The sequence below is a fragment of the Pezoporus occidentalis genome, unplaced genomic scaffold (genome assembly GCF_034315485.1).
Source record: "Pezoporus occidentalis ecotype Australia unplaced genomic scaffold, CSIRO_AGI_Poc_V1 ctg74, whole genome shotgun sequence".
Lineage (NCBI taxonomy): Eukaryota > Metazoa > Chordata > Aves > Psittaciformes > Psittacidae > Pezoporus > Pezoporus occidentalis.
Window position 1 is genome coordinate 20449 of NW_026916093.1, and position 1153433 is coordinate 1173881.

The 1153433-nt window shown below is 39.6% G+C and overlaps 6 protein-coding genes and 1 long non-coding RNA gene across 42 annotated transcripts in view; 5 read left to right on the plus strand and 2 right to left on the minus strand.

Moving 5' to 3' along the window:
* Positions 1–7794: 7794 nt before the first annotated feature.
* On the plus strand, positions 7795–489001 carry ZBTB20 (zinc finger and BTB domain containing 20). 16 transcript variants are annotated; one of them, XM_062602023.1, is made up of 12 exons: positions 7795–8290; positions 67711–67769; positions 102541–102662; positions 145723–145798; positions 227778–227841; positions 274373–274489; positions 296095–296195; positions 345759–345813; positions 426442–426538; positions 433714–433900; positions 452602–454209; positions 461443–489001. In XM_062602023.1, exons 11-12 carry the CDS (start codon positions 452622–452624, stop codon positions 461859–461861), a joined length of 2007 nt encoding a protein of 668 aa, XP_062458007.1. In that variant the 5' UTR covers positions 7795–8290; positions 67711–67769; positions 102541–102662; positions 145723–145798; positions 227778–227841; positions 274373–274489; positions 296095–296195; positions 345759–345813; positions 426442–426538; positions 433714–433900; positions 452602–452621; the 3' UTR covers positions 461862–489001. The 16 variants fall into 16 exon arrangements, 15 of the variants coding, with proteins under 15 accessions (XP_062458007.1, XP_062458011.1, XP_062458006.1 ...); XM_062602027.1 differs by lacking the exons at positions 227778–227841; positions 274373–274489 and adding an exon at positions 13850–13960; XM_062602022.1 differs by lacking the exon at positions 274373–274489.
* Positions 365414–367610, minus strand: LOC134155148 (uncharacterized). Its single transcript, XR_009961442.1, has 3 exons — positions 367481–367610; positions 366094–366166; positions 365414–365600 (listed from the first exon to the last, which is right to left on the minus strand). It is a non-coding gene; the product is annotated as an uncharacterized LOC134155148 (long non-coding RNA).
* Positions 489002–508805: 19804 nt separating the features above from the next.
* DRD3 (dopamine receptor D3) lies at positions 508806–521830 on the plus strand. Of its 2 annotated transcripts, none has more exons than XM_062601993.1 (7): positions 508806–508904; positions 510906–511197; positions 516177–516289; positions 517416–517558; positions 518592–518788; positions 519670–520015; positions 520851–521830. In XM_062601993.1, exons 2-7 carry the CDS (start codon positions 510916–510918, stop codon positions 521045–521047), a joined length of 1278 nt encoding a protein of 425 aa, XP_062457977.1. In that variant the 5' UTR covers positions 508806–508904; positions 510906–510915; the 3' UTR covers positions 521048–521830. The 2 variants fall into 2 exon arrangements, with proteins under 2 accessions (XP_062457977.1, XP_062457978.1); XM_062601994.1 differs by lacking the exon at positions 508806–508904 and adding an exon at positions 509026–509251.
* A 10432-nt stretch (positions 521831–532262) lies between these two features.
* QTRT2 (queuine tRNA-ribosyltransferase accessory subunit 2) lies at positions 532263–552888 on the minus strand. 2 transcript variants are annotated; one of them, XM_062602038.1, is made up of 8 exons: positions 552796–552888; positions 545142–545197; positions 542620–542696; positions 539439–539648; positions 538189–538388; positions 535451–535602; positions 533843–533960; positions 532263–532885 (listed from the first exon to the last, which is right to left on the minus strand). In XM_062602038.1, exons 1-8 carry the CDS (start codon positions 552801–552803, stop codon positions 532624–532626), a joined length of 1083 nt encoding a protein of 360 aa, XP_062458022.1. In that variant the 5' UTR covers positions 552804–552888; the 3' UTR covers positions 532263–532623. The 2 variants fall into 2 exon arrangements, with proteins under 2 accessions (XP_062458022.1, XP_062458021.1); XM_062602037.1 differs by lacking the exon at positions 552796–552888 and adding an exon at positions 545764–546041.
* On the plus strand, positions 552735–570578 carry CCDC191 (coiled-coil domain containing 191). Its single transcript, XM_062602020.1, has 16 exons — positions 552735–553011; positions 553831–553972; positions 555547–555672; positions 556184–556362; positions 556689–556909; positions 557613–557769; positions 559583–559773; positions 560028–560277; positions 561411–561886; positions 562377–562471; positions 564041–564123; positions 565472–565573; positions 566724–566867; positions 568061–568213; positions 568583–568737; positions 570178–570578. The coding sequence occupies exons 1-16, from the start codon at positions 552859–552861 to the stop codon at positions 570308–570310; spliced, it is 2760 nt and encodes a 919-aa protein (XP_062458004.1). The 5' UTR covers positions 552735–552858; the 3' UTR covers positions 570311–570578.
* Positions 570579–571421: 843 nt separating this feature from the next.
* On the plus strand, positions 571422–595463 carry LOC134155149 (lipase member H-like). Its single transcript, XM_062602039.1, has 10 exons — positions 571422–576031; positions 579647–580023; positions 581576–581684; positions 584451–584552; positions 585933–586022; positions 587100–587267; positions 588785–588877; positions 590038–590149; positions 590517–590690; positions 594658–595463. Exons 1-10 carry the CDS (start codon positions 575914–575916, stop codon positions 594743–594745), a joined length of 1431 nt encoding a protein of 476 aa, XP_062458023.1. The 5' UTR covers positions 571422–575913; the 3' UTR covers positions 594746–595463.
* A 38240-nt stretch (positions 595464–633703) lies between these two features.
* The window catches only part of ROBO2 (roundabout guidance receptor 2), a 1081280-nt gene continuing 561550 nt past the window's right edge, over positions 633704–1153433 (plus strand). For 7 of the 19 annotated variants that reach the window (XM_062602015.1, XM_062602011.1, XM_062602017.1 and 4 more), the window contains exon 1: positions 814119–815164. In XM_062602015.1, the coding sequence (XP_062457999.1) occupies positions 815041–815164 (124 nt within the window). In that variant the 5' untranslated portion in view covers positions 814119–815040. Of the gene's footprint in view, positions 633987–644068; positions 644222–647351; positions 647469–814114; positions 815165–1153433 lie in introns of those variants that run through there. The other 12 variants (XM_062601999.1, XM_062602010.1, XM_062601997.1 and 9 more) reach the window with 7 other exon arrangements.

The following is a 1153433-nucleotide window of genomic DNA, read 5'->3' on the forward strand; positions in this document are numbered from 1 at the left end:
CCCTGAGATGGTCTACAGATGATCAAGGTTTGCAAAAGAGAACTATTTCACTTAATTTTGGTTGTACTGGTGTTAGTAATGGTCACATCCTTACTAGTGTTTCCTGTGTGTTTGATACAGAGGTCAGCAGTTAATTTTCTCTCTTGGAGTGGGCTTCACAGACTAACACAGATAAACCTTTATTCGATGTTTTACTCATTTCTTTACTCCCTGGTCTCTGTAACAATTTAGATAGTCCCAAAACAGAATCAAGCACTTTTATATACTCACAGGTCAGATTCAATTGACCTAAATGGAGTCCTGCTGCCTGCTATGTTCCCTTAGCTGGCTGTGGGATTTTAAGCATAGGGACTTAGCAGGAACTTTGGCCATGTGAATCTGGGTCCTAGGGTGAAATTTTGTGCTGAGCTGCTTTGAAGTGTGATACAATTCACCCAGCTCTTGAGAAGAAGCCCAGCCTTTCCAGTAACTTGCAACTGCAGCCTGCCTGGTAAATGCATTGTTTCCCCCCTTGCATGAACACATGGAGAAAAATCTTATATAGGAACTTGAACACAGTGCCTATATTTGAGGAAAATAATAAATAAATAATTTAAGAAAATAAATAAATTTCTAGTTCTTATAATTACATAAAAAATGTAAAATTACTTGGGAGCATAATAGGGATTTTTAAAAGAATTCCTTGGCTTTTAAGACAATCGTGTGACTTTTAGAGCCTACTCAAGATTTTCTGGATGTTTGAAGTTTCAGTGCTGTTTGCCTCTTTTCTGCAGAGGTGTTTTTTGTCCGCTTCATGTATAGTCAATCAAATAAAAGTTACAGTATGGATTTTCTGTCTTTGTACATCTGAAACACTTCAATTGCATTTTTGTTTTTATTTGCCTGAAGTGGTTATTCATTTGGGGGGCAATAGTCTCAGATGTGATATTATAAACTAGAAGATAATTACCTCTTGAAAGAGTAACATCTTTGAAACTGCTGACGTAAATATTTTCCAGGTACAGTGGATTCATGCTCATAAGCTTGTGAAAATACTCAGTTGCACCCAGAGGGTGAAATAACAGCTTCCAAAATATTGCTAAGGAAGCCTCTTTTTTTTCATCTCTTCATTCATGATAAGCTTAGTGTATCTCAACTGATACGACAATCACTAAAGTTACGCAAGTTTGGTTTGGTGGTTTTTGTTTCTTGTTCTTCCCCTTTCTCCCCCCATTAAAAAAGGGTAAAAGTGAAGCGAGGGCCACCTTGAGCTTCAGCATTTTCACTGTGGTTCATGTCATAAATGTCTGCAGTTCTTCTGACAGCAGTCAAATCCTCCTGCACGCTCCCTAGCTTTTGGGGATGAAAATAGAAATCTTTGATAGTCACCCTAGTTATCTGGTAGAAGAGAGTGATGGATGTGCACCGACTCATTTGTTACCATAGCTCCTTTCAGATGGTAAAACTACGTTTTACAATTTGTTGTTCAGTTTGGGATGGCTTCAGTATGGGTTTCCATACATAAATCATCAGATTTCCAGTCCTTAAATATTGACTGAACTGCAACATGACTCTTTCTAATCAAATTATAGGTCACCTTTGGGAAGTGTATAGTTATAAAATAGAGGGCGCACCATACGATGCAGTAGGCTGTGTAACAAGATCCGACTTCATTGTAGCTCCACAGCTTGGATGAGGGCCTTGCACGTTAGCTCAACAGCTAAATTGGTCACAAATTGCCTGCTGATGCAAATAAAGGTAATATCCCAGCACTCGGTAAATGGAGAAGATGAACACATACGTAGCCGAGGCCACCTAACGCTGTAGGTTGTTAAGGGTTAAATAATTGCCACATAGTCTACACGTTCAAAACAGAAAAGAAAGATCACACATGAACATCCCGAGTGTGTGTGCATATTATGTGTAATGGGGGTAAAGCATGTGGGAGTCTGAGGACTTTTTGTGTGGTTTGGGGGTTTGAATTGGAAAACGGTATGTTGGGGTGATACTGGTCTTGTGGAGTTTGTTTTACAAGGACTTGCAGTCCCTGGAGGTGGTGACTGGTAGACACCAGTGTTGATGGGTATAAAAGCAAGGGATTGGCTTCGTTAGGGCAAAACTTCTCATATTGCCTAGATCTCACTGCTACAGTTTACTGATTTATCAGCCATATCTGCCCAACACAAGACTTTGGTAATGCACTACTGTTGTATCTAACATGGGATTATTATGCAGTAGGAACACCCTTTTGCAGCCTTTGTGCAAAGTGGCCTAAGGGCTATATGGAACAGTCATTGTGCAGTGTTCCTTTACCAAAGTGTCATCATAAAAGAAAGTGGGCATTTATGGTACTAGGTATGTATTACTTGCAGACAGATCTTCACAAATCCATTGAAACTGTTGGAGACTCAGCAGCTTTGCATCTGATCTATTATTCAGGACATTCTGGGATTAAAAACAATGCCAACCAAACAACAAAACAACTAGCAACATTAGAAAAGCCAGTTCTGGTTCAGCAAGTGCACCCCAGTCTCTCTAATCAGTTGGGCTGAGAGCCTGATCCATAGAGCCAGCATAGCCTGAACTTCTGATCAGGAGAGCCTGACATTCTAATCTTGCTTCTGTTCTCAACACAGTGATTAACTCTTTCCATTTAGTTTTCACTAACTGTAAAATGGGAATGACAGTGGTGTTTTCCTAAAGGCAGTTGTGAGATTTAATTTGTTAATGTGTATATGCAACTGAACTATGAATGATGGATCAAAGTTGCCAAATTAAGGGAAAGTATTACTTATTTGGAGGTCTGGCAGTAAGTAATGACTGCTGAGATGGGAGAACAATTGAGATTCTTTGCCTATTGAAAACCACCCGATCTCCACTCTGTTTCTCTCGTTCTGTCCTCAGCATCTTTGCCAGTAAATCTGCAGGGATAAAGAGCTTTTGTGTGGTGGTTCTACTTTTTTTGTGGGCCCCTGCTGATGTCAATCAAACATACTGTCCTCCTGTTATCTTCAGGTTTAGAAAACCTATTTTTAATCACTTCATACAGGTATCTAATTTGAATCCGCCTGCCACGCTGCAGGACTCTTGTGCTTTTTTAATTGGCATCTTCCTCATTACATTTGCACGACGTTGCAGAGACACTGCAGGACACTAGTAGAGACATCTGAATCACCAATCCTGTTGGGCTAGCAGCACGATGGTGTGATACACCAGGGGAGTCTAGGAGATCTGCGGATGTGGTGAAGGGGACTAAGTGGAAGCAATCAAGTTCAGACGTGTTGCTGTGAGTGTTTCGATATCCTGCCTATACCATCTGACAGAGAACTGCGACAGAAATTTGCCTGGGATTTGGTTTTTAACACCAATATGCTGTTAAACCAGCCTTGTTTCTAAGAACAATTCCCGGGTTTCTAGTAAAGTGGAGCTCCCTGAATGCATTGGCGGAGCTGTTGTAGGGCAGGTATGTGGAGTACGTCAAAACCAGTGGGTTAACACACCCACCACAAGGATGGGCAGGATACCCAACCAGTTCATGGAGTCAGTTCTGCTCAGATTTCTTTAGGATTTGAAAATCAGCCCTTAAAGAGCTGCTAGAAGGAAGTAGCTCTTTGTCTCAGACATGGTTATGTGATGCTGAGACTCCTTTTCCAGTTGTGGTCGCCAACCAGATATGTCTAAACTCAGCATGTTGGTGCACCTGGCCTCATAAAAAGAAGAGGACAGACCAGAGCAGTATAAAGTATGTTATATGGCACTGAAGCATCTTCCTTCCCTCTCAGTCCATCATCCAGAATCTTGTTGTTTGTAACAAAGACTTTTGTCTGATGTTTCCTATTTCCTCCTTACTACTGAAGATCAGTGTGTTCTTAGTGCAGCTCCCTGGGACAATTGTAGATGGATACCCCTGCTGTTCCAACCACCAGAATTTTCCACCTGCCTTATGGTGCTAGTCATCTTTTCATACTTTTGAAGGCTTTGCTCGAGGGGTTGGGGCTCCTTTGCCTCCCTAATGACATTTGTTAGGGAATAACTCTGAACTGAGGAGACAAGTTTGCAGAAAATCAGAGGAGTATCATCTACTGGGCAGACCAGCATTGCCTGTTCTTGCATTCAGGATGGATAATGCAGCCTTTTACTAAGATAGCTGGAAGTCCTCTGTTTCAGCCTCTTTCTTGTGGAGTGACATAACCCAAATTCAGTATCTCTGCCATGGGAGAGGTATTCAACAGTTTGCCTGTTCTGTTATATGGCAGCGCAGGCCACTGGAGAGAGACTCTTCATCAGAGACTGTAGCGATTAGGACAAGGGGTGATGGATTCAAACTGAAACAGCGTAAGTTCAGGTTGGATATAAGGTAGAAGTTCTTTACTGTGAGGGTCGTGAGGCACTGGAACAGTTTGCCCAGAGAAGTGGTAAATGCTCCATCCCTGGCATTGTTCAAGGCCAGGTTGGACAGAGCCTTGGGTGACATGGTTTAGTGTGACGCATTCCTGCCCGTGGCAGGGGTTTGGAACTGGATGATCTTGAGGTCCTTTCCAACCCAAACCATTCTATAGTTCTATGTGGCTGCTGTGCAGCCCTTCACCACCCTTCACACAGCAGCCCTGTGTCACCTCACATGTCCAGCCATGTGACAGAGCTGAAAGCCATCAGCAGTTACAGGTCCTCTTTCCTCTTCCTTCAAGTGAACCAAGTGCACAGCCATAGACCCACTCATGTCATGGAGAGGAGGAGGTGATGCCCCACAGGAATGTGGCATGAAAGAGAGCAGCCTCTCATTGAGCATTTTGAATCAAGCAGACAGGCATTTTTATGTTGGCAAATATGTTGGGATTCTCCATTAAGTTGTACCACTCAGGATTTTCTTTGTCCCCCTTTATAAAAAAAAAAATTTCCTATATGCTTTAGAAGACTGAATGAGTTGTAAGACAGAGAATTGGGCCACTGGCAGTTTGGATCCATTTAGAATGACTTGCAGGCAAGGGACCAGTTGGGCAGCTCACATCTTGCAGTGTTTTCCATTTGGGTCAGACAGATATTTGGATTTTATAAATATTATGGCTAATTGGATTAATTTCTGATTGAGGGCCAAAAGTAGCTCAAGCTGGAATCTACTTCATATTTTCTTTTAAACAGTCTTGACGTTTGAAACTGTTTGGTTTTAGTTCTACAGTTCTGTGTGTACACAAACCCTCACAACTTCTGAAGGGGTGGCTTTAGGTTCCAGTTTGGGTCTGTCTCTAGGAGTTGGAGGGAATGGGGCTCAGGTCTAGAGTTCTTACTGAGGTTCAGGCTTCCTCAAAATAGGAGGAAATTTGGCCTGTGATCCTGGTTCAGATACGTGTATGACATTTCTGGAAAGTTACAGGAAATAAGGATCTAGATGCCTTTCAACTTCGAGTTCTTGGATCTGGATCAATTGCAAATCTGAGTGTTTTCTAACTTAGAGGTGTTTCTGATTTAGTAGTCAGGTTTCAACATGAATATCTGTTAACCTTCAAAGGTTCAAGTCTGTATTTTATCCAAACTTGGTATGTTTTGAATCAATCTTCCTCTTTGTAGGTATAAGGTAGGTAGGACTGAAAGGAATGAAAGTTTGGAGTCAGATGTTCCAGAGTACTAAGAAGTTCTTATGTCCTCATTTTGGTGTAGATCTGAGTTTTAAATTTTAAATTCAAGGATTATTCCTATTATTTTAACTGAATAGAAGTATATAAAAACTTGTGATTTTCATCAGCTGGCTTTGATAGAAGTCCCCTTGATAAAGTATTTCTATTTTTTCCCATAATATGCTCCATCATAAAACTCAGAGATGCCCAAGATAGGAAGGTGAAGCACTTCACATACTTATGGTACCATCTGCTCATGGCACTACAGTTGAGTCTCTTTTACAGATGGAAAAACTGAAGCATTGTGTGGTCAGTTGGTACATACAGAGTCAGATCCAGTTAACCACAGCTAGAGGCTAAGTCTCCAAATGCTCCTTCTGCTTTCCTGACCTTACGTATACTCCAATAAGGTGAATATGGTCACAAAGTCCAAAGACACAAATACGTGATAGGGCTAAATTTTTGCAACATATATTTGGGTAACTTATAAATTGCCTCCTCATATGCCAGGGGTGTGTGTAGGTAAATATTACAGATGGAGTTGACTAGGTGAACTGTTAGAACTTTTATTCTCTTTATATTTTATCCTAGGGTAAAAAAATGTGTTTTGATGAAAAACACTAATGAAAATTAACCTTTTGAGAAAAAAAAAACAAAACCAAACCCAACTTAATCCTCCTGTATTCACTGTACCTCTGGATGAAAGCGTAATGTTTACAAATGAAATACAAAAACTTGTAGCATAATGTTTATGAGTGAAATACAAAAATGTGTAGCAGCTACCAGTGAACAAAACTAATGAAATCCACCAGTCACCAGGCTGGTTAATGTTATAAAGACTGTGAATCATGAATATCCAGCCAGCCTGAGGGCACAAACCCATGAATCCAGGGAGTTTACCTGTCTCCTTTAGTCAGCAGGCTGTCCCTTTTCCATCGCTATGACTTAAGTATATACTGCGTAATAATAAATGCGGTAATAAAAATGCATTTTGGGAAGTAGGATGTTCTAATAGAGCTTCAGATCAAAAGGGAGATTTATTTTACTTAATTGTAGCCACATACAAGCTGGTTACTTAGCCTAGCCAGTTGTGTGGTCTCCCTCCTCGGTGGAGAAAGCTGGGATGAATGGGGTTTGGGAGGTGCCTGTCTCTCCACTGACAATAGAGGGAGCCTACACAACTGGCTTAGATAGGACACTGAACTTTTAGGTGGGTTTGAGTTGCTCCAGGCAATTCTGTGTCAAGCATCAGATGTGGGTCCTCATCTGTTTTCCCACTAGTTTACAGCATAACCTCGGGAATATCACTGAACCTTCCACCTGCCCACCTCGGACCCAGTTTCTCCATCGAGAGAAAACCCCGTGGATAAAGTTCTCGGGAGAACCCTTGTCCACAGTTGAAAAACAGGTGCAAAACCTTGTTTTCCTGCTCCTGCTACTTTCCCATGCCTGTAGTTGCCATTAAAATCAACAGGGTTTTTGTGACAGCATAAGTTTACCTGTGACGAGTGGCAGAGCTGACTGAAAATGATTTTAGAAGCAGCATACATCCTCAGAGATGACAGAATATTGTAGAACTAAAAACCCAGCAACTGGTTATGTGCACTGATTTTCCCATCTTCCCCTCCCCTTACACCTTCCCTCTACCCCTTCCCCCCCCCCGCAAAGAAAATACTGGCAGTGGGGATAACGTTCCTCAAATCAGACCTGTATTTTAAATAACCTTGGCCTGTTTGCAACTGGGAGAATGTTTGGGTTTTTTTACTTGAGAGATTTATTTCTGTCCTTGTAACACCATGTACTATATGCATTGCACCTGTTCAGACATAAGCACAGCACATTATTATAGCTGTAGGGGTAGAAGCTTCCCAATATATGTTTTTTTGAAAGGAGGGAATGCTGGGGGAGCACAGCCCTCTCTTCCCAATTGTTTACCGAGCAGTCTCTTACCAAAGACTTCTTCCTCATCAAGATCAATTTTCCCTGCTCCCCTATTGTCTGGGGAAACCTATCTTCAGGAGCGTCTTTCTTGAAAGATCTCATGACTTTAAAATCATCAGTGGGCTTTGTGTAGCCTGCCTGTCAAAAGAGATATGTTTACACCTTCCCCGCATGTGTTAAAGCTATAAGGTTACGGAGCAGAATGGCTGATACGTTTCAGCGCTTCACGCTAATATCCACGGGGTGGTGGTGGGGGGGGAAATGTATTTATGATAATGATAGGCACCGTCTGAAACAATGCATTCCAACAGCCTGTAACATAAATAAGAAAGGTGGAGCCAGGCGGCACCGAAGTGTTTATTTGCCAGCAATCCTGCTTCAGCCCCGTATTACCTTTTCTGCGCTGCCTCAGCCTGGCAGCGTTGAACCTGTTGCTGCATTAGCCGAGTTGTATTTTGCTAGCGAGGGGAAGGAGGGTTGTCTGCTGTCTGGTAGGAGGGCTTTGTCTGTGTGCGCCTTTCTCTCTGCCTCTCTCCCTCCCTGTCTCTCGCACTCTCGCTCGCTCTCGCTCGCTCTCTCTCGCTCGCTCTCCCTTTCCCGTCTCTCTGGTTTGTAAGGTAGGTTGCAGTGTGTGTATATACACAACATCAAGAGCAGGAAAATGGACTCATTAGGGAGGCAGGCAGTCATTACCACTCACACTGTACTTCCAGGGAGACAGCGACTATGAGGAGACAAACTGAGGACTGGGGAACAAGGTAGGCCAGTCAACTTTTATAAAAAATGAAAGAATAAAGCCTCTACTCTCCCTAAACCCCCAGCACTTCTTTATTCCTCCCCCCCTCACCCTCCGTTTTTAATGTAGAGATGTAAGTTTGCCAGACCTATTTGCTAGCTTAAAATTCGGAACATCTCTAGAAGGCCTTACCCTCTACAAATGTTTCCACCCCCCCCTTCTACTTATTTCAGGGTGTGCCCCCCTATGATTCACTTTAATTACTTTTTGTTTTTGATCACGAAGGAAACAAATACGTTTGTTTTCCAACACTAGTTCCAAGTAAATCAATATCTTTCACTCTTTGAAAACAGCCCTCTCCGTGTGTTTGTGGGTCTCCCTGCTTTTTCTTCTCTGTTTATGCAGTTCCATCTGTCCGTCCATATATCATGTTCTCCTTATTTACTGCTAAATGGGGGTTTATTAGTATTTGCCAATGACTTTTCACTGTAATGCCGGTGACCAGGGTTAACGGTGACTCTCATCCTTTGTTTTCTATATATATACATATATATATGTACACTGTAAGTTTAAAGTCCATGCTTGGCATACAGTAAATAAAAGCAAAAAAAAGAAAAGAGAGAGAAAGCAGGTTCCACTGCTCCTGACAGGCTTTTTATTCGGAGCTTTTGCTGTTTGTCTGTTTTGCCGTGGGGGCGGAGGGGGTTAATTTTGGTTATTGCACATTGGACTTTTTCCTCCTGGATATTTTTAACGTCTATTTTTCATTATTAGTATTTTTCCAGTTTCCTTTTACTAGGAAGAAAGGGGACGAATATTCCAACTTTTACGGTGCTGATCTCATGTACCATTATGGAGGGATCACTGGGTTAATAAGAATTCAAACTTTCTAAGAGGGAGTTTGTATCCTTGGCTGCCCCCCACCCTCCCACTTTATGCATGGTTATGCTGTGTTTCCGTGTGTGCTGCTGGGGAAGGGAGGGGGGAAGGGAATAGATATTTTTTACAGTGGTGGCAAATTATGAAATCTTATCGAGCCATTTTGTCCAGAAATAGTAACTATTTATTTACCATTGTTTTTTCCACAAATATGCTGCTTATTTGTAATGTCAAACATTGAAGCTTTTCCCTGAATTAATCTTCCCCCCCCCCTTTTCTTTCTTTCTTTCTTTCTTTCTTTTTTTTTTCTGGGGAGGGATTTGTGATGCATTTCATAGCCCATTTAGCATTGTCGAGTTTTTGGAGCCCAGATTTATCATGGGTTCTAAAGGCTGCTTAAATTGATCCATTTGAAATGGTCTTTTTATCTGAGCTCCTGTCATTTCTGTTGGAGAGTAAAACTGTTACTCTGCTGGTAACAAAAAAGGGGGGGGGGGAAGAAGAGAGAGAGTGGAAGTGAGTTACATAAAATGTACTGGAGAATCGTAAGTAATTATATAAAATGGACGCTGATCAGTGGAGATCTCTCAACAATAACAATCACCTTTTTTAATAGAAAATTATTTATTTAATAGCGAGAGGCAGACTTCTTAAAAACATGCATTAGGCCTTCCTCTTAGCACAAAGAAGTCCATAATGCAATATTCCCTACCCACCTGGGACTGCCTAGGAGATTCTCCAAAACCGTCAAATCCTTTGAAATGATTCTTAAAAATCCATTATTTTCCAGCCAGAGAGAACTTTTGCTGCCAACAGGTTTATTTTTTTGTGAGCTGTTGTTTGGGGCTTTATTTAACTGTCCTTTAACTTACGACTCCCTAGTTCCGACAGAAGTGCCTCCTCACTGAACAAACTAAGTTAATTGAAATCCAAAGCAGCAGATCTATTCACTGGCATGACAACTGCAGAAACTACTTGCTCCATTTTATTAGCAGCTTTATTTCCAGAACCTGAGCGAAACTTTTCAAGGTTTTCTGTATCAGCGTGCCAAGAATTGGTGGCTCAGCTCGTAGCTGGGGAATGACATTCATTGCTTCCTTTCTTTTTTACTCCCCCCCCCCCCTTTTTATTCAGGCTTCTAATTAATATTTTGTGGATAGACTTTAAACGTGTTTATTGCTTCAAATGATGTGCTAACTTGTAGCAAGGTATTTCTTCCCCTCCTAAAGTTTGAATCTCGAGCTCTGAAACTGAGATTTGGATATAGGGGGAATGCTGAAGTTATGTCCAAAACGTAGGGGTCCTTGAGGTGGACTCACTGATGCCTCTGGGTGGTGGTCAGCCTGGAGTGATGGAGCTGGAGCATTAGCAGCATCCCCGTCATGGGAAGGGTGGGTTTTCAGGCACCTGTCAGTTTCTCCTGAACCAGTGCAGATGTGTGTTCTTCAACAGCCCAGGGTTTTTATAGGGAAGCGCATGGACCTGTCCTCAGGATTCTCATGCAGAGGAGCCTCGTCTTAAGCTTTTTGAAAAAACTTTAAAAACAACTACAAGGTACATCTTGATTTTATGAAAACCCCAGGCAGGGAGAATTTGAGCAGAGAAAAAAGTCAGAGGAGGAGAAACGCTTTTCATGAGCCAGTAGGATCTTTATTTTTAATCTTAAAAAAAACTTTTTCACTTGGAAAATTTTAATTTTCTTCCAACCCCAAGTATATTCTAAAGAAAAGAAATTAAATCTTAGCCCTTTCAATAGCGCAAAGTCCGTTTGCAATCGGGACACAGCAGCAAAGGGTAAAGTATGCCTAAGTAAACTTAAACCCAGCATCTGATGCTGTAGCTGGAACTCGGGGAGTGCCAAACCTGTTGGCCTGGGGTAGGAGCGGCGTGTGCGGGGCAGTGCGGGGTGCTCCGGGTTCCCTGCTCCCAGCCCCGGCAGCGGAACGGAGCGGAGCGGAGCGGAGCGGAGCAGAGCAGAGCTCACGGTGGTGATTGGGTCACAGTGTGCTTTATTTTAGCGTTGGAGCAGACAGTTATCTAACACACCCACATGAGGAAGTGCTCTGGAGCAGTTATTTCATGCTTTGCCATGCCCTGTAGCTAGAGTAATTTTGGGCTGAATGGCGTGTGTATATGTCTTTTTCACTCCTGTGAGACGAAAAGCAACGCTGTTGGGGTTTATTTTGTGTATGTTTTTGTGTTGTGTGTTGGGTGGTTGTTTTTTTTTTTTTTCAACGGGACAAAAAATGGGATATAAGACAGTGAAATCCAAATACCAAACAAATACCAAGGCGAATTAATTTTAATAGTAGAGGATTTTGCTTTTCTCTTAAAGAAGGGGAAAAAATATCAATCTTGTTTATTTTGATAAAGACAGTTGTAGCAATTTCCTGAGTTGGCTATATCATTATTGCAAATATTACTCACAGTTTTCCTATTTTCACATTTTCTTCATAGGCCCAGCTTATTCATAAGGGAAAACAGCTGCAGAATATTAAAAAAGAATGTAATATTATTTATATAAAACTTTGATGTAAATAGGGAGCAGTGTCCCCTGCGAGAGAATTCTGCAGGATGGCATACAAATCCTATACAAGAGAGATTACAGTCTTAGATAAATTGTTATTTAAATCATTTCAAGAAAACCCTGCTCGTTTTTGGGGACCAGATGAGGTTTTAAGCAGAAGGATTTGAATAGGAGTTCTGTTTGGAAATTGGTGGCATGCTGTGGCCTCAGAGATTTCAGTTGGTTTCACTCCTGTTCTCTTTTCATAGGACTTTTTTACACTGTGATCGGTACGATGAAGAGTTTTACTGGGGGAGATTCTTAAATGTTAATGGAAAATTAAACACTGAAATTTAACTTCAAGTTACTTAGACTTTTTTTTTTTTTTTTAAGCAAAACTTTTAGAAAATCCTAATCTTTATAAATGCTTTTATTTTTATTTTTTTTTAATGAAACAACGCACCCGAGAGGGTCACTTTTAAAGAATAATTTGTTCTCTCTGTAGGGTCTGTAGCTGAAACCGTGCTGCAGAGGTAAAACTATGGCAAATTAGAGTGAAACCGACTTCACTGATCCTGTTGGTTTGGCTTAAGAAAATGCAGAAAGTGACCAAACAACATCAACTATGAAAAATACCTCGGATTTTTAATAATCTCTATGTGCCAGTAATCCAGGTTTCTCTTGGTAAAGAGTAACGTTTGACTGTGCACCAGATTTTGAGATACTTCTGTGCTATCTGTACAGCTTTAACTTGAGGAGATTTTCGCAGATGCATCAAACTTTCAGTAAGGAGGGACTAAAGGCAAAAGCTTTTGTCCAGGATGTCTTTTTGCTTTGATGGTGTTGCCTTTATCCCTGCTTATTTTTTATCTTAATATTTAGCTCTAACAGCACCAATCCAGTTCTACTCTAACAGGAAACTGGTGTTTCAGAATGGTTGCTGCCTATGTTTCACGTTTTCATACACTTTTATACTTAATGCTTCTTTGCCATCGTGTACTGTGATGGCATTTTGACCGCCCGGTGCTGGAGTGAGTCCTGTTTGCAGATGGGTCCTGTTAAATGGTCACTGGAAGCACAGGGAGCTGTGCCACCTCCTTCTTCCAGGTTTGCAAGAAGAAGTTCGGCTTTTATCACGTGCGGTGAAGACAGTGTATCTTGAAGTAGTTAAAATACGGTAGTGGGAAATGGGGGTAATGGGAAAAAGCTGTCTTTAAAGGGGAAAAATACTGTTCCTCTTAGAGTTGGGGTTTGGCTTTGGTTAGATGAGTTCGGAGGGTCCCAGCCTCAGTTTCTGATGGGGTGGATGTTCACCTCGCGGAGAAGTGAGTTGCTGACCGAGTTGGCACTAGGTGGCACTATGGGAAGAAAGGCCATGGACTATGTGAACACAAAGGCTGAAATCCTTTCATGCCAAGAAGTGGGCTCTTCCCACCACCCACAGGCTGCCCCGTGGAGGGCACATTTGCAGCCTGTGCTTTTTGTTACCAGGGACTGTTCTTCAACTGCTTTTCTGAATGATAGGTATCCCAACAAACCAATCCTACCCAATGCAAACATTGGCAGCGTCTTTAGGACTGCATTCTTCAGTGCCTCATGTTTTAATCCTTTCCTTGTGCTTTCCTAAAGTGGGGGGGGGGACACAGACCCCTAGCTGACATTTTATGTCCAGTTTGTGCAAGATAGTCCAAAGGCTGAACCAAAACCCATATGGTCTTCCTGAATATTTGAGCTACTATCGAACTGGTGGTTATACAAGTCTGTATTAAAAACAGTTGCCAATGAAGAGGAAAACAAACCTGAACGGGCGATGCCTCTGACCCTCTGCAGAGCACCTGTGGGAAGGCTCCTGCAGGACAGAAGTGGTGCCATGCTGTGAGTTACACCTATAGATGACCTCTTAATGTTACACTTCCGTAGTAAATTGATCTTGGGATTTTGGTAGAGCTAAAAATGCAGGCAAGCAGAGTGTGCCATTTGATTCTAAGGTGAATACAGCATGCAAATTATTGTATGGATTCCCCCCCAACTATAAGACAATCTTTCTAATATCTTGGTTCTAAAATCATCAATAGTTGGAAGTGTGATCAGTCCCTTGAGGATACAAAAGTAGGACTGGGAAAGTTGCCTTATGGACTTCAGAATTGTCCTGTCAACTGACTGAAAGTTAATTATTGATTTCTCTTTCCTCCCTAGAGATCCATATGCCTTTCTTTCTGGCTAGAAAGTTAGTGGTCACAGTGCAGGAATTTGAGAGCAGTCAACGTGTGGCAACGCAAGAGTTCATGGGCAGGATGTCAGGAATGGGTAAGATGAAGGTTGATATGGGGAGAGAGTGGAGAAAGCTAACTAGGTAAAAGGCTGAATGTCCACTATCGTTTTATGTGGGCTGGACGTGGAGCCTGTTATTCTCCATGGCTTTGGCTCCTAAACTCCTCGCAGTCTGATAGCTCAGTGAGTCACGGACGTTAGTGACAGAGAGGAATGCTGAGAATAAAACCAAAACAACAACAAAAAAACCCACCCCCAAAAGCTCATTGTTTAGGCACAACCACCAGAAAACCATGTTTAATTGCTAATGTGCTCCCTCTGCTGGTTCCCGAAAACTGGCAAATGCTATTCCCGGGAGACCGGGCCACACCCTCTGGGACACGGCCTTGCGAGAACTGTGGCTAAATGAGTGGCTTCGAGCTCCCTCGCAGCCGGCGGTATTAACAAACAGCAAAAGAACTCTCCCGATGAGGTGTGTTAAAGCCTTATATACCGGGCATGGCTGCTGAGAAAGGTCATGAAACGTCCGGTCCTGCTTTGTTTCCAGGCTTATATTTGATAGGTGCTGCTTTTTCCATCTTTTCCCAAAGTTTGTGTTTCCCGTTCTGCTGCTGCTTCTAGGATTTTAAACTGAAAGAGTTTTACAAATGTTCTCATTGGTGCTTTTAGTTTCAATTCTAGTGCATCTGAAGAAGTCACAGTAGTAGCCTAGGCTTTGGCAGCTTCCAATTCTTTCTGTCACTGTCAGTTAAATCTGCTTGTCAGCTTTATACTGTTGTGCCCACTTCATCCTGTCCTTTGGCTTGAATACCGGCTGTTTTTTTCAGGATACTCTTGAACATCCTTCCTCGCTGGGATGAATCTGTATTTCTTTTCCAAACATAGACCGAATTGTTCAATATGTTCCCCACACAGCACATTTCTTCAGTAGAGAAGTTTTTAAAATCCAGCATTTTTTACTTTCGTGCTGTGAAAAATGTCTAAGTCCTGGGTAAGACTAAGTATTGCATTAAAAAAAAACCCTGAAGAAATCTTTATTAATTCCTGTAGAATATGTGGAATGTGTGGAAGATTTCTGACATAGTAATTATATAATGAAAGATTGTCCTGTATTTCCCATATTTTCCACCTACGTGGACTGTCATGATAAAGAGTCTCATCTTGCAGCCGTTGACACATCAGTGGGAATCAGCTGTGCAGAAGCTGTTGCAGGACTGGGCTCAAGTTTTCCGAGTAGTGAAAAGTTTCCTTCCTGCAAGTCTCATGCTTCCCATCGAGGTGGCTGCTTATTAAATCTTTATCCAGGAGGGACAATAAACCAAACAGCCTGGTGGGTAGCTAATTGGCTGGAGTGACTCAAGCCACATATAAATCTCATTTGTACTCAGTACATTGACTCTCTCTGGCCTCATCGCTCTCTCTCACGCCTGTTCATTTTGAGATGGAAGGCAAAGAAAATAATCCCTGGTTCTTCTCTCTCAAAGTCTCAGAGGATGCTTGTAGGATGATTCTCCATTATTTCACTTTCACAGACCCTGCAGTTTAGGAACCCTGAAAAATAGCACAGGGAACTGGCCCTTGTGTGGGCAGTCACAGCAGAGACATCAGGAAACCAGTGCAGCACGGAGACCACATCACCCTCCTGTCACCAGGTCCCTGGATGTGAGGAGTTGTAGCAGGGTTTGGTGTCTCTATGATAGGTTGCCCTCCTGCTGTACCTGCTTTGGGCATAAACAGCGAATTCAGCACCTGGGGCTACCAATCTGGCATCTTTTGCCAGTGCTAAACTAATACAAGTGATGAGAAGCGACACGAGTTCCCTGTCCTGGCTCATGTGCGGACTGTTGGAAGTCCAAGCCATGTTTTGTAATTTCCAGCATTTCATAAAAATGCTGCTTTTATTTTCCTCCCCAAGCCACGGCCAAGTTTTAAAAGCTCCAAAGCTTGCTCCCATTAGATAGAAAAAGTGTGGTTTTAAGATAGTGATGTTTCCTAAACGAGCTGGTTCCTCCTGAGCTGTACCAAGTTCAAATCATTTATTCACTCAGTCAGTCAGGCTCAGCCTGAAACATTTCACTGCTATGAAAGCAGCTGCTCCTGAATGAGGTTAAAAGCCAGTTGTGCTTTTGCAGTTCATTCGACTATGCTGTACTTCGTGCTGGACAAGGGAAAGCTCAGTATTTTTCCCTGGTGCTGGGCATTTCTGGATTCTGGAATGAACTGTCTGCTAATCTCTGAGTCCGTTTTTACAGGGGACCAGATCCAATTCAAAGCCTTTCTTAATTATTTTTTTTTTAAACAAATTTAGCTTTTTTTGAATTTATTTCTTTTTTTTTTAAGCTGTGTAAAGAGATCTTAAATACTTCCTGTCAGCACAAAGCTGTGGTGCTGTATCAGAAGCTGTAATCAGATTGCAGTGCAGTCACTACTGTGATATATGCAAATACATAGGTATCAGTAAAGGTTACCCACTTATCAGGGAAGCAGGATTCATAGTTTTTTCTTAGTTTTCTATGTAACTTTCAACAAGTCACTTCGTTTCTCAGTGTCTCAGTTATTAGTCTTCAGGATAGGGATAATGATGTTTATCGTTTTCTGAGCAGCTGGGAGAGCATCAGTTATAGCTATGTTAGCAAATTTTATCTTCTCCTCTCAAATCTGTGCCTTGTTATCACCCTAAAAGTGCATTGGAACCTCCTCCTTTACTCTGAAGGGTTTGCTTTAGCCTTCAGTGAAGTTTTTGAATACATGTGCTCTTTCTCTGGCATATTATGGTAGAGCTGACACCTGAGTCTTGGGTTTGGTTGTGGTTTTTGTTTTGCTTTTTTTTTTAAAGGAAGTTTTCCCCTCATGGAGATTAAGAGCTATCATTTACTTAGGTAGTTCAGATGGCAGTAACCGTTCTGCTGTTTCCATGCAGGCTGTATTATGCTGGTGTATTTTGCATATGTTTTGAGCTACGTGTTTTCACTGCATTCAGCCTTTAGGCTGTCTTGACCAAACTGCTTTTAATAACTGAGTTAGCTCCCTTAAAGCTTTCTCTGTGGTGGGGTGAGAGCCCTCTTGTCTAGATCACATCCGTGTGCAGTCCCGTGATAATTTAATCTGCTACCAAAATGAATTTACTTTTCATTCCACATCTTTTCTAGGTGAAAAAGAAGGGGAAAGCAGAAAGGAAATGAGCTGAAATGAACTTTTCTGGAGTTTCCTGGTTAAGACTGGGTTGCAGGAGCACAGTTTAGTTGACTGTAAGCTGTTTCAAAAAGTTAATAAAATCCGGAGTAATGTTACTATGGAACATTGGCTTCAATGTGGTAGAAGTGGTACAAATGGAGCATTTAGGAGGGAGGTTTGGGAAGAATGCGAGCAGCTAAACAAAATAAAAGCTGAGACGCAGGCAGGGGGCAGAGCTGTTCAAAGAAAATGAGGACAAAAAGTCTTAACTTCATGCAAAAAGAGGGGCTAACTTGGTCCCACTACCAGGAGAGGGAGAACATTTTAGCAGCGGGATCCTGTATGTGTAGGACCCGAGTGGGGTGGGAGGAGGCCACAGCCCTTTCCTTTTCCCTCAGGAGCAGTGAGCTGGAATAATCATCATACAATCATCGTCCTCAGAGGACTGTGCTCTTGGGATAAGAAGTTCCACGTGAAGTTTCTGAATGTCTGTGTCTTGGCTAAGATGTTCATGGGCCATTCTTTTGCCCTAAGTTACGTCTGTAAAAAAAGTTGACCAATTCCATGAAATTGGGATGAATCAACATTGAATCTAGAGCTGAATTTAGCTTTGTATTTCCAGCCTAATGGCTGCAGCTGGCATATCTCTGAAGCAGTAAAAGATGATGCATGGTGCTCCACAAGTGATGTGTGAGAAGGAGACCATTTTCTTTAGGACAGTGCTGCTTAATTTGACCTCATTTTTGCTGTGTTAGATACTATCTCCCTTGTGGCAGCATGCATAGGTACATGAATATGATTCTTAGCAGATCTCTCCTTGAAATCGGTGATTATGGAGCTGATGGAAAAAGTTGCTTTTAGGTAGGAAGTAGTGGTGATTATTCTCGTAATGCCCAGGCAAAGCCTGCAAAGAATTTAACATCCAAAAAGATGCCTTTTTTGTTGTTGTTTTTGCTGCTCATCTGCAAATGTTTAATCCTGAGACCTTGTGAGATTCTTCTTTATTCTTGCTGGTTTTGTTCCGTGTTGTTTTGCTTTCTTCTCATTAGCCAAAAAAGAAAGGTGCCAGTTCTAAATCTTTGCTAGGCTTTCTTAGATAAAGGAGTGACACATGTACTTCAAAACAGGGAGCAGTTATCAACTGAGTTCAGCTGGAGGAGGGAATGCTCACAAAAGGTTCCAGGACAGTTTAGCCAGAGATAGCTGCTGATAGGAATAAATAGCACTTTGCATTTCTGAAGAAACTTGTTCAAATATCTTTTAGCGTTTAACCAAAGCAGCTAATTTAGTTTTGCTTAACTCCAGTAGCTGAATCAACATTATTATTGCTATTTTTTAATCAGGAACAGTCGAGGCACAGAGAGAAAGAGGAAGTAGTGCCTTTCTTTCTTCCTTCCTCAGTGTATTGTACATGCAGATGGGACTTGGGAAAGTAAAGACCATGTTCATGGACAAAGGAAGCTCAGATGATTCTTGGCAACATTAAAGACAGTTAGGCTTTTTTTTTAATTTATACCCATGTGGTATCCTAACACATATGCAACTTCTTTGCCATTAAAGTCTTATTTCTGCCTTGAGAACGAGATACAAAGACCGTGCAGTAACTGAAAGTTGAGGCCAAATTTAGCATACCAACATGTCAACAAAGCCTTATTTTTAATAGCAAAACTAAAAAAAAAGGTATTATTTTGGCGAGGTTTTTTGGTTATTATTTATAATTCCTCTTTTAATTCACTTAATATAACTTCAAAGACCTGTAGGCAACAGTTGCCTTCCCCCCCACAACTGGATTTCTGACAGTTGAATCTGAGTTCCACTGTTAGCTTTGTCCAAGAAGTAGATGTTTGAAAACAGGACCAGTCTGTCACCTCTTTTTGTGCAGTAATAATCATAGGGGAAGATTACCTGGCTGAAATGCATAGTGGTGTTGCTTGCTTCACAAAATAAGTCATCAAAAGAAGACTGAAGCTCCCTATCACATGTAAGGATAAATAGTTACCTTGTTCTGGACTTGTATGTATAACTGCTTGTATGTGCAACTGCTATTAACCTTTATGAGAGCTGCAATATGTAAAGAAGAAAATAGCCCCTGAGGGGTTCTTTGGACACAAGCATTTAAAGACTATACTTGTGTGTTTAAACTCAGTGGAGACAAAGCGCATGCAAGTAATAATGAGAGCTTGCAAGTACTGGATTTGGGCAGAGCACAGATGTATTGCTGCTGAGGCATCTGTCGGAGAATGAGCAATAGGAGGAACTGAGTTGTTTGTACATTCAACCTCAAAGCTGTCCAATAAATAGGTGCATTTAGCTTTTTGTTACATGAGAATGAGATTCAGGTCTCAATTCTTGAAAACTTGCAAACAAGTTTTGGGCTTGTACTGCTTTCTAATATCTTTTCACTTCCCAGGAGCCAGTTTTAATGTCTGTTGATTCTTAGAAGACCAGATTGGAAGGACAGCAACAGAAAGTTTTATTAGCCAGTACAATTAATACTTTCTTCTTTGAGAGCCAAATTCATCTAGTGTAGTATGTTTACGAAAGAAAAGACTGGAATGTGCAATAAAGTTTCCCCTTTATCAGAGACATATGGACTCACCATTGTTGGATATATTTGTGAGACGCTATAACAGAGAGCACTCCTCAGGCATGTCTCACATTTCAAGGATCGAAGGGCAAACTGGATGAATGTCCCTTCTAGGAAATGGATGAACCAGCTTTTTCATGTGCAATCTCCAATTTCGATAATCCCCGAGAAGCTTATAAAAGCCAGGATGGAGCCAGTAAAACCTCATTTTATTAACCTCCAAAAGGACACAATGGGGTTTGGATTGCAAGGCTGGTCTAGATGCCAAGTGCACCTCTGAAGTACTCTTGTACTGACTCAGCCTGCTGTAACTTTCCTTAGACACAATATAGTAAGGTTCCTGGAGTAGATGAATACAGTGGTTGAAGGGAACAGGTTTGCTGGGAGAATTCCCACCTGAGAAAGGCAAGTCAAGCTGCTTTGTACAGGGAAGATGATAAATGTCTTTTCCCCCTCCACACCCCCTAAGTAGAGATTTTTTTCCTGTTCCTCTTTCACATATGTAATGATCTGTTCTGTAGCTTGAACGGTCTCTAAGATTAGTCTCTACTGATAAGCACTGGTCTTATGAAAGATCCTTAAGTCAATTGTATTTGACTCCTCTCACTTTTTAGTATCCACTTTGCATGCTAAACTCAGACATAAGGGAAGTTCTACCGAGGTTCCCTATTACACAGTTGCCTCCATATGCTATAGTGCTAATAAAACTGGGGGCTTTTTTTTTTTTTTCCTATTAAGTATCTCCAGTGTTATGCATTTACTTAAAGAAATGAGCTTCTGGTTTTGTTTTTTAATTTACTGAGGTACAACTTTTGCTATATAAAATTAGGATGCATGGAGTCTTCAGAACCCCAAAAGAGTGTATCCTTTATACGACACAGCATTTTTCCTTCTGCCATGAAACATCATGTATATATATATATATAGGGCTTTTGGGGAAAGATGGATTAGAGACTCAGCAGCTGCATAGGCATTAAGTCAGTAAATCTAATGGATGATTATTTCTTACCAGTTGCATTGAACTCATGTCTTTGTGGACCTTCCTTTGGTCTTGATGAGAATTGCTGATGGGTTTAGGGGGAAATTCTCCATGGTCCTCATATTTGACTAAGTTTTAGGTGTGCCTAGAGATCAGTGAGGTGGGAAGACAGCAGGGAGCTTGGAATCTGAAGAATAACACGTGGGATTTCTCCAGGCTTCCCGAGAAGCCTGGGTAGATGAGCTAAACTTCTGTCTGAGCCCACCAGCACTGGTGAGGCTCCTTTCCTTGTCAGCAAGCATCTGGATTCCTCTCAGAACACTTCTTTGGGGAAACTCTAGAAGGATGTAATTCTGCATGATTCAAGAGGGACTTTAATGGTCTGTGCTCTATATTTTAGGAAATATGCAGGCAAGAGTCTACTTTGACATTGTCAAGCTTCAAATCTTTATTGGTCTTTGCTTATTTTATAAGGCTTTTATTTTTCTCTGTCTTCACTCTCAAAGCCTGTATATTTGACCTTAACAAGAGAAGCATGGTAAGGTGGTGGTCAGTTTGCTTACTTATTTTCTGCCTGAGCAGGTCATGTACTTTGCTTCTGCTCCTTGTGGCAGAAGAGGCCACAGCTCCTTCTCTTCAGTGTGACCAGACCTGTTGTGTGTGCACAGTAAAACTGAGCCAGGCAGAATTTGTTCAGGGTGCACCAAACTTAATGCTCGTGTGCAATGTAATTGTACTAATGCCCATGCCCAGGAGCTCCAAAGCTTCCTGGAACCACGGGTTTTACTGTGAATGTGCCATAACTAATTTGGATGTTTGAAGTCCACCAGGTACAAGATAAATCTTGTATCCTTGTCGGTGGAAGTTTTAATTCCAGTCGAGGGTTTCAGCTTGTTCTCAGAGCTGCAGACATATCCTGAAGTTGCTTTGACAGCATTCATAGTAGTTCTCTCAGCAGCTGTGCTGGGCTTGTGTGGGAGTAGGTCCTCCTGAATGAGCATCATCAGGAGAAGGTTGTGAGTGAGATAAACAGAAGTCAAGTATCCAGACTACAGTTCTAAAACACTGAATTTTTTCATGTTCTTTTAAATTCAGGCACCTTAATGACCTTAGATATGGCATATGTAAGAAGAGAAGATGTGAGAAATGTAAATAGGAGGACCTAAGAAGGTCTGCTGCAGACCTTCTTACTTATCTGGGTACTTCAACTTCACCTCTCTGCTCTTCTGTTCCCTAGCAGTAAAATGGAGTGATGAGAGTAATTTCTGCATGCCTTGAAGCTTAATGAACGTTCTGTGAAACACTCAGAAAACTTGAGGTGAAAAAGGCAGGGGATGAAACAGCAATTATTGCCACATTTACCTTCTCTTGATCTGCGAGGAGTGAGCAGAAAACACTTGTGTTACCATGAGACGTGAAGATGTGTTAATTTCAGTAATTTCCCCAATAAGGTATCCTTTCATGCCATCTGGAAATTTCTCCAGAAAACTGTCATCTGAAGTTTTAATCCTTTCCCTCCTTACAGTGTTTTGCCTGATCATGTCATCAGTGGAAGAATACAGAAGCAAAACAAAAGGTAGTAGTGCTGAACGGCACATTTTGACGCTTCTAAACCTTATATCCTGCTGCTGTCTGTGAAAGTTTTCATTCCAGTAAAGGGTTGCAGTTCGTTCTCAGAGTTTCAGAGGATGAGTAGAGGTTGGTATTTGGATGGAGAGGAAAACGACCAGCAAGTGTCCACCTGTGTTCTGCAAAGGACTGCAAGGTTTGCCCTTGGGAGGCTAATCCCCTGATGATGGAGAAACATGGCTTTGGCATGATGAGGGATGCTTATGTGTTGTTTATATCTTAAACCCTGGCAAAGAGAATGTTCAGGAGGATGGGATTCAGAAGCAGAATCTAAATTAGATGGAAACAAAGGGTGAAAAGGAAGAGGAAGGTGCAGTTCAGCAGCAATGTCTGGGTGCCTGTGCTTGTTCTGGAGTTTGTGGTGGAGCTGAGTCTAACCCAGCAGCGGTGCTGCGTGTGGTGTGCCCAGCGTAAATATAATCCATAAACAGTTCTGTGGAAAGTCAGGATTTTGCTTGTGAAGCTGGACCTATTGTGACTCTTGGCTCTGCCATTTCTTCCCTTACCTTACTGGTGGGCTAAAGTTGATATTGCGTAGCCCAAATTCACATAGATGAATATGCTTTCATCTCTTTCTCTGTTGCTTTGTTTATCTGTCTCTGTCTATCTCTCTGTGCGCCTGCTGCTTGTCTGCCTGCCAGTTTTTTCTTTGTCTCTATCACTTCATCATTGAACCCATCTGTGTAGAAAATGGGATATTTGGCTGTCTTTTATTTTATTTTATTTTATTTTATTTTTTATTTTTTTGTGTCATTTTGTTCCCTCAGACTTCCGAGGATAAAAGTCGCACTCCTGGGGGTGCCAGGCATTTCAGATCTTGCATTTAGGAGGAGCCGTGATGCTTTCTGCGTCTGTTTGTCTGTCCATCTGTCTGCTGGTCTATAATAAGCTGTGCAGCGAGACAGCAGCTTACTATCTGTGTGTGTGAAATTAGCTAATTGGTGTTAGCAGCAATATTTTCACATGTTTTATAAGCAAAGTGCAGCAAGGTATATAAATGTAGATATGATCCAGAGACACACACATACACACACACGCGCGCGCGCGCACGCAAGCCTGTCGCTGCTCATGCATAGACGCTCAGAAGTAATTAATGTTAATAAGATTTTAATGTGCTTGTGAGATCATAATGAGGAGAAATGAATGCTCTGATTAGAAAAAGGTAACTGCGTGTGTGTGTTTTGGCTTCGAACAAGATTTCCCTTCTTTTTTTATAAATCACAATTTCAGAACTTGTTTGTGATTGCATCAATCGGGTTTTATTTTCAAATTAGAGGTATGTTTAGCCATTTGAATGATTAGCCAAATAAATGGGTGAAATCCTGATCATAAGGAGCAGCGCAGATCTATTTTTTTCTCCCTCTTAGAAAGCAATGCTACTCTGTGACAGGGCTGGGCAGCCTCATCCTTCTAGCATTACATATTTTTGATGCTGCTTTTAAAGCCTCATCAGAAACTGCTCTCGGAGACAGGGCTCATTTTTTACAAATAGAGATGTTTATCTATAGGTGTCTGCTGTGCATAATCAACCGCTGAAACTATTGTGCCAAGGCAAATTCCTGTTCATCAGTAATGATGAATCCTCAGAGTCCAGATGATCACACGATACCTTGATAATGTTTTGAAATAATTAGTTTAAGAAAGCAGAGCTGTACACGTGTATTTTTTTCCTTTGAATCAGTCGGTTTCCAAGACAGAGTGATTGGAAAGCATTGCCATGGAATATTTTACAAGCTATGTTGTTTTATCATCCTGGATGCTATGTAGTCACCAGACCCCAGGCTGGCTGAAATCCAGCTGGACAGTAGGGGTCCTTGTCTCCAGCAAATCAGTGACAGTGTTGTCCAGTGGGCTTTACTTTCATTTGCATACTTATTATTGTTATTTTGAGTAATAAAATGTATCAAAAGATTAAAAAGTTCTTATTTGGTCGTGCTACACAAGTCACTTTGGGATTGGGGCATTTTATTTCTTTTTGACACTGAGAGGTTAAATATTTTGGTTTAAAACCATCTAGAATTAAAAATGGAGGCTTTGAAAGTCCCTGCTCCAGTGCATCCCATGTTGCATCCTACCTCCTTCTTTATTTTAGTGGCACCTGGTTTGAATGGTGTTCTGGAGTGTTAGATCTCTGTTTGAATTCATGGAATATGGTTCATTTCCACAAAGTGCTGATGTACCACGACAGTGGTTGCGATGAGAAATGTTAGAGCATGGTGATAAGATCATAATTTCCAAGTTGTGCTGAACGAAAACCGGTGTCCGTAAATACAGCTTTGACACAATTTGAAGTCTCTAAAGATGATGATGTGACAGTTTGTTTATAATGAATGAATTTATTCTGGGGAAAGGAAACATCAAGCATTGCATATATTTGTTTATTCCTCTAAATATTCCTTTCGGATAGCTGCTGTAGAGTAGGACCTCTAACTCTAGTTTGTCATCCAGATAGCTCAGTCAATGAACTTAACACATGCACTTTAATTTTCTGCCATACCTTGGGATATCTTCTGCACATGTATGTGCTGAAGTGTGGCTGTGCAAGTGCACTCAAAGCATCACTGAAAGATGAACAAATAAAGCATTGCCCAACTGCTGCCAGCGTCCAGGTAAATTCTAATGACCCTGCATGGAACAGTAACAGCTTTACTTCTCTTAAGTGCTTATAGTTTGAGAAGTGCTTTAAATTTTGACCTTAATACAATGGTAGTTCTGAGCTCTCGCTGTCAGGAAGCAACTCATTTGCTTTAAAAATAATTGATCCTTTTTGTAGTTAATTTTATTAGAATCTTTTGAGAAATGCCAGTCCCAATTTAGGATTGGTATTGATTTGAATTGGGGTGGAATTCATGGAATGTGATTCATTTCCAGAAAGTGCTGAGGTACCACAACAGTGGTTACAATGAGAAATGGTAGAGCGTGGCAATCTGATTGCCATTTCCAAATCATGATGGACAAAACCATTGTCAGTAGATACAGCTTTGACATGATTTGGAGTCTCTAAAGAAAATGATGTGGTAGTTCAAATCCCACTCTGGGATTAGTATCCTCTTGGTTTTTATTTGTTGCCTGTTTCTCCTTGTTTCCTGTATGTTAATAAGCTGGTTCTTGAGACTGGCTTCTGGTAAGTCAAAGAGTGAGAGTAGGAGCAAGGTAATGATAACCTCCAAACCCACTGAATTTTCACCTCGGAGCAGGAAGCAGCTAAGGAGTGTGAGAACTTTCTCCTCAGTTTTTCTGTGTTCTAGATGGAAAATGTTGAAGAAAACACTGACGTTCTCAACATCAGAGATGAAGTAGCCAAGCTCTCTTCAGCTGTAGGCTGAAAACTCCTTAAGGCTTGGGGAACTCAGGAAGAGCTGAGGCAAATTGGCTAAATGCATAAAGTCAATACACAAAAATAAGTTGTGCTGAGTCCTTGGGGAACTGCTTTAATTCAGGAGTAATTTAGTCTTAGACCAATGTAGCTTAACTGAATAAGAAGCTACAGGGAGCTTTGCTGTTGAATTAGAGCATCTACTCACAGCCTCAAGACAATTGAGTGTGTGTGTATTAGTGTCAGACTTTTAGCCGATTTGCCTGAACTTTCTCATTGTCCCCATGCAGGCTTGGCTTAAGACAGAAACTGTCCCAGGCAATTCATTCTGTGCTGGGGTTCCAGAAAAAAACAAATTTCGATAGTTTCTTTGCTCTGAGGAAAATACCATAATGTCAACTATTGCACTGTTCTTGGCAGCCAGAACTGGTCAGGTCTTGCACAGTGCTTGACTAATACTGGCTGCCCTGCCTCTTCTTGGACACCACTGTTTTCCTGTGCAGTTGTTGGAGGGTCCCCAGATGCTGAAGATGGCTTCCTGTTACAGTGTTTGTACAGACATAAGCACCAGTATTTGGGAATAAAACATACCAAAGGTAGAGGTGCCGTGAATTTACAATGACTCCTGGAATTACTATGGGAAAAGCAAGTGTATTCACAAGCTCTGTTTCTGCTTGGCAACTAGCTGCTTTACTTACTGCTGTAAGTACTCTGGTGTAGGGTTGGTTCAAAGATGAGAAGGAGGGGTTTGGGATGTGTTTTTCTGGTAGTCATGGCAGAACAGAATATGGTGGGAGCATAGGAATGACAAGCTACCTTGGGAGAAACTCAGGTTCTCTTAAAGAGGCCTATACGCATTGTGAAAATAGGAGCTCCTAGTTGTATGTTGAGATTGTGCTCTGAAGAATGGATTAGAATACATTTGCCAGCCTTACTTGTATTGCACCTGTTTGATTTGTCTTTGTTCCTAAGTACACATGTAAGGTTAAAATGATGTTAACTCACAAAGTTCATAATTGACAAACTGATTATGAGTTAGTTGATAAAGTCTCCACGCTAAACAGCATCAGATTTGCACAGTGAAGCCCCTCTGTGTAAAGATGGATTTTACATCCATCCTTATCTGTAGGTTTTAGCTTGATCAGGCCAGCAGAGAAAGTAAGGGGTCAATTGGAAGCCTCAGTGAAGATAATCAGCCTCAAAGAGGGGGTGTTTGCTCAAGTATGCTAACTGATCTCATTTGTTTTTTCATATGATCTGGAGGCAGAAGACATACATCTTAAAACTGTTGAGAAACTTTGAAAAGACTGATTATCTCATCTGCCCAATTCCATATTCATGTTTCTAAATAAATACTTTCCCAAGGCACTTAATGCGCACAAGGTCCTGCTGAAGCTTCTGGATGCAGAAAACTTCTAGTAGCATGTGGATTTAGAAGAGCATTTTTATATATTAGTTTTGAAAATGTTGGCCAGAAGTAACTCGGGTTACTCTTAAGTGTATCATGAGTAACTCAAGTAACTTTTAAGCGTAGATGAGCTTGGAAATTCCAGATACATGGTGTGACATTTCTTGTTTTAAAAAGTTGTATGATTGCAGTGTATGGTATTTACATGAAAATAAAAATACAGGTATCTGTAGGAAGACAAGGAATCATAGAATCATAGAATGGTTTGGGTTGGAAAGGACCTTAAGATCATTTAGGTTCGTCCCCCTGCCATGGCTCTGTCCACCCTGGCCTTGGACACTGCCAGGGATGGAGCACCTGAAAGACAGAAACTGTTGAAGAAATCATGTAAGTTGTTGACATAATTCAGTCATGTCTGCTTCTGAGTGTCGGAAAGCACTGAGGTGGGTACTATGCTGTGGGAAAATTGTCCAAGTCCTTGAACAATGTAGGTGTAGGTTTTCTATTTGATCCGAGTTCTCTTTGGCTTAGTAATGGATATTCATAATAGCCATAGGAGATTTCTCTTTGGTTTTAATAATTTCTTGGTCTCAGTGTTATTTCATGGCAGATAATCATGTGATTTATGGGTTGGTTCACACATGAAGGGAGATGGCTTCATTTTCCTAGAGCTTTGTTTGTGGATATTGGGAAAGCTGTTTGGGTATTTGATGTTTCAAGTAAGGTAGAAGCAGACAGCGCTGAGCAACTTGATGGAGTCAGCAACATGAGTTATGATGGCATGAATTTGCTTCCTGGTATCTCAGTTTTGTTATCTGGCAGACATGTGTGCCCTGTTACTCGCAGAATTCCAGTGGCTTCAGGGTTAGCTGCAGTCATCGCAGAAGTATACAAAATAGTTTATGTATATATATGCTAACTCCTACACTCTACGCCTGTGTTTACAAGTAGTGCACTTGGAAAGACTCTGAATGTATAAGAAGTGTTTGAATAACGAGTTTGGTTCAATTTCGTTGGATAATGTTAAAGTTCATCTTGTTCTCATTCCTCAAGCAGTTCTGCAACAGACATTAGTAGGTGTAGGCCATTTTACCTATGTCTGCATTAGTTATTCAGGAAAACCTGCAAACTTCTTGTGTTTCCTGAAGCAAGGAATTATGTATCTATTGCCTCAATTTACCTATCTTTAAGATAGAGCTGACACTTTGTAACTCTCTGTCAAGCAGGTGGAATTTAGTTGATGGGAAGTTTTTTTTATGAAGGCTTTTCAGGTCTGGTAGGCGTTGTAAATTTGGGACTCAGTCATTCGTTCGATCTCTGCATTTCATTTTTTGGCCATGCTGTTTGCAGTTCACATGTTGGCAAATGCAGCACAGCAGCATCTATTCTGCTGTGGGACTCCATATTCGCAATATATTGGACCACCTTGCTGGCCAGCTGTGTCTTCTGCTGTAGATAGCACTAAGCACCACGATGTCTACCTGATTCCATATGCAGATGCCTCCGAGTGATGCCTCAAGGAGATCTGCCAGCAGGCAGGAGTGACAGCCCAGGTAACACAAGCTGCTGTGTGAAGTCTTATGCATTGGGCCAGCTGAGGTGCCTGTCTTCTAGATTGGCAAAATGCTATTGAAATCTTGCTTGGGAAATAATTTCTCTGCAGTCTTCTTTTGTGATACTGACTACAGACTGGAGTAATCCATTGAGGTCCACTTGGACAGCCAGAAGCTCCCAGCCCTGCCTATATGGAGGTTCTTACCTAACCACATGGTAAAAATGGTCCTTCAGATAATTGCCCCAGTCATCTGAACAGAGCTTAAGGCATGTGGCCGGTGGTATGTTTCTGGTGGTGGTGGTAACCCCGCCTGCTCCACTGCTGCTGAAACAGTGGTTTATGTGGGTACGTGGTTTAAGTAGAATGTGCATTAGAAGGTGAGGGGATGGAAAGGTCTGTTTTGAAAGGAAAGAAGACACAGTAAGGACATGCCTCCACCTGTGTGCGCTTGGGGTTCATCACAGAACTGGGAGGTGGGTTTGCCAGTGTGTTGGTACCATAAGAAACTTCATTGCTTCTGGACAAGTTTGTAAATGTTGAAAATAAATATAGTTGATTCCCACTCATTAGATTTTCTGTTCTCTTAGTACAGTAATCCAGTCTTGAGGAATGTTTTTGTAACAAAATCATGCTTAAATGCTGTGCCCAGTTGCAATTGGTTTCCAGCATTCTACTTTTGCTGCTGCTTTCAAGGTGTTTCCTACATTTTATTCCCTTTTTTTTCCCTGATAGTGACCACATGATGAAAAACTGTTAGATTTCCTGCTGTCATTTTGCTGTGACTTGTTCCTGGCATGAGACTAGTTGAGAGGCATAGCAGGTACTGGTTTCTATTCTAAAGACTCTCTGTTAGCCTCTGGATGCGATGGATTTATTTGTAAGCATCTAATGCATACTGAAACCTTAAGGGTTGACAGTCCTGGTGGAATGAGGGTAACTGAAAGGACTGGAAGAGACACTTTTACTTACTTGTATCCTGGATTACTTGTATAAACACATCTTGCTGAAATCCCAGTACAAAGAAGGTCCCTTTCTGGGCTGAGATTTTTCTCTTCCAAAGAGAAAATGATTTTTCAGTGCTGCATAACTGTAGTTTTTCTTTTGTGGGATTTTCCTTTAGTGCTTGTCAGTGATTTTAACTGTCTTAGAACCTTCAATATAGAAAAAGGCCTAAGGAACTCAGGTAGTTTTCTTCCCTGTCCAAAAGAGGGTGGGCTGTATTTTTTGTTACTCTTGAAAAATAATCATCCAGGGTGTTAATTTTTGACTCCCACTTCAAGCGATCTGTTACAGTACCTCATAATTCTTGCCTGAACCTTCCTGCAGTTTACTTCCACTGCTTCTTTGGCAATTAATCCCATTCCCTTTGCAACAGCTTCTTACGTACTAGAAATCTGGGTAGCATAATCACTCAGGGCAGTTTTCCCCACATTGTTTTTGGTATCTGCATTTATGATCATTCGTGCTTTTTTCTGGATATTGTTCAGCTGCTTCACACGGTGTTGAAAAGCACCCTCCATAATGCAACAGGTTACGTCTTGAAACTTCTCCTGTCCTTGGGGATATGTGTCTGTTTTTACAACCCCCAAAATGCTGATTGACTCCTTGCTTCACCAGGATATTGATAACTTCTGTCAAACTTATCATTCATGGTAACTCTAGGTCCTCCCCTGAAAAACTGCTACTTGCTCAGTTATCACGGTCTTGTATTTGTGTCATTAATAATTTCTGCCCACTTGAATTACCCATATTCCTGCTGAATCTCATCCGGTGCCTCTAGACGATTTCTTTTATTTGCCAAGATAATTTTGAATTTCATTCAGTCGCTCAGTGCCCTCCCAGGTTCATGTTGCTGCAAGTTTAATAAATATGTTTTCTATTCCATCAGCTAGGTTGTTAATAAAAGGGTCAAACAGAACCAAACTCAGGGCAGAAACCCAGTCGATGTATTCTTGTGTTTTGATAATTACTGTGTAAGATTCCCTTATCCAGATACTGTTGCATTTGGGTGATATCATGGCTATGCTTGTTTTGTTTCTAGCTTGCATATAAGAATATTGTAAAAGGCCAAAATAAAGTCAAGGTGCATGACATTTGCTTTCTACAAGATTTCTTATGCTGTGGTAGAAGGTAATTAAGTTGGTTTGGCATGATTTGCTCTTAAATCAATGTTGATTGCTACTCATCTTTTACACTTAGGAGCTTACAAGCTGGTTTGATTCATTGTTCAGTAGTTTGTTGTTTTTCCTGGAAATTAAACTTAAATTGAATGATTTAGAATTCCCATCCTTTTTTCTTTCTCTTTTCATGATAAGCAGTAGATATATTTTCTGAGGCTTTTCTTGTCTTCTGCAGAGTCTATTTCAGATGGTTCTTTAAGGATATGAGGATGGAAATTCATACACAAATTACTTGAAAAATATCTAACTTAACAAAGTACTCCGTAATCTGTTTGCTGTTTCTTCTGGAGAAACACCATACCCCTCTTCTTGAGCTTTAAGGGAATTACCCATCTCTCTCCACTTGAAATTTTGAATGAAAGGTAGTACAAAAATGGTGTTAAGCACTTCAGCCTACTCACATCATCTGTCAGTTGATCTTCCTCTCCATTGATTAGCAGAGCCACGTTTTCCCTCGTCTGACTATATGTACTAATACAATACTCTCTTGTTACTCTTGATATCCCTTGTTAATTTTGTGTTTTGACCATTTTGATTTTGTCTCTACATGTTTGTGTGATTTTTATAGTTATTCTCATGTATCCTGATATCCTTCTGCTTTCTTCAGGCTATTTTTCCTGTCTTGGTAGCAGTAAAGAACTCATAATTTAGTGATGTTAAAACTCTACTATTCACTTTCTTTCCTCTTTCTTGGGATATCTTGTGCTTATGGTGTTATTATAATTTCTAGGAAGAATGGTTGTGCCTCTTTAACTTCTTTTTTATTGTAGACTCTCCCAGGAATTTTCACCTACTTGTTTTCAAGATCATTGAGATCTGCATTCTAGAAGTCCATTGTCTTTACTTTGCTTTTCTCCCTATTTCTTTTCTGAAGAAGTGTGAACTTCGTGACTGTGTCTTGTACTCTAACCCCCTCAGTCTGTTCATCCGCACAGGCCAGAGCCCAGTCTAGAAGAAATATCTCTTTGGTCTTTACCAAATGTACCAAGTGCATTTCATAAAGGTGCTGGAAATGTTAAGGTGCTGTATTCTTTTCTCCACAGAATATGTGTAATGAATCCCCATCTTCACTAATGTTTTCATGCAAGTGTTCTGGCTTACTTCACTAATTATTTTCAAAAGCCACGCTTTTGACCACAGACTTGGCAGTTTGTGGTATTTCCCCATCACTGTGGAGCTGATTTGTTTTGCCTTTAATCACTACCTGTTGTTTTTGAGTGGGTTGGATACTGTACATTCTAGGTCTCAAAGCATGCCTATGCAATCTGTTTTGCAAGGCAGCCCTCCTTTCCTTTTTTCCTCTTCCATATCCTTCTCACAAAGGTTATATACTCACGTGAGTTAGCCTGTCAGATTTCTGTCATGTTAATGAAGTTACAATCTTGGTGATGTGTTCAGGTTTCTAGTTTATTTTTCTATTCACCAAAGTTCTTGTGTTATTATGTGGACACAGGAGATGCTTATCTGATAGGAAAAAAGGAGGATAAAACGCCTTTCCCTCTCTAGCAACCTATTTTCTGTCCTGGAACCTTGGAGGTCCCAACTAGAGTTACTGTTGTTTATATTTAACAGTAAGGGCTTTTTCACCTGCCCATTTTAGCCCTTGTTGAAAGACCTTCCAGTAGATTAGCAAGTTGGTGCTCAGACATCCTCCTCCTTTTGTATAAGGTGAATGTCCTCTTGTCCTTAATAGCATGATGGTCAGAGAAGTTGAATTTCTTCATAGTGATACTATCTGTATCCATGTGTGATGCAGTTACCTCTAGCATTTGTCTAGCATCCCTGCTTCTGCTGTGAGGACTGGGAGGAAGACTGATTCCTTCAGCATTGCTTCTAGAAAATAGTAGTCACTTTTGAGCCTTGACATCCTTCAAGTATTTTTGTAAGTTTATTTATTTAGTTATTTTTATTCTTTATGCCCTGATTGTGTCTTCTTCCTGTGTTTCCTCCCTGTATGGGAATGCCCAGGACAGTATCCTGACCTCACTTGGAAGTCAGTTAATTCCATCATAATCTGAATTTAATGACTTAAAAATCAGGTTTTACTACCAGTGTATTTTGTTCATTATACTCCTGGTTTCCATTTCTTTTTTTCTCTCTCACGCCACCTCTCCCTTTTTTTCCTTTCCTTCCTGTAAAATATCATTTGTTCCTCTTAGCTTTCACATTCCTTGTGGCAAGAGTTTGTGTTTTCTCATGTCAGCTATGTCTTAGTAGCTTTGCTGTTCTTCTCTCACATTTTCTTGTACATGGTATTTTATCTTGGTAACATTTTTGGAAGTTTTGCACATCAGTGCCATTGCAACCATACGGTCCCCTAGAATTGTCCTCTAAACCTAAACTTTTTGTCCCAACTTTGTGTGAGTCCTGTCTATTGACTAATTGTGTTCATGCTCTTGTGCTGTTTCAGTCTGTTGTGAACCAAATGAAGGTTAAATGCTCTTTCCTAAGCTTTAGTTAGTTAATAGCCATTTGAGCTATTGAACCCTACATCTTAATGCAGTGACAGATTTCTGTTACCCTGACATTGTCATGTTGCCACCAACGTTCACAGGCTTGTTTAGAAGGAGATCTTCCATGCAAGAAGATACTCAGTAGTCCTTTGTTTCATACTTGAAAAGATGGGAGGACATCTCAATATGAATCTGTAAGGTTTGGTTTTAATACCAAATAATAGGAAAATTCCAGAGCAGATAATATTTAAAGTGCTTGCCTTATCTTAATTGCTTACATCAATTCTTAGAGACAAGCATTTAGAAATTATGTTTGAGTACAGGTGACTTAACTTTGGTCATCTTAAAGGAAAATGTGTGGAAGACAGCAATTTAGTCTCCCTCTGTTACCAGTGGAGAGGAGGAGAAATACCTCTAGAGAGCTATTCATCCCGAATATATTACAGTTTTAGGATGGGATTAGTGGCTCTCTGGAGATGATTATGGTGGCTTCAGAAAGATATCTAACTTTTAGAGAGATAATAGTTAGATTATATGCATCTTAGTCCCATGCCTGATGAGATTTATTTGAAGAATATTTCTACTGGCCAAATATACAACACAGAAAGCTACCATGCTTTGTCTTATTTTGTAAAGTTTTGTATGTTGGAATTTTCCAGAGTTCGGAAGAGTTGTATTTATTTTACAATATTTCCTTTTTTAAAAAAACCTTGCTTTGTCTCTTTACCTTTTTGATTATTACTTGCTCCTTAATTTGGTTTGTGGTGAAGAAGCTGTTTGGATTCTGTGATTTGGTGTAGCCTCTTTTCTATGGGTCATGTCTTTTGAGACTTCCCTTCAGCCATTTGCTCTCCAGTAGTGCAGGTAAATACTGCTTCATGTTACCTTCCTCACAGGTGACGTGAAGATTAATTAAACACAGTTTTGAATATATTAAACTCTTATCTTTAAGTCATTAGTTTTAGGTGAATATTTATACTTGTATTTCAGAGTATTTCATGATGCAGCCACTAAAAATAAGTGATCCTGGACAACAGCTTAGACATATTTGTTGTTTTTTTGGGAAGTGCTAGTGTCATTTTGGTGTTGCACAACTTTCCCTCTTTATCTCTGTACAGCCGTAAGGTGTCCCTGACACTATTATTCTGGCCACTCTGTTGCCAAAAAGTTGTCAAGAAATTAGAGGAGAATTCAGAGAAGAGCAACAGAAGTTAAGAGGCTGAAGAGATTGAAATATGAGCAAAGATTACAAGATTTTAATATGTACAGTTTGGACTAAATGATGACTAAGACATATGATAACAATCTACAAGTATTTGAAGGGTGTAAAATATTAAGACAAAAAAGAAATTATTTTAAGATGTTCAAAGGGGTAAAACTCAGCAAGGAAAAAAATTGAGTGTGAATCACAAAATCTTCCTGAGAATTGCATGTGCTGGATTCATGGAGTGGATCCTGCAAGAAGGTGGTAGAAAGTCTACAGGTTCCCATGGCCCAGAGATCACACACGCGTGCACATAGAAGCACACCGAGTTGGTGCCATCTATTACTGAGTGCCTAGACCAAGTGATACTCCAGCAGTGGCCATTGTGTGGCCTGGAGGGACAGCCGAGTTGGCCTGTGTCCCACATCAGGCTTTCCCAAGGGCTGCTGCAGAATGAGCTGCAGCATGGAGGGTTCATTCTGGTGACAGCAAACTGCCTTCAGATGCTGTTGTGATGGAGAAGCCCTTTTCCATCATATGGCTGTACATGCACCCATCCGTTTGATAAGTGTAGGCAGAATCAAGCTGTCACCACCAAAATATAGGCAGAAGACTCAAGGAAATGTAATGAAGAATAGCATTTTGTAATATCCTGCCAAAGGATCAATATCACATGTTAGGTGTTTTCTTTCTCCCTTTACCCTCTTCTCTAAGTCAGTGCAATGACAGGAAAAACTGGTTTTCAGTAGACTTTTTCCCCACATCTTTAGAGTTTTTAACACCTATTTATTCATTCTGATAAAAGCTGTGAATTTACCCTGTTTGGGTACAGGTTACTTAACTTTAGGAGTCTTAGAACTTATGTTATCTTTGTCATCTTATGTTTATTTTAGTTAGGAGGTCCTTTATCATCTTAATGAGTTGTACTGGACTAAGTCTAAAAGAATTTAACCATTGTGACCACTTTTTAATCAGAATGGAATTTTTGCTTTATTGGGGCATCTTTACTGTTTACAGCTGGTTTTGTACTCATAGTATCTACAGACAGGAGTGGGGACTACAGTTCTTGCTCCCTCCTCTGCCCTGTGTTCCTAATTTTTATATGTCTTGTATGCAAAACCATCATGCATGCCAGCTTGGGAAGCTGGCATCCCTCCTGTTAAGACCAAACTCCCTCTGTATTGCAGTATAAATAGTGTTTGCTTCCAATTTCAGAACAGTACCCAGTGTTGCATGCCTACTGTAGCTCACTGGGAAGCAATAGCTGCATTAAAGGGTTTACCATGTATAGAAGGATCTTGTGTTTGGGACTTTGAATTCGGTGAACAACTGAGCACACATCTGGGTATAGGCCTTTAAGCTTGTGTGATATTAGGTTGCTGGGATATTTCATTTCTGGAGTGGCTCAGTGTAAGAAGGTCCTGCTTCACTGGTATGTACAGGAGAAAGCAAACCAAATGCCATTCTTTACAGTACTCCAGATACAAAGCTGGGAGCATGCCCAACTTTGGTAATCCTACATTGTCTGTAAGCCGCTGGAAGCAGAGGGGGGAAATTGCACCAGGTGGGCCAGATACGTTTTGAAATGTCATTTAGCTTGCTTTGGATTTCATAAAAGCACCTTATTCTGCTTTGTAAACGTACCTGGCTGGGCAAAACAAGAGACCATTTGGTCAGAGGCCACACAGGGAAGCTGTTGGGGAAGGCTGAAGAGAATGGACCATTTTTCATTACAGAAGAGGTGACTTCAAAAAAGCCAGTACAGTCTTTGCTGACAGCGCGTGAAGTTTTGCCATGACTCAGTCATTCTGGTCTTGAAAAATGTCCTCTTAAAGTTCCCTATGGAAAGCAGTTGCTGTTTTCCTCAGGCTCACCATGGAACTGTTATATTCCCAATTCAATATGCTGGGCTGTCTGCTCCAGTTATGCTCTCGGGAAAAGCCTTTGCTGTCCTTTGCTCTCTGGCACACGTGTCCACCTACAAGGAAACCCCTTTCATTTTCTGAGTGTGGATGATCTGCTTCTGCCCCATAAGCAACTGTTTGGCTTCAGAGCTTAACACCAGAGCAAGTGTTGCAGTGAGGGATGCTGGGTTTCGGGGATTACGCTGTGTTGCTACAGATCATGTCACCTCAAGTGGGTAAACAGTCCAAAAATAAAGCCAGTAAATGATACAGAAAGGAATCCAGTTATATTTTTGTATCTCATGAAGTTTCACTCCTTCTGGTTTTATTGTATGGGGGGACTGTACATCTCCATCTGAGAAGAGGTGAATTGGTGGCCACCTGGGTGGACACATTTTTTGCTATGAGGATTAGGTGGGAAGGGGTTTAGGATCTCATTAGGGGAAATCCTGATTCTATCATGTATAGAAAACAGCTGCTGATTGAAGATTTGTTACTGGTATCCTGCCCAGGGATTCTTTATTTAGGTACTCAGCCCAAAGAGCTGCTGTCCCAAGGTCTTGTTTAACAGAGAGGATTGCTTAATATTGCTGTGAGGCAAAGGTATAGGTGGGTGGACTCTCTTTTGAACCCTGAACTTTCCTTATGTGGTAGTGACAGACGAGTAAGAGTGGGAGAAAGGTGAGGTTCTGCCAACACACTCTTTGGGGTCAACACTGCTCTGTCCCCAGAGCTCTTCATGACCTTCATTTGACTGCAGAATACTGGCTACAAGAGCCTGTCCTCTTCAGGCTTAATGTGAGATTAATAACTAATCAATACTGTTATCTCCTGTTATTTTTGGGGGGATTCTTGACTGCCTACTGCTCCTTTCCATGGGATAGCTAAGATGTGGCTGGATGATTGCGTTGAAACTTGACCTTCATTCTCCTTCCAAACACCTAGTGCAGCTCAAGTCAGGAACAGACAGTGGGAAAGAATGCTGCATGCCTTTGGGTTTATTACACTTATATTCACTGGGCATTTTCTTACCGTGGGCATTTTTGGGGGGGATTGGGAGGGGTTATTTCTTTCTCCCTAACTGTGGTGGTGTCCTCTATCCATCATGTTCAGCACCTATATGGTTGTTAATTTATCTGGAAGTGATTTATGGCTGCCAGGATTGCTAAAGCCCTGTCCTGGACATGTTTCCACATCATGTTTAAGTTTATGCTCAGATTATGGGCCAGTCAGCTTTCCTGTATTTTAAGTTGGAATGGAGAACCTTTCTGTTAGGTTCATCTGTAGTAAATGTTTTACCTCTGCCAGATTTTGGTCTTGAAAAAAAGGTGTTTTTTTTCAGACAGTAGAACCATAGAATCATAGAATAGTTAGGGTTGGAAAGGACCTTAAGGTCATCTAGTTCCAACCCCCCTGCTGTGGGCAGGGACACCTCACACTAAACCATGCCACCCAAGGCTCTGTCCAACCTGGCCTTGAACACCGCCAGAGATGGAGCATTTATAACTTACCTGGGCAACCCATTCCAGTGCCTCACACCCTAACAGGAAAGAATTTCTTCCTTATATCCAATCTAAATAGTAGCCATGGGCTTGATAGAATGTGAGTTATTGTGACTCTCTTTATAGCCATAACCTTGTGCTGTAAGAAATCTGCTTGTTTCATGTCCCCTGTAGGTATGATTGTGATGTAGCTAGTTACTTACTGGATCTGGGATGCATGTGCTAAGGGGCATGACTCCCCAGTGTGGATGTGCAAACATGATGATGCATGGAAAATTTCAGTTAGTATTTAATGAACTTCTTCATATATTCAATATGAGGACATTGCTGAGAATGTGAGCCTGGGCAAGTAGAGTTGTAACTTTGGGGTTTTTTGTAATACTTACAGCACTGAACTTAGGCACACTTGAGCTCAGTAGCTAGAGAAAAACATGTGACTTCCCTGAAGTCATTTGTGCAAGCTGGTATTGTAAGATGGCCTTGCAAAGGGCAAAGAATGAGATACTCCCAGTGAAAGAGTTAAAATTAATTACAGAAATACTTTAGTATGTACAAGTTGTGACTATTCTTTCTCTGAAAACACCGGTGTTTCTGCCACTTCACTAAAGGTCTCTTTTGTACATTAGATAAAGATGCATAAGAAAAACAAAGCACACTGCATCTGGGAATTAAAAGAAGAGGATTTTCTTTGTTACAAGTAACCTACACTGTTAATTCTAAAAGCGAAATGGAATATTTTCCTAAAAACTTAGCATGCAGCTCATGCATCTCTCTGGAATGTCCTTAACTATTCACTGACTCACTCCCTATTCATTTAGAGCTAATATATGGCACTTTTATTGTGGTTTCTGAAGTACGGAGGTTATGTGAGTCAGATGCAATTTATAATGGAGATTATGTTTAAATAATCAAAAAACATACTTTGCCAAAAATACTGAAAAGAAAAGGAAAGAAAGCATTCAGTGTTCTCAAAATATGAAGTACTTTCCAAAAAGACTTTCCTTTTTCCTTTTTTTTTTTCAATAAATGAGGGGGAAGAAATGTTATGTAAACCTCAGTGTTCAGCAGGCATCTGTTTACTTCCTTCAAGGAGACAAGGGGGGGTTTCAGAGTTTTCAGAGCTCATGAGAAAGGCACATCCTTGAGTGCTTGCACCAAGGCCGTGATGGAAGCGTTTTCCCTTGAAAATTCTCAGCAAGAAGACATGAGGTTAGAGGTGTCATTGATGAGAACTTTTGTGCAGATTTTAATCAAGGACGTTTTGGAGCATGTGGGTGTTTGCATCTCCCCCTCAAAAAGGGGGAAAGAAAAATGAAATCAACAACCAAATGCCCCTGTGCCTACCGTTTCTGTAGTTTTTAATTCTTCCCTCTTAAGCTGATTCTGGCTCTTATCAAGTGTTTCACTAAGGATCCAGTGTTAGGGAAGGCAATTGTTAGGTTTTTTTTTACCATGACTTTGAAGTTCCTTTGTTGTGACAGCTGCTAGGCTGGCATTTCCTGGACATCAGTGGGATATGATGATAGCCTGCCTGCTTCCCTTCTTTCTGATGAATTTTCTCATCCAGGATAGCGATAGGATAGCAAACTGGCAGACTCACATTCCTGTGTTAGAAAAGGCAGAAGTTGGATCGTAGCAGACGAGATTTGAGAGAAATCCAGAGATTCGAAGAATTACCAGCTTTTTTGTTACATAGCAACATGATCTACAGACAGAATCAATAAGATCTCAAAGTTAGGAGCAAGTATTCATCCCTCTTCTCTCTCTTCCCCCCTCCCTTACTTTCTTTTTTAACAGTTTGGTGCAGCAACAAATGGTGCTGGCCTCTGTCAGCCTGATCCCAGACTAAGTAGAGGCCACATTATAATAAATGTCTATTTTTGCTATTGAAAGATAACATACTATTGGCTTAAAATCCTGAACAACCTTGTACAGCAACAGTTTCAACAATATATTAAGCCTCATATTTTTCAATTACAACAGGGCTTTTTTTTCTTTCCTCTGCTGATCTTTTTCTAATAACCAAAGGAGCAAATATTTCTTGGTTTTGAGCTTTAATCTGGTGCTTTGTGTACTCTGATGACCTCCTAATCGCACTCTCCATGACATGTCAATCTATTGCTATGGAAAGCGGGTGATTTGGGCTGTTGTGAAAGCATTGATGCAGTCATATATCCTGTGCACTTAGGACAGAGGAGTTCAAAGAAATGCATTAGCCAAAGGAATGAAATGTTGTGGGGACCCCTAATTCAGCTTTTGAGTGTCCTTTTCCCAGTTCATGAGTGGTTCTTCAGCTCTGTTGTGACTTTAAATGTGAGCACCAGGTGTGAAGATTTCTGCTTATTTTTATTTAAGCAAAAACAAACACAAAAGATTTCAGAGCTGATGCAGCTGATGAAATGTAAAGATGCGAGATGTGTTTAGTAAATAGTCAGGGTGCATATGTCTAAACAAGGAAGGGGATTGTAGAATTCGGTTTTAGTTTGTAATGCTCTCCTTTCATTACTGTATAACCATCTGCCTCTCTGGCATGTTCCTTAAAATCTGGTGATCTTACACCTCAGCCTGTAACCTTCAGTGTTACACTGGTGTTTCCTCTGCTGAGCTAGAGGAATCGTCGAGATCACAAGGTAAATGCTGTCAACATCTGCAGTTTTATTCTTCATAAAACCAAAATGACAGTACTGACCTTTATTGTCAAATGAAGACCAGTCTAGTATGCAATTTGAGAGGCATGATGTGAATGTAAATTTGGGGGCAAGGATCTACTCCTGTTGACAATGATGGGACTTCCTCCACGGTCTTAGATGCATTACCCAATTACTCTGCCTGGAATTTCCCATCTGTAATGTGTAGATAATGATACTTGCTTCCCTGGTAAAGATCATGACAGGTAGTTAATGTTTGTAAAGATCTGTGAAAATGCAAAGTTTTGTAAAAAAGAAGATAATTTAAAACCAAAGAGAATAAATACATTAAAAACTCCGTGTCACCTTTAAACTGAAGACTAAGTGAACGCTTTCACCTTCATAATCTGGCACCTTTTAAGCTATTGTTCAGTGAATGAGGCCTAGATTTATGATATTGTGGAACTGTCCTTGTTTGAGGAAGGCATGGTCCAACATTTTAAACACTTCTCTAGTTTTCCCTGAGGAACAGCATCATCATTTAACATTTATTATGGAACTTTTCTTCTGAAAACTTTTTCTGAGGCTTTTCTTTGGCCATTCCATTTCACCAAATGAGCAAGAGATTTAGATTTTGGGGTCTGCATCTCCATCCACCCTTGACTTGAATCAAATCTTGACAGGTCCCCTTGGATCTGCCCAATGCTCTACAGAACACTGTGGTGAAGAAAGCAGAAATCTTGTCCATCAGTACAGGCTTGAGGCCTTAAAATTGCTGTTCCACTCTTCTCATCTGTAAATTGCTTACAAGATGAAAGATGAAGCAGATTCCTAACCTGATATGTACTTGTAAAAGATGCAAATGTACAGTGTTTTAATCACTGGCATGCCTCAGTGAATATATGATGGTGGTTTAAGAGTGTGAATGTTTCTTTTTGATGCATGGTCTTGAACAAAGGGTTGTGAAAGATCAGGAAGGCCAAACTCAGGTTAGCGATTCTCTTGGTTTGGTGGGTGGTGGTGGCTTATTTTGTATCTAAAAACTTGAGGCTTCTTGCATAGGCTGTTCTTGAGTTGTGTTGTAGATGCTTTGAGGGTATAAACCACAGAGGAAGTTGGGATAAAATAGCTACTTAAAAAGAGATTAAGGGATTTACTTCAGTTCCTCTGTGGGCTGTGATTTAAAGGGAGAAGAATCTAATTTTTCATATTGCAGCTACCTTTATTAGTTACAGGTTTTAACTTCTTGGAGAGATTGTCACATCTTTCTGTCAGCCAATTTGGGGGGTTAATCCAGACCAGTCAACAGAACTGTGTGTTGCACTTGATTTCTTGGTAATTGTAAAAGCCTTTCAGTGTCTAATCTCTCTGCTGCAATTCCTTAGACTTTTGCCACAGATGGTATTGATCAGCAAGACTAATAGATAACTACACTTAAACTCCATTTTTCAGAGGTAAAAACCCCCATAAATTTACAGTTGGAGTGTAGAGGGAAGAAGGTATTCCATAAACCAGAATTGAATGCAGAATGATGACTCCAGGTAAAAAGACTCATGATACTTTGTGGTTAGTTAATATTTTTTTCCCTGTAGAGTTATATCTGGGACAGAAGGTGAACTTTGTCTTCCAGCTTTCTTTGCCAGCGATGATCTGTGGGGACACAGCTTTGTCAGTCTTTGAATGTGCTGGTTTACAACCACAGTATTTAATAGAGTATTTTTGTAGTTCTTGCTGATCTTTACTGGAAACTGATTTCTATGTGACAGATAAATTGAGGATGGCATGACACTGGGAAGTTAAGATGGGAAGCTGAGTACTGTTAGTGCTTTCAGTAAGTGGAGGTTTTTTACACTAGTCCCAGAAGAGCAAAATTACATGCCAGGTTGTAGGTGTTTGTGCTTGAAAGGGTTTTCTCAGTTGGTTCTTACTTATATCTGCCTATCCTGTATGAAAAATACCTTGAACCTCCTTCAGTTTTCTCTCACAAAAACTCGACTCTGGAATTGTTCTCCATTTGTACACATTTATTTTGATTTTTTCAAATGTCAGCTCAGCATTTCAATAATAGAGTCAGTCATGCCTGAAGTTCTTACAATCCATTTTCAGTAGTGGATCATCCAGTCAGGAGAGAATGCCTCCTGCATTTTTTTGGAGGCTTGATTTGTCTTAAAATCAGGAATACCGAAGGTCACTTTTGAAAATGATTTGTAGATGCCAAAGTGACTTTAGTCAAAGCTTGGGAATCGTCTGCTGTGACTGATTTGTTCTTCTAAGTGGAAGAGGGCCATGAGGTGAGTTTGACCATTTCACTGCTGATCGTCTATGCAGTTCATGTGACAAGCTCTCTCTGTGGCTCCATTTTGCCTTTTCTCCAGTAATTCTGTTCAAGATAAGTCTGCTGCAGAGATATTGAGCTCTGAGCGGTGCAGATATGAGCTAGTCTCTGCCACACAGGCTTAGGAGTTTTGATTGCTCTCAGGTTTAAAACTACTTGATGTCAATGTAGAGATGGTGTGTGACTAGGAACCAGTCGCCTGAAGCAAAAGAGGGAGGCAGTCCAATGTTTTCAGTAGTTTCAGTTAAGAATGGGGCAGAGTGGGTTGATGAACCTGCTGAAGTTAAACAGTAGTTCTTTTCTGTGCCACAGGTGAATTGAGAATTGGCTCTGTCACACACTGTTTGTAGGTGTGTTCTTTCATCAAGGCAGAACAGCAGCGGATCTCATTGACTTGAAAGATGCCTCTTGAAAGATGCCTCTAACCACATTCACTTTGATGTTAGTGAGGCATTCTGCTACCATTTGGGGATTCTCAACTGAAGTTAAATAAAGACTTGAGGACTTCTCTGCTATAAAGGGCATACTGTGCTAGTGAGTTTGTGGGCAAATGGAATCTGTGCTTTCCTCTGTGGGCTCTCTGCTTCCAACATTAGTCAGGACACAGTAGATGGCCAAATAATCAGATGTTTGCTGTCAGCCTGCCTCCATTGTCTGTGATGATTTATGCTTGCTGAGAATGTGCCTTGTAATGCTGAATCGAAACGTGAGGTTTCTATGCTGGCCCATGCCCATCTCTTCTGTTTATAGGTGTTTGGGTAACTCCTTGTCTTGCCTGTGAAAGGGGAAAGAGAATTTGACTGATTCTGTGAGCATAGGTGCTTTCTTTCCTCCTTTCTTAGACTAGGTTGAATTTTCTTCAGTGGGTTCCTGTGGAAGGCATTCAGTGGTAAAAATGTTTGTTTTTTTTTTTTCTTGGGAAATGTTTAATAAACATGGACAAAAATCCAACCCTATCCAGCCCCTTGTGGTTTCTGTCTTGTAACTTTTTCTTATTTCTTAAATTTCATTGTAGTTGCTTTTAACCAAAACCAGCCAGTTTTAAGTCTACATTAACCCCACATTAAGGTCTAACTACGTTATTTTTGGTCTAGAGTTTGGAAATAGGAATGTCTGATGCCCAGAGAAATGTATGTTTGATTTTTTTTTTTTTTTTGCCTGTGTAAATTAAACCAAACTTGATGGATTAGGATGGATTTCTTTAAGGTATTATTTATGGGATATTAGTGGAGTTGGAAAACAAGTGAAAAGGACAAAAGCTTTGAATGCAGGCTGGTAGACTGTATTCCAGAGGGCTTGAAATACTATTTGAAACTTCTGGAAGGTTTAGGTTGAATATTAGGGCTCAGAAATACAAATAAGAACATAAATGTAGAAGTATTTCAGGTTAAATCTTTTCAGTCTCATTCTCTCCATTTTGCCTTCCAGCATCCTGTGTTTTCTCTTTGCATTCTGTTCCCTGAAAGCCTTTTCTATTTTCAGAAACCATTTAAATGCTTATTTTATGAGTAGCATAATATTCAAGGTTCTCATAACTTTTGGGGCACTGAAACTATTGGTATGCCCTTCCCTGGAAGTCTGGAAGAGAGGCACAGATGAGAAAAATACCTGTGTATGTATCCTGCAGCTTCTGTCCAATATGCCACGTATTTTATCCAAACCCACCCTTGGCTTTCAGCACAGAAAGCTCTACCAGCTAGCCTTAGAAAATAGTAGCTTGGTCTTCAGTAACAGGGAATGATACCTCTCTTACCCTCATAGCTACTAATAGAACTTTAGCATGGTTGCTTGTGCAGCAGTGATGGAGAGGCAGAGCTGTTTCTTTCAGTTCTTAGATGAGGAATTGGAGCATGGCGAGGTTGCCACTTGACGATAGGAACAGCATATGTGCAGAGCCTCTGAGTGAACCTGATGCTTCACAGCTTATGGCTAGTACCCTGAAGTATTGATCATTGTTCTTTTTTAACAAACTATTAGTGCATACAACGTGTGGCAAACTGTTGTGAAGAAATCTGTCGCAGCCACTTAGGAAATGGTTTCTACTGTTCTCTCACTTCTAGGGAAGAAAGAACCATCCTAAGTCTTGTCTGAATTGAGGTGAAGTTTCGTATTTAAGACATAAAACACAACCTGTTGGTATAGTGGAACTTCAGAAAAGTTCTAATCTCTACTGTGGAGTTTTGAACTTCACAGGCCTGCTTGGTACCATTATAGAATCCCTTTCAACCATACACCATGAGCTTACTGTAAAAGGGAACAGACCAAGGTTGGGAACAGTCATTTTGTTCCCAGGCGACAGCCAGAGGGTGATGTCGGGGTACAGTCAGGCAGCGTTCTTGGAAGCACCTTTTGGCTGTGAAGAAGAAGGGGGAAATGAGAAGCTGAAAATTATCCTCTTCTTATCTTTCATGAAACAAAAATATTGGAAATCAGAAAGACATCTCCAGCTGTGAGTGCAAAAGTCATGGCAGGATGCAGATTCCATGTCTCATAGTCATTACCCAGACACCCTCCAAGGAGTGAGACAAAGTGGGAATATAAAGTGTAAGCTCTTGATTTTCTTTACCTTCCCTTTGTATCCCCAGGCTTTTATTTTCAAGAAGCCAAAAAGGAATTGGCTTTTCAACTCTAGTGTTTGAAGGCTGAATCAGAGGACTTGCTCTCCAATTTGCTTCACTCTATCCCTCTGAAATGAATGCATGTGGAAAACATTTGATCTGCTGGAAACCCACCTGGCAGCCATTGTAAGTTGATGAAGGGTTCTGTCAGTGCAGAATGGAGAATTTCTGAGTTACATTTAATAGCATTGGGCCCAATATAAACCTTCATGATACTTCTGAGATGCCTAAAATTTCTTGTGGTGTTTTGTTATGGCAGCTCTCGTGTCCTCTCTGCTTAAACATCCCTGTGTTTACAGAGGTGCTAGAGAAAGCTGGGCCAAGCCTGGGGGTTCCTGGTGGTCTGTTTGGACTTCTGTTGCGTTTAGAGTCCCTTTCCTGCTTTTAAGATAATTATACTTCCCTTAAAACTTCCTCCATGTTCAGTGAAACTTGGTAGCAAGAAAAAAGACTTGCCAGCAAGTGTTGAAGAGAAAGTGATCACCTCAGAGGGGCTGATACTTATCCATTATATATGTTAATACTGACATTAGTGGAGTTAGCCTTTAGTTTCAGTGGTTTTAAGGGGTCTTACCAGATCTGTATGTTTTCTCCATATGGTAGACCTTCAGTAGAGGCAGTTTGCCTCCCTGTTGTATCTGTTTTACTTTGTACGCCGATGTCTCACACAGCAATAGGAGAAAGAAAAAGTAGTAAGAAAAGTGGTAAAATATAGACTGTGAAGGGAAGCAATAAAGACATGCTTGTAAAACTCTGCACATTCAGAGGGCATCTCAGGAGAAACAGTAAACCCCAGATCTCTTGCCTAGCTAATTTTATAAAGAAGGAGTGGGTTTCACATGGGTGGTACATCAAGTGGATATTGGGAGGGATGCACATTATCTTGTAATGCTGGAGGAGCGTGTATTATATATATATAGCACATGTTTTGCATGTGCTAGTGTTTTTGTCATAGTTATTGAGTTTAAATTGCCTGACCCACACTGTTTAAAAAATGGTATCTCTCTGAGTTTTCTCCCTTAGAAACAAAGTGGCATTTTTTAATGGCATGTAGGGACTGGACAATGGCATTAACCTGTCAGAGGGGAGATTGAGATTAGATATTGGTAAAAAATTCTATAGTATGAGAGTGCTGAGGCGCTGGCACAGGGTGCCCAGAGAAGCTTTGGCTGTCCCATCCCTGGCAATGTTCAAGGCCAAGTTGGATGGGGCTTGGAGCAACCTGGTCTAGTGGAAGGTGTCCCTGCCCATGGCAGGGGGTTCGAACTGGATGAGCTTTAAGGTCCCTTCCAACACACTTTGGTTTGGAATTGAGGTGCTGTGCTGTTTTCTTATGAATTGGGACCTGTGGTGCTCATTCTAGCTCATTCACTCAGGTCTGGGAAAATCTGGCCTTCACTTTCTAACACTAGCTTTTGGGAGTGAGCAAGTGGGAAGAAGAGCATTCACCAAAGAACTCCTGAAGCAGTGTCCAGCCTCTGAGGATGAGGTATTGACCGCCTGTGTGATACATCTGGTACACCAGCTAAAATAAAGAGAAGAAGGCCAGTCACTGGTCCTGTTCTGTCACAGTCAGTAACAGAATACCCATTGTCTGCACTAGGACCCAGAGCCCAGCCCAGCCTGTGGTGTCAGAGGGTCCCTTCCTATCTGTTAGTACTGCCAAGGCAAGATCCTGTCCGTACCTTGGCTCTGCAGTGCAGTCCTCCTGACAAGCCTCCCTCACCTATCTTCACCTCTCTCTGCTCACCTCACCACCACCCCAAAAGCAAGAACTTCTCTTTGTTAGTATCGAGTGGGTAGGTTATTATTATGTAGATCTTTCTTGTCTGAAGGCCTGTTATTCATTCTGTGTGGAGGTGTTTGGCTTCAGTCACATTTATCTGTCTGTGTCCGTGTTTCAAGGATTTCCATGGTATTGACATTTCCATTACAGGAATTTGAAGAATGTTCAATTATATACAGCCCATGAAACATATTTACTTCTTTCTTTTTTCTTGTTCTTATGTCTGCCAACTGTTCCCTGCCAAACTTTAAAATGGGCTGCTGTAAGATATACATTTGGTTTTTTTTTAAGCATGTCTACTATATTGTAACATACACACATAGTGCATATGTGGAAGCTCATGCTGGAGCATTAGAAGGCAGCAGCAGATTTGATGTGAAGGATTACTGTGGGCCTGTTTCTAATTTCTATAATGTTTTTTTGTTAATAGCAGTACCTTTTTAAAATGCCTAATAAAATAGTGTAGCATTAATTTAAATAGAAATTTCAGTCGGTTTAGATATCCCCCCCATTATAACAGGTCAGGCTTTTAACAGATGTCTCAATAACTTTGCTATTAGGAATATTTCATGAATTAAAATCAGGCCTCTTTGTCTCTGTCACTCATTGAAATGACCTACATATTTGGCAGATGGAGAGGACTTGCTTGTGCATTGGTACTGATGGGTAGGGTTTTTTTCGGTTGTGTATTTTTGGAGAAGAGAGAAAGATTTAACATAAGTTAACATCGTTTATTTTTTATTAATACCATACTTCAGTTGCCCTTTACAGAAAAATCGTATTAGGCACATCTTGCCTTTTAAGCATAGAAAACATCTAGGACATTTCTCCTGGGCACAAGAGTTCTGTCTTAATGTAAAGCTTTCAGTGAAGCAGCAGACAACTTCTTTGCAAGTGCATGGACTAATGGAGCTGGAGCAGAAGGTGCAGTAACTCAGTTGCTGCAGAGGTTCTGGATGAAATCTCCTTTGGAGACCTGAACACTTGCAAGGTTTTTTGGGGTGTTGTTTTTTGTGCTTAAGTATCTTCATTCCTGACATAGTCTTGCTCAAAACAGCTTGCTGGCACGTTGTTATGCCCCTACGTGTCTTTGTATTCTTTGAAGAATCAAAAAGAACCTCTTGAGGTGAAGATTTCATTGACTCTTATGATGACAGCAGAGCCTGAATCCTGCTGTAAAGAGGAAACCATAGGGAGAGATTTAGTTGTAGATGCGGTCTTTTTATCTACTGCAAAATCACTCTCTGGTGTCCTGTTCACGAGTGCAGGTAGAGATGATTTCTTATTATTTTTGTGAGGAGTTTGATTGGAATGTAACTAATTACACAAACAAGTAGAAAAGCTCCACACGTAAATGTGCTGCCTGAGCAAGCAATATATCCCACAGTCATTAATCAAGAGATAAAAAACACAGTGGGATCCAGTGAAGTTACTTAAGGGATACATTTGACCCGCTATCATTGTTTTTCCTCTGTCTGTACTAAAGACCTAAGTCAAGGGAAGATTCTAACTTTCTGCAATTTCCATTGACATGACAGAAAGCTGCAAACTCGTGGCATTTCTTCAACTCAGACTATTTGGATTCAAGTATATCAATACTGTCTGATCAGATTTAATGACATTAGTTCAACACATTCACAAAATAGCAAAGTTGGTAGTTACAGCCACTATGATGGTATTTTATTCCTGAAGATTCTCCCTGTTTGCAAGGAAGTTTAACTTTTTCCTTCCCAGTGAGAAGACCCTATAGGTCAGTTGGCAGCCAGGAGTGCTTTCCCAGTCATCTCTCAAACTGGAAGGGTATTCCAGGGATTGCAGAGCCAAATGTTATGTTATCATAAACTTGTTGTAAGGTAATACTGTTCCCCTGGCCTGCACTCTCGAGGACTCTGAGTGGGGATGTAAGTGGAGTGGTTATCTGGTGGTGGGGGTGATGATACTGGTAGTAATAATGACCACAATTTTCAGCTCTTGACTGAACTAGTTGCTTAGAATGATATGAATAAATTTATACTTTTGGGACTTGGCTTCCCTTCTTGGAATTTCAGGTCTTTTTCATACTTAATTCAGGTAGAACCTGAAGTCTTTCTGGATTGATGGCCTGGTTAATTTCATCTCCACACTTTCCATTTTAAGGAGCTTCCAGGGATACAGGAACTGCCATCATTCCACTTAGCCTGCTCTGTTACATGTTTTGCGCCTGTGTGCTATCAGAGGAAAAGAAAGCAGACACCTTTTCAAAGGAAAACCACAGTTCTTGAGGTAAAACCAGGAAATCATTGGGCTAACCATCCTCCTGCTGGGTATCAGTGTTGTCTCTTAAATGGAAAATACCACTGGATGTTTATCATATAAGTATCTACGTAAAAAAAATAAATCAAAAGTTGTGATGCCCTTTTAGCGTTATCTTTTAACTCTTTTTCTTCTTGCACAAAGAGTGACTGTAAGGAGTGAGAAACACACTTAGGCAGAGACAACAGGGGAAAGGATGTGGTACATCCTGCACCCATTAACACTGTCAATTAGCACCATTTATCTTGAATTTTGGCCAGCTTGGAACACAAAGTATGGATGTCAGGGTTTGGACCAGACAGAAACATAGAAAATGATGGTATTTTTGGACACATCAGCCAACATGGGGGAGAAAGCAAAGGCTCACCGTGGTTCTAAAAAGAGCTGCCTTTTGTGTGTGTGTGAGAATTTGATTATAAGATGATTCTTTCAACATAAACACAGTTCTCTAAGGACTTATTAATGCTTTAGTAGCATAGTGGAAAGACTTTAGTGCAGTCCGCTTTAATAGCTTTCTGGCTTGAACCCCAATACATAATGTTCTAGTAATAGTTTATGGGTGACTGCAATAAATTGGTAGCAAGTGTTTTCCATTTTTTGGCTCTTCTTATCGGATCTGCTGGTGGAACATTTTGTTCTGAGAATATTGCAAAGGCAATTGATCTGCTTTGGATGTGTGCTCAAGAGTTTTGTGTCTTTTAAGATAGATGTATGTAGGAGCCCTTTCACCACGTTCTGAGATGTGCAGTGTAAAGCTGGGGGCCAGTGAAATGTTCTGGAGGATCTGAGCAGTTGGTTAGACCCAGCAGGACTCCACCTCCCCTAGTTGATGTTCTGTGGATACTGCCAGAAGGGCTTTCCTTCCCCCTGCCACTTCCCTTCCCAATACTTTCATTGTTACAGTCTTTTCATGCAGCAGTGGGAAATCTGTTCCTGTCTGTGTAGGTATAAAGATCTCTCACACAGGTTCATTTTAAGCCCTGATGGCTTTTAGAAACAGAAAGAAACATGGAATATTTTGCATTTGGTGGTGGGGAAAAGAGCCAGTTTTGATTAGAGATGGGCCTGACATGGTCACCTTTGATTTTTATTGGATTTGGAGCTGAACTTAACTGTAATTACAGAGTGAAATTCCATGGCCTCTATTATGCAGGAGCTGTCCCTCTTGGTCTTCAAATCAATTAATTCACAGCTCCAGATCGTCTCTATAGCCAGCCTAATTGAAACAGTCTGCTTTCATCTCCACTCCCACAACTACAAGAAGACTTTGGTAGCTGAACCCAGATTGGAAATGTCTATCTGCTTTCTAAGTAAGAGGCCAAACAAAAACCATCAACCTGATTGCCTCTGAGTTTTAATCCTCTGGATGTGATAGATATTAAGTCAGAGGTACTGAGTATCGGAGAGTAAGCCAGCATTGTCCGTTATCCAGTGGATTGTGCCATTGAACATCCCATGCTTGTTCCTGGCTCCATTTTGTTTCTTTAAACATTCTGGCTTTTTGCACAATCATCCATCATAGCTTGTAGATTAGACACAAAATGAAAATGGGTGCATTTCTGCAAGATAACATTAAACACATGTAGAAATTAAAGGACAGCTGAGTACCTCCTTCATTCCTTTAATCTTCTGCATGTACTGGAACATTTGTTTTATATAAAGGTTATATTGCAAAAATACTGGACTTGGGGCAAAAATCAAATCTTAAAGAATGTAAACTAAAGTCTGGAGATCTCTAAAGCACAGAGTGAATCGATATTGGAGAAATATTTGAAGTAACAGAATGTGGACTTTGCCCAGTTAATGTTAGAAGTATCCCAAATGACAGCAGGGGAGTCAGTTTGGTTGTCATACAAAGCTGCAGCGAGAGCTGGAGATGAACAGAAAGTACTGAAAATCTGGCCCTGAGACAATAAAATGAAGTGCTAAGTGGATAAGAGTGAGCATTGATGAAGGAAGTTAGAAACAGAGAAGTGCAGAATAAGGGTTGTCATACCAGAACCACTTCTAATGGTGTTTACACTGTCAGATGCAAAATAAATGTGGATATTTCTTCTCTGGTGTATACTAGCCATATTATAAAAGCATGTTATGGACTCATAGGAGGAGAGCATCAGAATAAAAGGGTATGCAGGTTGTATTCTGACTGTGGAGATTCAGTGCTTCATTTATGCAGTTCCCATCCAGCGGCTCTGCTCTGCTTTCACTGCCTGTTGTGAACAGGGATCTTTTTTCTTGCTGTTTATTTCTTTAACAAAGTTAGCTAGGATAATACCATCCACTGCTTGGGAGTGCCACCCTAAACAGTTTGATTTTCTTTACTCTCCAAGGGGAAAAAACCCCAACCCATGTTCAGACACAGTTCTGGGAATCTTCTGCATATTGCATTCATGTAGAAGCTGCAGTTTCATCCTGTGTAACCAAGGACAGTTTTCAAGCACTGCTGTTAGCGATGCACTAGGCTGGCTGTTTCTCTCCACAGACAGAAATCTGTCCCATTTCCTGCTGAGGATTCTGGGCAGGGTTGTCCAGTAGGTAATTTCCTGCAGTAAACACCACAGTAATTAGAGTCATCGTTCCAGAGCACTGAACTTTCAGTGTCTTTTATTACTGAAATCTCAGGAATCATATGAGAAGCCACTGCAGTCAGATGTGCCTATTGTTATTAATTTCAGCTGTGCTAAGGCAAATATATAATGTGAAAAATGAGAAACTAGACGGTCCTGTATTTGTAGCCATCTATATTACTAACATGCCCTTAAAATGTATGTGCAAGAGCAAGCATGCAACTCAAGACCAAAGAGGGTAATCCAAGAAGAACAGTTAAAACCCCGTTTCCAAAAAACCCTTCAACATTGATTTTTTTGTGCTTCTTGTGTTTATGAAGTAGTTTGTTTATTTTTATTAAGGAGCAGGTTTGTAAGTCTGTGTTTAGAAAACTCCTCACATTACAATCAGTAAGGTCTAGTGTAATAGATAACATTGAAATGAACATAATATTTAAATTAGCAAAATTCAGACGTGTGGTGATGTTGAGAATGCACAATGAGGAGCCCCGCAAGAAGGCTCAGGGAGATTCCATTCATATTATCTGCCCTGGCTTATAGAGGGCAATATTTTTCTATACTTCTATTTTCTGATGGGTCAGGGGCAGAGAATTTGAGGGAGAATGTTCTACTTAAAATTAGTGCAAGTGGGAAGAGACATTTTTGAGGTGTGTTTCTTTTACATTTACTGTATCTCTGCAGTGTATAAAGTGGTCTACTTACAGAGCCGGGATGTGTTTGGAATAAACAGTGGAGTGCTATATTTCACTGTAAAGTCTGTCTATAGAAAGTGCTGGCTCTCAGATCAGCTGTTTACATTTTTCTGAAGAAGCTCCCATCTGTTACATCAAACTTGTTAATATAGGTCTACAGCATACAATAACATTAATGCTGTAAGTATCCAAATGGAATGTCAGAGTCCAGTCGCAGATACCAGATTCAAATGTGGCAGTGTCCTGAATCCACCTCTTTTACTAGCAGGCCATTTAATAATCCATGTAAGTATCTATAGATGTCTAAGTCTTCGAAGGTCTGTGAGGGGCCAGATGTACAAATGCAGTTACAACATCAAATCCTCACAAAAGCTTTTCCACCACACTAGCATGACCACATAAAATTTGGCCTCTTTTTTTTTTTTGGCTTCACAGCTACAGTACTGTCAAGACCTATTTAGATTGAAAATAGGCTTGGTAAGGGAAGTCTCTGAGCTTCATGCTCTTCCGGTGAAGTTAAAGGCAAAGCAATCACATAAATAGAGATACACCTACCTCACTTCCATGCATACTTTGCCCCTTGTTTAAAAAAAAACACCAAAGCAAAAGAACCCCAACCCATAAACTTTATGATTTGTTTCTTTTTTTGTTCTGGTTTGCATTGTTTAAGTTTGAAACATAACTGAGTTCTTGATATTTTTGTTTATTCCTATGAGCTACTATAATTTATTATTGTAGTGGCCATCTGACTAGAATGAAGATGTATGCCCCTGTTTTGATCCTTGTAATGACGGAGGGTGAAATGTAAGTTTGTTATATTACCTTTCTTGTTTCTAGTCTTTTGTATCCATGGTTTTTTAATTTACATTGCATTGTGAATGAAAACCCTTATCTTCTGTTATGTTTTTTTCCTGCCACTCAAATTTTGCATCAACACAAAAGGTTTGTTCTTCAGTTCGTGTTCAGTATTTGGTCACGTTCATTATGAGGTGTATCTAGAATACACAGATCACATACATAAAATATCATTTCTCACTGTGTTTTCCTTGAGATCTTATTATTAAAGGCTATTTTTTAGTGGACAGAAACCCAGTCTGTGCGTAAAACTGCATTCAAATGAGCTTTGCACATCTAATCATATCTATTTTTATTCCCAAATGCTCAGTGGTCACCAGTAATTTCAAGTGCAATGGTTATAAATCGTAATACTCGTAAACACAGTGAAACGGGCTAAATAGGTCCATGCAGAGGGTTAATAGTCCAATAATAATTAAAATAATCCTCTCCAATTCAGTAATAACTTTGGCCACCTGCCTTCATCCAGCCCCCAACACCACCCTCAGTGCTCCTTAAAAAAATATTCGTATTAAAGACAATCTTGTGTAACAGATTAACATATCTGGAACATTACTCAGATTTTTGGGCAGTGGCAGTCTGAACATGTTCTGAAGTTAAGCTTTTTTTTCTCAACAGCATCCTGCTGTTAACTCTGGACTTTGTTTAACTCGTAACTGGAAAGCGCTGCCTGTGGTATCACGGGGAGGGTTATGTCTGCATTGGAGGGGCTCTACTGAACAGAAATACCCAGTGTTTTAAAGGGCTTACACAGATAAACTTGGTATTGTGAGCGCTGAAATTTCACACTCGCTTTCAGATTTGAATGGCCACGGTACCTATTTGCTAGATTTGTTTAGTCACGATAGGGGATTACGCAGATAGGGATGCACGGGTGGATGTGCAAGAGAGATGTTAGAAATGCAGGATTTTTTCTCTTCAAAAAATGAGGTGATGTAATGTGTCTGGTACAGAAACAGTAACATAATCACCTAAGCACAAGACTGGAAGGTAGGAAGTCTTCTATTTTCTTCTCTTCTCTATCTCATCCCGACTCCTTTTTCTGATAGGTTTTCCTCACTTGTAAAGTGGGAATCGTGCCAGTGGGATTTGTGATGGAAAGTGTTCAGGGCACCAGTTGTTATTGTCTAAGAAGTATGATCCAACCTTCAATTTATTGTCCCTGTTTTTTTAGGTGACCAGACCTAGAAACAAATTAACTCTCTGCTCGAAATGGAATTTAACATATGAGTCCCATTTTTTTGGGTAACAGATTTCATCTTGTCTGTTGGTAAAATAATTGGCCTCTGTAAAGAACCAGTAAGTAAACAGCCAAGCAATTTTTGCTAGTACATACCGTAATTCCCATTTTAAAAATTACCTAATAAAGACTGCCTTTTAAATAGAGCTATTTGGGTATATCAGGGGCATGTTGTACTAAATAAAAGGAAGGGGAAAAAAAATCCCTGTGTCATTTGAAAGAGACCATTTAGCCTCTGAACATATTTGCTCCACACTAAATAATAGATGTAATTCTCGAATAAATAGAACATGGTCTATAGCCTTCTGTTGGAAACTGTTTTGTTCTGAATACTTCACCCATTCCATCCACCTGCCCCAAAACAATAAACAAATTCGGCTAGTATGGGTTGTAAGTAAATTTTAGGAGTGTCATATAAATTATTAATTTAATAAAGTTAATATTTAAATAACTTTTTAATCATTAGCAGAAGTGGAAAGTTCAGAGTTAAGATATTCTTCTTCCTCCCCATAAAAATAAACATTAACAAATCAGTCTAATTCCTATGCAGAATGTTGGTTACTCTGGTTTGGAAAGTTAACGGTCGTAGATGGATGTGAAGATATTAATCGTGGCAAAGTATTCAGGTTGCTTTCATGCCCTTGCAAACATTGTCCAAAAGTGTTATTAGCCGGTTAGTATCGGCAACAGGAATTATTAGCATTATCATTAGTGTTATCATTATTAGCGTATGGATATACTCAGCACTGAGTTAACTGAGAGCTTTTCCATGTGTTTTCTCATGTTCTTACCTGGGGAAAGAGTCAAGGCCGCTGTGTTTTTTTGACAGGTCTTGTTGAACATGGTTCTTTTTGGAACAGGCGGGTCAAATCAATAAATAGTGCATGTATGGAAGAAGGTGGTAAGATCGGTGACACAAATCTATTCCAAGGAGAGGCCATTCCACTACTAGCGCCCTGGAAGATCCCTCTGCTCTTTGATAAATATGCTGATCAACTGTTCGCTGCTGTTTAGCTTCCTTGTGGCAGCATCTGTGGTTGGAGTAGTGCTCCTTGGCATCCCTCTTGCTTCTCTCCCCTCTGTCCTGGAACAGTGAGAGCTGGGCTTCAGCTACTTTCTTGAGTATCGGCTCTTCTCTGCTGGTAACAGCCAACCAGTTATAATAGTGATACATATAGTTGTTGGGGAACTGTTAGCATGTTACTTTTGTTCCAAACAGGGTGATTTGCCCGAAGTGGGAAGCATGAGCGTGGTAGCGGTGTTTCTAGCTGTTGGCTCAGTGTTAACTGCTGGGCTTGTGATAAGCATGTGCGGTTCAGGTTAGTTCGCTACACAGTAGTGCTTTGTTTTAAAGCAAGACTCTTTTACACTTACCTAATGGGTAATTTTTTGCCAGTAACTGAAGGAAGAGGAGAAGCTTAAAACTGCAAAATCTGATTCTTGAGGTACGGCAGCTTCCTTGTTCCCTTGGTCTTGGAAGGTGATTGAGTGGAAGTGCTGGTATTCTTTCATGTAACGCCACTGGTATCCTGTGATTTCTTTAGTGAACTTCCAAGGTTTTATTTGGCAAACACACTAAGATGCATTACTTAACTTTCTATGCATAGAATGGAAGGTGTTAGTCTAAGCTATTCTTTTGTGGGAGAGACAAGCCAATGTATCTTTCGTTCCTGTTGTCTGTTTTAACTGTGCAAGAAGCATCACTTTAATTTTGTGTTAACCAGTTTTCAGTTTGGAAGAGCTATTTGAAATACCACTTCACAGCTACTTCAGCACTTCAAGATCCTATCATGTAGTATAGTGCCAGATTTGTCTGATATGTGCAAATATGCATAGAAAAATCAAGCATTTTTGGATACCTAAATCTGATCTCTGGGTTGAGACAGAAAATGATACAAACCCTCCTGTTTTTAAAAGGTATTTCAGCCACAGTCAGATTCATTTTCACTGGGATTCAGAGGTATCTCCTTTTCTGAATAGTAGGAGTTGTGATCAAAGTCTGATAGTAGACTTCTATCACCTTACTTGGAAAAAATCTCATTGTGATGTGAGCTTTATTTATAACTATATATATATATATATATAGTGACAACACCTTTATCTCTGTTGGGCTCCCAGTCCGGGCTAAAAGCAGCACAAATCTCAGCCAGACCTAGCAACTTACGGCCATTTGTTTAGCCTTCCAGTAGCTCAGGTCAACTGTTAGACTACCTGGATGCTTGCAGTGCAGCTCCCAGCATGGTTTCAACCCAAATACTATATATTGATGTATCTCAACTAAGAAGCAGCAATGAGTTATGTTTGTTTCATTTATCAGTGCACTAATACATCTAGCAGCGTGCTTCTACCTTTCCTGGCATGTGTGCTGACTACTCAGCACGTACAGACCCTGGCCAGTCACTGTTTTGCCTGTTAGAATAGATGGCAAAGAAACAGAGATTTACTTTGTGATACAATACATATATAGAGCTCACTCCTCTAAACATTAGGCATGTAGTCTGGGTATTCTGTCTAGATGGAATGGCAGAAGAAAGCAAGAACCTTCTCTGGCAATTGACTTAGCCACGTATCCAAGAAGAGAAGGAATCACCTTCTCAAGATGCCAACTTTGTTCCAGTGGTAAAAGGAGCTGTCTAGGCAACAGGGTCTTTTAGATGGCCAAGTTTAGGTGAGGTGCCTTCATTGTTAATGCCTTTATGTTTTTATTTTGTTGCTTGCAAAGTGTGGATGATCTAGTTCTGTTTGGTTTTACTTTAAAGCGCTTTGAGATCCTTGATGCTAGAGTTATGCAACTAAAAAGTAGCATGACTGGAATTGCGAAGTTAAGGGGGCAGATGTGATACTGGCATTTTTGGAGTGGGCTTTATATTAGTTAAGAAAGAGGAAGGAAGGCTTTGTTGTTAAAGCAGTGGAGTGTAACCCCAGATAAAAGTTCATTACTCAGTCACAGATTTCCTGAGTAACCCCAATCTATATGTCCCAGCTCATCTGAAAAAGTAGCTCCTGCTCTTTCATCTTTGGCTGGCTTGTCTGAGAAGCTTTTTCTATTGATGACTGTCTCCCAGTCTGTGTTGCTGCAGTGCCCAATACACTGATCTCACTGAGATCTCTAAACCCTGCTGCAGTGTCATGTATTACCTGAAAACTTAGTTTTGTATTGCACAGTATGCCTCATAATCTTTGTTCAGTCTCATTTAACATAGGAGGGCAAAAACCTGGATAATGCCTCGATGTGTGTTAAGTTTAAGAAAAGTGGAGGTAATTTTGTGCAAGTTTGAGGAAAATGTATATGTAGGGCATATTAAAAGTATGTCAAGTGGCTCACATGTTTTGAGGGGTATCACCTCAAGAAACAGATTTTTACTATGTAAAGTATTTGTCCTGAAGCATTCTTATTGTAAAAACTCTACCGTGTAATAAGCAGCAAGTTAAATTCATTCTTGAACCTCATTGATTGCACCAAAGGTTAGTTTGATCCACAGCTATCCCTTCACTTTTGCTGGTTAATTTTCAGCTAAAAACATAGAGTCCCTTTTGGATTGTTTCCTTCAGATCTTAATCTGTGCAAAGTTTGTATTTGTTCTATAAAATATGAGGCATTCTTGTAATGGGGAGATCTGCCTGCTTGCAGTGTAGCTCCTGACATGGTTCTAATCCAAATACTATATATTGCTGTATCTCAACAGAGGTTTTTACTAAATCAACTGTCCTCAAAGCAGGATGAATGTTAGAACTAAAAATATGCTACCGATCTGTGTATCTCGGTCTTCTTCATTAATAGTTATTTTGGTAATAATCTTAATTTTTAATTAGACCCATTCTTGTTATTTGTTTTCTATGTACCGATTTTCACATATTAATCATTACAGAAAATAATACTGTATCTGTAATGAATGATAGAAATGATAGGATAAAATAAGGGAAAAAGTGATGTGAGGTTTGCAGATGTATTTTGGGTGTCATATTTAACACTATTTCAGGTGTGTACTTTTCTTCTAATTCTCCTTATATTTAGACTAGAGGAACCTAATGCAGCGTGAAGGAACTGTTTTGTGTCCAGAAGTCATTGCAAAGTGGCAGCTATTGAATATTTAATGTTACCCACTGAATGTAACTGGGGAAAGAGGCATTTTCTAAGAGATTCTGTCGATTGTTTTGTTTTGTGGGTTTTTTCCTAGAGGAAACGTGAACTGCGTTTCTCTATTGTGAGGCAGTTTAGGGTACGCCATGTAAGCGTTGTACATGTATCAGAATAATTTTGAGAAACTCAGTGAAGTACAAGAAGAAAAAGAATGTGAAATAGGCTCAATTTTGTTTTGTTTTTTGTTTTCTTTCACAATGAAAATGTTCTTGAATGTTACTTGACAAATAGCAACTGAAGATGCTGAGAAAAGCTTTGGAACTGGTATTTTGTCAGGGATTGTGATAAACAGTGAGGGTCCTTTGTAATAATACTGAAAATACTTCACCAGCAGAAAAAAAAAAATAAATGCTTGTGCTGTGATATATTTTTTCAGAAAAGAGGTTTGGTATTAAAAGAAGTCTTAGCATCTGTCTAAACTATGTCATTATTAACGGATTTATAGATATATTGACAAATTACTCAGCAGAAGAAATATATATGTGTATATATATATATATATAAGAAAACATATGGTTTACAAACAAGATTTCTTGCCTTTTGATGGACTTTTCCTTCTTAACTGGGGTATCGTGAGCTTCAGAGGCAACTGGAAGCAACTTGTCCTGGGATGCCATCATCCCTCCTTCATGCTGATACATTCACCTGGCAGATGACCTCAGAAGAACATATTTCTGTTGGATGTCAATGTTTCACTTGATCAAGAGCTAGAGTTGGGGTTAAAGAAGAAACCTCCTCCAAATTCCACCCCCACCGCCCCCCCCCCCCCCCAAAAAAAAAGTTACTATACTGCTTGTTTCAGGGGTATGTGATAAAAAGAGCCACCTGTATCTAAAGTGGCTGAAATAATGTGTAAGTTAGGAAGGATGCAAATAGACAAAATCCCTTCCTTTGCCCCTTCCAAAGGAGTAAGAATTGCACCATGACTACTTACAGGCCATTTCATATAGGCCTTATTCAGGTGAGGCTGAAGGTTTTTCTTTTACTTGGCCCTTACAGATGGCTGCTGGTGCAGGTTTGGGTCACCTTGTAACTAGGAGTAGGATGAAAAATAATACAATTTTCTTCATGACTAAGGACTAAAGTCAAAAATCTCCATTCCAGTGGTAATTTCTGAACATCAGTGCACCAAAATGGCTATAGCTATAGCTAGGTATGCAGGATCCCTGCCCAGAACTGCTTTCCAGCTCTTCCAGCAATACTTGGATCTGATTTGACTGAGTTATTCTCCTTTGGTACCACCTGCTGCGCATATGCACTGGGCATCCTTCCCTGGGGCTTCCAGCTAGCACTGTGTTTGTACATGCTGGGAAGGCTGCACAATGCATGGGTACATGGCCAACTTACCTGCCTTGTGAAAAGTGTCCTGAAAACATCCGTAAACTCAAAGAAACATCTTACTTTGTCTTTTGGGTCTGGTAAAATACAAAAGGGTTGGGGAAGATTGGCTGTGTGCTTTATTGCAGTTGTCTCCACTGTGAGACTTCAGCAATTAAGAAAGCCACCCTTTCCTTCAGCTGGATGTGTGCTGAGGCTTCCAGAGGAAGATGTGAAATCAAAAGTGAAAAGAGGGATAGGCATTATCCCTAATTCCGCATCTTTGCTTAACCAGTGTATTTATAAGCCAGCCTTTAACTGCATCAACAGATACATTTTAGGGTTTTCTCTACATGTCTTCAATTCCTCTTTATTTTCCATAGCATTAGGTATACTTAGAAATACATCTATTACTTATACACTGTTCTGTTATGTGTCAAACAGAATTTGTAAGTCATTTGTGTGAGCAGTACACAGTAAACCATTTTCACACAGTGTACTAAATATTAAATATACAGCATAATGTGCTAATAAAATGTTGCTAATGTAAGTAGGCCACCTATATTAGAGGCTAAGCCAGCTCTATGATTAACTGTCTCATTTCTCCAGTTGCAACTTCGGAAGGCTTCTGTAGGCAAAAAAAGGGTATAGTACATAAATATTGGCAAAATTGCTAAGATCTAAACCCAAGAAAAAAACCCAAATTATGTTGGACCATTATAGTATTTAAAAGTAGATTAATAATTATATTATCAGATGCCAGATTTGTGTGCCTTTGTAGCAATGATGAGGGAATAGCAGTATATGAATACCTTGTTAAATATTACCGTAATGCTCTTCTGGAGACTTCTGCTTGTGTGCAGAACTTTAGAATAGGTTTTTAGTGGCATGTCTCATGTGCACAACTTCAGCATATGTGTCCTTATTAATCCAGTGCTTCAAAAGCAATATGATAGAATCATTTCCAAAGAAAAGGTAGTTAAGAAAAATCGCCTGAGATTCACAGTGACATTTCTGCTGTGCTGCTGCTGCTGATGTAACTTTTTCCTGCACGGTAATGACTGTATGCTGGCCTGAGGTTACTGAGGACGAGATGGCATTGTTTTACACTACTGAATGCTGGATACTTGTGTTAAAAGGTTACGTGCTTTTATGTTAGAAAGGTGATGTGCTAACTTCAGCACTATAAAAATGCCACTGTTTTTTATCCAGCAAGGACCTTCCCTTGATTTCAGCACATCAGTGGGGAAAGCTGCGTCACATCAGCACTGGGTTAGGCAGAATCATGTGTCAGAAGGAGGGAGAATGTAAAGATGGACTCAGCTGGAGGTCAGGCCTAGACGAGCATCTCGATGGATCATCAGGGACTGGTGCAATGACTGTTCTATTTGCAGCACAGGCAAGGTTTACTTCAGCAGGGTAGCTCTATTCAATAAAGAAAATGGGATTGTACCTGGGATTGTTTTATCCTTCGCTGTAGAATTTCTATCTGGAGCCTTCCCCAGGTTCTCCCTCTGAATCTAGCATCTTCCTAGCAGATGTGCAGAAACAGGAGAAGGTGCCTGTGCCTCACAGGAATCTCATTTTCTCTCAGTCGCAAGTCAGAAACAGCCGGCTCATTCAGTAGTGAATATGTGAATACAGGATCTTTATACTAACCCTTTTATTTCTGTATTTAAAATTCTACCAGGGCTCAGGGAGAGGAAGGTATTTTGGGGTTAATAAGAAATGTACATTCTTCAAAACAGCCCCATCTCCAAAAAACCAAAAAAAAGTCCACAGCCTTATAAAATATCTGGTTTGTGTCCTAAAATAAAGCATGTATTTCATGCTCTAAAAGTCTGAGGTTTGTAGCTGAAAATGATTAAGTAAATAATTCAGAATTTGTTGTGTTTACTTGTTAATAATTAAGCAGGTTAGTCTGTGTGTTTTTTATAGACAGGGAGCTTTACTTATTTATTTTTATTTACTTGGCTCATGTTCTGATTTTTAAATTCGGAGAAGTTTCTGCCAGGGAAAAGATCATGAGAGGAAAGGCATTAAGGAGTTAAGTGTTGTACAGGAAGCAAAACCTGTAGGGACATAGTCTCTAGTGAGAATGGAGAACTGTCAACTCTCGCTTGCCTTCTGCATTCCCCCAGACGAGTCTCTGGTGCTTTGAGGGAATTAAATCTTGAAGGTGATAATGATTTTTTGGACAAAAGCACCACCTTTGATTCATACTTTGTGATGCCACTGACCAGGGATAGAGGAGTCTGTCTTTGTTCCGAGGTGACATTTGCTTCATCTCAGTCAAAGGGAAGTTTCAGCCTTGTTCTGTTTCAGAAATAGAACAGCCATTTGAAAGAAAAAGAACTCGGGTAAACAGAGAGGCCGTGTATCTGTTTTCTTGTTGTGTGAGTTGCAGTCTGATGAAAGGTTGTAAGCTCACGGCTGTAAAGTCTGAAATCTTTTTTGTCATTTGAGGAGGTACAGAGAGGCCAGCCGCAGTGTGAGCTACTCTCCTAGGCACATTCAGATCCATCCATTGTGAGACTGCATCCTGCGGCTGTTGATAGTTTACTCCCAAGTAGATCAGCCAGGGCATCCTTGCTTTCAGTGGCAATGAACAGGCCAATAGTTTCCCCTTGCATCTTAGAAGCTGTCTCTTGAGTAAAGAACATGGACGAGCAGCAAAATAATTCTGTGTTTTCTATCCAGTAATTTTTGGTTGTTGTTTACGTAGTCTAGACTTGAAACAGAGAAGAGATTTGGGTTTGGGTTTTGTTTTTTCCCTCCCCTGGCAGGCAATGATCCACCCCGCTGCCAATCACATTTCCTCCCTGGCTTAAGCAAAGTCATTGCCTAATTTTTTTCAGCATTTGAACTGCTCCTTTGGTCTTGGCAGAGTAAGATATCACTTGATATTTTCACTCACCTTTTCCAAAGGGGAATGAAAGCACAGGGTAGTGAGAAAAGTCAGTTGAAATGATTGGCATTAAAAGACAAAAGCTGCTGAAATGTGAGAGTGATCTTTGGACTGTATATTAAAAATTAAAGATTTAAAAAGACTGTTTATGTGAGAATTAATAGCCTGATTTTGTTGACAGTTGAAGTCTTCATCTGTTACCATGGCATGTTTTAATTCTCTGTCTTCATTGGTATTTCCTTCTGAAGAAATACTCAGGCTAGTTACTACTACTTCTAATATTAAAAATACCATTTGCTTAGAATCATGGAATGGTTTGGGTTGGAAAGGACCTTAAAGCTCATCCAGTTCCAACCGCTGCCACAGGCAGGGTCACCTTCCACTAGACCAGGTTGCTCCAAGCCCCGGTGTCCAACCTGGCCTTGAACACTACCAGGGATGGGGCAGCCACAACTTCTCTGGGCACCCTGTACCAGTGCCTCAGCACCCTCACAGGGAAGAACTTCTGCCTAAGAGCTCATCTCAATCTCCCCTCGGGCAGGTTAAAGCCATTCCCCCTTGTCCTGTCCCTCCAGGCCCTTGTCCAAAGCCCCTTTTCAGGTTCCTTGTATCCCTTTTAGGCACTGGAGCTGCTCTTCCATGTGAGATAAATATGGGCAGGTAGTACTTTTCAAATGGAATTTAGAAGTGCATGTGTACAAAGCTTCCTTTTCTGCAAAAGAGCCAGTTCACATCCAGTTCATTATCTTATATTTGCAGGACAGGTTGAGGTCTGCGCTAGGCAGTTGCCTTCAGAAATTCTCCAGAATCTGTCTTTATTGTGAAGTAGAATGCTAGTCATTTTATTTATTCCCCTTTTCCCACCAGACAAAGTTTGTCTCTTGAAACAACAAACTCTGGTTCTTAGTGGACCAAGATCCGTATCACAAAAATATTGCTACAGTCAATAGGAATTAATCTGTGGTTGTAAGTCCAAGGAAAGATGTTGAGCCGGCCACAAAACCTGACCACTCAACATGGTCCCTCTGTTTGAGGCTGAGGGGTGGGTGATGAGCCTGCGTGAGTCGATCCGTTCTGATGCTAGATGTACTGTCCTGGAAATGAGAGGACTTCAGGCTCTAACCCTGCCAGATTAGACTTCTCCATAAGCATTGAATTCACACACAAGTTTGGGTTGTTTGTTTTTACGAAGAGAGTTGCTGTGATGCATTGTCCATTTTGCTAAGGACCTTCTTTACCCAATGTTCATGCCAGGTTGACTGAGTCTCAAAAGAGACCAAGAGATTAGATGGTAGTCCCACAGCGAATCATTGTCTGAAATCCTTTCAGCTCCTATAGTCTTAGTAATAATCAACAGCGATTCCTTTCATCCACCTGCTACCAGAGTTTAGTTTGTGTGTATCATGGCTGCTTTTGGAAGGAATCGAACCGGAGTGACGCTGATAGAATTTATCATACTCTTTGAATTTTGTTCTTTAAACACAGAGTCTTAAAAAGAGAAGATCCTCACAGCTACCATCCTATAATATTTTTTACGCTCACCATGAAAGCTTGATAACCCTGAGAAAAAACGTAAATAAAATTTACATGTTCTTTACATATTCTTGAAGGGAATGTATTTTTCTCGGTTTCACTTCATCTGATGATAGTTCGCTGAATAGCATTTTTTTCATTAGTAGCAAATGTCAAAAGGCCGTGGAGCTTATAAGGCATTAACATAAGGAAATGAACAAGTATGTATAGTTCTTTCTTGTTTGCATTTGAACGGCGGTACAGTATGCTGTCATTACTGTATAAGCAATTGGCATAGCAGAAGAGGCGTCTGATTTAGGACTTTTTTAAGCTATAGATTTCTATTTTTGTGGTAGATCTTGTTCTGCTTAGATATTTAAAAAAAGCAGAATTAATAAGTGTACCTAATTTACTTCATCCTTAAAAGCACATTTTTCTAGGAAATTACCATGATGTACCTCAAGCCTCTCTGAGGACTGTGATATATTTGTGACTTTGAGATCAGAACGCCTTTTGTGAGCCTATGCTGTGTTCACCTTTGCTTAGTATGTGAGGGTTTACTTGCAGGTGGACGAAAAGTGGATTCCTGAGTTGTGTGCATAGTTTTTCACTTCATTCATGTCATATGGATGCATACAACAGAGTATAATACTTGATAAGCTATGATTTGAATCATCAAGAAAGTGTTGATCCAGGTGAAACCTTTAAATGTAAACGTGGAAGATGGAATTGAAAACAAAATGAATGGCCTGTAATTTTGGATATAGTATGCTCCAGTAGCTGTCTTGGTCCAGCAAACGACCATCTCAAGTGTAAAGTGTGATTAATTTAAATCAGACATAAAAACAGTTCTAAAAACTATGTGGCAGAAATGTTGCCACTGATTAAACTCAGGCATTCAAATGTTTAGAAAAGATCAAATAATGATTGTGCAAATAAAGAACAGTGAAAGTTACCGAGGCTCTTGCACTTTCTGGCAAGAATCACAACTGAAAAGGACGGCTGTGTCCAAAATTTCACATGCCGGTAGGCCACAGGATTGGAACTGAAACGTTTGACTTGGATTTCATCCTTTGCAGAGCTTGAGGATGTAATGGCTGTGCACTGTCACGGGTCTGACTGATCAGTGGGTACGGAAATATTCTCTTTCACCTTGTGATCAGTTTTTCCCATGCTTTTTCCGCACCTTTCATCTCTTCCAGGTTCCACAGTGCCACTCTCGCTTGGTGGGCTCACTTAGCAGAGCCATCTCTTACTGCAGCACGTAGTTTACCAGCAAGTACAGAGTGGTTAGGTTGTTAGATGAGTTCGATGTTAGGCAAACAGCACAGTTTTGTACCTAATAGTATCACTTAAATCAAACATATCCTTGTGCAGTACATCTAACAGCATTTAAAGGTCAAAAAACTATCCTCATTACTCAATATTTTAGGTCTTCTGTTTTGCTTTTATTCATTGTCTGCGCAGAACTGACAGACTATTCCAGACCATGGTTGTATAATGTTGGAAAGTGCTAACGGTTGCTGTGCAGCATCTCTATTCAGGCAGCTGCAGACCTTATGAAAGCTGGAGCCACACAGCCTTAGTTCAAATAAAACAAAACTTCCCTGAAAGCAGTGGAAGCCACCATCAAACAGAGTGTGCTGCATGTGCCCAGGACTGACCCATGTAGGCTGGGGGATTGCCATAGGGAAATTTCCACAAATGCTGAAGCTGGGGTATCCTTTGGTTGTGATCATCAGAGGTTGAAAGCACCCAGAAAACAAGAGGAGGGCTGCAGATCTGGAAAGGAATTGTGAGCATGTCTCTGAGGAAGCAAGAGAAGCATCACTGTAGTAGCCAGGAACTGGAGGGAAGTCAGGCTTGGAAACACCGAGCCTGAAAGCCTGCTGGTGTCACATCTTCTTTATCTGAGAAAGGAACACTTTGCGTCCTTTCTTTCTAAATAAATAAGGGTGCTCCAGAGATCAGTTCCTCCCTGTTACGTACTCTGTTCTTACCTGTAACCTCAGTGATTAAAGTGCCTTTGTGTTTGCCTTGGGAAACCCCTCACCAGTGAAGCATTAAAGGCTACCGGTAGGTTTAGTTAACCTATTCCTGCCATACTTGAGCTGGTATTACCTTTGGACACAGGTTCTACCTGTAAGGTCAGCACTTGAGAGAGATGAAGGCATCTCGCTGCTCCTGTGAAGAAGCACGAAGCCTGGGCTGGGTGTGGACACTGTAATCTAAATGAACCTCCTGTAATGGGAATTGGAAATGGTGCTAGTCAGGTCCCTAAACCATATTCTGCACTGGTGGAAGGGAGTGCCCAAATTTTGCTTTCAGACTTCAAAAGACTCTTTCCTCAGCTGTTTGGCAGCCGGTTTTGAACATTTTGGTAGCAAGAGGTATATGGTACTAAGTCCGCGTTCCCTTTTTCTTTCAAAATGCAGCCTATAGAGAGGTTTTCTGAACATTTAGTCATTCTTTAGTCATTTAGAGTTGAAAGATGTGGAGACTTTATACACAGTTTTTCATTAAAAAAAGAAAAAGAACCTCTTCAAAGTTTTGACCTGTTACAGTACTTTTTCCACAAATGCATTTGAATGGCACATGTAAATTGACAGATTTTGGTTGTGACACCCATTTGTTTTTAATTTCTAACAGGAATGAAACTACACTTACTGGAAAAAAAAAAAAGTTTGGGGTTGTTTTTTTTGAATCATGGAGTCTTAGAAATTGCTCCCTATTAATTTGGTGCTCAGCTGTGTAACTTTTCCCTCTAAAGGATGCATGTAACATGACATTTCAGATACTAGTACATTTAACTTATTTGTTTGTCACTTGTGTACTAAATGTGAATGTGTAGGACTTTGTTTTGCCTCCTTCAGATAGCTATATATTTATATATATACAGCATTCCACCCACTTCCCCCACTGAACGTCTAGCTACTTGACTGTTACGAAAACTCACGGTGTTCTGTGTGCAAATCGCTAAACATAAGCATTTCTTTTCTCTACAGCAGCATAAGAAAGAAGTGTTGAGAGCTGCTCTTACCCTTTTGGAGTCCGAAGTCAAAAGGTAAAACCAAATGCCAGTTTTTGGGTTTCTGAAGGTGTTGATTGTAAGCGTTTGGAAATGCTATTTCCTTATCACAGTTGAACTGAGATTTCCCACAGGAGAGAAGCAGGGATATGGTAACATGACACAAAACATTATTAGACCTCTTTAAGAGCATCAGCGTATCTGGGCATAAATTATCCAGGTAAGTTACAAGTGGCAAACTGTGATGATCTATTTTAGTTAATATGAAAACATTGGCATTAAGAGTCGGTGGGGCTTTCACTGGAGTTTAATATTGCTAAGGATTTAATGATTTTTGTCTCACTATAACTTGACAGTTTTTATGATATATAAAGTTTTTTCAAATTACAGTAGGACAAATCCTGTAGCTCTTTTCTCAGGCAAGAGTCCCTCAATGGGAGTTTTGCCTGAGTGAGAACTGAATGAGGTCTAAATAATTAGCAATTAAAATATTCAGTTATTGTGCTACTGTATATAACAAAGCACTGGAGATATTAAAAATTGCTAATCTCTTCCTTATTAAAATGATAACTGCTAAACATAATACAGTTTTGCATTTTCTATCATTCATTTTTTGCAGTTCATTAGTAGAGGTGAAATGCTTGTGACAAATAGTCATTTGAACTTTTGAGGGATTGACTTTGTTTTCCTGACATTTTAGTTAATATTTCTGACTGTGTTGATTTGCAAGCAGAAGTGTTGGTGGAAGCCATGGATTTTAGTCAGACACTAGATAACGTACAGAGAGTGACTTCTGATAAACCATTTGTGAGTACTTGCAGAAGAAACCAGATGGTAAGCTACTCACCAGGAGACAGAGCTAAGCAATTTAGATATCCAGTTTGTATGTGCTTTGATAAGCAGCTTCTTGTAACCAGCTCCAGTAATAAGTTAAGGATTGTACGTGGAGCTCACTGGGCGGATAACTTCCAGTGAGGCACAAGTGTTCAAACACTTCAGCAACAGGTTCAGAAGCAAGGCTGGTGAAATCCTTTAGTTGTGCACTCAGCTCTGTAAAGTAGCACATGAACCATTTATTACTATGCTGTTTAAGATGGGGGCCAAACTGTGCTCTCATCCTACTTCACTGCAGAAAAGAATAAGAAGGAATAAGATGAGTCTTCTGCTTCCTTTGTCACACAGCAGCAACAGGATGTTTAGAGAGGGAGAATGGTATTTGGTGAGTGGGAAAGCAGTGGTAAATGAAGGTGATAACTGGTAGAGGAAGAAGGTGAATTACTGAAAGGATCTGGAGACAGATGAATTTCCCAAGGGAAGACAACTCCCTCAATTCTGTTTCACCCATAGCCACTCCCTGACATAGATTTTATTACTGATTATGCCTAAAGGTTTTGTTTCTAATCTTTCTGCAGAGCCATTCTAGGCCTAGGCATTTAATTGTGCCATATAACGTTGTTGACAGTTCAGGCTGTGATTCTGCAAGGGTTTACCCATATATTTCACATACAGCATTATGAGTAATCCTGTTGAAGTAGATGAGATTAATTGCAGGACATAAAGTTAAGCGTGTATATTAGTCTTTGTAGTAAAAGAGGTGTAGTCTCATTTCTTTATTTATTTTCAGTATGGGTGATTCTTTTTAAAAGTACATAAACACATGGGATTTTCCACCATTTTTGTGGCAATTAAAGAGGAGGTAGACGGTAACAAAAGAAGCTTTTCTGCTTGTAACCAAAATCCACAGTTTTGTCAGGTTCTCAGCTGTAAAGTGTGAGAAAGAATAGGCTGCCATCATTTTCCTTTTTACATGCACAGTTAAACCTCCAGCCAGAATGAGATGATCGTATAATTTATTATAGAGGAGGGAACAGGACAGAAATCAAACAGGAAGGCATGTGTGCTTGTGTGGACACTTGTTTATAATTTCATCAGATTGGTGCACACCTCATACATTTAGTGATAAGATATGCAAATTGTTCTGGAGCCAGCAGCAGTACTTCCACCTGAATGTCAGAACTGACAGAGATTTTTAAATCAAATCTCAACAACAACTTGTATTTTAAAGCATCTATTCCTAAAGTACAGCCACCAGCTACAGACAAATAAGCACAGAATTGTTTTCCTACTTTCCTTCATGCAGTCTTCCCTCCTGTATTGTTTACCTCCATGGAGAAACAGGGTTGCAAGATTAGGTGCAGATTCTGGGTGTAACTATGGGTAACGGTGCAGGGAAGCACTGTGCACAGAGCACAGAAATGCACGTTGAAGGTGGGGAGATTTGCAGAATGAGATTTACCAGAGAAGGTATTTTTGCATCATACCTTCCGTATCTGTGAAGTAATGGGTAGTGCAGACTCTTCTTTTCAACTACTTTCTCTCCCTTTGTTTTTAGTTTTATTGCATTTGTGTCCATAGATCAGAACGGGGTGGTAGAAGCCTGTGGATACAGTGGAGAGTTTGCATGATAGCTTTTTCTTGAGATTGAGAACCAAAATTCCTCAAGGCTGTGGATGTTTAGCTGCTGGGGTTTTGGTTTTGAGTGTACATACAGTCACGGGAGAAAGGGTGTCACTGAAAATACAGCTTGGGATTTAAATATTAAGTGTGTTTATTTTTGGAATCCTTGTTCAGTGCCCATTACCTATAAAGTGATAATCCTGTGTATTTTCTTCAGATTTGGTTCTTCCTTCTCTTTCTGTGAATGTGTGCAAATAACTATGTCCCAACTCTTCATCTGAAGTTTTCCTAGGGCTTTTTGTGTTCTTCTTCTTGTTTTTAGTGTGTCTACTCATTAACCAGAAAGACATCAAGGCTTAAAACATTTAACAAAGCCTAACAATTTAAGTATTCCTCTATCTGTGCATGAGTCTATGTGTGTGTATGAGAGAGAGCTGCAATTAGAGATTATGAAAGATTGTTACTTGGTTTTGATTACAAGCCTCCTTGTGTAAATTGGCTTTCTGCATTTCTTAATATCACTTGGTCACTGTGTTCTAATAAATCCTCCTGTGTGACATTCTGATTTCTCATCAGCTGCTTTAGTTGGTACCAGTCTCTTCCAGGTGGGATTTTACTTCCTGCATTTAAATAAGAGCAATGTGTTTTTATTTTCCTACAAAATGAGAAAATGGATTTATATGTATTTGTGATTAGAAAGATATGACCTGTCCACACAAGGTAGTAAGTCCCACAATACATGCTCGTGGACCTGCTTCCCATAGCTTTCAGGATCCCCAGAAGTACTCTGTGGAAAAGGACTTCCAAAAACTCCAGGCTTACTACTTGTGTGGATTTAGGCCACTGCAGAGCATTTTGTTTACAAAAACTAATTCTAGGGCTTACTTTGGTGTTGTGGATACTTAATTCCTACCCACTCAAACAGAGGCACTTCAAAATAATTAAAGTAAATGAATAATCCACACACCGAGCAAAGCCTTTCAGAGGGAAAGTGAGTTTGTTGATAGAAGGAATTTGCCTTTTTTTGGCTAAATAGTTCCTTTCAAGGTCTTCTTAAATAAGCAGCATATGCTTTTGTTGGAAAATAAAAAAATAAAACTGAGTCTTTGTCATTTCTGCCATGGCTGATGGAGTTTAATCATTGAGAGCTAGAAAAAAATCAGATAGAATTTGTTGATGATGGCCCCGCAATATTGTATTGCCTCTCTGCAAAATGCTGACTGATGTAGCGCTGAGAGAAATACAGTGGGTCTTGTGGCATGTTCACCTTTAATGCACTGCTTTAAAAGAATCTGAAAGAGTTTTGGAAGAATTTCTGGAGCTTTCTGGGGCCTGCAGGGTAAAAGCACAAATGGATGGGGAACAGCCGTGATGACTTTGATTTTTCCCTGGTTGGCTATAGGGATGCTCATGGTTTAGTCTTTCACCTGCATGGATGCACTTTAACCATATGCTCCAGTATGAACTCCATGGCTGCATCTATCAACATTAATACTTGCCAATTGGCATTAGAGTTGTTTGCTTGCTGCTGTGTGGGGAATAATTGCCTATAGTTGATACCAGTAACCAATTAATCTTACCACAACCTATATGTATATATATACTTATATATATGTATAATGGTGATGTTTGAATCTGTCATATTCTGTCAACATTAAGCTTAACAGAAAATCTCCGCTTCTGCACAAGCCTCGCTTAAGTGCAAACTCCAATAGAGGAAATTCAGCTTCTTTCTTATGTTGACATTATGTTGGGTGGTTTTTCTGCGCTGAGTTTGATTCCAGGCATGCAGCAGCATACCAGAGGGAGAGGCAACCAGCAACGCAGCCTGCACTGCTGCTGCTCTACTTGTTATGAATAATAGCCCACTGGGCTAGTTAATCATTACTCTAACTTTTCCCTGTTCCTTTGTAGCTGATTGTTGCCCAGGGGACATGGGTTACCGGAGTCTGGCTGCCAACACAAAGTTCAGTATTGTGCATGAGTGTGTGTTTAGTTTACCTGCATACATATGCATTGTGTTGTTCAGGAGATATTCTAGTAAAACTAACCATGCAAAGCCAGCATGCCTATTGTATAAAATTGGGAGAGGTAATGTTTTACCCTCTCTCCTTTGCCAGTTTTGAAAATGAATGTGAAAGTGTCGGTCTCTAATCCACACACTGGCACAACAGCATTTCCTCATTCAGGACTTGAAGAGTGGAATTTCAGGATGCTAAAATTCTGTTTCTTAGAGCACATGTCTGAATCACGTGGCCAGTGATTCACGTTAATTTGCCAGGAGCCATGATCTGACACTTCTTCTGTGACAAAAACAACATTCCTGTCCACTGGGAGTGAAAAAATACTGGCAAGGAATAGATGTCAGTGAAGGCTTTGAGATTCAGAAGGTGGTATTTAACCACTACGGTTTTTGCTCAGATTTATGTAGCTATATTGATTGCTAGGGTGGAAGCAAAGAAGAGACCTGCCTTTTGGTCATTCTGGAATTCTCCTTCATCTTAAGTGCAGAACATTTGGTAATACCTGGAGGATGTGATGCAGATGACATTTTTGCCACATGGGACAAAATCTGGTATTAAATTCTTTCCTCTGTGCCAGCGAGTCGCTTTACCTTCATTTGAAAGAATAAATAGCAATTTTGCTGTCCAGATGTCAATATTCAGGTGGCCAGACTGATTAAAGGGCTGATCTTTAATATCTCTGGTGTTTGTTTTGGGAAAGTTAATTTTCTTCAATGGATAGCTCAGGACAGCGAAATTTTTTGCTCCTTCTCCTGGTCAGATTTCTATCCTGTTGTCTTTTTTAAACCCAGTAGGCACTTGCTTCTACATTTTCCCATATAAGTAGAACTGGAGTTGACAAGAGGATGACTGTAAAAGGGAGGATTAAAACCTCCCTCTGGTGGTACAACTCTTTGACACCAAAACATCGTTGTGTCCTGCATAGTTCAATAGATACATTATTCACTGAGCAGTACTCCGAAATCCTTTTCCCCTTCTCTCCTTCCCTCTTTCCCTCCCTTCATTACTCTCTGTTTATTCCTTTCTCTCTTTCTCTCTCCCGCACTATATCCCTATCTCCCTCTCTCTCTCCCTGTCCCCTCTTTCTATAGGTGGATGTCTGTTTTCCAGTTAGAGCTGAATCCAGCATTGGATTGGTGAGATTGTGGTGATGCTGCTGAGCACCTTGCATGGACCTTTTTCATTTTGTAAACCATCCAGTCAAAACCAGAGTATCAGAGTAACCTTACTGCATAACTTACATTGCCAGCAATACAGGTCATTAAAAGACCAAACCCCTCTTCCTCCAGCAGCATCAAATGAAACAGCAGACAATAAAATGAGGGACAGCAAGAAGTCAGCAGCAGTGTGAGCTGGACCATTTACATGGCAGCACCACATTTTAGTGCCAAGTAGATGAGGTAGACCATTCTGACTCCAAAAAAACAGCTTTGAGGCCATATTAGCTATTCCCTTTGGTTGTTTAGAATCAAACTTGTATCATTTTTACTTATATTAATAGGACTCTGGGGATTATACAGGTCTCTGCCTTCAGAAGGCATATCTTAAGGATGGCAGAGAGAATTTGCAGAAGTAGGCTGAGGCTCTTCGGAGAGACAAGCAGCTGAAAACTTATATTTTTTTTCTGGCAAGAAATCAATATTGAAGAAAACAGTAAGGAAGCAAAAAATGTTACTGCTCAGTCACTCATGGAGCATTTTATTTTCCTAAGGATTTTTCCTTTAATTTTGTAATAATCCGAATTAAGGTCATTTGCAGGACTTTGATGGGAAACTTCTTCCTTCCTCTGAATTATAGCATCTCTACAATAATGTTTATAGGCACATTTGAATGTTCTTTATGAGATGGGATTGCCCCAAGACTCAGTATCTGTGTCTAAGAGCTCTCGTTGTAAGTTATGTTAGAACAATTTGATTGATATGTGGCTAAAACACAGTGTTCCAGGCCCACCTGCTTGGCTGGGCTATAAAAGTGAAGTGAGCCAGTTCAATATAAGCTTTAAGCCTCCTTGGGATTCCAGAAGCCACCAAACTCTATGTCTCTTCAGGTAATCTCCTCCACCAAGACCGGAGACTCCCATTATTACTTCAGAGGTCATCAGTGGAGAATGTCTTTCTCTCTGCTGGGACGTTATACTGTAGCAGAGATTCAACTCATTTAGAGGTGACTGAACCTCCCTAGGTCTTGGGAAAACCCTGAATTTTACTGGAGCAAATTCTGGATATTTGAGAAATAGCTTTTCTTTGATTGTTTTGCAGTTTTAAATACACTTACCTTCCCAAGGTTCTCTGTTACAGTTGTTGAATCTGAGCAGTGATTTACGTGGAAGCAATGCTGTAATGGGAAAACCCTAGTTGTTATCCAAACTGATGCAAGTAACAGAGCCCGTCTTCCTCCCAGTCTCTTCAGAAAAGTGTCTGTGTGTGTGGGTTGTTTCCAGCCAGTTGGCTGAGGTGGGGGGGGAACTGCACAGATTTTCACAGTAATGCCCACATCCATCTTTCTCTCAGGGAGATCTGCTTCCTGTAGTTCGGAGATCTGCCTGTGGGTTTTTGAGCAGAGTTACACGTGTATGTACACTGAACATCAGTGGCCTGTAGGTAATCCCATTGTCTCTAGCACTGTGCTTCAGTAATGCAGGCTAATGTTCAGTTACCTAAGCTTTATGGCACTAACTCAAAGGCAGCAGGAGGTGAGAAATAACTTGAATATGCCCTCTCCTGGTGGTGGCCAGTTGTATTAAGTGCTCTTTTTCATTCTCCAGTTAGATTTTCCAGAAGGTGTCCTTCAAATCATGAGTTGTTTAAATTATCCTGCTCCTCAGAGTCATTCTGTAGTATTTGAAGTCATTAAATTAAGCTAGCTGCTGGATTTTGTATTAAAGAAGTGACACCCCCCCGCCTTAGTTCTGCTCCCTTCTTGAATACAAAACCTTGCCAATTTTCTGAGGAATATATGTGCATGTAAGTAATTTTCATCTCATAATGGACTCCGTGTTTATCTGAATATTGATGAAAATAGCAAAAGGAAGACTATACTCTCACTCTGAAAGCACGTATCCTTTCTTGTTACATAGCTATAAGAAGTTTTACATAGTGCTTAAACTTGTATTTACATGTTCAGATCAACTTTTTGAGGGGGGAAGACATCGATTAAAAATCTCAACTTCTCTTTTAGAAGCCTTTTCCCTAACATCCAGTAATATGGGCGTTAGGGTTAGTATGGTGTATTGTAAGCATAATACATATAAGCCTTAAGAAGGAGACTTGAACTTATATTTTGAAAGTTGTATGGCCTGAACACATTGCTCTGGGTATAGCTTCCAGGATTACAAGAGTTTTATCTTTGAATAAAATCTTACTTTAGTAACTGCTACTTTGACAATCAAATAATTGGATGTTTTTTACAACCAAAAAGCATGATATAGCAGCAGGTTTTCCCCCTTTCCTGAGCAGTTTTCTAACCAGAATTTCTTTTCCTGAAGTCTTGCCAATGGCATAAATAAGGAGGGAGCACGTGGACTTGTGCAGGGCGCTCACTACAGCAAAAAGGAAACTGAAAGCAATAAAAGCTCTAAGCTGTGTCTGAGCAAGCGTCACGATACGTACGAAATGCAGACCTCACTTCTTACTACTTTGGATAAATGAGCTAAGCTCTCCATTTACAGAACAGTTTCTCTATGTGTTGCACTTCCATTTCTTACTGGAAATCAAACATCTTTGTTTTTCAGCACTTCTCCCACCTGCATATTTAGTGGCTCATGCACACCCCTCTCTCCCATCCCCAAATCCATGCATCCTAGAGAATGAAAGGTTTAGGAAGGTACAGTTTTCATAGGTAGTAGTAAATAGGTATAAAAAGTTTTCCCATTGCATGAATTTCCTAAGGGGATAATACATGAAATCACAAAGGAAAATGCCATAGCAGAATAAGTAATGAAGTATCTTCATTTTAGGAAGATGCAGCTGAAGTAACAGCATTGCAGAGGCTAAAACCAGAGCAGCTGGAGTAGAACTGGTTTTGAATCTGAGGTTTTGCTTCTAACTTCGTCTTCAGTTTCCTCTAGAATCTTTCTAGTTGTGGAAGATACCTACTTGTGAAATCGGAGTAAGACAAGAAATCCTCTTTCTTTTGTATTAATTGTATTAATTGTTAACACAGCTTTTGGTGAACTTAACATAGGAACTTCACAGGAAGCATTCTTGGGAGTGATCCCTGCAAACAGGGAACAAATGCTTTATTTCATTTAAATCATTTCTGTAAGAGGAAGGGCTTGGGCAGCATCTGTGTGGTGGGGTTTTTCAGTTTTCCTGTTTTCTCTAACTCACTGCATACCCTGACATAACCAGGCATTAAAAGTTTCTCTCCACACAAAGCTGTCATTGTTTTAAGGCCCTTCTCCTCCCTTTGATCCTGTGTTGAAACAGGTGCCTCAGTTGCTTGGCTCTCCTGGAGCAGTTTTACGGATTAAAGCATCAAAGGTACCCTGCACAGTGGCACTATTAACAGTGTGGAATGAGGCTGGGAGAAAAACTCATATAGGAGCTGCACACCTAGGTACAGTTAGTAGACAGATACAGTTACCCTCATTAAGCATAATTAAACCTAATATTGACTGTAAACTGTTACTTACCTTAAACTTCTCTGCAGACATTGTGGGAAAGGGATTAACTTTGCAGATGGGTACACTAATTACTACCTTCTTCGCATTAAAGTTACCATCAGGAAGGCCTGTATTCATAAATAAAACATAGTAGGGGATGGGAGACTGAGAAATATGTAAATTCATTTGCAGAAGAAAAGACCAAATTAAAAAAAGAAAGTTGAGTGATGCTACTGGAAGCAAAATGGCACTCTAGCTAATTACCATGAAAAGTATGATAAATCATGGTCGTGTATCCTTGACTTCTGACTGATAGAGCCTGCAGAGCGCAATCTCTCATGTGTAGCTGCCTCTGACTGATTTAAACCCATACCACTGTCGGGTTTGATGGGAAAGCACAAAAGTGTGCTATTTTATTTCCTTGGGTATTGTTGCTACCTCTTTCTCCCAGAAATGACTTGCAATTATTGTAAAAATACAGTCTGATTTCTTGTCTGCAGAAGAATTGTTGTTTGATGCAATTGACAAACAAAGGCTCCAAAGCTGGTCTAGTTATGGTTTAATAGCTGCATTTTCAAATGCAATTGATCTGCTATATTGAGACAATTATAGAAATACAATAAAATGTCAAGGGAGGGGTTGCTTTTGCTTTGGTATATTTATTCCCATGGGAGATATTTTGTGTCCCACAGACAAGATCAAAAGTCAGAAACGGTTTTATTTGTGAAGTTCTGTTTGTTTCCTGGGGATTTTTAAGTGAGTCACATCGCTCCTGTGTGCTTCAGCTTTTGGCTGTGTTTCCTCCCAAATTTCATCGTTTTCTGCACTTTACAGTTCCTGCAAGGGACTGCACACACACTTAATTGGAATTATTCAGATGAGAGAGGCTTGGGGATGAGGCCGTACTATGTGTTACTGTGTCGGTGCTGTTACTAGCTTAATCCTGTAAACACTTTACATTTGAATACATAAGAATGATATGATGGCTCTTTGTGGGGTATATTCTGTTTTCCTTGTATATCTGGCCGGAGTACTTTTTGGTTGAGTCATATCAGCATAAAAGTCTCTTCTGCTGAGCTAGCTCATGCCAGAATAATGGGAGGACAGAGTTATCCTGAGCTTCCTGAGCAGAGCATTGCCTAAGCCACAGGATTAGGAGACGCTTGAGTACACCAGTATTTGACACCCAAGGTGGAAACTTCCCATCACAGTGGTATTCTTATTACATGGATATTTTAACAAAAAAGTATTACTGGCTTCTATTTCTATTATTCCCTTTAACTTTTTTGAACTTCCATCACTGGGCACACCAGAGAAGAAATCTAATATTTGAAATGCTCATAGTATAGCATTTTGCTAAAAGAAGGAGTGGGAAAAGCAGAGTTGCTGCTTGAGCATGCACAGATACTACCTAGTGAGTACCTTTTTGTTTGTTTCCTTTCTCTTTGGGGTTTCTCATCTAGATTTATGCCTGTAATATTGATGTGATATAGAGGTAGGAATGTGTAGTTTCCAGGTATAGGTATTACGTTTCAAGAAACAGTGCTAAGTAATTAACAGTATTTTCTCGCTCTGGTAACCCCTATTCTTTGCAGCTTTTTGTGTACCCAGCTGCAGTGTTTATTGATGTTATCCTCATATCCTTTTCACAGTTTCACTGAGTTTTGACAGCATAGGATTTGAAGAAATACATCAGAATTGTTTCAGAGCTGCAAATTACTGTCAAGATTTGCGTGGCCAAATTCTTGCAGTGACATCCACATTGTAACAGAGTGTTAGCAAAACAAAGAGATGTCCAAAATTATTACTAGCTAGCAAACCCACAGGTTAAAGGGAAAACAATTTATTGGAGTAAATACAAATTTAGGGGTTTGGTTGTTCCAGCATAAAGGACATCTGTATCCCTTCTCTTGTTTAAGACTACAGAAGTGCAGTAAGAAGCTTTCACCTGGGATTCACTTTTGAGGAGCCATTTCTTCTGCTCCTTCAGGGAGCAGAACAACCTGGTTATTGGCTTGTTGCTTTTTTCCTGGTTCCCTTCTAAATCTTTTCAAAAGGAGGAGAGAAGGGTCAATGGAGAGAAAATGGATAAGCAGGCTTGAGACATGGAAGTTCTGAGGTTGCATAGCCTCTGTATTGCTGCTTATTATCAAGGTGCCTGGCCAGATTTCCCCAGGCCTATCTGCTAGATGTCATGGGGAGTTACAGTCACATTGCATCTCTAACAGTGGACAGTCTAAATCCTGAGCAAGCATTTTTGCATTTGGCCTCTTTGTAGCAACTGCATCCTTTTTCTGATCAGAAATTGAAATTGGGTATATCAGCTTCCCAGGGAAACACTGAAAAGAAGTTTTTTTGATAAATAATAAATATTAGGAAAGCTGCATTACATAAGAAATGGGAATATAAATGCCAACCGTGTTTCTGGGGAGGAAAGAAATTGTATGTTAGCAACCTAAAACTAAACTGGATGAATTGCCATCTTCTGCCCATCCAGCCGGTGTCCACTGGACACTCTATGTCCGCTGGGCACAGTAGTAATTGATCTCTTTTATCTCTTGTCAAGCTCATTCCCTCCAGTTGCTCTAAGATTGCACTGGAGATTCTAGCAAAACAATTATCTAAGTAATAATATGCTTGAATCCCAGGTATCTCTGCAGAGCATAGGCCAAATCCTGTGAATCCACACTGAGGCAGAATTTCCACTGAAGTCAAAATTAGAGGCTTTGTCACTTGCAGGGTTTTCTGTCAGGCAAAAATTCCTACTTACTTTCTTCCCCTGTGGTATGGATGAATAAACACATTTATGGATTGGTATAAAATTTGGACACAGAAAATTTGTTACAAAAAAGTAAGGTAGATATTTCTATTCTTACGAGCATTTTTTGGTGGAGGGAATATCTCATTTCAGCAATAATATTTCTTAAATAATAGCTAAATGAAGTATTTGAAGATTAAAATTCTCATTTTCATCAATATCAGAACAGCTGGATCCTTAGACTGACTTAAGACAAAATGAATGAATGTGGACATATTTCTGCCAAGTTTAATATATAAAAATGGGAAGCCAGGCTTTTAAAGATGGATGATACTCTTCATATGAATTTAAGACATATTCTTAATCAACTGGTTTAATTTTATTTGAGTTAGGCAGAATGTGTCTGCCTAAAACTCTTACATTTTCTACTGGGTGTGCAATAGGTTTCAAAGCTTTTTGCAGTGTGGAGCTTATCTGCCACATTGAGATACACTCAGCTGTCCATGATTTCTTTTCTTCATCCAGAGTTGTTCCTAGTGGAACACTCTCCAGAATGACAGTAGTAGAGCTTTCATCCTTTCCCTCCGTTTGTAGTATCAGAACCTAATAGCAAATGTGTGAGGCTGTGAAGACATTTCATCACAGCAGGAGTGTTTCAGAAAGAATGTGAGGACACTTCAGCAGCATCCTGGCATCTTCCTGGTATGTAAACAGACAGTGTCAAGGAAATTTGGTTCTAACGTGACTCCTTATGTCTTGGTTGCAAATTCTGCTCATCGTTGGGTCAGTTCAGCACTCTTCTGATATAAATTCTTGCTGAGCTGGGGCTTGAGAGAGCGAGAGAATCTGTTTCTGCTTTTTTTCCATTAAGGAAAAAAAAAGTGGTTTCTTCTCATCAGCAAACTGTTTTGATGAGAGCTAGAGGGGGGATTGAGCTATGAATTCAGCTGGAGGGGAAGAGTGAGGGAGAAAGTTGGAGACTGCCATTTTGGCATGGATGAAGAGAAGCACTTACAGAAACTCGCCCCCAAAAAGGACAGCTTTTCCTGCTTAAGCAGGTTTGGTTACATGTCTCTTTGCGTATAAATACTACAATGTATTGAGCAGAGGAACATGCAGTCAATCCTGTAAAAGCTTTAACAAATCAATGTGTCCGTTGCTTCTCCTGTTTCCTTTTAATCTCTTCACACTTTCCTGTTTACTCTTATCCTTGCCCAGTATGCTGTCTTCTCTAATGTTTCCTTGTATCTCTGTTTTCATTCTTTCCTGTTTCTCAGTAGCTGTGTTGTTTTGTGGCTGAAGCCCTGAATTTCAGTCTGTCCTTACACAAGCAAAATGCCTGTTGAAGTCAGGCAGGGTTTATCTTCTCATGTTTTGGCCTTTGCTTGTTATCAGGTAGTTATGTTACATCCCTAGCAAACTGTTTTCATTCTGTGACATACACTTAAGTCACGTAAGGTCATTTATTTTACATTTACTTCTAGAGTGAGTCTGCTTACTTCCAGTCCCTCATTTGGAAGCCTGTTAGGAGTGTGCATGCTGCTATAACATGCAAATTCTAATGAGTAGGTGGAGAATAAGTATTCTTTTGTCTGATAGGTTAGTACTTTTATTTTACCCATTTAAACACAAAGATGGGCATCTGCTTGTCTAATGTTCAGTACGATCTCAGTGTTCGGTGTCCAGGGGGGATGAAGTACTTAAACCAAAATAACTTAGGAGCTGAGGAGGTAATTATGTATGAGAGGAAATACTGGGAAGGGCAGGAATGCAAATGAAAGCAGGCCAAGATAGATTCAGATGCTGCAGAATAACTCCCCATTTACCCCTCCCTCTAACACACAGACAGTAACCCTCAATAACCTGCTTGAGTTAATGAACATTTTGCTGCATCTAAAATGTTGATGCAAGCGATCATTACTTCTACTGGATGTCTGAGTGTCTGAGCCCACCCTTGTTCTTCGGAGTCCCAACCTACACTTTTTTTGTGTTGGGAAGAAAATAGGAAGTGTTATGTCATTGGAGAAGGAAGGTTTTATTTGTGTGTTAAGATTTTCTGGTTAAGGTTATTTCCCTCTGCAGTGAAATGGAACATAGGGACTTTTTACACAGAGAATAAACTATGAGTGTCAGGCTGTTGTAAGAGATAGTCCAAACCAATGTACGGTTGTCCATAAATGAGTTCTGTGCTCCATTTCTCTCTTTGCTGAACCAAAATGTGATCATCTTCTCTATTAGAAAATCATGAAGTGGAGAATGTCTGTGTCTGAGGCAACGTTCTCAGTGTGGTATAAGAAATCCAAAGACTCGACTCTAAATGGCTGTTGAAATATAGCTGGTTATATCTATAGGGCAAGGTGGTCTATCAGTAAGAATAAAACCAAAACAACCCCCAGAACAACAAAACCCAAGCAGAAAGCAAAAACATTAATACAGGAAGACGAAGATGATGTTCAGAGTTCCAGGACCACAGTTCCTCTGGACCTTGGAAAGATGACTGACTTTTTTTTTCCTGATTCCTCTGCAGAATGGTGCTACGTAGCTGTCAGTGTAAAGCTCTTCCAAACAGTTAAGAATAAAAGTACTGGTATATTTTGACTTGCAGCTATAACCTGCAGGATTTTTCAGTTTCCATCTCTGATGTGCTGTAAGTCTGTAGCAGAATGCTTACAGATGAAAGTGTACTTACCCTGTTTCGCTTAGTATCCACTGTGGGCAGGGGAGCTTGGGCTTCTCCGTTAAACCAGTTTGTGTCTGCCCCACTTTGCCTGTTCTTCTCCATGTCGGATCCACGGCATTTTTCAAGCAATAGCTTTTGGTGCTTTAGGAACATAGAATAGCTATTACATGCCTTTGAGTTAACAAATTGTGAGTATTTAAATCACATAGTAAAATGAGAAATTGCTTCTCCTGTGTTTATCATGACTAGTAGCTTTACAGCCATCAAACTGTGCTTGGAATGACCAATTGACTCTTACACTTTGCATGTTGACTGGTGACTACAAATAAGAAGTCCTTCCACCCCTGCCATGAGGTTATGAGACATGGTTATGTAGTAATTAATGCGACTGTATCATTTTTTAACTGCTACAGAAATACAGTATCAGATGCTCAGATGGCATCAATTGGCTTAGCTCCACTGAAGGCAACAAAGCGCGATGCCAACTTACACCAGCTGAGGATCTGGCCCACAGTTGAAAGGAAAAAAGGGACAGGCTGCCAATATGGCAGGGAACATATTGAGATTTATGGTACTGACTTAATCAGTAAAAAGTTCTGCTTGAAGTGGTTGTCTCTGTGCACATTCACATTAGTCACTTCAGCTGAAGACATTTGAAGCTCTAACACAACCCATGCGGGCATATTCCTGCTCTTGCACTACTCTCTTCTACATTCTGTGCTCTTAAATATCCAAGAGGATCCCACCTCACTCCCCTTCTTCTAGTTGGTGATCCTCCTCACAGATCTACCACAGGTTCAGGGCCACACATATGTATGTATTTTAATGTAAGTTTACTTTGATGCCCTTGTTTTTTCCCTTTTACTTACATTCTGGTGTAATCATTATCTGGTGTAATCATACCTAAAAATGGGGAGGAATTTCACACGTTGCTGTTGTAACTTTTATCTAGATGCCCTATTTGCACTGAAGTACCATATTCATCTTTATGACAATAAGAAAATCCAAGTTGCTGTCTTTGTATTCAAATGTCTACTTATTTCTTTATTTGGAGATAAGGTGACTGTAGCTAACTTAATGCTTGTAAATTTTTATCTGCTTGAAATGTGATTGAATAACTTGATGGATAGAAATTCTTTTCTCTGTTATGAAGTTAGTGAATGAAATACTTATGAAATATGAAACAGCTGCAGATTCTTCACAATTGTTTTCTTCTACATTAATATAACTATTGTAGCATTTGGTTTGTAATAATTGCTGTCTCTAACTTGCAAGCCATTTCCAGTTCTGATATCTTGTTCTTCGTTGTTAATAGTGTCTGAAGGAAATAATCTTCTGGGCCTGGAAGTTTCCATGCTTGGTCCCATCTGTAACATTGAGTATTTTAGAAACTACGTGATCCATTCTTGTAATACAAAGTTGAGGAGACAGCTCTATTCTGCACTAAAATACTTGCCTTTAAGGATGTAACTTACTGATTAATGGTTTGGAATTTGACGTACAATATGTATGTCCAGCCACTTTTTGATTACACTCTATGAGTACATATTTAAGCAGGATAAACTTTCAGAAATAGAAGTATTTGAATATCTAAAGCGTGCGAAGAATGTTGAGTTTTAAACATGTAATGAATTTGCTCTTCTGTGCTCTAAAAGTATAAAAAAATAAACTAATCATGAAACCATCTCCAGGTACAAAGGTCAGCTGCAGTTTTACAGAAGTTTCAAAGGATGCTTTGAATGACACTCAGTCTCTTACCATGATATGTTTTCCTGCACTTCAAAGTAAGCGTGAGTCTTCTGTGGCATCTGTGTTATGTAAGTGCTGAACAGAACGTCAGAGAGGCAGGACACAATGTTAGTCTCTTTTTCTTTCACTTACCTAATTATTGAAAATAACACAGTGCTACCTCACTCTTTTAGGACAAATATATCTTACTGAATCTACCTGATTCCGTATCTTGCTGAAGTCCATGAAAAGCTTTGTGTTTCAACCAACAGTTGCAAGTTTAAACTGAAAGCATGTTGTACCTTCAAATCCGGTTGCTAGAGGTATGCTAATTGTTGTTGATTCACTTAAACAGTACAAAAAGACACTTGAGAATATTGTAAAGTACTTATGAGAAAGGTATGACTTGTATTAAAGTGTTGCAACAAATGTTTAAAGTAATACTTATTCCTGTATTCTTGGTGGGGTTTTTAGATATTCCAGTGCACTTTACAAGTTTCCAAATGATAATATATTTTTTAAAGAACCTTAGAGTGGTTTTACAAAGCATCATTATCCCCATTTGACAGATGGGGAAACTGAAACAGAGCAGTTAAGTAACTTTCTCTGGGTTGTAGGATAATTCACTGCTAAGCTAGGGATTGATTATTTCATGGCATTGAGTGTTCCACTACTTCTCTGCTTTAAAGAATGCTACAGTACCTTCATGATGCAGTTTAAAGAAGAACCTCAACTAGTGGTGTCATCTTTACATGTCTCTTGAAAAAGCCCTTCTTTAGCTGAACATCTTCATTTGCTATCCTGACCTTCCATGAAGTTTGAAGTTTTTACACACGCATACCACGCAATAGAGAGGAGGACTGAATAACATCTTTGACTTGCCTGAGATCACAGTCAAAAGCAGAGGGCAGAATCTGGCTAAGAAATACTGAGTTGAAATTCTTACAAATGTACTTCAGCGCTCCAAATACTGTTTCCTGTGTATTGGACCAGAACAGAAGGTTAGTAGGAGATGGATGTCCCTAGTTATAAATAATTGTGACAACAACTAGCAGTACAGTGCACTTGAAAGAACAGTTAAGTCTTGCTGCAAAATGCATCCTAACTACAAAAATGACAGCCTGCATGGTGCTGTGCATGGAGGGCAGCTTGTAGTGCTATTCAGGATAATAATATTAGCTTGTATCTGCTTAGAATATCCCAGAGTTTTTAAATATCTCAGAGAAAGTAATCTACTGTTTCTTATTCTGGTATTATTTAGGAGTGCAAGAAGACAGTTTAAAGAAATCTGAAGTCAGGTTGTAGCCCTTCTAGGACAGGATGTATAATTGATATTCTTTTAAAATTATAAGCTTTTACCTTACAGCAGAGTGTTGCTGGTACACTTTGTGGTCTAGCTGGCACCAATGGAGAGTGTGGTTAAATCAGTTTCTTATCTTACAGGAGCCACTGCAGAAAAGGGTACGTTCTTTGAGACTCCTGTAAGCTTTGCTGGGGGACACACACTTGAAGTAGTTTGAAGGAAAGATTCAATTGACAGAGGAGGTAACTTCAACCTAAGACTGTCACCAAATCAGTGTGTCTTGGCCTGTTCCACAATGTCTAGGATCCTTACCCAGAGTTTAAAAAGAGTTTTTTTTTTAATCCCTGTTGTCTTTAAACTCCATTGCACAGTGTGTATTTCTGTTATTGGACAGCCTAAGAAATGTTTTTGCCTGCTACTTAGTCACTGGCAACTGTGGAGACAAATCTGAGCTGCATTTACCTTAGGGTTCTTCCTAAGCGTTCTCCCCATTCTCATGCCAGCGTTAGCCTTAAGGGTGACATTCTCCAGCAGAAGGAAAGTCACAGTCTCTCCTACCAGTGGATGTTGTATTACTACTTCTGGTGACAAGTAGCATTATGTGTATATATTGCTAGGGTTACTTGTCACCTTTGGTCCTCCCTGATGAATAGATCTACTTATTGAACAATGGAATGAATAGGCAGTGTCTTTTGAGATTGTAATTCTCTTTTAGATCGGATAAGTTTCTGTTGCCACCATCTCTTTACCAGAGGGTCATGTTTATTTGCCGAGTAATGGGATGCATTGGGTATTGTCAGTGTGATTCCTGTACTGTGTTGTCAATAGGCACTTCATATTTTCTCATCTGTAGACCTGCAGGTGCATTAAGGGGAATGAAAAGCTTGCCCGTATCTGTCAGCTGCAGATCCTGTATCATCTCAGGTACAGAGAGGGAAGGATGTACCCTGCACTTAACATAGAGAAACATGAAGTAACGTATGTTAACTGTGTCAAGATCTTGGAACCAGCCACATGAATAAAGCTGAAGTGGTAGCCAGTAAAATGGCTTCTTGGAGCTTCATTACCGTGTATGCTTTTTGAAGTCTGTGCAGAAAAATAGGTAAGAAGCTTTATTGCTGTTGACATTTTTTGCTGGTCTATCAACTCAAGAAGAAAGTAGCTTAAAAAAAAAGCTGAGAAATGAGCCTGTGTTAAACATTTCTGTAGAATTTATGGCCTTTTACTCTCCAGCCTCTTGCCTTTAACAGAATTGTCCATTGCTTTTCTGATGAGAAGTAAATTTTAAGTCCTAGTTCATGAACATTAGTCTTCTGGTTGAGCGCCTCATACTCTTTCTGAGTGTTGAGGCAGAGCTATGACAGCAGATAACCAAAACTCAGCCATGTTGGCCTTTTTCTGCTGGGGGCTTTTTAGCAGTGCAGCATGATGATTTGGGTTACTTAATGCCCTTTTCACTGCAGCCCCGACAACATGCAGGACACTGTTCTTCTCTGGAGAAGCTCCAGTGGTTTGGGATGCTGCATCCTTCACCACTAGGAGATTCTGGGTCAATAGATCTAACTGATCAAATTGCAAGGTAAGGGAGCACATGAAAGCTTGTTAGAAAGAGATGACATTTCTGCCTTGTATTTGTACAGGTGTCATTGGACCATCAAATGACAAAAGCATTATAATGACTAATTCCAATTCAGGTTTAGATGAGAACATCAAACCACTTAATGCTAGATGAGGCAGCTCTAGACTTCAGAATATTCAGCTAATGCCTAACCTGTGGCAATACTATCCTAAATAATTACATGCTACCACCAGCTCTCTCAAGGATCATTTTAGGAAGAGAGCAGTTGCTTTGCCCAGGGAAATTTAGATTAGATGCAAAATTGGATTTTTCATAAGGCCTTGTTTTTACCTAGCTACGAATGTTTCCTTAGCACAAGTGAAAACTTTACACATTTTAGCTCAAACTGTACTCTACTAAGCCTCCCACATTTATACCCATCTTCTTGGCAGTCATCCCAAAATATGTTTGGGTTGAGGCATTACACATTACATTTGGTGAAGCTTTAGCATTCCCTGTTGCTCACATCAATCCTTATTTCTGTTTGCTCTTGTAATTTACAGTTAATGAAAATTCTAAGTTTACCTTTGTTTTTGTTGGCGTCTATACAAGAGAACCCTTTACCCTTTTCAGCCTCTCATCCAAATGGAAAGCTGAATCCAGAAAGGAAGGTAAAACCTATCTGAGCAGTTTCATTTCTGACGGAAGCCCTTAGCACGTGTGTCAGCATTGTAGTATTTCTGACCAAACAGCCTAAGTGCCTTGCTGAGGCTTGAGCTGTGCCTGCTCTTGTGAGCAGGCTTTTAAGTAGCAGGTAGACGCCAGTCTGGTAGTTGTTCATAACATCAGAGTGCCAGATCTTCATGCCATCTGGTTAACGGCCTTAACCAGTTCCTGCTCCCTTCCAAATCAGGCAAGATTCTGCCTGAAATTAACAGGAATTTGCCTGATTACCAACATGGGAACATGGCTAATAACAAGCTTGCACTGATGACCTTAACACAGTGTAGGCAATATTGACAAAACAAAGAACTCTGTAGTTAGTGCAATCTTTTCTAATGAGCCTGTTAAAAATTGTCTTACAGTTCTTCAGTTCAGGGTATACTTTTTCTGTCTACCTTGAGTACCACCTATGCACTGAGCTGTGTATATAGAAGATTATAACGTTAAGCAATGGGCTGTAAACAGATGGTACACACATAATTTTTGTTCATACATGAAATCAGATAATTGTATGATTTATATTTGCTTGTTAAGACACTTATTAGACACTTTTGAGCATTAAAAATGCCCATAAAGCTATCATGTAAGCTTTAAAATGCACCCCTTTGATTTATTTTTGGTGCTCATTACGTGTTCTGAGTCATCGTGTGTTCAGAAACAGCATCCCTTACCTCAACGAAATATTTTGCAGGTGAGAAATACTGACAGTTTTAGACAAAATGTGTAACACAGAATTATAGTACAGTTGCATCTTTCTGCAAAGAAGTGCTTCCACAAAAGCAAGCCTGACCAAGCCTCCCTGCATCTGCTTATAGTGCTACGTGCAAGCTGTTTTTCTCATGTCATCACAGTGTCGCCTTATCGGTCGGAACTCTGATTGCGTTTGGGAAGTTCATTTCCTGCTCTCTGTTTCTTCTGGCGTTGCCGTTGCAGAAGCTGTGCAGCCTGACGTGCTGGTGGACAAGGCATGGGAGAAAAGCACTGTTTGCACCTCTTTAAAATCTCCAGTGCTTTGTGTGGTTCCTGGGCAACAGGCAGGAATCCTGAAAGCTAGGCTGCACTTGCTCAATTGTTGCTGGCAGCTGTGACTTGGAGAGAGCACATAGCAGCTCCTTAGCAGGTTGCTTGTTTTACATGACATGTACTGAGCATGGTAAGCGCTGAGCTGAGCTCTCTGCTGCCTGCAGTCGAGGCTGGGTTGCCTGGGGTTGGAGACTTGGCTATGGAAAGCATTATAGAGATGTAAGGTGAGTTCCTTGTTGGTACAGGGGCAGGGAGGTGAGGCAAATAGATGTGAATCAGTGTTTTCTGGTTAGGAAAGGGGAATAGTAGCGTAGGTTCTCTGTACCAAAGAGTGCTGTTTTCCTCTAGCAACGATATGTTCTTTCAGAGTGTATTTGCAATGATGCAACATACAAATGCAGAGGATAACATGGATTTGCGTGTGAATGTGTGTGTACGTGTACATGCACACACGATACGTGCACTGCAGTGTGCAAATATAAGATGACTTCATGGGATAATTTTAAATTTTACTATGAGCTTTGATTTCTGGGTCTTGTTTACTTTGAGGGATCAGAATGAAATCAGTCTTTGCAACCTTGATCTTGGCCTATTTAGTTAGCATCCAAGCAGCAGATGCAGTCACACTGCAAGTCTGCCAGACAAATCAGACCGTTTCACCTTCATATCTACTCAGTTTGTGCCTCTTGGCGCAGATTAAACATCTCTTTGCTTTTGTAAAAGGGAGTTAGTATGTTATACGTCTGTTTAAACAAACTGCAAAGCTGCAGCATTGTTATGATCTGTTGAAATCTTCATCATGAGACAACAACAGATCTGCCATTGTCTTGAGATCTGTTTACACTCTGCTTTACACTGGTTTAGTCCAGGAGGAGTGATCTCTGCACCCGTCTTTTCCTTATATTTGTGTCAGAGATTCTGCAGCACCAGAAAATCTCTTTAGACATATGACACAAATATTGACAGTAGAAGTCATTAACCCAAGATGAAGAAAAAGCCGAAGGAAATTTGCCTGCTATACTCATGAAAGAAAATTTCATCAAGGGCTGTTTAACACAAAGATGTTAATATAACCACTTGCTCAGAAAACCCCTAGCCAGTGGTTGCCAGCAACTGGAAAGATTTAATGGAGGGCAACAAGACTACTCTTTTGCCCTGCTCACAGATTCAGTAACTCCCTGTCCTGGCTAGTGTCATGCTGTTGGGCCTGTCTGAATGGTCTGCAATGGGACGTGATGTGGATCAGGTAGATTTTTAGTTGAACCTTGCTCCAGATACATGCTCCCATGTTTATCTATTGTTGTTGACTTTTTTAAGCTGAGTAAAAGACAGCACAAGTTGTCAGGTACTGAGGTTAAATGTGATAAAATGAATAGAAACCAGAGTATGACATAACTCTGTATATTCAGCATGGGGCCCTTCATTCACTTTGTGGTCTAGACCAGAGCTTTTGTTTCCTTATGTAGAAAATGGGAATAACTGGTGTTTGTATCTCATATTACTATATAAAGGCAGTATATTGTAAACTTTCTTTTCATGGACCTATGTTTATCCATTGTCACTTCATTTTCAGTCTTAAACTGGGATTATACTCTATCTCACCATGGAGGGCCTTTTGAATTCATCATCTGACATTAGTTTGGCTATCAAACAAGAGAAAGGAATAAACTGACCTATGTATGTAAGTCTGTGTGCTTTTTTGCTCTGTTTTGTCATGCAGGCTGGAAACTGCATGACAGAACTTGCAAGTTGAGGTCACTTTAAAATATCTCAGTTTTTATTTAAGAAAACTATACCTAGGGTATTATTCTTCAGGAAAGTACTCGTGATCTTTTTGGTTGGCCTTGTTTAGCTTTGTTCTTAACACCATCTCCTCACTGGAGTGAGAGAATTACCAGTCTCTTCCTCCTCTGCAGGTACAGGGAACACAGAAATTTGTCAAAGTCCTCTTAATCCTGCCCTACTGTTTTTAAAATTCACAGAAATGAGATCGGTAGGACATACTCTGATAGTTTAGAACATGTTGTTAGCTCGTAATAACAGCTGTGCTGCACAGCACACACGTAAGCCATGGGCTGGATGTTTATGAAACACATGATAATAGGTGTTGCATTTTCTTATGTACTGATTCATTTAATGTAGACTGTATAGCACCAAAAAAACAGCCACAGCTACAAATAAAGTCCAATAGAAAAATGGCATTCAGATGTTAAGGGTGTGACTTCAACTCTCACAACCACAGACAATAAAATGGAGAGATTCATTCTGGTTATATATCATACTGTTGTCTCAACTATTTCAGCTCATGTGGTAGCAAGGACAGACCCCACTAAGAGGATTATGTGAGTATCTACATGCAGGTACAGTAAGATGAATACAGTATCATGAATTTTTAGTAGAGATGTGTTTGACAAGCATCTCTCTTTAATTTCTGACATGGGTCCACTGTGGTTTAATTCATTCTGTAAATTACTCCTACGTTTTTAACATCCCCAGGTGCTGACAGTCTTCAAAATAAAACATCCCCTGTCTCAGAATGGCATACTTGCTTTGTTGCTATAGAGTGTAACTGCGTTCATATTCCATGCCCGACCTTGCACCATTTCACCATGAATAGAGTTGCAGAAGGAATATATGCTTCTGTGGGAGCCTTGTTACGCAAGAACAGCATAGATCATTCAGCAATACCAGCTTGTCCCCATTCCAATAGGCTTGCTGGTCAGAATTCAAGCCTACCCGATGCACCTTTGAACAAGTTAGTGTGACAACATTCAACTCTGAGATGGTGCTTTATCAGCTGAAGAACCTGAAGAGTTTTAGTGATGTCACATTCAAACACCATTTTAGAGGGAGGAGGGGAAAGAAAAAGAAGTGCATCTGTGGGGATGTGAGCATGGGCAGAGCCTCTTTTTTTTTTGGGGGGGGGGAACTGGGCTTGTTTTCCACACTGCAGCTTCCACTTGTCTGGACAGTGGAATGTAAAGACACTTCAGAGGCTAGGTTCCTTTTACTTTATAGTTCCACCATTGCAGAAAGTAGTAAGTGACATCTGTTGTCATACTTGTAGTTCTTAAGATTACTTAAAGCCTAGGAAAAGTCCACCTTAGCAGTGGATACAGTGCTAGCCATCTTTAACCTTTACCTTTTGTAATGGTTTGTTAGAACACATGTCAAATGGAGGAAGAGAAAAAGCAGAGGCCAAAGAAAGATGTATGTAAAATTATTTAATGCTGAACTGATAGATGATATAAAACTAAAATATCAACTAAAAGCTGAACTTTTCCTTCCGAATTGCAGTCTTCACTTCTGGACTTCCCAAGTAGCCGTCCCGTTTCACTATTGAATTTCCTTGTCAGTATTCCAAAGCATGTGCAGCACTAGATAGGATTGCTGCTCCACACTTCATTGGTGTAAGTTAGAAGTTGTCTATTCTGGCTAGTGACTGCTGGTTTTGTCTTCAGATAGGGCATCAAAGCACCAACAATGCTTTGAGGGAGAGTATAACCCAAAGACACTTCTGGGTGCTGAAATTTCTGTTAGGAGAATGATACAATGATAAAATCTGGGCTGAATTTACCAGCAGTTGCTGTGTGCTTGTTCTCCTGCACATTTGTGTTCTGTTAACTGACCTGCAAAGAAACTTCATCCTGAAAAGTTCTGCTAAGAAACCAGACCCTTAGAAAATGGGTTCACATGGGGTAGTTTTCTGCTTCAGTAATCACCCACCCTACTTGTGGCTTCAGCTTGCTTCTTTTTAATCCAAATTCCTTCTGGTATCAGCTCAGCTAAATTCACAGGTGTCCCAGAGGGGGGTGCTGATTGTCTTGGTTAATACAAGTGGGTCCAGGTGGGAACAGTTAGAGTGTGGGACCACTCAGGTGCTGTGGACAAAAAGGCCTCCCACATTTAAGAACCAAAATGGAGACGTTGGTGGTATCTAGGATTGTGGTGCTGTTGTGGTAAGTTTTCTTTCTTTGATGTTGGCTTGGATTGTTGTATTACATATACTTCATTTATGGATTTTCATATGTTAGAGGTGGTGTGTGAGGGAGGGGATTTACGTTAATGCAAAAGCTTCCATTCAGAGAAAGAGAGTTGTCTGGTTATTCAGCCTTGCAGGTTTTTGTTGATCCTGAAATAGCAGTGTATTTCATGATGTATCAGGATGTACCAGGTTCACCTACCAGCTACAGATGTGTGGATTAGCCACCAACTGAAGAAGCACTTACAAGGCAGAGTGCAGGATTGTGTCGTGTTTCTGCTATGCTGTAGCTCTAAAATGAAAGCTATGGTAATACTAACAAGGTGCATGAAGGGGGAATCTATTTTAATGGGAATTTTTCATGGAAGTGTTTAAAGCAAACTTGGAAATCTTTGAAGGTATAGGTTTTGCGTAGGGGGTGGCAGAATATTATGCTTTTCTAACAAGCATCTATCGTTTCATCACTGTTAACTCTGCTCCTTGATCATCCTTCTCCATTTCTGAGCTACCTTTATGTCTGTAACTGTCAGTGAAGACTTGCTCCCTTGCATCTGACAAAGATTCTAAACAGGGCAGATTCTGGTTGTTGACTTTGAGAGTAGATTTTAGCCCAATTTACATAGATAAGATTTGGCGTGCTATCCTATCCCAGGAGTCTGTTCAGTGAAAAACATGCCGTTCTCTGTGCCTCCTATCAGTTGGTTTGCCAGCAACCTGGCAAGCAAAACTCTTTTCAAGTCCTGACCTGGCTGATGGCTATTTGATGGCATAGAAGAAGAGGAAATAAATAGCAGTTACAGTAGTCCAAGAAGTGTTAATTGGGTAAGGGTTTAGTCTAACATCCTGCAGTTCACTATCACCTTCAAGAATCCTATTGAACTGCGCTTCCAACCACCGCACCTTTTCTGTACCTATGAGGTAAAGGCTGCAATCTTCATTTTTGTTTGTAGGGAAAAGGGTTTTTCCCTAACCTGGAAGTAACCTTGTGAAAAGGTACGGGAATAGGTCAGCTAATGCGTGCTGTGTTCCTGTTGTCACAAGATGATCTACCTTTCCCTTCAGAGCAATGTGGCTGCAGCATTGTTGTGTGTAACCACGCTGATGCTCAAAGAAGTATGAATTGTGTACATCTCGCACATCAGTTTCGCTGCCTTGAAAAATGATGAGGGTTTTCTTTTTTTCTTTTTCCCCCTTCCTTTGAAGTTTTAAATCAGAACTTGCTGCTGACCCACTTTTGCTAACAGTTCTCTTAACTAACCCCTGTACTCACTTAGACTTTTTTTTTCCCTTCCCTTCCACCCACTGTCTGTCTAGCCTGGTTTAAAAATTTTATATATATACTTTTAAAAAATTGATTAGTTGGAGAGCTGCCCGTTCTTCTGCGCTGTATAATAAGGATTTAAAAACTGCACACTGAATTCTGTATAGTGTAATTAAAACTGACCCAGATTTGGACCTGAGAACACCAGGACTTAGCCAAACTTGCCATGAGCTGAGTTCTGATGGCAGATGGGAGCTAATGAGGACACGCTACTCTCCAGAATTTCCCAGCTGCTTGGCCCCTTTTTGTACAAACAAGGTTTGGAGTGAAGTCCCAATCCCAAGAGCATGTTCAAGCAAATGTACTGCACCCAGTGTTTTGGGAAACAAGGCAGTGCTGTCAGGCTGCTTCAGGAAATTTTTGAGGCATTATTTCCAAAGGGCTTTTACTGTGCATACCAGTGTCATGCATATCCTGTCTCCTATCTTCCATCTTGTCCTAGGCTGAGTGTGCTCACGTGCTTCAGACCCTGTCTGAATATTCTCCCCTGGTTTCAGCTGGGGGATTTCCACCTTAATTTAATGGAGCGTTACAATCCCAAAGTCCTGGGTCTCCGTTGGACCTGTGGTTCCCTTCGGTGGAGTTGATGTCCTGGGACTATTCAGGCAGATGTAATTGAATCGGTTTGAAGCAGCTGTAGCTGGCATGTGGTCTCTCAGATTGCAAGCACCTGCTTGGTTGGTTGTGGGTTTTTTTGTTTGTAACTCACTAGAGTGAAAACAGTGCCAAAACCAGCACTTGGTCTTGGAGCTGATGAAGCACTCCAGATCCTATATCCCTTTCCCCTTCTGGCCTAGCCACCTCATTACTGGTGACTGCAATAAAGTTGGTAGTGAGCAGAAACAGGTTTATGCTTCTCCTCCAACTGCCTCCCTCCCTTTCAAACCAGTGCACTGCCAACACTGACTCTCTTCTTCATAAGCAGTAAGACTTAATCGTGCTCAGGTGTGCAGAGTGTCTGTGCTCTCCTTAGAAAATTGGGCAGCCAATGGTTTTTTGTATCTGATGCATGCACCGAATTTCTCTATTGCTCTGCCATGCCAGCAGTTAGACTGAGTTACTGTTTATGTCTAACAAATGATCAAACAGTGCTGGGATGTTCCATTCGATACCTTTCCTCTGTGTAGTGCACTTACGTTTTGGTTGCTGTTCCTATTACAGTCTTAAGGTTTAATGGGGTGAAAGTTCAGAAGGGACTGAGTCACTTGGTTGCCTCCCTGTCTCGTGTGATTTATTGAAATTTAAGTTCAAATTAAACACGGTGGTGCACTTGGCCAAGTACAGTAACAGCACGCAGTGGTGTGGATTTCAATGGGATATTACAAGATGGCATATCGAAACAATAATATCCCTCCACTGACTTCCCCTTACTTTGTGTCTTCCTTTTTTTTTCCCATCCCAGCCTCAGAGACAAGGATTCTTAATTCTAGCCATTCTTATCTTCAACTTTAGCCCCACACTTCACTTCTTGCTCTTTTTTCTTGAGACTTTAATTCTGCTTCATGGACCGCATTTTTTGGCATCATTCAAGACAAAGATGCTCCGCTGTGGGATCCTGGTAGTGAGGAAGAGTGCGTTTCTTGACACAAGAGTAATTATGATGTATTTTATTTTTATTCTTTTGACTTTAAATATTTAGGTAGGCTTCTGTATTTCAGGAATTCCTGGATCAGCCTATTCTGGTGCCTTCTTTCTTTCCCTTTTGTTTAAGCTCCTCTCTCTTTCCCCTCATTTGTCAGGTGTTACCACATATTCCTAGGGCCAAGAGGGCCTTGTCCTCAGCTTCTGTTACAGGCACTTAGTTGCTTCCTGCAAAAGCTTTAAAAATTGCTGTAGGCAATTAAAAGACAGCTCCACAAAGCGTTCCAGGTGATTCTGAAGGTGTTTGTTTCTCTCCTATTAACCTATATCTCTATATTGGATATAAAAAGGTTATGTGATTTGACTGTAGATATTTGTGATGTAGGCAAAGTCTCTTCTCCTGTGGAATATTGCATCGTTTCAGCCAACGTGCCAGTCCTCAGCTCTCTGCGTTTTGTTGAGCTCAGGCGTTTGAAGGGTGGTGTTGAAGGCAGCTTCTCCAGGGTCCAAAATACCCTTTTGATTCAGTGGGAGCGAAATGCCAGCTGAAATACATAGAATGAATTGTTTGTGCTTTTTCAAGGAGAGCAGTGTGGAGATGCTTCCCTTTATTTGTTTTTACAGTGCAGAACACCACTATTTTTACATTTTAAGTTGCACTAGGTGTACTTAGGTGCAAGTAATAGAAGGCAGTTTATCTGGGTGTCTGTGAAAGCAATACAGCTAAACCTTTTTATAGTTGTCTAATGGAAATGTAAAGTTAAAAAAAAAAACAAACCCTGGAATTCCAATCAAGCCAGAATTGTTTTTACTAATCCAGTAAGGGTGATGTCACCACTTGATTTTTCTCTTGTCCTGTTGTGATTTGTAGTGTTTTGTTTGTTTGTAGGCTTGTTTTGTTTTTCTTTCCACCCGTGCTCCTGCTTTCTTACTCCATTCTGGTAGTCTCACAAAACATCTACAGATGAAAACACCCATTTGTAATGAGAGCATTTGCAGCTCTTTGTAGTCTGGGAGTGCTGCACGTACAGATATCATCTGCTGAATAAAATGTCAGCCACCAATTCTAAGAGGGAAGTTACTAAGGCTTAAATTAAGAAGTAGCTAAGGACTGTGGCTTTCAATTTTTAGGGATATTGTTGTAGAGTGATCTCGCTATAGAGCAGCAACAGTTGCTGTGAATTAAATAATGGCGAATAAATATGGAATATTTTTCACATGTTTTGGGTACCCAGGATTCATGTTGAGATCAGTAGGAATATGGAAGGCAAACTGTTCTTGAGACCACAGTGGCTATGGCACCCGTCGATATTTAAATAAGCAGCAGTAGCAAATCGGAAAGTGTTGTTTGTATGCAAAAATACTTGTTATTGGTGGTGGTGGGGAACAAGCAAAGAGTAAGTATGCAAGTGTCTATCTTAGGATTTCTTGGTGCCATTTGTAGCCAGCCAGAACAAGAAAGCATCTGCCACTCTTATGGTTGTCTTGAAAATAAATATAGTTTTAGGTCAGCAGTGACTGCTAGCTGACATCTTTTATTCCTAGAATGCTTTTTTTTTCCTTGTACTAAAGCCTGCTTTAGAAATGTAGGCGCTAAATGATTGTGAGTTCTACACTAAGTATAAGAGATCGTAGAAAGCCAACAGGATTTGTGTTCTCAAGAAGTCAGTGTAGCATAGGTGAAAAATATATAGGTGTTTTTGTCAGCCTGCCTACATCCTAACTATAGGAGTTGTGAATCAAGTAGTGTTTATACTGCTGAACCCTTCTTTTTATATATTTAATTTTAGGCTATCAGTTTAAAGACTCTTTAAATCTTTTACTTGGATACAGTCAACTGATCAGTTTTATGTGAAGTACGCTAGCTTTTTGCACACATTGAGTACAGCACTTTCCAAACTAAGATATATTAGTGACTGGCACAGGAGGGTGACAGAAAGGACAACAAAGGAAGTTAATAAATTGATAATGAAGTGGGATTATAGAGGATTGAGCATGGATATTAGAGCCATTTCAGACATACTTTTAAATCGCTACCCCTCTGCTCTGATCCTGTCTAGTGGCTTTCTAGTGCCACCACCCTGAAATATATTGTTGGGTGTTTGGAAAAAGACCACTTGACTTGTTGCTTATTGGCAAGCATGAGGGCATCCTTGATGGAGGCCAAGAGGTTAAATGAAAGATAGAGACAAGATTCTTCTGTTTGCCATGCAGCTGGTCTCTCTAGATGAGCCTTTAAATAAGTTGACAAAAATATTTGGAAAACTTGCAGTACTGTGTCTGATCTGTGAAAAAAAAGCTTCTATTTTCTGGGCTTTTCATTCCATCCGGAATCATAAACAAAATCAAGTAATCGGTGATCAAGTTAAAACTAAAGTTAATATAGAAGATACCATATTGGGCTTATAACTAACAAATAAAACTGTGTAAGGGAATCAAACCAATACAAAGCACAGAGGAAGAGATGCTAAACTAAAGCAGATCAGCTCTTAATCTCAGGGCATTTTCAAGAAGAAATCCCAGCCCAGTTCTTGCCATTATGTCAGCCACTTCCCAGAGCTTCAGTTTTCGCTTTTTCCAAAATTCCATGCTTGACAACTGGACAGAGGGCTACACTGAATTAAATTTCATTGTTCTGGTGTTCTCCATCCATTTGCAATGCACATAATCAGGAATTCAGCTATGTCCCAAGAAACCCGTTTAACCTAATGAGAGCAAATGGCAATGGGTGTTCCTTACTCAGGACCGCAGTGCCAACGTTTCTGCTTAATTGGGACATATTTGGCTGGTTCCAGTGCTTCAAGTGGTTTTTAAACAGGTGTTTAATGGGTGTGGAATTCTGAACTCTGCCCTTTTGATACAGAAGTTGCCAAATAAAGATTAAGAGAAATAAAAAGACCTAATGCACAATAATAATTTTTATCTTTGTGTATTTATTCAGCATAATTTTTACCTTAACTTTTAAGTCGTGGGCTGGTGGGGGGGTGTTTCTTCTCATAATTGAGAAAGTCCATTAAGGAGAACAACAGGATGTCTAACAGGGTGTCCTAATTAAAATTACCCTGTAATTTGAACAAAACATTCATTTGTATGTAGCTAAGGTTGACCTAAAACCCATCTAAATCAGGAAAAAATATTAGACAATCTTTTTTTTTCTGCTGAAATGAAACGTAGCATTCTGCCAACAAACAGCATGATTCTGTTATTATACAGGATTCAAGAGTAAGGATCTGTTGCTCCTCAGTGTTAAAAAATAATGCTTTGAGAAAATTTAAAATGGATTTCTCTCCTACCTCCACCCTTTGATAGTGTTCGTTCATGGTCGCATTTCTGTGGTATTTTGAAAGCAGAGACAGTTTTGTTCTGGGCATACTATAAGCCCATCTGAAGCCTTTGGTCGTGGCTAGTGTACTGGTGAACTAATAATCAACTGAGATAGCAGCTGCTTAGCAGGACGGATTGGCTTGGGCTTGACTTTACTATCTGCAACTACACGGTTTCTGACTGGCTTGGAGTGCAAGCCGGGTAATTTTGTTATCTCGGGGAGTGTGGGCCTGCATACATAATCCAGGCTGTATACACAACTGGAGAGATTTTACTTCTGTACGTAAAAATGACCTACTCGTGCTTTAGCTGTCATGGTTTAAAATGCTGCTGAGGCAAATTGTAGTTAATATAATTTATCAAATCAAAGTGAACGTTAGAGTTTACTGGCTTCAGAAATATTGTTTGTATTTAAAAGGGGATTCTCAGCATCTTTAATTTGGTGGAACTGTGCAAGCTGCAGCTTGTTGCATCCTGGACACAGGGTGGTGGGATTTTGTTTCTGCCCGCTTTCTGGGCGGGATGGGAAGGGGGAGGATTTTCCAACGCACTCAAAACTGGCCTGAATATGCTGCTGGTGAATTCAGCTTGAACTACTTCACCATGATTTGAATGGAAAGAGGATCACACCCTTGTGCCTTTGGATAATCCCACCCATAATATCTAATACAAAATGCAATGAGACAGCTATGTACAAAAAGTGGAACTTCATAAATGCCAAAACTTAATTATGTGCAAAAAAGAGCTACTTTCTACTGAATGATTCTTCTGCTTATACCAACTCTTACATTTTCGTGTCTCGGCTTCAATGGGGTATGGAACAACAAAAGAAAAGAAAGGGAACAATCTGATGAACAATTTGCGTAACCTACTTTTTAGCTCCAGGAAGAATTGTTAAATTGAAGATCAAATTTGAGGCTGGTGTTGTGGTAAAACGCTTTTAAACCATTCGAGCCCTTGACTAGAAAGTATTCAAATATTTACATAATTTAAATTTCTTAGATTCTCCTTACTGTTTTGAATACCCCCAAAACTGATGTAGGCATCTGTTGTAACCTGGAAAGAATAAAATCAATCAAACGGTTGTTATGACAGCCAATGATAGAGTCATAATTAGATATTAATAACAGGAATTTACTGGAGTGTTTTATATGTGTGTATATATGTGCCCGTGGGTAGTTACATATGTATGCATGTTTTCTAATGAAGAGTTATTTGTATAGAGAAAAGTATTCAGTGACACCACAGCAAGAATATGTGCACAAGAGCATTTCACCGATGAAAGCTGTATCCTGAGGTGATGAAAATGGATGAAGGTCAGGTGTTCAAACTGGTTCTTCTAGTTCTCCAAGTTCTTGTATCTTCCAAAGATGATGAATAACTGTGGATGCTAACTGCCTAGTGGAGCTGTTCCTTAGTGACTCCTTCTTCTGAAGAAATCGTTGATAATGGTGTTGTGTGATTCCTTACTGCTAAAGGATCTCTTTTATAGGGTTTGAAATGTTCCAGTTTTTGTTACCCCTAAAGCATGCAAGCTAAAAGAAGAGATTTGGACTGCAGTGTCCAAGATACTCGGCTGAAATCCAGATACACATCCCACAACCTCCTGCACAACTGTTTGGGCAGTGACTAGAAATGCTGATGGTTAGAAAGCTAGGTTTCTAGTCAGGCTGGAATTGATGTTTGTGCTCCAGGAAAGTAGCAAAAGAGATGCTTAGTAGTGTAACTGTAGAGGTGTAAAGGAAAATTCTTGCTCTTTATTTCCAGATGTATTTTCTGAAGTCCTTTAAATAATTTTTTTGGGAGCTTCTGAATGTTCAGTTCTGGTAACAGTGGTTCTTAATCATGCGCTTTATCATTCGCCTTTGGCGAGAAAACTCGATTCTTTTCTTTTGAATGTGGGACCTTGCCTTATTGCCTTAGGGAAGCGTCACTGAAATGAATGTCACTTGAGGCTAATTCAACCTGCCACTTGGAAATTGCCCCTGGTGCAGACTGTAGTAGTGCACCATAATCTTAAGCTATTTTTCCTCAGAAGCAGACTGCATCTGTTCTGTATGATCTGCATAGCCTGCCAGGTTTTTCTAGGTTAGCATGTGAAGTGGGGGCTTTTCTACCTGGAAGCCAAACCAAGCATGGCTTTACAGCTATGTGGTAAGAGCTTTTCTTCCATGTCATACCAAAGCAGCCCCAGACATCTCAAGATGTAGGCCCGCAGCAGCTTAAGTTGGTAGATGTTGACACCACTCTGGTGTTCTTCCTCTTGTACGGTTCTGCTGCCTCCTTAGCTCTAACCCCCAAGTGCCATGCCTGAATGTTGAGCTGCAGATGGGGGTTGATGTGGCTGAAAACACATGGAAAAGAAAACTGCATTCAACTAAAAGCTCCTTGAACCAGACATTTTATCCAGTCCTGGGTCAAGGATGGACTTGGGACATGAGGAGAGAAAAGAGGCGAGGGAAGGATGGGATTGTGGCAGCTCCAGTTAAAATAAGTGTACCTTATAGTTGGGTTCTGGGAATAATAACCCAGTGGTTTCAGCAAGATATAGCTGTAAGCATAGGATATGATAGTTAAAGGACCAGTGGCTTTGGAATCTACTTTCTCCACTGTTTTTAAACCTTGCATTTTGGTATGCATCAGAAACTCTGAAGATCACACACCTCAACCTTTCCACCCTTGAAAAGGGAAAGCGATATGAAGGCTTGATTAATTTCTTTTATGAGGTTTCATTGCTATATGTCATTAGAAGCAGATCAGGCGGGGGAGAAAAAGAGAAAAAACATATCTGTAAGCAGTAGGGAATTTTCCCCTTTGAAAAAGAGCTAAAACTTCATTAACATTTCAGCCAGCTTTAAATTAAAATTTGTGTCTGAAAATAACCTATAATGTATTTTGAGTGTCAGTGAGGCATGTCAGGGCAGTATCAGCACAAGTTTCTTCTATGCACAGCTTGTGATGTGGATCCTGTATCTTCAGTCACAGTGTTACTGTGCCACACATGCCAGTGTGAGAATGCCCATCAAATTAACACTTGGCCTTCTGCTGATCATATAAAGCCAGTGTACCACATACCATGTGCCTGGCTGGGGCAGACTGAACAGAGCAGATGACTGCTGGATCCTAAATACTACACCTGCTTTGTATGCAAGCTAACTTGGCCTAGTGCTTTTTACCGTGTGTAGTCCCATTCCATTAGGTTGCAATAGGTCTGCTTACACCAGAAAAGGTTTCAACTATGCTGTTTCTGCAGGGCAGGCCCTTATAAGATGCCACCAGAGTGAATGAGTGTTCTTTCCCTCATCCCTGTGCCACAGAATGTTGGTACTTAACTTTTTCTGCCCCACTGAGCACAGGTCATTGAGTATGATGCTGGGAAGTGGAGAGTTAGGAAGGGAAGCTAACAGCTCTGCTGTGCAGGCAGGAACAAATGGCAGGCCATTCTGTTTTGCCGGGTTTCACACATTTTGAGGGGACATGGAGATATGCAGCATGCAGCCTGAAATAATGTTTTTGGTTTGGTTTTGTCTCTTTTCCTGGCAGATTTTTATGTCAAGTCCACACGGGTTAGATTTGTAGCCACCCTCTGTAATTGGTACTCCCTCTGCAAAGCCTTTGGAGAGAAACCCTTTGCTGATGTGTAATGTTTTTGGTAGGGCCGGTGCTGGAGTTCTTGCCAACAGTTTCTAAATGTTTTTGCTTCATGTGAGATGTTTAAGATCCTTTTCTCCTCTTCTTTTAGGGGACTAGAGGGCTTGACGCATCCTTTACATCCTGCATTTACTCTGACCACAGTCCCTCCCTGTTCTCACAAGTGAAGCTCAGCCCTGCTTCCCTTCCTGTTGAATCCCGGTCAGCTACATGGTAAGTTTTCATTATCTCTAGACTTGTTGCCACAAGGTAAAATGCTGGCAGGCTCTCTCTCACATCCATTAGCACTGGGCATTGAGGGCAGAGTACTTCATGCCCATCAAAGATCGTTCAGTTGTATTCCAGGCTGACTGCAAGGAAAGGAAGATAGTATTGAATTAGCATTGGAGCTGAACTTCAGCATAGATTGTTATAGGAATAAAATATGAAGTAAAATATGTGACAGAATTAAATCCATCAGTTCTAATAAAGGAAACAGAAGAAAGCAAAGAAATATTGGACTCTTAAATCCCATTAACCAGGCCAGAGAGAGAATGTGTTAAAAGGGAGCTGCGCTGTATCTTTTTTCATTGTTTGATGAAATAATCTTTTTCACCCTTTAAGTGGTGTGTTTAAAAATCCTGGTATTTCTGAAACAAAGAGAATACACAGCCACCGAGCTAGCTGGTTTTTATACCTTCCTTTTCTGAGTATTGTCCTTCAGTACAATACAGAGCCATTTCTTTGTTCTCACAAGCTAGCAGTTAAATTGTATGTAAATGTATGCAAATTAGATGCTGTCTAATAAAGAGAGTCATTAGATGGAAGAAATATTTAGTTTAGGGGGAAAAAAGAAAAGAAAGCAGGTGTATTTTGCAATAGAAAAATGTAAGATTGCAAAAGCCTCTCAAACTTTGGGTGAGAGCTTTTTATAAAGCCATTAAAATATTTTCTAAAAGACTTGCCCTACTCTTGGTCCCTTTTTTAACATGATTTTTAGGTACATATATGTGCACTTCTGTGATCTTTTCATAAAGCTCACACTGGCTGTGCTGTATATACGTACTTGAGCAAACATGTAAATACTGTATTTGTAAATGTATTACTTTAAATCATATAGCTTGGAATTTACACACATGCACCTTGTATTAAGGTGTGGTTTTTTGCTTACTGAGTCTATACAGGTGGAATTCAGGTGTTAAATCTTATTTTCATGGATTGATTTATTCAAAATATGCTCTGACTGGATACCTTCTCACTAAATCATCTTCCATTTTAGCAACCCCCTGCTCAACAATTTTAAAGCTTCCCCCCCCCCCTTTATTTATTCACTAAATCTCAGTGCCAGTTGTGTTTCCATTCTTTCACTTGCATTTTCTACCATGTAATCTCTTTTGGGGTATGGACCTGACTTAAACCTGAAGCACTGTTGACCTTTCTAAATACAATGAAATCAGAGCTTTTCTGTCAGATGTCAAGGTGCTAAGATGCTAGGAATGTGAAGCCTTGTGTCATCCAAAGCTGGAGATTCCATACCTGTGGACTGAGTGCTCAGCATCCATATAGGCTCAAAGATTTAAACTTGATGAACCTTATGTTCTTGCCACTTCAAGACTTTAGTCTCTCTGCATTAGAATCTGTAGTCCCACTTTTTCAGCTCTTCTGTTTGGGTGGATCAGTAAACATAGATGACATGGCTCAATTATTCTGAAGTCATTGTTGTGTTTTGTTTCTGATGGTCAGTTATCATCGTTCAGGCAGGAAGGCCTATAGCTGTATGTTGGCTGGCATGGTTTTTTCCGTTGCAGTTTTGCAAGTCTGGAAGTCTGAAGACATATATGTATATGTGTAGAAAAGATATGTATATAAAAATAATGTTGTTTAAATATTTACATATAAAGCCAAGGGATTGGCTTCCTTCCCAGAATTACTGGAACTACCTTCCCCAGGAACATTTGGACTTGAAAAATCTGTACAGCAACACTTTTCTTCCGAAACTAAGCAACTTGTGAAATGAGGGACTCGGTCTGCACCCTTTGCTGCTCGTGTGGATTTCTTTAGCTTGGGGTGATGGAAAGGCCTCTGTGCATGGGTAATAAATTTCCAGCTGATTATGCCAAGTTTCTCTTTCATTTCTCTTTCGCTGCACAGTTTCTCATCAGCTAGTTCTATGAGAAACTCTGGCACAATGGGAATGTTTTTGTCACTGTTCTAGGAGAGGTCCATGCAGTGTCTGGCAGCAGCAGCAATTCCTGTCTGGACAGCTGCAGGGCAGGGAGACTGATCGCTCAGAACAAACTGACTGCCTAGTTGCTCAGTGTCCCAACTGTACTGGCTGAGCAGCCAGCAGAGGAGCCTTAACATGTGTCTGCTACCCACTGGGAAATGTTGGCAGGGTCATTGTAAGGAGAGGTCAGGGTTTGGCAGGGAATATTTTGTGTGCTCTTGAAGGTATAATAGAAAATGTAAGATGAAGATTGCTCTGTGGGCAATGCAGGGAAAATCAGAGCTGTAATATCAGGATGCTAGAGAGAGATGAAGTTAATAAAGTGAGGAGAAAACACAGGCTATCTTGGTGACTAGGAGGGATGAGGTTGCATTGGCTTACCCACTCACCTGGGGCGCTGCTCTTCTAGGCTGTCTGGCATTGAATGTCCAGGAGAACTGAGTCACTAGTGATGCAGACATTTAGCCTTGAAGTTTTCACCCAGTTTGTAGCCTAGCTAGGTGCAGCTACACAGGTTCTTCAGACCTTGGGAGGTGGTTGTTAATCCTGAAACCCTAAATGGCAGCTTCACACTGGAGACAGGACAGGGTAGCAGTCAAAGGAAGTACATTCTGTCTCTCACATCCTGGAACAGGTTGCAAAATATACATACATACACACACACAAGAGTAAAGATCCAATGGGGGAAGATTGCTGCAGGCTTAGGGGCAGGAATCTGATTAATTCCATGTTCCTTTCCAGACTTCCTGTGGTCTGGAGTAATCGTTTAGGGCAGGAGAGAATTCTGTACCAACGTACTTTTGAGGATACGTGTCTTACTACCTTGCCCATCTTGACAATAACAATAATACATCTTTCCTTGTGAGCATATATGCATTTAAAAATGTGAGATTCTGTGTCCTATGATAATGAATCCAAAAGCAGTGCTGTAGACAGACATTGGAATTGGCAGTCTATCTTCTTGGACATCATCCTCATAAGGTCTTTGGCTGCAGCGAAGAAAGGCACAAGGAAGCCTAAGTTGTAGTAGTGGAACAACCAATATTTTCACCAGTGATTTTGAAAGTAAATGAGACTTTTTTAACTTGTGTTTCTCAGGAGCTTGTGCATCTTTAAAAAAAAAGTTTGAAGAAATAAAATATGCTGCACTAAACTAATCCTAGAGCTAACGAACAGGCATAGGGACTAGCAGCTTTTGCTATTACCTACTGCTTATTATTGTTATTATTATTTCTTTTTAATTATGCAAAGTGCTAATCAGTTTGATTATGCACAGTGCTAATCAGGTTAATTATGCAAAGTGCTAATCAGTTATTCTCTAAGCACATGAGGAGAGCAGAGGTGCTGGCAGTGAATGGTGGTTCTAGATGGGGGTAGTCACGGCAGTCATTCCTTATTAAAAGAGGAGTAGGTGAGATGACAGGGGGGTTTGCTTCCATTAAAAAGTAAATAATGAAAAAAAGAAAGCCATGAGGGTTATAGTTCTGGTGGGGTAATGTCTTCTTTCACAGCAAGGCAGACTTTTTCCAAGCCAGCTCATGCTGTTGGTTAATTTCCGTAGGAGTCTGAGTGCGTTGATTTGAGCAAATACATTGCAGAGGAGTGTTATAATGGGTGCGGTATAAGATGCCCCCACTTGATAAGTTGGGCTGCATAAGTAGAAAATCACAAATTAAGGAAGTTTGTTCAATCTAGAGTCACCTTTTAAGCACTGGTAAGTAGGATACTGATAATGTAACAGGAATGGAAGTTGATCATATGTTTGTGTGGTTGAAGGTACTGCATGAGCATACAAAATGTGTTTCTTTCAGTGTAATGCCCTCACAAGCTGTAAGAATGTAGGATGCCATCAGTGAGCGTACATTGGGCTGTGTTTCTTCTTCCTCTTTAGCGCTAAATTCTAAACTAGAATCTTGTGTTCCTGTGAAACAGGATCTGTTTTCAGTAAACTATGTTCTTCTGACAATTACTGAAGATGCGCTATGTCTCTCACTGTACTCAGTGTTTAATACTTAACCAGTGTTCCTTATTTGATTATGTTTCAGGGTTGGTGTGGGATACATAAGCATTACTTTTTTCAGTTAGTAATGGAGCAGACATTCACAGAGCAGAGAGCTAGTTGCTCATAAAAGCTTTGGGTAAAGCATCTTAAGAGATTTAAGTTGTTAAATCAAAAGGCTGCTTCTGTATAAGGCCATCTCTTCTAGAAGGTTGCTCCACCAACAATGCAAGAGATGCTTTCCTTGAAAAATTAATCGTTGAAGGTGCTTATTTATAGGAAGCTGTGACAAATTTTCAAGTATATTTAAGGTAGGAAGTAAAGCAAAGCATTGGTAATTTATAGCTTAACCCAGAGCCTGAAAATTAATAGGATTGCCACCTTAGCTTCGTGACTACTCCACAAGACACTGACCCTCAAAAGAAGTTTACTACCAGATGTGTGGTACGTGTCTATTCTTACAGATTTATTCTGGTGTTAGAAACCTAGACATACTAATGCTATACTGTCAGGTCTAGTGCCTTAGATCTGAAGGAGGGGAGTATGATGCAAATATTCTAAGCAAGCGTGATCTACACCAGATATTAGTGTCCTGAGACTTCATATGCTTTCCTATAGGTTGGAATCCTCTGATGTGAATCAGATCACTGCTGTCTCTAGGTGCTGCTCCAGAAGAACTTGGTCTGTTTACCTCAGGCCTGAATTTGACTTGGAGTAGTCCATTCCACAACCAGACTGCTTCCATAGACTTCCTGTGTTGCTTTCATTTATGGTCCATAGCCTGTTTGCTCTCCCGAGTGTGCTCTGCTCTTCCAAGTGTGCTCCACTCTTCGCTCATCTGCTCTTTGCTGAGACGCTATAGGAGAGTGTGTATGATCTACCAAAACAGGGGGAAAACTGACTTCTTCATGTGATTCCCTGGCATCACACAGCCTGGCTTACTTAGGTTGCTGTACCGATAGCAAATCAGCAAGTCAGACATGCTCTGGATTATTTCTCCATCTTTTGGAGGCTGGGCATATTATATCAGAAGGGAATTAGTTTTAAAATTACTGTGATGCTTTAGGTATGTTTTTTACCATCATCCACATCTTTTCAAATGTGAGTTTAATCTTGTGGAAGGAGCCCCCTCATAGTTTTCCTGTCCTATGAGTATTTCCCCATAGTATTTAAAAGCTGTTGTAGAGTGCGAGGACCCTTGAGAGACCAGTAGCATAAATCACACACCATAGTGTTTGCATGTTAGAAGTGTAAATCTACCTACGGCATAATCGTAACCTCTGTTGAATTTCATCATCTCAGGTGGCTGGCCTTCTGATGAGATGAGGAGCTAGAAAGGAAGAAAACCTGTATTCTGCTCCCATTTCTACTGCTTTCTTTGTAACCCTGCTAAACTGCACTGCCTTGCTCTGCTTGAGTTTTTCTTGATGGTAAAGTGTGGATAATGATAGGGACCTAAAGCAGTGTCCTATGGGAAGTTATCTGTGTTATTAAGGAGCATCAGCAAATCTTGTGATACCATGCAAATTAGTCATAGCACCAAAATAGTTTTTGTACTCCTGAAAAGTTAAGTGGAGGGGGAAAACTCAGTTTCCTTGACATTAGGCTAATGGGTCCGTGACAAATGAAGAAGCCCCAGTAAAGAAATCTGTGCCTCCTGTGCTTTAAGAAGTGGGTCTCAAGTGAACAGAGATTCGATTTGCTTGTATGGCAGAAAGTTACTGCTTCAGAACTCCTTTTGCATCTTCTTGAGGACCTGGTCTTCAGAGCTAACAGGCTAACTGCTACTCATTGTATCTCATTGTGGAGCTCTGTGTGTCTGTTCATTGGCATTCACACAACCAGGAGCTGGTGGGAAATTAATAACAAAAAGATTTTAAATGTTCAGCTTGACCTTTCAAAGTTACTGACCTGCATTCAGGTTACAAACACACAGCAATTTTCTCTTGAGATGCAAAGGCTCTAAATGTTAAATCGGTAACTCGATCAGACTAGCAGCTCTTCTCCTCTCTGTTCACTCATGCCCAGCTGCCATGACTGGAGTAAAGGAACAAGAAAACTATCTAAACACATCCATATCTTACTGTGACACAAGTACTTGGAAGAAGCCCCACTGACATAAACTAACGCAAAGTGACACTTTGTTTAAAAGGTTGTTTTGAATGTCTTCTCCCATTGATCTTCTGCAAGGGAGATAAATAAACACTGTGTGTGGTGCAGCCAGGCTGAGTATTTTTGCTCCTACGAGTGTTTATACATTCTCTGGTGGTTGTTTGTATTGCTGTTTGTTGACTGTAAATTCCAGACCTGTATGTTTGTAATGTATACATCCGCAGGAGCGGTGCAGTTTGGGGAGCATGGTCAGGGTGGTGATTTTTATGAACACAACCAGATGAATAGTGGGTGGGGTTTTTTTTCCCTCTTTCCAGAGTACTGAATTAGTCTTTGTGCTCCCAGTGAAAGAAAGAGCTGCAGAGGCAGAAGCTTTAGTTAAGCAGGACCTTCTGTGCTCAGTTTACTGCAGGTAGGTACGCAAGGAAAGCCACGTAAGGACTTGTTTGGTAGGAATCAAGTTAGTTTAGCTTTTCATCTAATTAAGCAGCAGATCTGTTGGGCTCTCAGTTTGTTTGGTGATGATAAGAATGATGCATGTTTTCTCTCAGGAGCAAGTAACTGAAGTTGTAACAGATGACAGAATCCCTGGTGGCAGAGATCCCTCCTGCTGCCCCTCTGTTCCTCTTTCACAGTTCTTTCCCTTGGCTTTGAACAAAATCTTCCTGTTTTTCACTGTTGTTGTCAGCATCTCAATCCCTAGAATGGTAGGAGTGTGTAGAAGATAATGGCAAACGATGCAAACAGTTCTTCATCCACCAAACTGAATGGCTGTAGCTTCCTGAGCATAATGTTACTTATAAGAACAGTTCAGCTTAATCAGAGACTATTTCTCCTAAGAGGAATTTTCCTTAAACCTGTGCTTCTGTCGTGTTTGTGCAAGTTAAAATTGAATGTTTCTGATGTTCCAAATTGTTTAAAGACTGCCTGGTGCTTTTCTTTTTGCTCTCTCATGCACGTTATCTACATTTATGAGCTGCAGATTCCACTGTCTTGCAGTTACCGTTACAACCACCTCTCTCATTTGCTTATAAGTTTTAACTATTTGTAGTTAGGTGAATTAGTTTTAAACATAATTTTCAGAGAGAGCTGCATCTGCTGCAGGTGTGCTGTTTGCAGATCTGAGCCTAGGGTAAAATACCTGGTTTTGCCCATGCTAAAACACTGTAATAACATCTTCTAATTGTTCTTGTGCCGTCATGGTTTGGAATGATGCTTTGAAATACATCAACTCGATGACCTTTTTGACAGGGAGGTATTTTTTCCTTCTTGACACTTGTGCACCTCACCACTCTGACAGTAGCTGTTCCATGAAAATAAGGAAGACCTACTACCATTTTCAGCTGCTTCGTTAACTCAAGGGACAGAATCTGCCTTGTGGGCCTGAAGGTTGCTGCATTGTTGATTGCCGCGAAGCATGAGTGTGTTGGTGTGTAGCAGATTCTCACTTTTCATCTGGAGATTTGAAAAATCTAGGGAATAAAATACACCAAAAAAGGGGAAAGACTATTTCACTTATCTAAAGTCAAATCTGTGAATTCTTAGAATTAAAGTTGACAGAGCAGCCTGAATTCAACTTCCCTGTTCTTTTCCAGATTTTAGTTATGTGATCGCATGCTGTTTTCTGTTCTCATAGTGCCTCTAAAGGACCTGGTCTGAGGTTGAATAGAGGTTCTTCAGTAAGACACTGTTTTCCTTAAGATCAATTGCGTCATTTACTGCAAACATGGAAAAATGTTTAATATATGAGGCAAGAGATAGCGGAAAAAAGAAAGGGAGCTCTTATTCTCAAGATTGCAGTGAGAGCATGCATGTGCTTAAAGCAAAAAAATGTGGTTGAATTGAGTTGCTTGTGAAATCCAACATCTTTAGGTGGTTTTAGACAGCATTTCTTTCTCTCACCAGTTCACTTACTCTTTTTAACCTAACCCTTCGCTATTTCTGCCTTTAAAAACCTTGTGTTTGTTTTCCTCTAAAGAAAAAATAGTACCGGTAGCAGCAGCCTACCCTGGGCTTGCCTTCTTTCCCATCACATTGCTGGTATACGAAAGACTTAATTTTGTTCCCCCCTGCTCCATTCCTTACCAAAAAGTAAAAACTTCCTGGATTTTGGTTTCCAGTTGGTAGGAAGCGCACCCAGGTTCCACATTATTCACTAACAAAAGTGCACACAACTCTTCCTGATGCTTTGACAGTTTCGTTGGAGATGCCGCTCTAAGTACAATGTGTCTGTCTGTAGCCAGGTCTTTTTGCTAAGCAGTGGGAATTCAGCTGTTTTCTTGTGAATTCTTCTTTTTATATTTTATTACTATGAAGAGAACACAAAGAGTGTTTGTTTCTTTCTTTCTCTCCCCCCCCCCCTTTTTTTTTCCTTCCAGTTGACACAATCAGTATTATTTGAAGGAAAAAATTACACACAGAATGGGAAATAGGGTGGGAAAATGTAATAGGATCTGCAAATCTTTTCTGTCTTGTCTGAGTAAATGAGAGCTGATGAGAGTTGCAGCACAATGAGGGCTAGGGAATGCTAGCTGAACTGGTATATAAAGATTGTTTCATTTTGCTTCATTTCATTTTACTGTATTGCATTTGAAAGGGGAAATTGCAGCAGACATGAAAGTTCGCTGTGGAAACACCTTGGGTTGCTGTACCCTTGACGTGAACCTGGGCAAACATGAAAAGGAACCTTAAATAAAGTGGTGTATGAATTGTGGAGGTGTGCTTCTGAAGTTGTTTCTTGAAGAGTGCCCTTTCATGAAGTGTGGCCCTGCCTCTAGGGTTATTCTGCTTCTGGTTTTGATCTCTCTTATTGTCCACTTAAGTTGCCAATGTGGGAAAGGTGTCACTGTGGGGGCTTTTGGTTTTTGTGGTTTTATGGGTTTTTTTTTGAGCCAAAACCATTCTGATTTTCAGGTGTATGTTTTGCAGGATTATGTGGCAATGTAATTTTTGCATGCAGGCTTTCACTATTGCTAGGAGAACATTTCTTCCCCCATTTGTGTCCACGCTAAAGGTTCATCTCACCTTTTCAAATGATTATAGAATCATAGAACCATCAAGTCCAACCATTCCACAGAACTACCAAGGCCACCACTAACCCATGTCACCCATCTGCAAGGTTTGTGAACACCTCCAGGAACGATGACTCCACCACTTGCAGCCTGTTCCAATGCCTGATTACCCTCTCTGTGAAGAGGCTGGAGGAAGGGTGGTGGGTACAGGATGAGAAACGAAGGGAAAGGGTTTTACTTTTCTCCAAGCCAAAGGATGGTTTAATGGCATGGTGTAATACAGCTCTTCTGCTGCTGTGAGCACAAAGGGAAGAACACCTCTCCCTCTTAATGGAGACCTGGCAAGTGTAAGAGTGTCCATAGGAAGTGTGTGTCTCCGGATGTATGTCATTCCAAGGAGCATCTGTTGAAGTTAGTGACTGAAATCTGGGTGTCACTAAGTGCCATGCATTCATGTCACTGTGGTTTTGGAGGTAGAAAGGTTCCTTGCTTTATTGTTTTTTCCATGTAAACTCCATAGGCTCAGACAGGTGAATCTCGGGTAACAGAAGTGAAGTGAACAAAAGTTCTTCCCCCTTCAGGGTAGTGCACAGAAGAGGGAGGCAGTGTTCCTATGGGGATGCTGGAGAGGGACTCTTCATCAGGGGCTGTAGCGATAGGACAAGGGGAGATCGGTTCAAACTGAAACGGGAAGTTCAGGTTAGATACAAGGAAGAAGTTCTTTACTGTTAGGGTGGTGAGGCACTGGAACAGGGTGCCCAAAGAAGTGGTGAATGCTCCATCCCTGGCAGTGTTCAAGGCCAGGTTGGAGAGAGCCTTGGGTGACATGTTTTAGTGTGAGGTGTCCTTGCCCATGGCAGGTGGTTGGAACTGAATGATCTTAAGGTCCTTTCCAACCCAAACTATTCTATGTTGAGTAGATGTGATGGCTACCCAGTATTTAGCACAGATCTGAGAATCTAAAAGCTGGTTGAAATCTGGAAGGGATTTTGGCTTTTGTTGGGAATGCTGTATGGCAACCAGTCTTTTCTGCCAGTTATTTTAGTCTTTATGCTGTGCAGTCTAAATAACTATCCTATCTCACATACAATAGTAATTCAAGAAATATCCTTTTTAGTAGAATAAACAAATTTTTGCTGCTTGACATGTGAAATGCTTGCATAGTAAATTCCACAGACAGCCTCTTCCCCCCAATATTGTTTTGTCTGATTATAAAACCTTGAAAGTTTAAAATTGACTGGTTTACTGTAAGAAGCATTAAGTAAATGCAGTCTCTCTATTTTTAATAACAGTAGCTCACATTTCATGTGAGATCACACTAGTCCTCCAGTGTAATTAAGATTATGGTTTTCTTATGCACTTCAAATGCTTGTGATGTACAGTTAATAGTATTTTAAGTATTAGGACACCTCGACAACGATGCCAATGTGGGCTGGTGTCTATCAGCAGTGCAGACACCACAAAGTACAGGCAGTTGCAAGACACTGCTATAATTTGTCTAAAAATATGCATGACAGCAAAGCTTTTTTTACCTGAGTTTAGAAAGTGATAAGGCTCTGAATTAGAGTGAAGCTTCATAAATGAATTGGGCATGAAACAAGATTTTCAACTTTGGCTCTAAGTCCAGTGTGTATTCAGAGCAAAGTATGGATGAATATTGAGCATCTTCTGCATCTTGGGTTTTGCATAATGTGTGTACCTCAAGTCTGGTTTCCACTACATAAGTTTGACTGTAAACTGATATAAGACTGCAGAGGGAGGTTTGGAGAAAAGCTTTGGATGAGTTTTTCTTGTGCGTACATATATGCACACCTTTTTTGTTTGTCGATACAAGTACGTTCTCTTTTATTTCTAAGGGAAGAAAATTATATTGAAGATGCCTAAGAATTCCAACAAAATGGCCTGAAATTACCAGAAGCAAAAAACTTCATTTAATTTAAACTGGTGGAAGTTTTCTTGTTTACTTCAAAGAAGTTTTGATTTTGAAATGTTTTGAAGATCAGGGCCAAAGCCTTGGATTCACGAGGAGGAAGAATGTTTCTGACTTGCTTGTTGAACACTGCAACTTATCGTTATATTTAGGTAGGTTTGGATGTAGAGCTGGATCTGTGTTTGCAGTGAGTGTCACCACTCTGTAAATCAGATTAACATCTGAGTATTCTGGTATCTTGGAATGCCTGGGCCTGAGTCTCTGGCATCAAGATTTCGGGAGTCTTGAGATTCAGCTTGGTCGTGTATGGAAGTGTTGGAAGTGAGCCTCTAATCCCTTTCTGAAACAATCCCCTCTAATATGGTGGGACTATCAGAAGTATCAACAGTAATGGTAAAGTTCTTATTTTAAATAACCTCTCCTCCTCTAGAAGGCTGAAGTGCAGCTCGCTTTAGATAAGTATTTAGGGACACAGTAAAGTCCAAGAGGAATATATGGAGCAGATTCTCAATAACCTTCCTTTTCAGCTCATGAGCTAACTCCTGTGCAATGCTTAGCAGTGCTGTGGGGACAGCAGATCTGCAAAATCTCTAGCAGGTAACCCTAAACTAGCCTTTCCCTTCCTTTCTTAAAACAGCATATGCAAATGCTAACCAACTGTTTATTTTGTTCATGCATATTTTTGCCCATGCAAATTTAGGCTGCAGGTTTCCTTCATTACGCATAAAGAGGTGGAATGCCCTTTTGAGTGGGAAATAACAAGAATAGTTTAGTAGCACCATCTTTTCTTCTGTTTTCTCCTAAAACAAGCATCACATAGACTTCAGTGAGACCCTGCATCAGTGAGGGCTGCTGGATTTGCCCCACAGGTATTAACTCGTGTCAGTCGGAGAGCTTTCTTTGCCCGCTCTCTGTCTTTCATGTGGACTGATGGGCCAGGAAGTGGAGCGGTTGGGACAGGCAGTGGGAGAACCTGCGTGGCTTCAACTGCCCATTGGTGGCTGGAAAAAGCGAGCTGGTATTTGAGGGAATAAGCTTTATATCAGAAAGTGATGAGTGAATGGAAATTAAAACAAAAGGGTTGAATATAGAGCTTAATCAGTCTAGCCTGGTATCTCAATAAACCAGGGACAGTTTTTCATGGTGAGTTTGGGGCAGATATCGCAGCAAGTGCCATGATAGCAGGGTCTTCTCCCCACTCCCTCCTCCCCCTCCCATTAAATCTACATTTGGAAGGTGGATGGTGCTGACTCATAAATTAATTTGGGGTAATACATACAGTGTATATATATTTCTGTCACTTTGTCTCAAATTAAACACGAACCTTCTCCCCTGACAAGATGATAGAAAAGTTAATTGCTCGCCCTGGCTTTAAATTGGAATTTGAATTTGCAAAATGCTAAAGGTTTATGAGATCTAAATCATGAGGAGCTTAAATTACATTCCTGTGATAAAATATTAATAAATCAATTAAAACATAAGCCGAGTATAATATTACTTTTTTTGTAGGAACCTTGAACACAATAATTCATTAGAGTGTGCAGTAACAATTATTGTATCTTTTTTAATTTTCTTTTTTATTAGTTTTTTTTTTTTGAACTGGGGAAAAGGCAACATCAGATGGGAACACACCACACAATGGTGGAATAATATCCTGGTACCAAATCTAGTCATCTCCTAGTAACGATGCACATACATACAAAAGCATGTGAGGACCCTGCACTCCACTCATCCCATTGTGGTTCCACCATGTAACAAGATTTCCCTGAAAGCTAGGGGCTGTTTTTCCCTTTTCCATCATGGGAAAGAAGGGTAGTAGCACAGGAGGAAGGGAAGAAATCTTATTGCTGCTGTTTCTTTTCGGTTTTCATTTCCAGCTTCTTCCCATGCCATTCTGTTCTTTACTTGTACCCAAGAGAGAGAAAGGAGAAGAAGATTGGTATGATTTAAGTGTCAAAACTGTCAAAAACTCACAGACCCTTCTGTGAAGCTGACCTGAGTTTTGTGTTGGGGAAACCTAGGCTAAAACTGGGTTTTGTTACTAAATTTTCAGTTATGTTGTGAAGAACTCTCGCAGCTCTAATCTTTACATAACCAATTTCTGTGTACTATATAAAGAGCACTTCAGGCACAGTATGAAACTTAGTTATTATTTGAGGAAGGAGGTGTTATGATAGCTCAGCATGAATTTCTTATATGCAAACATTAATACACAAGGAATGCAATTATTACCTATACCTGCATGCCTCTAGTGCCTGTGAAGGTGCGGATTCCTTATTCAAGTGCTTTTTCCCTTCTGTGAAATGACTGGACTGTGTGTCTGATACAGCTGGGCTTGGTAAAGGGTCTAATTGCTATTATTACATTATTTGTGTTGAATTCTTGAAAGGTTATTTAGCACAAATTATGTGTTGGTGCCAAATTGGCAGCTCTGGGGACTGAAATGTGTATCGATGGAGTAGGCACCGTGGCTGAGTGTGCTCTGCCCACACTCCCCTCCACCCTGGAGTCGTGCATAGCCATCACTGCTGTTAGCATTGAAGGACCCGTGCTTATTTTTGATGGATGCAGGCAAGATGCTTGTTGTGCTCTCTCCTGCGGGTTGTCTGTGCTGTGGCCAAGGGATTTTGGACTGAATTTAGCTAGAAGCCCAAATGTGGTCCCCTCTTAGGGGCTGAGAGGATGATGTGCGGTAGGAAAGGGGTGCGTGGCTGACGCTTCCTGCTCCGCCTGCTTGCAGCCTGCAGCCGTCTTGCTCTCAGCAGCACGGGGCAGCTGCCTTTGGCCAGCTGAAAGCAGTGAGGGCCAGAGTCAGCTGGGGAAAGCACTGAGCAGAGATCCAGGAGCAGGTGGTGGTTGTGCTTCTAACCACCTGCCTGAGTAATGCTTCCCTGTGCTGCCCGGGAGCTGTGGCAGGATGCAGTCTTCCCTGGGTATGGGATTCCTGGTGATGCTCAGGGCCCTCTGCATGGCGAGTCCATAACTAATGGATCCTGCTTTACCGTGCTTCTCGTTGTCCTAACTTGGAGTGACTTCAACTTACAATTAAACCTTGGTTTCCACAAGCTTTTCCATTTGCTGATGTGTCTGTTGTAGTGATGCAGAATGTAATAAAACTTTGTGTTTCTAAGCACACGTGCCATGTCAGCACTGCTAAGCTCTTCATCAGTATTAAAGAATTGGTTGTTTGGTTTTACATGTGTTGCTTTTCACGACCCCCTTTTTAAGGAGGAGGATGTGGGAGAAGTCACTTTCCACGAGCTCTGAGTCATGGAGCAAGCCAGTGGTGGAGATTCAAGTAGACAACGTGTCTTCCAACAGCCCACCCTTGAACTGAACCTCACCAGAACTGGAGAAATGCCTGTTCATTGGGAAGTAGGTGGTGATCATTGAATATGTTTTAGGCAGAATGAGAAGCAGCTATTGGATGTGATTAGCTCCCTGTGGCTGCCAAAATGATCTAGTATTTAAACCAGTAAGCTAAAACTGAAGCCTTCAAATCACCAAGAAGGTCTGGTCATCTTCTATTATGATTTTTATAGCAATAGATGGTTAAATGTTGACCCAGTGTCATTTATTCATGGCACTTGATAACTGCATTTACTCGATACATTCTGTACTTACCAAATTCTTTTTTAGAGTGTGACCAAATCATTGCGAGCATCCCTGTAAATAAGTTAAGCCTGGACTACCTGAAGTTTGTGTGTGTGGTTAGGGAGGTGTTCCAGATTTTTCTTGTGTACAGGGATGACTTCCAGCAGAAGCTAAGAAAACTTTTAATGCCAAGTTCTTTGTCAGTGATAGCTTTCTGCAAATCATAGGGGTTATGCTCGGGAAGTGCTTTCTCTTTGGCATGCTGTCCTTGCTGCCAGGGGTGGGGAAGAAGACTTTGTGCAAAAGAGCATTATCCTGCCCCTGCACTCCCCAGAGCTGGAAATGTATTTTAGCTGTGGGTGACAGCAGGTGCTTGAGGTGGTGAGTTAGGAGGTGGTGAATTGAGGCTGGCATGTTGGGCTGTAAAAATGGAGAGGAGGGCATGTGCCAGTACAGGTGGTACCCTACAGCTTTGATCATCGTCCTGTCTAAAACCTTCCTTCCCTGTCCCATGCTGGGGTTGCCATCCCTTTTTTTACCCATGCCCCAGGGAGGCAGGCTGCAGACGGATAGGCAGACAGATGCTGCTGTATGGTTTTCCATGCCTGTTGGGGGCACTGAGGTTCTCGCCGACGATGGTAAACATGATTTGGCTCCCGTGCTCTTGTAATCAGGCTTGCTTGGGCTGCAGCAGAGATTGCTCTATTGCAGTGCCAGGCCTCTAGCAATACCAACTGTTAAATAATAAACAGGCCCTGGTTGTTGGCAGAGGCTCCCTGGCCCCCCTGCCCCTGCCAACATGGAGTACCCATTCTCTGGGTTTACCTGCCCGCCTGTGCTCCAAAGCACAGACCAGTGCCCATGTTCAGTGGAGGTGGAAGCCGCACAAAGACATCAGTCTCTGTCTAATCTGCTTGGTTTATTATTCTCCAGGGACCTGGGGTGATATAGCAAACATGCAGTGCTCTGGCAGCATTAACAATGGCTGTGCTGTCATTCTAGATAATATTACAGACTCTTGCCTAATGCATGGGATATTTTTTTTCTGTTCATCTCCCCATGCTCCAAGGTCTTCTTTTTGTTTTATTCTTTTTTTTTTTTTTTATTTCCCATTTTTTGGAGGGTTGGGATAACTGGGAAGGGTTAGTTCCTCCTTAGCTATCTCTGTTTTTTCCTGTGAATCAAAAAGATAATGTGTTTAACTGGCTTGTTCTTCTGGTGGCAGCATGGTATTTATCATTTTATTGCATTAAGAAGTATTACCAGGCCTTTTCGATCTAGTTTATGGTTAGAACAGGCATTGGAATGAAGAGCAATCCATTTTAGTGAATGGAGGGACTCCATTATGGAAGTCACTTCACCAGTGGGGAAAAAATACTGCAGGAAACAAGCTCCTATTCTTACCTCAATTTTGGCTACTTCTGTGTTTTCATTTGATTTCTGTATTACTGTGTACACTGTACACATGTGGAAAACAGTGTGTCCTGTTTTATGTGAAAATGAAGTTCACGTTGGAGATAAATCAGGAAAAATATTGTGATACTGTGAAGAAGAAGAGATTATTATACTGCAGAGTTAAAATGTAACCGCATGAATAGAGCGGAGTGTACATATTAATTTCCCTTTCGTTCTCTAAAAACTTGAGTGGAACACAAGCCAGGATTTTCACTTGGTGGGATAATGATTTCATATTTTTTTCAAACCCATATATGAAATTAATTTTAAACAAAGTGGATTTTTTTCCTCATTCCATGCAATTAAGAAGTCCTATATTTGGAGGCAACTAAATTTCGCATAGTATAGACTGCTTTTGTTCATCTGTGAGGGAGTTTCCTGACCTGTGGGTTAAATATGGTATGGATGCTAAGAAATATCTTTGTGTTTTCAACAAATATTGCACAGTAAAAAGTGTGGTGTTTTCCAGTGTTCTAGGGGGAATTCTGTCTTAAAATTTCCTATCAACTCTACTTGAAACTCCACCCTATATCGTAATTATGGCAGGTGCAAATATAAGGAAGCAAATGTAATTAGTAATCAGACCTGGGAGCCCTGCCCTGTCACTAGCTTTTCATTTCCTCTGTACAGCTTTGCCATTATAGGTCTGAGAACCCTTTAAAGCCCTCACATAATTAGTGTTTAGTATTTAAACTAAGAAACACAAGACTGTGAGGTCTGAGGCACACTGGTGCTGTTTTGTCTTGAAATAGATTGCATAATATATGTATATCTCTCTATTTTCAATATATGAGTCATATTAAATGCTGCAGAATAAGATGGGAAAACTTGAGTTTGTCTAAATCCTTGGGCCAAATGCCATCATATGGGATTTTCAAAGCATCTAGATGACGTTAGGAGACCGGCTCCCCTTGCTTCCCATGGCATTTGTTTTCCTAGCATACTTGAGCACTACTGAAAATTTTTGTGTGTTTTTTTAATCATCCCTGAAGGCTTTGGCCTGAACAAGCATCTGGCATTTGACGCAGTCTGTGTTGAGGCAGCAGTAATGACTTCTTCCCCTGTTTGTCGTTTGCTCCAGTAGGTCTCTATGGATGGTCTTTCGATTTGTTCTCAATGGGAACAAGTTGGGAGTTCAGTGCTTCCAAAGGTCTTCCAAATATGTGAGAAGTATCAGACAAGGAGATTTTTGGTTAACGTTTTACTTCTGAAAGTTGTGGAATTTACATAGTTCAATATGTCTTTTTTCCTAATTTCCTAAGAATGTTGAAGTGATGCCAACAGATAATTTTCAGGAGGCTAGAACAGGGCAGCTACAGGTATGCAGGGAGAGGCAGTGCACTCAGGAGATTAATTGAAGTACCTTTGCAGCTGCTATTGTAGAAGCTGGAAACCTTGTTTCATTAAGCAGAAAAATAAACTACAGAAACAGAAGACTCCCTCTCCTTCTTTCTAAAAGTGTTTCCTTTCTTAAAATGCACATTTTTAATCCAGTGGGAAGAGTCTTTTCTTACTGCTGACATACTCCTTAAATCATATTGTTTTCAGGCAGTAGGTAGAGAGTGTGTAGATGAGTGACATTTGCTTGTAACTGTAACTAAAACATAGTTTTAGTGACATCAAAAAAAAATTATTCCATTTATAAGCTGAACCGTTTGCAGCAGGTAGAAGGAAAATTCAAAGCTAGAGTCAGCAATGGAAAAAATCTCTTAGCTCTTTCATGCCTGCAGCTGTGCCATCTTAGGCTGTGATTTATTTAGCCAAAAGTTGTCTGGTCAGTGCTTGGTCAAGAGAATCACCAGGAAGAACTGGAAGGAGCTGTGGGAGCGATTCAGTAGGTGGTGCTGTTCCCTTGAAGCCAGCTCTGATGCTATGCCCAGCAGGATGTGCAGGGGGTATGTATTTCTACAGCTGTAGTTTTCAGGTAGGACTTGAAAATCTAGCTATTGCCATAAAAATCCTGTTAATGCTTTTCATCAGCTGTAGCAGTATTCTTAGATACATATTTTGATACTTTTGGGAGTATGGGGTGGAAAATACAGTAGAGGATAAAACATAATGGTTTCAAAGTCATGTCATGTGTACTTGAACCCGAAGCTTGAAGCAGATTTCAGGATCTGTGAATTCCAGGAGTCATAACTTGGAAAAAAACCCAAAACAAAAACCCAACCCTATGGCAACAAACAGGGAGATTTTTTTCCTTGCTGCGTGGATAGCATTCCTCCAGGTAGTACCAGACTTGGCTTCCAGCACAAGGTGAAGTTGGATCCAGAATCAGACCCAGAGAGCACTGCAAACATTCCAGTGCTGGGAGTTGCTTGGCTGCAAGTTCTCAGTGATGGCTTTCCACTGAGCTACGCTCTGGTGAAATACAGTCGCTTAACTAACAAACAAAGCAACATGTTTCTTCCGAAGACGTAATCAGTGTCTTTCCAAGCTGTTCCCAGACTTCAGAATTATTCTTCTCTGAAATCTTCAGAAGCAGTGAAACTTGCTGCTCTGAGCTGGGCATACGTGCATCTTCTCTGAGAGAGCTGCTTTTTATGGTCACTCAGAACATAGAACTTTAATTCTGTGGGTCACATAAAATATAACATCTGAGATTTCCTTTCATATGGTTTGAGGTCAGAAAGGACTGTTAAATCATCTAGTTTGACTTTCTGTATGTCAGCAGCGATTAGATTTGTCCAGTCACCCCTGTTTTGAACCTAGAGATGCACTGACAGCATCTCTGTCTTGAAAGCATCAGAAGGTTAAAGCTCCTTTCCACTGATAGTTTTGTTCCAATGGTGAATTCCCCTGCTGTTTAAAAAATGTGGGATTCATTTCTGGTTCGATTTGACTTTTCTTTCTTTCTTTCTTTGCTTCATGTTCAAGACTTTGGTTCTTGTTATGCCTTTCTTCACCCAATTGAAGATTCCTTTAGAAAACAATGCAATAAAGAAAAGTAAAAACGCCTTCCCCAGCCTACCCGCTACCTCCTGTTTATGCCTCCAGGGATTGCGTTAGCGATCTTTGCCACATTGCACTGGGTGTTCGTGTTCAGTTGTTTATTTGCTGTGACCTCTAAATCCTTTCCAGAATTGCTGTTTTCCAGGGTGTAGCACACCCCACACGCACCCGTGCCCAGTCCTGCGGGTACGCTGTATGTTCAGTTTTCCTAAGTCTGTGCCATTACTAAAAAGTTTAATTTGAAAGAACAGAAGCTAGTGCCTGATTCTCCCTGTCTGTCATTGCTCTGTTTGCCTGATGTTTTGTCTGTCTTTGAGTCACCTGGAAGTTTTTATCAGGGGTGATATTGTAACTTAGGAGTCGCTGGTCAAAATGCTGAATGGTGTTGGGGTTATTGCTAATTTTACCTGCGTCTTACTAAAAATCATCTGTGTTTGAAGACCCCATAGGTAATATTTTGCTGAGGGTCTTCCATCAGGTAGCTGTTCAACAGATGCTTTCATCGACAGAAGTGGAATATTCTGTAGTAGTGCTAAGTCAATGCTTATAAAACTGTAAATGTTTTTCTAAGCTCTTAGGCTTAGAAAACTTACATACTTAACAAAGAATGAAATCAGGTTTGTTTGCTGAGACTTATTTTCCATAAAACCATGCTGACTAGCATTAATTATTTCCCTACCTGTTAATTCTTTATCAATAAATTCAGCCTTGGGTTGCAACTTTACTGGCATCGGTAGATTTGTACATTTTACTCACTTCCAGTGTTTTTAATGAGCATGTATTACCAAAAAAACATATATAGGAATAAGGCAAAAATCAAGGCTTAAGGGTACAGCAGTGTAAGCAAGAGTACTTTAATATTTGGATAAGCAGTCTGGAACTTCTCTGTGTAACTGTGGATGGAATTTACTGGTAAGTCTCAGTAACCATAGGCAGAGCAGACAGTGAGGAAGGTCACTAACTGGAATCCTAATCCATCAAAATGCTTGTGGGATTTCTTACAAAAGTTAACCTTGGATCCAAGTTCTTTTATCTTGCATCAAGCATATGTATATGCTCTGTGGGCATTGACACACTACCCCCAGAGTCTTCTCTTTTTTGTACTAAAGCTCAACGAAAACCTTGGTTTTCCTTGACTGGTCTCTTCTTTCATTGTCTAAAGTTCAGAAAGGGAGTCTAGCTGGGAAATCCTCAAAGCACTGCAGAGTTAGAGGTGCTGATGAGATGGCTACAAAGCATCTGTGCTGGAGTGGAGGCCAGAGGTTGATGAGTCCTATAAACATCTTGGTGATCCTTTCAGATAGCTTGAGAGGTGATTTTCTTTCCTATCAGGTCTTGAGATGTTTTGCACTTTAAACACCCTCTTTTGTTTAGTAAGCCTAAAATATTTACCATTAGCAGCAGTCTCCAAATGAAAAATGTTGAAGGGTTCTGCAAGCAAGATTTCATGGGATACTACATCTGGCTGTCCATTGTGTGGAAATCTGCAAGATGTGGATGAGAGCTCTGTGTATAGAAATATCTTATTCATGTATAAAGTAAATGTGTGGATTCTGTTTTGTCTCTAGGGCATGGAGACTTGGCCAAAATTGGGCTGGCATAGATGGCAAAAAAAAAAAAGGAGAAAAAGAAGAATTAGAGTATACCAGAATGACCTACTTAAAAAAAATTAAACTGGAAAAAGAGTAATGGCTTGTAGCTATGGGATAATGGAATTTGGGACACTGGTGACTACACTTCATCCTAATCTTGCTTTTAATTGACAACAGACGTGTTTGTGTTTTATTGCGGAGCGTCTTTGTGATCAACATACATTTGTTGCATGAAGAGCTTATCATTTTTCTCATGCGGGTCTGAGGAAATGGCCCAGGATTCCAATGTCCAGGTCCAGGATTTCCATTTGTATCCATTTACCCTGTATTCTGAGGGAAATTCCCAGTAACTGAAGAAAAAAAACAAACCCAACCCTGTGTCCTTCTCCCTCCAAAAAAATCCCTACTTTTGTTCTAAACACTCAAACTTCCTTTTGTCCAAAGGATGGCATGGGGAAAACCCGTGTTTCTGATGAACATCATTGTGTGGCAGATTAGTGTGAGCCCTCTTTCTGCATAGTGCAAATGATCATTGTTTCTGGTCCAGCTGTCTGGGTTTTATTGTGATACAAATATTTTAGTTACCATGATGAATGGATTGGAGAAGTTGAAAGAGAATTCAAATGATTTCCGTATTGTAAAGAGAGAAAAAATTCAGGAGTCTCAAACCTACTCTTCAAGCACTAGACTTATTGGTAGCCATATTCCGAAACTTCATGAAAGCATTCTGTCTTCAAGAGAAGATTCCTTTACAAGGAAGTTTCTATTTGAAAGAGCATCTCTTTTTTAACTTACTGTAGTTTTTTCATCCACAAATTTATTAACGTTTCCTCACTCTTTTTGATGACAGTGGCATTTTATGTCTTGGCCGTTTACCTATACACTCAGTCCATAAGCGCCTCCACCTTAAAAGTTGATAGTACATTTGGTGAGATACTATGTGCCTTGGGGAGCCTGAATGATTTATTAAAATCCCCACCCTTCATCCCCTTCCAAATACGACAGTCAGAATTCAAAGTGAGAATAATTACACCTGTGCAGTTACGGCAGTTCTGAAAGACAGGGTAATATGAAGACTCCAGAGGAAATGTTAACAATTCTAATAGTTTTTCATAAAAGACAGAGAAAGGCTGTCAAACCAGAGGTTTAAACAAAGAATAGGTTAAAATCAAGTAAGAAAGAAAGACTTAAAGGCCATCAAGGGCCAGCTGAGCCCTGGCACTAAGGATAAGGAGCCAGAAACTTGTCTGAACTAGTGTTATCTCTCTAGCAAAAACCCACACATCTATTATCTGCCCCACTAGATGAGTCACAGGGGGACACGAAGGAAAGAAATAAATCTCTTTCACTACCTCTCTCTGAAATAACAAATTAAGCTTGGTGGCTACATTTGACAGTGTTTCATCTGCACTGCACATAGTGAACTATTAGTGCAACTACTGCATTTATACAAATTGAATGGCATGCTATTGTCCATCATCTTTTTCCTTTCCTTTTTTTATCCTTGTTTTGAATAATTCATGGAAAAAATGATCACTTCATAATGCCACAAACTCGCAGCAGGCAAAACTAATTTTACATGATATGAAAACAGATTTTATTTATTTAAGAGTAATATTTAAAGAAAACAACAACTTTTTTGACACCAGCTGCTGGGAAATAAATAGAATATTTTATGACAGAAAAAAAAATCCAAATGCGTTAAAAGCTGTTCCTGAGAGATGGATTAAAAAATAAAATATAGACCTTGGGCAGATAAATTTAAACTTGGTGGTCACTGATGAGATTCTGCTCCTCAGGGGAGTGAAAGGATAGTTTTGAGGAGGAAAGAAAACTTTAGAGGAGTGGTAAGTTGTGTATAAGAAGTTCTCTGAATAGCTGATCTCTGTGTGCTGGTGTCTGGGGGCAACTTGGGTGACAACTCCACAAGACCTTTTACATCCTCTAGACCAGATGGGTTTTTTCCCTGAAGTGTCTGTTGCGTGGGAAGCGAGCCTTGTTTTTGTCTATTTTTTTCCATATCTGACCTTGGCTCTTTAGCAGGAGGAAACGCTGAAGAGTTAGGATGCAGTGTTAAAACTCCAGCTTTCTTCTTTTCCCTTGGGCTGTGCTGCCAGAGGTATTCTGGAGAAGGGGGAACTATAATAAAATAACAAGAATCTGTTAGTGGTGCTGCGTGATGCTTTTCCTTTGCTTTCTGGGGAAAGAGGATGGAGAGCTGCCCCGCAGTGCGGGGGGAATGGAAGCAGGCAGTGCTCAGTGTCAAGCCTCTCCCCTCGGTGCAATCTGTCATCTAGTGTGGGGCTCGGCCGGGTGCCACAGGCTCTCCTGGTCTTCATCCTGCCTTCCCAAGAGTCCGAGGAGTGAGCGGGTCGGTGCCTGGTTCCAGCAGCATGGGGCAGGAAGGAGGATGTGGAGAGCAGGAGGAAAGCTGTGCGATGTTTTAGCGCAGGAGCGGTCGGAATATGCCGTTGGTAATATAAATGGTGTTTATTGCGTTTTCATGTAAAATTGTTTAACTTAAAAACTCTTAGTGACAGAGGGAATGTAAATCTGGGGCTGAGAGCCTGAGTCACCAGCAGAAGTTTATTATTATCCCTGATAACAGCTGAATTCCAGCCTTCCTGTGTGCTATAAAATGGGGCAGTTTTGTCTATTATTGGCGCCGTGTGCACTGCTATAGTTAGGGGTTTGTCAGCGGTTCAACTGTAAGCCCCTGTTTTCACGGGTTTATAAGTCAACTGTTAAAAATTCACTCCAGGCTGAAACTTGGCACACAAGATGAAGTCTCTGCAAGTTATGCTGAAACTTAGGCTGTCCTCAGGCTGCTTCCTGACAGTGTTAAAAGACACGAGGTGTGCGTACAGCTCGTCTCTAAAGACAAGAGAGAGCAAGGACAAGGGCCTGACGTTTTCATTAGAAATGACACTGTGGTTGGATTCTGGCTTGCTTAGAAGCAGCACCCTTAGGCTCCTCTGTATTCTTGTGCGTGTCCTAAATTTGGAAAGACTTGTATTTAAATTTTATGTAACTTATCTGTTCTCCTCTTTGTTAGTTTTACATGGAGGGAAAATTCATCAATCCCTTTGCGTCCCTTTATTTATATGGGAATTAAATGCACTGTTATTTTGCTATGTTTTAAGGTTTAATCATCGTTTAATATTTCCATTTAACTAGCTGCCATTAATACTTGTGTAGAGTTTGAGTGATATAACATGATCTAAGTATACAAAGTATTTTTTTTATTTAATACTTCCAGTAATATAATACAAGAGATGGATTTCAAAGCCGTGATACAGTTGTAACTGCTGGGTAGTTATAATGATGCAACCTTTGCTCTGACCCTATGTCATCTGGTACAAGGCATGCTGTAATCATGTGAAGAGAGCATGGTTTGATGTATTTGTGTGCTCTTGTTCATCAAAGTGTGAGGATCAACTCTTTTTTTGAAGGAAAGTTCATTTTTTTCAAACCAGTTGGACGCTTTTGTGGAGTTGTCATCTTGAAAGTAATGCTGTCACGTTACTTTTGATTTTGCAGTTGGTCATGGTGTTCAGGGAGTACCTTCAGCACTGCAGACTGGCAAGAATCCTTTAAAGGAAGGAAGGGAATTGCGATAACTCTTCATGTGATTATACAGATTTATAAGTAGATAGGTTCATTTTGCCCAGGTCAACTTCAGATTTCACAGCTGGACCTTTCTGTTACATCACAATCAAAAGCTTGGGCAAAATATTATGGAAGAGAAGGTTTATTTGAAGTTGACTGAGAGGCAAAGGGTAAAAAAAAAATGGGTAGGTTAAAAACCAGCCTCTGAAAAATACCCAAAGCTGGTGCTTTTCTTGCTATCATTAGTAAATACAGGTATTAAAAAAAAAGATGTTCATACTTTGCACATACAATGTTATTTAGAATATTTTTCAACACTTGACCCATTAAGGGTTTAATTCTTGGCTTATATCTGTTGACTAAAGAACAGCACTAGAAATGAAATCGGCTCAGTGAAACAAATTCTCTTAGATTGTGACAAATCAGAAATAACCCTGGATGTTGATACAGGTGTCAATGTTCTGGATTTACCCAGGCATGTATCTAAACTCAAAATCTGGCTGGCTATCTAAAATTTAGGAGTTTCAGTTTGTGTTGTGAGGTGGCAGTTGACATCAATGTCCTTTTGCAGGTCATCTCTTCTGTCCGCTAACATCCATGCCTGCAAAAACATTTCATTACCTTCATATCCACCATTCTTGATGGATGACTTTTGTACCTAACCTTGATAATCTCTAGAGAAAACAGTTAAATACAGTCTTCTGGGATTTGTTACCAAGTATTTAAATAGCTTATTGCATTGGAAATAGTAAATCCATGTAATGAATTGTAACTAGCAACAAGTTTGAGGTGCATCTTCTGGAACTAACTTCTTGCTAAACTTTATCTGAATTCAGGCACTGTTGGCGGAACTGTGAAAGGGTTTGAGGTCAAGGGGGTGCATAACTGATAGAGTTCTGTGTGATCAGCCTTGGAGGTCTTAGTTTAAAAAGCGTCGTTAACTCAGTGTTACCTTTCAGTGCCTTTCTAAAATCTTTCATTTTAGACGAGAGGCCTGCTTGCAGAATTTAAGAGGCTTATTCTCTTACACAGAAATAATGCTGCTAAGCTGCTAGAAATCTCAGCAGCTTAATATAAATGTTCAAATAAAAAAGTTAGTATTTTAACTGTATAACCTTCAAATATAATTAATAATGAAATCTTAAGCAGGAGCCTAGGGGAAAGCATTTGGATTCTTTCTATTTGTGGAATAGGTGCAGGTCTCTGGTGTGCAGTTGAAAATAGGGACTAAATATGAGCTGATGATTTGGAAATCACTAATGTGTGCTGCTGAATACAGTCATAGTTGGGATATAAAGTAGAGCACAGGAGAAAATGAAAACAGGGGGACCTGGGCCACCAACTTCACACTCTGATAAAGTAGGATGCTTGTGTACCAGGTAGAGGTATTCAGATGCAGAGATTTTTTGTTTGGCCTGAGGATTAAATTATATGAGCCTGCCGTTGCAGAAAGTGGTATTTTGGGTTTCTTTTCTTCATTCCACCCAAATGATTATTCTGGAGCATAATTACGGGAAATGAAAGTCTCAGTAAGAAGGTGTATCATGGCCACCTGTATGATGAGCCTGTTAAGATTTCTCACACAGCAAGATGTTTAGAAACACTTCTGCCTTCCAAAGAAAGATGTTGTCAAGAGTTAATCCGAAGGTGATTGGTCATATTCTAACTCAGAAAAGGCAGAAAAAACCTGTCCAAGTAATCAAGGGCCTTCTCAAGAGCTGAGTATGACTGGAATGCGTGTCTCTTCCTGCACTTACTCTTTTCGGAACCTGTGTGCCATCCTTCCACTCTTGAAGGATGCATGGGAGAGCTGCCAGTTTGCTCCTTGACCTAGTGCTTAAGCTCAGCTGCAGTATGAGCTGTGAACAGGAGCTATGTTATAATGTACCAGAATTTTGGTGGCAATAATGAAATAAGTAGAGAGGAAACCTATCCGCAGGTAAGCGTAAGGGATGTCTACACAGAGCTCTTCCCAGAGTGTAAGTGGAAAAGGCAGAAGCCCTGAAAATGGCTGGTTGTTTCTGCTTATTTTCCAGCTCTTTAAGCAGCTTGCAGCACATGCTGTAGGTCTGATTAAGGTATAAATGAGGATCAAGTTGGAGGTTGCTGCGCTAAAGTCCTTGGAGTCATATAATTGGGACAGAGGAAAACAAAACTAATGGGAGTGGAAAATGGAGTTTGGTGTACACAGTAGTCGGTATTCACACATCGCTGTCACACTGTGTGACCTGAGGTATTGCAGTTATTTCCTATGTAGGTATCAGTTGCTGTTTTACTGACAGCTTCTGGAAAACTGATGGTATTGGGTAATGGAGCAATCGTGCTGCTTGTCAGAAAAGTAAAAAATATTTTTAGGCTTGTCTTTTATAACAACAGCCTGAAGTGGTTGATGATGCTGAAAAGGGACAACGTAAAAGTCAAACTGCTACTTCAAAGAGCCTGCTTTTTAAATGGGAAGAAGCAAAAGTCTCACAAACTGTGGAAAGGACACTGCAGATTCGCCACCAGTCTGCTCTTCTAGACCCCCACCCCTGGTAGCGTGGCAGCTACCAGGGCTGCATTTCAATCCTGGGGCCACCTCCTGTGTCGCAAGGCATGCGGTGTTGTACCTTATCCATTCTCTGCATCATCCTTCTCCACCTCTTAATGGCAGTAACTCTTCTCTGCAGGAGTTGCAGCTTAGGATTTTGTTGACTGTGGCGATTGTAGGAGAATCTCTGTTCTGTGCTGCTTGGGGAAAATGATGAGCTGATGGAAATAATCACTTGCCCCTATCTAGGCTATTGCTAACCATTTCATGAATGCTCTCATTTTATACCATATCTTTCTCCCCGATCAGGGAATTTAGGGATATACTAATGAGTGTCTGTTTAGCAACTTCAGATTATTTATGTAGTCTTGAAGTCATTTATATAACCTTTCACATGTGATGGTCATGTCTAAATGTGTCTTATGCCATTTAACACGGTTACTTGTTTCCTGAAGGCAAAAGCTGACTTGTTTGAAGTTGCAGAAACTGAAATAAAGTAGAAATTGACTTTTCCCTTGCTCCAGATTTAGAAGAGTGTTTGGGACATCTGAAGGCATTAGCAGATAAAGATACCAGATACAGAAATATTAGTAGATTCCTCTAATAATGTTCTTGAGTTTTGAGAGCCTCATTTTCTTTAGCAATGCTTGTTAAAACTCCTGTCTCCATAAGGCATACAGACTGTTCATCTCGGGCAAAATTAAGTGCTTGATAGATCTGGAATTCAGGTTTAGTCTTTGGATGCCTTTAACGATCAGTTAAAAGCAGAAGACTTGGTTTTTTTCCTGTTCAAAATGGTGCATGTTGGTGATGGGTCTTTCTCCCACCCCAAGCAGTTAATAAGAAGACTTCCTGCCGTAGGGTTAATATTTATCAGGACTGCTGAAGGTATTAGAGGAGAAGAATCCACTTCCAGTAATTTTCAAGGAAAAAAAATCAGTTCAGTGAACACTGGGATTCATGAATTTAGATTTTCTATGGATTAGCATTATGGTTGATTGACTGCCTGCCTAAGAAGGTGTGATCTCTCACTGAAGTATTTTCTGAGATGCTTATAAATCCAGTTCTGCAGTGCTTAACTTGTGTTGTTGGTTCTGTCTGGCAGGAATTACTAGTGTGTTTCTATCCCTGTCTCTTACGATGGTTATAGGATTCAGCTTTTACACTCAGAGTCATACCCATCTAGCAAATTTGGTTGAAATTGGTAAATTAAAAGAGTATTTAGGGAGTTGATGTGTTACAGCACAATTGTAGCCTTAAGGAAACAAAGAGAAAAAGCTGGTATCCAGAGATAGGAAATCCTTAGTTATTCCAGGTTTAACCAATTATTTTCTCTATAACCTTTGCAAACCACTTATCTCTTTATGCAGTAAGAAACTACCAACTGGTTAAATCCATCCCCATGTGGGATGAGGGCCATTTTCAGATTCCTGGTGGAGGATCTCACTGGTCTTTATAATCAAATACTGAGAAGATGGAAGGTAATGGTAAACAGGCTGTCAGTATTTTCTTAAGATACGCTGACATATGTCTTGATGATGATTCGTACTGAAAGGTTTGAGCAGGTTCTCCTGAATGAATAATGCAGGTGAAAATGTTCCTCTGAATTGAGGACAGTTTGGATATGGACTGTGCAGCCTGATGATAGGAGACCTAAAAGCATATATGGGTTTGAGAGGTTTACGTGAATATTAGCTTATCATTAATAAAAAATCACCCAGAAATTGGGAGAGATTTGTTTAACACTTTATGATTTAAGTGTTATGATTTAAATCTATTTAAGTTTATGATTTAAATCTATGATTTATTGTCAACTGAAACTTATCATAGGAGAAACAGACTACATACATTGGTCATGCATTGGCAAACCTCTGAAAAGTAAAACATCAAGGCTGCTTTTTCACTTCTTTCATCTTTAACATAGGCTAAAGCCAATCCCCCCCTGCTTTTCTTAACTGATCATATGGTATGTCATGTGAGCCGTGCAGTGGGAAGCTGGGTATCAGCATCCAGTACCATGGAGTTAATGCCTTGTGGTTGTCCTATGGTCCCAGGTTGGTCTTAGTTTCCAAGGTTAAGCTCATCACTCAGGAGCCTTTTCATGAGGGAAGGGCTGCCTTTATTCCTCATTTTTTGGTTTACACTTTGAGGTTTTTATGCTTTGCATTCCTCTTTCCCCCCTGCCCTCGCCAAAAAAAAAGAAAAGTGGATAATCTCCTCTGTTCCCAACATTATCTTAGTTTTAAGACAAGCACTCGGTCTACCAGACGTTCTTCCATCTTAATCTTCAGGATTATTCTGGTTTCAGCAGAATCTGACTATTCTGTGTCCTTTTTCATAAGTACACTACTTCTCACATGTTTTCCTGTACCCCTTTTCTGCACCAGTAAGTATCCATTTGCCCCTTTATTATAATTTATTTACATAGTGATGCTTAGCTGTATTACAAAATGTGTATGTATTTTGTCCAGTTATGCTGTCAGTATTATGGTTTTGCAAATTATTATATACTCATGCCAGTGACTGATTGCAGTGTACTTGTGTTTGGGTTCAAGGCAAGCAAATATCCAACCTAGCATACTGAGGTGTGCAGCAACCTCTGCTTTAGCTACACCATGGCTTTTCCAAAAGAAGTTACTTTCTGCTTGGGTCAGTCTTTCACAGAATTCATTGGATTTCTCTCTGGTGGTGCGGGAATCTTCTGCGATGTTCCTTAGGTTGGAAGGACAGTGAGAATAACAGGTACAGCTCTGCACAGAAGATGCCTTACTGTTCTTGGCTTTTCGTTGTTTATTCTGTGACCTCCAGGAACCCAAAATGGTTTTGGTTAACTGAGCTTGCTGTCCCTGGGATCCTTGAACTTTGATTGCTTCATGTGCACAGAGTTTGAGCTGTCTGTCGGGTATGAGGGCTGACCATTTGATATGTCGTAAATGTCATGTTTCTTGATTGTGTAATGAAACGGTGTTTTCAGAATCTGTTGCAGCACTTCATAAAAGGGAGAGGGTGTTCTGTGCTGGGTTTCTCTCTTTTGTTGTTTGGGGCTTGTTTGTTCTGCGGTATGGAAAGTTGAGATGAAGCTGGTTCCTCTACAGGGGTCTGTGACACTACCAGATTTTCTACAGCTACTACTGCCACATCTGGCTTTCTACACTCTCCGATCTCAGCCTTCTATTCTGTGGGGGGTCTTCAGTGAATATCAGCCAGCAGGCATAATGAAAGAAATCTCAGGGATCATCAGTCAGAAGTTACATTAGACTGTGCCAAATTATAGTAATATTTGTTTTTTTAAACTTGGGTCCTTGCTTTATTTTTACCAACAGTTACTAACAGAGGGCCAACTTCCCCTACTTGTCAAAGATGATGGGAAACTATGACAAAGGCCACATCAGGTTGCCTCTACAAATGAGGTGTGAAGTCTTGAGCTACATAGCCCTTATATCTATAGTGGAGAAAAATAGAAGGCTGCTTCTGGGCATCTCTGTAAACAGGGCCAGGGGTGGTGGTGGTGTTACAGATGAGTTCATCACTATGTGGTTCCTGTGTCGCTGCTTTTACACGGTGTCAGTGTATTCATTAAATATGGAATGAAGTCCTGACTATAAGGAGGTGGTTAAAAACTATGGGTGTTGTAGTTTGGAAGGGAGGATCCTGTTTCTGATGATCCTGCACTTTGTTTAGGCCAAGCAGAAAGGACTGTTGTTTTGGCTCTCAGTGTCTAACCCGACATGGCATGTCATTATGAAGAGCCATGCTAGTTGTTTGCAAGAAGGGATCTGCAGTGTTGATACACTGCATGGCTACAGCCAAGGGTGAAGGAAAGCAATAAAATTAAGTGAATCATTTTGGCTTTTAATCTTCCACTAATATCATTGATATTTTAGGATGAGTGATACTAACAGAGTTATCTGTAGGACTTTCACTGAAAATAGCATTCATTTAATTCTTGGATAGATACAAGCTTCGGATCTTTGCATTTTAATCTCCTTTTGAGAGAGGTCAGTGGGATCAGAAAAGAAGGAACAGATTATCATTCTCTTCAAAATTCTTGTCCAGGCAGGCTTATCTGCCTGTGTTTCTTTCCTTCAAGTGATGAAAATGACAGAAATTCTTTTTCTTTAGTAGAGGACTTCTTGAAATCCTTACACGAGATTGCACACAGTATCAGTTATATCTTGAAAATTCTGTTGGTTCTTTTAGCAAGATACATATTGTTTTCCAAGTATTGCTTAAGAACTTGCATTAGGCAATATAACAAACAGTATTTTGAATATCTGGAACAATAAAAATGATTTTCCTGCTTAATAGCTCCAACTTTAAATATGATCATCCAGTGTTCGGCACTTACCAACCCAGAAGCTGTCCACCGTACCTTTCAGGAAAATAGCATGGTACCATTCAAAGCGCAAAGGGAAAGTACAACAGAAAAGAAAGATAAGAAATCCTGAGAAAAAAACACAAACCAGCGTTCAGTAAAAGAAACTATGACTTTATTGTATGTACAATCTGAACTGTGTGAATTTTAGGTTGTTTCATAGGCTGAACCTCATAGAATGAAAACATGAAAGTGTCATAAAACAGACAAAATTTGGGATTGGTATAAGTCCCTCAGAAAAACATAGAAGGTTATGAAAAGAAAAGAGCACGTGCATTTGTTTTATATCATAGAACCATATATATTTGTATGTATGTGTGCATAAACAAAAACTATCAAAGCAAAACTGTGGAAGTTTTTCACTCTCCTTTCTCCTCCATCCCTCCTGTACTTAGTCCTTTCAGTCTCTTTTTTTTCAGAAACATAAAAAAGACACAGGTTTGAATTTTTAGGGTTGCAAGGTCTCTTTACAGATCCCTTCCTCTTTAATATTTCTGGCTTCTGGCTTTCAAACAATTGCCATTTTACCTAAAAGGGCAACGTGTTTACAGATTGTATGTGAAATCACTGTCGAGTGTAATGTGTTTCCTGAACATCTCTATTTTTAGCACGGTGATAGCTCAAAGCTAAGAACTCTTCCTAATTGGAACTGTACTTGTGGGAATTTAAAGATAGGGTTCTTAATTTTTTCCTGGTATGGACACGTCTTAATGTGGGACATATCTTAGGAAATCTGAAACAATCCTCCTCTTGTTCATAGCTGAGAGGCTTCTCTCCCCTCCAGATTGGAATTGTGTAGTTTTCTATTAGAGAACTAACTGTAGTTGCTTCCAGTACAAAGTTAAATGTTGAGTGTATTTCTAGCTTTTGGGATTTGTTTTTTTTGGGGGGGTTGTTCTGTCTTTTTTGTTTGGTTGGTTTTGGTTTTTGTTTGTTTGTTGGGTTGTATGTTTTTTTTAATTATTTTTTAATTTTGTTTCTTTAAAATGCTGTTTAACAATGTAAGAGCCTCATCAGTGGTACGTGGACAGTCATGCTGCTTTAAGAGAAATGGTGGGAGGACATGATTATTCAGACGTCCTACAAATACGCAATGGCCTGGAACATTTTGTTAGTATTTTAAGAATAATGAAGGAATGTAGATTTAACAGGCTAATATGCTGAAGTGACCTTGGTACCATCTTAACGCAGTGGGATTTTCTGTATCCTGCAGAAGTAGGAAATAGTTCTGTACACATTTACTGTGTAGGACTTTCTTCTTTTGGACTTTATGTGGCTTTGAATTAAATAAACCCCCAACTTTTCTCTGCAATGCCGCAGTGCAATTACATTTTTAAATACAGTAGAGAGATGTTCTTTGTGAACACCAGGGCCCTGGTGTACTGGTTATTCTTTATTAATGCAGACTTCCAGTCAGTGAGGACAGAAAGGAGAACCCTGACTACATTAAAGTTCTGGTCTGGTTTGAGTTATAGAGGAGATGGGAAGTTCCTCTTTTGCTCAAATATGAGGTTCAGTCACAGTTAGGAAATGAAAAGCCATTAACATCATAGCTATTGTTAAAGAGCTAAAACTTAAGCTAAAAGAGATAAACGCATTAGGGAGAGTCTTGGGTCACATGCTTGCAGCAGAGGGTCTGGTGGCTGGACTTCTCAGTTCTGCTCCAGCATCTCTGGATCTGCTGGGGGTGTAACGTAGCTGTTGTTGGCATCACTGTATCTCCTAATGGAAAAGAAAGCATATTTCTAAATAATTCTGAGATTCAAGGAGGAAAGTATTTATATATATGGACTTTCTGCCCCATTATTGTATCAACTGATTATAGGGACATTTGACTGCATGTAATTAAAAAACATATCTCCATTCAGTCGACACTGAATAATACAGTATCTTATGTAATAGGCTCTATCAGTACGTGCAGATGCATAATGAGAACTTATAGGTAAGTCCTAGACTCTTGGTCTTGTAAACTATGGCCCCGAAGTTTGGCTTCTTACCATAGTTCTCTTTTCTGCTTACACACATTTGAGTAAACAGACAGCAATCTTGGAAAAGGTAGCAGCAGAGTAGAATAGCAGTTGGTGTTTTGTTTCCTGGTAATGTATTTTGTAAGTACCTTTTGTAAGATACAGGTTCAAATGTTATTCCTTATGCTTACCTTAATATTGGGAGGGAAGTGAATGAGATGGTGCTGGTCTGCATTATTTCAAAGAGCTCCTCAGCGTATGAAAAGAAACCAAGCAGCTCCTACATGATAGACCCGCTTGCTTGTATAGTTATGTGTAGAGAGCATATGAAAAGAGTGCTGAGCTCTTTCTGGGGGAGTTGCAGAGGAGAAAAGGGTTTTAGGTCTTCCATGCAAATTGCAGGCAGGTTCATCTTTGGTAAATGCAGATGCATCTCACTTATGATGACACAAAGTCTTGAATGATCTCTGCTTTTAATTCCATTGCGGTATATTGAAGAAATAAAAAGTTGTATAATATGTAAATGATCCTCTTTTTATTTGTGAATATTATTTTCACTGTCTTAGCAATTGGGCCCGAAATATTTTTCTGGGCTCAGCGGCAACACAAAGGCATTAGCTCAAGAATGTTCCAAGTTTCAGATTGGCTGGTATTTGCTTATATCACCATGGCTGAATGTTACCAGTTTTTAAATGCTTTTTTGTTGTTCAGGAAATTTTAAAACAGCTTTGGTTTCAAACATGAAACTTGGCAAGTGACTGGTCCATAATGTGTTCTAATCACTTCTGGTATTTTGGAAAAGACGTGAAAAAGATTGAAGTTGTTATTTCATTAGAAATCTAGTTACCAATTGCATATCTGAACTTATCTTCTTCTTTACCTGGATCCTAATTAGCACGTGATCTTGTAGCCCCTTTGCCCAGTATTAGTGTCAATGTGATGGAACTTAATTTTGTATTTTGCTGTACAGTTTTTTGTTAGAATATTTTTTTCTAATTACTAAAAAACCATATACCGATTTCAACTCTGTAGTTTAGATGACCACCAGAGGGGTGCCTTTGATCTCATCCGTTTGATTTAAACATAGACTATGGAACAGGTTGAATCCCCAACCGTACTTTTCTAACAATAATATTTTATTGTATATTTAGGGGTGTTTTGGTTTTTGTAGTGCAAATGGAGCCAGAGTGAAATAGAGTCTTGGCAGTTTGAACAATTCAGTTGTTGCAGAAGCCCTACTAGCCTGAGCTCGTATCTTCATGTACGCCTCACCTTGGATATTTGAAATGGAGATAAATACTCCATAGATTTAAGTGTGTCCACTCTATAGGTCAAGGTCCCTGGAATAACTACAAACGTAATTTGTATTGGACCAGGCTGGCAGGATGCTGAGGTCTCTGAATCCAGTCCTGCAACATATTTAGATGCACTTTGCCTCCAGCAACAGTAGCCATTCTTTCTAAAAATCCATTTTAAACTTATCTAGCAATTATGCTCTTTCTTTATTAGCTGGATTTTGCAGGATGTGGCTGGCAGTCTAGAAACCTTCTTCTTGTTTTTACTAATACTGAAAGTAAATGGAAGATTGTTTTCTCATTTTTTTATCCCCCCCCCCCCCCCCCCCCCCCCCCAAAATAGTATTTCCTGTTCTGACAACATAATCAGTTCAAATCACTGCTGATATATTCTCTTTTTCTGTATTGTTTCCAGGGGGTGTAGGGAATTACAGTAGAGCTTTCCCAAATCTTAATGCAATAACTGAACTTCTCTGAGCTTTTGTATAGTTCCAGCTTGGTCTGAATTTTAGTTATTGTATGATGATGTCTAATTAAACAAGAATTATATATTGACTTTACTGGGAAATATTTGAGAACTCACATTGGTGTTACATTAAATATTTAAGCAGCAGATTTACAATACAGTCCAAAGGTCTTAAAGTCATCTGGTATTCAACTTCCAGAGATTTGAGATGAATGGATTTTGGGGTATTTGGTAGCATTTTCCTGTAATACTGAATCTGAAGAGCCTTTACAATAAGCTATTGTTCAGTATCCTTCTTGGTCTTTGAGCTTAATATGGCAGTTACATAAACTGAAATAATGTGGAACTTCTGGGCATGGTTTGTGTATAACATTGTGCAAGATGAAGCTGGTTCTTGACTTTAGGTTAATGGCAAAAGAATAAATAATGTGCCTGAGTAAAAGAGTGCATTGATTTGTCCTTCTGCACATGGTGGGATAAACTCAGTCTGTGCATAAGCTGGAAGAATCCTGATTCCTGCTTACATGAAGTCCAAACTTAGCCTGTAGGCCTAACTTTACTTTCTATTACTGTACTTCATATTAAAGGGTAGCATGTCCCACCTTAACACGTCAAAATCCCAAGTTCCTTGGTAGCCCTGCAGAGATAACTTCCAAAGGAAGTAGGCAAAAGGCCCTTTTGGAAACTACCTTATGTGGACAGAGTAGGTGGCTGCTCAAGGCAGCAGAACAGTGATGGACGTCCTGTCTGTCTAATGTATTCTAGGGCCTCAGAAGCCCCAATACCACTTCCCTCCTTGTTGTTTTCTCCTGTGAGACGAGTGTCACACCTTCATCTTAATCCCTTCTCTCTCTGCAGCAGAGGAGGGGGAATGGAAGCTTCTCATGTGGACAAGGATTTTCACAGTGCAGGCAGAGGGAAGGAGGAAACCTGAGGACTTTACAGACTCAGTTTTCTTTTGGTGTCTCAAGAAAGAGGACAATAGGATTTATTTTGTTTTCATTCTTAGGGCAGCAGAAGTAAGCTGAGGCTGTGGTGCTTGGGGGGGGGGGCGGGGGTGTACTTCGTACAACGAAGAGGAAAGTTCCTGCATTAGTTAAGAGAGAAAGAGGCAGGATATTGTGAACTTCATCTCTTGCTGATACTGCTGATTTTATCCCAGATCTGTGTAACTGCCATGTTTAATTGCTCAACACTCAGGGATCTTTAGAAATCAAAATAAAGATTTATTACTTCGATCTTCTCTGCCATATGTCCCATAAAATGTATGCTCATTGCCATGTAGTTTTTCATTTCACCTCACTCTGTTGCCTTTCAATCAGGATCTTGCACTTTCATAGATGAGGAGCAAACTGAACTTCTTTGGGACAGATCTGGGAACGGAGTGGAGAGGGAATACCCATTAGCCTGCAAATATTACATGTATACACTGTCTCTGTGAGTATAACTCATTGTCATATCCTGTACCAGAAATCAGCAATGAAAAATCTTTAATATTCACTGTGCAGGGCAGTGGATATTCAGGACTACAGTGAAAGGAGGACCCCATTTCCAAAGAAGCTGTGGGTGGGTTGTATTTAAGGACATTATGCGCCATTACTTTTTAGTCATACATATATCGTGTATATTTTAACCCTTGGAACTAATATCCTTACTCTAAGAGAAGCCGGGTTATCTTGAGTTGTTTTTTTCCAGTCTGGAGAAGGCTCAGGGAAGACTTTATTGCAGTCTTCCAACACCTAAAGGGGACCTACAAGAAATCTGGAGAGGGACTCTTTACAAGGGCCTGTAGTGACAGGACAAATGGGTGTGAGTTTAAGCTGCCAGTGGGGAGATTTAGCTTATACTTTAGGAAAAAATTCTTCCCTGTGAGGGTGCTGAGGTGCTGGCACAGGGTGCCCAGAGAAGCTGTGGCTGCCCCATCCCTGGCAGTGTTCAAGGCCAGGTTGGAAGGGGCTTGGAGCAACCTGGTCTAGTGGAACGTGTCCCTGCCCATGGCAGGGGGTTGGAACCGGGTGAACTTTAAGGTCCCTTCCAACCATAACCATTCTATGATTCTATGATCTTCACTGACAACAGTGGCTGGAACTTTTTGTTTGCTTTGCAAGGCAGCCTGTTTTACAACTAGACCATACTGGTGAAGAATAATGTGATGGAGTTGTACAGTGAAAACCACCTGAGCTCAGAACCAAAACCTGTACCGCTTTTCAATAATGTTTTACACAGTTTAAGATATGTTAAATGCCACATTATTCTGGCTTATGCACATCTTCATTATTTGGCTCTTATAATTTTGATTCCTTTCACATTTGGTACATTTCTTATTTCTGATTCATCAGTTTTCGATGCTGTCAATATTTACCTTCTTTTTCTCATCCTTAATGAACCTTTTTTATAATAATAATCCTAGCACCTATTACTCTGTATCAGAGTAGATTCTTCTTTCTGTTTCTAATACCTTTGATTAATAACACATTGCTTCCTATTTGTCAGACAGTTTTTATCCACCTTATTGTAGTATTACCCAGACCATAATTCTCTAGTCTCTCTATGAGCTTCCTGTGTGGTACTGTGTCAAAGGCCTTGCTATAATCCAAACAAATTATATCCGCCACGTTTCCTTTATCCGCCCAGTTTGTCACTACACTGAAATACCCATCACAATGAAACATTTATTGTTGCACGTTTCTGTGTTAAACCAGAATAAATGTGAAGGTTCTGCTGTTATTATATGATAGAGCCTGCTTCTTAACAGTTATTATCATTTTTTGCGCTAAAGATAATTTGAGCCATGGGAGATGATACCATTCAACAGGAGCAGTGAGGCTGTGAAGATCAAAGCATTATGAACCTTGAAAAGAAGCGGGAGAAGCTTATATGCTACAATAACTTGTAAAGGGCACATAAGCAAAGTCCTCAAGCTGTATTCCAAGAGATGCTCAGAGAATATCGGCTTCAGAGCTGCTTCACAAAAACCCTGGATCTTTAGAGAAAGAATTGTTTGGGCAAGGCCTCGTGAAAGCTGCATGCTGTCACTGTTCCTGTTCCTTGGGAACATAAACAGGATCTAGGGACAGCTTGTACAAGAAAACAGTTGGAATAGGGAATATCATGGTTTTCAGCAGCCAACTTGATTACCATCATTGCCCCCGCGTAGGAGGAAAGCTTCAAGAGGTATTTAGAAGGATGCTGGGTCCCACCTGGCTATAGCAGAACTACCGGTTAGACTGCACTTTAGGAGTCCAGGTCAGGTCTTAATTGTGGTTGTAAAGGGACTAACTCTTCAGCAGGCTGAGAAGTTCAGCTTCTAATGTGCTTTCACAGCTGGGCTCCTCAAGTGCTTGTTGCTTACTCTGTTAGCAGTAGGAATAAATGAGAGGGGTGGACTGTGCTATTAAGAGACCCAACACATTTAGCAGGTATGAGGGCCCTTGTGGTGAAATTGTATCCAGTGCCGGTTGCAAAGTGACCATTAGTGTGGATTATGCATCATGGCTTCATTGAGTGTCTCTAACTTTCTGAAAACCAAATTTCAAGGAGTGTTAGTCTTTGCCCAAAGGCAGTATTTTTCATACTTGAACGAAAATAGTTCAAACACTATTGGGGGGTGTAGGAGGTGTGTGAAAAGTAGCCAAAAATACACCTTTTTCTTGATTAAAATGCTTTTCTAGCTGAAACAGCCACAGTTTGAAAATTAAAATTTGTAATGGATACAGTCTTCACTGAGAAAGTGACTCAAAAGATGAATGTCATACGGAAGATGAAATCTCTGTGGGCACCCAGCTTTGCAGTGAACTAGTAACAGATGGAGATTTACCATTTTCACAAAGAAACCTTTGGTCTCCTGTTGTCTGTTCCTGCAGTGTCAGGAACCCTCGATCCCAGCACAGTGCTGTAGGTTATCCTCTGCTCCTGTTCTATTAAATCATGAAAAAACAGCTTTCGCCCATCCGCTGCCCTGTGACCCAGGTTTGAGCTACTGTCTTAAGGTTAGGAGAAGGCCAAGTTCAACACTGTTACACCACACAAATGGCCATGAGTTCAAAGATAGAATTGGAAATGATCAAAACTCCTGTGGACTTTTGAAAGCGTACAAAGGGCTCCAATTCAGGAAAACATTCCTTTTGGGAGGATTCTTTAAGCACAGGCATAAGTCCCTTCTCCCCCTCCCTTTGCTTTTTGATTCTGCCCCCTCAAGACTAGAGAATAGTGACAAAACAAACCTGTTTATAGTGAAATAATACCAGCTGAAGTGCATTGACCGTGAAAAAGCAATAGTAGTGTAATGCTGTATCTATGTTACTAAGATTTATCTTTTGCATTACCGATAAGCCTAGATGGAGCATTGTGCTGGTGTGTCTATACCGGTTCCAGTTTCAAAGTTTGCTTATTTGTTGTTAGATGAAGAGCCTGTACAGCATCAACCTCCCTCTCTGATTTCTGTGACGCAATTAATCTGTGGCCCTGCTTATGTTTTCAAACCTAAGATGCCAGAAAGTAATCTGGCCCATATCCTAAGTCATTATTTGGATTCTGGAATGAGGTCTCTTAACTGAGCTTATTTGAAAATTCTCTTGAAAGTAATGGGCTTCCTTAATATTATCAATGGCTATTTTTTTTCCGAGTAGGAACATCAGTTTTCTGCTTTCTGTGAATGGTTATCTCTGGCAGTTGCTTCATCATTGATTTGCTCTTCCAGAAGTGAGAGCAGTAATATGAGCAAGTACTTTGAAAAGGATCAATTGACCAATGATGTAAATTCTATGTAGAAAATTCAGGAGGTATCAGTAAGTGTTGTGCTGTATTATCTCCCAGCCTTCCCTGTCCTTGTAACTAATCAACTGTATGTGATTCTCATTAACCTGCTCCAGCTGACTTCAGGTATTCAAGGAAAATCAAACCGTCATAGATACCAAACTTCCGTATTGCCAGGACGTTGCAGAAGGCTGACATCTTCTGAAAGTTTTCTGATAACAAATGATACTTTTTTTCTTCTCTTTAATTTTTTTGATGGAATGATTGTGATTCTGATCAAAGTGGGGACTAGACCATAAGCATGAGTCAGGCACAGTAGAGTGAGGTGCCATACGAGTCATGGAATATTGCTAATGAACTTTGGTTCTTGTGCAGTTGGTAGCTTTGGTCTCACAGGTTTCAGGCTTTGCATAAACTTTATGGCGCATAAGAATAATGAGAAAACGAAGTGAAACATGTTTACCATCAGCCACTTGTTTTTAAAGCCTTTGCTGAGAGCTAACACTTGCTCTCCTGTCAACACTCTACTTAGGTACCTCATTCCTGACCTGCCATACTCCTCATTCCTGCAATTCCAGCCCTTGGGCCTCTCAAGCAGAAGTTCATTGTCTGTTCTCAAGCCATGTCTCTTGCCTTCCACAAGGGGATTAAGGCACTTTTCTGACAACGGTCTCATGCCTTACAGTGCTAAGTGCTCACCTGTGCACAGGAATGCGGGCCTCCTGCCCTATTTCTACCTCTCCCTTGTACATTCCTGTCTAAATAATTTCATCTTCATGGGTTTCTCAGTTTGTGAAAGGAAGAAGGTACTGCCAAAGTGATAACAATTGGTATTATGAGTTTAATGAGGTTTTCTATAGGTTTTTCTCTGGGTTTAACTCCAGCTTGTACCTAAAATAGGTCTTTAAGATGCTCTGGCTGTGTATGTTTTATGTCATGTGTTCTGTTAACTAGAAATCTTTAATTGAAGCTTTTCAACATGGCAGTGAATACGCTCTCACAGTGAGCTCTTTCTCAGAGTTCATTTCTTTTAATGGCTGGGTAGTAGCATGTGCCAGTTCACTTCCTTGAGGAGAGGGACAGCTTTATCTGCAGGCACTATGCCCTGGTGTTTAACTTGCAGAGTAACCTAGATGTTGCATTTCTTCCTTTTCCTTTCCAATCAAAAGAATGCACACAAAGCAGGAAGGACTACAGGCTAAAACTACCAGGAAAATACACTCAAGAGCAGTTGTCAGGATGGTGCCCTGCATGGGAAAGGGGTGCTGTGCCTTTGTGCTTTGAGGGTACAAGTGCTAGGAAATGGAGGACACAAAATTAGCTCTAGGAGAGGGCTAAATGCTTCTTCATTCTCTACAGAAAAATGGGGCTTTTGGTCAAAACTCACTGTGATGAAGTCCATGCACCAATTTATTCCTATTTAGGTCATTGGAATAGGGCTTCAGTGGTGCAGTCTGTATGCTGGCTCTCTATACAGGGATACATTTCACCCTCAGTGAATGCTCTTTGTTTTCTCAGTTGAGGTCAGTTTTTCATTGCATTCATTAAAAGAAATAGCTTTGGATTGCAAATACCGCTGCCCCTCTCCTTCCCTGCCAGCAAGCCAGCATTACAGTCCTGAAGATGTTAGACCAGGGATAAATTTGGGAAGGGAAAGAAATGGAAGTTCAGAGGCTGAAGCTGTTGTCGCTTATCTGGCAGTTGTGCTGTTGCCTATTTCTGATGGACTTTCCATGTTTTTTGCCTGGATTTCTGCACTTTTCTTCTGTCTATCTTACTAGATGCTAATCAGGAGAAAGTTACTTGGTTGGAAGATTGCCTAAAGGACAAGAAACAAGTTTCTCAAATGGTTCTTTCAAGAAAAAATTCTTCCAAGCCTGTAAAGGTTATCATGTGGTGGCATCATCCCAGTGCCTGTGCTCTTGTTCCTTCATTCAGATATCCAAGAAGTGGTTCTGTGTGAGATTTGCTAATTCTTGCTGTGCTGTTCACTTCTGTTCTCTCTGCTTTGCCTTCGCTTGACAGAGTGGGAAAAGTTAGACCTAAAAACAAGTTCCTGAGCTTGTTCCTGTTTGTGGTATACATGTGTGCTTGAAACATGTTTGTGTGACAGTATAGCTATTGCCTGATACAGTGCATTTTGTTTTCAGTATCTGTAGGGACTGATTGGGAAGGCTTCTGTAACACTGGAGTCTGAAGAACTGGATTTTTACTTGTGGGAGATCAGATAACAAATTTCACTTAGGAATTGCCCCCAGCCTGTGAGACATTCAAAAATCAGTTCACATCCAGGATTTATTTGCAGATCTGATAGTTTGCTGCTGGTGAAGAGAATAGCTTTGGCTTTGAATGGGGTAAATTAGGCAAGTTCTGCCGTCACCTTTTAAAGTAAAATTTAAGCAAGTTTTGATTTGTTCCTTTAATGAATCATTGGTACATTGTATGTGTCTGTGTGTACTGCTGTATGGCTCGTTATTATGAGGCCAAATCCTGACAACTTATTGCAATATTGTTTTAATTTATTATTAATATTTTTTTGTTTTTCTCTTTTCTCCTGGTTTTGGAGCCTTTATAATTAGCTATAATTAAAATCACAGGTTTTTAACTCCAGTTTAACATTTGAAGTCATATTTATGTTGCAACCCCTGGAGTTTTATTGTCATTCCAACTGCATTTTAGAAAAAATAAAATAGTGTAAGATACTTTCTTTTGCATCTATTCAAATGCTTTGTCTACAGCCACCACTTCTTAATCATCTGTTTTGTACAGTAGAAAGATGTTTATTTTACAAGATAAGAAACCTTTCAGTTTTACAGAGTAGCTGTTTCGTATCCCTTAACAAAGGGTGCAGGGAGCCTTTTGCCTTGTACACTCTAAACCCCGCTTCCCTCTTTTTGAACTTGTTTTTCTGTGTTCCTCCATGCAACACTCTGAACGTGCTACAACGACTATTAAAAATATGTTGTTGGCTGGCATTATGTAAAACCATATTTTCCCTTTTGGTGCGTATGTTCTGGTCCTAGCAATGTCCTTGTTTTGCTGAAATGAACGTTTTTCCCCCCTCACAATCGGTGGTGTGCGATGGTGTTTTTCTGTCTTCTTTAACTGTGATGCTGCTTCTTTTTTTTTAATTAGTATAAGGTTGATTGTTAAAATTAAGTGGCAGAAGGCTTCTTTCCAAGTTATTCAGATATCTTCTGCTGAAGAAATATATTTTGCTACTCTGAATTGCCTTTTTCCCCTTCTTCTTTCATTGCAAACTACTCTGGGAAGAGCTTCTTTTAACAAGAAGGGAAAAAAAAAAGAGGCTACGCTTGACTGATAATGCATTGCTTTGGATGGTGAAACATTATGAAAGTTTAATTTTTAATTAAATCTGAAATAGCAATTATAACTGAAAGAGATTTTAACCTGTTTCTTTTCAGACTGCCTGAAGTTACATTGTAGATGCTGAAATCACTGCACCTTAAAAACAAAAAGATTAAGCCGCACTGCATTCCTGTAAGTAAAAGCTTTTCCGGTACCTTTTGTCCTTATTTTTCCTCTATATGCATCCAAAGTGTTAGCACAGTAGCTGCTCTTGGATAAAGGTCAGAGTCCCCTTGAATGGGATTTAGAAGTTCAAAGGATGTTTTAGTTAAAAATTAAAACTCAGCTTACATCTTGCAGATTTTTAGTTTCAGGCCCATGAATAGATCATTCTTTTCTGCTTTGTTTTGAATATTACTAGGAATAGTGTGCATCTCTGCATTTGTTGACTTACAGTACCCATCGCTTTGTCAGTTAGGATTTCTGCACTTTGGTGCAGAAATAACAGGAAGCAGAAGATTCTTCATAGCGTAAAATACAGTTTATTCTCTTTTCATGTTTTCATAACAAATTCTTCTCCTTTATACACGAAAAAGCCTAACAACTTTCTGATGACATCACAGGGGATTTCAGCTGCTCTAAGGTGTAGATGAAAGCAGCAATGCCTAATTCATCTGCGCTGTGACACAACAAAACCGTCAATGTCATGCGTCTTTCAGCAAGAAAAGAGTCTCTTTCTGAAAGCGTAGTTATTCCATAAATGCTGATTGTACATCAGTCTGGTCTACCCTTATTTAGAATCTGTTTATTGAATATATTTGAGACAATAATTAAGATTTGGAACTTCAGTGGCTGACCAACACGCATGCAAAAGAATTGGAAAATAAAGTATATTCAGATCCTCTAAAGGTAATGAAATAATATATGAATAAAAATACAGGAGCTTGTAAGTGGTGGGAAGAAATTGATGTTTAGTTGGACAGTACAAAGCTATGGAATATTACAGAGTTTGTTTTCTTGTTTAAGTTCAAAATGTGCAGTCTGTAATGAAATCCAGAGCCTTCTTCTAAAGTGGTACTTCTGTACTTCAGTGTTAAAATATTTTAACTATTCCATGGGATTATTCCTCCCACCCTGTTATTCTCCCCCTTTACCCCCCTCCATTAACCTCCTTTCTTAAACTGTATTTTTATGATTTTATTTTAAACTAGCTGAAGGGTACAGTACACTGTGGGCAGCTAATGCATGCCCCTTCCAGCGTGGAGTGCCAAGCATGACTCAGGCAGGCAGATTGTGCCATTCTGGCTCTACTCCATTGTGTTTTTACATTACTGGCAAGGGCCATGCCATTGTGTTGTTTAAATATTGTGTATTAACTGCAGGCTGTGGCCAGTGAATGGTATTTAGCATTTTCTGCTCATCGTTCCTGAATATGAGCAGCCGCCCTGGCCACCAGAGGTTAACCTTGCAATTGCAGTGGCGAGCAGAGTTGAAAACACTCATGGATTTGCTTGGTCCAGCAGCAATTTAAAAGGAGGTGTTGTGGGAAAAATGAGGGAACACTTCTGACTCTGTGAGTACAGACTATCAAAGTTGTCTTCCAATTTTGTGTGAACAACCAGGAGAATTTTTGTTGGAAAGTGCAAGGAATTCTCTTTCCAAAGTGCAGCAGCAGAGTAAAAAGTGAATTAAGGCAAGCTCTTTAAATTCTTAGGATCCAGATGGTCAGCAAGTTATGCATGGACAGCCCTAAGGCAAAATACCAGGTAGCAGTATATGTGCCTGATGATGGTTCTGGCTGGAATGGGCTTTTCTTAGTTCAAAGACTCTAGGCTTTGGAGGAGAAATAGATACACAAGTGTAAAACTCGTGTATAGGAAATATTATTTATTTTCTTTGTCAAGGGTGGCAAGCACATCAAGGCAGAGATGTTGAGCGGCTTGCTCAAGGTCCAAGTAAATCAGTGGTCAAACTGGATATGAAGTGTGGGATCACGGCTCCCATCTGTTCTGTTCTGCCTAGTTCTTTTTTCCATTCCATGAAGTAAAGGTTCCCAGTCTCTAATCTTTGAGTTTCTTGTGTCATTTGCTTTGTAGCCTCAGCATACAGCTTGTTACTGGAGCACAGAAGTAAAAGGCGGGAGAGCTCTTACGTATGCACATGTATGCTGTAACGTAAGGATGTGATTCTAGCTATACATTGTCTGTGTAACTAGCAACTTGGCACAATAAAAATAAGGTACCTTTTTTGCAGAGGAAAGTATACTTTAAGAATTTCCTTCGTTTCCTATATAAGTTTGCTGTAGTCAGATCTTTCTAATAGTAAGATCTTTATTGAAGTGAACTTCCCAGCATGGCTTTCCTGTATTAACCCCAAAAGAGCAAGAAGTAAAGGCAACCCGTGCTTTTGTAGTTTTCTGGGGGATGTTTTCTGAATTGCATTTTTTTTAATGCAAGGTGAAAAACTTGCTTTAGGGTAGGGATGTACCTAAAGCAACTGATTAATATAAGATGGGCCAGATTTTTGGCTAATATAAAAATATGCTTGACTTGATACATGGCATTAGAAGAAGGTATAGATTCATAATGTGAATATCTGACAGGCAGTTGTATAAAAGCACAGCCTTTTAAATGCAGCGCAGGCATGCTCTTGCTGGGAAATATCTGTGGGCTGAATTCCTGTTATGCTGGGTGCCCTGGCCATATTTTCACTATACTGAAGTTTCATAGCTTAATAGGCAAGTAGAGGTCCACGGGACTACTCAAATACTTAACTTTAAGGATGTGGTTAAGTACTTTGCTGTTTGTGACAAACCCCAAACAGGATTAAGTCAAGCATGAGGCGTTACCTTTTCTCGCTTTCAACATTGGCTTGATTTTGGAATGAGACTATGACAGTGTGTTGTGTGTGAAAGAAAAAGATTCTGTGCATGCAACGTGATGAAAACCTGTAGAAGAGATGTACTGGATGTGCTTTCAAAGCAGTGGTTTTAGTTACATTGCTGTGGGCTAGTTTTGTTCAAAAAAGGGTTTGTCAAGGTTTCAGCCTTATGCAGCCTTACGATCTGATTATTGAGCAAGAGATCCGGTGCTCTGATCTTAATAGGTGCTGGCTCATTAGAGTGGCATTGGACAAGCTGTTTCACTTCCTTGTGCCTTGTTCAGCAGATCGCTTTCTCAATCCGGTTCAAACTGATACAGCTCTGTGAACATTACTGAGTTTGTGTTTGCAAAGCTCTTAGAGGAGAAATAGTAACCATTGTTGTTATTATTAATAAGTATATTGTGTAGACAAATCATGTGGGGTGGAGATACAGCCACTCATGGGGGTGATCTTTCACAACTCGCTTGTGCCATTGTTTAATTCCGTCACTCAAAGATCTCAAGGCCAACTCCAATTTACAGAAGTATTTCTCATGTCAGTCTCCCCGCTGTTGAGTATTTTATTGTTCGTGTTCTCTCTGTCTGTTCTACTTTCCTCATGCTGAATTAACCTTGCGTACCAAACTTTCCCCTTTTTCTGTATTATTCAGCAGAACCATTTGTGTAGCCTCCAAATTGCAGACAGCAAATTCATTTTGTCTAGTGATTGTTTGCTGATGATGTATGAAACAGACAGAAGACAGTTTGAATTTTCATAAGTTCAATTGAGCTTGCAGGCATAAGGAAAGGAACGGGCAGAGCCCAAGTCAATGTGACATGGTAAGCTGGCATCCCAGAGTGCACGCTGCATGTGTAGCGTCAGGACGTCAGGGTTGAGAAGGGCTTCGTCCATCACAGTGGTGCTTTTACATGAAGGAAGAGTTTTGCAGCAACAAACAAGCTACCCTACCCCATGTTTTTTACAGTGCAAGAATCCTTGCGATTCCTGATGGATACAGAATCTGCCCTTCCCTCCTGTAACTTTCTGTTTTAACTAGAATTTGCGTCTAAGATGGGCTTTGAGCCTTGCAAATTCCCAGTTCCTATTCCTCTGACAAGATGTAAACCCTCAATAGTTTGTTAAGCTGTTCTGGGGTTTGGGTATTTTTTTCATGTAGAGGATAGTGGCTTGTAGAAGCTATGCTGGAGAAGAGTGCAAATGTGAAATGAGTATGGAAGTGTGTTTCCTTTGAACAAAGATCAATGTCTTGGGGCTGACTGTCACTGAGGAATTGTGATACCACTTACAAAGAGAATTAATTTTGCCTTTTCCCCTTCCTATACTGAGGCAGTAATCCAGAAACTCAGGGGGATAAATTCTGCCCTGATTTCTACCTGTGAAACCCCAGTGGAAATGTGGAGAGGTCAGAACTGTTTGTCAAGGCAGAAACTGTCCTGGTGGTAAAACTGTTGAGAAAGCAGAAACTGGTTGATTGTTCCCTGGCCCTGGGGCAAGAGGATAGGTAGGAGCCCTGTGCGGCATTATATGGTTCTGAAAGTGTTGCTTTTGTTGTATGTTAAGGAGAATATGAAAAAAATATTCCAATGAGTGAAAAGTTATAATCAGGAGCACAGTGATTAATTGTTCTTCATATCCACTGGGAGAAAGACCTAAAGAAATCAGTTCAATGAGCAGTAAAAATTACCAAGTTACATATTAAGAACCATGTTCTGACTGTATCTGTTGTATAGCACTGGGACGCACAACCTGTAGGTACTGTGGACGCAGGGGAGGTTTCTTTTCTAAGGAATGGCTTGAAAAACCATCTCTCGGGGTGTGCTAGAACTTGCTGTAAGGCAGACGACCAGCCCGGATGGGTTCTGTTGCTCCCTGGCGTTTCTCTGATTCAGCGTACTGTTTGGGAATGTTGGTATGTGGCTAATACATTCCTGATTAATAAAGCTTAATGTTCCCGAAAGTTCCCCAGGGTTCTCATTTTTCCATCCTCTCATAACTGAAACCATACTGTCTCTTCAAAGATTTCATTGGGCTGCCAGCGTTTTGCTTTGACCCTTCTTTTTTTAGAGGAGGACAGGGGAGGGAGTCATATAGACACCGAAGGACAGATTTTCAGCCGCGGTGAGTCTGCATGGTTTCTCTCCAGTCAGGGTACAAATGCTGATCTGTTTCAGCCTGGTTTTTAAAATCTGGATGAATGGAGACACTCCAGGTATTGCCTTGATGCAAAGGTCTCTGACACAGATCATGGAGACAGCTGAAAGTTGCAAATAGGATTGATGATCAGAGGAAATAGGTAATGAAGCTGGAGTAAAGCTTGCTACAAAAAGGTAAATGTCTCAGGACATTGGGAGCTTTGTAATTATCTCTGTTTTCTGATGGTTGTCTCTGCTTTCTGTATTTTCCTGCAAACATCCTTGAGAGATGTTTTCACTTAATGAAACTGCAAATCTCAAAGTGCACTTGGCCAGCTTGAAAATTTTGATAGTTCTCAGGTTGGTTTTAATCAGTCCCATTCACAACTTAGCACAAAAAAAGAGTTGGTTGTTATTAAGTCCCTCGTGCTTTTTTTGTTTTCTTGCAAATGTTTAAGGTTTGGGGTTTTTTTTTTTTTAGGAGGTGTATGGGGCTTTATTTGTTGTTGTAGGTTTGTATGTTAAGGGCATCAGTTCTGGTGTACAAATGGGTAGAGTCCTGATCTTTTTCGTAGGCGGCAGCTCTTGTTTTTGCAGAATAGTAGCCACAACAGATGAAGATAGGAAAATGGCTCTCCAGTGTGTGGTTGCTTTAGTACATAAAGAAGTACGGGCTGTGATTCACTCGTATTAAAAAGGCATGGGAGTATTAGCATTGATTCCCTGAGCAGCACTACTTTAGTAAGTTATAAAACACTTGAGCATTTCAGCACCTGAAGATATTATGGTGAAAGTAGAAAATCTTTCAATCTGTTTATCAAAGCATTTGCTGCTCTATTTGAAAATAAAACAAAGCCTTAGTATTATTGAGCAAGGAAAGTTACCTTAAACCAGAGATGTCATCAGATGAGCTACAAAAGGAAAAAAGGCAACACAGACCTGACCTTTTCCAAGCTTTGGTACTCTTTATTTTATCCTATCTGAAATGAAATTCTTCAGCTAAACCAGTGTATAATGGGAGGGACTCCACAGCAAGGCATTGTGGTTATTCTATATTTACATCAGTGTCCCTGAGGACACTCTCACTGAATCATTTCAAATTCCAGAGTCTGGTGCAGGGCTGTCTGATGAATGTAAGTTACCCAAACTTTCTGGTGTGTTTTCTTCATTAGCGTAAGTGGTCTAGCTCTGAATTTTACTATAGGGGATCTGATTCTTATTGCCCTCTTTCCCGTCATTGCCCCTGCATCTAGATAATAGATTAGAAGAGATTTTAATCTCAGCTGTGTCAAAATCGGTCTGTTGTTTTCAACAGTTTCCACTGGCACGAGAGGGATCAGAATATTTGCTTTATTTTATTTTCTTTTTTTAATAAATCAACTACAGAGCTGCACTGCTGACATGTCTGTGACTGGTGCCAGTGCACGATCTGCAGGGCCTTCTGAAGTCTGACAAGAATGCTGTCCTTCAGATATGTTTTTTAACAGCCCTGTATTTCCTCATGACAAAGGAACTCCTCCATCATCTTTTGTTCTGTATATGCATCCTCATTCTATAGTGTTTTGGTTTAAAAGGACCTAGTTCTTGCTCCTTGATTCCTTCTCTTATACCTCTCTCCTTTAGGAGCTGGCAGCAAGATAGCTGAATTGGAGATAGTGAACACTTGGCAGATTGGTCTGTGCCATTAAAGGCCACTGGAAAAGCGTTTGGCTTTGCAAGATGTTTTGGTGTTAGTAATAACTGAAGGCACCTCTGACTCAGAACCTGTGTTAAGAAATATTTTGAGCCCGTTGCTTTCCCTGCCAGATTCTTTCTATTTTCTTTCTTTCCTTTTCTTTTTTTTAAAGTTGTCTTCACAGTGTTTCAATAGAAGTTTCATTCTAGTTCATTTGAAGTTTTGAATAATGAAAATCTTTTGTGAAATGGAAGAGTGTCATCTCATCTCTTTCAAGATTGGCAATAAGTAATTGAGAATCCCGTGACTCTTAGCAGCGGAACCATTTCAAGGAATTAGGTATATATTTCCCAGCAGTAATGGTGGCAGTTGTGTGCCAGATCACTGCATGTCCTCTCTGAAGATGAACAGGTTTAGGTCATGACCCTGCAGTCCCAGTTCATTTAGGTAGGGTATAGTGGCATAGTTCCTGTGTATATATTTTATAATTGGACCATCAATAGGGAAATCTGCTGAGCATTAGAGTTTGAGCCAGACTCAGCTGAATTCTCTTCCCAGTTTCTTTTTCCATTCAGTAGGGTTTCAGTTGAGGAGGGTAATCTGTTCTGATCTGTCTCTTGCCTTGTTTTGATACACAACTAACCTTCTTATTTCTGAGTCTCTGTCGCTTCTTCAGAACAAGTGATACTGGATTCCTGAAGCAAACAACTAGAAAACGATCACCCTCAGGGGCAAACTTAGTGTGTCAATGACAGCTTTTGGCTGGATGCAGTTAACAACTAGAGGGAAATTCCATCAGTCGAGGCATCGCACAAGCTTTGAGGAATGCAGAGAGCGGATGCTGAGGGACCCAGAAATCAGGTGACCAAGAGGGTATACGAACGTGTTAGTGTATAAACTGATGAGGGCTACATCTGCCCTCATTCTGATCAGGCTTGACATTCAAGAAGACATTTGTTTGCTATCACCAACTCCAGTTTGCTTTACCTGTCTTCGTTATGCTGTGGTGGTCTCTGTGTGAGCTGTGTATGTGCTGAGACACATGGCTCTAGAACTGCACTGAAGAAAACGTTCAGGTATTAGTAGAATGTTAGATATCTAGCAATTATTTAGTGTCCTTATGATATCAGTCATGGTCTCCTGCCCTGTCCAGGGAGCTGTCCTTTAGCAAGAGTACAGGAGATGGTAATCAGAAGTAGAGGCAGCCAGAGGGGCAGCTCTAGAGGCTAAAGCCTCTGTGATACTTCCATGGACAGGATTTCTTACTAGTAGGAAACCCAGAAAGGAGCTTTTCCTTAATGTAATCATTACTGTCCCAGAGCATTCCAAATGTGCCAGGTAAATTTTCCTTTTTATGAAATTATCAGCTGTTAAAATACATTTCCTATCCCCCTATAGAATTTGACTTGCAGCAGTACAAGATAGACATAGATTTCCCGTGCCTGATGATGGTAGAAAACATGTCGGATGTCCCTGCATTGTCACACTGTCAGGGGCACAGTTTGTATGTGATTATCTTTATTATGTTTTAATTACATTTAAAAGCATTTAATTTCTGAAAATCTCTTACACTGTCTCTGTCATAATGTTTAGAGTGTATCTATACCATATTGTAGTTATTCTTTAAGCTGCCTTACACCCTTTAAAAAAAAAATACACTGTATAGCAAAATAGATGTTCCTTATTTAATGCTCAACTAATTTTTAAAGCTGCATTGTGATTAATCGTGGTTGCGCTGGTTGAACTTCAGAAAGGGTAGTAGACTTCTCCTCCTGCTTTTTCTGAGTTAAGATGGTAGGAAACCTGAATATCCGTGTTGTGAAGCACTGAGTCTCACTTTTGCTGGTGCCAGTACTCCATCACACTGTCTGAATGGGCATAGGACTTTGCCTGTAACTCCCCTCTGCTGCTTCCTAGAGCTGGCAACTTAGGGCTGTTGAACTCAGTGAAATTCAGGGCTGCAGGTAAATGGTGTGACAAAGCAAGTTTTCTTTGTAGGTTATGCAGGCATGATATCATGTGCAGTCCCTTCCAGAACTCAATGCACCATTTCTATATTAAGTGATGCAATTTTTTGGTCACTTCTTTTAGAAGAGTAGAGACATACATAGAGTGTGAAATCCTGGCCCCAGTAAAGTCAGTGAGATTCTTCCACGTTCCTTTCAGTGAAGCCAGGTTGTATTGCAAATATAAGTGCTTGAGCTGCCCCTTTACGTAGGGTGGGTTATGGTATGCCTGGTGCATTTACACGTATATTTCTGTTCCCACCTCTGCAGCAGTGTTGTTGTGTCAGCCTCGAGGTACAGGAGGAACCGCAGGACTTCCTTTAGTTGATACAGGGGGAAAGGGTTTACAATGGGAAAATAAATACATTGTGCTTTCTTTAGGGAGTTGTTTCTTTGAAACAACTAAATTTACTCTGTTTTAATATTAAAGTGACATAAAAGTTGTCGTATGCACAGTTTTCCCAGCAGTGGTCAAATGAAATATTTGTTTTTAATCTCCTAATTTTATGTGGGTTTGAGTTCTTTTGTGAAAGTTTATATGACTGTTGGTTAAAAATCACCCCCCTCTCCATTTTATCTAGCCCAGTTTTAATACTGGCTTACAAAACAGTTTGTTCTGTGGAGCTGCTGAGGAGCTGTCAAATTTAGTAGGTGGTTCAGACAAATCGGTCCTCTGTTGGACTGGGGTTAGGCTCTTGTTTGTACTGAAACCAGTCTCTGTGTTTCATTTTGGCTTTTCTACTCCTCTGCAGCACTGATGCATAAATGAAAGGTCCTATGTTGAGAGCTTTCAGAGCTGAGTCTGTGTTTGGCCTGTATTTGTTTGCCCTGTGTTCAGCATTGTTTAAATGCAGAGAAATAAAAAGATGATGGAACTTATTCTGCGTACTGGAAATCTCAGTCTTCTCACTCAAAGATAAGTCAAATATTTTGTGTATTTGCAAGTCTCGCACTAATTCATTTGCCTAAATGGGCAATAAGGGATGAATATTAAAGATGGGTGGTACTGATGCCCTTTAAAGCAGGGCCTCCATTTACTTTAGCGGGATTTGCACCAGTATCAGTGCTTGGAATGTCAGTCTTTCAACTGACAACTTTCAATTCGGCTTTTGGAATGTTGTGTCTTTCAACATTTTGCTGATATAACAGTATAGTTAAAATTCCTCCCTAGTCCATTCCTAATGACTGCATCATTAGGATGTTTAGGTTTTAGTAAGACATTGATGGTGTGATAAGAAAAGGTAAGAGGCTAAACAAAATATCCTAATGCAAATCTTGCCTAACACAAATAATAGGCAAATGTGTCACAAATACTGGCATCCTCCATACTGCTTTGTTTCCTGCGGTTGCTCAGTTTACTAGTCCAAACTAAAATGTACTCTTTTGCCCAGTAGATCTAGACCAGTAGAGAGGAAAACAAATTGTTTCCCCTCACCTCCCTGCACTCCTCACTGCATAGCTACAATCCCAGTTGTCTTGTCTAAGGGAAGATTTTATGGGAAAAAGCTAACATATCAGCACAATAACTTCAGAACAAAGCTCATGCCTCAGGACTTGGTGTAGCACAGAAGGTCTTATTTTACCTCTAGGCCCTGTACACACAGAAATGCCTTGAACAGTGAGCCAGCAAAATGTGAAATTAAACAGGGGCAAATGTACATTTATTTTATGTATAGTCACATAAATCAGACACATTATTTTTCTTTGGAAATGACTGTTTCAATAAAAGCAAAATTATAGCAATTAAAAAAAGTAAGGAGGAAAAATAATGGTATTGATTTTGTTTTGTGTGGTTTGTTATTTTTTTGCTTAATTTTGCAGTATGTAAGTAGCAATTCGTGTCTTGCTGCACGTCAGTCTGTTTGTTAAATTCCAGAAGGGACTTAGGTTTAGGAAAGGTGGAGGTGAAGCGCTAAGCTAATGCTTAGTGGCTTTTTTCATTGCACAAAACACTGCTAGTTTTTCTACAGTGAAATAATGCAAATGTAGAAATAGGAAAGAATGGAAGAGCTTACTTGAAAATTCTAATACACTGAACTTTCAAAACAAATTTATTTTTGGCTTTTTAATTATGTGGGAAGGTTCAGTATCACTTCTTTATGAATTCTGACTTTGAAAGCAAATGAGAAGTCAAATTTCTGCCTTTACTTGTAGCTCAGAAATGCCACAAAAGGCCTGGTAGCTCACTAGCAAAAGTAATGGATTGCCTTAACTTTGAACTCTGAGGCACAAGAAAAAAGATCTGGGATCTGTTGCTTCTTGAAATTCTACAGGGATGAATTGTGTGCTCTTTGCAGTGCTGCAAGCTGCTTTTCTCTCTCTAATTTTCTCTCTATTCTTCCACCATCATTCTTGTGTCTAGGTACATCTAATTCTTTGTTTTCTCTTTGGTCTTGAATAGACGAATTAAGGTGACATCGTCCCTTTTTGCTGACAAAGGCCACTATAATAGATGAGTATATGCTCTGGGTGCCAGGAGGAATGACTGTTTTGTGGACAGATATTGTTGTAGACAGAAGTATTGATTGGGTTTCATTGTAATAAGCATTGCCAGATGTTATCTCAGTGTGTACTGTTTGCATTAGTAAATAAATCAATCCTCCAGAGCACAATTATTCCCTATAAAGCTTTTTTCATAAGTTTACTATTGTCTCCTTTTATATGCCTAAAGTGAACTTCCTCTGCTTTCTGTACAGCTTGAGTAACTAACTGGGACATGTGAAACTAATTGTAAAATTCAAATCCTGCTCTAGGTTCAGATACCGTGTCAAGACCAAATCTGGTATGTGTATGTGATGGCATCTTCCCTTTGGGTATTCTTTCTTCGTATGAGACTTTCTCTTGTAGGAAGCATCTGAACAGGGTTTTGGTTTTTTTTTTTTCACTATCCGTACTGGTGAACATGGCATCATCACAGTAAATGTGTCCTCTGACTCTTGGTAAAGGCTTGTGTGTCACTTGGTGCACAAAATGATCAGATTCCAGCATGTGTGTAGTCGCTAAAGATGATGGTTAAATGCCTGCGTTTGCAAGCCCAACGTGTCAGTTCTCAAGTAAATTAAACTAGTTCTGCATAAGGATCTGAGCTCCCATGGAGACCGAGGATGAAAGTCCAGATTAACTGATCAAACCCCATAAATCACATCACATCGATGTGAAAAGCACACCAGTGCACAGCACATCAACACAGTGCTCAGCGTGTCGGTGTGGGCCTGTGTGTAGCTCCTGCATCTCAGTTTGGCTAGTGCTTCGTCTTTGCAATAGGCAAGGCAGATTGAAGCATGCTTAAGTTGAGTTCTCTTCAATCCCTGGTGGTACCAGCCCTCCCAGAAACACTAAGTAAGTTCACAAGTGTCTTTTTGAAGTGTAGTCAGTGTCCATAAAAATTCTTGTTAAATGAGAGCTGAAATGGTCTACTGGGCATTCTGAAAATGATTTATTTCTGTTCTCAGTGAAGCCATACCTATTTCGATGAAGCAGTGGTTCCATGCTCTGCTGGACTAAACCAGCAGAGACATGATTTTTGAGTCATGTGTGCTCAACACTGGCTTCCACAAGATTGGTTCCTTTGGCAAGTTGGCTTATTCCAGCCTCTTCCTAAAACGTACTTAAAACAATTTCCAAGGTTTAGAAAGATGCAATGTTTATTGGAGGTCTCTGCTGGTGGTATCAGCATTTTTAACCTTACAACTCCTAAATTAAATCATCGTTCTCTGTGTCAGATCCTAAGCTTAAATTCATATTAAAGATGCATTTTTTCCCCCAAATTCGTAGTAGTTTTACTAGCTATTGTTTGTCTGTTACTTCCAGTTTATCAGCTGAATTTAACTGTACTTATTCTATCTACTTAGCTACATTTAGAATTTTTTATACATTTTACTGGAACTTGCTGTGATAGAAGCATTTACATGTATGTATTTACTTGAAAGGCTGCCCTTTCTGAAGAACTTTCATTTTGGACAAAGACCATCAAACCCATAAGTGTTCATTTTTCATTCGTTTGTGTCTTCCCTTTTCTTCTTGACAAATAGGGAAAAGAAGAAGAAATTAATGATGAACAAAGGAAGGGGTAAATGTCTGACCTTCTCGCCAGCTTTTTCTTGTACACATGAATTCTTCCAGTGGCATGTCTGGAAACTTTGAAGAGAACTACTTGCTTCCTGATTTTGATCCTTGTGTAAAAGTAGGAATGCTTGGCCATTTAAAATGCAGCTCTATTCCTCATCTGTTTGAATAGTCAAGTGCACGTCCAAGCAACAGACACTGAAGGAACAATTTCAGGTTGCATGCAAACGTGGCTCTTCAGCTGTGCATTTTTTTCCTGTTTCTAAGGAATAAAGATCACAAGTGTGAAATGAAACATAACAGAGAGGCACCGGAGTGTAGATCCGAAGGTGGAATTTGCATTGGCTGCACTTCAGCACAGATGGTGGAAAAACTTATATCTACTCTTGGGTCCTGAGACCTTTACCTCCCTCAGGTTAGCAAATGTGTCTAAGGGAGGAAGGTGGAATAGGTAATTCCCAAGTGATTTTAATGATTTATGCTTCCTAAAAGAAGCAGCCATGGGAAATACGCCTCAGTATCTCTGTTTTGTTGTATGCCATAGGATGTTTGTTTAGTGAAATAGCTTTGTTAATCAGTCGTGTCTCAAATAAAAAGTGCAACTCAGTCCTCCTCAGGTTTGGTCTTCTGCAAAGTTAAATGAGTCATTTGTTCCTCTTACCTAGGCAGCAAAAATGGACCAAAGAGTGACCAAAGCCTGCAGTTGCTCCATGTCCCTTTTGATTTTAAGGGGTAAGGAGCACATGGTCTTGCCGCTTTATCCTCGGGAGTGATGATGGAAAACCTTTGCTTTATTCTCCTCTCCTTCTGCCCTCCCTGTCTCTCATCTCTCAAGTGAAACAGGGGCACACCATAAGACACCTTCTGGTTTTGGGGATGGTTAGGACTGCTGAAGTCTTTGAGAACTAGTTCATGTACAGTCTTAGGTGATGTGGTCAGAGGTGTTAGGTCAGAGGTGTCCCTGCCCATGGCAGGGGGGTTGGAACTAGATGATCTTAAGGTCCATTCCAACTCTAACTATTCTGTGATCTATGTTTTGGGTAAATACTGCAGTCTCTAGCTAATGTGACTACAGGTAGGTTGCTTTGTTTTGTGTTTGGTTGATAGATGTATACATATTTTCCTGTGCTCCACATTTGTATGAACCAACCCTGGTTTTAATGATCGGTTCCCAGGATAAGGTGGGAAGTCTGTCTGCAGGACCAGTTTGGTTTTTGGCATTTCCTCTGTTACTGTGTGCAGTGATGCCAATTAATGCTCATTGAGGCAGTGGATTTGTGATTCTGGTTCTTGGCCTGAAGTGGATTGAGATTCATAAAAAATAATCTCAAATCACAAAGCCACCATGGGAGGCTTATAGCTTCTGTGACTATCTCGCTTGGGCTAGATTTGAATCAGCAATCAGGAGGTGAATGGTTTTGTTCTTATCCCACTGCCAATTTCCTGAGCTAACATAAACCGAGTGTGTGTTGCAAAACTTTATTTTCCAATTGAATGCATCCATCCTTTAAAAGCAGGTTAAAAAATAAGAGACAAAATGTAAAGGAAATGTAACATCCAAAAAAATAAGGAACAGTGCTCAGGACTTTAAAATATATGTAAACATCAGCTCCTGCCAAGTTAGTCATTACTAAGAGTTGTTAACACGGGGGATTGATTGAGAGAATGATTGTTGCTGTAGAATGATGATTTAATAAGAGAAAATCTGATAGATTTGACATGCTACATAAAATGTGCAGAACGGTTTTTCTTTGGTAAATTGCAGCTTTCGTTTGAACCCCTTGCAGCCACGTTTGTTCTGTGCCTTGCCACGTTCCCCTTTCTCCCTGTTATTCTTCATTGCTAGACATCTTTAGTATTCACCATTGTTACGCATGGCGCCCACAAAAACATCCTCATACCCCTTTTCCTTCTCCTTTTGCCTTCTCTCACCCCTTTGCCTGATCTGTTCTGCACTCACCTAGCAGCTATGGTGTTAGTAGAGCATTCCAAAATGCCCTGCTCCCCATCTTGGAAAGATGGCTACCAAGAGCTTGGTTTTATTTGCTCTTTGCTAGCACTTTCTCCATATGCAACCACTCCTCACTGTTCTTTCTGATGATTATTTATCCATTGCTTAGTTCTAACAACATGCTCGGTGCTTTTGAAGCCAGAAAATGAAGGCTGTCTCAGCGCAAGGAAGTTTTTGTATAGGACAAATAGATGAAACAGCCCTTCTATTGTTCCCATCTTCACTGATGAGCTGTACATTGTCCTTGCATTTTTCAGTGATAATTTATGAGTTTGGTTTGGGGTGGTTTTTTGCCTAAATCTGAAATGCCCAGTGCCTCTGTGAAGATTCTATTGCAAGTGTTGTCAGTGCGCTTGGTCTTTTGTAAAGCCCAGCAGTTCGTGCAGGGATCATGCCCAGGTAATAGTAATCACCATGACCTGAGCTGTGGCTGGGCCCTTTTATTGCACATAGGGTATGCTGGTGTCAGGGTGTGCTACAAACAGACTGCTTGCTTTGGAAAAATGTGGGGCTAGCCTTGGTACTTGTGCTCTGTGAATAATAATAATAAAAAACAATCCTAGAGTCTGATTACAACAAATAAATTCCGTAACACCCTCTGCACTATATCTGTTTTTGTGCCAAAGAGCATAACATTAAATGGCTGAGAACAACAGCAATTCAAAACAACAGCACACAATAGTGTAATTGGACCCTAAGCACATAAAAATAATGGTTTAAAAGAAAGAAAAATAAGGCAAAAATGGGACCATGGACTGGCATCAGGGATGGTGTCATGAAACTGTGGTAAGATGCATGAGCCTAGTAGAAAGAAAAAGAGAAGGGGGTGGGGGGGGTGAGTTACTTATGAATCAGTACAACTGTGCTTTGTTCTGCATGAGTGTTTTAATAGAGCAAGTGTAATATAAGGATCAGGTGGGCTCGTGGGAATGGAACAAAAGGTTTTGTAAAATTAAAGCAAAATAATTATAGCTCTAGGTGTAGAGTGAGCACACTCCAGCAGTTGATAGCAGGAACCTGCTCAGAATGGAGAAGGGAGGAGGGAGAAAGATACAGTTAAAAAGGGTTTTTGGTTTGGTGTTTTTCATACATAACATGCATGCACATGCACATACGTACACGTGCATATATAATAGATGGATTTGTATGTGTACGTTAACAAAGACTTTGATTCAGTGACAGTTGTACACAACTTTAGAAGTGACTAATATACCCACACACGAAAATGCATTAAAATGAAGATTTAAGGAATAGCCTCAAATGAATTGATTAACAACCACAACAACAAAATTCATGGCAGAGCATTATCTTTCTAATAGAATAAAGGACTAAAGTCTAAAACAGAGACCAGTGGGATTCAAACATGTTATTGCTGTAAATGCCCAATGAGGAATATTTATAGAGTGCCCAGTACACTAATAAACCAAAGTTCCAAAAGTAAATGCGATCTCCTGGGGGGGGGGGTGTCACAAGAAAGCTGTCAGCAGTGTGCTGTGTTACAAAATCTCCTGCATTTGGGCAAAGCATTCTGCTGTGCTCCCTTGCAGAAAAAAAGCTGTTTGCTACCTGAGTTTAAGTGTAGTTTTACCAGCAAGATGAGAGCTTGGTTGATCACAAGGTGGCCTCCCTGTATCTAGTTGTGTGCTTTTTCTTTCCTGTACCATATGTGTATATAGGTACCAAAATGCATGAGGATGCTTTGTAAAAGTAAAAAAAAAAAACAAGAAAAAAACCCAAAACAGACTCACATTTTCTATTCCACACGTTTTTTCTCTAAGCTGCTGATCTCAAAGATGTAATGAAAGAGGATATACCTGTGATCCAAAAATGGAGAAAGACTGTATTCAGGTGTGCATTCTTCCTAGGTATGTTGTGTTAAGTTCAAAAGGTTCAGAATCTGCTCCTGTTTTGGGCAGTGACTTCCAAACAAATAAGTTATTTTTATTTGTGGATATATTGAAAAAGATAGGGAATTTTAATGCTGGCCCCATTAACTCCCTGTGGCACATGTGAGTTAGGATGGGTTTCCTTCTGCCTAGGCGTTGCTGGGTGGCATGTTGTAAGAAATATTAGCAACTACCTGTGCTAAAATGGACCTAAAGTGGGGAAACTGGTTTTGTTGCAGTACTCAAATGACTTCCCTCCCGTGGTGGATGGTCCTGATGGGCAGGATGATGGCCACCTCATCGCAGTGTATGGTGCAGGCAGCCTGTGGAAAGCAGGTTCAGCAGCGCCCACAAAGCATAGTCGCAGGCACAGCTACTACAGATGGCTGGCATGTGAGATAAGGCCTTGGCAAGGGAGGGGGGCGATTAGCCTCCCTCCCACCGCATTTCCCCTTATTCTGTAGTCAGATTTCCCTTATTCAGAGTTTGTTCGGGATAATTGTTCACAGACAATATATTTTTGTGCTCACGGTGCAGTCGGGCTGTTCTCACTTGAAGCAGAGCACATCTCTTAGGTAGTGCTTACTGCCAGAATGTGGAGGCTGAGATCAGAGTGAAGCTTTATGAGCTCCATTTGGTGCTTTTTACTTCCGTCTTGTTTCTCTCTCTGCAGGGGATGTGAAACTAGATTTGTCCTGTTTCCACAGCAGGGTTTTAGTTTATTTTGTTTTTCCAAAGCATTTCATTCGGTGGCGCAAATCCAGAGGAGAGTGTGTTGCAGAGATGGATTTGAATGTCAGACAGAGTTGTGTTTAATAAACTCTTTGTTGTAAATTTTAGAAACCAGAGAACAGGAGGCCCCTGTTTAATACAAACATTCTGTGGTTAAATTATCACAATAAGTATTTACCCCGCAACATAAAGAGCGATGAGACAAGGTAACTTTGCTTTAGCTGTTTATGGAATCTGAAGCTAAAGACTGAAATTCTTTAGTTCGGGGTACTCCTCTCAAATGCCACCTTCCATCTGCCTTTGTCTTTTGCCGTCGAGAGAGCTGCCTGATAGAACTGAGTGAAAGTATAGGACTACTTAAAAAAAGAAAGCCCAAACAAAAACAAATAACCCTACCAAAACCCCACAAAACCCAAGATAACAACAAAAAAAGTTTTGCAGGCTTTTAGGACAAAGAAAAGATGGTTAATAATACGGTGTAGTATTTGAAGATTATAGCCCAACATGCAAACAATTGAACAACTAGCTCCTCTTACATATGCTACTACTGGTTATCCCTGTGCTCCTTTTGAAAACACCTTTCTGTGTGTATTATAGCATGAGTTAGGTATCTGTGTTGATCACTTTTAGAAGTGATTTGTCAACATAAAATTAAAGTCAGTAATATGTCAGGCATTCACTGAGGTAAGCACTGAGCAGTGCAGAGGGAGAGGTCAAGAAGAGCTACGCGCATCCCAAGTCTTCAGATGTGCCTTGTGAGCACTGCATTTTGCTGTTTAGGAACAGAGACGTTGTAAAGCTTCAGAGTCGAGCTCTCATTCACAGCAAGACACAATATGCCAGTATCTGTCACATTCCAAGTCCTTGCAACACTATTGAAGTCGGAGAATTCAAGTCCCAGATTCTTGGCTTCTTTTGAGATCGACTCATTTTCTTCCTTGCCACTCTAGTAAATCCGACATACATACATGCACATGCATACTCATAGAGACATGCTGACAGTTTTCCAAAGCATGAAATTCAAAAAAATAAATTAAAAACAAACAGGGAACAAAAGCATGGGTTTTCTTCCCCTTACCTTTTCATTTTTTGACAAAAAGGAATTTCTCAACTAGTTTATATTCTACTTTTATTTTCATCTATTCACTGGAGCAAAGTCTAAAGGATTAACACAAGAACAGCACCGTATTATTTCTATATATAATTATGCATATGTATTATATATGTTAGATATTAAAAAACCAAACCCTGTTGTAAATTGTACTGAAAAAAAAAAGAGGGTAATATATCTTTTGCTTATAAAGAACTGATGCAACACCGCTTTCATTTCCCTGCATCTATTTTAGAACTCAATGAGCAGTAACATACAGGCATCAGTAAAGACTGCTGGCCCTCCCTTTGCTCTTTTGTCTGCTTCTCCTTTCCATGAATCTTGTCTGGCTAGAGAATTTGCACCCTGATTTTCTCCTAAGGCGGATGAAGTTTTTTTAGATAACAGTAGGGACAATTTCTGGTCTTATTGAAGTTGTTGGCAGTTCTCCAGATGATTTGTTATGAGATTTGGCCTTGAGAAAAAGGATCAGTCACACTCATCTCCTTTTATTCTGAACTAGAATGACCCATATCACTACCCAGTGATGGCTGCCTAGGATACTAGCAGTGAATTTTTGGAAAATGATCAAAAGTTCAAATATATGCAAGAATGCATGAAACCCACTGTGTAAGACACCAGAGAGAATACTGTTGGACACAGGAAAATAAGTGATTAAATAGAACCAAATAAAACTGGGACCTTGTTATCATCTATATCCATCTTACTATTTTTCTGTATACTATCATGTTAGGATGAGGCCTGGAACAGTTCTCTCAGGATTACGTATTATGTCTTTCTGCATTCTCTAAAATCTTTTTTATTGCAGACCACTATAAATGGTGCAAAACAAAGTCTCTTTTCCAAGTTCCCTACAGTGAGCAATTTAGGAGCACTTAGTTTTAGCTTGTATTAGGACTTAGTGTCCTCAGAGAACAAATTCTGCCCCTTTGATCTCTAGATATAAAAATGACTGTTTCCCATGTTTTCCCCAGATCACTGGGGCCCCAGAAAAGAGCCAGGGAGATGCAGAATGGAGACCTTACAACTGCAGTCCATTCCCAGCATTGCTGCTGACTTCTCATATAACTGGAAAAACTCTATATAGTGATCTCCAGTAATCCTTGCTTCGGAAATGAATTTGAGAGTACTTAGCTGATTTAACAACATGCATTAAGGAAGGCAGAAAATGATGCTGAAGAAATAGTTATACTCTCTAACCTTAACATAACTTCTTTCATGTTTTTATGAGTGCAGATAATAAATCACAGGCATGTGATCTTATATGTCTCTGTCCCATGCTGTGCCCCTTCCTATGGAAAAGGAGTTGATCAAAACCAGTGCTCAAATCCAACAGTTTTCCCTGTCTTTTGAAGGGAAGGAGAGGTAGTGGGTCAAAGAGAATAGAAGATTTCATCATAACACAGTTGTATCTTCAGCTGATTTCACTCACATGTTGCTATCTGCAATTTTCCTTTCCTTTTTTTTTTATACTTGCCTCTGGTTAAACGTTAAGAGTAAATAAGCTGTTTTAAGTCTTTAAGAGTTTTAAATCTTTTTCTTTTCTTCTTAAATTCCTAACCTGTTAAACAAACTGCTTATATCTGTCTTTACAAAGGTAATTTGAAACCACTGTGCTGAAAGTATAGCGCAGAAACACAAGTTCTTGCTTCAGGGACAAAACCACTTTGACCTTCAAACCCTGTGTGTTAAACTTGCAAGTAAAAATCCCATTTTTCATTATTTTTGTTACTTCAGGGCTAAGGTTTCCTGTGAAGATCAAACACGAGGTTTTTTTCTTCTGTCTTGCACATCCTCACTTATGCCCAGATTATACCCTCTGTGAAAATACTAGACCATAGACATTGTGGCCTTGAAGCTGAAGGGAGGATTGCTTGGTGTTTTTCAGACTCTGATCAGCAGACCAAGAGAGATCTGGCTTATCCTCTCAGGCTTGGTAGCCGTGGAAAAGTCACTAATATGTTTGTGCCTACATTCCCCGGCTGTTAAAGGGAGGGAAAGCTCTTTCCCTGCTGCAGAGGTCCTTTGAAGATAAACTGATAGTGAGCCCCAGAAAAAACATGTGTGGGTTGAGTTCCCAGCCTGCACCATGATCACATCATCCTATGTTTTCCTCCTGGAGATCCACCAGGAATTCATCCACACTTCAAGGGAATCTCAGAGGGTCTCTCTGTTCCACCTGAAGCACACAGCAGCTGCTTCGGGATACCTCCATGGCATCCTCGCTGCTGAGCAAGGCTGTTGTTGTAGGAGAGAGCTTCTGTGTGCTCCTCTCGCCCTTGCTGGATGCAGTGAGTGAACTTCCCCAACCTGGCTCATTATTATTGGAGTTCTCAATCCCTTTTACGGGGTGAAAGTGGTTGGTTTAGAGCTGCAGTGTAGTGATTCTGCTGTGATTTATTATTTGCAAATGCTGGTGTTCCTGATACTTATCTTTTTTAACATTTTGCCTTATTCACATGGGCTGATTATGTGCAAACAGGAACACAAAAGTATCCAGTTCAATCTGCTGCAGTCCAGAACGATTTTATCCAGCATTCACTGGGGAAAGCAATTCTGAATTAAATGGCACTAAGCTGTGCATTATTAGTCTGATAGGATAAAGTGGGTTTTTAAATCTCAGCTGGAAATAAGTGCTCTGCATGAACTCTAAGATGTATAAAACAAAAGAAATAAAGAAACCAAACCAAACCAACAACATTAAAACCTTGAGAAACATCTGAGGCTGGAACTGTACACCAGTGATGTCTGCTTGGCACCTGGACTGTTGCTAAATCTCTTCTGCATGATTCTCCCACCAAAATATGTGGCCAGCTCTTCTCCAGCAACTTTCAGCAGAGGTAGGCAGGAAACCCCATCAAAAGCCAGCCAAGCAAACACAACCCCCTTGTATCCACCACTGTTTGGAAATGAACAATTAACGATTGCCACCTCTTCACGGATGCCCTAAATTCCTTTGTCACTTAGTAACAGCCTGTGCAAACTACGCCTCCGCACCTGACTTAAGTTATATCATATTGTCATGTTGTGGAATAATCTCTTGTTGAATGTGTACAGAAAATAAAGATTTATTTAGTGAAAAAAAAAATCACTTTAATATAGCGAAATAAAAATAAGTTCACGTGCCATACTCTGACTGAGAGATATGTCATAGAATCATAGAACAGTTAGGGTTGGCAAGGACCTTAAGATCATCTAGTTCCAACCCTCCTGCCATGGGCAGGGACACCTCACACTAAACCGTGTCACCCAAGGCTCTGTCCAACCTGGCCTTGAACACAGGCAGGGATGGAGCATTCACAACTTCCCTGGGCAACCCATTCCTGTGCCTCAACACCCTAACAGGAAAGAATTTCCTCCTTATATCCAATCTAAACTTCCCCTGTTTAAGTTTTAACCCGTTACCCCTTGTCCTGTCACTACATACCTCTGAGGCTTCCTAAAACTTCTAATTGGAAACAGCAATAATGTTTATCTCCTGCAAGAGCCCTACCCAGAAAAGTGCTTGGCTGCAGTGGACCTTGGTGAGAGCTTTCCATCGCAGGCTGTTTTCTTACTAATCACCTAGCCAGTCTTTCTTAAGACATCGCTGCCTTAGGAAAGGTTTAGGTTATGGTCATGCCTTGTATAAACTTGTGTTAGCAGTATTGATTTTAGTAGAAGTAGCTCAGGTTTGTATCAGTGTCACTGACGAGAAGCTGCCTGTTGATTTCAGTAGGAATAAAGACTGACGTTAAGCAGCTGAATTTTAAGTGCTGGACCAGTTACATCCTTTCTGTTACTTAGTTAATGTACTTAAGCATGGGCTTAATTTGCTGGACTTCTCTATCTTTTCCTCAAAATTAACATTTTCTTTAAGTTTAATGTTTGGAGTTCTACTATCCTCATTTGTAAGTAGCTGGAGAGATGCTCAGCTGTAGTTAGTGTGTAGTGGTGGTACGCGTTACATAGGTAATGCTGAGAGTCAGTTCAGTGGGGAGATGGGATGGAGATGTTAGTACCGGGAGCCCTTGTGACATGTTAAAAGGAAGCACCGAATTGTTTTGAGAGAGAGTTTTGTTGCTGTAAAAATCATTGCAGACTGCCTGTCCAGCTTCAGGAAATACAAATACCTTTGGAAGCGAAAGCAAACTGGTGCTGCAAGCAGGGAGAAAACGGTCGAGGTTAAAAAATCAGAGTGACCACAAACCCCTTTTCCCGTCGATTGGGTTTGGGAGGGTTTCTATCAAGCCATGCATGTTAAGACCCAGGGTCGCGTTCATCCCTGCTGCTAAAACACCGTGCCACGTGAGCTCTCACTCCTCGGGCCGCACAGGAGGAAGGACTGCTGCACTCGGCTGGCGTCCCTCAGGGGATGAACGTGAAGGAAGGAAGCGGATCACAGCGTATGAAGTCTGAGAAGCGACAGCGTTTTGCACTGGAGGCAGCTGCACGGGGTTACCTGAGGACAGTGTCTGGCTCTACTAGCTGATTGCTTAGAGCACTTAAAAAAACCCAGTTAATGGGGGCACCTCCTAAGCAAACCAGATATCCCTTTTACCATGCAGTCCCTGTTGAAAAGAGTATAATTTTACAGTAACTACAGTGGATAAGTAAGAATTTGTTATGTTCTGACTTTATCCAGTAAATTCCCATTTAACCCAGTTGTCCCTATTAAGTGTGTCAGCTTTTCTTTCAAAAGCTCTGCTGTGCAAAGACAAATTAGTGTATTAATGTACAAGTACATAATTTAAGATAACAAAAACTAGGAAGCCCTTATCAATTTTTTCAGAAAGAATTATTTATTGCCGAATATTACAACAAACTCTGCTTGCTTATGGTTGTTTATAAAAATTAAGGGTTTTTTTTTTGTTCCTCCTGTTTATTTTTTACTCCTAAGCCTTAACCACAGAATTATACTTGTCACTTTCATTTTCTTTAATGTACTTTAATTTTGTTTAAAGTTGACTTAAAGTTTCATTTTGAGATTCTCATCTAAATATTGAAAATGTGACCTGAAAATACCCCCAAAGACTGATCTACTGTCCTCTGCCCTCTTAAATTGCATGTAACATAAACTAGTCAGGTCTAATTCCTGCCTAAGGGAAAACAGTTTATCTTATGTACAGTTAATACATAACTGTTTAACCATAGTTCAGTATATTTCTGAAGACCTTCCCTCAAAAATGGCCATTGGAGAGCAGATCCATCACTGTCTTCTTGCAACCTGTGGTAATTCTGTTATTTACATCAAAGGATAGAGGACATGCTCTACCCGGGCACCTGTTTAGAAGGCACTTGTGTAGCTAGGTGCACTAGCCATCAGGTGTATGGTTTGTGCCCTGGTTTTAGAGCCTTCTAATAGTAATTTCTAAGGTGAACTAACAATCAATTTGAGCATATGGTACTATAAGATAGATGTGTACAAAAATCTCAAAGATACTGCTTTTTAGCAGCTGATATATATATATATAATACATTTTATTAAGGATATCTGGTGCTCTGATGTATTTTAAAATGTGTATTTGTAGGTGAGGACTTGTTATTATATTTTAGCACCCTGTGGTTTAAATGCTTGGAGATTCCATGGTTTTCTACAATATCACTGCCTCACCTGAAATGCACACAGTCCTTCTAAATGCAGTGTAGGTGTCCATGATATGATGCTCATTTTCAGTTTTGGGCCCACAAGTTGTTTTCACTCCTCTAAAAAGTAGCCAGACCCAAACTGATTTTGACAGATGATGCATTTTTACCCTAAAATAGATTGAAATGGATTCTTTATCATACCACTGCATCCCAGGTGGGTCATATTTTTATATATATATACTACTCCCTATAATGGTGTTCCTGTTTTGTATTTCAGAACCTAGATTTTCATTTAGCAATTAATGTGGGTGATTCAAGTCACTCCTTCTGTATTTTATTAATTTTTGCCAAATATAGTATTTCTCTGCCTACTGTTGATTGAGCAGAATGGAACTTGCCTACACAAAATTTCTTAGGAAATACAATTTGCACATCCAGATTTCCAACTACACCCACTCTCCCCATTATTGCAAGGTGTTAATCTAGTTGTATGATGCTGCCTGCGCAGATGCATACATGCATATATACCCTCTTTAAAAATAGGTTGTGTGCCTAAATCCTTACAAGAGAGCTCGTATACTAAGTTTTTCTAGGTCTGTGTGCTCACTGCATATTTAGCCCTCGTGGTTACTGCAAGAGAGTTTTTGTGAAGGCTTTTCCGTGTTTTTAGAAGGTGCTTTTAGTAAGTAGTTTAATCCTAAGTAACAACTGAGTTCTTTTGCAGCAAAAGCAGCTACTAATTTTAAAAGCAGTTTTAAATGTATGCATATCCATTTTAACAGTACTTTTGATTTGAGCAAAATCTACCCTGGAGAAAATGTTTTTAATCAGGTTAAAATGGAGGCAAGATAGGGAAAAGAAAAAATGTTTGCTGTGGCGTGACTGCAGCAGTGCTAATGAGCTCTGCTCTAATACATGGAGGAACATATGGCCCCCATCTGAATACAAACTGGACACAAAGCAGTAATTCAGCTGAGATGTCCTGAATATTGTAAACTGGGTGAATGTGGTTGAAGGTGTTTATAAACGGTGGCTGAATCCCACACACTGACTCACTGCCTTCTAACGTCCGGGGCTCAAGGTGCTGTTTGTAAGAGTACAGAAAATGACCAGTAGAGGGAATTCTTAATTAATGCTAACAAAATAGCAAACTGAAGTGTTATGTTATGAAGAAAAGACTTCTTGTGCTCATGACGCAGCAAGAGACGGATTATGGAGAGGGCAAGTTAGGAGAAGAAAAATCACAGGGCAAGCAAATTGAGTATTTACTGGCAAATAATTGCTCTCTTAAGCTGTGGCTCTCTTCCTAAATTCTTGGCGTTCCTGAGCAGTAGAACCATTTTCAAAAAATGCGTCGTTACAGAGTAGATGTTAAATAGAACTCTCAAAGGCTGATGGTACAGCTTGAGCAGGTAAGAACGTGTGTATTACTGCATATATTTCTTCTGAAGCTTAGATTATCCATCGTTTACAGGACTGCTACTTTTATCCTGTTTCTGAGAGAACTGATGTTTTGGTTTCACAGCCGTATTTCGTCTAAAATGTGCTTCTAGTTGGGCAAGTCAAGATAGTCTTCTAGGCTGTAGTATATGCTTTTCTATCAGCACTGATTTATCGCTGTACAAGAGAACAAAACAAGGTTGTGGGAGAAAGTATACGGCCCAGTTTTATTTAGTTTAAATGGGTTCTGGTTTTTATAGTAGAGCTCTGATTAAAAAGCTACACATCAGCTTAATGTAGCGCAGGAACATATTACCCTTATGTGCTTGCATTGCTAGGCAGTCTGATTTCACTGGAGGAGTACTTGTGAGATGTTGCAGGAAGGGAACTTGTCCTAAGCAACTCTTAGGGACTGCCTGCATCCCTAGGGCTCCCCTAGGTATGGCATTTGCCCCAGGGAAATGACGTATCTGGGAACCCACTCTGTTTGCTCCTATGTGCTGTTTGCCCACCTATCTTCTATTCCTTTCCTTTTTGGAATTTGACCACTTTCAGGCAAATTTGATGAGTGAAAGTCTCCAGCATATCTAAGCTTCCACATAGTTTTTGGAATCGGGCAGATGTTTAAAGAGGAAAAGCTCTTTTAATGACCCTGCTGAGGGAGAGCCTGCCTCACGTTTATATCCAAAATCACGCATCAGGGACCAGACGTGGACAGAAAGCCGTAAGAAAGGAGACTGCTTTGGATTCCTGTGAGCTGCCTCGAATTCACAGAGAATTTTATTTTCATTTGTTCCATGTGTAAACTTCTTTTTCTAATAGTACAGAAGGGTGTTAGGGTGTGGAGATGTATAGGTGGAAAAGTCTGTTAGGATGTGGAGATGTATAGGTGGTTAAGAATACTCTGCCATAAAAGATGACTCCTATTCATATCTTAACCATCAAATAACAAACCAGTTAACATTAACATTTTTTTTTTTTAACAAACCTACAGAATGTTCTTCATTTGTACCCCCTATTTCATCACGTGCATTGAAAGAAATGGCTGAAGCAACCTCACTTTTCACAGGTCAATTCAAATAACACATACCCCTGAAGAGCAGAAACATTCATTTGATTTTAAAGGGATTTTATTTTGGTTGTACAGACCCTGGTCTGGTGTGGTATCCAAGCTGAATGCTTGGTTGATGGGCATGTGTACGTGGCAGACACCCCTCTAGAAAGCCACAGAGTAAGCATCACAGAACTCAGTATGAAGTCGTACAGGTTAGTAATGATGATTTAACCTTTGCCATAGGGGTAGTTTCTCCTTAATAGGTAACAAATAGTAGTTGCTTTATGTCTTTAAACTTGGCCAGTTTTCAGTCATCATACTTCATTGTACCATAATTGTGGATATTCTGTTTATTCAGCACTATGCTAATTAAGTCTATTAGAATATATTTATCATTATTATAATGGGTTTTATTATTGTTATTATTATTGTGGCAATAATCAGTCTTTTTTTTTAAATACATAAAATCTTGGCCTATCTGATGTCCTGGGTACAGAGTACTGCAAGTTAATTACATAGTATGTGGATGAAAAATAATGATTTTTTTTTTTGTTGTTGTTGGTTTTAATGTTCTGCCTTTTAGTTTTAATGATTGTCCCCTCTTTTCTGGGGAGGTCAGTCCTACTTTCTCTGTGCAGTTACATTTATATCACTTGCACGCTGTTCAGTCTTTTTCATTTTCTCTGTCAGTTTGAAGCTTTCTAAACTTTTCACATATGGAAATCTCTTGAGGGCTTTGATGAGTCTTTTTACTGTCTGAACCCTTTTTGTTTCTTCTCAGTCCTGTTTGAGACAGGGTGATCAGGGTTGGCTGCAAAATCCAAACTGGTGGCATAACAGCAACTTATGTAACTGCATTATAGTATTATCAAAGGAATTTCTTTTGCGCCCCCCCCCCCCCCCTTCATCTGTGTGAGGCACTGAGCAACCCCACCAGATCCCTTGGTTTCCTTTTCCTGAGTTTGGTTCTATGAACTTACCATCCTTTGAGAGATAGAACCAGTGCGAATTATCTCTTTATTTCTGGTAATGGGAAAGGCTAACTCAAGAATCCTATGGAAAGGGCTTTTTTTTAAAGTCAAAAGAGAGATCTGTGATGAAGGATCCTTGCACCCTGTGTGCAGCAAACTGGAAGGATTCCATAAGATGGGGATGGCTGACATGGAAGGGAAGTACAGCTTGTTCTGTGTCTTCTAGACCATCTGCAAGTGACTTGCAAGAGATGAGAGGATGCCAAACAAAAGTACAATTGTGATATAATGGAAGTATGAATTAGTCATTGGTCTACTCTTAACTGAAAAAAACAGGCAAGGCTCGGGACTGTTCCTCGAGTGTCAGTATGATACTTCATTCTTTTGGAAGATGCATGTTGCAGGCACTCATTCAAGACCAGAAGTCACATTAAAATGTCTAGGAAAAGATTTTTTCAGTTTAGATTGTAAAATTTTATCTTTTTATTTCTGCAGATATATAGAGTCATGTTATGGAAACATGTAATACAAAGTCCCCAGGTCTAAGTAGAGCATATTGAGCTAACTTTTGCTGGAAGCATGTGAGTTTTATCCCCATTCCTTTCATCTTGCTTCGCTTCCCTTCTCCATTCTTTTGCCTCCTCTTCTTTCCCCTCCCTGCTTTCCACCAGGAATTTTCTTTTTTTCGCCCTTAGTAAAAATTCTGCCCGGCCAGGTGTATTTTCCTAGTGTAAATGACCACTTTCAGCATTAAGGTGGTAAAACATAACTTTATGCCTTCTTGGTTGCCCAAGAGATAACAAATTGATTTTGAAAAGCAGATGGTTGACTAGAGAGCCCTGAGGTATCACGGAGCTAGCAGGTGCAGCTCCCTATTCAGATTCTGCAGTGCAAAGAAATCCTGTTTCCTGGGCAAACCAGAAAAAAAAAGAAAGGAGAAACAGTGAAAAGGTGGACTTTAGGAGTCAAATACATGTATTTTGAAATTGTATTTTCGGTAGGTGATGCAGAGACAGCATCTATATGCTGAAATTATAGCTGTCTATCATTAAGAGCAAAGCAAGCTTCATGGCTAAAGCAGGGTGCTGGAAGGTAAAGACCTGCACTGAATTCTGTTAAGGGCCATTGACTGGCTGAGCCATTTGCAAAACTCTTTTTATATCTGTTTCCCACACAAAAGCAGGACAGTAGCAAAGGAGTAACTAATGTAGCCTTCTACAGATCATTGTGCATTGTCAACCCTGTATAGAAAAAAGCTAAGGAAGGAATTACTGCTGAAATGCTAGAAACATGTTTCTGAAAAGAGTAAATTGTTGAATGCCTCAAGCAAAACAACACATGTGGATCATTAGCAAAGAAAGAAAAATCATACCATTACCATTACCTCTTTCTAGTCACATCTGTCCTGTCTTACAGGTGTAATACGGGGTAGTGAAAATCTAGCCAGCCATCCAGTGGTTAAGGAGCTATGTCTGCGCTTCTTCAGTTCTTCATGTTTTGATAGAGCTTGGCTTCTGTGAGCTATTGATAACTTCAAATGCAATTTATTCAGGGTTTTGTTCACACTATCATAAATCCCAATTCAGAATGAAAATGGTTGGAGAATATAAATGCTTCATTATTAATAGAGTCATTATGCCCTAATTTTGTGATCTTAAGCTTGAGCCATCCAACTGAAATCCCTTGCATGTGCTTACTGAATCAGAGCTGAGAGCTTCATTGTCATAGGTGCTCTTAAGTATATTTGGTCTTGGGGTATCAGAGGACCATGAAGTGGTGCACCTTTTCTCTAGAGATTGGAAGAGTTATCCTTATGGAAGCAAATAATCTATACATGGCAACAAACCAACTTGCATTGCTGGAGGTAGGAAAAGCAGAGACCCTAACTTCTAACCTTCCAATGTGAGTACTGGAGAATAGGGTCTTCTGGTTTAGGGCAAAATAATCGTAAAGGAAACCAAAAGGGTAACAAATGAGAGTTATAGCTAGTAGTGAGAAATTAGGAAAGGACAAATAACTTACTGCCCAGGGATTAAATATTAGAGTCTTGACATTCTAGATTGCAAGGGAAGTGTTTCAGTGTGTTTAGTCCTTTAGAAAATAAAGTCATAATAATCCCGTTTTAAAATCAATGAGTACAGGAATAAGAAGGTATTATAAATCAATAATCTTTTGTAAGTTTTTCTGGGAGTCATGGAATTTGGTACATCATACTCTCCATTTTTCCTTAAAAACGTTTTTCCATTAGTCATCAGGTTGCAACAAAGTTTATAAAAGTTGAAAAACAAGTCATAAGAGCTACAAAACATTTTTAAAAGTTAAAATGAAAAAAATGGAAAATGGATGGAAAATTGAGCAGTTGGGAGAAAGGAAAGTAGCAGGGAGATTTTTGTCTGTTGTTGTTCAAATGATGGGGTCTTGATGGAGAGTTAAACAGGGACAGTAGCCAACTGTTGAATGTATGATACTCTTAGAGAAAAGACTGCTGTCCTATTTCTGTTTTCAGACAAACCACTTTAGTGGTCCTGGTCCTTTGGTTACATACAACTATCAACTGAGTAGTAATGAGGCTTTGGTGTTTCTTTGCACATTACTGCTAAAATGTGACGTCTCTCACTAGAAGGCTCACCTTCTAATTATAAAGGTGTTACTTCTTTTCTACATAGCCAAAGAATCACTCAGGTTACTATGCAATCCCTTTACTGTGAAGTGGTAGAAAATTCAAACCAGCAGTAGTTTGAGAGCTTCTTCAGCCTTGGAAGTGAAAGGTGGGTAGTGATGGAGGTTTCAGTGTGCGAGGGCAGGAGTTTTGAAGGGCAGCAAAATAATTTTATACGCTTCAGATTGTACTCAGAATATTGTATAAATGAGGCAGGAAATGCAGAGCAATGCCACAAACACATTCACACAGGGAGATGTCAGAGACAGAATGAGAGCTGCTACCCAAAACTGTGATGATATCTGAAATGTAAATAGATGTAAGGCAGTGATGGTGTCCTTTTATAAAGACATGTATTCTTTCCATGGTGATTTTTCACCTCACACGAGGTCACATACTCACCTGTGGCACAGAATTGGTGTGACCTAAGGCAATTCCAGGAAGAGTGGAAATCGGACAAAATAGATGTTTCTGCATCTATTTTCTATTTGTTTCTATTATTTCTATCAAGTTTCTACATCTATTTTCCTCTTGTTTCTAAAGGGCAAATTACCCAGTCCTCTTAGAAGTGAAGGATGTGATGGTGTGAGTCAGTCCTCAGAAAATGATGCTCAAAGTGAGGTGAATAAAAAGTACTTGAGCACAGAAGCTCTAAGTGCTGTGAGGAGGTGATACTGCTTAGCAGGTTTACCTGGGATTTATGTGCTAGCAGGAGGACAGGTTGCGGGGGTAGGAAGGCTCTTTATGATCAAGCAGTGTAGCTCAAAGCACTGTTGGTTTTATGTGTGTGAATGATAGACAGTGGTGAAATGGAGTACAGCAGAATCCTAAACCAAGCGATTGTGATTGGGCAAATTATAGGGGAATTTATGCTCGCTGCAGCTATAGCTCAGGTGATTTTGCTATGCTTTTTCTCACCCTTTTTCCAGTTTATTTTGTATTATGTATCAAGCCTATAATTGTGTTCTCTGTTGTTTCTCTCCTGACATGTTTAATCCCACAACACAGTCTAGTCTTGATGTTTTCCTTCTCCTTCAAAGAGTCCCGAGAGAGAAGCAAGGAAGGTAGATGTATTTGACTTTGGAAAATGAGTTGATGCCAGTTGCAAAGGAAATAAAATGTATCACAGGGGTCTGCTGGGGGTGGGGAGTGAAATTATTGCTTGTTTGTGACAAAAGATTGCCTTGAAAACTGCTTCGGCTTGATCAAGTCTGAAACCCATGTCTCACCTTTTCCATTACAAAGGCTTTTATGTTCCTGTGTCTTTTGGAAAAGGACTTCTTCTGTTTTGAAATAAATCCAAGGCTTCCCAAATGTACTGTTTGCTTTCAGGCCCAGCACATGAGAGCTATGCCTCAGGGTCACATTGCAGTGGGGTTCAGAGAACATACATTATTTCAGTGGGAGCCAAGAAGTCCTGAATGGAACTAGCTCCATGGCAGCAGATGAGCCACAGTCTTATGCTTGAAATAGCGTGCGTTATTTGTGCAAGGGCTTTGAATATGGGGACGTTTGGGCAGTGTGGTTGTATTGTAATACATGGCCATGTAATACTCCTCCTTAGCTCTGGCAATGGGTGCAGTGGGCTTAGTGCACCAGAAGACAACTTGTCAAGCTATGCCTGGCACAAGGGATCACAGGATAGGGGCCATAAGCTAAAGCATTCCCATGTGCATGTGGTGCTGTGCTGCAGTGGGTGACCACAAGGCTGGAGTCATGAGATAATGTCAGCCTGAACCAGTGAAACACAGCAGATCTTTATTTCACATGGGGCTTCTCTGCTTTGCATGTGGGAGGCAAGTCTTTAGGGCCTCTATGGTGCATAAAGACAGGGTAGTAATTCATGTGATGCCTCCTTCCTTTCAGGTCTCTAACTCGGTGCTAATCAATCCTTCAGATGATCTCAGTCTGGATATGTTCACTGGAGTTGATCATTACAGAGCCTTAGTACATTAATTCAAGTTCTTAGCAAACAGTGGCTCAATATCCTCCCTGTGACTTCCTATCCAGAAGATATAGCTTTCTGTCATGCTTTTTTCTTTCCTTACTCCTGAGATATCCTTAATATCTTCTGAGCACCAATCCCCATTTTTCAGTTTGCAGCAGATAACTTTTTCAGTGCATACCTGTGGAGCTCATTCCTAACCTATCAGTTTGATATTAATAGCTTAACCTAGTGTTAAAATGCTGCTAACAGTCCTGATAGGTAGAAAGAAAGAAGGAAAACAAATGCACCCTCTGGAAAGGGAGAATACAGCCTTTAAATCAGTGACAGCCATCCCTGGTGGAATCCCTTGTGATATGTTTTGAAGTTCAAGGTCTTTTTTGTTTTTCTTTCTTTAGCATGTTTCTCTATTTGCATCAGCTGCTGATGCTTTCACCTTACATTTTTTTTTTCTTTTGCTTAGAAATCTTCAGGTTTTTGTTTTTTTTTTTTTTAAAAAATTCTGTTCCTCAAATTCAGCTTTTAAAAGAAATTCTAAAAAAAATGTATACAATAAAAAGAGCAACTCTTGTAAGATTAGCTCAGGTGAGCTGCTGCTGGCTGGTGATTTCTTTGTACTCTAAGTGAGCTTTGTCTTTCCCACAGGCTAGCCATTGTGGCCTGCAGCAGTTCTGCGTAACAGTCCCTGAATCCAGAAAAATACATGGAGTTATAGAATGGTTTGTCTTGGAAGGGAATTTAAAGATCATCCAGTTCCAACCCCCTGCCACGGGGCAGGGACAATGTAATACGGATAAATATGAGTAACGGTGACAGGGGGTTTCACACTGTTAAGTTGCTGATATGAGAAGATGGCTTATTTCTACAAGACCACTCTCCTTGTCTCTGGTTAGCCTGAAGCTGTCTGGTTTAGAACAAGCTTGGCACAAGAGTGGAGGCTACAAAGAGACCGAGTTCCTACAGGTCTTATGGAAAACAGACATGAGGCAGAGGCAGAAATTACTCCTGCCCTTCAAGGAGCCTGCAGTGCGTGCTCCAGAGACCGTGTCAGGGTTGTCCTGCCAGCAGTGCCAGTCGTCTCTCCCGAGGCTGGTGTGGTGGTTAATATCTGTGCTTCCTGCTCCTGAGCATTCACTGGTGCCTGGGCACTTGATGGAGGAAGCTGGAGGTTCTGTGGGTGCAGAAAGCAAAAGGATGTGGAGGAAGTGATAAAGTGGGAGAGGGCAGTCATAGCCAGGAGGGCTGGGGATGCCATAGGCAGGAGGTCCTAGAGGAAGAGAACCCAAGTCCAAAGGAAGCCAAGCCTCTCTGAATCTGTTACTTGTGAGATGACTTGCTTAATTCAGGGGCCCTCTTGTCTGTCACCATATCCAGAGGTGTTTTAACAAGGAAGCATAGCTCTGGTATTGAAGACTGGAACCAGAGGGAGCTTGACAAACTGGTTGTAATGTCTGCATCATGAATTCTTTATCTCTGAGAGAAGAATAAAAATACGTGTGTGTTTCAGAGGGGAGCTGAGATACTTCATCCATTTGGAAATGATTTTTCTCCTTTAGGAGACAGATGCTTTACCTTTTCCATGAAAAGTTGTAAATGTTTCAGAAACAATTAATGAAGCTTCCTGACATCCTCTTGGGTGAGGAAATGTGATTGCTGTGGGAAAACTGAGGCAAAAATCTGTCATGTGAATATTTTATTTTAATAGTTAATGAACAGGGAAAAAAGAAATTATTACTGTAAAACACATGAGCAAGATTGTGGAAAACTTTGGCAGAGAAAGGTACTGAGATAAATTCTGTCTTGATTGACATCTCTTGAAGGTCAGAGTGTCTACCCAGTGTACAAGGCAGCATTAAATTTGGTTCATGGTGTAAATATAATCAGAAGCCTTAACCTCTCAGTATTTCAAAATGCACATACTGCATAAGGCGGGCTTGTAGATTAGAAGTAAAAACTTTGGAAAGTGTCCACATGAAGTGATAAACTTCCTTTGGTTTCATGTGAGCAGCAGTACCATTGCTTTTTACATGAACACCTCAATTTTTTTGGTGAACAGCACCTAATCCCCAGACAGATCGCCTCTTCAGTTGATAGCAGAACTTGGTCAAAATGCAGCACACCATCTTGGGGCATCGCTGTTGTGTACAATTAGTATTTTCTGTCTAAGTATTTTTGACAGCAAGACACAGAGGAATGAAACAGGCCATGCAGCAAGTGGCCATTGAGGAAGAAGAAAACAGATGCTCTGACCTTTTCCTCGCTGTTTAGATCAGAAGATGCATAGTCCTTGGAAACACACACATGTCCTTACAGTTGAAGGTGACTTTCGTACTTGCAGACTGCGTTACTTCACATGATCCAGTAATTTTGACTCTCTCATCCTGAGACCCAAGTAGTCAAATCAGTAATCCTAGGTAGTCTCACTTTTCCGCTAGGGCAGGCCTCCCCTTTTATCTCTAGTAGATTCCAGACTGAGCACATACCAAGCAACGTTTTGAACTGCGTTCACATCATGTTATTGGCAGATTATAATTATGCAGGTATGTATGTACCAGTATGCACTGACTAGGTAACTGTAATATCTGTGGCAATCACTCTTCCCCTTTAGACTTCCGTACCTTTACAGCAGTTTGGTATGTAAAGACTTCATCTGCTAGTCAGGCATATTATAAGAGAAAAAGAGAAACTTCATCTGGCAGAAAATGAAAAACTTATGGTGAGAAAAGACAGCCCCCCATAAGCATCAGATACATACTAAGTGATTATTTTAGATTTCTAGGATTTTTTTTAGGGTAAGCTTCTGGAAAGTCAACTGTGACTTCATTTTATGTCCACTGAAGTCCTTGTGGGGTTTACCAGACACTTTAGACGAAGTAAACCAGTACTTTCTATTATCAAAATCTCACTCCTAAATAAAACCAGGTTTGTATGGAAAAAAAAACAAACAACAAACCAAGCAAACAAACAAAAAACCCAAAGCCACCTGTGCTTTTTCGTCCCTGAATCATATCAGCAAAGGCAATGAACGTAAATGGGCATTATTTCATATCCAGGGAGAGCTGGTGCTTTCCAGCACCACAGTAGCCTTATTTCAGGACTGCGTAGTTTTTTTTTATTGCCTTGCCACCAGTTCATCTGTTCATCCAGAGGGTTTTCCTCTGGCCACCTTAAATCCATAAAGTTACTGAGTATTCTAGACAAGAATACTCGTCTCTTTCTGCTTGTTTATGCCGTACTTAACTGGTAACACAAGTAGAAATAAAAAGCTAATTCTGTGAGGTGGTTCTGGAAGAGGTAAGTATGTGAGGAATGCAGTCTCGAACCTTCTCAGGTCAGAAATGACAGACTAATTCCCCACTAGTATCACAAGTTTTGGACTGCTTAGGTCCTCTCCCTGGAGAAGGGCAGCGCTCTTCAGCTCTTGTGTTGTCTAGATGCTGTATGTGCCTGGTCCGTGAGTATGCAATGAGGTTAGTTATGATACCTAAGAATTATCCTAGTTTTACTGTGTTTCTGTTGTTCGAAGTATGCTGAATGGGCGTAGTTTCCTCTGGCATTCAAAATCTCAATGGTCCTTTATTTTGTAGACAAGGGGAAGTTCACTTACTGGTGGTGTTCATGACAAAAACATGTGAACTGTCCGTTTCCATTATGGCCATACTGTAGTCTGGATTCTTTAATGACTATATTAGAAGCAGGCTTAAAATGGTGCAGATCTGGCTACCAACTGGTCTTTACTCATAAGAAATACACATTTGCATTCTTTGTATCCCTGAATTGTAAATTGGGAGGGACAGTCCTCATTCTGAATGCCATGCTTATTCTCAGCATGATGTGTGTGGTGAAGAAGGCATTGAAACAAAGCATTAAGGCTAGGATAACATCAAAGAAAATGCTGCAATTTATATTCTCCCTTCCATGGTGGATTAATTACAAGACAATGAAACACCAGCTAACTTGAAAATAAAAGCAAATGTGTATGTGTAGACCATGAAGTTTATTCTGAAAATCAAAGAAAATTCTTTCTTCTTCCAAACCATAGCTTTAACAACATAATGCTCTAATAATGTAATCCTCTACCTTGCTTTCTTTGATTACCTTCTCAGATTTCACTGGCCAGCCCATATGGCTCCATTGACATGTTTGATGTCCTATATCATTTGGTTGGCTTACAGAGCTATAACAGGTAACCTAGTATCTGCTAGTATAACAGGACCTAGTATCTGCTGATACCACATTGTGCTTGGCACAGGATGTCGAAGGATGTTACTTTATTACACCAGTCCTCTCATCAGGCTTTGAAATAAGAAGTTCGGACATGTCCCCACTGACTGCTCAGCACATGGTGGTGACTATAGGAAAATAAGATGTAGGAGCTTTTCAGGCAGAAGGACTCTTAGTAGACGAGCTCAGACTGTGCCTTCCTTTGAATAAGTTGCATGGCACAGTATCCTTGTTAGCCAAAACCAAGTGTCTAATCCTTTTTTATTCCATAGCTTTGTGCTTTATTTTATTTTACAATGACTACGCCCTTTACAACATCCTGTCCAGCAGGCAAACATAGTTGTGGAATACAATCCTAAGCTCCACCAAACCATTCCCACAGTCCAGACAGGCTGCGTTCTGCCTCGGGACACACCAAGGCTGTCACAACACCGACTTCTATTCAGTTGGAACTATGAGATGCTTTGACTATTTGACAAAAATAAGTCCAGAGAGTAACTAAATGAGTTCTCAAGTAGCGGTCAAGGTAAAATACATCTGCATGAAAGGGGTGTAAGAGTCAAATCCAGGGTGTAAGAGTCAAATTCCAAGTATGTAATGTGGAAGCCAATTGTAATCAACAGCTTACTTTTCATATGTTCAGTGAGGAAACATTTAATTGTTTTCCCAGGCATGGCGCCTCATAATGCGTTTTCCTATGCCTTACGAGGCAAGATGGGCTGCTGGTTGAAGCTACTGCATTGCTCTCTAGTCTTGGGCAAGTTAGTAATTCTGTTTGGGTTTTGTTAGCCAAAGAAAGTGGTACCGATTTCTGCTATAAGCAGCTTGTGAGAGTGGTTGATGTATTACGGGACCAACCACGTTGATCTGGGTAATACATTTGTCTGAATAAACCTATGTTTTCAACTTTGATTTCAGTGCATGAACATGTGAACAGAGGGGAGACATCCAGCTATACAAATCTACTAAATATATCTTCTGTTATTTGTGACAAAGTTAGGGTTTTTTTTTGAATCCTACTGGCTAGAATGAGACACATAGTTATTGCTGAGGATATCAGCTCTAGGAAAGAAACACTGTCTCAGCTTTATACCACATATCCCATTCTTTTGTCAGCTTACATTATAAATAAATAACAAAGCAATTTGACACATGCCCATTGATTAAAAATAAAAGTTGTCAGAGTGAGAGGGGAAAGACAAAAATATGAATTATTAATAACAATATTAAGCAATGCAAAAAAGATGCTTAACATGCAGGAAAGTCCCTGAAAAGTCACTTCTTGAAGGGGAAAGAAAGGACAACCATGAAGGCCTTTCCTCCACTACCACTTTGTGGCCTTTTCTTTGCTACTTGGGCTTTGGAGGTCAGGATGACCATGTGAAAGAGAAGGATGATTCTGCAGATTTATGTAATCTTTTTTACCTAGTCTCTGGGTTTTCTGAAATGCACTACCTACAAACATGAGGACACCATATAGGAGTCAATTTAAAGGAATCACATTGCATTGGGGTTGGGTCACGATTGGCCTTTCTATGTTTTCAAGCAATCTTTTGGGCAGCTTGGTTTGAACAACTGATTGACAATGCCAACACATCAGTTGGAGAAGCTAAGCTAATTTATATGCTTTCTAAATTTTGTATACTACACATACCTGTGATTCAGCATGCAGATATTAACACATGAAAAAATGCTAGTAGTAGTTTGTGTTCTGTATACTTTGTGATGCTCCAAGTTGATAAAATATAAATGGTACCCTAGTAGCTGGCACATTTATGCATTTCTTTTCTCACCTTCTGTCACTTATTTTGGTTGCAACTATTTAAATGCTTTCATTTATCAGACCAGTTTGAATGCCTGTTGAGTATATTGACCATCCTGGCAATACTTAATTTTCCATCTGTGAAGATCTGATTTCATTTTTCACTGAAGAGGAAAGGAGAAATGTGAATACTTGCAAAGAGCAAGGGATACAACGCGTAACTTCCACAAAAGCTGTAGGAACCCCCTTGGTCACAATCTTGTTTGATGAAGAATGCTCTTCCTCTAAAGCCAGTACAGTGTGTGCTATCTCAACAGAAGAGCTAATTGGAAAGTTTCCCTTGTAGGGTAGCACCAGAGGTCTGATTAAAGTGATGGTGTCTCTAGTGGAGCAGCTCATATTCAGCTTCTTCATGGCCAGTCTGAGCACTGTATTACTTGTAGCTGGAGAGATGACATCATCTAAAAAAAGACTGCACGAGCAGTAAGGGTCCTACCCTGTGCTTATGATGTTAATGTTGTGAATTAACAAACTGTTAACGAATTCACAACATGATCTCCCAATTACTGTGCTTTAGTTCTGGAAAGCTCTTTCTTTTATGCATCTTTGGTTCAAGTAAGGGCTAAGCACTCGTAGCTTTTATGGATTTCATTAGGTGCCAGAAAAGCTCAGAGCTTCTGAAAGGCAAAGGATCTTTGTGCTGGCATTTAGTTGCATGTGGTGCAGGTAACTCCATCCTCATTTGGACTCCCTTTGCAGTTAGTTGGAGAATATTAGACACTTAAAGGTGTGATTCAGCCTGTCACAAGGAAAGGTATCTGAAATAGACCCTCATATAAGGGCTTATGTCTGTTCATAGACTATAAAGGAAGTCTGGATGAAGACTCTAAGCAGTTTAAATTTACCTGAGATAGTTCTATGCACAGGGTATCAAGCTGAATAACTGAAATTAGGGAGTTGTCTTTAAAATGTTAGTCTTTTCTTTTTCTGTTTGTAAAATGGCAGCAGTATGAAGCTTTGCAGGTTATGAGAAGATAGACTCTTATTTGGTATATAATTATAATGATGAGACTTATTAGCTGCTAAATGGTTTGCATTTACATTTTATGAGCTCTTTTTAGTTTCATATACGCATATGAGTAAGGATTAGCAAGGAGTGGCTATGCCTGTTAGTCTCATCATAGGCACCTTACACTGTTGTTAAATTTGGCTGTATATGAAATTATTGGTCTCTCTTAAATATTAATTGATGTAGCCTGACTCCCCTTAGTACTTCTAATCTGCTGCATCTGATCCTCAGGGTGTTGGTGAACATTAATTTGTGCATGAAAAGACTGAATTTGAAGTCGTTTCCTTGGTTTGAAATAGTTATACAAGCCAGTAGTTGCTTGACACAGAGCCCAAGCACAGACCAAACTGAACAAAATGGAATGGCTTCTGGGGCAGAACTGAGATGACAGAAAAGCAGCTGCCCCTCTCTCACATGTACCCAGAACTATAAGCTAAAGTCAGATAAAGACATGTAAAGAGATCTTAGCATATTATGCCACTTTCTGTTGGGATTTGAAAGCAATTATTCCTGAAATTGTTTTTGTCTATTGGCACCCCATGTAGCTTTATTCTAAAGTCTTGTACAGAGGTCTGCAAGGAAATCTTTAGACACTGAAATAAACTTGTCCTTTCAAAGGAGACTCTTAAGAAAGTGAGTAGGCTTTAAAAGTCAGCAAAGAGGGTTAAAAAAATCTTTGATAAGGATTTTTTAAAATCTGGGAGAAAGCACTTTAATAATATCGTTGTAGTACTTTTCATCAGTCTTACTGCACCCATGTGCAGTATTTCAGCTCTGTAAACTGAAGCTTATTTATGTTAAATGATTTGCCCAATATCTTATCACGGGTAAGTGGCAGGCCAGAAATGGAACCCAGGAGTCCTAATTTGATTTCTTGTTGAATTCAGAGACAGTATACTGCCTCTGGAAGCAAAACACTCAAGAATTCAACAGTAGCACTCTGCACGAGGAGTCTCCCATTTCAATAAACGTGTGGTTATAATATGTCTGTGCTCCGCTGACCGAGGTCCCTTAGGTTGCTTTCAATCCAAGCCCATGTCTCCTTTGTGGGTGCACATTGCACTACCAAATCTTTCAGTACTCTAAGCCAGAAGTCTTGTTCTTAATGGACATGTTGGGGAAAATAGAACCATCGAAAAATACCACCAGTGCCAGTGAAAAAAGTAAGGATGGGTGAAATAAAAAGAAATTATAGAGTCATAAGAATATAGGCTGCAGTTTGAATGCTTCTACCAGTGTTGGGCTTTCTTTTTTAGAATAGTGAAGATAAGTCAGAAGATGATACTATTTATCTTAAACCCCCTAATAGTATGTACCATCTCTGTGAAATCTTGAAAAAGTATGGATAAATCTCTGTGTTTTTCAAATTCGTATTTTGAAATCTGACAGCACACTGGGTGAGCTTTATGGGGAAGTATTGCTGGCTTTCGAGAGAAGCCTCTTCACATCAGCTTGTCTTCTCAGTAGCTTTCACAGTGTGTGAAGAAAGAAGACGAGAACAAGAGCTAATAACACTGTCCTGCGGCATCTGGGCAAACAGTTGGACGCAGTGGGTTTCTTGGCTGGTATAAGGGACTAGAGAGACTAGCATAGGTTCTGGAGAACCCAATCTTATAACCTTGAAAGGAAAATTCAAGGGTTGGGAGAAATGCAGTCCAGCACAATTTGTTCAGTCAGAACTTTGTGAATTCCTGTCAGGATTGAGCTTGGTGTCTTTATAAAATGTGAAAGTGATGTTCTTTCCCAGAATTCCAGATTTTTCCCTCTGTCCAAGGAAATTTTGTATATGTTACAGCCAGTTTAATTTATAGCGATAGAGTATGAATTTCCTCAGCTAAGACACGGAGAGCATACAATGCAGTTTTGTGTGCAGAGTTTTTCATTAATATGTTATTTTGTGTTTGTCCAAAACCAGAAGGAATTTGATTTTTTTACATACATGATGAGGATAAGAAGGTCTGAAAGCAATGAGTAAATGGAAAGGTACACATGCACTGTCTGCTCAGTGGGGCTCAAACACTGTGAGATTCTGTAGGATACACCTCCTGACTTTCATCTGATTTTCCCAAAAGATGGGTATCTCAGAAGTGGTAAGTTGTATCTGCTAGCCACGGCTTAAACCCTAGGGCTTCTCTGATGTCGCTTGAAAGCTATGTTTAAACAAATGCCTTGACCCCTAAAACACAAACTTTACATACTTGTAACCACCTCTAGCATATGATTCATTGATAATAATCTTACCATATAGTACTTTAGGAGAAATCCTTTTACAGCAGTTATTGGAGGAAATTTCTGACTGTTAACATGGTGTATCATATAAAGAAGAGAGGCCAGAGCTAGATAAGTTGATTTCATTAATTCTGATTTGATTACATCAGTGATCCTCTGGCAATTTAGGTGACCCCATAACCCACGATATTTACCTATAAGTGCTCATTCTGATTGTACCGCATAGTGGGGGTGTGATGGGAAGTTAAGAGTAATTAATATGCAGTTTAACTGTTCATATACCTGGCACAGCATGAAAACCCCTCAGCACATTTGCTGTGAATATGACTAGAGTTCCCAGATTGCCATGTATTCATGCCTACTTATCGCAGACATATTTACTATTAATTACAATACATGTCAGACAAAAGTGAAAAAACAAAAGTTATGTCCATGTCACTGAAATCTGTGCAGGATAAGAGAAGGAGGTATTAAATACCTGCAGTTTGTTAAATTGGGGAGCACAAAGGAAGAATGTGTATTATCTGAAGTTACTCAAGGTGCATACAGGATGTTTTGAACAGCTGTATTATGATTCTAGATGCTGTATAGCATGTGTTGGTCTTGCCCTGTTCTGCAGATATCATTAACTTATTTTAAGTAAGGCATTACCTCTTTTAAGCTGGTAACATAAGGTTATATATCATGTCAGGTATCAACTAATTGGACATGATCAGTCTTGTCTGCCGAGTTCTTTTTTGAAGACGTAATCCTTATTAGAAGCAACAGTGTGAAGACTGAACCTTTTTCTTCCATTTCATGCACTGATGTTCTGCAGTTATTTTGTCGCATTAAAATAAGAAAAATGTATTTTACAAAGTCTCAGCCCTTCTTCCAGCAAAGCTGCTATTGACTTCAGTAAGTATTTCACCCAAGTAGAAACCAAATCAAAAGTTAGCAAAGTATTTCAGGATTTTGTGCTCCATTTAGAGGAACTTGAAAGGATGGATTTATTTGGTGGTGAAATCTGAGGAGCTTTTGAATATTGCCAGTCGTGTTTAAAACCTTTTCCAGAAAGTAATCTATAGATACTTTGAGCAGAAACCTATATTTTGTTGATGATCATAAAACTTCACCTAGAACTAAAGTTAGAGAATAGAAATTAGCAACATCAATTTATTTGGTTTATTCTCTAATTTGTTAATTTTCTGCATTGGACAGCCTCTTTTGTTGCCTGCAAGCATAGCACAGTAGACAGGGACAGTAAACCTGCCTAATGATCATGCAGTGGAATAATATACTGTTACCCTGGAAAACTTGGTGTTCATTTAGGAAATTGTAAGTTGTGCTTTTTCATTTTTGTATTTTTGATATTTCTGGTTTTCATTTGCTCTGTCTTAGTAAAGGCAAAGTTTATGATCTCTGCATACTCTGACAAATTAATTTTGATTGTTCTCAGTGCTTGATGAATTTGGAGAAGCCGCTGTCACTCAGTGTTATTATTTGATGATTTGTCTTCCGTTAAGGCTTGGAATAGGAGATAAGAAGAGTGAGGATCATGTCTACACCTATCGCCCAGGGTCATTAGGTGGACTCCAGCCAACTGTTTCCACTGTAGAGGTGGTGGTAGCATTGATTAATTCATGATCACAAAGTGCTTTGGGCTTCTGGGATAAAAAAGCAGAATAGAAGTGTGAAGTATTATTAATGGAACGAATGCTTGACATACTAAGTATATGATGTTAAATATCATTTGAGGATGGGTGCATTACGAGTGCGAATGACTCAACTGAAAGTAATTATGGTTATGTCTTTAATTGAGAAAAACAGATTCTTAATCAGTGCATCACAGTTTCAGCCCTCGTGATAACTTCCTGATTAGGTTTATGGATCAATTTAGTTCATCTGACTAGGAACTGGATGCTGACGGTATCTTCTGTGTTTGGGGAACATATGCCTTCACTTTTGATATTGATGGCTGGGAATTTCTTGTCCACTCTTACCTAGACGCCAAGCTCTTAGCTGTGATTTCATTTCAAAAAGCAGCATCATGCTGTAAGGCATATATTTTCCTCTTTTCCAGGTGGTTGGTGGAAGAAATTCGTAGTTCTTTAGGAACTCTGTAAAACGTAACATTAATTCTGGTTGTATTTACACTGGGAGAAATCTTGCCTCGGTTTATATAAATATGAAATTTGCCACTGTGTCACCAAAGCCAGGTTTTGGCATTGTAAGGTCCATTCCGATGTAGTAGGAAGCACTTGTTGATTGACCTCTTTGTGAAATCGTGGGTGTGTTACGATATCCAGCTTTTCTCCGAAGCAGCTCACAACTACAAGGCTCTTTTTGTGGAATTTCAGCATTTATGCATGATGTGAAAATCAGAGGGATGTGCTCACCTAGATTAATGTTTTACTTTGCTGGCAGTGGTTGCAGTTTTACTGAAAGTGTCATAATATCTGATGTTTTTCTTAAAGATTCTACTCTTGAAGTAAACAGATAATGTCAAGATCTTTAATTTTTTGTTTGTAAAATAAGTTTCTGGTCCTTGTGATTGGAGGGAAGACACTGAATTTATGATCAAAGCATAACACAAAGACTCAGAAATGAGAAAAATATAAATATAAAGGCTGGTACTTATTAAATTGGTTAATAATATTTTAAAAACATGTTAGAATTTTCAGAGGGAAAATCACAGGACGGGGAAAAATGGTGAAAGACAGGAGGGAAACAGCATGAGATCAGGATCAGCAGTAGTTCATTTGCATTTTGTTTTCAGTTTGGTCTGGGGAATAGTTTCGTCGTCTGAATACTAGCTTTGAAATCCCTGTGCAAGTTGAATCTGTATCTACAGTATCAGCAGCGGGACTAGAAATAAAATTCTCACCTTCACACCTCTACAAAGAACAAGTATAGCAGTGAGATTTTATTACATATTTTGCTAGCAGTTTAAGCAAAGATTACTGAAAAGGTTCTGTCTGGTGTTACTTATCTGTGTCTTTATTAGTTGATGAAGGAATGCTCTATTCATCATTCATCTGTATGACGATTCTGTGCCTCTGCCTGTTTGCTTGGCTAGATTTCCTCTTCCTTCCCCACTTAAAAGTGTTTGGGCAGTGAAAGTACTTACTAAAACAAATTTGTAAGGTATTTTGTGACATTCTGCTGGTTTAACTCCTTAAATTAAGATTGTATGTGTTAGCAAAAGGTATGCGTCCATTCAGACACTACTCATTAGAACTGCTATGGGAATTACTGGGTGAAATTGTAAGTTCTTTATGTGAACCAGACTGCCTGATACTGAGGGTCTTCAAGAGCTTCAAAATAGCTTTCAAGACTTAAAATGAATGGTAATGAATAATTTGTTTTCTTTTTTCTCTGAAAATTCCAGTACGAAAAGAGTAGTCACAGTATAATTAGAAATAAAATAGTTTGTTTGCCTTGGGAATTGTTTAGTTTGTTATTTGGCTTGTACTGCTACCCAGTCCCCAAACAGAATTAGGGTTTGTTTCTAGTAAATGTTTGAGTAGAAGTTAAGGGTTTGCCACTGCTTTTTATATATTCATAATCCATATTAGAGATTCATACCAATGAGAGGGGACATTGCTATAGGCAAGACGTCAAAGGACAAGATGGGCCAAGCTATTCTGAGTCGCTTCTGAAGCTGCGAAATGTGCTAGGTGCAGGACGGTTTTGTGGATGAAACAAAATGGTGTAAACTGTAACTTTTGGGGTTGCTTTTTTTTTCTTGTGGAAAATGAAACATTTTAAAGAAACTGTTGAAAATTGACTTTTTGTTTTCAGCTGAGAGTTTTCCACAAAAATTCTTAACGTTTTCAGTAAAAGCATGTGTCTTGCAAATCCCTTGTTCAGCTGCAAATAAAATGTTTAACAAAGTTTTCATGAAAACTTCTTTTTATTGGCCTTTGTTAGGGAGAAGTTAGAACCTACTAATAGTGGCCTGTGGCTCACTGGTTTTGTGACTGTCATGGCTTGAAAGCTTGTTGAAAGGAAGCTAAATACATATATGGCTTCCTAAGGGCAAATGCCAGGCCACTGTCCATACACTTTTGGAAGCTGTTGGGATTCTTACTGGGGTCTTCCTTCTAGAGTCTAACCAGAAACGGCATTGTCTGCAACAGATTTTAGGTAAAGAGTATCTCCAGAACTTGAAGCCAGATCCTAACTCTGTTATGCTGATGAGGGGGAGAAGTCACACTTTTCTTTCTCTTTCCTTCATTTCTTTATTTCCTAAACATAATGACTATCTGCAGAAGGAAGTAAAAAGAGATACCCATTGTTTTGTCCCTGCCTCACTTCCACTTGTAGGTAATCTCCTCTAGTAAGTAAATCAGGGCAAGTGCCAGGAGTGCTGCTTCCCCAGCCGGCAGCATAAGGAAACTGTCTGGCTGTACAGAGCAAGTTTTCCCAGCTCTGTGTTTATTAAAGTTGTGAAGAGAAGCAGAAGCATTGAAAGCTTTTTGGAAACTTTTTTTTTTTAAAAAAAAAAAGCATCAGCTGGCATTTGGTGTTCAGGAATTTATACAATGCTGACACAAAGCCAAAATCTTAAAGACCATGTTTTCATCCAGTCAAATCTTAGAAGCTCCTTGAAAGCTTGAAACTTGATTTTTTTTTTAAGCCACTTTAGAGCAGCTGTGAAGCTGTTGTGTTTTAAATTTGTATTGTCCTGCTTCCCACAATCAGGTGGACTTTTTTGGACCCTGAAGAACAAAGATGAAGCTACACAGAAAATTGTGTTTGTCCTATAGATGCAGTGCAGTTTAGGATGGGGGCAGTTACATGTTAACAGGTCTTGAACAGAAATCTTTGTACTGCCACAGAAGGACAAAGGACACTGTAATATTGAAATCAATCTGAATTTCCTCCAGCTAAAAATAAAATACAGGAAATGGTGCGACTTGGCAAATACATCTTGACCTCATGCTATTTTTACAAGTCAGACAGATGTGTAGCCACCGATAATCTGGTACCCAGGACGAGCTATCAAATCAGAAATCTGTGGACTCACTCTTCAAATCCCAGCACTAATCGCAATGATAAAGAGCTACCTTTCGATTAATCCTGCCCTGGACTTTAGACGAAAGATACTGCAGTTTAATTACTGAGTGAAATCCACTTTGTCTGATCTGCCAGTCTGCACTGTAATGTCATAATATAATCAGCTTCACCCCTGTCTGAAGCTCTAGGGCTGTGAAGTCCAAGGACTTGTTTGATTGGAAGAAATAAAACGATGTTCAAACAACCACCAGCTACAGTGCTGTAATTACCAAAATCCTGTTTGCATCTGTCTGTCATTTTCACCATTGTTGTTTTTTATGACACGAAGAGGCAAGGGGAGCTCATGGTGGTGAAGAACAGCAGCGACCTGACAGGTGACAAATAAGACGTGGGAAGGTTTGCTTGCAGAAAATAATAATTGTAAAATATTCAGGCTAATTAAACTGGGTCTCTTCCTTACATATTTCCCATCGGCTTCAGTGACACACTCTGGTTCAAGCAAAACCAGCCATCGGTACTGTCATCTCATAATTAAAACCTGTAACTGATCTGGGAGTGTCTCCACCATGGGTTCCAGTGCAGGGATAGTGTCTTGTGAGTGTCAGAAATCGTATTTCTACCCATGTGAGAGAGGCAGCGAGGCTGCCACCGCATGAGATGTTCCCTCCCACCCCCCATAGGAGATATTAGCCATGATTTGGAGGGAGTATTTCATCAGACAAAGAAAGAGGCCATGGCTTAGTGAAATGCATTACTTAAAGTGTCTTGCACAGGTATATGGCTCCGTTCCTGCAGCCATGTGGGAGCTCATTGCAGTGATTTCCACTGAAAGCAAGGGGAAGATTTAGGATGCTCCTGATCTCTCAGTGTCAGGCCTTCGTTCTCCCTGACCTCCTTTATTAAGGGTACAACTAGGGAGAGTCGGCAGCAATTTCTTTTCAGTGTACCATAGAGAGTTTTATTCTGGAAAAGTTCATTAGCTTTTCCAAGCTCATTTTACAAAGCTCACTGCATACCAGTGACTTCCTCCCACCTCTGACCTCAGCAGAACCAGTTCAGTAACAAGGGGTGAGAAGATCCAACATTTGTTATGCATGTTTTGGTTGGATACGTTTCTGGCCATGCAAGGGAGGTTGTGATAGTGGTATGTAAAGAGAGTAGCTGACAAAGCCCTCAAAAAATGGATTGCTCTCAAGTTACTACTAGACATAGACGCTAATGATCAGAAAAGGAAGCATAGTTTTTATCTAGCTGCAGCTTTTAGGGAGGGCACTCCACCTGTGCTCACAAAGTGAACTCTGGTTGAATTGGCTGACATCTTTTCAATGATTAGACTTTATTCCCCCAACCATTACCAGAAATCCTGATTTATCTCATCTTTCTTTCTCATCATTCAATGTCTCTGCTTTTTCGTTTGCATCTTTTAAGTCTTTTGACCCTTTCCAGATAGGCCTTTCTTTTTCTCACATGATGTATTCTGTACAACCTATACCATCTGAGCTGCACTTCAGACTCTATTCTACCCTTCTACCATGTGCTGTCACTCTTCTTCCAGCTCTTCCCCCCTAAAAGCGCTTGCAATTCCCATCTCTATCCATCTGTTTTTATAAAATGAGCTGGTAGACTCTCATAGTGAATCACAACCATAGTTTGATGATGTCCCTGTGCTGCTGCTTCCTCAAAGGACAGGCTTGTCCAGCACCTATGACTAAGGAGGCCAAGCACAGGGTAAGATGAATATTCTTTGGATATCCTGGAGTTATAGCTTGTGGGTATATTTCCCCCTTATTGCAAAATCAAAGCAATGTCTTGGGGCAGAAACTGGGGATAAGGAAGAATATCAGACAGCAGTTGTTAGCAGTATGTGTCTGTGTCTTAAACTTGTGATACGTTTACTTTCTTCCTCTTCCTTTTGTACCCTGTAGCTGACAGCGGTACCTAGCATTTCCTGTCAGCAGGGATGGCACGAAGGGTGTTTTGCAATGGAAATCTGGCTTTAAATGTAACTGGGTTTCTCACTACTGTTTTAACTTCTGAATGGTATTTAAACATTACAGTCTGCAGAGTTGGTTCCAGCAGGATCTATCTGGAGGAGGCTGCTTTGACCAGCAGCAATGGCTCTAACATTTTATTTATACAGTACTTTGCCCAGTCTAACCCTTGGCTTTAGAAACAGAAATGTCAGAAGGAAAATGTTCATGGCTTCTTTTAGATTCCCAAGAGTATTTTTCAGCATGAAGGAGTCCATCTAGTTGCATGGCCTTGCTAATACTATTCTGCTGCACTGATGATCTTGCTTCCCAGGGGAAAAATATAAGGGGAACCTGAACAATAGTTGTATGGCCAGTTTCTACAGAAATGATTTCTTTTCCAAATGCGAGGATAATGGGGGGCATAGGGTAGTGTATAATAGCACTTAAAAAAGAAAGGAAGAAATTAGTGTATATTGATCAGAATAAATTGTGTTCCTTTACAATAGGAAAAGGATACATGAAGGTGAAGTACAGGCTTAGCGTGGGAAAGTCTTGTTACAATGTCCAGTGACGTGAAGTTCCCATCTTTCTGAAGACCTCAGCTCATACTCAGGTGTTCAGTATGCTTACAAACACAAAGACAGGGCATTCTTAACGTAGTAGCTGTCACATACTTTGGTGTGTGAAGTTTTGTTTTCATGATGCTATACTGCAGCCCAGTTACAACTTTGGGGGCTTCTGCAGAGATATGGCACAGGTAGCTAAGACTACCATCATATTATTTAGACTGACATAGGAACATGTCAGAAAGCCCAGCTCAAAGTGGTCATGGCTGTATAGATTATTTTAGCTTCTTACCTGCTCTAGAGAAATGAGTTTCTTTTCTCTCAGTGGTATTTGTTGGTCCCAGTTGTCTTAGAATAGATGCCATTACATACTCTAAGAAACTTAGCTGCTGCTAGCCTTATACTGTGTGAACTAAAGATTTTTGCTGTGCAGAGTTGTTCTGGGTTCAGCTGTAACAGTCATTTTTCTCTTTCCTAGTAGCTGGTGGAGTCCTGCATTCTGTCTTTAGCCTGAGGACAATACTGATAACACCAGTGTTTTCAGTTGTTGCTAAGTAATGCTTACCCCAATGAAGGACTTTTCTGTCTCGTGCTCTGCAGTGAGGAGGGACACAAGAAGCCATGAGGAGGCAGACAGGACACCTGACCCAAACTAGCCAAAGGGGCATTCCATACCACAGCACATCATGCCCAGTATAGAAACCTGGAAGGCCCAGATCGCTGCTTGGGTCGGGCTGGGTATTGGTCAACAGGTGGTGAGCAGCTGTATTGTGCATCACTTGTGTTTATTGCTTTTTTTCCTTCCCCCTTTTTAATTTTATATTCTCTCCCCTTGTTATTTCCATCATTATTATTATTATGAGTAGTAGTTGTGTTATATTATAGTTATTGGGATGTTCTTATCTCAACCCATAGGGTTTACATTCTTTGGATTCTCCTCCGCATCCTGCCTGGAGCTGGTCTTTCAGCATTTATTCCTTAGCTCCCATTCTGCTTGTTCACTCATAGTCTTGTAACCATGCTCATGTTAGTCCCACAGTTTAGACTGAACTCCACATGCACATGGCTCACCATGACAGGTTTACAAATACCTTGATTCCAACTTCCCCAATTAATATCCAGTCACTAAGACAGCTTCTACTAATTTGGAGGCAGGTTATTGTTGGATTACTGAAAGCCCAACTTAATTTAGGAAAGTGACAAACTTGGAAGACAAAAGTAGTTAGGTGATACTAAATATAATCAATGTATTCCTAGGCCCCACATGGCATAAGAAAGATCTTTCAGAAGTAGAATGATACTTGTAGAACATCTTGAACAGTTCCGTTCAGATGCTGAATTCAAATCCAACTCCTTGAGAGGAGCAAGAGCTGAATCTCAAGTCTGCTCCTCACATGTGCAAGTCATAGGGAAGTAACTCTCTTTCTAACTGAAAATTGCATTGTGGTGCTGTGGTATCGATTTTAGAGCAGGTCAGAACTCTATTGACAAGGTGTCACTTCATAATATTTCCTTTTCTCTGCAGCACAAAGACTTTGATGAAAAGAACTTTCTGGTCACTTCTGGTGTTAGAGAGATTGAAAACTTCATGGGTTTAGGTCTGAAGGTGTTTGGCCAACTTATTTTTTTTAAAATATTTGAAACCTGTTATTTTTGTCCCAGTGAAGAAAGCAAAATTCTCATCCGCTGGCCAGCTTTAATTAAAATTACCCCCTCCCTAGCAACCAGCCTGATGGCAGTTCACTCTCCTTTTTGTCTAAGCATGTCACTTCATTCACTGCGAAGAGGTGCTATGCTGAGAATCCCAGAGAAGCAGGGGAGCGAAGTCATCTGCTCAACATGGAGAAGGTATAGCATGCTCCACAGCTGTGCAGCCTGGCTCCTCATCTATTCACTAATGGGCACCTTTCTGATATGCCGTGGCCATCAGCCAGGTCCCCTTGGCATTCATCGGAAGGCAGGGCTATGTTTATATTGCTTGTGGTCACTCTTACCCCGCTTTTTAAATGGAGGTTGAATTGAAGCCCCCACCATTCAGCAAGAGCCAGAGGAGAGTTAATATTTTTGGTCTCTGGTCCTGCTGATGCTGCTAACAACATTTTAAGGGCAGAAGGCAACTACTAATTGTGATGTAACTTGAATGATTTCATCGCCTTACTCCTCTCACCCCGCTGGGACATTCATCAACTCTTTCTGGTCACTGTTGACCTGGGATGCTGCAATCTGGCAATCTCAAAAAGCAATTCAGCCAATTTGGAGTAGATTTATCCACTCTGGTCCGTTTCTGTAGATGTTTTTCACACCCCGTTATATGCAGAATATTCTTGTGCTTAGAGTTTTGTGGAGACTTCTGATTTTGTTATGTTTCATAATAGTTTTATTCACACGGTTAAACTGTATCATGTCAAGTGTGAGGAGAAACCTCATTTTAACATCTTGTTACCAATCCCCTAAGCTATGTGTTTTTCCCTAAGACCGCTGCTCTTGTAAATCATAAAATACCCTTTTTGGAAAAGTTATCAATTGTCAGTCTTTCTGCCCTTTCACTTGAAGTGTAGCTGAGAAACCGGGGGGCATCTTACTTGACTGTCAGAGCCTCTATTGAATTCATCCACAGGTCTAAAGAGATCAAAATTGTTTGAATTGACCCTTTCTGATGCCAGAGTGAAGAGAAATCCTTTAAGCTTTTTGTTTTCTTGTCATGTGTGGTCTCCCTTTGTCAGTTCAGGTCCAAGGTCCCTGTTTTCATTTTTGTTAGGAATAGCTGCAGCTTTGGCAATATCTGCCTTTATAAAGCCTGTAGTGAGAGAGCGAGACTGAGCAGGATAGCATGAAGGGTAAAATATACTAGGTGAGTATCTGATCCTTAAGTACCTTGCACTGTCTCATAGACCTGCAGCCTTCTCAGGAATCACAGTTGTGGCTTCTGTGGCAAAGAATGACAACAAAAGCAGCTTTGCCCACCACAATTATTATTCAGATTTGAGGCCTGGGTTTTAAAACAAATGCATTTGGAGCAGAGATGTGAAAAGGAGGGGAAACGCAAGTGTGGCTTATTGGGGGCCCTGCAGATAGAAAATTATTGTGTTTCTAACGCTATTGATTTTTTGCAGCAGCTGATATTTCAATCTGGGTGCAGCATGTCTGAGAGTCTACGCACACTGTCAAGAAGAAATATGATAGTGTCTTAAAAGATTAATAATATCGCTGGTCCTCAGGAGGCCTGTCTTAATTCACTGGCCTGTTCCTTGGCATGTACTGTAATTTATCTAGTCTGATTTGAATAGCAAATGGCAATCGGCTGCCATTAGGGAAATAGGCATCAGTCTTATTGATCCAGGATGGGCTGGATTTTATTTAAGGAGAGCTGCAAAATGTTATTAACTTCCGGATGAGAGGCTGGAGGTGGAGAATTTTTTGCAGTGTTCCACGGGGGGTGAATTACACAGAATCTTCAAAGTCCTGAAATAGATAGTAATAGGAGAGACCTGGGAAACGGGGGATCAACTGCTACCAGTTTGTTTCGGAAGACACTGGTTATTTCCAGCACAGCTTTTCTCTTTCCTGGGCTCACTGTGTGAATGATGTACTCGGTTGTCTTTGGGTGAAGGCAAGGGTGCTTTGCATTTAGAGAAGAACGTGTGGTGGTTGATCCTTCCAGGTAAAGCTGGAGTTGATTCTTCACTGCGATGCATGAGCTGTTAGTTTTCCAATCCCCCTCACTATGCTTAACAGGAGCTATACAATTTAACCTCCAGGCACCAAGGGGAGTATGAGTTCCTGATGCACTGCTTGATGTGTGTTTGGAACTGCTGCCAGTGCTTCCTAAGGGGAGAGCTGATGCAAGTAGAAGGGAGGTAATACTGTTTTCGTTGTAAAGGTCCTGTCCTGGTTCCCTCTTCATACCAGTTCTCATCAGAAGTCACTGTGGGGAATAAAAACAGGTTTTAGGTTATCTTTATGTACTGAAAATTTAGCTTTTTTCAGTGGATATTGTTGGTAAATATCACACTGAGCTGCAGATGTGAAGAAGACTGGTGCAGTTCCAGTCTCTACTAACAGAGAAAAGAATTCTTATGGGAACACTGGGAGTCTGAAAACTAATGCCTGCTTAATAAAACTAAACATAAAGAAGTGAAATTGCACCAAGTACCTTGGGAAATTTCCTGTCTCGTGGCATACCGCTGTGGAATAATCTCCCCAGGAAAGAGGTGGGAGCCCGGTTATTTGGCACTCTTTAAAATTAGACTAGATAGAACATCAGGAAAAAAAATAGTGTTAAGGAATACCCCAGCTCAGGTGGGAGGATGGAGTAAATGATTAAACACCATAGGTCTCTCCAGCTTTAATCGCTGTAATTCTTTGATACATCAGACTCTCCCAGCAGGAATCACTAGAAAGAAAGATCCAGGAGTGCTGTCTATTAAAAAGCTTATAGGTACTTCCGTTCCAGCAGGAGACACTAAGGAACAGTGGAGGAGTGTTGTACGTAGGGGAGTTCAAAGCTGCTCTCCAGTCCCACTCATGCTGGGAAGCCTGCTCTTCAGGGAGCCGTGCAGGAATGGAGGCTCTGGGGAGCAAACAGGCTCCCTGCGGAAGGCACTGGGAGACTGGGTAGGGATTGCTCTTTCAGGAGGTGGGAAGCATGTAGTCAAGAAAGGGATGGGAGAGTGCTCACAGCTGGTCAGTGTTAGCTTTTTACCTTTGAGAAGCTTCTTGAGGCTCACAAGAGGATCTTACCTGCTTCTTTTTCCAGCAAGCATTCGCAATAAGGAGAAAAAGGTGTGGGAACATTTCAGAGAAGTAGCTTTTTGTTTCTTGCATTCCTTTTGCACCTAAGCAGGAGGATAGAGAATAAAGCACTACAGGAAATGGCCACGCACAAAAGCAATGAAATAAATTGAAACTGACTTTGGGTTTTTTTGAGCAGTGGTAATTGCTATATGTTGTGATGTTTGCATAAGAAATTAGTTAATGTGTAGGAGAGCGACATGTGATACATTTTATTTGCCTGATGACTGTAGTCTCTGAATGAATGACTTATTAAGGTTAATAAAAAAAAATTTGCTTGTGACTTGAAATAATCCAATTGCTAGAATTTAACGTCCCCTTATGCAGAGTTGCCTAAAGGGGGGAAAACTAAATTATACATACGTTCTAATGACCGACTGGCTATGCTTTTATTTATTCCTTAATAGCAGTTTGAGAACAAACAATGTGTTCTAAATTGTTGGTCTGTCTGTCTTTCTGCCTGCCTGGGCAGGAACGTTATGGCTTTCTTAATTCTCCTGTGTGATTTATCATCCCCAATTCATTGTTTTGCATAACTCTGCTCAAAATGAAGAAATGTCATTATTTTGCAGTGAAAAAGTTGTCATTTGCATAATGCCCGCCATTAATTATTGTGAGACTAATGCAGTTGTTGATATTTTTAGGGCACAGTGGTACATCCTGCACCTTGTATAATGTCATTCTGAAAACATGGGTAGTTAATGGTGCCACAACACAGCACAAATTCAAGAAAGGAGGAGAAGAGGAGGAAGGGCACATAATGGAACAGGCTGTGATCTTTATTTAGTTTTTTCTTTTCCTGAAATACATGGTGAGAGACAACTATAAACAGAAGCAAAAGATAGGAAGCTGTGACAAGGGAATGAAGGAATGAAGAAACAGGAATGTTCCCCTCTGCATATGTTAGTCAAGATGGACCTAGCTAAAACTCCTTCATGTTGATGATCCCTGGAATTCAAGAAAACTCATGGCAGTAGTGAGTGACTGTTATCCCATAGCTGTAACTTTCTCTCCTCGGGGAAGTCATTTGTTATTTTCTTTAGTGGCTTATTTATTTTTATAATGGAGTTAATTCATAATTCTTTTTCAGACATATAAAGGGAAAATCTGTGCATATATATAAGAAATATTATTTCATAATGTCCTGTGCATCTCTGAGGGGAGAATATAACAAACAGGTCTGATTGTCATTAAGAATTCAAAAACTGTTGGTTACTGAAGTATAGTTCTTGATCTCATCTTTGCATCCAAAGCTCACTGCTGTTTGAAATATATAAGAAATACTATTTCATAATGTCCTGTGTATCTCTGAGGGGAGAATATAACAAACGGGTCTGATTGTCATTAAGAATTCAAAAACTGTTAGTTACTGAAGTGTAGTTCTTGATCTCATCTTCGCATCCAAAGCTCACTGCTGTTTGAAAGGGGCACTTGATTCAAACCACCAGTAGTTGCGGAAAAATATCCTTGCCTAGATAGGCTTGCACATTGCCAGAGAAAACATCTTTTTGATTACTTTTTCATCCTAAAGGTAGTGCGTTTGGCCCACATATGTTGGAAGTGGGGAGAGAGAAGGGTGGTTTACCATAAGTCTGTAAAATCTAGAAATGAAGAACATGGGACAGGACTGTTTCAGCTGCCTTTTCCAAGGACTTCCATTGCTCCCTGAGTAATTAAGAGCTGCTGTTATCTGAATAACATGTGCACAACCATAAACCATAACGATTGAGTGAAAGAAGTATTTGGGTCTCAGGCTGGCAGATGCTTTCTTTCCTACATGTTTTGTGAAACTAATATTGCTGCTGCAGCATTGCCTTCATGCGCTAGCCTTTCTTTACCCTGTTTCTTTCTCAGGCCTTAGTAGGAGAATGGTAGTGAGCAGTTTCTGAGTCTGTAGTCATGATTGAATGCTAATGGAAGAAATTAGTTCAGAAGGCCATAAAACATCAACAGATCTCAAAGTTTTTGGTATCTTTACCAGGAAACTAGAAGATTTACATCCCTTTGCCATTCTACAGAGCTATTAGGTTGTTTTTCTGTTTGGTAGTGTATCTTAAAATGCCAGAAGGGGAAAACATGGCCGTTTACTCTTCAGATCCTGAGATTCACTGCCTCCAGAGGGATGTTGTTTTTTCTCCTGTTTTCTGCCATTAGAATTAAAACAACAAGAAAGAAAATTAAACCACAAAAGTTCAAATAATGCTAAGAGTCTAACTGAAACCCACAAAGGGCAGGAAATTCATCTCCAAAGATTGCCAGTCTGTCCTCAGCTCACCCTATTGTCACAGACAACTGAAAGTTGTTCCTGCAGTGGGTGATCTTACAGACCACAAATGCTGCAATATGTAGACACAATAGGAAAAACAATGGAACAGAGACTAAGCTTTATTCTCAGTTTCTTGGATTTGGTAGGTGTGAGACAGATTCTTAAGGTAGCAGTACATCAGGCTAATTTTTTGTGTGTTTTTATGCACTTGGAGCACAAGCACAGTGCACAAAGTGTGTTTCATAAAGTTGTAATGCATAGTTATGACCTTCAGCGTTACAGAAGCAGTCCATGTGTAAGTTGTTCATTTGTTACACCCATACCACTGCCCCTGCTTGAGACATTTTAGAAAGATACGATGTAAAATACCTCATTTTGGCAATAGTTCTAGGGAATGCAAATAGGAAATTTCTGCAAAAGATTGTAGCAACAAAATGTCATAGCTTTGCTATTCATCATGCCGATGATCTGAGTGATCTTCAAGGGCTTTGCAAATCTTGCAGTGAGGAATCCTTAGAGCTGCTTTTCCCAAGTCACAGGATTACATATACGGTGCAGTGGGAATGAGGTCCCTGTCCGTGGTATCCCACCCCTGTTGGAGAAGTTTATGCTCCAGATGAGCTATAGTTTTGCTGAAAGAGCATGAATACTTGGGAGTGTTGCTTCTGTAGGATGAGTTCAGGAGATCCTTGGCACCCCTTAGAATGAAAAAATCTAAATTGTCTTCCTGTCTTTGATACAGATTCTCTGTGTGACCACAAAAAAGTCATATCATTTCTCTCATAATTCTCTACAATGAGGAATTTAAATCATTCCAGACATCTGAGGGTACATTGTGAGGATTAATTCACCAAAATTGTGAGATATTCAGGCACTATATTGATGAGTACCACAGAAAAGCCAGAAACAAAAAAACATCTTATTTCATGCAAGACTTGGATGGCACTCAGTAAACAAGGCTTGGGGCCACACACTGAACAGAGAGGATAAAAAAAGAGTATTTGAATTAGTCTCATTCCCTGGATGCTATCCATTATACAGAACACAAAATATACAATCATAACATGGAAGATTGTATTGTAACACTACAGCTGTTGTGACAGACTTCATTTTGATATTTTCATACTTCAGCGTGCTTTGCTTTGTGACCCTAATGTTTTTACTTAGTTTTTAAAAGGCATTTTTAAGTATAACATGCACAATAGACTAACTGCAGCTCCCACGGAAAGCACTCCATAGTGTGAATGTTGAACACCCATTAGAACCAAAGGGGGTATCGTCACTGATAACTACATAATGTAGATAGTTTTCATCTCAGGGATGAATATCACCTATTGGAATCTCAGACAGTTATGAAAACATGCTGTATCACATATCTCCTGAGAGGATACCTTGTTATTCAAGCATCTCTGTCTCACTCTTAACCGTGTCCTTAACATACACTTTGACTATGGTTGTACCTGGGGAAAGATATTAATCAACAACCACTAGGTTGACAGTGCAATAGTAAATCATCAGTTGCAGCCATAATCCATGTGCTCCATAAATTCATTTTAAAGCCAGAATCTCTGTGATCTATTTGTTAGATATGTTGAAGCTTAGCTGCTGTCTGATATACACGTCAGACTGGTTCATTCTGCTCCTCAGAAATGTGCAGATGAGCCTTCCCGTTTCTTAGTGTGGGGTAATGTTTTCTGGTTTTGCATCACTGTGTTTAATAGCCCTGGTAGAAAGGGCTATTAAAGCCCAAGCTTTGTTTTCTGATTTTGTACGATTGTTTTTTGAAACCATTTTTGCTTTTGGCATTGAAAACATCCTGTGCCAGTGAATTCCACAATTTAATTACATACTGTGTAAAAAACATACTTCCTTTTGTTTGCTTTAAACCTGGTGCTTGATAACTTCTTTGGATGCTTCCTAAAAATATGTAATGAAAAATGGGGAGCAGTTATTAACAGTTTGCCTTGTCCTTGTTTGTTATGATTTTATAAATCTCCTTTATATTTTTCTCAATCATTTATTTTCCAGGGCAAAGAATCCAACTCATCTTAATCTGTCCTTGTACAGAAGTTATTCCGTGCTTTGAACACCTTGGTGTCCTTTTTTGCATCTTCTGAGGCTGCTTATATCTTCTTTTGCATTGGGAGTTGAAACCTACGTACAGCATTCAGTATGTGAGACTACTGGGGATTTATTAGAAGAATATAATTATTGGTTTAGTTTTATTTTCTAGTTCTTTCGTAATAATTCCCAACTTTTTTCTTTTTTTTTACCATTGCCATACGCAGCATTCCATGCTATTTTTCCTGTGTGGTAATAGCTAAATTAAATCCTATTGTGTTGTATGAATATTTAGTCTTTTTTATAACATAACTTTATTTTAGGGTCTTTGGTGAGGGTTTGTGTGTGTGTGTGTGCTTGTTTGTTCAGAACTACTTTGTTTGATTCAGAACTACTTGAATCTCTTGCACATATGCCCATTTGTGAATCGGAATTTCCCTCTGTAAAAAAGTCATTGAATCTTCTCTAGTTGATCTCCCCAAATGTTTGTTATTATTTACTATATTTTCTATCAGTTTCTATCCACAGAATGTAGACCAATTGACCTGTGCAGGTCTTCTAAAGCCCTTTTTTACTATTGCCATTAAATCACTTTCTGTTCTTTTTTTTGCCCACCCTAATGATGTGCAAGAGTTATTTAGTTAAGCTCTTTCATGTTGGAGTTTCTTTCTAACTGGTAGGTAGGAGCCATTTATTCTTTCCATTATATATGTTCTCAGACTTGACCTTCCAGAGAGGGGATTTCACTCGCAAGCCTTTTTAAACTTCTTCATAGTGAACACAAGTACAAAGAATTAATTTAGGGGTTTTGTTCTTTGAAGACAATTTTTTACACCTCATCTGGTGGCAGAAACAGATTTTGTGTAAGGTGTTTAGAAAGGTTATTTATGGCTTTAAAAAGTTGTTATTCAACATTTTTATGGGACTGCTTTATTCTACATTTACTTTCTTAAAAAAAAAAAAAATTCAAAATACACCCCTTTTCCTGCTTTGAGCATTTAGGTAGGATTTCCTTTATTTAGATGGTGTCATTTTACTTCTATTAAATCTCTTTACTTGGCTTAGTTTTTAAAAATCCTATTTTTTTTTTCCATGTGTGGTTATACATTTGCTTTGTGAATTGTGAGTAATGAATAGAAATGAATTACTGTAGGACAACTTTAAAGGTTCCTGCATCTAAAGGAACCATATCATGCTTTTCTCCTGGAGATTTTTTGCCCTTTTGCAAAAGATTTTCATCTGAAGTGGCAACCGAATTATGACAGTATAGAACCCAGCACATCCAGGTAAATCAGAACTGTTCAGGGATTTCTTTAGTACCTCAGGCTGTAATTTGCTGTGTGTGCGTGAGACAGACTGCTGTGATGTTCCTCAAAATGATTGAGGCAGACAACTGGGGGTCAGGATTATTACAGCTATTCTGAGGTAAGGCTTTCCTGTTACTTGTAAGAGATGTGAAACTCTGATAACATACCTTCTAACAGTAGCATCTTAGAGCATTTTACCCGTAGCTGCTTCTTTTTAATTTTGTTTTCCTCTATTTCTTATTTTAAATAGGGTCTTGTTCCCCCCCCCCCCCCCCCTTAATTACATATTGCTGTAGTGGATTTTGTTGTTATTATTTCAGTCCTATAAAGAACTGAATTTATGTGCTTTTTGTTCATTATTAAAAGGTGGTTCTTTAATACACGCATACTGAAGTAGGTTTAGTGATCTTAACTAAAGCAAAGTTGCTTCCTCTTTCATAAGTTTTTTTACTAGCTCTTCCTCTCAAGTCTTCCATATTGCGTTTCATAGTCACTGTCAGGATTTTGGTAGGATGTTGCATAGTTTGATTCTAACACCATTCTCTTCCTTTTTATATCTGGAATTAAAACTAATAAAGATTTAATGGTACTTCTTAACTTTCTTTTATTCACTTTATTTATATATGTTTTAATTCACAGCAGCATTCCCTCACTTGTGAATTCTATTCTGATTATTATGAAACACACCCTAGTATTGAAAGATACAACATTTCTCCAGCTACTGAAGTTGTCTTGCATGTCTTTGGAAAATAGGCTTTGCATTTATCTTGATATCGTATTGAAGAGCTTACACATTTTACCTGGCTACCTGTATAGATGCTCTGCTAGAAGTGGAAACAGACTTCATCTGTTGAGGTAGTTCTTTGCCGAATTCATGACCTGAATTTTATCAATTTATATCCTTTTTTTTTTTTGCAGAGATACAGGGGTTTCACGGTTTCATCCATGGATGGGGCATCATTCTGGCCTCTGTCCTTAGAATTTCTCAGGTGATATCTTTAAGTCTGGTCCATTTTACTGTGTTTGGAACCATTTCTCCTTTGTAGGATACCTTGCTTCTAAAGGGGTTTTCGGATAAATGTTTCTTCCCTTTAGTAGAGACCAGCCTCAAAAAAAGAGCACGTTTAATGTCTGACTTGCTAGAATCCTATTCAGACAACCAGTCAGTCATTCAAACTAATATACTGCTGGGATTGGAAACAGTCAGATCGAGCTCAAGAAATAGTTTTGATTTGGTACTACGTATTGGCTGACACAATTTCCTGTCTTTTGGCTTGTCAAGAGTTCTGTCTCCCACAGTCTTGGGGATGCCAGAGGACCTACAAGACCTGGAAACTCTTCCAGTAACACATTGAAAAAAGTACTTTAAATGGTTTTCAAAGTACATCAGCATCTCAATTATCTGAAGAACATGGGAAGAACACTAAATAGAGCTCGATAATCGCGTTTACCAGTAACCAAAATGCCCGCATGCCCATAGATCTGTGGAAATAATTAGTAATAGAAGCAATTTACCATTTAATTAACAAATGACAAGGGGCAAAACCTTGTCTGGGTTCACTGAATTTGAATAATTGAGGCTCCACTGTATTTTAAAATCTGAAATATTAACCATTATTCTGTGTACCTCAGATAATAATCGTTTAAAAAATGTGCATGTAGCAGGATCTAAGCCTAGTTGTATTATTTCTATAAAACCAAGAAGAATTTCATAATGTTCTACATGCAAAGATGTGCTCTGCAAGAAAAGATCACTTTTTTTTTTTTTTTTAGTGTCTGGAATCTGTGTTCTTAAATATATAGATCTGTGTCAGTTTTGAATCTATAACTATATTCAGGAGCCAGTGGGGAATTTCAGAGGGTGGTGAATAACCTTTCACCAAGAGGAATAAGAGCCAGTGCAGCAGAACATCTTCAGACTGGTTCTTATCTCAGCTGCCCACAAAGGAATTTGAGATTGATGAGATAACCTAAATTTCATAATGAAATAAGAAAGAGATTAGAATTGGTCCCGCCATAGATAGCCATTCAAAATGTGCTGTAGCACATGGAACGTGGAAGGCTGGGGATTGAAGACAGATGTTCTTGGTTTATAGTATATTCCAAAGGGTTTAACTGCCATGAAGCACTGGTTTGCTGCTTCTTCAATTCTGAGTCACTGGAAAAAGAGTTCCAGACTTATGCCTTCCTCTGCTTTGCATGTGCGTCATGCCATCTTACACATTTAATAACCCCAACCTCTGAGGCATTGAAGCAGTATGAGTGAAGAACTGAGCCCCTAAAAGGCAATATCCGTAGCATTCCTCTTAAACCCTCAAAAACCAAGGTGATTGCTGGCTTTTTATTTTTTTCTCCTCGTGTTGCTTATTGCATTCTGTCTTACTGTCCCTCAGATTTCATCCATTCTGGTATGGTTCTAAGGGATACTGCAGAAGAAGATAGGTGTGGCCATAACTGAGACTCTGCATTTAAATCTGAAATTGGGGAGAATGGGATGAGTCTAATATTCAATTTTCTTTTCCTATATTCCTTCTTCTGATTATATTCCCGCTGTAACTGACAGAAACCTGTTGCTGGGAACATTCTATTCCTGTACCCAAGAGACTTACTTAAAATCAGTTTAGTTTGTACTATCATTTCAAATATATAGTAGTCATCAGAGGATAGGCAGTCCTTGCAGAAGTTGAATTCGAGCCTCACCCAGATCTTTCATTCATGAGGAACTGGAGGAATGAACAGTGAAACCATGCTATGAAGTTCTGGGTGTCACAGGGTTCCATCTGTTGCTTCTGAAGAGGGAATTAGCAATAAAATTGGACATTTCAATCAAGTTATTACTGTGCTCCTATCTAAAGTGTCGCTGAGTTTGGTCCATGCGGTTGTTTCTGCTGAAGGGGTCCGTTAGCGGAAAAGCAGGGAAGGTTGCATCAGAAATGATGAGTTGGCTCCATTCGTGGTGGTAGGGGAAGCTTGGTTATGCAGTGAGCCACATCCTGCTCTCCTAACTCTGTGAGTACCTCTGTTGAAGTCAATAGTAATTACATCTATTTAAATCAGTGGAACTACTTGCATCAATAAGATAAGTAGGATTTGGCCAAAAGGTTGGTTAATATCAATGTTTTTAATCTCTCGTTTTCATAAATGCTGTGTTCATTCAAGCAATATAAAGTGAGGTGAATAAAGAACATTTTGTGCTTTGAATAGTTTGGCATCACACACGGACGGGGCATGTGATTAATACCATGTTGTTGGCTTTGTTCTTTGCTTTTCAGTTGTGGCTGGCAATGTCCTTTTCATAATTGCTGGTATCCCCCTGAGCCTATATAATCACTCTCTCCAGCTTTTCTACGATGCCCTTAGATTTTCCTGTACTCAATGTAATATGTTTCTGTATTCACCTACCCTCCCATCAGAACCATAATGTGTTTCTTATTGGGCTACTCTGACGTGGTCAGAGCTGACGTGGGGCAATGTATTCACCTGACAATGTTTCCCAAACCAGATATGTTATCTGTATTTTCTTGAACGTAACCATCACACTGCAGAGCTGCGCTTTGTAGTTGTGCTTCTGGGAAAACCTGTGGAACTGCGGCACACTGGTTCAGTTAGTGGTGTTAGACAGGAAGCGCTTGAATTTCAGATAGCATAGTTCACTTGGCTGCCTAAAATAACAGAATTAGGGGCTAAGTAATAAAAAAATGACAATCCTGTTCTCATCGTAGATCTACAAACATAGACTTCTTGTTGGAGCGTGATCATCTTGATACTTTCTCCTGAAACAATCAGTATGTGATGCTGATATTAAAGCAGAACTATGATTTCTGCAGAAATGTGAATGACGAATGAAGTCACTGAAGTTACACTTTAGTGTCAATGTTGGCAAAATTGCATAGCGAGAGGTACAAGCCTCATTCTTTATAACTTTTCAATAAGTAATATCTAGTGAGTTTCTTTCCCTCCAGTGAACTTCCTGACGGTATGTAACTTCTTGGCTGGGCATTTGTTCTCAGCAGGAAACTCCTTTTGTAAAAAAGACAGTAAGGACTGGTAGTTGTCTGCGCTGCTTAGCGTGTGTCAATGAAGTGAAAGCCTTACCGCAGTCAGAAAAGATTCATTAATGTGCCATGAAATCCTGCAATGCCTTCTCACAAGAGGTTTCTGTTTTGTTATGTTCTCACTGACATGCCATTCAGGACCAGATTCTGCTTTCAATGAAATGTGAGGTCATTTGACTGACATTAAAGGATTTGTACTGATTTAACAGCAGAATGCATGATTTATGTCTACACAAGTGTAAAGTGAGAAATGCTGTCAATACTATAATTGTTGCATAGGTAAAGCTTGCATGCCTTCATAGTAAATAATCCATTCATTGGTTAAGTTCCTTAAGGAGATTCACTAATTCCCTCTATGTATTTACTCCCTGGTGTTCCTTAGGGTTGAATTTCCTACAAGGTTCTGAATATTGGAAGCCATATGGCTCCCTACTGATGCTGTAGGAGTTCATGGTCGATATGTCACTGTGGGTGCAATTTCCTCAGTTTTCCTGGATGTTTGAGAGATCTGCAAGTACTATGCAGATGAGTGAGATAAGATTTGGATCACCAGCTGGGGGGTGAGAAGGATTAATCCTTGTGAAAACAGAAAGCTATTATTCAAGTCTTTGCACAATGAAGTATTCTGTGTGTTTACAGGTGCTTTAAATAGCCCCCCTTGCAAGTTCTTTCTTTCATCGTTTATCCAGCTACGCTTATATTGATGACACACTTTATAAATAATTTGTAAAAGTTTTTATATGATTAATCAATATTCTCAGAACAGTGTTGCACATTTTGTAAGCACATCACAGATCTATCTATAGGTTTTTATAAACATCAATTGGCTTGTTCCACTCAGTCCTTTATAGCAGTTAATAGCATTTATTGAACTCTATACTCATCATCTTCTAAATCTTCAAAAGTAGCCCCTGTAAAAGTGTGACCTCCTGGCCATGTGAGGAATTTAAATGTTCTTAGCTGAGAGTAAAAGATGGACGTTCCAAATGCAAATTCTTCTTAAAATAGAATTGGACAGTAATGATTAAATCTGTTTTTAAATTACACGGGTGTCCTAGCATTTCTTCTAATCGTTATACAGCGTATCACATCTTTTAGCAATCACATCTGAAAAGACTCGCTCTTGTAGGTACTTACCCAAGAAGGTAAACGAATTTTAGTTCTAAACAACTGAAAATTCAGTAGCACCATGCTCTAGGTGTACCTCGCAAAGATTGATATGCCTGAGAACACTGTCCCTTAAAATTGGCATCTTTTAGGTTGCAGAAAAGCCAGAGGATTCCAACTGTGTTATTGTATTTACCATTTAGTGCTTTCCCCCATATTTCTGAGGAGATGAGAGGACCGGAGGTCATGAGAGATGAAGAGGACAGGCTTTTGCGTGTGTTTTGTCTTCATTGATTTGGCATGTTTGACTGGTTTTAATCCTTCAGAATATAGGTAGCTCTATATGCATCCAGTTGGGCTTCTCCAGACTCAGGTTTTCTAATCTGGGTGGTTAGTATCTGCTTGTGTTTTTCTGACTGTGAAACCTCAATGGAATTATTACTGCTTCCGTCTCTTTCTGTGCTGCAATTGCTGTGACTCTTTCCAGTTCTTATTTGTACCAAGTAAAGATAAATAATGAAAAAACTCGTAAGACTTTTAGGAATTATATCACTATTTTATCTTGGCTTGTAAATAATCATACTTTTTGGAAATTTAATTTAGGGTAGGTGAGACCTTGCAGATTAGTATTAATTATGTAAATCAGTTGGGTTGGATCTGTTCACACAACTGTTGACGTTTCAAAGTGTCTGTTAGCCTAGAAAAATGTATCTGGCTGAATGTGTACAGAAGATCATTACTTCTGTCTTAAACAGTTTTGCATCAGGTGGATGAAAGAGTCTTTAGGCTTTGTTAAGATGCAGGATGAAGATTTGATTTCTAAAGCAAGGTGTCATGCAGAGATAGGGAGATCTGACAGTATATAGATTATGGTGAGCTGAGTCCCTATCAGTCTCCAGCAGCCATCATAAACAAAGTACATGACAAAGGATGTGCCTTTTGCTCCTTCTGAAGGCATTTTTAAAGCATACTGAGACTTTTACCATCTTTTCTGTTAATCTTATACAGCCTGGACTCAAGCTTTGTATTTCTGAGCAGGACAAAGTTCAATAAAGCCAGGCACAGGAAGATATTTTAATAAATTTTGGTGTAGCTCCTATATTTATATCCGAAAAGAAAATTTTAAGGAACTGTTGAGATTGGAAGGGATCAGTGAAGAGTTGTCTAGCCTAATCCTCCAGCTTGAAGTGGTGTCTGAGCAGGTAACTTGGTGCTGTGTTGAGTATCTCCAAGGATGGAGACTCCACAATCTCTCTGAGCAACCGTTCAGGTGTATGAATATACTGTCAACATTTTTTTCGCCATGTTTAAATGGAATTTCCTGTATTTCCATTTGTGTCCATTACCGGTTGTCCATTAATGGAAAAGATGGAGAGCAGCCTGCCTTGGTCTTTACTGCCCCACATCAGGTATTTATACACTTTGCATAGGCTACCCCTGAGCCTTCAAGATAACTTCCCAAGATAATTATCTACAAAAACCTTACTCATTAGCTTCTCAGTGCTTACTGCAAGGAGGATACTTTTCTTTCATTGTGTAAGGAAACAACTTATTTGCAACAGTTCTTCAAGAAAGCTGGGGTGATTGTTAGTGATAGGATGAAAATTCCTTAGGCTTTTGCCAGGATTTTATTTGTGGAGGTAATTCATTGTTTTGGTCAAGATGATCTACAGTTATCCACTGTTTTATTCTTTCTTTTCTTTTTCTCAAGAATGTGTTTCTGCTGGTGGCTTCCAAGGAGGAATAAGGCTGTTTTCTGTGTTCAGAAAATCACAGAATATTTGGGGGTTATAAAGAACTAGGAGCTTCTGGAAATATATATGAAATTCAGTGCTAAAGCCCTGAAGCATTGCCATTTGAAAAGGGCCTTTATAATGTTTTAAATTTCATCTGTTGGTATCTCAGTTTCAAGAGTGTGTTTTGTTCTTAAGCTATCCATACTACGTGGGCATGCTTTAAAAAAAAGGAAAAAGAAAGAAAACCCATGCATTGTGCTAAACTAGGCATTCCTTCAGCATTCAAGAGTTAGTACAGCTCTGTTTCCGTTACTGACTTTTCTAAGTCGCACTTTCAGTCTTCTGTTATGCTTATGGGTAAAATAGTTGAGATGGTGGAATGGCAGGTTTCAGGAAGCAACTGCCTACTCTGTTTTCAAATGTTAAGTGTTGTTGGCCATATGAGAGCTTCTAGCGCATAAAGAGATGATGATGGTGCCAAGTTGTGCTTGTATTTCTGCAGTCTAAGTTTTTGTTTGTTAGGAAGCAGCATCAATCAGTTGTTGCTGCTTTGATGAGATTTCAGCCTGTTCTAAGAATTGCTGCTAAACAGACTTGGTTAGTTTACAGTGTCCACGTCAATCTTTGAATTTGTCCCACTAAACCCAACAAAATAATTCCCTTTTCTAATTTCTCATTATTGTCTGTAAATATATTGGATAAATATTTTCTTCTTATATTTAAATGCTCATTGTTGGGGGTTGGAACTAGATGAACTTAAGGTTCTTTCCAACCCTAACCATTCTTTTATTCTATGATTGTCAGTCTCTGAAATTCTGATTCTACATGTTAGTGCAGAGCCCATGTGGTTTATTTGCTTTAAGTCTGAGGGGCAGTTTCAGCTTTGTTGAACTTGATCAGGAATTGTGACCATCAGAACGGACATCTGGTCCTTACCATTTTGTTTTAGGAGGTCTCAGAGGTGTACTAAGGCCTAGTACATGCATAGATTTTATACTAATATAATTGTTCTGTTTGAAAGAATTAATGTTTTTACTGAAGTAATTATACTAGATCAACTTCATGCATGGATATAATTATATAAGATTGAGTTATAAACCCATGCAGTTGCATCAGCATAAAATGACAGGACTCTTTAGTTGAGGCTTAAGTTTTATATTTTAATTTATTTGGAAGTAGAGGGCTACTTTATGTAATTTAAATCTTAACATACCATTAAATCTTCCCCAAGAAATAATATAGTATGTTTAACATCATAGATATCAGCAAATTTAATAGAAGAATTCCTAAAGAGAGATAGATGTATGTCAGATATGAAGATCCTTCAAGCGATATCAGATGTATTAGACATTTGTCCCGGCTGTATTTTGAAGTGCATTGTATACAGAGAAAAGGATGTGTTTCTTGAACTCTGATAATATTCACTCTCTTTGTCATAAGAAAGAAGAGAGTTTGCATTAAACAGATTCCTTTTATGTTCTACCTACAGAATTTCAAAGAATGCCGAAGAAATGAGGTAGGAGTTTGTACATTTGTGCATCAAAGCAATGTTTAAAGTTTCTTATATGTATAAAGGTACATTGTAGGGCACTCTCAAAGAGAAACTATATTCTATAATCAGTCTGTTGCCACCTGAATAATTGAATGTTTTTCAATTTAGAAATGCCCTTAAAAACACTAAAACTATAAAATACCCTGTTGAGAAAAAGACAAATGGACTGGTTGCTAAATGGTCACTGCTGAAGATAACATAAATGTAGTCATTTTTAGCATATGATAGTATTTTTGTAATAGACCTTACCAGATTGATGGTGCTCAGATAATGCAAAAGTTAACTGAAGATCCTTTCTTTTCTGTCTTTCACGTTGGTATTTTATTTCTAGATGGCAGAACAGAACTTTTCATGTAGAGTAGATCCCCTATTGCTATGTAAGTTGTGCTGAGCAGTTAAAAAATAATAAGAGGATAGAATTATATTTGAATTTTTAAATAGTTGTGTCAGCTATCATGAATAAGGGGTAACTTTAATAGTGAGGAAAGCATGAATGGAATTTTGTTCAGTAGCTGCAGTTCAGTAGAATGATTGAGAAATGGGAATATTAAGACCAAAAAGAAATGAAATTAAGATATACAGACAATCTGTCTACGTGGAAAGTATATGCATATTATATTTAAAAACCTTCTTGTCTGTAGATTTTCAGAAAACCCTTTCAAATGCACCATATAATACGGGATAAGCATAAAATTACTACAGGAACTGTTCCTTAGTGTGATCAAGTGAATGAAAGAATTATCCAGAAGTCTTTGATATAGGAAGTAGCATTTCTGTTTTAGTTATCCAACATGATCTTGACATTCAAAGCCTTCTTAATTTTCCACACACACACACACTTCTTGAGATACAGGAGTTCTTTGGGGGTTTTAAATATAGACTAATCATTTGTTTGTCCATTATGTTAATAGTTAAGATACTTATTCCCTGGATTTCAGAGGAGACATTTTTTAGACATGATCATAGGGTTTTTTTACTTCTGTGAAGTGCCAAGATACGGTGTTTGGCCATATTTGAAATTTTGCAGGATTTCAAAAAGATCATGGATAAAGCCTTCTTTTTCAGCGGCCCTTGATACCCAGTGGGCTCTTTGTACCTTATTTCTTTAGCCTATATATCCAGTAGTTTTTGGCATAAGGATTCCTACTTCTTTCAGAATTGTCCAGATATTATGTTTTGAATCAGCGGTTCATTTTCAGTGCCTTATAAGCAACTGGGAATCAAAAATACAGCTTCTGCAATGAGGAACATAAAAAGGAATCCCCAGTGATTTTGTTGCTTCGCTTTTCTCTTACCTTGTGGAATCTCCTCCTGCATCACAGAATGGTTGGGGTTGGAAGGGACCTTAAAGCTCATCCAGTTCCACCCCCCTGCCATGGCCAGGGACACCTTCCAGCAGAGCAGGTTGCTCCAAGCCCTGTTCAAACTGGCCTTGAACTCTGCCAGGGGTGGAGGACCCACAACATCTCTGAATGAAGAGATGGATCTCTTTGAGGTGATCGGATGTGAATGCATTGAGTACTGAATTAAGATCATCCAGTGGAGAACATGCTATAATCTGTTTACATAACTGGCCTAATGCAGGCTTTATCACATTATGGCACCACAGAGACCTTAGTGTCGCAGACTTCAGTTCCTTCATCTCCTTTGGCAGTTCTGATAGACTTATCAGAAGCCTAGCCAGCAAAAGACAAGCCTGAGGCAAGGCATACCTCCAGTCTAAATAACAGGACAGAATACCTGCAACTCTGATGATATGGGCAAGTGTGGCATGCTAGTTTCTACTCACGTGAAGGTGAATACCCCTGTTTATCCTTTGGTAATTTGGGAAAATGTTGTTTATTTTTAAGGCCTAGGGAATGTTTGGTCTTAAAATTGCTAGATTGACCTGAATCTGGGGTTGCACCGTTTTCCTCCCCTCTAGGAGACTAGTGTCCTGAACTGGGACAGGGTGGCTTAACTCTGGCCTTTTTAATGACTAGCCTGAGGGAAACTGCTAGTGGTACCAACAGGGAATCAGTCTACAGACAGGATGGCAGTGATTTCACAACTGTGCCAAGTAAGCTTATGCAGAAAAAGCTCCAAGCAAAGTAATGGCAAAAATTGCTACTGCTTGCAAAGCTACAGCAGGAGTGTAACGTAAAGGAAACTAATTGTACACAATCCTCTTGACTAGGCAGCCTGCTGAGTAATAAACCTTCCTAAAGCCAGCAAGGCATATTTATGTAATTGTTTATGGTTTTCTTTGTGCATGTGCCTTCATTTGTATTGTGTATACTGCATATGTTTATATTTATACAAATCTTACTGTTGAACAGAAGCCTACTGTAAGTATGCATATTCTTGGGTATGCCCGTATGTGTGTTTATATATGTCTGTATATTTGTGTGCATGCACGCATGTGTATGTATATATGTCTATGTGTATGAGAAACAGATGCAGTGTAGGCAGATAAAGCAGATAAATATAGATCTAAATAGAAGCATAAGCCTATAAATGCAGACACTATATAGAGTGAAAGCAGGCAGATCTGCAGAGTTTCATTATTGCTTGCATTCTGTATAATAAAAGAGTTGCTGACACTGAGATGACTGAGGGGATGACACTGTTGGCTCTCTGCAAACGTAGTAAAAAGGTAAGAAAACTTATTTCCAATATAAGCAGCTATTACAGTGGAAGATTTACTATCTAATAATTTGCCTAATAGAAGTCATTGTGTAGTTTCTTCTGGGGATGGAAACAAAGCATTTATAATTTTACCTTAAAATAAGTAAATAAAATAAAAATCCTGACCCACAGACTAAGAAAGTGCAGCTTCCAGTTTCTGTTTTGCAATAAGCCTCATGCATTGTGTTTGTCAACTTTCTGCTTCTGCTGTACAGCAGATCTTTGCTTCAGGTCTTGTAGTCTCTCCAAATGAATTTGGGTGGCAGATACTGGGAAAAAACATTGAAGTTCGTGACAAAATTAACTTTCAATAGAAATAATGTTCTGAGAGTGTGTGTATATGTGTATTTTAGCCTTCTGTTCACAAATCTCTGTTGACTGCTTTAACAGTCAGCCTTCTCCCTGTTGCAGCAATATAGCTTTGTCTAATCCATATCTGTAATATAGGTAGTTCAAGTAAAAAGGGTTGTAATCTTACTAGGTATAGAGGAAACATTAGAGCTATTCAAGGAGGCCTGAAAAGTAGATTTTTTATCTTATTCTGTACCATTTTGATTAGGGTGTTCGGATAAATCAAGATTGCTGGAAAATGCCAGAAAACTGTCAATACTGTGTTTTATTTTTTCTTTGTATAATGCAGGTATTATTGAGGTGTTTACAGCAAGCGGCTAGCAGCCAAGAGTTTGGCATTCTCTTCTCAACTTGATCACTCAGAGTGAGATCTTGTACATTTTCTTCTTTAAATCTATGCACTTATTTCCCCGTTTGTGAGTAGAGTTGATAATAATTATGTCACAGAATTGGGTAATTGAGTAATACCTTGTTTTGTTAAAAGGTCACATGATTTCATTGGTGCTCCTCATGGAGCAAGGCACTCAGGAAGAGTAGATCTCTTTTTACAAAGCGCTCTGACGGTCTTGAGGAAAATGAAGAAATAACAGTAGAAAACACTACTGCTGATGTCCTGTATTGTGTTACAGACAATTCACTTATTTTCAATTTAATTGTTTTCAAAGCGTGCTGTTAGCTGATGAATTTTGTCAGGTTTCTGTTGAGGAACTCAACAGCAAAGCAGAAGAAAGGTAAACACCGGCATGCGTATATTCATACTCAGACCAACAGTACTCGATGTGACAAAACGTAACCAAAGACAGAAAAGTTAAAATGTCAAGTGGTGGAAGCCTTGCTGTGGTATTCAACTCATGCAGTGCTAGTTTTCTTAAAATATCTAGTCTAAGCTAATTTTCGTCTCTAGATAAAAAGACAGCTCAGAATATGTGGGTTCTGCTCCTGAGCTCATTATATTGTTTGGTGCAAGCTGGTTTTCCAGTCAGATTTCTTATTTTGATACCTGAAAATATGCTCTACTGGGCATATTTTAACATGTTATTCAGGTTAGACCCCAATTTCCAGTCACCTGGGTGCAGTCTAAAAATTTGATCTCTTGAGTCATGTGGAAGATCATGAGAAGAAGCTGCTTATTTTTACTATATTTATTGAGATACCTGAATTAAACACAAAAAGGAGTCTGAAGTCATGTGTATATGAACAATAAGAAGCTATGGGGAAGTCTCTAACTGATGCAGGAGGAGATGGCATTTTCTCTTGTCCTTCAGCCTACTGGAAAGGCCTTATGGAACAGGGACCTGCAGATGTTGTTCGGGTGCTGCTGCTACTCGTGGTGACTGTGGCAGCAGCAGTAGCTCTCACCTCCGGGCTGGAGGATGCACTGAGCACTAAGTGCAGCTATTGTGTGCCTCACAGGAGCACCTTGCCTTCTGCAGTTTGGGGACTCCTCAGGTGTGCCATGTCTGAATATCCCTGAGTTACTCGGGCTCCTGCAGGATGAAACCTGTGCAGTGTATGACTGATATCTGAGAGATAAAAGGTGAATGAATATAAACATTACAGTATTTCAACAGTTAACTGACCTATCCAGTAAATTCTTCTGAGTCTCTCCTAGTCTCTTCTGAGTCTGTTGCATATTATAACAGCCACACTTGCTTCAAAATAAGGTTTTGCTTTTATGGACCAAAACAAATATTGAGGTTTGTTGGATAGGGATTATACCGAGCCCCCAATTACTATAGAAATATGGTCATTTCAAAATCTCACAGGGATTATCTGGAAGGGAAGTTATGCTATCCCAGAAAGCATTCACTGTGAATTCTGAATTTTGTTTTCTGCTTCCCTGCTCCTTTCTCTTCCTAATCCTAATTAATTAATGATTCCTTACAGGATTAAATTATACCATTAGATTGCTTTTGCAGAAGGAGAAATATATATTTGTTAAAAAATTGCTTTTGACCTAAAACCTTGCATATGTTGATTTCAGTCTGGATCAGATCATTGCAGCTGACATACAGTCTTGAAAACTGAAGTTTATTATGGAAACAGTGACATAACTTCTATTCTTTGGTTCTGGCAGACAGGGCAAAAATATCCAGAGACCTCTTTTTCTGACTCTCTGTTCTTTTCTAGTCTCATTGGACTTTGCTTTCTGAGCCTTTGCCAACTTTACTTCCATTCATTTTGACTAAAACTGTGTTGGAAGTAACATCAGTCTGTAGGAACCATTAGGAAATAACACCATTACACATGTTTAATAGGTTGGTTGAGGGGTGGGGAAAGTTTGGTAACTTGTGCTGTGTCATGGTCATTCCAAAATAGTGGAGTCCAAATGATTCATCCAAATGAAAGAGAAGTCAGTAGGAGAAAAATAAAGGTAGGTTGCCAAGAAAAGCATAGTTGTTTTGAGTTACTTTCATTGCAGGGAAAGTCATGTTGCAGAAGGTCTGCAGAAGGTTTATTGATTCTTTAGCTAGCAAGAAGAGTTGGCAAGCATCTCTAATGTATTTATTTTTTGTCTCTATCATTTTAATATTTTTTTATTATTCATTTTGCCATTAAAAACCCATGGCAGCCTAGCACTGTGCTTGTCTCCTCCTGCGGTCATTAAAAAGACAGAAACTGTATTGAGGAACATTAAGCTTACATGCAAAATCATGAAATCCTAGAGTAATAACTTGTTTATAACCTTAGTCTCTCCCTTATGGTACAGTATTTACTGAAAAGTCATATTGTTTTTCTGCAAATACAGAGCTATAGAATCTTTGATAACAGGCAAATGGCATCTACTATTAATGTGTTTCACTAATCAAACAAACCAACTGTCTAGCATAGTGAAAAATAATGCCGGTTTTGTAGGTATGTTGTCTTGTAGGGAGAACTTGTACAGTTAAAAACTGTAACAAGCAGTTACATACAAAAAGGTTAGGGTAGACATTAAGAATAGAAGATTTTTCAGTGCTTGAAGCCAAGTTGATTATAATGGAAACTTTTGTCAGCTTCACTCAATAGCCCTCAAGTACAAAATAGATCAGAACTGAGCTCCCTAATTTGTCTCCCTATATTTTTAGGAGATTCAGATCTCTGGTTGAACCTCATACGTACAATCCATATCCTGTTGCTTACAACCTCACATGCAAGCAACTTCTTAAATATATGTCTACTCTGGACAATGATAAAGTAAGCATACCAGCATTGGAGCTGCTCTTATTCATATCCAAGCTTGGTTTCCCTTAGCTGGTATTTCTTTAGTTTCTTTCTATATCTCCTTTATGTAACATCCTGTAAGACTAATGCATCCCATGAGATGAGGACATGGTAAACATCCAGTCTAATTTATAGTGTATAAAGGGTGCTGAAGAATATGTTCTTCTTCATATGTAGTCTGTACAGAAGCGTGGAGGTTTTCCTTGTTTGGTACACTGGTTCTATCATTCAGTCTCCCTGAAATACCTTGCATAGTGTCACTCAGAGCTTGATTATGAGGCATCATCTCTGGTGACCACGTCGCAATTGAGTTTGTCTTCTGTGCCTCATTTCTTTCTTCTAGCATTCTCCTGGTAAGCAAAGAAAACATGCCTAAACATGTTTTGAATTGGCCCCATCTGTACTGACTGCTTAGTCCAGATTGCGTGCCTGGGTCCTTCTTTATCTTTTCCTTTAAGAATCAGTTTTGTTTTAGGACAAATCAGACTAGTTAGGCTGGGTATGACTTTTTGTGTCAAATTTTTCTGTGTAATTTCAATACCATTCTGGTTTGGTGCAAACAAAACAAGCATGTGTAAGACTGTGAATTACTGTTTTCTTTTTCTAACATCCTGACAGAGATCCTGATTTCAGGCTGGCTGGTAGCATTGTAGTTAATGTTAATAGATGTGGATCTGAAAAGAAGAAAAAAGTCGACTGAATAGTCAGAAGCATTGCATATCTGTGGAATTTTCTTTAAATAAGGTTTACCTTTCTTATAATATGGGGGTTTTTTTGTTTGCTTCCTTTGCTAATTTATGACCTGTAAAAATGCTTGATGCCAGACCTGTAAAGAAAAAAATCATGTTGCCCATTGCACAGAATTTGAAGAAAACAGCGTGGGGAATGCATGTCTTGCAGTGAAGATAATGCAAAAGAAGCTGTAAGAACGCTGATAGGTAAGGATTTTTGTTTTGTTGGTTGGGAGGCTTTTTGTTATCGTACTGAGCTTCATTTCTGATACTAGGCTAGGTGTCTACTGTGGCTTCTAATAAATCCACTTTTAGTCTTCAATCTCTCAGCATGCCTTAGAAACTGTGTTAACACAGTTTAGGATCACATTGACATTATTAGCAAAATCCCCAACCCAATATGCATAAATAATGGATGCCCAGCAGTCCAGTGTCTGGTGGGGTTTCCTGGCCTTTTAGGACCTAGTGTCACGTGGAGGCAGGCAGAATTTGGAAACCCATGTGTTCCCTTGGAGGTACAAGATTGAGCAGTGTGTTTGGTGGGCATTCACCTGTGTGAATGAGAGGATTTCACCTTACTGACTCAAAATTATCCTTATTACAGTGGTGGAGACCTGTGTCTAAATTGAGGACACCATGTATGTGCTTGTGTGCAAGAGAGAACAAGGGGAATATTTTGGCAGGCCTAATGAGTGAGCAAAATAAGTCAAGCCTTCCTTGTTTGTAGTCCCTAAATCCCATATTCGCATGTCACCCTATCACCTCAAAAAAATGCAAGGCTTTATATCATGTACTGTACAGAGTGCTTACGTTTTCAGTGCTCCTACAAGCCTGTAGGTTCTGAAGGAGTAAGTCAAAAGTTGGTGTATAGTATTACTAAAGAAAGATTTTAGTAATGACCCTGATGGCTGAACGTAAGCTTGCTATGCATCTTTATACCTAGTACAAGAAGTGCCTCAGGGGAATTAATATGTATTTTCTGTAGATTCTAATAGGATTTAGGCATGGGTTTGGGACAGAAACCTTGCATTCACACAGAGGGGTTCGTGGGTTTTGTTAAGCATCCGCTCTTCTAGCAAAGGGCACAGAAATGAAAAGGTTGGGAAAAGAATGTTTGGTTCAGCAAGGCATAATTCTGTTTCTAAACACTTTGCTTCCCTCTTTCCACGGTGCCCCTCCTCACGCATACCTTAAATCCACATCTTACCCCTCTGCATTTCTTCATCTGTGTGTCTCTCTCAGAGCTCTGAATTCATTATACGGAGTAGTGTAAATCAATAGTAAATGCTAACCGCCCACTCCCGTACTCAGTTACGCAATATCACATACCGTGTACACAGAGACAAAAAGGGAAAAAGCACACACAGGCTTTACATTCAAAAGCTCTTGCATAATTTTGCTTTTCTACAGCCAAAAAGGAAAAAAAAAAAAAGGGAAAAAAAAAGGAAATAACAGATGGGGAGACTTGCAGTTTTTTTCCCTTTTCTCAGACTGTGCAGAGGGGAGTTAGTTTAACATCCATGGTCATTTCTAATTGCCCTGTGCTGCAGATAAGCAAGGCAGACTTGCCTGTGCTTTTAAAATAAGACTTTTTTTTTACCAGCTTCCATGATGTGGTGCACTTTTCAGGTAATCCGAGAAAAACTGTTCTGAAGTGTTGAAGGCTGAATTGGGTGTTTGTTTAGTCTTAATGGAGAAAAGAAAAAGGAAAAGAAACCCCTCACTTGATACAAAGCGAAAGCGGGACGAGGAGCGAGGGAGGTTGGGTTGAATTCTCTGGCATGGTTTCGTGCTGCTTTTTTTTTTTCCTTTTAAATATCATTGGGTTTTTTGGGTCTTTTTTTTTTTTCCTTTCTGAAAAGCAAAATATCTCTCAATGCAATATTTATGTAAAAAGCTGGTTATGTAACTCTCGCCTGCCTTTTGCTTTTGTTACCTCTCTGGGCTGTACAGCTCTACTGTTTTTCCTCACGACAGATTGTATTAAAACCTGCAAATCCTGATGAAAGGAAAGAACAACCGGGTGCTCAGAGCACGGACTTTAATTTCGAGCCTTTTTAAGGGCTTCAGGCTGGAAGACAATGGATCTATTTAAGATCTGGTTTTGGCTGGAGGAATTCTTACTGAGTATTTTCTTGTCACAGTGTGCGCTGGAACATCCCTCGCTTCTGCACAGTGTTTCTGTCTCTCTCCTCCTCTCTCTTCTCCACCACCACCACCCCCCCCACCACCACCCCAAACTTTGGATGTATACAATGAAAGCTTTCTCCCTTTCCTCTCCTGACCTTAATGCGAGTGTCAGGTCAGTCACTCTGTAACAGCAGCAACTGCAGAAGCATAGGGAAATTTCAAGTTGCACTGAACTTTATTCATTTTTGTTTCATTTAAGTGATTGATGTCCAGAGATTCTTTTGATTAGGATTGGTTGGGATATTTTAATTGATTTCTGTCAAATGCAAGTGAAAAATGTATAACCCTGCTAAAAGAATTAAAAAATGAGGGATTTAGGAGGGTTCAAGAAAAAGGAAGAAAAGGGTGAATGCTAAGAAAAAAGTTCATACTTTTTGATCATAGGACGAAATAATTCCTGTAGTTATCACAACCAATTTATTCCTAGTTGGATCCTCTGAGGATCTGACCTGTTTGTGGTTGCGAGCATTGTGTCGGGGTTTGTTTTCTTTACAAATCGTTCTTGTCTGCGTGCACATTCTTGGACAGATTCTTCCCTAGTGTAATGCTGCTAATTCTGTTGATATTATGTCAGGAGTCTATTAGGTCAATTATAAAGTTACAGGGCTCGATTCTCAGTTATTTTAAAGTGTTTTTCTAGCATTGAAAAGGAGTCATAAAATGAGCCTCAGCGTGAATTATGCCCACTTCGGGCATAGTAGAAAAAATAGTTAAAGCTGACATCTTTCAACAGTGATCCCTGAGACAAGCTTTAAATGAAACAGGCTTTGTGAAAACAGGAAATGGAGTATTTTAAGCTCTGTAAGTATATTATAAGCTGTATATTTCACCAAATTGCCAGGGAATGTGTATATATTCAGAAGTATATTGGAACTCCTGGATTCCATGCCTAATTCTGAAACCAGCGCTTGCTTTGATTCTGGGCAGTGAAAACTTCTGACTCCACTTCTGTCGCAGCACAGAATCTCTTAGGGATTACAGTAGTAGGTACTTTATTGTGCCCTACAAAAACACTCTGAAGTTATTTTATTAATGTTTATAAAGTGGATTTTAATGCATGGGGAGAAGGTGTTGAAATAATTTGGGCAGGTTAAAAAAATCATTTAAACTTCAGTCAGGTGTTGCCACAAAGATCAAATTGCGGGCACCAACCATATATAAATGTTAGCTGGAAATCAGAAGATTACCGAAGCCATCAGAGGATTAAATTCTGGAATACCATGCAATGGGAATTACAGGGCCTGGAAGCCTATGTGGTTGTAAGATGGGGTTGGATGAATATATCAGTAGCAGTTTATGATGTGGTTGCATGCAGTAGAGGAGACTAACCTTAAAATCCCTTATGCTGGTGTCCCTAATAGCTGTCAGCCCCTTGTAAAATGCTTGGAAGCTGTAGACTGTGTAGCATTACAGAGAACGTGATAAATAATGATTCCAGTGTTTAACTTAATCAAAAGCGTGGTCGTATGTCTTTGAAAGAAAATTACTTTCTGCACTAATTATAATGGAAGACTTGGAATAGGTATACAAAACCTGATAACTTTAAGCAGTAGAGGAGCAAATTTTCCTTTTAAAGGCAGTTTACTTGTAAGTTTCCTTGCATGTCACTAGGTTACTTCTAATTTTCCCAGTCTTCAGTCCCCAGCTTTGCTTTATATTCTTAGGTGGACTTGTAATAAGGCAGTAACCTCTCTTAATGGTTAAACACACATTTAATTATTTTCTGGGTATTTACTAATTAAACAAGAAAAACAACCTTGGAAATGCCTGCTGCTAAAAGGCTGGTTATATATACACGCTGTTGGAACAGCAACCAGAATGATGGAATTTTATGTTTTCTGCAGAATGGAAATCTGATTTTAATTTATGGAGAAGAGGGTGATTTGACTTGACCAGATGCTAGACATGCAACCTGTGAAACTTCTGTCTTCCTAAATTCATAGGCAAAATAGGCAAAAGGGATGGTTTGAACAGTTTCTGAAATGAGATGTTAATATTCAGTTTTAATGAATAAGTCTTCATTTCACAACTTTAAAAGACGCTGGTATTTTATTTTTAAACATAAGCTGTTTGAGTACTGTCACTATGAAGATCTGTGCCTTACTTTTCTTAAATTCAAGTACGTTATTTAGAGAAAAGGTTAAATAGGAGCCCTGAAATTTTAAAAACAACAAAAAATGAGAAGAGCTCTACGTTAATTTTTATTTTTAAATGTCATTATTTTTCTTCCCTGACACATGCTTAGAGTTGGGTATGTTCAAAAAATAGCTAGCTACTATGGTTTTGCTGCATCCAGCAATGTGCTGAATTAGCTGCTGTAGTCTTTTTTATCTAGTACTTATTCTGCAAGGTTTCCTCCCTCCCTTCCTCACAACAGCGTTTTTTGCAACTCTGACACTTTGGTTGAAGTTCATGACAATTTTGTGTCCTTCACTATCAGTAATTCATTGCTAGAGCCTTCAGTAGTTTCACAGGTTGGTTTCACTTGCAGAAGTCCCTAAGAAATGAAGCAAGAAGCAGTATGTTTAGAGTAGTTGTAGCAAAACTATCAGGCCTGGCCACACTGAACGCTCCTGCGCTCTTCCTTTCCAAAGTTAGTCTTACACATTCACAGCAAATGAAGCAGAGGGTTAATTTCTCACATCCGAGAATCTCTATATTCTTGCCTTTGCTGTTAAACCCCATGTGTGCAGGCAGGCCATGATACCTGCAGGGAAGCATCACTGCTATCCAGTAGCATAGAGGAGTTGTCTGGATGGGTGCAGTGGTTAGAACAGAGTCAACACCTGGATGTTCCTTCCTCTTTCATCTGTAGAGTGGTTCATACTTTCCTGTTGTCAGTAAATGAAGAGGGCTCTGTTTGGACCGAGTACCTACATCAGTGTGAGCCCTGCAAGAAGATGTACCTTGCAGTTTGTCGTACCCACTTTGGGGAAGAATCACATCCTCATTTGCTTGTGGGTTTACTTCCTGGATGTCTGGTTTCATCACTGCCAGCTGCTTGATTGCTGGTGGGAGGGAGGGAAGGATGGATAAATTCCCTTCACCTTATTGATGCAGAGGCTTAAAATCAACTCTTCAGGATGTGACCTTTATAGCTGTAGTAAAAGAGAGCAGGGAACTAGGTGTGATAAGCCAGAAAGCATGCTTGAGGGTAAAATCCTGTAAGGTAACTAACTGTAAAGAGTTCAGTTTATGTGAGGACTCGATTTGGGGTATTATTTCATAATTTCCAACTGAAGAAACCTCTGACTTACTTGGCTTCTAACAATCATGATGAAACTCGCCCCTTTAGGGAAGTTCTTTCAGAGGCAAGATACAAGGAGTGTTTGCCTGTGTAAGCAGCAGCGAGGATTGTTGGCTCCCGAGTTTTTGCTGATTTACTTGTGACTGATTGCGGCAGAATAGGTGGACTCACTGTTTTGACTGTGCTGTGAACAAGAGAAAAACACACTCAGCCGAGAGTGTTTCAAATCAAAACAAATAATAATGCTCTTTATGGACAGACTGTGGAAAGATTAGCAGAGAACAGTGCAGAAAGTATCTGAAACCATCTTTGCCCATAGTTTTCACTACGTGTAATTTCTTCAACTATTTTTCTACTAGCCATTTTTATTAAATATCCTGGTTGCCTTAGGCCCCTTACACGACTAAAAGAGAAATGACAGAGTTTCAGTCTCGTCTTCAGGGATCCATCTAAATATACATTTCTGATTAAAAAGTGTCAGTTGCCACTGAGGTTGGAAATGGTCTGTTCTGCTTTGAGGAAGGGAGAGGCAGATCCATAATGGTTGCTTGGGCTGTCATGTTCCTGAGAATCAGCTGTTTTTTCTTTATACTCCAAAGATTAAACAAAGAATGTTAAACATTTCCCAATTTAGCATTTATAATGGAAAGCGGCTGTAGGGCCAGAGCTCGCTGCTGCAAGGGCAAGCGTTCATATTAGGAGGCACTTAAAAGGGCTTTTATTTTCTTTGAAGGCCTATCCCTTCCTCTCCCAGCCCGGCTGCTGTGCTTTGCAGGCAGGTGGAGGCAGCTTTACATCTTTTACTTTCATTTAAGTAGGAGCTAATTTACTTTTGGAAATGAAAGTTAAAGCAGCTCAGCCATCTGCAGAGTGGAGGAGGAGGCAGTGGGTTTCTTTAACTTCTCAAATCTCTACAATTCTATGTCACACCAACAGGCAAGCAGAGATTACCTTCCGGAGCTCCTATTAGTAATAATTCGTAGTACTAATGATCTAATGTCTTAGCTGCAGTTCTTCAGCTCTGTTTCTAAAAGATACCTGTTGGCTGGGTTCAGTCTTCTTTGCGCTTGCATCCAGCGCAGGAGCTTTGAAGTAAAAAGTTGTAGTCTTAAGTTCAGCAGAACCACGTTTTTTGACCTACTGTCAGCACAGCTTTTTCTGTAGCATTTCATGAGTGATGGTGTGGGGCACTGTGACTTCCTGTTCCTCATAGTAAAGGCAAAGAATACTTAAGGATGACTGGTGAAGGGGGGAAGGGCATTTTGATTTCCTGATGTTATATATGCTTTTATTGTGTTTATCCGCCCTTCTGATTTTTTAGTTTTATTTGAAGTGTTCATAGTGGAAACAAATACATTGTTGAAGCTTTCTGAGTTGAAGCTGAGGTGAAATTCAGCTTCATGCAAATGTGTATTTTATGCCCTATCAGAGTGAAATAAGTGTTAATACAGCTGGGTTTTTTAACAGAGCAGCTAAAAATGTCCTTTGCCTGCCTCTCCATTGGCTAGTTTTCAGAAATTCAGTAGTTCTCTGTCATCATATGAGGACAAGATCTGAACATCTTATATAATTCAAACATTTTCAGAAGAAAAAATAAAAGAATATTTCTGGTTTCTTGTATAAATTGTAAACATTATAAAGAAATCAGATATCCATTTGCTGTCTTCTCCAGTCTGCCAGAAAGTAGGTTTTATCTAAACAAAGTAGCCTTGCACTCAGAGCTCACAAACATTAGTGTATAGCCGTCGTAGCCAAACAAGGACAATTACTTAGGTACCTACGTGAGAAATTTTGTTGGCCTTGTACAGAAGCTTAAATACGCTTGTAAATGTTTGCCCATCTTTTGTTTCTTAGGGGAAGATTTTTACAGTTGATCAGTTTGGAGTAAGTCAGAAGTTTGAGTTTAAAAGTATTTCAGTCCTCTTGTGATTGAGTTTCTTACAGAATGGTGGCATTTTTGGACTGTGCATCTGTTTAGGCACGTGGAGAAAGACAAGGCTGAGATCATGTAAGTCATGAAACTGAGGGTGAATAATCCATACATTGTTCTCTCACCATTTTTACAATTTATACCCAGATGCAAGTAAGAAACCAAAGAAGACAAAAAGAAGAAAATCTAGTTAACTTTTGTTTTTAAAGTGATTAATGTAAAGCAAAGTTCAAATGAGGCCACAAATCCTGGTGATGCACAATGGGTTGATTTATTTTGTAAATAGACCATGGATAATTAACCATAAAACAAAACTTTTTGTTGTTGTTGTTGTTTGAAACTTGCATAATGACACTGGTTTCTTTTAGTTGCTGTGAGTTGCACAGAGGGATAACGACTTATTCACAACTGGTTGCAACTGGTTACAGCCAAGAAAGGAAAAATCCCAGAGCAGCTAGAGGAAAAAAGGCTGTTAAAACCCTGCTGCACTTGCAGTTTTATGGCAAGATGTTTACTAATGGGTACAGAACGGGCAAAGCTACCCTCCTACAAGCAAAAGAGTAGATACGTACAAACTGTGATGCTTGCCATGGGATCCCGTGCTTTGGCTTAAGTCCCATAAGCAAAAGGCAGCCCCTGCGCCTGTCCTTGTAGTCCATGATTTCGTATTGACTTCTAAACAGCATTAGTTTATACTTTGTTAGATGCTTCCACGATGCCTGCATCTTACCACTCTGGCACTGGGGGAAGAGTCCTCTGGATAGTCATAGTCTGACTTGCTGCCAAGTCCTTTTGTGAGCCAGAGTGTGATGGTGGTTTTTCAGATATGTGATATGAGAAAACTGCCTGCTCAATGTCCCTCAAATTTGTCTCTTCATATTCCACAGTCATCTGTAGAAGGGATCTGTGATGCTCAAGAAGGATAAGGTCCAATTTGTTGTGAAAGTACATTCACTACTAATTAAAACTACCAGCTGGGATTACAGCCCTGGAGACTGTAAATAAACTAGAGCATGAGATGTTCAGATAACAATATGGCCACTTTTGTGGTGGTTTGCATTAGTTGCCCATACTCAGATTTGCTCATCTCATGCCATTTTATTAGAGTGAAGAGAAGATTTATGTAGGTAACAGTCAAGAGGTTGGATTTGCTGCACAATAACTGTCTACATAGACCATTTAGCTTGCTGTCACGTGCTGCAGTGTGCCTGAAAGTACTTTAGTCCATATATATATATAAGGTCTGTAGTTTACATGGAGCTAAACTCTGACTGTGCTGCGTGTTCACGTGAGAGTTGGCTGTCGGTGCAGCTCTGCTGTGTTATAGAGATGGTGACCCTAAGGTACTTGCAAAAAGCTGCTCTCATCCTAAATGACAGCCTGGATAGGCAGAGATAGGTAAAAGTGATGAAAAGCACTATGGTTTTACATGTGTGTTGAATCAGAGACTGACAGGGCGAGAAGCAGGTCATTAATGTTAGACCATCACCTGCTGTCTGTATGAGCTTAATGTAGATAAGTGTGTATAAGGGTTGTGTGGTTTTTGTCTAGATCCCAGTTGCAAGGCAGGGTCTTAGATCAACGCTTTAAACCCATAAACTGCTGAGCTCCCGCTGTGTCACTGACACTAGTAACTGCAACACATAGGCTGCCACTTCTACGCTTTTTTTAGGCCGAAAGCTCTAGTTAAAATAGCACTTAGTTTGAGCAAGAGGCTTCTGTTGTGGGTGGGAGTCATGCTGGGGGCAGTATTCGCATCGTACTGTCAAAGACATTGCAGTGAAGACAAGACCCCAGAAGTAAGTTAACTCTCCAAGACTCAGTGCAGTCTTTGGCTTCTCTTACAGTCCTGCTGGGGGGAATTCAGTCAGGCCACTACCACTACTGTGGTAGTTCTAACTCGATGTGTCTGTCCTATGGGGTATCCCTTGAAGCTGCTCTTTGTCAGGCTTTTGCTTCTGGGAAGTATGGCAATGTATGGAATCTGCTGCTTACTGTTTATAAGTTAGAACTTGATTTTATTGGCTGAGTCCTTGTATCTTGTGACAATCTTTTTCTGTGCTCTGCATCATGCCAAAGAGACAGGGGAGTGGTGTTGGCATATCTTTGTATGAATAGGTCTGTCATTAAATATTTGAAATAGAAACATCTGAAATAGATCTTCCCTAAGAAGAACAATGGGACAACTAGAGAAAGCCAGTTTTCTCCAAATCTGCTTTTGAGGGCTGGAGTTTTGAGCAAACAGAAGAAAAGAACAGAGACCAGGTATTAGTGCAAGGCTTAAAACCAACATCCCTGGGAGGTACAAAGAAAGTTGAGAGAGGAGAGGGGAGGGATACTTAGCAAAGGCAGGGGTTTTGTTTTCTTCATTTGTTTGTTTTAATAACTAAGACCAGCTAAGGGAGAAGGAAGCTGGTAGTAGAGGATTCAGAGTCCCTCCTTTGGAAGAGGCACTGTGTTTAGCAAAGGAAAACTTTATGTGGATCTTAAGTCCGAGCTAGTGCTGAGGATGCTAAGGCATGGAAGTGTGTTTGGGTATTTTCTCTTTCCTCTGATCTCTAAATCTGCATTTTTATTTCGTGAAGAGTGAGGGAGTTGGTCATCCTCCTTGGGCCGTTAGCCTGTGGAATCTTACTGTTAGGAGGGGGTTACAGACAGCCTTAGCTTAAAGGCACATGCAAGACGAAGGAGAGCGTTCAACTCCTTTCAGATTCTGGAAGGTGTCAGCACACGTGCCCAGTGTGCAGAACACAGATTCAACAGCCTGCTTGGTGTGCAGCAGGAAGCGCTCTGTTAGAGGTAATTGTAGTTCAAGGCTTTTGAACAAGACTTTGTATTTCTCTCGTATAGTAATAACCTTTTTGTAAAGATGCACAATCCAGACTCCTTTTGTTTTAGCCACGCTATCTCTTCCCAAATAGCTCTCCCCAAATCTAATACTTTAAAAAAACTACAGGTGAAGTAATCCCAACAGTTCTCCCCAAGGCTTTTCCCATCTCTGCTTTGTGAAGTGTGGCATCTGATGTTGTAGTAGGTAGTTCCAAGTTCCAGTTACAAAGTGCTTTCATGTGGGACTAAGCAGTACGGTTGTTTGAATCCTTGGACTTCTGCTTCAAGCACTGTGTTCAGTAATTCACTTTATAAGAAACAAAAATTATTTGGTCCTTACTGAGATTCTGTCCATGTTACAGAAAATCCTTCACCAAATGATATGGGAGACAGTCACTTCTCGTAACATTGAAATAGCTAGTCACTGCGAATGATGTGCTGTCACTGTTAAAGGCTTAGCTGTACTTCAGCTCTCCTCCTGGTCTTCCTAAGTGAATATTTTCATATGTTGGCATGCTTACTGCTACCCGATCTAGGTGGAATCGTGAATTCTTCCCATTCCAGGCTAGGATTTGTCTCACAGCTTTGGTCAAGCTTCACCCGACTTCATGGTATTTTGCATTTGATTCATTTAGAAATATATGGGCAATGAGCAAGAGACTTCTGAGTCGTTGGAGCAAATGGTTAAAGAAAAAGGAATTCTTAGATGTTTAATCTTATTAATATCAACTGCTCTTACATTTCTCTGCCAGTTAAGTTGAAGCTTACAGGGACAGCTTCCCGCACTTCTTACTCCAGATTCTTCTGTAGGACTCTCTGTGACTTTCAGTTTGCTGCTTTATTCTGCTCAGAACTAGTTTTGACACTTCCCCAGATCACAATAGTAATTATAAGGGTACTTCACCTGACAAAATGTGTGTTAGTTATTAACAAAATGACTGTTTGAAAAAGTCTCTTACCTTCATACATCTCTAAGTTCCACCAGTTCTTGGACAAGAACAACATATCAACTGGATTATTAATAATATCAGGCTGTCACTAATATATTGATAGCGTTACAGAGGTAGTATAAGCTTCTGAGACTCACTGAAGAGTACTGAAGGTCAGGACTAGAATTACCAAAAACACACCTAGTGGTGTTCTCTTCTAAAAAAATGAAAGGAAAAAAAACCCACCCCAAACCTCAAAAAAACTTCCAGGACTTTTATTTATTTTCATCATTCATATTTCCAGATAAAGCTTTTTGGCATTTGTGGAACAGAAATGCTTTTGTTTCAAACTTTTCTCTCAAAAATGTATTCTATGTTCTAATATAAAATTTAAATCAAAACTGAAAGTAACAATCAAAACAAAATTATTTTGTCAAAACAAAACAGTCAATTGATTGAAATGCTTTTTTATTTTTGTTTCATGGGCAACTTTGCAATGCAGTGTTTAATTCAACTGTGAAGCAAAAGCAAATTTCAGAGTCTGTAGCTACCGTGTAAAGCGGAAATGTTTGGTGGTGTCTGGGGTTTTCTAGGTGGCGCTTAGAAGAATACTTCATCAGAATTCTACTGAATCTGTTTTGTTTTTTTTTTAAACTATTAAATCTGTCTTAAAAAAAAATCTACTAAATCTGTCCTATTAAAAAATATTTTTAAATAAATTTGTATTTAAAACAAATTTCAAAATGTGTGAGGACCCTTAGACCGTGCTGAGGTCCTCTCGCATTGTTATAATGTGCCTTTCTGTAATAATCAGAATCTGCCTCTGCAGCTATTTGTAGTTCTACCCTGGAAATATGTTCTGTCTTTTGGCTCAGCAGATTGGGAAGCCTCTGATACCATTTTGGCTCTCCTGGCTCTCTCTCTGTAGCCTGGTGATGGACCAAACCTTTCAAATTCTGGGTGCCTATCTCAGTGCAATTGCTTGCAAAGTTAGCAAACAGTTGAATGTAATGATAGTGTGAGTATAAAGCATATACAGTTAATACTGGTGTACTCACTTCCATTTGATGCTTCTTAAATTTGATTTAAAAGGGACCTTCCCTTAGTAGAGTGCTTTCTGGTTATTGTTTTGAGTCTTTCCTTGTCCTACATAACACCCAAAACATTCTTTTTTTCTCCTAATGCCTTGGAAGTTTTTCCTCTCCATTTTCACATAGTATCTGTAAACTTCAGTAGTAGAGTTCTGGCAGCAGCCTTGTCCAGGGCTACAGTATGGTGTATGCCTTGAAGGCGTATTACTGCAGATTATGTTTGAATTCTTCAGCATTGGCCTAAATCAGTGGGAGCACCTTACAAAAGAAAACCATGAATTTAACAGGAGTATTTTGGGCAAACAGGGCAAGGGTGAAGGTTAAAAGCAAAGAACAACTTTACTGCTTGAGAAGGTAAAGCATCTGACTTTGTTTTGCCAGTGTAATGATCTTTATTTTTTGAACAAGGACTGAGGTACAAACCCGCTCTACTGATGTGCAACTTTGGCTATTCAGATCTCGTTTCCTTACATATTACATCTGTAATTACATATTACATATTTCTTACATACAAAGTCATATTCCTTAAGAACAAGAGCACTGCAGCTTTTGTAAGTTAGGTATAGAGCCGTTAATGTCCCATCACTGATTCCAGGGAAATTGTGGCTCTACAAACTTAGGAGTTCTCACTCTGGTTGGAGATAAACACAAGATGACGAAGTAGTACAAACTTAAAAGCTTTTCCATTCGTTTGACCACCTAACCTTTTGTTTCTGTTCTTCAAACCTGGAAAAGGGGTATTTTGTGATATAGAAAAGCTGCTTTAAAATAAACATATACTTGGACAGTAGTGTAGCTGGCTGAGTTACAGGCCTAGACAAGACAGGCAGGAAAACACTTTGTCAGACAGCTGTGTCCTGAAATCATTAGATTTTTCTTTATGTGACTAAGCACGTAACCTGCTGTATCAGTATAGATTGAATTTAGTCTTAAGAAGGCTGATTTAATCCATAAATACAGTTTTCACTGACCTTGGACATGAAAAGCTGGACTATTCATTTAAAAATATAAAAATAAAAGCTCCCCCACCTCAGAGCTCTACAAATAAATAAATAAAACAGTTTATGTTGTGGACACGCTCACAGTATTTCCTGCACACTAGTGGAGCAGTGCACATCAAAAAGATAATAATATAAGCAGTAAAATATCCCAAGCAAACAGAAAGCATCTGTAGATCTTGCGTAGCTGGCTAATACTGTCAGGATGGTTGTTTTTAGCTTACCATGCCATTAATGCTTTGCAAATGCATATGGGCATGCTGAGGGTTGGCCAGGAGTTGAACTGTCTTTATTGTGGTTATATTCAGTTGCTGCATTGTGCCTGAATGCCTACAGACATGTAAGAGAACAGGAAAGGTACTCAAGAAACTATTAGCCCATGCAGGATCTAGTCTACCAGCTCTAGTCACAGGAGAATGTAAAATGCTATAAACAGGATGTAAAGAAACATTTATTTATAAGGGTGTTTGAAGAAATCCTAGGATATATCTGAGGTGTTAGCCGTTACCCCAGGATTGATAGCCTGTATCCCTTTTGTTGTGCTACTGCCTTTAATAAATAACACATCAAGCTTAGAGATGTGGTTTAACTGGAAAGATTTGCATTGCTAAAAACGTGTTGCAAATCTAAAGAGAAAGCTATTCTGCTTTCCCTTTTCATTCAGTATCTCTTTTCTTCCTCTCTGTTTGTAAGAGTCAGATACTGACACATCACTCTAGACTTTCACTTCTACCTGACACTCACTTGCCAGTCTGTCTTCAGAAAGCCAAGGCCATTTCTGGAGCATACAGGACTGAAGATTTGAGGAGTACAGACAGGAGGAATGACTGGTTTTCAAGTGAACAGTGCTGCACTGTATATAACATTTATTGTAGAAGAAAAGATGAAGTTGCCTTGGAACATGTATCGAGCCTGATCTAAAATCTCTCGTTGGCTTCAGCAGACTGCAGATCAACTCCATATTGGAAATTCTCCATTAAAACTGCTGGATGCAGTCAGAACCCGTGACTGTTGTTCAAGTTACTGCAGCCTGAGCTTCCCTGAGCACAGACTTAACGTTGGCAGTACTGCTGCTGTGAGTGCAGAGATTGGGAAACTTCTGATGTTAACTTCTTATTAAGTGTTACTTGAAGGAATGCTCTCTTGGAGTATGAGTTTTGGGAACCCTCAGATTTCCTGATCCGCTTTTGTATTTTTCCTTACTGTCTGTTGTGATAAATGGGATGCTTTGCTGGGAAATTGAGATTGAAAGCAAGTTATTCGAAGGGGTTCCTTATAGGATGATGTTGGGAACACAGGTACTAGAGTCCTATTATGAAGGCAGGCACCCTTTCAAGAGTCAGAGACTTTCTCTAAAGTTAATTTGGTATCAGTATGTTATGGATTGTAGTGCTTCCCGAAGTATTCTTATTCACAGGTCCTGACAGTCCAATGTCACTAGAGATCCTACTGCACATAGCATTGCTTCCAGTGGTAACTCCTAGATAACAGTGATGAGTTTTTCCCACTATGGCTCCAACAAAACCAACAGCAGCACACCAGACATAGAATTGGCTCATGCTGTCTCTGCTGTGCGTTTGGGTTAATTTTGGATTCCCTTCTGAGGTTCAATTGTGTAATAGCACTGCAGTGTGGGCTTCAGAAATTGCTGTTTTCTGACTTGGGGATGACAAATTTCATAGTATATTCTTTAATTCCTGTTTCTACGGCAGTTCATTAAGCATCTTCACTTAGGGTTTTCTAATATTCAGTGAGAAATACATTTGCAATAGGGTCCTTCATTAAGAAGCCTGTTGCAGAAGTCCTCTGGTCATTACATTATACAAGAAGTTAGGATTTTTATGATTGAAAGTTCTGATCTAAGTATGAGATTGCTGTATTTATGGTAAAATCTTGATACGATCTTCCTGTTATATGGGGCGTTTAAGAGATCCTGAAATATCTTTTAAAGGTGAAACAATGGGAAGCTGCTTACCTCATGATGTAATAAGGTAAAATAAGGTCATTAAAAAAGTCATGGTTGCAACTCCAGCAACAGAGCTGAAGAGGTTATTTTCAACAAATAATTCAGTTGCCAAATACAGCTTTTCTTGTCCTGTCAAATATGCACAAGTTGATCAGTCTCTGATTCAGGAATCATTGGAATTTATTTGATGACTACCCTCAAAACTTACATTCTGTGTACTTTCTGTAAATGGAGGTGAAAGAGGGATGGCTGTGGTTTTAAGACTATTTGGAAAAGCCTATTCTGTAGTTTTCCTCTCTGGCATCCATCTTGTAAATTTGCGTTGCATGATGCCAGGCATTTAGGAATCTATAGTTTTGATAAAAGAGGGTAGCAAGTTCAGTCTTCATAGAAGAGTTAATATTCATACAACAGGAGTTAATGTTTAGCAGGTAGGAGGCTTTGCACATGTTCCTGAATCCTCACACATCCTTCACATTACATTTATGTTATTAACCCTGTGACTGAAATGGTACATGAGGTACAAAACAGGATAAAGGAGATCCTGATGCTGCATGGGCGACGTGGGGAACGGGGTGTGATTATTTCATGAATGCACTGATTCAGAAGATCAGCGTGAAGCTGGATGCTTCTGTTCACTGCACGCAATGGCAGAAACATGTCAGAAGTTGTTGCTGGTAGTGCTGCATTCATAAAAGGAGCATGGCATTCGCTTTCCAACCACCAGGGAGTAAAGGGAAGACAGAGAGCTGCAGACATCTGTTGTTGTGTTTGCTTACCTACCCCTGTTCCTGGAGGTTTTGAAGTCGGATTTGGAAAGCACATATGACAGGCATTGTTTTTGACCATGCTTTACAATGTCGTACCGACTCCAAAGAGCCAAAACTTGGACCTCTGTAATATAACCAGTGATATACACAGGGCACCCTCAGTGAAAGGGCTAGGAACAAAACTTACTTCCTGGTTTCCTGCCTATTATTTGGTACATATCTGATTTGAAATCTGTTTTGTTCGTACCCGTGCGTGCATATTCCTTGGCACATGTGTTTCTTGCCATTATGGGGCAGATCCCATAGATTTTCTGCGTCATTAGTAGAAAGAGCCAGTCATTAAAAAAAAAAAGCAAGCTTATTTGCTTGAGCTGCTAAGATTTTTTTCTCACAGTTCTGCCTGTGGCGCCTGTCACTAGCAGTCAAATAAGGACAATTTTACCATTCTCTCCTGCTGCTCTAATTTTTTTTTTCAGTGCCAGTACATGTATTTGTTATTCTTTATAACTCCCTTTGAAGTTGGGAATCCAAGGGGAATCTAAAACCGACCAGATGTTTCTGCTGCTGGAGACGCAGAAGACAGCAAGGATTACGTTTAACCGAAACTTAGCTTTCTCCTAAACTCATTATAGTGAGAATTCTTCCTCGGATAGTTTTATTTATTATTTATATTTGCACTTGCCATCCTGAGTAGGTGATACCTCAAGTCATCTTGCCCAGGAGGAAAAATGGATGATTTATCCAAGTAAATAGTGTATCAGCAGCTGCCTGCGTTGATTTCCCTTATGGGGTTTCAGTCCTATTACACTGCATATTTCCCACCCACACTCTTTATACAGCATTTCATGTTGAGGAAAATCATTCCCATCTCTGTAACTTCAGAGGACAGATATGTGGAACCATCCAGAGGGAGGGCAGTGTAACTTGTGTGTGCGTAGGGAGCGGTGACATACTTAAGAAGGTACTGGCCAGACAGCAGTATGAGATTTTAACTCCTTCTCTTGTTAGGGATGGAAGATCAGAGAAGGAAGTCGGAATGGGAGGAGACTGGCTATGGGAAGGAAGGGATGTGCTAACCTCCTAGAAGTGGGGGCAGAAGTCATCTCTCAGGAGGGAAAGGATGGGAAGAAATGCTATTGCTGACTTCGGAGTTCAAGCTAGATGCTTTTGAAGATGTAAGACCAGAAAAAAATGAAGTTTTAAAATAGTTCATAGTGATATGAAATGCGTTTGATAGTCCTGTGGGGTGTCCTTGTCCAGTTTCTGCAATGGGAGCTCCTTCTGGGCTGCTTCTATGGTAATGGCCACAGGAGAAAATAGCGCATAGTCAGACCTCATGGAGGTACAAAGAGGAAGGCAACAAATAGAACAAGGCCTCAGTCTCTCTATACCTTAGGCATGGCTTAAGCTAAAGTTTGGATCTGCTTCCAGATTTTAAATACCTCAGATTTCTTGAGTTATCAATTTATATCAGCTAAGTTATGGGGCTGCCTGTCCCTTGCCTGTCCATCACACCCATACAATCGCTTTTAGCCAAGTCAGAAAGAACTGAAAAGATAATCCATTTCCTACAGAACAGGGATCTAAGGAGGGGAGAAAAATTCCAATCAGTGCCCCTGTTGAGGGAAAGACAAGCAGAACTTGCTAGCTAAGCATGTTCTGCAGAGGACAGCTGGCTGGCCAGCACAGGCTCTGCTCCAGAAGAGTCACAGCACATGCTGTCTTTTTCTCATCAAGAAATTCATCTTTGTTGTAGGAGAGGAGACCGGCAATAATTGTGTTCGTATTGTGTAGAGCTCATAGGCTCTGTTTGCAGGTCTGTAGTAAGGCAGGCGTTGTCAGTACTTGTTCCATGTCTGAGCGTTTTGTCTTCTTTAAAGTCCAGCCCTCTTTTTTGTTGGGAAGTCAAGGTGTGTCTCTGGGTGATAAGAGTTTTCCCTTTCCTCTCTGCTGTGGGGTTACGGGAGCTTTACTTTGATTTCTCTCTGTATGGCCTCACTTTATGTTTCACACCAGATCTCACTGCTTCTCAACTCTCGATGTCACAGCCACCGTAATTGAGAAATAGTACCAGGCTCTGCCCAAGTTACTCTTTAATTGGCCAGATGGATCGCTAACGCGTTCACTGAGGCACTGGCCTCTATCATTAGCTGTTGGAGTTGGCTCCTAATATTGCAAGGCCCTGCACCCCACCCTGATTTGTTTTTAAACAGGAAAATCAAAACCTTGGTAATTATATAGAGCCTCCTAATAAACATCAGGTAAAAACACATGCACTGTAACAAGCTCTTTTGAGAACAGCAGAAGGGACTGGAGAAAATGATTTGCTAGTGCCTATACTTATTTAAAGCTGCTTTTCTGTTTTTAAAATATAAAAAGAGTTCAGGTCCTGGGAACGCTGAGGGATTTTGGATGATCTGTGAGGAAAAGAAAGCAATCATGTTTATAATTTTGTATTTTTAGGACCTCAATTTCCCAGCTTTATATTAAAGGTAAACAGGTTAAAATCAGAGAGTTTTGGACCTACATATATTCTCCTCTTATTTTTTGTCAAAACATGAAGGCAGATGGTATGAAAAGCATTTATATTGGTCTCTCTGCTGACAGAGCTTAACCTAATAATCCAGGACTTGGAACTGGGTGCTTCGATAAAAACACTTTCCGAGAGATTTTTCCATTCAAAACACCAGGAGAAGTTGTTTAATTGACAACATCAGAAATTAGTATCCTGCCAGGACTACATTTCTTTGCACCTTATTACTCAGAACAAAAGACTAATACATACTCATTCCAACCATGACAGTTTTTGATGTTTTTTTTTCCTAAATTAAACCAAAGATGAAGTGAAATGGTTTACCACAGGACTGGGACAGTGAAAACGGGGGGAGTCCCAGTTCCATGTGTGCTGGGTTGACCCTTGGCTGGACCGCCAGGTGCCCACCAAATCTGCTCTATCACTCCTCTCTTTGACTGGACAGGGGAGAGAAAATACAACAAAAGGCTCATGGGTTGAGATAAGGACAGGGAGAGCTCATTCACCAGTTACCCTCATGGGCAAAGCAGACTGGACTTGGGAAGTTGCTGTAATTTATTGCCAGTCACACCAGACTAAGATAATGAGAAATAAAACCAGATCTTAAAAACAGCTTCCCCCCCACCCCTCCCTTCTACCCGGGCTCAACTTCATTTCCAATTCCCTCTTCCTCCTCACCCCTCCGAGCAACACAGGAGGTTGGAGAATGAAGGTTGTGGCTGGTCCATCACACATTGTGTCTGCTGCTCCTCCCTCCTCAGGGAGGACTCCTCACACTCTTCCGCTGCTCCAGCATGGGGTCTCTCCCACAGCAGACAGTCCTCCATGGACCTCTCCAGTGTGAGCCCTTCCCACACGACGCAGTCCTGGGTCCCTTCCACGGGATGCAGTCCTTCAGGGTCACTGCACCGTTTCTCCTCCTTCTGCGCTGACCTTGGTGACTGCAGGGCTGTTGTGCTCCTATATTCTCACTGCTCTTTTCTTCAGCTGCAGTTGCTGTTGCGCTGTTTTCCCTCACTTCTTAAACACGTTAGCATCAGAGGTGCTACCACCGTCACCGGTGATGGCCTCAGCCTTGGCCAGCCGTGGGTCTGTCTTGGAGGTGGCCGGCATTGACTCTGTTTAACAAGGGGGAAGCTTCTGGCAGCTTCACACGGAAGCCACCTCTGTAGCTGCCGTCCTACCAGAACCTTGCCATGCAAACTCAGTATACCATGTCAGTTATCACTTTGTCCTAGTTTAAGCACTTGACTTCTTGTCTGGTGATTGCTCCATTTTCTTGTTTTTTATAGTGTGCTAGGTACTTTGAAATTTGCAGACATAGCTCAGTCTTTGAAATGAAGAAATCTCAGCTCTGGAAATGCCAAATTAAACTGTGATTCTGAGTTCCCCTTAATTGTGAGTAGCTTCAAGTACAGAAAAAGCAGCACTCCAGCGTGGTTCCCCTTCATTCAGCTTCGGTCTGAACTTCACCTCATAACCCAGCTGTAATGGAACAAACTGAAAGACCAATGTATACGAAGATAAGATGGTTCACATCTGATGTTTGGAGCTCAGGTCTGTGTGGACCCCACCTGTGTTCGTAGATTTTTGTATGTGTGTGTTCTTGAGACATTGCATTCAAAATATATACAGGAAGCCAAGCCTAGCTGAGAAGATTATAACTTGTAAACATTCTCCTCTGTATGTTTTGATAGAATGGTATGGGGGCGGTGGGCAGGGCTGTGTATTTAAAAGATAGTTTTGTGCTTTCGTAACACGATCCATAGTCCATGTGAGACTTAGTTCTGATTAAAGATATTCAGGTGTGCAATGGAAGTTAGCAAATAACGAAATGGGTTTCTTAGCATTGTGACACTAATGCTCCAGAGCAGCCTGACCGAGAGGGACAGGATACATGCTGCTTTCTTGGGTCAGTTTGTAGTTTGTTTTTTCTCCTAGCTGCTGTATAGTGGCTTTATGAGTTACTCCTTGTGTCATTTACAGTTGCTTTCTTCCATATAGGAGCACTGCAGGGAAGAGTGTGCAGTAGAAAGGGCCAGTTCTGCAAACAGCAAGTGCAAGGACATGGCTTACCTACTGTCAGCAACATACTGTCTTACAAAGGCAAACCACAATTTCTCTTTTATCTCTTGTAGTCTTGGGTATTAGAGTATATATAGGCAGTGAGTCCAAACCAACAGGGAGTCAGAGGGTAGATTGCACATCTGACTGTGAGAGTCATCAGCAGGCCAAGTACTCCATCAGGCCAGTTGGAAAAGCATCTTGTTGCTCAGAGGTAGGGCTGGATTTATGTTCTGCCCAGCATGTTCATTTAGAGAGGGAGGGTTAGATAGCCCACAATATAGCTGTTGATACCCTTGAGCATCAAAGGTAGTCCTTTCTGCTGTGCTCAGGGTAGTGAGTGTGTGTATCCACACAGGGTAAGGACTTGAATGCATCCCAGTGCCCCCAAACCAGCTGAGTTATTCCCATGAAGTAGCGTAGACCTCTGTGAAGCACATTCTCCTCTGATTCACATGCATTTGTGATCTGTTGGTCTTGGAAAACATTGTGCCTTCTGTGATCACTTTCTCAAACGACGCTCCTACTTCCCTCATGATTTAACAGCTGCCTTGCAGTTGTGTTTCTTAGATCTACCTTTCTTAGATCTCCAGTTTGCCCCATGGCCTCTTTCATCTTCCTTTCGCAGGGCCCAGGGCAGATTCTGAGCTTCCTGCTAGCTTGCTGTTGCCTTGTATCTGCCCTCAGATTGGGAGTGCTGGTATTCTGACAGTCTACCCAAATCCTTCGTTGCTCAGAGGAAATAATAACTCTCATTCAGCTGCTTTCTTAGCATTTATTGTGACATCCAAAGACAAATGCAAACTCATCTCTAGAATCATTATTCTCTTTGAAGAACAACGGATTGTCAGGGGAGACATTTTTTTGTGTGGATTCACTTAGAAGTTCTGTCCCCCAGTGTGGTTCTCCAGCTGCCCCTGTCATATCTTCTGTTGTTGTTTATCCAACTTTTAATAATTTCCTTTTCATGCTAGAAAGGGCCACATAATTTTCTCTCTGCGTGTGCATGTATTTGTATCTACTTCATGTTTTTTCATTTCTTTCAATTCATAACATACAAAATATATAGGAAAAGGCATCCGTTGCACTAAGTGCATGTATTATTTATGCATGTCTGATATATAATTTGGCCTAAATTTCATTAAATGCCTAGGGATTTTGAGCGCCTCCACTCTAAGTGCTCTCTTACAGTCTTTAAGCTATCTCTTAATCACCTCACATCAGAATTAATTTTTGGAAGAGACATACTGATACGTGAATAGCCAGGCTACACCTACTCCTATGAAACAAATGGAGGGGAAACTTGTTGGGACTGTTGAAAGAGATAGAGACTATGGATATTGTTCTACTTAATCAAAAGGAAGAATATCACTTAATCATATATTACCAACAGCATTGCTTCCCACACTTGAACATCAGCTTTTTATGTTTTCTGGATCACAAAAGTTACTTTGAAACACTGATATAATAGAATCATAGAGTCATAGAATAGTTAAGGGTTGGAAAGGACCTTAAGATCATCAATTTCCAGCCCCCGTACCATGGGCAGGGACGCCTCATTAAACCATGTCGCCCAAGGCTCTGTCCAGCCTGGCCTTGAACACTGCCAGGGATGGAGCATTCACAACTTCCCTGGGCAACCCATTCCAGTGCCTCTCCACCCTTAAAGAACTTCTTCCTTATATCCAATCTAAACTTCCGCTGTTTAAGTTTGAACCCGTTGCCCCTTGTCTTGTCACTACAGTCCCTAATGAAGAGTCCATCCCCAGCATCCTTATATCCCCCCTTCAGATACTGGAAGGCTGCTATGAGGTCTCCATGCAGCCTTTTCTTCTCCAGGCTGAACAGCCTCAACTTTCTATGTGGTTTTGGTTAAATTAGTTTGATTTTTGTCTCATGTCCATTTCAGATGGGAGATCAGGCCTGGCCTGAAACCAGCCCAAGGTGGTGTGAAAAACTGCGTACCTTAATTTGCTTTATTAGCATAACACCTAAAAGTGTTAAGATGAGATCAGCACAAGGCTTGCCATTACAGCAGAGTGCACAAACACGAGGGTGGAAAATTGCTCAGAGAAACTGTCATTCAAGTTCTCTAGGTAAAGTGGGAACGTTGTTTATTCTTCTCTGAATAACAATGGCACCTTTACTTGTAACAAAAGAAACAGAAGGAAGCAGCAGAGAGAATGCCCTTCGGATTTGACAGTCTCCAGTGAAATAAATGTTTAAGCAATGGCTAGCATTCTAAAAATGGGATGACTTGCAAGAAATGGGATACAACATCACTGATTGGGGGTGGGGATGAGAGGGAGAGGAAAATCGGTGGAGAACTTTAGAAAGTACAGCGCATCTCCCACTGGATTGAGCAGGATTTTTGTTGCCATCCTTAAAGTTTTGTGTCCCAAAAAAAACCCCATGCAGCATGCATTGGAGAGAAAAACAGGGCAGTGACATTGTCAGGGTACTAACCTGAAACACGTAAGCCCTGGGCTGTTCCCCATGCTCTGTCACCGCTCTCCCAGAGGACCCATGGGAAGCAGCTTGCTCTGCCTCCTGCGGGCAGGGAGATGGAGGTGCTGGAGCTGAAGAGTTGCTCAGGCACAATGGTAAGAGTAGCCTTCCAAGGATGTTAGATACCAAGGTTGGATCTGGTGAATAATGTTGATTGAACTGAAAGCATGGATCTGTGATGAAAATAGTTCCTCATACAGGGATCTGGGGTGTGTGCACCCCTGGCTTTTGTTTTGATGTTTTGTTTAAAATTTGCACAAAAGTGCTTGTAGTATAATAGTGATTTTTGTTCCTGCACCAACAGAAGTGTAATCTATGTATTGTATTTATAAAACAAGGATTTTGCACGCATGAAGGACATTGATCTGTGTTACATAACCATAGATACGTTTTGGTTTCCTTTTCCTTCTCTTCCTGTGTGTATGCTTCCCAAAGAACTTCCTAAAGCAGGTATGGTTATGAAGATTTTAGCTTTAATCTACACGAGATTTTAAAACTTTTCTCACCTCATACCATATTTAACTGCTGCTTTAAAACCAAAGAGGAATTCTGTGGCTGGGAGCAGAGGAATATGAAAGGTATAGTAGCATTCCTGTGAGAGGAATACGATAATATTCACTGACAGAGGAACTATGAGGAACAATTATCCCAAGCTGTGTCTTTCAGACAATGCTGTCAGATTTTCCACTTCCATGAGCCCAGCTGGGCATGTGGTGCCAGGGTGAGAAATTCCACAGTGGCTAGAGGCTGAGTGCGTTGGGTGCCGGCCTGGCCAGCAGCGCTGGAAATCAGGAGCTGAAACTGGAAACAAAAGAAAGATGACTTTCAACAGTTTGGGACTGTAAGAAAAACAGGTTTGGAATGTAAGGAGTCTTTGAAAGATACCCCTTCCTGGACTGCTGCTTCTCAGAGACTGAGTTTGATCGTCAGGTTCAGGTTCTTAACATACATGTACCGGCTTTAGAAGACGTTTATTTGCATCTCTGCCTTTAGCTAAGGATTTGGTCTTCTGCAAATTTGCAGCTTACTTATATCTCTCTCTAAAGCTTGGGGGTTTATTTGCTCAGTTATTGACTTTTCTCTACGACTGGTACTTTGCCTGGGATTTTTTCATGGTTGAGGTTTGTTGTTGTGGTGTCTTTATTTAGGTAAATGTTTGGTTTTTTTGGGGGGAGGGAGGTGTGGGAGTTGATGGGGTTTTTGGTAATCAAAGTACATGCCCAACATTAACTCTGAGGGATAAGGGAATGATGCAGGTCATCCTCTGATGGGCACCGGAGTCTGAGTTCTGGTTGGATACGGAGTTTCAGTCTCATCTGCTTCCTCTGGGCCAGCCAAGGATGTAAACCCTCTGACTTAAATGTATAATAGTGTTTGTATTAGGTATACTTCCAAGTGATAAAGTTAGTTGCATCCAGAGAGGCAAAAATACGGAGAGGTTCTGAACAAGAAAGAGGGGAGACGGAGAATTCTCATTTGCTAGTGCTCCAGGTGCTAGGGCCTGTTTCCCTTGTATACATCAGGTTTTGTATATTGTTTGGAATATATAATGGTATAGCAGCCATATGTTACACCTTCTGTTTTGAGCAATATGTGCTGTTCTCCCTAACTTTTGGGGTTTCTAGTTGTTTAAGAATGGTTTCCTGTATACTTGAGTTTGCTGATATTTGGGACTCTATATAAAAGATTACCTTCTTCAGTGATTATACAGATTGCTTGTTATATCAGCTTACTTTGACTTTTACCTACTGCTTTGTCTTAGTGCTTGGAAGGAATGGTCTCTTTTCTCATTCTTTGTATGAGTTGTTTCACAGAGCTGTTCCCTGGCCTACCTTTTAATGTTTTCTAATTTCTCCTTTGAAAAGTTGGGAATTCTGGATAATTCCCTTGTCAGTCAGACAGCTCAAATAACAGACCCCAAAATGTAGGCTGTTAATTATTTTTCAGTGCAATGGCAATGTAATGTGTGACAACGGAGCTTTTTGGAAACAAGCAAAATAATTTTGGACATACTGAAGATGAGAGTGATCAGCACTTAAATAACACCATGCTTCTGAGGATATCAAAACACTTCAGAGCATTTAATGAAGAAGGCCTTCCTTACATACCCGAAGGATGTACATCACTGCTACTAGCTCTCTTCATAAAAATGAGAGAGGAAACTGGTTCAGGGAGAGGTGAGGGATGAGGCAAAGTTATAATTAGTGGCTATATTGTCTGGTGACAATCTCAGTCAAACACAGACCAAAAGACTCTGCATTTTAGTCCTTTGCGTGAACCCTGGAGGGGCCCATTGCCAACAGGGAATTCCTGCAGCAACTACTGCCTTACTGGGGCTCTCCATGACCTGACAGGAGGGTAGCTTCAGGGGTAGAAAGCCCTGCTATGCTCCCTTCCCTCTTTATGCAATGCCTAAAAGAGGGAAGGGAGAACATGAATGCCTTGTAAAACCATGAGTAGATATCTGATTATGGACAGAGAGGTTGGAGAAATGCGAGAGAGAAAGTAAATGAGACTGCGCATGGTGACCTTATTAGTGTCTATAAATATATAAAGCGGGAGTGTCACGAGGATGGAGCCAGGCTCTACTCAGTGGCAAACAATGACAGGACAAGGGGTAATGGGTACAAACTGGAACACAAGAGGTTCCCCTTAAACTTGAGAAGAAACTTCTTCTCGGTGAGGGTGACGGAACACTGGAACAGGCTGCCCAGGGAGGTTGTGGAGTCTCCTTCCCCGGAGACATTCAAAACCCGCCTGGACACATTCCTGTGTAACATTATCTAGGTGTTCCTGCTCCGGCAGGGGGATTGGACTAGATGATCTTTTGAGGTCCCTTCTAATCTCTAGCATGCTGTGATACTGTGATACTGTGTTTGATGGAGAGAACTAGTGCATGTGTGAGTCCAAAAATTAATAGGCAAAGGAGAGAAAGATGTGGAGTATGATCATATTTGCTTCCAGCTACTAGAACATGGACATTTGTCTAGTTCCCTGTGTAATCAGCACTGCAAACTGAGCATTTTGTTGTTAATTCTTGGTTCTGAACAACAATGTTCTCTACCTGTGTTTTGCAACACCTTTGAACTTCATTGGTTCATTGTTGCTCTGACTAATCTCTTTAGCAGTGGAAGAGTACTATAGTGAGCATCTTCCCTGTGTGCTCAGTCTATCCATGAGACAGGGAGATCAGACCCCAGAGTCTGTGTTAAATTCCTTTGTAAATAGGTACAGCTGGTTTGGGATGTGTTTTGTTTGATGTGTTTTGTTTTTTTTCCTCAGTAATTACAGTAAAAATATACTCTAAGTTGCATCAAGTCTGAATGTGTTGTTTTGTTGGGGTTTTGTTTGATTGTTTTTACTTTGCCTTCAGCGGTATTTTTAAATCCATGAACTAGGGACTTGGTTTTTTAAGAGAAACACCCACCCCACCCCAGGCATAGAAATACAGGACTATATTTGCTTTCTAGGCATTAACACGGCCTTAAAGTGGGCATGGTGACCAATAGCAAAATGACTCTCAAGGACTGATTTTGCTGTGTTAGGTAAGTTGCCTTTTAAGTTGAGTATCCTGGTCTTAGGAATGGCCTGTGAGAACAGACATCTTCAGACATACATGTGTGTGACATTTAAAAATTAGATTACTTGAAAAATACCATCACTGTTACAATTTATTCACTGCTGAAGCATACATACACTTAAGAAAGGTCTGTGCTGATTAATGAGACAATTATGCACATTAGTGCCAGAGTAATCGGACCTTATACTTTTAAGGCACCAGCAGAAAGACACAGAGCATTATCCTATCTGTAGTTGTCACTGGCTAGTTTGGCTGAGATGTACACCGTGATAGCTGGACTTCATAGGACTAAAGCACTGTCTCTAAAGACATTTCTTGCGTGTGACATATGAAGAAAGTAAAACACCAACATGAAAGGTTTAACCAAGCCCATGAAGTAACTTTCTGTCTGGTCAGCAGCTGACACAGGAACGCTGCCATTCAGACCCACACCATGGGTTCTCAGCTGTTATGTCCTGAATTCTGAACAGGTGTGACATGAGAAGTCTGTAACCAAAAAGTGTTGTTTAGGCATAGGGATCCATGTTTTGTAGCATCCTGGATGTGCTTTCCCGATCTTTATGAAAACTGTGGCTCTCGTGCAGGTGTACTTAATACTGACAGAAAGTGATGTTTAAATGAAATAATGAAAGTTTTAGCAGGGAATTAGAAGTTGCTGGAGCTCTTCAGACATTTGACTATGAACAAATACACATTCAAGTCCCACTACTGCAGTCAGGCAGAAAAAGGGTACCTCTGAAAGCTTACACATTTATTAGGTAAAATAGTAAAGCTCATCCATTTACTAGGGAGAACATGTTTTAAGGCAGAATAAAGATGTGTTTCTTTAATTCTTCCTGTGGCAGAAGGTGGGCCTTGGCCTAATTTATGTTGTCTCTGTACTACAAAACTGATTGACCTTGAGCACGTAGCATTTGCAGCAGAATTTGAAGGCAATCTCTTTTAATGCTGAACAACGCTAGTGTTTCTCATCTAAGGGATTCTTCTGCACAACAGTATTGTATTTGGTAACATATGGTTGACACCACCGTTCTTCAGAGTTTGCTTTAGCACACATCCATGGCTCCTCAGTGGCTGCTGAGAGGTCTTTGGGCTGTATGTTTTCTTATTTGTGTTTATTATTTTCAGTCTCATTGCAGTTTTCTTTTTAAACAGTAGACAGAGCTGATTCACTGCTTTTGAGTCCTTGACCTGCTTCCCATTGCAGCCCCCACCTCCTTAGAAAGTTTACTAGTTGTCAGTATGTCTCGTGGGACTGATGTCTGAGCAATGGACCATTCAGAAGCAAAATGAAGGTAAAACTCCTTTTGGCTTGTGTGGTGGGAGCTCTGGATCAGTGAGCAAACTGCTTTGCTGATCACTGAACCTAGGGAATGGAGGACAGGAAAGAATTTCTTCCTAAGCAAAATGATCCCCGTCTTCCTTGCTGTATTAGCCAGTAAGAGTACAAGTCAAAAATAGCTTCTTTTTCTGCTCTTCGTATAAAATGCATCTAAACATCAGGAAGAAATTAAGAAGTTTAGTGAGCAGTGTGTGGTGCAGGCTATGGATTTTAGTTTGGATTTACCATCAACTCACTGTGTGACTTTGAGCATGCATCTTAGTTTTCCTCTGTGTTAAGTGCATGCTGGAAACACGCATACTGTAGTTTTTGATGTTGTGCTTTATTTCTATAGATTCCAAGAGACCCTGCAGTGTTTTAGCTATTGTCCGCCTATTATGGAAGTGCTGCTTAGATTTCAGCAGCATACAGTTAAAGTAAATTTTGATGGGCAGAAGCTTCATTATGCTGACTTTCTCCATATCTAACTTCTCCAGTCAAAAACATACCTCTGCTTTAAGCTTCAGTGAAGCAGCAGCACATTTCTGGATATCTGAAAAGGCTCAAATACAGCTGAAGGAATTTATTAATGATGTATTCCCGCACAGGAAAGAGATCTGTGCTCTCCTATAATTAAGCAATACAGAAGTAGTACTTGTCACCTTCCCTTTAGAGAAAGTGAAAATAACCACCATACAGTGTTAGACAGCTTTCCCCAAAATTAAAGTTTTATTGTTGCGGAATCCTCGCAAGTCTTACATTAACAAAAACATATGTTTGATTTTCTTACATGTTAATACAATTTTTTGTTTGCATTTAAATGTTCTTGTGGAGTGTTTATACCACTCTGAAGGAAGAGCATTGTTCATGCATGAAAATCTGTAAACGACACCAAGTTGAAACAAAAGTAAAGCTAGCACATCTGTTTTAGTATCTGAGAAAGTAAACCAGCTGTGTGTGTATATATATATAATATATACATGATAGTAGTAGATGTTAAATTAGATTTGAAGATTTTTTCAGCTTAATAGCCTAAAATGTTATTAGTAACATAGATAAGGAAATTACTTAATAAAAAATATATGATTTTTAACTTGACAGTGTCCCTCTTAATTAAGTTATGAGATCCATAGATGACTGATGTTATAAAAGTGCAGCGTGTAGCTTCTATTATTTATAACAGAATGCCAAAGAGCTAGTTCAAACCGATTAAAGCAAGGAAAATCTCACTGAAACTTGCTGTTCTGAGTGAGTGAATGGTGAATATTTCTAGAGAATTCATACAGCCTCAGCATCTCAAACATAGTACCCAGCTAGCTCTCTTTGATACAGGAATTGCATATGTTGGGAAAATAATAATAACTCATTCATTAAAAGGATGGTTTTGGCAGGTTCTGGAATGCAAAAAAAATCTAAGTATTTCAGTTGTGTTGACTGATGAAATTTAATTTGGAAGTCTGGGTGCCTTTACCTACCTTACAAAGTCAGCCTTGCACTGATTTTTTTTTTTGTTTGCTTTCCATAAAATCTTCAAATATCCCTGTTAGGCAGCTAATGGAGCTCCCCTGTTAGAGACCCCTATGAGGCTTATTTCTGCTTGCCCTGAGCTGGCCCAGGTGTATCTACCCTTCAGCACAGCAAGCAGTAGAGACCCCCAGACCTTTAATCTACCGGTCTCCTAATAGTCATAGCAAAGATTTTAGTTTGTAGCTGTACTCAGGCATGTGAGAACTTTGAGTTAAACCACTTGTGGGGCTGAGAAGGGATGATGTATGGTGCACAGCAGGGCTGTGTTGGCACAGGGCACTGCTGAATCATTTCCGTCCCTCGCTGGGGGGACCAGGGAGGCCAATATTAGCAAATCACCCAGCATCCCAGCTGCAAACTCAGCTCAGCCCAGTTGTGCAGTAAAACAGCAGGACCATTGAGAGAGTCTGTGCTCTCCAACCTGTGAACTGCTTTTGGCGGTCCCATACCACGTATCTTTATTTGTCCGTAGAATGGGTCTTGTGGCTTTCAGCTGTATAGAGATTAAGTATGGTGTGTGGCTTTAAAGACAGGAAGGGTAGTTGCTTTTGATGTAAGAGAATTAAAAGGGTAAATATTGGGTTTTTTGTTGGTTAACTTATCATTAGTGAGTGTTTACCTCTGTTCGCTTACTATATCAGTTAGGTACTTTAGTAATTATCTACAATTTCAGCAAAGAAGAAAGCTTAGATACCAGATAAACTGAAACTAATGGTAAATGTTTTCTTTGTGGGTCCATGATTTTATCCTAAATATCCAAATCATTGAGGTGGGACTGATTAATTAATCTCTCACTTTCTCTTTCCACTGCTTACCACTCTCTTGAGGGTTATAAAAATAATAAATTATGTGGAATTTCAATCAAAATGTATGCAGCACAGGCAGGTTATACGAGAAGAACTTACACCATATTTGAAAATTTTTCTTCTGCCTTCAGAAAACTCTTGAGCAACATAGATAATGAGATACTTTATTTTAAAGGTTTGATTCTGGGAATATTGTTGAAGCACTCAAAAGGTGGAATTGCTAAACGCATTTTAAGAAAATACATGTAATATCTTAACATGATTATAATTTTCAGGTAGTTTTCTATAGTTGCTCAAGCTATAACCCCTAGAACTGATAGAATATAATCACATCTTATACCGATTATGCTTGGCATAGAAAATGAATGTACACAAGGCTTCAGCTTAGATTAACCATGCACCACAGATGTGTTCAGTGAGCCTGTTTCCTGTTTTGCTTTGTAAGCCCCCCCAGTCCAATCCGTGGAGATATGTTTATCTGCTAATAAACATAATTACAGTCATTCCTGCTGTCATTTATAAAATTATAAGACATTTATATAGTCAGTTGTGGTGTTTAAGGCTGCTAAGTTTCCCTGACCAGAGTCAAAGCTCTACTGGCAACTATTTCCTTAGGACTTTAGGGGCAAACCTGGTCTTCTGGTTGTCTCTCCAATAGATCATTAGTCTGTGATGAGCCATTAACCACACAGAGGTTTGCACCAGATACACAGAAAGTTCTGGTTCTCACTTGTATCCACTTCATACCATTTATGATTGCATAGAGAGGATCTGATTTTCCTCCCAGTCTGGCAGATGTGAATCTAGATCCTGAAGCCTGGAGGGTTTCAGCGCTGTACATGTCTGCAAGAGGGAAGGTCCAAGGGGTTTAAAGCAGAGAAATAGAATGTTCGTGGCTTGCAAATTGCCCAAGACCCTTGTAAAGGAGTGGAAGTGTGCTGAGGAAACTGCCATGAACAGCATGTCTTCAAAGACCTCAAGGGAAAAGAGGCCATCGAGTAGGTCTTCTGCTGCTCAAGATAGCTAATTGGGCTATATCTAACTTTAGCCATCATTTCTCCTGTAAACTATTTGAAAACTCCTGTTTTTTTAGTCTCTTACCATGTTTTAAGCTGCAAATAATTGACACAATTTGATAAATACATCTGGAGACTGGGATTTCATTATATAGTCTGATGTTACACTCAAAGTGTCTAACGCTAAGGCCCAGTTTCCTATTTCAAAAGTTGAGCATATCTGTCTAAATCAGTAGGAATTTTGCCATTGACTTGAATTCAAACTGTTGAAAAGACTCTTGTTTTGAGGGAAGATATCTGAAAGTTCCAGAACAAGCACATCTGTTAGCCAGACATCACTTCAGAATCCTGAGTTTAGTAGAAAGTTTTAAAGTCTTTGTGGGAAATAATGGATTGCTCTGGGGAACTGCAGAGTGGTCAGATTAATCATCTAGACAAAGCTTTGTGAGTCTAGGGACTCTTCACTATAGAAATGCTGGAATCGCAAGCAAAATGTTATGGTAGGTCACTCAGTTCTACTGAAAAGTCTGCCATCCTTCTAACTTGTGAATTCCTACTGTCCAAAGGTGCATCAGAGTAAGGGGCAGCATCACTAAAAACTGACTGTTACTAATTTCATCCTCACTGGTATTTGTTCCATGCGACTGCTGTTTCCTCTTCCTAATTCATATTATAGTTGAGGGGCTTTTTTTTTTGTTGTTTATCCACATGAATAGACAAGCTCATGAAATGGTCTCAAGCAGCAAATGGCTTTGGAAGGCAGACAAAGTGAACTAATCTCCAGTTTATAAACGTATGGCAATGCTGAAAGAACAAATGCTTCAGCAAGCAACTTTAAAGAGGAATCGGGGTGTGGAGTTTCTGAAGGAAAGGAGTTGGAGGTGACAGAGCACAAAACGGCCTGAGCACAATGACACACTGAGTAGAGAAATTTAATTATATAAAGAGGGATAATAGATGAATCAACTAGAAAAACAGAGAACAGAGAGAGCAGGGAGAAAAGAACCATTTGACCGTAGGAAAATAAAATGAAGAGAGCTTTGCAGTGTCCTACTAGCCAGCCTTTGAAACTGAAGAGAGCAGAGGAAATTTTGTCAAACTTTGTTGTTTCTTAGACTGCTGGGGAAAGTAGACTGCAAGGCAAGAAGTGCCTCTGCTATCATATGGCTCAAACTGCTTCAAAGGTCTGCCTGGTGCGATAAACAGTGCAAAGCCCTTTGTGATCTCTGGATGAAAGTCACGATACTAAGTCCAAAAAATCATTCAAAGGCCAAGTTCAGCAGTCCTCAGTCCTGATTCAGGCAAAACTGCCATTGTTTCACACATGAGTGTCTGGAAAACAGAGGATACAGGGGCACTGAGCCAACTGTTCTTTTTTCTTTTTCTTTTTTTTTTTTTTTTCTCCTTTTTACCCCCTTTTTTTCATTTATTCTAAAAAAAAAAAAAAGAAAAAAATGAACAGCTTTGCAGGGTAGAGGAAATAATGGGAAAGGGAGGGGGCCACCCACCCACTTTTGATTCAGGGCTGAGCAGATCCTGCACTAGACTATTTCCACCTGCCCCCAGTTTGCCTTATACTTTGCATCCTTCATTTGAGTCCAGTCTTTCAGCAAGAAAGGAGAACTCTGCAGAAAGTTTATGGGCAAACAGTCTGAATGGAAACTCTTCTGCAAACTTAATTACAGCATTCGCAGTTAAATGCAAGCTAGTAGCAAAGCAGGGGGAATAGCTGGGCATTCAGCAGAGGGAGGCCAGGTACAGACGCTTTGATAGGTGGATCCGAATTTGAATTAAACGCCTTTTTAGCATGTTAAAAGAAACAGTCTCACCTCTGAGTCACCATGTATCCCTTTTTTGTTGTTGTTTCCCCCCCTTGGCTGTATGTACAATGAAATCATAGTCAAAGTAAGTAGCTATGGTTCTCCTTAGGGCTTAGGAAATCAATGAAGCATCTTCGTGATCTATTGTTCTTAAAAACGTACACACTGAGTCACTCCCTCAGCATCTTCTTCTTGCAGTTCAGGGTACAATTTCACCTCGGGTTTCAGTGATTGTTTGGGAGGCAGGGGGAGGATTGTGGCTGCTTTCTTTTTCCTTGGGAGTAAGCTTTCCAAGTGCTGGTAAACTTTGCAATGACTAAGTAATAAGAAAGGCAGTTATTTGGGTGCCATCCTTTTCAAGTGTTGAAGCCACTGTGAGTTTGGAAGAGCTCAGCAGAACACCTAAAACATTGCAGAGACAGGCTTCATGCTGTGCTTCGCAGGCAGTCTTAACTCAAGCAAACTTGCACTGAAGTCAGCTGAGAAAGTGAGAAATGAGTTAAAAACTGAGGCAAGATCCTGATCTTTTACCCAGGCACAACTCCAGCTGCTTCAGAAGAGTTGCTTTTGACTTACAGCATTGTAACAGAGATCAGAATCTCGGCTTCAGTAAGGGCTTCGGCATTTGGCCCCACTCCTGTGTAGGCCTTTATTCAATTTATTAACTTTTAAAAATGGACAATCGCATTGACTCTAAATAACCCTTACCTCAAAGTTCCCTTGAAAGAAAGCTAATAAGACTTTTTATTTAAAGGGGGGAGGAAAAAAGAAAAAAAAAAGAAAAAAGAAAAAACTAAAAATAAAAGTTTAGCTATGGTCAGCCAGGGTGGGAAATTCCATTGTGGCTGCAAGCCCATGGCAGGTAGAGTGGAATTTAATGAAGGAAACTGCTGTGTTTTTGTGTCTTTCTGTATGTTTTTCCTTTAAAACCAAGAGCTGGGCAGGCTTCCCATTTGACCTGATGTGACCCAAGCAAATTGCTTCTTATATAAAAACAACTGCAGACTTGGAGAATGTGAAAATGCACTGTATCCTTTTTCCAACTCAGGGAAAATGAAAGCCTGAGAAACAGGACGGCCCTGTCAATACTCCTTGAGCAAAACTATCACTCAAGCCCAATAAAGAGAGATTAGAACAGGCTTCCTTATGCCAGAGGGATTTGTTATAAGTTAGATCTCTTTATGTATTTATTTTTTTAAAAACAGGCACGCTTACCATTAGTAAAAGAAAAATCTGATTTTTCAGATACTGTTTTTTTTTTGTGAAGGGAGAGGGAAAGAAGCACTCGGAGGAGAGAGAAAGAGGGAGAGAGGAAGAGAGGTTTTAACGAACGCACCCGAACGAGAAGAAATAAATAGATAATTGTTAAAATGTAGGCAAAAAGCCCAGCTTTTAGCTTTTGCTGTAACTTGGGAGAGCACAGGCGTGGGGATTCAGGGTGTGTCTGCTGATATTGTATTCAGATGTGTTGCTTTGGCATGTGTACTGACGGATTTATTTAAAAAACAAAGCAAAAAAAAAAAGCATTGTGTGCTCATGAAATGACTTCATAAAATCCTTCCCTTTATGAATTATTTTGATCACAGGGCTTGTTTAAATTTCTAAAGTACTGTGCTTTTTTTTTTTTTAATTGCCTTCTTTTCAGAACTGTCTGTTCTCAAGTTGGCACCTTCCACATAGCAGCATGCAGAGATTAAAGGAGAGGGGAGGGAGGGGAGGTGCAGAGGCTTTCATCAGACCAAGGGGGTGACGCGGTGCATAAGCAAACTCGTATCTTCTGCGGGTCACCCCCGAAACGAGTCTGAAGCTCTCAGCCACTCTTCTCCCCTTGGCACGTCTAATCTGCGGCACCTACTCAGAGGAGAGACAAGCAAACACTTGAACCATCTCATGCTGCCGTGTCACTGGAGACAGAATAGACCTTTGTTTGCTGTATCTATGCTTAAAATGGAGGTGAAGGGCTTCCTACCGAGGAGAGCAAGATGCTGTAATACTTTCCAGGTTTGGCGAGGCCTTTATTTCCAAGACACAGGTTTTGTTCTGTGCTCTGTGGGCTTCCGGCTGTTGTTTGAGTTTTTCTCCTGCAGCTGATAGACACCATGAGCACTCCTGGCATCGGGCACTAATGGGGCAATGTACAGAAGGAAACTCCTGACTGTTTTGCTCCAGACATTAAGGATCTGCAAAATCAGTATTAGTCACTTCCCCAAGATCAACATCCACCAGCATCATCATACAGATCCTGTATTTATCCAGAAGTTGCTGTGTTATTTCCAGACTAGGCATGAAACCTCAAATGTTTTACTGGATGAAAACACAGTACCGGGGATCAGGGGAGCTGGGGTTCAGTTGCTGCTGCTTTTTATGTGCTCAGGAACATTCACAAGGTCCTTATTATATTTTTTGCTACTTGATAAAGTCTGAAGTAAGGCAGTACTTGTGACAGCTCTCCAAGACTATTTCTGCTTGTGTAAAGGAGGAGGCTGGAAAGCTGCCGGCGGAAAAAGACCTGGGGGTGTTGGTCAACAGCTGACTGAGCATGAGCCAGCTTGCGCCCAGGTACCCAAGAAGGCCAACAACATCCTAGCCTGTATCAGCAATAGTGTGGCCAGCAGGGCCAGGGCAGTGATTGTCCCACTGTACTCAGCGCTGGTGAGGCTGCTGTGTTCAGTTCTGGGCTCCTCACTACAAGAGAGACATTTTGGTGCTGGAGCACATCCAAGGAGAACAATGAAGCTAATGAAGGGTCTAGAGCCCAAGTCTCATGAGGAACGGCTGAAAGAACTGGGGTTGTTTAGCCCGGAGAAAAGGAGGCTCAGGAGGGACGTTATCACTCTTACAACTACCTGAATGGTGGTTGTAGGGAGGTGGATGTTGGTCTCTTTTCCATAGTAACAAGTGGTTGGATGAGAGGAAATGGCCTCAACTTGTACCAGGGGAGGTTTACATTAGGTAATAGGAAAAATGTCTTTGCTGAATGGGTTGTGAAACATTGGACCAGGCTCCCCAGGGAAGTGGTGGAGTCACCATGCCTGGAGGTATTTAAGGGATGTGTAGATGTGGCATTTAGGGACATGGTTTAGTGGTGGACTTGGTAGTGTTACGTTAGAGGTTGGACTTCCTGATCTTAAGGGGCTCTTCCAACCTAAATGATGGTATGATTTATGTGGTGTATGGGGTTTTTCGGCAGGTAGTATAACTTCTGCGTCCTGGTAGACTTGCTTTTAACTGTGTACAGGAAAGCACCAATAGACAAATAATGAAAACTCAGTTATCTTATTCTAGAGAATTTGCTTCACAGTTTAGAGACACTTTGTTTCCAGAAACTCTTTTCTGTAACCTGATAGATTTTCACTCTCCTATACAGAGAAATAAGACTGTATGTAGAAATTTTCTGTTTACTTCAGGCCCTTTCCGTTTGCAGATTACACATCACTATAATCTTCAGAACTGCACTTTGGGTGACATGAGATACGTGCCATTCAACAAGCTTTCCTTGGTGCCAGGTCTTCTTGTCACTTAGCGAAGAGGGTGTTTGACATTATGAAGTTTATGAAAACCTATACCAATCTAAATGTGTTTTTTTTATTTCCTGTGCGTAAACACTAGTACCACTTTGTGCGTGCTCCATCATGGGCTGGACACTAAGCCATCTGTATATATTGTGTATATATATTAATCCATTCATCCTGTAACAGCTGACTGTATACCTAGCATAAATTATTTGTTGTAAGCATGGTTGGCTGTTGCTCAGGCGGTTGGTTTTGTTGGTCTGTTAATAGGTATAAACTAGCCACACAAATGTTTTTCAGCCTGTGCTGATTCTGTCTAATGAAAAGTGCAATGTACACATCAACAAAATGTTGTGGCATTCTTATTGTGTAATCTTTGAGGAGAATTCCTACTTTAAGAGCTTGTTGGGACATACAGATATTTCTGGGTAATACACCTTTTCTTCAATTAAGTAATAGACCCCTGGTTGAGGTTAAGCTTGCTGGGTTTTATGGATTTTTAGAAATACATACTTTCAGCAGTAAAATGCAGTGCCAAAGCTGACAAATGAGTCCTTTATATCATTTTAGAGGACAAAGCATTTGGCAGAGTGAGGAGAACAGTTCAGGTACACAGGTGTGTTTCTGAGATTTAAAAGTGAAGCACTGTGAGGTGTCTATTTTTGACAACGGACCTCAAAACTGTTCTGAATTCCAGCAAAAGGCCTAAGGAAATCCCTAAAAAGAGGTCAAAGGACATTTGGCACGTCATGGAAAAAGTCCTGGTTTGTGTCAGTTGTCCTACTTTGGGCACAATGTCACAGGACTGTGTCATCATGGTCAAGCAGACCATGACCATGTCAATCCATTATTTGAGTTAGGTAAATTCTGAATTTCTTTTTTAGCAGATAGTCTTCTGTTGATGTTGTCCAAGAAAAAAGTCAATAGTGCTTTAGGATTCAGTGCTGGATTTTTATGTTCCTGTTCCTGACCATGTATGTGACCATATTTCTGAGTTTAAGGCAGGACAAAATGAAGATGATATTATATGAAAAGCAGAGGAAGGAATTTCTGGTTTAAAAATCTGAATTAAGGTGTCAGCAGGAGACTTTCAGTCTGTTTAGAATATTTCTAATTTGCACAAGCCCATGTGGGCCTATTCCTTTCTCATTTCATGGCACACCCAGAACTTCCATTGGCTTCAGTGCAATTTTTACAGCTCTGGGATCTTTCCCAATAAGCCCGCAGCAAAGGCCATGTAGCTAAGTGGGAATGCTTTCAGTAACATCTGTATGCCCTAGTCTGGGCTGTATATGAGGGTGTTTCTGAGCTGAGTATTACTGAAAGTAGGCTATGCTGTTGTTTAAAAGACATAAAACAAACTTAATTTTTCTGATCAGTAGTGCTTTTTTGATGTCAAAAGTAGTAACAACAGGGAAAGCTACTGATAAGACTTACAGAAATTATGTGATGGATACTACAATTTGCAATATATAATGGCTTAGAAAGGAGGTATGTTTCTTCTGGAATCCAGGAGTGTCACTGACTTTGGGATGTCCTGGTTCCACTGGGAACTGCGTTTTAAAATACTGCAATGTTTACATTACATGTGCCTTTTATATGTTAGATGTTTATACATTCTGTGTTAAATATCTGTTACGTTTTCAGAGCAGTGTCAGTAATATAAACACTATTAATGTTATTTTGAATTTTGGTAGGTTTCTATACCTGAAAAATGTCTAACAGAACTAATAAACTTAGGTCTTGCTCTTGTGAATGCTTATCACCACTTACTATTTGTGTGACTAGTCCTGTAGGACAGAGGAATAGCTAAGCAGATGTAAGCTGAGTCTATGAGTGCATATTTTCATAATCAGGGTCTTAAATTTTTAAAGAAACTGCAGAGATATCCCATCATCTACTTTAAAAAAAAACAAAACCCAGGACCACTTTTGGAGTGAGAAACAAGAACATCATTCACTAACCTAAAGGAGAGAGGGGGAAAACTTGCACTGTTGAAACTGCGGAATGGACTGCAATGAGAAAATTGTATTTACCCAGTTTGGATTTGGCAAGAGCACTCTAAATACTTTTTTCTCCCCTTTCTTATTCATGAAGAGTTGCAGGATTTGAGTTAGGTCTGAAGTCAAAATAAATACGATACCTCACTCGAGAAGAACTTACCGCCTTTATTTAAGAATTCATAAAAAAGCATTTGACAGGGTTGAGTGGTATTTTATTTGGTTAAATTAGGGTTTGAGGTTTGTGAAGTTTAAACTTTGTCCCCTTTTGAGAATGATTTAAGACAGGAATGCTATAATCATCTAGTTATATGAGGCTGGAGCAGGTGCAGGGTATGGAAAAATGGTCTTTTCTCCTCCCATCTGTTCTCTGAAGAACTGTTTACTTCTTGCAGGAATCTCTTAAATGCTCTTTCTGAAGTTTCCCCATAGGCAGACAGTTCGCTGCAGCACCTCACAGGCAGGGCCTTTAGAGGCAGTGGGAGTAACTTGTGCCTAGACTCCTTCCGCTTCTCCAGGTAGAATGAGAAAGAGGAAAGTATGCTTAGGGGTGCTCTCTGTACCCTTCTTCCAAGTGCAGCGGACATTGGACTGACTGAAGGGTAGCATCCCAATCCATTTCTGCTAGTGGGAACAGCATCACTTTCTGTTGTATTTAAAAAAATGAATGGAATTGGATTGCTTTCCCTTCTATGAGTATGTGTCAGTTATTCCAGCTTTGGTTTTTGAATATCCAAACAAATGATAAGCGAAAGCAAAACCACCTAGAAAATGTGGTTGTAATGAGTCAAATGAAAATGTCATTTGTAATGAGCTTATCAGGTTAGATGTTCTGTTGTTGGGGAAATGAGCTGTGCTACATTCCATTTCTCTGTTTGTCTCTGTGAGAGGGGTCCCAGATGTCTGAGCTTTGATTTCTTTTTTAAAGTTAGGGTCATATTCTCAGTGCAGGTTTCTTCACAGTACCTCTGCTAATATTAAGTGGGATCAATACATAAATCCCATTTGTGGGTATAGAGGATGGGATCCCAAATGTGTTATTAGTCCCATCTGCAAATCGGGAGTGCCATCAGATGGAAAGGAAGAAAAGAATACCAGTTTACAGCAGAAAAGTATTAGAGGAATTCCCCCAATGCACACATCCCCTGCAGCGAAACAAAAGCATGTGCGTGCAGGAAAAGTCTGTCAAGTTTAGTGTGAGCTGGGATTTAAACTACCTCCAAACTTTGAAATGTTGGAATCCAGCATTTGGGTCTGACCCATTGCTACTTTGTGAGCTGACAGGGTCAAAGTCACAGCTAAGGATAAAAATCCTTCCTGTTTAACCTTGGAAATCTGAAGGTGTGACAAGGATAAGAGGCTGGCTTTGGTTGTATATGTTTCCTTCTAGATGCATACTCTTGGTCTCCATTGGAGAAGAAGGACTGGGCTAAATGGAACATCTGCCTCATATATCCTCATGTTATTCAGGAAACTTTATGTGTGTACAGATACCCACATACACATCTCTTCATTGTACATCATAGGGCCAACTTTAACTGTCTAGCCAGGAGATGGAAAAGGATAGTTCAGTCCAACCCTGTATGGGTTTCTGGGGCTGGACTGCTATATGGGACTGTTAAGACGCAATTGCTAGTCTTCCTACCCAGATGGCAGGAGGACTACTTTCATGCTTTCCAGTTGTTCTTTGTAACAGGGAAAGAGTTGAGCCTGCTCATGGAACAAGTCTCAAGTATGCAGTGCTGCTACCATGCCAAGTAGTTTTATGTTAGTCACTTTATAATGTGTGTGCATGCTCAAATATACGTAGATGTAAAGTTTATGAATAAATGCATGAAAGTATACAGGTATCCCTACATGCACCAAAGGGAAACACTGCATTTAGCAGCTTCACTTCAAATGAGCTGGGAGTTAAAGTTTGAAGGCAGTTTGAACATCCATCATAGTCCTTCTTTCCTCTCTGTAAAAGGACTGTGCATGTTACGTACCTGCCTTGCAAAATTTGTTCTTTCCGGAGACTTTTGAATAATAGGATTAGGACTGTATTTGTCTGAAAGAAATGTGGATGATCTGAGCAGTCACTTCCATGATAATGAAAACATGTTTCAGATGCAAGAAAGAGTTCTGCTAATCCTGGTTTCTAATAGTGCTGTCTCTGACAATGTTTTCCTTTTGTGGCCTTGAGTAGAGCACATCACTTTTTTTGCCACTGTTTTCCCATCTCGAAGAGCCATTGTGAGCCTTGACTAAGGAACACTTGGAAGGATTTTGGAAAAGCTAGTTGTGGAAATGCATGGATAGGAAAGCAAACAGTATGATCCTGGACTGGTGTTTTCCATAGGCATCCTGGTGAACTTTACCTGAAACTTAGCTCTGTCTCTGTGAGTTTTAAAAAGCAGAGTCATATTGCATTTAGTTTTACTAATTAAAGAGATGTTTGAAATACATTATTCTGTTTAGTCCAGCAAGCAGCTCCAAGTTTAGTGATGTGTTACAAGCTCCAGTTTTTGCGTTGTGACCTGGCATTTATGTATATTGCATAAAGCAAATTCTGAGCATTGCAGCTTCACTGACTTGGGATCGACAATGATTTTTTGTCCTTTTTACTTGCTTTTTATCATTTTCAAAGAAGTTAACATGCTGTACTGTGCAGCTCTTCCCAGATAGCACAGAAAGGCTTGGTCATAGACTTTAGATGAGGCTGCACTATAACTGTTTGTTCATGTCCAGCTTTTCAATACAAAAATGCTTACCTGAGTTCAGCCAAAATGGTTGTGCCTGCCTGATTATATCATCTATTGAAGCCAAATAATCTAAAGTATGCATGGTCTGATAGACAAAGCATCCAACAAAAGCTTCCTTAAAATGAGTCATATCTTCGATTTAAGGATCACATTAGTTGAAATGAATCAGTCTTCCTCTTGCTGGCACTGGGAAATACAAGAAGAAAAGCAAGAGAATTGCTGCAGCATAACAATGCCACCCATTGTAAGGCAGTGCCAGCCAGGGATACCAGGCAGCAACCAGCCAGGCCAAATCAGCACTTATTTGTTAATTCCAGGAATGTGTCAAATATTTGAGGGCAGTTTCCGGACAGAGGAGCAATGGCGAAGGGTTCTGGCATTACAGTTTGTCAAGGCGTGATGGATCTCGTGTTTGAAAGTGTTCACATTAGGGCACTCATTTCATTACACTTGAAGTAATTGTCCTTCATATGGTTCCAGCAGGAGTGACAAATATCTGCATGGACAAATAAAGAAAGCAGTACTTCTTTCAGCATCCCATCTGGAGGCCAAGTTAATTTTTGCTTTCTCTCTTTTTGAAACTTAATTTTACGTCAAACAGGAGGTCAGAATTCAAGCATGATAGTTCAGGTGTGCTCACCTAACAAGTATGTATTACAGTTACTACATCCCTGGTCAATTTTGGGTATGAAAGGAAATTGTCTTTATCTTTTTTTATCCTTTTGCTGTCTTAGTGCTGTCTTCTCTGTATTTACATTACAGATTTATCAGGTCTCTTGCAAGTACCACCACTCCGTGTACAGCCCCTTACTCTCTTAAGTGTTTCTCTGCCTTCATTGCATCTTCTTAACTGTAAGTCATTCTCCCATGCCAGGTCAAGCTCTCATTTCCTTGCTCTCTCTTCTTACCTATAGTTTTCCTTCTGTTCTCACAATTCAAAGAAGTCTCTCACCTTATGGATTGAATGCAGACATAACCAAGTGAAATTCTATGGCTTACATTACTTTGGAGGTAAAACCATGCTACTTGGGCAGACTGTTTGACCCGTATATTGATTCATTTTGATTTGGTGGACCACTATTTCCTTCTGACCTCTGTAGTTGCATCCAGACTGGCATGAGCAATATTTTAGATTCCTTTGTGCAAACAAGATGCCTAAGCACCGGTTAGGTCCAGTCTTGGTGACATAAATTGACACTGAAAGAAAGAATTTCAACCTGAAGAAGAGTAAACTGCAAGGAAACCCACCATGCCTCAAAATGAAAATACTCAATTCTATTTTATAGATTATCATTCTGCAGTCATAGTATTTGAGCATGTTGTAATAGTTCATTAAGCAATGCAGCTAATATCTGACATGAATTTACGGTCCTGTTTGGCTTTTGCTTTTCCTCATCCAGCAATGCACTATGGAACCCAACTTATAGCCTGGGTTTTTGTCACTATGTTTTCCAATTCTGTTTCTGGTTTCTCCTGTCACTTCTCTCAACTGTTTTCATAATTTAACTTTAATTTAATTTAAATATAATTTAATTTCCTTGGTCTAGCGTATGGATATGGTTCTTGATTTCTTTAAAGCAACCTTTCTTCCTGGTATAAGCAATGCTCTCCTTCTCTACTTCTCATGTATTCAGGCCTGGTGTTAGGCCAGGCCTGTTGTTCTTCAGAACTGAGCAAGTGATGCTTATTGTAGCTCACTCACCTGGTGAAAATTTCCTCATGCTTAATTTTTCTCCAAAGGATGATGGAATTTGTGTAGTTCCTGGTTTTGTGCCCTGCTCCAAACATTGGTCAGGGATGACTGTTTCCCAGTTAACACTAGCCTAGTCTTGCCTGCTATACATCTCCCTTCCAACCATCAAGTGCAAAATGAGGTTAAGATTAACTGCTTACCCAAGAGCAGTCTGCATTGCCAAGCAAGATATCCGAGATAAACACAGCTTCCTTCAAGCAAGATACCCAAGATAAACACAGTTTCCTTCAAGTGGCTGTAGAGCTAGCCAAAAAAAGGAGATTATAGCCTGACACAGAGAACAGTTCCAGGAAAAAATGGTTAAAACAGAGCAGCTATAGCTTAGTATATTAGGGCTAGTGGGGAAACAGTGGATATTCTTCATTAGTAGGCTGCTGGCTCAATGAAATGCAGGGATTCTTTCTGAACGTATACGTAGGTCTCAGACTGGGCAGGCTGTCTTGTTCCATGCTTTTTAATGTATTAACCAAATGCATAAGAAATTAAGACTGCAGATGAGCAAACTGAGCAGACTCACAGTGCACCAGCTGTGAGAGGGCGTGTGTTCCTGAGAACATGCAGTTTTTATGCTTTTCTGACTAGCACCATATAGTTACATTTTCAGTCACTAAACATATGTGTTTTTAATATAGATATACACTTATGCATATATATATATATATCATTTAAGTAAATAGCTGTGGAAAGGAGGAGAAATAGTTATAAAAATAAGCATTCTGAATAGCAAACAAGCTTACTGTATAACTAAAGGAAACTTTGAAGAAACAGGCCTTCATGAAGAAATAACGTTGAAACCATATGTTTTCCATGTACTAGGAGACTGTTTTTAATAGTTTACAAATGTATTTAACCACAGCAAGTCTAAAATTAGTCAGCGTTTTAAAGGGCTAAAGATTGACACAAGTCATTCCAGTTAGTAAAGGACTTCTTTTCATCCAGACCTAGTGAATAAACTTAGGTGACTGAGCAGGAGGAGGTGTCTGGGGTGTCTGTGGCTGCTGATCAGAGTTGTACAAAACTTCGCTGCTAATTTGCAGCATCCATTTTCTTCAAACTTTGTGTCTAGTGGGAAGTATGGTGGCCTAGACCACAAGTAATCTGAGTTCTGTCCCTGCTCTGCTGCTGGTATGCTAAATGATCTTGAACAAGCCATACCCTCATTGTACTAGTTTTGCTCTCATAAAATAGGAAATCCCTTTGTAAACTGCTTTGACAACTGCTGATGAAAGCTGATGGCTATGAGCTTTGCTAGTCTTTTCTCCCAAAGTTTGCTTGAGTTTAGCCACCCAAAGCAAAACTCAAATGAGACTTTAAGGCCTCCCGGGTTTGTGCTGAAGTTGTACAAAACCTTGAATATGGCGTGTTTTCATTTTAACAGCTCCAGGGTTAGTCTGTGCTGCGTCCCACGTCATTAACAGGGTTTGTGAACCTCAGGATACCCTTCATCGTCTGATCTGAATTAATGAATTGGCAGTGAAATCAACATCTTCTGTTGAGCAGCAAAGGTTTTGAGTCTGTGCAACACTCCACAAAAGCCTACTTCTCTTTCAGCAGTGCTCAAATGCCATCTCTGCTCTCCTGCATGCCCTGTTCTTTCTCCTATTCATCCTTAGGTGACCGTAGAATCATAGAGTAGTTAAGGTTGGAGAGGACCTTAAGATCATCCAGTTCCAACCCCCCTGCCATGAGCAGGGCCACCTCACACTAAACCATGTCACTCAAGGCTCTGTCCAACCTGGCCTTGAACACTGCCAGGGATGGAGCATTCACAACTTCCTTGGGCAACCTGTTCCAGTGCCTCACCACCCTCACAGTAAAGAACTTCTTCCTTATATCCAATCTAAACTTCCCCTGTTTAAGTTTTGAACATCATCCTTACTTGATCATGGACTGTGCATGACCAAAGCTGAGGCATGCATAATGGTGTCACCCTGTTCTGTGACATCTCTGCTGAATGTGATCTGGGTTCCTACATATGTTCTCAAATGCAAAATAAATTTGCCCTTTTAATCCAGCTGGACATCTTCCTCATTATGACAGCTATTTTCATTGTGGTTTGAGCTACATAGAGAGAACTAAGAGCTAAGCTACAGAGAACTAAGTCACAGAACTACCTGATAATGTCAGTCATTGAATAGTGTTTGAGCATGCTTTCCTGCTAGCTGTGTAGTGGCTCTATGCTTGCTTGACAGGTTTTCTTTCAACGGCTCTTCTACTGGGTTTGTAGTCTGGAAGGAATTAATGCTTTATTTTATAGAGCCCTCAGCAGGAGGAAAGTTAAGAAAAGAAGACACGGAGGACATAGAAGAACAGAGGTGTGGTGCTTTACCAGAAATCTGGACAGGATCTCTTTTTCCCATAGTGAAAATGCACTAACGCAAGCAGAAGAATCTTCGTAGGCTGTCTGCAGTACTAGAAAACTTATCCAGGTCTTTTATTTCAAACATGGTCAAAATAAACCTGGGAAAAGGAGCTGTATTAGGACCTTTAATAAAGCATTCCTTTCAGCATCTGTCAGAAATGGTCACATGGTAAACACTGAACAAAAATTTGAAATGTTAAAGGAATAAAACTCTTCAGGGAATAAATTATTTTTACAATTGGCCAATATAAAATAATACAGTACAAGTCTCTTAAAGTAGTAATTGATAAAGGAATAAACCTGCTAAAAGAGTGTATTTTTCATTCGCTGGAGCTAACTGTATAATAGCACTCAGCTGTATTTAATCTCTAGGGGCCTACAGAACAGGCACAAAAATGAACCTAACTTAAAATCAACATGAGTGATCTTTCATGAGGTCTGTGCTGCCTGCTGCCTACTGGCAACAGCCATGTTACTGCAGCAAGCCTACTCTCAGCCCCACAGTACTTTGCCATTCTGAGCCTTTTTTTTATCTGGATGTTAAGTAGATAATTCCCAAGGCATCCCTATTCAGTGCAAAAGAATGACTCTTCAGGCCTGACACCTGGGGAAACTGAGAGAGAGGATAAAGCCTTTGCCCCTGGGTAAGACTGGCTTTGTTCTGCCATGTAGTGTGGTTGTAATGGGCCTTGATCCTTCCATAGAGTGCTGGATGGAAACACGTTAAAACAAAAATTTTAACTTGTGGTTCCACTGGATGCTGCAGAACAGGATTACAACTGCAGGAACCAGGAACCTGGAACCAGGTCCTTCAGCTTCCTACTGTGTGCACCTGATCATCTCCATATGGACACCAAGTGTCAATTTTGTGTAGTAATATTGGTTAATTGAAGAGCTCTTAAATTCTTTTACAGGGCTGTGAGTGAGAGCTGACCTCACATGGGCAAAAAAGAGAGCATCTCACCAAGACAAAGTTATCCTGCTGTGTGGCTGTAGTGTGATTCTGGTTTACCTTAGAAACAGGTCTGTCACAGAAACTTTTTAAACTTTCATTGAGGAAAAGAAAGGACATTTTTCATTAGGCAGATACATTCAGGCTGATTCTTTGATAAGAGTGGAAAGAAAGCAGAGACATGGAAGAATGCATACAAATGGCATTTCATTTATCCTTTTTATGTCTTGGGGTCTCTGAGAGACCAAGTGATTTCTAGCTTGTGAAGGCTTCACCCAGTGATGTTCCATCAGTGAGGTCTCTTCCTGTGTTTCCATGTTCAGACTGTCCGTCCCTGCAGAACTAGTTTGTTCTTGAGATCACTCACACTGAAGCAGTTGTATAGAATTGGGCTTTTTAACTGTGTCTGTCTAGTTTTGGGTATGCTGGTGTTTCTCGCCCACCACCTGCAAGCTCATTATCAATTAATTTAATCAAAAGTAAACCCAACAGCTCTTTATCTGAATAGTCTTAAATTTGGGGTATAGTATAAAATGGAATCCTTCTTTCAATTAAAGTTGCAAAGCTACCTTATTTTCATAGCACTTCTCTATAAAGCTGTTGACCCAATTTTATTGAATTTTAAAGACATTTGAAATTTAGAATTTACATTTTACAGCATTTCTGGGTTTGAGAGTCCCTAAAAAAAAGGAAATAAGGGGCTAACTGACTTGGTTGTTTTCTTGCACTGTTTACTTCGTTTAGTTCTAGAGGAGTATATGCAAGCAACTTTGAGTGGGTAAATACAGTGGAAGATAAAGGTGCCTTTGTGAAGTTCTAGCCCATGCATACCCTGTGCCTTTGCATCATGGACTACGCTCTCCTAGCCTGTTCATTGTAAACAGACTGCATTAGTTAAGGAATAGTAGCATTCTCTTACTAGTAATACAGAGATAGTTTCACAGTATCAGTTAAAATTTTCTCTCACTAATTATTTTAGGGTAGAAATTGTTATACTTTGAGACCTGGGGGAGGATGAAATTTAAAACAAATAAGCAAACAAACATAAAAACATAAGACAAACTAGAAAAAGGCCTCAGTCCTTTTTTTTTTTTTTAATGGTGATTTTAAGCATATAGACAGAAGTGAGGAAAGAGAGAATAAGAATAAATAACAGTATTCCTAAGACACCCAGTAATACATTTTGTTTCTGCCTCACTACAAAATGACCCAAATGAATGTTGTTTAAACTTAGCTTATTTCGTAGATACCCTTGAGAATCTGGTAATAAATCAAATGCCAAACAAGTTGGTTCAGTAGTTTCAGAGTGGTGTATATACATAACATATGTAGACTGAATATCACTTGTGCCTGAACCTCACTGTTTTTCTCAGTTGAGATCTGTCTCCATTCTCATGGAAACCAACCACTGATTGACAGTAATGCTGTGAACTTCCACGTATTAGCTAATGATGACTTTTCATGAAAATAGGAGCTGAGCAGAGTATTATGGAATATTCATGGAACAAAATTCCAGAGAGAGAGGTCTCAGGGTCAGGAGGAGGGAGGGAATGGGAGATAGATGCCAGATTGCCTGTAGAGAGTCCAAGCATGTGTTTTTGTTTGTAGCAATGATGCACATGCCTTTTGCGGGTGCAATTATTGCTTCTGCCTTTGAAAGTTTCACCATAAATCTGTTTCTCAATCTCCCTTCATTTTTGACCCAAATTAACCTCTTCTCCATACAGTTCTGTTACTTAACCTCAGCTTCTCTTGAGAATATCTATGCACCACCATGCTGTAGGTGTTCTCTCCTCAATTTGAGAGATCACTCTGAATTCAAATCTGCTTCTGGACAGATTTAACTCATTAAGTATTTCTGTCTTTTCATGATCTTCATGCACTGGATTTTATATTCACTGAGTCATTGCAGTGAACAACACCACATGAGTGAAAAAAAATCATTCGCCCTTTATTTTTGGTCTCTGCCTACCATCCAGCTTTCAGCAAAGGCATACGATCTGTAAGTAGCTGAAAACTGAGACCTAAAGTATTTGAATATCCATTTAACATATCGTGACACTTTCCTTTTAATCTATCAAACGCTTAAAAATCTGATTTCTCTTGTTCTAGCAATAGCTTGTCTTATTTGAGTGACACCTCGGGTCTAATGAAGCTGACTGCAGGTGACTCACAGCTAACTGTGCAACAGATGTGGGGTGAAAGCTTTTAGCAGCCATGCACTTCCAAGTGGGAATTCCCAGCCTGTAGTATCTATGACATTGATACTGTGCTATTTTCCCATGTCAGGCTTTATTGTGGACCTGACAGGTTCAAAGTCACATAAGTTATGTCTTGTCATAGAGTGTTTCAGAGAAGAGGGATTTAAGTGTATTAGCTTTTATTAGCTTTATTTAGGGAATGGACAAAAAATTGCATCTCCAGTATTCTTGTACTCTTAGGAAGCTTTGAACCTTCTGTGAATTTGGACCGAATCCCTAGGTTGGGATGCTAACAAATGTGCTTCAGCTCATTAGGTAAAGAGACTGCAGTTAAGTTCAGCTGCTAGTCGAATAGAAGATGCCCCCCAGTTTTTCATGTATCTAAGTTACCGTGAAGAGCTAAGCATCAGAATACAGAGTTGTATCATACCATGTACAAAGGCACTTTTCTATGCCCTCTCCTTCTGGAAAGAGAAGTTCTTTGATAGCCTAGGAGCTTGTTCAGGGATAAGTAGCATGTTGCCTGTGGGTTTCCCCAAATGCTTGAGGTGCATCATGGTATGCCCTGCAATGTGCAGGACTGATGATGAGAGAGTAAGAGCTGTGGAATAGCTCACAAGTGTGAGCCTTGTGGTGCTGGGTAAGTCAAGGAGGGTCAGATGGGTTGGCAGAGTTTCATGGTTTCTGGTGTGCTGCCCGCAGTGGTTTGAAGTAACTGCAGCCTTGCATCAGTTCTGTCAAAGCTTGAGTGGTAGAATGCATCCCACTTGGGATGCAACCAACTAAGTAGGGTCGGTCACTTGGAATAGCTGCTGTGCATGGATGCCTGTTGTCCTAAAGGCACCGTGAGCTTAGCAGGTTCCAACCAAGAGCTTTCTGCAATGCTGTTTATCAAGAAGACCATTCTTTCGAGCTAGAGGTGCGTATCTGAGCCCTCAAAATAGAAGTAATTTAAATGCATATATATGTATTTTTATTTATTTTATTTTATATGGGGCAAAGTTGCCTGAAGCCTGTTTATTAGTTAATAACCCCCTCCAGGTTAGCGTCTCTAATCTCGTAATGAAATTGAGTTAATAAATCCAAGATATTATTAAATAAAGTAAGTATTTAATATTACTTGTCCTCTTTGAATCCAAGTTGCAATACAACAGAATTTCATTTTATAAATAACACCTTTCGTGCTAGCACCACAGGGCATGATTCAAAAGAATCTAAATAGAACATGAATGCTGTAATCAAATGCAGACCCCAGGAAGGCAGATTAAAAAGGCATGTTGCTGGTTAGCACAGCAGACAGGGTAAGTATAGCGGGTCACAGCAGAAAAGCTAGTTACAAAAACAAGGGCACAATCAGCTGAAAATTGTTTGCTTGCCCACTCCAAACCATGACTGACTGCTTCTGTGTCTGTGACCTATTTTTTTTAATAAAGGGAGATTTTGAGAGGTTGTTACATTTTAATTGCTTTGTACGAAACAACAAAATCTCGACTCTGTGCTTGCATCTGGAGGATACTGGGAGAATACCTATTTATAGACAGAGACACTACATCTGGAAAAGACTTTTCCACTAGGTTTATCTCATCTCTCTCTGTTTATCTCATCTGTTTGCACCCACTGCCAAAGGCTGTGTATCTGTTCCTATATAGAGGCACATAGAGCAGAGGGGAAAGCTGCAGAGAACTGCCATGAAGCTTCCCTTGCAGGTGTTCAGTGCTGATGAGGGCAGGAGTGAAGGAAACGTGGTCTTCAAATGCTGTGAAGCCCAGGATGCAGAGGCAGCCCCTATCACGGTGTGACTCCCCCTTGTAGTGCAGCTACCCGGCCTGCTGCACGTGCCTGGCTCTCTTGCCTGCACCATCTCACTGTCTTTCCTCTACTAGGGTGTCATGAAGGTGGAGCAGAGGTTAATGGAGCAAAAAGCTGAATTAACCTCCTTGTGCTTACCTGCAGCTGCTCCCGAGGTCTGGCTGCAGCGTGGCTTGTCTCTAAGCGTAGAGCCTGGGCTGTGTGGAGGGGAAGGGGGAAAAGTCAAGGTCTCCAAGCACTATCCTGCCTCTACTGGGTTTCCTCCCCCTTACTTTGCTGAGAGAGGGGAGAGCATCAGCCTTTTTGAGGCTCATCCTCTCTAGACTGGGGCAAGGCAAGCAGAGAAACCTTTAGGTCCTACTGCCATTTTTAAAAGGATTCTGTTTAACCGTGTGTTTTCTGTGTGTGCGTATGTGGATTTGCAGCCAGACACATTCAGTCTTCGAGTTCAAGTGCTAGCAGCCAAGTCAGGGGGTACACATAATTAAATAATCTTATTTATGTATATGCCCATGCGTACAGATGTATACATTTGGATTTGTGTGTGTAACGCTGTTGTGAATATTGCAGGATACAGAACAGATACATATTACAGAAATAGCATGTGTTTTAATGAGGTATAACCTCCCAAGACTCCTGATTATTTGAATATTGGTCCCAAGAAGAAGGAACATCAGTAGGGTTGCCTCACCAAGCTACATAAACAATGAAAGTATTTCTGTAGGCAGTCCACTGCTTTTACTTGAGCAGGTAGGATCAAACTAGCCTAATGCAAATAATGAATTGCAGAAACTAGTCTGTAAACAGTATTGCAGAGAGGAAAAAAAGCCCCAGCCTTCCAGAGTGGCCTGCTGTACTCAAGGTAAATGAAATATTTAGTGGTGGCAGCAGCAAAAAAATGAAATATGAGATCTTGCATCCCGAGTTATTAGTGACCTGTTCAAAGACAGGCTGAAAAGTGCCTTCACCAAATTAAAACTTTGAAAAAGGGCACAAATGGGAAATGTCAAAATAAAAAATCGGAGGAAAATGATTGTCCTCCTGGCTCTGACTATTTTGTAGTTCGGAGGCCGTGGCCACTGTTCACGGTAGTGAAGCAGGAATGGCACAATTCAGTCTCCTGAAAGCCGGAATGGAAATAGCCTGTGCTGACAGGCAGGCAGTTGGAATTTGCCGTGATTTTGATCACAGTTGCATGATCTGTTTGCTTCATGTGTTTGGGGTTTTTTGTTTGGTCTAATTTTCAGAAACTTCATAGGGTTTTTTTGAGAGAGAATTTATTTGGTTCTCTGCTCCTTGTTTTTATCGTACAGCCATCCCTAATGCTTAATGATACTAAATAATAAGACTGCTTAATTTAATGCCTGCTATTGATCTCTGGACTGTTTAGCAAATGATTTATTAAACACAGGGGGCCCTCACTTCCACCTGTGTGAATCCCCTAAAGGCAGCTGAGGTATTGGAACCTAAGGTCCCTGCTAATTGTGTTGCCTGCTTAGCAATGTTGAAGGTTTCTCTCAGTGTGGACAGGAGTAAGTTTTTCAAATTCCATTCCACTCTTGCTCTCTGGACACCTCTCAGTAATAAGGTTTCATTTGAAAGAGCTCAAATTTGCCTCAATTTCCTTAAGTATTCCTGGCAATGCTAGTAAGCATACAGGTAGCAAAGGGTGAACGATGAGCTGATCCGTAAGTGAGCAAAGCAGTTCTTGGTGGGGTCAGATCAGCTGACAGCTTCTCTCCGTTGCCCAGAGTCCTTTCAGGCTTGGGACCTCTGGTATCAGCACAGATGAGTAGATGGGCAGATTTACAAGCTGCCGATTAGTCTGGTAAAATCAGATTCTCCCCCCCTCTTCACAGTGCTGTATCAGTAATGTCACTTCTACTGTCTTAAGAATTCTCTTGAAAACGCTTCCTTCTTTTACTTTATTAAGATCACCTTGGTAATGTAGATTTAGAAATGCTTTATCAATAGCTTCCCCAAAAGATCTGAGCCTGAAGGAGCTGTGATTTACTATAAATTTTGCATTAAAGGCTCTCTGCTTTTATTTTCAACCATACTTCAATCTTCAGCTTGTCTCTGCCTTATCCACCTGCATGGTAGACTGATTGTTGCTAACAGGAGTCTGTGACAGCATTGCTTCGCCAGCAAAGAACACACAGATGTAAAACTGATTAGTTTAAAAAACATGTTTTCGTTTGTGCCTCACAAATACAGTAGTGCTCAGGAATTTGACAGATTAGGCAATTTTTCTTAGGTTTGGGAAGCTGGGTTTTGGGGTGGGTGCTATGCACATTCGGTGTTGCAGCTCTGTCTCAAATGGAAGCGTGCCCTAGAAATAAAGTGCAGGTTGAAACGAGCAGGGCATTTTCAGTTATTTCATGAACTTTTGGGTCTTTTGCCCAGCTTCTCTGAAGTAGGTCCTCACCTGCTGTACTCTGCTTCACTGGTCATGAACCAAAATGCAGCACTGCAGGCACCTTGGTTCTCATCTGCAATCTGTGAGCTTCCAATCCTCTACATGCGAGGAAGGTTTAATAAGCTCCCTAATAATGACTTGTAGCATCCTGGTTTCTTGTAGACTCAGGCCATCCCCCATTCTAGGTCTCCAAATGTGCTTGATAAATTATTTGAATTACTCTTTCAATTGCCATCTGTAGTTCCTCATAAAGAGACTGCTATTTGCCTTGCCTTGTGCCAAATCAGGCGATAGTTTTTTTTGCAAAGCTTAGGGACTGCACTGAAATCACTGAACTCATGTCACTTGTGAGCTGCAGTATGATAATGTTAGCTTTAAGTAGACTACAGTTGCAGTCTTGTGAGATGAGAAGGCAGGACCTGGAACTCCAGGCCATAAAGCTCAAAAATTACGGGGAGGTACAAGAGAAGAGAATTGCATGTACCTCGGGTTTTAAAATATATCAGTAAAAATATTCCTATAAATAGTCATCATAAAATGTTCATGTTGTGCATAAATAAATATACACATACATACATACAGATGCGTATGCACGCATCTAAATGCTGTGACCTTCTCCTCCTTCCCCTTGCCTTGAACTTCCTCTCTGAATGCGTCCTAATGGCCGAGCGATGATCAGATCTGAGGAAATTTAGCACTGCGTGAAACCTTGGACTAGTGACGTCTGTTGAATCTGGCCAGTTTTGTTTGCCTACTGGGAAATGGCATGAACTTCCCAATATTATGGGGTTTTTTAAGTTTGTGTTGCCCTCCTCTTTTTCCTCCCCTCCCTGCCTCTCCCCCCCCCCCAAGAGTGGGTAGCTTCAGGAGACATGGCTGCTTTCTTGCTTTTCTGGTGTGGTGTAAAGTTTTCCGTCGAGAGACAATAATGTACATTCCTCTGGCAGGACGGGATGGATTTTTTTGTTTCTCTTGCTGTTGTTTATTTATAAGACATTTCCTCTTGCTTAGTGGAAGTTTGATCGTAAGAGGCTCCAGTGATTTTCCTTCCCACCTCTCCCCTCCCTAATTCTCTGCCTCGGCACTCACCCTGGAACAGAGAGAACTCAAAAAGCCCATCGGCACAGGGCGCGCTTCGCAGCCAAGCCCTGCCACTCTCCAGAGACTGTGAGGTGATTCTCCTTCGTCACCGCTTGGACCAGGAACCACAGCCCTGGTGAGTGGTGAGCTCCCAGAATTTGATGTGTCAAGGCTTCTATTCTCGGGGCCGCTGCGGCGAAGCAGGAAATAAAGAGGTTTTGTTTTGTTGGTTTTTTTTTTTTCTTTTTGTTGTTGTGTTTTGCCCTTTTTTTTTTTTTTTCCTTAATATATAAAACGAAAACCAGCAACAAGCACAGAGGAGGATGGAGCTTGGAGCAGAGGCTGCCGAGCCAAGGGCAGCGGAGCTCCGCACCCCCCGGGCATTGGGGCTGAGCCCGGCGCGGCCTCCCTGCAGCCGCCGGTGGGGGTCAGGCTCGGCACCCGCGGCCGGGATGGAGATGCGGAGGGGGAGGATGGGGAAAGAGGGCTGGGTGAGACGGGAATGGAAGGGGGAAGCATGGGAGAGCGGGATTGGGGGGGGGGCAGGGGGAGAAATGTTAATCCTTCGCTTGGAGTTTCTGTCTGGCAAGTTTTCATGCCTCTGTGTTCTGAGCATTTACATTATGCTCTGAATACCTGATTGCCCAGCCAAGCAGAAAAGAAACTCTACAGTGGATGCATAGTAAAAGGAAATGCTTCTGTGGAAGCCACCTCTGGGAATAGGAAGAACTAGTTGGTTTGCAGGCTGCTGGTCCATTTGAGGAAAGGGTTGGATTTTTAAACTTTTATTTTTATTATTATCGGTTTTAACTCTCTTTCTTCCCTTCTGTTCTCTTTGTGTCTGTATGGGGAACTGGGGATCACAAAAAAAAAAATACTTTGGAGAACTTTATGTACAAAATCTTGGATGTTTAAAGAATAGGGTGTCTCAGCCAACATCAAGGTACTTTTGCAGAGTTATTTCCAGCTGTTGCATAGGGAAGCTGGGGCATAGAAAACTGCAGTGATTTGCTCACGGTCGCCTGAGAAAGCCAGTGAAAGAAAAAGGAGTAGGATGTGCATCTCTAGTTCCAGGCCCAGATTGTCTCCTTTTGCCCTATCCTGCTCTGCTGAATATATCACTTCTGTTAATCTTTTACTGCTGTGTTGCTAAAGGAGGTCAGGGCTGTGTGTGGGCTGTTCCATTCATCCTTCATCATCTCCCATATTATCTGGCTCGAAGAAACAAGTCATTTCTTGACTAATGTCTTCCACTCATAACAAAGTAGGCATGTAAGAAACATGGTGGCAATCAAAATATTTGGTTTTTGAGGTACTATCCTGTGCTTTGAAACACATCTCTGGCAAAAAGAATGAGATGTTCAATGGTACCCGCGTATCTGCCATGAGGTGTTAGCTAGGAAGCATTCTCCTCACCCTTTTCTTGCTTCTGAGTTGGGTTCCTTCAGCAAGGGCAACATTCTGGCCCCCCGGGGAGACTGCTCCTCTCAAGATGCTGCTGGTCACCTGTGACATACGGACAAGTCTGTTCACCTTTTCCCTGGTTTCATGTCCAGTATAAGTCCTGAGGACAGCACATAAAGGCTGGCACTGAATGGTCTTTCACTGGAATTACTGGTGGCTTTGACGTTGACTTCAGAACTGAGCTCTCAGTATCAAATCGCCTCCAACCCAAATTAAAGTACTTGCTATTTCTTATAACCAGTAAGTAAAGTCATGCCAGATTTGGTGGTTTTACTGCTTGGCAATTTTTGCAAATGTTTCTGTTGGTTACAATCCACGTGGGGTTCTCAGTCCCTCCCCCGGCTTCAGTTTCAGCCTGAAGTTTGACAAAGCCTGAAAGCTTTAAGTGGGAGATAGACAAGACCTCTGAGTTTCATCTGGTTTTGCGTTAGAACCATGCAGAACCATGAACGCCTCTTTTTTTCCATATACAAAACCATAAGTTGACTGCAGACCTTTTTCAGCACTGAGCAGTGAGGGTTAGCTCTTTCTCTTCATTCCCCGGTGCTGTGGAACCTCTCTCTGAACCTAAACTAAATCACCAGCTTTTAACAAAACCTGCAATTAAGTTGGCTTATCCTCTCAGTGAAGAGTCTTACATACACATAGAAATAACCTTTACGTACATCAAAGCCCCAATCCGAATGGTCCCAGCTTTTGACTAAATTGATGTTAAGATCCCGACTCCTCTGTTGCATCACCTTTCTGCAGTGTACTCAAAGCAGCTGACAGATCAGAACATCCCAAACTTTCAGGCAGTTCACATCACAGATAGAAACATAATGGATTTTTTTCTTTTCTCTAAATGGGCTATGCTGAACGCCCACACACACTTTTGGGTCTGATCTTTGAAGCTTATCTCTGATTTACTTTCTCCCTCCAGGCAGTGTAAGTCTGAAAGACATAAGTACTTCTGAAATGGAAAGTTCTCAAAGCACAGTGCTAAATGTCTGAAACTTCAAACTTCTGCCTGTATAACACTTGTTCTCTGGATATACTGAAGGCAAGGGCTGTCACTCCAGCAACTTTCACTAAGAAGGCAAAACAATGTTCAGTCTCTTTCTTTAAGAGTCTCCGTGTTGCTCCAAACCTCTCGATGCTTAAATTATTTAATTAATGTATTTATTCCCTAAGTCTCTGTGGTAGCAAGGGAACTTGTCTTCACTGGTACTTATGTACAGCAATGTGGAGAAAATAGGCAGTCTTTCTTTATACCATAATGGTATAAGCTGCTTATGGAATGTAGTCCAAGGTTATAATGGCTTGTCTATGGTCTAAAATCATTAGAGTGACTATTTGCAATTTCAAATCATATTTTGATCGTCTGTTTAAGAACCCTGGGATGGTAAGGTGATAAATTGCCTCATTAGTAGTAGCTTCTTTGTCTATTATGTAATAGTTTACCATAGTTGCTTTAAAAAATTGGAATTAATGCATACGGTTGTTCTTGTGTAGATGCACTGTTTGCCCCCAGCAGTAGCCATTTTAGTTACAGCATCCCTTCCAACTACTGATCTCAAAGTGCTTTACATGCACTGACAAATTAAACCTCCCTTATTTACCCCTAGATAAAGTGTGAAAAGTGTCATTTCTTGCCTGACATCAGAGAAGAGAAAATGGTAGTCTTTCACTTGTGTTCAAACCACCAGTTTATACTTTGGGGGAAGAAAATATATATTTATGTAGCAGAATGAAAACCACTGTTTTCTGCACAACAGTTTTGTTTGATGTGATACGCTTGTTCTTCTGTGACTGTTAACTGCATCAGCAAGAACAAAGCATAGACAAGGCTGTAATGATAAAGGTACATAGATTCATAGATACTGGGACACTTCAGAAGTAGAAGAACTGAAGCTATATCCAGAGATGATTTTTGCATGAAAAGTACATAAAAGAAGCTGCCTCATTTTAAGGTTTGAGGGTTTTTTCTTACTGTATATTTAGGCTTGTCTTTCCTGAAAGTTGACCAACAGCTTGTTTTCCAGGGTCACAACAGTGAAACAGCACTAATTCCCCTTCCTGTAAATCAGAAAAAGTGAAACTTGATTTTGAACCACAGGGAAAGTTGTGAAAGTAAAAGGGATCTGCCAGCTCCTGAGGTAAAGCAGCCACTAATCACAGATCACTAATGATCAGTTGCAGAGTTGTGTTTTGACATGGAACATTTGAACAAGTAAGTTATGGTTTAGTGCAAGGTCTCCCTGCCCATGGCAAGAGGTTGGAACTGGATGATTTTAAGGTCCTTTCCAACCCAAACTGTTCTATGGTTCTGTTTCCTTAGTTGAAGAAATAAGACAGGTGCATGAATGGTGATATGAAGGTTTTTTAGGTTTTTCTTCCTGTCCCGGGTTGGGAAGGGGGGATGGATGAATAACATAATGAGAATGAAAGGAAAAGGAATAGGCTTTAGGAGACGTGAATCTGTACCCCAGGCTCATTGTTATGTGATCGTTACCTCTATGTGTGTCTCCCTTACCCACCTGTAGAATGGAATACTCTTTTCCTGCCCTCACGGGGCTGCTGGAGAGGAAAACTTGATCAGATTTAGCCCAGCTCAGGCATACTGAAAAAAAAAAGCCTGTAAATACAGCACGTAGATCCCCCCGTTGCTGCCTTGTTTGTTTTTTCCTCCGTGCAAGCTTCCAGTTCCTGGAACCGAGGCGAGTTCCAGAGCTAGCATGGGTCTGTGCTGCTGGCAAAACAAAGCAGGTGCAAATTACGGTGGAAATGAAATAGCTGGTGCTTTGAGGCAGTGGAGTGCCCAGTTCACCTCAGGGTATATATCTGCGTTCACAAAACATGGCTATCACACATACCCTGATTCATTAGATGTGTTATCCAGCAAACAAGAAGCCTAATCATGTTTTAGAGGGAACATTCTTATGATAAACTCTGCTTTAGTGAAACTCTGCGTATAGTGCAATTTCTCCTGCCCGTGTATATTACACGGTGAAGAAAAGCTACCCCGCTGCGTATCAGAAGGCTGTAATTTCATTTAGGGGTTCTATTGACATCATAAACTGCAAGAGCAGAGCTCAAGTGGCTATTTAAGTCATAGAACTTCAGACTGAAATTACTGCCTGGCAGTAACCGGCCTTCCCCCCACGGGCCCCCACGTACATACTTCATGTTTTCGTCCCTATGCCTATAAATAATAAGTCTCTTCAGTGGTTATGGAAGAGAGTCGTTCCAAAATACCAGCATTATCCCCCACCCTCACCATTGGTGCACCTTCCTGACATGCAGGGGAAGGAGCTGGAGACCCAAGCCCATGGGGGACCATGCATGGAGATAGCACTTTAAGGGCTCTAGCTGAGAGCAGCAAAAGGTGAATATGCCCATGCTCGCTAGTGAGGCTGTTTGTTGCCATCATAGCCGACATACCTGACCTTTCCCACTCATAAGCTGTAGATATCCACCCTGGCAAATGTGAAGATGAATGCACTGTGCCACCTGTGAGCCATAAGGCTGCAGCACGTCTCCTATTTATACCGAGGCTCACTAAATCGCTCCCTGCAGCCCCACGACTGCCCCATAGCGCTGTTGGCAGTGCGGGACAAGGGACAGGAGCAGGGAAAGGGCTCGGCACTGCCCCACATCCATGCATGGGAGAACAGCGTTGAACATCCCTGTGGTAAGACCCGATGCACCTGAGCAGGGAAAGAAAATCCCCTTTTTTTGTATTAACATTTAATAATGCGCAGAGCAGCAGCCGCATTGACAGAAGTTCACACATTTCATCCATATGGGCTTGTTTCAAGAAAAGAGTGAAGTCAGGGAGCATTTGCTTTTTATCAGGAAAGCGAGGTTAACCATTCATTAGAGCTTGTCAAGAAACCTCAAATTTAAGGCACAGGAAGAGACTTTCAGTCGGACAATGGACAAGAATCATTAGTTTTGTGCTCCATAGATACCCAGTGCAGGCATTTTAATTTGGCTATCTGAAAATCAAAGCACCTCAAGTTCCTGTAAATGCTAATCTTTGTTTCCCGTATCCTTATTTTGTTCTAGGTAATAGGAAAGAAGTGTTTTTTATTCTCACTGATTCCGAGACCTTGGGGTGGGAGATAGGTGTTAAATTACTAGTGGGAATGGAATTAATTTTTATTTATTTTCTCTAAACCATTTTGTCCCTTCTTACATTTCATTTAACAGAATGACGGCTCACCGTGTAAGTTAGAAAAAGCACTCTGTTATGTTATTAGTATTTCCATTCTTTTTAAAGGAAACTTTATTTTGCTCTTGGACCTAGGTTTTTCCTGGAAAATCAGTTAAATCATTGCCTCTCCTTCTTAAATGCCACTGTCCTGTGATTCCTGAGACCATGGTACAACTTAAATGAAACAGCAGCTTTGCATTTAAATAAACAAGGTTTATATAGCTATTAGACATGGCAGTCTGCAGTAGCAGGGCAGACTTTTCTGCTCTGAAGGTAAGCTGTTCACACTTGCGTTTCGTCTGCTTTGAGCAACAAACTACACTGAGTCTGGATCGGCAGTTATCCTAGAGAATGTGCTTTCAGTATTCTCCATGAATCTGTGAGAGCAGCTTAGACACAGACACACACACACACACACACAAAGTATAAATGGGAGAAGTGATTTTTGAACTCTGTTGCTGGCTGTGAGGGCTAGGGATGCAGGAATCAGTAGCATCTCTTCTCCTTCTGCTTCTGTCCTAAAAAACTCTAGCCAGGTCTTTTTGTGCCATTCCTTACCCACTTCCATCTGCTTTATGGACTTCTGAACCTTGTTATGACTAAAGTTACTGTGCTGGCTGTGTGCATACTGCAAGTGAGAAAAAAAATGAAGTCCACAAACTGTGGATAACAGCAGATCCCACAACACAGTGAAATCAAAATAGGATGTTGTATGCCAAGACACAGAGTTCTCATGGTCCTTATCTCTGTATGGAATAACTGGAAGTGGTTACAGTTTCCTTCATTTAGCATAACTGAATGTATCGAGGGCTGAGTATCTTCAGTGAGATATTGACTGCCGGATGGCATGCATCCTAATTTCAGGACGTGATGTCCTGGCATGAAGATAGGGTAGCCTTTTGTCCCACCGAGTCTTGAGTGCTTGAAATCTAAAGCTATGATACTGTATTGGTGTCTGTCCAACAAAGATGTGTGTTCTACTTGTACCATGTGGAAAAATGAATAAAATATCTAAAGTTAAAAAACAATTCATAAACACCATATGCACATACATACTGCCTGCACAACTTCTCTTTGAAAATATTACAATGGGACACCCTTCCAGATTCTGGTTATAAAAGTCTGTAACGATTTCTTCTAGAGGTTTTTAGTCAAAAAATACTGCAACAGAGTCTGTTTTCTTTCAAATCAGCAAAACTATAGTAGAATAAGGAGTGTTCTTTAAAATGAAATATTGATCTGTCTGTCTACCAGACAGTGCTTCTAAAGCTACCGACCTCTTAACTCGTAGGTGCCAAAAACTAATTCACACTCGGGGATACTGAGGCAGAAACTGGTGAGATGACTAATATAACACAATGTCCTGATGGAGTCTGTCTGACTCCGAGTCCCCTGCCAAAGCTGCTTTGATTAACTTGCCAGAAGAGCTAGAGAAGCCTGCATGTGAATGTGGGAGTGGAGGGCTCTGCAGGTCCCCAAGTCACATTGTGGGGATGAAGCTTACTGCTTGGGAGCCAGAGCCTCTTAGAGCAATGATAGCTGGGCCTTGGTGAGAAAAGGGGCTGTTCTCACTATGAGGCACCAAACTTCTTGTGGCACCTGTCTTCTAGGGGAGATAACTTCATTTCTGCTGAATGTCTGGTTCACCAAAAAGAAACAAAACACAAAGAGGGGCTTGAGCACTCTTTTGGTCCTGTTTGCTGTTTGCTACAGCAGTACCATCATTTGTTTTGCTGGCATAGTGCTGTCTTTGTAAAACTGGAGAGAAGCTATGGCATTGGGTTAGAAATGAGATGGATGACATTGCTGCAGCAGGGAAAGGAGAATATCTGAAGCGCTCTTTCTTCCCAACCCTGAGATCTGCATCTGGGTTTAATATTAGATATGATCACTGAGGATAATTGTGGTTGGCAATTTTTACTTTTTAATGACTTAAAATGACCTGTGATGTATTAGGCTCAGCAGTGTCGCTCCGTAGTGTGACTTCATTGTGAGACTTCCTGCCTCCACTAGAATGAGGGGTGCCAATGGTACCACTTCATTCATATTGCTGCTTTCAGTGTGTGGTACCCTGCTGTGTAGGGAATGCTACAGCTGTTTTTACTTCACAAATATTAGTAATCTGTCTGATATTATATCAGTGGGACTTGCTGCTCCATAAAATTGACTGCTCTGTGGAGCAAAGACACAAGTACAAGGGCAAGCTGAGTCATTGGCTGCATTTGGATGTGTTTTCACGTACTTTTGTGGGGAAAAGACATATACTTGACAGGAGGAAGGCTAATTCTTCTCTGTCAGTCAGGGAAGGCAGAAGGTTTAGTGAGAAGAGATCAGATGGGCTTGAATGGATTTTGTAATTCTGAACGTATCTAGGAAATAGAGCTGAATGATGTATAGAGAACTCCTCTGTCAGTGTGGAAAATTAGAGATTTGAACAAGATGAGTTTAATACTGAAATGAAATGAGAAGAAGTTTATGATTAATAGGGTCTGGCAGAGGCAGCATACTTATATATAATTTTGGAGGCTTAGGAAATGATCCCTTGGTAGATGTGGGTCTGAGGGCTTAAGGTTCCCCTATAGGGAACCCCAGCCAGGCTTCTCTCTTTGCGGTGGAAGACCCAGAAGTTTTACATAGCAGGTGTAAAATGGAAGAGGTAAACCTTCAATTTCAGGAATTCAGAGCATCTTTTAAGATATTTTACAAGGTCAAAAAGATAAAATAGGAACAAAGAATTTGTTGGGCTGAAGCAGGCTTTTTGTTCATCTCATCTTTAGTCTTGCTTCTGAAGCAACAACCATCAGTTGTTTCAGGACAAGACATTCTTTCTCTGGATACGGCATCCACCCAACTGAGCAATACCAAATGCTGGACATGGGGGCCAGGTTTTCTGACCCCTGCGATGAGCAGTCTGCATCCTGAAACATCGACTTCTTACATTTAACTCATAAATGGCAAAATATGCAGATAGAGGAAATTTGCCTCGTCTTACATGGCTACAGATGCAGCTCATAATCATTAAAATTACTCATTGGCCTGTGAGGAAAACAAAGTAAATTATTTTTGTAGAAATAACTGAAAAGGGTAAGATTCACAGCTCACTTGTTATCTTTATTCTAGGCAAACAATTAGCTGTTTATTACATTCTAAGGAACTTTGGAAATTTGGGTTGTATTCCTCCCCCAGGAGATGGGGAGGTTCCATATATTTTGTCTTGAGCACTCCTATTTTGAAATTTTGCTTCAGAGCAAGAATTATTTCTCCTTTGAACACCTTTATATTTTTTCCCTGTGTAAGAGAAAAGCCGTGTTCCCATATCAATGTTTTCTGACTTACAATTATCCATGTAAAGTCAGCAAACACAGAGTAATTACTTCTAATGCGGAATTCGCAATAAGCAAGTTTTATTAGAAATGGGAAAAGTGCAACTCTGGTCTTTGCCTGCCTCTCTCCAGAGTCCCATGCTAGTGCACTTTCCTTTAGGGGGCACTCCCACATTAACTTGTGTATGACCCGAACAGCTGTTTGTGATCTGTCATCTGTGTCTTGAAATATGGAAAGACTTAGAAATGATATTAATTGTGGTGTCCACATCCTGCCTTCATTAAAAGTTGAAAATTGCTGTTCAAATATTTCATAATCAAAAATTAATCCCAGTCTACCTGTTCCAAATCATATATTACGCCCTCTGGGAATGAATCCCAAATCCCTGTTACAATTTGGATGCTCTTTCCTCTGGGTATTGATTACAAATTCTGGTTATTGTTCACATACTTTGTCATAGGGGGAATTAATCTCAAGTTCCCGTCTACTGTTCTGGGACTGAAAGCTATCTATAATTAAGATTTTTCTATTAAATGGATATTGATGATGAGCTTTTCTACCTACATTTTTGGGGTTATCTTCTGGAAGGGAAACTCTGTCTCAGCTCATGGAAAGACTCCTCATGATGAGTATTCTGACCACCAGTTTTCAGGCCACTGTGAGTGTAGGCATTTTGCAGGAGCCAGTGGAATAGCTGGGGTATTCTTTGATGTTGGGTAAGAAGACATGCACATTTTCACAAGGACTCAGCAAAGCGGAGCAAATGGGATGGCTGAATAAAACCAGAAGCATTGCATCAGAAATGTAGTGGAAGATGTGAATGTGCAGTTTAGCAGTCGTGAAGCGCCCTACAGTTGCAGACCAGTTGCCACGTGAAATCATAATGCAGAAGGGAGGAATAATTTGTCCTTTTTGTCATTGGGTAGAATAAGAATGAAAATACTTATTCTTGTGAGAGGTAACAGTATAAAACCACCAGAGAGATTGCGTATTTTTGATGTATGAATCTGTGTTCTGTCTGATTGGTTTCAGCAACTTTGACTACAAAAACAACTGCTATTATTTCTGCGTAGATACAGTCACTTTCCATATAAAGATGCAAAGAATAAAAGTCTTCAGTTCCGTATCTATGTCTGTCCCTGTTTCTTCATGGGTGGAAAATTCAATCAGAACAGCCCTGCATTTTGGAGAAGCTGGAATCCAAACCTAGGTTTTCGTGCTTCAGACCCACCACTGCTGCTAATAGACATGGTGTTTCCAGTGGCAACAGTTGGCTCGCACATTCTTTAACACTTCAGAAGAAATCCCTGTTTCCTTTTTTTCCCCCTCTTCTTTAGCAGTGGGCAGCCCTGCAACCTTTTGATCATACCGACTTTGTACGTTACACGACTGAACTCAGCTATGCCAAACATCCTTTTAGAAAGTTTGACATTTGTGCCATTTGAAAAAAAAGAGAGAGGAGAGAAGGAGAGAGGGGGAAGAATGAATCCTGGCAGCTTCCTCCTGCCCTTTTGATTAAGAGTGCAGTAAGTCAGCAGAAGAGGTGGGACTTTTAACAAGCAGGGGGTTGTGCAACCTAGTTGTGATCTCTGATATATGCACACCCATGCACGTTGAGGAAAGGAAAGAAAAGTATGGGAGGTAGGCAACAATAATCAGACATAAGTACAAAAAATGAATTAACTGATGGAAGGTATATGGTAACAGTCAGAGAGACTAGATGAGATGAAGGAGATGGCCTTTGATACTGCCCTAACCCGCATGAGGGAGAGCTAACAAGATCCATTTCAGACCTAACTTTAATTCTATAACACCTTTATTCCTATTCATTCCCTTGCAATTGCTATTCTGTGTGTCCCATTCTGTTCTATTCTGTGCTAAATTTCATGTAACCATCAGTACTTCCAGTTCTTCCAAATTTTTGCCCACCTCTGTTATCCCAGTCTTGGAGATGGTGCAGAGTTTATGGAACTGGGATGGCTGTTGTAACATTGGCATGCAAAGAGAACAGGGACAAGACTTAGTTATTCTAGTACTTACAAAAGGAGACAGAGAGAAGGCTATTGTGTAACTTCAGACGAGTCATAAGACTTTGTTGTGTCTTCTAACTCAGTCCCTTCATTTAGTCAAAATGCCAAAGGCTCATTGGAAAAGAAGTGTCCTAGCCTTGCAGTGTTAGAAAATTGCCCAGCTTGCTCCTTTTCCTAACATGCTCACATGAAGTGTTGATGTGCTTTGCAAGTTTTAGCTTCCTTTTTCTATTCCTAAAGAAAAGAGACAAATCTCCCAAGAAAGTTTTGTTAGTGTTGGCTGCCATGTGAGGTGGTCGTGGAGGAGACAGTGTTTGCATTGCCCAGGTTACATACCACACTTCTGGGGAGACATGTGTCAGGTAGGCTCTGAGACAAGCCTGCCATGTCCTAGCAGGTACTCAGGACATGATGGGACCCAAAGGCACATCATCATGTTGGTATTGCAGAGAGTCAGGGTAATCAATGCTCGTGAGGAGCCTTCGTAGCTTGGGCACATGGGCTTCTTTGTGTGTATCAGGGATCATCCCACCCAGTGCTCTGCCTCAGGCTTTAGATTGAAGCCAGTCTCTACTGAGGTATAGGAGAAGGTTTTTGTAGAAGGGGAATACTGAGGGGTTTTACATCTTTTTTTCAGTACAGCCTTTGCTGAAGATGTGCTACTGGACTGAATGATGCTCTAGGTTAGTGTTTTGTGATAGCTCCTCATTTACTGGTTTTTAAAAAGAGAGAGAGGGGAAGAAAGGAGAAAGGAAAAGGGGGGTGTGAGGAGAAATAGCAAGCCAGAAGGGCCAGTAACGTTAGGGTCTTTAAAAGTCCTAAGGCAAAAGTAGAGTGTTTTAAAGTAAGTTTGCAATGATGTGTAAAATAGTTCCCTGTGTGAAAATCTATATTGATTTTTTTTCCCCTCTGTTTGTATAGAGATTGTTCTCAGAATAGAAAGGCTTTGACATTTTGCCTTCTCATGTACTTAATCAGTCATTTCTGTCATCCACTTTTGCACGCATGTGTGCTCTCTCTTTTGTCTGGCAGTCAGCAGAGGATGGCTACTTGCTACTTCATTCAGATCATTTGTAGAGCTACGGGTAATTGCACAACCTGCTGCAGTTCTGGTGGTCAAGGGATGTCTGGTGGTAAGGAAGACATGCTTTGGGTCGTGGCAAGGATAGCTAGCCATTCCCTCCTGTCTTGTCACTACATGCCCATGTAAAAAGTCCTTCTCTTGACTTTTTGTAGGGCCCTTTTAGGCACCAGAAGCTGCTTTCAGGTCTCCCTGGAGCCTTCTCTTTTCCAGGCTGAACAAGCTGAAGTCTCTCAGCCAGTCTTCATAGGAGAGGTGTTCCAGCCCTCTGATCATCTTCATGGCCCTTCTCCATGCACATTCATGCTTGCCCTGCTCAGTGTCATTGTGTTGAAGAGAAATCTGGCAGGACAGCCTGCAGGAGGTGAAGGCAGTTGAGCCTTGTGAGAATCGGCGCCTGTGCCTCTGGGAACGAGGGAGCAAATGGCTGATGGAGCCCCTCTTCCAAGGGGCTGTGTGCAGGAGGGCTCACCGGAGCTGTATTTTTAACACAGTTGGGTATAATGTCCCATTTTTACCTCTGCATACATCATCTACATCATCCCTTCACTTCCTTCCTCTTTAAATGATGTCTTATGCATAGATTTGTCATTTGCACTCCAAATGCATTTTGCATTATTACATTTTAATGATATTTGAAGTTCTTGCATACATATTTGAGTTCACTGATATAAATGAAAAAAAGAGAAATAATCAGCATACTTGGTTTATCTGATGGCATAAAAATGTTGTAACTTTGGCAATTCTTGGATAAGATCAAGCACAACATCAAATACTAAGAGAGGGTCCAAGTACAGCTGTCTATCTGAATAGCTCTAAAGTTAGGGTCATTCAGAGTCAACAGCTGAACTTTGTAGTTTGGCCCCATTTGTACCTTAAATTAAAAACCATTTAACCAAGTCCACCCCTTAAGCTTTTTAACTCCTGGGTTTGGGTAAATGAAACTGGATCTGAGTGGTCCTTGACGCTCATTGTTTTTTGTATAAATGAATCTCTCATGTACTGGCTTTGTTTGAGGATGCTCTGCATGATCTAGAGGGTCTAACCTCCTCCATACTGTATCTCCTGCTGATTTAAGATTGGTTATAATCTATTTGGAATCTTGAGGCTCAAGGGCAGAATTCTGTGTAGGGATAAAAGCTGCTTTCATGTTGGTGCCGTGGGATATATTTTTTTTTATTTTTTTTTTTTTTAATTCTTTCTCTCATTCTCCATTTCATGAAAATTCATTAATCTGTGACATTTAAAGACTCTGTCTGAGAGGTGTCTGGAGCAGCGGCCGGCTGCATACATCAATAGTTTCTCAGAGTCTGGCACTCTGTCAATATTTGGGGGCCTCAGTAACAGCACTTAAATGCACTGCCTGCCAGCCGTCACGCTCTTAGCATGTCTGTAAGAGTCTGAATGAGCGGATATTAGCACGTCAAGTCCTTTCACAACTGGCAACACTTTAGAGACAAACCGCTTGGTAGGTATCTCTCCTCTTCCCTCCCCTCCTGTTTTCTGGCATGTCTTCTTTGTTTATCTGATGTGATTTATGTATTTACACACAAATATGCATCCTGCGAGGCGGCATCATAAATCCTGAGGCTAGAGGTGGTATTATGGCATAATCTATACAACAATGGAAATGGGCTGAAGCTGGATTTGGACCCAGAACCAGATTAAGCTTGGGTTGACTTCCGGGCCAGTTGAGTCAGGAGCAGAGTTTTGTTTGGATTTCACAGTGCCAAAATCTTTAGAGTTTGGTTCCAAATAATGAGAATCTTGGACAAAAAATTTACAGGAAGTGCTACTGTGGCAGTATTTCAACCAGCTCCAAACCAGAAGTGGAAAACAAGCCATTTCAGGACTTGGGCTGTATTCAAATCAAAACTGTTAGAGCAGGTTCAGAATCCAGACCTTCTGTTCCTTTTTTAATCCTATCCCACTGCATAAATTGGATTCCCATATGAATATTACTCTAGATTACCCGTGAAACCTCCTTTTTAAGTGGAAAAAAAAAATAAGAGAAGCAAAAGACAACTTTTTCTTCTTTACCCTGGTGGAAGTACAGTAAAAGACATCTGAATTCACAGACATTTATTGCTCTGTGTGTGTCCCTTTTATTTGGCTGAAAGGTTATGGCCAGGGAGCAATCAGTGTCTTTTATCATGCAGTCATGTTTATTTACTTCTACTCGTGTTGCTTCACCTTTTGCTTATTATGTTGCTGGATCTACAGCTCTGAAACCAGGTTGTCTAGAGAAGTGAATGGCCACAGTGTCTGGAAGTTTAGATTGGCTTTTTGGAGCTGAACTGTGGGCAGAAAGGAGGCCATAGAACTCCATCTCAATGTTTTCATTTCTAAGTCTCTTTAGAATATTCTTTTTTCATCCTATTTCATGCTGTGTGTACCAAAAGGAGATGAAGGGATGGATGCAGAGTGAGCCCTTCATTAGGAACATTTTCCTGACTGAATTTTGGGAACAAATTCTTTGCAAGAATAAATCTGAACTCGGAAGTTCTCTGAAACCACTTCCTTATCATTCCTACTTCACAAGTCCAGTAGTGCCAGCCAGTGCCCCTCAGCTGTGACCTCCAGCACATCCTTCAGTGCTAGCTTGAGTCAACAACTTCTCATTTTCCAGCAATGCCCAGAAACGTTTTTTTGTTTTCCCCAATAAATTTCCAACCTTCCCCTGGTCACACCTGCAAAAATTTGGCGTGATAACAAAATAGACAAAATCATTCTGCGTGAGCTACCTTGCAAGAGCAAGTCAGCAACAAAAATAGCGAACAACCCCTGCTCAGTCATTGCTTTTTTGCTCTTCTTAGCCCTCTCTTACCCACGACGTTTATCTTGATTTTCCCTTACTCCAACTACAGCTGCGTCTGATCTCCATTTTCCTGTTTGTATCCCCAGAGCACCTGCAGTTATGCAGTATTTTGTCACCTGTTGGGGAAAAAAAAAAAGAAAAACCCTGTGAAAGTTTACAAATGTCTCCACAGAGGCAGTGAGTAACAAGGGGTGCATTTATCCCTGCTTCAGGCCAAGTGGCAAAGGGAAAACAAACAAGCTCAAGGCTTCTGTGAATATTGGAGGTGCATCTGGCTAGATGGCAGCAATGGCCAATAAGTACAATCAACAGGGAGGAGGATTTACTTTTAATTATAATAAATGCTCCTCGAGCATGGCGTGGGGGCACTCGTGTGGAGGGGAATGGCCAACTGCAAATGCTGCCCTTGGACAGAGCAGGATTGGCAGCATCCAGCATGGTCTGTGCACATCTGGCAGTGCCCTTGATGGAGGCGGGGGTGAGGGCCTGGAAATGGTGTTGGTGTCTCCTGGAGCTGAGGAGCAGCCCCAAGAGATGGAGGAAAATAGCATAGGATAGGATTCGAGGTTACCTGAGGCACCCAGGATCAGGCGCATACAGTAGGAATAATCGCCCCACGTACTCGACGGTTGCTCTTTCTCAGTCTGTACTTTGTGCTGCCTTTTACGGTCTCAGCAAAATAACACATGTAACCCACGCACCTTTTTTACCCAGGGAGTACATCTCAAGACATAATGGGGCACATTTGCAACTCTGTCCCCAGTGTTTTAAAAACGTGACTGACTTTATTGTCAGTGACAGCCATGTGTGCTCTGAGAAACCTTCCCACCCCCGAGCGCTGTGCGTTGAAGTTGAAGACTTTGCAGTGTTGCACTAATTTCTATTTCTGTGTTGTTTGTTTTCTAACGAGCTCTAAAGTTGTCTTTTGACTAAGCAAGGTGCGAGATGCAAGGGGTCCCCGAAACAGAGGCAGGCAGACCTCTTCCCTTCAGCCTCACAGGCTGGTTCCACCCCTGTGCAGACACTGAACTTGCATTTCCCATTCGTACTAGTGACAACTGTGTGCCTAAAGCCCGGCACAGAGGAACTGCAGGTTGCCTGTGAGGCTTTCCATTAAACAGCTCTTTCAGTCCAGCTACCTTGCCTTCCCTGGAGGAATGAGAGGATTTGTCCCCAAATAATGGGGCTACAACAGTGCCGAGGCAATCCTGGGTTTCAGTTTTCATTCAGTGCATGTCCCCCTTGGTCCCTGGTAGCTGTAAACGAGATGCTTTCTTTGAGCGTTGAAATTGATGAAGCAGGAAGAATCTAGACTTGTCGTCTGTTCATATTTTACCTCTATTAATAAGTAATTAATTAAAAAAGAAGCTGACGTTCCCATGATGGGCCGCTAAATATATGCAAGTGAAAGTATTGGCATTAAAAAGAGATTTGACTGCAGTTGAGCAGTTATTTATATTATAGTAAATCATATAGGCCCCAGTTGAGATGAGCAATCTATTGCATTAGGCACAGTACAGACACACTAGGAGCTGCATCTAACACTGACAAGCTCAGAGATGGCAGAGACAAAGCATGGACAGAGAGACAACCATAAGGAAACGAAATAACTCACCTTGGACACAAAGACAGAGGCTGAACCAAGGAAAGAATGTGGATCCCCTGCCTCCCTGGATCTGTTGACTCACAGTTCAGCCCTTAGCTTTAGATCTGAGTACAACTGTTAAATGTTTTATTTGCTGAAAACTGCTTGCCTCAGATACGAGTTAGCCAAGACTATGCAAAAAAATAAACTGAGAACAAATTGAAAGAAGTGTTTTGGAAATCCGAAAGGTTTTGTTTTGATATTTCTAAAACAAGGTTTCTGTTTTTGTTTTGAAACTAAGTCAATTTTAATTGAAATGTATTGAACACAAACAAAAAGCTAGCCCATTTTGGTAAACACCTAGGTAGTTCTTGTTTTGGGCTTGGTTCTTTTCCTTTCTGTGTTCTCAGTTTGGTCAGCTAGCCAAGTAAATCAGTAAATTGCACAATTGTAATTCTAATTAGAATGTTGGGCCCTGGCAACTTAGGCTATGTATTTCAATACAGTACATATTTATAATAGCGAGTGCCCTGCCTGGTACTCCATATGTAATAATAGCAAGCAGTCCAGTTCACTGGGGACCTGAGGGCACTGGGGAAGACCCAGTGCCTTCTAGCTCTCAACATTTTTATTTTCACTTGTGGTAGTATTTTGGAGGGTATTGCTTACAAGATAAAATTTGCATTTATTTGAGAACTCACAAATGGGATTCACTGCAAAGCTATCATTAAAGGGAAATAAAGCAGGAGAAGGAACAAAGACATTCTGAGCAAAGTCTTGACATGTAGAGATCCTTATCACCACAGGAAAATGCCGTCTTCTCACTCAGACGTCTTCTCACCATCCCAACCCCTCCCCAGAATCCTGAAAACCAGCATATATGTACATAGGCTTTTCGTAAAGTGATGCAACTCAAATGCTGTTGGGCTGTTTCATTGTCTGTTTCCAGTGTTTTACCTCACAGAGAGTTTAACGGTTTCTATGTGATCATTCCTGTCTTGAAGCAGTTTCTTCTTATTCCAGTTGAAAACCACAATGCCCATTTACTGGCACTGTGAACAACTTTTAAGGGGAGCTACTCTGGCATCAGGTGTTCCTGGTGTGCTTCTTACTTGTGTTGTAGGTGTTGCTGCTCTTTATAGGCAGCTGATAGGAACTGAAGGAGTCACTTGACGTTTGAGTGTATGTTACTCTTCCTCTTCTTGTTTTAACCTATATTAAGTGTTTTCTCCATTTACATAGCATCCCTGAGAAATAAACCCATGCTGTTATTCAACCTTATATAACCTCGTTAGAGAAGCACTTACAGGACAGGGTAAGAAGTGTTCTTCCCAGCAGGGTCAGTGTGATACTCATTCTGCTCATTTCTTGCAGAAGAGCCCCATAGCCTGACACCCAGAGCTCTATGAACCCAACTGGCTTGGTGAGTTAGTGGTGATGAAAGATGCCTTTGATCCTTTGCCTTAGGATCGCTAAGCCTTGCCTGCTAAGTCCTTGAGGATTAGGGATAGGCTTTCTAGTGAAGAGCTTTTCAGTGTTCACTTCCTTGGCTGTAGAACAGTTACTGTAGAAAGCGCTTTTGCCAGTCTTGATCTAATAGTCTAGCTGCAGAATGACAACCAAATAGGGAACCATGGCTAAAATATAGAAACGAGACTTTACCAAGCTGTCTTGACTCCCCACAGGTACTCTTTGATGAGGTTTAGAAATGTCTTTTGGCATCTGTGAAAGGCCTGATGTCACTTTGTCTTTACCTGCAGAGGTCTGGGGCATTGCTGGACAAAGTGAGAGCCTGCTTCAAGCTGTCAGATTTCTTTCACTCTTCCATTACCTCACAGCTACCCTGTTTTATACTACCTGATGATGGCAGGTGCCATGGGATTCAAGATAGGTGGAAATACGGCAGGAAAAAGGTAGATAAGATCGGTGGGACTGGATTCTTGACTAGGGCAGCTGAGAGTATGCTGTAGCACGTAGGAAAATGGAGAAACATCTTTACTGAGTGCATATGCTGCCTTCATTAGTCTGCACTTCTTCAGGATTTCTGCTGTTAACATTTTGGCAGTCCTAGAACTCAACCCTAATGCTCAGAATATTCCCATCAGATGATGTGGAGCCCGTGAGATTTGCAGCCCCAGCAAGAGCACAGGAGCACAGGTCCTCCTGCTGTTGCTGCCAATGCCCTGGCATAAAAAAGTCCCGCAGAAGTGAAATTTTTACCTCCTATGGTTGCTGTTTCCTTTGTGGGCAGACTGCTCCTGTAGCAAGTAAAGGTTTGTCTAGACCAGAGCTCAGGGTTACTGATTATCCTCATAATCCATTTCCTTTTGCCAACACCAGTGGCTTATGTGGGTAAGTCAGAAGGGAGTGCTCACATCATGGGTAGCCTCTTTTCTATGATCTTCATTAAGCTTTGAACCATTAGTTCAAGATGCGTGATTATTTTGTTTGTTCGAACAGCAAGACAAGCAGAGTCTCCTCTGAGTGTTTCTTTCAAGCAAACCAGCATGACTGAAAACTGGGAGCTTGCCAGAAAATGTTACGTGTAATAGTAGTGGCAGGTTCATCTTAAGTGTGGGTGGAGAGAGAGCTGTACCCTCTATTTTACTACTTCAAACACGCAGTGTCCATATGCCATAGTTGAGCTGGTTTATGGATGGAGTATGAAGGCTACTACTTGATCTACTTTGTGCAAACACTGCGAGTGCCGTAGATATATAGCCTTATGGATATGAGTATCAGCTGTTGTTGCAGTCCAAACACAGCATCAATATTCAGTATGCTATAGACAGGCCTATTTTTCTCCCTTATATTTAGTGTTAGTATATGCAGCCAAATTCTAAAAGGGGGGTGTTGGGTGGGTCACATGATTAAATTAATACCATTAATTATTTAGAAACAATCAAAGGAAATACAAGACATCTGGCTTTAAGCCCAAACAACTCACGGCACTGCTGTTGCCTTGTAACCTCTTCAGCTCTCAGTCCAGTCACCTCTCTTCTTTCATTACGAACACAGGAGATGCCCCCTCCCGCCCTTCTTTCCTGCCTTATTTCTGGCAGCTTGGAACACAGATCACAAGACTGGACTGTAGAGTTGTCTGATTTCGTGTGTATAAACTCTGACTAGTTCTGAGATGAAAAAGCATCTTTCAGCACATCCCCATGGTATGCAGTAGTGTTTGATTAGCAAGTGCGTTGCAGCTATAGGTTGTGCTTTTCTCTTCATCTCTGTATTGGGAACTAGCTGCTGTAGGAGGGAAAAACACTGTTGTTACTGCAGTGCTGAAAGTTATTTAACGTGTTAAGGTAGGCTGCATGCAACGTACCGTGAGAGACGGTTCCTGCCCTGAAGAATGGACAGTCTGTGGAAGCAGAAAGGCTGGAGGAGAAATAGCATCATGGAAAACAGGAGCATTTTGCCCATGATTGTGCAAGAGGACTGTGGCAGACCCAGTCCACTGACCTTGGCATTCACCTTCCCCTCGCTGAAGCCAGTGGTCCTATCCTTTGTAGCCGTGGCCAGGTATTTCCAGTGGAAACTCTTTTTCTTAAAAAAAAAAAAAAGTTCCTTGAGAATAACTGTTTTACCCAAGAAAAGTAAAACCACATATTTCCCAACTGCAGGTTCTGGAAGGGTCTTTTTTTTTTTTCTTCTTTTTCTCCTTTTTCTAGCTTGTTGATGGAAAAATTCTGAGTTATCTGAGAATTGAACTTTTTATCTGAGGGATGGACTTTTGTGGAAACACCTTCTCATGAGGAAAAAAGATCCGTTTGCCTGGTCTTTTTTGTTCCAACTCAGAATTAGAACGTTTTGGGACCACTTTCCCCCCAAGTGATTATATCTTCATGGTGAAGTAGTTCCATTTTCTCTTCAGATCAGTCTTTATTAGTATAGATGATTTAATGCAACCTAATCTTGTCTTCTGTAGGTAAATTAGTACATACAACTTCCTGAAATAGTTTTACAGTTATTGGGGCAAAACAAAGTTTCTCAGTGATCATTAGAACTCCACTTTCTGTGCACTAGTGAATGTGGACCCATTTCGACTACTAGCAGATGTATTGAGATCATTCTTAGTAAGGGAAGTTCACGTTAGACATAAGGAAGTTCTTTACTGTGAGGGTGGTGAGGCCCTGGCATAGGTTGCCCAAAGAAATGGTAAATGCTCCATCCCTGGCAGTGTTCAAGGCCAGGTTGGACAGAGCCTTGACGACATGTTCTAGCGTGAGGCATCCCTGCCCATGGCAGGGGGGTTGGAACTGGATGATCTTAAGGTCCTTTCCAATCCTAACTATTTGATGATTCTGTGATTCTCATTATGTCTACATCTGCAGACAGGCACTGACTTTCATCTTCTTACTTTAATCCAAAAAGAGTAGTTTCAGTGGCTGTTGGCTTAAGGGTTGTTGAGAGTTGCTTTGAAAAACACTGATTTTATGAAAAGACATTGAGATTTCCGTAAGTAAGGATCTCTAGATGGCCTTTACCTACCCTTGACTACTATTTTGAAGGTGCCCATTCCCAGTTATCTTTGAAAAAGTAGCAAAATATGTTTCCTTGATCCTGAAAGGCTTACTTTAGACTACTGCTCTGTATTACTTGTAGTATTCCATAGCCTACACTTGTCCTCAGAGAATGATGGCATCAGTTGAACATATTGGGTGTGATTTTTCAAAGTATGCAGTTATCCACATTTGGTTCCCACTGCATTCAGTGTGTGTTAACACTACCTTCAACAAAGGCAGAGTTAGGCCCATGCACAAGGCTTTAAAAACAAAAAAACAAAACCCACCTCTTGCACCCTGGGCTATTTGCAGGCAAGAACATATGTTCTAAGTGCTTCTGCTGCTTCGCAGGGTGTTGAAGGGGCTTAGTCTGCTCTCTGAGTAATGGTGTAGTTCATTTTAATGCTATGATAGGTTTGATTCTTTAGTGTTGTCCTTTTAAGTTTATCATATGTTTCGAAAGTATTGTATCTCTTGGAACTAAATTTAAACAAAAATCCTCTGTATCCAGTGAACTAAAAAAAAAAAAAAATACCTCTTAGAGCAAGCTGTTCCAAGGTTTTGTTTGTTTCCTTATGCTAAAGCCAGTACTTTTTATTTTGTTGCCCTCAGATGTAGTCATTATGTACACATTGTTGTTTATGTAAAACTTACATTTTTCCTTTTCTTTTTCTTCTCTCCCTTTACTTTGCTTTTTCCTAACATCTACATCGCATGTTGATGGCAAAAGCAGCAGTGGTTGGCAGTTTTCCTCAACTTTGCAAGAGAGAGAGAGATTCGGTTGGAATGAAACCTTGCTCTCCGTACAGCCTGCTTGAGATGCAGCATTGAAAGGTATCGTCTCATTTTCTGTCTTGAAACCAAAGATGAAAACCACAAACAGGTACAAATCTCGGTGCCAAACCACCTGTTGGTTTGCAGCCGAGAAGCCCTTGGCAATACGTTTCTCTCTGTATCCAGCTGGAGTAGTTGCATGAGTGATACCCACAGTATCTGTCTGTACCTGCGAGTTTGGTAAAGATGTTGATTCATTTGAGAAGATTTGGATTGAAACTTGGGTAAATCAGCAGGGCAAAGAATTTTCTGATCTTAGTCTTGCTTTTTGCCTGGAGTAGCATACGTCACTCATATAACTTGGTTCAGCAATGAAAATACCAATCCTGAAGTCACACCCTGTGCTTTATAGGGCAAAATGTGATTTGTTGAAGCAGCTGTGTGTAGAGAATCCGGATCTTCAATAGTGTAAAATCCTGGAGGTCAGAATTGAGGCGGGTGGATGAAACTGTGAAGACAAAAGTTGTGAAATGCCCTGCTAGTAGCATCAGTACTTCATCTGTTGAGAGTATTAGAATTCAGAAAATCACCTGAAATCAAGTTAAAATGCAGTCCTTGGACTGCTGCACATATGTTCCCTGTGACATGTGCATTACAGAAACAGCCACTGTGTGCTAATATGACATTAAGATTTTGGACTCCACCCACAAAAAATTAATAACATTCTTGAAATAAGAGTGATGTAGGATGCTGACACATTTAAGTCCATATGTTCTTGGACATGTGTCCTCCAGTGCATGAGAGAACTAGAAATCCCAGATACTCTTATTTTTCTTGCTTCTTGCAAAGCCATGCTGCGAAAGTACACGATGGCAGCCTGGCAGGCTTAGGCCCGTGGATAGCTGTACAGTAGAGACATATTTTACATTTTTACATGCTCTTTTCTGTTCTGTTAGTGGTGCAAGTTGACTACCGTGGATTTGCATAATTTAGAACAGATTTGGGCCGCACTATTTATATTTGTGCAGACTGCTTCATGTTTGTGGAACAATTATTTCCTGTGGTTCTGTAGCATTGTCCAATGTTGTGCAATGCCTTCAGATGTATATATTACGGGATGAAACATGAAATATATTTTGAAACAACACAACAGGGAACAGTAAAAGCTGCACCATAACTGAGCTATGCTTGTCTGTCTATATAGTGTCCAATTAATGTGGTTACTGCACTCCCAGGCTTTCCAAGGCTAAGACATGCTGTGGCCTGGTAAAAGACTTTTTTTTTTCCCCAAATTTTCTGAAGATTTCTGTTACAGATGCTACAATGACATGAGGACACTGTAATCTGTATCTTTAGTAGCAGTAACAATGAAGGGTGTGAAGTATATCCCCAAAATCTGAAGGTGTGAATTCTAACCCATCAGCGAGCTGTGTGTGAGAATTCTATACAGTAAAACCTAATTCTGTGCTGAAGAGGAACACTGAACTCCCAGCATAAAATAAAAGATGTTCTGTTCTCTACTGCTCTATCTTGAGCCAAACTTGGTATCTAAAAGCCAAGCGAGGTTCTTTCATCACCAGTCATAAAGATGCTGTAAGTCAGATTGTCCCCTCAGGCTATATTTTGACAATGTAGTAAATTGAGCTTTGGGAACTTTCTACCAGATCGAGAACTCTGTCACCTCAAAATGCAAAGCACGGATCCATTATAAATTCATTCTTCTCATGCAGTTTTTAAAATATATTTTTATGTGTTGACTTTTACCAGCAAGCTCCATGCCTTATCTGATATCTTTTGTTCCCCACTGCTAACATTAACTCATTCAAGGGCTGGCAGAAATGTGACCTCATGCCCTCACATGATCCAGATGAAATTTGTACTGCGGAGTTATACATTAGTTCAGTCTGTTAATGTCGTTAATGATCAAGCACCATCAGCTCAGTTACTCCCCTGCATTTCGTCGTCTTCCTATTCTGCCCTTAGTACTCAAGTGTACACTGGAAGGTGGCACAGGCATCAGGAAAAGCAAAATTTGATCTGTGCTCTGAATAGGATCAGAAAATGTGTTGGATTTTGTACATGTGTATCAACACTTCCAATTCGGTGAGCTGTGTTGAGAAGAGTGAAAAAAAACAAGTCTTGTTTCTTGTGCGAAATGAAGCCAGAGTGGTACAGGAAAAGTATATGGGCAAATTCCTTTTTGCCTAAACTCTAGAAAAGCTGGTGAACAGGCAAAGCTTCAGAGTTTTGATTTGAGGATGAGTTTGGCCAGTATTGAAATTTGTCTAAAATCCTTATTATTTTCTTCTGCCCTCCTCCCCTTTGCTTTTCTGTGTTGTGCGATGAATTATATCATGCCCAGATTTTGCAATTGTAGCTTTGTGCTTAAAAGCCACGTTGACACAATGAAAGCCTTGCTAAATTGTATTTCAGAATTTTTCCAGGGAGTTTGTAGTTACGAAAGACAGAGCTGCTTGCAAAATTGTCAATTTCAGGAGTGTTGTGTACTTGAACCTGTATGATTTCCTTGATCGTGGAGGGGCCAAGATAGTTCTCGATCTGATGACTGAGGAAGAAGGACCTTGCCATGAGATTATTGATACTGCTGTGTTTAAAACCTATTGTTTGCTGAAGTTTTGAGAAGTTTTAAAATTGTTTTCCTTCTCTCTGTGACCTAATTAATTTTATGGGATATCCCCCGGGATATAATTTATATGACAAATGAATTAGATTAAAAGTTGCTGTCATGGTATGAAATCCCTTGCTTATGGTAAATTTAATGTGTTTCTGTATTCTTTCCCTCTATAAATAGAGAACTACGAGTGATCATTTATTTTCTTTATTTTTCTGAAAATTTGGGGTGCATAATGTCTTACTGTCAGTATTAAAAATACTAAAAAATATAAAACCCCTGCATTATTATAATTCAGCTGTGGTTAATAAAGAGCTTCTGCAGTGGCACTAGCTGAGAGTTAGGGTTCTTTCCTTTGAATTTTTCTTCTTTAAAACCAGATTTATGTAGAAAAGAGTCAGATAATAACTGCTATACAAGTCTACTCATCAGTTCTCAGCTTACTATAAAATACAAACATTCGCTCCCAAGAAGGGAGTTTTAGAGGGGAGAAGCAGATGCAGTTTTCATTGCTGTGTTAAGGACGCTCCCATCTGCACTGTTTGCGTTAGTGAAGCTGTTTAACCTTTTGAAGCCCACGGATCTTTGTTCTTTTCATGAAGCCTTTTTTTTTATATCCACACAACCTACTGACTTCGGGAAGATAATGCACACATTAAAGCGTTTACCGTGGGCTTCCAAGGCTGCATGTGCTTTTCTGAAAGATTAGAGACACAAGGGGTAATTTCTGCTCCTGGTAAAAGCAGCAGGCATTTTGCTACAAGAAGTTTGCTGTAATTTGGGACCAAAATACAAGTTTGGAATTTATTTGGATGCAGCTAGGTGGCTTATTCCTGAGGTTGGATAGTGACACTAAGTTTCCCTTTCCATAGAGAATGAAACGCAGAAAATAGCTTACGTGCGGATAAACTGGTGCAACTTTTAACAACTTTTGTTTTGATTAGATGGAATAATCCAGGGAAAGGGAACTTCTTTCGTAAAATCATACGTAGCAAAAACATCCCAGCATTATAGTTCAGCTGGTGCTTAAAGTTAAGCTTGTGCTCCAGCACTGACGTGGAGCGCCTGTGCGCTGGCACGGTCCTTTTGACCCACCAGCCGTGGCCAGGTCCCAGGGGCTCACCCACACCCTGAGCAGGATTTGGGGAGGATCTTTTGTTAACTGGGAGGAACTGCCAAGCTGGTGAATTTGCCTGGGGGATGATAGGAGGGGAAGGGTGTTGTGCAGGGAACTTACTTGGAAACACTGGATGCACTTTTTTTTAGTTTTCTATTTCCATCCTGTGTTCCCGGCTTTTCTAAAGGACTCCTAAGTAATTTCAAAATCAAATGGCTCCACTAGCAGTTTGCTGGCCCCATAAATATGATGAAGCCTGACTCGCCGTGTCTCACTTTTTCTTGAGGTGCTTAACAGTCTTATGGCATTTAAAAAATCTCCTTCTATATCAAGACAGCATATTTCTTTAGCTAAAAGATAAGAGTCGGAACAAAAGTAAAATAGTTATTTATGTTAGGTCTGCACTAACTCTTTTTTCCTCTTTTGAAATGGTAAGTTATTTTCCTTCCTTTACATGGATTCTAGAGAACACGGTGCTGTCCCAGTTTCAGTTTTAAAATGGATCAAGTTTAGGTTCTGGCATACTTGGCAGAGTACCATCATTTTTCTACCCCTCCCTCAATCTGGGCCATAATTGTGGATATCCTGTGGACTGCAGCCCAGAGACTGCCAGTACTAGGAGCATACGGAAAGGAAGAGATGATGGCAATAGCTTTGTAGCTTGACCTGACATTTGCATTGTTTCTCAGTCACTAAGTGTGATGAGGGGAGCAGAGGGCTTGGCATGAACTGTAAGGAAGCTGGTCATGATTTGGAGGAGCAATCTCTCGTACCTGACTTAGATGTTATAACTCAGTGCTGTTTGCACTTTAGAAAAATTATAGTACAAATAAAGGGTATTTTAAATACAGAAAAAGAAAGCAAATACATAAAGTCATACTCTAGGTAATTCCACTGCTTATAATGAAGTTGCACTGGGGATAGATATTAACCCCATAAAATCCCAGGGTCACAGACACCCTTATGACAGACCCTGATAGCTTTGTGGAGACAGATTATGTCAAGCCCTCAAATTTGGAAACATAGCAATTCCTCTGTAGTAAGATTGCAAATGAACACCCATTCTGAGATTGCCAACATTATCACAGTTTGTCAGGGTGATCTCACAGCCCGCAAAGCACCGTAAGAGATAGCTTTACAAGTTCTGAAAGATTAGAGCGCTGAAGTATGTGACACTGGAATGATGCTTTGATGCTTGGCTTTGTCAGTCAGCCAGACAAATAATATCCAGTGTTTTTATTAGTGTAAAGCACAACAGGTAATGGAAATGTACAGAGAAATGCTTTCCTGTTGCAGCTACATGGAGCACAGAAATGTAGGCTAAACAGAAATGGGATGTGTTAATGTCAAATCCTTCAAACAGGCAGTTGTATACCTGCGTAGGTCAGTAACTGCAGTGCAGCCATTATTGTTATTTCAGCAGGTAGTAGTTTAAAGCATTACTATTATTGCATGGCTAAATGAAACAGCAAAAATAATTTGTAGGTCTTGGGTTTTGGTCATCTAGTGAAGCATGAAAACATATATTCGAGTGAGTATGGATGGAGTTCTGCTTGGTAAGGAGCAAAGGACCTGGAGTACAGAAGCCAAGGGTTTCTCTCTTGGTTTGGGAGAGAAAGTGGGATGGAAGTAAACAGTGGGATGGAAGTAAACAGTCAAAGGGTATAAAATCCAGCATTTCTTCCTTGGAAGGAATTGTGGAAAAGCTTTTGGGTAATATGGCATGCTCAAGAGTTTTGTTATGGGTCTCAGGTACTTAAGAGATCAATGTGAGAGTAATCTACAAGCATGAAATTGGTGTTTGATGTTTTCTGTAACAACTGAATTTCATAGGGTACCTTTTTTCCAGATTCCTTTGACATTCAGCCTAGATTTCCACAAAGGGTGTGGTCTGGAAATCATTTGTGGAGCCTCAGATGAGAGCCGTTCACACTGGTTAGGAGTTCCAAACAAGGCAAATTTGTCAGTCTTTGTGTTTTGCTGCAAAATACGGGTATATTTCTGTAAAGACCAGAGTTGCACCATGGTTAGCACCAAGATTAACCATGGAACTGATTTATGGCAATTTTTAGCCTTTAAGCTTTGTGGAACAGAAGATGTATAAGGTGCACGTTTGTTGCACTCCTTCTTCTTACAGAGGCATGAAGTTGTAGAAATATAGGCTCAGTTACAAACTTCTGCATCTCTGTTCCACCTGTTCCATCATCTGCAGTTCTCTCCTACCTTGAACAACAAATCATAATTTGTCCTTGACCTTGGAGAGCTTTTGCCCCTATTTCTCCATCCTTATGAGCAGCAGAATACTCACAGGTGCCCAAGAATTAGTTAGTGATTGCTTACTCAAACTGGAGAAGCTTGGATGAAAGACGCTGTGTAAGGGAATAGAATTATTATGAGTATTATTAACTGAATGCCTAAACCTAGACAATGTATTTGCACATGTAAGTAATTATGATGCACTTCAAGGCATTCTGTTTGTAATGCTTTGTAATGCTTTGCTCTCCATTTCCTACAAATCAAATTACTGAGGGATAGATTTGATTTCCACATCATTTTCAAAATATTTTCTTTTTCTTTTTTTTAATTTCCTTTGTATTAATTTTTTTTCAAAGTTCAGAACACAACCAACTGTGACTAAATGCATAAAACCAAACAAAACCCCCCTAAAGTATAACAAAATTAAAGACAGCCTAGGATGATATGCAGCAAACAATGTAAATCATACCTAACAAACATGGTTGTAATAATATACCTTATCCATGTCTGATCCACTAATAACAAATACTTATTCAGAGAACAAATAACTCATTCTTCTTCTTAGTGAGTGAGAGAGGCAAGCCCCAAATTCAGATTATATCTTACCGTCTAAAAAAAGATGAAAAACCTGCCAAATCTTCTTATAGAAATCCCAACAATCTTTATTTTCTTTGTATCTTTTGGGAATAATGAGACTGGGAGGAGGGGGGAAAAGGCCAGTTTTTACTGGGAACATGTGGCCTGATCCTGTAGCTTTTCCCTGAGAAGTCCTTGCTGCCTTCTGTTGAAAGTTCTCTGTTGCGGGTACTGGCTTCAGACCAAAACCTGAAGGCAAAGCCTGGGGTTGTTTTTAACAATAGGGATTTTTCCCCTCACTCATGAGAAGTATAGGGTTGACAAGCAAATTACAAGTGATACCTCTGGTCAGTTTGTAAAGATTACTACAAGAACAAAGACTGTTAGTAGAGATTAGAGAATGCTTTTCTCTCTGTCATGTCAAAATAGGTTTTTGCCATCTTCCATTTCCTTTCTGGTTACAGAAATTATTATTGTTTCCTTAATGGAATAGTATTATCCTCCCCATCCTACACTGAAGGTGTATCACCATCTTCCCCAAGCCCCTGCACCCTTTCCTGAGGTCAGTCTGGTTCAGTTTAGTTCTGAGCCATGAGTTGCCGTCGATGTAGTTGGCACAAATACTTCCCAGAAGGGAAAAATCACAGGTGTTTGGGTATCTTGCAAGCCATGGTACACCTTTGTCATGGTTTAAGCCCAGTCGGTGACTCAGCCACACAGTCCATTCGCTGACTTCCCCCCCCGCCCGCCCCCGCCTTCCTCCCTTAGCTCCTGGAGGGATGGGGAGGAGAATCAAAAGAATGTAACTCCCATAGGTTGGGATAAGGACAGTTTAGTAACTAAGGTATAACACAAATCACTACTGCTACCACCAATAATAATAATGATAAAGGGAATAACAAGGGGAGAGAATACAACACCTCAGCACCCGCCGACCAATACCCAGCCCGACCCCAGCAGTGATCTCACCCTTCCAGGTAACTGCCCCCAGTTCTACATCCTGGGCATGACGTGCTGTGGTATGGAATACCTCCTTGGCTAGTTTGTGTCAGGTATCCTGTCTCTGCTTCCTCCTGGCTTCCCCTCCTCCCTGGCAGAGCATGAGACTCACAAAGTCCTTGGTCAGAGTAAACATTTGAGCAGTAACTAAAAACATCAGTGTTATCAGAGCTGTTCCCAGGCCAAAAGTCAAAACACAGCACTGCACCAGCTACTAAAAAGGAGAAAAAATGACTGCTATTGCTGAACCCAGGACAACCTTACATGCTATGCAGTGCTTATTTGTTGTTCATGCCCAGGTCCCAGTTTAGCTGGCTGCGATGCGAGCTTTGCCGCTTGCACCCATCAGTGGGAGAGCAGTTCTGGTCTCATTGCCTGCTGGTGAGAACTCACGAAGTTTGAAGAAATTGTACGAAATAGTTGCCTTCTCTTATGTTAGAGACTTTAGGGTAGAAAATGTCTGTCTTGTTTCTCTTTTGTCACCCTTACTGCTCCTCCTGCTCATCACTCCCCTGTGGGCTGTGGTTGTTGGGGAGAGAAGGATCTCACTCCGCTGCCTGTCAGTGCTGGTGAAACTCCTGCTGTTGCAGGGGCTCTGTGCCAGGAGGCATAGCAGGGGGCCTCTCTTTTCAGGTGTCTTTTGACACCTGAAAATCAGGGTGTCTTTTGATTTTGCCTTGAGGCAGGCTTCTTGTCATTCAGCAGCCCCCTCACCAACCTGCCTGGCCCACATGTCTCCTTAGCAGTTATCCTACCCAAAGTGTACCCATGCCACCCCTTGCCCAAGGTGGTCCTGATGTGCCAGTGCAGGCAGTAGCAGGGACAGGGGAGTGTGTTGCCCAGACAAAGACCACTGCTTTTGAAGAAGACCAGTGGTGTGCTCATGCTGAGTCATACTGATGTACTGGCCATCAGCTCTGTGCCCCTTCCCCAGCCTTACACCCTGTCCTTCAAAGCAGCTTATGATACATGCATCAGAGGGAAGAGCAAGCATCCCAGCAGTGATCAGTGTGAGAATGACCCAAATGGCTGATTTGAGTTGGAAACTTGAGCTCGGGTTCTTGTATATTCTCAATATTCTTGCATATTCTCAATATTTGTATAATACCAAAATCATTTTGGAATCTGCTGTTCTCCTTGCTTGCTCTGGGAGGTTATGGTCGTGAATTTTGCAATTTCCAGGTGAGACTTCTTGTTACTATTATTACTTAAGTTTAAAAGAACCATTAGAGGAGTCCAGGCTGCCTCTTGCAAAGTCCCACAGTCTAGCACATACAGATAACATGTGCACATAATGATAACAAATGAGAGATAAATAGGATGAGTAGGATCATTAGAATGATGTAGGGTAAGGAAGCACTTTTAGAGCTTCTCATATTGTATTTTGCATCATGAACTTTAGTTTAGATTCTGTCAACATTTAAAGCCAAAGCCATAGAAATTTCTCAATATCATAGCTGAGAAACTTGCCTGTAAAATGTGAGCGGAGCTGGTATGATATCATGTCCCAGGGTGTTAAGATCCCAGATTACTGCTGCTAAAGTTGTTGGTTGTTTTTTTTTAATTGAGGAATATCTGATTCCACCAACAAGATTTCTAAAAAAGATGGCTCCTTGCTGGGGTAGAAAATGATCCTTTTAGGCTGGAATGTAAAATGTAAGAGAGAAATGGCTGTGCCAGCTGCAGAAACAGAGATCCCAGCTTCAGACATAGACCAGTCTCCTAGCAGTGACAAACAACCTTCACTCCCTTCTGAGTACCAGGGAGAAAAATCTTAATGCACTTTGTGTGTATTCTCTTTGAGATTCTTATTAAAAGTCACGTATCAGGCCTTTTTCCCTGTGCATCCGTATGAAATCCTGACAGGGGAAAGAAGGATTTGGGAAAAGGTAAGGATGTTCATAGCACATGTTTGCGGGGCTGTGGAGGGCAAATTAATTTCTGTGATAGATGCACTTAGGAGGAGAAAACATGAGAAATTCATGTATAGGCACAGCCTCTAAGGCCAGTAATAAGTTAAAATTTATATATTCTTTCTTTTTATAGCAAAATTTTCTGCTGTATGAAGCAATGGCCTAGGTTTTTAACCTGTACATAAGAATGCATTTCCGTTTCCAAAGAGACAAAGTGCCCAGAACACCATTTAGGAAATGGAGAGAACATATATCAGTTACATCTGAGTTCTATTTTCTTTGTATTGAAATGAAAATTAAGTTTATAATACTGGTGTTATTCTTTGATTAAGAGACCCGAAGCTATAGAATTAAGCTTAGAATGCCTGTCGTGTAGTTGGGCTCTGCTTTAGTTAAATTGGCCAAACCATCAGAGAAAACTAGGCTTCTGAATTTAACTTTTTAACCTCTTACAGAAGTAAGAGGTTACTTACAGAAGTAAGAGCATTGCAACACATCACTGCTCTGCCCTGTAGCACAAGAACAGAGTCCTGTGCTCAGGGTATGGTTCGGAACTTGAACTGGTGGAGTGCTGGTCCAGAGCTGCACTCTGATACTTTCAGTTGATCTTTCTAGTTGAGGATAATAACTTGCGTATCTCTGCTGAGATCTAGTGTCTGGTCTTACGTTTGCACATCTCTCAGCTTCTCCATGGTTACAGTTGTTTTAATGCCCTTGGATTTTACCCTTGTTGGATCTTAGAATCATAGGATCATAGAATAGTTAGGAAAGGACCCTAAGATCATCTAGTCCCACCCCCCCCCGCCATGGGCAGGGGCACCTCACACTAAACTGTGTCACCCAAGGCTCTGTCCAACCTGGCCTTGAACACTGCTGGATATAGAGCATTCACAGCCTTTCATCAGGTCCCATGGACTTGTGTGCATTCAGGTTCTTAAGATGGTCTCGAACCAGATGCTCTCCTACAGTGGGTGCAAGGTCTTCATTCTCATAGTCCCTGTGTCTGCCTTCCAAGACTTGGGTGGTGCAGTCAGAGCCTTTGGCAGTGAAGACTGAGGCAAAGCAGTCATTCAGAACCTCAGCCTTCTCCAAATCCTGTGTAGCCAGTTCTCCTGATAGCTTCCGGAGGGGGCCTACCCTGTCCCTAGTCTGTTTTTTATTCGCTATGTACTGTTACTTTTTTAAGTTCCATTCATTCTGCCAAGGTGAAGACATGTCCCTCTAGAGCCCCACATGTTTTTGAATTCATGTCTGCTCTTTGAATTCTCAGGGGGAAAAGATTGTATGCGTGAGGATTGTTTAAGGAGGCTGCATTCTTTCTCAGTAGGCATGTCTCCTGTTGCACTGCGATAACATGCACCAGTTAAGGTTGCATTTGTTTTGCAACAGCTTAATTCTGTAACTCCTAGTGGCAGGATGTCAATGGTATCGTCCATGTAAGTAGGATTTGCTTATGTGTTGGAGGACTGAGGTGAGGCCTTAAGATACAGCGCAGCCCAAATAGCGTGTTGTCCCCAGAGGGTGGCAATAGCATATGTTTGTGAATGGCAAAACCAAGCCTGTGATATGATCAGGAAAGTAATTGTAAGTGGAAATTTCACTTCATTGTGCTGAAGAGAAGTGAAGCACCATTTATTGATACGACTGAAGAGTTTTACGCTTGTGTTTTGGGTAGAGAAGAATAGTAAAACAGCTTCCACTTAGCATGTTATCAGTGCAGCCAGAATTTATAGGGAATTCACTCATGCACAATGCCTTCACACCAGGCAAAGTAAACTTCAGCAATACCTAGTATAGTCATCAAACTCTGCATGCACATCTAATCTGTGCAGCCTTTTCCTGGTTTACGTCTAGTATGAATACAGGTATACATCACTACTTCCCATAATCTTGTCAGTGGACAGCAATAATAGACATACAAAATTTTGGGAAGGCATGATAACATATTCTCCATTTCTCTCTCTGTGCAGTCACCATGTATCAAGAAACACAGATATGATGATACATTATATGTCGGGGGAGAAAACCAGACTATACCTCCTGCAGCTATCACATCTTGAAAATAGATAAAAAATGTTAAGTCAGTATGAATACACAGCTCCTAACAGCCTAATAGAATAGATCACACCACAGCCAGGTACATCTGTTCTCAGCACTAACCATTATCATTAGCTTGAAACACTTAAAAATCGCTGAGATTCCTCAGGTCTGGGGACAGATTATACCAAGAAGAATCTGCTAAATAGATTTAGCAATGTAGCAAGCAGGGACCTTGACTACATTAAAACGATGCATTTTGCATCTCAAAGGCTGTAGGCTGTTTTCAGAGAAATAGTCTGAATGAAGAATGACACTAACACTGGATAGCAATTTCTTTATCACTGTTTAAATACGGAGCTTGAAACCCTTGGACAAGCAATTGTGCCAAACTGGAAAACAATTTGCTTGTGAAAAATCAGGCTTGTCTTGTATGGCAAGCCATCCGCCAGCCTATAGTATGATGTTCTCGTCAGACTTCTGCATAGGATGCAAAGACGTGGCTGTGACTGGACTTCAGACTGCGCCTAACAAAAGGAATCAAATCTCTCTTATGTGGGGAAAGAAACAGGGAAACAGAAAAAGCAGGATATTTCTCCTTGTCTATGTCTTTGCAGTGTGGTATCTGACTGCTATGAAATGTGATACGGATTCTTGCGGAGACCTTCAAGTCAGTCAAGTCACAAAAGCTTCAGAGAAGGTTTCAAAAGAAACAAGCAAAAAAGCAGTTTGATATTCACACGGCAGTGACTGCTGAGGTGGTGCACTGCTGCTTGTTTAAGACTTGCTCTGAAGGAGCTGATGAGGAAGGTATGTGACTGATTCAGTGGGAATAGAACTGCCGGGCTCTTCAAAAGGAGTGGAAGTGGAGATAGGGGCAGATGACCATGATGGAAATAAGTGTGTGAAGTACTGGTTTTGATGATGAAAAATGTCTGAAAGAAGCAGAAAAAATGCGTGTATGTTTTATGTGTTAGTTGAGAATGGGTCTAAGGAAATAGATAAAGGTTTAGCTTTTATTCTCACACTTTTTGTCAGGATAATAAAGCAAATTGAATTCCATGGATGAATATGAAGGACAGATGCATCTGGCAGAACTTCAGTTCCATGTATCTTCACCCAGACTCTGAGTTCTTCCAGAACACTCCAGCTCATAAGAGAAAAAGCATAGCGAATATGCTTGGAAAGCCATCCTGTTTTTTAATCATGCCCACTCTGTTTTGTATCTTTGTATATGAGATCCCATGCTTTTGTAAGTGTCATCTTTTCCATATCTTCCCCGCTCCTCCCTTCCATTTCGTGCCCCAGATTTAAGGCTGACAGGAGTTCTGTGTTTCCCCACAGCTGAGCAGTCTTGTGCTAAGAGCCTGGTGCCAGCATGGGAAACTGCTTCACCATTCCAATAGGGTGAAGTCTCTTTGCTGTTCACTATCTTGACCTGCAGTTTGGTGAACTGCTTTTCATGTGTCTGAAAGGCTACATCACCACCTTCTCTTGCAAAGTCCTGGGGGTGATTCTTGGCGAGTGTCCTGGGTTCAGCAGTAGCAGTCATTTTTCTCCTTCTTGGAGTGAGTGAACAAGTTACCTGACTGGGTTTAAGCCATGACAGCAAGGGAAATTCTGCAGTGGAGACTTCGAAGGATGTTTTATCAAGGCATTATCTTATAACAGAAGGAATTTGAAGAGTCTTGAATTTTCAAAGCAATGTGAGCACTTCTGTGGAAAGGTCACTCTTGCAAATAAGGAAGGTGTAACCAAACTCCAATCCATTCCCAGTGCGTTCAGCATTGTCTTGTGCGGGACCCACCTCTAATGCTATACAGTGGCAGCAAAGCAGAGATTCTGTATTCCTAGTTTTACCTTCTGACTGTCAGTTCTCTGAAACTTTTGAATAGTATTTCCTCCACTTACTCCTCCCCAAATCCTGGAGGTCCACAGTGAAAATAAAAGGTTGTGTCCAAGGCATTTGATTGGTAGTTTGGACATCTTTGCAGAGCAAAAGATAAGGTCTTACAAAGCTTCTTGGAGTACTGTTTTCTAACTTCTGTATTATCCTGTATTTAAGCTCAACGTGACCCAGCACTGTGCACTTGCAGCCACTAAGCCAACCATACGCTGGGCTGCATCAAAAGGACTGTGGCCAGCAGGTTGAGGAAGGTGATTCTCCCCCTGTGCTCTACTCTCATGAGACCCCACCTGCAGTCCTGTGTTCAGCTGTGGAGCCCCAGCACCAGAGGGATGTGGAGCTGCTTGAGTGAGTCCAGAGAAGGGTCACAAAGCAGATCAGAGAGCTGGGGCATCTCTGCTATGAGAAAGCTGGGCTTGTTCAGCTTGGAGAAGACAAGGCTCCAGTGAGACCTTAGAGGAGCCTTCTAATGCCTAAAGGGTAGGGGCCCACAAGAAATCCAAAGAGGGACTTTTTACTAGGGCATATAGTGACAGGACAAGGAGGAATGGCTTTAAATTGAAAGAGAGGAGATTTAATTAGATATTAGGAAAAGGTTCCTTACTATGAGGGTGAAGGGATATTGGAACAGGCTGCTCAGAGAGGTTGTGAATGACCCATCCCTGGAACTGTTCAAGGCCCGGTTGGATGAGGCTTGAAGCAACCTGGTCTGGGTGTCAGGAGTTGGAACTAAATGATCTTTAAGGTCTCGTCCCACCCAAACTGTCCTATGATTCTGTGATTCCATCTATCTCATCTTAATGGACAGTGCTTTCACCTTGAGTGTAGCTAGGCATGAGAACGTTGGGACTTAGAAAGCTGCCTAGAAAAGAACACTGGATTGTGCATTCTTGGGAACATGGCTTACTGTCGAAATACTGTCAATACCACTTTCCCATGTATTTTAAATCAAATCCTTACCTTCAGAGTACCCGCATAACCAGCACACAATGTATGGAGGTCCCCAGGAAACTGTTGTCCTGCTTCTCTGTGTGCCATGCTTCTCTGGCGCAGGCAGTCTTTCTGTGCTAAAGGATAATTTGTAATTTTCTGAGGAGGCAGTCTGAAGCCTGTGCAGTTAATTCCCTGAGGAGCTAGTGGTTAGCGTATACCTCACCACTCTCGACTTCCCATGAGAAGTGTGTTTCTTTCATCATGTCGTCTTAAATACAAATACAGGGCATCGAGCACATAAAAAAGCCCTTACCAAAACAGGGAACCATATTGCATCTGCTTCTCTATCTGGAGAAGGGAAAGAATTATTCATGCTAGGTATGTTTGATAGCATACTCAAAGCAATCATAGAATTGTAGAATGGTTTGGGTTGGAAAGGACCTTAAGATCATCTAGTTCCAACCCCCCTGCTATGAGTAGGGACGCCTCACCTTAGACCATATCCTGATGGTGTTCTGGTATACAGCAGTGGTTAGGGAATCAGAACCTGAGCAGCGTAGGTTAATACCATGGCCTCTGGCAGGAAGAAAGAGTAACTTGTGACAAGAAATAACCCATGGCGTACGCCTGTTCATTCAGCCCTGGGATGGGGATAGGTGGGATGTAATCTTCGTAAGAAAAAACAACTCATAAAGTTGCCAAGAACAGATATTTTATAATCTGTGCTAAATCTCTGCTGGAAAACATGAACAGCAATGAAACTGAGAAGACACTAAAAGAAATTCGGGGCAAAGTGCCAGACGCCCAGACGGAAGCAGAATGTGGACCAAAAAGCTTGCGACAATTGGGTAATTATGGTTTATGAATTTCAGCTTTAATCTGTAGTTCAGTGAGTCCTGATTAAATATCTGTTAAACACAATTAAAGTTTGTTTTTGTATTTCACCGTCTTGATCAGAATAATTAGAGACTGCGTGTTTCATGTCAAAAGTAGCAAGAGGAATTTTAGTGAATGAACATCGTTTTTAAAAGCCATTTGTAGCACCAGCTGTTGGCATTATTTTATATTTTAGTGTTATCAGCATAAAGACGGGTCCTCTCAATGCTGAATGCTTTCCAGCGGGGCTAAGATTCTAGGAAAGGCGTGATACAGTAGGAGCTGTGCCGGGCCATGGGGCTACGCAGAGAGCCCCGGGTGGAACTCTCAAGCTACAACGTTAGACTGTGCACTTAAGCGGTGGAGGGTGAGAAGTGCTGTGAACAGGTCATGTAGCGCCCAGCCTGTGCTTCTCTGGCAAAGATGTTTTAGATAGCAAGTGCGACGAGTGATACGAAGGATCGTTGGAAAGGGCACAGAGCTGATGAGCTGCATTTGGATTCTCTCATTGTGGTGTTTTATCAGAAGCTCTGGGTGTCCCAAGGGTTAGGTGTTAGAGTGTTAGCCCAGAATGATAATTGTGGTATCATTGCGAGTGCTCTTGGGAAGGAACCCTTAAACTGTGCTGGCAGTGCCTTAGCAAAGGCAACAGGCTGCAGTGATGGCCCTATGGAGATACTGAAAAGGATGGGTATGCACTTGCCAGTTGCTGCAAGGACTAAGTGTGTTAGTCTCCATTAGTAGCAGTTTCATTTAAGCGAGGAGAGGGGATAAGGTCTTCTAAGTTGTTCCTCTAAGAATAGGAAATAAATAGTGTCATGGGGGAAAAGCAGGATAGTTATAAATAAGGGAAGGGCACACTAAGATACAGCTTCCATAGATGGAGGGTATTTTTTGTTTCCCTAAAAACCTGAAGTGTGTCTGAATGCATCTGAACTTAGTCAGGATGTATAGATGAATCCTGTGGGATGTGTGTACACATGTGGCTGACCTGGTTTTAGCTTTCATCTGTCTCTTTATACCAGCAAAGAGGAATCTTTAGTCATAGTTAGTGATGCCTGAAGAAGGGGAATAAATCTCAAATATCTTAAGCTAAAAATTGAAAATAGCTGCTAAAGAGACTTGAAAGAGCCAGTTTCTCCTTTTGAGTGTTTTACTGCTCTAAGTATTAGTTTACTTCAAGGAATATAGTTCCTTTGGCCTTTCTAGCTTTACCCTCTTTGTGGAGTGTCACAAGCAGGGGGAATGCCAGTGTTGTTCACTGGGGGAGACTTAGTCCTCAAACTCAGGACTCAGACCACAGTACTGCTGGGGAATCATCCATTAGTAACAGTTCTCAGTCACCAATGGCCTTGTGGAAAGTCTGTGTGGCTCATTATCATCCTGCAGAACCACTTAATTTGCTAGCAGCTTAATGATTCAGTAAGTAAAACTCAAGAAAGGTATTAGCTTATCTATAGTTTCATGTTTTTGCAAACACTGGTCAATCTTTTTTTACTGTTTCACCTACCTTTCTGGCTAAGAGGGGAAAAAACCTGCCAGAGAAGGCAGAATTTCTGAATTAGCCGTACAATAAAACTATAGATCTATTAATTCCTAAGTGAAATCAAGGTTAATGGCAAAAAAGTTGAATAGAACTTAGAAATCAAAGATACTTTGGAAGACAACATCAAAGGCATATCAAAATATGGTGGTCTTTTTATAAGCTGCAAGCCCTGAAGAGAAGGTGCCCCTAATAGAGCAGAGGGAGAAAGGATCAAAGTGATGATCACATGAGTCTTTAAAGCAGAAAGAATATCTGGAGCGAATCTATGAAGAGACAGGTTTTGGATGAAACTTTCATAGCACTGGGATCATTTATCAAGTCTTGAAGCCTGGGTACAGTACAAATGGTCAGATTTCACTAGGGAAGGAGGGAGAGGATAGTTGATTCAGAATAGGAAAACTAAGACCAAGTGCTGTCTATCTGTGGAATAACAATATCCACGTTTAAATTTGTGTATATTTACATATATATGTATATATGAATAAATGATTTTTTAAATGCATATTTTATGAATTTTGGACATACCCCTTACTTTAAGAGGAATGTGTTCAGGTGAAATAGAAGGCATCGGTGGTATTTGGTTGCATATTTTTTTTTATTTTTGCTTCATAAAGTTATGAGGAGAAATGCAGTTAAGGTTTTTCTGTTATCTGCTGTTGCATCTTTGAATTACTCTGATTTTCCCTCGGAATCAGCTGCTTAAGTATATCTCATCAAATGGCTGAGCTTGTTCAAATCCACTACCCTTATGTCTGAGATAAAAAAAAATCAGGACAGTCTGTAGGTCTCCTAATATGAGTTCCTTTATATGGGGGTGGGGATGGAAATGGAAATACTGACTTACAATTCAGTGTGTGTAGGCCTTTCATAGCGCTTATACAAGCCCACTTGTAAAAAGGAGCTATTTCTTCTTTTGGCAAAGGCGTACATAGTTCTTTCACAGAGTTTTATACTATGCCTGAGGGTCATTCCTCTTTTAAAGAAGCACTGACAGCTGTGATGAATGGCATTACCTGGGAAGAGGGAATATCTAGATGTTCAAACAGATCAAGTTTCTTCTTTTAGAAGAGTAAACATTAGGTCACAAATCAGACTGTTCTGCTTTCATGGACAATCAGGATCAATTCTACGCTACTTAAATGTGAACTGGAAAGGCTTACGTATAGCTGCATGCTGACATTAACAGAGGAGGGTAGTTTATAACCTGTGTACGTTGTCACAGCTATCCTTTTGCATGAACTCATGGATGAATGCCATGTGCCCATGTTGAGTTGCCTCCTTGTCAGCAGGCAAGATTGCCCGTCCATCACTATTATCTACAACGAGGCTCATTACCTGCCAGCCAGTAAACATCTCACTCTCACCATCTGCAGTGAATTACAAAGTGACTGGAAGAATCAGGATCAGTTTGCCTTGCAGAATGATTGTCAAGTTCATTTTCATCTTTGGAGGCCCTTTGGAAATGGAAAAGGTGGTGACTGGGATGGGAAAAAGGATGATGTCCATTACCCTCAGGCATACAAGCTGACTGATGCTATTCTTACATGCCTCCCATTTTACCAAGTGCAGGTGCCTTGAAATTTTCACAGAATGCAAAGTGAAATAATTTCTTTTATTCTCAACTGGCTGTATCATTTGTGATACACATTGGTGCCATTTTCACATGAGTGGACAAGAGTTGTCTCATTCAGGAAAGATTTTTTAAATGAAGTTATTAATTTTACTCAGTACAAAGGTATCTCCCTTTGACAAAGTTGATGTCCAGCCCATCAGTGATCCATTTAGAAAAGAGGGCAGTGTATTATAACAATTTTTTGCTGTTAACATAGAGCCGGTCAGTGGGTTTTTTTTAAAGCTACCAGCTATCTCAACAGTGATTGTAAACCTTGACATTACTGCCCAGGCATACAGTGAATTCTGAGTGCCTGCTTTTAGCGAAGACAAAATCTATTTAGTATGTATTTTAAAGGAAAACATAAATTAAGGGGAAAATTAAGAATGTGTCAATATATTCTTGGTAAAAGGCCTGTTGGTGATGTACAGATAGATCAGATGTCCTGCTGTTGGTAGCAGAAAGGGAGGCAGAGGAGTGGGAGCATTAGCAAACAAAAGTCATTCTTTGGGCTCTTTCCTTTGGCTTCCAGTACACACCAGCATAGTGCAGAACAAGGCCCTACTCTTGAGTGCCTGTCCTTTTTCGTTGGCCTCTCTCCCAGTAAAATGCAGAGTTAAAAGTAAATAAATAAATAAGAATGGAATGATATGTGTTTGGTGTGTCAGCCAATGGCCACATGTGCAGTGAGGAAATTTTCTCTGAGAGCTCCCAAAGCTCATAATCATTGTGCAAGACATAATTATACTCTTTAGAAACCCAGATCGGTCCACAGTAAGGGGAGGATGGGAGGGAACGTTACAGACGGATTTTAACAAGTGTATGTGTCTCCTTTCTGCAATGATTTTGGTCTTAAGTGCACTTGGCTAAATTCTCATTCTCCCCCAGGAGGGTTACTGAAGGGATTTGCAGGCTTTCCAGTCTGCCTGCAGCAGGCTCATGGGGAGCGAACACGCTGACTACCATTCTTTGCACCTGCTTCAGAGAGGGGCAGCATACACTCCCAGATGCTTGCCTCAGGGTGCCAGCAGGAACGGGGGAATAGGAGGAGGCTGGCATTGCTCTTCAGCAGACAGTCATCCCCCTTGGGAATCATGCAATGCCAGTGGGCATGCTGTACCCGGGACTTTTGAGCTGAGCAAGTGCTAATGACAGCGTTTTACCTGATCCGGGTCAGATAAATAAAGAGGTTGAGAGGAAAAAGCTTTCCCAAACCCTTGTTTCACTCTCATAATGCTTCAGGAATAGCTGGTATTTAGCTCCCTGTAAATGAAGAGCTTTGTGCTGGTACTTTTAGAGAGCAAAATCAAATTAAAGTGGAGAGAAGCCCTGATTCCTAACTTGTTTTAACCATTTGCTTGTCTGGTCTGATCGGGTTTTTTAGGCTTTGTCTTTCATTTTTCGGGATCCTATTTAGATCATTAGAGCTGTAAACATTATTTGCTTAGGGGAAGTTATTTTCTGAACAGTGATTTTTCCCATAAAGCAGGGGCTTCAGAATGACCTGCATCCTGACTGTTGGTGATACCCAGCCATCTGACTGACTAGCCATGTTTCATAATTTGCTATATTTTGAAAGTGGAACAAATGCTTTAATACAGTAAATGAACAATACCCTCTGAACCCTTGAAGTGAATGCAAATTTTGCCTGGGGCAAATAATGTCTGGAGCTTCACAGACACCCTCGCTTCATACAGATTACAGGACAGATTGCAGTTATTTCCGTACCTTGCAGGGATGATCACATACCTAGAACCAGATAGTGGACTGCTGCATGATAGTGTAGACTCTCTGGATCATACCTCAATATTCAGGACAAGAGGTCAGTGTCAGCTTCACGGCAGGGTTTCATATGTTGTATTTGGCTGCATGTGCATGCTGTTGTCACTTTTACAGACTCGGCAATGGGGGGATGTGATTTTTGAATGCCAGATTATCAGAAGCATTTAGATGATTTAAAGATGTCACTGAATGACTGAAAGTATTTTCAAGAGCACATGAGCAGGTTAGGGTCAGTCCTTTGGCACTGGATGTCATTTAAAAATCTGGCCACTCCCTGCTGTTTGATTGCAGGAAATTTCTCTAAAGATCTTTGTTGCCACCTGCAAGGCTTGCCAGGTGAGTTGTGAGTGTCTTCTAGGCTTCAGGCTTCTTTTGTATGGAGCATGTGAGGGGGTGATATAGCCCCATTCTGCTTCTTTCGAAGTTTTGAGAAGTACACAAGTAGTGAGAAGAGAGCATAAGTAACAGGGGACTAGAAAGAGATTTCAACTGACATTGTAAAGGATAGAAGAAGCTTCTGCAGTTGAGCATTGCACCGAAAGCCACAACACCACAAATGTTGTCATTGAGCTATGTTTGCTGAGCAGGGATGAGATGAATTTGAAGGGTGGCAGGTTTGTGGACTTCACACTGAAATACTGAAGAGAGAAATCAGCTGCAACATGAACTTCAACCGTTCAGCAGTAAGCATAGCTTGGCTTGAAAAACAGCCTCTCAAGAGAAATACCTACATCACTAGTCCAGGCATAGATTAAAGCTCTCCTTTATGTTATGTTTTGACTATATGTGCTTCCAAATGGTACATTTAGTGACACTGATAGAGAAAAGATGGCTCTAAGTATCAAGCAAGAAGGAAATTATAAAATACCAAGCTGTCGAAATACCATATCTACTAGCCAAAAAATGTCTGGCCACATTTCTAGATGTTGTAAAATTGGTATGATTATTTAGATCTTAGTTGAAACATGCTAAGTTATACTTACAAAATATCCAGCCCTTTATTTGCGATTACTCATTTTAGTAAGAGCTGTATCCCTGCGTGTAGTTAAGTATTTCTATAGGGGTGTTGATATTCTTAAATTTCAAACACAGATTTTTAAACCAAATTAAATGGAAATGTCACTCCTACTTACAGGTCTCATTCTTTGGGGTTTTTGAATCGTAAAACATCTAAAGAAAAACCTGAAACAAGCCTGAATCTGCAAATTGCAAAGCCATAGATACCCTTACTCTAGTGAATCAAGCAAAAAATACAGAGATTTTCTAGCAAAGCAGCTGTGCCAAATATCAGTAGAACAACTTGTATTTACACCAGGACAAATGCAACACATTGACATCCTGTAAGAATTTGGGAATTTCTGTAACATGGGAAGTGTTTTGGGAGTGTTTTAGGTAGCTACCTATAATATATATAATATACCTTACGATATTTTACCTTATGATATAATACAGCTGTAGAGTTCTAGAATCCTGGAATGGTTTGGGTTGAAAAGGACCTTAAGATCCAGTTCCAACCCCCTGGCACGGGCAGGGACACCTCACACTAGATGGTGTTGCTCTGGGCCCTGTCTAACCTGGCCTTGGAGACTGCCAGGGGTGGAACATTTACCACTTCTGTGGCCTGTGGTAAACCTGATTCAGTGCCTCACCACCCTCACAGTAAAGAACTTCTTTCTTCTAACCTGAACTTCCCCTGTTTAAGTTTAAACCCATTACCCCTTGTCCTAGTGCCACAGTCTGTGATGAAGAGTCCCTCTCCAGCATCCTTGTGTTAGATATCTATATATAATACTCTATCTATAAGAAATAGATAAAAGTTGAGAAATATTATGATTTAATAAATATCTTGTTTATTTAATTATACTTTCTAGAAGAATCGCATAAAAACCCATTGGAGTTGATTAAGAAATTCCCACCGGGTTCAGCATGCCTTAAGTCAGACTAATGGCAATTCAGCATCCCTAAAAATAGAAAAAGAAGAACTAGAAAAAGGTTTGGGGAACCTTTTAATTGAAAAAGTACAATGGCAATGGAAGCATTGGATTGCATTTTTTCTTAGACTTTGTTAGACAAAGTTAGCTAGTCCAGATCTCTGGCTACTCCCAATTCAAGTTTTTCAGGGAGAGGTGAAGTTGTCATTCTATACAAAGCATATGGTATAGTGAATTACAAGAGGAGAAATATGTGGGATTTTAGCTAGTAAAACATCTGTAAAAGGCTGCTTAGATGTATGATTTGAGGAGGACCTTGACTGAACTGAAGCTTTGTTGATTTAATGTTTAAAAACTGTTGCGCTGTTTGCAATTGCAACACTTGTTAAGGCAATTGTGTGTTATTTTGTTGTTTGCTTTCCTTCCTTTTTGCCATGTACAAAGTTCAGCAGAACTTATATAAAGAAATTGTGGTCCAGCGCCCTTAAAAGCATCTTTGTTGTTAAGACTGAGATGATTACAAAGACTCCAGTGATGGGATCTTCCCATCACTTCCTCATTCAAATCCTGACTTCGCTACCTGGAGAACATAAGTTTCAGCTGTGAAACAGAGTTCTGATCCCTTTTCACTTACAGTTTCACAAATGAAGTAACTTGTCACAGTTTGTCACAATTGGACATTTGTTTGATTATATTTGTTTATTTTGGTAGAGAAGTTTATAACATCCACGAAGTTAAGGAACAAGCAACATGCCTGTCAGTTGCCAAATACCCCTCAAGCAATGCCTTAGGATGTGCAGAGTGACCTTTTAATGGAAGTATCACATTCCACAGCTGAACCAAAAAGGTCATGCTGAAGTATGGATGTGGCTGGACTTCAAGGCAGAATTGATGTTTGTTTTGAAGCTTTTCTTGTCGTTTTCTGTCTACATATCTTAAACCAAAATGATGTAAGATTAGCTTTTCTCCCACGATTTCTGCACAATACTTTATTTCCAAGAAGGATTGGTAGAGGGGAATTTTAGTGGTATCTAAATTGCACTAGAGAACACACACCTTCTGGTTATTTACAGTGGGAATTTGAATCCATTTTATAAAGGGTTTTTGTAAAGGGTTTTTGAGGCTACATCTTCATGCGTATAAACTGGGACTTGCAGCTGTGTCATAAGATGATAATGTAATTTGAAAGCAGTGCTTGTGTTAGTCTAGTTGAGATGGCAGGGCAGTCTTCGTTATCCAGAAGTTTTTTTCTGGGCATCTTACAGCAATAGTATACCTTCCAAAAACTGATCTTTTGTACCCAAGACAAGCAATTATAACCTTCCTTGTCTTTTTATTTGCTGTGTTATCAAATGTACATTTTGTTGTCTGTACAGTTCTAGAGCACGAAGATGTGATGTGTACAGATAATTATACTGCAGATACATAACTATATCCCAGGATGACTAAGATAGAAGTTATGGGCTTGCCACACAAAGAGTTGCCACTAGAAAAACAGTGTTTGAGTGTTTGAATTGGTACTGTTTGAGCACAGAAAGTTATGGAAGAGAAATAATGTATTGTCGGGATTTCAATGAGAGATTGCCAGTTCAGGGAACTGTAGTAATATGTGATCTTTGATGCATCGTTAGTGCTTGCAGGTTTTGGATATGAATGCTGTTACTAAAGAAGGAGAGATTTTCCTTTGCTTCACAATGTAGCTATCCTGCTTTTGGGTCCTTCACTGAATCTTGCACTGAGATGAATTCTTTAGAAGACAGGATAATCCTTCATTTGACATTTACTCACTCAATTACCTTCCTGCATTTTGTGCAGGTCACATCAGACTTTTCAAATTTTATTTGTTCTTACCAGACTGCATTTATTCATTAGCTGTGTTTATTGTAGCTATGGTTGAGACAGCACTTTTATTACAAGCCCCCTATCTTTGGTGGTTTATAACTTTCTGAAACAATTACCTTTTTGGCTGAAATTTCTCAAGCTTGTTCTAAGCTCAGAGGTGAATGCGTTTCAGTAAGTTTGAAAAAAATCCATTAAGCCATTTATGAGGACTAGACGTTCCAATAAACACAGGCGCATTTATTTTTTGATGACCTACTTATTCCAATAAAGTGCATTATTATTCTGTTTTTCTCTGATTTTAAATTATGTTGTCCTTTAGAAGAGAATGAGGACATTTTATACTGGATTTTTAGGTGGTCTTCAAGGCAGCTTTGTTCACATGCAATTTGGGACCGGCAAGCACTCTTGTTTGCTACACTTAGCTCATAAACAGGACTGTTTATGGGTGCAGGAGCTTTTTGGATTCAGTACATTGTTCTCTGCAGGAAAACAAGAGCTAAATCCCTTATGGTTGTGGTGGTTAGTTGACAGAGTGCATATGCAAGTCTGACTGTGCAGTGCAAGGTTAGATAGACAAAATGAGGCCATCTTTCAAATATAGGTCTCCAGTTGTGCAGTGATGCTAACTCAGTTGGAAGATTCAGATATTACTTGTGTAACAGTACAATGAATATACTTCTGCTGTCTTGAAGGCATGGGATACAATTTTTCATCATGCTGTCCTAGACAATACGAAATAATATGGAAAATTATAAAGACTCTTCTTTTGGTTTGGTTTTTTGTTTAGTTTTTTTCTTGTTTGGGGTTTTATTGCATTGAACTTTTGCACAGACTATGTAATTAAATTCAACTGTGCTTTGTCTCATGTCTACAGTGTGCTTCTTAGTACACATGTAGTGGTTTGTATTGTATAGCTTGCGTGTTGCATACAAGTTGTATAGTTTTTATGCACACCAGTATAGCATGATGCTAAAAGAATTCAACTTAATAAAATAAAGATGCTCTAAGTTTATGCCAGTGTAACTGAGGGCAGAATTTGGTCCAGTATGATTAAATGTACTGATAAACTTTGATGCTAAACTCCGTGACATTTGCACAATTAAAATCTCAACTTTAACATTCCATTAGCCTAGCTTTTCATTTAATTATACATATTTGGTTGAAAGCTCAAAAAATGTTAATATTTTAAGTCTCTTCTCCTGTTTGTAATTGAACTTTTTGTGTGATTGTTTTCTGCAGTAATCAAGAGGACATTAGCATGGACAGGAAATGAATCTGGAACTCTAGAGATTAATATTAATCTGCTAATGTCCTGTCCTGATGTTCTCAGGAATCCTTTCTTCTCTAGCACATTATGGTACTTTAGTAATCGGCAATTAGGGTAAGGTTTTCTCATGCCTGAACTATGTCCTCGTATGTCTTTCATTTTTTGATTGCTATGGGAATCATAGTTCTTCCCCCCATGGAGTCAGAGCAAAAGGTAATGTTTCTTCTTCAGGAGCCATACTGCTCAAACAAATGCAGGGTTGGAGACTTAGCATATTACTAGGAAAGAGGTTTGAGGGTTAGTTAGGGGAGTTGAACCTCAGGTTATGTTCTGTATGGTATCTACTATGCCTCCACGTTTTGAAACACCTTGATCCTTGTGCTAACTCTGCATAAATAGTCATGTGCTCAATAGTTTTGCTCTGTGAAACACAGACCTGTCAGGCCCTCATCCACAGCAGCACTTAAGAGCCTGGGCCATGCTGAAATGAATGTCAGGAGGGACATTCTTGTCCTGTGTATTTTCCAGACATAACTTTTTTGCAAATCCAGTCTTGAAGTGTCAGGCAAAAAGTCAAAGGGACTGTGTGACCTCAGCCCATTTGTTCCCTTCTGCAGGGGACCTTGTGGTTCCAGCCCACGGACATACTGATGCTGCTGCAGTATGTAGCCCTCGGACTCCAGTAGGCTCCACTGATACTTCTTAAGTCTGTATGTGTAGGATTCCAGTAGGAGATCCTGCATGCACAGCTCACTAAGCCATGCTAGCTCTTCTCTGTTATTTCCTCTCCAATCCCCAGATGGTCCTGAAACACTGCATCTCCGTGGCATTTAGGAAACGCAGACCTATCTCCATGTGTACCACTCTTATTTGCATAACAAAGCTGAACTGATTTTTATTTCTTTTAGGATGTGCGCAGAAGTAGATGTGAACAGGGAGAATTAGTTTTCGGGTTTTCAGAGAGCTGTAAGATTCTGTGGGTTGTCTGGGGGGAGGGGAGTTGGGGGGTGTGTGTGTGCTTTTTTTTTCCTTTTCTGGCATAAGTGCCTCTGGGTTTGCTCCAAAAAATTAATTGATAGTCCATTAAAAACTTACTACATTTGTTCTGACTTCTACTTTTATTTGTAATTTCAGTTGCGCAATTCCATCTGAATAAAAAAACCCTCTAGAAGGTGCAATATTGAGACGCAATATTGACTTGATTGTAGCAGATCATTCAATTTTTTTTCCTAAACACAATTTCATTGAAATTGTTGTATTTTCAGTGTTTCACTTGATAAATCGGCATCTTCCAATGGCCATATGTTCTATTGGAAAAATCTCAAGTCGTCCTCGTTGCATGCACCCAGATGATACTCAGTTTCATGATATGTTCCATCGTATGGTATGTAGTACAAAAAGAAGAAAACAAGAAAGTGATAGTGGAAATGACGCTGAGGCCTGTGCTTGCGCTTCAGAATAACTAGATTTGAGTCCAAGCATCACTTAAAGCTTTAAGTTTTTTATTTTGGCTTAGGATACAGAATAATTTCCATTTTTCTCAGGTTAGAGTTGTGTCCTTTATAGCTTGTTTCTTCCAATGAAAAATGACTGCATAATCTGAACCTCTGACTGGCCAAATACTTACTAGTGTTTTTACATGATATTCAGGTAATTGAGGTTCCACTGTTCTTAGCATCTTAGCAGATGATAAAGTTGGTTTGATTTACTAGGAAATGGGAATCAAAATACCAAGTCAGACTTCAACCTTAGTTTTTCTGTGCCACCATTTCCCACCTGTAAGTACATCCCTCTAATTTATAAATGGTACCTTAAAGGTAATTGTGGCAAAAATGGAGAAGTGCTTGGTGAGAGCTGTACAAGTACTTAAAAGGTAAAGGGAATGAGTCCAGAATCTGGTTGGGTGGTGCTGGAGAAGGGAAGCAGAGGTTTCTTTGGCTGTGCAATTTCTGCTATGGCACTGGGGCTCAAAGGGGAGAGATTCACTTCAGGTGAGCAGAAAACCCAAGAAATTTGAGTCGTGAGCATGGACAGCTTGCACTGGTGTGGTGAGCAAAGTTACCTGCCAAGCTAGCTGCTCTATCCCAACTCTGTAAACATCTGAGCTTCTTCTGACGCATCCTCTGAACCACAACGCTTCATTAACAAACATTTTCAAGAAAACCATCACCACGTATGAATTGACTTACAAGCTTGGACTGTGAGCCATATCATTTCAAAATCTGCTTTGTGAGCATTTCAGGCAGCATTGTAGCAGTGGTGGATAGAGAGCTGGGATGGCAGCAACATTTAACATCCCAATGCCTAGGTCTGGCTGATTCTAAGTCATACCAGTTCCTTGTGTTCTAGTATTGAGGTCAGGTGTGTCCTCCATCTGTGCTCCATCTGCTCAGCAGGAATGCCGATGTGGTGTTCCGTGCCTAATGCGGTGTATCTATCTTCCTGTTAGATCTAAAAAAGACGAAAGACTCTGAGGAGATCCACAATGTAGAAGTGTTTTTAAAGGCTTGGCTGGAAACATATTAAACTTTGGGCTTCAATAGTCAACAAGGGAGTTGCATCAAGCAAGATTTCTTTAAACTCCCTTCAGAGCCCTTCTTTTCTACATCGATCTGGTTTTGCTTTTCTGAAGGATTCCTGGTTCTCAGAAATATGAGCTGAAGTTTTGTGAAAGCTCACTAGAGGCACAGCTTTTTATGCTAAGGCTCTCAATATCTTGCTGAGATATTGACTGTCTTAGGGCTGATGGAATTTCAGAGTCTTCTACTGCCTTTGAACTGTGTCATAAGGATCCAGGAGTTTTTCTTGTTTAAGTGAGATAGCATCAGTTAAAAACAACTGTTTATTTTGCAACTGAATTTGTTCATTGGTGGCAAGGGGAAACTGAGTGTCGTGGTTTAAACCCAGTCAGGTAATTCGTTCGCTCACTTCCCCCCCTTTCTTGCCCTCCCCCTGCTCTCGGAGGGACGGAGAGGAGAATCGAAAAGAATGCAACTCCCACGGGTTGAGATAAGAACAGTTTAGTAACTAAGGTATAACACAAATCACTACTGCTACCACCAATGATAATAATGATAAAGGAAATAACAAGAGAAGAGAATACATCATCTCACCACCAGCCAACCGATAACTCGCCCCCCCCAGCCCGACCAAGCTCTGACCGATACCTCTTCCAACCCTGCAGACTCCCAGCCCTTCCGGCTAACTCCCAGTTACATCCTGGGCATGACGTGCTGTGGTATGGAATACCTCTTTGGCTAACTTGGGTCAGGTGTCCTGTCTCTGCTTCCTCCTGGCTCCCCCTCCTCCCTGGCAGAGCATGAGGCTCACAAAGTCCTTGGCCAAACCAAAACATCGCTTGTTATCAGCTCTGTTCCCGAGCTGAAAGTCAAAACACTGCACTGCACCAGCTACCAAGAAGGGGAAAAATGACTGCTACTGCTGAACCCAGGACACTGAGGCATAAAATGACTAGGTCATACAGCTGTGTGAATATCAAGGCAGAGAAGTGAAATCCCACATTTAATGTTGACTTCTTGAAATCAGAGGCAAAGCTGACTTCGATGGGACCAGCTTTTATGAAGATAGCTCGAGACTCTTCATGTGTTTTCTGTCCATTTAACTCTTGACTGAGTATTAAAGCTCTAGAGACTAGGAAGATCAGTTTAGCTAATTATCCACAATGGTAGGAATTCCTTTGAATGTTTACATTTTTAAAACTGGACTACAAGTTATTTAAGGAGCATGTTGAACACAATATTTTGTCACTTTGTGTCATAGACCTAGCAAAATGCATTGCATGTCTAAACAAAGTTGTTTTCAAAAGTTCATTGTATGTATTTAGTAATAAGGAGCTCAGTAATTCCATCAGCAATTTTTAAAGCTCGAAGAAGATTCAGGGTCCAAATATGCAATACTTCCCAGAACAAAATGCCTGTTGCCTTTGTTGTTCATTCCTAAACTGGCATGGTTAAAGGATTAGTTACTCAGCAGTGTTCTGGGTAAAAGATCAGGCTGGTTTGCATTTGTTTTGTAAGGCAGTTCACCCTTCCCAGTGGCAGAAAAGGACAGTTGTATTTATACTGACAAGAACCGTAAATCAGAATTGGAATAAATTTTGGCACTAGCTCTTAATTATTTCTGGGAGTTGGGATCAGGTACAGCTTCCATTTATACTGCAGCTCTAAAAGGCCACAGAGTACTTTCCAAAACCTGAACAATGCACGTGTCCATTTTCTGTGGGGCTCAGCTATAGTAGGCTGCAGCCCACTGCTCAAACATCTGTTGAAGGAATGGGCCCATTAAAAGAACACAGCGTCTCTGTGGTGTGGTGATGCATTTTAATAGTCTCCTACTGTACTTTTTCATGCCTTTTTAGCCCTGTGGAAAACCAAGTTCTCCTCCAACTGGTTAGAAGTGTTCACACATACTTGCCCTGGGGTTCACTGTGGGTGGCCATGGAAGAATGGGGACACTGCTCAGGTGTTCTTGTTTCTTAGCAGTTTGGGTCTAACCAAGTCTTGCAAACTCTCAGTTTTCTCTAGGGATGTGGGGAGTTCGGTGTCTGGCGGTCTGTTGATGGAGGGTTTAAAAGATCTTCACTCTTTCCACTGTCATTCATCACTGAACTATCAGGCCAGTGGTGCCGGCTATCCGTGGTGGGCTCATTGCTCTGGAGTGGCTGTTCCTCCTGGGGCTGGTGGAATTTAGTGATAACTTTGCAAAGCCTCACTAGCCCCTATGCCATGCTTCCTTCTCTGCTTCTGTTTAAAGAGATGGTTGTAAGTAAAGTGCTTGCACATTCTATTGCAAACCATCATGTTTTCAGAAGCATTTACAGATTTGAGTCACAGCTTTCCCATATCTGGCAGCAAATACTGATTTGAGAATGGAAGAGATATCACTCTCTTGATCAAATTACAATTTTTTTTTTTGTACATTGCTCCAGATGGAAATTACTAATTTTCCCAGCACAGCTCTGCTCTGCTACACAGAAAGACACTTCCACACATACGTAAGGGGTGAACTGAAGCTGGTGAGAGTTGTACTTTCGATATGTAATTATTTTTCCCTTTATTGAACAAAAGGGATGATTTCACTCCATTTTTTATCAAAATTTAAAATCTGGTAGCTCAGAATGTGTGCGACTTCCCTATCATTATGATAAGGTGATTCCTTGGAAGTTGGTAGAAACCAAGAACTTCAGGACTTTCAAGGATCAGTCGCCTAAGACATTTTGAATGAAATTCTGCCTCCAGTCAAAGTATAAGATTTTATGCAATTGGAAATGTAAATGAAGGCATATTTCAGTCTCTTGTCTTGCTGATATTGCTGATGTATAGTGTAGCTTAAAAGTCCGAGTCCTCTTTTGGTATTGAACAAATCCTATGGGTTCTTGATCTGATCTACAGTGTTTATAGGTTATGGATATCTTAAGTAAATAATGACTTACAGTAGCATGTGTTTCCTGCTGTGGGAAGACCATGGGAAGAGGTTGATTTAGCATGGGGATTTTGTTTTGTTGCCGCTTTCCCTAGGGATTCTCAGTCTGTTTTAAAGATTTGGTCAGGATCAGTGGCCAGGCTCAGGCACAAGTGCTGGTTTCTTGTAGACCTGGTACAACTCCTCCCTTTGGGGATGGTGATGGCATATCGCTTGGTAATCATTAGATTAAGCTATGGGTAGAAAGTGATACTTAAGCTCAAACTGGGCTTTCCTCAGTCTGAGTTAATGGCCACTTACAGTTGGGGCCTTCGAACACACTATTGATCCAACCTTTGCTTTTGGGGAAATTAGCCTGAAAACATTGTGCCCTTTAAACATACCTGTCAATGCAAGGCAGTGGTTTGGTGCCATTGGGAAAGGCAGTTCCTTGGAACCCGGAGCTTCAGTGCTTCACATGCGGGGACCTTAATCTAAACAAGGAGTCTAAAGAATAGCACTGCATGTGCCTGTGTAAACAGTCTGCAAATCCGATAGTAATGAGACATTCCTGAAGTGATTTCTGAACTCCCTCATCCCATACAGTCAAATTCTCCCTAGGTTACACCCACGTCGCTTCACCGAAGGTGGTAGGGTAGAGCATGGAGCACTGGCTGTGTGTTTCTTAGGCATTGTGGTTGCAGCAGTGTGAGTGCATCTGCAGATCTCTGGGTTGTACAGGAGTTAACAGAGGGAGCAATTCAGGCCACCAAACATGGATAGTTTATTATGGCCCTATTGTAACTTTTCTCATATCACAAGGGATTTTATATCTTCTACTGACTCCACAGTCCTGGGACCTGCTTTCTGGCTGTGATTTATTTTTCCTGTTAGGTCATTGTTCATCGCTATGAACTGAGATTATTTTTCTGTGTAAATTTAACTGAGAAGCATTCTTGAACTTGCACACATTTTTAATTTTTAAAAAGCAGCAGAACCCTCTTTGCCCTCCTATAATTATGATACTCAGCAGTTATAACTCTTTACCCTTTGGTCTTCACAGCATTCTTGTCAGATTAGTACAGGGAGAGGTTTAATTCAGGATGCTGCCCCTGAACCACCTCAGCTATCAGCTTTGAAGGACTGTTTAAGCCTGGATCCAGACACAATCTGGTCTGAACACCGGGAAGTGAATGTGGAAACGTGCCAGGGAAGCAAGGCCATGAAGTCACCAGATGCACAAGTAATTCTGTTGTTACTGCTAACTCTGAAATCCTAAAGGAACAAACCTTGAGTGGGAAACCTGTTGAAGGGGAAAGAAAGAGGCCTGGTGGTTGACCTTGACAGATGTCAGATGAAGGAACGGGATTGACTGTTAGGAAGGCTTTGGAAGATCACTTGGTCAATCTGAGAGAGGGTGAGCAGGTCTTCCAGGCCACCCAAAATTTGGCATGAAGAGAGCAGCAGGTGCTACCCTCTGAGTAGGTCAGAGGGTGTTCCACTTGGACTTTGGAGAATCTCAAAAGGACAGATATGAGGCAGGTCACATATCCCCATTCTTTGTGGCGGGAAGGCGATAGGAAGTTATAGGGGTTATCTCTGTGTGGGGTTAGAGTGCCTGGATGCTTTTCAGCAGGGAAGAAGACATGTAGTGGTTTGAGAGGAGCAGGGAGTCCTTTCCTGGACAGGCTGAGACCTCTAGTTTTGTCTTTTCAGTTGCGACACAGCTGTCTGACTAATCCTTCCTCCTAGAATATGTATTTTCTTATACTTGCTTCGAATGTAATGATAGCCTCTTAACTGAAGCAAAACCTGATATTTCTTAGGTGGAAAAGAGCTGTCCAGGAGCTGGGTTAGGTACACAAGTATTTAATGGTCTTTCACATTTTTCTATTCATGCTATCTAGTGGTGTCTTGCTGACCACTCGATTCATCTCTTTGTCTTGATCTATAGTGGGTATTTTTTCTGCCAACCCCAAAAGTGTCCTAACTTTAGTTGCTTCTTGGTCTTGAGGGTCTTTTTTGGATATATTTTAATCTCTCTTCCCACTCACCCACTTCCGTCCCTTTCATTTCCCTTTGTTATCCACACATAAGTTCATAATTTTTACTATGGGTAAGGAAGCCCAGTTGCATTTGTCTCAAATGTTGAGGTCTACTGAATGGGAACAGGGGGAGAAACAAGTTTGGAGTGAGTCATGTTCTTGGCTCCTTGAAAGTTGGAACCAGCTTCAAAGGGAATCTCAACTTGGGGGCAGTTGCACAGATGAATCCCAAACCTTTGTACGTCCTTCCCCTTCCTCCTCCTCTCTCCTCATGTAGTCCGAACAGATTTGGCAATTACAGTTAAACACGTCTGTGCAGTTTTTTAAAATCCATTACATAAGTTTGTTAGTTTAGGACTCTCTTTTTTGACATATGAGCCTAAAATGGCTTTGATTTAAAAATGGAACTTGGCAGGGAATTTGTTCATATGGTAAGATTTTTTACTTTTTTTTTTTTTTTAGTTTAGTTTCATTTATGTTTTAATCATTTTTGGTGTTTTCAAAACAAATGGTGAAATATGTTTTTTTCCTTCTATTTTTGGCTACCCTCCTCTGAAAGGCCTTACTTCTCCCTTGTGTGTTTAATTTGGTGCTTTAAGGAGCCTTTTTAGACAGAGGGTCCGTATGCTGCAAAATTTAGACTTAAACATCCCTGTGAAGAGAGAAAATACAGACACAGATCCTGCTGGCCAGGACTTTGCAGCTTGGGGCTCTTGTCTGATACAAGCAGAAGGGTCACTAACTGGGGCTCAGAGTTTGTACAAATATAGCAAATAAATGGAATACAAGGATGAGAAAGGAAGGAAAACAAGGGGAGACAACACTGTTTCTATAGTCATGATCAGTGCATCCCAATTATCTGAGCAGTTATTGTTTTAAGGAAATATTTTCACAGTCTGAGATGCAGCAAAGCAGATTGCTGCCAAACAAAACTCTTCCTCCTAGTCCCTAAACAGGGGGACTCTGCATTCCCTGACTAGTCCTAATTCCCCTGAATTTTCTTCTGGAGGTTTTCCTTTGTGATCTCCTTAGCACATAGAATAACTTACAGAAGAGATTTTTGCCCTTTAGCAGCTGGCTCAGATTGTGCATCACGTTGAAATCTGTACAGTGGAATTGGGTCCTAATTTTTCAAGTGGTTGTCTGTTTGTATACAAAGGTCCCAACTTTGTGGGGAGAAGGGAAGCAGGATACGAGTTAAAACTTGAGGCAGCTGTGTTCAGTGTGGGACCTCAGAATAAAACTGCTTTTGGAAGAAATTCAAGGCTGGTCACCTGGGCTGCCAGTTGCACCAAGCTATGTAGGAAGTTTATACCCAGACTGGATGAAACAAAATTCATGTTGGGTTTGCAAAGGGTAACAGCAGAAGAGCATCATCGCCCGAAGAGCAGCCCCTGTTTTGAAAAGGGAACAGCCCTGAAAACTGAAGATCTCTTCTACTTGTTCTTTGGGGGAAACCCATTCAGGATGAGAAGGAGGTAGACCTTGCATGGCTAAAGCAAAGGAAGAAATGATCCGTCAGAGGAAAGTATGGTAGAGGGGGGGGAAAAAAACTTGGAACTGCACTTCATCCTGGTTAAGGCTGACATATGAGGTAGAGGCAAGAGTCTTTTAGGCTCAGAGATGGGCTTTAGAAGATCAGCCAGAAACAAGCACACACAAAAAAAAGAAAGCAGAAGGTGTGGGTGGTTATGTGGATTAGTACTGACATATGGAACCTATCAGCTTGAAGTTACACGTTTAAATCTGACCTAGGTCACCCATGCCCCAAAGTCATTACTGTGGAGCAGCTGTTGGGTGGCCTCTGTGAAATGACTTAGGGGTCTGAGCCCAGTTTCTAGTGGCAGGTGTCCGCATTACGCAAAATCAATCTGTATTAATTAGCCCCCTATATCTGGCAATCGCAGCAGAAAGACCAAGTACCAACAGTTCACCACAGAGATTGAGCTATCCTGTTTTATCGTGGGTGGCCCTTCAAGGAAGGGGCTGAAGAGCTTTGGCAAAAGTGTCGTGGGAGAAGACGGTTCAAGCCCCTGCTCTGTAGTTAGACTCAGGCCACCAGTTTCCAGATTCCTCAGACCAGCAGATTTCACTAAGACTGCATTTACTCTGGAAGTCAGCAGAAAGTATTTCATAACTGACTGCTTGTGCGATGTTGAATATACATCATTTGGTTTCTACTTTCGGATCGTAATAATATAAACAGGAAAACTACATTTTGAATTCATTAAGTTCTTCCTCCGCTGTTTATAAAAGATAAAAACTTCTCTCTCTCTTTTTTTTTTTTTAATAAGGATTGATTGGTGTCATGTACATATTCGTTCACTTCTGTTTATGCAAGATAATAAGAGTATTAACATGGAGGTGGAATAATGGTGTTTATAATTCCATCACCACTGTTTATAAAAGATAAAAACAGTTAAAAAATCCAAGAAAAATAGCGAGAGAACATTTGCTGTTATGTACATATATTATTTTTTCCACTTCTGTTGGTAAAGAATGTGAAAGGAAAAAAAAGTGTTGCAGGTTGAAGCAGAGTTGATTCTGTTTACAAGATTTCTGAGCTGTTTACCTAAGATAAATTAACTTAGAGTTGAGGTAATGAGTAGCTTGGGAGAAGAGAATTGGGGTGAAAGAGGGACTGGTGAGGTTGTGCCCGATATTCTTAGTACCTTGTAATCCTTTCCTTTATTAAGAAACATGAATGAGGTATTCTGAATCTTTCTAATGGGAACGCGGTACCACGGTTGAGGCAGGGGACACATGGCACTGTCATGCCAGCTAATACAGTGGCCACTACCAGAGGAGTCAAAGGCTTTCTCCATGAAGAAGGCTCTCAGAACACAGAGGAAGCTACAATAGCCTGAAAAGATCTCATAAACGTTAAACCCCTTGGTATCATTGTCCGTGGACTTAGTCCAATAATTGTGTGCCTGTATGACTCTGTTTTGTTCTGCAGCTTTGAAGTCTAATCCTAATTCCTTCAGGGAGAAAGGCTTGTAAAACGTCTGCATTTCAGAGAGGCAGAGGAATACTACTTTTGATGCAAGCTCTATTGTCAGTCCTACGCAGTCCTTCTGATTCACCCCTGCTCCTACCCTGTGCGCGGGCATATTGACAGATGAGGAAGGCTGGCAGATGTGAACATTTCTTGGGATGAGCACTGATGCACTGTTTCTCAGTGTCAAACAGAAAGGCCATTTATACCTAATAAAAGGACAACTGTGTGGACATTAGCACGCACACACACAGAAAGTCCATGAGTATTCGCTTACTTTTACAAATGAGTTTACTCTCACTGCAGTCACGCCCTTCATGTGTTTGCTTTGTGCAAACATTCAAGCAGTCAGGCTTTACTCTAGTGAAAGCAAACGGCCCACTTTAAAAATCACATGCTCATATGCTTTCAGGTAGTGAACTGTCAGCTCACATGCGTGTTTACACTGTAAGAGGTAAGTGCTGCGAGAGATGGCTTTGCACATGTTTCCCACCTCCCTTGTGCAGTCAAAGCAATCAGCCCAGGAGCTGGCCTGACCTTCTACAGGTGGCGATGGACATACAGCTAGCTTAAGGAAAAACAGTGGGAGAAATGAAACTGCATCCTTAACCAGAAAGCTGTAGAGTATCTGTAAATCTAGTATGGCATCAGAAGTGCTTTTTGTCTTCCAAGATAAGTCACTGTCTTCTATAATTCCATAGTAACGTTTCTCTCCCCTCTAATCCTGAATGAATCCAAATCCCAGTGATGTCTTCATCTCTTCTCCCCAGTTCTTACTTCAGCTCAGTAAATTGTCTCTACAAAGGAAGCCGTTTAAGCACATGCATAAGTCCATTTCTGTTAAATGGAACCTGAAGTGAAGGTTAAATTTTAATTACATGCTTGAGTCCCGTTGCATTCACATGTTTGAAGTTAAGCACAGGCTTGAGTACATGGTTTGAGGGCTCAAGGGTTTAACATTAATCCAGTCAGAAAGCAAAAACAATGCTGTACGTCTGTTTTGACATGGTCTGTTGCGTTGCTTGATCCCACCTATGCACCTCTGCTCCAAATGTCAAGTACATGAAGCAGACCGTATATGCATAGTGAACAGCACTGCCCAAGGAAGGTGGAAAAAATAGGCTGCACTGAAAAGCAAAATGGCAGTGTGATGGTGGACCTTCCAAAAGTGGACAAGGACATGAATTAGCCAAGTAAACGATTCCTTGAATATTTCTCTCTACTAATTGCAGGCCCCTACTTTCCGTAGTGCTGACGTGGAGGTGGATGCATAGAGCAGGGACAGATCTGTCAGCAAGCCGGGAGGGAGTTTGAAAGAGCTTCAATCAGAAACTTTTGTTTTTCAGATGAATATGAATTGTCATGGGTACAAAATGTCATTTCCTGAAGCGAAGGCCACTCTCATCCCTGTCTCAGAGCGTTCCAACATACAATAATATGTCTTAATTATGGAGTTTCTGTGCCTAAAAAAGGCACAGAAATCTCACTTTTCAGAGTTGTCTAATCAAGTTGCTCCACCTTGCTATTAGGCATGAATGGCAGTCAGTGCTCCAGGGAAGCCTGAAATTGAAAGAGCAGCGGGTGGGGAGCAGTGGGTCAGGATGGGTATGCATTTAGGAGAGCTGTGTGGGGCGTCCAGAACTAGAATAGCGGGAAGTGCTGTAAATTGGATTGAACACGTTGCTAGTGGACAGGGTGAAAGATTATACAGCATTTGTCTGTGTGACCGTAATGAGCTTTTTTCCCATAAAAGATTTGGGAAGAAAGTACTGCGTATGAATAGGGTCCCTTTAAGAAGCACTTTTAAAAGAGCTCATTTTCAATTCCAATCATGTATATGCCTCAGCAAGACTGTAGCCAGATGCTTGTAGATCTGAAGAAAACAGCCCAACCCTTTTCTTATCATCTACCAGAGATGACAGACTTTAAAAACTCAATGGCACTTTCGATAACTTCTAACAAGAACTGGGACTTTCCTGGTTCCATTTGTCTGGTCAAGGCTGTATTTCTGCAGTTTATCCCATGGAGATTTTCAGCAGAACCTTACACTTAGTGTCTAAATTAATGATATTCCTTCCTTTTTGCCATGACAAAAACCACTCTGCACTATATACGTTATGCTAAAGTTTTTGTCATGGACATGTTCTGTAAAAGCTTTTTTAGCCTCATCATTTTGACAAGCTGATTCCATTAAATCCTTCCCAGTGATCACTTTTGTATGGTGTGGAGGGGGGAGGTTCGTTGCTTGTGTGTTTTTCCCTTCTTTGAATCTAGAAGACAGCGATATCTGCCAGGCTACCTGGAATATCTCACCCCTGACCTGTCCCCAGGAAAATGTATTTTGAGGAAATGCTTGTTTTCTGTTTCTCTCTCTTATTAAATGGAGCCAGTTCATTAGTCTAGTTCATAACTTGTCTTCAAGACTCTTTTAGAATGTAGGTGTGAACTTGGCTCTTAAAGCTAAGTACCTTGGTCTGTTAATACCTGTGTGCATAAAAATCTCTGGATACAGAAGAAATTTCTCTCAGTATTTTTCACCATTTCACCTGCACTGAAATGGAAATAGTAGAGTGCTTTGAGTAAGGAAACCTTCTACTTGTTCTCATATACATGGTTAACTCAAAATCCTCCAGGGGAAGGTTCACCACAGTATGATGATAGCTCTGCAAGATACCTTGCCCTGTCAGAGGTACCTGTGGTGTCTGGGCAAACACTGTTGTCTCTGATCCTGCTATACTGGCAAGTGCTAGATGCTGGTGATAAAAGCTAGAGCTGATAAATGGTAGAGTTGATAATGAAAGAAGAGGACTCTTAATTTTAAACTACATCCCCTCACAACATATCTTCTGAGGAAGTGAGTTATTTTAACCTCAGTGTTACGGCATGAGGAAACTAAGGTTTTGTGACTAAAGCAGAGAGGAGTCTGGGGAGGGGAAGCCTTTGTCTTCAAGGAATGCTTTTTATCTGCCATTGCTGCAAATTGACATGGTGTAGAGCTACCTCTCTGATTCATTCCTAATGAAGCCAGTAGAGTTTTTCATGCCAATCTTAGTGATGGGCACAGCCACTGGTCTTTTGGGGGGTTACTGTCAAAGCAGAATAACATTGCATACAGCCAGCTTTTGTCTGGAAGAAAAAAACCCAAATCTATCTCAGTAGGCTACCAAGGGTGCCAAAGCATCTCAGTTTCCTTAACTTATTTATCTGTGCCACAAACCAAAAGCAAATTTTAAAGCTCTATTTTTTATTTTTTTTTCTTGCCACCTGCTAGTAACTTCACCATCCTTCCTTTTCCAGAGCATTTCCACAGATACTCATGTTTCTCAAGCTGACAGCTTTCTGATCCCCAAGACTGAATAGCTGGTTATCTCAGCTTCCCATCTTATCGCAGCTTCACATCTTATGTGGAGTTTATCTCCCTCATTTAAAATAGCAGTAGCACTGCCTGCATGCACAGACCATTATCCTGGTTGGGTTGTTAAAGTTACTGTAATGCTGACTTTATTTTCTTTAACAGTTCTGAACAAAATGTTTCCTTTGGAAGGTCTCAGACCTCCATCCTCCCAACTCCTAATCACACTAATAACCAACCTCATGGATTCATTAGTGAGGACTCAAACAATATCCTGTAACAAGTCAGCTACGAAGAAATTGGCATAGTTTATCTCTTTGATTTGTGTTCTCATGTCTTACCATGTTCAAATAAGGGGTTGCAAAATAAAGCTAGCATTGCTCTTATGCTCTACAGTATTCCTTGGATCTGAGTCTTTCTTTCCCCACCCACTTGTCTCCCAAACTAGCATTGAATATAACTCTGCAATAGCTTATAAGACGGAGTCCATCTATAGAAGTGACATGTTCTTAGAGTACAATGCCAGATAATTGTGTGGCTTCTTAAATTGACTCACCTATAAATGTCTTTTTGATTGCTGTAACTTGTTGCATTTTTAGATGAGCTGGGAAAATGGTATAATGATTGTATTCGAATCCAACCCATAAAGAAGGGTTTACTTTTCTACAGCGAATGGGTGCAGTGAACTGTGTAAACTGGGTTTGGATAAGTTTTTGGGATTGTTTGCTTTTGGTTTTGTCTTTGTGAAATGGACACTTACACTTCGCAGGAAAGCTGACAAATAGCGTAAACTATGGCTCACCACTAAGAGACTTTGTAAAATCTCTGTGTCTGCCATTTGGTTTGGCTGCAGCTATCAAAGGGATCAGCTTTTCTTCACTGAAAGGAGTATGCAGGTGGCTTTTCAGGTTTCTGTAAGGATTTTTCTTCTCATTTAGAACCTTATGTGGCTCAGGCTCTAAACTGAGCATCAAAAGATGTGAGTTCGTTTTGCAGTTCTGCTTTAGTATTGATCAGCTTCAAGATCAGTTCAGCTTTCTCTTCTTTCCTTTATTCATTCCGTAAAATGAGAATAAGGGCAATTTTCCCTATAAAGTAAAAGGTAATGTTCAGCTCATTGGTGGCTTGTTTCATTTTTCTTTTGTGGATAAACCTCTTGAGACTATGTGTATTGAACTCCACAGATTCAAGGCATGATAGTTTCTCTCCGGATGAGCTGTGTGAATATGGATAAACTATAGTGTTTTGGGGAAAAACTGGAACTTTGGAAAATACAAGAAATAATTCAGACAGCCATGAAGCCCGTCCCATGATCTCTACTTGTTGACTGGGTCAGGAAATGAAATTACCAGGCTGAGATAGCCCAAGATGGTTTGGTTATTATTCAGGAGAGAAAGATCAGTACTGGAACAGAGTGTGGGCTTCAGAGGGTGAGTCCTACTAGAAAAGGTGCTAGGGACTTAGTGTGGTTTCTTTTCTATTCTGTCTCTATGACTGGGGCATATACCTTTTCCATTACATTTTGCAGTAATTTGATTTTGTCAACTACCCTGTGTTGTCCTTTATCTATATTATCACATGAATACTCCAGTTAAGATTGAAGAGTTGATGAAAAATAGCCACCTAAGGTACCCTTCTGCTGCATGACTTAAACTCCCTTCCTGCAGCATCACATTGGTGGTGAGGGTCATAGTGGGTGGCGTGTCAAAGTTAAGCTGATAAAACAAGAATAAAGGTGGGGAGGTGGTTTAGCTATATTAGCAGTAAAACTTTGAATTAGAGATAGGATCCTATAAAACAGCATCAGATTTGGTGGTAAGAGGGATCAGGTTCAGTGGTAAGAGACTGCATTCTTGACTCTTCTGTCACCTACCCCAATCTACAAAAACAATGAAAACTAGTTTGCCTAAAACTCAGTTTTCAGAGCATGTGTCACAAGTCTAAGAACATGCTATAGAGTACACTGATGTCATACAGAACATAAAATGGAGAGTTCCCATTGTGCCCAGAAGCTTAGTGAATCTCTATAAGGTAGTTTAGATTTATTTTAATAGGCATAGAGTGAAAAGAAGCCAGTGAAAAATAAATTCCAAAGTATTAATTATGGCCTTATAGGAAAGAAAATGGGAGGGGAAGGAGAGAAAGAAAGTTGAGTTTCCTTCCTGAAAACTCAGAAAAAGCACATATTTAACCTGTCTTTCTGGATGCTGAGGGCTTAACACTGCATACAGTGGTGCAGCTGCATAACCCTTTTGACTTCAGTGGGTCTGCAGGGGTTCAAAGGCAAATGAAATACTTCTGTAATGCTTTTAGTCTCGTTCCAAGTGTTGAACACCATCACAAGAACACAGTTCATGTTTGAAGCAGTGCATACTGTAAAAATGGAGCACAACCCACATGGTGCCTTCTCTTTCAAGGATTTGCTGCTCTTGTGTACCGTATCCGTTGAGTTAGCATTTTCCTATAGGTCTTCACATTTATGATTTCTTTACTGGAGGGGGAGTCAGGAAAACATTCTGACATTTTCTTCAAATGGTTGTGACTATGGGTTTGACATACTTACACTTTTCCAAAATGACCTTGTTGCCACTTTGCTCCTGATGTAACAGACACTGTCATCATCAAGTCCTCAACCTTGCAGCTCTGACCAAAGAGAGCAAGCTGGATTTTTAAAGTCCAGTGTAATCCCAGCCTGGGGCTTGCCAGAGCTCTGCTCATACCCTTTGCCCCCCAACACCCATGGATGGTACAGACCCCCACATCTATGCACAGCCCTCCAGTGCCTTTGCAGCTCAGGCTCACCAGTGCCCCCCACTCCAGCCCACCCTGTTCTCTGAGCCTCATGGTACTCTCAAACTCAGCCAGTGCCCTTTGGTTCTGATCTGCAGTGTCTTCAGGGAAAAATGATATATCAGAGTACTTATGTCCCAAATTGAATGTTAGATGTTAAAATGAAAGAAATATTATGGAGAGTCAGCACGTCTCACTTTGGAAATAAATTACGTAAAGTACACTGGAGTGCCGTGGCTCTTGGGACCACATATGATCCAAAGATACCATTTAGAGAAGTGATCACAGCACCACTAGATTTATCAGATCATCCTGGAGGAACATTAATACCCAGAAAGAAAATAACAATTAGCAATAGAAAGCTCCCAAGCAATAACTTAAACTAATGTTCCAGGGTTACTTCCTCACATCAGTAACCTATTTGTATGTATCACTAGATTTTATAGCAATTACCTTCTTATTAATAGTAGACAAACTTCACTAATTGCTATTATTAATACAAATGCATTTAATTCCTAGTACCATACTTTCTTTGCTTGAAATTTTGGTTACTCAAGTTTAGTCTGCTAAAATAGTTCAGTATTATTTGATTATATTTTGTCATGCTGTGTAGTCCAGTTTTGGCACTGCTGAATTCAGGAGAGGTACTTGAGAGGGTGCAGAGAACATGGACCATGTGCTGGAGTTGCACACCTCCAATCAGGGAAGCAGAAGATACACTTCTGTGCTTATCCAGCATGCAGTAACGAGAGGATAACGTAGTGCAGCTGTGGTATAAGTCAGCAGATCTGGCTTGTGAGCTGCCAGTTCAACTACACTGCCTCAGAAAAGAAAATTCACCTACAGGCATGAGCAGAGCTAAAACCTAGTTTCTAGGGTATGATCCTGAAAGACAGCCAGAACTTTCAGGTATATATATATGTTTGTATATTTAGGTAGATATGTTTTCTGTTTTCTTTCATTCAAGGATTCAAAGCTGAGTTCCAAGTGACAAAAGTAGCCAACACAAAAGATTTTCTAAAATTTAAATTCCCAAACTATTTATGGACCACGAAGACAACTCATCTGGTCAACAGTTGACTTCTTTTTTTCCTCCTCTTTTCCAGGAGAGAACAGGGAACAGGCTGTTATCTGGATGGGAACAGCCCAGTCACATCCAAACCACCATCTTTGCCATCTTTGGGCAAAGGGCTGTCTTTGTTCCTTCACTGCCTGTTGATGGGAGTATGCAAGGTCACATGGTGAAGAAAGGGTATCAAGGATGTTGGAAGGATGATAGGCAGGAACCATCAGCTCCTTGTCCATGTACCCCTCTGGGGTGGTGAAGGAAGGCAGGAAAGGGGTAGTCCTGTGCCACTGGAAGGGTGGTGGTGTACAGCTTCCTTATGCCAGTAGGCTGAGCTGCATGAGGCTGCAGTGGCCAAGTGCCTTCCAACCAAACATCCAGGTTAGAGTTTACGGGAAGTTGAGAGTAATATCATTCCAGGCCATCTTTAGTTCAAGATACATGCTCAGAATGCCACATTTCGATTCCAAAAAAGAATATATTTAAACATTTCTCCTACCACCACTTCTTACTGGTTTTGCTGTCAACCAGAGCCCTTTAAAGCAACATCTACAGAAGCTGTAATGTGGTGTTGCTTCCAGAGACTTCTCCTGCTCTTCTTTTAAAGATGTTTTCCTCAGAGGTGCTTTGTGTAGAGACTTTTCTTGACTGAAGTTCTTCTTAGGGAGCTGGAGACCTCTGATGGATATTAATTAGAGTTCAGTTTGCAGATGTGAGAGATTCCTTTTCTTATTTTATCCTTCTCATTGTTTTCATTGAGAACAGCTGGTAAGACTTATTTTGGGCTGCTTTACCTGTGGAATGAATCAGCTCCTTGACTTGAAGTCTTTTTGAATTGACTCACACATGAAAGTCCAAATTCTGATTGGATTAGCTTCTTCTGTTTTATCAAAATATAATATCATCCAGCCTTCCTGGCAAGCAGAGTGTGCTGAAAAATCTATTCCATCAGACTTTTCTGTTGTATTTTCTAGTTAAGGGTCCGTGAAGTTTCTCATTTATAAGATCATTTGCATATGTGCACACATATAACACACAGTTAAAGTCACACACATTTAAAGCCTCCTTTTCCCAGTACATGTTTCTTAATTTGAAAAAGACATGGCAAACAATTCTTAATTACAAAAAATAAAGTCTGCTTTTACTATTCTTTATGGTCCAAATTTAAAAATGTTACTAACTAATGTACTAATTAAACAAAATATAAGCTATAGATGTATCATAAATCTGTTAGAATATGTGATAATGTAAACTGCAAGGTTTTCTGTCTTCAGGTTTGAGGGAAGAAAAAGTCAGTTACTTTTTCTGTTATGTTCTGTGGACTCTGGCTTCCAAACAGACTTTGTCTTTGGAAAATGAGTGATGGAAATATCAATGAATTTTGATAGAAAAGTGTTCTCAAGTCATTGTTGCATTCTCTGCAGAACCACAGTTGGGCTGTTTATTTCACTAAGAAGAGCGTGCACACCTGTGGTTGATGTTTTCAGATTATTTAATGATACATAACCACAGTACATGTGTGAGTGTGTTCCAGTGTATACAGATACACCTTAATTCTAACATATGTACAAAACTCCTTGTCGTTTTTCAAAGATCATTTTAGTTTGATTCTCCAGTATCATAGACTAAGATGTGATACATGGCCGTATAACTGACTGTCAAGCTGAATTTGTAGTACCCTCTCCCATTTTTCCTTCCTCCCTCACTGCAACATGGTGTCGGTTCTGAAACCATCTCCTCAGTTGATCAGTTTCCTACCACTTAACTGAGTGATGTTCCACACTGAGTGGAGCATCCAGTCCTTCTCTTCAGTCTTTTTTTGAATGAAGGAATCCACAAGGACAAGGACCAGGGTGTGGAACTTTTCTCCTAAGCACGTAGAGGTAAAGCTGCAGAGAAAGAAAAGGAACCTGCCCCATTAACCCTTTGAGAAAACTCGGTTGATTTCAAAGGGAGCGGGATTAGGCTTCTGCAGAGGTCAGGATGTGCAGAAATGCAATTGTCTGATCGGCTTTTTGGACTGATCCCATGTTGCCCACACACTGAGTAGGTGTCATTATCAGTCCCCAAGCAGACAGCATTGTGCAAAGAAGCCTGTTAATACAGGTGGCAGTGAAATTCTAGATATTTTGGCTGCTAAAGGAGGTGATCACCTCAAGTAGCCTGAGCACAGTAGGAAAAAAGAAAAGGAAAAGGAGAACTTGAAGATCATTTTCCTCTTTACGTTGCCATGTCATTTTTCCTGATATGACTCTACCTTGCATGTGACATCTGTGGTTAAGGCGTTGTCACATTTCTGGTATGCTAACATAACATTTGACTGCCTTCCTCTGCATTCTTGTAATTAACTCCTAATATTAAAGCAGTTTCCATCTCTGGATTCCTCAGCAAGCTTGATTGAAAGGTGGTTTAATTGCACAGCATTGCCAAGGAGCATGTTAGGTGATTGCTGGCTGTAGTAGGAGTTCATGCGAAGGTAATAGGAGATATCACAGGGACTAAGATTTTGGTGGCCATTAGCAGAGGTGACTTCAAAAAGCATATGATAATTAGTATAGGTTTCACTGAACCAAGTTTCCATCTGCTGCTAGTCACTGGATTCTGAGCTGCTCTCCTAATAATGATTTGCATGTATTTTCCTGGATTCTCGATGGAAAGGACACTTAGGGGAAAAGGGTATAAATCAACAAATAACAATGTAACCTGCAGAAATATAAAACTATGTAGATTAATCCGTGCTTCCTAAATTGCATACTAGATTGTAATTCAATCAGAGGGTAGGGGTCTTGTGACGTTTATGAACATTTATGGATAGTGTGAGCACTCAGATTAAATGTCAAACCTGGTATTCAGTTTAGAATCACGTATTATTGTTGTTCATTAATATATAAAAACAACAATTATATCCACTAAAAGCCTCAATTTAATTTTGCTGTAATCTGTCTCTGCTGTGTCAGAGATGTAGTGCAGCCTTTCTGCCTCCTCATGTCATTTACAGGGCTTCACTGAATTTCAGCTGAGTCTCCTTTTTCACTCCTCTTTTCCCCAGCATGGCACTGGCTCTGTTTGGCCCCCTTTGAACTGGGGGATTCTCTAGTAAATGATTTTCTTTATCTTCACTGGGTTTAGATTCTAGTTTAGATACTGAGCAGGTGTAGTGCATCCAGGAGGAGAAGGGTGAAAAGGTTCTGCATCTTGGATCCAGCTCACTGAGTTGATTATATAGGATAAAGCTGTTCCCTTCACTTGTTCTGTATCGGTAAAGGGTGGAGATGTTTTGAGGCAAGAGCAGTCGGTATTGGATTATCTGAATCCATTGCTAGTCTTCCATGTTCAGTTCATAATTTGCCTGCTTCTTGCCAGTCTAGGGGCTGAAGGAATAAAATTTCTCACCTTGCTAGTGCATTACGTCAGAGAGATGCTAAATCACTTTGCAAAAATAGAGCAGAATCGCTGTCCTAATTTACTGCTAAAAGACACTTGAAACAGATGAACTCAAGCCATTTAGCAAATAAATCGTAAGAAGCAACTGAATGCCAACTGCAAAAATGACTTTGGCACCTAAGATGTTAATTTTGTTGAAAGTAAGCAGTGCTGAAGTTAAAATATTTTCAAGTCCCAGGGGTTTATAGCCAAAATTTCACAGGCTTCCAATGGACTTTGGCATGAATGCTTAAGTCACTTCTGAAAATTGTAGTTAGCCTCATAAAGTGATTACCTGTGTATATAATGTAATTCATATGATTGGATTTCACCATCTTAATTCTCCATAAATAGAAATTCTTCAGTGTTTACGAACCTTATTCTCATTAAACTCAAGGGGGGATAGATTCCTAAATATCCTTGATGTTTAGGACTTTATTGTCTCTTGATCTTTGTGATCTAAGTGGAATTTATTCACATAGCAAAGAGAAAGTGGGCAGAATCTAGCCACAGTGAAGTAAGGGCAGGTTTAAGATTAGCCCCTGGCTGTTCTGTCCAATGGCCAAAACAGCGTCCAAGTAATAATGATTAATTAACGCTAGGAATTCAATATGAAAAAGATCAGTGGATTCCTTTTGTCCACCCCACCGAATAGAGCCGTAGTGGGTTGAAAACGGCATAAAGATGGGAAATTATTCTGCTTATAACACAGAGACCTGGAGAAATCAGTCAGCTTTATCAGACTTTGGGTTTTAATGTTATTATATATTATATAATAATTATATCTTGAAGAAATCTACTGTGCTAATTAGGTTAAGTATGTCTCTAGTGACAAACAGCGCCATAAGATAAGAAGTTTCACCCCAGCATTTTAATGGTTCAGGTTCTGCTCATGGTTTCAATTAAGTCAGCATGATTGCACAGAGCAGTGAGAACAGGATTTGGCCCACTTCTCTCCCTCATACGTATTTTGCAGTTATCTAACCTGGAATAAATCAGAGTTTCCTCAGACACATCTTGCTTTTCCAGTGCTTTACGTGGCAAGTTTTGTTTTCATGTGCTTTCCTTTGAACACAACTGGTAATCAAGTGTCCAGAGCAGTTGTGATCATTTAAAAAATGATGGTGTTTAAGTTCTGGTGATTTGCCAGGTTCTGGTTTGCAGCTTCCAGTATATTGTGCCTGTCTGAAATTACCGTACAGTTTTAATTAGGTACGACAATCTCATTCACTTCTTACAGCAAATTTGATGGTAATGTTGGTGTAAGTCATTACTCAGCACCTCCAGAGTCTCAGGCCATAATTTGTGCAGTTCTTTGGTGTCCGTGTCATCAAAGTTGCTTGACACTTTCCCTTAAGAGAACTTGGTTTATGTTGCTTATAATAGAGCCAAATTTTAACCACTCGGCCTAGAATTTTCCGTTCTTTGGGGGTTTTTCCCATGCTGGATGCCTCCCCTTTTTTTTTCCTTTACTTTTTTTCTTTTTTCTCCTTTTTTTTTTTTTTTAATTCCAGGTCTTTCAGATACTTTCTTTGACTCAGACTTCTTGTCTCAGGGTCTGTGGTGTGCAGCTCGTTGTCCCATCTGCCCAAAACCCTGAAAGAAATGCTTCCCACCTACCAGCCAGTGACAGCCCTTCACCTATAGCCTATTGCATGTGAATCCATGGGCTTTCAAGGTTAAATCTTCAGGAGCAATGTACAAGGAAAATAAAGGATGCATGCCTACCAAGCAAGGTTTTTTTCCACCAGGAGAACTTGTTAAAGTTTATCAGGGTAATGGTTTCTTGAAAGTAAGATAGTGATCTGCTCTCCATGAGCCTGATCATGCCCTTCTTTTCACCTTACGGCACTTCAGCTTTTCAGTCTGTCTTCTGTCCCATGCAAATCTTCCTTACATGTGGGAGATGTTACCTTCTTTAAAGAGAAATTTGCTGTTAAATAGAGCCTGTCTGGGTGGCCTATCCGAAGCATGCTATAAGCATTTTGTTTGCTGCCCTGAAGTTTTTATGATTCTCTCTGCTCTTTGCTCCATTTCTTCCACCTCCCTTGTGGATGACCAGCCACTAGATACGCACACATGCTTTCTTTCACACTCTCCTCTACCAGGGCCATAATCCCCACAGATAATAGCTACATCTCTTAACAATTTTTCTGGCTGCCTTCCCTCTTCCTCTCCTGTGTCTGCTCCTCACTTTTCCTTTTTCCACTATCTCAACTTAGGGTCATATTTCTCTGAATATTTTTAATTGCTTTGAGGAAAGATAGACCCAATCTCTCCCTGTAACTGAACAGAAAACAGTAGGTGAGGGCCATGTCTTGACTTAAGTACTGGAGTACACCACATGGATCCCATGGTCTTTCTCCCCATACTCCTGGTCCCCTGATATTGATCTTTCAGCAAGCACTGTCTGGTCTGACTACCTGAATTTCTTTCAGCTTGGTTGAAGGGAAGGGTGAACAGGACTGGTTTGTGGCTTTGAACATTTTGGGGCACCTGCTTTTGTTTTCTGTGTCCAACAGGAGTATATCATATTTTTACAATTCAGAGCATCAGGCTTTGATTTATTTTGCCTATTACTTCATCCCAGGCTTATATGTTATGGAAAATGTGTTGGCGCTAAAGTTTAGCTACTCCATAGTAGGTTTTGGTAGCTAGATCCATAGTCTACCAAGAATTTGAAATCCTTTAGCCATTCCACTTTCATGCAGCCATTTTTTTCCTTAGAGGTCTCAGGGTAGCAAATCCATCAGGTCCAAAAGATACTGTGTTGACAGAGCTAAGACAACACAATCTTTCTGTGAGTTATCAGCCATAATGTAAGCATCCTCAGCCCTAATAATATGCCTGACCTCTCTTCTGTGAAAGTCAGGATCAAGAAGGAGAGTTCTGTTTCAGAGGCCTGTATCATTTGGCATGACTGCTAAGAAGGATGCCATTCAAATCTGGCAGTGTTTTATGATAAGAGCATTGGTCCATAGGAGCCACAAGCCTATTTCATGGAGGCTGTTGAACAGCCACCAGAGGATATTTAGTCTCTGCTGGTTTGGAATTATCCCAGGGCTGAAAGGCTTCTGAGCCATTACCAGTTTTCTCAGCTACATAGTTTTGGGGTCAAGTAATTTCAAAACTTAGAAGATTTATGCAGTTCGTGAATTTTGAACACGGAGGGGAAGCGGGGTTCCCTTTCTGTGCTGTGGGAACTGCTACCATCTGTGAGTCTCCTTGATCCCTGTTTTATATTGGTATCACTTAGTGTGTTTATTGTCACTTAATTTCCTTTGTTTCTTTCTCCCTTTTCAGATCACTCACTATCAGTTTGTGGCCTTCCTCTGAAGGAACCTTTCCTGTCTCTTGTGTAAGTATATGTACAAAGCATTTTATAATTTTCATTAGTATGAGTTGTGCATCTTGTTCAAGTTCTATGCAAGTCATCCTGGAGCCCTTGTGAACTTCTCTGTTGCTCCCCATGTCTATGGGACTCAGTACTGAGTTTTTATCCTAATGCAACTGTCCTGGATTTTAATGCAGTGTCAGTATGGGACTTGGACTTAGTTCAGTGACATTGTGTGATGGATCTGGAATTTATACATGCATTTCTGGATCACAGTATGAAAGTTTTCAGTTATACTTGGAGATATACATGTTGTGATGGTCATTATAATGTTGTGCTCTGATTCAGAATAAAATGTGGTGTCCTGTGCTGTGCAACCGTGAAGTATAGGAAACAGTCAACTAGCATTTCAACTTGTCCTTACTGAAATCTGACCTTGTGGCATGGACCTCTTCCTTACTCAGACCCATGTGGTCTCCTGCCTAATACTGACTTTATTATCTTCTTATCTGGGTAGATGAAATATGCTCTATTTTCTTTGACATCTGACAGTATCAGGATTAAAAATGTTAGTGGTTTCTTTGGATGATGTTATGTAGCATTCTGTTCTCACCTGCTCTCATTCACTTGAGTTTGGTTGCTGCTAGGTTGTCAGTTTGTTGAGATTTTTAATTGAGGAAAAGACTATATTAATCCAGATAATTGTGGTTTTAAGGTCTAGAACAGGAAGAATATAAATTTTCATGGTTTCGGTTCTGCTTTTTCATTTTATTTGGGTAAGAGCGGATCGAATCCTTGGGAGAGTTTGTTATCACCTGGGTTTTAATTTTGCGAGGTACTGACACATGATGGTTTTGTGCATTTGGAACAAAAGTGTGTGTTTCGTTGGGATTCCTTCGTGCATATTGGCAGTGAAATCTAGTGTTCCTAAAACAATGATGCTTCTTGTTGCAATGTACAGGGAAATAGAGCACTACCACTTCATAATATTTACTATAGTTAAGTAAAGACCAAAGTTTTCCAAACATCCACCAGCATTTTAAGCCACGTTTTGGGGGTGTCCCGGCTGGAGGTATTTAGTGAATGCCAAAACTAGTGAGGGCTTTTAAATTTAGGTTTCAAACTCGGTGTCCAAATATGCTTAGACTTTGTGTTACTTCAGATCTCCATTTTGCAATTTAAATTCATGTCTCCTTCCCGTTCAGAGAGGAAAGTAGATGGCTGTTAAAGTGCTGCCTGGAATTTAAAATAATAATAATAATAATTAAAAAAAAAAGCATAGCAGAATAAGAAAAACAGCTCTTTCATATTTGGAAGAGGAATTAAACCTTCAAATTTATGTTCAGTTTTTTATTTATTTGTGGTTTGATTTATTTGATTTATTTGTGTTCTGATTGTTGGAATTTCTTCAAAGGCATGCTGAAGTGCAAGTGGACATTCATACTTTTTTCAGGTCCATGCTGAAACAATCAAAGAGCTTTATTTTCCTGGTACTAGACCCAAAATACGTGACTTTAACATTTAAAGTCGGCTTGCTACTTTTGTGGTGCAGAAAGAAACGGCACACCTCCTTCTCCCCTGCCCTGTGGGCAGAAGCATGAGATATGCTGCAATGACTGCGAAAGGTGGTGTGACAATGCCAGCTACCAAGGAAATGGATTCAAGCTGACCTATCATGCCTGTGGTGTCCCCATATTTCTTTCCTTTCCCCTTTGCCTTTCATTATAAGGTGTCCCAAATCTGTAATTTACAACATGCTGTTCCAGTTTTGCTCTGATATATTTGCCACAAATAAGTAGGAGTCTATGCGCGTGCATAGCTCCCTGTGGCGGTGTCAGGCCCGTGAGACAAAGGGAGCAGAGGCCCCCACAGAATGCAACATGGCTTACGTCTAATGTGACATTTATTTGACTCGGAAAGGCAATTGATTAAAGTCCCATCAGACCTTTGCCATCATGTATTATGTATTTATCCAGTAGGGGTGGTTCATAACAGCCCCTGACAAATCCTATTATTTTTGTTGCAGAACTTCATAATATTGATAAAAAGTGTTAATGATACCCAGGGATGTGAAGCACACACTGCGTGTGTTAATGCTTCCTGCACCAGCAGCAAAATCATTTATGTCTGTGGCAGGGACCTTGTGCCTTCAACATTTGCACGGAGGTACTGGTTTATCATTGTTCTACCTCTGCAGCACAAGGCAGTTTGAGTGGAAGCAGCAAGCTGGCTTCATGGTAGGTAGGCATGTGGAAATCCAGGGCTGAAATCCCTTTCCAACAGCGCTTTGCTGTGTGACCATCATATGTCATTTCCTATCTGTCTGCTTTGGTTTCTTGACCTGTAAAACTAGAGTCACACGCTGTCTTGCTTCTTTTAAGTCAAACTTACTCCACAGCCAAGGGCTTCTTTGTGCTCCTCCATTCCCAACTTAGCAAGCTCAGTAGGAGCCTCACTTTATTTCAGGCATGTACATAAAGTATGTATTGTTTTTACTGGGTCTCTCTTTTCCCTTTGGATGATATGGCCTTCAGGCCACTGATACCCTGAATTCTTTTGGTTGACAGAAGTAGAACTGGGACATTTTTACAGTAGAAGCTGTTAATGGTACCTCTCAGGTGTGTTTCTGATCTAGAGAGACTTGTTCTGCCCCCTGCCTCAGTGACCAGCACTGCGCTCGCTTCTCATATCCCTACCCACAACTTGCCGATGATTCAGAGTCTTCTTCCTCCTCCTCCTCCTCCCTGAGGTTACACGCGTGTCTGTCTGATTATATGGCATCAAGGTTTTGGAGGTGGAAGGATTTCATGGATCTCTCCCCCAAATGACATTCCCACTTAAAAGGAATACAGTTAATCTCTGTTCCACTTGAATGTTCTCAGGAGTCTGAGAGAAGCAGATGGATTCTTCCTCAAAAATCAACCTTTTCATAGAAGAGGAGTCTTACAACCATTCTTGAGACTTTCTATCATGTTGTCAAGAGTGTGTAAGAGTATCAGCAATACTAAGGGGCTTTACGGTAAGATAGGTAGCCACAGTAGGAGAAGTAGTCACAGGAGGGCACTTCTTTAATTTCCAGAGCGCTGCCTGTTCAGATGGAACCCATACAATATTGAAGAGTTATCTGCTGTTAGCTTTGGTAAGGGCAAATCAGAAATGTACCGAAGTGTTCTAGATACAAAGAAGTTGCAGGAAATGTTAACCTAATTTCACAAACATCTGTCCATTTCCTTGAAACAGGTTTTTGACGTAACCAAGTTGTTCTGAACTCCAGCATCATTCCTATTCCTATTCAGCACTGATTCTAGGCCTTGTTATTTGACATCCTGTTTTAAAGAAAAAAGAAATTTAAAATGTGCCATTTATTCCTCAGCTTCATGAAGACATATTCGGTCAAGTAATGATGACCTAAGGGAAGCTGTGCAGCATCTTACTGATCTCATCATAGTTATGAGAACCATCCATCATATGGTCAGTGATTTGTATGTCGAAAGACACCCAGCAGTATTCCAGCCTGCCAGTTTCTGAGAATACGTGTTCACTTTATCAGACACAATGATGCTCAAATAGTCTTTGATATCTCTGTATGCGTCCCTGCTGTTGGTACTTGTTCACCACCAGGCTGTCATCTGTTAGCGCTCTGAACAATCATTGTGAAATAGCGACTAACTAGCACTGTCTGAATCCCTTTTATTTGGTTAGTGTGTTTAGTATTGTTTTGCAGATGAGGATCAACAGCAGTGATTGTTGCATCAGGAACAGGGAGGAGGCGTCTTTTCCCAGGTTCCTTAAGAAGCATTCCATTACTTCACAGGAGGATAATAACCTCCAGGTCAAGCTTATTCATGAATCAAAAATGAATATTTGCAAAATGCCAAAAAAGCCTGGATCTAATAAGCCTTATGTTCTTAGGTTTCAGAAGTTAGCATTTTTTCAAGAATTATCATAAATAATGTAATAAATAGGCATGCAAATTATCCAGAAGAATCAGTTGATCTGCTTCTGAAAATAAGGAGCTGTTGGAAGGCAATGGTCACCTATACGGCAATCTGATACAGGAAAGGGATGTTGTTTCCCCAGCTTTTATGAGTGTCCTGAAGGAAGGGAATGTTCCATACAAGCAAACAACATGGGCATGCCTTTATTTGGCATTTGCAAATGAGAGAAATGGTGAAACAGGCTTGAAATAGCAGTGGAGCAGAAATTCTGCTCTCCTGTGTTTATAGAAATCAAACTGTATAACTGGGAGCGCACCTCGGGATGGATGTTCTTGAGCAGGTGCTACAGCTCTAAGCTTTATTCTTTATCTGGAGACATAACCATCAAATGGACTTAAACAGTAGATTTAGCTGGGGTGGGGGAGAAGCTTCTTTAAAAGAAATCTGACAAAGTTCATGGTTTTGTTCTAAAACATCTTTAATAAAAATGGACTCAATATCCAGAAAACCAGAGAAGTAGCCAGGTTAAAAAAAAAAAGGCAGAATTTTATAGCAGTTTTTCATTTAAGCATTAGTTTAAGTGTTAACATTCAAATTGTTTAACAAATAACAATGGCTGCCCATAACTGTGAAGTTGCTGTGTGGATTACACGAGAGGCATGTATGCAGCCTGCTTTTTAATTACAATACCTACAAGATGTCCCCTGAAGTTGGATGAGATTGAATTTAAGAATGGCCAGCATGACAGCTGAAAATGTCACAATTTCTGCCGTTGTGCTCACTGGAGGTGTTTTTGTTCTGGGTTATTTTTTCATCTAGTTAGCATAATATAATATATATTGAGTGTTAGCCTTTTTTGAAATATAACAGATTACAGTAGGAAAAATGTGGATTTCAAGCTAGACAGTTCTGGGAGCATAATATTTTAGATTTAGCTAGGAAAAAAAGGGACAAAAAGAAAATGCAGTTGGTCAGTTTGCCTTTACCCCACACTTGCATAATTTAATATATTTGGATGGAAAAGACCACCTTTCTGAATCAGTGGCTGCATTTCTTACAGTGGTTTGAACACCAACCATCAAAATATTAAGACAGTCCAGTTTGTTATGTCTGAAATCACAGCACAAAATGGCACAACTACAGAGTGTGGCAAGGATTTTCAGAATATTCCCTTTGCAGTTATGGTGAATTGTCTTCCAGCTTTGGCAAGCACATGATACTGTACAGTTATATCACCAAATGTCTCTCCCTCTTTTCTGATCTGTATTTTCAGTCTTTCTTCTTAAGCAGAAATCCTCTCTGATGCACCTTGCTTTAGCATTATGTTGTATACCTGTCTCCCTAAGATGTGCACACAATATATAAGGTCAGAATGGTACCACGAGCAAGTAGTAATGCAGAATTGGTTGCTATAAAACTGGATATCCAGAACTATCTCATTTCCCAAAAGTCACATCTTCATCAGAAGATCATGGATTTGACTACTGAAACTGGCACTGAAATACGAATACTCACGGAGGTCTGAATGACAGACCATATCTCCATATGCATGCTGAATGTCCTGTGTGTAGAACATTGTGGTTCAAAATGAGTTTATAGGAGTATCTCCTCTGTCTCCTTTTTCTCTCTGCTTCTCCCATTTAAAAACAAAAAGCAATGGAAGCCATTTGCTGTGTAGTTTAGCTGTGTACCATTACACGGGTGTATATGTCAGAATATATGTGATTAGTCTTCGGGCCATGCTTTGTGAAGGCTCTTTTGCCTCTTTGTGGGAATTCTTAGACATAAAAGGTTCACAGTGTATTAAGAACTCATGTTTTCCTCCTCTGAAGTTCTTGTTCACTGCTGCTTCTTTCCATCATTTTGGATAATATCATGCTGAAGATGGTGTGCCAATTCAGCCCCCCAGGTAATATTTTCATTGCATATGTTTGAATGACCAAAATAGTAGATTTTTGCCCACCACTAAAAACAAATGCTTTTTGGATTTGAACAGAACTTGCTCTCTGTCATTCCATCATACTGAGCATTTTTGAACTTCCCAAAGGGCAGACCATAGAAATAGCACTGAGCCATTACAGGTGAATGAGGCCTGAATATTGTTAATGAGCAATTTATTGAAGTTGATTGATCCTTTTATGGCTGTTCAGCATGCTCCCACCTTTTCCTGCTCTACACCCCCTCACTTTGAGGGGCCCCATGAGGAAATGTTATCCACTTCCCCCCAAATCTTCTTAGTTAGAAAATGTTATTTTGTTTAACTAAAAAATTGTGGAAATACAGCCTTCACCTTGCCCAACAATTCTTCTTCTACCACTGCCCCATCTCGCCTTCAGGTAAGCATTTGCTCACCTCACAGTCCTTTTGCAAATCTTCATTTCAACTCACAATTTCCCTTGTGATGCTTTAGCAAATGCTGTTCTGATAGATTAAATTTACTGCATTTCCTTTGTCTGGATAATCAGTTATCAAAGAAAGTTATCAGGTTAGTCTACTGCAAACTACCTTTGGCAAACTCATGTTGTGTTTTATCCCATTTTCCATTTACCTCCAAGCCTCTCTATTTTTTCCTTCAACACTTGCTGCACTCATACTAGTGAAGCTCCTGATGTTATGTCAACATCAAAGAGGTGTGAGATCAGAATCAGTTTCAATACGCTGTAGCACAGGCTTGCAAAAGCCCATTCATTCTCACGCCTGCAAAGTGCTAAGTTCTCATCCAGCAGGCAAATAAAGTACTGGGTTTTATTTTTCATTGTCATTATAGCAAAGGGCAGGTGAGCTGATTTTGAGCCTCGGCTGGTGAATGTTCATGATGATTTGCAAAACGGTTTCTAGAGATAGAATCACAGACATCTACCTGTACATGAGAGTGCTTGGGCACTTGCATTAGCAAAACCTTAATGTATGTATCAGTAATGAAAATCTTAATTAAGAACGCTGCATCATTGTCCATGAACACTCTTTCTTTCTCGGTGTGTGAAGTCCTTTGTGTGTTGCAGCATCTACCCGGTCCAGACAGACAGAGCCCTTGAAGAGTGTGTCTGGCAGATCTTCTCTTGATTATTAACAACTAGCAAATGGCAAACTCTTATTCATTTTTTGTCTTGAAACTGACTCTCAGAATTGCATACAGCATAACTTACAGCTTGTTTGCATTTTTTTCTATTGCCTTTTCCTCTTCATTATTATATTGGTAGGTTTCAAAATCTGGTAGCATTGATTAGAGCTGAATTATGTAGGTTAAGAGTTGCCAAAATGTGCCCAGACAGCTCTTTACCCAATTGTATACCTTTTTCTTTAGACCCAATACACTTGCATAAGCCATGTTCTGTATGGACAAAAAGTATGGTATTGTGCAGTGAAGATTGAGATTTTACTCTTTCTAAACTCAGGAAATTTAGAGTTAAGGCTCTTACAGCAGCCTTACATCTGTTCCTCGCTTGCAATAGCGTCTCCTGCTGTATGATCCCTAGCGGTGGGCTTACCAAGGCAGATAGTACAGAGAGAAGACAGTGTGATGGGTAGGAGCTACTGAATTTTACCCCTGTAATTGTATTCCAGTGATGTGTTGGTCATTGAGCGCTGCCTATATGTTTGATGTGGTTTGAAATGCATTTAGAAAGCCTCTCAAAGTAACGGACATACAACTGTGTTATAGGTGTACTGATAAAAGCATGGACAGTTTAAGGTAAGGAAGAGTGTATGCATGCACACAGACTTTTCTCTGCGTGAAAGCCCATCAGAATTGTATCCTTTCATTTCAGATGAGGCAGGCTGTCTTCTCAGATTCACTGTCAGGTTACTGACATTGATAGTTCCTGTGGACTCTGACCTGCACAGCTGGAGAATATGTCCCAGGAAAGGCAAGAGCAGGAACTACTGCTATTTACTTTTAAAGAGAAACAGCTGTGGAGTCTCATCTGTACAAATCAGCACAGTTGAGCCCCATATAAAAACCTACACATGCAGTGACTCCTTTTGCAGGATTGTTGCATCTTTAGAAAGAGTTCCTCCACCCTGATAGAAGAATGTCAGTGGCCTGTGGTTCATGCAAGGCATAAAAGCCACGTACACCTTTACATCACCATACAAAAACATAGTTCTAAGAAGGAAACCCATGCAATCCAGTAATCAGTCAGACTCCTGTTTCAGCCACCATTAATATTCTCAGAACAAACCCTTACTCCACTAAGACATCGGTACCTGAAATACTCCAGATTAAATGAAGTGTTTAAATTAAGTAAATGGCTGATTCTTATCTGCTTGATATGATGTCAGTGCATTTCTACCTAAGCAGAATGTGAGGAATCATCTCCAGTCTGATTTGATGCCATTCTGTACCAATATGCAATAATTAATTGTGGAAGTATGCAGTGCCAAATGGAATTCAGAATCTACAGAAAGCTACAGCCATCACAGTGAAGCACCATGTGTTGTGGCAAGGGGGAAGGACCCGGCTGTCATTGTCCCACCTTAAGTGCTAGTTCTGAGGTTTTTCTTGAGTACATAATCCTAGGCCTGTAGTTGAAACATAATCTTGAAAGCAGACCATGCCACCTACATGTTTTCTGACCTTATTGCCAAGTAGTAGCCCACTAGCTGTTAAAACTCAGGGTAGTTTGCATGGGCTTGGAAACAGCAGCCTTGAGCCGCCAGCCAGCAGACAGGGCTGAAGTGTGTGTGGGTCCAGTCTCTCCAGAGTGCATGAAGCTGATTTGGGTTTGATGAAGACACCAGGTAGTGCTTTAGCCATGATCCTCAGGAGTGCGTGTGCGTATGCAGAGTGCACGGGAGGCAGGTCTGATTCTGCTCCCAGTGTAAGCAGTGTCCGCCAGTCCACCCTGTCACAGGTCAGTCACAGATTGCAAGAATAGTGTCCTTTTCTCTATTTTTAATGGTTGTTTACACAGTTGAGTGTCTACAGTTAGAAAACTGTAGCTTAGTGTCTGGGAGAATCTTTAAGGAAGATATTTTAATGTGGTAATAACCCTGTTATTTCAAAACCAAATGGTTTCAAACATGGCAGTGCTGCTACTTCTCTTTCAGGACCATGTACGTGTCAAGTTTGATGTTTTAAAACAAAGCTGTGTTATAATTACACAAGCGTGTTTAAGAAAAAAAAAGGCTTATGGAAAACTTAACAGCTGGAAACTGTTTTTTGCTTACTTGGATGACTCAAAAACAGCTGAATGGGTTTTTGCAAAGCTTTACCAAAAACGTCATTTCTGGATTGAGACAAGGCATAAGAAATAGCTGCCCAGAAGGTAACAGTTTCAGAAAGGTATAAGCAAATATAGGCAGAGATTATTTAATTCTTCAGCTTCCACTGTACAGTTGTTAATGTAATGCTACAAAAATAAAAGAATTTGTATTTATATAGTTTCTCAAAGATTTCAGAGATCTGTACTAGACTTTAAGGAACTAAGCTTTGTAGCTTTGAGTAAATCAAATATTAATATTTATATTTCTTTGGAATATCACATATTCAAACAGGAAAACAAAGAGAAAGGTACAGGGCTTGCCAGAGTTTACATAGAAAGAAGGTGACCACATTTAGCATCCATGCCTTTGGATCACCCTGCTTGTGCAGTATGGCTGAGCTCTCAGGCATGCCTGGCACTGGGGAGCTCCTGGCTCTTCTCTCTCTCTCTGACTCCCATTTCAAGCACACCCAGCTTGCAGGAGAAAAACCTCACTCACACACATGCACTGGGCTCAGGTACCCTTCCTTCTGTCTCCCACTTCATTCCCAAAGACAAAGTCTGCCAAATTCTGCCTACCGTGATCGTGAAGCTTGACTACAGTCAAGTATCGCCCCCAGTTAACAGGCATGCGTATACTTCTTCTCCCCCCCCAGCTCTCCCAAGGGGTGTCAAGGTGAGAAGGCTGTCACCAGAGACCTGTTCTAGGGTCTGATTTAGGGCATGGTCTAATCTGTAACTCCGTAACAATCGTTTTGCTGTTTGAAACCTCAGTCAGTGAATAAATATGATTTTACTGCTGCTTAGTTTGGATGTTGAGCTGTATTGGAGGAAACTGCTCTTCTTTCGTACTGAATTTTGTTTCAGGGTGGTGTGTGTGAAAAATAACACAAATAGAAGTATTTTTGGATGATCATACTGAACAGTCAGCAAGAAGAGAAGTACAGTATGGTGAAGGGAAATCTGTTTGTAGTAAAAGCAATGTGAGCTTGTGGTTTGCTAACAGGACCGAGACATGAATTTTCACTTTAACCCTAGCTGTAAAACTCCCTCCAAAGCTGAGGAAATCACTTGATCTCTTGTCGTTTGACCTCAGTTTCTTCCTCTCTCTATTAGTGGCAGTCATGACCCAGCTCGCCAGAATACCGTTCCTCTTGAAGTTCAGTTACTATCAGAGGTTTTCTACCTTAACAAGCCCACTCTTTGCCAACATTCAGAGTGCCCTTGTCTTACTTTCCCAATTAAATGGGCTTTTATGGCTTTCACTCTTTCTAGCTCAGCAGAACCACTGATTCTGGGAGGGGGAGCAAGACTCAGTGCTGCCTTGTGCATTATGCAGCAGATTTTCAGTGGCATTCCCAGGTTAGGAATTCACTGCTGGTGTTTCATTGGGACATAAATATAATTTCATTTTTCTAAGCACAGCTGGTCTGAGCTCCTTGAGAAAGGGTAATCATGAGACAGGCTTCAGCTTGCTGTTTTTGCAGGCACATTTGCAGTAGCCCCAGATTTAATTAGATTTAATCTGTGCACCTAAACTCATATGAAGAAGAAACTTAAATTTAGCCAGCTAGGAAGGCCTAACTCCACAAATCCCATTGGCACACCAGGGTGCCATCCAGCTTTTCTCAGCTTTCTGAAAGCTTTGGCTGTGTGCCCTATATGTTGACCATCTTGCTCATGAAGGGCCTCAGTTTTGTTTTCCCTTTATTATTTCCCCTTTGAGGTAACTAGTGTTGCCAGTGGTTCTCACAAGAAGCTGTCCTTGTACTCCTGCCAAAACCAGAATCAAAGCCTAAGACAGCCTTTAACTGGGCATAAGAAAGAAATGATGCTCTTCTTCTTTTGCTAGCAGCATCACTTCTTCAGCCTCACAAATAATTTCTGGTCCAAGACTTCTCCACTGTTGAATTTAAGTGTTTTGCAATTCTCATACCAAATGCTGAGCAGTGTTGTTATGCGTCTCTCTCCTTCTTGTGTGTGTATGTCCAGTGCACCAGGAAGTGCTAGGTTCATGGATCTTTTTAGCAGAGCTCATCAGTTCTTGCTTTTCTGAGTCGTCTTTTAGATTGTATGACTTTTACATATTTGCTGACTAGAGGATGCTGTGTTGAGATGACTGGGTATAGGAAAGAGAAGAAGAAAAGCAGAAGTCAGCAGGTTGGGTGGGCAGCAGTCTGTTGGAGATAGACCCTTCCCTGGAGGAGTTACATCCTGTAAGGCTCAGGGCATTTTGAGTGTTACAGGCTTGCAGGCTGACAAATTCTGAGTTTTCCTGCTAATTATTACGAACAGAAGTTACAACCCCTCTACAACAGACCTTTAAATACAATTGCACTTCAACTCTGACTGAAGTAGAGGAAACAAACTAAAATCTAGTAAGCCGTCTTAGAAAGAAAGTATTTCCCATTATAGTCCATACAAAACTTGGCATCATTCAAATAGCACAGGTGCATTTGGGAGGCATTTGGGAAGCAAGAGAAACTTTACAGCATTCTCTTTGCTCCCACTTCACTCCAGCAGGCTTTTGTTCTTCAGCATAGCTGCCTTTGCAAGGCTGCATCTTGAGCTGTGCCATTTTTGGCTGAAAGTTACCAGGCTTTGTCACTGAAAAAGAGTATGGAGAGAAAACAGTGAAAATTGTAGTTTGCCTGCCTAAGTGAAGTAGCAAAATTGGTTTGGCTACTTTGGAGTGAAAGATGAGGCAGAAAGTACCACCTCTCCATTTTAGACAGCATAACTCTTCTACAACCCGCTTTGCACAAGTGGATCCATAGAAATAGGCAGGACAGGTTGTGAGAGAAACAGGCTGCAAGGAGAAGCAAGGCAATCTCTTGCATGCCTTTCACAACAGTGTGACCCTTTGGTTCTATAAATGCACAGGGTTTTGCTACCTAGCAAAGCTTGGTCTACCTGTGTATGTGTGGCCCACCTGCATGTACCTGCTCTCTGTGAACCTTTCCCTCGGCCCATTTTCAGTTTGCCATGGGATGTAGCAGAGTTCTCTCAGGGAAGTCTGGCTTGTCAGACGTAGTGTTCAATGGAACTGGTTTCTATTGCAGCAGGACTGACGGGAGGATCAAAGTCTTGGTATAAAATAAAAGGAGTTATTTGCCTTTTGTGTGCTGAAATGTTTCTATTTCCCTCCTTTTTTTTTTTCATTAGTATATTAAGCTATTGAGTTCTCCAGTAGTAAGCAAAATATAGTACAAAAACACTTATTAAAGAGAAGATTGCCTCCTCAGTTACTGTGAGTAGTGTCTCAGAAACTGCGGGGGGGGGAGGTTTAAGGCTGATCAACATTTTGTTCTAAAATCACGGCGGTGCACGCTTAGGCAACACAATGCATTGGATGATTCTCGCTTACCCTGAAAAGCCTGTGGTCAGCCAGAAATTTGGCAGATTGTCTCTCAGGTCAGGAAGTAGTTCTGGTTTATAAATTTAAAAGCCAAAATCTGGTTTAGTGTTTCTTAAATGTCAAAACAACCCTCTGACCTTGAAAATTACTTTCTCTGTCTGCTTTCTGTGCTTTTAAGTAAAAAACAGTCCTTTTTCTTAGTGAAATAGTGTAGCCTGTTAGTCATCAAATCTGAGAATTTAGAGAAGGGAGAGTGACATTAACTCATCTTTTCTCTCCTTTGGCAGTGCAAGAATGGGCATCATTCATATCAATGTCAGCTGGAGGGAAAAAGACTTGCTAACCTTTAGCTATGCTTCCAGTTTATTTCCATAGTGTACACTGTATCTTCTCAACTGCTCAGTCCTGTCTGCAGCATTTAAGACCTCATAGTAATGCTACATGGAAGTTTTGCCGCTGTGTATCAGAAGTGACCTCCAGTGCCTCAGTTTTGGTCTGTCCCAGACTAAGTCCTGCAGGACGGTAAAGGCCGTATTTAGTGCAGCTGGCCAACTGCACACTTCTGTAACCCAGACTGATCGTACTTGACCCTTCATGTGATCAGTTGAACTTAAATATAACATTGAGCATCCCGTTTCGTTTACATATCTCCACTGTTTACCTTTTCCAAAGCCATTTTGGCGCTTCCGAATATTTGGTGGTTCTTCCTTCTCTGAAAATATGCCCTTCCTTCATCCCTTCTTCATGTGCCTCTTCTTCTCAGTCTTGGTTGACTTTCAGAGAGAAGGCATCTGCATGGTGCCCCTGTTTCCAGCAGAGCAGAAGCAGCCTCAGGTTCTCACTATGAATGAGAACTAGCATGGGAGGGAGCAAACTTAAGCCCTTCTCTTTCCCCTGGCAGCAGAGCACAAACACATCCTCCCTCTTCCCAGCTGCTGCTGTTCTGTACAAAAGCGACTTCAGCTCCTTTTGGTTCTGATACGATGAGCCTTCAGAGTTCCCACAGTGTGAGCTCTCGGCCTCTTCTGCCTCAGTTATCTCTAGTTTCTAATGTTACTGCATTCTCCAAGACTTTCTGCCCGAGGAGTTGGAATTGCTGTGTAATTGTTACTGACTTAAATTTCCTTGGGTTTCTGTGAAGTAAGGGGGTCATATTTTCAGCACCTATCTGTAGAGGAAACTGAGACATCCTTGATTTGACAGAACACCTGAGCACAAATTTCTTTTAATTTAAGGGTTGTTTTAAGAGAAATTATTTGAAATGTCTGACTCAAGTTGTGTGCTGAAGAGCATCTTAAAAAGAACTGGGTGGTCGTTATAGCAATTGAATAATTAGGTACCGTTGTTATATCAAGATAGAGAAACTGAGGCACAGCATTTGCTTAAGGTCATACAACCTGAGAGCTGATGCTTGCAGAGTTAAGCAGCTTTCTTTTCATAGTCTTTTGTGCTTAAATTCCTTCCTTTCTTTCAGTAGTTGATCATTCAAAAGATTGAACAAGGCTCTTTGGAGGTTGAATTTGGAGGTGTTTGCTCTAGTGTTCCATTGTGATGGTTATTCGGCCAGTTTACAATGTAGCGTTATAAATTAAGTATATTAAAATGTTAAGAAGAAATACCTGCACAGTGATATGCCAGGTTAATATAAAGCAAACACCTACTAGTGATCTGTAGTTAAATTATTTAATCTAGAACTAATCTACTGTTGAAACCAGTTTCAAAAATGGAATAGTTCTATTGCTGAAAATAATTAATTGTTCAAACCCATAGGGCTAAATCCAGCAGTGACCTAAATGGTAGGAGAGGATTACATGTCGGACACGAGTGTGTGGGAGAATAAGCAACAAATAATATACCTTGCCCCGTTTCTCTCTTACCCCAGCAGCCAGTATCACGCACGTTTTGTTGGTAGGGTTTTTTGCTGTGCTGGCTTTGCTTCCCGCTTCCTCCCTCAACCTTCTTGAAGGAAAAGAATTCCCCCCACAAATCAAAACAAGATGGAGCCCTAGAGCCCCACCTGCTGACTTGAGGAAACAGAGAGAAGAAAGAGAAGATGCCTGGTCCTGTGCCAAGCATTCAGTGCTGAGCTTGTAGCATTGTGATGTGGCACTTAAAGCTCTAGGGGACCTGGAGCCAGCGTTGCAAATGCAACAAAAACTCTCATGAAAACGAGCTTCTTAACAGCGTGTTGAGCTGGTCTGCGATGGCCTCGGGAAACCCCCCTGGCTAGATAGGGCCTTTTTATCCACTACATTGCTCCGACTCAAAGAGAAATCTCACATAACTTCCTTGACCAGAAGCTGAGCGTGCATGTAGTCTGCAGCGTAGGGCTTTGCATTTTCCTTATTTTCAGTTAATTATTTCCCACCTCCCGCTCTGAAGGAGTCTGTCCTATCTTTCTTTGCTGTCTCATCGCATGTAGAGCCCAACGCTGCAAGCACATGGCGTGTCCTCGGGCTTCCTGCCGCCCTTCCTTTGTGGTCAGATCCGTAGCTGATGTAAACTGGCCTGAGGCCATTGGGGATTTTCACTGGTTGAACACTTGGCTCTTTGATTCCCAGAGAACTACTCGATTTTAATAGCACCAAGGCTGACACTACTCGTTTTCAGGCTCAGGACCATCTACAAGTGAGCGCTTGCGTATTAATTACAACAAAGAGCAAATCTACTTGACATTTTGATTTTGTTTTTCTTGTTTCCTTGCAAGCTTGAAAATGAGCTGCTTTTGCCAAAAAAAAAAAAAAAAATCAAAATGCATTTCACACTTTTTTTTTTTTTTTTAAACTTGAAATAGGCCCCTTGAAAAAACTGACATGTTAAACACCAGCAAGAAAATGATTATTTGGACATATGGCTCCTCTTCCTGAACTTTGAGGAAAGGTTAGATAACGCTCTTTCACATCTTAAAAGACTAGACTGCTGCTACATTACTAACATATTCTTATGTAATAACCCAGCACTGATGATACTTTATTCAGTCCTAGTAATGTAAGACTCGTTTATGGTTTGGTCAGTTATGAGGGATTTTTTTTTTTCACAGATTATCTTCAAATTTGTTGTTTTTCATTACTCTGTCCTAAAGTAGAATATAAAATAGAGTAGAATCATAGGCAAAAATGTCTTATAGCTCCGTCTTTCAGCCGGTTTTTGCCTTGTATGGATTGTTTCTATTCAATATTATATGATTAATACAAAAGTAAAAAGAAATTTAAAAACCCCACTCTTAAGTGAAGAAAAACACTTCCAAATGCATCCTTTTACTTTTCAGATAAGGCTGTTCCATAAAGTGAAAAATCTGTAAGAATGAAAATAAAGGTGCCAAACCATCTCAGATAATGAAATTTGACAGGAAGACTTGCCATTACCTTTGTCACAACTGATGTCAGCAGTCATGTAAGGTTTGCAGGTGCTTGCAGAATGCATAGTCGCATAGGTGAGCTGGCCAGGAAACAGCAGTGTCCTGTGGTGAAAATATTTGGAGTATGAAAATGAAACTCTATGTGACTTTTTCATACAGAAATGAATTTTCCAAAGACCCACCTCAGTAGAGCTAATGCCTCAAGGGCCAGCACTCTTCCAGTGGGTAAGGGAATGTGGGAGTCTGCTCCCTTCCAGGTCTCCCTCATCACACCCTTATTCATCAGGCTCTAGGGTCAGCCTCTTTCTCTGGCTTTGAACTAGGATTTCTGTCCTGGATCCCAAAACCTACCCTAATAATATTTTCATTTAAAATCACGTTTACTGCAAGTTGCTTCCTGTTCAGTGACAGAACTCTGCAGTGAAAAGTTGTGGAATCACAGAATTGTAAAATGATAAAAATCAGGAAGGATCTCCTTAAGTCATCTGGGTCCAGCTCTCACCCTGCTCAAAACCAGAGCCTATGAGGATGAGGTTGCTTTTTTAAGCAGCTCGTTTGTGTGAGCTTCTGCGTACCCATTTTATAAGTTCTTACATCCAACTGCACATTTTTTCAATAACTGTACTTCTGAGACTTGAGATTTTTAGAATAATTTTAGGTCCTTTCATTAATAAGCAGAAACTCTCGATCTGGAGCTATCCTGCAGAGGAATGAATGTACAGCTGTATAGCCACTGTACCAGACTCTTGCTGTGCCTGGTTCTTTCCTCTATTTGCAAGACCACTTCATTCAGTGGCAGTGTGATATGGGGCTTAAATATGTCCCCTAAGTCATAAAATAATGTTATAACCAAAGACTGGCACTGGCAATGCTTAAACTGAACCCCATTCATTCACAGGAGGGGACCCCAGTTCTGCTGCCCTGCATTTATCACTACTCAGAGGATGTTCAACTGGATGGAGCAGTGGTCTAATCTGATGTGGCAGCTCCTACATTTTTATCTTGTCAGTGCTTTACTTACATGAATTAATTTTGGAAACACTCTTGTGACGTTAGTCATTGTTACGATTCCCATTTTAGAGACCCTGTGTCTAATTCTTAATTATACTAATTCTTCCATATGCTGGTGAGGTTCCGAATCTGTGAAAAGGTCTCTCAACTCAGGGAGATGGATTGCACAAATGTCAATGGCAAAATAAGAGTTCATTGCCCTATAGCAATTCTCTGTTCCTCTAAGGCTGGAGAGAAATATTAGAAGACAAGTATAAAAGAGGCTCTGTTGATTTGTACTAGGGGCTACATGGGAGCTGCATAGCTTAAGCCTGTAAGAGGTGTCGTATTGGCCAAAATGAAATTAGTGAGATTGTTGACACTTCTTTCATTGTGGCCACAATCTCATCCAAAGAAAACGAAAGCCACCTCTTCTGCCACTTCTTTTCCTTTTGTCTGAATACATAATGATGGAATTGACACCCTACCCACCAGAAAAAAAACAACAACAAACCCAGAATGAGAGGCAGTGGGCTTTGAGGGAGGGAGCAAGAGACTGAGGCTTGCCCAAGAATGAATAGCAAGCCATTTAAAAAGTAGTCATTATGTGCAGAAACCAGAAGGATCTTCTGTCTTTCTGTATGATAAAACTACCAGTGAAATGTATTGCAGGACAATTACGAGCAAACAGGCAGGAAAAATGAGTGATGCACTACTCTTCATTTCCTGAGCCAGTCTCGTTCCAGCCACCTTGCAAGCTGAGGCTGTTTCTGTGGGGATAGTGGAGGTGGAGATCAACCCTGTCTGTGTCTTTCCTTATGGCTTCATGCAGCCCAAGGGCATGATGGACAATCATATCTGCTGCAGAAAAGAGGCAGAACTCTACACCCTCTTCTGGCTCTTTGGCTTCCCATTCTATTTATATCCAAGTCTAAGAGAGAAAGAGGTATGTGCAGAGCAGGGACCTTGCAGCTGTCTCCGAAACAAAACTAAGGGCTGGACAGAGAAGCCAGAAGGCCTCAGTGGAGTGATTTTAGGGGAATCTCACAGTTTTAGCATGCTGAGGCTGTACAACTCCCCAGACAGATAGCAGTACTTTTGTTCTTACAGAGGTTTTGTCCTGACTGAGCAATATGACAATAATTACAATTTTTACTCAGCATTAAGCCTATGGAGAAGCCTACAGAAACAAGACATCTTTAGATGAGAAAGACTGGAGGCAGAGGCACAATACCTGTCACCTCCAAATGCAGGAGGTAAGATTTGTGAATGTGTGACAGGACCAAAGTTAGCAAGCAGGATAGGTAGCATGTTTCACGTCAGCATTTAGAACAGAAGTGGGGCAGATGTCCGCTTCAAAGTTCTTCACATCAAAAGTGTAATTGTCTTCCCATGAAAGTATGAGAGAAAATTAAGCCTCCTGACACCCTGAGATACATACGCTTCTTTCAAAAATCATAGAATAAAATAGAACAGAGTAGAATAGAACAGAGTAGAATAGTCTGAATATAACACACGGTGCTGTTTAATTCATTTTAATTTTGGAGCAGAGATGCAATCTGGTAACAACAGTATGGATCGTGATAGAGGGTAGAGGGTGAGTTAATGTTTTCAGTGTTTTTGAGTCTTCTGAGGCCTTTACAATAAGCATCCATATAAACATACAGAAAATATCACTTGCAAAAAGTCACTAATCCGCTTCTTAACCAGTGTTCAGATTTCCTCAATTCATTGTGAAAACACACTTTTGGAATGTTACTTTCCCACCCAGTGCAGCTGAAGAGGAAGAAAGGCAGGAGCCTTCCTTCTTGTGTCTTCTCAACCAGATGTTTTATAGAGTTCACTTAGGTTGCAGTGTTGCTTTTCCAGTGAAGGCCAGGGGATTGCACTGGTGCTCATGAGGGCATGGCTCACTTTTCAACATCTTATTGATGAAACATTTTGTACTATTTTGTTGTTTTTTTTTTTTTAAAAAAAAAAGAGAGGCTCTTCCACAAAATAGGCCGTTATATTTGGATTGTCTAAGAGAAAATAAAATACGGAGTCTCTGATGTTTCCTTTTATGTTTCCCTATTGACAGCAAATGTCTGAAAGGAATTGCCTTGGGAGCTGCACAGTGTCAGGAGAAGGTGCTTTAGGAACCAGTCCTGGCCATTTGCTATAGTTGGTTTTGTTTGAGGTGGTTTGTTGGTTGTTTGGGGAATTATGGTAATCAGTGCAATAGGAAATAAGCTTATTTGTCTTGCCCTAGAAAATCAAATTGCATCAATGACAGAAATGAACTGGGTAAGATGCAATGCATGGTACTTACCTTAGCACACAAAGGTATCTACCAAGCATAGTGGTGCAAGTTAGGAGTTATTGCATTCCCAAAAGATAAGCAAGGAGTAGATTTCCGTAGCAGGCAGACTTTCCAGTCTTTTCCTTCGATTTCTTATGTACTGAATAATAACCATATATTCACCCTCTACAACATGCTGTGCCAGTTTACATCTCTGAACAGAAAGCACAGACTCACAGCTGTTTATGAAGACAAGCCAATAAATCTAGAGGAATATATTTATATAACTTATCCTGAGATTACATAGTTAAATGCCTTTTTTTTTTTCAGGTAGACAGAGCTCCTTCATTGCAAAGGAACCAAATTTCTCTCTGTGCTACCCAGTTCTGTTGATTTTCCATTAATGTCAGCTCATGTCAGCCCTCCTGAGTGTTACAAGTTGCACTGCAGAGTACTTTATATACATTAAAGGAGCAAGTACTCTTGCTGTTTCCAGGTCCTTTACAGTCTTCTGTTGTTTTGTGTCTTGCTTTTGTCTGGCGTTAAGTGATGCATGTAGAAGGCAGAAAGTGAGCAGCAGTTCTGGTGGTTTTTCCTTTACTCAGTCCTGCCATTTGCCACTGAGAAATCCAGATACAGTTCTCATAAAGATCTGTTGCCATGCTGTAGCCACACTTTCTTCCTACGGAGCAGGTATCATACACGTGAGCTTGAAAGCTTGCTGCAGCACTAATTGCCTTTGCCATAACAAACAGCAAACTTCATTCAACTGATCAGACTGAGCATGCAATTCTTGCTTCTTTGGCTAAGCCTTCCTGATACATGCAATGATTTACGTGAAGGAAACGCAAGCAAGAGGGCGTGATGCAAAAGAAGGAGATCACCACCATGTATCTAAATTAAAATCCATGATAAAATCTCAGGAGGGGAAGATTATGTATGTTTTTTGGGGGGAGCTCTTGGCCTTTTCTGTTTAGACTCCTGGTCTGCTCTTGGTTCATATTCAGGTAGAAATCAGAAGGTCTTTTGACTTGTGAAGCTTGTAGTAGAAGGGGGCCTACTGAGAGCAGAACTTAACAGTAGCGCTTTCTACATGGAGCACTATAGGAGATTTGGGGATCTACCATATCAGGAACACATGCTAATAAAATACGTGCCACAGAGTAAAAACTCACCTGGGTGAAATGCTGCTCCTTCTGATATCAATGGAAATTTCCTTTTGACCAGGGGTTGCTATGGCAGCAAGCACTGGAAATGAGAACAAGGACATTTTGATATGTCTACACTGTGGATTGCAAATTATGATACCCGAGTTAGTTTTAAACAGTCTTGCAAGAAGTGGTCTAGTTAAGGCAGTCTGGAACACCGCATGGCCTAATTCACCATGCTGAGCAGCTTGCTTTCCTCTGTGCTCAGGGTCTGTCCGTGCCTGGGGTAGAGAAGAGGTGAAGAGGTTTGAGGAGATGCTCATTTTAGAGCAATGGGATGGGGAAAAGACTCTGACAAGGAGTAGTGCAGGGAGGGAGGAACAGCATGAGAGAGAGCAAGCTAGAAACAGGAGGAACAGCAGTCCATGGAGTCAACTGAACACGGAGGGGATGGAAGCAAAAGCAACAGCAACAGAAGAGATGCAGGTTTTGGGTTCTGGAGGACCAAAGTGTCTTTTCCCATAGAGCATAGACTCTCAGCACTTCCATTGCCAGATAAACACCGTCAAACCCCTGAATCAAGTATCCTCACACTCTTCCAGTGGCTGATCACCTTGTAAGCACCATTTTTCTTGTGCTGCCAGTGACGCTGCCGGCTGAAGTGGTGATGTTCTGTACTACATACAGCTCCATAGGTGCTAACCCGCCTGAGCATCAGCAGCAGCATGGAACCGCATTCCATTCTTAAGTTGGCTTTAAAACCTTGAGAAATTATATTGAAAATGCATTACTGTAATGTTAATGTTACCGAGTCAGGCACTTAAGTTAGGAAATGCCACAGTTAATGTTGTCTGTGCAACCTTACTGAGCATCTCTTGTACCATTACCATAGCCTGTAATTACATGACTGCACACTGTTTCTTCCACTGTGAACCTCTGCATCAAGTGGTCAGGTCCTCTGTGTATTTCATTAGAAACATAGCCCAGAGCTGTTTTGCACCCTGCTGGATTGTTAAGTTTGGTACTGACCCAGGGAAGAGAAAACTACTTTGTGTCACTGTGCTGTACAAAAGCTCCTTATCTAGAAAGCAGTTGACGCCTTGATGGCACTGTATTTCTCTGAAATCTTTTCTGTTCTCTGCGAGTGTCTTGCCTCCAACAGTCCCATAATATTTCAAATGGGAGCAATTCGTATTTTGGGAAGGCTGGGGAGACGACTCATAAATAGCATTTAATAGACCTCATTAAGTCCAATGTCCCATTTGCTTCTGCAGTGCATCCACCTCCTATTGACCCTGGTTAGTTCTTCCTGTAATCTGTGCTGAGCCAACAAGCCCCAGTGGATTGGTGGGCAGATAGGACACAGCCATCCAGCATGTGGCATTGTAAGAGGTGAAAAAGGGTAGGAACTCACCTTTTCCCAGAGCAGAGGGTGATAGAAGGAAAGAATAATACTGATACCTCCCATCAGCTTCCCATTAACAGCCAAACATATTTAATAACTGGTCCTACCTTTGCCTGGAGATGTATGTAGAAAAGGTGATATAATTAATGTGGAGAAGTTGGTAGAGCTTCTGTCTTTTGTTTCTTCTTTCCTTAAGTATTTGTACCCAAAATGAGAAGCAAAGGGGGAATCCCAGTGCTTCCTCTCAAAGGCCAGCAGTCAGCCACATTGTGAATTCCTTCTCCACTTTCTTCCCATGCTTTAGAGTGATGCTTGCAGGTTAGCCATGCCCATTGGAAAGTTTATGTACAACAGATGTTCATGGAGCAGATCAGGAATTATAGATTTGCTGCTGTAGCTGCAGCCCTATATGAAATACAGAAAATGTATTTAAAGCACAGAGAATATACCTGTCTCACGCAAGAAAATCACACACACACCCCCCTTGCTGCTGCTCGCCTGGGAGGGGGCATCGGAGCCCCTGTGCCCTGAAACCCAAAGTAGGTTCCCAGCATCTGACAAGGGAAAGTTCGTGCAGGGCAGCAGAGGGTGGTGTCAGGGGGCTCTACATGCTGGCAGCTCCCCCTAACAGAAGTGTGTTACCTGCTTCCTTCCCTCTTGAGAGGAGAGGCCACCTGCCCCACACCTTTTCAGAAGCAGACTTTGCAGAAGTGTCACACATCACTGCTTTGCCTGCCACACAGTGCTGGGTATCACCAGGACTCATCCACTTGAACTGTACTTTGTTTTGCAGCCCAGGCTAGGAGGAATAAATTGCTTTGCCACCTATTTTGGGGTATAACTTCTCCCCTCCCCATGGGACTTGGGGACTAGTCTATCCCAATATCCAGCATTGCCTTTTTACAGCATCCCTGTCTGTACCCGGCAGGTACTCGGTTTGTCTGTGTCTGTGCAGACACGCACGGCAAGGATGTGCTCTTGGAGTTTGTGTAGCTCCAGAATCACAAGGTTCCAGTGGTCCATCAGGAAAGTTCAACTGAAGGGCCACATGGTCTCGCTTTAACCAAACCAAAGTAGCAGCCAAACCTGCAGTCACTTCCCCACCCCACAGGACAGGTAGAGTTTGAAGGCAGTGGGCGTTTATTTCGGTGGTGTGTACAAGATAAAAAGAGAGGGAAGGGATCTCCCAGCTTTTTGGAGAGGGCCCCAGTATAATGCCATTTGAATCTGTACTTTTTTTTGTTTGGTGGTAAGTTTTAATAGTTATCCTTTGAGGATTTTCCCGGCGAGCTTATCTGAATACACCAACAGTCTTTTTTGTAATATTCGCATTTCCCCTTTGGTTCAGCCGAGCCCACTGACAGATCATTCAAATTCAATTGTTTTATGTCTAAGCCGAACAGCTAATTAAAGTAGGGATGATTAACCTGACTGGCAGTGTCGCTCTCTCTCCCTCGCTCCCTCCCTCCCTCCCTCCCTCCTGTTCCAATCAGTCTTTTTCTCACACTCTCCCTCTCTCTCTCTCTGTCTTTTGCTCTACTGTGTGTGTGTGCGTGTGTGTGTGTGGTGGGTTTTTTTTTCCTCTCTCCTAAACGTGGTCTGCTTGCTGATGGCAGAATGGCACTCGGAGATTTGTGCATTGTGTCTGGTTTCCTACGGGCAGGCTGACCCAGTGCCTCTAGGGACTTATCAATAGACCACTCAGAAGAGACAGAGACAGGAGAAAGGAGGAGGGGTGGGGGGGTGGGGGGGGGTAGAGAGAAAGAGAGAGGGAGAAAGAGAGAGAGAGAGAATCAATATCAAGAATAGAAGGAGCTCCGAAGCCATTTTTTTCTTTTTTTTTCTTTTTTTTTTTTTTTTTTTTTTTAAAGAAGTATCAGGACTTGGGAAGAGGGTGACAAAGAAGGTTTTTCAAAGAGGCAGTGGAGGAGGTTCTAATAAATTTGGAAGGAAACAGTTCCCCGTCTTGGGGGAAAAAAGGAGAACTCCTGGCTGATTAGCATTCACACCAGGTATGAGATGTTCCCTACCCCTTATCACTGTCGCAAGCGAGATGGATGGAGAGAAAAACAAAAAAAAAAAAAAAGAAAAAAAAAACCAAAAAAAGCTTTTTTATTATTTTTTCTTCTTCTTCTTCTTCCCCCCTTTTTGTTTTCTCTTCCCCCCTCCCTGCTCTTTAAGGAGACGGAGCGAGCGTTTATTTTGGTACGTGGGTTGGTGGTGGCAAGGGGGAGCGCGAGCCGTGGGCATTTGTGTGCTTGGGAGCAGGGAGAATGGAAGCAGGGCAGCGGGGAGGGGGCGGCTGGGAGAAGAGCCGGGAGTGTGTTACTGTGTCTCCTCTTTGTGCACCCCTGGGGGGGGTTAGCCGAGTTCATTTCCAGCAGGTGGATTTAGGCAGGGAGTTACTTAACGCTTGACCGCCAGTTTTGGGGGGGGGGGAACAAACAACAAAAAAAACAGGGAAAAAGGGAAAAAAAAAAAAAAAAGGGGGACCTGCTTCCTATGTCTATTAAAGGAAGCTCCAATTTTTTCCCTCTCTCTCTCTGCTCTCTCTGCTCTCTCTTTCCTCTCTTCCTAACCAGACAGCGGGAGGGTTTCTGGCTCCTCGCCAGCCCAAAAGCCTCTAAGTGTTTTGCACTTGTTTCAGGGAGCCCGGGGATTTTTTTCAGCATTTTCACTAGAGAACAAAGAGTTCTTTACAAAGGAAGGGGGAGAGCGAGCTTAACGCCTCGGATATGTTTTGCTATTTTTATTAGGGAATTTTTTTTCAACACCCCCCCCCCCACCCCCCCGCTAAAAAAGAGAAAGAAGCAAAGCACAGAATGTGTGGCAGCAACAAAATAGATTGAAAGGAAAATGCAGTTTCCTTACCTCCAAATTGTAATTTGGAATTAATATGGACAGGAATGGAAGGGGGACGAGACCAAGTGAGTTTGATGTGTTGTTCTTTTCTCCCTTTTTAAAAACTCTTCCTTTAAATCCGATTGCTGTTTTGCCAACTTACCTAGCTTCCTTTTCCTTTTTTCTTTTTTTTCGGCATAAAAGTTGTAGTGCAAACAGTTTCTGTTTACTTATATCAAACAGCAAATTCTCATTTGGAGGGGGGGGGGGGAAAGGGGGAAGTGGGGTGGATTCGGTAGAAAAAGAAAAGTGGGAACAGAGATCTTTCACTTTCTGTCACTTAGAAAAAAAGTTGGTAATGGCTTGTTGAAGCTGGGATCCTAAAATACAGATGGGGCACTAACGTCTGTGTCCACGGACCCAGCTTTTCCCTGACCATCTGTCTAAAAGTCACCTTTCATTGGCAGCTCGAATGATTAGTCGGAGCTCAGGGATTTTTTTGTTTGTTTGTTTGTTTGCTTGTTCCTCCTGTTCGGTGGGACCCTCTCTCAAATGGCTCCATTTCACCTCCTGAGTTTAGTTCTTTAATCGAGCCCTGAATCGAGGATTTCAGGATAGAGCTCCTCGGACTCTAGATTTTTTGTTCTTCTGAATGTATTTCTTACGGATATCCTCTTTGTCTATTTGTACATGGAAAAGGCACATGTAGTATAGAACGGAATAATGCATCACATTGAAGGAGATGTTTAGATTGGAATTTTATTGCATGTCGCGTATAACAAACGTGCAGCCTATCTTCTCTACAGTGTATCCGGTACAATATTTAGGGTGTTTGAGAATATATACTGTTGCAAATTCAGTAGCTTAAGGAAGTGCTTTCTTTAGCCAAATTCTGCCCTCCTTCCTTTATTGATTTGTATTTTCCTGGCTTTGACAAATTACAAGTCTAAAAACTGCATCTTCTAGCAATGGTACAGGAGACAAGAGAGGAAGATGTATATTGTAATCCCCCCCCCCCCCCCCCCCCAAAAAAAAAATCATAAGCGCACAATATACAGAACTAGATCAAATTATTACAGAGTTACAACGATTGTTTCTGGATGCAGGGCATTATTGCTACAATACCTTGATTTTTATATTCATGCTGCAGGCTTCCCTCAGAAGCGGTTGTCTGATACAGCTACATAGGTAACGCATACGTATCTGTGGCACTGTTTTTAAGCAATATCTATGCATTGTCTAAATGTACACAGAGAATTAGTCCATTTACATCTCCTCGTATGATGGAGGGGGGGAAAGATCCATCCTTGGGCTCCACCTGCACCACTTCAGGAGTGCCAGTACCTTACAGTGGCAAAAAGTCGTTCAGGATACAGCCTATCCCTTGCAAAAGTAAAGGGAAACTGTCCACGACAAGTGAAACTACCAGTTAGAACAGTTTTGTTTTCGTACCAGTATCTAGGCTGGGAGCTTGTACCCTTCCAGCTCTGTTAGCTGGGGCTCTTCCCTCTCCAAAGCTGTAGTAGGCACCGCTTCCCTAGCAGAAGTTGGGGATGGCCATGGCCTCTGCTCTTAGTCCATGTACCTTCACTGCAGGTAATGCTCTGCATTTCCATGGGTAACAGCTATACCCGCGTCGAGTCAGAAGTACTTTGCAGGCTCCTCAGTTTAATGTGGAATGCTTGACAGAGAGGGATGGACAACCAAAAGGAGCTGGTCTTTCTGCTGGCAAACGTAACGAACAGAGGAACTTTTGGCAGATTACTAATGCCTGCCTTTTATTTAAAATCCTCCCTTTCCTCGTTCCTCCAGAGAGTTTTCCCAACTCCTGATGTTTTTCATGGCGTGACTTTTTTCTGTGACTTTTCTTTCTTGCTCTCTCACTTTCCAAAAAGGGCATTAAAAAAAAAAAAAAAAATCACAGGAAAAGTAAACAAAAGAGCACAGAAATGGGACTTGGCCTTTGAAGTTTTCCATAGGATAAGCAGTCTCTTTTTTTTTCTTCCTGATTCTTTTCTCTCTTCTCTCCCCCCCATTATTATTATTATCATTATTATTATTATTATTATTCTATCTAACATTGTGAGCATTCTGTATCTGCAACCGTGAAGGCAGTGACAGAAGAGGGAAGACATAACAGAGCTGATACCTAGATTTAACCCCCCTCAATCTTAACTAGAAGGCATCTTCCAGTAGTTGTCACTTCTTCCAGAAGTAGGGAGAAAGACGATAGATGTCTTTTGGGGACTCCATGGACCTGACCTGAGAGTAGCACATTCCCAGTACAGGAGAAAAGAGAGAGAGGGCCAAAGAAAAAAAATACTAAAAAGGGGAAAGAAAAGCTCTTTGAGCAGTAACACACTGGCTCTTTCTTCCTGCAGGCAATCCGCTCCAGCTCCTGGCGACGTGTCCTGCACTATCAGATATCATATGACTCTTTATTTGGACTCCCGTTAGCAGTATGGGCCTGTTAGGAGGCTGTTTGTTTTCTTTTCATTTCCTTCTCCCCAGTTCCCCCCCTATTTTATGTGTGCCCGTGCAAGCATATCCCTTTTATAATCTCTCTTTTTTGTGCTGAAGCTTTATAGAAAGGGGGAAAAGAAAAAAACGACCCCAAAACTTAATTATTTCCCAGGGCTGTTTTTAATCCTCTGCCAAAATTGAAGTTCATTGTCAAGTTGTAAAAATAAATAACACCTTTCGGTTTTATTTCTCTCTTTTACCTCTTCCTCCACCCTTTCTGGCACTTCTCGGTGTGTCCGTATGCACTCGTGTATGTCTGTCTGTCTCTCCTGCCTGAGTGGGTGAAGTTGGGATACACCTATGTCAGTGTAAGGAGGAGTACAGAGCTGCCTGCTGCTGCTGCTCCTGCCGCTCCGCGCCGTTTGTTTCACTTTCATAAACTTTCCTTGGGTTATTTATTTATTTATTTAATTTGGGCACCTTCTCCACGCCGAGTTTGAAAAGCTGTCAGGTAGCCATCCCTATGCCAGCTCTGCTGCGTTTAGGTGAGCAAACACGGGGAGTTAGGGCTGTAAGGAAATGAAACGTGCTGAGAGAACAGGAGGGTGAAGTGCAGAGCGAGGTAGAAATTAGACGTGCTTTGTGTACGCCACCCATAAAAGTTTCCTGTACCAGAACGCTGCTGCCTAATAATAGGATGTAGGGAGCCATACAGTAGCTACCAGTCGGAGGTGTATAGCCAAGTAGCCTTATGGCAGCAATATTTCTGATACCGAGTCACGGTTTAGGTATAGGAGATGACTGTTTTCTCTCTTTCTGCTGCCTTCTGCAATATATTATTTAGAGAAACATGGCTGCAAAACTTTTTGCCTGAAAATGCAAAGTCACGTCAACAGAAACAATGAATTGCTATCAAATGTATTAAATCGTTGCAAGAAAAAAGGTCTGTCTTGCCAAAAGAAAGGTAACGTTTTGTTTTGATACTTTCCTACGCAATGTTTTCATTTCTGTTTTGGAGCTAAGGATTTGACAATTTTTAAGAACTGATTTTTAAAGGAAAACGGGGGAAATCCCTGAAAACATTCCAAAGTGTGAAGGTTTGAAGGGGGGAGGTTTAGATTTTCTGGGAGGAATTTAAAGTGTTTGAGGTTTTGTTTGCTTCACTTTTGTAAAACCTGAATTGTGATATACTTTGGCAAGCAAACCAGAAAATGAGCTTTTTACACAACTTTGCTCCCTTTGTAATTACTGCTGTATTTCTGTGGAACTGAGTGGGGTTTTCGATCTGAATTTGGTAAGGTCATCAAAGCCGAAATCCTGTTAGCACTGTAGAAACAAAAAGGAGTTACTGGGGCTTTCCGTCAGGGGTAGATGCTTTGGCCGGTCAGTCCTTCCACCAGCTCGCACTGTTCAGCAGCTGGCTGCATGCGGGCCGATCACCACGCTCCGGCAGAGAGTACGGGAATATTTTGTATGTACAAAATACATATAAATCATATACATTTTGTGCTAATAGTCCTGTTAGCGTAGCTGAAGGTCTGTGAGTTTTAGCATTTCCTCTCCAGTGTATGCTTAGGCCAGTATACAGAAACAGTCTTGTAAGTGAAGCAAATAGAGACTAGAGGGTTTTTTGTTACAAATCCAGAAACAGCTGTATTTCAGCCATACTGAAGGTGTGCTGAACCACGTCGAGCTCTCCCTGCTAGGTGGTGGTGTTTCTTCTCATCTAACTGAGACACCTTCCCACTGAAGTCAGTAGAGGTTTTCCTGAGAAAGGGTTAATGGAAAAACAGAGTTAAAACATCAGGATTTAGGGTGATCCCCTTGAATCAGCATTGGAAACCAAACACCCCAGAACATGCCCTTGCACAGCACAGCATCCCACTGGAGCACGCAGGATGCACTTGTTTTAGTGGAGATGCTAGAGCTGAATCTGAAACTTTATTTGTATATGCCTCCAGTTCCTTCAGAAGATTAACAATATCTATTCTTCATTCTCAGCAACAGACCATTTCTTTTCATTTGGTTTTTACCCGTCATCTCAATGAGGAGTAAGAGGCTCTTTGACCAGAGGCAGTGTTTTGAGGCTTCTTTCCTCTTCTGTCTTCCTCTAGCAACTCGAAACCAACATTGCTCTAATATTCTGCGTTTAGGCACATTCATGGTCCTGAGGAGGGAATTAAAGAGTTAGTTGGAAGAAATTTGGTTTTGAAATAAGTGTTACAAATGTTTAAAAATCGCATACTGTTCGTGCACAGTACATGATGTTCCTCGTTACCCTACGCACGCTCCAGCGCTCTGGGCAGTCCTAGCTGTGAGTATTTATTTGTGAACTCATTCTGGTAGCCGCCCGTGGGTCTAGTTGACTTGGCAATCAGTAAACAGCTCAACAGTGAGGTTGAAGTTCAAGAGCTATGTAAGCGCAAGGTAGAAGGCTTCTTTGAAATTTGTGGCCATTGCAGTGGGTTGTTGCTCAGCATCTTGATTTAAAGTAAAAAACGTTCTCCTCAAACTTCTGTGACTTTCTGTGGAGTAGATTATTCGATTTCAAAGTTACTATAAGCTCAAATAATGATAAAACACATGTTTAGCTACCTCATTAAATAAATACAGCGAAGAGCTGCAGAAAGCTGAAAGCTGTGTGCTGCAGGTCATGGCTGAAAGCATAGCTCTGGGCTGGGCAGAGAAGACCAGGCTTGGTGCTGCCGAAGTTTTGTTAGCATAACTTGGACTTCGTGTAATTGCACCAAAGTTGTGTTTTGACTTGGCTTAACTTCACTGCTTTCATCTGACTTCTTTTCTAAACCAGCCCAATCCGGATCTATTCAGTGCTGTGGAGGGTGATAGCCAAGGGACAAAACAGCTTGTCTAACACGTCTCTTTAGCGCGCCAGTGTGTGGCTTCTGAGGCCTCAGATTGGATCACCACTGTTAAGAGAAATGCGTTTTCCTACAGAGTAATAACTTGTCCTGCTGCTTTCAGATGTCAGAGATCCCGAGTTCAGCACTTGGTGAAAAGGTCTACTCTCAGAAGAGGTTTCCCTTCCATTTAACATTTCATTAGTGCGTGTAACTCATGTAAATGTGATGATGTGGCCTGTAGGAGGAACAAATTCTGGTTTATTTTTGCCAGGATGCATGTATCTATACTGTCTCTGTATTAATGTTATGGTGAGATGTTATTTCAACCTAGACACTTATTTCAGTGGCTTACCACTAAAAAATGAGCTGAATTGAAATGTCAAGTGGTTGTTCCAAGCACAGAGGTGAAGCTTATATTATTTTGGAAAGTATGAGGAAAACGATGGTTACTTTTTTTCTTCTCTTTTTTAGTGTGTGTGTTGGGCAGTCACACTAAGACAGGAGCATTTTCTGATTAACTAATTACTGAAACCCATTAATTTTTCCATTTTCATTCTATTTTTAATTTTTTGTGTTTCTTCAATACAAAATGAAAATTATAAAGAGCTAATTTCCTTAAACTAATTAGACTCACAATTTTAATCTCAAAAAACCCAGGAAATTCCAAGCGATGTTTTTCTGTAACTCTGCCATGCTGCACATGCCTCTCTTCTCTTTGAAACCCTTGTATTGGCCTTCAAAAAATCCTGGGAAAACACTCAACACATGCCTGAGCCAGCCTTCTCGGTCCAGACTCTCCTGAACTTCTGGCACCATTCGGCATCCAGATCCAGATTTTGTGATTTGAGCTCATCACTTTTGAAAATAACAACATGGAATTTCCAGATATTTCTTTGTAGGAATTTAAGGTTTAAAAAAAAAAAAAGTTTATAAATCAGAATAATTCTGTTTCCACTGAAGCCAGCACAAGCAGAATCCACATCCTCTGGGTAGAATTTCTCATGGCACTTTCCAAAACTTGATTTTTGCTCAGATGGCCTTTTCAGTTTTGACCATCTGGAGAGCACAGTTAAGTTAGTTGCACAGAATATTCTTTAGGCATAGTCCGCTGAGTAGGACTCCTAAAACTCTTTGACCTGTTAATCTCAACTACATATCCCATAAAGCTTAAAGAGCTAGCGTGAGAAATAATTTCTGTTCCCTCCTCCCAGGAAAAAAGGGTTTAGTGATGGTTTCTTTGGCAGGAGAATCAGGAAATACCAGTGAAAACTCTGTGCAGGAAGATGCCAGAGTCTTCTTCAGTGAGATCAGCTGTTCTTTATATATTTTATTTTTTCTAATTTGTGACTTTTTTTGGCTTGTTGAAATATATCCCCACAGTCTTCCCAAGCCACGAAAAATTATCAATGCCACAATAACCCTATACAGCTGGAGAGAGTAAAACATCTCATTTGAGGCAGCCTTCCCGACTCATGAGACAAGCCAGCAAGCTGGTTTTGAGCTTTAGTTTGAGCCATTGCCTGTGCATTGCTGAAGCACCAGGGTGTACCCTATAAGGAATCTTCCTCTCTGTAACCATTTTCTCCCTCCTGCTCCAATACTCTAATTTCTATTTTCATTAAATTTTTTTGCCAGGGTCAGGGGGAAATCTCTGCCTGTCAAGCATGGCAAAAATGGACCCTCTCTGAGTAGAGTCTCTACTACTCATACAGTTAAAAATGCATCACTCGTAAAAAATAATAAAAAAAAAATAAGTCTATAGTTTTCATAGTGGAAAGCAAAGGGGAACATTTATTTGCAGCCTATTCATTTTGTATTATGCTCATGTCAGACAGCGTAAAACTGTTCTGGTGCTTGCTTTGGAGGACCTTTGTGGAACTCTGTAGAGCTGCACAAAGCAAAGTCAGCGAGTGAGAAGCAATCTTGTTCCTGATCAAAACGCGGTAATGTGCCAACTAATGATGACAGAAACCTGGAGAGCTGTAGGTGCTCCCTTTTGTCGGAGATATAAAATAGAGATTCAGACTGCTGTTAAAGATTGCATAATGTCCTGGCTAAATTTCAATGAAGGTAATTGTATCTGCCCTCATTGAATTCTCTCTGAAGTGCCAGTTGCATAGGGCAATATTCACTTCTTGGCCTGAAGCATACCATAAGGGTATGGAGCACAGTTAAGCAGCTGCCACCTCTCACTCTGGGGTTGGCTGTATTAGCTCAGTGTTGAGCATAGTAACCAGTTTGCAATTCAATCAATGTCCAAATAATGGCACCAGCAAACACTGTTCTTCCGTACCTTCATTTGTCTCAAAATGCTTATTACAAAAACCAATAGCTTGGGCCTTTTACCCTCCATGGTCTAGTGATATTTTTAAGATCTCCATATTGCAGAAGAGGAAACTGAGGCCCAGAGATTTTTGAGTGACTTCTTGAAGTTCATACAGTAAGTTAGTGGCAGAGCCAGGAGGATAACCTGGGAATCCTGGATTCTAGTCTCATGCTCTAACCTCTGGGAAACGCTACCCCTCTGAATGTAAGTTATTGTTATAAAGATGTGGTTTATCTTTCATGTGAGTTGCCATCTGTTATATTGCCTACTTGCTATTAGTTACGAAAGCTATTCACATTTTAAACTGTTTTGCATTCTCACAGCTACTTAAGCCCACAGTAGACTTTTTGACAACAGTAACAGCACTTCTCATGTGAAAGAACTGGACAAATATTAACTCATGTTTTTTCAGTAAATTTTTGCAATGCCATAAACCCACAGTTTAGACTGAATTTAAACAGACCTTGAAAAGTCCACGTATTCAATGCTGGTTGGTTCTGTATCTGTCAGTTGTACCATAGTTAAGACATGACTGTATATTCTCATAGATACAATTAAAAAGATACATTTCAAAATGGTAATTTAATGTAAATTGAGTCATTGATAACTTCATGTGTCTTGGGCCTCACAGCTCTGTGGCTGCTAAGATCCTTTTAACATGTAGTAGGGAAAAAAAATGTATTAATCTTGAGCTCTTAGTGATGCTTCTGGGGACCTCAGTGAGCCACGGAGAACTAGGTCAGTTTTATTGGAGGCAGTCTGGAAGAGCCCTGAGCAGAAGCTGGGGCAGGGACTGGAGCTGTAAAATGAGGAAAGGCTCTTGCAAAGTAAATGTTGCTCAGTTTTTTTCTCAACGTACAAATGGGCGTTAGGAGAATACCTTCGTTTAGATCCTCACAATTTCCATTTTCAAGGCAGCCGTGAAGTCTTGGCTTGGGAAAGGGTAACCCTTGCAGACAGGGAAAATATCATTGTGGCTGAAAAGGGAAGGAGTTGCCCCAAACTGTCCAACATTTACTAGCAGGTGGAACAAGAAGGGAGACTACCAAGCAAAGTCAGACAAGCAAACTGAACACTGGTGCCTTTTCATCTCTGAAGATGGTCAAGCAGGAAGGGCCTTTCTGAGAGTCCTGTCTGGTTTCCTTCATGTGATAAAGCCTACTGGATTTCTTAAAGCTCTTATCTTCTGGTGAGCTAGAACTTATCTTTCAGAAAGAGAGGTAATCTTAGAGTCTTTAAGGGAATGACCACATGTTTAAAACAATTATTCTGAGGGTTTTAGAATAATCCATTTCACTTCTTTTGGATCTGAATTTGACTAACTTCAGCTATGCCTTTGTCTGATGTATTAAGGAGCCCTCTACTGTCAGAAAACTTTTCCCCGTGCTTGGTATTAATAAACTTTGCTGGTCTTGCTGAGTTTTTGGCACGCAGAGTACAGTTTGAAGGTATGGGAAGGTGAGTAGTGGAATTTGAAGTGAGATGTGGGGAGTTATTGATGGCAGAAGGAATGGGCTAATAGAGAAGCGATATGCAGAGGCAGTGGGTTTCTTTTTCTTCTCAAGTAGGTGAGGCAAAAATTAAAGAAATACATGGGTAAAGATCCAGTTCTAAAGAGGGAAAGAGGTGGGAATATAAGAGGAAAAAATCTTGGGAATAGACACAGAACGTAGCGTGAAAAGATAAGCATGGTAAAGCTACTAAAGGACAGAAAAGAGAAACAAATGTAGTCTGCGGTGGTCAGTAAGGTCAGGACCAATGGGGAAATACCAGATTTTGTTAAGGATGTAACAAAAAGTAGCAGTAATTCACCTTGGGTACTATGGACTCTGTCTTCTCAGGCAGTGAGTAGTTTCCTGTCTCACAGGAGGCCAGTGGGCTTAGCTCATTATGGCTTTGAAAATGCATTGCTTAGTCTGAAGGTTAGAGAGGAGCTGGTACAGTGTTGAAAGGTCTGAACGCATTCAGACTTTGTGGAAAAGGCTGGCCAGATTTTCTACCCAAGGCCCCTGTGCGCTCAGGATTAAAACTCCAATGTTCAGGGCATAACCAAAGGGAGGCTTAATTAGGAGAGAGAAAGCTCTTCTGACACACATAGCTTTTTTTCCCCTGCCGACAAAAGCACAAAGAAGAGGGTAAAACTTTCTTACGGTAAGCGTACTGTTCGTTTTCCCAAGTTGTTTCTCTTCCAGCACGCTCTAGAGCAGTACTTCTCTTTGCTCTGGTGGCTGGGACATGGCGATTTGGACGTGTTCCTCAGCCACTGCCTGCTCACAGTGCAGCCTGGGGCTGATCACTTAGCCCCCTGGCTTCAGATTACTCCAATCAACTCTAAAACTGGCCAGTGGTTTCCTGTCTTGGGGCAGCTGGAAAGATGGGACCAATGTGGCCTGTAAAATGCTTTGAAATCATTAGGTGCAAGTGACAAGGTTGAGGTTGCCTTCATCTTTGGGTTTCATGCAGTGCCAGTATGAAGAATTCTTGCATCTTCACCTCAAATTTCTCTCCTGTCTTCCTTTACCTGTGAAATAACTCTGATAATGCTTGTCAGTGGCACTACAAAAGCACTGAGTGTGAGTGTAATGAGTTCTTTGTGCTTGGAAGGTATTAGCGTTCTTCTTTTGAATCTCGATAAAACCCTTTGGCCAAGGTAAAATTCTGGTTGGTTTCTATTACAAAAGAAAAAATATTTTTTTAAATGATTTTGATTTTCTTTTCAAAACACATGCCTAGTCCTAACCAATCTGGGAGTGAGGTAAAGATAATTTCTAAGTTGCCACTGTAGGCCAAGCACTGAAATGGTGCCAGTCTGGACCAGTCAGACTAGCTTTTAAGAAGATACATGCTTTTAAGCCAGCCCTTCAAACTGGCTTTGTGTGGCTGATTTGTCTCCGATGGGAATGAAGTGCATGGAAGTAAACTCCACAACACTCGCTGCTCACTATAAACACATATCTGGGTATTCTTGTTGATTGATGGTGGATCACCAAGTGTCGTATTCCAAAAATCTTTTAAACAAAGCTATCCCCTTGCATTTGTGCAAGCAGAGAAAAATAAGAACTCAGAAGGAGAAAAAGGCAAAAAACAGTTGGAAACATGAAAGTAATTTCTAAAGCCATTTCTCCCTGTCACTGGTATGAGAAGAATTTTCATTCTCTTTAAGGATATTTAAAATATACTTTGGGGCTAAAATAACAGAGAAGACAATCCAATCCATTCTCAGCCCTGAAACCACAATGGGTAACAGATCCTTGTTGCCACATCATATCCAATGAGATAGCTTACTGGAAGAATTGGTCAAAAAACTCTCATTATTCATTGCAAAAAAAAAAAAGTAAAAGAAATGTTCTCTTTCCCTGTCCTCAAGTTCTTTTTTTACAAGGCAGGAAAAACGGAAAGCACTGGTTTTATTGTTTAATTAAAAATAACTCCCTGGTTTTCAGTGATTTTAATTTCTGGGAATTTTAATTCTCCTTTTTTACTTGAGATGAAATACTAGAAAACTGTTATAGCAGTTAATTTTTTTCCTTTTTTTTTATTTTTTTTAATTTTTAATTCAGTATAAAAGATTATACTCTCACTTTCTGCTGCCCTCCTGCCTCGCTTTTCCATATTCATGCAGACTCCTGGCTGACTCTGAATGGCACTTAACTGTTTCACTCATTAGAGTGAGCAAGTGGCAGCTCTGTAACTTTGTTGATTTAAGGTGAGATCATGGTAGGGTCCACCCTGGATTGTGGAAATTACACAGTTTCTTGAAAATATTCTTTGAGAAGCAAGTAAGGAGTGTGATAGCATCACTTCTAATCAGAATGAATATCATTGCAGTCAGCAGTAGGCGTCACAAGCTATATGGGTACATCAGGGATCTGACATGAGAACACTTGTGTTTGTGATGTGTCTGTCACTTATTCAGTGCACAATCTCTGATTTCTCTATTTTGGCTTGTTTTCCACATGAGAACAACTTGTCATGGGTAATAAATCTGTATTTCTGTCATTTGTTTGAGAGATTATTTGAGGAGTTACCTATATGTATGGCACCGGTACTAGGGGTTGTTCATGTTGAAAGGCCAATGCTGCTGATTTGGTCTGAGTTAACACTGAATAATGGTGAAGTTAGGATGCTCTGTGATGATGGAATTAAACCACATAATTTTAGAATAGATGTTGATATTGCTTTGCTGTCCACCTCTAGGGCGTTTCGTATTGAGCCCAATGAAACAGCAGGAATATTAAGGAGGAAGACTTAAGTTGGACATTATGGACCAGAAGGGTGCAGCTGCTTTGTTGCAGTTCCACCATTTTGCATTTGAGCTATTTTCACTCTCTGGCTGTCAGTCATCACATCGATTAGAACTGAAAGATTTTTTTCCCTACTATAGGATCTATAGTCACAGGTCCCCCAGTCTCTATGATTGACTATGCTGTTTAGTTCTGCTTTGTGTAGTTTCATTCCTCTCCATGTAGGCCTGTGCAGATTGGCATCAGTCTAGCCTACTTCCAAGAAATGCAAGACAAAAGAAAAGCAGAAATTTGTCCCAGTAGGATTAGAGGAAACCTTGAGTGATTTGACCCGGTCAACAGTTGTCAGGAAGCATTGCCACTTGAGGGAAAGTAAATGCTTCATTATTGCAGCTAGACAGATGCACCTCCATAAAGCACCTGGAAATGGTCCACAGACCACAGACAGAACGTCAGTGGTGTTGGGTTTTAAAAAAAATGGGGAGGGAAAGCAAATCTCATGTTTTCAGACGTAAATTGATCATCACCTAGGGTGAGGAAGTAATCTATTGCATTTCAGTCTCATGTAGAAACCAAGTGTGTTCTAAGGTGATGTCCCTTGCATCAGATGTTGACCACTGTGGGGGAAGGACATCAGACTGCCTGAACCATCACCTTGAAGAGACAAGCTCACAGGAGAGATATGTTACTTGTGGCAAGGCTGAAGGTGAATGAGGTAACCACAGAATAAGCTTCTGACAACACAGTTTGTGGGAAGCACTGGTAGGAGGCAGGCAGTTGGATTGATTGGGGCAGCAACAGGGACTAGCTGCTTTCTTTCACCATCCCGGAGTGAAGTTAAACCCGCTACTGGTAGTAACGAAGAATAGCTAATACACATCAGACTCTGCCAAAGTAACAGCATTGGCATCGGGAGCAGAAAGTTTTGCAGATTTCTCTGTGTGTGTGTGTGTGTGCACTTGCTACTGGTGTTCCTGGTGGGTGGCTGAATCATCCTGATGGCATTCAACAGGAACCAGCTGCTGAGAATATTAAAATGCAAGCATTTATTCCTCTAGAGAGACAGTAGCATCTGCAAAGTTTTCCTGTCTTGATAGTACAGATAATCCCGGGGAGTATTCTCTAGTAGTTTTTAACTCTCAATTCATTTATGCCTTTTTTTTTTTTTTAAAGCTGTATGTGCTTTGTGTCTAACAGAAGCAAACCTAGCCTTAGGTCTGAAGCCTTAGCTGTCCTAGGCAGGTAGTTTACAAGCTCTTTGCTCAGGCTGAGGGAAAGGAACATGGGGAAAAGGAAGTTGGGCTTTGCCTCCTTCTCACCCCACCGCCTTTCTTTCTTCACCCTCCTCATCTCAGGAAGAACTGCCTTGGAGGCTGGTATGCCACAGAGCAGGATGCTGTGCCAAGCCACAGTTCTGTAACTTCCATATCAGCATGAGCTTTGTCTTAAAAATCGCGGTGGCAGCAACTGGAAGAAACAGTAACAACTCAAGAAGGAGGTTTAATGGTTGCTAGAATAGGATGATGACCACATACCCTTATTGGTTATATTTGTTAATCCCAAAAAAGGAACATGTCACTTCACAGGCCCATATGCAGCACTCCGCAGCCCTAAACTGCTTATAGTGTATAGACATCTCCACAAAGGAGCTGAGCCCTGGCACCTTTGATTAACCTGATCAAGAGCTAGGAGCACTCAGCACCCACCAGAAGCAGGCTGTTAGTCCGACATGCTGTAGCACGAAACAGAATAAACAACACAGCTGAGGGAAGGGAAAAAGCGGATAGTAGCCACAGTAGGGAAAAAGAGACTGCGATTTCTTCTTTTAAGTCTTTTGCTCAGCTCTGCATATCTCTTCTGCTTTCCTTAGAATATGTTCTTGTGCTAATAGCTTGTGAATTCACATCCTAAAGATATTTACAGGAAGGAAAAGGCAGAGATTCTGCCCATGACATATGATGTGAGAAGAGGTGCAGGATTGTTTTAAGAATAAAGAGAAACAGAGTTCTTTTGCAGTGCGGCTGCAGTGTTGGCATGGAGAGAAGAAACGGGCTGTGGGGAGCCAGAGCTGTGTGGCAAAAGAAAGGGCGAGGATTGTGATTTTATTTAAAAGGGAGCACAATTCAGTGTGCTCATCACGCTAGCATTTTATTGAGGTATTTTAGCCTTACCTAAATAGCCTTATATAAAATGCCTGCCTAATACCTACAAGGCTGTGGATAGTTTGGCTCCGTTTTTCTAAGTTGGAATATTAACACATGGTGTTAATAAAAAACAAACCCTCCCATGGCAGTAAATCTCCATTCCTATTTGTACCTTTTGTCATCTCCACTCATCCTCAGAGCCTGGCAGGGTGCATCAGCAAGTCAAGGTTTTGACAGGATCTTACAGGCACAAGAGGAACCACAAACACCACTCTACAGAGTTTATTGATAGCCTCTCTCGTGATGTGACAGGCCAAGGAAAGCTGTTGCAGGGAAGGTGACAGCAACGGCAGCACTTTATAGTCCTTCATGATTTCAGCTTCTCCTTGGAAAGAGCTGCTGGAACCTCTTAGCGGTGTTAGACATATAGTTTAATCTCAGTGAGGCATCACAGTGATGATGCATACATCAAAGGCTCTGTTGTGCTTTCCCCTTTTTGTGTGAGTTATGTTTGCTCATTTGTTTTAAAAAAAAATAGTATAATGATTTCAATTTTAAGAGGCTTAAGCCCAAAGCTTTGGAAAGTCTTAACAAAGGATGATTTAATGAACTGGCTATTGTGTTTATTGTTGTGCTCAGCTACTTAAGTATGTCATAGGCTCTGTAATACAAACAATTAATGGTCAAGCTTCTGAGCTCAAGTGCTACGGTCTTCTGCTTTCAGAAAGGGAGAAGTAACATTTGAGGTCTGTTCCCACTTAAGGAGTGGTGCAATAAAACTCCAGTGGATTTAGACTAAGTGCTGTGGGGTTGGATTTGTTGTTTGTTTCTTGGTACAACAAAATAAAGTAGAACTTAATCCTGAGTAAGAGCAGCACTGGAAAATTTCAGGAAAATACTGAATAATACTCAGGCATTTTTACCCCAGAATTTCCTCTAAGGACACATCTGTCTCTTAAAACAGTCATAGAGAAGAAAAGATTCTTGAGCTTTGTCTCACTAATGCTGAGGATGTGAGTGAGCTTTGCACTGGGAAGGTTATGCCCACCAAATTTGGGAATGGGTTGACCCATACTGCATACCCTGGGAAGTGCTGTTGGACCCCAAGGCATCGGATGGTTCTTAATGCTGCTCAGTTGACAGTATGAGATTGGTATCCAATCTCAAATCACTTTTTTTTTTCTGGAAGTACTTTTGCTTTTCAGTTCAGTTTTATGATTTCTAACATGTCAGCTAACTTCAGCTCCAAGTAAAGAAGGCAGGAAGCATCACTTCAGTGCTTCTGTATTTTGTCATGGGTACTTCACGTCTTCCCTATTTACTGCTTATCTGCACTTTGTATGTACCATTGCAAAATGATAGCGAGGAGGTGAGGGTTAAAGAAGAGTAATGAATTTTTAGAGCTTTTTATTGTCCTCAAACAGCATGATCCTCTAGGGCAATACCCCCCACCTAGTCTAAGCAGCCAGCAAAGAGACATTTGGACACAAAATCAGCCACTAAGAATGAAGTCAGAGCTTAGAGCTATGTTAATAAATTCCATCCTGAGAAGAAAGGAAAGACTGAGGCTGCCAGTGGAGCAACTGAGTATCTGTGGAGCTGTGACTTGGTTCTCTCTTTGCCATCCCATGACTGAAATCAAACTATGTGAGTTATTTACCTCTCTGGCCGCAGGAAAATGGCAAGCCTGAAAATCTCATCTCTGCTGTTCACATAGCAAGTGCTGACCCTTTTTCACCTCTGAATACTGTGTCACACCTGAACAGTAAACTACACTAACTCAACATTTACTGCTGGGAATGCTGTGCGCAACGATTTTGGTCAAGCCCTCCACCTTTGTCCAGCACAGTGCAGTCAATGATGCTTTCCCCTGCTGTTAACTCAGCCCTGTAGTGTGGTAAATAAATGTGCCATTAGCATAACATGCACTACCAGCTCCCTCTTCATCTCTAGTCTATTTAAGTTCAGTGTAATTCTTTGACTGGCACCAGCTCACTTGCAATACTCTGTCCTCAGCCTTTTGTTCTTCAGCTTTCACTCTGTGGGTGAAAGGAATAAACAGCAGCTGCTGGAACCCAGTGGCTGAAATAGTGGAGAGTTCACATTTCTGTAAGAACAGAATCTGTAAGTATTTTAGCTCCCATCTATCAGGATGCCATGTGTGCATGCTCTTCACCAACTGAAACAGTAGTTGTTCATACTGCCATTTCTTAGAGAAAATTTGAATTCAGCAAATATACCAGAGGCACCAAAGAAAGGCTGTTGTAGCCCACAGACTTTCTTGCAGTCTGGTAACTCACTTGGCATTACCAGGATTTTCTTGAACTTCCTTTGTGCCATTACCTTTTTACAGTGAGGTTTCCTTCCATTCCAAAACATCAGAAGTTCCCTGTTTCAGGTGATTATTATAGTGTCTCTCTAGCTGGGAAAGAAAATGTAAACCCATGGGGAAACACTGTTGCATGAAGTCTGTAGTTTTTTGAGCATCGTTTGTCTTTGTGCCTTAGAAAAGCAGAATATTTTCTTGCATTTTAAGAGAGGGGGAAAAAAGGTTGTGAAGATAAGCACTTTATTACCTTAAGCTCATATTTCAAAAGTGACTTCTGAAATTCTGAGTAGTATCTTCAGAAATGCGGGATTTTGGAATAAGTGAAATTGTATTCCAGGCCCATGGGCAGTTTTAGTTCAAATCCATCTCTTTATTGAAACCTGGTTGTGAGCAGATGTCTGAAATTTAGCGTATAAGATTGAGTCTCCAGTGAAAGTCTGGCAAGGCCCTACACAAGGCAAATGGGGGTGGATACCAGGGACCAGGACACAATATTGTGTTCTTCATTAAGCATTTTGGGGAAATCTGTGTGGTCATTTGCCGAGGTTTAGAATAGACTCATAGAATCATAGAATGGTTTGAGTTGGAAAGGACCTGAAGATCATCTAGTTCCAACCCCCTTGGCATGGGCAGGGACACCCCACACTAAACCATCTCACCCAAGGCTCTGTCCAACCTGGCCTTGAACACTGCCAGGGATGGAGCATTCACAACCTCCCTGGGCAACCCATTCCAGTGCCTCACCACCCTTGCAGTGAAGAATTTCTTCTTTATATCAAATCTAAACTTCCCCTGTTTAAGTTTTAACCCGTCACCCCTTGTCCTATCACTACAGTCCCTAATGAAGAGTCCCTCTCCAGCATCCCTATAGCTCCCCTTCAGATACTGGAAGGCTGCTATGAGGTCTCCCCACAGCCTTCTCTTCTCCAGGCTGAACAGCCCCAACTTTCTCAGCCTGTCTTCATACGGGAGGTGCTCCAGTCCCCTGATCATCCTCGTGGCCCTCCTCTGGACTTGTTCCAACAGCTCCATGTCCTATTTATGTTGAGGACACCAGAACTGCACACAATACTCCAGGTGAGGTCTCATGAGAGCAGAGAGGCAGGATCACCTCCTTCGACCTGCTGGTCACGCTCCTTTTGATGCAGCCCAGGATACGGTTGGCTTTCTGGGCTGTGAGCGCACACTGAAGCCAGCTCATGTTCACTTTCTCATTGACCAACACCCCCAAGTCCTTCTCTGCAGGGCTGCTCTGAATCTCTTCTCTGCCCAACCTGTAGCTGTGCCTGGGATTGCTCCAACCCAGGTGTAGGACCTTGCACCTGGCATGGTTAAACTTCATAAGGTTGGCATCAGCCCACCTCACAAGCGTGTCAAGGTCTCTCTGGATGGCATTCCTTCCCTCCAGTGTATCAACTGAATCACACAGCTTGGTGTCATCGGCAAACTTGCTGAGGGCGCACTCAATCCCACTGTCCATGTCAGCGACAAAGATGTTGAACAAGACCGGTCCCAACACCAATCCCTGAGGGACACCACTCGTTACTGGTCTCCAGCTGGACATTGAGCCATTGACCACAACTCTTTGTGTGCGGCCATCCAGCCAGTTCTTTATCCACCGAGTGGTCCATCCATCAAATTGATGTCTCTCCAATTTAGAGACAAGGATGTCGTGTGGGACAGTGTCGAACGCTTTACGCAAGTCCAGGTAGATGACGTCAACTGCTCTACCCCTGTCCATCAGTTCCATAGCCCCATCACAGGAGGACACCAAATTGGTCAGGCAGGATTTCCCCTTAGTGAAGCCATGCTGGCTGTCACCAAGCACCTCGTTGTTTTTCATGTGCCTTAGCACGACTTCCAGGAGAATCTGCTGCAAGATTTTGCCAGGCACAGAGGTGAGACTGACTGGTCTGTAGTTCCCTGGGTCATCCATTTTCCCTTTATAACCCCCATTTTCAGGGGGTTATATTTCACTTTTTCCAGTCATTGGGAACTTCACCTGACTGCCATGATTTTTCAAATATGATGGACAAATCATCATATTTTATCATATGATGGACAAATCATCATATGTTTAGCAGAGGGTCCAGGAGACATAGAACAGTTTTTGGCTTCTTGCACTCTGTGATGTCCAAATACACAGAACACTGAAGAATAAAGAACAAGTCAAAAAAGACATTTCTTCTTCCATAAAAAATTCTCCATTAGCAGCTTTCTGTTCCAGCTACAAGCTGCAGGGATAGACATTCATTCAAAGATGATGAAGCCTTCATTATTTTTAGAAAGTTCATCACAGCACATTTACTTATACACTCTAAAGTATTTTCACAAATTAAACCTAAGCAGTTGTCAAAATAAATGAACAGAGTATGCTCTGTGATGCTTTATCCTTTATTTATTTATATTTTGTATTGTCTGTTCAAGTGTTTGTTAATTCGAAAAATTCAGTTATTTGTGATAGGTCAGCATCCTAGCTGTTAGCTTGAATTAGCAAGATCATATTATTTTTCTGACTAGATATGCTCCTAATAGCAAAAGCATTAGCTGAGACACAGTTATGTTTAGGCTGGAAGAGCTGTGGTTGCTACAGATAATCCAGAGGATTATTCTGTGATGGATTATTCTTAATGAAGGTTTTCCCAAGATGCCTGCTCTCTGAAAGGTCACATCGTTTCTGTGCTAGACTCGGTGTCAAGCCACGTTTTGGTGTTTGCAGGAGGAGGGATTACAAAAGGAAGGGATGGAGGTGAGAGAACTGGGTGCCATGTGGTAGGCATGTCAGCAAAGGGAACGGAATGCAGCACACCTGCTTTGGGGCTCTGCCGTGCCACAAGTTAACATTTTGATGAGCAATTTCCATTCTGTTGTTTTCTCTCAACACATGGGGTTCAAAAAACAGTTAAAAGAAAACTGTACCCATTTGCTCATCCCAGAAGCCTGTGATTTCAGAAGAGCCTGCCAGATTAATTTTCACATATACGGTATTCCAGAGTTGAAACACACAGCTGCGGTTTACCTTCTGAAATTGTAGTGTGATGGCCAAAGTAAAATAGGTGTGCATTGCTCTAAGGTCATAGAATGCCACTGAACGATGGTTTGTAGTTGTCAAAAAAGAAAGAAATCTTTTCCCTGTAATCAAAACCTTCAGAGGTTTCTCAATTCTGTATAATAATCAGGAATACTAACCTCGACAGAAAGGAGTTCTTTTCAGCAACTATATCCAGAAAATTACAGAAATGCAACAATCTTTCTGCTGGCTGCACATCTGTAAAGAACCTGCTTTCTGTAATCAGTGTACTTGAACTAGACTTCCTTTAAACCTGCACTCGGATGATACACAATAATGTAATCTGCTATGTTACAACATTTTATTTTTGTCCATAGTAGCTCCATAACACCCTCTTTGGAGGAGGGAGGAGAAATGGCTGCAGAATTCCATTGGCACCACTACAGAAGGGATGCGGGTTTCACAGAAACACTGTTGCCCCAACTATGTATTTTAGTCAGGAATGGGCTAGTCCTTTGCTGATTTACCCTCAGAAGGCAACTATCATGTGGTTGAGGAAAGAATTAGACTTGCATTTCCTGTTTAAACCTCTAATCTGATATTTGTATAGCTGATTTGGTCATAAATTTTGGCTACTGAAAATTTTCTGGCTTGCAGTAGGCCTGTATCTGTGTAATTGGAAAACAGAAGAGATTCTCTCACTTTAATCTGACGCTTATCTCCATCCTCCTTAAGGCAGGAGAAAAGCCAAGGGATTTAGAATCCTCCTTTTCTTACAACCTACTGAGACTAACTATAGTTAGAATCTCTTCTGGATGCATTTTTGTAGCAGGATGTCCATGCTGCTAGAAACCTTTTGTTGCTAAAGTCTGAAGCATTAAATCATTCAATAACCCCTTATTTTTGTCTTCCAGGAGAGCATCAGCTTGTAAAAAGTGACATGATCAACACAAAAGTCAGCCTCTGACATGCCCTTGCTCCCACAGATCATGTTCATGCACTCGCTAGTAGAGCAGTTTAAAGGTTTTCAGTAACGTTTTAATAGAGGTAATTTTACTGGTCCTTTCAAGTGGTCCACTTGATTATATATACCACTATAGAGAGATGGTATTTGAGAATGGTTGATACGCTCACAGTTTTTGTAAGTAAAGACCTTGATGAGTTCCTCCACAGTCAGTCTCCTTGGGCTAAAATTTCAACCTATTACATAGGGATTTAGCCACTCATTTCCCATAAACATCAATGGGAGGCATGTGGCTAAATCCCTGTGCAACACATTGAAAATGTATTCCCTTATGTTTAAACTCATTTTGATGCAGATGTTTTCTTCTGCAGGAAACAAGTGAAATGAAGAAGCCATTTATTTCTTTCATTTATTTGCCCCAGATCACCAAACCCTCAAATTATCTTCTCTTCTAGGTACCAGAGTATCCCGCAGGATTTGCTGAATCTGTGTGTGACACTAGGTTAGAGGCCAAGCTTCAAGACATTAGGACAATGGATGCTAATTTGTATTTATTACCTACTCATGTATAGGGAAAATTGGACAGATGACAGGCTGTCCCTTCACACATGAGAACAAGATTTCTCATTTCTTTCAGTTCTCCATCATCTGCTGTATTACATGTTAAAGGAGGCACCCATGCTGGTTTTAGTGGATTTAAGTAGTGATCTTTGGTTACAGGTTGCAGTGTAGGATCATTGCTTGGCTCTTGGTTGTGTGTGCTTTGTGATACTCTCCTACAAGGTTAATGGATCTGCTGTGATCATGATATGGAGATTCTACTTTACTAACCTCCTTAGTCAGGAAGAGGGTCTTTTAGACTGATTATTGGAGGGAGGGGAAATCTATCAGGATGTTGGCACAAATGTGAGTATGCTATTTCAATAGTACATTCAATACAATATTTCAAAATCATCGGGCATGTTTTTCACTAATGGCATATGTGTGTTAAGATGCAATTTTGGGCCTGGAAAGAATTGTGTTCATTATAAATGGCAGGTGCTTTTAAAGCATTTAAATATTGCATTTTCCATTTCCACCTGCACACCAGGTAACTGGGTATTAATATGCTACTAGTTGAGCCCATGATTCATTGCAGGTGCAGTGCTTGGGAAATCAAGGATTACATTGAGGTCCTGATGAAAATCATGCCCTCAGGCACATCTGAGCTCCATTTTGATCAACAAGCCAAAAATAAGACTTTTATTTCAATTACAGTTCTTCTGATTTTGAACTTAATGATGCCACTCGAAGTCTATTGGCTTAGCTTCTGAGACCCAGGAAGGAGGATGTCTGGGACCTTTTCTATTCAGTGGAATAGAAGTTCCCATTAAATTCACTCTGATCTCATTACATGTCTTTTATTTGGTCAGAAGCTCTATTTTTGCTCTTCCTGGCCTTATTGAATCTGTTGTTGATTCATTGTGCAGACTTGGTATTAATGAAAAAGACTGCCTCACTCAGGTCTCCCCGGAGGGTGAGATTTTCCATGGCCCTGTGTCTGTACCATGCATTGGAAGCACAGACTCCGATGGGTTGCCTTGTGAAACTAGATTCGAGCAGAGCTTTATTAATAGGCTGATGAGATATATCAGCTTGGCGAGGCTGCCTGCCTCCATAATGAGCGAGGGCTGTATTTTACTTCCCTTAACGAACAGAAAAATCCTCAGCGATGCCTTTCCTGTCCCCCTGCTATTGCCGCTCCACATTCCACTTTCAAAGACCTCTTTAAAGATCTCTATTATCCCAGCTGCCTTTAGGTGTCACTCGAAGCTTTAGGTTCTTCTTGTTCATCCAGCCCTTTGTGTGCTGAGCCCTGCCCTGCCATTCAATTGCCCCAGCAACCTGGGGGTCACTGGTCACCCCCCAGCTACTGCCTCCCTCGCTTCTTGGCTGCAGTCATTGTCTGCACTAGTTGAACATCGTTATGGTTCAGCATTTAAATACTGTTGAAGAGTAAGTAATTAATTTTGGTAGCTTGTCTCATTGTAAGCAAAGCTGGATATCAAAGGCTGCACCTGCATTACTGAATTGGAAACTGCTGTAGGAGAGCACGGGTGTCCTAAAATATGTCCTGGGCAGAAGATGCTGTTTTGTCTTGCCTAAGACTGGAAGAGCTGACTTCTGTCCTGCTTTTGTCAGGCATTGTCAAGCTGTCCTAGCTGCTCTCGCTACTAGACTTCAGGACCTATTAATCTGGTCTTTTCTGTATCGAGATGGATCTGAAAATTTTTGAGTGGGCCAAGTACTTTCTTGGCCTTCCGATGAAGCTTGGGTCGCTCATATGGTAAATCGTTAATTTGGATACTATATTCTGCCTTTGCTGGGAGTTAAGAGTGGTGTTCTAATAGCTTCCTTCCATCTGGAACAGTCATAAACCAGATGGATAAAGGATTGGCACCGCTTATTTTGAGTCTTTACCCAATTCACCGTGTAAAGGGACCTTGCAATATTTCCCAGACAATTGTTGCATGTTGTCCAGAATCACAAGTGAAAAATACCAGTATCAGATGTGTGGGCTGCTGCTTGGGGAAAGTTTTGGAGAGGTGAGCGATAAAATTTCTACCTTCCTTTATCAATATTATATTGGAGTCCATGAGTAGGAACCATGTGTAAGATTGGTTTGTATCTAAGAATTATTTGAAAGTCTAATCATTTTAGTTTCAATTTGAAGGTTTATAGCACCTTGAATTAAGCCATTTCAAAGCAGAATTTATTTCTCAAATAGAATGGGAAGAGATAGGTTTTCAAGGATGTTGTATATAAAGATCTTGGCATCTTGTCTTGCTGCATCCATTGTCTTGTCTGTTTTTATGAAAATAAATTCATCACGCTGCATTTCAGTACATTAATATGATTTAGTAAGAATGAGAATATTGCTAGAAACTAGATGTTGCACCTATTCTTATTTATTTTGGTAAATTAGAAATATTAATATTTTCATTAGCGAGTGGCTAGAAGGAAGAAGTCAAATGTTTCTACTGTGTTGTGAATAGCATTTATTATGGAGAGCATTTTCATGTCTTTAAAGATCTGCTCTTTGGCCTAGGCAATACTGCAGTGTTTAGGAATTGCTTTGGAAACACTTCTGATGCTGCTGAATACCAGAACAGATACACGATTGTAGCCTATTTTATCTTGGCTTAACGAGAAGAAGGCGTTAGTGGGGGAGGAGGTAATTTAAGGAAGACTGTAAAATTCAGGTGTCAGAAGGTTCACAGAGGCTTCTTAGACTTACCTGAGGAGTCATGGAGACTTGGCATCATGGTATTGCAAAGCACAAGAAGGGAAGCAGGAAGGTGAATGAAGAAAGGAAGGATTTAAGGATAGGAATACTGTGACATTATAAAGAATTTATTTTTGTTTATCATCATTGCATATATTGGAGGAGACTTTTATGATTTCCAGGTAGATAAGATCCTTTTTAGACCAATTTCACAGAGGAAAAAAAAAAAAAAGAAAAATAAATATAAATATAATTATAAATATAAATTAGGACATGTCATCTGGGATCACATTGCATATGAATCCTAGAGCATTCAAGGAACTGAGGTGGTGTTGGTGCTCTTATCAAAGGATGTAGTCTGTTCTTAAAATTAGCTGCAGAAACAAGGAGATGCAAAGGTTGCTCCATTACTTTGAAAGGCCAAGTGGTCATTTTATGAATGAACTTAGCAGACTTTGTTTCATTAGTTGTTAAATTGTTTACGACTATAGTTAAAGCAATAAACCATTTTTATAGTCTGATTAGTCTTCACTTGCTCTTTCCACTTGCTTGGAAGAATGTGTTCACCTCTGAGTGATTCAGTACCTAAAGCCTCATCTCCTGACCAGGCCATCCCTCTGGTCCCAGGTGTCATCTCTGCAGAAGGGTACCTTTTGAAGCTCCAAATGCCAGGAGGTTCTGCCTGCTGCCTGCTACTACCCAGGTAGTGGTCTGTGAAGCAGTAATTGGCAGCTAGCATTGCATATTGCATCCAGGTTCCATTTCCTAGGGTATCCATGAGGATAGACACTATGGGGCAAATGTTATCACTACAGAAGGAAAAATTCAGTCCAGTCTGTGGTTTCATGATAAAGGCTGTAATAGAAGAGCCAGTTTGTTTTAGCAGTTTCTCCCTGAAATGTGCTGGAATGTGAAGTGCTCAGATGAAATCCTTTGTGCTAGCACCTCTCTCTCTTCATCTTCTGCCATTCCCAAATTGCAAGTTTGTCTCAAGAAAGATGCTAAATTGAGGTATTGGGTCAAGAAATGCGTCCCTTAGAGTAACTCAGAAAACACTTAAAACACAGCTGTGCCTCTTGTTATAAAATCAAGTTAAACTGAACTATATAAAAAAAAAAAAAAAAAGAGAACAAAAGCACCAAAGTAATAAGTAGAAACATATTGGCATTCAACATTGGTTCACCTGACCCTTATAATATAGAAATACACCATTTAATCAGTTATTTACAAACTGCAGAAGAGAATACAGCTTGTTAATGGCAGTAGTCCAATTTCCCTATTGCTATATTTGTAGCACTGGTACAAAGCAGAGTAAAATTTAGACTTGCACCTAGTATTTGCTACTAACTCCTTAAATAGGTACTGGATGCATGCCAGAAACTCTGCTCGAGCAGGGGACCAGCAGGAAATTAGCAGCATTTCTCTCTTAAAATACCATAGCTATGGAAGCTGCACACCCAATACCATGTTTCTCAACTATTCTAAGGCTGGTTTTCATTATTTGTCCCAGTCAGTCACAGTATTAAAGTTACATTAGTCTGGTGGCCATCTTGCCTTTTGCCATTTTGGTTCAGTAGATCTTTAGTTATCTCTTGTGAAAAATTGGAAACAAAAGGCCTGATCCTGCTCAGAGGGATGGTGTCACTGATATCAGTAAGACTGCCAAAACAAGAAAGACCTGTGAGGATTAGGCTCTTGGTGTTCATACCAACTGAAATTGGGTTGGGATCCCATTCAAATTGTCAGATGGTGGTGGCAGCTAGAGCTGCTTGATTTTAAAACACGACATCTTCTGCCCTGCCTGTGTTAGAGGCACTTCTGTGGCCTAGTAGCAAAGCTTTCAAGGTCAATATCTTGTTTCATCACCAGTCCCAGATTATGATACAACCAAGAAAAGACAATTCTTTCTGTCCTCAACACAAGAAAACAGTGTGGAAACAAAGTCTTCTGGAATGACATCTGCTTTTCAGAGGAGCAAAAGGCTGAACTGGGAAAGTTGTTGTTTTAGCTTTTCTTGATTATGCTTGCCTGATCTGTAACCTTAGCATTAATATAAAAAATAGTTCCTTTGCTTATCTTTTTTCTGTGACTGTTGGTTTTATCTGTAAAGAATTGTTAACACTTTACAAAAGCGTTTTCATAGCTCACCATGATGATCAGTATGTTGGAAATACGAATCTTAAAATATGGATTACTGGTGTGATCATTTGCCCCAGTTACAACCTTTCTAGATAATCTCTAATGCAACAGGCATTAAAAAATACAGCATATGATAACAGGAGCTGCTTAGTTACTCCCTAGCAGAGCTACAAAGAACTCTGTATTTTCACTTTGCAAACCTTGGCAAAGATACAATGCTGTATATGCCAAATTTTCAAAAATGATGGAATTTTGCTTTCATGCCCAGGAATAAAACAGCCTAAGGTACCAACCAATAGAAAATTTGATGGTGGGGGGAATACCCCAAGAGCCTTGGATGCTATTTTTTTTTATAGACTTCAGACATTAGCAATTACTGTCTAATGGCTACAGCAGGACAAGGAGTTCTCTGGACTTTTTTCTCCGAGAACTACAAAAATAGGCATCTGAAATTAAATAGAGCAATAAAAATACCTTCTGAAACTGTATCCTGATTTGACAAATCTTGGCTAAAAGGAAATGAAATAGCTAAAAAATGCCAGCCCTGACAAAAATGAAGGAGAGATGTTTGAATGAAAAAAAATGTACCATCAAGGTTAATAATTGCTCTCTGTGTTATTAAAATTGAAAGGAGAGGTTATTTTACCCCTGTATTGTACAGCTGCTAGCATACTTAATAGATCAATGCAGAAGTTTTCAAAATTCCTTTTAGTTTTACAAAACACCAGTTCATTGCTGCAACCTGGAGTGAAGCTGTTTACAGCTCTGTGCTAAGTAGAAAGTTCAAATCAATTCTTGTCCATTAGAGTTAGGTATAACTGATGAAATATCCCCAGAGGAGTATTGTAAATGTATCAAGATGTCCTCCCCCATTACAGAAATGGGGAGACATGGTGAATTACTTACCTTCTCTCTTACGCTTAATGTCTCTGAAATGCTGCCAGGCAGAAAAGGCTTATCTTGTCTCACTGGGTTTAGGAGAGGTCTATAGTCTGGGATACAGGGGAGGGAAAAAAAAAAGGTAGTAGTACTTTGCAGACCCTTACTAAGCTTTATTCCCATGCAAGATCAAGTACAACAATGACAAAAAATAAATGAAGAAAAGCTACTCAATAACCAACAGTGGATTCAAAATTCATGCAGGAAATATCTGATCCAAAAATCAGTACTAGGGAGTTTTTAATTATGTAACTGAAATTTTGTGCAGTGAGCTATATAATAAATTCACTCATTAAAATGTACACTGAAATGGCATTGGGGCAGAACATACGAACAATGGAAACCGAGAAATCCATGCTTCAGGATGTCTCCAAATGCCAAAGCACAGCGAGCAGGGTATTGAAAGTAGCTAGCATTCACTATTTGTCTCCATCAGGAAAAGTGCCTTCAGCCGACTTCTCACTTGCCATCAATTTGGCTCTAGGACTGAACTTGAAGTTGTAAAGAAATACAGAAAGACAGGGTTCTTGCACCAAGGGAGCATCATTTTGTATAAGGTCTTTGCTAGGATTATAATGAATTTTATGGCTGCCAGATGCATTTTACTTTTTATAACACTTGACTGAGATGTTCTCAATCTACTGCTGCTGCTGGTGTACAAGATTGCTCAGTTATAGGGTTTGAGTGATCTCAGCTGCATGTGACAGCCTTTGTCACTGAGCACAAGGCAGTAGAGCTGAGGGGAAAACACACCATTTTGAGACCTCTTGAAGACTGAATGGTGCAGTGGAACATACTGGCAGAGAAAAGAGGAAAGATGATACAGGACTGAGGAACAACCGTGCTTCTAAGTGGTCTGTGAATCTTGGTGTAGGCAAGGAGTTCAGGTTTACGAAAGACTAGCGCTCTCTGAGCATCCAGAATGAAAATCAGAAATACATAATGCAATAGAAAGAAATGTGCATCCCCAGTAAATATTGCCATAATAAATTATAGACCATGCTTCATGCAGAGAAACTAGACTCAAGCTTTGCATGCTGCATGGAATTTTAAGCAATTCAGTGAAGCAAAGAGAGAAGGTAGGGTTGAAAGTTTAAAACTCCTACGTGAGGGGTTTGCCTGACACTTGGGACTTCTAGTAAGTTGCCTCTGCTGATCTCAGTTGAAACAAGTGGACACAGAAGGTAAAGCAGTTTCAAAACTGAGTTTCAAAGCCATGTGCTATATATATATATCATGAAATTCACTCCCAAAATATATTTTACAGGATACAAAGGGAAGTTTACCTGAAACTTATAATTTCTTCTCCCACCCCCCTTTTGACATCCAGGAGTCAAGAGGTTACTGTTCTTGGGGTTTTCTTTTAGAAGAACATATGAGCATCAAAAATTACTTCTCTGAATATTATCAGGCCTTCTGAGAATGGTAGCAGAGGATGTTAGAGGAGAACAAGGGAAAATGAAAGCAAAGATTAAAAGGGCCTAAAAGGATGGAGAAGGTTGAATTTGAGAACAAGGTGGTAACTAGGATATGGAGAAAAAAAGGGAATAGGGTAAGAGAATAGGTAGCAAAAGGGGGGGGGGGGAGACAGGAGAGGCAGAAATGGCTGGAAGAGATGAAATTTTTCAAGCAAAAATATTTTGTGAGTAAAAGAACAGGACAAAACATAATGAAAAGTGATAAAGAGTCAAGATCCGATTTAATTATGTGGGAGGGCAGGAGGAAAAGGGTCTTGTTCGTCTTAATCCTGTAGTGCACAGCATGACTATTCCAAGAGTTAAATTACTGACTTGGAATTCTCAAGTCTGACTTTCAGATTTCTGCTTATTATTTTCTTCTGTGACTCTGGCAAGTAACTTAACATCTCTAAGCCTTTGTTTCTAGTCCTGTAAGATAGGAATACTAGCACTTCAGTAAATTACAAGGTTTTAATGAGACAAAATATTTTTAAGGTCTTGCCATGACCTAATGCTACAGCTCTATGATTTGCATAAATATCTAGAAAAGAAATGTTGGGAATGCAGTCTATGGAGTGAGACCTAATTTGAGAGCAGTGGAGTGTAGATTTGTTTGTACAAAATCCTCTTCCATCATAAAAGGATGATGATATGATGCATGGTGAGGCCCAGCTCTCCTCCCCATCTAAAGTATGATTTTCAAAGGATTGTGCAAACTAAGTTAGTTTTGTGACTCATTAATGCATTAATCACACAACCAAGTGTGGAATCTGATGGATATTGGGGTACACACAAACTTCCATTGATGTCAGTGGTATATGATCTCAGCACCTCTCACAAACAGAAGAAATCATTGTTGGCAGCTTGGAGTTTATCTACATTTTTATCCCATTATTTTCTTTGCAAGCCACAGTGGCTAAGATGGTAGCTGTCAAGAATGTCAGTCGACACGTTAGTGGGTGCAGGAAAAGAGTCTGATGGCTCTATGTGGCTAAGAAGAAACAAGTTCACATTTATGAGGGAAGTGGTGGTGGTCCTCACAGCAGACCCTGGAGGCTCTGTCCATGGTACTGGGCTCCAGCTGGTACTCTCCACCCCTACTGTGTTGCTCCCTGTGACAGGCACCCCTTACTAAGCCATTATCTGGGAATGTTTAGGGGACTGTAGCACAGCTGAGCCCAAAGGCTTCTTCTTCCAAGGCTAAGAACAAGCATCCAAACTCCCGGCATCCCTAGATGTGCTATCCTGCTGCCACTACCATCACGTGCCGCTGTAGAAATCTTTTCTCTGGGAAGAGAGAGCTGTATTTTGCTCTCAGCTAATAGTTGTATTTGTTACCTCCACTTCTCTCCCAGTCTTTCTGGATGGAGAAGGCTCAGGGACCTGAAGAGGGATTGCCAGGAAATAACAAAATGCAGCCACAGGCGAAATGGAGTAATTAGTAGGAAGGTTTCTGTTCTCATTGCTGTGATGTGGCTAGAGAATGTTTGACAACTGGTATAACATCTTTAAAGTTTGGGAGGATCATTTTCCTCGAAAGTAAAAGAGTTTGTGATAAGTCAGTAATGTAAATCTTCCCACATAAATGTTGGAAAGCCTTAATCTCACTTTATATCACTCTCTAATTCATGACAAGCAATTCTTTGTAGAGTAAAACTATTTGCAAAAATACTAAGGTTCCTCATTTCACCTATTTGTATTTTGATTACTCAATCTTACACCTGGCAAAACATCACAAAATGGTGTCTGTGCATATTTGCCGTGATTCTGTTTTGCCATATTTCTTTCCTAATGAACACTTCAGAAATGTTCAGGTGAAGACTATCATGGTTATAAGTACTTATGCATCATTTGGAATCTATCCTCCTGCTTGAAAAGTTTGTCATTTGGTTAAAAACAGGAAGCATATGACTTAGATGACCAGACACACGGTATAAATAACAAATGGTAAAAAAAAATGAATCTTTTGTATATTGCCAAAGGGGTGTATACCATTCATCCAGGCTGTCCAGCACATGCCATTAAACAATGATATCACTTGAAAACATTAAGACTTGGGTACCAAATGTAAAAGGGTAAATTTTTGCATTCTGAATCAGTCATTCAGTCAACTCTACCAATCCAGCTTCAGTGATAGGGAATAGCTGTAAGCATATTTCAGAATAATTTGAAAATTACATATATGGCTTTTCTGTACATAGTGATGCTTTACATAGTATTGCTGATATCTCAGGACCTTAAAAGCTGCTTCTAACCCTGTTCTGTGTATTATATTTGAAACTGGAAGGAATTGTATTGCCTAGATACAGAATTCCCTTACTTCTTGTCATGAATTCCAAAATTCACACCTGGAGTTTTTCAGTGATTCATGAATCAAAATTGCCATTGAAGAACTTTGGACCACATTAGTTTATGGTCAGATATTCCATATTTAGGGGAAGAGATAGTTCTCTTTTTAAGTGTTAAGAAGCTTGGAATACTAGAAGTTGCACTGTGGAAAAGCTTGTAAGCAAAGACAGAAGGATCAGTATCTGCTGTAGCTCTTCTTATCGAGAGTGCTGTGGTAGAAATTGCAGGCTTATTGGTGATTTGATATCAATAGTTTTATTGACATGAACTTGGGATGTTCTTAATCTTCCTTTCCAAGTGGTGCTGCTCAGCCGAAATAAAAGGATGTGGGGAGAAGGTTTTGTGTTCTTTAACAATATATATGTTACAGAAAAACATTTCAGGTAAGCTTTAGGCATAGTGGGTGTCTTTTCTGTAAATGCAGGGGTAATTGAGCCCTTCATCTTCAGCCAGATACTTCAGATATCACAGAAGAGAGCACAAAGCTCAGGAAGCATTTAATGAATGTAAAATGCTTGCAAGCTACTTATGTGAGTATATGTATATATGTATAAGTATATACAAACATGCCTGTAAATACATATATATGTAAAAATTAAATAGTTGTTTAAATACATGCATGCATCAGTGAATGTGTATAACTTTGTTGAAGATTGGTGTGCATGTATCTCTGAAGATATATATTTATGTACGAAATATATGAAAGGTATTCATACAGTCACCAATTTCAGTCTGGTAACAGGGTCAAAAATAAGCATGACATTTCTGATTAAGAAACCTGGTCTCTTTTCCAGAGCACTGATTCTGCCCTTCTTCTAATGCAAAATAGAAATTGCACGTGAATGTAAAGGCAGTATTTTCGACAGGCTGGACCTCAGGCTTCTGCAGTTCTGAGGAGAAGCATTGTATCTGAAATAAATCTGTTTCCTTGTCCGGGAAGAAGCAGTTGTTGGAAGGTGCACAGGTTGAAGAACTGTGAATCTAATTCTTGTGAGGAAACATTAGCCAGGAGGAGATGCTAATGTAGGACACTTAAAATTACTCCTGTGAAAAATTAATTTACAATACACATGTATGATTCATTGCATGCCTACCGCTTCTACATACATGACATACGGTGCTTTCTGAAACATGTATTATTAAGAGATGAAATTGACTGTCTGAGAAAGGTTGTGGCTTTATAGATTTCATTTTAGCAGTTTTGATCATTGAAAAACCCTGAAAGATGCAGATCATCTGTCTGCATCCCTCAGGGTACTATCCTTTGCAAACAATGTGTTTCTGGAGGAAATAGTAACACACGGATACCGTAATTCTAAGGTATTCAGGGACACTTGTCCTCCATCTTTTGGGCATCGTATCATCTTGGGGCAGGTAGATTCTTGCTGTGATTATGACATAACAAATGTTCTTGCAGGTGTATTTTATCAAAGCCTGCTCTAACCCACTCTGCTCCCTGTTGCCCTTGGAGATCATCTTCACAGGAAGGAGCAGTTCAGGGAGCTACAGTATTTGTGGCTTTGTGATGAGTGTGAAAAGCCCCTTTCTGGGTGTTTGGAGGATAGATTTGGTGTATCGCTGGGTCATCTCTGTACTGTTATAAATAGGCTGCTGTAAACAAGAGGACAAATTACTCTGACTTGTTCCAGACAGACATACAGTACGTGCAGCTTAGCAGGAAGCTTTCTGAGTCACTGTATGTAAAATAAGCTTCCCGTGAGACTTTGCAATAAAAAGAAGAAAGCAACTTGTTGTTATTTCAGTAATCATGAGCCACTGAGCTAAGTAAACTAAGGCTGCCCATAGAGCCACCCATACCCTGGGAGAAGGACTGTAAATGGCTCCTGTTTTCTCTCAGATCATAAAAAGGCACTGGAATTCCCAAGAGTTGCCAGGCCATCTTGGTATAGTCACCTTTTGTGTTTGGTTTGACTGTTAAAAGATGAGTCTATCCTGTGCAGTCAAAGGCAAACTTAACCTTTGAGTTTCGGACTCAGAGTCCAGACCAGCTGATGCTGTGTGTTCTCTCTGGATTGCCTAGCTGCCAAAGCCAACTTGATGCTTAAATAGCCATTGAAAACAATGCATGATGCCTTGCCTCTGAGCAAGGAGCAGTCAGAAGAGTCTGAACAGACCAGTCAGCACCAGTAAAGGACTTCAGACTGACTGTATAGATAGAGATTTTCCATAAATCCAAGATACAGCCATCCAAGATACATGTGCCCATGGAGGGGATTTGGTACATGAAATTGCAGGAATCATTTGAGAAAATGTTTGCACAGATAAATGTAATGAATTTCCTTTTCTCTCCTTTTTCTTTGTTGTCTTCCCATCCATACAAAGCCAGAGTTTATCTTTCTGTCCTCAGGAGCAAGAAAGCTGCCAGGCACAAATCAAAGAGCCCACACTAGCACAGAATGGAGCAAAACATTCTCCATCATCCATACAGATCTGACCAGCCTCTATTTAAGTTTTGTCTCTGTGCAGGCACAAATGCAATTAGGAAACCTGTGATTTCTCCTGAGCCTTGCCAGTCTGACAGCTTGGGAGAAATAAGTGAGGAGAATGCAGGGAGACACCAGGCTAACTGTGAGCAGCATCCACACTCAAAATGTGTGCTCAGTCAAGGAGGGCGCACCAGGCACCAAGGTCTCACTTCACTCCACAAACCGCGCAGCATCTCAGCACTTGCAGGCACCGTGCTCATTGTCAATCAGTCTGTGACAGCCAGCACTGCCTCCGCATGCACTTCATTCCCCCTCCTGCCTTTCCTGGAGCGGTAGAAACTGAAAATGATAGGAAATCAGAGTTAACGGGAGGTGGGGGTGTGAGATGGGGAGAGTTTATCATAATAAATGCAAGGTAAAGGTAAACACACAAATTACAGCCCAGGTACTGTGGTGTCATGGGACATTGACAGTGCCAAGTGAAGTAAATAGGAACAACAAGAAAAATGTGTATATTAGAGGGTATTACAAAACTCATATGTGAAAGTGGAAAACAAGTGGCAGGCTAAGGGAATGACTAGAAGTGAGTAAAGAGGCCAAAAAAGGCAGATATAGGGACAGGCAGAAAGAAAAGTGTGGAACAGGGAGAAATGCAGTGGAATGAGTAGGTATCCTTTCATGAGACTTTACCCAGAAGAGGTGGATAGGATATTTGAAACCTTCAAAAGAGATTAAACACACAATTTACATTGAAATAAAAATGAGAGTTGTAACACACTGAGCTGGTCTTAAAAATTCTTCTCTGTATTCATAGCAGCATACAGTAGTGTTAGCATGAGCTGCATGACTTAGAGCCCTACAAATCAAAGTTAGCATGGGCCCCCAAACACTTCATTAAACACTAATGCATGTACTACACGATGTCAGCATGTACCAAGAGGTTGGCATTTTTTCTCAAAAGCATATATGTCTCTATGTATGTGTTCCCTACATGCTATAGATAACTTTACATAGATAAAGTTGCCTGAACTTGCCCATTCCAAGATTTTGCATCAGGTGCTGATTACTTCACAGTGTTCACATTGTGGAAACTCTGTTCTGAACACATACCTGCTGCATTCCTGTCTTGAATTTCACCACAGATTTGCTTTCAGAGTTTTATCTATGCCATTCATGGAGACATGAAACAAAAGTATGAATGCATTCCCTGGAGAAAAGGTGATATAAAAGTCTTTTTGAGGGCTAAGTGAGGGGCTGGATGTAAGTGGCCAGGCCCATAACTTCCACAGGTGAAATTCTCATAAAAGAAGTGGCAAATGGAGCCAACTCAGCTCCCACTGCACAGAAAGCTTCATTAGAGCTGAGAAATAGAGTCTGATCAGACACTCTCTAGAGCCTCCTAACCTGTCAACAGGAATAGGAAAATTTTAAGGTGACAGCATTTTTGTTTAGTATATTGCGTATAGCAAGTACCATGACCATGTAACAATACTGAATTTCTACTGCTTTGCCTCTTGTATATGAATGCCATGCCAAGTGGACCATTTGAGGCTTTAGGTAGTGAGATATTTCCCTTTCATTTTACACAGATGTCAAATACTGCATATGATAGTAAGCACTGAAGGATGTGGAGATTTTAATGTTCGAAGGACTGCAGTGGAGCCCCATGCTGAAGCCTCTTCCTCCAAGTTTCAAAGGACAATGAGATGCAATGACAATTACACTCTGAAATAGAAAGTTTATTGTGTACAGCCAGGGCAGATGCTCACTTAGCTGTAACTGAGCTGCTAAAACAAAAGCTGTGTTTACCTGCTGCTGCCCAGCAGATTTGAAGTCTTAACAGATCTTTTAGCTGCAATGTGAGAGGAGCCATGTGCATGCTTTAGGTTTAATGGCACATCTTATGATGGGTCCCGAAATACTGCTCTGGGAGGTGAAGAGGAGGTGAAAATACACTCCACTCAGTCAAAACCTGTCTCTGGACCATGAAATACACTTTGGATGGGAAAAGGTGCATCAGAAGAGTGTCAAAAGGAGAATTACAACAAGGTTCAGTAAAGAACCATGGACAAAATCTGCCAGATTTAACAGAACATTAATTCAACATACTAGGCTTTTCAACCAAGCTTTTCTTTAACTGATTTTATGGTAATGTTAGTAAAGAATGTAAATGGGAGTCCAGCTGATGAGTCCGGGCATCTGTGACATGCTTAATTTTTGCAACTGTAAATAGTAAAACAACTATTCAGTAAAAGATAACCTGTTACGTTCTGCTTTAAAATAGCCCTTTTCAGAACCGACTGCTTTTCTAATATATAGCTCATGGTTTTCCATTAGCATCACCAGGATGACTTCATGCATATCCTGGGGCAAGTTTTGGCCCCAGATGTTCTATAGCTAAGTTCTAGTGGCTCACACAGCAAGCTTGTGTTTAGGATAACTTGCTTAAAGCTGTTAGCATTTAATGGTCGCGACTGGGGCCTTAATGTTAATGCCCCATTAATCCCTCTGCTCTGGGAGTCAGGTTTTCCTGCTTTAACATCTGTTGCACCAGCAGTAGGTGCACCTATGCCGACAGTATACAGAAGGTCAGATACACAGGGGAGGGTGTGCAGATCTCTACTAAAAGCACCACAGTTTGCATTGTTTGGAGCCATGCTCATTGCTTCTGACTGAAAAAGCATCTTATGTATCATAGCTAGGCAGGCGTGATAATGGCTGGAGAGTTTCTTGAAAAGTCCTAGCCTCCTGTTTGGATCCACCGGCATCTCTTATTTTAGCAGGAGCTGAATCAGATATAAATTAGAGATTAAGTATTCTAGTACCTAATACTTTATGAGCCAGAAAAAAATTCTAGTGCACCCTTGGATGCTGAGATACCTGTATTTGGAAATTAAGACTTACTTGCATCTGACTAGCTTTTGTTGCTGTGGTCTCAGAAATCTTACAAGACTTGTCAGAGATGTAGATGCTTTCTGAATATAGAAGCATGATGTTGTTTACATTAGTATTTGATGGGGAACTGTAACAAGATCTCATTGTGGATCCTACTATGATTATCTCTGTGGGGGATGGTTAAAAACTTCAGCTCATATACATAGTGGGTTTTTCTGCCATGGAATTTAATATATTAGCATTCTCTAGATGACACCAACTTCCAAGTCATTCTCAGGCACAATCTATGAGATGCTTTTTGACCTTTGAGAGGCTTTATAGGGTTTGTTTGGATTTTTAAACAGCTGAATTAGCCTGATACACTTAGCCATTGATTCTCTTGCATGCCTTGTCTCACTGGTTACCACATTCGTGTACCCTTCCTCAGGGGAAGTCAAAGTTTGTTATACTGGGGGGGAGAGCCCTGTTACTCCAGGCTTTGGGGAAAAGGAAGAATGGGAGAATGAGCTGAGTATGAGGCTATGTAAACTGAGGAAAGGAGGGCCAAGCTTGTTCCTGTGAGATGAGAGACATTTTTAATGTTGGAATGAGGCAAAGTCAGACTGTTCTTTTAATGTGATTTTAAAGACCAGTTTACATCCGCCCATCAAACTTTCGATAAGCTTCTTTTATAATATTAGCAACTGTTAAAAATCCCTTTATGCTTAAAGAGAGTTGTAATAAGTATTGTCAAAGTGATAAAAATCACACCATTTTAGGCAGTTTGAGTCACTAGTGACTGCAGTGTTGTGCTTTTTGTTTAGAAGAGCTATCAGCTGTCACTCCTGTCAGCAGTACCCATAGGGCTAGGAGTGCTGGTCTGGATAGGCTGAAGGTAATTAAAGAATCCTATCTATAAGGACTTACAGTATAACTTTAAAATTGGCTCGCACTTGGGGGAGTGAGCAGCATTGTATTTCCTCCTCATGTTTAAGTGTTATCCTAGCCAGAATGGCTGTCAGAAGTGTTTTGTCCGTCAGCTGCTTGGAAGGTCCTCTGTGACGTACATGAGGTTGTAGGGATACGGGGCCTGAATAAGCTGAGGTAAGCAATGAAATATTACTTGATCTAGTTAAGTGTAGAGGTCAAGTTATCAGTGTGCATCAGCTGGAAAATAAATACACAGCCTCAAGCCACCTTTATCACAGGACTCCACAGCACCAGGCAGACATACAGTGGACTTGTCTTCTGTCAGGCTCAGCAGAGATTCGTTTCTGTGCTTTTAAAAGAAGCTATATTTGGCTCTGCAGGTGGACAGGTACATACCATTAGTTAACAGGGAGCTGAAGAAAACTAATAAGGGTCACAGGCTGTGGTTTGTCAATACATGGGCTTCAGGGACCAAACCAATTGAGCAAATTTCCCTCTTTGGCTACTCAGATTTGCCAACACATTGCACAACTCCTCTACTCGTGCCAGCACAGCTGTTTGTAGAGTTGGGCTATGAGAGGAGACAACCAATGTTTCTTTAAATCACAGATTTTTACAAGGATTGGGGAGTGGTTTTTTTGCCATGGCCTGGTGAGTAATGAGAATACCTTGTCTGATAGTGCTTCTGAAATCACTGTTTCATTGGACCTTCATCCTCAGGACATGATTTGCACAGTAAGCAGGACTGCATTTATATTTACTATTTTGTGCATGAAGCACCATTGCTGGTACAAACAGCTCTGTTTCTCCAAACATGTATTTTAATGCTGAATTTGAAGTTGTGCTTCTGCAGGTGGAGCAAAGGGAGAGTATTTTGGATGTCATACTTAACCAGTGAGGAAGGTTAGCAGAAGTGTGAGGCGTCCCTGCCCATGGCAGGGGGGTTAGATGATCTTAAGATCCTTTCTAAAGCTAACCATTCTATGATTCTATGAAGAATAACTCAGAAGCAAAGATGAACTTTGCATAATATCACCTGAAACTTCCTGAGATGTTTTCCTTTCACATCATAGGAAGATCCTACAGGCCACAGACTCATAAGATCTCAGGCCAACTTAGCAGTGTGAGGAAGGTGCTGCATTGTCAGGGCTACATGGCAGCACCAAATCTGAGTTATCTCTTCCTATGTAAGACCACAGGGGAATTAAGTGTTTCCGGTCCAAAGAAAGTTGAGGTTTTATTCCCCTTGGTTCCAAAAAACTACAAAGAACAGATGCCACTCGAATATACCACTAACCTAATTTTTCTCTTTGATAACATCTTGTAAAGACAGAGTTTGTGCTTTTTGCTGAAGACTATCCAGTGCGGGTTGAAATCAGTCAGGATCTGGTTTGCTTTATGTAATAACTTTTACGTCTCAGGTTTAGCTGGAGGTTTTCCTGTCTGTACTCCTCGTTCCTGGGGGAGCATGGATAGAAAGTGACAGTAGTGTTTTATCTCATTATGTCCAGACCCTGGGTTCCCTCCACTGCCACCCACTGTGTGTGTCTCTGACACTTTTTGCCTGTGTGTGCAGCTTTTTGCAGTGTTTTAATAGTCAAGTGAGGGAAGTGTTGTTTTTTCTTTTGCAGACTTATTTCCATGGTTCAGTAGTATGGAACAGTGCAAGGCTCACTCTCTCTGTCTGCCACTGACTTTCTTAGAATGCTTTATAGAGACAGACTAGTTCCTTTTTCACACAGTTGGGTCGCGGGATTTGTGATGCAAGCATTTAAACTTGCCCTAGACTAGCTGGAAACTCATGGTTCAAGAGTACATATCCGTACAGTCATTTCCTTGACTCCATTGTCACATCTTGTTGCCTGATCCATAGTTGCTGCTCTTTTTATTCAGTGGGTTATCGCCTCTGCTGTGTGGCTGTTCCTTATAGTACCATCTGATGCTAAAAGAGCCATTTCCTCAACTTGCTCCTTATTCTTTTACTCATTTCTTCATATACAACTCTATCTAATTTACAGGATTATCCAATGAATATGAATTTAGTCGTCTTCTGGTTAATCATCATCTAACCTGCCAAAGAGTGTTTCATGGGTTTCCATTTTTTTGCGGATGCTTTTTAGGCCAGAAAAACACAGTGTACCTTGGAGTCATCAAACTGGAAAAACAATCAAGACCTGCTCAGCCCATGTCCCCAGGGCCAGTGAAGGATGGTGTGTGCATCACATGTCTAGTGTTTTGTCTAGGGCAGTTTTATATACACAGTTTATTCCTTAAGGAGACTACTCTTCAGACTTGCCCTATTTGCTCCCTGGAATTTCAGCTTTGTTACTGTTCTTGATTTTATCCATGCACCTTTTTTATTAGCTATCCTCTCTTCTTCCCCCCCCCCCCTTTTTTTTTGGCATTTGTACCTTTCAATTAAAAGCAGCTTGTTTTCATGCCTTTCCCTTCGTCTGCTAGTCACTGGCATGTCACTGAGCTATGCAGATGTAGCTCTTCATTTCTTTTCCTAATAGCTCAGTCTTTCCACCACCCTGATCATTTATCTGGCTCTTCTCTGAATTCTCTCCAATCATTCTGATGAGGAGATGCCCAGAAACAAATGTCACATTCCAGGTGACTTCACCTCAGAGCAGAAACAGAGAGACTATTGCTGTATCTCACTGTTATGTGATGTGATTACTTAGCTTTTAATGGTGCTGATTCATCTTGACTTTTCTGTGCGTGTGTGTGTTTGGTCTAGACTGTGGCCATCATCTGTAGCTCTTAAAAGAACTCTTTAGCAACCTTCAGGCCTGTTCCATTGATCTGAATTTATTCATTTTCCTTTCAGGCTTCTTCAGCCCCTTTGCTTCCTCTTTTACTTTAAGTGTAATTGTCATAGAACTCAGGAGAATCCTGTCATGGTACGTGTGTTTTGGATACTGTAGTTAATAGTTCAGCTCCATCTGCTTTCTGAGCCAAACCTGTGGGCTGAGATTTTTGGGCTACTTGTTCCAATGTGTAGCAAATATTGGCATTAATATTTAGCTATCTAAGTCCATCCAAGGCTTCTTTGAAAATGTAAGTGTAAGTGCATTATCCTGTCCCATGATGAATCTTCATGAGAATAGGTGTTAAAGTAACAGGTACCTGCAGCAAAATGTTCAGTCAGGGCACTTCTCCCCAGTCTTTGACTCGACCCCATATGTTTCTCCTTTTGAGGTATATCCATACAACAGTATAAAAAGAAACAAAAAGAAATGCTGTGTTGAGATACCTTGGAATTTTTTAAGGTGTTTGTGTTGCAGTACAAGTTTTGCTCTAGCACTTACTGTCAACAGAACTGATGCCAGGTTAAATGAAAAAAATAATTTGGGCAGCTTCTTAAAATACATGAAACATAAAAGGGAAGACTTCATTTCTCTCCACAGTGCTCATCACCAGGTAAACAGATTTTGTTTATTGGGCAATTAGATATTTTGATCACTGGTACACTTATTATCGTTATTTTTCTCATTCTCATGTTATCATGTTGTTTGTTCCTTAAATATTTACTCCTGGCATGCATATATGCAGACATAAAAAAAAAGCCTATATATTTCTATATGCTCAGTGTGCTTTGGGTTCATGCTTAGTTCTTAGTGTGGAACCCCCTGGGTAGCTGCACTACTGTGACTTTTGTGCTAACTGCAATGTCATGACCTCTGGGCTAATTGCAGCTTGGTATTGAAAAGACAGAATTTTTGTCTTTGTGAAGCCTGAAGGATAAGATAAGGTAGATACCTTTCCATTGTCTGTTAACTTTGATAGTGTAAGATAAGAAAAATATGCAGAATACAGTGGAAGGCACCATATGCTGTAAACAAGTAGCTATAAATATATTTGTGTTGAAATGCATGTTGAGTTCTGTCTGTCCTATAGATGAATATGTTTGTGGTAGTCCTTTTGAATTGGTAACGTATCACTGCTTGGGGTTTTCAACAGATTATATTCTTAATCAGTAAAATAACCTAAGTTTGGGCACTTTCATCTCTTGTGTTCTTTCTTTAGGACTAAGTCTTACTGACAAGAGTTATGAGTATGATGGAGGCTACCAAAATAACATCAGTGAGCAGATTTGATTCTGCCTGTCTGACTCGTGGCACCTTGATATGTTTGTCACTCATGTCTAAATAAAATGGTTTGGGAAAGTTATATCAGATCAGAATAATTTTGTTTTGTTTTTATAATTCTCCTAATTTCAGTGTTCTTACTTCGTACCTCTTTTTCTTTCTTTCTAACCTAGTTTATGGATTTAATCTATCAAGGGTATTCCACACAATCTCCTATTACAATACTCAAAAGTTTTAGAAAGCCAGGCCCATTTTAAACACAACCAAAGCAGGTAGTTGTCACAGACTGATAGAATAGAGAGACCGAATAGTTGGTCCCCAAAGTCTTATAGCAACAGTTATGTTTTCTTACCTGAACTGCTGCTGGCAAGAGTCTGGGCAAATTGACAGCTATCCAAGGAGTCATAATTTCTCCTCAGCTCTCTTCCCATGCATCCAGCAGCAGGGTGCTATCTCCCTGGGAATAAGTGCATGCATACAGTGGCAAGGTCGCAGCCCAGCAGTGAGGCTGTGCAAGCACACAGCAAAGCCAGGGCTCCCCGGTACCACCTACTCACTGATTCTTACACTATTTGCAGGGGCAACTTCTTTGCCCATGTGGCTGGGAAGCTTTAAGCTTCCTTTGGAAATAAAATCCTAAAAAGGAAGTTACTTGTTCTTTTCCTATGATTTCCAGGACAGTTGTGGAATCTTTTTTTCAAGTTTTCCCCAAATCTGTAAATTCCTTCTTGTCTTTCCTTCCATCTAACAGTTTCTACATAAAAACTTTAAAGTGTTTCCTTGGCACCCGTAAATTAAGCTTTTTAAAATGCCTGTAAAGTCTGTCTGTTATTATCTTGACTGGCCTTACAGAGAAGCTGTAGCACAGAGCACTGAAGTATCTTTCTCAAAGCCAAGCATGGGTTCCCCAGAACAGGTGTAAGTAGGACCCAGATTTCCTGATTGCAAGTGCTGTTCTTTAAAATAAATAAAATTCCCTTTTGACTTCTGAGGATCCTCTTTGATGGTGGCGATGGCAGTGTAGCAAGCCTTGTTTCGTATTTGTAGAACTTTTCTTTTTTGATCTCACATCCTTTAAACCTTATTATTTTTATTGATGGCATCTCTAATTTATTTCTATTTTTATTTTGGCAGCCACAAGTCTTCCATCAGCTTGGTGGAACTGTCGCTTACTGAACTTCTTCATAGTATTAAAATTGATGAGATTGAGTTGAGGCTCATTTTACTCTTTTTTGAAAAACTTTTTTTTTCCTTCTCTTTTAATAAAGGCAAATCAATCTGAGATGTTCCACATTTACACCTGTACCTTCTTTCACGTGATTAATTCTGATTGATGGCTCTGTTTCTTACTGCTTCTTTCCTATTATCACGCGTATCCATTTGTAGTAAAATACCCATCTATCTTCACTGTTGTATTTTCATACTTCAGTCAAAAAGCTTATTGCCTCTCAGGCAGCAATTGCAAACCCTTTTCTTTCCTATCCTTTCCAGGAGGTTTGTGTGTCAGCTTAGTCCAGCTGCAGAGGAAAACCTTTGCCTTTCTTCCCCTTACTCATGCCATGAAGTCATAGCTGTGATATCACAGTGGGCTGCTATGGGAAATCTTGCAATATGTGAAGAAGAGGATTATAACTAGGTTAACAAAACTGTGGCAGGGCTGAAATGATAAAGGTGTTTATCATCCCATAAAGCATCTCAGTAATTAGAAATTTAAGCACAGACGTTTCCTGTTTTTTTTGAGGGAGAGCTGGAATTTTATCTGCTTTTCTCTCTTATGCTTCATCAAGGAAGTTTACATTTATAAAGCAAGAAGAATTGAAGCTGCACTTTGTTTTTCACACAGTGAGAGGGAAGGGGAAAAATGTGCAGGCAGGCTAGGTCTATAACATTGATTTGTAACCAACAAAGGAAACGTCTACTTATGAGGCACAAATCAATGTAACCAGACTGTGAAAGTGCAAACAGAGATGTGAGAAAATTATTTGATCGTTAGTCTTCCTTTGGAAAAGACTGAGGGCCAAATTCTGCTCTCATTTATGAGGATGTAACTTCCACGAAAACCAGAGGAGTCTTGCCACCGTAATTATAAACAACATTTCATATGGAGTCCTTCTGATGGCTGGAGGTGTAAAGCATTAGAGTCAGGAAGGGGGCCAGGCAGCAGAGGGAGGCAGAGGAAGGATGCTGTAGCAAAGAGGATATGAACCAGGTTTTGCTATTAATGAATTGTAGATACACAAAACATATTGATGTTCCTTCCCATGCAGAGGTGACCTGTATGAACTGTGCACTGGCTTAATTCAGCTGAAATCTTAAAACAAGTTTCATTTACCTGAGACTTTGTTGCCACAGGCTGAGATGGACTAGTCTCTTGAGACTAATCTAGTCCTGCAGATTCTAGACTACTGGGTCCATTATCTAGGAAAACCCCATATTAACAACAAAACCGCTGTGTTTTGAAGGTAGGAAGAAAATCTGGTTGTGTTAAGTGGGAAGTAATAGGTGCAGATTTGGAAGTTAACTTGTTTATTCTTACACCTTTTTTTGTGTTTGTCTTCCCTAGAGCTGTTTGCAACCCCAGATTTACCCTGTAGATCGGTAGAACTAGTTGCGTCCATGCTTCCGTGGGGCAGTTTCTGAAGGTGTAGTTTGATGGCACAGTGAATCTGGGTCATAATACACTATCAAACCCACTGTAGCAGTATAACACAAAGTATTGATCTAGGATGATTCACATACTGGTTTGACTGTTTTCAGAACAAATGGACAACTTTACATGGAGGGCTATATGCCAGGTCAGATATCACCTGTCTGCACCACTCTGACTGCAGGCTAGATTATATATCATCTGCAGCGACAGAAACTCTTGCTAATTTGATAGTAATGTGATCATGTGCCCATGCCCAAACCAGATCTATACTGCAGAGTGATCCCATGGTAAGAGTTGTGAACTGGTAGCCTGAGTCTGCTCATTAGTGGGGAAACTCATTTCAACTTCAGTGTGAAATCCACCAAAGTAGAGGCAAACTACCTTCCTTTAGCTATACACCCTGTTTCAGTTCCCTTTCATCTTCAGCAGTTCCCTGCATTTGCATGTGTACTGGGCTTTCCCATATGTCTTCATTCAAGTCCATTAGTGCAGTCACTGGAAAGAAAAGGAGGCCAATGCATACATATGTACAGTTTTAAAGGCTTGGGACCCGTTTGGAGAGGTAGATATTTTTATTCTGGTGAAAGTGTTCTAATTCCTGTGGATATTGTTTTATTTATGCCACAATATGAGATTAAATCAGGCCATGGCTTCCCAACAGGCAAACAAAGCGAGTCTAAACAAATGATATTTTTAAAAGCTTTTGGGACAAGAATAATTTTGAATCTAAAATGCATTAAAGTGACATTAAATAACAACAAAAATTTTACATTCATTACAAGTTAAACTCCCCTTGATGGAAGGAGATGCAACAAGTTCTGTCATTTTACTTTGTAAACCAACAAAAATCCTCTTTCTGATTTTTCAGTCTTCTGAACTGCACTTAGCCTGTCGAGATGGAGGCAAAACTCTCCCTGACACTTGCCCCCAACTCTCACATGTAGTGAATATTTCCCCTTGGGTGCTCTTTGTGTCATGATACCTTAAAATAAGTGTCTCCATGTCAGGCATTGCTCTTATATAATACATGTTGTCATCTGGAGTGAGGCACAGTTGTGCATATTTAGGTGGTTTGCTTTGTAATGCGTCATTACAAGTGACCGAAAACATGGTACAGGAAGTTGTTTGTGTGCTTTTTTTCATTGCTTATGCAACTCCCAAGCAGAAAATGTTCTTGAGAGCAGATGGTACAGAAAAGTCAATTGGAAGCTCCATTTTCCAGATGCATAGATGTTTCGTGTCTACTTGAAGCCAGTTTGCATGGCTTTGTAAACTTGAGTCCAACTTCTGTTTAACTCTTTACTGGGACCCCAGTGAAAATGTTTCCTCCAGGAGTTTCGATCCTAATGAAAATAACCTGAATGCACAGGATCTGTTGTGTTCTCAGATGCTTAGCTGGAATCTGGGACATAGCACTATGATCAGCAGCTAAAATATTAATACTGTTTTTCTAGCAGGAATGTTGAAGGTTCAGCAAGTAGTGCATGGTCTGTGGTTTCCATTCATTCTTCACATTCAACTTTCTGAGTAGTATGTTGTAACACAGAGCGGCCGATATCTGAATTTCTTACTGCTTGACAAGGGGATTACTAGATAGCAAAGGCAAATTAATTTGATTTCCTACAGAAAAGGTAAGAACTTCTTACCCTAGGGCAGTAACAGTCTCAGCTCATGACTGCATGATACTGATAAACTACAGTTTGTTGTTTGATTTGTTTTTTTTCACTTGCTTGGGTCTTTGGACTTTTCACAGTAGGCTTATTGCTACTGAGCCATAGGCCCTTATTTGATAACAAATAAAAGCAGCAGTCCATTTTTTTCCCTATAGCACCCACAGGAATCTGTCTGAGTATTATAGGCTAACTTAGTGGGAGGGCATCATGAAAGCTGGTCTGCAATTGCTGGCTAGACCAGTCACTTTGTGAGTTCAAAAACAATTTAGGTTTAGTTTGATTCTGACTTTACCATAAGGTGATTTGTGGATCCGGGGACTCATAATAAGTAAGACTCTCGATCCCATAATAACAATATCAAATTGTCAGTTACTGCCTGTAGATCCTGAGAAACAGGCAAATAAGGATTCCTCCAAAGATCCTTCCTGGTTATAATGTATGAGTAGACATAGAACCGGAGTCTGACATCTGATCCACTAAGCTTTACTGTTTACAAGTACTTCCAACAAACTTTCAAGAAAGATTATGTGAGTTGAGGAAGATAATAGATACAGAAATAAAAACTGAAGAGGAACATTTTTTATCATGTCATCAGCTAAGTTTTTAACTGTTTATTACATTCCCGCAATGTGAAGAGATGAACCTAAACTGAACTCTCAAAGCTGAACAAATCCAGAAGTCAGATTGACTTTCCAAATCACTGGTTTTAATCCATCTCTTTAACCAAGAGAATATAGAAGTTTGGAATGGCTGTAGTCTGGCTCTTATGTTGGTAATAGCGTATAATTCAAGTTTAGATGCCTAGGTACGCCGACTGATGTTAAGAGAGGTTGGAAGGAACTATTTCTTTGGTAAACCTTGTGAAACAGTCTAGAACTACTCTGCAAACAGGTTCCCCAGGGAAGTGCTCACAGCACCAAGCCTGTCAGAATTCAGGAAGCATCTGGACAATGCTCTTAGTCATATGATTTTGGTTTAGGTAGTCATACAAGAAGCAGGGAGTTGGATTCAATGATCCTTATGTGTCCCTTCCAAGTTGGAATATTCTGTGATTCTCTGATTCTCTCCCTTTGAAGAGCCTTGTGTCTGTTATTAACCAAATCTGGATACTAAAGCTGATGGACCTGATAGCATGTTTCTCTGCAGCACAATTTCGTCTCATTTGGCAAAAGGACAGGCAGTTTGATGTCGCTCAGAATGGCAGCAACATTACCAGCAAGAATTTCTTCCTTGACCTCCTACTGAATGACAGTTGAATTTCCAACACCATAGTCATCTTCAGAAACTCCTTTCTGTTGACCACTCATGGCTTACAATTTGACTAGTATTTTCAGTTTATAAAGAAGGTTCAGGTTCACTTGAAGACCTCATTATTGATTTGCAGCTTTATCTGTTAGCCTTACAGTAATGAGGGAGTTGAATGTTGTCCTTTACTTTTCCAAGGGGAAAACTGGGGGGTGGGAAAAATAAGGGTTTGTCAGAACTATGAGAAGTTTATCAAAATGTGGGCCTTCTTTAAGAGGTCGAAGGAGAGTTCATATCTAGAAAGAGACAAGCTTTCATGTCAGGGTCCAACCATGGCCCTTGGAGTTCAATTCTCTGTCAAAACCAAATGGTGCTGTTGGGTTTTCTTTTTGCTTCCTCTTGCTGCTTAGTCTGTGAAGCAAATTGCGTGTTCCAGCCTGGCTTCTCAAGGCAACAAGTGAAAAATGGCATTTTAAAATAATAGCTGCCAGGTCCTGCAACTCAGAACTGTCATATTGCATGTTAAAGCTCACTCCTTCCCAGAACTGAAGTGCAGAAAGTAATACGAATATGTGTGTGTGCATGTGGATGTGTCTGGGTCTGGAACACAGACAGATTCCCTACCTGGAAATGGCTTGCTATTATTAGACATGCAGTTACCAGGGGTTATGTAAGACAATTGAAGCTCTGTTTTTTAACAGAGACATGATTCATGCTACTTGTAGTAACAGTAACCACCTCCAAGCGAGACAGAAAGCAGACACAGACAAAAGGCTGAAGAAATCAATGCTGGCTGAACACAGCCATTCTCCTGATACCTCCTGCCTCTCAAACAGCCACCGGGTTATCAGCAGTGTAGGTTGATGCTAATTCCAAAGACTTCTGGAGTTACTGAGCCAGTGCATCTGTATCAGTGGTGTTTGCAGGGAGCGGCTGAGGCTGCAGGAGCTGCAAGGAGAGACAGAGCTGCACACACTTCGCGTCTCTGGTGTTCCACAGGAGGCTGGGGCTGCTGTGAGCAGAACTAGCACACCTACTCTGTTTTCTCAGTTACTCCTGCTGGGAAAGGCTGGAACCAAAACAGCTTTTGGCTTCTCTGCAGTTAACACTTCTATAGTCATTTTTATAGTAATGTGGAGGGAGAATCGAGACCTGGAGTAACTTTGAACTTCTGCCAGCACTCTTCATTAGAACAAATTTTGAAATCTGATTGAACTAGCATAGGTCTGAGCTCCCCTGCAGCTAAGATTCCTGATCCATCTCCTATGGTACTTCTTGCTGGTTGTGGCAGAGATCAGAGTATCTCCCACATATCAGAATATCTTCATGGTTTTGTTCAACTGTGCCATTTTCTTATCTGTTGGGATAAGGTAGCTGCCAGATTGTCTACAATCAAAGATCCAATCTTTTCCTCACAGATTTTTCTCACAGATTTTCTTTCCTGATGGAAAACAGGGTTATGTTCAGAATACCAAAGTGAATACCAGTAGGGTGCTTACTTACAGAGTGTCACCTTCCAGAAATAAAAGGCAGGGAGGTTGCTATGTGGTCCCCTCAAGTCACTGCCATTCCCTACCTGTCTCCTCTTGGAAGACTGAGAATCTCCTCTAAAATTTCATTTCAGCATCATCTAAACCGTTCTGCGTAGTAATTTCTGCTGTCAAGGAAGAAGATGCTGAAGATTTGGAAATGGTCTTTTTAGCATTCAGGAGACAGCCCTCCTACATTAGCAGAACTTACGAACAACAACAGAGCCAACTGCCTTCAGTTTCATTCAAGAAAGTTCTGTAACAACAAGAGAAATAGTCTGAAAGAGCCACAGAAGAGAGCTGAATGCGGAATTCTAATAAATTCCAAGAGTTTATCATTTGCTAATTCTGGAGTTAGAATAACAACAATTACTGTTATGTTATTTTCATTAATACATCATGCTGTATTTACCGTACAGAGTAGAAATCACTTCAGCTGCTATTAATGTCAGTAGTCATTCTCCATCAGCCACACTGAATACAGTTTTAGGAGAAAAGTGAAAAATAACTCAAAGTGCCTTAAAAACAGCATTGTAGTCATATCGTGACTCTGTACTTTCTTGGCACAGGGTATTTAAAACCCAGATCTGAATAACACAGCTGGCACTCACATCTCTACACTTCAGGAACACTTAAGAAAAATCCTGTTTTGATGAAGATGATACATAACTTTAGAAAAGCAAATAATTATCACAAATATACATCACAGCTCAGGACACATTGCTGTCAGTAACTTGACATTTCAAATGACGAGTTTCACAAATGTGCATAACCATCAGATTTGATTGAACAATGTCTTAGAATAATTCACATACTCATCTAGAACTTTTTTCATTGTGGTTTGGCACTGAAGCATGAAACAGGAAATCTACAGTGGGTTTCTCTTTGCTTGTGAGGAAGCAAATGCTTTGATCAGTTCTACGTACTCCAAGGCTGTAGTCAGTTATTCCTCAATGGATAAAGTAACCAAAGCCCAGAGTGACTTTGTTTCTCTGTGGGTCCTGTGTGATATTTTATATATAGTTTTTGACATAATCAAACAAGCTTTCATTTGTACAGTTTGAGGCCAGAGGCAGCAAGCACATGGGAAGAATGATACGGGAAAACATGTTCGTGATGCTTTTTACCTAGTCTTTTCATTGTGTTGGTTACTGACTCTTTAATGATTGACTGGCAAGGGAAATCTTCAGAGACAGAAGACAGTCATCCAAAACAAAACAAAACAAAAATATTCAAAATCATTTGAGTGTTTTACCTGACTGTCAGTAGCATGATTGTTTAGCTCAGCATTCGGGCAGTGTTGTTATGAATCTTAAAACTTACAGAAAAGATTCCTTGTCTCAGACCTGCCCTCAGAATGCACGTCAACATGATTTTTTAATGTAAATCTTCCTCTAGTAAAGGCAGGCAAAAATCCTGCAAGTTTCTTCATCTCACTGTAAAACAAGTCACTTAATGAATGTTCAGTGAGAGGGAGAAATTCCATCAAGATGATGCCAAGTCTTTTGGGGGGGCGGAGGTTGTTCAATTTTTCTGTTTATTTGTTGGATAACCTGGCTCTTGGTGCTTGAGAGAAACAGATGTACGAGTGAAAGTTTCACTTCCTAGTTAACCTTGAGTAAATGGTTGAAGTCCATTGAAATGTATAGTTGGTGGTATTCCATTGTCCTATGTGGAATTAAATGAACATAAACATTATCTCGTAGTTTCTGCAAGTGGCAAGCCACGAAGGAAACAGGAATTCATAACTCCCATCAAGTTATCATTTTGTAACATCTTCCAAACTTGATGATCTTAAAGGTCTTTTCCAACCTAGTTGATTCTATGATTCTATGATGTATGACAATATACTTCAGACTTCTGATTAAGATCAGCTTTCAGCATAAGAACTGCAAATCTGGTAGCCAGACATTGATGCATCAAGTGCTGTACCATTGTGACCAGGAGGGAGGGGTGTATGACAGAACCAGTACCAACAATGTAAATCTTCATTAAATTGTGTTATGTATTGAGATCATACAGTACCTGAACCTAGGTGCAAATATGTTATCAGTTTACAAACCTGGTTGCTGAAACATCAGGTCTGTTCCTTGAGGATGTGTGGTACTTTCTTCAATTCAACAACATCTATGGGACTAAGGGTTTCAGGGTTTATGCCAAAGTACTGGCGAGGACAGCATTCAATGAAACCAAAGCAATGTGTAGCGGAGGAGGAAAAGACTCAGCTCATTCTCTTCATATGCTTTCATTGTTTTTGTTCTTCCTGAAAAATAATGTCCTTTCAGATTTCGTTTGACATCTCCATGATGTTGAACAGATTCGGAGAAATCACCAATATTTTGACAGGGTTCCTTGGCAATGAAATGTTCATGAAGCTCATCTGTCATGAGCTAATCTGGCTCATCTAGCCAAAGCAGTAGCTTAGGCAGATATATTACTGTAGCAATTTAATTTCTACACATTTTCTTCGTCTCTGGTGATTGCAGTGATGGCAACTCATATTTCAGTTGCAGAAACATGGGTAGTAATTGCAGCACAACTATAACTTTGGTTTAGTGAAAACCTTGCTTTAGGTAGCAAGGCAGTGTCATATTGTCCAGTTGTCAACTTCTTAGTAACAAGGCAACACTCTGACCATCTTCAGTGTTCATGGCTTCAAAACTTTAGCGTTTTACCTTGTTCCCCTCCAATGAACCTTTTGAGTTTCATACCATAATGCTGTTGCCTTGTAACCTGCAGCATCAGCACATGAATGCCTGAGGCTGTTTATACTCTCAAACTGCTTCTATTAATACTAAGTATCTGTAGGAAACTAGCACTCAAGACTCAACAACTCCAGCAGTATACAAGCACTACCCACAAATCAGTCTGTTCACTGGAAAGCTTATGTAGGTGCAGTTCTACTGAGCACAGAAGATATACTCCATATTTGACACCAGCATCAATAAAATCATGACTTTATGTATTTTCTTCAGTCACACCCCACTTTAATGAATTGCTTTGAAAAGTATGTTGTTTCATTCAACATTCAGATAGGATTGTGAAGACTCCATAGTAGGGATATAGAGATTTCTGTGTTGTTATACCCAGCAATATTTTGTCAGAATAGCATAATTTTTAAATAATAATTGTGTATATAACTAGGCAGACAGATGTGTATATATATGGTTACCATGTATGTATATATCTATCTGTATGTACAATACTGTTTCTTCACCAAAAGTGAAAATATAACTCATGGTCTGACACACTATCACAGCTCAGTCTGGCATCATAGCTTTTCTATTCATTACAGCTTTGTATTCATTTAGCTAAATGTTATATTAGGGCTTTTTGTTATCTGCTTCTGCTCTGATTGAGCCTACCAACTACTAACTTATAGTTGCTTCTTCCAGGTACCAGTTATCTTCGCCATTTCAAGTCAGGTGTGCAAAGCTGAACAGATGCTTAACATTACCTAACATTGCTTTACCTTGCAGCAGAGACATCTGGTCTGCTTGGGCACCATCTAACCTGTTTCTCTGCAAGTGTAGGGTTCATACACCCAACACACTAAGCATGAGGAGATCTTCATTAATGGAAATAGGCAGCACCTATATATGTATGTCCTTGTGCAAAATTGGTCTCTACCAGGATAGAGCAGTCCAGCCTCTTTAAACAATCTTTCTGCAAATGTCCAATCCATTAACAAATTAATTTCTGAACTTCAGGCCCAATTACTGATAGTGCACATACAGTGTTCGCAGTAGAATATAGAAATGAGCAGTTTCCTCTCCTAGATGAAACCCTGACTGATGTGAAAAATTCATGCTATGGCCTTCTGATAGAATGTCTCAAATCACATTTGTTGATGGCTAACACTGCTGTTCTCATCTTGTTGCTGTTTTAAGAATTTCACCTAAAATGATATTCACAGAGAGAAAAAGTGACCAAAAAAGAATTGCATTTAGCCTAGACAGCTCAGTCTGAAAATGTATCATGGCTGTGAAAAGCGTCAATTAAAAATGACCCCACCTTACTCAAGAGACCTGTACAATATGTGGATTAAGACGAGGCATGCTAACTTCTGTGGCACTAACAAGTTCTTACTTTCCATTGCCTCATGATAGACAGCACTGTGCCAGCACAGCAAATAAGAATAATCAGAAATAAGCTCACAAGAAGCTCGTCTTTTAATTTTTTCATTACTAGGGATCACACAAAAGGCAGAAGGAAGCAGACTTCTGAAGATATGGAGGGAAAGAGTATTGTAGGGATAAAACAAATAGCAATTAACTAAGAAAATGAGTCCCCTTGATCAGGACTCACTAAGACAAAGTAACAGCAGACTGTGGTACTAGGTCTAAGGCAAAGAGAAAGAGCTATTCCTTGATTGTCTCTTGCAGGTCAGGTATATGAGTGCCTTTAACAAACTGGGAATACTGAAGGTGTTTGGTGGTGCCTCTGAGCAGAAAGCAGTGCAGCCAGGGCTAAAGATAGAAATGTCCTGTGGGGTACCAACATGGAAAAAGCAAACTTCAGGACCAAGCACCAGCAGGAAATTGATGTTTATAATATTTAAGTCATCTCTAAAGGGAATATTGTGATGGTGTGTTGTGTGAAGAGCAGAATCAGGCCAATGCTTGCTTATGTGTGTTTTAAGTAATATGACATGACAGACAACATCAGATCAATGGTGCTGATTAATGAACAGCTCTAGAAAGGTAACTAACAAGAGATGAAAGGGTAAAGACACAAATATCAGGAGGGAGAAGAAGGAGGATCATTGCCTCAGAATATGGAGTTATGGTCCAGGAGGCCATTAATCATCAGCATTATTATGTAAAGTGCCACATTTTTTCCTGACTTAATGCCCACTGCAATTCCACTGATGCCAGTATAGAATTGACCTAAAGTGTACGTCTTAAATCACAATCTGTAGTACATCGCTGCTATCATAAAATGGACCCTCCCTAATAAAAACCAGTAATACAATTAAGGCTTCTTATACCTTCCAAATTACCAGATGAAGCTTGGGAAGAGAAAGAAGGAATAAAAGTAAGCATATATAAAATGCCCAAGTTACTATCATTAGTGGAAATATTTAAGTAATAAGAGTCTGCATTTCTGGAATGCATTCATGAAGAAAACTTATCCTCCAAAATCTTAATTAAGCACACAGTACCTCATGGAGCAGACATGGAATGCTTTCCTTTTCTGGATAAAGGAGCCCATGTAGAGGTTAGAAGTTACTTAACCCAATGTCATGCATCCCATTCCCCTGTTGTCCTGCTTGTCTGTCTTTTTTGCCAGTCTTCTCATGGTCAAAAATCCTTTTCCTCCATTTTTTCTCAAGATAGAGTAATACTTTTAGGAAAATTTTGGGGTGTTTCTTTCTCTGTTGCACTCCTCATGTCTTCTGAAGCACCATTAGCTTTGTTGATTTTATATACTTAAAATGTACCTATCAACTGCTGATGATCTCGGTGCTTTATGCTCGTCACACTGGAGGAAAAGATATATCTATCTTCTCAGGCCATAGCAAAAATGATGGAGAAAACTTAAGATATTTTAAGTGTTGCCTTTCACAGAGATTTTAGTGCCCAGATTTTGTAGAGGACTTTGAACAGCCCATCTCTAACAACTTGTCTGCCTGACCCTTGATGTGAAGGCAGATTGAGTGCTAGGCAGTGCTACAAGAGAGAGCCACTTGGATTGGGATCCTGGAGATTGGAAGAGCAATAATGACATAAAAAGAGAGGTGGCAAAATATGCAGGATTAGTACATGCAGTTCTTAGGCATCTCTTGTGTGAAATTAGGAGTGAAGTGAGGAGAAGTAAAGACTAAAGACCTGATCTTGTGATTTTTCTGCTTCTAGTACAAGTTAAAAATTCATGTTAACTGAAGTACTGGGCAGTCTTTAAGGCACATGGGATTTATGCCTTCAAAAGATGAGCAACAGACAGATAAAAGACAGACTGATATGTGCAAAGTGGATATAAGAAGTAAGGTCAGCATTCACAGACTAGGTGGGTATATACAGGAAAGTGGGAAGGAGAGCTTGAAAGTAAGCCATGCTGAGTGTTAGCGAGGACTTAAATCCACAGAATCTTCAGGCATTGTTGCACCTTTGAAATTCAACCCTTGGCAATGGTCAAAGGTGTTACTCTTTTATGTGATTTTTTTTGAGCTAACCTGGTGCTGGCATATAGTATATCTCCCAAGCCCTGGTGAAACTTAGAGGTTCAGGCTAAGTTGAAGATTTTTGTGTGTGTGTGCTTGAATTCGCTCAATTTGCAATTCAAAGCAGACTCCAAGAGGAGAGAACCTACAGAAACTGGAATGAAATAAAATGTTTGCTTGAGCCCCTGTGAAGTACAGCTGCCGGATTTCACGTAGCCTTTTGAAATCAGTATGTAGCATATATCCCAGTCTCTGATAAACGTCATCATTACAAAATGTATAAATTGAACATAAAACTGAATGTATATTTTGTCAAGTACTTTATTACAGTATCATCTAAAATCCTTCATTGTGTCTGCTGGCACTCATTCCAGTGTTCCCGCTGCACAAACAGTGGGGTTTTTTTATTGTGTTGCATTTACAGACATAAATTCCAACTTGCACAGTGACATTAACTACCTGTGAAATAACAATTACATCTCTTATCATTTTTCGTTCACCTTCTTGATTTCTTTGATAAAGCAAATATTTGCTTTTCTTGTCTGATCAGACAAGGCAGAATCATTTATTCATGGAAATAGCACCATTGGCTTCACTGTGGGTAGGACTGAATATGCTGATGTCCCAGGAGTTCTTTGCATAGGTGAAGTGAGCAGGATTTAATTCTATCCCTGGATGTTAACTTCAGACGTACTTCCAACATCCACAGTGAGCCACCCAAAGATCATAAGAAGCTAGCAGAGGAGGAGTTATGTTAGTCTAGAAAGGGATTCAAGTCCCCCAAAAATGTAAATACTTCCAAAAACTTAGGTCTGGGTGGTGAAATCACCCTCTAATAAATATTGCAGCTGAGGTTTTTCTTTGGATCCCTTTCTGTATTAGTCTACTGAGTCCAACTCCCTCTTTAGCTCAGGAGATTTCAGGCATAAAACTGTTGCTGGGCTGAATCTTTCCTGAAAGGCTGACTAGAAGTGATTTCTCTAGTCTCTCACCACAGTAGACCTAGAGGTTCGTGGGAGTAAGTGGGGCCCCTGCTTTGATATGGGCAATTGTTTTTGTGATGTAGAGACAGCAAAGGAAGAGAAAGAGGATTTTTCTTTCCTTTTCCTGCCTTTCAGTCCCGAGGAAGTGTTTGTTGCTGCTCTGAACAGGACTAGCCTTGTTCTGACGAGATGCACTTTAATGCCAAGTTTGTGCTAGCTCACCGTCACTGCTCCATACTCATGCCATTAGAGTGAGCAACTTCCCAGAATGAATTCTACTGATAGTACTTTGCTGGCTAATCTTCCTTCTCTCTTCACTTCACCAGAATACGTTGGATGGGCAGAGTGGGCTAACTGGGAACTGACTGTTGTGGTTTGCAGCCAGGGCTGGAGGGATTGAAGCAGGAAGAATTTGGCGCTACCAGGCTGCTGCCAGCTGTACTGACAGCAGAGAATGCCAGTTAGCATTGCAGCAAGTTTTCATGCTCTTCGTAAATAATTATTATTTCCCCCTTGTTGCCCAAAACAGCAATAAAGAAACCTCTCAACACATAATTTTAAGTGTTAAGAAGCAGACAGTTCCTTTATTTCAGTGCTGGGGTCACGGGGGGATCGCTCCTCCGATCGTGTCCTCTGAGCTCAGCATGAGGCATATATTTATGTACAGCTTAAACATACATATTTATTCTTTTTCCTGGAAAACCTAGATGTAGTAAAAGATTTCCCCAACCTCATTACCATAGTCCTTCCCCTTGTGACAAGTGTCTTCTGGTGGTCTCCAAGGGTCTCCTGCTGTTCACTGGTTCTGTTCACCTTGCCAGAAGTCACAAGTTGCTCATTCCTTAAGAATAACCTGGTTTGAACTGTTTTTTTCGATATGTTTGGTTGCCCTTACTTGTAGTTTTCACACTTCTCAGGATTTTCAGTTCCTGTTATCTTGACTTGCTATTGTTTGTCTGCAGCTGCAGTTAGTTACATATAAGCTAAAACTAAGCATATAGCTAATGGTTCATAACACCCTGACCTTTCCTTTTGGTTCTTTTTGGTACAGACACAGCCTTTCTCTGTTCCCTGCCCCAATGAACGTCTGCACTAGGTCCAAGGCTTGGAGTAATTTACCTGAAGAGTGATACCATTTGGAAACCACTGTAAGTATATTTTATCTCTTGTAAAAGACTTCTTGTTTCAAGCAAAAAAAAAGACAACTTTAAAAAACAAAAATGAACTGCAGCACCTGTGAGCATTACTCATGAGGCTAAGCTAAGTTTTGCTTTTGAAATTTACAAGGAAATATGTGGGCAAAAAATATGTCAATAAAAAACTGTTAAATATTTAAGTCAGCCTCACAGCATAGTTCAGCAATGGCTGATTTGATCTGCTTGTATCTTTTAGGTTGGCAGGTTCTCCCTGCTTACTGCTCTTTGTGCTTTTCTAGTTGGTTCATCCATATTTGTCTTCAGAATGTTTTATCTTCTTTTTTATTCTTATTCCTTTTTAATGAGACACTTTTCCTCTTGTTGGTGCTTCATGTAATACAGATTGGCTTTATTGCAGCTCCTTGAAGGAGCTGTTTCTTTCCAGGCCTTGAGTCATTTATGATTTAAGTCCATTACAATTTGGTAGATTTGGCTGGATTGCATAGGTAAAGTTGCCTGAGAGAATTTTGACTTTGTGTTGTGCTTTATTATTCTCTGAAATGATCAACTGTGTGCTATTTGCACTTTTCCCCTGTAGATCTCAGAGTTTTGATTTCGTATGATCAATTCTCAGTGCTTGCCAGTACTGTCACAGTGTTGCTGTAGTCAAGATGCTCTGAGGTTGTAAGTCGGGCAAGTTTTGTAGTGGGGCTTAACTTTCATGGACTTGTGGTTTAGATGGAAAAAAATGGACAAATTTGGGGGCACATAAACCCCACTTCAGGCTTGAAACAGACAGCAAATTTAAATCTTAGTTTAACTTAATCTCTGAGTTTAATTTAATTGTGTTAATCAGTCTCCTGTAAGGGATTTTTGAGTTTATTTTACTTTTCTGTGTTGATTAAATTTCCCAGGCTTTTATTGCACTAGAACATCGGGCCTCTCTTGTCAGTTCTCTGTGCCTCCCATTCTTGCTGTGCCGCGTTCTGCTGGGATTTCTCTTTCATATTACATTTTATGGTGATGTTTTCAGGAGTTTGTGTTTTCCATTGTATGACACAAACTTGCAATCAGAGATTTTAAACAAACTGCCAGTCATGTGGCTGTAACAGCATGAAGATCAATGTGGTTGCAAAATCATCAGAGAAGCTGTGTGAATATTCAGGAAGTCAGCCTGTGCAGGACTTCTAACTACTGAAGCAACACTTCTGACAGGAAAACTGTGATGGCTCAGGTGGTTTAAAGCAAGCTTGTCTTGGGAAGCTTCACCCTCAGCTCTGGTATTCATGGTACCCTGAATTTTGAGGTGAGGTCTCTGGGCAGATTTCACTGCTTTTTACTGTTCTTTGGGGCTTTTTCTTTTATATATATATATATATAAAAATATATATATATAAATATTCAGTGATTATACTATCTCTCTCTTTCACTTTGTCAGTTTTTAAATATGTATTGTCAATGTCATGTCTGGAAGAGACACAACACTGGCAGTGATAAGCACTGATATCAGGAGCTGTGTTAGTCGCACACAGGCAGAGGAAGGATGTGCAGCAGAACACTCGGGAAAAGTACCACTTACAATCGAACATGAATTATTTCTACACTCTTATGTTTTTAGGATCTGAAAAAAAAGCAGAGGTCTGTTTTGTTTTTAATTATGTACAGTCTCTATGAATTACTAGGGTTACAGATGATCTGTACACCACTGAGTTAAGTGCAGTGCTTGGGCACTACAGGCATCTCTGACCTGAGGGCATTTACTAAAAGGTGATGCCATATCTGTGAAGAGGGGAAATAATGCCTGGAACATGGGTGGGCAGAATCAGCCAGCAGCAGCACTTGTAACAACATCAGCAGCCCTGTGGCATGTTCCCTCCGTGCTGTTTAATATGCAGTGAACAAAGGTCTGGTTGGTGACCCAGCCCTCCCTGTATTCAGAGGCTGAAAACTGCCTCATTATTGTTCATTATGTACTATTATTCTCATACAGTCACATTATCATAGCTTCCCCTGAGAGCCAGGATGCTACTGTGGGTTCTGCGCAGCTATGCTGGTTCCTATACCTGAGCTAATTTGTTCATTGCTAACCTGGTGTCTCTGCAGGACAGAGAGCTGTTCCCTGTGTAAGGAAAGGTTCAAGCATCAGTTATAGCTGCTGTGTGAGAAATACACTGCCTGTTTTTGACAGAGACCTGGTTTGGCAGCCCCGCTGTAAGAACATCAAGGGGAAATGCATTCCAAACCCAAGTAATGGTTGCGAGAGAGATACACGCAAAGAAATCGTGTGGAGATCAAGTGGAGATAAGGATGTATGCAAGAATGGAAGCAAGAAGGGGTAAATGTAGCAGGGCATTCCAAAGCGCAGAGGTAGTAATTAGTTTCTAGTTAGCTTTGAGGTTAGGACATCCACCATTTTATCTGTTCTGCCTTCAAAGTAAACAGGAAGGAGCCAGTTCTGTTTTGCAGCCAGTGCCCAGATCATGGCAGTCACTGCAGCATTTCAGGTTGTCTACCATTTGAGACCTTGTTGTATAATTGTGTAGTGTTAAGGAACATGGAAATGAGGGAATGCCTCAATGCAATAAAATATTGACAGAAAACAGGAATAAAAAGATGCCAGTGATGGTACGTCTTTCTTTACACATGAGCTGGAAAGTGCTGATAGGCACAGTTCAGTTCAGGGATGACAGTGAATGCAGTTAGCGTGAGCATACAACTGAGAAAGAAGAGAAAATATTTTAAGTGGTGTAAATGAGCATAATGGAAAATAAAACCCTGCAATAAATAGACGGGAATCCTGGAAGTGAATACCAACCAAAGAGAAGTACCTGCACCTAGGATTCAAAATGTAAAGAGAGAAGATAGACTGTTTAGAAATGGACTGGATAAATCAGTAGCAAACATGAATTCTGCAGGTGTTCTGCAAGACTCAAATTAGCTTAGAAAAGTCAGCATCTTTTCTGTCCCCAACTTCTGGGAGTCTGTGCATCACGTCTATATACAGAAGTGCCATCTCTTTGCTATATTGGCCTTCTGCTGTCCTTCTTGAGAAACAAAGATGATGATGGCCCTCTGATAATTTTAAGAATGCAGTTTTTGAAAGGACCTGTAATGCACCAGAGATGTGTGCAGGGAAGGAGCTTAGAGGTAACTGGAGATCAGAATGGAGCCTCTTGCTCCAAGGGCATATGCCCGAGTCTTTTGCAAATTAAGTTGCAATTTCTGTTGCCCTTACTAACAACTAAATAGCAAACTACTTCTTTCCAGGATTAGTCCATCCAGAACATAAGGACATGAACTAAAGTAGCAAGGTAGACAGACCCTTACTACTGAAATAATCACACAGGGCTGCCAATCACTGAAGTCCAGGGATGGTACATAAACAGGTATAGTTTGGGAAGGTTCCACAAAAAATATTTATTAGTTGTTTCGTTCTCACTCCTACCCCTGTGCTTTCAGGCTCTTTGATGCAGCTATGACAGATCATACTTTTCCACAGGTAGCATGCCATTTTACTTTCTGTAACATGGAGATATACTAGAGAGCTTGCTGATGGAAGTGTTCATAGAAGAAGTGTGCAATCAGAAAAAAAATAGGTTGGAAGGGTCCTCTGGAGATCTCTAGTCCAATTCCCTACTCAGAGCAGGGCTGACTTCCAAGTTGGATTAGGTTACTAAGGGCCTTGTTCAATTAAGTTTTGAAAATCTCCAAGGATGGAGATGCCACAACCTGATCAGCGTTTAACAGCTCTGCCTGTGAAGACTTTAGCAATAAGATAGCAATAGAAGTGGACTATGTAAGTGAATGTAGAATATTTAATTAGAATATATAGGTGAAGATCATAGCAATAGGAGCTTTCTATGTGGGCCATAAGTTAGAATAAAAGGATAGCAATATACTCACAGCAACAGCAGGATTTTTCCAGCTTTGCCTGTTGTCCTCTGCTGGCAGCAGCAGTTGGATATTGCAGACTGGAGAAGAACTTTGTGTTTCTTTGTAGATAGTTTTGATTACAGTGTCTGCAGGATTTTTCTTTTCTGAAAAGCTTTCTTCAGATCCTTAGCTGACTTGGCTGCTTCCCTTACTCAGCCTTCCTCATGTGGAAGCCTGCATTCTTCTAAGGTGGTACTGAGGTGCAGGCCATGTGTGAACAGTGTAAGAGAAATGAACTGCTGTGGAGAGGTATCGCCTCTAGTGCCAGTCAACACCATTGCTTCTCTTTCCATGCTATTGAGCACAAGTCACCAAACTGCAGGGCTCTGATGAAGAAAAGTGATGACACAAGAGCATCTTGATAACATAGTGTCAGCCTTAAAAGCAAAGTATAAAACAAACAGGTTTGGAAGGGAAGAAGCAGGGAGTGCTGTGCAAAGCTTCATTGGTGTCACTGCCTGTTGCTGAAGTATTCTTTAACCTGTCCCTCTAATGAGTTTCAGAGGCCTGGAAGGCCCATGCAGATCAGCCACATGATGAAGCATCTGTCAGTGCTTGGTCTAACTTCCTCAGGCTGAGCTCCTAGCCTGCAAATAGCAACAGCATCCTGCCCAGAGGAGGTGACTTTGTGTGTGGATAGAGCTGGAGTCAGAAGCTGTATTCTGAGCGTGTAACTTGGGTTAACCCTGAGCTGAAAACAGACCTTCAGTACAGCAATTCGGCTTCCAGGCTTCTGTGTATCTAGAGTCTAACCCTACATACATCCTTGGCTGCCTGCATAAAAAGCAATGCTATCTGAAAGCTTCTTTGGCAGCAATGCCGTGAAATAACAACTGTTCTATACACATATTCCCTGCAGCCCCTGGTGTGTGCTGGCTGCACATGGGAAAGTCATGGGATCTGGAAACAAGGTGTGTTAGAGTTCATACATCAAGGATCAACACAGACTGTTATGAACAAAACATGCAGTCCATGCACTTTAAAGTGTATGTGTCCATGTAAGAGTTCTGCGTCTCATGCATCCTTAACCAAGTAGCACGAGATGGATCCCAGTGACAGAACGGGGAACAGACAGAAGGATGCCCAAGCTTGGAGTGACAAGATGTGTGGTTTAGTATTGAGGAAAAAAAAAAAAAGTTTTTAAATGGTTTGATTTTCCTTCCATTTAAAATGGAGCAAATCAGTTCATCCCTTTGCTCTACCTCTGCAACTTTAAGTAATGTCCGTTTGGTCATCTGCTGTTGGTTTGGATCAGATTAGGTAGCCTGGTATATTTTGAGTATATTGATTATATACATGGAGGATAGAGCAGCAGTACCACCTGCCTGTCCTGTGGCATGGGGGTGTTGAGCCCATGTAATTCAAGACACACTGATGTGCATGCAGCTGCCAGCAGCTGCAGGGTTATGAGCATGACCCTCTGATGGCGGTGGTTCACCTGCAGAGCTCAGCACCCTGTCAGGAGGTAGAGGAGAAGATTTGCTTTATTTCTTTTTTTGGCCCGTTTAACTTAATTTTGTATTATAATTACAGGTTTTCCTCCCTTCTCTCCCGGAGCTTTCAGGCTCCTGTCGAGGAGGCACCTCGCTGGGGCGGGGTGTGGGGGGTGCCGGGCCGGACGAGGCCAGGCCCCGGCCGGCTGCTGCCCCCCGACGGCGGCCGCCGGGAAATGGCGTCGGGTCTCGGCCCTGCCGCCCTTATGTAATGCCTTTATGTAACCGGCCGGGGCTCTGCTTCTCCTTGTCCCCTCCCCGACGCCCCGCGGGAATAGGTCTTTCCTTGCTGTAAACTCGAGTTGTTTAAAAACTCATGTTTTTAACATGTCAGCTGCATGCCGGCCTAGGTGGACAAGGGAGAGTAGGGCTTGTGAGAGAAGGGGCTCCCGCCTCAGCCCCTCAGGAGAGTCTGTCCCTGTCAAGAGAGGCTTTGCCTGCAGATGGGAATCCAGGAAGGGCTGGTTGGGCACAGAGCGGGGCTGCCTGTGGTCCAATGGCACCTCCATGCTCAGGGATGCTACCCCAAAACCGTGTTCTCCAGATGGTGCAAGGTGCCACCCTGTGTAGGGCCTGCTCCCAGGGTGACCTGCCACTGCTTGTGCCTCAGGTGCCAGCAGGAGATAATGGCGCTTAATTTCATAGAGTCATAGCATCATAGAATCAACCAGGCTGGAACAGACCTTTAACATCATGAAGTCCTTTACCCCAGGACTGCCAAGTCCACCACTAAGCCATGACTAAGGGCTTTTGTACACAGGTTTTAAACACTTCCAGGGATGGTGACTCCACCACTTCCCTGGGCAGCCTGTTCCAATGCCTGACTATCCTTTTGGTGAAGAATTTTTTCCTAATACCCAGCCTAAACCTCCACTGGCACAGTCTGAGGCTGCTTCCCCTTATCCCATTTGGATGTTTACCCAGGTGCCATGGCCTTGTACTGGATCAGGGCAGTGGTTTTCCCAGCTGGAACATGAGGCCCGAGCTGGCTAGGAGGCTACCTGCCTTGGGGAGCAGAAGAGGAAGCATCTTCACCTGTAAAACTGAGGAGAAACAGTGAGATGTGGGTGCTTCTCTCCCCTACAGAGTGCTTGCCACTTCCCTTTCTGCCTCAGTTTCACCACTTGTGAAACAAAGGTGGTGATTAACTCCATGCCTGATATTCCTCTGGTGCTTGGAGGTTCTGGATGGAGTGAGGCATTGAGAGCTCGCATGCACTGTGTTCATAGCATGTTGTTTCAGGCTCCAAATCTTAATGCTTTACTTTGATGACCTCTGCATCTCAGAATTGCTTCAGTGGTTTTCACTACAAAATGAGTCTCTGCACTGATTTGTTTTGAACTGGAAACTTGCATATTTGTTTGCTTTTCAGGCATTTCTGTTACATTTCTGTATAACTTTCTCTATTCAGAATGCTACAGCCTTAGTTATTATTTGTCAAATGGAGCTCTGACTGTCTAAACCACTGGGATGAGTTTCATTTTATATGTCATCAGTAGGGGCAGAATGAGGAGCTTCATGCTTGGCCTATTTGCTGTAACACAGTCTCAGGGCCATTGCATCAGAGTCAAAACAAGGAGCAGCTTGTTTCCAAACAAGAAGCATGGAGGAAAGTCTTCTCTGCCTCCTTCCCTGTAAGGAAAAAGAGAGGAGAGAGGGAGGTAGTGGGGGGGGAAAGAAAGTTATCTTTAACAGATTCTAAAAATGCCTTTTCCCAAATATGCAGTCAATGCCTTCAAAGGTCCCTTTGTTTATTTTCAGGAAGAAACCCAAGACAGCTGAAAACCAGAAGGCGTCTGAGGAGAATGAGATTACTCAGACGGGTGCATGCAGCGCCAAGCCGGGCCTTCCCTGCCTGAACCTTGAAGCTGTTCTGTCTCTGAGCCCGGCCCTCATCACTCACCACATTCAACAACAAACCTGCACGCACACACAGGGTCATCTGATTGTGAGTACACCAACGTGCTGCTGGGTTGCACTGGGGTTCGTGAAAGCACACTGCTTACTGCAGAACAGGTTTTCCAGTTGGATACTCATTCCATAATGGCATGAGCAGGACTTCCTCAGGGCTTACCTTTTGCCTTCTTTGGGAATTACCACTGAAACATAGCAGTTTGAGTTAAGGTTGTGATAATGCAGTCAGCCAGAGGAAGCTGACAGCTTGTTGTTGGGTCAGTTTGCTGCTTCTTAAAAATTAAAAAGGGGAGACCCCTTAAACATGTCTCTTTCCATCTAGAGCTATAGTTATTGCTCTCCAGGTCATGGTTCTTATTACCCAAGTATATCTGCTGACTGCGGATTTTCAGCCTGGGCTGTATTGCAATGGGAAAAAACAAGTGTCTGCCTCTGATACCCAGGATTGTAAAGGATTTCCATGAAGAAAGGGGGGAGTGTTTTGTGGAGAGGACCAGTCTGAGAGTCTGGAAAATCTCTGTAGACCTGTGTGGTTGTACCAGTTTAAGGCCCTTGTTTTGAGTGTGTTCACATTCAGATTACTCAGCATGGGTTAACTGGCCTTTTAAAAATGTTCTTTTCCATTTGGCAAAACATACAAAAATAAGGGAGGGAATGATTAAACCAGGATTTTGGAAGGTCAGAACTTACACTGTCAGCTTTTCAAAACACTCATTTCACAGTGGTCCCTGCCTGGAAGTCTGTTGGGCAGGAATGTGCAGCGTGATATGAACCTCAACACTCACTAGTTTTAGAATAGATGGTTTACCTCTTCTGCAGTAGATTTAGGATGTTGTAAAATTTACGAGGGGAAAAAAAGCAGAAAGAAAGATGATGACACCAGGTTTCAAGAGCTCAGAAGCCAACAAGACTTTCAAAGACCTATAAAAAAAATCAGGGCATAACAATAAAAAATCAGATTATAAAGGATGTATATCCTTTTCTTTTTTAATTTAAAAATTCTGCCTCAGGGCCGAGCTTGGAAGCAGCCGGGTTATAGGGATCATCACTATCAAAATCACTTTAGCTGCAATTCATTCCTGTTGGCTTCTGACTTTATTCATTATGAGCTTCTTCTAGAGATCTTGATTTTAATAGAGCTGGTAAACATTGGGGAGACTTTCCTAAATCTCACCTGGTGATTTGGGGAGAAGAAAGAGATGTGAAACAATTGAGCAGCAGGCAGCATGCAATTTAGTATATACAAGAATTCTCTTCAAATTGGAGATGTCAAGCTCTTTGTTAAAACCGTGGTTCAGTTTTGTCTTGTAATGTTTTCTGAAAACAAAAAGCTTGTGAAAAGATGCAAAAAATGAGCAGAACAACAAGAAAAAATAATCCTTAATTTCAGACAAAGGATCTCTTTATCCCATTCACAAAGATGAAAGAGTTCATTAGTAAATGGGATTTGAAACCTCACACTGATGTTTTTTGACAGTACAAATGGAAACCCATGAAAGCAACCTTAGGACAGAGGCCAGCAGGGATTGTAGGGAACTTGGAGAATGAACTCCTGCTTTTGCTTTTTGAGGTGGCCAAGTTCAAGGGTGAGGAATATTGGCAGAGGGCAGTAGGAGGGAAGTAGAGCCTCCAGCTCTTTATGCTCTACCTGTTCTGTGGAACAACAGTCTTTTAGACCCCAAAGTTTTTGATATTACTGAATCACCTTTCATTCCTACTAAATTCACAGTACCAATATGAATAAACTGCAAACCCAGGTTAGATGCTCCTTTCACAGTGAAATTGGTGGAGTTTTTTTCAGAAAAAAATGTTTAATAATAATTTCAGCATTAATATTATGCTATCCCAGGAATTGTTGAAATTTAGTTCCCAAAATACAGCTAGAGTCCTGCAAGAATTTAAGAAATGGTAAGACCTTTTCTCTTCTCAAGATTGACTCTTGTGGTGTTGATCTCTGTTAGTTGATTCCATGTGCTTTGAAACTGATGAAAAAAACCCCTTTATTTATGATGGGTCATAAGCTTTATCAGGCTGTATTAGTTCGGGGCAGTATGCATATAATTAGTGTTTGGAATGCCCTTGCGAAATAGCAATGCCAGTTTCTTACATGAACTAAAAATTGATTCATGATGAATATTTACTGCATATTTACTGTAGCTATCTCCTGTGTTATGTGGGGTTTATTTAGTATTACCTCAGTCATTAGTGCTGGAATACCTTCACTGACCCAAAAGATTAGTATTTGTGGCTCCCAACATTTGAAAATGGGCTTCCCCATCATTACAAACTCCTTCTCCTTACCTCTTGCCTTCCCTGCCTTTTTGACTCACATTTTCCCCTCACCTTAGAATTCCTCCGTTTGTCTTTCTCCTCCTCTCCTGTCAGAGCTACATTGCCACATCTTCTTTCCTCTCAACTTTTGAACCTGTGATGATCCTTTACCTTTTTAGGTCCTTCCCTTTACCTTCTAGACACTACAACATTGCTTCTCCTCCTTTGCCCAGACCACCATACTGCCTCTACCCCCACAGCTGGGCAGGTTATATTTCATTTACAAGAGGACATTCTTCATTCTGGTGGGAAGTTTTCTAGTGGATAGTGAATCATTTAAAAATACTTAAAAACTAGGATTAGATGGGAAGTTTTAGGAGAAGAGTTTTCATGGAAAATATTAGGAACACCCGAAAGAGTCAGCATGGTAGGCTGTATCAATTCTTGGAAAAATGCACTGATGTACAGATGGTTCCATAAGCCCTCATTCATGTATCTGGAAAAATGACTTAGGGTTTACAGCCCACCTATTCAAATCAGTTTAAAATCTTTACTGACCATTTTGCATGCACAGTCACTACCGCTTGGCAGAGAACAGTACCACATATTATGAGAAATATTCAGAAGCCAGTCTACTTTAAAAAGTCAGGGTGCTTTTGGAATGATTAAGATCAAAATTCTTTTTCCAAGCATAGGAAATAAAAACTCTCTGATAGCCATCTGCTCCTCAGCTGTAAAAGGCAGAGGTGAAGAAAGCTGAAGCAATAGTCTGAATGCCAGTCTTACTGAAACAAGTACTTAGCAAAAAAATCTGGGTAAAGTCATATGTGTCACACAAATTAGAGCTTAATTATATAATTCTTAATTCTGTAATTCTGTAATTCTTAATTCTACATACTGGCTTTGGTGCCACTTAGTCCCAGTGAAATGACATTACTTCTGACCTTTGTAGGACTGGGCCCTAGATTTCTGGATTTGAACATTATGGTATATTTCCTTGGGTGACATGGTCTAGTGTGAGGTGTCCCTACCCATGGAAAGGGGAGTTGGAACTAGGTGATCTTAAGGTCCTTTCCAACCCTAACCATTCTATGATTCTATGATCTTATGATTTCCAATACAGATGAATCCTTGAAGCAAAATCCAAAACCTAGGGTCCATTGTGTCCAGTTCCCATCTCTTTCAGTGTTGGGAAATGCTAGCTCATGCAATGCAATTGGAGAAACAAGTTAAAGGAAGAAGTCTTCTTGAGGTAACTGTTTTCATGTAGGGCTTGGCAGACAAAAAGCACCGCTTAGAATTAATTTGGAATTAAGTCATAGAGTGCGCTGATAGAGCTCCAAATGAGTTATACCTCTAGCTACTCAGCTGTCATAAACAGATGTAGCTGCTTACCCAGAAGAAGGGTGTTTGTGGGAAAATCTACAAGGACAAGCTTGGAGGCACAAGTTCTGGAAAGGTTACAGTGAAGCAAAGGAAAGCATATGAGATTGGTGCTATTTGCAGTTTTCCACATACTTTCTTGCTTATGGATAGAGAATGTATATAGTTGGTGGAGTCCTACTTTGAGGGCTGAACTGCCTTAGGTAAAGCTTCTAAAGATTTTGCTGAGAGGAAAGGGAAGGAAGTCATCAGGACTTGGCTTTATTTAAATTGATTTGGTCTGTATAGGCCACTCACTTCAGGAGCCCTTCATAAAGCATCTGTAACTATATACATTTTGCAAGTGCCAAGAGATAAGATCATTTTGGCAGAAACTTTCACCAGTTCTCAGAGATACAGTCAGACAAAAACTTAATTCAGGCTCTGATGTATGCATCTTAACAGATGTGTCCAAACTCAAAGGAATCCCATGGGAACAGTACAACTGAATTTTTTTGTCTCTATTGATAGTTGAAAGAGTTATTCTTAGACATTGGATGGTCCATCTGTGAAGGAATTTGTTCCAGACAAGGGAAAAGCAACATCTTTGTGAAGAGTTTCCATGGGACTGAGAGGCAGGTTGGACTATCATTGTGAAAACCGCTGAAGCAATTTCGATGATTTTAGAGTACACAATTCTGGTAAAGACCTGAGATTCTGGTAGGGAATAAAAGCTGAGAAGGAAAGTGGGTCATGGATAATTTCTGAAAAATCCATGAAATAATCATTGGCAAGATGTTGAGATGGGGGAGGACTTTCTAAAGTTAAGTTTTAGCAAGAGACCAGGGAGTTTTTATGTATTAAATAGAATGCACTTTATGAACACTGTTGGCGATGGGCCACATGTGAAGACTTTGTCCATACATGCTCAAGTGACATGGCTGATGTGGGCCAATTTCAGCATTTTTTAGCTTTAACAGGATGGGAACTTTGAGGCAGTGTGTTTTCTTTTTCTCCTCCTACGTTCTGATTTTTGTAGCTCGCTAGGTTTCCAGCATAATGGGGAAAGGCAGAGAGGGAACTTCACAAGATTCCTGAACCCCACAGAGCATTGAAAGTGGATGTGGAAACTCCAGGTTTTCATTTTCTTGAGCAGATAGAGGAAACTACCATTCACTTTCCATGAACCAACAAGTTTGATTTACCTGGGGGTGCGGATAGAGGCTAGATGGGTCTGAAGGTGGTTTGGCCTCATCTTTGCACTGTAGGTTTCATGTGTTTCTCTTAGAGGTTCTGTGTCAGGAAGAGAACATGTGCTTATCGTTTTCCCTTTGCCTCTGGACATTTGTGGCTGTGATTCCCTAGGAAGTGCTCTGGTGCTTTCACATGATCTCCACTCTCAGAGAGGATGGGGGCAGGGGGGGGATGTTGATTCTTCCAGACCCCGTGTTTTCAGGGGCAGGCAGTATGTCAATAATAATTTAATCTGTATTTTTGCTGATCTATGTACGGCATGTGTTAGCTAATGCTGAATATTTTTAGGTTGGTTTTGGTGACCTAAGAAATGGTGTATGTTTAGATATCTATTTTAGATAATATAATAATAATGATACAGGCCTTCTCTGTAGCAAACTAAACTGAAAACAAGGACATCCATAGTTCTCAAATACCGATGTCACAACACTTAGTTATACTTTCATCTTGCAGAACATTTGAAATCTTGTTTAGTAAGTGTTTCTCTTTTTAACAGTTATAAGTAGTTTCTATATCCTGTAGGTTTATATTTCTGTTTGTAACATTATCAGAGAAATATCAGCCAGGAATGACTTGTGTTTTCGTAGAAGCAAATAAATGTTTCTTGATTTGTGCAGGAACAGGAGTAAGTACAAGTACAGGTAGGTAAAACTGTTAAGCTGAGCTCACCTGCCTCTGTTGAAAAAGCCATCACAATGCGCTAAAGAATCGGTGGTGTAAAATGTTTTACTACTGATAGGAACTGGTCTCCATATTCCTAATCAGTACACTAAGTGAGTTTTGTCAGGTTGGTCTCTCGGGCTTTTCTTCTCATGAGAAATTACTAATAGCATATGGTACTTCAGTTATGAAGTCAGTGACTATGTTTTCAGAAGCAATTGTGTGACTTTGGAGCTTAAGTTTCACTGATGCGTATATCAGTTGCATTTATAATGTGTAGATGCTTTTGAAAATTTATCTAATTATACTAAATGTTGATTCTCTTATTTGATGGCCTGGCAATACTGGCTTGATGCTACGTTGTCAATTCTTGTGATGTTCAGTGCTTTTCTTACTGCTCTCCATTTAGAGAGCAATAACATGCATAATTTCAGCTTCAGTTTAAAACAGCCATGCAAATTTCTAGCTTTTATGATTTCAGGGGAGAACTTGGGTAGGTCCCCAGTGTATCTATTCTTTCTCAGTACCAGGGGAAAGGATAAAAAGGTCTTACTGCTCTTTAAAATTCCATAGCTTCCATTCTGAAGATTTTGAGGTGGCTGAGCTGATAATACTGTGATATTTCTGTTTGTAAGCCATGCTGCAGCCACTGAGACATATTGTAACTGTCCAGTAAGGCATCTGCAGTTTGTTTCTGAGTTTATCTGTTCCCAGCTTCAGTCTTTCCCCCATAGATTTTTATTACCATTCTTCAAATTGTGAGTCTTTTAGTAAATCCTTCCTTTCTAATATTTGCATGAGTGTTTCAACTGCCTCACTCAAGAAATGAGTGACTGATGAATACTATATACTGTCTATCAGTGTTCAACATATTAAGATGTTCTAGTACTCTTTTGTTGTTTGGGATTTGTTTGTTTGGTTTTGTATGTGGTGTTTTGTTTTTTTTTTAATAACAGTCTCCAGAAGAATGCTTTCCTTTTCTCCCACCTGAAGTAACTTACTTGCTTCCATCATCTTCCTTTCTGAAAATTAAAGCAATAATGTCAATTCCACTGCAGAATTTGTGTAACCTCGTTGACTACCTTTACCTTTCCCAGATCAGTAATCTGTCTAACCACTGAATCTACTCCTTCCCTACTTAATCCATCAATCCAGATAATCTACAGCATTCTTAGGTACTGGTCATTGCCCTGTAAGCTTTCTCTGTCATGTTTAAATAATGTTTTATTGCAGTTTTTATTGTCTTATTATTTGTCTTTATGCCTTTAGTGGGTTTTTTTCTTTACATTTCCCCTTCATCCTACCAAATCTTTGTTTTACATCTAGCCTGCTACAGTTTATGCTGAGTTCTATTAGTGTCACTTGAATATGATTTCCATCTTTAGAAGGATACATTTTCAGCTTTAATGAACTCTTATACCTTGTATTTAACCATTGTAGCACTTTTTATTTCCTATTTTTTTTGTTCTTGTCTTTGGATATAGGGACTCTGTGTATTAGGGCCACCTCCCTGCTCATCGTATGGATTTTAATCCTTTATCTTTTCCTTTCAGACTCTTTCTGAGTAACTTCCTCTTCCTTTTTTTTTCCTTTTTTTTTTTTTTTTGGCCTTCTAATGGTTGCTCCTCCTGAAGTTGCACATATGAAAACTGCCACTTTATATGATCTGCTTGAAGGACGTCAAACATAATCATGCCAATCATTGTTATTTCGTGTCTTAACCATGCATGCTACTGCTATCATCTTCTCTGTCCTAACTGGGTGAGAGGACTTAAACCAAATGTACCATTTCCCTAATATGGTCTGCAGAGGGACACTTCATGGAGCAGTCAAACATAACAGATTTTCTAGTGCTTGACAGGTGACTCATACCTGAAGGAAACTAAACAGCTGCACCTACATCTCCTTTTATCCTAATGTGTGTGTTGTTAAAACCCTGTATAACCCAGTGGTTAGTCCTTTGTGTGTTACAGCAAGACACCTTCCATGCTTTAAGAAACATTGACTGGTCCATTAGTTGCCTGGTTTGTTGCAACTACACAACTCTGGAGGTACAGCTGTAAAAATAGACTTGTTCACTTTCTATTCCTTTTCACCACTGTGATCTGTCTAGCATTGGAGCTTTGTGCTCTTTTCATCTAAACTTTCATAGTCACTTTCTCCTCTTTTCTGTCATTTACCTGTGGTAGAGTAGCCATGTAATGTTTGTGCTGTGATCCCACTCAATGACTCCAGGGCCAGAGCAGTATTAAAATGAGGAAAAACCAAAGCAATTCTTGAATTGTTCTTGGCTGAGAAAAGAGAGCTTCTTCATTCAAAACATTTTTGAAGTGAAGCCTTAATGTGGTACTGGAACAGAAATTTGAAGGTAAAAGCAAGGTACTGTTTAATACCACCAACTAATATTTATAAAGCGTGCTAGGGGATGTTGTGGGAAGGGAAATAATTATATTTCTACAAGAAAGTGGTGCTTGATCTACTCCATAGGTGAAAGTCGGTTGTACGCCATCAGAATACTGCTAAACTCCTTCATCTCCATCAGGGTATTTGCCTCATAGCCTGGTGCACGGTAGACCGCAGCGACATGTCCTGGCTGACACTGTGCGTTTGAGTTCCGGAGGATGCCAATTATTATTGTTTCTAGAGGCAATGCTGTTGCACCATCTTTTCATTTATGTTTTCTGTGACTGTTTTCATTGTCCATGGAGTCATTTACAAGGCTAAAATAACATGAGATCTAGTCTTACACAACTATCACTCAGGAACCAGAATACAAAGAGAATGCAAGATCTCTAGTTAATCTGTCAGCACGAATAGCTCCTTGAGGAATTAACTGTGCCCAGGAAAAATAGGATAAACTAATCCTAGAACCCCTGCTCATTCCAGCTTTGTTGTGTTAAACACTGGAAGGATCTCTGCCTGGCTGGGATGCGCAATATATACTCTGTATCAATGTGTGACATGTGGTGAAATGCTTCTTCTTGAAAGCCCACAAGAGAGGAGTAGTATAAATTAAGAGTAATCTCACAACAGCTATTTTTGAGTTCTTAACCAGTGAAAATGTAAGTGTAGCAATATTGTGCATCTATTAAAAATCTTGAAAGGCTCTTTATAACTAGATGATAGGAGTGATAACGTGTAATTTATTGATGTTACACAGATAGAGGAGAAACCACAAAGTAGCAATTTTTGTGTGAAAAGGGGTATGATAGAGGAAATAAAAACAGAGCAAGGGACTTCTCCCCGCAGCTTCTTGCCTGTGTGGGCAACCATGTCAACTTGAACAAAACCACCGTGTGCTTTCATCCCATACCATGTTCCAAAACAGGGAATATTCTCTGTATTCAAAAGTTAGATGCCCAGATACTCTCTCTAATGTTTTTGGCCGAGTTGAAGGTAGAATGTGCCTGAGGGCAGACCTGAGAAATATCTCTCCTGCACTGTATTAGTATCACCTGTTGATGTCGGTATGCTTGTGTATACATCTAATCCCAGGGCCTTTTCTCAAGGAAAAAGCCTTGGAATTGGAACTGACAGTGTACACTTAATGCTGCAGATCCATCTGAGGATGTCAAGCTACACATGAATGCTATGTGTCTGTTTATAGCCTTAACTTATTACTTTAAAGCATTCTGCCGTACATTTCTTTTCCTATCGGAACTAAGTAGGTGATTTTGGAAGTAAGTCTGCTCTCAGGGATTGTGGAGGTCTCACTAAGGACAGAAATTTTCCCTGTGGCCTTCATCATCAGTGATATGAGCGTGTGCTGTTTCCCACTGATATTTAAATTTGAATTATAAGCAGGCCTGAACACATCCCATAAACTCAAAATAAAGAAACCACAGTCCAAACCAGTATGAACATCTGTCTCAGGATATTTCTAACTTGAAATACTCATCAAAGCACCCAGTTGTACTAGTTAACAATTACTCTTTCACTAATACATAATGAAGATGAATGGAAAAAATAACTAAATAAAATCCAGCATTTTCATGTGATAGCTTTCTTCTTCTCAGGGCTTAGACACAGCCACTGGAAGAGATAAAAGAATCCTTTTCTCAGCCCTGAGGACTGGCATTTACAAGATTTTGTCCATTCCTTGTTTCTCCCATCCAGTAGTTCTAGATGACCATTGAAAGGCCTTTCTCTGGAAATATGGAGGGTGTAAGCAGTGGTCTTCCACAGGCAGTAGCTCTCCCACAAACATCAACCATTTCTGATGCACCCTTTTCCTAAGAGACTGCTGCAAACACTCCCTGCAGAGGATTCTAGCTTGAATAGAAACCTTCTAAACAGGTAATTACTTCAAGAGGTTTTAATGTGTATTTTCCTTTTAACCAAAGCCTACAGGCTTTTAGGCTTACTGTATTTAACCACACTCAAACTGATAAGCTTTTCCTCCTTGTCTTTCTGCCGAGGGGAAATGCATAACAATACAGGGCAAATGTGAAAAAGTTCATGGGATAGCAGTTGTCTCTTTTGGAGGCATGTTTTAATATATTTTCACCTATTATCCTTCTACTCTATTCCCCTTCCAGACTCTGCTTCTACCTCCAGCCCCAGCCCCTTCTCCTCCCTAAACAGCACTTCTGAGAGAGGATATAAATTTGTACAGAGTACCACAGAGAGATAACCAAATGCAATCCCTGTTCACTTTTGGATATTCAGTCTGAAATGCGTTACTGGTTTTAAACAAAAGCCCTTCAAGCATATGAAGGTATTCTTAATGACTACAGCAAGCTTTTGATCAGAACCATAGAATAGCAAGATAAATCACCTTATTTGCCTATATTTTCCAAAATATTTGTTCTTTTTTCTCCAAGAAGCATCCCCCTGTTCTGTGAGTTGGGAGTGTTCACACTGTAACTTCACCAGCATCACTGGCCCATCTCGCCTCTTCCCTGTACAGTGGCACTCCTGTTGCAGGTCTGGCAAGTGCAGTATGCCCGCTGAGTAACAACACCCGGCACTGTGAAGTAAAACTAGCAATAGATGCACCTAGATTTTTGAAGACCCAAACTGCCTGAAACTTACAGCCAGTTAAAACAATTGGGCCATGCTTGGGCTTGGCAGGATTGTGTGTGAACTCCCTGGGAGCAAGCGAGCACGGTTGAAACAGTTTTCATGTAGAACATGAGAATTGTTCCCTGCTGAAGGAGGGAATTAGCACCGCCTCGTTTCTTTTCCTAGGAAATAGTGCCATCATGTGGCTACTTTGTTTTCTCTGTTTCAGATTATAAAAGGGCAGTTGTACAAAGTTTTCTCCCTTACACTAAAATGCTATCTGGTGAGCCTGTCTTTTGCCAATGTAAATAGGTTAAAGCTGGCCTGGGCACAGGAATTAACACCCTTGCAATGATATGACAAGCCTGTTGATATCCCTCTTAATGTTAATGCAGGTGTTCTCCTGCTAACGTAATATATGTTGCTTAGAGATGTTGTAGATACCTACAGGAGAAGCATCCCCCCATAAATGTAGTAGTTAACGTTTATACCAGGGGGATCTGATGGCATGGCTGTAGCAGCAGAGGGTCTGCAGACAAGGGCTGAGAGAGGACTGTGAGAAACAGTGTGTGTATATATGAGTGCCAGTGTTTACAGTGGGGGTACATTGGACTGTACCCCAAATATGTGCCTGGGCATAAAAATGGCTTTTGAGTATACCTTCTTTACTCTAAAGTATTTTTGGAGTTCCTAAAATAGCAAGAATACAAAATGGAGTGAAAGTGGGAAAAGTAAATGCCCTGGCTAAAAATGGAGTATTTCTTTAACTTAAAAATAACTGAACGTGCTGTAACACTTCAAAGCCCATTGTCACCAGACTGCTATGAACTGGATTTTTTTTATACTTGGTATTTCACAGTTATAAGTAGGATGTTCACCATAAAGCGTTATAAAGAAACAGTCACTAGAGTAGTTTGAGAGGAAAGCTTCATTTTTGTAACCCTGAAGAACAAAATTTTAAGATACCTGTGGAGTTAATTCTTGATCTTTCTATCGTGTTCTACATCCAAGCAACACAGAACAATTTGTGAAGATTAAGGCATGCAGTCTTGCTTCTGATTTGGGTGCGTGATGCTCTCTTTGTTCTACAAATGCAGCAAACTGAGGCACAGACATTGCTGCCTGCAGGTTGTAGAGCAAACAGGGTTAAAACTTAAACAGGGGAAGTTTAGGTTGGGTATAAGAAGGAAATTCTTTCCTGTTAGGGTGGTGAGGCACTGGAATAGGTTGCCCAGGGACGTTGTGAATGCTCCATCCCTGGCAGTGTTCAAGGCCAGGTTGGACGAGGCCTTGGGTGATGTCATTTAGCATAAGGTGTCCCTGCGCATGGCAGGGGGGTTGGAACTAGATGATCTTAAGGTCCTTTCCAACCCTAACGATTCTGTGATTCTATGATTAGTGCTGATGGACACCTCTCGCAGTCTTTCAGGTGAAACAGAGAAAGGTGATTCACTGACTGCTCCCCAAGTGTGTAGGCTTAAGACGCTTTTATGCTTGATGTTGGGAATTAATGCCCACTGGATATAGAAGAAATTTTATGTACAGACACCTTTGGTTTAGTCTTCAGCTTTATGTAAAATGGATATGTCATCAATATGTAGATGCTAAAAAGATCAGAGAAAGCCTGTCTCCTGAGCAAAGTTTAAGCAAACTCTTTCTTCTTAGGCATCTACGCAATATGTTTGTTCCATGGAGAGTAAGGTTGTGTTTGTGTGTGCATGCATTTCTGTCTTTCAAATGAATGTAGTTATTAGACTATGAAATGTAGAGAAGTTTGACAGCTTTCAGAACGCAACTTCCATAGAGTATATTACTGACACATTAATAGACGTTGTGCTGGTAAAAATACAGTACTTCCTGTTAAATGTAGACTGCTACATATTTTGATTCTAACAACAATCTGGTAGGGTTAGGGCAATTTGTGTAGTGTCATCTGGTGTTTGTTTTGGATAGATATTATAGAAGAAGATACTGATTTTCAAGATGTTCAAGCAGATGATTGGGTGAAAACTCCAGCAAACCTTTAAAGTGACAGAAAGCAAGGGCTGCTCCTGGTCAGATCTCCTGCTGAGGATACAAATGTTCTTCTGTGTTCCTGAAACTCCATACAAACATTTTGTCTTGCAGGCCTCTGCTCAGAATGAGGCCAAATATTCAGGAGAATCAGTCTGAACAGGATTTGCTATATCACCCTTTCTAGCATCATAGAGATATACTGAGAAGTCAGCCTCTACCAGGGTTTCAGGATTTTAATTCAAGTCTGTTCTGTCAGTGGAAAAAATGTTGCTCCACTAAATTTGGTCTCAGAGAGTTGGAACCTGATGCAGAACTAATTTTGTGTGTCGAAACACTAGATAAGAATTTTTTGCTCTGTTAATCCAATTTTTATTTAGAGTAACTAACTTGAGAACAACAGAAAATAAAGCTTCAGCAGTTGGGATGAATCAGGTCATCAGAGCTGAAGAAAGCATCTCCAATGGTTATGGTACAAAAAATGGAACAGGAGACACTAATGTGTGGAATGAGAAAACTTGGTGTGGAAATTGTGGGGCTATAGTAGGTATCATATGTTGTGATGGAAATGCTGAATTTTCACTCCAGTGTCATATTTATACAAGAGTTGAGATTTTCATTCCAAGTTAAGGATTCTTTACTGAGATGTGCCTTTCTTTCTTAAGGAGAATCTGTAGGATTTTGTTTTGATAACAGTACTTTATTTGCTTGGGTTTATTTATCCTGTAGGGTCTTTAAAGAGTAACATATATGAAGTGTCTCAGGCAACTGTTTAATTCACCTCACTCATCTAGAGTACTTACCCACTTTAGGGCACTGCATTTTTAAATGAAAGGACAAGCTGGACAGAAGACAGAAGAAGATAAGAATGAGAAGAGTGCATACAACCAGTGAGGGGGAGTGAGAGACCTGAGTCTTTATTTTCTAGAAAAAGTAAGGTCTAAAGAAGAAAAGTGAAGCAGTTTCCAATATATAAGATGAAAGTGGTTAATAGTTCTCTGTCTCTGCTGGAGAAAAGAATGAGTAATCAGTTTCAAAGTTAAATACCATCAAAGCTTTCTTGCTATAAAGATCTTAGACTGTCTGTAGGAGAGAGAGTGGAAATCTCCCACAATGTTGGTTTTTACTTGGTTTTGCAAACATATTTAACAAATTTCTGAAGAGATAGTGTAGGTAGATTGTTTTCACTTTAAGGAAAAGCTACTCCTATTCCATAAATGACTGTCTGAGGAACCTAATGCATCCTTGTGATGCAGTCAGGAGACTGCTCATCCAACACTTGGTGCAGAGACTAAAGATTAGAGGTCCAAAACTGCACATAGTAGAGGAAGAGAATAATTAGATGACAACGCTTGTCTCCAGCAGCAGCAGCAGGTTACTTGGCTTTTGTGGTGCTCCCAGACACTAATGGCTGGATTACAGATGCATGGAGAAACAGCAGTGGGAAAAAAGCCTACCAGTCCTGACTTCCACATCTCTGTCTTAGCCCAAGGTGCTCAGCCACCTAAGGAAGTGCTTGTCATTTGGTGATGAGAATACCATGTTATACAAAATGTAATGACTCCAACTTTTGTGCTGTCTCTCAAAGTGTGTATTCCTCTCAATGTGAGGCTTGAGAATCTTGACAGGAAGACAAACTAGGCAACAATATCAAGCTAGTTCTAGATATTAAGTATCAGAGAGATGAGTTACCAAGCAGTTTTCTAAATGCTACTGCAGAAAATTGAGGCAAAAATGCAATCTCTCTCTCTTGGCAAGCCTACCAATTCTCAAGGATAGAAGATAGAGGGATAGAGGACAATTATTCTCTTTGCCTCATAAGTATGAAAGTGAGACTAGAGCCTTTGGGGTTCACTCTGCTAGTTGTTCCTGTGAAAGACCACACAGTAAGTTTCCAAAAAGAGCTTGGATTCCAGCATCCTAGGCAGTTTTGCTTCAGGTGAGTTCTATGCGCTGAGCTACTGCTGAGTTTCAGTAACTGTGGTGGTTTCATCACCACTGTGTTTCTAGAAATGGTAGTCATTTTGCAATGAGCTTTGAGATACTGTGATTTTAAAGGACACTAGAGAAAATCAAATTCTGCGATATCTTTCTGTTATGAGCATTAAAGCTGTAAGCATTGGCTTTGCAGAAAGGGACATCTAGTGGCTGTACAAAAAAAAAAGCCTTACTAAATACTTTTAATGAAGCCTTATCAAATACTTGCATGTCTGACTAAATAAGTCATATGTGTATGACTACTGTATGACATACCTACTTGTGTATGACCTGCTGTCTTCACTATTCCATACATCTTTGTAGCTCTGCATCATGTTTTTGCTGGGATTGTTCTTTATGTTTTTGGCAAAACAACAAACATCACCTTTCTAGTTTTATGTAGGTCTACGTATGGTAGCTTGGCAAACAGAAAACTGCCTTCAAGCCATGCTTGGTGTACTTCACTGCTACACTTCCACATTTTCTATAGTATCTTCCAAGCGTCCACTGCCTGCTGTTTCCTTCTGCCATTGCTTTCCCTTTTGGTACTGTATTTGGAGAGGTTGTCATTGTTATTGTCATGGTAAAATCTACTTTCTTTTGAATGCCCATAGCATAAAAGTCAGCAGGAGGGGTGGATGAGATTCAGGGAAACACTAATCTAAGCACTCAGTCATGTATTACACACAAAAGTTTGTTCCTTTCCCATCCATGTTGTGCTCCTTCTTACCAGTCAAGGATGAATTCCATGCATGTTTCTGTGAATAGGCTGACAGTTTAATCGGTACATTTGCATATGGGCAAACGGAGCTTTTTTCAAAGTTGCACAGTAATATGTTTCACCTTTATGCCATGCCAGCTTCAAATTGCATCCCAGGAGGATTGCAAATGTGCATAATCTGTGTGGTTGTCTGAGCTTTTTTTAATTTTCTTTTTTTTTCCTGCTTTTTTCTTCCTTTTTTTTTTCTCTATTTTCCTGAACTGGCAAACACCTATTCATTGCCCATCTGGGTAAGAATGGCCTTTGCATTTTCACACCCATTCTTTCCTATATGGTTTGTGAATACTCCTCCAATCAGAACTTGCTTCACAGAAAAGGGACAAAACCATTTTACAGGAGTTTCTCAGAATTAAGTCCATTGGGATCTCTACATCATGTTTACTGGACAAAAAAAGGGGGGGTACTTAACAAAGACCACTTGAATTTCATAAAAAGGTTCCCACTGTCTTGAATTTAAAAGAGTGGCAGGCCTGAGAAGAGCCTGAGACAGCAGTCTTTTTCCTGAGCCAGGCATTCTGTGCAGTGACGAGTAGGTGAGTGTGCATGCATGTAGCTGGGTCTTGTGAAGAGCTGACACACTTTCTGGCTTGTCCAAGGCTCTAGCAGTCTTTGTAGGAATGTAGCATTTACTTTAGAATCAAACTTGCATTGGTAAGTCTGCCTTTTATGGGGAGCATCCCCTTGGGACTTTCAGCTTAGATCAGTATACAGTAAGGGACAACCAGAAAACTTGGATCTGGGCAGTTTCCTGCAGAAAGGGAGAGGAGCTGCATGGAATAGCAGGTTTTGCTACAGACCAGTCCCTGGAATTTGTTAAAGTTGCTCTCTTCTACTGCTGTGGTTTGTGTAGTAGCATCTTAGACGCAATTGTGGATTATTTGTTTCCTGTACTTTGGGCAGGCATAGTTTTCAATGTTGACTGTCAAGGAAGGTGGCCTAGAAGAAATATCCTCAAAATCTGTACTAGCTTTTTTACTGTTGTGTGTCTCGTCCACCCACCTTTCTTGTTTTATCCTTCAGGAGTGAACTTCAGTTGTTTCTCAGTTAAAGAAGTGGTAGCTGTTCCAATTTAATTTGAAAGAGTAAAGAAATGAGAAGACATGTTAGAAACATGGTTGCATGGAAAGGGAGCCCTAGAGTCAAACCAAGTAATGATCAGTAGTTTCTGATGGAAAGATTTCTAGCATACTGATAGGCAACTACTGAAAGGGAGATGGAGATAAATGGGTAGCTGTGCAATCACTTGCCATGGCCTACAAGAGGTCTTGAAAAGAGGGGTCATCTGTTTATCATTAGTCTTCAATCCTTCTGTTTCCCCACCAGCACAAAGCTTTTACCAAGTTTTCTTCTTTTCAGAACAAGGATTCTGACTTTCTATGTAAATACATTTTGAATCCTCATGTGATCTGACATGTTGGGAAGGGAAGAATCTGGAACTGCCCTGAAAGCCTCTGGAGAATGACTCTGGAAAGAGGGGAATACCTCTCTTCTGTACATTATTTTGTGTAATAATAGTTGCAGTGCCCTTGAAGGAAAGTCTCCCAGGTTCTAAGATATTTTCTAGTGCTATGATCAGTCACATCAGAGGAAATCAGCAGAGCTTATGGACAAGACAGATGTAATGCACAACCTCCATGATACTATTAGTAGTTTCCTCCTTGTTCCTGCTATGTGAGTTTCCCCCTAGTGCTCTAATCTCACATGGAAATTAGTACCCTTCTGATACTGGCTGGTTTACATTTGTTAACATCAGATTTCTTCAGCTTGGTCCCATCAGGATTTCCAGTTCCTGACCTTTGTGTTTCCCTTTTATCATTCATCTGTTTCAGAGAATTAAAGTAACCATCTGTGTCCAAGGTGATTTGTCTTTGAACCACCAGAATAGAGGGTGCTTGAGATGTCAGGAGTAGATAAATGAGAAGGAAAAGGAGAGCAGGGAGGATGCCACATTTTCCTGCAAATTGCAGAGAGTATATCTGTGTATGAGACGTAAAGCACCCCTTAGGCTGGAGCAGAGGGACACTGTTGAGCTAAAAGGCATCCAGATTAAACCACTTTAAATGCCTTGTATTTGTTCTGTATATTTCTGTTAAAGCAGACAGTAACAGTAAGCTAGTTTAATTTACTCATGCTTCTCTACCAAATTTCACTTTTGGATTCTCACAAATGAACAAGTAATTGTGGCAGAGGGGTTATAGCTTTAGTAGAAACATTCAAAGCAGAAAGACTGTAATACTAGTGGTGATTTTGCATTACTTTTCTCTGCATACTTTTCTAGGAACCAAGGTGATGAATGCACTACAAATGCTAAGAGAAAGAAATTTTTGGTAATGTTTTATTTGTTTACCACTTAGAGGGCACTTGGTTTTTCATCGTTGAAAGGTCAAACCATAGCTTCTGCCCATCAAAATCTAAAGAGACAAAAAATAAGTAGAGAACATGAAAGGAAATAAAAGAGCATTAAAACCAAAGCAAGCAAGATGGAGATAGGGAAGAGTGGACTGAGAGATAAGAAGTTACTTTTTAGTCACTTGTAAAAGTCAGTTGTGAAGGTTATGTTGGCTCTGTACCTGAATTGGTTAGGTGCTTTTCTAAACTGTTCTCTATTTAGATTATTCAGGCAAATGAAGACAAAGTCTTCCTTAGAGTAAATGTCTGTAATTTTCCAGTTTCTGTCAAGTAAATAACAGCAGGAGAACATTTGTTTTTATGTGATGGCATTCTGGTGCCAGTCAGAACTGGGGATATGCTAAAACTGAAGCGGACAACTCATGTTAACTTTTTTGCTTTGGGTTCTTACAGAGGACTGTTTGTCACTACTGGGTAGCAAATGTTCTAAACCACAACCCCAGACAAAACTGTGCGTGGGATTTTAGGAACATTTACAGCCTAAATCTTTAACCAGATTTGAATTTTACGAAGTGACTGCCAGTTTTTTAGATAGAAGTAACTGTACTGTAAAACACAGGCTCCAAATTCCTTGAAATACCAATCTAGATAGAAATCACATTTTCATACACACTCTTTGCATTAACAGCGTGATCTAAAGGGTCATTATAGTAAGAATCTGATCTTTTCTGGTGTGGGTTCACATCTGAACAACCTAAAATCCACTTTTAATCTGTTAGCTCAAGCTGTCTCTAGGCTTTTTAAAACCAGATAAACTGGCTTTAAAACTTTTTCCTATTAATTTAGGACTTGAGCTTCTGCAAATATATAGCAGAGCATACTTCCCGCCTTACAAAGGTGCTGTCTTCTTATCGGTGATTTTGTATGTGATTTTCACAGTATAATCTGTTTCGTGTGCCCAGTGGGCAGTCACCTTCTCCAATGCCCTGACTGTGACTCTGCAGAGGACAAGACTCAATCTGTTTTGTTTTTGTTTTTGTTTTTTGTCACCTGCTTTGCTCCAGGTAACATCAGTTGCAAGGGGATGACAGAGCGCATTCATAGCATCAACCTTCACAACTTCAGCAATTCTGTGCTCGAGACCCTCAACGAGCAGCGCAACCGTGGCCACTTCTGTGACGTGACGGTCCGCATCCACGGGAGCATGCTACGCGCCCACCGTTGTGTGCTGGCGGCTGGCAGCCCCTTCTTCCAGGATAAGCTGCTTCTGGGCTACAGCGACATCGAGATCCCCTCAGTGGTGTCAGTCCAGTCTGTGCAAAAGCTCATTGACTTCATGTACAGCGGGGTGCTGCGGGTCTCACAGTCAGAGGCCCTCCAGATCCTCACAGCTGCCAGCATCCTGCAGATCAAGACTGTGATTGATGAGTGCACAAGGATTGTCTCTCAAAATGTGGGAGAGGTCTACCCGGTCATTCAAGATTCTGGCCAGGAGACGCCGAGGGGAACACCCGAATCAGGCACCTCGGGGCAGAGCACCGACACGGAGTCTGGCTACCTGCAGAGCCATTCACAGCACAGTGTGGACAGGATCTATTCAGCCCTTTATGCCTGTTCCATGCAAAATGGGAGTGGAGAGCGCTCCTTTTACAGTGGAGCTGTGGTCAGCCACCATGAAACAGCCCTGGGGCTCCCCAGGGACCACCACATGGAAGACCCCAGCTGGATAACCCGGATCCATGAACGATCGCAGCAGATGGAGCGATACCTCTCCACCACTCCGGAGACCACACACTGCCGCAAGCAACCACGGCCTGTACGAATTCAAACCCTGATGGGCAACATCCATATTAAGCAGGAGATGGAGGATGACTATGACTACTATGGCCAACAGAGGGTGCAGATCCTTGAGCGCAATGAGTCTGAGGAATGCACTGAGGACACTGACCAAGCAGAAGGCACTGAGAGTGAGCCCAAAGGGGAGAGCTTTGACTCGGGAGTCAGTTCCTCCATTGGCACTGAGCCCGATTCCATGGAGCAGCAGTTTATGGCTGGTCTAGGCCGGGATGGGCAGCAAGAACCTTCTCAAGCAGATCAAAATGACGTCCCTGCTGATGGCACTCAGCCGCAGCAGCAGCAGCAGCATGTAGATGCCAACTCTTCCTCGCCAGAGAGAAGCAATGACGTTGAAATGGACAACAAAGTGCTCACAGTCAATAACAGCACCGAAAAGGGGGCTTTGCAGCCTTCTGTCAACACAACTGTTGCCCAACCATTGCCAACCACACAGATCTACTTACGCCAGACAGAAACCCTCACCAGCAATCTGAGGATGCCACTGACTCTGACCAGCAACACTCAGGTCATTGGCACAGCTGGCAACACCTACCTGCCTGCCCTTTTCACCACACAGTCTGCTGGCAGTGGCCCTAAGCCTTTTCTCTTCAGCCTGCCCCAGCCTTTAGCTGGCCAGCAGGCACAGTTTGTAACAGTGTCCCAGCCTGGCCTGTCAACCTTTACTGCCCAGCTGCCAGCCCCACAGCCCTTGGCTCCATCTGCGGGCCACAGCACAGCAGGTGGGCAAGGTGAAAAAAAGCCTTATGAGTGCACTCTCTGTAACAAGACTTTCACCGCCAAACAGAACTACGTCAAGCACATGTTTGTACACACAGGTAAGAGTACGTCCCTTTGGCTTATACATGAAACCAGAGAAAGTCCTCGATAAACATGGACTTAGTTTCTGTTTCCCCACAGCCTCTGTACAAACAGGAGGGAGCTGGTATCACTGAACACTTTCCCAGCTTACTGCATTGAAGTTGAGCCCCTGCAGAAACATATAGGTCCCTTATGGGGCCTAACTGTGCACGGTACAGAAACAAGCTCATTTTACTTGGAGTGAAATGTGGCCTGCACCCATCCAAGGAAATGGTAGAGGTTTGTTGTCGCTTGTAAGCTGACCAGGCAACATTAAGTAGAAAAGGCATGAGGAAAAGGTAATTACAAGTCATTCAAGAAAAACTGTATCTACTAAAAAAGGGCACTCGCCTGTAAGTTTTACAGGTAGAGAAGTTCAAGTGATGATCACTGGCATGAGTTTAGGGCAAGTTCATTCCTCATGGAATGGCAGCAGTAGTTCCAGGCCTGTGTGTTAGACACACTGCCAGATATTTTCTAAATCTTCTATATTCCTATAAGAAAGTAAATTAGGAGTTTTTTTCAGAAAGTTCCTCTGTACTTCACTGAAGCTGACTGCTGTAATCCCCTGTGGTAAGTCAGATGCTTCACTAGCTGTGCATACTGAAACATTTAGAAATGTAAGGAAAATTTTAAATAATAAATGTAGAACACAACATCAGGACCCTTTTTGTTTAAAAATGCAACTGCTTTGGTATATGGTCTTTTGAGATGATTTAGGTAGCCATGTTTACTATGAAGCCAAAACTGCCTTTTCTGGTTTTGTCAAGTTACAAGACTTCAAAACAAGGAGCTAGATCTATCTTACATGAAGAAGCTATTCTGGGTTCAGGACTAAATTTTGCTTGCTTTAGCCCTCAGCTTATTCTGATGTTGGAGAGAAATTCTAGTTTAGAGAAAGAGTAAATATTTCTCTCACCAAGCAGTGGTTTTGTTAACGTCAGATCCTAAAATAAATGCTGCGTTTGTGATACATGAAGTAGAGCCTGGAGAAATTGCCCAAGGTATGGGAGGAATGTAAGTCATGAGTCCCCATTGTATCCAGTAGATTGCACTTCCATATGCATATGTAAACTTTTAACTTCTATTTACCTGTAATTGCCACTTAAATGAAAAATTGCCCTAGGCATCTAAGGCAGACTTATACATGTCCATATATACAAAAAGGTCAGCTTCTCAGCACTGGTACAAAATGTATGACTGCAAGGATCAAGAATCCTGAATCCCAAGATTGTGTCTGTCTATGTTCTCTATTTTTCTGTTGTGAATGAGTAGCTAAAATACTAAATAGTGCTGTGATATTCAGAAAAAAATACCTCTTCAGAACACAGTCAAATATATCTGCTTGCACCCTTGTTGTGAAGAAAGGCTTCTTCACAAAACACTTAACTGAGATTAGGTGCTTTATTTCCCCCACCCCAACTGTGCACTGCATTTGATATTTGGAATCAGATAAAAGTAATATTGGAAGATCTGGCATAAATATTCCTGGCTACTGCACATAAAGTCAACCAAGGAAATTGATAGGCACCTCTAATCACTAAATAATACCTTATTTGTGTGGGTCTGAGAATTCCCAAAGTAATGAATTGTGGTGTGTCGTGGTTTAAACCCAGTCAGGTAATTCGTTCGCTCACTTCCCCCCCTTTTCTTGCCCTCCCCCTGCTCTCGGAGGGACGGAGAGGAGAATCGAAAAGAATGCAACTCCCACGGGTTGAGATAAGAACAGTTTAGTAACTAAGGTATAACACAAATCACTGCTGCTACCACCAATGATAATAATGATAAAGGAAATAACAAGGGAAGAGAATACATCATCTCACCACCAGCCGACCGATAACTCGCCCCCCCCAGCCCGACCAAGCTCTGACCGATACCTCCTCCAACCCTGCAGTCTCCCAGCCCTTCCGGCTAACTCCCAGTTACATCCCGGGCATGACGTGCTGTGGTATGGAATACCTCTTTGGTCAGTTTGGGTCAGGTGGCCTGTCTCTGCTTCCTCCTGGCTTCCCCTCCTCCCTGGCAGAGCATGAGGCTCACAAAGTCCTTGGCCAAACCAAAACATCGCTTGTTATCAGCTCTGTTCCCGAGCTGAAAGTCAAAACATTGCACTGCACCAGCTACCAAGAAGGGAAAAAATGACTGCTACTGCTGAACCCAGGACATTATCCACCCCTTATTCCATACCATTCAAGTCATGCTCAGATCCCACATTTTCAATATACCATCACTCTTATCTCAGTGCACTCTTATCTTAGTGCATGGACCAGTCCCTATAAAGCTGCTGAGTCCATCTGGTCCATGATGTCAGGCTCCATCTCTTGTAACAGTCTTCCAGAGCAGGAGAGACTGTGTGCAGTGTTCACACTCGTGAATAACCTGGGCAATAGTGTCCATTGCTAAGTCCACCCCTCGATCATGAGGCCATCTCTGTGTTGCATCTCTGCTCTGATAGCCTGAAGTGCCATGGGCCCACCAGGCTTAAAATAATTCACTGTCCCCTTAAGCAGTTTCTGCAGCTTGTTGCTGGGGACTCCATACAGCTGCCTTCCATCTCCGATGCTTCCAAAGCACTGGAGGGGCCCAGTGGACTAGATACTTGCCCATACTGTCCCACACACCCTGCCACTCATGACTGTCCAGCTTTGGGGAAAATCTCTTGGTCCCCCCATATCGTCGTCTAACCCCAGACAAGACCCAAACCTGACTCTGCTTAACTTTTGAGATCAGACAAAATGATGGTGGGTAGAACACAGCCTGTGTGTGTGCCAACATGCTGATCCCCATCACGATCAGCAGGCAGGTACCAAGGACACCTAAAGGCCATTCAAAACCTTCAGAACTCTCAGTTGATGCTGCTGTACTTGTCACTGGGGCTGGTGTAGCTGCTGTGCTTGCCGGCTCTCCCACCGCCAGCTTCTCTTTTCCTGAGCCCAGCTCTTCCTCCTCTGCCTTGCTGGGAAATGCTGCGTGGTCTCCTGCGTCCTCCTGGGGCTCGGCGGGCGGCTTCCGGGAAACGCTCTCGGCCGTCGCGGGGCTGGGCTCCTCCGCGGGGCTCGGCTCCTCCGCGGGGCTCGGCTCCTCCGCGGAGCTCGGCTCTTCCGCGGGGCTCGGCTCCTCCGCCGCCTTCTCCCGCTGCTCGGCAGCCGCCTCCTTCTGCTCCTCGACCGCCCCGACCTCCTCCACCGGCAGCCGTCCCCTCGCGGCCTCCGGCCCCGCTCCCGCCGCCGCTTGCTCCCCGGGGCCGCTCTCCCGGGCTGGTTCGGCTGCCGCCGGCTCCCGGGGCCGCTCCCCCTCGGCTCCCCACAGCCTCACGAAGATGGAGAGTAGGGTGAGGGCCAGGACGGTGAAGAGCAGCCGGACGGCCAGGTACAAGTCCACGGCCACGTCCGTCCCGCCCTGCTGCTGGAGCCCGCCCGTATTACAAGCCATTGCCATAAAGCACAGTGAGACAAGAACCTTAGCCCAGGCCCCATACTTGATAAACACTATCACAGCAAATACCGGCTCTACATAAGTTACAACATTCTGAAGCTGTGAGATCAAGCGAAAAAACTCTGAGAGCCAATAAATCAGCATTGTGACGAGTGACTATTAATTCAGTCAAATCTGTCGTTATCTCAACCCTTCGTGCCCCACGTTGGGCGCCAAAAAGAACTGTCGTGGTTTAAACCCAGTCAGGTAATTCGTTCGCTCACTTCCCCACTTTTTCTTGCCCTCCCCCTGCTCTCGGAGGGACGGAGAGGAGAATCGAAAAGAATGCAACTCCCACGGGTTGAGATAAGAACAGTTTAGTAACTAAGGTATAACACAAATCACTGCTGCTACCACCAATGATAATAATGATAAAGGAAATAACAAGGGAAGAGAATACATCATCTCACCACCAGCCGACCGATAACTCGCCCCCCCCAGCCCGACCAAGCTCTGACCGATACCTCCTCCAACCCTGCAGTCTCCCAGCCCTTCCGGCTAACTCCCAGTTACATCCCGGGCATGACGTGCTGTGGTATGGAATACCTCTTTGGTCAGTTTGGGTCAGGTGGCCTGTCTCTGCTTCCTCCTGGCTTCCCCTCCTCCCTGGCAGAGCATGAGGCTCACAAAGTCCTTGGCCAAACCAAAACATCGCTTGTTATCAGCTCTGTTCCCGAGCTGAAAGTCAAAACATTGCACTGCACCAGCTACCAAGAAGGGAAAAAATGACTGCTACTGCTGAACCCAGGACATGGTGGCAAGATAAGATTCAGGTAGAGAAACGATTGCAAAGTTCATTTAGGAGCAGACTGGCTTCTGGAGTGGCTGGGAGAATAATTGCACCATAACCAACAGAGAGCAGGGCTTCAGAAAACCCTTTGTAAAATAACCTTTTTTATGTGCAGCCTCAGAGAAAGGATGTCCGCTACCTTGGCTAGTGCTGAACAGGTTCATCATGAAAACTGAGAGGAGGCAACTGTACCCACTGTCAGGGTGACTTTCCCCAGTCCTCTTAAAAGAAGCCTGGCAAAGTGGCTCTGGAAAAGATTCCATGGTAAAAGGGAAAGATATAGGAGATGCAGATGTTTGAATTAGTCTTGCTGTTTGGAGGTCTCGTACGAGAAGACATGAAGAAGCCTAATCATAAACCAGAATTCATCAGCCTAAAGGCCTCCTCATCTCTATTTGTCTTTATGGTTCCCAAAACTACATTCTGATGTAGGTTACCATGCAATGGAAACCTACCTCCCTTTCTTTTACACAGACACAAACACACTAGAAATGGATATTTTTCCACATGCCCTGCAGATTGGCTTTAACATATCTCACAGTGTTGTTCTGCAAGACATGCAATGCTGTGGAAATACTAGTGCTAGAATGCATGCAGTGCCTGCGTACCATGTAAGCCATCACTGCCTTCTCTTACATATCATGCTGTGGTTAATATCCAGTAACTGTCCCACATTGCTGTCTAAAGCCAGCCAAATATGAAACAAAGAACCAAAAGGAGAGATATGCACATTTAATTCACTGAGCAGTTTTTGCTGACTTCAACATGAAGAATCATGGGAGTGAATAACCTGCAGTGTTCACTTAGGAAGCACTGATATTTGCATACAAAAAAAAAAAAGAAAAAGAAAACCTAAAAAGTTTTTAGATTCTTAGGAGAGGAGAAATCCTGGAAAGGTTTGGAAGCTACAATTAGAAAGCCGGAATCCAGTGTATCTTAGAAACACGTGCAGGCAAAAATTAGGGTGTTGTTATAGAGTAGTCTTAACAGGGTCTGGAGCAGAGGAGACCAACTTATTGCAAACTCTGGGAAATATATTGCCTAAGGCAAAAATAAGCATTGTAAATATAATCAGTCTCTTGTAAGTTAATCAGACATTATTATAACTGACACATGATCATTTTCCGCATAACACGCGTCAAGCATATTGGCCTGTCTACATTCGACACACTACTATGTTCAGCAAAGCCAGCAGGAAAGTAAAGACTTAATGTGTTTTGACCAAGTGTCTTTCACCAAGTAGGGACAAACTCATCACTGGTGCAAGGAAGAGCAGCATGTGGATTTCATTCACAGATGTCACCATCATATGTGCAAACTGTGAAATCAAAAGAAACAGAGACTCAGGGGAGATAAAAAAGTAGGTCTTTACCATCCAATACATATTAATGATTTCCTCTTAAAATTGAATATAAGTAATGCATTGTAATCTCACTATACAAAGAGTAAATGGTACGTTAGCACAGGCATGTAACAGTCCTTGAAGATAACTCTTACGGATTTAAAACAGTGTCAGATTGTAGAAAAGGAAGAAGCAGGTTGTCTGGGGGAAAAAATAAAGAAAGGATCTGCTAGAGGGAAAATTGCAGAATGACCAAATTAAAATAATTTTTCAGTCAGTGAAACAGGCTCATTTTAATTGTTGCAGAGCTGTGGTACCATCTCTTTCCCTGACAGCTTTGGGGATCATGAGTTACCACACCTGAAATATACCACAAGTGAATCAGAAATCATACTAAAAAGCAGCTTTTGGTGGGGCACTCAGGGTGTTGGGTATTGTCTACATTATCAATACAGCAACATGTGAAAATGTTGCCTAATACCATGAAACATAAGGCAGAAGAAGTGCTCTCAGTGTGAGAAGGAGTTAAGAGTAGTCTGGACAAACTAATCGCATCAGCTCAGCTAAGTATTTTTTTCAGTTCATCCTTGTAGCCACTGGTTTGTCTGGATGTGATCAGAGTTCACTTACAGAAGTTGCCAGAATCAGTTTTACAACAGCCCTGGGCACACAAGTGGTAGATAACATAAGTATTTTATATCTCTGATTCATCTGACAAGGTGTTTTATTTCATTGGCAGTCAAATCATTTAAGTTTCATGTCTGTTACCCTGGAATTTTGTCTATTAGGTTGCCCTTTGCATGGTACTGGCTGGCCTAGGAAATTCTATATACTGAGGTTGCCTTTTCAGTTACTCTTATCTGTGCTTCAGCTATAAGAGTTGACCAGAAAAAGGGGAAACAAAAATGAACCTCTCATAACACACTGAATTCCTTTGGCAATGTCTGGCATTTCTGTCCTGAGAAATGTAAAGCAATTCGACAAAAACGGTTGTGTTACAGGTCAGCTATCTAGTAATCACTAGCTTTGTCCATGTTTTTACTTCATGCAGGTAGGGAGATGTGGAGACACTGAAGGCTAGGCTGGACAGACCCTTGGGCAACATGGTCTAGGGTGAGGCATCCCTGCCCATAGCATGGGGTTTGGAACTGGATGATCTTAAGGTCCTTTCCAGCCGAAACCATTCTATGATTCTATGATTAAGACCTTCCTAGAAATGAGCATGAGGAGGAGCAAGGCGGAAGCATAGGCAGGAGAGGCTGTGCCACTGAAGCTGAGAGTAGACATTTTAACTGTAGTCCTGTCTTCGTCAGTGTCTACTATGCGAACTTGAGGAAATCATCTGAGCTCCTTTTAACTGTATGGGGATTGGAAATACCTGCAGCCCCTTTGTAAAGCATTTTGGAACCTCTGCAAAAAAAGAAAAAATGCTGTGCATCAAAACACACTTAATAACACTTACTCTTCCTTATTCAGAGCACATCTCCAAATACCCGTGTGAGACTTGCCGTTAGTTTATTGCAAAGAGTTGTACCAAGCTGGTTTAATTTTATTGTCTCCTTTTGTCTGTTTTCTTTCTTTCTCTTTCTTGTTGGTAATGAGCAGGTGAGAAACCCCACCAATGCAGCATCTGTTGGCGCTCCTTCTCTTTAAAGGATTACCTAATCAAACACATGGTGACGCACACTGGCGTGAGGGCGTACCAGTGCAGTATCTGCAACAAGCGCTTCACCCAGAAGAGCTCCCTTAATGTGCACATGCGCCTCCACCGCGGGGAGAAGTCCTACGAGTGCTACATCTGCAAGAAGAAGTTCTCCCACAAGACCCTGCTGGAGAGGCATGTGGCTCTGCACAGTGCCACCAACGGCACGCCTGGAGCCACCGGAACCGGCACAAGGGCTGTCCCTGCCGGGGTGGTGGCCTGCACGGAGGGGACCACGTATGTCTGCTCTGTCTGTCCAGCTAAGTTTGACCAAATCGAGCATTTCAACGACCACATGAGGATGCATGTGTCAGATGGATAAGTAGAATCTCTCTCTCTCTCTTTGTTATGAACAAAAAATAGTAGAAACAACAACAAAAAGCTATGGCACTAGAATTTAAGAAATTATTTTTGTTTCATTTTTACCTTTATTTTCCTCTTTTTTTTTTGGGGGGGGGGGGGATGGGGTTCGTTTCAATTTGTTGTTTTTTGTACTACATGAAGAACTGTTTTTTGCCTGCTGGTACATTACATTTCCGGAGGCTGGGAGAGTAATAATTTTCCCAACCTCCCTTGGATGGTGGCCTTAAGGCCAGGTAGTGCTTCATGAGCTCCACTGGTTGGATCTCTAGCTACTGGCCTCTAAATACAACCCTTCTTTACTACAAAAAAACAAACAAACAAACAAAAAAAAACCACAAAAAAATCAAAAAACAGACAGAAAAATAAAAAAAAAATCTTTTTTCTCACTTGTGAAGAGCACTACAAAAAAAAAAAGAAACAAAACAAATATATTACAAATCTACAAGGCCTACTGTCGTTATAAGTACACCGCTCGCAGTGTTTCAATGGACATAATTCACAATGCTGACCGCTTTTGGACTTCACAGTATCCAGTTAGAACTGTGGAATATTTTGCTTCTGGTTGAGCAGCAACCAGAGGAAACAAGGCCCTGCTGGTTTCCACCACGTGTCTGCTTTCTCACACACACGCATCCACAAACACACGAAAGGGCTGAGGGGAGTGCAAGGCAGTGTGGCTTGGATAGAGTCGAGTCTCTACAGGGTGAGGAAAAAGAATCAGAGGTTCCTCACCACGATTCTGCTCCATCCCATGCTGTCTGGCGCACCCTCCCCGCTGCTTTTTCCATACCACCACCACCACCACCTTATAGCAGAAACCAAGAAGATTCAGACAACGAGCAACGGTGGCTTTTATGTAATTTATTCAGTGTCTTCGCTGAGCCCAGGGCCTCAGCACAATCAAGAGGGACTTTCACAGAAGGCAAAGAGAAACACAGAGGAAAATCAAAGATATCAGAGGTTGCAACCTATGGATCTAGGTACAAGAGAAGGGTTAGTTCCCACAATCTTTGCAAAAAAACAAAAGTTGCATCAGGATTTATTCTTGTGGAAGAAAGAGGAATAGAGGGTGGGTGGGGAGGGGAATAATAATGAAAAAAAAAAAGAGTTCTTGGGACTTTTTTAATTCAAAATTTTATAGAGGGGCAAAAGTGACGTTTACCAGATAGAATGCTGATTTTTTTAATATATTTACAACAGTATTTGTGTAAAAAAAAAAGCAAAAAAAAGTGAGATTGTTAAAAGTAATTTTTCTTTGTTTTCTTTTTTTTTTGTTTTGCATACACTGCCACTAATATCTTCTCTTTTATTATATATATGAATCTATATATAAATATATATTTTATTTTAAATTGAGACTGTTAAGGTTAGCTAACCTGCTTCCAGATAGAAGGGGGGAGGGGAGATGATCTTGATTTTTATTTTAAAAAAAAGAGGAAGGTTGTTTCTTAATTTTAATTTTTTTTTTTCTAGTATTATTCTCTCTCTCTTTTCTAATGGAATCAAGAATTACCTGGGTCGATGAGGGGCTCTGTGAAGTCATCTGTGAGATTATCTATTAGAGTTTGTGCATCCTGCAGTATCATTTGAACTGCTACTTTGTTTTTGAATCACCTGGTTCTCTTTTTAGCTCTTACCAAGGTTCTGTTGTTTCTTCCTTTGGTTCCATCTCAGAATTTATTTCTGCTGAAGGGCAGTTCCTGTTGAGAAAGAGATTTTTCTAGCAATGTTCCTATGTTTTTAGGGATGGTAGAATCTGTAGCCTTTTCTTTCTTCTTCTTTGAAAAAGTAATGAAAGTTTTGAAGGTGTGTAATAACTAGGAATTCCCTTCTTTTTGGTCACTGGACAAGAATTAATCTGCTGTATTGTTTTCTCATCCCTGCCTTGCTCGCTAAAGAGCTTCCATATTTGTGTGGGAATCTGATCCTCCCCCTGGTAATTTGTGCTGATGCCAAAATAACTTCAAATGTTACCATTGCAAATAATCTCCCCTTCTTCATTTGCAAAAACATATAACTGAAGGGCCACATCCCACATTCTCTGCATATGCAAAGCTATGCAAGGAATGTAGGATCAGTGTGAAAGATTGATTCTTGATCTGCATATTTATGTTCATGTTTTGTATTTTGTTTTATTGTATTTGGGCTGGTGTTCTCCCTGGTCGTCTTCTGTGTATCTGTGTAAGAATTTTTCCCCCAAAGCCAACTCCCAAAGTATGTGGGTCCTTAGTTCAGTTGGATCAGTGTCTGACACTATCTTTGTCTTTCTTGAAATCCATAGCTAGGACTTGCACCAGCTGCACTCTGGACTTTACATTTCAGGCAGAGAAGAAGCACCTAACAAAAATATGCAAAAAGAAAAAAAAGAATTGCTAGTTTAGCTCTTACTTGTGTCTATATTTAAATTAAGCGTTCTTAAGTTTACAAAACTTTTGCTTGTGAACACTGAGCATTTCACATGAGACATTCTTTTATGCTGGACAACTTTCTAACTCTTGACTTGATAGATTTTCACACACAACTTTGTGTGTTCTTTACACCTGCAGCTTCTGTATCAGATGTCTGTGATTCAACACAGGTAACCTCATGCTATGTTCTGCGCCTGTTCCATTACTGATTTATCTTGGGGAGACAAAAGCCCTGACAGGTGGTTTAGTGTTAGAATATTTCTGTACCCTGCAAGGTATTTTTTAGCAGATCCTTAATGAGGAAGCCCTGATTCTCAGCTGCAGTAGGCAGCATAGACTTTGAGGTGAGTGCCAGAGCAAATAAATGAGTCTCTTACATGGTAACATCTGTTTTTTGTTACCAGTTTGGGTAGTTCAAAGGGGCTGGAGAAGGAGCGCAAGTTAGTTAACAAATGTTGTTTTCATAACCACACTTGGTAAAAACAGTGCTGGCAGGTAAATGAAGAAGTGAAAAGACAAAGCCTAAGACACATAGATGGAGAACTGATGTCTGAGATGTAAAGACACACTAAATCTGTACAGAAAATAAAGGTTCTAGAGACAAGGGTGTAGAAGAAAATGGGGAAGGTGAACCTGTACAAAAGGATTGAAGGTCTTTCTCTGGGGAAGTGAGTTTTTTCCTGAGATCTTTATGATTGAAGAGTTTGGTGTTCTCCCATATAAGGAATTAATGAAGAATTTTACCCATCTTAAGTATCTGTAGCTGCTCATTTGTCATCTGAGGTCTGGGAAAAAGCTGTTTAATTCGCCATTGTTGAATCTGGTGAACTATAGTCAACATGTAGCATATTCTGGAATATGGTTCTGATACCAGAAGAGATATGCCAATACACAGGAAATAAGAATCAGGGTTTACATCCAACAAAATCCAAACACTACAGTGTTTAGAGAGAAAAATCCTGTCTAAATTTTAATTCTTCAATTTCCAACCTTCCCTAAATCAAAGAAGCATCATTTTTGAAATGCAGATTTATTATGGGGCCTAACAAATTTGAAGTGAATTAAATATCAGTTGTGAATAAATGAATGAAGGGGGCCAATTAAAAAAAAAATAAACTTATTAAATTAAAGCAAAAGGCATATTAGATTGAATTCTAAATCACTTCTCAAAGAATGTAGGCCACGGTCTTCACAAATGGAAGCCTGAAATGTAAGCTGATTTTGTTGAACTTCCAGGCTCAAAAATTAGTGGCTTGATATTGTGAAATATGGAGCAGCTTGCAAAGTGACTGCGAATGTATCTGAAAGTGCTCATCAGATCACTTGTTTAAATGCCCTTCTGTGAACGTAGGAGCTCAAATGTAGATCCTTTATCTTTTGAAATGTGAAATTATTTTTAATAATGCTTCCTCCCATCTATAAATGTTTAAATATTTATTTACTACTTTGAAACTACAGTATCTGAATGTTACAGGTGTCTTCAAGCTTCATGTATTGCTACAATATTCCTTAGCAGAAAGAATACCTACTAGCAGTCACAGTGATCTACAGACTGGTGGTGTCAATGTTTGAACACATCCATGCTTGAAAGGCTTCCTTCAAAACACCTGGTAAAATGATACAGATGAGAAAGAGCAGACTGTAGCACACACCGTTGTGACGGAGCATGCAACATCCTGCATTCCTTGAGCCTGATTCTCACTTTCCCTAAAGCTCTCTTTATATTGCTTCTGCAATGGAAAAGGATATTAAGTAGAATGTAAATTCAAGCATACAAATCAAGACCTCTCTGCAAGGCCAAAGTGCAATAAGGTAAGCCTTAGAGTAGATGAGAGGTGAGTGCCTTCTCTTACTGCTGCTGAGGCTGAGGAAGTCAATTGAAAATGTAGGATTGTCCAGAGCAGATCTACCCTGTGGTCCACCTTGCCTAGTGTTCTGTCTCTGACATGTGGCCAGCTATAGATGATTTGGATGAAGATGAAGGACCCATGCAGGATAATTACAAAGTAATAATCCTAAGAGAGATTTGTTATAATTCCTCATTAGCTATATATCTGCTTATAACCTAAAGACATAATAATTCATGGCCTTAACTTTTTATCCCATATATATTGTGGCAGATGATTCTCATTATCCTTTAAAGATCTAGCTTACTAATTCCTAGGTGGCCGCAGTGCTATCCTCTGAAAGTGAGTTCCTCAGGTTAATTATGACATTGTTGAAATGATTCCTTTTCAGGTTAATTTTGTTGCTGTTCATCGAAACACCCTTGTTCTTGAATTATGTGAAATCATAAATCAGAGAACCAAAATTTAACTTCTCTTGCCCATCCTGCTAAAGTCTGCCTCTCTCTGGGAAATCTGAATCCACAAGGAATGCAGGACCACAACATCAGTGTCTGCTGGTCAGTAAGGAGAGAACAGCTAGCGAGTGTGTGTGTGTGCATGTCTGGGGTGCGTGCACTAGTGAGATTTTCCTACAGTGACCTCTTGCGGAGGACTTGCAAGTACAACTGGTAAACAGTGGGAACATATCAGTAGTGTAAACCAGACTAGAAATTGTAATTTGATATTTCAATCTGTCTCTCCTCTCACAAAACCCCTATTAATAGCCTCTCGTAAGGGAAATAGGTATAGACATTTTGCAGGAGCTGCTTTGGGGGCACTTTCTCAGCAATTGTCATGCTCCCAGTAGGCCCACTTCTGACCCATGCTGTTAGTTGTTTTCAAAAGCAGCTCATACCCACAGTAAGTACAATGGGAAGAATGGCATTTAACTGACTTTCTAAGAGAATGAGATTCCCCTTTGCTCTAAAATCAAAGAGGCCAAATGGTACCTATTTTTCTTAATTTCTTTTTTCATCCAAAGGAGAGTTGAGTAACTCTCTGAGTAATAACCCAGATACCATCAGCCCCCTCACTTCTTACCAACCCCAAACTGACTGATTTCAGTCGATTGTGAGCTACTAGATTATTGCTGGATCATTCACATGGTGGAGGAGCGCATCTCTTTACCGAGTATTATGCTAGCATGTCCTGCCTCTCTTTCTTAGTAATGAAAACAAATCCCACAGAGAGAAGGTACAAACATATTACTTGCCGGAGTGTTGAGTCCAATCCAAAATCAGAAGCACCCAAACCATTTGGAACACAAACAGACCTTCAGTATGCCTAAGACTCTGGAGCTGTGACCCTTCTGACAGTCTTACATGAAGGAAATCCTCCAACTCTCACTGCTGAAGATGCTTGCTACTCCAAAAGAAATATAATACCAAATTAGCACCTAGTGATCTGTCAAGGAAAACTGGACCTTGGTAATCCAGCCCTTTCAATTCAGCATCCAGCTCCTCTAAGCTATTGAAATAAGCCTGATAGAAATGAATCAGCAGGTAGTCTAATTGAAGCAGCATCTGATCAGCCTAAAGCAAATAGCTGCTTTTGACATTCCCTGATTTGTTTTCATGCTGGCTGTGAAAATTTGTGGAGGAGGTGTAATGTAATGAGAACTTGGCCCTGACAGGGTCTGAGCCTCGTCTGCTCCCAGGGGGCTTGTCACTTAGTAGGATCTGTCTCCTAAGTCATTACAACTCTGCTGAAGAAAGGCTCATGAGAGGAACAACAGATACTACATTAAATGTGAAGTCTTGAGTTTGTAAATGCAATGAAAACCTTTCCCAGCACTTGAGTGTCCTGCTGACAGAAACCAAAATCAGGTAGGAAGGCCTTGCAGAGGGGCAGATATTGGAAGTACCAAGTTTCTGCAGCATGTCCAGTAAGAGCCAAATGTGCAGGTGGCTTAATGCTACATTCATAGGAACTTGTTCCAGCCATGCCAAATCAATGTTCTTGCTTCTGCTCATCTTTTTATTTGACCTGCTAGAAGTAACAAGCTCTCAGCTAACTTCATTTAAAGCTGCTCAGCGATCCAGTTCATTTCAGCAGGAGCAAAGGATTCCACATATTTTGACAGGTGACTAACCTGGGAAATTTGGAATGAATTTTAGGTATTCTTCAAACTAACTCAGACAAAACAAAAAGGTAGGTTGTGCTTTCTTTGGTATAGAACAGAGAGATTTGATCCACAAGGGAGACACTGACGGAGAGACAACCTAAAAATAAGAATGCTTTACACTCTTAGACCTATTTTTGTGAAGCACAAGGGGGAATCTTTGTTTAGTATTTCTAAGAAAATATGTAAATGAGAAACAAGATGTGTTAGGTAATAGTGTAAATCCATCTAATTATTCCCAGTGCTGATAACTAATCAACTAGATTAGTGCATTTAGGAACAGACAAAATGTTACACATTCAATGTTTCTATTTCTGATCCCCCTCCACTATAGATCAGGAGTAACTAAGATGAAAACAGTAGTTATACAAATACAAAATTTACAGTGAAATAATTGTTTCCATGTGTATGTCTGCCAGTATCTGGACAAATACCCGTTCTGAATTAATGTTTATAATTAACAGGATGCTTAGATAATCTTGGTTTAAAATCTATGGTTTAGTGAGATAAATACAAAGTTAAATATTAATAGATATTTTGTCATTATATATTTAGCAATGGTGCTGCCTTCTTTTTGGATATTAGCCTCTGAGGTAGCACTTGATCCCCAGGCATTACAAAGGAGTCCAAGTGTAGGAGAAGCAGAGTTGAGTGAATAAAGTGAAAAAGTAAATTGGATCCATAATGTGCTTTAAATCGGTATTCATGTTGCAACTGATAACTTTAATCAAGAGCTTCTAGGTTTATGTTAAAATGCAAGGAGTCAAATATTCTAAACGTATTTCTAGCAAAGTCGCATCAGAAGAAGCATTAGTTGTGGGGTTTAAATGCCAGTTTCCCCAAGAGCGCTTCATTAAAAGCTTTTAAAATAATAAGAGGCCAACTGAAGATATGCAGAACTCTGCTACATTGACATGATATATGCTATCATGCTATCTTCATGCTATACATGATCACAGTTTTCACCACCAGAACTAAGTCTGCTTCACTAACCGACTTCTTTTCCCTGCGGTCTGTGAACTGAGATTTCTGTTCACAGCTACATAGGCCCAAGGAAAACTATTAATATTTCCCCTAGGAAAAGGAGTGTTAACACTGAGGTAAGCATACCAAGAAGGTCTTCCAGACACTCTGTTCACTGTATTTTAAATCCCTGATTTAAACATTTGTCCTCAACTATTTTTCAAAAAGTGAAGACCAGTAAGATATTTCTTTGGGAAGCAAATACACTACAGCCTTGAATACACTACAGCCTTGAATACACTACAGCCTCATATACAATCGCTGCCTTAAAACAAATGTGTCTGAGGAGTATGGAGTGTACTTGCGTTTTGTATCTATAGCAGAGTTTTGCCTAAAACATTCCCTTCGTACAAAGTGTGTTATACTTTCCTGTTTAAGGGTAGAGAACAGGTAAAGAAGTATTAGTGAGGCACAGTGGGCTCTTCATATTGGATGGTGCTTCTCAGCTGCTTTTACCTTCAGTCACAGCTCCAGTTTTGGTTCTTTTCCAAAGCGATCTCCTTTTGATTGGGTTGGTTGGCACCAGCTCTCTGTAAAATACTGGAGGGTTAATCCTCTTCCTAAACCAAATAATACGGGGGTAAGGCTGTGTGATTTGGCTACTGACTCCAGCCTCCTCCTCTTACGAATTCCACCAATACCAGTGGAATTTATAAGAGAGAAATCCAGTGACAAATTCTGTTCCTAATTTTTATCAGTGGAACCTGTATTGGCACTTTTGGGATTGTGTGCATGTCACTGGAGATAAATATAGGCACTTTGATTGGCTTGGCTGTGATTTCTTTTAAGAAAAAGGTATCCTAACAATATTCTTTTGCTGCAGCAAAGTCATTATACAAAGAAAAGACCCATCAATATCCCACCATGTGTAAAAACTTCCTTCTATCCAGTTCAGCCCATAGGGATGTTCTTGTTTCTATAACTCATGCAAACTTTATTAGCACTTGAGGCCTTTTTGTGCTGCAAAATTTCATGCACAGTCATGCAGCCGTACCCCAAGGATCCCTCGTAAATGCTCTGTGTCAGGTTAGGCTTAGGTATTACTGTAGCCCATATGCTTTCATAATGTCCCTACTGGGACTTTCCCTGCTGGAAAATCTGGTACCAGTGTAGCAAATCATTTCTTGCTTTAGGTATTTTTCAGGCCGAACTGCAGACTTCTACAGTGTGCACACTTCATATAGTTGACTTATTGCTGATTTGTTGCCAAGTTCACAGTCCTGTGACACTTGAGAAAAGAGCAGAGCTTGATGAGATGATTATTGTTGTGCTCAAGTGTCCAATTCTGCAGTGTCCTGTTCTTACAAAACAGGTATCTCTGAGATCTATATATTTAACTGGGCACCTTTTCTATTTCAACTTTGCTCCTTTTCTTTTTGCCACACAGATATTACCATGTTCTTTGTTGAGCCTTATAAAGTCTCCTAAAAGTTCAGCCCCCGTGTTGAATACATATTGTTTGACTAGAGAGGACCATCACATTCAGGAAGCGGGATTACATTCACCCAGCTTCCTTGAAATGCATCACAACTTTCTTCCTCTCACTTTTCCCACAAAGTCCTTTACTTTCATTTGTCACATAGTCTGTTGGTACTTATGGTATCTTTGAATAAGACCAAATTATATAGCCTCTGTGTGTGTGTGTGAATGCAAATGTATGTATGTATGTATGAGTATGCATGTGTATGTGTGCATGTGTAGGTAGGTAGCTGGCTATTTCTTTTTGGCTTTACAGACAGGTTGCTAATTGTGTGGACATTCATGGTTCAGGAAAGTCTTTAGATGAAGTAACTGTTACAACATTAACTGTGGAGCATTGGCATGAATCTATATGAATCTAATGAAAAATAACTATACTACTCATGCAGTATATATGCACACATATATTCATAAAACACATTCTGTCAGCCAAATGCTCTTAACTTGATGTTTGCCCAAATAGGATGTCTGCCCTCATTCAAAATGTGACATCCAGATTTGGTCCAGTATATTTTTGTGAGTACCCATTCTGAAGTCAAGGCTGCAGCATGCCTCTCAGAGCCTTGTGTGGTCTTTCAGCTACAAAATAAATGGAACAGTCCAACTCAGCAGGCTTCACTAGTAGAGACGGGCATCCATTCCAGCTCTGGAATGATAACTGTTGAGGCCAGTCATGTACTTCCATTGAATTTCAACACATTCACCTGACAAAGGGATAAAATCTAAACAAAATAATCTCACTTCTCTAATTGCTTTTTAAAAAGAATTGCAAAAATTCACCAAGTCTTTAAACAGTTAGAAGTGCAGTGTATTGATAAGCTCTAAAATACTCTAGATCTGGAGTCTCTAGTATCCAAACCACCATATCAAACAGCTCTTTCCCCACCTCACATACTCTAAAATACGTTGACTATGAATATCTTTACAAGTAATCTGAGTAATCCAAATGTAAAATCATTAATAATTACCATTTAACTTTCTCTCTCTCGGTCTTTGCCAAAATCTTTTCAGGAACATGGTTAGTGTGTCTGAAAAACTGATGGATTCTTAGGGGGAGGAGAAACTCATCAGTGAGGGTATTCAGTATGGAATCCATGAGAACTGCAGGGTTTCTAGAACTCACTTTGCACCCATTTAATTAGTGGGAAGAATAAGTACGTTCTGCTACAGCTGCCTATTTTGGTATTGCGTTGGCCCCAGAAGTAGCATTTTATTCTTCTAACTCTTTTGCCCAATTGGAGGGGTTCTCCTTGTCCCATAAAGGATAATTGGAGATTCAGGGGGGATTTTTTTCTTTCATTTACATTCATGCAAAGTTGAGTAAATGTTATTCCTCTTCTTAAATTGGTGGCATATCCCTTCCCCCTTTGAATAAGATGATGAACCCAACAATTTTGGCTGGTTGATTTTGGGGTGAGATTTTTATTTTGGTTTGGGGTTTTTCTTTGGTTCAATGTACATTGTCTCTCTATAGTCAAAATGTCTGTGACTGTAACGGTATGTATTTCTTTTACTGGAGAAAGTAGACTTTTTGGTTTTCGTTAACAGTACTAGTGACTTTGTGGAAAATGACAAGTTGCTATTTAGATCTGCTTAGTTAAGTACAGTACACTACAATACAGTATTTCTGAAAGCTAGAACATACAGTACACAATATATATAGCAATTCTATATCAATATATATACATAGTATAATCATTTAACTTTTGCATCTGCCTATGATCATAGAAAAATATTTTTTTCATATGTATCATTCACAACCCAATCAACTGCTGCAGCTATTTGAAGCATTTAACAGTAACTATTACAGCTCTTGTGTGCTTTTTCATATTATTGGCTTCTTTATTGTCTTTACAAGTTGGGTTTTTTTTCAGCTTTTTTAAATCTCTATGTAGCAAGACGTAGGAAAGTAAATTTTTTTAAGAAAAGGTAAAAAACAGTATTAGGCTCTACAAAAAGTTAGAGGTTGTTCCCTGCTACCCTTTCATATCAGAAGAACAATTAATCAAGACAATTAAGGTTTTCTGTTAGCTCTCTTCTAAGATACCCTGTTATTTCATTTGTAAAAGTGTATGTCAGACTTACCTCTTCCATTCCTAGCCTTGGAGGAAGATGCCACGAGTGGTCTTTTGCTCTTTCCAAGTTCTGTTTCTTTAAAGTTTGAAGGTTTCCTAAAATTATTCCCCACACGAACATGGGGTAGAATAAGTATTATTCTCTGTGCAGTTATGCTAAATGTGGCCAGTGATTTTGCCAGGAATTGGATTAAAAATACCTCCATCCACCACTATTAATATATTCCAATTGCATCTTTACTTATCCACTTGATCCCCACTTTTTCAAGTGAAAACAACCTCTTTTGAGTTTCAGTTCAAAAGTTTTCGAAGGTGAGTGTCGCCTTTACCATCTTCATGACTCATTGCTGTTGGTTCCGAATTTTGAGTCAGTCCCAGTAGATTTTAATTGTCACCACAGAGCTGCTGAAAAAAATGTCGCTAGAGTGGTGTCAACATGTAGATCCAAATAGCCCAGGGGAAGCAAATGGACACCCAAGTCCCTTCTCTGTTGTCATCTTGCAATAGCTGGGCCAGGCAACAAGGCTAGATCCAGACTTCATAGGAGTGCAAGATTGCAGGAGCATGGAAATTTGTTTGCTTTTCTAATTCAGATACATCTCAGCTGATGGTCATTGCTTTGGTTGATAACATATCAATCCTGAATGAAAATGTACAAAATCAAGTGGATAAGGGTTGTGGAGGAGGTACTCATTATATCTCATTTCTCCTGTGAAGACTGGAGGGAATGAGAGATTGTTCACATCAGTTACAAGCTGTGCTTTCACTGAGAATGAGGAAATCTCTGTCACTGCAAATCAGTAAACTTAAAAGTTCTTTTGGACTGGGAAGAGAGGGAAAGAGTTACCTGTGCTGCATCTTGGGATAATGAAATTAGAACTTCAAGCATAGGAATCATCAAGTGCTGGCTTTCCTTACAGACTCCTGTCATCTGCCATTTGCACTTACGTGGAGGCCACTGCCACATCCTTTTTCTTTCTACTTGCAGTTTAAAAGCTACAGTCTTCCAGCAGTGATTTCTAAGTCTGGCTTTTCTTTATTCTGTGTATACCCACTTGTAAGGGAAGGAGGACACTATCCTCTCAATACTCATTATGCAGGTAACAAAACTAGATTACCCTATTACATAAAAGATGTACTTTGTCCTATTAAGCCAAACCGGTGCCATTTCACAGATAAATTCCAGCTACTGCAACAGAGTGCTGATTCAGTGGTCCACATTTTCTGACCATGGTCTTTGCCTTTTCCTTCGATTGAATGCTGAATCGTACATATCTTCACAGAGAGTGTTCTCACTTCACTGAGAATACCTGATCTTTTAAATGGCTGCATACCCATTCCACGTTTCCCCTGCTAATCCTTTGTAAGGTTCAGTAATTCATTTAGGATAATTACTAGTTTAATGTGTTTCTTGATTTAACTTCTTTGCTGCCTTTTATTTTTTCCTAATGCTTTTTTAAACACCTCAGTTCATTTTGCATGTTATACAGTTTACAGTTTATATTTTTAGGCTAAGAAGTGGTTTTACAAACAGGATGGTACCAAACAGGTAGATTATCCACACTAGAGATTGTACTTTTAGAAAGCAGTGTGTACAGATACAATTGCCTAAAGGAAAGTGAAACTAACAAAATAATCAGCTGGTGAACACTATTTTAACATATCTTTTACATAAAACACAGTCAGTCATTTGTGAATCCAGAAATCTTGCTTATTTTTTTTGAACATATATTCTTTTTCGTTCTCTGAAGAAATACTAATCTTGAGAATTGTGATGTTCTAAGAAACTTGTTTCGTATGTTCGTATTTTCTGCTTTTCTAAGGAGAGAGAAAACAGAAGATGATACTGGCTTTACAGTTCATAGATTCTTGCATTGGAGGCTTTCCTTGACTGATACAAACATCAAGGGAAGGCTCTGGCCAAATATTAGCTTTATTCTAGTATATGATTTTCATTATTCATTTGTTTTCAATCTCCTCGTTGACCAAGTACACCTCCATGGCTAATGCAAGCTGTGGTCTCACTTTTCTGTGGTCGACAGCATTTACGTTCAGCTCCTATTTGCACTTCTTTTCTGTGTTAAACAGCTTTTGAGGAACACAACAGTTGAAGTAGGTAACACTGTCACCACGAGAGGGAGAACCTTGTGTGCTCTATGCTACTGTGCAGGGACAGAAAGGGATTTTAAAGCTTTTTGCTGCAAGGTTGAATGAAGAGAGCCCCCGCCTTGGGGGTGCTTGCACCAAAGACTGGGGGGGCCTCCCAGGAGAGAGGAATGCTTGAACTCCATACAAGGGACTTGCTCTTCACCCGTGCCACTTAGAGGAAAAAATGAATCTCCAGTATCTGCTGCTGCTCTTTGGTTAAATGTATGAATATTTTAAGAAAAATTACAGTTCCTATTTATTGGTGGAAGAGGCATCACTCATTTGTTGGAGTCAGAACCACTTGTTCATAAGTTCTTCAGCAAGTTACACTGTCTTTGGGTTGCCCTGTTTCCATTGTCCTAATGCCAGGATGTAGCTTGGAGTGCTGTGAAACTCATAGGGATCCTTTTAAATCTGGAATTCATTCTCAGTTTCATACGCACTGAACATTCAGACCCCTAAATCCTTGCTCCAAAGTTCAGTCAAAGAAATTCTTACCATGAAATGAAGCAGAAAATTGGTGGTTTCCCATGAACTCCATCCATAATGAGCTTTTGTTGTCAAACAGAAGATACATAAATAGGCTGCTCAGTTCAGGGAGGGGCATACTGCGTGACCTTTCTTGTCAGCATCAGTGAGGCCTATGCTTAATCCTGGAAACTGATTGGAGTGATACTCAGCAGGCCAAACTCTTCAGGCAGGACCCACATGCTCTTTTGTTGACTTCAGTATGTGTTCATTGACAGAAAAAGCATACTTAGTCCTGTAGGAAGCTGCAGTCCTAAAAGCTAGTTTCATATACCCCCTTGAAGATGCCACAGGACAGTTCCCATAATTTGCATGTTTCTGCCTGAAGTTTCTATTCTTCATAAAACTTACTCGAGATTTGATTTCACTCCACTGGGTATATGACGCCTGTGTTAAGGGATCTATGATTAAATAGTCTCTCCTTGCTGGGAGGCTTAATTCAAACGAACTGTACAGGGCAGGACAGCTGCTTCCCTTTTAACAAGGCATGGGACTTCTTTTGTCCAGAGTCATGAACAGGCTTGAGTCTTCCGTTCCACAAGTATGTAGCCTCTTTGGGTTTGATTGGTGATGGCGTGTTTATCTTAAATAGTGAGCCACAGTGTAGATATATGACACACAGCAATCACTTGTCTCTAATTTACACCTTTGCTGTGTCACTTTTCTGTCACCAGAACAATGTAAAAGCATTCAGGTATTTGGATATTTGGAGTTACTCGATTCTAGGTTTCAAACTGGTTTACCCAGAAGCGCTCTGGCCATACTGTTTTGTAATGGTGATCACATATTTGTGTGGGTGAAATAAAGATGTTTCTTTGTAATATCTGATTGTAGAACCCCAAATTCAGATTGTACATCAAGCCTTTCTGTGAATTTCTGTTTTAAAGTGCTGCTGCATTGGGTATGCAGGAGGATGGATGGGAACCCACATAGTTTAGTGTGAACTTACCAGTTCAGCAGACAGGTAGGGCACCCTCAAAGTACACACAGCAAGAAAATTCAGTGCTGATGGTTAGCTAGTTATACTGGTTAAAATGGTCTTTATAGGTTTTAGGGAAGAGCTAGCAAGCATTATCTGTTTTGTGACTTGTCTATGCTCTGGCACAGACACACAACTGTAGCTCAGTGCCCAGACTGGGTTTAGGTGCTGGCCCCTTGCTGTGGCTAGTAATTGCATTGTGCTCTCTTTATTTTTCATGGTAGGCTCATTGGTAATAAGCAGAGAAAGTCCTGGTATTTTTCTGATTTTGAGGTGGATATTCAGCATCCCTGCACCCGTGCTTAGATTCTTTCTCTTGGGATCTTTCCTTATTTCTGTGTGTGTGTAAAACGCTTTTTTGCACTAGGATGAAACGGCCTATCTGTGTGCTGGAGGCAAGGGCACAGCTTATTTGTATTTGCAAGGGAAAGAAAAGGGAGGAACCTGCTTTTCTATTATCATTTGGTTTAGCTGTTGGAATTTGCTTTTGTTCACATTCTGGGGTGGGCTGCCATCTTCAACAAGGGATGGGGAGTGAGAGAAGAAGCAGAAGGCATGAGGAAGCATGTGCCCGAGCCTAAGTGAAGCAGCATGCAATATTCCTCTATATACTGAGCAATTACAGTGAGGTGAGTATAGCAGCAGCAGTATTGCCCTAATGTGTTCCTTTTCCTCTACATTTCCCTTTCTTGCTTCTTCTTCCCTGTTGTGGCCTCTTACACTGTTTTAGTGGTTGCCCACACTCCTTTCTAGTAGTTATAAGGGTTAGATGGGGGTTCTTGTTGCTGTCCAAACTGAAATTAATCTCCAAACCAGTGAATACCCCAAAGTCTTTGTTGTGTTTTCCCATGTGATATCTTAATGAGTGGCAAGCCCTGGCAGATGTTGTATTTATTTTGTTCAAGAGATAGATAGGCTAGGGGAGGTATGGGCTGATTGGAATTTGGTAACCTGCTTGCCTTTGTTATTAGTGAGCTTTATTTTGTTTTTCTTATGTGTTTTCATTTTGAGGTACTTAAGAGCTTATATGCCTATCATTAAAATTCCTGCTTTTCCCACTGTTGCCCTAGAAGGGCCATGGAAAAAAAGCCTTTTATATAGTATATGTACCTGTGTATTTGCAGGATGGGGGGAGTTGTCCATGCATGTGAGTGTCTCGTGAGAGGGAGAAAACTAAAGTTAGCGTTGATCTGTCCATTTGTTTTAGAGTGGCTGCAGAGAGCTGCCACTTTGAAGAGCTGATTGCACTACAGAACTTTAGCTTGGGCACTGTTAAAATAAGGACTGTATACTGGGAACAGGGAAGCTTTTTAGGGTTTTTTTATCCACACTTACACATGCCCTTTGTAAGGTGTGCCCCTGCAAAGTTTGCGTCTGACAACTTTGTGTAAAACCACTACTGACCTTTTTGCTGTATCCATTTAGTTCTCCTTTCTTTCTGCAGCCCCCAAACAATGGCTTGTCTCCTTTCCAATCCCTGTCATTTGACTTGCTATGTTTTTGATAAATGTCCTATCTGCTACATCAAGTGGGAGGAAAGAAAATGAGGCATGTGAAAGTGTGGCTGGGAGACTGCAAATCCCCCTTTGTTTTGGGGCATTCATATACTTTTACTGGGAGCTGATTTCTTGGGGGCTGGGTGGGGTGGGGAGGGAGTTTGTGCTTTTTTGGTCTGGGTAAGGCTTTTTATTTTTGCACTAAGTATGACTGCACTGCACTGCATTGCACTACTGAAATGTATTTACATGTGGTGGGATTGGAAGGGGCCAATTAAGCAGGAAGGGAGAAGAGAAAGGGATAGGCACAGAAAACGGGATGTATTGTAAACCAGGTTGAAAGAGAACTTGGGTTACCTTTACTTTAAGCAACTAGTCAGACACTGAGATAGCTGTATGGGATAGCTTCTGTTAAATAAATAAATGAAGCAGTGTAACAGAAACATCACAGGTTTCAGGGTGCTACGGATCTTTTCCCCTTTTTTCCTAGAGTGTTCTTTGGGGCTGTGAAGAGTTAAGAGAACTGCTCAGCATGAAAACCAGTCAGTGTAAGGCTTCAACATAAAGATACCAATTCCTAGTTCAGATGTCAAAACTTGCATTGATAGGGTCTCTTCAGAGAGGTCCAACTGTAATTAGCATCCCTTCAGTATAAACATGATTTGTCAGCTCAAGAAGTGAAGGCAGAAAGCAGGCTTACCAAAGGGGAAGGTCACTGAAAAAAAAGCGCTTCTTTCCAAGGCTGTTATGGGAACAGTGCAATAAACAGTCATCCTGAACACTCAGTTAAAGGTGTTCCAGTCCAGCCTTTGGGGCAGAGGGAGCAGGAGGAACATTTGGACAAGGAAGATGATGTGAAGTTCAGTACAGTAAGGAATATTCTTGCTTAGGCAAAGATGCTGTCTGCCGTTTTAAAATCTTCAGTCTTATTTCTCTCATCAAGCAGATAATTAAGCATTATGAAGAGTTTCAGCTGGAGCCAGATGGAGCCTTAAGTTGGAAAGGATTTTTACAGTCAAGATGGATGTTGGCCTATGCCTATGACTTATGGTCATTGACTTTGTAGCAAGCATAATATGAGAAAAAACAGTAACAATGTGCAGCAAGATCCATCTCTGCTATAGCTCTTTGTGGTCTATAAACTCTCAAAAGTTTGTGTTGGATCTCTTCAGTAAGACTATAATTACAACTTCAGCCAGAAGGTAAAACAGGATCATGAAAAATGCTGTGCATAGCAACTGGGAGAATGTTAAATCATGAGTGCATTTGCTTTGGTCCAGCAGGGGAGGAACAGCCTGACTAATGCACACAGAGGTTTCATGGACAAAACAAGGGAGGTAGTCATCCAGCTGCTAAGGGAAGTCTAGAGTAATTCAATGGTCAGAAATCTATTCATGCCCTGAATTTCTCCTTTGACTTGAAGCAAAGACATTTTGGCCTCGTTAGTACTAAGGAATGGGTAGTACAGACCTTACACAGGGCTGCACAACGCAAAGCAGACTGCTGCTGGTCAGTCTGTTGGGCTGCCTCAAGAAAAATCAAGAACTAGAGAAGGAATAATGCACAAGAGTTAAGGTGGGAAGGAACAGGTCTGTCTGGAACCAGGAGAGACTTCAGAGTTAGGGATGTGTTTTTCTGGCAAGCTCTGAGACTTCTGCTCTTAGATTTCATCCCTAGTTTGAAAGGACTGGAAGAGAAGAATTGGAGCTATCCCCTGGTGTACTGTTAGATGAACTACTGAATGACTCTTCCCTTGAAAGCAAGGAGGACAGAAGAACATGCAGTCTCTTTCTGAGCCATCTGCAGGAATCCTGTAAGATGAAAACCACTGGAGGGTCATCTTCCAGTAATGAGGCAACGGATGCCCAACAAAAGCACAGTTCACTTGAGAGCCAGCATAATACAGTGGCAGGAGAGCACTTTTAATTTGTAAAATGGCATTTGCTTCTCTTAGAGTAGTGAGCACTACAGAGTCATGATATGGGAAGAAATGAAGTCTGTCTGCTGAAATTCACATTATGAGCCAATACTCCCCTTTTTTGTCTGGGTGTGTTTTTGTTTTGTTTTCTTGTTTAAGGCAGCTGCATATATTGCTACTGTCAGAGTAGATTTGCATTGTCAAAGAGGAGTAGTGGACTGCTCCAGAAAAAAAGTGAAGCTGAGGGTTTACTGAGCCTGCTGTGTCCAGAGTGCCTTTCCTGCTGTGAAAGAACTTGTGTAGTTTGAGCTGTTCTGGCTGACTGATTGCTGCATATTCCTCCCTTGTGGTATGACCTGATGGCAACCATATTTGGACAAGGAGAGGAACACTGCATGCTTGCAATGCTGTGATAAGATGCCATTTGCACTAGTTTTTTAAAAGTACTGCAACCTGAAGAAGTGGGCTTTGAGCCATGCTCCAAACCCAAGTTTGAATTCAGTCTGTTTAAACCTGATTCCAGCTGACTCAGTTTCAACAAAGCTGGTCTAGTACATGTAAACAGGAACTAAACCATTTTTTAAAAGCCAAATTCCAGCCTATGTTCCCACTCAGTTACAGTGTTTGACAGGACCAGACCTTGAGCGTGTGATTGTATAGTTCTAATGGCTTTTAAATAAGTTGTTCCTTTTCACATGGTCAGTTTGAAGCTAGTTTAACTGGAACTGCATTTAAATATATAGCACAAACTCATGGTTTTTTCAGCATGGTACTAAAGCCCCACGTAGACAGTGCTTGATTGAGAAACCAAGGATAACTTGAGGTTTATTTTAAGAAGCCAAAACATATGTTGCTGACCAGAGATGCCGCATAATTTAATGCCCTATTTTTTTCTCCAGATGGAGAAACACTAACTTCTATGATTCTCCTCCATTTGTCATCCTGCTTCATTTTTGCACCTTTTCTCTTGAATGAAAATCACTTTGGCCAGTGGGCTAGATCCAAAACAGAACTTCCCTGTACTGTTTGATTGTGTGGTTTCTACATGTTCCTTTCCTTGACATTGACAGGCACTACTGAGGATCAGCTTGAGTTTTCGCTGGGACTATGTGGCATAGTTACGGTTCAATAAGATGCGAGTGATATTTTCAACATTATGGTAATTTTAAAGCTTACCCTTGAGGAAAATGTTACGTTTCAAAAGTTCCACAGAAAAAAGAAAATGCCAGGAATCACGATGGAGCTTCAGTCACAGTGCTATAGCCTAGTTTGTAGGGAACACATTTTTGGTGGCTGGTGATGCTGACATTTACAAAAGCAATTCAGAAGTAATAGAGAGCATATGCTTTATCATCCCTACTTAACTAAGAGAATTTATACTAACAGGAAGTATTTTACTTTTTCCCTAATGGAAGAGGCTAAAAGATCTATCACATCACCTTAATCTGAATTTGCTTCAAGACTGCTCCCAAACAGTGTGCCAGCCAAATGACCTCCCTCATTGATTGTAGTATCACAGTGGCTGGTGATTTGTCACATCACCCAAGGTGACCAAGAGATAGCCTCAGCTAGAAGCCTTTTACCTTTCCTTTTCCTTTTGGTTTTCCATCAAACCAGGAGTGCAGTTAGTGGTGAGTAGATGGCAGGTCAGCTGTTGCTCCAGATGGCAAGAATGGCAGAGCCACATGGCAGCTGAGCTACTGTTGTCCTCAAGGACACCAGTAAACGCAGAAGACCAGGCTCTCGTTGCTGGTGTAGTTGTAAACCTACAGCTTCTGCTGCTCGCCCCTCCAAACTTGTTTCAGTCAACTATGCTGTTGGCCTCGAATATGCTTTGTGTGTGAAAAAATGAATGCAGTTGTTCTGTTGTCTGTCCTCTTTCTTCTGCATCATGGATGTGGCGCCAACTTAATCACACAACAAGCTTGAGTTTTATTTCGCTGTTGTTGTTAAATGTAATTCTACTGTAGACCAAAAAATACAAAAAGGAGTAAAAATCAGTTTCAAGACATCAAAAAACCAGTGAGTGAAAGGTGAAAAATGTAGGAAGTGAAGGTGTGAGAGGAGCAGTGGTTAACTGTGTTAAGTTAGAAATCTCAGAATAGCCTTACCTATTTCTTAACCAATGCTTACCAATCATCTGGTAGTGGGGTTAGATAGCTTTCTTGGCTCGTTCGTACTTGTATCCCAATATATATGTATATTTTATTTTTGTTTCTTTGGTATTGCTGTTGCACATCACGTTGTCTTTTATAATGCCTGATTTTTATTGTATTGTACTTTATCAGTCTGTTTTGGTTCTGTTTTCCTTTTGAAGGATGGGAAAAGTAACGTTTCCTTTTTGGTTTGAATTTTTGAGAAAAAAAAAATGCACTGGAAGTAAACACAAACACATTTTGCCATTTGAAAAAAATAAATAAATAAAGGAAAACACACAGCCACACAGTGGAAAAGGCTAAGAAAAAGCTCCCCTCTTCTTCCTTATTATGGAAGCATCCTCTAAAAGATATGCTAGAAAGAAAACAATCTCAAACAAAAGAAGAGAGAAGCCTCTTTGATCCTGGCTCTGCAATCTGAAGTATTCTAGCACAGTGTTTTGCAGGGTTGGGCTCCTAAGTGGCCAACAGTCATGAAATCCAGAACCACATGTGGCAAATTCATTCCTGATGCAAGCAGATGTAATTGCAATGAAGTCAAAGGAGGTACACAGAGGATGGATTTAGCCACATGTATGCGAGATACAGCCGTCTTCCCTGTAGTACCTAAGTCCCCACTGCTAGATCTTATTGCTGTCAAAACTGTTGGTCTTCTGGCTGTGTTAATCGCATAATGCCCCTTGAACGTTGTTCAGGGTAGGCAAAACACTTTCCCACCGAATAAATCAGTTCTGGATGCACCTTGGTGTGACACTTTTTGTCTAGCAGCTTTCAGCTGTCACCCGCTCACTCCCAGCTGTGAACTGATACGATCTAACTCTGGTTGAAGACCCTGCCTTTGCCAGAAAAAATGGACTTGACTATTAAGCATAGTAAAACTTCTGCGTATTTAACTACTATGATCCAGAAATGGCCCTTGCACTTTTAAGGCATATGGAAACATCCTCTCTGTCTTTCAAAATGGCAACAGTTCTTTCACAACTAAAATACTACATGTGCACAAATGTGCACGCACGCGTATGTGGTCCTTGGGCTCATCGCCCCAAAACAAATCCTTCCTGGATCTTTCTGTGCCCGGCAGTGTCCTGTCTCCATAGTGCCTGGTCATTTGAGTACAGCGGGGCAGAGACTCATGTAGAGATAAATGCAAAGAGCATACATTTTAAAAGGCAGATGATTTTCCTGTTATGCCAGCATCTTTGAATCCCTATATCAGCTGATGGTTTTTCCTAGCCTGATGGCTTTCAATCAGTTGTTGAAACATTGGCTTTCTCTGTTTTGTTTTCTAAAGGAGGGAATGTGGGGTGGGGGAGGATAATGAGGTGTTGTTTGTAACTTCACAGTCCTGATAGTTGGTTTTATCTTCCATATTTTATGCAAAAACAGACATTATAAGTCAAGAAATAATTGTGCCCTCGGTTGAAAGTTAAGTGTTCAGGAAAGGAAGAAAAAAAAACCCTAAAAGGTTGGCATTTTTCTACATTTTTGTGAAGACTCTTTTGGAAAGGAAGGGTACATATTTTTGTTGTGTAGTATTTTCTATTTTTGAATGCATTTTCTTGGTACAAGACTGTTTTGTGGAATTTTTTTTTTTCTTTTTTTGGTGAACACATTATTTAAAAAAAAAAAAAGAAAAGAAAGAAAAAAAAACTAATTGAAAAGTTTGCCCTTAAGGATATGCTGCAGTTTTGAGGTTTAAAATAAATACACATTCAAGGCGCGTGTTAAAAGTCGGGGGATTGTATTGTTGGGAGTTTTTTTGTAATTGTTACAAGAAGAAGTTTGTAGCCACTGCTGTTTATTTTGTTTCAGATGAGTAAGTAAAGGGATTGTTCTTGTGTTATTCTTTTTTTAAAAAAAAATACAAAAAAAAAGTTATTTATGAAATGTCACAAACACTGGACTGTGAATTTGTGTGGAAACATTTTACCACCCTGTGTCTTCACAGAGCTGTTGGTGATCCTCCTTCTCATTACTCTGCCTTATGATTTCCTGAGCAAGTTGGGGCGAATATTGGGAGGGTGGCAGAGAAACTAAATGCATTTTTGAGGCAGAGACTCAAGGGGAAAATGCAAAGCAGTCTTTTGGAATCCCAAACCCAGGCCATTGGCTCTACTTCTCCTGTCATCAACCACAGGAATGAGAAAGGCTTACAGTCACTGGCAGAGAAGGAAAACTCGTGGTACCTAGATGTGGCAGTGTGCAAGGGGTTAAGTGACTGAGAGCCGTGGTGCTCATAACGACCTCTGTAAATGACATCCCAGGTTCTCAGTCAACAGCTCCCTTTGCTTGCCCTCATCCAGCCAGTGACTCTTGTGACCAACTCACCAACCCAACTGAAACCGTGAGGATGGTTTACATTTTCAGTCTCTAATTGAGCCTTTCTGGCACTCCGGCAGTGGGACTAACCAGTGGGGAGCACTATTCAGTTTGATTTAAGGAGAAGTAGAGGCTGAGGGCAACAAAAGGTGTGCTGTGTCTCAATTTTTTACGAGCAAGCTTAAAAAGACTAAAGCAGTGCTCCAGGCACTCATGGGACCAGAGAAAAGGGAAGAAGGAAGACACCAACAGCCATAACAAAAAACTGGAGATATGTAACTGGGCTATATTTGAAACCAACCAGACTCTTTTCCTTCCTGGACAATAATGCAGCCAAATCTTGAGACTGTCAAGCAGACAGAAAGCTGAATGTGGCCTTCATTTCTCCTGCCTTTCCTTTTTTATTCTTCCTTTGCCCTGAGATTTTTTCTCAGTGAGCACCTGCTCCACTGAGCACTTTTCTGCCCTCCACCTAAACTGTCCTTGCTTTCAAAATGTGGGTTCAGTCAGGACTGAGTAAAATCATGTGCCTTCTTTTTCCCTTTTGTAATTATGCCAACCTCCTCCCCTTCCCCAACTTACACGTGAGAGACGCAGGAGGAGGCTCTTTAGAAGTGCTACTTGTCTATTGGTGTCCAGCAAAGCATTAAGGTGGTGGTGAGAGGAAGGGGATCAGAGAGATGCTATTAGCTCCTTTCCCCTTCCACACGTAGCAGGTCTTCCCAAGGAGACACCCTCCACCACCACCTCCTCAGATGCTCCTCTCCTGCAGAGTAGTCATAGTGGGCATGGGGTGGCTTTTCTCTCCCATTGCTATCCTAGATGAGTGAAGCACTCAATTTTAGTTCATGCCATTTGCAGGCAGTTACATTGACAAGACAAATGCAGTTTGTGGCCTTATCAAGATGACTTTTAAACCACTAAATGTTAAAAAAAAGGCAACTTATTTCCCACCCAAGGTTTGTGTCATTTCTGAAAACACAGTCCACAGCAGTTTAATCCTTTAATCTCAGTCCATTCTACTGATGGTGGCTAAACTGACTAGCCTAGAGCTTAAGTGCTAGGCTGCCTGGTCTCACACTTTCTTTAACCCCTACTGTCTGCTTGCTTTTCTTTCTTTCTACTATATTCTCTGCTTTATGAGGCAGCCCTAGCCTTTGGTGAAGGGTGAGGAGCCAGTGGGATCCTGGCTCAGAGGAGGTAGTTGATTGATAGACTCTGTTGAGCCTTTTAGCAGGAGAAGGATATACCAGCTGCCACAGCAAATGCATATTATGATGGGCTGACTGCAGTATTTTAGGGTCAATTAACCTCACCCAGTTACTGGAACAGGGCTTGTTCCCAGGTCAAAACCACGGGGAGAGTAAAGAATGCATTGGCACAACAGAAAAGCGGCTTGCAATTCACAGCCACTCGTGGGCAAAGACAGGGACACGACTGCCACCCGGCTTCCCTGCAGATATGCCCACTGCACAGTCATTGTCCCTGTCTCCGTGGAGGAGCCAGCTGAGCTCTATAGGCTTTTCTGGATGTAAAAATCAGCATGAAGTAGCCCGTGCGTAGTGTCCATCTGCCAGGTGAGCACGAAGGTGTGTGCTGTTCCTCTGCACAGCAGGAAGCTCCATGGAGGCTTTCTGGGAACTTACCTTTTCAGAAACCCACCTGAAACACCTGTAGCACCCATGTGATGAGAATGAAAAAAATCTCTCAATCACTTCCATAAATGATCCAGTAAATTAAAATGGGGGGGCTTAAATTTTTTCCTTTAGGCTGGGCTCTAGAGCCAGGAAGGAACAGCAGGGGAATGGTGTAGTTTTTCCTGTCCCAGTTAACAGTCTGCGTGTGTGCATGTATATACAAGAGAAGGGGTATATTTCTGCCCATCTTTGGTGCTGATGGACTTACTTACTTAAAGACATTTGTCCAAGGCTTACTTTTGACACACACAGAGAACATAAGAATAAGCTCTAGCACATGCAGTATTTCCCCCACAAAAAGGGAAGGAGGGAGGGGAGAGCAGTGTGGGTAGTTGGGATTGTTAAGGTTGGATTACTTTGCATCTTTTGTAAAACTGTAACTTCAGCAGTGCCTTATTCCTAATAGATGCTGGCACTTGGGACACACATGATGAAAGACAGAACTAGGGAGAGTCAGACATGTACATCCTTAAGACAGAGGTCATTAATCGTTGTAAAGGAAGCTGTATTGGGAATGACACAGCTATATCAGAATTGAAAATAGTTCAAATGTTCAACCTCTAAAGCAATTTCCCTTCCACCACCTCCTGCCTTCCCTCCTTGCCAATGGTGCTGCCCAAGAATAGCTGCCTACACTGAGGCCTGTCACTGCCCCATTTGCTTTTGGCGTTGTCAAGTCCAAGGAGTTTAGCATAGTCAAGCTTTCCACTGCTATCGTGTTTTTCCATGGGGTATGTGAATGCCAGTTATTTTGCTTTAAATGCACTTTAAATAAAAAATCAAAATCAAAGCTCCAGACTGTTTCAAATACATAGGGGAAGACAGTGCATATGTGTTTGAACCCAGTTCACTTTATCTCCAGTTCTAATCTACTCCATGCAGTGTGTATGTATAGAACAATGTGTATGCATACAAACACACACACATCAACCTTAAATATCAGCAGACTAACCTTTCTCCTTAAGCTCATGAAACCAGATGCTACACAAACACAGCAGCAGCAGAGGAATTACGGTTGGGCTCTTGAAACAGATCACAAAAAATAAAAACAACTACTTGGTCCTTTCTGTACATTCAATAATTACAGAAGGAATTGGGTTGTCACCAGAATAAAAAGGAACGGTGCTAACTGAATGAATGGGCAAAAAAAAAAAAAAAAAAAAAGACAAAAACAAAAACAAAAACTCAGCCCAATAATGCAGTTTGACTTCTAGTCTCACATTGGGTTGGTTTGTTACATTTTTTTTGTTGTTGTTTTATATGAAAAAGAAAATACGTGCATCTAAACTGATCCATCACAACACCACCACCAATGGCAAAAAGAAGCCAACAAAAAATGCATCCTGCCCTGAGGAAGCTCTTGTTTCTGGAGGATGTCAGAAGTCTCAAAACTCTCGGCCTTGCTCTCACGTACCACATGCTCAATCAGTCCTTTTTTTTAAATGTCTGAAACTGAAAAAAAACAGAAAAAAAAAATAAAAAAAAAAAACTTTTTGAAGCACCTTATGTGGCTTCCCATTCCAGGAGTGGGAGCCACCTTTTTTTCTTTGAGCACCTTACTGATGTGTTAATGCTATCTGCTGTCTTTTTGTTACTGGTGGGCCGAGTGGCTGGCTGTTAGCACGGACACGCATGCGTGATGGGGAGGCCAGGCACACGTACGCGGCCTTTCTGCAACGCGCGCGCCTGAGTGTCCAGCCACGGTCCCATTCCTTGTGGCTTGAACCCAGATGAACATTTCTTGGTCAGTCTTTGTGGCATGGAGGGGAAGCTAAATGATGGATTGGAGAGCATGCACAAGTGTGTGCAGATGTAAAAAACACCCAAATGGAACATCTTCTTCTTGGGGACAAAAACTCCCAACAGTCATTTGATGCTGAGTGAATGGGAAACTGCACCCGGGCCTAAATCCTGGGGTCTTTATGCAAGCAACCAACAGTTACGACCTCAGGGGCTGTCTTGCCAGCACAAAGACTTCAGGATTTGACCCCAGAGTGGCAGAGATACTCCACAGGAGACAGGGCTCTGCCGGTACCAATGCGTGTTGCTGTGGTCCTAAGTGTCGTCAGGCGCCCTCCCATCCGCGCACACACACACCCCCCTGCTGTACAGGCATCTCTTGAGAAACACAGTTTGTGACGATGTGAAGAGCAGGTCAAAAGTTTTGAGGGGTTAAGTAAGTTCCTTTTTTTTCTCTCATTATACTCTGTAAATGGTATGTCAGTTATGAAAAAAACCAACAAGCAAATAGAAAAATTGATTAAAAAAAGAAAATAAAAATTACCTTGCATACGCCTTTTCTATCAAGTGCTTTAAAATATAGAATAAATACACACATCCTGCCAGTTTTTTCTTACAGTGAGAGTATCCTTACCTGCCATTTAATATTAGCCTCGTATTTTTCTCACGTATATTTACCTGTGACTTGTATTTGTTATTTAAAACAGGAAAAAAAACAAAAAAAATCCTAAAAAAAAAAGAAAACAAACAAAAAAAAGAAAATTAACTGTAGCGCTTCATTATACTATATTATTATTATTATTGTGACATTTTGGAATACTGTGAAGTTTTATCTCTTGCATATACTTTATACGGAAGTATTACGCCTTAAAGAAAAAAAATACGGAAATAAATTTTACAAGGTTTCTGTTTTGTGTGGAAGAGTAATTGATGTTGCTAAGAATGATGTTTGTTTTTCTTGTTTTTTTGGTTTCTTTTTTTCTTTTTTTTTTTTTTAATGTTACCAGCACTTTTTTTGTAAGTTTCACTTTCTGAGGTATTGTACAAGTTCACACTGTTTGTGAAGTTTGAATATGAAGGAATAATTAAAAAAGAAAAAAAAAGAGAAAAAAAAGACAAAAAGAACGTGGCGGGTGTCTTTGTGCGTTACTTTGTCTCCTGGAGGATGTGGGAGGGAGGTGGCCCCAGGGTCCCCTCTTAGAGCTGGTGCAGCGTGGTGTGAGGCCCTGCTGCCAGAGCAGAACCTTTATCCTGTTGGGATTATCAACCAGTTTCTATACTGGGCATGGTGTGCTGTGATATGGAATATCCCTTTGGCTGGTTTGGGTCAGGTGTCCTGTCTCTGCTTCCTCCCAGCTTCCCGTGCCCCTCCTCACTGCAGAGCATGAGATTGAAAAGTCCTTGATCAGGGTAAACATTACTGAGCAACAACTAAAAACATTGGTGTTATCAGCATTGTTCCCAGACCAGAATCAAAACCAGAGCACTCCACCAGGTACTAAGGAGAAAAATGACTGCTACTGCTGAATGTGGGACAAGGCCACAAGGATGATGAGGGGACTGGAGCACCTGTATAATGACAGGCTAAGAAAGTTGGGGTTGTTCAGCCTGGAGAAGAGAAGGCTGCATGGAGACCTCCTAGCAGCCTTCCAGTATCTGAAGGGGGCCTATAGGGATGCTGGAGAGGGACTCTTCATTAGGGACTGTAGTGACAGGACAAGGGATAATGGGTTAAAACTTAATGAGGGGAAGTTTAGATTGGATATAAGGAAGAAGTTCTTTAAGGGTGGTGAGGCACTGGAATGGGTTGCCCAAGGAAGTTGTGAATGCTCATCCCTGGCGGTGTTCAAGGCCAGGTTGCACAGAGCCTTGGGTGACTTGGTTTAGTGTGACGTATCCCTGCCCATAGCAGGGGAGTTGGAACTGGATGATCTTAAGGTCCTTTCCAACCCTTAACTATTCTATGATTCTATGCCTGGAAATCTTGAAGATAAAAGGAATGACTTCTCATTCTCCCAGTTTTAAGGAACTCTGCACCAAGTCTGTGAAAGCAAGATATTCATGAGACCCTGTCAGTCACTCCAAGTATCAGAAACATGCTCTGCCTGTTGGTTCTGGCTCTGAAAGAGTGACGAGTTCCTTGGGATCAGTGGGATCCACACTCCCACTGAGGGGTCTTATTTCCCCTGGAAATCTTCTTGACAATAACTAGTCCTCAGTCCTATAGTTGCAACAAGAAGTTTTTCCTCAGTCATTACAAGCAGCACATTAAAAAGACAGCTCTAAAAGCTACTAACAACTATGTTGAATGGTGGCAAAGAACACCAGCTGATGGTTCATATAGGTTCATGCTGTTCACTAATGATTTTTCCTGCAGATCCAAGGTTGAAATGGTCAAAATCCCACAGGCACTGTGTGTGTGCAGCAGAGATGCGGCTGAAAGAAAGCTACATTTAAGTAACTTTTAAAAGCAATGAAATCTACTCCATTCTAAAAGTTTAAAGTTTTAAAGTTTATGGTATTTTCAAAGTTACTGAAGATCTAAGCAGTTCTACCTTTCAGCTGTGTCCTTACGGCCCTGCCATTTTCATAGTGGATGTCACTTAACTTTCCATACCTAAATTAAGGTTTTCCCTTCAGTACCAATTAATCATTGAGTTGCTATATCCTAAGTTTGATGAATTTCATTCAAAACACAGAATAGTCAAACCCCACCAAATTCACTCCCAGGTCGCACTTAAGTCAATGGCATAAAACCAGAGATAAGCTTGCTGCAAGTAACAGCAGAAGTGATGTAAAAGCCAGGGCACAGACATGGCCAAGCTGAGGGTGCTAAAACTGAGAATTGGAATTACTGTAGAAATTGGAAATGCAGACCTAAACTGAGCTCCTGCTTACTGCCCAAACACTGCTCCCACTTAACCAAAACCATATTGGATCTAGAAGAGTCCCTAATTTTGTTTCCAGGTCATCATATTACAAACAAACAGTAAGGTTTACCTTAGGATAAGCAGCTTTCTGCTTGGAGCAGAGCGAGAGCCCCAGGGTAAGACCAATACCCTATCTTAACTTTTTCCTTGTGAAAATCAGGACCATTTTGTCCCTTTGCATTCTGCTGCATGAACCGCATGCAAAAGAATTGGCTTCATTTTCCATAATGGGATAAAGTACAACTGGGAGAAACCATGGTGGGTAAGCTGCTCCATGAGCAGCTCCAAGGGGAATTTTAGCATGGAACTAAACCCCTACTTCTCAGCCACCATCAGCAGACATGCTAAGCTATCTCATGTCTAACCCTTCATGCTTCCCTTGGAGTCAGGAGGAGAACTATGCAGGGATAGCTCTCGACACTGAGGTTTGCTGGATCATGGGTGGCCCAAGCTTTCCTGCATCTACCACATCCTTCTCGCACCCTCCAGACCCGCTTTTACAGACCTGTGACGATACAACTGATGCAAGAACAACAAGGCTGATCTCATGTCTGAAAGCCCTACCCTCACAGTCTCATCTTCCTCTCTCTCCACCAAATCAGCCCATTTTTATTGCAATGCTTACACTACTGATGTGGCTTTTGTAGTTCAAGACATTAAATGCTCGGGTTCATTATCAGCCCCCTTCTGCACACTAGTACTTGGGGCTGACACTGCCTCTCCCTCTGCCATGGTGCCTGGTCCCCTGGCATCCCTCAAAAGCACCTCCACAGTATATTTGGCAGCATGTTTGTGGTTATATTTTTGCAAGGCAAACCAAACTAAATCAAACTGCTCCACACCAGAGAAGGCACACAAACACACACCAAGAACCACTGAAACCACCACATTCCCCAGGCAAGACTGGTACCAGAGTGTCAGCAAGTTTGGGTGATGCATTGCTATGACCCTACCAAGGGTCACACTGTCCCATGAGGGTGGAGCTTAGTGGAGGAGGGAGGGGGATCCAGGGAATAGAGGTGATTTGGGATGTGTCCCTGTACCAACCCTGTAGGCTGGAGTGCTTCTTAGAGGTGTCACACATTCAGTTGATGAGGGAGAAGCTCCTGCAGGAAACCTGTCCTCAATCAGGGAAGAAATGAAGGCTCTTGAGCTGTACCCTCACCTTTGGTCTGGAGGAAGAGGGGAGACTGTGACTTCTCAGTGGAGTGGGGGAGCAGCTGTAAAATATGCTGGCACATGTAGACACACAAGGTAAGCCTAAAATGAGGATCCTGACATGAACCTCTCCTCAGAGTTGCACCTGTAGTAGCTGAGAGTGGAAAAACTGCAAGAATGCCTAGAAATAGGCTTCTGGGGAGCCACTGCATGTCCTCAGAAAGCACTTAGAAGTACATGGGGACATCTCACAGATACACACACAGGCATATAGGTACAGACATCCATCCTACTGCCACACAGCTCGGACAAGGTTCCTCACCCTGAAAACCCTGGGGGACCTTGAGTCATGGCCACAGCTCGGCCCTCTTGGGGACTGGGTCTTCAGGGCTCAGAACAGATTAGAAGATGCAGTTGAACATAAAAGCACAGTGTTAGGGTGGGTTCAAGACCCTCCTTCAGGTTTTCTAAGATCAGAAGCTATTGGCCAGGAGACTTTTGTGTTGGTTTGAAATACTCAGCCAAAACACTGCTGCCAACAGCAGGGCTGGCGAGGTGCCACCCCAGAAACAGCAGCTAGGACTCCCCTGTGTTCATCCAGGGTCTGTGCTGGTACCTTGGCCCAAAACAGGGTGCTGGATGCACACCAGTGGCCCCCCAGTATGGCAAGAGCAACGTAGCTGCACAGTCCCTTCACCTCCCCATTCACAGGTCCAACTCTAGTCAGAGGAAGGTGATAAGTATTAGTGAGCCCTGCCTTGTTGAGTTAGTTCATGCTTATAATAATCACAGATAGGCTGGGCCATGGCCAGAGCTCTCTCTTACCTGTTGGGATGAAGTAGAAGCCTAAACCTACCAGTGGTGCATGTACCCACGTCCAAGCTGCGAGACTAGCAAAGGGAGTGCAGTGTCAGGCTCCTGAGTTAAACATGGTCCAAGAGCTTTCCTTGCAGGCCTTTCCCCCAGCCCTCAGGCTCCTTACAGCCATGGAACCAGGCACTGGAAGTATTTGCAGCTCACCACCAGCAGAGCCACCTGGTAGCCCTCGTTCTGAACACCTCCCTCGCCTCCTCTGACTGGGACCAGACATTGCTTGACTGCTCAAGCATATCCTTCCAGGCCTGTATGCCGAGGCACACAACAAAACAGATATATGACCATGCAAGGGATGTACATCAAACCATACAATAAGGCAGGCACCACAGCAGCAAGCAAGCCCCTCCAGAGTCACCATAAACAGCCAACACCCTTTCCTAGCCCATCTGCAGGAAGGTGCAGCCTCGTTGCTGGCTGGCAGACACACAAGGTGAGCTTTAAGTTGCTTGTGGTTTTGTTCTAAAGACCCTTCACTGCAAGGGTCAATGCCTAACTTGCCCCCACAGGAAGAAAAATATCCTCTTAATGCACAGTTGTTTACAGCATTAATAAAGAAATGCAGGATCCGTGGCCCAATGCTCAGGTTACAGCACAACTCCCAGATGAGGGTTTACAGAAACGCATGTTTAAAGATTCATATTTGCATATTTTACAGCATGGGAAATGGAACAAAATTTTAGGAAAAACTAAAAAAATCAATCAGGAGCCTCAAATTTTCTCAGGCCACTTTCTCATACAAGTAAAAATGCTTCCTTGTGCCAAGACCAAGATGAATAGTCCCCATTTCCAATGAAAATGTGCAAAGTTCAAGCAATTTTTAGTAAAACTGTGGCTTTTGCTAAGTGCTGATAAAAAATTAAATTATAATCAGATTTCATTAAAAATAGCTTGGGTTTTTTTCCAAAGGGCTGCAGTCGTAATGTTCCAAATGGATACCCATGGGATGCAGAGCAGCTCGGAACAGTAGCTCTATGAGTCTAGAGGCCTGAACAGATTTATTAAACACTTTAAGGCCAGGTCCATGGGGGCAGTTCTGTGTGTCTAACATGGCTCTGTTTCAAAGGAGGCAAAGCATCCACGCAGCTCCTCAGAGCTGAACCCCAGTGCCTTTAAAAGGCAGGATGTAGCTGCTTTTGGAACTCTTCCTCATTTGCCAAGAGCCTGCTTTCCTGCAGTTTTCCTTGGCTGCCCCATTCACTGGTGGGTCTGTGCACAAAACCCAGGTCTGAAGCACAACAGGAGATTGAAATAACATTTCCCCTAAGGAACAAAAAAATGTGATTTCCTTCATGAGACACAGGAGGATGCCCTTACACAACTGTATGGATATAGACCAGATGAATACTGCCATCATTGCACATCTTTCTGAGTATCAGAGATGCTCCCCATGGCCCTGGTGAAATGGAGCCAACTGTGCTTCAAGGCCTTGACATAGGTGCTTTAGTAATCATCATCATCAATGACATCTCTGCGACACTTGCACAGGCGCTGCACAATGCATCTTGCAGACCAAGTCATTATATTAGGATGGGGAAAAGGCATAAATATCATCAATCCAAGGAATTAAAACTGTCTGTGGAAACTCGCTCTGCCAAAAACTCTGTGTGCCTACAAACCAGCAGACAATGGTTTCTTAGCCTACATTAGTCCCAGAAAAGTACTTGCTTCACATGTGCCCCTCGGTGGTAGCCCTTATGCCAACCAGCGGATTGTAGGCAACAATGATTTCGCATTTATTTCACGCAGACACTGTCCCCATAGCACAGCACTGATGAACCTCACACCAATATCATGGCTGATAGTCAGTTTCAAATCCCTGTGTGCTGCAGGGATTTCAAGCCTGGCTTTTCTATCCAAGCCAGAAGAAATGCCTGATAATGGAACTGGCAGTACTACTGACCGCAACCACATCTATCTATTTCATCTCATTAAAATATGCAAGCGAAGAAGAATTCAGCTATTCAGACAAGTTCTGTTTTCCATATAGCCACATTGCCCGTCATCAATTAGCCTGATGAATGAGACAGAGCCAGCTGTCTGGAAGAGAGTAAAAACAAAGCAATTAAAGGAAGGAAAGAAAGAAAACAAACAAATACGCAAACAACGAGAGCTCAGCTTCCCCAGACAACAGCACAACCCTCTTGATTTGCTTCGTACATGATTCTGGAGGCCTGCAGCACCAAGGGAAGCACTGAGTGCTAAAAACAGCTTGCCCCCACTGCAAGTGAATAGCAGCGTTTCAGACAAACCCCAAGGTTTCTCCTTCCCTCCCTGTGCCCCTGGAAACCCATCATAATACAGCACTCTCCTAGGACCATACCTGGACCAGAGAGCATGAAGATGCTGATCACAAACTAGCGCAGCCCCTTGGCCATGCTGCCACCAAGTCATGTAAGCTAACAGGTGATAGCTCTTGCAATTCCCACTGCAGCAGGCATTGCTATTACAAAGAAAATTGAAGAGGTTATATTAAAAGCTATCCTCTGAAAGAAGCATAAATGAACATGTCACTGAGCTGCAGTCAGCTGCTTCTGCCTGCAAATGCATTTCTAATTCCCAGCGTAGCATCTGCAATGTGGGGGACAAATCTTGCATCCCCTGTGGTGGAAATAAGCCATAAGGAGACCACTACACAAGTTCTGGAAGGAGGGAAGAGAGGAGAAGCATCTGCAAGCTCATGTCTATAGTGATGTGAGGAGAAGGAAGCTTCTCAGCCCAAGATATCCTCATCTTCTAAAATTTAGGACATGTACATCCCATTGCACAGAGTGCTGGGGCTTTGCGGTGTCGCACCTCTACACCATGGCCACCAGCAAAGTATGGAGCTGCAGCCCAGCTGCTCCACCAGCAAACCTGTGCCCATGGGAACCAAGCCTGCCCCAGGGATTTGGGCAGTTGCTTTGCCTTCACCTAAGTCACGGCCTTAAGATACAGAGCAAGCTGGCAAGGAGCCTCCAGAGTTTGCAGCCACAACTTGTGCTTTCCTAGGTCTTGAAACAACCTTGAAGCCTCCCACAAGAAAAGCTGTCACTACATCTCTGCTAATTCAGGCATGCAACTGACCCCTGATCACTTCTGGCAGCATGTGCCCAAGACCTGTCCTTAAGTCCTGCCTGGAGAGGCTTACTAAGCCTGTACCCACTGCTGCTCAATGGCAGCTTTGCCCAAACATTCAGCAAGTGTCCACTTCCTTGGAGGAAGGGTTTGCCAGCTGCCAGCTCTCCAAATGGGTCAAATTAAGTTTCTTCCTCACTTCACCCCTCAACCTATGTACCCTCTGATGCATTTGCCTAAAGGGGTGGTGGATATGCCATAGAATCACAGAATGGTTTAGGTTGGAAAGGACCATAAGAGCATCCTGTTCCAACCCCCTGCCATGGGCAGGGACACCTCACACTAAACCATGTCACCCAAGACTCTGTCCATACTGGCCTTGAACCTGATCTGGTTGAAGATGTCCCTGCCCATGGCGGGGGTGTGTGTGTGTGTGTGGACTTACTGACTTTTGAAGCCCCTTCCAACCTAAACCATTCTATGATTTTATGACTAACAAAACCCCTCCATCCTGCCCCACAAGCTGCAGGACAGGCAGAGAAAAGCATGGGCTGATTTGGGACACCATGGTGCCCTCAGCACACACAGCCTGCACCCCTCACACTGCTCACTGCCTCCTTCCCCCAGCTTAACAGTGCACCAAAACTTCACCTGCTCTTAACTGTTTTCCTCTTGCCTGCCCAGACACCTTCTGAAGCCAAGCAGGCTGCCTCCATGGGGATTTACTGTCCAGCACATCAAGGTCAATAGCTTGGCTTCACAGCCGCTCATGGCTTCAGAATGCTTTGTGGCCTTTGCAAGCATGGCGGTGTGACAGCTCAGGGCTGCAGGTCTCCTCACTGCCCCTTGGCTCAGAACTGCATTAGTGACCTGAGCTGACCATAAATACAAGCTGCTGAGTGTAAGATAGGCCCAAAGAGAACTTCAAGGCATTTTAATCCTGTTTCCTTACCCCTCACCCCCTATGTTTTGGATGACACCTACCTGAATTTATATACCATCACACCCACCTCTCTTCATCAGACCTTCCTTTGGTCCATTTGCAATCTGTTTACATGGCTTTTGGGAAGATATTTTAATGACTGTGTTTCATCGCAGCGCCCAGGCTTATTTGGGTTTGTGTCTTTGGACAGCCTCCAAAAGACTTTATTCAAGGGACTTAATTAGTCACCATTAATAAAGTGTATAAACAGCTGCTTAGGAGAAGAGCAGATCATAAACCCAAGGATCTTAACAAGGGCAATGGCATGTTAAAATGTATGAGAGACAGAAAAACATTAGCAGATCATCCTGCACCAGGAGATGCTTGAAAAAATGCCAAAGAAACTTCGGTGCTGGCATCCTCTTGTCCTGTCGCTTGCTGCTTGAGAAAAGAAACCCACCTCGCTACAACCTTCCAGAGATTTGATTTAAAAATTCCCTTCCCTTTCCATAACATCCCATGCAGAGTTTTGTTATATTTCTGCCCTACATTCTTATTATCTTTTGAATTTGTTACCAAGCCCCTAAAACACAAAGGTTCGTTAATATTTGCTTGTTTGCTACAAGTGAAATCCTACAGATCAGAAAGACACTGTTTAAACTACTCAAACATCTACAGGCATAGAGAAGTTCCTACTGAAAGACAGAACTGAAAGGGTATTTTTGTCATTTCTGTTCCCGAATTTAGTACTGGTAGTTTGTGTCGCGTTGATACTAAAACGTTCTTCCTACAAACTGCTCAAACATGGCACGGTGTTGAAGCTTTTAACTGAAAAGAAGATATAAATCAACAAGCCTTAACTTAGAAAGAACAACCTGCTAACTCACCTCACCTGGTACTGGTTTTCCAAAAGAGAAGAAAATCATTGAAATGGATTAGTAGCTGCCTTCAATGGATAAGAACAGGGTTACTGCGTTCCATTTTTGTATTTGATACCTTTATCAAATACAACTCCTATGGTTTCTAAAAGTTCATGGTAAAGTCTACAACACAACATCTCTCCTTTCTTGTCATTACGAATCCACATGAGGAAATGATTTGGGACCATCCTTCAGCTCTATGCACTGAAGCATGTATTTCCTTAATTGCAAATGTCCTTATTGTTGCAGGTCCTAGAAATACTTTAACATTCTCTCTACTTTCAGAATCCGGAGGGAAGCATACGGACAGCAAGAACTTTTATGGAAATATTCAGTACCCCAAGGAAGGCTGAGGCAAGGAATTAATTATCCAAACATTGTACTAGGGTTGGCCAACACTGGTGAGCACTGACCCATTAAGGCAACAGCAGCTGGAGAGCAAAGCGACTAACAGCAGTTTAGTTCTCTGCAGTCCCTCCCAGAATGAGGGCAAGTCTTGCACAGTGCTGCAATAACCTCTGGGCACTTAAAAGTTTCATAGCTTTATGTTTTAGTGAAGGAACAGCTCATGTGCAATTTCCATTCTGGAGGAAAAAGAAGAAACATTAAGTCAGTAAGAAATAAAACCCTACCCAAGAAATAAATCTGTGCGGATGCAGCCAACCTTTTACTCTGGTTCAGTGTAGGGACCCTTGTTTTAGCTCTGGGGAGACAACCCCTGTCTGGGCTGCTGCACCTCAGGTCTCCTGCCTTGATAGCACAGACATCTCTAATGAGGAACTGAAAAGATTAATGTTCTGCACTGAAAGAGAAAAGGTTAGAAATAACAAGTAGTTTTCTCACTGCATTTGGTGTCTGGTCTTATTTTTTTTGGAGGTACTTATAATTAATCAATGCTAAAGCTTATTTCTGCATACTTGAAGGTTTCCTTATTTTGACTGTCATCCTGTAAATGTGAAGCTCCTCAATGCAAACACACTATAGCTACTCCACATCTTACCTGGGGCAGTAACATACACACTAGGAAAGGGGACAGCCCACAGGGCTGCTCTCATGTCAGCAGCAGGAGGAATTTGGAGAGCTTTGCTGCTGAGTTTGCCTCAGAAACATTAATAGAAGCAACGTGATCATTTTCTGTCTTTAGCTAGCAGCACTGTTACATGCACATGTTAACTCGAAGACAGAATGGGCTCTCAGACTTTCATGTGGTTACAGACTGATTGCTATGAACGCGAAGATTACCTTCCGAAGCAAAACACCCCACTTTTTGCACTGGCAGAGGAAACCCTGAGACAGCTGATTCAGCTGATCAGAGGTAGCCCTGGGAGAAAGAAGGACCACTGGGACCATACCACCTGCAAGGTGATAGCATCACAGTAAGCTGGTGACTCCAGGGGAGAGCGCACTGTGGCACTGGAGGGCTGCCCCAAGAGGAGTCTGGGCCCAGACTGGAGAATCCTGCGCATGAATCTGGATTCAGTGCAGAGACCTTGCTTGTTCTCCTGGGCGTCAATGCACAACCAAATGCTTCCATTGGGGGAAACTCCACACTAAAATTTCAGTAGTGAACCAGCAACTACAGACTTCATAACAAGCAAAATGCAATTTATTTCATAGAGTTATTTAACAGCAAAATGTGATTTATTTCATAGAGTCATCATAGAATCATAGCATGGTGTGGGATGGAAGGAACCTTCAAGCTCATCCAGCTGCAGCACCTGCCATGGTCAGGGACGCCTTCCACTAGACCAGATTGCTCCAAGACACATCCAGCCTGGCCTTGAACACTGCCAGGGATGGGGCAGCCACAGCTTCTCTGGGCGCCCTGTGCCAGCACCTCAGCACCCTCATAGTGAAGAATTTCTTCCTAATATCTAATGTAAATCTCCTCTTTTTCAGTTTGAAGCCATTCCCCCTTATCCTATCACTACACGACCTTGTAAAAAAGTCTCTTTTGTGGACTTCTTTCTAAACCTAAGAGAGAAGATCAGCAATCCCCCTTGGGTGTTCATGTTTGAATCTTTCTGGTCACAGATGGGAGATGAGCCTCACAACAGCAGGTCTTTGCTTTGGGCAGTACCATCTTATAACCCAATAACAGCATAATCAAGGCCAAGAACAGAGCCAGGTCAGTGATAAAAGTATGACTAATTACACTGCTGCACTCCTGTGCTGGTCAGAGCTGCTAGAGAACAACTATCTGGCTTTTTACTGATCAGTTTAACAAACAGCACTTGACTTAATACAATTTTGTGTTTCTCCTAGGCTGGAGATGAAAACACAGAGAACCAGCATCTTTAATTCCTTATTTCTGCCTTTTGGAGCGAGACCATCATCACCCCGCTCTGGAGGAGGAATTGAAATTGGAAGTGGGACTGCCTCTGGAGCTACTCCAAGAGGGCAGAGCACCTTCCCCCAGCTGTGAGCTCCCTGGAGACCCCGCAGTGAAGATGCTGTCACAGGGACAAGTCCCCTGCTCCCACTGCTCCCTGGCACATGGACCAAAATGTGCTGCAGTGGCTCTGCGGATGGGGTTAGCAACAGCCTCCTTCTCACACAAGACAGTGTCCCTCCAATGCAAAGTGTAGGATTGAGGTGAACTGACCAAGCTGAGCTAAGCAAAAAGGTGAAGGGCAATTTGGAGCTACCCTTCAAAAAGCTCATGCTCAGGCAGCGCTGGCTGATCTGCAGACGGCTGGGGAAGGTGCTCTTCAGGCACCTCATGTTACAGAGTGAGCTGGTTCTGCAGGCACCAAAAAAGCTAAAGTAACCAACAGCAGAGCCTAAGCACGGTGGAAGTTTGTAAGCAAACAAAACAACGCAGGAATATGCATTATGGCAGTAAAGAAAGGCCTCACATTCTGTAATCCAGTGATGATCTCTTAAGGGATGTGCATACAGAACCCATTCCCTAGAAAGCCTCTGTTCAAGGACATTAGATGTCATTAATCTTCCCTTATAAGAAGATAGTTGGTGAAATTAAAAGGAAAAACATTTGGTACTGACAAAGACTGTGTTTTAAACACCATCATTACCCCGTGTGACTCACTGCCACACCGTATCATTGTTACCAAGAGGTTAGAGAGAATAAAAAATCCCCAAAACATGGTGTTTACATGAGTCAGGAACCAGTATACAGCTGTGTTAAACAGGGAAACCAATGCAGGAAACCTCTCTTTCTTTAGAGCACTGGCCATGTGAGATACTGGAATATGTTGCCCAGAGGTGCTGTGGCTGCCCCATCCCTGGCAGTGTTCAAGGCCAGGTTGGACGGGACTTGGAGCAACCTGGTCTAGTGGAAGGTTTCAGGAGGGATGAAGACAGCGGTATAGGTCAAACACCACAGAGCACCTACTACCTGAAAAGCCACGTGTAAAATACATTTCCAGAGCCATTGTGCATCCATTTTTCAGCCGGGCACCAACACCTTGTCCCCTCGCGTCCCACAAGACAGGTTGCCAGCACTGATGGCACTGCTCTGCCACTGACACCCCATGTGCCCTGTAGTAACTGTCTTTGTTCCACACCTCCCTCAAAGCCCTTCCACTAGTGGAAGTCAAGCTTCTGCAGATCCAGCTGCAACTGTTCTGTGCTGTAGGTCTCGCCTGCTTACAAGGAAACAGCTTCCTCTTACTACAGGTATGCCCAGTGCCCAGCTCAGGATAGTCCTTATCTCAGCCAGGCCTCCTAGATGCTGTAGCAACAAAAGTAATCAGTCCTGCTACTGCACAGGAGCTAAGGAGCCCACGTGCCTTCAGAGCAGGTCAAAGCACTCAGCCCCAGACCTGTTCAGGAGATGTTACCTGTATGCGCAACCTCAGCTCTGGGTTGGGGCACATCAGACAAACCCCTTCATGAGAAGGATATGGCTCCTCTATAGCCCTGCAGCAATTCCCTGCCAGACTTCGAGTCTGACCTCTAAAACACATGGGGTTTCCATTTTAAGAGGTAGGGTTTCAACAACGGCAAAAGAACGTTTTTCTTCCCCCAGTGTTCTATCTCTAGCTTAACATTCTTGAAAGTATTCAGCCTGAATCAGGCCACTGGCATGGGAAGGGGCTATGTGTGGCACAATCAGAAGTGAAGAAGAAGGCCATGTAACAGGCAGTGTTGGGCAAGTGATCAGTAAGCACTGCTGCAGGAGTACAGTGAAAGTATTACAGGCTTCAACAGAATACCTGCTGCTCATCAGATCTACCAAACTAAATGCTGTGGGCTTCTGATCCCACCACGCTCAGAGCTCTGCTCTGCAACTGTGTCCTGGGAGAAAACAGCCCCAGACTCAAACACAAGTGCACACTGAAACTCCTGATCTCTGGCTCTCAGAGGCTTGGCCTAATAGAAATAAATACACCAGCCTGAAGCTCCATGATGCTTGTGAAACTGCAAGTACCCTGCAGATGACTCTGACAAAGCTGCTATTTGCTTCTTTAGGAAAAGCACTTAGTGCAAGGTTTTAAAACCTGAGCAGCATGCGAATGGCACAGAGATAGGAAGATGCAGTTCTGAATGACACCTTAAAATGCTCCCTGTCTTCTGGTGCACTCCAGGGAGGCAGGGTAGAAAACCAGGGACGCAGCAGCAGGTCTCACCATTTTCTGGCCCGGAACAGAGGTTTACATTGAAAAACCCACAAGAAACCATAGGTAAAGCAGAGTTCACTGAGGCAGGTAGACGAGTAGGTCTCAGGGTAGGAATTGGACGAGATGCAGGAGAGAAAGGAATGGGGGGTCTGTGAGGAGGTTTGACTTCAAGGCAGATGGAAAGCAGAGAGAGACTTCAGTTCGCAGCCAGGGAAATGCGTAAATGCTACATTCACCCCAGCAATTTTCACTTGAGATCATTTCATGGTGTGTCTGTATATAGCAGCTGAAGTACCTCTGAAAGCTATAATGAAGAGAACCAGAATGCAGTCTAATTTCTTGGCTCGCTGTTTGGGCTATAATTTTTTCGGTCTTGCTTCAGCTCAGTTTTCTCAGTTCTTTTAAGTAAAAACAGTTCAGATGCTTTTAGCTTCATCACTCTTCTAAGGAAACATGGTTCTCACAGTCATACTGTCCCTCTGGTCCTTAGCAAAGCTTTTGAGCCCAGTGACACAAGCCTGACAGAGGGAGTAGCAGCAAACCTAGAGAGGATGACACTACTCCAAACCCTGTGCAAACTAAGAACAGAGGGAGGAGAAAGGCAGCAGGCCAGGCTCTGCTGCTGCCTGCACCCTCCAGTGTGCTGCTGTGCTTGCTTGGAGCAAGCCTCCTGCTGAAGGAGGAGAAGCAGCCGTGGTTATGGTGTTATAAGGAAGACAGAGGTCCCAAACCCTTGGGAGGGCAGACCCTGCTCCTCCCAGGGCTCCTGGAACAATGCAGTTCTGAGGAAAGTGGTAATAGGATCTTCTCTTTTTAAACTGGAAGCTAAATCTCCTGGAACACCCTTGGGTCATGCCTCAGGGTTAGAAAGTCAAAATTTGGCAGCTGCAACACTCGTCCGTGAGGCTTAAGTGGTTGGTGTGTGTTGTGGGATATATGGGCATCTCAGCCAGCAGCGGTTAGGGACACTCCAGGTCCATGCAAGAGGCATGATAACCCTCCACATCCTCCCCAGTGGCACGGATGATGTCCACCAGACAGTCACACTACAGTCTGGAGAGCAGAGGTCAGAGCCACTGCCCAGCGAAAAAACCCTGTGGGGTGGAAGCACTGTGCCACCCAAAGACAGAGGTAACTCTGGGTAAACACCGGGGCCGTTGGTTGATTAGTGACAGGAGAGAGCCACAACCACCCCTTTTATCTCGCCTGCATGCACACAGCCTCTTACCTGCAAAGAGGATTAAAGATTCCTGCTATTTGTGAGCAGCAGTGGGAGAAACTGAGAGGTCAGAGAACCAGAACAAACACCCCAGAGCCATGGGCGTCAGACAGCCGGGTTTGAGCAAGGATCCCAGGTGTAGGACAAAAAGCATCAGTACTATTACTGATAATGCCAAGATCCCAAAAGCCCTTTTGGATGGAGGAGGTGTGATGGAAGAAGAAACACCACAGAAAAGAGCTGCTGCAGCAGCAGACCTTTGCTAAGGGATCTGCTGAGGATCCTCAGGCTGAGGCAGAGGAGAGGAATGAGAGAAGGAAGGACATGGACTTGAGAAGCAAGTACAGCTTTAGCATTTGGGTTTGGCTCTTAGAACCCCTGTCTAGTTCAGATTGAGCAGCTGTTCCCAGGAGGGCATGGGAACAGCCTTCCAGCCCTCCCTACCAGCATTTAGGAGGGTTGGAACTAGATGATCTTAAGGTCCTTTCCAACCCTAACTATTCTATGATTCTGAGTTGTCCTGTGCAGAAGGGACAGTCATGCTACCCAAGGAAGACCCACACACCCCTCCCTGCCTCCAGACATGGCTGTTGCAGACGCTCAGCCATAACCAGCCTGTCTGAGATTATGGGCTGCTTCAATAATGACTTAACCCCAGCTACTACAAGTCTGTGCCTCATAAGAAAGAGAGAGGTGAAACCCCCCAGCAACATAGGCCATCACAGACCAGACAGGTTCATTTTCCAAGGCAGGAAGGAGAGACAGAGGTAATGGAAGCCCTGCTACTCCACAGCCTTTCCTCTGTCAGGGGTCCCTGCAGAAGTCACCTTCCTCATTTTTAGAAGCCCCATCTCCTCTCTGAGTGTCTGTGGCTGGATGCAGAAGAACATTCAGGGCAGCAGGATCCATCCTGTCACAGTCATGCTGCAAAACACGTGTTCTAACACTACCAACATTCCATGAATGGAAAACGGGATCAAAACAGTAATTCTAGAGAGGGGTTTGGTAGGGATGCTGGCTTTATCAGCCTGCTTTATAGGGTGCAGAGCCTGAAGTCCCACTTCTGCCTGACAGAGAGATGTCTGTCTCTACCTCAGATTATGCCCTCAGTGAAGCAGAAGGACTTAGACCTGAAAGTCCCAGCCTAATACCTAACCACCAGATGAGAGTTCCTATGCTACCACCTACCCTTGTAGTAATATTATTTTCTGCATAAAACCCATTGCGGATGTGATTTACATGACAAACATTCCCTGCGGGCTAAGCTCACACTGCTGCGTGATGGGCAGGTTTGGGATGCACCACCTACCTCCAGATTGCTGAAAGAGGGAACAGGGAAGTTAAAGACTGAGCAGAAGGGAATCAATATTAGCAGGATCTGAACGTCCTGTGAATCTTATTTTACACGAGCTGTGGTAGCTTCCTCCCATTTCTCGAAGGAGCCTGTACTGGTTCTGCAAGCTGCTGTGCATACATTATCCCAAAGCTGCTTGACTTCCTTTTCGGTTGCCACTGTGAAAACATGTGAGTTTTGTCAAAAATTTAAAGTGACCAAGGCTGAACAGGCAGTTCCTGCTTGGATGATATGGGAATGAACCAAAGTTTCAACAGAAGCCTGCAGGTTTGGCCAGCAGGAAAGCTCAGTGCGCAAGGTGATTTTTGTAGCAGCATAGGCAAATTCAGGTTGGGAAGGGTCTCCCAGATATGTCTAGTTCAGCATCCCACTCCAAACAGGGTCATCCGTGAGGTCAGGTTAGGGCTTTATACAGTCTTAAAAGCCTCAGTGGATGCAGAGTATTTTGACAACACTGATTGTGAGGGGAGCATCCTGGCTTGCAGGATGAATGATGGAAGGATTATTCCACCTGTGTGGCACATATTAGTGCCTACTGGCTGTAGTGACAGCAACCATTGTGTGAAAGCACATACATCATTTGCGAGCAACCCTTTAAAGCCGCAGCAGTGCAGGGCACTAGCAACCCAGCTAGAGACGGCAAGGTTCAGAGTTAGGAACTTGGGAAAGAGCAATAGAGAGGAAGGACAAATAGGCTGGGTGAAGCTGCCAGAGGTTTGGGAACTGAGCAGAATACCAAGACTGCAACTAAAAATCAAAGGAAGAAATGTGAGCACAGGCCAGAGACACAAGGGATCAGGAGTGCACAAACACTCACTCACTGAACACACTTAGTACAAGAGGAACATTAGGACTGATGGGCAAGGAGATGGAGGAAAAATAAACAGGAACACTGAGATTTATCCAAGTTACTTGAAAGAGCTTGGGAACACATGGGACTGAAAATAAGAATTGGGAGAGCTGGTGTTGGAGGTGAAGGCAGAGAAACAGACTGGAGAGGATCCAGAGGGCATGGACCAGGTGTGGGACCCATGGCTTCTCCCAGCTTTATGCAGATGGGGGCATAAAGCCTGTGATGGAGCTGGAGATCCAGGAGCTTGAGGAAGCTTTGCTGTTAGGATACACCTGTGAAACCTGCTGGCACATCCTCTCATCCTGAGTTTCCCACAACTCACTACCAACCTGTTTCTCTGCCATGCTCCAGTGATGCTGTGTTGTCACAGCCAAAGGCTTGTCCAGTGTTTAACTGAGGCAAATAGAAGTCACCTACTTGATTTTGGAGTAGGAAGAGGAAGAATTTATGAGAGAGGCATTGCACTGAGCACTGTATTAAAGAAGATGTAATGTTAAAAAACCTCCAAATTCTTGCAAATATCACAGCTGAGATTGCCTGTGCAATTTTAGTTCATCCTGTCTCTGTGTGTGGTACAATCTAATCTAAATTAAACGATCACACGGATTATTATCTTGCTCCACAAGACCTCTGCTGCAGGGCAAACACAAGAAGGTCATTAAGTCCCTACCCCAAAGGCAGGACTTTTCCAGTCCCAGGAAAACCAAACAAGGGGGCATGAAAAGAGCCACCCGGGAAGGAGGTGGGGAGGGAGCACTGCTGAGAAGGAGCTTAAATAGAGCAGCAACATTTACAACTGGATGATTTTTCTTCTCAAGTCAGAGTAATATTAAGGAAAGATACAAAAATTATTAAAGCAAGAAACAAGTTTCACAAGTTCCTACTGCCCATCTGTCTCATTAATCTGAGTGGGTTGTTGAGGACAGGTTGTCACAGACCTTTCAGGACCAAAAGGCTAGGGCATCTGCAGTGGGGGTCTCTGGGGCAGGAGGTAACATGGATTACAGGGTGAGGAGGCTCCTGGAAGAGGCAGCACTGGGGGCTCCACTGACCACAGGAAAAGGCAACAGAGGGAGTTTCAATGCTGGAAGACAAAGACATGAATCAGAACAATAGTGCTTTTGTGGGTTTCCCCTGCTGAATCCCCCTATCTTAAAGGAGGGAAGTAGCTGCAAGGTAATGCCTCTTGATTGATCCGTGGTTAGCCATTCCATCGAACGGATAACATCAGTACAGCAGATTGCAGTAGTGCCTTGTGCTCCCGGTGTCCTAGAGACCATGTAAGCACCTTGCTGGCCACAACCCTTTGGGGATTGCCTACAAACAAACTGCATTTAAAAACTGAAGCTAAAATGCCTCCAGCCCCACAGCAAGGGGTCATGCTCACCAGCCATTCCCAACCAGCCCTCCACTCCCACAGCATCATCACGTGTGCTTTTCCCTCCGGTTTTAAGCACACGAGTGTGGGTGTGCTGGAGTCTTTCCAAGCTCACAGTAAAAAGCCTCTGCTGGGGATGGATGGGAGGGCTTCCCCCCTTCCTCAACTGCTCCAAGTGCAGCTAGCAAACACATTTTGCTGAAGATGAGCAGTATGGAATAGGTGACAGTAGTTCAGCTGCATACACATAAGCACAGTAAATACAGCCTATGCTACACCACTTTGGAGCTCCCAAGGGGGCTGTAAAACCCTTCATGGGTCATTTGTTCTATAGCCTAGAAGCTATATCCTCCATCAAGGACACCTGACCTGCAAATGTGTTACCTGTAGGGAGGAGGCAGTGAATCATGACACCCATTCAGTGCCATCCACCTTGGGGTACTCACTGCCTTGGTTATACGCCTTGGTGCTGATCAGCTCCCATCAAGCCCTGTAAGGGCATTTCCACCACCCACAGCCAGGCTGAAGCTGGTACTGTCACATCCCTCACACCTCATAGGTATGAGTACTCTCTACAGCACTTCTCCCACTGTTACCCACAAAGAGGTTGACCTGGGTGTCTGCAGTCAGGAGAAATGATTCAGGCAGCCAGGGTCCCAAAGCACGCTTGTTAAGGTAACTTATTTCTTAAACAAATAAACTCTGTTGTCTGCAGTATCTCCTCATCTCCTCACCCACCTACAAGTTAGTCCACGGCCACCCTGACCAGTGGGTGCATAAAGGGGAAAAGAACTTCCCCTCCTCCCTGCTGGGGCTGCAGAGCAGCTCCTGCAACTCTTGCATGCACGGGAAGGGAAACCTCAGCCTTGCAGCTGAGCTTCCTACACCCTCATGACAGTCCTCAGTGAGCCCCACTTGTGGTGCCAGAGTGGGTGATGGGCACAGCTGAACCCCAGGAGACAGGAGGTCCACTGGGATCATTTGTACCCCATATGGTTACCACAGTCCGAGGAGAACTGGGCCTTGAATGCCTGATCTCAGACCTCAAGGGAAGCCACATAACAGAGGTAGGGGCTGTAGTCATGCTGTGGCCATGGTAGATGCAGCATACAGTGCCCACAGGCAGGGATCCCAGAAGGATGCTTCCCTCGCATCACTGTCCTTCCTGGCTTCCTCCCTGCTTACCCAGCACTCTTTCATCTCATTTTTAAGGTAGTTTATGAAAGATTTATTTTCCCCAATTCTCTCCCATTTTAAAGCCATCCTCACTCTGATCGTATTTTTAAACTAACCGTTTTTAAGTGCGAGCTTCCTATCCCAAGCAGCACGCTCGCAGCATCCCCCAGAAGGCTTTTGCCTGTTTGCCTTCCACCGCAGAGCGGGCAGCTCGGCCGGGGCATCTCCTCCGTCTCCACCACAACACAGGCGCTTCGTGATCAAGGACAGGGTCTGGATTTGGGGTTCCCGCTCTCTACTTCGCCTCCCAGGCAGAAGCAGGTCTGTCCCTCACCCCTGGCTCCGGAATTAGCTGAGACCCCTCCGCCGGGTCCCTTTAGTAGCAGAGCAACCCCTCGGGCGCTTGAGGACGGGATGGGGAGCGCAGACCCCCGGCCCGCTGCTGCCGGCGGGTGGCGGTGGGGAGGCGGGGGACAGCCGAGCTCCGCCCCGCGGCTCCGCGCCGGGAGGGCGGCAGGAGGGAGCGGGTCGGGCCGGGAGGCGGCGGGACCGGCACCGAGACCGTCTGGGCGGCAGCGGCGGTGGCGCGGCCCCGCGGGCCGGCGGTAAGTCCTCATTGCTGACCCCCCCACTCCTCTCCCGCCCGGTACCGGAGGTCGCCGCATCTCCGCAATGTCCCCGCTCCGGGTTTCCCCAGCTTCCCTCGCCCCGCAGGCGCACGCTGCCCCTCGGGTGCGGGAGCGGCGGGCGCGGAGCAGCAGCCGGAGCGGGACCCAAAGCCGAGGCCACACTTGGACCCCGAACCCCTCCTCCGCACCCCACGCCAGCACCATGGCATCCGGATCAGGACCTGCACCCGGACTCCCCCCCGAGGCGGAGATCTACGGGAGGAGCATCCCTCCCTCTCCCAGCCGTCTGCTCGTCCCCGCGGTAGCGACCCTTGTCCCTAGGGGTAGGGGTATCCCGGCACCCCGGTGTCCCTGTACCCCTGTATCCCGGGACTCTGGTTCGGCAGCATCCTGGCTGCGGGCAGAGCCAGCAGAGCCACGGGGGTGTAGGGCTGTCCAGGGCTGGGGCTCCTGGCAGTGAGGAACTTAGGGGGGAACCTGGTAGGGAACATTGGCCTCCCGGTGATAGTTGAAAATAGTGCTTGAGGATGTAAGGGACAAAAGATGGGGCAGTAAACCCACTGGCAAACTGTGTAGTACAGCACCTTAAACCTCCTGGTTCTATTCTGTGCGCTGCTTTGTTCATTCCCTGTCGTGGCTTTGCTTATCAGCTAGGCACCCGCTTAATGTGGGTTTTTTTCCAGCACTACAGAACTGGCCTTTCATGTCCCCAGACAATACAGTTTTCCCAGAGCAGGAGCTGTGTCACTGCAAGGGACACTCACTGCAAAACAAGCCCTGTCTTTGGGTGGCTGCAGCAAAACTGTTTTATGAACAAACAGTCCTGGGAGTCATGCTATGGAAATCCTTCAGGTCCAGTGGAGGGCTCAACTTGGTCAGGGGCTGGCAGAAGGAGAGGCAGGCATGGGCACTTGCAAACAAAACCTGTGCCATAAGAGATTGTTTCACCCCAGTCCTGAGGGATCTGTGTTCATGGGGCAAAGGAAAGTTCAGTTTCCATCTCATTCTGCCCTTGTGCTCTCCCAACTACAAGCAGCAGGGGCAAGTGACACCCGTTTTAAGGGTGCTGGAGCAATTTATACCCATTTATACCTATTGTACAGCTACTCCTCCAGGAGTGCATGCATCATAGATGCTACTGTTCAAGGGGTGAGGTGGAACAAGGAGTAATATTTATACCATTGGCATTGCAATGTTTTGTCCTTGCGTTTCATATCTGTCACACTGATGAGGAGTTCAGCAATGAGAGCACTAGCAGAGGAAAAAAACCCTGTCATATACAAGCAATTAAATGTCACAGAACAACCCTGGGACAGCAGCCTTCATAGCCCTGGAAAAAATTATCCTCCCCTAAATCAACAAAGGATAGGTTCCTGAGCACAACCACGAATCCATTGTAAGGAAAATAAATGCTAAGTACCCTGTAAGCATCCATCCATTATTTCATCCCAAATGACAAGTTGGTTTGCTCTTCAGAGCAGGAAGCGCATCTTCTGGCCAGGCATGGAAAAGACAGAGCACACTATGGATGAAATGGGGCAGCACTGGTAGTTGAACTTTGGCAAGGTAGGTAGGGTACAAGCAGAGCATTATTTGAACAGAAGGCCTGGGACAGAAACGTGTTGCAGGAAAAGTGTACTTTCCATTTCCCTCATCAAAGAAAAGATGGTAGGTCCAAGCTACCTGGTTTGGGTAACTGTGTTGTGTTGTCCTCAGTACTACAAACTGTCCTTAAGACTGAGCTCTTGGCCGGCTGGCTTGTACTGTGCTGTGACTTTGGTGCATCTTAAAAGTACTGACACTTTCTATATATCTGTGTTGGTTGGTAAGATGAATCTCTCTCACACACAGGAGGTGAAATATTGCATTCTTCTCTTGGCTTAAATTCAATGAAAAACTAACAGGCGAAGCAAGACCATAAACATTCTGTCTGTATATGAGCAGAAAAAAACCTTACCTCTTTCTTCATCTTCTCAGAGGCATCCCCATGGCCCTCTTCACAAGAGCCAGCAGTCATCCAAATACCACCAACCCCGTTCCCTGTGGAGCAGACAACACTACGGAGCCTTACCTGCCACACTCACATGCCTACTACGCCCTCTGCTACTGCATCTTGATTTTGGCCATCATCTTTGGGAACGTCCTGGTCTGCTTAGCTGTGCTGAGGGAACGTGCCTTGCAAACCACAACAAATTACCTGGTGGTGAGCCTGGCGGTGGCGGACCTGCTGGTGGCTATTTTGGTGATGCCATGGGTGGTGTACCTGGAGGTGAGTTGGACAGAGCCCTGGGTGACATGGTCTAGGGTGAGGAATCCCTGCCCATGGCACGGGGGTTGGAAGTAGGTGATCCTAAAGTCCTTTCCAGCCCAAACCATTCTGTGATTCTATGATTAACAGAACTTCACCGCAGTACGAGTTTACCATGATACTGTATGTGTGATCATGTTCCCAGTCAAGTCAGTAGTAATGTTTAGGCTGATCTGTGTGGAGCAGTCCTGGAGCTGGCCTGCAGGATGTGTACAGTTAGGTTGTGTTACAACAAATTATTAAAAAGGGGATAATGGGGGAGAAGAGGAAGGAAGCCATTCCAACAAGACAGATTAGACTCTGCAATCAGATGGGAATTCAAAATATGTTCTTAAAAGTCAAATTTCATTGGACTGGAATAGTCCATCACCTCAAGCATATTCCAGTCTTTAATGAAATCACGATATGCTTTTGCATTAAACTTAGCACTCACTGTGGACAGGGTGAGATTGAGGCACATCTGTTGAGCAGCCTCTGCCCCCATGCAGTACTGTGGTCACAATTTGTGAGCACAAAAGTAGCCCATTCCCTAGTTGTGTTTGAGACCCATTCAAGATTCATTTCTGTCTGTGAAGCTTGGATAATCAAAGTAGCTGATCCAAGAGTCACCCAAACAACAGGCAGAAGACCCCACACGCATCCCAAGCTACCATCCCATCATTGCACAGTATCTCCTAGAGAGCCAGACTGTAGGACTCCAGCAAGACTAAGATTTAAAAACCAGTCCAAAGTCATTTAGATACTTGCTGCTGTTTATGGATGAGCGATGCCACCAGTGAAGCAGAAATGGCATCATGCTTCAGTACACTATGGGCCTAGAAATTGCCAAGAAATAATTGTCTCCAAAACCATGTACAATACCTATTCCTCCACTGAACGTTTGCCACCAGGCATCTGAGACCTGGCCATTATTTATGGAGAAGCTAAAGGTGGAGGAATACCTGAGATTTAAATGTTGCTTGTGAACTTTGTGCTTTACACTCAATTTTTAGAGCCATCTGTGGCCTGGACCTTCTCCATAAAATTTGTCATTTTACCAATCATGCAAAGAACTGTGTCTTTCTGAAAGGCCTCTTGGGAAGGCTGTGATAGATCAACTAGAGGAACATTTTATAGTCTCAAAATCCTCATCTCCACCTAGTGAAGTTTATGGCATAAAAATGTGTTCAAGACTGTGTCTAGCGATCTCCTGGGGTCAACAGGTAGGTCTAATATGCCAATTCTGCTACCCCATTTCTTTACTGACCTCTGATGCAGTGGCTGGTGCACCTGCTTGGCTCACCAAGATGTCCAAGACAGTGGCTTTAGGGTATCCTGCCCACTGGAGTTTGTTGGCATTAAACACCATCATACCTTATAATCATTGTATAAACGGAGGACATGTAGCAGCATGGCCTGGAGCATCCTTCTCCATCTTTTGACAACATCCAGTTCTACCTCCAAAGGAAAAAAAGTTTCTGAAGGTGGTTGTCAAAGGGAGGACAGACAACTGAGTTACTGCAGCTCAGCAGTTTACCACTCCTCAGCAGGCCTGACCACGTGTGTGTGCTCTTAGTTACTCCCACCATGCAAAACCGTAAGCAGCCATTTCACAGCTGCAGGGAGCTAACAGCACCCCCAAGAAGATCACTCTTAAACACGAAACACTTAACTGAGCATGCTTAGATGCACCACTACTCAGATGCCTGTCATCACCTGATGCAACTTCATATTCCTACTTTCCCCCCATGTGTTCCTCAATACAGCATCATCATACGTATCTGATTTACAGACATTCTTTTGTTTATTTGCAAGGATTCGGGAGAGTGATGGATTTACATAAGCTCATGAATGCACATAAACTGGAAGACTCCTTTACAGTTGGAAAGTTTAAAATAATAATACTGCAGTTTTGTGGATAAAGCAGATGAGGTGAGAACCTGACCTGAATAGTCTTTAGGGAGCTTTAGCATTGCCTTTATCAGAGCCAGGATTTCAACCTGCACTCTATTCCCACTTCTGTTGCATATGCACAGAGGGGTAATGAGAGACCGCATCAGCTCATCTCTCTGTGGTTTGCTCTTATCAACTGTCACAGAAGAACATTTGACCATCCACCTCACCCAGGCAGTTGTGAGGATTCATTCAATTAATATCTGTGATGTGCTTTGAGATTCCTGGACAAAAGGCATCAGAGGAGTAAAGAACAGGTACCCTGCTAGCACACGAAAACCAGAAATGCACACTAGCAAGTTCTAGCTGCTGTAGCAAAGATGAACAGAGCAATAAAAGGAATAGCAGAAATAGAATTTTAAAGATTATTAACAAGGCCTGTAATAAAAAGGCTCTTCTTCACTATTAAATTCCAGAATAAATTCTGGGTTTGCATTCAGTGCAGGTAAATATTAACTACTTCACTGACTTCAGCAGAGCTAGTGCCCATTTTAGAGGTTGAGGCTGGTGGAAGTGAGGATGGGTTTTAAGCCCAAACATTTTGATCTGTCAAGCATCCTCTTAATACAATCCACAGCTTAGTATGCAGGTGGCATGCTCTGAATGTGTCATCCCTAGAGGGTTCACTTCAAAGCCATTCCCACCACCACCTTCTCGAGTTTTAATGGTTCACATTCTTGGGCTTAAAACCTGAATGTGCTCAGGACCTTGGAAGCTCCCTCTGTTAAGTGCTTGCACATCTGCTGGGCAAGCAGCAGATGGCTTTCATGCAAACAGCTGGGACCAGCTCCTGGTGAAATACTCTTCAAACTCCACAAACCACACAAACACTGCATTGCATTTTGCCTCACACTACCAGAAACTCCTCTCACTGCAAACCGCTGCAAAGGCTTCCAGCAGTTACAATTATATATATATATACATACACATACATATACACACACACATACATATATGTATTTTGAGGTGGTCAAGCAGATCTCAAAAATCTGCAGCTAAAGCAAAAATGGTGTGGGGTTTCTTTGAAAAGTGAAAAGAAAAGCTTTAAGAGTTTGGGGCTTTTTTTCTTTCCCTGCTTTTTTAAAGAGAAAACAAAGAAGCCCCATAAGTATCAGAGAACCAAAGATGAAAGCATAGTTCTCTATTGCTTTCTGCAAGCCAATTCCTATTCCCCTGCCCTTCAATTCAGGGGTCCTAATGGAATACTGTTTTCTTCAGTACCCAAATTGTGACACATAGCAGCTGGGTGCAGCAGGCAACAGCCTAAAGACACAGCGCACCTCATCAAGTTTCTGTGCCCAAGTGCTGGCACACTTAAAACCATTTATATTTTCCATGATTATTTCTTGAACAGCTCTGAAAACAACTTGCACAGAGTGAATTCTGTATTTATACAAGTGCATCTCTCTGCAGAGAGCAAAGTCTTTCCTAGGCATCAACACTTGTTGCAGGGTTGACCCACTGCCTTAGAAGCCAAGCTTACTTGTGGCACCCTCTCCCACCTGAACTGGCATGGGTGTTTTTGAGTGGGTCTTGAAAGCCTCCAAGGATGGAGCCTGTACAGTCTCGCCAAGCAACTGGCTTCACTACCTCACTGTCCTCATGGTCAGAAAGTTCATCTTCATCACCAGCTTGCACCTTTCTTTCAACTATGCCTGTTGCCTCTTGCTGTGGAAAACCTGGCCCCAGCTTCATAGTTACCCTTCTCTAACTTTCTTAATAACCTCCCACTAGGGGACTGCCGTTAGTCCTCTACAAAGCCACCTTTTGTCCAAGCTGAACAAGCCCTGTTTCCTTAGGTCCTCACAGGACAAGTGCTCCAGGAACAAGCCCTGTTTCCTTAGGTCCTCACAGGACAAGTGCTTCAGCCCCAGGGACTGTCTTGGTGGCCCTCCACTGGACTCTTTCCTGTTTGTCAGTGTTTTTGCTGTACTTGGGCCACAAAACAAGTGGGTTTGACTTGTTTAGACCACAAGACTCCAGTGGCCTAAATGTAAGCAGAGACACTAGGAATCAGTGCCAGTTCCTGATAGCTTCCCAGGATCCAGCTGAACCAGCAGGACCTATGGGATTGAATATTGAAGGCTTTCTCCAGGCAAGGACTTCCCTCCCTCTTTCTCCCCTACCAGCACAGCATTAGATTTGTTTGCTGTAATCATCTAACAAGCTTATCTGTGGAAAGCAGGCTGACTCCTTGTTCGTCTCCTACAAGGAGGGAGTACTGAGGCAGACCACCTCACTTCAAGCTATTCCCCCCCCCCAGGAGAGCAGTTCCACACCGTGCTTGGAACATATTGTTGTCAACTGAAAACGTTATTATCAAGAACTTGGTGGCTAGGCCAAAAAAAAAGGAGCATTTCTCCATCACAAAGATTGGTCACAGCTAAGCTTTCATGATTGCACACTTCAGATTAAACACTCAAAACCACCAGAACAAAAGCTCAACATGGTGGCAAACCAAAACCCTTTATCTGAATAGCTTGTGAGTTCTCACTCAGGTCTAATAATCAAAATCTGTAACTGAGATAAAAATCCAAATAAGGCTTTAGAGAAACCTTGGGTCTCAGGTCTCTCTTTCATACATAAATGCATAAAATTTGCAGCGCTTTTCCAACTCACTGCCTGCAAGAGAACTCCAGCAGCTAAGCTGAGAAACTCTTCCAGCCCTTATTTTTTCTCAGATAATCCTTAATCAAAGGATATATACAGTGATACCAAATTTAAATCAATTTGTCATGCTGGGCCTTAAAGGAAGGGATAGCTGCTATCTATTTCTTCTCCCTCTATAAGAGTAACTAAAGGGCTGAAACTGAGGTGCGGCTCCTTCTTTGCAACCTACCGCTGTGTTATCTTGCACACAACACAGGTACCTCAGTTTCCCTCTGCACATCACAGTGGACATGAACTCATGTAGCTGTTGAGATACTTGGAGGAGACCACCTCTTTACACATAACTTATCAGGACTTGGTGCAGAACAAGGCTGACACTTTTGTGGTTGCTGGTGCAGGTGACCGGAGGAGTCTGGACCTTCAGCCGCATCTGCTGCGATATCTTTGTCACCATGGATGTAATGATGTGCACAGCCAGCATTTTAAACCTCTGTGCTATCAGCATTGACAGGTGAGAGCCAACAGCATCCAGGGGATAGTCTGGAGGTGTGGGACAACCCTGTACCACAGCATAGCAGGGACAAGGAAGTGGGATTTGCACAGGCAGCACTGGGGTGCTCAGGAGCACAAACCTCCCTGCAAGTCTATTACTGCTGCTACTGCTATTAATATGGCTTGGCCCACCATGTGCTTGAAGATGTCTGCAATTAAGGGCAGACAGGCACAAGCAATAAAACATCACCAGTAGGCAATCAACCACATCCTCATGCTTCTTGAAAGCAGGAACCAGAATTGGTTATCTAATTCCTACTGAGTCTTAAAGAGGGTGTCTCCTCCTGAAGACCTCACTCATGAAGTTTTAATGAACAAAATCCTGCCATACTCATAGGGAGGGGGTGATGATTACTGCTGTATAATCTTCAGCCTTGCCCTGCTTTTCTGCATCTTGAAACTTAGCCTATTTAAAGCCATGCCGAGGGCGGGGAGCCAAGACCTTGCTGCACATGGTACTGTTAGGACCGAGAAGTGGGGGAAGGAAAAAACACTGCATGCTGTACCTTTGTAATATGTAGCTAAAGGGTAATTGTGTGAAGCAGCTCTCAACGCTGGGTTGGTCTGGAGTACCAGCCCCTGGGCTATCCTAACGACAAGACTTCTGTGCCTTCCTTGCTGAGCTGCATCCCCTGAGGCACTCTGGCAGCTGAAGGCCCTGGACACCTACCCATGGGCTCTGTCAGTAGGGCCAACACCAGAGCGGGCAGCTGAGGCACAGAGTGCAGCAAGCTGTGGCTGCTCCGAGACTGCTCTTTCCCAGCAGTGTGCACATATAACCTTAGGGGCTTCCTGGGGTTTCTAGATCCATCTGGTATCCCAAACCTTGTAGCTTCACAATGCCAGCAGATCTGCAGAGTGTTTCTCTGCAGTGCTGCCAACTAACTCTGATTTCCTCTGTTCCTCCTCCCAATGCCCCACTTATCATTTCTACAAATTGCTGATCCCATCATCTGGTCTCCTTTCCTCTTCCATTTATTTCTTTACCACGTTCACCATCATGTTCCCTATGTGGCTTTCATTTCTCCTTTTAAAACCTGGTCCTTTTCCTCCCTCCCTCTTTCTGGAGCTGGTTTGGCCCACAGATACACCGCAGTGGTGAAACCAGTTCAGTACCAGAACAGCACTGGGCAGAGCTCCTGCAGGAGGGTGTCTCTCATGATCGTGATAGTCTGGATGCTGGCATTCGCAGTCTCATGCCCTCTCCTCTTTGGCTTCAATACTACAGGTAGGTGGCGTCCTTGAACAGCAACATCCAGTGAGGGGTTGAAAATGGAGCTGCCCTGTGTACAGGCAGGTCATTTAACATGGGTCCTGCACACTTTCCAAGTTACAGGAAATTTTGGGAAACTGGAAAGCACACTATGGTGAGAAAAATCTCTGGTGCTGAGCACATGTGCTATTGTCTTATGAGCTTGCCATTTACTCAGGCAGACACTGACTATTGCTCTGACGACAGACCTGTCTTCTTTACTGCCAAATCAATGTCCGTCAGAGCATCTGGACCTACAGATCCCTCCAGTCACTGGAGCAAATCTCCAGATATGCAGCACATCCAGGACACATCAGACTTACTGCATCTTGCTGATATCAACAGCTCCAGACACAGTTTTAAATGTGGTACAGGACAGATTCCTACCCAGCAAGGACTGCATACTGGCACTGCTTGTGAGAAATCTCCTTCCCATCCAGAAGGCTGCTTCCCCACCTAATCCCTTGAGGAAAGGAAACTCCTTGGAATCAGGTTGATCTCTTTCCCCTCACCTAGGGCAGCCCATTCTCCCTGGAGGCAGAGGGGTAGGAGAGCCTTCCTCCCCTCTGAGCCACAAGCAGAAGTCCTCTGCTCCCCATCCATCTTATATACAATGCTTGAGGTGAGAAGAGAACAGGGAGTGGGAAGGACTGCTGTTACGCTCCTTCCTGGTCCAGACAGATGAGGGTGAAGGCACACCTCTGCAGCCAGACAGCTCAGAGGCTGTCAGAGGAATAGGAGAAAGGATGGGAATAGACATGAGAGAAGAAAAGCAGGAAGATCCATGCTGCGTCATGCTAAATGGCCCTAGGTGGTCCCTTTTAAGCATCAGTTAGGTGAGTGGGTAGGACACAACTAATTTGGAACAACAGAGGTAAGAGATACATGCCTTAGACTGCCTTTGTCCACCAGACACCTTTCGGCTTGCATTGCTAGTACACCGAAGACCCCTTGTACTAAACCAAAGCAGCTCTCTCCTCTTTCTCTTTCTCTCTCTTCTCCTCCCCAGGGGATCCCACTGTCTGTTCCATATCCAACCCTAGTTTCATCATCTACTCCTCTTTGGTGTCCTTCTACCTCCCCTTCCTGGTGACCCTGCTGCTCTATGCCCGGATTTACCTCGTGCTCAGACAGAGACAAAAGAAGCGAACCCTCACCCGGCAGGGCAGCCACAACGCCAGCACCAAACCGTGTTATGCACACAAAGTAAGATTCATATGAATACAGAAGGAGCTGTCAAACAGGGCAGGGCATGCGTGATCTCTTCTGCTTAAAGGGTCAAAGCACAGAACAGAAAGCATAAAGAAGGGACATGGCATGTTTTCATTCCATCCCTCATCCATACACCATGATATTTGAGATGCAGAAGCTCCAGTTAAATCCTTTTCAGCCCTCTAGAAAGAGGATACTCCCCGTGTATCTCTGCTCTCTAGAAACAGGGCACAGGCTACTTCAGTATTTCTTCAGAGCAGGGCTTTACCAGCCAAGCAGAAGTCTGGCTAATTTCTTCACTTATCGATTTTAATGTCTTCATTTATTGGTTTTTGTTGTGTGAAGCTTTGTTCTCAGGGCTCCACAGGCTTTAGCCTAGATTATTAAACAAGAAAAACCAAAACAAAACAACTCTTCATCTGACAGACTTAAGAGGTCAAAATGCTTGTGGTGCACGGAGCATTTGTTCCACTGACCTTTCTAGATGAAATATCTGCAACCATGGGAACCAGCACAGCAGTTTGAAAGGGATTGCCTGGTCACGCATATCCACTTGTTTTACCCATTTCTCACAGTGAAGCTGCTTTAATAAAAGTGGGGAGGGTGTTGAGGGAAGCAGGGCCAACACAAAAGTACAAGTGTAAGGTTAGCAGAGCGGGTGTTTCAGCTCTACTTGTTCTCATGCTTCTCCTCAGTGCGATGGAAGCAGAGAGTTGTCCAGTGCTGGTTCACCCCTCTGATAAGCCAGATCGGTCTAGAGGATAAGGCACAAAACTTAAGAAGCAAGTGGGGCTCCTACAACTTTCCTTGTCATCCTTTAACCCAGTGAATGGTTTGGAAGGTTCCCAGCCCCTGTGTGGAATCCTCTTTTGCAGGAACACTTGGAGAGAAAAGCTTTGCCAAGCAGATGCCCAGGCACCTTTTCCCCCTGTCTCCCACTCAAATGCTCAGGCCAGGAGATGTCTACCAAAAGGAAGCTGCTGACTATCCTCAGCCTGCAGCGGTACCGCAGCTTCTGCCATGAGGCATCCCTCACCAAGACACCCAGGAGCACACAACACAGCAGGCTGGAAGAGAGGAGAAGAAGCACCAAGCCAGGAGTGGAGGTACGGAGGCTCAGCAATGGCAAGATCATCAGCTCTTTGAAGCTAGCACACCAGCAGCCCCGGCTGATCCAGCTTCGGGAGAGGAAGGCTACGCAGATGCTAGCTATCGTCCTGGGTGAGTGAGAGCCACTCTATCTAGTGGGGGCCAGGGGGTGATGGTTTGGGACTTGCAAGTTCAAGGAATCTCCTAATACAGTATTGAGCTTTAAAAAATGAAAGCCAAGCCCAGACTTCAGCTTTACTGCTCCACAAACTCAGGAGAGACAGAGATGGAGCATTTAGGGATCTAGGGAAATGCTCTCAGATCTTGAGAGACAAGTAAGTTAGTATTGTATTTGCTACGTTATGTTACCCTTTTGTTTTAAACCAGTGGCCAAAGATCCCTGCTACAGGCAGCAACAGCCAACATCTTTGCTTTCCCATTTCCTTTATTATAAAGCTGAAACAGTCCTAAGTTTCCACACATGCAGCAGCCCTCAGGTCCAATTACAGAAGGGGAAACTGAGGCAAGGAGCTTCAGAGGAACCAGCTCATAGAGCTGGATAGAGAAACCAAGGAGAACGGTGCCCCAGTCACCTGCCGGGGTCACCAGACACACCGCTTCCCCTCATTAACTTGGTAGTAGCAGGGAAGTAATGCAGCCTCATTGTAACTGATAAAAGCAGCTAATGCAGCAGTCTTTCCCCCTAAGTTGCGGCCACTGTCTTTTTGTCAATTGAGGCCACTTCTGAAGCTGCACCCATCCATTCACATACCTGATCCCAAGGAGCTGAAGCTCTTGCTAAGTCCCTCTGTCTCAGTAACGTCACCTTCAGCACCTCCCAAATGCAGACAAACGCATGGAAACAGTGAGAGGATGGAGGGAGAGGACACAGGTCAGTGCCCTCTACCTTTCTGAGTAGTTGTTTCTCTAAAGTCCTGGATTGTTTTCTCCCTCTCTCTAAACCCAGGAGCATTCATAGTCTGCTGGCTGCCCTTCTTCTTGATTCACATCCTCAACACCCACTGCCCATCCTGCCACGTGCCCCCAGGGCTTTACAGTGCCAGCACCTGGCTTGGCTACGTGAACAGCGCCCTCAACCCCATCATCTACACAACCTTCAACACCGACTTCCGCAAAGCCTTCCTCAAGATCCTCTGCTGCTGACCGCGGGGCTGGCACCGGGCTGCACGGGCTGCGGTTTGTGGTACAAGTGCTCCCCACTTCTGGGGAAGGAGGAGAAGACACAGAGGCAAACCAGTGAGTCCCTCAGCACTGGGCACTGAGAGGCAGACCCGGGCGTGCAATGCAAGATCAGCCACCACATGGGACCAAAGCAGACAGCATCTCATCTCCCTGCCTGTGGGCTGGGAATGCATTTGGCTTCCCAGTGCTGGAACCTCAGCCTGCAGAAGGCACCCAGCTCATGCACAGCAGTCCTAATAGAGGGCAGAACATGACCTGTTCCTTAAGGATCCTATCCCTTTAATAGTGAGCCAACTCAGAAAGAGAGCACTGATAGAGAAATGACAACATCCTTGTCTCTGGCAAAAGGCTTACCGATAGAACTGGGTCAGTCTCAGTGCTTGAGTAAATTGCCCCAGTTGCAAGTGAAACCTTCCCTTGTGCTGCCAGGTTGTATTTTATTGCTCCTTGCAAGACAGAGAGGTGGCTACCATCCCTCTGGTAGGTCAGGTCTCATGAGAAGCGTAGCACTATCACAAGCGTTCCCTCTCTTCCTAACCCAAAGGCCAGCGATAGATTGGCCACTACTTAACTACCACACACCCAGTTGTCTACTGGGGCCACTAACTAATGAATAAGGCCTAGGATAGCTCCAGTCATGCCTGCAATAGATTCAAACCTGTTTTTTTTTCACCTGGGACAGGTTGCATGCACCTTGCCTTGAAATTTGTTCGTGGTCTCTTTGGAACCAATCTCTGCACTCCTGTCCTCATTAGGAGCACTGTTAGGTTATGTGCTTGTCCTCTCCTGATAACTCCTGTTACAGCCCACACCTGGGGAACAGCTGTTTCAGTAACACCCCTCCCTGTAGGAAAGGATGTGTGTCACAGGATCAGACCTGGGACTCTCTGGCTCCCCTCACCGATATACCTGTCAGCACACAGGGCATCCATACATCCCAGCTTCCAGGAGCTGGCCAAATATAACCATGCCATGGTCTCCTTTCCCAGCAACATTTGACAAAGCCATCTCCAGTAGCTCCTGTATGAAAACACCAGACAAGCCCTGCTGTACCATTTAAGCTGGTCTCATGTCAGGGCACACTAATGTTCTCCTTGTATAGACAAACTTGACCTGAGAGAGCCTCTACACATTTCTCTCATTTCCACCCCCCTCACTGTATTGGATCAGAGGCTCCAGCTCTCACTTCCAAAACCAGGCTTAGCTGTGCTGTTAACCACACTTGTTTGACAGCTTTGGATGTACTGTGTGTGTTGTCTCTGCCTGTGTCCATGCCACAGCTCCTCATCCAGGAAGGGCTTCTTCTCTTTCCTAGTATAAAGCCAAACCCATTCTCTGCCTCTGGAGCACATAGCAGAGATCTAGCTGCTTCTCTTGTTTGTCTGGGCTTTGGGAGAAGATGCTTGTGGACAGCATGTGTTGTTTGCCTGCGGGAGCGCCCTCCATACTGTATTGTAATTGTCAATCTAATAAAACACAGATGTAACTGGAAGTTTTGGTACCTTTGTGCCCTTCCTTAAGCCTTTTCTCAGTGGTAGCCCTCTTAGCACTTTCCCTGTACAAAATAATCATCTGCCTGGAGACCTGTAATAGGCCCTCATTATTACTTGCATTTTACTTGTAGCTGGGAAAGAAATCAATGGCTGTTTTAAGCACTTCCAGCAGATGAATGCTGAAAATATGGTCAATCAGTTTCCCAGCTATGCCAGGCAGGCGTGTGGTACTGTTTACTCCATCTGCTCATAGGTGCTGGGTAACATGGGAGCTACTCGGCACACAGGATATTGTGTGAATCAGCCTGTGGACAGATTGCTGCTCAAGTAATTCTCATTAAAATGCTTCATAACACAGATCACCAGAGACCAGTTTCAGTTGCTTACTGGAAAGGTGGAAATAAGGAAAAAGACCTTTTAAAGCACGGCTAGGTCTGTTTCAAGCCCTGCCCTAGCATCTCTCAGGTGTCACGTTCACTCTGATCTTATTTGAATTTGAACTTGTTCTTCAGGCAGTGAATCCCAAGGTGATTCAGGATAGAGGTGAGGAAAAGGAGATGTGGTAGAAGACCAAGCAGTATTTTGGTACCCACACACCTCTGAGGGATGGGGAAGGTTCTGTATCTAAATATATAGTTCTTTGTTTAATAGTTAAGATTTGAACTGCGAGTCACAGAACTGACAGTGATCACTTGATCTATAACTATGGAAGAAAAGAAAAAAGGCACCACAAATCCCACCCATAATTACAATAACTTAACTCCAAAAGAAAACAGCATCTCCCCCCCCCCCCCAATACAGCTTGAGCTCCATGCCACATTTTACAATGCAATAAGAACACACAGGAAAGGCCAAGGAACAGAAGCAATCAAAGCTGCAACCAGTTGATGCCCCCCATCCCTCCCCAGCGAGCCAGAGGGACACCTGAGGAGCCCCCCAGGACCTCTGCTTCACACACACCCCCCACTCATGTACTTCCCATTTTTTAACTGAAATGCCTCCTCCTGACCTTCATTTTCAACATTTTCATCTTTGCTGTTTGCACCCCCCCACCTCACTCTGTGACTGACTGCAAAAGGAGAGGTGAGCCCTGACTGTGCTCTGCTGAAGAACCACAGGCTGTTTAGATGCTGGCATTCGCTTTAGAAGAGCTTTTGGAGAATGCAGAAAGCTCCTCTCTGGCAGAGAGAAAGAGGGAGCTCAGAGACTGCCGCAGGCTCTAGATATTTCCCAGTGTCAGGAGACCTGCTCTGACAGCAGAGCTGGGCAGACATGCAGGCACAGCAAAAGGTCCTGAAGCCTGTGCTCACCTTCACTCTGCTCCAGCTGGCAGCAGGAATGGGCTACCTAAAGTCGCCTATGCTGGATGCCGTTTGTAAATGAGCCAGCAGACAGAAGAGCCAGGAAGCATCTCTACTGTAGCTGAGGAGAGTTAAGCCCCTTCAGAGCTGAAGGAGAGCTGGCAAAACCCACTGGGAACAGCAGCCACCCCTGCAAAGGTACAAGGCAGCTATCCAAGGCTGCCTGTCTAGACACAATTACAGCACGCCTGAGAAATGGGCTGAAAAATGCCATTTATCCCCTGCCTTCACCATTTCTCCAGGCAGCCGTGTGCCCCAGCTCACAGAGCCACGGGCTCTGACTGAGCTCGTGTGTGCCAGCTCACGGAGCCACAGGGTCTGTTTGAGCTGCAGGAGCCCAGGCAAATGAGGCTCACAGTGAGTTATGCTTGCTCAGGTTAGCAGGCACATGCAGCACCACACAGCGACATGGACAAAGCCACAGGGGTACATCAATGGGAGGTGTGACATGTATGCATCAAGTTTACTGCTTCCATCTGTGATGCTGCAATCTGGGGACTCCTGAGCAGCACAACCCACCCAAGCACATGTGTGCACCTTCCCTTAGAGGGACGTGGGATCCTGTCAATGGCTGCAGCTTGAGGTGCTTTCACTTCAGTGCATAAAACACGTAAACAAAATGGCTTATGAATCCATAGTTCAGAATAGGAGTTTTTGATGAGTGTGTGACAGGAGCCTGGCTCTGGGCTGGGAAGGACAGCCATCCAGGCAGCAACCTGCTCTCCATGGTGTCTCTCAACCCGCAACCTCTCTGTGTGATAGCTATGATGATAGAGGGTGTTTTAAGATGAGTACTGATTGCCTGAAAAGGCAATGCAAGGCAACCCACCCCAATCAACTTTCAGTCACTCACTCCTACAAGCATGGCAGGCAGAAATAAGCAGAGAGCATCTCCATAGCTCACCACCACCCCTTCACAGACCACCAGAACTTTCTATTTAGGCTGCTATATGGTGTCTATCATAACTCTTTCTGTGGCTTGTTTGGATACAGGTGCAACAAGAGATGTCAAAGGATCAGAGCCCCACATGTGTGCCATGGTTCTCAGCTGTGTTCTCAAGGCCACAATTTACACTTCAGGTCTACCAGCAAAAGCACAGGTTACCCGTTACTAAAACCTTCAGTGGTACCAGGCACCCAACTGCAGCCATCCAGAGCTCAAATCAGCAGTTCTTACATCAAGCTTTACATTGTAAAAGGTAAACAGAGGGGAAACCATAAACTACTCACCCCTCTTGGAGACAGCAGGAGGAATCCGGTCACGTACTAAACAGGCGAACACAAAGGCGCACGGGGCAGAAGATAGAACTATCTTCTCTGAAGGAAAGCTGCCTACTGGGAAGGCAAGAGAATGATGGAGGAGGCAGATTTCACCTGCTGGCATGGCCCTGATGCTCTGCAGGTGATACTGCTCAGCTAAGATGCTCCAGCGCACCTTGCAGCAGCTGTAGGACATGTTGTATTAACAATCCCAGCTGCAGCCACGTGTTACAAACCGCTTTTGCAAACTACAACAGGGACAAAGCAAAGTTTTGCAGAAAATCTTATGTCTCCAGCTAATCCTCCATAGACTCCTTAGGGGATGGACAGGCCAGCTACTCAGCTGAGCTCAGCTGGACCCCACTGCGGGGCTAAGCATGAGTAGCATAGCACACTCACAGAGTCTGCTGTGTTACAGCTTCTCTGAGAGGAATCAGTGATGTGGGGACCTGCTTCCCACAGCTGGGCTCAGCACAACCTCTTCAGGCTAGCAGCTCCTCTGGAAGGGACAGCCTTGTGCAAGACAGAGCTTGGTTTAAGCTTGTTTGCAAAGCAAAGCCCCATCTCAGTTAGTTACTGATGTGACCATGTTTGAAGTTCATCTCATCAATGCCAGCATTTTGAGGAAGGATCAACAGGCTGCAGGCTGCTGATTCTGATGGTGCTCAGGAACATACTAATAGGAATTGCAGACATCTGGAGGATGCTGGTACCGATCTGATTAATTTCACCCAAGTCTACGATGATTTGTTCCCAAAATTACAGGCTCTGGCAGCCTTCAGCCTGAAAACACTCCTGGCTGTGAGGAGCCTCATCTCCCAGAGAGAATGGACATAATAGTTCTTTCTTAGACAAGTGCAAGCATCCTAAATCTGAACTAGCCTTTGAGTGAGCCATTGAAGTGAACTTCTTATCTAATTGTAATGATGAACTAACATAGTTGTCATCTCTTGGTGCTATCTTACCACCTGACCTGCTGCCTTAGGAGCAAAGGAAGGCTGACAAGGCTGCAGGCAATTCAAGGTGTGAGGGATTCAAAGCAGTGCTTCTTCAAAGTCAGCACTGGCTGCTAAGTACATCTTGCTGAATGACACTGAACAGGAGGTAGAAGATATACCCCTGACCAATCCTGCCTCTCAAATGCCACTGATCCAGCTGTGCTGTTACTCTCCAGTCAATCTCAATTCAACACAGAGCAGTGACCTTTCTTGTTCTGCTTTCCTGGCATCACTCATGCCAGTTCCTTGGTTTCACACCACCTCAAGCACCAGAACAGGAGCCCATTAACTCCGATGCCAACCACACCTTTCTCCAATGGGGATGCTCTTTCTCCCAGGCTCAGGTGAGAAATTCTCCCAAGCTTCTGTCAGTTTTAGTAAGTTTCACCCCACAGCTGTGAGCACGGCACATTGAAGAGCACAGATAAAGGCTACTTTGGACTGGGCAGAAGCACACTTACATTTCTTCCATTTCCATCTGCCACCCTGTGCCAGTGGGCTGCTCACCTTGCTATGCCTCAGCTGAGAGGCAGCAGCATTTCTGTCTGTGAGGGACAGGCAAGTGGTTAATGCTGCAGGACTCCCCTGAATGCACTGCGCTGTGAGGAACAGCAGAGCCAGGTTTCAGGATGATTCCAGCACTCAGTCTCAGGTCTGAAGGTCACCAGCATTACTCTGTATGCTCCTTTCGTGAGCGGCAGTATAGCAGCCATTGCTAAACTCCCTGAACAACAACAGAATGCTTCTTCCTCATCAAGGCGTGTGTGAAACAAGGGATGTAAAAAGGGACATGGCAGTGTCTTCTGCAACTTGATGCTGGCAATGCTACACTTGGGCATACTGCACAGCTCCCACTCCTTTCTTTGCTGGCCTTGCCAAATCCTAGTCATCCTGTTTGCCTATGCTCCTTCCTCCCAGACGGTCCATCTCCTGCTCCCTTCCTTGAAGATGCTGCATCTCTTTGAAGGCTTCGGCTGCCTGCCAGTCTCTGTTCTCTCCCATCTCAGTTCACTCAGCTTTGTCTGAGGAAAGCATCTGTCTTTTCTAAGGGTCGGTTTCCTCAGCTGTTTTTTGGCACATAGTAGCATTACATTTGACATTACATTGTAGATGGTTCCATTCTGGTCTGGAAGGGCAGCATGAAGAGCTCAGGACAGATTTGTGGCCTCTGCTGACTTCCTGCAAGATGTTGGCTACATCACTTCAATTACCTCATCAAAAGGTAAATCAGCTGCTCTCCTGTGGAAGGAGGCAGTAACGAGCACAGAGAATCGCTACAAAGACAGCTTCACGTCATGCTTTGTGATATATGTCTAATACCCCAGAAAAGGCAGTCAGCTCAAGAGCAGAAGGTATCACATACACAACACTGGAATGGCTCCAGGAACCCTGCAAAGGACCTTGAAACCACTCCTTTCTTTAGTGAAAATCTGTGCTGGGCCATTATATCTAAAGAATGTAGTTTTTGGATCTCTCCTTGAGCACCCATCCGCAAATCAACCTGCTCTGCAAGTACAAACAGGTGAGATACACCTTGTAGAGCCACAGGCAAGATCCATAGCCATTGCCTTTCCCAGCGCACTGGCCATCCCCTAGACCAGAAAAGGCTATGCACTGCAGCAGGGGGATAGGGAAGACAGGAAGCAGGCTAATCCTCAGCTGTCTGGCAGATAGAAAGGCCTCTAGTTATCATTTCTTTACCTATGGCCCTCTCCCCATCACATAATCTCTTACATTTTCAGGCTGAAGTCTGGGATAACCCTTGTTAACCAGACAACCCCTTATCCAAACCTGCTTCCCAAATGGCCCTGCACAATGTTCTGACACACAAATGGCTGCCAAACAAAGAGCAGGCTTTCTCTGAAGTTTGTGAAATGATGGCCAGAGAGCAAGGCCAGGAGATGGAGAAGGTAAATCCGAAGTGTGACAGCACATCCCACTGTGTTGTACCTTCACCTGACCGGTCTAATTAAATCATACAGGCGACAGATGTAGAAGTAACCAGGCAGTCCATCATCACCTCACTGTGAGGCAGGGAAGGTATTGCCTATTGCCTTTCCCAGCCAATGTGCCACTAGGGAGGACACTGTGCCCTCTGACAGATGCCACTCACACTGGCAACAGCAACAGGGAAGCAAGAGCATTTTGTTGCAGGAAGATGTTAACCAGTTTTGTGCCCGTGCCAACTTTGCCTGTCTAGGTCCAACTTCTCAAAGGGATTTAACTTCACTCTCCTTTTGTTTGAAAAGTCCTATCATGCCTACAGAATGTGCTTACGGAAAGATGGCTACGTGCTTGAACGTCTTTAGTAGTCTGTAGAAGTACCGCATTACCAGAAGAGATGAAGTCCCCGGTGAATTATGTAGATCACCCCCGATGCACTACAAATGAGACCATAAAACTGGCCTGCACCATCATCTGCTTTGTGTATGCATTCCATATCGCAGAGGTAACCTCTCTGAAATTACTAAAAGGAGGGTTTAAACATTTTGTTGGGCCTTTTGTCATGTCAGGTCATAAATAAAAAATCAACAGGGTTCCAGAAGGAAAAAAATAGCTTCCCAATACTTAAAACCACCTCTGAAACACCCCTGCAACCCATTTCTTTTATGCATAAACCCTCCATGATCTGAAAACCCTCTGGATTTCAAAGATGTAGAAATAAACAGAACACCCTGATGGAACACTTCCAGTCTTTGGCAGCTCCTGTAATCCTGTAAAGCCACAGTAGAGCAGAACTAGAAACTGCCAGATCAGGCTTGATACGACCCAACACGGACACCTTGTCCTAGTAATTTAGAGGATGAATGTGTGGGGGGAGAAATTACATATACCTGAAGGAAAGGAGAAAACATTTTAGTCATAAACCAATATGATCTTTTTTTCCTTAACACATTTTAAAGCACATCTTTGAAACTGCTAAAGAGCTGCAATATTAAAATAGCTCCGAAAGGAGTAAGTTACTGAGCAGAATAGCAATAAAGCGGTCAGAAGGGCACAGGACTTAGCATTTAGTATGCAGCCCTGCCAGTTACTCTCATCAGAAACATGAAGGATTTTTAATTGCCTTCAAGAGGAATGTTACACCAGAAGTTGTTAAGAGAAGGATGTTCCAGGCTCTGATGCTTTTGTAACACACCACCTCTTTTGTATTCTGCTCTGCTCTTTTGTATTCTGCCATTTGGGGAAGGATGGCAGTCAAGGATGTTTTTGCAGTCTTAAGTGCTAAGTGAAGTTAATTTAGCACAGAAATTTTTTCCACTCCTTATTCATTCCAATCTTCACTTCCCCATGAAAAGTTTAGAGTTTTTTCCATGTAGTTTTCTTCCCCACATTAAAACAAGAATAAAATATAAAACTGTCTAAGTTAGCAAGATAAATGCTGTTTATTTTTTACAAAGTGAACTAGGAAGACCAAAAGATTGAAAACTTGGGTAAATACAACACATTAACCCTGAAACAGTGCAGTTCTTTACTGTTTGTTAGCTAATAAGGAGATGTAGGTAGATTTTCTCCAATAGGAAACTTCACTTTGTGCAGCTGTGGTACACACATGCACACACATACAAGCTAAGCAAATGGGAAAACCTGATTGGAATGACTGGAGACTGAACAGGAACACAGCAGTATGGGAAGACTTGAAGGCCAGAGCAGAAGATTGATGAGAATGGCATGTTACTGGCACTTAGCTTAGCAAGTCACTAAGATTGCAGTATAGCTCTGTGCTGCTTCTCAGGACACCCAGGTTGGGAGACAAAGGAAAATGAATAAATCCTCATGATTCACAGAGATGGGGAAGAATGGGGGGACTGATCATAGCTAGCTCCCAAAAGGTATGAAATAACACTCTGAAATTAGCAATAGGAATACCAGCCTAAGAAGAATGCAGGCACAACAGCTAGCAGCCCTTATCCTCCATGTCTTTACAGAGCATCCCTAGCAAACCTCTGGACACAAGCACCTTGGTACCCGAGTGCTGGGCTCATGCATGTTGGTGATTTGAGTATATGGATATGAAAGTGCCAGAGAATGAAAAGCTTTAAAATAGCCCCTGCCCCCAACCCCCCATAAGGTTTCGCACTGACATTTGCAACACTGTAGGAACAGGAACAAGCACTGCAAAGTCTCAACATTACCACCATATTCTTCATTCCTCCTGAAGGAAGCATAAACCGTTTTTTGTTTCATTAGAATTCTCTGCCTTTTAAGATAGGCACGCCTGCTACCTCACACTGTATATCCAGAGCACCATCTCTGTATTTCCCAGGGCTGCATCAACAACTGTAAGATACTTCTTGGAGCGAGGACGTTAATCATGGAGTTTATATAGTTTCTGGAGCTGAATTACTTCCCATAATCTCCATCTAAAGACAACAGTAAAGAAGTCTGCAACATTTCTTTAGGGTCCTGTGGAACAGAAGTGTAGTTAGTGCAATGCAGTGGGCAAGACTGGAATGGTAAAAAGGACTCTTAACACCATTGTGTAGCTGCCCAAGGAGACAGGGATGCACAGACAATGCTGACAAGGAAGCTAAAACTCCTTGTACTCTACGGTAAAGTCATTCTGATGTGAGGTATTAAAATCTTAAATCTTTAGAGGTGAGATAGTAAAATTTTAAAACATAACAGAAATGGTGAAGAGCAAACTGCAGATTAATCTTTAATTGCTTTAAGGACAGCAACTTTACTGTAGAATTTTTTTTTTAAGCTTAGTTCAGGGAGTAGAGCTCTTATGGGGAGAAGGACAGGTTGGTCTTTAACACTTTCAGCCTTTAACACTTCCAGGTCTATTATGGCATGTTTTTGGAAGCAAATTATTTGTACCACTGCTTCATGAGAGGATCCCATTGGAAAATGAGCCCCTGGTTCTCCATCAGGTTCAGTTGCGAGAAGACATCTTCTTGAGCAGTACACTCACACTCTGTCACATCACCTCTGTCACACAGTGAGCAGCCAGTGTAATGAATAATAAAAATATTTTATTGTTGCTTCATAACATAAAATTAATAAATCCAGGATTCCAAAGTTCAGGGCATAAAAAAACTGAATGAGAGGGATGTGTCATAACAAAGTCATATTTTAAAACAAGGAGACACAAGAATCTTTTCTAAACACTTTCTTGAGATCCATCGCTTCCATAGCTCCATCTCACCGCAACGTTTGCGTAGCCTGATCTTTGAGCAGTGCTAGGACAGCTGGAAAGAATGGTACATTCATCACCATCCACATGGTAGGCAGGAGTGAAACATTTGTCCATACAGGTGAAAGCGTACAGAGCCAAAAAATCCCTCTACAGCAGGACATGGATTACATACGTTCTCTTCTTTCTGGGTCTCATGTCAGTGACTGGCGTTCCTGAGACAGGGGTTTTTAAGGCCAGGCAGAGGTGGAAGGCCTCCTCCTGGCCCAGAGAACGTACTGCACCACAGGCAGCGTGAGAGAGTAGTACACAGTCAGCCCCTTGTGCCACTGAACACAGCAGCACCTCCAGTCGGTTCTTTTCAAGGACACAGATGCTCGCAATGGCTGCAAGGAACTGTGTTAAACTGAGGTGTGATCTCTCATCAAGGAGCTGCACGATGGGACAACCACACCACTAGGATTTTCTAAGGAAAATAATTACCTATAATATCTATTGGGTATTGGATCAGAGTCCCAAACAGGTGCTGAGCCTCCAGACAGCTGGATTAATTTTAAGTATACAGAATCATAGACTGGCTTGGGTTGGAAAAGACCTTAAGATCATCCAGTTCCAACCCCCTGCCATTGGCAGGGATGCTTCAGACTAGACCATGTCATCTAAGGCTCTTTCCAGTCTGGCCCTGAACACTGCCAGAGATGGAGCATTTACCACTTCTCTGGCCAGCCTGTTCCAGTCCCTCACCACCCTCACAGTAAAGAACTTCTTCCTTGTATCTAACCTGAACATCTCTTGTGTAAGTATAAACTCACCACCCCTTGTCCTATCCCTATAGTCCCTGACAAAGAGTCCCTCTCCAGCACCCTTGTAGTACCCCTTTGGATACTGAAAGGCTGCTATGAGATCTCCACGCAGCTTCTCCAGCCTGAACAGCCCCAATTTCTCAGCCTGCTGCTTCTTCAGTCACAAGTTCAATAATTCTGTCCTTCCACATGAAAGCCAACAGTGAGTAACTGAAAACAAAGCTATCCATCCTGGTCTTGTGAGCTATTCAGTCTTTTCTGTACCCCAATAATACACTTAAGCCAATTAACTGAAAGGGATGTTTGAGTAAGACCTTCCTTCTCCACAGAAGAGAGATCTTCTTCAAACGTCTCCTTCGGTTCCCTCCAGAAAAGCAGGCATTTAACTACTAATAGATCCAGGTGACCCTGCTGGCAGTCCACCTTAGCACAGTCTCACTAGATAAGGATGTAGCCTGCATCCTCCGCTATGCTCTCTGAAGTCACTGGCCTGGCTTCGCATTTGCTGGGCTTTGAAGCGCCTGCCTGAAGACAAACTCTTTCAGCTGATGCAGTTTATTGTCTTTTAAAGCATCCCGTATGGCACTGAAGAAACTGAAGTAGTGCTGGAAATTGTGCATCATGAGCAGAACACCAGCCAACAGCTCATTGGTCACGAGGAGGTGATGGACATAGGCGCGAGTATGCCTTTGACAACAGTAACACGTGCATCCTTCCAGCACAGGACCAAAATCATCTTGGTATCTAAGGAGGAAGCAATGTTGGATTACATCAAAGGAAAGAAGACCCGTTTAAGCAATAGGGTATCCAGCTACTATATGGCCTTTTGCAGGGACCTGAGCCTGACAGTCTTGAGGGCCTGAATCCAGCTGCTGTAAGATGTGTTGACATTCAAGACCAGCTCTACTGGCAGGTAGGACTTCAAGTATCATGCCAGAACTTACTACAGAACCAAAAATGCCACACAGCTAAGTCAGAGGATGACTTTTGACTATACCACAGCTAACAGCAGAGAGAGCCCTTATCTAATGTCTTCCCTGACAGCAAAGCTGCAGTGCAAGACACACCTCACTACCTATCAGTCTATGAAAGAAAAAACTATCAAAACTGTATTCCCTCCCCTCTATTGTGAGATGCACCATTCTCAAAGTGGAGAGAGGATTGAGCAAAGTAACACAGTTGTCTACGGAGCCTAATGGTAGCTGTGTAAAAGAGAAGGAAGAACACATGGTAACAATGTCCTAAGTTTTTGTAAGTATCCAGAAACTGCATAATTGCTCTCCAGCTGCCCAGAGTCAGAAAGGCTCTCCATGGTTTATATAAAATCTAGCATCTCAAGATGACCCATGTTAGATTTGGAAGTCCAGAACAATCCCCAGACAACCTTTGTGAGCCTACTGTCATTCCATTCAGCTGGAACATAGTTATGACCACAGTATGTCTGCTGGATAAATGGTAAGAAAATCCCCAGCTTTAGGTCAAGCAAAAGTCAGTGCTTCCAGCCACACACTGATGCCTGATCACAAGCTATAATGCTTATCCAACACTCTCCACTCATGTGTCCAGAAGTACTGCCCTCAGCAGCTTCATGTTTTATAAAGTCTCCCATCCAGCTACTGACCACATGCCATCAAACACAGAGGACAAAAGCATCATATTTAGTGATACAGCTGTATGTACCCTCCTCACAAACTCACGTACCTTTTGTCCTTTAGACATATTTCAAATGGTGTCATTTCTGGGTCAGCTTTGGAGATTTCACCTTGGTCTTCTTCAGCACCATTCTTCTCCAGGTCCTGGGCACCATTTTGCATGAAAACTGTTATAAATCAAGACAACAGCCTTTTATGGACAGGAAGGGCAGAGGAAGGGTAACAACCTTAAAGTAGGTGTTTCTGCTACTCGCTTAACGGCTGAAAACTCCCACCCCAAGTTTCCACCTCCTTCCTATGGTAAGCAACTGATTTTCCTTAATTAGCATAGGTTAGTTAACACAAATACAATTTAGATGATTAAAACATAGAGAGGCAAGTGAAAACTTATCTACTAAACCTAATGAAGAGTTAGATCTGAAACAACAGTGTAACCTTTTGCTGCTTTACTAAGCTGCATTCTTAATAAAATGTCAAAGACACTTCCAGTCTGAACTGCATGCTGGATAGATTGCAATCACCTGAACAAAGTCATTTTATTGAGATTATGTTAGACAGGCAATTCATCTGCATTCACCCATTCTACACTCCATGCTGTCATCAGGCTCAAAAAGATGCCCTTTTTCTTTTCTTGAAAACAGTGGCAATCAAAAGAGGCTGGTAGCACTAATGCAGAAAATTTAGATTCCACATCTGCCTTACAGCAGTCTGTTTTAAAAATAAAAACTCACCATATAATTTTGTAGGTTTGCATTTTTAGGTTTGTTCTTAAGCAGGAGACGTTATCTGGACACATCAATATTAGGGTTTTGCACAATCCATGTCCACTGAGTGTTAAACAGACACAGAACAGATTCTGTCCTTACCCAGAATCTTCTAATTTAAGAATAAGGTGAGACAAGGTAAAGAATAAAAAACAAAAAGAAGGGTTAAAAAACCAGCAGCAAGCACAAAGAATCAAGATGTTCCATTCTATTCAGGTTTTGAATTATCCAGTCATGAAAAGCTGCTATATGCTACCCAGGAGGAAAAATGTAAAATGTTTTTTCTGTATTAAAAAACACTTCATAAGCAAAACCAAAACAGCTGCTTGAAAAACATTTTATAGATGCTTTAATGGGTGATACACATGCTCCCATCTTACAGAGCAACCAGGTAATGAGTTATGAACAGCTCCTTTTTGTTTTGATAGGAACTATCAAATACAAGGCCAGAGAGGAAAGCTGCCCAAAGAACTGGAATCCCTAACTTCTGTTGGGGACTTAAATGACTTTAAAAATACATCATCTAAACAGATACATACTCAGTTAATTCTAGAGATCAAGTATCTTGGATCTCCACTTAACAGGTCCAGCCTTCACTGCTAACAGTAATAGAACATTTGCCAATGGTGTAGAACAGAAACTTCTCTATTCAGTAAATGTTTAAGACATAATTCTGGTTAATCATTCAGATCCTAAGTGGAAGCCTCAAGTTCCCGTCAAAATATCCCACCTTCAAAAGCAATACTTGACAGTGGAATCCCAGTTTGTCCAGTTGTTACTTCACTTATTTCAGGAACAAAATCCTCTAGTATAGATTCCACCAAAGCATGAATTATGCTTCTCACAATACTGGCTGATACAGTAAAAACTGTAACGACCATGAAGGAGCTTACCTGTTGCTTCAGGATCTGGATGGCAGTCATAACTGAAAACCAAGGCACAGCCTCGCTCTGTCACTTGGAAGGGAAAGAAGCTCTCAAAAATGTCCACGCCCCTTTCAATGCACTCAAGCACCTCATCTGGTTTGCCTACACCATGGATGAGTCTGTAAGACACACACAAGAAGACAAATCTAGAATATTCTGTCTAGAAAGCAAACAAGTACCTGAAGGAAAAGACATATGTGCAGCACATGTAGCTTATCCTTGCAACTGCTAACCAGAAGGCAAGTGTATACAACAGTCATCACTGTGTGCTTCCAGTTCTCCACTTCCAATTTATCCAGTACATAACAGGCTTTTCTTTATCTGCCGTTTGGAAGACATCAGTAATCCTTCATTTACTGCAGAAAAACCTCATTGTGTCCATGATGTTTGAAGTACATATACAAAAACACCCAGATTCAAAATTCCCCTAGCATGTATGTCATAGAACAGGTATTTTCCTTAGTCATGCTTGTGCCGCAGGGAACTACCAGTTTCCAGATACGTGGACCCCTTTGCCTGGTAACTGTTTAGGAGAACCTCTAAAAAGTTCTGACAAGAGCAGCAGGGACAGCAGGAGATGGCTGGTCAAACATACAAGTCCTCCAGGTGACAGACATCATATAGCACTTGGAGAACTGCCTGGAAGAGAATGCACTAATGACAAATGTCACTGGAAAGAGAAAAGTTCCTTGCTTTCTTCCTCCCTCCTCTTTACACTCTACCTGCTCAAATGATTTGTCCAAAAACCTGGGCTGTAACATCTCCTAGGACATGGCATTAAGAGCCAGGAAGAGCCCAGCTGGATTGCCATCACTGGTAACAGGGATCCTGCTGTTAGCCAAATTTAGCTGGCAGCTTCCCCGAGGGTCGGTGAAACAGAAGAGAACAGAGCAGGCCCTGCACTCCTGCAGGTGCATGGCTGGGCTGACAACAGTAGAAGCTAATGCAGGGCAATGATCTAAACAGATAATGAGGAAAATACACAGGATAAAATGAAGTCACAAGATGCCACTTTTAATCACTCTTCTAACTACTCCAATTATATTTGTGAGCACAGAATAAGGACAGGAGAAGTTTACAGCATGGGTGTCTTGCGTTTCAGGCTCTAGCAGCACAGAAAAAAAATTATACTTAATAGTTAACACAGTAGCTCTGCATATATGATCCAAACCCTTGCTAAAACTTATCTTTGCCAAGGTAATGACAAACATTTGCTCTTGCAAGGGTACTGAAAAGTGAAATAAATTTTAATAAGAAGCTGCAGCATCTTTAGGTACATGACAGGACTCAGAGTACATTTGTAAGATCATTTCACCATCACACAAAAATCAGTCACTTCTTGGGTGAAGCATAGGAAGCATTTATCTTCTAGAGAATTTCATTTTTGGGGTAGAACACAGCTGTGAAACAACTTCTCCAGCCAGAATGGCAAGGGTGATTCAGGAGAGCAGGACTGTCTGAAATTCACTTGAAATACTTACAAGACCCCTTAGGGGTAACCAGCTTTCTTCCTACAAAGAGGTCAGAAACACTTGTCTTAACCAGGCAAGCAAACTATTTGATAGATGAAGCAGATGCACTGGTAGCCACTGAGGTTACCTGAGCAGATTGGACTCTTAATGCTCCCAGGGGATCTTTTAAGCAGCAAAACCAGACAGCATGGCAACAACACAGCGAGCCTTGTAATTATCAGGAAACTTCAAACCCCAGGTACCACTAAGCATGAACAAGCTGCAATACCAGGCACATGCTTTTGCATTTAATTGCATTTTGAACACTGTTAGGTCAAAGCAGTGCAGAAGGCAGCAGAAAGACAATGGGGCCTGAGTCACTCTCTTCAGGAAATGATGAAAAAAGACAGCCATGCTACTTCTGTTGCAGCTGCTCCTGTAAGAGCAACCCATGCAAAAGACAGCAAGCTCAACCCAATGCTAAGGAACATCCCCTCCTCCCCCCCTTCTGAATCACGAGAAAATACTAGTGCATATTTTCCGAAAGTCTTTAATTACTGTTAAGTCATTTTTAAGAGTCAAGAAAGCTGCCCCTCCTGTCCAGTCTCTGGCATCAATCTTATGGACAGAACTTGCACCTTAGAATACACAATGATCCCTACACTATGCCATTCCAAGCAGAGAATACAATTGGTTTGGGCCAGGTTGTACCACCTCTGGTAACTCACAGGCTCAGTTTCTTAGGTAATAAGTTAGAGCTGGCTGCCATAAGACCGTGTGAGCACTCACTGGTTCTGTAAGCAGCCCTCCCTTCTCTCCTCTAGTTCACATAAGAGAGAACTGGAAACATGAGTTTTTCTGAGAAGAGGTCCCTGTAAAATACATTGGTAATAAAGTTCTTGTTTGAACTGAACTGCAAGTAAACCACAGCCTCAGAAGCCAAATGCAAGCAGTCCAGACATATAATACCTGCAATTCCTCCTAAAATGTAAAATCACTTGAGCTAAAAATCTTGATTGTTCTGTAAATATGGGGAATACTAAAACCCAAAACCCACAGTGCAGGCACAGCTTGGTGCCAGTTGCAGCTAAAAACTGAAACAGGGTTTGAAGACTGCAGCCTGACACTGGTAGAACTTATGCAGCCTCGCACATACAGGAAGCAGTACAATACAGTGATATTGCACAGCAGCCTGTATATGCTCCTCATAATAGGACAGATGGGACTTCTTGGGATGTTTCCCATACAGCTTACCTTGGTTTATCCTCTGGCAACTCTGCTGTGACAGAAGCTATGAGTTTCAACTTGGTCTCCTTGGCCATGGCACATCCCTGGAAGCCATCTAGCAGAAAGCCACCCACAGGTCGCTTGGCAGTCTCCCTAGCTGATCTGAGCCTCTCTTCCAAGACATCTCCACCTTCAATTGCCCCGAACATTACACTTCTTTGTAGTTCCTGGCCCAGGAGAAAGCTACAAGTGTTAGAGCGTCCTCTGCCAAAGACATGCAAGACATCTCACAGCCCAGACTCCACATGCCAACCACTTAAGCCCCACATTCCCAGGAACTTAGCAGAAGCACAGCATTTCACATTATGTATGACTATTCCCCACATAACACTGTGAAGTCCAAGTGTAAGGTAGAAAAAGGATTCAGAGACAAGATTACGCTCCTTACCATGACACTGTCAGTTTTGATTCCCTGAGAATTTTGGTGCCATCCCACCTCTCTATAGAAGGCAATAACCACAGATGATCTTTGTACATGGCTTTCTATAGACAGCCTCTCAGCATTACATGTGTCAGTACAGAAAACAAAGCAGGTGCCACTATCCTGGCTGTCAGACACTAGATCTCACAATTAACTGCCTTTCAGGGGATACTAATATCAGCTCCTGTGACCCATTTTCCTTTGTAGTACAGACTTAGTATGTTCCCTCTCACCAAAAGGGAGGGAAATTTCAAAACTGCTGGAGGAAATGAAGAATGGCACTGGCAAATTTTAGCAAGTTCTCCCTCACTTGGAACTGAAATTCGGAGCAAAAAGATGGGTTTCCTCAATCTGAATGAGAAACCTTTGCTCACGTATCTAACACGAAGGGAAGTAAAACAAATGCACTACAGTCCAAAAGCAGGAAAAAGTTAAATAACTCTCCTCAACTAGTAAATATTCATCCCTGGCAGTGCCCAAGGCCAGGCAGGACAGAGCCTTGGGTGACATGGTCTAGTGTGAGGTATCCCTGTCTATGGCAGAGGGGCTGGAACTGGATAAACTTAAGGTCCTTTCCAACCCCAACCATTCTATTTTCTATGGGTATCCTGGTGCAGGAGGCAAGTTATTAAAGGAAGGAAACTTCACAGTGCTACTGGTTATACCTCACACAGGACTCTCACCTGGGCACTCTCCGATACATCTGTGTGACACGATTTCCTACTAAATCACATCCTGGGACTATTCAAAGATGCAGCACAGACCAAAAAGCAGCCCCATATTTCGGGGACCTTACCGGTGATTTTTCTAGCATCTGAAGGCATGCATCCAGGAAGGAAAGCGACCTATCCACAGACTTCTTGGCCCTTTTTCTACCAGCTTCTCCAGCAATGGTGTCTCCATCAGAGATGCACTGGAACCAATCTGGCTGGATAGCCCGCTGCATATCCATGAACTTGGAAGCTGTGATTTCCATGCGCCCTGAGCTTCCCCACAGGGACACTGTCTGTCAAGGACAAACAGGGATGAATGTTAGATGCAAAAGTTAACAGATTGTAAGAGTCAGAGCAGAGAAGGAACTGGTCTGGTGAAACACCAGATATTGGAATGATACTTCATAGACAAGCTCTCCAGGACCATGGCTCAGGTAATCAGCTGCATTTGGCACAATGAGTGAAAGGAGATAAATTACTTAACTGGGATGCCTGGGATACGCTTTGATGAAACCGTAACACTCAACACAGTAATTCTCCACATATTTGAAAGTCTCTGGGATAGAGCATATGGCCTATCATCACCCAAATTAGTGGCAGAATTGGAAAAATAAAAAGAAGAAAAGATTTAATTCCCATCAAACTTATGTTGTAATCTCTCAAAATCAGAAAAGGATACAATAGGAATTACAGTTCACTAGTTTTCTGTACATAATGCAAAACCAATAAACTATTTCCTCTTTTGAGCAGTGAATTCATACCACCTGTGCGAATACACATGTATGTATCAAGCACACAGACACAGAGAAGAATACAAAAGGTTAGGCAATTTAACCTTAGAATCCAACGTTATTTGGATTCTGGTCCCAAATCCAGCCACTTAAGAAGAGATTGAAATACCAAGCAAAACAGAAACACACAACTTTTAGAGACAGTGCAAGAAATGGCAGGTACTCATTAGGATTTCACAGTCTTCTCGGTCTCCTCACGCATCTTCCCTTCTGCATGCACACATGGGCCTCCATCACATATTGTTACTCCATGCTACACTCAAACGATTTTAAAGCAAGACAAGAGCACCTTCGCAGAGAGGTTATGTTACTTCAACACCTCTGGGCTAGCATCATTCAATTCACTAACCATGCAGAGCCACAGAATGTTACTGCAGCCACTGTAACTATGCATGTTTTATCCCACTCTGCAGAACCTGGAATTAACTTTTGAATGCAGCTTGGACGCTGGAGAGGGACTGCATCAGGGGCTGTAGCACTAATACAAGGGGTGATGGGTTTAAACAGGGAAAGTTCAGTTAAGATGTAAGGAAGAAGTTCTCTACTGTGAGGGTGGTGAGGCACTGGAACAGGTTGTCCAGAGAAGCAGTAAATGCTCCATCCTTGGCAGCGTTCAAGGCCAGGATGGACAGCACCTTTGTCAACATGGTCTAGTGTGAGGCACCCCTGCCCATGGCAGGCGGTTGGAACTAGATGATCTTAAAGTCCTTACTAACCCTACAGAACCATTCCATGATGCTATGGTTCTATGATTGCTTTTGTTGTATTACTGCTAGACTTGTGACACTGCTGCTCCCAAATTTTAAAGGAGAATTGAAGTAGATTAAGCATTGTGCTTGAGCCCTTTAGAAGTTAGCTCTTTTCATCCCTGTTTAGCTCATTTTTAAATGAGGAACCTTTTTCAGCTATCATAAATAGCTTATAGCTTGAAGTGTTATAGGGACTTTTTTGGGACTTGAGAGTTTAAAAGCATTCTCCTAGCCTATGCCAGACAAATTCAGCAATGCATTTCTCACGCATACTAACAACAAGTTGAATTTGATAAACTGATGCAAAAAAAAAAAAAAATGCACAGAGCAATTCCCTTTTGGTCTTCACAAAAAAAAAAAACACAAATGGGTTGCACTACATATCTGCTGTACAACCATCTATCCAGCTACCCATCCATCCATCCATCTCTCCTGATTACTTCTGGCCTCATCAGCCAATTTCACAGAACTTGAGTAACAAAGAAACAGGCAGAAGTCTCCAAGGTAGGGGGAGATCCCAAATTACAACCTGCAGACTAACTGGAATGCAGCAGCTCTACACTGTTCTGTAGCAGCGTGTTGGCCAGTTAGTACCTGCTGCCTCTTATGTGAGAGCATCGAGGAACAGCTGGTGAAGGCAGACAGAGGAAAGCCAGAACTGTTTGAGCCAAAGGGCACAGAATGTAATCAAGTCTACTTACCTTCATTCTGCTCTCCAGAGGAGAACAGCTGCTTTCATAAATAAAACAGCCATGTGGCTTACAGAACTGAGCATTACCCTCTGAGTACTTAAATCCAGCCTGTGTCAGGCTTTCTGGCACAGAAACCAAAGCCTTCTATCCCACTGCTTTCAAAAAGCTCTCAGAAGTATTTGTCAGTGTAAATCTAGCTGCTGAATGCCTTGCAGCAGGGTGACAAAAATCTTTATCGGCTTCAAAACATGAAACCGATCAAACCTGCATCCTCCAGGTTTAGATTGCTGACATCACCTCACCACTGCACAACACTGAGACAAGCTTCAGATGACTCCTTTCCTACAGCAAGACAGATCTCAGCCTGGTTCCCAACAGAAAGAGTATACACTGACAGCTGGATGACAGTCCTTACCCCCTGTCATTCAGTGACCCAGTGTGATGGCACCCAAACTGGCCTTGGCACTGTGCAGGTGCCAGGAGTGGCTCCTCCAAGCCAAAGTTGTGTCAGGCAGCAAGCAGCATGTGGATTGCACAGAGAACATGAGTGCCTGTGGCATGGAATGGGCAAACATCCACAGCACTATGCACTCCTGAACTGCTGAGCTACCTTCCTGCAAAATACTAAGATCTGCCCCTCTGTGGGCCTGTAGCAGATTGTAAACACACACATGGAAGTTCAGATTTACTGCTTATCAGTGGCACTATCATAAGCTTGTACAACATATAAGCTAAAATACATGGATTTTTTTTTTCACCACCATATTAACCACAAGAGTATAGGAGTCCAGAGCTCTCCTTTCTATCTGAGTTGCCACTTAACTGTTCAAGGAACATCCCGTCAAGTAAGAAAATGTCCAGCTTTATTTAGCTGGAGGTATGAACATGTAACGATGTTCCTCTTTGTGCAAGTATTTATACAAAGCATAAAAAAATCTTGTGGCTAAGTCGACCCACCCAGCCAAGGGGAGGACTGACAGCTCTCTTTTGGGAACTTTAAGTGGACCTTTCAATTCTTTACAGTTACTATACCTTGTTAGTGTTGTAGCCAGATGGACAGGGAGTGACGGGATCATGAAGGGAGCAGTACAGCACCTTCTCTGGCATACCTGGAAACAAAGAACAAAGTAGAGTTTCATGAACCAAAACAAAGCTAATGGTCTGTAAATTTGCAAAAGGGGAACAGGGTATTCTCACACACATAAATACATTCATTCTGACAAAGAAAATAAGTGTTAATTTGATCTCTCAGCACCAAAGAAGGCAGGCTTTTTCCCCAGCTTTATTAGCTGCAGGGAGGAGAGTGCAGCATCAGGATACACCATCAAATAACACCCTTTGACTCTGCAACCTCAACAGCTCCTTTGAGAGTTTTTTGTATTTCTTCTTGATTAATACTCCTGCTATTAAAATTTGACAGACCAAACAACTGACTTGCTTGACCACTCAACTGATATATCGGAGACATCTGACATAATCTAAAGTGAGCAACAATCTCAAGCCTAGAACTTTTAATGAACAACAGCATATAGCAAGACAGCAGATCAGCTACACAAGTAAGTTTATAATCCCTGCCACTTTGGGCGCTTCAAATGCCAGAAAGCTAGATAGCCTGTTCCAATGACATACAGTTTTCACTTCACAGATAGTCACGAAAATTGGTGAAGCCTCCAAGAAGTTTCAGAGAAAGAGGTTTTTAATTTTTCTTGAAGCAGTAAGTTGTCCCAAAGCTGTCAAAGTTTACTGCAAGTTGGGAGCAAGCAAACTTCCTTTAGAATCCAAGCCATAACTTCGCTCACATAATGCAATGCATGTCCAAAAGTTTGATGTGCTTTAAAAGGAAAAAAAAGCTTGGTGTCTGTATATAGGACAAAAATTATGGAGTGGTTTGGGCTGAAAATGACCTTAGGATCATCCAGTTCCAATCCCCTGCCACGGAAAGGGATGCCTCGCACTAGACCGTGTCACTCAAGGCTCTGTCCAACTCGGCCGTGAACACTGCCAGGGATGGAGCATTCACCACTTCTTTGGGCAACCTATGCCAGGGCCTCACCATCCTCACAGTAAAGAACTTCTTCCTTATATCTGATCTGAACTTCCCGTTTAAGTTTAAACCCATCACCCCTTGTCCTATCATTTTAAAAAATTGTAATAATTCACATTATTTTACACATTCAGAATGTATGTGCAATGGACACGTACAAAACATTCATAAGAACACCTCAGCATTGGCAACACAAAGTTTTTTCTTGCAAAGTCTGCCACATTCTATACAAAGAACTGATTATAAATTACAGAAATTAAAGACATGACACCACTTTGACAGGGTTTACTCTATACCCAGTGCAGCCTGAGACACGCAGACAGCTAAAGCATCCCAGAGAAGTTTCTTGACTTGGTTGATCATCCTCCAGTTCCCTGAGCTACCTTCCCAGACATAAATACAGGCTATGATACAGATATTCACAAGATGCTAACCCGCATTCACTGTCCATTCAGGCTCCTTTGCCACAGCAGCCTGATAACAGTGATCTTTGTGGCATAGTATGGGCAGTTACAACAACCACAGGAAAAACCCAGGACAGTCACAAAGGTAAGAACTGCTGCTTTACTCATTCTTGTCAACGAGGTGTTAAGATAAAGATTTCATTCAGGAACTGCTCCAGGAATGGAGTACAGGGAATGAAGAGCACAAAGGCTTGGGGCTTGGTGCAGTAGCTGAGGGTGATGGCAGTGTTGACTGTCTTATATTTGACAAACTAAAGTCAAGTTTATTCCTAAAACTGAGTCTTTAATGTGAAAAAATGGAAGGAGAATACAGGGAGCAAGTACAGTGCAACTGCTAAAGGGACAGGAACAAAGAAAGGGGAAAATGAGCTTCTCCACCTGCTGCTTCAGTTCCTCAGAGCTCATGGGGTCCTTCCCCTAACATCTTTTCAAAACAGGAACAGCTCAGCGGCAGAAGCATCCACCCGCTGAAATTGATTTGATGTGGAGCACTTTGCCTGTTTTTTCTTCATACTGAATGAAGATTTCCTCTTTAGATGAAAACAACTATTTCATGCGAATCAGAAAAAGCCAACTTGAGCAGACAGATGTTCTCAGGAAATGTATCTGAACAGCTCTATGAGGGAAGCCATTCTCATGAGAATTTCCAATTCTCCTCAAAAGAGGTCAGAAATTGTACATGGCAAGATTCACTTGCAGCTGTGACTTGGGGCTACAGTCAAACCTCTTTCAGTTCTAGTGTCAACTTCTGGGCTAAGCCCACCCTAGTCAGTGCAGAAGCTCCCAAGTAGAAAACTGGGTACAGAAAAAAAAAAAGATAAATAAAGGGAAACTCCCTGTTTTTGTAGCCTGTTTGAAGGATTTGTGGCCATACTAGTGACAACATACTATTTCAAGTCTTCCTCAGTGCCACATTCAGTAAGAAAATGCCAAAACATGGAAAGCCTATACCTACATCTTTCTGCCTACTGTGCTGCCTAAAAATTCACCAGCAAGATCCACCTCCATTATCTCTCCACACATACAAGCAAATACACACATTTTACCTATAAATTTTGCAGCTCCTTCTTTGTATTCTTCCAGGACCTCATGAATGTCTGCCCTGCATCCAGACAGAGAAACACATTAACTAAGCAAACAAGATCAGTGGTTTCATCACTAAGGCTCCTGCTTCCCATAGTTACGCACTGTCTGAACTTGCATTGGTTTAGACACTGATAGTTGCCATCCAGCTATCAAGCCACAAAGCAGAGACAGACAGAACTAAACCCAGAGCTCAAGAATCACATCTTACAAACCAGGGCACTCATAATTCTGTGGCAAAAAGGCAGAGCTTTTACTCACACTGACCAGTGATCACTGCCTTGCTGGAGAGCACAAAATCACGCTGGGATTTTCTGGGTAGCATTACTAACCTCACTCCATCATCTTTGCAGGCAGTTGTAGAACAAGATAAGGTCCCCCGTGAGCCTCCTCCAGACTAACACACACCCCACCATCCCCCCTTCCCTCCATCCCCAGTTCCCTCAGCCCTCTACATCCTTAAATCACTGCACCCCCCTCCCACGGGGAAGCAGCAAAGGGCCAGCAGACTCCGGCATTTCGCCTTGCACCCGGGGAAGCGAGAAGCCCGCCCCGCAGACAAACAGACAGGGCCGCGATACTCACAGCGTGGGCAGGGTGAGCTGCGCCACGGCGGGGACGCCGCCGACCGTCTGCAGCGTGTCGTGGGTGAGGTGTGGCGCTGACCCGGTCCGCGTGTAGAGCAGGCATCCCGGCAGCGGCAGCACGACGGCCCCGCTCCTGCCCAGCCCCACCAGCGTCCCCAGCCGCCCGCCGACCGCCCCGCACAGCTTCACCTGCATCGCGGGGCCCGCAGCTCCGTTACCGCCGTGCGCCGCCGGAGATGGTGTGAACGTGCTCTGAGCCCCGCCGCTTGCCGTACCGACCACATCATCGGCGTGCGCATCGCGGAGGCCTTGCTATGGCGGAGCCGCTGCCGGCGCCGTGCGTCCGGGGACTCGCCAAGAGGAGCGGGCGGCTCATGGCGGTGCTCGCCGCGGTTTAAAACACCTCCAACAGTTTAAACGGCGGCGGCGGCGGGGAGAGGGCGTTGGGTCCGGCCGAGGGCTGCCACACCCGGGGCGGCCCCGCGGGGCACCGGGTTGTTCTGACAGCAGGGTCTGCAAAGGGCTTCCCCGGCCCTTTGGGAGTGCCGTGGCAATAGCCGTTGGGCTTGGCGGCGGTGGGACGGCCACGCTGTGCTTGCGTGAATGGCACTTGAGGCTGTCATGATGAGGGCTGTGAGGAAGGTGAGCTGAAATACCGCTTGCCACAAGCGGCCTAAAGTGAACCGTTCTTGATCCAGCATTGCAGTTCTGGTCTGGACAGGCTCTTGCAAAACTTGAGACCGTAAGAAACAGTTCATAGTAAGATGTATTTAATGGAAAAAAGGCGAAAAAGGAATCAATTGCTGGAGTCCAAGGTAGACCTTAATTAGCATACCTAAGAGAAGGATAAACTTTCAGTCTCCTGGAGATGTCGGGTCAAGACAAGGATCAATACTGCCCTTGAAGACACAGTGTGTGGTCTAATACAATTAGTGGGCTATAGGAAACTGGGTGAAATTACCTCACGTATTTTTAATAATATTCCAGCTGTGAAAATGGAGTTGCTCTGTGTAACTTCCACAGCTAGGAATAACTGTGTGGTTTTACTTCAATTCCTATGCAAAATTTTCCTCACTAATTACCTAACTGAATATTCCTTTTCTAATGCCTGTAGCCACAACTACTTACTGAAATTTGAAAAAAAAAAAAAAGAGAGAAATTATCTCTCCCCAGTGCTGGAAGTACATCTGCAGAGTAAAAACCTGACAGGAGGCAGCATTTTAATGACTGAGTTGACCATTCTTTTAAGACTTCAAAGTGAACCTTACAGAAGAAAGACATGTCTCGAGCATCCACTTCAATACAGGAAGTCTTTCACTTGCAATCACCAAGGGTTTAACTAATAGAGAATACATCTATCTGCTTACAGTGCACTGTTTGAATGCATTATACAGCACAGTGGCTTAAAAGGAGCTGGTTTTGCAATGGGTGGAAAAGTTGCTCTACTTGTGTTTCTTATTTTTGTTTGCACTTCTCTGCGGTGGTTTTCCTGTTCATAGCTACAGATCCCTCAGGATTGTTCCTAGCTCAGCTGAAGGCCTTTTATCTGGAATACCTTATTAGAATACTTAATGGTATAGTCTTCTATGTGCAAAGAAAGCTATCAGCAAGAGAAATGTCAGAACTCTTATAGTCCAGTTATGAGGACATCACATTGTAACTCTTCTCCTTTCCCTGCACTCAAAAGCAGCACCCACCCGCTCCCCCATTGCCTCTTACAAAAACGCCGTCTGCCCTTCCTCCGCTCCCTCTGTGCCTCACTCAGGAGCGCTCTGTCGTTTACTCACAAGCGCTGCTTCGCTGAATGCTGCTGGCAAAGAGGAGCTGGGGTCGAGGTGATGCTGCTAAGCGGGGCTCTGGTTGGCGGGGTGCAGCTCCAGCAGGCGCTGCAGCACGCGTTGTTGCGTTGCTTGTACAGCAGGGGGAGCTTCAGCTCCGCTGGCTAGAGAGCTGACCTGCGGTCATACAGAAGCGCCCGGGTTGGAAGGGAGCTCTGGAGAGCGTCTCATCCAAGCTCCTGTTCCGGCAGGGCTACACGGAGCAGCTTACACAGGAACGCATCCAGGCGGGTTTGGGAGCCCCACAGGTTAGGGGGAGAACAAATGTCAGCAGCTCACCACCTCAGAGAACGGTGGCCACCCAAAGCTAGGACTCCCCGCAGCCTGGTGTTTGACACCAGTGGTCCGCAAAAGCCCTCTTTGGGAGACACCCAGTAGTACCTTCTTCTGAGGGGTGGTCTCCAGGCTAACCCTGACCATGCTTACCTACTCCACCCAAGGCTGGGCTGGCTGCTGTGAGGGTGAGCCTTCTGCCTGAGTGAAGGGAAGAAAATAAACCAGAAACCAGCTCTGGCTTGTAGGGGGATTCCCTTGACAACATCTGCTCAAAAGCCCATTCACAAAAGTAAAACAGACTTTACATTCATTTTCCCACATGACTGGCCTCTTGACGCTGCAGAGTGGTTTTGAGGGAGAAAGTGAAAATACCACAGCGGGGAAAACATAAATAGTAGCCCTTGAAAAAATTACTACTCTGGCAATACTCCAGTGACAGCCATGATCCAGCTTTCCTCCCGCACCAGAGAGGTGCTGCAAGTAGATACTTCAGCCTCCTCTGCCTGCATCCCGCTCATAGTGCGTGGTCCTGGATAATTCCAGCTGCCAGTTCTAGCTTACAGCCTTAAAGCATGCACAGTTGCAGGAGCTCAGCTGCCTGTCCTGGGGAACACCAGCCCAGCACTAGTGCAGGACGGGGCGGTTCTCACTCCAGGTTTATCCCTTGTCTGAGACTCTCAGACTTCAGGTTGAAGCTTGTGGCTGGGAGGATGCCACCTCCCACCTTGCACATGTCCTCTTTCCTGTAAGTTATGAGATCTTTGGGGTTAGCAGAGAGAAATCTGAGGTAGGGACTGACACTTTCACTTAGATTTAGAGTGTAAGGAACCACAGATCACCCATATGCATGCAAAGCAGGGTTAAGTTCTTCCTACAAAGCTTCTCCATATTGTAGAGGATGATGAGAGCTTCACAGGGCAGAGAAACTGAGTAGAATGAGAGAGAAACTTGAGCCTGGTGGCTGGTGCTCTCACCTAGCTGCCTCTGGTTTTGGGGACTACAAGGATACGTAGCAAGGATACATTCTTCCCTCTTGTGCATATTTCTAGTCATACAAGGTAACGGGTCTCTAAAGTACTCATGAAATGATGGGTTTTCCTCCTTTCCCGATGGAGTGCAACTTGCCCATGTTTTCCCTTCCTCATTTGCCAAGTCAATCTTTAATGTTTTCTTCCTACTGTCTCTTCTGAAAGGAGTTTGAATCGCTTTTTGTTGAGGTGAGAACTAAACCATGTTCCTCCATCAGTCCTGGGAATAATACACTGGAGCCTCCATGCTTCTACTCCATGGCGTCTACACTATGGGCAAAGGGCAGAAAATACCAGAATTTATGCATAAAATGGCTTTTGTTTCCTTTCATTATCCTTGAGTCATTCTCAAGTGAATCACACTGTAAGGAACTATTAAAAGAAATCTGATGGAACGTCTTTGCAACATTGCCATTACCACCACTTCCATAGGGGGCAAATGAGTGACACCAACGTTAAATTTCTGATCTAATATAACTCTAGTTACTGAGTAAGTAAGTTCACAAATGACGAAAAAGAAAACCCTCATACCCAAATAGCTTTTACTGGCAAGAACATTTTCAGCACAGAAGAAGCAAGTGGCTTTCGCTGTTTGAATAAGGGACCCCCACAGTGTGCTGATACAAAATTTCTTGGAATTACTAAACCTGAGATTACAGAATTAAAAAAAACAAACCCCAAGCAGAAAAACACAAAAGTGCTCCGGAAACAGAATTTTCAATGTCATGAAAATGATGGGGGTTTGTTGTTTTGTTTTGGGGCGTTCTTTTAGCATACCAGGATGTTGTTTAACAACTCTACAAATACACAGAACAGCGTAAAACTAAATCAGATCAGCGTATCTTGGCCACGGGTTTGTTCTTCTCTTAAGGCTGTGATACCTGGTGCCTGCTTCATATTAAATGGCGTTTCAAAATGTCCACAGAACTTGGCAAAGAGTACCAGCTACATCCTGCTACACAGAGAATGCTTATCGCCAGAATTTTAAACAAAAAAGTGGACAGAAGTGTTTGCTGGTTTCCTTTAGGTGCTCCAATTTGTTTTACCTTAAGAAATTAGTCATCTACACAATGACCCTGTTGCCCTGGAGGCTTGTATGAACATATCACTGTCTACTGGTATTTCACAAGTTTATTTCCTTCTTTCTTGACTGAGGGATTATCCAGATTACTGGAATTTGTGGGTGTAATGAAGAAGGAGTGGGCCCATTGTAGTCTACGGGCTTTTATTTACAGTCTGTTAAACATCTTGTGTCTAGTGCTGGGACTGTGTGGGCTGGAAGCCAGGATTTGGCTATTTGCACTGCAGCTTTCATTCTTAAGAGAGCTGACTGGGCTGGCAAACTCAACTGCATGTTTGAAGAGGCACTAAGAACCTACTTGTCTGACAAGAAGCCAGCTTGACCATGGAGCCAAGTATTTCAGGATCAGAATGTATCTGTATATGTGTCTCTGGGACAATACAGATGGGACAGGGATCCAGTAGCGCCCCAGGCCAGGCAGCTGATGCTGCCTAACTTGCCTGTGAGAACTGGACAAATTTCTCTCAGGTGTGACTTGGAAATAAAAGAGATCTTCTGCCTAAAACAGCCCCAGAGCCTTTGGCTGGAGAAAACTGGGGCAAGGAAATGACTGCTATTGCAAATAATTGCAAAGGAAGATAATGTTTGATGCTTTTGGAAAGATCTTTGGTCATCTTTCTGATCAGACTGAACCAATTTCTTCATTTTGTTGTTCAAATAAAGCAGCTGTAAAATAGTGCCTGGACAGGTAATGCTCCTTCACACACAGAATCACCTAGGTTGGAAAACACCTTTAAGATGATTAAGTCTAACCATTCCACAGCACTGCCAAAGCCACCACTAAACCGTATCACTGAAGGCCTCATCTACACGATTTTTGAACACTTCCAGGGATGGTGATTCCACCACTGCCCTGGGCAGCCTGTTCCAATGCCTGACATTCTTGCCATTTAACATAGTGAAGGGCAAAACTACCTTGTTCTTCTGCAGGAAGGACCGACATGTGCCAGTGTGACTTAGGAAACAGGCATGCCCTTAGCTGCAAGTCTTAACACAGCCAGGGAGGTGGTACCACCACCTCATGAATGTCATCTTACTGACTCCTGGTTGCATATTTGGTTCTTATGTTTCTCCACCTGTTTACACCAAAGTAGTAAAGTATTTTATTCTGAGATCTGTCTGAAGCATTTGCATGCTTATGATACTGGTGCATTACTAAGATCATGCTTTTATTTCCTGTTGTATCTGAAAATGCACTCTCCAAAGGAAAAGTGAAGAGTGTCCCTGCCCTAAGAAATGTACAGTCTGAGTGTACTGTGGTGATATGGCCACCAGTACCATTTTAGCCTGACTTTCCCCTCACTTTGCAGAAGTAATCCATTGCTTTGTGATCTTTTAGCAGTTACTGACAAAGTCAGAAATACAGGAAAGAGACAACAATGCAGTAGGAAAGGACACAAATGCAAGACTGGTATGAATCTTCCCAGCACGGACTTACTGTGAAGTCTTGGACAAATCAGTGTCCCTAGTCAGAATTTAGCAGACAGATCTAGGTGGCAAGGAGAAAGCCCTGTAACTGTCACTTCCTGGGACTGGTTTCACCAGCTGATCTCTGAAATGAGAAGTCTGCCAATTGGCTGGACTGAGAGTGCTGCCCAAAGATGCAGAACATGGACTTTGAGATGCGTTTAATTTATACAGCTTAGAATGAAGTACATCTTTTCCTATAAACATCCCAGAATGTGAAGTGTAACTGCACAGCTGGTCCCCTCACCAATGCAACAGTCATATCTACAGGAAAAAGGCAAGTGTTTCTCCTTTGAAGACAAGTTGCTTTCTTGGTTTTCCTCTTCACCAGCCAAAAGCATCCTGCAGATGAGCAACACTGCCTTTATGCCAGGTGGTGGTTTTCCCCACTCCTTTCCATAGGGATTGTGGGAGGGTGTTGGGGCCTGGTGTACCTGAGGTACAGCTACTTGTCAGGGAGGTATTCAGCTGTTGGGTTCTCCTGGGATCAGTCCTCTGCTGCTCCTTCAGACCTTTGATGGCTTTGAGCTCTCACAGCTTTTTGGTTTCACTTTTCACGTTTAAAGCAACTGAAGATTCTCCGCTGAAGAGTTCCTGGATGGGCTGAGGCCCAGCAGCACACATATCAGTATCTTTACATGAAACCGTTTCATTTCAGGTTAGCAGGTCTGCATCGGTTGGTTAGGCAGGGTGAGAGGGGCTGGGCATGTGCCCTGTGGGAGCTGGTTTCTGGGGTGTCTGAGAGCGCTGCCAGAGAGGCAGTACACATATGGACTTTTATGTGACTAAGGAAGGGTGGATTTCCATGTTGGTGGCACTGTTGCGGAGGGCACCCTGTGTAGGTGATGCCTACCTTCAGCTTTGTGTCCTGACACCTTAGGCTTCAAATCACAGCAGCATAAAATCACAGAATCAACTCGGTTGGAAATGACCTTAAGATCAAGTCCAACCGTTGCCCAGCACTGCCATGGCCACCGCTAACCCGTGTCACTGAGGGCCTCATCTACACGGTGTGTGAACACTTCAGCGACGCTGACTCCAGCACTGCCCTGAGCAACCTGTTCAGTAAACAGGTGATTTTTCCTTATCTCCGCCTAAACCTCCCCTGGTGCAGCCTGAGGCCGTTTCCTCTTAACATATCACTTGTTACTTGGGAGCAGAGACCGACCCCACCTCACTACAACCTCCTCTCAGGTACGTGTAGAGAGCGACAAGGTCCCCACTGAGCCGCCCGCACCGCACAGCTTCACCTGCATCGCGGGCCCCGCAGCGCCGTTACCGCCGTACGCGGCCGGAGGCGGTGTGAACGTGCTCTGAGGCCCGCCGCTTGCCGTACCGACCGCATCATCGGCGTGCGCCGGCGGACACACAGCGCCTTCCCGCGCACTGGCGGAGGCCTTGCTATGGCGGAGCCGCTGCGGGCGCCGTGCGTCCGGGGACTCGCCGAGAGGAGCGGGCGGCTCATGGCGGTGCCCGCCGCGGCTGTGTCGCGCCCGGGGCACCCGGCACATCAGCTGTACCGCTGGCGGCGCCTCACCGCAAGGGCCGGAGGGAAGGTAACGGACGGGGCGCGGCGGGGGGCGGTGCGGAGAGCGTTAGGGGGAGTCCACCAGTGGCCTGGTGGAGCGAGTCCGGAGCTGGGCCATGGAGATGATCAGCGTGCTGGAGCGCCTCTGCTATGAAGCCAGGCTGAAAGAGCTGGGCTGGTTCAGCCTGGAGAAGAGAAGGCTCTGGGGAGACCTTAGAGCAGCTCCAGTGCCTAAAGGGTCTGCAGGAGACCTGGACTCTTGGAGAGGGGCTTCTGACAAGGGCATGTAGTGAAGGGACAAGGGGAGATGGCTTTAAATTGGAAGAGGGCAGAATTAGATAAGATACTAGGAATATATGGGGGCTGTCTGTGTTACAGGTGTTATATATGAAAGCACAGTGACACATCAGGCCCATTTATACCTCAGGGAGATGAATATGGGTTGAAAAATCACTCAGACCGTTACACAGTGGCCAGCTGGTTATAATAAAATGCTGATACCAAATTTCATAGTTGGTGATTGCTGTGGACTAGCTCAGCAAGTCTCTATCCAGCCACCAGGGGATGGGTCCTTGCATTCTCCCTACATTTTCTCCAGTCACTATCATTGGCACTAATTGCAAAATGAATGCTTATTACTCAGTGATTTCCAAGTCCAGTTTCTCCAGTCAATTGAATAGTCTGAGAAACGTGTTTCAAAATATATCTATTTCTTATAACAGCCATGCTGCTTTGTATTACATTCCTACTGATGTTTGCTCTCTCTGGAAAAGAAACATGGATATAGGAGGCGTAAAAATTAATATCCAACAATCCTTAGAAATGTTTTAATTTCTTCAATTTACAGAGTATGGACCAAACCTCTGCATATGCTGTATCTGAAGCTTTTCCCCTTCAAAAGTCAAGGTATCCACAGGAGCCTTGTGGTCCTGTGACAAGTTTGGAAACCTTGGAACACCTGCAAGATCATGATGACGCCTATGAGGAAGGTGAGCTGAAATACTGCTTGCCAAAAGTTGCCTAAAATGAACCGTTCTTGATCCAGCATTGCAGTTCTGGTCTGGACAGGCTCTTGCAAAACTTGAGACCATCAGAAACAGTTCATAGTAAGATGTATTTAATGGAAAAAGGCAAAAAAGGAATCAATTGCTGGAGTTCAAGGTAGACCTTAATTAGCATACCTAAGAGAAGGATAAACTTTCTGTCTCCTGGAGATGTCGGGTCAAGACAAGGATCAGTACTGCCCTTGAAGACACAGTGTGTGGTCAAATAAAATTAGTGGGCTATAGGAAACTGGGGAAATTACTGATGTATTTTTAATAATATTCCAGCTGTGAAAATGGAGTTGCTCTGTGTAACTTCCACAGCTAGGAATAACTGTGTGGTTTTACTTCAATTCCTATGCAAAATTTTCCTCACTAATTACCTAACTGAATATTCCTTTTCTAATGCCTGTAGCCACAACTACTTACTGAAATTTGAAAAATAAGAAAAAAAGAGAGAAATTATCTCTCCCCAGTGCTGGAAGTACGTCTGCAGTGTAAAAACCTGACAGGAGGCAGCATTTTAATGACTGAGTTAACCGTTATTAGAATACTTAATGGTATTAGCTGCACATAATCCACTTTGCAAAAGAAGGTAACAATAAGAGGAATGTCAGAACTCATATAGTCCAGTTATGAAGACACCACATTTCCCAGTCAAAAAAAAACCCTTTCCCAAGTGATAAGATGTTTTCTTCTCTTCTTTCTATTATCAGATAGGTATCACTTCCTGGAAGTGTTCCAAGCCCTGTCCAGCCTGGCCTTGAGCAACCTGGTCTAGTGGAAGGTGTCCCTGCCCATGGCAGGAAGTTGGAACTAGATGGTCTTTAAGGTCCCTTCCAATACTAGAAGTCCATAGATGGACTTTATACTCATTGTTCATTAGGCATTTGAGCTTGCTGGCGAGTACCAAGTCCATCACATGTGCATTCCTGTAGCTGCAGTCTCAATTCTGAGTACAGGTAGTCCCTGGTGAAGTTTGCCACCTGACAGGTTTGTAATCTAGACTGGTTGTTTCTGTGGTACTTGGAAAAGTTAACCTGTAGAAATGAAGGAAACATTTGGCCAAACAGTGGTTCTTTTTGTATTTAATATATGACAACCTTGGCTGTACATGTGGAAAGTATCTAAGTGTCTGCAATTGCAGTGGTAAAGCATGAAAGCTATCCGAGTTTTGAATTGCCTCGTGAATTCCATCTCCTTGATAAAGGCGGTAGTAATTGTAGGAGTGATCTAAATGTCCACAGAGTGTTGTAAGATAAACGAGGTGGAGAAGAGTTCATTTGTGACATGTGACAGGGACAATGTTTACCACCTTCTCTTTCCTGTTCTTTTTATAGATCAAGATTAGAACAGAACTATTAGCCTTATTCCACTTGCTGTTGCAGATCAACTTTCAGTCATTTCAGATAGCCTTTCTGGCATGTGATATAACTATCCCATAGTAACAGTCTTGCTAGTTTATACTTGCCCATATATTTTTTAACAAGTGAAGTCATGAGTCTCCTTCCTCACAACAGCTCAAGAGCTGCTCAGTAACTGGATGAAGTCCAAACTGGAACTGATGAGCAATGGAGAAGAGGAAGTTGACTCTGCCCTCCTGGAAGAGCCTTCTGCAGCCCCTCTGAAGTGTGAGCGGTTTGATGGTGAGAACAAAGCAATTCTTGCTGAGGATGTGCTGGGGAAGGGAGCCAGGCCTCGTGGCTTGTCAGACTGAGATGTAAAATTTGCTTTGGATAGACCAGGTTAGTGGTCTTAGTAGAAACAAGATTAGAGAGCATTTTTCTTCCCTAGCTCTTACAGCAGGTAGCTGTAGGGCTGCATAAATACACCTCATAAGCATTCAACGTATCCCTTTGTAAAAGAGAAATTCTGTTTCTTTTGTGTATGGGTATGTCAGATTTATACAGCTGCTTGAGGTCATCAGAAGCAAGGCAGTAAAAACTGGACAAAATGTTGTTTCTGCTCCAGTGTGCTCAATTGAAGACTGATTAAGACTCTCTGGGGATAAATGGAGTGTAGTCAGTGTGTCTGCTTTCATCAAACTTTCCCAGTCTGGGAAAGTGATCCCTTTAATTACATGAGGCTTTGTGATCTGAGACAGAGGGGTTTATTCATTTCAGACTAGCCATAGATAATCTAAATTCCTCATTTCAGACTTGTGCAGCTATCTAGAATACGAAGTGGAAAGTTCTTCTGTCCAAGAATACCTACAGCACCTTTTGCAGAGTGAAGCTGTGAGCTGTGGGATAATGGAAGGCCTTAGACTTGAAGACATCAAGGAAAACAAAAAACTTACAGATCCACGAATAACGATGGAGCTTAGACACAAGCAGGTGAGCAGGCAAGGCAGCACAGTTCAAAGGAATAAGGCAGAGGATTATAAGATTAGAGTAGATACTGATGCTTCTAAAGACTTGCAGGAAAAATGACCATGGCAGTAATCTCTGAGTTTGCTCACACCTAATAGTACTGGTTTAACCTCACTCTTTAATTGAGTTTTTTGCTGGTCTGAGAGCAAAACCAGTCAGTACCAGCTATGGGTAGGGGTACTTGCTTCATGTGAAAGGTGGATTGTGACTCACCCTTTTAGTGTACAGTGAGCCTCAATTTCTTCAGCCTTTGCATCTGCTTTAACTTTTATTCATTTCCTCCTTCCCAGGTGAAAGAAAACCGAATAAGGCGTCAGAAGGCATTAGAGCTTCAGAGACAAGAACAGTCCCTGAAGAAATCAGTTCTGTCTGAGGCTAGGCTCCAAGCACAGGCGGAGGACAGAAGGAAGGCCCTGAAGGCTAAGAAGGAGGAGGAGGAAATCCAGAGGGAAATGGTGAAGCTGCGAAGGGAAATGGCTGAGAAGCAGGCCATGGCAGAAGCATGGAGAACGTAAGAGGGAGAGGGGGGCATGAAGAGTCATATGAAGAACACTTATCAGCTTCTTTTGCTAAACATAAGAGGAGTGGGGGTCCCAAAGGAAACATTTGGCATTCCTTTGTCTCTGAACTTTCCCAAAACCTTTTAGTCCTTTGTTACCAACATCTGTGGCAGAGACGTTAGTGGGAAGATGCGCAAAAGATACTGTTGGCCTCCCTATAGCCATTATGAGTACGCTAAATGACAAAGTAGGAGTGTGTTTGCACCACTGTGCATTGCATTCTCTCTGTCAATTCTGTGGCTACATCCAGCCTTGTTAGCCTCTAATGCAGCCACAAGAGTATAAAGAGCATTCTTGGCTGAGGATTCTGCAGATACGTAATTTTTGCTTTTGCTGAGCTTGGATTGTCACAGAGATACAACTTGTAGGGATGCCATTTATTTACTTAGACAGCCCTGAGATCCTAAATCTCATGCAAGTGCTTTACTGAAATCTTACTATTTTCTTCTGCCTGCTCTATTTTGAGCATGCTCCAGATTGTTTAGTTTCTGGGACTCCATGACAGAGGCTGTTTTCTAAGAATGCTGAGTTAAATAATCAGCAATTTTCTAACCTGTGGAGATGATTCTCTTAGGATTAGCCAAAAAGAGAGTGATATCTGTGCTACAGTACTTTTCTCATTGTATTAGATCCGTATGTTTGCTCACTTTTCAGGGAGGAGAAGAGACAAGAAAAGAGTCAGAGGCTGTCAATGCAGAAGAAATCTATTAGTGCCTCACCACCCATCGTCCTGAAGAAAGAAGAGCAAGGAGAGGAGAAACGGAGAAAGGCTCAGGAGCTGCTGCGCAGGATTCAAGCCAATAAGCAGAAAGTGAGCATCACCCTTCTTTATCTGAGACACTGAGCTACCTGCCCTCAGCTGCTTTTTGCAAAACTGAAGTAAAAAGTCCTGGTTATCAGAACTTTTTACTTCTTCCGAGACTTCCTCCCCTTGTAGAAGAGCAGAGCAAAAAATATCTTGTAAGATAAGGGCAAGAAATCCTGAGCCTTTATCCCCAGTGTTTCTGTGCTTCAGGTGTACTCAGTGGGAGGTGTCTCTTAGAATTGTGGAAAAGATGTGACTCTCAGGACAGTTGTCAACATAAAGGCTTCTGCAGCCTAGAAACAGGCAGGTGTACAGACAAGGCAGTGCAGCAAGGTTTGCTTTCCTTGAGGAAGAAAGTAAAAGGGGGAGGGAGAAAGTGGAAAAAAAAAAAGGTCCTGAGAAGCCTTTATTGTGTATATGAAAGATATTTTAAAGATGGCCTTGCAGACCCTGGTGCAGGGAGGCGAAAGGGAAGTGCTGAAGCCTGGGGTGAATTTTGAGCTGGGTCTCCAAGAAGTATGCCAGCATATCCACACTAACAGGTTCTTTAAGGATCCACTCCCATCAGGTGCAGTAGGATATTCTGTGCTATTGCAACAGCTCTTTTGAGGCAACCATGCAGACTTTGATAATTCCAATTATTATAATTCTCAGTAGGAACCTGTGTCTTTTACCCTCATTATTCTGATACTATGGCCAGTTCTGAGTTAAACACCTAGTTATATCAAGAATTTAGGATTAAAGAGTGATCTTTTTGTACTGGAACTAGATGATCTTAAGGTCTGTTCCAACCCTAACTATTCTTTGATTCTGTATGGGCAGCCTCAGGAAAGGGAATAAGTTTCTCTGAGTGCAGGTATGAATGCCATCCATCACATAATGTTTTTAACTAATAGAGCTGTCATCACTCTTTATGTCTTCTTACCTACATCTAGAATTTTATTAATCATAGAATCTCCCCCCTGGTTTACTTCATCAGCCCATCCATTGGCTCTGAGTTTGGCTACTGTTTAGCAGTACACAACCTCTCTGCAGCACAGTGTAAGCTATGAAGATAAGCCTGAATGAAACCACAGAACAATTTTGGGGCTGCATGTGAGAAGCTATGGCTTAGCTGAGCTAAGCATAATAGCGACGCTGATTATTTGTCTAAAACAGAAGGAAATAGCTAATTTTGTCTTTTTTGTAAGACTCCATTTGGAAATTTCAGTGAGTGAGAGGAATCCAGTTAAAACGAGGCATTAGGGCCGAAGGGGTACAACTGAGTCCTGTGAGGTGACCCACTTGGGGGATCAAAATGAACAGTGTCTGCAGTGACAGGGCTACAGTTATGGGGTAGATTAGATAGCAAATTGCTGTGCTGTATGATGTACAGAACAGTGAATCTACTTACACAATAGGGGAAAGGTTTGGCTTCCTACTGGAACAAGGATGTCATGTCATAAATTCATACTAGGAAGCATCTTGATTTTTGTCTAAGTTAAAAAAGTGGTCCTTTGAAATATCATTAACTGTTCTTCACATAACTCTTCTTACCTTTAGCATCTTAGACATTTTCTACATTTCAAAACATCTTTCCTGTCTCTAGAAATTCTATGTCCCTCACCCATTTTATTCCTTTTTACTTGGTGGACTTCGTGTGTTTTACTAAAAAACTTAGTGCCCTATGATGTTATCTTTCTAATCCCTTCCTGCTTTTTGTAGAAGACCTGCACATGCTCTGAAAAAGAAAGTCTGATAAGGGGAAGGGTGGAGAGGGTCTGCATCTGTGTGATGGGGTGTGTCTTGCTCATTGTTTTTCTGAAACTCTCCCATGCAGTGCATGCAACAACATTTCTCTGCTTGGCTGAAAGTCACTCTGGAGCACAGAATTAAAATGGGAAAAGCCAAAGCACTTGCTGACTGGAAATGCCAGCTGAAGGCCCTGCGAGCCTGGAGAAACTATACTTGGTCCCAAAAGGTAGTGCAGGAGGCACAGCAGTTGCAAGTTCGTCTCCAAGATCAAAACAGGTAGTGACCCTACACTGTGGGATTTCTCCTACTGCAGCAGCATTTAGGCAGTGCAGTGATCAGGCACTGCCTGCCGTCCGTCCTTGGGGAAACTCTGTTCAGCTTTGGAAGGCCTTCAGAATTAAGCAACAAAAAGATTAAGGAAATTATGGGGCCTCATGCCATGGCCTAGGCTGCTGTGCTTGATGCAATTGTTTCAGACAGGTCTGGACAGAAGCCTCACTCTATCGTAACACAAGTGCTTTCTCATTTAGGAAAAAACAACTGTCTGAGGAATATAACCAGCGACGGCTTTTGCGCTGCTGCTTTCTGGCATGGCGGCACTGGAGCCAAGCAGAGACAGGGAAACAGGAGCTACAGATCAAGAGAGAGGAGACTGAGAAAAAGATGTCACAGCTGCTGGAGGCAGTGTCACTGGAGAAGGATGGGCTGGACAGGCCACTGGAGGCTAACCAGCCTGGGACAGCAGAAGTAAACCATCATCAGGATATGCAGAAACACAAGGTAAATCCTTTCTGTGCATTTTTGTCTACTGGCATCTCTGTACTCTTTCAAAGTACTTTTGTGCAATCTGAAATAAAGAGTACATTGTCCCAGAGAGAGGCTTCTTTCCCAGAGTGACCTCCAGATCACTTTTGCTGACAGATTAGTTACATCTTTAATGCCTGCTTAGTCTTAAAAAGAATAACACTGGACTGCACAACAAGAGATTTGTGTCATCCCCCCATGTGTCAGCAACATGGGGGGAAATGTTGCTGGCTGTTTCATGGTAGCACACATCACAAGGAGGTAGAGAGGAGAATCAGAGGTTGCTTCCTGAAACTGCCACTTGTCAGGTCTGTAAAGTACCACAGCAGTATCCCAATCCCACAATCCCAGCGTGAATGCTCACACACATATTACAGGTCAAGTTTTTCATTTGCTTGTCAGCAAAAGCTGATTTCCTGTGGTGCTTATATCATCCTAGTGGACTTGTATTTTATTTCTGATGCACTGGTAAAATTTGTGCTGGAAGGATAGCACTAAACTTGGTGGTTGACCTAGGGATCAGAAAGTAGATGTTGCATCTGATGCCTCTGTATCAGAAAAGGTGCAGCCTCATTCCCCCCTGTACACCAGTTTCATGGTAATATTTATCAAAACTGGAGAAGAAGCGTGAGGAAGCAACACCCTGTACACTTCTCTTCCATCTGAAAAGGGGCCATCCAGTAGATCACCCATGTTGATCACTTCAACAACTGCTTTTTAGCTTTGTTCGTTGTTTGAGCACTGAGCAGGGACAGCACAGTCAAAAAAGGAGTGTGCTAGTCCCTGAGGTATGAGCTGACCCCTGAGAAATAAGCTAGTTTTGAGCTGTGCTCCTTAACAAAATAGGACATATTCCTGCCAGAGCTCTTGTCTGATCAGGATTTCTTCCTCCCAGTGAAATGGCACACAGCTCCTTAACAGCTCTTTCCCACAGCCTCCTATTTTATGCACAGTGGAGCCTCTCTGCCATGGCTAGGAACTAGATAAAGATTGTTTAGTGGAGATTACCCCATTTCTCAGGCATCTCACTAGATTTGCATAAAGAAACAGTGTATAGGGAAGGGAGAAGAGTGTTTGCTTTTAATCAATGCCAATTTTTTTTTCCTTAGCCCACTGAAACTTGCCTCATACAGAAAAAAACTGACCAGACCAGAGACCACTCTTGTTGGGATGCTGCTCACACATCTCATTCGTACAGAAAACCCATGTTTACCTGGGAGATTACCATAAAACATGCAGCTCTGAGTGCCCAGGACCAGGCTGTATGTGAGGATCAAATAGCCACTCTCCTCCGACAGTTACAGACAGCTGGTCTAAAGACAGCTTCTGCTTATGGCAGCCGTTTTGAGCACCGTCATGCTTTCCAGCAACGTCTGATTGAGGAGCAGAGGCAGCAGCTTCAGAGACAGCAAAAGCTGATCCTTGAACTGCAGGAAAATCAGAGGCTGAGCAGAATAGAAGAAAAGGCAGCACAAGCCACAGCTGTAACCCCCCTCCAGCAGCCTGACAACTCTGCTTTACAAACCAGGGAGGAAAAACCTGAGAGGGAAAACCAACTCACATGCAAGAATACAACCTATTTGAGGTATATGCTCTTGATAAAGCAGGTTTAATTAGTTAGCATGTCTCATTCCTGCCCAAGTTGAGCCAGAATTTGCCAGGCATACTTCAGTCATGCTACCGCTATCGTATGACTTCACCGCAAGGGTGGTATCAGGCCAGCTACAATTCTCTCTTTCTTTCTTTTTGCAGTGGCTTGACACTGTGATCCATACAGGATCCACTTAGAAACAGCAACACTAGAGTGTCGCACGTAGTGGCAGCAGGGATTTATTTATTTAGGAAAATAGATTCTCATCCTCAGTATTTCAGAACACACAGCAGCCCTGGGTGTTCAGCTCCTTTTTAATCACTAATCCCATTTCAAGCAGAAGGGTGTACCAGGGATTCAGAATGAAAACGCAGCACATTGGAGAATTAAAAACTACAAAGCTGTTTCTCAGCCGTAGTTGGTGGGCATGAGACAGCATTTGACCACATTTACTGATGAATTTCTTTACTCTTTCCTTTCATAGTCCACCTCTTTCTCATGGGCCAGAAAACACAAGGGCAGTGATGCAAGGCAGAAGGCCCTCCAGCAAGGTGACCTCAACTCATCCCATACTGAAAGGTATTGTTCTAGATAGTGAAGACCATTCCAGACCACTTTTCTCAACAGTTTGTCTGGAAACCTCTCTTTCTTTGCCTCAGCTTTGCTGGTTGATGACAGTGTGCAAGTAAAACTCAACACTCATTCCCAGCCTGATGAGCACTGTGAAAGAGTGAGCTGTTTTCATCTATAAAACCTGAGCCACTGCAACCCCTTCAAGTCCCTGCTTAGTGCACTGTGTCGGCAGCTACTCCTAACGCTTGTGATTGTTTCTGCTGCAACAAGAATCAGAGAAGCTCTTCAGGGGTTTTTGCTGTTGGTCTTACTCCCTTCATTGCACATCCAAGTAAGACTTAAACTGATCAGTCATTTTAATCTGCCTTTGACAGTGTTATTGAGATTTCAGAGAGAATTAAGTGCCTATGGAAGGTTTTGTGAGAAAGCAGTAGCTAGGCTGGGGAAGGAGCTCTGGATCCTTCTGTAGGTATCTCCCCTTCTCTGGCCACACTGAGACAGCATATACACATTAAACATGCAGCACAGCCTTTTCATGCAGTAAATTAAGATCAGGTTCTGTTATATCCCTAGGTCGTGTTCTTCCATATCATCTTGGGGCTAGTCACAGTCTGCATGAAAATTTGTCTGGAATATGATCATTGTGATGTTTTAGCAGTTTGGGGATCGCCAGAGCTTTTTGGCCATGATAACTGGGAATTAATGGTTGACTTTCTCTGACTCTGCTCAGCTCCAATGCTACCTAGTCCAAGCCATCACTCTTTCTGATTTGCCTGAACTCTGTGCACCTGAGAGCCAGTAAGCGTATTTTCAGAGCATTCAAGTGCTTTTGTTTGAAGATCCCCCAAAAAATCAATGAATAATTTATCACTGGATGATTTTTCCATGGTGGATAATCTTGGGACAGCTGAGAGGATAAAAAAATGAGGAAACCTATTGTCAGAACACTTAAATGCTTCCCAGTTATTGATTGCTCAAGCCTGTGCTTAGTTTGTTACTTCCAAAGAAGTAAACACAGGTTCTCAACTCCACTGCATGTTCTGTGTGGTCATGTCAGCACTTACACCTTTGCTGATAGTCAGCAAGATTACCTCATTGCAGTTTATCTCCCAAAAGAAGCATTAAGCAGTAGTTTCTCACTATTGGGACCATGTACCTGTGTGTCACTGTGGCAGGGATGCTTTCCATCATGAAGTTGCTCTTTAAATAAGCAACTGGAGTTCATAGCAGTCACTGCTAAACCAGGTGCCCTAAGCCTCAGCACTTGATCAGGGAAGGCAGAGTTAAACCTCTGAACACGGCTTCTTTCATAACTGAGCCTCATGGCTGTGACTATCAACCAAGGACGGTGGAGTGAATCCAATTGGGGTAGTCCTCAGTCGTCTCATAGATGTTTATGGGTTCCTTGTTCATGACTCTGCTGGCCATAAGAGGCAGCAGAAAGCAAGTCCCTTTAGGCTGGCATTGTCAGGTCAGTGAGGCCTGGCAGTAGAGTGAAGTGTTCCTCCTTGTTCACCAAACTTCTGCTATTATCTGATAGTCATTTACACTAAGCCTTATGTCCTCTGTTTGTAGCAATGGAGGAGAGGGCGATTCAGCGGGCAGAACGGAAGCAGAAACTAGAAGAAGCCAAGCAACAGAGAAAAGAGGAAAAACTGGTAAGGGAATTGGAAAGTGAAACCAAGTCTCTTTCACATTGCTCTGGTTGCAAGAAATGCTGCTTTAACCTCAGAGTCAGGAGCCAAGAGAAGGCCCTTTATCCAAACAAGGAGTCTTATAGCTGGTGAGAAAGCAAATGTCTGGCACACATCTGAAGTAGTAGTTACAGCTGCATTTGCATCTGGTGAAAGTACTAGCCCTGCCATATCACAGGCAGACACTTCATGTTGATGCAATTGCTATGCTAGAAGCAATCTCCCTTACCAGTCCCCAGCACTTCTTTCACACCTACCCTGTGACCATAACTTGTCTTTGCCAAGGATGGGAAGGGTGGAATCACATGCAGAGATCTACCTGATTGAACCTGGCAATGGTGGGTTTTCCATCCCCTGCGTTTCCTGTCTGGTCATATGCAGCTTGAGGGTGTGCAGTCTCACCAAGTAAAAATTCTGCATCTTCCTAGCAAGTCTCTGCTGAAAAGAGAAGATACTGACAATGTTTGCATAGTTAATATGCAATTTCTGTGATACATACACAGTGGAGGAGCCTTTTTAGCTTCAGGGCATTAAGCTGTTACTGAAGACATTGATAGTAAGCTCTATTAGGATCAGAAACCTCAGACCTGGGTCCTAAAACAACCAGCGTTTCTTCCTTCTCCAAGCAAGATAGATAAAACGAGCCTTAGTGAACAGTAACCATGGAGTTGACAGACCCCATCGGGTTTCCTCAGCTGCAGTTGCCACAGTCGTAGAGATCAGAAAGCAGAGTCATAGTAATCATGCATTATGGTTGGTGAGGGTTTTAGGCCTTTGATGCATACATCAAGAGTAAAACCTTTGTGAAATGAAGGCAAAGTGTGGTTTGCAAGGGGAGTAGATAAACATTCAGAGAAAGGTATTGTGACAAGTATGACTGGTACTGAAGCAAAAAAACTCCCTTGATCTTCAGTGTTTTGGGGAAAGAAATTTTTGGGTACCTGTAATGTTGCTTTGTACATAGAAGTAAAACTTCAGAGCAGAGCCCAGGAATTCAGAGCTGACTTCAGCAATCAGGCTATCAGTAACTTTGTGTGTATTTTAAATTTTTTAGGGTAAGAGTGGGCAAATATTATAGATTAGGGCACAGAAAGACATATATTTAGGTAGTAGAAAGAACAGTCCCTTCCTTCCTCTCCCTCCTGCGCTTCGTTGTCCAGCACAGATCATGTCTAGTATGTGACAAAGTCTGCTTCCTTCTGAAGTTTCATGTGCTGGTCAATACCAAAGGAATACTGGGAAAGCTTAGAGGTCAGTGTGCTCTGAAAAGGTCACATGTACCAAATTAAATTTTACCTTCCTCCATTTCAAGGCCCAGCTGAAAGCTGAAGAGGAAGCACGACAGAGGAAAGAGGCTGAGGAAAAGGAAGCTCAGCAAGAAAAACGACGAGAGGAGAGAAGGCAGCAGAAGCTGGTGAGCAAACACCTTACCTGTTTCCCCCTTCTTTAGCGGGGAGAGGGAAGAAGAGCCATTACCCACTGGCACTCAGTCAGCAGCCAGAGTAATGTGAACTGAAAATCTTCATTAGTAGAGCAGAGTTCCACAGCACTTGCTATATAGACTTACCATCTTCCCCCTTTTTGGCAATACTGGGGAAAGGGCTGTGGACCCGACACACTATGAAGTATTTACTCTGCCTTGTCTTATCATCAGGACTAGGGGTCCCAGCTGGTGGATGTTCACTGCTGAGATATAGCCACATAAGCCCCCAGAGTGGCAGCATGTTCAGCCTACTTTCAGACTGCTCCTTCCATTTGCGTCACCTGCCAGCATACATAATGATACCAGTCACATTCAAAAGTAAACAAGCTTGACATTTACATCAAGGGCAACTTTCCACCTGAAGAATAGAAGCATCCTCTCCTTGGAAGTAACCTAGGAATACCCCCACTTCATTATTGTTACTTGGAAATGAGATGTCTTAATAACCCAAATAGCACATTTGAGATCCTACAGGAATTCAACCTACAATTACTGTTCTACTTGGATTGAGTGTTTTGGGATGTTTGACTTGCATCCCTGAATCTCATTTAAAAGTAATATTGTACAGTTATAAAATACCCATATCCCTCCCTGATTATTTAGGCTAGATTTAGTGGTAGGGTTCGTGCATCAACTCAGAACCAGGTTTGGACGTTTTCAGTCTAGTTTTATAAACATAGAAAGCTGCCCTCCTTGAGATCACCAAATCACCCCTCCCCACATTGATGAAGGCCTACCTAAAGGAGGTTGCTGCTATATCAGCACTGCTGGCAGCTGTGGATTATATGTCTGCTGCAGTAATGCCAAACTGCAGTGCTGAGGGAAGGCCAGTTACTGATAAATGGCCCAGGGAAATGGCCAGAAATACCATCATCTTCCATGAGAACTTAAGATAATTTGCTCTGTGTTCTGCTGCAGGTTCTAGTACATGGGGTCATGTCTGGTCTGCACTGCTAAAAGCAATGCGGATCCCGATTTCCTGTCAGATCAGGACCTCCGGCTCCAATTTGACAGTCTGTTCTCATTGCTTAAAATCGTCTTTATCCAGAGTGAATTAAAACTACCACTCATTGTATTGCAGAAAGAGCTGGAGAAGCAGAGGAGGCTGGAGAGAGAGCAGCAGCTCCAGGAAAAGGCAAGAGATCACTATAAAAAGGTCCTGCTCAGAAAGCTGGGAATGGTGCCATGGAAAAGGCTGAGGCAGCAAGCCAAGGAAAACCTGGTGGTAAGTGCTGAGGATAAAGGAAAGAACTGGTGACCTAGGAGGAAGGAAAAAAGAATGGATGCAGCAGAAACGTTCATAGGCTCTTAAGACAGGTAGAGATGAAAAAAACAAAAGTTCTCCCTGCATACTGTGCCTTATATTAGTTCTTTAAATCAGTTCTTTAAATCAGTTCTTTAAATCTGACAATAACCATAAAAGCTTGTCAGAAACCCAAAAGGGTGGCATCCTTGTCTATAGACGATCAAACAGGAACCAAAAGAGAAAGGAACAAATTTCAACATAATGAGAAGCCCTCTTTTGTTAGCCTCCACGTGTCTGATGGACTAACTGCCACGTGATTTGATGCCAGTAAAGCAGTGGGAGTTAGTGTAGTATGATACAGCAAAAAAAGGAACTTGAAGTTATAGGACACGAGCCTGTCAGTTCTCTTGCTCCACAGCAAAGCTAATAAGTAATACACCACCAAGCCACTGTAGTTACAGTAGTTAACCCCAGCCCATCTCTAGGGTTTTCCCCCTCTCTGGAGTTCCTCCTGGTGTAGTGTTGGCCACTGGTATAGGTAGAACCACCAGAGGCGATAATCCAGGCTGTTCTAGCCTGGCCATATCTTCAGTGCAGAATAGCAAGTGGCGGCTTCTGAGACCTTGACACATCAGTATTGCTAATGAAACCTTTCCATACATGACTGTATGAGGTCACTTAATCAAGAGTGGACTAAACAGTGAACCATATCCTGAAGATTCAGCCTTGGGCTGTGTTGGCAAGCTTCCACTGGAACCGCAGCTACTACTTACAGCACTCAACCAAATGCACATAGGCCTCCTGCTGGGAGGTAGAGGGATAGCATCTGTTCCCTGAATACATCCTGCTTGTCAGCATTGTGGATGGGGCTGGACTAAATTGTTACAGGCCATGCCTCTGCCCCACTTACAGTAGGTTAAACTGAGCATCTAATTCAAAAAGCTGTTTTCTGGAAGTGACACAGCAGTGGCCTGATCCAGAGGCTGGTCTTACTCCTTATGCTGACCCCTCTTTGTGGGAACCTATCCTGTAAATTATTCCAGCTGTCAGACATCTGTATTCTGGGAGTCCCAAAAAACTGAGATGATTTTTCTAAGTGTACCCAGTTTTCCTTAGCTTTATGTAGTCACTAGTCCTAGTAACTAGCTGCCATCTCTGCTCTCTTTTTTCAGGTGGCACAAAGGCACCACTGCTTGGGCCTACAGAGGAAATGCCTCATGGCTTGGCTTCAGGACACCCAGAGGAGCCTCATGGAGAAGGTGTCTCGGGCTGAGGACTTCTATTCCCATATATTACTGAGACGGGGCTTCAGGAACTGGCTAAAGGTTTGCCTGCACCACAGTGAAGAAATGATAGGCTGTTGCCAGCCTTTCCTACACCACAGTGCCACTTCACATACATGCAGCCCAGCATTTGCTCAGTTACACTTTCCCCATTCCAGAACCCTGACTCCCTTCTTCAGAGACCTTCTTTCAGCTCTCCACTCTGCATCGTTCTTTTCCACCCAGGACACTCTCCTATGCACTGCTTGTCCACCTTTGCGCTGTCTCACCCTGCTCTCCACCGACTTTCCTCCACTCCCGTCCCCATCACCCTTCACTGCACAGTCTCACCACTGCTCTGTTTCTGCTTATTGGGATGGGGGTTGGGAGAAAGAAACCATTCTCACCTCTTTTTCTGTCCTTGTTCCCTAGTACAAGGATTATCTCTCCACACTGGAGGAGAGACTGAGTACCCTCCATGCAGCCTGCCTTATGAGGAGGTATTTCTGTGCATGGTTTGATCTGTTCATGGAAGAAAAAAGTATCTTATGGGAGAAGATGAAGATTGCTACTGAACATAGTAACAAGTAAGTGCACTCCCTTGCCAGCAGTTCTTTTTAATATACTATATGGAGTGTTTTAGACACTGCTTTTGACAGGTCTGTTACCTGCTCCCCAAAATCACATGAAAATAAGTTCGTTACTGCCGCTGTTTTGTTTCTATGATATGCACAGACAACATGAACAGGGGTTTATGATAAGAATTTTCCATGCAGTCTGGAAAAGGAAATCTAGTGGTAGACTTCATAGGACTTTTAAATCTGCTGAAAGGGAATACAGTGAAAGTGGATAAGTAATTGAACCTTTCTAAGCTGATTAGCAGATCTGGCCGTGCAGCTTCTGCTAAAAGCTGCCTTAAGAAAATCTTCAGGTACAGTGACAGCAAGCCAAGTGATTGTGCAGGAATTAAGCTTTATTGTTTTGTCCACAACAGATTATTTAGTTCACAAATCCAAAGTTGATGAAATAGAAAGCCTACTTAAGGAATCTTTCCATTTATGCCATCGTCAGCCTGAGTTGGCAGTGAGAACTACAGCAGGCAGTTCTATTGATCATGACTGGAGCTGGCGCACTCAGTTCACTCACTGTCCCATAGCTGTGCGTTTTAGCAGAAAACATGCATGTGCACATACCTCACCATAAAGCATGTCAGCTGCCTGCAGTCACGAATAGGCTGTCACTGCATAGCCCAAACAGGATCTACAGCACCTCGGAGGAAGAATTAAATTAAATTCACCTCTTCTGTGGCAGAGCAAACCTGTTTAGCTTGCTGTAGCAGATCAGAACAGTGCATAATTTAACCCAACAAGCCAGCAAACTGGAGCATCCGGGGAAATTCAGACCCAGCAAAGAATGGGTTCATTCTACATATGACCTCATATCAGGAGCATAATCACATGTTGTTCTCATTACCTTTTCCCCCATTGACTGGCAAAAGTCAGTTCAGACCCTGACATAGCAAACTGTTCTTTAGACAGGACTGTTGCTCCCTATTGCCCATTTGGGAACCCAGGGCACAAGGCACCTTTGTGGGGGTAATTAAAATCAGGTAAGAATTGAAGCCCAGCTGCCTGCACTCCCAAGGGGTTGGTCTGGACAAAACGAGCCTGCATTTTTCCTGAAGAAACTTTTTCAGAGACCCTTTTATTCTTCAAGAAATATCTTTCATCTTCAGAATGCTGAGCAAATTCTAGCTAATGAATCCTGTTAGAGGGAGAAGTAAAATTCTTGGGGGAGAGGAGTAGAGAAGGTAATGTGTTATTTTCCCCTGCCATGATTGGCATATTAATGGAGTGGTGTGCACAGAGATGTATGTCACAGACGTGACTAGTAGCAGAAAAGACAAATCCCACTGCTATTTTAGGGGAGTTCCCCTCTCAAATGGAAGTATTTTTTTGATTAACTGTTCTGTTAGCAGCACATCTGCATGTTGTCACTTTGTTCTTTGTGTCCCCCATTTCTTTAAGGAAAGTCATGATGAATGCATTCAAGACATGGAGGCAGTACCCCTTGCTGATGAAAGAGGAAAGAGAGAGAGAGGAAAGGAGGAACCAGCTACGCAGGAGAGTAGCTGAAATTCTCCCTGACTTCCAAATATGACAGAAGAGAGTCAAAGGAGACAAAAAGACTGATTCTGTCCGCTGCTGTCTTCACACTGACTGAAACAAATCCAAAGGGAAGCCCTTTCCAGGGCTGTTGTGGTTTAACCCCAGCTGGTAACTCAGCACCACGCAGTCGCTCACTTTCCCCCTGCCTTTTTCTCCCCTCACTGGGTAGAGGGGGAGGCAAATCTAAATAATGTAAACCCCTCTGGTTAAGAACAGTTTAATAACTGAAATAAAGTAAAATATAGTGGTAATAGAAATAATACCAGCAGTAATAAGAGGAAACAACAAGAGAAGAAATGAAAGCTCAGAAAGCACAAGTGATACACAATACAGCTGCTCACCGCCCACCGACTGATACCCAGACCAACTCCAGCAGCGATCGGTCCCTTCCTTGTGACTCTCCCCAGTTTCTATACTGGGCATGATGTTCTGTGGTATGAAATGCCCCTTTGGCTGGTTTGGGTCAGGTGTCCTGTCTCTGCTTCCTCCTGGCTTCTTGTGCCCCTCCTCACTGGCAGAGCATGAGACTGAAAAGTCCTTGATCAGGGCAAGTGCTACTGAGCAAGAGCTAAAACGTCGGTGTGTTATCAGCATTATTGTCAGACTAAACACAGCACTGCACCAGCTGCAGGGAAGGAACTTACACTAAGCATATTATGGAAACTTACCTGACAGTTTCACTGTGTGCTTCAGAGGGTTATTCCCCAATGTCCTTCTGCTGTGAGGTCTCTGTAGGAGTGTCTTGGCTGCTGGCATTGAGGCCTAGGTAACCAAAGCCTAGCACAGGGTTTTTTTCAGGCCAAGATCATTTCCACGTGCAGAGCTGTGGCACTGATATGAAGCCTCCATCACCTGAAGCGCACAACTGAACACCTGTTTTTTCTTAAGCAGTAACCTGGTGCTTTTCTGTTGGCAGTGCTTGATGAGAGAGCAACAGACCTGTCAGACTACCAGCTGACCCCTGAGCACTACTGCAAACTTGGCTTAGTTCTTAGCTAACTGTGCCAGGAGGGTCTGGATGCATTGAGGACAGAGATGAGCTATCTATGCACATCATATTTGCTAATGATCCAGATCACAGCATGGCGTACGGGTGATCTATAGGGACTGCCTATTTCACAGCACCGGCCAGCTCACATGCACAGTGCTCTGATTTTTGCGGCAAGCACGGATTCCAAGTTCATGAGCCTTGTAATTTAAGGTGGGTGTAGGTCGTGCTGGAGGCCTCATCACAGCTGTGGCAAGGCCTATGTTGTATTTAATAGTGTTTTTACGTAGTGCTATGCATGCAGCTGGTTGGTGCCAGGCGGGGCAGGTGCTTGCTAGTGCTGTTATTCTTCGGGGAATGTCAGCGTATTAAGATGCTCATTTCATTGTTTTTTATTTTGGGTATTCTGTGCTGACCAGAGAGATCTGGATGGAGCACCTCTCCTAGAAGAAAAGGCTGAGTTGGGGTGTTCAGCCTGGAGATGACTTCAGGGAGACCTTATTGTGGCCTTTCAGTTCTTAAAATGGGCCTATAGGAAATACGGTGCTAAGCTTTTTAGCAGGACCTGTTGTGACAGGAAGAGGGGGGATGGTTTTAAGTTAAAAAAGGGGAGATTCAGGCTGGATGTGAGGAAAAAATTCTTTATGATGAGGGTGGTGAGACACTGGCACAGGTTGTCAGGGAGGATGCCCCATCCCTGGAGGCAATCCAGGCCAGGCTGGATGTGATGTTGGGCAGCCTGATCTAGTTGAAGATGTCCCTGCTCATGGCAGGGGTTTGGACTAGATGGGTTGGAAGGGACCTTCGAAGCTCAAGCTACTCTATGATTCTATTACTGTCAGCTCTACCAGTGGAAGCATGTGTATTGTACAGAAATATGACCTTGGGAAGAAGTGTGTGTGCCGTGTGTGCCCACTGGGTATTTCCTTATCACCTGGGTGGAATTGCAAGCAAGCAGTGAAGAACCACCACCACCACATGGAAGAGTGCTGCAACACCCTCAGCTCCTCTTGCCACCCCTGCATGGCAACTACCTTGGCTGGGTATGGCAACTGTGGGAGTGGGGCTGAATGACAGATCCTGCTTCGAGAGCTTTTAAAGCCTTCAAGTGTTTTAGTCATCAGTATGATAAAGCATTGTAATAGCTAACAAAATATCATGTAAAGTGTCAGAATATTTCTCAGTATTTAAAAAGAACTGGAATATGACTGGCTGATGGAGCTGGTGGTGTTCAGCCTGGAGAAGAGAAGGCTCCAGGGAGACCTTAGGGTAGCCTCCCAGTGCCTAAAGGGGGACTAGAAATCTGGAGATGGACTTTTCATAAGGGCATGTAGGGAAAGGACAAGGAGGAATGGCTTTAAATTGAAAGAGGATAGGTTTAGATTAGATAATGGAAAGAAATTCTTTACTATGAGGGTGCTGAGGCGCTGGCACAGGGTGCCCAGAGAAGCTGTGGCTGCCCCATCCCTGGCAGTGTTCAAGGCCGGGTTGGACAGAGCCTTGGGTTACATGGTCTAGTGTGAGGCATCCCTGTACATGGCAGGGGGTTAAAGCTAGGTGATCTTAAGGTCCTTTCCAACTCAAACCGTTCTATAATTCTATGATTCTATGGTGTGCTTTGCCTCTGTGTGCAGTACTCTAATGGAGATTTAGTTACTGAGTAGTCAAGTCTATTTAGAAAGAGATTACCAATTTACAGGAATTAGCAAGTCTCACTGTAGAATACATAATAGCCTTACACTTCTGCCCAGTCAGGGTTTTTCCCTTTGTATTCTTTAGACATCTTTTTTTCGTAGTTAAACACACTGCATTGCAAAATCCGGGTGTGATTCACGGCAGTGGTTAAGGCCCTTTCCAACCCTGACCATTCTACAATTTTAGGATTCCTTGATTTCATCTTTCCTGAAAGGGAGCAGCACTCTTAAGCTAGTGGTTAGAGAAGAATTTTTCTGGAGAACTGGCTTGATTCATGAGAGAAATGAGAGTTGTTATGAGAGTGGGATTTCTCACGATTACGAAACCCTCGGAGTAGGGAGAAGATTAGAAGGGGAAATACATGTAACCACAGATCCGGATATCACGGCTTGTGTAAGAATTCGATCTTAATCTTGAAAACCATGCTGTAATGGTTTTAGTTGTTAATTTATCAGAAACTTTTGGGGGTAAACTTGTAAAAGTGCCATTCTGTTACCTATAAATCATAGTAAACTTGTACTGTAATAAAATTAATGTTTTATATTTTTTAATTTATTTTTATTTAGTTTTTCAGTTTTTTAAAGCGTCTTTTTTCTACTTGAATCTGTGGCCAGCCTTGAGGGGTTTTTAATACCAGGCAGGCTGTGAGCTCCACCAAAAGCATCAGGATTCATTCAAGAGGTACTACTCCAACAGTTCTGAGCACCGGGGGGGGGACACAAGCTAAGTCCTGAAAAGGCAGTGCCAGCATCCTTCACTAGTTTGTGTAAGGCACTTTCAGAGCAGGTACCTCTGAATTTTGGTGTGAGAAGAAGTGTATCATTACGAGAAAAGCTGTGGCCGTAGCAATATGCACCCAAGTGGAATGGGCAGTTGCTGAGCTTTGAGTGTCTCACATCTGTTTGTGACAGTGAGCCTGCAACTCAAGAGTCACCTTGAAGGATTTACCTGACAGTGGTATGTCAGTAGAAACTACAGTGTAAATGGTAACAGTAGTTTACTAACTGGATTTCCAACTGGCGTAATTGCCACTGTAAGTCCCCTTGCCATACAACAGAGTCCAACAGTCACTAGTTCAAGATTCTAATTGACACTGCAAAAAAACTTTCTGGGTGTTGATTTAGTAAGGGAGTCCTTTCCTGACACTGATTTCAGAGGGTTTTAAAACTGTTTCAAGGGTCATATATGGGTGGCACTGTACATTACATATACGTGAGCTGGACTTACTGGTTTTCAGTTCAAGAGGGAGCTTAACATTTCCTTTCTTTTCCCAAGTCATGTGTAAATGAGTAAGCGTTAACAATTTATTCACAACTAGTGGCATTATGTATACCTGAAGGTACATATGTCAGATTTTCTTCTAAGATCAGGTGAATGGTCTTGGATAAGTGTGGTAGGTATTTTACTGGGACTATTAACAGTTTGATTTTACTGGTGTTGAGTTCTCCATGCTCTAACTTGTATACGAATGAGTACTGCATACTGGGTGCATGCTGAGGCTGCCTAACTGGCGGTTGCTTGGGTGCACTTAGTTTTTCTTGTAACAATAATCTGTATTGAAAAGTTGGAAGGAGAGAGTCAAATTGACTATACCCTTACTTATTCTATGTAACGAAGGCTGTGCTTTTATAACAGTTGGACAAAGCGTCAAAGATTTGAGATAAAGAGGGAATGAAAAGGAATAACAAGAGCTGCCTTAGTGAACTTTAGTCAGAATCGGGTGACATTTGAAAAATGGAAGCAAAAACATAATAAAAGCTCACTGGTTAAGTAAGCTGGGTTGATTTTCATATGAGTACTGCATCATCTTCTTGTAGCTGCACTGAAAGTGGAAAAGCCTTTGAAGAGACCTCCCATCTGCTGCAGAAGCTTGCGTAGCACAGCTTTGTTGAGCTGCTCAGAATCGTTAAAGCCAGCTGAAGAGACCAATCACTTAAAAGTAATGAAACACACAACACCAACTGTTGTGGTAGGAAAAGAGGGAGACCTAGACCTTATGCTTAGAAGCACTGGGAAGGATACGCTACAAAAGACATTTCTGGCATGCGTCTGCTTCACATTTGAGTGGTTATGGTATGTTTTTCTTACTCCTGCAGTGGAAATAATTGGGGCCAGATATAGGCAAACTGGGCATCCAGACTTCTCACTTGAATAATGCAGAGTTTACCTGCCTCTTTGCTTCATTATGAACGCCAAGAAACTGAAGGTTTTCCTCTTGTATTTACCCACTGAACTGGTTTGTAAATAAATGAGTTTCACAAAAATCAATGTTTCTTCATCAATTTTGTAGTTGGGAACACAGAGGGAATGATTGAAGTGACGTACCAAAAACACCCAGGAAGTCAGGGGTTGAGTGAGGTTTGTGGGACTCTAAGCTACATCTCTCTCCCGTAGAAGGATGCCACAGACCTCTGGATTTAGCCTAGGGAATGACACCTTGGAAAAAGCTCGGAAGATAACTTTGTGCAAGAATAATCCATATACACTTCTCAGAATTATTTTCAAGTTCTTACAGAAAAATCCTTCTGTCACCAGAATGACTTTTTGTTCCGAGTTTCTTTTGCCCGTCTCGGTGCCTCTAATTGCAATTGAATGACGCTTAAAAGAAGACACAGGGTGGATCTCTGAGGTGATGTACCTCTAGTTATTCTGCTTCCTGAATTCCAATGTGTAACAGTGTTATCAGTAGTACATAACATAATTGCTTACGTGTAAATCCACTGATAGGCAGAGAGGGAAACAGATTAGAAACCAGTTCCAACCCTTAAAGAGCAGAAACCACTCTATTTACTAAAGTCTTTCAATAGGAGGAGTCATGAATTGCAGAAGCCTGTATACAGCTTTGCTTTCTCCTTCCTACTGTGCATGTCACTTACTTCATTAGTGGCATTCAGTTAGGTTAGAAACCTAGCATGCTGAAAGGAAACATGCAATTTGTCACTTGTCTGTGGATTTTACCTATCACTTTTCTCCGTTTCCACGTGCTGAAATTGTGTTTCTTCATCTATTTGATATCCTGGGTGAAATCAGGTAAGAACCATTAGATTATTCTTCGTGATGTATTCTTTGCTTCTATTAAAGCATTTAAAAAAAAGGAGTATTCCTTCGTTTAAGTTGGCCAAAATATTTATACCTTGTGAATTATGTCTTGTGGAACAGAAAATTAGTAAAGAGAATTTGATCACTTTGAAACTGAGACGTAGGTTTTCATTTTAAAATAAATAAAACGAAGCCTGATACTTTATCTCTGGCTGTACTTTGCACCCAGACATGCTCAGGTATGTGCACTTTGTACAAAGTAAAGAGGTAATTGTGAAATACTTTTAACATAGTAGCATAATCTTATTGTTTACTGCTGATTTGATAGGTTGACAGGTATTCAAGCTATGTCATGCTTTAAATAGTAAAATTTAGTTACAAGGAAGTCACTGTGCACTTAAGATTTTTCCCTTTTTGACCACTGAAGATACTTATAGCAAACATACACAGGAAAGTTAAAATTGCATATAAATTGAGTTAAACTGAACATGTGACAGCCCAACGCCTGTCTACATGTTCTGATTATACAGAAAAGTGTATGTGAGTACTCCCACAAGTGTGCACAAAGGGCAGTTGGGATATTCCTTCCAGTAATCGATCAGAAATAGGAGTTTGAAAAACCTCCCCTTAATGAATCCTTACTAAACTATGCAACGTATTAAATCTAAAAATCTATTTACAGTACTTACCTAATTCCACAGTAAAGACATCATCTTTTCTTTGTTTGTCTATTTGCTTTCACAGAATAACCACTGTCATTTCACAGTCATAAGTAAATGAGTTGTTTCCCTTTGATGTTTCCCAGCTAGTAAATAGGTTTCGTCAGTTAAATTATTTCCTTGTAGTAGATTTCTCAGTTCCATGGACAAAACTGCTTTGTGTCACTGTCATTGCACTGCCTTTAGAAAAATTAATTCTTATTTCTACCAATCAGATGATAAGCATTCAAAACACTTAAATGGATATGCTCAACATTATCTTAGCATAACTCTTTTATATGCTAGATATGTAGGACTGAATTGTATGGATCAGTGATTAAACTTGGATTTAAGAAGAATATTAGGCAAAAATGAGTTTCATGTTGTAGCTTTGAATCTGAATAGCAAAAATGCAATCATAGAATCATAGAATAGTTAGGGTTGGAAAGGATCTTAAGATCATCTGTCAAGCCGCTGTTTTTCATTTGAGTTATGTATAAGTTATGTATATTTGTGTAATAGAACTTGTATTCTAGTTTTATCATTGCATATCATTATATGAAAACTAGAAATTAAATGTGATACATTCTATTAATACCTCAGTATCATGTCATATGTATGATATTTTCCTAGGTTCTTTATTATTTTTGTTAAACTCAAGGCAATTGCAGCGGATCAGCTTTCAGTTTCAGAACTTCTGCTTGGATTTAAACTGAAAGAGGATAGATTGAGATGAGCTCTTAGGCAGACATTCTTCCCTGTGAGGGTGGTGAGGAGCTGGCACAGGGTGCCCAGAGAAGCTGTGGCTGCCCCATCCCTGGCAGTGTTCAAGGCCAGGTTGAACGGGACTTGGAGCAACCTTGTCTAGTGGAAGGTGTCCCTGCCCGTGACAGGAGATTGGAACTGAGTGAGCTTTAAGATCCTTTCCAGCCCAAACAATTCAGTGATAAGTCTGATCAATGAAATGAGTTTCCTTCCTGTATCACTAGTCAGTTAATAACCTTCACAGTAATCTCAGTCAAAGTTACTTAAATTATTCAGTGTCTAAATGAAGAGGACAGTGATATTTATATTGAAATATTATTAAGTCTAACTTTTCTCACATGTAATAATTTTAGCTATTGTGATGAAAATAAGGCATGAAACTTTAGTCCAGTTGATTTGAGACTGAATGTTTCAGGCTTTTTCTAAGACTCTGTAACTTCAACCCTGCTCTGGTTGCAAATATCCATTATTTTTTGTGATGTCCAGTCCAGAGGTAACCGGTCTAGTCATTTGACATACATGGTTTGGCCATATATGAGGTGATTAGTCTAGTTCCCTGACTGAATTAGTGTTTCTAGCGTCTTTACTGAATGTTAGGTGCTGTAATTCACATTGTTTTGTTTTGTATAGCTTTGATTAGATTTGCTTTATGGTATCAAATGCATTTTTCAGATACCTTGTAACCCACACGCACACGCTTGCCTTTCACAGCTTTATCAACTGGTGAGGGCTTGCTGGGCGTCTCAGATGTGCACATGTTGTGGCTTCAGTTCTTCCTGCTTGCTGCTTGCTGGGAAAAGGAGAAGAGCTACATCTGCTTCTCCTTGACCTCAAAAGTTCTGAGGAATTCATTTGATTTTAAAACTATTTTTTTAAGGAACTGAGTAGGTACTATTTCTACTTTTGCTTTCTGGAAGTTGACCTGTTTTACAAAGTTGTTAATGACAGAAGAACTGAGGAAGGTGTCATCACATATCAGGCAAAAGACTTGCGCAAAGTAGTGTAGCCAAGAAGTCAAGAGATGGGCCTGTATTTCTTTGGACATCAACCAGCTGACACCATAGTGAAGGTGAATGGGCCACGCAGAAGAGCTGTGACAGGCTTCAGCATTGCGCCTAGAATCCTGAAATGTCTTATCCACACAATGTGACCTCAGCAGCCAAAGGTTACTTTTTAAAGGGTTAACTTTTGACCTTGATAAGTACAGTCTTTTTAGGCTCTTTTGAAAAACGCCTTCCTCTTGTTGATCCTGACTGGTCTGTAGCTTAACTTTGTATACCATAGCTACCGGAGTACAGAAATCATAGAATCATAGAATAGTTAAGGTTGGAAAGGACCTTAAGATCATCTAGTTCCAACCCCCTGCCACGGGTAGAGACACCTCACACCAGACCATGTTGCCCAAGTCTCTGTCCAACCTGGCCTTGGATGCCAGGGATGAAGCATTTACCATTTCTTTGGGCAACCTGTTCCAGTGCCTCATCACCATCACAGTAATGTCAAATACCACAGTTTTCTTGTGCCAGTATGTACATTGACCTTACAGATTCTTGCTATTCAAACTCAGAACAGGATACTATTTTTTTCATCTTCTTTCTTTGTTTCTTGGCAATAGTGTCCTTAAAATGATCCAAAATTAGGGAAAGGGTCTGGGTCATCCCTATACTGTCAGGCAACTGTTTCTTACTGCTAGATCAATGAGGCTAAGGATTGGCAACATTGCTACCCTGGCCAAAAGAAGAAGAGACGACCACAATGGTTTTCCTGTCCAAACAACGCACACTAGTTGTGAAAAAGTTCTGAGAACCTAAATTTGGTGGTTTTAAGCAAAGGATCTTATCAACACTGACTATTAGTTCATATTAATTATAGAGAAAACACTATTCAGGGACAATTACAAAGGTTGATTTTGTATTAGAAGGGTTCAGAGAAACGTAGTGGTATTTGCAGAGTCAGTAGTTAAACTGCGTGTTGTTCAGTGCACATTCTGGCACCATATTCCAAAGGTCTGGAGTGAATAAAAAGGAAGCTCTTCACTTTTAGTGGAAAAATGTGGAAGAAGAAGTGAAGAGGTGGTATTTCAGGTGCTATTTCAGGTGGTCTAATTCATCAAATGACTGTCCAACATTTTCATCTTTTTCAGATGACGAGAAAAAATGTCCTGAATTCACAGATCTTAATATAGGCAATGCTCTATCTGGAACAGAACTCCAAGTTCAGTTACTGCTGTACACAAGGGAAAACCCAAATTGTTCTGAGAGGCTCATTGAACACAATGTTGCTGCATCTGAGTACCTTAATACCTCCAAGAAAATTGTCTTTGTTATTCATGGCTTCAGACTAACGGGATCTCCACCAGCATGGCTAGGTGATATAAAGGAGCTTTTACTGTCTTCAGAGGATATTAATCTTATTATAGTTGATTGGAATCGTGGTGCTACAACTGTGAACTATGTATCTGCTGTTGACAACTGCAGAAAAGCTGCAGAAATACTGAAGAACTATGTTGACCAGATGCTGGTAAGGCAGAGAGTTGCATCTGCTCTGAATAACTTTAAATAGCAGAGTTTGGCTGGGAATGGATATTTAAATATCTCTAAAAAGAAGCCCAGTGAGCAACATCAAATGACATTTCTTTACTAAAGTATTTACTAAGTTTGCATGCAGTTATTACTGCGTATCTTAAATTTCAGCTGAGTCCTTATTTCCCTTTCACTGAAGAATGCCTCCGAATTCTTTACTCAAGCTGGAAGTTTTAGGTCTTCTGGAAAGAGCAAATGCACCAGTGAGGAGGTGAAGTGAGAGATGTCCACATAGTATGCAGCATTAAAATTTTACAAAAGCATTGCTTTTTTTTTTACTATTAAACTACTACAATTAAAGATTTTAAGTGAAAAAGAAATCCCTGACAGATATAAATATTTGCTCTCAAATGGTATAAACTTTGTGATTCTAAAGGGAGTTGCTGCAACAATTGTTGATGCTGGTGGTCTTAACTTGGCTTTGAATTCATTGCTTAATCGAGTGAACAAAACTCATTTATGTCATTGTTAGATTTATCACTTGATTTTTCTTCTGTTCTCACTACTTCTTTTCACAGCCATTCTCAGAAATCTTGAATGCTGTGTAGTAAGAAAACATTCATGAAGAATTTGAGTTAAAAAGAATAGTTTTGAGAAAGGCTGGGGTGAAAGAAGAGAAAGCCTATCAGAATCTGTCCTCTGGGACTAGAAATAGTGATAACAAGCTGTAATATGTAAATTTATTGTTAAAGAATAGAAAAATAAATTAGGACTATAAGAATAGTCTCCAACCCAGGGTGAGCTGGAAAAGTATATTTAGCAGTTGTGCAAGTTATCAAAGTGGTGGTCACGGTGTATATTGTGTCCCACAGCTATCACTTGCATACCTGTAAGCTGTCGTGAGGCCTTTGTTAATTCATTCTGAGACATATTAATGTACCAAATCCCACATAACATCCTATCACTTTGCAGAGATTTCAACAGGTCTGCTGACAGTGTTTCAGAGTTCTTCAGTAGTTTTGGTTTTATTCTGTTTTGTTTACTAAGTACTGCCTGCTTTGCAGAATGGGCACCCTAAGGCATTCCTGCAGGTGTGCATTTCGCACCATTATTCTGCAGTTCTGTGCTATGAGTCTTTGTTGATGGTATTATGGGTTTAATCTATTTTATTGGGAGGATAAGGCAGAGAAGATAGTTTTTTGGTTTTGTTTTTTTTTTTCCTATCTCATAGTTTTGGTTCATCTTTCTTGTATCTGGTAAATGTCTTCCCCTTCCCTTCCCTGCTCCCCTTCTAACTAGGGTGGTATTTTGGAAGAAATAAAAAGGAAAAGCTTCCCTTTTACATGTTTCTTGTCAAAGAATTTCATAATTGTTAAACTGTTTAACTAGTACAGAATGGCAAATTGGCAAGAACTTTGTAATTTTCATTTGTTTCTAAAGTTAGAGAAATAACTTCGAGTACTGACAGAAAGTGAAAACTGATGTCTGCTCACTTAACTTTGTGTGGCTATGGCTTTGCTTGGTGATTGATTTTTTTTTTTCCCTAATAGGTGGATGGAGCTTCTCTTTACTCTATGCATATGATTGGAGTTAGTCTTGGGGCTCATATAGCTGGTTTTGTTGGCCAAAAGTATAATGGCAAGCTTGGCAGGATTACAGGTAAGGCTTTTAATCCTGATGTATATATTCTAATGTACCTTTTATCGTTGTCATAGCTGCAAATCACATAGATGCTATCACTGAAATATCAACAAATGAGAATTATTTAGTTATATATGTGAGGAAAAATGTATTCCTGAAACAAGTTCAGGAAATTGAGGAAGTCTTCCTTCAGAACATAAATTGCAGCTGAATTTTACATCCTGTTTACCTCTAGTCTCTCAAATGAAAATTGAGTGCTACATCCAAATGCCAGTTAAGTTAAATGATATGTCTAGTTGACCAAGCAAGTCAGGTACCTCTGAAAGGAGGTTCAAAACCTCTTGGTGAGACCACAGGAATCAGGCACAAGGATTTAGTTTCAGTTTGAAGTATCTGAACATAGTGTAGGCTTCAGTACGTTGAGGTATCTTGTATGGGGAGCTTAGATGAGGTGTGAAACCTGTGAATGGACACTACAAATATTACCTCATACTTGTTGCATGATCGCTATTGACAGCTGCAGGGTTGGTGCTGTTGTGGTTTAACTCCAGCCAGCAACCAAACCCCAACCAGCCACTCACTCATTCCCCACACAGTGGGATAGGAAAAAGAACCAGAAGAGAAAAAGTGAGAAAACTCATGGGTTGAGATAAAAACAGTGTAATAGGTAAAGCAAAAGATGCGCGTGCAAGCAAAGAAAAACAAAGAGCTCATTCACCACTTCCCATGGCAGGTGTGTTCAGCCATCTCCAGGACAGCAGGGTTCCATCATGCACAACAGTGACTTGTAAAGACAAATGCCATCACTCCAAAAGTCCCCCCACTTTCTCCTTCTTCCCCCAGCTCTTTATGCTGAACATGACACCGTACAGTCTGGAACACCCCTTTGGTCAGCCTGGTTCAGCTGTCCTGTCCGAGTCCTGTCCCAACTCCTTGTGCACCCCCAGGCCACTCGCTAGTGGAGTGAGGAGCAGAAAAACACTTGGCTCTGTGTGAGCACTGCTCAGCAGTGACTGAAACATCCCTGTGTTATCAACACTGTTCTCAGCACAATCCAAAACACAGCCCCATATTAGCTACTATGGAGAAAATTAACTCTGCTCCAGCCAGAACCAGCACAGGTGTTTAGAGTGAACAATGGAATACCCTCAATGTGGGTACATCTTTCGGGACTACACAGTTTATGTTTAACTTTTAGTTGCTGATTCCTATTGCAAAAGCCGTAGTGCTGACTCGAGTGCACCTGAGGCTCCAAATACTTCTTGCAGTGAAATAGCAGAACTCACTGCAGCTAGTGTGTTGAGAGGGAAACTGACTAAGCTAACTCTCAAAAAAGATGCTAAGGGGAGAAGAGACTGTTGGAGCCTGATAGTGTTTAGGATTTAAGAGATCAGCTGTTTTCATGCTGAAAGGAGGAAATTGCCTCTCCTTGAGATTTATATCTCCAAACCCTCTCTTCAGAGTACTTAAGTGATTTGTTTCCAGAAATGTAAGAAGAGCCAGAAGCAAGCCTTAACAAAGGGCATTAGAGACTCCACACCTCTTTGTACAGTAATCTGAAAATTAGGGCATTTTCTAAGAGTGTGACAGGCTCCAGCTATATTCCACTGGTTAAGAGTACTCAGTTATGCTTTACACAATTCCCTAGAGTTTGCATCACTGCTTGAGGGCAGACTTGACTACAATGCTAGGCTAGCAGGTCTGTGTCCTCTCTGTACAATAAATAGCTCCATGTAATTTCTGAACTCAGTTGCTCACAGGTAAATGGAATTATATGAGATATTTCAACCGCCTTCTTATAATTACAGATGTGCATATATAAAGGAAAAGATTGAGCAGTCTGAACACACAAGGATTATAACCTCTTATGAGACTGTTTTGATACTTTCAAACGAGTTGAGCCGGTGGCTCAAAATATTAGAAATGTTGGAAAAATGAGATTTAAAAAAAAAAAAAAGAAGAAAAAGTTATTTTCCTCCTCACTGTTTAGAGGTTTTGAAAGTATAAAACTAATTAGTGGACTAAACCAACGACCTTTGTCACCTAGGGTACTATGAATGCAAATTCCTGGCATTCCATGATCCTCTGTGGTAGTCTGGGACTTGGTTATCTTGATCTTGAGAGAGAACCTTCCTAGACTAGTTCTTAAAGCACATCTGGCAGTTAAATCATAATATAAATTTAGATAATCTAAGGTCATGCAATGTCCCTGTCCTTTAGTCAGTGCGAATGTAATTAGGAGTCATTGAAGTGTAGGAATATGTTTTGCCTTGACAGTTTAATTTTCCATGTTTGCTGCTTTTTCTTTTCCTCATTTTGTCTGTGCTTTTGTTGTCAAGAAAATAGGAGCAGAAGAAACTTCAGCTAAAAATTTCACTTTTCAGTGAAGGACAGAAATTATCATTTTGAAATTTACCAGGCTTCAGGGCTGCACAACAATAATTCCCTATCCCTAAAGTGCATGAGAATCCGCAGTGTTTATGTTTCTCAGGATTTGATCCCTAATGCTGTTGGCTCATCTTCATCTGGGGAAGTGGGAGATAAGCACAACGAATTATGGAGAGAGAGAAATTCAAAGAGGTGGGTTGATCAGTCTTGTACGAACCCTCCCTTTGCTTAGAAAGTTGAAGAATGGAAACTTGAGAAGAACTGTACTGGATTTTATTTTTATTCTTATCCCAGGAATATGAAGAGTCATTGATAAATAGTGCTTAAATAGAATCTCATACATCGGTCTTGTATCTATCTGCCAGGATTTGTAATGCTAGTGTTATTTTTATTTAGGTCTTGATCCAGCAGGCCCTTTGTTCACTCGAGAGCCACCAGAAGGGAGACTGGATCGAACTGATGCACAGTTTGTTGATGTAATCCATTCAGATACTGATGGTAATGACTAATGGTAATAGCTTTCCTATTTGAACTTTAGGAAAGGCAGGAAAGCAAAAGAGAAAGGATATTTCAGTAACATTTTGTGTTATGTAGGTTGCTGTGCTGTTGCTTTCTAACAATATCTATAATTTTGAAATCATGCTGTATGTTATTACGCCTATTCATCAAAAGAAATTGAAACTCAGCTTTGCTAGTAACTTAAGCAGTGATGAGCTGTTTTGTTCAGTTCTCACATAAATAGCTAGGTTATTGAGTAAGTGAAGCTGGATGGCTGAATCTGAAAATATTGAAATAACTTTAATGCCAACAGCTAACTGAAAGCATATGTAGATAACCAGATAGTCATGAGTCTATTTAATGTAATGCTAAAGTAGTGATAATGCCAGTCATTTATGTTTTGTTTGTTATAGTATATTCCTTCTGAATATGAAAAGAGCAAGCCCACACACTGAGTAAAGCACGCCTATTGCATTGATTTATGATACTGCCACTTCCAAAATGGTTCAGTATTAACATTTTTTTTTGCTGTGCTACTGTATATGAACATAGCAGTTGTTAGCATGTGATTATCACTGAATTAGTCCTTTCTGAGGCACCCCATCTCAGCTGTATCATGTTAGTACACTACAGATCTAGTGCTTAAAGTTGTAAAACACATTATTGTAAGGTTAAAACAAAGAATATTGTAAATGCTCACCCATGCTATAATCTGGTTTAATGTTTTCCTCAGAATTATAAGTAAACCTTTCACACCTACCACTCTCATTGCAGTATTTGTGTAGTTTCACACCAGTTTCTTTTATAATGTTGAAAATTAAGCTTTTTACTACACAAATTTGTATGTGAATCTTTAAAAAACTGGGGTTTTAATGTTCATATTATGTGAATAAAGATAAGTTGTGGTAAAAAGGAAGACAGGTAAGATTGAGCTAAAGCTACTCATCGTCTTTTATGGAGCAGATACAGATTTTTTTGCTTTGATATATTGCTTATATTAGTGTAGCTCAGAATCCAATATTGTATGCAAAAAAAAAAAAATGGAAGATCTTATTGTAACAAAAATTACATTGGGAAAGAATTTTGTTTGTTGGAGAGAACATGAATTTCATTGTTTTCTTTGTGCAAATAATGTCTGATACAGCACTGAATAGTTGCTTCTGTTTTTTCCTTTTTCTTTTGTGACAGTACGAATCTTGACACAAATTTTTATACATTTATGTACAGCATTTCACATGTGTATAATTTTCAAACAAAGGAAACAGTATGATTGCAAAATTTTCCTTTAAGACCTCCATGTTATTTTGTAAGGAATGCAATGATAAATAACTGACTAGGTAGTTCTGCTTATGATTTTGATTCCTGATGTTTTTACTTTAGCGCTAGGTTTCAAGAAACCTTTAGGAACCATTGATTTCTATCCAAATGGAGGAACGGATCAGCCTGGTTGTCCACAAACAATATTCAGCGGTAAATATGAATGTGTTCAATTAATGAGAAAAGACTGAGATCAAATCAAAAGAAGTTAAGCTGAATTCAATGGACACGGCACGTATTCATTAATATGGGAGCTGAGGCCTTTGGATTCTTTCTTTTCCACCTCCACTCAGCAAATGAGAAATAACAAATACATTTGACATCTTTTTTTTTTGTATTTTCCTATGAGCATACGTATTCCACCATATCATTATTATTGTTATGATAAAATTATATTATATATATACAACTAGCACATAGTGATCATTATTATTCTATGTTTATATATGATTAGGCATGGGGGAAGCTGTGTCCAAGTGGTTTAGACAGGATCACTTGCATATGACATGGAAGGCAAGGCTTTCAAGTCTTCACTGTGTCTTAGATTCCTCCTCATTGGCAGTAATGCACTAGGGTTTGAAGGGTCCTGCAAACTCTAGGATAAAAACAATTTTATGACATGATCTTTTGCTGCAAAATTTTGCTTTTTCAGCCCCCAAAATCTTAAGCAAGGCTGCTGCCCATTGTTGTTTTTTTTTTTACTCTTTTTGCATATGTTTAAGTCTGTCTGTTTCTATTACAGCACCACTAATCTGCATAGTGGTGCTACAAATTAGAGCTGCTGCAAAAGCATAGAGCTTCCACTTGTATGTCTGTGAGTTTGGGAGAATTCCTTAAAACTCAGGATCGTCTTCATCTGTACAGTTCTCATAGTTTGTTCTGCTAGGAGAGGGAGGAATTTATTACCCCCCAAAACAGCCTGCAATGAGGCAAATTTTAACTCAGACTCACGTTTTCTAGCAAAAAAAAACTGTAAATCTGTTATGATTTGGGAGACTATTTCTTAAATATAAAACCTTTAGACTTTTGTCTGTACATGTGATATTCAAAATAGTCTTCAATTTTTTCTTGTGTGTGTGTGACCATCCAATTGGTGGTCAACTAACAAAAGAATAAAAACAGGGCTAGCTAAGAATAACCCAGGTAAATGGGATTACTTTGATAAAAGCTTTTATTTTATGAAAAAAAAATTACATATTCTCTGAGTATTTCATTTTTTCTTTCCTAAAGGACTTCAGTATTTTAAGTGTGACCATCAAAGATCCGTCTTTCTTTTCTTATCATCTTTGAAAAGAAGATGCGACATAATAACATATCCTTGTGACTCTTACTTTGATTACAAGAGAGGAAAATGTGTTGATTGTGAAGCTTTCCACCCAATGTCCTGTCCAATACTGGGTAAGTGTTGTGAAATTTGCTCTAGGCTGGGTGAGAGTTTGCAGGAAATACAACCTAGTTATTTCGGGTCCACTCCAGATACCTGTAATATCGTGTTAAGGGATCCGTAGAGACTGATCACATGCAAAGCTGCATACTGTTTAAACTAGTTTAAAGTTTATGGCTTTGTCTGCTTTATAGCTATCTCTGCTAGGCACAGGTGCTGAGTGTTCCTAATCTTGATCATTATACTTTCTAGTCTGAAATGGGTTCACAGTATATTTCCTTTCTACAGAGAAACTGCTGCTTCCTAGTTCATCACTTTTACAAGCTTTGACAGTATGTTACCATCCCTAGAGCACATTTATTGAAGAGTAATAATATTTATAGAGCCTTCATGGTTTCTCTGTCTCTTCTTTTGGAACCAAGCTTTTATTTGGAGGGGTTTTTAGCCTTTTGGGATTTTATTGCTTTTAGAGAGGATCTGGGAACAGTTTGAAGAGAGCTACAATAGTGTGAGAATTTCATAGTTGGCAGGGTTTTCTTATGAATTAATTTTTAAAGTAAGAAGTTAACTTTAAATACATAACTTGTGTTTTTTACATCCTTTTATTAGGATGTACACCTATACTAGTTAGATCAGGTTTGAAGAAAAAGCATAGACAGACAGATCTGTATGCTATTTTATAATAAAACAACTGTGATGGGACCTTATAGTAGGACAGAAAGATTCCAGGACTACCCTAGCATGGTTATTAGCCATGCCTGGTGCACTTACAATGAATGCCCAAGCTGCAGAGGGAGAAATATTTGAACACTTGGGTGTCACCTATTTTTTAGTCCTTCTACTGCAAGCTTTCGTGCTTGCTGCCTTGCAGTAGCAGCTCTGCAGCCTGGAACTAGCCCTCATTTTTTGGTCTAGGTAATGAAATTAAGAGGGAGAGAATAAGATCAGCCATTTTAGGAACAAGGACTGTTATCAAGCCCTGAAGAAAATAAGCATAGAATTGTATAACCCAAAAGTTCTTTCTACATCATATTCATAAGGTAAGGAGCCTTACAGACTACCTAACATCTTATTAAAGAATAATCACAATTATAGACTGAAGGATTTAAAAATATTTACTTTAATGATTCAAAAAAAAAAAAAAAAAAAAGGAAGAAACTTTACCTAATGTGAAGCTATTATCTAGCTGTTCTCTGAAAATATGTGGGGTACTTTTTGTGGTTTGTTTTCATTACCTCTGCTGGAGTTTACAAGCACTATTTTTTTGAGTTTGTACTCTAAATAGATTCCAACTGTTATATTATGACAATTTTAGTGATACTAAAATATCAGAAGAATGAAATTCTTACATACCAAATCCTATTATATTCAAGGGATTCCTGTATTTTCTAATTCAATTTACTTTGTCAGAGAATATTTAAGAAAATGGAAGACAAATCTGTCACTTCGGGTGAGGTTCTTTTGTGAAGTTATATATGTATCATAATTTTCCTGAATGTCTGAAATTAAATATTTAAACTTTGGATTTCAGGTTATTATGCTGATAGATGGAAAAAAATGTTAATCCCAAACAGTTCACCAACAAAAGCTTATTTTGATACCACGGACCAAGACCCATTCTGCAGTGAGTGACTGAATACATGTATAATGAACTCTTTATGAAATGGCTGTTATTTGTTAGCTGATAGCTGTTATTTGTTAGCTGATCTAGAGTGAAAGCATGTTAAGAGTAGAAAGTTATTGTTAGCTGGTGTGTAAAATGGTGTAATAAACCATGAGCTAAGTGTCAGTTTGCAGACTGGAGGAAGAAGAATGGTTGTGGCAGAAGAGTAAGTAATAATGAAAACATTAAAAGCAATGGGATAGACTGCCAAGAGGAAGAAGGAAGCCAGAAAATGAGAATCAAGTGACAGGGAAAAAGCTGGGCTGAGAGAACCTGCTTAGACTGGATCATTGCTGCCATCTTCAGAGGGCAAAAAATGGGAGATTGCCCTGGGTGGGGGACAGCAAAGAGACACCTCTATGTTCCATCCCAGAAGGAGAACACCACACAGTCAACTACAGCTACTCCAACTTTTAAAAGTCCATTTCTTCCTCAAAGTAAAACAGTGGAGGGAAAACTTAGCTTCAGGGTTATACTCCATGGGAATGAATTCTCATGGCATGGGCTTTAGCTGCATCAGTTTAGGTATCTAAATATCCATGTAGATGTCCTGTTTAGATTTTCATTCAATTTCTTTTATTAGCAGACTCTACTATCACAGGCAAATGTTAGCACACTTTTCTGATTGGCTATGTTTAAGGTTCTTTGATTTGGGGTATGGACATAGGCTTATGGGGAATTCAAGTGAAATTAAGTTTTCCCATTAGCTTTTTCCATTGTCTTGGCAAGTTTTGTGACCAGGGACTATCTCTTTTTATAGTGATGATCATGCTTACTTACATCACTGTTTCTTCCAAAGGGTCAAGGAGAGGCTAACAAAGATGTGATTGATTTTATATAAATCAACTCCTATTCCCAGTGCTCTTTCAGCTAAACCCAAACCTGCTACCACTGTTTTTCCCTGCTCTTGTCTGCTTGGACTTTGCCCCTGCATACTCTCAAGGCTGCACAGGCCTATAGGTCTGTCTCCTTATTCATACTTCTAGCAGAAAAATACACTTTGAAGTAAAGAGTCACCATTCCTATCATCAACTAATGTATATGTTTAACAGGGTGATAATAACAACTATATCCTGTTAAGGTCATGCCTTGAATCTATTATTTCCTATTTCTTTTTGCAGTGTATAACTACTTACTGGATATTACTACCTGGAATAAAAACATTAGGAGAGGTTTCATTAAAGTTAAATTAACTGACTATGCTGGAAACACAGTAGAATCAGAGATGAATAGGTATGTTGTGCTTTGCCTCTGAATCTCTTTAATCACTTTATAGGACTAATTTTCTAAGTTTCTTAAACCTTTAACTTGTTAAGATGTAAGTAAGTCAAAAAGTATCATGAGATTGTTAAGACTTTTCCACAGCTCCTTTCTGGATATAGCTTACTGTCAGAGCCAATGGCCCTCACACTAAAACGGTCCATTTATGAATTACCACAGGTCCTTGCATGGTGCTAGTTTGAATCCAGTTCTAGGTGTCCTTGTTCTGAATGCTCAAAGTTGATACATCTCACGAGATTTTTGAACTTAATAAATTCTTAGTAACAATGAATATTATTCATCTAACACACCCCTGACTCAAAATATCATTTTTCTTTAGTGAAGCTTCAACATTTCAGCAATATAAAAGAGTCAAAATACTAACTGGATTTTACCAAGACCTTGACAAAATATCAAAAATGTCCTTGACCTTTTCTACGAAGACCGTAATAGGACCAAAACACAAGCTTAGGGTTCTCCAGATGAGGCTGAAATCTCTCAATAATCCAGAAAGGTAAGTGTTTGTCATGTATCCAAATTATGGATGTGCTCAGGATGTTTCCTCAGAAATGTGTGTTTCCCTTTATTGACTTTTTAAATAATGTATTCCTAAAATAATTAATAATGTATTCCTAGATGCATGAATATCCTTCTCATCCTACTAGGGTCAAATTTATCATGTGGAAGAGCTGCTCATTAACATTTAGTACAGAGCACCCTTGTACATGTAGATGTCATGCATGCTGCCTGTTACAGGAGGCTGCTGCTGCTGTCTGGTCACAATGTGTTTACAAGGACCACTTGTGTAGACCAGCCTGACTTATACCTGCACGGTTAAGATCTCTTCCAGAAGATAAATTTTATTAAGAACTATTTTTACCTTAGTCATGTGTTGGTACACAGCTTTTCACACATGAAATGGAGCACTTCAGCCACTTGTGTTACTGGAATAGGTTTTTGGTCTTGTTGCTGTAGACAAAGACAAAGACCTTTGAAGACTAGCACTTGTGCTTGCTTACACTAAAAATGAAATAATCTGCATTTTTTTATAATTGTGTCATTAATAAGCTTTTATTAATTATATCTGGTTTTAAATATTTCAGCAGTATTGCCATATGTTGGCACTGGAATGGGTTGCCCAGGGAAGTTGTGAATGCTCCACCCCTGGTGGTGTTCAAGGCCAGGTTGGACAAAGCCTTGGATGGCATGGTTTAGTGTGAGGTGTCCTTGCCCATGGCAGGGGGGTTGGAACTGGATGATCTTAAGGTCCTTTCCAACCCTAACTATCCTATGATCCTACGTTCATTATTTTAAATCTCCAGAGGTACTTGTACCATAACACTACCAATTACATTTAATGTTTGCATCTTGTGAAAATAACGTATTAGATGGAATAGGCAGGAAATATCCAGGAGTAGCAAGAGTATGTTATATTAAAATCATTACATCTGTTTGCTTCATATGAATGGCAGATTCAACAAAGTCAGAATTTAAAATAAAGCTCAGTAGTGATAAGTAGTGGTACTTATCAAATAAATAATGAGTGGGAATAATACTACAATATGAGTAAGTTTAAAGCCAGTATATTTTGTTAACTTGAGAAATAACATTTATGGCTTTCTGATTTGGTATATGATAATAGTCTAGTAGGAATTGGGTACGATCCTTTGTAAACGTTATGAAACCTTGCTATCTCCTATTTTGGATTTATATCTCCTATTTTGTATTTCATGGAAAAGAGGGGAAGATAGGTGAGACAGACTTAGGAAGAAACAGAACACTAGGTAATCAAAATAGTACCCCAGAATGAATACTCGTTAAGATATGGAAGACCGTAAGTCTCAAGCTATCAGGTGAAGTGACATGACTTTGTTGAAAAACAGGTGGTGATGAGATACGGTAAAAGCTCTAAATCATATTGCAATCTTTTTTCTCAACCTGATGGTGGTAAATCAGAAGATACATTTCATGCAACCCTATCAACATTCAGGACTTTTTCAGTTAATGACCTAGCAAATACAGAAAATCTTCAGTCAGTACCCTTTATGGTTTAGAGTTTCCATTCCTGTTACTCTGACTCTTGTTAGTTTTAAAGTAAGATGCACTTGATTTGCTTTAAAGTAGGAACCATTAAAATCCTTCATACGGAGCCTGAACAGATGGCAGTCATATAAGCGCATTAGATACTTTTAGATGGCAATGGAAAATAGTGTTTTGAATCAGCTTGTGAAGGCAATTTAAATGCAGATGTTACAACACTATTGGTTCATATAATTACATAATTGCTCATTGTAATTATAACTACCTATATTTACCTTATTCAGTTACATGTAATTACAACAATTACTTGAATACAAGATAATCACCCAGAAACTGCATTAAAAATATTTCAATTATCCACATAATAAAGTAGTAGGTAAATCCAGGGGACTGGTACAGGGATAAAAGACAATAGAAATCTCAGGCTCCCCAGATCTGGGTTAATAGCGGACAATGGGAGTTTGAGGAATTTCACCAACCAATTGTCTACTGGGCTGGTCCATTATTCACACAGGTGGTATGTGAATGTGAGAACGCTAAAAGGTACATATAATTTTCAGATTATTCTTCTGGTCTCCGGGATAAATCCTTCCTGCTCACTCATAAAGCCAGGAAGTTTTCCAAACTTCTACATGTCCAGGTGTCAGCTGTTCCAAAGAGCTTTTGAACCTGTCAGTCACTTAACACTTAATTGATGGAGAAAGTGAAGGTCTTAAAGATACTTTGCCCAGCTACCTTTGGGTTTCTTTAATGAAAACAAGAACAGGAGTAATAAAAAAGAAGACCTTATTAATACCTTTACTGAACAAGTGAGTGTGGCATGCCCTTGCTTTTTAGTAGATGGCAATTAAACCACATGGGCTAAGGGACTGTAAAAGCCTCACATAACAAAAACTGTTTTGTTTTGCTCTTTGTCAGTGAACTGGAGAACTTGCTCCTCACTCAGGACTACTCTGCCATAAGCCATTCCTGGTACTCAGTAATCACAAGCTTAGATGGATTGCACTTAAAATTAGACAGAATATGTCAAAACCCATATGTTTTTATTTCTAGTATTCATCATTATGGCTTGTCTATGTACTGTGTCCCCTGTGGTTAGATAAAGCCCTTCCCAGGTGATGACTGCTGGTGGAGAGCTGGCTACGTTAACATATTGTGCTGATTGTTATGTGAAATGGTGAAAGTCAACTCAGGAAATGGATGCATATAATAATCTTACATTGTTATAGCTGGAAATTTGCTCTGTGAATTCTTTCACAGTCTTTTACAAGGACTATTAAAATGCTATCATTTTCTGTGCTTTTCTCCCTGTATAAAAATATTATTATTGTAAACCATTGAATTAAAATCAAAACAAATTGTGGATGAAGGACTGGATGAAATTTTATGCTTTGCATTATACAGAAAACCAGAATTTGTCTTGATCTTTTTAGACATAAAATCTAGTCTTAGCTTTGTAGGGACCTTACAAAGTTTCAAGTTCATATATAGAAATCTGACTCCTTTCACATGCAGACAGGTAGAGACTTGTTGAAAATCTCACACTAATAGGCAACAGCAGAAAGGTTTGGCAGGATGCTCTTTCTCAAGCTTTGTCCTTTAGTTGTTTCACTGCACACTACATCCCAGTCTGAGGCAGATTATGTTCTATAACCTTATTGTGTGTTCAGAGCAGTATAGATGATAATTCTAAATAAAATAAGTATCATAGCTAGTACACCGTCAGATGTGCCATCAGAGGGTACACTAGTCATTAGCCTGGACATACCAGCTCTCACCATGTATAGTAGCACATGAAGGGCAGAGCTGTGACCGTCTTCTGCCCTAAAAGGTAGAGCATCCATGTTGACCTCAAAAAGTAAGATTCTGTGTGTTATGTCTCCCTTTGTATGTGCTCATGTAGTATTACGCAGTTCTGAGTTTTCTAGATGTTTAGATGGCAAACTATTCTCTTGCATGAAACTTTCTTACACTTGCTGTCATTGCAACTGAACGAGTTATATGATGTGGTGTTCTACTTTCCACTGTGGAATGAAAGCAGAGAAACTTCAATACGTAAGGAACTCAAAATAAATTATTCAGGTCCAGCATTGACAAGAATTGGGCTGTTCTTGGACCATTGTTCTGAAGAATTAATATGAATGCAGATTAATAACTTTAATGCTGAAATATTGCATCTTCGTATTTCAGACTAATGTGATACATTTCTTACTCATGCCACTTTGCACCATCCAGCTATTGTCCTGGTTGTTCTTCAGTGTGGCAAAACTACTCTAGAGATACATAAAATAGGGTGTAAACTTAAACAAGATATTTCTTCTTGTCCTAAATACTGTCTCTGAGAGCTTGTACATACTGGGGATTTAATGTTTCAAATACTGAAATATTTTTATATTAGTGTTAACTTCTGTTGTGTTCATTTTTTTTTCTACTTTTTGTAGGCTGCAGCTGTGCAGATATGATTTGGTACTGATGGAGAACACTGAAGTGACCTTCAAACCTATCCCTTGCCTAGAGAAGGCTACATGAAGAGAGCTTCTATTAACCTAATTTCTCTTGCAGCAGTGACATTTTGATTCTTCCTCAGGATAAGGACTGCAATGAGAAAGGGAATGAGATAAGCTAGATTTATTTTCAGGATCTAGCTGGTAATATGCATTACTTGCTTTGAGTGCCTAAGGGTGAAATGAATTTAAAAGTTCACGTATCTATGTATTTGGGAAATTTGAATAAAGTAAAGGTACCGTGGTGGATAACATGCAGTGGTCTATTTATTACTGTTTGTTAGCAGTGAAGCTAACATATGAATTATCTGTATGATCCTGGCACATTATTTGTCAATTCATACATATATTTAATTATTTATTATTTGTAATGGCTTTTATATGGAAACATAGTTATCTGTCTACAAGTGAATTTAATATACTGTACATGTGATCTACAGACCTAATACACAACAGTTTTGTTGTGCTGTGCTGGTTGGATAAATGAATTCACAATTTCTTATTATATAATGTCTGTCTCAGAACTGGAACAAGAAGATTTGTGAGTACATATATAATTTTTCTATTTAAATCAATTATATGAGCTTTATGCTTATCATAGATGAGTATCATTGCAACCATTCAGATATTTTTGTATCAAAGCTATGGACAGGGCAGCAATGTTTCAGATCTGAAATAATTCTAAAAGTCTATTCTGAAAAGATGAACTTAAAGATTAAATAAATGCATTTTCATTCAATTTCCTTTTGGGCCTTCTGAAATTATAGCTGCTGCTCAGGTTGAGATTGATGACAGCTTTCACCTATTGGTATGTGAAAAAGAATAAGGCCTACATAAAGATATCCTCCTTCAGTTAAAAAAAAAAAAGGTTTTCCAATGCCATATTGCTTTTCCTGATGCTACTTATTGAAGAACAGATGCTTGTATTTTTCATCTTATGTGTTTAACCTGGATTTCTCGTGTAAATGCATCCTATGCATGTTATCTTTTCCCTTTCTTTCCTATGCTGCTGCTGTCCCTGCTTTTGACAGCAATCCTTGGTTGAACCTATTAACAAATTTTGTCTGAATGTCAGTGGAGTGGGATGTCCAAAACCTATGGAATGTAAGTTTTATTGGAAGTCAACAGCTGTGTTAGAAGGAAGATGGAAGATAGTGTCCTAAGGAAGCTAAGGCAAGTTACAGCTTCCCCTTTTCGTTGCAAGAGGCAGATCCACCATGCTGGTCAGTATGTCCAAAGCTTTGAACCAACCACTGCACATGCTTTTATGTCTCTAGACACAGCAAAAAAAAATACAGGACCACAGACAGACTGGGTCATGGATTGATTATTAAAAAAGAATCATTTATTCTATACAAATAATGATTACACTGCCATATGTTTTCTCTGGTGGTGTCTTACTTGGCTTTATCATTTTATTATATAGTTCTTTGTTCCTTTCCTATGAGGAAGTCATTAGGAGGTACATGGTACAAGACATTTTTGTCTGCTTATATACATGTGTATGGAGGGGTGGGATTTATTTCTCCTCCCTTTTTTTTTTTAGTCTTTTAAACTGCCAGTTTCCTGCTTGTTTTCTTTCTGCAGTTTTTTATAAAGCCTTGAGCTCATCAACCTCATTTTCCTCTTCACTGGTCTCTGAGACTCCTTTTTTTCATCACTTTGCCTCCAAATACCTGTTTCTTGTATCACTTTAAAAAAAGTGTAGAGACCTGAGAGTAAATTTTAAATGTCTTTAGATATTTAAATTTGAAATGTCTGAAGAATTTTTCAGTGGGTGACATAGGTGTTCAGGCAGAGACATGTATCAGACGGCCTCTTAAGTTTCCTTTTAATGCTGCTTTCTAAAACGTCTCTGAAGTTTTGTGGTTTTATATGCTTCTTGATTTTTTTTTAATTTTTGTTTTGTCCCTTATATTATCAGGGTTTTTTTTTTTACTGATTTTATGCCCTACTGCAAAGAACTAAAATATAAAGGTATGAGTATGATTTTTAACTATAAACTTTTATTTTATTTGAGATGCGCATTTACCAGTTAATACCCAGAAAAATTAATGAGATTTTATTAGCTCAAAATTGACAGCATAAAGGATTCATATAGCTCTTTCCAGTAATGGAATTGAGTGCTTGTTTATTACCAGAGCTATTATTGATGTAGCTGTCAAATGAGGGTATCTTTTCCCCTGTTTTGTGGATTGTTTACCTATATGAGCTTGATTTTCAACAGCTTACTTTGTTTAGAGAGACATAAAAGTCCGCCTTTTCACCATTTGCTGGGGTCAGCCTTTTCACTATGAACTATAGCCTTTGCCATTTACTTACTCCCAAAATTAGAATAAAACTCTGGCAATGCAGCACTAATATATACTTTTAGGCAGTAATCATAACTCATAGACAATGGCCTACTAGCCTCCTCCATCTTTATCTACCACACAAATACACTGGCAAAATGGTGGCTACACAAGCAGTTGTGATGTATTACATAGAACATAAGACATAAGCAAAAAAATGTGCAAAATTGAAGACTGAGATGCCTTCCTAGAATTTTTCTGTTACAAATGCATGGCATAAATGTGAGGTAAGGTGATGTTGAAAGGATACCTCACACAAATGTGAGGTAAGGTGATGCTGAAAGGATACAAGGAGGCATGCAGACATGACTGACAGTGTGGCACAGTATAAAGGTAATGGCAATATTTTCACACATTTTAAACATAAAAAGGGTAAGACAGGAATAGTGATTTGTTGCCTTGATTTGGGTAAACTTTGGGTAAAAAGGAAAGAAGCAGCAGGGTTGACAAGGACGTTGCAATAAACGACATGGAAAGAAACTTCCCCCCCCCCATTTTAGTTGGTAATTTTAATTTCATAAGAAGGACTGTTCCAGGCAGTGCATTTCCAGCACATAATTGTACTTCTCAAGTGGCTAAGCACTTGGACTGTAGCCTTGTGTCTCCCAGCACCAGCAAAAATGTGCTGTAATTGTTCGGAAATGCAGTGCTTTCTTATGGCTCGCTGCCACATGCTACTTCATACTGAATTTATCAGCTCCTTCCGGCTCAGCAGAGGATGCTACAACCAGGCAGAAAATTAAAATCTTCCAGGGAGTTCCCTGTTTTGAAGCAAGTGGTGATGGTGCTTTCAGTGGAGCACACTTCTGCGTCAGAGCGGAGGAGAGCCTGGACTCATTGCCGTGCTGTTCTGCATTCTCTGCCAGAGTACCAAATGTCCACTAACATTCTTCATTTTACTACAAAAATTTGTACGTATGTTTTCATTGGGAAAATTCAGAACGAGCTGAAAGCTCCAAATCAATTTCCATTTAGAAAATATAAAATGAAGAAATAGGTCATTTCACACTACTTTGACTTGGAATTAAATATTTGCTTTATACAACTACCCCAAATGCTCCAATTTTCTCCTGGTTTAGTACTTGGCAACAAGCACTTGCCTGGGTGGCTTGGTGATACTATTGTGCTTTGATTTTCTCACCTGTAAAATTGTCCAGTCAAGAAACACTTCCCAATTTGCAATGATAAATTGTGTTAATGTTATTGTAGAAGTTTGCTTGTATCTATTGTGTTTAACCTTAAGGAACAATCTCTATACACATGAAGAAAGATACATCCCATGAGTAAATGGAGGCTCTGTAATTAACCAGTATATAGTTGTAATACCAAAGGGATCTCATTAGTATATACTTGTAGTGATGAACTCTGAGTTACTTCTATCAAATGCAACAAGCTTGGGAGAGCTAATGAAATATTTATATTTAGCATTTAGTCACAGGGAGATGAAATTGTTAGGGGACAGGTTTATAAAAGTAATATAAGCTATTTTTTTCTTGTGTTTGTGTTAGACCTGGTTAGCATTTGATATATTCATCTTTTATGTATACTATTTCAAATGAAATGACAATGAGGTTATGTCAAGAAACTCAGTAAGCAGTAGTAGTCACTGGAGTAGGCAGCAGCTTACTTAGAGAAAAACCAATGCATAATACAGAAGATGTCTGCTAGATCACTCTCTTAATTCACAATAGGTTGAAGTGGTCTAGATTAAAGATATGTAGAACAAGACCATTTGCTAGTTTAATTTGGGATGGCTTTATTGATTTCAGTGATCCTATATACAGTTAAGCCTGTAGTTTATGATCTCCGCCTCAAGGATTGATTTCACATTGGGATTTCTTATTTGTATAAGGTGAAGTACGGATATATGTTGGTGGAATTAATGGCTACATTTATATGCAGCTAAGTGGAAAGCAATTTAGTAACGAGATGCTGAAAGGTGATCGGATATCTTCTTAGGAAAAAGAAAGCCCTGTAAAAACATCTGCTCTTCTTATGTGGATTTTGTAAATAGTGTTACAGGTTACTTCTAAAGGAGCATTTCATGGTAATTAATAATCATATGAGACATTAATGTCTGGATAGTAAGCGGTGGACTAATACAATGTAGATGGTATGAGTGTGGAAGGAAGGATTCAGACATGGGGAGCTAAAGAGGTACTAAATCAAGATTTAGGCTAAATCCAGAGTCACTTTCTGCATGTGACAGCTGCCACTGACAGCACTGAGTAGGTACCTGAAGTTATTTTTTCACTTCGAAGTTTCCAAGGTTGCTGCTGAGCATATCCACATGCGTGTACCAGTCTTAGTCCTGAACAGTTTGACGCTGTCTTCTAGCTAATCAATAGTTCAAGTCTAAGCATGCCTACACCTCTACCTTCAGTCTGATGAGCATGCCTGGTGCACATCTTTTGAACTGAGCTCCATACAAAAAAGTTGAGACAGAATCTGCCTTCTGTTAAAAAATCGTAAGGAAAGTGTTATGCTACTGCTCCCTCGCAGACACACTTGATGGTTAGGGTACCCTGTCTGCGATACACGTTACTTGTCCATGGCATAAAGAAGATTTAGGTCTACATCTATGGATTCCCAAGGGAGTGTTAGTGCCACCATGCTCTAAGCCATCTTGGGCTGGGCCACTTTTGTCCCTCCTCTTGAAGGTGTGCTGGCATGCAAATGTGACTAAGATTGACTCGGGTAGAAAAAACACAGGTGAGCCCAGCAAAGGGAGTACTGTACTCAATAGGAGAGGGACTCGTGGGTGACAGGCTGTGCTTCAGGGGCTGCTAAGGAATTCTTTACATTAAATGGTCACTGTAAAAAGGGATAACCCTTAAAGTCTGTGTTCAGTTGTTCTCAGTTCCAACTGTACTGTCTGTCCTTCCTCACAAGGTGAAGCAGCAGCCTGTATGCCTACTAACACAGAGCTCTGGATTTACTGCAGCTGTCAAAGGGGCTCTGCACTGTGGCATTAAGATCCAGTTTTTCAGCTATCACATCCATCTGTGCACTGCAGGCGTGTAGGAAAGACACACTGATCACGAGCTTTATGACCTAAAATGTGGTAGCTTTTAGATAAGCTCAGCTCTTAGGTCCCTGACCTTCTGTGATTTCAGTGCAGCTGGAGACAGTAGTTGTAGACATCAATTGGCATTGCCTATGAGGACAGGATTGGTAATCTTAACTGTTGATGTGAGTCTTGATTGCTCTTCATATGCTCTAGCTCTAGTACTCAGACAAGTACTGTTCTGGTACCACTGACTGACTTCCCAGTACTTATCAGAGTGTATTAGGTGTGTTCTGGGAAAGCATCTTTCAATTTAATTTCATTTATAAGCAGCCTACTCTCTGCATGCTCTGAGACTGCTCTGCAGTGTGAACTAGGATGTGGTGAGTCAGGATAGACCTGATTCAGTTTAAAAGTCTTACGCAGATACTGCCAAAATGCTGTGGATAAAGGTATCCATAAAATGGGTGTATCCAAAAAATGGAAAGATGACACCTGTCAAAAAGTGGAAGTGTGATACCTGTGGCCATTTATTTTATGCCATTTCTCAGAATACCAGATATTCACTTGCTTGACGGTTTGAATAATGGGGAGGTGGTGATTTTTATCATGTTTATCAGCTTCAAGCAGTTTACATATTAATTGTATAGTGTATTTAACCTTCTCATACTTATGTTTCTTTTATTGTTCTGAGTAAAAGTGTAAGGAAAGAGCATAATGGTCCTACAAAAACATCATACAGAGAAACAAAGGATAAACTATAAATAGGAATGAGAAAAATGTGTTAAGATTTTAGAAGAAATGAAATAATTGTCAGAAGAGGGCAGCCTTTTCACACAAACTATGAACAAACAATAAACCAGAAAACATCTGAAATTATTCCTTTCACTATGGTTAAGCATGCCAGCGTGGGGTTAACCTTGTTAAGGGAACTGCAACATGCACAAAATTTGATCACAACAAGAATGCTTCTGTTTTGTGATACCTCCAAAGGACAGAGACCTGTCTTTGTAGTGGTCGTTTTTCCTGTTATGGACCTGGCTTTGTAGTGGTAGTTTTTCCTGTTATGTTCAGGCAATGGAGTTGGAAATTATATTAAGATGAGTCAACAGAGGAAATGCAATCATCTTTTGTTTGATTGTTTGTTTGTTTGTTTTTAGTTAAAGGCAAATGAACCTTGAATACTTTGGGTATTAAGGGCAAAATACACTTGCTTAAATACTGTTTCAGAGAGATAAGCCAATATTTAGACTAAGAACTAACAAAGCACTAGCAAATTAAATGAATGATGCTTTATTAATGTATTCTTAATCACAGCAATCTGTCTCAGTATTTATTCAAATACAATATGTAGTCATGAAGACTGTTTCAAATAGTGAAATTTATATCATAAGCAATTGGCAGACTACACTGGTTTTATAAAGAGCTTGTTCCAGTCCATAGATTCCAGCTACAACTAATCTGCAGCTATTCCAGTGAATATATCATAGAATCATAGAGTCACAGAATGGTTTGGGTTGGAAAGGACCGTAAGATCATCTAGTTCTACCCCCCTGCCTTGAGCAGGGATGCCTCACGCTAGACAATGTTGCCCAAGGCTCTCTCCAGCCTGGCTTTGAACACCACCAGGGATGGAGCATTCACCACTTCAGTGAAAAAATAGAAAACTTAACGTTTGAATTAACATCATTTGTGAGCTGATAGAAGAGATCATGAAGATATGAATCCATGATTCCTGAGTGGAAGGAGTTGCCTTGTGGCTGTGTCTTTTTGTAAGCTATTTAGCCTGGAGTAGGTCAGGGCAATGAAGCAGGAACCCCCAGATTGTCTAGGAAAGTCTGTATGAGAATCACCACTGGTGTAAGTAGGCATACTTCATAGAAATTTAACACAAACCTGACAGTTACATGTGTTATATATCAGTATCTATTGGACCTTTTCCACATTAGGACCTTTCCTCAAACCTTAAACTAAAATATCCAGGATCTCAGCAAAGCTTATTAACTCAGCCACTGTTGTCAAGTGACTTCAAGATCAGAGGCATCCCATAGCCAGCTGCTCAGAGCAGGAGCAGAGAAAGCTCTTCTCTCATCTACTTGTAGATACTCAATCCATGGTCTGTGGAAAGAGTAAAATGTGAAAGACAGAGGACAAAGACGAAGACTATAGTCAACTCTGTAGCAGCAGAGTTCTTTGAACATACAGAGATTTACACCAGTAAAAAGTAATCCAAACAGTGTATGCAGAAAATTTATCTGTTGTGTTCTAAGAACGGGAACCCCACTTGCTAGCTATGAGAGACAAGGCAATTTTAACACATTCTGTCTGTTAAAATAGGAACGGGAAGAGAAGGGAAAGGGAGGGAAGGTGTGTGGGGGGAGTTAGCGCTTCTAACTCAGGTTGTTATTTCCTCTTAGTTGATATGTCAATGCATTCCTGCAAGATGTAAGATAACACAGCCACTTCTTTCACAGATCTTTAGTGAATTAGATTTTGCAGCATTTTAACAAAATTAGGAGAACTAGTCTGCAATGATTTTTTTTTTCTTTTTTAAGAACTGGCAAGCAATAGCCCTTTCACAGGGGGGTATCAGGTTTTTTACTGTGTTCAAGAAGAATATATTGCACTTACCACATAAATAATCTCTTAAAATATACTTTGAAGTTGAACAAGCTGGGAATCTAATTGAACCTGCTTGATGTTAAAACTTTCTACCTTATAATGTTTTCTTTGTCAATTAAGAAGAAAGCTTCATGACTCAAAGTAGATTCTTGTGGCCTTCTGATAAGCGAGGGGGGGGGGGCAAGTGATTTCTAAGAATGAATTAAAAAACCTTAGGTAGCTGAAATAAATGTATGTACAATATGAAAGCAAGGCTACTTTGGCTTTGTTTCAAGATAAATTCAGACGTTGGCCAAGCCAAGGTGAGGGACTCTAAGCCTCTCACTTGTAAATACGTACATCAGAAATAACTCCAGTGAAGGAAATTATAATCATAGAATCATAGAATGGTTAGGATTGGAAAGGACCTTAAGATCACCTAGTTCCAACCTTAGACTTATGTTGCTGGAAAGGCAACATAATGGTGGAAATGAAGGATATCAAATCAGAGGAATCATCAACCTTATTTATTGATGTATTGGTGCATTGAATATTTACTGATGTAATTCTGTAACCCCAAGTCTATTTTAGTATGTGTCAAATGTCAAAAAAGTCCTCAGATTTTCTTAAGGTTTGGAAATCTACTTTGGGTGGATATTTGGGTCTAGGTACTTGGCTGAGTAAGAACTCAACTCTTGCAGCTAATGAAGTTTTTAGACCTTAATTCGGTAGAGCACTTAAACTCCAGGTGATGTAAGTGATTGGTTAGGATGAAAATTAAGTAAGCATTAAGGAGCTTACTTAATTACACTCTCAAGCAATTAAGTATTTTTTGTTCAAAGATCAAAGATTTTCTTAGTGCTCAGAACTGTCATAAAATATTTAGTTTGTGTATAATATGCATATTATGCCTTTGTTCCAATTAAGAAAAAAATACACAGCATAAGGAAAGGAGCAAAGCGTGCCTAAAGGCTCTACCAATCTTTTCATTCTCATCCTTCTACTCCATGCTCCTTAATGCTTTTGGTCTGTGGTTTCCACCCTTCAGGCAAGTAGAAGGGGAAGGCAGAGAGTTAATCATAGCATAGCATACTGTTCAACATGAGGTGCATGCATTGTCAAGTATCTGTTGCCAAGACATGCCCCTATTCCTATAAAATATAGCAAGACATCTTCACTGTGGATGAAGAGCAGATGGAGCTTTAGCTTTTCAGTTCTTATTCAAAACAATTCTTACACTTTAAAGGTTTGATTTCCAGCTGATTTTCCTTAAAGAAACAGAGGGCTGTATAAAAGGTGTCAGGAGCTGCGCTTATGGTTTGAAGGTGTTGTGGTATATATAATGCATAATATCCTATTTTAAGATAGCTGAATTTTGGATATTTTCCAATGTTTTGACTAGCAAAAACACATGGGATCCTAGTAAGTTCACATTATTGAAGAGACACATATAAATTGGAAGTTTTCCAGAAACAGTATGACTCTGCCTGTCTGTTAAGCTCTGTCTCCTTCTTAGCCTGGTTGAATTGGAGGTAGTAGATTTGTATACTTGTCTGTATATATACATTTGTAGTGGGTTGACCCTGGCTGGATCACAGGTGCCCACCAAAGTTGGTCTATCATTCCCCTCCTCAGCTGGACAGAGGAGAGAAAATACAACAAAAAGCTCATGGGTTGAGATAAGGACAGGAAGAGCTCACTCACCAATTACCATCATGGGAAAACAGATTTGACTTGGGGAAAATGGTTTCATTTATTACCAATCAAACCAGAGTAGGATGATGAGAAATAAAACACGGATCTTAAAAGCAGCTAACCTCCACCCCTCCCTTCTTCTCAGTCTCAACTTCACTTTTGATTTTTCCCTACCTCCTTCCCTCCAGCAGTGCAGGGGTATGGGGAATGGGTGTCAGTCCATCACATGTTGTTTCTGCTGCTCTTTCCTCCTCAGGAAGGACTCTTCACGCTCTTCTTCTGATCCAGCACAGGATCCCTCCCATGGAAGACAGTCCTCCATGAACTGCTCTAATGTGAGTCCTTACCACAGGCTGCGGTTCTTATGAACTGCTCCAGTGTGGGTCCCTCCCATGGGGTGCATCCTTCAGGAAGAGGCTGAGGTGCTACCACCCTTGCTGGTGGGCTCCGCCTTGGCCAGCAGTAGGTGCATCTTGGAGCTGGCTGGCATTGGCTCTGTTGGACATGGGGGAAGCTTCTAGCCCAGAAGCCACCCCTGTAGCCTCACTGCTACCGAAACCTTGCCACACAAACCCATTGCAATACAATAAAATCTTCAGTCCTCATATAGATTATTGTTAACTTATCAGTAGGATCTCCAGGCCACCTTTGATTATTAATAGCTAGATCTAATTAAAAAAAAAGGGGGTATTTTTCCTTTCTCATTTTTGCATTGCTTTCTTTCTGAACTAAAAGAGGAGGACTCTTCTGGTCAGCAAAGTTGCCAGTTTTACTTTGAAATCATATGTCATTACTGTGGAAATAATACTTTAAATAAATACAACAAACATATAGAATAATGATATAGCATATAGCTCTATTAAGTGAAAAACTCATGCTGACCTGTATTGTATCTGGTCCACATACCCTAAGTTCTGTTGCTGAATCTGCACTGTTACAATCTTTCTGGTTGTTCTTTGAAGTACCTACATCAGTATTTTATTACATACGATAAACAGAAAAGAAAAGGAATATATTAAAATAAAATGGGCCAAGTTTCACTAACCGTTCAGCAGCCCACACAAAAAGCTTGTGGGTTGCTGAGTTTGTTTTGAGTGAGGAGGCTCAGAGAGGTCAGGGGCATAGGGATATACAAATAAGCATCTTTATTGAAAGAAGAAAAAGATCAAAGCTCTATCTAATATGTGCAAATAGGTGTCAAGACTTTAACAGAAGCCAGCCTCTAGTGCTTCCCTGAGGACTGATAGCGCAGAGCAAAGCAAAGTGGCCAGTTGCTGGGAGAACTGGCAGATCTCTGTTGGTAGCCCTTCAGACTTTTGCCTTTCTTGTAAATGGACCTGTTACCCCCTCTACCTCAGTGTCTTTGGATTGTTATCAAAGACCTCCTGTTTAAATTGCTTCAGCTAAAGTGTGTCACCTTTATTGGGATAGGTTAGGAAACTTGTAGATTTGAGGTCATTGTAACTACCAGAAGGACGGTAGTGACAAGCCTCAAAGAATGGAGCTAGAAAATAACATAAATGTTCAACATAATCAGGAGGTTGAAGTGAGAGAAACAAAGAAAAATGTAGGAAGACTTTCAGAAGGAAAGACAGTCAAAGTAGCAACAAAAGCAAGCTCTGGAATGTGCTCAGAGAAAAGAAGGGAGATTTTTGGGTGCAGTCTTATCTGGGAAAAGAACTAAGGGACCTGTCCACCGGCGGACTCACTTTGTTCACTGACACAGTTGCATCCCAGGCTGAGCCAAACGCAGTTTATTTAAAGTCAGAGCTGGATCCTGAACTGTCTGTCAGCTGAAGAAGTGCTGCCTCCAGTAAGCACTGCTTTCCACCCTGGTACACTCTTCACTGGGAGCCATGCCACCCAAACTTGGCTCAGCAATCAGCTCCCCCTTCCCCTGCCCACTCAGGCACAGAACATCCCTGGAACTGCCTGAGAATCTGGCAGCTCCCCCGTTCCTTAACCTCCCTCCAGCAGTGATTTTTCCTCCCAACAAAAATAACCCACAGGACCACAAGCGCCAGTTTTCTGCTTGGTTCTTAAAGGTGATTCTCAGTGACAGAATAACCTTTGTGTTTGAAAAATAAGTGTCTATCTCACAAAAGCAATCCCAATGAATAATAACATTGTTGACATTCTTCAAAGCACAAAGGCTGAAAAGATCAAAAATAAAGCATTATAATAATCTGCTTTCAGATTTCAGCTGAAGGACTAGTGTGGGAGCTAGTGCCGGTATTCATTGCTCCATGCATTCTCTGCATATTATGTATGAAGCTCCAAGTTTGTTAAGTTGCAAGGTACTCTTTTGTTTACTAGATTTGAAGTACTTGGCAGAGTCAATGGAAAGATTCCTGCTCACTGCAATGAAAAGGAGAAAACATTATATTATATATAAAGTCAATGAAAGGGGAAAAAAAGCCCTATAAAAACTTCCCTGCATGAGGTATGATGTTAATGAATCTTTATAAAAATAAGTATAACTAGAGCTCTTTCAGTAGTTTTGTCCCATTATCTACAGGGCCATAAACATGGCATTTGGTTTCTGTCTCATGTGAGACTTTGAAGAAAAGATAGTGTTTACGGCATACAAATCACTTAGAAAAAAGATCCAAGATTGAATAAAATAAGCTTGAAATGATTCTCTAGATGGAGATGCAGCTTTTGCCTACAGTGTTAATATATTACAGTTTGGCATCTCTAAAATATAGCTGTGAAGAATGCTGTGAACCTGCTAATTAATAAGAGTCTTTTCCTCAGACATTTCATTAACCTAAACTTTTTAGTTTGCAGTAGATTGAATGCATGCATGCCTGTTTTTAACCTTTCTACAATGTCTCCTGATGTTATAATTAATTTATTCCTACCAGCAAGAGGAGAAATTGGGTATTGAAGTAATTCAAAATGAGTCATGAGTAATTTATACTGATCAATATTGCCAAGTATAATATTTTATATTCTATAAAAGATATTATTTTCTATTTTTTATTTTCTATTTTCTAGAAATAATATACAGTAAAAAATAAAAAACCCTAACATTTCATTTCTCGTTTACCTTTAAACAATACACAAGCAAATATTAAGAAGGGTCCAGAGGAGACATGAACATAAACCGTTAAAAATACCTTGCATGCCCAGGTAAGATCTCTATTTACCCAGACTAAGCCTGGCATCTTCTAACAGCATTCTATGTGGATGCCTTTTTTTTGTGTAACACAAAATCTGAGTCTGGGGCTTTCTGCAGAGAGGCCACTTCTTAATCCTTCTGTTGCACATGTGCCTGGAAGGTGAGAATAATCCACTGAGAATATTATCCAAGAACTAGAAAAAGTCACATTGTGCATGGTGGGGATGGAGTAACAACTACACCCAGTTCCTTTTTGCTCTGATGCTCCATCACGGCTAAAGGCCAGCTTTACTCCTCTCTTCACCACCTATTCGATCAGGAGTGTATTTGACAACCCATGCTGAGGACTATTGAGCTCTGCTTGGAACTGAAAGGGAGAAAGGAGGAGATTTTTCCTTTTTACTACTCACCTTTTTTTGTTTTGTTCTGCTTTGCTTTTTCGCCAACATCATCCATGGTCAAGGAAGAACCACAAGGGTTTGGTTATCCAAGGCTGGAAATGTGCTGGCAAGGAAGAAGGCAAATGGCATCAAAATACCTATTATTTGTAAAGCCAGAGGATAACAAATAACAGTCATCAGCTCTCCTTTCATTTTTAGCCAAGGAGGGACTGAAAGACTGCCACTGTGTCAGTGGGCAAATAGGCAGCCACCCAAATAGGTTGGGACAATGATGGGAGGAATGATTTACTGCTGAGAAATGATCCAGGTTTAATGAAACTGTAGCCTACTTAAACTACATTCCTTGCATCTTTTCCTGCTTCCCTTTCACCTTATTTTCTTTCTACTTGGTGTTATTGCTGATGCCATCATTTTGCAGAGTTCCAGGAGGAAATTTGCTACTTCCTTGGCTACCAGACTTCACAGGCACCCAAAGGTTGTATGTCATGTTGCAACACTGATGCCAGTTGAAATGGAAGAAGTACTGTTCTGTAAATAACTCACCTGTGAAATGCTGTCAGTTAGCTCACATGATTTTCATTAATGGTTAAGGGTTTTTTCCTGTGACAGATGCAATACTAAATTTAGCTGGGTACTTGTTCAGCACAGATATCAGTTGATGTGAGTTATACTGATTATTTAATTCCTTGTGAAAATATATTAAAGTCCTCATGAGAATGAGCCCTTTACCTTACAGACAGAAGAGACAAGAATTCTCCGTGTTTGGGAAAATAAAAACCATTTCTATAACAGTAGTTGTTTTAGATATGGTATTAGGAACTTAATATGTTAGTAACTTAATATGTTAGTAAAAAGGAATGTGAAGGAGTGGATTGGTACTGGTCAGGAAAAGGGTGCAGTAACTGTTACTGATGCAGTCTGTTTCTCTCCATGTTTTGTGTGGTTATGATCAGAAGAAGGACAGAAAGAAGACTCCATAGGAAAAATAAATCCTACTTTCCTTGCTAATGTAGCAGATTAATGTTAAAGTATTTGGGTTCAGTCTTGGCAGTGAGCAGACATAAACTTCCTTTTTGAAACACTTGTAGAGGCTCTTACTCTATTTTATTTTTCTTTCTTTCTGTATGATTTTTGTAAATCAGTTTCTCATGTAGTTCCTATATATTAATTTCATCACAGTTGGAGAATTTATAACAAGAGTGCTGTTACTATGGCATCTTTTACCCCCCTCTGCCCAGTTTGGTACTAAATAGTTTTTCAGGTATTCAGTTATGCACAGACTGTTTTGAATTCATGGTATTTTTCAGTGTGCAGATGGCTTTGGTTTTTCTGCTTTAGTATTCATTTTGTTATTCCCCTTGTGATTGTTCTGGCTTACTTGGTGTTTATTATATAGCAGTCTCCTAATTATATGCTTGCATATTGCAAAGTTTAGGGATTTGAATGCCTATTACGTGCCTATTTTGGAGCTCTTCAAAAATTTTTTTTTCAATATGCTTTGACACTGCAGTCATTTCAGACAATATCATTAAAACTGTCCTTAATGTCTTTTAACCTGTTTAGGGTGGCATTTCAATTTTGTTTTCTTTGTCATTCTGAGCCTATACTTTCTTGCCTAGCATTTTGGCAAAGTGAAATGAAAATTGCAGAATGGCAAGAGTAAGCAAGCCAGTAATTACCTACTTGGTATGCTTATGTTGTAAAGTATTCCATCCTGAGTGTTTTGAAGATTTATGGATGTGTGCTTATTCAGAAGCATGTAGGGTTGCAAATTTTTTTCTGAAGAAATGGTTTTGTGCCTGCATCGATCTGCTCAATTCAAGCCTTGTCTCACCTTTTTATTTCAGTAATGAAAAATGAAAGAAGCTGAAACTCCTAAGTGATGCTCAAACTGTGGTTTCACTACGTGGCTGAATTGAATCGGGAAACAGGATAGCTTGAAAATAACAGCAACAAAAGCAGAAAAGAGCTTTTATAAACCTAGTTTAGTTCCCAGATGTATTTCATAGCACACCCTCAGAAACAGTCATTCTAGCAGTCCCTGGCTGCTGTGGCTTGAGTTGCCTGCCCCAGAGCTTGCCAGTCTCAAGGTCATGCTGTCTCAGCTGTGGAATGCACTGTAAGACTCCTGGGAGTTGGGAAATCCCTGCTGCAGTGGAGCAATTTGCAGCCTTACCAGTTGAGTCGGGCTTTTTGCAGATCAGCCTCTTCAGCACTAAAGCTTTCTGTCCCAATGCTTTTCTTAAATTGAGAAGCTGATCTGAAACATCCTGTCCCCACTTCCTTTCCCCCCATTCCCTCATTGTGATTTATAGCTCTCTAATTTCTGCCAGCGCGATGTTAAAGGAGGGAACCGATCAATAGAAAAACTGCATGGTAAAAATAAGCTGAAAGACAACCCTGAAACATTTGTAATCCAGCAAATTACAAAAATATGTCTCATTGCACTGCCTTCCAACCACTCATATGGGATAACTCAGGAGACATTAAATGAAGCAGGAGTATGAGCATGGTCTGGTTTTACTACAAGAAAGAAACATGTTTTAAAGTACACTTTTAGTCTATATTTTAGGTTTTATTTGAAACCATTACAGCTAGATGGTAAATAGTAGGAGTTTTGTGAATCAATACAAAGATGCCTGGGTGTGTGCCCGTTACATTGGTTTCATTTCAGCGTACACAGGAGGCATATTTCCAAATAACAGAATAAATCTTCTTGTCTTCAGAGTTGTCTATCCTGAATATTCTTACTTTTTTTTTGTTTTCCATCTGAAGATAACATTCAATTGTTCATGTTGGTTTTAGAAAGACAATCTGAGTAACAGAATATTTCAGTTATTATGATATGTCAGTAAGAGTTACTGCTATTTAGGTGTCATGTAATAATAGGAAAAGAACATAAAGTCATAAAGAAAACAATATGAGATTTTAATTTCTGTTTACCATAACATCTTAGAAATTCCTGGAGCAAATTCAAAAAAGTGCCAACAACAAATTCTAATGAAAAAAAATTAAGTCCCTAGGAGTTCTTATTGAAGCACATATACATAAATACTCCAAATAGTGTTTCTTTCAGCAAGAAAACTGTTGCACTATAGCAAGCATATAAGTAGACAAGAGCAATGATCTTGGTGTTTTCCGGTTCAATATACATTGTTGTGCAAGTGTCTATAATCAGTTGGGTTATCTATTAAAGCAATCTGGTAATCTAGGTAAGTTATGACATTTTTCCAAACCCAGGACAGTGCAGCTTGTAGGGATGACAGTAGGTCTGCTTCTCCTTTTCCCAGTTGGATTCCTTATTAGGTGCTTTATGTGTCAAGAAATAGCTTCCATTCCCAAGTCCATGCTTTCCATATGTGAAAACTTTCAGTATAGAAGTACTCCACCCTTCTGGAAACCTCTATTAAAACAAGTAGGAATTGTGACTGATTGCAAGGTATTTGGAAGAGCCTTATCTGAATGCTGCATAACAGCTTTTCTTATCTTTCAGGCTTCCCAGATTGAATTGCTCTGCAAGAGTTTTCTTTTGTAAGTTAAAATTGAGCACATAATTTTCATTTTTCAATTATCTGTAATACATTGAAGGAGTTTTAATTTCTGAAGAGGAGTAAAGCAGAAAACATTCTTTTTTTTCCAAGTAGGCATTCATTTTATCTTATTAGAGCCATACAGAGAGTTAAAACAAAAGGATCAGAAAATAGAAAACAAATTCCAAGCGACTGATCATTATAATCAGGTTGGTTTTTTTTTGAAGTTGAAGTGCTAGAATTATCAATGCAAGCAATGAATAGCTCTGATTACATCCACTTGCATCAAGAATTCCTAACTGGTACAGGTCTATGCACATGAACAGTTTAAGGAAAGAGGTTCATGTCAGAAGTAATGTGATTGATTCGTTACATTTATATGTTTTTATTTTGTCTAATAAAAAGACAGGCTTTTAAAAATATAATATTTTAACCTACAGACAAAGAGAATAGATGATAAAGAATGCAGTAGAGCTGGAGAAGATGTCAGAATTTGGGAGTGTGCGAAAAATAAGATCTATGCAGATACATTATAAGTATATATGTATATGTGGCTGTGAAAAATAGCATTCAATAGAAAATGCTGCAGGAAAAGGCAAGGGAAAAGTCATCAATGTTTCATTTGTGTAATCTTCTTGTATTATTTCCTTCTGTAGAGGAATAATCTCCTATATTCTGGAATGAAGCAGTATGTGTTTGGAAAGAGGAAATAATTCAGGCTCACTTACAGAAGGCCAGGAAAAAAAAAAAAAAGTCAGCATTTTGGGAACATATTTTGATTCTCCCTTGCTGGTGCCAAGTTTTCTTTGATACTGATGGCTTAAGACAGTAGGGCCATGGAAACCATAAGTAACTAAGGGTTTATAGCATTTTCTACAGGCTGCTCCCCAGAACAGTTTTGTGGCACATCCTGCAGAACAAATGTCTGTTGTCTCTGTTCCCTCCTCATGGTGACATCTGTCAGCAGCCAAAAACTTATGTGACTTGGAGGTGCTGAGACACCCCTTGCTGCAAGAACTGTTGAATTATGGTATCAGGATGACTGCAGGGAAAAGAGGCAAGGACACTAAAGATGTTCACTAACGAGGAAATGCAACACATGTACAGCTAAATGTAGTACCTGTAAGCTGTTTGCCTTCTTTTGTGGATCAACGTAGCTGATCAGTGATTCGACTGAGTCAGATCCCAGGTCATGTATTGTCCCTTCAATGGAAAAGCTGCTGTATTTTCCATCTACCTTGCGAAGAGCCTGTTGTGGTTTATAGCATTAGCGCCAGGGTGCCTACATGCTGTCTTCCATTATCTTCATATGGTCTGTTATGCATTATTGTAGAAGATATGTGTATTTGATAAAAACATGAAGTCTTCCTGGTTTCAGGTCCTATTTCCATATAATGGTTTTCATATCAAAAGTAACTTTATTCCATCAAGCTAATAATATACCTAGAAAAATCAGGTGTATAGATAATATACCTATGTATGAGCTAAAGAGCCTGCAGAGGTACAGTTACAAATAAAACTAAACCTTATGTTGCATATAGATGAGAGATAGGCTTATATTTGTCAGCCCATGTTAAAGCATAGGCCTCTGTTAATCTATGTAGGCCTATAGCAAGGCTTTGGCAGTCATTTCTCTGTTTTCAGGAGTGATTATACTTGTTTCCCAGAGCTGAGAAAAGATTTTCACCTTCCTGGTCTGTATCCCTGTTTCCGACAGTTGCTCTACCTAGCTGAGTGAGGAGACTAGGTCAAAGCCATGTTCAAGAGGTACCCTGTTGCTCTATATCATTGCTGCTATATTTTTTGTCTTGGGAATCACATCAAATGTCATAATTTCTAGGTTTCTCTGCTCTAGGCCAGGATGATAAGAAGCAGAAACACTTGAAAGCAATTCAGGAGTTAATTAGTAGTTTAATTAGTACTACATTATCTCCTAGTCTTTTTAAGGAGTGGGGGAAGAGTTCAGTGTTGGTCTCCAAATGAAGGGCACTCTGTCTTTTGCTTTTAATGTAATGTTATTGATGCTTCTGTCTAGGACTATCCGTAGGTGAGGGGAAAAAGTAAAATACTAGTGGTAGAAAGCCTTGTCTGGTATTTAGGGCAGTGGCCTAGGAATCCAGACATGAGGATTCAAACTGATGACCACAGCCAAAGTGTTCCCCTTCCTTGGCCTCACTTCTCCACCTGTAAAATGAAAAATAATGGTATTCCTCTATGTGCCAGAAATGTTATAAATGCACTAAGGTTTGTGAAGCTCTTGCTATTTAGTGATGGGAATGCAAAAATATAGAAGATGGAGTTCCTTGTGAAAAAAGCTTTTTGCTATTAAGGAATTCTCTATGGCATTTATTTTACTGCTAACAATCAGTTTCAGCTGACAGTGGTTTAGTATGAGAGCTTTCAGACATGTCTGCTTTTATTTCATTTTTCTTTTTATTACAAGTGCCATCAAAATTTCCAAGTAAAACCAAGCTGTGCTAGACTTGATGTCAAATCAAGACCTCTAATTTACAAGACTCCTCTGCATTCTTTGCCTTTTGCAGTGATCAAGTTTACAGTGTGTCTGGACATAGATGTGTTAATCCAAAACAACATTACACCTGAAAAAGCTTGACCATCTGTGATCACTTCTTCTTTTGCATGGTACTTAGCAACTAATATTAGGGTTAGTTCTTCTCTGCTGCTGGTGTAACTTCTTTGATTGCAGTTTTTACTACTTGGCATTGTTAACAGGGAAATCTCCCATCTCAAAGGAGCGAGAGGCTGGACTCAGTGCAGCCCTGCTGAGCTGGCAGAAGAGACCTGCAGCTCCTGGCCACCCCTGCTCATTGAGTACTGGTATTAAGCTGTCATGGACAGTGCAGAACCAATGCTTTAAAAGCATAATAAAATACTACTATACATCAGCTGTTTTCACTTTGGCAGTGTCTGGGCCCCGAGTGCTTTGGGGGCTGCTATCAACCCTGGCCCTCACTAGCCTGGGTACCACCCTAATCTCATCCCCTCCTGGGGGCTGCCTTCCTGGCCATGCTTGTGGCTAAATCCAGTCATCGTCCCTGGCCCCTGTGGCCTCACCGAAGTCTGAGGGAGGTGGCTGGCTGGAGAGGGAAGGGAAAGCACTGTAGCCTCTGCCCCCATGTTGCCTGGCACAGTTTATGCTCCTGTGAACTGTAATGTCACAGGGCCCTTGCAAATGACGCTCCCAAGGGTTTGCTGATTTCAGGAGGATACATTCCTAGGTGGCAGTGTCTAGATTTTTCTGGTTTTAATATATTTCCACATAGTGGGGAGACAGCAGCTAGCAGGTGACAAACAGCTCCTTTGGCCCTGTGCGTCCATGGTGCCAGGAGAGAGGTGTAGCTCCTGCCATGAGGCACCTGAGCTGGGAATGGCACACCACAAGGTGTGAACAGCCTGGCTGTGAGCTGTGGCAGATGCTTAGCAGCCAAGAGTGAGGCCATCTCAGCCCCTTGCTGTGATAGCAATTTGTGGCACATTCACTTTGTAAATCCTTTTGCAAAGAAATATTCTCTACACAGAATACAATTGGAAGCAAGAATGTTTCTGCACCTCCGTGTGATTACACAGCTGCTTCTGTAAACAGGGGCAGCAGAAATCATTTCTGATGCTTGCAGGGTTTGATAAGTGCTCTGACGGCCTCGCACGTGAAATCTTTGCGATGGGACATTCTCCATCGGGAATCCAGCATCAGTAAAACCGTCAGGGTTCAGTCTGGTACCATGGGGATTGAAAATCTAAATTGTGCAATCAAATAATGGCTTAAAGCAGGAGGAATTGTTTTGAGAGGATTGTTTTGGACTGTCAGCCGGGTTTATTTTTGTTTCATGTTTTCAGATGAGACTTTGTACTGCAATAGGCACCCAGCATATCGTTTATATGATTAATTGAATAGATCAGAGATCTAAATATGTTAAAATGCTTCTCTAAATAACAGGGAGTCTAGTACTTCCTATGGAATTAAATAAATGTAAGCCTGTCACTTTAAATATATGGAAATCTCTTGACTTTAATGATACAATTGCAAGACTTTCCTACAGCCACCAAGCATGCAACTAATCTGGAGTGAGTCTTTGAAGTGCAAATTGTACATTTCCCACCAAACACTTGAAGTAAAAGATGGGAAACATCAATTCACACTACTGATGAAAAAAGACTCCAGTTTTTCACAAGAAGAAAGGTTTTAAATTTGCAATTTTCATCTATAAGATAAGGTGTTAATGAATTTTATATTTTATCCAGATGGGTATGTAAAAGTCTTCTGAACTTTGTTGCAGAGCATCTATTGTGCAACTACTGTAAAGTTGGGTGCAGTCTGTAGTCAGTTGAAGGGGAAAAACATATAATTTACTGAGTTATGAGCTTTTTTTCTAGGTCTTTAATGGATTCTGACATGAGAGCTTTGGCTGGCACTGTGATTGAAATCAGATGAAGTCAGTGTTGGGAGAGGCAGAAAATCTCCTTTGAGTTTAGTCAGTCCAACGCTCTTACCAATTCAGTTTTCTTTAGATAATAAGCCACATTCAATAAATTAAAAAGCATTTCTTGGGAAGGGGTGGAGGATTCCATATAAATTATCTTGATCCTGTGATCCACCATTGAATGTTCATTTAGCTTCTCTGTAGAAGCAGAAAAACAGGTGTAGAGCAAGAGTTAATTTCCTAAAGACAGATCTATTTTAACAACAAATAAACCCAAACTGTTGAACTACAATATACCAAAGATTTTGTTATAAGGTCTGACTTCTACAGAAATTGAAATACCGCTCTACATTGAGAATAGCTGAATAGTTTGCAACACCCTAATAGGAATCTTAAACTATCCACAGTTAGAGGTTTCCACTTACGTTTAAGTGGAACATCCTGTATTTCAATTTATTTGAGCTGCATGCTGCCTCTTGTCATGTCACTGGATATTCCTGAGAAGAGTCTGGTTCTGTTGTCTTCACACTCATAATGCCTGTGTAATTATGATGAAAATGTCCCAAGTATTTCTATCTGCAGATTAGAGTAAGGTGATCAACTGACTTTTATCTGGATTTATTCCATTTCCTTCTTCAACTCTGTCTCTTAGGTTATGACCTTTGTTTTGGTGCATGAAGTTGTACAGATACAGGAATTATGCATCATGAAGTTGAAGCCTTTGTTAAAGTGCAAGCAGCAATCAGCTTTACAGAACTATTGCCTACAGCTAAGTTCTGAGAACTATTTCATATCTGAAATACATACACCTTAAGTCATAGGTGGCTGCATACACGTAGCTCTTCGTAACAATGCAATCCATGAAACATTTCAAACATTTTGCTCTGGAAACACTCCTCAAACATGAATTCTAACTCCAATTACTAGGATTTTTTCAAGTACAGACCATTTTCTAAGTGCAGAACTGAGTCCAACCTAGATCTCTCTCATCTATGGAATAAATCACTGGCATGAATTTCATGCTTGGCTACAGCAGCATAAATGTAAAGTAGATTCATTGAAGTTAACTGGGTAACTGCAGATTTATGCTGCCATTAGTGTGAAGTGATTTGCTGGAAATGTTTGCCTCATTGCTACAGTTTCTACACCAGTAAAATGTGCAACAGTTATTTGGCATTAGTAGCATTTTAAATTAAATTGCAAAGTGGTAGAACTTGTCCAAATCAGGCATAAACAGTTATTTTAAGTGCTTCTTTCCTGTAGGTAGTCGGAAACCTGGGTTTCCTAAGGAGAATGTAGGTTATGGTGTCAGGCTGCTTCTTTGACCATTTCTTAGAAAGTTACTGTCTCTATTAACAAAGGTACAATGGCCTTAGTACAGTAGCTTCTGCATTTTGTGATAGTAGGTGCTGCAGAAGAGGCGGATATTACTAGCTCAACATCAGGGAAAGAAAGGCTGTGGGGAGGACTTCATTCTTACCAAGTGCCAGAGAAGCCACAAGGGAGAAATATGTTACTGATGCCCCACTTGCAGGAAGACTTTGTCCAGAATTCAGATGTGGTTACTACAAATCAGACAGCTCAAATATGAATCAACATCATACAACACTTGGTTTCATGAGCTTTGTTGCTCCTGTAAATCAGTAACTTGGTAAATAGTAGCTTCTTTGAGTTAATATTATCTTCTTTGTGTAGCTGGAGGAAAACAAGAGCATACAAGAAAGAGTGTGGATCACTGCAAATTGCAAAAGGACTGTTTGGGTAATCCATTCTTGCAAAATTATTCCCCCTGTTCTAATACTACACACAAACAGTAGGTCTCCTAGTTGCCAGCAGCACTGGATTTGGGTGTCTGTTGCAGGATGGGGTAGTGGGGTAAGAATCCCAAGAAACTTCAGCCTTCACCTCTCTTTCAGGCCCATGTTTATGGCAGTGCCTACGTTTATGGCAGGGGCCATTAACAACAGAGTCCGTTGGAAGGAAAGGGCAGTGGAAAAATGCCCCCCAGCATTAATTCAGCAGATTGATAGAGTAGTTTAGTTTATTGCAATCTTACTGGTCTGCAGTGTATATCTGCCCTTGTGGCTACCTTCACTTCTAAAGAAAAACACTTTCAATCTAGCAATTTATTGCCCAACACACTTCTTAAAATGTCACATAAAATTGAATTTTAATAGACACAGTTGGTAATAACCAATGACCTTTTAGGAGATATTGTACCAGTTAAGTGGTCACAGACTATCTTGCCTGAAATATCGTCAATGATCCTGTTTTTTCTCCAAATATCTGAATAATTGCTCAGGGATTCAACAAAAACTCCATATGCTAGTAGGTGAGACAATAGTCTTCCTTGTCTTGTGACTGTGGTCTCTGAAAAGAAGGTTTTTGCAAACAGAGCAAATGAGTAGACTAAATTATGAGACCATATACCATATATACAGAGTCATCACATCTAACATACGTTGTGGCTGCACTGAGATTTTTTAAAGTGAATTTCCCTTACGCCAGCCAGTGGTTTTGTTTGGTTACATTGAGAGGAACTACAGGTTGGCCTGGCTGAACACCTCCCCTGATGTCACAGGTAAGTTAATATAGCTAAAGCTTAAGTCTGCTCTGCTATGATTAGATTGCTACAAATACCCAAATTAACTAAAGTTACATGGGGTGCAATTACTGTTTGGGTTGTGTTTCAGGCAGACACTGAAAGGAGGATTCAGCTATGGGTGTCTGTACCACAAATATCAGCTTATGTGAGTGGAACCAATTGTGTGAATTTAGCAGTGGGTAACTGCCTTTTTCAGGTAAACAATTCCATTAGTTTAAAAACCGTTTACTGAAAAGGTGGCACTAGGATGAGCTTATTTCATAAGCTGCAAAACTACTTTTCATCAAAAGCTTAGTGTCCTGTGTAGCACACTTGACTTATTTGAATGGCGTACTATAACACAACTTGAGAGGGCATTGTTCTCCATATGATGTCCTTCAGTTCTCTAAGCAAGGATCTTGACTGAGCCTGGGGAACAGGTTGCTAGGCAGGCAAGAAAGGAAAAATGAAAATACATAGAATAACTTAGCAGGTTGACCCCAGCCAGCCACCAAGTACCCACACTGCCGCTCACTCACTCCCCCTCTCCTCACAGTGGCATATGGAAATGAGTAAGAGCAAGAAGTGAGAAAACTCATGAGTGAAAATAAATCCAGTTTATTAGGTGAAGGAAAGGGCAGGTAGGGACAAGCAAACAAAAAGTGAAGAAAAAGCAGTCATGTACCACCTCCTGCTGGCAGACTGATGCCCAGACAATCTGTGAGCTATGGCCGTCTTGAAAGCCAACTCTCCCCATCTTGTCTCTCCACCCCTTCTTCCTGATATGGGGCATGGAATATCTTTTTGGCCAATTCAGGTCAGCTGTCCCAGCCATGTTCTACCATCCAACTTTTTGCCCATCCCCAGCTTATTCACTGTGGGGAAAAAGGCTTGACTCTGTGGAGCCCCTGCTCAGCAGTAGCCAAAAGAGTGTGTTATCAGTGTTCTTACAGTCACAAATCCAAAATACAGCACCACACAGGTTGCTGTCAAGAACGTTAACTCTGCCCCAACCAGACACAGAACAGCAAGAAAGCACGGTCAGGCTAAAAAGAAAAGATGGGTATCTATGCTGACTTTGTGTTCTTCCTTGAGTAGGAGAAACTCAAGTTATATTTGTCCCTAATTGACTCCTGTGTGAACAAAAAAGTTGAATGCTAGATTCTTAACGTTTTCTAACTCAAAGGTATGAAGCAGACAGAATTTTAATTGTCAAATGATCAAGTGAAGATCACTTATTGAAAAGCACCTGCAAGATGCTTTTGGAAAGAGTTTTAATACTTCTCTGAATATCCACGGATATAATTCTTCATGTTCAATAGAAAGCAAAATATCAGCTACAGATGCAAACCTTCAAGAAGTATGCCTTATCCTGCCTTTGAGAGTAAAGATTTTCTGTTTTAAAGGGAACAGCCAGGTTTATAACAATATACAAGTCCAGAAAAAGCTGCCCAAAATCTGTTTTACATAGGACATGCAGGTTAGCTATTTAGGATTGTGCAACAAATTCTTCAGTGCAAAAGATGGCCAGTATCTTTATTGCTGTTTAGTCATAAAATGTGTTTCTAGTGCTACATCCACTACTTATGACAGTCTAGCACAAATAATTGTGTGATAATTAATGGCTTGCTAAAAAGCTTGTCTTTTTTTTTTTTTTTAACAAAAGCCTATTCAAAGGGAATTTTAAGCAGGCACTTTCACTGCTCAATTGAAAGTGTATTTTGGCAGACACTATTTATCTACCCCGCTACTTGAAATATAATGAACAAAGTTTGATGCACTGCCGTGACAGAATTGGACAGAAAGTGCAAAACACTAAATGGAAGTATGAAAATGCACTGAACTCAGCAAAATGCATTGAAATACATAGTATTACCAATAAGGTGAGAGTAGAGGGAGGGTTTCCTAAACCAGCAGTAATACATTTGCAGCCATGGTATACCAGTTTCTCCGCTGAAGACATGATCATGCATTTCAGGAGAGCAATATAAACCCAAATGAGACTGTTTTCTAACCACAGACACTTCTGAATAAGTGGGGTGGGGTGGTGATGGTGTCTAAATACTCAAAATGTTAAGCCCTTTTAATTATTTTTAATGAAATCAAAATCTTGCTGTAGAGTTGAGGTTATTTAATGAAATAATATTGAAGTTTCAGGACTCTTGCATATCAAGTTATATTTGATATGCAAGATAACCATGACCTGCCAGTAATGCACTGGTCCTGCAACCCACAGAGTGAATACATTTCTCTTTGTTTAATTACAATGAAGGATAAACACAATTAGCAGGATCAGTTCAGTCTATCTCTTTGCTTACATAGGTATAAACTTCTGGACTTCTGCCTTTTGGGTGAATATTATAAATGAAAGAGTGGGCTAAAAAGTACCTAATAAAATTCAAAAAGGACAAGTGTAAGGTCTTGCACCTGGGAAAATATAATCCAGGATTTCACCACAGGCTGGGGAGTAGCTCTGTGGAAAGAGACTTATGGTCCTGGTAAACAGCAAGCTCAATATGAGTGAACAGTGCGCGTTGTGACAAAGAAAGCCAACAGGATGTGGGGTTACATCACCAGCAGAGATAAAGATGTCATCATCCCATATATGGGAAAGCCTGACGTATAAGGAAAGGTTGAGAGAACTGGGTTTGTTCAGCCTTGACAAAAGGAGGCTTGGGGAAGACCTTTTCACCATGTTGCAGTATTTAGAGAGTGGCTACAAAGAAGATGGAGTTTCCCTATCTGTGGCAGGGGACTTGGAGCTACATGGTCTTTAAGGTCCCTTCCAAACCAAATCGTTCTATGATGCATTATATGTTTACAAGGAATCACATGGAAAAGAGGAGGAGTAATGGGCACAAGTTCTGCCTGGATAGGTTCCAGGGGGACACAAGAAGAAAATTTTTCACAATGAGAACAGTCAGCCGTTGGAATAATCTCCCCAGGTAAGTGGTAGATTCCCCACCATTGGACACTTTTAAGATTTGACTGGAGAGGGTGCTGAGGCATCTTATCTTTTGCCAAGAAAGATTGGACCAGATAACCCTTCAGGGCCCTTCCCACTTGGTATTCTATGATTGATTCTATGATACTGTGACTGACAACTGGAGAATGTCCTTTGTTTTCTCCATTTTTGTTCAGATCAATTGCTGTTTGTTAAGTGGCAGATTAGCTATTAGGAATTCCATGTTCCATGACAGCTCCTGCTATTATTGGGGTTACTTTGTTTGTTTTTAATCCTTAACTTTCAGTGTAACTCAGCAGCTCTGTATTTCACTTTCTCTGTTAATAACACATATTGTTCAGGACTGTTGTAAGGTTGAAATCCTTAACCTTCATAGAGCATTGTGTTACATCAGTAAAGTCATGGAAATTATTTTACATTATTATAATAATGAAAGTAATGGCATCAGAGAAGTATCATTATTTGCTGGGACTCAGATTAATTAACATATCCATTAGGCTTTTTGAGTTGAAAATCTGACCAAAATACTTCTTTATTCAACCGTATCAACCCTTCAGAGATCAGTTTCCTGTTTTAAGGTGTGAATTCCTCATTGTTTGGTAAAATGTGAGAAATTTTAGAGGAGGTGTGGATGGTGGGATGGTTCCTGAGTGTTTGGAAAGAGCTGAGGCAGTCTGTATTTGACCCTCATATATGTATGAAACTGAATTAATTATCACAGTCAGAGGAACTGAAACTGAATATGAAAGTGCTAGACAAGTTGCTTAACAAACATGTCTCTTTGATTCTGCCTTCTTTAACAGCAGAGAGATACCAAGGTGAAAGACAAACTGCTGCTAGGAGTGTAAAATTTAAATTGCACCACTCTTTAAGAAAAGGACCGAAAGCTTTAACATGCTATCATATGTCTTCTATAAGAAAACATAACAGGTTTCTTTTTCCAGTATGCAAATTTCCAGTAGATGCAAATAATAGAAATAATGGTTACTCCCTCCACTGCTGGCTTGATTCTATTTTTTCTTTTAATAATACATTAAAGTGCATAAGCAGTATGGACACTGCCATACCCACTGTAGTAAGCAATGGATACTTGGTGAACTGCAATGAATTTGTACCGCCTCATTCAGTTGCATTTTCAACTTTGTTTCTCTTAGTAGATATAGGTTTCAGAAGATGCTTTCCTTGCATGGGCTTCACTCTACATTTTCAAAACTGGGCTGAAGACACGCAGAAAAGAACTCTGTGACTCTGTGTGGAGTACTTGTTGCTAAAGCCCATATCCCCTTAAAACATTTGTAAAACACAAGTGGTGAGAGTTAAAGATCATACTTCAGTCAACCTGAGCTAATATGCTTTTCAAGAGGCAGAAGTTAATAAGTGGTTTGTCTGCCTTTGTAAAATCCTGTTCTCCACACTAGCATTTTAGTATTACTATAAGCCTTGATAGCATACCTGAAATTGAAAGATTTGTTCCTTACCAGTCATTATCCCAGTACAGCATTTTTAATAATAAACCATTCCTAACTACTGGAATCTATTACCATTCTGTCACTAGTAGCTCTCCTTTTATTGAGCTGTTCCTAGTGTAATGCTGAATGAACAGTGTTTTGAATACAGGCTTTGGGAAGTCTTATGTGTCTCCTATGTATTTGTGCTACAAAACCAAGCGTTCCTGTCTCCTACTTCTGCTTTGTATTATTTTCTCACTTTCATTAACACACTGTGTCCATCCACACACACCTACCATTGCTGTGATTTATACAGCAAAATAGGAAATCGGGCATGGTTTTGAACATAAATAGCTAAACTACTGTAGCAGCTTTTGTGCAGCTGAGAGTTGCACCAGCCTGTCTGATCTAATTTCAGAGTTCCAGCTGCTCTGAGATCAAGGAGGATGGAGAGTGAAATGGAAACAACAACAGCTACATCAGAAAGTAGGAAACCATTAACTAATTGGAAGAGAGAGGTGTCCATCCTTTGGTCAGAGAGAAACCCTAATTAAAATATATCAAGGGTACAGCTGAGAAGTTGTTGGGAAAAGGAGAATAAAGTCCCTTCTCAAACACTGTGATGTGAAAGGGAAGGTTAGAAAAATTGCCTGAGGCAGCACAGAGTTATTTTTGACACTAAGGGAGGCAATACTGTAGGGTTATACAGTGTAGCTGAATAGTAGCTATACATAGTGATATTAGTGTAGGTATAGGCCATTGTTGTAAGTTGAAAAGAAGCTGTGAGGGTAGCTTACATAGTGGTTTGAAGACCTGGGGAAATAGTGTTTGTGTTTTCCCTGCTCCTGGAAATCTGCTGCTATTTTCATAAGGTTCCCATGAAGATTCCTCTGGCTTTAATCTTTAATCACAAAAGAAGAAGGAAGGATACAGTCTAAAGATACTGTGTTTCTTCTCTTTGCTTGTCCAGAGCTTTCTTGGTAAAAAGTGAATGGAATAAACTCAAGCCTCTCAAAACACTGAGTGGTTTATGAGGTACCATGTGGCTCAAACCTAAGTGGCTGCTGGGTAGGGTTGGGGATACGAGCGACAAAGAGCAGAGGTTGGACATTTGTTGATTCTCCTAATTTTTCACAAACAGTTATGTTCTGCCCTTTCTCCAGAACAAAATGTGGTTCTGCTTCCTTCAAGGATTAAACAGATAGGTAAAAGAAAAAGGTCATCAAAGAAAGAAAATTCGGGAAGAGGAAGATAGAGCTGTCATCCATATAACGTGGATGTGTCCTACAAACTGGAATTTTTGAAAAGGTGCAGATATTGCCAAGTGTGTGATCCCATGGTACTTTCCATGGTACATGTGCTCTCATTTTTCCTTTTGGAGGCTTCCCTGTCTAGTGTAACTTAAACTGGTCAAATTACAGCACATTATAACAGACCCTGGAGTCTACTATGCCAGGCAAGAACTCCTGGAGAGCAGTTTGTTCCAGACTAAAAGTTTCTAGAGGCGCCATCAGTACCTGGGGAATCTCAGTTAGTTGTTTATATCTGTGGCTGTCCAACTCATTTGGACAGAATATAGATGATGCAGGGACAAAATCTAGCTTGGGACATCCTTGTTCAGGTAGCCTGTCTGGTGGTCCTGTCATACCTATCCTTACAGTGGGCTAATTCAAGACCAGATGAGAACACTACCTTTGTTTGTTAACATGAAGGCATTGGTCAAGACATCAAAGCACAGAAATCAAAGTCATTAAAGCGATTTTTACATACATTTAAGGTCCTTTAATGTGCAGCAGAAGGAAACTTTCAGAAAAGCTGTTGCTTGTATGTGCTTTTCAACATGAATTCATAAGAACATGTAAAAGATGAGTTTAAGAAAGTGGTTTTATTTTGTTTTGTTCTATCTCATTAAATCCCACTGGATAAATCTATTCCCTGGAACTTTGATCTATTCAAAACTTTTTCAGCAGCACATGGAGTCTTCTCTTCTACTCTAGCTGTATGTCCTATAAAACACAAATGTAATCAAGAACAGGAGCAAACTGATAGAACAACTTATCATAAAATAGTGATCACTTGTTTTTAGGGATCTGTCTTCTGGGCTATGGAATAGGAGGCACTTGCTTGGTCAGATCTAAGGAAAGCAAGTTAACTGGTCTCCTCCTCATTCTAAGTTCTCTAACCCATATATTCATGATTTGTGGTAGAAACTCCCTTTGGAATTTGAAGGAGTTACAAATCTTTGTTTAAAAGGAACAATACTGAATCATCATTTCTAAATCAGAAAGGGATTCAGTAGCTTTCTGGCTAGTTATGTCTCAACATGTTTTCAGTGATGCACTTGCACTGATTGGTAAAAATATAATCAAAAAATATGGAGATTATAGCATTTATTACTGTCTTGCTTTAATTTAAAAGAAGGTATGGTTCTAAGTTATGGGCAGTTTGTAGGCAATAAGCTATATTTAATGTAGAAAATCAACTGCTTTCAAAGGTTCACAAAATTCTACTTAAGTGAGACGTAACTTCTCTGCAGCCAGGTTCTTCTTCCTATCAAGGTCATTACAAAGTGTTATGGGATGTTGTTTTGATTTCATGATGACTGGTTCCATTGGTTTTGTCTGCCATACACAAAACATTTACCTTCTGGAGTATATATTTATCTATTCCTATGGTATCTTCTTCAAAGCTTACTATTGATTTATGCTTTTCATCTGTCATTTACAAGTAACTGTTCCAGCCATTGTGATTTTTTTTTAATCTATTCCCCAGATTCCTTTTACTATTGATTTTTTTTTCTACTTTTGTGAGCTATTTTCCAGCATTAATCCTTTTTGCAGCTTTTTCTTTTTTTTTCAGTATGTATAATAAGAGAACCTGAAGCAGTCACTTGTCTTTCTAATAAAGGACATAACCAGTATCTGTGGTGCTATATTTCCAACTCTCCATCTTTCAGAAAGATATTCATGATTTTTGAGTACACCTATTATAGAACAGTAGCAAAAGGAATTGAGGTTTCTTTGAATGTGCTAGTTTATGTTTTGTTGCCTTGAGTAAAGAAAAAAAGGTATATAAAAATAATTGAAAAGCTAGTTTCACTTTTGGGGGGGGATTTCCACCACACACCCCATTTCTATTCCCTTCCTCTTCTTATTTGCCCTTTGAAATGTCTATTTCTACTTCTTTTTAATTCTGGAACAGGCTGGTGGCCTGCAGTACTTGTAATGGAAAAATCACGCTTAAAATCTATGCATCGTGTGCCAGCAAAGACAATTGCAACTCTGTAAGGGTCTGACAGAGTTGCAGGGATTTTGGTGGTTTAAAAGCCAACAGAAATACTTCAGAAATGTCTCATAAATTGGTTCTTTATTAAGTTATGTAAGCTGGAACAACAATTATAACATTCAATTTCCAGTAGTGCTCAGCAATGATGAGGTACAGATCACTGTACTCAACTGTGTTGTGAAATGCAACTGGAAGTTTTTCCTCTTCATACACAGCAAACAAAAAGACATATCCTTGAAAGGTAGCTAGCACATAGGTACATGACTTGCCCTGTACCAAAGGAAGAAAATCGACTTACCTACCCTAACAGCAAAACCAAATAACTCTCCATCTCCTATGAATGTGGTTTCGCCTATCTGGAAGTTTAAGCAGTACAGCTAATAATAGTCTGAAATAAAATGAAAAAATTAGTTCATTTCAACTTTCCTTAGTGAGTTTTCCAATTGTCCTTATGTGTGCGAATCTAGTTCTAGCAACATTGCTGAGGTTTCAAAACTCCCCTTTGAGAATAAAGAGGAGTGGAAAACCAGATTTTGTTGTTGTTGTTTGTAATAAACATTATGTGCCACAATCCCCATTGTTATTTTTGGAGTGATTTAGTTTTCCTAATACATTTCCAGTTGGGTTACCACGTACCTAGTGAATAATTGCCTTCATTGAGTGCTTCCTACTGGAGAGCATCAGAAATAACATGGCTTCCTCTCTTGCTCTTGTTGTATCTTTATGTTTTCATTTCTCCTTCCACTACTGTAAAAGTGTAGTATTTGCCTAAACAACCATCTTGTTAGGGATGACCATGTCTTTTCAGTTATGATTTTCCCCACCTGTCCATCTGTTCCTGGCAATGTGTTTTCCCAGCACAACATGACCTCCACAGCTGGGGAAGCCCTGATGTCCTCTCTCTCGCAGCACAGCAGCCACTTTCATTTGCTCCAGCACTGTGCTCTGCTACTCAATCTGCAGTAACCACGCTGGTGACAGTTGTGCCCTGAAGAAGACATAGGAGGGATATTCCTTTAAAAGGAACCAAAAGCTTGCTTTGTTCTTTGCTGCTCAAAGTTTTTTGCATCTGAAGCAGTAGAAGTGTTTGAGGTTTGGTTTGTTGTTTTTTTTTTTTTGTTTGTCCATTTTAAATAAAAATATATCTAATTAGTCATTTAGTCACTGTGTAGATTTAGGGACAGATTACTGGCTGATACAAAAAGCAGCACTGACATTTGATTTTATTTTTAAGGATTTTGCTATTAAAGAGCTGAAGAGGTAAGCAAAAGCTTTCAATTCAGTTGGTAGAACACTCATTGTTTTCAGGAAATGGGAAGCAAGAAATAAGTCTTATTTATGAATGCTACTGGTCAAAAGAGACAAAACTAAACATTTGTTATTAGTAAATTCTAAAGAAAATCTTACGTACTGACTCATTGTTTGAAGTTATGAACAAAGTGTTGAAAAGCAACGAAAGACAGGTAGATGCTGTGATATCCCCCTGGAAATAAGATTCCCTCAAGCATCAAAATGCTTTAAATGCTCAACGGTGGGGTTTGATGTGGAAAGTGTTTTTTCATGGGGGGGGGGGGGAGAGGGGAACCCACAGTCTCAACTTCACATTTAACAGCCTTGCTTTTGGTATGAAAGGCATTTGACAAGTGAATCCATTACAATAATCAGGAGAGCTACTGTAACAACTGCTGTCAGGGAAAGAGCTTCTGTTCTGTCTCCTCTTTTTCTACATCTTTACTTAACAGCCGAATTCAGTTGAATGGCTCAAGCTGTAACTAAATAATCCTTAAATACTTTGGGTCCTGTGTTTCAACTTCTACACTTTTCTGTCTCTTCTGAAATAAAAGAAAAAATAATTATTTTCAATTCTGATTTTGCATTATAAGAAGTAGCTACATGAATAAAAAAACCCATTACTGCTAAACATAAGCTTACTGCTGTAATGCTAGGATACAGTAAGGAGGAAAATGCCCATCCAAGTGACTACAGCCCATAGTTTAAACTTCCATGGCAATGAAATAAGGGGGCCTACAAGGATGCTGAAGAGGGACTCTTCATCAGGGACTGTAGTGATAGGACAAGGAGTGATGGGTTTAAACTTAACCAGGAGAAGTTCAGGTTAGATATAAGGATGAGGCTTTTTACTGTGGGGGTGGTGAGGCACTGGAACAGGCTTCCCAGAGAAGTGGTAAATGCTCCATCCCTGGCAGTGTTCAAGGCCAGGTTTAACAGAGCCTTGGATGACATGGTTTAGTGTGAGGTGTCCCTGCCCACGGCAGGCGGGTTGGAATTAGATGATCTTAAGGTCCTTTCCAACCCTAAGTATTCTATGATTCTATAATTCTATAATGTGTTGCATGTGTATTTGTCAGGCTTATACAAGACAACCAGCATACTAATACAACTATTTTGACAAGAAAAAAAATTCTCTTACTAAAGTAGCTGGGCTGCTCTAGTAAGTATACAGAGATTCACTTACATATTTCAACTCTGTCCATTTACAGATTATGGGGTTATTCAACTTGTGGTTTTTGGTTAAGCACCGATTCTAAAATTGGTAGTTGTGAGAGTAATTAAGATCATTATCTTACTACTGAACATTTTCAAAACAATGTAACTGAGACCAAAATTTGATTCCTTTATTCTCTGCAGTTTTATTTGTGGTTTTGCTTTCCATTTGGAAGTGGAGCCAAGGTCACAGAATATTTCAATAACCTCCAGTTGATGGCTGCTAAATGTCATTCCCTTGAATACAATTACAACCTTAAAAAATAAAAGTGCATTGTCCATTTACTCTAAATGCATCTTTGATGGATGCTTCTGTACCTTTGTGATAGATTTTCCCCCCTCCCCTCCTCTATAATTCAATTGGAAGAAATCTTACATTGTTGTAATAATCAATGGTGATATAAAATCAATTAGAAATTGGTCTGGCATTATGAAACTGAGATTCCCAGTCAGATTCTAAGTACAAAATAATCAAAGTGCTTAACCTTCTACACTATAAAGCCTTTAAGGGTTAATTTTCACTCAAAAGCGTGACCATGTTTGTAATTAGACAGTACTGTTATTGGTAGTTTAACTGCTTTTTACACAACTCAGATCAAATTATCATTCAAAGTCTTAATTGTTAACCTGAGTAACTGGAAAAAGGTAAATGACCGCTTAGTTCATCCTGATAATCCGATAATTTATTTTGTACTGATGTGACGGATACCACAATGATGGTTTTGCTCTTATTCGTCCCATCAGTTTTCTGTCAGACGTGTTGGATGCCCTTGAAAATGGGCACTGCCTTTGGGCAAGTAGAATGTAAATCTGGATTTTAAGTTGATGGTAACTAGGGGGAAAGAAAGGGGTTAATAGATGGACAGAGTCTTGGGTGGCATGGTCTAGTGTGAGGTGTCTCTGCCCATGGCAGTGGGATTGGAATTAGATGATCTTAAGGTCCTTTCCAGTGGTAACTATTCTTTGATTCTATGTGCTTCTAAAATAAAAATGTGAACCATGGCAGTGATGGTAGAGATTTGCATCTATTTCTTTTTAGGTTTAATTAGAGATGGCTTATTCTCCATCCTCCCCTTGTTCTGTTGACACATCACAACCTCATGCTTACTAAAAATTGTTTAATAAATCTCTGATCCTGCTGATATCACTACCAAAATGCCAATTCATTTCAATGTGCCAAATGTTCATACATGAAGTCCAGGTTTTATGAAATACATTAGTTATTGAGAAGAAAGTGTATCTTTAGCATATCTTCCTATTTTGACTACTGGAGGTGATTTCCTGCTCTTTATGCTACCTATCAGTAATCTTAAAAAAAATCTGCCCTCTCAAAAAAAAAAAAAAAAGAAAAAAAGAAAAAACTCCACAAAAAACTCCCAACAACAACCAAAAAACCCACCCAAACAACCTAAAACAAACCCTCACCCCAAAATGATAACCTGTCTAAAAAGATACACTTTACAGCAGAACTAGGATGACTCTTAAAAGAATGTTCTTGAATAGGCTATATGTGTTTAAAAAGACCACATAGCACATAACTGGTACATAAAGGTGAGCATTTCCTCTTTGCTCTGAACAGTCAGCTGTTGATACCTATCACATTCAGACCCTTATCCTCAGAGACCAATAAATGCTACTGATCCTGAGTGGCTGGGCCACAGTGATAGCAACTATCTAGATTTTATTTCCCTCTCTCTCCGTTTCTTGTATTTCCAGTTGTATTTTATTTTAGCACAATAAAACCCAGTAACTCAGATGACACCAGTTAGAAGACATGAATACCCACATTCCTTTACTGAAACTCATTGTGTCGTACAGTAATTAATAATTTTGAGGCTGGATTTCTACTGGAAACATACAATAAAGTTGGTATTGTTTGGAGCATAATTTTAAGAGGGAATCTGGTAAGTTTGCATGAGTGGACAAATAGCTGCATTACTTTGGTATCATTCTCCCTCATGGTTTTTCTCTTTTATTTTTTCCTGTTTTACTTGCATTCAAATTTTTGCATCTGCTTATATTATCCCAAAACCAGTTCAAAGCCAAGATTTATTTATTCTTGGCTTTCACACCAATCTGTTTAACCATTTATTGTCTATCACAGCAGTTTCTTTCTTATCCTGTACACATATTAGGAATCATTAGCTTTGTCACTGGAGGATAAGCATCGGCATGGAAAAGCTCTGTAATGCATACAAGGTGCAGCCTATTGACATTACATCATATGCCTTGTTACATTACCAAAAAGATTAAGTTATCTGAGTATCAACACTGCATGTACGTATCACATCATTTTTAAATCCAAGCACTTAGAAGCAAAGAAATGAATAATTAAGAACACATAAAGCTTAGGCTGCCCACACAGTAAGTACATTATTCTTACCAAGGCTTTTACCTTCCTAGACTATAAGCTCTTCCATGAGGGAAAATTTTTCCTGTTGCTGTTCCATACTTGCGTACTGTCAAACATAAAAGGACCCTGTCTGCTCTATAGCAAATGTGGAGGATACAGCTTGACTTAAAAATAATATGCAGTTTATGTAGTAATTTTAATTCAGATCTAAGCTAATCATTATTGAAACCCCAACAATTTCTCAGTATAACTGCTTGGCTGTTGTTTAACTTTGATTTTTGAGTACCTGAGCAAAATTTTTCTCCTGGGGAAACTGCACTGAGACCATAGTTGCCAAGAACTCATGCCATATTAGAGCAATCGTTCCCGCACTGCCAAATGTTAACCAAAAGCATGTTTTTGGTCATCCTGTAAAATGAGCATATCAAACTGGTCACTACATGAGCCTCCTGACTGACTAGGAATTAGTGGTTAGCACAGGGAAGGATAGAAACTCTTCTATGCCACAGCAGGGTATGTCATACACTGCTTCGTGCAGTTGGTCCCATTCAGTTCATGACTTCTGCCACTAGCATTTTAGTTTTCTTCTTCCATGCTTCATCTCTCAGACCATCTGTATAGCAAGGTGACTTACGAGTCTGAAGCCATAGAAGCCTGGATTTTGACACAATCATATCCATAGTCATGTACCAGTACTGGATAGGCTCCAAGGTGCTTTCAGTAAAGAGGCCTGTGCCTTCACTGCACAATCTGTGACGAGCCTAATTGGCACACCTGCTTTCAGGCTGTTGTTGGGAAAACTCATATGATGTGATTTTAAGCTTGTTACTACTCTGAAAACCTTTTTCTAAGCTTATGTTGCTGCCTACCTCTCAAATCCTGAGATTTACAAGTCTTTTCCCTCTGGTTTTACTCCGTTTTGCAAAATCTTGTAAATGCCAGGCATTATGGTTTTGTCATATGTGTATAAGTGTGTGTATGTATGTCTATATATATATAATTTCTTGGCTAAAAAGAATCTCAGTAAAAAAAGACTTTTTAGAACATACTTGGTAAGAAATCTTGGGAAGGCTCTGAGGAATTGTGTCTATAATAAAAATAATAAAAATGCATATATATAATTACATATATAATAAATATAGTCTAAATAAACCTGCTCACCTCTCCAGTTATCATAATCCCTTTAAGATTATGTAGAAAGGGGGTGAACTATCACAGTTTACTAGTTATTTAGAAATGTGAGTGTTTTGGTTTTTTTTTTCATAGAATTAACATCCATTCACTCTTCCATACTCCATTTCCACATGGGTTTCCACAGCTGTAACTTGTCATACATGTGTTTAGAAAAGCCATGCACATAAATAGATCATGTAAGTGCCGATGAAGTGAAAAGTCATCACTACTGCTTTTAAGTTTCACCTTACCTACCTCTTCTCTGTCTTGATCATTGATGAACTTTCCCTAGGGCTGCCCTTAGTTTTTTCCAATCTCTAAACTATTTCCAACAACCAGCAAGAAGTGGATTCCCTTTGTTTACTCTTTATATGAACTATTAATAATGAAAATTTCCTTTCTCACTGTAATATATAAATTATTCTTCTTTTCCAAACTAACTTAGCTCTTCTCCTGTAGCAACACTTATTCTACAATGCTGAAACACAACTTGTTTCTTGTCCTGGAATGCTTATTTAATATTTCATGAATTCTGGACACAATACTAAGAATGATTTAATTTCTGGAAAATTTTGTTTGCTGAGATGTACAAAATGTGAATTCTTCCCCTTCTGCTTGACAGACCCTAAAATGTGAATTCTTATCCCACTTGTTAACACTCATCTCTGGGTAGGTGTTTCTTTTTGACTGTTCCTCACAAAATCATGCTGCTTTGTTTTTGGGTATTATATTGTGAAAGTGTACATTCACAATGACAACTTTCTGAATTTGGAGGACCTCAAATCATATTTCAGTGCATGGGTGAGGTCTATAAAAGCTTCCAGAGGTGATGGCCAAGCTATTGCTTTTCGTGCCACTGAGGCATTTTACTTACACCTAAGCAGCAAGGAGAAAGGAAATAAATGGAGGAAGAAGACCATCCCACAAGTTATGTATGCTCACATCTGGAGTCATGCAAGGGTCTGTGTATGTAGGCTTGATTGTTCCTTAATCTCTCTGTCCCAATGTCCTCAGCTGCAGAAGGGCATTAATAATATTTCTGAGCCAGTGGCCGTGGGTCACTAATCAGTCAGAATACATGCAATAACACATAATTTATGTGTGTTGGTAGGATAGTAGTGATTCTTCAGGCAATCAGGACCTGATGCCTATTTTCAGCTGGTGATGGCTGGCAGAAGCCACTCGGCACCTTCCCATCAGGGATAGACAACACACAGCCTTCAAGGCGTGCTAACAATTTACTATTGGAATAGTTTGCCTATAGGGTGCACAGTCGGTTTTCCGTCACTCAAGAGTATTTCCGTCCAGAAGCGTTGTTTTGCCGAGTGTGTGTGTGGGTATATGTGCCAGCCGTAGCGCCCCGCTCCTCAGCCCTCGGCGGCGGGGCTCCTCCGTCCCCCTCTGTCCCCGGGCCGTGACAGCCGCCGCTGTCCACGGTGCTGAAGCGCTCCTCCCCGCTTGGGTGCCGCAACTTCCCGACTCCGCCCGGTCGTGCGTCCACTCGGGCACATTTCCCGGGAGCGCGGCCTGTAATTAAACTAACTCCTCCCTTCAGCTGCGCTAATTGCACCGCCGGAGCCCGTCGGAAGGGGTGCCTTCCCCGCGCTTTCCACACTCCCCCTCCCTCTGTTTTTTTTTCTCTCATATTCCCCCCCTCCCTTAACAGCACAAACACGCTCGCTCCGCCTGGACCGTGCGAACTACCGACTGAGGGCTTTGCATCCAGCGAGATCTACGCTCTGCCCTTCCCTGACAAACTTGGGGTACGTCTCCCGGGACCACGTTTCGGGGCTACCGGTGCCCAGGTGAGAGCTGGGGGGAGAGCAGTGGCGGGGCGCCCCCGGAGGGGCTGGCGTTGGGCGGGGCGGAGCGGAGTGGGGGCCCCGGGGTGTCGACGGAGCGGCCGCCTCCTTCCGGGCAGCCTCCCCGGGGGCAGTGGTGCCGGCTCCCGCAGCGCCTCTCCGGCGGCGGGGGTTCACCTGACGGAGCCTCCCGACGGGGGTAGGTAACTTCCCCAAGTTCTGCCGGGGCTGGAGGTGGGGGAGCGGGGTCTACCTGGGTGGATGCGGGGGTATGGGGTGGAGAGTGGTGTGCGCGGAGCACAACGCATCCCGGTGCACGTGGTGCTTTTTCCAGTTGGGGTTTTGCTGTGCGTCCGTCAAAATGCTGGTGCCGAAGCTAAAGGAAGAATCGGTGAAGTGCTGTCGTGAAGGGAGGGTGTAGGAGTTCTGCTGTTTTAAACCTCCGCTTTAATGCATAAAAATGCCGGAGTCTTTTTATTTCAAATGATGGATTGCAAAATACAAAACAGTTTATCGCATAAAGGATGTTAGAGTGCAAGTACATAATCTGGAAATCGCTGGCCTCCTTTAATAATTTGGAGCTAGCATAATATATTGGATTTTCTTGGTGTGAATAGTAAGAAAAAGTTAGGCAATAAAAATAGTTGTAGTCAGCTTTGGGAGAAGTAATACAAATGCAAATGATTTTGATGGCACGTTACACCAAAGAATGCCCAACATTATAAACTTAAGCTCTCTGCAATCAGGACAGCAGGAAGCCTTTCTCCTGCAGTTTTCATAACTTTGGATAAGAGGAAATATGTCAATTGCATACATATATGTATAGATGAAGAGAATCATTAATACTTAAGAGGGGTACTTACATAGAACTTTGTTAAAAACTTGGGTCAAGAATAGCCGGAGTACCACCTGTAAATCAGGGAAAATAACTATCCTGCCAGCCAAAGGTATGACTTGTTATTTAAAGTCCTTGATACTGGGTTACTTATTTGAGATTGAACCTATAACATGTATCCTTCATGAAATAAAATGGAAAATCTGATGCAAGTAGGAGGTGATCTACTTGTTGCTCCTGATCTATGTGTTGATCATGCCCCTGACAGATTACTTCCGGTGTGCTGTTCCTCTGGGTAGTTATGAATTCCGGAATGCATGGAAAAATATCTGTGCTGATGTCAGTAGAGCTCCTGAAATCAAGAGAGAAAAATGTTTGTGCTGAGGATTCCTGTATTCCAAAATTCGTAAATTAAGCTGGTTGTAAACTAACATCAGAATAAATCCCACCAATCCTATATCCATCATATAGAAATGATGAGGAAAAGAAATAACTTTATGGATGAAAGTATTTGTAAGTATGTTTTAAAATTCAGTAGGAGGTATATTTTTGTACTGGTTCAAGCACTAGGTGGGTGCTGTTACCTTCACTTGTCTCTCGCCGACTACGTCTTGTTTGTGCTAAAATTAAGTTACCCAACTGCGAGAGGTCATCAGGCTTTTTCATAAGTAGCAATTGAAGTTGCTTAACATGCCTATAGAACTGGAAGCTGAGTCATCTGTTTAAAGAATGTTTTGAACTGGGGTTTGTCAGTTATCTGAACAGTGGAGAAACAGTTTATCTGACATCAATTCCCTTGGAATATCTGGGTTTTTCTGTGGAATAACTGATTTTAATGAACATAGGGAATTGCCATCAGATTAAATCTTTATCCGTGGTTCAGCTCATTGAAAACACTTTGGAGTGCTTTCAGATCAAGGGTTTTGCCATTAAATGGTGAAGGTGGAGAACCTGTTACAGGGTCAGCAAGAAATTTAAGAGGATCAACAAACGACTTCTTGTGAAGTCTCTAGTGATAAAATAGTAGTGTGAGGAGAAAGCAGTTTGCACCTTTGGGGTGGGGAGAACACTGGAGCCTGAATACCTGTTTATCATGGTAAACAATATCATACACATATCAGTGTCATGGTCACATTATTTAGATACTCTGATATACTACTGTTGTGTATTTAGCTTACTATGAGTGAGAAGAAACTCTTTGCAGGAAAGATAATAGTTGCCTTTATGAAGGAGAAACAAACGATCTGGCTACAGTTAGAGCTGGGGCAGAAGTCACTCGTACTGGGCAACATGGGAAAGCATAACTTGATGTCAGAGTTTAAACTTAGGTGAAAGTGAAAAATTAATGGCAGTCTTTGCCCCCCAAAATCCTCAGTCAAGGTGTCAAAATGAGGTACTGCTTTTATTACACCACATTACATGTACTGGTGCTCAGGAATTGTTTTTTTTTCTTTCATATGCTACTTTGCTTGACAATCAGCTCTACCTGGCATCTCACAGCTTCATGGGGTTTGCCTGTGAGTCATGGCTGGGCCTCTGGGAGGTAACATGCTCTTGGCTATGGGGAAAACAACGTTAAATAAAATCTTGATTTTCAGTGTATAATTTCTTCTCCTTTTCTTACCTGTTTTAAATCATGATGTGGAAAGTAGCTTTACTTTCTTCACTGGGACAGCTTCCAAAACCCACAGCCTCCAAAAGTGCTATTTTTATTTTTAAACAGAAGACGGGTGCCCTACAGCAACAAATCCAAACGAACGACTCAGAAGCACTTCCTTCCCTGCTCGTCCTTTAAACAAGAAATTGCTGTCACAGAAATACACTAGCTAGAGCCTAGAATTAGGGGTAAAAAATACTGGATGAATGATGGGTTTAAGGTGATGCATTTTCATGAAGTTTGGTCAGAGTAATGACCTCTTCAGCTCACAGAGAGCAAGTGCTGGCCTCAAAGTTAGATGTGTCTAGCCCTGGTGGATCAGGCCTTTTAAATCACTTGATACAACATTGCTATGCATAGGAAAGTTAGTAAAATTAGTTAGTAAAATTTCTAGAGGATTTAAAATGTACTAGCTATCATGCTGCTTGTAGTAGAAGCCCAGACAGCTAAACTCTGGAGAGATAATTCCAATAAATATTAAAACCTGCCAGACTACTCTCAAAGCATTTTTGGTAAATTATGCACTCTCTGAAAGTATAAAAGTATGATTACTGGTATGGGTGGAACATTAAATGTCTCATTTCCCTGGGGTTTATGACTACTTGCTTTTTGCCTACTCAGGGTAACAGGAAAAAACTTAACCAACTGTTCCTACCTCTGCTGGTACTCCCACTCAAAAAAATTAAGTGAATTTTTAACCTTTCCTGTTCTTCAGAATTATTCTCTCCTGGATTATTATTTATTTATTTTAAGTCCATCAAGATGATTTTAAGTTAGGCTGGGGGGATTTACAGGAATAACAATGGTAGGGCTCCTTTGTAGTGGCAATCAAGTAAAAATATGTAGTATATAAACAACCCTAATAAGTTATTAAGTCATGATCAGATCTCTTAACTACACTATGTGATTCTTCAGTGGAATGTATTTAATAGATCAATAGATCCCAGCTAATTAATTTTTTTTTTCAAAATAGTCCTATACCATGTTATCATGTACATTTGCAACTGTACAAAAAGAAGCAAAAGCCAGCAGGGACTAAGCTTGCTCTTAGGCACATTTGGAAATCCTGTGCATATCAAATAGCAAAGCTGGAATTTACTTATTCATATGTTGGTGGTTAGGAAAAGTGGCAGCCTTTGAACCTACTCAGACTTTACTGTGCTTCTTGTATGCACCTGAGCTGATCCACAAATCAGACTGCTATCTCCTGTCCCTTAGCCACTCTCCATTAAGACTTGCAAGTCTTTTGAGTGCTGAATAATTGATTTCTGCAGCCGTACTGCAATGCTGGGGAAGCTGGAGCACGGTTCTGCTTCTGTGCTCAGAGGCTGCATGGGTTCCCGAGCATGTTCCAGCAGCAATTTACCATTCCCATCTGTGTATGACACATACAGGTATTTCAGATGGTTTCAACTCATTAAGCATACATCATGGCACTCACACAGATAGTTGTTATGCCTATTCTTCTGCTGGGAGTAGGGATTTTCTTGTTGAGTGAAAATGAAGGGTGCACCCTGAAAATTCCCCTGCTAAATTCCACATCTGAAGAGATGAAGTTAGGGTTAGAGCTTGATGGTTGAGCTTGTAACTGCATTCATCCTCCTAGGTAGCAGGGTAAAATGCGTCAGCATAAGCACACTGAAGCATCTTTATGTTGTTTGGGTCACCTTAGTGGGCTTGAAAGCCCTGCTTCTGGTCTCACCAGATCAAAAGGTACCAGTGGAGTGTCTCCATGCCAAATTTGCTTCCTATCTCCAGTAAAAAAAGTGAAGAGAGATGGTTTAGCCAACATGTTTAAGGACCCAGGAAGAAACAAATGTAAGTTACATCAACCTCTGTACTTCTGACTTGTATTAGAGACAAAACAGACCATAGCAGCATGTCCAAAACATGAAAGGTGGGCAGATGTTACCCGTCACCATTTATTCCTTCTTTTCACAGAAATTTAATTATCTAGTGTAACACATCTTAAACTTCACCACTTTCTAACATAAATATAGAGTGGGGAAAAGAAATCAGAATAACAGGCTCTTCAGAAAGGTGCTTGTGTTTAAGCAGTGGATTTGGTCCCTACTCCTTTTTCTCTGCTCATTGTGGACTCTCGTTTTAGAAATTAGTATTTCTCACAGGATTATTTTTTTTCCCTAGCCTTTCAATATTTTCTGCATGTGTGTCTGAGAACAAAATTATTATCATCTGAATTTAATTTAGTACACTTTTCTCTGCCTGATGGGCTGCTATTTCAGAGGGTACAATGCCACTATTAATCATCATAAAGAAAAAGCATGAAAACGGTCCAAAATACGTGTCAAGAATTTCAGTGTGATGGATGCGCAGTAGATGGTACCATTATTATCACTCAGCAACTTGAAAACTTTTGGTCCTCACATTTTCTCTCTTTCAAACATCATTAACTTGTTCATGGGATCCAATACTTTTTGAAAAATATATTACTCATCTACTCTCTTTTTCCTCATCCTTCATGCTGTATTGACAGAGGCAGTTACCTGAAACTTCTTAATGCATTGTGAGTTTACTTCTCAGCGTATGAGATAGTAAAGAAAACGAAAACAAATGTTTCTATGGAACAAAAGTCAATTGTATTGATTTTGATCTGTTAATGCAAAATCAGATTTTATGAATGATTGTAATTAGGAAACTTGGGTTTATTGGTCACAGTTTTATTTACTCTTTGGTTTTGTTCTCTTTTGTGAATCAGAAAGATTTAAAGACTAAAATGTCATAGTATTAACCAATGTGGGTAATACTCTTAGGAGTGTTACAAGAGTGATGCGCTATCAGGTTTCAGCAAAGCTTACAATGCTTGGAATAAACTGAATCAAATTGTGTGTGTGTGTGTGTATGTTACAGCTGATGAAAAATGTGAATATAGCTGCAGAAACTACATATGCCTAGGTGTATACTTAACAGCATTTTGAGTACCTGCTGGCAAATGGTGTTACCTGATTATGGATGATGTCTGGTAATAGGTAATGATAGCTGTATTCAAGGCCAGGTTGGACAAAGTCTTGGGTGGCATGGTTTAGTGTGAGGTGTCCCTGCGCATGGCAGGGGGGTTGGAACTAGATGATCTTAAGGTCCTTTCCAACCCTAACTATACTATGATTCTATGATTCCTGTTTCAGTAATGGATGAGCTGAGCTGGAATGCAGTCCAGTGCAGAATGGGGAGGACTGTGTGACTTTGGGGGCCTTCTTATATCCCCAGCAATTCAAACTGTATCAGGTGCTGCTGATGGTAGCTGGAAAACTTGCTCTTTTTGTGAACAGTCTGGTATATTTAGCCTTAGAATAAGCTGCATGAAGTGGTATACATATGGAACGTGTAGTAAGAAGGTGGCTTACCTTATACTTTGGCAGCATAGCAATACTTGCTTTCAATGCCCTTGAAAAGCCAGCTGCCAGAGCCTTGCTAGAAGACCTATGAGCTACCCATTGTACGCGCCTGGAGTCCTTAAAAGAATCAGCGTTTCATTGCTAAGACCGTGATATCACAGCCCCTTCCCATTAGTGCAATCCAGTCTGCAGATGAGCAACATCTGTCTATCCCTGGTGTAGACAGCTAGTGAGACAGACCACAGATGAGATCCCTAGGTGAGATCAATCACTGATGCATTTTGAACCATAACCTGTAAGAGACTGTATGGAGGAATGTGTGTTGAACTTGGAGATTGAGGACTATAAATAGGGTTGGAAGCAAGACTTATGCAAGTTTGGTGTAGTTGGCTGTTTCAAACTTACTCAAAGCCTGTTGATATTGTATTACATGTGAGATACATACATTTGAAAGATTAACTTTTTTTTTTGGTTGGGTTTAAAAAATAAAGGGAATGAAGTCAGATGTTCACGTTTCATTTTCTTGCAAGAGGAACATACCTGATTTAAGTGGTGGTTTTTGTTTTTTTTTGTGAGATCTTTGATATTTTCTTTATTTTCTAAAGCATTGGTTTAAGGATAAATGCCTTGCCTAGGAATCTTGGCTTCTGAGACTGTATTTTCCCACTCTTTTGTGAGAGGATTGAAGGCAGCAACTCCAAAAGACATACAAAAATTGATCTTTGTTTGCTCATGTGTGAAATAAAACATCTCTGAGTGGTGAGTGGCAACACAACTGCTTTGAACCATGTGTTATAGGTTCCACAGCTATCCTCCGTATAGTGATACGGCCAGTTCTTATATGCGATACTAGCATCTGAACAACAGTAAGAAAAAGGTTAAAAGCCAAAGTCATCCGATAATTAAACTTTCTACTGCAAAGAAATATTTTGGAAAAAAGCCCTTTCCAGTCTCAATGAAATTGCCATGAAGGTCCATAGTGTTTCATAACAGTGAAACATAAGTTTCAATACACAAAAGAACAGAAGAATCTATCTTTTTAAAGGCTAAATACCTAGGTGAAAACAAATTTGCCTTCATTCAGGTACCATTAATTCGCAGTTACATTATGCCTGTAGGTAACTTTTATTTCTTTCAGCGCTACACGTGTTGTTTTCTTTATAGCATTAATCTGATGTTAAAAAAAATTCCATTTTAAAAATATTACAACTCTTACATTGTTCACTTTAAAATTTAATCAAAAAACATGGGAGAATCAATAGTTACTTAAATTTAGAAAGGTTCTGAAAGCAAACCTGATTATAAGTTAGAGAATTAATGATTTAGTACGTTACTGAATAATCAATAATTGCTAGTTGATGTTGTGAATCACTCTTACTAAATGTTTTGGAAAGTTTGTAATTGCACCACATAAGTTTCTGGCTGGCAAGCTGAACTTAAGAAGTCCTCAGGCCAGAGAGGCACATATTCTGGTGTGAGAAGCTGTGTTCTGAGAACAGACGAGGGAATGTGCTTCAGTGGAGAGCTGGAGTGGAAGAGGTGTCTGTTATGAGCATGACTATGCGTGTTAGCCTATTTTATACTTCAGCTGGGAGCAAGCTTTCTGACCTCCTCCAGTAGCCAGATGAGGACACTCTGCAGCAAATCTCAGCTGGAGTCTAATTTTGGTGCTTGCCAGTGCCCTCCCAGGACATCCTCTTTCTCTTCACTGGCTATGGAGCAGGCATAGGAATACTTGCCTCCTAAATTACGAGCCTAGTGTTGGTGGGAAGGGTTGCTGCATCCTTCCCAGCCCATTCAAAACTAAGAATTCCCTCATGTTCATGGACCTGTTGTATGGTTAGGAAGGGGGAGAAAGCTCTGGCATGCTCTGCTGTCTCCTGTATACTCCAAGCCCACTTTTGCAGGAAGGGAGGAAGGTGACTTTCCCTCGCATGCCATGGCAAGGTATGCGTGCAAGGTAGGGCTTGTGAACCCTTTCTGATATCTAACTTGAGCCACAGCTGTTTCCATACAGACAGGAATATCACATTATGTGTTCTATTTTCCTCTACTGGGGCTTTTGTAGATATTGGATGGGAGTTTGTGACTTCTCACATTCTATGCACAAAGGCAGTGGCTGCCAGCCAGCAGTGATGCTCTGGCCTACCAGAAGCAGCACTGAAAACTTCTGGTGTGGTATGGATATTGTTACACTGCTCTCATATTGCTTCTGAGTTTAAATAGGAAAAATCTTATCATTACTGTTCATTACACGGCATAAACAATCCTGATACTGCAGGGAGGTCCTCATCAGATAGTATCTGGTGCCACAGATGGCCCTCTGTGGGATCTTGTATTTATAATGTCTTTGGTAATGCACTAACAGAAATGAGGTAAAAAAATAGAGTCTTTGTAACAGGCAAAGTAAGACATCAGTGATAAACTCAATTATTTTAAATGCATCAGACCAGGTTCTGATTTCAGTAACATGGGTATAAACAGGCCTCCTGGTACCATAGTTTTTTGTGCATGTAAGGCAGATCACAGTCTGGGTTCAGGGATGTGGATTCTTACTCAGTAAAACCCATCTAGTTTAGACTTTACAATCTGTATTAGCAAAAGTTTAGCCCGTCCTTGGCGTTTCCTGAGACATCAGTGGTGTCCAATGATTATGATATTCAAGATACTTTACAGGATGCTTTGTGGTTTTGGAGGTTTGTTTTTTTCCTTTTATTTTTGCTCGGTTATGTATCTCCAAGTGTTTCGCATACCTGCTAAAACTCTTGTATCAGATTTCCATTTCAGAGAGACCCAGTTGATGGGACACATGACCTATCAACTCCTTAATGACCACCACTGAGAACACAGTTAATGGTGTTGGGCTTTTTTTGTTGCGTTGTTCCATCTATCTCAAATCTATTTTATGAAAGCAGTTAGCAATATGCTGAGTACCATATAAGCTTTTTCTTTAGATATATATTTGCTAAGACTTTCTTCCTTTTACCAGGCACAGTTTCAGGTTTCATAGGTACACGAATTCTTGAAGGAAAGGAAAGAGTGGGATTACTTTCTAAACCAAAGCACAAGGAATTCCAGTAGGGCAAAATAAAGGTTTCAACATCATGCATATATGCAAGTCTTCAGACTGCTGCATGAGCTAGGAATTACTATACTACATAGTGTAGCAACTTGCCTCACTTGATCTGACTTAAGATTTTTCTGAAGATGACTTTTCAAAGAATAACTTTATAGCCACATAAGCTATAGTGTGAGCCACAGAGTGATAGCAAGAACATGCAATGATTATTTCAGTGTTTTTTTTTGTAAATAAATGTATATCTTTCTAATGCATGAATGACAGGTGTATAGAGGGAAGCTTTCTATATTAGCGGTAGCTGGAGAAGCCATTTATCCCTTTTAATTATCTATACCAGGTATTTCATTGATGCTGTATGGAAAGGAAAACTATCCTTTAAATACAGAGTTAAGTGACTAAATTCTACTTCATTTACAACAGTAACTTTCACTGTTAAGAAGCAGTAGTGACAAGATTTACCAGAAAGCTGGCATGTTTTTGCTTGCCATTTATCAAATATTTACTAAGACTATGTTTGCATATTGTTTTAAAAGATTGTAACTTTGTAAAGAAATTATAAATATACTTAAAAAGGGTACTTTAAGTTTACATAGTTGGTATTCTCAGTGATTCAGACATGACAAAAGCATATCAAATAATCCAAGCAGTAACAGAAGGAAAACAAAATAGATGCAAGTCACTGCCACCCCCAAATCAAATTCTGCACAGCCTATGGATTTTAATGGATCATGCCACTGAGATAACAACAAATCTCTGGTAATGCAACTGAAAGCCTCCTAGCTTTTCATGCCAACATTACTTCAGCAAAACTCTCATCTCAAACAAACTTCAAACTTTGTTACAATCCTTTATGTGACAGATTTATCCATGTTAGCTGATTTCCTGCCAGCTCACTGCACCTGGTTCACTCTAAATTAGTTGCAGTTAATTGTCAACAAATGGGAAGAAGTTCCCATTGCCATTTTCTCTTGGCTTGTGAAGCTGGCGAGTGTAGTTCTTGTAGCTGTTGTACTCAGGTAGGGTATTGTTAAATGCATAAGTTTGGGGAGGGGGGGGTAAATAAATGAATATTTTTTTAATGTATGAGTGAAGTAAGAGTAAAATACGTAGTGGCAATTAATTGTTTCGATTATTTTTCTCTGTATTTTTTTGGTGCAGGACATGTGCAAGCACAGCTGCATTAAGATACATAGAGGAGCTTGTTAATTCAGCTGAGCCCTGACTGGGGAGACTAAATGGTGTGGGGTTTGGTGGTCCTTTTCACTCCACTAATGAAGGGAGAATGGTTGATTTAGAAGAAGGAGACTATAGGTAAGAATTTATATCTTTCTTAGTTTGGTGTTCTTTCTTCTCTGATAGTTTTCCTCTTCTAGCAGGCTTGGGGGGGGGGGGGGGGATACAAATAGTTTTTCCTTAGAGAGCTATTGATTAATGAGAATTTTGTCTCTTGGAGGATGATTTGTATCTCTCTCGGCTTTCCTTCAGTCAGTCTTGCCACAACAAAAATTTAAGTATGTTTTTGAAATATATTTTTTGTAATGTATTTTGTTCTTGTTTCACAAGATAGCTGTAGATACCCTCTATCTCCTGAGCTATTGCACTTGCTGTTCCTGTTAATTCAGTATACTTATGATTTAAGTCTTTCCCTGGTCATTTTATTCCTGTGTTGAAAGGTCTGAAGCAACATTGGTGTGTAAACCTAAGTGATAGAAAGGTTGTTACAGGCTTGGCAGTTGAGCTTTTTTACAGCAGTGTAGCCTCTCAGAACAATTGTTCTTTAATTAAGAAATGTGTTTGTGTGAGATAAACCTCTTTCCCTGCACTTATTGTGTGGTATGTGAGGCTCAGGATTGTGAAGAGATTTTATGTTTTGGGTTCTGTGTCAATTTTCTGCTTCTATCATGATAACCTCTTGTTGCATTTTCCTTGACAAATGGAAGCTCTAGTTTGAACTTTCAGTTGTGTATGTGGCAGTGGCTTTTCTTTGCTTCTTTTCCTTTACAAATAGTCTCTAGAAGACCAGAAATATGACAGGAATGGTATCTGTCAGGCTTAAATTCCCCCACTCTCTTTGCAGTCCTGTGTTGTTGTGAAATGGGCAACTCCATGCTACCCCTTGCAGTCCCCTTTGCCTTGCTCTTTGTTCATCTTCCAGGAGTGGTTGCTGCAGTGTGAAGAAAATGTTTTTCGTATCCAAAATCAGAGTTCACAATTCTTGCTGCTTCTGTTCTATTTTGACTACTATGTATGTTGACAGACATCTTACTAGGAGGAAACCTAAAGGTCATCTTTCTGTTTGCAAATCAGGAACATTCAAGCAAAAACGCCCTCTTAAAAGTTAGATGTTTCCTTGTGGGCTTCAGATAAGGCATCTGAATGCTTTCTTAGTTATGTATTTATATTGCAAACTAGCAGGGCTGTAGATACAAATGCCAGATTTTTATGGAGCTCTAGCTTTCTGTAGACGCAGTAAAAACAAGAATTATCTTGGAGATTTTAATTAATAGTAAAGTAGGTAAATAACTAATCTAATACCATCTGTTTGCTTACACTGAGAATCAAAAATGTGTCTGCTAGTTTGAGGAAAGAATATTCATGAAACAACATCTCTCTTTTCCAAGACACTGTTTTTTTATTTGACCTTGTGGGGGTAAAATATATTTATTTTTAGGGCGCTTATTCATTGTTCTACACTTTTTTTCTTTGGGACTACCATTTTCAGTCATTTGCTTTTCCTTTTCTCTTGGGGTTAAACAGCTCAAAAAAGGCCAGGCAAAGCAAACACAGCATTGTTGCATTCCTTCCTCTCCTCACTCCATATGCCTTCCTGAGAGGGGACGATGGGGAGGAAGTGCAGAGTGCTGGCTGGGGAGGGCCCCGTTTTGCTGAAATAACAACTGTTCTAGTGGAGCCTGAAACAAACTCTGAATGAGAAAGTCAAGGTGTTTGCTATGCTGGGGAGCTTTTCTGTGCAAAAAGGCTAATTACCATTACCAGTTTTGAAGCAAAAGGCAGCTTTCGCTCTGAACGGCTACATGAAGTACGTAGGAACATACTTGGTGATCTGGGCCAGTGGTTAGAGCACTGATTAAATGAAAGAGTGAAGAGTGTTACAGCAAACAAGAAAAATTAACCCTCACCCCCTCCAACCAAACAAGCAAGAAAACTCGTGTAGTTCCCATGGCCTGCCTTCCCTCTGTATGTAGGGGTAGGTGGGAAAGGTGGAAAATGTAGTATTCTTCTGCATGACAGACTGTGTAGATTTTTGTTGCACAGATTTTTATTACATAAATAATACTGTGGGTTTTTTAATTGCTTAAAGCAGAGATATTTATTTATCAGAGATTATAGGTCAGAATTGAGGAGTGGGGATTACTGAGTATAACTTCAGTTGAATGTTTTGTTATGGATGGGTTCTGCATGCATAGGTTTATAAAATACTTTTGTGTTGGTGTTTTTTTTAGTGAAACGTACTACAATAGCAGTATTAAAAGTATGTTTAGTTAGCCAATATATAAACATTCCCTTCTGTTGCTGTTTTGTCCTGTTTGGTGGGAGTTTTAATATTTTGTTTTAAATTCCTATAACTGTTAACGATATCACAGAAGTTTATAATGTGAAAAACACAGAAAGTTTTTACAATACCATCTTTTAAAAAACTATTTGAGGAATTGTTGCAATATTTTCTGTGCACTGGGCAAGTTACCTAATTTTTCATGTACCAATTTATGTGATATTTGCCTGTGATTTAGGCTAGAAATTATGACCTATTTTTTTTTTTCATCCAGAGTCCTGCCTGGCTCATGTAATTAGTACAGTTCTGACAAATCAGTGTTTGATTATACAGATCTGAAGAAGCAGACCTGAGTCAGAGTGCTAAAAAACAGGGGATGGGATGTGGGTAATAAATAGCTAAACGTAGCATATGTCAGTGGTGTAGAAGCTGTGACCACTGGAAGATATAGCTGGTCCAGGAAAGCCCAAAATGAAATGCAACTATCATCACAACCTGATGGTGTCAAAAACCCAGTCTTTAAAAAAAGAAAATCAAGTGAAATGTTGTCCGAGGCGCTTTGCCTCAGAATTTTTCTGTGCTACAGCAAATCTTAAGTGACTCAATGAAGTGCTGCTTGTGCAGGGCTCCTGAGCCTAGTTGGATTGGAACCTAATTCTTTGTGAAAGCCAGGACCTCTGTACGAAAAACAATTTAAAATGTTTTCAAAGCCACTTCCAGTTCATAGTAGTCTATGAGGTAACCTTGAGCAAACACAGTCAGGGGGGTTCTGAATGAAAAAGCATTTTTACCTGTGAGTATTTATTAAAGTAGAGCAATTCATATTTACTGAGAAAGTTTGTGGGGATTTTGTTTTGTTTTCTTCCACCCAAGGGCATGTTTACAAACAGTTAAAACTAAACCAGTCAATAATATTTCTTTATATAGTATCCAATAATGCAATGGCTGGAAGACAAGGAAGCAGGCAAGTAACTGGGCGGATGCACTGGATATTGGCAGCAATTCTGACGCTATGGAGTCACCAGATCAGTGGACAGGGACAAGGTAAGTGATGATCTTTTACTACAGTTTTCCATTTGCTTGATATTGCATAGCATTGGTTGGAGAAATGAGAGTGTGTTATGAAACATTGAACTTGTGTGAAACGCTGACAAGAAAGGAGAATATCAGAGTCTGAAGTACTTCAGTTGAAAAGTCAAATGCTCTTTGAAAGATAGTGTCTTGATGCCTTGTGTAATCATCCAGATGCTTGAATCAGTTTTCTTGTGCTCTGATTGGAGTGTGTCTTGAAATACATTTCCCTTTGTAGTTGTTGACTCCCCAGGTGTGGAGAAGTAGCTGTTTAAGAGACTATAGACATGGACACTTTGCATTACTTTGCTGTGATATCTGCAAAGAACATGCAATATTCAGAATGGCTTTTGTTGCGGTGCTATAAATATTTTCCATGTTGTGATCATGTCTTCACTGATGGCGGTGCATAATAACAGCTGTGAGAATGCAGACAAGAAAAAAGGTCTAGCTTGTTACGTTTTTTCTTTGAAAAGTGAAGCGTTATTTCTGATCTGAAGACCGTACCTAGGTGCTGATAATGAAGTAATAACAAGCTATTGTATTTTTTTAATATATATTTGGTATAAGAAATGTTTGCTTGTTGTGTTAAATTGGGGGAAATCTGTTAAGTGACAGCCTTGGGACTTTGAAGTTAAAGGGAAGTGGATACTTATTCCTTTCTGAGTTATGTCAGGAAATATATGTTCCAGGTTAGCTGAGATTTCCACATCCTTGATTTACTCAAGTGGGGAGAATGCTGTGCTTTTTCCAGCTACAGGCTATCTGCTCTGTATTACTCTTGTCAATGACTACCAGCATGATGCTTGGCTAGCTTATGTAGCTTGTGCTAGGTCCATTCTGCTGTGCAGTTCTTGGCTGTTGGAATGATAATGGAGTTGCTTGGTGCAGTTGTAGGTATATAAATTGGATGTAAATGGTGTACTGCAATTCCGCAAAACTTAATGTTGCTTCTGCAGATATTAAATGCCAAACTTACAGCCTACAGCACTTGTGTAGAGTAAGGGTCATGAATATTTTGCAGCTATCGCCAGACATGAAGAGGGGGTTTTCTATGATACAAACTGTTGTACGGAAAGGTGAGTTGGTTTTTAAGGAAAGAAAAAAAAAAAGCAACCCAAAACCAACCTTCCATTTTGGCAATATAATTTTTGTCTTGGAAAAAACTATATATTTGAAGACTTGGTTTTGTGGTATTGTGGTGAAATGTAATGGGTATGTTAAATTTTTGTGATTTATGAAGTGCTGGTGAATGGTATTGGAAAGAACTTGAAGTTCTTCAAGTTACTTACTTGAAGGAATTTGTTTTCAAAGTGGACAATGTGAGGATACTTTTGCTGTAAAATATGCTTTTCATTGAAAACTGTTTGAGTTTCTGGCTGATGAAAAGTGAATATTGCAGTCTTCATCTGTGAGCTGGTCATGTAGTTCTATATGTTTCTGTTTTCTATAACCAAAATACAACTTGGAAAAAGGAAACCTTAACAGTGTGTCAAAATATTACATTCTCTTTCAGTGTAAAATGTCTTCCTAAAATTTGCAGTAACTCTTACTGGAAAAAGAATATGAACTTCCATTGTGCTATTTTGCTCTAATTGTAAATAATTTTGCTAGGTTCCTATGCAGCTGTTGAATATTAAATACTTTCAAGCAGGCCTAGTGTAATAAAGTTGGCTGTGTCTCAGTCTTGATAGACTTTGCACTCTGATGGAAATTTAGTGTAGACTTTTGAGCATACCTAGTTATTGCAACTACTGATGACTGCTTATACCTTCATTTGCAAAATATGAATTTTTAATCCTCTGACAATGAAGCAGTAAATTAAAACCAAATAACAAATATTTTCTTGGTATAATTATATACACAGGGTATTTGGAAAATGTGAAATCTCCTTAAGTTGTCAGATACATCCTAATTTTGCTGTGGATTTTTATCATCTTTTTCTATAAAAGTAAAAAGCAAAGCCCTTTGGGTATGACATGGAGGAACCTGAGAAATGTAAAGGAGAACTCAAGTAATCTGAGTAAAATTTAAAGTTTGAGTGTTCAGAGTCTATCAGGACAATAAAATGATAGAAATAATTATTCTGTGTCTGGGCGTCGAACCAAAAGGGTTTAAAAGCCATATGGCTGCATTTAAAGAAAACAGCTTCTGAGTCACATAACTTCAGTGTGAGTGGGTTGCTATGGAAGTTAGAAAGAAACCAACATTTGTTCCATTTCCCATCAGAATAGTAAACTCAAATTAAAATCCCTTTGTTTTTCAACAGCTATTCCTATCTGTCTCTTTTTACACATTAACCCAAACCATTCTGTCTTTTGAGATCCGTGGCGCTGCATCTTGTTCTGTTTGTGTGTTGCTTACCATTAGCTACTTCGGTCTACCCAGAGTAAGAGTCAAGTGGAGGCTGGAGTATGGAAGAAACCATGCCTTGTTTTATTCTGAGCTGTTGCACATTGGTTAAATGTGTAATTTTTAGTTTTGTACCCATTCTGCTTCTCTTTACCCAAGTAGTGCGGGTTCAACTCTTCTATCTTCAGAACAACCCTGGCCTATATTTTGTACTTATAAGTAACTTTTGAAAAAGATTTTATATCTCTTTAACATTGAGCAGCAAGTAATCTGAAGAATGTTTTGAAGCAGTTATGCTTGTTTCTTGGTGAACTTAAGACTTCCAAGTATATGATATCTCTAAGAAACTTGAACAGCGATCAGTCATATATTGTTCTGTGATATCCTCTAACAGTGTTAATGATATTTAAGACAGAATATGACTAAGGAGTCCTGGTATCTATTAATTGTCAGACTTACAAAAGGAGTGGATGTTTCAAGATATGTGGAATTTCATTGCTGTATAGAGTAAGCAGGTGTTCCCTTTGAAACTCTCGAGGTGCTGGATAAAAGTGTATCTGCTCTCTGAAGAGCTCCCTAGTTATGCTGGTGTTCTTGGATGCATGCTTCCTGCAGAAGAAGACCCTTCAAATCTTTTTTTTTTTTCCCCAGAGTTGTCAGCATACAGTGTGACAGGTTGCTCTCTTTAATGATCAAGCAGAAAGGCTGTGCAATGTGCTACAGCCAAGAGGATTCAGAACTCAAACTGAATGTGCTAGAAAGCAGTGGGTGTTGCTGGCTTGAGCTCTGACCCCTGCCTGCAGGAACTTTTTTCTCCCAACACAGGCCTATTAAGAGAAAATCATATGAACTTTTGAATTGTTTTGCAGTTGTAGTATGGGATACTTGTGTGTTCTTCTTGCATTTGATGACTTTAAACAATGATAAAGTAGGCTATGCTTAGCCAGCATTGCAACTAACTTGGAATATACAGGAGTATAGATCAATACACCTTCAGGAACAGTAAAAGGGAGTCTTTGCTGGACCTCGGAGAATCATGAGGTCGATGCTTATAGCTGAAAACAAGCATTCAAGTTACCTCATGTCCCCTTTTTTTAGTCTGTGTTTTTGGAAAAAAGCAACCCAGTGTGTCCAAAAATGTGCTCCAAAACCAGCGTATAACAGTATCTTTTCTCAGTCCTGAAATCCTGAGATTACTGTGGCTTGTGGGAAGGCCGGAAGACATAGGATACCTGGGATTTCTTCACAAACCTACCCATAGTAACTTGTTTTGACTGTGGATAAAATGCCGAAATATTCTGATAAATCTTTTTAGCAGTTGAAAGACTAAGCTTTGAAATCTATTTCTAACCACTACGCGTACTGTGAGCTAAAGCAACTCTTGTGTAAGTAGCTTAGGTCTTGCTCAGCTGTTCGCTTGTCTGACATAGTAAGGAAAGAAATATTTTATATATATGGAGTGTGTGTATACAGTTACACAACACTGATTTTATAAATGACTAGTCATTGTGGCTTAAAGAAATCGCCTAAACCACCAGAGTCAAATCTTTACACAGAAAGTGAGAGTCTCAGAGCTGGTTCCAGTTTCACAACTTGGCAAATCCTCATGCCATAAGTGGGTGTTGTGGTGCCATGGCAAAAATCTGCAAAGCCACAAGTTAATCTATAAATGCTTTTCAAAGTGTATAATGTAGATCTAATGCAATGTAATAGCCATGTTGGCTTAAGTGGTGAGTGCAGCTCAAAAGCACCAAAATCAAAGATGCGCAACAGCAATGGTCACGTGCAGCAACGAAAATCGCAGTCTGAGATAAGGAGAGGATTATTCTGTGTGCATGGTGAAGCATGACCTGCATTACCCAGAGAGGTTCAGGAATCACTGTCCTTGGAGATGTTCAGGACTTGATAGGACAGCTCCCTGGGCAACCTAATCTAAATTGGAATTTGCCCAGCTTTGAGCAGGAGGTTGGATCCATGTGCCTTCAGAGGTCCCCTGATCTTTTTCTGTGATTATAGGAAATGTTTATCTACAGAATAATTGCTGTTTAAAACCAGTATAAATTATATGCAAAATTATATGGTTCCTAGCAAACCAGTAGTAGAATGTGACACCCAGCAACAGCAAAGCTCCTGATTCCAGTAAAATCTTTGCCAAGTAACTGTCTGGAAAAAGTTACCTTTTATGCTTCTTGAAGAAGCAAATGTATCAAAGGAGTTTTTGCAATTTACAGGAAGGTCATCAGATTAGTGAATTAGAGCATTGGCTGCTGGGTGACTTTATGCTTAACATTGCTCACCATCTTCCCTTGACAGGTTTATCGCACCTCAATTGTTTCTAGGAGACCTTTTGATATTCCACATTTCCTCAAAATACACCTGTGTGTTTGTGTGTGTCCCATGTGAAATCCAAGCCAGAATTTGCTGATAAGAAAAGCGTGATGCAATTTCCACTATCAGCAGGACTATAGTAGCAGTAGATTACATCTGGCATGTGGGAAGAGCAGCTATCCCTAGAGCTGGTCTGCTGATCCTTCCCTAGTAGCGCAGTGAGAAGGCAATGCCCTACTGCGGTCATGCAGGAGAAGGAAAACAAAAGCTCTGTTGCAGTTACCCTTGAACTTCTGGGTAGCTTAAATTCCTCTCATTAGAAGCAACAAATACAGTATAAACACCTTTAGGTATTGGGGTAGAAGAGGAAGGGGCAAAAAAAGACTGAATAGGCTTGCAGGTTTCCTGGACCAGGTCAAATTGAATTGTAGTTCCATGTTTGAGTCACTGTGGTGCTCTGAAATATTAAACTTCTCCTTTTGGCTAGCAATGTAAATGAGGAAAGTTGTAATTGCTCCTTAAAAGTTGTATGTGTAACTGCAGACATATTAGAACATGCCTTCCATGCATATGTAATATGTGTATTAGAAATCTATTGTATTTTGGAGAGTACATGTAGTAGGGTATGTTTCATGTGGTTAATCTGGTATTACAGGGATTACCGCAAAAAACGAGAGGCAAGTCACTGCGCACAAAAGCCCCAACAAAATGGGAGTCATAACACTGTGTTCCTTGTTACTTATGCTGGAAAAAAGTCTTTTCTGGAAAGAAATATTTGAGGTAGAATTAGGGAAAGGTGTATTTCCTGCAAGAGCTCCTGTACCTATTTCTGAATCACAGTAGAGCTCACACCCCAAACTCTACTTAAATATATTGTAAAACTTTCATTTAAAGGAAATAACCACCTAAAATTCATACCTTTTTAGGTAGATTGGTACCAATGAAATATATAAAGTCTCTCCAGTGATTATTGGGGTATGGTTTAGAATGCATTAAGTTGTTTTAAAGTAATCAGTTCATACCTGCAAATGAAACCGAAGCTCATTCCAGCAAAATAAAACTAATTTGTATTGCTCTCCTGTGAAGCATCTGATTGCAGAGAGCTGGTGAGCACTCATTTCGGATTCTGCATTGAGTCTCTGATAGACTGTTCTTTGATCCAAATTTAGATTAAACCCAGATGACAAAGTTTTAGCAATCTTTGCTTGTGCAGTACTGCCTGTTATATATTCAGGTGGTGCAGTAAGAATAGTTGGGATAGGACAACCAGAGCTCTCCAGGAATGTTGTGGTACATTGCACTTGTAGTACATTGAGGTAGTGATGAAGTAACTTGGTGATGATGGGGCTAAACATGTCTTCTGTATCCTCATCATAGATGTGTAGAGGCATTTAGAGACATTTGAGTGATTTCTGTATAAACAACAAGCCCAAAGCCTTTGTTCTCAAGACCAAGATGTACCATGCTGGAAAGAACAGTAGGCATGTGTGTGAATGATACGCCTAAACCTCATGTTCTCACTTCCGCCTCTGCAAATTTGATGTTACTTTTTATAGGTGGAAGGGAAAGGTGGTTTGTACATGTCAGTACAAAAGAAAAGATTCTTGAACTGCAAAGCGATGCTTTATTTCTGGTTCAGCAATCTGTATTGGGCAGGGAGGGCATGTTAACTTAGCCTTAACGAAAGAAGCTTCAGCCTAATACAAACGACTGCTGCCTATCTCACAGTAAAGTTTTCAAAATATGTGTAAAAATACACTATCAGCATGTACCTTTACCCAATCAAAGTACCAGTAGCTTTCTAAAGCAATTGGACATGATTTAGTACTTAACCTTTATCTCTTGCACGTTATACAGCTTTGCTAATGGATAACAGCACTGTATTTTGAAGGGAGGATTTGTTTTGTTTTTAATGGAATAGTTAATCTTAGCCACTTTAAAATTGGCAAGTGGCCTCTATATTAGACATGACTGTTAACCAATAGTGTGTTACAGTTTTGAAAAGAGCTCTGTTTGTCTTCATTTGTTCAGGCAACACCCTTTGCAGAAGCTCTTGATGGAAGAAGAAACCACTAGTGTTTCCTTAAGGTATTCTTTCCTTAGGTGTGTTCCTTCCTCAGGTATTGGGCGATTGCAAAGTGAAATGTTTGCTGCCTGCTTCGATTTAATCACAGTATTAAAAAAAGGCAGTCGCACATAACGTTTTTGGAATGCAGCTGAACTCCTACGTGAGCTGTGGAATGTAAATTTGATCAGAAAGCATGCTTTGCTTTCAATCAATTATAGTTCCATTTGTCAAAAGTCCTCCTTGTAGGCAAAGACAGCGTGCAAAGTTAATGCAATCTATAAATATTGTGTTTTTCTTTGGGATGAATCTTCATTGACTTCCACAAAAAGTATAAGATATTAAGCATGCAGGCATTCCACTTTGTGGCCTATGATCAGAAAATATTTCATGTCACACTTACTTCAGAGAGGATCAAGATAAGCTAAACAATACACAGTGAAACGTAACACGGCATTAAAAGGTCCACTACAATGTGATTTTCAGAAATCATATAACAGAATGTAAGAATACTTTTAGCATTAAGTACAGGAGGAGATAGCTTGAGCAGACTGCCTATTAATGAGGAAGTAGAAAATCTGTGGTAACAGTTTATGAAACTAGCAGGTGCTAATATAGTAGCTGAGGACAAAAGGGTTCTTATTACTGAAGTGACAAAACCATAATGGTTTTATGATAGTAATAAAAGGGCTTAATCTCTAATGAAAACTGTGTGATCTATCTAAACTTAAACTTAGGTTTTCCTTATGAATGTTGCTTAAATATGGCTAAGGTTATTTTCATGACTATTTTACAGCCCCAAAAGTATCTGCCTTTTCTGGTGGCTGCATTTTCTGTAACTGTTTTTGCCAGGATTGCTAGTCTGCATCTTTGAGGGGTGAAAAACCTGCTTTCCCTGAAATGCTTTTGTGGGGGCGAAGAAATGAATCATTCCATATTGGGCAGCAGTATACGGGAAGGTATACATGATGTAGGAGATGAACACAATACCTATAGAATAAAAGGTCTCATTTTCCATATACAAAGCATGCAGGCATTCTGTTGGTCTTCAGTTCTCACAGGTTACCAAACCAAAGATTGATGAGACACACACAGGAGAGATAAAGGAGCACAGTTACATGGTGTAGTTTTACCTTCTTAGTAGTACTTGTGTTGTAAAACTAGACATTCCATTTTTCTTATATAAAAAGAGAAACTAAGACAATCACACTTAAACTCTTGAATTAATGGTCTAATACAATTGAAGATGTAGAAAGTTTTTGAACATGAAACAAAAAGATTAGTTATGCTACATAGGAAGAATGCTTCTGAGAGCAGGTGTGTGGTATGTGTGGGGTGGTTGGCTGGTATGTTTTTACGTGAAAGGTTCAGTTTCTTGCAATCTGTAGCAGTTTAAACCCTTGGGAATTAATTTCCAGGGAGGTTGAGTTTTGAATAATGAGAACTTTCTAATGAATGGATGTGTAACTAAGAACCTCTGATGTCATTGTCTGGAAACAAGCTTTGGTGATGCAGATAACTCTTGGTGCTGCTGTGAAGCCTGCTGCATTAGGTGGGCCAGAACTTGCCCCCCTGTTATGCGAGAATTAAAAATGATCCTATTATCATAGCACTAAAACAAAAACCAATTTCTGTACTCCTTTACAAAAGGTAAATTTACTTACTAGAAAGCAGGATATGAGTAAAGTCATCACTTGATACAATTAAGGAAAAGGTTTCAGTTGATATTTTAAGTAAATCTTTCATTTTTGGAAATATGGTGTTGATGTTTTATCAGAATGTCTGAGGTTTCAGAAATGTTCTTGGCAGTCACTGTGGTAGTAAGCTTCATAAAAAATAATAAAAATTGGCAGTAAAGGGAAAGATACAATGCATGTAGTAAAAAACACTTAATCCTGGAACCTGTACAAGTACTAAGTGTCCTAATGTATATTTACCAAGATATAGCTTGTGTTTTTATTTATGTTGCATAGTAAAGCATTTCAGGATTCAGTTATCTGTCTTTGTCTTTTTTGTATATACTTTATTTTAAAAAGCTACCATACCCATAAACTCTCAGGTCTTGGTGAGTTGAAACGAATCTCTAAAAGGCTATTCTGTCAAGAAGCTCACAGGTCAAACAAGATTGTTTATTATGTTGAGTAGCTGAAATGGATTTGTTTTTGAGCAAGGTTTCTTTTACCTTTCAGCTGCTGTTTGGGGTTCACTTCTTCCAGCTATGGGGGGGAAGAAAAGCCCAAGCAGACCCAACAACAAAGTAATTTTTAGCCTCTTTTTAACAGAACTCAAAGTGCTGTGAAGGCTTTATTAGAGTGAAAACACCAAGGCTGAGTTCCAGCATCAACAGCTACTTTGCTACAAGTTCAGCATTTACCTGTCTTCACACTGGCAGCTCCTATGCTGACTGGGTGACACTTGGATATGAATTTTTCCCTTTTGTCACTTGCTTCTCTGTGTTTAGATCCTCACTTCTGCAGGAGGAATACAGCCCAGCAAAGGCTTTGGAATGCAAACCTTGGCTGAAAAAAGCCAGCAAAAGTGCTTCAAGAGGTGTCTTGAGTATTGGTAGCTGGAAAAATAATCTCAACTTCCAAAAGAAAAAAAAATCTGGGAAAACTGTCAAAGTGTATCTGCATAAGTAATGATCAGTAACAAATTAATTGTGCTGAGATACATAATAGGCAGCGAGAGGGAGGAGAATTGGCAAGAAGACATCCTTAGCATGAGAAGTGAAACAAGATTGAAAGGTCATCCATCAGTAGTCATTCTAGCTCTGTTTTGAATAAAATTGATAAACTAAAGACTATTTAACTGCAGGCATGTAGCAATATAAAGGCAGGGTGTCCTATGCAGAATCTTGCATGTAAATCAGTTAGCTGAAATTTGTCCTTAGACCATTTCAGTGCTCTCTTTGGAGGCGAATTATTTCTTGAAGTTCTTGAATCTTTTTGTATCTCAATACCAGTTATGGAATCTATCCAATGATGGCTAAGATCGATCTATCTATCTATCTATCTATCTATCTATCTATCTATCTATCTATCTATATCTATCTATCTATATCTATCTATCTATATCTATCTATCTATCTATCTATCTATATTTTTAAAGAAAATAGTATTGTTTGGTTACACTTATTTAGTGACATTTTATTAAAGTAGGGAGCTTCTCATTAACACTCTGGTCAGTGAAAGTGTTCTTCAAAGGATTATCTCAAATGTATTAGATGAAAGTACTCAATGATTTGCAATTTCACTACAGTCTTTCATTCACAGTTTAAAAATTGCCAGCAAATGCACAATTAATTACATAACTATTTAACTTTGACAGCTTATTTCTGGATTGGGTAGAATAAGTCACAGCTGTTTCAGCTTGTTAAATGATGTTTCACTGCTTTGTGATTATGCTTCACAGTTGTAGGGTCATATCATTAAAAATACATGAGTAAGAGTGTTGTTTCCATTACCCTAATATCTAGTAGAAAATACAGATTATTTCTCGTCTGTTTAAATCTATTACCATGACAGTAAATGTTTTCAATTTCCTCAGTGTACATTAAAAGTAGGAATAAATAGCATCTACTACATTATTATTTTATTGCTAAAGTTCAAGCAGATAGTATCAGACATATGTCTTTCAACTACGTAGGTTAGAAAGAGAAGCTTACTGAGAAGAATTAAAACTTATTTTGCTGCTAGGAAATACTCTGTTGTGCAATTGAAGTCTAAAGTATGCTGTGTTCTCTACATTCTATCTGCAATCTGTGTTTCTTTCAAAAATTCTGGCATTGATCATTACCGGTAATAATTCCTATGAATTTTATTATAGAAAAGTAACCTAGGGGTATTTTTATCATGTATATTGTAATACTGTGGATATATATGTGTATGTGCCAAGCACTTCCTCCTGCTGCCTGCTGGTTTGATTTGTTACAACAATTTATTATTTATTAATTTGAAATGAATGAATAATCCTATTTACATGGGATGTTCTCTTTCTGAAATGCACATTGGAAATTTGTCTTCCATAATAATGCTCGTATATCACCTAGTATAAAACTTGCAGGGTTTTTTTTTTTGCTTTGTAGTAGCATGAAGCTCCCAAGAGAACTTTGAGAAATGTGAGACTTCAACTTTAACAATGCTTATAATTAGCACTGTCCACCGGAATTTAAAGGTTCAAGAATACTATGTGAAAGATACTTCACAATCCTTAATCTCAGTTGAAGCAACAAAATGTAGATGATCTTTACTTGTATGTAGAAAGCGGTCAGGTATTCTCAGAATGGCTGGAATTGAAAGAGTGCCACCACCCTGTCCAGCCTGGGCTTTGCTAGCACAGGCTGCCCAGGACCATACATAAACACTTAAGCTATACACATATCATGGAGAAGTAGAATTATTATTATTGCTATGTTAGAAAGATGAGGGGGAAGACACTTTTACTTCTAGATGTAATTTTGTGTATTAATTTGTGTGTGTGTGACAGGCAAAGCTCATCCTCTGTTGATTGTTTCACTATACTGTCCATCAACTCTTGATGAGTTTAACAAATGCGTTCACTCTTGTACAAATGGGAAAGCAGATGCTGTGCTTGAAGTGCCACAATACACAGCATGAGCTTATATGTGCCTTTCAAGAAAAATAAACACAATTATTTTATTGCGAAGCTAGCAGTTTCACAAGTTTTCATGTGAAAATGTTAGCTTTATCTCGTAGGTCATATTTTCATTGCCTCCAACTTGAAATGCAGTGGCAGCATTGTTAACTCCCTACCCCTGCATATGCTTCTCTCTCATAGTTGCTGCATATCAGAGTAAGATGCCTGTTGTGAGGACCCCTTTGTTTTCATTTCCAATGTACTTAAACATGCTGAATTCATAGCACATAGAGCCTGCCCCTGCTCTTATATTTGCTCTTTACTGCATGTGGCTTTGTTAAGGGTTACTGTTTTTCGTGGCATAAATATTAAATCCAGCTTCAGTAATCGTTAACCTTTGTGTGCAGTTGATGCACTTAATTCTTCTAAGGAATATAACTTTATCATTTTGGCTACTTGGTTTTCTTGTCTTTTTACATGAGAAATTCTGCTTTCCTCCATCCAAACTCTTTTTAAAGAGCTATTTCATGATTCTGTCATGCTTCTGTGTTTTCAAGTTCAAAATGAATGACATGCAGGGTAAATGTGATGAGGGGCATCATGCACGCAGGCCATGTTTAACTGAATGCCTGCCTTCTTCATCTTTACATGAGCTCTCAAATAAGATGGCCAGCTTCACATTTACTAACAAAGCAATCAAATAAATGCTAAATGTTAGAAGATGGCTACATGTCTGATTAAAAAAATATAATCCAATAGAGAAACATTTGACCACTTTTGGGCCCTGTCTGTTATGCAGATAGTCTTTCTTCACGTTGGGTCCAAGTGAAAGTAGTGTTGTGATTTATGCTTTCTGCCACAGCTGACTTTATAAATCTTGCCATTCTTGAATCATGTCTAATAGATTGTTTGGTCCTTTATAAGGCCAGTCACTGGGAAGGCCTATGACTTTCTGATGACAGATTACAACTCTTTGAAATATCTTTTGTACTCAAAAAAAAAAAAATCGTCTCTGCGTATTCGTCTGTATTTTCTAGATCTGATACATAGAACAGTTCTAGAATCAACAGAAAAATAGTAGCATTTAGCAGATTTCTGTAGGAATGTCTGTATTTTAAAAAGTGTATGTTACTTGAGGTGGGGTTTTTTGGCCAACCTGGATACAAATAATCTAAATTCATGAGTATTGTGGAAATGTTCCTAAGCAGTTGCTAGAACAGGCAGTTCTTGCTAAGGAGGTAATGCATTCTAATTAGGTTCCACATCAAAATCCATAAAACATTTCTGTGAGCACACTTCACAAGCTTGCTGGAGGCAGTAGTCTCACAGTAAAAAGCGTGAAAACAAACATTTCTAATTCTTTGTGTTTTCACAGTCATAACTGTCATAAGTTAAAATAGATATTTTCATTAAAGCACTTCTATTAGGTTAGCTTAGCTTATTGAGAGGTAATAATGACTTTCCTCCAAGGCTGAGGAGGAAAATAATATCACAGGAAACTTCAAGTACTTTATAAGTAAACAAAGACTGAAGTTGGTCAAGTTTGTAGAAGAAATGTGTATATTAAGGATGGTGAAGTTTGTGTTTTGTTTTTTTTTTTTTTGTTTTTTTATTAAAAAAAAACTTTTTTGTCAATAAGATGCAACTTCAGCCTTCCTCACTACCTTGATGTCAAGGTATTCTAGACTTTGTTTTGCTCTGCACTCCTATACTGACTTTTAATGAAATCTACTATGACACCTGCTAACCTATTCATGTCGGTGTGAGCAGATGGACACAACCAGTGAGTTGTACAAACAACTACTATCATTCCTACATGCTGTATAAAACTGCTTGGGGATTTTACTTCCTTAGGGGGCAAAAGGAGTTCTCTCACTGTGGTAATACAAAGTTTAACACTATTTTTTTTCTTAGGGAGTAATTGTTTGGATTATAAACCAAAGGAAGTAGTGGCATATGCTGTTTGGAGACTGGCTGCAGGCCCCCTCTTTCCCACATACAGTAAAACACCATTCATTTTATTGCATTGCACACATGCCTGGGGCTATCAATACCATTTACAGCAACACTTTATGTATCCATCTTCCTCCATCAGTGTGTGATATGTAATGAATACAGTGAATGAATTACCCTACAACTGAAATAATATGCAAGTATGTGTTATGTGGATGGTGAGATTGAATGCACCCTCAGAAAGTCTGCCAACACCATCATGCTGGGTTGTGCGGTCACCATGATGGGTGGAAGGTTTGCCATACAGAGGAACCTTGACAGGCTTGAGAGATGGGCCAGTGAAACTTCATGATGTTCAGCAGGGCCAAGTGCAAGGTCCTGCATGTAGATCAGGGCAATCTCAAATACAAATACAAGCTGGGCAGAGAATGAGGCTGAGAGCAACCTGGTCTAATGGAAGGTATCCCTACCCCATGGCAGGGGGTTAGAACTGGATGAGCTTTAAAGTCCCAGCCCAAATCCTTCTATGATTCTGTGATTTTTATTCAGTAAAGTTAGGGTGAAAAGGAGAAAAAAAAAAAAAGTACTAGTAATGATCTTGCTCATGTTTCTACAAAGATCCTAAATGCTATGTGCTGCCTTCCAGATTCCTAGTATATTGTGGATGGAGTGACTCACTTCGGTTGTAAAAGAGAAATAACAAGTTTATTGTTATAAACTAGCAATTTAACTACGTTTGGTAATAAATGTGACAATGGTTTGGCAAAGGACACTTGAGCATTTACTGCATAGAGGGCACGGTCAGATAAAAGTTGTCAGGGAGCCCCTCTATTGAATTATGAGGTGCAGAAAGGATCCCCTTGCCTTCTAAACTCCCTCTCAGAGAGCAGTGTAGGTGTGGGCGGATCCAAACTTACTCTCAGACTTGATCAGCGGTTTATGGCTAAAGGTTTATAGGTGCGCAATCATTTATATCACTTAGGTAAGATTTCAAAGCTTAGCATGCTATTAATCACTTACGGAGAATCTGTTGCAGCAGGGACTCATAGAATCATAGCATAGTTAGGGATTGGAAAGGACCTTAAGATCATCTAGTTCCAAACCCCCTGCCATGGGCAGGGACACCAAGTACTAAACCATGTCACCCAAGTCTTTGTCCAACATGGCTTTGAACGTTGCCAAGGATGGAATGTTCACAACTTCCTTGGGCAACCCATTCTAGTGCCTCACCACCCTCACAGTAAAGAATTTCTTCCTTATATCCAATCTAAACTTCCCCTGTTTAATTTTAAACCTGTTAGCCCTTGTCTTATCACTACAGTCCCTAATGAAGAGTCCCTCCCCAGCATCCTTATAGACCCCCTTCAGATACTGGAAGGCTGCTATGAGGAATCTCTCAACTTTAAGAAGTAACCTTGAGAGGTGTCCAGGAGATCCTGGCGTGGAGGCCACTGCTGTGTAGGAGAGCTCAATGGGACCCCGGGCTGTCTCCTATTTATGGAATGAGATAATTGATACAGTCACATTTTTCTATCAACTGCAGAACTTTAGTCTTTATTCCAAACTCTGCTTGAGTCAGACCTTGGCCAGCACTAGGGCTGGGGGGGGGGCACATACTGCTCAGATTAGCCCTTGGCTATTGTGTTATCTGTCTCTCCAGAATCCACTTTGGCTCAGATATGTTTCAACTGGTTATTATCACTTTACAGAAAATAAAGGAGGGGGGTGTGTGTCACACAGCCACACAGTATTAGTACAGACTAGAGAAATGACATTGCTTAAGCAAGCTGCTGTTGTAACAGCTTGCCCCAGTTGTGAGTAAGGAGCAGCATTTGTGTCATTCCAGGCTTTCAAACCAAATCTGTCTGAAATAGTGGCTCCTAGCCTTGGGTGCTGAAGACAGTCTCCTTAAGCAGAAGCGTCTTGCTTGGTGCCTTCTGTTGTACCTGAGACCAGGATGTCACTGCTGCTTCCTGTAGCTGGCATCTCTAGCCATTACATATGTCTCTCCTCCTTTCTTGGCAGCATGGTCTTCGTGCTTCATTTTGAGGGAGTAGAGAGGTGCAAAAGTATTAAAGATATTGTTTTTTTTTTTTACTCAACTACAGCAGCTTCCCTCTGGCAGCAGTCTGAAGTTACATCTCCCTGAGGAGACCAAAGCTGCATGGCAGTGCATCCGCCTTCCCACTTCCTAAAGCATGTGCGTAGGTTTTCCTCAGGGATAACATGGGGCTGCCGACAGCATGGGGTTGACGTGATGCCGTGCATCCCTTTCTCCCCGGAGTTTCCTAACCTCTCTCATGCACATACTTGTGTCTTGAAAGTGTGTACTGATGTTTAATTCATAAGCTGAAGCTTGTGATTAGGGGGAAGTAGCTGCCTCAGACTTGGAGCTGGAGGATCTGCTATATCAATTTATATACCTAAGTTAGGCAGGGACTTACCGTCAAGCGTTTTGGCAGTGGACCAGCTAAGCATTACTGTCACATTTGATTCTTTATTAGACACTGTAAATGGATATTGGAGTTCAGAGAAAATAAGATCAGGAAAAAAACTGCTTTAATTTGTGTATGTTGAATGGGCTTACACCAAGCTTTGGCTTGTTTGCTTTAAATTAGATACAATATGGAAAAAGATTTATGTAATAATCCATACTAAAGGGCCAGTTACTAATGAAGACATTGGTAATTCTGTGAGTAATTAAATTTCATCTCTGTTAATTACTGAGAGATATTCTAATTCAGAGGCTTCTAGCCACAAATATTGAAGATCCATTTATTTAACTCAGCTTTTACTTAGCTTGTCGCACTAGTTGATAATACACATTCAATTCTAGAGCATTTCCCTGGGTATCCTCCTCCCTTTCTTGCTCTGTGTGTGTGTCTGCACATACTTCCTAAGTACTGTAGAAAATGGTCTTCTGTACGTCCAAGTCCACAACAAAGCAAGTTGGAATCCAGTGAGGTTTTGTATCTTTGACTAGAACAAGAACTGTTTTGAAGAGAATTGAATCTGTATATCACAATTCTTGTCTTCTTTTCCCAGTCATTCTCTCTCTAGATATATCATGATATGTAAAGCTTGTCCTAGTACATTCTATAACATGGTCTTATATGACTAGAGCTGATAGCAGAATCTAATGGGAAAGGAAACTTTCCTTTTTATAGTCAATTCAGAATTTGGCTGGAGTGAACTTAATGAAAAAACTTAAATAGCTAAGGACCTGATTCTGCTTGCATATGAGCACAGCTTATAGAGATTTTATTGTACTTCTTGATGTCATAATTAACATGATCACTCCCCCCCCCGCCCTCCCGTATTCCTTTTGCAAAACTTAGTCTTGGGAACAAAATGAACAATATAGCTGTGTGCTAATTTTCATTTCTTCTCCATGAAGAGTTTTATTTACAGGCAGTACCTGCAACTTTTTTTGCTAGTAATTTATATTAATAGAATGGCAATTAAATTTTGAGATGTTTTTAATGCTTGATTTAAAAGTGCTTGCTATATGTTCTATAAATGGCAGTATTTTCTTACATGTAGTTCTAATTTCTTCATCAGCACCGCCAACAATACTCTTTGGCAATTAGGTGTTTTCACTTTAAGAGAAAAAGAAACACAACACTTTTACAGTTATTTCTTGATTGTTTGATACAATGTTTAAAATTCTGTTGGTTTTTTTTTTTTAAACTTCCTGAAAGTGTTTTAGTATTCACCATTATTATTCAAACTACTTCATAGATAACTTCCGTGATTAAATCTTGCCTCGAAGTTGACTTTTGACAGAACTGAAAAGGGACTTTTGTGATCCATTTGCAAAGTAATATTGACCCAAGCACATCCTCTTTTTGACTATTTTCTCCCTTTTTTAGTCTATCTGGTAATTTATCTACTCTTTTGTCTCACTACCATTTTCTTTAGTTCTGTGTTCTCTGTAAGGGTATGTGTGTGTATATTTAGTACTGCATATAAGATGAGCATCTGTCCTATACATTTGTTATTCACATAGCATTTTGCAGTCTGCAGCAGTATTGCAGGTTCCACAATTTTGTAACCTTATACAAACAAACTGTAGTGAATTCAGCTTCTAAGAGATCATGATTTACTTCCTAATTAATTTAGGCTCTATATTTCTCTACCATCAGAAGATGATTGTTTTACTTATTATAGAATGCTTGCTTTTTTCTTTCTGTCTACTTTCTTTTCTCATTCAGAGAAGATTTTTTTTTGGGGGAAATTACCTACTCTATTCCTGCAGCCGTTTCATCAAGGAGGTGATGAATTGTCCTTCTTGCATCCTTGACAAGTATTCTAAGGACCTAACCATTAAGACAAAGGCAGTGTGTCTTTTCCCTTTTATGAATTGCAGCTAAATCTAGATGTTTGTTTCCCTTTGCTAAATGATAAAACTCAAAACGCTTGTATAGAACAAAATGCAATAAATCCTGTCAGTTTAAACTATCAAGATATTCCTTGGTTTTGGTTTTTCTTTCACTGGTTTTATTGCCACATTAGGAGACTGGATATTTGGTCAGCCTGGTGGGGAGAGGACAGACCCTTTATCATTTTGACCATGGGATGTATTGCTGCTGAGAAAATACATGAAGATGTTAGACTGTATTTTGTAGTATTATATGTTCTTTTCTTTTGAAGAGCAATAAGACGTACCAGGTATTGCAGTACTATGCCAAGACTCAGAAACTGAAACATCGTTGAAACGAGTAAACAAAATGAGTATTAGAGCAGTGAATAAAAACTTAAATATTGAAACAGGTTTTCTTTAGTAAATGCTAAGCACAGTGTTACACAGGATATTTTAAGCAAAGCCTGCATTTTCTTCAAGCTAGTAATGGTATTTTTAGGTAGTACATTTCTAGAAAATGTTCTTTTATAAAGATGATGCGTAATAAATGTTACTGCCTTGTCACGTTTGTCTAGTCCCAATTGGAAGGAAGTGTGTGTTCTCAGGAACTAGAAAGTCTTAAGATCTGGTTTTGGAAATGTATTGAAGTCATCCCTAGTGTTACTGATCCATAATTTCCATCAGCAGTGCAATTGGAGTCCTTGAAAGCTCTGCTGGAAGCTACTGCACCTGATGTAGACCCCCAAGGATCTCCATGGATCCATCTTCCCCAGCAGCTGTTCTAGGAGGCATCCTCTTGCCTTGGTCATAACTTGGGGTATCTTTGTCCTGGTCTAGGAACTGTACCCAACTCTAATGCCAAATGGGTTTTTTTGTGTATGTATTTTGTTTGGCATTAGAGCTGCTGGATGTCTGTGTGAGAAGGTTGCTTTGATGGAAAGGTAGGCTTGAATTTGAATTGTGAAAATTGCTGACCATGTTCATTTTGCAAGTTAAAAAGAAATGCTACTCATTTTCTATGCTGCTTTTCATAAATAACTCAGAATTTGGAATTTCAGTTTTCACACTTCTCAAACACATTTACCCATTTATTCAACTTTCATCCCCTTTAAAAATCCAATCAGGTTAAAAGCATTTTAATGCACTTCTAATACGTGCATTACCTGGGATTTTAGATTAAAGTAGAAAATGGATCCTTGTGACTGTTGCAAGTGATGTTCAAGGGTTACTTTAGGAATGATAAAATTTGTTCCATTTAGTGTGTGTGTTGTGATTGAAATACTTTCCAATTTTAAAACGCATTCTCCGAAGAGCACCTTCAGTGCTAGAAAGTTTGTATACCATACTCTGGAGACAGTTAAGTCACAACAAATTGCTTTGCTACTAGTAATCATGAAGACCACAGCTCAGTACCTTTTAACAGAAGGCTGGTTTGTAATAATTGTGCAGTAAATATGGCTGAAAATCTCTGCAGTGCTCAGTTGTTTTATATGCGGCAGGTGCTCAGACACAGAAGTGGTGGGCAACCCTTTAAAAGTCTTTGGAGAAATAGTTACATAAATCCAACTGTACAGAGTAATTACTTGTAAAAAGGCTTCTGCTTGTTTGAGTTTCTCCTCCTGCTTTAAAAAACAAATAATTCTTTCTTCCTGACACTTGTTAATTGAGGGATGAAACAAAAAATGATCTGTAGCATCAGAGTTCCTAACATTATGATGCACTGGTTGCTCCTAAATTTGAAGGTGGAGTTTCTTGCTGTCTTTCCAGAAAGAGGGAAGGCAGCAAAGGTCAGCATTGATTGGTCAATTAGAGGTCCAGAAAGTTTGGAAAATGAAAAGTGACTGCAAGAAAAGGTGAAGTGTAATTATTTGGTGTGTTTGGATATTAAATTAGATATGAACTTCAAACAATAGGTGAAAGCGGGCTTGTAATAAGGGGGAGAAGTTTCCACGCACTTGCAAATGGCATGTAATGTTGTGGATTATTAGTTAAACATGCTTCTCTTGAAGTCAGTGCTTCTCTTCATGTATCCTGTATGTGTGCAAGTGCTCAGAAGTACAAAAAATTTAATGACAATTGTCTATAAGTGGAAAACAATTAATGACAATGGCGTATAAGTGGAGAAGGACTGGAGGTAAACTTCACAAGTGATGTTTTCATGCTAGAATCTTTATCTGTGAGTTTATTTTAACATGGTGGGATTTTTTTATTTAAAGTACCTCATAAACTTAACTGAAAGTGACTGGGTCATCTTCATCTTAAAGACCTCATTGCTCAGGGGAAAAATAAGAGAACCACTTTGATGGTAAGATCCTAATGATTGTCAGGCATGGAAACAGCCCTTTAAAATTAAAGGGAAATTAAGAAAAAGCTCATAAATTTAAGTGGAGTCTTGCCATTGACTTCACTGGGACCTCCTCAGTTAATATTAACTTACAGTTACTGTAAAATTATTATATTGAAAGTAAAAATGAGGTTACCTTTGTGACCTTGGTTTGAAAGGCTTTGGACAGGTTGTCACAATGGCTTCCCTTGCATCTAATGTATGTGATTTAACTATTAAGACTTAGGATTTATCATCATAAGATGAATTCAAGTCACAGGCTTACAAATGAAATACAGCCAGTACAGCTTTCTGATCAACCCAAGTCAGTGGTATTAAAGTGCATGCCCCATGGCAGCATCAGCATTCCTGAAGTATTGTATCTTTTTACAAAATAAATGAAATAATTTCCCTGTGAAATTCAAAATGACTTACTGGATATATTTTTTGTGTGGAAACATTATGGGAAGTATTTATATCTGACCTTTGTACTTTTTGACCTGAGACACTACTGTAGGAATAAGAAGGTTATTATAGTGCATCTACCTTGTGGAGATGTGAGCTCTACTGCAGTACATGCACCGGTTTAAGGTAGAAAAGCAAGCTGTCATTCACTAGTCCTAGAGAAGAGACCATTCTTCAGTGCTACTAAGATAGTCTCCTACATGTTTTTAATGTCTTCACAGCAGCTGGTGACTGTCATATCTTTTTTTCCTTTCCCTTCCTAATGCAGAGCACTTGTGAAAGGTTTTCAGCTTCTGTCTGAATAAGCTGGGTTTGATACAGTACTCTGTACAGTCAGGTTGCATTTGGTTTGTTTTCTCATGCTACTACTTATTCTCCTAAAATGTTTGCAGCATTTCACAAAAGCCATAGGGTGAGGGAAGGTTTTTTTTTCTACTTCATTAGTGAGTGTCTTGTTCTGCTTTTTTCTACTGGGGGGGGGGGGGTTGAGGTTGACACAGTATTAGAACAGAACCATGGGAAATATGTCTGCCACAGTCATTGCTACAACTGAAATATAAACATAGCAAAATTGTACTTCTGAATGGCTACATTGGTTGTATGGTGCGATATATTTAGTGCTATCCCTAAGATTGGTCTGTACTTTTCAGGTAGGTAATTCAAATCTGTGAATAGCTGCATTGTACAGGAATAAAGTAGTACCCTTTGAAAAGCTGTGTTGATTTTTCCCTACACATGGGTGACAAATGGTGAGCTGCTACAAATATTTGAATAGAACTGTGTCGTTATCAGCACCGGCAAACTACACCAGAAATTCCCATTTTAGAGATCAATTTTATCTGAAAATTTAGTGATTTCTATTTTGGCTTTTTGAAATGCACGGAGAACGGGAAATTTCATTGAAAGCAAAACCTTTTTCTAGAATTACTATCCATAAAAACTAGCAGATAGGTAATAAGTGTCACATGAGTTGTAACAGACTTTTTGGACAAAACTGAAACCTGAAGAATGCAGTAGCATGAACATAAGAATTGGTTTAATTTATTTTCCATGCCTCTGGATCTTATTCTTTTTTTCCATGTCTTTCTTCCTCTTGCTCTGTTGAATGCATAGTTTGCAACTTCTAGTTGTTATTAAAATAGGTTTGAAAGTGCAAAGTACATAGTTTGCATATATTGAAAGAAAATTAATTTTCATCTGTTGAATAAATATTTGATGTTTAGTTTTATTTCTCTGAGCTAAGACTTTCAGCTTCAGTCCACATTGGCAAGCAATGGGTAAGGTATATTACAGTAGTATTTTGTTCAAAGACTTCTTCAGATCAAACCTTTCTCCACTCTCACAAGCCAGTACTGTCTGGAGACTTCACAAAATGTGGTGTTATTTATTTACTGTGAAAATAAACAAATGTGCACAGCTATTAATACAGAAATCAGATGTGTCCTACTATTAATGTGTCTGGAGGATATTGCTACTATTTAATAGCAAAAATCTACAAAATGACTAGATTTTGAGAGGATGGAAAATAAGCTTCTAAAAATCTATGCCTTAGTTGATCTTTGAAAAAATTTGGGTTTCACAGTCCCTTCTCCTGTGATGGCTGTGGGCTTTTGCCTCCTTCAGCCCTCATGGTTTAAAATGTAACATATAAGTTGAACTGAAACTGGTATGGTTCAACTTGAATGCTTGAGGTATAAGCAAATGTGAAAATGTGGGGGCTGTTTCATGAGCTGCTTGCCCATTTGCTCTGCAAAGAGGGGGGACAGCTGGAAGAATTGACCCCATCAGTCCCCTCAGCCACGTTGTCCCTGTTGGCAAGTGAGAGCCTTTGCTTTTCTTCTATATTTAGTTTGTAAATGTACCAAGTTGCCACCATTCACAGTTCGGAAAAGGTGAAATAGTTAAAGATTCAGTGGCAATTAACCTTTGAGAGCTGTCTATGCAATTCGTATTTATGTCTTTAAAAAAACTTCAGAAGTCTTTTTACATCTCATTAATTGGTTCAGTTGCTTCTATTCAAAATGATAAAAATGTATCTGAGTGCATGCCTCCAGAAATCTGTTGGACAGTTCAGTTTTGCATACGTTTTGCAACCAGCCTACAGTCTTCCATGGAAGTCATAAATTGAGAGCCTTACGAACACACCAGTCAATATGCTGTAGCTGGATGGTGGGAGGAAAATCCCTTTAGTTAAGACACTCATAGAATTTTTGCAGTTTTGTTCTGCTTTTCAAGTTTTTTGTGTTTGTCTTTCATCACTAATTCCCAAAGATTAATTGTGACAGAGGTAAAGCTGTGAAAACAAAACACTTCCTGTGGTGTATTCCATTTATACAAAAAAGTTTAGGTGCTTTGCACGTGTAATTATTATACCAGAAACAGTCACAAATTTCACAAGACCCCAGTAAGATGGTGAAATAAGGTGCAACACATTTTACCATGGAGGACTGAGAAACTAAAGCTATGTTGACACTTGTTTTAGAAGCATGTATTCTTTACTGTGATATGTTGGTGCTGCTAGGCCCAAAACTGAAGCCACTTGCAACTCCTTTGCCTACAGTCTGGTTTTCTCTGTGAGCCGTAAAACCCCCTCTTTCATTACATTAAGAAAGTAATCTTAGAAATGATGGGACTATTTCAAAGATTGATTTTTTTTTTTTCTTTTTTAATTTATTATTTAATGGCAATTAATGTTATCCCACTGTAGAATCTGTTGCTTTATGCTACTATTTTTTTCAGTGTCTAAGTACAGAACTTGTGGTCTTTGACAATTCTCTTCATGTGTAATTTATGTACAGTTCATCGGCCTCAGTTTGACCTCCACTTACACAGCACAAAGGAAAGCTGTGTTACTGCACAAGTGTTTAGGAATACACTGATAATACCTTCAAAGAAATGACAGTATCTTTTTTTACATAAGGAGCTGCTTGAGTTGCTTGCAAAATTTCCTTTTTACATGTAACTCGGTTGGTTCGTTTCCTGCCTTCAGAACTTCTGTAAGATAGGTTGCTTGCCCATGTGGATTGAAGCTGGGGTCTAAATGTATCTTACATATATAGTCCCAAGGCAGAAAACATGTGAGGAGTTGTGTGAAAGAAAGGAAATAGGAAGAGTTTCAGTTGAAGTCGGTGAACTCAGATGTTGACCTTTGGATGTCTTATGCTGCCAATTACCTGTTTCTGTTTCTTCTTCCCTTCCACTTGCATGTCAGCAATAGCACTGACATGTCTTGAGTATGCAGTTTTGCCTGCATGATAGGTGTAATGTTGGCAGAAATAAAAGGGTATTTCCACCCCCGGTGCATATAAAAATATGCTATAGGTATCCATTTATTTTGTGCTAGAGACAAATTCAAACTTGTGCAAAGGGAAGAAGTATAGCTGTCTATGCCAGCACTTTTGAAGAAACTGAATTTTGTGAAATATTAACACCTCCTCTTTAAGGAACAGGCAGAAGCAATTTGAGATAGCTCTATTTCTTACACTTGTTTAGAGAAAATATGCAAAGTTTATTTAAAAGACAGAACCAGAATAATTTACTTTCCATTAAGAAATGTTTGTTGTTTGTACATTACATAATAAGAAGTGAAATTCAAACAGGAGAAATTATCTAAAATTGTTACCTGCTTTTTTGTATTATGTTATTTCAAATTGTTTGTACATAATTGCTACTTTTTTTGTATAAATTTCAGTGAGTTTATAAAGCAGCTACAATGAATCATTCCCTTTTGAATTTCAGATGGCATCCAAGCTTGGTAACAGAAGGTACAAGGGATTAATATTTCGCAGCAAAACAACAGTTTGAGCAGGTGGTACTTGATGCTATTACACATATAGGTCACTTGGGAGAGTGCTTAATCACTGAACTGAATATTAATTAGGACAGTTTTCTCAGCCAATTTCTTTTAAAAGAAGTACTTCTTAATGGGGGGGCGGTGGAAAACCCACCAGGCCTACCAAAGTCTGGAGTTCTGAAAATTAAGCTTATTATTCTTAAAACTTGCTATAGAAATGGGGATTAATTTTTTTAGATGGACTAATTATGAAATAAATATGAGCCATTGCAAACTTGAACTATAATCTGCGTGTGAACCCAGTCTTTCTTCTTTATTTCTCTTCCTGAAATTTTCTGCACTTATCTGCCTGGATTTCAGACTGTCCTGTTAAATTGAATTGAAGCTGTAGGTTTGCATAGGTACAAAGGAATACATTATGAGCTTTTTGGCTCGAAATCCTGAAAGGAAATATGGGATTAATGTATCTGAATTGGAAAACTAAAGTTGATGAAAGCAGAAGAGCGAAACCACTGACTTCGTTGCATGAGTTGCAGGACATCAAATCTGCTTTCTTTGAGTTGGTTCTCTTTACCAAGTCACACTTAAAATAGAATCATAGAATTATAACTTCTGAATTATTCAGGACTTTGTTTTAAAAGGTATAAGGTATGTTTGCAAGATACTTGGATGATGGGAAACATAATATTAATCTCTTTGTTATGGCTGGTCCTACTGTGAATAAAGTCCTCTGAAATTCAAAAATCCACTGGAAGAGCTGATGGAGTTTCCTGAAGGTAATGCTAGCTCTAGCCTCTGCAGTGCCCACAGTACAGCAGCTGCCATTGATATGCTGTATCAACCTGCCTGTGCTGCACTGTCTGAATCTCCTTTAGGAGCTTTGATTTTTCCCAGGGCTCTGTTTGGGAGCCGCTGGCTGTCACAGCTGTGTAACTGTGATGAGCAGCAGGATTTTCCCCCGACCCTGGCAGGGACACAGGGATTACACATCTGTCTCTGGAGTTAGCCCTTGGAGGCTCTTCCACCGGGTAGGAGAGGTGTTTCACTTGGAAAATGGCCTTAGACATAGAGGAACCGAGAGTGGTCCTGAGGGAGGTCAGGAGCCTCTCGTGTGGAGCTGGGACTTACCAAGGGAGGAAGCTGTCCCCAGCCCTGCTTCCCTTTGCCTCCTGCTATAGGGAAGAAAAATGGCCTTTTAAGTGAGGCAATTTTTTCTTACCCAGTGCCTTCTCAGTTCAAAGCCTTACTTCTGTGCCCCCCCTGGCTCCCACCAGCATTGCACTTTCTATCCTTTAATGAAAGATTCTGGAATAGTGTTTTGAGCCTGTATTTTAAAGCTGGTTCCTGTGTCCAAGCAGAGCATCTGAGATTTCACCTGGGCCTGGAAGTTCACATTAACTGCCTTGAAATACCCTTCAGAAGGTTAGGTACTCAGAGAAAGCAATAGACACTTGATGAGATACTGCATGTTTTTTTTGCTTTAATACCATCTTCCTTCTGAGGTCTGGTTTAGCATCATGAAATGAAGTACTGTGAATACTGCTGCTTTAACATTTCCAGCTGCATTTGGCATAAAGTATAATGGCATTCTATGGTTACTACCATGCAAATAGGTGCTCATCTTTCCTCTATAGCAGTCCACTCCCTGAGTCTCAGTGTTTGCTCATTGAAAGCTATCAGTAAAATTCAGGTTTTACAGGTAGTGATGGTATAGTCCTGACAGCTTATCTTGTTAAGTTTATTTTGTATTCTTAAATATGGCTGAGAGGGAGAAATTGCCCATTTTTTTCAGTTTGAAGATGAAGTGAAATATAAAAAATTGAAGATAAAAATAAAGATGACTTCAGTACTTAGCTAGAAGAGGTTTTTCTTTATTTTCTGCTACTGTAAACACCTAGCAATGTGTGAGTTTATCCCAAGCTGAATGTGGACTAGAGGAATTGAATCTAGGTGAAGGACAGGAAAAGCTGGGGTAGAAATGAGTTTGAAACTGACTCTGATTTGGATCCTATGAATACATAGAGTGGCAGCCAGATGGCACCCTGTTGAGGATGCCAGGGATAAGAAGGTAATGCAGTGACACCGGACTTGTGGAAAAGAGGAAGTACATCTCAAGAAATTTCAGGGTATGTCTAGATGAAAGTGAACACTTTGAAGACTGAAACTAGAATTATTGATTCTCAGAGTAAGTGCCAAAGTTAGCAGGTGCCTAGGAAAAAAGCATAGATATCGCTGTAGATTAAAATGATGCCTGTAATGTGGTAGCGTGAGAAATGCAGAATAGGGAACTAAAAGCTAATAAAGCAACTAGGTGACGTAGGTCAAAAGAGTGAGATGAGGTTAGATAGTCTAGAAGTGGATTCTGAATTTTTTGACAAGAAGCAGGGAATTGGAAAACAGATTTGGGAAGTGGGGAAAAAACATATTAGCAATATGGATTTGAGTTATGGGGTAGAAGACAAAGTTTACTGTGGGAAGTTGAATGGTTTGAAAAATCTGTTGCCAAAAGAGCATGTCTCCTACCATAACTCACAATGACACTCTGTGACCTTGACTCTTGTCAGCAAATATGTGAAAACTGGTCAATTCTATCCCTGCAAACCCACAGCAAACCAACTGCTACCACTTAGTCCGCCAGCTCAAGAAGAAGAGTTTGTTGTGAGTTTTAAACATTATTAATGGACATAATCATAAAAGACATGGGATTTGGTTTTAATTCTGGAGCAGAAAACAAGGATGTCGCATGCAATTAAAAATAATACTAAAAGAGAAATGGGAAGTTTATAGTCAAGTACGGTTGTGATTCTTGCAACAGAAGTTTGCCTCCAGTTGTATGCTGTACAGTAATCCTTAATTATGTTATCCAATGCTATTTTTTTTCCAAAGTCTTCTTGCCTTCTTCAGTTTGTGAGATGGACACGGTTAGTTTAATGAACAGATGTTCACTATTTTGTACAATATGTGGCCTTAGGCCTTATTTCCTGCATTTTATTCAGAACCTTACTCTGAAGTCAAAATGATTCTTTTCCTCTGGGGTTTTTCATGATGCTCATCACTCTTATATCTGAATAGCTTCTCCCAAAACAATTAATTTACCTTTGCAACACCCTTGAGCTGTGCAAGTTTTATCTATCTTTTACAAGCAAGTAATAAAAGCAGAATGAGCTCAAGATCAGTATCTCCCTGTTCAGAGTGACGAATCTGAGACATCCAAGGCGCTGTCAGGATGGGTACTTTTTTGTCAGTTTGTATTCAGGCACAAAATATTAAACTTGGGGTCATTGTTTCCAAATTTTAGTGCTTGTTAATTCAAATCACAGGACATTAAATTGGGGAACCTGAAGGGTAGAAAACCAGATTTTCTCATTGTCTCTCAACATTTGGTTTGTTTGATTTGCTTAGTATCCAAAACATCCCCTGGCAGGATCAGAATTTGGGCCTTAAAGTAGCTGCTACTCTGACACAACTTAGGGGTTTTTCCATTTTTTTTCTGCTCTTAAATGTGTACAAGAAATTGGAGAGATATCCCACAAATGAGCATAATCTTTGGTTACTCTTTCTGTCTGAGGTGGACTGGATCTGTATTGAAGGCAGCATCTTCTCGAGAAGGAATCATAAATAACTACATCATTTACCAGCCTGCCTATGCAATGTGGAGGGGCTAAACTCAGGTTAAGATTACAGGCTTTAGGCCACTATTTGGGTTCAGTAGCACGAGTCTTTGAAGCTGTAACTTTCTCTCTTGTATTGCAGAGTCTTTGTAATAAAATTTCCTCTTGAAATAAAGGTTATAATCTAGAAAATGTGCAATTATTAAGGAATAAAAATGACTGCTCCTCTGTCTCAAGTAGATTATAAGACAGTGTATTGCTGGTTTTCAAGTTTTGATATAAAAGGAAAAAAAATGACAATCAGTGGAACTTGTGATTTCTCTCTGAAGTAGTACAGAAATGACTGTAAAATATCAGTATGAACAGAAATTAGTTTCCAGTGACATAAATACGGCAACTGTCCAGAAGCCCTGATTAAAGAGGAAGCATTTATTACAAAAAATGCTTCTCCTGATGTTGACAGGGAGAATTCTGGTTTTAATCCAAGAATAGAGAGAAATGAAATTATGATGCTTGTTACTGAAAGGTTAACTACTCCAACTATTGTATTCCATTTGTGTTCAATTTATTCTTGATAGTATGGTGCCTTCCTGTATGGTGTGAAGCTCATTGCCTGATAAATCTGAACCATCTCTTTGCCTTACAGTGCCAATTCCTTACTTAAACCATCAATAAATCATATTTGGAGGCCTTTGGGAAGTCATCCCTTTATGCATCTATCAAAACATACAGTTACATTTTAAAATGAAAACATCAGTGTTTATATGCAACATCATAAGTGGTTAAACTTTAGGCTTGGTTGACAAAAGGCTTATTGATTGTCTCCAGTCAATAGGAACCCAGAGTTCGCATTCCCCTCTTGTATTACTTGTATGCACCAAAAATGGTCCCTCTCACAGGGTGTTGCTCCAGGAAGGCTCTATAATTAGTTACTCCACCAGTGCTGATAGTATTATTTAATATCCCCCCTCGTACTCTCCCTGCATATGTATTTAAAAGTTTTCCACTTTCTTTAAGCTTTTGAAGCAAGTGCTTTTGTGCCTCATTTCAGAGAAAGGCCTATGGTTATATGTAAAGGTTCCCTCCTGTGAGAGTTGCAGAAACAGGTTGTGGGAGTTCTTAGCTGGAGAGGTGAAAACCTGCTTATTATAGGTTCCTATACAACTTTTAACGAGTTGTGGAGTCAATCTGCGCATCACTATTAGCTAAATTTTGTAACATCCTGCTGAGGGTAGTGGTTGCGGAAGTCTTTATCTCTGTTGCTTTTTGACTGTTCCATTTCAGGGCTGTGTCTAGGCTACAAGGTACCCAAATACTAAGGATCAACACTGAGAATTCTAATGAATGCTTCCTTTGTGGATGCAGCTTTAATGTCTCCGTGCCTAATAGTCCGCTCAGTAGAGATATTTGTGTGTCACATGCAGCTGTGAGATAAGATGCCCAGATACTACGCTGGGGATATGGTGAGGAGAGATAAGATGGAAAGTGAACTTGGGGAGCCTGTGTGGTGCCTGCCATTTGCAGAGAAACCAGAGCCGGTATCCCAGAGCCATGGCGGGGGGGGGACGACCTGGGAGGCTTGGAGTGAACTGGGACATAGAAGTTTGTGTCATAGCAGCTCCTCCTACAAGGATAGGCTCCTGCCAGGATAATGTAGGTCCTGAGGTGATCCTCCTTCAGTTCCAACATTCAGGAATGGCCTCCCCTCAGCCGTCTTGTTGATTGGGATTTTGGGTATAGGGGTCGTCTTTATCGTAGGGGTCAGGCTATAATCCTAGTCAGGCTGCTCACCCTGGAGAAGACAATAACTGTTAAATTTTTTAATGGCTTTTGTGGTACACTTCCGGTCCTTCAGCAGCCGAGCCTGCTTTCTGCCTCTCCTGGCTGCTAAGCCTGTACTGCTACGCTCCTCCCAGTGGCTGAACTTGGCAAATCTTTCTCAGATCTAAAAGTTGCACTGAACTTAGTCCAGCAACCTTGATTTTTTTCCCCTACTTTAGATGATTGTACCTCCTAGTGTAAAATATAGAACGATGGGTAGCCTCCGGGACATGGGTTGCAATTAGTGTCAGACTCATTGCAGACTAGTTCGTTTGGTGCTTATCTTTTGAAAGAAATACTTGCAGGCTTCTTGTAAGTCACGGAGAAGCTGTCACTGCTCAGAAAGTTCAGCTGCCCAGTGCTAGCACCATTACAGTCTTTGGGAAACTTTGCTTGCTAATCTTTGAATGGGGAAATGGCTCTTAAGGCTACCGATGGGGTTTATAGGGAGAAGTGAGTGTGAAAAAAAGCTTTATTCATAATTCAATCTCTAGTTGTATTGTAAGGATTTCAACTCAAAGCTGCATAAGAAAAGGGGAAGAGAGGGAGAAAGATGAATGGCACCATATGGGTTGCTGGAATATAGAAGATCAGTCGTGGGTGGGGAGCATTATGCCTATTTGATAACAAAGACAACGATGTCTGTGCCACTACATAAGGAACATGAAAATAGCAGTTCTCATTCTGCTTTTTCCCTGTCTGAAGCTGTCTTTTGAATGACTGGATTTGACAAGGTCATGATCTGTGTGTCTTGTGAATTTGACTGATCTTAATGACCTGAAACAGGGCAAGCGGAAACTGTCACTGTCAGAGGGAGGTTATCTGGAACACCAGAAAGAGTTAATGGAATCTAATATTTATGAGTGCAGTGGTGAAAGTTGCTAACACGACATAAAAACATGCAGTGTGCTACCTGAGCCTGTAGAAGGTGGCATGGCTGCTGTGTCATCTGCTCCTGCTCTTTATTTCTAGTTTGTGGGTAATCCAGCAAATTCCGTCAGTTCTTTTTGTGACTGTTACCTGTGTATGCGTGTGCATGTGAGAAATACTTGCTCTTTCTTTTAAGATGTCCAATAGACTCCATTGACAGGTTTGTTGCTTTTTTTCCAACTGCTGAAGGAACAGTGGGTCAGTGATGACAGAAAATGGGTGTTTTTTCCCCCAGTTGTATCTGTGCTACAGAAGCTGCTGTCAGTCATCTGTGACCAATACATCTGGAGCTGACACTTTCAGCTGAAACATTTGGGGGACATAAACAATGCTGAAAGCTCCTAGGAGAGAGTCCTTTGTCTGTGATTTTGCATTTTTTAGCATAGTGAGCCCTGTATTGGATTCTTTCAATGCTGTACATTACAAAAAACAGGAAAAAAGATTTTTGAAACTGAGTTTTTTATAATCTTACGCTATGGAAGCATTAAATTTTGTATTAAATAATGAAGAAATTCAGTATTTTTTTATTTTGTATTATGATTTCAGAATGCTAGTAACAGGTAAACGTGGTTTTTGTATTTGTACAATACGTATAACTGAAGATATTTCACACTTTTGCTCCAATAATGCTAATATATTATTAAGCACTTAGCATGTGAAGTGAGCAAGTCATTTCTGCTCTTTCCCATGCTATAAGGACATTTTTACATTTAGTTCAGTGCAAAGATTTCTTTGTTTTACTTTCTGCTCTTCTGCCTGCAATGCTGGAGATAACCACTGGATGGAACCATTACATTTTACTTAATATGGTGATGCAAAACCTTACTGTATGTGCCTGAAATACATGCTCCTAAGAAAAAAGCTTTTGTTAAATAATGATGTTACGGTTCATGCTTGATTTTTAAAAAGATGTGTAAAAACTGTAAAGGAAGCAGATTTTAAGTAGTGCTTCTATAAATTTGGACCGATCAAGAAAGGCTGTTTTCTCTTTTGCAATCTGCAGTTACTTTATTTGGAATATTCAGAGTTGAAAACCAAGCAGAATTTAAATTACACTTTTTGAAGTCATGAGGGCTTATAAGGAAAAAAAAATACTGTGTACACTGCACAGTAGTGTTAGCCAGCAGATTACACAGCCAGAAGTTTCTCAAGACTTAATGTTGTTTGGCAGATAGCAAAAAGCTTCCACTGTGGGAGATGTTAGGCAAGAGGCTTTTAAGAAGTCATGCTTCAATTATTCTGGTTAATTAAAAAGAAAGTCTGCAATTAAGGGAGCAGTTGTCCCTTTTTTTTTTTCTTTTTACAAATGAAGTTCAAAGTTAATTTAGAGCTAAGATATGGGGTTTATTCTCTCTTGCCTTTCACTTTGAGTGGATGAACATGATGGTTGCTGTCATAACACTGTGTGCTGCATGTGGGACCTCCAGAGATGAACGTTTGACTTGATCGGCAGTTTGAATTTAAAGAACTAGCTCCCCTATATTTGGAACCTTTAACAGATTCACATGGCTTCAGATCCATACCAAGATAATCTTTGCATGATGGTGAATATGATAGCAGGAAAGGATTACAGTAGAAAGCTACTTTTTTGATTTGCTAACAAGGCATTTTGATTAAATACGAATAATTAACTTCTCTGTATAGTGGTGGTAAACCATACCATTTCTTGCCCCTCTTGAAGATAAATATATTGTAATAGCAACTCATTATGGTATCATCCCCTAGGTAGTGGACAGCAGGCAACTTTTTGTGACCCAGGCTCCATGCACTGGAGTCCTGAAAGCTTTGTTTGTCTTGCCTGTGTGTCAGGAGGTGTTGTGGAAGGACACTGCATTCATGGGTGGTTAACATCTGTCATAGAACAGGTTAACAACATGCAGGGACTTCTTTTTCCTCCTTTTCTGTCATATGTTGTAGTGGTGGACTTGGGATAAAAGCAACAGCCTCCTTAGTCATTTTTAAATGTTTTTAAATCCTCCTTTTAAATCATTTGGTATTAAGCTCTTTAAGGAAAGACACATTGCATATATGATACAATATAAACGTTTAACCTTTTTTGTGTGGGGGTTATACTTGTTTAATAAGGCTAAACAGCACTGGTAAAGTTGACTCTGAAAATGAAATAGTGCCCATACCGTTTCTACCTTATGGAGCATAAACAGAAGTTGTTCAGATAGATTATTGCACTTCTATTTAATCTTTGAACCCTTTGCAGATAGTGCTGGGGTTTGTTAGTACAGTGGTTCTAAGGATCTGCACATGAACTACTGAAATTCTGATTGTATTAAAAAGTATTTACCAAATTTGTAAATTATACCTAAGTTAGGCTAAATATTTAGACCCATTTTTTCATTTGAAAGAGAAGAAAACAGCAGTGTAAAATAGCCTTAATTTGTTAGGATGCTGGAGGTAATCCAGTTCTTAAAGTGGAAAGAAGACATGTCTAAATTGCAGCATGAAGTAAAAGAATGATTAGAGCAAACTATTTGCTTCAGTGTTTTTTCAGCCTTACTTTTCAGATTGTTAAAATCTAACAGAGAACAGCTGTGTTCCCCAGCTGCTAAACCTGCTAAACATTAACTAAACCTGCTGCTTTGTCTCCTTTGCTATGACTTGAGTGTGAAGTGGTGGCAGAGCTCTTTTTCTCCACTCAACCTAGTAGTTACCTTTAAATTCATTTAAAAAACCAGAAGAGATTTCATGAGATTTCACAAGATTTCATAAACCAAAAATCACTTTGTTTGACAAAGATGGCTATTCAAGCCATAAGTAAAAACACAAATATCTTATTTTCCTGATAATTAGCCATTTCACACTTGTGTTCATTTGGCCTTAATCTGACTTCCACTGTAAAAATGTGTCTTACCTTAAATATGGGATACTTGTCATTTTTGTGCTATCTCCAGCTAGGTAACTCTACTTACTTCTGCTTCTGGTTGTGAAGGGTTTTCTTACATAGCTCTTGACTTAGATGGCTTGTTCTTTAGGTAACTGTTGGTTTAATAAATAAAAAAAAAATAGAGCTGGAGGGGGGGGTGTCTGAACCTGATTGTAGCTTTCCTTTAAGGAAAGTGAAAATTAATTCTGCTGTATCATTATCAGTTGTAATGTTGACATCTGCCTGTTCTTTCACAGCACCTCCCAGGTGCTGGAGTTTCCAATCTGCTGAGCTTCATACTGCTTTACCTGCCTTGCAACTAGATTACTACAGGGTAATTGAGAACTTTAGGCTGCACAAACATCAGATGATGATGAGATTTTTTTCTTTTTTTTCTGGTTCAAGCCTAATTAACTGTTAACTTGTTAATTGGTGAAAATTCCTACATCAGAGATCAGAAGTTTGTGCTGCTAATTATCATGATCTGGTATGTGAAACTGTGCTGACATTGGCAGTATTGGCAGACTGAAATAATTAGAACTAGAGAGAAGCAAAACCAGAGTACTTATAATCTAATTGATTTAATGGGATATTCAGTTTTTCACTGCCTCTCCCTGCCTCGACAATAATAAGAATAGTGTATGAACTGTTACACATATTGGACGCTCGATTAGTATCTGAGCATATGATAAATTTAGAAATTAGTGTAAAAGACTCTTAAGAGTATATATGAGTTTGCACAATATTTAAAAGGGCAGCCAGAGCAGACTGGTTTTGAACTTTTGGCTTCTGGGGAGTTACATGTCATGGTTGGGTTAGCGTAGCAGCATGGTGCTGTTCACATGGTGAGTGACAATTGTGATGGTGCCCCAGGCTGGTGGCTGGAGAGGCCAGAGAACCTTGTTCATCAGTGTCAGGTCTGTCGGGGAGAGCCAGCGCTGTACAGTAAGAGGGCAAACCAAATAACAAATAACAGAGAAGTGGCAGATGCCCCATCCCTGGCAGTATTCAAGGCCAAGCTGGATGGGGCTTTGAGCAACCTGGTGTAGTGTAGGGTGTCTCTCCCCATGGCAGGGGGTTGGAACTGGATGAGCTTCAAGGTCCCTTCCAACCCAAACCATTCTATAATTCCATGATTCTATGAACCTAGAATAACGTTTGAAGACCCAGAGTTTTCATTAGCATGAGCTTGGTGGCCATATATTTGGTGTTATTATGACCAATTTTTAAACAATATAATAAAAAATATTTTAGAACTATTCATTTCTACACTTTTTTCATATGCAGTTGAGGTGATGTGGGGGGCTTTGGTAGTTAGTTTTTGCTTTTAAGGTGAAAACATATTCTACTTGTAGGATGATATTACTGAGCCTGTTATCTATTTCTTGCCTTTCCGTTTTATTCTTTATATTCACTGTTAGGTATTTTTCTTCTCTTTGCTTTCTTATGCTCTTCTGCTTGTTGATGCATTATCATCTTTGTGTCACAAGTGGCAATGGGGAGAAGTCTGCTGCTGTGTTTGCCTGCCCATGTAGTCAGCACAGTGGGCACTTAGCGCAGCAGAGATGTCACACCAACACTTTGTAGGCAGGGGGATGCTGGCATCTGAATGGTAGCTATGATCTGTTTTGGTCTTCTGTTAGGGTTATAAAGAATTAGAGCTGAAGTTCAAGAGAGAAATGTTTGCTGGATATATGCAGTGCTGGGTGAAATCAAAGGGGATAAAACAATATAAAGAAGGAATGATGACTGGAAAAGTAAAGTGTTGAAAGATGAGTTAATGGGCACTCACAGGTGTCATAGAGCAATAAATCCAGTATGAGTGGAAGGGGGAGGATCCATCCTGATGGAGCCAGTGGTGGAAGTGGCCATGTTTGGCAGGGGTAGGAGCAGCAGGCCCTGTCTCCCCTAGGCTCAGCTTCAACTCTCTGCTCTTCCCATTACTCCTATTAGGAGAACTTCTCCCCTCACACCAGTTATCTGCCCCAACCTTGCAGTTAGGAGTGTCTTGGCAGGGTTTGGTTTCTTCTTCAGTGAGCTGGAGTCAGGAGCTTTGTCAGGAGCATCGCCAGGTAGACAGTATCATTTCCCAGTAAGTAGTATCATTAGTAGTATCATCTCCCAGGAAAATGTGATCACTGCTTTTCAAATACCAGACTCTGCTTAAAAAGGATTTTCTGCTTCCGTGGTAGAAAACTACAGTTCTTTTTCTTTCTTCTCCATTGCAAATTTTCCTTGCAATTGTAAGTACTGGAGTTCCTCTGATTTGAAAAAGATGAAGACTTGATGTATACCTGAGCTGAATCTTTTTCTTCTCCTGAAGTCTTGGCAGCTCCTGAAGGTTAAAACCAGACCATCACAGCTCCTCCTATGCCAGTCTTAGCATTCAAATGGTTTCCTGTGAATCAAAGGACTTAGTTTAAATGCACATACATGCCCTGCCTCCCTCTAACCATGTGGGTAAGTAAAACACTATAGAAAATACAGTACTTCAGTAAAGAAAAATATTTCATTATAAATTAATATTTTATTAAAAAGACTATTTCTTTAGTGTGAGATAGGTTTTTCACAAAAAACCTTTGGGAGGGGGAAGAATGTTAGAACAGCTGATAGCTTGACCACTATGGCATGTGTTGGAGCAGTGAGGTTGAAGTCCCTGATTCGAACTGAAGCATGGTGTGTTCTGTTTGCACGATGCTTTAAAAAGCCCGAACCAAACAAAACCCACAAAAATACCCCAAAACCACACACAGAACTAAAGTTTTAGATGACCCTTGATCAGTTATACAGCTTTTGTTACACCTGAACGTATCATACTGTGAATTAACTTTGTGCCAGTTCTCAAATTTAGCTGTTCCCTTTCAAAAGTTTTGAGGTCTTTTCCTGTAAGTACATGAAAAGTGCATACTGATCCAACAAGAAACCATCCTTATCTAAAATACGTGGAACACAATCCAGCCTGTCAGTCATCTGTCACTTGTTCAGAGTTTTTTCTGTTGCAGTCAGAAGACGAGGTTATTTATGAGCATACACATTCGTAGCTTTGGCTTCATGTTTTGTATAGCACGGGTTTTAGTGCCTGTGTATAGTAGTGCGACCTGTAATTCTCAGGCTTTAGGTCCCCAGGTAAATGACTGCCATGGGCTGATGAACAAGGACATTTCAGTAACATCTTCTAAAGTTAAACTGACAGGTTAGAGTCAGTTTGTGAGTATACTGTCACATATTACCCAGAGAGCATGCAGTAGGGTCAAGCAGTAGTTGAAAATGAACTAATCCCAGTGAAAGTCTGTACATCCTTTAGTCCAATTTTTCAGAAAGAAAGTGAGAATCTAAAAAAATGCCTCTGACTTCATTATTTTTTTTTTTTTTATGGCTATTGTTCTGTTTGTTACAGTGTTGTGGTGGGGGAAGATTCTCCCTCCCTCCCTTTTCCCCTCAAATTATTATAGCCTTGAATATATGTAGGTGACTATGCCAACAGCATCCCAGAAGAGATGTGGATTATTTTTTTAAGAGGTCTAAAAGAAGACAGTGTAGAAATAGGTGGGATTTCTGCCAGTGTATTTATCTTAAGGAGGTATAAAGCATAAAATGTTTTAGTAGGTAGCCTGGAGTAGCCTGCCTTTTAGTTTCCTAAGATTATGAAAGAAAGAAGTTGGCTAATATTTTGGAATATAAGCATTCATCCTACAGATTGATCTTGGTAAGTCTGCTGAAGAACCACTAATGTGGTGATGCTGGCTTATTCTGTTGCAACTTGCTCTGCCTCTGTGTTTCTTCACGTGTCCACATCCTATAGGAAAGGGCTGCTGGAGTGTGACACCCAGGATTATCAGAAATGAAAGCAGTAAGTAGAAGGCCCAAAACATAAATGTGAATTCTGCTTTCAGCTCCTTTTGAAGCCTTCATTTGGCTGAAGGCGAGTTCTCATAGTGGCATTTCATCCATCAGGTACATTGACCATGTGACTGTGAGTGTAATGAAGCAGAGCTACTTGATGGTTTAGTATAGGAATTAAATCTTAAAAGCTTCCTGAAAAATCACAGATAGGATTATTATAGCAGCATAGTGAAGTTGCAAGGTAAAATTTGTGGAATTGCCTAATGTTTTAACCCAGTGCATGTCAGCAGTAGAACAAAAAAAGCAAATTTTCATTGTTTTCAGGATATGTTTTAAGTCCCTTATAGCAAAAATGAGAGACCAATAACCTGTGCATTTTTTGAGTACTTTGATATATTTTTTTTCTGAAAACAGTGAAAGTATTTCTAATAAATAGAAGTCATAAAATAGTGTGCTATAAAGGTGCAATTTATTTTACACTTGGTAACGCAGGATGCGGTAGAGTAACACTAAATAAAATCTAATGCAGTGAATTTGGCAGAGTACTAGCTGTACATTAAGATGATTGTGCTATTAACCTCTTCCATATACCCTCTGTAGTTTTGTGGGCTACCTTTTATTACAGTAATAAGTGATAAGGACTGTTATTAGCATTATGAGATGAATAGTGGCCCCCTTAATTCAATTTTCTCACCCAAACTGTTATGAAAATGACCTATATAGTCCTTTAAGATGAAATTAATTTTTGTTTCAGAGGGGCCAGCATATGGCTTATGATTCTCTCAAGTCCTGCTTAAGCCTTACTTTGATGTTTTATTTAGTTTATCTTGTACAACAGTTAAGCTCAGACTAGAACACTGTATTAGAGTTTTGCCCTGTTTGTTTTCTGAAGTGTTGTTTTTACCTTAGAAAAAGTTGTTCAAAGAATATTACATTTATGTAGTTTGGTGGTATCAAGCCAGGTGCTGCCCTTTGCATAGTCCTCAAGTGTTCTTCTTCAGGTATGTGTATCAAGATTTATTCTTGAATTAGGTGGCCATGTGTTCTATAATAAAACATTCTTGCAATTTAAATCAATTTTTGTAGAATATGGCACATAAAGCTTTTTTTTTTTTAAATCAGTTTCATTAATGAAACTTCTAAATTTATGGTTAATTTTAGTCTGTATAGTGGGAGAATACTCAAAGCAAAACTACAAGTTTTGCGAAAAGGTATTTTATAAAAGAGAAACAAGTTTCTCAAGGGTAAAGCTTCAGCATAATCTCACACCTTACTAAAACCCACCGAATTTGCCAAGAAAGATTATGCGAATGTACTAAACCCCAGAAAAGTATTAAATAGTTTGTATCCTATAAACCTGAGAATCTATTCCTCTGTCAAGGGTTCTCCCCACTTTGATTTTCCGATAACTAACATTGGTTGGCTTGATGCTAAAGAGCAAGTGGATGCTACTGACTGTGGAGACAAAGTAAGCGAACACTTCATAAATCCATTGAAAACTCTGTGGTGTTCTCCTATAAGCTAATGCATATGTCTCCTTCATGTGAAATCTTCTTTCTGTGGAAGTCTTTAATCCCATACTTTTCAGTTATTCTTTCCCCTTTGATATACTTTTGCCTTCGTTTTAGTGCATGAGTAGCCTCTTTGTCTTGATTAGGTCAAGTTTAGATGTCTAATGAATTTAAATAACTTTTGAAAGTTGTTTAAAGATTGTTTCTGATTGCTGCAGGGATCTGGGTTTTTTTTCTATCTCTCAATGTTCAGTTCTATGGAGAGAGGAGATAATGAAGTGTACTGTTCTCTAAAGGAATTGGTACCTGTACAAAGATGAAAATCCAAAACACACCCGTGATTCGGATTAAGTCTTCCAAAGGATGCAGTAGGAATATGTTCTTCTGTAGTGTTTCTGATTGCTCTTTCCAAGACCACCGAACCTTGAAAACTGAGGTAAACTGGGGAGTGGGGTGGGGTAATCTTGAAGGCAAGAAGACTAGATAACAGCACACATCAACATCCAAATTCCAACTGCATAACTTAGTATTAGAAATTCATTTTGGGAAAATGTGGCACAGACTAATCCTAAATTCAGTCACAGGTCGCATGAGACTGTTCTGACATTTAGAATGGTCCTCAGCACGGCAAGCTTTCAGGGTGACATTTAGATGGAACTTTATAGAAATATATCACTTTCTCAGGAAAGTGCTGTGGAGCAGAGCAGATTTATAGAGCAGGGAGCCTATTATGCAGAACTGTAGATCACTGCTGTCTACCAATAAGGCTAGCTTTTTGCTAATATTCACCAAGTGTCCTTTGCCTTTCTTCTCTCCTTGTTGAAGTAGCAATTCAATTTGATAGTGTTCTTTTAAAATATTTTTGCTGGGAGCACTAAACTTCTGTCTTTTGTCTAATTACCCGCTCAATCTGTCAGCCACTTTTCCTGTAACTGTTTCTTGCATCTTGCTTTAAGCTGCCTGTTTACTCCTAAGATCAATACATTGTACATATAATAATACAGCTGGGCTCTGGATAGACATCCACCATATTCTTGTTTACTGTATGTATACAACTACAAGGATAAAATAAATCAATGAAAAGTAATTTCTAGAATGCAGTATGTGGAGTATGCTGTTACCCTGAGACAAATGTACTATGCAGAGAGTAGAGAAACATTAAAAGAAAATAAAGGGGGAGAAGAGGGGGGAGGACATGATTGCAGTTACCTCGTGTCAAATTTTGTGAAATGACTATTACAGCACTCTTTCGGAGTTCTGCAAATTGCATGGGATTTTCTGTGACAGATAGAAATATTTCCTAGAAATCTGTAACTGTAATGTTTGAAGAATGTCTATTTTCTTTTTTTCTTTAATAAATCTATGAAGACTTCTTTCTGGGTTCTGTGTTGTGCTTCTTAATCTACTGGTAACATAAAGGAATTTAGATCATCTGGGTTCAGAGGCACAAATCCATGAAGCTTTTACTCATGCATCTTCTTTTTCCCTGTGTATCCGATTTATCCAGTTATATGGAGTAGAGGCTTGGCTGGCCGTTCATTTTGGTTCAGTAGCTTGCTTAGTTGGTCTTATATGATAGGTACTCGCCATCAGTGTTTTGAATGAGTGTTTCTATTGCGTATTAATGGAAAGGGCTGATGAAATAAGTAGAACTAATGCATGGCTTATGAATGCACTGAACTGGATGAACTCTGGGGACACATCTGATTTTGAGTATCAGAATGCTGTTTACTGATGGTATTACAGAAATGAACAGTGGAAATTTTAAAGATGTGGTATGATAGCAGTGGGAGAGGGGTTGTTTTAGGTGGGTTTTAGGTTAATTAAAAAAGTCCTTTTTGCTAGTTTTCTGCCACATCATCTCCTTTTCCTGTGTTCTCATTTATATTGCTTTTATAGTCTACTGCTGTGGGAAGTGTATTGTAATTAAGTTTTTCACGGACTAGTGTAATTGAAGCTACAGCTTGGTAAAGCTGAGGGTCACTGCACCTTCATGATGACTGGAGGATTAGGAAGATATTAAAAAATTTACAGTTGATAAAAATGCATGGGAGGAGAGCCAGTTATTAACCTGATTTTAGCTAAAAAGACATCTGCTATTGCTTTCACAATGTTAAGAGTCCTGATTTGTGAAAAACTCTCTGCCGTCTTCTTTCTATGCAGATTTCCTAAAATTATGTGAACTCTCGGTGTTGCAAAATGTAGGTCGAGCTATACAGATAGAATTAGATGTTTTTCCCTTCATGAAGAAAGGGAAGTATTTGCTATTTCATTATTTCATTTAATAATCTACATCCTTGCAAAGAGATTTACAAATGAAATACAGAAGACTATCATTCACTCTGTAGAACTTGTGAAGACAGAAATAGCAGAGAATATTCATGGGGTGTTTCAGGCTGTAAGAATAATTAACTTTTCAGTTCAACAGGTAGACAGAAAACTTTAAAATTATCAGGTCAAGTCAGGCTGAAATGAATGTGTCTGTGTACAGTATGCGAGTATTAGCTGTGCTTCCTACACCACTAAAAGCATAGTCCTAAAATAGTGGTATGTTGTTAATGAAACGTTTCAGAGAGAAACAAAGGGAACTTAAGGCATGGATTTAAATGGTTTTATTCCAGTTTTGCTTGGCAAGGGAATAAGGTGTTTAGAGCACTCCCTCAGGGATGTGTAATGCAGGCTCAGTGGTCTCTGTGCCTGTTTGTCCTCTCATCCTATAGGTGAATGGTCTAATCCTTGCCTGAAAGGTATTGTAGGGTTGCTTCTGCTCCTCTTGGGGAAGCACAATCCTCCCATGCTTAGGAGAAATTTACTGCCTATCAGGGCACTCGTTTTCTAATTAATTACACTTTAAGAATGCTTCAAAACTACTTTCTGCATTAGGCTTTTCATGGAGATCAAGAGAGTAGATAGGATGTTGCTGGTTTTATTGATTCTCGCACAGTTACTGGAGTGTTCCTGTGAATAACTTCTTGCACTGTTGGTTCAGGATGTTGCTGCATCCAAGATTAAGAAGCAGAAGACTTGACTGAAGTCAATGCATAAGATTCCAATGGGAAATTAAACGGCTTTTCTGAAACTGTGGGATTGACCACATAATTTTGATATAAAGCTTTATTTTCCAGATTCTTAAACTTCAAAGGGTTTCTCTTTAAATTCCCAATATGGTTTACTGGGGTAATGGGTGGACTTGGTGATCTTAAGGGTCTTTTCCAACCTAGTTGGTTCTATGATTCCCTAGTATTTTTCTTGGAGAACAGTTTTGTCTTTGCCGTGAATGACCACAGGGTGGCAACGTTAAAAAAATGAAACCCCAAACGACTTTTTGAACAGATACACAGGTAAAGTGAGGTTGGGTCTTGTGTAGATTTAGCTTGTGCCAGGAGAGGACAAGTACAGGGGGGTGTATGTGTGTGTCTGAGAATATGGCTCAACCCTAGGGTTTTGTATTGAGTCTAATAGCTTAAGGATGTAGAAAGAGAAACCTGATTCAGAATGAAACATTTTTAGTCTTTACAGTGGCCCACAAAATGTTATGTGACAGAAGGCAATGTTTTATTCCAATAACCCAAAGTTACTGGTCTGCAGAAAGCATTGAGGACAGAGCTGGCTGTCAGTTGGTGTGATTCACAAGAATGTGCTGCAGTGTTACCGTGATGAAAGAATAGGACAAAGAACCAACCTGCTGCTAATACTAATGCTAATAACTCATCTGAAATTTTAGAGTTAGTAAAATTAATACATTCAGCAAATTTATTTTGGAATTCTTAGTTGCATTTAAAATGTATATATTTTGTTTTATCTTCTTTCCAGTATGATTAATATCTTCAAAATATTTTTTAAAGCATAATTTGTCTCTGTGCCATTTCCCAACTGGTTTATGTTTTTTTTTCTGATTCTTTATAATAAAGTCTTTGATTTTATTGTTTTATAATAAACATCTTGAGGCATGTAAAGGTAACACCTGTTTGAGTATTGTGATGTGCTTATAAACGTGAGTATTACATGCCATTCTAGGAGTTAGTTCAGGGAAGGTGTAATAGTTTTTTTTATTATTATAGTCTAATGAAGCATGATGAAGCAAATTTAAGCTTTGACTATGAATGGGCTGTACTTTGTTTTTCAAAAGGAATTTGCAGGCTGGAGATTGGGTCTCTAATTCACATGGCTTGCTTTCTGCTCCTTTATTGAATGACTTGATTTTTAATAAGTAGGAAGAGATTCTGAATGAATCACTGGAACTTTGAACTCCTCCAGGAGACAATTAGGAGTATGCTTAATAATAAAAGATTTAGTACTCGGGCTGAATAATGGTAAGATCTACTAAGTCATCTTCTATTCCATTTATAAAAGTATTTCAGTGAATCTGAGTTGCAGTCTGCCTTAGTTACCCATAAAAAAACTGATAAAAAGGAAAAAAGTACCAGCTGGATGTCAGACTTGGTGGTAATTTCTTGTTAAGCACATCCACAGCAAATAATAGTGTGTTTGCATGTGTAGACATCTATGTGTAGCTTCATAACTAGTTCCTACAACTGTCATCTAATATAATACATACAAATATAGATTCATTTCCAAACTTGTAAGTAAATGGTGTGCACCCTTTTCTACATGCTTTCCATTTTCTTTCAGTCAAGCATTTATTAGCAAGACAAAATATTTTTACTTGTTTGACAATATGATAACAGTGATAGTGTTAGCTGTATCTGGCAGAAGAAAATTGAGGAACAATAGTAGTACAAAAGTATGTTAAAAATGGCTAAATTGGTATTTTGAAGCCTGTTTAAGAAGGAAATACACCTAATAAATCTATAAATATAGGTCTACTCTATACTGCTGAATTTTCATGTATATGAATTTTACATTAAGTGGCATCCAGGCACGAGTTGTATGCGTTACTAGAGGGAAGACTGATGTGCAACTAGACATGTAAATTTAATATTTTCTGTCCTGCTCTTTCTGTATAGTAGCTGCAAGTTGAGATTTAGACCTTTGCTTTCTGCAAAAAGAATATGCAGACTTTTCCTTTTAAGGTGGTGACAGCCTCTGCAGATGTCACAATTTATCACCTGGTTTTAACACAAATGTGACATGATCTCATTAAATTTCTGCCATGAGATTTTATTGCTTTAATAATTTGTTGCAATATTTATAGAATAATATGATGAATTGTATTGAATTTATCATATTATCCAATAAATAATATGACAGAACAATAAATCAATCACATTTCAAAAAGTATTAAAATTGCATCATCTAAAATTCTAGATCTAAGTGTAATAAGGGCTACTCTGAAAATAAAAGGGAATTTTATTAACTGGAACTCTTTCATAGGAAACTGATTTGTTTGGGTCTTGATCAAAAATGCCTTAAGCTATTGTCTGGTAGCTGGGAACTTAACACTCATTGCCAAAGTACTCTATATGAAAAAGTTGCCTTCTCTAGGAATAGTTGCATAAGCTGAATGCAGGAGCAGAGCTAAAAATGATCACTTGAGGCCTGCAGTTGAAATAGTTTATATTCAGTGCTGACTTGTCTCTTAATTTTGTTGAGTAGTAGTGACACTATCACTAAGAACTAAAGGAGCAGGAAGGAAAACACATGAACAGAGAGCAGAGTAACCTGTAGCGACCTCTTCTTTTTGTCTTAACCACCTTGTGAAGGAATCAGTTGCTAATTCAAGGTATCTAAGAATCTTGGAGGAGAGCTGGGCTGCATGAAATGTGGTATTCCGGGGTACCTGAAATTATATGCCAATAGCTGTTAAATTGTGCGAGTGTTAATGCCATATGTAGTAAAGGAAGCTGAAAGAAAAGCTTAAATCAATGACAAAAGCAGTCACGGGTTATTCTTTAATCTTCCAGGTTATTAATTTTTTTACCTCAAGTATGCTATATATATGTCCAGCCTCTCCACCCTCATACATTATGATGTCTAAAATCGCAGTTATTACTTGTGTGAACTCCTCTAATCCAAAGAATCCAAAGCAGAATACCAATGTGATGAGAATTATACAACTACATGCAGAAACTGTCCAAACACCACTAATGCAGATCCTTGGCCTAAGTTGTCTGCTGTCAAAGTATATGGTGAGAATAGGGAAGGATGCAGATAGATAAGGAAGTACAAAGAAATAACTGAACAGTAGTATGCATTTGACTCAGCCCATCAGCAGCCTTGTCAAATTAAGGTTTCTTACAGAAGTAGATTTTTAAGGATCAGAATAATTATATTAAAATTGATTTTTGTGAGTGCACACAGTGTGCCATCCAAGCATAATACAAAGTATTGTGCTTGTTTTCTAATGCAAAAAAATACATAGAGAGGAACCAAAACATGAATTTTTGTTTAAAAAGGGGAGAAATTTAAGAGCCCAAAGCAATAATTGGGATTTTTGTGGCAGTTTGAGATTAAAAAAATTAAAACATTAACTTGTGAACGGAAAATACATCTTCCTATTAATGTGTATCTTCAACATTTTCAGATGAGTCAAACATTTTGCATTGTCAGAATGAAACATTTCATCTTTTGTGTATGGAACTGGAGGTATGTTGTTGCAGTTCAGTTCTACTTATGAATATTTCTACCTCTGGTGTAAGTATACTGCTTTTTTCCTTTTAGCATGTGTGGCATGTACTTTCTTATCAGTATGTGCAGGCATGTGACTTCCATAAAGTGCTGCTTTATGTAGCTTGAACCGACATCAGGGGAAAGGTAGCTAAACCTGGAAGCATAGCCAGGGCAGAACAGAGGTGGGAGGTCTAACTCTCCCTTCCTAAGAGCTAATGAGATACATTAAGTGGAGTCAAAACAATAAGGAGTTTCCAGAAAAATGTCATAACTTTTCATTTAGCATGCTAATGAGATGTTTTGATTTAGTTTTCTTCATTTTGAAAGGAAGTGTCTTATTTTGCCTTTCCTAAGGTAAAAGTGAAATCTGCTTTGTTTATCATTACTCTGTCATCTTGTTAGAGACTTGGAAATTTTGGTGGGCAGCAGATTGACAGTGCTAGGTCAAATAAGTGCACTTCAAATCAAAATATCCCAAGGGATGTTACTGGAGTGACTGTCTGAACAATGAGAAGTTTTAGCCCAGATCTGAATCCAGAGGAATGATCATGAAGTTTGGTATCCCACATCACGGTACCAACTAAACCAGGCTCAGAATGTATCTTGCTGATGTGGAACAAGGAAGCGTTTTGCATCATGTCTGATTTTTGGGACAGAAAGGCATTCTTACTTGAACTTCATATATAAAGAAAAGCACCTTAATTTATGCTGCTTTTTCTTAGTGTAACTTACTGGTCACCACCCTAAACAACAAACTCAGAGAAAAGAGAAAGAAAACACCCCAAGGAAACAGAGAAGAGCACTTGATTTATTTTTACTTACCCAAAGACTGCCCTAGTGGAGGCACATATTACCAGAGATAACCAGTTAATATCCTTCTTAGTTACTGCTACAAACATCCTGTGACTGAACACAGTATTGGTATATTTCTGTTGACTGCTTTGAAGCTTCCGGGGTGCTTAATTCACTTAAAAACCACACCTCATCCACAACAAACCCCCAGATGTTTTCGGACAAAAACTACTACTCTTTTCAGCATCATTGTCTTGTGTGTTAGTCTTGACATCTATTAAGATAAACTTATCTTGCCTCAAAAATCAAATAATGTCTTAATGTCTCAATTTAACTAGTTTACTGTTGTTTTAGAAATGGTCTTACTCTGTTTATACTCTTAAAATTATATCAAGATGTTAAATATCCTTTCACCTCAGAACTTGATAGCTCTGCTATGACATTTTTCAATTTTATTTCTTTTTAATACTGTTTTATATTGTAACAACTTGGGAAACGCTCGGTCATCAGTCAAGAAATTTGTTTCCTATGATGCACATTCTACTTTGGTCTGACTTTTAATTGTCTAGATTAAAAGGAAAAAATCTGAAATATTCAGACATTTCTAAGGACAAAAGAAAGCAAAAATAAGTTATTAAAAGGACATAGCAGTGTGTTGTGTTTTAAGCCTGATTTTGAATGGGTAATAGCACTTGAGGTGTGTGAGCTCACGTACTCGCTTTCAACTGCTGTTTTCTGCAGGCTGGTGGGTCCTGGTGCTGACTCAGAGACATAGCTCTTGAGTTTAACTTTCCCCTGCTATCTTTCTCCATCTTTCCCCTGCTGATGCTTGGGAAGTAGGGAGGAAGGGTTGGCGCAGCTTGAATACAGGCTGCTTCAAATGGGTGTGACAGAAAATCAGGAGAGAAAGAAAGCCTTCAAATTAGACTAGTTAGAAAGATTTTCAATTATTTGCAATTTTATTTTGAAGAATCAATAAAATAGGACAGAGACAATATTTGAGGTACTTTCATAGAAATATCTGGCAAAATAATGACTCCTCAGTCCTGTTAGGAATAGCATCAGACCTAAAAGTTTGCTTGGACTCTGGAGGTTTGTGCTACGTAAATATTATTGTCAGACCGTCTCATGCTTCTCTGAACTGTGGATACACTATCTTCTCTAGGACATACCTGATTTCGTTATCTGAGCAAAGAATGTTATTAAGTTTGGTGCTCTTCTTTTGTTGCTGCTGCTTTTTTTTCTTAATCTGTCTAATCTTAAATGTAAGATTGCTTATAGTTAGCATTAATGTGTTTCATTTACCTTAAGATGAATAGTTTTGTTTCCCTTTTGCTCCATTTTGATGAGCAAATGGATAGTAATTTTGTGACTTCCTTCCAATGCAGTCAGCAGTTGTGATTTCCACCTATTCTTAATGAGACTAAATGAGATGTGGTAGCACTAATTTAATTGGAGGCATAGGAAGTCTTCTAAGTCTCTAAGACTTACCTTCAGAAGTATCCTTTCATTCTCTCTCCTCCTCACACTCTAAGGCCTGCATTGAGACAGACATTTAGTGCTACACGAGATAGGCATGTTTTATGTATGGTTTTATATTTTGAGGAAATAGTTCCACTGAAAATAATGACATTTGAGTGAATAATATTGATGTGATTCAAAGTATCTTGTTTTTTTCTGAATATTTTTTTTTTGGCCATGACTAAATTTCAGGTTTAGATAAAGTCCCAGTTCTCTAAGGATTTTTGCTATTTCAATTTGAGTGTTAGATCCACAAAGGATGAAGGCAGTGGATCCCAAATGGGTCTGGTCTCCCAAGGGAACCAGCAAGGGGAATAGCTGTGCTGGCTTCCACACCGTACCATTGCAAGCACTAAACCTGGAATTTGTATGTGCATGTTTTAGTAGTTATCTGCTTCTACCTTTCAAAGAGGCTCTTTTAGTGATGTTATCAAGAGCTGTAATGAGGAAGTGGTTCTCTTGCATTAAACAGAGATCTAATTGAAAAGCCATTGGAAATTCTTGAATACTTTAATTTTTTAAAATAGTAAATTTTACAAACTTATGTTAATGCTTTATGTTATCAAAGCGGCACTGGTTTTTCTGTGTGATCTGTGTTTTTATTTTTCATAGAGTGGTCATTTTAGAGACAAATGATTCTGTAAGACCTTGAAAGAAAAAGGTCACTTAATGGAGAATGTGCATCTGTACAATTTATACGCCAATTAATATCCTGAATCATGGCAGACAACCGAGTTAAAAATCACTATGGTTTCATGCCAAAATCTATAACATTCGTTTTGCTCTGCATAATATAATTTTGTTTGGAGAGTGTATTTGACTAAATGAAGACATCAGAGTGTCTTGGACGAGAGTCTGGCAGTAATCCCGTATATTTTCCATCATTATATTATGCAGTTCTCACCGTGTCGAGGATGTACAAAAAACAAACCCTTCCTTTGGAAGGCTTCCTTTGCCTTCCTGTGGCTTCCCTGGGCTGAATTTAATGGTTCTGGAAAGATATAAATGTAGTGAGGTTAAAAAGTTTATATACAAGTTGGGAACTGTTCAAGCAGTTTCCTGAAGGGCTCAGTTCTTTCCTAGACTAAAAAACCCTGGGGTTTCATAGCGTTGGAGCTGGGATACAGTGGACATATAGAGTATGTAGGGAAGGGAGGTAACTCTCGCAAACCTTTATGTTGATTATTGCTGTGCTGTACAGTAACATCTTAAGGATTTTAATTTAACAAATTGACTCTTCCTTTTCCAGATTGTAAGATGGTTTTCTTGTAGCCTTAAAGAAAGTAAGTATATATGTAATATGAAACATGGGAAGAAAAATGAATCATAAAAATGAGCCGTTTGCACACTACTAATAGTAATTTAAATCCTCTCTACGTGTTGTTTTAAACAAGAGTTATGCTTCCAAATTATCAAAGGATTTCTGAAAATCTAATTCAAACTGCATAAGCTAACAGTATTCTATAAATGTTTTTGACTATGAAAAAAATAAAAAGGCACCCAGACTGCTCAGTAGCCTAATGCATTTACCCTTGGGAATCCTAGAGTATCACTTTAAGTGATTAAGTAATGGGAAAAGAGCTTAATCTCTTACAGCTTGTCTACGAGTAAGGATGATCAAAGACAGAGTGATCAGGTTTGCCAGCTTTGCTGCTCTTTTGAGACTAGGAAATTAAAACAGTTCATCGTAAACTTAGATTTGTAGTCCTGTCCTGAACAAATATGCTCATAAATATATGGGAAGTTGAAGAAGAGAACAATTTGTCATATCTTGAGGGAAAACTATTACCTTCTTTAAGAACTAATGCATCAATTTACAAAAGGTCTGTCAGCAGGGTGAGATCAGCTCCAGGATAGCACCAGATGTAATTTCTCCTCAGAAGTTGTTCTGCTTGAGTATTTGTATCTGCTGAAGACACAGTGTACAGGCAGACTGTGCCATGTGCTTCCGTGACTCCAAGCTCACCTTGTAGCTCTTGGCCCCCCCAACTCTGTGCAGTACCTTGGGAAATACCCCTCCTAAATGTGTAGTGGCTACTCAAGGAAACCAATATTCTTGTAATGCCCAGTGGTGATGAAGGCAGATCTTACGGCCAACTCCCCAACTTTATTGGTAGTTGATCTGATGTCTGAAGCAAATTTCCTTTGCAAAAAGTGAAAGCGGGTCAGTGTGGTGTTAGGTAGGATACTTCCTTGAGGATCCACTTGGTCATTTTTATGTTTGCTAATATGTGTTTTATCGTTTGCTTTTTCTTCCATTTGGTCTGCAACTCATCTGCATCCAAATTTACTGTAGTGTATTGTTATGCAAATTAGACAGTTGGGCTTGGTTTTGTTACCTGGAAAACCAGTTCTGTGCAGCAAAAGTAAAACAAATTAGTCATAGCCAGCTGATCATTAGAGAAATTGCTGTTTATATCCAAGTTGTGCAAAACCAAAGCTCCATGCAAGTGAAGGCACATTTAAACAAAGTAAGCCTGGCAAGCGTCCGTCGAGCCCCTGGGAGCACTGTGCAAAGCCCATGGCTTGTTACTAGCAGTGGCAATACTCAGTGTCAGGATTGCCACTACTGGGCAATTACAGTGTTTCAGGGTTACACAACCTAAAATACTTTAGTTTTATGCACTATCTTTTACATATACATGAAAGCCTGCTTGGTGAAGTGCTAAAAGCAGCTGAACGTTGCAAGAGAGCTTAGGCTGAGACTTGCCACAATATTACTGATGCCACTATATTTGATACCTGAAATCCTGTTGTGTGCTCTTTTGTGCAGGGAGCTTGCTAAGTACACAAGACTGACCCATGCTTGTTTGGGAGCTTAGGTGCTACAGCATCACACCTTGCTGTGCTGTGTACACATAGCTGAAAGGGAAGTAGGAGTATACACTAGTGGATAAAAGCCACCCAGGAAATAAATCCTCTTTTTCTCAGGGGCATTGGCTGTGCCTGGAGTAGAGCATCCTGGTCCTGACCACTGTGACCCAGTGTACTGCACAGCATCAAGAGAAAAACTGACTGCTGGCGCAGCGTGGATGTTCACCAGTAATAAATACTCTTATCAAACCAAATCGTTATGTGCTTCACTGTAGCTATCACCAGGTGGTGCTGGTGTACACAGCTGTTGCATTTTAATCTGTGCCATGGCTCGTTCTTGGGGAGGCTTGCTATAGTGGTGTTATCTTCAGGTGCTATGTTATTTTTGGTGTAATAAAAACTAGGAGGTGTTGCTATATGAAATGTGGGGTAGCTATCTTCAGAGCCTAGAACTGGCCTCTGTTTAAAATAGAGCCTTGGGGCAGAGATGCTTCTTGAAGATAGATGGACAAAGCTTGTGAATCTCCAGAGGGTGTGATTTCCATGGGAATATATGTGAAACCCAGGAAAGATGCACTTTAAATATATTTAGGTTCCTATTCATTGTGTTGTCCTCCACTGTGAAGTTGACTTGCAAGGCCTTGCAGTGGTTTTGCACCGAAAAGAGGCTGGAATAGCTTCAGCAGAAAGGGCAATGGGAGGTGGTGTTGGAATTTTCAGCTGGGGCAGGGGCCTCTTTCCGCTTACTGCTCACAGATATCTGCATGCTTGTATACAATATCATTAATAGGAGAGTGCAATTAATCTGTTAACACAGAGGCTGTTTGTGATCCTGTATCTTGCATGCTTCAGAACTAGTTTCAAATGTTGCTCTTGTGGCAAACAGTGTTCATCATAATGGTTTCGTGATATTAGCTGTTTTAGTCACTAGTAAAAATAAATGCAGTTGAAAAAGGAGAGGGTATTACAGAATTCTTTTTTCCCCTTAAGAGGGAGAAGGGAGCAAGTATAATTTTACAATAATCAAGAGAGAAATTGGTATACTTGTTCAAAAATAAAACTTTTCATATCTAGGTCTAATTGAACAGCCTTAGCAAAAAAAGTATATGGGGATTCAAACTGTGTTTAATTTAATAAAGAACTTTAGGGAGAGAAAGGTTGCAAGTGATTAAAAATGCCAAAAAATTCATTTTTCACTGTAAATCTTGCACCTTTGAAATTTCATTTGACGGATAAATTATTCTGGGCAAGGGGCCAAAAGGAAGTGGACAAATGGCAGCAATTTGATAAGGGAATGAGAATGTATTGTAGCCAAAAGGATGTTGGTGCCGTCTTTAAAGTCCTTTGAGTGAGTAACAACCTTGTTAAACTTCTTATTAAATATATTTATAAGCAATTTTTGAAACACCTGTTGAGTTTAAACGATTTAATGAAATCATCTAGGACTGATATTTTTCAAATAGCTAATAATATCTGTGCTGGCCACGGCTATAAAGCTTTATTTCATTGGTTTTATAACTTAGTAATTTAGTTAGAATTTCAAAACCATTACCACAGACTTGTATATTTGACTTTAATTTAATTTAGATGATTGAGAGAAGCACCGAAAGGAAGAAGAGCTCCAACAAATGACTCTGCTGTATAACAAATCTGAAACAAAGTACTTATTTGTAATACAATAAATCACAAATTTGCATTAGATATGTCAAAGGTAATCAAGAATTTGAGAATGAGGAAAATTTACTGGTTTCATGTGACAGTTAAATAATTATTTCCTAGTTCTAAGAAGAGTATGAAGAATTAAAAATTAAAGTCAGAAGAAAACAAAACATGGGCTTAATTGATTAAAAACCTCAGAAAGAGAAAGAACCTAATAAACACTGTACAATATTTGTGAGGTATACTTTCACGTAACGTCCGTCCATATGGATAGGTCTTAGAGAGGACTCTTACCTGCCACACTGTATTCTACTACCAGTGTTTTATGGGTGCAGAGCTAAAATGCTGCTTCATTGTTTTTCTGCATACATACCCAGATACCCAAGCACAGGATATGTATGAGCACATGTATAATGACTGTTCCTGTTCTCCCTCCTCATCTCTCACGTCTGCAATGCAGACTAACTGGGACAGGCCTTTTCTCTAACTAGCTTTCAGCTGCTTAAGATTACCGAGCTTTCCCTTGTGCTATTATGTCACTCTCCTTGTAGAGTGACAACAATTTCCTTTGTGTAAGTAGTGGCAGAGCTAGCAATTTTCAATGTGATTTGACTGTGTTTGACTTTAAAACAAGGAACCACATAGTGGCAATAATGCAAAGATGTTACACCAGTCATTCAACAGCAACAAAATCACACCTCCTGGATGGTCAAAAATTAAAATGGGCTGGATTTGATGTTATGGCTAAAGTACACTTAGAAAGCACAATACAGAACACTATAGAAGATGCTTATATAAACTCTTTGTCAGAAAATATTATACGTTCACTTAGTTAACCTAACAATTTATTAAATCTGAGGTCATAAAAGGCAAGTATTTCCAAAGCTTCCTTTAATGGAAACAGTCCTCTATGCAGGAAGATACTTTGTTGTTGTTGTTGACACAATCCAGTTCAGTTATAATGAAGACAACATAAAAAGTTAAACTTAATCTGATTCTGGAATATGGAACCACATCTAAGTTAGTATAGGAAAATAGTTTTCATAAATCAGTTGATTGAATAATATCCATTGTGTTGTAGGAATAAACCTTAAAATAGCCTAGAAAAAGTATGCATGTCGAGTTAACCTATAAATCCATGGTTCGAGTCCCAGGGCCCATCATTTTACAATTCAATGACGTGACTTTGAGATGGATTAATACTTGGTTCTTATTTTGGAGGTTCAAGAGCTGAATGAAAAGAAACCAAAAAAACCAATAACTTCTTTAATCATGTTTGAAACAAAATGTTCCTGAGGGAAAACCTTGCTCTCTCTTAAGGGGACGGAGGAGTGGAAATAATTCATCCTACAACAAACTAACGTTGTGAGGACCAAAAAGAGACTGTGCACCATTTAGAAGCTTAATAGTTTCAAGTCTTCTTAACAGCCATCTAAGCCATAAAAGGCATGGAGGGCCTAGGGTATATCTCTGCCTTTGAATGTGATGGAGAATTTATTAGTGTTTTATCTACATTTCAGAAAAACTTAGGAACTAGTGGGATAAAGTCTTCCTAATGTTGCCTTTGATGTGTGAGCTATTCCATTTCAGGCTAAGGGTATAAATATTAATGACAAAACAAGAGGGTTTTTTCATAGCCAAAGGTTGCTACCATAATGTGAGAGGTGATCTGTGAACTTCTGCTACTGTGATGTTTTCATATTTATATCAAATAATATTTGCTATTTATATGAAACAGAACAGGACTTACAAATAACTGCCAAAACATTTTCTGCTTCATAATGTTGTGTAACAGGGTGCTCAGGCAGACCATGGAGACTTCAGTTTTAAAAGTAGCCCAGACCCAATTGGACATGGTCCTGGGCAAGCAGGTCCACCCTTAAACTGAGTTTCACAGACTGCATAACCTGGCAGGATGTTTTTTTTCCTCTTCTCCTTCCCCTCAGCCATGCTCAAGAGACTTATGTAGACTTGAACACTGATGACCACTTAGTGTATTACAGTATAACATATAGAAGGCATAATGTAAAGAACTGTAAAGGCATTTCACAGCGTATGCATTCTTTTTATAGGGGAATACTCCATTTAAACATTCAGTTGAACAAAATTTAGGTAGTAATTAAAAGTGTTTAACCCACATAAAAAAATTTATGTGGGCTATACGATTAATTTTATTACAGAAATTGCATTTAACTTAAGAACCGATGACCTTATCTTAATGCGCTAATGTATTTTTCATTAAAATGAAACATCCTGTTAGCCAGGCAATAACCAGCAAGAAATGAAGAGATGGAAAAGGTCCACAATATAACATGTACAACATCTGTCTTAAAAAAAAATAACCAGTAATGCAGCATTTTTCAATTTATTACTGTGTCATATCAGAAAGTTTAAACTGTAATTAAATGGATGGGAACTACTCATACGCAGTCATTTTACACCTTGGATGGCTTCTGCTGCTGAGCTATCCTACCTCCTTCAGTAAATTACAGCTGTTGCTTGGTCTTTTATGCAGGCTTTTACACATGGGATATATTAATCATCAAGGAAGATTATTGAATGCATTTCCAGACAGAGGAACAGCCAATATTTCTTCTGTCATATCCAGGTTCCACCTGTTTGCTACAATACTATGTGTGTTTTTAGGGATTTCTTGTATTTATGTTGTACACCAATAACTATACATCTAGACTAATTTAGATAACTCTGTGGAAGAGTGAATATGTGAATAACACTGGTTTTGCTATTATGAGATGGTTTCTGAAATACAGCAAATGGAATTATTATCATATGTTTTTAGGAGCAAACAATATTTTAGCCAACACTATACTAAAGCTAATAGGGGAATTCTTTATATGTAACAAGTGTCCATGGATTGGGTATAGGATCTTAGTCAAGGCCGTATACTATGAAGTAGTGTACAAGCACAGGCTAATGGGGCTAAGACTAGATTTCCTTTAACTCGGAGAAATCAGATTGTTAAACTGGTTTTGATGTGAGGTCAAAGTTCAGGAAAAAATTCCTAATGGTTTTTCATTACTTGTCATTTTGGAGAAACATGATTTTTGAATCAGTTTATGATTCTTATCAACTCATTGATGGATCTGATCCTGCCCCCCCCCCCCGCCAAAAATCCCACAAACAAAACCAAAGAAACAAACACCCCACCCCCCCAAAAAAAAACAAACAACAACAAACAATAAAAAACCAACAAACAAACCCGAAGCAATCAATCAAATCAAATAACAACCAAGAATTGGGAGGGAATCAAGCAAACCGGAAAATAAAAAGAATACAGTTTGCAACCATGAAGAACTTCCTCTGGTTTTGGGTGAAAAGACCATTTGTTCACTTTGGAGAAAAGAAACTTTTCTGTTGGCTAATTTTAGGTATTCAGTCTGTTATGAAGGTGGCCTTAATAGATGAAGTTCCCAAGGGCAGCGATGTACAGCAAGAACAGTCTTCTTTTTACTTCATAGATGGCTTGGTAGGCTTTACAGTTTCTCATGCTTAGATGCTAATAGTGCCCATTCTTTAAGTGAAGAGAGAGAAATCTTCTGTAAACATATTTTCTGAGTACTGTGGTTGTAGAAAGCAGAAAAAAAATGTGCTGCTTCTGTTTAGTAGTGAAAATACTCTGTGCTTCTATAGCTTTCAAAAGTATGAACCACAGAAGACGCTTCTGTGTACATGACTGCTGCCCTAATCATCTTAGTGCAGTAATTAAATGCTTTGAATTAGAAAGTTAGTGTATCTTTCAGGTAAGAGTTCTTGAATCTCAGTGGAGTTTACCTTCATTTTAGCTAGGTGTTTAGGTTATTTTCTGTGGTGGTGGGTGCACATATGAATTTGTTTTACTTGAATTAATGAGTGTTGTCAGGATGTTAGAGAGTAAAATGAGACAGATAACCATGCAGTGGGAGGCTGTTTTTTTTGAGGCAGGAAGGCACCTCTGGAGATCATCTGGTCCAACCTCCTGCTCAGAGTAAGTTGCTCAAGGCTGTGTCCTGTTGGGTTTTGAGTGTATCTGGAGATGAAGGCTCCACAACTTCCCTGGAAAACTTGTTCCAGTGTCTGACCACCTTCGCAGTAGAAAAGGGCTTTCTTAATTTGGGTGGAATTTCCTGTGTTTCAGGCAGTGCCCGCTGCTTCTTGTTGCCAGGCCCACAGAGAGCCTGTCTCTCTCTTCCTTACTTCTCTCATCAGGTATTAATACACATGGATCAGATCCCCTGAGCTTTCTCTGCTCCAGACTGGACAGTCCCAACTCTCTCCGTCTCTTTGTAAGACAGATGCTCCAGTCTCTTAATCATCTTTCTGGCCTTTCCCTGGACTTGTTCCAGTATTTTCCTGTCTCTCTTGTAGTGGGGAGCGCAGTACTAGACCCAGCACTCCCAAGTAATCATAGAATAGTTAGGGTTGGAAAGGACCTTAAGGTCATCCAGTTCCAATCCCCCTGCCATGGGCAGTGGCACCTCGCACTAAATCGGGTCACCCAAGGCTCTGTGCAACCTGGGCTTGAACATTGCCAGGGATGGACCATTCACAACTCCCTTGGGCAGCACATTGTAGTGCCTCATCACCCTTACAGTGAAGAATTTCTTCCTTATATCCAATTTAAACCTCCCCTCCAGTGTTGAGCAGAGAGGAATGTTTGCTCTCTTCAACCAGCTTGCTGCAATATGTTTAATGCTGCTTCGGAGGCTATTTGCTCTTCTTTGCTCCAAGAGTGCATTGCTTGAGTTAGAATTCAACTTGGTGTCCACTAAGACCCTCGGGGCCTTTTCCAGCTTTCCAGCTGGTCAGTCCCCAGTCTGTACAGGTACATGGAGTTTTATTCCCCCCCCCAGGTGCAGGACTTTGCATTTCCCATTATTGGAATCCATACTGTTCCTTTCAGCCCATTTCTCCAGCTTGTTAAGGTCCTTCCATATAGCAGCACAACTCTCTGGTGCATCTACCACTTCTCCCAGTTTTACATCATCTGCAAATATGTCATGCTTTCTATGTGAAGATTAAACTCCTGTCTCTATTGCAGAAATAATGAATACAGACAACCTTGAGGCCGAGACTGCTGAGTGCTGACCAGCTCTTGGGTTTTAGAATGGCCGGATGCCAATTATAACTTCTTTGTTACTTTTTTCCACTAGACATTTTGCCATAAAAATGGCTAAGGTGTTGTAGTCAGATATACCCTGATTTTCTTTGGTGATTATTTGTTGATGTCCTATGGATGTTAATAAAATTAAACTGGTTGGCATACATGATGATCCCACAATAATGCTTTTAGCTATATTTTTTTTTACTTTGATTTGATTTTTATTACTGTTGTTGTATATAGATTTTTATTTCAAAATTAGTTTTTAAAGTAATTACAACATATATGTGTAGCAAGTGGGATATGCCGCTGATTTCTGCAAGAAGTAATGATACTGTAGTGGTGGAAATGCTACTAATGTTAAGGAACTGATGAATTTCCTTTAAGGAGCTTGCTTTTTCTCAAGCAGGAGGGGGATTGGAACATAGATGCATTTATGGCTATTGTTAGTTTTTACACCATTCAATAAGCTCAGCCAGGCTTCAGGGAACTAGGTAACCCAGGTAAATACAAGATATAGCTATTAGTATTAAAATTTTAAGCATTGTTAATTTTACCTCATTGTGAGTGAAAGAAGTAGCAGTTGTGAAGTGTTTTATCTATTTTTATGTTCAGTCTTCACTTTAAGAGTACTGCTGAGGTTCTGAAACACTTTTCGTTATGTGCTCCTGTCCCTGCATGTGCAATGTTTGCGTCAGTGGTGTTCCTGGCGTGCAGAAAGGTCACTTGAGAAGTTTAATCAAGAGATGCACAATGTTAGGAGTGTGTACCAAAGGTAGAACCACAAACTCAAGCAGAGCCCTAAGTTAGCTTCTTGTCTCTGGTGGATCTGATGCTGAAGATGCTTTAATTATAACAGAACTTTCAAGTGGGAAGGAGTTTGCTCAGATATCTACTATGAGACAGTACATGAAAGGGATATACTGGCTGAGATGGCAGGTGATGGAGAGTAACAAGTAAAAGCCTTGACAGTAGAGTAAGGTTTGTGTGCAGTGATGAGTAGGGGTTGTGAGATTCTGAGGCTTTGAAGAGGGATGCATTATTTCTCGCTGTGTCTTCAGAGGCATGTCACCAGCCTGATGGGCCATGACTTGGGGTTTAACATCCTCACCACCCAACATGCGACAGATGCCTTAGCATCTGGTACTTGAGATTAGATTGACAGAGAATCTGCGTTGGTCTCCAACGCGTTGCTGCCAACTGGGAGGGAGAGAAGAACTGAGATAACCTTAAGTTTCTCTTCTTTGATGCACCTTCAGTTTAGTTTTTGGCTCCTCACTGACAGCCAGTAATTTGGTGTATGAGTACTTTTAAGCGCCTCCAGGGAAAAATAAGGTTAGTTTAAAGGCCTAGTCTCTTTCTTTGCCCTGGAAAGAATTAAAAGCATTCTCTTCTGAGCTCCCCTCGGCGTGCATGCTATTGGTCACAAGAACTGGAAGCTGTTTTTTAAACACCCCCTTAGCTGTTCCTAACTGAGCATATGCTTCTGCCCTGGAACAAACGCCAGTAACTGAGTATGAGCCAGTCAGAAGGGGTTTAACCTGGCATACGTGAGTTTGCATTAAAGTGGACTAGAAGCACTTATGCTGTAAAAGGCAGATAAGATGTGGATGAAGAAGCTTTCTTCACTGCTTCTCGCAGTCTTCTGTCCCTCTGCACATTGCTTACTGCAAGCGTAGCTGTCATGAGCACATGCAAATTCATCACTTTTACTTGGCTGGCATGCTAGTGGGAGGAACTTGAAGTGCAGAGATCAGGAACTTAAATGTGTATGGGAAACTCATCTTTCCACAACAGCTATTCTAAGGCTGGTTATTCTGCAGTCTGTTAGATTTTGGACTGGGCTTCTTAGAAACAGTCACTCTTAGCAGTTAGGGACCCTGGCAGCAGAGCAAACACTTGGTTTAGAGTGGCCAGATGTTGTTTTGAGAGATCCTGGTCTAGGACAGGCCTAGAGTCTTGTGGGGTGACAGATATCGGCATAGAAAAGATGTAGTTGTTATGGAAGATACATATAATGTGTCATCTACTTTGTGAAAAACAAACCTGGTAGGGGGGTGGGAGAACAAAAGGTATGGACTGCTTGTTAACTAACGCTGATGCTAATAACAGAATATTAATGAGTGTGATGAGAGAAGAGTTCAACTGAAATGTTAAAGTGAAGCAAGACTTGATCAAAGTAACCAAATACAAATTCTGTATTTGATTAATCACATTTTGTTGTATGTTTTTTTGTTTATTTTTAGTAACTTTACTACCTCTGAGAAAAGTAATTGTGATTGGGCATAAGTGAGTAGTAGTAGTAGTAACTGGAAGGCAGGTGATGCAACAGAGAATTATGTGGGAATGGCTGATCTTCTTTATTTTCTTTTACCATAAAGAAACAAGAATTTAAATCAAAACTGTCATGATCAGACCAGGCAATGTTGGTTGCTAGACTGTATCTATAGAGGGAGCCTGTACTCCATCTAGGGAACCATGCCCTGCTGTGCACTGAATCGAGAAGAGATATGTGTACTTCTACTGGCATAACAACCTGAACCCCTTGGGTGACATCCAAACTTATGTAATTGCAAGACCTAGATGACATTAATCATTCAACCACAAATTGAGTTTCAAGCTAAAGAAGTATTTGTCTTTCTTTCAGCAAAAAACACCATTCCTGAATACGTAATCATTTCAAATGTTTTGCTGTGTTCAGGGAGAAAAGGTGAGCACAATGTCGAAGAAAGAATATACTGGGGGGGGGGGGGGGAATATAAATCCCCTCTTGCCCAGTTCAATGTGTTTACTTTTAGTGAATAACCAAATTTTACTGATTTTAAAAAGAATTTTATTTTTATTTTAAAAGCTTGCTCAACTCCTTTAATGCTTTTCATGCTTATGCTCTTAAAAATCCTACAAGAGATCTTTATATAGTGAAAAGAGACCCTACTTTTTAATATTTTGCTTGAATTTAATCACTGAACTACATAGCAATAACATCTGAGAAACCATATGCAGCATGAAAATAGAACTTAATCTGTGTGTTGTTTGGATTATGTACAAAGATGTTTCCTTTCAAAAGTGAGCAATGACCTTCTTGTACAGCTGCCTGCCTGCCTCAGTCTGGGGTCATATTACTGGAGGTAAAAGAGGCAGGTGCGTAAGAGGAACAGGATGGTTGTGAAAGCTTTAAATAGATGCTCGTCTTGGAGGATTCCACCCCTTTAGAGTGTGGTATTGAGAAATGCTGTTTTTATTTTGAATACTTCCTTAATAACATTGTGGTGGAGTGGTAACTGGTGTGCAGAACTGTTCTGATAGTGGTGCAAGTTTGCTTGTTCTTCCTGAGAGACAGCGAGCTCCTCCAGTTGAGATGGCTTACTTTCTTATTTTTATCCTACATATTATGCGTCAGCATTCATTGTATTTTCTCAGCTCTGCAGATAAATTCAGAAATTTGAAGGTAAAGCTTCCACTAGTGTCAAAATAATTGAGAAAACTCTTTGGAAGGAAACTGTTCAGACTCTAAGGTTTTAAGCAGCCTCTAACTGGTGACACTGTTTCCTGAAGCATCAAGGTGTACTGGCTATTTTCATAGTTTCTCTACAGCCTCTGTTTCTTGTTTAGAAATGATGATACTCCTGCCTGCTTCAAAGATGCTAAGATTTGCAAGTAACGAACTAATAAAGTAGGAACCTAAGTGTCATGGATACGTGTATAGTAGCAGTTCTTAGCTTGCGCAGGCTTCTGTGGACTTCATTGTGAAACTGTTCAAATTGCAGTATGGTGCAGTAATTATGAGATTATATCTTCCAATTGGCTACACTGATTTAATTTCCTAATTTTCATTTTTCCTGTAAGTTGTGTATTTCATTATGTGTACCAAATTGATTTTTAGATTGTAGTTTGGGATGGGCATTGGTATAATTCGCTTATAGGAATTTATCAAAGACCAAAGCAAAGCATGTCTGTTGTTTTGCCAGCCAACTACCTATCATGACAGCCATTCTTTATTTCCAGCTTCCTGAAGTGGTTATTGTCATGAAAAACACAACACCTTGCTTTAGTTTCGAAGCTTGTTCTGCTTAATTGTTTTACATCCTATGAGCTGCTTATTTTGTAGTTCAAGATTCTCACAATCTTCTGCCTTTATTTAAAAATTATTTTCTAATTTGAATTCCACAAATTTGACTAAATCTCTGGCAGGCCGTTAGTGGTTGTGAGTGAGGTCTGTTGGCTTTGTGTGTAGATCTGGAGTCTTAGTGAAGTTTCATGAAACATCATCGGATTCTGCAAAACTTGTGAGTAAAAATATTTTGTAGGGTTAACAGAAAGTTTATGTATCAGAGGCATTTGGAGATAAGTTTTGGAGAGATTTGTTGGCTGATATAGCTAAAGAGCAAGCCATTTACTTAGATGGAAAGTGTAGTAACAAATGTAATGCAGTCCTTTGGTAAAATGTTGTTAGCCCCTTGCTAGCCCCTAATTAAAATCTTACCTGGTAGGCGTAGAGATTGTGGAAGGGTACAGAAAAAGCTGCATAGCCATTGTAAGAGGAATGCTCTGTGGGAGAGGTGTTCTGAGGATAGACATTTGGGAGACAGCAGAGGACATACTCTGAAACATGTTAATTTAAATGTACTGTTTCTGCTGAAAAGAGGTGTGGGTTTGAAATCGGCATGCCTATTCAGAATGCAAAAATTAAATTACGGGTGGTGTTACGTGCTGATTCAGGTCCATATGTTAAAATAATTTGAGGGAGGAACCAATGTTCTTTTCAAAAGGGAACCCAACTTCTTGACACTGCTATAGCTCAAATGGTAATTAAAAGAAGTCTTGAAGAAAGAAAGAGGGGAAAAAAACCCATGCAGTGCATTTTTGTTCTCTTCCTGATACGTATGTAAATCTCATTTACATTTCTCCGAGTTACTGAGTAGAATCTCTCACTAGTAAGACATAGAACAAATGTGCTATCTTGCAACTTCTTGTCAGGCCGTAGTGATCTCCCAGAAGATTTATTAGATAAAATATTAAAAACTACATGCGATTTTATTGAGTAAAAATTACATAATGCTTAAAGATAATCAAGCATAATAGTTTTCAATATAAAGCAGAATAACAAATGTCACTTATGTAGGTTGTATCATTTTGCCACTCAAGTTCTTACCAGGATTCTTGTTGAAGAGGAGCAGGTTTTCCCTACTTATTTTCCATCAAAAGTAAATATAATATTTGTAATGGAGTAATATTTATATATCTACTATATCTAATATTTGTAATGGCAGTCCTGGGGTAATGGTTGGACATGATGACCTTAAGGCCTTTTCCAGCCTAGTTGATTATATGATTTAAACTGCTAGTCAATTAGAGGGATCCACTTAGGCATATGGATATCTTCATATTGTCATTCACTTTGTGGGCTGCCATTTTAATTATGAAAAAAGAAAACATTCTGTTGAAGGTTATTTTTTACAGTTCCCTCTACAGTGGGGGTGAGAAGCATGGCAAATTAAAATCTGAAATGTCCCTGGAAGGTGAAAATACTAAAATATCTATATACTAGTCAAGCCTTGTGTGAGATCTTGGACAGTTTAAGGAGTAAAAAGGTCTTTCTAGAGAGAAAGCAATGAAATAATTTTATGTGCCACTTTACTGGCTCTTTGTTTAGCTGGAATAAATCTGTATGAAATGGCATCATTTAAAGGACTACATAATCTGTGGGAGTTGATGATGAATTTTTAATTTGAGAAAGACTGGCTTTTACAAAATAAGCCTCATGATCTAAGATGTAATGACTACAAATTGCTGTTTTAAATGCCAAGGCTGTGGCTTCATTATTTTTTGCACATTAAATAATGATTTTAATAAAAGTCTAGAGTTCATGTTCTGTTCTGAAAGCTATTACCTCTCAGCTACGGGCATATACCTCTTTGTCTAGAGGGCAAAGTGAGCAACATCTCATATTTTTCTTAGGCACTATATGAAAGCATTAATTTCCTTCTGATGCTTTGATGGAGCTCCAGTGCTGTGGGGCAAGTTAATGCAAAATGATCACATTTTCACTCATAATCAGTATAGCTGCATGACAGTGGGCATCTATTTTTTTTTTTATTTCAGCATTCAGTAAAGCTGAATGACGTCTGGATTTTCTGCAAAAGGATCATTTTGAAAAGCAGGGGTGGAAACAGCATTTTTAGCAGGAGGCTGAATCGCTTGGTTATTAGTGCACTTGCCTCCCAGCAAAGAAAGATCTCGATGTGTTTCACTACACACACGCCTTTTTCCTTATCACTTACCTGTTGCATTTGAATAAATCAGATGCTTGCCATTTTACTTAAGAAAATAAAAAACTAGATATTGATTTTGTGTTGATGTTTTTGGTGGAACTCTTTCCATTTCAGGTGCTCTGCCCGCTCTTCCCTTACATGGTAGAAGCAAAAGCTGCTCAAGACTCACATTGGCCTTAATTGTAGCTGAGAGGAGGATAATGGAAGGAAACAAAAATGCTTTTGACAGAAATACAAATTAAAGCACCTGTTTGTGGTTCTAAAGTTTTCAAGTGACCAGACATAGAAGCTTGAATGTTTGTATCTTAATATAAAACTACTGTATACACTAGAGAGGAAACTCATACTAGAAATGTGCTATAATAATTTCTATTATTCTACAGAAAAAAAAAAAGATTTAGTTACTACTTGCATTATCAAGTGCTGTACTTCTGATGGAAAAGAAACTGGTTTGCTGTCAGTTTTGAGTACTGCTCCAAAGCTTTCCAGAGACACCACGGGAAAACCCCAAACCCACACATCATAGAATCATAGAATAATTCGGGTTGGAAAGGACCTTTAGATCATTTAGTTCCAACCCCCTGCCATGGGCAGGGAATGCCTCACGCTAGACCATGTTGCCCAAGGCTCTGTCCAACCTGGCCTTGAACACTGCCAAGGATATTGTACAAATACCCCTCCCACTGGAGGGAAGAGGTAGGGAAAATCAGAAGTGAATTTGAGCCTGGGAAGAAGGGAGGTGTGGGGGGAAGCTGTTTTAAGATTTAGCTTTTAATTTCTCATTACCCTACTCTGATTTGATTGGCAATAAACTAATTTCTCCAAATTGAGTCTGTTTGCCCCTGACAGTAATTAGTGAGTGATGTCTCCCAGTCCTTATCTCAACCCGTGAGCCTTTTGTTATATTTTCTCTCCCCTATCCAGGTGAGGCCGGGAGTGATAGAGCAGATTTTGTGTGTACCTGGTGTGTGTCCAGCAAGGGTCAGTCCATTACAGGAATAAAATAAGAACAAACTAAAAAAAAAAAATCTCAGTTTTCCTGTGCCTCAGAGCTAATTACTAACATTTATTGGGGATGTCATAGATTGCTCTTATTATCTATGTTATCTTATCTATATAAGATATATATATAAATCTTATATAGATTTTGAATATATAGGTCAATATTCAGAATATGTTAATATTTGGTATTTTAATTCCTCCAGAGAACAAATAGAAGCATCATCTCTTCAAGGATAGAAAATATTAGCTCTTTGAAGGGATGTAGAACTTCAACCTTAGCCTTAACTGAATTTCACTGTTACAAAAACTGGCTACCATGAACAGCAGTGAACTGATTGTGTTTTTTAGCCTCTTTTTGACAGCAGTCATACTTACTAAGCCCTTTTTTTAGGTCTGTCAGGGTAGTCAATTTTTGAAGTTGTACAATGATAAACTGTCAAGTTATTTTAGTAGATTTTTGTTTATTATTATTTCAATAAAAAGTTATAAATGGAAAGCATTGACCTAAATGTAAGTAGTCAAATAAGAGCAGGTGTCAGAAATGATGACATTATAATCCTCTGATGAGAACATTGTGAAATGTATTATGGAAGATTAGCTTCACTTTAGAAGTTTTATTTCTGGCAAGAAACTGACAGTGCAAAAATTCTCAGAATCGTTATTTCTTCACAGCGTTGGTGTATAAGATAATTCTAAGCTACAGTATTATGCAAAGACATGTGGAGGCAGGGCGTTGAGTGAAAAAGAAAAGAACAACTTTGTTCATAGTGGTAAAACTAGCCCACCGCTAGCTTACATGAAAAAGCAGGTATTTAAAAGCCGCTTTTCATTTCATTGTATGTAGCTGGGACCTTGAATTTCCCTTGCAGTTGGATTGATACCTATTGCACAGCTGCAGCTGTTGGTGAGGTTGCTTCTCCTTCCACTGTATGGAGTTCTGAGAAGCTTTTAAAGGTTGTCCCAAATACACTGCAGCTGATTAGTCTGGAAACAAAGCATGTGATCTTTTTGCCTTGTAGAAGTACAATAAGATTTCAGTTGCATGAGCTTGTGTTACAAGGAGGGAACTAGACAAGCTGTGATGGATCTGACAGACATGGGGATGTGCATTGCTTTCCCAATGGACTGGCAGATGCCTTCATGTGAAGAAGTGGTTTGTAAATTCCAGCCCTTCTTCAGAATGCTTTCACGTGCCAAAACAGCATGACCCTCCTGGTATCTGGGCTGTGTGTAGCCAGTTGTCTCCTCTTCTGGCCCCTCTTTGTGCCAGAATAATGAAGTGGCCAGAGTGGTCTTTTGAGAGAAAAAGAGGTCTTAAAAACTGGTTCTTGTCAGAATAGTGATATAGTGTCAGAATAGTTTTCTAGCTTATGTTCTAATGTGCTCTTCATCTGTTTGCTTCATTTAACTAGTAAAGAAGTGTTGTGACAAGCTTTCAGCCACATGAAATATGACAGATTAGACACCCTCATATTTAAAAATAAATAAATAGATTAAAACCTATCTTGACAGAAAGATGTAGAGTTGTTTTTTAGTCTGCAGTATCTGGAGGTCTAGCCCTCTTGTCAAACACAGATGACCACTGATTTGTCATCCTGAAGGCATAATTATCCATTGTGTACCATCTTCAAGTGTGGCTAAACCTTTCAATGACTGTCAGACACATTTAACTTTTGCTAACTACAATTTGAAGAATATGAGAATTTGGTTGTTAAAGGTTTATTTCTGTCCTTTCCAATCCTATTCTATGATTCATGTTGTTAATAATATTCTAAATAAGGGAGCCATAAAGGATTCCTCAGCGAGAAAGGAAGGAGCTGAAACATTAGATACTGACTTTTCTGGTAGTTCGATTTATTTTGTTCCTTCTGCAAGTAACACACAGAAATCCTCTGGTTCGGTGTTCTCCAGAATCCAACATATAACAAAGCTCTTCAGGTTCTTTCTAGAACCTGTAAGTTGTGTGTGTGAAAAGCACAGTAATTACTGCAAGCTAGTCTTACCAAGGAAAGAGTGTTTGTGAATATAGTGGGAGCAAATCTGAGCTGTTGAGAGGCTGATAACAAAAGCATGTTTTCAGCAATCATATACAGAATGAGCAAAGTCCAGATGCTAAGGTATACAAATGCAATCTTATCTGTGGGAAATCACTGGGAAACCATTCTTGTTCTGTAAGCTGTGTGCTGTCTTTTGGTTTTGAAGATCTGCACCATTGTTGAAAGATACATTTTTCTTGCTGGATGGCTTTACCTGTGCTCCACAGATCTGTCAACCTTCTAACAGCTAGTGTTAGAGGGAAGCCAGTGTTACCTGTCTGCAGTTAGGAGAGGGAAAAAGCTTTTGGTTGGTTATGATAGCGTTACTGCTTCTCCAAACATGATTTCCAGCACAAGTTGAACCAATGTATTACATACTGCCAGTGTTTGGTTCATATTTCTACTGTTAAGCTGCAGTTGTACTTCTGGTATTTCTGACTGCATTGCTGCTCTTTCTACATAGGTGGAAACCAATATCGCATTTGAGTCTGCTGGACAGTGCTTGTAGAATAATTAGATGTAGATGAATGAAGGTGTAAGATTATAGATGAATTTTGCACATCCCTCCACTTCTGTGTGTGGTGTCTCTTTGTGCATACTCCTGCTCTGTGTGGCCAGGATGCGCAGTCCCCTCAAGCTGGAATGAGGGCAGAACAGTAAGAGCCCTACACTCACAGCACACTTCTTGGAAGTCTTATCAGTGGTTTAACATACTGCTAGCCAGTACCTGCACTGACCTGAGGAGCCAAAATTTCCAGCACCACTCTGACTCCTATTCACGCATGTGTGCCTTGATCTGTTGCAGTGAGCAATATTCCACCTTATAGAGTGAATAAGGTCTGAGGTAGCAGACTGTTGAGGACAGGGGAAAAAATTGCCTGGTTAGGATAGAGCCTGGCCCATGCCAGGGCCTGGAGTCAGCTGTATTTCCTGCTCTTCATTTGGATGTTGAAGAACTGGGGTGTTGAGCACAGGTCTCCAGTAGTCTGCGAACTCCTCTGCCAGTGGAGCTATTTTCATAGAATCATAGAATCATAGAATAGTTAGGGTTGGAAAGGACCTTAAGATCATCTAGTTCCAACCCCTCTGCCATTTTGGTCTGGTTTAGGTGATGCCATGGTTTACCTTTAGCAGTGCTAATCTATTTGCCTTGCTTTGCTTACAGTGGTGATGGCTAACCATGCAAGGCATGCTTTGCCTATTGTGGAGAAGGTGGATTTAACATTTATTTAATTTTCCTCTGGAAAAAATGGTTGTCTTTACTCTCTATGGCCTCTTTTGGGGCCATATGTTGTGTTGGTGTGTATCTTCAAGTCCAGGGCCCTGTCTAGTTGCTCTGAGTGGGCATTAGAAAAGTAATTTCATTACAACAGTGGTTTAACCCCTTTTCCACAAGATATCTATGTGGCTTTGTAGAAAATATGTAGGAGCTAGTTAGGGACTCACTGTTGTTCTGCTCTGAAACATCAAATAACATTGAGGCACTAGAGAAACTTGAGGTAGTTTGTCTAGACTGTTAAACGAGGATAATATTTATTTCACTTACAGTAAAAAATGTCAGCTGGAGCTAATTCAAAATTATTATTAACATAGATGTTGTTGCTGTAAAAGAACTCTGCATTTCTGAATATATAGCAGCTGACAGGATTGCACTGGTATAATGAAGAAGCCTGTCAAAGCAGATGAAACTGTCACATTGTTAATGTGTACAAAAGCCTTAAGCATCCTCTCGATTCCAATACTGTCGTCACCCACAGCAGCATTCATTAATGAACTTCACCTTAAAACCCATGGTGCTCTTCTTACTTCTAAATTTTACTTGTTGTGTGCAACGTGTTTGCACACCAGTCATGATTTGACACAGCTTTTGGGGATTTATTTGAGCTTTTCTGGCTTGGAGAGCTTATTTGTCCTCCTTTGTCTTCTTTTTTGGTCTTTCTTTGGTTTAAAGAGAATCCCAATCTCTCCTCTTTATTTCCACTTCTCCCTCATTTCTCCCATCCCTGTTTCTGCTTCTTTGGACTAGTAACATCATCATACCTGGAATTCCTTCCTATCTCTATCCTTGACTTGTGGACATTTCATCACAACTGTAAATCACACTTGGAAAGTTTTATCCATCACTACCCACACTACTCACAGATCACTGTGTTCTGCAGTCTATTATTACTGGATCTATAAATAAGGGAATAAATCATTGGTTTCTGACTTGCAAGGAATATGCCATGGCATATGAAAATATATCAATTTTTAATTCATTTCTGAAGGTGACCTAGAAGCAAATGATCATGCTGCAAGTAACATAGAAATACACATATAATACAGTGTGTGATGAAGAATTATATTTTAAATGCATCTGCAGGATTTATGATTTCATATTTCTAATTTGCATATGTTCTATATTTGTTTTGAATTTAATATGCTGTGATTTCATAGTCATGTAAATAAATCCAATGGGTGCTGCTGCCATCTCCTGGTCAAGATCTAAATTAAACACCAATCTCAAAAAATTACATCTGAAGTTTGAGTGAGATTTTCAAGGTCTTCGTTGCTAAAGCTGAATTTAAAATCCCCGAACACTTCAGATTTCAGTAGAGAACCCTAAATATTGGGCAGATTGGAATTTGTGGTCAGATTCACTTGAATGTATCATGAAAGGCTGACACTGCTTATTTTTTATTCATTTTTATTAAGTTCAAAGCTTCAGCAGAAGTATTAAGGCACACTACCTGTAAAAAATATGTACTTTAGAGTTTCAAAATTTATTGTTCTTTGTGGGTCAGAAAATGGAGGCCATTGGTGCCTGGTTGGCCTTTCCTATGTGAGATTATAATTTATACTAATTTCTTCTTTCTTCTTCTCCAAACAATGGGCTTATTCTCTTTATTTTCTTCTATACCAACATTTGTGTTTAAAAAAAGAAGTCACCAGGGTAAGATCTATTTAATCACTGAGACATAGTTTGAGTATGAGGTGGGTAAGTTTCCTTGTTAATCTGTCCATGTTCATTATTTGTAACAAAGTGAAGTTTGGCTTTAGAGTGGTGGAATTCAGTATGAGTGTATGTCACAAAAAGCTGTTTTTTAACAGCGTGCTTTCAAGTGTGCCTAAAATATATTAAATCTCAGAAAACTTTTATGACACACAAATTGTGTTCTTTTCCTCAAAGCTTATAGTAGTAGAAAATTTGTAGAATCATAGAATAGTTAGTATTGGAAAGGATCTTAAGATAATCCAGTTCCAACGTCCCGACCATGGGCAGGGACACCTCACACTAGACCATGTTACCCAAGGCTCTGTCCAGCCTGGCCTTGAACACTGCCAGGGATATTGTACAAAGCTAAGACATTCCACCTTTTTTCTCCTTGTCTTTTCATTAGGTTTACCTCATTTTGAATGTGAAAACACTTCATAAAATAATTAAGTTGCAGTTCTTGTTTCATTTACATATGGCCTGTTTTAAGCTGTGCTCTAAGATGGTCTCCAAACTAGCACTTACTTATCAATTTCTAATTTTGTGTTCCTGTGAACTTTTACAAGTTCATTTTTAACACTTATCGTTGCAGTGGTATTTAACATCTTTGCAGCATGGTTGGGCTGACTAATTTTTAATGTTAAGTGGTTTATTGAGAGGAAAAACTTTGGAAGTTTTGTCTTTTTGGGTATTGCTTTCAAATACAGCAGTTGCCATACTGTTTTCTGGTGGCAAGTTACAGCAAGTTACTGGGAACTCTGGGACACCTAAAAGAGACTCTGTGCACAAAGAAGAGTGGTCAAAGAAAATGCAAACTCCCTAGGTGCTATAGTGAAGGCACACGATGTAACTAGTTTTTATGATTACACCTGGTACAAAAACTGAACTAGTCATAGAGCTGCTAACTTCACTCTTTCATCTTTTTAAGTTCAGTGATATGACTGGAGAAATAGCTGATATTACAAATAGCATTGGGGGGAAAGAGTAAACTTATCTGAAAAAGGGAGGAGGAAAAGAACAAGATGGTAATAATTGATTAGATATGAATTTGATTAAATGCAGAGCTGAAGTCTCATTGGCAGTTTCTGTGCTTTGGCTTCAGTATAACATGGTTGCCACAGACCAAAATCAACATAATTGTTTTAAATAATTCACTTTTGAATAGTAGAAGCAACATGAAAGGTTAAAATAAAATTGCATAAATGTGGATGGAAAATACAACTTTCTTTTCCAGTTACAAGATTCAGGAGATGCTCTGGAGATTTTGTTTAAGCTCTTCATTTCTCCCTCTTTTGTGATGCTAGAATGCGTATCCCTATCTGATTCTCTGAACAAGCCATATTTTTTGTTTAGCAGTCTCATGGAATATTTTGGGTGGACCCAATAAGCTGCTAACAATGGGACTTTTTCGACTGGTTTCTAAAGAAACAAATCCATTCAGATCTTGAGCTTCTAGTAGCAAGGCTTATCTTCTTTCAGCGAGATGGTGTGGTGCTGGTGTGTGACATTTTGGATACTGATGAACTCTGGTATTCATCTGAGATTTGTGGGAAAAGCTCATTTTCAGGTTGAAGGAATGCAGGGTGTAGTGCCTAGGCATTAACCAATTATGAATTATTTGCAGCATGATTCTTTATTAATTACATTAAATTATGGCTTTGTTTGTTTTACTGGCCTGCAAGTTTACCCTTTGGAGGGGAGATGCTGGCAAAGCAGTTCTTGAGTGAACCAGGAAGGAAAAAAGTTTGTAATTACATAACTCATCAGACCTATCACAAATCTTCATTAGAAATTAACTTTTTTTTTAAATTAAAGATCAAGATCTTCAGGTCCTTTCCAACACTAACTATTTCATGATTCTATGGTCCTGAAGCTACTCCCTAAATAAGAAATAGGGGTGGATAGATAGTAATTGAAAATAATGTGGGAAGACTGATTTAAGAACAGAAATTGAGTGTGAAGCTCTGAAGTCAAAAGAGGTACTGATGGGGGAGTGATGATTTGCAATCATGCTTCCTGCAAGGATGCAGGTGTGAGGAATGTGAATAGGGCTGCCCCAGTTTGCACTCCTGCATGAAGAGGTTCCAGCTAGAAAACGTCCCTGCAGTTGCACTTGTTGAGGACAGTGACATACAACTTTTTAAAATCCTTAAGGGGAATATTTGTGGAGAGGATTGTGGTGTGTAAAAAATAGTCTAGAGAATGAGTTAGGGCAGAGTGGCCTTGTGGCATTTTGACCTTAACCTCACTGGGCAACTATGGATGATTGTGAGAACACGAGAGGATTTGAGGAATAGCTGAAGGGAGTTTTTTTAATATGAGTTTTACACACACACAGTTGTATTTCTTTAGAAGAGTTAAGACACACCAGTATGTTCCTTAAAAGTTGCATAATGGCTTTTATTATGAAAATATTGATGTAAACAGGTGAATGAAAAAAACATGAAGAATGAGTATTGTCGCATTTAGTTACAGTTCAGACTTCCTAAACCAGTACCAGCCCGACTCTGTCAGCTTATTCTTGTGGATGCAGCACCTTTCCTGTGGAGCTGATGTTTTGATCACTTAAGGACACTGCATTTTTGTGAGCATGAAGATGATGGCATCAAGGCTAAATGGGTGTGTGAAGGATAGGGAGATTTATTAAGAGATTAATTTAGTCTGGATGCTTTGGTTTCAGTTTGTAATCCTACTTCACCCATTCCCATTGCTGCTTTTTGTAATGCTGCTGTACTGCCAAACACAGCTTTTGTTTGGCTAGTTTTTTTTTCTGCAGAGGTTGATCGTATTTCCCTGCTTGTGAGGTAGTTTATTCTTGTGTATAATGTGCTTCATGAAGCACTTTACATCCTTGTCATTCATGTGCTTTTAGGAGAGTGTGTCTGCCTGGCTGTGCTTGTGTAAGTGGTGTGCACAGTACAGGTGTTGCCCTCTGAGAAGAGGTGCTATGGCTGGCAGGACATCTGCAACAGGACATCCTGCCCAGGCCAGCAGGTATGTAACAGGATACCGAAAGAAACAACTTGGCTGTGACAAATTTAGCTTCAGAAGCAGTGTATCTGTATCAGTGTGAGGCTGTGCCAGATTAAAGTGGCCTTGGTTTTTGGCTCTGATGGAGTATTGTTATGCCATGCTGCTACTGTCCCATGTAGCCATACCAGCTTGCTCCAAATTGAATGACCAATCTCTGCACCACAGTTCTTTGAATCTTATCAATGCACCCCAAAATCCCCTTCTTGCCTTATGGTGTTGATAAAATGAATTACTGACCCCAATTGACTAATTATATCACACACACACAGTATCACACAGTATGCTGGAGATTGGAAGGGACCTCAAAAGATCATCTAGTCCAATCCCCCTGCCAGAGCAGGAACACCTAGATAACGTTACACAGGAATGTGTCCAGGCGGGCTTTGAATGTCTCCAGGGAAGGAGACTCCACAACCTCCCTGGGCAGCCTGTTCCAGTGCTCCGTCACCCTCACTGAGAAGAAGTTCCTTCTCAAGTTTAAGTGGAACCTCTTGTGTTCCAGTTTGCACCCATTACCCCTTGTCCTATCATTGTTTGCCACTGAGTAGAGCCTGGCTCCATCCTCGTGACACTCCCCCTTTATATATTTATAGACACTTATAAGGTCACCCCTCAGTCTCCTCTTCTCTAAACTATAAAGACCCAGCTCCCTCAGTCTTTCCTCATAAGGGAGATGCTCCACTCCCTTAATCATCTTGGTTGCCCTGCGCTGGACTCTCTCCAGCAGCTCCCTGTCCTTCTTGAACTGAGGGGCCCAGAACTGGACACAATATTCCAGATGGGGTCTCACCAGGGCAGAGTAGAGGGGAAGGAGGACCTCTCTCGACCTACTAACCACCGCCCTTCTAATACATCCCAGGATGCCATTGGCCTTCTTAGCCACAAGGGCACAGTGTTGGCTCATGGTCATCCTGTCGTCCACTAGGACCCCCAGGTCCCTCTCCCCTACACTGCTCTCTAGCAGGTCGTTCCCCAACCTATACTGGAACCTGGGGTTGTTCCTGCCCAGATGCAGGACTCTACACTTTCCCTTGTTATATTTCATCCCGTTATTCCCTGCCCAACTCTCCAGCCTGTCCAGGTCTCGCTGGATGGCAGCACAGCCTTCTGGCGTGTCAGCCACTCCTCCCAGCTTAGTGTCATCAGCAAACTTGCTGATAGTACACTCAATTCCCTCATCTAAATCATTGATGAATATATTAAATAATACCGGTCCCAGTACTGACCCTTGAGGCACTCCACTAGTTACAGGCCTCCAACTAGACTCAGCCCCATAGACTACAACTCTCTGGCTTCTCTCCTTCAGCCAGTTCGCAGTCCACCTCACTACCTGGTCATCCAGTCCACACTTCCTCAATTTAGCCGTGAGGATGCTGTGGGAGACTGTGTCAAAGGCTTTGCTGAAGTCAAGGTAGACCACATCCACCGCTCTGCCATCATCCATCCACCGCGTTATTTCCTCATAAAAGGCTAAGAGATTGGTCAAACATGATTTCCCCCTGGTGAAGCCATGTTGACTGCCCCTCATAACCCTCTTATCCTTGATATGCTTTAAGATGGCACCAAGGACAAGGTGTTCCATCACTTTCCCAGGGATGGAGGTGAGGCTGACCGGTCTATAGTTACCCGGGTCCTCCTTCTTGCCCTTTTTGAAGACCGGAGTGACATTTGCCTTCCTCCAGTCCTCAGGCACCTCTCCCGTTTCCCAGGACTTGGTAAAGATGATGGCGAGTGGTCTAGCAATGACTTCCGCCAGTTCCCTCAGCACCCGCGGGTGCATCCCATCTGGACCCATGGATTTATGGATGTCCAGATTGCTCAACTGATCTCTAACCCATTCCTCATCGACTAAGGCAAGTCGCTCCGTCGACCTGACTTCATCTAAGGTCTCAGGGGTATAGGGCTCTTCAGGACTGCCTGCAGCAGAGTAGACAGAGACAAAGAAGGCATTCAGTAACTCTGCCATCTCTGCATCTTCTGTCACCAGGGCACCCATCCCGTTCATCAGTGGGCCTACATTGCCTCTGGTGTTAGTTTTGTCTGCCATGTACTTGAAAAAGCTCTTTTTGCTGTCCTTGACCCTTCTTGCCAGGTTTAATTCTAAGGAAGCCTTAGTCCTCCTAGCTGCCTTCCTACATCCTCTAGCAGCAGCCTTATATTCCTCCCAAGTGGCCAGCCCCTCCTTCCATGACCTGTAAACTCTCCTCTTCCACTTGAGCATACCCAGCAATTCCCTATTTAGCCACACAGGTCTCTTGGCCCTCTTCCTTGACTTCCTACGTGTCGGGATGCTCCGATCTTGAGCTCGGAAAAAGCAATCCTTGAATGTCAACCAACTATCTTGGGCCCCTTTACCTTCAAGAAGCCTTGCCCATGGGATTTCCCCTAGCAATTGCTTGAAAAGGCCAAAGTTTGCCCTGCTAAAGTCCAGGGTTGCAATTCTACTTGGTATTCTACTAGTCCTACCACACAAGATCCTGAACTTCACCATCTCGTGGTCGCTGCAACCAAGGCAGCCCTCTACCCTTACTGCTTCAACCAGACCCTCCTTGTTAGTGAGGATGAGATCCAGCAGCGCTCCTCTCCTGGTCGGCTCATCCACCATTTGCAGGAGGAAGTTATCATCCACACACTGGAGGAACCTCCTGGCCTGCGGCTGGGTTGCCGAGTGGTCCTTCCAGCAAACATCAGGGAAGTTAAAATCCCCCACGACGACCACGGCCTGTGACTGTGAGGCCGCTCTCAGCTGCCTGTAGAAGGCCTCGTCAACTTCCTCACCCTGATCTGGTGGTCTGTAACAGACACCTACAACAGTATCCCCCCTGCCAGCCTGCCCCTTAATTCTCACCCACAGACTCTCAACTCGCTCATCATCTGTCCCCGGACAGAACTCGGTGCATTGTAGTTCCTCCCGCACATAAAGAGCAACCCCACCACCCCGCCTGGCTGGCCTGTCTTTCCTGAAAAGGACATAGCCCTCCATGACTATATTCCAGTCATTTGAGCTGTCCCACCAAGTCTCTGTAATTGCCACCAGATCATAGTCTCCTGACTTAACACAGGTTTCCAACTCCTCCTGTTTATTTCCCATGCTGCGCGCATTGGTGTACAGACATTTCAGGGAGCGAGCTGAGCACACCGATTTCACCCTAGGATTATAGGAGGCCTCCCAGTCTTCATTAATTCTGGAGCGCTGCCCCACTGGGGCAAGCCCAGCAACAACCCCATCCCCCTTCGAATCTAGTTTAAAGCTCTCCAAATGAGCCCTGCTAATTCGTGCCCCAGTATCCTTTTGCCTCTGTGAGACAAACCTTTCTCACTTGACATTGTCCAGACTGGTGCCCTATAAAACCAGCCATTATCAAAGAATCCAAAGCCCTGCCTGTAGCACCAGTCTCGTAGCCAATTGTTCATGAACTGAATCTTCCCATTCCTTCCCACATCATCAGTGGAAGATGGAAGGAGTGCGGAGAAGATCACTTGAGCCCCAGACTCTTTCACCATCCGCCCCAAGGCCCTGTAGTCTTTCTTCATCCCCCTCAGACTGTGGGAAGCAGCTTCCTCCCCACCTGTCTGGAAGACCAGCAGCGGGTAGTAGTCTGTCGGGTGCACCAGGCTGGGGAGCGCCCTGGTGATATCCCTGATCCGGGCTCCAGGCAGACTACACACTTCCCTATGATGAGGGTCAACTCTGCATATCGGGCCCTCTGTTCCTCTCAGAAGGGAATCCCCTACTACAATGACCCTTCTTTCTTTCTTAACAGAGGCAGTCCTGAGGTGCAAAGTCAACCCCCTTTTCCTATGTGGCCTTGTGGGCTGGCCTTGCCCCACATTCTCACTTACCTCTCCTTCAAGATCCAGGGCCTCGAACCTATTACGGACGGACACCTGGGGAAGCAGGGCAGGAAGGGGGGAGGGTTTCCCCCGACGTCGAACCGGAACTCGCTTCCAACCCTCGTCGTCTTTTTGGTCCCCTACCTCTGCGCTACAGCTACAGGGCAGGGGCTGTCTCGGGCCATCCCCCTCTGCCTGAGAAGGCAGGGGGTCCTTCCCCTTTTGGGGGGTATCTCCCTGGAACCGTTCCGACTGGCACGCCAGGGAGTTACTCCACCAGTCGATCTCCCTTTCACACTCCCTGATGGTCCTCAGCGTCTCGACCTCCTCCTTAAGTCTTGCCACCAGGCTAAGCAGATCTTCTACCTGCTCACACCTCACGCAGGTGGAATGCTGTCCTCCCTCCCCCGGCAGCAGCAGGCTCTGGCACTCCCTGCACCCAGAGACCTGAACAGCCACGGTTTGGGACGGTGTCTCATATGTAGTGGAATACAGCACTTCTAGTTAGTGTAGTTGTTCTGCAGAAATGGAAAGTGTCTTTACTTGCATGCATAACTTTCAAATTTAATGTTCTAGTAACAAAACTCTTTTTAATTGTTTCCTTTAGATAAAGATTTTAATTACACACATCTAAACTTTAGTTCTTAGCTCTACTGGGTATCTTAAAGCATCTGTTTTCTGAAGACAAAACTACTTTTCTCCACAGAACTGCTATCACCCAAAATCTTCAGCAGGTGAAGGAATAATTATTTAATCAAATGTACAGCTTAGGCTCCTGTTGCCTAAACTCCCCAAACAATCTGTAGTTGAGGAGCTAATTGTGTTTACGTTCTACAAACAGATCGGATCTGTAAGAAATGAAATGCTTAAAAAGCTTAGAGGTAATTGGGTAAATTTTGATTTCATTCCACCAGAGGGGAATCCTATAAACTTAAAAGGAATTTCACATATTCTTGACAAGTCTGACTTTAACCCATGGTTTTTAATGGTCTTTTCAGTAACACTTGAGAACATCATGTATGATTGGACTCCTACATTTGCACGCCCTGTGGTGGTATGCATAATTGACTAATGATGTCTGTAATTTGCCTGTGTGATTGATTCATTTGAAGCTATAAATATTCTATATTAAATTATGCAGAAAGTTAGCAAGTTTCTAACTGAATTATTAAAATATAGTATAAATTGTATGTTTCTTTTTCGGTTTCTAAACAAAGCAAGAATTAGAAGAAATCAAATGGTATTTTAATCATGCAAAAAAAAAAAAAGGCGATTGTAAGTAACATACATCCACAATTTTCCTGTAATATCAATGGAAAAAGAAAGTTTGCTTTTATTGCTGATTTAAAAATATTCCTATTAATATTTTTACAAAATCATCCCATTAGTTTACATTGAAGTCTGTTGTGAACCCAACAGAGAACAAGATCCTGATGGAATTTAGTTTGGGTTGCTTTCATGAGTTCTGTATGAGACGTGCAAGATAAAGTTTGTATTTTCTTTTACATGAAGCTAAGTATTTTCTCTCTCAGAAGTAAGGAGGTCTGAAAAATATTAATAGAATGCTCAAAATGGTGTTTCTTGAAACAAAATTTTTCATTGTTTTATTTAGTGGACAGATGCATTTTATTTTTGCCTGGCTTGACCTGAGTTTACCAAAATCGCTTCCTAACATGTAGAGAATAAGTTTAGTTTATTTATGTTTCTTCAGTGATTATAGGACGCCCTGGTGCCTGATCTAGCACAACCTGTGAATATTCCAGGCAAACTAAGGGGAGGGAAAAAGAAAATGATGGTTTATATATCTCTCTTTGTTCTTTAATCAAATAAATAGTTGAGAAGACAACTCCTGTTGTGACAGCTTTGAAGAGATGCAGAGATTAATGAACATCAGGAAATAAAAGGTGGCCTGATTAAATCTTAAGAAGTATTTTCCTGTCCTTCCTCACTGTGTGCTCAATCACACAGCCTATAATCCCTGAAGCGTGTTAAGAAAGTGCTATTGATACTTGTGCTGGCTTTCTTCTGGGAAATTTGAGGCTATCTTGCTACTACAGCCCAAAGAGAGCAATTCGTTGGTGATTTCTATCCTGAGCATTGGGTTTATTGGTCTGGACTCAAGATTATGTTTCAATTCCTCTGAAATAACTTTATGAAGACCTTCATAGTGTTGTAGGAGTGAATTTTCAGTAGGAATGAGATTTTACACCCAATAATATGGCTCTCTTTTGCTGGCTACAACCATATTTTAATATTTGATGTCTATTGGTTTGAATCTCCTGAAGGACAAAAACGTGTCTGAAGCTGAAAATACAGATGTTCAGAGTGGCGATTCCCAGGTACCACATGTCTGTGTCATGAGAAAATGTTGTCTTGCCCATGGCCTTTCAAACGTTGCAGTGACCAAACCATAAAGGTACTGGTGCTGGCTGCCAGGAGGCTGGGCAGCTGGAGGACCCAGGACTTCAGACTATCTCCAGGAGGACTAAGTAATAGTCTGGCAATGAGGCTGGAAAAAAAATCAGGAATAAGCAAATAAGATACTGCTGATACCTGAAATGCAGGGAAGTCAAGAGCAACAGTATAGGTGTGAGTTCCCTCTTGTGTCTACTTGCAGTTTCCAGGTTTCAGACAATCCAAGAAGTGGTGTTGAAGACGTCTTTGGTCTAACCAAAACTGGGGAGAGACAGCAATGGGGAGAGGAAATCAGTGGTGCTAGAATTGCTACAGAACTTTGTGGGAATTGCCTGTATTATGGCTGGATATTGAAGGATAATTCATCTGTGGGAGATTTCTGTCCATATACTCAAGGTGCTATATTTGAACATGCAGTTTATAGAAGGATTAGCTAATCTTCAAAAATAAAAACTGAAAAAATTATGCTCTGAACTATTTCAAAGCTTTGATGTTTGCTATAAAGCTTTCAGGTTAAGCTCATGTCCTGCCTAACATGTTAAATGAATGGAACTATTAGGAGCTGCAATAGTATGACATTAGAAAAATTACAGTGCTAATTGGCACTGCTTTTACAGACCTTAATATTGGTACTTTAAGTTCTCATTGTTCATTTAAGAGTTACATTACAAATCTTCTGATGAATAGCGTTTTGTACAGAATTGTCAGATTCAGCTTTGACAATTCATTTAACTTAATGGGTTTGTAATTCAGATGGGTTAACTCCAGAATGAAGGGGTCATCCTGAGATTGTCTGCAACAGAAAATAAAGTATTTCCTTGTGTCTTTGACAGAATGAGTCAGAATATTGTTCATATCTGTGGATGCTTGCTTGGGAAAAACATATGCAAACTGTAGGATCCAGATCCATATGTATTTGTCCATTGAATCTAGGAATAACTTATTTAAGATAGAAGTAGCCACGGTTACAGTATAAATTACAAAGTAAATTGAAAGTAAATTTAAGGTATGTAGTCTTAAAAAAAGTTCATTTTCCAAAAAATGGAAATCCTCATTTAAATCTTTTTTTCAAGAGACCAGATTAATTATAATAAAATATAATTCACATTGTGTTCCTAATATTGTATAATGATCATGAAACTAAATTAGTAAATATATTATAGAATACGATCTCATAATCTAAAGCAAGGAAAATACTCAATGTCAAGTCAACTTACTGTGAAAAATCTACTTACAATTAATTTTTAATGACAGAGTACCAATCTGTAATCTCACTGCAGTAACTTCACCCTCCTCTCCAAAATATAACTTTTAACAGATGTTTAACATAAAATGTGGATAGGATACAGCAGTGTATTGGGAAATGACTGAGAAGATGTTGATTTTGTTCGAATTGCTTGAGAGAGGCCATAGCATTTTATTTGCATGGTCGAAGCCCTATGTGTGCAACAGGACCAAATCCTGCAGCTGAAGCCAGTGTTCTCTGTAGACAGAAATGCCTGCATTTTACAGCTATTTTCTACACTTTCCTCTACACTTCTAGCTTCCTGCATGCAGCTCAGACTTGAGCTTTGGCTCTCACCCAGCCTGGTTCCATGCGATAGAGATGTTCACTGAAGAGGGAGAGGACCGAGTATCCAAAGGGTGAGCTCTACTTAAGTAAGAAGACAGAAAATCCCAGAAGGTCAATGGTCCAGATCATAGATTTTGTTCTTGAAAGGTGACAAGCTTTACAACAGTGGAATCTGAGTGGGTTTTAGGCAGAGCACTATTTTTATTTCGCCTCCAGTGCTAGGATGTGCAGTGCTCAGTTTATGCTAGATGCCAGTTTTCAGAGATGTCTTTGACTTGGGAACTAGATATCATCTGTCAAAACCTTGAAGCTGAAATTCTAGGGAAATTATCTGTGGGAAATGAGTGCCACAGTTTCAGTTTAAGTGCAAGAGCTGCAGTGGACCCGACCGTAGCCACATGTGGTCATCTCAGAGGAAAATCATAGTGATGCTGTGCTATTTCATGATGTATCCTTCTTACCACTGTTGTCTTCCTGACTGGGAATCTGTTTCAATTTGCTGCTTATTTTAGTATTGCATGTTGCTATGAAGAAATAAAACTTGGTGCACAGAAAGATATTTGAATTTAAATGCATGGAGTAGGGAATCATTATTATTAATTTCAGAGCAAAACTGGAGTAGTTAATTATAAGATAACCATAAGACCAAGCTCATGAATTCTGCATCTCAGAAGCAATGAATTATATGATAGACTGACACTTTTGGTGTGTTCAAAGTGTGTGCATGTATAGGAATATGGAATAGGTTTTTAGGTTATGAGAGGTTTCAGGAACATTTGAGTTGGATGGAATTCATATTTTAGTTGCTGATTTGCAATTTCTATACTGTCTTCAAGAGATTTCTTATGAAGCCTGAAAAGGAACATTGTTTCTGAGAAGCACTGTCAATTCAGACTTCAGCAGGATTACAGAATCAGGTCACGATTAAAGCTTACACATCATTAAGAACAGTTTCTGTTAATAATGTATCTTAAGAAATACCAAAAATTCAGAGGATTCATTTTGCTTTCACTTCTTTATTTCAGATGGGAAACTTGGCAGATGTTTTATTTCTTTAATTGATGGTCCCTTCTGTAGTGATTGGACTTCATGCATACGCACCTATGTATGTATACTTGCATATGTGTGTATACATATAAATGCAACTTTAAGAGTATGTCTGCTAGAAATATTAATGATGAAAATTAACAGGAAAATGTGCAAGAAGGTGTCATGGTGTAGTCAAAGCATAGGAAAAAAATGTCTATGACTAAGACTAGAAAATACTACTTCATTTGTTGAAGTTTAGAGAATCTCCTCAGGTTGATGCGGAGAGGTTACTGGTGCTGTGATTTTTTGCTATTACCTTCTTATGTATTTGTGTTAAGATAATTTTAATAGTTCAGAAAAATTGGTGTATCACCACAATCTTTAAAGAATGTTTTTCTAGTCATTTGTCATTTAAAAAAACCCACCACTTCCCCCTTCCTCCCCAAATAACAAAGAAAACAAACAAAACAACTGAACACTTCTGGGGGAAAAAAATGCAGATTCTGTAGATAAATACTAGATGTTAGAATTAGTGTCAATAAAGATAATAGAAAACATAGGTTTTCATTCTCTGGGGCAATTACTGTCTATGCTAAAGCCTAGAAATTCTGAAGGACTTAATTTTATAAGGATGCTGGCTGAGCCGCTGTTAAAAGCATGTCGTCCGCAATGACAGCTTACCAATTAAAACATCTGTGTGAAACAAAGATACTGAAACCTAAATCCAGATGTTGTAAGGATTTCTCTGCATGAAGTCCGAACAAATAGAAACAAACAACCCCCCCCCAAAAAAAACCAAACCCCAAACAATAACCAAACAAGCCAACCAAACCAAAAAAAAACCCCACAAAAACCAAAACAGCCAAACCACAAACCTATGTAATTTGAGTACAAAAGATGAGTGAATTCTTGATTTTTCTATGGAATCCCTAATTCCATTTATTTATGGAAAATAAAAATAGCAAGCATGTTTTAGAACTTTGTTGGACTTGTTTTCTTGATATGGCACAGTGCAGTACTATATATACACAACATACTTAGTTTCTTGAGAATCTTGGGTTGATTTTTTTTTTTCTATTTATAATTGTATCTCTTAGAAAAAGTAAACATGGATTTAAAGAAGCAACCTAAAAAATAGAAGGGAATGCACAGAAAAGAGAGGCACTTTATTTAATCCAAGGAAAAGGTGACAGCAGAGTTAAGGATAAGAGAGAAAGGTAGCAGTTTAATAAAGTAACCTTCTAATGTCTCATGCATTAAAATCAAAGAATTAATCCAAACCAGATGTGGCAAAACATGGAAATACAAGAATTTAACTTTACCTTTTACTAAGACTGTATGGTAATTGTACAGCTTGGTGTCTCCAATCTTAGATGAGCCTAATTTAAAAATATCCCAATTTTAAAAAGATACCCCTATGATCTGTATTTTACTATATGTATTTTCCTACTGAAATGGCCTTGAGGCATTGCAGAAGTGCAAATAAGGAAAAGTGTAAGACATTAAAAAGTTTGTTATACAGTTAATTTTGGGCAAACTATAATACAAGATTTTAACACTGATCGTAATGACTTGAACATCTAGTGAGAAATAGGTAATAAACTTGTTTTTTAATTGTGGTAGAATGAGTTTCTAGGTGGTCTATACTATTTCCACTGGGATACCAAAAACTTAAAAATCAAATGAACGAAAGGGGTACCAAAAACCTCTAGCTCGGAGACAGTTGTACCATTGAAATGAAAGGAAACAGGATTTGAGAATACTTTGTGATCTTAAAAAGAAAACCTCTTCAGGTCATCTTTGGTTAAGGCGGATCTTGTGTAGGTTGGGTGGGTTTAACCATCTGTTTGGGGTTTTTTGCTTAATATCTTGGAGAAGAATTTATGTAAGATAGCAGATTTCCTACTTAGAATATATGTAAATATAGAAGGACTTTATTCTCTTGTGTTTGGCTATGGTGGTGAATTATGCTGTAGTTAAACCTGAGATATGGATCCTTTATGCTGGACTCTTGCTTCAGCTTCTGTGTAGTTTGTGTGCTAAGCCCATAAGTATCCTAGTGATTAGTTTTCAAAACCTTGTTACAGACTTCTGTTCTCTGCAAAGACCTGTCTACTGCTCTAAGTCAGTAATAATTACCCAGCATAGTTACTGAAGAGCTATAATGGTGTGGGCTTACAGTTGGTTGCTTTTTACAAAGGTTCAACGTACAGGACAGAAATAGATCTTCTGCCTCAGCATAACTTTAATATTTTCTTACTGTTTTGGAAGAAATAAGACAGGTTTTTCAGCTTTAGCCAAAATACAAAGGGACATGAAGTGTACATACACTAATATATGTTTTTTTCCCAAACTGAAATTTCCTGGTGGCATTTATCTGTACTCTGGGAAAGAAATAAACTTAATTTTGCCTTTTCTGTATGAAATATGCATCAAAGACAGTAACTGTTACCGCTTACAGTGCTTTTCATTTCCTTGCTCTGAACCTGTATTGTCTTCTGTATCCAGCCAGTGCCTGGACCCTGAAGTGTGGTAGCTGAAATTCTGGTCAAAGGGATATTTTTTATTGTAGAGTTTGCAAACTATCCCCCACTCAACTCAATCTTCAATACTCAAACAAATAGTTTTTCTTTAAAACTGCATGTTTGCAATTCCCTCCCTCCTTACCAAGAAATCAGTATTAACTCACTCAGAAAAACAGTCCTAGGCACATTTTTCTTTGAGGCTCTACAAACCTTTTCCATCATTTTGTTTATCTTCTTTCCTAAAGATGGATATTCTTTTTCACCAACTTAACTAGGAATAGTATTTCTTTAAATATAAATATCTATTTTTAAAACAGAAAAGTAGATGCCTTTTTCTTTTAGTCTGTGTCCGTGACTAGCTCTTTGCATTTCAAAAAGGTTTGTCAACATATCACTGCCATGCTTGTCACAGCCTCTCTAAAGCTGTTAGAATGAGTCAGAGAGTGATTTTTTTCTGCCAGAGGAGCCTGGCACTGATTACAAGCCTAGTGATACTTCTGCTGTACAGAAAATTATTATTGATGGTGGAAAGGATAAGCCTGATGAGGGGAAAAGGTGTTGGGCTGAGCAATGGTCAGGGGACGTGGAGGGGATTGAGTTTTGTTATCACTGAGTTGACCCTGGTCATGTCCAGTAAAAAAGAATACCTTTTTAAAGGATACCTGGTACTGCAATAGTCTTAATCCTATCCTAGTTTGTCTTCTACTATTTTCAGTTATTTTTTGTGAATAGCTTATTTATTCTTTTAAAGTGTTGATAAAATGGTATCTAAAGAGAAACATCAAACTTATTAAGGACAGGGAGTTTCCCAAAGACCATGAGCAAGAGTCTTAATATAATGAGACAATAAATACTCAAAATTCAAAATGCCTTATATTTTTCCCCATGAATGTAGTCTACTGGTGGTTTTGTTTTGTACTGGATGTAGTATAATGCTCATTTTTTAATTCCCTTTCACTTACAAAGAACTCTTGGCTTCTCTATGGTTATCTGTAGAGTGACAAGCTTCTCAACTGCTAGCTTCATGCTGATCTCTGTTTTCAGCAAAGTAGGCTCAAAAATTTCTATAGATTGGATTTGTTACACACATGGGAGTATGGGTATGTCTAGTACGAAATCAAAGCCAACAATCACTGTAAAGCTCAAGTGTGTTACTTCAAATTATGTACTTGAAAGTAGCCCTTGATATGCTCTTAAATGTTGGTAATAGCATTTACTCAGTGGATCTTGATTCCTGAAATAGTTGCTGAGTGTTGTAGAAACTTTTAGTGTTCTGGCAAGACGTTGGTGTTTTTTGCTCTTGTGTAATAAGGAAGTCCTTATTGTGCTGCATATGAAAGTATTCGATTCTGTCCCATCATTTTCCCTTGGTTTTGTGCCAGCCCTCCCTGAAATATTTGGAATTAACTAAGTAAAATATAGAGGGAACTTAACTGGGTACTGTTGAGTTCTATTTAGCTGGGATATTTGTAGCTTTTAATGGCAGGTCATGAAGACAGCTAAAATGTGTTGGGTTAAAAACAATAAATAAAAAATAGAGGAGAGGGAGGAAGGAAAAATAAAAGTTTTTGTTTTGTTTTTAAATTTGCCAAAATGGAGTTTGCTGTTAGCATGCAGGCACCAAGACTGTGTCTTCATTAGCAAATGAAACAGATTTATAGTCATAGAATCATAGAATGGTTTGGATTGGAAAGGACCTTAAGATCACCCAGTTCCAAACTCCTGCCATGTGCAGGAATGCCTCACCCTAGATCATGTCAGCCAAGGCTCTGTCCAACCTGGCCTTGAACACTGCTGGTGATGCAGCATTTACTACTTCTTTGGTCACCCAGTGCCAGCCCATCACCACCCTCACAGTAAAGAACTTCTTCCTTACATCCAACCTGAACTTCCCCTGTTTCAGTTTAAACACATCACCCCTTGTCCTAGTCTGAGCACTGGCATGTGATTTGCTCAGTTCGCTAAATTCTTAGGATAATCCATGGCATGATTTTTGGTCCAGGCCTAGTTACGCTTTTCCAGAGATCACCTGAACGTGTGTTGGGGAATGGAGCTGCCTGGGGCTGTCCTGGGGGGCAGCATGGCTGATGGTCTTGTGCCTGGGGTCCGCCAGGAGATGAGAGGGCCATGGACCTCGGTGCAGTGGACATGAGAGCTGCTGCACAGGGCTGGCTGCCCTTGGGGCTCTAGAGCATGGGTGTGTATATTAGTGTGGGTATAACCCAAATGCATTAATTTTGGTCCTTTAGAGAAGTGTTGCCCTTTGGGATGCTGTGCTGTAATCCTGTGTAGAGCTTTCAGCTGAAGTCATGGAGGAAGTCAGAAGCAGCTTGCTTTTCTAGGTTTTCAATGCAGAGTAGTAATCCTTCTACTACTGGAGGTAGAGGAAGCTTGCTGTGTGTGGACATGCAGTAAATGTGACATGTGAACTCATTTGTAACCTCTCTGTAGGGAGATTTTTGTGCTGAGGGCAAAGCCTGTGGGGGTAGGTGACCCGTGCTTTTAAATAATTTATTTTGGTTTTTGGTAGGAGTTTGTTCCTCTGTGTTCAGCAAAATTTTAACCAGAGATGAACATGGGAGGAGAAAATAAATATAGAGCCTCTATTAACCTCTTTGACTGTCTACTTAACACTTCCCTACATGCTATCTGAATATCTGTTGAGCTGTGTCACTAGCATCAGATTAGGAGCTCATATCCTGATGCAGGGTTAGCTGCTCCATTACAGCACAACACATGAGGTGTTTGTAAGTCCCTGGTTCTAACAGGTTATTAATATCCAATTCTATTAATCTTAAAAGTGCTTCTTAGGCTTAATTTCGTGCATCCAGTATTGGATGCTGAAGTTTTTGCAGCTGAAGTTTTTGCTGAAGTTCAGCTGAAGCAGCTGAAGTTTTTGCAGCTGAAAATTCTGCCTGTTATGTCAAAAAGAAAACAAAACAACGTAACAACAACAAGAAGAGAAAACATAGCTGAGGAGTAGCAATATTGGGGTGCATTATGTCACACATGCTGTGTGATACACTCCTCATCCCATTTCACCTGCAGTTGCTGGTACTAGCTCAGGATGTGAGCCCACGAATGGCAGAAGGAAGAATAAATGGTGACTTCCAATGTAACTCTGTCTTGTCTTTTGACCTAGAATAAATCACTTCAGTTCACCAAATGGACAGAAAGCTAACCCCAACTCATGGGTTTGTGTTAGATGTTTGCCTTAGCAAATTGAAAGAACTCATCACAGATGATGTCAAGTGCCAGGAAGGGATAGAAAGGCAGGACAGCAGCAGCGACTGTGAGCCTGCCTGCAGCTGCCAAGGAATCAGAGCCTGGAAAAAAGCAGTAATGCCTTCCTCTCCCCGTCTGTTGGCAAATCTAGGACTTCACACTGTGTGTTAGATTGTTGCTGTTTGTTGTTGTTCAGTTGTGGTACATTTCTCAGTCCCATCTGTGATGCATGTACACTGGAAAAATCTCCCCCCACCCTGCATAAGAATGAGAATTTCAGTGACCCGGTTCCTGATCATGCAGAGCATCTGTCTGTCAGTCAGTCTCAGACTTGCTAGGCACTAACAATATGTATTTAGCTGATATATAGGTATATATGTACTTATTAGACTGTGCTTTCCTGAAAGCATCATCTGTGGGTGAGAGACTAAGATCTTTTCAAATAAGGTTCCTTGGCATCTCTCTCAGATGGTAGGCGATATAAACAAAGTGAATGATGTGAAACAAATAAAAATGCTACTTAGGATTGCATCCATTGGAGATAATAAATGAATCTTCGCTCTCAGCCCCATGACGTTTCAATTCTATCGTAAGCATATTTTCAGTTTCAAAATTAACTTCAGGGGTATCTCTAACAAATAGAGTCTCTTAGCTGTACTTGAAGGATCCAATCAGCTAGATACAGTCTTTACGAAAAGCTGATCTGCAAACTCACGCTTCCAGGAGGAGGGGGAGAACATTTATAAAGATATGAAAAACAAATATTTATTAAAAGTCTATTTTATTCCCTTTAATTATATCTATGCCATCTTTGCATTTCTGAATAGTTAAGCACCATAAATAAGCAGCCATCTAGCTCAGTGGCACAGACCGTGCTCTGCTGTTGATGCCATTTGTGTATGTGTGTAGGGAGGAAGTGGGTACCACAGGTCCTCTAGGAGGAAAGCTACTAAAAAATCCACTTTCAAAATCTTTTGGTTGACTTAATCCATTTGCTGAGTAACAGTCACTAATCAAGTATATATTACAGTGTTTCTTTAATATCACATATGTATCTGACACGGTATCTTGTGAGCAAGTATTCATGAAAGTTTATTTTTTGTGACAAATATGATCGTAGATGAAGTTCATATATATATATATATATTTCACGCAGCAGGTTTAGAAAAATCTGTTTCTATAGGAAAAGTGACAGAGGTCTTAAATTTAGGTAGTTCTCACTTTTCCCTATTGATACTGCATTAGAAACTCACCCAGAAAGTTCAACTATATTTACAGACATATTTCTTCTTGTCAGGTACAGAAAGTCATAGTAGAATATATTATGTCACAGTTGTAGTATACAGAGGAAGAATACTGGGATTTTGAGGAGAACTGAAATGAAACTCAGATCTGATTAGATTTGACTTCATTAGGCATAATCTGATACTGAGGAAATACTCATATATGCTAACGTGTATTAAAAAATCATTAGCTTTAAAATTCCTCTATTTAGCCTTTTTGTAAACCTGAACAGTTACAAAAATAAATGTTTAAGAAATGTCTAAAAAAAAAAAAAAACCAACAAAAAAAAACACAAAAAACCTGCTGTTTTAAGAAAAAAGTCTACAGGTGGATGGTGTTCAAGGCCAGGTTGGATAGAGCCTTGGGAAACATGGTTTAGTGTAAGGTCTCCCTGCCCATGGCAGGGGGGTTGGAACTAGATGATCTTAAGGTCCTTTCCAACCCTAACTATTCTATGATTCTATGTCTTAAAACTCGTATTCCTTTGCTCATGCAATTCTCAGCAGGAAGCTGGTTTGTGGAATGGAGATAGCTATACCAGCCGCACTGACAGGTGCAGCTCAGCAGCACCCCAGCTCTGGTTATACCCCCCAACCTGTTCGTGGAGCTGGCTGTATGCCTGCACCTCTCCTGCTGCAGTGCAAATTCTGAGTTTTAAGCTGCTCATGACATGGAGCTGGGACTAACTCCAGGTTTCATACCCATGTAGGCCAGGCAAGTGATATGCTTTCTTCCACTGACTGACACTGTGGGGGCAGCAACCTCTTGCAGAAGGGTGTGGAATAAGGAAAAAAGACAGCTGAAGGCGATAATGTCTTTCGCTAGCACAGCTACATTTGCTAGGTGTCATTGTTCAGCACCCTCGTTGCCAAAGTACACCATGCATTTCATCACTCTGCTGTGAAACAGGCAGATAGATCCCTTTCTGTACAAGCAACAGGCTCCACAGGTACAGTCTAACAGCAAATACGGTCTTGAGGGACATTTATGCTCATAATTTCATACTTCTAATAGGAAGTAATAGCTTTGTTGCTGCTCTGTGAAATATCTACTGTGTTTCTCATTCATGGGAAGTTATTCTAACTTGAGTTGAAGAGTATTTTGCTTATTTTTGCTACAGTTTTCCCATTACAAGAGGGAGAAAAAGTAAGTTGTGCAAAAGATGAAATCTGATTTTGATGGCTTTTGGATTTCCTTGTTTCAAGAAGAACAATGACTACTTAGTCTTTAAGTGCTTAGTGGCTGAGCACTTAAAAGTCTTAGAAGCAATTAAGAGAGACAGACATGCTGAAAGGTGATATTCTGGGGAAATGTTTAGAGTCATTTTTAAATTAGAAAATCAATAATATTTATCAGGTTCTTACAAAAAACATAACGAACTGTGTACTCTAAAATCATATTATGAGCCTTACTCAAGTCTAAATTTACATTAAATAAGCTGAAATTTTTTCATTGGCCAAAAGGATCTTTGTATTTCAGTCTTTCATCGAATCATAGAATAGTTAAGAGTTGGAAAGGACCTTAAGATCATCAAGTTCCAACCCCACTGCCATGGGCAGGAACACATCCCACTAAACCATGTCACCCAAGGCTCTGTCCAACCTGGCCTCGAGCACCACCAGGGATGGAGCATTCACAACTTCCCTGGGCAACCATTCCAGTGCTTCACCACCCTCACAGTAAAAAACTTCCTCCTTCTAGCCAATCTAAACTTCCCCTGTTTAAGTTTTAACCCGTTACCCCTTGTCCTATCATTACAGTCCCTAATGAAGAGTCCCTCCCCAGCATCCCTATAGGCCCCCTTCAGATACTGGAAAGCTGCTATGAGGTCTCCATGCAGCCTTCTCTTCTCCAGGCTGAACAGCCCCAACTTTCTCAGCCTGTCTTCATACAGGAGGTGCTCCAGTCCCCTGATGCCTCCTCTGGACTTGTTCCAACAGTTCCATGTCCTTTTTATGCTGAGCACACCAGAACTGCACACAATACTCCAGGTGAGGTCTCATGAGAGCAGAGTAGAGGGGCAGGATCAGGATCACCTCCTTCGACCTGCTGGTCATGCTCCTTTTGATGCAGCCCAGGGTACGGTTAGCTTTCTGGGCTGTGAGCGCACACTGCTGGCTCATATTGTAACAATATATCTTAGGGTTATCCTTTCAAACTTGACAGATTTGAAGCAGAGTGGTGCATGCTTCTCAGTCAGATAGTGTTGTTTCAGCCTCAGTGAAGGAAAAATCATTTGTTGCTTGAAACGTAAGGTGACTCCCTCCTGACTCACACCCAGGGTGGTTTGGTGCAAGATTCCTTTTTGTTGAGAAGATGGCTATGAAAGATAGAAAATTTTCTTTAAACTTTTGAGGAGTTTTAGGGATTTGACTGGGGCAAACTCAGTTTTAAACTTAAAGAAATTTAAATTGCATTAGGTTTGCAATCCATTTAGCCTTTGAAAATGGTCCAACTAAATAAAAAGATTATTCCTGCCGTTTCTAAATGTTTTAGCTTCATTTTGACATGTTCTGTTTAGCACTTTCCCTACATCTTAAATTATACTTCCAAATGTAGTCTTATAAAATGAATAATCTTTTTAAGTGGTTGCTCTGTCTTCAGGAATTCACGAAGCCTTTTGTTTTCTAGGATAAATATTTCCACATCTAACTTTCATTCCTAATTCTGTGTAGGCTCAAAATTTAACATGCAAACAGGTGAAGATACCATACTCTGGTAGCAAAGAATACCATTGTAGAGATCCCAGTGGCGTACTGGCAGAGGAAGGTAAATGCAGTAGATGGTGGTGGGAACTGAGAAGACTGGTGTGGAAAGGCAATAGGGAGGACAGCAGCAGCAGGTAATAAAGAGGGGAATGCTAATGCACAGCTTGAAGTCTGTACAAGGTGTTTTTTTGGGGATGCAGAGAACAGTTTTAATTTACCTTCTGAAACTTCTCCATTCTAGGTCTTCAAGCTAAAAAAGGAAAAATCTCTTCTAGAAAAGCGCAGTGCCATTAATTCAACCTAGATGCTAGTTTGTTGAGAGAAATTTTGGGGACATAGATCGAAAACATTGTTTAACAAACACTTTAACAGTGAGAATAATATAAAAATGTAAGACTACTGGGGGAAACCTTGCTGTTAAATGAAGAACGTAATTTGATGATTGAAGAGGTCATAAAACTCCTCCAAGAACACTTTATATCTCTGATTAATGTAATTCATTTAATTGAAAAAAATAAAATAGTACAGGCTATTGAAATACCTTGAAAATATACTGGCTCTAAAGATTTTTCCAAAGTATTAGTAGGAAACACGTTAAAGAACCCAGAGGTTTATAGCCTGGCAAATGAGCATTACCAGGAGGTCTCTTCAGGCTACAGAAAAACCTGAAAATAGCAGAATGTATCCTAGTGCTATGCCTGCTTTACAGAAAAAAACCTCACCCAAACTTAGGCACAAACACCAGCCACAGCTATTTCTGACATAGCTGCTTCTAAAGTTTTTTTTCATCGCTGTTGGAGCTTTGTTTTGTGTGGGCTGGTAGGTGTGTGAGGATGTATTCAGAGCTCCAGCATCCAGTACATACCAGGAGGAAAACAAGCACAAACTCAATTGCAAAACCAAGCAGCATCACCACCAGCACCATAAAAGCCCACAGCAAACACACACACACACACACAAACCCCACATAAGCAACAGAGAGAAATCCACAACCTGTGCTTTTTCTTTGTTTTTTATTTATTTTATATTTTTAGTTTAAGCAAGATTGAATAGGAAAAGATGTGATCCAAACTGTAGTACGTGTAAAATGTTTTACGTGTTAAATGAGTTCTTCCTTGCACAAGAAGCAGTTTCAGCCTGGTACACAAGAACAACAGGCTAAGTTAACAAGCTTGCTGTGTCATTGCCTTTTCATGCAGTAGTCTGAAAACAAGCATGCCCACAGTAAATGTGGAAAAAAGCAAATTCCATCACCGTCTCTGCTGCGGGGATCCTGCATCTTTCTTCTGAAGAGGATACTTATCAGATTGTTATTCTGAACGCTTGTAGTATCCCTTCACATAGTGAGTATTCCATCAGAGGCTGAAACCCATTTTTCAGGTGACTGTCATGCAAGTGCATCCTGAATAAACTAAATACTAGGGATTAGGAAATTAGTCTTGCATGTACCATACACAATTTTAAATGCACTTTGCCCTCATTAAAAGTGGGACTGTAATCTGACTTTTAAAATACTGATAACAGCACACTGACATGCGGTATTTTCCAACATACAAGTTTAGGTTTAACCTTGAGCAACAGTTTTGTATTTAGATCTTCTGCCCGTTAGAGCCCAAACCCATAAGGACACCAGCTGAAACTGAACTGCAGTATACTGAATTTTATTTTTACCCCACTGCTCCTGCACAGAACAAAATAAAATTAGCTCAGCTCCTTATATCCCACTATTGTGTTATCACTTTTCCAAAGACCTCATTGTTGAAAAGTTGTCAGCACCCATACATGCCTGTGTAACTTAATGGTGCACATACTGGCACAAAAATTAGTAGATAAAATGTAATATACAGCAAGAGACTAGGCTAGAAAAAAATCTTGCATCTATACTTGAAACTGAAGATCCCTCTTTGTCATTGTAAGCGCAGGTACAGCCAAGGCAGGTCTGCAGTACTTTGTATATGAGTAGATATTGGTTTATAAGATTTATTAGCTAAAGATATAGTAAAAGTGATGAATTACTTCCTGGTGTCATAGAATTTCTTTTCAGCAAGGAAAAGAATCTGAAAAATGGAGTCCCCACCTATGTTGCTTCTTGGTATAATTTAGGAGTTGGCATGCATCCATGTATCGGGAGGCTTGTATTATTTTCAAGTTTAGTATATACCTCATTCGTTTGTACCCTTGAAGCTCTCTGTGCGTTCAGTCCATTTACACTGGTAGTCTTTCCATCTGCTAGCCTTTCGTTTAGAAATATTTGAAAAAGAAAAGTTCCTTTGTAATTAATACTTAACAAACTTGGTGCTTTCTATGAAGTGTCTTGATTTTTAAATCCTTGACTGGAAAGATAACAATATTTCCAATTTTATCAACATCAAAGGCCTCAATAGTGCCTTAGAACTTCATAATCCAGGTTTTTGGTACAAAGTTGCACCTGTTTAGAAAAATGATAGAAGTCCAGGGAAAAAATAAAGGTATTCCTAAGGGCATCCTTTAATTGATAAATTGCACTTTTCTTGTTACGCCTGGGTAAACAGATATTCAGCTGGAATTAGCATCACACATGAACCATGGGACAATGTTTTGGCAAGAAATGAGGCTTGTAGTCTGATTTCCAATAAAGATTTGAGATGAAATATTCTATGATCGCTTAATCTTGTTAAACGTAGCACAAAACACTAAGTGTATTAGAGCGTGTATTTAAATGATAACAAATCCTGCTGTTAAACCTAATAGAAAGCAGTCCTTTCTGAACTCAACTGCAGCTCTTAGAAGGAATTCCTTTCCACTTCCCAGCTATTTACTCTGCCTTTTTGCTGTTGGAACAGTGTGTTTTGAAACATATTTTACATGGTTTGCTTTTAAATGTTTACTTTAAAAACCAGATAAATCTTTATGAAGTAAAGTTTATTACTTGGATTAAAATGCATGCAATCTAACTATATGCATTGTATATTTATGTGTTTTGTTTTCTATTACAGGTTCATAATCTATGTTTAAAGCTCAGAGGTAATATTATGAATAAAGTGTCTAAAATAGCCATGATTCTTATAGAAAGAATGCATCATTTTTTTGTTGTTGTTTTTGTTTGTTTGTTTGTTTTTTGGGGTAGTTTGGTGGTTGTTGGGGTTTTTAAAGTGTTTTATGAAGTAAAACATATGTGGCCATAAACTTTAGTGAAAAGGGGTGATGGGCAAGGCTTTAAAAAAAAAAAAGGGGTCTGTAGGGATTCAGGAATTACAGCTAGCTCTATTAATAGGTTCTATTAATCTGTTTAAAAAGGGGTGTAGTCTTCAGGAGTTCTGTTTAACACTGACTGCAGTAGCTTACAATGAACTACACAAACCCTTCTGCAGGACCAGTGCAACATCTGTTGCTGTAATGGTTGATTTTCTTCAGCCTTTCTTATAGCAGAGAGGGTCACTGTGTCAGACATCCTCGAGGCCTGCAGCTGGCCTCTTTTACAGGTATCGGAGCTCTGGGCTATGTGCCACAGCAGAACCATGGAGGTTATCCACGCTTCTAATTGTACTCAGTTTTCAGGCTCACTTGCTCTGTCTGGTTATTGATGCCTGGTGCAAAATAAAGGTCATGATTGTGCTGGTTGTGGTCTGACCTAGGTCCACACCATATGTAAGTTTTTGTGCATTAGCACCAGGGTGCTTTCCTAATAATAGTCAACTACACCATTTCCCAGTATTTCGGCGTGGAAATGAAGCAAATGTAAAATGCTTCCCTTGACACAGAGAAAGGGGTAAATTTCTTCAAGACATACAGGAAATGTGTCTTGCTCTCAGGACTACAGGCAAAGGAAAGTTTGTGCATTGAAGTTCTGTGTATTTGTCATAGTTTTAGTAGATAGGTGTCATTTCCATCCACTGCTTCAAAATTACTGCTTTGTTTTGATGGAATGGTTATCACCAAGGTATGAATTCTTACATGTTTCCTAGAATTAAATAGTCAAATACAAGTGTAGAGGCCCGAAATAAGACTAAACTTATATAACTAAATATCAGACACACTGAAATTTGATACTGAAATATTAATATGAAATCTTGGTTTTGTGCTCATGCTTGGGTATTTTAGTTTCACACATCGGCTTTGTGGGTGTACTCTCAACGTTAAGCCATAAATGTAAAATATACACTTTTGTATTAGTGGATATCAGCATATTCTTTTGGTGAAGGTTCATAAAATACAGAATTACAAAGCTATGCACATCACAGCTGCTGCATATTCTCTGGATACTATCGGTTGTCCTTGTTCTTGTCAAGTAGCTCTGCGTGCATGCATCATCCCTGTAATTTTCATCACATTAACGTGATTCATTAGGTGTTTAGAAAGAAGAGACATGTCAGATGTTGTAGAGCAGATTAACTTTGAGGTTTTATTGAAAATGGAGAATCAGTTTTCTGCAAGCTCCCCATGAAGGTGTGCCTAGTGTGGGTATACAAAGTAAATACAAGTGATAGTGACTAATGACAGACCTGCCATAGCTGGGTACACGCTTATCTTTCCCCATTTGCTAAATAAAGTGTCTAGCAAATTATTTAGCTGTCTGTATCGCCATCACATTTGCTGCTGTGATTGTAGCCTACAAGTCAAAGCACAGTAACGAGGGACAGCGTTATGGGCATATTCATGTCCTCTTGTGCCCCTGGTCTGTGGGTGAAAATGCAGAAATGCAGGGAATGAGCTGCCATATTTCACCTGCCTACACACCATCCAGTCCCACCAGGATATGGAATCCTAGTGTGATTCCAAATGAAACTGCTTGGAGCAGTTCACGTTCATAAGGATATCCAAGTGTCAAGAATGTGATAGCTATGAATAAGGAAAAATCCCCATAAAGGAAGTGCTCACATTGGCAACACTGTCTTTGTGGTGGTGGGAGGGGAGAAAGACATAAAATAAGTTACAGTGTTTAATAATGTAATTATAAAATTACAAAAAGCTGATATGAATTTGATTGTCTGCAAGAAATGCTGATAAGGGTAAATCTGCGCACTTGGAGATCTGAATGCTGAGGCCGGATTGAGTCTCTGCAGACTTGCATGGAAAAGCACAGCTATTTCATGACCTCCTTCTCTCTCCCCCATTAGGCTTATGCCTTGTAAAAGCAGGACAGATTTTGGACTGGATTCTATAGATGCAAAAATGACCAAGTACTTTCCAGGTATGGCTGAAAAAGATCAACTTATGTTTGTTCATTTTTCATGAGAAGACATTAAAAAATAAAAAACCTAGGGACTCCATTTAGTGACAGCAAATACAGTGAAGGTGAATACATATGCCCTATTTAATTTTTGATCTCATATAAACAACATACCAAGATCCTGTTTGGCTTTGATAGCAGAAAGAAGGGGGGGTGGAAGTTTTAAAAAGCAAGAGAATAAGCTGTTATCTGTAAAAATATTCCCTAGTTTCCCAGGCTGTAAATTCTGATCTTAATCCTTACATGTATAATTTATTACATTTTGTCTGTAGTTTGTGATGAATTTTGTGACTTGTGAGGAGGCTTTTCCAGCCTTTTTTTGTGGTTTTGTTTGGTTGGATTCAGTAGCATTTCTGATATGTCAGCAACAACCTCAGGTTTTATAAAACCCAATCACTTCAAGGTCTTCTATACAATCACAGTGCATTGAGCATGTCTTTCATACTTTGTGGAATGGCATTGCTAACATGCTGTACCATTTCAGTCTGTGTTTATTTCAGCTTTTTGTGGGGGTTGTTGCCTGATCTCAATAAGGCAAGTGCCTGGAAAGCTGACTAATGATTGGTTTGCTCTCCTCTCCATCCCCTTCCTCTTTTATCTTCCCTATCTGTCCTTGGCACCTGTAATTCCAGTTTGTCTTAATGTTAGAAATACCTGCCCTGGTGGCTAAATCTTCTCTGAGCTCATGTGTTCCTATGTCTTTTATTGGAAAAGGCAGAGAAGAAGTTATTGTATCTGAAAGTTTTTGTGGCTCTCCAGGTACTAAAGGAGAACTGAAATAAAAAGCAGATTTGGGGGATTAGGGACTGTTTTTGGTCACAGAAAATATATGTAAAATAGGTGAAGGGCAGTAGTAGAAGATACTGAAGAGTATATGGAATAATTTCGTAAAATCATAGAAGAGTTTACCGAGTTAAATACACATTTTAATAAAAATTTCTCCCATAGGTACATTCTATAATGCAGAGCAGAAGTTTATATAAAATTTTAATATTTGTCTTGGCAGTAGCTTGGCATTAGTGAAATCAGAAGTGTAGGGAGATACGAAAAATGAAGCGGCTACTTTAGGAACATTTTTTACTGGGCCATGTAAAATATATATCCATTACCTGAATAGGTTGAGCATCACTAAAATAGCTCTTTCAGGAAAAATATTGCACTTTTGACATAGTTGCTAAAAAGAAGTTATAAAATCTCTAATAGATTTCATTTTCATTTGATAGTTTGTTCATGTCAAAGCAAAAATATGAAAAGTGACGGATGTTCTTATTTTCTAGTGCCAGCCCTATGTGACAAACACCTTATTTAACATTTCATTTAATGAGAGAGAAGCAGGCAATCTTGACAGATGATTCTTGAGGGTTTACTTTTACTCTTTAACCAAATCCTTAATGAGCTGTTCTTTATATTTCTTTTTACCTTCAAGCCTGTTGGTGCCTTGGACCACGTGCAGGTCCTAACTATTCAAGTGGCAGGAAAGCTTAGCTGTGTACTCCATGCAGACGCCTTAGTAGTGTGGACTAGACCAGTCACTGAATTGGTGTGGCTGCTTTAAATGGGGTTATTCAGTTGGTAAGAGGATTGGTCTGATCATTATGGTTTGGTTTTCTTTTGATAGCTTTCAGTTTGATGGCTGTCATTTTCTGTAGGTCAGGGTTTCATAGCTTAAATACACCCAGCACACATAGTCTGGTTTTCTGTTTTGATTTCCAATGGTCAAGTTTTCTTTCCAGGAAAAAAAGTAACAATGACTGTGTTCAGGGTTAGCTTATGGCTCCTTGAAAGCAGCTAAAGCTGAAAGTGCAGGAGACATGGGCATATAACCTGCCATTCTGTGCATCTACTGTATATAGACAAAGTTGCAAGGCTAACAATAGAGTGCTGCTCATGAGCAACAAAATTTAGATATCATTAGATTAGAAGTGTTTATACTGTTAGAAATCATTGGGTTTCTTCAAAAACTTGTAGCATGAGTATTTTCAGAACAGTATGCTTGAGATCTCTCCTAAATGCATCTCTTACATCAAAATGGATTATTTTTCAGATTCATAGCCTTATGCAACAGGGTAGCCCTATAGTGAAAGCTCTGTACTTCTTATGTTCTACAGGTAATTAGCTATTGCACTTTAGTTCATTACTTCATAGGTGATAAATTACTTTGGGGAAAAATGCTTTTAAAGAGTTTGACAAGTTTAATTAATCTATTAAAACTTTGACTCTTGGATGAATTTACAAGAAACATCTTCCTGTTTCAAGGGCAGCTCAACTACCACCACATCAAAATGGCACTGAGTAAGGAGCACAAACAAGACTAGTAAAATAATATGGGCAATTACACATTTCGCTGAATGTGCAACAGAAGAAAATACTGTCTTTGTACTGTCCATGTAAAGTGGTGGCAGGTAATCAGTATGCAAAGCAAAAGAAGTTCACGTAGTCAGATTCCATGCCTCTTCCACTGGGAATGCTTTTATTAAATCACAAAATCAAGGAAAAGAATATTAATATAGTACTCAGAATGCAAATTTAAATACTCAAACACAAGCCTTATGGTTTCCTTAAGTGTTTCAGCTCTGCTGTATTTTAAACTGCGTATTTTTTCCTCTTTTACCTCATTTAAACTATAGCTTTAAGAAGCAGCTTTCTGTCATTCTTGGGTTTTCTTTCTAGTTCCATATGTTCATTTTTATTTCTAGTCTGCTGTTCAAATCCTGCTCTGAAAGTGGAATTCCAAATTTCTTCAGGATTGTTCCTTTGATACTGTTTCTGGTGTTCTTAACGTAAGACCACTTATAAAGTTACTGGAAAATAAATTAATTTTTTTTAAGTCAAAATTCTTTGTGTTTTGGTGTAAAGTGTGTGAGGCAATAAGAGAAAAATGGATGGATGGATAAAATTATGTGGCATCCAGTTTGAATCAATGAAAATGTGACCAACATCTCAGTGTATTTTGCATTGTGAAACACCTAATATATAGATTAGAAATCAGCTGGCATTACTATGCCTTTCTGGTGAGAACATTCAGTAGCTGGACTTTAATAGGTCAAAGCAAATGAAGAAATGGTATCTATTTTTTTTCCGTTTTATTTCAGTGATTTCCTAACTTTAAACAAGGGTCTCTAGTTAAGACAGAATAGATTCCAGTCCTCAAAACCAGCCTTCACTTGTTTTTACCATATTAATCTTTTTCTTCCTTCTCTTCAATTTTACAGTTTCTTTTTGCTTGTAACCATCGTTCTCAACAGGAAAGAAGGTTGTTGGTATACGTCTTTATTGCTACACAACTCTCATTTATTTCAAGGGAACTTTATTCCTATTGGAAAATGAGTTAGCAGTTAAAAATATAATTCTGTAATTGTATAATTAAAGACTGTAGCATCACAAGCTACAGACTTCAAGCTGCAGAAACCAGCTGCAGGAGAAACCTCTTTTACATAGGACAGCTGGCAAACTTTTGTGTCACAATTGAAACGCCTTTACTAAAAGGGGGTATGATAATAACCAAAACTGTGGAGTGAAATGTACCCATTAATTTAATGTATATGTTTTAGCAGGGAGTTTTGTGTGTTTACGGGTTAAATAAAACAAAATCTCAGCCAAGAGCTAAATTCCCATCTTTTTTTGCTTCCTTCCCTCTGTGTGGTGTTGGTGTGTATAGGTCAAGGTGAAATGTCTGTATCTATTGAACCTTATGCGTCGACCTACATATTGATAAGAGCGCTGAGACTACCATCTAAATGGATTAATGCATATTGGACATTTCTGGCTATTGATCGCAACTGGATACAAAATGAATAATGAACCACTTGGTGGTAGTGGGTTCATAATGGGTGACTGACTCTTAAAACCTTTTGTAGCAGGACATGGTAATACTGGCCTAGTCCTATAGTGTTAACTGTGTAGACACAAATGCATGCATATGTAGTGGGCCTTGTCATGTAGTTTGCTAAATTTTTAGGAAGGATTTCCATCATATGGTATCACACTACTGTGAGTGCAGGTCATAAGCAGTGTCAGAAGATTTGTGCCCACTCTGTGGGCAGTTGCTGTTCTCACTCAAAGAGCAGGTAGAACAGAAGTGTGCTGCAGGGGTTTCTTATGTTTGCAATTCATAAAAAGCTATTTGTTTCAACTTGAGGAGTAAAGGGTGTTTAGCAGTAACTGAGCTGGGTCCAGTGAAAGAGGGACCGTGGGGGTGTAAGAAGCCAGGGAAGCAGGAGCCTTATGTGAAGAGAAAATAACAGGCAGAAAGGAATGAGTAGCAGCCCCTCAGTCTGCAGAGATAAGGAGAGAATTGTATGGACCAGAGTGGCACAGGTAGGGTTTGCTAGAACTCAGAAAAGATGTATTTAGAAACAAGGGACTGCCCTGCTTCTGTGAGTTCTCCCTCATTAAAATGGTAATAGTACATTAAATCCTTGTTTATTGTTTTATTTTAAAAGCCTTCAGATGTATTTTGATTACTTCAGTCTAGGAGAAGCTTTAGAGCTTAAAGCTTTGGAAAGCTGGGAATCCAGTTTACTAAGCAGCTGCATGATGTATGGGGCCTGGAATTGCAGAAACACGTAGCTGTTAAGAAAATAATGGTTATATCTTCATTTTGCCTGGATATTCTTCTTCCAGCCTTACTGTGGTGTGTATTGTACTCAGAAGACTTGAGAATTGCAGTAGGACCCTGTAATTGTAGGAATCTCTGTAGAAATGCTTTTTCTTTGAGAGAAATGAAACTTTGCACAATCCTGATATGTATGATCTGTTGACCTTGAGTTACTGAGTGCTTTTATCAGCAGCTTCATGACTTGTGTTCGCAGCTTGTGATTCCCGTGTTGGGAAATGTCTGGTCACTTCTTCCCTTAGGTTTTCTGATGCCATTCATTGCGTACATCAGGTCAGTAAAGGACTAATATAATTTTTTCTAGGCTGTTCTTGTGTTGGTTTTCTTAAATCTATTTCATCAAGATTTTCAGTTATTCCTTTTTTTACGGTAGAGAGGAGAGATTCTTGCTGGAAGATCAAGATGGGTCAATATGTGTTAGATAACTAAATAAAAGCAATGAGTTGTAACTATCCAGCATCCCAGAGAGAAGGAAAAAGCTTGATTAAAAACTGTAAGGTAAATGGGGCAGATTACCTTATTGGAGATATGCCGCTATACAGTAGCGCAATAACAACTTCTGGGTTAGTGTTGCAACATGGGATCTATTTTGCCCATCTGTTGGGGCAGAGGACTTGTCAAGATGGGCCTAAATCGATTTCTTGTTGTTTGTTTTTTTTTTCTAGTTGCATTTTTTTTTCCCTTTTATTGACAAACCTTACATCTAAGTTAAAATAATATGTGCATATTCTTTATTTAGAATATTAGATTTTCATATACTGGGGAAACGAGGTGAATACAGTGAAATCAAACTGAACCCCCTGGTCCTTACTATGTACAGACACACTTGTTATTTGTTTTTTGTATTAAATTTTGAATTTTTTGTCCCTGGCAATACAAAGGACATGTTCATTTTGTGTCCGTATCATCTTCATTTTGCTGCTCTTCCTACTTCTAGAGTTTAAGTTAAGTTTACATTACCTTGTCTTTAAGCTGTTTTCAAAATACAGAGGTGTCAGCATGAGTGTGCATGTGGGCATGTGCAAAGGGAAAAGATGGCAAAGTCTTAAAACATAAAATAAAATTTTAATGTATATTCTTTTTTGAGTGTATGTGTATTTGGGGAAGGTAATACTTTTAAAGGGAACCTGCAGCACACACGCGTGCACGGGACTCTGGGAACCTTGTAAAACAAAGAGCTCTTCAGACCCCTTAGTGGGTGCATCAACTGTCTTACTCTAACCGCTTAGTCTTTTATTGCAATTGAAGTCTATAATAGCGCAAATGAAGTTAATGAGCTGCATCAGGCACACTAGGTTTTTTCTATTGCATATGTTTTTCTCTGCAAGAGATTTTTGAACTTCTTCAGCCAAATGTATAGCTGGTATAAATCTATCTAGCTGTAATTTTGTAGTGTAGCTTACGTTAGGTGATTATTCTCCTGATGATTTTTGCGAGATAATCTAAATGGATGAAACTTGTATGAATGGTTGAAACGTATGCTCAACAACGACAAATTTTTCTTTTGGTCTTTATGAGCTGTTATATTATTTTCTGAGAAGTTGAGGTTTTGAAGTAACTTCAGATTCAGCATTTCAAAAGGAAGATCAAATAAAGTGTTAATATAGCAAAGAAATCTGACAGAAAATGGTTGAATGACATGGGTTTCATCCCACCCTCTCCCTGCTTTAAATTAATCTACATGATGGACAAATGTATGTTATCAAAAATCTGTGTGATTTTGTGTGTGTCTAAAAAGGTAATTAACTAACAGCAACCTCAGCTGCAAATTACAGCAGATCAGGCTCACAGAAAAATCTACGTAGGTTTGGTTTTTTTTTCATTTAGAGAATATTTCCATTATTATTTTTCCTGTCTAAAAAGCCACGTGGAAAATGCAATTTCTTAAATAGTTATTTTAATATGCTTTGGTATAGAGCTGTATTTAAACAAAATATATAAGGCTGGACTAGACTCTTATCTCTACTAGCTTGTTAGTACTTTGAGACTCTAAATTTCCTATCTGCCAGTCTTTTCTGGCTGTATTTTGCAATTTGTTCTAGCCAAATATGTTCTATTACCTTTTCTATAAGGCGAACCTAATAGAACCATATCAACTATTCCCCAAAGTGAAGATCTACTAGTTCAGAGCAAACCAGCAGCCAAATCCATGCAATAGAAACATACAAATGTAGGTAATAGCATTCAGGAGCTCCATAAAGTGAAAACTGTAAGACACTCTTAACAGGACTGTGAAATGTGGTAGTCAGTCTGTGAATTTGTGGAGTTTAAAAATTATATGAAGCAAGGAGTTTAAAATGTCATTTATCTAAAGTGTGCTACCCTAGCAGCAGAAGAGACAGTTTAATATTAGCCTTAAATAAAAATAATCCTTAATAAAATTGATTTTGTCTTGTCTCTTAGTTCAACTGCTGTTCCAGGCAAGCGCCAGAATGAGGGAAGCTGTCACTGAAGTCTCCTCGAGAATGGCAGTTCTAGATCCCCTATACCTTCATGTATGCCACTGAATAGTTAAACTGAGTGTACATTTTAAGAATGCTGCTTTTATTAAATCAAGCAGTTGGAATACTTTACTAAAGAAGAAACATGAGCACTGATTATTAAATTACTTGATATTTTCGGCCATAGTTCCTGAGCTTGTCAGAAAACTAGAAGGTTTCTGAGATATTGTTTCTATTTCAAGTAATCAGTAGTACCAGAATTCAAGGCAGGTGTCCCTGACATCTGATGGTTACAAATAAAACTGATTTTTTTTTCTTAGTGAGTAGCAATTGGCAGTTCTGTTATATCTTCACAGATGACCATTTTATATAGAGTAGTACAGTGGAACAAAGCAGTGTCCTCTTGTTGTTAATTCAAGCTGCTTTCAAACTGTTTGTCTGTGAGCACTCCTTTTCTTGCCACTCTGGGTGTGGAGTTTTGTTTTCGTTTTTGATTAGCTACTTACTTTAACTGTGCAGTCACCTAAGTAAGAACCATCGCAGCACAACAAGGAGGCGGAGAAAACTTCTTCCCAGAGCTGATGACATTTTGCAGATAACAAGCCTGGGGCGGTAACTATCTCACTTTTATTTTGGATGCTTTTTATTCTTCTGTTGAACACTGTGAGTGGCAGAAGTTACTGAGTGCTTATTGAATTCCTATCTGGCCTCCAAGTCTCTAGATACTCCTTATTTTCTTTATTTGAAATGAATGTTGTGTTTGGAATAATGACACAGAGACTTCCTATAAACTGTTATACTGTAAATTACAAATAATATGGAATAAATTATTCATTATTAGCAACTATTTAAATCTGATAGTTTAGAAATCTAGCATACCCTTGTAGAAAAATCAAGAAAAATACCTTTTTATGAAATTTATTGTAGATGTATACATGTATGTCTAGATACCAGTGCTATGATTTTAACCACAAATGCCCTGCATGAAGAAACTGTAGTAAAAGCCAGTCATATCTGCAGTGCCTTTGTGTGTGTGTGCTGGCATGCAAGGATAGGACTCTTTCTGTCAAATGCGTTAATGATAAGGTATGCTAAAAAAGATGCAAGCGGTTTTGAGGGGGCGATACTTGATTATCTTGAGAAGTAACAACTGCCTCAGGTACACCAGATAACCCCAAACTGTCTTTTGATGTTTCTATTGGTCAGGTATAACTAGAAGTCTGCTATGGTGTATCTTTTGTAGGTTGCATTAATTTTACACTTGCTGAGAGAGAATTCATCTGTTCATGATATGAAGAAGGCCCCTGGTGCAGAGCAAGAAAAGGAGGGGGGCATCTGAAACAGAGCTGTATAAAGAGGTGCCAAATCAATTCTTGTGGGTAGAAAAGGCAGATATGAGATATTAATTGTTCAACTGTTCAACCTAAAATTGCTGTCAGTGTGTTTTCAGCCAACATCAAGACAAAAAATAAGTATGTGAGCCTTCACTGAGAAATGTTCATAGTTGTACCAGATTCTTGAATATGGATTTAAAGATTAATGAAATCTTCAAGATTAAACTTAAATACTAGTTTCAGCATACAAACAGTTGAAATTTTCTTTTAGTGAGGTTACACAAAAGACGTTTGATCTTGTGGATACATCAGAAACCTCATTTCACTAAAACAAAATGTGATGGTTTGAAGTGATGAAAATTCAGGCCTGATATACAGCAGCACTCTCAGATGATTTTGAAAAAGCAGAAAATGAAGACTAAGAGAAAAGCCCCAATGAATATATGGGACTAATTACCATGGTAGGTTTGAACTATAGTGAGTATAGGTTTTTGCTTTCTTTACATTGAGTGCTATTGACCATTTTTGTCCTCTGGAGGTACGGTTAAGTTTTATGGTACATGGAAATCTTTTAGATGATAACATAAAAACGTGTATGACTTCCGTGTGTGGACATTAAAGATCTGGAAGTTTAAAACCAAAACTCCCTTAAAGTACTTGTCCAAACAACTTCCTATGTACTTTGAGTGAGTTACTGGCCTGTCCAAACATCCATTTTAGTTGTGTTTCAACTGTGCTCTTGCTTTTCTGGACCTTTTAATGCTGTCCTCTCCCTGCCTCTCCCTTGCACAAAAAGAGGGAGATAGTTGGCTCTATTTGTCATCCAGCAAGAAGCCCTTTTGTCACCAGTGGGGAGCTTGTGCTACTGGCTTCCATACTGGCTTCTGCCTTGTGTGGAAGGAGTCTTTGTGAGTAGAAATTTAAGCCAAGAAGTACTGACGAATGTGCCTGTCCATCAGGAGGGCAATGTCTGCAGTTTTCTAACCAACCTGAAGTAATTTGTAACTAGCAAGTGATAAACTTAAAATGAACCCAATTTACTCAAGAGCAAAGCTCAAGATATCTGCCCCTGTTTTGGAGATGAGTGTGAAGAAACAAAACAAGAAGTCTTTTAATGAATGATCTTCAGGGCATAGATACTTAACGTATTTGCTTTGCAATGAAGCTATTTGAGAGGATTTTGCAAGCTCTTCACCATAGATTCTTGTGCATTCAGTTTTCAGCAAATATTACATTCTGAAAATATGAAGATAACTGTTGGGGTTTTAAATGGAGATGCTGTGGGAAAAGGAGTACTTTTAATTTGGACTGTGCAGTGATCTGGGGATCAGCAGCTCCATGGGCCATCAAGCTGCTGCAGTCAGTAGAGCAGCAATCTACAGCATGAGAATAGGCAGGGCAGGGGCTTGAACATCAGCCTGTCCTATAAATAGGTTTGTGATCATCTCTGGCATCAGCATGGCTCCTATGAGCTATCAGCTCCTGTTGTGAACATTTCTTGTGCTTCTGAGGGCTTGTCCTTTAAAGAGCTTCTGTGCTTTTGAGTTTAATGGAGAAATGCTGATGTAGGTCAGAGAACTGCTCTGTCTGAGGCTTCTGTCAGCTGTAAATGTGTTCTTCAAGGACTTCTTCTAAATTCCAGCCTAAGTTGTCCTAAAAATACCACCTTATTTCTTCCTGAGAGCTGAACTATCTGAGACAGTTTGGTTGCTGCTGCATTAGGATGCCATTTGCCCAGCTGAGAGGTTTGCTATTTCGTTTGAGTGTAAGCAAACCCATTTATGCAACATAGACGAGCTAATAATAGAGGACTGTGTCAGCTCTGATGTTACATATGTGAAACTTGTGACACATAATGGTAGAACAGTTCATCTTACAAACATGTTAGTGAGAATAAAGGTCTTGCTACATACTAACTGTGGAGAGAAATGGTAGGAAAATCAGTGGCTCGACTAGGTAACACATTCCTTCTCCCAGAACTTACTTGATCACTTAAGGAGATGAAACCTGCATGCTTTGAATGCTCTCTTTCTGAAGGACACAAAATAATACAACATGTGAGTATTAACACAGAAATGGGCAGGTACAAGGGTTTAGTCTGGTTTTTGTGGCAAATGTAAAAATATTCTGACTTTTGTAGAGTTGTCAGGTACTGTTGTGTAAATGATATCATCTGTTTTCCACAATCTTACCTTCAAGGGAGACAGGGATTTAAGCTTTTATTCACAGGGCAAGTGTGGTGGTGTTTGGGGTATTTTTTCAGAGCCAGAGTGTCACAAAAGTTAAAAGTGAGCCAGAATGAGAAGGAATCATCATAATAAAAAATTAAAATATGCTTCTTTAACCTTTCCTAAATACACCTGTCTGATCTGAAGTAATTTCTGAGAGAATTTATTGAAATCCATGGTATCTGAAGATGGAGAATGTCTGAAAGTAATTAACAAAACCCATAAATTTTCCAAAAAGTCAGCTATGGCAGGTATTTAAATGCAGTTCTTCAGGGTAATTTAGACATGTTACCCTTACATGGCAAATGTGAAAATATTTCCAATATCTGGATTTTTGTGACTGGTAATCTAGTACTGTCCTTTATTTCAACAGACTTCACAACTGTGTTAGATAATTCATACAGTAAGACAACTGCCTACTACAGGAATGATGCATTCTTCTGTATCAAAATTTACTCTTTTATTTTGGTTCTAGTGTTTTATACTTGTGTAACACCTAAAATATTAGGATCTTAATCTTTAACTGAGAATCTTAGGCCCAGTGGAAATATGGAAATAGCAGCAATCTATCTTGTTATCAGTTTAGTTAGGTGTTTGTGACACTCACTGAAATATTTGAAATGGTAGAAGATTCCTGACAAGCATTGTCACACCAAAGACTGTTCCCAGGAAATAGATGACTATAGAAGTGTTTTAGCAGATTATTCTCTGGAAATGGTTTTATATTAGTTATCAACACCTCAGTTTTAAACTGAAGGAATTATAAGTGGGATTCAGCTTGGTTCTGTCTTAGATCTTGTATATTGAGTAGCTTTGCTAACAGCTTGGCTACTTGAATGTGATATGGTTATTAAGTGAATAAATGTAATGGGTAAAGGGTAGCTGGGTGTGCTATAAAAGAGAAGACTGGGATTTAAAATAATCTTGATTAAAATTATTTTAAAAAGGCTGTAAAAGAATGAAGTAAGTTTTAGCTAATGACGACAGACACAGTGTGCTGTACTCATGCTTCCTTTATAATTCCTCTCAAGCCAGCTGTTTTTCAAGAGTCTTCTTGCAGTTCCCTGCTCACCCTGGTTAATGGTCAGCTTCCTCATTAGCAGTGTTGGTTTTCGGGCAATCACCATTTAGGATATTTGATTTCACAGTATCACAGTATGCTAGAGATTGGAAGGGACCTCGAAAGATCATCTAGTCCAATCCCCCTGCCGGAGCAGGAACACCTAGATAATGTTACACAGGAATGTGTCCAGGCGGGCTTTGAAAGTCTCCAGGGAAGGAGACTCCACAACCTCCCTGGGCAGCCTGTTCCAGTGTTCCGTCACCCTCACTGAGAAGAAGTTCCTTCTCAAGTTTAAGTGGAACCTCTTGTGTTCCAGTTTGCACCCATTACCCCTTGTCCTATCATTGTTTGCCACTGAGTAGAGCCTGGCTCCATCATCGTGACACTCCCCCTTTATATATTTATAGACACTAATAAGGTCACCCCTCAGTTTCCTCTTCTCTAAACTATAGAGACCCAGCTCCCTCAGTCTTTCCTCATAAGGGAGATGCTCCACTCCCTTAATCATCTTCATTGCCTTTAGTATTTTCACTAACTTCCCTCTCTTAATTTCTGCTCTCACCCAGGACATTTTGTCAAGGTTGGGCTGTGAGTTGACCCCCATGAGCGATGCCCCTCACACAAAAATGTCAGATCACTGCATAGAGAGGACCATTACTCATGTCTCTCAAGAAATAATTTCCATTCCCTCGTGCCAGTTTTAGACTCTACACCCATGGAGAAGTCTACTAAGAAATACCAGTCTGGAAAACTGACCATAAGAAATACTGTAGCAGAAGGGCTTATTTGATTTAGAGGGTTGACTGATGTAGAGTTAATAACAATTGAAATATCCCCCCCCCCCCCCCCCCCCCCCAGTGGTTAGAAATTAGAGTCAAATAAGAGTCAAATAGTTTTTTATACTGAACAAGGGGTAAAAAATAGGTTTACACTGAAGCAAAAAACATCCCTATTAAACATTAGGAAATAGTTTTTCCTACAAGGATAGTGAGAAGTTTGTTGAGGAAGTGACCCCAGCGTAGAATTTTAAGATAACATTATGGTAGCATCTTTCAGGAATAGGTTAGGCAGAGCTGCTCATTTCTTAAAGAATAGAGTTTGACCAGATAATTCAGGTTTTCTCCAAGTATTTTTTCTTTCCTCTTTTGTTTATGGCCTGGTGTTCTGTTTTAAATTATAGAGCTTTAAAGTAATAGCTTGGTTGTAGTCATTTATAAAGTGTGGTTAAAGCATATAATATCACCATGCAATCTCTGTTATGGTCAATGAGATTTTCCATTGGAAATATATGTATATTTTATATGTATGAATATATATATATAATTATGCATCTGTGTTTCCATTATGAAGGAAGAAGTAGCATAAAATGGGTGGAAACATCATTCCCCCTTCTGTATTTGGTAACCTAAGAGGCACTGACATGTTTAGCTAATGCCATGCTAAAACCCTTGAACTAGCTTCATAAAAATTGTAAAGCTGAGTGTTTTTTTTGTGTGTGTCTGAAAAAAAAAATCCCTCAAGAAATAAAGCAGTGTAACAACGAACTGCTCAAAGAGGAAGTTTTAATTTGAGAGTGTTGAAATATATGATTTTGCAGTGCTAATAGAAGGCGTTTTAAATGGAAAGCAAAAGCCCATGCACACTAGTTTTGGCTTTTGCTGCAAAGATTGAACTTCCTCTTCAAACCCAGAGATTTTGAAGAGCAGCTAGTTCAACGGCGATCCAAGTTGTCTGTTGCCAACAGCAGTACGTTTAACTGACAATATTGTAATTTTGGGGGTGGGGGGTTGGCTGCTTTGGCTGGGTTCTGCCAGAAGCGACACTGCTTGAACACCTCATTTCCTAGTGTGATTCTTAATCAGAATGAATGGTTTGTGCACACCTCATGTACGTACTTTGACAGGGTTATGCTGGAAGTATCTCAGCCCTGTTTGCAAATAACATGGCAGCTGATTCTATAACTGGTTGTTAACATACTTATTTGGCCAGCAGATCTCCTCCTGAAGTTTTAGGAGTATGGTAAAATCATTGCCTCATTTATCTGGCTACTTTAATCTGGGCAAGTAATCTCTGTATGCCTCAGGTCCAACAACATACTTTTATTTAGGTAGATTAATCAGTGCTAGGTTTTTTTACATCGTTGGCATGTATTACCTCTGAGCCTTTTGGTTCTCGTCATTCATCCAGTTGCTTTTATTCAGTTGATTGGTTTGTAATTTTCTGTTTTCTCTTTGTCATTTTTGTCATGAATATTATTCCCTTTTCCCAAACTCTTGGGTGGCAACGGTGTACACCAGTGCATACACCCGAGTCTGGATTCTGGAACATTGCTGCATAACTGAGGATGTCAGTCAAGCCAGAGAAGTGTTAAGGAAAGGAATACCTTTGGTAAAAAAGGAAAAGAATACATAGAAATTGACATAAATTCTGTCTTATTTTACAATATAGATGTCAAGTCACTATAATCAGAAGAAGAATTGCCAACTAAGCACTAAAACTAAGGATGAAGTAATATCAGCCTTGTGGTACAGAAACAGCTCCTGACAGGCAGTGTTGTATGATAGGTGGTCCCTTAGACTGACCAGATGCAGCTCTCTTTGTGGTTGTATAACTACTTAGTTCCTTGATGGATATCAGCAAGAGACCTTACTGCATGTCTTAGAAATGGAAATGGAATATATAGTTTATTTTGTCTGTTTGCTCATTGACTCCTTCAGAGAAACAGATTTGGAAAGCATGACTTTCCTTTAGAGAAGATTCTTAGGCTCTTTCTTAATTATCATATCAATCTGCATTAGTTTATTTAGGGCATTCCTGGATCTTCCCTAAAGCCATTAAAATTTGCTACATATTTGCCATCAAGGCAATTAAAGCAATAGGCTACTGATAGGATTAATAGTTTGGGTATTTTATCCCTGAGTTCTTTTAGAACTTAGGTAAATAATGGTGATTAGTCACTGTCCAGCCTGTCAGTACAAATATTTGTACTGATGTTTTAGTTTCAAACGGTTCCTCCAACACATTAGTTAAAAAAACCAACAAACATTTTGGCACACAAGCAGTCTCCTTGATAAATCCAGATATGAGAAAACCTTCAGCTTTTTTGCTGTGTTCCATCTTCTCTGATAATTTGCTTTTTGTTTGTTTGCTTGTTTGTTTGAGTTTTGTTTTTTTGTGTGTTTTTTGTTTGGGGTTTTGGTTGCTTTTATTTTGTTTTCTTTTAAATCTCATGATCTGTTTGCCCCCTTTAGCAAAGTTGTGTTCCTGAGAAAAATTGTTGTTTAGTAATTTTCATCTCGTCTTCAAGTTGCTTCTCAATCCCTTTGGGGCAGCCTAGTGTTTACATTTCAGCTTTCAACATTTATAATCCTCCCTTTTACTTGATTTAGACATAACTTCATCTTCTGCAAAATGGCCCTCTTCCAAAAGCTTTCTCACCTGACTTTTTAGAGAGAGTATCTTTCATTGTCTTTGCATTTCACTTGTCAAAAAAAGTTTACATTTTCATTGGGCCTACAGTAAGTGTCTATAAACAGACTCTTTTGTGTCTGATTTTTTTCATCTTTTAGATATTTTTTTATCTTCTGAAAAGAGCTGTTATATTTATGTACCATTTATTTATTTTAAGTAAGCACCACTGCAGTTGATTTTCTGGCTTGCTGCTCTTGTAAGATGCAGACTCCAGATACATTACTGTCATAGGTGCTGAGTGGCTCTTCAGTGCTTTGAGCTAGGTTCTCCATGTTGTTTCAGAGCAGGGCCCAGAGGTGCTTCTTGCTTCTCATCTCATGGTGCCCTGGACTGCTTCCTTCCTGTGGTTCTCATTGACAGCATCTAGAAATTCAATCTCAGCATCACAACCATATGTGATAATTGCATGGCCCAGATAGGGGTAACTGAGGTTTCCCATTGCTGTTGTGTTTTCTCAGCTTTGTTAGACCCCTCAGTCTCTCACAGCATGCTACAATCACTGCTGCTTTCCTGTCTGGGCTGTTGGTAGGGCTGAGGCTTTCTGTGTTATGGAGAGACTTACCTGCAATACGTTCCCATACTGCACATGTGTATGTGTAGCATGCATGCATACATATTAGATGTTTATATGTACATGCAGTATCAGGCACAGAAATCAATCTCAGATTTGTGCCACAGTTTGCTTCCTATACTACAGTTTCCTTTACTGTCTCAGAGAAAAACTGCGTATCAGGTTACTGTTGAGAATTACCAGCAGGTTTACAATTACTATTGCTATCAAATTCCCCTTCCTTGTTTCCTCACTTTGTGAGGAGCAGTGTCCTTGCCACAACTTTAAAGAAGTGACCTTTTGTGGTTTCAAGAAGAAAGAAAACAACAGCTTAAAAAGAAACTGTATTTTATCTTCCTCAGATCTTTGTTTTGCTTCACATCCGTCTTACTCTGTATGCAAAAGTATTTGTTTCTCATATCACTTTCCTGACAAATTTCCTATGCTTTGTTCTTTAAGGTAGGAATCTCTTCTCAGCTTTGGTAGAGAGAATTTTTTTTATTGGGGGTTTTGTTGATTTGTTTTCATTTGATATTTAATGCGTTTTTAATTCCTTTAAAAACTGTTACGTGTCTGAGTTAATATCACTTTAAATGATTGCTTGATCAGCTAATGATTTCCATTTGTTCAGTTATTCCTACCATCATTCTTACAAGTTTTGCTACTGTTTGGAAAAGATCTTGAGCAACAAAAGTCAAAGTCACTTCATAAGAAATAGCACAACAAAGCAGAATTGTGCCAAATTACCCAGCAACAATTTGGACTGCTGGCAAACAGGGTAGCCTGCTGGTTTGTGAACAGCGTAGGTAATTTGCCACTCAACTCTCCTCTATTTGCTTCAATAAATTGTAGGGTACTTAGTACCCTACTATCTGTTATCTATCTGTCTGTGTTTCTTTGCACTGTCAGTGTCTGACAGTAGTTATGCTTCATTTTGTCTGTGTCTGTCTTTCACTCTCAGCTTGATAAAAAACCTTTAAAAAGGAGGTGTGTGGTGTTTGGGGATATGGTATCCAACAGTTTATACATCATAGTGCGTCTATGTAGTCTAATCTAAAAGCCACAGTTGAGAACTAATAAAAAAGATTAATCTACTATACCTGAAATAGAGTTCAGCAACACTATATGAAAATAGATCAACAATAAGTTCTCATAATGCAACTAGGAAGAGTGCTCAGGTCACATAATTTTCTATCAACAGTCTCATAAACAAGGTATTATAAAAATGTGAACCACATCTATGTAATACAAAGATTGCTTAGCAGTGCTGTTCAGTCACTCTCCTTAACACCAGAACTGCAACTTTATTTAAATAGAAGGGCAATAGGGTTTTTTTGGTGTGTGTTTGAGGTAAGGAGACTAGAAATTAATAACTTTGGGAGTAAATTGGAGGAAAAAAGGAAAGAGAAATCCTCAGGTTTTTTCTTTTGGTTGGTTGGTTTGTTTAATGTATGATTATGTTCATGTTTCTGTGATAACCTCCTGTTGCTTTCCTTTTGTATTGGCATTGTCCAAATGCAGCGTGGACACCCCAGCAAAAAAAGGCAGACCCTGCATCTTACACAGGCTCCTGAAAGGGAATGAAATTTCTAGCAGAACCGATTATTGTGGCCAAGGATTTCGAAGATAGAGTCTTTGTTGCTCTGCGAAGAGTGAAATAAATTTGTTCTTAATGTATTTGAATGTGCTGATGTAATGTCTGGACATAATTTTCAGCATTGGATTCTTAGAGTATGTGAGATATTAATTTTTTACTAATTGTTGTCTGTTAAATGGCTGATATGGGCATTTATGATTTTCGTTTCTGTTGCATTAAAAAAATATAGTAGTATATAACCCAGGAGTACTTTGATCTGAATACAAAAATACCTGTAGCTCTAATTAATTTACTAATTACCTACATAAAATAAACTGAGTTAACATGACTGCATATTTTACAATGCATTGAGGCTGTTGGGAATATTTCTTTGCGAGAATATCTACAGACTTTTGAGTAAAAGGTGCTGTCACTTTAGTATTTCCTTATGCACCAGCCCCCAGTAAATGATGCTGTGTTAGAAACAAGAAATGATTCGTGTGATAAGATAGAAAAAAACTTCAGCTTCTTGACTCAAAATTAGTTGCGCCGTTTTGTACTCAGTGAGCAGCCAAGATACTAAAAGTCCTCAAAGAGAACATGCCTAGTGAAATACAGTAGCAAACCCAGTAAAGAAATACTAAAATCCTACATCTGCTTTCTTTCCAGAAAGTGAATACATAAAGTATCATTTTATTCAAATAAATACATGTGATAAATACACGTATGTTGGAAATGCACTAAAAATGGCATTACATCAGGAAAATGACTTGTTTGATGTAAACTCTTCATGCCAAGAAATGTAGCTTAGGCTATGACATCATATGTGATAGGAGATGGAAAATAGCACACCTTAAAATGGGAAGCTCTGTAGTAAAGGGGAAAGGGAATCTGGGTCCCCTGTGAGTGATGCCCTGCTGAGTACAATCCCCAGCACGATATCACTGCCAGGCGGCTTTTGGTTGTTTCTGAAAGGCTGTGGTGATAGGGAGAGGTTTCTGAGAACTGGAAAAGGGACACCAGTGGACCTTGAGCCAGCAATGTAGCCTCATGGCAAAGAAAATCAACAGCCTACTGAGCTGCCTTAGGAGTGCTGCCAGCAGGTGAAGAGAGTTGATCTTCTCCTCACCTCAGCCCTGGTAAGTGCTGGGTCCAGAGCTGTGCTCTCCAGTGCAAAATAGACAGGGTAATACTGGAGCAAGTCCAGCGGAAGTCCAGAAAGAGCATTATGGGACTCTGGAGCATCTGGGTTACAAGGAGAATCTGAAAGAGCTGATGCTGTCCAGCCTGGAGCAGAGAAGGCCAAGGGGATCTGATCCATAAGTATAAACACCTGATGAGGGAAGTAAAGAAGAGAGAGCCAGGCTCTCATCAGTGGTGCCCAGTGACTGGACAACAAGAGGCAATGGGAGCAACCTGAAATGCAGTAAGTTCCACATAAAAGTGAGAAAGCATTTTTTTCCGCTGTGAAGGTGGTTAGACCCTGGAACAGTGCTTGGGGACAAGTTGCTTGCTCAAAGAGGCTGTGGAGTCTCCATCCTTATAGATGCTCAAGCATTGGATACACTGATCATGGTCTCAGCAGGGGGTTGGACCAGGTGATCTCCTGCATGTCATTCTGTGTGAGACTGAAAAACATATTTCATGTGGCTATATGAGCAATTGTTGACAGCAAGTTATGAGTAATAGTGGCTGTAAGATTTTTCCACTTAATTCATTCTAGCTGACATGGTAGATGCCTAACGAAAGTTAGAAGGGGGACGTCTTAAAGCTATTAACAGATACATTGGTAGCTCGTAAGTCATGGTCAGAAGAAGAAAGATAAAGCAGATATTGAAAAGCTATATTGTAGTTTCAGCCTTTCTGGGACCGAGAAGGCTTTAGGTCTTCAAACAAGCTGTCCAAAGTCTGATTTCTTTAACATTGTAGAGGGAAGCCTATATTAGCACTGCTGACATTAAGCTTAAAATGTCATTGCAACCGTGAGCATGTGAAAGTCTGCACACTGGCACTAGGATACTCTTTAATGCTCTTACAACTGACAGACCAGGAATACTGTGTAGCTTTACACTCAGTTACATTGCTGGCAAGAGTACCTGTGAACTTTGTGGCAGGCACTTTGTGAGCTGTCAAATACTCGCATTGACACCAGCAATTGCAAAAGCTGCAGGACCAGCACTACTTCAGAGGGACAGGCTGCATGTGTGCAGATTCACCCTGTGCTCCATATGCTGTGGCTCAAACATGTCTGGGACACAGTGAGTTCAGTCTATAGATGCAGAAATGTTTGCAATAGATAGATTTCTGGATACCCAAAAGCCAGAGTTTACAAAGGATACAGAAATGCTGCAGAACATCATTCCACAGGGGAAGGTGGTAGTGTCAAGTCAGAAATGATACACTCTTACTAGGTTGAGTGGACAGGTCTGCAGGCATGCTCTCAAATAAAGTCTTTATGCCCGCAAAGAATATTGGGGGATTCTTGCTGTTAGCGGAAATGAGATTTTCACCTTATCAGTTAAAAGTCAGTTGTTTAAAGTTAGGCAGTGTTCTTTTAAACCCTACATGTATCAACAGCCTAGAAGCTGCTTTGCAAAATACACTGATGTTGCTAGGAAATCCATATGATGAAAAAAATTCCTTATGCTTTCCTCCATTTTTAATGATACCTAAAACTCAAAGATGCTCTCATCATGTTGTTAGGTGGGGGCTTTTGTATTTGCTTCTGGGTAGCGGACAGCAGATGAAAAAGACTGTCACAGGCTAATTAGAAATAATTTTCTCTTTCAACACTGCTTCTGCTTCCATTCATCATTTCTGTGAGTAAGAGACCATTGTCTCATTGCAGCATCCCATCTCATTGCTGGGCTCTCCTAATGAAACTGGAATTTCTGCAGGAATCCAAGATATGGCTGACAAGAGTTTTGCTATGCAGTAAGGTTTCCAATTTTGGAGTTCTGGACACCTTTAAAAGGGACTTTCTTGACAACTGTAAACATCTTTAAATAAATATTGGCATAGCGGTCTGAAAAGTAATGAAGTTTCTTTTCTTCCTGCAACGTGGAGCAGTAAAAAAGATGTGTGGATTTTTTTTTCAGTTACTTTAATGGCTGGAATTAAAGCTAAAACAATAGGTAGTTTGATTATACAAGAATTTTAAAATGCATTACTTGGCTATTATTGGCAACTTGGAATCAGAGTTTGCAATTATCTAGAGCTATAAGTTATTTAAAATCAATATGCCAATACTTTGAGTGATGCATGTTTAATGTGGTGCTAGATATTTCTTTATGATGATACCTACTTTTTATTGGTCTGGTAAATGTAGCTATTTGGAAGATATTTACAGTTGATCATAATTTTAATAGCATACGTATATTATTGAAAATTGTAGATGGCAGCAGCCCAGGATTCTGTCTATTTCTTAAATCTTCTATATGTGTATATGATACAAAAGACTTGAAAGGATTCTGATAGAATCATTAATAGGCTTCCTTTGGTATGCAAAAGTGATATGGGTTATTTTTGTTAGAAATTGAATATAATGCATTTATTTACAAATGTTGGATTTTTGTTCTCAGAATAGAAGGAGCCTCAAAGTTTTACTATTGCCCTCAAAAAATTTTTGTAATTAATTTTCTCTTTAAAATATTGTAATATTTTTACAATTTTAAGTGTATCATCTGTTATGCATGTGTCCAGATGTTCTCAACAATGTTTTAGTTTAATTGAAAACTTGGTTTTGCACTGATAAAATAGAACCCATGAAAAATTTCAGGCAAATCTTTCTTACTGTTCCCTGCTACAGCTTTTTTATAGCATGTTGCTCCAATTAGAGTACTGGACTTATATTTGAATTGATAGTTTTAAGGGGCTGTTCTTTTGCTTTATATGGAGAGAATGCTGGTTAATAATGTGATTGTTTTCCACACTGGTTTTTAGTAATAAAGGGGTGCAGTGGACAACATTAGAGGTTAGTAATATTAATACCACTCAATGCATATGGCAAATATTTTTCTTTGCTGAAGTTGCACAATTTCTGGTTTCACATCTCTTTGACATCACAGCAAAGGAGAAGGCTCTCCTACACATATGGTGGTAGTTTGCTCTGCCTCTGACAGAGAATGCCTTCTCATTATTTCTCCCTTTAATGGGTACTTTCACTCTTTGTGAGGCTTCTTAAATCTTCAAAGTTCAAATAAATGCAACTTCTTATTGTATTGTCTTTCTCTGTATTCAGATCTTCTTTGTTGTAGTCCAAAACTCACTTGTTTATTTAAAGTGATGGAGAAATACAGAGCTGGGAAAAATTAATAAACAATAGGAGTAGTTTTCATTAAGTGTTTATCCAATACATTTGGGAAATGTCTTATATGTTGTTATTTTTGCAGGAATCTTTATCTTAAATAAAAGCCCTTCAGCATTTTGTTGTGGAGTGAGTTCAGGACCTCATCCTTAAAGCTTGAATGCTCTCACTATTGTAGGCAATATAAGCATTGCCAGGGATGTATGGGTGGGGAAAGTAGAAATCTCTCTTTTTTCAATAGTGAGAACTTACTTGAATATTTTATATATGGAAATAAGTTGATTTTTCTGATTTTTTTTTTTGTTTTTTTTTGTTCTTGATTCTGCATATGTAGTTAAGTTAGCAAAGATATGCTAGGAGGTAGTGGTGACTTTTCTTTTTGTAAATGAAAGTACATGGGTATATTTCTTAGTATAGGAATTTTATGTGTATTAGCAATATTCCTATGGGGTTTTTGCTGTTTAAAAAAGGATTATTACCCAAAATCTGTACTTATCAAGGGGTATGGTTTTAGTAGTTATTTCTGCTGTGATTCCATCTGATTTCAATGTAAGGACCAGAAAATTGTCAGGAATTGCACAAATGAGAGTATGCCTGCTTAAACTTCTAAATGCTGCATTACCGCAAGTATAATCATAGCTACGTACACATACCTAAAGTTATTAATCTTTCTCTGAAACTTTAAGGGGACATTTGCATCAAAAACTGATGTTTGGACATTCACTTCAAATCCCCACTTGTTGTTTAAGAGTGTGATTCTGTAGAAGCACATTAACATTAGGAACTGATATTGGATTCCAGAAGGAATGATGCAACATGCGTAGGAGAGGGCGGGGGCTGAGGATAACTGGGTTGGAAGATCTGTGTCTCAAGAGAATGTCAGCACTTCTTTCAATTTTATAGGCATATACTGCGTGTTCTCTATCTTACTGCATCATAACTGCTTGACGGCAGAAGTGGGAAGTGTGCAGTGGCAGCAGTGATCGCCCCTAAAGACTCTGAAAGATGAGAAGAAAGTTTGTTTTCTAAAAAAAAAGGGGGGGGGACGACACTACTTAATTCCCATGTAGTGGTCAAATCTTAGAGAACAGAAGCAAATATCCAGCTATGTAGTATGAAAAAAAGTATTTTCTGTTCATATGGTAGCTTTGCTCTTCAATAGTTATGTTGTTGAAGTACTAATGTAGCTACTCCTCATCATGGTAGAGGATTGGCGTTGGACTCCAGCAATGGGCACTAACCCACTTAGAGACCCCATTAGCATTCTACCCAACAGTAAGTGCAACAACTTGAGGATGGTTATATTTTCAAATAATGGAAAAAGGTGAGACCTATCTGTAGTTCAAACTGTTCACTTCATGAGATGTAGGAATTGAGGGTGTGCTCACCTCCCAACAGATTGTTGAAAAGCAGATGGACAATTTTATTGCTGGCTTGAAACCAAGTTCCTGCTTTGAACAGTCACCCCAAATCTGCGTTGTCATTCCTCTGAAGTTTCGAAATGGGACCACATCAATATTCAGTTGATAACTCTCATAAGTTCATTGTTTTTTTTCATCAAATTGCATTTTTCCACTGAGACACAATACAGTCCATTTCACTTTAGCTTTCCTCTAAGTTGAGTCTACAGAATATAACATGGGATGGTTTTATGAGCAGCACATTGAGAGCAATTAACACTGGAATTGAATCTACATCAAGATAACAGGCGATTATACTATTTAACAACTGTTAAATGGTGTTAACGGCTAAGTGTAGACCACAGGCCCAGCAGATTAGTACACAGTGAAATTCAGCAGGCATGTAAATTAACAACAATGAAATGGATAATTTAAAAATATAGTTGCCACTGAAAAGCTGCACATTATTTTTAAATGCACGAATTATAATAATTTTTTGTAAGAGAAAACACTGGTAGGGTAAGGAAGGTCATTTTGCTGAAGGTTTTTTAAATTGAGAAACAAAATCCCCACCCTACTTTTCTTAAAAGGTATTTGAGAGTGGTGTTTGTATGCAACATGCTCCTTTTTATGTCCCTGTTTTCTGGGTTTATAACTGCTATTTTGATGTGTTACACAGAATTTAAGAGGCTTAGCTGGATGATAGATCCTAAATGACAACAGGAAGCACTCAAGGACCCAAATGATGATTTACTCCTGCAGTAGAAACAGTCTGAGGTTCACGGTGTTTTGGAAAGAAAATAGTTTGATTCTGTTCCACAAACTAGAATGTGTTTATTTGAGTCAGCTTAGCTTAATAGATGAAGTTGTATTTCCATTCTCCTGATAGAAAAGAATAGAAAATATATCTAAAATTTTTGGATTTTCTTTGTAGAAACTATTTCACTCCTCTAGCAATTGCTGTGAGCAAAATTTTAGGATAGTATTCAACTTAGCCTTGATCTCTAGCCTCTTTTCTGTCAGCTGCTCCAATTTATTTAGCATTTATGTAGGCATTTGCAAAATGCCTACAAAACAATTCCCAAATTCCTTTTTAAAAGCAACTTTTCTCATGGCACTCTAATTCACTCTGTGGGAACAGGAAAAAGATAGCTAGCTGTTTGGATTGCAGCTCTGTGAGCGTGAGGACACCGTGCTGGTCTCAGCTGTAGCACCGAGGAAGAGATCATGCATGGGTCTGGTGGCACTGGACATACATCTGTTATCACTGTGTATGGGCTACTCCTGTCATGTCAGTCTTGGGCCTCTCCTATGGTCAGCACACATAGCTGCCGTCCTAACAATTCCAGTGTTGAGAACCTTGGAACTGCTATGGAAAAAGCGATAGATACAGAAGAAAACAGCAAAACCTGTTGAAGGGCTCAGTTTTTATTGCAAGACAGATGTTTGTCTGTAGTTTTTCTTACAATGCTGACAGATTTGAAGATTCCTTTTGGAAATACAGTAGCAAAATACTGATGCATTAGGCTATTTAACGTTTGTTTGTTTTTATTTCCCCCTCCCAGTTTTGCTTTCCTACTAAAATCTTTGTGGAATCAGTTTTACAATCTAGCCTCAGGGAATTGGAATTGCCTTCTTCAAGTAGCATTCTTGGTAGTTATGTATCCATTTAGTATGGGCCAAATCCTAAAAAAATCTTCAGTTGCCTTTGAGTGACAGCTTCCATAAGGATAAAATGAATTCTGATGAGTTATCAGTCCGGAAAAATGGGAACAGAATAATGGAGGATGTGAATGATTCATTAAAAATACCACTTTTTATGTTAACTCCGTGCATGTAGTAACATGATCTGTCTAGGCCTTGCTTTCCATCTGTTAATTCCATGGTATTAAGGTTTTCGTTTCTTGAGAAAGCAGATGGCTATCAACTTAAACAGGTGTTCACATCGCACTTTTTAAAGTTTAAATGCTGAACAGGTATAACTTGAAGTTTGCTTTGGTGCAGAGGGAATTAGTGGTTTGAAAGATGTGTGAATAGAGAATCATTTGTGGGAGGAGGGCCAAGTAATTCGCTGGACATACACCGACATACATTTATCTATAGACCTTTGCCATTATAGAATGCAAAGAGAAAGGACAGCAAAAGACTTAAAGGAACACAGTTTCTTCTGAACACGTCCTGTATCTTTTATTGAGAATATACACCATGAAAAGATGACCTGAATGTATTATAGTAAGTGAAAGAAGAGGATATACAGAATCACTGGCTGTTCAGTGATTCTTCCAGGTTTTGTGGGTAGATCAGCACATTGCCACCTCATTAGAATGCGAACACATAGGACTAGACTTGTGGATGAAATGAAATCTCATTCAGATTTTGTAATTTATTGTTCCGGTGTGCAATTGTAAAAGTTAATTCTAACAATAAAAAGTTTGCTAAAATAAGGTGGATTTTCTTTATCATTTGATTATAAAATAGAATAGCATTGCCTCTGACACTGAAGGCTTGCACTGTTTTCCACTATAGCTTCTGTGTAGCCTCCTTGTTCAGCCAGTTTTTCATCGATAGTAAATATAAGGCATCAGTAAATAATGCATCAGGGTTGGGCAGTTCTCACACGCATACAGTTTCCTCTCTAAGCTTCTCATCAAAGATTCAAGAAGCCCCTGTTGTAGCAAAATCTCATTGCGAAGAACCTATTATTTTTATGATATATATATATTTCAGCATTCAGTGCAAAGGTAAATAATTTGAATTAACATACACTGATCAAATGGACAACATGGATTTCTATGAGGCAAAATCCTATGCTTGTTTGTTCATTTACTAGTTATCAGATAGATATGTCTATAGCCAAGTTCAAAAGTAGGTATAATAGCCCCCTTATTAACTCTCCTTTATGGCTTCTGCCACCTTGTGGTAATCAGCAAGCGAAAAGGGTTGGAAGGTTGCAAAATCTCAGCGCCCCTCTTTCTTTTCGTGTTGATGTGCTCTGAATGATTGAGATGAGGGAGTTACTGAACAAAAACTTGACTTTCCTTTTGGAAGCACTTCCAGAGTGACATTGCTTTCTACCTTTGATGACCAGATGTATTTTCCCTCAAGAGAAGAGAGTGAAGCAGAATTACTGACAAGGACGTTATTTACCCATAAATACATGAGGCAAAGCAGTACAGTGAAGTAGTAAATATTGCTTCTTTCTGATCTTAGTTTCCAGTCTGACGCGATTGAGCTTTTTGAGATCTATCTCAGCTGTCATTGGAGTTGCAGCTTTGGCTGATGGTAGCCTAAATGTGCTCACAGTTAGCAAGCTACTGTGCAAAGAATTACAGTTGGTTAACTAAGGTGCTAGTAAACATGGAACAGTCAAAAGTTATTTACAATGCACTTATTCATGTAAAAAAATTATTACCTTATGTTTGAATGTACATAACTAAGAATAAAGAAATACTAAGTGTTGTTCAGTACCGTATTGAATCATAATAATATTTGTAAGATTGACCTATTAACACTTCTGGGCTTTTTAGCATCATAAAATACTAGACCTTAATTTGTTCACTGGTGCACGAAGTGTGTGTCTACATTAGCAGTTTGGTTTGCTGAAGGGTGCAGATTTGCTTTTCATCTGACCTTGGAGCCTTGCCGCCCTCAGTTGAGCACAATCTTGAGTGGACTTGTTTCCTTCAGGTGGAAAAAGGGTGAAACTCTGTGAACGCAGGGTCCTCCAGCAGCTAGCACTCTATGCATGCCAATGGATACCAAGGCTGGTTTGCAGCTGGGGCAGGCTTAACTTCCAGTGAAGACAAAGGGTGGGCTTGTAGTTGTGGAACTTGGCTGCATGGAGGAAACTGAATCTCTCTCTTTCTCCCTTTATGCCAAAACATAGATGTACTGTAGATGCGCTGACACGCTCGTTGTGACTTGGACAAAATTATGTGTAGGAAAAAAATATGGCATATTTATGGTGAAGCTAAAAAGCTCCCCCACACTGAAAAAAGCTCTTTACACTGTTGATGAGGATATAGAGAAATGTATTAGACCTGATTAACTGGAAAAGACTTCTAATGAGGTCCTTAGAAAATTCTGTATGCAATTGTACAGATTCCACAGCTTGCATATCGATTTCATTACAGTGGATATAGTTTCTGGAAATGTTCTTGCTTGTTTTCTTTTGCTGTAAAAAGTGGGGTAAATATGAATTTGATATTGTAGGTATTGCTATGTAGTGAAAAGACAGAGCTGAAGGAAAACAGTGTTTTTTGGAATTATTATGCTTTACTTATTTTCCAAATGAGTTGTTTTATTGTGAGCTACCATAATAGTTAGATAGTAGGGGAAGAAAACATAAAAAATCTATTATCCCTCTAGTCAACTGAACAATAGGATTATGTGCACAGGAGCAAATACCTTTCAATTGGTGAGGGATGCTGTTGATATTTCCTATTAAGAACAAGAAGACTTAGTCTAAGAGACCAATGCACTTTTTTTTTTTTTTGTGGGTCAAAGGAAATATCCTGTAGCAGAATCAAAGTAAAATCTATTTTAAAAGGACTATGGGGACTTACGGAGTCATACTAAGGAAAGCATTCATTGATATGAGCCATGAATTATTGTCTTAGTTGACCAGTATGACAGGGATAAGGCTGGCTAATTCTGTACACGCTGAGTCAAATCTCCAGTTGGTATAAATCACGGAATCACTACTGACATAGCACTTCCCTGCTGACCTTCAGTGTTTGAGGATGTGGTGTACCGTGCTGGAAGGACCCTTCTCCCTTCAGCTATTCAGTGTCTGCTGCGTTAATGTAGCTTCAAATGAATTTCAGCCATGCTTTTAATCTGCCAGCATGCTGAAGGATGTGAAAGAAGATACATTTTTTTTTTACTCTCTAATTTTTAGTGATCAAGCCAAACATTTATTTATGTAGATTGCTTAGATTTTGATATAGTATTTTTATTGTTTCAATAATGAGCATGACAGGGTGTGTGTTAATAAACTACTAACAGATGTTTTGGAGTTGATTTGTTTCTTGAGTATAAAATTATACTATACAATATATAAGATTATATTTAGTTCTTATGCTGTCCCACAAGCATCATGTTTATGATAGCTGCCATTACATGTAATTCTGGGCAGGGAACTACCTAAGACAGGTGAGTAGTCGTGATGTCTATCACCTGCCTTGGTGGATCTGGGGTGAGGAGGAGGAACAGCCCAAGTAGGACATGGAGCTGGCACAGCAGGCATGTGCAGCAAAACCTTTGTAGCTGCCGTCCTTGGTACTCTGTGCTGGATTTCTTTCTGTTCAGGAATTAAAGTATTTATTTATTGTTGTTATTATTTATAACATTTTATTTAATATCTTCTGAGCATTGCTTTACTTCAACACCTGCTGATAACTGCAGAACAAATGAGCCAGATATAGATACTGATTTATTTTTTAGGTATTTGGGGGATTTGTTAGGAATAGTCCTGAAGCTAACCCTAGCTGCAAATTTGAAGGAATGGAGCTGAATCCAGCCCTTGGCATAATGTTGCTTCTCTGCACGCAAGCTGAAACACGTTTTGGGTGACTCAGTGCTAGAGTTCTGCAATACAGTGACATGAAAATGAGGTGAAGAGGAAATTAGAGAAGAAACTTAGAGCAACCCTAAAGCTAGTTCGGTGCCCTGAACAACCACTGTGCTTCACGCGTGCTAATAGAAATATAGTTATATTTCACACTCTATCCTAACTTTGCTCTCAGCCGAACTATTTTTTACAGTTAAGCTCAGTGATTACCCTTTGATGTTACCGAGCAACGTGTATATATATGAAGTACGTATGAGAAATCTCTGCTCTAAAAATTAGAGATGGCCTGTAATTAACATAATTCATTTGACAGCTTTACAGTATGCCTGTCTTAAAATATATTGATGATTTGTATTTTTTTTTTGATGTTTAATTCTCATTCTGTTCCACTTAGGTTTCATGCTAAATTGACAGAAATGAAAATGCTTACATTAGACACTTTCATATTTGTCATGTGAGGGGGTAAATGCCTTGCACTATCAGACCAAAATTGGTTCAGGCATTGTGGGTGGAGGGACCACTTATCTTTCCCTTTTTCCTCAGAAACAAAGATTAAAATAAGGTGGCTGACACAGAGAAAATTACATGTACGCATATGAAATCAAAGCAGTGTAAACACAAAAATGTTCTTGTTAATTTATGTGAGTGGTTTCACTGAAATAAATTAAATTCATGTGCTTTATCTTTGTAGCATCAGGACTAAACTTTGTTGGAATAATGCCATGTATATTATCAGATGTATTTTTTCTATAGTGAACTGGTCTTATGAGCCCTTGACTAATGTTTGGCCTTTTTTTTTTTTAATTAAAATAAAGCAGGGATTTAGTTTAGATGGTAAAGATAATGAATTGCCTTAAATAAATTGCCTTCATGCTAGGGGAAGTAGTGGGTTGGGGCTCCAACTATAAAAATGTAATATAGGTCAATTAATATGAGATTTTTTTTCCCCTACTGGACTTATGATTCATTCTTAAAGTGGAGTTTAGGAAGAAAAGTGTAATTTTTATTTCAGATGTTCTGCTTCCAGTTAATGTAAGAAGCCTGTTCAGGTTTGTTTTCTTTCTTCTGTCTTTAGGAAACTAAATAATGTTTTGCATTCCCTACTTCCTTATATTTAATTAACTTGATACAACATTCCGTGATAACAGCATAATAAAATAAATAGAAATATGTATTGATTTATTTTATGTCATTTCAAGTTTTAGTACCTCTCTAGATTATGGTAAATAGAAGGAAATGGAAATGATATCCAATGTTCATATAATAAGTCAAGGACTAAGGATAATAGCAAAATGATAAAAGTCTTGCTCTCGGACATGTAGCATCTTCAGTGTGTATTGGATGATTTATAAAGGTAAGAGAGCTGGCAATTTTAAAAAAAGTTTTTAAACATAATGTTGAAATTTAAATCATAATTTTTGTCTATAGCATTTAAAGATTGGTAGCTTAAAATTCATGTATATTTCTTAACCTCTACAGTACATTTAGGAAAGCTAGACAAATTCAAAGGTGTCCTAAATCTAAATGTATAGGTAAATATTTTCACCACTGTATTTGAATTTGGAAGTGATTCTGAAATGCAGTGCTTGACAAGAGAATTGTGTTATTAGAAAAAGCATTTTGAAAATAGCCCTTACAAATACTAAAGATGAGTATTCTCATAAAGTGGAAGGAAGAGGTACCCTTCAGTTCTTACAAGTAACAGAAATAGCATATGTTAGATACTCCAGGCAGATCTGTATCATTTTACACATATACCAAGGCGCAAGTTACTTGTTAGTGATTCTAATTCTCAGAAGCTGGGAGAAGATAGGATGGGATTATCTAAGCTTTTTCAAAGACATGAACAGGTGTTTAATTTCATCCATTGTGACTAGTTCCCTGAAAGCCACTGAGACTATTCTGTGCCTAAATGTCAGCAATGATACAAATATGTAGATATTAAGAGGCCTAGCATTGCAAGGTAAATGATATGATAAATATAATTGTAGGATTACAAAGGATGACACTTTTGTTCCCTTTTAAAAAATTGCTTGAGTTTTGGGTGAAAGAATGAATGAATTTATATTTTTTTTAAAAGTAAAAATGTTGGTGTCAGATTTTGTCTAAGTCTATGAAGATGTGATGAAGGATGCCTGATAATTTCTTAATGTATTCTTTAGTGAAAAATAATGCAAAATGAGAGCAATGTGTCAGATCAGGCAGTTGACAGATCTTATTTTTCACGCACTGTGTGTTTATAGATATATCAATTAAAACTGTGTTTGGAAACTCATGATATGGAAGAAAGGCAAATGTTATGATGACATAACCACTAAAGCAAAATTAAAGACTTTTTCTGAAAGTACTGATCTTGGAAATAACCTGCAATGAACTTGGAAGGGTGAGTTATGCCTAATTCCATGATCTGTTAAAAAGCTGTGACCACTATGTCAGATCAAGACTGACATTCACTCTGTTAGAAATACAAGTTAATTGAATAATTTCATTTATGTGCATAAACTTGATATGGAGAAAAATCAGTTTCTTTGGTAGAAAAACCGCTTCTTGACATGAACTTGACAAATCATAGACTCTGATTTTTGGCTGGAGCCCAAGGTACTAGTTAGTATCACTACAGAGCTGAATTAGCATTGCCTCACCTTAAACCTGTGCTGTAGCCCAGGAAACATGTCTGTAAAGCCTATGTGCCGTGATAAACTGTCATTTGAGGAGGTGGTAAACTGATGCCAAAAGGTATTGATCTGAAATCGTGATATTTTGTTGGTGACAAGAGAGGAAAAAAGAAAAAAATCTAGCTAGAAGCAAGAAAAAGAGTAAAAACCAAACACACACAACCCACCGAGAACCTGTGCAATTAGTAAGTAACTGGGAGCTAGTAGGATAAGCAGGAAATACTTAAAGATGTTCAGGTTATGATGTGTCTAAAACATGACACCCCCCCCCCCAACTCTATGTTATTCACACAAATAGTCCCTTGATTTCATCATAATTAATTAATGAAACAACAACAAAAAAAAGAAATAGATGCCTGAGTAAACTAAACAAAGTCAGTCACACTTCTCACTAATTTATTAAGAGAATAAATTTACTAGCTTAGTCCTCTCTGTTATTAAATGCATATTTTCTGAAGATAACCCAACCAAAACAGGGGATTCTTTACCTGAACTAGAATACTTAGCAAGATAAGGGGCAAAACCATGACTACAAAAGAACTGGTAGCTATTCATCATAATTTCTCTTCAGCAAACTGGCAATAAATGGACAAAATGATGATGGTATAGGTGCATTTTTCATTCTTTAGAAGTGATAGTGAATAAAGACAGCCTTGCATTGAAATCTATTGTGTTGAGACACTTAATGTACCTGTGAGAGCATTCTTATGAATGCCTATTTTGACCAGCTGTGTAATACCAGAATAATACCACGCCTTTTGTCACAGGATGATGTGGTACCATTTTTGGTGAGAGAGCTTTTTAGTCTTACAAATTGGTCCCTAAGGGGATTAAAAAAAGTAACATACATTTTCTGAAATCACTGTGAACAAATAAGTCTACCACAAGCAATGGATATGCAACCAAAGTCCCAACCAATTTATAAGTCTTAAAAAAAATTGCAAAATTCACTGAAATGTTTTGGTAAAGCGGGGGGAAAGCCTACAGTTTCATATAGCGATACTTATAAAAGAGCTTTCATTAGAGTTACATGTTTAAAACAATGAAGTAATTTTTTAATATTTTTTTCATTTTAGGTTTTATCTATGCTTTTCTAGCAATTATAATCTAAAGTGATTGTACTCTGAAAAGAAGCAAAACCTTCATCATTTCCGTTTTCACCTTTATTCAGAACAGCTACCTGCAGGATATTAAGGTTTAAAATTATGGTTACCTATTAAAGACAAAACGTATTAGTAATTTGATTACAATAACGGACTTCTGAGCATCTTCCTGCTTTTTCTTCTCCTGTAAAAATGAAAAGTAAAGAAGAACAAAATAACTGATGTGGAAGGAACTCTAAATCATTGTCCCAACTTCATGAAACTTTTACACTACACTGATTAGAAAGAAGTAACTGTTTGTGCTATTCTATCATGCATAACTCTACAGTTTAAAGATCTACATTAATATTTCCACTTTAACTAGCCCAGAGTATGGATGTCAGGAACATACTCCCCAAAATACCCGACATACTTCTGCCATTTTTTTTTTTAATACACACACAGACAGAAAAATTGGAATGGTAAATGTATAAATAAAGCAATGAATTACCCATCGTTAGAAGAGTTTACCACTGAGATGAACAATGCCAGCAATCAAATAATTTTACACCTCTACCTTATGTATGAACTCACACAGCAGAAACTCATTGAAGTATATTGGTTTATAAATATGAATACAATCAATGGTTTACTTCATAAATATGATGCTTTTGCTTGTAGTGGGTTAACTGGAAAGTAATTAGGAACAAATTATCAAAAATGACAAAATTGCATAGGATTTTGTGTTGAAACTGCCCCACCTGATAATAATGGCAGTTAGTGAAAGCTAGTCCTTGCAGATGAATGTGAGGTCTCATCACTCCAACTATGAATCATACATTTGGAATATTCAGTTCCTTGACTTGATCTTAATAGTAATTCCTATTACTCTTGTACGTGTCTGTGTTTCTAAGCATAGCAATGATATAAAACCCAGCAACTTTAAAGGTGACTGGAATAAACACTGGTTGACTAGGAAGATGCACCAAGAGAGTGAAATGTCATTCTCTTTCCTACATGGCTACTTTGTGTTTCTTCTTTTGCAAATAACATATTGGCACTTGCTAGGACAACCTTGGTGCAGCAGTTTCCCTTACAGCCTGCGCCCTTTCTTTTCTTCTTACATAAGGTCAGGTGCATTCCTTCTGCCAGAAATGGTGTTTTCTGGTGTTTTACAGCTGTCCTGAAAGCTGCTTGGGACCATTGGTAGTATGGGGACCCAAGTTTCCAATATCCTTTGGGCGTATAATTTGATGCACAATTAATTCAAGCAATGTGTTTAATGCTCACATGCATCCTCTTAAGTTACACAAAAAGCAGGAAAGCAAGCATCAAGCTAAGCCCCTCAAAACTGCAAAACAAATCAGTATATTTTGTAAGTGGAAATGTAGTCAAGAGGCCTAATGAAATATAGTAAGAAGGCATGCTTCACAAAAGAAATTGCCAAAAGTTTAGAAAATAATGTACATGGACAGCTAGATGCTCTTTTGTAAGGTAAAGGTCTAGTCACAATTTACGTTCAAAATAACATACTTTTATATGTGAAACTAAATCACAGGAACTAAGATGTAATAAATGGGAATACTTAAAAAAAAATAAAAATCCCCAGTCCTTTAACTGCTGCTATAAAGGGTTAACTTAAATATTTTGCTGCTTTAATACCTTCTCAAATTAACTGTGTTTATCCTGTTAACAGTGTGTAGCCTCATTAATAGAGTTAATGAATTGATCTGACTGTTAAAATGCTCGATGCAACCTACAAATAACATTGTGAATATTTAATCAGCCATTGATCTCAATCAGTAGATCCAAACATTAGTCAGTCATATCGGATCACTCTTTATAGTTTTTTTGCATGCTATCAGTTACTTATTGAATTAAAGATACTTTGCTGTTTCAAAGAGACTTTTCTTCTGTAGGAGGAAGAGCTCCCCGTTCCCCTCTTTGACACCACTGACACCCACATCTGCCTGTTCTTGCTTTAGTTCCTTTCAGTCTACTTTCCCCCTCTGAAGAGGAAGGAGCTCAGAGCTCAGTTTTATAGATTTTTAGATTTTTCTGGCACAATGTCACTACTTCAGCTGCCCCTGTAGTATGGGGTCCATTAGAGGCTCAACTTCAGAGTTACTCCTTCCAATAGTTCAACAGTTCTGCCTATGTCAAAGCAAATGAATTCTGATATTTACTCCCCCAGTCTACTACATGTTTTTTATTTCCCAGTCCAGAACACACGTATTGTACTCTGCAAGAGTTTAGTATATGTCTTTTTCACGGAATATGTTATCTGCTTGCTGCCTGATAGCAATGTTAAGGACTCTGCTGACTTTTTGAATTTGGAGAACTTGAAAGCCAGGATCCCTTCAGATCCAGGCATTTCAGCGCAGCCTTTCTGTTCTATCAGGATCCTGTCTTATGTCCCACAACTATGCCTATTTCACAAAGGGAAAAACCTGTTTCATACCAGATTCTCCAAATATGTAGTAGTAAGATAATAGAGAAGAACAGTCTCTCACCCCTTTCATGAATGATATCACAGAAAGTCAGACTTTGCATTTGAATGAGATAGTCTTGCCCTATTCTGGAAAGTAATATAATGTTACAAAATTTTTGCCATAACAACAGAAAAAACAATTCTGACCATGACAATATTCTTTGGAAGCTTCTTTAAGACCTTGAGATGTGCTTGTTGAGGTGTGTCATTCTTCAGCGCCTTGTGATTATAAATTACATGCTCATTGGATAGAGGGAGGGAAAGACATATTTAGCCTAGTGATTAAACTCACTGAATACAAAGTCTGATATGAAGATTTTTCACAAAGTGCAACAGGAGGGGTGCTTGGGAACTGGTCATTGCAACATAGAGTTGCACAACTGACCACCACAGGTGATGGTGGTTAGTACCACTACACTCACCTGAGACACAGGCAATTTTCTTTTAAGCTTTTACCTTACAAAGCTATATTAGTAATAGTACTCTCTGCAAGGTGACTGAAGATCTTGGCTCTAAATGATGACAAAGACTTGAGCTGTAATACCTTCAGTGTGTTCCACTGAATAAGAAGTCAAACAGACAGACTTACACAATTGGCTTTTTAACATTTAAAACCTATTATCTGTTTAAGGAAAAAAAATAGTTGTTTTTTTGCTTATATTAATGAATAAATCTGCAACTGGAGCTCATCATTTTTTTGTGAAATGGAAAAGTTTGTGTTGCATTTAAAATTCTAAACTAAGACTTTTTACACGTGAAGGAAACAGATATCCCTTCCTTCAAATTACTCACATATTAATTTAACAAGTAGGTATCCAACTAATTGTATTTACTAGTTGACAGTTCTGATAAAGCTAGTAAAAATTAGTGGGGGAAAAGAAGCTTTTTATTGATCCACTTTAATGACATAAAGATTGAGCATAAAATCAGCCTGAGTATTTTATATAGATGCAAACATAAAAATCAAATCAAGTAATTTAATATTTATTTTCAATAATATTGAACTTACCTTAAAAAATAAGCAGAAAAAGGTTTGGCTTTTCGCAAAGGAGCTAGGCCTTTGTAAATTTTATTAATCTTTAGTTTAGCATAATACTTTTTCTCAGAATGCAGTTTGTAATGGGGATATGAGATTGTGGACTTTCATTTCTTTTGGGTTTTGTGTTGTTCTTGTTTACCTCAAATGTAGCTTTTGTATTTTGCTTCTTTCAGACTGAAATTAGTGCTAAATAAGCAGAATGGACATTGGACGATCATATCAGAAAATGACACTGTTTTTCAAGCTATTTCAAAATAATGACAGGATACATATTTCCACAGTCCTCCTTTTGCTGTAATTCTATACAATATTTTGAAGCGTATTTCTGAGTATTTTCTTCAGGAAGAGAATGAAAATTTTCTTTTTCAGGAAGAAGAAAATACTTCTTGGAAAATACAAGACTGCAATTTGTCTGACCTTCTTTCTGTTTTCCATCTGCATACATTAAATGAATGACTCCATTTTGCGGCTGAGGGAAGCACAACTTTGAATGAAAAATGTTGCCATTAAAAAAGAGGGAACAAATTGCATAAATTATAAATGACCTGCAGAAGCTGAAATGTGCTACCACATTACCCTGATTATACATGCATGGGGTTTTTGTCATTAATCCAACAAAATAGCATGGCAACCTATGGAACTCATGCAGATACAGATCTTTTGGTAAAGAAACAGAATTCCAAATGGGTTTAAATTTATAGCACTACACAGTGCTTTACAATGAGGAAAAAAAAGGCTGACTCAATTCCTGAATTTATATTCTTAATGTTACACATCCATACAATTGGGCTATGTTTTGTACTTTCTAAAGTTTGTATTTTATTGAAATATGTAAAAAAAATGTAGTCACTGCTTCTGTCAATCTCCAGGCTAGCGCTTCAGGTCACAATATATTATAAAGATTCCCATAGAAAAGAAATCTGCTTCTTGAAGCCTTGCAGTGTTGAAGAATTTGGCTAAAGTTAAGCTTATGAGTTTTTCAGTGCTTCCTTGCATGCATAGGCTTTTCAGAGCTCAGTTTTATAGATTTTTAGATTTTTCTGGCACAATGTCACTACTTCAGCTGCCCCTGTAGTATGGGGTCCATTAGAGGCTTCAGATTACAGTCCATTAGAGACTTCAGATTACTAAATATTTATACAACAATAAATCTCATTAATAAATGAACCCACAGTTAATATTAAGTTGATTTCATTTATGAGTATTGTTAGGATTACTGTAAGAACACAGAGAATACTAGGTCAGAGCGCTGACTGATCTGGTACACTGTCCCGTTTCTAGTATTCTCTGGCAAGAGCAGTTATAAAAATATATTTCTGGAATTTTCTTACATTCTCTATCAATTTACAGCTCAGGAATTTGAATTCCTATCTTTAGACATATTTTTCTTCCAATAATATTTTCAATTACTTTTAAAAATTATGCTAAAACCACTAATACTGGTTACCTTGCCAGGACACATCCGAGATCTCCAGTGTGCAAAGAATTCTACCTCTGGATTTGAACTTGGGTTTTGGTAGTTTCAACTAAAGCCTCTGATCAGGGACTCAATGAATGGCTGTTGACCTCCTCCTTGCTGTTCAAGGAATTGAGTTGACTGCAGTCAGCTCTATATCTCATAAGCTGTTTTCCAGGCTAAAGATTGCCAGGGCTGGGTTTTTTTCCATTCTTCACACTATAGTTGCTCAATCCATAACGGTTGACGTTTGTCATCCATATTGCCTTTTCTGTGCATTTTCTTTGCTCTGTACGTACATCCTCTTGAGATGGAAAGAAAAGAAGCGTGCCCTACATCCAAGACATGGCTGCATTCCAGCTCATGTACACTGTCACAAGGGCAGCTCCTCTTTTGTCCGCTGCAATTTCCTAACAAATCCCAACATTGGAAATGCTTTTTTTCATCAAAGACTGATTAAATGAAGAAACTCAGGCTCCTCCATGGTGGGTATTTTTCCCAAATGCCTAACTGAAGTTGGGCATTCATCTACAGTGATTATCATCTCCTACATTAATGCTGAGTCATTCAGAAACTTGGGACCTTCTGTTATGATTTGCAGATAGCTCTTGATTCTACTGGCACTAAATACGATTAAGTAGCCATAGCTAACTTTGTAATTTCACTTTTACCCCTTCTTCCAGGTAATTTTTGAGTATTTTCAATAGTATACCAGCAGGCTTGAATGTATAGTTCAGGGAATGTTACTGAACAGGATTTTCATGCAAAAAGAGTTTGGTTTTTTTTTCTTTTCACACTGTATTTTAGCAGATGAAGCAACTCACATTCTGTAAGTGGTAGGCACTTAGTGTTATTCTAGTCCATTTCTCAATAATAAATTATTCCATCGTGGTGCTTTTAACCAGCAGCATTTTTGACACACTTCTAAATGTATTTCTTCTGGGAATGTCTCTATGAGTACTTGAAAGTTGGACAAAAAAAAAAAAAAATCAAATCCCTTTGCCTTCTAAAATAGCATTTCTGAGACCATTAAACTAGGATAGTTTTCACACCACCCCCAAGCTCTTTATGTCAGACCAGGATTCAAGAGTGACTAAAAATGACATTTGATCACTCATGTTCTTGAAGTTTTAGGGGTCTTGCTGTGCTAAAGAGTAGATTACTAGAGCTACAGGTCTAGTAGACTACTAGAACTTTGCCAATTTTAGTGATTCTTCCACTGTTTTCAAGCTTTAGGACAAAGGCATTTCTGTTTCTCAGTAATGGAGCAGTAGCTGTGCAGCTGAAGTGTAACTGGAAGATATCAGGATTTTTCACAGTAGTTAGGTGGACAAAATTGCTGTGTTTGTAGGCCTGGAAAAGGCATACAGTTTAATGCCTTAGGTTTCTCTTGTAACTTAAACTGCTCATGTTGACACTACAACTTCAGTAGAACCAATGCTACATCCTACTCTGACACATCAGTAAATTGGCAAATGGTGACCTCCTGGTAGGTGATATAAAGCTAACCTCAGGTTTTTAATATGCCTGCACAACAAGAATCCTCACTTGTTTGTTTTTTAGTCCCCTTGTCACGTTAGAAGAAAATCTGGGGAAGGGAAGAGGCAAATTAAGGAGCATGAAATCTGAGTTACTAATGAGAATTGAAGGATGTGAAATGTACTCCTGTGTTCGTGAACAATTTTAATGTGTTCATTAAAATTGAAGTCAAGTTCATCCAAGTGAACATGCTTAATTTTTTCTTGTGTATGTGTATGCAAGTGATTTCTAATCCTTCCACTGCCCTTTCCTGGATATGAAAAAGAACCTTTGGGTAAAAAAAATTCAAAACAGAATCTGCCCAAACTTGCAACCGGTAAATAGTGCCTGCCTTTAATTAATGGTATTAATCTCGGATGTATTGAGTCTAGATATCTCGTGGGAAATACAAAAGGAGAGCTAAAATACTGTGTCCATCACATAAAAGAAATCCTGAAATTACTTGTCTGTCATTTTATACTTAATACTATGTCATTTTTCTTAAACTTTATTAAGGTAACATTTATAAAATAACATTATAACATTTTAAACTTCAAACGGCTTCAAGATAATGGTGGATTTTAATGAATTTTCTTAATTAAAGGAATGGTTAGTTGTGCCTGTTTTCAGTAAATTAATTAAACTTTTAGTCATTAAGCAAAAAGTCAATTCATTATTAAAGGATATAGGAAGTGTAAAAAAATCTGGCATTTGAGATGGATACCATACTCTAATCTATCACTGATATTATGGAATTACATGCTTAAAAATGTTCATGATAGTATAAAATATTATAGAAAGTGCCTGGTGACTAACAAGGGTATTTAAGGCTTTTTAGTTGGATCATCATCTCTGACATGAGAATCTTATAACTGGTTGAAGAAAAATGGATCATTTTCCATATGAAATGTCAGTGGAAAACTTCTTAAAAAGAAGAACCTAGTGAAACCCATATTCTCATTTAACATTCACTGATTCAGGATGACAAGCTTATTTTCCTGTGAAGAAAATGAAAGTGTATTAGCCCTAAATATCAAAGTTTTTTTAACTGTGCAAATGAGTAACTTGGGATTTTTTTGTTTCTCAGATGGACTTTCTCTGCTTCAGAACCTGTTTTGTCATAAAGTTGCTGTTTCCCTTAGTGTAACTCATAAAATACCTTTGTTCAGACTTCTAAAAATACAACACAGGCAGACTCTGCAGAGGAATTCTCTAATCCATTATCAAAGAGAGGCAAGTGAGTTTCCCATACTCTGCATATTAATCTTAATAATCAGAAAGACAGATCATAATCGATGTTCTCATCACACCAAAGTTCTTACAGCATGGTGTAAAAAACTTGAATTATTAGAGATACCTCACTGTGATAATTTTCACACTGTACCTTATTTTCCTGCATTAGAGAGGAACACATATAGAGGCAAGCAGTTGCAGTTCTATGACACATAGAGTGAAACTTTTCTTTATTATGCTGAGTATCACCATGCTGCGGCTGGTTGTTATTGCATGCAGCTGGCATCCTTGCTGTTGCTCCTGGTCCTTGTTGCTGCAGGTGGTGGACTATTAGAAAGGGCTCAAGGAAGGAGGCCTGCAGTCCTCTCTGCTGATTGCTGGTTGTGCGGCTGGAGCGCACAGCCTGGTCATTGCAGTTTGAGAGTATGTGTCAGGAGAGGAAATTCAGTTAACAGCTGTGTGAGATTTACATTAGGAATACCATTATTTGTATTTACTGATGGATAATTTGTCTTAGAAAACTGATGCAAACCAGTGTCTGCTTAATAAATAGAATTAAAATAGATTTTTTTTTTACCTGGAAATACAAGGTCTTTACCTTTCCTTATATTTGTCTAACATAAAGAGAGTGTTTTATCCTTAGCTGCAGGAAAGTGGAATGTTACAGTGAGGCAATACAAACCATACCCCTATCAGTGTTGTAACATCAGCATATACTAATATAAAAGAACACGTATGCAAATATGAATGTGTACATGTACAGTTTTCTTTGTTAATATAGCCTTTTTCCCTTTTCATTTCAATCATGTTACACTTCCCATTGACATTGATCGGGATATGAAAGTCATCATCAAAACCTTATGATTCATTTTAATGGTGTTTTTTACTTAAAGTGGCTGTATTGGTCAAAATGTCACTTTTTAGGAGAGTAGGTTAGGTTCAAAATAGAAATAGACTTCTGTAGGCATTGCTTTCTGTATATTTTGCCATTAAGATAAATTCTCTGGGATGCTTATCAAAGGGGAACTTAACTTCTATCATAAAAGGCAGCTCTCTGAGCAGACCAGATTCTTAGTTATCTGGTAATGTGTTTTCTGTGACAGCAAATTCTCATAGGGTTGGATGTTTAATTGATCAGCTACAATTTTAACCTCTGCATTTTTGTTAACTGCATGATTCTACATGATGTGGCTGTTTTCAGTTCAGTGTCAGATAGCTATGGGTTAAAAATAATGATTAAATAGCTGAGGGGGAAAAAATATTGCCTGAATGCCCATCTTGTAAAATGTAATGGTTTTTCCTTTTACAATATTATATTATTGGCTGTAGTAGATTAGGACAACTTTGATAGAAGAATTGCACATAATTAAATTTTCATGTGTGATTCAAAGTGCAGAAAGATTAGAAGGCTATTTAAGAAGTGCTGGAACTGTCACACCATATCTTTAAAGTCTCTGAGATAGAGAGCACAAAAGTACTGATTTAGTGCTTCATGTCACATTATTATAGCAATAGCTACAAGGAAGTTTCCATGGATGGGTGGGTGTCTATGCCATAAATGCTTGTAAAGATACTGTAGAATCAATTTTTTATCTTAAAGTGGATAAGGGAAATGGATGCAGAAGGTGAATTCAAATGTTGCAATTTAATAATTTGTTTAGGTAGGATACTAAGGAACTTTTGCATTATCTTTTCTCAACATTTATTATTACTTCTGTTTCATGGATAGTTATGAAATTATTAATATACTTTGGGAAATTTTACATTTTGATGAGTTCTTATATGTTGGTTTGGGCAATATCTGCCAATTCAGCGATGAGGGGCAGAAGTTTAACTCGGGAGCAAAAATAGGCTCATGTTATGGTAGCTGTTTTTCTAGCAACTGCATTTGATATTTCCCTTGCAGAGACATAAGCTGATATTTAAACATGGAGCATTGGTATGAACCTATTGAAAACTGCTTTATATTTTATTTTTGGAAAAAACAGTGTTATGATTCAGCTGAAGTGTGTTGACTCTTCAAATACGATTTAATAGGAGTGTTCTGTAGACACAGAATTCTGACTTAGATCCTATACAATATTTTGGTTAATATATGTAGTACTGGAAATAATCTAAATCAGCATCCAAAAAATCAGTGCAGCAAAAAAAAACGACTTCTGAAAATAATTACCAACTGTTTTCTTTTTGTGAAAGATTGTATTGGATCCAAGTGGTGGTGAAGCAGAGCATCAAAATATTTTTTAGTAATAACCCACGGATGTTGGAATAGTCTGCAGCCATCGTAGTGGGTAGATAGGCATTTTCCAGAGATTTGGCTCACTGTCTCACACTGAGATCGGAGGCACACCTTCTAACAGCTGTGAAGCAGCAAATGAAATATTGAGCATATTATTGTGTCATTTAGTTTGTAATGATCTTGAATACTTCTGAAATGCTGGACAAGACGTGGCAAAATCTAATTGTGTCATTCCTCGTAATCTTGGGAAATAAGATAAATCACAATATAGTGAGAATATAAAAGGTTAATGTAGTTTTCCAAAACTAATGAAGAAGCACATATTGTGCCATAAGACTGTTGTTTCACAGCCTCATTTTTTTTTTGTGTAGCTGAAAATGATATATATATCTAGCATTAAATGATGTATGAGACTTTTATTATATATTGCCTTTGTAGGATGGTTTAAACTTCAATTCAGAAACACATATCAAGTTATAAAAGTTATTAAAATATCCAGAACAACTTGCCACTTGATTTGGACCCAGATGTTTCTCCAGTATGTAAAAAATGTGGGTTCAAGGTTATGCTTTGGAATTCCATTTCATGTTCCTGTAAGTTTGGACTCAGTTATCCCAGACTCTTCTTCTGTTCCTATTAACCCAAAGAATGGAGAGGTCATTATTTTATATGATTATTGTTTATGAGGTCACCTCCATGAACACTCACAGTCACTCTTGTCACCACAGGAATCTTACCTGACTCTCTTCAAGCCTCTTCAGTGTGCCTAGTTTGTCCTGCTCACTTAGTGATATCCAGAGCCATATTTTATTTATGCTTTATTGGTTTGTAACCTGGAAATTTAGGTTACAAGGTTGTAGTTTATATAATTTAAGTTCTCTCTGCTGTTTGAAAATATAGCCTGTGCATTGTTTATCAGTAATTAGTACAAAATGTGCTCCTTTTCGTGCTTCCAGACACACGTGTAATAACCTGCAAAAAAAGTAAAGCTTGGCAGCAAACCAGGCATTGAATGAAAGCTGGTTCCAAATTTCTTTTTCTTGAACCCAAGCAAAAAACAGTTAACATGTATTTTACAGGTTTAAAAGCCTACAAAAGGAGCATTCACCTCCATTCTTCTCATGCAACTGTTTTTTCTGCTCTTCCTCACTTCCTGCTCTTCTTTCCCTTGAGGGGAAGAGCTTTTAACAGATGTTTTCATGGGGCCAATATCTTTTCTTACTGCACCCTAATCTCCTGCTCTGTTTATCAAGCAGGTGATGGTACATGAAGCCAGGATTTACCCGCTCTCTTGCTCATTGCATGGAATGGTTTTTATTGAGGTTTTTTGGAGCTGCAACCCCCACGGAAAGCAGGAATCACAGATACCTTTCTGCCACCTGACCAAGTGGTTTGTAAGGCAGTTGTAGCTTTCCTTCCTTCTGTTACTATTGTTTAGTTAAAAACTCTTAGTCAGGGAGACTGGTGTTTGAATGTTCGTCATAAAGGCAGTCCCTTTCTTCACTTTGATCTATGCTCATCAAGGAGCACGTCAGACAGTTGTCCTCTTTCTCTTACAGTTGCTTTTAACTTTCAATAGTAACAGCAAAAGTGAACACTACTCAGTACTAAAACCCAAATGTTATCTTTTTCTATCTTTTCAAATACTTTCCTTGATACTGTAACTGGTGGTGTGTTCAGCCTAGCCATTGGTTCTGTGCCTTTTGGATAATGATGTCACCTTACTCTAACTTTAGATTTGGCTTAAGACTAACTAACATCTAGGGTTTGTGTTGTGCTTTTTGTTGTTGTTGTTACTGTTGGGGGTTTAGGGTTGGGTTGTTGTTTGGTTTTTGTTGATTTCCTTGGGTTTTTTTAATAGTGAGACAGTTTCTTATCTTCTGCAGTTTGAACCATTAACACAAGAACAGTGTAAGACCAGTGCAGCAGGAGATTCCCTATGTGACATTGCATTTTCACAGTGAAAAACTGTGAAGCATTTTTTGTCACTTTGGACAATGGCTGGCTACTATGGCAACTAGCCTACCAACTCTAATGGTCCTCTAATATCCATTAAATTGTAGGCATGTTTCTGGATCATTTTGGGATATTTATGTGATATGACAAGAAACCTTTAGCCTCACTCACTCACATTCATCAGGAAATTACATTTAGCTCAGTCCTGTTGCTTGGACCATAAAGGATATGCCCATGTTGAACAGCTCCATTGTATTGCTATAGAACCAAAATAAGTCTGAGATTAGTATTTTTCCATTTTAGAGGCCTTTGGGTCACTTCTTACGTGGATTCATTCCGTGCATTATTATTGTTGTTACTGCTGTTGTTATATTGGCTCCCAGGCTATTTTTGTGTATCCCTGCAGGCAGGCAGTCCTGTTCTTCACTGAGGCCAGATCTGTAATCTGTGAGAGGCAGCGAGCATCTAATCAGCAAGGAGAGCATGTGGCCAGCAGCAGCCAGCCAGTAGGCAGGTCCAGAGTGCCCAAGTAGAGAAAAATAAGGATAATTTTCTGAGACTACAGCTAGCACACTTGGTGGAGGAACAAAGCCATTGACATAACAAGGCAGTAGGCCAAAAGCAGCAGGATGAAAGCAGGCTACAGGGGGATGATTGATTAGGAGGAAGCTGCCAAAAGGTGGTCATGCACACCTCATCGCTGCTGCTGCTACAACAGTAACTGTAGTATAAAGCACATGTAAAGCAATGATGTGTGGTCCACACCATTACCTGTCAGGGGCAGAGCTGGGGCTCTGCTGGGTGAATAAGCATTCTGCCTTGACTAATACTGTGTGGTATCAAAATGACATAGCTTGCTTAGAAGAAGTGGAGTTACAAGGACATAGCAAGGACAGGGACCACAGACTGCCTCTGGCATCAGCTGTGTTCCCTCCTAAACTTGCATGACGGGGTGTATTACTAGACAGCTAAAGTGTGTCTGCAGACATGCCATAACAGACATTACTTCTAATCTCTTCTAACCTGGCCAGGCTTCTCTAACTCAAGCAGCTGAAATTTTGCCTTTCAGAAATTGAGTGCTGATCTTCTTCTAAAAACCTAATTTTGAAATTGAGGACGCAATATGTACGCTGCTGACCTGAACATATGTTACAACCTGATAATACCAGAATCATCACTCGGAATCACTTCACAAATGACTGTCCTGCTTAATCTTTCTGTGCCAAATCATGCCTTCTTTAGGACTGCCTTATCACTCTGAGGCATTGCTACTTCCTCTGTTACCATTAACTGTCCTGGATAGTTACATACCCAGAAAAACAGCTACAGATTCACCTAGGTGAGAAACTGAAGCTGGGTTTGGAGGAGATTTGAATGGCCACATGTATTTCCACTTTTCCAGAGTAAATATTAAGTAAATTTGACACACTCCTCACCAAGAGTCCTTCATGCAGTGGCATACCAGTAAGAAAGAAAAAGAATAAAATAAAATCATAATTATTTCTCATTTGGATGGAGGTAAGGAAGATTATGAGCATCGTTTCAACTGTAAATGCTCATCAGACACCTGGATATCAGTCACTCCAATAAGAGTACAAGTAAGTGTAATTTCAGCTTCAGGAATGGAGAGCCACCTCAATCTCATTTTGTGACTTTTTAATGATATGGTAATGACATTTATAAAAGCTATATGATCGCTGAACTTTTTACTTGGTTTCTGATGCAAAGGCTTTAAATTTTAAGGTAAAATAGCATTGCTCCAGTACAAATTGCAGTCAGCAATATCTGTACAGCCATGTAAACAGGCACAGCACTTTGTTAGCAAGACATGAAAATTCCCTTTGTGTTGTGGGGATAAGCCAGAAGCACAAGTGCTTTCTAGCTGCTGCCTCAACATATCTGTTGGGATGATAACTAAAGGCTGATCTGAAGCTCATCTCATTTAGTTGGACCCTTTCCCTTGTGCAGAAGCACCAGCTGCCTTGCACAGAAATACCTGGCAGCAGGGTTTAATTCATGTAGGTGTAATGGAAATATGTTTTTCAGCAAAGTTACACTGCTAATATATTGGGGGAACTAACACAGCTTGTTACAGAATCTAAGCTGAAGTCATGGCAGCATATTTTGGAGATATCCAAAGCTAGCTTTAAATTAGCTCAGGTATAAATAGTAGTCCATGGCAACACACTGCTCAGGGCAAAAAATTGTTCCTAGTTCTTAGGCAGAAACAAATGTATTTTTCTAAAATGATGATTATTATCGTACTGAATGTTTCTTACCCCTAACAAAGATGGGACTTGTTCCTTCCCCATGAACTTGCACACAGGCTTTTACTGTGGCTAGGTAGCAACTATTTTTCTGGATGATTCACAATTTTTAACGTGGGATACTGTTAAATATGTATTTTTGAGGCTTCGATTTAAAAATATGTTAATTTACAAATGTGGATTTTTTTATGAGGGAAACATTCTGGATGTCAACTGATACATTGGTGGCTTAAATCTCTAAACCCTACATAATCTTAAGAGCAATAACTCTGCATTCAATTTGCTGCTTTGCAAGTCAGCATCTTCTCTGAGTATTTGAGGAGAAATAATTTTTATGTCAGCTAACATAGGATTGCTGTATGTATAATTGCCAATCAGTATAACCCACGCATCTACACATGCATGCAGAGCATACGTTCGTTAGTGACAGATCACAATGGATATAAAGTTCACAAGAGTTTTCAGCAGTATTCACACAGGTTGTTGACATCTTTGGATCATCCCGTTCTCATGGTATCTATTAGATTGCCTAGTGCTCACCGTGTGATGCTCTATTAGTCAAAACATCTCTTTGCCTGCATATTCAAATGAACTGCAGAGGTTATTAACTTGCCCTTGGCAAAAAGATTTAGCTTTCTAGGGCAAATGCTTTTATAAATTCTGTGTATGACAGTTTTATTACATATTGTAAATAGAATACCCTGCCAGATTTTTATGACAGCCGTCACTAAGTCATTCAGACCTTATTACTTTTCAACCCTTCATATACCTTGAATTTTTAATTTTTCTTTCTTAATCTTTAGCAGGCCTTGCTTTGGTCAGTGCTTTTTTTCTTACTTCCCTAGCCAGTTTTATTTACTAAGATGACTATACAAAACATTTTGTGTTAAGCCAAACGTTTTATCTTGCAGATCAAGGCTGTGTTTTAATTTGGCTCAGGCACACATTAATTTGCACATTCTGCATTTATAGTGATAGACTCATTTAAGCTTGTACATTCTGTGCTAGCAGTTAATATAATCGGTTCTGTGCTCAGCTGCATACCTATCCTGGGTCTCACTTTCTCTAGCTGAATGAGTGCTCTGCTAAAGGACTGCTGTTATTGACTTAATTTTACATTTTGTATTTCAAAACAGTGTATGTGCTGTGAAAAGAAAAAGCACAAGAGTCACGCTGGTATTAAGACCTACTCAGACATATCTAGTTATTCCATATTTTATCAATTCATTTCTCAAATCCTGAGAATGCTTTCAAAGAATGAAAAAGAGTTAAAAATGAAAAAGAGTTGTTGAGATTTTTCTTAGTAATTTATTAGCATTGGAAGTCTCATGTGTGCTAGGCTTTGTGAACACAGTCAATAAAAAACAACAGTTCCCATTTTAGTTTCATTTCCCACTGAGATGACAAACGTAATAGGCGGAGGACTGAGGCTGGCTTTGGTAAAGAGGGAAAGAGTAATGATTCTCAGAAGCATGTAAGGGATGCCAAATTCCTGATATTTGTGATCCTTGTGATACTCTTGATGCTTTTGAAGTGTTGCCTTCAATAGTAATTCAAAGCACAGGAAACCTCACTCACTGCAGAGTCTGCTGAGATGCCTGCAGAAAGATGCTTTTGCTATTGGGAGAACCAACTGAGCCATCAGTGCAGAGGTGAAGGAGGTGCTGGAGCCTTTCCCCTCCTTCCCAAGTCCCCTCCAGCCATAGGTCTTGGGACAAGATGACACCACCACAAGGTTTCTCTCTTGTGCCTTGATAAACCAAGCCTTAGCCCTCCCATGTGATGTCATATGAGGACAGATTGCAGGTGCAGCCCATATGATCATTTATTAGACGAAAATGAACATGTTGATGAAGCTTCCACTTAATACGGTAGGAAGGTGGCCCTTCTGGTTTTCTGCTGCTGTCAGATAGAGCATGTCTTCTTAAAGCATACAGTTCTGATGAATCAGAAAAAAAAATCCTTTTAATAGAGAATTTTGAATTGGCTATAATGAGGCCTCATTTGGAAATTCACTGTATGTTGCTCCTTTCTCTTTATGTATCTGCAAGTATCTGAACTCAGATCCTTATAAAACTGCAAATCACCTGATTTGCAGTTTTGAAGTTGTGCGTTTTGCTGTCTAGGCAACTTACAGTGGTTAGGTCACATTATGATAATTAGCCTATTTATAAGTTAGCTAACGGAGTTCTTTGTTTTAAGCATCATAAATTCTAAAATTAGTGAATAAAGCTAGAAGCCCATTTTCAGATTCATTTAGATGGAAGGTGCTATAATTTTAAAGCTATTAGAAATGATTGAAAGATGTTTTCACAACTGCTGCTAGATTGCATGGGAATGTGAAATAGCATTCAAAAGATTTCAAAATGAGTGTAGCTGTGGGTGCACTCTGGAGAACTGCTGAACGTTCACTGCAGCTTCCTTTCTGCCTGCTGCTGACTATCACAGTGTTTCAGTAATCAGGTACACATTTCCGTGCTAACTTTCCTCACTTTCAGTTCCGAGGCTCCCACCCACTCTAAAAAGGCATTGTGCTCTTTTCTTTTTTAAATATATGTACAATTTTTTTTTTCCCTGTATGATAACAATATCCTAAGTCATCTTTTTGACTTATTCTAAGTCATCTAGGTGTGGGGAGATCCAAGTGGTTCTTGTCTCCATTAAGTGCAAGGTCTCCAGAATAATAAGATTATAAAGCTGCTCTTGAAAGCAAAACCAGACTTGACTTCTCTATTATTATATGTTAGGATATGCTAGTTATATTGTCATGGTAAAGACCACACTGTCCATTGCACTCAAAACAGTGATTCAGGCTCCTGATTTATGCATGAACTATAGAACACGTTCTTCCAATAATGGTGATATTTGATTTTTTAGAAAAATTGCTAAGGATGCATTTGCTGCTGAATCTCTTAATTATATTGCCCTAACATTTACTTTTAAATAAGTGCTTGAAGAGATTTTGCCATCTGCCAGACTTATAGTTGTTTTTGAAATGTTCTCACTAGTGGAGAGAGATGCAGGTTTTTTAATGTCTCCTTACAGTTAAAGCTAATGGAAATCTTGCATTCGTGCTTAGTGCAAAGTACTGGATTTAAGTGACTAACTCTCTTTGGACATTGTATAGATAATAGATGTCAGTCTCTTCTGCTTAGAAAGTTCCTTCAAAGCTGCTATAAAAAGAAATGAAAAATAAACTTTTGAAAGATGTTCTAAGACTAGGGAAAATATTTCAGCAAGAATTCTCCCTATAGTAATCCAGGAGTCTCGGTTATCAAAGAAATCTTATTTTTTTTTTTTTTTTTTTTTAAAGGGCTCTTGAAAACAGTGATTAGCATTTTCAAACTCTTAGATTTTTAAAAAGGAGCTTGCTCTGAGTCCTCCAGTTCTCATCAGCTCTTCCTTGTGGTGTGTCTCTCCTTCTCTTGGACGTCTGTGCATCATTCTTATACTGAGAAAAATGAGAGAATGAGATCAAAGAATAAACACCAAGAAACTAAATGACAGAGTTACAGAATGATAGAATGGGTAAGGTTGGAAAGGACCTTAAGATAGTCTAGTTCCATCCCCCTGCCATGGGCAGGGATGCCCCACTCTAGACCATGTCGCCCAAGGCTCTGTCCAACCTGGCCTTGGACACTGCTGGGGATGGAGCATTTACCACTTCTCTGGGCAACCTGTTTCAGTGTCCCACCACCCTCACAGTAAAGAACTTCTTTATGTCTAACCTGAACTCTGCCGATTAAGTTTAAACCCATTACCCCTTGTCCTATCACTACAGTCCCTGATGAAGAGTCCCTCTCCAGCATCCTTGTATCCTTCAGATACTGGAAGGCTGCTGTAACGTCTCCACACAGAAAGTTAATAATATAACCTACACTTTGAAAGGTGGTTAGTCCAAAGATTATTTTTTTTTTAAAGTTTTATTTCACTGACTCTTCTGCCGAGCATTTTTTTCTTCCTTTATGTTTCTAACATTGTGATACCTCAGGGTGAACTAATATAATTGTTATATCATTTAATATAATAGAATGAGACATGATGCCACTTGATAAAGTGCCTGAAAATAACAAGGTACAATGCGTTGCAGAAGGCATTTGAAAATTCTGAGCACTGCAGGTATAAAATAGACAATTTTAAATCTGGCACACACATATCTTCATTTTTACTCTCTAATTATGCTATAAACAAACTTAATTCACTATAGCACTTTGAAGCAGTTGGCAGTTATTCTTTTCAGACTAAAGCATTACCTTAGGCAGCAAGAACTTCTTCATACATCAACATATTATTGTGTTAATGTGCCTATTATTGTACCACTTTGATTGACAATGCTAATTATGATTGTTCTTGAACTAAATGTGATTTTCTGACAGTGACCATTTAATGAAAGGAAACAACTTCACTACAAGAGCTGTAAATGTTTTAAAGTGAACTGTTCTTCTTCATGAAATCCAAATGTTATTTCTCTGTAACAAAGTCTTTACCTCATTGTACCTTTAACCACCATTCTAGAGGGTGTGGTTATCCTCAAATAATCACACTGGTGGGGAATTAAAAGCAATCTGTTCAAAACAATACACAAGAAAACAGGAAAATTCATAAATAACAAGTCATAGGACACAACTAAAAGTCTTCCTTAGGAATCTGTTAATTTCAATGTAAAAAAGACTCAGCTGTAATTTAATTGCAGTAAGTGCAATATGTCTGAAAGTTGGGATAAGTCATGCATAACTGAGTCAGTTTTATTCTACTGAATAAAACTATTTACTGTTTCAAAGAAAAGAGAGCAGTTGATAATTCAACCTATATTGAAGCAAAACTGATGAACATGTGTGTAAAATCAGTGAAGACCACTAATATTTTATTGAGATATCAGCTGTGTGATCAGATTTGTTGCTGCTATTTATCAAGTTGAATTTGTGCTTAACCCATTATTGAGAAAGTCATCATTAATGTTTGTATTAATTATTTTACTATGGCAGATTAAATTATGGCATTTGACCTTTGTGAGGGTAGGAAGGGTCCTCTGGAGTTACATTGTGCTGTTTAAAATCAGAGAGATACTGCCCTAATTAAACTTGCAGGAAGTATCTTTCCAATCTCATTTACCATTATTATTTCAGTGTCCCCCTTAACCCACAGAATAATTAATTAGCATTAGGAGCCATATGCTCTCATTGTTTGCTCAGCCCTCTGAACAATGCAAGTGCTTTTTTGTAGGGTTTAGCAGTGTTGTGTCGTACCCAGTTGTCCAGAGAAACTGTGCTGGTCTCTGGAGAGCCATGCCACCCCTCTAGAAGCCTGCAGCTCATCCATGAGATGCGGTGGGGATGCCTGCTAGAGGGGTGCAGCTTTCTGCCAGAGATAAATTAGTCCAGGGTAAATAACTGCAATAAGAAATGCAGTTTTAAGCCCTTGTAGGAAAGAAAAGAAGAGGCTAGCAGGGTAGAGGAAGTGGAAATGGAGAAAATAATGTCAGAAAACAGGGCTGAAAGGGTAATGGGAAGGAAGGAAATGGTACGAGTGGAGAGAAGGCAAAAAACATGCTGTCCTGCTAAAAAAATAGCATGGGAGCTGCTGCTTCGTGATCATGTATGCTTGCACAGAGCAGTTCAGCTGCTGGAGATCTGAGTACTGCCCCAGCAGGGTCCTCCTCTCACCGTTGATTACAGAAGGAAATTTGGGCTACGAGGGTCCTAATTTAGACCTCTCATGTAAATGTTGAAAACTGCCAGGGTTTTGGGGTGGAGTCTGGCTCTGTCTGGTTTCACTGCTGCTTTGCACAAAATAACACCAGCCTGGGTTGCTAAACTGTGATTATTGTTGTAAGTATAAATAATAATAATAATGATTCCTGCTGTTATTTAAAACATGTTGCAAAATAACCAAGGGCTCTAGATTCTTCTTGAAGGAAAATGTGTCCATTCAAGCACTCCCCAGCATAGGAGTGGAAACCCAAATATATTTGTTTAAAAATAAATTGATTTATGTTTAAAATAAACTGTGAGGTACCCAAGCAAATTTTGGAGAACTGCAGAAGCAAGATATAGGGACACTTACGGAATATTTTAATACTGTTGTATGGAAAATTTTCAGTTTAATAATGAGTATCAATGTTAAATAAACACAGTACAATTAGGTTATATTAATTGTTAGGTGCATTTATTGCTGCTGTTCTTTTCAGATTTGATTGTAAGTGGGTACCTCCTGGGATAGATGTCCTGGTATCAGCTAGCACTAGCTCTAGAGGAATTCAGGATTTTTAAATGTAACCTGGGGAAAGCCTTCCCTTTGCTTCAGCTTGTTTAAATTCCCTGCTTGCATTTTTGCTTGGGATTCTTGTCACAATCGAGTGCTTAGATCAGCAGCCAGATCTTGCCCTCAGCACCTTCTCCCCTACCCCCTGCACTGTCACATTTAGTTGTTCTCTGCTGCTGCTGCCTGTGAGCACACCCCTGGCAGGGTCAACTGGGAGCTCATCCATGCCTCGTACGGCTCATTGCCCTTGGTACTGCTTGGCTGGAAGGGAAGGGATGGAGTGGGACAGCTGTTAGCTTCCTGGTGTCACAGTATTCCCCTGAACTATCAAAGCTCATAACCCATTCTTTTCTTACTTTTTCTACACAGAAGGTGAGCATTAAATCAGGCAGTTAAGGCCTGACATTCTTACGGGCTTTTAAGGAATATTCACTTCAATATGCGTTTGTTTTCACACATAGAGCGAAGTGGATTAGTATTAGATATACGTAAATGCATGATGTTTACCGGTCATCAAAATATTTGCATTTTAGAGTATTTGTACTACTTTTACTCTAAAAGAGTTTAGTTCCTCTCCTTACTGCAGAAAAGGGAAGAAAATAATGCTAAAAATTCTAGGTGAAGATATGTAGGATTATTGTGTGCGTGTGATTTTGCTAGTATTCATTAAAAAATTAAATTTAATCTTTGATAGGTGAGAAAATTTTTAATATCTCAAAAATTCTCTAAGTAGCTGAGAAGAACATATGCTTTTATATATAATAAATACAGAATGTAGTATTTGATCTGTTATAATTAAAGTATGGAAATATCTTTTGAAGTTCCTGTACTTGATGTTTGACATTACAACTTTCTTGACTGGTCAGAACATGTTGATACATGACAACAGTTTATCTGTTCTATCATTTCTCTCTGCTCTGTTCTACATGTTACAGTATTTTAATCATGGACTATTAGTTAATGATCTCCAGGGAGCTGAAAGAGTCCAGGCATTGTGTTGTGATTTCCTTCTGTGTTTTTCTAGAGGCCTATTGACAGTCATGTTCTTTTCCACCCTGTTATTTTGGAGAAGGTGATGGAAAACACTGATTTATTTGCTATGGGAGATGTATGGAAGCCCACACATGAGCTCAATAATCCATGCCACAGCTGACTCAGTGATGGGATTACTCTGACATCCTCATAATTTCCTTCTGACTGTAAATTGCTGTCATATCCAATTTTAGACAATAAAATGGTATGGTATATATGATTAATGAGTGCCAAAGTTAAGCTTGTGGATGAAACACAGAAGTAGTACCTACAATATGGCTTTAAACAACTGCACTCAGCTACTTACCAGTGTATGCAGACATGGCTGTTTTCGTCACAGCATGTTCAGTCCTGTGTGCGTATGTGTATTGACTGAGCATGTCTTGTCATATTGAAAGCCAAAAAAGAGACAGACAGGCCTTAATAAACTTTTACATTGCAGTTTGCTCTTTCTAGGTGGTTTACTCCAAGACCCCAGCTTTGCCAGCCCAGTTGAATGCTTTTTAATCGAAAGAAGGTATTTTTATAGTGCATTTTGATGAGCGATGGATATAGACCAAGAGGAACTCAATGAAAATGTGGGACAATTCTGAAACTAATAAATGTGAGAAAGCCTTTAAGAGCATTTAACACATTAATCAACAATGTCTATGACATTTTAAACTTTTAATTTTTAACTTACACTGGAGTGTTTCCTTGCTTAGATATTGTCCCATGCTCTTTGCTAGAATTATTCTTATGAAACGTAATAAGAAGATAGCGCTATTTTACAAATAGAGATCTGAGATTACTTTGTTTTCCATGACAAAAGGTTAATTCATAATTGAAGGGCTGGGAGGTTTGGTTCAGCATGAAAGGAAAGTGTGCTGCTGCATACCATCACAGTCTTCCCTAGCTAAATCTTAACCCACTATTTATGTAAAGAAAGGCTGGATGACTTTTTGAAAAGCTAGGCCTTTCTGCTTTATGGGTTGGGATGGACCATAAGGTGTTAAATCCAAAGGTGACCATTTGACCAGGCAGGGGCAAGCACAGCTCCGATGTCTGCAGGAAGAAGAGCTGCTTCTTCCCCCCAACACAGGGCGGCATGCAGTGCTCACAACCCCTTGATGCCTCTTGCTGCTCCTTCTTGCAGGCCTTGAGGGTTTCTGGAGAGAAGCCCTGGTGCTGCACAGCTAACTGCAGTAGCTGCCTTGTGAATGTTCACGTGAGAGGATACAGAGGCAGAAAGCAAGGCTTTGCCTTTGCTTTGCACTCCCGGTGTGTCAGTAGCCATGGCAGATTTTTTTCTGGTAAACCTAACTACTTCTGTGCCGTTGTTTTAAAATTTTCAATTTGCACAAAATCGGGTCCTAATGTGTAAAAAATAATAAACCATTACTAAAAAAATCAGAATTTTCTTGGAAACAGTTGAACCAAGCGCCAGTTACATCTTTTCTTATGTCACAGGGTATTTCAAAAAGTATCTACGTAGAGATAACCACTACTGCTGTGAGGGTTGATTTTAAAAGTCCCTTCTTGCCTTAAAATCTATTCATTGCAATAATCAGCATATGGACCCTTATAAGCCTGTAGGACTGCTGCAGCAATTTGCATATTTAAAATATGATGATAACATACTGTAGTGCAAAGATACTAATGACTTGGATTAACCATTTTAAAAGGTTTTGTATTGTTTGAACACTGCAAGCTTCTCTAAGTATTCTTGAAATTAGGGCACTCTGCTGTGTAGGATAAGGTAGCACCATAATATCTCAAGCTCTGGGTTGAACTAAAGCACATATCCTAAAACAGGTCACCTCCAACAGTGAATATAAACTAACTCTTTAATTGTTCATTATAGAGCTGGCAGTCTGATTTGCATTTATCATGTACTTGTTAATCTGTGTCCTTAAATGAAAAGCCATGTATGGCTTTGAGTAAAATGTGTTACAGATAATGAGGAGGATTGATTTCTAAAAGTCCTCCTCTAAATCATGGGTTCAGCTACAAACTGCCCAAGTCTTAATCTCAGTTTGCCTCTCAGCTGCTTGTTTGTAAACTGCCCACTCTTTTATATGTTGTGAGAACGAAACCTTACGGGATTAGAAACTGTGCAGGTACTTTGGTATTAAAAGTTATATATGTAGATGGATTAACATATGGAGTAAAACGACATCTGCTATGACAGTGATAGGAGTTAAGAGGCAAAATCTAACAGGGTTTTTGTGCTTATTAAAGTATTTCTTCCATTATCTTAATGCAAGCCTACAGGAAACATCTGCTTACAGTTTGTGGGGTTTTCAGTCTACATAACTCTCTCTTCTGAAGCAGCTGCACGGTAGTGTTATTTTATTTACATATAGGTTATCCAAACTTTGCTCCTGGATGTCTTGCAGGTACAGCATAAGAGTTTGTTCATTATTATCTCAGGCTGGTACGCAGTCTGGTCTACAATATGATGTGTAGGTTTGTTGGGCTTTTTTTCCACAGAAGGTGGAATCATCATTTTAAAAACACAATCATGTCATTTTATGGTGCTGCCTGTAATTTGATCTATAGTAATAATCTTTTGTAAAGGATTATTGCTAATGTTGACAAATTAACAGAATGCCACATTGTAACTGTATATTCTGGTTGGCACAGATATTGGTTGAGGTTTCTGCTAATTTCACTTGTGCTTACTTTGGAAAAGAGGAACCTATGGATTTAGTTAGAATTGCCTACTTGTTGCCTCATACTTGATCAGAGAAATCCTCTTACTTGCAGATAATAGAAGTTTTAAGGGTCTTTTTATGTATCATGAGGAGCACAGTAACAGAGCTAAAATGTTATCTACAGTATGTAGGTCTCATAGTCCAAGGAGACACTTCAGAGATGCCTCCCATGGACATATCTGAAACTGTGCCAGACTATGGGTCCGACTAGTGCTTCAAGGCAACACACTCATTTCATCTCCTCAGTCTGACATCTGCATTTGATTTACATGTACAAACCTGAGTTAGGAGTCATTCCCTGCTCCCCTGCCCAACAAACAGGTGCCGTGGCAGTAGGATTTCTCTCACCACATCTGGATTTAAGATTCTGTGAGAACCCATCAGTGAGGAAGTTTAACATGATGTTAAAAACGTGGCATCAAGAAATGCTATGGAGCTGTGATCTGCTCATGAATAGTCCATGGACCGGATAAAGCGCCATTATCCATTGCAGTTCATTTTCTGAACTCTATTAATCATAAACTTAATTTTGGATTATAATTTAACGATCTGATTTGCTCTAGATTATTAGGGTTTGAAGGTCAAGCCAGATGTCATTTGCAAGTAGTTTTTCCTTGATTTGCAATTGGATTTCTAAATTGACCTGCAACCTTGCTGACATATAATGTTAATGAACTACACATGGCTTGCATATAGAGAGATGTAAATATAGTTTTTTACAGTTTTGCTAAAATCAGTATTTTATCTTTAATTCTTTTTGACATTTAGCTTTGATGAGTCTTACATGCACATACCTGTGGGGGAAATTAGATCTCTTCATTTATAAATATCTCTAATCATGGAACATCTCCCATTTGAGAAACTAATAAAATAGCAGGAATAAGTAAGCAACTGAACCAGTGCAGTACGGAGAAATGTGTTACCTGTGTTTTCTTAGCCCTTTATCAAATGCTTGAGGTAGGCAGCTTTGTTCTTTCTCAATGTCATTATAGTGGAGAAAAATGTTTTAGTGAAGAAACCCAGTGCAAGATTAAAAACATTTAAATACTGTACCTACTTACAGAAACACATTTAATGAAGAATTGCTTTAAAAAAGAAATAAAATTCAGTGTCACTTATGGATATCACAGAATCAGTTATGAAATCATACAGGCATTCAGTGAGCTGCAAAAGGAGCAGAGGTTATCTAGGAAAGCCATTATAGTTCAAATCTGTCGCATGTAATTACAATGTATATATGAATTCTCCAAGTCTTTACATACATAAGGAACTATTGGGAAAGTTACTAATTGTTTTCTACAGTTCCTAAACTCCGTTTTTCTACTTTTTTTCCATTACTTAAAGTTGCAGAAGATGTATTGAAAAACCCCACACCCTCTGCCAGCTGCACAAAGAGGTCAGAAATAGTATATAATTATTGCCAAGCTAATTGCTGGGTGCTAACGTACATAAAGACACACAGTATTCAGCTCAGACATTGTCACAGTAGTGGACAATTAGGGCAAATTCAGTGACAGATAAAATGCAAATAGAATTTTTAAGCATAGTACTTCACTGGTTTTTAATTTCTTAATAATCTTAGGAAAATTGTCACTTCTATCTATAGCCATACAGATGTATTCTAAAAAGGTGGCCAAGTCAAAATAAGAGTTGCAAACTCCTTTTGAGACTATGCTTAAACTCAAAACTAGTTATTGTAAAATTAGATATTGTATTTTCCTTCCAGTACTTCTGAAGGTATAAAATGAAAACTAGTTCCACTTTGTGGTCAATGGCTCAATGTCCGGCTGGAGACCAGTAACGAGTGGTGTCTCTCAGGGATCGGTGTTGGGACCGGTCTTGTTCAAAATCTTTGTCGCTGACATGGACAGTGGGATTGAGTGCGCCCTCAGCAAGTTTGCTGATGACACCAAGCTGTGTGGAGGAGGAGGGCCACGAGGATGATCAGGGGACTGGAGCACCTCCGGTATGAAGACAGGCTGAGAAAGTTGGGGCTGTTCAGCCTGGAGAAGAGAAGGCTGCGTGGAGACCTCATAGCAGCCTTCCAGTATCTGAAGGGGGCCTATAGGGATGTTGGGGAGGGACTCTTCATTAGGGACTGTAGTGACAGGACAAGGGGTAACGGGTTAAAACTGGGACAAGGGAAGTTTAGATTGGATATAAGGAAGAAGTTTTTTACTGTAAGGGTGGTGAGGCACTGGAATGGGTTGCCTAAGGAAGCTGTGAATGCTCCATCCCTGTCAGTGTTCAAGGCCAGTTTGGACAGAGCCTTGAGTGACATGGTTTAATGTGAGGCATCCATACCCATGGCAGTGGGGTTGGAACTAGATGATCCTAAGGTCCTTTCTAACTCTAAGTACTCTATGATTCTAACAAATTTACAATTCTATACTGTATATGTAACATTTTTTCTCAGTATCAGCCTAGTTTAGTCTCCATTGAATTTTATTAAATTAATCCACTTTCATTTTCTCATGAGTAATTTTAGTCAAAGACAATAAATTTCTCCTATTTTTTGGATATTTTATTTTTTTTTTTTGTGAAACAAAATGAGGATCTTAGCAGAAGTTTGGTTTGGAGAATGTGTTCTGCTATTTAGTTCCTGTCTTCAAACTATCCTCCTGAAATTTTAGTAAAATATGGGCTCCTTTAATAAGAATTATGTATTTTTATATTTTAGGGTAAGAAGATTAATTTCAGATTTTTTTTTAAATGTTCAAATATCTTAAAAGATGTAGGAGGATATCTGAGAAGATAACATAATTAGAAGAAATCTATAGCAACCGTCTGTGCACTTCATGAAGCTTAAGGATATGATGTCTCCTCTCAAGCTTTAAAAACTTACTGTAGCAACACAGCAGTGGTATGAAACACCAGTAGTTTGACTGAATATTGTTGAAGAAATGTCAGGATGATGGCAAATCATTCTCTTTACGTATTTAGATATGAGTTTCTGACGGTCTCGTGTTCCAGAAGAGCAAGAATGTGGTCACACATTCAGGACTTTGATGCAGAAAGAGCACTGGTCAGTTATACCTAAGTTTAAAAGACATTACTGCTCTATAATATACAAGTATATTCCATTTGGGGGTTAGTTATGCATATTGGCGTTTACTTAGAGCTGTAAAAGTCAAAGAACTCATAGGAAGCTATAGGTTATTCAAGGACTGCTTCCACTGCATGTGTATATTAAGGGGTAAGAAACCCTTTTCATTTTCATTTGTGGAGAAAAACAGCAAAGTCAGAAAAATAAAAGTTGAGGCTATATTTAAAAGCTGAATATAGGTAAGAATGGGCTTTAGTTCCTCAGGATACATCTATATGCGCACTTAAGCACAAGAACCTCACTGGAACATATTTATGGAACTCTTTGATGGCATATGCAGACACCAGTCCCTTCCAACACTTGATTTTCCCTTACTTTACAAATCAGAGACAATACCTCTTACAAACTTCTTGTTTTTCAAAGTTTATGATTTATTTTTCACTCAACACAATGGAAGTGATTTATTGCCTGTTTCACAGAGGGAATGAGACTTCAATTGCTAAAGGCAGATGTGGGGAAAGCTGGGAGCAAGCATATGACAATTGATTTCAGGGATACAGGAAGCTTTATGGGGCCATATCTGATAAAGCTTACTCTACTTGAACAAGAAAAGCCTCTTTTTAAAATAGGAGCTCAGATGGATGGACTTTGAATTGTTCAATTAGTAGTGAAAATGACACTGAGTTTTAAGCTGAAGGTTGTGAGATTGATCTAAATTTCATGGAAGTCAGTGAGCATACGCCACTTGCTTTCATAGATTTCATGTGGCTTTCAAGGCTGTCAGCCAGGACAATGATTTGGGGCTTCTGGCAGAGTGGGAAGGAGAGATCGGAGAAACAGAATAAATAGGTGAAATTTAGCTAGCCTCTCCAAGAAGGAGCAGGACCTGCTTCTGCCTAAATCTGAGATTGGATCACCTGTATGAGTGTTCCTGTTAAATTCTCACACAGGTATGATCTGATGATTTTGACTGACTGGAAACTTTAGAAGAATTTCAGCTCAGCATTTCTGATTTTGCACTGCTGCTTATAACACAATGTAATAGGGAGAGGTGTGTTGGCATGGCATTTTAAGGTCTGGTGCCACACTGGAGAATCCTTTGCATCCTGTTGCGCAAAGGAGAGTTAGTACAGAAGTCAACATTCAGCTAGCAGTGTAAAATCACTTGGACTCACTTCAGTTCCTGTATGATGAAAAGTCTGCTTGTGTCAGCATCTATGCATTTGTGTAGGTTTTGGTTGGCAGCTGCCAGGATGGAAGGCGCAGGCTTTGGGTCATAACCTTGGTATTGTAACTCTGAGAGGCCTCTGATACTCAGGAATAGGTCTGTAGTGAAAGCTCACTTCTTGGGTACAGGAATGAGACTTCTAGTCACTTGTGCTGCATGTGTCAGAGCACTGCATCCCTCACCTTGAGGTAGTTTCTTACTGTTAGGTATCTCTGTAGTGCATTGTTTGAAGCCAGTGACCACCTCTGCGTAAGGCAGAATTTTCCATGCTGAGGGAAAGAGCAGAATTATTATCTGTGAAACATGCAGGCTATGACCTTATTAAAATGCGTGTACCAGGAAAAGGCACTGAAATGCATTGCAGTATGCACATTAAGTGCCTTATCAAAGTACTTGCATGTATGCAAATGCCCAGTTGTTCTGTTCAACCTCTGAGCAAGGCATGTTCAGCACAGATACGACACACTGCTGTATGTGTGCAAACACATGCACACTTATATGAACACCTGTGCCTTGGAGAACAACTTGTTCTGCTTCTTGGGTGGTGGTCTGCTGCTGTGCTGGCTTGTCTTATGAAGCTGCTATCCATTACAGTGCCGTGATAAATTATAGCCTTCGCTGATTATCCACTGTCATCTGGCCCCTGGTCACCAGAGTGAAACCAATGAAAGATCACATTTCTTCCTACTGTGTTGCTATAACACATCCTTACAACGCTGTAGGCAAAAACCTTATAATAAATAGTTCTATTCAGTCATGCTTATAATGCCACCTCTGATGACTCTGCAAGACATCCAGGTAGAGAGGAATAACCCAACTTTAATTTTGCTGCATGTATTCGATCCTCTAACAGCAATAACAACGTTTTGCCTATTTGTTTGATGGTTTTGTACAACTTGTCTGAAAGCCACTTGCAGTCAAACGTTTATGTAGTTGTTTAGTAATGCCAATTGTTTAAAGGGAAATATTCTTACATGCTGAATAAGAGTGGAAGGCAGTTAACTATAATGGTAAAAGCCATCATAAGAAGAGATTATGCTATTGTTACCAAACCGTGCTTGAAGCGTGGCCTCGGTCCATTGTGGAACGCTCTGACAATGCTGTGGAAAGGTAGGGGTGGGGATAAGCTTTTCTCAGAAGGACTTACACATAAATTTTTCTTAATTTGTGAATAATAAGTTAAATTTTCTAACATAAGGCAGAGCAAACTGAGGCTAGGATTATAGCCTTGCTAAGTTCTTTTGCCCTGTGAATGAGCAGCTTTAATAAAGAATTCTGTAGGTCATTTATACTTATGCAACATCATTGTGTTATACTCTCTGGCCTTGGTTGTAGTCCAGTGGGGTTGGCTCTGGGATTGCAGTGTAAATGTCAAACAGCACCTGATGTATGAGCTACATTTGAATGCAGTCCAGTTTCTTTTGTTAGCGTGGGCTCTGCAGTGGTAGTAGAGACCTCAACTGCCCCCAAAACAAACCCCAAAACAAACAAAACCTATGTTGTTTGAATGAATTCAGGATTGCCAGTGATGGCTGTGGACGATGAGGTGTCTTGTTATAGCTGTGTCTCAATTTCATGTATGGACATTTGATCCAGTTCTGCTGCCTGATATGGAAGTTCCCTGCCTGGCAGGCTGTTTCACAACAAAAGTAAGACCGGACATAAACGTATATAGGTACTTTGGATTGCCACAGTTTGGGTTTGTTTCCCATTGTAATATAGTTGGGCAGATGTAGCCTGTGATTACTGAAATGTAAATATATTACAACACCAGAACATTGTTAAAAAGGGGGTTTGAATTTACTTGACAGAACAGATACAGTTTTATTTCTCAATATCTGTAACCAAAGTGGAAAAAGAATGGATGCAGAACTTGAAGATGTCCTTAATCAGTAATTGGTTTTGCACTGATGTAAACAAAAGTATCTTGAACACATGAATTGCAATTAAATCCAAATGCATTTTAAGTGCAACAGCAGATATTTGCTTAGCAGGAGTCTGTGTAGTGTTTGTCTCAGTATTTTGGACAAATGCTGATTATGCGATACTTGCTGTCTCTGAAAGACACTCATAAATCCTTAGGAGTTAGAGAAATCTTCCATTTTGACTTTATGCTCAGAAAATATAACAAAGGATGGAAGCAGGTGTGTCTTAGTAGGTGTTGTCTGTCACATAGATGTTTGTTCTGAACTTGAAAAGGGTGAGCAGATAACCCAACCAAGCCAGCCAAACCTGCTTCCTTCTTTTGCTAATGAATTGCTAACCTGGGGCACTCAGGAAGAATTTCTCCAGTATGTAAAGCTGCAGGTGTATGAGCAATGTGGCATTTCAGCACAGCTTTTATACTGACACGTTAGGCCCTTGTCTAGTAATTCTTGGTACTTCTGATTTGTGTCTGAAATCCCAGCTGACAAATGAGATTCTTCACTTGAGCACTTCAGAAGTCAAAGGCAGAAGTGTGGAGTCACCTCTACATCTTTTGTCTTGAACGTGTCCTCAGGGAAACTTCAATACCGCATAAAAGGAAAAACAAGCTAATATCTCAAATAACTGCAATTAGTCAGGGTTTCATTGTTTCAAGTCACCTGAAAAGTGACACCATCAGCAGCACTGGTGGCTCCCAAACACAAAGCCTACTGGATCAATATTTGTTCAGAGGAAGCAGATACATCCCTTGTCACAAGCAGTATTTCCTGAATGAACTCTGCTACATCTTGGTGGTCCTTCCTTTCCAATTTGGAATTTCAGATTCTACTAAATTCCATTTTCCAATAAGACTTGTATTTTCCCAGCATCTTTATTTTATGAAGATATGAAATATTCTATGATTTAGCTTGTCTTTTTTGTGTATTTAATTTCTGTAGATCACATCTGGAGATACTTGATAGACTGATGTTAGTCAGTTCCTCCTAATGGGGCTGTTGGGCATTGCAGTGACATGCGCTTTAAAAATGAATTAGAAGCAGAAGGAAAGAACCAGCTAATATTTTATGGCTTCGAAGTTGTGCATAGCAAAATTTAAAGTGAATAGGTCTAGAACAGTGCCAAAGGTGGCAAAACACTGGGAGAAACGTAATATGCTTTGAGGCTCTTGTATTTAGAGATCTATTTTAAAATTAAATGTGAGGGCAAATTATTTTTCCCTCTGACTGATAACCAGAGTTTATTTATTGACTGTAAGTCATGGTAAGCAGTTATGATTTCTTTATGAACAAAATGGTACTTTTTAGCTTTCCTATCTCCTCTTCATAGATGTTAGAAGTAAACCCACAAGGAGAGTTAAAAAAAGGTTACTTTAAGATGGTAGCGCAAGTATTTTCAAAGTATAACTATTGTTCTACATAGACTTTGTGAAAACAAATCCTAGTATCTTCTCTAGCTGCAAGTTTCCTTGTCCTCAATTACTCTGTTGTCTTTATTCCCCTCCTGTTGGGTAGGTAGTGTGTGCTAAGTTTTGTTCCAGATAATTTCATAGTTGTGTTTTGGATAAATGTTCTATTTCTGGATTGAAAATAGAACAAAATAGGATACAATAAAATAACAAATATATTGGGATTTTTCTATACCAAAAGATAAATAAATCAGAATTATTTGCCTTTTTATTTTTTTCTTTCTCCCTTGTCAAAATCATAGCAATGTATTTTCACTGGTTGTACAGAACATCAGTGGTTTTACCTCCTCTTGTGAGTTATGACTTTATACAGTATTTTTTCATACCAAAGCAGCTTCTTGGAAACGATGTATCTATGTTGTTTAACAATCTGTGTTGTTAAATACATAATATTTATTACACATTTTAGAATATAATTATATATTTATTTATTATTTATTACTATTTAACTGTATATACCGTCTATGTTTGTTACATATAGACATCAATAAAATTATTAGATGCAGTTCAGAAATTGCATTTCAAAGTAACTATAGTATATTATCAGTGAGGAACCAATTTAGAAACTTTGCTTAATGTAGGGGATAAGATTATTTAAGTTAATTGTTTTATTAAAAATATTGACAAAAAAAAAGTTGGGTTTCTCACATGCTTTACCAAGCATTTTGCCTACAAAGCCCATTAAGCAAATGTATACTTTTTGAACTGAAACAGAAGATGATTAAAGACTAGAGTAATTGGTAAATTCAAAGTCAATTATTATTGTTCTTATTATACTGAATTGTATAAATTCAGTAGATCATAGATAAATTCTGATTCATAAGTACAAAATAATATGAAATCACTTTTGTGCTTTTCTTCATTCTACATACTATAATCTAAACAGTATCAGAAAGTCCTTAGACCTCTAAGCATAAACATGAGCACTGTGTCCAGTTCTGGTGTCCTCAACGTAAGAAGGACATGGAGCTGGTGGAGCCATTGCAGAGGAGGCCACGAGGATGATCAGGTGCTGGAGCACCTCCCATATGAAGACAGGCTGAGAAAGTTGGGGCTGTTCAGCCTGGAGAAGAGAAGGCTGCATGGAGACCTCATAGCAGCCTTCCAGTATCTGAAGGGGGTCTATAGGGATGCTGGGGAGGGACTTTTCATTGGGGACTGTAGTGAGAGGAGAAAGGGTGATAGGTTTAAATCAGGGGAAGTTTAGGTTAGATATAAGGAGGAAGTTCTTTACTGTGAAGGTGGTGAGGCGCTGGCACAGTGAGCCCAGAGAAGTATTTACTCCATGCTCCATTCCTGGCAGTGTTCAAAGGCCAGTTTGGACAGAGCCTTGGGTGACGTGGTTCAGTGTAAGGTGTCTCTGCCCATGGCAGGGGGGTTGGAACTGGTTGATCTTAAGGTCCTTTCCAACCCAAACCATTCTGTGATTCTATGACAAAAACCCTTCAGTGTAGAAAGTTGAGCCTTGCACTTACTGTCCCCGTTATGAATGTGTTTCTTCTATTGCACTAAAACTGGTAAATTGTTGTACATCAAGCTTTCTTGTTATCTTATGAAAAAAAAAAAACAACAACAAAACCCTACCAATTAGCTATGATGAGAAATGAGACTCTTTTGTGGGTCTGTATTACCAGTGAAAGCCAAAGTAAATGTAGTAACTGGGGACTGGCACACAATGATTCTCAGAACTTCATTTATTTGGTTGTATTCATGAAGGAGAAATAATCTTTTTTTCAGAATACGTGCAATGGAAGTGCAGATTGCACTTTGGGCAAGTACTGGTTTCTTAGTCCTTGGAAATCACATAAAATGGAAGGAATTTAAAATAGATTTTTGATCTAAAATGCTGTGCATATATTTGGCAATGTACTGTATTGCGAGTATCCAAAAATGTTCCCGTTGGTGTCTGTGGTTAACAGAAATCCCCAGGAGGTTTCCACAGATATTGAAAATGCCCTAAGATGAAGGTATTTAAAATCAAAATGATTTTCATGCCTAAAAAGAACTGAATTAATTATGGCTTACGGCAACCTGGGCCTCTGTATATGGTGAGGTAGACAGTGGAAAAATATTCTTCATGCCTGCGGTGCAGGCTGCAATACTTATAGTGTTCAGTGTTGATTATATTCCTTTTGCAAAGTTCATTTAGTCATGGGCATTTTCATACTGCCAGATGCTGGGTATATGGGATCTTTGTGAGAATTGAAAAGGAAAGAGGTGGGACAAAATGATATTTGTGTAACTTCTTGGGGGAGTTGGTGGGCATTTCGGTTTCTGTTTCCATTCCTCCTTATCTCAATCATGACTCTCTAAGCAGTCATTTCAATCTTCTTCTGCAATAACTTTATGTCGATTGTCCAGTGTTCAGAAGTGGGAAGAGTAAAAGGTGCAATTCTTCCTGAGCTGCTCCAAATGTTAAGGCAATGCAACAATTAAGTGCCAGGAAATACAAGCATGAAGAATGCTTTTGTTACCAAACGCTACTGAATGATCAAAGCCTTATTTCTTGTGGATACTGAAAGATCATGTGAAAGTCTGTAACCTTCACCATAGTGAAATGGGATCTGGATGGCAAATACAGAGGACTAGAGAGCAGTCTAGGCTTCTGTCTGTTCCTCCTATAGTCTGCAAGCAACAGACCTCTCCAAGATATCAACGTTAAGAGAGCGTGTTGCTCAGGGGCTGTGATATTTAAGCTTCCATGAAGTTACTGTTGCTGCTTATTCAAGCTTGGGGGTTTTAACCAAGTACTTATGCCACTAGTCCTTTGTGCCAAAGAGCGATTAGTAAAAAGAAGGAAAATACGGAAGGGTGACCAAATAACCGGATACAACTGCAGATTAAACTAACTTGGATATTTAATATCTCACTGGTGGTTTGTTATTTAGGTTGCTGATGTATGCTTCCACTGAGTAAACACCTTAAAATTCTGTTAATTAAAAAGAACCTCTGCATCCATTAATGCTGCAGGCATTTATAAACATAGTGCCAGCTTAATGGTAGCTGCTGCCCTTTGGCTTCATGACCAGAATGAGGGAACAAATATGCAACTGGTAATTAATTTTGAATACTGCAGGCTTTTCATCTGACTTCGTCTCATAAACACTAAATTTGAACTGCCTATATTTAAGGTGAAGGCAGAAAGGGCAATTGTGAGTATGGAACATCTTTGGTCTGGGAAAAGACTAGGGTAGGACTTTTCTTACTGGAATTAAGTGGTATAAAGGCAGGGTATATTTGAATACCATGACATGAGGAAAGGTGATGGAAACCCAAAATTATCTCAATAAAATTGTCAAGTGTATTTTTCAAAGAAACAAGATGAAGTATGATTTTCAGGCTTCAAGTAATTAAATCCGTGGAACTTATTGCCAGGGACTATGGGAGTGGAGAAGAGCATAAATGAATCCAAAAAGGAGCTAGACAAAGTCAAGAAGTATCAGTCTTGATTGCTGTGATACAGTCTCTAGTTAAGAAGTCTTAAAGCCTTTCAGAAGCAGAGTCTGGCAGGCAGGGCAAATTGTAAGCTCTGCTAGAGCTTTCTTACCATTGTACTTTTCCCATAAGCAACTGAGATTGAACACTACTGAAGGTGTGATGATAGAAAAGAAGGGCATTTGGTCTGTCTTAATGTGAGTTCTGTGCTTAGAAACTATTAAATAGTCTCATACTCATGACTGGTGTAAGCTGTCATAAAGGATGTTGAAGGGTGTAAGAGATCCTGGCAAAGACTGGTTGGATGTGAGGGACATTTAGTTGTAATGGGATTGGTTTGTCTCATGTAGCTCTCGTAAGAGTTTTACTTGTAATAATAACAGACATAAAGGTAGGAGAAGCTGCTTACTTTTCTCTCTTTCTAGTACTGCAAATTCAAAGCATGAAAGAGAATTACAAATTAGTTGTTTTACAACTCTAAAAACCAATGTTGACTTAAAAATCATGATACTTGAAGGAAAAATAAATGTTGGGTTTCTTTTATTTGTCTTTCTGATGTTTCAACCTATAAAGTTTGTATAATCTTTCTTGAAACTGTCTTTTCTCTGGAGGCATTTCAGCTCTGGAAAATTGAAATTCTTATGAACCTAGAAACAAGGACATTAAAAAACACGACTAAATTTCATGGGAAGTGGTAACACTTTTCTGTGTTTCCCTGAAGGTCTTCCAGCTCACTCTTAATATATACAAAGTGGATTTAATAACCTACCTTTTGCAAAATAATCCAGAAAACCATAGTAGAGTGGAAGTCTGAGTTCTTCAGGCATTAGACTGACCCAAACATACCCATGACTAGCTGCCGTGATGATTTCCCTCTAGCTCTTGTATTGGGTGGTCCTTCCCTTCTCCTGCCACATTACTTGAGCTGCTACTCAAGTGGTACCTAATCCTGCTAAGACTGCTGGAGGCATGTGTCAGAGCTGGCAAAAAGCTGACAGTAGCTCATAATATCTTCCAGTAGCCACTGCTTTCATTAATGCTGAAAATACAAGGTGTCCGAGCTGGAGAAGTCGAATTCTTTTGCAGTATGGGAACCAAGGAGGTATTTTGAGGATGCCAGCCACCAGTGGAAACAGGTTTCCCCACAGCAGCTGGCTTCTATGTGGGTAGGGACAGAAACAGGGTGGCAAGTTTGAAGGGGATTATAAAATCTGAAAGCATGACAGAGACTGAAGAAAGGATGTGAGAGGCAGGATTAACATGAGGCTGCAGAGATGGCCAAGAGAATGATCCCATTAGAATTCCTAAGGCATGACTGAGTTGTCACATGTTTTGGACATTGGAGGTGTTTGTTTGATTCAAACTCTTAAGCTGTTAAATTTGCCTTGTGGTACCCAAAAGGGGTGGTGGTGGTTGTTTCAATTTTAAGGTCATTTTATTACCTGGACATAAAAAAATTTGAAACCTGTCAATATGAGCTTGTGATTTTTTTTGATGCTTTGACATGGCAGTATTGTGCTAGTTTGAGAAGAGTGTTACGGAGGCAATCAGAATGAAGTGTCTGCCTTATTTCAGTAACTGTTGAAAGAGAAATGGAAGAAATGGTGTTTTAAATATTAGCAATGCTAGTGGTGATTAAGAACGGCTTGATAGAGAAATTTAATGTAAGAAGCCACAGCTTAGTGACTCTACATGATAGATACTGACCTAATTTTTGGCAACTAAGCCATAAGCATCAGCCTTGATATATCAGACCTAGCATCTGGTAAGATGTCTTATAACTTTTAAAAATTAATGCACAGAGGGATGAAAAACTACTGTATATCAGCATGGTTTTTATCCCTGTCTAAATGCAAATGTTCTAACCAGCCCATAAATATATTTTAGAACTTAAAAGAAAATAAAAAACCTTTCATAGTTGATGTGGTGCAGTTCCAATATTTTCTTGTTTGTGATGTTACATGCTGTTTGTTCAAAAAAATGCCTGTACGTAGATGTTCATGATTGTCTCCACCAGTCAAAATATCATTCTTTATTCAGACGAATAAGCAAGGCTTCAGATTTATTAATATCCTCTTTTTAATGTTGCACTGAAAAGGGCATCATGTCCATGGTTGAAAATGTGATAACTTCAGGGAATTTGTGACCATTGTTGCTTTGTCATTCTAAAGACATTGATTTTTATTTTTTTTTTATATATAAATCTACAGCTCAAGGTTTTTGGCTCATTGATTTGAACGCTGAATGCTTATGTGGAAACAACTAAATGCCAAACTGTAGATGAATTCAGGCTACTGGGCATACTTAAGTTAACACTGGGCATGACAAGACTGTTTGAGCAGACGGAATGTCATGAATCTTTCTGTGAACAGAAGTCTTTGTGGAAATCTAAGATTTGGCACAGAAACTCTTGTGTTTACTGCCAGCTTCGGCATTCTTAGACAGACATCTGGAGATGTAGGTAGTTACATTATTTCTGTAACAATTCAATGAAAAATCGTGACTGCAATCTGTTATTTTGAAAATATCTGTACTCCTGAATGCCCCCTTTTATCTTTCCCCCTTCTCTCTCTCTCTCCGCCCTCTACCCCCACCCCCTGGATTTAGGAGATCCTGAGGATAGTTGAAAATATAAAATGCAGAGCTGCTCTGAGCAGTGAAAAGATTACTGCTTCTGCTAAGGATTTGTTCTTCCTGCTTGCTACTTTAAGAGAAAAAAAAAAAGAAAAAGCAAGCATGCAGGATTTTTGCCATGCAATAACTACTTGGGAAATGCTGGGAGTAATTAGTGTCTTGAAGCTTGCATTTTAGTATGAAGTATGAACTAAAGCCTTAATAAAATGCAGTCAAAAGTCCTGAGCAGTTGCACACGTAAAGCAGGAAATCTCCTCTACACAATAGAGATTAGATGCTCCCTGTGCATGCTGTATTCTGCTCAGCCCTCTGCGTTCGGAGCTGGGACCGTGGCAGTCGTTATCTCTAGCAGGTTCCTTGGTGATTTTCAAGCCCTGCACTACCTACCCAAGTGGCAGTGACACCAGCTTTCGCTGAAGCCTTATTACTCTTAAAAGAGCAATTTGGTTGGTTGCACAGCTATTAGGATCAGACAGTCAGGCTTAAAGCTGTCAGTACAACTGCTTCTCATCTTTTTTCACAATCCTGACATCTTTTCTCTTTTCTGCTGGACACGAGCATTACTGTTTTTATCATTTTCGATCAAGCTCACGCTGCAAGCTGAGGAATATATTCCCACAGAAGCCAAAGTGAGGAGCAGAAATTATTTTATAGCTACTGTAGTAGCAGCAGTGCAGGCTGCATGTTGTGGGAAAGAAACCGGATCAGTGAGAAATGTGGCTTTCCTCAGGGCTACATCATTGAGATATTACTTCAGCATCTAAGGAGAGTAAAGCTACTTTTTGCTCTGATTTTTCAATGATTAATCACTCCTTAACCAAACAGAAAGTGTGGGAGAAGATGTAAGATTTTTTTTTTAATATATTTTTTTCTTTTTTTTTTTTTTGTAATAACTTGTGGAAATGCTGTTATCAGTGAAACGGGGGAAAATTACTATGCTTGAACTTCTTTTCATTTTGATGTTGCTCTTCTCTGGACCAGCCTTGAGCAAGCTTAGCAGGACCAAAGGCAAACACTGGAAGGGGGGTAAGTGGAAAGCAAAAGTTTTGTAATGGATGTTTGGGAAAGATTCTGCATTAGAGGTCATCTAAGGAGAATACCTATGCTGTTTTGAGTGACTCAGATTTCAGGTTGCCATGTGGGCTTGCAATAGGATGCTGAAAAGAGAGCATGGAGTTTAATTTGTTTTCTTGTTAGTTTGCTTAACTGACTCTGTAAGGGATGTATTCCTTGCAGGAATTTTAGTTTGCATTTTATCATTAGCAGAATAACATTTAAGGCCTGTATACAAATAAATGTATGCTATTTAGAAACGAGGCTGTGTTGTTTTTTTTTTTGACTATGAGAATTCAGATTAATCTTTTTGTTCTGGAAACTCTGGGACAGGTGGTTGTGGCAGTGTTGCAAGAGATGTTACCCCCATTATAGGGGGTTATAGTCTTGGAAAAGAAGAGGAAAGCAGAAGAGAGAAAGCAAGCAGCCTATTTTGAGAGCAGAATTGTTAGTGTATGTGGTAAAAATGACTAGACAGACATTCTTTTAGAGTACATGAATGTTGTGAAATGCACTGCCAGCAGCACTAATTGGCTGACTGGCTATGTCAGTGTTGATGTGTTAATAAAGATAAATTGCGTTAACTTTATCAAAAAAAAAAATGTTGGGCTGAAAAAACACTTATGATTTTTTTGAAGGCAGCAATCCATTTTCCTCTTCTGTTCAAAACTGCTGAGAAGATTTACCCCGTAGGCTTTGTGAACTGTTCGCTGAATGTGCCTTCTCATAAAGTTCACTTTGTTTTGCTTCTTTGCATGATATTTGTTTATGGAAAACACGGGTTACTGAGGTCTCGTAATCAGATAGCTCAGTGAGCATAAATGTTATAACTGCTTGGACTGAAGGATTGAGGTTGTAGATGACTTGATGTTTTCTCCCTGGTTGTTTCTTGATGTTACTGATTGGAGGCACCCCAGGATATTTTTTTTCTTCTTTTCTCCCCCCCTTACAAGTGTTGCCACAGCATGGTGTGTTTATCACAGCTTTAACAGCACTTCCAGTTTTCCTCTGCTGTCAGTATTGTGATCTGAGGTTAAAGAGTAGCATCAACATTAAAAAGAAGTTTTAATAATTTATCACAACATCTCAGCAGGAGACTCCTCCCTCCCCCCACCCCCCGTATTTCCCTTTATTGCCTTTAAAGATATCACAAATCTTCCACCTACTGTACCTTCAAGGGAAAAAGTTGCAGCACACACTTAACCTGGACTGTTAATGCAGCACAGTATATCTGAAAATTATTTCCTGGTCCTGTAAATCACATTATTGCATGTATCTCACAGTGCTGCTGCTGGCTATCCTTGCTTATAATTACAGGCTGCTATTTACTCTGGGCAGCCTGACCTCCTGTCAGAGGCATGTGAGTCAGGAATATATGTCACTGTCAAGTTCCTGGGATTTAAAAAATGCTGTTAACTTTTTTTCCTTTTCTCCCATTTTCAATTAAATCTGGTAAATGAGAGGTGTATTGCTTTAGTCTCTTGCCTGCCCTCTGATAGAAGCAAAGAGCTCTACTGAAGAATTTTTATCATGGGTACAAAATAATCCCTGAATCTGAGTGCAGAAAATAATACCTTTATATGGGTTGTTGGTTTGTTTTCTTAGAGGTGTTCTTTGCAGCTGAAACAAATATAAGGAATATACCTGTTTCGAGGTGGCTAAGAAGCAACTTGTCTTGTTTACTCACAGGTCTTGAATCAGCCAAAAACTAGACATACCTGCTGTACAGTAGTTTTTTCATACATAGATGTTATTTTGAGAGTTGTGTGACTTTAAGATGATGCATGCTTTCCAGTGAAAGTTCCAAGTTCAGGATATGACAGAACCTATGTCTTCTGGTGTCATGTAGTCTGAGCGTTTCTGACTTCCAAAACATGTTATATGCACTTCTCTTTCCATTAGACATTAAGCATCAGCTTTTGCTTATATATCAACACTGTAAATTCTTTTTATTGGTGTTCACATGGAGCTTAGTGTTGCTTGATGAAATTTAAGCATGCAAACCTCACTGGAGCACACTGGGAAGCCCATCCCAAAATGGAAGCAGATACTTATTTTTGTTGAAGAGGTTCAGGAGAGCCAGACACCTGCATACCACCTTCTGGCCCTATTGTTCAGAAGGAAAAGGTGATGCTGAATGCACATGTCCAGAAATGCATTGTATGAATCATAGTATAGCTATACTAAGGTCAGTTTCCGTGGTGGACAGCAATACCTGATTTAGACTATCCTCTGAAGTTTTTCTGTGCCACTTACTGTTTCAGCAATGCTGTGAAGTAAAGGCGTCTTTGGAAAGTGCTGATTTTCTGTATCTGCATAGACCCTGATCATGATCAGTCCAAGTACAGGTTAATGAAGCTGGAGATTCTGTTGGTATAACTAAAAAAAATAATAATAAATTCATTGCTGAAGATACAAGCTCTGAGAAGACATTTTCTGTGGTGTTATTGTGTAGTTTTCTGTATTATTTATGAGAAAAAACTCTATTCACCTCTAGTTTTCTCCTTGGAATTTGCTTTAAAAAATGGCTACCCACAAGTAAAATAAAAGGATTTATGGGTAGAAATGATTTTCTGATTTAGTTGTAATGTCAGGTGTCAGGGAATGAAATGAGTCTTATATGTGGATTTGGAGAAATGTAAAGGAGAATTGTTTTTCTAGCTGTTTTTAAGTTTTTACTCCAGACAACTTTTCCAGATAATTCATGTGAATGCAGTCTCTAGATGTGCTTTAACCCAGGATTTATAAACTAATGATCAAGATAAAATGAACTTTTAAATCAGAACCTGAAAGTACAAATCAACTGGGTTTTTTTTCCCCTTTGACCCAAAATAAGATGCCATGGTTCACGTTTTTAAGAAGGATTTATAATATGGAGAACAAAAAACTAGGAAAAGAAGATTAAGTACTCTTTTAAGTTTACCTTCAGTCGGAAAGCAGATTTGAAGCATTGCTAATGCCTATCCCCTCCTGAATTTATTTCCACAGTGTTTTCATTCCGTCATATATCATGAGGGGGTAAAGACAGGGGGAATTACTTTTCCAGTGTATACATCCATATGCACATATATGGGCTTTGTGTCCATCTGTTGGCATCTGTGAGAATATGGAGACTGGAATCATAGAATCAACTAGATCATCAAGTCCCATCTTTACTCCAGGACTGCCAAGTCCACCACTAAACCATGTTACCAAGGGCATCTACAGTAAGTTGCTGATTTGTGTCATGCTTGGGAATCTTCCCAACACGCATACTAATAGTATAGTAATAATAATTCCTGACCAGGGAAAACCAGGGCAGTGATCCCCTTTCACAGATCTTCAGCAATATCAAATGTTCCCTACATCTGTGTGTAGTACATCTCATTGGATGAGCATCACAGACCAATGTAAGTGGGACCAGGGACATGGTTGTCTGGGCTATTGCTCCTGGGACTTCAGCCTGTTGAGGGGCTGGCAAGGCCAAGCCAGTGCCAGTACACAGAAAATGCCACGTATGGTGGCTGGGTATTACCTCAGCTGGCAAACAGCAAAATGTGTGGGGAGAAGAAAATCACACATGATGCTTGTCTTCTGGCAGACATCAGTGTACTTCACAACTCTGCGTGAAGGCTGAGTGGCAGAAAGTGTTCAGAGGAGAAGAGCTGAAGCCATTAGGACCATCGCTGCTCTTAGTGGACATTAAGTCTTTAGTCATTGTTCAGTCGCAGGATAGCTGTGCCTTCTCGGGCCATCAGGCACATTTGGAGAGCCTGAACCTTTATGTGGTGACCTCCATAACAGGATTTGGTCCATCTGATGATGGGGTGGTCCATCTGACCACCTGGTCCATCTGACCACCCCAGCCAAAAGGCTGAGGGATGATCCTCAGGATTGAGGCAAACCTTGATGAGGGTGCAAAGAGAGACCCTGTGCATGCCCCAGGGTGTCCTTTGTGAGAGCAATACACTAACAGTGCCAACAACACCACCCAAAAGTAAAAAGAGGCCTCAAGGGTTGAGGAGAAGAGTCAGAGATGAAAAGGCTTCAGAGGGAAGGGACCAGATCTGGGGTTGGGAATGCAAATTAAATATGCCTTTTCCTCAAATGTTGTTTGTTCATGTCTCCCTTGTAGTTCACCAGAAGAATTTCCATTTTCAGAACTAAAAGTGTGAATGGAGTTACTTATGATCAAATTGAAGAAATAACATTAAAATGCAACCACAGTGTAACACCCCACAGAAATAGGTGAGGGTGGTGCCTGTCCTCTCAGTCTGCATGGAAGTGGAGCAATAGTCTCTTTAATGACTAAATCAAAGTTTATTATGCCAGTGATCCAGCCTTATATTTCAGTTTCAATTTCAGCTCTATGTCAGTTTAATCATTTTTATGGCAAAAGGTACCAGTGTGAGAAATCTTAAGTGTCACTGGCCAGGCGTTGCTGGTAAGTGTGATACGGAGCTGTATGCATGAGATTCAGTCTCCCTACAGATTGATCAGCACATGTATTATTTAGGATGTGTGTAATCCATCAACACTAGTTTAAATGTTTTCTGGAAATCAAAAGATTTGCAAATCTTTTTATAGGTCAATGTAAATCAAAGATCAGCTCAAACCAAAATCAACATAAGTCAAAGATTAGCTCAGAAGAGAAAATTCTGTAAACTTTCTTCCATATAGAAAGCAGCACCCCCCGCTTCCCCTCCCCCTCCGACTTTCTGAATTTGGAGGTAAAGTATTAGATTATTACAGTAATGGCTAAAGTCTTAGAGTTGGAGGTATGTTACTGGACTGCTGCTTGCTGCCTGTAACTCTGGACACCCAGACATCTCAGGTAGGTGGACATTTGCATATAAAACAAATTTGCAGTGCATACACGCTGAGTTTGGTGGAAATAAGGCCTTGAGATTTTCTGCATTTGTAATAAAGAGTCTCTGCATGGTCACAAAGTCCCACACATCAACAGCACTGCTAATTGTTATAGACATTTAGATGTCTTCTTGGCAGCCGTTCAACAATACTATTCACTTACCCCATAGGGAAACTCACAAAGCTTTTTTTCCTCCGGGAGGAGCTTGTATTGATTTGCCTCAAGTCCGCAGAGTGCTGAGGATAAAGGGGTGGAGGGTGGGACTTTTGAAGAACGGGGAGTAGACAGGAGACGTTTATGTGGATGCAGTTAGCCTGGGCTTTTAGTGAGAGTTATTCTTATGCTTCAGCATGAGGGGACTGGTTGGATGTGGTGAGGTAGAGCTTTTGGTGTGGTAGTCGAGTCACAACACTTGGAAAGCACAGTCAGTTGTGCTGATATGATTCACTTGTGTAGTTTATGTGATTTGGGGGGGTAATGCTTCATATAGTTTGCCATTTGTCTATTGGAAGTAATTTATTTAATGTTATTTCAAGGATAAGGTGCATGAATTCTTTATCATGTGGTATGACTTTCTTAAGTCGTGTGACATTAAATATGCTGCTATGCATTTGTACATTGGAAAAGCTTATGAAATGCTGACCAAAAGTTTCAAACTCGGTGGCCTAAAATGATTTCACAGAAGCGACCTGATTTTGTGTAGTAAAAAAATTAATAGTTTTTTGGTAGCTTCCGAGGGAGCTCAATGTATTTGTAAGGTGGCTTGTGCATAGATAAGGATCTGAAAAGCTAATTTTAGAAACTGAGGACTCTAAGTGTGGATTGGCAGTTTTAGTTTAACTACAAATATATAAAGTGTGTGACTACACACAATATGTGACTTGATGTACTGAAGATGTTCTAATAGTTCTGCTTTGAATATACTTTAAAGGGAAAAGACTATTTATTTGGTTACTGAGTGACTGTGAAATTAACTGCATTTTATTCAGTCTTCTGTTTTCTTTAAAGTCTAGATTTAGCCTCTATCCCATGATAACAAGCAAATTTTTGCACCTTCTTTTACACCACCTTCAGAGTGAAATCTGAATTCAAAAGGACTCTGATGACGTGTGAAGCTTCCCATTTATATTTTGTTGGAGCACATGGCCTTTGCTTGTCTGTTTTTCATCTCTTTGAAGACATCTGAAATACCATATAGAAGTCTGGTAACCTGTATTAAAACTCGTGCAGGTGGAGATGACAAAGATGAGGGCAATGGAAAATCAAGTCCCAACTTGAAGGGAAGGAAAATGACAGGGTTATTTCAGTCACGAGGGAGCAAACGTGGGGAAGATGCAACATCTACTCAAGACCAGAGCAGTGCTGGCAGAAAGCCAAACAGTAACAAATAAATGTAGGTGGGAAGCTAGAAGAGTCTTTCCAAACATCATTGGGAAGGGACTGCCAGCCGCTGGCGGATGAAGTCAGCCTGAGCTGGGTTTCCATAGTCTTCTTCAACCTCTGCCATTCTTCCCTGCAGGGTCTCCCTCAACCTCCTCCAGTTGAGGAGAAGGTTGCTAGTGCTTGTGCACATCTTCTGTCACCCCTACTAAGGTTGTTGATCCAGCTAGTACTTAGCTGTATTAGTATAGAGGATAGCATTAATCTAGCTGATGGGATTCCTTCATTTGCACGCTCTCTAGTTGAGGGGGAGCCTAGTATGCAAGAGGGCTATGGCCACAATGGAAGAGAAGCAATTGTGATTAAGGCTCGGTTTAGGCTGGTTCAAGCTGGTACATAACGTTAACCTGCAGTTCTGGATTATTCAGAAAAAAGAGAAAAGAAGAAAAAAAAAAAAAGAAAAAGATTTAATAAGGTGGTGCCTTCCTTTGAATCCTATGTCCACATCCTGTACTTGGAGCCTTGCTTGAAATGTTTGCTATCATATTAAAAAGTATGTTGATCAAACAGTTATAAAACAGAAGGAATATTTAAATACTCCTCTCCCCCCTCCAGCATACACATCCCTCTCCTTTGGTTATTTGCATTTTTTGTTTTTTTTTTGTAAAACAGATTTTGGAACCACCATAAAGCATTACTGACATTAGAAAACTAGCAAGCACAAGCAAACTGTCTTACTTTGGTCCACAAATAAAATGAACTTGTGTAAAGCACCTGTTAGGTGTTGAAAGAGCACAGATCAGATGTGCTCTTTCAAAATGATGAATAGGCTTAAACACATATTACAGTCTCTAAGAAAAAGTTGTTTTGGCTTTCCCTTTCTAACAGTTTTGAAAGACAGTGATGTTCGTCAGTTAAACACTATTGATTTTTGACTTCAAAGCATGATCTGAAGAGTACTTAGAGTCCATTACTTCTTTCAAGAGCCATTACTAAATACCTTCATGAAAACTTCCTATAGTACATTCAAAATTAGCGGTGGGAGGGGGGGGAGATTATGTGATGTTTTTGCATATGATTTAGTTTTGGTAAATGATATTTGAATTGCCAACAATAGAAAACTTCTGATGTTTTAGAGCTGCTGTTCAATAAGGACAACGCCTCCAATAGAAATTACTTTTTCAGTCATTTATATCTGAATCATAAAATCTTGTTCTTGGCTTAATTATGCCATCTTAGCTCTCATCCTGGCACTGGTTTCATCCTACTAGTTTTTAAACTTCATCCTCTTATGTTAGCTGAATAGTAAGACAATTTTGTGGTTGCATGTGTGTGTTGTATAGAGCAGTGACTCGCAGTAATTCAGAAACATCAAAAAGTTTTTCTGTTTTCTAAGGTTTTCCCTCAAAACTGGTGTTTTTCATTACTGTGTTTCCTTTCATAAGGAAATTAAATGAAGTGATGGAAAAAAAACAAGATAAGAAAAATTGAGTTTTGTTTGCAGAAATGCTTATGACTCAGCAGAAGCTGCCAGAGATAATGACTTTCAGCTTTTCCAAAAATCAAGGTTTTGATATGACTAACTCCTCTTTCCTCCGGACTCCTATATCTTCTGAATACCAAGTGTCTTTGCAGCCTCCCCATTTCCTTTCAGGCATGGGCATGCATTGTGATGAGATTCCATTGGTACAATTCCTGCTGTGGTTCCAAGTACAACATGGTCACAATGGCTTAAAGAAGCAGCAAAATCTTACTCTTCACTGTCTTTCCCATGCAGAATGCTGGATAATGACAGATGACAGTCCTCACATTAATGCCTCACATTGCTTTAGTTAATGATTCAGTTTCCACCAGCTGGATTTTGTGTGTTCTTTCAAAGTGTATTTGGTCATTTTTGAAAGTTTTAGAGAGAAAATCTGGGGTCTACCACACTGCCAGAGATTGTTGCCTCTGGCTTGGTAATTTAACCTTGCTATAGGTCCATTGTACTGCCAGTGGAAAAAGACACTAAAAGAATCCTTAGGTTTGTAAATAGGAGTAAAGGAGTAAATGGCTTCTTCTGTGCCTACTGCCTTATTTAGAGAAGAAATGGAGCTGTGTGTAATATTTGATACAGAAAAACTGGAGGAAATGAGAAAAAAACAGAATTTTTCTGAAAACTATAGAAAATATTTTTGTGAGAGGTTGAAGGAATTTAGTCTGTTCAATTATGGAAAATTTGAGAGGCAGCTTTCATGCAGTTTAAGCATGTCACTGAATTTCTTCTCCTGTGAATGTCCTTAAAAATTTAGGGAAAGTTATTGCAGGAATAGGTAAGTGAAAACCTATGTCAGATGCATTTCTACAAGCATTCTTCAGTTATATTTTTAAATCTTACTGACGTGTGTGCCCGGTAGTAACTGGAATGTACTTGGAATCTTTCTTATACTTGTTATAGGCAAGACTAATTCCACTGAAATTTATGAAATTATGCCACTTAAAATGAGAGGAGAATCTACTTTTGAGTCTTAGCTGCAATATCATCTATTGGATAATCAGTCAGGGCAGTTTTCACCAGATAATGCTTGTGTAATAACAGATTTAGGGAGCTGGAGAAAGACTGAAGAGAGCACAGAAAAGTCCTAGGGCTGATGAAGACAGAAGAAAAATTGTGACACTGATGCAGTTCCCACTGTGGTAGTGTATTTCTCACTAGTTAGTGTAGTTTCATACTGCTAGTGATTTTGGAAAAGCTTGAGAATCTGTCTACAGTCCTTATTTGCATATATCTATCAGTTTGTGTCTAATTGAGCTATTGCTATCTGTCCATTTGATTATCCATGGATTTGATATGGGTTCATACACTAGGAGAGAACATGTTTTGGTGAATTACTGTCTGCTCTGCCATCAAGAATCAGTAGTTCTCAATTTGTGTGCAATTTCAAAGATACTGTAAAACTTGGGTTAGTAATACATGTTTAATAAAAAAGGAATGAATGCATACTTAATTTAAGGCTACAGAGCACTGTGAAGGGTAAAGAGTTCAATAAAAATCTGACAACAGTCAGTTTTCACATTTTTTGTTGTTATTTTCTCCACTGCTAGACTCCTTGGCTTCTGCTTTAAAACAGTGAAAGTCTTGAAATTTGAGTAATGTTCTTGTTGTTGGTAGTCACTGGGGGGAAAAAACCCAACAACAACTCAGGTTCTGCTTTTTTAAAAAAAGTCTATTTCCTTCTTTTCCAATTGAAAAAAAGAAATACAAAACAAACTTTGGAATGTCGAAGAGCAGCAGCGGGGAAATAGGAGAAGAAATAAAGAAGTAAACCTCACTTACTTCCTTCATGCTGTTCAATTGTGTGTTTTGAAGGAAAAATATCTTTTAAAAAGGAGGTTGTGGGACTTGAAAAATGGAGTTGCAGAAGAGTTACAAAGGTAAGTTCTTCAAAGTTACTGGTGGAGCCTCAATTGTGCAGTGTGTGAAGACAGACACTCTACAATGTATCAGGACAAAGACACAGATTTTGTACTCTGAGAAAAAAGCCTCTTAGATGACATTTACATACAACTTCGTTTCAGCCTCTTCAATGAGTAGATGTTCTATGAGGAGCATCTACTGTTTCTGCTTGCATTCCTTTAAAAATAACTTTGTTAATGCATAGGTTTTATTATTGCGAGGAGAAATTCTCTGTTTAACATGATCTCACTTTACTCTTTCTACAGCAGCCTGGCACAGGTTATATTTAAAAATCAGACTAATGGAATTTCACTCCTTGAGCTGTCTTTAGGAGCCTGTTCTGCATTACAGCTCCTGGACACCAGCATTTTATATCTGCATGTTGGTCATACTGTCTCTTATCTTCTGCTTTAGTCTTCATGTTCAATGCACGGATTCTTCTGCTTGTCAGTTGTATTCTGTTTAGTTGTTTTTTTTTAAAGACCTTTTACAAGTGGTTATCTGCAAAGTTTATTTATCAGAGAGTTCTTAATTTATTTCAGTCAGCTTTAATAGCTTTATTACTGTATTTAAACAGAAAAATACTGCTATTAATAAATTTTACCTTGAATTGTTCCCATACGGATAGATAGACATTATATTGCAGGCCATGAGGAATGTGTAGGCACATTTTTGTTCCTGGCAGCATGTTTTGCTTATTTTTTATTCTTTGGAAAATATGGCTCAGAATCTTGACTGATTTCCTTTCTTGTGCCCTTCGATGGTATATTGTTGCTCTTTAATCTGAAAGGAACACAGAAACTGGTAAAAGTTTTTGTACTCTTCAAATTACAAAAGATGCATTTTCTTTTATCTATTCTGTATGTGTATCTACTTTGTAAACTTCCTTAAAGCCTAGTTTAAACAAAGGCTATGCTACAAAACCCTGCATGTGCTCTTAAAGTACAGCTGATGCAGAGAAAGGGAGATGTGTTGAGAACACAGGATAATACAGTGTATTATGTATGCGAATTTACTTGATCTGTATTGGTCTTTTCAATTCTCTTTCCAAACAATGAACATGGTAATTTCATTTTATAGATAATGTAGTTTGAGGCCCTAAATCAGTTTAGCAGTACACATTTTTGATTCATGACAAGGCCAGTTGCTAGCTCTAAATGTATCTGTTCATAATCTCTTCAGCAGAAATGCAGCAGTGACTGATATATTTCATGGCACTTACATTGCCTTTGCATATTGGGAAAGATCACAAGATGATCTATATGATTCATTGATCAGTAGAAAAGCTGTAGACAGTCACCACAGAATGAAATTTTGCTATACATTTTGAAAGAAAAATCATATGAAGACTCCTTTCCTGACATTCTGTGACCACCGTCTTCCACAGATATTGTGATTTGGATTTATGTTGTTTTATTAACTCTATATTATTTTTATGTGATCATGTGAACATTTGTATTGTTATGTTGGGTTCCAGTTTTGCATTACAATATCAACAATGGCTGGAAGTAAAATCCTTCCTATGAGCCTTTCTGATTTATTCCTCTATTGCCCTGCATGCAAGCTGAGCACAGACTGAAGACTAGCTTGAAGATGGGTCTTTTTTGCTGCTTGGTCTGCAGGACGAATTTGCACTAATCCACACAACTGCTAATAAGCAGCTTGTCATCCTTTAGTAAATTATCCTGTTAGTTTTCAAAAACCCTGTAGATAGAGGCTTTTATAACAGTGTTAAAGGTGCAGCAAGAACTGTCAGTTAACTTGGTGAAAATGCAAAGGAGATGCCATTTGTATTGATTCCAATAGATTTTTGTCTTGTCTAATGGGATTTATATTTTTTCTATGAACTTGTATTGAAAAAGAGTGAAAACAACTAATGGCGAGACAGAGCCAAGACATTCTAAGTTCAAAAGTAACTCAAAACTCTCAATTTCTCATGCATGCCATTGCATCCATAGTTTCTAAGGCATCCAATCACATCTGTCTCTTTGCGAAGGCAGCGACGTTAAAATGGGCTGAAAATGGCATCCTTTCACTTTGCATTAAAGCACACAGACCAGCACTCAGCTTTGTGCATTTTGAACAGTCTGCAATAAAAGTTTTAAGAGATAAGAAGCTTTTTCTATTTCAAGGTTGCCATTAGCCTGAATAATACATAAACATGGGAAAAGGTCTGAAGTCCTTTTGAGGATCATACTATTGCTTCAATTAAATTATACGTCATTATCACAGCTGCCAAGCCTGGTGTGGGATTTTAGCCCCCTATCTCACTAAATGTTCTATGTAGCTGTCTTGTCCAATTCTTTCTTCTTCTTTTTTTTTCTTCTTTTTTCCCTAAGCAGCAATAGTGCTCTTTGAAAAAGCTAGTTTAACAGAATAAAGTGGAGGGTGAGATTTGGTTAATCAACAAAGAACATTGAGGTGTCAACAGTCAAGCACCATGGGAGGAAGTAGGTCAACGGTCTAGCCTTAAAAACCACTAGGGAGAAATCAAACACTATTAAGTCATGACATACTATGTTCCCTTTGAACTAGGGCTGTGTGCACTCCTTCTGTCTGTGGAGTGGTTTGCAGTGTAGTTCTGAGTTGATCATGAAACCCCACGTGAAAGCAGAACTGCTAGGGCTACCCACTAGGGATGCTTTCAGTAAATGTCCACATAGCTAGCAATGACTTTGAAATGCAGTCTGGACAGACAGATTCTTTGTCAGTTTGTCCAACTGTGGTTCTTTCAGACTCCAACCCAAAATTTTCACAGTGACTTGTCATATTGCAAATGAGTGTTTTCTTGGGTCTCAGTATGATACCAAATTATTCAGTCATCATAATAGATGTCAGCTAGTTATTGCTTCTGTAGTTGCTTTGACGTAAATATAGGATACAGAGAACTATTACTGCATACTTAAGAAAATCATACTGGCTTTGTCTATTTTTATTTATTCCTATAATATCCTCTAGAAGTATTAGAAGTGTTTTGATTAGTTAATTACACTGTTTGCACCACCAATCCCACTGCACTTGCTATTAATTTTATCAGTTTGCTGGTCTTCTTCATACTAATATTAATAATTGTTCTGTCTTGAGTAGCCACATACTAAAGACTGAAATCAAGGTGGCATTGCAGAGTTTGGTGTGTAGAATATTTATTTAGAATTTTACTCTACCATTATGCTGAACAAGCCATTGGTTCAGCGGATGCTTGACATGCAGATTAATGACGTACTGCTTGAATGGTAACATTTGATACTAAAACCTGAATGGGCCAGGGGTATCCCTGCATTTCAAGTTGGACTGAAAAAATCTGATAAAAATCCAAACTTTTGTAGGAAATCTTCGCACAGTGACTTGTAGCCTGCTGCACTGGCTGGTGCCTTACCTCCAGTACATCTACCTGCCTACATGCATTTCCGATTATGTCGGCTTTGATGTGTTCTATGTCAGTGTGACTTCCTGGTGACTTCCTGGTAGAGTAGCAGTTTGCAGAATGGCAAAAGTATATTTAGTGTATTATAGAGAGAAATCAGACCATATAGGTTATTATCCCAGCATTTGAGTTTATGGAATGTAGTTGGAAATCCCTTAAATACATTAAACCTTGTGACCTGTATACTTTTCGTTCCTGTTTGAGGGACAGAGATGTTTTACTAGGAAATGCATTATGTATTTTTTCAAGTCTATTAAACAACTAAACTGTAATTTCTTAATCCTTTACTCATCCCAGTATTGTTCTGATGCAGGTTACTTAAGAACTGGTTGGAATCCATGTATGTTCCCAACTTGTCTGTATTTGCAGCTTTCAGACATTTTTCTTAAGCCCAAGTCTGTGATTTCTCCATCATTTATGTCGTCAGAATGGCATTGAGTTAGAGTATGAAGCATTCCTTTTTGGTAGTTTGTTCTGTGTTTGTTTCTAAGACTGGAAAAAAAACCACCTTTTTGTTTTGGGATATCGGTTATGTTTTAGTATAGACCTTAGAAAAATGCAGAAGCTTTAAGCCAGTGCAGGTTGTCAGACCAGCTACATAAAGAGTTAAGTTTTTGCTGTTCCGTTGCAGCACTGTTTTATACGCATTTCTGCTGATATTGAAAGAGGAGAAGTAGAAGCACCTTCCTCAATCATTTTTTCAAAATGACTTGAAAAATCTGTTCTGCAGCATGTGACATATGCCCTTTAAAACTGCTACTGTGCTGTCGCCTTCTCTGATCAGTATGGGCCATAAATTTTGCATGGGTTTAGAAGGAACTGCAGCTAGTGTACTTGAAATAGTTAGCAAGATGCTGCTGAAATATATGGACAAGGCACATTGGCAAATGGGTCTTTGTAGACAGGCATCATTACCAAGATCCATGTGTGCAGAGTTGCATAAGCCTGAAGAGCACTAAAGGCCAGCACTCACGGGAACCTAATTTTGGATGAATGGAGTCCTTAGATTCATTGTGATATAGCACATAAATGAAAATACCAAATGTCATTGACTTGTCAGTGAAAAAGTAGCCTAAGCTTTGTAACAAATAGATCAGTGATGTGTATTTGGGAGCTTCGTGACATATTAAAGTAGTTTATGAGGCACGATTTGTTTTGGTGGTCTGCTCTGATTGATGGTGTGCTATCTGCCACCGATTCAGCTGTTGTGGTATGTTTGTAATAAATGTTTGTTGTGAGACAGTGCTAAATGTGTTCCATCTAAATCATTCATTACTTATAACAAGTTTCACTGTATATGAATCAAAGGTTGTTTATTCTTGCCTTTCAAAGGATTTATCATGTTGAAGCAGCTCTATCACCTCCAGAGGGGCAGCTGTATGCTGAAGTGCTCAGCCCCTTTCAAGCATGCCTACTGCAAACAGTACAGAAAGTTAGGCAGCAAGCAGTGTTCTGTTAAATAGTACTTTCCAAAGGATGTTATCTTTTTCAATCTAGCGCTCCTGTTTCTTTTCTTTTTCCCTTTTTTGGGTGTTGCAAACAGAATATAGGAAAGTATCAGAAATAATCCCTGAGGGACAAGGAGGCAACATTCATGCAACAACTGCGACGTGTCAGAGAAAGCGCATCAGTGGGTGGGATTTTTGCTGGTGTTTCGTTACCAGTGTATCACTAGTTCGTCAGAAAACTATACAGGATGTATGCAGTACCCACAGGAGAATTTCTCTTTCTTGAAAGTGCAGACTGAACCATCCTTAAGCAAACAGCATACTTTGTTTACTCTTGAATGGTAGGAAGAGGGATGCTTTTTCCCCATGGGCCTTGTCTGTCTTTCCTCTAAAATTCAAGTGGAAGAGGAGAGCACCTAAGGAGTAGCATTGCAGGGTGATCAGTATAGAAAATATTAGTTCACTTTCTATTGTCTAAGCACTGATTTTCATTTTTATGCAGCATCTGAAAGAAAGAGAACTTATTTTTGTCTTTCAATAGCCACTAGGAAGTAAAAAGTATAAAAAAATGTAGCCAGAGTAACAGACATCTTTAAAGTGAACTAGAATTCTTAACAGAACAAAAATTTGAGTACCTGTTAACTTGAAATTTGAATGCTGTTGAGTTTTAACTATTCTTTATGGGCATTTTTTCAGGTAATATAACAATGTACACTAGAATATAGATTGAGAAAATAAGGTAGAACTTTTTAAATACTTTGGCTATTGTCAGTTACATTTGAATCATAACAGATATGCAAATCTCTAGATGAGGTAATTTCTCCAGTGTTCTTGGTCCCTTATAATATTAAAAGAAGCAGACCTTGGTGCCAAGCAGTTAATAAAATAGAGAATCAAGTTTGACAAAGAGTGGAAAAGGAAACAGAGTAGAATGACTTGCCAAAGCAGTCCAGGTTTGAGACAAGGAAAATACCTTCTTACTCCTGATTGTCGATTCATTTTTTACAAAGTTTTGTATGCAGTACAGTGGTAAACACCCATATTATATGCTGGAATTTGGGAAGAAGCATGTGGGTGCTTTTTTTCATGATTTTCAGAAAGAAAGAAAAAAGCACAGTATTACAGAGTTAAAGTTGCTGTAATGATGTGTTGCGGCTGTGCAGCTACAGCATCAAACAGTGGAAGGCAACTGCGTGGCATGAGGTAATATCTTCATTCCCCCAGTGGTGCTTATCCATGCCAGTGCTAAATTCATGTGACCTTTTTATTGATCCCATTTGATATGATCCTTATTTTATTGATCCTATTTCTTTGTTTCTGTTAATATTCTCTTTCCAGAAGTCCTTAGCATGTCAATAGCAACTTGTAAGCAGCATGTTCAAGAGTGTCTGTCAAAACCTAAAAAGTTTTATAACTAGACTCTAAGGAAAAAAAATCTAATACAAAAAAAACAAAATCAGAAATTTGTAGCTTCAGCAACTCATAAGACAAATCAGTTCAGCATACACTGCTTCCGAAGGTTAATGAACAAATGTTATGTGGCAGTAGATGGAAATTAAATCTTCACTTTAAGATCTGTCTTATCTACCTCTAACCACTCTCCTTCCTTTTTGGTTGCAAATCTTTGCCACTGTATGTGCACATTTCTTTCTCCTCTATGGATATCTTTATCACTTCATGAGAACCTGGTTGTTGAATTCCATAAAGTCTCTTACATAGGCTTGGTGAAAGACATGGCCTTTTGGGGTATGTTTCTTTATAAAGCTGATTATCCCATCATTTCAAAGAAGCTATAGCCATCCATGGCTAAAACATAACTTTTACAATTTGCCTACTTGTTTCTTGGTTTGGTATGTGGAAAGATAATGTATGCTTATGTATGACACATATGTGCTCTCTCTATGAATGTATGATATACATACACAAGATCTGAGGTTCTAAATGCTTTTACATGTATGTCATAACTCAGGAGATGACACATGCTCACCTCAAAAAAGAATGAACAGCAAAGAGACATTTGCATCATCTGATCAAATCTCTGCTCAGAACGTTAGCAATGTTAGCTAACTCTCCTGGATCCAGATGCCAGCAGTTGTGAAATCTGGTAGTGAGAGGCTTCCATTTCTATTTCCTAGCTTTCAGAATGTGGTAAATGTCTAAGAGGAAGGCAAGCTGCAGGCCCCGAGCTGTCTTGATGATTTTTTTTGTTTTTACTTTTTACCTCGTGCTTAGGATGAGAAGACAGAAGGAAAAGGAAGGGAAAAGGACTCATTGGGAATCACCATGATTTGGCTGTGAGCATGCAGCCACTCTTATGAGGAGCAAGTATGATGGGTCAGGACTCCTGCCTCACTGGTGGTTGCATGAGTAAGCAGTGCCTTAGTTATTGAGCCTTGTCATCCTGCTTCTTTTTTGCCCACTATTTCCACTGTTGCTCATTTACAGAAAGTGTTGGGAAGCACAGCTGCTACCTCCATTGGCAGTTGATTGTCAAGACTGCTGGCAATAGCTGGTGCTGCTGCGTAACCAAGCATCTTTCTTTTATGTGGTAACTTTCCACACATGTTTTGCATTCAAGAATTTCATGGGAGCAGTACATACACGGGGGATTTATACCCCCAAGACAAGGACTTTAATTCAGGCTTTTTGACAAAGATGCATAATACTCACTGTGTCTAGGAGGAAGCAACACATTTATCTTTTTATCCAGTTCAATAACCTCTACTGCTGGTGCTTACTACTACAGAGGAAAGACTAAGCTGGGCATCAGGACTTTAATTTTCAGCTCCTACTTGCTGGTGGAATCTGTTTGACCATGCCCTTTATAAATTCAGCTTTGTTGAAAGAGCAAAAAATACTGATCTGCAAACTTTTCTGCCAGCTTTGATGGAACCTGCTCTCCAGACACATCTGTGGTATTTTTCACTTGTCCTGCTTACAGAGGGGTCTGCCCTTCCCAGCAGCTATCAATATAATCTTCCCCTCCACCCCACTCTGCAAAAGTAAATTTAACCTCAGAGTCTTCTTTCCAGGGAAGAGTTTTATCTGGCAGCCACATACAGATCTGAGAGATACAGATATTAGATGATCTGCCAAATTGTACTGCCTTCGTCTCTTACAGCACAATAATAAAAGATCTCTCCTGTAATGGCTCTTATTGCCAATTCCCTAGTTGTTCTTCACCAAAGTACAATTAATTACTAATGGGGCTTCCCATACATAAAATTGTTGATGGAGCATCTGAAAAAATAGCAGTAGAGCGTAAATCCCTGGAAACATGCTACAGGTGGGAAAAAATGTATTTCCCACCCCAGGCTATGCCCTTTGTTCCTCTCATTTGCATTTTTAGGGCTTTGGTGTTTTGGTTGTTGGGTCCCCCTTGTCAGCTGCCTCCCACATCCCCCTTTTTAACTTGTCTCTGTCTTTCCTGATACTTTGACTTCTGTCATTATCTGTTCTTCCTTTATGAGCAGGTTAAAAATGGTGGCATTATCTGCATATTATACTATGTGGGTCTGCAGTGTTAGCTCCAGGCTCCCGCTGCCCTCTTTTAAAATGGCAGGTCTCCCTCCTCAGCTTACTCCAAAGGGCTGAATTTACTTGCTAATACAGATTTTTATGATTATTCTGCTTTAATTCAGAGATGAAGGATATAATGAAGAATTGAGCTTCTGAATGCTTAGGGACTGCTGAAAAGAGGACTGAAATGCTACTGACACGATTTATTAGGGAAAAGACACAGTTTGCCAATATTTTCTTTAAATATATGTGAATATTTCTCAATCTTGCAGAAGTTGTAAAAATCAATTTCACTAGTAATTAGAATTATAGAATTTTCTGCCAATAAATATGCTAAATATAAGGAGGCATTTGACTACACAAGGTCAATATGTTTGCCTTCGAAATATATCCTAATATCTGTTAATGTAATCTACCAATTAAAAAGTCTATAAATAAGTGTTTACTCAATAGATTAGAATGTCTCCAAAGGGAGCAATTAGGCTTTTAAGGAGAACTCTTAAACATTCCTGTGAAGGTTTTAGTATTTCCTTTAACACTTTGTTTTACACAAATGCATGTTTCAGAAATCATGTTTAAGAAACTGATGATAAATGGTCCTAATATGAGTGTTGATAATGTATGTACGGTAATATTTATTTCACTATGTAAATGACAAAAAATTAGGAGGCAGGTTTTCTTTCCTGCTGCAGTGTTGCATACCTGGCTACATAGTGCAACCATTGGTGTAATTAGTGATCATGTAAGAACTATTTTTGTCCCACAAAGCTCTTTTTATGTATTTTATATACTGGAGATAAAGGGATTTAAAATACTGAGGGAGACTCTTGACTTGATGTAAATATTAGTGAGCTGGGCTGATTTAAATTAGCTGAGCATCTGGCACATTCTCTTTGAAACCAGATAATCAGCTTCAGTAATTGACTGAGATTTGTGGGTTTCATTTCTTTCATTTTTTATTTAATTCTATAAAATAGTGGCATGCATATGTAGCCAAGATTATTAAAATTATTGATCACCTATGCTATCCAATCAGCTATAAATTATGCATAGTTATAAACCATTAGTTTTAGGTTATATTAGAAATACATCCAATTAGAAAAAATAATAAAAGGATCAGTGATGTGTGTCAAAATACAATGGCACATTGTAAAGCTAGGAAATTGTAATAGTAGGACTGGCAGTCATTCTTATAAGAGACAGTAAGGGCAAATGGTGAAAAATCCAAATATGAGTGAAATGCCAGTAAATGTCATACTAATAACAGTATACATTACAAACTGCTGTGATTTTTCTCTCCCATGGGTCATATCTTTTTCCTCTTTCTACCATGACCATCGAAGAAAGCTCTTTCTCCAATCTCTATCCCCTCTTCTCAGTACTTTTTTTTTCTTTTAACTTAATTGATCAAATTAATAGCTTCTATAATTAGCCTGCAACCTCCTGTAATATGAGAGCTATAAATGAGATATACAAAAATAAAATAAAATAAATCTGCTTACTTTGAAATCACATTGTTTGAGTTTCATAATTCCCTTTAGAAAATATGGCTTACTCATAGCAGAACAAAATTCACTATTTCTCTGCAAACTTTGAAAATGAAACTATACATGTTGTACAGTTATCAAAGTAGCAGAATGTAAGTCACATAAAATTATATAGTAAGCAGTGGCAAAAGTGACAAAAAAGCAACTTGTATCAGTGATTGCAAATATAAACCCCAGCTGGTTAATAAAGTGATTTCCTCTCAAACCATATCTGAAGCAAAGGGGCAGTGTCATCCCAGAGATGCCACTGAAAATGGCAAATTACTGAAGTCACAGCTTGTTTTTCTACCAGGAATCTTCTTATTCCCAGGATAAGATTTTTTTCTTTATCCTTGGGAAATGTCAGTATTTCGGGTATTTTAGGGAATGCCTCAGATTCTCAGCAGTACATGGGATCCTCTCCATGCTTATGCAGCGCTTCACACTCACCTACGCCAAAGATGATCTCTGCCTAATAAGAAGCTTCAGTGTTGTTAAATTACTTAGGATCAGTAGAAAATAAGCTGCTATATTACAGCTATTAGATAAAAATAAGTATATTCTTGGTGTCTGTTTTAAAACATACGGGTAAAAATGGGTCAGAAAATTGCTCTGCTAAGGTAACTGATTTGCAGCCTCTCCAGTTCTTCTCTGGGCAAGGACCACATTCACAACCAAAACCATTAGCAGAGCATGTGGAAGAATTATAACAGCCAAAGAATGCCTTTTAATGCTGAGTACTCTCAATGACTGAAATTACTGGAAAGTGTCCATTTCCCTTAAGTTATTTAAGTGCCCAAAGTGGCAAATGGGTGCAATTTTCAAGAGTATATAGATGAATAATGCGCATTGATCTGCATCGAAGAGAAATGACCAGGTTCACCTTTGCACTTACCTGCTTCTTTAGGTGTTGGCATATTGCAAATATTTCCTTTGGGCACCAAATCAAGAAACCATTTTTTGTTTATTTAAAATCTTGCTTAATTGTGAGTACATGCTTAAAATTAAGCATATACTTGTGTGCTTTTCTCAATAAATGCAACTCAAGCATGTGAGGGTCCTTCTGATCCAAGGTATATGGCAGAGTTAGGCACAGCTAGCTAGCCCATCGCGTTGCTTCCCTCTAACTTCCACTGCTTTGAAACTTTGACATTGTGAATGAGATGTAGCACCTTTTTGTCTTGAACCCAGAAGGAATTTGAAACAGTTAATGTGGAATAGAAAATGGATGCGGTAAAGGGTGAGGCTGCTCACTGAAAGAAGAAAAGGAAGACTTAGAAAAATAATCCCCATTTAAATCCTTTAGGCAGTGTTTTGAAAATCTCCGCCTCGAGTATCAACTGTGCTAAGGACTGATACCAGACAAGGGGGTGCGGGAAAGTAGTTTGGATAGTCAGAAAGTATTTAGTTCTCAAATAATTAAAAAGAGCCATAGACTGTTATTTTAGGAGCTGTGCATAGTTCTTTATTTTTGAAAAGACATAAATAATGAACACAAAGATAAAAGATGCCAGACCCTCAAAAGGTCTTCAGTGACACTTTACATTACTGGAGTCTTAATTCATGTGATTAAAGAAGAATAAGAAAATAAATAATTCATAGCTTTTCAAAAGAAGTTTTTGTTGGGGGGGAAGGAATTATTATTGTCATGCCATCCCATTTGGTTTGGAATTATATCTTTGTAGTGTGTTTTGGCCTCAAGAGAAACAACAAATTGAGTTACAGTATGTGGTGCCTGGGGAAAGCAGGAGTGGCCTCTACGCTCAATTTCTGCTCCTCTCTCCCCAGCTGGGAAACCTCAAGCTGGATCTCAAAGGTGCTACCTTGTGGTTCAGTTGTTAGGTCATCTTGGATGGTCCAGATCAGAAGTATCTTACCAAAGTGTTCTTGAGGGTAGAAAGGTGATACAGCCTGGGGTTTCTGCCTGACTGGATTTTGAAGGGGAGAAGGAGCAGGGGGCTGACACACAGGTGAGAGAATAGAGCTGTTCTTGATCAGGTTTTGTCAGACAAATTAGATACAAGCTGTGATTTATAATTGCCAGTTCTACTGAGATGGTCCTGTCTGCCCCTAACATAGCCCCAGATCTGTCTTTCTTGAAGTCTTGACCATATGAGAGAGACAAAAAGAGTAGAAATAAGCTATGAAGAGCAGGCTGTCCTCCAGTGAGGAGCTGGAGGAAGATGGAAACCCAAGGTTCTTTCTCGTAGCAGGGAGCATCAGTCGTATTCAGAAATGGGTCCCGTAGTCAGGCTAAATGCTATTTAGTTTGAAATATTCATTGTGAACTAGGAGGTCACTATCTGCGAGTGGTCCAATTGGGTTTCTGCTAACTGGACAAACTAGACCCACTGTTGATTTTAAATCCCTCTCCATGTTTTCCCTTGGCCTATGTGTCTTAACCCACAGCCTTTTGCTTTTTTATTGGTAATTTTTTCACAACATTTTAAACCATTTTTGACATATCATCAAAGCTGCTAGAGTCCATAGACTCATATTTGGGCATGGTTCCTGAAGAGATAATAGGTTTTAATGTACTTTTACACTGCAAGGGAATGTTTATACACAGCAGTTACCTCTTACAGCAAGTAAGGAAACATAATTATTGGGAATTCAAGCTGTAGGATGTGTTTCTAATGAAAGAAGAAATAGGGTCATACTTTTATTATAGAGTGGATAACCTTATACTGAAGTACAGTGCTTCTGTGTTTGCTTTCTTAAGTAGTTTTCCTGTCTGAAAGCCAGCTGTAATATCAGCACTGTATTTCTTTGTTACCTTAGGCAAAAATTAAATGGTATAAAACCACGCTACCATTTCAGCATAATTTTTTGTAAATATTTACCACTGCTTACAAATTGCATATAATTACTTTGTGAAATGTCAGGTACTACAGTCTATGTTTACAGATAAGATAAAATTTGATAATCGGATTGTTAAGTATCTTTATATACTAATGTTATTAGATTTATATGGGGTTATTTCCTATAGTTTAGTGAAGGCTCTTGTCAGTTCTTAACTTTCAAAATATAACTATACTCCTCAAGCTAATAAGAGGGTAAAAAATTCAATATATTCAAGAATACTATTTGGAATTAGTCCAACTTATCTAAAGTATCTTGCTACGGTTTATTGATCCAAATTAGGTAGCCATGTTGCAGTTTCTTCAAAGCATATTATATTTTTTGCACATACCCCATCTGTACTAAATAACTTGATCCTAATAACCTCATCTTTTGAATCTCAGGCTGGTTAAACATAGTGGTTAGTGATTCTGGTAATGATGCCTACTTTAAACTGAAGTTTGAATAATGGAAGAATGCTCAATATAAATAATATAAGAACATGTACATGTGTTGTACTTTAAATAATAATGAAGATCTTCCTTGCCCAGTAGTTAGTCCTCTAAAATGAGGTGGCAGCCTGGCGTTTGTTTTTTTTTTTACTGTGCTACCTATATATCACTGAACTGGAGAAGTTATGTCAACTTAAACACATTTCAGAGCAAGAAACCAACCTTTAGTTAATCAATCTTAAAAACTGGAGTACAATTTCTTTTCCCGAAGTTGCATAGCTTTTTTTTTCTGTTTTCCTATGGGATAACATATTTCTTCTTGAAATGCCTTATGTATATATTATATACCTTACTTGGTTCTACGCACACACTACAGTCAGGGATGTTACCCAGATATGGAACAAGTCCCAGAGGACTTTTCATCCTTAAATAATAAGATTTTGTCAGTCTGCTCCAAATATCACCATGCTTCCTTAAATTAGGAAACATTCAACAGGATACTGTCTAAATTTTTACATCATTCTGAGCTTTAAAAGAGGACGTATCGGCCTGAGTAAGTACAAAAATTTGAGATACCTTTTCATAGTAATAGTTTAGTGTCAAATTTGCAATCTGCCTCATTGTTTTCAATCTATATATTATTGTACTTAATATAGGGCGTATTTGTTTTCAAGTTAATGTTTGTTTTCCAGTAATGGAAAAGCAATCCATCTGAGCATTTTTTCTTAAAAGTGCTCTCACTAAATAAATCGCAAGTTTCTTATAAATCCCATCATTTTAACCTAGGTTGTAGATTTATGATATCTCTGGGTCTATATGTGTAAGTTTTTCCTGTAGAGGGATTGACTCTAGTCCATAGTGACAGGACTTTTTACTAGTAAATTGATGCAATTATTCCACAGTTCTGCAAATGGATGTTGCTTACTGTGTTCTGGCTTGCTGCTGCAAGATTAGAAGGCTGGCATCAAAGAGGATGAAGTGAAAGCTTTATTTCTTGGGTTTAGCTTCAGCTTTGCAGAACACAGTAATAATGGAAAGTGTAAGACGTTCATGAAAAATGGTGAGGCTGAAACTAATATGAAACTGTATGGGAATAAAAGGAAAATATTAATCTGAGAAAAAAATAGGGTAAGAAAAGATTACAGTTCTCTCTGTTTCCAGCCCTTTTCAAGTATATATTTCTGAGATAAGAGTACCGCATGACAAATTATAAAATCTTGGTGATATAGTGTGTAAACATTGCCGCCTCTGAAGCTCCAAGAAGAGGCTGGATTTGGAACTGGTGACTGTTTGCATGTGGGATGCAGCCTTCCTTTGCTCGTAAGGTAAATGGTGTAGAATGGTGCTTGTGATTCTGTCTGCCTTTTAGTATACTTGTGTATGGGGCACAGGCAACACTTCCTCCTCCTGGAAGAGTGCAGAAGTTGTGCAGGTTGGAAAGAGAATTTTTGTACTTTCTGCACATTGCAATGGGTTTTAATTAATGTATATCAGAAATACGTTTGGTTTGAGACTGAAGGTCCTCAAGTGAAGGTTAAAATATTAACGTCTTTACAACTTTTGCGGTCTGTGCCTGTTACTCGTAACTTCATAACGAAGAAGTCTGTAGCAGTCCTACCTGCAAAATGCTGGGTGACAGCAAAAGCAAATACGCTCTCCAAAAAGTTTACTGGGGAACTGCTCTTGGGTTTTTTGTTCCTGATTTTGCTATGGCATTGCTCAGGAACTTTACTTGAGCATCTTCTCTTATCCTGTTTCCCACTCATCTGTTTCCCCAAGTGGACGGATTTATTATTGTATTTTCACAGCTAGAAGGTAGGTAAGTGTTTTTGACAGTAAAGGTCTCTGTCTTGTGGGTTAAGCTCCCAGGGAGAATGACAGACTTTCTGTCACCTCAACAGAACAGAAAATAATGAAACATAGGTACGTTCAACACGGGATGGTCAGGCCGTACTGTGCATTCTTTTGGCTGTATGAAGAAGTAGTCCATATACTATGTAAACCAATTTCTTCTGAATAACATGAAATAATAAAGCACCATTCCGTGTTTAGTCTCACTCATGTATACAGAAATTATTTAGTAGATCTCGTGCTGCGTGAATTATGATGATGATGTGCTTTAAATTTCTGGTTTCATTATTTTGTGGCTAGTATAAAATAAGATTAACTCCTTCAACATATGGTATCAATAGCAAATTGAGGAACAAGGTGGATTTTTTCCATCCGCAGCATCCTGAAAAATTCAGCTGCACATAATTTATATCTTTTAAAAATACACTTTGTTAGAGGATCAACCCTTGATTACTTTTTATAAATCCTCACTAAAATGGAAATAAAGTCTTCTAGAGACATAGATAGAATTTATTTACTACATAAAGGGAGTTTACATGTTGATTTATGTTGACTTATTTTTATGTACTAGACTGAGTAGATTTATATACATGCACAACTTATATTCCCCATGGAATGATTTTCATTTTAGCTAGGTTGATAGTGAAATAATAACTGATACTAGTAGAAAACATGTATGCATGTTTTTAAAAGCTTATTGTAACTTGTAACCTAAAGAGTAGTGTTCCAAGATTCTTGTGCTAGTGTTCATGTAAGTAAAAGCAAGCTTAAAAAGCTGAAAAAGTTACTCTTATAGCATCTTTCTGCAGATTTCACAAAACTGTGTGTTCTCAGTTTGGCAGGCTGTGATTGCTGTATCTGAAGGTTTCTGTAGAGCTAGCATGGTTTTTCAGGTGGCTGAGCAATGCATTCCTGCATATCAGCTGCTTTTTTATCTCAGCTGGCTCACCCAGAGCCCAGTTGCCTATTGCTGTAGAGAAAAACACAAACATAGCGCATAGATGAAGCTGTGACAGTGCAGAAAATCAAAAGGAGGGATTATCCAGTGTAATTAACAGTGTAAAACTCCAAGGTTTTCAAATGATAGACTGAGAGCAGTTCTGTTATGATGCTCATCCCATGCAAAAAAATTACTGAGCTGAGAGCACATATTTGAGCTTTGGTTCAGCCTCTGGCCATATGCAACCAGAGCAATGGTCAGCCCTGCAAGTCATGCTCCTGAGCCATGCCCCATTGAGCATATTCAGTTTTGAAATCGGCAGCTGAATTCTATCTCACATAAAAGACAGCACTAGCAGAATTTGATCTACTAGACTCAACGGAATGTTTAGGTGTTAACACTTGCCATCTTGCATTGCTCTACCTTTCAATGAAAAATACTTTGGATGAACAAAAATCAGTGATATCTTGCTAATATTAATAAGCTCTATAGAAAATCTAAAAGGAAAATAAAAATTGTAGTTATTAAGTTCTGGTAAAATGAATTGGGCACATTTTTCTTCTTTTTATAAAGGATATACTTTTATTGTACGTTAGACGTACACACGTGATCTGACTGCTTAGATATTTCTATTCTGTCTTTAGGGTCCAGGTCTCTTAATACCATAGTAGTTACTGGATCAGACCCGGATTCCTTTCTTCACATTAAACACAGCTGTGAATCCCCCTGGGGTAGATAGGAGTATTTCATTCATTAAGGTGCTACTCAGCAAAAAAGGAGGTAATAAAATCTCGTCCTTCATGTGTTAAGATGTTCCAGCTTGATATTGCAACAAAACCATTTTCTTTTAACATTGCACTGATGTGTGCTCTGCATTCTTCATTGTCTAATGTACAAAGTTTTGTAATACAATGTTGATGATCAGTACTGTTTACTTTTGATCAAGCTTGGCCAGAAGGCTTACATACTGGGAAAAGCATTAAACATCTTGAAGGAAGTACCTTTCACCGTAAATAAAACTCCTTATATTTATGCAATGTAGCTTCTGTAGAAGGCTTTTCTGTGACTCTTTTGAATATTTTGTAACTTCACCTCTTCTCCTCTTACCAACTCTCCTTTCCTGCTTCTTTTAACTTTTTCTATATTCTAAGGTTCTTTAGAGTTTATTCTTTGCTAGCGGCTGTATTTTAGTTTTTATCTGTACCTCTTTCAGTAGGTTTGTTTGTTTTTCTCTACTTTTTAGTGTTGCATCTTTTTATGTGTTCTCTTGCTACCCTTTTTTCTCCTTTATTAATTTTAGGAATGTATTTATAAACATAATTTATGATGGACTTCCGCTTCAGTTTAATGCTCCACATAATTTTTAAGTATTGCTTTTAACTCTAGTACAGATTGTTAAAATATCTTACAACAGAGATGGTACAGCAGAGGCTGAGAAAACAAGCTGAAGAAAATCAGTGTTATTTAGAAAGAAATGACACACCAAGACTTAAGGAATATTTTCACTTGTGAAGTTCTTTGTGAATTTTTGTGCTTGCTCCTATGTTTCATGATACTGGTTCAGAAAATGTAGTTCCTATTCTTCTTAACCATCCCGCATCACATTACCGTTCCCCAAAACATTAAAAAGTGTTATCTTGGAGGAACTGAAGTCACTATGTATCTCATAAACCATAGACTTGCAAATTCCATGTTAATAGTGCATGATTTTATAGGGGATTTAAAAAAGTGACTAAGCAGGTAACTGGTGTCATTATTTTTCAGGTTTCAGTACTCTGTGGTACAAAAACATAGGTTTAGGTTGTGCCTGGTGGGTCAGTTTGTTCTGAGCAGAAAGCCTCATTTTTCAGGTATAAAGGCATCTAGTTTTCTGGCACTTTTATAACTTGCTGTAAGTTGCAAGTAGTTTTAATTTATGAATGTTATCTGTAAGAACAACTCCAGAGATAAGAACTTTCAAGTTTATGGGTCAAATTAATTCCCTAATTCCAGTGAAGAGACAGGTTGTTTTTTGAGGATAAACTTAAGACAGTAACTTTATGACTCATATTTTCTACAATGTGCTTCTGCAAGAAACACATAGAGGTCCAAAAACAAGGCCATTTCAAAAGACATTGCAAAATGATTCTCTATGTAAGGGGGTTTTGCTTGCTTCAAAATTTGGCAACCGTTACGCTTTCCAGTATGGCCTATGGTTATCTCCTAAATTTCTGCTATTACTTTCTAATTTAAGAACTGTTAATGTTCTTATTCCAAACCATGTGTAGACAGTGATTGTATAAAATTCTGTAAAATTAAAGTTTGTCAAAAAAGTTTTTACAATGCCATTACATAAGCATATCTAATACTTGCTGGGGCTAGCCACTTTAAGATGCTGCGTAGCCTGAAACATTTCTAAAAGCTTTGACAACTGTTTTCTGCCAGGTTTACTGATTTTCTAGCGTGCCATATTAATTCATTGAGAAAACCCTAATTGTGTGGCCAAATACATTGGGTATTTCAGTCTGCATGTTTTTCAGCTGCTTTGTTTTCAGGTATATGTAGTGTCATATGTATGTCTTAGGTTCAGATATCTATGAAATAAAAGAGTGGGCTTGAGTTCAAACTTGTTTAGAAGGGTATAATTGCTGAATGCAAGATAGACACGTTGAAGGCATTGTCTCTTCGCTTTTTTTCTTCTTTAATAGAGAAAAATGCTATAGCTGTCACTAGAAGGCACATCACTTAACCTGTTTCATACTTCATCCTCTTTATTCTATTTTTAAATGCAAATTTAAAAGCCTAACTTTAGACTACGTGGGATGGGATTTGTCTTTTTGCCTTTAGTATCTACAGCAGAGATGCCTACATCTAAACTCATAACCCTGGATTCACTTTTGAGTCAGTGGGAAGCACTAGGTATTTTTAACACATTTACCAAAACAGGTGAGTGAGTTGCACACTAGAAATTACTGTTCCCCTGTGATTACTGTAGTCTAAAGCTGGGTGAGATAAATATCTATGGCAAATTTTAAAATCCTTAATGTCCTCATTAGTATAAGCAAGTATTTCAATTCTTTGATATCTACCCAAATATAAGCATTGAACATAAGATGAGAATTTGCAGGTTTGGGCATTGGACTTCAGAAACTTCAGGAGGCAACAGGATGACATTCTCATAAGGTGGAAGGCAGAGAATAAATCTCTTTTCAAGTTTCATTGCCCCCCAGTAGCTGTCAGTTTGTTTCTTCATGTCTTGGGTCTGGGCTTACTTTTCAGTGCTTGTTAACTGTGTAGTAAGGGCTGCTAACATGTTTTTGTTGCTTTTCTAATACTCTCAAGGCATTTTATTTTAGGTGGAAACATTCCCCTTTATTTTCCTTGTGGTGCTGCTTATGTAAACATTTGGGATACAGAAAATATTGAACAGAAAGATAAGTTGGCATAGTATCTTGGAATTCCTTATTGTACCTGCTCATACTTCCTGATCCACTGTCATCTCAGCCTTTTGTGTGAAGATGATTCCAGCACTGAAAATCATGGCTTTCTCTTAAATTTGTCAGAATTTTCTGTGTAAGCAGATGTCTATACCACAGGCCTCCCTTTGTTCGAGTGATGTTTCATCTGATCCCAGAATGCGTGAACTTTACTGAGCCTGGCTGTGTTTTGCAGTGACCAGACCGATGGCCTTCCGTGGCCACTGGCTAACCCTGCAAGGTGAGGGTGACAGGATAAAAAAGGCAAAACAAGGCAGCATGAGGGGAGGATGAGGTTTAGGTCCTCTTGCTGCTCTGGGGAGTGGGCTGTGACCCTCCCATATGGAAAACACTTAGCCAGTGCCCACCCATCTGTCTGATTCCCTGCCAAGCACAGGCATTAACATAAACATTAACAAAGTTATCCGCATGTCTGAAAAACAATGTTGGTGCAATACCTGTACGCCACTTAGCCTATGCAGCAGGCAGTGTTATTACCAGATGGCCTTACAATTTCTCTTATCCTTGAAATGCATGTACTGTATGAAGTACCACTAAGCAATATGAAAATCATCTTTTTTTTCTTTTTTCCCTCTGTCCTTTCTTTCTCTTTTGCTATGCAATCTTCCCTTTACGGGAGTTTGAAAAGGAAATCCTGAATCTGTTCTTTAACATATAATTTTAGTATCTAAAAACAGCACTTGGGATTAGCAGGCTTGTCAGAAAAACAAGAATTTAGATGTTCAAAAAAACTCAACAATCCACCCCCAGCTTTTCAACTGTGTCAGGCATTATTTGGCTGTACACAGCTGCTGTAAGATGAAGAGAGAGGAAATGCAATGAAAGGAAAAGGTGTTATTTTAAGGACACGATCTGAAAATGATGGAATCACCCAAATCGCTTCTTATAAAGTGGTTTACACGCTCTGCAAAGAGATGAAAATACATGCTGATCTCACTTTTGGGCAAGTGTTAATTATAGACTCACTGACACCAAGATCAAGTCTCTTAGAACTTGTTTCTTTCTTTTGGTTTCCTCTAAACCCAAAGGAACTGTGACTTGTATTCATCCTCCTCTTCCTCTCATCTCTGCACACAGAAACTAGGCTGCCTTGTAAATCAAGAATGAAATGAGATACAGCCAATTGACACTAATAAATGATCGTATGGCATGGAGACTGCTATCATTATTCCTGACAATAGATGAAAAGATATCTTCTTCCCGATTCCATTCTTGCAAAAGCATTTGTCTGACCATATATACTAGTCATGTCAGACATAGTTCTTGGGTAGATTTTTTTTTTGTTCTCCTGCTCTGTTTGCTGTTCAGCGCCTGGTAACTTCTTGCTCGTATGAAACTATGAAAGACCAGGTTTTTAGAATTACATTTTGTTCTCATCATGGCATATAGATTTATTTCATATGCTTTGATTGTGCCTAATAATGCCCTTTAACAGTGGTGGCAGTTTTTTTAGTACTTGCTGGTCATGAAGACTTAATTTCAAAATATTTCAAGAAAAATAACAAACATAATAACAAACTGCAGAATTGACGTCTGGGATTTAAAAACATTTGAAGTGTTACTTTAGTTTTCCAAACAAAATTTTCTCTTTGTTCTGCTTCTCCTCCAAGTTCTCTTCTCACTCTTCTGGTGTTACCAGTAGAAGATTTTCTTTGTCTTCCATTGAGCTTTTTCCACAGGAGACCATCATTGGTCTTCTTCAGCCACAGTCATCTCAGATACCCTCACCTTCTAGATCAGGTTCAACCACCAACCATAGGATATCATCCTATTCCAGGGCATCTCCTGGAGGCCCTCAGGTGATGAACTATCTTCACAGATACTGCTAATGTGCAGCCATCTGCCTAGTATCTAGAAAGGTAGATGACTCTCTTATAACCCCTAAACTCTCTTCTCACTTCCTTTGTGGGAACTACTTTCATTACTTCCTACCCTATCTGTTATTCTGGTGTCCATTACTATAATACTGTTGTTCCCTTCTTAATTTCTAGATGTACAGTTAAACTGATATGAATGCACGTAAATATACACAAACATTAATTAGAGTGTTGGACAGAATTATGGAAATAGAAACAAAAAGAACATTAGCTTCTGAAGTATATTTAAGTTTCAAAACCGAACACTGAGGAGCCCCGTTGAAATGCAGTGCTTGTACATTTATGATCATTAAAAACTTTTTTTCTCCATTGCACATGGGTTTGATTGCATTTTCAACATGCGACCTGCCCAGAAACCCAGGGCACAGCTATTATCCTTTCTTCTTCCCTACTATTCTCCCCAGAAATGGAGTATTTTAAATGTGGTTAGAAAACAAACAGCCTTGTATGATCGCTCAATTAAAAACTTTCTGACATTTCATACGCAAAAGCAAACTATTTTGTTAGAAGGGTGTGAGGGTTTCAAGTATTCGTGCTTGCTGAGCACCTAAAGGATTTTGCCAGAGAATCTGTCACTCCCTCCTGTAAATATGCTGTGATACAACCTCCAGATGTCCTATCACTATCTTCTTAATCAGAGGCCATCGGAGTCAGTGCATGGTTCAGTTAATGAGTGATAGATTGCGGGAAAAGTAGAGAATTGGAATAGCTGAAAAGGTGGAGATTCCTACTGCAGGCATACGCTGGGCAAGGTAATCCTAACATGAATAAGTTGAATCTCTACAGGCCGTGCTAATTATACCATCTCCTTCGCTTCTCTGGAACCCCCCCTGTTTCTGTTGCTATGCGTATCACGTGTATCACGTGGGAATTCACAAGGACATCTTGTGCCTTTGTGAGGTACCACGCCATGCAGTGTAGAAGCAGGAATGCCTCTCATCTCTCTTTGCTAATGTACTCCACAAGACGGCAGAAGACAAATTATTCTTCTACTGAGAAGAGGAGGATGTCTGTACTCCTCCAAGGAAAAATATCCTTGTGAAATGTTCTTCTTGTACCATAGTGGTGAGTGAGGAGAGGCAGAGAAGGCAGAAGCCTCCCAAGCCAAGTACCTCACATTTCAGCCTGCTAAGTAGTCCCCAGCGGTGTCTCTATGGAATACATTTTTAATTTTGTTGTCATATATTTAACACAACTCAAACTTTAAGTGGCTGAAATGAAACGTGTTGGTAATAACTTCTCATCTTTTTCTGAATGGAGCCTGTAGTTCTAGGCATAATACCTAAATTAAATATTTATGCAGAATCTCTACATGATTTAAAAACATTGTTTGTATTAATAAAACAGTTAGAGTGCATATACAGTAGTAAAATCTAATATTTGCATCTTTGTTCCCAAAATCTAAAATTTGTCACTGAAACAATTGGTTAAAATTTGAAAGAAATGCTGACATTTATTCCCTAGTATTTTATATGCAAATATGCTTTTCATGACAGCAATCCTTTTACTCGGACTCTTTCTTGCTTATGTTTCTGAGACCTTCATGTTCTGCAACAGCTCTACAACACTAAAAATGTTCTCATACTGTTCAGTAGTAGCAAGCCAGACTTATTCTCTTCTACAAGAAAAGAATTGGTGTATCAATATTTAAAAAACAAAATAAGTCCTTCCAAAATTGAAAATTCCTTCTGCTCCCTTTCCGAATAAGACAAACAAATGGATGTTTGCAGCATTTTGTTCATGGAAATGAGGAATATGCAGAATACAGAAGCAGCAAAATGAAATAATGTGCTTTGCTTTTTTTTTGCATTTCAGTTTTCTGTGTGAAAATGCAAAATGCTTACCACATCTGCCTTAACCACTTACAGATGATTTCTTTCATCTGTTACAAAAGTTGTCAGATACAAAAGAGAAATACCCAAGTTTCTGATGATGTTCACATTTTGATTAGTTCTTGACCTTTTGGAATTCATGTGTGTCTAATCTCATAGTGGAGCCAAATACTACCTTACATCCTTACATATTTCAGACCTGCATTTATGTAGGAAGAAATAGCTGGTAAATTGCAGGCCTTTGTACCGCTTGGAAACATCATGGGTTTTGCTCCCCTGAATTTTAAAGCTTTTCCTTGTATCTGCAATGTTGTTGAGCTAAGCATCTGCCATAAGAACATGATGTGTTAGATTGATGAGGTGTATTTATATTAACTGCAGCAACACAGATGCACATGCACATCTACAGAATATGGAGGGGAGGAGACAGAAATCTCATAAAATTTATAGCTTAAAAAGTGTGAACTGGTATTTTATCCTTGGAGACTATTAAAACTGTGTTCCTTAATTTCTGGAAAGGAAAAATTGAAACTTCCAATGGCTGACTTCATATTTTGACTTCAAAGTTTGGGATTAAATTTATGGGGACAGCTAAGCAAAGGCATAGAGCAACATAAAAAACCCAAACAATATAGACTTAGAAAATAAGTCATGATAAAGGACATTTAAAAAAAAAACAACAGAAGAACTTCGAAAATAAGTTATGATGAAGTTTGGAAGTTTACAAAAAGAAACAAACAAAGGAAATTTTATGAGCTTGGATATTGATATATCTTATGTATTCTTTTTTTTCTTATTAGGGAAACTATGCACTTCATTATGCCTTAACATGTTGGGTACAATGGGTATGTTGTAGCTCTGGTCTGACAGGGTTGTTCATCATTGTTCATTTCACAGTTTGACCACCATTTGTTTTTCTTACAATCCTTAGATGAAACAATGCAGGTATTGTATAAAGACAGTGGTAGATGAAGCCATCCCAAGCACTATCCGTTGCTAAAAATTAATGCTAAAGCAGTCTTGTGACCTGCTTACTTTTTATGTGGGTTTAGTTTATTTGGAAGCCGCCAGTGCTGATGCAGGGTGGCTCAGAAAGCCCACGTATCAAAGACTTATGAAAGTGCTACAGGATGGCGTTACTGGATACGAGCACTGCAAGAGGGTGCAGTCTGACTCACAGTGGAGCTGTGCACATTTGCTCTCCCTTAGTTATGGACCAGCGCTCACCTGGGGAGTGTGCTGTAGGGAGATCTCATTTCCAGTATTTTATGTAGTATTTTGCATTATAGACATTACAAGAGCTCAGCAATATGGAAAAGACTGTGTGACTCCAGGCAAAGACTTGTTCTAACTGGTGATGTTTGTTACAGCTTGGAAATACACTGTCCTATGATTGTTCTGATTTTTTTTTTAACATAAGCTATTCCAATTCCTAGCAGGTTTGAAAGCAATAGTTTTTTGTTCCTTCTATTTTATCCTTTTTATTTTTCTTCTCAATATTTCAGTCTACCATCTACAATGTATGTAACAGTAAGAAAGGTGATTGGTTATCTCTATGAATATATAAATCCCAAATACAGGCAAGGCTGCAAAAGCAGAAGGGAAATGCAGGTGATAAAATTTAAATAAGCTCAAGAACACTGTGTTCGTATTTGGGTGACTAGACAGAATGATAAAGAAGGAATATGCAACAGTTGTTTGTGAAGTTATTTAATTTAATTTTAGCTGTGCTACTTCTGCCCTCAGAACAGCGTATTTCCTAAGATGCAGTACCTCTTACAAATATTTGTGGGTATAGCACTGCAGATAAAGGAATTCACTGTTCAATAGAAAGTATTATAGGGATACTTGGGGTGTTTACATATGTGTACATGTTCTCGAATTAAGAATTACTGTGGAAAGCCTTTGTGAGCTCTCTCAAGTTGTTTCCGGAGATAGACGTTTGCTGTAGCAGGCATGGTATGGCGTTGGCATAAAGGGATAACTTGGCAATTTCCAGTGGGATTTTGGACATTAGGTATGTAGTATGGAATATCAACTTGTTGTCTTTCAATTTGTTGCAAGACAGCAAGCAAATGTTTATCACAGTTCAAAAGCTTCTCTATAGAAAAGAAAAATCTTTAAGGCATGTTGCTATGCATTTATTTATTTTAGCAAGTGCTCCTTGAAATGGATAAGAAACGTGCAAAAGGGAATCTGTTCACAGTAATCCTTAGTAACTTCCTGTGGTTAATCAAACAGCCACACAAGTGGTTTCAAGTGCATAAGTTTCCTTCCTTGAAGCATTTTTTCTCTTTTTCTATTAATATTGGTGCTGTGACAATTGAGGTTTTTTTCAGACAAGTATCACTTTCAGATCTGGAGTGCTGCAGACATACGGAGAGTGTAAAGTATCAAATGTATCAAATGACTATTGAACGCTATCTTGGGAAATTTGGCACAGTCTAAGAGGAATAATGAACTGAAGGGATGTTAACACAAGTTATTTTTGTTCATAATCCCCTCTGTTCTCATCCTGTTGCGTCTTTAGCATTTTACAAAGTTCTCTCTTTTATTTTTACATTTAAATTATTTCTCCCAGACCATAGAAGGGAACAGATGAGCAAAGTCAAATGTTTCTGTTGATTTTAGTAGGATTTGGGTCAGGATCTATGTTTATCGTTATGACAGAATCCCACCAGGTTGCATAAATGTCTGTCAAAGCTTAAATGATGAAACTTTGTGTGTCTGCAATTTACTATTTTATCATCTTTGAAGGTGGTTGTGCATGTGCACACATTTCTGAAGGTGTCAAAATGTACTGATACACCACTGGTAATCGTTAGCTGCATGCATTTTAGGATCTACCAGCTGATGGGTTTCTGCGAGCCTCCATGCCTATATTGAGTAGATGTTAATTCAAAGCTGCTTTCGATTTGATGTCATAGCTTGGAACAATAAGCTTGGCACAAATGGCACCAGACAGAGGAGAAAGGAACCAAAATAATTCATAGAAGATGGAAGGAACGTGCAGTAGACATAGGTGCATATATACATATATATATAAAGTCCCCATATGGATAGCTTAATATGTCTATTATTTAAATGAAATTGGAGTGCCAAGTATTAAAAGAAAAAGTATTATGATTTTCCTTTATATTTCTCAAGAACTTGCATGTAAGCTTTATCTTTAAAGATAGTTAAGTCTCCATGCAGAGCACTGGATTGCAGCGTGGTTTCTGGAGAATGGTCTGTAGTCTAGTTTATGATGTGTCTTTTGTCTTTCAGGGTTGCATTTTGCAAATGAGCCACATATTAAAAATTGATGGACTATCAAATAGCTTTCTAATGGAATCTTGCGAAAATTCCAAGTGGAAAGTGTTTATTTGATTATAAAAACAAATGGGCGAAATGTTAGATTTAAGAGCACACATTAGGTACATGTAATTCACAGGAGACTTCTAAACAAAAGAAAAAACATTGGACTGATATCTACATCTGCAGCATAAAGTTGAGCATGTAAATGAAGCTATCTTGTAATTGCTAGCTATATATTTTCAGAGTTTTTTTAATGCTTCAGGATTTAAAAAAATGGAGAAATTTGGGATTAATGTGTTACTTCAGATTTAAAGATGGGTGTGTTGGTTTTGTCTCGGGTTCGTTTTCTCAATTATGCTAGTAACTCAGCAGCATAGAAACGTAGACCTCCAAAAGTCAACTGAGTAGATAATGGTGAGAGTTATATCTTACGAAAGCTGCACTAAAATCACTCAAAAATTGAACAACACAAAATGTTTCTAGAAAATAAGAGGCTTGTGATAAGAGTAATTACGTTAAGATTTTGTTTCTCCAATGTTGATAACTACTTCATCTATACCAAGTCAGAAAGTTCCAGTTTTACTGAAGATACTTAAAACTCATCATGGAGAATGCAGTGCATATGAATATGGCTCCCAAAATGTATGATTTAATGAAATCAGGATATTTCACTGAACAAATCTCATAATTACTTTTGAGAAACGGCGCTGCATATCAGTGACAGACATATCTTTTCTGTCTTAGCTATAATTGTGGAAGATTTTAAGAGACACTAATATAACTGTTTTATAAATCTGTAGTGTATGATGCACTACACTAAATGTTCCCAAGCTAAATCATTCTATCTCAGCTCATCTTTATGGTATTCCCAGTAGCACAGATTATTGGTTATTGCTCCTTAAAAGACCAGTAGTTTCAAGCTGGGAACAGTTCTGGAGGAGGCTTGGTCATTAGTGACTCTCAGAAGAATCACTGCAATGGCATGCAAAAGATGTGTTTATATAAGAAGCTTACTCATGTTTATTTTGGCATTTTCCATTAAAGATAAATAAGAAGTATATCTCCAGTAATCCTACATTAATAGCTCCATGGGGAGTTGAGTAACATTTCTGCCTGCATTTGATTTGTGCTAATTCTTGAAGGCTTATCAGTGCAGTACAGCATCATCTAACTTCAAATCTCAATATATTTTCTTTCAGCTTTTAAACTATATTATCTTTTACCCCAGTTCAACCTAGTGTTCCCAGTAGAAAAGTCTACTACTGATTTTAATTTTGTAAATTTAACAGCTTGCTCAGTGCCTTCCATCAATTATTCAGTTGTTCCATACCCAATAAAGTTAAAGCAAAGCATCAGCACAGAACAGTTCGATAGGGTAAGGCCTTAAAATACCTGTGCTCAGCCAATATTTTTGCTTGGTGCTCTGCTTTGATCATTAAATGAGTCTTCTAGGTGAGATGTGGGTGCTATCTGCAAACACACATCTTCTTTACCTGTTATTTTGATTTTATTTGCTTTAAGTAAAAATTTTAAATTTGAGGGTGTTTGAAGTTAGGAATTTAAATCATTGTTCTGGTATATATGAGTGGAATATATTTCTGAGCACCTGAGCAATTGCAGCTGTAATGGACTGCAGTTGAAAGTGATTTCTCAGTCTGAAAATCAGCTCACTTGTATTTTGATGACTAAAAATATATATAAGCACCTAATTTTGGGTAGTTGATTTTCCACATACAGATTTTTGGCTGAGAGGCAATCTCTTTATGATGTGTGTAAAGCCCTAGAACTTCTGTAATTTTTATATTCCTTATGCACATAAATCATAGAATCAGAATGGTTTGGATTGGAAGAGACCTTAAAGATGAGGATTTAAGGGATGGGGGGGGTGCTGATGTCCCTTTTTTGATGTATCTCTGTTTTCCTTGCAAGGATAAAAGTAATTTTGATAATTTGAGCTGAAGTGATTTTGTCAAAGAATCTCTAAATACATGGGAATTCTCTGTACAGCCTCCCAGATCCATGCTGGACCCATTTCCTTTCTCTTAGTACTGTAATAAATCAGAATTGCTCCCTTCTCTCCACCTACCAGCCTCTGAAAGCATGGGTTTCACTCTGATTAACAACCACTGATAATGCCTTTGGTTCTATTCCTCCATCTCAGTGTGCATCCATAACATAAAATGTCCCACAACTTTCAAGTCCGTTACTTTTATTAAAGTTATTTTTATTGGTCTGAGCAGATATGGGTTATGTAGCCTCAGCCATTCTCTTGCACTGTGGAAGCAGCTGAAGGGCTGTTCCCAGGGTCTTTTTTGAACCCCAGGTAGCTAGAGGCAGCCAGTAGACAAAGTGTACTTCAGTATCTCACAGATGTGGGCAAGTTCACAGACTCTTGTGGTTCTTTTGTTGGAGCCATGCAATGGGAACTCTTTGTTGCATCTTTCCTCTTGAGAGAAAAATACAGTCCAAGTCTCATAGCAGCAGATTGTTAAATCCTGCAGTGAATCTGTGTGGTTTTCTACCTATGATGGTGTTATTCCAACTCAATAAACCATCCTAATTAAAAAAAAAAATAATAAATATTTTCCTTTATAGGAACACTAGAAAGGTTGTCATTTTTCTTTTGAAGTGAATTAGACTCAAATGCCTAATGTAACAGATAGGAATAAGAGAATTTTGAGGAAAGTTTTCTCCAAGGACTTTTCATTTCAGTCATTCTAATTTAAATTTAAACACACCAAATAATTATACATTACTGATATTTTGTTAATTGCTGATGTTTTGTGAATCATTACTTAACTTTCTGGTATCAGTTTAATAGCCAGGCACCATGCCTTTCTTCAGTTTTGACAAAATCTTTTATTAGTGATGGAAAGGTTGCTCTGTAAACTCTCCTTCCTCTGTGCTGTGGTTCACTCCCCCTCATGCTCTGAACTTAACATCATTTAGACATCACTTCTATGGAGACAGTGTATGAAAACACTGGTAGCAAATCACTACTACATACTCACTACTTCGGATTAAAAATTAACACAAAATAAGCTTTATTGTTTTGTTCTTGGTGTTGTGTTTGTGAGTCCAGGCATTTTCTAAGTGAATGATGTTCAGGTCGTTTGCTGGTATATTCTCTCCAGAAAAGCGTAGTTATTCAAATCTGTGTTGTTGTTGGAAGAAATGAAGGGTGGGACTTAACTAAGGACATTTATTATAAGCTGAATTACCTAAATCCGGTAATTACTAAATCATGATTCAGGATGAACATCACCAAGAAAGGAAGTTACTCAGGTTATAGAAATATTACTGAAATAGAAGAGAGACTTATGCAGTAAATTGAAATAATTTACCACCAAACTATGCTTCAGGTACTCTCTGAATACATTTTTACAGGAGAACAGTTTTCAGACCATGAAGGAATGCTTTCTCCAGGCTGTTCCCAGAAGAAACAGGGATTTAAACTTAGGCTTCATGTTGGTATTGACCGTAGTAGGCTTGGCAGATCTAAACACCAGATGAGCCACGCCAAACTAAAAGGTGGGTAGGGGTCAATTTTAAGACACAGAACAATACTGATTTGTCTGTAAACTGGTTAGAAACATGGTTTTCACAAATCTAATCCATGTATGTACTACTTCTGTTTAATGCATATGCTGCCTTACATTCAGCTGCATTCAGGAGGAATGCATACATTCAAAGTCAAAAAAAAAGCTTTCCGTTTTCCTGATCAAGATTGCTGAAGTCTGCTGAAATACAGTGCAGGGTTAAAAATAAAAGAGAGGGCAAAATACCGCCCCCCCCCCCCCCCCCCCCCCCCCGATCAGGAGATACTGCTTTATTTTGCTCTCTAGAAAGCTACCTGATCTGTGCACAGTGCTTTGTTTGCTGCTCAGGAAAATCATATCTGCTCGCTGGTTTACAGGGAGCACGTTAGACCCCTCTCAGCTCAAGGAAACTGCATGCGTAAATCCTTTGGGAGCATCAGGATGGCAGAACATACTTCCAGACTGAAAGGACTGAAAAGGCAAGCAAATATGAAGTGTCTGATATATAATTGATGAAGAAGAAATCTCTAAATGTAACAGTTTCTTTCAATCATAATAAAGTAGTCAAGAGTGTGCAGGCATTGGAATTAAAGATACATGAACTCCATTCAGCAGACTGATATTTATTCTTTAGTCCAAGGCAGGAAGCATAAATTTGTACTTTTGCCTGAGATTAAGAAATTGATTTAAAACTCACAAATGTTTAAAAAAAGAGAGCAGACCAGATTTCTGATTCAGGCTTTTTTTCTTCACCTTCGTAAGAGAGGCAAGCTTCTAAAAGATTGGGAACAATTGTTCTGATTTTAAATAGATTACCTCCATCACTTGGAAAACATTAAAAGAAAGGTTGGTTACGAGATGCAGAGGAGAGATGGATGTTAGCTGCGGAACATGTGCAAAGCCTGTAAACCTTCACAATGCAAAGAAACATAATTGTTTTCCTCTGAGATGTTTGGGATTCATTGGGAGTAAATTGTGACAAAAATTGCAATGTACCATCATCCTTGAATTCATAATGTTCAGAAGAGTTATGGATTTGCAAACTTTCCTGTGGGACCAGAGCTGAAAGGTCAAACAGAGAATGATTTTGCAGAGACTGTGCTTCTGTAAATGGATGTGGGATTGAACCAAAGCTGCCATGTGCAAGGTGTCCACATGGCTCTAGATGCCTATCTTTAGCCAGCTAAATCCCACCTTGGGTTTTTAGCTTGTTCTAGTATAGAGAAGTATAGGGTTTTTTTTTCATTTCATCAGTACATAGTAACATTTGAAATGCTTGATGGTGCTCTTGTAAGCTGGCAGTGTACCTCTGCAAGATCCCTGGGTTTCTGTGGCTTAGCTTGATGGGGATGGGAGAAGGAAGAATTTATCAAGAGAGCAGTCAGTCAGGCTTTGTATTTGGAAGGTTGCTGGAAAGCTGGAATGTTTCTTGTAAAGTGTGATCTTTCCAGAGAGTCAGCATTTATTTAGTGGCTTTCTGCATTGGTTTCATTATGTGTGTGATGTGACCATCAGTGGCGTACAACCAGCAAAAACTTCCTTTTTACATTGTGCTGTCTTTGCTCATGCCATTGAGGTCATTTTGCCTAAGATGAAAATGTGTCTTCAGTTGGTGTCCTCACTAGATGAAATTCTTCAGACTTCACTTTCTGGAGAAAGTGCTTAACTCTCTTTCTACAGTTTCTTTCTGCAGTAGTATCTGAGGCTCTTTTGTAGTAATGCAGCTTTTGCAGTGACTGTGTGGATTGGTTTAACTGATATTAATGAGTGCTTTTCCACCCACGATTTAGTAAAAGATGGTTGTTATTAAGTTTTGAGAGGAAACAGTGAGGGATTCCAAGTTTTGAACCTGGAAGCGTGCAATACCTGTGTATCTCAGCACTGTGTGGGTTATGGGGTAGAGTTTCTTACTCTTTCGTATCTTCTCGTTACCTTACGATATGGCTGGCATATTGCAGGGCTAATGGTACCTACACCTGTGCCTTTGATATGGCAAAAGCAAAAATTAGTCAAAGTGCTAATCATGCTTATCTGTCAAATTGATTACCAGAACAATTATTCCTAACCAGTATTTAGTTTCAAGTTTGCTACATTTGTTTCCCATCAGAGAAAAGTCTATGTAAACACAAAAGCTGCTGTTTTTTGCCATTGTAACATGAAATGTTATTCCATCTCATATAATATATTATATACTAAGGCATGTTGTTTCTGTCTTTAAACTTAACTTTGTTGACATAGAAGTTGCTTAACTATTATTTCTAACCACTAAACCAAAAAGGCCTTTACTTACACAAAAAACATTGAATCGAAGTCAGTTAATGCAACTTGAATACTACTGTGGACAGTAAGTACATGTGTAGACACAATGACTTTGTTCATTACTTTTGCAGGGCAATATCATGGGCAGTAGCCAAGGCTGGGATTTACGAGTTAGGCATGATCCTTTGGGATTTCAATTAGGCATGTTGGTGCAAAGAAGTTTTGCTGTTTTCTGTAGGAAGTAGAAGCAGTGAGACCTGATACAGGTTCTAATACAGTATGCTTGCTAACTTTGTGATAGTCCTTTGTTTTGGGGGGGAGCAAAAGTTTGTTTTTTTTCAACATGGTGTTCCCAGTGTCTCTTTCCAAGTTTCATTCAGCTAGCAAACACAATGATTAAGTAGGCACATATCAAATAGTGCAGCTTTCCAATGACATTTTCTTCAAACAGTGATAAAATAGGATATTTTTTTTCTCTTAGAAGTGGATATTAATATAACTGCAGAAAGATTGTATCACAGGGAATACTTGCTCATTTATTAAGATTTGTTTTTTGTACTGTGATGTTTCTTATTATCTGTGCCATACATCCAATGTAGTTGTTTTTGCTTCTTCATTTTATGTTACTGTAGATAAAATATAAGCCAATATCACTTTGCTTTTCTTTGTATTCATCTTATTTACCAAAGTAATAAATATTTTTTTAAGTCAGGGTACTTTCTGTTTTGAAGGCTCTGAAGACATGTACAAATAGAAATGTTAGAGCATTCTTTCAGAGAGAAGCCTGGTCATTAATCTCTTTTTCCTTTCATTCCTGTCACTGTATTTGTATTAAAATAGATGTACTTAGACTGTATCAGGAGAATAAGAAACTGCATGCAAGATCTACTTTCATTTTGTATGGATTTAAAGGTTAATGTCCCCTATGCTTCAAAATGTTCTTTGTCTAAAGCTTGTGTGATGAGGCTTCAGTTTTTGTGGTACTTAGTTTGTAGAAAATATTGCATTGCACAAGTGGCTGCTGCCTGGAAATGCCACCTCTTACTTTGGATCGTTTCACAACAGGGGAGAGCTCGCCTATCTAGAGGAAGGACTGGTCAGTAGCCCTAGCCAGAGTTTGCCAGGCCATTCTGCGAATTAGTCACACTCTGTCCTTCCCTGTGGCCCAAGTAGCTTGGATATTATTATATTATATTATATTATTTATTATATTATATGTTGTGTAAATTTAGGAAGGATGGGCAGTGACTTTTCAGTGCTGGCCAGAGTCTGGGAGGTAGGACAATGTCTTACCAGGCTGGAGATATGGCTTTGAGCCTGCTGAAAAGGAAGGAGACTATGAACCCAACTCTCATTATCTTCTGCTCTAGCCTCTAATGATGAGCAAGAAGATAATGAATAATAAGTATTGTGATATTCTGGGTACCTACATCAGTTGCTCTGTGGTTCAGACTAGAAAGTGGCTAAAATGGACCACCATATTCCATTTAATTACCAAAGAAGCAAAATAATTGCCCATACAGGTATGTGCATACGTAAATATTGTGTATCTGTGTATATACATGGCATGATAACATGCCTTCTGATTCTTCTTTAAAGCTCAGTAATCAATTAAACTGGGCCTGATCTTCAGACAGGCAAAAAACTCTGAAGATTTCTGTCTGTGTTTTCTAAGGAGTCTTCCAAGGGGGTTTCTGCTATCAATTGAATGCAAAAGGCTGCATAAACGTTAAATCCTATGGAGGCTGAAATAGTTACTCACAACTTTGCCATTCTTTGCTCACTTTTTTCTTACTCAATTTTGAGGGATGGAGCATGAGATGCTTTGTTAAAATCCTGCCCATTTCGGTTGCTTTCATTTAACCTTCCAGTGGACAGCAAACTAGCTGCTTCCTCTGTGTGTGCCCATGCACATCCTTGGAAAAAGTTTATGACAGGCATGGTAAATCAGATCAGGAGGAAGGGAAGAAATGTACAATTTCCAAGCGTGAAAAAGCATTCCTTTTGCCAGAAACAAGGTTAGAGTTTCTTTCATTTCACTCCCTTTCAGTACCACTGAAATGGTGGTGCACTGGTAAATTTAAAAGCCTGGGTTTTATCTCAGCACTTTTTTGTTTAGCTTAGGTAGGTCAAAGCAGGTAAATGCTAGACTGTCTGAGTCAAAGGTGGGTAAATTGTATTTGCTTGCATTCAGTGTTGACTGAGAATGACATGAACCATTTCTAATTTGCTCAGACCAATAAAATGGTGAGGCAGATTATGTTCCAGAAGAAATTTCAACACACTTTGGCTTTTCATGGACTAGATTTTACTTCATTTGAAAGATGCATTGTATTGAGCATACGGTGGAAATTAAGCTCCCCAGTTCTACATAACAGTGCAGCTGCATTCTGAACTGTGGTCAGTTTATAAGTACTAATGATTTAAATTAATGAGTCAGCCAGCTCATCATTGCTTTTATCTATAGTTTTATTAGAAAAACTTATAAATGACAGCATTGTCATTAAAGGTTGTTGGGTGGTTCTTTTTTTTTTTCTAAATCTGTATATATTTAGACATAATTTGCAAGAATATCCATTGCATTAATAATGCAAATCTTAATTACTTGTTAGAAAATTGATGTTACCCCTCCAAGCTACATTATTGTACGGGCTTTCTCCAGAGTAAGATTATTTGGATAACAGTCTCCTGAGGATCTCAGGTTTTGTGTTGTGGCGAGTTTTTTGCAGCTCTGTGGCTTACAAATTCTTTTGTGTCTTTTTGCACAGCAAGGGTGAATAATAATCATGACTGGCTTATTAGTAATCCTGTTTAGACACCTGTACAAATCTTATTGTTTTGAAGAGTGATTTGGCTTATGTGTATTAATAAGGCTGAAAATACATTTTCTAGCTATTATACATTGAATTTTGGTCTCCCTGTCCTTTTCTCATTAAAATCATAAGAAACATGTCTGCAGATAAATTAATTAAGCATAAGAGCTGTGAAAGCCTTGCTGGTATTTTTAGGGTTTTTAACTGACTTTTCTTATGGCATTCTCAACTCAAAAGAATAGAAATGTGTGAGAACTATTAGAAATAAACTGTATTTTGACATTACTAATTGCTACTTTTCAGGTGCCTAACACAGCAGCCTAAAAATACTTCATAATGAAAGTGCAAGTATGAAACTTCTTGAAAATAAAGCTTATATATGTTTCTGAGTCACTGGGCCTGCCAACCTTCAATCTTTTGTTTTTAAAAGCTGATGCATTCTCTAACTTTATTCCCAAGTGAATATGAGATTACAAAATGATATTAAATGTTTGAAACCAACAGCAATACTATTTATGTTTGGAATATTATTACAATTGATTCCCATTGGCAGAATTTTGCCCAGTTCCTGGTGGGCAAAATGGCATTTTGTGATGGCATAACTATGCAGTTGGGAATCTTACTTGCAGACTGGAAACGGACCTCCTTGGGTAGTGGATGTATGTCAGCTTGTTGAAAATATTCTGATTAACTTGGGTAACTGCTTTCTGTCAGGAAATTTCATAGTAGCTCTAAAGACTGGAATGAAAGCAGATCTGAATTGGTTAAATTTCCTGCAGAATACACAGACCACATTATCTACTAGCTCCATGGACTTACTCTTGAGCAGTTGATTGTATAGTTCACTTCATGTTCACTTCAGTCTTTTCTGTTTGCAAAAAGCCAAAAAGCTTTATTTCTTTCATTCATGATTCAAAATGTCATGTCAAAAATAATTGTAAATAAAAAAATTTAGTATATATCTGCAGCCCTATTATTCATGATTTTTGAGATTTACATTTCAGAATACTATTAATTTCTGATGGAATGTAGGGTATTATTCAGTATGTCCTGATTATATGTAAATAATTCTAAGAATGTTGGGTTTTTCATGGAAACAGTTTTTTTTAAGTTTACAGTTCATTTTCTTTTAATATCTATAAATCATGTAACATTAATTTTCATGTAAGCCCTCTCACCAAATACATTTTCTGATAATCATTGCTCAGCCCTTATTTCACAACTACCTCCAAAAGAAAACACAGATGTTATCTGTTCATTACAAGAATACAGAAGAATACATTAATTTGCTAAACTTTTAGAAGGGTGTGCAGTGCGGTGTTCAAGAATCCATTTATTTTACTTATAATATTCTGTGTGTGCTCAGAGGAACCACAGATAGCTTTATCTAAATTTATTGTACCTTGTACGTTCTCAGAATACTTATCCTCCCAACTCTTCCAAATTGTCTATTCTAATGTTTTAATGTGCTGGGATAACATGGGGGGACAGAATGATTGGCCTAGGGTCATTCCAGAATGATACCCACTTCAGCCTTCCACCTCCTTGGCTGCCATCCCCGCCACTGCAAGTGCTCTTAAGATTACCGCAGCAGGATCTTGCTTGGAGGAAAGCAAGAATCTTGGTAGTAAGACTTGCCTGTGCATGGAAATGTTGGAGCTCAAAGACAGGATGGTTTCCAGTACACTGCCCTATATCTATAATAATAAAACCAAAGGGTAGGTGATGAGCTTTAGGTGATAGAATAAGATTTTGCTAATAATTTAAATGAGACTTTTTTAAAAAGGTCTTTGTGTAGGCCTTCAGAGCTCACTTCACTGGCAACACAATTATTTAAATACGGAGTTGGCTCAAAAATTCAATTCAAATGCAAAAAAATATGGTAATGATGTACTAACAAAGGGAAAGAAAGTAGAAACAAATAATCTGTGTTTGGAAAAAAATCATTTTAAAGAAGCCATAAATATCTGCAATTTATTTGGTGGCTTGGTGGAAACTTTTCTCCCATTTGTCTGTCTCATCTTTAAAAGCACCAGACACATTATATCATTGCACTGAGGTAATATGAGATAATCATGATTTGCCTACTAGTGATTTAATGAAACTTTTGCTGGCAAAATGTCAAATCTCCATTTAAACATGAACTACTGAAATATGTAAAGCTTAGAAATTTAAAACTACAAAGAATTCTTATTAGAAAAATATTGATTTAATCTAATTCAGTTTAATTCCTTTGTAATATTTTATGACTTTAAAGAGATGAGTTTAGAAGAGTGCAAAGTATTGCTCAGCAGTAAAAATATCAATTTGTTTAAGGTAGACCTACTAATGTCACTTACTATTCATGACCTTAAGCTTTTGCTTCACTGTGCTGTGTTTATGGAGCTTTTATTTTTTTCTTTTAATGCTATAGATTTTTAGAGAGTAAGAGTATATTATGAGAGACTTTATTTTTATCAAGGCAATAAAAGAAAATTATGTGGTAAAAGCTGTTTAATGCCATTATAGTCAGGTAACTAATAGTGAGTGAAATGATGTGACTGGATGACTAAACTGTTCTAAATAAAATTATGCCCGACTTCTTTACAGACAACATGGAAACATACAGCATTTTGGGGCTTGAATTTGCACTTATACAAGTGTGATCTGTGTTGATGTCCTCAGCTGAGTTTTTCTGAGTTTTAGTGAGATCATGATCAGGCCTCAGATCTTTCCTTTGGCTTACAAATGGGAAGGGTTTTAGCTTACAAAGGCCAGCAATTAATACATGAATAAATAAATGCTGACAAATATACATGATTCTTTCAATAGCTGATTGGAAAGGTGGGAGTTGGGGGGGAGTCAGATACCTGTTTTGTTTGCACATCTAAACTTTGTTCTCTTTGCTTTATTAATGATGGAAATGCACATTGAGATGAGCACGTAAGGCACCTCAGGGTAGGCAAAAATAGCCTCACAGAGCAATGGGAAATGTTATTTCTTCGAGCATCTGTTCTGTTTAGTGTTGAAACTTGTAACATTCAGATTTAAAGATGTTACAATTTTTTGAATTTTCTACTTCAGGAAATGAAAAAAATGGATTAGTTTAAGAGGCTTGATGGTAAACTGGTAATCACTACACAACTGGAGTAATCCAATAGTTTTAGAGCTTGGAAATATCTTAAACCTTCATTTTTTTGCAGATGAGGGTGTTTTGATATATTAGGTATATTGTGCATAGATGAGATTTGTCATTCAGTGCCCAGTTATGGAAACTTTCATCCAGCTCTATTAGATGGCTTTGGAAAATATTGAGCATCAAATGAGAAAATGTGGCTTTACAGAAGTGTTAAGTACTTTGTTGAAGTTCCTTCTGTTTCTGTTTGTGCAGAGCCCCAAAGATGGCTCTACTGAGTATGCCAGCTGAGGATCAAACCTGTTTATCTCAGTTCCTGGCTTTGGTTCCTCTCTGCAAATGATCAAATTCTCCCTTTCATCCCCTGCAGGAACTGCACAAGGAACAGCCAGCCTCTCCCAGACATGGTACCCAAATAATGTCTCAGCAACCTGCTGAGCTAGATTGGAAAGTGTGCTTAAGCAAATTCTATGAAGGTTTTTGGCTTTGTGAAGAGGTATCCTTAACAGACGTGTCAGCGTCTCAGCAGCTCAGAATGGCCATTTGCTGTTTGACACAGTGCATTTTCAGCTAAGATTTTCTTGAGAGAGAACTTTGGTTTTTAATAGGTGCCTTTAGATCATTGGGAAGGAAGTGGCAATTTTCTACTTCTTCTTTTAGGAAAATAGATTTCACCCAAACACTGTAATTCAACTTTTACATAGATGCATCTCCCTCTCTGGAGAAGACCTGAAGGCAGAGAATTACCTACAGAAATCACTTTGAGGTCAAAGCCCTGGAACTATGATTACCTTTTCCATATTAAGTGAAAACATATAACATCCCACTGGGCATCCAGATAACTTGAGGAGGTATAGATAAATTAATTGCTGAATAACCATATGCACAGACTTTCGTTTCTTGCATTTATGCCTGTGGTAGTCATATGCATTTACGTTTGCAACTTGGAGAACTGGGAAGAAACAGAGTTTGATATTTTTTAGTTCCTGCCAGATGGCCGTGCTAGCGATAGCTTTTTCATGTTATGCTGGCCAACAGCTACCCTTGCAACAAAGCTCTGCATCAGACCTTGTTCTTTTACTTAGGTATAGATACATAAAGTAGTGTGTGATAGTTCCTCTAGAGCTACTTCTCCTTATAGGCTAATCTCTGCTAAGCAAGAATAGCTTGGTGGGTAGTTTGGGGTTAGAGACTGTAAAGAATATGTAAAAACACCTGTATATCACATCTTCCACATCTCTGCCCAGCTGAAGCTGTATTAGTCCTTTCACTCTGCCAGTAGTTGAAGGATCACATCATTTATACATAGAGCCTTGTCAGTGTGTGTGCAAGTTAGTAGATATAAATGCATTAAAAATGGGCTCACCCTAACCAGTATTACAGTCTTTTACTTACAGTTGCGCCTATAAATGTATTCCAACCAGAACTGCAAAGACTCTTTATAAAAAAATCCCCCAAGCCAAACTTTTTGCATCAGGCTAAACCTTAAGCATCAAAACAATTAAAATGTTGTCTGCAAGTAGAATGTACTGCAGCCAATAAAAATTTCTATATATAGCACTCACTTGGAAGTGGTGAGCTCTCTCTAATAAATTAAGAATCCTGTGGTTAATGTATTACATTTTCTTCTCCACAGATTTAAAATATGGGTAGCCCAGAGATTTCAATTAGGTTTGTACCTGCTTCTTGCAAAGCTAAATTTGGCTGGAGTCTGCCTTGCCATTTATTTTTCTTTGATCTTACAGTAAACAACTATGTACAAAGATTGAAAAAGTAATTTTCCTTCATTTTATCTTTGCTACAGGGAAGGAGTGAGGAAGTTGACAGAAATCGTAGAGCTACTCCAGCTTTGCGGTTTCCGGACTGTGTTCTGAATGCTGTAAAGTAGGGGAGACCGGAAAGCAAGAGGCGCAGTGCCTTGGAGAAAACCAAACCAAACCTCTCTCTTACTTGGCTTAGTGCATTTTAGGGGACTGTCTTGAGGTGCTGAGTCATTCTTCAGTGCTGTGCTGCATGGGGTGCTGCCTAGCATGCCCAGTGTAAGCACTTTGCTGTGTGTTCAGCTGCAGTCTTTATCTGGGAAACCCTTGAAGGGGATCTTCCTTATTCCTGGTGATTATCTTGAAAAGCACATGGTTTTTTTCTTTGCTGCTGCAGATATTTTTAAGCCAGTTCCATTTCAGAGGATATCTTTGTTTCCTTAAATCCTTTATGCAGAAGCTTTTGTATGCTTGAGAAAGAAGTTTAGTTTGATATAAAAAATGTTTAGTCTTCCTGAACAATTACTGTAGCAGTTCGTAGCCTATCAAGGGATAGCTGCACAGACGATGCTCTTTTCCTTCACCGTTTGGGGAAGACTGGCTATTGCACTCCTACTACACTGTAAGGTAATTGAGGTAGTTTGTTTTCCTCTGTACAGGAAAGCAAAACACAGTGATTGGAAGATGAGGGGAAATGTCATAATACATATTTGCGTATGAAATAATAGTATCTCCTCTCTCAGCTTAATTTCAAATAGAACCACCTGCTGATAGGTTAGATTGTGTCCTAAATCACTTTGCTTTTTGGAACATAAAAATGGCAAGAATTAGTATATTCATTCTTGAATGTTCTTAAAAAGTTTCTTTAGTGAGAACAGTGACTTTCTCAGGATTTGAAAAATATTTGCTTATAATGGTGATAAGATCTAAGGATATCTAATCTAAGCCAGCTGTCTTTCGAGACTAGAGGATGTTTGATACCAGCCTATGATTAACACTTTGCTATTGGTTTTTTTAATATTGATATGTGCTAGAGAGATATTTCATCACCATCTGAGAATCCTGCAGGGCTGAAAACCTGGGACTGTGTGCCTTTTTTTTTTTAAGTTAAAAAGTAAAAAATATAGCTCTATCTGCTTATAGCTCTCTCTGCTATACATAGTTGACAATGATAGATGATAGTGTGGAGCATTGGAAAAATATCTTATTGGAAGCTTTTATGAGTCACTCTGACTGCATCTCTGGTGAGTGACTTTTGCTATGTAGATTCCCCAAGAGATTACAGGGCTTGGGGTACTATCAGCATTCACCTTTTGTTGAATCTTTCACAGCTAGTAATGTAGCCAACACTAATATAAACTGAATGGGCCATGCCAGACCTGGGGATTACCATTTGGGTTTGTTTCATGTGGATTTTTTTCTCCCCTCCTTGTCTGAAGATGAGAATATGTACTAAGAAATTGTTTGGGGGCCGTAAGAGACAGTTTATGTTGGCTGTGATGGTGGAGGTTAAGCTGTGTTAGCATTCTTTCCTTACTTCCTGAGAGTAGTAGCTGTTGTGTCAGTTGGCCCTATGTTGCCTTGGCAGAGCAACAGAGGACTGCATCTAGGAGAGTGTGTTGGGGAGGGGGAAGGGGAGGAGTACCATTATGGCCCTGGTCTTTTCTTTCAGGCATTTATTACAGGATGCTTTCCTGAAAGAAGATGCTAGGCTGCACGAGCCTTTGTCTTGAGCCATTATTTTTATTTTTTATTTTATTTTATTATTATGACAAAGTTTAGGGGCAATTCTTGATAGGGAGGAGGTAAAAAGGGCTGACTCCTTTACTGAGTTGGCATAACTTTGGAAATGTAGACATTTCTATGCTTTTGTGCAGAGGATTAACACATCACAACCCTTATTGCTTGTGGTTCCTGAGTAAGGAGCGAGAATGACATGTTCAGTTTGCGTTTATGTCTGCTGAGTAACCTAAGGACTTACAAAGCTGCCTGACTCCTGGAAGGACTTGTCCTATTATTCAAGCTTCTGGGTCATTAGCAGGATACACTTTGAAGAGGGCTGCAGGCTGTGGAGATCAGACACTGCCTTAGACAGTAGGAGGCAAGAGGGGGAAGTACAGCAGAAGGGATTTAGGTCTCCATGGGATTACTTCTTGGAGTGGCAATCCATTGGTTTCCTACTCTGAGAGTTGCTATACTGCAGTTTTAGATAATGACAGGTAAGGTAGAGCATCCTTAATTGTAGCTTGAACTGTTGTAACTTCAGCAGAGGCTTTTTTTTAGCTTGGAGAATTTCACCTGACATGGACAGTTTTGTCTTCAAAAAGGAAACAGAGAACTATAGAATGGTTTGGGTTGGAAGAGACCTTAAAGCTCATCCAATTCCAACCCCCTGCCACAGGCAGGGACACCTTCCACTAGAGCAGCTTGCTCAGAGACTGGTCCAACCTGGCCGTGAACACTGCCAGGGAGGGGGCAGCCACAGCCTCTTTGGGCAACCTGTGTCAGTGCCTCAGTACCCTCACAGGGAAGAATTTCTTTCTAACGTATAATGTAAATCTCCTTTCTGTCAGTTAAAGCCCTTCCAAAAAGTTCCTCTCTGGATATTATAATTGTAAAAATTTCTGTTTCAGGTAGTATCTTCAATTCTGGCAGTATTTTTTTTTGTTTTGTTTTGTTTTGAAATCCCAGAATCCTGACTGAATTGTGGCTATGCTATGGCATTGCTGAAAATAAATCCCATTCTGTTTTGTTAGCACACTTTTTTTGGACCTGTAAGCTTGCAAGGTCAGCTGTGGATCGTCATGACAGCAAGTTTTTCTCAATGTCCCTATTTGGTAGCAAATGAAATACAGGAATGAATTAGAAATTATGCTTATTTCATAACATAGTGAAGTAAGGAGATAAAATGGATACAGTGATACAATATATTTCTTGGCAATTATCAAGGGATAGTTTGTGTTCTCCTCTCAAGATTTTTTTTTGGAGAAAGGGATGCTGTATTTCTCTGAGAAAGTGTATGTCTGTGTTCATGCTAGTGTGTTAGTGTGTATTGCGGTAGGAATTATAGCAGTATAATTGAAAGGCTTCAGTGTTGGGTTTTTTTTGCATGGTTTGGCGATGTAAAAGATACAGTAACCCTGGGCAGCAAAGGCTTAATAGGCATCATTATACAATTTTTTTTCTTGGTAGAAAGTGAAGAAGTTTTATTAGGGATTTTATAGTATTTTAATAATAAGTAACATTTGCTTACTCTTGTAGGAAGAAACTTTTTAATCATATTATGTGTAATGTGTTGCATGGTTGCATTGTTACCAAACAATGACAACATAAGAGGAGACAGATTCTTCCAACAGATATGAATATTGTGACTTGGAGCAACACAAGTGTCACCTGTATCTAATCTGGGGAAGTGATGTATCTTTGCAAAGAACTCCAGTGTATGCCACCTAATACTTCCTCGGAGATGGGCTTGTATACCTAAGGTGCTTGTGGAAATAGTTTGACACTGAGCTCACTGTATTTTTGCACAAAGCAGAATTTTACCTTAAACTTAAATTGAAGTAGCTTATTGCTACCAAGGCAAACACGCACACAAGCAATGAGATGAGCATAAGTCTGCTTCGCATAGAGCTGCCCTTCAACCAGTTTCCTTTTGTGGGGTGGATACAGTGCTGTGAATGTGCACATCATGGAAAGCATATTTGCTTCATATTTTATTTTATAGCTACAAGCCTTTGACACTTTAAGTAAGGCTAATGTCTGCTATTTTCATTAAAGCACTAGGCTGGTGTGTTTTGTCTCTGTGTGAATGTGTCAGAATGATGACAGTCCCTGGCAAAGCCTGAGGTCCCACTGTTCCTGGGACAAACCTTGGGAGCAGCCTCTGGGAATAACCAGGGGGCACTGATATCTTGCTTTGACAAGTCACTTTAGCCTACTCCCGTTGTCCCATCTATAACACATATTTTATATCCATATGTTCTTCTCTTTAATACAAGCAGCTAGTGAAATCTTGGGGTCTGCAAAGTTATTTCTGTTAGGAGGAAAGATGTGACAAGTCGTGTGTGTTCGCTGCCAGCATGTTTATTTTTAAGAAGGTACAAATTCATGAGGAACCCATCTTTGAACGGAGGAGGGGACTGCCATGAGGGGCAGCTTTCAGCCTCACAGCCCTCCTGGGGCTCACAAAACTTCCTCAAAGTACTTTCCCCTCCCTGGTCACTTACCAGTGCTTTTGGCTCAGGCTGAAGCTCCCCCGGCCACCTGGCTGTGGTGCCAGCTGTGGTGGCAAGGCTTCTTGCAGGCAGAGGCATGTCCCTGCAGACACTTCTTTTTAAAATTCTCTAGTGATTTCATTCAAGCAGTTATTTTGGTTGACTGACAGCTTTTTGATGAAATTTGTCCCAACCCGTTTGTAGAAATATTTTAACACTGTGCATTTTTTAATCTTGCCTGAGTTACTTCCAGGGGTGGAGGGATGTGGTAGACCATTTGTCTACAAATTATATGGATCAGTTTAATCTTTTGGTTTAATACCTTTTTGTTGTGCCTCTGCACTTTAAATGTAACTCCCTTCTAAGCGAAATAATCCCAGTTTTTTCATTTATTCCTTGTGGGAGAGTGCATACATGCTCTGGACCATTCGTGTTGCCTTCTCTCAGCCATTCAGCATCTGAGGTTTACCTGATTTTTGTAATAATCTTCCATCCCAATAAATCTGCACAGCTTTATAGTCTCCACTACATATATATGTATATATACACATATATAAATGTTATATAGGAAAATATATATAAAATATATAAGTATATATAAATAATATAAATTAAATCATATATATTTATGTATATCTAAAATACAGGTTTCCACCATTTATCAGCAGTTCTTGATTAATAGTTTATATTTTAATGATTTATATTTGTGGCCAGATGATATAATTGGCTTGTCTGACATAATAAGTGGAGACTTCAGTAACCAGGGAATTTTCACAAAATATTGAGGAAGAAGTCGGGGTGGCAAGAGTTGCCATATCTCTCAAATCTCCCTTTTAATACATTAAAGTGGAGAGAAATGCCAGGAAGCCATAGTGCATTCTTTCAATCCTAGATAAATAAATCCTGAATTAAAACAGTAGCTGCTGTTTTCCAAACAGATTTTTTTTATTATTTTATAATGAAATATTAGCTAACATTAATTAAAAGACTTGCTGAAACTTTGTGTAATATACACTTTCTATACTAAAAGTAAAAATATGTTCAAATAGTAAAAGTAAAACAGTATTTACTTTAAACACTGAAAGTAAAATATATTTATATAATAAAAATGATATTTTTATTAAAATGTAGTGGTTTCTTTTCTGTCTGCTAAGCAGCTTCTGATAATTTCCAATAATTTGCTCTGTTCTCCAACTACTTAAATTTTAATTGTTTTTTCTATGTGAGACTTTGTCAAAAGGATTTGGAAGTCCAAATAAATAATGCCAACTGGTTCTCTTTTATCCATTTTACCCATTACCATGTGTATGTTGTATGACCCACTTTGCAAAGTGTATCAGATGAGAAAGAGTTACATAAAGTGCTATAATACAGACCAACCACTTTCTAAATGTGTCTTCAAGCACCGTAACTGAAAGTGGGACTTTTCAGATCACTGTAAATTAAATTGATTAATAATACATCATGTTAAAATGAATTTTTCATGGCTTGGGAGGTAATGTTCTCAATTATTCAGCAATGCAAAGTGTAGGGAACTTGCATATAAACAACATGCAAGATTTGATACATGAAATCTTTTCAGGAAAAAAATAATATTTTTCTTTTACTGTGCTAGAACATTTTTTTCCTAAAAATGCAATTTATATTTGTTGGCAAAAATTATGGCTGAAATTATATTGGCCATATACATACAGCACAAGTATCCTGTCTATTACAACAGTACCAGCACACACTTTAAATTAATCCTTGTATAGTCACAATTTTCCTGTATTTTGGTACTTCAACGCTGTGAAATAAAACTCTTGTGCATAGCTAATATCATAGTTTTTGGAAGGCATTCTCCATGCTGAAATAGGAAGTTCTATTGTCTTTAGAAAATGTCTTTTGTAAGAAATCTTTGGAGCATTCCATTTATAATCATTGATTTCCTTGCATTTTTCTTGTACTGTGATTCCAAGTCATAATCCTGTGTGCTTAAGCCCAAGAGTGCTTTGGTTGAACTGAATTTCAAAAATGCAGAAATTGAAAATCCTTAAAAATATGTCCAAAAAAGATATTTTGCATTTAAGGTTTGGTTGCTTGTTTTTAACACAGAGCTTCGATTAGGAATAAATTTTTTTCACAGACACTCTAAATGTGATCAGTTATATTGGAAAACAAATGGATACTAATCCAGGTTCTAATCTCAGTAATAACTGCATCATTTTAGAATGTTCTGTCATGAAGAAGTAGCAGTATAATCCTCCAGATTATGCTTTGGGACATCATTTGTTTTTACTCTTTGTATATGAGCACAGGTAGAGGCACTAATAATGCCCAGTACCTGTAACGTCTGTAAGTGTTCCGAGGCATTTGGTATTTCTGATACTTTGCCTGTAGAAATGAGAGATGAGAAACACTTGTGAGGTTGTCTAAATCATATGTATATTATTCATGGGCAGTTCCCTAGGGTGTTTTTTTTAATAACAGATGCTGTGATTACCTCCTTTGTGGAATAACCTTTAACCTAACTGTGGGGTTAAACTGTAGAGTGACTGCAAGATTCAACCTGTCCTGTGTCATGTAAAGTGGCTCAAGATCAGGGCCTCCAATTTATGGTAGTGATGGAGGCTAATTTTTCTAAATTAGTCTCTGTTCATACCTTGTACGAAGTAGGGGCCTTAATTCTTTTCTACATTGCTGGGTAAATTACAGAGCTGAGGCTGCAGGTGTAGTAAGCTGTCACTTAATACCCTTAATCCTAAAAGCATATTCTCCATGGTGACATCGTTGCACCAGTAGAAAGTTCATGTAAAGTCTGTCAAGTTAACCATTCACAGAGAGGTGCACTCACACGCAGTATGTTATAAAACGTGAACACAGTGAAAGAATTGAAGTAAAGGTGCTCTCTGCACATGTACTTCTCAATGTGAGCAAACTTCCAATAATTCTCCATTTTTCCTTCTTCCTTAAAATCACTGCTCTTGACTTCATTAAGACATTTGCTGTGCACCAGTGAGATGATTTGTGAACCAGAATCTAAGACGTTCCCAGGCACACATCTCTACAATTGTCTATTGTTTTTTGGTTTATTTCAGTGTTTTTTCTCCTCTGAGAATTACAAAATTATGTAGAACCACTGGGGAAAAAGATACTTGAATTCTAGGAATCATGTTTTTATTTTTTTCGTCATGCAAATGTAGGGATAGATTATGGTTTTGAGAAAAAAAAGTGTCTTTCTCTGAGAATAGGAAGACTGGTAGGGAACTTATCCTGCATGACCCCTATTCAGCATCAAAGGTTGATGGGGAAGTTATTGCTAATGGCATAATCTCTACTTTATTAAATTAAATAATTAGCATCAAAAGAGCTCTATTGCACATAATTAACCATCTCCATGTGCCTTGAGCATAGGACCGTTACCGGCTGTGTTACTGGGTTTGCCATATGCTTCCTGCGTGGTCAGAAGGATTCACAATAACTTTCCATTTTTCTGTTATCCTCTTCACAAGAATGATCACTGGGGAAAAAGGCCAGATTTCCCACCAGCATGAGTGAGTTGTTTCCAGTGGAAACAAAGATCCATCCATTTTTTTAATGATAGTTTCCTGTGAGGCAGGATTCAAGGGGGAGACCTCATACGTCCCTCAGCTGTTTTGGTCTCTCTTAGTGGACATTCTGAATTGTAAAATAGTTTTAGTGCATAATGACATATAAAAAAGGCATAACTTTGACATGTGGGGGTTTTGTATTTATCCATCCTTCTAATCTATTCATGATGAAAGGAAACTATTTCACTTTCTTGGTGCATTCATTTCAGAAACAAATTGCAGATGCATAGCTAGATGGAGACCCAGGTGTATGCGCTGCAGTAGCCTGCTCCATTCCACAGAGGAGAATTTGTTCAGAAAAAGCATTTAACCCACAACACTTAGGACTCAAATCCAAACACTGGGTTATTCTCAACATTGCTATCATCAATCCTCCTATCATGCTTCACCATCAAATCTCTCCTCCCTCGATATGTAGAATCATAAAATCATTAGAATAGTTAGGGTTGGAAAGGACCTTAAGATCATCTAGTTCCAACCCCCCTGCCATGGGAAGGGACACCTCACACTAAACCATGTCACCCAAGGCTCTGTCCAACTTGGCCTTGAACACCACCAGGGATGGAGCATTCACTACTTCCCTGGGCAGCCCATTCCAGTGCTTCATCACCCTTACAGTGAAGAACTTCTTCCTTATATACAATCTAAACATCCCTTGTTTAAGTTTTAACCCGTTACCCCTTGTCCTATCACTACAGTCCCTAATGAAGAGTCCCTCTCCAGCATCCTTATAGGCCCCCTTCAGATACTGGAAGGCTGCTATGAGGTCTCCACACAGTCTTCTCTCCTTCAGGCTGAACAGCCCCAGCTTCCTCAGCCTGTCTTCATATGGGAGGTGCTCCAGTCCCCTGATCATCCTCATGGCCCTCCTCTGGACTTGTTCCAACAGTTCCATGTCCTTTTGATGTTGAGGACACCAGAACTGCACACAATACTCCAGGTGAGGTCTCACGAGAGCAGAGTAGAGGGGCAGGATCACCTCCTTCGACCTGCTGGTCACGCTCCTTTTGATGCAGCCCAGGATACGGTTGGCTTTCTGGGCTGCAAGCGCACAATGAAGCCAGCTCATATTCATTTTCTCATTGACCAACACCCCCAAGTCCTTCTCTGCAGGGCTGCTCTGAATCTCTTCTCTGCCCAACCTGTAGCTGTGCCTGGGATTGCTCCGACCCAGCTGTAGGACCTTGCACTTGTCATGGTTAAACTTCATAAGGTTGGCATCAGCCCACCTCACAGGCGTGTCAAGGTCCCTCTGGATGGCATTCCTTCCCTCCAGGGTATCAACCGAACCACACAGCTTGGTGTCATCGGCAAACTTGCTAAGGGTGCACTCAATCCCACTGTCCATGTCAGCGACGAAGATGTTGAACAAGACCGGTCCCAACACCGATCCCTGAGGGACACCACTCATTACTGGTCTCCAGCTGGGCATTGAGCCATTGACCACAACTCTTTGCATGCGGCCATCCAGCCAGTTCTTTATCCACCGAGTGGTCCATCCATCAGATTGATGTCTCTCCAGTTTAGAGACAAGGATGTTGTGTGGGACAGTGTCGAATGCTTTACACAAGTCCAGGTGGATGACATCAACTGCTCTACCCCTGTCCATCAGTTCTGTAGCCCCACCATAGAAGGCCACCAAATTGGTCAGGCAGGATTTCCCCTTAGTGAAGCCATGCTGGCTGTCACCAAGCACCTTGTTGATTTTCATGTGCCTTAGCATGCCATCCAGGAGAATCTGCTCCAAGATTTTTCCAGGCACAGAGGTGAGACTGACTTGTCTATAATTCCCTGAGTCATCCATTTTCCCCTTCTTGAAAATGGGGGTTATATTTCCCTTTTTCCAGTAATTGGAAACTTCACCTGACTGCCATGATTTTGAACATATTCTATTGCTATACTGTTACTACAGCTGATTCTTGAGCATAGATTTAAAATTGAGATTGCATGAGTGAGAGCCACAGTATCCACTGATACCTATTTATCTTGGGCAAGATCTGTTGGCTGTGTAGCATTTGTCAAAGCTCTGTTGGCCATGTAATCTAGAGCAATCATTTCTCTTCTGTCATTGCAAATTCTGCCTGGGAAACTGTAAACCTAAAGCAGACTTCTTGGAGAGCAGTGCAGAGTGAAAAGTGAAAGACTGGGAACTGCTGGACATCAGCAAAGGTTGCACAGTCATTTCTCATGTCACTTTGACAGGCTTGCCACTTGCATGGAAGCTAGGGATAAGTGCAGAAGAGCGATCCAAGGGTGCATTCGGAGAGCACCATTAATCAAGGGCGTGTGGGCAGCACATGAGAAAGTTCTGTGTTTCAAAGTGAGGAGACCCTTAGGAAATGCCTAGTTAAGCAATATGATTAATGTTCTATATTCATTACTTAATCAGTTGCATTATTTGTTGCAAAAGTGAGGACAAATAAATAAAAACAAATTTAAAAGGAATGGCTTTTTAAGGCAATAGTGGAGTGGTTCTGTTCAGTTGCTAGTTCTGTTTGTTAGATTTAGGGCAATTAATATCTACTTTGCAGATCTCCAGAGCACACTTTTTGATGGTACTGATAGGAACTGTCTACACAGCAAGATTATATTAAATTACTCAAAGAGACAGTGATACATATCCTTGCTCTATTGATTCATGAGGTGTTTTATAGTATAAACTGTAAAATGACTGAACCTCAGGTTAAATATTTAGTGTGATTTGGGATGTTTTAGTCATAGAAATCCTATTAAGGGAGAAAGGGATCATACAGCTAAACCCCTGTAAATGGCAGTGAACAGTTACCTCTAGCATCCTGTAATGATCTAATAATGGAGAAGTCATTTGATATTCATTGTTGAGCCATTGATCATAATGGATTCATTCATTATTAATGTGGCTGTAGCACAGTGTTGAAAAACCTGTTGCAAAATGACCAGGAAGATTTCTTTTGCAGAGAAAATCTTGAGGTAGCTTGAGATCAGTTGTCTTACTTGCCATGCTGGCAGTATAGCTAGAGAGAAAGGTAAAGGATACCAGTGGTGGACTTCTCGATATGCTCAGAGAAAAAAAAACAAAACAACTAACTCTGAAATTTCTAGGAGAAAGGTATTCAAGCTGTAGTAGGAACCGAAATTCTTCAGGCTTAAATATTACCACCATAAATTGACATATATTGGTACTCATCATCGTTACTGGTTTGATCAAATGCCAGCTTCGGTAATAAGACAGCCCACCAGCTGGAGGCAACTAGACTAGAAGATACAAAAGGGCCTTCAAGGACAGAAGGGAATCCTTGGACCAGTTCTGCACATGCAACTCTACTTACATATTCCAGTTGATTTTTCTGTTTGCCAGTTACTAAATCGGTCTGGTTTTCAAGTATCTTCACTCTGCTTAGCTTTATACTTTTGTACCACCTCCAGTGTGCATGAAGAAATACTCAACTGTGCTACCTCCTGGAGTAATTATTTAACTCAAAGTACATCCAGAGAAGTTGCAGGATGCAACTTGTCAATGCCCCCATTCCAGGCATCTTCCTTTGTGTTTCCAGTTGTATGATTACTCCTTCTTTGTCAGAGAACAGAAAGGCAGATATAGTTGGTCAGGTGAGTGGCTAATAGGTCACAGTTTTACCACTTATATTTTCCTTGATACACCAAGAGCTCTCAAAAGACAACTTCCATGGTGTCAGTTAACTAACTACAAATGTCATTTTCTTGTCAGTATGTCATCTCCTTTTTTTTTCTTTTTTTTTCTTTTTGGATGATTATTTATTCATTTAGCAATGTTACTGGGAACAAACAGACTTTGTTAAAAGTAGCAATAGAAGATTATTTTTCAGGGTTTTAAAAGACAAGTGGGAAGCTGTTCTTTGATGTACTTTGCTTAGCAGGCCCTTAGGGATAGAGTTACTGTTGCCTCCATTGGTCAACGTGGTGAGTCCTTGGAATGTTACTTAATGATTTCTGTGCCACATATCTAACTCTTTTATTTTCCTATCTCACCAAACCCATACACACCAGAGATTGCACTGATATTTTGTGTTTGTTTCTTGCATGAATAACATTTTTTCCCTCCATATCTGTATTTACTCCTCACGCAGGTGGACTGCGAGGAAGTTAGAACTGGGTTTGAAATTGGCATGTGGCATATTTCCATATAATCCTCATATGGAAAATGTTACTTTATTTTATTATTTGATCAGAATAAAGCAGTATTTCTTTCTGCAGTATTCTTTCTCTTGCATTCTCTGAAAATGCTAATCTGTCAGGATTTGTTGGTCACCTCCAATTTTCATGACAACTAAACTCCGTTTTCTCAAAGTTTAATTCCAACCTTTGTATTTCTGCCTCCGTTGTTGTAGGAACAAGCTTGCTTTCACACGTGTACTGTTCGTCCTAATGCCCATCTTCAGTTTTCGTAACTTGTGTAACTTAAGGATGTAGGATATTATTTAAGTTAAAACGGTAATGTTCATCTTCACATGCAGTGGAGGTAGATCTTCAGGAAGTTAAGCAGAGTTCATAAGAAATGGTGCCTGTTCAGCTGAACTCAGACATGCCCTACAGTTGAGATGCTGTAAGGGTGCTTCAGAGGAACGTGTACATGTGTCTTTATAACTCTTTCTTCTCTGAATATACTTCTGATTTTTAAGCACTTGAATCTTACATATGTTGCAGCAAGTATTATTCCTTTATCAATGTCTCCTTTTCTGACTAAAATTAGTGAGCAATGAAACAAGCCACAATATAGCCAAAAAGAGCATGTTCTCAGTTCATTTCAGAGCAACTTAGGTGTTTTCCTTTTTCTCCTCTTTGAGCAGAAATTCTTGCGTATCAGAGCAATAAAGCATCTGTCCAGCGGGATTTTAAGGCTGCAGAACAGAAAAGCAGTGGGCTGAAGAAGATTGCCAAAGGCAATTCATACCTTAAATATTAAAAGAAATTATCATTTCCTTCATACTGTGATAAAGAGTGAACTGATGGTGTCTATCTTAATACAGGTGTGCTGGGTGGGAGAAAATGAGGTTCTCTTGATTTGTCCCTGTATGTGTTTCAGGAGTATAAAGCAACATTTTATAACCCAGAATAAATAGACAAAATATGATGTTTTTTAAATAATACTTAGCTCTGAGATGCCATAGAAGTCAGTGCAAATTCTTTGATTCACATGTAAAACAACCCTGTATACAGGTAAAAACTAATGAATGGTGTTTAAACATGCATCCCTTAAATATAATAATAAGATAACAAAATACAACTTCTCTTTCATCCAAATAAATATTAGTATAGGAAATCTTCAAGTGGCTATCAAAATCACTAAAAATAAAATGTCATTCAGGAAATAAAATCCATACTTATTTTAAGAAAGCTGGATCTAGGCTGGTAATGATACAGTTCTGTAAATGTAGGAGTTGAAATAATTCTCCAAAAGCTGCTGTTTCAACATTCCTGGACAGAAAACATGCCCATGCATCAATTCATAAACTTGCTCTCTTGCATGCCTGCACTTCTGCCATCTGTTAGAGTGGCATTTTGCCCACCCTAGGAAATATTGTTTCATTTTCTGCTGTGTACAAGTATTGACTTGCTTTCTAGAAAAACCCTGAAAAAATACAGCTATTCTTTCTGTTGTGGGTTTCCTTTTTCCAAGCACAATCACTGTATGCTTTCATTGGAACCATAATGGATAGTTCAGTCTTAGTCTTTTGTGGCATTTCATGACACAGACTCAAGCTGATGCAGCGACTCAAATCCTCGTTTATTACCACCAAGCCCTTTTTATCCCCTTGTTTGGTACTTCCCCAACCTGCACATACATACAATGTTCAATCTCACTGGCCACTGTGAAACTCTCCAGGTAAATAGTCCAACCACAATGTTGTAGAACCTCTCACAACCCCCACATCCTCTGGTCTCCAACTGAGATTCCCACCACAACTACATCCTGGCCCATCCTCCCAAGGCTTGTTTGTTTACCTTTCCTGTCCTTCAGTGTTCCAACTCATTGCCCCAGTGCCTGTCAAAGCACCAAGGACTCAGAGCTCATTCCCAAACTGTTCTTCATGCAAATCTTATCGCCTTCGCTCCCCACAGTCTTTTCCCCATTTGCCAAAATCTTTTTTGAGTCTCCAGTTTTCAGCCATTTCTGGATGACCAAGAATTCCACAGGTTTAACGGTACTGGCAATTCAGCTGGTCGTTTCATAGTTTAAACACAAAGCTTGACTTAACCTTTACTTGCCACAAAAGGATGAGACACAACTACTGTCCCTGTGCCCCCTGCAAGTTGGCTGACAGTCTGTCCCTGCTGACGTTCCCTTCAGTGTATCTGGAACAAAACAGTACATTAACTTTCTCTTGTAGAAGCTCCCAGACAGATTTCTTAATCTTGGGAATGACAAGGATGAGTATTCATGCTGTTTTTGTGAGCCCCTATGCATTGCTCTTAACCTCTTATTCTGAATTGCTGATATTGTAATGTCTGTAAAACCTGACTGACCTGCTTTGTTCTCAACTCAGAACACGTTCACACATTCTCCAAGTCACTGCCTCCACATTTGTTAGTAAATTGCATGATTTCATGTGAAATGATTTCCAAAGCTTTCATATCAAATTAAGAAAGGCTACAGCTGAGCAGGTAACTTGCAAACGGCTCACATGAGGTCTCTTCATCACAGTGCTGAGCTTGCACTTGAATAAAGAAATGCCGAGAGGGACAGTAATGCCTCCTATAAAAAAAGAGACATATACAGAGATAACTGCAGGATGTGTGTGGTGCATGCCAAATGCGGGCAGTAGAGTGAAGGGTTCACAGGTGCCTGAGTGATCCATGAGTGCAGGGGGAGCTGAGAGGCACAAGCAGCAGAACGGGCTCACAGAGAAATGTCAGTTAGGCAAAGACAGCTTTTGTTGTAAATTTAAGTCTCAGTGGCATAATTGACTGCTTTATCCTAGAGAGTCAAATTTGACTGATGATTTATGGAGGTTTCCTTGAGATCACTGGCAGGTATTTTTAGTTAGAGGCAAAGATGCTGTGGAAGCTGAGTGAAGAGATGCAACTCCCTTTGTTTATGGAGTTCCTGTCTTTATACCAGCTGCATTGCATAAAGGGACTGTGAGAGGAATCACATTAGGGCAAACTCATGGCTGTGTTGGAAGTTGCAGCTGCTTAGTTTTCATGTCCATTCCCAGGTAAATGTTATCAAGAATAGCATCAATCAGTAGGGGCTGAAAGGGTGGACTTAATTTTATAGTATTTTGTGGGAGTGGCTGCAAAGGAAGGAGTTTTTGGTGCACAAACTGGACTAGTAAGAAGATGGGTCTGTTTTGGGCAGGGGCTAGAGTAGAAATTCATGCATGAGAAAAGAAGGCTGCTAGCTGGAGAAGCTAAGAGGAGTGTCCTGAGAGTGTGACCTCCTTCCAGAGTCGTCTCTCGCCTTCATATCCTAGTGCTTCTTTCCCACGTTGAAGCTGTGCATCCACTCCACCTGCCATCAGTCATCCTGCTACTCCTGCTTGCTCTTACTTCTTCCACCTCCAGACACATTCTTTCTGTCTGTCATTCCTATACTGTTTGCCTGAGATACAGCATTTGCACACAGGGGTATTCTTCTTTGCAGTTATTAATACAAAATGCGGAAAGAGAAGTTGGGTCAATAATATATACTAGAAAGGCCCTTTAAAATTGGCTCGTTGCAGTAGCTATTTACAGGAGGTTTTGCACTGGCTGCAGTAAAGCTCAATATTTAATTTATACCTGGTAAGAAGTTTGGCAGGCAAGTGGGGATACTACATATTTATTGTAGGTGTAACTGATAAATGTTTAGCAGCCTCCCAGTATTGTGTATATTTGCCTTTTAAGTTGCGTTATATATATTTATACACACATATATACTCTGTATGTAAACATGCACATAAAAATGGCTGTGTTTCCTGAGATACATCTTTAGATGTAAAGATACATCTTTAATCTATGGAGCATATAAATCAGTTGCAGCTGTCCTGTGGCCTTTTAAAATAACTGTAGCTGCACTTGGAGCAGCTTTTGGAAACCCGTTTCACATAGAATAAAATCTAAATAATTTCTGTTCCTTAACTAGAAGTATTTGGTAGTACTTGTATGTTTCCGCATCTGCATACACACCTGCATATGTATATATTTAGAAGTGCATCGTTAATTACATCTACCCTTCAAAAGAGGTTTTCCAGGGCCAGGCTCTAAAATCCTTGTTAGTTCCCTTTTTTCATTCGGTAGGACTGCGCATTCATCCATGACCGTTGTGTGTATGAAGGCAGTAAATAAAGCTTATGACAATGACAAGAAATAATTCTCCACAACGCAAAGACAGATTCTTTCATTTGGGAAACAGGTACTGTAGGTAAATTTTCTGAGGTCATTTTTGTGGAAGTGACTCTAAGTGTCCATTCCAAACTGCCAGCCCCCTGATTTTACTTAGTGCATAGCTAGAATGGGAACTTGATTGAACAATGAGAAGGTCCCTCCAAATACATCTGGTGGCCCAAACACATCCTAGTGCTTTTCATATACTTGTACAGCATGCAGTTGCAGGTATGAAGTAATATCAATGATTTGTTCTTCCCCTTCCAACTACACTTCATTTACATGGGGGAAAAAAATAAATCCTGAAGAATACTGAGACTAGAGAAAATAGCATCTTGACATTCACTCTCTTCTTTTGTTTTGGTTTATATTCTGTCCACTGGGATTGTCAGTATTTAGAATGAAATCGTTACTTATGTGTCAATAAAATGTCACATTAGTGACTGTTATGCAAGTAACAATAATGGTAATAAAGTGATAAAGTTCATGGACTGGGAAGACAATGAATTGAAAAATGACAACTTGAGATGGAGCAACTAGATAAAGAGAAACATGATATATGTACTGTGATCACACTATCAGTCTAACATTAGTGTAGCTGATGAAGAAGGACCAGACTTAGGAAGCAGGTAGAAAGCTATAGATGTGAGAAAATGTGTACTTTGAATAGTTGTTATTCAAAAAAAAAGAAAAGGAATTTCTGAAATGAAGTGTGGTAGAGTTAGAAAATAATTTTCAGTTTGGATGACAATAAAAGTACAGGTTTTTTAAATGGTTCAGGGGGGGTCACAATATAGATTTTTTTCAGATCAGTTTTTATTATTTTAAGAGACAGAGCAAGTAGAAAGTTGTCTTCATCAAGAGTGTATGTGTATGTATACATGCAGCTGTTTGGTCAACAAACCTATGCGCCAGTTAAGACCACATAGTTTTTGTTTCTACTGCAAGAAGTTTTTCTACAACTATTTCCTACAACAACTTCCTGTATTTCCTACAATTTATTATTATTAATAATAAAATAATAATAGCAGTAAGAAATTATTTTTATAAGTGTGTCCTAGGAATGTTGGCTCTTTCTGGCATATGCTAACCTATTAGTTTAACAGTTGCTATAGAAAAGCATAATTATACCATGTAAGCTATTAAAGAAAGATTTCACATTCAATTTCCCTATGCTTTTAAACCACATACTGCTTTCAGTTGCAGTGGTGCTACCATAATAATACTATAATACTGATAACCAAGAGAAAACTACACCTCGCAATATTTAGCAATTTTTATTGAGTAACTTCTTGGAGTAGTTTTTCTAACACAAGTTAAAATAATACATTATAATCGTGTCTGAAAGGGGCCTACAAGAATGCCGGAGAAGGAATCCTCATCAGGGACTGTAGTAATAGGACAAAGGGGAATGGGTTCAAACTGAAAGAGGGGAAGTTCAGGTTAGATATAAGGAAGAAGTTCTTTACTGTGAGGGCTGTGAGGCACTGGCACAGGGTGCCCATCCCTGGCAGTGTTCAAGGCCAGGTTGGACAGAGCCTTGGGTGACATGGTCTAGTGTGAGGTTTCCCTGCCACTGCAATAGGGTTGGAACTGGATGATCTGAAGGTCCTTTCCAACCCTAACTCTTCTGTGATTCTATGATTCTGTGTTGAAATACATGGCTTTCTCTGTGAAATAGTTTTTCAGATTGCAATGATGTATTTTCAATCTATGAATAAGATGGAGATATGAAAATCAGTGGATTATGACATATATTTACATAGGATTTATTTTGGAAGAGAACTTGTGTCACTGTTACTTGCTAAATGTGGTTTTGCAAAATCAAGATGGCTCATTAAGAAATATATTTCACCATGGTCCTTCTGAAATAAATGCATAGGTAGTGATTATGTCATTTGAATATTTGTTCTATATAATGTCCAAAGGAGTTATAAACAAGACTGTGTTACTGGTGTGCATTGTACACTGGTACCTAATAGGATTTGAACATGAGCACAAAAATTTTCATATTGTAATACTCAAGCTCACTGCCCAAAGTGCTCATTAAAATATCTAAATTAGATCATTCTTCTAAAATACAGTGTATACTTCAGCACAGACTCATTCCCTCTTTCATTAACTTAACTAATGGTTTTATGAAGTCCAGAATGTTAAAATATGTCACGTAAGACTACTAACAGAAAAATACATTTGCTAAAGAACACTTTGGAAAGAAAATCTCAAGATCTGCCCAAAGAAGGGTTATCTAGTGCTAGAAAAATAATTGGTAATATAATGTGGAATCTCATTAAAGCTAAAAATATTCTAGTCACTATTTCAGTGATAAAATAATCAATTTAATTTCATCTAGGCCAAATATGTTAGGAAATCTGCATCCTGTAAGAATTTGCCTGATTTTTATGTGAAGAGGTGTATCTCTTAAGGTGGTCTTAAGGGTCTTCAGGTTGATTCGAGTTAAACCCAGGGCCAGTGAGGTCTTTCCCACTGTGGCCAGCAGATGTGGTTAGGCATCATTTTCATCAGCAGCCTTGCCTGTTGAAGGGGAAACTGCTTTCTCTTCCAGGACTGGGTGGAAAGATGAGGTGAGAATGGTGCATCTCCCTCTCTGTTTCTTCTGAGTAGCTTGTGCTCCTCCTTAAATCAAGACTTTGTATAGACAATATAAACGGATTATGTTTCTAAATATATTAGTTTATGCATTGATCAATATGTCTTTAAACACAAGTATTTTCAGCATTGAATTTGAAGGTGTCCTTGCTGGAGCCAAGGGTGCTTTTACAGTAGTACTTTTCAGAAAAATCTGAAGCTGAGCTAATAGATACATAGAATAACCATTTTAAAATGATACCACCTGATTTTGGTAAGCCAGATTTAACTTCAGAGGATTTATCTATAAAACGCTGCTAAATCTTTTTACTTGGGGGAGTAGGACTGTAAGAATATAACAAAACAAAGGATTTGGCTGGTTTGCAGCAGCAGCAGCAGTTTATTGCCCTTGTATAAACCAGAAACATTTCCAAAGTTCCAGCATTCCAGGTTTAACTTTGACCTCAAATGTTTGCAAATCTTTTGGATTCCATGGGCTCAAGCTTAGATGTCAGCGAGTATTAAAGAATCTGTCAAGGTTTAGGTAAGTACCTGAGCATTTAAAAGGCTTCTGTATCCATACAGAATTCAAATGCATTTTATTTTTCCTGGAAAACATCAGCAGCATGTTATTACGTAAGAAGCTTCACACAGAATACTTTTTCAAACCATATATGGCATATCTAACACTGCAAACATTTCTGTGTTTTTCATTCAAGCCTTACTCAACACAGCTGCATTGGAGTTAATCTATGAGTAAAAGCCTAGATGAAGGCTGCAAGCATTTTGACTTTAATGTACTCCTTTGTCACCAGTGTAATGGAACAAAACCAAATCTCACGCTGTTATATGGTAATTGCTAGAAAAAGACTGAGCCTCTGTAATGTTATAAAATAGCTTTTGTTTACATTTTTACCGCAGGGTTTTCTTTATCATTTTGTAAGGCAGTGTATATGTTTAATTGACAGTATCTACATAGCAATAGTTTACATGCCTTGGTATGCTTTAAGACATGAGCATGAGTGCCCCCTAGGGCACGGGGGCAGAATTATCCTTTCAGTTGATGCTTGCTTTATTTTTAGAAGTACTGCATGCTCTTTATTGTTCATTTTGTTTTCAATCTTATCTGAAAGGTAGTATTTCAGGATGCCAGATGTCAGTATAGCCAGTGGCAACTCACTAGAAAAACATGTTCCTCTGTTCAGGCTTTCGAATACCTGAAGTGGATGACCCAGAAAAAAGTTGGGTATAGATTAAATTATGCTGACATCATTTCAGTCAGAACTGTGAAATTGCCGTTTATTTTATTTTTTTTTTAGTAAATCAGTATCGATTAAATTGATATTTGCATAAAATTAATTATGATTAATTAAAAATCATAGTTGTTAATAATCTGTAATTAATCTCTCAATAGCAGCATACTGAGAATTTACATAAGATAATTCTGACACTGAATGACTGTTATCTTATGAAGTTCCTATGTGTTAGACTTCAAGCACTCACTGTGTACCATAACTTGAATATTTTAATTATTTGTATGTACCAAGAAAGTCAGAAAAGGTTTTTACTCCATCTTCTTGATTTCCCTAATGACATGTTACTTTTGCTCTGTTCCAGGGTAACTTTTGAGGTTTAATGCCATTGTATGTAACTATACATAAATCAGTACCCTTGCGAAGGAAAGCAGAGATGCTTTGATGAGGAGCAATGTTCCTTCTAGAATAAAAAGACAAACTGAAAGCAGTATAAAGGGAATGGCTGGTAGAAGTCAGCACACTGCAAGCAAAGGCTGGAGCTCTGTCAAATGTGGGTTGTGACAGCCAGTTGCATCCAAACACTGCAAAACTCAGACTCTGGATCTGATTTTCTCAGTCAAGGTAATGTTTTAAGTAATTTTAATATTTGCTGTAAAGTACAAATGAAGGCTCTGTCCTAGAAACATCCTCAAAAGATAAACTTGAAATGAGTTACCTTCTAAATGTACTTTAGTTGTAGATCTATTTGTAATGCTTAGTGATGCTACTGAGGTTTAATAGTCCAGGTGCTGTAATGGCACATTGCTTCCATCTCACAGAACACCCACCATGCGTTAGTTGGGAGACTGCCGTTTGACTTACATCCATAAACACAATTTTATTGCAGAGATCAGCTGAACTATAGCAGTGCCCAGCTGCATAGAAATCTTATCATTAAAACTTGGGAAAACTGTACACTTCAGATGAGTACAGAATAGTGTAGCATATTAACAGCATATTAATTCAACACCATGAGAACTTCAGACCCGGATTCTCCTACTTAGACTTCACACTAAATATCAAATCAGGGCATGGTACCTGATACACTGGGTCCATGTTAAATACCTTCTGAAACCCTGGGTAAACAATAACCCTCATTTCTGTGGCGCCAGACAGTGTCCCTGATAAGAATGGAATAATGTGGGTGCAGAGTCTGCATTCTTTAGTGTGACAGATGTGGAGGGGCTAAAAAACTTACAACTATTAAAAATGGGTGTTTACAGATGTTGCTTAAATTGCCCTTGTAAGGTTTTTGGGTACTATCATAAGGAGTATAAACACATCTATCCCAAACAGTTAGTAATTCCCTGGAATTTATGGGATGCTTCAGGCAAAGGAGTTGTAAGTACTCATTTCTGTAGCACACACACAAATGAAAGTATACATAAGAACATTTTCTTTTAGTCATCTTAGTTACACTTTGTATTTTTAATGACCTGGTCATTGTGTGTTGCTATGTATGGTACTGCATTCATAATTAGAATAAAACGGTCCTATTTGCATAGTGCTTTAAGTGCTGTAAAGTGATTTATTAGTACTGTTTTTCAGATATATCCCATCATTGAACTAAATAAGCAGCCAAAAAGCCATTGTAGTAATGTAAACTCTAATGAACTGATGACTAATTTTAAGGAGAATCATATAGATTTGCTAATATTTTCAAATCACTTTAACATTACTTTCTTAAATGCAATTAAATATGACAATCTTAAAGGAGACAGCTATCTGAATGGTTAATTCATCAGGTATTTCATTTATCAATTTCTTTCTATCACCGAATTGTTGAAGAAAGGACTTTGAGCATAAACTGTAATACATTATAAGTTTAAGAAAACACTTTTTGAATTTAAAAAAAAAGCAAGCTTTCAAACTTAGGCACTGTTGACGGCTAAGATACCAAGTTCTATTAGAATACCTTAAGCAAACTGAAGAATTTTAAATCTTGCTTAAATAGGCCTTCAAAACAAGACAAGTTCTCAGATGTTTTTATGGAGGAGTGGACAATTCATTTGGAGAATTTCAGAAAACCTTAGGAGCACTGATAAAGCTGTTTCTGTCCTTCAAATGCACTGATCGGGCAGGTTTTCCCAGAATGTAGAGTAAAACCCTGGAAAAAGTATACAAATTGCATTTTCATCTTTTGTGGACTGAATAAACCCCTTAGTACACTAATGCACATCCATAATAAGTGGATGTCTTTGGCTTTTCTCATCTGGTGTTCCACATTTCTGCTACTTTGGAATTCCCTTTTCTGCTTTGATTTTGGACTATTTTTCTCTGTTGATTCATTGTCTGACTTTCCCATCCACTCTGCCACCCTGACCTTTGCCTGCTGCCTGTCTTCTGTTCTCTTCTGGTCAAAGTTGAAATTAGTTTCCGTTTACATACTTCTCCTTTCACTTGCCAAATATTCCTCTCCAGAAGTGCCCCTTCTTGACTATCTCTTCATTTACATATCCACAGAGTGCCAACACAATCAAACTTCTGAGGGTGGTGGTTGTTCATTGCATATGCTTAAAGAGACCATGCAATCTCTATATAAAGACAGTTCTACAGACTCTTCTACAGTTCAAATCAACATTGGTATACGTGTAGGAGTGAACTTTCTGTACATGTTATTCCATGCTTCAAAGGCATCATTTCATTGATGTGAATCTTGGGTGTGTAAGCATCTTTAATTCCTTAAAGCAAGAGCAACTGAACTTCAATATATATATATATTTCAGGATTACAGTTTGCATCTGTGATTTTTCTATAGGTTTCTGTGCTATGGTCATTCCTTGCAATCCTACTGGGATGAATTTGAGAGACCACAGATACATACCAACTCACTGTGCAGCTTCCTTCTAACCCCTGTGGGGCCTTCACTGGAAGACACAGGGAACTTTTTCCTTCTATAAATCACCAGTGGACAAAGACCTCTGGTAGCCATAGCTCTTGGAAAGCATTTCTAAAGAGTGAGCATTGCAACGTGTTGTTAAATTTATCACTCACATTTTAGCAAAATAACATAGAGACCAAAGTAATGCTCAATTTCTGTTATGATTTAGATTGGGTTTCCAAATAGCATAGTAGATGCTCAAAATAAAAAGCAGCTTTCTGAATGTTAACACTGTTTCATGCTGTACCATAAATAAGAATTTACAGTTACAAGTCAGAGAAATTAAACCATCAGATGGATTGGAAACAGGAGTAGAAATCCAATAAAGTACCACATCTTTCCTGCTGTTTGATAAATTAGAATTTCCACACATGAATGTAATCTGCCAAGTAAAATTACTTTAACTGCTGTCAGATATGTCTGTTATCTGTAAATGCTGAGTTTTTCCATATATACCCTGTTAAATCTGGATTGTCTCAAACTATTGAATATCTGTACTTTAGGCCAATGTTGGCTGTGGAAACACATAATCTGTCTCAACTCAGACCTTCTCAACTACTTTCTTTACCATTCATTACTTTCTTTACTTGTATATTAAACCATGCTATAGTAGCTCATATTGATTGGAAACAACTCTAAAATGTATTTTAAGCTTCTTTCCTTAAGAAAATAATTTTACTTAGTGCAAAGTTTTCCAGTATTTTTCCGGCTTGTTGTTTGATTGGTTCCTTGGTACCTCATTTATTCTCATGGCAATAGGCATGTTTTTCTTAATTATTTCTGAGATCCCTAAATCCCAAGACCCTAAGGAATGAAAAACACAAAGGAGAGTCCCATTAAGCCACCTACCTATTACTAATTTGTCGGGGGTTTTAATCACCTTCCTTCAGAGGTCAGGGTGTTAGATGAGTTGACTACTAAAGGTTTGAGTATGCACATTAATCTTTTTTCAAACTGACAGATTTCCTTCCTCAGGCCTGAGGACAGAGACATCAGGCACGTTGCGAATTGACTCCTTCTTACAGATTTGATCAGCACAAAACCTCCTTTTTCAGGGAATAACATTTTTTTTACAATGCGTAATATCTGAGTTACTTGTACACAAAGCTTTTTCTCTGTTGTGGATCTTATTTCTTCTTTTCTTTTTCAAAAGGACACTACTTAGCTTTCCTGGTCACTGTTTTCTGGCTGTTTTATATAGCGTGAGGATGATATATCCCAAGCTTGTGGTGCATCAGGGTAAGATCCCTTGCTTGAATAAGACAAAAGAAGGACAGCTACTTGAGTTTTACTTAGAAATACCTTTTTCAGGGCATATTTAGAAAATATCCTGCATTGAACACACTGTGTTTCATGCTGGGTGTGCATTGGTTTGGGTGTGCTTGTCTGGTCTACTTGCATTTTCATGTCAGTATCTGTACCCTTAACTGTAGGATTGTAACTTCTAGGTTCTTACTAAACACATATCACATAGCATATGCTCTATATACTTTGACAAAGGTATTTTACAAATAGCCACTCTTATCCATCCACAGGATATTACTTCTTCAGCTTCCAAAAAACTATCGCTTTTATTTATTTAACAGCTGGTAGCTTCAGATTACATATGCAGCATTTCAGTCTCTATATTTAGATTAAAATGTGTACATTTGGGTTCTATTTGTTCTAGATCAAACTTTTTAAAAAATATTTTAAATCAAATATTTTAAAGTTTATTTTTTAACAAAAAACTGAAATACACCTTAGGCAAAAACTGGACAGCTGCAGAGTTTGACTAATCCTGAATGGTAGCGCACATATACTTGTTTATTAATAGCTTTTACATTTTGGTGTCAACATGCAAATGATTGTATGCAATCTTCCATGACATGCAATTGTTACTGAATATTAATAAGTTTAGTTGGCATTTATTTAAAATGACTTAACTGGCAAGGCCACAGGTTGTAGCTGTGCCATTTCCCTTTTGGGCGGGTCCAGTTTCCTTTTCATATTTTTCTCAAGCAAAACATGCTTTTTTAGGTTGTAAGAACCTTTGGGCCACAGCATGAAACCACTTACTCATGGGATGAAAGGTGTTTTTGATGAGCAGCAAAAGCTTATGGTATGAGCATGGTGCTGGTCTGCCTCTTGAGTCATAAAAAGCAAGAAACTGTAAACGATGCATAACTTTTCAATGAGTAAATCCAAAAAACAAACTTCTGATATTTGACAAGGAAAGACAACTTTCACTTTTAATCATTCATGCTCTTTATTTTATAGCAGTTGTTTTCAGTATAACCATTAAAGATGTGTCAAAATGCAGTTATTTTATAAATTGTGTATATAGACTACTCCAATGCTGTGCAATATAGAACGTTGAATGATAGCTCTGTCCAAATGGTTTTGTGTGTATGAAAGGTTTATTGTAGCCGTATTTCCAATGAGATGTAAGGGAACAATCTAACAAGCCTGAAATGAGACTGCAGGCCTCAGTCAAGCGATTTTCCCATTTAGCGCCATGTGCAATGTGTTCTTTTAAGGCATCATTTTAAACTGAGATAATTTCACCAAAGAAAATTGGAAAGCTGTAAGTCAGGCGTTACATCTAAAAAAGGAAGTATTTTGAGCTTATAAAAAATATTTCTGTTATCTAGTAATTTAGTCTTTCAGACCATTTTTGTTGCAGAAGAGAGATACAGTACTCATGACTTTGGGAAATCAAATTTCTGATGTCTAGGACATATAAAGTAGCTTTTGTGTTTCAAAAAAGGTGCAGGAAAAAGTAAGCATATTTAATAAACAGCAAAACATCTTGTCTACCTGCAACACTGTGTCTTGAGAGGGTATTATTATTCCATGTAGCATTTGAAACGTCTTAATAAAGATAACAAATGTAATGTTTGGGTTATTTTTATGAATGTGATACATTTAACTCAGTGTCCTCGCTCATATCTCCCAGAAAGCCAACAAGTAATTTTTTTTTTCCTGGTTATACAACGGGTTCACTTGGAATATTGCTGGAAGAAAAGGACACAACATGAAACAGAAGATAGAACATGTCTTGGACTTGAGAATATGAGTTAGTGGTTGACTGCTATAGAGAAGATGGGCTGGAGGTAGGGATTGTTATCAGTAGTAATAACAATTCTGTCTGGAAATAAAGCTACAGTATTCTTGACTGTTTTGAAGATTCTTTTCTCAATTTCATCATTGTCAGGTATTCAAGAGGCTGAAGTCCAAAGCTTCTTTTCAAGCAATGTGCCAGAAAATATTACTTGAGGTGTAATGTGCTTTATGCTGGATAACTTTTGCAGCTCATGCATCATCCTTTGCAAAGGAAACATGAATATATGAGTATCAGATAGCCAGGCAGAACCCTCAGTGCACCATAAAGACCTTGTGTTTGGGAAAGAGCAAGGAACTGTGAAACGACTTGCATCAAGTTTCTGGGGAAATGCTCACTATTTTACTGCATGTATAGAATAGAGCTACTTCTCTGGCAGATTATTTAAGCTGTAGCATTGTAGCATTTTAGCATTTTTTAAATAAAGTAAACTATTCTGTTGAATAAAAAATCCAATCAATTCTAATTTATGGCAAGAAGATAGGTTGCTAATAATGATCAAATAATTCTTTCACATCAAACATCTTCCATGTAATTAAAAAATCCCAGAAAGTTAACTGGTTGGAATAAAATGTATTCAGAGATTCTAAAATTTTATGGCTACTTTAAGTGGCAATTTTTCAGTATGATTTTTAAATAATGATTTAGAAATCATAGATTTTAAAACAATTATCCTGACTGGTTTTTAATTAATTGTCTTAAATGGTGTTAGCAATCCAGTGAAGATTTATGATGTGTGTAGCAGATGGCATTTGTTTTCTTTGTTTGCGTGCAGGATATGGTGGTAGCATTTCATTAAGGGTGGCTGGCTGCAGAGCCAGGAGAAAAGCAGGCTGTTTCCCTGGTCCTGGTTGGTCTGTGCTATATCAGGGAAATCATATGCAGGGAAAGGAGGCACAGGAGAGAGCACCCCAGAGAGCAAGGCAGAAGAGGATGATGATATGGAAACCCACGTAGTAGTGGACAGAGCCCTTCTCCTCAGAGGCAATAGAAATCTAGGTGAGCAGTTGCAAAGTAGGCATTTATTCACTTGCTGGACTAAGATGAAACCCAGCTGAAATAGTCTATCCTGCATGACTGTAATGACTGTAATGAGTCAGGAACATATGTATTTACAAAGCCTGTTACTTCTGTTCTTTCTGAATTTTCTCTGTTTTAGAAAATTTCCTGTTTTGGGTGATGTTCAGGTAAATTCTTGCATATGCTCTTAAAGCCTTTGAGTGTGTTCAGTTGAAAAACAGATGCCTCTCATAGCCCCTATCAACTCATGTCTCATCCTAGGTGGCCTTTCAGAGAGCGTGCTCTGTTCTTTGCTGAAATGGGAGATGTTCTTTGGAGGCTGAGGGAGAACAAGGAGACAAATTTCAGAAAGTATGTCAGGAATACCTGTCATACTTAACTACCTAAGTAATGGATATTTCTGCTGTCATGTGAAGTCTTTTCCAAACAATTGTGCTTAAGATGTGTGTTAGCAAAACAAACTATTTTCAGATGAAGTGAACAGGTAAATGCAGACCAACAGCAATTCAGAGCCATTTTCTGTGGGAGTGAGAAGCTGATACATCAGAGAAACCAATCACTTAAATGCACTGGGACTTGCTGTTTGGGTAGGCCTGCCACTGTCTGATTTCTGATTAGCACAAGTTTAGGCAACCCCTCTGTATGCTGATAATTCAGAGCTGCTGGTTTCCAAACAAACCCTCACCCTTAAGTGGAAAAAGGTACCGTACCTTAGAACTCCCTAGACTGGTCTTGGCTTTCTAGCCTCCAGAGTGCTGGTTTTTATTACTTTTCTCAAAGATTTATCACCTTTGTGGAAGAGATAAGTCAAAGTGGAAAAGTTGTTTCTGTTACAAAACTGAAATCATAATTACAAATAATAATAAAAATAGAATTAATGAAACAAGTAGTAGCTAACAAAGGAGTGGTGTTTTGTGCATGACTGGCACATACCAGTAAGCTTGAGGGATTTCAGGTGATATTATATTGCTCTGTTATGTAGCAGGGTTAAGTTTGCCTTACTAAAATAATAAAGTAGGAACATTCCAGTGATGCTTTAATGAAGGTAAAAATACAAGAATATGAAACATTATATTAACATATGCCTTAGTTTGACTTGAAAATCAACCTTAGACTAGGTCCTTTTTCTGGAAGAAGTTCCAAATGCATCTGAAATATTGGCTCTTTCTTACACAGACCTCCTAATCCCTGGAGTGTCTTCCTTGTTCTCATTAATCCATTGCTTAAATAAATACCACAGCAGCCTTCCCTTCTAATGAATTGTGTTAGCTGTTTGGACTGTAGGAAGCAATCCTGCTGCATCCTGCAGGCTTTTTCCTGTATCAAAAGGTTTAGTGCAGCATCTAACTTCAAATGTCATATCACTAAAGCTTGTTATCAAAAAGATACTGACAACTGAAAGATCACAGCAGTGTGACTGGTAACAGAGCCAATGGGATTCCTTTTTAAAGACAAAGGTTCAAAATGCCTAAAGACACATTCTGGCCAAGAATGCAACAAGGCTTGATAACAGTGTACACCCACCTGAAGAGGGCAAACACAAGAAAAGAGAGGAAATTTCGTGTTATTCTGACTAGTTAATAATGACATGAGATTAAGAGATTCTAACTGCTGCCTGAATCTTAGTAAGAACCTTTAGATAATTAGATATAGTGACATTTAGAGCTCCCTCTGAAGGGCAGTCCTGATGGTGCTGCATGGATGACATAGGAAATCAGATGCTGCCAGAGACCAGCAGCTGTAGGAAGTCCTTCTGTGTAGGAAGTCTGTGTTGCAAATATACAAGGAGCAACTTCAGCCTATGTAATGTATTAAATGAATGTGTTAAAAAGCCATGGGTGTTGTGTATGTGAGGAGGAAAAATGAGGCAATTTCAAATTTAAGCTGTTTTGTTCATAAATTCATTGAGATGTATCTGTCTTTCTGTACATTTAACATAGCAGATACGTGAAGTACACTGTGCGCTATGCCAGCAGTTATGCGTGTTGCTGGATGACCGGCATTATTATTAGTTATGCACATTATGGGTGAGACTGGTAAACAGACTTGGTACAAGAAATTTTGCAAAGCCTTTCTTGGAATGATCACTGTACAAGTTTTGTAAATCTGTTTACGACACAAGGCACTGTACTTGTAGCCATAGGTAGATACAACTACAAAGAAATGACTGGTTTCTGACATCTCCGCATTAGATTTCACAGGTTTTTATTCAGGTGTGTTTCATTATTAACCTGCTGAATTCCAGAGTTGCAGATTGTTTGTCCTCACACCTATTAGGTTCTTCTAGGTTGGTGGTGAATGTGAGGTTCCAGTCCATATAGCATAGATAAGTTTTACTGGCCGATGTCATACCCCACTGGGTTTCTGAATGAAAGTGGCCAACAGGAGGAGTTAGCAGTGGGCTCTGGTCAGCTATTTAGTGTTATAGTGTAGTATTTTTTTACTTAGCTTCAAGCAAATTCAGGCCCTCACATGAGTAGCTCACACAAGCCCAGAATAGTGGCTTGCTCTTCCATACACCATGTTGTCCCTGGGGAGAATACATGTAATGAACAGGGAAACAAGGCATAGAGGTTCATGGGCTTGAAATCTTACAGCAGTTGGGATTAGAGTACATATAGAACCACAGCATTCTTATTTCATTCAGAGGTTCAAACGTCTCCTCATTTTTGGTTTCACCAGCACCTACTGTTGATGATGCCCAGTTGTGTATTTCTGGGGGGTGTTGGCTTTTTTGTGGAAGCTTTTGACTGCATCTAATCATCTGGGCAGCAATAGTCAGAAGTAAACTGAGCATGCATGATAGCTACTTCTTCTCCGTGATCATTATGCACTTGATGAACAGTAATCTGCAGTTCTTGGCCCCTCTGAGTAGCTAATTGCAAAAAAGCCCAGCTGAGGGAGTATATAGTGTTGTAAGAGCTGAGAGTTTGGTGTTAGGAGTATTACATAGAAGTAGTTTTGGTGGAAGGACCATGAGGCTTTACAAATGAGGAAAGTGGTTAAGTAAATAAAGACTAAGATGTAGAGCCTTTCAGAGAGCATCTTTGGTCATTGGTGCTTAGTCCATACAGATGCCACATTTCTCCTGTTCAAACTGCTTTTTTACCCAGTGTCTGTTGTTTTAAACTTCGGCAGCACAAACTGGAGTTAAATAATAGTTTCTGGCTATTGGAAATGTTTCACAGGTAAGCTGAAAACAGTCTGTGATATAGATACGCAATCTATAGCATGGATTGTATTAAGCAATTATATGAAATGAAGTTTCAAAATAGAAGCAATTCCTTCTGTTGATGCAACTCAAGGGCTACCTTTCCAATGAAAATATTTGAATGCTAAGGTCTTCAAGTACTACTAACCAAACCAAAGAGAGAGAAGTCAGAACTGAGTCAAAACTGAAAGATTTCTGATGTGCTGTTGCTCACATACAATGTTTTGTGTACTAGTCCAGCTAATACAAGGACATGTCAAATCATGTGGACAGATAAGAGAAGGAAAAGAAGCCTAGTGCTGATTTCTTCCAAGCAGCGCAGGAAAATCCAGGTCACAATTTAATGATTCCATAATGATGGTATAAACTTAAATTACTTATGGAAAATGCAGTATTCACAAAGGAGAGCATTCAGTAATCACAGAAGTAGTTGTGTAGTGCATTATGATTTGGGTGCTTTTCAATGCAAATTTCTATATAAGGGAATATGTTAGTCAAGAATATATCTGTTTTCTAATAAGTCACTAATACATGACTTGCTGTAGTGTTATCCCCTCTTACAAATTGACTTTCTTTATCTAATCTGTATTAGGACTGATGATAGTTGCGGTCTGTGTGTGGTTTGCTAGATGTTGGGAGGCACAACAGTGTTACTTTGGCTCTCTGATCGGTTTCTTCAGATCAGAAGCTAATATGCTTGAAAGCTTGTCTATTTACACCAGATAAGGAATACTCAGAGGTCAGCCATTTATCTAGTTTGTCAATCCAACCATATCTAGTCTCTCATCCCTAATCTCAGGTGCTGGATCCCACAGATTAGTTTGTCTCTTTACAAACACTGCATAGTAAATGAAACAAAGTTTGACTCTCCTAAGGTTTTCATTTACTCTGTAACCTGTTTGCATTCAATGTGAGACTTCCACGGGCATATTACAAGTTGATTTGGGGTTGGTTTTTTTTTTTTAAGTGCTTTTTCTGTGGCAGCCTCATGGTCTAGTACAACTGTTGAAACTTTGTGGTGCACTAAATGGAGCATGGCAAGAAATTGGTCTAGTTTGTCACTTCATTTTGAGAGCTGAAAATGAATTATTTAAGCAATGAGGACAGACTTTGCAGCAGTGCTGATTAACTCCCATTCTGGATGTCTGCATTGTTTTTTTCCATCACATGCGAATGCTGCATTAATCAGCACTAATGCATAAGCTAGTGTTTCTTATTAAGATTGTTCTTTCTTTTGACAAAAATAGAATTTAAGGGTTTCTTCCACTAACAGGTATTGATGAGAGAAATATTCTACTCTTATTTCCAAGATATGCAATGATAAAATTGCATTCAAACCCAAATGTTATTTGGTGGGGTTATTTTTTCGGAATTTCCTTTCTTATCTTACTAATGACAGATCTGAAGCCCTTTCATGGAATTCATATATTTGCATTGTTAGGTTTTTTTGCCTTTTTGCTTTGACGGATTTGTACAGCCTTGCACTGAGGCATAGTTAACATGAGTTTGTTCCCAGAACATCAGCTCCTGCTGCAGCACAGCAGAAATTTCTGCTAAAAGGATTCTAGATTGCACTGATGGGTGCAGCTACATCAGCATCTCAGTTTGGATCAGGAGTCTGCTTTTGAGTTAGCTTCTTTCTGGTGTCTGACTTGCCAGTTTTTAGTTTGAATTGTGCAGTTGTATAGTAGGCAGGTAAACTACATTGCTTTTGGATGAAAATTAGCTGGACGATGCACTCCTTGAGCACACCTAGTTTTTGTGACTAGGGAGCACTCACACTGGAGCTAGTCTTTCCATGCCCAACTCTCAGCAGCACTCTGTAAATCTGCTCCCACTGCATTGCATCGCTTACTAACGTTGACACAGCCTGTGCTGCTCTAATGAGGCTGTAAAGTGTATCCACCTTTTCATTTTTCCAAACAGAAGTGTTCAAAATACATTAAAAGGGCTTTTGAACTCTATGTTAAGATTTTACTTAAACACTAAATAACCCTGTAAATTTTTCAAATTGAGAAATCCAGATCTGGGTGAAACAGAATAAATTAAAATGAAAGCTTTTAACAAACAAATCTCTTCCTGCTTGCTGTTTCCTTTTAGGGAAAATCCTTTCCTTCAGCTTTACTTTGTCCTATAGCTTTTAGTACCTTTTGGGGTTGCAAAAAGCCTATATGATCTCTTCTGAATCCCTAGATTCCTTTGTCTTCCTTTGTCTTTCCTAGATCCCTAGTCTTCCTTTTCATAGTCTCCACAACATGTCTTTATGTTGCTTTTCTGTTCTCCTGGATGTATATTATCAGCAAATACTAGGAAGGAGGAATTTTCCTAGGCAGCATGTAAAAGCAATTACATTATCCAATGTGCTAGAAAAGGAAAAGAAAAAATGGTCAGTTGTCTCTCTCTCAGAAAGACAAAGGATATGCAGCAAAATGTGGATATACATACTTACCAATACATACTGATAAATAAACCAGACTGTCATAGTTGGGGGGGGGAAGTGATTTTTTTAAATGTATTTAATTTCACACTCAGAAAAAGTGTAAAAGAAAAAGTATGCTTCAGTCTATAGATGCTCAGAAATGGCTTTGCTTTTATTGCTTCTCATTTACTCGTGGTAGTAGTCGGGGAAGAAGAAGGGAGAGTGAACCAGTCATGTGAACTTGTTCAGAGCCAAGGGCACAGCACGCACTTACTCTCTATCAACTGTGCTGTGCTGTGCTTTTTCAGTGTAAAATCTTGTTATTTGTAACACACCAAGACATTCAGTAGTTTGGGAACATCAGATCTTTTATGGAATGGCCTTTGGGCTTACTTAATGAAGTGCTTCAGAAAGGCTTTGTGTTATCACCATCAAATGGGGGCTAAACCACAATAAAAGTTAGGATTTACTTGAGGGGAGTAAAGGAAACAAAACATGATTATGTATGGGCCTAGGTTCACTGTAATCTGTGTGTGATCCAGCCTTCAGGTGTCAATACTCAAAAAATCAATTCACTTTCACTTTCTCTTCCTTTTGGTCTCTGAAAATTAGCTATGAATATTTTATGGCTCCCTTTATACTGAAAGATACACAATTTTTGTTTAAGTAAAAATTGGTCTTTTCTGAGTGTGAAATCAATAATGAACTAAAGCTAAGCAGTCATGACTATTGTTCACTAGTAGCTTCAGCTAAAATCTGTTTTTTTTTGGATTGCTCGTTCACATTTTTCCTCTGTCTTGTCTACTAATACTCTTATTCTCTTATATCTTTGCTGCTGAAATCTCAGCATTTTTTACAGTAGATTTTAATTTCATCTTCAGTACCTTATTCTCCCTTCCTACACATCCAAAATGTTGACATCATTATCAATGACTTTTCTCTGATCACAGTTCTCTTCTTCCTAAATTATTGAGCAGGCTTTCCTCTTTCACATACAGTTCAAGTTTCTTCTTATGCTTTATATAGTTATTCTAAAGTGTTCTCTGGCTAATTCCCTCTGCACTGCTCCTTTCTTTCCCCTCCTCCTTTCACCCATAATGCTTGGAATACGTTGGTCTCTGGTGTGCTTGTGAAGCACAGCCATCCTCCTCTTTGTGGGAGCACTTTTAATAATCTACATGTTTGGTAAAGGCTGTAAGCATAGGCACCCCTTGGAGAACCCATTTACAACATAAGATTGAGGTTTTACCCTGGTTCCCTCCAGTACATGATAACAAAAGCATTTCTGTCATCTCTCCATGGTAGGAATCTTCAGGGGAAGGAGGTGATGGGACTGTGAGCACTGGGTGCTGTGTTTGTATTCCTTTGAACTTTTAGTGTCACAGTTTACCTCAATTTCAGCTGATGGAACAGGAAAAAAAAAGGGGGGGGGGGCAGGGAGAAGGAGCACAAAAGAAATAGAGCTGTTTCTACCTAGCTGTTAATACTGCTTGTACAATATATGGGCTGTCTTTTGGGGAACACCTTGCGAAGTTTCAAGTTTCTAGGTTTATGTTAGAGCTTTGAAGCTAGTTTAGTCTTGGGTATTTTTTCATTGTATTTAATTTTAAAATCTAATGTTCAGCTTTGATCAGCCTGCTCTAGTGGAAGGTGTCCCTGTCCATGGCAGGGGATTAGAATTAAATGATGTTTAAAAGTCCCTTTCAACCCAAACCATTCTGTGACCCTATGACTCTAGGAATATTGCCTCAGTTGGTTTCTTTGTCACCAGTAGCACTGAACTATCATTTAGGCCACTTGCAGCTTATTAATAATGTGACTATTGAAGGCAGTGTTGAGCTAGAATCATAGCACCCTGCATGACTTTTTGGAACTTAATCCTGCTGTTGTGTCCAGCAGCAGCAGCAATGTTTCTTTTTCCAGCTGCCCACAAATAAATGTACTTTAAAATGTTTACTTCTGCAGTGGAATCGTTTAGAGAGCTATTTGGAACAACATAGGCTTCTTTCCTCCTAAGACCACCAGTTAATGCGCTTCGTTGTCAATAACAATAATAGTTGGTCTTGGCATTTAGTTGATAGCCAAAATCTTGATTTTTTTAGTAACAGATTTTTAACTTCTTTTTGATTTCTACATTCAAGTTTGGACCTCAATTTCCATAATATGGGAACAGAGTTTTTAGAGATTTAATGTAAGAATTTATCAGCAACTGATGGAATGTTTTTTTAATGTAGAAATGAAACGTTGCTCTCAGTGAGCCTCTGCATTTAAAGAGCATAATTTCATTTTGATATCTTTAGGAAGATGCAATTACATATTCAGGAGGAGGAAAAAGTAGCTTTTATGTCATTTCTCAGTGACATATATGGAGAACTGTAATGAAAATAAAGATACATTGAAATAAGCAAAATCACATTGAAGTTTTCTCTCAACAGTGTAGCACTAAGGCTCCTTGAAGCTCTTCCAAAGTACTTGGCCTTTTTTGACAGTAGAAAAGTTATCCTTAGGAGAGCAAAACAGACTTCTTATAATTGCTAATTGATCTTAAAATATTTCTGATTCCATTAAGTACAGAAAAACTGTGCAGAGGTTGGGATCTCAATTAAGACAATCTTGCAGCAATGTTTTGTCACTTTAGTATTGCAAGTTTCATTTGCTGATAGCATTTTTATTAAGAATAACAATCTTACAGCGCAACTTATTTGACGTAGGCTTTTTTGTTTACAGGCTTCTCTTGAACAACTGCAGCCTTCCTGATGCTAGGATTCAGGCTTTTCATATTATGGGTTCTTAGCTAAGCAGATCCTATAAGTAAGTTATAGACAACTTCACAAACAGAATAATATACATGCGAGTGTGTGTGCAGAGGTGTGTAGAGTGTGCAGAGGTGTGTAGAGTGTGTAGAGTTATCAAGACAATGTCTGTGGATAGATGTTTCTAATTTTAATAGTGCCTTTGAGAAGAAAATTTTGTGCTGTTCATCAGATTGAAGGGCCATCATTTTAATATAGTCTTCTGTATGCTATCACATTCTTTCCAATCCATTTCACAGGGAAATTGTCCATCGTTAGAAAGATATTGTTTGCATGGTTTCGTACATCATTGTCACACTATTAACCTTCAAATATTATGCACGCAATTGACATACACCGAAAGAAGCAAATCAAGATGTTTTCAGTTATTTTTGCTGTCTAGAGGACACTTGTTAAATAACATGCTCTTAATTTGACTGACAGCAGACCACGAACATGATACTTGTATATTACAGAAATAAACTGTATGAAGGATTTTGAAGATGCCATTGTTAGAAGTGGGTTTTCCCCTTTAAGTACTATAGCGAATGCCCAGACTTGAGCACTGACCTGTATGCCAGCCAGACTTCTATGGGGACGAAAAGTATGTTCAGGTCTGCTGGCTGTGGTACTAATCCACAACCAAGATCACCATTGTCTCCCTTGATAAACTCTACAGACTAGGCTTTGTTATTTTGCTCTCATGCTTTTATAAACTAAATAAAAATTGAAGCACTAAATACATATTCAGCATAGTTACTGTTGTTATCAAGCTTATCAAACATTTAAAGTGTATGGAGGTGTCCTTTCTCTTAAGCTAGGAGCCATATAAATCGCAGTCTACTGAAATAATTGAGTCAATTGTTGTTTTCCTTGGATTAAGATGTCTGAAGTTGTTAGAGAAGAAATTCTGCATTGTTGAAACTAGTACCAGAGACTTTCTTCCTGGGGTGATTTATAAGAATTTAATCTCATCTTGAAGTAAAGGATGACTTTTTCTCTTAGTTTTCCAGGTATTTCACAGGTTACCTACATCTTAGAGGGCTAGATCTGCCATTCAGTCTCTATGGTCTCTTCACACAGTTCTTCTACTCTTCCAAATTCATGTGGGGAAATAACTTCTCTTTCTCTGCCCCTTTCTTACTTCCAGTGGAGAGTGTTGGCTCCCTGCTTTAACCCAGGTTATTTTGTACTGTGCCCACTTTGGGCATAGCTTAGGAGCACGGAAATGAGAAATGGGAAGAAACCAGACCTGAAATTAAGCAGTCTCACCAGGAGCAGGTCCATACTCCTGCCCCATAAATCACGTTTTCAAGCCATTCTCAACAGAATGCTTTTTCAGGGACTACCAAACGCTAATATGTCTTTTCCAAATGGCTGAAGAAAAACGTTGGCAATATTATGTGTGCTACTGGTCAGTGGGTGGAGGGCTAAATGTTCTTACAGCAAAGCATTTTTTTTATTGTTATTTAAATAAAATGTAAGGATATGTTCTAAATTAGGTTTCTGTTGTGCAAAAGTACCAAAATTTTACCATAACCTGAGAGAACTGCCTCTGATTTAATATGCACTGCCTTTTTTCCAATTGGGCTCAATTTTGGTGCCTAACAGAGAAAATGATTGATTCTGCTTTCTGGATTTTGTTTTAAAGACCAGCAGTAAGGGATGTCTTCCTTGCATTTCAGAAATTCATAACATCTGTTTGTCAATATTTTGAAATAGGAACAGAGAAAGACATGCAATATTAAAAGTGTGCCAAACCCTATCTTTTCTGTAAGCATGCCTTTGATTTCAGCAGTTCTGTTAAGCCTGGGTTAATTATACTTTTCCAACAAGAACCAATATAAACATTCATATTTCTAGATCTCACTTAAATATTTATCGAAGTTTATAAAGCTGCTTCTGCTGATTAGTGAGCTACCTGTTACGGGAGAACAAAGAATCTCAAAAGGCAGCAAATTAAGGTCACAGGTCAGTGTTCAGGCAAAATAGAGCTGGGCTACCAAATGATTTCCTGTTATTAAGCCAATAAATCAGGCAGATGTTGATAGATGCAAGCACTGGGGCAGTGTGTCAGCCTCATGGAAAAATTGTTTAACAGATTCAGGTGATCAATGATGTCAGAATCTTGCATGTGAAAAATAAGATGACAAATTAAGCTGTAAGGCAATGACACCAGAGATTATTACGTGCCCCTTCCCCCCACCCCGCACCACTGCCACCATCGTTTTATATCTAGCCTAAAAGCAAAAGCATAACAAATAAATAAATAAAATTGCGTATCTATCCATTTGTGTCCCTTGGAAAGCCCACAAGTGAAGCGGAAGGCTAATGGATTTTCAAAGCAAATGCAACCTGCTGCATAAGCTCTGATTGAAGAGCTTTGAAGGAGAAGAAAATAGATAAAGGGGTTATTGAATTATTAATGGGCTCTATGATAGTGGTCTAATTAGAGCTAAAGAGGTATCACTTTTTACTAATGGTGTGATGAAAACAAAAATAACCCATCAAAAGTCATCATGATAGAAATTATGTTGAAATTGAATACCTTTTCATGGCAAGGAGCACCACACTGTATTTACTTTTAGGAATTTCTGGGGCTTGCATATTATAAAGCATGCAGTAGAAAAATCTGCCATATATGTTTTTCTGGATGACACTGGCAGAGTAATCCAGGAATTGCTGTCGAAGGCTTGGGCCTTCTTGTTTCCTCAGTTTGCAGGCATTTGAAAACCAACAAAAAAAAATCAGTCTCTAATAAAAAGAACATCTTTCCAGTCATGAGCCACTGAAAACTGAGTGCTGTGGGGCTTTTAGATTTATTTTTTTTAAATTGCGAGTGTTTAATAGTATGTGCTTTTTGGAAACTTGAAAAGTAGGATCCAAGAGAACCTTACTGTTACTTTCCTGTGAAGCTCGCTGTTGGGAGGCAGTGCCTCCCAGCTGGCCACTACAAGCTCTGGGCTCCTTAGCCCCCTTGGTCCTGCTGACTGCCCTCCCCAGTGGCCAGGCATTACCAGGTACCAGAGATCAAAACTGCTGACTGTGGTGAGGAATAAGGGACTCAACAAAGGACTCTATGAGTGAGGGACTCAACCATTTTCCTCCTGGGCCAAGCTCAAACTCTATCCTGATTTCCCTGACATGATGTGTGAGATAGGTCATTCATTGCCTTTACAATAAGTGCTTAAAAAACACATGTGCAACATGTAATACAAATTCTCAAGTATTATTAATTAGCACTTGATTAATATCATACAAACTCATAAAATACTGCTTCCATTGGTAATCCGCAAGCTGTTAAATATCATAAGGCTGCAAGATTGATGGCTTAATGGGGAAATTTATCTGACGAAAACAAGAGGCATTCATGCCTACCCTAGGAGGTACCTGCAAGCCAGCAAGAACTGTCATCGGGTCATTTCAGATTTTTTTCAGTAGTTACTCTGTCAGAGATATAATATCACTGCTGTTACCTGTCTCATCAATAGACAGGAAAGTGCTGTGTATGTAAGTTTTTTGCCGACAAGCTCACCCAGAGAAAAAGAAATTGTTCTTTGAATGACACCAATTCCCTCTTTGTTCATCTGTCTCTGATTTTTTTCTTTTTTTAATGGTATGTCCTATGCCCTGGCCCCAGCACATTCAGATGGTAGTTGGAGTCTCTCTAGAGAATCCTGGAGACAGCCACCTTTCTCAAAGTGAAATGAGGTTGTTGGATGCAATATATACATGCCAAATTCTCCCTTAGGTCTTTGGTTCCATTCATAATGACAAGATCATGGTACATGGTAATTAGTAGTGATCTGAAGGAAGTAAGTAGAAAGCTTGAAGCTACACTCAGATTTTTAACAGGAAAAATAAGCAAAGAAAACTGATAGGATTGATGGAGTTTGCTGAATTTCATTGATTCTGCCAATTTGAGAGATATGCAGTTGAAGCTGTAGTTTTTCAAGGCTCATACTGGTTTTCTGCATCAGGCCGTAATGGTGCAGATACTCTGATTCAGGAAGTGCTTTGGGAGGTGTTCCCAGTCTAGCAAATAAACTCCTTGAGTGGGTGCAGTCTGCAGGGAGGCTGTATTCATCAAGAGGAGTCTGTGGGTACATGCTGCTCTGGGTGGTACCCGTCATAGCTGCTGGGATGGTTCCTTTCCCTGCTACCAAACACATCCTGCCCTCCTGGCGCAGGAGTTTAGGTTGACTCTTTAATCCAGTTTATTTGAGGTGAACAGAATTACTTATATTCAGAACTTTTAACTGTTTATAATAGGAGAGCCAGCTGGATCCCTAGCCCAGGTTAGAAGGCAACTATGCAAGTTGTTGTCCTGAAGGAGTCACAGCTTCTGTTTCAAGCCTAGTGGGAAGCAGGTGTCATTGTGTCCAGTTTCAGTTAGATCAGGACAGGCAGATGCAACCCGGTTGTGTTAAATGTACATGAAACTGATGAATCAAGTATGCCTTTCTTTCTCTTTCCTATTTAGCACGAGCCAAACCAGCCATGCTTTTTATCAGTCTAAGCAATCATGGCTGAATTTGGTTGGCAGTGCATACCTTACTAAATAGTGTCAGGGATGAGAAAGATTATTGACACAAATACTTGCCTCTGTTCATCATACGCATGCACAACCACACACAGCATTTTGCTGTCACTAAAATAGCACTGCCATATGTGAATGTCCAGCTGACAGAACTGGCTTGAGGGGCAACATTTGCCACTGCTTATTGCAAATGTGTTGTCCTCAAGCACTGCCCTTTTATTCTTTGCATAGGCCACAAACAGGAGATCTGCAAGCTTTATCCACACAAGTATCGTTGCAGAGGTGTTGGCGCTGTCAACAGCACAGTTCTGGCCCCATGATGTATGAGCTGCTCCATCACACATCTCCAGTTTGATGCTTCTAGGCTATTTCAGGCAGTTCTGTTTCTTCTTACTTTGTATAGAGAAAAAGGGATAGAAAGCAACAATTTATTAATATCATACAGACTCATAAAATATTGCTTCCTTTGCCATCCTGCAATAATGTATGAGCAACATAGATCAGTTTGTGAAGTTAATTTCTTTCAAGAAAGTCTATGTGTTGCAGGAAACTGCATAAATACTCCATAATGATGCCATTTGCTACACTGAAGCAATAACCATTTATTTTTGTGATTTCCAGAGTTATGGTATTAAGGTCTTTTATTATTAACCTCAGTGTTCTCTGCATAGGTGGCTTTCATCTTTGTGGAAATGTGCAAAACTTCTCTTATCAACCTTTAATTTTTGTACATGGAGGGAATTGAAATAAGACAACTGGGTATACCATAGGGACCCAGGTATCACATGTGATATATGTTGTCATTTTAATGGGGACATATTAACAGTTTCTGAATGTGCAGTGTACTTACAGTGGGCCATTTAAAATTACCTTGAAATTTGGGTTAAAAAAAGTCCTTGGTTTGTCACGTGCATGACAAACTGTCAAAAGACTGCATGTGGTTATATAATTAAAGGGCACTGTTCTTCACTGCGACAGTACTGTTAATGAGTCAACTCTATCGAGGGTCTCTTCTCAGATATAACTTGGGGTGCTATACACTATCATTGTAAAACAGCATGAGTACAATGGCAATTTATTAAAATACTGTTAACTCTCTCAATACAACCACGAGGCTAATTAAATATAACAAGTTCACTTCTGGGATTGGCTCCACAGTCTGCAGGCTGTTCTTTCACCAGATCCTTTGGGGTTTCCCATCTGTGTGGGAGACCAAGAGCAACCCCATGTGACACAGTTTTCTGCACATGGAGGGATTTGAAATTCCCTGTCAGAGAGGTGAAAATTACATTTAGGTCTTGATTGTCTCCAAGATTTAGGGGCAAAAAATTCTGATCTAAAACTCCATCTTAATGCTATGAAAGCTTTTCTGTCTTAATAGTGATAAGTTAAACATGGCTGCAACATGATTGCCCAGTTCCTGAGGCCAGCTGATAACAGCTCATATCCCTCTGTGCTTTAACTGTCTTTAGCTTCCACAAGAGACTGGCTGTATGCAAACTGTCTGTTGAGCTGTACCTGTCCCCTGTTAACTCCTGGCTTATACACAAGGGTAACTGGGAGAGCATGTCATAGTTTAACCTCTTTAACAACAAACTTGATAGTCTTTCCTTCAACTTTGTTATACAACAATTGAAGTACATCATCAAAAGAAGTGAATTCAGGCCATGTTCATTTATAGGATTTAATCTGCAGAAATGAGATTGTGGTCAGATAAAACCAGATTGTTTTTATTTGCATATGCATTTTCTGTATACTCCACTGACTGCTTAGAATTAGCACATTGTTTCCAGCACAGCCATTGGAGTTTTCCTACAATCTGTTTTGTTAACATAAGAGACATGTCTAAATAATATAGCCTAAACTTTCAAGACCACTGCTCCTTTTTTTTCCATATTCAGGTGTCGATGCAGGTGTTTTTCTGTAGGCTAAATCTGTGTAGAGCCTTTGAGTGATTCTTTTCTGTGACATTTCTACTCCAGACCTGAAAAGTCTGTCTATCTGTAATGCCAGCTCTGGAAGCCCTGGTGAGCATTCCAGGGACATGTCAGGTACCAACCCACAGCTCGATTTCTGCAATATGTTCTGCCTTGCTTTCTCATGCAAGTCAAGACGGTAGACCATGTTACAAAGCGCCTGCATCCACACTCTGGAGATGGCGGTGTAGGGTGTCCTTCATGAGCTTGAAAGTTGTAGAAAGCCAGTTCAGAGACAGCAATTTTTTTTATGTGTGTTCCCTGGAGCATTTTTGCTATGGAGGTGGTGTACTTCCTGTAGCAATATTATAGATAAAAAGATTGGAATCTGATAACTTGGGAAGAGCTAATATCTTTTGGGCTATTTTCCTCTATCTACTCTTTCTTAATAATAATAAAGGTATGCCAAGCTTTTCTCAATATTTTAAGCTTTGATCAAGGCATATATATAACAAGTAGCCAGTAAGTAGAGTGCACTAGTGTAAATCGTTTGATTTGCTTTCAGATTACCCCATAATCTCCAGGCAGTGTTTCTTACTTCTAGCGCTAATTATCCTGCAACTTAATTGAGCCGTGAATTACCCATAATTATCTATTTTACATGGTAAAACAAAACCACGTAATTATTCTCTTCAACGCCTTGAATATATACATGGTATGAACAGAATGTAGGCCAATGTGTACACGACTAACAGAAAGAGTGGGCTTATTCTTTTACCACTGAACTTCTTCATGCCAATACAATCTGATTTCAAGAGAGCCAGAGATATCACCAAGAGAAGAGACAATCTACTTTGGGGATGTGAATAGTAAAGGTGTAGTCTAAAGTGTGTCTTTAATCATCCTGATTACTGCTGCTTAAGCTAGGACTGGGTTCAGTTGTGTGGAGATGTATGGTCATAGGTGCACTACTGTACTGCTATTCCCTATATACTGTGGTTTTGAAGATGTGAAATACTTTTGCACTGCATTTGCTTACAGCAGGCAGATGGGACCTTGAACAGCTCCAAATGAAGTGACCTTTAAAGGTGCTTAAAGTTATCCATCTCTGTCTGCAGTGTAGTAATTGAGACTCAAGCCCAGCCTTGCTTGAATTAAATCATTAGGTAACTAAAAACAAACCTAAGAGTTTATTCCCTGGAGTAGAATAGATACAAATCTGTAGGATAATGCAGTCCAAAACCTTATATCCTAAGATTTGGCATCTCATTTTACAAAGGCCAGTGAATGACATGCTCTAAAACAAACATAATGCAGAAGAGTAAAAAAAACAGATAAAAGGTTTTGAGTCATGTCATTCTCTGGTGTTTTACGCATTCCATGATGGAGCACCTGCACCAAGGCTTTCTAGAAATGACATATCACAGAAAGGTCAGATACCATTCAGTTCCTCTGCTGAGACATCTGTCAAGTCATGTTTGCCATCAAAACAAGGTAATGTCCCGAAAGAAAGCAGTATGTTTTGCAACAGTCTGCAGCATATGGCACTAGAAATGCATGTCAGTAATGTAAAAGTCATGCCACGTACCTGCTTTTCAACTGTAACTTGCTATTTGTCATAAAAAAGCTGCAGTTGTTTAATTTTTCATGCACAATTTCCATTCTTTCACATGCTGTTTCACGTACTGGATTAAAAGCAAAGAGCAGGAAGCCTCTTTGTTCAATATAGAAATCTAAAATGTCAGAATATACTGTGTAATGAATATATCATTAGACAAAAATATGAGGCTGCTTCTCTTTTATACAAAGGCCCACTTCAGCAGTGCAAAGCAGTGTTAGTTTAAATAATCCACTTGAAATGAAATTGGGAATCAGGCCCAAATACTTGAGATTAATTCTAATTAACTAGGAGTCTCCATTTGAAAAATCCTGTGTGAAAATCTCAAATAAGCATTTGCTTCTAAGGAAAAGAAAGTATTGAGAGTAAGGTTATATCTAGAAGTAAATCATTCAGGCATGGTTTCAAAGCCATGCGATGTTTTTGAATGCTAACATTTGTAGTAGGGAATATACATGATGAAATATGCCTTAAAACGTGCATGGATATCACAGTGATACTAGCACTAGAAATACATATATTGGATAAAAGATTGAAGGCTCAATTTCCTCCTTCTTGGCTCTACATAGAAAGAGTTGCTGCATTCCAGTTAAATGAAGGCTGAAGTACCTTCTTCCTTTACCAGTATTAAACAGTTGCCAGACAGAAAGAATTTGACTTCATTTCTTATTTTATCTCTCCACAGCAGAGAAGTTATGTGAATTGTTTTATAGGTCACTGCAGCCAAAACTTGGCTTTAGGTATACCTGTGTTCACTGATGGCAGCTCTTGTGGCTTCCTAGCTTAGGTCCTGAAAGCCAGATGCTAAAGTCAAGGTCAAAACTTACGTATGAAAAAGGCAAAGCCCTAAGTACTCCTGACTGGGCTAAGAAAACCCACTCTTGCTTAGTACTTGTGGTAGCTCTTAAAGGTAAGAGGTGCAATTTCTTGTGAGCATGTCATCTAAAGACTGACTGCCTTGTTTTGGAAAGCTATCAACTTATAATTGCCTGGTATCGTGTATACTTTTCTTTAATGCCTCAAGTAGGTAATGCTTTAGAAAAGAAGTTGCACTGGATGGACCATTATTTCCTGTCCTTTCATGCCTTTTTTCCTGTTTGGAAACTAAATAATTTGATTGCTGCATACAGATAGAGACATAGAGCCCTGGGGTCTGCAAACTTCTCTTCTTGCTTTTTGCCAGTTTATTGCTGTTCAGGATTATGTTTGTATTACTGCAGTGTATTCTAGCCAGTGAAGGAGGAGATCTGTGTCTGGTAGAAATCAGAACAGCCTGGCTTCTGTGTCACACTCACTTTTTAGTCAAAGTGTATTTACAGGCACTATTGTGAATATGTACATCAGAAAATATTCAGTGAGATAAAGATTACTCAGTGCCTCATGACAGCAGAAACTGGAGGTACTATGTCCTTGTCTAGGTGTAAGCCTAGTGAGACCTCTGAAAACATTTAGGGTGAAATGTTGAGCCCACAAAGTTTGTTAAATATGCGGCCTTGTTATGTGTGTGTGTCAGAAATATCATCATTTCTTTTGCAAAGTACAGCAGTGTGTCAAATCTGAGAACTTGGCAAGTCTTTCCTATACTTAAGATATGCTTAAAAAAATAACTAACTTCCCAACCCCAAAGCCCTAGGAGTGAACTGAGGAAAGCTGTTATAAGATGTTCTAGCTAACACAGGAAAAAGATAGTTTCACTTAGTGATTTTAGAAACCGTATTGAACAGCAGCTGTCTTCTTATTTAAGAGGATTTTGTTTTCCTGGTCCTTCAAAGATCACAGGAGCATTTAAAATGAACTGCTGAAAATGTTAAAATCCCAATGAATTATGAATATATTGAGAAATCCATAAACCTATTTAGTTGGATAATTCTAGACAGAACATTTACTTTTGAGTTCTCACTTCTTTAACATTTATGCTGAAAACTGATGCACTCCAAACTTTACTTTGGTTCAAGTTCCCTCTGAAGTACAGAAACAGGCTTGCAGTTTGCACAAACCACCTGGCTTTCTGCCTTGGATGTATAAGCACAGCTCTTCTTACAGTAGATTTCTTTAAAGTTTACATACTTAAGCCATGCATTCTCCATCATTTAAATTGATTTTTCTATCATTTCCCAGGCTTTATAGTCTTTTAAGCTTTTAAGACTTTTCTATCTGTAAAATGCTTGATTCGGGAGTATTTTAAACATACTTAATCATAGGAAATACAAGGCAATGGAAAATCAGCTATGCTCTTCTGAAGATATATTGTACTACATTTCAAGAAATATTTCCAAGACTCTCCAGTTAGCAGTGTGAAAAAAAAAAAAAAATGGATCAATACACAGAATGGGCATGTCTGATATATTTCACACATATATGCTATCTGTCTGGATCCAGCACAGCAAAACTTTGGCAGCAGGGACATGTGTATCATTGAAGAATTCAACTCTGGATTTGTTAAAGATTGGAATAGTTTTTGCTAAAACACATACCTGCGTGAGACTCACTGTCCTGACTCCACCTTGCTTTCCCTGTCTGCCTGCCTCAGCCCCAGGGCTCTCTCCGCTCTTGTGATCAATTCTCCAGTGGCAGATGCCAGCACTGCCTAATGCAGATCTACCATCAATCAGCGTCTGGCATGAAGACCAATAGACTGAGGCACCTTCAGGCTATGCAGTGTTATAGCCAGCATGTCCAGGGTTTCTCGTTCCGGGGAATACTGTTGGCAAAAGCAACTCCAGGTACGAAGCACAGCCATTCTTTGTGCATGAAGGGTACAGGTACCACGACCCACCGCAGCAGAGACCTGCTTCCATCAGATGACCTGATGCCTGAAGTCTTGTGGATTTGGCACCTGGCAGTTAAGAGGTCTAAAAACAATGGTAGTATTAGTGTAGCTATATAACAGAAAGCAAGACTAGATTGTATATTTCTCACCAGTGTGATCAGTGGAACTGGTGAAAAGCTTTGAGGTTTAGTCCTTATTCATCAACCTTTAAATGAATTAAACAAGTAGAAACTATGTTTCTCCTGAGTGTCCACACTTCCACTTTGGAGCAAATGGAAGGAAATGCTCCTCCTCTGACCTTGGTGTTCCCTAGGTTGTGTCTAGCAAGGGGCAAGTCTGTTTGCTCCTCACTGAGACCCCCTGCAGCCCCCTGACAGACATGGGGCTTCCACACCCCGTACAGCTACACGGTTATATGGGTAGAAAATGGAGGTATCTCCCAACCCAGCCCAGTTTTCTGCTAGGTAAATAGTAACCGTATGCCCCACTGAAATCCCTTCATTCTTCTACTGATGGAAATGCAGCCACTTTAATAGATGTCTCCTTATACTACTTTTTCATCAGAGTTGACTGTTTTTACCTTCATAATTTCTCCATCATGGCAAGTGAGAACTTATCATAACTGCAGAGAAATGAAGTGATATTTAATAAACTTACCTTGTCTTTCTCTAATAACTCATATTCTGAAATACTTAATGTGAGAGAGAAGATATGTCCATTACATTCAACAATATTTTTTTCTCTTTTTCACTGCATCATGAGAATAAGGGGATGAAAAATAAATTTCCTTATCAGCAATGAATTGTTAATGAGATTTTATTAGAACTCCCTGAATTGTTTATAAATCTTTTCATAATTTAATACTCAAAACCTTCAGAATTGCCTTTTCCACAGGGATATTAAAAAAAGAAAGAACAGCTGTTTTTTATTCAGTTTGTGATCATGAGAATGTTTGCAGATGCCAAAAGTAGTCCTATTGCGTTATCTAACTTTTCGCAGAACTGGTCTACATAAGAAGAGATGCAATACAAGTATGTTTTCTGTCTTATTCTTCTATGGATATTAACCTCATCTAAATGGCCAGTCACCTGAAGCTACTAGGTACATGCCAAAATCTATGTCTCTGAGCCCCCTGATACAGTGAGGATGTTATGGACAGCCCAAGAAGGATGGACTTGATATTGGCCCTCAGGGTTTCCTGCTCTGTCCTGCCCAAATGGGCAGTAGTCATCTGGCTGTTTTTTTCAGGAGTTGGATTTCCTCCCTTTTCCATAATTACACAGCCCCAAGGGCAGCCTCCTAATATGGCCCCAGCCTGGGAACAGTAGTGAAGCTTTTAGTCAGCACCAGACTGCTCAAGGGCCAAAGATCTGACTCGGAAAGACTGAATGTATTTCAGAGCAAGTATTTGCTTTCTTTCCTTTTCTGTTGTGTTCCTCCAAAAAATGTTTTATTTTATGCTTAGAAAATTATTTTGGAAGGTAAAAGTCAATGTCCTTATTTCTATTTTAAATTTCTGAGCAAAGTTTAGCATGTTCTGCTGAAGAATCTCCATGGGAAGTATTTTCACCCTCATAGTGAGTGCTCTTCATATGTGCTTCAGTTTTTCATTATGGGAAAAATAATTTTACCTCCTCCAGCTTTTTTTTTTTTTTTCAACTTTTTTTTTCCTTTTTTTTTTCCCTGACATCTTTGTTTGTGACACACTGATACTGCTTCTTTCACCTTCTCCAAACGATTCTCTATGTAGTTATGTATATAGAACAGTGTGGTGCCAGAGGATATGGATTTTGCTAGGGAGAAAGTAGCCTTGGCAAATAGGATGGACTGACTGTATCACCAACAACATGTAAAATTGATTCATTCTAAGGAGCCGATCACAATGACAAGACCTTTAGGACAGCCCTCAAAATGGGAGGGGTGGACATAGTGTCTGTTCATGAGGAATCAGGGAAAGACTTCCTGAAACTAAATATGTCCAGTTACATCCCAGATGGAACTCTTAATGTCTTCTAATTAATGTCTTCTACTGTCAGTATTTTAGTTAGTTTTATTTCATGTATCTGTTTGATTAGGATTCCTTTTAACGCCTTTTAGTTTAAAAAAACAAGATCTTACTTGCTTGGAAAACCAAGATCTTACTTACATCCAGTGAAAGTAAGATTTGGATATATGTTGGAAACCAGTATTAAGTAGGTTAAATTTTGTTAACTTCTGTTTGTTGCCTTCTGATATTTTCTTCATGAATACAGTTAAGCTATAATACAAAATATTCAGCTTAACATATTTTAGAGTGATTGGTAAAAATAATTCTTTTCCTTGGCATTTCTCTAGAACTCTGATTTGCCACATCGAGCATAAGTGTCTCTGATAGTCGCTGAAGATGCGTAACCTTTACTGCAGCTTTCTTGGGGCATGGAGCTTCTCTTCTGTTAACCCATGAAGTTTAATGATTATAAGAAACAGCATTTCAATAATGTTAACAATTATCTTTCGAAATTTAAAACTTCTTACAAGATGTTTCAAAATGAACGAACATAATTTTTTAAATACAAGTTAAAAAGTCTTCTTTAAAATCATCATTATACTGCTTTTTAATCATAAAAGGGGAAGCTGAAGATAGGTTGTAAGTTGTAAGTGTAGGCAGCAATGAGCTTCTTTTCTGTGGCTGATCTAAATGTGATTAAACAGCTTTATATTTTGGCATACATAAAAATATTAAACCATGAACATTATATTAGTAAATAGTACCTGTCCTGTTATTAACCTGATGAACCTGTATGGACAGATCTGATTGCCTGCTGTTCTCCTTTGTGTTTCACAGATTTCTGATTACTCTGCAGTGCACATGGTAGGCTAAATTTAGCTCTTAAATCTTTGTAGTGGTCACTAGACTCCTTTCTTGCTTTTTGCTGAAACAAGGGCTATCTGTGTGATCTCTGGAGACTTCTCTGGTGGTCTGTGAATCTGCCTCACAGTATAACTCTGATTCTTTAATTCCCAGCTTTAAATTTGATTAAAAAGAAGCTTAAATTAGATTAAATACCTTCCGGTATCTGTTTTCAAGATAATGAATTGTTATGGTTGGTCCTGCAATCAGTCACTAAGGAGAAGAAGGGTGATCTGTGTGGAAGAGTACTTTGTTTCACACAACAGTACCTGAAAATGGTGGCTCACACTCTCGAGAGTCTAGTTGTTTTGGCTGGGCTAAGCTCTTGCTTTCCTGAGACTTGGGATGCTAATCTTATTCTTCATTTGTCATTGCTGTCCCTTATTGCAGAGGCACTAAACTGTGAACCCCAGGTCTGGGGTGTCTGGGATTGCCTCCACAGAATATCCTAGAGCAAAGTGAAAAAAAAAAACAAGAAAGGTGTGTATGGAATAGAACAATTTCAATCTCCTTGGTAAGATCTAGTGGGCAAATTCCTCTCTGTGTAGTTCTGAACTTCTGACTTGCTCAGGAGCCAGCAAAATATTGGAATTAGTGGTAAAGCGTACTTCAATTCGTGTGTTTTGTAAATATTTTTCATGTGGTTGTATAGATCATGGCAGAGCCTATGAGACTTCTGTTAAACTGGAAACCAATATTGTATAGTGCTGTTGCAGCTATCACTAGACCTCGTGCTCAGAGTATAAATATGCAGGCATTCATCTCTAAAATGACCACTTCTTAGTGTATTTGGAGGATTTGGAGAAAATTTTTTGAATTTTCTTTTTTTTTACCTCTTTCCTTTCATTTGCTTTTGCAGTCCAGCCCACTCTGAAACACTGTTCCATGGGGGAATGATCTGTGATGAATTTCTGTGTTGTTTTGTTATTCTAGTCAAGAGCAATCAGTCTGAGAGGTATGGGAATGTCTTTCTAAGGAAGACAAAAGAACTTTGTGAAATATGGTGAAATATGTTGAGTAGGTATTCTGTACAAATGGGCATTGTATGCTGTACATTGTAATCCTAGGAGGCCAAGGAAATGACACAATCATCATACAGGCTTTTGATAGTTTAGTCAGTTGAAGAAAAAGATCTGTAAACATGCTATCAAATTTACAGTTCATTGAAAGTGACAGAGAGATAAGAGTGGCTAAAATGATAGAATATAGAACATTGCAAGTATGTATAGCATTTAATCTTGTATACGCAAATGCAAGTAGCATTTCTGCATGGTTAATGATCCAGTGCTTAAGCTTGAGTGATAACTTGTCATTGCTAGGCACATCTAGGAATGTAGAAGGTAGCACTGTCTAATTAGTCTTTCAGTGGCTTGATTTTTATTTTTTTTCATTGATATTGTTGATGAAAATCTTACTCTTTCTTAAAAATAACCTCTTTTTAAAAAATGTGGTTTTCATGAAGTTACATGTATCTAACTTTTTATTGCTCTTACATAAAACACTACTTATTGCCTCTTTTATCTAATTTCTTAAATCTAGCGGGTATTTAACTTTCCTTATTCCTTTTATCCTTCTCCCTGAAAAAAAAAAAAAAAAAAAATAGCTGAAAGTATTGTGAAATTGACTCAAAAGTTGGAATCTTTCAGATAGCTGGTTCTGTCATTGACAAATCTTTTTCTTCCGCTCTGATGCATTTCATGGTAATTTAGAACAAGTTTCAGGAGTTTTACAATAATAAATACAGTTCTGCTAAAAGCATACATTATACAAGCAATAATTTAAACCTGTTCATGACATCAATTATATTTTGTCATGGTGAAATATATAACACATTAGATTTTATCAGCACAATGAAGAGATACTATCCAGAATCATAAAGGTGGAAATCAAAATGGTTTTTCCTTTGCCTAATGGCTTTAATTGCAGGATACAATAGAACAAGGTTGCTCCTTTATTTAAAATTTCATTTTATCAACTGTCTATAACCTGTCACAGTGTGCCCAGTGCATGACGGCTATACCATTCCATTCAGTTCCACCTCAACAGACTTATGACAATATGCCAGCTGATTATTTTCTTCTCTTTCTTCAGAAATGCACAGGTTCTGCATACTATATTTATTAAAATGCTGTCTAAGCTCCATTATAGATGGGTATAATCCATTATCCACTAGCAGTCCATCTATAGGCTCATCATCCATCCATTTATCCATCCATCCATCCATCCTCCACCATAATCATTTGTAATTGTTTAGCAGAGTTCATAGAGTAAACAAAACTGTCGAGATGTATGAATGATGATGGTGCTTTTTGCATGGTCTGGATGATACAGTTTGTGTTTCTGTCTTGGTTCTGTGCCCACATAGATAAGCTTTACAATGGTTATTTTGAAAATACCACCTTTGGCAAAGCTTCATTCCCTGTATAGGCTAAAGATAGTTTTACTATATGAACATATGCAATTAATTCTTAGTTGTTCCTGATGCATGTAAATAAAGTATATATAGAAATCTCAATTTAATAGTAGGCTAAATTACCCAATAGCCATACTATCCAGAGGTGACCTGGAATAGCAAAAAAAAATCCCATGGTTTTCCTTCAGTGAATGCATGCAATTAACATAAAGGTGAGAATGCATCCACTGTATGAACTGCAAGGTACCAGTGTGCAAATTATGAAAACAACTGTGGGGCTTCCATTCCCTTTTCAAATGTTTCTTAAAATTCCCATTAAATTTTAAAAGTGAGACACAACACCATAGTATGTAATGGAACAGAAAGAAAAACCAGCAAACCAACAAACATAGCAAACAGTAAATAATTCCCTACTATGGAAAAAACAGTAAGTTCCCTTGCAGGACACATGATAGAACTACACACAGGAGGAAATTCATTGGCTATATAGCTATGAATGAATAAAGAAGATAACAGAATAAGCTTATCATCTTTGTTACAAGGTACAGATATCAGATATTTAAGAAAGCTGAAAGAGTAACTGAACAAGTCTTTGGAATCTGGTGTTGCCCTTTGGACACAGTGGTGTACCCTAACATGATGAGGAAAATGAAATGTAAGCTAATGCCAACAGAGAAAAATGCAATCAGCTTAGCTGAACACAGAAAATGTAATGTACAAGATGAGAGCTCTGGCCAGTGTATGCCTCTGATCTCTCTCGGGTACAAAGTTGTCTGCCTTCCATTTGTAAAACTACAAAAAAGATGAAAAAAACCCAAACCCTAGCAATTTCCATTTGTATGAATAGAAATAACAATTAATTACCAGGCCTTGTAATTACCTTTTTGAGTGAGAAGGAGTAGGTCCAACTAGTTTGTGAAGAATGATTTTACTATAGCTTCATCCTAGTAAACAAATTTGGTCCATCAGCTAATTCCATGTAATCCAGATTGAAATTTCAGTAGGCAAGAACACTGTGTTTTCCCTGGGCATCTGAGCAGGGAATAGGCTATTATCAACTTCAGCAGAACATTTGCTAGCAGAAATGTATTGATTGAGAAGTGGATATGATCTACCTGGAGTACAGGAAGGCTTTCGACACCATCTCCCAGAAGATCCTCAGAGACAAGATCTCGGTGTTTGGGCTGGATGAGCAGACAGGGAGGTGAACTGAAAACTGGCTGAATGGCCAGGCCCAGAAGGTTGTGATCAGCATCACAATCTAGCTGAAGACCAGTAACTACTGGTGTACCCCAGGGGTCAAGGCTGGGTCCAGTCCTGTTTGACAACTTCATTAATGACCTGAATGAAGGGCAGAGTACCCTTAGCAAGTTTGCTGATGGCACAAAACCAGGAGGAGTGCCAGAGTGTTGTGCTGCCATCCAGAGGGACCTCGACAGGCTGGAGAAACTGGTTGACAGGAAACTCATGAAGTTCAACAATGGGATATGCCAACTCCTGCACCTAGGGAGGAACAACCCCATGCCCCAGTACATGCTGTAGGCCACCTACCTACAAAACAGCCATTCTATGCTCCTAATTTACTGTAAGCAAAGTTGCAGTAATAAATCAACCCTTCCCCTTCAATATTGAAAAGGTGGACGTTTTGATTGATTTCAGATCCATGAGAACATTCTGCACTGGCTTTTTGTTGTTTTTTGTTTTGGTTTTTTTTGCCTTGAATTTGTAAATTCTATACTTAAGAGTTTTGAAATTTTGAACACAGTATAATTCAAAGCCATAGTAAAAATCTTAATGATGAGGGGTGTAAGTGGTGCTCTGTCTGTCTGGGGAGGAATTCGGCCTGAGGTTGGTTTGGGCAGAATGAATGCCTTAAGGTACTGTGAAATTCTTGTGTAGTACTTCATGCCAGAAACTCCAATTGACTTGGGCAGATGAAGACACTGAGAATACTGAATACTTCATAGGCTTATTATACCATTCTCACAGAAGTTTTACCAAGGAAAAGAGGTCTCTGTTCATTATGTTTATTTTCATGAAATTGTTAACTAAACGCAGTCCTTGTGAGACTGGTTGCACTGAAAAGTGAAGTCCTCTCTTTTGCCTGCAGTATAGGTACATCATATCAACACTTCTGTCCAAAGCTATGAATGTGCCAGCATTTTGACACAGACGAATTACTGTAGAAAAGAGAGAAATTAATCTCCTTGCTCTGCCTGAAATTGGTCAGAGTAATTGAACTTCTTGTATACAGTTTGAGATCACATATATTCCAAAGGAAATGGCTTCTCCAGGAAGAGTATGTTTAAAAGGTCTTAGCAGTAAGACTTTACTTCTTGTGCTACTGTCTATAGGACTGTCACCAAGCCTGCAATGTTACGGTGTAATAATAAGATCTAGGACAAAGAAAAGAGAGAGGAATTCTTTTCCTCTGAGTAGTGACATCAAAAAAATATTGCAGTGGTGTAGATCAGGTAGAGATTATTATTATATACCTACCTGTTTCAATGAGTTATGGTTAAAAAAAGGTCCTAGATGTTACTAATTCTCAGCTGTGATACCAAACAAAGCAAATTGAAAACAGGCTAGGAATATTTAGGGTACATCTTTATTTACAAGAATGTGCACAAATGTGACCTGTTTCTCTGATCTTAGTCTAAGCAAGCAGTTGACTGAAGTCTCCATTTTCAGAAACTTCAAGTCTTCCTTCTCCAGAAATTCTAAGAAGTCTTATCTCTTCTTCTTCTGATAAGCCATTCCTGTCTTCTCCGTCTCTCATTTTCTTGTCATCCTGCTGTGAAGATACTGATTGCATAGATGTTTTTTCTGGCTGGAAAGCCAGAATCCTGTCTCTCTGGATGCACCTTCAGACCTGTCAGTTCATGACTCCTTTAGTTGTGCCATTTCACAATCTGAAATGATCTGTATAGAAATAATCCCCTAGAATACATGTATGTGTGTGTACATGTGTATACATATATTTGCAGGTTAGACAGGTATTCATTGTTCAGTTTACTGTTCAGCACTGCAGATAGCTAAACACAACTGAAACAATAATGAGTTACAACTCTAGACTGAGAATGAAACAAGAAGTCTGGATAGACCACGGGTAGCAGCAACCTCTTAAATTGGGATTACCTCAGTAGTAGATACACATCTCTACCCTCACAGTACAGGAGGAGTAACTTAGCATCATAGAATCACAGAATGGCTTGGGTTGGAAGGGACATTTAAAACTCATGTAGTCCAACCCCCTGCCATGGTCAGGGAAATCTTCCACTAAACCAGGCTTCTCAAAGGCCCTTGCAACATGACCTTGAACAGTTCAAGGAATGGGGCAGCCACAGCTTCTCTGGGCAGCCTGTGCCAGAGTCTTATCACATTCATCATAAAGAATTTCTTCCTTATACGTAAAACCTCTGATGAAGTTCCATGGTCTGGTCTGTTTCCTTGATTTGCTTGCATTGTTTGCATCTATCAGTTCCTGCATTGAAGTGCTAAGTCCACTTGCAGTAAGCCTGGCCCCCACCTTCCCTCACAGCCCCATTGAGCTGGGTCAGGACTGCAGGTGGAGGCTGGGACTGCCCTTGCTCCCTTGGTGCCTTTGAATTTATTGGGATGAATTCTGTCTCTTATGAATGAAACAGTTTGTATCATTTGCAGTACAGATCAGCTGGCACTCTAACTTGCGGGCAGCACTCTTGAGTGACATAAAAATGCAGTCATTTGGAATGATGCCCAGGTTGGGCAGATATAGAAAGGTCTGTGGGTCCCTGCAGATAATTTTCTGGCTGGCTCATTCCTGAATCATTGTCAAATCCAAATTCTGCATCACTACTTCTGAAATATGATGGCAAAGTAATGAGTTCTAATATAAATAGAGGAGCAAAATGGCAAGAGTAGCTTTATATGCTAATTATTCTGAATCCTCTGCATTCTGCAGCAGGCCCACAGAGTAGACAGTGAAAATCAGTGACATGAATTCTATTTAATATTATGGATTGTCAATGTTGATTTAGGGAATCGGCATATATTCTCCATATTTATGAGAAGAGTTACCTAACCATGATGAAATAAATACTGTCAGTCTTGTAGAAATACTACCAAAGAAAGAACTAGACTAGTAACAAACCGTGTGTCAAAAGGCTTTTACAAAAATAGTCCTAGACAGATTATGAATTATGAGGATGATTTCTGACATATCAGGGCAATGTGGAATATCAAATTGCAGTGGTCAAAACATTTGCACTTTTTTTTTTCGTTCTGTAGCTCAGTTGCAATGAGAAAATCTGTTGCCATCTGAAGAGAAAGTGTATTTGAAACATATATCTATAAAGATGGCAAAGGAAGAACAGCTGTTACAGTTTTGCAGTTAATAAAAGACTTTTTTTTGAGTTGATAAGAATTCTTCAAAGAACATTATTTTGAATACTTAATGTGAATAAATCTCTAAGGTATGAACCAAATGAATTGTGTTTCGTTGCTAACTCAAGGCTTGTGCAATACAACCTCTGCAGGATATTGGAACATTTTTTATTATTATTTAGAATAATAGCATGTGCTTTCTGTCTTCAAAAGGCTTTGTATTGAAAATGTTCTAAAAGCCTTAATTTATGATTGCAATACATGCTGCTCTGTCAGACTTTCTGTGCTTTATCCAAGAGGTCACTACTATGATCACCAAGAGTAAGAATAAAAATATGCATCCATCCTTATTGTCTTTTTGTCCTCCTCAGAACTGCTGCTTTTCTGGTTCTTCCCCTGTTGCATATTGTTATTAGAATTTGAATCCTTAGATATAGAGCTCCATTTGTGTCTGGCAGCCTTGAACCTGTCAGGTGTAACCTCAGTGTATGACCATATGTTCATGACCATATAGACTCTACCTATATTTTCCTTAAAAAGCATAATGTTGCATTCACCTAGCTCTGTCTGAAGTAGCAGGGGGGAACAGCAGGATAAATAAAACCTACAAAACAGGAAACCACTATCTATTTCCACAGTAATCAGATGCCATCAGTTGCATACACATTTTCTCTCCTCCCCTCTTTTCTTTTCATGCTTATCTTGTTTATTGCGCTAGTTTTAATTTAAGCAATGATTGAATATAAGAATTATTTAGTAATTTGCCTTCAAGCAAGTGCTGGCAAACTTGTGAATAAAATATTTAGCTGTAGCCATGAAAACCTGAGTGGCGTAGCTCCAAGCAACATGGTTCCTTTCAGAATATTACATTTTTCTCTCTTTTAATTTTGGAACCGAAGTCCCAGTTCATCCTGATGACTGAGCTGCTGGTAACCTCTGGGAGCCTTCTGTAAAAGAGGACTAACAGGGACTGTTACCTTGAAAATAACACTATAAGTGCTGAATATGGCCATAGTAAACAAAATATTTTTACTATTTGTTATGGAAAGTCTGAACAGAAATGGAGCTTAGAAAAGATATATTTGAATGATAGAAGAGACAGATTGGGGTTTGCTAGTGATCTAGTCAGTCCTTCAGCAGTGTGCTGAAGTCTTTTGTCGCTTCCTCTCCTCCTTCATTTGCAAAGTAGCTGAAGGCTCAGAGTGCTTAAAGAATAGGAAGTTTCTGGGTTTGTGTTCTTTCTGATGTCAGCTCAGTCCCCAGCTGGCTGAAAATAAATGTGTTGAAACAGTAAGCTTTTGGACTGTACGGTGAGGAAAAAAAACCAATACACTGTAAACTGTGCTTTCATCAAACATGCTCCTTTCCTGTCCTTTTCAGTTATTTCTGTTAGATGCTCACAACCTTCTGAAAGAGGATTGCTTTATAATTTTCTCTGTGGAGCTATATCATTTTTTCATACATCCCTGGATGTCCATTGGCTCAGTGAAGATGAGTTTTTTTTTACCTAGTTCCACCAATAGTTGTAATTATTTCTTGCAGAGCATGTAAATTACTTTCTATGCATCTAGAATTATTAGTACAGTATGTAATTATAATTAAATTAGCCTTATCTATTGTTTTATATTAGATGTGATTGATTACTTCCAGAATCGAACTGTTTGTCATCCATTGTCGTAAGTTCTATGCCAAGGAAAAATACCTTACACAAGCTTAGGTAAAATGCCAAGCTTTGAGAAATGTTACTGACTAATGATTCCAGGAAACTGCTATTCATTCATGCTTCTCTTCCTCTGTGATTTTGACAGCAAGCAAAGATCATGCACCTGAGAATTTTGGCTTCTGGTATCTACCTGATGTAGTTAAAGGGACTCTTTTGTTCCTGGTGGATACAGACTTTTAGAACTGGTTGTATACCAGCCTGGAGCAAAGCTGTTGACAGTGCTATAATGTAAACTGCTGGAGAGAATGGCTGCAGAAAAGGGGGGAGCAGTTATCTAAACACAGGGGCATTCATACAATCGATCTTTCCTTTTAGATACCTTGGAGAATCAAGCAGCGGCAATCTATAAACTCAGACAGGCAAAGGCCAATGCAACCATACAGCTGTTTTAACTCGAGCAACATTAAAACTAGAGCCTAAATCTAAAATATTTGTGTATTCAGACTTTATTGAATTATTTTTACTTGCATTTTTCAGGAGATTTTCTTATTTCTTATCCCTCTCTTCCCCTGCTGAAATGCTTCAAAAGAGTCAAAATATGCAGTCTCTAATCTGTATAAGACAGTGGGAAGTTCTCTTTGCTTAAACATTCAGCTAAAATGTGAGCACTGTTTATTGCAAGCAGGCCAAATTAATCCCTTACCTAGTTTAAGGCATTTTATTGAGTTGCCTAAAGTGGGGCATAGTCACCTTAGATTTCTCCGGTGGTCTGCGGAGATAAACAGGCACAAATAGCTGCTACAGGAAAATCTGCATCACTCCTAGAAATCTTAACAGGTGTGAAAATGGTCCAGCAACTTCCCTCTGAACTAAGGCACTAGAGTTAAATTCATAGAGCTAGTCAAGGTGAATCTAGACTCCCCTGCTTAGCCTGCCCTTCATCCCTGCAGTCTTAAACTCTCCAGCCTGCTTCTTTCAGGTTAATGTCTGTGTGTTGATTCATGTTTATACAGAGCCCAGCTGGCTCTGACAGGGCAGAGATTAGTCCTGTACAGGGCTGATTACAGGGCCAGGATATGTATATGTATGCATCTTCTGCAGAACTCATGCAAGTAGCTGCTTATATAAATGGTGTAAATAAGGATCAAGTCTGTACTAGAAGGTGCTTCCAGTGTTTTTCCAGCCAATTTGTCCTTCCTGTCGGTGCTATTTTAAGAACTTGCTGTAAAGGAGCAGTTGATTTCTCTTATCTCTTCTATACAGGCTATAATTAGAATTAGCAGAAGTGTTTTACTTAATGTTGCAGTAGTTCTTGTATACAGCACTCATATCTTAAGTATAATTAACACTGTATAGCTCCCATTAGTGTTTCTAAGCACTTAAAATGTACCATAATGGCCAAAGCTAAAGTTGTCATTAAAGGGCCATTGCTATTTATTATGTTCATAAAGTAGACACTTTGCTACAGAAAAATATATCGTTTGGTTCCATTTAGAAAGCAGTAACAGACAGCAGTATTAGTGATGGCACCCTGGGGATTAAAGGGCTGCTTTAAATTGATCCCATTCTTATTCCACACAGGAGTCAATAGGGAAATGTAAAAGCAGGTGACAAATCATTGCATTGCACAGCATAACTCTGATTAGCTGAGTTATGCTGGGGAGTAGGTTTGCTGGTTTTTATGAGCATTCCTTTCTGTAAATACTTGATATTTTTTTCTCAGTGTGTATTTTCCTCATAATTGCATGTATATTTCACAGTTCACTTTTATTACATTTCAGCTTACATGCTACATTGTTTTAAGCAATTATAAAAAGGGAAACGTTTTCTATCTCCTTCATTATATTTTGGGAAAGGAGACAGGTACATTTAATTAGGCATTTTTTTTTTTCCTTAGAGCTCTTGACCAGATGCACATAACTGTGAGCAGGTTAGGTTCTTACTGCCACTTCATATGGTCCATTTGATGATCGAATTACACAGTTTTTATGTCATGTTTTCTCATACACAATAAGACGCTCCCCTACTTCCACAGCTCCTTCCCTCTGAAGAAGTTAATCCTCTTTGCCGATACTACTCTGAGGATACATTTTAGTCACAGTCCAACTGTTGGAACAAAACATGAACCATTTATAGCAGTAAACAATTATCACTGAAATGAGATAACAGTTTAATGGTCTTGCATGATTAATGCCCTACATAAATTCTTTATGACATAGAATTGAAAGATGATGTTATGAATGTATAATAGAAAGTCAACAGGATGTGTCACCTCTTGGTTAGTTTCTAAGGAAACAGGGCATGCAATCAGTGTTTTCATAATAATCAGAGGTTCATAACAAAACAATCACATATTGTCCTTACTAAATTAAATTTCCAACGGTACATTTGTTGGCTCTTTTGGCCTTAGTGCCAATTATGCACACAAGAGTTCAATTCAGTTAATGGCATCCCTAGAGTCTTTTTCATGTTCGTGATTCAGGGCCAACCTTTTCAAGTGTTGGTACCTACATTTAATTTAAATTGCCATCTATTTTTAGGCATAAATGGTGGTCTGTCCTTCATAAATGCTTATTATTCACAGCTGGTTCTGACTTTGCCCTCTGGCTTCAAGGTGAATAAATGTATGTTTAGTGTCTTTGAAAATCAGGACAACAAACTTTCTGAGTCCAAACATTGATTTTGATGCAAAGGTTTTTCAAAATGGGAAGCCTAGTATTTCACCCCAAGTTACATTTATTTAATTTAAAGAATGTCTAGAATATGGAAAAAAACAATTTTATTGAAAATCAGTAAAACTCGTTAAGCATCAAGCATATTTTAAGATCAAAGTGTTTTGGTTTTATTTTTTTCTTTTTTCTGTTTAATGTATTTCTGAGATTAAGTTTAAACTTAGATTACAGCAAAATAAAGTGAGGTATCAGCAGTATCAAAAATCATTGGCTTCATAATTTTGAATAGCTCTCTTCTTTCTCCCATATATATATATAAAATATATGTAGGTTTAGATGCAATATATACCCACATTATATATATATATAATACACACACACACATAGTAAATAAACTGTTACTGCAGTAACTAACGGGGGGAGGATGTTTGACCATCTTGCATCTGTCATCTACTTGAGGCAATACAGAGCCCTCTGCTGACTTTACTGGAGGTTTCCCTCTGTTATGCATGGGGGGAGCAAGGACAGTTTGTCTGTCATTTCACTGAAAATTCTTGCTTGGTCCAGAGGATGCTCAGAGTTGAGGAAAAGCATGTGCTTGTCCTTCTGTCATGCTGCCATTGGAAAGAGGGAGGCAGAAGTATGATTTCCTCTTACATTTTTTTTTTTTAACTACAGTACCCACTAAATGTGAAAATTCCCTCATCATCAGTTTTATATGTATTTATCTATTAAACATATTCCCTAACCTGTGTCCATACTGTTTCATCAGACCTGTGGTGTCTTAAGATAGCCTAAAGATTGGTTTAACTAATTTGTTGATGATTCCTTAATCCTTAGGTAGGTCCTTGGGTGCAAGGACAAAAGGCGGCAGAGCCAGAGCATCACTGCATTATAGATATTCTCAGATCTGAAACTGACATTTACGTCAGGACCAGAAAGCAAATGTGGGGTTGGTGCTCTGTAGTTAAGGAAGATGAAAAACACAGTATAATACAAACGAAAAAATGCTATAATCTTATTAAAAGGATAGGTAAAAGATACATCAGGCTACAGGAGGAGAGTAGGGAAAAAGAAAAGAAAATACAAAAATACAGAAATAATCTGTTCATAGTCACTGAGTAAGTCTGTCTGCTAAAATATAGTCCATAATTTTCAACTGGAGTGAGTCCAGCAAGGTATATTCCCAGAGCTAATGTCTTTGATGGATAGATTAAGGGTCGTTTTCCTTTGGCACTTACAGAGTTCAGATCCTAAATTAAGTAAACAAATCATTATGATTGGTTTGATACTTTAGTACTTTTACAGTCTTGAAGAGATTTGTAATTACCATGTTACAAATCTGAAAGTAGCCACAGTATTAGTGTAACTAGTCATTTATTTTTGATGACTCTTCTTGTGTGTTTCCTAGTGATTTCTCAAGCTTAAATCTGCAACTGGCAAACAAAAAGGCTACTTATAATCACAGCTATATGAAGCTGTCCTTCCTCAAAGAAGAAGAGAAATAGTAATACCTATTACTGTATTTATAGTCCATCACCAGGAAATTAAACGCATCAATAAACTTTATGCTCTAGTCCCAACAGAAACTGGGACTGTATTAAAAGGTCAGTAGCAGATATATCTGGTAGGATGCCTGTATGTATCTATGTTGAAGGAAAAGTGAGACATTATATTTTATAGTTTTTTTTTATTATGTCATTAGTAAAGCTAATAAAAACTTGTGTTTTTCTGCTGTGGATATGTGGTTTGCTTGTTAAGTTGATCCTTTCTATGGAAGAACGACCATTTTGACATGATTGTTTTGTTTTCTTTTATGTGAACTAAAGTTAAAAGTTCTGTGAGTCAGCTTCACTTGCAATATTTACTTGTTGGAAGTGCCAGCATGTCTCCAGTGAGCTGCGATTTAGGAGCCTCATGTTCATATGATTCTGCATAAGGTTTCTGGCTATGCTACATCTGTCCTCTGGCAGGGGGAAATTAATCTGCCATAAGATGATGCAGTGTAAGAGATAATGTTTGATCAAAGAGCCTAACATATGAGGAAACATATGAGCACCAAACTCTTGGCATTCTGTAAATGGTACTAAGCTGAATCAGAACAAAGTGTTGTGACATAAAACTTTCTAAAGTTTTAATTTTTAAAAAAACAATTCTATTGCAACTTTTTGTCCCAAATTAGGAGTGTAGCAGTTCTTTAAAAGGAATACAGAATGGTCCAATTAGCTCTAAGATAGAGGGTGAAAGTGAGGCAATATGGCATAATGTTTTGTTAGGAATTGTTTTGAAGCTATTTTTGACAAATGGGAAGATGATACCTCAGTTCTGCATGAAAACTTCACACAGTCTTATGGTAGGGACCTGTGCAATCAAACTGTGCATTTAGAGTTTTCTTAATTTTCTGATGGGTCACATTGTAGATACATAGCATGTAAAAATTAGTCCAACTCAACCCATTTCGTTTGGGTAAGAGTATTGGGCTCCACCTCATCTGAAATGAGGGTGAGATACTGTTCATGTTTATTGATTACTTTGTGCTTATAAAAAATATGTTCATATTTCTCATCAGTTAATGAATAGTTTACCGCATACTCTCCATCATTACAGGATTTCATATACAGGCTTTCTCTCAGTCTCCTTCTCCTTACATCTCTGTTGCAGATGTGGAATAGGAAGGGAGCTACCTGATCACTACTCAGCCCTGTCAGCAAAGGAGTGAGCAGTGAGCAGGCCTGTCTTTGCTGCATTATGAGTACTTTCTTCCTCTGAGAACTGGCAATTTCTAGAAGCTTTCAAAGTTTTTAGCTGTTCCTCAAGCACTTATAAAACTGACTTTTGCCCATCTTGTAGTATGCTGGTAGAAAACCCCCTTTTTGCAAACAGTTCTCTTTTCACCCGGAGCTCTCTGATAGAAGTGATAATGCCACCTCACACTGGTTGTTACTGCCCAGTGCCCTCCACAGGGTTACTTTTCTAGGCTTTCTAGAGATCACTAACCTGTGGTCTTAGTGGGGTTGTCTGTGAGTCCTGGTCCGTGGGAATCCCTCCTTTCCCAGGGAAAATCAGAGGCTGACTCAGTGGGAGAGACCAATTTCTTTCTTCCCCTTAAGCAGCATCTTTCCCTTGAGAAACATCTTTGAATTGTAAATATGAATTAGAAGGGGTTTTTTTGGTTGTGTTTTTTTTCCCAGGCACTGATTTTATTTTATTTTTTTTTTTTCCAAACAAGTTGTTTTCCAGGTAGTTCCAGGTATAATCCAACAGGTATAGTCTGGCTGAGGTGGAGTTCATTTTCCTCATAGAAGCCCTCATAGTGCTGTAGCTAGAAAGATGTTGATAACACACTAGTGTTTTGGCTACTGCTGAGCAGTGCTCCCACAGCATCAAGGCGATCTCTCCAGCATTCCCCCCACATACCAGTAGGCTGTGGATGGGCAAAATCCTGGGAGGGGACCTAGCCAGGCCAGCTGACCCAAACTCACCAAAGGGATATTCCATACCATATGATGCCTGCTCGGCAATAAAAGCTCAGAGAAAGGGGAAGGAGGGGAATATGTTATTACAACATTTGTCTTCTGTCACAGTCACTATGTGTGTTGAAGCCCTACTTCCTGGGAAGTGGCAGGACATTACTTGCTAATGGGAAGTAGAGAATAAACCTATTGTTTTCCTTTGGTTCTGTGTGTGACCTTTGATTTTGTTTTATTAAACTGCCTTTATCTTAACTCATGAGGATTTCTTTCATCTTATTTTCTTCCCCCCTGTCCTGCTGAGAAGAGGGGTGATGGAGTGGCTGGATGGGAACTTATCATCCAGCCAAGGTGAACCCACCACAAGGACAAAGAAAAAGTTTTGGAGGTTTGGTTATCAAGAATGACAGAAAAGGATTTGCCACATAAAATAAACCTTTTCTACAGTGAATAACAGTTTTAAAATAAAATTTTATCCTTGCCTTACAAACGGCCTGTAACTTGCTGAACCACATATGGACTTTTGGGGTTTTTTGTCCATGCTGGCATATCAAAGGAAATCAATTGAAGCATTTTGGAGACCTAGTTATTTATTCCTTTGATAACCTCATCATCTGCCTTCCTGGTTGATTTTCTTTAAGAAAGGAAGTTAGGCTTAGAAATTGCGATTCTCTTTTGATCATTGCATCTGCAGAAATGTGAAGCTAAAGGAAAACGTGCTGGGGCTCCCATTAGGGATAAAATTAACATTCTGGCATCTACTTAGTAACTGCTGACATTTGCTGATGGTGGGAGAGGCTGGAGAGCATAAGGATCTTGTGCTGCTCTTCTTCTGACAGCAATTCCAACATCTGCAGAAAGGAGTTTAGCCAGAACTAGAAAAGTGGAATGAATTGTAGTAAAATTATACATATGGTGCGAAGGTGACACAGACAAATCTATTTCTAGCTCTAACTGTATTATTTCTGACCCATCCTTTTGCTGACTAATTCAAGTGAGCAAGAGCATATGTGATTATTATGCACCATGTAGAGTTCAGAGCAAAGCATAAATAATTACTATGCAATACCAATTTGTTTGATCTAGGAATAAAATCACCAGATTTTCTAGTGCTAGAGTCTAACTTTGAATGGTTTTATGAGTACATACTAACTATAAAAGCCTTACTTGTCCAAAAAGATTAGCCTTAGGTAGTGCAAAACTGATACAGTAAGGGCTGCTGCAGGAGACAGCAGCATGTAGAAGTGATTTGTCTAGTATTTGTAAAGATGGACTTAAAGTGAGGCTGAGCCTATTCTGTTATATGTAGTCTCTGTTACTGTAATGATCTGCTATTACTACTCTCTCAGTATGAATTAGTCCTATTTCAAGAAAGGGTTTGTAAGATACACTTAAACTGAAATGATTCCCTGTATATACAGAAGCTTCTGAGGTGTTATCTTCTCTTGTGTGTATTTATTGAAAATTGTACTAGCTGTCTTGACAAATCATCTACTTTGGTCGCCGGGTACTCCTGACAGACTTTTTACCTCTCATTTCATCTGTGTCAGGATCAACAATTTAACAGCCTATGTTGCTTTCATGGTGGTAAGAAAAGCAGAAGAAAAACATAAAAGGAAACCTGATGGGTTAATTTTCATCATCAGTTATATCAGTGTAAAATGGCTGTCTATGGTTTCCTGTCCTATTTTTTCCACCCTACATTTGCTCCTGTCCTACTTTTTCGCCTACATATACTTTTCTCTCGCTCTACTGCCAACAATGTATGCAACGATTTCTCCTAGAGACCATCTTTTGCAAATACTAATGCTTCTTAAGTGTTGCCCTGTCAGCAGTTCACTGACCACCCAGCAGAAAACAGTGCCAGCATCAGATTCAAGCAGAATATACACACAAATTAGAGGTGGTGCTGAAGCACTGGCACAGGCTGCCCAAAGAAGCGGTAAATGCTCCATCCCTGGGCAGCGTTCAAGGCCAGGCTGGGCAGAGGCTTGGGCGACATGGTCTAGTGTGAGGTATCCCTGCCCATGGCAGAGGGGTTGGAACCGGATGATCTTAAGGTTCTTTCCAACCCAAACCATTGTGTGGCTTGACGACTTTTCCAAAATTACACTTTGTGCCTTGTGCATAATTTGTGCCTTGTCACTCACATCTGTTTGGGGCACAGGCATATTTTCCAGGACACAATAGTCTCAGGAAGGACTTGACAGTAAAAACTCCACTGGAAGTTCTGAATACTGCTTCATATGGCATCCATTTGAAACACTAGAGTCTGCCTGAAGCTAAAGTAAACATACATTCACGTTCTTCTCCCAAAATTTATTTACTATGTCAGTCATGGCAAACCTCTCGTTCCTGTCAAATTAGACAGTCCCCCTGTCAGGTCACAGTAGCCATGGTAGCATTATCAATATTTTTAAAAGGTCATCTATCACGGAGTGCCTGTTGTAGATAATGAACAAAGAGGGAAAGAAGGCTGCTTTGTATTCTCAGAGAAGTAAAAATGCTACAAGAGCTGATACACCTTGAGAACAACAGTTTGATTATTTACATTTTACAAACCTTATCAACATCCACACATTCTAATCTTGCCAAATACAAGTTATTCTTTATCTTACTTAGATCCAGGCCCCAGTCAGAGTTAACAAGATTTTTTGCCACAGCCTTCTGTGGGACTGGAGTTGGTCCCCACATGCAGGAAGGAGTTTAAATCATTTGAAGCATTTTATTAAGAAAATCCAAACAAGTAAACAAACAAAAAAAAAATACCCTTTTCTGTTTTAAAAAGGATTTTATTAAAAAGCATGTGTTGTGTTGTGAGAACACACACTTTGTTATCTGCAAGCATTTCAGTTAGTTTTGCTTTCATTTTTCTTAAGCTGATAGGGAAAAAATCTATGAAAACAAAACAATTCTTGTAAGTCCTCTAGAAGATGCCATTGCTCCTTTGGTGTTTATAGAACACAGGAAGTATGTCTGGTGCTTTACAGATAGATGTGATCAGTTCTTGGATCCAAGGAGCTTACAGTTGAAATCTCAGAGCTTGGCTTTATGTCTCAAATATATAATCTTTTATTTGTATGTAGTAAGACTCAAAACTGAACATTTGGAATTTTCCTTTCCTGTATGTGATCCCTGTCAAGGCTTGTGAGGCATTCCATGTGGTTGTGAAATAAATATGGAAGACTGCAGTTAATTTATGATGGTGCAAAATCACAGCATGCAGCCACTTTGATGCACCAAAGACTCCTAGCTGATGTGTATGGATGAAAAAAGCCTTACGCTCTGGTGTTTCTACTTTAATGGAGAATTTGGTTTGTTGAGACTCCCTGCATAACCCACAAAAATTGGACATAGGGAAAATGTGAAGTTTTTAATGTGACATGCTTCTGCAGAGGGGACATTGTGGGCTTCAGTCTTTTCAATAGTCTTTTGTCACAGCAGGAGGAAAGCAGGATGGGGGTTTTGGTTGGCAGTTCAAGTCTACTCAGGCAGGAGCTCCAGGCATTGCTGCTGATTGTTTAATTTCGCTACTGAAGTTTGTGTTTTAAGCTACAGAGATGGTTTGTTAAGAGCACGTAACTCCAGGTCACAGTGTGCCTCTTGTTTTCTCAATAGCTAGAATATAAAAAGACCTTGGCACTGCTTTCTTATACTGAGATTCCCTACTGACATCAAAATGCTGCTGTCCCTGTTTTCTGTCGTTATCAGTGGTACATGTTTAAGTGTTGACTAAATGTCCATGGAAGTTTGTGGAGAGACTGCACAGCGCTTGCTTAGCTCAACATCAGAGAAAAGAGAACCAACACTGGATCTTCATGACCTAAAAGAAAATCAATTTTAGTTCCACAGGATGGAATTATTGAGGTAGAAATAGAAGACATTAAATAACCTGGCTTGCTCCAAGGCTAGTGACATGGAAGAAGAACTGAAAAGAAAAATTTTAACTTTGGATCACTGTCATGGTTTACTTGCCTACATACTTGCCTACCTTATACTGGATTCCCTGGTTAACCTGCTAGCCAGCTGTTTCTTGCAGTATCTTTTTTTCATATGGAAAGGAATGTAACTATTACTCTGGTAGACAAATGATGCTGCTACTTTCCTTCTCTAATTAAAACTAGTCACCATAAAAGAAGACAGTAGGGTACCACAGCAAGATCTTTTAAAAGATCTTTTAGTGTGAAAAAAGTCTTACAGTCTTCGTGTAGTAACAATAAATGAATGTAAAATTAATGCTAAAATATAAGGCAGGAGAGAAAAAAAACAGGGAAGGCAGCCCAGAGGCTGGGCTGGGGTGAGGGATGGGGCTCAGACCCCAGCAGCCTCTTCAGGCTTGGGGTTACCTCAGCCATGGTTTTGTAGCATGGCTGCCCAGGGGTGCCTCCAGGCAGGCTCCTTCTAGCTTTTTCTCTTGGATCTACAGACCTGGCTGAGTTGCCTCTGATGGTCTTCCCCTCACCACCACCCTTACCAGACAGCAGGTAGCATGCTGTAGGACATGAAAGAAAAAAAACACACTAGATCAATTTAAGGCAATTAAAGAGCACATAAAGAAATTCAGGTTTAATTACAGATAATATTTCATTACCTTGCACCTGTCTGTGTACCTTGGATTTCAGTATTTGAAACCATTCTGAGTTGGGGCTCTGAGAGTCTTTCTTGTATTCCTACTATTGACATCTTTGTCATATATGTGAGCCTGCATCTTCCAGTGGACTCTTCTGATACTTATTTCTCATGTAAAGATGTACTCATTTGTGCAAAGACTTCTCATAAAATTTTCAGTAGAGCTTTGAAGTCTTTAACTCAAGGAGTAACAAACACCTTTTACAACAGTTCATACTTGGCTCTTCTAAACTGGCTTCTCACTGTAGAAGTTCAGCTCAAAACATAAGGATATCTTGTACTAGGCTGAAGTTCCACAGGGTTGTACCTTTAGTACTTGTAGTGCATGGATCTTACCAAAGGAAACTAGTAGACACACTTGGACTTATTTTATTATAATTTAAGAAGAGGTGAACTGATAAAATCTAAACTATGTTTTCAGATACCATGTCATCTTCCTAACATTTCAATTGTTCACTTTGCGTACATACTCTAACCACTGTAGGTTATGAAAGGGCAGTAATCAATAAGACAGCTCATTATCTATGGTACTTATAATTATCCTGATGCTAGTACCAATTTCTTGGCTTAACCAAAGCATATTAAAAAAAATGTCCTAACAGGACATGTCATTATCACCCTTATTTTTACTGTGGAGTTTTATTGGAAAATCACGCTACTCATCTGAACTGCCACAACAGCAGCATTATCCCTAGGGCGTTCTTTCATAGCAAGGTTAATTTAAAGTGATTAGCATAAGCGCTACAGATGTTGCTATGGGGATAGGAACCTCACATCTACTATGATGGACATCACATGATTGCTGCTACAGCTGCAGTATGATTGGATTATTTGTTTTAATGTCAGGCGAAATAAGTCACATGCTGAAGATCAAAATCTCCTTAATAGCATTTCATATTCTGAGAATCAATCACCTTTTCTCCATTTCTCAGTGTTAAAAATGCCTGAAGAGCACATAAAACAGATGTCTTTGGTTTACTGCTACTTGTATCTGTCTGTTTGTCTGGTAAAATCTACCACCAGTAACTAAAATGTACACCTATATGAAACCTGAAAAAAATTATTTATATTTTACTATAATTAAAAGTATTTTTAATAACCTGGAATAAAGTCCTATCATTAATGCAATTAGACACATTTTATTCTAAATCCCTGTACTAAATGTGTGCAAAGTCATGTATTGATGGATGATCCCAATGCCAATAAAATCAGTGAGAAACACCTTACTTGCTTCAGTGCTTTTGAGTTCTCCTCTCTCAATTCAGTCACAGGAATAGTTTAGTGTCTATAGTACTGCTGCAGGGAGAAAGCAAAAAACATATACTAGGGACTCAATAAGGATGACAACATGTAGAAATGTGTATATTTAAAATATTTAATGCATTTCTTAATAGCACTCATAATGGTGGACAAAAGACTATGGTTAATAGAGTCTTTAGCAGTATCACTTTGGTGAAATGGGATGCCTTCTCATCTATAGGAGGATACTTTAGAGTCTACTGGGTGCTGTGTACTGCTTTTTGGAGATGCTTTTCTCTCACTAGTGACTGCATAGGCAATGAAAGCTAAATTACATCTAGAACACACTCTAGAGTAACTTCAAATACAGCTTATTAACCTTTCATCCACTTTTCCTCTCTTGTGATTATTGCTATGACTTATGTTTGGATTTTATATCTACAATTTCCTTATTTCCAACAAAGTAGAAGCAGTTAATTGGGAATCTACTCGGAATGCTGGCTTTACTTTCTAGATAATTTTATGTCTTTGTTATGTGATTTGGTTTTATGCATACTAATGGTATTCTATACAGTGTGATGTTATACTCAAAATTAATAAGAAAAAGGAACAAATAAAGGGGGTTTTTGAATATGCTGAGAATAACAAAATATCTTAAGCTCATACTTCATTTGCTTGAACACTGGCTTACAGAACTCTCACTTCTGCTTTTAAGGTGGAATAAATCTGTGGTCTGTATAGCACCTTTCACTCCTCAGAGACTGCGAAAAGTAATTGGAGATTGATATTATACTCTGCTGATGGGTGATTGGAAATCATGACATTAGTGGTTCTTTGAGCCCAAGCTAACAATAACACTGGTTCATAGAACTAGATTTGTTTGTCATGTTAGCTGAAATACTGTGGTATTATTGCGCTCTGTTCACAAGAGGTATTCCGATCTTCAGTTTTCAAAGAATAGTCACCTGGGAGGGACAAGAATTCAGTTTTGTAATCATTAGAAGGGCGGAAACGTCAGTACTCAAAACCACAATTAGCAGTCAAACAGAATAGAGTATTTTAGTTGGAAGCAGTGTGTTTAAAAGCCCATAGCACTCTAAAAGCGTTGTGTCTGCTGAGCAGTTCAGTTCCCTGTTGAACAAGACACAGCATTTGGATACAGAGAATAAGTACACCATAAAAAGAAAGACAAATTGATGGGTTTCTTCACAGTTCTGGCCCTATCTAACACGCATGCAAGGAGACTTATTGCTCAGTTTTTCACTCATATTGATAATGCTATTAAATTTTTTAAGTGTAAGTGAATACACTACACAGTGATTTGTTCAAGAGATGAGGATGTTGTGACTATAACTAGTAAATCAAACCAGTTGTCCCTGACTGGAATCTGAAACAACTTCTACAACTGCAAATCAGAGGAGTGACTTTGGGCCCCTTTATCCACATACAATCCCACTCCTCTGCAGACCAGTGGTAAGGATGTGGATCCAGGCAGTTCTCCATTAGTAAATATTACTGTACTATCTGAAGTAGCTGGAGACAATGAATGGAATGCTTGCACATGCAAACCAGTTTATTTTGCTGAATGGTACAAGAGAAGTGTAAATCAACTCTACCTTCTTATTTCTCTGAGAAGTTTGAGGAGTCCTTGAGGTATAGGACTCTTAAGCATTTTATTCCTTATGTGGTTATAGGCATCAGTGCATTAATACCGCTACACTTGGACTAAATAATGCAGAAGTAATACAGAGGCTTCTTTTCAGCTCCTTTACTTCCATGTTGCTCATTCTGACAATATTCTTCTAATAACGTAGAATACAAAGTGGAATTTTTAAGCACTTTTAACAGTAATAATGAGTGTTTAATAGAAAATACTTTCAGAATGGTTTGCTATGATGTTACTTTGATAATCTTCAACACCTATGATGATAGAGTGCTCTAAAACTACCATTAATAAGATGATAGAACACACACAAAGTATTTCTGATTAAAAATTAGTAATTATTTTAAAAAGATAATCTCATCCCTTAGGCAAGGATAGACTCTTAAGATGCTAATTTTTATTTATACCAAAGGCATTTCAGAAGATTTCTAAAGAAGAAATTTGAAGAGATTCAAAGAAGTTATTCAGTATTCTAAAGCATGAACAGTTTTATTATTGAAATGTTTAGAGAATAAAAACATGAGCTCAACTTTCTGATTTTTTTTTTTTTGTTTTGAATGTATCTAGACTTCCAGCAACATACAGAGAATATGTGATATGTTATAAAAAATTAGTAGTTAAGAAGACTTCACACTCTGCAGATTAAGCCAAAAAGCAAATTGTGTAAGAATTCCAACCCCTCGTGCATGCAAAACGCTTTGGGAAATGACTTATGATCTTTGACTAAGCTTTTAGATTTACTGTGTATTCTAACCAAGTTTCCAGAAATTCACCTGTCAGTACTTAGAGCTGCAGTGTATGTTGACAATAACCCTTAAAATCGCTCTCTTTTCTGCAGTTCCAATTTCCTATGCTCCACTTTGCTGCCCTACATACATTTTGTGTCTGCGAGCAAGTGCTTTTTTTCAGTATAGATGTGTAACTATAGGATTTTTCCCCTGGGCTTTCTATGCAAGTGCTTTGACTTGTGTTTCTGTTCTAATTATGTAACAATCTACTAAACTAAGAGTAGTTATCCTCCAAAGGCAACAAGATTAGTGGTTGTCTTATGACAAAAAGGATCATTTTGCACTGAATAGGATGGACCCTAAAATTGGGCAGTTTTTATTACTGGTCGTTTCAGTTGTTCTTTTTAGTAGCTTAACTATATCCTAGTTCCATTAAGAAGGATCTTTGGAAAATACTGTAGTACAGAAATGTCATGTTCTGGCACATTTTAAGGCATTTCTATAGGATTGTGAACTTGCAAATGTAAGGTCAATACTTTCCCAGAGCTCGCATGTGGTCCCATTTTAATTTTAGCACTGCCAGTGAGATGCAATTGTCGTTACCAGGCGTCTCCCTGTGTAACTCTTCATACAAGGAAATGCCAGTCCCCCAGCTGTTGTGAATCACCATAGCTCTGATGAGGTCAGAATCTTAAATATATGCCAGAAAGAACTAGCAACTGGTATTTGGCGCTTATCAAGCATCATCTTTCTCAAATGAGAGGGCTTACAACTACAGCCTCAGTTGATTTTAGTGTGGTTGAGTTTGCATGAGTGACTTGATTGTAGTCTGATAGAAAAGAGCTTCATGAAATCATTACATTCATGCATCCAGAATTAATTTGTGAATGGCTTTTGTAAAAACCCTAATTCTTGGACTGTGTTCATATTAAAGAAATGGAAACTATAATGTTAATGACAGAGGGAGGAGACCTGGGACTCTACTCAGACACATTCTAAACATGTAATTGCCAGTCAGTAAGCTTACAGTTTATAAAGTCCAACACCTCCTTGTAGGAAGTCTGCATTTTCTTATACTACATCTGTTATTGTGATGTACATCAACTACTCAGGAGTTTGATGTTCATACTGGAATAACAAAAAAATTCTAAGGATGTAAGCCTCTGACTGCTTCTGTGTTGAAAAGTACTGAGGGGTGGAGGTTATGGAAATGATTACAAATTCCGTCTGTCACAGGATATGTATGTTTTCAAAGCTGAAGGAAGGGAAGGAAAGATTAACAGACTTTCGGCTCTAAGGGTGAGTGGTCAGGCGGAATTCTTCTGTTATACTTTGTAGTGGGATCCTGTCTTTCTGGCTCATAGGGTTGCTTCTCAAAGACTAACTCCACAGTTTTCCTCATTAAGTGTTGTCCAAGCTTGTGAGAAAACAAAGAATTAATTCCTCATACTCACTACAGTTAACATAAAAGAAGAGAGGACAAGGTTAGGACAGGAGTTCAGCCTCTGTTCTTTTTATTCATTATCTGTAACAGTTTTTCAGCCATAATGGGAGCTTCTACATGAAATGAGGAGAAGTAATTTACTTCTACAAAGAGATGGAGAGGACAGTTGAGCACATACAGTTCTCTACCCCAGATTCCTGTTAGTGGTCAAATGTTTTCAGGACTCACAAGAGTAAAGGCACTAAGATTTAAGGTCACAGTTCTGCTTGTTAATATTAACCTCCCAAGTGAAGCTTTTAGTGGCCTATTTCATCCCACTTGTGAAAGAGATGAGAATTTATTATGAGCTCTCTCTCTCTACATTTCCCATTACTAAATTAAGCATGGAAGTGTGGTTTTCTTTTTCCTCAGATACCATTTGTTTCCCAAAAGTAATTACAATATCAGCTTGATAAAGGCTGCTAGTAATTTTGTTAAGAAATTTTCTGAAAGGGAGCAGGAAAACTTAACAACCTAAGAGAATTGCCTGTGGAATGGGATGGGCTCAGGAGACCCCCCCTCCTACCCATTAGGAATTCTAACCACTGTAATTAGCAGCAAATTTCCCTATCTCTATATGTTAAACAGGGAATTCATCTTCGGTTTGTTTCTGCCTGGGGCAGGGAGAGACTGAAGGAAACAAAATGTAGGCATGGGCTTGCCTGGGTTAAGCAGCATTAGCTGCACTGGAAGGAAGCATATCCACAAATTACCCCAACCTCTGATTTATAACCCGTGCAATCCTGTCAAAGCCAATGGTCTGTCTTGGTTATAATCCAGAGAAAAATGCAAATGCATAGGTAGGTAGGAAACACGCAGGTAGAGAAATTATGGGGATATAGATGAGGTTGTTTAAAAACTAATGAATAAAAGATGAACATTTCAGTTGTAGAGTTACTGTGCTGAGAAAACTAGTAACTTTTTGTTAGCTCTTTTACTGCCTATGCAGTATCAAACCATAAATGAGTCAAAATTTTCTGCACCAGCACAGTGACTATGTAGCAAGACTGATAATGTCTGGTATTGTTTGTCAAGCCATCCTGTGACTCTTGATGAGCTGCTTCTTGCTGAATCTTACAAGTAAAAGAGGGCTGAATAAAATAAAGACAAATACATTGGCATAATGAATAACAAAGCTAGATACTAATAAAAAATATAAGTTGCCTTGCCTTATGCATTGTATTTTATTATTTGTTTATCAACTTTATGAATGTTCATAGAGCTGCTGGTTTAGATGCTACCTTTGAACATCCCCCACTAACAGCACTTAAGTAAATGGTCACTAATCTGTGCTTGTAATGCTCCTGAAGTGTACAAAAACCCAGCAGAAAGACTTCCTAATGTTCTCCTAGGGGTCTTAAAGGTATTTTATGTAGTTATTTCCAGTGGAATAAGAAAGCAGATGACAAATGGACATGGACAGTGGGCTTGAGTGTGCCCTCAGCAAGTTTGCCAAGGACACTGAGCTGTGTGGTTTGGTTGATACACTGGAGAGAAGGAATGCCATCTAGAGGGACCTTGACATGCTTGTGAGGTGGGCTGATGCCAACCTTATGAAGTTTAAATGTGCCAAGTGCAAGGTCCTACACCTGGGTCAGAGCAATCCCAGGCACAGCTACAGGTTGGGCAGAGAAGTGATTCAGAGCAGCCCTGCGGAGAAGGACTTGGGGGTGTTGGTCAATGAGAAAATGAATATGAGCTGGCTTCAGTGTGCGCTTGCAGGACAGAAAGCCAACCGTATCCTGGGCTGCATCAAAAGGAGCGTGACCAGCAGGTCAAAGGAGGTGATCCTGCCCCTCTACTCTGCTCTTGTGAGACCTCACCTGGAGTATTATGTGCAGTTCTGGTGTCCTCAACATCAAAAGGACATGGAACTGTTGGAACAAGTCCAGAGGAGGGCCATGAGGATGATCAGGGACTGGAGCACCTCCTGTATGAAGACAGGCTGAGAAAGTTGGGGCTGTTCAGCCTGGAGAAGAGAAGGCTGCGTGGAGATCTCATAGCAGCCTGCCAGTGTCTGAAGGGGGCCTGTAAGGATTCTGGGGAGGGACTCTTCATTAGGGACTGTAGTGGAAAAAATGGTTTAAAACTTAAACAGGGGAAGTTTAGATTGGCTATAAGGAGGAAGTTCTTTACTGTAAAGGTGTGAGGCACTGGAATGGGTTGTCCATGGAAGCAGTAAATGCTCCATCCTTGGCGGTGTTCAAGGCCAAGTTGGACAGAGCTTTGGGTGACATGGTTTACTATGATGTGTCCCTGCCCATGGCAGGGGGGTTGGAACTAAATGATCTTAAGGTCCTTTCCAACCCTAACTATTCTATGATTCTATGATAAGTGTGATTGGTTTGTTTCTTTAACAAGTGTTTTATTATAAATGTTTTCATAGACATATGACCCAATATGATGTATATTTTAAACTGGACCTAGCTCTGAATTTTATAATTTGCTTCTGTTTCTCTCATTCTCATAAACTAAATGTGAGATCTGAATCTTTCCTTAAGTAAAATGAACCAGCGATTATTTTCTACTTTTCTGGTTCAACCATTACTAAAGGTAAAAACTGAGCTGAATCGCATTTTGCATTATCCAAAAGTATGAGTAATTTTAAACTTACACTCTTTCTTCCTGATGCTAACAGGAATGAAAGAACAGAGAATGAAAAGTGACCAGTGAATTACACACTGTCATATGTACCACTTAGAGTACCTTAGGTTTAAAATCTGGGGCAAGTAAAAGAAGACTACTTTACGTTGGGCTTTGCACTTGCACATAAAAAAAAAAAAAAAAGCCCACATTTAATTACTTTGGTGTCAAAAGCTTTGCTAATACCAAATTAATTTGCATATTTCTTGTTGTTCACCTAAGGTAATTTTGTTCTGTGCTGCAGCACTTATCTAAAAAGACCTTGACTGTCTTTAGAGAAAAGAACAGATTAGAAAATCATCATCAGCCCCTTTTTTGGACTTACAAAAGAAAAACTGAACTATCTGATCTTCAGTAAAGTGTTCTTTGGATGTCAGTTTCCCAGATGACCTTTTTGTTCTTATTATGTTGCTTATACATTTTAAAACTAAACTTCAGTCCAACTGTTAAGCCACAGTTAAAGGCCAGGGATAAGCAACTACTAATTCAGAGTAACAGAATAACTGTTACCAAAACACCATCTGAAAAATACTGTGCTTTGAAAGAAGAATTTGATGAGAAAATAATTATATTATATACTGAGATTTTAATTTCTTTGGGTCTTTGGGGGGGGGGGGGGGCAGGTTGTTGTTTTTTTCTTACCATCTGGACATCATCTTAACTATTCTTCCAATTCACATATTATGGTATTACCACAGCTGCTAAATTTCTGGCTAAGGTCCATTTGTTTCATTGGCTGAAAAGGCTGAGTTCCTGGTGAGGCTGGATAGAGTTTGCTGCATGGGATTTTATCCGTGTATTGCCTTTTTTAGGAAGTAGTGGCAATCTGACTGTTTGGGGGGAAAATAGACCTCTTCTACAATGCACTTTTTTTGCCATTAATAGATTATGTTAATTACATGCCTCAGGGGCTTCTTTTGTTCACCTTTAGAAGCCAGAAAGCAGTTTCTTTTTCCCTATTTTATGACAAATGGTAGAGTGGAGAATGAAATGGGGAAGAGGTGAAGAGCTGGAACATCAGAGAAGCACTTGGAGCTGGAGACAGCATGCATTGCTGCTAAAAATTCTCATCTGCTTTGTTGACATATTTTTGTTAGACAGTTAGGGTTAAATTTAATGATAGCAAATGATAAATATCTGCTTTTAATTGAGTATAATGGCATTTATCTTCTGCTTATAGTAATAGTGCTCAAACTGCACAGAAATACCACAGAGTTTTAAAGCCACAGCAGTGCATGCCAGATCATCCCACAAGAGAATGGACCTCCTCCTGCTGGGAGTCACAGTCTCCCATTGGAAGAGGATCCTATTGTGGGAGTGTTCATGGGTGTCCTGAGTGAAGATGATAGCTGTGATGGGCCAGATACTTGCCCTTGACAAGCTAAAGAGGCTAAAACTACTGACAGGACAGCATGAGTGTTCAGTTTCTTATAAAATATCAGTGCAATGTATTTGTCATGACACAGAGGGGAAGGTCAAGAAAAGGATCTGTGTGACAGATGGTGTAGAATAATCTGGAATGTACTTTTCAGCTTTATGGGTTTTTGGTACTGACAGCAGAGAAATGTCTCGGGAGATTGTTAGTGGGAAGAGAAATCATATTTGGGAGAGAAATACCTTCTATTTCTCTGAAAGAAACTGAAATAACTGTTAAGTCATTATGCCCTGCTAAATCATTTAGCAAATGATATCTTTATCCTATAGGATTTAAAAGCAGTGCATAAAAATATGACATTTGTGTCTTTTGCACATACACATCTAGAATTATTTATTTGATATAAACAAACATGGCTGTCAAAAAGTAATCAAATGCAGTTAGTTTAGACCATGCTTAGAATCATCCCGCATTTGCATGCCTATATATGAATAATATTTATCACTGTCTGATCTTGAGTATTTCATCATGATTTTGTATTTTTTTACATAATTGCATCCATTATTTCCCAGAACAAGTGGCATCGGGGAAAGCATGACAATGAAATTCTGGTGATGCAGTTGATTGCTGCTGGACCTTGTACCTCAGGCTGCATCCCAATTAATTTATGGCTTGGATTTCTAGGTAGCCATCATCCAGCTGTAAATACATTTAAGTGGCTTAGATTTCATTGTTGGAAGAAGGTCCAAATAAACAATAACTTGATGATTTTGAATGCTAAGTCGTGTATGGTTAAACCTTTCTCCATTTTTTCTCAGGAAAATTTCCATTATAGGATTTTTCTATCAGGCTTTTGTTTTATAGAATCCTCTTACATTTTGCATTATCTTAGAATATTGAAAATAACAACAGTGCTGAAATAGATTTCTTCCCCCTCCCCCCCCCCCGCCCCTTTTTTTTCCTCTGGTTATGGTTCTTCATGGACTCTTGTGTTACACATTTCAATTTTTAAATGCTGGTGGAGCATGGAAGTTGACTGCCAACATCATTTAGCTCATCACTAGAGTACATTGTCTGTTGATCAGCTTGAGCATAAATGTTATATACCTAAGCTCCATACTATCTGCTTTTTCACATGAATGGCTTTATTTTCACCACAGAAAGAACTGTAATGAGGCCATTAAATGACACAGAACATACTCCTGTTTAGTCAAAAAGAAGCATAACTCTTTGTGCTACCTTTGTGTATTTTATTCTGAATGTACAAATTATGAGAACTTGAGATAAAAATATTTAAGGAGACCATAAATTTCTCTTTTTCTCTGCTTTTCTGATTGTATTTTAAACACATTTCTCCTGTGACACCTTACAAAGGTCATTAATTGCTGTGTAGAATACTTGTAGCACCCTTGCTTCTCTCTCCAGGACAAACACTCAGGAAACTTGCTGCTCACAGGCATATTAAAGTCAAGAAACTATAATTATTTATCCCAGATGGGTATCTGACTTCTTGTATGCTGTGAACAGCTATTTTGTTCATAGCAGTGTTGTCACTAAAAACAGTGTTTGCTGTGGGTATTTCTGAGTGCTGACTGAGCATCTGCTACATGGAGCTGGTGGACTACAGGATTTGCCTGGACAACTAAAAAGCTTTCAGATCTGAATTGCTTACTTCTCTACTCTGATCACGTAAATCCCGATTGAAATAGGACTTAGATTTCTAGATACTTCTTTGTGTCAGGCATCTATTGATCTAGTTGTACATTACTCTTATAAGTAAGCAAAAACTCTTACAAAAATCATAACTAGACACCAATATAGATATTCTGATGTGAAAGGCTTTATTTCCAAGAGAATGATTTAGAATTAGTAAATTTCCCAGTTGAAATTTACTTCAAAGCTCTGAACAGCTTAGAATCAAAGCAATCAGACCAACCAGGCTACAGTTTTTCTTCTATTTTCAAGAAATAAGTCCTTGGCGTGCCAAATCTGTATCTTCAGGGCAGCAATATGAGGGAAAAAAATATTATTCCAGCACTTCTAAAAATATTTGCCTGAAGTACTTGGCGTCTTCCACAGCAGGTAGAAAATCATGAAACATTTAGTCTCGACTATCATAATACCAATTTATTAAAGCAGTTGTATCTTCAGACATACCAAAGGGAAAATTAAATCAACTACCTTTATAAAATGTATTAAACTAATTTATTTTACTGCACCTCAGCAGGAGCAAAAAAATAAAATGAGGACAAGCCTGCCACTAGTAATGAATAAAAACCACTCCACAGCAGGAAAGAAAAGAAACAGAAGGAGGAAAAAATAAAAGCTAAGATTGAAGGCAGTTCATCACAAAGAGTACCATGTGCAACATGACAGCTGTGGTTAAAATAGGTGTACCTTTGTAACTACATGCTGATGTTCATTCAGACATGACAATCTCATATCATCATTAACATTGTCTGACAAAACTTCTCTCTGTGTGGGTTAAAAGAAGATAAAAAGGCAGCACACTGAGATAGCTTACAGAAGGTAAAAATAATTTCAAAACCCCGTACCAAAGGTCACCCTTACTTCTGTTCAGGGTAACACTGTTGATTTTCATGAAGCTGTAAGACAGGGAAAGTACAGCCATATTGGAAACACTGTCCTCCAGGACTCTGAGAGTGATACTGTCTCTCTTTAAGTCACAGCCCAGCTGTTTTCAGAAAGGCATTTGTCTTGCTATATACTACCAGGTTGAGCCTCTGGAGTATCTGCTAGAGCATTCCCAAATGATCTGGCAGGTCAATGTCCATTCAGCAGAGGGTACTGGTGTACACACACAGCACCCCATCAGTTTCTTGATTCTGGAAAATCTTTCTCTTTGAGAGATAAGAAAGAAAAGGAATATCAGATAGGCACAACCATTAACACAAGGTTCTTCAAAACGTTGAATATGTGTCTATATAGATGTCTGTGAGCAGATATCTTCTTTAACTGTACTAAACAGCATACAGAAAGGTTAAAAGTGTATTTCACCATTCTTTTTTTTTCTGTAAATATACTAATATCAACTATTTCCAGTTAATCCAGATGTCTCTGTTGCACCTAGAATTATGTATTTGCCCATTTACTAAATTTGTTAAAGCAATTCTTGCTAAAAAGTCATGAGCTGTCACAGGTTAATGAAATGTTAAATGGGTAGCATGGGCAATATGCATGCGCATGTACCATTCTGCCATGGAGGTACATATTCCTGTTCCACAGGAAGACAACTGGTAGAGGATGATGGCTGTTATGGTGGTATCACTGGTGAAGGGCGAGCACCTGGCTCAGAGTGGTGACATTGATGCAGAACACTGGTAGTTTTTTGGGGGAAAAAGAAAACTAACATGAAAACTCTAAGGAATTGAGAGGAATAAACCTTCAACTAAGAAGGCCTTTTTTTGGCATTATTCGAGTATATGGGCTGACATGGTAGAGTCAAGCCACAAAAGCAAAGTATGTTTGGGTGTGAGTCCCTTGGTGTCCAGGAAATAGATTTTGGGGGTTTTTGTCACGGTGCTTTTAAATGTGGAATGACCAGTCAGTTTCATGTCACCCAGTGTCAAAGTTACCTGTGGATAGTGACAAATACTCTACCTTTTCCATCTCTAATAACTTTCCCTCTTCATAGGAGCCCACATGGGACCTGGTCCAGCTTTCCAACTTCCTCATGTCTTTGACTGTTCAAGTACTGCTTTCATTGCTATGAGCCACTGAAGTGGCTAAATTTGAGGAATTTTTGTGTCCAGAAAGAAAGGTTCACCAAGTGTCAGTATAAAATTTACGTGTGAGGTCTATGTCATCTTACTTCTAAAATACTTACCTTAGTAAGGCCTATTTGTTATAAGTGCAGAAAGAGAGACCTGGTGATAAAGCCTCAACACTACCTAAGGGAGGTGCATCCATGCTGCTCTAAAATAAATTCTGCTAAAATTAAGATATTTTTAAAAGATGGCTGGATTTGGGGGGGTTTTGTGGCCATAATATTTTTGACTCACCTCTGGAAGCTATCTCATGGCAAAATGGTGAAAGAGCAACATTAAACTCTCCTGTTGGAAGGTCAGCACCCATGGAGAATGGGCAACATCGCATATTGCTAGTAATTAATTTCCAAAGAATAGTTCTTGCACACAGCTGTTGTTCTAAAAGAAGCCAATATAAATTGCCTTCATATGACAGAATACTTGTAGCCACATGCAGCCATACTAACTTCAGAAGATTTCTATGCTGACATAAAGATTTTGGGATTAGACCTAAATGCTACTAGGAAAATAAATAAATAAGCCCTTTTTTCCTTATGGCTACAAATACTCTAACGTTTTCAAGGAACTAATTCCCTGCTAAGAGATTGAAGATGCATGTAACAATTAACTGAGGATGATTTCTGGTCTTTTGGAGAAGAGGTGTGACTAAGAAAAACCCTGTTGGCTGTTTTACTTGGGTTGAGTGTTGAAAAAAAGAAATTAAAATTGTTTGTGATAGAAAACAAATAAAAGAGAGACTATCAGTCTTCCCACCTGAAAAAGCTATTTTTAATTTATATGGTATTTCAGAGTTTGCAGATGACAATATTTGTGTCTTCCCAAAGAATCCTCAGTGGTACTTAAGGAAGTAAGGATGTTGGGAAGCCATTTTAGGATTAAAAGGAAATTTAAAACCAAAACCAGGCCCTTGGCAAAAAAGAGGCAGAGTGTTTTGATTAATGAAACATTCTCAAATAAGAATGGCCAAACTGTTGGGATTAGTTTTAGGGCCACTGTCATTTCTTATAAATTACTCATAAGGTGGGAGGAAGAGCAGAATATAGATTTGCTTGTGTCATAAAATACATTTAAGATCAAACAATCCAAATGACTGATAGAATTCAATAGGATTTGTACAGATTAGAGAGTGAGGATATAAGGGGGAGAAAGACAAAAAAATTTACTACGCAATGGAAATGGAATTCATGACATACATGTATTTTATCACATCAGGTCCAAATCACATAGCTTATAAAGTGGTGTCTTAGTCCCATATATCATCTGTTTTTCTAATAAAATTTATATCTCTTTATAGCCCCTTAAGCTGGCAAAGCTTGACTACAGAATGAACAGTTTGTGTCTCTAATCTAGTTATTCTACAACTTGATGGCTTTAGATAATTAGAAGGTAGAATTTATGAAATACATTGTTCTGGGAGAATTACCTCATCCTGCCCCATGTAGTTCTTAATGTGTGCAAACAGGAATCTGCTCCCCAAAATCTGTTGTAAAAAACATTAATGTTCTGCTGCAGAGAGGGATACAAAATTAAGCATGTCTCACAGGTCCAGCACTGGAACAGGCTGTGCAAAGAAGTGATAAATGCTCCATCCTTGGCAGTGTTCTAGGCCGGGTTGGACAGAGCCTTGGGTGGCATGGTCTAGTGTGAGATGTCCCTGCCCATGGCAGGGGATTAAAACTGGATGATCTTAAGATCCTTTCCAACCCAAACCATCCTGTGAATCTATGATGTAAGCCCAGTCAGCCATGGTGAGGGACATGAAAGTAATTCTGGGAAGAACCGGTGATTTTTGGTTTTAAGGTGCTGGAAAGCAAGCCTGTTCCTTCTTTCCTTTTATGTAGGTGTTTTTAAGGTCTTCGGAAAGCATCTGCTGGCATTGAGGAAGAACCTAATTCTTTAGGCATGGTGAAAATCTTTCTTGTCTCCCATTTAAAGGAAACCCTCTCAGTCATGACTTTGGCAGCAGGATTGCTGTTTGGTCCCTTTGCTTTGTTTTCATGGCAGAACACTTTACAATCACGGTGCAAAAGTTCTTTGTGCTGTTGCACAGAATACATACCAACTTTGTGGTCCTCATCTTGTATTTTTTCTAAGTGGAGCATTTCTGGGTTGCAATAATAGCATGTTACATGTCAGAAAGTGCTTGGAAGTCATTTAAAAGCAGGAGACAGTAACGACGTGTTTCTACAAATACTCCCCAAATCAGTGTTTGCTGTGTGAAGTGAATGCATACATTTTACTAGAATAAAATCACTTGAGGAGAAATTAGAAGTTAAATCTGACTTGGAAGCATCCATCTTGTCTCTTCCTTCAATTTGTTTAACAAATTTGGTTAGGGATTTTTAGTTTTTCTTTTTTGGTGTTGAAATTATTGAACTCCCAAAGGCAAGAAGGCACTCATGCTTTCAAGACCTTTCTTCTACTAAAGATTGTAACCTTTGTTTCTTTCATCCACTTCATTTGTCTTTCCTATTAAGTCACTGATAAAACTGCAGTGGTGGAAGACCTAATGATTCATAGGCAAAACTCATAGAGCTTGTTGTATGCTTAAAATGCTTGATTTACAGGTTTTCCTAAATTCATGAAAAGCCTGTAAATGGGGATTATTGGATGATAGCAACCTAGTATGGTCCTGATGAGACATTCCTAATGTATGCAGATATATTTTGAAAAGATGAATTAATTCTTGGTCAGTCACTGTGGAGAACATGATTTAGTCGATAAAAGCTCAGTTCTCTGCGGCTCTAAGTGCAGGAGTAGTAAGACTTTGAAGAAATTAGTTATGTGAAATATTTCATATGAAAATTTAAACTGTTCTGGCTTTCTCTCTAATGCAGAGCAAGAAGCAAGCAGGCAGTGTGGTGCCTGCAATTATCTTAGAGAGCTTCTCTTTGTGTAAAAGGATCTGTGAATATATCTTGAGACTGTGTGCCAATTTGTAGAGTTTATAGCACTCCCATTCCCTTTGTACTCTCTGGGTATTTCTAGGTTGCAAAGTTGCCTACATAACCTGATCTAAAGTCATCTGAGCCCTACTTACTCCTTTGACATTTTGATACTGTTACTATATTCCGCTTTTGTTTCCTTGCTATTCATGAACTTTCTATTCTGTAGAGTGGGTAATTTAATGCTTGTGGCCCTTCCTGCCCCCATTTCTGTACCGATGCTCTTCATGTCAGTCTTTCTTGAGCAATCGAAGAGTCCCTAGTATTCCTTTAGGGCTGCTTCAGCAAGAGGGATGAAACCTCTAGATCTGTTGAAAATCTGTTCAATGCCTGCAGGCTAGGTATGTGGCAGCCAAACAGCTCACTAGCAGCGAGAGGGTGAGAAAGAAGCTTGGGGTCATGCTGAATGTTCTGGGTTTTCGCTGGAGGGGATGGTAAATGTCTGCACTCAGAGTTTATTTAGTTCTGTATGAATTATTTGCTATTTCTGATCTTTCTTTCTAACTGGAGCAGAGAAGCAGGGCATATTGTATGAAGGAGTTAGAGCCCTGAGGCTGAGGTACGGACCATGGATATACCAGGTGACAGAATTGTTGCTTGTCTGTGCGCCTTGGGAATGAACCCAAAATGAGAACCAAGTAAAACCTCTAATATCAGGAGCGATCAGAGTTGTGTCTGAAGGGTAGTGAGGTACATGTTAGTTAGTTACTTTGCACTGATACTGATATCACACAATACTTGCTCTTCTCTTACAAGGCTATACAAAATGTTCAGTGATCATGTTTTACATTTAATGTACACAAAATCATATTTGAGTGAAAGAGTAATTTATCAATGCTATAAATCTGTTAATTTGAGATAAAAGCCAAAAGATTCAAGAATGTGATCACATACACTCTTTAAATTATCAGTTTTAATGTCATTTTAGCAGCTATATGGAGCATCTCTGCATGTTGCTTCAGAAAGCATGCAGTGTAAATAAGAGTTTTATTAGGATGAATTTTCATATGTAGTCGTGAAAGGAGAGGTCAAGATGAAGCAGTTTTACTATGGCGCCATGTGCTCTGTCATGAGTCTCGTAAAACCCTGAAGCAGTTTTTATGTTGTTCAGGTTTTTACTGAAGATTAGAAGGAGAGAGGAGGATTTACAGTTAACAGAAAAGTGATCAGGTGTTTCTTGTTCATGTTTGTTTTTCTTATTGAGATAGATATTGCACAGGTTTCTCCCCTTGTGTGACTCTATTGTTGTATCTGATCTACAAAATGAATTAGGTCTGTTCCACCTAAGTGGAACAAAAAAATGGATTAATTTAAATCTCATAACAATATGCTTTACAAATAACCAGAGGCAAGAAAAGCAATTAATGCTTTAGGTTAAAGGTAAGCCACAAGATTCATAACAATGTTCCTAACCTGTTGTAAATTTACTGTGAGATTGCATCTTTACTCAGTCATGAAAAGTAGTGTTCTGAACATTGTTTTGCCTGAGAAATATCTAGCTTTTACGTATTTCAGAGGAAAACTCTCTTTGTCTAGTTTGGCGAGGGTAGAGAATCCTCTTCAGACACATAATATCAAAATGAAGCAGGTATCACTAGAGCTCATGATCTTTCTGGAAAGCAAAGTTGGTCAGGCAGCAGCAGCAGCTGGATGCTCAGCTGGCAGAGGGGCCTATGGACGTAGGCTGGTAACCATCTACTTGCGATTGCCCCAAATATGCCTTACCTGCAGCAAACAAAGTGTTGTTTTCTAGGGCTGGAATAATGCTTCATTGGCTGAAAATTCTTCAGCTTGGTCCTGAAATATTTGAGAAACAGATTCCCAGTAACAGCAGGGTCACTCTGGCCGTGTTCAATGTCATCTTTTGCTTTCAGGACTCCTGTAATGAAAATTATTGAGCTTTCCAAATCCACCTTGTTTTGTTTTGTTTTGTTTTTTTCTCTGTAATAGGACAACTATGTAAGGGGACAGATTTGCCTTAAAACTTAGCTGGCAAGTGTAATAAAAAATTAATCATTTGGGAAAACTGCTTTAAATGGACTAGGCTTAGGTAGCCACCTCAGGTTGGAGGCTTGATACCACCCTTTGAAATTTGTTGGAAATGCGAAATCAAATCTTGATGACAGTGCTTTACTTAGTATCTAAAACGGAAAGCCTCCTCTTCTGATGAAAAGATTTCTAAAAGCAATCAAAATCCCTAATATTTATAATTTCAAAACGTATCTGAGCTTGTTCATCATACTGGGGAAAACTGGAAAACTAGTAGTCCTTTTGGGAATATTATATATTTTTGGAGGGCAATACAAATTACTATACATTTTAGACACTATAATCGATAACCAGAACATTATTTTTTAGAGGTCTGCTCAAACATAGAATCAAAAAGTGACCTATATCCTTAGCAGAGTTGAAAGAAAAGGCAAGACAATAAATAAAAGGAAGTAATCACAAAGGGAACCAAGGGAAACAATGGAATAATATTAGTCAGGATGACAGGCAGTTGTATTGGTGGACATGCTGTTTTCATGGCAAGAGAGAGTTATAAGGGAGAATTTTAATGAAGCAATCAAGAGGTTTATGGGAAGCTCCTCCTACAGATAATGAAAGAGCCCCTGAAAGTGAACGCCAAAATTATTTTCCTAATCTTTCTTTTTGTTCCTTTTTTCTCCCTTCTCATTTTAGAGTTTCAGTTAATCTGCAGAATGTGCAACTTGAGACAGCAGCTACAGCAGGCTCTGTGTTAACCCAGACACCTTGTACCTGCATTTAGCACGGTCTGTGTAGGTTTTTTGTATCATGTTAAAAACACGGTTCAAAAAGCAAAACCATCTTCCTTGTTTTTCTAGCACCATTGTGTAACACCACAAATGTTTGACCCTTATCTGTGTCTGCTCTGAAAAGCAGTTGATAATGATGGCTGAGGGAACAATTTTTCCTGCCAGTGCTAATGCTCCCTGGAATGATAAGCATTGGCTAGTGAGACTAAGTGGGTAACTGCAATGGAATCGCTGTTATGTTACCGTAGAGAACAATCCCGCACTGGAAAATGAGTGAGCTAAATGACCTTATAAGTATTTTCCATCTGTAATTTCTTGCATATTAAGTACTCTTTCCAAGCTTTTTTCTCCATTTCCAGATAAATTGAAAGTCTCGGTGTACCTAAAACAATGCAGCAAAACTCATGTTCCTGGAGGTGCAAGGCTCCTTCTTGCGTGGGCTAAATCTCAACTGCATTTTTTCTTAGGAGGGGTTTTTCTGAGCAGAGAAAGCTGCTACACTCTGCTTGCCATGGCAGCTGGATGTATGGGAGGAAGGGAACTGGCAACACTGATTCACGCCCTGCAGGAAAAAGTTTTCCCTTTACCAGCAAATAAACATTTATAGCAGGTGTTGTATCATCTGGGATTCAGTTTCTTTTCTAAATCAAGTGAACTCTTCTGCCGCACTTCAGAATCAGTTCAAAGGTATTCTCTCAGGTCATTTATGACCCTGACTGCAAAATTCTAATGTGTTTCTATTAGTCTTTCCTGTTTCTGAGGATAGTTTCTTTTCTCAGTTTATCCTTTTGTGAGGTTTCCCGCTCACCCACATTGATCTTGAAGTCCAAACACTGAGTAGTGACTTACAGCTAAAATCAGAGGGAGAAAACGAACTACTTTGAATTCAGTTTGAAAAAAAGGGTACATTTTCTTACCTTCCTTTCATTAGCTGCAAGCAAAGGTTAATAGAGGACCAGTAAAAAATAGCTAAATGGTGTGTATCTGCAGAGGGCACCTGAGGGATCTATAGTGGGACCTCTGCCACTTTCTTAAATAATGCTTTGCAGCTACAAAGGGAGTTTCTTTTATTACTTTTCCCACGACTGAAAGTTAGGTGAGGTCACTGGTGCTGGTGTATTGCTTCTAATGTATTTTGTTTAGCTGCTTTCTCATGAGTGAGTACCAGAAAACATATTGTGCTTGTATAAAGTAAATTCAGTATTCAAATATCACAGCCAGAGGTATTTTAAAATGCTTTGGGGAACAATATTCAGTAAAATAAAGAAGCAAAAAAAAAAAAAGGTAAATCTAGTTCAGCCCATTTATTGACAAGCATAGTTAGTCTGCCATGTTTCTGTGGAGAGAGTAAGTAACTGTCAACATAACAGTCTTTTTAGATATGCCGGCTAGCAAATATTATCATGGTTGTAAAATTGAAAGAAGCCAATGCAAAACCACAAGTCAGACACAGATCCATGAAGAGGGTAAAATCATCTTCTCCTTCACACTCAAGGCTGCCTCCTGCTTATGTGTGTGTATGTGTATATGTGTGTGTACATATATGTAAGCACAAGACGATGTGCATGTTTTTTCCCTGGAGGAAAAACTGTTTTCTTGGTGTTCTCCTTGATAAATCTGGATGTGAGAGATCCTGACAATTAGATACTCTTAGCAGCTGTGAAGCCTCTGGCTGTTGGAGATAGCTTTAACCCTTAATTTACCTCTGCTGGGTTCATGCACCTTTTTTAAGACTATTGAATTACCTTTTTTTTAACTCCCACTAGCACTTTTTCCTTGATACATAAAGCATGAACCCATGTAAAGTCTTGTTCGACTTTCTTCAAAGATGAGGGTCAGGTTTTATCACATGAGGTAGCTGCACATGAAGTTGGTTTTGATGTGTAGGCAGACAGTTTTTGTCTTTTCATATACCACTAGGGTTCCAGTCCTGTTTAACTTCCTTTTCTACTGCAGTCACTGCTTTTATTTCAAAGCAATAGTACAGTCATATTTAACTGGGTTTTGTTTGTTCGTTTGTTTTCATATCTATAAACATAAAGGTATAAACAGGGGCATAACTATTAATGTACAGCTATACAGAAGCTTACAGCTTGGAGGGGTTATGAATAGGGGACAAAGTAGAGACAAACATTAGTTCAGACAAGAATTTATGTTAATCTGTTTATGGTAAGTAAAGTGTGGAACAGGAGGAAGAGCACTTTGACGTGATGGTTGTTTTGATGATTCCCTCACCCATTTATGGCATGCCCATGCAGTGCTTGGTACTTCCAGATGTTCAGGACGGTATAGAGACCACCTGTTTCTCCAAGGACAAAGGAAGACTTAAGTTTAGGACTATAAGAAATTGAGTATTTTTAGAAATGTCTTATAGATGAATAGGAAATGAATTCAGGCAGATGGTAATAAGTTTGAAGGTTGTATCATAAAAGAAGTAGTAGCAAGGTTGAGCAAGGAGCTGACAGGTTGATAGACCCTCGAGGGGGTAACACTGGAAACAGAAAACAGATGTAACAGACTAGAGCAAACACAAGTTGTGAGGCAACCTCCTGTGGAAGGAGTTACATGACTGTCAGACAGGCTAACAGTCATACTGCAGAAAATTGCCAATTATCTTTGTTCTCTGTTAACCTGGAGCTAATCCTGCACTTTCTTAGGATTGCTATAGGTTAGAAGTTGAATAAGTCCATGAGGGAAATAAAAGAGAATGATGGCTATGTGTCATCAAAGAGTAGGAGTTGAGAGAGTTATAGAGTTGATGTCCTGCAGCAATGACTATATGCGAGCACTGGATAACTTTCTGTTTAATAAACTAGGCATAATTCAGGTCTTTACTCCTACTTTTTTAGCTTGGGCAGCTTGTTCAGTCATTCACAAGTAATTTGTGACCCACTATATATGCTGCTTTTTTGCAGTTCTTTGTGGAATTAGTTTGTGAGAAGCCTTCCCATGTGCTTGATGCTTCAGTTTCGATCACTCCTCTGATTTTAGATGAGACATGATTCAAATGGATCCTAAATAATTCTCTTGGATTAGAATGCTTCCTATGGCAGAAGTCCAGTTCACCTCCAGCCCTCAGTGACAATAACTCTTATCCAGATCCAAAGACAATGCTTAGTCTGAAAAACTTACCAGTTAATTGAAGTCCAGGTCCAAGTCCTAACAGTTGGATCAGGACTATCACTGTTGGTAAAGACCTAGATCAAGAGTCAACCACAGAACATATAGGGATTCTTTTATCACCCAGATATTTTCAGTTAGTTCATGTTTTGCTATAAAAGCATCTTAGTTTTTCAGTGAGAGAAACTCCTTTTATTCTCTCCTGGGACAATTTATAATTTCATTCGAAAGATTACTTGAGCAATACATTGTATTTCAGTTTCCCTTAAGCGTAGTTTCTCTCTCTCCTTCTACTGTCCTATGGATCTACATATTGTTGATTAGTTGCTAGTAAGACAAGAAAGAAATCAGAATTTTCTTCTCCTGCCCAATTGCTCCTTTGAAGACAAAAATTTAAGAAACAGGGCCAAATCTAGAGTAAGGTGTGACCCATGATTTGTAAGGAGGAGTGAAAAATTGCCACAGGAAGGAAAATACCATTTTTACCCTACCAGATTTTAGGACACAAATGATGAAGTGAATCTCATCAATAATGCAACTTCCAATTTGCTTTCACAAATGAAGTGGAACTAGAGTACTAAATTTTCTTTAGGACTTGATGATCTTGAGAGCTAGGCAAGGGAAACCCCTTCAAGTGAAGTATGCATGTTTTTAATAAAGCGACCTAATCTCTATTCATTGCTTATCTAGGGTAACCGCTGAGGGACTTTTTTGGATTAGAATCTTCACTTCCTATGAAAATCCAGTGTGTGTATACCTACCTGAAATGACCTCTTGCAATACTTCAGGATGTTTGTTAACATCACATTACCAAGCAATTTTTTATAGTTTTAAATTTGTCTTTTACTCTCTTTAAAGTTGCAGATACTTCTTTTCCTATCAATTTTTCTTCTGTTTTCCAAGTCATTTACTTTTACAGTTTTCCCTGTCTTTCTAAACACGATTTTTACTGCCTTTTTCATTTCCTTTTTCCACATATTTCCACAACTGATAACTGGGAATGATAGTCAGGTCTGTGATCTTTCTCTACCAAATTCTACCTGTTACATACAAGAATTATAAAGTAATCAGAAGTTAAAAAGTAATTGATTTAAACATTAAATTTGTCTGCTGGGTAGAGTTTGAGTTTAGCTGTTGTCGTTTAGCTGAACATACCGATTTTCATGTATCTGAAGAAGTTTCATTTAGTCAAAACTGTTTGCCTTCCTTATATACATGTATATACATGCCTATATTACTGTATATGTAAACATTGAGTCAAAGGGTTCTGTAAGCGTATGAAGTTCTTGACAGACATGTGATATGCAGAGGTTGCTCTGGTTGGAATCTCTATGGTTGGCAGCATGGGAGAGGGCTCATCTGCACTGCAATACCAGCTTCTAGCCGGGTGCTTTGGCTCATTACAAAGACATCCTTTAAGATGCAGGAATTTTATCTTAAATTACTTCTGTCCTTCTAAAGCAGATCTTGCAGATGGTTCTCTTAAGTGTAAACCAGCTTAGGACATGCAGCATGACAGGCTGAAATACAAAAAGTAGGGCCAAACAAGGAGCTCGTGTCATTCAGTATAGTTCTTGTGGCTCTAGGGTTTAGCTGATTTAGTCAGCTGTGTATGGTGGTGCAAGTGAATGAATCCGTTTGGTGTAGTAATTTTTTAGTGATTGCTGTTAGCTGACAATATGTGTTAACATTTGAGTTGTTTTAATTCATTAACATATCCTGTCTGGCAGTGTAACATAGCCAAGGAATTAGTAAAATAATGCCGAAAAAAAAAAAGGAAGAGAAAACAGTGTGGGAGAGATATATTGTCTGCTTAAGCATCAGTAGAGGGGGATCACATACACATAATTTCAACAGGTCTGTCCTATCCAGAATTTTCCAGTGCATGGGTTAACCAAGGAACAATTTAGGCACCTGTGCAAAGACACTTCAGAGGTCTGCTGTCAAGAAAGAAATGGGAGTGAAGTCATTTCATCATCCATTACCATGCTTCCCCCCCAGGGTTACACAAAGTAAGAAATCCTCACTATTTTTCTAAAAGGGTCTTTTATAAACTGAAGGGACCAAAAAGTAAGCTTCTTGTGCTGCCCTGGTACGTGCCGACTAGAGCAAGGTTACTGGTAGTCTCTAAGTTATGAGTAATTTCTTCCCACTTGGTTGCTGTTTTGTAACACAGCCTATATGATCGCTATATTTTAAACCTTTACCTTCCCTTTACAGGCTACATTTTACATTGCTTTCCATACTACATATTTTTCTTTTTTTTTCAATGCTTAATAATTTATGCTCCTTAATTTGAATTATTCTTATTACCTACAAGTCGTCTTAAAATGAATGAAGGTGAAATTAAGGTATTGGTAGTAATAGCAAAAGTAAAGACCAAAAGCATGTTCGTTTTGAACTGAATAACATAAAAAAATGGTTTAATGAATTTCTAAAGGTTATTGTGAGGCAAAATAAGAATACTGTCTGGGTATAAGCATTTAATGCAAATTTGCAATTAGCATATGTAGAACACTGCTCCAGCATTATGGCTGCACAAGGTATATATTTTTTAAATCAGAGATTAATAACCACAATATTGCTTACATTAAATCTGTTTTGTACCACTATTTTCAGTGGTCAGGCTGATTCACTCAGTGAAAAATTAATAACTTAATCTCTCTGTCCGAGTTGTTAAGTTTTGAAATTAAAACAATAATTTGGCATACCTGATGCTTCTTGCACTTTTGTTGCAGCCTACTACTTTTGAAAGTAGTTGTCCAGTTGTTTAGCAGCAGTATCTGTCAGACATTGATGTGGAAATTCCTCATAAATGTTGAATTGCATGTACATAGGCTGACTCTGCTTTGCCTGTGCAGTACATCTAAAGCATACCAGACACTGAAAACAAAAACATTGGCAGATGTTTTCCAGTCCTTTGTCTGCCTTGTCTATTTAAACTAGTTTTCCACGGCTGTTGCTTATTACATGCTTGTACAATATCTACCAAACTGGGCCTTTACACAGTATTGAAGTAAAGCTGGTAAACAGCAGTACAGTGGAGGTTTTCCTCTTTAGGTGGAAAGCATCCGTTTCCAGGTGTATCACTTGAGAGGAGCTTCATGAGATAAGAAGTACCCAAAAGTTGCCATGAACCAGAAAATATGGTTCTCCAGTTCTTTGATGGTTGTACTATAAATGCCACTGGTGCAGTATTTACAAGAAGTAATTATTTTTTCAGTTGCTACCTTCTTTCTTCTACAAATATAGCATGGATCTGGACAGATCAGCCATCAAAAAAGCTGTTCTGAATTGTAAGCATGATGTCTTGTTGCAGATTATAGATACTATCTGGGTAGAAATGGTAGCTGGAACCTCTCCAGCCACCAACCTCATGCAAAATCCTAAACCTTTTGAATCCCTAGTGGATATTATATACTGACATGCTATCCAGGTATTGAATTTGACAGAGCTAATAATACTATTTATATGTATAATTATTGAAATTACCCATACCCTTTTGGTGTAACGGTGTTCAGTAAATTGGCATGCATAATTTATACGTCATTGCTGTCAACCATCAATCCAACTGTGAGACAGCAACATATAAACTGAATGACAGAATAAAGTGTTTACGAGTTTATTCAGGACAAGATCACCATAAACTGTGACACTGGAAATATTCATATCATTTTTCAGTATTTGTATGAAATAGGATGCTGTCTTTGGGATTTCATTTGTTGCATTACACTAAAACCTCTTCAATAAACAATTTAGGAGACAACAACTACAGTACTCTTCAAAAAGACCCTGGGGACAAGATTTATTCTGGAAGTCAGTGTTATTATTTTTGTTTCATTTTTTGCTTTGGCTTAGTTTCAGCCTCTTATTGAAATGTCAGTCATTTAATAATGAAATGGAATCCTAAAAATTTGCAAATGGATACACCTTTGGGGCTCAATCAAGAAATACACTATGCAAACCAAATTCAACTATTATCATGCTAATGTAGAATAATAACTAAGACTTCCCAACTACACATTTAAACAAGAAATCCTTAAAGTAACTCTTGTCTTCACACATCTGAATATGCATCTTTGTGCATGTACTGCCATAGCTTGAAATTACTTTAACATTCATGATACTCATCAAAATGGCAGGGTACATTACATTCAAATGCCCCAGTCTCATTACATGGAACGTGCTACACAGTGACATTGGTATTATGTTTTCATTTTTATTTTGAGAATGCAGTAAACAACTAATAATTCAAGATGTTCTAAATTTCTTTTGCAAGGTGCCAAGTTCTGAAAGAAGTGATTAACATGAAATGAGGAAACCTATGAATAGAAGCAAAAGAGAAACTGCTGAGTTATTTTGGGTACTCTCTAATGAATAAATGGATTGTTTTCAATGTTCTGTCAATGAGTACAACAAGTTAAAATGCACTGTGATTTGAAACACACTGCCTCACTTTCACTTGTTTTGAATGAAGTCTATTAGAACAAATAACAACCACAAATCTTCTAAAGGTTTTTTTTAAATGCTTGTATTCCCATAGACACTAAATTTCATGCTCCTCAAAGAAACTACGGATCTAATTATACTTAGGTAAACTGTTTTTTCTTAAAAATGCGTTTTGATCTTATATGTGAATTTCTGTGGCTGAACAGTAGGTCACAGCTAGTGGCTACTTAGCAAGTTAAACATTAGTAGAACTTTTTTATAACTTTAAAATAGCTCTCTGGCCACAGCTTATGCCAGCAAAATAGCTTTGCTTTCATGACTGTTGATTTAAATCATTGAGTTATCACCCAGAATGGCCGTTAACCTGGGAAAGGACATTCAAAGGATGTTCAAAAAGTAAAGACATTAGCCCAAATGTGAAAGCAATTATGGTACAAATGCATTTAGGATCAAGGTTATGATGGGACATCCAGCAAGTATGGTGAGGATAATGCTTACCTACTAAGTAATCTGGATAAAGCACTGCATATCATGTCAGTGCCAGCATCCTGCTTTGAACAGGAGTTTGGACTACAAGACTTCCTGAACTCCCTTCCACTCTGTAATTCTATGACCCTAACCTTGAAAATTATATATGCAGTTCATGGATTGTAAGTGACAATAGGTAATGATTAGCGCATGACTTTTTCACAAGCTTACTAGGTCTAGTTTCTTAAGTCTTGCTGTTCTTACAGATTAATTTACTGGGCCATATCAGATGTCAAAAAATACCTTAGTACTGAAAAAAAGGAACAAAACAACCCATGACACAAGACCGCAGATATAAAATGTGAAAGAAATTAAGAAGAGTCTGACTTACATCTTTACAGGTAGTCCTGAGTAAACTTTGTCATGTCCCCCAGTTATAAATTCCTGGTACAGTACTGAATGTACATTGTGTTGAGTTTCATCCCATCTGACTTAAGAACTCAAGAATGTAGTTACCTATACTTGAATGAACCATCTCTGCTGGTATTATAGTCAGAAGATGGAAATAGTCACTTTCATTGCATGAAGTATCCGGCCACCTGCTGATGTAGTTCCTCCTCTCCTGGAACATACGCTCCAGATGTGCCTGTTTCTCTCTGCTACATATGAAATAGGTTTAGAAGACTTATACAGATGTTAGCACCTACAATATAGACCCTATAGACCTCCTTCAGCCTGGAACACCAGGCACAAAATGGCAGACACACAAGCATGATGTCTCTGGGGAAAGGCACTGGTGATGTCAAAAGAACGTTTTAGCAGTGAAGTTTGCAGCCTCTTGTTGTGTCTCTAAGAGTAACTTGAACAGGGTCTAAAACCTTATTCAAACATGCTGGAGCGAGGAATACTGTTGGTTAGATAGTACTTCAAGAAAGATGGTGTCAGGGTGAGGCTCCCCAGACAGCCTTCTCCCATAGGCCCCAGCAAGGTGAGCTGGAATGGGATGTGAATGATGATCACAGCTTGGCCATCCCCAGATGCTGCTGCATGCCCTGGGCCTCTCCTGGAAGGTAGCCCCTGGGATGGGATGGAATGGGGATGAAGTTGAGGTTGGGGTGAGGTGGTATCTGGCTTATCGGGACACAGTGCTGGGCATGGAGTTTCCTGTATTCCAGCTTGTGCCCATTGCCTCACATCCTGTCACTGGGTGCCACTGGCAAGAGCCTGGCTCTCTCTTCTTTATTTCTCCTATCAGGTATTTATAGATATGGATCAGATCCCGTGAGCCTTCTCTGCTCCAGACTGGACAGCCCCAGCTCTCTTAGCCTCTCCTGATAGGACAGATGCTCCAGTCCCCTAATCATCTTTTTGCCCCTTCTGTGGATGCCCTCCAGTATGTCTTGGTCTCTATTGTACTGGGGATGCCAGCACCAGACCCAAGCTCCAGGTGTAGGCTTAGCATTGTAATGTAAGCCAAACATAGTGAAGTCTCCATTCAGTGATTTCACCTGAGAAAAAAAGCTACATGGAGAGACAAATGGAAATTTTCTCCAAACAGGTCTGTTTTGGAGAGAGTAGCTTTATTATTGGAAATTCTCTGGCATGGGTAAGACTGCCTGACTAATGTGAGCACTTTTAAGCAAGAAAATACACAGCAGGAAACATGCAGAATATGCAAGTGCAGTTCTTCAGCAACCAGGAGGAGAAGAGATCAGGGTTTTAGGTTGTATTTATAATACTTTCAACAGCTTACTTGCTTCTCAGGACCTTAGAGTATCTAAATGGCTCAGTACATCTTTCTGCCTTTTGGATCTTGTTCAGGGTTGTTCAGGGTTTTTTTAATTACGAATCTGATCATGACAGAAAAGTTATTCATAATGTTTACTGTTAGTACTGGAGGGTAAAATACATAAAGAGAATACAGGTCTTCCACTAGATGAATTCTTGGCCTTTCTTCTACTTCTTATCCCATACCATTGCTCTCTGTAGCACTATGAGGAAGGTTTTGGGAAATCTCTGCATCCTTGCAGAAGAAAAGCTGGAAATCTGTAGACCGTATTGATTCTCCAAACTATGCTGCTAAGTCTCTTAGAAATGATGTTGGCCTTGATAGGGTTTTAATGTCTGAGTAAAAATGAGACTGAACTGGAGTAGTAGTACAATACTTCATTTTTATGACTACTTTCCCCTGCCCTTTCAGTTGTAGGTATCCTCTCCTCTAAAATATCAATGCCAAAGACATGCTGACAAGTCCTCTAGTCCCTGTTGCCCTTCAAAATGTAAAGGGTTCACTCAGTGTGCGACACATGATACATGGGGTCCCTTCCCCATATCAGCAAAGCAAGACATTTTCTTGTCCTGTAAAATTTCTTTTGTTGCTTCTAACTTTTACCTCTTTTGGGCAACAGAAGCATCGTGCCTTTCTAGAATATCTCTAAGTAAACAAAGGGAGCACTGCCCTCTGAAGGTTGAAGGTGAGATAGAAGGCAGCTTTTTATATGCCTTAGTATGTCTTTTCAGAGGTATCTTAGTGCAGGTGTTTTAGGTCATAGCCAGCACTTAATCATGAAGCGTGATTACCTTGTGATCAGCATAGTGAAGAGTACTGCTGTGGTCTTGCCAGGTTTATAATCAGAATGAGTAACGATAATACAAAAATAATACACAAATTTAGTAGTGTTAGAAGCCTGACATAATTTTAAGCTTATAATCTTTAGGCACATTAAGGTGTTAATATTTTCCATATTAAAAATATGCTACTATGCCAATTTTTACGTTTTTTTTTCACTAATGCTTATCTGCAATTTTAGATCTTCAGAAATCCAGCACTAGGTTACAACAAGCAAATAAGGGGGGTAAAAGTCACAATGGATTAGTAACACTTAGAGGTTAGCATATGGCATTGAAGTAAAATATTCTTTGAGATTGTGGAAGTTAAACTGCTACATTTTTAATGTATCAATAAAAATTCATAGTAAGTGTCCTGGTTTCAGCTGGGATAGAGTTAATTTTCTTCCTAGTACCTGATTCAGTGCTGTGTTCTGGCTTTATTCTGGGAATAATGCTGATAATACAATGATATTTTAGTTGTTGCTCAGTAGCACTTACTCTGACCAAGGACTTTTCAGTCTCATGCTCTGTCAGTGAGCAGGAGCACAAGAAGCCAGGAGGAAGCAAAGACAGGACACCTGACCCAAACTAACCAAAGGGGTATTCCATACCCAGCACATCATGCCCAGCATAGAAACCAGGGAGAGTCACCCAGAAGGCCCAGATCGCTCCTCAGGGCAGGATGAGTATCAGTCTACAAGTGCTGAGAGATTGTATTGTACACCACATGTCTTTCTTGGGATTTTTTCCCCTCTTTCACTTTTCCATTATTATTATTAGTAGTAGTAGTATATTTTACTTGAGTTCAGTTATTAAGCTTTTCTTATTTTAACCCATAAGTTTTACTTGTCTGATTCTCCTCCATCCCACCAGGAAGAGAGTCAGGAGTAAATGAGCAGCTGCATGGTGTTTAGTCACCAGCTGGGATTAAACCATGACTATAAGACAAGTAGTCCTGCAAAACTTCCCTACTTTTCTGTAATGTATTATGTGCCGGAAAGTCTTATTCTAAATAATCCAATAAAAGATAGGCTTTTGGTATTTCAGCTTTAAAGTCAATAAAAAGTTGCTCTGAGTTGAAAGCACCTGCCCAAAACATAAACCCACAGTTTCTCGGAAAAGATTTTCATTCTTAAACTATGGATATAGGCTTGAATGTGAGTCAGGTCATCTGGACAAAAGAAATTGGATAGAATCTCAAATTGCTTTGAAATTGCGGGCTTAGTAAAATAAATATGATAAAAAAAAAATGGGTACAACAAGACCAGAAAACAGCTGGTAATACTTCCAGGTCCTGCTTGCATGCCTAGAATAAAATACAAAGTGGACTTCTTGTGATAAAAATAAAAGGTATTTGGCTTGTTTGATGGGTGAAATTAAAATTCTGTAAGATATAACCAGAGAATTTAAAAAACAGAAATAAAAAAGATCTTGCTTGAACGATTCTGGAGCCAATGAAATCATCTTTAGCATTAAAGCTGCACTTTCACACTTCTCTAGCATGCCTTTCCCTCAGCACACTCCCCTGCTAGTCCTAATCTGGACTAGAAAAAGTCTTCCAGGAGCAAATGGAGCTCTGGAGGTTCATAAGTATGCAAGCCTCCTACCCTGACAGCACTGTGGGAGGGAGAAGGGGCAGGAAAAGAGCAGAGCATGCCTTCTGCTGTGGAGGTAACTGCCAAAAATGAAAGGAGGGCATATTTGCCAGAGAAAGAGAAGTAGCAGAGAAAGAAAGATGGTTTGGTTTGCAGCTAGGCCAGACAGAGCAGTGAATGAGACCAGTGTCATCAGTGTAAGACATAATCGTAGCACCAGCATCCACTAGTATTTCATATTAGTATGATTTAGAAATTAGTGTGATTTAGAAATCGTAGTATGACCATGGCTTTGGCATGCTGGATGTGACTAAGAAACTAGATCCGTCATCTGAGGATTTCTCTGAAGTAGAAGTTTCCATAGCAAGTCAAAATGAATTTAGAGCAAGTATGTGCTGCTAGAATATCTCAAAGCCATCTCAAAGCCAAGAACAGTCGGGTCTAAAGGATCAGATTCTCTTCAGTTCTGCCTTGAGGAAGACCAAACAAATGCCACTTATGTTAAAGGATTGGTAAATGAGGGAGAAAACAGGGTTTTTTCTATCAGGAAAGTAACTTGTAGTAGCCAAGGTCTTGTCAGACTCATCTACGCTGAATTTCTCATACTCATCTTCAAGCTGACCACCAGAGTAGCAGAGCTAAGATTTTTCTCTCTCACTGAACCCAGTTTTTTGAGGATGCCAGAGGTTTCCACACCTATCTGTGTTACTTTAGTATAGGAAACAATCAGACCCCAATTTTCAGCCTGTAAAGAAAGTATTTAAAATCATATTTGAAATGAAGCCATGTGCAGTTTATTAATGTTCTCCCAAACAGCCCTGTGCTGTGCTCACTCTAAAAGACAAATGTCATTTTGAGCCAGTGTTTTAAAGGGCAATCTTCAGTTGCAACTGTTATGTATGCAGAGGGGGAAAATAGTCTATTTGTATTTCAGTTTGTTTTGAAAAAGTCTATGAATAATGTCTGAAAAGGACTCTGGAATGAGAAAAGGAGCAAATTATAAGGAAATTATGGCAGATAAAAGGTAGGTTATGTATGTATGGCTGTTACCAGAATGTAAGCATATTTTTTGGTTGTCACTGATTTGCTGTTAGCAATTATTTGCTATTATTTGCAAATTTTCTGCTATTAGTAAATACTGTTGACCATTTTTTGCCTCTTTTTTGAGCTACAGGCCATTAATTTCTGTTACTTTTTAAATTAATTATAAGAAACAAATACGCATTCTGTGTTACTGTAAATAAAAAGACTACCTTCAGGTAAAATTAACTTGGTTTGAGACAACAGTTAGTAAATATGTTAAACACAACTTTTAATTATTAACCGTGTTCCTGGTATACTGTGGTACTAGACCTTTTCTTATGTTTTTCAGCCTCTGAGGAACATATCTATTTTCCTTTTTGATCTTCTCTAAAACTTTTACAGAAAAAAAAAACATGGTATGATTGGTGGAAAATTTGGGATATTTTCTCTACAGAACATTTTTTTTTTTAACTAATAAACCTGTGAGGTGGGATGGAAGTAATTTCTGTTCTTTTCTGTCTGCTCTGTGTGGTATTTGCATTCTCACAGTGTACATGTCAGCTGAACTGCCCATAGCTTTCTAAAATATGAAGTCTATGGTGGTGTTCTGCCTTTCATTAGATTTAATAAATGAGGGTAGAATGGTGGAGCACAGATTTTCTGGCAGCTATATGCAAGAAAACAGGGATTTGAGATAATCCCTGAGAACTGTTTAACACAGAGATCTGGTTCTCACTTGAGAAATACTGATTGTAAGGCAGGGCTTTCTGTCAATATGGTTTGTGTAAAGAATATTCCTTTTAGGACCCTTCATTAAATTTCATTTGACTTGCATATTAATAACATGTTCATAACCTCACACACTTGCCCACGTCTTCCTGGAAAGGAAGTTCATCACTGTGTCAAAGATCTTCAGACGATGTAAGTCTGCATAGCTTCACTAAAATTAATATTTATACAATGAATGGAGCTGCCCTATTTCAAATTTCCAAAATAGTATTTATTTTTCTGTAGTGATCTCAGGAGTACCTGTTTGACTGTAAGACCTTGCTCTCTACCTGAGTGATTTACAGTGATTTTCCTATAGCATGCAATGATTTTTAAGAGCCTGCCTGCAGCTAATTTTAATGAGAACTGTGGCTAAATCATTGAGCTCTGTTTCAAATATGCATATCTTTCAATGTGTTCTGGATTTTTTTGATATGGCTTTTTACCAATAGGAAATGTGTCTCTTCATTAACTACTTCCTGATTATGTTTCAAGCAGGATAAATGTCAGGAAATCAAAGGTTATTTCTATTTTCAGTCTAAGAACCGATTACTTAATCCTAACAAGCACAATAAGCAGTCTAACAGATAATCTTGCGTAGACCAGATTGTTGTTCTGGTCTGTTGAGATACTGGACCAGAAGTGCTTATTATACTTCTTCCATAGCTTGTATCCAAGCATGTTTACTGTATTGTGCTGTATTACTGTACTACATTCTTTAAGTCATTTCAAAGGGCTTACAGAAATCTGCGTGTGAAGGAGAGGAAGTTTATTTTTCAGTTAACTGCTAAAAGCAGAAATTTAAAAGGCAGTTGTGCAAATACTTCTAAAAATTTAAGCCAACTCATTTTCAGTCCTGATGCAATATTGGATCACATTCCACTAGTCAGCAGTTTGACAGCTGTCTTAGTCACAAAATTGCAGTTCTTACTTTTGGAGCTTTGCATGTTTAGCTGGCTATACTGATGCACTATCCCAGATTGTGCTTGGTCTATTAGTTTGTTGTTTTAAAGGAGCATATTTATAACCCTTCTGGCAATGGAATATTCCCTTTTCTTGTTGCTTGTTAATCCATACAATTCTTTTTTTCCAAGTAAAAAATTTAACTTGAACAAAAACCTCCCCACTGCCATATAATTTGGTATTTTTTTATTGAATAAAGTAACTGTGTGCTATTTCTATAACTGATAGTCTTAAAAGAAAACCATTTTTTTCCTGGCTCAGGGACTGTGTAATTTCCCAGCATAAGTACTTTTGTTTGTTTTTAATAGAGCTAAATATATTTAATCACTGTAGCAAATGGTTTATATGCAATAAACTTACTGCGTATATTCTTCAGCTTATGCCTGCAGTTACCTGTTTCATTTTTATTCATTATAATCCAGTTTAATATCCTCTGTAAGCTTAATGTTAGGCAAGAAATTCCTTCTCCTTGTCCCAGTGTGAAGAGAAAATGCACCCAAAATTTTGAGAACAGGATATTAATTTTGGAGACCTCTTGTTTTTTTTAATTGCCCATAACACAACCAAATCAGGCTTGACTTCCCTACCTGGCCTCGGCTGAACAAGAAGTTCCGTATCCTTTTTTCCACACAGTTGTGCAGCTTCCACATGAAACATGATGGGCATCCAGAAATAGAACGTCAGGTGGGCTTGTGGATAAAAGGCGGAAGGTGTGGAATTTAATCCCTTCGTGGGAACTGACCGAAAGCGAACATTTCCTCAGCAGCTCTGGCAAGCCCAGGGCTATCAGACTCTACTGGGTAGTACCATGACATGTTACTTTTTAGTGTAGAGTCTTCTCTGGCTGCAAAAGCCAAACCAACACACATTCCGCAGTGTCTAGCTTGTAGGGAGATAAATTTGCTGCTATGAATATACAGTAATTTGTCTCTCCTCTAACTCCTTTTTCAAAGGTTTCATCCTGCTCTCTCCCTGAAAAGTCATGAGGTCGCTGAGTGTCATCATCATCATTTCTGGCTGAATCCTGTGGGGATGAAATCAGTCTCAGCATTTTGCTGGTCTTGGTTCTTAATGAGTGGGCATTTATGGAGACTGCCTGCTTCAGCTGAAAGCAGCAGCAGGATTCAAGTCAAATAATGATGTAGAATGAAACCAAAGAGATCCCGCATTCTCCATTCATGACTTTATGCACTCTAATTGCTGCATTTTGCTTGTTATTGCATTCTTTTTCCCATTGTAAGATGGATACCACATTAGCTAGTGTGGTCTTTGGTTTATTAGCTCCCATGAGACTTTTTTTTCTTTACACTTTAATTCTCTATCTCATTGTTTACTTGAAGAAAGGACTAGTAAGGTGAGACCCCAGTAATCTTTCTTTCACGATTTCTCACTTTCTCTATGCAAAAGGTTTATTTTGCATAGAGATATACCTAATCTATAATTATATATAATAACGTATAATACATAGAGAAATACCTAATATTTATTAGGTACCCTAAATAACATTTTTTTCAAGCATTTGGATCATTTCAGTAATGAATGTCTATTTTTATAAGCAATAGTTTAATTTGACACTTTGCATAATGCATGTGCAATAAGGGTGCCATGTTTGATGGATAAATGCCTAGAAAAAAATCATATTGCCTAATAAATAATGTTGGATTTAGATATCCCACTCATTTAAAGCAAACTTGTCATGGTTTATTAACTGTACTAACTAGTGGCTTGTTTATAACTGTGCATAAATAACATGAAGCATTTTGAAATATGCTGCTTTGAAAGTACACAATATTACCCCTTTATTGTCATAGATTATTAATATCCCCTCTTGGTGGGCAAGTTGCCAGTGCAGCTTAAACATGTATTAGAACGTATCTTCGTACACTGAACCTTTGCCTTGTCTCTTGGGATGAAAATTACTGAGGCGGAGGTGGTTCTGTGTAGTAAGGGAATTAGTAGAGCAGCACATTCGTAAAGATGCAAATCTGAATTTACGTAGACAGTACTCTTACTCTCAGGGTTATCCAGATAGCAGTGACTTTGAACTTGCTATGTCTCTGGACGGCCTTCCTCACACTGCAGAGCACCCAGCATGGGATCATACAGTTTGTTCTTCCACACAGTTTCTGGGGCTGGGTGCTAATCAGGATTGCATCAGCAGGCTTAATTCACAGTTAACACCTACCTTACTGTTTAATACCTTGCTTTACCAAAGGTCACTTTGGCACTACACAGTTTGTTAGGGAAACCATGCCTTTAATAATATAGGTTTAAGAAAGACTCTGTACTTGGTATGCTTGTAGTGGTGAGCCACTTGTGGACTCATTTTCTTTCCACCTCTCAAAAGCTGCTAATATTTGGGTGACACAGTCTATTCATAAATCTGTCCACCTATTCCTGTTTTAGCTATCATATCCTGTAAAATTTTTTTACCTCTGCACTCTTCCTCACCTCTTTTACTTCTCAGCCAGCTTCAGTCTGAGCCTAGCTGTAGGCTCTGCAATTATGCTTTGCTGTTTAGTGGGAAATTGCTTACCTAGGTTCAACGTGACACCTCACTGTTTCATTTTCTAGTGCTGTTTTTCAAATCTAGGCTTGCTATCTCATCCTTAGGACAACAGATCGGTATAACCAGGCTGAGACCTAAACCTCGTTAATGAAAACATACACTTCTTAACAGGGTGTGCTCTTAATTATGTCTTTGTTACTCTATGCCTCAATCTGAATATATACAGAATCCAGCAAAAGGGTTTTAAAGTCTCCATCATTTACTGTGTTAAATTCAACTTTTTCATTTCCTTTCTCTTTTTCTTTCATTTCCCTTATATACCATTCCTCACCCACTTCAGACACTTTGTCACGTATTTCTGCTCTCCAGTCTTCTAATCTTCCTTTTAACTTCAAGCTGACTCTCTTCTGTGTTCACTTTGTAGCCCATTAACATTGCTACCTGTTTGAGGCATTCTATCCAAATGAATGATCATGCTACCTCTTACATCACTTCCTTCCCCTTATCTGCTTTCAACATCCACTCCTATGTAAAGGACACAGGCCTTAGCATAATCATCATTATAGCAGCATGGCTAGAATGGCATTTTATATAGCTCTACTCAGTGATCCAGTTTAATACAATAGCTTTTTGTTGCAATTATTTAGTTGGAACCTATGAAGGATGGAAAAGAAAGGAGAATGTGTATTTTAAAGAGCTCTGATTAATAGGAGAAGGTCATGTCTGCCCTCCATCTGATACCTTCTCAGTGGGGAAAATGTTAGTCCTTTGAACCAAAAGGAATTGCTGATTGCTAGAATACATCGTGGTCTACAGCACACAGGATAGCTAGGAAGAGTTTGCTTCTCAGCCTAAGTTTCACAATTTGAACTATGGGTGCAAAAGTTTAGTCACTATCATTCATTCACTGCCTGTACTGGCTAGATTTCCCACTTCCCTGGAAGCTAGCCCAAGAATAGACCTCTTCCTTCATTCACTGGGACAGTATATAGAAAAAAGTTCAACACGTGTTCTGTTTTCCTCTACAACCCATGGCAGGTCTCACTTGTTTAGTACTGATGCTGTTATTCAAGGTTAATTATTTCCTACTCCGGATAACTCCTTCAGATATCTTTATGCGGCATTGTGTATTTACACCGTCATTATGTTTTTAATAATGCATTTCATTACAGTTGGCAATTGATGGTTTTCATTACTGAACAAACTGTTAATTTACTGCTAACGCTGTTTTAATTGTTGGCTTAGTTTGATTTCCTTGGTTTGATTCTTTCCATCTGTGAGGAAAAAAGTCTTCATCTGTATTTGTGGAACTGCAAGTTTTAGATTAACATTTTAAATTTTTCTCTGGAGGCTTTTAAGAAAATGATTGCTAATTTTCTTAGTAGGAAGTTTCTGACCTGCTCTTTTTTTAGCATAGATTTGTCTGTCCAAAATAGCTCATGGCTCACTGAAGACTTCAGTATAGGGCAGCAGTCCAGGTAACACTATGTGACCATAAACATTGCATTTCAAACATTATCCCTACCCTCTGCAAGTCTAACTTGAAGATAATGAATATTTCTTCTACAAAAGTGTAGTCAGGTATTGGAGCAGGCTTCCCAGGGAAGTGGTGGAATCACCATCTCTGGCAGTGTTCAGATCCCATGTAGATGCCCTTAGTGACACAGTTTAGTGGTGGACTTGGCAGTCCTGGTGTAAAGGCTGGACTGGATGATCTTAAAGGTCGTTTCCAACCTAGTTCATTCTATGGTTCTATGATATCTATATAGTATCAACTGTAGAATTCATCTTTTTTGCAAAGTTAGTTGAGACTACTTTTTATTTGTCATAAAATACAGGGCCTTGAGTAATTAGTTATTTTAAATTATAAGGAACATGCACAAATGCAGTATCTTCTTTCTAGTCTTGTCTTCCATAGTTGTTATTGAGAGGAAACTCGAAGAAAGAAAGTTAATTTAGATCACCTTTCAGAACTGTGTTAGTGGCCAGAGTTTTAGGATGCATGTAAGTCTTCGTAGAGGGTGCGATCGCTTGTTCTACATGTAAAGGGGCTGTAACAAGATTAATTCTAACTGCCCTTCCTTAGCTCTGAAAGGTTGCAATATTCAGACATAGTTGAAGTTGTTGATTTAGTTTGGAACCTGTTTCTAGCCTATCTTATGGCAACTCATGCCTGTTTATGGAACTTTATTTTCCAGTGTTCTATGCCAATTTAGTTAGTGTATTTGTGTTGATTTCTGGAAGGTTGTATATGTTTTTTTTCTTTCTGTCAGTCACATGATGCAAGCCAAAAATATCAAGAAAAGATTATAGCACATATAGGAGAAAAAAGAGGAAAAGAATTTTTTACTCACTATGAAGCCAGAGTCAGTTCTTGTATCAGGGAGTAAGTAGATTCTCTCCTGTGTTTGTGTAGTGACACTTAATCCCAGTGGAGTCATGTGAGAGAATTTATTGTTTCCTCTCAAATTTTAATGGGATCTAATAAAACTTGAGGGTAAACCAACAAAGCACAAGACTGTCTTGAAATAAATAATAATTCTCTAAGGAGGGTAGGCACTCTAAGGTGGGACTAATAGTGGAAGGGGACTTAAAGAACTGCTTCTGCAATGCATAACCTAGGAAGAAATATGTGAAGGCAAAAAAGGAAGGGTGAGTGCTGTCCCAGATCTGAGAAGAAATTATCTAGGTTGGGAAAATTTCTGGACCAAAGCCTTGATCTCTGTTATGCAGATGCTTATTGGCCTCAGGATCTAGATGGTGATTTTGTAATGATTCTCTGAAAATATCTTGGCATAAGTTGTATTTATTACACCAAAACACAAATGAATTAATAAAAAATAAAGGGGGGGAGGGAGAAGAATAATGACATTCCTTACTAAAAAAATGACGAAGTATCATACCTGGTTGAATGGGTAGAAATGAATACACCTGACCGAAATGTATTCAAAAGTAATTTTGCTCTACCTGTCTGGTCCACTATGTTTAATCTGCCTTAGCTTTCCCAGTTCAGTGCTGTTCCTCTGCCTTACTTGTCTTGCTCCAGAAGGTCGTTTTCCCCAAAGTTTCAAGAGGCTGAAGCAGTGTTTTCCTGGAAAATCCTCTTGGAGTCCTTTTGACTACCAGGATGAAATAAGAAAGCTACGTTATTCACAGGGTAGAAAGAGGAAGTAGATCCATCCTGAAACTAAGCGTGTTCCACCCTATCTTCCCTTGCTGTGACTATGTTATCTCCAGAGAAGCTAGTATTTGGACACAGGCTCCCCTCAACCTCTTCTGAGAATTACAAACAGGCACCACTCAGTGACTCAGGAAAGGGTGGTTATTTTTTTTCACTGGTGTATTATCACTGCTGTAGGGATATCTACCTAAAAACTGTGTGAAAAGTCATTGTGCCCTTCATATCATTGAGCACATGTTGACTCTGGCCTGATGGAGAGTAAGACTGTGAGCCCCTGTTCTGCTCAAAAAACACTGAAAATATTTTGAGACACTGATTATGTTTTAAAGAACATCAGAGCAACATTGGAATTTTGCAAAATGTAGCTCCCTCTGGTGATGTGCATTAAAATAGGTACTAAGAGGCAACAGAATAAGACATGAAATTCTTGACTCTATGAATCTGTATTTTAGAAGTTATTTGCTTACAGCAACAAAAGATCATTTTGAAGTGCAAGAAGTTTGATATAGTTTATGCAGAACTGCTTATAATATCTCCTAAAATATCCAAAATCTGTCAAGACTAGTTGGCATTCAATCACAGCAGTGATAGTTCTTCAAAATTAGCATGAAGTTTAGAAGCCTGGTATCTCATCCATTGATTATGGCATTTTGTTGTATTTTAGAAAATAAGCTATCTAGATAATGAAATCCTTCTTAGAGGATTTCCTGAATAGTTACAGTGAATATCGGAGAATGCCTCTGAGGGAGTGATGTGATTATACAAAAGATACACCAAAAGCAGGAGTAAAAAAACCCACAACCACAATCCAGAATTTATTTGCTTCTGTGGATGTCTAAATAAAAAATAAATTATATGCTGCTATTACTTATCAGCAATTCCTGATTGAATTTGGTCAGTTTAGAAGTAATACTACTGTTTTTCTAGCTGTCAAATCTACAGTCTTGAAGCAGTCTTAAGGTTGTATCTAGCTGGGGCTTCATTCGCAACTCTATTTCAAACTTTTAGTTGCATGAAGAGGACTTCAGTACACACAGCTTCAGCCTCTCACTTTATTAACAGGAAAGAAAGTGAAGTTTCAAGTGAACTTCTTATGACTAGAACAGTAAAAGGAGTGAAAATCTCCTTTTCTGGGTGGAATTTGGTTTTTTTTCTGTCATGTTTGCTATATTTAAGTAGTTTGTATATAGTATGGACTGTCTTTTAAATACAGAAAGATTAAACAAACAAATAAATAAATATAAATAAAAGTAAGGGTGAAGTTGACATTGATGAAGCATGAAGGAGTTTAAGGAGATACCCAAAGAAAGGCAAGTTTCAAGTAGAAAAAAAAGAGACACCATGATATAAAAACAAGTGTAAGATATTTGAGCAAAATAAGGGTATGTTAGTCAGTCTGGAATTCCTTCTTCATGATTTTTAACACCAACTTTAATCTTATTATGGGCATGATGCCAGGCTCTAGGGGAATTCATGTTGTCTCCAGAAAACAGGTCTTACACAAACTCTTTGTCTATTCCAAGAGAAACTTAGGAGTTTGTCTCCTGTTTTGTTAAATTGGTATTTGTAAATTGCTTAGAAAATTAAAGTTACCAGTACCTGTGATATGATTCCCCTTTCTTTCTGCTTGTTTATCATTTGAGGACTTGTGTAATCCCAACATAGACATCTCAGGTATATCAAATACCTGTGCCTATATCTCCATCAGGGAACTGAGGACGACTAGTTCTTATGTAGATATCTGTGGTGCATGTTTCTTAATTTAAGAGAAATGAATCTGATAAGTAGGTTATGTCCAAACTTACAGAGAAGGACTTATACTGATTATGTAACAGACACTGATGCCCACTGAAGTATTTTGGTTTTGCCTGAAAAATTCTTAAAGTAGCTAGGTTAATGATTGTCTTTGCTTATTTCATGATTTCATTGGGATTCTAGTGCCTGTCTTTTTAGTTTCTAATTAAAGCATGGTACAGAATCTATTTTAAGGGAGACAGGTATTTTCTTTCCTCATATGAAAATAATTTTTGGCACACTTTCTGTACAGTAAAAGACATTTTCTAATAAGGAGATGTACAGTTTACTTTGAATAAGCAGTTATTTAAACCATGAAAAACATGTCCGCATTATACTACTGTCTTGATTGAACTGTGATATATACTAGATTACCTGTAAAATTTCCATCAACTTTTATGCATATTGAAGAAGTCATCAGTACATCCTCGTAAGAAATATATTAACATGGAACTGAAATAATGCATGATTAGATGACTACACTATTTCTAAATTGTGACAAAGCCAAAAGTTAAGGTCACTTCTTGTTTTCTTCAGTACATTGAGGGTGGTGAGACTCTGTCACAGGTTGCCCAGACAAGCTGTGGCTGGCCCATCCCTTGAAGTGTTCAAGGCCAGGTTGGGTGGGACTTGGAGCTACCTGGTCAAGTGGAAGGTGTCCCTGCCCATGGCAGTGGTTTGGAACTAGATTTTCTTATGGTCCTTTCCAACCCAAACCATTCTGTGATTCTATAATTCATTATAAGTATATTGTACATTTTTTTTCTGTATGTGGTTGGGACAGAAATGCTATGAAACAATCTTTTCAGGCATTATAATAATAATTCATTTTTTTAATCAGAGGGAAAACATCTACAAATATCAGAAGGCAAGTATTTAGGTGTAAGGGTAACTTGAGTGGATTTCAGTCTCAGAGTTGAAGTTAGATTTTAGGAAAAGCTCAATTGCAAGACTTCTTTTGTCTAGTTAACTGTTCTGACTTGAATGTGTTTTTTTTTTTATAGTTTGTAACTTGGTTGTCTGTTGTTCTGTTTTGGGATTTGTTTGTGTCCTTGAGCTGGATTTTCCTTTAAAAAAAAAAAAAAAATAAAAGAATTGAAAAATAATGATAGGCCATGCTTCGGGTCAAATTAAGCACACTTCAGAGTCTTTGTGATTTATCTTATCATAGCTAAGAGTTCCGTTCTGCTAATTACAATTATTTTGTGCCTTTTGAGGCTAGGAATTTACAAAAAGTACTAAGAACTTTTGAGACTTGCTCCACATATATCCAAAATGCTCTCTGAGCAAGGGAGGAGAGAAATCAGCACAGAAGATCTCTTATTTCATTTTATGATTTTCCAGCAAGCAAAAGGTTAAGTTCTCTGTGAGGATCCCATCAATTTGCTCTCATCTCCCACCTATCATTGTGTTGCTGCTGCAACAAAAGAAGATTCATTAAATACTTTCTGAGGAAGAACAAGCAAGCATAGTTGAGGAAAGATAGGTTTTGAGATATAGATATAGAGATATATATGCATCTTCTGTATCTTCCCCATCATTTTGGAAGGCATATGACCTCTAATTTTTTCATTTGTAGGCTCTTTCTGCCTTCTGATGACTACCCGCTGACTAACAGGCTGCTAACAGAGGTCATGGATAAGAGTTGTAATGTCTTGAGTATACCCTCCTCAGTGGGGTTGTGATATCAAAGTTATAGTCTGTATCTCCAAGAAGACCATTATCATTATAAAGTAACACAGAGCATTAAAGGGAAGCTCCATGAAGACCATTATCATTCTGTGGTAACACATCATTAGACAGTATCTTAAGCTGCAGAGCCCATTGAAGAGAGAGCAGTCATAACATGACAGCTCTTTAGAGTGACATAAGTCAGTATGGCCGTTTATATCAGCAGGGGTTACTTATGTCTCAGTGATTCCTCTTGGCATCCTTTCTTAGCTACCAGTTGTTAAATAGAAGGAGTTGCTCTAGGAAAAGCCTCAGGGCTCCTTGAAAAAGAAAACTCTCATGCGAGTTAGAGTCCTCATTTTAGCAGAATCACTGCTTGATTGCAAAGGGTTCAGACCTGTCTCCTCTGAGCCAAGGTGACAGCTGGAAAGGGAAATACTTCAGGTCTTTCCATAAACACATTGCTTATGGATTTCGCAAGGGGCATGTACTATGGTGGAAATCAAGTAGGCACCGAACATAGGAAGGTCACACCTGTATTTCAGGAATCAAATTTATATTCTCCAAACACACTTAGCTTTCTTTTTTGACAATATAATCCTGGCTTCCTATCTTTAGGTATACTGTGTCAAAGCAAAGTTTGTCTCCCACCACAGATACAGGAAGCATTTCTCTTATCAATCTGTATTCATGATCATTTTCATTGCGCTATATTCATAATAAGACACGTGTTAGTTATTTTGCACCAATATGCTGTTCCTCATTAAAACAGTGTACTTTTTACTCTTAAAATACTTTCTTCTGGTATGTGTCCTTTCAAAAATTCTAACATGTAAAATACCTTTAACTACTCTTTTACAAGAGAACATATTTTTATAAATGAAGTCATTAATTTTCTGCTTTCTCTCTGGAAAAGGAATTAATAGAGTTTAAGAGTTAAATGTGCGTATTTTCAGAGAAGAAAATTTAGAAACGTTCCAAATTTCTGTTCCATAACGTTTTCAAGAGCCAGTAGAGGGTGCATTTTCCACAGCATTTTCCACAGCACAGTTTAATTGGAATTCTAATTAAGTATGTGAATAGAACTAGTGTGTAATAAATGTATTATTTTAAAATTTACTTTCAGGAAAGCAGAGCAAAATCTATCCAAAAGATACCTTTTAAAACATTCCATCTTAATTTACAATAATAAAACACCAGTTGAGATATTTTCTGTTCTGCTTTTGTTCCTTTGCACCCAATAGCTTAAAATGGCTTCCTCTTATACCATGGCCTGAATACTCGAGGATAACCTTCATAGCACCATTACTATAGCAACTTTGCAGTATATATGAACAGTGAATAGGGCTGAATAAATGCCTTCCTTATTTAACAAGAATCACTTGGTGACAATTGGTTTGCAGATTAAAACACAGATGCCTCAGTCAGCTTTACATATAATGTGACATTTTCTCTCCCTTTCAGAGTGTCAGAACTGAGATACAATTCACAATCAGGATGTGGTAGGTATGCTGCAACATATATTGACATATGGAAGAGCCTGAAAACGTGCAAGCTACATGATCTTCATACCAACTCCAAATACCACAGTGTATAGAGAGCATATGATGGCAAGTCCAAATGAGAAACAAATCTCTTCATGTATGCAGTTACTTATCCCTGACTATGGTTTTCTCTCCTGGGATCACTGTGGTCTATGGAGCCACTGTTCATTTTCAAAATATACCAAACATACAGGTTTCAGCAACAAATTACAGATTTCCTTTCCATTTTTTCCAGACTGCTTTTTGTGTTTCGAACAATTATAAGGAATATTTAGTACTCATATTTCTCTGTGTCTTCCAATATGTTAACATACTTCGGGAGTTGGTGCATATTCCTCTTCCACAGCAGATTAAATTAAGGTCAAATTAGCTGCACAGTATAGCGTATCACTTTGCACCCCTTGCACAAACCCTGGGGCCTAGAAATTTAAGCATCTTTATATGAGGCAGCCCTTAAACAGTTTACTTTTTCTTCCTCAAAAGATGTGTAGTAGAACCCCTTTCTGCCACCCATATTAGCACAGCTACGGAACTCCAGAAAAGGTTGGGGAAAAGCTGGTGCAAGCAATGAGGCTGTATTTATGGAAGCCATTTCCATGTCCATAGAGCAAAGGAGAGGTCCTTGCTGCGCTCAGCAAAGATGAGGCACATTTACTCTGCACGGGAAATCTTCTCACCTCTGAAGCTATAAATAGGGGTGTAGTATTAGCAACTAGTATGCATCTGTCTCACTGTGTGTATAATGTCTCTCTGTAATGGTTCCATTTTCTAGATGACATTTACTTAACTCTGCTTTAGGTAGCAGATGTGTTCCAGAGGTCATTCAGAAAGTAACTTTCAGAGAGAGTCACTTTTAATATGTTTTCTCCTGAAGGTATACTTCTAACATATTTCTGAGCTTGCTATTTCTTCTTATTCGCATGAAAGTTTTTAAGAACATAATCTTTTTGTGTTACTATTTTTTTTCCAATGTAGACATACAAAGTTTAGGACTCCCAATGTCATTTAATGCAATTTGTAATATAATTAATTCTTGCATGTAAATCCCAATGGCACGATATTTTCTTGCAAGATAGTTCTCTTAATCTCTGATTAAACTGATAATTTCTGATGGATGTCTAAAGATTTAGCATTGCTGCCAAAATTCTGTGATGTTGATAAGAACAGCTTTAATTTAAGGAATAAGAGGAGAAATTCAGCAGTGACTGCATCATCTCTGCATCTAGTTTAGGGTGCAAGAAGAGAAAATGAGTGTAAGAGATAAAATTAAAAGAAAGTGCTAAATCTACTAGATCAGTAGCTGGATAAATAAAACACCTAAAGTGCTCTGCCTATTTCCTCTGGAAAACTGAATCAGAAAATCTTACCAGAAATATGTTCTGATCAAAGCCTGAAAAACAAAAGGACAAAACTTGAGCTTAGAATGAAGGATTTCAGATGGGATCAGAAGCGTGAGGTCGACTTTGTGTTCAAGGACTGTTATGTCCATGCTCTGAGTGTAAATGGGATGTACTGGGTATTGCAGCTTGTCTTGCTCGTTTTTTTGTGCCCTTCTGGGTTCAGTACTTTTTTAGTTGGTGTCTGGTCCTCAGGCAGTAAAGAAAGGGGAGCAAAGTAAAAGACAAAAATCTTTTAAGTAACAGAGCTTCATTAATTCTGCTGCTTAGAGGGCAACTTTCTCCTTTTCTTTTTTCTTTTTTCTTTTTTTTGGTAAAAAGCAGCTAAGGGTTGTTGTGCATCTGAGTTGTGTTTGTAAGTGACCCGTTCAGGTCTGAATGCCAGAAAAAGTCAGATTTGTCCCAGTCATGTTGTGTGGTAGTGACATCTTTAGGGAAAATAAAGATATGGCATTGGTGTGCTGTTAACGATGACAAAAATAAAGAAATATAATGGTAACATTATTACTGATTGTGGAGTAGTTGGAAGGATGAATGAGAGGGAATCTCTATAACATCAAGATTGCTTTGGGGAAGCATAGTGGGACAAAGGTTTTTGTGTTTCTCGCAGGATAGATCTGAATACAGACATGAATCATTTGTAGTGTTATTAGTAAGATAAATATTAGGAACTGTTTCATTCCAATATGTCACTGCAGTATCTTGACTTCCCTGGATTATATTGTATCCTGCTACTATTAAAAGTAATGGTAACCAAGTTATGCTTGCAAGAGGCAGCCAAGAGATTTCTTCACTAAACTGTCAAACAGTTCTGTAGGTTTTATTTTGAATATAGTTTATTTTCAGTGGCTTGCCACAGTCCTATCTAATTGAGCAGTCATTAATTCATTTAGCCAAAGTCAAATGGAAGGATAAATATTTTCAGAGAGCACACCTTGAAAAATTAAGGAAATTAACTTCTGTGAGCAGATGAACCATGAAGAACCAAGACCTTAATAGGAGAGATGTGAAAGTAAACAGGCCTGCTGGTTGCACCTCAATGTACTAAAGGTTCTGGAACAAATGTAGATTACAAAGTATGAAATCCAAAACAGTAAGGGGAAGAGATGAGAAAAATTGTGTGGATGTATTGTACATAATGATTTTTAAAATGGAGTTCTATTGCACGCTTGCATCCTTTATTTGGATTCACTAAAGCAGTTGATATAATTAGTGAAGCTTGAGAAGAGAGGGATTTAGTAGAGCACTCATAAAGCAGTTAGAAACTGCAAATATTAATGGGTAAATTAGAAGAGTCATACATTCATTAGTGGGGTTCTTCAGGAATTAGGATCAGCATTATTTAATATTTTAATATTTTCAGTGTTAAATATAAAAATGTACTGTCAAAATTTGCTATTGACAAAGTTATTACATGTAAAGACCTGCATGATCTGTGATGAAAAATATCTGAGGAAGAGATGTCTCTGGTTGCTCTGAGAAACATCAGGATATTTGAGCTACAAATGTGATGTAGCCCTGTAGAGAATGGAAATGTGACCCGAGGATGTGACTAGGTATCATAGTAGTAAAGACAGATATTTCTTCCATTGTACAGGACACTGGTGGTCTCTTACTGGAACACAATGTACAGTCCTCTTCACCCAGTAGGAGAGATGCAGACTAAAGCTATTAGAGTGCCTAGGGATAGCAAAAATTGTAAGAGGGGAAAATTAAGGATATTGTCTTAGATAAAATAGAAAAAAAAAAAAAGAGGATTTAGTATTGCTCTCTGACTGTTACAACAGGAAAAACAAAATGGGAAGAGAGCTAAGGTAAAATATCACTAGGGAAGTACTTAGGTATAAAATGGCTCCAGGTAAGTGCATGCTGAAAATGAAGTGTTTAAGTGGCAGAGTCATGAGATGCTGGAATATAGTCTCCCCTGGGAGCCACAGGAGCAAAATGTTAATTAGTTTTAAGGTGGAGATTAATCCTTTTTTAAAAGAGATTCTATGATATGGCCACCTGAAAGAACAGGGGATTGGACTTTGTTCTGCTAGCTTCCTTCACAAGCCAGGTTCCAGTGGTTCTGTCATGAGTCTTGCAGAACCTGGTATTTTTCCTGAAACCTCTAAGGGCTTGTGGCAATGTGAAAATCTGGTCTTTCAGTAAATACCTACTCTTAGTGATTACAGTGAACTTGAATATGTGAGCTCCAAGGGTGCAATACCTATGAAGAAAATAAGGCCACATTTACATATTTGCAAGATTTATTGCAGCAGTATCTAGGAGTTGGAGACAGTAAATTGCAGAATCTGAATGCTAATTCTTAATTGACAATCAAATACTGTCTATGACATCTTCTTATTTCTATTCCTATATATACTTCAGGCTGGGTTTTTCAGAGCTTGACCTTCATTAGCCCTCTCCTATTTTTACTTTGACTCAGCTTATCCTTAATCTTAAAATCTCTGTCAAAAAGGAAATGTATCTCTCTGCAAACTATTTACACCTTGATCTTGTTCCTGCAAAAACTTATGTGGGTCATGTCGAATATATGTCAGTGAAAAATCTGTCTGTGAATAATCAATTATTTCAGTAAGGTTGCTGACAGGAAAATTAGCACTTATGCAAGTGTATGCAGAATATGACCCTGATTTGGGAGCTTGTGTGAGCTCTAGATGTGCAGGCTTGAGGAAGAACCTTTCAGGAAGGATGGAACCATTCCGAGGAGATGGCTGTGAATCAGATCAATGATCCTTTTTCTCCCAGCTGAAAACTGTAGTTGCATATGCAGTGAAATACTTTTCTACAGTCTGTAGGATAGATTCTTGGTTTGCTAAATGGGAAATGCTGTGCTCCGGTGCGTTTCAAGTCTCATAATTGATGTGTAATGGTACCATCCTGAAATGCCTTTTAAAAATCCAGTAAAAATAATTGATTTTTCATAGGCAGAGCTCCATTTGTCATTGAGTTGCATTCCTCACAAACCCTTCAGAAATGCAACGTGCCAATAAAATACACAGAATTATTACAAAACCACTGTCAGTTCTGGTTGTGCTGTTTATTTTGGCTTCCTTATGTTGAAATGTTTTAGTTTTTTTCCAAGACTGAAGTGCCAAGAAAGAATATTATCTTACTCTGTAGCTGCCCACTAAACCCCCAAAAACACATGGATGAAATTCAAAGCTTTAGTGAGTGTCCTTTACTAATTATGACTCACCTACAAATAATTAAAAAGATGAAAACATCCTTCTAAGCACATGTATGGTTATAGTAATCCAACCTTATTGTAAGGTTTAATAATAGCATTTATATTTTTAAAGATAATCAGATTTAAGGTAAAGAAGTAATTTCACTTTCAGTAATTTCAGCAAGATGTCTTTGCTTTGGATTATGCAGCAACTTTTAAAAATTGTTTCATCTGTTGCAGCAAGTTTTGTATGAAAAGTTTTGTGTATACTGAAAGTTTTGTATATACTAAGAAATCAATGAGTAGCAGATGAAAATTGGTGGAGCTCCTCTGAAACCATGGGGGCTTTTCAAGCTCTAAACATCAGACAGAACCAAAATTTTTCCCATTATTTTTATGGCTTTTTAAAATGGGCTTTCACAGGCAGCTCAGTTTTCCCTCTCTGTTTTCAGTAGCCCCCATCAATTCACAGATGGTTGACAAACAAGCTATATAATAAAACTGTATTTTTTATTAAATAAGTGTGGCTATAATAATGGTATTCACTGTGATTTTTTTTTTTAAGTCTTACAGCCTGAACCACTCAGCAATGAACACCCTTGCACGCCACTTTACTCAGAGCCTTCCTGATCTTGGTGGCTCTCAAAACAGACGCATGGGATTCTGTTGTGAGGGCCCAGTTGTAAGATTAATGTCAAATATTAAAGCAGCTTATTAAAACAACTACTGTTTTCTGGATCATGAGCCTCTCACACTTGGTTGTTTAGTATCCAAATCTCTATTTTTCAGTCATATGATATATCTATATCTATAGAGTGTACTAGAAGTGAGATCAAGATGTCTGTATCTTTATGGTTTGAATAGACTGGCACAAATTCAGCATGATAAGCATCTATATTACATGGGATTTTTTATAAATTTACATCAGGAAAATAACAGTTCAGTCCCATTATGGTACATTTATTATTTTTTCAGATTTAGCAGTGTCGTCGTTTAAACCCAGTCAGGTAACTCGTTCACTCACTCCCCCCTTTCTTTTCCCTCCCCCTACTCTCAGAGGGACAGAGAGAAGAATCGAAAAGAATGCAATTCCCACGGGTTGAGATAAGAACAGTTTAGTAACTAAGGTATAACACAAATCACTACTGCTTCCACCAATGATAATAATGATAAAGGAAATAACAAGGGAAGAGAATACATCACCTCACCACCAGCCAACCGATAACTCGCCCCCCAAGCCCGACCAAGCACCTACCCATACCTGCTCCAACCCTGCAGTCTCCCAGCCCTTCCGGGTAACTCTCAGTTACCTCTTGGGCATGACGTGCTGTGGTATGGAATACCTCTTTGGGTAGCTTGGGTCAGGTGTCCTGTCTCTGCTTCCTCCTGGCTTCCCCTCCTCCCTGGCAGAGCATGAGGCTCACAAAGTCCTTGGCCAAACCAAACCATCATTGTTATCAGCTCTGTTCCCGAGCCAAAAGTCAAAACACTGCACTGCACCAGCTACCAAGAAGGAGAAAAATGACTGCTACTGCTGAACCCAGGACAAGCAGTTATGAGCCTGCTTTTTGGTACAGGAGAAATATTGTAGAGGTGGTTTTCATAACTGCCATTTGAATACTAGTTTTTTGTTCTCTTAAAACCACCAAAAGAAGAAAACTATTGAATTATTTAAGGCAATGAAATGGATTTAATCTTATCTGCAAAATAGATTGAAATATATGGTGACATTTATAAACTAAAGCCAGTGATACTTTTCTGTTTTAAAATCAGCTGAAGTTAAGTAGGTTACAGGCTCAGGTTTAACTCTGAATGTGGTGGGACCAGCTAAGTTACAGGAGTGAAATACGGCTGTAAACAGCAAAATCTCTGAGTAGAATCAGAAAAATAAATGTAAGGGATAGAGTTTTGATTAGAGATTTTTCATCTTAAACGCTAAATCAGATTTTTTTTATCAGAAATTGGTTTGGCAGAGCATAGGGGTTGCTGTTAGATTTCTAAAAAGCGATAAAAAGCTGTGGTGCTAGAGCCAAATCCTGAGTTCAGGGATATGGTTAGTCCTTGAGAGTCGAAGTGTGCCCTGTCTTGAGCTGCATGTGAGCCACATAGTTACCCAGCATCTTCTTTTTCACCTGTTTAAGAGAGGGTAGCGCTAGCACATGGTTTAGCTTTATTTCTTTCTGCCACAACTGGTTTGGTTTTGTTCTAAAATGCTGTGAAAGCTGAAGAACAAAAGCAGAGTTTAGTCTAGGGAGAGATCTAGCATTTATAAGGCTTTAATAATCCATCTCAATATCACGTGTTCCAGTGAAAGAACATACAAATGCAATAGTGTTGAATAATGTCTACTATCAGCTGCCCTTTTCCAGCAGGAATTGACATAACGCATAGCAGGTTAAATTTTCAATGTAAAGTTAACAGTCATATCGACAATACCATTGTCATTCTATTTCAATCTTTTGTCCTTTTTTTAGTTGATAGAAACACAAGGAAGAGAAGGTGGAGCATTTACTGGAGAATTATAGCTAGCAAAAAATAATTGAATCAAGTTACAAAAGGATTGTGTATCCCATGAGACAGTCCTCCTCCTGCCTGGTTGTATGAATTACTTCCTCCATAAGGAATGCCAAACAGTGACTATAAAACCAAAATCAGACCCTCTGTTTTGGTTTGGATACAGCAATCCTAGCAGGATGTTTTCATACCTAACTTTTATTTGTAAAATCTGGCAGTTATTCCAGACATTGCCAGTGTAGTACACAAACACAAGCAGGAATTACTGTTAGATATTAACTGTGTGTATTGAATGCTTCACTGCATATGTTTAAGAGTCTCATGAGAAAAATCTCAGCGTATGCACAGAAATGACATGTGTTGCCACCACAGCTGCTGCAGTATTTTCACACTTTAGTGTGCTGTCTCATGGCAATCAGGAAACTATTATTTTATACAAAAAAAGCAAGAAGGCTTGAAGTGGTTGGGTTTGTTAGCCCTCTGCACTTCATAAAAAAACAACCCACACCCAAATTGCAGTATACCTCCGAAAAAGAAAATCAGGCAGCTATGCATTCTTCACCATCTTGTCTCCCAGCATATCATTCCTTCTCACTTGAAGAAAACACTGCCTTTGGCTTTTCATAAGAGCAGAGCGTAAGATGTTGTGAAATCTGGGATCTAAATGACATGGAATCAGCTTTGCCAGCATAATGCCAAGTTAGCACACTTAACGTGCATGCTTGGAATATGTTTTCACAAATAAACTTAAAGAAACGTCCAAGCAAGAGGTACTTTTACTGTTTCACAGTTGCAACTAGATGTCCTGATACCCCAGAGAATGACCAACACAATGATACTCTTAAGACTCTTTTATCTAAAATGCATTAGTGTGTATTTGCATATTTAGGTTTCAGAAGAATAAGCATCATGTCTGCACGTACCCATCAGCATTTTTATTGTACACTTACAAAAATAAAACCTATTCTGCTTTAGAATCTGATAATAGGCTCATTTCAAAGCCCAACACTCGGATCCAGTCACAAGTACAGAAACTGAGCCAATAATCTGAGGAATGGGATCCTCTCCATAAAGCAGCGACAAAATTTCCCTGCATTACTTCTTTGTGGTATGGTGGGATCATAGCTGTTAATCTGTACATGGCAACTTTCCAGGCAGGAAGCTAAATGCATCTGTGCTCCCACTCCAATTTCTAAAGCATTGTGAGGGACTTGGTGCACAGATCCTGCTATGTGTATGCAGCAGCCTTCCTGTCACTCTTCTCCCCAGTTAGAGCCACTCTTGGTTGGAACCTGTTTTTTCTTCAGCCTCCAAGAGCACCCAGGTAGGGTTGGGGATTTCCCTTGCAATAAGCAATGAATTCTCTGTGTAAATCTTGACAAAGTCTACCTCGTATTCTGCTCGACGAAGCATCAATAAACCATGCTTAGATCAAGGGGGTCTGCAACTGCTCACACAGTGAGTGTGCTATGGTACAGCTATTGGTATGGACTAGAAAAGGCATGAAATGTGCCATGTAAGAGTTAAAAAGGAATGGAAAACCATCACTGCCTCTGGGTAGACAGAAGACAAGTTACAAACAACATATTTTTACCCAGAAGAAAGTAGCAGATGTTCCTGAGAGCACAGAGAGTATCTGGAGTGCCTGTAGTGATAGTATAGGTTCTGCAGTTCTGACTTTATCTTAGGTGGTTTAGTGTAAGGAGTTAAAATCTTGGCATGACTTTTGTCAATGAGAAACACATAAAGCTGCATTTTTAATGAGCTATCTTTAAAGAAAAGGTTGCAAAGTTCTAGGGTTTTTCTTGGGAAATATTTGGAATATGCTGTTTCTCATCTCCAAACCTCTTTCTATCTGTAGCAATGTCTCCATTACCAAAATGGAAATACCAGAATAGAAAGCCTAGAGGGTTTATGGTTTTCAGATTTTGTGTGAAAGTGTGTACCCAACAGTCAACTAACAGAATATTGGGACCATTTCTTAATTATTTTCCTTTATTGTTTAAAGGCACAGAGCTTGATCCACCACTGCATTGTTTCAGTGTTGTCACTCCACTGAACTCCTAATCCACGGTGATGTGTGGCTATTGGCAAGAGTGAGTCAGCTCTGTGCACCTGAAGTTGGACGTTGCTTTGTCCTCCAATGTCAGAGCTTCTCTGAGCTTCGTCTCTGTTTGAGTTTCCCAAGAGGCACAGTGTGGCTACGAAATAGTCAAAGCAGCAAGGGCATGCTGAGCCCAACAGACTGCTGCCAACCCCAAAGCTCGGCTTTTCAGGACTCAGACTGCCTCCTGCTCCTGTGGGAATGAGGTGCTTCAGCAGCCTCAGCCAGGCGGTCTGGAGTCACAGAAGGGGGAAGGCAGTGATGCTGGCATGGTTATTACCCTGCAGGACCAGTAAAAAAGTATGTGATTGAGAAATATATACTCCTCCCTGTATGCATGGGAAACTCCTAATGTTGGTTGAACGTGAATGAAGAGCAGTTTACCAAGGAAGTGAAGAAGAACAGCATAGAATGGAGTGATATAGATGAGATCTGACGTGTCTGTGTTGTATCATCTGACTTCTTATAGCCTTGTTCTAATGTCCTTTGTCTTTATCTATCCAGTGCAGCATTATTATTGTGATACTGTATGATTAAACCAACAAAGAGTTTAATTAAAGAATAAATAGTCCACTGATAATTTCACCCATTACTGTAGTACTGGATTTAGCAGATATAAGCATCTTACTAGTGCTGCTGCTTCTTATTCTTAGTATTTTTCCTAAAAAAATATTATCAGGAAGAAATATTTTTCATCGAAATTGAACCATGACAGTTTGTCTTGTAAGTTCACATCCATAGCAACTATGTACTGAGTTAGTAACCAATTATGTGTAATCATGTAAAATCATTGAACTATTGGCAAAACTCAACCAACTGCTTTTAAGTTTTGATATTTCTATTCCACTAGCTTGTAAACATACAGTAGAATTGCTTTTGTGATTATAGCATGGGAATCACTGATGATTTATTGAGAGGAAGCTTATTATTAGTCTTGTCAAGATGACAACTTCATTAATTATCCAGTGGTTTTGTTGATCATTTCATTTCTTCATATGAATAATTTAGAACTTTGAGACATACAGTAATTTTCGTGAAAGGCCTTCATATTGGTCAGCTTCTCAGGTGCACATAGAAGACTTAAATCCCAAATGAAATATCTAGCGTCCTTTGCAATCTCATTGTAGTTAATTGAACCACTGTTGCTTCCACTGTTTCTAATCCTTCTGTAACAGTCTAAAAGAAATTACCAAAATAAAATGTCTTATCATCAGAAGCAACATTTTAATTAGTTTTAGATTTTATTTCATTACTACTAAATTTTTGTGATACAAATAATGTTTCCATATGCTATTTCCTATCTATTCCTTATGGCAAAGCAAGTTGAAGAATTAAGAGCAAGAAACTAAGGGACAAGTAATAGATGAGATAATAAAGTATTAACTGTTGGAAAGTTGATCTATATCCCCAGTCTTTAAAAAAGAAACAGAAATAAGTCCTATATAATTTTATTACTATGTCTATGATACAGGATTTCTGAGGACCAATGCTAAATGAGTTATGAAACATGAGATACAGTTTTGCATTACTGCCTTTGAACAGCATTAATATGTAGCTGTTGAGGGTTTGTTTTTTTTTTTGCGCTGGGTACTGATATGTTCCTCATTACCACAGCATCTGACAATGGAGACACCAGTACATTTAAATACCTCTCCATTTTTCCAATACCTGTCTTTGGAGCATATTATCTCTGTTTAATTTCTTTTTAATGAGGGATAGTGCACCTTAGTGCCATCTTACAGACACAGAACTGAGGTTTTGTCTTGTTAAATTTGCAGTGTATTTATGATCACAGATTGTTTTCAAAAGCTGATAAATAGAAACTGAATTTTCCAAATTTAGCCAAATTAAGCACAATAAATATTTAGCCTAGGAAATAATGAAATGCACCCAGACTGTCCATTCAGAATATAAATTAATATTCACATGCTGAGCATACAAATTGAATGTTTTCCACAAAACTGTTTCTTAACCAGTTACAATGCTGAGAGAGTACCTGGAATAGTTGGTCTCCAACTGACCAGCTTCTTCATGTTAAAGTTCTGCATTATCTCTTTGTGCAGGAGCAGGCAGGCAAGGTTTATGGTGAATATCTTTTAACTGGCAGGGGAAAGATTTTCAAACGTTCTAAGTAAAAAGCAAAAAGTTGCAATACAAAAATCAGTTTTATTTTAAGACTGAAATTTTATATTTCAATGGAAATGAGTAAAAAATGTGGTAATGGGATTAGGTCACTTAAATGCAACATCCAGAAATAGTGGTTAAAAGAAACTGCTGTATGTTGCAATCACCTACGGTATCACAGGTGGAGAAATGCGTGCTCAACACTTTACTGGCTTTGAGCTTTGGGACCCTGGACTTGTTTGCCTTCCCATGCATGGAGACATTGATTTCTCTTATGCTGTATACCCAGATTCTGTCTCAGACAGTTAAGCCTCTTTTGAAAGAGATTAGTACTTTATGGGGCATCCCAGAAACACATACATACTTAGCATTTTTGTGGCCAGTAGATCATTCCTGAAGTTGTGGAGCTCGATTAGTGGAGAACCATTCAGATACTTCAGAGGGGCTTTGCTATTAGATTTCTAGTTGCCATTTTGGCCAATGTCCTTTTGATACCAGTCTTCATCAGACACTAATGACCTCTGGCTATTTTGGTATTTAGTTTAATGCAAAATTACCTCATATTATTCAAATCTGAAGGAAGGGTAGGGCCCCAATCATATCCCCTGCATAGAGAGGGAAGGCAAATCTTGCTTACCTACACCCAGACTGATCAATATGTATGCAGAGATCAGCAAGTCCAGTAGACAAACCCAGCCGAGTACACATTCCTGATTAGGAGCAACAGATAATCTTCACATAACATTTCTTTTTTCACAGATCATCCATACTATTATGATGGGTTGTATATGACTCAGGGGACTGTTAGCCTTCACTTAACAGAACTCTGGGCACTCCCTGTTGGCTCACATCACCTGTGATTTTCATAGGAATCATAATTAAGCCTTTGTGCCTTGGATCTTTATGTATGTCAGTGGGATTGTAACTTGTGCCAAGCTCAACTCACCTCCAGAAATAAGTAAATACAACGCTCTAGTAACTCAGCGTGCTCAATTCAGTAAATATTTTTTGTGTTGAGAATATGGATTGACTGGTGAAGCTTATGTGGTCAGATCAATTTGTTCCCTGGGAAAGAGACTTCAGAATTTGAATTTGCCTTTTCATTTCCTGAAAGATCTGACAGTGAATTTAATGTTTTGCCCTTTGTTCTTTTTTCTTATAAAATCTGTTCTGCCAGGGTCACTTACCAATTTATTCTTTCTGATATGTAGCTTATGTGAACAGTACTGGAGGAGCAAGGGAAAACACTCCTATTGGCCTTGTCTTTTCCTTTCAGGTGATGTATGGTTCAAAATGCTTTCATGCTTCTACCCTAACAAAAAAGTCTGATGCCTTTAATAATGCCTTTCACTGTTCAGCCAAGCAGTCTGATGGCAATCATTATACTTCCTCTTGCTTCATCAACCACTAACACTTGGATCGGAGGAAAGCCAGCGCTGTCCCTCTTAAAGAATGAAGTGCAGCTGTGCCATTGTTCTAGGGTGGGATTTCATAATTTTCCAGGTGCTAATTAACTTAATTTTTAATGTCATAGTACATATGCACAAGAGTGTTAGGGTGTTTGTTTACTTTGAACAAGATAAGGTGCAAAAGGAAATGGGTTCTACCAGTGTGAAATATGTTATTGAAGTATATCCATTTACATACAAGCTATAGTACACCTGTAGGGATGTTATGAATGTGATGTGTGACTTCATACAATATTCTCCCCAATATGAGTTTCAAAACCATTCTTTCCAAATTTACAGAAATACAGCAAACCCATGCTTTACTTCTGAGTTTTAGACTTCAGTGTACTTTAACTTTTTGCTAATGTGTACAACATCTTATATTGTTTATGAGATTGGAGATGCAGCAGAACTATACCCATATTGGAATACTGTGCGCACAGGACAATTTGTTTACAAGTAAATGCAGCTTTCCTACATCTTTTTTTAATGGAAAAGAGATTACATATGTTAATGGAAAAGAGATTAAAACTTTTCAATTACGGACTTCAGATACACTTGCAATGGCAAACTCTCATACTGCCTTTGTTTCCAGTTGATTTTTGTTTTTCTAATTAAATTCTAGAGATGCAGGCAGACACTAGGAGCCATGCAAATTAATTGATCAAGACTAGGTAATGAATAAACAAAGAAATAATCAAATAAAACTGTTTACAAACAGAAGAAAAACACGGATTATGAAAAGTCAAAACTGTATTGAGTGAAGTGTTTCGCTTCAATAAACCTCCAATGATTTCTTTATTCTGTTATTTAAAAAGTTTGAGCTGTAAAAGAGAATTCAAGAGAAAACTGAAAAGGGTATTATCCAGTTAAAAATAGACTAAAAAGCTAAAAAGAAAAAATAATTTAGGAATAAAGATTTTGAAAAGAATTAAAAAAAAAAAAAGTCAGGAAATAAATTATATAAACTTGAGTGTTTTATTGTTTCCAAGTATAAGTGTTTTCATTAAAAGCACAAAAACCACAGCAACCTAAGTATATGTAAGAAAGTGTTTTCTGTTTGTATTAAAAAAGGGAAAAAAACCTTATCAAATTCTTTTATTTGACCCTTTATACACTGTAACAACAGCAGAACTTACTTTTAAAGTGACCACCACAAGCTAGAGGAAAATTATTCCATTCCATAGTATGAGACACCTCCTTTGTAGTTCCCAGTGCAGGAGGTATGGATACTTCAGCCACTGAGCCAAACTGATATCCTTATCAAGGCAGCAGTAACCCCTGCTGTAGTCATTCAAAATCCTCATAGTACTAAGGTAACACTAGACAGCTCTGATAAAGTGAATTTTTGGTATTCAAGTTCAAAGATGGCCTGCAAGTAGAGCTGCCTAGCAGAACTGGGCCTAAATGCTAAAGCTGTCATTTTGCCAAATCGAATTAGGGCTATTTTGCATAACTTGAAAACATTGTGGCCTTGAATCATGCCAGATGGGCTGGAGTTGCAAAATGTGAGGAATGGTATGACAAACCAACAGGTACCAGCACAAGACATATGGAAGCATGGAGAGACTTTGAATAGTTAGGGTAGGGGTGTTTGTTCTACACAGTCTTAATAAATTATGTGCACCATAGAAAGTGATCCTGGAAAGCTGCTTTTTGCCTGCCCTTCTCCAGGTGCCTGATCCCTGATTTCCTTCCCCAAGCTCTCTTCACTCCTTTCTATCTACACTTCATTCCTGAATGCAGGACTTTGGACTTCACTGCACTCCATAGTGCATCTCCTTCTCCCTTGCCATGTGGCTAGTGTCCCTCTTCTGCTCCTCATTCTCTTTGTTTTCTCTTGTCAAAAGTTTGATATGCAACACATCTTTTTGTGGCATATCCCTGCTTTTGTCTGAATGGTTTGTAGAGAAAAAAAAGCAGTCCTTTACTGCCGATCATTACCATGGTTGTTTCCTCTTGGAGCTTCCTTTGTTATCTATTACTGATTGTAATATGTCTCTAACTTGAGCACTAATCATAGAATCATAGACTAGTTAGGGTTGGAAAGGACCTTAAGATCATCTAGTTCCAACCCCCTGCCATGGGCAGGGACACCTTACGCTAAACCATATCACCCAAGGCCTCGTCCAACCCCACCTTGAACACTGCCAGGGATGGAGCATTCGCAACCTCCCTGGGCAACCTATTCCAGTGCCTCACCACCCTAACAGAAAAGAATTTCCTCCTTATATCCAATCTAAACTTCCCCTGTTTAAGTTTTAACCCGTTACCCCTTGTCCTGTCACTACAGTCTCTAATGAAGAGTCCCTCTCCAGCATCCCTATAGGCCCCCTTCAGATACTGGAAGGCTGCTATGAGGTCTCCACGCAGCCTTCTCTTCTCCAGGTTGAACAGCCCCAACTTCCCCAACTTCCTCAGCCTGTCTTCATATGGGAGGTGCTCCAGTCCCCTGATCATCCTCGTGGCCCTCCTTTGGACTTGTTCCAACAGTTCCATGTCCTTTTTATGTTGAGGACACCAGAACTGCACACAATACTCCAGGTGAGGTCTCACAAGAGCAGAGTAGAGGGGCAGGATCAACTCCTTCGACCTGCTGGTCACGCTCCTTTTGATGCAGCCCAGGGTGTGGTTGGCTTTCTGGGCTGCAAGTGCACACTGAAGCCAGCTCATGTTCATTTTCTCACTAGCCAACACCCCCAAGTCCTTCTCCACAGGGCTGCTCTGAATCTCTTCTCTGCCCAACCTGTAGCTGTGCCTGGGGTTGCTCTGACCCAGGTGTAGGATCTTGCACTTGGCACATTTAAACTTCATAAGGTTGGCATCAGCCCACCTCACAAGAGTGTCAAGGTCCCTCTGGATGGCATTCCTTCCCTCCAGGGTATCAACCGAACCACACAGCTTGGTGTCATCGGCAAACTTGCTGAGGGCGCACTCAATCCCACTGTCCATGTCACCAACAAAGATTTTGAACAAGACCAGTCCCAACACTGATCCCCGAGGGACACCACTCCTGGCTGGTCTCCAGCTGGACACTGAGCCATTGACCACAACTCTTTGCGTGCGGCCATCCAGCCAGTTCTTTATCCACCAAGTGGTCCATCCATCAAATTGATGTCTCTCCAATTTAGAGACAAGGATGTCGTGTGGAACAGTGTCAAACGCTTTACACTTTGCGTGTGTAGTAGCAAGGTACAGGTAGATGACATTGACTGCTCTACCCCTGTCCATCAGTTCTGTAGCCCCACCATAGAAGGCCACCAAATTGGTCATGCAGGATTTCCCCTTAGTGAAGCCATGCTGGCTGTCACTAAGCACCTTGTTGTTTTTCATGTTCCTTAGCATGCCTTCCAGGAGAATCTGCTCCAAGATTTTGCCAGGCACAGAGGTGAGACTGACTGGTCTGTAATTCCCTGGGTCATCCATTTTCCCCTTCTTGAAAATGGGGGTTATATTTCCCTTTTTCCAGTTGTCAGGAACTTCACCTGACTGCCATGATTTTTCAAATATGATGGGCAGTGGCTTAGCAACTTCATTTGCCAGCTCCTTCAGGACCCAGGGATGGATTTCATCAGGACCCATGGACTTGTGCACGTTCAGATTTTTAAGATGGTCTCGAAGCAGATGCTCTCCTACAGTGGGCGCAAGGTCTTCATTCTCACAGTCCCTGCATCTGCCTTCCAAGACTTTGGTGGTGGGTCAGAGCCTTTGCCAGTAAAGACCGAGGCAAAGAAGTCATTCAGAACCTCAGCCTTCTCCAAATCCTGTGTAGCCAGTTCTCCTGAGAGCTTCCTGAGGGGGCCTACATTCTCCCTAGTCTGTTTTTTTATTTGCTATGTACCTGTAGAATCCCTTCCTGTTATCTTTACTACCTCTAGCTAAGTTTAATTCTAACTGGGCCTTAGCTTTCCTAACCTGGTCCCTAGCTTCCCGGACAGTGTCCCTGTACTCTTCCCATGCCACCTGTCCTTGCTTCCACTTATTATAAGCCTCTTTTTCCATTTGAATTTTCCTCAGGAGCTGCTTATCCATCCAAGGAGGTCTCCTGGCCCTCCTGCTGCACTTCCTTCTGGTTGGGATGCAACACTCCTGAGCTTGTAGCAAATGATCCTTGAAAACATTTGTTTGCTTGCATTTCTCCTTGCCCCAGTGATCCCGCTGACTCAAATAGCAGATTTGTGTGAGTAAGAATAGTGAAATTTGGCATTTCATCTTTGTCTGTTAAATACAATAGATAGTCCTTCTAGTTGTACAACAGTTTCAGGAAGCTATCAGAGGAAAAACACCTAACAACAACCATTTCTGATCTGAATTTATTCCCATCTAGGCCTGATTAAACTTCAACTGGAACTTGTCCTGACTAGAAAATAAATGGCCTGTGGAGTCTGGATTTTTGCCTACTCGAAAAACCTTGCGTGTGTGTGAATACGTGTGTGTGTAGAAATATGATTTATGAAAGTATTGATTTTTTTGTTAAATAATGAATTAGATGTCCTACCACAATATTATTTATCAAACTTTTTTGTCATATAATTAAATTGTCACATAATGGATTGCAGCCATATAGATTCATTAAATATTAAAACCTACATATGACACAGTTCACTTTTCCTTTGGCTAACAGCACATTTCCCCTGTTCTTTTCCATTAAAGTCAGTGCTAGCTGTTCATCAGCCTTATCATGCAAGTCGCAGTATCTGTTTTCTAAGGCAAGCAAAGCTGTGAGGTTTTTAAGTTCACTTAATTTCAGTTTGGAAGCTAATTCTGCTTGGTGATCCTAAATCTGCTTAGTAAACTTTCATTGTAGTTTATGGAGCTAATGGAGCTTTTTGCCATGGAGACAGTTATCCCATCAGTTGTCTCCAGGTGTGAAAACAGTAAATCTGCTGAACTATAATAGAGTGTTAAGAGTCAGATCCGAGCTCTTATTTTGGGGAGAAGCATTTTTTGAAGCCTGGGTGTAACTAAATTCTCAGCCTGTAAGCCGGGAGCCAGAAAAGAACTTGAGAGAAGTATTTTCTCTCACAGTACACTCTTTAAATAATAGAAGATGAAGAGGAAAACCACAATCACTACCATCTTAAATGGATCTCTTAATGGAATTTAAAATATATTAAAATAGAAATATTTTAAACCGTGCAGGAGGAGAAGTTTGTAGATGAACTGTCAAGTTACAGTAGCTAGAAATTGTGTTTGAGAAAGAGAAGAGGAAGCTGATCTGATATAAAACATAATTGCATCCAATGAAAGGCACTAAGACCCCTTTCAAGAATGAGTTCTTATTCAAAAGGGGACTGAAGAAACACTAACTGAAGAGGATGCTTTAAGAATATTTTCTTTGCAGATATGAAATATAATACATTACTGCACTTGAGTGCAGAATACCTTCAAGTAAAGGTAACCCTAGTGATCTTCCATCTGGCAATATTGCTGACTCTCCAGTAATGCTTCTGAATAATCATTAATAAAAAGCCCTAAACCAACACGCAAAACAGAAAAAAAAAGAAACCCCATGCTAGACATTATTCAATAAGAGCTCCTACCCTAGATATTTTGCAATAACAAAGACATTATCTGTTGTGGGGGAGTACTGCACTGCACTGTCCAGCTGCAGTCATTATGTTAAGAACATATTTCTGTGTGCTGCTTGTTCAGGGCTGCATGGTATGAGAATTAAAAACACAGCTTTCTTCTCCTCCACAAAACATAGTATGTGATGTTTCCATCTCTTGAAGCTCTGATGCCACACTATAGCCTAGTTTTTATTTTTCAGTGCAATAAATTTTATAAGCAGTTTGATTATGGCATTCCCAATATTGCTTCATTTTCTTCTGCCTTCAAGGTTCATTATCATTTGTGAGATTGTAATGTGAACTTTAATTACTGGAGTAACCAGAGTCTCACTAGGGATTTAAAACAAACTAATTTTGCACTGTACCTTTAGGGAAAGGAGCATGACCAAACTTTAATATACACTGTGGAGTAGAAATGGTAAAGCTAGCTATATCTAAGTGACTTGGGTGGGATTCCTCTTACCTGCATCTACAAGTCTGCAACCTGGATGCCTACGTCTGAGCTAGTTACGTGAAGTTCACTTCTAGTCAGCAGTGGTAAATAGGCACTTCCAGAAGCACAAGGTCAATTTACTTGCCCCCTTTTAAATGCCTCCATTGATTTTTAAAAAAATATAGACTACTATGTACAGAAAAGCATTCTGTGATAATGGATAACAGTTTCCTCTATATCATCCATATCAGCTGTTGTGGGAAACACTGGGCATAGACCCAGTGAGGCAATTGTTACTCTGATGTTATAGATGTGTCTGTACACCACTTGTTAAGTGCTAGACAGTGTAACATCCTAAAATACTCCCTTTACATACCTAAGGAGCTAGTTGTATAGAGAAGAACCTTTACTTGGCATACATACAAATATGAGCATATGAGCATGCACGTACTGATACACCCAGTGAAAAATTAGATCAGCATTGTCCTAGACCAAACACACATGCTTTATGGTTCTGTTGTAGGTCTGCCATCTTAGCCAAAATAAAACCAGTTTGGGGAGACTGAAGCAGGCATGGCAATGCAGGCATGGATATAGTCCATCTTGTACCACTTTGGCAAAAAATCAAATTGATAAATGACAATTTTAAGTCCCAAGCTCAAAATGTAGGAAATTACTAGACTTTGTAAATGGTGTTGGGGAGAAGAGGGAAGGGGAAGTCGGTGGGTCTCTGGAAATCCAGGACAGACTTTTCATGACTTCCCTGATTCCTCCTGAAGGGTTATAAAAACAGCAGTTTTCCCCATAATAGAAATCCCATTCTTTTGTAGGGGTTTGTATTTTGCATGTCTACGGTGTAGGTCATGGAAATGCAGTATTTTGTGGTCAAAGTTAGAGCTCACAAGGTTTTTCTTAACAGTAACAGTGAGATCTGTATCACCTTCATCTGTTTAGTTGACTGTGTTTTATTGTTTTCTATGAGAAAGTGACTATTATGTGTAGATCAGTATCAGAGTATAAGAATAACACTCATTGTAGTCTTATAATACACAGAAGCAGAATGCAAAAAAACCACTAAATATTCTGGTATTTAAAATCTGTACTTTGCTCTTACATATTCTTCTGCAAAATACATCAAGTAAGTGGCCTTACTGAGAGGTAGGACATCTGTTTTCCAGTTCCCTTTGTATTCTCTTTTTTTCTTAATGCTCAAATGGTTGTATTCTACATGACTTAGTCTCAGTAAGCTTCTGGAAAATCTTGAATCAAGGCTGACAGTTTTCCAGTAAATGACCATTCAGATGAGATATAGTCAGTCTTAAATATAAAGGGCTAACATTTTTCAGAAAGATTTCCTAGTTCTCTTTCTTACCAGTCAGCGGTTTGGAGGATATTGCTGCTGCTGCCCATCCTGGTGTGACTACAAAAGTCTTACGTGTATTTTATTATCTCCCTTTCTTTTTTTGGTGTCAGTTAAGATTCACAACTGCACACCAGAGCAGATTCCCATACGTGAGAACTGTAGGAAATTACTTCAGCTTCTAGATATGAATCCTTTTGCCTGTATCTTTGATGGTAGCTGGTTCTTTCCTTGGGAATTAACTGCACAGAAATGGACAAACTGCTGGAAGAAACAAAAAATTTTCCCGGATCATCATTCTTTCCTTAGTCTTTTCAGATAAAGATTTTTTTTTCCTATTTCCATTCCTATTCTTCTAACATTGCAATTCCTTCTCACCTCAAGTCCCTGTTATTTCTGATCTAACCTACACTACCCTCAAAATACTGCTGGATACTTTTCCTACTTTGCAGTGACTCCCATTTTATGAAAGGATCACTGCAGCACCTGTTCTCCTATACAGGATACAATTATGCAGAATAAGAAGCACACACTGAGATTTATATGCCGCCACAGGTGAAATCTGAATGTTCTGGGATGAGTGTCCTAGAGAATGAAGTCATTAGAAGGGGGTATGGTACAACCAGAAGCTTAATTAAGGTAGTACATCAAAGGCTGCAGGTGGAGTTAAAAACATACTGAAGGGTCACCTCCCCCTTGTCTCCATGCCCTAAGGAGAGTGGTGCTGGGCCTGCTGCAGACACTGGATGGGAGAAGGGGGAGGCTGAGACCATGGGGTTGGGGCAGCCCTGCTGCCTTCAGACCAATGTTTGGCCAGAGAGTGGCTTTCCTCCCGCCTGCCTTGAGTGGAAGCTTATGCCTCAAGGTGCTTGCTGATGGGTTTCCTTGCAGTGCCTGTTAAAAACAGTGCTCCTGGCCTCATGGCAAAGCAGCCAAGCTGTTGAACTGTGAACTTTAATTAGCAAATGCTAGTCCAGAAAACCGGGATGAGAAATGGGGCTAAAGAAGCATTCTAATCTCTTGTGGGACCTCTTAGGAGTAAATGATTTTTCCCAATTAATACTCAAGGCACTGATATATGGACCATGTTCTCAACTTTTAATTTACTATTTAATTTTAATCTTGGTTTGCTTCTGTTGTCTGAATATAGCCTGCTTCAAAATAAAATGTGTTTGGAGTATATATTTCATGATGTTGTACTGCCAGCTGTTCTTTTGCTAAATGAATGTTAGAATAGACTTTTTGATATGTTTACTGCTAAATCATTAAATATCACACCTCGCCTGTTAGATACCTGGCAAGCATGGTATTACATAAATATAAATAGACAAGATTATTTTCCATTCCTATTTGAGTCTGAAGCCAGTCTACATCTATTGCTCCACTGAAGTTGCTGTAGTAGGTGATGGGGTAGATATTTTTATCCTTTTCTTTTTTTGCTGTTGGATTTCTTTATCCTCTCACTTTCAATTGATGTTAAGTAGTGTGAAATACATAACCAGCAAGTCTTAATACATCAGAAAAGTTCCAAAGCCAGAATTGCACAGGGAGTAAATTAACATTCTTGCATCTGTTGACTACACTTCATACTTTCTTTTTTCACTTTTTTTTTTTTTTGTTACAGTATGCTAATAAAAGTATGGTTTTGGAGGTATTCTTTGTATGCTGCTTATTATCTAGTGATCTTAAATGATGTGGAACAAACATTTGTTATAATATACGCATGTAAGAGTTACTCTAGAAGGTTTCCTAGACTACAGTTGTTTTACCTCTGGCTTATTGTTTGAGAAATTATGGAAAAAACATATGGGCATGTATCAGTATGTGCATGGGTAATTTCAAGTGTTGCTTCACACTTGAAGTGTGAGTCAATCTATTATGCAAAAAAAACCCAGCCAACCCCCGAAAGACATGTTTGACAAGGCCAGAAATGCCAGTGAGAAAATAGTGATATTTTATTAATCATTCTCTCTTTTTTTTATCATTTCTGTACAAAAGCATTTTAAGAGAACACACACACACACAAAATAATCTATGAAAGATAATCTTATTTAAAGTATCCTGGGAGAATAAGATCAAGATTCATTTGTGTTATATAATTTTAGAAGATTTTAAGAAGTAGTATGAGAAACCCAAAATCTTGAGTACTTAACTGCCATTTAAATACCATCAGTATCATTTATCCATACTTTTCACAACTCCCCAAGTCCCAAAGCACCATATTAGTTCTTAAAGTTAATTGAAACTGGTAAAACAACCTACACTGCATTCAAGTAAATATAACAAGCAAACTTTTTTTTTGGTGGGAAAAGAGAGTTTTGCATGTGCGAACTATTGGATAAAGTTATTTAAGCTACGCTTCTTCTAGAGCGTCTTTTTATTTTTTGTTTCAGTTACTAGATACCAAGGTTCAGATACCACAAGCAAGGTTGCCAGATGTCTCAATAAGCAATAGAAACTTAAAATAAAGGAGTGTAAGACTGTATTCTGTAACCTGAAGATTTTTATACTATTTCTGTGGTTTCCCACCCTTTCTTATATTTTTAGTTTATATTTAGAGTCCTGTTGGTTATAAGCAGTTTATTCGATGCCATAATGATTTCCAACTTGTTAATTAACAGAATAGAGAACCTGCCCAAATCCTCACCTTGAAGTAGAGGTAGGTAGAAGGCACTCAATCTATTGTTTTCCCAGTGAGAAGATTCTATTTTTACTATGGACTTATCAGCATGGGATATGGACGGTTGCCTTCTGAGTAGGCTTCTACTTTCTGATTTAAAAGTCTAGCAAAATAGTAAATCATAGAGATAATTACGGTCTGTATGCTGTTTTGGGTTTTGTGTAAGAAGCAATACATCCGTGTACCACCCTCAGAGATGCACAGTGTGAAAAAAACATGCCTTGGAGTTTGGTTTCTTTTGTTGTTGGGGTTGTTTTATCTTTTGGTTATTTTTTTTTTCTCTGCCATATGTATCCCATCTGCTGGGACATATCCTGGCTGGCTTTCTGAGGTAGAAGAGTTTGTGTCTTATCTGGTGATATTCAAAGTGTATTTTGTGGGTTTTGGGGCAGACACCACACTTCACTTTTTTTTTTTTTTGAGAATTAAGAACACTTAACGTCTCTAGATATACATGATAAATAATGCTTATAATGTACTGGCAGGAGCAGCTTTTAGACTTTGTGTTGAATTGCACTATTAATTGGGGAGAGAAAAAAAAATTAGCTTAAAAAAAAGAGACAGATTATGTGAAGGCCACTCAGACACAGGTTTCTTCCGTCATTGGAGAAGTCCATGGAGGTCTATCCTCTGTGGGAAGGATCCCACACTGGAGCAGGGGAAGAGTGTGAGGAGTCCTGCCCTGAGGAGGGAGGAGCAGCAGAGACAGCATGTGATGAACCCCATTCCCCATCCCTCTGTGCTACTGGGGGGAGGAGGTAGAGAAAATTGGGAGTAAAGTTGAGCTTGGGAAGAAGGTAGGGGTTGGGGGAAACTTTTTTTAAGATCTGATTTAATTTTCTCATCATCCTATTCTGATCTAATCGGTAATAAATTACCGATTTCCCCAAGTTCAGTCCATTCTGACCATGATGGTAACTGGTGCATGATCTCTCCCTTTTCTTATCTCAGCCCACAAGACTTTTGTCAGATTTTCTCACCCCTGTCCAGCTGAGGAGAGGAGTGATAGAACAGATTTGGTGGGCATCTGGTGTCCAGCCAGGGTCAACCAACTACATGCTGAAATCAGGGAAATCTCCAAATATTTTGACTAAGAGCTACATTAGTGGGACCATTTCGAGTGGGCATTTCAGGAAGCTTAAAATGGTTTTATTATTCTGTAGGGTTCAGAAGTTATTATTTCTTTTGAAAAACCTGGAAGAAAATGTTATTTAAGAGTTGTCTAGTCAGGAGGGTGAAAGGGAAAACAGTTTTCCAGATCTGGGGATCAGAGTGATTATACGTCCCTCACAAAGATGTTGTACCAAGAGAAGTTCATGATAACGTAGTAAATCTGAGGCCACCTCAAACTTTTCAAAAGTGATTCTATTTTTTAGTTATTATGAGTTGGTATTAGAAGACATTTATGTGAAGTCATATGGGTGGAAAATATTTTAAAAGTCCTAAGGTTCAAACTGGGTAGAAGTATTGTTCATAGCCCCACAGTTTTAGTGCCAGTAAGTGTGGAAAAAAATGTTTCCAATGTATATGGTAAGTCCAATTAAAAATCTACTACAGACAATAAATTCTGCATGCCAGCAAGGTTCTCCAGCTATACCTTATCTAGATCTGAGTTAACAGTACCCAGAAATTGAAACTGCTGTAGAACTAAGCCTTGAATTTTATACTTTCTTAAATTGACTGTTGAATAGCTATTTAGGAAGCTAAAATGAAATGACTTCATTATCTAAGCCATTTCTAATAATGGAAATTGGATTCCTAAATCATGTGGTTTCTGTTGAAAATTTTGCCCAGAGTCCTTCAGTAGATGAAAGCACGTGGGGAAAGCTGGGTAATGAGGCATCTAATTGCCACTGTCTTTGAGATATTTTTGGTAGTAATCTGTACCCTTTGCATGACCACTCTGTTGCGTTCTGAGGAAAGGAGAACCACTTTCATGCTGCTTTTGCAGAGGAACAGAATCTGTAGCTATCCTAACAAGGGAGCTCTTGGTTCTTTTGCCATACTGAAGAACAGCCAGAGTGAAAACATATCCTTTTATCAGTCCATCAGGATATAGATACTTTAACTTCATTGTTACTATTTCTATTTGTGTATAGAGATTTTTGGGTTTTGCTTCTAGATTTGTATATAATTTTTTTTTTCTATAGATAATGTTATTATTCTCATGCAACTAACGTAGGATTCTTGAGTAATCTTAGAATCCCACTTGTATGTGTTGGTGACTTTTTCAGGGAATAATTTGATTAGTAAGAAGTAAATTATATTTTAAAAATATGTTTATACGTACACAAGAGAATGTCTTGGTTTCTGGCTATTTTTTGGTGTCTGCTTTTGGAATAATGAGGTCAAAATCACTAACCAGAATTGTAAGAGTTCACTAAAATGACTTGGTTTTTAACCTCATCAAATGAAACAATATGTAAAAATCTTACATTGTTGGTTCGGTGAAGTGACTAAAGGTATTTCTCTGTTATTCCAAGGCTGCTGTAGAATGACACTTCTTCTAATTACTAGTGGCATAGAGGAAGATAAATACACATCTGCAATTTTCTTCCTGATTTGTATAGATTTCCAACACGTCACACAGATGATCAGTGAAAATGCTGGTGTTCGGTAATTATCTTCAGCACTCGAAGGGTTTGCACAGATATGTTAATAATCCCATTAATCTTCTTCCTTTATATGTAAAGCTGTAGCCCAGATGTTGCATCATTTGCAAATCTTGCAATTAAAACATTTTATAACTTGCAGTTATGCAAAGGGGCAGTAGACTGGAAAATGGGTAAAATTGCTTGGCTAGGACATTACCATGGCAACACACTGACCTCCGTTCAATTAGTTACAACTGAAGATCCAGCTATTAATTATAATGGTCAGAAAAGGATATAATCTGAATCTCCTTTTGCCTTTTTAGTATGGACATTTCTCACTTGCCATAAATCTCTGACTTTAAGAGACAGAGCTCCAGACCTGAAGCATTAAGAGTGATAGTGCTTAAATACTGATTGAAAATAGAGGACTGAAAAAGAACCTCATTTATCAGCTATATTCAAGGTACTACTTCAACTTTTTGTAGTCTGAGCCCTCTGTCAGGCAAACTTCAAAGTGAATATTAGTTATTGCTCATTTTAGCTATTGAAATGTACATTATGTGTGCCGGCAATTATCTCTCACTTTAGAAAGCTACTGTTAATTAGGGCCCAACTCATCACCATGGGACTTGTGGAAACAGATAGATGCCTTCCTTTTTCAGTTTTACATTTTGCTGTAGCAAAGTTGTTATTTTCTTGACTGAGCAGTCCAGTCCCACCATAGTTACCCAGTAATGCACTGGCTGACAGTAAATACCTTAGTGTAGGGTCATTTTGGGGGAGGTTGTGCAAGGTACTGCCTCACCACATCCCTTTATATTCACTCCAACAAAAAAGGCAAATCTTGAGCCTATGACATATTGAAATTCTCAGGATTTTGGTGGGGGTTTTTTTGTCTTTTTTTTTCTGTTTTAATTATTATTTCTTATATTTAAATTTAATTTCTGGTTAGCTCCACATTACAATAAACAGTAAATGGGAGAAGACCAGGTACTCAGCACAATTACTTCTCCCTTCCCCCTTGAAGTGCAACATATTCAATATTCATGTAATCAATGCTGATGTGTATTTACATTCTGTAGCTTATTAGGATGACGAGAGTTGTGGGGTTTTTTGGTGGTGGCGCTGGTGGCATTGGCAGGAGGATGTATATTAGTAGAGGGGTTTCTTCTGCATAGTTTTCCTTTTTTCTTTCCTTTTTTCTTAAGCACTTTGCCCTAATAATTACTGATGGAAGGCAAGGAGGGAGCAGAAGTCTCTGACTGGGAATAGAGTCTCAAAATCACTGGACTGGGCAAAGTTAACTAAACACAAGGGCCTGGCAAAGTACATGGTTACTCTGTGACTGACTTTCAGAAGTTCTGGATTAGACCCATATAGATTAAAATGTGCGTTTAAATATGTATCTCTTATATAATAGCCACCAAGAAATCTCACCCCAGAAGGTGCTTGTGCATTTTTTATGATAGTCTTACCCTGCACAGATGGCAAGTGTATAAATTGCATCCTGGTTTTTGCAGCCCAGTGCAGGACTGGTGTGAAACAAGAAGCACAGAACAGTACAATACGAAATAGTCACTGAAATTATTTTGAGGTGATCCCCATGCAAGATGCAGATTTGCACCACTTAGATGAAAAAAAGATATGCTAGTGAAATCTTCTTAGTAATCATAATTACATTGTACCGACTGATGGACAATTACGGCAAGTTCAGAACTCCTTTTAGCGTATTGATTAAAGAGCTGTAACTGTTTGTTGTTGTGATTCTTTCCCTCTCTGCCTCCAAGGCCCTTTCTTGCAAGAATTTACCTGTGCAAGTAAACCCATTCCTAGTTCTACTTTGCAGTTAAGAAAACATATAAAACCTATAGCTTAAAGACAGCATGATAAATTACCTTTTTTTTCATAGAAGTTCCCCTATGTATATAGCAGCCTACAGTTGTTGTAGAGTAGATGGTTCAAAGATGCAAATTCAGCATAATTCGTTTTGAAACAGTCTTCAGATTATTTGAGGTCCAGGAATGAATACAGAAACTGTAAGTTTCCACTCTTCCCTCCTTCTTTCCCCCAGGAGATTTATAATATATTTGGTGAGTTTGGGTTTTCTGTGGGGTTTTGTTTAGTTTGAGTTTGTGTTCCTTTGTAAAGTTCATTTAACTCCCTCTTCATCCAAAGGTGATGTGCACCCTATATGAGTCAGAGTATCTGAACAAAACTCTCTTTGATCTTCTTAGAATTATTTTGGTAACATGCTCTCTATTTTTTTAATAAATGGAACTAAATAGTAAACAGATATAGTAAAATTCAAGAGAGAATTTCAGTTTCTCTGAGAGAAAGACACATACCTATTCCCAAAAGTAAGTCAGCCACATAAACAAGACATTCACATAGAAGAAGAGATTTAGACAGTCCAGTGAAGTAGATGGGAGGGGGAAAGTTTCAGAACAGAAAGAACATAGTTGTAAAAAACCATTTTGACTCACAGAAAAGGCCACTTTTCTGCTTTCCAATGTAATTCTTCAGCTTTTCTTTGCAAAAGTACATTTGTACAATATTTTTCACACTGCTTAGGCTTCTTACCGTTGCCATTTGACTGAACATGCAGAAGAATTTAAGTTCTGGATTAAAGCACTAGGTTTCAGGCGGTGGAATCTGGCAGTAGGCGCATTTGCTATTATTAAATTCCATAGAGTCAGCAAATTTCCCATATCATGGAAGAAATTTCTGCCTGCTTCTACTTGAATTGAGTTTAATGTTTCCCACTCTTTCCATGAGATACATATTCTGATTGAGTTTATTTTCTCTGTGTTCCCTAAAAATCAGCCTGAGCTATCTGAACACTTCAAAAGTATCTGGTTTACATTTAATCAATATCCTTTTGAGCATTTAAATGTTTTCATGATGTCCCTTTTAACCATCTGTTCAAAGTCAATAAACCAACTCAACTGTTTCTTTTTCAGTGGGTCATTTTATAAGCCTCTCCTTATACAGGATAGTAGCTGAGATGTGTCAGTTTCAAAATCAGAGAATCAAAATAAGGTACATTTGGGATCCAGAAGGAAAATAATGGTTAGACCCTGTCACTTTCTCCTGGATACGCTTCTTATTTATTTCCTTTGGCACAGTTATATGAGTACTCATTTGATTAACTGTTTCAAATATATTTATAAGGAAGCAGATTGTTGTGCTGCTGAATCTTCACATTCCTCATACTTTCACTGGAAGTGCTTTGTCAGAGTCTGGAGGTAGACCTCAGAGGCTATGTCTATTGTAGCAAGTAGATGAAGAAAATCCTGTCATCTGGCCCTGCAGATAAAAGACATAGCACAGCTTTTTCCATATAGTTAATTTCTCTGCCTTCCTCTCGTGTCCCCTTCCTCACAAAACAGTGGCTTGGTCCCTTCTACCTGCTGAGAGCAGTGCTTGATCCATGATAGCTCCCCAAAGTATTCCTGAGCATTTTCTGGATCAAACTAGTTTTTGCAATCCAAACATGTGTCAAGAGAGTGCTAGCAGTGTGTATCATCACATCCTAGTGCTGGCCTGTTTGGTTTGCTGTCATGGATGTAGCTGAACAGTTTTGCCATCTATATCCATATGGGTGGCTGCAAGTAGACACAACCTCAGTTCTAGCCACAGATGAAGCAGCAGGAGAAAAGCTGTGTGGCAATTCTGGTGCAGTCAAAATGAATATATTTTGAATATCCTGAAGGCTTATTATTTCAAGCTCAGGATTGCACTTCTATTTTCACAGGACTTCTAGTTTTCAAGTTGGCGTCTGTTCTATTAGCTGAGGAGGCATAGCTCGCTTGCATCTGTCTGGAGAATACCATCTGCTTCTCACTTTTCATTAGCAGATCTAGTAACTATAGCCATATGTGGTTTACACAGAGTGAAATCCTTGCCCCAGAAATCTCTTTTTGGGTTGCCTGATCAATTTGATGCCAGCACAGGTGAATGTGCCTCAGAGGCCAAATTTTATTAATCAGTGGAAATAAAGTAATAAAGTTATTTTTGTCATAGCTTTTATCAGAAGTATGTAGTAAAAAATGCTAGCATACACTATGACTAAGTGTATATGCATATGCATGCACATGTGCTTACAAACACATATATGTGTAAAAGCAAGATATTTATACTGTAGATAGTATACATTTTTTGAAGTGCAGACTGTACCATTTGCAGAAAAGTTAGTTGAAGAGGGTAGTGAAATCACTTTGCTCTGAAGAGAGGGGTTTGGGAGGAACAGAATTCTTTGTGTCATATGGTGGATGGGCTTTGTAACATCTATGAGCATAATACAGACTGTCCCATGACTTTCTGTATTGCATTATTCATTACTGTGCAGGAGACATTCAGTGTTGACCAGTTTCTCAGAAATCCATCAGAATGGTTTTTGCTTTCTCTCTCAAAGTAACATGAGCAAGAATATGCACTTCCAGTTTAACTAGCCGTTGGCCCATCCATGAGGAGGTGAGATTTTGTAAGCCTGTCCTGTGTTGCAGTGGTGGGGTGAACTCTCTAAGTCTGCAGTTTCAAGTGCTTTCTATTCGTAGTTGAGCTGTACACTGAACATGTGCAAAATGAAGCAGACATATGGAGAGAAGGGAAAAACCTGTTATTAAATTATACAGTAGACAATGCTATACTACATAGATGCTGTCACTGGTTTTGGTGTTTTTTGTTTTCTTCCCCAAACAAATTGAACCTATGATATAAACCTTATGTTATGACAAAACTAAAATCAGATGAAAGAAGTCCAACTTTGTTAGGAAAGGTTGATGCTCTGTGACCCAAATGTCTGACCTGATATCGCTCTCAATGTTAGTAGCCACCCTACAGGCATTATCAAAGCAATTTCAGCTACTGTACATTTAATCCACAGTGACATAATTAGAACATTAGTAAACTTGGCTATCTGGTCATTGCAAGTCATCATTTCTGTACGTGATGAAGTTATAGCAGTATGAAGGCTCTGACACTTTAAGGAGAAACAATCCGCAAGTTAATTTTTTAGAACACTGCAGCATACAAAAGCCCCTTCTCTTTTCTTGTTTTTTAAACGTGTGCTGTAGACATCCTTACAGAATGATCCCATGTTTGCTGAAGCTTTGACATTGAAGCATTGTAAAGTGAACCAAAAAGACAGCGCAGAGAAGAGAGCCGTGTTTGGCATACAAAATAGGCCCCTTGCAAGATCAAACTGTCGCACACCTTCCCCGGAACATCAGTAGACATAGCTTAGTCCCATCAATAGTTTACTGACCTGTGCTGTGATAATATTTCCATCTCTGGAGTGCAGAGTATGTGACATTTTGCAAGTACATTTAACGGGGAACGGGGGAAGGGGAGATGACGTTTATCCAGCTTGTTGGTGCGTAGTGGACAGGGCCAGGGGTATCGATTGGGCAGGAAACTCTCCTCCACTGACTGATTGCCACCCCTTGTGTGTGTATGGTCTTTGAACTTTGTTGTAGCTGGATAAATGGAACAGTTTCCAGTGAGATCAGTCAGGTCTCAGCAAAACAAACATCAGCCAAATTGAACAAAAAAAATATAAATAATCAAAGAAGCCCTTGATACTGCCTCAGTCACAGACAGGTTTGATGCTGTTGTGGGCTGTTTGACTGAGAATGTAGATGACTGTTTGAGACAATAAAGATTTCAAGATTCCGTCACACACTTAACTTCCAGAACGACTGTCCTTCCTGTTATCCTCAGGTCAGCACTAAAAGTGAAAGGTTGGAATACCAATTAACTTATCTTCCCGACAAAACACTGCTCAGTTCAGGGGTATTGTGTAGCTCAATATTTTATTAACGCAGGATGGCTTTGAGCTGCATTTCCTTGATGCACTCATACAGGTCTTTTCTTGAAATTATTTTATTAATTATTCATATCATTGGAAATCAACCACAAGTTTGAATTAAAGATTTTTGAACTTTGTATTTATGTTTGCTGCATCTTCATTTTTATATAAAAGGTGAGCCAACACAATATGAACTATTAGCCATTAGTCTGTTCCTTTTATTTTTTTTCCCTTTTATTCTGGGGGCTGAATAATTATTGTAATATTGTGCACTAATGTTCCGGAAAAATTATTATAATAGTATACAATAACATATTCTGAGAATAACTTTCATAATTAATAGTAATTTACAATTTCCCATAATTGTTAGTGGGGAGACTAAAGATCTAGGGATGTGCAAGAACACAGCTTGGTTATATGAAAGTAAAGAGTTTGAAATTTCTCTGTCTCTAAGTTGGAAGTTTTCCAGAGGCTTCTGAAGAAACCTTGCACATGCTATCAAAAATGATACTTCTGAAGTTCTCCTTACTCTTCACCTTTTCTTGTATGTTCTTCTCTCCCATATGGACATAAAAAGGCTACTGAATTTCCCTGGCTTAGATTATGAAAACAGTATGCACTCTCGAGCTATTTATATTCCTGATTTGGGGATTATATTTTATTTGTGTGTGTCTGCTTATTGGCTAACTTTGTCAGGAATAAGAAATGCATTAACTGCAAACTTAATGTTTTACACTGAAATAGTGCTGATAAAAAAAGATTTTTCCTGTTTCTCTTACATGCAGCACAGGATAGGATGCCCATACCCATCTTGCTACAGGCCCACAGCTTTGCCAGTATTGAAGTGTTATGTAGCCCCAGACATGCTCTGTAAGCATTATGCAGTACTCCATAGCTGCCTTAGAATCTTAACTTCTTTCTTCATGTAGTTGTTTCGGGGTGTTTTTTTTTTTCTGTATAGACTTATAGTTCCTGTGGATAAACCAACAACCAAAAATGTAGCTGAAGCTGATGGCGCCAGGCTGCTCTACTATTCTCAGGCATAATCATTCACCTAGGTGTCAGGCCTCAAGTACGAAACAGCTCTTAACCACAGAGGAAGAAAGGGAACGGCATTGACTTTTAGAAGGATGCTGCTCTTTATTCATTTCATCGGTTTTTAGCGTGTTTTCTACCCTACCCCAGAAGGCACAAGTGCAAGGGGTATTCCCTGCCATGCGCATAAGCCACTTGTGGGGAGAAATGTAGGCACACTCTGCACTTGGTTCCTTACTGCCCCTTGCTAGGTGAAACTCGTCCGTGTTTTGCCATGGCAGACCTCTTTTTAGGCAGCTTGTCATCTGTATGCTGCTTCTTGGCCGTCCAAAAAGATGACTGAACTGTGTGACCTCTTTTGGACCTTAAACTGCTTTGGTGAGAACAGTAAAGGTTTTGGGTAAGGGCTTTAAATAATGTCTTAGAAATGACTATTACACAAACAAGCTGTGTCCAGGTAATTATCAGAACTAAGCTATCAAGGCTGAAATAGATGAGCTGGCACCAGGAATCCAAGAATCCTCCCCAAAAGAGGCAGCTCTGTATTATCTGAATTAGAATTTCATTGTTCTAGTCTGTCCCTTATTTGAGTGTGTTGTTCCCACTACTAAAGTATCACTTTAGTAAGAAATGAAATTCTATTGTTCTCAACTTAGAGAACCCTTGAACTACTTTAAGACATTTAACCTGATGATTAAGAGTTTAAGATTGTGTTGAATATCAAATGAAGTTCCACTACATTTAACAGAGACATTCATGTTTAATTAAAATTCACAGATTGCTAGTATCACGCAAATATTAACTATCCACAATGCTCAAAGTGTTAGGGAATTAGGGCTGGGTTTAATCCTACTTGAACCTCCTGCAGTCTTTTATCTCTGCCAAACAATGCTGTCTTTTTCTTCATTCATTCCCCAAAAAAGTATCTTTATACATCTAGTATAAGAATCGTATTTTATCAAAACTGATTTTGTAACATCATACACTGACGTAGATAAAGTTGATTTGTGAGAGTTTATATAATCCAAACAGGCAAAAGCAAGTGCATAGTATTTTGTCTCATCAGTGAAACTTAATGTGTTCTTTGCCCTTCTGGTGGAATTGATTACTGTTAAATAGCTTGTTTTTTTCTCTCTTTATTTTTTGATCAAATTGTGACATTTATTAACAAAAAAAACCAAATTGGCTTCATCTTTCTACAGCTTGCTTTCTAGGGAATTCACACTATTCTTTGAACTCAGTTTTCAAGAAGATATAAAATACGCACACATTCCCTAGCAAAGCAGTGTTCAATTGCAAAACCTATCTTGGTAACATAATGATGGATTAATTTTATGAAAGAACCAAATCAGATAAAATGACAAGAATGCATGCAAATTTGTTAAAAATAAAGGGGCTTTTTTTGAAATAATGATACAAAATCTTTATCTGAAAATATAATGTGCCCTTAGGACATAACTCTGCATATTGCTACATGAATTAAATTTCAGAATGACAGGATAATTAATATAATAACTTCTTCCTCATAAACAGCTTCAAAGGTATGAGGAGGTGTTTATAGGAGAAATGTGTTTTCATCAGCTTTAATCCTACAGGGCAAAACCAGGGATAATATATTTTGGAAGAATTTATTTGCTTTTCTGCCACCAAAAATATAACACACTAGCTACTAGCATTTCATAGAATCACAGAATCGTTTGGGTTGGAAGGGGCCTTAAAATGCATCCAGTTCCAACCCCTTGCCATGGGCAGGGGCACCTTCCGGTAGAGAAGATTTCCTTATTTGTAACAAGAACTACAACTGTCAGCACAATTGGACAGCATTATAAAAAAAGCAAAACCAAACCTGAAACATATTTTAGTGTTCTGGCTCAATTGTGTTTAAGTACAGTATGTCCTAGACCCAGTATCATCAGGGAGGAGCCCATACCACTGTACTTAGAGCTCTGAAATATCTGTGACAGCAGAACCTGGTTTATGGTTGCTTGGCTTAAGCAAGCACCTTCCACCAGCAAGGTTAGGGGAAGGCAATTCATTTATGAAACAGGGAATAGTTTCTGCTTTGGAAAAGTGAGTGAGGCAGCTCTGAATGAATTAATTGAGTACTTTATGTAGTCAATAGATGGACAAGGATTGAAAAAAACATGCATCAGAATTTCTCTCTCCATTAAATGAAACTTCCCAGAGTTTGTTTATTTGGTTGTTCCAAGTTTCCCCACCTCCAAAAAGTAAGGTCAACAGAAAGGGTGCAAATTCAGATAAGCTGCTTCATTTACCTTTGCAATAAAATCTTCAGTGCTGCACTGACGGGAGTAGTGTATATTTCAAAGTTCAAGTAGAAGCAAGCAGGCTTGAGTTGTGGGTGTGTGATCTGGTGGTGGTCATGGTGGTGGTGGTTTTTTTTGTACTTTTTCAAATTGCCGTCAGGATTTTTAAATACATTCCCACTAAAAACTTCTAAGCAAATCCAAACCCAGCAAGGTGGAAACTCATATTCCCTCATGAGTGTCTGCAGCTGCCACTGCTCACGTTCCGCCTGCCTGCCTGTGAGCAAACTCTGTTTTAAAGGTTTACAAGGGCTCCACCACCTGTGATTTGCACGGATGTGGTACAAGCGATGCACACACGTGGTAGCATAGGTGTGACTGATTCCTCCTAGCAGGAAAGGCAGAGCCTGCTGGATTGGACATTGCAGTACACTAGTATTGGCTGCCAACAAGCTGGAGCCCTGTAGAACCTGGCAACCCAGATGTGAGCAAAAAGTAGATTTTCCTATGTCATAATGAGAGAAAAAGGGAATTTCAGATTCCAGCTAGAGCTTCTGGGGTGGCTGACTGCTTAGAAAATGAACTAAGTCAATGCATATGTCATGTGCTTTGGCCTGGCCTTCTCTCTGGATGCCCCTCTAAGCTCTTGTGGGTCCAGAGAGGATGTGACAGATGGTTTAGACTGCGGTACCCAACTCTGGGCAAACTTTCCTTGCCAAAGGCCAGAGGCTCAGTTCTCCAGGTAGCTACTGGCTGTCTTTGGAAACATGTAAGGGATTTGTAAATTAGAAAATTGAATATGATATCTGCAGCACAATTTTTCTTTTTTTTTTTTTTTTTAAATTAATTTACAGATTGTGCCACTGAGCATCAGATTAAATGTTACAGTTCATACCAGACATTAATTCTCTTATTATTTGTTCAAGAAAGCTGAAATTGGATGCAGCAGCATCTGTTTTTCAGTTCTGCTTTCATCTAATTTTACAGCTGGATTGTCTGAGCCACAAGAAGGTCAAATGATTTGCCCTGACTCTGCCTATGAATTTATGGCATATGTTTGACAATCAGAGCCCATATGCTTGCCAGAAGTTTGTTACACATTTTAAATGTATGGTTTAAAATAATGCCTTTTTTTACTGGGGAAAAGTATTGCTACTAAAGAGATCTTTATTTTTCTTTTTGGTGTGCTAAATTAACAAGAATAAACTGGTAACACTCATTTGTCACTAGACTTTTATTGACAGTAAATATTTTACTGAGTTTTTTCTTTCCACTGTATTCCTGGGGGGGGGGAGTTATCATTTATGGCAAACGGCAAATTTTACTGCACAGCACACGAAAATCAATTTAACTGCTGTATTTTGAATCTAAACCCAATAATTTTCAACACAGAGAAAACAACCATGAAATATTTCATAGCCTTGCTTTTGGGACTCTTGCACGCAAAAAATGGACAAAGCGGCAGAATATTTTTCAATACTTTCTCTTTTGTCCCCCTCTCCCAAGTGGGAAGCAGATTGGGAAAGTATATGGAAGTGTTTCAATCTGTCAAATTTACTTTGAGAATTAACTTATACAGAGGATTGCATAAACCTTGGTAACTGAGCACAGGGAGAGCCTTGCTCTTTACCAGGGTTCACTGTGATGGTTGGGCAGCACAAGGTCTGTGGGGCCAGGGGTCGCATTCTTCTCTGGCAGGCTGAGGAGCAGCGATGTGTGGACTCTCTCCAGCAGCCACTCACAGGGTTACCTTGTCCACAGCAAATGATTGGGTGCCAACCAGGAATAACTTTAAGCCCAAAGCCTGCCATCCTGACCACATGGAGCGTGGATTAGGTAGCTGACTTGTTCTGAACCACAATTCATGAACTGAAGAATTTTTGTGTCAGTACTGGTGATAAGCTTTACCTTTCCATAAATATCATTGCCTCATATTTTTATACTTTATACTCATTTATGTACAATTATGTTTTTTTTTTTCCTAATAACTGGTAAACTATGCCATAGATTAAGGTTTGGGGTTTTTTTACCTTTTAAAAACATGTTTCTCAAACCAATTGAACATGGTTTCATCTTTAGAACAACTTGTTTTCCAGCAAGTACAATGTGACAAGTTCACCAGGATTCAGTAGATATCAGTTCTTGTTCCACTTTTCATCCTGGCCGGAAGAGCAGCAGCTTCAGAAGGGTATTTTAAAGTGCTGTTAGTGTGTTTAGTACCACTGAGAAGTGGTTCACTGTATCCAAACTCAGGTGGACTGGCGTGTGTTAAGCCAGCTTTCACTCAAAAACCCAACCCAAAACAAAAACAACCCCCCAAAAAACAAAAAAACAAAAAAAACAAAAAAAAAAAAAGAGTGCCCTATGTATGTACCATTATCTCCTGTTCCCCAAAGGATTGTTGCTGTTAGAATTAGAAAGGCTCTATTCTGTCAACCCTATACCCTAAACTATATGCTATTGTGTTGGGATTGAAGGTCTGAGATGTCATCAAGTTGTTGACACCTATTCCAGTATTACACAGAGCATATCACAGCAATTCTTCCTCTGCTCTAAACTTTTTATCTGACTGCTAATGGATGTGCAAGGTGGTTTGATTAAAAGATCAGTTTAGTTTACCTCAACACATGAAAGTGCATGCTAAGCAGCTCCCAAATACTCATAAACTGTGACTCTAAAGCTGCACAGAATAGTGAAGCAGTAGTTACCCAGAGGTGTGCAGGGACTCAAGCTCTCCTTGATGGAGCTCTTACAGGGGAGCCTTAGCTGTAAACAAGTTTAGTGTGCATCACTAAAACCTGTTAAACTTATAACTAGAAGTATACAACCTTGCTGGGACCCTCACACGATGACGTTTCTTTAATAGGATTTGAGACTTTAAATTCAGCCCTCTTCTAGAAAAAGCAGCAATTGTTGATCAAAACTCTTTTAGAACAGATGAACGTTATTCTGAAACAGTTATAGTGCAAGTTTACATACCTTTTCCTTTTTCTTCAGGCAAGCTGTCACCTGGTGTATACCTCAGAAACCCTCAAATTTCCTTTAAGTACTGGATACTCAGTTTGATACTATAGTATTTAATGGAGGTATCATACTTGCTCATTAATAAGAGCACTGTCACTCAGAACCTTCAGTGTTTCACCTTATTACATTGTCGTATGATTAGTTCCCATTTACATGTTGATTTAAAAAATCTTACTAGAGAAAATTCTCTTAGTTTGCTTTCAAAGGTGTTAGCATGCTTGGAAATCTTAACATTTCCTAGCAATATTAGCTCTGCTTTTTTAATGAAAGTTTTTCAGTAGAAACAATGAAGTAAAATCCTATTATATATTGGACTAGGCATATTCTATTGAACTCTGCTAAATGGAAATGTAACTGCAAATCCTTCAAATTCAGGTGCCACACATAGGCTAGTCTTTCAAATGAAGCTGTTGCAGTTGCTGAGAAAATATTTTTAAAAGCTTTCCTGGAAGAACAGGTTATGGTAATCTTCCAAAAAATTCTGTTTCAAGGTGAATTTGGGTGACTTAGTACCGATGGAGCTATTTTCAGGTACTTGTTTTCTGATGTGCTTGATGTGAAGATGTGGAGCGTGGCATTGCTTTGATACGAGGGCAGAAGAATTTCTCCATAGTACTTGCTGATCTCTCACTGTTCACCTCAGCTATATCTATGTATTTTAAATACAGTCTTATTCAAAGAGCAAGATTTATTTTGTAGTAAAATCTACCATGTGATTAAAAAAATAGTTGTACCACACATCTAGCCATTTTGCCATACTTCCTCATGGATTCTTGAAATCAAATACAAGACTGATACTGAAATTTGCAAGCAGTATAAGCAGTTTAGGAAAAAAAAATCACTAATATGTTATTTTCAGATCACACTATTAAAAAAAAAAAAGGTCTGTGTTGCTATTTTTAAATTACAATTTTAAATATTATAAACTTAAGTATATTAAGCAAATGAAATGGTTTGGATTTTGAGATGAGGGAAGAGCTTATCATAGGAGCTGCAGTTCTTTAATTCCAAAAGCCAGAGTAATTGAGATACAGGCTCCATTTAATTAGAAATTACGAGGTGGATAACATGAAAAGAATAGAAGGATTTCTTTTCCACTTATCTGTTTCTAATAAATACATGTTTTGACAGCAATAATACTGTCTTAAATAGTTAATGTTACATGAAAATTCCATTTTATTTATGTGTGTTGTTCCCATCGCATTGAGGAGCCTCTGCAATGTCAGATAGAACAAGGACCGATGCTGGATTAAACCAGGATGGAAACAGAAAATTTGTTTTAATACTCTTGTGAGAAAATGTATAGCGGTGTTCTTCCTCATCATCCCCCACGAGCTTTGCTTCAGACTCTCCTCCTGCCAATTTGTCCAGTGTTTTCTGTGAAACACACAAAGTGCAGGTCTCAAAGCAGAGATCGTCCACCTTGCTTATCTTGGCAAACCTTGCCTTTCATTTTGCTGTTTTGTAATGAGCTGCACATCTGAGCAATAGAAGAGTTCTGTAGGAAAGCTATGCAAGACTTCTGACATTGGTTGTTACAATTTTTTTCTGAAAATCTAATTTCTAGTTTGCTTACTAAAACACACCCAGTGGATTTAGGCTGTGTCTGAGAACTGTCTAAACCTGACAACATCTTTCCAGTAGCACTGCATCAAATATCACCTGTAACAGAGCAATTGGCATCTGTGGGTGGACTGTAAGAGTCTGAAATACACTTAATCCAGCTGATCATATGCCTGCATAACTACATAGAATCATAAAATCATAGGATCATATAATAGTTAGGGTTGGATAGGACCTTAAGATCATCTAGTTCCAACCCCTCTGTCATGGGCAGGGATACCTCACACTAAACCATGCCACCCAAGGCTCTGTTCAAGCTGGCCTTGAACACCACCAGGGATGGAGCATTCACAACCTCCCTGGGCAACCCATTCCAGTGCCTCACCACCTGGGATTGCTCCGACCCCGGTGTAGGACCTTGCAGTTGGCATGATTAAACTTCATGAGGTTGGCCTAAGCCCACCTTACAAGCGTATCGAGGTCCCTCTGGATGGCATTCCTTCCCTCCAGCGTATCAACCGAACCACACAGCTTGGTGTCATCAGCAAACTTGCTGAGGGCGCACTCAATCCCACTGTCCATGTCAGCAACAAAGATGTTGAACAAGACCGGTCCCAACACCAATCCCTGAGGGACACCACTCGTTACTGGTCTCCAGCTGGACATTGAGCCATTGACCACAGCTCTGTGTGTGAGGCCATCCAGCCAGTTCTTTATCCACCGAGCGGTCCATCCATCAAATTGATGTTTCTCTAATTTAGAGACAAGGATGTTGTGTGGGACAGTGTCGAATGATTCGCACCAAGTCCAGGCAGATGACATCAACTGCTCTACCCCTGTCCATCAGTTCTGTAGCCCCATCATAAAAGGCCACCAAATTGGTCAGGCAGGATTTCCCCTTAGTGAAGCCATGCTGGCTGTCACCAAGCACCTTGTTGTTTTTCATGTGCCTTAGCATGCCTTCCAGGAGAATCTGCTCCAAGATTTGCCAGGCACAGAGGTGAGACTGACTGGTCTGTAATTCCCTGGGTCATCCATTTTCCCCTTCTTGAAAATGGGGGTTATATTTCCCTTTTTCCAGTTATCGGGAACTTCACCTGACTGCCATGATTTTTCAAATATGATGGACAGTGGCTTCGCAACTTCATTTGCCAGCTCCTTCAGGACCCGTGGATGGATTTCACCCAGTCCCATGGACCTGTGCACTTTCAGGTTCTTAAGACGGTCTCGAACCATATCCTCCCCTACAGTGGACCTAAGGTCTTCATTCTCACAGTCCCTGTGTCTATCTTCCAGGACTTGGGTGGTGCCATCACAGCTTTTGCCAGTGAAGACTGAGGCAAAGAAGTCATTAAGAACCTCAGCCTTCCCCAAATCCAGGGTAGCCAGTTCTCCTGATAGCTTCTGGAGAGGGCCCATGCTGCCCCTAGTCTGCCTTTTATTTGCAGTGTACTTGTAGAATCCCTTGCTGCTATCTTTCACATCCCTAATCAAGTTTAATTCTAACTGGGCCTTAGCTTTCCTAACCTGGTCCCTAGCTTCCTGGACAACATACCTGTATTCTTCCCAGGCTGTTTGTCCTTGCTTCCACCTTTTATAAGTCTCTCTTTTCCCTCGAAGTTTCCTCAGCATCCCCTTATCCATCCAAGGAGGTCTCCTGGCCCTCCTGCTGCACTTCCTTTTAGTTGGAACGCAACAGTCCTGAGCTTGTAGCAGGTGACCCTTGAATATCAACATACATGACACAAAGAAAACTTCTGTGTCAGAAGAAGCTTTGCAAGAATCTAAGATACACTAAAGTGCTCAGCTGCCAGTAGCAAACATCTCTGCTAAATCATCTTTTATTGTCTATGATAATCAAGGAAAACACAAGAAACTTCTTCCTTCAGAATTTGTAACACAATGCCAAAAGATCATGGATTCAATGATACAGGCTATTTTTTCATTCTAATGACATAGTAAAAGCTTTTCCTTCTTCCCTCCCCAAACATTGTTTGACTTCTTTTCCTTCCCTTTGCCTTACAAACCTCCTCCTCACCTGTTCCTTGTCAATTCCCTTCTGTAAAATGCCTTTTTTCTTCCATCAGACCACCCACATTTTTCTTTCAAGGATGGGACAACCAACACACATTTAATTAAAATGTTATCAGTTGCTGTCAGAGAACAACTCTCTCTCTTAAGGATGCTGCAACAATGAAGGCCAGAAAAATCTGCTGTTGGATGCTACCCCAGCCATGAAGAGTATTTCTAGCTCATGCAGATTTGCGCAGGTGGCAGAGATTTCTTTTTAAAAGCCACAGATTAGCACAGACCATCTGATTTGAGAGGGTGATGTGATGAACATGTGCATTCAATATGGTTTTACTGCAGATGGGACAGTTTTATTTTTATTCTGCTTATGAAGCACTTAGAAATAGTCCCTCTTTAAACTATTTAGCTCTTAACAAGTAGTGTGGGAAGGGATATCCTGAATATGTGCATTGGAGGGACATCTGCCCTGCCACAGAAATCCACTCCAGAACTAATCTCAAGCTAAGAGAAATTAGTTACAAATATGCAAACCAAAATACATTCATGATTATATGACATCACCTTTCAAATACATCACCAAATACCCAGAGTCACTGCCTTTGCACCACAGCTGCTTGAATTTCACTGGTACCACTCAACTTCTTTATATAAACCATTACGATGTGTGTATTTCCCAAGGAAAAGGAAAAAACGTCCCCATATTCCAGGGCTCTTTACTGTGACTCTTTGGCTTATTTTCAGAACACTTTAATACTTCTGCCTTGACAGTCTCTGAAAATGAGTAGTAATTAGCCTTCTGGGTTGGCAGGAAATTGCCATATTGATCATCTCTGGAAACATTGTATATAGAAACAGAGAGAAATCTATAGAAATAAATGTTTACGTAGTGGTGAAGGAGGTATCTTCAGTTTTTTTAGCTTGTAGAATTATTAACATTGGGGCTAACACAGATGAAGAAAATGTATTGCTACTGATTTAGACATTTAGACATAGCTTTTACTATCACTAGTGCAAATCCTGTAGAATCTCCTGAAGGAGGATAAGACTGCTTTTAAGTAAGACCACTTAAGGCTTGGCTGTAAAAGAAATATTGCTTTTTAAAAATGTAAAACAAATCCAACAGGACTTTTCATGTTAAGCTATCTCTAAATAAAAGATGATGAGATATTTAGAGTTTCTGAGTTCGCATTAAATGAATAATTCAGGACTGAATGTTGAAAAGGGAGTAAAATGTAAAAGGATTCAGCAGTATATCTCTGCAGTTCTATATGGTTTCTCAGGAAGATTTAATTGGCACAGAGTAGCTGAAATGTAACCAGAGAAATAGCTTGTATTATACTGATTTTAAGGTCTCAAAAAATTGCGAACTCTTCAAAAATGCTTCCAGTTTATAACAGCCGCTATTTCAGGATTTGCTGCCTTGTGATATGTAAAAAAGATTACAGTAGTGTAAGCTAAAGCAGCTGACGTTTTGCAATGGCCATTCCTGGTGTTATTGCATAATTCCGTGAGCCTGACTTTGTGATGACTTTTAAAAATCAAATAACCCTGCAAGATATCCAGGATGTCTTCCTGACTTATGTTGATATAAACTCATATCAGTCTTTGAAATGCAAGCATATAATAAGGAATACCTTGTAAAAAAACACTGGGGCCTTGCTATGTGATTAATGGTGAAATTTATCTAGATGTTTGAGATGAGCACTGGGACTGACCATCATTCCTAATGTGTTGGACCGTGAGAGCGGGTATGATGTACATCTTTAGCAGCTGTAACTTGAATGCAGTACCCTTATACTGAGGAAGATGAAAACCCTCATATCTTGAGAAAAAGCCAGAAAGATGTTTTTAAACATCTCAGTAATTATTTTTAATAGGGTGAGCCTTCAGTCAGTATGTTCTCTTCAGGGTATGAGAAACCTAATATACAAACAAAAGGGATATGTTTTGCTTCTACAGAACTGTAATAAACACAGTTTGTCTTACTCTCTTTTCCTTTGGCTGTGTAAAATCTCAGAATTTCATAAAGGACAGCAGCTGTTTGGGCTGCAGTTCAGTAAATTTGATTAGATTCCACACTTTGCTGGAAAAACACCATCTTTGTAGACAGACTGTATGACAATGGAAATCCTGCTCTGTATTTTCTGCTGACTAGGCTGTGCTCCTGCACTTCTCCCTAATAAGGAAAAGAAATATTTTTGTAGTTTCAGAGAATTCTGTGAAGCATCCTGCTGTTAGTGTTTTCCTCCTATGGACTGTGTTATTTTGTCTTTTCCCGGTAGCATGAAGCTACATCTGTCTCTGTATCTACTGGTGCTCTGCAGGTTTTGTGTTGTTACCAGAACTGTTGCTTCCTCAGTTAGCCCAGCCTAAGCAAAACCAGAGTAAAGTCTCAATAAAAGTAAAACTGGTGATGACTATGTTAACGTCCAGTTACTCTGAGGCATAATTACACTGACACCAGAATATTTAGCAGATAATTTCATCTTCTGATTGAATACATATTTGAATATACAATTTTCAAAATATTTTGATGCTTTGTAGTGTCAGTACTGTTTCAAATATCAATGGAGCAAAGTCATTAGGTAGAAGTGTAGTGATTTTGGGTGTCCCTGGGGAGGATGAGCACTACAATATAAATACTATGTAGGAGATGTTTTTTCTGAGAAACCATGAAAATTTAATACATATGCTGTGTTGTACTGATGTATTATAAAACTCATCTGTTATGAATATAGTGCAAATCGCTTGGTTATGGAAAATTAATGAGACCCCTGTAGCCAAAAAATTGGGACTTAGTATGGTTTAACCTTCCTTTTAGCTTCTGCAAAAATAAATTGCTCCCTGACTTGTGTAGTTCTAAATTAAGGTCACTTTTGAGCATATGCTTTAGCCTTTTTCTGAGCTTTTTTAAATTTTTCTAATAGAACAATATAAATGCAGCCAAGCATCCAGCAATTTGCATTAAAGAGGTAACTTAGTCTTTGAAAACTTAGAATGAAAACTTGAGTGGGAAAGGATAAACGATGAGGTGGCATTCCTATGAAATGTGTGCAGGGACACCTTCACCTGCAAGAGAAGGAAATCTGACTTGTTTTGCGGCAGGTAGAAGTGATTTGGACTGTACGTTCTTAAAAAGGGGACACGAATTAATGGTTCAGGTTCTTGATTAATTCAATTTATGACAGTTTTTCTATACCTGGAACTCTCCCCATCCTAGACATCCTGCAGGAAGTCGTTCCTTAAGGGTTAGGAGCATGAGTTGGCATGTGGTTTAGTGGTGTTGCTCCTGTCCTTGAAAGTCTTCTCTAGTGCTATTCATTTCATGTGATGTAAAAGTATTCAGTTGCTTATCTAAGTTAAATATTTGTGATACCTGTTCTTGTTGTTCCAAGGCTGGAACTCACCCTATACTGCATTTTGCAAGGCTCTCTGCTAGGAAACTGTAAACTGTCCAGTTATGTTATGTTATGTTATGTTCTGAACAAAAAAATTGAAAAAGCATCAGCAAACATGTTAAACAGATTTTTCAGAGGATGTAAAAGATTAAGAAACTGAAGTTTATGGTACATTTATGGAAGTGCCATGTGTAGATATTATGCCATGTGTAGATGACTGATTTTTTCACCCTCTATCTTTAAACTTTGCAGATTAAAACTGTCTGTATAATAGCACGTTTCAAAGATTCAGATGAAAGTAAGCTTCCGTGGAATTCAGTGCTAAAGGCTCAGACCTAAATTTGGAAAGAATTAGCTTCTGTTGCTATGGGAACATATACTTCATTTAGTCCTGAAAGAAAAAGAATATACAAATTTATGATAAAAAATAACACTATTAGTCCACTTGGTGGGGCAGGAGGCATTAGAAATAACCGTAATCTGGGCATATAATATCTCCCTCTGTGTACAGCCTGATTACACTAAAAAAAATCTTGTCAGTTTATTGCTCCATCATACTATTTTTTTTCTATAAGTTCACATTCGTTTGCATTGTAAGATCACAAACTGCGCATAAATAAGTGGTTTAGTAATTATTTGTCTTTGTAAGGCATCACTGGGGATATCTGTTAATTCTCAGATGATTATCTTTATTTCTTTGCTTCTCATAAAGTTTTGTATGAAGCCTACATCTCAGCATGTTTTTAGTTAGCTACTAAAGAGTAAAGAAATTTGATGTTGCAATTGAATTTATTCCAAGGCACTATTAATATGAATATGAAAGCGAGTTCTGCTGCTGACTCCTGGGTTTGGTACTTTGCTTGAGAGACAAGTTTTGCTGACTGTGAAGGAAGTGGTTGCAAGTGTCTCACAATTAGACTTTCTTCCCTTGGAGAGAGATAGAACTGTGGAAAGGTTTTTCCATACTCTTTGCTGCTGTCTTCCCATATTTTTTGGTAAATATCTATTATTTCATGGGTAACCTCAGCCTGAAAATCTATCTATGGAGCATTATCCAGAAAAAATAATACATTTTTTAAGCCTCGGAAAGTTCCAAAATGAAATTAAATTAAATGCACTTTTTGTATGATATCGAGGTTAGGACACAATTTTTCCACTATGATTTGGGATGTTACTGCCTCCATCCTGTCCTCTGTGTGGCACAGAACTCACATGAATTTACCCACAAATGCAAGTGATGCAGATTCATGCTGTCTTTCATGTGCAGCATTTGTGCAGTTTCAGGCAGATATTTATTCTCCCGTTTCTCTAAAGCTTGTTTTGATTTTCAAGTTCATATTTCAGGATCAAATGGACATACAAATGTAGAGTGAAATACAACAGAAACTACCACTATCATGCAGTGTCCCACTGAAATCCTCCAGAGGTGCATTTTTTTATAATACTTTGGTGTAAAAATACTCTCTAACAATAACTTGGCTGCTTCAGGCATGATGTTGTTAAGGCTAGGAACATCTACCTTTTAACAAATCCCAAATAACACCTGCCCTTTCCAGGAGATGTGCATAAAAAAAGCTAGCAAGAAACAGCAAAATCAATAAAAGAGGAAGACAAAAATTAACATGAAAGTGGGAAGACACAGAGGCTAGGTGATCTCTCACTTCATCTTTGCAACGGAGAAGTATGAGCAGAATGTTTTTAATGTTTTGGGAATCTGTAGTACGATCTCTATTTCTCTCACATGATTTCTGCTTTTGCTATAAGCAGTTCATGTTACTGTTGTTGAAATGCTGCCATTATCATTTAATCATTAACCATGTAAAGTGCTGTGTATACTCAGCGCAGAGATTGTTCCTTGGCCTAGAGACAAACTGTTTAAGTGGTGGCTATGTTTCATTCTTTCAAATAAAATTCTCTTCCAAGAAATAAACTGGTGAAATGCTTCAGTTAAGAGAAACTCCCACAGCATTTTATTTTGCTGTGGATTGTAGGAAAATGTCCTCAAGATGTCTAATGGTTTTTAAGTGATACTGATGCATTTTACTTCTGTTGCCTCTTCAAAAGCTACCCTACGGTGTACCACGGTGCTCAGGTTGCACTCAACTGTTCACCAAAGGAAAAAAGCAATAGTTTAGTATTGTACAAAGAGGTATGTCTAAATTGCATTTTGAAGGCATTATTTCATCCAAATATATGTGATTGAAATTGAAAGAATGTGGCAAGGACTGTTTGAGAAACTTGTAAACTAACTCCATTGTCACTGTCAAGAGAAATGAGTATCCGCTATTTCTCTACCATGTACAATCCAGAAGTCAGTGCTGTCTTTCTGATTTTAGATCAGAGCAGAGGCTTCCTCTTGGAAAATAATTTCCCTGTTGCCTCAATTACTGTGTTTCATCTCACTTTGCAAAGCACTCTTGAAGCACATGAACTGGGCTCCTGTCAGGAGTCCCAGAAGGTCCACAGGACCAGATGAGAGCTCATCTTAGTTTGTTTCATCCTGCTTGTTACTTTAGATGTGCTTTATATCATCTGAGATCTACCACAACCTTCATCTCCCCAGTTGCTTTGTATACCTTTTATACCTATGTTTTACAGGTTTTAGGTTTGCTTCCTTTTTTTGTTAAGGTGTTCTGTAGGTACATTGTAGTGTGTCTGTGTGTGCAGACATAGGTATGTAAGCTCATGGACATGTGGGCAGTCATACACAGGCATTATCTTTTACAGTTCATGGGAGCAGTGTATTCTTTTCACTGGCATTTTCCAGAATCTCAATTCGTATCTATGCTTCCACAGAGGAGAGGAGACAGAGATCTCTCTACTTACTCTTCTAGGGAAAATGGTGTTCTTACACCTAAACCTGACAGTTCCTACCAACCTGTATCAAAGACTAAATCTCTCACTGTTTTACTGCTTGTGTTTGCATTCTTTATTTTAGATGTTGGGTAGAAAAACTCTGCCAAAATTTAGAGTCCACAGTTGGCAATGGTAGAGACTGAAGCAATAAATACGATTAATTTCTGGTGCTTCTCTATGTAAGAAACTCTTATTTTAGCAAAACCTCAAGAACTAGTAACGTTGCCCTGGCAATATATAAGTGTACTTAAAGGAAATCTTTGCTCTTTTAATCAGTAAGGTGGTTTGTTTTGGTTTTTTTTCACCTGAAATTAAGTAGCTTTTTCACTTTGAAACTCATTTTTTGTCTGATATTCAGGTGACTTGATTCGTCTCAGCAGGGAAAAAAATATGTCGATTTCACAGGAGTTATGAATCTATAGGTACTTGCAAACAGAATGCAACCCAGCATTTCGAAAAGTATAGTTTTGGTTTGGTTTGGTTTGGTTTGGTGTTTTTTGTGTATCAAGGATGGAGATCTTTACAATTAAGCATGTGAAGTGGAGTGGAAGATCTGGCCTGATTAAGATGGTCAAATGATTTATTCTTAAAAATCAACTTTAATTGTGTATTTATTAATTAATCTCTGTATGTATAGAAAAAAAAATAAAATTCATTTATGTGGTAATGGTTTCTATTTGCTGCTCTTTCAAACTCTGGAATCTGACTACCCATGCTCATTTGCATTATTCATGGTCCACTGAGTAAACTACAGTGTTCTTGGCCTGGCTTTTGGGGTGCTCATAAAGCACAAAGGAAGGTTTATTTTAAACCTGTATAATGGTTTAATGGAAACCGTGCTTCACAACTTCATTCAGTCACCTGCATGGGCTAGGAAGAAACTGTTTATCCCTAGTAAGTAACCGTCTGTTTGAAGATTATTTTAATTTCTTCATAATTTAGGTAAGTGTTTCATCACAATGAACATGTAACACCAAAAAATGTCTTTCCAAGGTTCCCAAGTACCTACTGATGTTGTATGCTTCCTGATGTCCTCAGAAGCACTGCAAGTTGGGGAATTCACATTCAGGTCACTATGCGTGCCTTATTTGAAGTATGAACATGAATCTTCCCTTCTGTGTTTCAGATTGGAGGAATCCGTCATCAGCAGGCTATAGGCTGTGTTGTGCCTTTTCTGGTGGGTGGTGAACTGGTATAAACCTACTGAGTGTTTATTCTAAAGCACAGCAGAGTGATGGAGAGACATACTATCAAGAAAAAGGGAGTGGGGGAGCTTAAACTTTGTTTCCCTACATCTGTGTCTTATAACGCAAACATTTGAAACTGTTTGACTCACATTATAGATCTTAGGCCATACTGGACAGCTCATGAACTTGGGAACTGAACAGCAGTGGCAATATTTTTATTCTTTTTCATTCTAAATGACATCTTAGACCTGAAAATCCTGCATACTAAACTGGAACGTTCTCAAAAAATAATGTTATAACAAAGTCAGTGAAATAATTCTATCTCAGTATTCCACTTCAGAGTTTCTAACTCCTTCAGAGTAACTTCAGAAGTGTGTACCTGTATTTTTATACACTTATTTACACACATATTTATAATTAACTATATACAAATATAAAATAGTTAACTATGTTCATCTATAAAAATGCTAAGTACACATGTATCTGTCTGGAAATGTAACTTTCAGCCCATTTTCCTGATAACGCAACTGTCAGCAAGTGAGTTCTAAGCAAACACTATGTTCTGTAAAGGTGCTTATCCTTCGCTGGTCGAGGGATGGGAATATGGGAATGGGAATGGGCTCGCTTTCAATCCAAACTGTGATCAAAGAATATCTACAGAATTTCACCTTGTGGCACATGGTTCCTCAGACTCCACAAGTTACTCTGGGCAGAAAGTTATGCCAGTGCTACCGCCAGGTACCAACATCTTTGTTAATTTAGTCAGAACAGGGGTTTTGCCAACAGTAGCTTTTACAATATTAATTTAAATCAAGAGCCACTTCAACTATCTTTATTATTACAAAAGTAATAATGTAGGGAAAAGAATGTTTGTTTCCCTTTTCTTATATAGATGCTACATAACAATAGGGAAGAAAGCTCAATTTTCATCTTTGTAAAATCTATATTTTTATCAAATGGGTAAAAAGTACCAGGATGGAGCTACAGTCCTACATGCTTGTTTGAAATATGTATTCCATTTATTTTCTTGTATATGTTTCATTTCTTTCTTTTTAGCTTAGTCTTTATCCTGCAAAAATAGTGAACACGTGCTAGTTAAAGCATTCAGGATTGCAGTAGTAAGAATAAAGAACCAAAGATCACTGTGGTGTCCTTTGTAACTGGTTACCTCCTTTTTGCTGAGCTGAGCAAAAATTTGCCTTAATTAGCAATTAGCATTCCTGTTGGTTTGATTTGATTTGATTTTTTTTTTCCCTTGGCTTTTCTTTGGTGAGTCTACTGTTACTGGCTATTTGGATTCCAGACAGATGGGTAGGTTCAGGAGTTTCTGATCGATTCAAGACATTTCTGTGACTCAATGAAGACAGTGATCAAGGGAATTAAAGAAATCTTAATTATGATGGCATCAGCTGATACATTACAGAAATTAATTGAGCGAGAATTTGGCTTACTTTATAATGGAAGAGAGCATGTTTGATAAGCAACAACACAAATAAAACTAGGCATGTAGAATTAACATATAAATCAATCAGCTTTTTTCTTCAGAGGTCATAAAATCTGAATTAATTTTTTTTCATGTTCAAAATGTTTGTCTTCAGTTTTCTTCACGCACCCAAGAACAACATTTCCAGCCAAGCCTTGAAAGATAAAATATCCTAGATTTTACGTATGCTTTGCTTGCAATAACAAATAATCTTTTCTCAGTACTGAGCCAGAACTTCAGATGGTTTAAATCAACACAGACTTCAATAAAACTCTGTTGATTTACTTTTTTTTATTATTAGATGTTTATGTAAAGGAAGCCAAGAAAAATTACTGGCCTACAGAAATTTAACACATTACCAAGTTATCAATATGTCAGAGTATTTCTTTGGAGCAGATCCCTCTGATTAGCAATAGGATCTAATTAATTTTGCTGTTTCATTTTGCGGTAAATAAAGTGAAAAGGACCACTTACTATAACACTTCTCAAAAACATTTTGTGTGACTAACACATTAAAGAGAATTCACGCAATGACAAGATTTTTGTACAAATTCTGGTGTGTATATGTATATAAGGGATAGAGCAATACAATCTAAGGTTTTGTTTATTTATATTTTGCATTGACAGTCTCACTCTCCTAAGATTAGTCAATTTTTATTGTGCTCTGTTTCTTCACATCATGCATGGTCTTTTGCAGCAAATGTGAAATTTCCTTATGATAAGGTGGGTTGGTTTCTCTGTGAAAAGGAGATAATTATCATATTAGAAGTATATTAAACAGTATCAAAATGGGTGGGATCTTAATACACTCAATATGTTTAAGAGGAAGTGAAATATAATCATTTGAATTCTCCCACTGAGTTCTTCAGCTGCATGAGATCACATGTATATGGTCCACATGTGGCTGCTAAGCACAGTGGAGCAGGTGTATAAGTATACATGTTAAATGTTTGACTTAATTCCTGCTTTATTTGTACAAACTGCTCTGCTGTTTTTCAGACATTTCAATTTTACTTATACCTTTATTTTTTACCTTAAAATTGTCTCATGATTAGAAATTCACCCATTAGCAGGGCTGTTATGGCTGATACTGCTGGTTTAATCATTCTGCATGAGCATTCAGGAGGCCTGCACTGTTTTCTGCCTTTGCCACAAGCATCCTGTGTAACTCTAAGAAGGTCTCTTAGTCGATTTGCTTTGATGATAAAAATGTCTGTCTTTGTATTTCACTTTTTAGACCCTACAGTCTATCATTGTATGAAAGAAACCAGGACATGAACCGAAAAGTAGTCTCTTTCAAGAAAGACAAAATCCTAGTTAGAGCTGGCATTATTTATTCATTGTTATGAGCATGGCAGATATCTTTTTAAAGTTTCCCCACTCTGTGTTACTTTCCCAAATAGTCTCAATAGCCAGTATTCAAACCTCTGTATGTACAATTATTTCCTTGTCTTTTCACCACAGAAATGCTGTTCTGCTTCATGTAGGAGCACTCAGGTACTTGGCAAATGAGGCAATCTTTCCCGCAACCCCACAACTACACCAGAACAATTAGGTTTAGGAAAAATTAGGTATGCAGAGAGACCTGTAATTACAGAAGCTGGAATCTGGCCAGGTCACTCAGATTAACATGCCTAAACAGTCAGTGATCTTAAGTGGTCATTAGTTTAAATTTTCTTCTTATCTGAAAGACAGAGCCTCCTATAGCACAGTGCCCCCTGCTATCAAGCTCCATGTTTAGTCTAATTTTTGGCCTATCTCTTTGTGGTCTAAATAGAAGTTTGTCTTATGAACCATTTTTTTAATTATTTATCTTGAAATGGCACTAATTATATAACTATCATTAGTTTTCTCATATGGAAGATGACGTTTAGTGAAGTCTATGGAAGAGAATGTTGGCAAACTTCAGGTATTTCCTGTTTAAAAAGCTCTTTGTGCAGAAGACCTTGTTCAGTTTTCATTCTTTTTTCCCAGAATTATATTGAACAGGCAATGAGATGTTTTTTAGAGTTGACTTAAAGACTAATTCAAAATAGTAATAATTGTGAATTTCACTTATCTGGCTAGTGCCATTTAGTTGATATCAAATGTTTTCTGCTAAGAACTGCAAGTTGAAAAATGTGACATTTCTCTGCAATTGAGTTGTAAGACTTTTTCTGCTTCCTTTCCCTAATGTCTGGGATTCAGATTGAATTCATTTCACTATAGTTTTCTAAAGCTGCAGCTTTGCCATACCAAATGGAGAACTCTACATCTTCAACTTGCATGTGGTTTGTGACGGGATTGTAAATACACTGGACTATGTTGACCTTTTCAATACATCATCCATTCATTGGTTAGTTGGTCTACCTCTCCCCCACAGGTTAATGAAGCTGTAAGTAGGAAGAAGTGAAATGGCAAGTGAATCAAAAAGGTCAGAGTAGTATAGCACTCTACTACAGCTGACAAAATATATGAGGCATTAAAATTTGAATGCTTCATTCTTAGTGACAAAGACTGTAATAAGAACAGAAAAGAAAGCTCTGTGAATCCCTTCACATCATACAGAATGTAATGTGGATGGGAAAGATGAAAGCCTGACACAGTTGTATTCCAAGTAGTTTTAACTCTCTTCATATATTTTAGGGATGCTATAACAGTAAAATTAGGTTAAAAACCATGTTCCCCAATGTAGGAATACACTCTTCAATGTTCTTGCTATTACATACACAAAATCTGCAAATACATTCTCTCATACTAATATCATTTTTCAAAGGTGGTTATAGAGTGGAAGGGGTGTGAAAGAGAGAAAGGGAATAGAAAGCTGCTCAGGGTTTATTAGAAATAATATGTGACCATGAGAATGTAAAAAGTAGACTCAGTTGTATAAAGTGACTAAATAAGCTCCTTTGTACTCTGTTGATACGGTATCGTATTTCTCCATTAACATTTGTAACTATTTAAAATTAATAAAGAATCTTACAAAATATACAAGAATAATGCATGTAATTACTCCTTAGCTGAAGGGCTTTCTGTAGTCAAATTGAAACCACTGTTTAAAAGTGCTCTCTCAAATTTTGTCTCTGTGAGGTAACACACAACAATGAAGTCAGCAAAGAAATCATGCTGGTAGAAAATTTTATTTATTTTAATTACTTTAATTAATTTTCTGAGCGTTGCTATTATTTATTCTTATCTGATGTAGAGACATCTCAAGCTGGTGTGTTACCCAAGTACTGTGTTCCTCTTGTTTTGAAACATTTCCCTGTAATGCTGGTTACCCATACCATGTCAGGAGCGTAAACTGTTAAGTGTATTTCCCAGGTAGTGTAAAGCACCTCCATACAAAATCCATGCACCATGATGTAAGTGTAGGTGGTGGGGGTCCTAGTTAAAAGGTTATGAGTTGCAGCTATGTCCATGGATTGTAATGCAGCTTTTGGTTTGTGAAACTTTCTGTTTCCTATAAAGAATGAAAGAGTATTTGCCCACAGGGGAGTAACTTACAGTAGCTCAGCCAGGTCCTGTGATTTATTTATGCTAGATATATTGGTCTGTGCTTGCAGAAGAAGCACGTATAGATAAAGGCAGCCATTAACAAATGGCACCGTCTCTCTAGGCTCAGAAGGAGCCTCCAGCCCCAGCCTGGAGTACCCCTCTCCTCCGCTGGATTTCCAGGCTGGCAGGATGAGTTACAGGGACCTGTGCCAAAGGGGTGCCTTCTGCTGCATTTTATCACTGACTCTAATCCAGCTGTCTGAAACAGAGCCAAGCTAATTAGCTAGTTCAGTGCTTGTTATATCAAGAGCCCAAATAAGCCCAGAGAGGTCATGTTTTGAACGGGAGAAAAGCCTTTTCATTTGTCTCTCTGTTCACACAGGCCCAAGACAACTCCCGTATGCGACAAATCCCAATTAATACCTCCTATTCAAACTTGTCCTGACATATTCACCAATTAACAGTAGCATTAAGTTATAAACCACTTTAGGTGAGGGTGCTAATGGAGACAAAGAGCCCTTGTTTTTGTGAAGAACATCTAATCTTAGCATGGCTTGACTGAGACAGAAAACCAAAGAAGTGAAACTGTATCACAGCATTGTTAAGCTGTAGGATCTATTATTGCCCAAAGACACTAGGTATAAACACAGTCTCTGTCCTAAGGCAGAGATTTTCTGATTTTCATAGACTGTCTAATCCCAAGTGCAACCAGTGAGGCTAAGAGCAGGCAGGAAAGAAAAATTGTATTATGATGATAAATACAAATGAAAATAAATATTATTATGTGAATAGCTGCTTTCTCAGTTACGTAAACTTAACCTAAAGAGCAGAGCAGCTGGCTCACACTCATGAGACTGTAGATAATGAAATTACAAAGTCTGTCAAGATTTCCACAATATCTGCCTTAAAGAGCTGCAAGAATGAAAACCATGGCATGATATTTTTAGTGCTCTCATTTCACGAGGTTCGATCTATGAAAGCCAAGTCCATTTCTTCAGTTGCTTCAAATTAGTTTTCTTCTGCCAGTATACTTTTTCTAGTTGAAATCTTTCATAAAATTACCAAGAAAGAGCAGTCAAGCTGATCTTGGATCTTTTTCCTGTCAATGAAGCAAAGCAAATTCAGAGAATAATGATATTTACAGGTGTATGCATTACCGATGGTCTCATTTAAAGAGCTATATTCTTTCAGAAGCATACTACCGAAGAATCAGTACAAAAGAAAATAGGAATAGTTTCTGTTTATTTTGGATACAGGTCTTTTAACCAAACAAAGCTATTTTTATCAGCGCACCATATTATTAGCAGTCTCTTAGAATGACAGCGTAAGTAGTCATATTAACTTTGGGTGTTGTCACTGTGATGCCTACATAAAATGTGTGTAACAATAAACCACAGGAATGGAGCAAAGCTTGGTGAGACATCAGGCAGGTGTGGTAATTAAAGCAATTTAGAATATTGACTGAAAGAACACGAAACATGTACACATTTGAGACTTTTTCTCCTCTTGCTGAGAATTCCAGCATTTAGGGGTCATTTAGATTAACAAACAGGGTGAGCTGATTTTTGTTAATACATGCTTATTTCAGTGCACGGAGAGGTGACAGGTTTGGTGAAGACAGGTAACTGGCACTTCCTGAGGCTTTTTTGCCTGTATGGCAAAACTGGTCATCTGACTACGAAAAACTGTGAATTAATGAAATAATAGGTAGCTACTTTAGAAGAATCAGTTGTCACATTTAAGTTTGAAAATGCAGCAGAAGAAATTATTAGACGTCAGAACTCAGATGAAACAACATCTTCCATCCTTGGAGAGGGTTCACTGCTTCAGTTGGGCGTAGTTTTACAGAAGGTTATCTCCACAGCTAGTCAAAACTGAACTGAGTGAGCAATGCACAGAGGAAAAAAAATACATATAAATCAGAGCACTGTGGGCATTGCTGAAGCCATGTAACCACAACCACAGAAAAAAAAAAACAATAATATTGCAAACACAAGGCCAGAGGTCAGACTGAAACTCTGCCATCAGAGAGCATGCCAGGATGCAAATTACAGCAGGCTTCATTGAGATTGTTTTGCAAACTAGCAGAGGAAAGTGAGCCTTTTCCCCAGGGCTCTAGCAATGCTCTGTTTAAACAAGTGGGACCTGAAGTTACTTTCCTAGAGCAGCTCGCTTTGCCTGTGGCTGAGAACACATTGAGCTTGCAAAAATTTATACTATTTCTATTTCTGATGCACCAGCAGAATAGCCAAATGCCAATTAATTGGACAGGGGTTCTGCCACCTCTATATTATCTGTATCTGTTGATTTTCAATCTTTTAGAGATTTTCCTTTCACTGAGCCCAGGCTACATCTGGTGAGCTAGTTAGAGGGAACATTTGTATTTGTCATTTCCTATGTGCAAATGGGAATATGATTATCTTGCATATATATTGGGATCTGTATTGTGAATATTACTGCTTGTTTAGGCATCACTATCAGTCTGCTGCAATAAATATTTATGTGCTTCGAGGGTGCCCAAATTCTGTACCATCAGAAGTTACTAAAAGGCAACCTTTAATTTCAGCTCTCGCAAGAGATGCAGTCAAGGAACTATTTTATTCAGTGAAAAGGTTTTGACCACAAGATTAAAATTTTACTTTGTAGAACGGAAATTACTCCACCCATCCCTTTCACTGTGAAATGCTTTAAAAATAGAGTTGAGAGAAGTACTGTATAATTAAATTAGTGAAGTCATGTAATGACTTCATGGGTCTAATGCAAGAAATGACAATACTGATAACAGTAATTTTTAACTGAATGTAAAGGAGCAAAAGAACATCATAACAGTTAAAAGCTATCTGCTCACGTATCTACATAATTGTAGAACTCTAAGGTAATTTCTTACCTTATATTGCCTATTAGCTTGTATGTCTATTAGATTTTTCTGCTAATAGACAAATTGAAATAAAAGTTATATTAATAAGGAACATAGAAACCTAACAGATGTCAGTTGATGATCATGATAAACTGTTAACACTTGAAGTTGTGCTATAGGGAGTTACACTCACTTGTTGTTTTGGATGAGCAACGTCCATTGTTTTTCAGTGATCAGAGGTTATCCAAATAGTTATGCTGTGTTTTAGATAGCTCACCAGATATATTTGATATGGCCAGCAGAAAGCAGGAAAGATGTTCTTTTCTCATAATTTGCACTTCCTAGCAGGTTTAAAATCTGATCTACTGGCCTCAATTCAATTAACAAAACTTTACCTGAGGAATTATTAGAACTATGCAGGTTTTTTTTTTCATCCTGATGCAGAAAATGTTTTCCTAGCTAAGCACGTATAAGTTCTGGACTGAATTAGTCCATCCATGAGGAGATTGTGAAACCACAGATGCTGATAGTTTTGAAGCTGGTGAAAGCTTTCCAATGTACCAGCAGTGGTTATCAATGACTCAGATTTGGAGTCCTATCACCTCAAGTCTTTGGAGAAGCAATTTGCACTGTATTGGCATCAAACACACCTGCTGAAACTAAGAGAAAAGGACGTACTTGCTTCTGTGCAAACTGCAAGTAGAATGGAGAAATATTTTTGTGCAGGCTTATATATATACCACCACTATCATGTTAACACTAATACGGGAGGACTTGGATGAGTGGGAATGCAAATACCTAATGTATACAGCATAATCTTCTTTCATATAGGAGAATGAGTATAAATTGTGCCCTAAAAACATGATAGTTGACAAGTTGGTATTCTCGCTAGACACCCACATGGAGGCAGCTGAACAGGTCACAAGTGCACTGCTGTACTTTAAATGCAACAAACGTGAGGCTGCTTGCTTCTGTATCTTATTTAAAAATGAATAAATAAATACATAAATAAATAGGTTGCTTTTCTTCCTGACAATCCAACCCTAATAATCCAACCATATTCAGTCGGCTAACAGACTTCTAGGCTAATGCCGTATATTATTAACCATTCCCAGCAACCCTTTATTACAGAGGAACCACAAATTGAAACCAAGTGCCTGGTGCACAGTATGCATCAAGGACATCATGCTGGTGGGCAAGGCTGAATGTTAAAGCTGAAGGTGCTCCATATGTTTTTTATGTCTTTCCAGGTTTGCAGTACAGCAACATTATCTCATAAATTCCAATATAATCTGTCCATTTAGTGGATTCAGCATGCAAGAAGCTTAGTATTAACAGTCTTGTCCACTTGTGCTGGACTCTTACTATGCTTAGTGCTCTAACACCTTACTTCCTCTCGCATATGGGGGCAAACAGCATTTAGAAATTTTTTTTTTCAGTCTAAAAAAGTCAATTTCCTGGTGAAAAGAGATTTCACAGTGTGCGAGTTCATCAGTAGGTTACCCACAAGCTCACGTAACAAGCAGTAAAAGAAACAGCAAAAATATAAACCATGAACAGTTAATGAAGATCGTAGATTTGAAGTGACTCACATGTAAGGAGAAAACAAAACCTGTAGTTTTTCAAAAAGGAGAATCAAGTCCATATCATCTTCTGCAACTGTACATATAAGGTTCTTTTGCTTTTTTATGGACTATCATAAAATGCCTGCAGTTTTGAATCTGCTTGCCAAGGGCACGATGAGCTTTCATCTAGATTACTTAGCTATGATGGAGTAACAATTATTTTGGCCTCATGTTCTTCAATATGTGGTTTAAGAATAGAGCACAATGGTGATGGATCCACTATACTTCTGGATCCAACTGTTATGGAAGTGCTGGTTTAGGCTTTAGTGTTACTTAATTGTCCTGAACCATTCATTTACTTGCTGCCTTTTAATTAACTATACAAATAGATTCCCTACAAAACACCCTTTACTGCCTGTGCCCTTGTTACACTGTGATTTATTGATTTGTTTGTTTAAAGGTGGGGGATAGTACAGTACTGGTGCTGGGTGACAGTTCTGGTGCTCATGTTCTGAGCCAGCTAGAGAAGCAGAGACCCCCCCCTCCTGCTGATATGTTCTTTCTTTGGCTTTGCCCTAACACTTTTCTGTGCTGCAATCATAGCTGATTTTTTGTACTTAAATAATACATTTTTCAAAGCTTGTACTTGTGAAAGTATAGTACTTGTCAGAGCTGGAAAGGGAACCATGTTATTTCAAGTATGTCCTTAAATATGTCAGAAGCAAGTTTGAAGTTCATTAACCTGTAGCTGCTGAAACACTCTGTTCCTCTGAGCTTTCTCACTCTGATTTGGTCCTGCATATGCAAGGCATGAAGCTGAACGTCTGTTAAGGGGGGTACCAAAAAGCTACTAAAAGCATGCAAATAAAATCAAAACTGCACTCAGAGTGCTGCTGAAGAATCTGTAGATTTATGAGTGTGGCTGGAGTTTTTCTCTAAGTCTGGTGTGAGACACATGGGCACATAACCTTTACCTCCTTGTCTCCACAGCGTTTGACTGCATCCATAGATGACTTGCTGTGCATGAGGCGAGAGGGAACATGAGGGAGTGGCTGGGAGACAGCACTTGAGGGCTGTTGAGTCTTAGGTTGGCTTTAATTGACCCTGAAACCACCCTCAACTCTTTCTGAGGGAAATTTGTGAGAAATATCACAAAGGAAAGCTTTACTAATCGCTTCTGAGTGATTGATTTCAGAGACTTCACAGGTCGATACTTGCTATGTGTGTTGTATATGTATTTGTGCCTGTTGAGTAGATTATCTTTCCAGTTATGGAAGAGCAAAGGCTGTCTGTTAAAAAATGTGAAGTTGTAGCTTACATATGCTGATGTCTACAAAATTAAGAGAAATGCAGCTCTGTTAATTAAGAATTCAAAGAGAAACATACGTGTTTTCTGGTATCTCTGCTTCATATGGGTTGGGTTTTTGTTTTTTTTTTTAGCAATATTATTTAAGTTTTATAGAAGCTTGACTGTGCTGAGTCAAAAGCACACTAATTTGGTTATTAGCATGTGCATCAAGCGATCTCACTGCACTCATTCAGAAAATAGGAATTAAGATGATTTGACAGCCCTCCAATTTTGTGTTCAATGCTATCGATTCCTTTCATCAAGGCTACGCTCTTCTGTGCTCCATCTTGCAAAAAGGACTGATGGCACACTTGCTCTAATCACATTTCATTGTACATTCACTGCATGTAATAATAAATTTGGCTATCCAGATCAATTCTGGCCCAATTTGCAATCACAGGATGCAATTCAATGATTGTTTTTTTTCTTTTAAGGAGCACTGTTGGATCCATATAGGGTTCTTTTATGCCCAGAATAGTGACTAAAACATGCTTCAGTGGTATTCTATACTTTTGTTTACAATTGCTTTGGGAAAAGACCTATGCATGATTTTGATAGGTCTGAGGTTACTACATGGTATATAATGAGAGTGATTTTTGTAATGGCTTTCAAAGCACTTATTATAGTCATAGAGCCTTCTTGAGTGAGCTGTTTAAATACAAATACTTCCAAACAGTGTACTGTTCAATATAACTTTCAAATGCAAATAGCTTATTGTGTAATTTTGTAAGCAGTATTACAGTGCATCTCACTGTTTTATGTAATGACCTTCTAATAGGATGATTATTTGACAAAGAACATTGTAGATGATGTTAATGTACTTTTTGTATTTTTGTCTCATAGAAATTAGAGATTAAAAAGATCTCTTAGATCAACTAGTTCATTCTCTGCTCGAAAGGCAAATCAGTATCAGGGAAAAGGCAATCCTGGACTTGCCTAATAGCGAATGTGCAGTGAGCAATAGAACTTTCAGTGACTTCTAGTGAACAAAAAAAAAGCATCTGAAGTCCCTTGGAAGTGATGAGGGAGAATAACTAAAGGCAAAGGACTGTTTGGTCTGTAGTCAAGTCTCAGGTCAATCCTAACAAAAAATAGTTCAAGTAATACCTCTGTGGAGTTGCTCTTGGATTAAAGATCTAAGGTTTACAACTAAGCTTCATTTAGTGTATAATGAAAGAACAGTTACATGATCCACAAATATTTAGTAACTAAGACCATTAATACAGTTGTTAAGTGAAATCCAGTTAAGCATATGGATTGTAAACACATGAGTATGGGAAGGGACTCTCTTAAGGCAGTTGTTCTCAGTGCATTATACTACATCTAAAGCCCAGTTAACTATGATTGGAAAAATATGATCATAAATGTGCACAGTGACTTACACAAAGATTCATATGAATAGAACCTGTGGTCTTATTTTCCCTTGAGCATAAATCATTATGTTGTGATCAGAGAAAAATAACAGTAGAAGCAGAAAACATGCTTACTTACTTCCAGTTAGGACTGACTAAAGTTCAGCCAAAATAAATCTATCCAGCATGATACAAAATCTTGCATGCAGACATACTGGAGCTTTAAAGGTATAGTGTTGTCTTGTGTAGAATCAGAACTGAAGGTCTTTAAGTCAGTTCTCATTAGAAGTGTAATAGGCAGAGGTGGAAAGTTTCCTTTTTTAATGTCAAATTTTAATAATTTGTTAGAAAAACGATAATACACAATTTAAAACAGTCATGGTTTCTGTTTTTGTTTTTCTCTTTTTCTGTAAGAAAATGTTAGTCAAACATTCCTTTAAGTTTTAACTTCCTTTTTTTAACCAATGACTTCTAATTATGCTATAAGCTTGATTTGGTCTTCTGGCTTGAACAAGAGTCAGTTAACTAATAGAACATAGTTTAAGTAAATAGGTAAGAAACTAGAAGAATATATTTTAAATAAATAGGTACAAAAACATTTAAATGATATTTTTAAGACAAGTCTTCTTATTTTGTTTTTCAGTTTTTCTTCTCAAAGAAACTTAGATCATAGAATCATAGAATAGTTGGGTTTGGAAAGGACCTTAAGATCATCTAGTTCCAACACCCTACCATAAATAGATACTATATATGAATAGATACTATAATCTAGAAATTAAAATAGTTGTCATTTAAGTTGCAGAAAGACCTTCCAGGACATGTGTGCATAGTGACAAGTATGAAATATGATTTTGTAGCATAACATTAACAGAACCATAAGAACTTGAAGGACCCCTCTTTTTTTGTTTCTGCCCTCAAAATACATGAAAAAGAGTGCTGTTTCCTAAATGGTGCACATTAAGAAGTAATCTGTCTTCATTATGGCTGGACAGAAAAGGTACAAATCAAAAAATGTCCTACATGTTTTGGATTAGAAAATACATTGTAAGAAAACTTTGACCTTTTTATTATAGCACCTGTATTTTTTAAGGCAAAATAAAGTCCCAGTATTAGCAGTGGCACCTTAGGGTTTTGCAGTGCTACTTGTCTTGAAAAGTAAGTTTATTTTGACAGAATACTTAACAGCATTCGCTAAGGTACAATGAAAGCTATAAGCTATAATGAAACAGGCTTGGCAAGTCAGTCTGAGGATGAGCTTCCTTCTCTAGGCTTAACTATATTTCAGTGTTCCCATTTATCTCTCCAGTGAAGGCAGGCACCCTTCATGGTCTGACAGATATTCTGTCCTTGCCAGGTAGCTGTTGCTTTTAGGCATTAGCTGCCAAAACAATTCAGAGATTAACGGGAAAACATCCATAAATTATAGTACAACCTCTCTACTTTCACGGAAAATGTAAGATCTTTGGGATGTTTAAATGCTGTAAAATGTCTTAATTTGTTCAGACACTTGCACAGTTATTAATACAGACAGATGCAGACTACACAGGCAACAAGCATCTAAATTAGCTTTGAGGGGAATTAATACAAGAAGCTAGCAAAATATTCCCAGTAAATAAATTAGTGTGACATTTTATTATGATTTCAACACAAGATTTGCAAGTGCATATCTCAAACATTGGTCTCAAAAATCTGCAAAAGAAATCTAGTATCAAATGATGCAGCAAGGGAAAGCCAAAAGGAAAGCTACACCTATTAGGCTCATAGATATTCCCAAGGTAAGACAGCACTTGTCACCCTAAATAAGCCATTAAATGCATTGTTTTTTCCAAGTCTTTAATTACAGTTGGCATTCCTGAGTCAGTGCTGGAAGCAGTTATCCCGCTGAAGAGCAATAACCTTTGTGACACTGAAGTGAGAGAAAACAGCAGCAGAGACTATAGCCTAGTTTCCAAAGTGCCTCTAAAGCACATTAATAGAGAAAAAAAACCTTTTTAACATTGCATGATTTACACATCTAGGTCCAGCCTCAGCTGAACATGATGCTCTGCGGGCTTGTAACACCCCACAGATCCGCAGTATCTGTAGGGTTCCACAGGGCTGCTGTCACCATCACCTAGTATCACAACAGATCTCTACAAAACTGGCTCTTTAGGGCCCAAATAGAAATTTCCTAATTATGTCATAACTTGTAGCTCCTTAGCCAAATGGATGGTGATAATAGTCGCCCAAACAGTAAACCCTGGTGACTCCAGTACAGGTAGTCACACAAGCTAGTAATGTCCTGTCATCACGCCCCTAAGGTGGATTGCAGTCACCTAGGCTTGATTTCATGGCTTGCTGCTGCTAAAAAGAAAAGTGCTGGTTTTCCTGTTACTTCTACCTCTCCAGCTCTTCCTTCAGCGTGTGCTTGAATCTCCTTGTGTTTCTAATACCCCTGCATCCACAGCTCCTACTACCTTTGCTGTTGGTTTTTGGCAGGCATTTGAGCTACTTTATCTCACCAAACAGAAGCAGCACAGTGCTCTAGCGCATTTTTTTACAGCGTTTGCATGTTGAAATACACAAGATCTTGTTTGATTTTTTTATAGTTAAGCTTCTGCTCTGCTTGGGCCTTATCGCAGTTCCCTTCAAAGACTGAATTAATTCATGCACAAGCGTATTAATAACCAAAGCAACTTACTTACTACCTAGCCTGCACTCAGACATTAGCTACTGTCATTAGTGCCAGCCATGTGACTGTGTAACATCTGTAATTTGTATATAGAATCACAGAATGGTTTGGGTTGGAAGACACCTTAAGATCATCCAGTTCCAACCCCCTGCCGTGGGCATCAACACCTCACACTAGACTGTTGTTCCCCAAGGCTTTGTCCAACCTGGCCTTAAACACTGCCAGCGATGGAGCTTTTACCACTCTCTGAGCAGCCTGTTCCAGTGCCTCACCACCCTCACAGTAAAGAACTTCTTCCTTATACCTAACCTGAACTTCCCCTGTTTAAGTTTTAACCCATCAGCCCTTGTCCTATGGTCCCTGATGAAGGGTCCCTCTTATACTTATGTAGAAGCTCAGGGCCATGGTGTTAAAATGCTTGGTTTGGAAATGCCAGTGCTGTGCCACCTCTTCAGCTGTTCCCTCAGCCTCAGAACAGGCAAGCTGGTGACAGCTTGACCAATCCTGGCTTAGCATCCATCTCCTTATCTCTAGGCAGGTGGTCATCCATGCTTTTCCAAAAGAGACGGCCACTGGTGAGGTGAGAGGAGAGCTCAGACATCTTCCTGAATGTTAAAGGAGAGAGATCAAGAAATAAGGGAATATTGGCAAGGATGGATGAGAGGAGATACAGACCTGAGTGGAAACCATGGTGAATCCCAAGAAGGAAGGGTGTATAAAAGCAGTGCCATAGCAGTGTTGGTAGAAAATGTCCTCTGTGAGTTCAGCTTGTGGAAAAGGGTTTGCGTTTGAGTCCCATTCTAAGTGAGGTAAATAAGTGATATAGGACAGTGGCTGGAACATAAATTCCAGCCATTGAAAGACATCATGATGATATTGTTTCTAGAGTTTATTTTGTTTAACAGAAATGATAACACCTTATTTTTGGTTTTGCCTTCAGCTTAGTTTATGTTAAGCACTAGTGGTTTAGACCAAGCAGGGTATACAGACATGGTGACTCTTACAAAGGAATTTAGAGGAGCAGCTGAGCAATGCCCAGCTTCCCAACATCTTTCTTCAGAATATGCAAAAGCAAACAGCATACTTTCATTGAGTTATATAGTCCAGTTTTGAAAGTTACAAGAAAGGCATGTACAAGTTACACATGCCCAGTATCAGTAGGTTTTTTTGAACTAGTTCCTGCCAAGATGCTTCTGGGAGCGTTGCATTCCTGCTGACAGCCTGTTGACTCAGTCTAAGGTTACTGCATAAAGTGATAGTGTGATTTGGCTTGCACTTGTCACAGCCAAGCTAAAATCTGGTGCAGCTAGCCACTCCTTAGGGTGAAGCTCTCCTTCACGCAGCCTGGAATGTGGCGCACAGTCCCCTCCTTCATGCTGACAACAGCACCTCTTTTCACCTCTTTTCACCTCTTTCAAATGGCTCTGAAATGCCATTTGGCAATGCAGTCCTCAACTTCTCATTTACCAAAATACTGAGAAAAGCGAGCGGGGTTGTTAAACAACTAGAGTGCTTTAAGACCAAACAAGAAAAGAAAAAGTGTATCTTATTACCCTGTTGGGTAATTCACTGTAATCTGTAGGAGAAATGTGTTTTTAAGGCAGATTCACACACAGCAGGACAAAAACCAGTCAGATTTGGAGGGGTTTTAATATTCATACTTCCACCATTTTAAATAAGAAATGTTTCGTTGAAGATTGTAGCTGTATTTTATCACATAATTTCTTAACGTAATTAATTGATACAATGCATTTTAGTATGATCCTTCATCAATAAGAATGTCTGTCCTTGTCCCTTGTTCTTTTTTTTTATGGCATACTTAATTTCAGATCCATGACCTATAATCTTTAATCGACTTTCAGACAATAATGATTAGGATAGTGGATGTGCAGTATCAAATTATCAATAACCTCCTTCCCTTAGATAACACTAATGAATCGTCATCCAAAAGGGATATTCTGCTTACAACATCGATCATTAACGGGTTCACATTTTACACAATAAAGCCTGCATTTGCTTTTCTGCCATTTTTCTAGAAAATAATTAAAACATATACTGTGGATTGTTTTTTTAGCTTGTGGAGTGTTTTTTTTTTTTCATGGGGTTTTGTTTGTTTTTCTGAAAGCTACAACTTAGAATTGTTTAGCTTGCACAGTCCATTATTTCTACTATACAGAGTCCCTTATCCCTTCTATTTCTTCTTTTCTGGGAACCAAATTCTTTATACTAAGCATTTAAAATGTAGCTTATATAAGCATAAATGAAATCCCTATAAATGAGCTCTGACTGGAAATGCATGAGATTTGTACAGTTCTCATTATATTCTGGGAACACATGGACCTTAAGATCACATTGAAAACCTTGATTAAAAAAGTGTGACTAAGATAGGCTCCTTAAGGATTATTGACGTTTAATTTAGCATTTGATATTAACTATCTAAACCCATATCAGGAGAAACCAAATATTGCTTTAATCTAAGTAGTTTTCAGAGAAAGGAAAGATTTCACAACTGAAACTTTTGTCATTCTGAGCTTCTGAATTAGCATATTTTAACAGTCTTTTAAACACTGAAACATAATCAAAATTGTAATAAAATATTCTGCTTTGAATGAAATACTTGTAAACCCATTTAAACTTCATTGTCTTTGCTGCTGTCATGGAGTTGGGGAAGTCTCATTTCAAACAAATCTGTTCTCTGCTTCAAACCTGCACAAGAAGCATATTAGGGATGCTAACTTTAGAAAATGAACAAGATAAGCACATTCCCTGCTGGCATTTTCTTAAACCTTTCATTTGTTGAAGCAAGATAATGTCTTTAGGTATTTGAGTCTTGCAGATTTAGGGAGCAAAAGCTTTGCCTGAATATCGTCTGTGAGTTTACTGAACCAAACTCACTCTTTTTGGACAAACGTCCCTTTCCACATGTTTTGCAGGGCTGTGTGTCCACATACTTTCTTTGAAAACATCTCAGTGTATCACCACTTCCTTTATGGCTAAGAATTTAATGAATACCACAAAATAACTGCTGTCAGTTGCCGCCCATTTATGTTTCCCATTGAAGTACTGTTTGTAAAATATGGCATGTGGTGAGCCTGGAGTCAAGCAGAACAAAGGTTGAGAGCGGATGCACTGGTGGCTGCTTCTGCTGATAGTGATTCCCTATCATAAAAACTCCTTTATAAATCCCACCAAAACTGCTGGATGGTGATTCATTAATGTTATCACAAGGAAGGAGATGACCGATAATCTCACCCATCTGATGCGTTTGCCTTGTCTCCCAGGAGCAGAGCTGTATGGAGGGGAATCGAGCAATGTTTCTTCTGCCATGACACTAGGAGCAGATGCTCCGTAGGGTTGCTCACCTACTAAATCTTCCCCTGAAGAAATGTATTTGTTCCTGTTAATTAATAACTAGAAAGATTCACAGAGCCCTACTCAAACTCATGCTCAATACGTAACACGTATCTTCCTTAAGGTCTAGAGAAGAAGCGTCTCTAGGTCCGTATCAGAAAAGCTAACTAGATAGAAATTTTAGAAACAAATTGCCCTTTCTCAGACCATGTTAGTATCAGTTTAATGCTTTATCCTCACCACAGCAAGGAGAGATGTTGCCCCAGAAAATGAGAGCTTTTCTGTAAGTCAGTTTTCTTTAAAAAGAAAAAAACAACTTCTTTAGAAGCTGCAAATTTAAATTGAGATATTCTCAAGTGGCATATTGGGAAGTACAAAGATAACAGTTTATTCTCCAAGCCATATGGAAGGGTTTTCAATCCATGTACGCAGCTGAGGATGGGAAATCATGTAGAAGACTCCAACCGGCTAAGTAAAGCAAACTAAATCCTTTGCACTTAAACACTATTAGAGAGCGCTTGATGCTAGATCATCAATTTGAGGTGTGAAGGTGGGCTGCATGCTGACATAGGTAATACATGGAATAAAGCATTTTATGAGTAATGAGATTAATAATATAATAGCTGACTTCAGAAGGCTTACCAGCTTTACCTGAGGGAATACTTGTCCCAGATACTAAACCAAGTCAGTATTGGTGACTCCATTATTTTTATCATTATTTGTATTATTGAAAGAACCCTTTGTTAAAACAAATCCATACGTACAAGGAAGAGATTGGTTATAGCTGGAAAAGTACTTACATTTTATCTTAAGTTTATCCCAGGATGTGAGAGGGTAAGATCTGTGGGTTTAGTTATGCACTCTGAAAGTGTGGAAGCCATGTTCATTCTGTTTAGATAGCATTTTGCCCTATTATGCCCTAAAAATAAAAGAAATAGAAGTAGTTTGTTGCATTCCTTTCAGATTGCCTACAATTAAATCATAAAACCACTCCATAATTTCTCTCCATAGTTTCCAGTCTGAAAATGCAATACTGTATCAAGTGAAAAAATAGAAGGGAACAATTTTGTTCCTCCTTCTTACACCTTTTTTTTCCCACCAAGGCACTGCCAACAAATATTTAACCTCCAGAACCCAAGCCTCAGATATCAATCAGAATACATATCAACCTCTGCTGTAGTTTTGGCCAGATAGAGGATCCTTTTTAAGCTAGTGGTTTCCAGCAAGTCACTGTACTTGTGAAGAAAATATACAGGATGTGTGTAAGGTGAATTTCAAATATAAAATAAGTCTTTTTCCACATTTAGGCAAATATTTAATTTCAGGTTAAACAAAATTGCAAGTTAATCAAGTAGTACAAGGAAAAATGTCATGAAAGCACAAAGAAAAATTCCCAAATGATCACTTAATAATAACACTTAACTTTTTATAGCAGACCTACATCCCAAGTATAATTTAAAAAAGCAAGAAATAGCTTTCAATGTAACTAAGAAAGTAAAAAGCCAAACTGCACAGCCATTGTTAGACACATCGAGTGTTCCTGAGAGATGTGTATATGTGTGCACAGCTGTGCAGACATAGAGACCATATGCTTGTGTATAAACAGTAGATATCCGTACATGTGTGTATGCGCATGTGGATATTTTATAACCTCATTGGCAGGTATGCAGGAAAACCTGAATATAAATCAGGCTTTTTCCTAGCTCTCTTTATGCTGGCTGAGCAGCACTGTGGTTTGGATTAGAAATGAAATAACGTAGTTTGGGTCTTGCCTTAGAAACAAGTGGATTAAAATTGAGTCTTAAACTAAAGTAAGTTCAGAGTAGCTCTTTCCAAACTGCAGTCTCTGCCTACGAGACAGATTGTTACTGAACATGCCAAGCTGACCTCATTCTCTACTATGCTGTTCAAACTTAAATATTCTCGTTTTATAGCAGAAGTCCTCATCTACATGAAGGATTACAGTTTTTCCAGGACATCAGCTTTGTACAATTCAAGCTGTTTTGATATTTTACTCTTAGTCACCCAAATAGTTGAAAAATCCATTAAAAATTGTTGTCCTGCTCTTTTCCTTTGCTTTCCCTCCAATGTCCTATTGCAATTCATTTCTTCTTTTTTATTGCAGTTTTGGAAACATGTTACTTGAAGAAACATTGCTCATCCAGCTGTATTTCTTACTATACCTATTTCTACACCCTCAATATTTGTTGCATGGCTAACCTCTGTCATCCAAGGAGATCTTCTGTACAGCTTTTTAATTCAGTCCCTAGGGACCTCCTTAGAAGTAAGAAAAGCTCTCCCGTAGGGAAGTAACTGTGCTTATTTAAGTAGCATGCTATGATAGGAGATGGCTTGCAATATGGGGACCATGGGACATGGAAAGGCAACAGGCGTATAGAGAATCTCTGGGCAAAGCATTGGCTTCTTGGATCAAGAGTAAGGGCAAGATAAAACGAAAGTTTCCCAGCCGTGTCTCAATGGATGACCTGTTTAATGTCTAATCTTGAGGTAATCTTGGTTTCTAGGTGAGATCATGTAAATCCAGGATTATTGTCTCAAATCAATCAAACCTGTGTTTTTTTCTCAGGCAGATATGAGTTTTACATTTGTAGTGAAACTGCCATCCTTGAGATTAAGCATTTGCTGAGCTATTTCTGTGGGTCAGGCTAATTCCCCATTGTGGACAAATGAGGTTCTGAGCAATTCAAAATCTTTCATCTCATGAATATTTAGCTCTGTTTCCAGGTAGGATTTATTTCTATAGCGTTTATAGTAAATAGTTACTGCTTTTCTGCTATAGCTAGGAGTTACCCTTATCTTTGTTATTTGGCCCATGGTTTCCTTGTGGTTACTAGTTTACTGATCATCCATACTGAAGTGCATGCCTCAGTCTCCCTATATGTTTTGGTGATGCTTGGAAGAGGCTGTTACTGTCTCCCCCAGGCATGGCCACAGAACCTAATTTTTCTTCCCTTACGGTACCTCAGAATGCAACATCTCAGCTCATGTACTGCCAGCTGCATATCTGGGTTGGATGCTTTCAGGAACTAAGGTCACTTCATTATTCACAAAGCTTACAATGAATGGTTTAAAACAACCTCTATTCCTTTAACCCAAAACTGCGGTCATTCTTGACAACAGACAGGATTCTTCCTGTGAAATGAGGATTTCTTTTGCATTCCTCTCTGACACCCAAGTGAGCCACTGGATAACTAAAACATGCAGACAAGGACACCTGTACACTAGATAAGCAGAGCTCTGGGTGTGCAGCTCCGGTTTCTTTCCCAAGCAAGCTGGCAGATTGATTGAGCTAGGGCAAGTTAGGGAGACAATCTGTTACAGAAAGTGGACACCACATAATTAAGAAACATTTTTTTCTCCTCACTATCTCTTCTCTTATGTTTATGCCTGCATTTTGGTTTTGTGCTGTATGTCTGGCTTGAATAAGAAATGTTCAGTCCACCTGGTGCTGTCAGTTACGAGTAATATCTGTTTTCTATGGGCATTAAAAAAAGCAATTAACTATTTGAATGTATTTGTATAGAGAGCAAAATAAAATTTTATTATAATACCTGTCTGGCTCTAAAAGGGCCTGATTTGCTTGGATTAAGGTTGCTCTGACTCTATATAACCATCATCCAGCATCTGCTGATGTGTGAGTGTCTTGGAAAGAAAAACGTGTTGTGGATTGGAGAGCTTATGCGAAATCATAAAATAAGCTCATAGAAACCCCTGTAAGTGCTTGCCTTTAATGCTTCTGGCTTTGGTTATTGCAGATTTGAGAATCACTCAAATTAAACTACAGGCAGCTACAACAAACTGAAACCTCATGTAACTTAAGTCTGTAAGCATTTAAGAACAGGTAAGAAGGCTGAAGTCAGATTAGTCTGGCTGTGTTAATCATTCCTAACTTAAAAGTTCTCTGCTACACTGAGCCAGTGCCAGAGCTAGTAAGACACATGATGTGGAGGAGGATGAAACCAAATGCAAAGCTCTTCTCAAGAACCACCCTGGGCCAGATTTGCTGCTGTCACAAGTGGCAGCTTTCCCTTAGTCTCAGCTCCCTTAGAAAGTGGGGAGAAAAAAGTCTGTTTCAAGACACTTCACAAGATTGGGTAAAATCTGCCATGGCACAAGGTTCGTTGACTTTATAGTGTAATAATCAAAGCTATTATATTTATATATCCCAAATAACCTAAAATATATGCCTCTTAAAACTTTAAAGCACTTGGCAGGGGAAGATTGAAACTCGGAAGCGCAATATTTCCAATTCCTCCCTGGAAGCTGGGAAGATAACTTTCTAATAATTAAGCATTTTTCAGAAATTAACTAGTAATATAACTTTAATGATATGGTTAATTTTTAAATAGAGCAGATGTGTTCTGACACTTACTGGAACCATTGTATTTTTGCAGAGCATTTAGTTATTAACAGCAATTTACCTCTGATTTGTGCATGCACGTGCCAATGACATTTTTATGTTCCTAAAGAAAGAAAATCACACCTGAATCCCAGCATATGCTTTATATTTCATTGGGCTTTTCTCTCTTTTTTTTTCTATTTTGGGTTTTATGATTTTTAGTTAAACATTTCCAGGAGGCCTTTAAATATTTCAGGATTTTTAATGAATTTCTCCAGGAAAAAAAGAAAAAAAGAAGAATAATTCTGGAAAAGCAGGAAGGTGGTTTTGCCAGAATTAGACCCTGGTGAACAAGCCACTTCCTCATCTGAGTTCACAGCCAAGTACTTAGCATTATGAGGGCTGAATATTGGTCTTGCTTGCAGCTGTAGCAGTAGAGTGGAATAGCTTTGCGTTTGTGCTATGTAACAAAGCTCAGGGTTGGATGCTGAAGGAGCAGCTTCATCCTCTCCAAACACAATGCACACTTGGAAGCCAGCATTCAGATATACCTATTCCTGGTAATCAGGTCATCCTTTCCAGCCCCTCAGCAAAAAATGGGGAAAGACCAGTGCAAAAACTTGCAGCTATCCATCAGAGAATCAAAGGAAAGCAGTGCTAGATGTTTAGCGATCAATGATTCAGTGATCAGTGAGGCAGTGCTGATATCTGGGTATTGATACTGACACTGACTTTTGTTCCTAAACCCTTCAAGGGTTCTTGAGACGCTTCCTTGACATCCGTTCCTGAACTTAGCCCGTTTACAGCTGAGGAGATCTCTTATTTGTGTTGTAAATCAAGCCAATTGCTTCCTGACTTCCTCCATGTGAATACAGAAAATAATTTTAGTTGTTTCAGTACTGTTATGTTTTCCCTCTATATATAACTCTTCCTAGACTAAACAATCTTTCAGCTTTCTTGTGTGTCATGTTTTCTAAACATTTTATCATTTTTATTGCTGTTCTTTGGACTATTTCCAGTTTTCCTAGGGTATTGCTGGAAACTAAACACAGTTTTCTTGCTGAGGTTTCACCAATGGAATCACTAACTATGCATCTTCCCAAACCCACTCTTATCAATATGTCCTAACATAAGTTCTACCTTTTTTCCCCTAAACATTACATCATAGGTTCCTAATGGATCTGCCATTTGTCCAGATTTTTTTTCTGCTCCAATTCTACTTGTTTTGTATTTGTGCATTTATTTGTATTTGTGCACTTTGTCTTTACTAAGAGTAGTACTTGATGCATTTGCTATTATTGAATTCCAGCTTACTGATTTTAGTCACCCAGAGTTCTTGTGACCTAGAGATATCAACAGACCTCTCTGTTGTAAAGTAATATGTAAAATAAAGCTGCATCCAGAATAGATTTCTCATCCAGAATTCCACAGCTGCATCTGTGGAATCTCAGTTGAATTAGCTTTCCATTTTCCAATAGAGTAATGATAAATCTTCACAAAATGTGATTTTGGTTCTAAGTTCATATATTTTTATATTTGCTATCCTTGAAAGTTGAAAATATGGAACTTAGTAATGTCATTTTTGTATATAAAATGTAGGATTGATGTCTCAGCTATGTTCAGTTACAGTAAAATTATTGTTGCATTCTTTAAGTTAAAATTCCTTGGCTTTTTGACTATTGCTTCCCCCGATAAGACTCAGAATCTCTGAGCAGGTTTTAAAACTTCATGTACCACTGCCTCCAGTGCCTCCAGGATTTCAGGTTTAATAAAAGTAGATGTGATTAGTAATGCAGGACAAATGCAGTTTCTTGCTTTAGAAAACTTGACAGACTGTAATCTGAGTGGGTTTGGTGATTATTTTCACCACTGTATCAAACAGATTGAGCTCTCAGCCCATGAGATTAGTGCTGGGATATAGATCTTTTTAATTTTAGGCTGGACAATTCAGATCCCACCTAAATATGTATTGACAAACACTTAACTTCGCTCACCCTGCAGAAGAAATTAGTTTACTTCTTGTGAACTTGGACATTTTTCATCTGGATTTAAAAGCAGCTTCCTACGCAGTTCTCTCTAAATTGAAGAATTCTCCTTCAGCTGTGCAGTGTAATTGGTTCCAGTCAGCCCTTCTCTTTTTCTTTCGTTTGATTCTCTTACGTGGAGCATAGCAGGCTGGGTGTAGAGGGACAGGTATTTCTATCTCCACTTTCTCAAATAAGAAAACATGGCAAATAATGTGTGACACAGTTCAGCTGGGACACAAAATGCTGATTTAAGAAATGGTATTTCATCACATTACAGATCCCTCTTGGCTTTCCCCACTTTTTTGTAATTACTTTGGTTGCAGCCATCTTTATAGTCCCTTATGCCTAGTTTGGTCAAAGGTACTCTGATTTCTTTTTTTCTTCCATAATTTACAACCCATGAATAACCCTCACCCCCAGCTATGAGGCTACCAACTATCAGCTACATGCAGAGGTAACCAGTGCAGCACTTCATGTATCTACCTGGCATTCTCACGTTTTCCCCTCATATGGACAGTGTGCTAATCTCTCCTATTTGTGGACAACAAATTTGAAATAGACACTCATAAACTGTTTGGATTGTCATTATTTACTTTCTTTGTCCCAGCACTCTGGGGCTGGGTTTGTAACTGAAGAAGCATCATTGAATTACTGCTGTTTATGAACCCAGTGAAACTGACTCCATTTTATGTCATCAAATTCTGCATGATACCATTATTGGGTGTCCTGAGAACAGAAATTGTGATAGAACACCAAATAAGAAGAATCTAAAAAAACATTATTGCTAAAGCCCATGCAGTTTGAATATATATTAAGAAACAAAAGACTGTAAATTCACCACAGAAAAAATTTCAGTGTGATTGGTGAATTAGTTTGTTGTCTGTAATGAGGTCATAAATCCCAGAAGACATTTAAATAGATCATAATAGTTTTCTGCATAGCTCTATCTGTCAGAATGTGGCAGATGCTCTCCAAATAGCTGTTGTCATTTCTCTAGTTTTTATTGAACAACGTATTGCTTTTAAAAAATGAATGAGTGTGCCTACCCGTAGTTTCCACTCAGCAATACAAGAGGAAGATTGGAAGATGCTTTTTGCCAGGAGACTGCCTGCCTTGGGAGTTTGTAGACTCTGGCAAAGAATCTGAAAGACCCATCAGTGATACCCATCCCTGAGACTCAATTCAGTTGTTACTACTTTGATTGCTTTATTCAGCTCAGCACTTTCCTATGGCTCCTTCCTTCTTGCATACTCCTTCCTAGAACTTACAGACTTTCAAGCTATGTTTGAAGTTAGTGGCTTGTTTTTCACCCCCTATTTATCAGCTTTTGAAGGTGGCTATGGTTTGAACACTGCTTACTGCTTGTCTTCCTCTTTATCTCTGCTTGAATTCCACGTAGCAGTCTTGAATTGCTGAATCTATGGCAGTCATTTTAACAGTTGGATAGATGTCAGAAACACAGGAGTTTAGCTTTTCAGCAGGATGAAACCAAGTGAAATGCTTGACTGTAATGAGAATGCCCATCTCTAGCAATGACAGCAAAAGGATAAAGCAAGCTAGCTGGGGTTTTCATTTGGAGCAGTGTAAGAGGATTGTTGAAATTAATGGCACTGAATTAATAGGTTGCAGCAAAGTCCTAGTGCAACTTCAGGAGAAACTCCCTTACTATTAAATATGTTGCTGCTTTCTCATCCTGTAAGGGCAAGTTGCTAGAGCAGTTGAGGTGCCTTGTCATAAGAGCAATGAAGTCAGTTTAACTCCAATAAAGGATGAGGCAGACAGCTGATATTTCGGGCTGTAGCACATCTACACTGCAAATTCCTTTGGTGGATTTAGCTAATAGCCAAGCATCCACACAACCAGACACTCACTCTGCCCTCCCAGTGGGACATGAATAAAAAGAGGAGGAATGAGAGCAAGAAAACTCACAAACCAATATAAAGACTGGGAAATCACCTTCAAAGTAGTGCAGCAGGGAAAATTGAGTTGAAATGGGGAATTTCAGTTAAATTTTTGCCAATTAGCATAAATAATTACTGATTCAGGTACCAGGAGGCAAAGAAACTAACATTGAAACACCTTTCCTCCCACATCCATAGGCTCAACTTCACTCCAGGCTCCTTTCCTTCTTCCTTTCTAGTCTCCACTACTTCACTCCAGGCACCTCTCCTCTCACCTTGCTAGTTCCAGATTACTCTCAGTCCCTCCAGTGAAGCTACAAGCAGTGCAGGAGGTCAAGGTCAGTGTGCAGTAACTTCTCTCTGCTACTCCTAATTTCTCACTTTTCATGGGATATGGTATGGGTTCTCCACAAGCTGCAGTCCCTGTGAGGTGCACCTGCTCTAGCACGGTCTCATCCACAGTCCCTAGAGGAAGGTATTTATTTCCACATTGCTTCTTTATAGGCTTCTGGCCCTTCAAGAATATGTCACACCTCCTAATCTTCTGCCTTGCTATTTCTTCAGTCCTTCTGTTGGTCCCTCTGTTCCTTCCTCCACTCTTGCTGCCCTTTCTTAATAGGTTTTCCTGGAGGTGCCACCAGCAATTACTGATGGTCCAACTGTGTCCTGAGGGTCTATTGCAGAGCTGGCTGGAACCAGCCATGTCTGGCATGAGGCAGCCCCTCACCTCATCCCGCAGAGGTCACCCCCTGCAACCTCCCTGCTGCCCACACCTTGACAGGTGTACCCAATATATTTCCCTTGTGAGAAGATGCTATGGAATTTTGTGTTCCTCATCTTTACTAGTCTGATGTGCTTGTGGGCTCTGTACCTATCTCTAATCTTATTCTCAGCCTTCCACTGGTAATATGTTGAAGTCAGATCATTTCTTTTCAGGCCAATGTTAAGAAAAAAATTATATGATGCGATATTAACTGGTGAAAACTCATGGGTATAAATGTTTGCCTTTTGTTTGGCTTCACGGGGAGCATTTCAAACATAGTACTTGTATTAGTAATTTTATATTTTGAGGGTAAACCCAGATGTCTGTAGTGCTATTGTTGACACTTGAAATGCTAGATCCCAGAGACATTCTTTTGTACTGCAAAGCAATCATTAGTGCCTAGTATAACATTACTACTGCAGTAAGCAGAAGGCACTCAAGCTGTTTGTCTCTGTTTACTATGTAAGAACTGGGATCCTTTTAATTTCCAGGGCAGTTTTCTTTATCTTCCTTTTGCAGGTTTCTTATTCATCATCTTTGTTTCACTGCCAATTTGTTGGATTCAACAATTTAAAGGTGAGGGGATATGGAAACAATCTGTTTCTGCATTTGAATAAAGAAAACCTTTTAGATTTGTGCCCAATTTTTAAGAGATAAGGGGAACACAGAATCTAAATCCTTGTGGGTTTGTAGAAAGCTCCTGATCAGCAATTGCAGCCTCCTGAATACTAGTTCGTTACTTTTTCTCTAAAGGTCTTGTTGGGTCCTGAGTGTGTGCAGTGACTCATGTCCTTGGCCCTCACCAAAGGCAACTTGTTCTTTATCAAGTAATCCTGTGTCTCCTGCTCTCCTCTTACAGACATGGTTACATTTCAGGCTTAATAATACATGGTTTTTGCATTAATGCATTTTTGAATTAGGGAGACTTGGAGGTGTAGGCTTGATTCCAAATACTAACTTTAGTGTGATGTAGTAAGAAATTCCTAATAAAGGACATTGAGCTGTAATAACAGTTAGAAATACTACCTCCTCTATTAAAAAGAATGTTGTTTTTCTTTAGTTTTACTTGGCGTCCTATAAATTCTGAGCCTTAATTTTATTTTTTTTTTAATTTCCAGTGAACCTGGGGAGTTTTTCTTTAGTAAAGAAGAACTTTTGGAGCTAAATTTTCTCCCAAATAGCTCCATTGTGTTGCAGACCAAAGCCATCAAGGACTTGACCCCTTCTTAACCTCTTTGTTCACTGGCAAGACCTAGGTGCTTGCCATGGCTTAACTGGCAACACCAAGAGTACTTCCTCATCTTATACATCTAGTCATCTTTGAAACTAAGGAGACTAAAAGGTAGCTGAAGAACCAAGCTCAGCTTACTAAAGCATCCTATCAGGTCTTTATGAATCTTCTGTTCAGACTGTTCTTCATTTCTAAGTAACCTGCCAGCCAGCTGGTACTCCGGCTTTGTTGCAGTTAAAGGGAAAAGAGAGAAGGGAAGAGGAAGGGAGGAAAGCAAAAGGTGAAAAAAAAAGCAATCCTATTATTAACATAAAATTCAAAGGGCTGTTCATGTCCAAACAGTAGGAGGTGGACAGATTAAAGTTTTAGAACTGTAACAACATCTCTCTTTGTAATGTCTGGTTCAGCAAAGTGAACCTTGTTACACTTGACATCCATCACAACATTTCCTGCAGTTACCACTCTGTTACTTAGACCAAATCCCCAATTCTGGCTTGCAGACTATAATTTGTAGACATTAAATGACTATAATGTGGAAAGTATCTGATGATGTATTGTGCATTAGAATAATAAAACTACTCAAATTGCAGCTTGGAGAACTAAATCAAATATATAATTATCTGTAGTTGTAGGATTTCCTCTAAGAATGTTATGTTGTTTAAGCCATGCCTTTCTTTCTCTTTTGTTAATAACCCATGTTCCTAGAAAAAGGATCATGCATTTAAAGATGTTCTTGGCACCTAGCCCTACTTCCACCTCCTTTGCTTCCTCCTTGCTGACCCATAACTAATCTTCCGGCTTTGATTTCAGTTCACATTCAAAAGCAACAACAGAGACCTTAATGAAAAATCTTACTCCAAGTGCTCCATTTTATTAGCTGCAGCTCTCACACTTGGAGAGTGTCTTAGTGCCAAAATTCTTTCCTTTCGTTTTTCCTTAGTCTTTATTTTTAGATGAATGCTATCTAGTATTAGGAATAAGGATAGTGATTCAATGTTCAGAAGATAGTGACTTTAGGGAGCTTGCCAACAGTTTCTTTTATTATCTTTTCCTTACCACCAAAAGAGATACTGTACATGTTTGGAATCGTTGTAGCTATTTTTTACTCTAAAGATGTTTTATCCCTCCTTTTCATCATCCTCAGTTCATTGTCATAATCTGTCGGTCGCTTCCCTAGTATAGCCCAAAGACTATTTCTCTATTTCTTCAGTATTGCTAATAATTCTCCCTTGCTCTCCCTTAGTTTTTAAAGTTGGCTATCCTGCCTGTGCTCTCTCCAGGCAAGGATACTTTGAGGCCAGTGATGAATGAACCTTGAAAGCCTGAAATCTTGTATGTACCTGAAGCTGTCAGCACAGTTTTCTGTATTTATTGATTCTATAAAATTGTCCTGGAAATCTCAAGAGGTGACATTTAGGTATGAGCGCTTGGAGGTGCTTCTCCTAGCCCATTTTTGGAATGAAGAAGAGATCTTGCATTGTATCGTCTGGAACCTGATGATTACCCTAAAATTCAAAGGAACAGTGTAGGGCTAAGAGAAGTTAGTCTGAATCTCAAGAAAAGCTCTAATCATTTGCTTTCTCACATATATAAAGTGAAGACTGATTTGAATGAGGTGAACTATCTTATTTTATCCATCCCAGCTTACACATAGGCAGGACAAAAATTGAAGCCATATGGGTAAGTTAACACAGACAATTAATGTCTGCAGTCCAGCAGGCTGGTCTAACGTTATTTCATCTTTTCCCAGAAGATTTGGTGCTAAATTATTTTACATGTGGTTGCTTTTTTGGTGTTTTGGTTTTTTTTTCCCTTTCAGAAAAAAGAAAAACGTGGAAGTTTTTGTTTGTTTTTTTTGTGTTTTTTTTTGCCATGTTACATCCAGTGACCTACAAAAAGTACTAATAACTCAGGAAGAATATATTTGTATCTTTAGCAGTGTGGTGTTAGAAAAAAGACAAACCATGGGAACTAAGTCTATATTGCTCAACATAAAAAATTGATATATTTCTTCGTATGCTGGATTAGGTCATGGCACTTCTAGCTTTTCTCTAAGTTAGTACATGTATTCTGTGTCTCTTAGGTAGAGGAGAGGAAATTAGATCAATGTGCTGTAAGAGATACTATTTTGGGAAACATCAGACAGAAACACAATTTAGGTTGGTGAGAATACCAGCAGTGCAATAAAAATCACACTGTACAGTCCAGCTTTACCATAGAGCTAAAAGGGACTGCCTTGCACATTTTATTCACTTTTTTATGAAACATACATATCCTATCATCAGATTGCTTGGACATATATCTATTTTTATGATAATAAATAGAAAATTTGACTTCACTCCAGAAGACTCAGCCAGGCATGATCAGACTCCTGGAATATGATGAAATAACTCTGAAACTATTTGTTGAAATATAAAAAGACATTTACATTGGTTTAGATGTATTTTCATTATCACAATAAGGATCAAAACAAGCAGTAGCTGAAAAGGCTGGCTTTCTTTACTGTCTTTTTTTTATTGTTTAACATTTTTTACATGAACTGTCACAGGTGTGTATGAGATGGTGCTAATATAGAATTTTCCCTTTGACCATAGCCAGAATGAATTTAAATAAAAACAGGGAAAATCTCATTCCGGGCAAAGCTTCCTGAGAAAGAGAAACTTTACCCCCAGGGAAAACAGTGGGTATCATTATGCAGATTTCACTTTTGCTCAGTGACAGGCAAGAACTACAGTGATGAACAGTTGTCTGTGTTCATTTTTTTATCATTTTTTCCAAATACCCTGTATGAATTTAACACAGAATCCACAACTCTGAACAAAGATGCATTGAAGTGCATTTAACTATTTCCACACCCTAAAATTATATTTTAGGGTTATAGTGGAGTGTTTGAGTAATACAGATTAAGCCACAGGTGTAAGGGGAAAGTGTTGCATAACACTTAAAAATACACCTGTTGTTGTCCTTTGCCTGGTCTATCTTATTTCCAAGGGAGTCGAAGAGTAGTAATCATCATTCTCTTTTGTAACTGGCAAATGTTTCCTGCAACTAGAGGGAATGGTTAAGCAGCTCCCTCTCAGCTTCTGGGGAATGTATACTTACACACTGGTTCAGAGCCTTGCATCCTTACTTTCTTTTTTTACATGGAATCATATTGGTTATTCTACTTTTGTGCCTCAAAAATCGTGAAGGAGGGAAAATCGCCACTGTAGTGCAGTGTAAGTTTTCTAGTCTTGTTACTTAGCTTTGGCCTTAATAACTTCAAATAAAAAATAAATTGACTTTATAGAGTTTAGCAAAGTTCAATATATTAATTTTCATCATCATCATTATATTGGGAGTTTTCTTCTTGCAAGTAGATCCTACATGTTGAATTTGCATTTCTGAAGAAAGCAGCTGAGATTCCCCAATACTTAGAATCTGGTAGGAAAGCCCTATTCTCTCTTTGAGAAAATGACATTAAAATATGATAAACTCTTCTATCTGCTTGATACAAAAGTGCCTCAGTCACACACAAAAATCCATCCTAGTTTCATTCAAAATGTTTCCAATTAGATTTTAGTACCAACTTCCAATAAAAAAATAATTATTAGAAATATGAAAATACTATAATTTCTCTGTTATCAACTTTAAAAACAATTCTTGGAATATTACACTGCTTGGTAGTTATTCATAAGCAGTTAAGCAGGCTATTGCCTACAGCACTATTGAAGAAAGTAACAATAAGTTTTTCCCTCTCTCTTCCAGCCAGTAATATTACTCTGTGTACAGGTATTAAACCTCTCTCTTCTGTAGACCGGTGACACACAGAGATGTTGCCGATCTATGTCATTTTAGACTACTAGGTTCCAGGCCAAAGTCATATATCCTTTTGTATCTAAACCAATGTGCCATTTTTTCTGAGAGATGCAGCCTGTTCAACTAAATATGTGAAGAACAGCTCTTTTCAGGATTAGATGAAAAAAAAAAGGTGAAAGATCAGTTTATCTGATGCTGTTTTGAGTTTGCAACTTGCTAATGAACTATCTCTGTAACATACTGGTAGTGCAAAGCAGCTGAGGACTTTACTGGTATCTCTATTGATAAATGAGAGTCTGGATCCTAAACTGTTAAGGGGCAGGTTATACCCCCTTTCTGGTAGTAAAATTCTTGGAAATACTTATGTAGTAAGGAAACACAGGGTGAGTATAAAGGAATATAGCCCTAAATTTTCATCATGCATAATTGCATTCTTTCTCATTAAAATCCCACTCTGATTCTAATTAAATTCATAATTGTTCTGCATTAGATGCTATAAAGTGTTGTGTAGTATTGCTGGGTGCTATTTAACAGATGTCATCCTCCTCAAGAGGCAGTTGTATTTCATTGCTGTGTGAATTGATCCTTCAATATGAAATCTGAACAGGCCCCCAGATAGCCAAGCAGGAAGGGGAATATTGTGAGCTAGCAAGAATGAATAAATGAGGTAACTGAAGTATGTCTCAGAATGTATGAATGTAATTCCTTGACATCAGTATATTTTAAAAGAGTAATCCAATTTTTTTCTTCTCTCTTCTATTCATAATAAAGTTACAAATTCATAGTCATACTTCAACACAGTTCTCAAGCTCAAGTTTACAGACAGACCAGTTTGTAGACTTTTGCATTGATATTCTTTTCTTTCTAGTACCGGTCTTCAGAATTAACTGTAACCAATTTGCTTCACTCTTACACACACATACACAGAGCTGAGGAAGTCTTCTTGGCTTTTTTTTGGAGCATCACTTTTTTAAGTGTGCCAATTTCATTCCATCTCTGGCAGATACATGTGGTCCTAACATACTTCAACCTGTTTGTTTCAAAATAGTTGTTTGACTGTTTCTGAGTTTATTCTACCAGGATTTCCAATCACCATGCTCAGTGTTTTCCTGGGAGATCACCTATATCCATCTCTCATCAATTTCTTCTAGCACATATTTCCAGTTTAACAAATCCCACAGGAGCCTGTTGATCTTTAGTTGGGTCAGAATTACCTATTTCCTAATTTATATAGCTCAAACTTAGTATTAAGCTGAGTAGAGCCTTACATCAGTTTAAGGAACAAAACATTGAAGTACACCAAATAATGCTGCTAGGAGGAAAAACAGGATCAAGAAACTAAGAGAGAGCAGCAGGTTGCCAGTGGTCAACATCATTTCTAGTTCTTTTTGCATAGCAATAGGTCAAGACTGAAGATGCTTTTAAATTGCTCTAGGATCCTCAGAGATAGTTGTATTATAAAATGCATGTTAATACTTTCTATCACCAAAATTATCTCTTTTCTCCCATTCATATGCAAATTCTGGGGAATTTGAATAGGAGAATAAAGTTGAAAATATTCTATTCTAAACATGGACTCTTCTTAGATAGTAATCTTACAATCTATCCCTTATTCATGTCAGTCAAAATCAGAGATACCAAATGGTATACAGACTTGACTCAAAAGATTTGGTAAAATTCTTAGCCATAGGAGTGATCCTTATGAGTGGTGGGTATCAGAGGTTACTAGTATGATTCAGCATTCTCCCCTCACGATGAATTACGAATACTGACCTACTATGTATAGGTGTTGCCATGGTTACTTTTTTCAGTAATGTGAAATGTCTTTTTTAAAAAAAAGGGAAAACATGATAGCTGAAGTCTCCTTGCCTTTCTTTGATAGTGCCTCTAACCAGCTGCTGATTTTAATGACTGTCTCCTGAAATTCCTGTTCCTCTCTTAAAATTGACTGACAGTCAGATGGATGGGTGATTTTGAGAAGCAGTAGAGATACCTGTATTTTGTCTGATTGTAGAAAACCAGGTAAAAATGCTTAGTAAAGAATAAATGGCTGTTGCTAGTTTGAAAGTATGCTAGCGTTAGCCAGTTTGCAGGTTTGCTAGTATTAACCAGGCTAAATACAAAGTTGTGCAGTAGGTCACTAACTCCTTTATCATCATTTTTTGAGTAACTGGCAATGCTAGTTGCCCCATGATCTGTTTCTGTTGGCAGCTTGGGGAGCTGGAAGTAATCACAGGGACATTTCTGCATCACATCCAGAGTCAGGCAAGTGGCTCATCTAAAGTGAAGGCTTATTTTAGTCAATGGCTACCATAATATAGAAGAATTTGCAAACTTTGGAGACAGGAATGAGGATTCCTTACACAGTTGCCACTTCTTGTCTGTTCCTCATGGAATTGCAGAGCTTGCTGTATTTACTTCTAACCAGGACTCGAGTAAATGCCACAAATGGGTAAAATAATAGAATCATAGAATAGTTTGGGTTGGAAGGGAAGCTTCAAAGTTCATCTATTCCAACCCTCAAATTCAGATACAGTAATGGGTTGTGTTCCTTTGTGTCTGTGTGTAGTACAGATTTTTGCTTTTCGGAATTATTTTTAATATTTTTTTCCTTAGGGACATAGAGGTTAATAATTTATATCCGGAGTTTATTACTAGCATTCCTTGCTGCACATTTTAGTCAATTCTTGGAAATCTTCCTTCAGCTCTAAAAGAAAGTATTGTAAAGTTATATGAAACGGGAGCAATGAGTTGGAAGAAAATCAGAACATTATTTACACCAAAGATTTTCCATGTTTTTCCTGCCCACAGGTATTTTGAAGTCCCTGTGAGTAACAGAAACATACATGCCACAATAAATCACAGAAGTTGACAATTGCACACAAGAGTGAAATAATCAATAAATAAATATCTTTGCTTTGAAAAGATCTTGTAATTATACAAGACATGTATGACAGTAACATTAAAATAGCTTGTCAAAACATCAAAATACAGACAGTTCTGATTCACTGGAACAATTATCTACTTTGTGCCTGATAAACAACTTTAGAAGAGAAGCCCAGTCACACACAGTGATGAACATCGGATGAGAAATGATGTTGTCCTGTGATAAATTAGTCTAGTTAAAATTCTTTGCATGGCTGAGATGACAACCTAGAGAATCAATATACCTTCAGGAATGTATCATCAAAAGCACTGCCATCATTCATTAAAAGAAAAGAGATAAAGAAAGTGGGGGAAAAAAGAAAACCAAAGAAGACAACACTAGCTAAACTGGTAGTTCATGTGGGTATAAGGTAGTCCCCAAATCTAGATGAAAAAAAAAAAAAAGGTCTGAGCAGCTAGAACACTTCAACAAAACAGTGTAATCCAAATCTTAATGATAATCCAGCAACAGTAAAATATGCTAACTCAGTGCTGAAGTGAAAGGCTAGAAAATAAATGTCATTTTGTTCTTTCCCGCTTGGCATGTTTCAGGGATAGGTTCTAAACTCTTCCTATCTATGCTTAAAATATTTCCTTTTCATGTGTTAAGTCATCTCTCAGCTTTTCCAAGAATTAGTGGGTAAGACAAACTGGGCAGTGCTACAGCTAGATAGTTCTAATTTATGCCCAGGGCATCCATCTCAGCCAGTGTCAAGAAAATGTAGTATCTGACAGTAAAATGCAAGCTATGGGTATAGAGAGAACCCTATATCTTAAACCTGAAACATTTTCTAATTTCAGAGAAACTGTCTTTGCTTCAATATATCTATGAATATAAATATGAAGATGCATTCTATGAAAACAAATATAAAACTCTGAGGTTGAGACCCCCAGTTCTGGAGTGTGTTACTGTCTTCTTGCACCTGCATCAAGTTTTTTATTTCACTAGGACATTTTGTAACCACACAACTCTCTAGATTTTGTGGTTTATAAAACAGTTTTCTGTTTTCATTGTGTGGCTTTTTACTCTTGATCTTTGTTTTTGAGAACCAGAGCAAGCAGCAGACTCCTTTGAACCACAACACTGAAGCTGAATTTTCAGGATTAATTGTATGTTTTCTCAGAATAGTATCCTCTTCTGTTTCTGCATTTCTTTGTCTTGTCAATACTCTAATGATTAAGGTGTTTTGCTAAAAGAAATTTTCCCCTAGATTCCATATGATTCTTCCTCATCATTTTCTTTTTTGACACTTTGGCAGCACTCTCTTGTTCCTAATACTCCATAAAGTACGTAGACACAGAAGAAAAACATCATCAAATGTATTTCACTTTGTCTTTTATCTTGGTTGTCATCATTAATCGTAAATGGTGCACACAGGTAAATCTTTATTTCCTTGGTCTTTTACATTTCTTATATTTTATGATATACAGAGCTATGTGATACCAGCTCAACAGAGTCATAATAATAATACATTCATGTGCACTGAACTGTCTTTTAAATGCTCAACCTACCTGCATCTTTAAATTAACCCCTTAAAAGGGATTAAATCCCTTTTCCATTGTTTACTGTTAAATATCCTTTTCATGTGATTAACAAAGTACTTGCTGTTTTGCTGTCTTCTGTCTTATTTTTTGAAGTAAATCTGTGAGGGTACTTTAACTATCACAGTATAAGCTATGAGCATTGATTTCAAATAGGAAATCTTGTTTCCAAAAACTTTAGTTAAAAGTTTATCATGCACAACTCTTTGGGATTTTTTTATTAGTTTGGGTTTTCCTTTTTTCTCTGCCTGCATTTAAGAACATGACTGATGATAAGAAGAGTAAAAAATATGTGCTGATATTCATTTCTATCTCACAGCAACCCAGCAAAATCCTTCCTTTATTATTCTAGGGGGATTTATTAGGAACAAGCATTTTTTGAGTATACATTTGAAGGTGTTTTATGCAAAAAAAAAAAGTGTATGGTACAGTTTTGCCTTTAAAAAAAGGCAATTGGAGAGTTATTTCTTCAACAAGCAGTCCCTAGGAACAGCAGTTTTTAGTTTATGCAGAAATTTAATTCAAATGAGAAAGCTGTCTACTTTGAAATCCATATTTATGTACGCAATAAAAAGAAGATGGATTATTTTCTGGGACTTCTGGAGTTGAAGGAAAATGCTGCAAATTAGCATTCAAGGAAGGAATGGATTTTTGCACTGAAGGTTAAATTGAGCGAATTAAGGTTAATAATACCTACCAACAATTAAGACTTAATCAGAAATAAAATCAAAGGATTATGAAGTAAGCTAAGGAAAGCCTCTCTCTGGTGAGCAAAAGACTTATTTCTGATACACATTTCAAATGAGGTTGGAAGTAAGGGCTCTAGTATAAGAACCCACCCCAGCGCCGCTGGCCAGAGAAGCCAGCAGCGAGCCAGGCAGCAGTTGTTGCATCGTTCCTACCACTGCTGTCCAGTGACCAGCCACACTGAAGCTATGCCCCATCCTCACACTCCAAACAGGGGTTTGCCTGGATCAAAAGAAGAAACTATGAGCTCCTAACAAAGATGAATGAAAGCCAGGGCAATGATCTCATAACTTCAGTAACTGCCCTGGGAGTATAAAAGCAACCATAGCTTGCTTCTTAGCCAGAGCAGTGATCACACTGCCCTTTTTGCCAGAAATCATTTTCTCCTACCCTCACTCATGTCCTAAAAGCCAGTTCCCTAAAAAAATAAAAGCTATTAGTTTTCCATATTATAGCACCAAGTTAGGCTTTAACTTTTCCTGTTTGAATCAGTGAGCTGTCTTACATATGCCACACTGTTTCAGTGACTGAAAGTATTTCAGTAAAACCATTTAGCTGAGCAGGTTACCCACTGCTGCTTGTCACAGTAGAATTGAAATTATAAAGCATCGGGACTCTTTATAGAGAGATCCCTGAAGGTGGGTGTTCATTAGTGCAGATTCCAGGTAACTTCTGAGTATCTCTAGCAAGGCTGGCACTCAATACGGAGATACATTGAACCGTATCAGAATTAAATAGTTATTGAATCAGGCTGATAGATACGAAGTAAAATCTGGTACTCCATAATATTTCAGGAACTCTGAGCTACTCTGCTGACTCTGTACTACCTATATATTCATATATATATATATATATATATATACACGTATACAGTTCAATTTAGAAAGGTACAGATGCTGAATGGATGTTCTCAGATAACTTACTATGCCAGACAAACTCATGGAGGCACATTTTTATCTTATGGAACATATTCTCAGCTGATGTAAATATGTCTTTTGGTTCTGCAGAGTATTGACCCAAATGATGTGAATCCCAGACAGAGCAGAAACATTCAGGTTTCCAGCTCTCTCGAATACTCTATAGTTATTGTTGTTTTTTCAAAACAAAGAGATGTGCAGAAATATGAACCACATAATCAGACTAGCTGAATAATTTCTCCTCTGTTTATATGTTTAAATAGATTGTTGGATGTGTTTCGCTATATTTCCTGCTATACGCAGAGCTTCATTGTAGTAGTTTATTTTTCAAAAATATATTGACTCTTTGATGAGTTTGCTAAATAATTTTGTACACCCTGCTCTAATTAGCACATTAGGAAGTGATGTTGTCAGGGCTGGGAACATTGTAACATAGTGAAAATGCCTACTGACACAATGCCTAGATGCATATATTGCAAATGCTCTTGTGTCATTGTCCTCTAATTAAATACAATCCTCGGGTCAGAATATGATTAGTTGCCAAGTGACAACTGAAGAGGCTAGAAGTACATGTTTCTGTTGAAACTAGACTCGGAGTTCTTTGACATTATTTGTAGTACACAAGCAGAGTGTTTAACGACTTTATGACCAGACTTGCTACAATTCCACAACAGCATTCCTCTACATCATGTCAGAAATTTCATAATGCAGACTTTGTGTGTTAAATTTGGGTTTATTGAAAACGGAAACAGGTTTATTGAAACAGAAAATCTCACTGGAATGCATGCGTTGCCAATGTATCCATCCACTGCATCCACAGAGAAGACAAGTAAGGATAGTAAAAATATAAGTAAAATTGTCGGGAACTGCTGGCAATATGTAGTTCTGCCTTCCTTGTGTAACACGGAGATTAATGAAACCAAGAAAAAAGCCAAACCAGTTTGTTATTTGTGTTGTGGGTTGTGTTGGTTTGTTTTTTTTTCTTTGAACGTGAAAAAGTTGTTTCTTGTCTGCTCTAAAAAAAACTCTATGTCTTGGTTTTGGTTTGGTTTGGAGTTTTCTTTAAAAAGTACTTTCTTTAGGAAGAAGACTATGACATTAATTATAAGGGGAAAAAAAACCCAAACAAATGAGCAGCTATGTAGGCTAGTGACCTTTTCACTTAGAGGAACCCACTTTGTTACTTTTCAATCATCCAGGTTTAACCAGCCTGAAATGTAATGTTAAGCCCGGTTATATGCTGTAAACGTGTGACAGAATAGGAGAAACTCCAACCCCTCAGAACAGATTTCCTTGGATTATGTAGTATCCCGGTATTGACAGGACTACAGAAACCGTTTCGCACAGGAAAATTTGTTGCTGGATTTTTATTTTAGTCTTAATATATGGATTGATTTACATTAAGTATGTACATAGTATTTTTTCTTGTAGAGTGAATATAAATGTCTCACAAGGTGTATGAATGATGTTTCTTTTTTACATGGCTTCCTGAGATGCTTTATGTCTGTGGCAGAGTTAATCAATATCAGTGATGAGACAGACAATATGTTTTCCTCTGACCCGCATGAGTGTGCATTTCACTGGTTTATTTTCTGTGCAACGTGAGAGATTGTCCTTGCACCATTTTTAAAATCCCACTCCACAAGTTTTTGAAATCCTAAGGGCTTTTTCAATTACTGGCAAGAAAAAAGGACATTTGGGAGACTTTTGTGTAACTTCATCCTAAAAGGAAAAAAGTATGAGCTCCGAAATCCAGAGGAATCTGTTCCAATTTATCTAGGACAATAATTATTAGGTAAATCTTCAATTTGCACAGACATAATATGAAAAAAACTTTCAAGCCTTCCTAAAGGAATATGAAAATGTATTTTAATTCTGAAATCTGTGGACAAGTTTGTCACGGGTCAGTGGAGAGGCTGTGAATGACAGCGTCTCCAAAACCTCACATCTCTGCCATTCTTCTCTCATCCAGGGTATAAAATTTTGCCCTGGATGGTCAAGCCCCTATGGTCATGCTCACACAGGCACAGGCAGAGAGCAGTTCTGCTCTATTGAGCCACACTGGCAAAGACAGGAAGGAATGGCAGGATATGGGTCTACTTCCAAATGCTCCTCCTGCTCCCTTTGTTCAGACAGAATCTGTACTCTTATCTGGAGAGAAGGCAAGGCATTAGGGTGGAGGGATATGAAGGGACCCTTCCAAGCAATACGATAGGTTACAAAAAGCAGACTATACTGAAGAGGCATGCATAGCCAGTTTTTTGGTTATATGGTTATGATTACATTCATTTACAGTTATGATTTTCTCATGGCACTTGAATTCTGCTTGCTAATAAGCTACAGTAAATTTAAAATGAAACTCTGGAATCTACGATAATTTCTTCTCCATTTTTCCCTTAGCGTTCTATACACACACACACAAGAAAGGATTCACCAGCTTTATACTTGGACTGGCTACCCATGACAGGAGCTTTTGACAGTTCTGATAAATAGTTTAAGCTAGATAGGAAAATATTTTTACACCAAGGTTGTTTCAAATGTATGCATTGTTTTAAAGTACAAAGTCGCTGGTCTGGGAGGGAGAAAACCCAGTATGTTTGTATCCCGTGACTGCTATTTAGATATGTCCCTTTCTCAGCCTCAAATATGGTTAGAGTTTTGCCTTTTAAAACTTGAGTTGATCTCTCCATTATCTGTGAAATCTTTCAGACTGAATGAACTTAATGTGCTTCCATACGCCAAGAGCTGTTTAGCAGATTCAGGACTACAATAACAGCTGAATAACCTTCTCACTTCACTGGGGACAAGTGCTTGTTTCCCCCAAGGTTATTCTCTGGTCTCTGGCCTGACTCCCTGTGTAAAAGGTATTTATAGCAGAGAAAGGACACTTGGGCTTTGGGTAGAGATTGTACCAAAAATGATGCTAATGCCCAACTCTGACTGTGTTGTCACCACCACAGGGTTACCCAGGGAGAGTAGGAGGGGTGGTCTTCAAGTTGGGGTCACAAGGTATGGTTAGAAGGGTATTTAAGAAGCCAGTGCTATTTTACAGGAGCTACATGTGTGTCCTGTATTCACAGAAGGTTAATTTGCAAAACCCCCCTGATGTTCCAGCTTTCCCAAACCTCAGGGCTTGGGCTGTGTTTAGGAATGGTTTTGGTCAATCAGTCATAGAAAAGAAGTTTTCAATCTTTTTTATTCTCATCTGTAGCTGTAGAAATTAGCTGTGCCAGAGGACCTATTGTGTTAATAGCTTCTGAAAGTCATATAGAAATTTTTATTCATTCACCTCATTCATGTTACTGTGATTGCATCTTAATTTATGAATCTGGGTATATTTTTTTCATATATGTGTGCAAGCAGAGATGAAATAATATCTGAAAGATTAAAGAGAGGAGGAGAGTGGAGAGATGAGGTGATGCATTATTTACCATACAGGATGAATTTGTAGAATAAGAATTCAATCCTTAGTACTTCACAGTGGCATATTATTCAACAGTGCTTCTAGACAGTAAAGGCTAATCTAAAATCTGTGAGGCAAAAACAAGCAGTAATATTTCACAGTTACAGCCCACTGCATCTTTGCTTTATGTGCCTTTCTAGACCTCTATGTACCAACTTGCTGGATATGAGTGGGATTCTGAATTTATCTGATAAAACCCATATATCAAGATTCTATATAGTCCTAATTAAAACTACCATTGTCATTTTATATATGGAATATATGTATTCAGATTTTATAAACTGAATTGGGATTATACATCAAAGAAAATATTTTTCAGGTCTAAGGAGCAACATTTGGGTCATTGCACAATTAGTTTCTTATTTCATAATAACAGGTATGTAGTATATCGTCAACCAAAATATAGTGCTCTAGCTTCATGGCAGGCAACTGTAGCAGTGCCATTTTTAAATCAGGGTGTATCTGGCCCAGCATACATTCATTCTATTCCTGTAACTTACAAATAGTGTGAAGTTCTTAATCCATCATTCAGCATGGAGAAGAGAAAAATGGAATGTAGTATTACCTTGACCCTTATAGTACTCTGGTAATATAATTTCCTGAGCACTCGTACTCTTTCAGGAGTTCAGCAACCTGGTTGATAGCAGAGAATGGGGCCAGACCCTCAAATCACAGCCTGTTCAGGTACTACAGCATACATAACATCATCTAGCATACCACACTGGAGCTCATGCTTGTAAGTTTTCATTACCTTCATAGCTATAACAGATACAGGGTATGGCAAATACTAATCCATTCACATGGGCCTAACAAGAATTGGAAATGGTAAAACTTAAACCCTATTATTGGTTTTCACTGGGGCTTGACCCAAAACACAGGAAAAGTGCCCTGTTGTTTTGCAGAGGAGAAAGAAATATCTGCTTGCACGCTCAGTTGAAACAGCCTTGCTTTTATGATGTGCAAATCTGAGCTCTGTATCGCAAATTTGTTGGTGCTGTCTGTCACATCATGGGGTTTAGATATGTTTTCAAATGGTCAGTTTGAATTGTTATCAAGATGATACTCACATGGCAAAGTTCAGCGTACAGGCTGTATTAGAATGGCCAAAGAGGCCAGCCAAGAGTTATGATGAGCTGTGTATGGTGCTGTACAAAGACTCAAGCAGGAATGGCTGAATAAGAAAGACTTAAGATCTCGAATTGGGGATATTAAATGTATGGTTACAGGACACATCTGACCTCTAAATGGTTTTCTTCTTGTTTACTCCAGAAATTGGAAAGGATCCACCACAGTGTAACTGATTCGGTGATTCAAAAGTCAGAAAGACTAAGGCTTAGGTGGAACTAACAAATAATTTGGGGTATTAATATTCTGATGGGGAAAATAAACTAACATAAAAAGTTAGTAAATAAGTGAGCTTGTTTTATCTGGCCATCAGTGGAGGGTGCTTCCCATCGTCCGTTCCCCACCCTGTGCATGTTAAATGTGCACAGCCAGTCACAGCTTTTTAATGGGTTCTTACCTCTTTTGCACCAGTGAAAATAATAAAAAAAAAAGTTCAATTTTTAGTATACAACTACCTCTATTTCTTGTTTATGTAAAAATAAGACACAACAATTCTTAGTCCATTTTAAATGCTTTCCAACTTGAGAATGAAAAAAACCTAAGGAACCTTTCCTAAAGGTCATGAATATTTCAAAATAAAGATGCTTTTGAAATCCCTAGTTGCTATCCTTCCTGGGATGCTGGCATAAACTGCCATAGTTCTGCTGAAGTCAGTCAGTGCCCTGGATTTTCTAACTACCAGTGGGCAGGATATGCCTTGAAGCACCTGAATGAGAGTGGCAGGTGACTCACACTTGAAGTTTATTTCTTTATCTCAAACATAAATTTAAAGGCTTATTTCCCCTTGGAGTTTACTGAGGAAGTATTTAATCATAGAACAACAGGGAGAACAAAAGCCAGTTAAGATGCCTGACATCTATTTCATAAAATATTTAGGCAAAGTACATTAAGGAACAGATGACTTTGAAACAAATGGGAACAGTGCACTAATGCAGTTGACTGTCTTTAGCACAGTATGTTCACTGAGGATATTCTAAGAAGAAACTGCAGTGCAATAGAATTTGGTTTCATATAGTGTGTTACATATGTTTCTGCAGATAAAGGAACAGGATCTAATTTTAATGTTAGAGCACTTACATGCTGGCAAATGGAATATAGAGTATTCCATGTTATATATACTGAAACTTTCAAGTAAATAAGCAGAAAATTACTGAACAGCTCATATAAAAAGGGACTGTTGTTTAGCTTAAAAACAAAAAATAAAATATCTTGAATGGCATGTATGCCAACATGTGTAATATTTTGACAAATTAATCCACCTCAGTACTTCGCTTGAATTCCCAGAGCTACTAATTGAGCTTGACTTTTCTGGTAGATTAACTAAAGGAAAGAAAACCCCAGAAGCTTAGAGAAATAACAAATAGCCAATACTGCAACATACATTAGCCAGAATTCCAGGATTTAAAAATACAAAACCAAATGGCATTGCTTGGTCCTAAATATATCCAAGGAATGCTAAGTGAATTATATGCCTTTATACTTAGCTGCCTGTTGACCGCAGCCAAGGTTCAACATTCTTGTTTGATTATTAAGATTGTTAATGTAGGCTTAGTTTACTTTTTGGCTCTCTAGATTTATTCATTTGTTTTAAGTTTGATTTGAATCCATGACAAAAAAAGATGGCAATAATCAGAGCTAATAACTGATATTGTTACTAATGCTAATTGAGAAACAAGATAGAAACAAACAATGTTAAAAAATATAAATAAATACAATGGATATGGGGAATGCCAGCATGGATATAGAGAATGACAGAAAACATGTTTACCAAGATGAAAAGATAAAACCACAAAATATTTAATAAACTAAATTATTCTGAACCCAAGTATCAGCTTTTTGAATATTCAGCCAGACACTGACTGAAAGAGAAATGGAAGAGAAAACAGTGGCACAACCCAAGAAAAAGGTGTGAGATGAGTGTTAAGAACAGCATGTATTTTAAAACTCAAGAAATCTAATACTGAATAAAACTTTTGACAAAGCTAGTTTGTCGTTTTTTTTGGAAAGAATCTAATCCATAGATCAGTTTTCACTCCAACAGTGTTCTATGATTAACAAGCAGAATTTAGTGCTGTTGACTGTTTCAGGTGGAAAACTGAAGTCCTGTCGTGGTAGCCTTTGCTATTTTAATTTGTGATGCAGATACGGCACACTCTGGTTTGCTCCATTTCACTATGTGGGTTTTTTTAGTTTGTTTCCTTTTTTTTTGTTTGTTTGAATTTGATTGATTGTGTTTTCTGACTTCAGGGACTTTTTATTGGTATTTTTTTAGAGGCTTAAGTACTCAGAGCTCAATATTTCTAGCTCAAATCAGATTACATTAAATTTCATCTAAACACAGTTTTTTATTTGATTTATTATATTTATTATTTCTTATCCTCATTAATTCTGATATTTTGTTATTCTAAATAAACAGTGAGTCTTAAATAATTCAGTAAAAGGATTTCTGATACTCAGATAAAAATAGCATATATACCACCACAAAGGATTACCAGTTGTTTCTGAGCTATTCAACACATTGAAAAATTCTATAGATACATTTTAAGTCCAAATAAGTCATCTTAAAATATTTTCAAACCTTAGATTATACATATTTACAATTCCAACTACCACAGAGAATTTAAATGTTCTTAGTCACTTCTGGTTTGAATAGTGTTATGTCAGTGTGTTTCTTTGTGATAGAAAAGAAGCTTTAATGAAAATATACATTCTTTATTGACTCAAGTATAGTGAATGAATATTTTTCAGAAGCCCTTCATGAGCAATATCCCTCTTTTTTCATGCTTTACATTACAATTTCATGCTTGACAACTTGATACACTTCTGCGATGAAATGACTGCCCTGGTAGGTCAAGGGAGAGCAGTGGATATGGTCTACCTGGAATACAGGAAGGACTTTGACAGTGTCTTCCATAATATCCTTATAGACAAGATCTTGGTGTATGGTCTGGATTAGCAGAAAAAGAGGTGAACTGAAAACTGGTCACATCAGAGGGTGGTGATCAGCACCACAGTCTAGCTGGAGTCCAGCAACTAGTGATGTAGCCCAGGGGTCAGCGCTGGGTCCAGTCTATTTAACAACTTCATTAATGATCTGAATGAAGGGCAGCGTACCCTTAGCAAGTTTGCTGATGCCACAAAACCAGGACTGCCAGAGGGTTGTGCTGCCATCCAGAGGGACCTCGACAGGCTGGAGAAACAGGCTGACAGGACTCTCAAGTTCAACAAAGGGAAGTGCCAACTCCTGCTCCTGGGGAGGAAGAACCCCAAACACTAGTTTATTCTGAAGGCCACCCAGCTAGAAAGCAGCTTTGCAGAAAAGCCTTTGGGGGTTTTAGCGGACACCATGTTGACCCTGAGCCAGTGATGTGCCCTTGATGCAAAGGCTAATGGTGGCTGAGCTGCATTAAGCAAAGTATTGCCAGCAAGTTGAGGAAGGTGATCCTTCCCTTCTGCGCAGCGCTGGTGAGTACACAGTGAGTACTCTACTTCAGGTGAAACACACCTGGAGTGCTGAATCCAGACTGTCTCCCCAGTACAAGAGAGACAGGGACATACTGGGGCAATTCCAGGGAAGGGCCACAAAAATAATCAAGCATTTGTCTTACGAGGGAAGGCTGAGAGAGCTGGGAGCATTCAGCCTGAAGCAGCGAAAGCTCATGGTAGAAGGAGAGTAGCTGCTTATCCAAAGGCTGTGCTACTATAGCAGCTAGTTAATTTTCCTATTCTACAGGTGAGGATTGTGTCAGTTACTTTTCCAGACAGTAACTGATGCCTGAACACACATTTCAGATTTCGGAAATCTCAACAATGCACTTGGCTTGCATTGTAGGAATAATGGCATTTTACGGGTTACAAACCTCTATGAAGAGGGAGTCAAACTCATACATAGCTTTAATTATAGGGAAGGTGGTTTAGGGTAACTGCAAGCAGTGTTCTCTGGTTTTATGCGTAAAACAAACAATTCAGAAATGCTGAGCACCCACAATGCTTATTACAGCCCCAATCAGACAGGGGCTTTCAGCTCCTTTGAAAGTCCCTGGAAGCCTAAGAGCTAACGTGCGTGTATTGTCTCCAAATGTTTCCATAATAGACTACAGGGTTAAAAAGCTTACTTGTTACTTATTCTTAATGTTTGCTGTATATTGCAATGCATTTTGTTTTTTGCACATGTATGAAGTTTTAAAAATCCCCAAACTTTAAAAGTTTGGTCCTTCCCCAATTCTCCCTCCTTTTCCCCACCATGCCCTTTCATATTTTTTTTCTTTCCTTTCAGCCCTAATTGACATTTATGAATTTGATGGCCAACTTGACAAGGGTTTTGAAAAATATTAGCTACCCAGCTATTGGGAGGATCATGTTTCTGCACAAATCACTGCTTCGGCATACTCCCGTCATTTTAATGAGGCACATTCTTTTGAGCTGGCAAGTTGCAATTCCACCACCCAGAGCCTCACTCTGAGGTATTTTTATAATGTCACAGTTTTTTTGTTATAATCCTTGCTAGTTGGCACCATTTGGCACATGCTTCCCTGCAGGCTATTTCTAATCCCATTACCGTGGAAGTGACTCAGATTGTAGCTTTTTTAGCACATTTGAGGGAACATCTGAGAGGGAGGCAATTTGGTCTTCATCAGAAATGGCTGCGTTTATCTAGAGTTTCCAGCTGTCTTTAGCTGAAATCCAGTGAGAAAATTCTGTTTTAAAGGTAAAGAGTAGATAAAGCAAATTTAACAAGTTCACCTTGATAATTAAGAATGACAGATGGAAAGCTGCCAGAAGAGTTTCATAGTTTTCAAATAGAAGTATAGATCAGAATTAATCTATTGCTTGGCTCTTTAAATTCCCACTTGTTCTTGAGAAAAAAAAACAACCCAAACAACCTAGCACTGGAATTTACATCTTACATCCCCTGCTGCTACTAATTAAAGGGTTTGTTTTCTTCTTTAGAAATACATAAAATATGCTTGTTACCACAGAATTGTTATTATTCTTTATTCTCTGCAGTTTTCAAGCTAACTCATAATGAACTATCTTAGTGTCCTGGGTTCAGCAGTAGCAGTCATGTTTCTCCTTCTTGGTAGCTGGTGCAGTGCAGTGTTTTGACTTTCAGCTCGGGAACAGAGCTGATAACAAGTGATGTTTTGGTTTGGCCAAGGACTTTGTGAGCCTCATGCTCTGCCAGGGAGGAGGGGAGCCAGGAGGAAGCAGAGACAGGACACCTGACCCAAACTGACCAAAGAGGTATTCCATACCACAGCACGTCATGCCCAGGATGTAACTGGGAGTGAGCCGGAAGGGCTGGGAGTCGGCAGGGTTGGAGGAGGTATCGGTCAGAGCTTGGTCGGGCTGGGGGGGGCGAGTTATCGGTCGGCTGGTGGTGAGATGATGTATTCTCTTCCCTTGTTATTTCCTTTATCATTATTATCACTGGTGGTAGCAGCAGTGATTTGTGTTATACCTTAGTTACTAAACTGTTCTTATCTCAACCTGTGGGAGTTGCATTCTTTTCGATTTTCCTCTCCGTCCCTCCGAGAGCAGGGGGAGGGCAAGAAAAGCGGGGGAAGTGAGCGAACGAGTTACCTGACTGGGTTTAAACCACGACAGTTCTTTTTGGCGCCCAACGTGGGGCTCGAAGGGTTGAGATAAGAACAGATCTGACTGGATTGATAGTCACTCGTCACAATGCTGATTTATTGGCTCTCAAGGTTATTCATGAGTGTGAAACATGTGCTGCAATTAAACAAGCCAAGCGGTTAAAGCCTCTTTGGTATGGAGGACGATGGTTGAAGTATAAATATAGGGGGACCAAGAGATTTTCCCCAAGGCTGGAGAGTCATGAGTGGCAGGGTGTGTGGGACAGTATGGGCAAGTATCTAGTCCACTGGGCCCCTCCAGTGCTTTGGAAGCATCGGAGATGGAAGGCAGCTGTGTGGAGTCCCCAGCAACAAGCTGCAGAAACTGCTGAAGGGGACAGTGAATTATTTTGAGCCTGGTGGGCCCAATGCACTTCAGGCCAGCAGAGCAGAGATGCAACACAGAGATGGACTCATGATCGAGGGGTGGACTTAGCAATGGACACTATTGCCCATGTTATTCACGAGTGTGAACACTGCACACAGTCTCTCCTGCTCTGACTGCTACAAGAGATGGAGCCTGGCATCATGGACCAGATGGACTCAGAAGCTTTATAGGGACTGGTCTATGCACTAAGATAAGAGTATATTGAAAATGGGGGATCTGAGCATGACGTGAATGGTATGGAATAAGGGGTGGATAATGTCCTGGGTTCAGCAGTAGCAGTCATGTTTCTCCTTCTTGGTAGCTGGTGCAGTGCAGTGTTTTGACTTTCAGCTCGGGAACAGAGCTGATAACAAGTGATGTTTTGGTTTGGCCAAGGACTTTGTGAGCCTCATGCTCTGCCAGGGAGGAGGGGAGCCAGGAGGAAGCAGAGACAGGACACCTGACCCAAACTGACCAAAGAGGTATTCCATACCACAGCACGTCATGCCCAGGATGTAACTGGGAGTGAGCCGGAAGGGCTGGGAGTCGGCAGGGTTGGAGGAGGTATCGGTCAGAGCTTGGTCGGGCTGGGGGGGGCGAGTTATCGGTCGGCTGGTGGTGAGATGATGTATTCTCTTCCCTTGTTATTTCCTTTATCATTATTATCATTGGTGGTAGCAGTAGTGATTTGTGTTATACCTTAGTTACTAAACTGTTCTTATCTCAACCTGTGGGAGTTGCATTCTTTTCGATTTTCCTCTCCGTCCCTCCGAGAGCAGGGGGAGGGCAAGAAAAGCGGGGGAAGTGAGCGAACGAGTTACCTGACTGGGTTTAAACCACGACAGTTAGCAAGAACTTTGGTATGTTACAGGATTTTGAACTTTAGGGAAATGGTCCGTTTCTAATTTTAAAGACTAGATGAATAGTTGTACTGGCTCCAGCTGAAGGTCCAGTTAGACTGGCCTTCTGTTTTGCCAGTAACAGATAGTTAGGAAAAAAGAGTATAAAACCAGAATATTTCCTGTGCTATAACCTTCTGACTTGGGTAGTTACAATTTTTCCTGAAGCAGAGGTTCATATTTGAAGTGGAGGTGTCCATATTTGTGTTTTAAACTATTCACACACAAACTCTTCTCTGAATTCTGCTAGCTGCTTTTGAATACATTGGGTTTCTGACATCCTGTACATCCTGTGGCAAAAGTTTCTGCAGCTTAATTATCTATCCTCTGGAAAAAGTACTGTTCTTTCCTTGTTTTCAAACAGCTCTGAGACAACTCAATTTGATGCCCATAGTTCTTGTATTCTGAGGAAGAGAAAATCTGTCATATTTACTCACCATAAAAATATTATCAGTTTCTTTGAAATTTGAAATTATGCCAGTACATATCTCTTGCTCTTTTCTCAAAAGTTCTCTCTTTCCCCTCAAAGTTAAAGAAACTTACACTTTGTAACTCTTTATCCTTTTATTTAGCCTTTCATTCAAGTTCCCTTATTTTTTCTATGTCCTGTTTTTGAGCTGGCCTACTAGAGCAATATGCAGCATTAAATATTCATATATTAAAGAGACTTATCCATTAGTATGAATTTAGGGTTTGTTCTTTATTTGTTGTTTGTTCCTTTTCCTCATATTATATTCTTCAGATTACATCTAAATGTTAAAGTGGTAAGTATGGACAAATATCCACAAGGTCTTCAAAACTTGTTTTCTGGAGGTAGAAACTGGGGTGGTTTTCTTTCATATTTCTATTACGTTTACCATTTACAGTATCATGAGAACATTATGTGACTTTTTGGTAGTCCATTTTAGTTTTGACTCACTGTTAATAATACCAGTTTGTTCATCTCGCTATCTGCTTTTCTCTCCAGGTTGCTTATGGACATACTGAACATTAGGATGCCTTTACATAAGAGATTTCAGGGCTTTTCCAGTAGTAAACTTCACCTCACAGTAAATACTGGCTATTTTGTTTCTTGTATGTAACGTCTATTAATTCATGACCTGGCCATACCTCTTGTCTCTTTTGTAGTTTATATTCTACAGGAATTTTTAGTAAGAGACTTTGTCAAAAGTGACATGGAAATCCATGTGCTCTATATTGCCCTCATCACACTCATCTATTCACAGTTGCTTTTTCCAAAGTATTCTAGTAGATTTTTAAAGATTTATTTCCTTCCATAAAAGCTGGTGGTTATTGCTTCCCTAATATATTAGATTTATCTTTTCATCCAGTGAGTCTAATCTTTTATAATGCTTTTTATTGATTTCCCTGGTATGGAAGTAGGACATGTACTTCCACAGACATTGCTGAAGCCCTCCTCAAGATCGGCTGTCATGTCCCCATTCTTCTTGGCTCTGGTACAGAGGCTAAGCAGAGGGACCATGGAAGAAGGGCACAGTGCCGCAGGTGACGAGGAGGAGGGACCCCACATAGAAGGGGAGCCTCAGTCCCCAGGTATACCCAGGGGGGAAAAAGCAGAATATGGGGTTGTGAAGAAGGGATCCTCTGACAGTGAAGACTTGAGGGACCTGGCCCCACCCATGAAGCAGGATTGGGAGGAGTGATTATACATCATGGTGGGAGATGACCTGAGGCAGAGGAAAGAGCTCCCCCCTGCCAACCTGACCTTCTGGGGAGGTTTACTGCTTGCTGGGAGGTCAGAGAGAAAGCCAAAGCTTTTCCAGCTCTTGGGTGGTTCTCCTGCTGTTCTTCCATGTGGGCACCAGCAAGTATGGCCAGGGAAGACCCAGGGCATGTCAACTGAGACTGCATGGCTTTGGGGAGAAGGTCTAGGGCAAGGGAACCAGGTGTTGTCTCCTCAGTACTGCCAGCGAGGGGGAAGGCTTAAGGAGTGGGTGGACCCTGCAGGTCAACACCTAATAGGCAGCTGATCTTTACAGCAGGGATTTAGCTTTAGTGAGCATAGGACCTTCTTTAGGACTCAGGGACTGGGAGCCACCAGTGTGAATTTATGAAGGGGAGATCATGATGCACCAACCTAATAGTTTTCTACTGCAGGTAACTGACCTAGTGGATGAGGGCAGAGGTGGATGTTGTTTGACTTTACTAAGGCTTTTGATAGTTTCCTGTACCATCATCATGCACAAACTGATGAAATATGGACTAGAAAAGTGGCTAGTGAGGTGGATTGAAAACTGGCTGAACTGTCATGCTCAAAGGATTTTGATCAGTGACGCAAACGCCTTGTGGACACTGTTACCTATTGGGGCACACAAGGGGATTAATCTAGAGCCAATGCTGTTTAAATTCATTATTGACCTGGATGATGGGACAGAGTGCGCCCAGACTGGAGCAGTTACGGAGTCTTCATTTTGGAGATACTCAAGACTAGACATGGCCTTAAGCAACCTGCTCTGGCTGACCCTGTTATGAGCTGGACTAGATGATCTCTGGGGCTGCCTTCCTGCTTCATCCATTCTGTGTGAATCTGTGATTTAGAAAGAGATGAAATACAGCACACGGTAGTTTCATATTTTGACGTTTCCTTAGAAATGGTTAATGAGTACTATTGAATCCATGCAACTAACTATGTGGTTTTTAGTTTTATCTTCTTTGAAAATAACAGTAGCTAGGGTATTTCAGAGTATTTCTTCAGTAACTTCATCTTGAACCAGAGGCTCTGTGCTTTGCTCAGAATCACATGAAGATTTGCTTTGCCTCACGTGGCTTCTTTGATCTCTTAGAGGCAATAACCTTGGATAAAACTCTAGGTTCAGCATCATCACCTCTTGTGACAATTATCAGTTTCTGTGGGGCGATTTTCTCAATATTGCCATGAGAGTGAGGTATGGCTGTACACATGGTCCCACATGTGTTAGTAGAAGCAGGGTCAGAGAATGCTATGCACGTCCGAACAGCTACCATCTTATTTAACAGCTCAGATGCTGCCTTGCTGTAAAACTAATGCAAATTTTAAGGCCTGATAAAAGATATATTTTCACCTTAAATTTATGGAGAATGTTCTTATTTTTAATGAGCTCTAGTTTATACCAGATTGTGGATCATCCCTTTAATTCTGCCATCACATTACTTGAGCAGAGACAAGTGCTGCTTTGAAGTGTCATTGTGCTGTAGAAAATCTGACGTTCAGATCTGAATGCAAGATGTAGCACTAAGAAAGTGGAAGATATAGACTCCCAGACAAGGATGTTTCTTTGAATTTTAATACACACCTGTATTTATTCTTCCAGTCCCTCGGATTCAAACATCACAGTATCTGTTTTGCATCAGAGAAATTAAGTCTCCTTTCATTTACAGATTTCACAGGAAAAGTCAAAAGTAGGTTAGAGGAGAACATAATATTGTATTGGTTTTTCCCTAGTAAAAAGAGTGAGAAAACCACCTTTTATGATCAATATGGTGCCATTTCCTTTTGTGCTAAAAGCTGTCTGTTGCACTCTTGTGTCGACTCTGCACAGCATGTTCCGTTATTTTAAAACCAAAACTTTAATTACTGGATAGAGAACTTGAAGGGTTACCAAGACATGCATTTTCTGAGACATGTGTAAGGGTGGAAGACACAGAAATGAAAGTTGTTTTAAAGAAAGAATAAGAATAAATAGACATTTAGATCATGCTTGCACCATGACACATCAGTTCTATATTGTGTAGTAATAAATAATGCAGAGACTTCAAACACATGGAGGAAAAGTGGCCTTCTGTTTGCACTGAAGAAAGAAAACATTGCAATGGAAAAGTCCTGCTGCATAAGAAAATTTGTTTGTACTTAATATATACTGAAGGGGACATTGTTGAAAAACAATTAAACCAAATTGTTAAAACTCAAGAGCCTGGCAGAGTGAGGTTTATAGAGTTAGTATGATTTATAGAGCCTTTTAATTAAAGTAACCGAAGGAATTGCACACCTTTGCAAAAGTCTTCAAGTGGAGGGAAACAGTACAGGTTTGCAGTTGTGTTTTCCTGGTATGGTCCTTTGCAGCATTTTGGCATGAATCAGAATGAGAGGCTCTGAATTTGCAAACTGACATTATTGATCAGTGCATACTTTTTTCTTATGGGGCCCTTAATAATAAAAACTTTGATAAGTATATAATAGTTTTCAAAATATATTGCCATAAAGCTATCATTTTAACTTAGAAAGACAGTAAATATGGTAATTTACAGCTGCAGGATCGCTCCATTCTCAGTTGCCATGCAGTATTTTTAAGACAAAGTACAAGCCATTATCATACCACATTGTATATCAGACAAATAGAGAACATGGTACTAATTTTCATTTACTCTAAGAAATCATGTAGACAGCGTGGAAAACTCTACAGACCTGATCTTTCACTGGTATTAATTATTCCACGTATGCCATTATTATTTATGTATCTAAACTTGATATCTGATGACACATATCATCAGTATTTAGGAGTCAAAATCTTATATTAAATGGCAGCAAGATGCAGATTTCAGGGACTTAATTCCAGTTTCTAATTCATAAGCTTGGCAGTTGTCACTATGATTTGTGGCACTTGGTGATGCCAATTACGGAGACTTTAAGCTCCCTTCTCCCTCTGGAAATCCATGAGTGCCTACTGTAGCCCATCTTGCTTGTGTTTGAAACAACTGGAACTGCTTTCATAGGACTCCTTTATCGACTCAGGGAGCATTAGATTAATTCCTCCTTCTATTTTCTTAAATCCTTATCTGTGTTTGTGTAAATTATTTTGGGGAATATTAAATTATTGACATAGGGAGTAATGTGCATTAATATAGTTTACCTAATGACTGGAGTTAACTGCCATTAGGTAAAAACCCATTTACTTAATGGTGCTTTGTTTTTATTTTTATTTTGTTATTGTTGTCTAGAAAATAGCTTTTTTAATTATTATCCTGAAGTGCTTGATGTGCACAGAAGCTGAAGTGCATAAGCATTCTGGGGAGAAACCTATTGGTAATTAGTATACTTCATAGCTTAGAATTTTCCTTTCCAAGCCTAAAGCGATCAGGCAAAAATATACGCTGTAACTTTCCGCTGTCTTCTGGTTTGTGTTTTAGACTGTTTACCTGTGTATAGCAAGCTGTAGGCTGAGGTGACATTGTGTCCAAGACAAATACGTATGTGTGGTAATGTATGGTTTTTAACATTAGCACTGTCTTTTATCAATCTCCTCTGCAGGAAATAGAGCAAGGATTGTCTGCAGCAAACAAAGTGTCTGGTTCCCAAATGGGAGTTTCTGTACAGCTAAGTCTCCTGTCTGTAAAATAAAACAAAATGAAATTTAAAAGATCAATTACCTGCCTTCTATTCTGAACATCATAGCTTCAAATACACTGCTTGCTTTCAGATGCGCTTGTATTTACCGGTCATGCTTTTCATATTTACAGTAGAAAAACGCAAATTTTCCCTTTTAGATTTTTAAATAAAAAAGAACCTAATATAAAATCTTTTCTAAATCACACATTCAAAGTTATATTGGATGCATTTGATTAGTTTAGATTATATTAGGAATGGCAGATAGAAAATGCCATCATACCTTCTTCATCCTGAGAGCTTAAGAAATAAAAGTTTAGCTGAAAACTTGTTCTCAGTCCCTAAGTAGGAAATACTTCAGGAGGCTTTTCTCCCAGTTTTGCACGATTCAGTTCAGGGGTCTGTCTGTGTTGCGAGCAATAATGGAAGTAGAAATATTCATGCTACCTCAGTTACCAAAGGTGGTTAGTGCTGGCAATTTATCTGGCACAGTGTTATTTCTCACCACATTGATTTCACTTTTATAAATGTGAAATCCTGTTTGCTTTAAAACTGTATTTTGTGGTATTTTCAGACAGTGAGGTGGCTATGCCTGACATTAAAACTTGGGAAATATGACTGACATTTCTATGTTATCAGGAAATTAGTTCTACAAGACCCTTGAAACAGAGGGTTAGTGGAAAAGGTGCAAAATTATTTTCAGCTGTGAATATGCTGGTGAAGGTTGTTTACAGGTTTACAGGCTTATCACAAGTACATGCAGAGATAACTTGGATTTCATATAAATTGCTGAAAGTGTGCATGACTTAGAGAGCGTTAATGTAAGCTGTAATTCAGACTTTCTGCCTGCAGGAAAATACTGCAAGAGATGAGGACTTTACTCTTCCATTTTGGAAATAAGTCTGTGAAAACTTGGCAATCAATATTATGCCCAACTCAGACATTGGTAAAACTCCGCCAGAGGTTATAAATCTACTTCACAGCTTTCTACCAAATGATGTTCACTTTGTTTATCCTATCCACTGAAGATTTCTACACGTCTGGTTTCCTTTGCCCTCCAACATTAGTTTCTGTGTTGAATGTTGCAGCAGGGAGGAAGGGATATTAAAAAATAATAAAAGATACATTGTTAAAGGGCCTTATTCCTCTCGTTCTAAAAGAATTCTTATAGTGAGACTGTAGAAAGCACTGAGTTAAGAATCCTGAATGTGACTAGTTTTTATTAAAAACATCCATTTCCCGTGCATAAACATGTATTGATAGGTACTTTACCTAAGATATAAATAAAGCTGAATGCAAAATACATTTCACATATGTTATTCTCAAGAAGAATAATATATGCAGGAATGTGAATTTTATACCATATGTAGGATATTAATTATTAATGCGACCTGAATATATAATATGTTTGCTTGATACAACGACAGATGATATTAGTCTTTTTGCCTGAAGTCTCAAGGTACGAAACACAAGAAAGGTTTTCAAGACGTTCATTGCCTAACTTTTTTGTGGGAAGGCCCAAGGCTGTCATTGCCATATGGCTTGTCACTGCAATAGGAAGGAAAACTCCCTGAGTTAACAATCACAACCCATTTTTGTAACCCAGATTTGTAGGAATCAAGAAGAAATAACTTCATCATTGACTTAAAGAGGTATGAAGAAATATTCTGAAATACTACTTTGTGTACGTTACAGGAACAGACTCTGCACTACTCTGTTCAGTGTCAGAGGAGAGCAAGGAAATGCAAACAGTTATTTTGGAAACATGAACTGGGTATATGACATATAAAATGAAAATAATGGTCCAAAAACCTGCGTAGATGTTGAGACAAAATGTTTAGAAATGTCTAATCTTACTAAGAAGCATTAATTTAAGTTTCTTTTAAGTCTGTGTTAGTAAGAATTATTAATCTGAGGCAGTCTAAGGCAGTCTTAGAACTGACCTGGTTTCTGTTTCTGCAAAACTAAGAAACTACACAGATTCATACCTAAATACCCATCATATGCATAAACTTTAAACAGTTCTGGAATATGTCAGATGAAAATGTTTTATTAGAAAATGCTTATAGAATATGTATTTTAAATAAATTTTAGGTGTTTTATTTTAAAATTACGTTTAAGTACTTTTAAAGCAAAACCACTATTAATAGTCTATAAGTCCTGTATCAGTACCTTAATTCTTGGGCTGCTTTACTAGGAATGGAACACCAAGGTTTAATTTTTCTTTTAATTAAAACCCCTATCTCCAGCTTCTGAAAATGAGCTCTATTAGTATTTCAAGATGAATGTTCACCAGAGTAAGTTAGAAAAAAAAGGCTTTCAGGAGTCACATGCCCTGAACGAGACCAAAGTGAAAGGGAAGTGATTAAATATTTCATGCTCATGAGAGGTTCTGGATTTCAGTTCTAGGTCTCAAGATTACTTCTGGTTTCAGCAATTTAAAATGTATAGAAGTCCAGAAAGAAATCTGTCCAGAAAGAATCTGTCCAGAAAGTAAGCCTTATAGGTGGGTCTCTCCCCCTGGTTACTTACCATATGGAGCAGGTAAATGATGTTTCTCCCTGTCTTGTGGAGCATCTTTCATTCCCTAGGCTTCAATGCCCTAGTCTCACAAGGGCAGTTGTCTTTTTTTAGAAAGTCCAAAACGTTCATGTTCTGCAACTAAAGGGGGTAGGTGCTTGATATGTTCAGTCAAACTTTGGGGAAGGGTGAGTGCCAGCGCTGAACTGTAGCGCTGTGATTCCGCTGATAGCTCTCTGGTTCTTCTTCCTGAGGTGAGAGACGAGTGCCCTCAGCAGCTCAACCGTGCATGACAGGGGAATGTAAGCCCATGCAATATGTTCAGTTACAGGGCTATCACAGCCTCCTGAGTTTTCTCGGTAGATCTGTGCCTCATATGCAGTGTCTTGATGCCTAACCCTAGGATTCGGTTGTACACTGTCACAGGCACTTAAAATTCTGCTTATTGAAGCTTCCTAAATCTTGGCTAATTGAAGAGTAGCCATCAACACTGTGTAGGGCTATGATTACAACCTAGGCAGGTACGTTACTCTGCCCCATTTACTATTACTGTATTATGTTTTGAAGTCTGTATTTTCATCTCTGTATGACCACATATTGACTTTGTATAGAAATTATGTGCCTTAAATTTTTCATGCATTAGATGGAATCGTTTCCCTTTGATGAGTATTTGAGTTAACCAGCTGTCCCAGATATGTCTTAAGTAGAAGACTGGTTCCGAGGAAATACAATGAAGACACTGCCAGTTTGAGAGATGCTAATGTCAGGCAAGAAGGAGTTAATGTGGACTTAAATATATCTGAAAGCAAACACACTTAATGATAATGACAAGTACTTATGCAAATGAACTGCTAATACTCATCCAGCCAGAGGTGATTAAGTCTTTTAGGCCAACTGGAGATTTCACCCAGCAGGGACAGTGAGGAAGCTGGTAAGAGACAAAGGCTTAAATAACTTCAGGGTTTATAGCTCTAGTGCTGCACTTAAGCCACATTTCTCTGAATTATCCTTTCTTTCATGCCCCTTGCCTTCCCCCAAGAAAGAGGTCACAACTTCAGTTACCTTGTAAATCTTTTAACCTATACGTTTTAAGGCCTGTAAAAGCACAGTAATTTATCCCAGAGTGATATGCTGGTATTAAATAGACTGGAATAATGAGCGGACCTAAGGGATTATCTAGTCTGATACTTAATTATGTAGACTAGGATCGAGGGAGAAAATGGAGGAATTACATCTGTCTCTAACTCCTATAGTGTATGTTCACAAAAAACAGTTATTGGTAATTTTTATATTAAAAGCCTTGCTTTGATGAAAGAAGGCAGCAGGGGCATGAATGAAATTTAGGTCTACATAAAATAGTGAAAAGAGATCTTCAAGCAAAATGAACTACCCTGACTGAAACAGAGAAAAGGAAAATTATTAGCTACTGGATGGCATTGTAACAGTTATTTTTTTTATTACCAATACTTCACTTTAGTGTATAATTTTTATGTGCTGCTATCATGTAGTTGGATGTTATTGGAAGCCAGTGAGGTTTCAAGTGTTTAGTTTTCCCTTTGTCCTGTATTTCATGGAAAAAAAAACCTGTCCTTTGTTACAGAGGAAGGCACAAAGACATCTGTGAAGCTAAACAGCACCTAAGTAAGTAGATGAGATTGATTTGAGAAAAGAGATTGGACATTTTTACACATATGGAAGGCACAATAGGTTTGTAACAAGCATACATCCTCTTCAGCTGTATATGCATATATATACACATCTATATGGATTTTAGAACAAATAATCCAAGTTCTACTTTTTATATTAAAGACTATTTTACTAAATATATTTTCCAGTAAAGCAGAAATTGGATGTTTGATACACAAAGAAACTTCTTACTCACAATTATTATTATCTGTTTTGTGGTGTTGTCTTCCAAAAAAAAGTAGTTGTATGGGCTCATGACTCAACAGCTTCAGGGAAAAGCCAGTAGTTAACAAGTGTTATCAATCGCTCCTCAATCTGGTCTTCATAGCTGGGAGAAGAGGATCCAGCTGTCTGAGGTTCTCTGATTAAAAATTCCTTCTTAATAATCTCCCAGTCTTTTTCTTGTGCCCACACATGTTCTATACTTTTCTGTGGGCTTGGGGAAATGAATGGATTAGTAGTATCATGCCTCTGAGTCAGTAAGTTAATTAAAGGCTGCATGTATAAAATGGAACAATGAATTATTTAGAGGATAACAAACATGATCTAAAATTCCATTTACTCACATTTCAAGTCAATTTTTAGTTTCAGACTTCATATATCAATCCCTAATATTTTTGCATATTGCTAAAAGAAATCTTTGCAAACAACATGTTTGCTAAAGTTTCAACTGGAAGTCTCTTGAGTGCTTTGTGACTTTACATTTGGGATGTTTGCTTTCCTCCCTATTCTATGTCCCTAGTGAAATTTCAGGCAGTGCTGGAAGACAGAGAATTTTTTGTCTGAAGATCAGTGCTAAACATAATGGGAGGTGTAGGTTTGGACCCAAATTGCATACCCTGTCTTGTTTAGAAAATCTCTGTTCAGATTTTGCTATGACTTTATAATGGACCATCTGAAACTTCAAAACATTCCAAATGGGGATCTGACTTTTACAACACAAAATACGTATACACTTACTCACCACATCCATGTGCTTGTTTTTCATACATCTAATTAAGGCAACCTGGGGATTTTGTGTGTGTGTGTGCAGAACCCTGCGGCACAAATATTTCTGTTGATTTCACTGCTCCGTTTTCAAGTCCATGGTAAGCCTAGACAGAATGTTTTCCTACAAAAGGGTTTATTTCTTGCCATTTAAAAGGCATTATCGACTGTCTTTACTGTAACACTTACTTTTCTGCACCTTAATCATCACTCTCAGTATGGAAGGCCCTATAAATCTGCAAGACTGACTGTCAGCAGTGCATTTGTCTTATGGTGTCCTAATTAGAAACAACTCTAGAATGTTTCTTTTATTTAGAGCCAAAAGAGGCCATTGATCTATTGTTCGCAATGACTGACATCCATTTGGCACAAGAGAATGAAATATCTACTTTCTGAATCTGGTTTATGCAATGTAGTATTTACTTTAATAACAAAATAAATGACAAATATTTATAAAATATCTGACTAATGTAAGATCTAAACTTCAGATTTTCAATGAGAGCTGGGACTGAGCCTCTTTTAATGAAAAGGGGACCATGTATTCCTGCTGCACTGCAGATGCTCTCATTCACCCCTTGAGCCCACAGGATACAAAATGAAGACTTAGGTATTGTGTAGTCTTCTCATGAGAATCAAGACTGACCAGATCTGCTCTTTTTATTATTACTAAACATTCAAAAAAAAGAAAAAAAAAAGATGAATAGGTAAATAATCCCTTATCAATCACCACATTCTAAGAGCATACTGACTTTGCCAAGCTTTTAGAAAAAGGATATTGGAAGGAGTTTGTCCTCGCATGTGAGCTGTAGCAGGCAAGAACCAGTTCAGGCCCCTCTGAGCTCAGTGTTTTCTATAGCCAGCATCACAGAGAGGTATTCTGAAATTAAGCACATCTCTGCTCATCATAATTACATTCTTGTTCTGATCTCAGTGCGAGGCACACAACAATCATTTATGGAATGTACTTTGTAACAGCTGTAAATATTCCATGTATAATTTGGGAGTCTACTTTCTTCAGCTATCATTCAAAAATCTTGAATTGCCAAAGACTGAGGAGACCACAATATTTTTTCCTGTTGCCCACAGATATTTGTAAGGATTGAGAATTTTGTCTCAATCTTATGTAAAGATGAAGTTTTGTGAAGTTTGAGAGGGCTGGCTTTGTGAATGTTTTGAATTTCCATATCTAAAAGCTTTCTTTTTTTCAAGAAATTTCAAGTTCTGCACTCACTTCTCACTTCTGAAACTTTCCTACTCAAGTTCCTATTCAAGAATGGAAAAAGACTGCAGAGCTCTCTGCAACCATTCCCAGAATACTTGATTTTGAAAAGAGACTGGGGAGCAGGGTTACACCTGGAACTTCTATTACCATTTTCTGTTGTCATCCCTTACAGTTCAGGGGCACCAACAGATAAAAGGTGCAGGAGTACACTAATAGCTCTTCCATTTAATGGAAATATCCAATCTTCTTATTATTCTTAAAGCTTTAAATGCAAGACATTCATGTCAGTATGTGCCTTCAGACATTGCTTTCTGATTCTGATCTACATCAGTTCTCTGAAAAAAAATGAACAGGGAGTTTTTCTGCTTGAAGTTTCGATAAAGAGAGCATAGAAATATATGTATTAAATGCAAACTCCATGGGCATACAATCCATTTCCTAAAGAAAGCAAAGACAAAAACATTAATTTTGGAATAGAGGGGTATATATTCTGTTCACCAGCAAACAATAGCCTAATTATGACATTGGTACTTTCAATGTTATAAAATGCTTTATTTAATAACTTTTCAACAGAATATAGTTCTGCCCACATTGAGTAAAGTTCGGAATTCTTACTTAACTATCATTTCCTTTCTTGCAGAAGCAGCATTGTACTTGAAAGGGACATATTTGTAGGTTGTTAGAGGTTACCCCACTCTCCCTTTCCTCCCTTTTAGTGCTAGGAGTCTACATTGTATTGGACTGGCAATATTACCTGTATAATTTCATATGAGTACATCTAGAGTACACATGTCTTCTGTGCTTAGGCATGCATACAAATCATACATATGGGTCCAAAGCCAAACCCCAAATTTGGTAATGTTTACATCATTATTACATCTTTGTTGTAAGGGAGCTAGTAAAATGTCATGCAGAATTGAATTTTTAATCCCATAGGAGAATGCTGTGCAAATTAGTGCTTATCTTCCTTATTTTTTCTGTCCTAATAATGATATAACCTCCCTAGACAGAAAATAATAGAATCTTACATCTCCAACATTTGATGCTGAAGCAAAAGTGATATAAAACTTCCATTCTAGTGTAGTGGTATCTTCTTTTCTTCCAGTATTTCTTGTACTAAACCATTCTAGAAATAGATCAATATTGCCTAAACAATTAATTGCCCAGAATTTTTTTTTTTTTAATGATCCTCATTGACTCTTTTAAATATCATACTATGAAAACAATTCAAAACCTTCTTAATAGTGATAGCAAGAAGGAAAAGCCCTTACTCTTTGAGATACAAAAGAGTTCTGTAAGTTTATTTAAGCTCCTGTAATAACAGAGACTTGTTCACAGGTAATGATCATGTGAATCTCAAGCCTTTTTTTTAACAATTTATATGCCTCCTCCTGCAGGAAAAATGAATACAGGTTGAGTCAAACTTTCATATAAGAAGGTGGAGTTTTTGTCTGCTTTTATTCCTCCAGAGGAAGTATCTGGGGAAAATGGATAATTACAATGCCAATTTTTATTATCAAAATAATGTGCAAAATTTATGACCTGATAAATCTGTCCTTGGATGGAGATTCTCATTTTGATAATCCCCCTAAAATGAGTAATAAAGCACCTCTGATAGTAATAAACCATTTTTCTTTGACATTTCATGATAAGTGTAACAACAAATAATGAAGGAATTTCAAAGACTGCTTACTTCAAAAGCTCTATAAAGTCCATTTGAATAAAATCCATGACTTTCATAAAAGTGTTGAAGATGTCATGAATTAAATTAATGGTCTACATCTCTTTGCTTCATATTGTCTGTATTTTAATCATAATTTATTCTTCAGCACATCCTGCATGTTGTTGATTGAAGGAAATATTAAATCCAGCTGAGCTTTAAGCAATTTTAAAAGGAATGAATGAATATAATTATACATGTTAATAGTCCTGAATCTGCTTTTTTATTTGCTGCTGTCTGTCATATAACAGATCAGTAAGCTTTGCTTTTTATAACTATCATTAATCTTTCACAAAGATTAAAAAAAATCCAGTCTACAGCTACATTGTTTTACTTTTCTTACTATAGCCTTTTTTTAATGTTCCTACTATGGCAGGAAAGGGAACTGCTGATGATCTGATCAACTTCTGGAAAAAAATAAATAAAAATCAACTTTTCCTAATAAAAATATTAAGTATTCAAAGTTTTAATTACAAAGAAAATCTCAGTTGAGAGTAGGTACAATTGACTCTGAAACCAGTGTTTTAAGACAAAAGTATTGTTTATTTGATAGTTATGAAAAATAATGACAATATAGACTACAGTATTCAGTTAATGTTCTTTTATACTACATTATTTAGGTATCCTGGGGCTTTTTTGGTAGTTTGTTATGCTCAAAGAAGGAATAAGTTAGCTTGAGTTCTGTCCTCATTCTGATCATGGTCAAACGTAACTCCAAAAAGACATACTCTAAGATAGGTTTTATTACATTGCATAAAGGAACAAATACTTCTATCATTGATGCTAAATCAGAGCCTAAGTAGGATTGAGGATCTATTGCTGTATACATCACTATTATTCATAATCTTCCTCCCTCCAAATCTGTCCTTTAGTTTTCCATGTATTTCTTTCTTGTATCATTGCTAGTAGTGATAGTGTTTTTCCTTGTTAATTCTTAATTTTGTCTGAAGTTATAAAAATGGGAAGAAAACCTCAATTACATAAGAATGCTAGGTTACACTGATTCAAAACTAGTGCTGTGTTATTTTCAATAGGAGATAAGTTTCCCCAGGAAGACTGACCTTGCAACTTACCCACTGGGGAGCTAGGTAATACAACTGCACCCTTTTGAGATGATAATCATTGTTGATGTTGGACAGATATTTATCTGTGAACATTTCTGTTAAGTAGCTGGTATTATTGGCCTTTCCCAAAAAGAATTTATATTTAAATATAGAATCCCCAGGCTACATTTTAGCTAACAATATCAACTTTACACAGATTTCTGCAGAAGTTATATTCAGCAACGAAAGTTCCCTTAACAACCTTAAACCATGTAAGTATGGTAACTGAATCCTCGTGTAGTTGAGCTGCAGAGTAATGATATGCCAATGCCTGAATGTTTCTTTGAGATCACATTGGTTTCCTCTCGGGATGGCTGGAAAAGGTCAAGAAGCGCAAAGTCAAAGAGGGAATAACAATTAAAGAAACTGATCCCGTATGTCACCAAATAACCTTTCCTATTCTTATGTGACTCCTCTAAATTAATATGGTCAGATGTGAACGTAAACATACCCATGCTTTTCTAGTAAGACTTTCAACTTGTAATAAGGTTTGAAACACTACAGGTACTCTTTTTGTCTGTGAACTCAGTCAGTACTAACTACTGCTTTGTATGCCATTGAAAAACCCTCTCAGCCTTTGTGTTTAGCCTAACCTCTAAATATATTCCGGATGAGATGCAGGGGGGAGAAATGGAGTGCAGGATGGTGGATTGCAGCTTGGATACATACACAATAAGGAAGTTTCAGGTTGCTGAGGCAGGTCTTGACTAATGTCTCAATGAATAACTCTTACAAAACCTTAGAAACCTGATAACCTTCAGTTTAAATAATATCAATGTCATACAGCTCTGTGTATTGTCATATTTGGTTCTGTTGGTTTTTTCTTTGGTTTGTTTTTTTTTTGAAGGTAATGTCTCAGTTATGATTTCTCCTTTAATTTTCCTAATACAGTTTGTCTTAAAAAATTTAATTTGTTTCTATTTTGCACAAACCTCAAAGTGGATCTTAAAATAATATGAAATATGCTTCAAATTATGTTAATTTTAATAATTATAGTTATGTATTGTTATAAAATACTAAATAATGTATGCCATCGTCTGAACAAATCTGCTTATGAGTAAATGTCTGCCTAAATATAGTAATTATAACTTCCTTTAGCTTGGAGCTGTTTTGTCTTTAAGAAGGAGAAAAATAACTGCTACAGCTGAATCCAGCACTTAACTGTGGGAATTCAGATTAAAATATGATGTTATTAGGTGCAGGTAAATACAATTTTACATGCCTTTCCTAGTTTCTATACCATGACCTATCAAGGTCAACAGGATTGCAAAAAATGTTCTTAGGCTTAGTTATTTTAGACAGAAATAATATTGCTATTACAATGTTTTTGCAGTATTAACTATTCTAGACTTTTAATAGTAAGGCTTAAAAATGATAAAGGTATTACAATAACTGGATGAAATATTAATCTTCATAGATGGAGCTGTGTTTGACAGTGGACAGAAAACAGAAATAGGTACAGAAATTAAATAGGTGGAAGGGTAGCAAGGGGAATGAGTACCAAATTGGCCTGCAGGAGTAGGAGATATACTGTGATGGTCCCCAGGAACCTCTTCCATCCCTGCGCTGCTTGTGTCACCTCCCACACGTCCTTTAGGGCTATGCAGTTATACAGCTATCTGGAATGTAATTCATATATGGAGATATACTTCTTATATCTCCATATATGTGATCAAATCACAATAAACAGCTAAAGAAGAGATGCTTAACACACCTGTAATGAGCAAGAGTTTATAGATCTGTATAAAAGAGAAATGTTGGTTTGTGCTATTCAGAGGAGCAGAGGGCAGTAAGGAAGCCTGGTATGACATGTTGTATACAAAGTGAGTATAATGGATGCATATGTAGTGTATTTGTTTAATTAGCAATACATAAATATATCATGTGTTCGAATATTTCACTTTTAAAATACAATCAGAGTGAGAAGCTCAAACTGAGAAAGGAAAGACCTTTGGTAGAGGTTTAATACTTAATTTGATTTACACAGGAAGGATAAAATTTACACTTACTCTGTCACTTAAGTTGATTTTTCCATCTTCTCTCCTTTTAACTGAGCTAAAATATTGGCTTTTGCTAAATCCAAAATGCATTTTTTGTTGTGTGTTTTTTTTAATTTTTTCGTTTTCATTTTTTTAATTAATTCCTAAGTAACAGTCTAGAACTGAAAGGCTGGCATTAGCGAAGTTGAGATTATTCCCCCCAAAAAGTATGGGGCTGTGGTTTCAGCTGTCATATTTTGTTTTAAACATGATGCAAGGCACTGTGGCTCTGTATATATTGCTAAGGAAGAAGGTAAGGAACAAATCCCTGATCGCAGTACTGAGCGTACTGACTGGTTTGTATTCACACTGCCAAAGACTAACTTGCTGTTAAAATGCCCTGCTCAAAACTATATTTGCTTTGGGTTGAAAATCCTTACATGACCCAAACAGAGCTAGTGAGTAACTTAACCAGTGGGGAAATCAGGGGCTCAGACCTCAACCTCACCCCCTTGTCCTCTTTTATTTGACAGTACAGACAGCATGCAAAATTTCACCTGCTGTGTTCTATGCTTTGAATGCTGTACTAACACAGGTTTACAATCACTTAAATGTGAAGGTATTTCTGCACAATTGTTCTTTTGACTATGTAATGACTGAATTTTCCGTAGGAATTAGATGCCACTTTAGGTCACCTAGATCACAAAGAAATGCTGTGGAAAATGCCTTGAAATAACCTTGCATGTAGGCAAAATTTAATATTGGTATAGCTCTGCTACACACTTTCACTTAAAGAAAAATCTCATTCCTTTTTTTTTTTTGGCATCTAGTAACCATGTCTAAACACAAAAGCCACTGTGTGTTGCCCAGGAGGAAAGCTGGCTTGAAGACGACTGCGAAACATGAAGTCAAAGTCCATTTCAGATTTCTTATGTTTTGTGATAGGCACCATATGTTTTTAGGTTGAATTATTTTTAATGTACTGATTAACACTGGCCAGACTTTAAAATTCCGTTTGATTTTTTCACAATTTTAAGTCTTTCATGAACATTAAGACCGGAGTCCTCAGCTTTGCGATTTAATTCTCCACAACTCCAGACAAACCCTGAGCATCTGATCAGTGACAGAGAAAGCTCTTTGTTGTCATTTAAGTAGGTTTTTACAATGGAGAGTTAGGTATAAAGCTTGGGTCCTTGGTGTTCTGATAGTAGCGTTGTCTTCCCACTCCCTACATCAAAATGTTATGTTCCTTACCAAATGTCTGGAATTGCACTTTCAGCAAATGTAAAGCAATTTAAAATCTTTGACAATCCATATGTATTGCAAGATCAGTGTGTCAAGTATTCTCTCAGAAACATCTTATTTTTACAAATGAGTTCATATTTACTGCAGCTCACACCTACTGAGATGTGATCCCTTGGTTCTCATGGGTGAACGTTGGGAAAAGGATTTCAGACCTCAGAAGGGGCTGGCTAGCCATAGTAGCAGGACTCACTATGGCGACCTGATACTCAGGCAAGCAGATTTTGTACAAATGCAGCTTTTTTAACTGACTCTTCTTCATGGTAAGCTAAAAAAACCCCACCACATATTTGCTTAAAAATCCACTGGTCTGTGGCATCCCGTTTTTGCTAACAGAACAGCTACCATTTTGAGTAGTCCTTCTATTCTGTGCCTTATTTGCTACAAGCTTCTCCCCCCCAAAACCACTGTGCTATTTCCCTGTTAGAAATACAATAGATCTGCTTTCTTTTACAAATGACATAACTAATCAGACTCTGAGGGGGGAAAATGCAGACAGCTAACACATATTCATTACCATGAGTGTTATGCAGGCTGCATTTTTTTCCTCACAAGATTGATTAATTAAATATTTATGAAAGAGAAACACCTGGCATACTTCCATAAACAAATAGGTCTCCTGTGGGTTTGCAACAGCTGAGGAGAGTTTGGAGGGACCACGGGGATCTCAGGGTAAAGACTTCCTCACAGCTTGAGCTCTTACACATTGCTGTTTCTCATAAATATGCAATAGCACACAAATAATTTCTATTTTGAAGACAGAAAGTGCAATATCAACAGATGAAATCCAAAAGACAGCTAAAGAGAAAGGTAAAGATTAAGCAGAACAGAAGTACTGTATGTGGGGAAAATGGCTCGTTTTTATTTCTCTAAGAAAGGTCTAATGCTAAGGAGGCTCAGACAACTGGGGCCCCCTTTATAAGGTATTTGTCTAGGGCTTCTAGTTAAGTAATGAAAGCCTTAGACTGAAGAGATCTGTTGAAATCTAGGGGCAAGGGTTAAGAAATTATGCAAGACACCTAAATGTGGGAAATTCATTCTGTTCACTATTTCAGCTGCTCTTCCAGATGGATCTGCTTTATAGATACTTCCCCGACTCCTCATCTTCAGTGGAATGTTTTCACTGGTATGTCACTGCTTTAAAAATAAAATTAATTGTGCCACTGGCTTCAGCTACAATTTAGCTGGCATGATTGCTTTTATCGACCACTGCTTTACTGTGGCTAGTTGCCTACAACTGATTGTTTTAGCTCTTGGGAGTGGAAGTAATGTAGCTGTTAGTGTCAAAGTCTTGTGCAATATCTTTTACATATGCTTACATGCCATGTGCTTTTTGTATGTTGTGTTATACTTCATCATACTCCAGCTATGATTTTTTTTTGTTGGGAAACCTTAGAAAGTGGCCAGCTGCAGTGAACTCAAAGTTTAAAGTTCAGCCTATATGGGAAATGATCAAGACATACTAACTGACATGAGTTTCTGAGGCCAAACGCTAAAAATTATTTCTTCTGATGACAGTTTCTGGTATTCGTCAAATGTTAATTTATTTCTTAAGTTCAGATAGAGCAAAATATTTAAGCTTACAAATTTTTAAAATGCTATTTTAAAAAATTATAATTTTATTTTTTGGGGTTTTGTTCTTTAACAAAGCTGGGCAAACAGGAAAAAAAAACCTTTGTCATTTAGCATTTTTAGATTCTGAAACAAAACATTGTTTAGAAAAGAAAAATGTGTTTCTGACAGTTCAAATAGTTAATCATTGAACTAATATGGATCAAATCTTGGGTGTCTTTTGATTTGGTGGTTTGTTGTTTGGGCTTTTTTTGTCAAGAGACTTTCTTTGAGTCATTGTGTTGTGTTTCAATTGAGTATTTCTAAGCTGTGAATTGTTTTAAGGATAAAAAATATGCCAGTCTATATAGGAAAAGAAAAGGTGAAGGAGTTTTGATGAAGTTCTGCAAGCACAACTGGTTCATAGTGATAAAGTCCAGTGTTGTGTATAATAGCGTGGAGATAAAGCAGTACTGTGTTTGGTATTAGGAGTAGGTAGTAGTTTGTCTTTCAGGTAACCCCCCTGTAAGGTGAAATGGTTTTTGCTAATCCTGTCACATTTGTTCAAAAAGCTAATGGAATAAATAGAAGCTTTTTCATGAGCTGCAATATATCACAAATGAGGTTTTACATGCTTTCACTTGTATTGTGCATGCTTCCACTGCATGAAGTTTTGGGGAAGGTTTACAAGCATAGAATGCAGAATAACCTTTTACATGCCGCCACTTTTTGCCATGTTAATCTCTCTCTCTCTTTTTAATTCGTTTCACATGTGTTTCCAGAAATAATAAACATTGATATGCAATTCATATTGGTGAAATGCATTTTCAGAGAGTGGTTACAAAGACTTATTTAATCTAGAGCAGACTTATGTACCTGCAGTTTCTTTTTGGCTTTCTCTTGTCATCTGTAACAACAGTATAATGCATTCCAGGTTTAACCTGTTTCTTTAATGAAGGTGTTGAGCCTACATTCTGTAAAAATCCAAAATAACTCTTTGAAATTAATGTGAATACTAGATGTCTGAGGATTGGAGAATTCAACCCTTAACTTTCAGAAATGTATTGTAATTGTACATGGTGAAGATCTTAAATGTCCTGACTAGAAGGAGTATTAATACTGAGTGGAAGCAGATAGATCTTGATTTAATAAAATGTCTTTATTTCCTGCTAACTGAAAATGATCACAGGATTGTTTAAAAAGGATGAACCATTGAAATCACCTTGTTAGATATAAATACGTAATAGCATCCATTATAATGAGATAAAAAGCGATGGTTGTGAGGTCGAGTGTGAGAAGGAGAGAGTTCAAAGACAGTGTGGACCCTTCAACATAATATAACCTAGCTTTAAAATGTAGAGAAGAAATGCATTGCTTGATGAGAAGAAAAGCCTCATGTAAGCTTGATAAATATTCAGGGTTTCTGTGTAATGAGAAATGGAATCTGATGAATGAAATGTCATGGTAAAATCATTTTAATCAATAATAGAATCTGACATTATTCAGACCATAGTAATATGTCTTCTCCTTTTTATTCTTCCCCTGTGGTATTCTTTCCTTCCATTTTCCTTTCTTTTTTTTTTTTTTTTTAATAGTTTTGGGGTTGGGTTTTTCTTTTGGATATTTTGTTGTTGGTAAACTTGAGATTGGTTATGCTAATGTGATCTTGTTGCAATTTTCTTATGCAGCTAACATACTGAATGTGTAATGTCACAAATCTAGACATAAACCTCTGAAAATGGATGTACATGAGCACAGATGTATTTTCTAGGAATACTTATGTATTAAAAAAAAATATTTGCCTCTCACCTCCCCCCAAATGATGCTTTTAAATATAAAATTGGGATTGGATTACAGTGGATGTCATATGTGTGTGTAGGGAGTGCTTGTTCAGACTCTTGGGTAATGTAATAACGACCCCAGTGTAAAGAACCATGGATGAATTATGTACTACTGCATGCTAGTTGTCATTTGCTTTGTTGCAATGTTTACTTTAGTATAGTAAAATGAGATCTTTATTTTTCATTATTGAGATCTTGTGTTATGGCAGTAAAAATTATGATTTTTATAATGCCTTCTGATGATAACAATTTATCATCCTTATGGACTATCTCATCTGAGAAAGCTGAAGTTTGTTTTGAATATTAAGCAGATGGTCTGCCAGTTCACCTTCATAATCTCATGGATAAAGTAATTAAGAGATATCGCTGTTACTCAAGCTTTGTTTTTGGCAAAGCCAGCACTAAGTTCTCTTGACTTTTACTTGTGGCCCCAAGACCATCTTGCTGTGGACATCCCAGCTCATATTTTGGAGTGCAGGAGACATAAATCAGCATATTCTATTTCTTTTTAACTATTTCTAGGCTTTCTAAAAGTCTTGGTGATGAGCAGCAGCAGCCAACCAGGAAGCACTGCAGAGTGAATGAGCCTAATGGAAAAATTTATTCCATAATGTTGAAAACTTACTATACCTCTGGAACATTTTAGATGTTGACTTTAGAAAAAGAGATTGAGGCAGAATCTTTCAAGAACCTTTAACTCTTGTCATACGACCACAGTCACATTTATGCAGAAACCAGACTGGAAGTAATACACAACTTCTAAAGCCGGACAGCGAAACCTTTATTCCCCTGTTACTACGTTTGTTTTTTTATGTGGTGTCTTTCTGCATGGTATTTTACCAAAGCAAAGCAGCTGATAAAGGGAATCTTATGCATATTTATCTATCCTTTCTTTGTTCGATTGTTAGTATCTTATCACTTGGCAATGCTTGAATTGATCCTTTTCCTTTACTATAGCAACAGCATGGACTGAATATAGTCTATATATTAATATCAAGTGTTTATTTTTGTTTGGATCAATTTGGCTTAATGTCATTCATATCATTAACATTTTGCAGAAATAATATTGATGGAAGTTATTGATTCCTCTTGTAGAAGCCATTGTATCAGTTGTGCTGAAGAGTTGCAGATGTTTGATCCTACATCAACCACAACAATTGGTTGATATAGTCTATAGGCTCAAACCCACAGCCAAACCTAAGTAATCATTGATTGAGACACTGGGGAGCAAAACCAAGGTTCAGGAATGAATTTTGAAATACTGGCCTTTAGTGAGCAGGCTGCTGACCTCCTTGGGCACTGTTGATCTTTTCTAAGCCAATTTTGCTATAGAGGGCACAAAAAGATAGTGTTAACCGGGCTCCACATTACAGAATCACAGAATCCTAAGGGTTGGAAGGGACCTCAAAAGATCATCTAGTCCAACCCTCCTGCAAGAGCAGGGTAACCTGTCCAGGCGGGCCTTGAATATCTCCAATGTAGGAGACTCCACAACCCCCCGGGGCAACCAGTTCCAGTGCTCTGTCACTCTCACAGTAAAGAAATTTTTCCTGATGTTCACATGGAACCTCCTATGCTCCAGTTTACACCCACTGCCCCTTGTCCTATCACAGGACATCACTGAAAAAACCTAGCTCCATCATCCTGACACTCACCCTTTACATATTTGTAAATATTGATGAGGTCACCCCTCAGTCTCCTCCAAGCTAAAGAGTCCCAGATCCCTCAGCCTCTCCTCATAAGAGAGATGTTCCATTCCCTTAATCATCTTTGTGGCTCTGCGCTGGACTCTTTCAAGCAATTCCCTGTCCTTGAACTGTGGGGCCCAGAACTGGACACAATATTCCAGATGCAGCCTCACCAAGGCAGAGTAGAGGGGAAGGAGGACCTCTCTTGACCTGCTAACCACACCCTTTCTAATGCACCCTAGGATGCCATTGGCCTTCTTGGCCACAAGGGCACATTGTTGGCTCATGGTCATCCTCCTATCCACCAGGACCCCCAGGTCCTTTTCCCCTTCACTACTGTCCAGCAGGTCAGCCCCCAACCTGTACTGGTACATGGGGTTGTTCTTCCCCAGATGCAAGACTCTACACTTGCCCATGTTGAATTTCATCAAGTTCCTCTCCGCCCAACTCCAGGTCTCGCTGAATGGCAACACAGCCCTCTGGTGTGTCAGCCACTCCTCCCAGTTTAGTATCATCAGCAAACTTGCTGAGGGTACATTCAGTTCCCTCATCCAGGTCGTTGATGAAAATATTAAACAGCACTGGTCCCAGCACTGACCCCTGAGAGACTCCACTAGTCACAGACCTCCAGCTAGATTCTGTCCCATTGATCACAGCTCTCTGCCTTCTTCCTTCCAACCAGTTCTTGATCCACCTCACTACCTGATCATCAAGCCCACACTTCCTTAGCTTATCTATGAGGATGCTGTGGGAGACAGTATCAAATGCCTTACTGAAATCAAGAAAAACCACATCTACCACTCTACCATCGTCCATCCACCTAGTTACTTGCTCGTAGAAGGCTATATTAGAAGGCTACATTAGTATCTATTTGGCAGATAAGGTGTTCCCCTTTTGTATAAACCCTTCTCTTTTCCTGGGGTTATTCGTGCCTTAAGGGTCCTATGCAGCCCACTAAAAGTTTACTTTTTCATCTTCTGACTTTGGACAGATATCTTAAGGATATTTACAGCTGCATATTTTAAATACTTCTGTTAGGAGAATATAGTGATTTTTTCTAACCTTACAGCTCAAAGATTCCTATCACAAAGTGGGTAGAGCAAAAAGTATTAATGTAGGATTCCTCATGCATCAGGAATATTGAAAAATCAATGAGCCTTGCTGAAGGTCTTGGTACTTCAGAAATTTAGTTATTGATGATCCTTAAGTCAAATAGAGTACATATTGTCATGATAGAACAATACCTATTGCTCAATGCTGGTATTAATTTTTTAGTTCCTTATAGGGAAGTAGTCCAGAAAGAAGTGAAACAAACTTTCAGTTTTAGGAGGCAAGTAGAATTCCTTCAAGTTCTTTTATTTTTATTACTTGAAGGGTCATTTGTGATGTACTGGGAAGATGAAAGTCTAACTTTAAAACATGATTTGTTAAACTTTAAAATTATTTTCATATTATGAATGTCCTTCCTGTCTCAGATATGGCTGTTTTAGGAAGCACCACAAATAATGAAGTAATTACAGGTTAAGACTTTTGCTTAAAGCTAGTCTGTGCAAAAGTATTTGAGCAAAGTAGCTGTACAATATAAATACATGTTGTTTATATATATGTATAGTTGTTTATAGTTGTACATTGAGGAGATCATATATATATTTTTTTTTTCTTAATTTCAAGTCAAAAATCTTAAGTGAGCCTGCACAAACATAAATACATGTAGTAAAGAGAGGGGAAAATATATTCAGTATATGTCTGTGTATTTCAGCATCAAAATGTTAGGCTGTAATCTGGTATAATTAAAATTTTCTCCCCATTACCTAACCAAAATAAATCCTTTCTTAAAATTGTGAATGGGTTTTGGGAGATAGTGTGTTTGTGACTGATAATCACCTGCTAAAGCTTGCAGAACTCTTTAATTTGAAAAGTTGCTTGCCTTATTCAGGATGCATCAACCGCTCAGCTTTTCTGCTGAAATTAAGCCTTACAAATAATGCTTTAAGTCAAAGATATATTGTAATGGTATTATTTTTAAGTAAATGCAAGATAAGTTAGTGGGGCATTGGGACTTCTAGTGGAAATTTATGGCAGTTTTAACATAAAATAGCAAAACTACATTGACTGAGCAATGTGAACAGAATTTTAATGTGTATTTAACTGCTGGCTGTTAGTTTCAATGAGTAGGAAATAACACATTTTATAAAGGACATAGTAGTTACTACATACAGGAATTGAAATCACTCTTCAGATTCATTATGTAACTTACCATCTGCTATCGAAAGACTGCTGACTTCTTAGGGGATCTTATAGAGTGCAATAATCACTAACCAGGGCTATTGGAAAAATGTTTGAGATAAGTAATAACTCTAACCATTAATCCCCGTATAAACTAGATTAATTTTAAAATACCTATGTGCTTTTTTGATGATGTTATCAGAAACAACATTTCAGGTTTTGAAGCTGAAAATGAAACTGGTCATTCATGAATTTGCTTAGTACACTTTGAACAAAGGTATCATCTGAATTTCAAACACATATTTGAGTGCGTGTGGATGTACTGTGTGTAACATCTCACTGTTAAAAGTAGCAAAGAAAATCAGAGTTGTACTCTGTGACTGTTAGCTTTCTGGACATTAAGAGTACTCTGATAAGTATCCCCAGTAGTTAACATCCATTCAAGGAAGCTAGGCTAATAAGCCTTGGGAAGAGTCTCATTTTCTCTGTTGATGACCGTTAGGTCTTGCAAATATGTTTCTGTAGTTGCTTCAACCTTTAAAGAACAGCGTGGAGGCAGAAATGCTTGAGTCAATTTCTGTTTCTTGAAGTAGGTGTTGAGATAGAGAAGTGTCTTACTTGAGAAATACTAACCGAAGTTAGTGCTTACAGCTTTGATGATTAACTGGAGTTCTATGGGATGTTTGAAAAAAAAAAAAAACAAACCCATTTTTTTCTTATGAACAGACACTTTTGTGTGGAACTTGGAGGGTTGTGAGCTTAGCTCTACAGAACACACAAAGTATGTAGAAGTTGGTATAGCAGCAGTAGTTGGTTGTACTCCTGAAAGGAAACTACACCTGGCTTCATAGGGCTGTGTCAGAGTAGCCCAAAGATGGCCAGTTGTCAGTTCAAGTGTTCTCACTGACAGTATAATACTAAAAGAGCTGATTTGGGGTTCTTCAATTTTCCAGTATGTTCACATTAAGATTAAAATATTGAAGTTGGGCCAACAAGTGTCAGTGTCTAAGGTACTAAAAGCAGTGCTAAAGCATGATGGATATCTAGTAACACATTATTGCTATTATCTGCTCTTAGCTAGATGAGTGATTTGTTCTTGGCTTCAAAATAAATAATGCAGAGTATACAAAGAGGCCACCTCGCAGTTCCTGAATCTAACTTGAAACTGTGATGAACACAGATATTACTAGTTGCTGTTCTTTTTTAAGTAATAAAAAACAGGGCAGTATTACAATTTGGTGCCTCTTTTTCTTGGAAGTGGAGCAGTTTGCAGAATAAAGATTAGGTCCACCAAGTTCCTCACCATGAGTACTAAAAAAAAACACAGCTAAGGCATTTTCAAATGCAGTATTATAATGTATTTCAAACCTCAAAAGAATTTTCTGTCAAAGCTTTCTATTACTTTTTTTAAATGAACAATAAAAATATTGCTTTGAACAGAATATAGTTTCTTCTCATGTGACTATTAAAAATCAGTTATTTGCACTGTTCCATATGACTTCTTTCTCCCTTCTTATGTTCTTGCTCTTTTCTGATTTATATGCTTAGTCGACATTGGCGATATGAGAGAAACAAGGTTTACTATTTTGATCCCCAGCTGACAAACTGATGACATGTGATAATGCCTGCCTTTGAGACATCTTCTTGATTAAGGAGTGGAAATAGCAGATGAAATAGGCTGCTAATTCAAGAAGTGTAGAGCCTTTAGATAAAATCAGCTTCCTCAGTTTCTTTTTCATACCTGTCCTTTGATACTTGTTTACAGATGGGTAAGTAAATTACTATACCATAGGTTCAGGAAATAACATAATGCCTCCCAAATTGCTATGGTACTCATACACATACCCTTCCTCCCCCTCCTCTGCACCACCCCTATCCTGAGGCTTTGCCAACTGTGTTTCTGCTTAAAATACTTGGTTTTATTTTTGAAGGGAGTTTTAATGAACAGAAGGGCAATTTGCCTTAAAGAGTAGCAAAATACCAAATCCAGTAATTTGCAGAAAAGATTTCTGACGTTAAGCAATTCTTCTAAAATATAACTCACTTTTTGTATAAATGTGTATAAAGGGCCAAATACTTAGTATCATCATTTAGTATCTTAGTGACACTCCAGGCAACTCAAGCTCAGGGAGCTCCTTGGGTATTAGTTAGTGGTAATACACTCTCTACAAATCTGAACAGCCCTATCAGGGAGACCTCTGCATATACAGGATGTAACATAGACAAAAGCATGCAGTCTGTTTTTTTTCCCCTTGTAAGGTCAGATTTAGTTCTGTTTCTTTAACATATGTAATACAGAGATTGTTGTCTGTACACTGAGAATCTGGTTAAATTAGGTTGATATAAAAGTTTCTTTGCTCTTTTTCTGAACTCCCAAATTCTGGGAATTTAGGGGGAATTTATGATTGAGAGGAGGATGTGGTCCAGGAGCAGAATGTATTTCAAAATAGCTCTGTAAAAATAGTATTGGATGCTAGTCATGATTAATAGGAGGGTTAAGGGGATATCATAGAATGGTTTGGGTTGAAAGTTTCCTTAAAGATCATCTAGTTCTGCCCCCTCCGGCCATGGGCAGGGATCCCATGTCATGCAAGTCTGAGACTCTTGCAGCAGTCTTTAGAAAATGTTACTTCCCTTAGCTAATTTTTGAGAAGTTAATGCCCCAAAACCTTTCAGTCACTTTCTATATGGACCATAGGTGCTCCACTTTTGTTCACTTTGAAAAAGGAATTTAAAGTATCCATTAAGCTTATCTGAACTTTACGCATGTGGAGCTGTTGAAATGAAACATCACTTTCTGAATGACGTTGCCACATTCTGAAATAATTTAGAGTTTGGAAGAGAGTCAGAAGCTGGCAATAGATTTACAGGAAGTAAATAAAGGATGTAGAAATAATAATATAAAAAAACTTTTCAGTGTGGGTAGCGCTTGAATTAAAGTGCATAGGAGACACTATAGGTAATGATGCTTTCTTAAGCCCTCCCACCTCTGCACCATGAAAGTGAAATTGATGTGTGACCACCACCTCCCTACTATCTTACCTGTATTATTTATTGTGATATCTATGAATATTCTTGGTTCATGAGAATAGTCTTGAATATTCCGATGAATGAAGAATATTGAATATTCCCAGAATGAATATTCTTGGCTCATGGGAAATGTCTTACCTGTTGTCAGTATGGGTTTAGGCCTGATTTAAATTTTCAACAGAAACCTGAAAGCTGCTCATCTACTTCTAATCTCATATAGCCATTTTACTGGTGTAAGGTATGTCAATCCTGTATTTTCAGAGGGCATATGTCCATAAAATCAAACCCTGAAGAGAGTTTTTTATTTCTTTTATAAAAAAGATTATAAGTAGATACGCAAAGTAAATCACTCCAATGACTAAGTTCTTCTCACTGTTTTAACCTATTGCTGGAACTTTTAACTACAGAATAGTTCTTACCGCTAATATTCTAAACATTCATAGGTTTAACTTCACATTGAAATAGTCAGGGCCATGAAATCAGTTCTCTCACTCTCTCCTCGTCAAGAAATTTAGTAGATTTAATTTTCTTGTTTGCAATCTGCTTGCTTTCTTGACAAATGTTCTATAGAAGTGCTATAGAAGTTTCTTATGTGAATGACTAAAAATTATCCTGTTCAGTACAGCTCCCAGGTGTGAATTTTGCTTTAAATGGGTGGACTGCTGAATTCCCAGGGATTCTTCTGTCATGGGAAAGATTGAAACCCCATTAAGGGAAGAGTTGCTGGTGGCCGTGCCCCTGACACACCATGCTGGTTATGTAGAGTCCTTATCCCAAAATGATGGTAATAACATTCCCAGTGCTTGGAGGAAATAGGTTGTGCAGTCTGTCTGTTGGCTGATTTCCTTGCTTACAATACAACATGGTAATGAAAACTCTTGTTTTTGCTATCACAGAACTTTTAAATGGAGCATTTTATACCACAGCACAAAGAGAAAATCTGTTCCTCATAAAACTCAGAAAAAATATAAATGACTTAACTGTGTTTGTGAAATCATAAATTTACTACTCATGTCAGAGTGAGCAATCTGACAATGCTGACAACTCCTGCAATCCAGAAGCTATATAATTTCACAGAGGATTTTTTTCATCAGGCCAGTAACTTCCTGTGTAGTCCAAGTACATCCACAAGAAGATAATGACTCTGGGGATTTCAGTTGCTGTTGTGCCCCTAGGAAATTGTTTACTGTGATTTTAACTGTTTTAGCAGCTAAGCTTATCTAATTTTTCAGCTTGCAGCTGTTGGGTCTCTGCTAATGTATTTCAGGTTGAAACCTTTTGCACCAGCAGAAAGACCGTACCACTGATAGCAGAGAAGGAATGACTCAGGATTTAGGGATTGAATCTGTTCTGCTGGTGGGAGATGAGGAAGGACTGCTTAATAAGGATGAGTGGTTTATTAAACTTGCACGCCTTTGGTATAATTTCGATTCTTTGTCAGGGAATAAGTGATATGCGTCTCTTTACTGGTATGATTGTAAAAGATCTTCAAAGATTTGCTGAATGGATGCTCATTGGAAACAGTAGCATGTGGAAAAGATAAGTAGATGGTGTAAGATGGTCTCTTAGTGTGTGTTAATGACTCAAAATTCATTACTGTTTTCTAATACATAGGCAATAGAGAAATATACTGCCTGAAAATGAGAACAAAATTTGGCTGTTGCTCTATCATAATCAGCTAACGTCACAGCCACCAGAGAACAGTAATAGTGCAAGAATTACTGATGTTTCTATCTTTAAAGATAAAGCAAGTATCTCCCCCAAATTAGGTCACAATCATAATGAAATGGAGAACTTGTGCTGTGACAATTGTTCTCATAACATCCATCTGTAAAGTTGCTTCTCTGTTATTATAACCACATCTTGGCTCAGGATTTTGTGAAAAATCACACACTTAAAATAAGTAATAAGGTTATCAGAAGATGGAAGGAGATGATGCTTGGAAGGAAACACTTAGAGGAGCTAATCCAATGCCAATGCATCTGTTAAAATGTTGTTAATTTTAGGACAACACTTATGGGAAAGCAAAGAAAATAACTTCAGCAGGTGGTATAAGGTTTTTTGGGCGAGTTTTTTTTTTTTTGCATTTCTGTCAAAATTTAGTTGTATTTTATTAGGAAAGACCTCCCTTAAAATTAGTGCTCTGGGGCTTCACCTCCTATACAAACGTTCCTGAATAAGAAAAAGTAGAATGTAATTTGCAAGCAATATTCATCTCAGCAGAGGACAAAAATGCACATTCCCATGTGTTAATTTGGAAACTTCCCTGCTTTATTCCCGTGTTCTTGGCAATATCTGTAAAGGCCGACCAACAATTTTTCAGCTGTGGACAAAGAGGATCTGTGAGGATGGCTGCAGGCAGCCACTCCTCCACTTCTCTCACAGTTTCAGCACTGAACTGTTCAGATCTACAACAGATCTGGCTGTCTTCCCAGACTTGAGCAGTAAGTTCTTTAAAGGAAAATCTTGCCGCACAATTCACAGGAGTAGGTATACTCAAGAGCCTGAATGTATGCATAGGCATATGTTTTTATGAAGTTTTTATGACTTCCATGGAAGTGAGTGCTTTTTCTCATTTTTACAGACGAGGAACTAGTGTTCATTTACCTTATTCTAAGGTAAGATGAGATGGTTAGGCATTCACCTTGTACATGCTACAGGCTTTCATAGAAGACTGTACCTTTTCGTGTAGGTCTGCCCCAAATACACAGAAGTTTAGACCCGCTCCTGAGAGAATACAAATAATTTATATCACAACCAGGAACAGATCCAAGATCTCTTAATTTCTATTATGTTTTATTAATGTCTTGCAGATATCTGTCATGTCAAACTTTCCAGGAAGCCCAGGAGTTGAGTTTGGTTTTAAATAGCAGCTATTACTCTGATTTCTTAGAATTAGCTTTAATCGTTTTGGAAGAGCTGTACAGCAATCTGAAATGTCATCCTAATGCAATATTTTGATATAGCTCTTGTGGCATATATGTTAACTCCTAGTTACAAGCATAAGCAAGAATAGCCCTAAAAGAAAAAAAAAAAAACAGCCCACAAACAAAACCCCAAATCAAAACAATGAAAAAAATCCAAACCAAACACACACACGTACTCCCACCAACAATAAAACAGTGAGAAGAGTGAGAGAATAAAAAATGTTTATGTTCTGTCTCATAGTACTAATTTCAGATTTGCTTCTTGGCTGTTTCTGTTCTTTCCTGTTCTAATTTCCAGGAATAAATGATGAGAACTCTCAGTGCACTGTTTAGTAATGTATTTGAGCCCTGAGAACAAAGTAAAGTGTCTGTCTTAGTTTCCCACAAGCATGTAGCATCTCTTCAAATCTGTGTTTTAGTACTGGAGAATTACTAATATAATATAAAAGATCTGAATGCTAAAATCATATATACATCTTCATTTTGCTGTGTTGTCATCTACCCTGACCAAACATTTGAATTTGAGCCGATTTCTAATTAAAAATAAAAAATTAAATTTTGTAAAAAATTGTAATGTAGAATGAACTTTCTATGTAAGGTAGGAATCATACTTGTAAAATGGTACAGTACAATTATTTGCCATGAGAAAATAGTGAGACAGCCAGATACAATAAAAACACCAAGATACATTCACTCTGGTGTGGAACAATACATGTCACTTGATGAGCATCTTACATTTATTCTGAAAGGTATTTGGTTACTGAATGCACTGTGAATTAAACCTCAAATTATTGACAAGCTTGATAAGTACCTTCATATCATTTGGATCAACCTGCAGGAACTTTTATCAATAAGAGTGACAAATGTGTAAACATATACAAGTAAGTGAAAGTAAAATGCATTGGAAAATGAATTTCCTTTGTGTGGGAGGTATGCAGTTGGGCCGATAAAACCATTTTTTTTCAATTAATCTAGCTCATTTCTCCAGTGAAGACACCTTTTATCTGCTATGAAAATTGATTGATTTCTACATCTGGTTGTCTTTGCACCACAGGCTTCTGCTGAAAATTAGTTCTCACTTGTAATGTTTTCAGCCCCAACTGTGTTTGCCCTCGAAATCAGCTTAATGTATACAAGTATTTTGGATTGAAATACATACGTTTCTTCTTTCAATTTAATGAAAAATTTCAGCCCTCTTGGTTTATTGATAGACCATCATGGAGACTTAACAGCTCTGCTCATTGATAAGAACACCTACTGATAAATTTTATTAACCTCCCACTTTGAAATCTTATTAAATCATTAAAATAGTTAGATTACAAAAGGTTATAAAAATGTGTATTTTAAACTGTTCTCTTAGTTCATGCTGATTTCATTGCTGCCTTTAGTGATTATTGCATGTGTAGTACTTTGTCCAGGTCTGCTTGGACAGACCACTGCCTGAATCCCGCACACTTAAGCTTCTTCTAGTCTCGTACTAGCTGTTAGTTTTGTTTACAATCTTTTTAAGATATAATTAATTCAGGAAAACCTAGAAAGTGTTCTCTACTCAATGAGCGCTACTTTGTATGAGTTGTTTCTTAATTCAGACCAAATATTTTCTCTCCACTTCATAGACATAAAGACAATAGCGCTACATTGTTGGTCATTCATAAACTGAGCTAGATAAGACATTGGGGTTTTGATTCTAGTCAATGGTATTGGCTTATCTGGAGTGTTTCTTAGTTCATGTATTTCTCATCTTGTATTAGTGGTTAGGGTGCATTGCTGTGATTATTTGCCATTTCATTAATCTCTGCTCCTCTGGAAAACAAGAACTGAACTCACTCTCAGGCAGCTTTGGGTCTGAAAGGGGTAAGACTGAAAGTCTATTCTCTTTACTTGGACATATGCTGAATCTGGGCTTCAATGTACCCAGACTTTTTGCTATCGGTTAGAGAAACAGGAAAAATTATCCTCTTAGATTACAGGTGTCTAAGAATTTAAAAAGTTGCTGGAAGTAATTTTCAACTTTATAATTGTGTTTTGGAACAACTAACGTGAGAAATGTGAATTAGTATCACACCAAAAAGAATGAATGGCACTTGTTTATTACCTGGTCTTTACTTACTAGATATATCAGAAAAATGTACTTCTTATAAATACTTACCTATTATTTGGCTTCTTCTAAGTAAAATTTCAATCTCAGGTGCATTATGCGTGAGAGATGCTTGGCCTGATCTCAACATATTTTTCTTAAAATGGATGCTTTGAAACACATCCTCTGATGCAGTGTTTCTTTGAAAGGTGAGGGAAGCAAGCTTCAAATAAATTACTGCTAAAACGTCATGGAATGTGTGAGAATAAGCTACTATAGAACAAAAGGTGTTTTGTGTTATTTAGAAAACAGTGACATGAATATTAAGTGTTGCATATTAACATACAGAGAACTTGGCAGTGTGGTATATGCTTAGACTTTTATTTGAAATAAACTTTTTCACCTTTGAACGGTGTTATGAAAAGACTTGGATATAAAAATCTTTAATCACAAAGTTTTCATGTGTAGTCTGAGGGCCATGAATTCAGATAAATGGATATGGTGGGTAGAATATGTTGAGAATACTTTTGTTAAAACATCCTTGATATCTCCTCTTTCTGCCTTAGTTTATTTCTTCTGTCAAAAGTAGCTATTGTAGTTAAAACTAATCTCACTTCCACTTTGTTTTCAAAAAGCAAACTAGTCTTCCAAAGATAATATGAGAAAAAAGGGTCTAGGGAAAAAAAAAGGTCCATCTTGTCTACATATCTATATATGCATACACAAAATGGCTGGAAATGTAAAGGGGGAAAAATTTTACTGCTTTAGAAGTTCGCTAACTTAACCTACATCTCATTCGTATTTTTAGCTTATAAACCCATGAAATCAGGGGCTGGGAATGAAAATGATAAGACACATTATTGTAGAAGCACAACCAGACACTACTGTAATATTTTATTACGATAACCCATGAAGAAAATTCACTGTTAACTTGGGACCATACATAATAAAATGCAAACTCAGATAATGACATTAACTCCTTTGCTTTATAAGGTGGAGATTATAGTAGCAAAGAAAAAGCAGGCTGGACTGATTGTCAGAAAAGCGTTCTTTCCAAATGACCTGGTGACCCACCAATTTAATTTTATTTTGTTTAAATTATATGTATTGAGATTCCAGCCATGAAATTGATTGCATAATGGCACTCCCTCTGAGCCTGGGGGAGTCCTACTGCTGCAGGGATGTTGGAATATGCCCAGGCTTTTGTGGGCGTGGAACCATAAATACCAGCAGAGCTCGCAGCAGTCCCTGCTGCCAAGGAATTTCTTCATCTTGTTCCTACCTCTGTGGTTATTTACTGATATTTTATTTCTGGGGATTGCATCTTGGGAAGCAAGGATCTCAGTCAGAGATGATCTTTAAGGTAGAATAGGCCAGCTTCAGTGAGCCTTTATTGATTTAGTGCTTATTGAAGAGGCAATATAGCGTCCGCTGTCATCAGGTGATGAGACAGAAAGGCTGTGTGCTTCTAAGTAATGAGCTGTAACAAACTCAAGCTCCTTTCATCTTCTCATGTGTTATAATGCAGTACCGAAGTACAGAGAGGATAAGTACATGGGCTAGATTGACTGGGTCCACAGTCATTAGAGAAGTATATATTCCCTTGGCCATTCGCAGGTGCAAGAACAATAGGTAATAGGCATGTGGTATTTAGTGTTGTACATCTTAAAAATCCTCTTAGCCTGATCTGTATTTGATCACCTTTTAGGATCAAAAGTGTTCCCCTTGTGAGTATTGCATTTCCGTATTTGCTAAGGAAGCTGGAATTTTTACAGTAAGATGTACTGCTGATATCTGAGCTTGGAGAGAAAGGAGAATTTCATGTATGAAAGCACTCATCTATCTCCATTGGAAAAGAGGTCTGGAGGAGGAATTTTATTTCTTTGTGTGAGATTTTGTGGTTAATTTGACTGTTATTCTCTGTACGCTTTTGTTACATGCATTTTGGTTATGCAAACGCATCAAATCTATGTTACTTCTGAGTTGCTTTCCAGGTGAATTAGCAAAATCTATCTGAATAGATAGAAATAGGTACTGTTTTTTCCCATGCGTTGCCGTATGTCTCTTTACCACCTTATCTTTAGGAAAGTAAGCATTTCTCATATGACAGGAAAGGAGACTAGGAGCAATTTCAGGGGTTTCTTCACCGATCAAGTCTACAAAGTCTGATTAACAGCAACACTGATGTCCTTTAAATACAAAAATGCAGTGCACTTTTTGAACCTCTCAGATAAGGCTTGATATTTTCCAGCTGTCCAGGAAGATTCTTAGACAAGAGCACAAGCAGCTTCTTCTTCAATGAGACTGATGAAACTAGGTGGCTCCAGTGATGAGTAAGGTTTTTCTAGGCCATTACTTAAAATCTGATTCATGTTGTCCTCCTAAAGCTCTTTTGGCTGGGTTAGAATAAATGAAATGGTAGCCTATGTAGTTCCTACTGGCAAAAAATGCTCTTAGCAGCAAAAAAAAATAAAATTAAAATTGTTTGCTGAGGAAAATTCAATGAGCCTTTAAACTCAGACCTCAAAGCTCCCTGTTATTCCCTCCCTCTGTCAGCCTCCTCATTGCTCTCTAAGTAATTTTTCTGGTGTTCTCTCTGTCTTCCAGAACAGTACACAATAAAACTGTGGTGTTGAAGTGGTTTGTGATAATATACTGCTCTACCTTTCAGTAAAGCCCACGTAAGAATGTTAGATAAAACCTAATAATAAAAAATGAAAACAAAAAGCCCAATTGAAAGGCCTCAAGATTGTCAGAAAATACTACTCATTTTAAAGGTGAAATAACTGAAAATGAGGGGATGAAGAATAGGCTGTTAGTGGGTGTCGTTTGGGTTTGGAGTTTTTATTGTTTTGGGGTTTATAACACGTGGGTGTTGTTTGGGTTTGGAGTTTTTATTGTTTTGGGGTTTATAACACATCTATGCTATGTAATGTTGGAAAAAGTGTTGCTCCCAGAATCCCAACCAGTGAAAAATATGCCCAGTATGTGACTGGAATCAACATCACACAGTGGTTGCCTGTATTCAACAATTCAAGTGTTAACAGGAACTTACCTGATATGAGTACCAAGGAAGATAAGCTCTGTTGCTTTGTATCACTTTCTGTGATGTTCAGCGGCAACTTTAAGGCAGAGTCTAACAGGACCGTTTTCTTTCAGTGTCAGAGGTCTAACTGATGAGGATTTTGTTCTATGACCATTTTGCCTTTCTTGTAACTTATCTATCATTTCCTTTGTTTTCCATTAATTTAGTCTGGTGAATCAGAACTTCCATGAAGGATTTTAGCATCACAGTTGTTGAGCTACTCAGTCATAGAAATAAATAAATAAATAAAACCCTCTTCCAATTTGACACATTATAAATGCACAGGCCATATGGCATCTTGTTGAAGTAAGTAGACTGTTTTAGTTTGCAAATACTAACTGGAAAATTAAATGCTAGCAGTTTTTCTATTTTGGTGATGAGGCAAAAACTGAAATCCCCCTTTCTGCATTACAGGCTTCCTTTTGATCCCCGACAGGCTGGAAAATTGGTAAACTCTCATCTTTGCTCAGTTTGTCCCACGCTGGGGAGCAGATTCATTTGACTTTCTATTTCCTATTTCCCTTCAAAAGAACTTCAGCTGCCTGGAGAAAAAAAGGAAGTTAAAATTTGATTTGTGTTGGCATCAAGTTTAATTAAAATTGAATCAAAATTAAATAAGAAAAAAAAAAGTTAAATGAAGAAATCCTGATTTTAGGCCAGTTTGTAAGTGATAGTTGAACATCAAACAGTCACAGTAGGTCTTTTCATATGTATTGTTGACCACCAAATTTTTATGCTTTGTTTTTTTCCTGATCTTGTATAGACTAAAGTATCAGAGGAGGAGAGACTGTGTTTACTAGCCAATGGCACATTTATTACTACAGTTAATGTCACAGATGTTAAGACATTCCTTGTGAAAAGTAAGAAAGCTACTATTTGGTGTAATTCTGCACAGAACTGTTTCAGCACCATGTGACTACAAGTAATGGTATGAATTTTTGTTTCTAGTAGTACTCTTAAAGATGTGTTGTCTTATGCTCAAAGCTGTTCAGGTACGTTTTTGCTGGATACCATAATACAGTTCAGTGCTTAATTGGTTGTAGATATTTCATCTGGCAATCTATAATTCAAACTAGTAAATCTTATCCTTAAGGTAGCTTTTCTTTCATTTTTTACTATTCCTTGAAATCATTAACAATCACCTTCAGAAGAAATCTGAGGAGCCAGTTGAGTGAAAGGTGCTTTGAAAAGCATAGTGGGAATGGTCTATTGGCATTTACAGAGATTCAGTTAGGGTTGAAACTTTTTAAAAACCTGAGATTAAACATAAATGCCAATGTAATATTGGTGGCTGACCTCCCAACACGAGATCAGTTTGAATTCTAAAGCTCGCTTTTCGGTGGCCAGGCAGTACTATGAAAAGAATCCCAATTTTCTCTCTCACATACCCATTTCAAAAATGATTGTAATGAGCTGCTGGTGAGAAGGAATAATTTCTCTTATTCTTGATTTTTCTGTGTATCAAAATTATTAGAATTTTTAGGGCCTTTTTCAATGATAAACGATCAAAGACAATACCTGCAGCTTTCTTTTATACATGCAAGCCTGTGAGTCCTGACTGTCTTATCCCAAGTTGCCTATTTACAGTCTTGATGAAAACTGATTAGCTCTGATTAGCTAATGGATCTCTGATTAAAATGTCTAATTAAGAAAGTAAGTTATTTTATTCATGCAGTCAAATTAACTTCCTCCCACAAAGCCAACATGAAATAGTTGTACATGCTGTGTAAGCACTTGATTCTGGAAGGTGCACAGTGTTTCCCAAGCAATAAAAATTTAGAGTATCTAAGTTCCTTTCATTAGGTCTTGCAAGTTATGCAAGCTTATACCACTTTAATGAAAGGTATTTTTGCAAATAATATTTTATTGAAAACACTGCTTTATGTTATAAAGCAATAAATATCTTGATACTGCTATTTTAGTCGTGAATTTATGTCGTGTAGACTTAACCGAGTTCAAAAGATGTATCATTGGGTATTATCTGACAAAGTAGCTTTACTTCAGAATTTTTATTGCCAAAGCAGAAATTTAGTAATATTTCTCCAGTGGTTATTCAGTAAGATTTAGAAATAATTATTTTTTTTTTAATGGTTTTCTTTTGGGTGATGGCACTTTTGATGGTGAATTGAAGTGCACAGATTTCCATAGGTTTTAATGATTTTTAGTAATAGTGAATAACGTGGATTGATTATGTTGTCACAGATGAAACAAAGTAATCTAGTGCAAGATTTAATAAATCAGCAGGACAAGTCTGTCCACTAACTGATGTGCCTGACAGGTATTTCATAAACTTGCTATATATCAGCTTGGCCAAACTAGGATCTGTTTCCAGCTATAGAAGATGCTCAGTAGTGGTGCAGATGGAGTGCGAAAGTTAGAAACAATTTCCAATTCCCAACAATTTGGTATGCTTTTAAACAAGTTTCAAGAGATATATCCTCATTTCCAGAAGGATGATGGGACATAATGGGGTTTATGGGAGATGGAAACAAATCAGCTACTTTTCTAAGGAGCTGCATAGTTAATTGCACTTAAGAAATGAACTGCACAATTCTAATGAAGGCTTTAAGGATGTGGATTTACAGGGCAAGTGTGGCATTCAAATTACCTATACATGGATTTAGGAGTCCCTTAATACTCATAGAGGTGGTAGACCATAATGGCTCTGAGGAACTATTAAATTCATCAGGTCAAAAGAAACTTCACATGAAAAAATTTAGATCTATATTAAGAAATGTCAGACATTTCTCCAGCATCTTAGCTGCTGGAACAGTGCTTTTGCTACTAGTCAAGCTGAAATATTCATAAACGGTGCTCTTGTGCCATTTTTTACATGCTCTTAATTATTTGATTTTGATTTCAATAAATATATTTTTTGATATAATGAAAAGAGTTCTCTAATTCACTGAAATCTTTGATTTGACATTGTGAAAGAGAAAATAGAATGGAGGAGGAAAAAGTATAAGACCATTAGGAGTCAAGTTCCCTGAAAAGAAGTTGGAGTCTAAGGAAAAATATACTTGATAACCATAGCGCAATAAATTCCCAGTGCCCAAAATTTCTTCTGAAAATGAGGAGGAAGGAACAAAAATTCCTGTTACACCACTAGCCTTGCTTTTTTTTTTTTTTCTTATTATGTTCCTGCTATATATCACCCCTTAGAGACCCATCTACTCCTACTTCATCTGTCTTTCTAGTAACCCTTGTGCAGAGGAATGTCACAGAAAGAAATAAAGGGGCAAAGTGGAACACCACTGATAACGCTGCCCAAAGGTAATTTAGTGGGCCATGACAATATTCTTAAAAGAAATATATGGATGCCTATTGTGGCAAGGGTATAGAGAGAAACAAATCACTTCTGGATGAGCTGTTGGTGTGGGAAGCTTCCAATTCTCACTCATTACATATGTTATTAGAAAGCTGAGGCAGGCTCATAATGATCCTGAGCCTTGTTTTGGATGTTAGTCAAATCATTTAACCTTGTAACCTCCCTTTAACATTCTATCTCAACCCAAGAGCGTTGACAAGATAAAGGAACATGAAACACTTCATAGCCTCTTGATGGTGGAATGCTTTATACAGCAGCAAGAGAACAGGTTTTCTGTAACTCGGTTCTTTTGTTTCAACTGGGTACAATATAATAAGCAACTCATGGGTTTAAGAAAAGCCCATAATAGATTAAAACTGTTCTAAAATTTTGAAACAAGAGAAGATGTAGATATGTATTTATGTATGGGAATAGCTGCCATTGGTAGAATGGGAAATAGTAGTAAGTAGTAAGAACAAAACAAACTAACAACAGCAATAACAAAAAACCAAAATGTGATGAATTCTAAAGTACTTCTGTGAAGGAGAGGATGCCAGAGAAATGGATGAAAATTTAATAAAATACCAGATTCTAAGAACAGAACCCACCAGATCAGGGAAGAGAGAGATATAGAATATTTAGATATCTCATTTAAGAAGAAATTAGGTTGACAGGCACAGACTTTTCATGGACTGAGTGTACCAAGTGTGAGACAGAGTCTTTACTGGAACTGTTGGGCATCCATAACAATCTACCAAATCACACTGGGAAAAGAGGATGAAAGAAAAAGAGTCATGGAGAACTTGTTTGTAGGACACTCTCATTTTAGTGCTGCAAATCTAGCAGGCAGATCTATGTCAAAGATACTGAATTAGTATTGAATTTGTCCACCAGTTGGAAGTGCCTGCTCAAACAGATCACTGTGGATGATATTTGTCACAATCTAATTTTGATATTATATAATTTCTCATGGAACATAAGGTTTCATCTTTGTCCCCAAATTGATCCAGTTTCTTCCAAAAGAAATCAAAAAGGGGGGAAGGGTGAAAATGATGGTTCTTAATAAATGGTAAGTCTTGTTGTGCTGAGGAGTTCATGCAAGTTGTACAGTATAGTTCACTGTTAGTACACTCTTACAGCGCTCACTAGAGTGCTGGAAGTAGGGAATTTATTTTTTTTTGTTAAGGACTGTCTTTTAGAAAACAAATGGGAGTTACAAGTTAGCTGATTTCTGACGTCTTTCTCCCACAGAAGTTTGTTTCCCACTGATTTACAGCATTTAGAGACTCCTATGAATACACTACAACATCTCAAAAACCCCAGGCAAATCATACATAAGCAGGGTTTATTACTTTTCAGTGTTATCACTTTAAGGTTCTGGTTTAACATTAAGAAACCATATTTTTCTGCACTGTGACTCTGTTTTCTCTATATGAAAATGTATTTTCCCAAGTATTAGATTTTAGCATGAACCTTTCTTGCAGCATGACCCGAACTGCATTCCCTCACATGTAGCTGCTGCTGCAATGTACCTGGAAAACCCTCATAATGCTTCTTAGCAGCACTGTGTCTCAGAGGGTAGATATTCTCAGTGTCTCCACTAAAACCGGTGGTGCAAATGATCAGTCACCTCTAGCAGCCATTGCAGAAGCAACTATTGAGGATATTTTGCTATTGAAGATAACATGAGGATAAGGCAACTTTCACACCCAAAGACACGTGTGATTTTTCTCACTGCTGTCAGTTTGCCTGTTAAGTAAGGAATGGAAGGAAAGAATAGATAGATTTGCATTTTTTTCTACTAGCTTGATTTTCTATGCTTCCTTTTATATAGCCATGTCTATTTTAACAATGCATATCCTTAAAAGATAAATAAAGACTATTATAGTAGTTTGATTTTGAGAGGCCTTAAATTAAATAAGTGACTCTGGTGAGCATGGGAGCTAACAATATCAGCAATATCTCCTTTTTTTTATCTTGTCCTTCTTCATATCCAGCATTATATTTTGTCCTTTGCTGTCAAAATAACCTATTGCTCCTCTTGCAGAAGACTTTTGCAATCCATAGAGCAAAACAAAAAGAGGAAAAAATGGTGCTCAATGGGTAATAAATCCTTTAGGAAAACATATTTATTAGATACTCATGTTGTGGAACTGTGTCTGGGAAAGATCTGCAAGTGATACTTTAACCATGTTGTATTGCAAGTCAAAAATCCAATCTGCATCATCTTTTTCCATGTTGCATTAGAGGTGCAAAGAAAGTCAATATTTAAAAGCTAAATACCACCACAGGCTTCATATCTCTTTCTGTAATCACTTAGCCACACAAGTAATGACCCATAACAAAAAAATCTATCATGATGTTTACCACTTCAGCTGTGTGCAATTAAATTATATAAGTTAATGAGTTTTCTTAGTAACTGAGACTACAAAAAATATTCATTTTTTCTTCTGTTTTCTTGAAGGACTATGGTTAGGCCCCCATTGTTTGATAGTTCCTTGTACAATCACTGCCCTGAAAATTTCAGCTTTGATTTAAAAGGAATACAGATGTTAAATCTCCTTTCCTCAATAGAAGTACATATATATATATTTACCTCTTTAGAATCAAGGTGCAGATCTCTGTTTCCTCTTAATGATGTTTTGTAATGTTAATAATTCCTCCTTAAGATCCTTCAGAATGGCTACATGATATCCAACCCATGTTAGAGGGGAAGAAATATGAAATGTTTACTTAAAATAGATTAAACTATTTTCAATTCAGTGTATTTCTCATAATTTGAGAACCATAGAGAGGCATTAAGGAGCTAGGAGTTATTGAAAACCAGTTGAGACAGTTGTAAATAAGCCCTGGTGCTCTGCTGTGTTCTGGTGTAAACTGGTCCCTTTTCTTCTTCTCTGGCTGCCCAAGGGCCTTCCCTTTCCCCTCACAGAGCTTCCTTGGAAGCAGGATTATCTGAGCCCAAGCTTTAGGGCTTGGCCTGCCTGCCTACTTTACAAATCTAGAGACATGCTATCCTTTGCAAAATGGAGTTCTGTTGCAAAGGAATAATTGCCTTTTAATGCTGGTAAAATATGGACGAAGGGCTGATGCTTATTAATAAAGATATTTGGCAATACCATCCTAGCTTTGATATCTTTGAATCAAAATCTTCCTCAGACTGAAAGAAAAGTAGGATCCTGGTACTCACCGGTGACTTCATCAAATGAACAAATCCAAGGAACTTGTGGAGGGGAGGAAAGTCTAATAAAATCTCATTAACCTAGTGTTACACAAGCAGGGAGGAAACAGTTCTGCTTTCTAAGAGCTTGTCTGAGACTGTTGTATAGGACATCACCAGTCCGCAAGAACTCATGGTTTGGTCACTGGTTTTCTGGTTGACAAATCCTGAGTTCTGTTTACACACTCCTCTCTCATGTTTCAGGATATGTGGAAGATGGGCCCCAATGATGGCAGTATGGTTTGCAGATATGTACAATGAGAGCTGCTGTTTCTCTACATGTGAATTTTGTGTACATGTGTAACTGTTTGAAGGTTGAAAGGTACAGAACCTCCAAAGAAGTTTTGGGGTTTTTAGAATTTTTTAGATTTTTTTTTTTTTTCCACAGTATCTTCCTTCTCACAAGGTGAGATGGATGAGGCCAAAACAGCATAAAACCTTAAAGGATAAAGGTCACTATATAACATCAGTGCATTTTTCCAGAAAACATCAGTAATGCATCTGGACTGGGTTATATTTTACCAGGTTTGTTCAGCTACATTTAAGCAGCAGAAGGATGAAAAAGACTAGAATACTCTGCCTCGAAAATATATTCAGGAGAAGGCAACTTGAAGCACCTGGAGACTGGTTTATATGAAACTGTGACTCTGCCCTGAAGAGTTCTTAAACAGTTGTGTTTTCCATAACTATTCTCTCACGGGACTTCTGTTGAATTAAAGCTTCTTGAGGAGAACTGCACATGAGCAGTGTGTCTTGATGTCTGCTTGTTAATAGAAATGTTTTGGTAAAATACTATAAATTATCAGCTTTAAGTTTGTTGATGGAGATTATCAGACTACTTATAGAGGTTAGTCCTGGATTCATTGTAAAGAAAAGAAGGAAGTAATAACAATGCTGTGGTATTAATGATTAACTTTCAAAACTGGAGGGCAGGGAGAGCTGAGGCTTTAAACTTGGCTTCACAATTGACACAGTAAAGTCCATCCGTCTTACAGTTTTGGATGTTAAAGGATGGATAAAACGCTTTCTGTGTAAATTCAGAGGTTATGGACTCAGAAATAGTTGGATTTGTTTCTAAGTTTTTAGAGGCATTTAACTTTCCTATTCCACTGGCTCTCCAGCTTGAGAACATATTGTACTGCTCACTCAGAGTTTTGTTTAGCTTCAGAATTAAAGTGTCATCTAACTTCTGCCTTTTGACTTTATTCAAGGCTAGCTTTTTACCTGGTTTGCTAAATTCCCTTATTCTTCCCCAAGAACCTCACCATTACTTTTTCTTCCTCTCACCTTGGACCATCTCTAAAACTTATTAAAAATCAATAGATTTTTGCATTTCTAGTAAATTAATTCATTTTAAAGATAACTGAAAAAAAAGTATAAAACGTCACAACAATATATCAGCTTTACATATTTATGAAGGGACTGTAAACTTATGCATGGTAGCTTGCATTGTAAATGTATCTATTGTAAATGAGTTCAACTACAGCTTATTAGTACTGAACGGTTACTACTGGTCTTTACTTTGTCTTAAGGAATAGCAAACCATGCTCAGTATTAATATTCTTGATCTCCAGCTTGAATTCTTTACATGTAATATTACCCCTTCTGGAATGATCTAATTGGTTTTTATATGATTTTGAAGCTTGAATAGTATTGTGGAGGTTAAACAAAGCTAAAGCTAAAGTTCAGGACAGTAACAGTTGTGTGATACCTGTTTTAACCTGGTGGGGATTTTATTAATGAAATCTTTCTGGCCAAAGGATGCTACACTTTGTAATCTTTAAAATGCACAATAGATTTCATGACAATATATAATAGAAACATATGTAATAATGAGAGTGTGAAATATTAAGCCTATTCTGGAAATTAAACTCTCCAAAGATCATAGATGAAAATTAAATTTGGCCATGTATGCAAAGATGATTTTTCCAATTTGTACAGGGTAGGAGCAGACTGGTAGATGTTTGGCAGGAGGTAGGAAGACTCTTGGGCATCCAGTGTTGTCTCTGGGGGGAACCAAAGAGCTTCTGCTTCGACCTCCTTCTCTGTGCTTTTTCACCAACTCTCTCACATCTGTAACCCATCTTATTCATATTACACCAATATCCAAAATATTGCACTTAACCCTGCTTGACTTGACCTGAAGTCAAGTGAGGTTACATATCTGTGGCTTTTTGCCTAGCAGTGGTTTAAGCTAATTCTTTGAGTGCTTTGGGAATGAGCATATTTGTAACACCTAAATTTCACCTGGAGAGCCAAGTCAGCTGTGCACATTGAGCTGAGAACCATCCTCTGAGCTGGAGTCACTTCTGTAGCTCAGAAGCTCTGAGTGAACACTCCTAAAATAAGAGGAGGGTCCCTTTGTTCATGGGCCTTTTCAGCCAAGACTATTGGTTAGACTCTCAGTTTGGAATGGAAATATACTGATTTTGTAAAAGCTTTTTACTTTAATGTGACTATTTATGTGCATCCATTCATTTTTCTATGATGATACTATTTACAGCACAAGTTTTCAAGATAATTTAAGTATTAAAACATCAGTGTTAGTTCTTACTTCAGGACATTCATGTGCTAAAACTTTTCAGTTATCGTAACAATTGGACAGGAGCAATAAGAGAAATATCGGATTTTTTTTACCCTCATTTCTAATATTTAACCCTATTAATTAAATTATTGCATAATTTTGCTAAGAAATAGCTATATTTTTTGTAAAAATAGATTACATTTATGTGTTAAAAGTCCTATCATTTAATCTTTTCATAATCATAACCACAGATGTGTCTTTAACCAATCTGTGCTTGAATGCTTTGAATAGAAAGAGTTGACTCTATGTATCATTCTCCCCTAAGACCTTATTAGTTTTTAAGTAGTCTTAAATACAACCTTCTGCAATTACTTTTATAATTCACTTTTACAATTAATACAGAAACTCTAAAGTATGTATTTTGCTGGTTTATATACTTAATTGTTTGGCAGTGATAATCTGTCACTTCACAACAAGATTTGCCTGCATATTCAGAATTTACATCAGTTTAAAATCTTTCAAGGGATTTAAATTCTTTGTTCAGGAGCTTACTAACCTGAGCCTAAGGTCAAGAAGAAACTGCATTTATATTCTTCCACACATGGTGCTGTTCACTGTGAGACTTGCAAAGATCTGGTCCTGGCTGACACCATCTCACCGCATCTAAAATTAATTTCAACTTAATCAATCCTCTAGTTCAGAATACTTCTCTGTATCTAATCCATTCTCTTCTTTTCATGCATGCACATGCATGTACAGTTTCTGTGAGCATGAGGGAGTGAAACAGATGGCTTTAACAGCAAGATTTTCCACTGACTTCTATTTAATATAGTATTTTCACAGGAAAATAATCCCTCACATGATTTATTAGGTATTTCTTGAACAGGAAACCCAGTAAGTATCCAAGTCATCTTCATTTCTTCCCCAAATATGTATTATGTCATCCAAATATAGCAGTAATTTTCTGAGCAAATAACCTTTTTGTAGTTGTCACCTTAATAAGCATATTGCTTTTACTTTTAACTACTTCACTGGGAGTTTGCCACAGGTATGTTAACCAGAAATTGGCTTGTATATTTTCATCTAAATTGCACAGAACAGTGCTTTACTCTAACTAGAAAGAGTTTGCCTACAGCTGATGGTTTCAAAGGGGCAGCGTTCATTAAGAATGAACCCAGTCCAATGCAAGTTTTAGTTCTTCAACATAAATGTCTGTGGAAGCAAAGGAATGACTGAGCATGTGTGATTTATAATACTGGTTATATTAAGATTCATAGAGTATACACTTATAACTTCAGCTTTATAAAGCTGCAATTCTGGCATGTGCTTTCATTGATTTAAACCAAACTAATCCCAGTATTGTCATATTTGCTTTCATGGGTGGTGGAAGAAGCCAACACCATTAAGACCCGGTCTTACATGTTAAAAAAGAAGCATCAGCCCTGTGGAAGCTCCTCTCCCAGAGGACTGAAGAGACTTGGCACATGCAGTTGATGGAGGAAGGTCTAGAGATTAGCACAAGTGTTACTGTGAAGAATCACTCTTTCTGGCGTGTTTCCATAGTCTCCCAAAGGAAATGCAGTCAAATGTTTAACCAAAGCTAATCCCTTCCCCAATTACCATTGCGCAGCTGAAGCTGTAGCAGGCAGCCAATAACAGCAGAGCAGTTGCTTTACTCTAGTCCGTAGAGAAAGAGGCTTGACATATGGTATATGGAAACCTCAGCAATTCTGAAACTTCTATTTACTTTCAAAGTGCTATTATCTATGATACAAAAATGCCCTTTCCAACAGCAGCAAGAAGAGTCAGTTTGTGTGTGTGTGATAGAACACTTTAGTGGTAAAGGCTAATAGAATACACTGTTTAAAGGACAAAGTTCTGCCAGGGTAACTCACTTGGAGTAGTCTGAGTCATTCTAGTAATATCACTGTTGAGAATAATACACTTATAAAAGTTGAACAACTAAGTTTTGGGCTGACTTTTTTAGACTGAAAGGGCATTGCTGTTCAATTTTTGTAGGGACCTGTAATCCTTAGCATTTGCTTTGTATTTTTTTTCTTATCTCATGTGAACTGAAATAAGAACCCAGAATAAGCACTGTTTAATTTTAGTGACTTAAACAAATGCATTTTATCTTTTCATCAGGCTTATGGATTTTTTTCCCCTCCATCATTGAATTGTATAATATAAATATTAGTTTTGCAGATAAGGAATTCAATTAGCATTTCAAAGGGGTCAGATTCACTCCCTCTCATAGCAAGTTCTTATTAGCTTATTTGGGATAATTGGGAGCCTTGATGAAATTAGACAGCCTAATAAAATTAAGGGGCATACATAAAGAAAGAGATGGTAATGTTTTATTTTGATATAATACAAAATGCTTCCCTAAAATCATTCTAGAAGCTCTTGAAAATTGGAGGAACAGGGTATTCATAAATATCAACAGTAGTGCTTTACCTAATAGAAGTGAATGCACCGATATCTAGAATTTTCAGATTTCTAGGACAACTTTTAAATTTGGAAAAGTATTTGTATATGCCTTAACTTTTATGATTTAATAAAAATTTAGAATTTCATTTATTTCTTGCATAAGTGTTAAGTTTGTAAAAATGGGACTCACTCTGTTTCAAATATGTCACATTTATTGATGTTTGGGAGACAATCTTTTGAATCTTGCTTAACTGTGATTATTTTTGACCGTATCCTTAAAGTAGTAAAGACATGGGAGAAATGGCATTGCAGGAATTTACCTGAAGAACTGCCATGCTTTTCAGGGGCTTGGTATGCTCTGCACAAAGGAGCAGCATCGTCTTGTTGTAGATTCCAGATCAAAGACCTTCATGGCCTTTGGCTACCCTGTTGATATGGGAGTGTCGAGGTAGCGTAGGCTGGTTGAGAGACTGGTAAAAAAGGGTGCTGCCATAGTTACCTATCTTGGGAGAAAGATGCATGTGCAGTTGAATCTCACCTAGGACATACTGACAGGCAATGAACAACTTCCACTACCTTCACGTGCCCTCTAACTCCTAGGTAGGAATACAGCTAGTGCCAGAGCACAAAGAGGTTGGCCTTCCTCCTTCTAGAAAGGCATAAGCTTAAAACTGCCATCACTGGGACTTACGCACGGTGGGTGCAGTAGAACAAGTCTCCAGTTTTATCTTCTCTGTCAGAAAAATGGAGGGGATCCAAAAGTGCCATCTTAAAGTGGGCAAAGGTGCACTCTGAGTGAATCCAGTCTAGCAGAAAAGGCCAATTCCCCCTTTTTTTTTTTTTAATTAGGCTCTTCTGTTTGTTTGTTTTAAAGATGCTTTTTATAACAAGGAGGATAAGGAGGGAAGAAGAGGGGCTGTGTTCATGCAGAAGTTTCTGAAAAGCTGAATAGAAAAAAAAACAATAGTACTACTCAGAGTAACACATGATAATACAGAAAGCAGTAAGTGCAGTGGCTGAACAGCAAAACCAAGCATTTGTGACAACTTTTGTCTGTCCAGGTGGAGATTAGTAGCCATAGCAGAGCAGGCATTTCTCCCAATGCTCTTTCCAAATTGATCTTCTTATTTTCAAATGTGTATTTCACATGTAGTTAGTATATGTCTGACATCCTCCCCACCCTGCCTTAATAATATAAATCAGTATTTTTAATTAAATGTCACAGAGTTCTGATATCTGTGTCTGAGACATCTTTCAGCCGACCCAGTATTATCTGCTAAATGACAACCTTTTCATGATGAAAAGAATAAATAATGCGTAGTGTGAATCTTTATGATTTTTATCTATTTTCAGGGATTGTGACTTTGCTTAAAATTAGTGCAAAATAGTGCAAAATATGCAGAACTGCTAGTTGGCACAAAGATTTATGTAACCAGTACTTAGCATGTGTGAGGTTTGGCTCTTATCTTAGTGATGACCTGCCTTCATATCCTTGCATTTAGTTAGTAACAGCATGATAACCCTGCTAAAATGTAAAATATTGCAGCCTGTCTTTGATGCTGACTTCAGATTAAATTCAACTTCTGTGTAGGAAGATACAACTCTTTCAGACTACAAAGCAAATGTAGACTTGCTGGCTTACTGACTGCTCTATAGTAGGAGTTAATGTCCCAAGTTTGCTTCAGAAGTTCTGCCTTGAAGATAGCAGATGTGTTGCTAAAGCCATCTGGCTCTTTTTTGAATATAATTTGTATGCCTATAAATAATCACCATGCATATGGGCTGCATTTCAACCGTGTGTTCCTCAAACTATGTAAGTTAAGATAATTTATTTCTTTTAGCCTTACAAAAGCTTCTGCCATACATTCCTGTCCTCTTGTTAATATTCTTGCAAACTATCAGAGTAAAAAAGCAATGTATGCGTACTAAAAAGCCAGAAAGGTTGATTAGATGAGGAAAACTAAACCACCCTTTTAGGCTTAAGCAATCACTGACTTTTTTCAGTGTTTTCCAGCATTGGAAGCAGTAATTTAGATTCCCAGAGGTGATATCTCAAGTCTGCACATGTGGCATTAAGAAGAAAAGGGTTGGAGAAGGGATGCAAGCAACCTCAGAGATACTATTCTTCTGAAATTACTTCTGCATAGTGTGCAGGAGCCTGATGTGTGAACTCTTGATCACCTTTCCATTTGGGATTCTCTTACTGATCAGCTGCATAGTTATGACTCATATGCATAGAAGATTTCCTAAGCCAGCACTAAATTTGTCTTTGCTCTAAACTGAAAAACAATCTCAAAAGCGTATAAAACAAATATTTAAATCAATCCCTACTACGTGTGTGATCCTTTATTAGCTTCTGTGATTTTTGCTGTAGAACTTTACAATCTGTATTCTTTAGAAGAAAATCCCCATAATTTGAATATAATCTGTTCATATTCATGATAAGCTGAGTATCACAAGTAAGGAAATAAAAATGAATGTCATCGTATCTCAAACAAAAGGAAACTCTGGTTTTGCACTTGATAGCATCAGCAGAATAAAGAATTCATGCAATCTTTTTAGAAGGCAGTTTGAAAATGCCTGTTAATTATTGGGAAATAGCAAAAGGTGTTCTTACACAACTGCTTCTGAATGCACAAATGATTTATAGACTGCTTAGCTATCTATAATCCATAACTAATTTTGTCAACAAAATTAATATTTTTTCCACTTTTAGTATGCATTTAGTGATGAATACACCTGGCACTGCAGACCTGCTTAGGATCTCTGTGAGGAAAGGAGATTTTTGTTATTGTAGAGCTCAAACGTCTTCAATTCTGCTGTGGGGCTCCAGCTCAGCATCTATCTATGTGCCTTCTTACATGCAGTATGTGAGCAGCCCTTTGATTTCAATAAAGTGCATTTACAAAGTCAAACCATCACTTAAAAGAATTTTGTGGAAATGGAAGTGCAGTGCTCAGTACTTTAGAGATGGGTTAGATGTTTTGCTTAAGAACTTCAACATTTTTATTTCAGTTTGCTTAGGTGTAGTAACTTAGAATGTCTTTCAGGTCAACTCAGATTAAGTCAAATGAAAACTATTTTTTAATAAATGCTATGTAAATACACATTTAAAGGTCACACATGTAATGCAAAAGAATGTAATATTCCACTTACGTTTTCACATTCCTTATACTATACTAGCTTTGATCACTTAAGGCTGGTTAGCAATCTTATGAGCAAATGCTTACAAACTGACAAATGTTGATTTGATGGAAGTGGAACACTTCTCTGTGTGTGTGTATAAGTTTGTTTCTCTGTATAGGATGTTTGAACGGAAAAGATCTGAAATGGATGATGTCATTCCTCTTGGTGACCATTTAAAGACTGTCCTGGTCATGAGTTTTGGTTTCTTACCATGATGCTGGAAGGTTTGACTTCTGGTGCTTCTGCTGGCAAAGGAACATTTTGTTTAATGTCATTACTGATGATACCTTGACATTTGCCACCTAAGAACTCACACATGCTACTTTTTTCAAGATCTCCAATCTTGTGAATGGGTAGGATAACAGCCCTACTGATGTGGCATTAGGCCATGAGACAGCCTTCTACCTTCTTAAACGTCCATGTCATCTTATTCCCTGTAGACTGAAAACTGGGAGATTCTAAATAAGATTTTCACTGATTTTGAATGGTGAATTGTATTTCACAGTTCTTGTCAGTAACTGGCATTAATATGCACCAATTGCCATGGAAGTTATTTAAAAGAAGGTCATTTGGGTTGGAGATGGGGGTGAATAAGCCAAAGCCTGCAGGATTTTGTAAGCGAATATTAGTTTTACTGTATCAGAAAAGTATTATTTGCAGATTTGCTTCTCAGAAGTCCCATATGCAGTATGTTTTTAACTTTAATCAAAACCAATGTGTTTTCCGTAGCTATGTTTAGAACATGAAGTTTAGAAGCCACTATGAAAAATCAAGTTCAATTCCATTTGTAAATCTGGAATTTTGTCTTTAGCCTTAACTTACGCTTGAGAGGCATTTTAAATATATATATATATATTTAAGTGTCTGAAATTCTTCTTGTGCAGAATTTAATTGTGATAAACTATGGAGACTGTAATTTACAAGCTTGCGATGTTGCCACCTTTGCTGATTTCCCATGGTATATAGGAGGACAGGGAAACTGTGGAAAACTGTCCTAGCATCCACCACAGTTTGAATGTGGCTCTTGGGGGCTGAGCTGGGAGGTTGATCTGCTGCTCTGCAGAGAGAGTGACCACTGAAAGAGCAGAGAGAGGTATCATTCTGCATTTCTGTCCTGTACTGTTACTGCTGCAGCAAAGGCTTGCAGTATCTTAGTAAAATGGTCTTTCCTTTTGGCCTCTAGGAAGCTTTCCTCAGCTCGCTTTAGGTATTAGCAACATAAACGAGGGGGTCTGGAACAGTGTGTATACAGGTATAGATAGATTTAAAATAAAATATAATCTTCAAGAATTTTTACCTGTGATTGAAATACCAGAAAGAGTTGTGCTGCAGTTAAAGGTCTGAAAGGGTGCTGGATTTCCTTGTTTGAGTTTTTCACCTCTAGCTTGTATGCTGAATCCAGAGAGACAGCGTTCATGTATCATGTATTTGTTCATGATATCCATCTTGTTTTCTCCCTGGCTTGTTATCTGTCTTTCTTATAGATATGATGCCTGCATATGATACCTGGATATATGCATATATGAAGAATATGGGGCCACCAATCAAATGGAATGCCTAGGCTTCTCAAAAAGATAAAGGTAGAGGACAGATAGGGAGTGAATCTGCCTTTCTAATGACCTGTAGCACATGTTGATCAGTAAGTTACAAACAAAAACTCCACCACAAATGCATGGTAGTACTAATACCTCTATCCTTAACGTGAAATGCACTGAACGAATCTTCTGATCATTCTGATCGAAGTTACGTACAGGGGCTTTCAAAACTTTTTCCTGTAATGTCTGTCACTTATTTCCAAAAAAGGTTCTGTGCTGTCAGAAACAAGAAAATCAGATGATGAAAATTATTATTATGAAAGAAATTAATCATAAATACTCTGTGATGCTGAAAGCAGAACTTGTAAAGAGGAGTGATTGGATTATGCTCTCAGTGCTGCAGCTGATAATTTTTTATATTCATTTTAACTAAGATGAAAGAGGATAAAGTGAAACAGGGTGGTGTTTTTTTTTTCTGAGTCAACTATGCACTTATTCTTGAGACTCAATGTCTTGTGAAGCCTGATCCCTGAGTGGATCACAGCCTGCATTTGCACAAAGGGTGGAGCAGTGAAGGATGGTGGTATAACTATTAAACAGCACTTTCCAAATATCCAGTGAAATTGAAAATAGCTGTTTCCTTGATACGAGCTTCATGATCAAAGCTAGAATTCCCCTCTCCTTCCACTTTCTTCCCATGACTATAAACTGCCTGAAAATGTTTGTTTGATTAGGCTTTGTGGTTTCATTTAGTAAACATCTGTGCAACACTTGTGTCTAAAATCCTTTGAAACCTCGTTGCCTCCCTCTCAGATTCTTTGTTTTACTTGCATTGCCTCAGTTTTGTGTGTTGCTGATTTCTGTTTAGGACAAATGCAAATAAGGTTTTTGCAAACCATAATATGGTGGATAGGAACATTACCATGTATTTAACTACATCTCTTCTCCACCTTTGTCACTCAGGATGTGAGCATGGTGCAGTTGGTCTGTCAATATAGTACAATATTTTACTGTAAAACATCACTAGGACAATACCTAGTGATACTAATGGGGAGAATGAACACATACATATCCCAGAAAACAAGGAATTACTCTAATGAGATCATACGCTGTGTAGCTGCTGCTACTGAGCTTCTGCTCCTGCGAAAAGACAAAGCTGGCTGGGTGGATGATGGAAGTGTTCTTCAGGATGCTTATGTCTGATGTTGACACTGTTCTGTTGCCTCTTCCTGCCAGTTCTGTCCTCCCTATTTCTGTCCATTTCCATACATGCTCTTAGGAGACTGAATCCCATTTTGTGGACTTGTGCTTGTTCTGATTTGCTCAAACTGATAGACATCACAATTGTGAGGATCCATTGTATAGTACAAAAGATATTTCAAAAGACATACAGAATACTTGCATTTTATATTAATTAGTTTAGAGCAGGCATGGTTTAAGAAGCTGGTGCTTAAAACAGCCCCAGGTAGAAGAAATCCAGAGTGTAAGACTTAATGGTGCTTCTGCTGCAATACATGGCAATCTGAGTCTTGATTTGGAGTAAGTTACTAGTAAAAGTCCTTAAAGAAATAAAAATCTTATTCCCTATAAAAGCGGCATTTCTAAATTCTATTCAGGAGTAGCAATAACTGAAGTGATGCCCTTCATCTGGTTTTCTGTGCTCTGTTACCATCTAAAATATCTCAGTGCACTAATTAGCACTAGGAAATATGCAGCAAATTGAACAGAACCTTGTGATACTTGTAAGGACTTAACAGCACAGAAAGTCTGTAGATCAGTGTTGCAACTTGCAGCAGCTACTGCAGGGTAGCAGGTACTGCAGGTATGTGGTACACGCGTATCACATCACCTTGAACCTTGCAGGTTGCTGTATTAATCCCTAGGGCCATGCCTGTGTACATAGTTTATCTCTTATCTGTGAGATGGGATTCCTGTGATGGGGAGAGTGGAGCTGTTGCTTCAAAGTATATAAATTCACAGACCCCATTAGGACCGTGGCCAGATTGTGGTTTACCTGGTGATGTTTTAAATCACTGGAATGTTCATGCCATAACCTCCATTCCATCCCCTAGCTGAAAGTGCTCTGTTACTTTCCTAACACTTTTTCTGTTTTTATTCAGCCCCTCTTATTCCTGTCAATTCCCAGTTCAGTGAGCACTTAAAAAGGCTGTTTTGCTTATTGAAGGAAGCAGCATAAAGCTCTTCTCGTGTGGCACAAGTTTTCAAACTGTAAGGTAGCATCTTTTGCTTGCTCAAATTTCATGACAAAGTCAAAAATCAGAAAGTTAGAGTAAAGGAATTAAAATGATGTGCCTTCATAGTGCACCAAGTTCAATAGCTGATCTTTTTGTCTTCACAATTTCAGGAGCTTAGTAACACATTTTAATAATTGTAAGAGATCTATAAGCCAGCTTGTGAAGTGACATTAGCACAAAGACCATATGGATGATTGTGAAATATCTTGTTGAATTTTTAGGAGTGTGAATTTGTCTAGAGTCATGTCTCCCTGAATACAAAAATAATTCCTCTTCTGTTCACTGTGAAGTCTTAGTTTCTAACAACATAAAGCTTTGCAAACTGTTTTGTAGATTTTTCATACTCTTAAGATCGGCCTTAATTATAACATATAGATCTTTCTGTAAAGGACCTGAATATCCCTACTAATCTGCATGTGGAATATTTTATTTGCGGGTGGGAAAAGAGTAATAAATTAATCAGAATATAAGGTCTTTACCACACAGCATATATCAGAGAGCAACTGTTCCTGTTGCTGTTTCTAGAGTAATTTTTTGTGCAGTGCACTCATTTACCTTTCAGACTTTCTTTACAAGCACACAAATTTCCACTTTTATGTACACATGCCCTTTTCACTATGTGCCACTTTCAGCTGTTGATGAATTATTGATTTCTCCTGTCACAATTCTCTTGAGTTACAGTACTCATGAAAAAGGAACAAGAGTCATTATTTTACTATTTGAAATGTGTTCCACTCTCTTTAGATTTTCTTATTTTCCTGTAAAGCTATATGAAAAGGCTGTTGAAATGACCACAAGCACGTCAATGTGCACCCAAAAGGCATGGCTCTTTGGAAATATCAAATAAATTGATGGAGATAGCAACAGAGTTCAAGAGTAAATCTTTCTGTCAGAAGCTGGTTCCTGTCACTGGGGGAAGAATAAGAAACTAAGTGTTAACAGAATTTTCCTGGGTTTACTATGGGTTTTCAGTCAGCCTTTCGAGGCATGGTCACATTTTAGGAACTTGTAATTGGGTGTGTTTACCTTTCTTTTACAGATAACACAGTTTTTATTGAAGCAGAGAAAGGTTAAGAAAACAAACAAAAAATAAACCAAGAATTTGAACAGCTTAGTGATTTAAACTTGCATTATTAAATATTGGTTTGTTTGATTTAGACTTCCACTACCAAGGATATTGGGTTAAGTAACTTTCCTTTTGCTGTTGTGGGTTTATTCACCACATACAGTCATTGCCTGCTTTTGAACTTGTGCTTCCAGTCAGGAACTCCAGCCAAGGGCAGAGACAGTGCTAGCCCATTACAGCCAGCCATGTGCCTGCACTGGGAGTGCTACTGTAGGTCAGCTGTGTTCCCTCTAGCATCCTGCGTTTGACAGAGGTCAGTAATAGATAGTTCAGAGAAATATCCAAGATCTTCACAGCAAGCAGGTTTGAGACATGTTTGTTTTTTTTCTGTATCTGTTAGAAGCTGGTATAAGATCTAGGGCATGTAACATAATTTAAACTCTGCATTTCCACTATCAGTACTATGGATAGGACACTTGGTATCCAAGCACCGTCGTATACATGTTTACACCATGGAGTTCCATGGTCTCTTTGCAGTCTGGGGAGAAACACAAAATTTCTTTATCAGTTTCTTCTCTATAAATGGAAGTGAATGTTCACTGGTTCCTCCATCTGTGAAGTTTTCGGGAAAGGGATTTTTTTTTTTTTTTTAAGAATTCCATGATTTTTCTTAAGCCTATGTTGATTCATATCAGTAATAGACAAAGTAAGAACAAGTTTCCTAAAAGGAGTAACATAATGCAAACAATGGTTGTGGGTGCTGATAAGTCAATTGAATGATCGCTACATTAAACAAAACAAAGGAATTCATAGATTATTTTATGTGAATCAGACACTGAGCTTTCAGCCCAGAAACCTCTTTAGACAAATTTTTAAAGGTCTCATTTTAGATGGTAGTAGATACCATGTAATGTCTGCAAGTAGAGAACAATTTCCCTCTGCACTGAACTCCACAAACACCTTGTCAGAGAAGTAAATTGTTTGACAATTAAATGCAGAATGTGCAGGACACTTTAGTCCAAATTTATTGTTGTCTATGCAATCTGGAAATCAAATGGGTTTTGGCATAATAGAGGAAGAAACTTCAGTAAAAATCACTAATATGAGCGGATGACATATGTTCGTGTTAGTAACCACGTACCCTTGCAAATTATCTTCAAAAGCATTCAGTTTTCTTATTAGAAACTACGGAATAAAATACAGTGGCGCACTTCTTCACTCTTCTCTGAATCAAACTCAAGTTTATAATGATGTTGGAAATGTTTCTATTTCTTGTTCTTAGACAATATCTGTTGCTATAATGCAAAAGTTATTTTGAAATAATATTTAGGGTTTTGTGTTTACATAGACAATTGGCACTCAGGAAAGGAGGCTGCTAGTCCTTCCCCTGTCCCAAAACAGTCATGACTGTCAAATCATTCTTAAAATCTTCTTTGGGAAATTTATTCCAGTGCTTAACAGTTCTTTCAACTAGAAACATTTTCCTACCTTAAATGCTTATTTCTTACCTTAAATTTACAACACTTCAGTTTAACTGTGTTGCTTCTTATAGAGCCTAGTATAAATCTTAAAAGCATCCTCTTGAATTTTAAGCCTGTTTTCAAAGAGTTCATTAACCCCTTGCAGGCCAAAGTGAATTTAAACCAAACTTTTCTTTCTATCATTCTGGTCTTTTCTGAAGTATCAAACATTGTAAGATTGGGGTGGACTCCAGTGAAGCCAAGCTTGGTATTGTTTCTTTCTAATTTAAAGTGAAGCCCTGAGAATTACACACTTGAGTAGATTGCTACCAGAAAGCTGGTGTTATCCCCATCTTATGCAGGCTTGTTACGTTGTGGTGACTATTTCATAGTGCTTTCATCTAGACAAAGTTATGTAGCTTGTTTACAAGATGGGCATGTAAGATGCTGCTTTACTAAACTCGAGGCATGTGGCGTTTACTGTTTCTTCACCATATATCATGTCATTGTGTCTTAAAAAGAAAAGGGATTGCCTTTGACAAATACCTGTTGGCTGTTCACTTAATTTCTTTTCTTAATTTGAAGATCATCTTTTTGCCAGAGCAGGCAATTTCTTTCTCAAGTTATGCAAATAAATATAAATATAATTTTATGTTATTATTTCAATAATGGCTCTATGTCTGGCCCCAGGAATGACTTATACAAACTAATCACATTCCCAGATGTTTAGGCAAACCCAGTATGAAGTTTGAAAAGGGTAGTTAATGCTTGAGCCGCTTTTACTCCATGAGCCAGATGTTGTACATTTGGACTTACAAGTTCCATCCTAGGTATGCTGGGTTCAGGCAGGGGGTGTTTATATTGGCCGTCTCCTGGAATCGTTTTAAACACAGATTTTGTTTAATTGAAGTCCATCTTAAATCTGTCCCTCTTTAGTTAGCTGTTTTCTACTCTACGCAAAGCTTTTTGGATCCTTCATTCTGGGCTGTGTTGGGCAGATTCTCTGGCCTACTTTTCATAGCAGATGATTCATTCCTCTTTGCTAATGGTTTCTGGAAATACCACCTAAATTCAGCAAGTTGCAAGCCATAGAAAGGGATGAATGAAGCACAGAAACATATGGTTTCTGTGGGAGATAGTCTTCCTGTTTTGTGGTTTTTTTTTTTGTTTGTTTTTTTATGCTTTGTTTTGTTTCGGCTTCGGGGGTACTTAATTTTAAAATAAAAGGTTATGGGCTGTTTTGAGTAAGATTCTTTGATCCAAAGATCCATTTGCTAAAAATGTGGTTTATTTCTGCAAACTTTTCTTATCCAGTCCTAAACAGAAGGGCAATGAATAATACCTAAGACCTTCAGCTTTGTTTGGAAACTGCTCTTTTATCTCTCATTCCCTCTCACAGATTTGAAAACTGTTGTGCTACCAGCTAAGGGAATGACAGCATCATGCTGTAGAACATGTAACCTCCAGATTTTTTTTTTTAAATCAGGGTAGTTTGGAATATTTTATTTGGATAGCATGATTTATTGCAATAGCATCTTTTGTGAAGAATTTCGTAGTAAAGTTTTAGGTAAAACTCCTAAACAGAAGGCCTTAGCCATAATATATGGGTCTGCATTTAAATCAAGCAACTGAGGTCTGAATCTAATTCAGTTATTAATACATTGAAGCAATAGTGGCCCCGTACACTTGGGTAATTCAGCATGAGCAATCAGAATGATACCCTAACTCTTCCATTAATATGTGCAACTGGTGCAGTCATTTCACTCTTTTACTCACACCCAAGAGGTGATCCACCCTTTAAGGTTGTTTTACTGATGTTGTATTTGATATTATGGAAAAAACTTTTCACCTTTGTGTTGTTTGGAGTTTGTTGTTGTGTTTTTTTTCTAGCCAAAAAAAAAAAAAAATTGGTTTGTGTTATTGGTAAAACTGAGCAAAAGTGATATCAAGCAGCAGTCCTCTCTCTCTTACAAGCAAATGGCATTATAGCTGTCTACCTGTTCAATCTATTGCCAAGCCTAAACTACTGCCTTCCCCACTTTGCCTGCAAATGTCAGTCATTGTTATATAAGTTCAAAATCTAGCATGCAAAAAATAGCAGTCATGAGAGTCAACAAGAACGCAAGGCTCAGGCAGAATATGAAAGTAGGCATGGACTTTTACTAGGCACTAGTTACAGATGAAAAAAGCATCATTGCTGGAATCAAGTGAGGAGTCATTTTACACGTTCAAGCTGGAAGTAAATTTGTGTGTGAAACTGCATGTTTTCTGACAAGATACGAATCAGCTTGACAGTTTTATCGCTCAACTGTTTAAATATATCTTAAGCCACTTACTTAATGTATATTAAAGGAAAGAATGAAAGCAGCACTAAAAAATAAATATTTTCCTTTTCATTCCTCCTACTTCTTTTACCGTTTGCCATCCCAGTGCCTTGAATGTGCTACAATGAGAAACAATAAAATATCCTCATTCAGAATTGCATGAGTCTGGTTATTCTTTGTCAATAGCATTTATGCTGTTCGGTTGATGATGCTTTCACTTGGACTTCTCCCTAACAACGAATAATAGATGTACGTATAGGAATTTGATGAGTATTTCTCAACTGAATTGTTGGAAGACAATATCATTTAGTCTCAGTTTGCTTCTTAAGCCATCCACCTTTTACCCATACTTCCTTAAGTAGTCATCCTTCATCTGATCTCTTGAACCCTGAAATATCTGTCAAATCCGAAAATAAGGTCTGGGGAAACAGCTCCAAAGCCAGCATGAAGGATACAGAGGGCAGGCAGACATCCAGCCAGCATAGAAGAAGCTATGTAGCTCCTGCCCCCTACATAATTCTCAGAGCTTCTCTGTACATGTGCTTCTGATTCATCGCAGTCAAGCAAGTGCTAAGAGATGTGACGCTCATGAGGGAGTTACAATGAAAACTTTGTAAGCATCACTGTAGCATGTGCTTTATTAGAAATGATGTGGTAGCCCATATTTGGATTACTATATGGATATTTTACCTGAAACACACTGAAGATAATCATAAGCTTATAATGACTGGGGGTTTCACTCACTTGAGGCTAAAATGCCACTGAGATGGTTTTACTTGTTATTACTATCAAGAACTTCCTTAGCATAAAGCTCAGCTGCAGTTACTGACTAGATCTTCTTGGCCTTTCTTTGAAGAAATATACAGTATGTAACAGTAAGCTTTGATATACACAGTTTGTTGTTGTTACATGAGGAAAAAAAATTAGGATTTGTATTATCCCTCCCTTTGTGTAACCACTTATCCTCAAAAATATGTAAAAAGACCAGTAGCTGGTCTTGAAATTATGCCAAGTTTTTTCAAGTTTTTATCAGTCTTCTAATATTTAAAAGATATTTTGTAGTCTGCTGTTTTATGACATAGCATTTTGACATAAAATATTGTCATTTTATCAGCATGGAAAATATACCTTTTAATCAAATGGGCCAATAAAAGAGGCATTTTTGTATAAAAGAATTTCTGCTCAATGGAATGTTAAGCTTGCTGTTAAAAACACACCACTTTACGTTTTTTCTGTGGCAAGAATTATTTATGGAAGGAACACAGGGAAGGTTTTTGTCCCTCCTCAGCTTTCTTACCAGTCTGTGGTTATGTTCACTTGTCTACCATGTCTTCACACCATTTTCTTTGTATTTATCTGACGTGTGTCATATAAATTTTACTTTGAAAACAAAAATATCTTGTTATAAAATACCTGAATTTCTTTTATCTAAAAATGTCAAAAAGCCAGGTTTTCGGTTGCTGAATATTATTGTCAATCCCATTCCTCCTCTTTTGTCTAGCTATACAGCATAAATTTTCAGGCTTTGTTCACCTAACCACAAGGGAACCTTTTCCTTCCCTCTTTCCCTTATAATTATTATTTTTGCTTGTGTTCAGGTTCCAGCCTTGTTACAACTGCATGCAGGAGCAGTGGCAGCTCTGACAGGTGCCTCTTTGAAGCCTGGGAAGCAAATACACCTAACGAAAGGTCTTGAATATCCTCTCTAAAGGTGTTTGTGCATCAATTCTAACAATTTCATGTGTTTCCCATCTGTGCACTATCCAGTGTTTCTCTGAAGCTTAGTTTGACTTAGTTGCACAACTTTCCTTCTGCAAGAGATACTACCTCATGCAGAGGTCAAAGGCATCCTTTATGAGAGGAATGTTGCAGACCTACAGTTCATGTTGTTTGATTTTTTGACAGACTTCAAATGCAACTTCTGGAACAGCACTCACTTTATGGAAAGTACCCTAACATCAGGCCTTTCCAAGATAATGGGAACAACAGCAAACATGAGTTGGTTTGCCAAAGTAAATTACAATTGATGATATTTATTTTTTTCCTTTCACTGTGATTTATGGGATTTAAGTTCCTTTTAATGGAGTACATATATTAAGGGTCTAGAAAACCTGTATGAGGCTGGAATCCACCATAGCCAGTGAGTTTGCAAACAAAGTTTCTTAAATATTTCTACATAGTTCTTATCATTGAATAATCAAAGTTTGACAAAGCAGAGAGCATATTGGCTCCACCACGTGTCTCAGTCCATTTCACTCTGTCCATCACTTTCTGCTGCTGGTTCAGTCTGCTGGCAGCTAAAGCTGCAGGAAACCTTAAACCTGTTTGCAGCCAGTTTTTGGTCTTTTCAAAGCCTTCATAGGTTCAGTTATCTCTTCCCAGCTCATGGCAGCAGCTGAGCTCATAATTATGCATTCTGTCTCTTCTTGAGGGGTGAGAATTACTATTGCCATTTGGTGAACATGAAACTGAGGTTGTATGGAGTGTTCTGTGTATGGTAGCAAGGAAAATGAGCAACACAGGGGAATAGCTGAAGAAAAAGTACGCTTCTTAAATTCTTATTTATTTATTTATTTATTCATTTTGGACAGTCTACAAGCTACTGCTACGTTCTGCCTTTTGTGCTTAAAGTGCGAGCTTCATATGTGTTGATGAGTTTCTTTTTTTCCTATTTGGATATTTATAAGCAAAGGAAAAATAGCGTTTATAATTGCATTTGCTTTTCATTCTGTTGTTGTCTGTCTTGTATAATGAGGTGTAAAAATCAGCAAATATCTTTCTTGTTTTATAGTTAATTATCATTGTTCATTGCAAGCATCTTTCCCCCTCTTGGCTCAGAATATTTTGTGTGGTTTTGCTTTGTAGAGAGTTCTGAAAGGTTTTTAACTCAGTATCCTTATTGCATCCCTGAGATTACTGCAGTTATGCTCAAAATTACTGTGTAATGCATTGTTTTTTTCATGTGCAGTATGTGTTTGCGCTTATGTGTATAAATATTCACCAAAGATATTTTCATGTTCACCTTTGTGGAATTAGCCGTTACCCTGAAAAGGGGGCTATTTTAAGATCAGTATCTTTTGGCTTTCATTCCTGATTTCCTAAAAAATAAACATAACTCCAACTATGATAGCTGTACTACTATATATGCTACAGAAGAGTTCCTGCATTAACTAATCTTATTGGAGTGACCACTTTCCACCTGTGGGTGGTTTCACAACAGCTCCAACAGCAGCATGCAGAGTGGAAGCACAAGCTCAGCTGAGAGTTTTACTGAGAAGTATACTTGTTGCAGTTGTTTTTATCATTGTCAGTAACACACCTATCTAATTCCAGAGCTAAATACTTTCATTCCCTTTTATCTAACTTTAATTTAGCATAATTGTGAGTAGTTAGGCAGACTCGCTGCATTTGTACACCTGTATTTATTGAGAACATATCCATGAGTGGATGCAAAAGGGATTGAAACTAAAAGTGCAGGTTGCAGTGTATAAAGTAGCACGTAAAGCCGTTTCCTACGGAGTACATGAGGGGATTTTAGAAGGTTTCAGTGCTGCCTAAGGCCTCTTTGCCAGAATAACGCACTTAACACAACACAAGGAAATGCATTCTTACTGAAATAGAAGTCATCTTCTGAAACTTGGAAGAAACCTGTCAGTTGAAGCAGCAACAAAGGCTATGCCTCATCTTCTTAGCTGGGTAAATATAGTAAGTCATTTCCTAGCAGAGTCAAATATGCACACAACCTGTGAAGAAAAGAACATTTTAAGCTTTTCTCTTTTTTTTTTTCTTTTCTTTTTTTTTTTTCCCTGAATTAGATTGCTTTGCTCAATGATGTCTTGTTCAAGCTGTAAAACCAGGTGAAAATGAGTTCTGGTGATTTTATGATTTTATGATTTTGGCAAATTCTTTCATATTATGAGGATTGCTTTCAAGAATTCAGAAGAAAAATGTAACTTGTCAAATTTGTTCTACCACTAAGAACCCAGAAACATTAGTGCTAATGAAACAACAAGGAAATGAAAACAGCAGAGTAGTTTAAGGTATAGTTAGTGTTCATTTAAAATACAATTAAAGCAAGCCCCTAATGGTGTAGATGTAGAGACTGAAGTAAAGCTTTATGTGTTTCAGTTGATTTGTATCAAAGCCTTTATATAGGCTTGCAATGACTGTGAATCTATAAGTTCAGAAAAGGATATAAATGTATTTAACCAGTTTGTTGACACTAAGCAAGGTAGCAGCTGGATTACTTCTGCATAAAATGGACAAACAGGTTTGTTCTTCTTTTGAAATTAATTTCTGTTTCATGCATGGGGATGTAGGATGAGGTAGTCATGTTCCCCAGTATACATAAATCTTTTATATATTCTTTCTGTATTACTTGCCTTTAGCCTGGGAGGCCAGCCCACGCATGCTGTGGAGAAAATATGCTATTTTAAAAAGCTTTAAAGACTTTTAAAATCTATGTATCAGGCCTTAAAAATATTTTTTCATTCTTTTACAGTGAGAGGGATGATGGAGGCAATCGGAATACATAAGCATTAAAGTGTATGTCATGCAATGGTGGATACCATGGTAGTGGTATGTAAAATGCATACCTTGATAGTGTAGCCTCGGATAATGCATATCATAAAATATATTCTGCATGTTTGCAGACTTAAATTCTGATTTTCATATCTATCCATTCTTTTAACAGATAATTGCAAGTGATTATCTGTTTAAAATGGTTGTGAAATGGGGTTATGGTCAGTAGTAGAAAGGGAGTCCAGTTACTTTGGAATGAATGGCTTCTCAGTGGTTATACAATGCACATATTGGTAATCTAGTGTTCATTTAATCTACTTTCATAAACGGTCTGTTCTTGTACGTTAACGACTTGCTACATCAGGAACCTTGGGAATTAGCCTGCTTTTAGTTTTTAGAGAGATTATCATATACAGGTAGCTATTTTTCTCCTCTGACTCTCTAAAATGAAAAATACATACATGGTAAAAAGCACTATTTTAGAGAGAGTTTTCACTAACAAAAATACGTTTTGGGAGGGAAGCACTAAAAAGATTTTTTTGATTGCTGCTTCATTGAAAGAAAATAGTACTTAAACCAGAAACCCCCTTGAAGTGTATGATTAACACATGGTAACACCAGCTTGATCTGTTCTCTTAAGAAGGATTGCATTTAAAACAGTGCTCGCTAATTAAGGAAGTGTATAAAGCTTGCTCAAAATTGCTGTCCAACAGGAACAAAGCAGATAGTGCTATCAGAACAGTCAATTCTGTTTTGAGCCTAAAATACACTTTGTAGTTTCCATTATGATATAAAAAATGTAAGTTGTTTCCTTTTCATCCTAGAAAGAAGGAAACACCAATTAAATTGCAATAATTTGTTATATTATTTGAGGGGTTTTGTGGAATAATTTTTAGGGTCTTGTGCTTATCAAACTTTGGCCACTTAATAAGATGGTGAGTTTCTTCTCTAGAATGAGACTTGTTTCACGAGGAGAAAAAGGAAGAGGTGGTTTATAATGATCAGATTAAAAATGCTAGCACAGTTTAAACCTAAGTGGCATCTTTCAGGTGTGTAAGGTGATGAAGTCCAAAGAATGTTTCTTGAATTCTTACCTATTAGTGCAATTATTTCAGTGCTCCAAAAGTCCCTCAAAAATTTCCTCAGCTTTTCCTCTGTCAGAAGGTTTAACAGGTTCTCTGACTGACTTTTGTCCAATAATTGCATCTGCTATTAAGACAATTATGCTATTCCTATACACAGTTATAACCACCACAATTTGAGATGTTCTAAGGTGGCATTTTTATAATTCAACTTTAGAATCCTTACCTATCTTTGATATAAGATTAGAAGTACATATCAGAAGTATGTACTTTACATACGTAGGGCACATACCCTTTGGTCTGTATTGTTCCTATTCAGCAAACCACATCTTGTATTTCATCTGTGTTATCTGGATCTCCAGGACACCATGCTGTTTTTAGATTGGTTTTCATAGGAACCGTTACTACAACTAGTAACATTAGTCAATTAATGAAATTGATTACTTGCCTGAAATAAAAATGACTGCATCTGAGAATGGGATAGATGGTTCTCATGTCTTAGCATAAAACTAGAAGCATGATATAAAATTTAAATGAAAGTTTGAATTGTTACTTTCAAATTCAATTCATGGAATCGAGACAGAATTTTGCACATGATATCCTATTTATACATTTGAGTCACAAAAAAAATCTCAGAAAAGATGAGTGCCTGCATTTTCTCTCTAAAATAGGAAATAACTATTTTGTTTCATCCTATCTCAGACTTAACTTCGCGTGCCTAAAAGTACCTTTTCTGTTTCCAGGCAAAGCTTTTCTTTTCATCCAAATGTTATCTAAGCTTTTCTTTTCATCCAAATTTTATCTATTTTTATGCCCTGAGCTCAGAAAAGTGTTGTCATTGTTCCAACAGAAATACAGTTTTTCAATATAACTGCTCTATTAGCTATGACTGACAAGTTTGTCCCCTGCATACTTTTAAATTCAGTTCTTTCCCCTTTAAAAATTAGATCATACATGTTTGTTAAATGTTGTTAATCATATTTTTGTCTCCCCTATAGAAAATCTATATGAAGTCGATGATAGCACCATACTATGAATTTTCACACATCTAACACCTTGCCCGTTAACATTAGCGGCACTCTTGTGAAGCAACTCCAGTCATTGAAAGGCAAAAGATAATGCTTAGCGACTCTGGTCATACCATGATATATGAAAGTATAGATAAAATTTTGGAGTGCTACGAGATGGTTTTTTCATTCAAAATTGCATACATTTAGAAACAGCAGGTAATGAATTGTAGTAAATACCTGTTTCTAATAATCCCCCTTTTTGTGCAGATTTAGTTTTTACTGATGCAAAAAGGCTTTAGCAATGTAACAGTATAAAATTAATATTCCAAACTAATCAACATATTTGTTGGACCTCTCTCTTTGTGCAAACAAAAGGATGTTGCCCAGGCTGGTTCTTGGAGACATCATGGAGGAGGGAAAAAAAAGAGCCCAAAAAAGATACTGAGTGTTTTCAGCTCAGTGGTATCCTGCCCAGCTCAAAGTTATACAACTCCAACATCTGATGTAAAAGACTGGGGATGGGTAGGAAGATCAAAACAGGCACCACATCAAAGCACAGACAAAGTAGGAGCAGCTAATTGCTGCACATTCCTTGCATACAGCAATTAGCTGCAGCAGCATTGTTAACAGCAGTGGCTCTCCCTTACCAGCCTCTTCATGCTTAGGTGATGCAACCCATCACACAACCAAGGCAGAACTGGGGGGAGGCATATGCAGAACAAGGCTCTTGCAGAAAACTGTTGTTCACATTATTTGTGCTTCCTAAGCAATTCTAGTTTGATAATTTGGAACATCACAGTAGTTGTAAATGCTAAACACATATATGTGTCTACAGCTGATGCTTTTGTCTTGCAAGTTTCGAAGTGATATTTCCCTAACACAGTTACAGGTGAAAATAACATTTATTCAGACATTTATTGTCACAGCCTTTACCTTTTGCAATAATAAATATTGCTCTTTACCACTAAGGGAAAAGTGTGTTTTTAGAGACTGGTGTGGACATTTATTCATCCAATTTAGATTGACCCTAGTTGGGAGCCTTCTGAAAATGGGCAGTGTTTCCAAGGTTGATTTTTCACTTTACCTGCTACCAGGGATAGGTAATAATAGCAACCTTTGCTACCACAACTTCTGAAAATGGATGTCCAGAAGTATCACTTGCAGGCCATGCCCAACTCAGCTCACCCTCAGGGAGTGAGGATTAGCCAAGAGCTACATGTGAATTCAGGGAGACAAATGCAAAGCAGGGACGGTGTTATTGGGTCCAAATAGCCCTGGTGCAGCTACATAAGGTCCTAAGCACTCTCTACTGATCCCCTCAAGAGACATTATGGGATAGAAATCCATTTCTTCTATAGAATGCTTAAAAATGTATGGGCAGGATATGCCTCTGAAACTAACTATTCACTAGCAAATAGGCAGCCTTAGGTTTTCAGGGAAACTGTGGGGTCGTAGTCCTGCTAGTCAGTATTAAATAGTAATAATAAAAGAATCCAACAGTGTTACTAGCTCCTGCCTGCTGCAGCTTCAGGAACCTCCAGCCAATTCTTTGAACAAATAGACAGCCCTTGTCTTTCTCGCCTGCATCTTAGACTTCTATATCTGCTTTCTTTATTGAGTTACTGCATTTATTAGTAGCAGCTTTTAGGATCCAGCTTGTAGAAGGGAAACAGTCTCACAATTTTTGGTTGTGTAAATTGTGCCACTAGCTCAGGGATTACTGCAATAGATGCTGAAGGCAGGATCAGACTCCAGCAAATGTGATGTGTGTGTGGAGGAATTTGAAGGTCTTTTCCTGATGGATACATACAGCCATTTAGCTATGCAAAATCATGTATATGTAGGGTGTCAACTATACTACCTTGAGTATAGCAGATGCATGCCATAAATCTAAATAGCTGATACAGGCACAACACTCTTTGGCAAACTAAAATGACTTTTTGTTGAGAATCGGGAAGTTGCGTATTTGACATGTAAGGTACCAAAGCAGCAGTTCAAATCTATCATCCTTATAGCAACATGCTTCCTATGGCAGAGAGCTCAGTTATGCTTCAAGTGTTTATGTATATATTAATGCTATTCTTGGACTATCAATTCCTCTCCTGTAGGTGGATAATCTCTTGAATCCTCCAAATTAATCCTATGGCAACAGCTGAGAGAACCATAGTGCATCAAGATTGCTATTGCTCCAAACAGCTTGTTTCTGTGACCCTGGACTTTTCCAAATATGTTATCTCTATGGCTAGTCGCATCCCTCTCAAACATTGCAAAGTCTGTGCAGAATCTGTATCTCCTAGGACTATCTAGTCAAATCAATCTCCTATCTTTAAGGCAGCTCTCCAGTATGTCTTTCCATTGCTGTAATGATCATTCTTTAATCTTTTTTTAGTGCTATAAGAATTTAATTTCTTTGATGACTTCACAATCAGAGGAAAGATATGCATAGATTTTTAAGACATAATAATATGACATTAAACAGTATTTTTTTACTATATACCATTACAACAACTTGACATGCTTTGTAAACAGTAGTACAGTAGAATATCTTTTCTGACTCAGAAGTGGGCTAGGTATCCATCTTAGAAGAACTTGTTAAAACATAGTTTATTGTTTAGGAGCTGGAGGGGAATGGGAGAAAGATGTGCTTAAACAATATTGTTAAGTCAGTATGATTCCATGATTATGGTCTTTTTTGTTGTTGTTATTATTGGTTTTACCTATGCATGTAATAGTAAGAGGTTTTTTTAAGTGTGTCCTGATGAAATGTATTAGAATTTCAAAAGTAATGGGACTAATACTCTCCATTTTACGTGAAGCAATAAGACATAAGGAGACTGTATGAAAGGCAAGAGTAGACCCTGGGCCTTTTGAGTGTCAATAGTGTACCTTACTTAAAAGACTATCCTGCTTCAATAATAATATGTTCATTACTGTCATCTCTGCAAGTATCCACACCTACTTAGTTGCTCATTTTACATTCTTCTTTACGAATAGACATTGTAACATTCTGTCTCATGTGCTGATTAACAAGTAGTGAAAGGTTGTTGTGTGGCATACATGACTTGAGAAAGTCACGTAGTCACTTGCTTAACAGAAATATTTGGACTGACTATGCTCTAGAAGGATCTTTCTTACACTGATACTGGTAGGGCTGCATTTGGCTACGTGATTACAATTCTTTTACCTTTGGCATGGAGGTTACAGGCAGTGAAGTATCTTCCAAGTAAGTGGAAAAAATATTTTTGAAACTAATAACAAATACTCTATTTCTGACACATTATATAATTGAATATTCACTAAAAATAGTCTAGAACTATATGTTTATAATGAAAACTATAAAGCACTAATATGAGTATTATTCACCTGAATTATGGAGGAGACACACGAGAACAGTTAACTCTTGTCTGTAGCTATCTTGGGAATTTCAAGGCGTATATAACTTCATACTTGGAAGTTTTCACTACCCTTGGGAAGAGAATAATGCTCTCCACTGCTTATATATTTATTGTTCACTGATTGGCTGCTGTAAAAATAGCAGTGACACTGAACATGTTCACTTAGAAAAACATCCCTGGAGCCTTTTGCTCTAAGTTTTATATTCCCCAACTCTACCTCCGTCTGCAAATACTTTCCTTTAAGACCAACGTATAGCTGCATGCATTCTTGCCTTCACTGTAATCTTTCTTCTTTCCTCCAATGAAGTAGGTCATCATTCAGCACAAATAACTGTTCCACTTCCCTGTCTTGATTCTTTTCAAATTGCTCTAAACTTGCAAGGAAACTTCTGGGTTTCTAAATCAATTCCTTTTAAAATGTAGATTTCTTGTGAGGAAAAACAAAAAAGCTATTTTTTTTCATATAGTAAGAAAAAGCCTTTAAAGATAGGATGCTAAGGCACTCTTTTGTGAACAAATGTAAATGGAGCGGGGGGGGAGAGAGGAGAGAGAGATATAAGTTTGCTTTTTCTTTCAGAAAATATGAAGACCAAATTCTGTCTATGTTTCTCATGGTAACAAAGCAAATTGGAATCAACTGCTATAGCTGGATAGAAGGAATGTAGTCAGTCTGTTCTCATTATTCAATGACTGTTCTGCTTTTCCATTTTTCTTTAACTATAATGTAGCCTGTGAGCAAGTGGTTCTTTAATACACTTATTTTATTGAGCTAAGATATGAGCTTATTCATTTTTCATCTATTGGTTTGACATAATTTCATCATGTTAAAATCCTAAACCACACTTGATAGAAATTTGGTTCTATATGTATGGATTGATTTTATTACCAATAAAATACATTGCAAACTTTCTGCAAACTATACAGCCATAGGAATATGTAAGAATGAGTTGTGCTTTGACTTTTTAAACTAAACTTGTAGAAAGTGGGGGGGTCTTAGAGCTTTCTAGCAAGACTTTTCCATGAGGGCATGCCAGATACATACTGACACATTATGTAAATTTGTCATTGTGATTTACACTTTTTAATGACTTCAAGATGCTCCAGAGTTATTTTAGGTGCATATAGACAATAAATGAAGAACAGTAACAGGGATAAAATTAGGCCAAAAAGTCAAGATATGTCAAAGCAATATGAGTGGCAAATATGAAACAGTCAAGCAACATCATTCTCCTGAGATGTCCAGCTATGTTGAACTAATATAAATATTTGATGTGATAGGAAAAAAAATGCCCAGCAGCAGCAGTATTTTCCTTAAGGAGGTAAAGTCCGGATATTATTTCCTCTTGTCTTCCAGGCAGAGTGTGGAGTCAATTGGTGCAGTCTGGATGACAGAAAGCATAGAAATGCCCAGAAATCCAGATGTTTCAGCCCACTAAAATCTTGAGTTGTATTATCTCATTTCTATACTGTGATCAGAATAACTTGCTGTTTCAGATTTAGTCTTATTCTGTCTGTAATGACCATCACTGAGATGGTCTTAGGGTATGAGACAACTTCTAAATCACAGAGATACCAAATAATTTTCTGACTGTCGTGCTTTTACCAATATTAAATTTTTAAACAGTTATGAATGGAGATTTTAGGATAAAACCTCTGTAAGAGTATTGTGAAGGTTAACAGAATGCTGGAGAAGGGTGTCTGTACCTAGGTTACTAATATGAACAAAAAAAAGAGCTGATCTAACATACAGTATTCTTGGAGTCAATAGTTACTCCTAAGGTCAAGTCTTCTGAAGATATTTGCATGTTAAATTGTACCTTCTTTTTGTTAAATTGGGAAGTTGAAGCAGAAATTACAACTGTAGTTTTACCACTGGAATAAGAAAGCCCTGAAATCTGGACCATTCTTAGGGCCTGTTGAGTTGGGTCATAACCTGGAGGAGGGACAGTGAGATAAAGTGCCCTCAGTTCAAGAGGCTTTCATGTTCACCTGAGCAGAAATTTTCAGCTTCTGAGTAGCCATTGTACAAACAGAAGTTCTAAGTAGAAGGTCAAGACTATAAATTACTATAATAATTAATCTTCTGCTTTCTCTGCAATTGTTCTTCCAGATCTGAGTTAACATATAAGCAGAGCAGCATGAGGAAGCTACTATATAGTACCTGTTTTCTGGCTAGAATTCATCAGTTCTCACAGTTACCCATTGAGTACTTTTAGCAGCTTTAGATTCACTTGAGATTCCTCATTAAGCCTCACTACAAATGTAAAGCTTCCTTGATATTCTGTGAGCCTGCAACTGTCCTTACTTAAAGGAATCAGCTAAGACTGAGTCTCAAGATATGAAGCAGCAGCTGACAGTGAGCATTAACTGAAATATAGCAACAAAAAGCTACTGCTATTCTTCCCTCTAAAGTGGCTGTGAAAATACAATTACAGCATTTGTTTTCTACTACAGTCCTCAAAACAGGACCTCTGCCACTTTCTCTGAATAGCCTCAAGCTTGACCTCTCATTTTAGAACTGATCCCCCTTGATCGGGTCAATCTCTCCTTTGATCTCTCTATCCATATCGATATGCATGATAGAGGAACTGATAACTTGTGAGGTAAAATTATTACTGTCAATAAAAGGATGAGGGCGAGAAATTTGTCTAGACTTTTTGTGGCGGAATCAGTAGGATATTTGCTTGAGCATTTACTTTTCTTTTGAGACCCCGGTGGTCATTTGTGGGTTTGGGACATAGCATGGAGTAAAAGAATGATAAAATATTTTTCCAAGTTATTAATAAAAAAGTAGAAGATAAATTGCAGTTTTAGAAACTTCATAAGAGTGATACTTATTTCACAATATACATGAATAAACAGGTTACCTGTTTCCTGAGTTACAGTAGTGTCCTGGGTTCAGCAGTAGCAGTCATGTTTCTCCTTCTTGGTAGCTGGTGCAGTGTTTTGTTTTGACTTTCAGCCTGGGAACAGAGCTGATAGTGATGTTTTGGTTTGGCCAAGTACTTTGTGAGCCTCATGCTCTGCCAGGGAGGAGGGGAAGCCGGGAGGAAGCAGAGACAGGACACCTGACCCAAACTGACCAAAGAGGTATTCCATACCACAGCACGTCATGGCCAGGAGGTTACTGGGAGTTAGCCAGAAGGGCGGGGAGACTGCAGGGTTGGAGGAGGTATTGGTCGATGCTTGGTCAGGCTGAGGGGGGGCGAGTTATCAGTCGGTTGGTGGTGAGGTGTTGTATTCTCTTCCCTTGTTATTTCCTTTATCATTATTATCATTGGTGGTAGCAGTAGTGATTTGTGTTATACCTTAGTTACTAAACTGTTCTTATCTCAACCCGTGGGAGTTGCATTCTTTTTGATTCTCCTCTCCGTCCCTCCGAGAGCAGGGGGAGGGCAAGAAAGGGGGGGGAAGTGAGCGAACAAATTACCTGACTGGGTTTAAACCACGACAAGTAGTTTATGGTCACCATAGAACATGATTCAGCATCAGCTCAACTGAGTTCTGTGGGCCTTGATTGAGCAGCGTGTAAAACTCAAGCTCGACACTTCTGTTTTTTGTGATGAAGTTGCTACAGATTCTGTGTTCTGTTTAGTTTACTCTTTTTTTTTCCCTCAGACTTAATCATCTTGCTCATTTTCAACAGCACTTTCAACAGCTTGTGTCAATATTAATTTTCCTTTATAAAGGCCAATTCACAATTTGATTTGTTTACTGAAATATTTAGCAAGCTTTCATCCCATTGCCTGCTTCTTTTTTAGGAGCCACTTCTCAAATGCAAAGTACCAAAAGCTGGGTGATTTCCATTCATCCAGTTTCTGTCTGTCTTGTTTCACAGAAAGTGGCTGTATGCTCATGAAAAAGGAGCAGCATGCCCACCCAGTCCTCCTCAGCTGCCTGAGGCTGGGAATAGGGTTTAATATTTGAGTTAAGTGTGCTGGATTTCGGTGAGGACCATGCACAGTTTCTGGACTCTGTATTCCAGTCTGTGCCCTAGCATATATGTGTGTGTGTGTGTGTGTGTGTGTGTGTGTGTGTGTTTAAGGTCAAAGCAGTCAGATTGACTGTTACTGGGGATAATTTTTATCACGTCATGATTAAAAGGATGAGAAAAGCTGGTGAAAAACAATGATATACATCATGGCTCACTGAAGTATCAAACCAATTGCTTTTGGGAACTGCTGCAGAAAATTATTAGAATAGAATGTTTGAAATTCCTGAATTATAACTGTCATACCAGAACAGTTCTAAGTAATAGAAATAAATATGATTTTGTTGATTTCTTAGTATTCACCACTAGACAACTAAATTATTTGGGAGAGTTGAATGATTTATCGTATCTTGAATCAGCACTGTTTCAAGCTTATTTTTTTAATTTACATATTCATCTATAACATAATACATCTGAAAACCATCAAGAGAGTGAATGGTATGGAAAATAAACCTTCAAAGAGATGTGTCAGAGCTGTTATCACATAACTTGTTTAGAAAATGAGTGCATTCAGCATACATACAATTACACACCATATTGTTCTCTAGTAATACTTTATCCATGTGTCTCTGCATGATCATAGAATCGTAGAATCATAGAATAGTTAGGATTGGAAAGGACCTTAAAATCATATAGTTCCAACTCCTCTGCCATGGGCAGGGACATCTCATACTAAACCATGTCACCCAAGACTCTGTCCAACCTGGCCTTGAACTCCGCCAGGGATGGAACATTCACAACTTCCTTGGACAACCTATTCCAGTGCCTCACCACCTTTACAGTAAAGAACTTCTTCCTTATATCCAATCTAAACTTCCCCTGTTTAAGTTTTAACCCGTTACCACTTGTCATATCACTACAGTCCCTAATGAAGAGTCCCTCTCCAGCATCCCTTCAGATACTGGAAGGCAGCTATGAGGTCTCCACGCAGCCTTCTCTTCTCCGGTTGAGCAGCCCCAGCTTTCTCAGCCAGGTGCTCCAGTCCCCTGATCATCCTCGTGGCCCTTCTGTGGACTTGTTCCAACAGTTCCATGTCCTTCTTATGTTGAGGACACCAGAACTGCACACAATACTCCAGGTGAGGTCACATGAGAGCAGAGTAGAGGGGCAGGATCACCTCCTTCGACCTGCTGGTCACACTCCTTTTGATGCAGCCCAGGATACGGTTGGCTTTCTGGGCTGCAAGCACACACTGAAGCCGGCTCATGTTAATTTTCTCGTCGACCAACACCCCCAAGTCCTTCTCCACGGGGCTGCTCTGAATCTCTTCTCTGCCCACTCTGTAGCTGTGCCTGGGATTGCTCCAACCCAGGTGTAGGACCTTGCACTTGTCATGGTTAAACTTCATGAGGTTGGCATCAGCCCACCTCACAAGTGTGTCAAGGTCCCTCTGGATGGCATTCCTTCCCTCCAGGGTATCAACCGAACCACACAGCTTGGTGTCATTGACAAACTTGCTGAGGGTGCACTCAATCCCACTGTCCATGTCACCGACAAAGATGTTAAACAAGACCAGTCCCAACACCGATCCCTGAGGGACACCACTCGTTTCTGGTCTCCAGCTGGACATTGAGCTATTGACCACAACTCTTTGTGTGCGGCCAGCCAGCCAGTTCTTTGTCCACCAAGTGTTCCATCCATCAAATTGATGTCTCTCCAATTTAGAGACAAGGATGTCGTGTGGGACATGGTTGAACACAAGTCCAGGTAGATGACATCAACTGCTCTACCCCTGTCCATCAGCTCTGTAGCCCCATCATAGAAGGCCACCAAATTGGTCAGGCAGGATTTCCCCTTAGTTAAGCCATGCTGGCTGTCACCAAGCACCTTGTTGTTTTTCATGTGCCTTAGCACGACTTCCAGGAGAATCTGCTCCAAGATTTTGCCAGGCACAGAGGTGAGACTGACTGGTCTGTAGTTCCCTGGGTCATTCATTTTCCCCTTCTTGAAAATGGGGGTTATATTTCCCTTTTTTCAGTCATTGGGAACTTCAGCTGACTGCCATGATTTTTCAAATATGATGGACAGCGGCTTAGCAACTTCGGCTATGAAATGTCAGGAATGGTTTAAATCTCTCAAGTAGATGTTTGATGTACTTTGGGAGAAGACAGGAGAGCTTAAAGATAAAAGATCTTAATAGTGAGATTTTTCTCAAGTTCATTTAGCTGTATTCAAGAAAAAGGCCTAAACATGTACAGGCTTCTATACTGTAACTTAAACAAAATGCATTTCATGCTAAAGTTATTGGCTGTTGTAATCAACTCTGCTCTGTTAATAAATATATTATGAGAGAGGAATTATTCTGCAAATCTTATATGAGTTTTTATTTTTAATTATTTTTATTAGAGGGTGTCAGGGATAGGCTGGGATGTGTGAGAACCGAGTTTAATTTCTGGCTTTTTGACAGTCCTGAATAATAATGGGAAAGATAATTAGAACAAGAACCTTAAGTCAATGAAAATATTGCCAGTGATTATAATAGGATCAGAATTCGGTCTGTTTCCTTTTCACAGAATGAAGATATAATGATGCTTACCAGTCTCACATGGGAGTCCTAAGAATGAAAACATTGCAGTAAAAGTAATGTGGGTCAAGTTATTACTAAGGAAATAAGTAATAGGTACCCAGTTATAACTGAGAGATTCAACAATCATATCAAGTTACTAAAATCTTTTTTCCATGAGTGCAATGGTGGAAACTGATGCGTTATTTTCCTCAAAATCTAATCTAAAAATTGTAGAAAATATGTCCTTATATAGGGTCAAAGCATAGTAATTGAGAAACTCACTGACTGTTGTAAAAGTCACAGTGTGAATGCAGTACAGGCCCTTGCCTTTAAATTTGGGTCTTGAAAGGCAAGGAAAATTTTTGGGTCTTTTTCTTCCTTCTGTGTTTTCAAGTGTTTTCAAGAGAGACAAAAGATTTGTCTCTCTTTTCCATGCACACTACTTAAAATTCCTGTATGTAAGAAATCAAGAAAATATTAGCCCCCTACAATGGTTTTTTGATTAAAACTCCAAAGACAAAAACTGAGCTCATGACCCAGATTAAAGAGTACCCCTCTGTTCTTCTCCAAATTAATGTGAAAAGAGAAGGAAACCATTAACGTTGTTAATTTGGAGAAATAAAATATGAACATCAATGCTCTTACCACAACTGCTTTCTGTTGAGGGGGAAAATATTTACAATATTTGGGACTAAATGTTTTAAATTATAGTGTGTTGGAATATAGACAAAGTGAATTTAGTAAAATGGAAAACAGGTTTTACGACAGAATAAATGAGTGAAAGGGAGCAATCTCAATCTGAAAAACATAGAATATAGCAATGCAATCATTCATAAACCAATTATAAACAGGAAAGTAACGTTCATGCCGTCTATGATGAAGTTTTAATAATGGTATACTATTAAGAATTTTTAGGTGCACTTTACACACCTTGAATAAGTTTTATTTTTAAGTTACCATGCTGTACCCTTACCTTTTTGGTATGAAGTAAACTCTACAGCATTAATTCCTCATTAGAGAGGAAGCAGCTCTCTTTATTTCTGCAGCCTAGGTTTATATTGCCTGGAGGAAACAAGTATGGAGAATACAAATGAACTAGAGTTCCACCACAGCAATTTCTTAGTATGCCTACAGAAGTAAAATAATAATTAAAAAGCCCAACCAAATCTTCCTCTCCTAATTCATATCTGCTAACTTGTTTGGTTTCATCTTGGTTTTCCTTTCAAATGCAACTTCAGTGAACTTCTTGTAAGGTTGTAGCAAGATTTATTTAAATATTTACATATTTAACTGAGGAATACATATTAAACTGAGGCACGAAATACATATTAAACTGAAGAATGGCAAGTGAAATAAGTATTGTCATCCAAACCTCAAGGTTTTTGCCAATATTTGACAAAGTTCAGGTATGTGTTATACAAGTTCTTCAGT

Excerpts from the sequence above, each read along its gene's own strand:
- LOC134155149 (XM_062602039.1), top strand. The coding sequence starts at position 575,914 with ATGCTGAAAGGAAACATGCAATTTGTCACTTGTCTGTGGATTTTACCT. Across the intron at positions 581,685-584,450 it reads CAAGCTTGGCAGGATTACAG|GTCTTGATCCAGCAGGCCCT; the intron begins GTAAGGCTTTTA and ends ATTTTTATTTAG. Across the intron at positions 590,691-594,657 it reads TCTCTCAATAATCCAGAAAG|GCTGCAGCTGTGCAGATATG; the intron begins GTAAGTGTTTGT and ends TACTTTTTGTAG.
- ZBTB20 (XM_062602027.1), top strand. The coding sequence starts at position 452,622 with ATGACAGAGCGCATTCATAGCATCAACCTTCACAACTTCAGCAATTCT. Across the intron at positions 454,210-461,442 it reads GCACATGTTTGTACACACAG|GTGAGAAACCCCACCAATGC; the intron begins GTAAGAGTACGT and ends GGTAATGAGCAG.
- CCDC191 (XM_062602020.1), top strand. The coding sequence starts at position 552,859 with ATGGCGGAGCCGCTGCGGGCGCCGTGCGTCCGGGGACTCGCCGAGAGG. Across the intron at positions 553,012-553,830 it reads CCGCAAGGGCCGGAGGGAAG|AGTATGGACCAAACCTCTGC; the intron begins GTAACGGACGGG and ends TTCAATTTACAG. Across the intron at positions 556,910-557,612 it reads ATGGCAGAAGCATGGAGAAC|GGAGGAGAAGAGACAAGAAA; the intron begins GTAAGAGGGAGA and ends CTCACTTTTCAG.
- QTRT2 (XM_062602037.1), bottom strand. The coding sequence starts at position 545,960 with ATGCAGGTGAAGCTGTGCGGGGCGGTCGGCGGGCGGCTGGGGACGCTG. Across the intron at positions 542,697-545,141 it reads AGGAGCTGCAAAATTTATAG|GTATGCCAGAGAAGGTGCTG; the intron begins GTAAAATGTGTG and ends CTTTGTTTCCAG. Across the intron at positions 532,886-533,842 it reads ATATGTCTAAAGGACAAAAG|ATACCAAGATGATTTTGGTC; the intron begins GTACGTGAGTTT and ends CTTCCTCCTTAG.
- DRD3 (XM_062601993.1), top strand. The coding sequence starts at position 510,916 with ATGGCCCTCTTCACAAGAGCCAGCAGTCATCCAAATACCACCAACCCC. Across the intron at positions 511,198-516,176 it reads CATGGGTGGTGTACCTGGAG|GTGACCGGAGGAGTCTGGAC; the intron begins GTGAGTTGGACA and ends TTGCTGGTGCAG. Across the intron at positions 517,559-518,591 it reads CTTTGGCTTCAATACTACAG|GGGATCCCACTGTCTGTTCC; the intron begins GTAGGTGGCGTC and ends TCTCCTCCCCAG.